The 1,143,207-nt window shown below is 42.2% G+C and overlaps 1 protein-coding gene, 1 long non-coding RNA gene and 1 pseudogene across 5 annotated transcripts; 2 read left to right on the forward strand and 1 right to left on the reverse strand.

The window, feature by feature from the left end:
* Positions 1–6,823: 6,823 nt before the first annotated feature.
* On the reverse strand, positions 6,824–973,271 carry ERBB4 (erb-b2 receptor tyrosine kinase 4). Of its 4 annotated transcripts, XM_074968098.1 has the most exons (29): positions 972,795–973,271; positions 591,332–591,483; positions 433,243–433,429; positions 294,593–294,727; positions 269,345–269,410; positions 248,709–248,827; positions 243,017–243,158; positions 240,212–240,325; positions 238,522–238,648; positions 233,370–233,443; positions 231,622–231,712; positions 229,623–229,822; positions 215,611–215,743; positions 213,279–213,372; positions 211,560–211,714; positions 201,042–201,086; positions 200,847–200,921; positions 170,792–170,924; positions 167,306–167,428; positions 164,665–164,763; positions 136,668–136,853; positions 45,954–46,109; positions 42,373–42,448; positions 40,193–40,339; positions 37,189–37,286; positions 34,725–34,895; positions 16,377–16,424; positions 15,133–15,430; positions 6,824–10,818 (listed from the first exon to the last, which is right to left on the reverse strand). In XM_074968098.1, the coding sequence occupies exons 1-29, from the start codon at positions 972,874–972,876 to the stop codon at positions 10,373–10,375; spliced, it is 3,972 nt and encodes a 1,323-aa protein (XP_074824199.1). In that variant the 5' UTR covers positions 972,877–973,271; the 3' UTR covers positions 6,824–10,372. The 4 variants fall into 4 exon arrangements, with proteins under 4 accessions (XP_074824199.1, XP_074824200.1, XP_074824201.1 ...); XM_074968099.1 differs by lacking the exon at positions 16,377–16,424; XM_074968100.1 differs by lacking the exons at positions 16,377–16,424; positions 201,042–201,086.
* On the forward strand, positions 77,594–100,266 carry LOC141995642 (uncharacterized). The gene is made up of 5 exons (XR_012641379.1): positions 77,594–77,692; positions 84,893–84,965; positions 96,906–96,976; positions 97,417–97,560; positions 99,472–100,266. It is a non-coding gene; the product is annotated as an uncharacterized LOC141995642 (long non-coding RNA).
* A 114,616-nt stretch (positions 973,272–1,087,887) lies between the features above and the next one.
* On the forward strand, positions 1,087,888–1,088,006 carry LOC141996315 (5S ribosomal RNA; annotated as a pseudogene).
* Positions 1,088,007–1,143,207: the final 55,201 nt, after the last annotated feature.

The following is a 1,143,207-nucleotide window of genomic DNA, read 5'->3' on the forward strand; positions in this document are numbered from 1 at the left end:
ATCAGCTCGCAATAATTTTCACTCTCTACTGAAGCAGTAGGTCACATAGGCCTGATGGTTCTCAGTATCCTGAAAACTATCCAGCCAAGGCACAAAGCAAACCTCTCCCCCATTCAGGGTCTGCCTGTGTCCAATGCAGTAGCAACTCACATACCATGGTTATTAATGATCCATCAGTAGACAGCAGTTACAGAATCTAGACATAGCACCTTTGGCTCTGACTGTAGAAATTCCCTACCCAGGTAGCTAACAGAGCTTTAAAAACAGCTGGGGAAGGGGCTTGAAATGTAAATTTAAAAACACACAGTGGAATAAAATCCTACAAGCACCTCCCAGCTCAGCCAGAAAAGCCAGTTGAATTCAATTTAAAAACTCTTCAGTCTGTCTGGAGGCCAGGCTATTCAATGTATAATTGGTGCAGACGACAGGTGTCGGGAAGCGTCACAGTGTGATATTGGGCCAGTGTATACTGTGGCTGATACAGACGCAGGCGTTTCAGGTAATGCACAGGGCACGGTCAAGACCTGGCTGCTTCATACTGTTACATAATTGTAAGGTCTGACTATGCTGTCTCCCCAACAATGCGTCGTACGATGAGATGACTGCTTGGCAATAGGCAGTATTGACAACCCCAGATTTTCAAATATCATTAAATCAGGCCCCCCCAGAAAGACTGAGATTTTTTTTAAAAAACAATTTTTGACCAATATACCTTTGAGCACTTGGGTCATATTTTCAGGCTTTTTTCCTGCAACTAGGATGGCTAGAAACTCACTCTTTTAATTGAAAGCCGAGAGAGAGTCTCACAATCGTTGACTGCATGAGTTGGCAACGGCGCAGTGGTGAAATCCCTATCCGCACAGTGGCATGCTGTGAGGAGCTGAGATCATTATGAAAATGATTTTCAGCTAGCTGGGAAGATTTCCTGGGAATTACTGACCGTTTGAAGGTAGGAGAAAATTTAGCCTCTCTGCATGCCCCAAGGGGATGATCTTAGCTAGCCATCCAAGGCTGATTTTTTTCCCTCTTCATTATCAATTGCGCTGCTGCTCCTCGTTCTCTGTCATTTTTCCCTTAGGCCTGATTGGTTTCACTGCAATAAGCAAATGTATCTCATATGTTTGTGTTGGGGGTGGGGAAGGGCCCTGTAAGTCATTTCAAGTGTGGCACACCTTAGAGTTTGCTGCAGCCCCACTGGATATTCAGGTCCCTGCTCTGTGGAGAGGAGATTTGAAGTTGGGTCTCCCCAGCCCAGACGCCAGTACTAGCGATGTGTCTATGGACTCTGTTACAGGCCTTTCTCAATCTCTCCTGTTAAAGCTCTTCCAGTTTGAACAAATAACTTTCAGTGGGGCAGGGACTTGACATTGGGTTTCCCACAGCATAGGGGAGTGCTCTGACCAACTGCCCATATCGTCATTGTTTGCTTTCCCTGGCCCAATGACTGTTCATTATCTATGAAGTCATTAGGCCAGGGAGAATGACAGTACAGCTTAGTGGTTCGGGCATTTACCTAGTATATGGGGGAGACCCCAATGCAAGTTCCTTTTCTGCATCAGGGAGCTGGGCTAGTAACAAATTCACCCCTCTGTTTATTGGGGCGGGGGGAGGGCTTTCCTGGGTAGCTGATGTGGTTTGTTCCTTTACTCAAAGGAAAAGTAATTTTCTCGTGGTCTAGATTAGTTGAAAATGTCTTCCCCTGGTGGCCAACGCACTGGGGGAATGGACTGACAGATGTGCAAAGCTTGCTGGCGCCACTGCACAGGGGAAGCCACAATCTTGCATTTCTATTCCATCTCCCAAAGGGGGGGAAATAAATGGACCGTTTCAGGATATTTACCCTTCTTCCTATGTTATGCCCAGACAGGCATACTCAATTGCTGCAATCATGGAGCCATTGATGAAAAATCTGAGGCGCACAAAGGAACATTTCTTTCATATTTTATTGAATTTCATTTATATTAAATTAAAAATATATTTCTGACAGATTCATGTAACAAAAATGCAGAACAGTTTTCAAATTGTTCAGCTGGGATGATCAGTGGGGGATGAGCTAAGCGGGTCCCAATCTACATTTGTCTTAACAAACAGGTAAAAGCACTATCACCAGGAGGAGGGATTTGGGAGTGTGTACACTGAAAAGAAGGTCCTAATCAGACAAAGAAAAGAGGCTCCCCAGCCTCCAAAGGGGGAAAAAAAAACCATGAAAAATCAAGGCAAAGTGAAATAATACTAAACTATATAGCTAATATTAACCCAAGTCAGTATGTATTTTAACAGTGCATAATCCTTCATAGCTGAAATATGAGACAAAAGGTTAAAGTAACATTACGCCACACACAATTGGCATACGTTACTGTGTAAGCAAGTGCAGAAAGTCTGAACATACCACAATAGTGCTAAACACAGTCACACCGAATGTCAAAATGATATCTCCAACAAAAGCTAAAAAAGGAAATAAATCACCAGCAAATTACTTATATACAAATCAACCCTAAAGACAATTATGTTCTAAATAATGATGTCCACAAAAAGAAAACAAAAACAACATTATCCTTATTTACAAATGCAACTAGCCATGTCTTTAACAAGCTATAAAAATACTATTCACATTTTCAAAGTAACATACAGTAGTTTTTTTGTTTGTTTCAAAAAGGTAGCTAACTCTGAGTGCACCGTGTCATGTGAATGAGGATGTCATGATGTTACTTCTCTGTTCCTTGAAGGTACTTCACAAGGCAGAGATCTTTTTGTTTGTATTTTTACACTTTAAGAACACAGGGAATTGGCTAAAAAATATAACACTCTAAGTTTCTGCCTTTTCAGGTACCTCCAGTTAAGCACCCCATGTTGACTCTACAAGAGAATGCTTTGATGAGAAGATGGAGTGCGATGGGAAAGAACAACGAACTCAACAATTTTCTTGCACTGCAAATAGGACATGGATTCTTGCAGGCTCATATAATTCCTCTGGTGTGACCTTTCTTGGAATCTGATCCATTGATCCTATGCCCATTGAAGCCAAACTCTTGAAAGTCTACCTATCCTACAGCCTTGAGCCCCTTCAGAGGGAGGAATGTTTAAAGGTGAGCCTACGCAGTGGATTTCAGAGCCATATTTGGATTAGAGTGGGTTGAAACGGGGAAAATAGCAATTTTCCTGATTTTTTTCCCCCCCAGTTCAAATTCAAAATTTGTAATATTTCAACCTCTACACTTTGGCTGAAAAATGAGTAAAAAAAGAATTTTTGAACATTAATTTCTAAAAAAAAAATCTTTAACATTAGAAAATATTTTCATCTAATTTCTGGGGCCACTCAGATATGCTGTATCATTTGGAGGCCCATCTCTACATATTCCAAGCCAACCCTTCCAAAAATCAGCCTATAAAAAGACAGCTTCCAGCATACACACAGGCCATCTAAGTTGTGTCATCTTCAAAGGGCAGGTTGTTTTGGTGCATTCAAAGTTAGTTACCCTTTAGACAGCTGCTCAGTTTAATAATCGACCCATTTAACAGCAGTATCAGTTTATGCTACATATTTCATAGTACCTTACTTCAAAAGAAACGGCTTACATATCTACACTTACTTATAAAATACCATTCACAGTTTGTTACTGTGGTTTTCCCAAAATGGTTGAGTCTTCGGAGTGCTATGGAAAATACAGTGTTTCCGCCCTACAAAGGTTGAAAGGGTAACAGGGCTCTGGAAAGGAAGTATTTGCAAACAATGCACATCTGAAACAACCAGAATGAAACTGCTTTCCCATCAGAGCAAGTACAGGACTTAAGCACCTAAATTCCACTGAGGAGCTGCTCCTAACTCCTATTGAAATCAATGGGAATTAAACACCTGTGAGGAGCTGACGATTCATTGTTTTGGACCAGATTTGGGCACACTCATGCTGTACCACTCCTGTGACTACCACCAATGTCATGACTAGGCAGCTGCAATGATTGTTATTTCTCTAATCATGATCATCTGACTACTCCCCCATCTGTTATTGCTTCTTGTCATATACTGAAAAGGGTAAGATAAGTGGGGCCGGAACCACCTTTACTTGAAGCTTGTGCGTAATCCCACCAACTTCAGTGGAATTTCCGCTAGTGCTTGGATCAGGATGTTTTCCTGAACTGGGACCTATAGCTATGCACAATACCCAGCACCAATCCCTGATATGTTCTGCTATACAAATAATAATACCTTATGACTTGAGTAATCCCAGTGCCATTAATGCTATGAAGTAAGGTACTTCCTGTGAGTACGGGTGTCTGACGCTGACCCTGATCTTTAAAAGAAGTGGCTCAGTGTTAGAATCCCAACTAGGAAGTGGCAGAGGAAAAAAAAAGTTTGTCGACAAAGTAATTTGGACAGTCTAAGGTAGTGCCTCCAGCCATACAACTTTGCTTCTGTGCATTTGTCCTCTATTTTTAAAAATGTATTTGAACAAATAACTTTTCCGACCCATCTGCATAAAGCTCACTGAAAAAACCATTTTAAAAACATCAGCTGAAAAAAGCAACAGTGGGCAAAGGATGCCCTATTAGACTGCAACAGTCTCTACCACGTTATGAAGCGTGGAAATAAGAGAAACAACACCTCTCAATAATGCATAGGCCCATCTTTCTAAAACAAATAGATATGGTTACTTTACAATGAATACACCAGCAGTGGGAAGTTGGAGATCAACGGTAATGAGGGAATTACAAGTGGCAGATTTGAAAGTTAGCAGGAAACCGATACAACTAAATTTACAGGCTTCATGTTGTTATTGCGACGGAAAGAAGAATGTACCTTTAAAAAGGTATTTACAGAGTGAAAAATAAAGGCAACAGCATCAACCTGGAGTAACTCTTCAAAAACCAACCAGCAGCCTGGTAACAAATGGCCTGAGTCTCACTTATACAAAGGCCCTTATATACCAGTGTGTAAAGAAGCCTTAAAGTGGGTGCCACTATCACTGACTGTGTAAATGAGCAGTCGTGCTAAAGCACCTCTGCACCCACCTTGCATTTACAACCAGGAAAATGTGAACGGCTGTAAAATGCTAATCAAGGCCCCTTAATGCCACTCTGGCAAATATTCCCCCTCCCAGCCCGGTCCACAATAGCTCTACACTGGCTCAGCCCCTGGAACAGATCAGAGGGGGTGTCCTGAATTCCCTGCAAATAGCCTAGACATCCCAAGGCACGTACACAGGGAGCTGTGGGAAACAAAGCTTAAGTTAGAGCAACTCTGAGGCTGTTACACTGGAGAAGGGGCATGGCCCCAGAACATAGGCAGCCTGATTCAGCGTGGTGCTAAAACTCCTTTAGAGCTTGCTCACCACAAAAAGAAGGCTTTCATTTAAAGTCCCTGCATGCTGCCACAGTGATGTAAAAGAGCCTGAGTGCAAATGAGCAGTCAGACCTCCATTGTACAAAGGTGCCTTGGAGTAACTAAGCCTCAGGTCCCCGCCCCAGTCTCTTGTCACTTACACCAAAACTTAGGTATATCCTACCCACTTTGCACAGCTATACGTGACTACACACGGTGAGGGCACTTGAGACGCAGCCGCAGTGTGTTCACTTTCCTGTAAAGTGTTGAGCGAAGGAAGGTTTCCCATGTAGGTCATACGCCAGCTCCCATTGCCTTCAGTGGGTGCAGGATCGGGTCACTAATGTGTGCGTACCAGGCTACTCTGTCCGACCAAAACAACCTGAATTATCTTCGGCCTCTTCTGGGAGGATTTCCCTTTAGCACTACAAGCTGTGGGAGGAGCAAAGAAGGACAGCCCTGCCCCCCGCCACCCCATATTCCATCAACCCACAGAAATAAACAGCACAAGCTGACTGGGCTGCAACTTGTGCAGTCAGGTGATGGCATCAGTCAATTAAAAGCTGCAAAACAGCTGGCAGTGTTAACACAGAGTTTCTCCACACCACTAGGACGGTTTCTGGTCTGAGGTTAGTCCTTTCAGCAATGCAGTAGATCTGTGTCTCTTGCCCTAAGGCTCTGGTTATTTCCACTGTTTTCTACCTTAACTAGGTAATTTCCACTGACCAGGAAAAAAAACAACCCCTAAATTTAAAGAATCTTTTTACATTTGTCAATTTAAAAGGAGTGAGTTACAAGGGATGCTGTCAATTTAAAGTCTAGTCAAATTCCATCCCCCGCAAATAATTAAAACGGATGCTGTTTACGTGACATCTAGTCCAATGGTGTTTCGCACAATCAGGAAAAAAAAAGCACCATTTTTTTTTGTCTAAAATTCGTTTACCTGCTAGTGTTACATGTAACACCTAGCTTGGCAAGAGACTGAAAACAAAACCAAACCAACAGCATATTCCTCTTTCATTCGGTTTGCATGTGAATACTTGGCACATGCCCCGTTTGTTTCCCCTGAAAAATTAATCATTGTGCTCCAGCCATAGGGGAAAAAGAAACAGGAAAATATGCTTATAAAGTCATTAAAACCTGACTGTGGACTTCAGGGACAGAAATAGCAGGAGTTTTGACTAGGGGATCAAAAAACATTCAGTCAAAACTTGTTTTTCATGGAAAAAACTGAGTTTAAATGAAATGTTTGGTGAAAAGCATCTGTTTCCAAAGAAAAATTTGATGTAATTAAAAAAAGCCAACAACATCTGTCATGAGCTGTGGCCTCCCCTCACCATAATTAAAATTAAACCTAGCAGTGACAGGTTTTTATTTATTTATTTCATTCTTGGGACGTGCTCGGCTTCTATCGGGAGGTGGGTCAGAACGTAGCTAGATATTTCTATTGAAAACATTCGGCCTGTATGTAACAAAACATACTATTGACTTTGTGTTTTGGTGTAGGTCAAGGTTAGTCATCCCTTGAGGTTAAAAAAAAAAAAAAAAAGGAATCTAGATGTTTAGGTCAATACCTTGTAACCAGAGGCAATGAATTGTTAAAGGCAATGTTTGGCAACAGGACTAACCCAAACCAGTAACCCAGGAGACATAAATGGCAGTCATTTGTTACTTTGCATTTCACAGGCTGCATTTACATTTGTTGTATTAACTGTCTGGTTTTTTTAAAGACACATTTGACACTGCTCAGCCTGTAACTGTGAGCCCACTTCTGGGTTTCATGCTTCCTGCAAGGAGCCGCTGTATGTCCATGTGACTGAGTATATTTTATCCACAATCAACAATTAAAAAAGTAAATAAATAATTCTTAAAATGCTTTTGGGCAAAAAAGTTAAACTGTTAAAGAACAACCATATTTACACATCATTTTTTAAAACGGGGCTTGGTTTTAATGTTGACCTTACTGAATTATCAAAGAACAAAAACAGGTTTTCTACCTTCTGTTAGCAGCTGGATTCTAAGATCCTTGTAGTGATTTGCCTTCAATATTTTCAAGGTGTGCACGTTCCCTCTCACAGTCAGTCTTTTAGTGCACTGCCCCAAATGCAAATACACAACCTATACGTAGATTTCCATTAGAACATTACTCTTATCTTACATCTGTTCAATGATGGAGATCAAGCCCCCCGCCCCCCCCCTTAATAGTCTAAGCTTTCTTTGACTCACAAAAGGGACATAAAAAAAAAAACCTGTCCCCGAATTTTATCCTTTGTCCATTCTCACTTCTCAAGAGGCTTAATATTACGCACTCTGAGAGCGCCCACTGGCATACGTTTTTGAAGGTCTGAGGGGGTCTAATTCCCCCTAATGCTTGCCTGTATCACCCATTAACCTCACTGGGAGTTATGGGAAGGCATCAAGAGCAGAAGAGACCTCTCTGCACAGACCTTCTTTCAGATGCATGGTGCTTCTGTGGTCATCCATCCTGCTTTAATGGTCAGCTGTTCATTTCATTCTGCCACAACAAACTGATTTATTATGTGGCCACATGTCCACTAGGCCTCCTTTTAATAGCTGCAAAGACTTTGTGTTCGTGTTTATAAACCATTTATCTACATACAAGGTTTATGGGCTTAATAAGTGCACAGCAGCTGGTAATTAAGTTCCGCTAGTTCAGATCGACTTGAAGCACCTAATTCAGTAATGCCACATTGGCTGAACCAGCCTTGACCTGAAGTCTTGATGGACACTGTAAGGACCAGCCACAAATTCTGTTTCAAAGTACAGGACTAAGAACTAACCCAGGTTTGAAATCTGGGGTCTCTTTCCGACCCAGAGCTGACTTTGTCTAGCAAGCACTAGGACACAGAGAATTAAGTAATTATTGCATGGCGGCCCTGGGAATAGGGCGGGGAGGGATCAGGCAATTATGTAATGTCACCTCATGAATCCATCACTGGCTGCTTGTGTAACACGGCATGGCAGCCACTCCTAAAATTAACTTGACATGGCAGACTGAGGATGAGGGTCGGGGCTTACTCTCCAGTCTGCCTCTTTCAATTTGAGGGGTCAGATCTCCCTGACAGGGAGCTCACCAAAGCTCATGGTGGCTGTCCATTAAAATGTTAGGATTCAAGAGAAAATACACATTGCTTCCAGACTGTTCGCCCCGTTGCTGGGTTCCATCATCCAAAGGGCCATCATTTTAATAGTACTAAAGGGCATACATTGGAATACTGTTGTCCCTCCTAGAATTTGAGTCTAATTAGATAGATATATTTTCTCTAAAATCCTAAACACCTAGAACCGTAGTGCATCGAAAGCAAGACACCAACCCCAGTCTTCTCTTCCACTTCATGTGGTGTTCCATTTTTGATGCTAAAATGATTGAAAAACTCTGGCTGGAAATATTTTTAGCCATGGGGGGATGAACCAAAGGTCCTGTGAAAGCTGAAGTTGACAAAGGGGAAATAAGTGCATGGAGATCGACTCATTATTTACATTTTTGACTGAAAGCTGTGTGTATCATGCACATATTGACTTGCAAAACCTTGTATGTACCAGCTTATGTGATGGAGAAATGCTCCTTTTAGAAAGCTATAGTCCTTGCTGGGCCCCAAACCAGACCTGGCCATTCTTCTCCCCAGATCCCCTTCACTGTTTGCTCTGCTCTTCCTTCATGCAGCAGCGTTTGAACTGGTTACTCCTTCACTGTATTCTCTGAAGTAGTCAATATACTGGCCTTTCAGAACCAGTGGATACTGTTCCAAAGACGTGACTTGCTTCATTTTGGCGTTTCCACAGTCGTCCTTTATATATAATTTCACTTTTTAATTTAAAATGATTTTATTTTGCTGGTCGCTTCCATATTGCTTCGTTCAAAATCCAGAAAACAGTTCAGAGGGAGGACAAATAAAATCATAGCTTAAGTGCAAACTAACTTTCCAGTGAACTGCTATGTGCGTTTTACCCACTCCAGTGTCTTTCTTCCAGTTTAAAGAACTCCTTAGTCGGTCACCCCCTAGAACACCACCAGGTTTCCTGAACCTATTAAACTCTCCTCCTTCTGTCTTGTCCTCAGTGTTGCCTGCTGCATCCCCAACTATTTCAATCGATGAGCAAAAAGAAAGAGAGGAGAAATTTGTATGGGTACTTTCTTTGTTTGTATTAAGTAGGTATAAAACATGAAGGTGAGGCTCTGTGCATACAAATCATGGATCTTGGCCTCTCTTTTAGCTTCAATGGAGGATGTGAGCTTTTTGTGTTTTCCTTCTTTCCTGATGGGATTTTTGTGTTGAAAATACTTGTCATCATGGCGACACATACAAAAAAATTGCACTGTCATGCACAGAAGCTTGGAGTGAAAGTCTTTGCAGTTAGGCAATGGGATAAACCCGTGGGAGTGGCTAAGAAGAGGGGACTGGCCAGAGACAAAGTCTCCTCATTTTTTATTTTATGAGTTATTTCTTTGATGGCTGTGAGGAAGAACTGAATGGTTATGAAAAGCTGGGTTAGTTGTTTTCAGTTGCCGGGATAGAACGTGTTAGAGAAAGAAATTGGATTCTGAAATCTCAATTATTATGCTATCACATGTGATATAAAAATTGTCCTTTTTCCCCCCTTAATGGAAACTGCATTGCGATTTCCAGGAATGCTGAATAGGCTCTCCTCAGTTCCTGCTGATAGAAGCAGACACGGGGTGACTTCCCCTACAGCATCTGAGTTGAATCGCTGAGAACTAACCTGACAGCAGGCAACACTGGCACTGGCCCTCACTGGTGTTCACCGGCTTGTCTGACCTTCTGACCCTCAGGGTCTGTGAAAGGTGAGACATGCCAGGTTTTGGCCTTCTTGCATTCACTCAGTCTTTCTTTCTTTCCTTCTAGGTTCCTAACCCGATCAGCAAATGACTCAAAGGTGTCCTTCTACTTGGAAATATCAAAGTGAGTGATCGGCAAGAAGAGGAAGCTCGAGGGAGAGAGAGAGAAAGAGAGAGAGAGAGAGAGACTGGTGGCTAGCAGGGGTTGCCTCTCCACTGGTTTAATACTGACGTCACTACACCACCGTGTTTCGATGTCTGTAGGGTGGTGGGGGCAGCACAGTGCCAGGCTTCAGGGAGAACTCAGAGAGGTACTCAGGGTTCTCTGCCACGATGGGCCGGATCCGTCCATTTTGTTTGTAAAAATATTTTGTGCTGTACTCCTGCAGGTAGTCCGGGTGCTGGAGGGTGCTTCGCGGTGGCAGACTGTGATTCCAGTAATCTGGGTTGTTGAAGGCCTTCTTGGATTTCTCTGGCAAAGGAAGCCCATTGTTCTTCAGGTACTCTGCGTTTTCCAAGGTATTAGCAAAGGTGCTGAGGTACAGCGGCTCGTTCACATACTCGTCCTCTGCTTTGGGTTGCCCGTTCGGGGCGCTGTGATACTCGGGGTTGTCCAGAGCTTGAAGATCGCCATTCTTTCGTCGAGAGACAAACGGGTTCTCCTCTACCGGGTTCAGGTAATCTAAAAAAGATAGAAGGCATGTCAACACATGGTAATGTGTTCACACAACGCCAAGCATCTCTGCCTGGCAGCTCATTTGAATGTAAACTTCAGACCAAGGTTCCCAATGGTTACAGCACACTTTGCTTATTTTCACGTCACTACTATCAAATAGTGCTGAGAGGCCCTAACTGAGATCCGGGCCATATTGCGCTAGGTGCTGTACAGACTCATAATTGGAGACAGTCCCTGCCCAAAAAAGCTTAGTGCCTAAACAGACAAGATGGACAAAGGGCAGAAGACAGGAAACAGAGAGACTAAGTGACTTGTCCAAGGTCACCAGGGAGTATGTGGTAGTGCTGGGAATGAGGGCTGTCTCACACAATTAACTCAAAAAATTAATTATGATTAAAAAATTAATCTCAATTAATTGCAGTTTGAATCACACTGTTAAACAATAGAATAGCAATTGAAGTGTATTAAATATTTTCAGATGTTTTTCTGCAGTTTCAAATATATTGATTTCAATTACAACACAGAATACAAAGTGTACAGTACTCACTTTATATTATTATTTTTTATTATAAATATTTGCACTGCAGAAATGATCAACAAAAGAAATAGTATTTTTTAATTCATCTCATACAAGTACTGTAGTGCAGTCCCTTTATCGTGAAAGTGCAATTTACAAATGTAAATTTTTTTGTTACATAACTGCACTCAAAAACAAAACAACGTAAAACTTCAGAGCCTACAAGTCCACTCAGTCCTACTTCTTGTTCAGCCAATCACTAAGACAAACAAGTTTGTTTACATTTATGAGAGATGATGCTACCTGTTTCTTATTTACAATGTCACCTGAAAGTGAGAACAGGCATTTGCCTGGTACTTTTGTAGCTGGCATTGCAAGGTTATTTGTGTGCCAGATATGCTAAACATTCATATGCCCCTTCATGCTTCAACCGCCATTCCAGAGGACATGCTTCCATGCTGATGACAGGTTCTGCTTGATAACGATCCAAAACAGGTGACATTGTAAACAAGAAGCTAGCAGCATTATCTCCTGCAAAAGTAAACAAATTTGTTTGTCTGCGCAATTGGCTGAACAGGAAGTAGGACTGAGCAGACGTAGGCTCGAAAGTTTTACATTGGTTTATTTTTGAATGCGGTTATTTTTTGTAAATAATTCTACATTTGTAAGTTTAACTTTCATAATAAGGAGAATGCACTACAGTTCTTGTATTAGGGGAACTGAAAAATACTATTTCTTTTGTTATTTAGAGTGCAAATATTTGTAATAAAAATAAATATAAAGTGAGCATTGTACACTTTGTATTCTGTGTTGTAACTGAAATCAATATATTTGAAAGTGTAGAAAACATCCACAAATGTTTAAATAAATTGTATTCTATTATTGTTTAACAGCACGATTAATCCCGATTAATTTTTTTAATCGCTTGACAGCTCTACTGGGAACTAAACCCAGATCTCTCTGAGCCCAGCGCTTTAACCACTGACCACTCTCTAGAAGAGCTGGCTGTATGGTCCAGTGAAGAACGAACTGGAAGGAGGATACTGTAGCCTGGGGCATGGGGTCACTTGCTGGAGGATTCTCTGCACCTTGAAGTCTTTAAACCATGATTTGGGGACTTCAATGGCTCAGACATAGGTGGGAGGTTTATCGCAGGACTGGGTGGGTGAGATTCTGTGGCCTGCATTGGGCAGGAGGTCAGACTAGATGATCATAATGGTGCCTTCTGACCTTAATATCTATGAATCTATACTGGGATCTATGCCTGCCTCCTCCACCGACTCTCTGTGCAACCTTGTCTAAGTCACTGAAACTCACCACTCTCTCAGCATCCCTACCTGGAAAATGCTAGATTAGCATTACCTCCACTTAAGTCTCCTCTGTACTATAAACCTTTCCACAGTCTAACCCTGTATGGCTGTTTTATTAAAAACACAGCTATCTGACTGATTAAAAGCTGCCCCGACTGAGGGACAAAGGGCCTCAGAATGCGGAGGAACAAAGATTCTAATTAGCATGGAGAGGGACATAGAAGAATTCCTGAGCTAGCACTAAACTGAGAGTAGGACTGTGTGAAATTAGTACAAAATGTCAACACTGTGATGTAAACAATACTGAGGGCCACAGCTGAAACGACGAAAGGTTAATGGCACGTGGTGCTCGGGGGGGAGAAGAGGGCTAAGTCACTCTCACACAACGGCACATAGGATTTTCGATTTCCTACAGAAACCCATTAGGAACAAAACGTTAGGAGGCTGGATGGTTGTGAGATACCGCACACCCCTTCTGGAGTAGTGCAACTTTGTTAGCAAGTTCTCTCCCAAGGTCAGAGCCTGTAGCCCTCAGGCCTTGGTTACCATGTGTTAACTGACCTCCAAGGTCTCAACAGCGCTCTGTGAGAAACAATGTTTCACTGTAAAACACAAAGCACATCAGATGCAGAGAGGTCAAGGTGACCAAGAGGTCAACGGAGCTCTTTGCAAGGTTAGTGGACTGTAAATGGAATTGCTTGGAGGTTAACTATAGGAAAAAAAAAAAAACCACTGATGGGGGACATCTGCAGTGAGAAATGTCAGAAGTATCCAGGTCATTCAAGTCCAAAAACAGCTGGATAAAATCCGCTTCTTGAATGGATGTTGTCTTTCGTCCTGAAGGATCCCAGTGCATCTTATTAGATTATGCACTTAAGAGTGTCATTAAGCCACAGCCCTGGATAGGGGGTGGTGTGCACCTCACTGGGAAGTAGGCACAATAGACCTGAATCTCCACTGCCTTGCACCTAGTGTGTCCTTTACACTCTGGTGTGAGTGAGTGGAGAACCCCGTGCAAGGCAGTGGAGATTCAGACCGTTGTCTCCAGGGAACAGGGGCCAGGGTAGCTCATGCTGCACCTTTGGAGAGGGTGCAATGTGCGATATTCTATTGTAGCCAAGGATTAAAGAGATCAGGTACATTTAGGATATAGAGGTGAAATATCAGTATTAATTAATGTTATAACAGAGGGCCAAGAGGCCTTAGGTCTGTAAGATATTTAGCTTAGCCAAACAAGGCCAGAGGCCTAAAGATATGCTGACATGAGTAGCTAACCAATGAGTGACCCTATGACACAAGCTGAAACAGTTTCAGTAACAGATGTGTTAGCTGCTGGTATTTAGGAAATGTATATTGCAATGGACCAGCTCAAGCTGGTTAGAAGACTTTGTGGATTTTTGCAGACCTATGTCAGCAGATGTGCTAACCACAAGTTGTTATGGTGACTGAGGGACCTAAATGTTAATGAGTATAATGGGAACTAACAAGTTAGCCTGTGGGAAACAGGCACCTCAAATGTAATGGTGTGTGAAAGCACCAAAGGAAAAGGAGTTGAAACCTTCATAAATACGTATGAACCCCAATGGGCATCAGTGTAACTCATTATAAAAGGTATAAAGCGGCCTGTGTGCCATGGGAGAGGATGATGAAGATGATGCTGAAGAAGATAATGACTAATGATAATGACTAATGGGTTCCCATTCAGCGATTCTGAGTGATGACAATCATAGGACCAGACACTTTGTACTACTTCTCTGTCGGCTGTTGTATTTCACTGTTTGCAGGATTGCTTATCAGCTCAGTGGATTTGTTAATAAAGGGACTTGTGATAAACTGCAATTGTTTCTTGTGTGTTCCTCGGCTCGCTCATTCTAATAATATTGGTAACAATCTTCCTGATGCTGTAGCCGTGCACGAGACTGAAACCATATTGACCACTGCAGGCTCAGAGATTAATCAATAATCAGTATAAAAATCTATCAGGATACACCTTGTTCCAAAGCAACTAATCCCCACTCTCAACACTTCCTTCCCCCTCTCAGGAGGCTACAGGGACTAATCCCAAACAGTCCAATCAGACAATTTATACAAGGTTTTTGACTAGCACCTCTCTTGAGCCCTGATTCATCAAAACACTTAAGGACATGCTTAAAGTTAAGCACACACTCAAGTGCTTTGCTGAATGAGGGTGCAGATGAGCAAAGCTCCTTGCGTCCTTTTCACCTCCCTTGGGCAGCTGTGCAGTCACAATCCAGCTCTATATATTGGGCAATGGAATTCAGCTGCTGTTCAACAGTGTCAGCCACATAACGTACGTTCTTTAGAAACATAGGGAAGTCCACAATAACTTCTCCAATGGAAAACACAGAAGGAATTTAGGTACAGTAGGAACATGTAATTATGCACGCTGGTATTGGTCGTGTGTGTGTATTTCAGCCAAAAATTTGTGATTAGCTCAGTCAGATCTTTCACCACAAAATACTAGCGGTTTACCTGTTTTGGACTTGTCTCGCATCGGAGTCATGTACCCATCCTCATCCAGCTCGCCCCGTTGGCCTCGCTCAGGTACAAACACTGTTGGGTCAGCGCTGTACCTCTGAGTGCTGCTGTCCTCTTGTGCGAGAGCGGCCACCTGCTTCCGTAGCGTACCATTACAGCAAGTGTCGTCAAAGATCTCTGCCGTGGCCCCCTGGATGGCTGGTGCCTCCGGAGTTATGCAGCTAACCGCTCTGTACAGCGCAGGCTCTCCTTGTTCTGCAGCAAAGCCGCCACCTCTGTACACAAACTGGTTCTGTGAGAAAGACAAAGTGGTGCAAGAGAGAAGGACAAAATAAAGCAACTGACTAAACACAGATGTGGAAGCTCCTTTGGTTTCACATCAGTGTTGGCTCAATGCTTCATTTTATTGAATGGTCAAAGCCTTGTCTAGGCCGGGGAGGCTTGCCACCATTACAATCTCTGGTGAAGATACACAAAGCCTCTATTTGCACTGGTTGTGCGTGCCTGGGTTTTGGCCAGACTGGAACTCCAATAGAGACAATAATGGTTTTGCCTGTTTACACTGATGCAACTACACAAATTGCTGGCCACCAACAGCTGGTAGTAGGGCAAATCCCCAGTCTATACAAGGCTTAATACTGAGATATACAGTAGCAGGGACCATAATGTGTAGTTCTCCTTAACTATTGGGCTGGCAAGAACAAATGCTCTCCTAACAACAAACCTTAAACCTGACCTGGTGGAAACCTTCCTCCTGAGAGGAGAGAAAAAAGGCCCCCATCTCTGAACTATCTTTATTCAGAGTGGGCCTGGTTTTGGTGTAAATAAGTAGCAACAGTCAATGAGCAGTCATGTAAACGATATACTGTTTCCATTGGGAACTTCCCATTGGTGCATCAACTCATTGCTTTGACTCAACCTAATAACGGCTTGTCAGGATGAGCACATCACTTTCAGAATCATGCCAAAACAGACAATCATCAAAACACTTTACCTAGATCCTTTTTATGAACTATGATCACCCTTTTGGGATGCATAGTACCATAGAACTCTGGGCTTCCTGATGATCCAGACTGGGATTAGAGCGACCTTGTATGTTTGCCCAACCTATGTATTAATTCTGGTCACTGTTGGCACTGGAGTAAATTCGGCAATTTATGAAGAGAATAGGGGAGGAAACAGAAGGTTTAAAAAGACGAAAAAACCTAAAGGATGAAGGTTGATTGTGAAATACTTACTCCTGACATAGGGGCGTAGGCAGGAGGAGGGCTGTGTCCAAGTTCACTCTAATAGGAAAGAAAAATGGAATGATGGATATAAGAAGACGTCACATGAGCTGTATGAACTAATGGGGAAAAACATGCACAACAGTGAGGTTTATTGAAGAGGGGTCAATTCCAGCCATTCCTACTCAAGCAAAACTTCCAATGAAGTCAGCAAGCCTTCAGTGTTAATGGGAGTATTACCTGAGTAAGGACCACAGGATTTGTCCCTAGTTGATTAAGAATGGGTGCTGCACTGGCTGAGCGATGAGTGTGTCTTGCCAATATCCTTGTTTAGTTTTTGAAAGGACAGATTGTACAGAGAGAATGAGGTATGCATGCAGAAGGCAGGCTCATCCCAGAAACACTGCAGAGCAGGGAAGGGTGTGGAGTGCCACCATTTCTAATCAGCCTGGTCTATATAGAGAAAGTTTCCTTTTCCACTCTTATCAACCAGCAAGGACAGGGTAAAAACGATGTACACTTTGAACTCAGGCAGTGGGTGAGCTAAGGTGGCTTTAAACCACCTTTGTGCCCTCCCAATCCTGAGCTGCTCCAGAAGATGGAGAAGCCCTTGGCCTTTTTACATAGCCCTGGGGGCCTCTTTAAGTTCTGGAAGCCTCTCTGGGGCGTCCTATGGGCCCCGGCATTGCCTGCAAGTTTGGTAGATCTGCATGCTGGGGCCCTGTTCCAGATGTGGCCCCTGCTCCTGACTCACCTCTTCCCCAAACCCTACCCCCAGCATACCTCATATGCCAGGGCTTTTAAGGGACTGCTTGAAGGGCAGTGCAATCTTCTATAGAACCTATGCTATGGGAATTGGTACAGGGCCTCTTTTCACTGCTTTGCTTCTTTTAACTGCTGTAATAGGCCAGCATGGCAGTGAGGCTCTCACCCCAGGTCTGCACACACTAGAAGCTGGTCAAAACTAATATTTTTTGCCATGAAATTTTTTGAAAAAAGGTTTCATTTTAATTCATGGTTTTTTAATATTTGTTCTTGATAAAAATTACCGGTAATTGAATTTAGTTGAAATACTTTATGTAGACATTTTTTGTTTTGTTTCAGTGAGGGGGGAAATTCCACTTTTTCTTACTTTTAAAAAAACGTGGTCCATTTTTTTCAACTGGAAAAAGGTGAAAAATGTGAGACAAAGTGGCGGGGAGGGGGGGACTTTGCATCCAGAAAGTGCACGCAGCTGTAGCACACACCAATATCACAGAAAGTCCCCGTTCCCTCCCCCAGTCAGTGGGTAGGAGTATGGAGGGACAGCAACAGGCGGGAGGCAGAAGCAGAAGTGGTCTGTAACCACCAGAACACACTCCTCTACAGAACCTGGAATCCTGAATCTACCTTCCTCTCATGTCAGCGAACAGTGCAGGTTTATTTCAGTCCCCCTGTGCATATGCATCACGATATAGTCTTTAATTCTGTAGTGAAAGAGACTGTCCAGGAAGGGAGAGATATGTATCCCTCAACAGGCAGTACAGTGGACTAAGACCATCAACAGCTTGTGAGAATTTGTGGGCGAAACCAAGGCAAAAAGACAGAATGAAGAACTGGAAAAGGCTTGTCTGCAAAACCGAAATAACTGCTGGTCTGAGGGCTGAACGATGACAAGCAACCATCAATACCTTTCAGGCCCAGCAAACAAAGCGAGTATTCAGGAGACGGGACCTACAGGATAGCCTTCTCTCTGCAATCTGCTTCAGGACGTGAGGCTTATGACTGAGAAGCCTCCAAAACGAGCTATGAATCTCCTCTTTTGGGGGGATCAGGAAACAATACTAAGAACAGTATAGCTGTGAGTGGCTTTTGCAGTAATTTCCTTGAAGAGCTCCTGGAGCTGAGCTTCCAGCGCTGAAGCCTGGATCATCACGCTGAGCAGCGTATTGGCCCCTGAATCCGGAGAGCCAAGGGGCCTGGAGAAGTCCCAACGTATGCCCTTGGGGGAACGATTTGAAGGTCAGTGCATCCAAGGAGCTTTCAGCCCCTGCCTGCTCAAAATGTTGTCCCTAATGCCCCAACAACACGGGAAGCTGCAGGCCTGGAAAGCTATCTCCCCTTCAGGACTGATTAGGCTAGACTGCTTGGGAGAAACCTGCTGAGAATTTTATCCTGATTTGGAGCAGGGGAGGTTGAAATTATCCTCCAGGGCCAAAACAGGGCCTTTTGGAGCCATACAAGGGCATATGAAGGCAACATTTGGTCTTATAAGTGTGGTGGGTACCCTGGATCTTCAAACAACCCCAAAGGAAAGAAGAAACATGGACGGAGAGGAAGTAATCCCCAACCACTCTACAGTTCCTCTGGGAATAAAATAACGCCGCTGGATGAGCGTGGCAGGTGCTCTGGTTGGAGGCTGGAAATGCTTGGCTGTGTTCCGTAAGTCCTTGCCAAATTGCTTTCTACTTCTGAAGGGCAGAGCTGCAGTACAGTTTTGGCTCTGGGAAGAGAGATGTCATTTCTGAGCCAGCTGTGGCTGCTGCCAAGTCTACAACAGAGGATGATACAAGCTGCACGGAAAGCACCGTCCAAGGCAGGGGAATGAAGAGGACTTGGAGAAGTCAGCAAGAAAATGCCTCAGTCCCATCCCAGTTGTGTGCAAAAAAATCCTCTCCCTTCAGCAGCCTGAGCTGCAAAACAGTGTGAAATGCAACCTCCAGAGGCATGGCAGCTTCCACCGCTCTTCCATAGCGTCTGACAGATGGCCCAACTTATGGTGCCCATTAGGAAGGCTGATTTGGAGGAGTTTCAGGACTTTTGCATCCACCTCTAGGGATATTTGCAATTTGGGATGACTCCTCTGAGAAAAGAGGGGGTTTTCTCACTGTGGCTCTAGGGTTAGCAAGAGGCTTATATACTTATCTGTTCGTCACGAAGGAGTACAGAATAGATTTATAGAGGGAAGGAAGCTACCAGTTTTGCAACTCCTCCCTAAACCTATCTCCACCAAGAGTAAAGAGGAGCTGCTAGGGGAAGAGAAACCAGGAGACACTTTACAAGAGTGTGTTCACGGCAGCAGAGAGACATGCAGTAGGCACTTGAATACAGTCTGTGAGTTGGGATCACTGCCAACCAATCTCTGCAAGCTGTAGGATCTCGGAGGTGGATTTGGGGCACTAGAGTATATCCGTTTAAGCAGGGAAAAAGATGTTGGATACAAGAGGTGGAGAGCTGCTCACTGAGATCTGAACACTACTGGTCTTGCCTGTTCTCCAGACATAATGTCATCCGTCAGGCTTTTTATCTTGGGGCTGGGATCTGGCAACGAGACTGCAACTGAGAAAGAGACAGATAAAGGTTTGGGAAAAGATGCTTCCCAACCTGCCAGCTGCTGATCAGCAGTGGCTAGTACTGCACCAGGGAAGAACCAGCGCACTTGAAAGGTAGGATCCTGTGCTCAAAAGAAAACTCTCTTCCTCTAAAATGCTACATTCAGGGAACATTCCTGGCCTACTCCAAAAAGATGGGGCAGAGGCAAAGACTGAAGGGAGACAAGCAGGAGTCTGTGGAGAAGGCAGAGGCTTCAGGCAAAACTGATGATTGCAGATTGATCCTTTGTGAATTGAGAACTAGGGAGTGATGATCTCAGAGGGGCACTCTCGGAAACAGCAAGGAACCTGAATCAGGAATAGGAGTTCTCTAGCTATCTCTTCGTGCTCCTTTCTTGTCTTCATCTGTCCTCTGATCAGCTCAACATCCTTCCTGCTGTCCAGGAGATTAGAAAAGTGTAAAAGAGTCAGATGCCAGAGGAACGCTGTGTATGAATCAACACGGGGGGGTCCTATGCCTCTAAGCTGCAGACAGCAAAAAAAAAAAAAAGAGTTGAGTCTTTCTGTCAGCTGGGAGGAAACAGGACTTTTTGCTGCCTTGCTTGCTTGCAGGTGGAATGACTATATTATTCAGTTTGAATGGAATCATATTTGTATAATAGGGAAGGAATACACAACAATACACCTTCTATTTTTGTTTGTTCTAAGATGAAACAACCATGGGTTTGCTTTGCTCCATTAACCAGGAATCATGCAGTCATCCCTAAAAGCTCTATACTGTCTCCATATTTTCTTGGCTATTAGGCTTTCAATTAAATATACGCTGCCTGACCGTAACAAATTAACTAACCCCCTTAGAATAACCCATTACAAGACCCTCTTAGAATAACCCCATTCCAAGACATCTGGAGGGGACATACCAACATGAATGCAGTTATGGTAGCTTATGCTCACAACCTCTGGTCAGCAACCTTCACACTACACATGCTGCCAAGTAACATCACAGTAATGATGTTTCCCTCATGCATTTCCTTTATCTCGCCATAAATGCTAACCATAGAATTCTCACCATAGACTACTAAACAAGGCTCTGTTCATATCTATTGTTGTCTGAGCAGTTACTTTTTAAATTCATTTTATTTTTTGCCATCATTAAAGCTCTGCAGTCATTTTTCCAAAATAGGAGGCAAAGAGAACAGCTGTGGTGCAAATTAGTGGGTTGAAAATGTGATATAATTGTTGTTTAAATGTTGTTAAATTGCCTCCTAATTACAATGTGATGTCATAATTTTGTAGGCTTCAAAAACAACTTTTTGTACTTGAGAACCAAGCCAACTTGTATTTTATTGTGTCTCTTTTCGTTGGCCAGCAAATTACATTTTGGGGGGGAGGGCGGGGGTGTGTGGGACAGAATACTTTTAATATTTCCAATGGTGAAGTTTCAATAGCTGAAATTATAAATCTGATACAAAATACTTTGTGGATTATTACATTTTTGGTTCGGGTTGTACTTGCATTTTACACACTCATTGGAAAGAAAAGTTTTAGTATAAGTAGGGTCTGAATGATAGAAAATAAACAGAACTCTATACTGTGCCTTTTCCCTCCCATACAGGGCCTAGGTTTCCGAAAGCAACTAGTGATTTTTGCTTTGCTCCAGGTCCGGGTGCTCAACTTGAGATCCCCCTTGAGGAAGTCTGATTATTGGCAGGCACATGCTCAGCACTTTAAATAAAATTGGCTGATTTTTCAGAAAGTATCTCAAGCTGGGGACTGAAAAAATCAATGGTCACTTTTGAACATATAGGCTGGACATCTATGTTATATACATCCCCCTAAATTTAAACCCTGATTATAGGTTATAGAGAACCCAGCATTTCTAAGGGTCCATCAGCATCCCTCACAAGGAACATGTGAGATTCCAGCTTCTTTGGTCTGTGACTCCATTTCAAGCACAAGGCAAAGTACACAGACAAAACATAAAAACTGGCAAAACCATTCCCTACGCCCTTCCAGAGGGCCTTGTGGTATTAAATGCCACAGACATAAGAGCTATTATAACTTCTAACATGCGTGTAAAATGAGCTTCAATAAAACAAAGGTAAATAAGACCTTTGTGGGTATTGCTTTGTGTTATTGCTCTCTGTCTGCTAATCTGTTTTCCATTTCCTAGCCTCTGCAATCTCGCTCAGTCAATAGCTCCTCTCTTCATAGCGGGGACAGAATGTTGTTGTGGTGATGCGTTAAAATGCAGTGAAAACAAAGATAAACCAGCAGCTCCATACTGGACTCTACACAGACATTGGAACAGCCCCTCTTCCGCGTCTCCTTTCATTTTACGCTGATGGGATCTTGCCCACATTATCGTTCTGAGTTGTGTTTCTCACACTCCGTTTCCAATAGCCCCTTCTGCAGTGCTTATGGGACCCTGATCACAGCATCTTCCCCACTTCCCTCCCCTGGACCAGGTTGATTGGACACACAGTCTTCTCCAGAGCTGCACTCGGCATCTTTCAGGTGGCAGGAAGTGCTGAGAATCAGTGAGTCTTGACACTACCAGATGAGACTCGGGGTGCTCACCCCTGCACCCGCATCCCTTTTATCCCTGGTGAGGGTCCAACATCCCCAAGTTTGGTTCTTTCACGCAGCAGCTCTGAGTGCCGCTGGGATGCTGGTTTTCATTGTTGTCAGACAGGAAACACAAACATTTGATAAGGAAGTTTGCAAAACTGGAGCCACTTCTTGTTTTAATCAACCCTAAATTCACATTATCCAGGGTGTTTTCGTTACTACAAGGCAGAGTCTGCCAAGCTCAAGCTGAGCCAAACCTAACTCTGCAAATAGCCCCTCTGACTACAGCAGAGAGACACATACTTGGTTTGCTTGAGCTAGCACACTCAAACTAGCAGTGTGAACATTGGCTATGGCTCGGGGTAGCCACCTGCGTACAGACCCGGGGAGGTCAGGCAGGCTTGTACTCAGGAAGAATACTTGTAGTAGTCAGCTACATGTGATGCTAATATGATCTTTTAACTGCTTCATTGCCGGACCTCCTCTCCAGTATCTGGGCTGCCATGTGGTTCCAAAGAACACTCAGATGTATATTGTCCAGTGGTCAGGACTAGAGGTGCATTTTGCCTGATATACTTGGCAATTTATGTAGCAGAGAAGAGCTGTCCTGTTGGGAGTTAAACCCCTGCTGAAATCTCTGGCAGGACCGCTGGATAAGTGCTCTCAGGCATCAGGGTTTACGCCCTATCAAAATGACTCACTGAAGGAGCTAGTCAAAAGAGGTTTGTTGTGGAACATTTTTGGACTAAAAATGGCTCTTTCGACCAAAGCAAACATTGTCATTTTGGTTGAAATGTTCTGGTTTTTTTCAGCAAAAAAATGGAAATTGAAAACCAAAATAATTTATGGGAAAATCTGTAGGGTTTGATTCTGTTTATGGTTTAAAAATGAGTTTGGGGTTTGTTTTTTTCATTCAAAACCCCCAAAATGTTCACAGGAAATTAGGAATTTCTTAAAGGGGATTCTTTAACAGTTCTACTGCGTGGTACTCAGAAAGGAAGCCAACTGACCTTAACCGGCACCCGGCTCTTGGAGTTTGCTTTAATAAAAATGAAGCAATAACCTCAGAATTTGTCTCATAAATCTTTCTCTCGTGCTCACATACAAATCTCCCTCCCCCACTTCACTATGCATCTTGGATAGTTATTTACACCTGCACAAAGTGAGGGCAAAGTAGGAGTAAAATACTCCCAACATCCAAATGACAACATTTCCCACCCATTTTTCACAGGAGTAAATGACTGCACCACAGTGCATGGTTTATATCATCTTTTACACATGCATTTTGGACCTCATACATGCTCGGCCTACCTCTCTTTGTGGAATTCCATGCCAGGGCTGCTTGTACCTACGAATAGCTAATCAACAGAAACTGTCTTGATAGAAACTGAGTGAGTATCCAGCCTTAAGTCACCAAACTGTGGCCTCCTAAATGTACCTGACTGCACAGCTGCTGCTGTAAGCATAAAGATTTCAGCCGTCCACCAGGAATAAGGACAGCTGGTTTACGCCACTGGATCTAACTAATGTGCTTTGGATACTCTGGTAGTGCTACAGACAGAATAAACAATCCATAGCTGTCCCATCAGCCCAGAGCAAACACCAGATACATTTCAAAGGAACAGGCTGGTGTTTACAACTGACCCAAACTGAAATTAAATTGAAATTGGAAACCGCTCCCCTGGAAAACATCCACCTCCTCCCAGAAGATTCAGGGCCTCCTTCTGACCACTGAGTGAGCCGCTTACTCTGCTCTGGCTTTATACCACCCACAACAAATATATCTGACCCGAAACCAAAAGGAGAAAGGGAAATTTTGTAAAACAAAATTGGTCTATATAATGATACATATAAATGAATCAATGTTTGTACAATGATATCTAGAGGGCTTTGTAGACTAAGTCTCGGCTTTGAAACACCTTGGTTCCCTGCAGCTATCCCAACAGGGTCGACTCGATTCGAGTCCTTCCAAGGAAGATAAATTACGGCAGGTTCCATGCAGCTTACTGTGCATGGGACTTTCAGAGGAGACCTTATAAACCAAGGTCTTGTCTGCTCTCCGGGGACATTAAAGAGTTCAGGGACCTTTTTGTAAGAGGGTGGCTTTGCCCCTTGCTGTTAGCCAAACTGGAACAGCTCAAGGGGTTGGCAAGTTGCTCTAATAGGACAGCAGTGGATTTCCCATGCAGGGGAAGTCCTGGCTCACAGAGAGCTGGTGCACCAAAAAACAGGAGAGGGACGTCAGAACACCTGGTGTTCTGGCAATCACTGGCAGATTCCATGGCCTCTGAGGTTGATCCAGTTTACGGTGGGGGCTAACGTGGCCCCAGCGACACCCATGATCCTAAGTTTTAGAATGAGCTGCTCTCTACAGCCTTGCAGCTGGGAGTCCGGGCACACTGCCATTGCCCAGCACTATCCCTTGTCTGTGAATAAACCAGAAGTGTTTTGCTGCATAGCATTAACTATCTGTTGAAAAGACGTCGGGGAAGTATTGGGAAAGGCATGCAAAATAGGCCTAAACCTTCATACTAACTAATTGGCTTTCAGCATGCCATATTGATATATGCGCGAGTATTTTTTTCATATAAAATTGACTTACTTTACATTAATTCAGTCTGGGCATCAAACAGGCTGGAAGGAAAGCCAAGGGCCTGTGGGTGGGGGGAGGCTCCATATTCTTGTTCCTCTCTCTAATCCTTCTTTTCAATCCATTTCACTTTCCTCAGGACTGATCCCCTGTCATTCTTTCGCCCACACTGGGTCCCTTGCACTGTACAACGAATGATACCCCAATAACACTTGGCATGTCCCCACAGTGTAGAGGAGAATATGTGCCAGTTTCTAACGACTATAAAAATAGTCTGTACAATGACAGTGTCAAGATGTTGGCCTTGCTTTTATGCAGTGGGTACCTGACGGAACCATAGAGTCTGAAAATCACCCCTTTGTACATGGCTGTTAAACCAGAACTCTGAACTTTAAAGCACACAACTTTTGACAAGCAGGGAAAGGAAGCTAAAAACACAACGTGCTTGTGATTTGTGATTGCGATATGTTCCCAGCAGAAAAAGCATAATAGACAGCTGATGAGGAGTGCTCATGGCAATCCCCCCCTCAACCAGCTTCCCCATTCTGTTTTACCCAGTAATCAAAGGCTATTCTGAGCCTCTCAAAATGCCATCAGCCCTCATTGAGAATGAAATAGAGCACATCTCCTCCGAAGCCTTTACAGGAGTAATCATTACAGCGTGCTGGCCTGAACAGGGAGCTCCACTAGATAAAGATGGTGAGTTTTTTTAAAAAAAAAATTCTCCTAAAATCTGAATAGTAACTTGATGATAATCTCTCCATTTTGTTATGCAAAGGGAAAAGAAACCCATAATTGTGCACTCTTTGTCTCTTAACGCAAAGAATAGGCTTCTTGATGAGATGCTGGGATGATTTAGGGCTGGGAATCTGGTGGCAATAATACTTTAAAAGAAATAGCCATCCAACTGATTTGGATAAAGCAATCATTAGCATTCTAAATCTAACCCTCCCCTCCATCCTACCCCACTCCATCTAGCTTTGCTTCTTTTTATAGCTCTGATTCTTTTCCGTTATCAGCATTTAACAAATAAGGAAGGCAGCATCTTTACATTGGCTACCAAAAGTCATTTTATACCAAGTGGATATGGTCCTCATTAAAAATATGTTTAGGGGGTATAATCCCTGGACAGACTACATCTCCCATGATGCACCATCGTCTCCCCTCTTGATGGACCGCTGTGATGCATCATGGGAGTTCCATGGACTCACGGGAGAGGTAGTCCCATTCAGAAGCCCAACCCATAGAGGAGAACGGGGCAGAAGGCACTCAAACAGCTACTCTTATTGAGGCACTTCAGTGGCTTTTCCTAATCAGTTTTTTTTTTTTTTTTTGGTTTTCACCTATAAGCCAAAAACTTTAATGTTTTGGGGTATTCAGGGGTTTTTGCCAAAAAATGTGACCATTTTCAAAGAACGTGATTTTTTTTTGGTCAAAAATTTCATTGAGTCAGTTATTTCCTGACTCCTAGTCCGCTGTCCTAGCTCTTGAACTATGCAGAATTGTCTATTCTGCGTTTTCCAAGATTTTTTTCTGCCCTCCAGCTGGCGTGGGTGTACAGCAATACAACATTGACTACTGCACCTTGACCCTTCCTGTAGTGCTTCAGTGCAACTGCTTCTATCATCCAGAATGATGAACACGCTGTGCCCTGGCCCCCCTGTTAAGTTCCCGGGCCAGCTACAAACATCCCTTGGTACCAGTAAGGGCTGTATAAGGTATCTGCAATGATGGGACGACGCTTGGAGTGTCAGTGCATTTTAAAGTGAGCGTGGTGTGGAGACTCATACATTTTGTACCATCTACTTGGTTGCATAGGAGCCACTTGCATTGTAGGCTAAAGTTTCAAGTGAATTTGGCACCCACAAGTCAGGAATAGGTTTTTAAAAGAGCTCAGGTCCCACTTAGGCACCAAAATAAGTGTTCAAATTTCCAAAAACTCAGTATGTTGCATACTGAACTCTTTTGAAAATAAGCCACATGTATCATACCACAAGTCAATCTTCTTGGTGCTGAGCACTTTTTAAAAAAATTGGTCCCTATTTAGGTGCCTAAATGGGATTCTTTCTGAACTCTGACCCTCACTGAGGGGTCTGGGCATTTGAAAATCTGGGGTCTGGTCTTTCTGGTCAGCTTCACCCTCTCTTCCAGCTGTGCTTCCTGAATAAAAATGGTTTTTAGAAACTCACAGAGTGCCTCCTCAGTGGAGTTTAGAAATATTTGGCAGTCACTCCCTTTATAGCCATTGACTTTTTTTTGGAGAAGAGACGATGAAGTGAATCAGCTGCAAGTTCTCTTGTTTGTTAACAGAGCCAACAGCTATTCATAGATGAGGCAGATGCGCCGTGATTTTAAACCAGTGACAGTGAAGCTCAGTACATTTCCATTTCACATGCTGATAGCTTTTGCAAAGTACAGCTGTGGTCCCCTGGACTGGTTACTGTCCTTTGGTGGGAGTGTGAACTCATGGTAATTCTAACTGTGGGAGGGTAAGCCCACTGCAAGGCAAGAGCACAGCCGGCTGAGCACAAATATATATTAAATTGGTAGCAAATATGTGTCCAAACTAAAAAACCCAGAACAAATAGCCCCCCAAACTAGAAAGGTTGAATCTGGAGCTAAACGCTGTGGCTCGGGATCATATATGTCAGAGAAAAAACAAGAGGGACAAGATTAGGGCAACTCTTGCAACATGACCTTCAACAGCTAGATACCATGGAGCATGTTAAGAGCCAGCTTCTGATACCCTTGCTCATGCTGTGCCTTTCTCCCTGAGCAGCACTGCTAATTTCAGTAGGACTGCTCATGGAGCGAGGTACTACTTGTTATAAGGCTATGGAATCTGGCACTAAAAATATACCGTCGGGCCACATGTGTTTTGTTTGATCCCTACAGATGAATTTCCCTCTCCTTTTATTTCTGTCACAAATGTAGCATATTTTAAAGAGACATTGTAAATTATCTGTCTTTTAAGATACACCAGTAAAACTGAACTGCTTTAATCTAATTTATTTTACATCAGATGTGATGCTTTTTTTATAATCTACTCATCCTAAGCAATAAAATTAGACCAGTCAGTTTCAATTTCTGTTTATATGCTATCTGGGTATTAGGCATAAAAACCGCGTTTTGATGTTGGATTTCCAATACAGGGGCTAGAAACAGATACATGACATGAGACATTTCCCAGGGACAAGGAGACAAAAATGACTGAAGCTAGTCTGATGACAAAAAACATTGATTAAACTCTAAAATCCATCCAAAACTTCTTAAGGGGGACGCAAAGCAGAAAGAGTAGAGGACTTGGACTAAAAAAACCCAACGCCTTAAAAAGCAGGAAATGGTACCAAAACTAACCGGCAATACCTAAGAGGAGATTCTGGGTCCGGTTCTGTTCAATATCTTCATCAATGATTTAGATAATGGCATAGAGAGCACACATAAAGTTTGTGGACGATATCAAGCTGGGAGGGGTTGCAAGTGCTTTGGAGGATAGGATTAAAATTCAAAATGATCTGGACAAACTGGAGAAATGGTCTGAAGTAAATAGGATAAAATTCAATAAGGACAAATGCAAAGTACTCCACTTTGAAGTCCGACTGACAGCAGAGGCCCCGCCCTCTAGGCTCCTACGTAGCCACCTATGGGTATGTCTACACTACGAAATTAGGTCGAATTTATAGAAGTTGTTTTTTTAGAAATCGGTTTTATATATTCAAGTGTGTGTGTCCCCACACAAAATGCTCTAAGTGGATTAAGTGCATTAACTCGGCAGAGTGCTTCCACAGTACCGAGGCTAGAGTCGACTTCCGGAGCGTTGCACTGTGGGTAGCTATCCCACAGTTCCCGCAGTCTCCGCTGCCCATTGGAATTCTGGGTTGAGATCCCAATGCCTGATGGGGCTAAAACATTGTCGCGGGTGGTTCTGGGTACATATCGTCAGGCCCCCGTTCCCTCCCTCCCTCTGTGAAAGCAAGGGCAGACAATCGTTTCGCGCCTTTTTTTCCTGAGTTACCTGTGCAGACGCCATACCATGGCAAGCATGGAGCCCGCTCAGGTAACCGTCACCGTATGTCTCCTGGGTGCTGGCAGACGCGGTACTGCGTTGCTACACAGCAGCAGCAACCCATTGCCTTGTGGCAGCAGACAGTGCAATAGGACTGGTAGCTGTCATCGTCATGTCCGAGGTGCTCCTGGTCGCCTGTGTGAGGTCGATCAGGAGCGCCTGGGCAGACATGGGCCCAGGGACTAAATTTGGAGTGACTTGATCAAGTCATTCTCTTTAGTCCTGCAGTCAGTCCTATTGAACCATCTTATGGTGAGCAGGCAGGTGATACGGATTGCTAGCAGTCCTATTGCATCATCTTCTGCCGGGCAGGCAAGAGGTGAGGATGGCTAGCAGTCCTATTGTACCATCTTCTGCCCAGCAGCCATGAGATGTGGATGGCATGCAGTCCTTCTGCACCGTCTGCTGCCAGCCAAAGATGTAAAAGATAGATGGAGTGTATCAAAACAAGAAATAGACCAGATTTGTTTTGTACTCATTTGCAAACCCCCCCCTCCACCCCCTGTCTAGGGGACTCATTCCTCTAGGTCACACTGCAGTCACTCACGGAGAAGGTGCAGCGAGGTAAATCTAGCCATGTATCAATCAGAGGCCAGACTAACCTCCTTGTTCCAATAAGAACAATAACTTAAGTGCACCATTTCTTATTGGAACCCTCTGTGAAGTCCTGCCTGAAATACTCCTTGATGTAAAGCCACCCCCTTTGTTGATTTTAGCTCCCTGTAAGCCAACCCTGTAAGCCGTGTCGTCAGTCGCCCTCCCTGCGTCAGAGCAACGGCAAACAATCGTGCATCTGAGTTGAGAGTGCTGTCCAGAGCAGTCACAATGGAGCACTCTGGGATAGCTCCCGGAGGCCAAGACCGTCGAATTGTGTCCACAGTACCCCAAATTCGACCCGGCAAGGCCGATTTAAGCGCTAATCCACTTGTCAGGGGTGGAGTAAGGAAATCGATTTTAAGAGCCCTTTAAGTCGAAATAAAGGGCTTCATCGTGTGGACAGGTGCAGGTTTACATCGATTTAACGCTGCTAAATTCGACCTAAAGTCCTAGTGTAGACCAGGGCTATGTGGTGAAGGAGTTTAGTCAAGCCAGAGCTCTGGTGTGCTCCACGTAGCAGACGTCTCAATTCTAAAAACTGTGCCCGACATCTGTAACGAAAGTTGCCATGTCCCTATAAAATACTATTTATCATCATGCTCATTCTTCTTTTCTTCGCTCCCTTTAAAACCCAGATGTTTATGTGTTTTTAAAAACAAATGAAGAGCCTCGATGAGACTTTGCCCTGTTTCACTCTGGAGTGACTTAATTATAAGTAGAGGTTCAGCAGTGAAATATCCCCTGACTCTTGCCTACACAGATGGCATCAAGGGCGTCTATAAAATACAGTGTACAGACCACAGGAACAAGGGCCACATTCAGAGGAGCTGCTGAACAGCACGAACAGTTAGCAGCAGTGAGAATTAGCCAAGGTAAAAGCATTGTGGTGCACAAACGCGAAAACAAAAGAGACTTCCCTCTGTTCTAACACTGTACCTGTTCAGACAGTACAGTACTTGTTAAAAAACCCGAGTCGATAATTGTATGGTTGTGAATGTAGGCGGTTTGCTAGCGCTAGCAACGAAAGTCTTGGGCTTATATAACCACTGCAGTGGCAATGACTAGACTGTCACCAGCATGGCGTTATTCACCCAAACAGGACACGAAGTACTGGAAACCCACCAGTCGTTAACCCCTTTGCTGATTTTGGAACTTTTTGGATGATGAAAAGTCAACATTTTCCCCGGAAAGCAGACACTTGATGTGAAAAATGTAGTTTAGCTGAAATCCCAATTTTCTGGACAGACCAGCCCCTGTATTAACTTTTGCAGGGCGCCCCTTACATTCTGGGGAACGCCCCTTTAAGGAGGAACTCTTCTCCGAGGGAGTCCATGAGTTAGCCACAAACAGGAGTTTTGGTTGCATGGGCTGCCAGGAAAACAGTGTGTGTGTGGTGGTGGAGTAACGGGAGGCTTTGCCCTTGTGCCTCCAGCCTATCTCAACAGATTCCAGAAGATTAGGAAGGCAATGCCTTGTTTATTTCAGTGGAGGGCATGTCTCATCCCACTGAGGTTTCCTTTTTCCTACGGGATACAGCTTTAAGTCACTACTGTATATTAAACTGGTTTGGGTTTTTTTTGTATTTGTCTTATGAATATCCTCATTCATTGGTGCCTAACCCTAGCATCACCTGGCCTGGATGTAGGATTGTACAGCAGAAACTTCACAGCTTTCCTTAGCGAACAAGTGCTCTTACTTCAGTTCACTGACTTCAGTGTCTAAACACAAAGAGGCTCAGAATCTCCCTGCTTTCCTGAGCCCTTGCTAGAATTGTGCTAGGGCACATTGAAGCCAAGAGGTTCTGTGCAATATGCCCAGAGAAAGAGCACATTAGCGGCTCACAGTACGCGTGCCTCAGTTTTTAAAATTAAAACCACCAGGGCAATAAGTGCAGGGCTGTATGTTTCAAGCACCTCGTCGCCAGGAAAGACGTGAAGATGCCGTAGCTATTGGGCTCTGTATTTTGCCCTAACCAAGCAGCATGGAGACGTTCACATAAAATTTAATTTTCCAGTAACAATGAACAGAAACTGACTGAGCTGCCTCAATGTATTTGGTATTCACAGGAATAACACTGATCATAATGAGTTCATTTAATATTAATAGTCATTACAGCAAACAAGCATAAATCCAAGCCACCCAAAGGAAACAGAGTAAGCCAGACTCAAAGCATTGCATGTACACATACTTGAAGGTATTTCAGTTCCGTGTGAGTCCTGCAACTGACATCCATCTGTACTTAAAGTATGCACAGTGGAAAGAATACTTCTTAAAGGAGCTACTGCGCATTTAGTTTTAGATCAACCTGAATGGTTAGAGGAGGAACATTGGCCGTCTTATCGCCATTGATTATTATCTGCATTATTGCAACTGCAGAGCAAACAGAGCAGAGCTTATATCCAGGGGGAAAAAACTATCTGTGTTAGAAATCAGGAGCCTCTATGGCAACTATGTATCTTAGACACAGCGTGTCTGATACACCAGGGAGGTACTTCAGCATTATGCTTGATTTAGTTCTCCTGAAATCTAGCCATGTGTATGCCTGCATGTGTGTGCATGCTGCCTGGTGACTCCTGTAATAAATGTAAGACACACGACTGCTAGCAAGAGACCAGGTTTTATGTGCTGACCCGAGACATCTGACATGGCTCTGCGTTATAATGGTTAATATCCCTGTCACATGAGAGGAGTCAGCCTCTGCTGATTCCAGAAGCTGCTATTATATATAAATTGTACATTCATCGGCCACACCCTCAGCAGTCTCCTTCCCCACCCCCCCTAAAAATAGCGCCTGTTAATTAGGGTGACTGGAGCCCCCGGGGAGTACGGCACAATGGCATGCAGAGGGTGCGAATGGACTCTGTAGGCTCTCCATGTCCTACCCCCGTTTTAGTAAACCGATATCTCATTGGTTACACTGCATTTGGGGCCTTCCATAGCTGGCCCAGGAAGTTTGACCCATAGAGTGAAAACTATTGAGAAAGTATAATATTATATTGGTGAAAACGCTAGACTTATAGGACGCTCTAGGAAAATTCAGAGCCATCACCCTATACCCAATCGCACTGGCAGCCCAGTGTCAGAAAACGTTGCCCTCTCAGCATTAGATAACGCTGGTTTCCTCTTATAATGTGACATTCTTCTCGGAAGAGGACTTGAAGGGGCAGGTGTCACTGGGTACGTCTACACTGAAAGGAAAAACCCAGGGCCCCGAGTCTCAGAGCTGGGGGCAATTGACTCAGGCTCGTGGTGCTAGAAATAGCAGTGTAGACGTTTGGGCTCTGAAACCCACTCAGGGGAAGGATGCAGCCCGAGCCCCGCGAGCCAGGGTCAATTGATCCGGGCTCTGAGACTCGGTGCTGTGGGGTTTTTGTTGCAGTGTAGATGTACCCATGACGGTTGCATGGATCCTGCCTGATCCAGGCTCCCATAGCAGCCAGGAGGGAAGGTAGAGTGGTGAGGGTTCTCCCAAGCTTCATGGGACTTGGAGCCAAGACCCTTCGATAATGGCAGTAAATCCCACACCCTCACACAGGAGTGCTCAGGTGGCAACCCTGTGAGCTCAAACTCATGTTGTTTTTCCCTATGTGGAGATGGGGCCCTGTAAAAGGAAGTTATTTTAGTTCTCCAGTGTAAGCTGACAGTGATCACGAGAAGCACCTTGCAAGTGGAACTGAGGTTCAAATACATCTATTTTTATTTATGGGAAATGATTAATCCATCCTACTGCATGAATTTGGAACTGCTTGGCTTAAGGAGGGAATCGGACGATTTCTCAGCAGTAAGGAACAAATGTCATTGCTGTTAATCAAACTGTGAGAGTAAACCACAATAATGGTGGTGATTACTGGATGTTGTTATCGTCTGTGCCAATTTACAGCCTAATTTCGCTGACCCAAGACAGTCTGGAGACGCATTATGGATGTATATCGCAAGCTCAGCCAACTATGGCCCTCGTTCAGGAAAGCATCTCTATTCAGGAAAGCACTTAAGCACTTGCTTAACTTTAAGCACATGCTGAGGTCCCACTGGTTCCAGCTGGAGCTGTGGGTGTTTAGCACTGCTGGAAATCAAACGCCATGCCTGTTCTGGAGAGACTGTGGTCAGTGCTTTAGATGTGGTTTCCCTTGGAAAAATGTGTCTACGCAAAAATGACAACTTCTTATCCTAATCTGGTGCATTTAGAGTCATCTCTCCTCACTTCAGAGAGGACACCAGATCACCAATCCTAGTTAAACATTTCTAAGCTCCTGTTAGAAGTGCAGAGCCAGAAGGCAGGATGCTCTGAAGTCCATGGGTCCGTCCACACAGCAAAAAAACCAATAAACAAAAAAACCCTCAGCAGTGAGTCTCAGAGCCAGGTCCACTGACTCACTGTCACGCTACAGGGCTAGAAACAGCAGTGCAGACATTCCCATTCGGGCTGAAGCCCAAGCTCTGAGACCAACCCCACTCGCCGAGTTCCAGGGCCCAGGTTCCAGCCTAAGTGGGAACATCTACACTGATATTTTTAGACCCATAGTGTGAGCCCGAATTAGCTGACCCAGGCTCTGAGACTTGTTGCCACAGTAATTTTTTTTGTAGGGAGCTAGCCAGCAATTCAGGCAACTGGCGCTCACTCCCCTACTCTGCAACAGACTTCCTGTGTGACCTTGGGCAAGTCATTTAGCCTCTCTGTGCCACTGTTCCCCATTGGTAACATGTGAATAATAGCCCTATCTCTTAGGGTTGAGAGGCTAAATGCAGTAAAGAGTGTGAGGTGCTCAGATATTGTAGTAAAAGAGCCCATAGATAGACTGGAGAAAGAGCTAGATTCCATTCTCACTCAAGATGCATTGACAAGATTGTGTACTTAATTCCAGCTGCACTCGGTTACCCCTGTGCAGTCCCTTTACAGGTAATGGGTTTGCATGGCAGATGTAGACTGAAAGACTCGTGATTACTGGCACTGATGATTCACTGTCCAGAAAGAACACAGCGTGGCCTTACAATCCTAGGCTGAGGATTCAGGACTGGCTGTTCAAAGAATACCTTTGTTCACTGGTGAGCGGAGCTATTGATTTGGAATTCACGGAGACACAATAAACTTGGAACCCCATGATACCATTTTTATAGTCACTCTCCATGCACTTTAAGCTCAAATTTCCCAGGGTAACTCAGGCTTATGCGTGATTAGAGCACTTAAAACTCTAGACATGGTTTTGCGAGTCAGTAACTGCTCTTACCCTGTTGGAGTCGATTCTAGCCCTGGAGGTGTAGATAGGAGGAGGGATGTTAAAGGCCTGAGGAACTAAATATTCCTCAGCATCCATCATATCTTCCAGGTCTTCCTCATCCAGCAGATTTTGGAAGAATTTGCTGTCGTTTGGGCTGGGGAGCTTCATACGGTCATCACCCTGAATGTGTCACATGGACGGAGGAAAATAACACAGAGTTGAATTAATTCTATGAGCATGGTGACCTGCTTTCTATACCACCTGGCAGTCATGGTGCAGAGACTATGCCTATACTCAGGTTGCCCTACATCACCACAGCTACAGAGTTTATTTTGATTTTTGGCTGGGAATACAATGACAGGAGGGGAGTAACTGCATTAAGCAAGCAAAAATAAATGTTTTGCATTCCTGTTTTTGAACTTTTTTTTCTTTCTTTTTTAAAATAAACTCAATTCTGGACCCAGTAGACCAGCTTCTGGCAAGGTCTGATGTATGTTGTGAAATATTTGAGATATGAAGGCTAATGCAGGAAATATATATGTATAAAATATGGAAAGTGGGCTTCTTTGCTTTTTATTTTATTTTATTTTTATTTGGGTCTTTTAAAGATTTATTGTGTGAAACTCCCCTGTTAGCCACATGGAAGGCCTTATAAGAATTTAATAGGGATGAAATCAATAGGAATTAAACTAGGTAATGACAACATTTGGATTGCCTTAGTGCCCATGGTTCCAGTCAGGGATCAAGCCCCTACTGTGCTAGGTCCTGTACAAACACAGAACAAAATACAGTCCCCTGCTTCAAAGAGCTCGTGATCTACAGAAATTACACTAAAAACCTATATAAATTAATAGAGAATAAAGTCCTATCTAGAGAATTGTTTAACCATGCTGTAGAATTTAACAGAGAATTATATCCCTGCCATAGAATTCTATAGCTTGGTTTAAAACTCCAATGGAGAGGTTGTTTGCAGTGTTGTAGTCACCCTGGATATTAGAGAGACAAGGTGGGTGAGGTAATATCTTTTATGGGACCAACTTCTGCTGGTGAAAGAGACAACTGGTGAAAGGACCTGAAGAGGAGCTCAAAAGCTTGTCTCTTTCATCAACAGAAGTTGGCCCAATAAAAGATCTTACCTCACTCATGGAGAGGTTATCATTCCTGATTATATTCCATAGGACTTTCCACAAGGGCCGAGACACGAGTGCTGCAATGGAGTTAAATTGAGGTGAGCATTTGTCATTTAGTGTCCTAAAAGAGCACTATGGAAGAGGCCAAACAGCACAATGAAAGAGGCCACATGGGTGACCTCAAATGATGAAATACCCACCAGATTATATAGCAAATTACCTTGATAATGAGATTAAAAAGATAACGAAAGGAAGTACAACATATGCAGTAAATTCTTTTAGTTAGTGAAATAATTATCCAGGCAAGTTTTCTGCGGCCTTCATTTTTTAAACATTACTCCCCTTTGAGCTCAGTGAGGAGTATTGCGAGGAAAAGGACACATTATGATACTATTATTCATGCTGACTATTGTTTTACTGATCAAATTGTTCCACTGAACTGTTTGTATTGATCATTGTGAGTCAGCCTATCAGAATCTGGCCCAAACGGATTCCATGTTCTGGCCTCTGGTATTTAATAATTATGTTATTGGCACTGCAATTTTTATTCATCGCCATTTCTTTGTCCAACCTGTTCTTAAAAACCTTCAGTGACAGGGATTCCACAACCTCCCTTGAAAGCCTGATCCAGAGCTTAACTACCCTGATAGTTAGAAAGTTTTCCTAATGTCTAACCTAAATCTCGCTTGCTGCCAATTAAGCCCATTACTTCTTGTCCATCGCTCAGTGGCCATGGAGAACAATTGATCACTGTCCTCATTATAACAGCCCTTAACATAACTGAAGACTCTTATCAGGTCCCAGCTCAGTCTTTTTTACTCAGGCCCAGTTTTCATTTTGAAAATCTTCTCACAGGTCAGGGTTTCTAAACCTTTTATCATTTTTGTTGCTCGCCTCTAGACTCTCTCCAATCTGTCCACATCTTTCCTGACACGTGGAGCCCAGAACTGGACACAGTGCGCCAGCGGAGTGTGGGGTAGATTTGGGATAATGTAAATATGGAGTTAGGAATTGAATTCCATGCGCCCGTTTTTTCAAATCTCAGCATTGCTCTCTCTCTCTCTATTGAGCTATCTTAGAGTATTAGTTGACGTTTCTAAGAACAGGTTAGACAAACACTTGTCAGGGATGGTCTAGGTTTACTTGGTCTTGCCTCAGAGCAGGGGATTGGCCTAGATGACCTCTCGAGGTTCCTTCCAGCCCGACATTTCTATGATTCTATTATTATCACAACTGCTTTTTTCTTTTAGCGGGGATGTGAGAGCTTCTGATGCACTTATATTCATTCCAGGGATTTTACAAGCAGAATTAAAATGATTTCCAGATGTTCCAGAGTTGCTGACCTGAATGACAAGGTATCTCTGAGGGTCTCGAGCCATTCTAGAAAATTCAGCAGCCAATTCCTTGAATTTAGGCCGACTGTCAGCATCAATCATCCAGCCTGTGGGCAGATTTAAGAAGAAAAAAAAGTTGATTGGTAACAAGGACTGTCATTACATTTTGAACAACATTTGAAACAATCCTTAGTTTGAAGTGCAACGATGCCTCTGGTGTATTTGGCCTGCAGAAGGAAAAAACACAATTCAGTTGTTCAGGAAAATTGGAAAGATGATAATAAACAATGCTTCTAAAATAGCGGAAGGCGGATCTTGTGGTTAAGGCCTGGAGATCTGTATTCAATTCCTGGCTTTGCTGCTGTGGGACCTTGGGCAAATAGCTTAATTTATCTGTGCCTCAGTTTGCCATCTTTAAAATGGGGATGGTACTAGTGTCTTTCTAATCCCACCCCGCTTGTCAGTCTTGTCTATTTAGATCAGAAGCTCTTTGGGGCAGGGAATGTCTCTTACTATTGATCTGTACAGTGCCTAGCACGATGGGGCCTGTATTTCAATCAGGGCCTCTGGGCACTATCATAATACTACTAGTATCTGCTAATCCATAATGTATTCCAGGTTATAGCAGACTGTTAAACAGATCTGAACACTCTCACCTCTCTCAAGTATTTTTTCTCCCTCCTCACCATTAGTGCTGCCATCGTCAGCTATTGGCTACACTTTAACATTATTTGCAGGCATAAGCCCTGCTGCAGGCTATATCTATTATCGAGACACATTCCGCCTTAAACAAGCAAAGACTTTCCCCCCCCCCTCTCCCTCTCACATTCTCTCAGAAAAGTTCATTAGAAAGAACAGCCTCCTCTTTGAATGCCTGCTGCAAAACAGTTAGTGCAAAGCAACTGATAAATGCCACTCCGCAACAGCTGCTGGTTTATCTCAGTGCCAATCTCTGCTACGAAAAGATTCTATCAGCAATTTTCCAGGAATGTGTCCTCATTTAGCAGGGACTGTCAGTGAAATGGTCCTTATCTCCCACAGCCCTATTACACTGAAGATGTGACCAAAGTAGAAGAACCAAAGCTTCCTTAGCCAGAAGGCAGTTTGGCAAGAGTGCTAAAAGATTAGGGGTACCCCATTAGCAATGGTTTCCCCAATTTCAGATGTCCGGAATATCCCGTCTACCTGCATCTGCTTTCAACACTATAGAATTGTTTCTTATTCATTAGAACTGTATTCTATTAGAATATTCTTGAGTTTGATCCAAATGGTCCCCTTCCATGTGTTTAGCTCTTCTAGTCGACTTCCAAACTACATTCCGTTGCATTACTAGATGCCATGATAATCAAGTGCCTTGCTCTTTTATCGTCCATATCTTATAGATGCTCCAATCCTTTCTCACAAATGTATGCATATCTGTAGTCCAGCTGAAGTCAATGGGACTATTCACATGGCTGAGGGACTCTTCAGCATGAGTAAAACATGCAGAATCAGTTTCTATGGCTGAAATGATATATTGAGGAGAATTCCTATATTAGAGGAAATGTCATGCAATTCTTACAAAGACAATTCCCGAGCCATAGACAATCAAACTGTATAAGGGGTAGATTGCCCTTGTATCAGCACTGTGAAAGACTAAATGAAAGGCAGTCTGCTGAAAAACAAAATCTTCCATTTATCCCTATCAGAATTGTTTGTGTTTGGATTTTAGGGCCCATGTAGGTTCCAGATGGACAGTGTGGAAGATTCAGCTCCTATTTACCCACAGAGTGTATATAGTACAGGAAGCGAGGTTGCAAATTACCTTATAACATCTGACCAATGTGCCTCAAACCTACAGCCATTACTAAGATTAGGGTATTACAATCCTTGGCCTCTCTGCTAACACTTCCAGGAAGGAGGTGCATATTGATACTAAGGGACTGTGATTTTTGTGATGTGGACACTTGTTCATTGGGAATTAGATGAAACTATAAAACACAAGCCACCAGAGAGCCCCTGTACTGAACATGTGTGGCAGTCTTCAGCCTCTAATGACCTGTGTTGGGTTTAATCTTGCAGTTAGGGGTGAAAGGAACTATATCCCATTAACAATCTCTGAGTGATCTACTGCACCCATATGACAAGCTTCAAGCTACAAATGCAACTCTGAGAAGAGAGAAATCCCAATTTCTTCCTAAGAATATACATATTTACCTCCTCCAGTTTATCTTCTTAGTTCTGCTCTTTTTTGTGTGCAAATCAAAAGGGAAAAGCCCATGTTAGAACGACGAGATGGCTGTATGTTAATTTCACTTAAATGAAGTCAGAAACACCACAGAGATGTTCCTAATTCTTTTTTAATTAGAAGTCTAGGCTTTGAGGATCCATTTGCGTACACATCTCTCTCTGTGTCTCTCTTGCGGAGGAAGGAGGGCACGGTAAGTGAGAATCCAGATATAAACTATTTTCATTTTTTGCTAAAATATACGTGTCCATAAACTACTGGATCCAGCTAAACAAACAAAAACAAATCCTCAGCTGTGTTATATTTGTTATATTAAGTCAATTTCTCTTTAATAAAAAAACATTATGGATTTCTTTCCTCAATATTTGAGATTTCTGTTTTGGAACCAACTCTTCCCTTTGCCACTTTCAATGCCTGACTACCCATGTACCATAATTATGTTTAATGCTATCGTTTTTTACATCAATATCAATTGTCATGGAAATGACAAGTGTTTACAATCACAATCATACAATTTTGACTTCATAGCGAGGATGTGTGATACCATCTCACAGTAATAAGAAGAGGCGCTAACTCAAACCCTTCACAGCTAAACTCATATCCTTTGCAATGGGGGGGGGGAAGGGGGGGAGGGGAAAGGTGCATGCTATGTTCAAATGTAATTTATAAAACCGTAGGAAGCTTTTTGTTTTGAAACAGTCTGCATTATTAGCAAGCGCTGTCAGATGCAATGGAATATGTTCTGGAAGCATTGAGCACAGTGATATTAAAACGACAGATACTCACATTTCACCATCACCATGTAAACATCAATGGTGCAGATAGGCGGCTGGGGCAACCGTTCCCCTTTCTCTAACAGGTCAGGAATTTCTCGCGTCGGGATTCCATCATAGGGTTTTCCGCCAAAGGTCATAAGCTCCCAAATAGTGACACCTGGGAACAAACGAGTATAAGATTAGGGGCATGTTTTATTTAAGTTGTTGAAAACACCTTATGGATCAGTTTGAGGCCCAATATTGGATTACAATGTGATGAACCTGTCTCTTTCATTCTCAGAACCAGTGCACGTATAAAGTGTCCAGAGCTTGCTCAGACTTACGTTGGATCCACCACTTAACAGCTATTGGAAGACTGTGGAACAGCACTTGAGTTCGATTCTAATGATGATGTCTCTTGTTTGTATTGGGTTAAGAAAAAGTTCAGGCATGACAGATAGGGGAGACTTAGAACAAATTAGCGGTGTAGAGTGCAGGCATGACAGATAGGGAAGACTCAGAACATATACATGGAAACAATAACAGAAGAATATGCCTTGCTCTTTTATCATATCAAAATGGAAAATGAATGGTTGATGTTATTGTAAGGGGCAAAAAACCTAAAGATGTTCTCTAAATTGTAGCATCAACTTCCCATAATGATGCAGAGTGAATAAGGTTATGTCATCATCTTTGCCTTGTAAGTCATTCAGTCAGTTGTGTTGGTTTCTCTTAAATCACCTTATGGATTTGGGTTATGATAATGCTGTGATTTAAACCTGGGATCCTCTTTTTGAATAGCCCGAGGATTTTTTTGGCAGCTAAGCAAAAAGATAAATAACATATATCACAAGTAACAGAATTTATCCCAAAAGACAATCTTTAATATTAAAAATACTGCTGCTTTCCCAACACTCTCCTTTGTTTTGCTTTTATTTTATTGTAAAGGTCATTTAAAATATGCCTCCAGCCTGGTAATCGTATTTTGCAGACTGTCACTTCCAATCTGAGGAGAGAGAAGTAAAAATACATATCCGTGAAACATGCATTTGTTTTCTCCCCCATTCACCTCCACACTGATGTTTAATAACTAAATCTTGTCAATCGTCTTGTTTTATTCTTTCAAATTACAGATGTGCTGGGCTTCCTGTTTTAAATTGAGCTGCATAAATAATGGAGGAAGATGTATATTTTGCTAACTGGGGCAATCCACAGTTTGGGGGTGGGGAGGAAGCTGCGTTATGCATACAGTTTTAATCTCATATAATCATATATTTTTCTTCGCTGGACAGAAGAAGATCGCTACCTGGCAATAGCAAACAGTGTATTTTACTGCTACCCACAGGTAAAAGTGAGTAATGAGTTTCCGTTGATACTGTACAGCTTTGTTTCAAAACTATTCAGCAACAGAAACTTTGGATGAGGTCCAGTGTCTCTAATTACTTATTATGGGTCTGATGCTGTGAGATTCCATTTGTAAAGGTGCAGGATTCTTTCTCAATAACAGCTGGACAAGTTAAACAGGCAAACAACCAAGCAGATGCCTAACAGCTCATTCTGATATTCATAGTTAACGCAGTTAAATAAACTCTCTAAATATTGAAATCACCTGGTTTTCAGTTTAGATTCCTTGTGGCCTGACCTTTCTCACCCATTCCAAAATTGTTTGTGAAATTAAACCTAAGCCTGAATAAGCCAGTCTCTGCTCTTCGCTTTCTTCCCCCTCCCCCTCTCTCTTGCCGTGTTTGTTCTGTGTTATGACATATTCCCTTTTATGTGACTGTAGTACAGAAACTCCCATAAGCCAGAAAATGTTTTTTTGACATTCCTAGCTTTCAGAGTTTGGTTTTCAAGGAACTGTTGGAAATTATGACCCGCAGTCATATTTCTACCAATCTGTGGCGAAACTAAAAGAGGCTTTTTTCTGTCACAATGATCAGCCAAACTGCTACCAAAACAGAGCTTCTGGCAGGCAACCCAGCAGGGACATTGTGAGCAGGGAAATAACATTTTAGTGAGCAGGGAAATAACACAGAAGACAGGTAACAATGCAATTTAGACGTATTTTTTTTAAAAATAGAGGAAACACAAGGTAACAGTTATCTCCTTTTGGAAATATGGGTTAATAAATAAACATCAGTGACGCAATAAAAGAACGTTATGTATTTCACAAGCGATGAATTCTTAAGCACAGTCACATGCAAGATTTACCATAGCTCCAAACATCGCTCTGATGGGTGAATTTCCTGTAGTGTATACATTCCAGAGCCATCCACTTAATCGGCATCTTGGGAGCAAAAAGATACATGAACGTTAGAAAAAATAATAATGAATAAAATAATATGAATGGGTCCTAAACCCAGGTATCCAGTTCTCTCTCCCTCTCTCAGTTACTAATTTAAAACCCCCCAAAGTCAGAAAATTAAAAAATTAAGGCTCACAACAATAAAGTAAATAAATACTTGACCAAATTCTGTGCTCATTAACATGCGAGGAGCCCTCAGAGAGACAGTGTAGCAATGATTTACAGTCTGTGCAACCCCATAGAATTCTTCATGTCTCGATTTCAGTGGGGTTGCTCGGGGTACAGAATCTGACCTGGTGATTTTGCACGCACGTAATGAAAAGCAGAGCAGGCACTCAGCTATCATAGTAATGGGAATGGTGTAAAGAGCCTCAATGAAAGAGAACAGAACAGATTTTGGGTCACAGCATATATTGAGGTTAGAAATAAGCAGAACCTTCTATTAGAAACCCTTCACCGCACACAAGCTTTGGTGGTTCAGATACATTGGAACAACCAGTTCCTTGTTACCCCCAGATTTAACATTATAAAATCAAAACAGTTTGGCCAGTATAATGATTGTGTCCGAACCCTTAAAATTTAGGTGGTTTGGAAAAAAATGGAACCCTTTTGATTTTGACAAGGTTTTGCAAAACCAAAGCACGGGCAGCCTGGCCAGTCACTAGTGCAGATACATAACAACCTACATAGTCATCACCAATGCTACAAGACAATGAGTTAATAGTGGGATGAGAATTTTAACTTCTCCATTTCCGGACTTGTGTGTGTGTGTGTGTGTGTGTGTAAAGGGTCCAATCCTGCAAGCCCTTTGCATCCAAAACACCAACTGACTTCAAATGGGCAGTGTGTGACATGAATATTGCCTTGTAGGAGCAGAGCCTCAGGGTATACACTATATCCTACCAACTAAGGGTCATCTTCTTTTGAAACTATAGAGCATGTCATTGAAAAGAAACCCTCCCCACCAAATAAACCTACAACTGCAGGTACCCTGGTAAAATCTTAATGGCTGGATAAAGCAGTAAATAGGTCGGCATTGTGAAAATACCCTATGTAGTTGATTAGAGAACTGTTATCTCTATATTTATGGCAGGGATATCATTCTCTATTAAATTCTATAGGTTGGTTTAATGCCTTGACAGAAAGGAAATCATACTGAGTTCTATAGAGACCTATTTAATTTCTGCAGAAGTCTATTACATTCTGTAGGATTTTTCCAGACAGGAACAATTTCAGGAGCAGAGCTGTATTATTCATCAGCTGCCTAAGCCCTCCTTAGCAAACTTACAGTAAAGCTTTAAAATGCAAACAACTTCTGGGTTGGGAAGCGATACTTCTCAGAAGCAGAACAATCGCATTTCTGGTGCATACATCCTACCCCAGCCCCCTGTAGTGTGTTTGGACCCATGAATCCAGAACACCCTCTAAGAGCTGCAGGAAGAATCTACAGGCTGCCTTTGTCCTTCACGGGAAGGAATGGGTGGAGAAGGGGCAGAGGGGGCACTGGAGGGGAGATCAGAGGAACTGGAGGAGTCAGGGAAGGCTGCCAAATCTCTATCCTCATTGCCAGAAGGTCCTTGCGGTGCTGGGGAGCAGGAAAGCAACCACTGACTATCGCTGTGCAAATAACCGATTTTTCAGGGAAAAATGGGTTTCCACTTGACCCAATTTAAAAAAAATATATTTGGTGAATGGAAAAGTTAAAAAAAAAATCCATTCCTTTTTGGGTTGAACGAAACATTTTGTTCGACCCCAAGTGAAATGTTTTGTGTTGCTTTTAAAAATTTTTCAAGTTTTATTTTAATAATAGTGAAGTAAATTTCAAAATGAAAAGTCATTTGAATAAAAATCGGAAATGTTGAGATATTTTTGGATTTTTTGTTTTTTACCGAAACACCTGGGCAAGTTCTGCATGAATGAGTGAAATGTTTCGTTTGACCTGAATCTGCATTTTTCGGCACCCCCCACCCCCCCCACCAAAAAAAAAAGTTTTAATCAAAAAATTTCGCCCGGACCTGCTGCTGGTTTCTTTGACGCTTCTTGCCCCACCAGCTGTATCCCTGTTGCCTGTCTCCCCACAATTCCTATTTATGGCATAGTTGGTCTCAGCAGCAGGACATGTAGGAAGGCAGCCACTCTCCCCAGGAAGTAACAGGGGTTGGCAGCAGTCTCTAGTCAGCCACCAGCATAAGCGAACAGAGAAAATGACGGGGGGGGGGGGAGGGGGAAGGGGGACAAGTAAAGCAGCAGAGAGACCAAGGATTTGGGAAAGGGGATGAGGAGAGACATAGACCCACCAGGGACTTTATGGGATTGGAGGAGAGACTAAGGCAAGTTAAGATGAGCATTTTTGGTGAGGCATTTCAAAGATGCGTAAGGGATAACCACTTGGAACTTGTGTCTGGGACCGCCTGAATACTGTGATGCCTCTATGTGGGTGCCTTTATCAAGTCTTGTCGTGGTGAGTCTATGTAAGACACGATACGGAATTAAACCTGTGGCGGTGCAATGGGCAATAATATGGGAAGAACAGAGGAAAGTGTCCCAGGTGTCAAGGTTAAAACCTGCCTGTTTTAATTACACACAGCAGATCTCCTGAATGCCCCAGTGTTTTGCATCCTTTCAGAGATGTCTTGAGCAAATGTTGGCACTGCAACAAGGAACTGGGGAAGAGCATGCGCAGGTTCCTCTACTGTGAGCCAACAGGCAGATTGTTGGAAACCACATGTAAAACCTTAATGGACATGCAACAAGTAAACATCTCCTGCCCCCTTCCCTTGTGGCTGCTGGATCTGTCGAGGAAAAGTAGCCTGCAAACTACTCAATGCTGGTAATAGCCTGCAATGATACCTAGGGAGGTAATGGAATCTCCTTCCTTTGAGGTTTTTAAGGTCAGGCTTGACAAAGCCCTGGCTGGGATGATTTAGTTGGGGATTGGTCCTGCTTTGAGCAGGGGGTTGGGCTAGATGACCTCCTGAGGTCCCTTCCAACCCTGATATTTTATGATTCTATGACAAACTGGAACAACTGCAATGCACTGACTTCAGATGTTTTCATTGCAGTAGAAATGCAGCACAAAATGGAAGACACAAGAACAAAGCCCGGCCACGATCCTGTTTTGCTCAGTTTTGCTCATCTTAGGCCAAGCTCTACCTTGCAGAGTCCCACTGAATAGAATGGAATAGCTTGCAGGACTGGGCCCTGATTTCCCAGAGTGCTGAGTGCATAGTGCGCTATGGTGCGCTCAGGACTTTTGAAAAATGAGGCTTGTACCAAAATGTGAATTCAGGAGCCTAATGTCCAGTTTCTCTTTTTGAAAATCTCAACCTTCATCTACAAAGTTTGCTTTTAATACTGTACATGGTCACGCTTCAATAGTTATACCCTTTTCAAGTGACAGAATAGAGAGAACAAGAGCTTTGCACTGGAATGAATGAAGGCCCCTGCAAAAGAGCAAGGCCAGGACTGCTGGCGTGAATGCACCCACCTTCCCTCCATCAGCGTTATACTCTTTCTCATCGCCTTCCAGGAGCCTGGCCAGGCCAAAGTCAGTGATCTTCACATGGGTTGGTGATTTTACCAAGACATTCCGGGCTGCCAAGTCCCGGTGAACCAGTCTCCTCTCTTCCAGGTACATCATTCCCTGGGGGACACAAAACATTTCTTTTAAGTCAAATAAACCCTTAAATATTTTTCATATTTCCCCCCCTCTTTTTGCAACCTGTTTCCATGATATCTTGAAAAACAGACTATCTTATTATTATATTATAAAATAGTATTGAGAGCTCAGAGCCACAGGGATGCTAAGAACTGTACATAGTGAGAGAGTCCTCACCACTAATAGCTTGCAACCTCGATAGACAAGATAGAGAAAGCAAGGATTATCCTCCCCATTTTGCAGACAGGGAACCTCAAGCACAGAGAGATTAAGTGATTTGCACAAGGCCTCAACAGGAGTCTGTGGCAGAGCTGGGAATTGAATCCGGATCTCCTGACGCCCAATCCAGCTTGTTAATTACAAGAAAATGCTCCTGTTCTATACCCAAAGCCTCTGAGTTGGATATAAATTTTCAATATTCTTAGTGAATTATGGGGAAAACAACTCTGTGTTCCTCTGGCTGCAATCCAGTTGCTTTTCCAACCCCATTAAAACTTTACCTCTTGCATTATAATTGGATATAAGATCAATGGTCAATGTCTTTTATGAGCGTATACATTCTGTTACAAGTAGTTTTGTTAACAAGCCGTCCGGGTGTCTTAACAGATACGGTAACACGTGCCCAAATTGTCTGGTCTGCATCTGCCCTAATCATTTACTTAGTCTGATGACAGACTAAGCGCCTGCGATCAGCATGTGAGTTTACATGAGGCTTTGTGGCACTGAGATCACCACCAAAGCTTAGCCTTAGTACTTATATGGACAATGCAAGATGCCCTGAGAGGGTTACAAGCCTGTAATTTCGTAAAGAGGAATTTATGACATTAGCAGTCATTATAGGGACCTGCAGATGAAATTACATGCCTGGTAATTACCCTTACGGTAACTTTTAATATATCAACTCTATAACATACACAGTAGTTTAGAAAAAAAAATATTGGAAGCTGTAGTATCATGTAAAATGATAATTCGAAGAGTCACAGTCAGTGATTGAAGTAAGCTCATTACTCAGTATAATGGGCCAGATTCTGATTTCCTTACATTGTGGTGCTACACAACTAACCCTATGGATATCTACGGGTCTGGGTCTAGGTTAAGGTACTATTCAATTTAATGTGGTCGAATCTAGTCCTGTGCGGACAGAAAAAGGGGACACCTCGACAGAAGTCACCAAGGGGCACTTGGAAATGTATTTCAGCGAAAAGGAAACCAGTAGCCATAACACTTCGCTTTTAACAAGACGGTTTCAATGCAATCAACACAGAAGGTTATGGAAGGCTCATGGGGGAGCCTCAGCATAAATTCTATTTTATTTTTAATGCAATATATTTTGCTGCAGTCAACCTGAAGAGAGTCTGGACAGGGACATGGGGACTATATGGCATACAGCAAACAGAATTATTTTTAAAAGGTACTTTTAGTCGAAGCAAGCACTCTCTCATGCCAATTGCAAATCAATGCTGCTGGCGGTTGAACATCAGAACTGTACACTTTGAAGGATTAAGAGTTTCTGACATCAAAACAAAAGCCGTGGAAAAAACAGACAAATAAATCTCACAGAGCAAACAGTTATGAACCAAGCATGCCATGAAAAGGCAGATTGCTTCAGATGGTATCGTGATCAAGCTTATGTACTAACACTTGCAACCCAACCATCAGGTGATACTGTATAAAACAATCCAATCGATCAGTACCAGTGACATTCCAGGATACAGAAGTAGCAGCATCAGCAGCAACAATAAAAGCTGACAGGGGCAGAGGAGCACCCGGTTTGGAGAGATGTATGTCTTAGGGGAGAATTTATTAAAGGGCATACTCTATCGCCTAGTAAAGAGGAGTGGATAGAAGTTGATAAAAGTAGAGGTAGGAACTGAAGAGAAACAGTTAAATGAAAAAAGATTCCCATTCAACATGAAGGCAGACAACTAAATATTGACAGTGCTTGTATACAAATGCAAGAAGTCCAAATATTAAGATGGATGAACTTGAGTGCCTGGTATTAACTGAGGATATTGATATAATAGGCATCAGAGAAACTTGGTGGAACAATGATAATCCATGGAACATGGTAATACCAGGATAAAAAATATATGGGAATGACAGAGTAGGTCACGCTGGTGGGGGAATGGCACCGGATGTGAAAAAAACCTAATCAAATATAGTAAAAATCTTAAATGAAACAAATTATACAATAGAATGTATGCAGATAGAAATTCCATGATTGAATAATAAGAATATACTATATATATAATAATAAGAAGAATAAGAATAATAAGAATAATAGTAGGAATATACTACTGACCACCTCACCAGGATGGGGATGGTGATTGTGAAGTGCTCAGGGAGACTGGAGAGGTTACAAAAACAGAAAACTCAATAATAATGGGGGATTTCAACTTTCCCCTATAGATTGGGAATAAAATTTCTAGACACCATTAATGACTGGTTCTTGGAGCAGCTAGTCCTGGAACCCACAAGGGGAGAGGCAATTCTGGATTTAGTCCTAAGAGGTGCACAGGATTTGGTCCAAGAGGTTAACCTTATAGCAATCATAATGTAATTAAATTGAACATCCCTGTAGGGGAGAAAATACCAAAGAAACCCACCACAGTAACATTTAACATAACAAAGCGGAACACCACAAAAATGAGGAGATCAAAAGGAAACAGGAAATGAAATGGAAATCAAAAGGAACAGTCATGAGAGTGCTATGCCTGCAAGCAGTATGGAAACTTTTAAAAAATACCGTAATAGAGACTCAAACTAAATGTATACCCCTTTTTTTTTAAAAAAGTAAGAGTTCCAAAAAATGCCACCATGTTTAAATGGAGTAAAAGAGGCAGTCAGAGACAAAAACACGTCTTTTAAAAATTGGAAGTCAAATCCTATTGAGGAAAATAGAAAGGAGCATAAATTCTGGCAAGTCAGGTGTAAAAGTATAATGAGGAAGGCCAAAAAAGAATGTGAAGAGCAACTAGCAAAAGACACAAAAATTAATAGAATTTTTTAAAGTATATCAGAAGAAGGAAGTCTGGTAAACAATCGGTGCGGACAGGGGGTGATCGAGGTGCTGAAGGAGCACTCAAGGAAGACAAGGTTGTTGCAGAGAAGCTATATGAATTCTTTGCATTGTTCTTCACTGCAGACAACGTGAGAGAGATTCCCACATCTGAGCCATTCATTTTAGGTTACAAATATGAAGAACTGTCCCAGATTGAGGTGTCAATAGAACAGGATTTAGAACAGACTGATAAATTAAACAATAGTAAGTCACCAGGGTCAGATAGTATTCACCCAAGAATTCTGAAGGAACTCAAATATGAAAATGCAGAACTATTAACTGTGATATGAAAACCTATCACTTAAATCAGCCTCTGTATCAGATGACTGTCAGATAACTCATGTGAGGCCAATTTTTAATAAAATGTTCCAGGGTTGATCTGAGCAATTACAGGCTGGTAAGCTTACCTTCAGTACCAGGCAAATTAGTTGAAACCATAGTCAAGAACAGAACTGTCAGATGCATAGATGAACACAATATGTTGGGGAACAGTCAAACAGCTTTTGAAAAGGGAAATCATGCCTCACCAATCTATTTAGAATTCTTTGAGGGGGTCATCAAACATATGTACAAGGAGGATTCAGTGGATATAGTGTACTTGGACTTTCAGAAAGCTTTGACACAGTCCCTCACTAAAGGCTCTTAAGCAAAGTAAGCAGTTACTGGATAAGAGAGAAGGTCCTCTCACGGATCAGTAATTGGTTAAAAGATAGGAAAAAATGGACCATTTTCACAGTGGAGAGAGGTTAAAAGCGGCATCCCTCAAGGATCTGTTCTGGGACCAGTGCTGTTCAACATATTCATGAATAATCTGGAAAAAAGAGTAAACAGTGAGGTGGCAAAGTTTTCAGATGATACTAAGTTACTCAAGATAGTTAGATCCAAAGGAGACGGCAAAGAGTTACAAAGGGATCTCCCAAAACTGGGTGACTGGGAGACAAAATGACAGATGAAATTCAATGTTGATAAATGCAAAGTAATGCTAATTGAAAAAAATAATCCCAACTACAATTTCTGACTGCTAAAAGCTGGGGCTGGACAACCAGGGGTGGATCACTCAATAAAGTACCCTGTTCTGTTCACTCCCTGTGAAGCATCTGTCTCTGGACACTGTTGGAAGATAGGATGGACCTCCGGTGTGACACAGTATAGCCATTCTTATGCTCTTAAAAAGTTATCCTTAATTCATGAAATCCCGATAAGGCTGTGAATTTATATATTTCTTGTTGTTTCGTGTACCCTGTGCTAGGTAATAACTTGAGAGGACTCCGTGTTTCTGAAACTGAACTGGCTCATTATTAAGAGAATTATTTTCAGAGATGCTCCAACTGCAACCTCACTTTCCAATGCAACCTCTAAACTCTTCCTGCAACCTGCAACCTGTGCTCTTCCCTCCAAGTTCCATGCAGTTTCCCATACTCATCTTCTTTCTTGTACATTTTTGCTACAACAACATTCCCTAAAACAGAGGACTCCATATGCACCTGTTTAATCCCTTCTCCGCTTACACATCTTACAACATGGCCTTAATTTTGTGAACTAGAGGAAAAGCATCCAAACCTCCACCACCATGGGATCACTCCTTAAGTCCTTATTTGGGCAAAACTCCAAATAATAACTTCAAATGAGAGGTTTACCTGAAAAAAGATTCATGGAGCCAACCCTGCAAAAATAGTCACGTGGGTAGATCCTCTTGGCCGCATGAAGTTCCTTTTGCAGATTCACAACCTTCAGGATTGCATGTGCTTTTGGGAATATCCAAGTTAAACAACATATTGATTTTCCTCTGCATCCGATTAACAAGGGCTGTGCGTAGTGGGCCATGTACAATATAAACAAAGCACAACAATGGAGGGAAGGGACGGGAGAAACCTGTGGTGTTCATTGCCACAGCACCTTTTAAACATATATTATGCTGGAAACATCGTCTGTAGACCTTCTCAAACCTGGCAGGAGCAGTCTTATATATGTATGTTTAACCTGTGTATAAGATGCAGGCATACTGCGATAAAAAAATAAATAAATCTGCATTTCACAGCTGGTGTCAACAGCACCCAGTAGATTTATGGTCAAATATCAAACGAATATTTTATGTGAGATACATTGACAGAGTTATGAGACACCCTTCCAATGGGGAGAGAGAGAGACTGATTTCTAAAAAACTACATTAAAAGCCTGATCCTGAGAAAGTTCTGGTCTGCTGTCCATGAGAATACTGAAATTCAACACCTATCATGATCAGCCCCCTCCAAATGAGGACTGCAAAATGCCATCAGAATATAATTTGACTGGACTGGGTTGCACAGAGGTCTGCGGGTTTGTGTCTCCACTGGTACCCGAAAATTTGCTAAAAGGTGTGATTTTTATGATGAGACATTAAAGGGGAAGAGCCAATGCTAAAAAGGCTAAAACATAAACCTTGGTTGCTTCCATGGTCCTTATGCCCAGATTAACCTCCTACAGATGTTAGGATCAGCTCTGACTAACCCATCATCAAAACCTCTTCACTGCAATGGGTTCCTCACTGAGGAGATCATTGGAAGTGCAATTACTAACAGGATCCGCTAACATACAATCACTCTCTGAATCAGCAGTTAATGCCAGTAAGAAGTCAAACACACACCGCATACAGTTGGGACACAGATAAGTTTAGTAAGCCATTTTTGAATGTTAGCATGAATAAGGATCGGCCTGCTATTTATAATAATCATACCCCTCATCCTAACCCAGTATAATAACCACATACAGAGATAAACCTGTACTACACCTCGTCTTTACTCACACATATATAACATTAAATATACTTAGGCTTTGCAGAATTTCACGTTTATTTTTTGATAATTTTGATGGATAATATTGATGTTTATTTTTAAGCTTCTTTAATTTTTAGTGAGTTACATTTTCACAGTTGCACGGAATTTTGTGTATTAAGCATTTTTTGTATTTTTATTGATTTAAATGTTCACAGTTGCAGAAAATTATGGGAGCGTCAGACAATAATGATTTAATGACAGTCTCTAATTTAAGTTCTTGGGCAGTATTTTTCTGACTTTGCCTATCTGTAAATTTCCATTATTATTTTTTGTCGGTTTGAGTGTGCAAGGTGAAATCGACATTTATCGATAAAAATTGAATCTTTCCAAGTCTAAATATAATATACTGTATATAGCCAAGGACTCTTTTACTGTTTGATTATGCAGCAGTCCAAACGCTTCATAAAATTCTTCATTTTGTAAATACACTGCATAAATGGCTGTCCAGAAATCTTGGGACTTCAATAAGATAAGACCAATGAGCAGCTGAGTAGGTCACAGACGGGGGACAGTGGGAGGATTTTAGAGGAAGAATTTGTACTGCTCCAACAGAGCTTAGGAACCCTGCAACATAAATGTCTTCTCTAGCTGCTGAGCTCCTAAGAGAAGATTCATCTGTGAACCTTATAAGCTCCACCAAAGTGGGTCCTAGTAGACAAGACTGGTTGGGGATGGAGAGGGCCAGTGCTTCTCCTGAGCCCCTTAGGAGCTCTGCATCTGGTGGGGATGCCTGGTGAGTTTGCTGGGGCTCCCAGGCATTCCACAGGTCAAACATCTCTCCTCCTGACAGCTCCTCAAGCTTGGTTTGAACCTTAACAGCCCCCCTGGCTGCAAACTCTTTCTCAAGCTGGTATAGTCACAGCATACAAACAGAGAAGTTAGTGAAAAAGGTTAAATACTCTTGCTGGCAGGTCGCAATATAACACTACTTTATTTCTTAGGGCTTGTCTTAGGGTGACCATACACAATCCCCCTTTTAAGCCCTGTCTCAGATATCACAACTTTTTTTTGGCAAAACTGGGCATTTGCTCTTGCCAACTGACGATCGGGTAGCAGGGTTCTAGCTGTCAGCCCTGGGCGGCCATCTCAGGGGGTGTGGATTGGGTTAGCAGCAATGCCAGGTGGCTCAGGCCAGCCCTGCACAGGGGAGGAGTTCAGGCCAGCCCCATGTGGTGTCCCATTTTCACTTTGGGAAATAGGGTCACCCTAGCTTCTATAGACAGGGAGTTAGTGTGTGGCAAGCTGAGCTGTAAATCTACGTTGCACTCGCTTGCTGCGCAATAACTGTCTGTGTGGACCCTGGTACAGGGCCACTAGAAATTCCATCGTGCATGTTGACCTATTCCCCAGTTCAAACAGAGTATATCAGTGCAGGAGGGAACTTTTAATGTACAGCAGCAGGGGCCACAAAGCCAATTAGTGCATCGCATGCTAGTGCTGCTGTTGATTTGCACCCCAGTTTGCGGTGCATTATCTCTCCACTTAGACAAGCCCTAACGCTCAAAAACAAAGTGACAAAACAGGCTGCTCCCTAAGGCAGAGAGGCACAACTCAAGCCAGCTTGTTCTAGGCCGGCTCTTTGCAGATTAACTGCTGAGCAGCCAGATTGCACACTTGGATCAGAGCCCTCTAGCTGCAAGTCGGACCAGGAAGCCCTCTACCATTTAAAGTGACAGCTTATAATTTTAACAGTTTTCAATACACCACACACACCTTCCCCTCATCCAGGGCTGACGCTTAGGAGACGCTCGCCTCCTGTACAGGCCTCCCAGAGACAGAAGGGAAGTTAAAGTTGAACGGGAGTGATTTTGGTCAGGTCTGGACTCGTTTAGCCGAGAGAGACTGCTATGACGGTAGAGTCCTCTGCCATATTAGACTTTACTGCATCATTCTGACGGCCTTGCTGAATAATCTAAGCCAAGTCTAATTCTAGGAGGGCTTTGCCTATAGAGTGCATAGTACACTACATAGAATCACGTACATAGCACCATACATTAACCAGGAGCTTTACTAACTTTGCAGAGGGCCTGGTGCTGCTCCATAGAAGACAACAGCAAAACTCCTATTGCCTTCAGAGGTGCAGGATCAGGCTCGTAGGAAGATAAGGTGGTTTTACTGAGAAGGAAGGCAGACAGGTAAGGGACACTGGGAGATTCCAAGGCAGGAATGGTGCGTAGGTGCCTAACTCCCATTAAAAGTCAGTGACAGGCCTCCATCTGCCATTTGCGCTTTTGAAAATGTCTCTTATAATTAAATACAAGAACATATGTGTAGTTTGAATGGGCCAAATTCTGCTCTCAGTAACCCCCTGTGCAATATCCATGACTCCAGCAGGGTAGCTTAGGTGTAACTCAGAGCAGAGCTTGGTCCATTATACAGGCTCAGAATAAGAGGCCTTTCTCACATTGGTTAGGGATTGTTTGCTGGGGTCTCTGAGCTCTCAAACAGACTGCAACGCAGAGCCCTCAGCTCTGATTTATCAGTATCCTTCTGTGAGAAAACTGGCATAACAGAAAATGAGAGGACCACTAGACAACGCGTTTGTAACAAATAAAAGCACCCTGGAACAGAAGAAAGGAGACTTCTTGTCCAAAAATTCCAGGGGTGAAGTTAAGACACGGAACAGCTTCATGAGTTAGATAAAGTGCTGCATTGCGGCAGAAAAGTCTCTAATAGGTTCATAAAGTATTAGGACTGCTGCTAACATAGGCATCCAGAAAGCAGGGTAGCCAAGGACTGCGTGGAAATAAAAGTATGTAGAGGGAGATCTTTTCAAAGAAATAAAATTGAGCTTCTCAGATGTAACACTGAGTTATACATTTGTCCCCTGAGATTCCTTGCCTTCAAGAGGTGGGCACCTTTGCTGTTTTTTTACTTTATCGCCGAGCATTACTTTCTGTAGCTATCATTTGTCTCCCAGTTCCTGAGGGCAGTTGTTGAGCAGAGCTGCATTTTGTACAGCTCGTGATCGAGTTGTTGCAAGTCTGGGCTGTTCAGACATTTTTATTTGATCTTGTTGGGTACCTTTTTGTACTTTTCAAAGTACCACCCGTTCAGCGCCAGACACTCTTTGAGTCTTTCACAGTTGCTGCAAGTTGCTTAGGAAAAGTCAAATGCTTCGATTCCAAAAGAGCTCTGTCTGAAGTCTGCTTCCATAAGGCGCTTGTGTGACAATGTAAGCCTCCAGTTCAGAACAGCATTCCTACTCAGGAGAGCACTGAAGCATGTACTTAAGTTGCACTGAAGTCAAAGTGCACTCTGGGATAATTAAAAGGGATGAACTGAAGCAGGTATTTTGTGCTTTCCTGAATTACTGAGGCCCCAATCCTGCAAATTCTTAGGCCTAGTGCACACTTGAAAGACTACTGGTGTAACTATGATGGTTGGAGGGGCGATTTAGTATGGCTATAATAAACCAGGACCAGCCCTAATGTACAGTTATACCAGTATAAAGGTGCCTTATACCAGTATAGTTATTCCCCTTCGCGACAGGAATAAGCTATGCTGGCATAAGCACTTTGATACTGGCATAACTGCATCCATACTAGCAGGGTTGTACCACTTTAACTAGAACACCATAGTTAAACACTACACACTTTTGTGTGTAGACATTCCCTTACTCATATGCTTAATTTGTCAGCTTCATGGGACTACTTATGCATGTAAAGTCAAACATGTGCATAAGCGTTTGCAGGATCGGCGGCCTAATTCTCCATGGCAATTTATTATTATTTTAAATAAAGCTGTACTTATTCTTCACAGTATTACAAGTGAGCAGATGTGCTGTAATAACTTCCTTGTTCCAGGTGTCCCTAAACCACTGACTCCCAGAAGCTGGGATGGATGACTGTGGATGGATCACTCGATAAATTCAGTTCATTTCCTCTGTAGCATCTGGCACTGGCCATTGTTGGAAGACAGTAATACTGGGCTAGATGGACCATTGGTCTGACCCAGTAAGGTCGTTCTTATGTTCTCAGTGTGACTAGTTTTCTACACTTGAGTACAAATATTAACTTCTCGCGAAGTAGAATGGTGAGGAGAGAGAATGTTGATCTGACTCTCCCTAGGAAGCTAAAGGAAGTCAAGGGAGGCCTGACTTACTCTGACAATAACTTCGGCTTACCACAGCCATACCATGCAGCAGAATCATCAAACAGGTGCATGAAACTAGGAAATTTCAAGCCAACGTAGTACCTCATGGATTTTAATCTGCACAGCTGGCAGGAGTACATCATCTTCTTTTCTTCTTAATAACTTGAAGCTTGCTTAATAACAGAAATCATCAGTAAAGAGAGCTTGAAATGATCGTCTCTCCTCCCCTTTCCCCACTAAAAATATCGTATAATTCTACCTAGGGCGAAAGCTGAATACACTTTCAAGGGAGAGAGGCACCTTTTGTTGTCAGAAGCAACTGGGGCATCATCTAGGTCGTGGGAACTCCCTGAGATAACTATGGGGAGGAAGAACTGAAGTTGCTCTGCAATATATTGACTCAACTGCCCAGGATTTTTTAAAAAGACTCATTCACGGCAGAAATATGATTTGCTATGTGATTCTGTCGATGAAACTAGACCTCCGGGCCATTCCCACAGCGCGGAGATAGTGAGGGATGATAAAAGAATTAAATCCAATTGGCAGGTACAATCGAACTGGGGATTTACAGCCTGCATTATGCAATTCTTCCACAAGATCAGTTGCTAAGATGTTCTGAAAATGCCTACAGTTCAGTGAGCTACCGTGGAGGCTGGGGATTCGGCACTGTAGCCTGACCCCTGGCCTTCAAGTTGGGGGTGGTTTCACCCATCAGGCTGTATGTGGGTGAAGAGAATGTCCTCTGCATGGAGGAAGAGAAGGACTTAGTTATTCTAAAGCACATGTCCTTCCTCCCTGCTCTCTGAGGGCCTGTCTTCACTGCAGAGTTAATTTGAGTTGTAATTTTGCCCTGAATTTGAGTCCCGCTCCCACACAAAAAGCCTTAACTCGAGCGTGATGGTGCTTTTAACTCAAGTTGGCCGGCTCAAGAAGCAGGTACAGGTTATAGCTCAAATTAGCACAACTCATCAACAGTTAACACAATTGCTCCATGCTGCTCAAGTGTTCTTTTGCAGCGTGCCAGTGTCACACAAGATAAGTTAACTCCCCCTGAGTTAGCCGAAGCATAGACAACAAGTCAATTCTGCAGTGAAGACATAGCCTCAATGAGATACAAAATTAAAGGAGTTAAAACAGAACTGGACAAAATGGGGTAAGGAAATAATATGGAAAGGAAATAAATTAGTAACCAGGGAGATAAAACTTTAGATTGGCCAGTTTCAAAGAATATGCAGGCTGAGCATGAAGCTACTCCAGAATGGCATGTGATTCATAAAGAGAGAATGATGGAGCTGGAAGGGGAAAAAATCAGAAGTGAAACAAAGTACATATTGACTTTGAAATGCCCAAATGCGCAGAAACCATCAGTTTCAGTTTTAGCAGTTTCATTTCAGCCCTTCATTCGCCCAAGGCAGATTTGTCCCCTTTACTGCTTGGAGATTTTGGGGATGAGACCTTTAAAGCCAACGTGTCTGCTGTGGATGGACATTGAAGATCCTGTGGCACTTTTTGCAAGAGGAGTTTGTACCACTGTCCTGGTCAAACATTTCTCTCCCTTCATTGTTTTTCAGTGTGCCATTCATCTCTTACTGCTTGTCCCACCCCAGAGAGGTCTGTATATGAGGTATAAATGTGTAAAACGGCAATAATAGTATGACACACAAATTAGGAATCTAAAAATTGTATTCCCTTCCTCTGCTGGGAATAGGGTTGCCAGGTGTCGTTAAAAGTCCGGTTGGTGGGGCTTGCAGGGTCCCTACCTGGCTCCACACAAGTCCCCGGAAGTGGCGATATGTCCCTCAGCTCCTACGTGGAGACGTAGTCAGGGAGGCTCCGCACGCTGCCCCCGTCCTGAGTGCTGGCTCCGCCGCTCCTATTGGCCAGGAACCATGGCCATTGGGAGCTACGGGGGTGGTGCCTGCAGATGGAGGCAGCACACAGAGCCGCCTGGCCATGCCTCTGCCTAGGAGCCGAGGGACATGTCGCCACTTCTGGGGAAGCCCCCTGAGTTGACAGCCCCCTGGAGCCTGCACCCAAACCCACTCCAGCACCCCAACCCTCTGCCCCTGCCCTGAGCCCCTTCCCACACCCAAACTCCCTCCCAGAGCCTGCACCCCACACCCTCTCCTGAGTCCCCTCCCACACCCAACCTCCCTCCCAGAACCCGCAACCCTCCCACACCTCAACTCCCTGCCCCAGCCCTGAACCCCCTCCCATACCCAAACTCCATCCCAGAGCCTGTACCCCAACCCCCTGTCTCAGCCCGGAGTCCCCTCCCACACCCTGAACCCCTCATTTCTGGCCCCATCCTGGAGACTGCACCCCCAGCCCAGAGCCTGTACCCCCTCTATACCCCACCCCCTTCCTCAGCTCAGAGCCACCTCCCACACTCCGAACCACTTTGCTCCACCCCCCAGCCCGGAGTCCCTTCCTGCACCCCAAACCTCTCATCCCTGGCCCACCTCAGAGCCTGAACCTCAACCTCCTGTCCCAGCCCAGTGAAAATGAGCGAGTGAGTGAGGGTGGGGGAGAGCGAGCAAAAGAAGGAGGGGGGATGGAGTGAGCAGGGGGTGGGCAGAGGCAGGCTGCCAATCACAGTGAAGACATAACCAAATAGTTCTTGGTTCTCCAGTTACCAGAAATGATTGGGAGAGGCTGTAGAAGAAATTTAGTGAAGTAAGGACTTCTGGGTAGGAGGTAATTCTCTAGCTCTCTGTTAAACCACTTGGAGTTTGATGTCTCTGTGCTTGCTCTGCCATGTCTTATTACTCACAAGGGCTTACAACGGTAGCACCAACCAGACAAGTGCTCTTTAAAGGCCGTTTTCTCTCCATCACCATCAGTGCAAGTAGAGGAGAAAGCAAGGCAGAAGCCACTGGAGATTCCAGTGTGAGAAAGGGACCAAGTAGCCCTGCAGCATGTTTCCTTCCAGTTTGATGAAGCCGTTCCACAGTTACACTACAATGCCTGGACTCTGTAGGTTAGGCTTTTAACAATAGGGTTTAATAACAGCTAGGTGAAACTGGAATGAGCACGGCTTGTCCTTCTCTGAAGTATGCTCAGCACTGGTTCAGATGCAACCATTGCTAACATATAATGGCAACATTTCCTAGTGTAAACAAGACCTTTAAGTACTAACTTCTTAGTAACCCAAAGTTTTCTTGCCAGTCAATTAACACTCATTGCCAACTGATTAAAGTTAAGTGCCTGGAAGCAATGCAATTTATTATAACAAAGATGGTTAATATGTAACTTTGTTTCAAAAATCATAATCCTAATAACCTGTGCTACACATGAGAGTATATAAAAGAATCTTCCTATTTCTGAATATTGTAGGGCATTCAGTTTTAAAGCCACAGATGGTCAAAAACTCATGAGAACTATTTGGTACTTTTCGAGATGGTTCATATCTGAGCACTTTCCATTTGAAAGATTTGTATCTCATTTTTCTCCTCCCTTACATTAATCTCTGCAATTGTAATAGCACTTGGGCCTTCCTCTGAAAAGTTAGGTGGGCAAAATAGGTCTTCAAAAAGGAATTTCCAATGCAACTTTAACTATGCAGCTGTGACTCAGATTCCACAGCCAGAAGGGACCATTGTGATCATCTAGTCCGACCTTATGTTTAACACGGGCCCTAAGATTTCCCCCCAAAATTGCTAGAGCAGATCTTTCAGAAAAAAACATCCAGTCTTGAATTAAAAATCATCAGTGATGGAGAATCCCACCACGACCATTGGCAAATTGTTCCAACGGTTAATTATCCTCACTGTTAAAAAAATTACACCTTATTTCCAGTCTGAATTTGTCTAGCTTCAGCCATTGGATCATGTGATACCTTTCTCTGCTAGACTGAAGAGCCAATTATTAAATATTTGTTCCCCATGTAGATACTTATAGACTGGAATGAAGTCACTCTTTAACCTTCTCTTTGTGAAGCTAAATAGAGTGTGCTCCATGAGTCTCTCACTATAAGGCAGGTTTTCTAATGCTTTAATCATTCTCATGGCTCTTCTCTGAACCTTCTCTAACGTATCAACATCCTTTTTGAATTGTGGACTGGATATAGTATTCCAGCAGCAGTCTCACCAGGGCCAAATGCAGAGGCTGCTTTCTTACCAGTGCTTTCTTAATACTCCACAGTTACAAGTGAGATAATCTGGCTTTCTTGAAACATTAAGCATGTATAAAAGGCTCAACTCCTCACATGGCCAGTAGACTACTAACCAATGTGTTACCCGCCCCCTCCCTGCTACCACTGACCTCTTGCCAACACAACTACAATTGGGAAGGTATATTGTGTAGTGCATGCACTCTCTCCAAGAAGTGTATTTAAAATGGATTACTTCTGCTCCTTAGGCAGACGATCAATAGAGATGTGGACTGCAATAAGTACAGAGATGTCCGTGGGCTGCAGTAGTTATCCTCTGTCTCTTTAGAAATTAATTAAAAATCGATGATGTGTGCAGCCTATTAATAAGACAACCTCCAGATTAACAGATACAAGCCCAGCCTTCTCTGGGTTGCAGTAAGTGTGCGGCAGAGTGCAGACTTCAAACAACAGAGTAAGTATTCTGACTCAGGATTTCATTGACTCGCAAAATTCCCCCACTATTTCTGGCCCCAATAAACAATGCATTACTTGTTTGTGAGTGGTTAAGTAGAAGGAATACATGCATTAAGAGTTTAGAGTCTCTATATGTATGTTGTTGACTTTCCGTACAAGACCCTCATTGTAATGCACAACCTGTAACAGCCAGCACAGACCTAAAGGATCCCAGCAACCACCTTCTGGAAGAGGGATAACTTTGTAGGAGGAATGTCATTGGTGTGAGCTGGTGAGACTGAGCTTGCAAACTGTTTATCTGACTTCCCTGACAAAGTCCTGATGATAACAGCTTGCCATCCTGAGAATACTAATGACCTATTTACCGCTGATGACGGCGATCCGTTGAGGTGATTGTGCTAACAGTGTCTGAATGTGGACTGGAGACAGGGCATTCTTGTTGCTGGTCTCCAGCTGTCACAGTTCTTCTCTCTGGTACTGCATTCAGAGCTTGAGTTTGTTAGCACTCAAAGTACTGTATAAGGCGCATGTTCCTAGACAAGCCATTGACAGATGGATCTAAAAGCCCCACCCAAGTCCAGGGCTCCACTGTCCTATGTACTATGGCACATGTACATAGTAAGAGACAGTCCCTGCCTCATACAGGTTACAATCTAAGTACACAAAGTATCATTATTCCCATTTACACAGAAGGAGCTGAAAGATTAAGTGATGTGCCCAAATCACAAGGTGTCTGTGACAGAGGTGGGAACTGAACTCAGAGCTCCAGAATCCCAGTCCAAAGTTTTAACCACAAAACACATCTTTCCTCTCTAATCTACAACATTGTCTTGTCTATTCTTTCTGATTTCCTTCCGGGGATTAGCATTGCCACTCCTGGGGTGCTGTTATAAACTGGCGGGGTTTTAAGATGTGACATTGCCCAGATGTCAGGGTATAATGCAAATTATTACAATAAAATATATAAAACAATAATTCTTTCCTATGGGAATAGATTCTGCCCATCCTGAGGCCCACCTATGGGAGATGTTAGGACAGCTAAAGAATTTTATATGACATTTAGCCTGTCCTACCCTTTGGGAGGGCCCGTTGAGTACACAATAGCTATGTTGTTGCTGCTTAACTTGTGTGTACCGGTGAGAATCATACAACTTAGACTGTAAGCTCCTTGGGGCAGGGACCACCTTTTTGTTGTGTGTTTGTACAGCATCTACTGCAATGGGGCCCTGATCCATGATGAGGGCTCTTAGGCACTACAGCAATGAAGATAACAACTGGGGGACATCAGATTTGCATTACACAAAAATATTTCTATTTGTCCCTGAGAACAGTTGAAATGGGACCTTTAGACCCCAGGATGTGCATTTTATAAAAGCATTTTTGGTTCAATAAAGAAGATTCCTATTACCCCATATTCTCATCAAATTAAGACCCAACTGAAGATTCACTTAGTGGCCCCTTTAGGTCAACATTATAGGTGGGCCACTGTAACTTGCCCTAACCGTAAATGTACTTATTCAAGTGCCCCCCCCCAAAGTCCTGTGAGTTGTGGCTAACAGCTTATTCAATAATATTCAGCTGCTTACTGAAGCTCCCTTCAGGAATGTGAAGATATTGCACTCCTTACTTATGAGTTCTTTGGAAAGTGCCTCTCAATGCTTTAGTGTGGGTGATGGGTTGCCCCATGCAGTCCTACTGCTTGAAAGCCAGTACTTTAGTATACCCATGTGCATTGTACATAGTGGGAAATGGAAGGAGCTGTTTCCCATGGGTTTGTCATCTGGACAAGCTATTCCATTCCACAGACAATTATGCGTTCTACAGAGAACAGGGATGAGGGTACAAATATTTTACTCTGGTTTATGTTTTGCATTTTCTGAGCAGGGCCAGTATCCAGGTACCTCGTAGAAGCTACGCTATTGGATCACAACATGTCTTCGATGTAGTTTAAATACTTTCAGTACTCTGATTCAAGAGTTCTTGACGAAATTAAAGCCTTGAACTTCCAAACTCTGTTGCCATTAGGTTTCTGCACATTTCTTAGACATCCACAGCACCGGTAACCATAGTTACCTATTCCATACTAGCTTTTGTTTTTAATTGAGAAACTTATCGTGGTTTATGGAACAGGACAAACTGGTCAAACACTCAGAGTATGCCGATGGATAATAGGTGGAAAAAAGTACGAAATAGGTTATAGCATAATTCAATGAGCCTAGATATCGTAGGGATGGAGTGGGTGAGAGAAACACATTTTGGTTTCAAGAGTCGGATTTTTTTCCCCAGCTAAAATTACAACAGATCATGGCAGTTGTATGTTGACAGCAAGAGCCCAGAGTGAGAGTCAAGTTGCCACCATGCCATGTTAGTTCTGTGCCTTCGACCTGAACACCCTTTGTTGAGTGTTTAATAAGTCAATGCATTAAAAAAAAATCATGACGCTGTTTTAAACACGTCTAATTTACCCAGGAACACATGAAAAGGCTGTAATTGTTCTCAAGCTCTGTGCTCTTTTGGCATATGAAAGAGGTCCTTGGGGAGCAACGAGTCAGGAGAGGAAGGATGGTTCAGTGGTTAGGGTGCCTGCCTGGGACTTAGGAGATCAGAGTTCTGATACCTCCTCTGCCACTGACTGCCTGTATGACCTGGGGCAGATTACTTAAATACATAAATATAAAATAAATACATTAAAGAGTGAGGGGTTCAGAGATAGACAGATAATCAAAGGGCTTGTCCACATGGTGTCCAGCCTGCACTAGAGGCTTGTAAATTCGAGTTCACAGGAGCATACTGCGCAGTAGCTGGCCTGTGCTAGAAGTCCCCTGCTGCATGTTAACATAGCACTGCGTGAAACGGGACTCCATTACAGCTTCTTCAGGAACGTCTTGTACATGCCAGCAGGATCCACGAGGTCCAGCTAATATACACTAGAATTTACAGCCCTCTAGTGTGGTCTAATGCACCCTGTAGAGAAGCCCTAAACAGGGGAATACCTGTTGCAGTAGCAAAGTACAGTCTAATGCATGTGGCCAGCAGGCACAAGTAGAACAAGTGATAGGCAGCTATCAGTTATTGTGAAGGCCACAATGGCTATGAGGGACTTCCAGCAAGATCACAAAGCACAAGTGTTTAGCTCAAGAGGACAGGATGGAAAGCTCTATAAAGAATCTCTCTCTCCCCATTCTAATTTTCTTTTCTTTTCAACGTCACAGTCATGAATTACAGAGACTGGTAGCAGAGAGGTGCTCTCTCCCTGATGTGATACGAACTGCCAGGCACAAAACCAGTGCAGGGGAGTGAAGCCCTTATGTCACTGTGTGTCAGTGTGCAAGGTAAGTGATGATCTGGTAGAATGTGTGTGTATTCATTTTCCAGGCAGCTCCATAGTGACCCAGATATTTACATAATTTAAACCATAGTAACAGTTTGTGCTGTGCATCCACAAAACATTTGTAAATTGGTTCTACCTTATTCTTTTACATGGGTTTTTCAAGTTCACCAACTGTCACAATGCCACACAGAAGTCTAGTTTTAAAGTTATGGACAAGTCTTCATAATGTTCTTAAAGCAGAAAAAGTCCTGATTGCCTAAGTCAATAATATCTAAACATGTTTGACTCAAGCTTTCCAAAACCGTTTGCCTTTAGGGTGAAGCCAAGCATAGAAAGTTTCAGCTCAAAGAGCGAGGTACGGTATGAGCCGAGGGTTCTAATGGAAATCTGTAGCATAGCAAATCCCGTAATTAAGGCTTCGCCTTTGTCACAGCTGCCACAAGAGTCATAGATGCCATGATTTTCATGTTTAGTTTTAAAAAAATATCCATGACTTTTGACAGTTTAGGATTTTAGCATACGGGTGGGCGGGTATGAACAAGCTTTGCTGAAGAGCTTGAGCGCTTCCAAGTTAAAAGCGGTCACTAGAAGAACAGAACAATGAGAAATTAGGGTTATTGCTTTGTCATCCAGGGTAACATGGGAGCTGACTTTCCACTGACTTTAATGGGAGCAGGCTCAAGCGCGGAGTGACTTATGAGTCTTAATCCCATTGACAGACTTGGGCTCCTAAATCAGCTAGGCACTTTTGAAAATTTTACCCACAGGCACAGAATGGGCGTGGTGGAGCAGAGAGTCCATGCATGACAGGGTGGAAATCGTGGTTGCTGTTGCAGAACTTCAAGCAAGCACCAAGGAATGTGTATTTAAATGGTTTTAAATGATTGGTTTAACGAGTAGGCTGGGCTTTTCAATGAGAAGTTCAAAGATAATTCCAACTATTAGAATTCTAACTCCCTTCAGCTCCTTTAGAAATCCAAACCTTTGTGTTTAAGAAAAGGTTCATAAAAGTGATGCATACTGTGACTTTTGCCTTTTTTTTGCTTGTCACTATAAATTCATGACTTTTTGCCCTTTATCCCACACCTAGGCTGTGACTTTCTGCATAATTTACAATGACAAACTGCGAGCCCTAGCTGTAGAATATGAGAGGGGCATTGCCTAGAGTAGCCAAAGCCCTTTTCACCAGGAATCAGCTCCCTTCTTCAACCTGTCAGAGTCCTGGTGGGGATCTAGCGCTCTCGTCCTGCCTCAGGAGGCATCTCCTCCATAGCTACCATAACATCGCTCTTGCTAGACCCTACCGGCCCTTGTGTCCGTACTGCTGTTCCACCCTACAGTCAATATCATTTAACATTCACCTTCTTCCTCAAGTGACTTGTTTGTTTTGAAATCAAAACTCTGGTAAAAGATAATAAGGGGTCTGACTCAATACCCATGGAAGTTAATGGAAAGCCTGCCGCTGATTTCAATGGGGTTTGATGAGGGCCAAATACACCAGTCCCACTGTGCCCACTGTCCATCTAAATCTCTCTGGTAGAATTTTTCTAATACACCTGTTTCTCCTGGCTGCTTCACCCACCGTTGCTTCTCTTCCTCTTTCAGATTGTCTTGATAGATAGAAGGTGCAGCTGTGGAAAATTCACCATTTCCCCAAGGATTTAATCATGGGTTTTTTTCATCAATTAAAACTAAGTGGCACCAGACTCAATATGTTTCTGCAGTTTGACTGAAACACACTGATTAAAACACATGCCTGAAAAACACCAAGATGACCCCAAGAGAAATGTCACAAAAAGGTCTTTAGGAGAAAGATTCTTTAAAGACAGGGGTTAGGCAGAACCAGGCTGTCACTGAGAAATCCAGTTGCCATCACAAAAATATCAGTAATTGCCGTGTTGTCACCAGGTGGCATGAATATTAACTGAAAGTACTTCTCTTCGGCAGGAGCCACAGTAACTGACAATCACATCAACTGTCTTATTACTCACAAGATCATTACCCTCACACACACACAAAAGAAATGTCTTCCCCTTTCCCTCCCTTCCTCCCATAAAAATGGTCACACGTTCTTGAAATAATGAGGTCAACCATACTGCATCAATATGAAATTACTTTCAATGTATTAGCCCATACAGTACAGGACATATTCAAACTTCCACTAATAGGTCTTGGTAGTAAATGATGTTAATTAGAAACTGAATGCTAATGATTTGCCAGATATGCAGAGCATCAGCCTGTCAGCTCTGCAAAATATGGATTAAATCCATTTTGGGTCTCAAAAATGAAATGAAATTTAGTGGTTGCAGTGCCATTCCCATTCTGAGAAGCCTATAAGTCACCGTTCTTTGTTTTCTTTTTGATAAAGTTTAGAAATGTTTTGCTACCTGGTGAGCGTGTTTTTTTTTTTTTTTTTTTTATAGCTTTAGTTGTTCTAAGAGATCAGGAATTCTATAAAGTTTTACTGAAGAAAAACAAAAAATCAAACACTTGGCCCTATATTGATTGATAGATTTAAAACAGAGTTTAATGACTGGTCACATGGTGCTGGCTCTTTCTTATTTCTAGCTGCTAAGGCTATGTCTATCTTTCCCTGCAGTTCAGAAGTCCTGTAGGACTACCTTAATGTGACCTAGGAACCTTTTCATTCATGCCACATGGGGGAGTTATAGCGCAGTGCTTTGGGAAGCACTATTCACACACCCTGTAGTCTGAATTACAGGGCAGTATAGATATGCCCTTGGCTAAAAATATGCTAAATACTTTTTCTCATAATGGGCCAGATTATCCTTTCCTGCAGAAAAAACACTGGAGGGGACCTTTTATTTGGCAATCTCTCTAAGGAATTCCCTGTGGAAATTAACCCATATTGTTCCACCAGAGGGCCAAGGGTGCTTTTCCCCCTTGTGGAAAATCTCCACCCCTCACCCCAAGCCTAAAGGATCCTGCAAGATCTCTGAAAAAGTACAGGCTAACTGCACCAAGCCCCTGCCTTGTGGACCTCCGGTTCCAATAGAGCCCCACCATCACTGACTCTCCATGTAGCCATGGTGGCTCCTGGGAAACCCAGAAAGCATCCACAGAAGAGTTAATGCAGATGGGGACTGTTTTACCTTTCTGAGGCATCTTGGGCCTGATCCAAAGTCCACTGAAGTCGACAGGAAGACTTCTATTGACTTTAAGAGCCTTTGGGGAATCAACCTTCTTTTGGGGTGCCAGATGGAAGACAATGTGCTTTCCCCGCTCTTCTTGTCTTGCCTGATTCTACCACATCTCCACAAACAGATGGGAAATTGGCATGTGGAGGACCCTTCCATGAACACATCTCAGAGGGCACAATCTGGGACACTGCTGTATCCTGCCGTCGTTGCCACACAGATGTTGTGCAGTCCTTACAGGGGAGGTGGCAGCTCACGTGATCACAAATGAGATGGCCAAAGGTCCCTGCGAGAATCTTGCTATTAAAACATGGTGCACGTTATCAGAGAGGTTGAGAACTTCCCCAGGAACGCAGAAATTGCCAGGCTGGTCAGCATTTGGTCCATCTAGTACAGAATTCTGCCTCTGGCAATGGAGAGGACCAGATGCTTTGAAAGAAGGTGCAAGAAACCCCACAACAGGCAGAATGGGATCACCAGCCCGTCTGTTTTTTATGGGGTGTCATGTCCTATTGCCTTTCCACAGTGGTGTGGTTCAGCACTTCCTTGCCAGCATAGCATACCGCTGGACATAGAACCATGTAGGGTCCCTCGCAGAAACTCTGGTAGTGACTTTAGCCAATCTGCTACCTTCAGACACAATGCTATGGGCTGCTCTGAAGGAAAAAAACAAAACTATTTTCTTTTCAAATAAAATAAGATGCCCTTAAATTTTTTTAAAAGTACTTTTTTGTTTGTTTGGTGTTTTTGTTTGTTTGTTTTCATTCTAAAGCTTGTGAGAAAACACAATTAAAATATTTTGGCCCTTTTATTTTATGGATGGCATATTTAGCACAGCTCTGATACGTACCATCTGCTTCACTTGAACTGCAAACCACTGAGCAAGACAGCGAACGTACAGGAGCAGCAGTGTATCACAGACCAGGCTACTGCTTCACTGGCAGATCTATGCAGAACAAGCCAAGTTCCAGCCAGCTTCTGTCTTTCTTATTTTCAGAGTGCTGCAAATCATTAACTCCCCAGCTCCTCAGAAGCAATAAGCCTTTCAGAAGGTCGGTTAATGCACGACTCTTTAATATAAATATATTTTGAATGTTTTATTTTGCAATAGGCTTGCTGCCACTTCGATGGTTAAGTCTGTTCCTGTTTCAGGCCTATCACTCCCTAACCTGCTTCATTTTTGGATACATGCGCTACTGCTAATCCCACGCTTTCAAACATCATGAGCCAGGCCCCCAAAATCAGGAGATTAAAAAAAAAATCTATATTATGTGCCTTTTATTTGCCTTCCGGTCTCTGAGCCTTTAAGGTACATTTTGGTCAGATTTTCAAACTTTTCTTGTCTTTTTTTTTAAATGAAAGCTGAGATTCTCATGTAGCTTGTTGATTCAGATAACTGGGGCTTTAAGGAAAACACCAATATTGTGAGACGTGCAATAAAAACCTCAGAAATGGGAGGTGCAAAGAGACATGGATAAAGAAAGCAGCTTTCCAAACCCAAACCCCTTTTTCCAGTAGTTCCAATAGTTTGGTGAACCTTTTTAACTCCTTGTTAGTATTGTTACTGATGTTAAGCATGTGAATAAATCTATGAACTTCCAGTGGGGCTAGCTATGGGCATAAAGTTAAGCATTGGGGTTTAAGATGACAGGTGAATAGAACTAAGGCTGTGAGTCTGTCATGGAAGTCACGGATTCCGTCACTTTCCGTGACCTCCGTGACTTCGGCAGCGAGCCAGGCAGCCCCTGGGCCAGCAGCAGCAGCAGTCTGCGTGTGTGGAAGGGGGCTCAGGACTAGGAGCAGGGGTTGGGGAGTGCTGGGGACGGGCACTTACCTTGGGGTGGGGGGCTCCCTCTGGCATGGCCCCCCTGCAGCTCCTAGGTGCCGGAGGGGTGGGGGTGGGGTCTCTGCGCTGTGCACTGCCCGCAGCCCCCGCAGCTCCCATTGGCTGCAGTTCCTGGCCAATGGGAGCTGCAGCAGCTGGCACTTGGGGCGAGAGCAGCGGAGTGCCTGCCCTGGCCGCTGCTTCCACTGCCTAGGAGTCGCAGAGATGCGGAGCCGGGTAGGAAGCCCTGCCAGCCTCCCCCCAATCGCTCCCCCCCAGAACCAGCGGGGGCCCTAGGCCACATGCTGCGGCCTGGCATCCCCCTCTCCCAGCATCCCCGGACCTCCCCCACCCTGCCCGCAGAGCACCCTCGACCCCCTGTCCAAGTTTCAGTCAGGGCAAGTATTTTTAGTAAAAGTCATGGACAGGCCAACGCCTGTGAATTTTTGTTTACAGCCCATGACCTGTCCAGGACTTTTACTAAAAATACCCGTGATTAAAACGTAGCCTTAAATATAACAAATATAACAGGGGAGAATTAAATAACAGTGATTAGTATAATGAGCAGTGTCACAGCACTGTCACAGTGTCACAGCAGTGTATAGCCACTGTCAAGTGTTTTGTAAGCCTCATGACCGAGGTGTGTTTTAAGGAGGGATTCCAGGGTGTCTGCAGATTTGTACAAGGAACATCGCTGTTCTATGAATGGCAGCATAGGAGAATTCATAATGTTATGTTGAGGGTTGGGTGGAAGTCTTGTTGAAATTGGCGGGTCTAACAGCCACCTTCCTTCAAGATAAACGTAAAAAGCAATTGAGCTCCTTTATAGAAACAAGACGAGCCTCGGCCCCAAACATAGGCACCAGGCTGGAGTAGGAGTTAAGCCAGGTGGCCCAAGGGTTTTCCCAGAGTCTGAGGAGAAATAGCAGGGCTGGGGATTGATTAGATTGCAGCTGTATGTGTGAGAGAGAAATATAGCAGATGTCCAGAGAGAAAGCAGCAGAAAGTCAAGGACAGCCAGAGAAGGACTTCTGTGGCATGATCCTGAGATAAAGCTAAGAGTAAGAGCATTTGGGTAAAGTCCTGGATGGAAAGAGACCTGAAAATGTGAGCAAATAAAATGTCTCTCCTGCTGTTTGATTCATACTGTGTTTAGGGAAACAGATCTTTTTATGCACATGCTTTGTAAATAAAGAGGACTGCATCAAAGAAATATCTAACTCCATCGTCAATCTGTCCTCCTAACAGCAACAACCCACAAGACCCAGAATACAGGCTAACTGCTTATGTCAAAAGTGGTAACAATTATTGATGATTCATTAATATTGATTAATTTTTGCATGTCCCTGGGGTGACAGTTGGCCCTTGAAAACACACCAAGAAATGTTGCTCATGAGAGAATGCCAGAGAAAGTCTTCAGAGCCAACAGACGAGTCAAAGCAGCTTTGTAGAAGTCACCAGACTTTGGGGGTTTAATCTGAACTGGGCCCAAATTTAGAGCTCAACCATCACTAGTTATGTTGATGACATGGGTGATCAAATCACAACCTCTCTTTCCGAGCCTCAGTTTGCTTTTTAACTTCAGGATTCAGCTTCTAGAATCCTTGTGGTCTTTCCATTCTATTGTGTTTGTGCTGCAGGTAGCCCATAATCCACTTATCCTGCAATGCTGAATCAGGCCCCCCGGAAATGGAGGAATCGCTGACGTGGGCAACGGGGGTTGCCGCTTTTGGCATGACTAATTTGGCTAGGAGGATGTGGATCAGTGGTGGTCAGCAAGAGAGACGGGAGCTCTTATAAACCATTTACACTGTGAAAGTCAGAAAGGAATGGGGAGCAAGACAGAAAGATGAATTCACAAGGGCAATGCCCTCAGTTTTCAGATGGCCTCAGGTAGTTATTTGAATCTTTGTTCAGCTGCCATACTGGCATGGTTTTGAAGGTAACAGTGATATTTTCTGCTTTTATGAGCTGAGTGTGTGTGTCAAAGCTGAAGTACTTTCAGAGAGTTCCACTGTGTTTACTATTCTGCATTTTTAAATATATCTAACACAACTGTAATGCTTTTTCAATGACAGGATTTAGCACAATCTGAAATAACCACTGTAGTAACATTCTTTTCCCTTTCAAAGTAGTTCATTTCATTATTTAAAAAAAAAAAAAACCAGCAAGCTTCCCCAGTCTTCCAATAATTATGAAGAGAAACAATTATCTGTGGCAGACCTTGTGGATAATGACACTGTAAATGCAAATCTTAATGCAACCCTGCCCAATCCAACAAACTGGGCAACTCCTTTTCTAAAATTCAATCCTGCTGGAAATAAAATTTTTGGTAAAAAGTTAGGCCCTGATTCTCCACTCTGCTACACCAATTTTACTCTGCTGGGAATCCACTAAAATCACTGGCGTAACTCCAGTGTAGTGAAGAATCAGGCCCCTAACATTTGTCCTAAAGGTCAGCTCAAACCACACCCCCATAGCCAAATCCCTCAAACTTCATGCAACTTCAGATCCAGATCCAAATGTTATAGACCTGTACTGTCTCTATAATGATCCCCAAACCATAAAACTCCTCACATTTGGGCAAGTCTGGCTGCAGATTTTCATGGCTTGGACCCATCTCTGTTTTGTATTAGTATTTTCATCCTTCAGATACTTTCACAACTAAGACTGATATACAATGAGTACAACCACTATCTGCCAGCTACATCCACACCCATGCCTCCTGCTCGGGAGGGTGATAGAGGTTCCAAGCATTTCAGTCCAAGATTGGTGGCTACCAATGATTCTTATTTTCTCATGGGAACGAGCAATAATTAGGGACATTGTGATGCTTTTCAACCCCAGAGCTGACGTGCAATGAAAGTTACACAGCAGGTGGAAAATGTCGGTCAATATTTTCAAACTCGAGGACCTAAAGTTAGGCTCTTAAATAAGTGGCTTTTCAGAGATGTGGAATGTGCTTAGCACTTCTGAAAATCAGGCCACTTATGTAGGGTGCCCAAATGTGGATTTAGTGTCCAAATTTTGAAAAATTTGATCCTCACACCCCTATCCTGGACAATCTGTGGAATGAATATTGGGGCAATGGTTTTTGTTCTAGACATAAGAATATAAAAACATAAGAATGGCCATACTGAGTCAGACCAAAGGTCCATCCAGCCCAGTATCCTGTCTACCGACAGTGGCCAATACCAGGAGCCCCAGAGGGAATGAACCTAACAGGTCATGATCAAGTGATCTCTCTCCTGCCATCCATCTCCACCCTCTGGCAAACAGAGGCTAGGGACACCATTCCTTACTCATCCTGGCTAATAGCCATTAATGGACTTAACCTCCATGAATTTATCCAGTTCTCTTTTAAACCCTGTTATAGTCCTAGCCTTCACAACCTCCTCAGGCAAGGAGTTCCACAGGTTGACTGTGCGCTGAGTGAAGAAGAACTTCCTTTTATTTGTTTTAAACCTGCTGCCCATTAATTTCATTTGGTGGCCCCTAGTTCTTATATTATGAGAACAAGTAAATAACTTTTCCTTATTCACTTTCTCCATACCACTCATGATTTTATAGACCTCTACCATATCCCCCTTAGTCTCCTCTTTTCCAAGCTGAAAAGTCCTAGCCTCTTTAATCTCTCCTCATATGGGACCCGTTCCAAACCCTTAATCATTTTAGTTGCCCTTTTCTGAACCTTTTCTAATGCCGGTATATGTTTTTTGAGATGAAGGGACCACATCTGTAGGCAGTATTCAAGATGTGGGCATACCATGGATTTATATAAGGGCAAGAAGATATTTTCCATCATATTCTCTATTCCTTTTTTAATGATTCCTAACATCCCATTTGCTTTTTTGACTGCCGCTGCACACTGTGTGGACGTCTTCAGAGAACTATCCACGATGACTCCAAGAGCTTTCTCCAGATTAGTTGTAGCTAAATTAGCCCCCATCATATTGTATGTATAGTTGGGGTTATTTTTTCCGATGTGCATTACTTTACATTTATCCACATTAAATTTCATTTGCCATTCTGTTGCCCAATCACGTAGTTTTGTGAGATCTTTTTGAAGTTCTTCACAGTCTGCTTTGGTCTTAACTATCTTGAGCAGTCTAAAAGGGCAGTAAGCTGTGGAAAACCTTTATTTTAAACTTAAAAAAATCACTGAAGATTGAGAAGTGCTATGGGTCTAAATTTCAGTAAGTATAAGAGAGCCCTGGAAGGGGAAACGTGAACAGCCATAGAGAACTAGCATGCCATCAGGGAAGACAAAGAAACCAGCTGAAATTCTTGGGAGGGAGTGAGGGGAATGCAATTTCCAATCTAAACCTCAAATAATTGGGTTCAGATTTGAATCTGACCCTGAAATTACCACAATACAGGTGCACCTTCCCATCAGAATGGAAGTGCCCAGGTACTAGGGTGATGGGTATGACAGATGAGAAAGAAAAAAAGAAAGAAAGAGGCAAAAAATCAGACACCTTGTTAATAGCTGATTTTTCTTCTCCTCATGAAGAAGACTATTTTTAAAGAGCATCAGCAAACATAAAGGAGGACAGAAAAAATGTTAACTGCTTACTCCAAAAATAAGTGAAAGCACAACCAAATATAATAGGAAAATAATATTTTATATAAACTTCCAAAATGTGTTTTCCTAATAAGTACTAGTGTTTGCTTCTTTTCTCAGTCTCTTTCATCAGGATAACATATACGCTGTACTGTAAGCACAGTATATTTAGATAAGCTGTTGAATGAGTTATTGGATATTCTAAGTGTCATAGAATTTAGCTCAAGAGACATAAAGGGAATAAACTGAAGTGCATATATAGATATATAACTTTACTGGCAACTCATTCAACAATTCAGCTGAATACATAAACTTTGCCTGGCAGGCATGTATGAAATTTTACCCTAATATGTGAAGGCAATTAGGGGCCTGATCCAAAACCGAAGTCAGTGGAAAGACTTTTCAACTTCAATGGCTTTTGGACTAGGTCCTAGCTGAGTAATGACTCATAAATATGAGAAATTAATATACCTGTAGGTCTTCGAGCTACAAGCTATCAATATACCTCTACAACCATTTTCATATACTTGGGGAACAGATCAATATCTACTGACTTCAAAAATAAGAGACATGCCCTCTAATTCCTGCTGGGTATTTCCTGGCAGGCCGGTGACAGGTTTCATGTGGTAGTTTTATCTCTTATAAAATTCATCCAGTTATGATCATATCACTGGTGCCCTAAAAAGTTAAATATATTGCTGCACAAACAGACAACTGTTCTCTGTGTCTCTTCACTGGCTACCCAAATTACAATTTTATTTTGGATCATCTTCACTCAATACTTTAATGGCTCTGAGAACAGCCCAGGAAGATGAGATAAATGAAATCTCTGCACTGAATCTTTAATTCCGGACATTAGTAAATCAGCCCCAAGCTATTGCTAATCAATATTAGTTACTGAAATTGATCGCAATTCCCTCCCCTCACAATTCTTCATGAGATCGATCCAAATCAGGCTGCTTTTGCTCTCATAGGAAGCCTAGCCAGACTGCTGTAAAGGACCGGGGATAATGTTTAAAGGAGTTCTTATGGGTTTGAGCAAGTGCAGCTAGTTCGTTAACTCCAGCGGCAATGCACTCTTGGGATGCATTCAAAGCTAAGATCTGGTTCCACTGTGACTTAAAAATTAATTGGCACAGATGCCAGTTCCCTGAGGAACCATACAACGATTCCAGTTGTTCACACAGAAAATGGCTGAATCACAACTTACAAGAGTGCCAAGGAACTATGAAAACCCTTTCCTCGACCATGTGAACATCGTATTTGCTATGTAATGGAGAAGGTGGTCAACTCCTACCTCAAGTTTAATGCTTGCTGGAAGAGGGGAGATCTACGAAACCATTTCCAGTCACTAGTGGTCCATTGTCCATTACTATATTTTACTTTTGGGGGCCAAATCCCTAACTGGTGTAAACAGCCCAATTGAAGCACCAGCTGGGGCTCTCACTCCGGGTGCTGACATAGAATTGCTCTCCACTACTACTTTCAAGTCTTAGTCCTTCATCTGGGGGGAGGGACAGCTCAGTGGTTTGAGCATTGGCCTGCTAAACCCAGGGTTGTAAGCTCAATCCTTGAGGGGGCCATTTGGGGTAAAAATTGGGGATTGGTCCTGCTTTGAGCAGGGGGTTGGATGAGATGACCTCCTGAGGTCCCTTCCAACCCTGATATTCTATGATCTCTCCTCATGCTACTGCTGCACTGTTCTGTTACCTGAGCTTTTTCAATAAAGGTTCACAGCAGGATCAACACAGCGGATGGGAAGAGGGAGAACACCATAATACTGCCAGGTTCTTTGACCTGATGATAACAGTGATTTGGCATGAGAGCTACAGGGAATCCCTGTGACTAGCTGGCCTGCCATGGTTTTGCACACATAGAGAATACTAACCGGATTTCAACGAGCCAGAACGTGATCAATGGGGACACTGGGATCTCTGTACAGCTCTTGCCTATCAGCTCCAATCTTGAACACTCTACTCACTCAGAAAGGTTTGGGCGTTATGAGATACCCCTGACACCAGGTTACCACACTCTGTGGTTCTTACCACCATGCAGGTCTGTTGCAAATTAGAGGTGGTCCAGGACCAAACCCCAGGATCCAGACATCCCAGATTTGATTGAATTTGAGATCCAGATCTGAACATTGGATCCATGATTGTGGTTCGTCCCATAAAAGACAAACATCCCTATGCTTTTCCAAAGACCAGATGCGATCTGAACTTGTAGCTCAGGCTCATTGCTAGCACGGACATATTTTATGTAACATGCATTTGACTATAGCTTACAAAAGAGCTTGGCTCCCTATAAGGTGGGAGCATTACACTTTGCAACAGACAATACTTTAAAAAAATCCTTTAGGGCCTCAAAGCCACCTGTTCCTTTTCCTCTTTTCCAGATGGCTGTTTACCTGCTCTAATGTGTGCCCCTTATTTTACCAGACACAGTGGTGATGTTTAAAAGAGGGCAGACAATGGAAAATCTGGAATAGATCCAGCATCCCAGAAACACCTAAATGTCAATAAAGGATATATATTTAGAAAACATCCACAACATTTCATCTACCAAACTTTAGGAAGTGCCCCTCTTTAAATAGCGTGATTGTTATCTGTAGTTAAAAAGTTATAGATTTTCTTCCCCTGTTTATCCATTAAAGGATTTGTTTTCTGTGTTGTGGTGTGTTCAGTATCATCATGCACATATTCAATTTTCAGTAAGGAAGGGTACATTGTTTCCTATTTGGAATAGTCAATTCCAAATAGGTTGCACGATTGGCTATTCCCATTTTCTAATAGCACACAGTCTAAAGGATGATTGTGTTGGGATTGGTCCTGCTCTGGGCAGGGGGTTGGACTAGATGGCCTCCAGAGGTCCCTTCCAACCCTGATATTCTATGATTCTATGAAATATTTCCCTGTCCATTTTCATCGGACATGTAATAGCTTCCTCCTCTTCCCCCGCCCCCCATTTGTGAACTAACACAGTGAACAAGAATTTAAAGGCTGGACAAGGCAGAAGGAAAGTCAATAGAAGATGTCATACAAGGGGTTACTTGCTTCATTTCAAACTTACTCCTCCTCTCCTCCCTCCCCTCTATAAATCGTGACCATGGTAATTGATGTTATTTACTGTGAGGAACAGATAGAGGGGCCCTCGAGAGCTCCATTAGCCTGCTTGGGATAGCAGGAGAAGGTAATGACTCTTCCTATTAGGCAAACAAAAAGGTTGGCTAGTTCTGATCCAGCTTGTCAGATGCTTCCTGCCAGCGCTGTTCTGTCCCCTTCACTTGTTTAAGTTACTTGCTGGCTGCCTGGCAGAATGCTGTCAGCGTCTGCTGGCTAGTTATAAAACTCTTTCCAAGAGAAACGACCGTGCATTTCCCCACCTCCTCCCACATGCAGGCAGCTATGCACCTGCTAGATCTATCAATCCATCTCTCTCTCTCTTTGTATCCTTGACCACGCTCTTTAAATCCCCTTTAGTGTCTTTCCTTAATGCACTGTCACACGTTTTAATTCCAGTTCTTAGTCTGTCAGCAATGAACTTTGCCAGGAAAACCGAGCTGAAACGGCTTGCTGTTGGATGGAAATGTGTATTTGAATGATGGGGGTAGGGGAGAAGGTCATTTCAATAGAAGGCTTATATGTAACATACTAAAGTGAGTACCCTGCAGTGCAGTCTTTGTACTATAGGTTGTGATCGAACTGTAATTCCCTGATAGACTTATAAGCATGATTTCCTACCCGCTGGCCTGGGAAGCAATTTTCTGAACTTCACCCAACAGAACAGCTATTTACACGACATAAAAAAAATAATCACACATTCAAATTTGCAGACCCCATGTTTTTAAGAAAATAATATATTCTAGTCCTGGCATAAGCAGGTTTTGTACAGCAGGTGGCAGCACCAAAGAGCTGCTCGGATGCTTTCGAGCTGACTGCGTTGTTGCAGAGTCCAGATCATTTAGTCCCAACACAAAGAAGAAAATCGCCATATTTGGGGTTGGGAAGGAATTTTCCTCCAGGGCAGATTGAAAGAGGCCCTGGGGGTTTTTTCGTCTTCCTCTGTAGCATGGGGCACGGGTCACTTGCTGGAGGATTCTCTGCACCTTGACGTCTTTAAACCATGATTTGAGGACTTCAATCGCTCAGACATAGGTGAGAGGTTTATTGCAGGAGTGGGTGGGTGAGATTCTGTGGCCTGAGTTGTGCAGGAGGTCACACTAGATGATCATAATGGTCCCTTCTGACCTTAAAGTCTATGAATCTATGAAAATCCACCCCTCCTCCTTCCCTCACCATCCCAAAGTCTCTCTTTGCCTCTCCTGGTTTAGGGCCAGACTGTTCTGCACGCACAGGTTTCAATACAACTCCTTCAGGAATAAGGTAGTATGCTGCCTGGGAGGGTGGGGGGTGGGGGGGAGCAGAATCTGGCTCTTAACTATTTGTTTTATATGTTATGGTTTTATTTTTCATTTTTAAGATATGAAATGTGCCCTCAGTGCAAAAATGTGAAATGTTTCTTGTATATTATCCTGTGGATGCATGCACAGAACTCCAAGACCAAAAAGAGTGGAGGGGGAACACCATGAAAAGTGACCCTAATACTTTTGCTGATGCCCAACTGTAGGCAGAGGGGAGTAGAGCAAAAGGTCCAGGGTGAGAAGTAAGAAGAAAGCACATAGCTGCATCACCCCAGGAGTGTCACAGGTCCCGCCCTTGTTCCCATATTGCTCTCGCGGGGAGAAGTGATCGGCTACTAGTTACTAGTAGCAAAGCACTTTCTCTTCTGCTGCACTGGCCAGTGGGGCAGGAGGGTAGACCCATGGCCCACCCACTCTCTTTTCTACCTGCACAGTGGAATAATATCAGCCCCACGGAAACCTGCTCCCGCTCACACCTACTGACCATCAACGGTGGAGGCTGTGCGGCCGAGCCAGCAGGCTCCTTCTTCCCCAGCATGGCTGCGCTGGGCAAGACAAGGGCTTGCCTATCATTTGTACAAGTTCTACGAGGGAGCGGGAACAATGAAAGAAAAGATGAGCATTGAGGTTAGCCGAAGAGGAGAGTCTAGAGGCAAAAGCTGAAGAAAGGGTAAACTGAAGACAACAGTAAGAGGATGGATAGACAGAGACATAAGAAGATGCATTCCCATGCAGCAGTCATCAAGAGAGATCTTTACACAACAGAGCAAAAACTTGTATACACCAGTCAAAAATGAGCCTTTTTGCATTCTAATAGCCACAACCATAGGTGATAAAAGATCTATTTTTATCTGGAGAAAGAGGGAACATGGAAGGGGTGAAAAACAAACCCATTATTTTAGAGAGGAAATCCTATTGCAAGTGTATACTTAGCACTGTTTTTTTTTAATATTATATTTTCACACTGTAGAACCCCACTTCAGATTGATCTGACAAAGAGACGTACAGTGATGTTGGTATGCTCATAACACAAATGAGAATGTGCCCTTTTATTTGGTCACACAATAAATAAATGTTTGGAAAGACCCATCCAAACATGGCTGGGGAGGTGTAGTATAATATTCCCCAGATAGTCATTTCCCAACTCCCATAGCTGATTTTCCTGTGCAATTAGAAAAGCTTTCATGTTCCGATTAAACAAAGGCCTGGGTTTGCTTTCATAATGCACAGTGTGCTAGTTCTCTTTCATACAGTGTGGTTTGCTAGGGCGGACTCTCAGCTCAGCATTAAATACCCAGATCTCTCAGTTTTGACCTCTTCATTCAAACATGATTAATGTCATGGCTGTGGAGGAGGAGGAGGAGGAGGAGAAAGGCAATGTTGTTTACCATGGCATTCATTCCTCTCCACTCTCCTTCCCAGATCAATGCAATAGCTTTCACTGCCACTTTGTCGGCAAGACAGAAATATGCAGCATCAAACATGCCATGTTAACGCAGTGTCTGGAATATGAGCTGAGGCAGCTGGGGCCTATGTTTGTGTCAACAGCATCTCTTACATCTCTCAGGCACTGGGAGATGAAGGTCGCCGAGGAAGAGCACTTGAATCAACTGATAAGTTAAAGATAAGCTTAAAAGGAAAATTGCTCCTTCCTCCTGCCCCTTTCTGGAGGATATATCTCAAAAGGAGGAATACAAAAAAAATGTAACCCTACAACTATCCACATCTTATTGCCAAACCACCTGCAAGCTTTAAGATAACTGTACTGCTATTTCTCCATAGGACCTTAGCAAATATAATTGCTGTTGACTCTCTCATCATTTCTGGAGTTTGAGTTTGCCTCTCCTTCTCTCTGTCTATCTAGAGCACAACAATAACATTGCCAGCCAGACTTTCGCTACAGCTAGGAAAAATCCCCCAATAAAATTTCAAGTGGAATAGCAGAGAGAGAGAGAGAGAGAGATGTACATGAAGGACCTGATCCAAAACCCATTATAGTCATTGGGAGTCTTTCCATCAACTTTAACTGGCTTTGCTTCAAGCCTTAAGAATGGTGTTTATAAGATCCAAATATTTTTGACCCCAAAATACGTAGCCGCTTGTTTCCTATTTCATTAGACAATAATAATGAACATTTCTAAGACACCTTCCACACATGATCTTGAACAACCTTAATGAATTAATACTCATTACACTTACATGAAGTACGCAAGATTTTTGCCGCTTTATAGATAGCAACCTGCCGCACAGAGAGAGATTGAACGATCTGCTGAAGGTGACAGAGGAAGTCTGTAGTAGAACCAGGAACATCACTTCCAATCCTGGACCTTAGCCACTAGACCACCCTCCCCCAGTATCATTGAGGGCATCTTGTGCTGGCAGGACACTATTACTGCTGACTGATAAAGCATGATGTTCATAATGTCAATCGTGAGAGGGACAGTGTCTTTCTTGAAAGGGCTTTGGGATCCCTTAGTCCCGCTTCAGAATCGTCAACAAAGAAGTGATCCCTTGACATTTTCTGCAGAAGCAATCAAAGAAAGGTAAATCCTGCCACACTGCTTCAGGAGGAGACTAAACCAAGGTTAATAAAGAAACAATCCAAAGGACGCTGATTTCTCATGTTTACGAAGAGAAAAAAAATATGATGGAGGTTGGGTGGCTACACAAAAATTGGCATCGTATAGCAGCACATCGTGGAAATCCTGCACACTTACCGCCATGTACTTGGCTTCTCGATTAATGGTACAAGTTTTCTGCTTTCTGGATTTTATTTTATTTTATTTTCAAGGTTAGAATTTTTTAAACTGTGGGGCAAAACTCACATGGCTCTACAATTTTCTCAATTTTTATTTACACTCACTTTAAACTGACATCATTTGGTAAAGCCAATTTCTGACACTAGAAACCACCGACTGAATGTGATATTTTAAAAATACATAGTTAATTTTCTTGGCATTAAAGAGACAACACAACAATTGCTGTCACACATAACACCAGCACAATTCCCATGCCATCATCTACTAGATTTCCTTTCTTTATCAGTTTTATTACTTTTTTTTCAATTAACTTGCATGGTGTTACGAATTCATTCATCAGGCAGAGAAACCAATGATAAATCACTACTGAAGCCAAATAGTGTATCACATTGTAATAGGGTGGCAGTGTGGTCTAGTGGGCAGGGCTCTGGCTTGAGAATTAGGAGACCCAGGTACTATATCTGGATCTGCACTAAACTGTGGTGTGATATTACACACGTTACGTCACCTCTCTGTGCTTCTCTTTCTACTCCTCACATGTCTTACTCTGTCTGAACAACGCCTAGCTCAATGAGGCTTCATCTTGTTCAGGGCCTTTCGGTGAAAGCGTAATATTAACAATTCATTCTAAGGGTATGTAGAGTGCTCCAGTAGATAAGGCATCAGATAAAAGTCAAGAGACTTGGGTTCTACTTCTGCCTCCGTTGGTGTGTGACATTGGGCAACTCACAGCTTCTCTGTACCTTAGTCGACCCTTTCTATAAAGGAGGGACAACCATTTTGCTCACGATGTTTCTCCACTGTAAAATGTTGTATAAGTACTACATTATATCATATGTTACACTCTCTCATATTACACACGTACATTATGAAAGAAAGAGAGACTCACAGGACCAAGGTATTTTCCAAGACCGGAGTGCCAGAACTTAGCCTGAATCATAAAAAGTTTTTTTTTTTTTTTAACTGGGTATTGAGGCTCAGTCTTGGACTCTTTACCCAGGGAAAAAAATCCACTTGAGCTCAATGGTGGTTTTCTTTGAGTGAACAGGACAAGAAAAACAGTAATTTGAAGGTCTAGTTGGGATCAACCCACGTTGCTGTGCTCTTATTTATCAGTTATATACAAAGAGAGGCAACTACAAAGTGAAGCCCTTTCAAGGTAAGAAATTTAATCTGATAAATCAGACAGTGTCCCGTTCACTGAGCAGTTATAGTGCACAGCAATTAATAAAATTAGTACATTAATAAAATGTACAGGGCAAAAGGTGACCCTGGAGTCACTCCAGGGGTGAATTTGGTCCATTTCATTGTATTTCACTGACACAGATGTTTTAATTGATGCCAGTATGGTGCATAATGATTGATACTCAACTGAAAATGACATGAAGCACCTTAATCCACATGAAATAGCACTGTAGTTAATATTACAGAGAATGCTCAACAGGTTCAGTTCAAACAGGAATTATTCTATGTGCCATTTGGAATGAGGTAGCATTACCACACAATGATCATTGTTTCCAAAGCAGCTCCTGGGAAGGGCTTGTAACATTACTACAAAATATTAGTACGGTGTAGTATTTCATAGTGACAGAGGCCCCTGTGTTAACTCTCTCACATGAAAATGCAGGGAACAAGCTATCAACAATGTTGGCCAGGGCTTAGGAAGCTAAAGATCACATCATCCTTTCTCTACCTGTGGCTGGTGGCTCAGTGGGAGGGGTACCTAAATTTGATGGTGGATAGGCTGGGGAACCCTGACCCAAATCACAGATCCCAACCAGACATGTTAACAGGATAGGATCTTTTACTCTGCACTCCAAGTCCATTGGTTCCTCAATAGCAACTTGACTGACTCGGTTGCCATGTGCTTATGGGATGATCATCCTCCAATGGGACCACAGAGCATGGAGTGATAGTTCATGCCGAGCAGCGTTAACTAACCCTTTGTGTTTGCGTTCACTTGGCATTGGGAACATGCCACATGGAATGGCTGCTCCTTGACTTTCTCCCCATAACCCCAGGCTACTCTCTTAGAGAGTCGTGTGGAGTTTCTGAAGACCGCAAGGTGGCAGTGGGAGATGCAGGGACAGGGCGGAGTCATTCCACAAAGCCACCTTTCCCATCTGGGTTGTGCCCCATCCCCATTTCTACTGGATTGTTATAGTTCTTTCCCCCTCCACACAAGGGAAGAGAGCAAATGGTCCCCAGAAAAAGAGCTCGTGTACTTGTGCACATTTTTACCTGAAAGACAGCCCTGTTGCAATGGAATATTCAGTTACAATACAACTACTGCAGAACTTAAAACAAACTCTGATGCTGAGAGTCTGTTTATAAATTTACAGTCCTGGGGTTTTCCCGGGATTGCTGTCACAGAATTTGATTATTATGAAGGGTGAAACTCGGAAGATTTGGGTTGTTAAACATTCCAAAGTTCAGATGCTTAATCGCACTTTTGTTTGAACTCCAAATTGTCAAATTCAAGTTGTAAAAGGAGGTTCTCACTACGTTACTTTTGTGCATGTTTCCAATATTTCAGAAAGAGCATGAGAGGGAGACTATTTTAAGGTATTTCAGCACTTCTCTCTCGGGCGGGGACCAGGAAATGCAGACATGAATGAAAATGAGAAACAACAAAATGCAGCTTAACTGAATTTTTTGAACCTTTCAAAAGAATTCTGCTCAGGTCCACTTTGAGTTCTGGGCGAGTTTTCTGGTCGGTTCCCGTATTATTCAAACCGGCTCTTCCATCCTTAAGAATGAGGCTCACAAAAGGCTGTTGTAATAGCTGTCTACTGGGTCTGGGTCTGCTAGATTGATACTGCCAGTTACAGTAACATTCAAAAGGGAAACTAGTGGCCTAAAACTGTGATGCTCAGACTTCAGCATGTTTCCTGGGGTGTGATGGCCTTGCCCTCTAGTGGTTACAGAAACCATATAAATACTAGTATTTATGGCTCTAGTTGGAAATTTTCTTCTAACTCAAATGGTAAAACTATTGTTTTTGGATGGTAGGGTCAATGGTTCAGTTCCCAGCAGGGGTGGTTAAGTTATGCAGTGAAAAGGCATTCATCACATTAAGCTGCAATGTGAATTGATAGCATGCTGTACCAGTCCAAAAGGACTTGCTAAATGCTTTCCTGGGGACTACTGATGGGCCTGCTCAGGGACTTCCAAGAGACTGCACCACTACTGGATTTCTACACGTGCAGTTCCCTTGCAGGCTGGCTAACCCAATAGGAAATTTAATTGGGATCAAATTGTTCAATGAGGACTGATTGTGTGGCAGTCAATTTAGGAATGCATTTTCATATAGCAGTTGCTGAAATAACCAGAGGTACTTACACATTAAGGTGAGTTACAGGTGGAATAAGAGAGAGAGACTTTCACTTTCCTGGTAAGATTTTCTAAATTCTTCCCTTTCGGAATACAGTATATGCACTATGTATTTCAGATTAACCCCTCGCCCATCCCCCTGCCAAATGTATTAGCCCAGGAGTCAACATTTGGTGGAGTTATTTTTTTTTAATAGTTTGCAATTATGGGAGTGGGGGAGGACGTTGTCACCAGTTTAAATAAAAGGCAAGACTTCAGGCCATACACCACCCTTTACTGACTTTCCTTTGCAGACAGGTTAAATCCTGAGGTGCGGTATTTAGAACTGTTTAATCTAGCTGCTTGATTAATTTCCCCATCAATATACGTTGGAATAAATAGTGATTAAAACATCTAATTTCAGGAACATTGGTGTAAGTCAGGGAACGGGAAGAGAGAAAAAAAACAGGCCATGGTCCCTTTGAATTTCTTTCCTGCCTGCCTGACGTGCTTATTCAGGCAGTGGTGCTGGTACAATTTTTATAGTGGGAGTGCTGAGGGCAGAAAGCATGTATTTGGATTGTTATTACTCCCTCAAGCCAGGGGGTATGGCTGCACCCAAGTTCCAGCACCTATGTATTCAGGGAAGAACCTGCGCCTTGCTTTAGGACATCTGGGGGGATTCCCTGAGTGTCCCCTGTAGTTTCCCACCTGAAGAATCCCAACTAGCCATCACAGCTGCAAAACGAAGGGAGCTGACAGAGCTTTTATGGGCAAGCAACTGTGCAAGCTATTTTATGTTTAAACCAGCCTGGAATCTCTCTGCTTCTATATTGCCACTGAAATGTGACATTAACCTACAGGTGCCACAGCATGCTGAGATCCTGCATGTATTACCCGTTCGCCATAAAGGGAAACGCTGTTGGACCTCGTGTGGTAAGTATGGATAAATGATGGCTTTTTAATGGTGACTATTGTTGAGAGCCAGGAGTGGCAATCACTTGTGAACATGTACAATCTTATCTGGTTGCCCATTCTTAACAAAAAACTTACCCACAAAATAAGATGCGAGCCTGTGCAATATGTTCCTGCATACGTTTATGAAGATTAGTGTGTTCATTACATTGAAGTCAGAGTATATAACGCACAGTGTTCAATTATTTCTCTTTCCCCTCATAAGTTCAAATATTTCATGGGTACAATCTATTAGAAAGTACCTGTAATAGGTAGTGCATTTCCAAATGGACATTCATTGGACTTGTCAGACGATAGCCAGCTCCAGAAATGTGCCATCTCTGCAGCAGACCTTAGCTTTGTTGCCTTTCAGAAAGAGAGGCTGTTCTTGGCAATTAGGCATTTGAAAAGCAGCGGGGACCACCGGGAGACACAGCAAATGTTTATTCTATAATTCCAGTCTCAGTGCTTCTGCGCTTCTAAATCTAGGTTCGGAGGGTAAAGGTCAAAATCTTTTTCATGTGCTCCTTGCCTAGCAGAAGCACAGTACCAGTGGAAAAGTAATTTTCATGGCATTTGACAAAAGGTCAGAAACCATAAGGTGGAATCATTTGTGAGGTCATCTTAAGATTTTTTTATTCCTTCCATGAATAAAAATTGCTTCGGAGAGAGGCAGGCACTACAGCCTTTGAAAAGGACTCTATAAAACCTTTTACACAAAATCTCTTTCCCCTCATAAGTTGGCATTGTTGTTCAGCACAATAGCATTCACTTAGTGAGAGTCAAGGGCCAGCAGTTGTTTTGTGATAGGTAAAAGGTTGCTTTATAATACTACAGGTAGTTAAGTAGATAACATGTTTTAGCTGTGAGAGAAAAAACCCTCATTCAATGACATATGAATGGTTCTATCTCCTTTTCTCTCTGTGCAGCAAGAAAGTGATACTAGTCTTAAGTCTGAATTCCTCTAGAACTTAGCAGAAGGGAAACTTCCCTGGTTCTTACTTTGTATTAGTTGAACTCCAGCTCTACCTTTAAATAAATTTTAAATAGAAAACAGACCTCACTACTTATTTGCGCATTGCAAAGTCAGGTGCAGTTATTACTGAATTGAGAAGTTCAGTGTCCCGGTGTACATTGATACTTATATGGTTCTGTAGACCTCAAAGCGCTTTACCACGGAGATCTAATTTTCCTTATCTGTAAAGTGGTGACCAGATGAGAAAAATGAGGCAATCACAGGCTGAGGACTTGTCCATGTGGAAAGTTAGTGCAGAATAAGTTAGGGTGTGAATTTAAAGTGCAATAACTTCTCCATACAAACCCTCTATGTGGGCACTCTTATTCCTCCCTAACAGTGCCTTTGTGTGGCTTAGCTGAGGGCTTATCTATATGGATACTTAGTGCGTGGCAAGCTGGGGTGTGAATATGTCGTGCACCAGCCTGCGGCTGACTAAGTGGCTGTGTGGACCTTGCTAAAACTTCTGTAGCATGCTTGGATGTATTGCCATTTACTTTTATTGCGCGGCAGCAGGTTCTACACAGCCACTTAGCACACGGCACACTGGGCGTGCTGTAGAGTTAGATTGCTGTGTATTAAGCCCTGAGTGACTTGTCCCAGAGTACAAAGTGAGTATCGCAGCATGAGGAATACAACCAGGTTTCCTGACTCCGAATTCGGTGCTCTACTCCCATAGGTCACACTCACTTATACTGTATGCTCAGACATTTCACGGTCAACGAGTGTCAAATGGGATTAGCCCTAAAAATGGGTTTCCTTCTACACTCAAGTTTTTTGGGAGGTTGATTTACTGTAAGATCCTGATTATGAAACAGCATGACAACAGCCAGTTGGTTTGATATTTGTGAGTTTGTTTAGTAGAGAGTCAATGGCAAGGGAGTCAGACAGTAAGATATAAGATATGTTGGAAGTAGGTAAGATATGGAGGTTCACGTTCACTTAATTGGGATCTTCTTGTATTTTCACCTTGTGAGGGGCAAGAGGACAGCATTAGCTTTTCTAGCAGACATCCCTTATGTAAACCTACCCTACTGTTACACACTGTGTATTTGGGCATTACAATGACTATACAAGGGCTGTAGGATAGAGTAGTTCTTTTTATAAATAAGAGAAAGTCTATCAGTCCTAGCTCTCCTGTTGCTGAGCAGCTAACTGCCCTGAAATGGACAAATTTGTATATATCCATATCTGAATTTTGGTCTTATAAGCCTGCATACAAATGGCATCTCCTGGGAAGAGTCCCAGTATGAAACAGCCACTTCATTTTTATGGGTTTCCTTCCCTATCCTGAATAATTTAGGCCCCGATTCTGTCAGCTGTTCTACACATGGGGACCCTCCTGTATCCCCACGAAACTCAGTGGGACTCCACATAGAACAGCTTGCCTTGGATTGCTTAGATAGACATTTACAATGCAATAGCAGCAGTGCAGATCAGGACAGAGAACATTCACATACAAACTATGCAACAAATAGACACCTATATCCCTTCTAAGAGGAGTAAGTTCAAGAGGAGAAATAGAAAGGTGTGGGGCAAAGGAGTGCTGGAAAACTTCATGTTTAAGAAGCTGAAGAAAAGTGCACAGCAGGGTCACTAAAAATGCCCAGCTCTGTCTGGGTTTCTGCCATAATATCCAAGGCAGAGACAAGACGACGTTTAAAGATTTTTTTAACGGCGAAGGTAATTAATCGCTGGAACAATTTACCAAGGGTTGTGATGGATTCTCCACCACTGGTGATTTTTAAAGCAAGTTTCGATGGTTTTCTAACAGGGAAGTTCTGTGGGCTGGGTTATGCAGGAAGTGAGCCTAGATAATCACAATGATCCCTTCTGGCCTTAGAATCTATGAATTCCAAGGCCAGACAGAAAACAGCATTGTGACAGTAGGAGATCCATAAGCAAAGCAGGAAGCTATCCCCCAGCCCCCATGTCTGTCTACTTGCTAGGATGAGCATGTTTCTAGTTGTGGAAACAGGTGAAAAAATTCAGCAGTATGTGTGTGTGTGTATATATATATATATATATATACGTATACATATATACACATCTGCTCCTATAGTTATTTGGTGTGGGGTGCTTACGATGCCTGCTGACACAAAGATACCATGTAAGAAGATATCATTGTTTCTAAAACAGACTGGAAGGTCAATGGTATTGACTGACTGATTTAAAAAAAGGAGACTTTTTAAAACAAAATCGGATGGCTGCACAGAGGAAATACTGCCAACAACAGATAACACACTGGGGGATTTATTACTAAACATCAATCTGATTTTTTTAAGCCCCAGATAATTTGGACCCAGCAAGGGAATGAGAAAAAAGGTGCTCTTCCTCTAGAAAATAGTCTAAAAAAAGCCCTCAAAGGTAGCAGCTCTATGCTTCATAACCTCATCTACTGCACTGTCAACTAGACTGGCAGAGATGAGAAAGCTGACAGCTCTCCAGAGGACCCTGGCGGAAGCTGCTGTGCAGGAGTCTGGAACGGCAGAGACCTGCTCCCGCATGTAATGAGACCAAGCAGAGCTGGAAGGTAAACTCCTTCCCCTGCCTAAGAGAAAAAAGAAGCCGGCCTGTCATGTATCACCATTTTGGGAGGTCTGTGTATGCGGGGGGGGCGTTGGGGGGGAGGCGTATGTATCTTTCTCTCTCTCTCTCTTCCCTCGGAGGAGGGGTGACGTGCTGGGGAATTGTGGTGGATTCTTGTCTATGTCAGAAATGAATTACAAATTCAGAAGCAAAACAAAACACAGCTCCTACAATTTCTGGCTCACACATACACAAAATACACAATCAATCCATGAAACCAGTGACACAGCTGTGCTCCCTCTTTCACCTTAAGTTTAGAATGCTGGAAAAGCTTCATTAACTTGGGACAGGTTTCGCCACGGGTCTTGTGCACAAGGCTGGTTGAGAATAGTAAGCCCCATTAAATTAAAAAAAAAAAATTTAGTTGCTCTAATGCTACAATTGGTTTGTCTAATTCCCCTTTAATTAGCGTTCCTGTAACTGATCTGTTGTGTTCGTCATGGAACTGTAGCAGAGTATTCAAAGAGACACATGTGAGTACAGGTCATTACTCATGTTGTTCTTTCCTACCCAGAACAACGATGCTGTTCACAATCTCACAGCAAGTAACACACAATCCAAAAAAAAAAAAATACGGATATGTGGGCAAGCCTGAAAGTGCACACCTTCGGTGGGGTAGTGGTGGTCAGTAGGTAATAACCTACCAGGACCATTCTACAACACAGTGTGAGTACTTTGTCATTTATTTAAAATACTCAACACTTATAATGAACAAACCACCCCTGCTCGAGGCACTTGGTGGTTCCTTTGAGAGAAGGTATATAGCCATTGTGATGAGCGCCCCTTTCAGAACACTCAAGCTCTCAGCTGTGAATTGCATTGGAAATAAAGGGCCCGATTCTGCTCTCGTTGTAAATCAGGAGTAACTCTACCAGAGTCGACGGGAAGAAAGCTTTTCCTCGACATTGGCAGTTCTGTGCGGCTGCCGCTGGCTGGAGCTACCTTGTAGATAGTAACACAATGTGTGGCTCTATACAGAATGGAAACCCAACGTAAGAGACTGCAAAGCACAGCTGCCACCCTGTTACAATGCGGACGTTAGGGGATTGGAATGTTAATATTTAAATAAAAAGGTCTGGGTTTCCACAGGAAAATCCTCATTGTATAAAAACAGTAGGATGGTAACTGGTTTTTTACTGTCTTTTACCTCTGGCTCCCTTTCTGCAGGTAACTCAAATGCTGGTTGTTTTTCTGTGTAAAATGACAGCAGTAGTCCCACACATGGCAAAGTATTCTCTTTTTTTTTTTTAAGTCTTATTTAATGCATAATATTCACATGTGAACTTTCTGACTGCAAAGCACATTGGGAGCAGCTTTCTTTTAAGGCCTGGACTGGACATGTGAATTCCTTTGAAGAGCTGGTTGAAAAACAAGAAGGTGTCTAAGAAATCAGCAGCAAACGGGGATGTTGCCTGATTGCAAATCTGGGAGGGAAAGTATCATATAGGCCTTTCCTTGTGTGCGACATTGTTCTGTTGAATGCAGCCACTACGGGAGTGATTCAATATCCCGATGCTTTCGGGAAAGATACAAGAACTAAGATAAGGACCAGTCACTTTGTGATATAGGAAAAAGGGCACATTGTACTTGAATATAACGAATGTGACAAGAATAGTCCATATAATGAAACATAAGCGTAGGCATGCTCTGAACTGAGAGCACAGCAATTCCAATGGAACTTTTGATGCAAACCCTGTATGCCTTATCATTTTTGATCTGGACACTTGCATTTTGAAGCCTAAACATTCACATTATGATTGCTTGAACTCTTCTTCAGTCACTAGAGGGCAGAGTAGCACTGCCCTGCCTAATATTCTGGAAGCTTACACTGACCCCATAATAGAAGCGGCCACATAAATGAGACCGTGGCAGTGTCAATAGCACTGTTTACATTTTCAAGAGGTTGACTTATTAAAACCCTTTAAAGGGGGTACAAAAAGTTTGCTCATCCATCAAAGTAAAGTAAAGAAGATCTGTCAGAGAGAACTCTGTCTTTCAAGGTGTTGAGTCCCCTTTGCTCCCATTGTAGAGCATTGAAGCACCTCTCTGGATTGGAGAGAAAGAGAGATTCACCTTTTCGCCGCCCAGGTTGACATAAGTAAAGTAAGTGGTCCTGCATTGTGCTTTTCACTGGAAGGCAAAATATATCCAATTGCTGTTTAGTGCACATTAGGATTCTGAAGCCTGCTTCCTCCTTTTACATGTTTATTACTGTTCTGATCACTTAGCACTATTCTCTGTGATGTCCCTCTCTCTTTCTTCAAACTCCTCCTCTGATATGTGATTCTGTCTCCCTTTCCCAGAAGATGGCAAATGCACCAACTGAAACAACTTCCAGGGTCAGTGGCAACTGAGAATATCACATTGTAGAGTTCTGCTTTCAGGGTTTGCCATCACCCTGCCGTGCAACCCGAGACCGCTCTGCCATCACCCTTCTGTCTCAGATCACTACACTGGTTACTTGTAACATTTGAGATAATGACCTGAGAGAACTTCAGGGTTTGAAGGAGACTCTTCAAAACTTCAGAGCTCATCGTTGTGGAGGAGTTTAATTTTCTGATAGAAAATGCCACCAGCCAAGAACAGTGCGGACATCTGAACTAAGCCCATGAGAAAATTCCACCTGAGGAGGAGTTCCACAGAGGAAAGGATGCTCTTGTGTTTAAGGCAGTGGACTGAGACTTGTGAGATCTGAGTTAAATTCTTGCCTCACCCCAGGATATACAGAAAATCTGCGGCAAAGTCACTTAATCTCCATGTGCCTCTTCATCTGTGTGTGGGGATGATAATATTTCCTCCCTCCCCCCCCACCTTTGTCTAATCAATTTAGATTGTCAGCTCTTTGGGGGCAGGGACTCTCTGGCAAGGTCCTTGTACAGGTCTAGCACAATGGGGCTTCCAGGAGCTGCTATAATACCAATATGAAATAATCAAATTGAGCTTTGCAGGCCAGTCTGACACACTGCACGGCAAGCTGGCACGACACTTTCACAATAGCCTCAGAACATCCCCAGCACTAGCATCAATACCGACACAGGCACCATCCAAGTTCCTTGCTTGTTCAGCTGCATCCTCTGGCTGGAATATTCCTGAACTAAACCCCAGGGTTTTATTGCTGCAGTTTAGGCTGACATAAAGAGCAGCTTTATGGAAACACCCCTTGGGGCTGACCGCACATTCTGTAAACGGCCTCCACAGCAAATACACAAATAAATAAATAAATAATGTGCCCCATTTCTCATTGAGGCTGTAATTTCCTTTTTAATAACGATCTGCTCTCACAGCGTACTCGCCAACTCAACAGTATTTAACCAGAGGTGTCAGTATTTTCAGGAGACTCCAATTATGAATTACACGAGAAACTTTTTTTTTTAAAATGATTCGCCAGACCACAATGGGTTCAAACGCCTCTAAAAACACAGAATATAGTTTTGGGTTTGTATTAGCGGATAGGGTTATTCCCTCCCGTGACCCAGCTGATCTCCTTAAGACCACCCGATAAAAGCAAACAACAAAACCTAGCACAGGTAAATTTTTCAGAAGCCAAATCATGTCTTCAGATGATGGAATGACCTTTGCCATTCTGTATATAGTATATTCCCCATGTGTTGAAATTAACTGAAATTCTTATGCCACACAACTGTCTGTCCTCCTAAAAGCCAAAGAGACATAGCTGACTTTGTAATGAGCTATACAGCTGTTTATGCAACCTCCATGTTTTATAATTAAGTTTTAATACCCATTAAATCAGTCATTACTACCAGTAATAACCAGTTTGCTCATTTGCAGCCTAAGGCAAGTCTGAGGGCAGTTAATTTTGTAACACCACAATTGCCAAGTCCAATAATGACTTATTCCCAAGGATTTACTACTATTATATACCATATTCAACTCTTTATAGAACAGCAAATTTTTTTTTGAAGTCACTGATTGCTTTAAAAATTATTTCCTTCAGTCTCTGACTGCTTAGTCACTAGTCAAAATACAGATTACAGGTATATTTGGATTATGTTACCTTTAGTGGAACAGTTACTGTTAAAGCACCAAACAAACACACAACCCTGATTTCGAAGTCACAGACAGTACCTCAATCTCTAGGTCAGTAACAACAAGTTTGACAAGGACCTTTGAGCAATGCCATCGTAAACAATCCCTGGCATGTTCGGCATTGGCAGCAAGGTCAGCAAGGAGATAGACTATGCTGTCACACCCTTGCCAATGCACATCGGCCAAGTACGATGAGGTGCCAGCCAAATCCTTTGGCTTGACAGAGTAGTGCTGAAGCAGGTTTTTGGCCTTGCAGAGGACTATGAATGGCAGATACGTATGGTGTAGAAATTCACAGCCATGTCATATTTCTGCATTGTTTAAATGGCAACGTTTTGGTCGCAAAGAAAGCTCCGACGGGGCTCTTTTCTGAGATCAAAATAACAAAGCTTGTTCCCAGCTAAGGAAGAGTGCAGAGATGTGTTTTGGAAATAATAATGAAGGCAGACAGCAGAGGTAATGCTTTAGGCACAAATACACCCTGTGTGCCAAATTTTTAAGGGAAAGGGTAAGCAAAGGATGTTGTGATATGTTTGACTTCATATTCTTAGAGTGATTTAAAGGTAAGCTGTCATAAGATGTCACCATGGCCTGTGTGCTAGGATCTGCCTGAATATAATAGGGCAGATTCTTATCTAATTTATAAGAGTGCAGTCTCATGAAGTCAATGGAGATTTATCTGTTTGAATTAGGTCTGAATTTAGCCCCAAAGCTTCAGAAATCCTAGCAGATTTACTTTTGAAGGCAGATGATTCATCTGATTTTAAAACAGGATACGGATGCATTGAAGTAACACCTACGGATGAAATCCTGGCTTCATCAAAGTCAATGGGAGCTTTTCTGTTTTGCTTCAACAGGGTCAAGATTTCACCCGTGGAAACCAAGGGCCTGATTCACCATTGCCCTGAATCTGGTGCAGTTATTTACACTAGTGCGAAGTGGGATTTCATGATTTGGTTTCTGTCTACAGCACTGTATGTTTAGTAACCTTTTATGTATCTCTCAATATCAGGAGTATGTGTGTGTGTGTTTGGTGGCGGGGAGACATGCTCAGATGTCTTATGTAGTACTCCTGAATTGGCATGTGAAGGGGGAGGGGGAAATGTATCGGCCTTTCTTGCCATAATAAGTGGCAAACCAGTGATTGATGCTGATGTGATGCCTCCTGTAAGACAAGGTGTAAACTTTGACCTTTGTTGCATCCAATATGAAGAAATGCAACTTCAAAAATGGACATAATACGACCTGCTTCTCCGCTGCGCAAAGATAGCCATCAATTGTGAATTTATTTAAGCTTGAAAAAATTTGGTGTTGACAGGAAAAAGCTTGTTAGAACATTGCTTCAGCTCTAATTAAAACAAAAGGTTCTAGGAGGGTGAAAAAAGCTTTAAAATTGACAGCTCTAATACACCCACTTCTTAGGACTCTAAACATGGCTGCTGGTGATTCTGTTCATGAACCAGATGGACTTCCAAAATTTAAAGGGTGCTCTACACACCCATTTTCAGTTCTTCATTTAGACACTCAAGATCAATGATAGTTCACAATCCCGCGTACAGATTTAATAAGCAGCACTGGCGTAAATTAAATGTGGCATATCATTATCATTGCACTGTTTCGGTACATGGCAGCGTTTTGTTTTTGCTTCATCGGAACACGCACACAGAGGACGTATACGGGAAATTTTCAAAAGCACAAATGGCAGTTAGGCATCCGACACCCATTGACTGTCCATATGCATACTATACCCACAAACCCAGATAGTAATGCAGGCGTATATCCACCATAGCATTATTTAAATGCAACTGTTTATTGCGAGGTGAGGCAGAACAGATAGAATGTCTAGAGAGCTGCTGTTCTTACATTCAGCACTGGGACCTACGGGCATATCTGAGAGCTAAAGTGAAACCCTAATTATTTTCACTATTTTAAACAGCAAAGAGTCAGAAACAAGAGCCTTCACTCTCTCTTTCTGGTACAAACCATCTCAAGTGGCATTTAGGTATCTGTCATAAATATAAAGGGCAGGGTAACCACCTTTCTGTATACAGTGCTATAAAATCCCTCCTGGCCAGAGGCAAAGTCCTTTTACCTGTAAAGGGTTAAGAAGCTCAGGTAGCCTGGCTGGCACCTGACCCAAAATGACCAATGAGCGGACAAGATATTTTCAAATCTGGAGAGGGGGAAAAGGCTTTTGTCTGTCTGTGTGATACCTTTGCCGAGAACAGATCAAGGATGGAAGCCCTCCAACTCCTGTAAAGTTAGTAAGTAATCTAGCTAGAAAATGTGTTAGGTTTTCTTTGCTTTGGCTTGTGAAATTTGCTGTGCTGGAGGAAATGTGCATTCCTGTTTTTGTGTCTTTTTGTAACTTAAGGTTTTGCCTAGAGGGATTCTCTATGTTTTGAATCTGACTGCCTGTAAGATTATCTTCCATTCTGATCTTACAGAGTTGTTCTCTTGGTTTTTTTTGTTCTTCTAATAAAGTTCTGTTTTTTAAGAATCTGATTGGGTTTTTTGGGTCTTAAAAATCCAAGGCTGATCTGTGCTCATCTTGTTTATTCTCAAGCCTCCCCAGGAAAGGGGGTGTAAGGGCTTGGGGGGATATTTTGGGGAAATAGGAACTCCACGGTGGTCCTTTCCCTGATTGTTTGTTAAATCACTTGGTGGTGGCAGCGTTTACTTAATCCAAGGGCAAAAACTTTGTGCCTTGGGGAAGTTTTAACCTAAGCTGGTAGAAATGACCCTGGGGGGGTCTTTCATGCGGGTCCCCACATCTGTACCCTAGAGTTCAGAGTGGGGAAGGAACCCTGACAGTATCTTCACCAGGCAAGAGCAGAGGTGGCCACTCATTTGAACGATGTTGATTTAGCAGCTGAATATAGCAAAGGGACCGTGTGCCTTTACATTTCTCCTGGGCAGAACTGAAGCAGTAAGAGAATGTTATGCTATTATTCTAAATTACACTGACGGCAGAGGGCTGCCGGGGTTATGGAGAGAGAACAATTCTCTACAGCCACTAGCGGTCAAAGTAATTAGCTGGTGTAATGAAGAGGGGAAAAAAAGGAGACGAATGTTGGACATTGGAGCGTTGTACGGCCAGCTTTCTCATTCTCCAAGGCTTCGGAACAACAATGCACTGCTGAGCCTTCAGTAAGCTGCACACATGGCTACACATGAAGAGAATAATTAAGAAATGTTGGTGTTTCCTTGGGAAAACACCAGCACTCCCTGAAAGAATGATGGTAATCTCCAGAACAGCCGCCCCTCCAACCTTTCCTTTGTTGTGGTAGGCAGCAAACACATGTGACGGTGCTCTAAAATGAACATGCTTTTGTTCTCTCCCCCTCATAACACCCCACCCCCCTGTCACACACCATCAAAACAGTGTGTTGTCAATGGTGTGAAAACAGCTGAAACAAAGCTGGCTTTATATACAAGGGAGAGATGCACACACTTAAATCCTGCAGTTTTCCTCACAGTCCAAACCTCAAAGTGCTGAGCCCCCTCATCTCCAACTAAGCGGAGCAGCAGCTCTTCGGCACCTAATGGTAGTGGGCGGGGGCGGGGGGGCTTAGCCTCTTGTAAGATCAACTGCTCAGATAGGCAGAGCTACTGTTGTCTTTAAGGCAGCTTCTTCTGACTAAATACTGTGTCACGATGACATGATTTTGCTTAAAGAGACAGGGCTATAGTCCTGGTCCAAGGACCACTGAAGTTAAAATAAAGACTCCCAATGATTTTAGTGGGATTTAGATCATAAACAAAGAAAGGTGGGGGGAGGGGGAGAGTATCTTGGTGAAGGTAGTGCTTAGCCATCCCAGGTGGGGAAAAGACTAAGACTTCTAGGCCAGCACAGAAGAGATAGTGGCTAATTCCCCAGAGGGTAGACTCAATATCAAAGTACAGAATCCTATCATCCTTAATCAGGTGGTCTTTGTACTGTATGAACAGTCAGTCGATCTCCTCTGAATGAAAAAGATTTTCCCTGCCAGCTGACATTGTGCTGGAACATAATTCTTAAAGGCTGAAATCTATGGTTTGTTACTTTTTTCGGAGAACTCCGCAATGAGAAAAAGCCAATGAGAAGCATATACACATCACACTTACATTGTAAAAGGGATTTCTCCTGTGGAATACCAGAGCTACTGACCCCTCTCCCATTGCCCCCCACCCCTGGTGGAAAAAAACAAACTGTCCTTTTATTTAATATAAAAATACATGGCACTGCATGAAATATCTCTGATCTGCAAAAATCTCTTCTCTCACTTTAGCTCTACCCATGAAAGTAAGAAAAGGTGGGGAATTAATGACACAAATAAACAGAGAATCCAGACCAAAAAAGGTGAGTGCAGCAATCATTTGGTAATGAGGCTGATCAAATCAAACAGTTTTCTCCTCCGATTCTCTTCCAGCTTGTTTACTCTGTTCTCTGAAATTAAGCAGTTGTGTCTACACAGCCAATTGTACCTTTGATTCTCTAATTTGCTGCTCAGTTGGATTGTACTGGAGGTAAATATTTGTACCCAGGAAGCAGAAGAGTTGAGGGTTTGAGTGTAACAGATGCTAATCCTGTTTATCCCAGCCTGGATGACGTTACCCAGAAAGAGGAGGCTATTTCTAAGATGCCCTGTGCTGGAGACCTTTAGATAGAAATGCAGTCATTGATTAGTTCAGTTTTGAGATTCTAGGTATTTTTTACCTACATGAATGATTACCTATGGAATGATGATGCCACATTAAAAGAATAAGTGGGGAAAAATTAAATAAAATCTTCTTTTCCAGCCTCCACTGATTACTGTAACTGTCATTCTGCAAAGGAGCCCGATGTTGCTCGGTTAGCTATCGTCAAGTCTCAAGACATTATCAAGTGATGTTTCTGGTTTTATCATGGATTCCCTCCAGGACACAACAGCTGCAACCAACGAGGTAAACAACAGGATTCAAAATAATCACAGTGAGGTTAAAATATAATGGAAAAATATTTAAAAAGTGCTCAATGTTGGATAGCGGTCCAAAAATCCAATCTCCATATTGCAAATTTAGGAAAGAGAAAAAAACCCCACATTTTTATGATGATTAGAAAAAGACCACATATTTTTAACTTCTCCTTTGATTTATTTTGTGACATAAGAGAGACAGAAATCCACTGGCACTCAAATTGGCAAATTTCCACCAAGGAAAACACATGATTTTACACACACACACACACGGTTGGAATCACTGTAAAAGTGGTGTTCCCTGTTCGAATTCTGCCCAGCTTCAGTGTCTGCCTATGCCCACAAAAAATACCAGTTTTCCCAAAGTGTAACTCAGTGGGTTTGCACAGCTATCTAAAGTACAGAATCAAGCTTCAAGTAAAAAAACCTCAAAATGAAATGTGCCTAGCTGTTCCAAAAAAATTGTTTTATTCTGTTTCATACTAAGATCAGAGGTCTTTGTATTGTTTTGAATTTGGTAAGTTCAAAGTGTAAGACAAGGATGTTTAGAATTCATAACAGACCTTATCCTCTCTCAAATTTCAAATGGCTGCACTTTGAGCAGCCCCTTCATTGAGTGGTTCTGTTCCTTGACATTGTGTCTGATAACAGACACAGCAAGAAAGCATTTGCACATGGACAATAAATGAGGGCTAAAAACCCTCTGAAGGAGTCCAGATTGTATTAATGATGCATACTCCATGTAAGGGGAAATTACTTACCTTACGATTCTGCTCCTCTGAAGACACCAAGAAAGTTTTTCTATCACATCTAGGCTCCCGTACATTCTAATTGCCTGCAGAGGTCAAGCTGCCACTATTGGTAGTTTATCCGGAACCCTAGATCCCAACCCCCCCGCATACGACACAGACATCACTTTGGAGGGTGTCAAAAGTTCAGTCTTTGTTCAATGAATTATACAAGTAATGGAACAAGTACGTTCCCAGCCAGTCCAGTGAAGTCACGAGACTCTCAGGACCATATCCTAAGAACACTTCCCTCCGACATCAACCCAAAAGCAAGACACAACACTGGGAGTACCCTTCCCCAGTGGCAAGATGCTCCCACTTCTTGAAATGTATCATGACATGTGTGGCAAGCACATATAAGAGCTAGAGAAAACAAGAATAGCACATAGTGCTCCGGAAACCCCCAAAGCACCAACCCAGTTCTAGAGCCCAAATGCAAAAAGTGCTTGGTGCTACAGAGCCAAAGCCACTGTGGCACTTAGTGGGTCCAGCTGGAAAAGGTGTAAAACTTTCTGTCTACATGTTGGTTGGTTTTTTTGGATAGAAAATGGCTTTACAATGGATTTTTTTTCCACAAAAATATTCTGCTTTCATTTGAAAAATATGGGGTGGGAATTTTTCAACAAAAATTTTTAAAAAATGGAGAAAAATGATGAACACAAAAATATTTTTTTTAGGGTTTTTTGTGAGGCAAAATCATTTCCTCACCAGTTCTAGGTCCAGGATGGATGGTAACTATGGCACGAATGCACGTCCAAACGCAGGGCATGAAGCAACAAGACAACACTGGCGGCAAAGTGCAGCAGTAGTACTGAGGTGCTAACAGACACACCCCAGTACAAAGAAAGGGCGTTGATGCAATGAAATAGATAGGCACGGAGGTACCAGAACAGTGCAGGGATCGTTTTATCAGAGTACTGGTGGAGGTCCTAATCCTAGAGGAATGTGCCAGAGTGCTAAGGCAAAAAGTCTTACGAAATTTAACACAGGACTAGTCTGACTGGAAGGCAAGGTGGGGGGCAAGAAAAGAATGCCCAACAAGGTATAGATATACAGTGATATGGTTCTGGTGAAGAGCTGAAGTAATTGCCAACATGGTGCTGTTTCTGCAGGGAGCTCTGTCAAGAAAGATCCGACTGGAACTTTTGGAGGGAAGAATTAATGCTCCAGGAGCAGTGTTCAACAGCCAGGCAGAGCCTAGTTTACTTTCTAGCTATTGCTATCTTAAGGGTAAGAAAAATTTAAGAGCTTTGGGAGCAAAGCCATTCTTTTGCTAAGGAACTAAAACCTAAGATCAAGAATCCTGCATGGATGGAATCTTTGGAGAGGCAAGTATTTCATGAAAATTATGCAAGATCAGAGTATACATCTGATTGCACTGTACACTACATAAGATTTTGAACTGGGCAAAAGGAGTTTCTGGAACTAGAATACAAGAACATCCCGGGCCTGCTTCTTCACTCCTTTGCACCCTGTCCGGTTATATGTATATATGCCCCTTCTCCACCACTCCCTCAACTAAGTAGGACATCATGAGAGAAATGATACATAGCGCGTGGAACAGACTTTCTTATGCACCCTGACCCCAGTGTTTAAAATACCAGGACTATTGTAGACATTCAGCTATCTCAGAAACTAAGGATGGGGGAGATGATACATGCAATTTACCTGGGACAGCCCAATCTTCAATGCATTGATGAGGTGATGGAATATAGTGCAGTATAGGGCCGTGAGTGGAGGAGAGGTTGTCATTCTAAGTCCAGATCAGATTTTTGAATCCTCCCTGATGCCTGCTAGGTAATGAGCCTCTGCATGTCTTTAGATACCTTTCACACCCGTATAGTAGTAGCTTTTCATCTCCATTGTGCCCCAGTGTTGATGGGAATATAGTGATCTCATTGCACTGAGAACAGGAAGATAGTTTTTAATGCAGCATCAGTGTAAATAGACTTTGTTGAGATAGTTCTATTATAGTAAGACATGAAAGCTACTTGTTTCTGTTCAATCACGTACATGTTGAATAATGCTGCTTCACTGTTGGTGAACAAGGCTTCAAAGTGAAAGGTGGGTTCAGACTTGCTCAATTACCTTAGACAGTCAAAATAAAAGCCTTCTCTTGGCTAGATCCATGCTCGAATATGCATTCAGCCAACCCCTGCCTACCCATGGATTTGTTCTTAGCTTTACAAATCTACTCAACCACCATGTGATAATGTTTGCATTGATAAAGCAAACCTAGTGAGGTGGTGATGCTGGAGAAACTCCATGGATTTAAATGGAATTAATCCTGGTGTAATGGGACTGTTGCCCCCTTACTAACGTTCAGTGGGGGTGTTTTAGTTGCTAGCTCCCAGTACTAAAAAGGGGGAAGGGTCGATGGGGAATCAGGACCCTGAGACTGAAAGCCCCCAGGAACAATGGGGAGAGGCCAACGCTCCAGGTCAGCCTGAATGACAGGGCGAGCAGGCTAATCAGGGAGTCAGGAGGCCAGGGAGGTCCCGTCCTCCGTGTGAGCTGGCTTTGCCTGGGTCAGACAGAGTGGGGCCAAGCTGAGCTGGGGAGCAGAGCTGTGCCAGATCCAGAGGGACCAGAAAAGCAGCCCAGAGAGAGCAGACCCTGCCCTGGGAGCAGAGCTGCAGCAACCAGAGCCAGAGGGGCCAGAGAAGCAGCCCAGGAAGCAGGTCAGTGCTGGGAGCAGAGTCACAGGAGCAGCCTGCAGAGCAGACCTGTCCTGGGAGCAGAGCTGCAGCAACCAGAGGCAGAGGGGCCAAAGAAGCAGCCCAAGGAGCTGGAGGCAGAGCAGCAGCCAGCTCCGAGTGGTGGAGCTGGGGCGGGAGCAGTCCAGAGCTGGGTGTGGTGAGCAGCTGGGGAGAGCAAGGGGGACCCTGGGCAGCAGGCCCAGCACAGGGAGACGCCTCAGCCAAGAGGCTCTGCAGGCCAGGCTTGGATCGTAACCCCGACAGGGAGGGGGCGACACTGGGAAGAAGGGTCCTACCACTTAGAGCCTGAGAGCGTGTGGCCACCACCAGAGCGAGTGTCCAACCCACAGCATCCCTGCAGCACAGCCAGGGCCTGAGCAGGAGGCCTGGGACTTACAAGGAGCAGACTGTGAACTGCCCTGATGTTCCAGAGACGCTGTTTGTGATGTTCCTTGCCACAGAGCGGGGTGAGGGGTTTCCTTTAACCTTTCCCATTTTTCCTTATTCTTTTTAAAATTAATTGTTGATTAAACAACTTGCATTTGCTTTCACTTGTATGTAATGGTCAGTGGGTCAGAGAAGTGCCCAGTGCAGAGGGAGTACCCCAGAGTGGGGACACCCTAGCCCCTGTCCTAGATGACCACAGCAGGGTTGGGGGTCGAGCGCCCCAGGAATCCTGGGCCCAGCCTTGTTGGGGTTATGAGGACTCTGCCAGACAGGAGAGTGGAAGGAGAGTCCTCAAGGGCAGGGAGGCCACTGGGTAAAGGAAGTGGGAGCGAGGACTCAGATCCTTTCGCTAGCCCACTTCACCCGGGTAGTACAGAAGCCAGAAAAGTTCCCCACAATAGCGGGTCTGTTCCCCCGCTTACACTGGTTTACACTGGGGAAACTGATATCAGAATCAGGCACAATAAGTGTTCATACAAAAGGGCAGGGTTTATCAAATAGACCAATTTTCAGCCTCAGGAGAACATTCGTAACAGTGCTGACAAACGTTAACGTGCTATTTTTGCTAAATGAATCACAGCTTTAAATATTTATTAGGTTGATCACACCGGTAAACCGTTCCAAGTATGCAATCACTGGAAAATCTAATCTCGAAAAGTTTAGCAGAAGAAAAGCAAAGTTGCAGTGAGGCTGCTAAAACGTCTTGGATAAATCTGGCTGTAATGAATGTCTATATTCAGAACAAAAATAATTTCAACAAAGTCAAATAATTTTCTTGACTCTTCTTCAAGCCGGAGTTGGAGGAAATGAGACCTACAAAAAAACTCAACAACAATAAGGCTGCTGGTGTAATAAGACCTCTGCCGATCTTGCTGACCAATATTGTCTCATTGTTTCCTTGTGCTTTCTCATCTGTCTGTACCCACCATTGTCTCTTGTGTTTTACTTAAGATTGTAAGATCTCTGAGTCAAGGACTGTGTCTTTGTTCTGTGTTTGTCCCAGTGCCTAGCACAATGGGGTCCCGGTCCATGACTGGTGCTGCTAGGTGTTATGATAATACAAATAATAAAAATGCATAATACACACCAGAGTTGTTTGACTGGTATTAATTTATAAGGTTCCAGGTGTCATTTTGATCTCACTTGCACCAGTGAATATCAGAAGTCAATGAGCTGTATTCTCATCTGAGATTCAGCCTCTTTGCACCATTCAGAAGATGTAAAGGGGTCAGACGCTGATTGCCAAGAGCCTTAAGAGAACTCCACTGTTGGAGGGGAACTTCCTTGCTAGTGCAAAATTGCTGCAGCCATGGTTTTATGGGGAGATTTTTCATAACTTCTGCTTTGAGCTAGGCCTGCATCTGTTTTGTCTATTTAGATAATGTTGCTGGGGTGGCCAACCTGAGCTTGAGAAGGAGCCAGAATTTACCAATGTACATTGCCAAAGAGCCACAGTAATACGTCAGCAGCCCCCCATCCGCTCCCCCCACCCCCTCTCCCAGCGCCTCCCGCCCACCGGCAGCCCCACCGATCAGCACCTCCCCCTCTCCCCGCACCTCCCGATCAGCTGCTTTGTGGCGTGCAGGAGGCTCTGGTGGCGGGGGGGTGGGAAGGGGAGGAGCGAGGGCATGGCAGGCTCAGGGGAGGGGACGGGAAGGGGTGGAGAGAGGGCAGGGCCTGTGGCAGAGCCAGGGGTTGAGCCGTGAGCACCCCCCGGCATGTTGGAAAGTTGGCGCCTGTAGCTCCAGCCCCAGAGTCGCTGCCTATACAAGGAGCCGCATATTAACTTCTGAAGAGCTGCATGAGGCTCCGGAACCGCAGGTTGGCCACCCCTGTAATATCGTCTCATTGTTTCCTGGTACTCCCCCATCAGTCTGTCTGTATCCATCTGTTGTCTTTTGTCTTATACTTAGACTATAAACTCTATGGGGCAAGGACTGTCTATTTATTCTGTGTGTGTTCAGTGCCTAGCACAATAGTCCAGGTGCTACAATATTAGAAATAAACATTGAGAGTGGCCTATCTCATGGAATATGGGCATTCCTGGGGTGAAATCCCGGCCTCACTGAAGTCAATGGCAAAACTCCCCCTGACTTCATTGCAGGCTGGATTCCAACCCTGATTCCAGTGGGAACACAGAGATGAAAAGTCTTCTGAACTTTTCATACACTCAGGGGAAACCATTGCTCAAAACAGTGTGTAAATATAGATGAAGGATAAGAAGAGGAATTTTTTATGTTTTGTGGACTGGGTTCTCCCACCCCTGATCACTCCTGTTATTAGGAGTGATTTATACATGTATAATGCTAGCAAATCAATCAATAATTCTGAAGATCTGAGAAATGTTACATCCGAGAACAATGTGTTTTGTTCCTGTGCATAATCTCTGTAAGTAACGACATTAAAAGCAATATTGTTTTTATTAATATTTAAGGAAAATGATGATGAAGATCATTTTGTTTCTACTTTACAGACCTTTTAGATTCCATGTGCTGGAACGTGGGTTGTACACACAGGGAATATGGAATGATATAGGCAACTATAGACATACTGAAATAGATTCTGTGCTGCATCACCACCTTCCCGCTGCCCAGTTTTTATATCAGCCTTTCGTTAGTTGCCTATTGGATGCACGCAAGCTCTGAATCTACACAGTGATGACTGGGAAGGCCACTTCCCTCCCACCAAGATACAACACCTCCCACATCCAACATACACCCAGCCCCTATATGTAGCCAGAGCAGTGTTTTCGGCTGGAATCAGTCCCAGTGCCTGCTGAACTCAGATCAAAGTGTTGTTTAGGAGGGTGGCAGTGGTGGTTCACAGATTTATTCATTGGTTTTATTTCTTGCTTTTGACGTGATTTTCTAGTATACACAGGATGTTAAAAAAGGCCAAATTCTGGCCATAAAAGCACCCAGGGCACAGAGCCGGCAGGCCAGACTCTACAGCCACAGACGCTCCCGGGAATCCTGAGGGGGATCTCCCATTGCAACGAACCTGCAGCCACCCAACCCTTTCCTCTCCTTAGCAAGGGAGTCAGGGATTCCCTCCACAGGCTACATATCTCAGTCAGGCCTTTGTCAGGGGAGCCAGTGCTTCTGTGATATCCTAGCCAGAGGGGAGAGATGGCATCCTCAGTCACAGCCATGGAGACTGAACAGGCCATGCAGCCCGAGGCAGGTTGACATGGAGCTGTCTAATGAGCTCTGAAAGGGAGTTTTTCACCAGGAAGCTTGGACGGACAAGGTACATCAGAATGGAGAGCCTGCCCATGGCAGCTGTTGCTTGGGGAAGACACGTAGCAAGTTTGTGCTCAGATCTCTCCACTGGCTCCCAGTCAACTTTGGATACCAATTTAAGGCATTGGTCCTAATTTTCAAAGCAATTACACCTCAACCACATTAAAGACCAAATTTCAACATATGAACCACTGCGGTAGTGTGCTCCTCTGGGACACCACAAAACCCAAGGTGAAGTATGTGAGAGCCGGGGACAAAGCATTCTATGTCTGGGGGTCTGGCTATGAGACAAACTTCCAGAGCAGATAAAGCCATTCCAGAGCCTGACCATCTTTAGGAAATCTTGAAAAACCTCCCTCTTTGAAAAAGCCTTTCCAATCACAAGAATGACTCTCACAACACTGAAGCCCTTTCTACTCAATAACCCTCTACCACATAAGCAAGCAAGCAAACCACAAACAAAGTAGGGGAAAATAAAATCTAAAGAGTCAAAAATAACCCCCCTGTCCCAATCAGAGGTGTTAAAAGAAAGTGGTAGAGACTCTCTGTAGTCCACTTGGAACTTCCTCATTTGCTACTGATTTCACACCGAAGATGCTCAGATAGCATCGTGATGGCCCAGAAGCATAAAACTATAGATAGGTAGGTAGACAGTCCAACAGTAACCCAGTGATTCTCTCCATCCTGACAACATGTGTACGTTAAGACCTGGTCCCCACCTCCTCCCTTGTCCCATAGTTGCAAATGAGTTCCACCAGTTCAGCCCATGGATTGAAATGATCCCTGTGTCCAAAACTGGAGAATAGAGTAGAAGGGAGAGAGAACTTCAGGGCGTGTGCAAGTCTGCTTGGGAGAGGAGGTGCTCGTAGACATATATCTCCTGAGCAGCTCCGCACCTACCGCTTGTGGCATAGGAACAGATCTCTCCTTGCACATTAGGTCAATTGTTCCAATCAATTGTCCCAGCGTGCACCAGACTGACACGGCTGTATATGGCCACTGCTCCCTTACAGCAATGCCAGCTGTACTCAGGATTTATACTGCACTATGTTCAAAAGAGATCAAAACGAAATAGAAGTATTAAAATGTATCAGACACAAGAAGTCAAATTCTCTACCTAAAGCTCAGCCCAATGTGATGTGCTCTACTGTGCTTTCCTTTTACCTAGACTTGATGTCTTCTCCTCTACCTAAATTCAGCCTACTAGGGTCAATCCTTTTCCTTTACTTACCAGAAAATCGGTAAGATACAGAGGATGTTCCTCATGTCAACAAAGTAAACTCAGCAAAATTTGTACTCAGTGGGTCAAATTCTACACCCACACAATTCCCATTAGCTTCAGGGAGATTTGCAAATGCGCATGAGAAGGCAAAACTGGACCTACATTTATCAAAACAGGCTAGTTCAGTGGTTCTCAGCCTCTTCTATACTAGGTATCCTCCACCCAGTTGACCAGGATCTACCAAGGAGCCATCTACCAGGATCTACCATTTAGCAGTATGGGAAGGGCAAGGTGGTCATGACCCCCGACACTTGTTTCTAACCTCCCAGGAGGTCATGACCCCAGCAGGAGAATGCCTGGGCTAATGTATTTTTCAACATCATCTTTCCTTCATGTGAAAACTTTACTGTGAATTTAAATTACAATCCCCATGTTACCAAATACTTAAAAGGACCATTTATACGTTTGCAATAGGATTAAAGCAAAACTGATTTCCAGGCTCTGTGATTCTGAATCTATGTTATCAAAATGCCGAGAACCACACCAAAGTCATTATCTGTTGCCTCTCTTTTAAGTGATCTTTCTGCCAGGATTGCCGAAAGAACATGTCTGACTCTTTAAAGCTGCTTATTGTTAATTTTTAATCACTTAAAAGTTAAAACAAATGTGTAATATTTCAAGAGTGATGCCTTCAAGACAGTCTAAACCACATCGCTTAACTTGCTTTGAAAGTTAACAGACGTTTATCTAACAGCTTGGTCTCTAGTTTGCCAGGATTGCATTGTATGGAACAACTGATTGGGAACAATTAAAAAAAACAGGAGTATTTCTTTTAATAAGCAAAATTGCTTTTAACCCTCTTAGCATCATTAACCTTGAGAGAAGTGCCTGGGCCACATCATTAGCTGGTGTAAACCATCATCACTCCATTGGCTTCAATGGAGCTATGACGATTTACACCAGCTGAGGATCTCGCTCCATACTTTTAGAAGGGTTGTAAATATTTGTTTTAAAAATACAGCCACAATGCGCTGAGCAAATAAATGGAGGAATGGGAAGAAACTACTTTATTCTCCTCTTTCCTACATTTCAGCAGAGCAGCCCCATTTTGTAAGATAGCTTCCAAAGAGAAAACAACCACAAAGCTTGTCAGCAAAGGAGAAATACTTCAACCTTATTATACCCACCCTCCATGAACCAGATTTATTTTGGGGGCAACTTTGCTATGGCTCTGTGCCTTGGAGAGAGAAACAAGGGTAAAAATGAATGTGGTGGATGGAAGGAGGAGGAGGGAATTAAATTTAATAGAGCTATAAAATTCTGCCCGACTCGGATCAAGTGCTTCTGTCATTGCTGTCAGGCAAAATTATGGTGAATCAGTATGAAAGGTGCATTCTTTTAAATCTATAATGCTGCTTCTCATATTGATTGGTGGAAACAGGTCGAATACATCAGATTTTTTTAAAAATAATATTGAAACAGTAGCCAGCAATGCTAAATTTGTGTGCACGTGAGTGTGTGTGTGTGTGCTGTTTCATTTTTCTCCTATTTGCCACATAAATGTCTTTTCAAACACATTCATTATTGTGACAACAGGTTGAATCAGCAATTCACCATCTGCCTAAACAACATTAACCTTCATGCAACCTCATAATATCATTGTTCGGCTTTGTCTGAAATTTTAAATCCTGCTAATATAAGTTTTGTGTCAACCAGACACCAAACTAGCCTTCTCCAATGCAGTTGGACACTAATATTTGAGACTGATTTTTTTATAGAAATGTGCTAGACTATCTGAAAGGAATAAGAGTAGAGTTGAACTGGCTGTCAAAAAATTATAACAGTGGGCATTCCCAATACACACACCTATGTGGCAGATTAATATTCTGAGCAACAGAACCTGGATGTTAAAGTACTCCTAGAAATTCCCTGTCCAGAAAGCTTTGTTTCAGATATGTTGTTAAAAGATCATCTAATTATTTTAATATTGCAATGTCATTCTTACAGGCTCTTTCAATCCAGTGGGGTGAGGGTACTTCTGGGAATTATGATAATATGCGATCCACCCAGCAAGAGTGATTGCAGGGTGAGTGTGTCTGAAATGGGGTTAGCAGTGCATCTCACCATTACGCAAGTTTTATAGGTAACATGCTGCCATATCTAGCAGTTGCTTCATGTCTTTGTGAGCTATTCAATGATAGCAAACAGTGGAAAGGGACTCTGGAGTTCAAGGAATGCAGGAACAGGCCGTACATTCACCATATTACGTTAATGAGAAGGCAAAACTATCAGTTGGTCACTTTCAGCATGAATATTCCCATTGACGTTAACTTGACAATCCCCCCAAAAGTGTACATAGTCCATAAATTCACATTATGTCATCATTGAAAGCCAGTAAAATGTGGTATAGTAACCTCTCTCATTACAAAATAACATAATGTAATTGGCCTGATCCACAGATGGCTTGTTTGTTTTTGGTTGGTATTCACTGCATGCTTGATTCAGATTTATCAGAGTTAATTATTAAGATCCCAATCCCATAAGAACGGCCATACTGGGTCAGACCAAAGGTCCATCCAGCCCAGTATCCTGTCTACCAACAGTGGCCAAAGCCAGGTGCCCCAGAGGGTGTGAATCTAACAGGTAATGATCAAGTGATCTCTCTCCTGCCATCCATCTCCACCCTCTGACAGAGAGGATAGGGACACTATTCCTTACCCATCCTGGCTAATAGCCATTAATGGACTTAACCTCCATGAATTTATCCAGTTCTCTTTTAAACCCTGGCTCTTTGTATCACTTGTGTATCCTTTGTCATTCATTTATAATACCATGCTATGTTCTGGGCTCAGTATAAGAGGGATTTTAATGTCCTGAAGGTTGTAAGCTGAAGGGGGAGTGCTCACATTAAATAGAAGAGAAATGTCACGGCCTCTTGCTTGGGAGTTGAGGTTCTGTTTTGCTGAAGAAGTTGAATGTTGACAAAATTGACAGAGAATTTATGGTGAAGAATCTAAGTAACATGAGAGGACTATGAGATGGAAGGGGATATCTAGGATTAAGTGCATTGATCACTTCAAAAATAAATGGTTGTAATATCCTATTTCACCAAAGACTACACTTCTCCCACCCATACCCAGCAGTCCTCCAAGTTCACTCCCAGGCTCCTTCCCAGCAATTACTTCCTTCTCCCTCAGCTCCTCATTACCCCGACTCCCCCAAGCCTTTGCACTGCTTCTGAGGGGTACAGAAAATACGTTTCTATATTGTAGTTTAAATGAATTAATCAAGTTCTGTATTAATATGCCTAGTAAAGAATCTATTTATCTAAAAACATTTCCTGAATCTTTTTTGTTGTCCATATTGTTACAGGCATACTTGTTGACAGGTATTTTGAAATAAATTACCAAAATAATTGGAACTGGTGTGATTCTATTGTTATTTTGACAAATAAAATATGCAGAATTTTGCAACATTTTAAAATATTGTGCGCAGCATTTTTATTCTTTTGGCACAGAATTCCCCCAGGAGTACGTTTTATATTCGATGAGTCTAAGAAGCCCTTATATGGACAATAATGTTCTCTTTCAGATGTCAGTCAAACTATTTACTAATGTAGCCTGCACTAAATAAAATAACTGAACTGGGCAATTTTATTATTGCATTCATACAGTAACATTAGAAAAATAGTTTGTTAGCTATAAGTGAGCTCCACTGTGGGGGTTTACATCATTCCAGTGACCGACATGTTTTCTCTTATTGCAGGCTGGGATTTTCAAAAGAGCTTAAGAGAATTATGTACCCAACTCTCACTGGAATTCCAATGGTTAACTTTACAGCAATGCTGGTAGTGTCATTTCTCTCTACCTGTATGTGTCTATAGCTGGTAATGATACATGTAGGTAACATTAATAGAGATAGAAACAACATCAAGGATAGACTGGATCCTGGGGGGTTATTAAAAGGCTGTAATTTCAATTCAAATCCCTGTGACTGTACAACTTGGGAGACCAAACTTGAGTCATACTGACCCTAATGAGAAATGACAAGTCTTGTAAAACCATCCGTAACTTTCCTTTTAAATAGCATGCTGTTCTGATAAATGAAATTGTTTTACATCCCTTTGCCAATCTCCAGTAATGCTGGTTCGATTTCAGAATTCATTCTTTAATTGTGATGCTATCTGAGGAAGAAGCGTGTCCAAATGCCAGCATAAACGAGTACCACAGATGTGATGGATAAAAAATGGAGCTTGCTCTGCACAAAGATTTCTATATATACACATAGATTCAATTAAATATGTTTACCTAGGTCTCAATCCTACAGCCAGCTCACCAAACTGATCTCCTCTGACTTTCCACAGAGCTGCCTGTGAACAGAGAGGTCTACCTGTGCAGAGCCAGTTGCAAGGGCCCTGAATACCAAAACATTCAGACAAACTTTTGTTTTTCCTCCTTTAATTGCATGCTGGGAGGAGCTAAAGAGCCATCTGGCTCAGTATGGTACATGAACACTTTGGAGCAGGACTAATTATGTGGCAGCTCAATGCATGGCTACTTTAGAGATTGCTGATGTCAGAGCTGAAAGGTTATCTTGTTTTTTTTCTCTCTCTCTAGAGAAGCAGATAAGATGCTGAGCAATAAGCTAGGGGTTTTTGTTGTAGAAACACAGGATACCTACGCAGAGGTACCTGCATGTTCATTATGAGTCTCTACTGACTGGTACAAACTTAAAACAAAAAAAACCCAGTATATTAAAGATCTGTTGATGCTAAAATACCTGCTGTTCTTAACTACCTCTGAGTACAGATATGCAACTGGGCTCAAAATACCCATTACCTCTCAAAGTATTGAAAGATTAGATTTCACATTATATAGTAGGCTGCTTATGAGCCTCTTCTAACCATTTCTGACAAGTGTTGGTTCTTTGTATCAATCAACACTGGACCACAAATTCTTTTTATTTATTTATTTTTTAGAAGAGAATTACATACCGGTGGGGGATCTGCACCTGAGTATTTAAAGATATGCAAAATCAGATGGTACAACTCTGAATATGGATATTAATATCCACAATATTCACATTTTTATGTGGGTTTTTCAGAGTAGTTAACAAGCATAGACTTAAATATTCTTGGATATGCCTACCCACTTCTTTGGCCTGACAGAGAGGATGAGAGGGAAATTAGTGACAGAAATAAAAAGAAAGAAAGCATGTGTGTGTCAGAAAGGACGAGGTGTGGCATATATAGAAGACAAACAGACTTAGGGCCTGCTTTTAAAACAGTATTTCACATGTATTTAGATGAGCCCAAAGCTTAAAGATTTGTCAGAATGTTGGAATCAATCTGCACCACTTGTTTTTTGGTCAACTAAACTAGAATATTGTGAGTTGAATTTGGTAGGTGTAACATTGGGATACCATCTCAATGTGAAGCAGTAATACTTTTCACTTGACTAGTGCCTTTTGTCTGAGGATCTGAAAGTGCTTTACGTCATTAAGGTTCACCACACCCTGGTTTGGTGGAGGGAGTTTAACTGACCTGTCAGAGCTCACACCAAAAGCTTTGTGGCAAAGCCAGCAATGAACTCCAGTTCCTCCTAGGCTTGGTCCCATACGTTATCATGAGACCATCCATCCACCCTTGATGAGCCTTGCACTCCAAGATGACACCAGAGGGCAGACCGCACTGCCAAGGGAACCCCAGCAGCTGGCTAACTTCAGTATGGATTTCTGCTTAAACAGCAATGACTAGATGCGGTCCATTGCTTTGAAATTTAAAGTGATCTTTCTCAACTTTCATTCAACTCTAGATCTTATAAAAGGTGTTAATGTGCCAGATTAAAAGTATATTTGCCTGTCATTGTTGTATGTAACCTAGAAGGACCATGTGATCTTCATGAGAAACCAGGGAACTCCTCATGCTGGATTACATATAGGAGTAGACTGTGTAATAGAGAATTGCCCAAGATCACGTATTTACCTTACGTGCCTGAGGATTTTTCAGCTTGTTGACGTGCGTCAGTTGCAAGATGCTATACATGGCTCCTCTTGCATGATTCCTGCCCTATGCAAAAATCTGAGATGCATATGATTTCCTAGATTTCAGTTTGCTAAATTTGGGCAAATTACATGACAGAACCACATTTGTCACAGGAAACAATGACAGAATGATGGTCTTTAGCAAGCACATATATTCCGGATTATTGTGTGTAATTTCTTTTTTCATTTACCACGCAAAACACCAAGAGCCCTAACACTAACATATTAATAGAGAAATGTGAGATGCATGAAGATACATGTAAACGAGGAACTAGAAGTGTGGAATGAATGTGCTTGGAAGGAACACGGTATGTTACAGACAGCCAGATAAGAACGAGTGAAACGATGCAGAGATGAGTAACATTGAAATGGTCCCTGAAATCGATCACAGGCATTCCTAACACATCCAATCACTGCAGTATCTAAATTCCTCCCCACCCACAACTAATGACTGTTATTACGTTTATCTAAGAGGTCTGTGCTCTTATTATTATTGCTTGTATTGCATTAGCGTTGAGACCATACTTCCAAGTCCTTTTAAGCTGAAGGGATTGCATTCATTATTTTATTTCCTTTCCTTTCCTCTCTCTTCTTGTCCTATTTGCATTCATCAGTTTATGCTGCTGTGGGAAGGCTCTCTCAAAGAAGTGGGCGCTCCATCCTATCCTGAAAACAGCCAGCTGTTTGCCAGAAACCTTAACAGAGTCCTTGGCCTGTGGTTCGATGCACTGTCTGAGCATTTTAGATATTACAACAATCGAGCCTCAGGATACCAGGGGTCCATAGTAGGTAGCTCTAATATGCGAGTCACAAGGAATGTTCTTTCTGCCCTTAAGAGTTTTTTCTATACTTAAGTCGACTGGAAGCATCTCTTTACATACCCTACTAAAGTCTCAGAGAGAAAATCAAAGGCAAGTCAGAGGGAGGTCAACCAATATACAAACAACTGGAAGAAAAATTACTAGATGTAGAAAACTACCAATGTGGACAATCAGGATGTACAAGGGCGGAGAAGACCAGGAGAAACTCCCATCACAGCTGGGAATGAAAGGTACAGATTCTCTCTACTGCTCCAGACCATGTAACCCACTGTGTGCATATAGAATCTGTAAGGGCACTGCATGTGGCTAGGAGAGAACTGCCCTCGCTCAGGAGTAGCATAGGGACTGGTTAAGCAGCCCTATGCCGATCCCCCTACTATAGACAAAGGTGTCTTCTAGCCCATGTCACAACAGAGATTCTGGGCTGTTCCAGGCTTCAGCTTAGTCCATTGGCAGCCTTGGGGAGCATACAATAAGTTAGAGCAGCCCCAATGGCTGTTTGTGCTGGGAACTACACCACTCCCAAGCTGACCCAGAATAAAGGCAGCACAAAAAAGTGACTAAAAGCTACCTTTACTCCCACCTGCTTGAGCTTCATGTTCTGTGCTGCGCCTCCCAAGGAGGCGCAGCACAGAATGAGATGCCAAGTCTGTAAGGCCAAAGCAGAAGATTACCAAATAAAGTAATCAAAAAATTCAAGACAGAAAGGAGGGAAACACTAAAAAGAAAAGAATGAAAAAATCATCCACGTTGACTTCAACGGGGCCAGGATTTCACCTGTAGACCGTTACATGTTTACCAAAAACGCACAGAGAATAATACAGAATTTAAGTTCCTTCAAATAGAAAAAGAGAAGCTTGATGACAGTAGAGGACGCTAAACTAAGGAACTGAATGGTTTCTTTGCCTTGTTCAGCAAGGAAAATCAGCAGCCCAGCAGCAGAGATCAGTTTTCTGGAGGGATAAAATGAAAAAGCTACTAAAAAAGTGTCATAGTAAGACAGCTTAAAACAAAGTGATACCAGTTAAAACAGAGGGGGCTTTAGGACTGGATAGCCCCGTAGCCTATGAGTCTAAAGAGAAGTGGAATAAATAAAACACATTATTTGTATTTCTCATTGGCTGTAGAGATTGCGAAAAAGCTCACAGAGTAGTGAAGCAAATTTATGTCTTAGGCCTGTTCTACACTGTGGGGGGCTGGGGGAATCGACATAAGATACGCAATTTCAGCTACGAGAACAGCGTAGCTGAAGTCGACGTATCTTAGGTCGACTTACCTCACATCCTCATGGCACAGGGTTGACTGCCGCCACTCCCCCGTTGACTCCACTTCTGCCTCTCACCGCGGTGGAGTACAGGAGTCGATGGCAGAGCGATCGGGGATCGATTTATCGTGTCTACACTACACCAATCCAGCGGGTAGTGTAGGCATACCCTTAGACTGCTGCCTTTGTTTTTTACAGAATCATAGAACTTCAGGGTTAGAAAGGACTGCAAGGGTCACCTAGTCCAATTCACTGCCCAGCTGCAGGATTTGTTGTGTCTAAAGCATCCAAGACAGAAGGCTATCCAGCCCATAGGTGCAGAAATTAGGGTCCCACCTGCTGGCCCTGCGTCCAGCGCTCTGCTCCTGACCCCGCCCATTGGGTCCCAGCTGCTGGCCCCATGCCCAGGTCTCCTTGCCCCCACCTCCCAGCTGTGGCCCCAGCCTCATCTCCCTTACCCTTGTCTCTCCCCTCCTGGAGCCACCGCCCTGTTCCTGGCACCAGCTCTAAGTGATGCGGGGTGAGGTGCAGACAGGGATAAGGGGGGGCACAAGGTAAAAAGTTTGAGGACCACCACTTTACAGTTTCGCTGGCTTTCAGCTCCCCCACTATAAAAAGTGTTCCAGCGCCACTGATCCAATCTCATTTTGAAAACCTCTAGTGAAGGAGTTTCCGCAACCTCCCAAGGCAGTCTTTCCACTGTCCTACTCTTACAGTTAGGAAGTTTTTCCTGAGATTTAATCTATATCTGCTCTGCTATAGTTTGAACCCATTGCCTCTTGTCCTGCCCTCTGTGGCAAAAGAGGACAAGTTTTCTCCATCTTTTTTATGGCATTCTTTCAAGTATTTGAAGACTGCTATCATATCCTCTTAATCTCCTCTTTTCCATCCTAACCATACAGTTCCTTCAGCGTTTGCTCATATGGCTTGTATTCCATCCCTTCGATCTTCTTTGTCGCTCACTGCTGGATCCTTTCCAGTTTCGCTCCATTCTTGCTATACATTGGTGACCAAAACTGGACTCCAGCTGAGGCCTAACCAGCACCGAGTAGAGTGGTACTGTCATCTCCCATGACTTGCATGCTATGCCTCTGTTAATGCAACCTAAAATTGCATTTGTTTTTTCCCTCAAAACAGCTGATTCATGTTGAGGTTGTGGTCTACCACAGCTCCCAGATCCTTCTCAGCAGCGCTGCTGGCAAGTTAGTTTTCTCCCAGTCCGTATTTGTGCATTTGGTTTTTCTTCCCTGAGTGTATCACCTGACATTTGTCTTTGCTGAATTTCATTTTGTTGCCTATAGCCCAGTTCTCCAATTTATCAAGATCTCTCTGAATTTTAGCTCTATCCTCCAAAGCACTGGCAACCACACCCCAACTTTGTATCATCTGCAGACTTGATCAGTATGCTGTCTATACCTATAGCTAGGTCATTAATAAAGATGTTAAACAACACCAGACCCAGAGCAGATCCCTGTGGAACCCCACTGGAGATCTCCTTCCAATCCGACATCATTCCATTCATAGCTACTCTTTGTTTGCAGTTGTTTAACCAATTATGTATCCACTTAATGGTAGTTCTGCCGAGCCTGCATTTCTCCAGCTTACTGATCAGAATGTCATGTAGGACTGTATCAAAAGCCTTGCTGAAGTCCAGGTATATTGTGTCCACCACATTCTCCCTATCCACCAAGTCAGTTTTGCACTTCAGGAAGCGTGTAGCAGTAGAGAGGATTCTTTGATGAATGAAAGGGCCATGAAAAGTACACAATGAAAGTTAACACATTTAGAATAAGTGCACTGTTAATGAGTGTCAACTTGTGCAAAGTGGTTTCAATTTAATAGGAGGGAGATGTTAAAGTGCCTGATTTATAGTGGAGTAGGGGCTTATAAGGAAGAGCTTCTCAGACTTAATGAGGCCAACCTGTCCTGCACCCAGGAATAATGTCAGAAAATGCTTCTCAATAAGGGCTTGTTTAACTATTTTCCATGCATTTACCAATCATTTATTCCTGGCTTATGTTCTTCTGTCTTTTTTTCTAAGATTTAGAGGAAAAATAGCTACAGACTAAAAGGTCTGGAAAACAAATTAACCACCAGATCCTCAGCTGGGATAAATCAGTTTCACTCCACTGACTTCAGTGCCAGTTTAGGATCTGGTCCTAAAAGAAAAACCCAGAGCAGCCACAGCAAGGTTGATGAATGTAATGAAGAGAAATTTCCATCAAGCCTTTTTAAACCCCAGGTCTAGCTCTTTGATTTCTACGGCGCTGAGCAGCACACTGTCTTCACTTAGAGCGACAATGCCCAATTTTACCTGGAAGCACAGACCTGGATAGGGTCCTGCCTGAATTGCAGCTTCTATGTTTGGGAGAATGCAGCACCTGACAGCACAATTCTGCTCTGGTCGGAGTTCAGATGAAAAGGGGTGAGGAGAGACAGGGAGTTGGTTGAGCTATGCTCTTCTCACCACATGAGCTGGCCTCATGGGGGAACATATATTGCCCACCTTAAAAAGCCATAGCAGTCTATGAACTGCTCTATGCACTGAGACACTTCTAAAAGCAGTATGCCTCCTGTTGCTTCCCTTGAGGTGCTCCGTTCCCCAGTGCGGTGCCATACCTAAATGCCACCATTGAGCCTTTCATTAGTAAATAACAGCAATGAGAAGAGACAAAAAGACACTAATGTATATAGGGCGTAACCCTCTACCACTTGCTCAGGCAAAATTCCCCTCGATAAGTTTTGTCTTAGCATGGCACACAGGATTAAGTCCAAAGAACTTAGTTCTTCCTTTTATATCCAACAATACAAACATACTTCCTTTCTTTCCCATAAAATGTAATGTTCTGGAGTGATATTCTCACACACAGAAAATAAATCTGTATTCACTACACGGGTTGGGAGAGAGAGATAAATGAAAATAATTACACTCTGCTAATAGAGCTGTCAGAATAAAGCTCTCTCACAATTTCCATTATCAACCGTCTTTGCCTTCCTATTTTTATATTTTTAAAATTAAATGTCAAAATTAGCATTCGCTTTACAGAGTATAATGCATGCCCTGCCCCATGGAGAATACAGTTTTACAAAGTTAGAACAAAATATGGGAGAAAAGTTGAAGAGAGTGAGGACAGACTATGAAGAAGGAAGGAAGGAAATACGGTGTAGCTGGAAGAAATGGAATGTGAAGAGGAAAGAAGAGGTGGGAGCAGGCCGCAGTAGTCAGGAAGTGAGATATTGTTCTTCATAGAGGGGGAAGTGCAAAAGAAGGCATCATGGAAGGGACTAAGGGAGCTGTAAGACAAGAGGGATGGGGAGAACATTGGGAGAGGATTGGCAATGTAGTGCCTTCAAAATGAAATGTAGTGCACAAGGCAGTCTGTGTCCAAGGATGTGTTCATGTCTATGAATGTGTAAAAATATAAATATAGCCACCAAACCCAGAACCATTATTTAAGTTTTTTTCCAGACATGCCTGTTCCTCAGATGAAAAGTTATGGGTCATTAGCCTATAATGTGAATTTGAACACTTTTAGGTTAAAAATAATACATTCTTCATTAAAATACATAGAATTCCATTACGTGCTAGTCTTGCAGTGTGTGTGCCACCTACAGTACACGAATCATGATTTACCGATATCAGACCCAAGACAATAGTTAGATTCAATTGGGTAAGAAAAGAACAGTGTGGAAGTCTACATCTCATTGGTTTCATTAGAGACTCAACATAATAGGCTAGATACCCTTTCTCCCACAGATAATCTCTCAATCCAGGGGCAGTCACAGTGATTTCAATAAAAAGAAAAGGAGTACTTGTGGCACGTTAGAGACTAACGAATTTATTTGAGCATAAGCTTTCGTGAGCTACAGCTCACTTCATCGGACGCGATGAAGTGAGCTGTAGCTCACGAAAGCTTATGCTCAAATAAATTGGTTAGTCTCAAAGGTGCCACGAGTACTCCTTTTCTTTTTGTGAATACAGACTAAGACGGCTGCTACTCTGAAACCTGTCACTATGCAAGGCACTGAATTTAGCCGTATGGAGTGGAAATCTATCAACTTCATGAAAAAACTCATACAGAAATGCATCCGATGAAGTGAGCTGTAGCTCACGAAAGCTTATGCTCAAATAAATTTGTTAGTCTCGAAGGTGCCACAAGTACTCCTTTTCTTTTTGCGAATACAGACTAACACGGCTGCTACTCTGAAACCAGTGATTTCAATGAGACTACTCAGAGACTAATATACTATTCAATAAAGGCGGCAAAGAGTCCTGTGGCACCTTATAGACTAACAGATGTATTGGAGCATAAGCTTTTGTGGGTGAATACCCACTTCGTCAGATGCATGTAGTGGAAATTTCCGGAGGCAGGTATACATATACAAGCAAGAATCAGGCTAGGGATAACGAGGTTAGTTCAATCAGGGAGGATGAGACCCTCTTCTAGCAGTTGAGGTGTGAACACCAAAGGAGGAGAAACTGCTTTTGTAGTTGGCGAGCCATTCACGGTCCTTGTTTAATCCTGAGTTGATGGTGTCAAATTTGCAAATGAACTGAAGCTCAGCCGTTTCTCTTTGAAGTCTGGTCCTGAAGTTTCTTTCCTGCAGGATGGCTACCTTTAAAAGGTGCCACAGGACTCTTTGCTGCTTTTACAGATCCAGACTAACACGGCTACACCTCTGATGCTTGATCCTATTCAATGTGAGTAAAGGTATCCATTCTGAACCTATTTCAATGAAGGATGAACGGACCAGGGAGAATAAAAGAACCAACCCAAACTATTTCCACAGTGCAAACCAAACCTTGATCTTCTTCGAGCAGAAATAGGCCAGAGTTGCACATTTCATATCAGGACTCTCTATTAGGGTTTCCAACTGTCTAATCGCACAAACCAAAACATCCTTGCCCTGCCCCTGCCCTGCCCGCTTCTATGAGGCCCTGCCCCTTGCTCACTCCATCCCCGCTCTCTGTGTCGCTCACTCTCCCCCACCCTCACTCACTTTCACCAGGCTAGGACAGGGGGTTGCGGTTTGGGTTAGGGAGGGGGTGCAGGCTCTGGGCTGGTGGGTAGGGTTGAGGAGTTTGGAGTGTGGGAGGGTGTCCAGGCTGAGCCTGGGGCAGGGGAGCAGGCTCTGGGAGCGAGTTGCAGGAGGGGGCTCAGGGCTGAGGCAGGGGGTTGGGGTGCAGGAGGCGTTCGGGGTGTGGGCTCTGGGAGGGAGTTTGGATGCAGGAGGGTTCTCAGGGCCGGGGGTTGGGGTGCCAGAGGGGGTTAGGGTATGGGCTCTGGGAGGCAGTTTGGGTGCAGGAGGGGGCTCAGGGATGGGGGAGGGGTTTGAGGTATGGGATGGGGTGAGGGCTCCCGTTGGGGGTGAAGATTCTGGGCTGGGGCCAGGGATGAGGGGTTTCGGGTGAAGGAGGGGGCTCTTGGCTGGGACCCAGGGGTTCGAAGTACAGGAGGGGGCTCAGGACTGGGGCACGAATGGGTGTGTGGGCTGAGGGAGGGAGTTTGGGTGCAGGAGGGGGCTCAGGGCTGGGTGCAGGAGGGGTTTTGGAGTGCGGGCTCTGTGAGGGAGTTTGGGTGCGGGAGGGGTCTCAGGGATGGAACAGGGGTTTGGGGTGTGGGCTCCGGCCAGGCGGCGTTTACTTCAGGCGGCTCCTGGAAGCGATCGGCATGTTCAGCTCCTAGGCTCAGGGGTGGCCAGGTGGCTCTGTGCGCTGCCCCGTCTGCAGGCACCGCCCCCGCAGTTCTCCTTGGCCGCAGTTTCTGACCAATGGGAGCTGCGGAGTCAGTGCTCAGGGCAGGGGCAGTGCACAGAGACCGCCCTGGTCGCCTTTGAGCCCAGTAGCCAGACATGCTAGTCACTTCCGGGAGCCACATGGAGCCAGGGCAGGTAGGGAGCTTGCCTTAGCCCTGCTGTGTCACTGACCACAGTTTTATTGGGCTATTAAAATCTCCTGGATTGGTTTCAGGAGCCACCGGGAGATCATTTCAAATTCCAGGAGACTCCCAGCCAATCCGGGAGGGTTGGCAACCCTTCTCTCTACCTTAAGCTTGGAAATGTTTTTTGCCCCAGCGTGTTGGGTTGTCCTATTAATGATCTAGGGCTGCAAAGTTCACATCTGAATCCACATGTGAATTTCCTCAAAGCTTCTGGCTTTTAGATCTGTAATTTGAGCCAATCTCTAGGTTTGAAAAAATACACATTTCTCTCTCTCCCTCTTTTTAAAATGCATTTGCACTGAGTGGACAAGTCGTCAGGTGGTGAAGTTGGCATAGCTCTACTAAGCCAAAACATGGGCCAGATTCTCAGCTGGTTCAAACAACACCAAGAGCAAAACAAACAACTATACTCATAGTCTCTCCGAGGTGGGCAAAACCAGGAAGTACTGGATGTCACAAGATTTCCAGCTAGAATTCCAGATCAGAAAGACTCAAATAATATTTTAATAAATCACCAGATTTATTAAATCTGTCAAATGTTCACCCATGGCTCTGAACATAGTTATTTTTATATTCAGAATGATGTGGTAAATTCTAACATATAAAACCCTAAATTCCAAGCTAGCTAAGGAATCAGCCCCTCTTCATGGCATACTGCCACAAGAAGGGCTCATCAGGGAAGCTCAAGATGGAACTCCCTCAATATGAAGGAGAGAAGTGCATGCAAGGCATTCTTTTTGACTTCTCTTGCCTTGACTTTAGGGGGCTTCATCTGACTGCAAGAAGCTCATTGCAGCATCAGGGGCTAAGGTTTTTTCCTTTCACAAAGGAACTGATTGAGGCATGAGTATCCATCCAGTTACTATTTGTTTTCTTTAAAAAAAAGGTCTAAAATCTGATAGGCCCTATTTTACTGAGGTAGAAAATGGGCACAAAGTAATTTAAGATATGATTACAGAAGAAGGCATCTGCAGGGTTTTTATATTTCTCCAGATTTTTTCCTAACCCTATGGCATTTCACTTGCTATCTGTCAACACCAACCTCAGCTCAGAAATATTTCTTCTATTTTAGTAGCAATAAAGCCTCACTGATAGAAGTTTAAGTTCTTTTATGTGTGTGTTGCATTTACTCTTTCTAGGGAGGCAGGATGGTCCAGCAGTAAGGTGACCAGATAGCAAGTGTGAAAAGTTGGGGAAGTGGGTGGCGGGGCAATAGGTGCCTATATAAGATAAAGCCCCAAATATCAGGACTGTCCCCATAAAATTGGGACATCTGGTCACCCAGTCCAGTGGTTAGCACTAGCCTGAGACTCATGAGACCAGAGGGACCTGCTCTGTCACAGACTGTCTGTGTGACATTGGCCTCTCAATGCCACAGTTCCTCATGTATAAAATGGGGATACTTTCCTTCCTAATGGGGATGTTGTAGGGTAAATACACGAAGAATTATGAGACACTAGTACAGTAATGCAGGCAGTGAAAGAGTGCCTGGAGAAGAACGGTATTATCCCTTTAAGGGACAGGCTGGAGCCTGCAGCCAGGGGTTAATCAACAAGGCCCTAGGCTGTGTGATATAAAAACAGGAACAGGAAGCAGAGTGAGGGGAGAGGGGAATGGAGTGTGGTGGAGAAGCTGGGGCAGTTGCTCCCCAGTGGCATCTGGGGAAAGCCTAACCTGATGCAGAGACTTGGATGTAGACTATAAATTTGGGATCCCTGAGCCTGGGGCCTGATGAAATTATTATTGTAGTGATTCCTAGAATGAAGAACTTTTCGCTGCAATGATTCAAGGGCTGAAGCCTTATTAAAAGGGACATGGCCACTAGTTAATGTGTCCAGGTGTCTCCTTGCACTAGGCTGCCTTATTGAAAGCTATTGCTGCTCCACTTGGGGAAATGAAGCCGTGGCACATGCATAGTGCCACGCCAGACTTCAAAGGGGCACTCAGTTAGCATAGATTGCATCAATCATGATGAAAAATGCATGATTCTATGTATATCTACGTATCAGAGCTACGCTCAAAAACACAGTTGCACGGTCCTGAGGACTTCAGCTTCCAGCTCGAGTTTATTTTTGTGACCTACATACAACTGAATGTACCAGAGAATGCACAAGTTGGCATAAGTAAAAGGGGACTTTTCTTTTGCCTTTCAAGTCAAGCTATTTCACCAGGTGGACCAGTGGTGCACATCAGAGCAATGCACGGAGATGTGACCACTATCTCATTTCGTTAAGAGGAATGATGACACAAAGCTGTACACTGTACGACATTAGCACTGAGCTGGCACTATAACTTCAAGGCAAAGTTCTCCTGACATCAAACCACAAGAGCAAAGCCGGAATTATTTGTGTAGCCTCCAGACCCTGGACACAGACAAATTCTATTATAACCACCCTCTGCACAGACATCCTCATGACTTCTGATTCCTAAGCAGCCTTCATTCCCAAATGTCCTGAAATTCACAGTTACTGCCCCTTTCCAGGTTTCCTCCTAATGTTTCATTTCCCCTTCTCCCCATCCCTCTGCCAATTTCCCCCTGTGTCTACAACAAGTTATGTTTATTATTAGTTGAGCACTGAGAGGGATGCTGTTCAGGACACACAGAGAGGATCCCTGCCTTAAGGAATTTACAGCGTAAGTAATTCAACATGAGCCTGGTTGCAAAGACGGTTCCTGATCCCATTACAGCACATAGAATCATAAAATATCAGGGTTGGACGGGACCTCAGGAGGGCATCTAGTCCAACCCCCTGCTCAAAGCAGGGCCAATCCCCATTTTTTGCCCCAGATCCCTAAATGGTCCCCTCAGGGACTGAACTCACAACTCTGGGTTTAGCAGGCCAATGCTCAAACCACTGAGCTACCCTTCCCCCCAAAAGTTTAGAGAACATCATCCAGTTCTGGGCACAGGCAGGCAAAGTTTTGGTGTAAAACAGTTTTCTGTCAGAAAATGCCATTTTGAAACTGAAGTTTTTAGCAAAATTGTATTGATTTAGACACAACTGCGTTTTGAAAAAAAAAATTGGAAAAGAACACTTCAAGAACACTGCCCCTTTTTGCCATTTTCAGAAGCAAATGTATCAAATTTTTATTTCAAAATAACATTTTGTTCAGAAATGTGTTATATTAAAAATTAAAATGGTTTGAAATCTATGCAAAACATTTCCAATTTATCAAAACAAAATATTTTAGTTGATACTTTCTTTGGATTTTTTTTACCAAAAAAAATAATTTGGGGTTTTTCTTCTGATTTGGGATGATTTTTATTTTGAAATCTTAAAAATTTTCCATTGGCCAGAAAATCCATTTTCCAACCAGCTCTAGTTAGGAGCTAATAATTTGTTGCCGGATGGTAGGCTATAATTGGTCACCGTATATTATATGAGCCTCTCTCTTTAACTATCTTGCAGCACTGACAATTGGTAAATAAAACCAAAAGCACTGAGGATTTTAGACCAAATGATCCAATAGAGGCAAAGGGACAGCCTCAAGTTAGAAGAAGGTCATAGGATGCAGAAAGAAAACCAGGACCACAGTGAGAATTGCTGCATACTGAGACCTAATTTCCACAAACAGGCTAGACAGAAACAGATGGGAAGAGAGAGAGTGTTGACTAATGACACCTGACTGCCAGATGACCCTGTAGGTATGAGCGCTGTTATGACACCTGAAATGGTGCCAGCAGCCAGTTAGAACAGCCCTGTCCCCCCTCACATTTCATTAAACAGGCTAACCTTGGTCTTCTGTAGTACACAGGGACATGCCCACACACACAATGCAGTGGAGATTATACAGCATCCCCAGAAACTATAATTTTCTAAATGGGCAGCACTTTTATGAACAGTTTATGCAGCAGCTTTTAACTGAGTGTTTGCTGTCAGCATTGTATTCAATTGTGCACACTGGGGGATCTGTTCCTTTAAAATGCATTGAGTGCGACCCATCGCATTCTCACGGCAGCTGTACCACTATGTTCTGAGGACCGAAGAGGAATATTAGCATAGGGATAGACTGTGAGGTCTTTACATGGGGCAGAATGATGCCCTTGGATACGGCAGGTGCAGGGGAGTCCAGGGGTGTAAAATGACTTCTATTCCCCTACACCGGTTACCGTTATTACAGGTCACAATAAGGAGGGACAGGGGAGGGGAGAAAGCAGCCTTCACTTGGCCATTACTCCCCCTTGCATGCAGACAGCTTAAAGCTGTCTCCTGTACACTGGCCAGTGCAGCTTACTTCTCTACAGCTTGATCTAAGGAGTTAAGCTCTGTGGCTGGGGGCTACACCAGCCTCACGTCACCTGTGGATTGGGCACAGAAGGGGACATGTAACACACCCTGGCCAGTGGGTTTTATTTGCCCCCTAGCTGCTATTCCACCAAGCAACAGAACCACCATGGTTCTGCAGAGATTGGGTATGTCCACACAGCAAAGAAAAATTCACGGCTGGCCCGGGCCAGCCGATTCAGGCTGGGGGGCTGTTTCATTGCTGTGTTGACTTCTGGGCTTGGGCTGGAGCCCGGGCTCTAGAAACCTGCAGGGAGGGAAGGGTTGGGGTGAGTCGGCTGGCACGGGCCAGTCACGGGTTTTTCTTTGCTGTGTAGACATAACTTTAGAGGCCTTTTGAAACCCCTGTGTCCAGCGGTGAAGATATAAGAAACAGAACAAATTAGCATATTAATATGGATCCAAAATTTATAGTGAAGGACTGATATGGGCATTTATCTATTCAAATTTACAATATCCACTTTGCAAACTTTAGTGTCTTGGCCATTCATGGCAAGTAGAATAAGCTGCATTATGAGTTTATGTCTTTCAACTTTTTATTATACAGGAGAAAAGTCATTTTTAATGTGTAGGGATACAAAAGGCATCCAGCTTTTACTTTTGCATGCCAGCAACTTAGAAATAACTCAATACATATATTTCTTGAATAACAACAAAAAATGCTTTGGGCTGAGACTTTTTATGCCAAGTCACAGCCCAGAGCGAATATTTATGGCTAAGTTATAAACCCCAAAAATATGGGTTTATAATGGAAATCCTGACAGACCCTAGCAGGTGCTGCTATAACATCTTGAATTTGATTTAGGAGTGGTTTTCAATAATGCTTTTCCAAGCCTGTCTGTTGGGGATTGCTAGGAATATCATAATTTTTTTTTTCATAGTCGTTCAGTATACTTGATGACAGTGTTGGTATTTTAGGGCGGAACAAGCCTTTGGGGCCTACTGAGCCAACAGTTTTCAGTCCCCCAGTACTGGAGCCCCTATAGAAGTCAGTGCGAAGCTCAGCGTTCATTTAACAAAACAGTAACTTGTCTAGCTCCATGCCATTGCGAAATTAGACTAGAAAACATGAAGAGCTGAAGAGCTGTCACTTTGATTTTTCCTAACGATGGTTGATTATTCATGCAGGGCAGGCTGGCTTTTGGAGCCCATGAAACCATAGCAGAGGTGTACTCGATTTTTTGGAAGTGTAACAAACTAATTCCGAAACTGGGGCTCCTCCTGCCACGACAATGCCCTCCCTGTGGCTGAATTAGCTTCTTTGCTGATACACCCCTATAGCCGTGTGCAATAAAGGGACCTGCCTGTGACCTAGGTTAAATCATTTCTCTTGTCTGTGCCTGTTTCCCCCTCACTCTTTGTCTGTCTAGATTGTAAACAGGGTAGGGACTGTCTCTCACTGTGGATTTGCGCAGCACCTAGCACAATAGGGTTCTGATCTTGTCTGGAGGCTGCCGGCTGCTATTGCAATACTACTGCTAAGGACCCAGTCCCTTGGTTTATTTGGAGAACGGTTTCTTGGGGGGAAAAAAGGCTTAGATGTTGGTAGCTCTTCCCTACCCGTAGCATAAGAAGCTGGGCTCTGCTTCTGCAGCAGGAAAGGCTGGTGTTGGGTGGGGGTCCCTCATTCCCATAATTATATGGGCACGGAGGGTTTTTCCACGTTGGGGGGAATTGTGAATTTTGTTCCACACCCACTTTCAATACAAAGGTGCTTTGATTATGTTTGGGGTCTTCCCAAAAAAATCATTTCAGAAGCATCTCCAACCCCGCACACACCCCCAGGCCAATCCCATGCATAGTGATGTAATCACAGTGGAAAGAAGTTTAAAATTCAGAGGGACATATATTTTAGGATAGGGTGGGGGTTGACTGCAGAACTATTTTCACAGGTTTGCCCTGGATTGACCTGTTTTCGGCTAGTGTATCTCAAGGGTAAAATTGTCTCTGTATCTGGGTGTGTTTGCTACTAAACGAGGTGTCAGGGTGGATGATCCTATCCCTGACTCAGTGGGAATATCCTCTTTCAGCACAGCTCTCCAGGGGCACCAGAAGCAGAATGGCTGCCCCTCTTTTCAGTTTGCTGTCTGTAGACCCCTGCAACCTGCCAGCAGAAGATGAAAGGTGATAATTACGGGTAAAGAAAATTGTGACTACATGTGTGAATTCAATGTCGTAAAAAAATATACCTTTCCCACCTATTTTGAATTTGCTGCTCGACACAATTAAGTCATTGTTTCAATATGGCTTTAATTTCATAGTCCTTGGTTTAAACCAGACTCTTCTACATGCTGAACTTCCTAATAGAGCAGCCCCATTAGTAAACTACATTTATGCTAATGTACTTGCTCCTTACCAGTGTGAGTGTGTCGACTGGGACTGGTATAGCATTACAATTATACAATTAGCCTTGTCATGGCAAGGAGCTTTGGGAATAGAGACATCTTGAAGCTTAAAACGTGGACAGCTGATAGATGACTGTCATTAAACTCATCCTTTGTTCGCTCCGTGATGGAGTAAGTCACTGAGCAGTAGGCTGGGGATCTTAAATGAAAAAGAAAGACCTTGAACCACAGCCACTCTTCTTCACCTCCTTGCAACCTTTCCATTCACCCATTTCCTCCCACTGCACACACATTCTGTCCTTCTCTCACCCCTGACTGCTGCAAAATAACAAACGCTGTCTCCAGCAAGCCATTGCTTATCAATCAAATCAACACAAAGAGAGTCCAACAGCTCCTCTCCAAACAGTGCTGCCAGATGTCCTTAATCTCAGCTCCCTTTTTTTTCCCAGCATCCCTCAGTTTTCATGTAGTCTGCAGTGGAGACTGAAACTAACACACATGAGAGATGCGAAATTGGTACCAGCTTCTCAGCTGGTGTTAACCAATATAATTCTTCTGAAATCACTAGAGCCCTGCTGACTTACACCAGCAGATGATCCGGATTTGAATCTTCACCCCAGGTGACTAAAAAATATTCAGCTAAAAAGTCTGGCATGGAGGGAAGTTACAGTGGCAGAAAGCAGCCATGAGATCCCATTTGCCAATTGTGGGAGGCCAGTGGGGCCCATAAAGTGAGCAGAGCTAGCTGAGAGAGGGGTGTAGCCAAGGTAGCAGGAAGATGCACCAAATACAGACATTCCCTCTGCAACCTTTGACTTGAGGGCTCCTATATAGCCCCTCCTGCAAACCAACATCACCCATTGTCTAGGAGAAAAACATGGCTTGTGTGCCTTGGGAGGACTCTTACCTGGAGCACGGATGTGGATTTGCATCTCCTTTCAACACTTTAGCTTCAGTGAATTTGATCCCAGCAGCTTTTCTTTCCAATTCCATTTTCTAGGGTATTTTCAAACATTTTCTCTATATAGCTGGATAACGGAGGTTGTGCAGTCCTCAGGTTGATGTAATTTGAGAAGCTTTTATATTCAAAAGATGTAAAAATAATCCCCCACAGGACTTGATTTTCCTTCCTCGGCATGCCACTATATCAAACTGCCTCTGCTTTGGCTTATTATTATTCTAAAGTAACACTTATGGAATGACTGTACTCTAAAATGTGATAAGCAGGCTTGGCAGCCTCAGGAGGGACCAGAGATTGAATGGGGGAGGGTGTTGGACTCGGACTCAGGACACCTGGGTGCTATTCTAGACTTGGCTAGTCACTTGCTGTGTGATTTAGGGAAGGTCACTTCCCCATTCTGTGCTTTTTTTTCTCCTCCCACCCTTTGTCTGCCTTGTCCATTTAGGTTATAAGCTCTTCAGGGCAGGAACTGTCTCTCACTGGTTTTGCACAGAGAGGCCCTGGTCTCAGCTAGGCCCTGATGGCATAATGACAATATAAATACATAGTACTAATGAATGGACCCCTACCTCTTAAGGTGGTCATTTCAGAACAGCGTTGAAGCACTTGGTAGGGCTGCACACATTAGCATTCACTGCCACTTCCTCCCTGTACCTGCTCTGTGAATTAGGACTTCAGTATGCAAGGCTACAGATCCAGTTTTATTCATAAGCACTTATCTGAAACAAGATTTTTAGTGAAAATGAGGTGTTTGTCAGGTTGCAGTGTGCGGAGCAAAGAAAAACAAACCAATGGAATTCAACAGGATGGAAAACAGGTGTTGCATTGCATCAGAATGTGAAGGGAACACTTTGGAAAGTAACATAACCTACTTACCAGGACAGCCACGTGTCTGTTCTACGTGGAACACTGGAACGTTCCACGTGGAACAACTGCGTGGTATGGGACTGCTGCTCAACGAGAGCGAGCGTGACAGAATCAATGGTTACCACATGTTAGCTATCCAAATTTTTTAAAATATCCTTATTCATATTACATGCAAGCCCTGTATTAATATTCTCTAAGCATGATAATAGTTGTCAGGGTATGTCACGACTGGGACGTGGGCAATCTGACCTAGTGGTCAGAGAAGGAGTCACATCAGGTCAGATACCAGGAGGTCAAAGTCCGAGACAGGCCAGAGGGCGAACCAAGAGTCGAGTGTCAGGAGGCAGGCAGGGTCAGGTTACCAGGAAGACAGACTAGTGGAGAGGGAGCAGGAAGCACAAGGCATACAATCCAGAGCATGGATAACTTTCTGTTCTTGTGCTAGGTTTAAATAGGGGATGTGGACCAATCAGAACCCCCAGCATTCTGCCAATCAGCTCCCAGGCCTGAGGTCTTCTGTCTGAGTTTAGCTCCTTTTCTGACAACAGTTAGCAGATCCCTGAGTGGCAGGTTGGATCCTTTTAGCTCCACAGAGCCCTGTGGACCAGAGTTCAAGATCCACAGTCCTTGACAGGCCTCGGTAGGTCAAACAATAAATGTAATTATAATGGACCAGATTTCCCTCTTACATTCAGCAGCACCTCAAACCACAAGATATCACGTTCACTTCAACAGAACCACTGATGGAGTAAGGTACTAGTCACTTTGAGTAAAAAAATATCAGAATCTGGCCCAAAATAATGACAATTTATTTTATGGCCTTACCTAGTGGCTGCAGACCCTGTGTGAGTAAAAGCCTTTAGATCGTGTTTTGCTCTATTTGCATGTGTTAAAAATAAAAAAGGTATGACTTCTACTCAAACCTTAATAGATTCAGGTAACAGCCAGGAAAGAGCTTCCACCACGTTGTTAGGAAGGATATTTGGCTCTCTTGGTCAGCTGATAGTCACTGTCCAAGGTTTCAAGTTCTGATGCAACATGGCACCTGTTTTAAATCTTGCTGAATTTTAATAATTTATTTTACGTTGTTACGTACAACATGCTGTAACCTAAAGGACTTACAGCCGTATTTTAAAGGTATTTTGGTGCCTACACTTCCATGAAATAAATAGGAGCAAAGCACCTGAACACCTTTAAAAATTGTGGCCTCTGTAATTTTACTAAAAAGCTTGTATGAAATGAGCGCTTATAAAAAAGACACTAAGTGCCTAAGAGCCAGATCGCCAATGGCATTTAGGTGCTTAAAGATGCAGATATTTCACCTAGTGGGATTTTCAAAGTCAAGAGTTGAGAGTTCAGAGCCTAGAAACTTTTCAAAATCCCGGTAAGTGACTATTTGCATTTTAGGTCCATAAAAACTTTTGAAAAATTGGGCTCTCAGGCCATTTCTGGAATGACCAGTCCTAACACTTCAAGCTCCATGATCATTTACTCCATATTTGGCTTCTCATGCAGGCCAAAAAAGGATGTGAAGAGCAAATAGCCAAAGACTCAAAAACTTTAACAGCAACAAAATGTTTAAGTACATCTGAAGCAGGAAGCCTGCCAAACAATCAGTGGGGCTACTGGATGATCAAGGTGCAAAAGGAACACTCAAGGAAGATAAGGCCACTGCAGAGAATTATTTGCATCGGTCTTCACTGCAGAGGATGTGAGGGAGATTCCCACACCTGAGCCATTTTTTTTAGGTGACAAATCTGAGGAACTGTCCCAGATTGAGGTGTCAACAGAGGAGGTTTTAGAACAAAATCATAAACCAAAGAGTAATAAGTCAACAGGACCAGATGGTATTCACCCAAGAGTTCTGAAGGAATTCAAATGTGAAATTGCAGAATTACTAACTGTGGTATGTAACCTATTATCTAAATCAGCTTCTGTACCAGATGACTGGAGGATAGCTAATGTGACACCGATTTTTTAAAAAGGCTCCAGAGGTGACCCTGGCAATTACAGGCCAGTAAACCTAACTTCAGCACCAGGCAAATTGGTTAAAACTATAGAAAAGAACAAAATTATCAGTCACAGATGAACCAGATTTGCTGGGGAAGAGTCAACCTGGCTTTTGTAAATGGAAATCATGCCTCACCAATCTATTAGAATTCTTTGAGGGGTTCAACAAATGTGGACAAGGGTGATCCAGTGGATATAGCGTACTTGGACTTTCAGAAAGCCTTTGACAAGGTTTCATACCCAAGGGTCTTAAGCAAAGTAACAAATCATGGGATAAGAGGGATCAGTAACTGGTTAAAAACAGAAAACAAAGGATAGGAATAAATGGTCAGTTTTCAGAATGAAGTGAGGTAAATAGCGGTGTCCCCCAAGGATCTGCACTGGGACCAGACCTATTCAACATATTAATAAATGATCTGGAAACAGGAGTAAACAGTGAGGTGGCAAAATTTGCAGACGATACAAAATTACTCAAGATAGTTAAGTCTAAAGCAGACTGACAAGAGCTACAAAGGGATCTCACAAAACTGGGTGACTGGGCAACAACATGGCAGATGAAATTCAGTGTTAATAAATGCAAAGTAATGCACACTGGAACATAATCCCAACTCTACATACAAAAATTATGAGGTCTAAATTAATTTTTACCACCCATAGTGGGGGCAAAAGACATATCTGGCTTCAAGACTAAGTTTATGGAGGAGATGGTATGATGGGATAGCCTAATTTTGGCAATTAATTGATCTTTGACAATTAGCGGTAAATATGCCCAATGGCCTGTGATGGGATGTTAGATGTGGTGGGATCTGAGTTACGACAGAGAATTCTTTCCTGGGTGTCTGGCTGGTGAATCTTGCCCACATGCTCAGGGTTTAGCTGATCGCCATATTTGGGGTCGGGAAGGAATTTTCCTCCAGGGGAGATTGGACGAGGCCCTGGGGTGTTTTCGCCTTCCTCTGTAGCATGGAGCACAGGTCACTTGATGGATGATTCTCTGCACCTTGAAGTCTTTAAACCATGATTTGAGGGCTTCAATAGCTCAGACATAGGTTTGGGGTTTGTTACAGGAGCGGGTGGGTGTGATTCTGTGGCCTGCATTGTGCAGGAGGTCAGACTAGATGATCGTAATGGTCCCTTCTGACCTTAAAGTGTATGTTTCTATGATTCTAAGAAAGAAATATTGGAATTATCATAAGTAGTTCTCTGAAAACCTCCGCTCAATGTACAGTGGAAATCAAAAATGCTAACAGAATCTTAGGAACCATTAGGAAAGGGATAGATAATGAGACAGAAAATATCGTAATGCCACTATATTAATCCATAGTACGCCCACACCTTGAATACTGCATGCAATTCTGGTTACCCATTTCAAAAAAGATATTTTAGAATTCGAAACGGTACAGAGAAGGGCAACAAAAATGATTAAGGGTATGGAACAGCTTCCATTTGATGAGAGATTGAAAAGACTGGGATTTTTCAGCTTGGAAAATAGATGACTGAAGAAACACATGGTAGAGGTCTATAAAATCATTAACAGTGTGCAGAAAGTGTGTTAGGAAGTGTTATTCATTCCTTCACATAACACAAGAACCCAGGGTCACCCAATGAAATTAATAGGCAGCAGGTTTAAAACAAACAAAAGGAAGAATTTCTTCACACAAAGTACAATGAACCTGTGGAACTCATTGCCAGGGGATGTTGTAAAGGCCAAGATTATAACAGGGTTCAAAAAAGAACTAGATAAGTTCATGGAGGATAGGTCCATCAATGGCTATTAGCCAAGATGGTCAGGGTTGCAACCCCATGCTCTGAGTGCCCCTAGCATCTGACTGCCAGAAGCAGGGAGGAGACGACTATGGATGGATCACTTGATGATTACCTGTTCCGTTTGTTACCTCTGAATCACCTGGCATTGGCCACTGTTGGACGACAGGGTACTGGGCTAGATGGACCATTGGTCTTACCCAGCATAGCCATTCTTAGGTTCTCAGAGACTATTAAACCAGCCACTCTTGCTCACCTTGAATAGTTCTGACTGTGAGTAATGGCTGCAGACTTATTGCTTTGTTGCACTTCAGTTTCTTCACTAAGGTCAATGACAGCTGAACCCTCAAGCCAATAGAATCTTTAGCAATTAGAACGCTGGGCTAAAAGGCAAAGCTTCAGTTCCTAAGTGAGACACCTGAACACGATTCATCTACTGTGTATCCCACGATGCACTGGAGGTACTCCGTGTTTCTGTAGACTAGCAGGCTGGTATTCCCATAGCTTTGGCTGCCGCCTAATGACCATATTTTATTTAGAATATGTGAAGTTGCTCTGCTTCTGTCACTTTCATCTTTGGAATAAGAAGTTAAACTGCTGGAAAGAAAGTACCATTAGTCTACAATGATCTAATAATCAAAATAAAGTATACACCATCCATGCAAGCAAAGAAATTCAGCTAAGCTCTCATTCACCTGGAAGTGGAAAATACTTAATAACCACCCTATAGTCAACATTCAAAGAAGATCACCAGAGGCATATTGACCTTGGCAATCAGGCCTATTTCCCATCTAGCTTGTGCATCTACTTATAAGAAAATACAGAGAGCTGGAAGTGAGCACCCAGGCAGCATTAATTAACTCTGACGCAATGCCTTCAGTACACAACAGCCTGCATGCCAGACAGAGAAAGTCCATGGGAATAGTGCATATTGCAGTCATGGTAATTTGATTTTAAATCATTCCCCAAAACAAACCCACTCCCCAAAATAAAGGCTCTCCCACCTCCTTCATCTCTGTTCTTGCCAGAGAAAACTGTCTTCAAAACCAGACGGGACAAAAAGGGTACATATAGTGAAAGGCAGACCTCAGAAGCTGCCTCAGGCAGCTGAAAACGTATGTAAGACAGGGGTTCTCAAAGTTTGAGAACCATTGATCTAGGAGGTCACTGAACATTCTCTGGGTCCTGTTATACCCAAGTGGATTTTTGGTAGCCTTCAAAAAGACACAATAAAGCTTTCCAACATGCCTAAAAAAAGTGAGAGGTTGAGAGAAATTCCCACGCCCAGAAGGAGCCTGCAAACTGAACAGTGAGTTCTCCGTGAATAGAGACGCTCAGAAGGTAAAGCATTTCACTCAGCTATCTAGTAGAAATTGTAGTTTGACACAACAGCCTGTTTCAGCATTCACTCCATTGGCAACTTGGCCATTTGAAGGCAAACTGAATCTCTCTATTTTCAGAATGCCAGCTGATTCCCATGATCATTAAAGGTGACAGATGAGTGGCACAGTGATACTGCTATTCTCTTGCGATTGGGATCCATCCCGCACATTTATTCCACTTTTTGGACTAAGGGCAGTCCCGCTGCTGTGCTCCAAAAGTTTCTTTTCATCATCATTACCTCCAAAATTTGTCCATACTCTGCCTCTGAATGAAGGACAACCTTATCATATTGTGTCTAAGGCCAGAAGGGACCATCTACCTCTGACCTCCTGCACATCACAAGCCACTAACCTCTATCCAATTAATTACTGTATTTAACCCAATAACCTGGATTAGACTGAACTATTTTGTGCCACAGGCTGAGAAGAGGAAGAACTGAGATGCATCAATGGCAGAGAACTGATCTGGTGAGACACACCCAGATCACGTGAGAGCTGCAAGAAAACGTGTCTTTCCATTGGAATTTCCATTGGGGAGTGCCATGTGATGCAGAGATAATGCCGTGCAACATGAGCATGTGACAGGGGTCAGAACCATCCCAGACACTATTTCTTCTCTGCTGTGATACCTTAATGTTGATTACACACTGAGGGCTGGCTTGCACTTGACCATTGTACACATGTGCTGATGGTGACCCTTTCCCCCCCGTGAACCTTCTACTCAAAAGCCAGGGTCAATCAGAATCTTTGCGCTCAAGAAAGCATCTAAACACTCTGAGGTTTACCCATCACTGGGTTTTTTGCCACACCAGCATTGTGCAGTAGCACTCAACGTTTGTGGAAACCTTCCCAACTAAACGAGCCACCTCATCACTACATACCATAGAAATGCACTGATAAGCTAGCACCAGCAGAATGGAGAACATCCCATGACATAGGTTCGATTCTCCTACTCTCAGTCCTCTTGCAAACCAATAGTGATCCCCACATGGAAAGCAAGGCAGGCAAAATAAAGGGAGATGCACATTAAGCAACTAAGAGGAGGCAGATCCAATTAAGCTGTGACTACAACGAACTAAAAGGGCAAATATGTCTAGCAAGCAATATGCAGCTTCAAGAAAAACAGCTGCTCATAACAGTTTCCCTTGTGAGGAGCCAAGCAGATGACCCTGATGCTGTAACACGAGGCCGAATTAAAATTAACCATATGCCACTGCGATGTGGAGAAAGATGGATTAATTAAACTTTGCTTCTTCCCCTCATTAATAGGCCACCTTTCGTTCCGGGGAATTTCCCTCCGTCTTCTTCATGGTTCATCTGTTAATATTACACATTTGGTCTACCCTTCCTTGGAGTGCTGGAGAGCCTAATAGCTCAGTTTTAAGTCCCTGTAGTGCCTCACCTCCTTCTCTCACCACACACACGCCAAGAAGAGCGTTAGGCTACAATTTTCAAACATGCCTGAATCCACACAGAATCCCATAAATAAGGGGCCTCAATTGTGAATGAATTCCTTTCAGAAGTGCTGAGGGTCTGGCAGCACCCTCTGCTACTTATCACTGCAGTTCTGCTTCAGCTCCTGCATGGAACCAGTCCAACCATCCATAGCTATTACAGAGTAATAGCAAGTGCCATTGTCGGTCTCATTAGGCTAAGCCAATGGGAATTTGGTCTCAGTATATACTGCACATCTAGGTACTAGTGTAGCAGTTGAAAACAAAGGCAGGTTATCTTTATGCATATGGTACTAAGTAAGGGGTTAATAAATAATAACCACCATCAATAATCTAGAGAGCGGAGAGCAGATGGAAAAGAGGGAGAGCTGAGGAAGAGGATGACAAGGAAACCTGAAAATGCCAATGAAAAATAATGGAATCTCTAGTCCTGGAAAAATGAGCAATCTCTGAAGAGAGCAAGAGGACTGCCATTGTGTTCTGCCCCTCATGGAGATATAGGCAGGAAGGCAAAGAAGGGCCTGTTTGAACCCTCAGATATCTTTCCCTTCTGGCACACAAATGCAGGGCTGCATCTTGCATTGGACAACTTTATTGGTGCTTCACTCTCATAAGTATAATATTCACTTGTTAAAACAAAAAGCAAACAAACTCCACAACAATATTTTTTGTGATGACTGCCCTCTGGTGTGACACATTGGGGATTGAACGTAGGACCCCCAGCACTAAAGCTGCTACTACTTGAGCTAAGAGCCAGGACTTGTTAGCAGCTGCTATAGCAGATCCTCTGCAGACTGGGCACCGAGGATGCCCTGTAACATGCACTCACGTGGGAGTTACTAACATTTTCTGTTCTGTTGTGAAAATGTAACTTTTAAATAATTTTACAAGTATTTAGTGCCTGATTCACAGTCAGTCACACACACACACTGAAGTCCCTTCATACCTCTCTGGTTGCCATATGCGCAAGAGAGATACCACCCTGGTAGTGTACAATGGGTGCAAATTGTAGTCCCTTTACACTTCCAAATCTTTTCATTCATTGTGACCGGATATCAAAAAAAGTGGTTCCTAAGCATGCCATGAAATACCAACTTATTTGTTGCAACGAGTTCATGAACAACACACACCTGTGTAAGGAGTATATTAAGGCTGGATTTACAGTCTACTGTTAGTACCTCTCAACTGACACTCTTTGAGCAATCAGGTACACATCTGAACTCTGAAGGCATCATTCTTACTTACTGAAGCAGCAGCAGAAGAGGTTGCCTAATCATTCTGTGCCAAGACTCGGATCTAGGGAAGAGGAGGCCTTTCCTCTTCAAGTCTTCCAAAAGCCCACAGTAAAATATGCTTTGTGTACGGGGCTGAGTCAGATTGTTACCAGATTGTATATACTGTATTATTGCACGGAGGTAATGAAAAAGATCACCAAACTGCCTTATAAGAATAGATTTTCCTCTCTTGTTTTCTGCATAGGAATGGGTACCGCTGACTTTCAGAAATGACCGTGCTCATTTGTTTAGTCCTGGAAATATCCAAAAACCTGTCGGACCTTACCTTGGCTATCTGGACACACCAGTTCAGCAGGAGCTGGGAGCCAATGTTATCCTTGTGTTCGTGAACATAGTCCAGCAAGCAGCCGTGGGGCATCAGCTGAGTGACGAGCTGAATGGTGGGGCTCAAGCAGACCCCCAGTAATCGCACCAGGTGTGGATGATCCATGCTTGCCATGATAAGTGCTTCCTGTAACAACAAAAACATCCCAAATCCATCATTGCATTCAAAGGTTCCATGCCCTGCAGATTTACGGCTCCCGCACACACTATCAAAAGGGATTTGGTGTCCCCTGAAGTACAATAAAGGTTCACGCTATCTTCCTGTTGTGATGAGATAGCACAAGCTACTCTTCAGCAAGGTCCAAACTGATGTAATTTATGTTACACAAGGCTAAACAATGGGCCTGGTCCTCAGCTGCTATAAAACAGCATTGCTCCACTGACGGCTGTTTCGGGAAAATCTGCCCTGCCCTCCACCGCCTCTTGCTGTGACAGTCCCCTGAAGAGGGAACAGTGGTGTAGCTGATCATATTCATAGCATGAGATCTATTTCTCCTTAAGAGATGTAGCTACTCATACTTATTTCCTTGAATCTTTCCCAAAATGTGGAGAAGGCCACTTGGCATTAAGCAACCGTTATAGCAATGGTCCCCAAACTTTTGAGGGTCATGCCCTCCTTCCCCCTGTCCACATCGCCCACACTGCTCAGAGCCAGGGTCCAGAGTGGGGCCATGGCTCGGGGTGGGGAGGGGCACAGACAGGGGTAAGGGGGCCAAGGTTGGGGCCACAGCTGGGGGTGTGGCTGGGAACAGAGCCACAGCCAGGGGCTGAGGCTGGGGCTGGGTCCACAGCTGGGCCACAGTGCGGGACAGCAGCCAGAATCCTGGCTGGGTGCAGAACTATTCCGAGGCTAGGAACAGGATCAGGCACAGGGCTGCGGCCAGGGGCGGGGCCGGAGCAGAGCTGGGGGTGTGGTGGGGCTGGATGGTGCTCCCGCCCCCTGTGAGGGCTGGCCAGGGCCCACTGTGCTCCCCGACCATGCCTCCATATCCTCTTAGGGGGAACAGCCCACAGTTTGGGGACCTCTGCGTTCTACTGTAAGAACCAGACTTTGCAGCTCTTACCCCTAGCGCTACACCAGTCCTGGGGCTCAATCCTACACGATGTTGACCATTCCGGCCCAGACCCAGCAAAGTACTAAAAGCACACATTGAAAGCTAAGCCTCTGATGAAGGGCCTTGTAGGATGATGGCCAGACTGCTCAGCACACAGCAGGATCCAGCCTATAATGTAGCAAACTGACACTAATGGGAATTTTCCCTAATTCAAAGTTCATTTTTTATTTCATGCCTTGGGCTGGGACAGAGAAGATCTGGTACAGGATTTTCAAATGTGCCTAAGTGAATTAGGCTCATAAATCTCATCAAAAGCTAGTGGGACTTGTGCTCCTAATGCACTTAGACTTGAAAATCTGACTCCTGAGTTCAATTCCTAGCTCTTCCACATCCTTCCTATGTGACCGCGGGGCAATTGCTTAATTTCTCCAGGCCTCAGATCCCCAGCCATAAAACGGGGATAATAACCCTCCCTTTCTCCCACCCTTTGTCTTCTCTAGACCAGGAAACTCTTTGGGACCTGTCTCTTGCTACCTGTTTGCATAGTACAACGGGGCCCCCAGTTTCAGCTGAGGTCTTTAAACGCTACTATAATAATGCTGCTAGTAAGGGATGTAAGACTTGGTTCTATACACTCAGTCCTTACTCTGGAATCTCCCAGTGACTGCAAGCCCTGCAGGATCAGACACCAAAGTAGCCTACAGTCTGCAGCTATAATTCAACTACAAATCTTCACTTACAACAAAGCTGCCGCAGCCAAGTGGCATCTGATGAAGTGGGCTGTAGCTCACGAAAGCTCATGCTCAAGTAAATTTGTTAGTCTCTAAGGTGCCACAAGTACCCCTGTTCCTTTCACGCCAAGCAGGCAGCTTTCAGAAGAGGCAAGGGGGAAAGCCTCTCTGGATTTACTGAGCTCTGCCTTTCAGTGGCAATCGTTTCACTGAGGCAAGGGAACACTGAAAAGTGACATGGAAATGGAGTTTTGTGAAGCTCTTTTGGTTTTCTCCCCAAAAAAACCTGTTCAATGTATAACTGACAACTTAAAGAATAACGGCAAAAATAATACTGCACAAAGAGAGGATGACAAAACCTTCGTAGCAGAAGAACACAACAATAAAGAAAAGTCTCATAAAAGTTTTTTTTTCCCCATATTAAAAAAAAGACCTAGCAAGGAGGTTGGGTTTGTATTAAAGAAAATTGCTCCTCACAGTACAAAGAGTATTTGAAACCAAATTGTGGAGTATTTGCATAATAGTTCTCTTTTTTCAAAAAAGAAAAGATGAACAAGACACTAATTGTAGGTTTTATTTTTTTCCCATAAAGAAGACAGCAGATGGCCTCAGATTTTTCCCCTTTTTCTTTTGAAATGAATGTGAAGCAAAACCAAAAAAACCCCCAACACCGAACTATTCAGCGGAGCGTTTTGGAAGAGGGGTATGAGGGAGATCCTAATGCAACAAATGAGATGGGGGGAGTTTGGCTTAAGCAATTTGCTCCATGTTAAAATTAATACAGAGCTCCGTTTCCCGACTCTATATGGGGTCCCCTCAATGCAATTTTAGCCTCTCTTCTGCTGTCACTAGAAAATGTCACTGAAGGCCGCCAGACTAAATACATGTTGACAGGTGCATTATCCATTTTCGAGAAACAAAATTACTTTGCCTTTTTCTTCATTACCCCATATATTTTCTCCTGGACTTGCACCAGGGGGAAATCTCCCCCCACACGTCCCTGGCTTTGGGTAATGTAACAGGTGTTTCTCTAGCACCTTTGAAGTGGGCGCATTTTTCTTTATATTGAGAACAGGTTAGAACATAGCCATTTTTTTTTCTTTTTTGGCCCACCGTGGACTAGGAGGGCATGGACAAAAAAGCTTTGAAGCACCTCTCCCATTAGTCTCTAGCCACATATCATTTGTAACTCTATTTGAGTCTGAATGGAAGACGTTTCTGTACAATAATAAAAGTAAGCACTGTCCTCGTATTATAAGGAAGTTCATGTTTCCTCACGAGTTTTGGACAGAGGTCCTGGAAAAAAAGTGGTATTTTTATAAACTCTTAAGGACTGCTCTGTGTTAGATTAAGGCTTGTAATGTGGCAGAGAGCAGCAACACCTTCACTAAAGCTCTAGACCTTTCATCTGCAAGGAATATTAATTTTGCATGAATCCTGACTTCGCACAAATTTCTTCATTGGTAAAATTAGTGCTATTTGTATTACATTAGCATCTATTGGACCCAGCTGAGATCAGGACCCCAGTGTGTTAGGCACTGTACACACACACACACGCACACACACACATAGACTCCAACTGGAATAGTTTATAATTTAAATAGACAAGACAGACAAACAACAACAAGAAGGAGGTATTACAATTTTCAAAACCACCTTATTGACTAAGGAGCCTGAGTCCCATTTTCAAAAGCAATTTGGACACATCAGGGCTGTAGTAATATTTGGGCTCACATATTTATCCTACCTGTAATGTCAGCTGTAAAAAGTGAGTGAAATTGTCACAATAACCTGTTAAAGAAAATTGTTTAAGACAAGATGTCAGGAGACAGAAAGACTGAATTATTTTAAACAGAAAGGGTTTTACTGATACTGCTTAAGTACTGTGTGAGGATTATGCTTGGTAAACAAGAGGAGTATAGGACCAGAAGTCAAGGAAACAAAACTGGTGTGTTGGGAATTAGGCCGCATGGTGGGCAAAATAATGAGAGGGTGGGCTATTCTGCCCATCACTCCCTTTTGGGGTTCTTAACAGGAAAAGACTTTGGGGAAAATTAGCTGAAAAAGGACCTGTCTGCCAACAACTGCTGCAGCAAGTTTTATCATCATGGCTGCTACCCTCATAGAATCATAGAATACCAGGGTTGGAAGTGGCTGCAGGAGGTCATTTAGTCCAACCCCCTGCTCAAAGTAGGACCAACCCCAACACCCTCAACATCTCCTGGGAGCCTGGACCTTCTATGCAGTAATCCTGAGGGATGTCGTCACCAAATTGGGCCAGACAACTGAAACCACTGCCTCCACTGCTGCAGACTAAATTCTTGAACACCACTTTGGCTCCCCCCCCACCCCCACCCCACCCCTCACCCCTCAGTGTCCTTTTCCTTCCTCACCTTAAATATTTTCTTTCCTCCCTCTCTCTCCTTTTGCCTTCTATTTAATAAGAGTCTGGCTCAGCTGGCCAAGACTGCATATGTTGTTACACTGATGTCAGCTGATGACCAGACAGACAACTAAGAGCAATGCCCTAAACAACCTAATGCTGGCACAAGGTTGCCAGTTCTCGGAGTGGCTGGTAAGACCACGTGCTCTTTCCAGAAAAGGGAACGGGAACAGGATGTTAAAATGAGAGGATTATTTAATACTTGTAGTGTTGTAGCTGTGTTGGTCCAGGATATTAGAGATACAACGTGGGTGAGGTCATATCTTTCATTGGACCAACTTCTGTTGGTGAGAAAGACAAGACTTCGAGCTACACAGAGTTAGACCTGAAGAAGAGCTCTGGGTAGCTCAAAAGTTTGTCTCTTTCACCAACAGAAGCTGGTCCAATAAAAGATCTTACCTCACCCACCTTGTCTCTTTATCTCAGGGGTTCTCCACCTTTTTCTTTCTGAGGCCCTGACAACATGCTACATAAACTCTATAGCCCACCAGTGCCACAACTGCTGTTTTTCTCCATATAAAAGCCAGGGCTGGCATTAAGGGGTAGGAAGCAGGGAAATTGCCCGGGGCCCCATGCCACCTCCGGCACTGTGAAGCAAAGTTGCCCAGGCTTTGGCTTCAGCCCTGGGTATTGGGGCTTGGGGCCCCGTGCTGCAGTCCTGTGCGGCTGGGCTTCAGCTTTCTGACCTGGGCCCTAGCGGGTCTAACGCCAGCTATGCTTGGTGGACCCCCCTGAAACCTGCTCACGGGCCACCAGGGGGCTCTGGACCCCTGGTTGAGAACCACTGCTTTATTTAGTATTTTACATTTCAAATGCTTTAACTATTTTTTCCTTCTTTGTTGTATCTTTAATACAGAGTTTAAAGGATTTTTAATTGTGTGATTGCCATGACACTAAGCAGGCTGAGGTCTCTGTGTACCAAACCTCGAATCTTACTTTAAACTGTTTGATGTTGGACAGTGACTGGACTACATCAGCACCTTTAACTCTTTGGACCTATATATTTAATCTAAATTAACAAAACAGGGCCAAGGGTCAGATTTTCGATTTTCAAAGGTATTTAGGTACCTAAATGCACCTAAATGTAGATAGACACCTAAGGGATTTTCAGAAGCACCTAACCAAGTTAGACACCTGTCATAAATATAAAGGGAAGGGTAAACACCTTTAAATCCCTCCTGGCCAGAGGAAAAACACTTTCACTTGTAAAGGGTTAAGAAGCTAGGATAACCTCGCTGGCACCTGACCAAAATGACCAATGAGGAGACAAGATACTTTCAAAGCTGGGGGTGGGGGGGGGGCGGGAAACAAGGGTTCTCTCTGTCTGTGTGTTGTTTTTGCCAGGAACAGAAAAGGAATGGCATCTTAGAACTTAGTAAGTATTCTAGCTAGATATGCGTTAGATTCTGTTTTGTTTAAATGGCTGATAAAATAAGTGTGCTGAATGGGATGTATATTCCTGTTTTTGTGTCTTTTTGTAACTTAAGGTTTAGCCTAGAGGGATTCTCTATGTTTTGAATCTGATTACCCTGTAAGGTATTTACCATCCTGATTTTACAGAGGTGATTCTTTTACTTTTTCTTCTATTAAAATTCTTCTTTTAAGAACCTGATTGCTTTTTCATTGTTCTTAAGATCCAAGGGTTTGGGTCTGTGTTCACCTATGCAAATTGGTGAGGATTTTTATCAAGCCTTCCCCAGGAAAGGGGGTATAGGGTTTGGGAGGATTTTGGGAGGAAAGACGTTTCCAAGCGGGTTCTTTCCGTGTTATATATTTGTTAGACGCTTGGTGGTGGCAGCAATAAAGTCCAAGGGCAAAAGGTAAAATAGTTTGTACCTTGGGGAAGTTTTAACCTAAGTTGGTAAAAATAAGCTTAGGGGGTTTTTCATGCAGGTCCCCACATCTGTACCCTAGAGTTCAGAGTGGGGAAGGAACCTTGACAACACCTAACTCCCACAAGAGGGATTTTCAAAATGACGCTGGAAACTCCCAGTAGGTGTCTAAATAACCTTTGATGATCTGGCCGCTAGATCCCACTGACTTTCAGTGAGACTTAGGATCCTGAATTACTGAGGTGGTTTTGAAAATTTTACCCATCCTCTCCATTTTACAGATGGGCAACTGACATACAGAGAGACACAATAATTGATGAAGATCACACAGGGAGTCTACAGCAGTGTTGGCAATTTGGACGCAGATCACCAGAATCCCAATCTAACCGCAAGATATAACCTCTCTCTCAAAGAAAAAGCAGGGAAAGAAGAGGACAAAACATTTGATCAGTCACAAAATATTGCAATCTCAATAATGCCATTGTTTATGTCAGAATTTAAGGAATGACAGGACTGTGGATGTATTATAGTCCATTGGACACTAATTCACTGTTAGACAAAAACAACCAACCATCTGTAGTGACAAGAAGACTCATCTGGGGCTCTTAGTCCACCAGAAGAGGGACTGACCTAGCCAGACCAAATCTATGGTTCAGTGAAGGTGAGTGAAGAAAGACCTCCCTTCAGTAAATGGCTACTTGCTCAGGTAGCTGGCAGCAATGTGGTTCTACTGTATCAGCCTCATCTAAGGGAGAATGCCAAGTGACTTTAATTAAGCATTCTGTTTTTCATTTAGTATTCTGATGTCCACATAGGGTGTTTTATATAAAGAAATCATCTGTTATGTTGCTCATTCGTAGCCTCTCTCCTCTTTTTTTTTTAAATGAATTTAATTATTGTCGCCAGATATATTAAACTCAACTCTGATTTATGTACACAGCCTAAATTGAAAACTAATGCCAATGTTATATTAACGTTCAACACTGATCCCAATGTTAAGGCCATTTAGTAAGATGACGACGTACCCAACGAAGAGAACAGTTGTGTAGGTACCGCTGGTGAGTAAAACTATGTCTGTGCCGGGTGGGCGTGTAACCAAATTGAGGACTAAGGGTGAGATCTGAAAGATACCTATGGGATTTAGGCACTCAAACTACAATGAGTTTCAATGGGAGTTGGGCACCTAAAGCCCAAATTCTAGCTAAAATGGTTTCTGGACCCAGCCACACAGGGCAGACAAGCCATGCTCAAAATGGTTTTAGCCTCAACCATGTAACTTGGCCACAAATTCAGCACAGACAGGGCCACTGCGTTCCAGTTCCCTCATGAAGGACGAGAAGAACAAAGATGTGAGCAGGAAGCATTCCCCTCTGCTCTGAGTAAAATCTACACACAGGCTATAAGGCAACACTGAACTTATCCCTTTTCTGGTGTGTGGCTTTCTTGGTGAAATAATAATTTACAATTGAACTTGAATATCAGCCTGGCTGCTCCTAGGGTTTCCCATGGCACCGCCTGGTTTCTGACCTTTGACCAGATCGTTTCTGTTCTTTGACTGGAGGGTCAGGCCCAATTCTTTTATAAACAGGTGGGAGTTAACAAGTTGCACCAGCCAGAAAGAGTCTACATGAATGTATTTAAGCTGCTTTATGCATGGTTCTAATTCCTATCCTTGCAGCGTGTCCTCAGAAGAGCCCTGCACCCCAACAGAGGGTTGTAGATCCTGCCACCCTCTAACAAGAGGTTCAATCACTCTTACCCATAAACCTGTTACAGAACCACAAAACAGGGGTCCAATGTATTACTTATTAATTTCCCATAAAGGGCCTGATTATGACTCCCAAGAGAATCATAGAATCATAGAACCATAGAATATCAGGGTTGGAAGGGACCTCAGGAGGTCATCTAGTCCAACCCCCTGCTCAAAGCAGGACCAATCCCCAATTAAATCATCCCAGCCAGGGCTTTGTCAAGCCTGACCTTAAAAACTTCTAAGGAAGGAGATTCTACCACCTCCCTAGGTAACGCATTCCAGTGTTTCACCACCCTCCTAGTGAAAAAGTTTTTCCTAATATCCAACCTAAACCTCCCCCACTGCAACTTGAGACCATTACTCCTTGTCCTGTCATCTTCTACCGCTGAGAATAGTCTAGAACCATCCTCTTTGGAACCACCTCTCAGGTAGTTGAAAGCAGCTATCAAATCCCCCCTCATTCTTCTCTTCTGCAGACTAAACAATCCCAGTTCCCTCAGCCTCTCCTCATAAGTCATGTGTTCCAGACCCCTAATCATATTTGTTGCCCTTCGCTGGACTCTCTCCAATTTATCCACATCCTTCTTGTACTGTGGGGCCCAAAACTGGACACAGTACTCCAGATGAGGCCTCACCAATGTCGAATAGAGGGGAACGATCACGTCCCTCGATCTGCTCGTTATGCCCCTACTTATACATCCCAAAATGCCATTGGCCTTCTTGGCAACAAGGGCACACTGCTGACTCATATCCAGCTTCTCGTCCACTGTAACCCCTAGGTCCTTTTCCGCAGAACTGCTGCCTAGCCATTCGGTCCCTAGTCTGTAGCTGTGCATTGGGTTCTTCCGTCCTAAGTGCAGGACCCTGCACTTATCCTTATTGAACCTCATCAGGTTTCTTTAGAGCCTGAATCATGTTGGATAGGACAAGGAGATGCACCTCCTGCAGCATTCGTGCCCGGATGCAGGTAAGCTCCTGAACCCGATATGAATGCTGAGTCGGTTTTCACACATTGCAAAGAGGTAGCCAATGCTCCTTCAAATGTAGCCTTCCTTGTGCATGGGGTGGAGAGGCCTTCTGTGGGGCTCGTTAGATGACACCTGCCCTCCTGAACAAAAGGAAGAGGAACAATCTTCCCATTCTAGAGCATTCTCACAAGGACAAGCTTAATTTAGTCCAGAGTGCTTAGATAAGCTCTACTTCTCTGAGCAGGTGAAGTGCGTGGCTCTTGGAGTGAATGTTTTTCGTGCGAATGCCCTACAAACTGGAAAAAAAAAACCCAAAAAACTGAACAACAACAAAACTTGTTTCCTTGTCCTGGTGCTTCCAACTGTTTTTCAACTTAAAAGAAGGAATCCAATTATTCTTTAGAGTTATATTTCCCACCTAATTTTCCTAGCTCACTGCTATGGAAATAATTGTAAGTACTTAAAAAGCTGTTTTTTTCCTGGGCTGTGCATTTCTTTGAAAGCCAAAAATGTGTTCTGTGTGACAGCAGAGATACTACAGTAGATATTCTTTTTCCATTAATTTTATGATACCTGTAATAGCTAGAGCAAGAAACCATGCCTAGAGTGCATGTCTGATCTGCCTCGGGGAGAATCCAATTATAGACTGATATATTTTCAACACATTTTGTTCTCAAAACCTCCCAGTTAATATGTCCTGTTGGGCCGTGCTAAATCTTTAGCTTACAGCTGACTTGGCCATATGTAGACTACGCAAAAACTTCAGGAGATAGATATACACACATACAGAACACATTTATTATAGATGGTGATGGTTGCCTGATACTTCCCAATATGAGAACCTGTTTTCAGTTGCTTTTAACTTTGCCAAACTAACCATCTGGGATGAAATTTTCCATGCCTCAAGCTGAATTTTTTCCAAGAATGAAAGTAGGGGAAAAATCATTTCTTTTTGGCTGTTAAAGAAAAACCTGCACCCATTTTGTTGAGAAACTCTACTGCTATCATGCTTTGGATCAGGGAGTTGCCGGAGTGTCTGGGACATCCCTTTGGCCAACCCCATGGAAATTCTCCCAAATATGGCCAAGTTCTGAGCCTCCACATATATAAATAGATTAGTTAATTAAAAAATGCAGTTTGCACAGGCTCAGTAGAGACTTGTTAGAGTTTGGCAGCTGATTTGCGTTGGCATGCTCAGATGAGGCTTTGGAGGATGAGCTAGACTTGCCCTGAAGTTGCTCTTTGCACTGCTGGGGACTGCCATGATGCCAGGCACAGGAACTGAAAGCAGAGAGATCCACTGTCTCCTGTACTCTCAATGTTCCCTATGCTCACACCCAACCAACATGGAGGAGGAGGAGAAAGCACCTGATTTGAATGAGGGGTAAGAAATGGTGGGGAGATGGGGTGGCAAGAGCCACATGGTGGGGAATGGCAGAGAGGGAGGGGACAGGGTGTAGGGGTATTGATAGGAGCAGAGGGGTGCAGGAGACAAAAAAGAAATGTGATTAGGAGATGAGGGCGGGTCAGAGATAAGCTGAGGTCACAGGAGCAAAATGCTCTATTAAATACTAGAGAACACATAAGAACATAAGGACGGCCATACTGGGTAAGACCAATGGTCCATCTAGCCCAGTATCCTGTCTTCTAACAGAGGCCAATGCCAGCTGCCCTCCGAAACCTGAAATCAAAACCAGGAGTTCTGAGTCTCTACAGTCCTCTGCTGTCAGCAAATAGCTGTGAAACCCGCTGGCCAGAGATGCCTATGATTCCGCTCTAGTGGCTGGTCCACAGTGGATAACAACCTACTACTGTTACCAGCTACTCCATTAGCCGAAGTGGTAAAGGTCTGTGTGGTGGATCTAAAGGTCCAAATTCTACTAATGACCCAAGTTGATGAAATTAGTGGGCTTTTCTGACAACTTTGCCTTTAATCTCTGTGTTCTCCACCTAATAAATGTTGTGAAGATACATTCATCAGTGTTTGTGAAACACTCTGATATTATGGTGACAGCACCATGGAAATGCCCAGAAGGAAAATCATAATTTTGTATGCAGTGCAGGGTTTGAATATGTGCAGTAAATAGGGCCTGGGGCCACACATGGACTGTGGAGGATAAAAAAATATTGAATAACTATCCATTCAATAAATTAGGCTGGGGACCTGTGGAGAAAATCGTATGAGTTCATGTAATTAAAGACTGTATCATTAGGCACCTGCCCAAGGGGTAACCGTAACTCTATCATTTCCTAACTTTTAAGTACTTGACTTTGCAACCTTAACATTCTTCTAATGTGGATTTTTAGAGGTGGTACATAGAAATATACAACTATATGCACATACCCACATATCTATATGTGGGTGTGTGTGTATGTATGTATACATTACAGCTGTAAATATCACCTGAGTGATATTCCAATTCTTTGTACATGTGTGGACAGACAGATAAGTGTATCTCTGGATAAACCGATAGATAAGTATCTGTCTATACACACACAAATGCTATCAAGATAAATTGTTGTGTACACAATTATACGGAGCTTTGGTGTCATCAGATTAACTCCTTCTGCCTATGACAGGTTTCAGAGTATCAGCCGTGTTAGTCTATATTCGCAAAAAGAAAAGGAGTATTTGTGGCACCTTAGAGACTAACAAATTTATTTGAGCATAAGCTTTCGTGAGCTACATCCAATGAAGTGAGCTGTAGCTCACGAAAGCTTATGCTCAGTTAGTCTCTAAGGTGCCACAAGTACTCCTTTCCTTCTGCCTATGGCGACCCATATTAGCATGCTGCTAATATTAGTCACCTCAAGCATATTGTGATGATGCCAACGTTCTGTATGAAAGCGGCCTTGAAGACACACTCTAGCCTCATAACAGCAATTTAAAAAAGAATCTCGGTTTGATCAATAAAAATCAAACTATCCAAACTTGCTCATGAGAGGAAAAGCTAGAAGCAAGTATCTCTCATGTACTTGGTAGACACTGTAAAGAATACCTAGAGGCAAACACTGGAAGAATACAATTCCATTCGCTCGATTCCAGCAGTATAACATTCAGAACTGGTGCCATGTGTAAATATCCCAGAGCTTTCAGAAACATTGAACGAGGGAACTATACATTGTATGTCGTCCTCAGAAAACAACACGACAACCATTTTGCATTTCTATGATACTTTCCCTGGAGAGAGCTCGTAGCACATTATAAAGAATCAAAACCTCATAATAGCCTGTCACGAAGTATGACAGCTCTTTAAGGGAGGTGGGTTTAGCCCCGCCTCTGCCTAATTAGCTTTCTCCCAGGTGATGGGTTTAAGGCCAGGGATTTAGGTGGTAGCCTGAAGATCATGTAGTCCTCAGATCAAAGGCCAGCAAACAGCTCAGTTAGGGAGAGACTTGCAGGGAGAAGGAGGCTTCCCACAGGAGATCCAGGGTCTTAGGGAAGGTGCTGAAGGGACACTCTCTGCACCAGCTATTTGGAAGGCCTGGCTGGCAAATAACTGCTTTGTTAGCAGAGACCAAACCCCAATGTGGGAGAGGCAAATAAAAGTACCTGGTGTTATTGGACTGTTCTTATTTTGAAAAACAAACCCATCCCTGAAGAAAGAAACTGGAATTCTGCTGCTCTTGGGAGCTTTATATTTGATGCACTAGCCAGTGAGTTGGCCCCACTGTCTTACCGATCTCTAGAATAGAATAGAATAGAATAGAATAGCAGGGTTGGAAGCGATCTCAGGAGGTCATCTAGTCCAACCCCCTGCTGAAAGCAGGACCGATCCCCAATTTTTGCCCCAGATCCCTAAATGGCCCCCTCAAGGATTGAACTCTCAATCTTGGGTTTAGCAGGCCAATGCTCAAACCACTGAGCTATCCCTCTGTCTGGTAACAGTTCAGTATTACTCCTATTTTACATGTTGGTAATCTGAGCATAGACACCCCTCCCCCCTTTGGCCAGGTCCCCAGCTGGTGTAAATTGTAACTCCACTGATTTCAGATGAGCTACAGCATTTCACCTATTTTGAGGATCTGGCCCAGAGAGAGGTTAAGTGATTTGCCCAAGGTCATCCAGGAAGTCTGTGGCAGAATGGGGAATGGAGCCTAGAACTTCAGAACCCCAGCACCATGTTTTAATGACAGGCCTGTCCCACAGAAGAAGGTACAGTAATTTTGGTGGGTGAGGTTGGGAATCCTATACAGCAGTCTGTGATATTTCATTCCCTTTGGGAGGAAAAAACAAAACAAAATATTTTTATTTTGTTCTAGACGCTCATTGCCAGTTCTCCTCTGCTTGTTTACGTATCACTTCCTTAGCACGGCTCCTTAATGCAAAATACGTTTAGAGGATTTTCAACTGAACGACAGCATGAGCAAACCTCCCGCTGTGCTAACCTTTAACAGCATTTCTGACGACCTGGCCAATGACCGCACAAAACAGCGGGCCCAGCTTATTTCACCCTGCAACGGCCGGAGTCAATATTTTGGCACAGAGAATACTGGCACCTTCATTTTGCATATATGAAAATATGCTTTTGACCTGTGCCTGTGGTGTTTTCAGATCAGCGTAGCGACCACAGGTAGAACTGCATCCACCACAAATGTGAGTCAAGTGTTCCAGCTGGGAGTTTACAAATTGCCATTGATTGCATTACACAACAGCAGGACTAGTTAAATTAGACCTTCTCCTAAAAGTGTCACGCTACCATGGCTTACATGCATCAGCTTTCCATATTATTGAGCCCAACTTTCAGATAATTATGTGAAAGACTAACTAGAATCAAACTTTAACAACAGTGAGACTCATGCTAACATGCGACCAAGTCCGTCAGCCCAGACACAGTGCAGAGGCTCACAGTTTCATATCCAGAGGTCATAGGTTCGATTCCCACAGACCACCCAACTAAGGATGGTGTTACAAATCATGGCCCCTATGGGGAGCTGAACTGTCAGGGATCTCTGAAACTTAGGACAATAATCCAGATTTAATACACTGAAGTTAAGCAGTTTTACATTCAATTTCAGCCCCCGCAATGATGCAGCAAGATGGAAATTTGACCTACTGTTATGCTCTGACCAGATCTCTGCAAGTTTCTGGGTTTCACTTTGATACAGCAAAATCTTGTGAAGGAAGTGAAACATTTTACAGTTTTTTTTTCCCCATGTAAAATTGTATGCATGGCTGTTCTGAAAATTTCACAAACTTACTGGCAAAGGGTTTTCTTTCAGCTTGTAAAATAAACCATTATTTTCAGAAAAAAATTGAGAGAGAATTGCTTTTGGTTTTGACTGGTGAGAATTGCCTATGACTAATAGTAAAAACTTTCAAAACTACATTGTCCAAAAACATTAATCTTTGTCATCATTACAACAACAGGACAAAAACCAATCATAATTGACCAGTTAATAAATATTTTCATAGTTTTAGCTGTAAACCGCTTTCAGCAGCAGAGAGTTACTGTTTTGTTTGGTTGGTTTTTTAACGTAAGAAGAGAGATGGCAGTGTCTCAATGGAAAACATTCACCCTGACCACACCACACGATCCATCGTCTACAGCCAAGCTCTGCGATACAACCACATTTGCTCCAACCCCTCAGACAGAGACAAACACCTACAAGATCTCTATCAAGCATTCTTACAACTACAATACCTACCTGCGGAAGTGAAGAAACAGATTGATAGAGCCAGAAGAGTTCCCAGAAGTCACCTACTACAGGACAGGCCTAACAAAGAAAATAACAGAATGACACTAGCCGTCACCTTCAGCCCCCAACTAAAACCCCTCCAACGCATCATCAAGGATCTACAACCTATCCTGAAGGATGACCCAACACTCTCACAAATCTTGGGAGACAGGCCAGTCCTTGCCTACAGACAGCCCCCCAACCTGAAGCAAATACTCACCAACAACCACATACCACACAACAGAACCACTAACCCAGGAACCTATCCTTGCAACAAAGCCCGTTGCCAACTGTGCCCACATATCTATTCAGGGGACACCATCACAGGGCCTAATCACATCAGCCACACTATCAGAGGCTCGTTCACCTGCACATCCACCAATGTGATATATGCCATCATGTGCCAGCAATGCCCCTCTGCCATGTACATTGGTCAAACTGGACAGTCTCTACGTAAAAGAATAAATGGACACAAATCAGATGTCAAGAATTATAACATTCATAAACCAGTCGGAGAACACTTCAATCTCTCTGGTCACGCAATCACAGACATGAAGGTCGCTATCTTACAACAAAAAAACTTCAAATCCAGAGTCCAGCGAGAAACTGCTGAATTGGAATTCATTTGCAAATTGGATACTATTAATTTAGGCTTAAATAGAGACTGGGAGTGGCTAAGTCATTATGCAAGGTAGCCTATTTCCCCTTGTTTTTTCCTACCCACCCCCCCCAGACGTTCTGGTTAAACTTGGATTTATGCTGGAAATGGCCCACCTTGATTGTCATGCACATTGTGGGGAGAGTGGTCACTTTGGATGAGCTATTACCAGCAGGAGAGTGAGTTTGTGTGTGTATGGGGGTGGGGGGGTGAGAAAACCTGGATTTGTGCTGGAAATGGCCCACCTTGATTATCATGCACATTGTAGGGAGAGTGGTCACTTTGGATAAGCTATTACCAGCAGGAGAGTGAGTTTGTGTGTGTGTGTTTTTTGGGAAGGGGCGGGGTGGGGGGGTGAGAAAACCTGTATTTGTGCTGGAAATGGCCCACCTTGATTTTCATGCACATTGTAAGGAGAGTGGTCACTTTGGATAGGCTATTACCAGCAGGAGAGTGAGTTTGTGTGTGTGGTTTTTGGAGGGGGGTGAGGGGGTGAGAGAACCTAGATTTGTGCTGGAAATGGCCCACCTTGATTATCATACACATTGAGAGTGGTCACTTTGGATGGGCTATTACCAGCAGGAGAGTGAGTTTGTGTGGGGGGGGCGGAGGGTGAGAAAACCTGGATTTGTGCTGGAAATGGCCCAACTTGATGATCACTTTAGATAAGCTATTACCAGCAGGAGAGTGGGGTGGGAGGAGGTATTGTTTCATGGTCTCTGTGTATATAATGTCTTCTGCAGTTTCCACAGTATGCATCCGATGAAGTGAGCTGTAGCTCACGAAAGCTCATGCTCAAATAAATTGGTTAGTCTCTAAGGTGCCACAAGTACTCCTTTTCTTTTTGCGAATACAGATTAACATGGCTGTTACTCTGAAATTCGTCTAGTTCTCGGTCCTTTTGAAGAGTCTTGGGATGTTACTTTGAAAAAGTCACATTCAGGTAATTTTCTCACACCACAGGAAAGCTTGACTTTATGACCAGATACTTAAAAGCTCTGTTTTTTTAATTCCACAATTAAGGTTATCGATTACATTACCAATATTAAAACTAAAAGAATGGTTGGGGGATGGGGAATTGAATATACTTATTGCCTTAGCACAGTTGCTTCATGTCTTGCACCTGAGAAATCAAAACAGATTTCACAGTTTCACTTCTGTTTCTAGACAATTTCATTTTCAGGTTCTCATGCACTGTCACAAGAGCAGTGGTTCTCAAACTAGGGCCGCCGCTTGTTCAGGGAAAGCCCCTGGCGGGCTGGGCCGGTTTGTTTACCTGCCGCGTCCGCAGGTTCGGCTGATCAAGGCTCCCACTGGCCACGGTTCACCGCTCCAGGCCAATGGGGGCTGCGGGAAGCGGCACGGGCCGAAGGATGTGCTGACCACCACATCTCGCAGCCCCCATTGGCCTAGAGCAGCGAACCACGGCCACTGGGAGCCGTGATCGGCTGAACCTGCGGACGCGGCAGGTAAACAAACCGGCCTGGTCCGCCAGGGACTTTCCCTGATCAAGCGGCGGCCCTAGTTTGAGAACCACTGCCCAAGAGTGTCATATTTGAGTTGCAAACATTGCAGGGAAAGGTTTAAGTGTAAACAAATAATGGTTTTCAATGGAATTTTTTAAAAAAAACATGGAAATATTTTTTATGAAATATAAAAGTTCTAAAGTTTAAGCTATCTTTTTTTTTTAACCAGTTCAAATATTGGTTTTATTTCACCATGAAGACAAGAACCAGAACCTCCCACCCACCCACTCAGTCTTTTCACATCAGCCTTACTCCTCCTACCATCTCTACTCCTCTCTTTCCTGTTTTCCGACCAGCTCTATCACTGGCACCATTCTTATAACACCTATTTTGTCCCCAAATGTCTCCATCTAAGCACTGACCTAGTCCAATCCCGCTTCACTTACAAAACAATGGCTTGAGGTGGAATAGCTGCAGAATATAAATTTGCTAAGCGTTAAATTCTGCCTTTGGCTACATGTGTGGAACTCCTACTAAACTCAAATAGAGGGTAAAATTTGACCATGAGAAGTGTCAGCAATACCAGGGTATATTTTTAAGGTATTCCGGCTAAAGGTTGTCCTACACTTGTGTTGATATCACTCAATATCAAAGCATGGTATGCTTCTTTAACTGGTGCTGATTTAAAACAGATCTCATTTGCTGATGACTCAGGTTTCAAATACATAAACAGTTGTTTCACTACAACTCAGATGTTTCATGGCAGTGCATCGCTATTGTTCCATATCACAGTATGGAACTTTGCGAACTGATTAATGAACACCCTGGAAGATGCTATTGACCACTAATACCATGCTTTTCAGAAGCAATTTGGTATCACATCTCCGTGATCTAAGTAATTACCTCTTTTTTCTTAAACATTTTGATCACGCTTACAATGCTCAGAGCTGAGATAACACTTGGGCCCTGGTCTATTTGACCATTAGTTAATTCTGATTTGTGCAATAAAAGTGTGTCTATCCAATTAAAACTTGGGTTTCTGCATTAAAGCAGAATGCTTTAGGATCCAATTTCAATCACCTTATAAGTAACTCAGAGATAAGAACCCCTAATTTCCCCCCATTGCTATATATAGCTTGCTTGTTATATCAAGTGTACTCCAATTTATTTAAAATACCAGTCTTTGGTGGCAAGCATTGTGAGTGATAGAAGTCCATGTGAGTTATTCTAGAATGCAGGTTTCTATTCCTGTTTGACCAGAAAAAGCAGCTTTGTTTCAAAGTGAGCCTTACATATCTGTCATTTTGTGCGTAAAGTGCATGTCCAAGCAATTTTAGTACCTAGAACTCTTACAAACCTTCCCTTTTCAAACGTTTAGGTTTATATTAGGTAAAACAAAATCAGTATCAACAGTTGAATTTGTAAAATAGAAATTCTCCTGCAAATAATAACTGATTCCGGACTAATAGCAGCCTAGCTCCTTTCCCTGTAATTATTTCTGATTAGAACTATTACCATTTCATACACATTTATATTATCATGAACATTAGAGAACTTAGTTATCTCAAAAAAGTTTTAGGAAGTTAGTTTCCAAACCTCCTCACTAATAGTAACTTGCCAATATAATTTAGTGATCTAGATTCACAGACAGCTCTGCATGTTCAATCCAGAGAAAAAGACAGTTTCATGGTAAAGGAATTTGGTCTGAGACTTTTGAGATCTGGGTTCAGTTTTGGTTTTCTCTCTGTAAAATAGGGCTGAAGATGATACCACTTCCTTCCTCCCAAAAGTCAACTGCCTTGCCTATTTAGGTTGTAAATTCTTCAGGGCAGGGGCCCATATGTATAGTGCAAGTGGAGTTCTGATCTTACCTGGGGCCTCTAGATGCTGCATAATACAAACAATAATCTAAGTAAATGCACCGAACAGCAACCCTGCAGGAAAATAGGTTCTTTTTTTACAGCTTGACCCTGTTCCCACTACGGTCAACCGTACAACTTCTATTTACTTCAGTGGTGCTGGCTTAGGCCTTAAGAAACCAATTGTTGTCAGACAGATTATGATCTCAGCTCCATTGCAGTATACCCTACTGACTCCAGTTATGTCTATGAAGATATAAGTAGAACATTACAAAAGTTATCAGAACTTCCTGCATGTAATGGACTTACCAGTCCTATGTCTTACAATACAACAAATTGACAGTCAACAGTCCACATCTTTTGCTTATCAGTGTTAGACAATACTGTGAATATGTATATAAGCAGATGTTAATTCTTTTATTTGTATAGGTCAATCAATGTTATCTTTGATGGATCACAGCTGCCAGGAATCAGCGACTAGACAAAGAAATATTGTCATCTGTCATTGAACATTGGGCAGATAAATCAGATCCACCTGCTCTGAAGAAGTATTCCAAACTGTCAGTTTTGGGAAGAATTTAAAGGCAAAATAGATGATGAAACTGGCATTTCACCAAGTTCACATAGAGCTTATATTCCTTCCTATTCTTAAATTTCTATAAATAACATAGTATGGCTCTCATATTCATACTTCTGACAAGCTTTGATTTTTTTTCACCGCAACAAAAATCTCTTTGTCCTTCCTTAATCTAACGTTGACCACCTTTTAAATGTGGGGCACTTTTACAGTACAACACCAAGAATGACAAATATAGCAGTGGTCCTTCAGCTCCCTTTGTCCTCGAGTATTTTCTGCATTGTTGCTGATTTGTGAGTCACTGAGTTGAGGAATATTCTAGCGCTAGTATTCAGCCATATCAATCTGTTATCATGAAAAACCCGTAATGCGATAACTCATCACCAAAGGGGCAGTTCAGTCACACAGAATCATGCTTCAAAAATTGCTTAGCTGGCACATACATACATTTTCACAGCCTGCTTGGTTGGCTTAAATATCAAGACATTTCTTCTTCAAGCTTTCATCAAATCCTGATTGGCTGACGGTTAACCTTGAACCAACAGTGGCTTGTTTGGAAGTTATTATGTTTAAGTCGATGAAAATAATACCTTGTATTATTAACAGAGAGCCCATAAAACCTTCATTTACTGTCAATGCAGCAGCAATCTGGCATATACATTACCCTTTAGAAACTGAAACATCACTGTGTCTACTTTGTATTGCTAATGTGAGCTGGAGGCATGCAGAGAAAATTCCTAAATAATAGGAAGTTCTTAAATATAGGCTTTCAGTTTCTTATTGTGATGTGTTGGCATTAATTGTCCAGTTCTTGGTGCCAAAGTTGACTTTGAAGTTGGCTGTTCTTTGTCAATTTCCGCTCACAATGAGTAATTATGTCTCCTGTTTTACTATTTTTTGGCATAATTCACTTCTGTAATTTTAGTTGCATTTTAACATGTCAGGAACAATATACACAAAATCCCAATACTCCCTATCATGCATTACTTGCTGGACTAAGGGCCATGTAACGGTATAACTGCCTTGTTTTGCATTTGTGGATGTACAAGCCTATCAGTTGCCACTTGGTTGATCTAACAGTAAGATTGTCCCCAGCACTTCTTTCTTCACAGGAAGGTCGAGTAGAGACCTTAAGTCTGATTAGGTCATCCAACTCAAAATTCAGATCCAGATGGAAGCCACTGAAATCCTGGGAAAACCTGAATCTGGATCAGAACTTTCTGGATCCAGACCATCTCTGATATATAGCAACGGTCTTCAGCAAAATGCTGAGAACTAGAAGGGTCAAGGTCCTTTTGTACAGTGCCTAGCACAATGGGGTCCTGATCCATGATTATTGCTCCTAGGTGTGTGGTAATATAAATAATAAAATAAATAATAACAATTAATAATAATATTTTTAAATGTTCAGCTCCAGGAGGGGAGCAACTAGGAAAATAAAAGTTTCAACAGCTTCAGTTTATGTCTCCTAAATTTGAGCAGGATGTGTCTGTTCATGTTATGTTACCTTTACTTTTCTTTTCCACCCTACCATTCTTGGTCTTTTTGGGGCAGAGACTGTCTCTTACTGTGTGTTTAGACAGCAGCTAGCACAATGGGGCCTTGATCCTGGTCAGGGCCTCTGGGTACTACTGCAACACAAATAAATAAATAATGCTGACTGCCTTTACAATCATCCAGGAGAGCAGGAAAGGAACATTAGACTGAATACCTAAAACACAACCATGTGTGCGGCTCTCCCTTAAAAAGCAGTGGCAGCCTTGTCAGACTTCTGGGGTGAAATCCTGGCCCCACTGAAGTCAATAGCAAAACTCCCACTGATTTCATGGGGCCAGGACTTCCCCTCTGGTATTATTTTAACTTTCATCATCTGTAGGAAGCAAGGTCTCTTTCGCTGTGTTTTTCCATTAGACCATTATGCCAAAGGATTGTAACCAACCAGCCTAGCCTTCTCTGTCTGTGCTTATACGTTATCCTCTGACAGTAAAAAGGCAGGCTATTTCCTCAAGAACCTTACAAAAATAATACTATGGAAGAAAAGATTACTGGGGTAAGTAAATATTTAAAGAGGAAATTACCGGTGAAGGCAGAAATAAAAGGGAACATGGCCTTGAAACAGTTCCCGTTAAATGTCTAAAAGCAGTTAACCTTCAGCAGGGCTCAGACTTCCAGCTTCTGCGGCGGTTGTCACTCTAGGGGGCTTGTGCATGGCGTGTGTATAGCTTTCAAGGACAGCTTGATTTCTGGCACCTCTGGATAAGTTGGAAATTGTAATTGCAGTCACAGCGAGTTTCTGTGCCTGGAAGTGACAGGCAAACAGGTTCCTCTTCAAAGTGGTTACACTTAAAGTATGTGTAAAGTGGGAGGGCAAGGGGGACGGCACAAAAGGGGATCTGCAATCAAGAGCTTGGGTTTTTTCTTCCTTCTAATAACTTAGCATCACAGGGTGAACACAACAGTGTTTGGAGGTTGTCGAAGCATAGTCGTGCTGGGCAGACTGCTGTGGTGTTGCTTCTCATTAGTAGGCACTCTTTTGGGGACCACTAAAGCCAATTTAAAAGAAAGATGCATGTATAGAAGGTGGAAGAGAAAGACAAAGGAAAATGGCAAACCATCATGGAAACTCCTGATCTATTCATTAAGCTGCCCTTTAAAATGGGACTCAGTATTCAATGCTGCTGCATTTTGTGTGCAAGAAAAGCGTTAGCTGTACGTGAGGCAGGCAGCAAACTGCACTACAAAGTGGGACACCCAATCACAGTAATGTTGCAATGCTTTTCCAGATGGGCAGGGACTGGCAGAGTGGCTGAGGTGATGCTTTCAACATTTACCAGGAAGACGAGCTAGTTTCCTGAGGCGAATCTAGAAATGTGCTGCGATCTTTGCCCAGGAACCAGGAATAGTGTTGGGAACAAATCATGATTCAGAAGGATGCAACAGAGACACCATTTCTTTCCACTGCCAGCTATGTAGTAATACAGGCTATGATCCTTCAAAGATCTTGATATGAGAGGACCAGGGGCCTCATCGGTGAGGGTCCCTGTGAGCACATGGGGCTGCCCATATGGAGCTCCTTAAAGGATTAGGACCATAGAATGGTTGGCAAGGGACAGTGCTGAGAGTCCAAACTCTTAAACCTGCTTCCCAACCCAGCGCAAATACCGAAAAATGCAGAAAGGTTCTATCTGCATCTCCAAAGTACTTGTCACACTGTTATCTAGCCACTCTGGAAGGAGCACAGAAAATGGTGTGATTTGTCCAGAAAGGCCACGCAATCCTCTTGCATGGAATAACAGTTGAAGTCTGAGAGCTTCTCTCACTGTAGGCTTTTGAATGCCACTTTATTTCACCATCTCCATTTCGGCAGGTGATTATTCACTTCAGACTTGTGAAGCGAATACCAGTTCAGCAATGAACAGTGCACATTCACAGCACGCCTTACAAAACAGAGCAGTTTGCCTTTGCCATAAAAGGTGCCTACGTTTTCAGAGAAACCTCTTCTCTTTCATTTTGCAGTTAAAGCAGCAGATTGGCGGCCTTATTAATTTAGTTCTTTAGGCTGGACAAACCTTCATCTTTTTTCTCGCATTATCATCAACACCCCCCCCCACCACCACCACCCCTCACCCTTATGCAGCTTTAATGTATTTGCCACATGCTTGGTAGACGTGGTAGTTGCTAAATCACTGGACAATTTTATTTACTATCTTTACATATCGCTTAACACACACTCTCCTGGTCACTGCTGGCTGGCCATTCCTAGGGATCACAGGGAAAAACAATAATTCAAGAAGCTCCCTAGATCTTAATTATAAAGTTATAAAACAGACTGACTCCCTTTGCAGTTCTCTTACCATGAAACAAATGAGAATGGAAAATGAATTTCCAATCATAAATCCCAAACCCTTCACTTTAATTTTTCCCAAGTTAACTTGCTCATGTAGCTAAGCAGCATTTGCCTTCTATTATTAGCTTCTAGCCCAATATCGGCTGACCAGCATCAGTCAAACTGTCTTCATCTCAATGAGCTTGGGGACTCCCAAGAATCTCTGTGTATGCAGACTTCAGCTTGCAGCTTCTAATTATTTCCTAACAGATAATGGAATGCTTAAGTTCAGTGAGGTTAGATTAAACTTGTAAATGGATCAACCCGCTGGATAAAATCATAGCTCGCGAGATCACCTCCCGGAAACACCGAGTTTATTGTTGATGAGATCAAAGGTCCACTTGATTGCCTGTTTCACTGTGACAAACTAGTATAATATTTTTAGCATCACAGAAGGTTTATTATGCTTTCTAATTGCAGCATAACTTGGGAGCCCATAATAACCCTAGTTTTACTTATCTCTTTGCCTTGATGTAAAGCCACCTGATTGGGCCAAAGGCTGTACATGGCTTGTTAGGAATTCATGAGGGCATCAAATTAATTTGAGGTGGGGGAAGCAGTTTGCGCAGCCTGGAAATTATAGACTGCTGCTTAAACGTTGTTGACCCAGCCAGCAGGGGGAGTCCTCCCCTGCCTACCCTCGATAACTGTCCTCTCCTCCTGCATATCCGTACCCAGGACCCTCATCTTCTCTTACTGCTGCCAACTTTTGGCTAATGGGGGCGTTCAGTTCCCTCCTGGGCCTTCAGGATACATCAGCTACTTTCCCCCAACTTCTCCTTTCAGACAGACTAGCTGCAAGAGACATTGCTCCATCAATTCCAGTGGTGATCTGCTGCGGATGAAATGTGGTCTTCCAACCAGAGAGAAGGAACAATACCATGTGACTCAGGCAAGTAATCATATGCTGTGAATAGCTGAAATGAACCACAGACTTCACTACCTTCACAACTAAGTGCAGAACTCCTCAACCTAGTCTTCCCACAACAGTAGCAACTACCTTCACTAAGGAGAGGAAGATGGAAGTTCACACATAGATTTAATTCCCACAGCCTCCTGTTGAGGAGGGAGATGTATAGGCCACTTAATGGAATTTTCAGTGCTTTATTCAGCATTGGAAGATGCTTTCGACTACGGTGCTAGGTGGAAGAAACAGACGGAAAGAACTGAATGTGTAAAGAAAACAAGGAAAATACTATCTTCTGTGCTTCTTTGAAGAAATATCCCAAATTAGGGATGTATTTTGGTAAGACACTCAGTATTGCCTGACAGGAGGAGCGGGTTGTCTGTGCCACGTGCTAACATGATGCATTTATACCATTAAAGGCATTATGGATCCATTAGCAGGTGTTCAAGGGTGCTGAAATGACAGCCTAGTTGCCAAATTGCCGTGCCTTATTCTCTTTTAGTGCAACATTTAGCAGAATCTCAACTGCTCATAAAGCATTCTCTGACTTCCTTTCTGTCGACATTAAAAGTTTTAACAAGAACCAATGGGCCCTACTGCTAATCTCTCGGTCTTGTATGGGATGCTGGATCTTTTCTGTACATCATTCATGCCACTCAAATGGTTAGATTACCTAAGACATACCATTGTGTACATGAATCGAAATGGAGTTTATGATGGGTTCTTCTTATTACATACACTCTCAGACAGCAATGCTAAACTTATCAGTTTTAAGTGCAAGGTACAAGGACACATATCACAATGTATGAAATAATTCCTCACAAGAGGCACAGTTATACTGCATGCTTGCAGAAGATTGAAGGCTAAGTGCTTTTAACTAACCAAGCCGTTGGGAATGTCTGTAAAAATGCTTTTCCAGAACAACATAATTGCTTTGACTTAAAGTTTTGTCATGTTATTGGGGTGCAACAGTTTGACAACATTGTTATGCCAATAAAAAGCTCAGTGTAGATGGAGTTATACTGGTATAAAGATGCTTTATATCAGTATAGCTTATTTTGCTCCATCGAACTGGAATAAGATCAACTGACATAAGCACTTTTATATTGGCTCAACTGAATCTACACTAATAATAATAATAAACCTAGCTGTTATATATAGTTTTTATCAGTATCTCAAAGTACTAGGCTGGCCTGATGAAAGTGGCAAAACTTTTAAGTGTAGGCAAGACCTAACTCTCTTACATAAATACATTTAAAAAAAAAAAAGCTACAAGTGAGTTCAGGATTGGGTTCCTGTTTATTTCAAAACACAGAAGATGTAGGGGGAAAAAATCTCCGCCAACAGATCACAATAAAATGGGCACTGGTAGTTTCTTCTAAAGAATGAGATTGACTCTGCTGCCACCAATAATTATCCCTAGTTATAGAAAGTCCTCAGGGATACAGGTGGTCTTTGTGACCCCAGGATTCTAGCAGCATCTATTGAAGGGTGTCATGTTAAGCTAATGCTCTCTCCATTGTGCTGTCCCTTGTCACTCTAATGACTCCAACACAGCTACAGCTGGCAATCTGGGCCAGAGTTTTCAGATGTATTAGAACTAAGATGACTCATCTTTAAATTTTCTCCACTTTGTGACCACTGGGAGATGCAGGGGAGAAACCGGCTTCTAAGGGACCATAATTTGAAGTGGGACTGAGCCTAACATGACTGCTTTTGATACATGCTACTGTTATAACTTTCTAGAAGGGTAAGGAGACAGCCCTTATTCCTGAGCAATGTATCAAATGTTATGACGTATACACTGAAGGCAGTGGTCCGGTGAATAAAGCATTGCTCTAGGTTATGCCTGGCTCTGATACTGAACTGCTGGGTGATCTCAGACAAGTCACTTCCCCTCCCGGTGCCCAGTACCCCCATCTTTATGTGCCCTCCTTTCTCAGGTGCTTTGAGATCAAGGGATGACAGGCATTATGTATGCACTATTATATATGATTGTTTTCTTATTTTATACCTTATCAACAGACAGGGCCAGATACTCAGCCAACTACGTAACTCCACTGATGTGACGGACGCTGTGCCAAATTTACACTAGCTGAGGTTTTGGCCCACAGAGTTGAATTCTGCCATTAAGTAGAGAGGCTCAGCTCCCACTGAATGGCCCTTCGTTCTTTGCACATTTATTTCACAGGGAGGCTTGACTATGATGCATCAGGACCCTAAGGTTTCAGATATCTATAGTTATTACTACTCACTTAGAAGACTGACAGTGACTTTGCCCATTAAATAAACATTCAATCCTCCTTAGAAACACCCAGTGGAGGAGGGCTATCAGAGCAGAAGTCAACTTGGTCTACTTTGGCTTACTTCTTTGTTTGTGAACAACAATTATTGATGTCATCAGCATGAACTGTGCAATGCTCTGAACAGCGTTGAAAATACCTTGATCTCAGTGTTAGCCTGAGAGTTCACACATGGTAATTTGTCTGAAATAGCTGACGCTGTAATTGTACATTTCTGCTGGTTTATCAATGACAGAGTAGACTACATAATGGGAGCACAGTCTCCGTTTGGTTTCTGCTATCATTAATGCTAATCAAGTTACACACACACACAACCTTAGAAATGCAAAAGTCTTCAGTAATTTCTCAGTTAAAAAGAGGAATTTTATAATTTAGGGCTTGCCAAAAACAAGAAGAAAACTCATCTGGACTGTCAAAATATTGTCACTGCATGAGACACACATGTTCATAATGACAGTGACCTTTTCGCTTAAAACTGAGCTGAAAATTGCACTTACGGACTTTGTGACTATAAAACTTATTTATAAAAATATGATCCCAACCTCTCACTAACAACACTCTAGATCAGGGGTTCTCAAATTTCATTGCACTGCGACCCCCTTCTGATAACAAAAATTACTACAAGACCCCAGGAGGGGGCATCGAAACCTGAGCCCACCCAAGCCCCACCACCCACTGAGTCCCACTACCCCTGGGGGCAGGGGCAAAGCCAAAGCCAAAAGGCTTGAGCCACAGGCAGAAGGCCTGTAACCTGAGCCCCACCGCCCAGGCTTCGGCTTTAAACCTGGGCCCCAGCAAGTCTAAGCCAGCCCTGGTGACCCCATTAAAACTGGGTTGCGACCCACTTTGGGGTCCCAACCCACAGCTTGAGAACCCTTGCTCTAGATTATTAAAACTGACGGGCTAATAAAAATCCAATATACTTTTTCTCACTTTCCCCCGTTTACATGTGGTTGGTTATTGCAGCTCTTGGACCCTCCTTGCCTGGTGTGGAGGACGTTAGAGCAGCCAGGGGCCTACTCCGACTTCTGCCACTGGGGACCTCATCCCAGCTGTTTCACCACGCACCCTTTACACACATGCCCTACCCCCTATTCCTCTAAGGGAGCAGGGTAGACAGCACTCCAGCGGAGACTACCTCCGCTGGTGTATACCTGCCTGCCTGCACTGGCTTCCATAGAGCGTGGCTGATTTAACACGTCTGATGTTGTGAGCCCTAATTTTGAAGATTGCAGTACAGAGAGGGCTGAGGATAAGTTTCCAAAATGACAGGGGGGAGGTGCGGGAGAGCCAAGGGTTGTACACAAGACCTGACTATGTTGCTACTGGGGGTAGCATGTTGTAGCATCAGGCTACGTCGACACTAGGAGCGGATTCCCCAGCTTGTGTGCGTATACTCGCGCTAGCTCTCAGCTAGCTAGCACAAGTATAAATAGCCATGGTAACATGGGTCCTGGCAGCAGAGGCATGGCCGAGCTCTGCCCAGTACCTGCCCGCTGCTTTTAGGAGGCTTTATACTTGCTGCTGCCCATGCTACCATGACTACACTGCTATTTATATACATGCTAGGTAGATACCAGCTAGCACAAATGTGTGTACATGCGCCGGGGGATCGTAGCATAGACACAGGCTTAATTAAGTTTTAGGGCACCTAGAGCCCTTAGACTGGCATCCACTTAATACTGAAATAGAAAGAAATAAAAAAATAGGCAGAAAATTACCTTTACAGTTTGTGGAGATTACAGACTGATTTTTTCCCACTGTCAGCACTAGCATATTATGTATGGGCAGAGTCAGAGAGGGTGTACACCTCTTACTTACATCCATGAACTCCACATTTGCCTTGGGACCAGTCGTCTCATTAAGGATTTTAATAGCCACAGGAATCTTGACTGTTTCTCCTTCGGGAACCCAAATACCCTAGGGAAGAAAGATACAAAAATTAACTCCACACCAATTGTTAAATCTTTCTCCGTGGCTATATTTCTTTTCATGATACAATATCCAGTTCAGCAAGGAATATCAGAACTCAAAACACACACAGTAAATACACTGAATCATAGAAATGTAGGGCTGGAAGGGACCTCAGTTCAGCCCCCTGCACTGAGGTAGGACTAAGTAAACCTAGACCATCCCTGACAGGTGTTTGTCCAACTTGTTCTTAAAAACCTCCAGTGATGGGGATTCCATCCCACTCCCTTCAAAGGTTATTCCAGAGCTTAACTACCCTTAGAGTTACAAAAGTTTCTCTTAATATCTAACCTAAATCTCCCTTGCTGCAGATATAGCTGATTATTTCTTGTCCTACCTTCACTGGCCATGGAGAACAAACTGTCCTCTTTATAACAGCCCTTAACATATTTGAAGACTCTTCTCAGTTTCCCCCCCAGTCTTTTTTTCTCAGGACTAAACAGGCCCAGTGTTTTTTAACCTTTCATCATAGGGCAGGTTTTCTAAACTTTATCATTTTTGTTGCTCTCCTCTGGACTCTCTCCAGTTTATCCATGTCTTTCTTAAAGTGTGGTGCCCAGAACTGGATGGAGTACTCCAGCTGAAGCCTCACCAATGCCAAGTAGAGCGGGACAATTACCTCCCATGTCTTACATGAGACAGTCCTATTAATACACCCCAGAATTATATTAGCCTTTTTCGCACCTGCATATTTTGGCTCATAGCCAATTTGTGGTCCATTATAACTCCAAGACCCTCTTCAGCAATATTACTGCCTAGCCAGTTATTCCCCATTTTATAGTAGCGCATTTGAGTTTTCCTTCCTAAATGCAGTACTTTGCTCTTGTCTTTATTGAATTTCATCTTGTTGAATTCTCTAATTTGTCAAGGTTGTTTCGAAAGCTAATCCTGTCCTCCAAAGTGCTTGCAACCCTTCCCAGCTTGGTGTCATCCGCAAATTTTATAAACACATTCTCCAAGCCATTATCCAAGTCATTAATGAAAATATTGAATAGTACCAGACCCAGGACAGACCCCTGCAGGATCTCCCACTGAATATATCCTCCCTATTGGAAATTCAAAGACAAAACTGCAGAATGGAAAAGTTTTAGTGTAAATGAACCTCCTTGACATGAAAACTCTTTTTTCAGCCATTTCTGCCCAGTAATGTCAGCATGTCCATAACACACAGAACTATCCATGTTCCTTTGCTCGGCCTTGCTTCCAACCAGTGGCGTAGTTAGGAATGGCAATTTGGGTAGGGCTCAACTTACAGTGAATGGGTACCAGCAGCAGAGAGCTTGGCTGGGTTCCTTTTTGGCTCTAGCACCCTGGGTCCCATTTCCTATCGCAGCTATCCAGTGTAAGGCATTGTTTGCCACATTGCCCATGTTCCTTTCTGTCCCATAGCTGCAGACACCTGGCTCTGACCTTTGTTGCTCCTGCCTGCGTGTCTCTGCCCCACTTCCACAAGGAGCCTGTATTGGGCTCTGCTCCCCTAGTTATGCGCTCCTTCCGTCCCTGTTGGGTGGGTGAGGGGGCAGTTATTGACTGATCTGGAACAGCTGGGCAGAGGAGGGTTGGCACTCCCAGAAGCAGAGTCTCTGTCTCCTTGCCAGGCCTCTGGAGCAAACTGCCATTGATGGCGGTGTGACAGGAGACTGGGGGTGGGGATTCTCCTCCCTACCTAGCCCTGCCCCCTGGTTATTTTTAGTAAAGTAATGGACAGGTCACGGGCTCCGTGAATTTTTGTTTATTGCCCGTGACTTTTACTAAAAATAACCGAGATAAAATCTTAGCCTTAATTATAGGTGCTGGTCAGGTTTTGTGGAATTTTGAAATTTCATCACAAGTTTAATTACAGAATGTTGAAGATGTGATTTTTCCCCACTTCCTTTTTCAACCAACTCTACTTAGTGCTTCTAAGCACTTTAACTATGACCTTTAAACTGTGGAATCCAAAGTGCTTAATAAACGTTAAGGGAGATTTGCCACTGTTTTTAATGGGAAAAGGATCAAAGCTTAGCTAATTATGTTTCTATCATTATATAAGGGAGATAATTATTACTATACGCTTTTTACAGCTCAGTCAAATGAGGTACAGAGATTAACTGGCTTGTACAATGTGCATACTACGTCAGTTATTGAGCTACAAATAGAACCACAAAATCCCATTCCTGTTCTTTAACTTCAAGACTATTTATCCTGTATATTCTTCAGATCTGTATGTTTGTGTGAGGCATAATTTTTCTCTACATGCAGTAACCCTTGTGCCTATACCAAGGGAAGCTGAAATCAGCAGTTGAAACTAGATATGTACTCAAGATGCATCATCATACCTACAGATGAACTCCCCTGAAAGACTGAGGCATGTGGACTTCAGGTTATGATTCAGACCCATCTCTTATATAGACAAGGGCTGGGTCCCACACTGCGATGTAACGCTTTCAGTGATCCATAGGGTTCAAAACAGAAATAAGGCCACTCGACGCTATTCAGTGAAGATACTTGCCTTATACACAGTTCCAAAGGCCCCAGAGCCAAGGACCTTGACTCGCTTTAGCTCAGTTTCCTTCAGGATACGAAGCTGTGCTTGGTTGGGTGCTGTGCCACTTGGAGTCAAGGGCTCCACCAGCTGCAAATCAAAATTCATCAGGATTATACACTGGACACAGGAAGACCTCGTGAGAATTCCTGTTGAAAATTTTCATCTGGTGCCTACTCATTCCAGTTGGCTAACTAGTTGTTAGAATAAAGCAATGGATCTAGTGGTCTACTGGTGCCAGGGCGATCGATTCTTCAAGTGAAACCAGTCAAGGCCAGTAAAAAACCAACAGAAACCAACTGAAGGATCCTAGTGGAGTATACAGTTTCCACTAGGTGCTGCATGATGCAATTATGAACTGGAAACTGAACCAGTGTCACAATATGTCCCCAATGACTTTTGCTAATTGCAGCAAGATAAATGTTTTCTATATGATGGAAACACAGCATTTATTATCAGTGCACCATATTCTATTTTTGGCAATTTTAGTGCCCCTTTAAAGTGGCTGTTCTGCTTTTGAATAATTGTGACTTATTGGTTCATCAAATTCTTATCCTCTTTTTGGGGAGTAAGGTTCATTGCTCTATGCTTTAGTTGTGCCCTAAAGGAGGGCAGCTTTTTCAGAAGCAGAAAACATCTGCAGTAAAACAAGAATTTACAGCCACAGCTAATTTATTGCAAGCACTAAATTACGTTGTAGTACGTTGTGAATTACGATCCAACAAAGTTTGTGAATGAAGTACAGAGGTATGCTCAGTCAAAAAGCCAGCCGATCTCAGCAACATACTGCCTTTGACTGAAAAACAATGTTTCTTTAAAAATAAATGAAAAATAAATGAAAAGGACAATACTCTAAACACTGACAAATAGCCTGTCCTCTCTCAGGAGAAGGAACATAATTAAGGGCTACTCCTACTCAAATTGGTTTGAAACCACTGCAGTATTTCAAAGTGTCTGTTTACAAGGCTAAGTGCATTGTGCTCTTCAGTCTGAGCACTATTATCATGCTTCTATGAGCATCATGGACTACTTCGTTAGCTGAACAAACTGCTTTGGTGCAAGTAGAAATACCAGTAGCTGGAAATTACTTTAAAAAAGTACTTAAAGAAAATATATAACAAAAACAAACAGCAACAAGTCAAGTGAGTACGGAGAGTCTGACAGCAATGTTTTCAAAGGTTGCCTCCTCCTGGCCCCCAATATAGTTTACTTTTCAGTACTCGTTACGGTGGAAGATGTAGGTCAAATGTAAAAAAAAAAGCAAAAAAAAAAATACAGATATGGGAGGTGAACACACACAGGGCCACGATCTTGGTTCACTTCATAGATTCCCACAGAACTTTCCCCCAAATAATTCCTATTCCCCTTTGTGCTGCCCTGGCCGTGCAAAGGAGATGGAATCTGGGGTTTCACCCATGCCAGGGATTCTCCCAGTCTAAGGCCACCCCAGAAGATGAAGAGTTGATGTACCTTGCTCCAACCACCTTCCCCAACAGCCAACCAGCACTGGGGCACGCTGGGGTGGAGAGCAGCAAGAAGGAGATATAACAAGAGTGGAGGTGTAACCCATTGATCTGTGTGTGTTGATCTGCAGAGGTTATGGATCTGTTACAGACCTCAGCTAAAAAGCCTCGCTCTTTAGCTCAAGCTATAGTAACTCATACTTTTAGCTGTGGATGTCCTTGGTTCACTCCACAGTGTCTCAACCAGGATGGCAACTGTCACAAGTGCTCAGCCACTGGACAGTCCTTTGGGGATGGTTGCCATCTGGCACAGGTTAGAGTAACCCCTCATCCACCCTCACCTGTGCTAGCCCAAGCAGAGAATCAGAGAGCTGTTAATGGAAATTCAGTGTCCACATAAAATAGCTGTCATTCCCTAAAGCTCTTTGCAATAATTTATCTTTAACCAACGTTTGGTTACAAACTTTACCTTAAACAATTATATATTCAGGATAGTATCAATTCCATCTACTGATATTCCTGGATGACTGATTATTATTAATAAAAATTAGAAACAACCCAAAATTGCAGCCATTCAGGAAGAAGATTAATGAAAACACAATATTGCTCCGGAAGTCATTTGGCATCAATCTCGCACCATTGAATTCAATGGGAGCAGGAGCAAGACCTTAATGACACCAATCATAACACAATGGAATCAGCTGACCAATGACTATTGGTTTTCCTAAACTTTTTTCCTTTAGATGGATCTGTCTGTATTATACATCTCTGAAAGTGTGTCAGACATGTAGGGTTTAGGAGATCCTATGTCGACCTTCATTTGTAGCTGAAAATTTAAGATTAAATTTTAATGATGATCAAATATGCATTTCCAACCAAAAATAAAGCTTTTGAAGAGCACTGAGACTGTTTTTTCCCCACCCAATAGTGAAGCCAAGATGTAAGGCAGGGTACATTGGGCCCAAATAGTTTGTTCTAAGGCTCCATCTCACTTTTTAGCCAATGGGACCATGGGCCTAGTCCAGTTCCCATCTGAATCAATGGAAGTTTTAGCAGTAAGCAATTTTGTTATTATTTATATTGGGATAGTGCCTACAGGCCTCAAACAGGTTGTCTCACTGTACAAACTTACTCACTGCCACATTGTCTTACTCACTGTACAAACATGTAATAAATGAAAGTTCCGGCAATAAGTATGTGCTTAACACCATTCGTTTTCAGCAAGGGCCTGATCCAAAGTCCAGTGAAGACAACTGGAGTCTTATCACTGACTTCAATGGGCTTTGAATATACAATTAAGTAATTAGATAAATTAGGGCCTAATTTCTGTTGGGAACAGGATAGGGACATGTATGTGAGACAAGATGATCATAATGCTCCCTTCTTGTCATTAAAATATATGAACTAATGTATCCATAGTTGCTGACTCCGTGAGTGCTCCAGCCCCAGAGCACTCACGGAAAAAACAGTGGGTGCTCCGCACTCACCGATGGGCCCTGCCAATCAGCTCCTCCCCCTCCCACATGCTGAGCATCAGCTGTTCAGTGGAGGGCAGGAGGCGCTGGGGAGAGGGGAAGGAGCGGGGGCAGGAAGAGGCAGTGTGAAGGCAGGGCATGCTTGGAGGAGGGGTGGAATGGGGTAGGAAGAGGGAGGGCAAGGGTGGAGCAGGGGAAGGAAGAGGAGGGGCAGGAAGAGGCAGGCCTTGCTGGAAAGGGTGGAGTGAGGGCGGGGCCTGGGTTGTAGGTGGGGCGGGGTCGAGCACTCCTAGGAAATCAGAAAGTCAGCACCTCTGGATGTATCAATAGAAAACTAATGTCCTAGAATAGCTTCATTCACACTATCCAATAAGTCCAGTCTATGGAAGTATTTCCAGGGACTCAGTGGGGGTTGGAATAGAATCCTAATATATTCTGTGTAAAAAGTAGAGCAGTACCCTGCATCTTTCCAAATGTTCAGCTTTTCTGAATGGTACAACAGAAAATATCCTCACCTCAGTCTCCAGGAACCTCCGCAAGGCCCTCTTCTTTTTGATGCTTTTCCGCCGAACATAAACGGCAAATGTCAGGCCCACAATGACGATGATAAAGAGTCCACCAATCACGCCTGCAGCAATCAGGGGGGTTCTACCAATCAGAATCAAAGACTTTAATGCAAGGCAGGGAAACAGAGCAAAGAACAGCTGCATGCATGAAATAAACCACCTGGGAAACTTATGAAGCGTATAGCTCTCAAACTGCAGTCATGTCAGATGATAAGTCAAGGAAAGCTCATTAAGTGTGGCATTGCTTTCCATTTTCACATCTAGGATATTATTTTTAATGCATTCTTGTGAAGTCATGGACAAGGAAACACAACATGCACTTTGATGGCAAATGCAAACCTGCATGGCAAAATGAGGATACATGTACCAGAAGCTTGTTCTGCAAGGAAGTTAACTAATCTGATGTCTTCCTTTTTAAATCCAACTGGATTAACTCTCATTTTTGCATATTGAGATAAAAAAATAACACTGAAATTATGAAAGATTAACTGATACCACTTTGGGCTGTGATCATAAGTTAATCAAGGCTGGTTCTGAAAGAATCACATAATTCCAGAGACATTGCTACATGGGGCTCTTCAGAGAGAGTGCTTAAGATACTGTACTATTGGAGGTGCCATGTTTCAATGGAGATGTAAACCTGAAGCCCTGATGTTTTTGCAAGAGTTAGGGTGTTAGCTCCCAGCGTCCATATAAATTTCACCTTAGGTAAATATCAGAGCTGTGCACAGTTCAGCAGTTTTAGTTGATAAATGTTCAGTGGACTTCTGTTTGGCTTGACTTTGCATGTGATTGTACCCCCTAAGTTTTGCTATGATATTTGGGTTCAAACAAATGCCAAAACTCAAATGACAGACAAAGACTGCCAAGTTAGGTCTTGTTTAAGGTTGAAACCATGTGACACTGCCAAATTACGCATGGCTTGCACAAAAAAACTACAAATCCCTCCCTGGCACCCACAACTCAGCCCCAGCTGCACAAAAGGTTTGTGAACTTCTGAGGGGGGAGTTCAGCCCCTTTCATCTGGCCATGGATTCCTTGGGAGTACACCAGACCTTTACAACCCTGTTCCCCTAGCCTCTTAGTTCAACTCCAGCTAATCTCAAATCCCTATGTCGTATTCCTCCTGGACCTGGCAGCAAAGAGTTAAGTTCTCTTTCCGCTCAAGGAGCATAGGTGAAGGGGTAACCCCTTACGGCTTCTACTCCCCACACCTCAGCAGTCTCACTACAGTCCAACCAGGGCTTCTGATCCTACATCTTGGGCAGCTTTCTGTAAGTATGCTGCTGATGCAGGGTAGTTCTCAGCTTCTTCAGCAACCCCTGTCTTTTCTCACCCCAACTCTTGCTGGTCAAACAAATAGCCACAGCTGGAGAGGTAGCTACTCTGTGCTGAAACCCCTTAGTGGCTGTAGTAGAGTAAGTTTTACATACCCCATCACACTTAGTATTACCCTAGCACCTTTGAACCCTTGTCATAGACCAGGACCCCACTGTGCTAGGCACTGTACAAACATAGAACAAAAGATGGGACCTGCCCCAAATCGCTACAAGTGTAAAACAAAAGACAACAGATAGACAAATGATGAGTACAAGAAACAATGAGCCAATATTGGTCAACATGGCAGGCTGTGGTCTCAGCGCACCAGAAGCCTAACTGTTGTCAGCTTTTTGTAGGCACCATGGTAAAAGGGGGATTTGAAGAAGGTTTACAAGGTACCTTTCTGGATGTTCATGAGAAGCTTCTCCAAAGCATGAGGGGTAGTCTGAGAGAAAGCCCAAAGGTTCCTGTTTGAAAACAAGTGGGCAATTGGAGGTGCGAGTGGACATCTCCATAGTGAATGAGAGAAGATAGGTAGGGTAGGGATAGGCTGGAAAGACCTTTTAAAGTAAGACAAGTAGTGCATGTTTGATGCAATAAAGAAGGGGGAGTGGGTGGAAGGATGCGAAGAGAGGGGTGATGTGGTACAAGTGATGGGCTAGTAAAATGATCTTTGCAGGGGCATTCTGAATGCATACGAGCAGGATAAAATTGCATTTGTCAAGGCCAGAGAAAAGGGTGTTGCAGTAGTCAAGATGTGAGATGCAAGCCTGGATGAGAGTTTTAGCTGAGTAGATGGAGATGAAAGGTATGTCTTAGAGATGTTATGTAGAAATAATCTGAAAGACTAAGATATTGCCTGTATGTGAGGACCTTGACAGAGATCTGAATCTAAAGATGACACCAAGAATATGGGCCTGAGTGACAGACGGGATGGTGGTCCACATGATCTAGAAAGGAGGTTGTGGGAAGGACTTGGAGGGAAGAGTAAGCTCTGTTTTAAGCATTTTAAGTTTGAGCTGATGGGTAGGCATCCATGAGGAAATGTCAGAGACAGGCCAATACTTGAATTTGGACAGAAGGAGACCTCTGTAGAGAGGTAGATCTCAGTTCTTAGCATAGAGATGGAAGCTGAATTTGTGTTTGTGGATGAGCTTACCTAGATATAAGGTGTAGAGAGGGAGAAGAGAAGAGACCAAAGACAGAACCGTGTGGAATTCCCTCAGAATGCTGGAGGGGAGATGATGGGAGTTCTCCAAAAACACACTGAAGAAGATATTAGAGAGGTAAAAACACAGAGTCCTGGAAGCCAAGCAAGGACAAGATTTCACAAAGACCATAGTCAGCTGAGCCAAAGGCAGCTGATAGGTCAAGGAAGATGAGCATGGTGCTGAGCTTCCTCTAGGAAGAAACAATTGTAAACTTTGGGGAGAGTGGTTTCTGTGGAGTACAAGGGGTAGAAGCTGGATTGAAGACGGTCTAGGATGGAATCTGAGGAGTGGAGCTCCAGATAGTAACAATAAACAGTGCATTCAATGAGCTTAGAAATGAAAGGGAGAAAGGGCAATATTTGGAAAGGCAAGTGGGGTCAAGGGTGGGTTATTTTAAAATGGGAGAGACGAAAGCATGTCCATATTTTGAGGAAAAAGAGCCAGAGGAGAGCAAAGGGTTAAGGAGACGTGTAAGGGAGGGGATGAGGGTGGGCATAAGGAAGATCAGGAGTTGGGATGGAGGTTATTGGCTCATGTAGAGTGATTAGAGTAGGAGAGCAGACAAGACAGTTCTGAGTCTGTGGCAGAAGAGAAGGAGGGAAGAGTTGTAGGAGGGGAGAGGGAAGGTTGTCAATCATCTCTTTGAAGAAATTGGTGAGATCCTGTGTGCAGAGAGAAGTGGAGGCAGAAGAGTTTGAGGAGTGAGTCTCAGGTGGCAAAAGGTGACTGGGATTGAGGACACGGGATTCAATCTAGTTGGACAAGTAGAGTTGTTTAGCTAGGAAGACAGAAGATCTAAAGGAAGAGAGAATGAATTTGCAGTGGAGGAAGTCAGCCTGGGTGATATGATGTCCACCAGAGAGAGACTGCATTGTGAGAGTGGGAACGGAAGCAGATGTTGCGGTGTGAGGCAGGGTTGGGGATTGGCCGGGCAGACTTTCCGAATGGAGTGGGGACAAAAGAGAAACGGGTGAAGGAGAGGGAAGGAGTGATGAAGAGAATCAAAAATCATATCAATGGAAGAAAAGAAAGAGGAGGAGAGAACTGAAAGCAGATAAGAAGTCATCAATGCAACGGATGGGACATCACAGAAAGGCTAAGTGACAGGGTGAGAGAGAAAGAACTGATGGACAATGCTGAAAGAGACCAGGTGATCGTCAACAAGCGGAAATTCAGACACCGAGCGATTAGAGAGAGCAATGCTGTGACCTGATGAAAGTTCCAGGTGTTTAAGAAAACATGAAATCATTTTGTTTGGTTTTACGTGTCATTATGAAAGTTTCACACAACTTGGTATTATATTCTGCCTGCCTAAATGTCTCCTTTATTTTCAAATGGATACAAATCAGCTGTATAACATTGCTAATGTTGTTATGCAATGACATCTCAGTTCCCCACAGACATGGCCGCTTTTCAGTCCGGGGTGAAGTGGTCCCTATATTACACACACATACACACACACACACACACACACCCCTTTCCCAGACCTGAAGAGCAGCTCCACGTGGTGAAAGCTTGTCTCTCTCACCAACAGAAGTTGGTCCAATAACAGATATTACCTCACTCATCTTGTCTCTCTAGTTTTATAAATACATGTTTTCAGAAAAGTCTAATTTAATAGCTAGAAATCAAGCTGTGAGGTGTTGTCGCTCCTCATCCATTACCTCTGCTCTTACTATAGTATTTTATTATTTCAGTAGGTAGAAACTCTCATTAAAAAGACATGTAGATCGTAATATTTCTCATACAAATAACAAAACAAAGGCTCTCCCAAAGGAGGTTCTGAAAAAGCGACACTCATTGAAGCTGTCACTTGGACAATGATAAAATATTTTTTATGAAGACGACCTTTCTCTACAAGAGCACGCCTGCACCATACACAGGTAACACTGAAAGAACGCTTATGGCCTATTAATATCATGCTGTACTGCTGTCGAAAACAGAGGAGTTTTACATTGAGTAACCTGCTGAAAATCCCAATGGATTCTTCCAATTGCTTCCTCTGACCAGTCTGAAATCAGACAGATCTGATCAGTCAGAAGCACTGTATCAAATTCAGACAGCATAAATTTAAATCTGCCAAATTAAATGGCCAGATCGGGGTAATAAAGCTCCCATGTTTAAATGTTCACTATCATGCTTACCCATAGGAAAGTGACTAATCCTTAGGCACTTAACACATCACTTAGGTATTCAAATATTTGTAGGTAATCCAAATAGAGTCTCAAGACCGCAGAAATTTGCATGTGTTATTCAAAACTTCAGGAGCTGAGTGTAAACACCCAACTCATTATTATGCCCCCAAAAGTGGCATAGTAGAGATCATGTGGGACTTGAAACAAGCATTGCTAAGTGTTAACCAATAAGACTTAAGCAATAAAACTGTGGTAGGTTTTGCTTTGGAACGGAATAGTAAACATTTCCTTCATTGTAATAGTACTTCATTTATAGCTCCACCATCATGTCTTCAAAGTCATACAATCTCGCAAACATTACAGAGGGAAAGAGATATTAGATCATCCTGTTCATCTTCCTGCCAATGCTGAGTTCCTCCCCAGAGTCAAATGCTTTCTCCTGTGTAGTTTTAAATGACAAGCCTTTGACCCCATCACTTTTTTGACACCATAACTGCACTGAAACCTCACATTTCACAGCTGTTCACTATCATCCCTTGATCACTTTTAGGCACTAATTTTTTTGCAAGTATCACTCCTCTCTCTCTCTCTCTCTCTCTCTTTTTTTTTTTAATGCTTCGGTTTCTTAACTTGCTCTTTTGGTTGTCGTTAAGACTCATTTCATTTCCTGTCTATATTTCTAAGCTCACTGAGCCCCTTTGTGTTATTTCTCTATTGTCTCTGGTGTTTGCAACACCTCACATTTAATATCATCTGCAAATGTCATTAATATGCTGTTTACCCTCTCCTTCCATGTCATTAATAAGGCTCCTTAATGAAAGTGGACTTAACACTGATCCGTGCAAGGTGGTGTTGATCAGAGTGTAATCGCAGGCATGAAACCTTTTCCCATTATATTTTTTAATCTGGGTCTTTCTGCTTGTGCCACAGCCACCTACCCATGGCCTCAGCTTGATGTGTGACTGGACACAAAACCCCTAATCTCTAGTGGCATTCAGAGCTTAATCCACTTACGTTATTGTTACAAACCAATCTGTTTGTGAATGCAATCACCAGCAGTTGCCTCCTCCCGCCACTTTTACTGCAGGCTTAAAATGAGCTCCATGAAAATTAAGCGTAATAATGTCAACTGTGAGACATCAAAGCAAGTTTCCTCACCAAAGTGGAGATTTTCATAAATCATTTTCAAAAACACTGGGGTCCCAATTCTCTGCTATGTCCCAGCTATGCTAAGAGGCAGTGGAGAGTGACAGCTGCAGGAAGCTGGTTGCTGGCTCTCTGATCCTGCCTGGGTCTGGTGGAAATCATAACAGCTCCGAGCCTACTCTAACTTCTGTCACCGGTGTAAGCTCCGTACTGAACCTGGCCACAGAAAATCCTTTGGTTACATTGGGGTGGAGAATTCTGCAAAGGGAATTCTTCACTGGCTATCTCTGGCCATTCTAAGGCACATTAGTGCCCTGAATCACCATTCAGTCCCTGCTCTACTCCTCAGACAGCACAACTGCGCACTACACCCTTACTTGGGGGCAGATTGCAAGATGCCAATCCAGCTTTTAATTATTAGAAAAATACTCTTTTCTGACTTCTAAACTGGAAACTGTAGACATGTGGCTGAATACTGAAAGCAGGATCCTAGTATTTCCTTTGGAGAAATAGCTATTTTCTTTTAAATGTGTACAGTGTCTTCATATTTAGAAGCATTTAATAGTCATTCCTGCACACCAAAATTGAGAAGAAAGTTCAAAGTTAGTATTCCAAGATGTATAAGGGCGCTCAATAGGGGGCACATAACATCATTCCAACAGCTCCAAAACATCTACAACGCTGCAAAAACCAGATAACACAGCCTAATTACATATAGTAGTAAGTGATTTCACACTCTCAATTGGCAAACGGGAGAAAAAGACAAAATGTTGGTCCATGGAGAAAGAACAGGTGTTCTCTCCCCAGCCCATCTTCAATATTAAACCACGTACTATAAAATGTAAATAAATTGAGCTTTGAAGCCTAATTTTTACAGTGCTATAGGGTTTTTTTTAAAAAAATATTTTAATATATCCATGTAGGATTCATTATCACCTTGAATGCTTGTAAGCAGTAGCTTCTTGCTGTTTTTCTGGTAAGGAGTTCTTTAACTAGAGGCTACCATTTCCTGACAGAAAATTCACAAAATTTACATATGGCATATCCCCCTCCGTAGAGAATTCGCACGACCATAATGCTTTACTATTAGAGACCTGTCACTTCTGGAACATACGCTTAGGTACTCTGTAACCAAAATACGATATTCCCTATAAAGTCAGAATGGCATGTAAATTGTTTTCAAATGTGTTTTAATAGCATCTCTCTCTTCGCTTCACCCATCCTCAGTAAGTTCTACAAGTGGGATTTCCGAAAGCATTCCTTGTTAGCTAACATAACTTTGCTCTTCTGAAGTCCATTGAAGTGGGAGAAGAAATAGGCTAACACTGCTTGCATATATAAAATGGGCCTTGCTTTGTGTTTATTCAGGGAACATTAACCATCTTCTTAGTTCAGAGAATAGTGATTTCTTCTCCACCACTCCTTGTCTATTTTGGCTTGTAAGTAAAGAGTGACTGAACTCAGTGGGGAAACTTGTCTGTATTCGAAAATTGTATCATGTTTAAACACTTTTTAAAAAACAATCAAGTTAGCTGACATAATGTTGGCCACAACTCTGTATTCAGTGTAGACAAGGACCAACCATGTTCAACATTATGTCATCTAGTCATGCTTAAACCTGGGTTCCAGCAGGTTTTAAACCAAAACTTACCCTTGTCTACACTGACCACAAAGTCATGGTCAGCATTGAATTAACTAAATCAGCAATTAAAACTAACGTTTAAACACGATAACGTTTCCCAGTGTAGACACATCCAGTATTGACAAACATGTATTTGTATCCAAAATGGCAATTCTCTTTGACCACATTCATGCCCCTTTTAGGCACTGATTCAGCAAGGTACTTAAGTATGTGCATAACTTTAAGTACCTGAGCAACAATAATACTCAGCTCTTTTATATAGCACTTTTTATTCGTAGATCTCAAACACTTTACAAAGAAGGACAGTATCACTACCCCCATTTTACAGAGGGGGAAACTGACTTCAGTTAAAGTACTCGCATGCTTAGAATTACAGATGTGCTTAAAAGCTTTAGAATTACAGATGTGCTTAAAAGCTTTACTGGATCAGTGCCAGAGTTCTCAGCACCTTACAAAATTGATCCCTAGCATCACTCTGGAAATAAATTCTTCCCCTTCTTAAAATAAACTATTAATCAAGCTGTCCTCAAAACAAATAAAAAACGTTTAACACAAGGTGCCAATGTTTAGAGAGGGTTGTACTTGTTTTGATTATGAGAAAAGTTTTTACTGAAATGGAAGCCAAATGCCAATGGGTGAACAAACACTGTGGGAAGATCAATTAATTGGTAAAAATATGTCCTAACTGTCTCTTAATGTGATAATTTTATGTTTCACTTTAATAGTATGATGGGTAATTTCACTTTGTAAAATATGTGGAGGGCCAGGAAGAATAATAGGTCTTTAAAAATCTAATTTGGGACCACAGACACTAATATATATTAATTATAATTGTACAATTATTGCATGGTGTCACCAAATGACAGGTTTAAGACTGTCTGGGTGGCGTAACTATTCATTTCTAAACTACATTTCCTTTATTTTGAATTTTGAATGCTTGATTGGTGAAAATTAAGACATCCCTGTCTTGTTTTCACCAGAAGTGACTGATGTGCACTCACAATTTTAACTCCGTATCAATATAGGTTTTGCCTGGGAATAAATAAGTAATGATGAGGTACCAATTACCACTGTAGTAAAATATAGGTGCTTTTATTTACATACAGTAGAGGTGGCCATTGGGCACTACAGCATACTTGATATCTTTACGCTGAGATTTTTCTCTTCCACCACAAAAAGAAGAAAGGGAAAGTTACTGGTAAGAACTTGCACGATGACTTTGTTTCCAGGCCTGTTGTTTAAATGATTAATGCGTCTTATAAAATATGCCAAGTTAGCTCCTGGATAAGGTGGATTGATTTTTCAGTGATGGAAAGGCAGCTAAATCCACTAGATTTGACTCACAGGTGAAGCAGGTTCATCAAGTCAAAGAACAGTTCATTTATATTCTTGTCATATTTTCCATTTTCTTTGGAAAGAGTAATTTTTGCTTCACAGAAAGAAAACCAGAGTCGTATCGATAGCGTGCGCTGATGGGCTGATTTGTGACTAAGACCATTGGCTTCAACTTAAGCAGCTCCCCTCTGCATACATAAAGAGTACATGTTAGGTCCAATAAACTGAGTTAGGATACAGTACATGGGCTTTGCTATACCACGTTGCATGCAGTTGACTCCATGTTTCATTTTGTGCAAATGACATTATTAAAACTGAAAATGTGCTTTCCTCAAATGTTAAGCATGTAGCACACTCAGTTGTAGGATATCATACACCAGCAGGTCAGTCTATCATGGAAACACCTGCTTCACAAGAACCACAGTAATTTAAATTTGGTCAGACTGTGGTTTTCAGAGTGCATAATTAGGCCAATCCTTTTCTCCACCCAATATTTTACTGGCGTATTAAGTCAATTAAGACAGTATTAAGCAACACTTTATATGGCAGAAAGTGTCATACAACTTGGAGACCTGGATGAGTAAAATATGGTGGTATGACCCAATTCAATCAATGGACAACCACAATTTTAATAGGGAGGTGTGCATAATGGAGAATATAGGTCCCAGGAGACAACACTCCATCTTGACCTGAATGGAAACATCACATGACACTGCAACAAGAATTGTTGGATAGGATTTTTTTTCTTCATTGCTTAATCTCTGTGTCCAAAACATGCAATTCACTCCTAGGAAAAGTGGACAGGTAAACTAAATTCAACTCTGCTATAGTAGCTTCTGCATTACCTTCACCCTCCAACTTCTACAACTTTTCACAGAAAAGGCAGAACTCAAGCATAATTATTCAGAGATTCCACCTTCACCTCACAGCGTGTGCACAGAGCTGAGTAAATACTGTAAATCCTGGATTACTGGAAATACATTAGGATTGCAATTGATAGCTCAGTTCAATCAAATTCACACCACTCTTTATTTACAGTTATGCACAACTCTGTACACATGCATGGAAAAGTGTTTGTTCACACACAAAAATTGGGAACAGTTGTTGTTTGTTAGCATGCCCACATGTATGTGAGCCTGGGTATTTGTGAATCAATAGAGCAATCAGTCATTATTCTGCTTTCTAGAATGTTTCAGTCATCCAATCAAGGTACAGAAAGAACAGCAAGTGATTCAGGTGACCAATCACATGCCATGAATAAAGAACTGAATAGGAACTTTTGGAGGCGTACATTTTTCAACCAACCAGTTGTATGGCACTTTTTTATTCGGGTACAGTATTCTTCCTCTCCTCCTGCACTGAGCTGTTTTTGTGAAGCCACTGTGCATTATTACTTAGCTGCTATGTTCCACTACAGAAATGGCTGCATTCCAGTGATCGATTAAATGGGTTCCATAATGATCCGTACAAGTTAGGGAATCCCCTAACCTCTACAGAATCTGGGGAAACCCTGACTGGAGGATTCAAAAGTTGCTTCTCCCAATTATAAAACCAGCTCTGGAAGGTTATGGAGCCTAAGAAAGAGGTAAGAATTGGGGACAGAGTAGAGTGTTTTAGCTAAAGTGATGCAGTTCATGCACCTGAGTTGAGGTCCAGCATTAAAGCACCCTATCAGTGTAATATAAAATATAAACACTAATTACATTGAGCATTTGGTCCATCCTCAGGTTAGGTTTATAGAGCCTATGATTTCACTCAGCTTCAGTGTCTAGACCACTGCCCTTTCTTAGTGTCAGGCACAAAAGACAATGGAGGAAGGACTCCATGTCAGTCACCCTTTCCCTGGGGGATCCCAACTGACCATCCATCAGAGCACTGACTCTTGCACTCAAAGTTCTTCATTTTCTCACTTTAAAGAACAGGCAACCCCTTTAAGCGTGTGTCTGTCTTTGCTGCTGTAAGGCACAATTCTATTTCCTTTGATTGGTTTTTGGAATGCTAGCCTTCGTGGTTATTGGAGTCCCCTTGAGAGCCGTTATCCAAGAGATTAAGAATCACAGTGCAGATTTAATGAAGTTTAGCTTACTGGTGGTGAACACGGACTCTTCAGTCCCAGCTGTAGAATTATCTAGGATAACTTCAGCTTCCTCGGGCTCCAGGAAGAATTCAGACCAGAATAATTATGATTGCATCTCTATGCTGGTGCTGAAGTCCTTTACAAACTTCCTTGTTTCAAAAGTTGTGCTTTCCCGGCCTTTATGACTTCATTTTTTGCTTTTCTGGGGACTGAGCCTGTGAAGTTATAATCACCGTCAGTTCCCTTAGATGCTAATGAGAGTTCAAGGAGCTCAGCACATCTCAGTAGTAACTAGGCACTCTGCAGAACTGGTCCTGTACAGGCCAGTCCTGCAACTTCATCCCTTGAGCAGTCCCACTGAAACCAAGAGGACTGCTCACCTGAGTCAGGGCAGAAGGGCTGGTGCATTGGAGACTGAAACAACTGAGGTGAGAACACAGCTGAAGCAGCGTGCATGATCTTTGTCAATGGATACCCTTCTGTATGTAACAGTCCTGCAAGCCACCGATATGCAGAGCTCGCATAGATTTCAATGGGAGTTCTGTTCAACAAGCGTTTGCAAGATTAATCCTTAATTTGGCCATTTAAATTTTATTACACTATATTTGGCATCTATATTACAATGCATGAAGGGTCCATCAGTCTAGCCTTGATGTGTTTTCCTTTTAATAGCATGTTCATATATCTATATCTAAGGTACTATATCATGTGTGTGCTTCTATAAATGATTAGATAGGGTTCCAACTTTCTAATCACACAAAACTGAACACATTAGCCCCACCCCTGCCCCGAGGCCCCACTCCCACTCACTACATTCCCCCTCCCTCAGTGGCTTTTTCTCGCCCACCCTCACTCACTTTCACTGGGCTGGGGCAGGGGTGTGGGCTCTGGGGTGGGGCTGGGGATGAGGGGTTTGGGGTGCAGGAAGGGGTCCAGGCTGGGGGGAGGGGCTGAGAGATTTGGAGTGCAGGAGGTGGCTGTGGGTTGAGGCAGGGGTTGGGGTGCAGGGGGGGATGAGGGCTCTGGGCTGGGAAGAGGGGCTTGGGGTGTTGGAGGGGGCTCTGGGTTTAGGGGGGGCTCAAGGCTGGGGCTCACCTCAGGCGGCACCCAGTCAGTGGCTCAGCGGGGCTAAGGCAGGCTAGTCCTGGTACCGCACTGTGCCCCGGAAGCAGCCAGCAAGTCCAGCATCTAGGCAGGGGTCCCAGGAGTCTCCGAATGCTGCTCTTGCCCTCAGGCACCACCACCCCCAGCTCTCATTGGCTGGGAGTGCAGAGCCAGTACTCGGGGCAGTGGCAGCGCATGGAGCCCCGTGGCTCCCCAACCTAGGCGCCGGACCTGCTGGCTGCTTCTGGGGTGCAGCGCGGTGCCAGGACAGGTAAGGACTAGCCTGCCTTAACCCCACAGCACCACTGACTGGACTTTTAATGGCCCGGTTGGAGGTGCTGACTGGAGTCGCCAGGTTCCCTTTTTGACCAGGTGTTCCCGTCGAAAACCGGACACCCGGTCACCCTATGATTAGGATATATTTCCTCTCATAGTCTAGCAACAATGGTAGTAGTTAGTCCTGCATGTGTGTAACGCTGATAGACCCCGGTCATCAGCGGGCGGGATCGAACCGGGGACCTCCAGAGCTTAGTGAGTGAGCCTCTGCTGCATGAGCTAAAAGGCAACTGGCCGTTAGCTAAGGCTACAGAGCAGACTCAATCTCTCTCTCTCTCTTTAAGTGGTCTCGGTGCCACAAGATGGGACAGAACACCACACCCAGAAGGTGTGTGGGTTACATGTGCACTGATACTTTTTGGTATTCTAATAAATGCCTCAAAATGGCCACGATACTGTATTTATATTCGAACATGTACACTTGTTATTTCTCATTAAATTCCAAAAATGCAAAATTTATCTTTGGGAGACATATGAGGGAATAAACTTAACCAGTGCTCATAAATATCAAGAAGAATCCATGGTAGATGCATAACAAGGTATACTTGTTTTTGCCTGATGCTACTTTGGGAGTTTCCACTATTATATTACAGGAGTAGCGTTCTGTCTGTGAAAATGTCCTACACAAATTATACCAATCATTGGGAAATCCCATTTGATTAAGTGTGGGGGGGGGGGAAATAGAACGTGAAGAGACTGATATAAACAAATGCAAGTCTTATCAGAAAAGAAATGGATATTATGAATTCCAATGCATAAATAATATCTTCAAGGGTGCTTATGCTATCCGTCAAAATACTAGGATGGATTTGTAACAATAAATCTGAATTTCCTGGCAATTATAGTTATATCCATATAGCATTTGGCTTCAATTTAATTTTCTCAATTCCCCTCCCCCCCAGAAGTAAAATAAAAAGAAATCTCAATGATCAAAGGTATAAACCAGAATTTTCAGTTCTATTTCTGGCCTCCTTTTCAGTCCATGCCAATTGTACTGGATGGGTGGCAAATTTGGGGAGGGAATGTGGTTAAGGGAGGAGTTATAATACTAAAAATTGCCATGAAGAAGTCTATTCTTTATAAGGAATAGATGTACCTATTTGGCTAAAGCAAACCTTCATTCAACACTCAAACCAATCTGTTTTTGGTGTTTGAAAATTTTTCATTCCCAAGTCCCTTTGCACTTCCTGTTTCGAGACAGAACTGTAACTAGATGTGCTTCAGTACCAGACAAAAGGCTTTTCTTATGCTCTCTCCAGCCTTACCAGAAAGAAGAAATACAAAAATCTTAATCTTGTGAGTCTTTCAGTCCAATTTTGCAGACTAAATAGGTTCAGATTATTTGGGCTGAACTTGCATCTGCAGCTAAACATATAAGCAAGGACACTGTTCAGAGCAAAGACTATGTTTCAAAAGACCTGATTTCTGCTCCCTGCTTTGCCAGTGATTTGCTGTGTGACCTGGGACAAATCCCTATAGTTCTGTCTACACTAAAACCTGTTACCATGTTTGTAACCAGGATGTAACATAATTGATTCCAAAAATGGTTTAGGTCCATGGTTAGCACACTGTTCAAAATGATGAAGAATTGTCTTCATGTGTTTATTTACGTCAATGGGACCACCTAAATGGGTGTATATAATCACGTTAAACAGTCCTACTTTCTCCCAAATCTCTGTGCAGGAGACCAACCCAAAATTCATTGCATATGTTGCAAGGGTCACTCGATGTCTGAGTGTTCCAGGCACTCCAGCTCCCTTCTACCTATGCCAGCCCTTTCTCAGAATATTTTTGGACAAGCATCCAGGAAGTGGTGAGCTGGTTTAAACACGCAGACATTTCCTTCTGTTGACCGCAGAGGAAACCTCAGTATTCATTTCAGCCAGACAGCTGACCTTGGTGCTGTTGGTGCATACACAGCTCCCTAAAACCTCGAATGGACATCTAATCCGACAGAAAAGTCAGGACCCTACTCACGATCAAGGAATATATCCAGAGAGAAGGTCCAACTACACCTTCCCCACCCCTCCACCAATCAAAGGTCATTTGCCACACATCACATTTTTAAAATATGTGGAGGGCTAGATTTTCAAGTTAATTTTCAGTGTTTAGGGGAGGACTATGAGAAAACTTGGGACACCCTGCTGGAGAGAACTGAAGTAAAGATGCTGATACATCTTTGGTTTCCTCTCCCCCCCTCCTCACCCTTTCTAACTAAATGCCAATCCACCCCCAGTTACAGATCTATCTTTGCTGTGGGACAGAAACAGTGCTTAAAAGATTACATGAACCTGTGGATGACAGGAATCTGGCTTCTGCGCCGTTTGACAACTTCACAGAGCCAATTCACACAAAGCTGCAATGGTGAGGCAATATTGCACGTTGTCTCCAATTCATCTACATGCAAAGGATATCACTCTCACAAGGAAAACCACACACATTTACTGGAAATGGGTATTTTAAAGCTAGAATATCCTTTCAATCAGTTCTGTGTCTGTTATCCTTACTGTGATTGAGACTATGCATATTAATGGCTGCTGGCCCATTTTTGAGGTGACAATACATCTTTTCCTCCTGAAAATCATGATGGGCAGGTAGACTGACAATTTGCTTCTAGAATTTACACAGTTCACTGAGAAAGGTTATTAAACTAAGCAGCCTAGGGCCTATCTAAAGTCCACTGAAATCAGTGGAAAGGCTCCTAGTGACTTCAATTGGCTTTGGATCAGGCCCAGAGTTGACAAGTAGAAGACAGATCTGGCTGCAGCTGTATTGGTGAATTGCTAGATTAGAACTCATCCCCTCCAGCCCACTTATTTCTCTGCTGCTTTCTTCTGACCAACCTACACAGGTGTTAAATCCAGAAGAGACCATTATGATAATCTAGTCTGGCCTCCTGCATAACAGGTTGTAGAACCTCACCCAGTAATTTCTGCATTACACCCATAACTTTTGGTAGAACTAGAGCATATCGTTTAGAAAGACAAGGAGTCTTGATTTAAAGACTTCATCTGATGGATAATCTACCATCTCACTAGGTAAATTGTTCCAACGGTTAATTGCTCTCACAGTTAAAAAGATGAATCATGTTTGTAGTCTGAATTTCCTCCTGTTCTTCTTCCTATTGTCTTCTCTCCTCCTACTTGACCATCTCTTTTGTCTCCTTCTCTCAGTTCTCGACCCAGTGCCCTGCTCTTGAACCTTCCTTGCTCTCCTTGTTCGCCAGATGACCTCCCCTCTTTACCATCAAATTCCTCCTCAAAACTCTACTTCTTCCACAAGGCCTTCCAATAAATGAGGTGTTTACAAGAAAAAAATCCAAGGGCTATCTGGTAATTTGACCGTCAAGCATGTAGCATGATTGTTTTACATGCACCTTTATCGTATGCATGAGGTTACATTTGGACTATACTGACTGCATCTAATTTAGACCCTGATGCTGCAAGGATCAGAACCTTAGACTACAAGATAGTTGGGACAGCAAGCATATTTAATCTGTGGTGCTTGATCAATAATACATAGTAATATAATTAATAGCCTGTGCCATTTTCTTTCTTCCACTAGGGTGCCTATGTGTTTGTTCAGTCATCTGCAGTGGATGTCTCCAGTTCCCGGACATTCTCCACACTCCTTTGTGTGAGACACAGCAGTGCTTCAGTTGAGTGCTTTGTTAGCCAGCAGTGCAAAGAGTTTCAGGATGTGTGTGTTAATTAAAGGTGTCTATTGAACTTGACTGAGCAGAAACAGGGTGTGCAGAAACCATAACCACAGAAGAGTAATTCAAGATTAATATGTTCTTGAGTGACTGAAGCACTCTCTGCATTGTTCCTTTAGAACCATCTGTAGGGGGCTGTCTACTAAGCCTATGACTAAAATGGTCTTTGGTGATAAATTAACGCTCACCCTTTGTCCCCTGTTGGCTTCTGTTTCTCCATTAGCATATCTTATTTCTCACCTCCCGCAGACTTCCTTGGGTTACTGATGAAGTACCTCTTAAGACCCACCTGAGCTACCCTGTACTGTCAGCTAGATGTATCTGCACAATATCTACACAGGATTGTTTAGAGTGTATGAAGTCCTGAGACCTAAAAGTTAAAATGAAATAATTTGCAAAATAACAGGAAATAAGATTTAAAAAAAACCACTATGGCATATTGGTTTGCATTTTTGTAATCAACAGTGTGTGTTATAAGCAGGGTTTGGAGGGAGTCTAAGACAAGTTGTTTAAGGAAATGATTGGCATGTTTTTACTGTGAAGGTTGAGGGGAAATTGTATTTGTGCCAATTTTTACTGCACGTAAGGCTTCACGAACTTTACAGGTCAGAACTTGTATGAAAACTTGTTTCATCCAGTTTTGTTGAACCAAAATCTGGCCTTTGCCTGCATCACTATGTTTTGACATTCTTCTTGAATTTTTCTCTGAACGTTGCACACTTGAAAGTGAGGGATTAGTCGCGTTGGCCAGAGACATGCATTGAGTAGGCAGGCACAGTGCAACCCTCCTCTGCCAACAAACCTCCATCAGGACCTGCCAGCACCTGCTTTTCATGTTATCCCACGACCATTTCTTCTCTTTTTAATAACTTGCTCCACCGCGAATGTCTCCAAAAATGATTATCTGCATTATCTGTTGTGGACTTAACGGCTGACATGTCTGGAAGGAAGCCTCTGCTTACCAGGGTATCGAGCTGAGTTTGTTAAAAGTTTAGTTCAGATTGAAAAATAATGTGAGACATTTGTTAAAATTACAGTCTTCCCTCAAGGCAACTTCCCTGAGGATGTCAAAAGGTTACACCAGCAAAACCCATTACCCACATGTTCTAAAGAGAATGCATCTTTGGGTAAACCTACACGTCCCTTGGAGCCTCTGCATAAACTGCACTGACTTCAAATAACTCTGTGACACTGAATAGACTCCAAACAGCACCTCAAAGCAATGCATCTTTAAGAGGAAGAAACCAACCAACCATCTGCATTGAGGGACAATCCAAGGTGCTCAAATACCTTGTTAATGAGTGGGGCATAATACCCGAGATAAATATAGATTCTAAAATTTCTACCAATAATGTAAATTCATACTCAGGGAAGACCACTTGTCCCCAAAAGCACCACATTATATATAAATTCAGACATAACTTTTTAAAATATGCCAATTATTTACTCAGACAAAATACATGGCTCCCTCAGGTGGCTGGGGGCTTGAGCCCAACCCCATTGAACGCTCTTGGTCACCTTGCTGGGGCTCAGCTTGAAAACTCAGAAGTAACACCGTCACCGAACTCCTAACAATTAAATATGTATTTCACTACAACAATGGGTGTACGTTTGCTTCTGGCCAGGCACTAGGGCAGACCAAGGACCTAAGGTGCTGAAGCCAGAGGGAACTGGAAGCTACTATCTAGTGGGGAGATTCACTGACTGCATGACTACACAATACCACAGCTGAGCTTCAAATAAGGAGCCTTGTGGTCCTATCATTAGCAAACAAGCCGAAAGAAGACCTCATTTGGAAAACGATGTTTACGTCCTTTACAGCTAGCATGTTAGAATAGGCAGCTAGGACAAACGGGGGCTAGAGATCACCAGGGAATGCCAGAGTCACCTAATGAAGCCCTCGCCTTTAACTTGAGATGCAACATGAAAATGAGTCTCTCGCTGGGTAATGAGAGAGAAAAAAAGAACTGTTCTTCAACTACAGGGTGCATAAAGGAAATAGAGACAGTGTCACTGGATAGGGACAGAGCAGGAGTCAGGCCTAATGGTTAGAATGAGAGCTGCTAGCCAGGAACTGGAGCCCATGGTCAGAGCTGGAGTTAGAAGCCAGAGCCCAGCATCCAAACTGGAGTCAGAGGCCATATGCCAGAGCCAAGGGTCAGAGCTGAAGTAAGAGATCAGGAACTGGAGCCAAGGATCAGAACCAGGTTACCTGGAGTGAGGCAAGGCTGAGGCCAAGGCAGGAGTGGGGCTGAAGCAGGGCTGGAAACAAAGTGGCAGGACTGGGAACAAGCAGGCACAGGAGCTATTGCAGCCATGAAGAATGCTTTGAGCAGCTGCCGCTGGGCTTAAGAGCCAGTCTGCTGACTCTTCCAACCAAACAGGTGGCATAGCCAACGAGGCAGCCGATTACAGGCCAGCTGTGCTCATTAGGTTGCCTGGAGACTGCTGGAGGCCCTGCTTTCTGACAGACAGGCGCTGCTTCAAGACAAATCACAATAGCAGCAATCTAAATCAAGGACATATGTACTGAAGAGCTGAAGCCCTCTCTCAGAATGGGCAAATCAGTTCAAGTTAAATGAAAAGTGACCTCCACTTTCTCCTAAAACTTGAAAAGAACCTAAACTGAATCTTCTGACAAGCAAAAGGATTTGGGGGAACTGCCGTATTTTTTGTAAAAAAAGGAGGACTTGTGGCACCTTAGAGACTAACAAATGTATTTGAGCATAAGCTTTCGTGAGCTACAGCTCACTTCATCGGATGTAGTCTCTAAGGTGCCACAAGTCCTCCTTTTCTTTTTGCGAATACAGACTAACACGGCTGCTACTCTGAAACCCGTATTTTTTTAAGTTTTCTAGACTTCTGGATGTCCTTGTTCTGCCTGGTACTGGAAGCACATCTCTCTGCATTGTATTTCTACCCTACCTATAGTAGAAAACACCTCCAATTTTGAGGTATCCAGTCTAGTTTTGTAGACTCACAAAGTTTAGACGGTTCTGCTAAGTATCCAAATTTTTATCTACAAGAACTTCCAAATATCCTGAGATTCAACCTTCGCTAGTCTTCATTTTTCTCCTTAATTTCCCCACGCCCGTCAGTATGATGATACAGATCAGTTCCCTGCGCAAACTCCTGCCTAAGTGGCTTTGGCAACATTAGGTTACTGGACAGAGCATACAGAAGCATATTATCATCATCACAAATCATCAGGGTTCAAACTTACCATCAGAAAACAGTAACAGTCAGTGGAAGAGTGTGGACTGGATTTTTCAAAAGTACTGAACATTGGTCTAACTCAGCTTCCATTGAAGTCAATGAGTTAGGCCAAAACACAGTGCTTTTGAACATCCCAGACTATGCAGACGACTGTACAGTTCCATCTGACATCTCAGTAGATTTTTTTCCTCTCTAGTCATAATAAAGGAGACAAAGGGCAAAATGCCTCTGCAACATGGTCAAGAGCCATGAAGCGCAATTGGTTTCACACAGGCAGGGTGTTGCATGTGAAATGAATGATTTAGAACACCCTTCCAGTTCAAATACAAATTCAGTTATTGGTAAGTCTTTGCTCAAAAGCACCAATAATTTACATGGCATTTTTCCAGCATGTTACTTCACTTCCTAGTATGAAAAAATGTCTGTACACAATAAGAGAAAGTAAGTCAACATGATGGCACGATTTGCTAATGCTCTGAATCTGCACAATTGCTGATGTTTATGGTAATCCTTCATCTTTTGGTAATTATTGTAGTTCAAAAAGAAAAGGAGTACTTTTGGCACCTTAGAGACTAACCAATTTATTTGAGCATACGCTTTCGTAAGCTACAGCTCACATCATCCGATGAAGTGAGCTGTAGCTCACGAAAGCTTATGCTCAAATAAATTGGTTAGTCTCTAAGGTGCCACAAGTCCTCCTTTTCTTTTTGCGAATACAGACTAACACGGCTGTTACTCTGAAACCCATTGTAGTTCAATATTTTGCAATTAGCACCATTGAAACTTATTAATTTCTTACAATTTGTAACAAAATGTTATTGGCTTATGATTATGTATTTGCAGGTCTCATGGCTCTGTGACTAGAATCCCTTTTAACAAATAAAAATCTTGTATTTCCACTCATATAAAACAAACTGAAGAATCCAACTCTGAAGTAAGGTTAGTTCAAGTTATTTGCTATTTCTAATCGAATATTGAAAAAGCTTTGGAAAATAACTGCAGAGTAACACGAGAGAGAAAGAGAGAGCGAAGAATTAGTGAGTGAGTGAAGAATTAGCAAGGCAGTGTACTTTGTGGATTGTAAATTAATTCAGTCTAATTTGTATTATATAGTAACATCTTGGTGTGCAGGGTTTAACCATCTTGTAAATAAATCAAGCACTGTAAAACAGTAGGAAATACTTTACACACACACACACACACACGAATGGCTCCATCCCTGGCCAAAAGGCAATCCATCTTTTATTATAATGATGTGGTTTAACATTATAAATTGACTTGAAGAAATCTATCCAAACAGATTTGACCCCCCCATGAATACCCACAACACAACTACACTAGCAACACCTTTTCCATTGTATGCAACAATTGTAGCTTCTTCATCTTTCCACAGATCAAAAAGTGAAGGCTAGGGCCACAGAGTACGATGTGATGTTGAGACTTTAAAATTAAATACACTTTGTCATGTATATTGTCTACATTTAATAAGAGGGGCAAATCCTGCAACCGCATTAAGGCAAAATGGAAGAAAGTCTGCAGGCTTTCGTTCACACTTATTGTATGTTAAATATGAATCAATTATTGAGAAATTATTCACTGAGTCTTAAACACTGCATCTTACATACTTTTAAAGCTCAATGAATGCATTTTTAATAATAAATAGATAATTAATTTATAATAACTTATTAAATCTATATTAAATCCTCCTTTGGGGCAACTGAATTAACAAACGAGACTGGAGGGATGAACAGTGCAGCCATGCCCCAACAAAGTCACTTTTTTCACTGCACTTTTTCACTATACACGGAAGTTCACTATTACCAGAATTGTAATTCATACACTGCAATTTACTGGAAGAATTTCAAGCTTCGAATCAACCGCACTCTTATTGGAGTTTACCTATATCGGAGATCACCAGAAGCATGTCTCACTGGATGTGTACACACACACCATGATGACAAAAACAGTGACTGCGATAAGTCATATAAATAAGAGTAAGAAATGCCAAAGATAAGGTTGCACGTTGCTTATCAGTTTTCAGTTGCTCAGAACTTTTTGGAACTCACTTTTTCAGCTGAAATTTACCAGGCTTGCTCCCTGCTTGTCGTCGTCTTCTTTTTTTTTGTTAAAGTTTGAGAAAAAATAGTTCAGTCATTTTCAAATACTTGGAGAGTTTTAAAACAAATACAATTTTCCTCTCCTGAAACAATTTTTGCAACCTACTTTATCAGACTAGCTCTGCGGCTGAAACGGTTTGTGGCAGAGAGATGAAATTTGGGTATGGAAATAACCTTCATTGAGGAGAGATGCCTCTGAGCGTGCTGATGTAATTTGATTGTGATTTGACCGAGAACTGTACATTAAGCATGCAGGGTATATTTTGCATTGTGCTTCTCGCAAATCTGAAAAGCAGGCACTCACGAAAGGCTGTGGTGAAGGCGCATGAATAGGTAACCAAGTTACGTAGCGTACTGAAGTTATGATTAGGGAGGGCTATTGCAAGACTTGCCAAGATGTTCTGAGGCTCAGCCAAGGGAATTCTGTGGCCCTTGGAATTTGCAAAGGGCACTGTGTTGCAGCACACTTTAGGCTGGGTGATGGGCCACATAGGAATCACTGAGAATGTTGGTCGGTGCAAAAGGATTGCAGAGGCCTGCTTGCATATTTGGTAAGGTTGGGCAGTAGGGAGCACTGCTCTAATGCAGTGGAGGAGCTCTGTACTAGGGAACGCAGGAAGGTGTAGCACACGCTGTGTAAGATTATATTTGATAGACACTATGCAATTATGTTATTAAAGAGCACTGTAACAATTCATTCACACAGGCCGGGCTGTATTAAGGTTGCACGTGCAACCTTATCTTTGGCATTGCTTACTTTTGAGTGCTTAGCCACACAATCAGGTTTTGCATGCACTGATCATGATCATCTACTACAGGGGGACGCTGTCTATCAGGAAGAGTAGCGAAAGTCCCAAATTGCCTCAGTTCATTGCATTGCACTCCTTTACTTTACTCACTATAATGCCAAATCTACTGCCTTATTCTAACTTTGAGCATCTGGCCTTTTTACAGGGGTCTCAAGGCAATGGGGAGTGGGAATGTAATTCTCCCTTCTGCAGGCAGCTACTGCTGCATCTAATGGAGCCCCTCCTCTTTCCCTTCATATTAGGCTGTTGCTGTTGGAAGCTCCTCTGAGGAGCAATTCCCCCGCCTGGTTTCTACGCTTCCTCTGATCGGCTTCAAGCCCGCATAAGCAGTGGCTCATGCAGAGCGCCCATAGGGATAGAATTCATAGCCCACAGTGGGTTTCAGTGTATATATATACAAGTCCCGCTAAACTCATTACTATTAGTTATCTACATTATACTAGCACCTAGGGTCTAAACCCAATATCAGAACCCCATTGTGGCAGGCATCATGCACCCACACAGATGGAGACTGTCTCTGCCTTAAAGAGATTACTGTGTAAATATGCAAGACAGATAAAAGCGTGGGAGAGGAAAAAGCAGCACTAGGAGGGAAGTGACATGCCCAAGGTCACCTACAAGGCCAGTTGCAGAACTAAGAATAGAACCAGGTCTCTTGAGTCCCAAACCAGTGCTCTATCCACTCGATGAACCCTCCTCTCATGAGAAACATGACTTTATCTGTCACTCTGCTTTATTCTAGAGGGATAAAAGTGTGACCTCAACCATCAAATCCATAGAAGTCAGGACCAAAAATAGTTTTTCTATTCTTTTTCAATATTTAAAAATACAATCAGTGCCCTGAATTGATCTGTCCTGCGACTGTATTAGAAAGTCTCTCTGGAATAGTATATTTTACCCATCAAGAGGTAGGTTTATAGTTTAATACTCACAAATAAATCTTATTTTCCCCCCCTGTAGTAAATTTTTATGGGGAGAGTTTTTTGTGGGGCCTTTTTGGTTTTTTTCACACTCTTTCAGGAATGGCTGTAATTATTCTATAAATAACTGGAACATATGGAATGCTTTACTCCAAGCACTGGAACAGAGTGCTATAAAAATGATGAGCACTCAGAGTTTATTAGAGGTGGGTTTCCCTTCCCCTCTCATGTGTTCTGTACTACTGACTTACTGTGAAATTCTAATGAAATCACACTGTGTAGGCGGTTATGAAACAGCTATGAAAGGATCTGCCTGCATTACAAAGGGTTTACTGTTAATTAGCTCTTGTATACATACACTGTATATAAAAACAATCTTTTGTTTGTGAAGGGATGATTAGTTGGGAAAGTGTGCTTTGTTAATAGGAAGAAAGTATGAGGATATTGTAATTTGAGTTAATAACTACACATCGTTTTATGTAACCACTTCACAGCGGGGGACCAGGCTAATTAGCTTCTGTTAGTTAAAAGAAAACGTGAAGCCCATATAGTTAGGGTATAAATCAATACAGGTTTATTCAGGGAACATCTTAAGGTGCTGTTTCCTTGCCGTTCCCTCCCTGATTACATCTTCAGTTTTATGAGAGATCTCAGACCAGAAAAATTGCAGCTTCACCCCTTACTTAAGGAATTCTTTTCCTTTGAATTATAGCTTGAATGCTTCATCTGAAAGTTTAAATACTGGCAACTTAGTGAAACCTAGATATTCCACACAAAGATGGACTACAAGCCGTCAGGAACAGTATTCCCGATAATGTCACGGCAAACCTGGTGGCTGAACTTTGTCACTTTGTCCTCACCCATAACTATTTCACATTTGGGGACAATGTATACCTTCAAATCAGCGGCACTGCTATGGGTACCCGCATGGCCCCACAGTATGCCAACATTTTTATGGCTGACTTAGAACAACGCTTCCTCGGCTCTCGTCCCCAATGCCCCTACTCTACTTGTGCTACATTGATGACATCTTCATCATCTGGACCCATGGAAAAGAAGCCCTTGAGGAATTCCACCATGATTTCAACAATTTCCATCCCACCATCAACCTCAGCCTGCACCAGTCCGCACAAGAGATCCACTTCCTGGACACTATGGTGCTAATAAGCGATAGTCACATAAACACCACCCTATACCGGAAACCTACTGACCGCTATTCCTACCTACATATCTCCAGCTTTCATCCAGACCACACCACACAATCCATCGTCTACAGCCAAGCTCTACGATACAACTGCATTTGCTCCAACCCCTCAGACAGAGACAAACACCTACAAGATCTCGATCAAGCATTCTTACAACTAAAATACTCACCTGCTGAAGTGAAGAAACAGATTGACAGAGCCCGAAAAGTACCCAGAAGTCACCTACTACAGGACAGGCCTAACAAAGAAAATAACAGAACGCCACTAGCCGTCACCTTCAGCCCCCAAATAAAACCTCTCCAACGCATCATCAAGGATCTACAACCTATCCTGAAGGACGACCCATCACTCTCACAAATCTTGGGAGACAGGCCAGTCCTTGCCTACAGACAGCCCCCCAACCTGAAGCGAATACTCACCAGCAACCACACACCACACAACAGAACCACTAACCCAAGAACCTATCCTTGCAACAAAGCCCGTTGCCAACTGTGTCCACATATCTATTCAGGGGACACCATCATAGGGCCTAATCACATCAGCCACACTATCAGAGGCTCGTTCACCTGCACATCTACCAATGTGATATATGCCATCATGTGCCTGCAATGCCCCTCTGCCATGTACATTGGTCAAACTGGGCAGTCTCTACGTAAAAGAATAAATGGACACAAATCAGACGTCAAGAATTATAACATTCAAAAACCAGTTGGAGAACACTTCAATCTCTTTGGTTACTCGATTACAGACCTAAAAGTTGCAATTCTTCAACAAAAAAACTTCAGAAACAGACTCCAACGAGAGACTGCTGAATTGGAATTAATTTGCAAACTGGATACAATTAACTTAGGCTTGAATAGAGACTGGGAGTGGATGGGTCATTACACAAAGTAAAACTATTTCCCCTTGTTTAGTCCCCCGCCATCCCCCACTTTTCCTCAGACGTTCTTGTCAACTGCTGGAAATGGCCCACCTTGATTATCACTACAAAAGGTTCTCCCCCCTCCCCCCTGCTCTCCTGCTGGTAATAGCTCACCTTAAGTGATCACTCTCGTTACAGGGTGTATGGTACCACCCATTGTTTCATGTTCTCTATGTATATAAATCTCCCCACTGTATTTTCCACTGGATGCATCCGATGAAGTAAGCTGTAGCTCACGAAAACTTATGCTCAAATAAATTTTTTAGTCTCTAAGGTGCCACAAGTCCTCCTGTTCTTTTTGCTAGATACACATTAACGCTACTGAATTTTATCCTGGGCCTGGCTTGGATAACTGAATTGGGCAGTTAAATTCTGTGGAAAAGGACCACATCTGTATTGCTGGGCATTGTTTTGTTTGTTTCTTTTAAAAAATAAGATGATGGAGTTTCTCTCTTCACACTCCCTCTCCCTACCCCCCTTTCAATTACTCCTAAAGTCTCCGCATAATCATTACAGCTGGAATTTTCAAAGGCACCTGAGGAATAGGTCTCAGCTCCTACTGAAATTCAGTTGGAGCTAGGCATATACAGTAGCTCCTTTAGGCTCCCTGGAAAATCCCAGTGTACATCTCTCCATGGTATACATGATTCACCTCTGTTTTCCTCTTGGTTTTCAGGAAAGGATTGGTGTGCAAACATTTCCCAATTAAATTAGCTGAGAATACCAGAGTTCAAAAGCATTCTGATCACGCCCCCTCATTTCCCTCCTCCTCCCCCCTTCTCCCCCCGCCCCAGGCCTGGTATGTACCATATGCTGAGGTTCTGGAGAGCAAGGGGTGATATAGGAATAAATTCTGCCATCTCTGTGCCAGCTAAGGACTCCCCTTTGCTTTAGGAATTCTCAGTTGGCAAGGTCTGTCCCATTTCTGGTTCCTTAGTGTCACTGGAGCAGCTCAAAGAGGCAGAAGCCAGTGCGAGAATCTGCTCCTAAAGTCAGCGTAACACATAAATTACAATCAGATACCACCATGCTAGACATTACTTAAACACAACAGAATGTGTCAGAAACGTGGAGAACTATGGCTTTCCACAGTATTACCAGAACTACAGTGCAGTACCTCCTATCGTTACAAGAGCTGGAATTTGGCAACTAGCCACAAATAAAAGAGATGTTCATTTCTCCCATGAGCTCTAAAAGCTTTTACTGGTTAGTTTAAGGAGACATTTACTCTCTTTATAGTTTGAACTTTTTCCGGTAGTTAACAATGTGGTGAAACCCTTTGCAAAGATAAACTTAATTTATCGAAAACACATTTGGGTCGCTGTGGACCAAAGGATCGGTGTATTTATAGATCTAACAGGCAATCTAACAGCTGTTTGGATATCAATCAACTGGTCTAGAGGAAAGGGGTAAAATGTTCCTCCTTTGTAAGTGCCATTCAGATGGAAATGAGAAAATAAAAGCATTTCTAACATCACGTGATGTGGAATTCTACTAGGAAATGTTAGGAGTAAAAATCCCTGCATAAAGGGGTTATAATGTATAACTATTAAAGGCTCTAGACACAAGCTGAAAGAGGGTATGTTTTGAAATTTCACTGCTGGTCTTTTGGAAAACAAGTAGTGTAGCACACATCTGATTCATCTTTATTAAACACGACAGTAAAAATTCCTTTGCTATCCTACCAGACTCTTGCAAAAGTCTTCAGGCCAATGGATCATGGCAAAAACAATTTGCAAATTGCAAAACTGGAAAGAAAAACAACATTGCTTTGAAAATGGAAGCAGATGAAGGAAGTGAGAAATATTTCATTTGCATTACAGAGTTTGTTCTCATCTTCTGCTGGCTGGTTGAACAACAGAGCACTCTGCCTCTCAATCCAGTACTGATTCAAGTCAATGTGCAGCAATAGTGAAGGTGCAGACTAGACATTAATGACCTGAAGTAGGTCATGGTGGATAAAAGATAGCTAGAGGAATATGTAAAGCGTTCCATTTAAAGTGAACTAGACACACTTTGGTTTTCACCACTTGCATCACACAGAAAATATACCATTTTTGCCAGTGCACCTTTGCTTATTTTTTTGTCCCAAACAAAGGGCATAATTTAAAAATGGATAATTAAAAAACAAAAACAAATATAGGTTTGGAAGCCATAAACTGGCTCTGAAATTTCTTACATAGGTTTGAAAGTGACAGAACATACACATCTTAAAATTTAATCACATTTACATGGCCATCATTGGCACAAAATAAGTGTAGCAAAGCTGTCAGTTCTAAAGGAAACATTCTTTCTTTGAAATGGTTCTCCAGATTCCATAATTGAGGGTCACTCATTACTCATACTGAATGGAGCAGGACATGCCTCATTTGAATGCATTAAAACACCTACTTTAATTTTCACACCCACACACCCCTCAGTAGTCTGTTTTACTGACTTGACATTAGATCACAGATTCAGAGAGATGAATTCACTCATCTACACTTCTTAAAATAAAAGGATCTGATAGTGCATTGTTCGTTTTAAGGTGTTGAAAAATGACAGCATACTAGCAACTATCATCTGTAGCATACTTCCACATTAGTGTTTGCAGTGTTGTTGTAACCATGTTGGCCCCAGGATATTGGCAAGACTATGTGGGTGAGGTAATATCTTTTACTGGTCTGACTTCTGTTGGTGAAAGAGACAAGCGTTCAAGCCTGGTCCCAGACCTGAAGAACAGCTCTATGTAAACTCAAAATGTCTCTTTCAGCAACAGAAGTTGGGCCAATAAACACAATAAACAATAAACAGAAGTTGGGCCAATACCTCATCCACCTTGTCTCTCACATATTTCATTACTCATTTTGCGACATAAATTTAGGATCTGATCTAACACACAATGACATTAATGAGAGTGTTTCCATTGATTTCAATGTGCACTGGATCTTGGAGATTTAAGTAAGTTTCTAGACAATAAATCCATCTTCTGAATTCAAAGTTAAGCTTACAATTCTGCCAGTTAAATCAAACAATGAATAGTCGGATGTGCTCTCTCCCTATTGTGCTAACAATATCAAGCAGCTTTACTTAAAATATGTATACTGGAGACCACAGCTGATGTACGCGACTGGCATGATGTCATTACCTACCAATAACCGTTCCAGTACAAAGCATTTACCATATTATTAAGATTTTGTTTATTCCATTCTCATTTTAAAATACAATATTGCAAATAATTAAAAAACACAACTAAGGCCGCAATCATGCAAATCACTTAAGCACGTCCTTCACTTTAACCATGTGGGTAGTTCTGTTGAAGCTGTTTCGGTTAAGCATGTGCTAAAATGCTTTGCTCATTTGAGGCCAAAGGGCTTGATCCAAAGCTTAGTGAAGTCAATAAAGTCAAGATTTTCAGACGTGCCTGTTGATTTGGGGCACCTCAGCTTTTGGTGCACAGTCTGAGATTCTTTAAGAGGCCCTCATTTTCAAAGAGTCTTAAGGTGGGCCTTTAAAAACTGAGGCACCCATGTTCACCAGGCATGTCTGAAAATCTGGACCTCTTCCCATTCACTGCATTGGGCTTTGGAACAAATATTAACGGATCTTGCCATTTAAGATTTGGCTAGCATTTCTAGTTGTATGTTTTTCATACCACTCTCCCTTGAGCATAAACACTATCAGTCAACAACTAGAAAATAAGGAGTTTCATGTTGAATAGGTAACCTCGAGGCATGGAAACATTTTTTAAAAAAACATTCAGCTCCTCTGAGCTTCATCATATTAATCTTCTGGTATCATTGTAAGGAAATGTTCAAGACAAACCAAGGAGAACCAGCTAGAATGTTTTATGAGGTGAAGTTGGTTGAAAGGAAAAAATCCTAGTCAGGGTCTAGACCCTGAGAGCCTGGAGGCTATACTAACCACTTTGAATTAACAATAAATACAATGAAAAAAAAATATATAGGACGTGAATGGGATATAACAAAGGGGAACACAGAGGCCTAACTTAAACTCAAACATATGTAGATTCTTCCTACATAAATTTGGCTTGGTCATCATGGATGCATTTTAGACCAAACCTGATGCAAGGAGAGACTGAATTTCTCAACTTCCAGTGCCATTTTTGAATGCCAAATTAACAATGAAGTAGCTACAGCTGGTCAACAATTTTTGAGATTTTTCTTTGGTCGAAAAATAGTTTTGTCTGTGTTGCAATGTTTTATGAACACAGTTTAATTTTGAGGAAACTTAAATTTTAAAAAAAGTTTTTTTCACTTCGTTGTAATTCAATTTTTTTCCATTTTGGCTTTCAAAAACCAAAACTAAATGAAGAACAGGAGGACTTGTGGCACCTTAGAGATGAACAAATTTATTTGAGCATAAGCTTTCGTGAGCTACAGCTCACTTCATCACTCAAATAAATTTGTTAGTCTCTAAGGTGCCACAATTGCTCCTTTTCTTTTTGCGGATACAGACTAACACGGCTGCTACTCTGAAAACTAAATGAGAATCTCAATTAAATGAAATGTTTTGTTTTGTTTAGTTGTGAATTTTTGTTGACAAAACATTTGAAATTGAAAAAAAGAAGTCATACAGAATAGCTCTGGGGATTTTGCAACCAATTCTATTAATGGCATAGCTAATTTTTTTTCAAACTGTAAAGCAATCGAAAAGCTGAGTTGTATATCCTATAAATTATGATACACTTTACACACTCTAATTCATATTTCTAACCCAGCTGGTTAGTACAACTCTCCTATGGTAACTGGGGAAGGATCCTGAGGTACAAGATGGAAAGATGGAGGATGTTACCTAGCATGCTGTGGTAAGGTGGACTGGCGTGTCCATGGATAGTAAATGCAGTCATGACTAGTGGGGCCTCTACACCTGCAGGCAATTACAGAACAGAAAATATCATTCGCCATTCACAGGGACATGCACACACACGCCCTTGCCCACACGTGGAGTATGGGAGGGGGACAGTGGGAGCAAGCACTCAGCAAGTACCTATCCATCAGGCCGATGCAGTCCTCAATACGGGGGCCTATGCACCTGCAGCAAATCCAAATTGAAAAACAGGGAGAGAAAGAGAGAAAAATCCGTTATTTACAGACAGAAAAAACAGGAGTCTCCCCCCTGCCGTGTTCCAAACTGTTAATTATAATTCTAGAAAGACACCCAAGGCATCGTGAAATTACAGCTTGTGACACAAAGTACAGACAGCAGAGAACAATAAAAGCAGCACCAGCAGCATAAGGTTGGACCAATCTTGGCTCGAACAATACTTGAGGCAGGTTTCACCTGCTTACGTGGGAGGCCTAACAATACAGTTGCCTTTTTGGCTGTTGTTTAAAGTATCAGACCAGTGATTACTGCACACAGGCTGCTCATTTGCATGGCTCAAGATCTACAGGAGCTAGGTGGAGAACTATTTTCCTTAATTAATGTTGTTCATACTGTACTCACTCATAGACAGGGTCATGGCAGAAATATTTTGAGCCCTGTCATCCCCTCATCTCAGGGCAGCTGAGAAGCAGAAGTGGGCAAGGCATGAGGGGGAGTGGAACTTCTTTTTGTCACCCAGTCTTCTTCCATGAAGCTCCTTAGTTGGGATCAAGCCATGGTGGCAGAGGAAGCTTGCTACTTTCCAGAGCATCATCTCACACCAAATCCACGGGGCTCCATCCGCAATGATTTTCCACAGTGTGGCATCTCCTTTTGCAGCCCCAAAGGGAGGGTGAGCTCCAAGAGCAGCAACTAGTAAAGGAGCCCTAAGTAGCATGGTGTTACCAGAACTGTGCCACCGAGGGCTTCGGGGAACCAGCAACAGGCACAGAGCTTCTGTGAATCCTGGGCAATCGACTGGTTTTGGAAGACCGAACAGCCTTGAGCGAAGCAGATGCTGAATGAGGATTTAAGTCCCGATCCTGCAAACCGCTCCTCGTGGGCAAGACTCCTGTGCCCACACGGAGCCCCACTGAAATCAGTGGGGATCTGCCTCCATTGAGCTGCTTATGGGACAGGGGACCTTATGGAGTTCCCTATCCCATCGGCAGGAGCAGTCTATGATGCGGATGGCAGGATACTTAAATGGAAAGTCAATTGTGGCATGAAGACAGTGGCCAAGATTTTCAGAAAATAGGTGCCTACAAAGTGAAGCTCCTTCTTCAATATTTAGGCACTCAAACAAGCAGCCTGAGTTTCAGAAGTGCTGAACACCCACCAACGCTGCTAGGTCCTTGGGATTCATGAATAGCAAACCATGCATTTAGGTCTTTAAATAAGGGCCAAGGAGCTGGGATTTTCCAAGGAGCTTAAGGGAAGCAACTCTCTGAAAATCCCAGCCTTTCATAGATTCATAGATACTAAGGTCAGAAGTGACCATTATGATCATCTAGTCCGACCTCCTGCACAACGCAGGCCACAGAATTTCACCCACCCACTCCTGCAAAAAACCTCTCATCTATGTCTGAGCTATTGAAGTCCTCAAATCGTGGTTTAAAGACTTCAAGGAGCAGAGAATCCTCCAGCAAGTGACCCGTGCCCCATGCTACAGAGGAAGGTGAAAAACCTCCAGGGCCTCTTCCAATCTGCCCTGGAGGAAGATTCCTTCCCAACCCCAAATATGGCGATCAGCTAAACCCTGAGCATATGGGCAAGATTCACCAGCCAGATACCCAGATACTTTCATTTCTGTTCTGACAGAAGGAGACCTGAGACAGATCTGAGGGAGTTTAAATAGGCTCCCATGGGGTCTTCTCTCCGCTTCGCGATCACTTGCCACTTATGAACTCTTACTTCCTTTAAAATAAAATATTTAAATATCAATCTGCCTTTAAAAAATAAATTCACTGATTTCACTGAAGTCCAGTGTCCCTGCCCATTTTATCTCGGGAGGAGCAGTATAACACTGCACCTCAGTTCTTGTTTGCTTACTGACATTTTTATTTTTGCATAAATGCTGTGACAGGCAAACAAAAACAGATTGCAAAGGTTGCCTTAATAATGAACTCAAGCAGAATTCTGTACCTGAAGTGGATACACTTAATGGCCAGGTAGCTAGACAGCGTGCATCGTGGCAGGCTTGGATTTAAATACAATTCATACTATAAAGTACAGAGAACTCTGACAGGCACTTTTGAAATTTCAGCTGTCTTGGGCTTCAAGGGTTTATATTCTGTCCAGCCTCAGGCACATCTGTAACATTTCTTCTTCCCCATATGGCATGCTCAGCAGTTCCCCAAAAAAACCAGCTCAGTAACGAAGGAGGCAGAAAAGTTGTTCAGAGCACCCATTCTCTAGCATGACAAAAGCTGCTGAGCTCAGACCCTTGCTATAAATAAAAAGAAGGCCTTCTTCAAATTAGAGGCCTGAAAGCCCATTATCAGTTCAGATAACTGGCAGCCTACTGTAAAACAGAGCCTGTTGTCTTGGAGTCATTTTACCTCTCTGTTGCATTTATTCTCTCAAGCTTTTGAAGAATAAGACTTAATCCTGGGGAAACTGTTCTCAAGGCCGTTTGGACTTCTCCTGTGGTCTAAACAGCAATGCCATCGATTTTGAGTTAAACATATAACATCTTTAAACCACTGTTCTCTCAGTCTTGAAGAGAAGTCCCTCTAGGGGCAGCTTCCGCCACTCTTACTGACGCCGAGTAGTATTTACACCTCAGCTGGGCTCATTAATTTCAAGATAAACACACAAGGAGTAAGGTAGTACTGAACATGAGCAAGGGTGGCAGAACCTGGTGCTTAGTTCGTAATTTTCTGGAGAACCATCCCCATTTTCCATCTGAAATCACCAGTCACTTTTATTCTGGAAATAACTGCCTTGGTTGCAGTGTTTCCAGATTGGTTTTAAGACGTACAGACCATGAAAAGCAATACTTTTCATATGGTACTGATTCGGCCCCAGATTTTCCCTCTCCTGGGAATACTAGGGATCTGGGTGTGATTTCATTTCCAACGTCTCCCTGTAAATGAATTGGTTAGTCAGCACATATACCTGTTTAGATGTGTAGTGATTTATAACAGTCCATACACAATAGGTACAGAAATAGATACATTTGGTGGCCAGTACAGGATTTTAGATACTGTCCTCTGAAAAGAAATGAGCAGGTTAATAACATGTAAAAGTAAAAACAACAGCTGTCCTTTCTTGAAGTGATCCTTTCTCCTTAGCTCCCTCAGTAACACAGAGATACAATTTTCCTTAGAGTAGAGGAGGCAAGGCTCTTCCCAGTCAGAATCCATGCAACGTCCTTAGTTTTCCAGTCAAATGGCACACAATTCTAATGACATCTGTACATGATTTCTCTAAGGTCTCTAAGGTGCCACAAGGACTCCTAGTTGTTTTTGCTGATACAGACTAACATGGCTACCACTCTGAAACCTATCCTGAGGAGGAGACATTTAAAAATGATTATGTTTTATTTCTGTGGAAGCGTTCTGGTTTGGATCACTGGGCGGGAGAACCTGCCACGAACTCCCATGAACTAAAGGAGATAGCTGTCTTGTGCGCCTCAGACCCGCTCCAAATTGGCGTTCGATACTTGTTGACAAATACGCTGGAAGTTTCTAAATGTGGTTGCTGTTGCATACTGTGAGCCACTCCTAGGCAGTTCTCTTGCTCAGTATAAGACAATTAAAAGGGCTGGATGCTTTTATGATCATTAACAGTATTTGCAATTATACCTGTTCAGATGGGGTAATAAACCCCTGCTCCAGCGTGCAAACTGATCACCTGCAGGTACCAAAGAGCAGTTTCATCCAAGTGCATTATGAGAAGGGGTGGGGTGGGATATTTGCCTTTCTCTGCAGCCTTAGGGATTGACCACTGCTGGAAGCAGGGTACAAGACTTGATAGCTAACGGTCCGGTTTGGCAAATATCCTGACCCTAAAAGAGCAGCACTGCAGGAACGGGCTCGCGCAGCGTATGATTGGTGCTCGGAAGCAGCAGAACAGATATTTTAGCTGCACTGCTGGGGTCAATTTTGCTCCCACAATTGATCTAGCACAGACGCTAACAGACACGCTAGATGGAGCATGATTATGATTTTGCTGAACCAGTTCAGTTGTGGGCCAAATATCTGGAGAGGCATGCCATCACTGTTCCCTTTTCTTCTTCTTGAAGAGTTCTGCTCAAGGAGGAAAATTTAAATACTCATTTCTACAGGAAGGCAGTGAAGCTGGAGAATTCTAAATTAGAAGGGGGCGGGGAAGACAAATTGATTCCTTTTCTCTCCCCGGGCATACTCAACGAGAGCCTGACAATGTTGGCAAGAAGAAGGACGACGTATAAAGACCAGACATCTGGGGCACTCATTATGACCATCACAGTTTAACGTAACTGCAGAGCGATACAAGTACATTTGAGATGATATAAGGATGTTTTTAGAAGTACTAGAAAGTAACATTTGAGGTTTACCAGATTATTATACTTTTTTTAAATAAAAGGGCCGTGCATAGGTGTTTTCCAGACTCTTAATTTCAATCCGGATGTGTCTGATCAGTGGTTTCAAGGAATGTTCCCCCTTTTATAAGAAGGGGATGAGGATCTCACTAGAACTAGCGTTCGACTGGCCAAAACTAAACTACCTGCTCTAGAGGCCAACCATACCTCTGTGTGCATGTTACTCAGGGAGCACAGAGGAAAACTTTTTGGCACCATCACTATGGGTGTCTGCCATTCATCCGCAGACTGGCATATCCTGGCAATGTGACATATTCATTCGTCTAATGAGTCCCGGCAGCATGGATGCTGCTGGATGAGGGGAAAGCCGAAGGTTAAAGTGTCAAATGACAAAACAAAAGACCCAATGCACGAGGAGCTGCGGCTCCATTCAGACAGGAGCTGCCAGTGAATATTATCAATTCAAAGTCCAGCTGCTCAGGGCCCTGCAAAATCCCAATGGCTTGCTTCTTTCTAGTTGTTTAAGAACCCGAAGGCTGCACAGGGGTAATTTCCCTTTTCCCCTACCCCCATATTCTCCTGTTCCAGCCATGATGGGGAAAAGAGGGGCCCATTGGCTCAATACTCCTTGCTCTGAACAACTGGTGGGGGGATTGGAAGGTTCATTGGCTATGCCTCTCCATTTCCAGGGCCTGATTAGCTGGCTGGGTATACTCATAGACTCATAGACATTAAGGTCAGAAGGGACCATTATGATCATCTAGTCTGACCTCCTGCACAATGCAGGCCACCGAATCTCACCCCCCCCACTCCTGCAGTAAACCTCTCACCTATGTCTGAGCTACTGAAGTCCTCAAATCATGGTTTAAAGATTTCAATACAGAAGGGACTGAGCTGAGTTTACCTTCTTCTGCCCCTGAAGAAGGGGGGAGCAGAAGTGTGAATTTCTAGTCTGCTCTCAGGCCAATGCAGCTCCATTACAGTTTCTGCTCAGGGCAGACTGTAAATGTAGAATCTAGACATAGAAGTAGTTGATCTGAATGACACTTCCATAGTCCATTAAAACCATCATCAGAAACCCTGCTCCTGAGGTAAGTTTCTCTCTCTTTTTTTAGTGTTTCTTTCTATCCCCTTCTCCTACATTTTTTTTAATTGTATAACTCTGATTTAAAAGGGCTGAGAGGAAGACGAATCTGCAACAGATCCTGGCTGGGTCTCTGCGATCTCGCTTTCATTTCCCTAATGGCTCTATTGTAATTAGATTTGCAAAAACAGCAAAAGGTCTCATTTTGAATGGCAACAGCTGTTGACATCAACATTATATTGAATAATTTACTGGTTTAATTTTAGCTACAAAACAATAAAATCCTCCTGTGGAGGATTACTTCATTGGATGAAGTGTTCTTGCTCTTCCTCTGCCTCAGACATACCTTATTGTCTCCTCATAAGAATATTTTTAACTCAAGATGATAATGATAACTGCTTATTTCTCTAGAGTTACTTGGGTATAGGATTTCTTAATGCTCATGCACTTTCTGAAACCTTGCCTCTGGCTGGTAAAAACTCACATCTCTTAAAAAGTGCTGACCTGGGGCCCTTTTGAGAGGACTGCCATTAGAAAATGACTTGGTTCTTGATCCATACACACCAGGAGCAGTGTTTGAAGTCAAGTCCTCTGGCACTGGGTGATTTGTTTCTGCAATACCTGATGTCAGATGGTCTTTCAGATGGCCCAGAAGCCTCATCAGGATACAGACACTTACCTGCCAGACAAAATGGCCTACATTTTCAAAAGCAACTAGTGATTTGGGGGGATCAACTTGAGAAACCTTAAAGGGATCTGATTCCAAAATTAATGAGCCCTCTGTCAATTGAGTTCCTTTCAGGTGTCTCTAGTTGGGCACCTAAACACTGGGGCACCCAAAAATCACTAGTTGCTTTTGAAAATTTAGAGCACTGTACCAGGTACCAGGTGCCATAAGCAGATAGGGCAATTGATGGGGACAGGAGAAACACGGGAGAAGGAACAAGTAATTCAGCTGAATGACAATGGAAAGGGATAGTCTCAAAGGTGACAACAGAGCGGGGGAAAGAATGCATTTAAAAGGACTGTAATCCAGTTTGTGAAATCAACAGTACTGCTGACTGTTGTAGATGAATCCTATGGATAGTTTTGGACACTGCCTCTCTTCTGAATGAGAGAACTTTTTTTAACTGATTCGTTACAACCAAGAGCCACCACCATTAGAAAAATACTTCCCACTCTTCTCTCCTGGGGCCTATCTCAGGTGAATCATAGAATCATAGAATCATAGAATATCAGGGTTGGAAGGGACCCCAGAAGGTCATCTAGTCCAACCCCCTGCTCGAAGCAGGACCAATTCCCAGTTAAATCATCCCAGCCAGGGCTTTGTCAAGCCTGACCTTAAAAACCTCTAAGGAAGGAGATTCTACCACCTCCCTAGGTAACGCATTCCAGTGTTTCACCACCCTCTTAGTGAAAAAGTTTTTCCTAATATCCAATCTAAACCTCCCCCATTGCAACTTGAGACCATTACTCCTCGTTCTGTCATCTGCTACCATTGAGAACAGTCTAGAGCCATCCTCTTTGGAACCCCCTTTCAGGTAGTTGAAAGCAGCTATCAAATCCCCCCTCATTCTTCTCTTCTGCAGACTAAACAATCCCAGCTCCCTCAGCCTCTCCTCATAAGTCATGTGCTCTAGACCCCTAATCATTTTTGTTGCCCTTCGCTGGACTCTCTCCAATTTATCCACATCCTTCTTGTAGTGTGGGGCCCAAAACTGGACACAGTACTCCAGATGAGGCCTCACCAGTGTCGAATAGAGGGGAACGATCACATCCCTCGATCTGCTGGCTATGCCCCTACTTATACATCCCAAAATGCCATTGGCCTTCTTGGCAACAAGGGCACACTGTTGACTCATATCCAGCTTCTCGTCCACTGTCACCCCTAGGTCCTTTTCCGCAGAACTGCTGCCTAGCCATTCGGTCCCTAGTCTGTAGCGGTGCATTGGATTCTTCCATCCTAAGTGCAGGACCCTGCACTTATCCTTATTGAACCTCATCAGATTTCTTTTGGCCCAATCCTCCAATTTGTCTAGGTCCTTCTGTATCCTATCCCTCCCCTCCAGCGTATCTACCACTCCTCCCAGTTTAGTATCATCTGCAAATTTGCTGAGAGTGCAATCCACACCATCCTCCAGATCATTTATGAAGATATTGAACAAAACCGGCCCCAGGACCGACCCCTGGGGCACTCCACTTGACACCGGCTGCCAACTAGACATGGAGCCATTTATCACTACCCGTTGAGCCCGACAATCTAGCCAGCTTTCTACCCACCTTATAGTGCATTCATCCAGCCCATACTTCTTTAACTTGCTGACAAGAATACTGTGGGAGACCGTGTCAAAAGCTTTGCTAAAGTCAAGAAACAATACATCCACTGCTTTCCCTTCATCCACAGAACCAGTAATCTCATCATAAAAGGCGATTAGATTAGTCAGGCATGACCTTCCCTTGGTGAATCCATGCTGACTGTTCCTGATCACTTTCCTCTCATGTAAGTGCTTCAGGATTGATTCTTTGAGGACCTGCTCCATGATTTTTCCAGGGACTGAGGTGAGGCTGACCAGCCTGTAGTTCCCAGGATCCTCCTTCTTCCCTTTTTTAAAGATTGGCACTACATTAGCCTTTTTCCAGTCATCCGGGACTTCCCCCGTTCGCCACGAGTTTTCAAAGATAATGGCCAAGGGCTCTGCAATCACAGCCGCCAATTCCTTCAGCACTCTCGGATGTAACTCGTCCGGCCCCATGGACTTGTGCACGTCCAGCTTTTCTAAATAGTCCCTAACCACCTCTATCTCCACAGAGGGCTGGCCATCTCTTCCCCATTCTGTGATGCCCAGCGCAGCAGTCTGGGAGCTGACCTTGTTAGTGAAAACAGAGGCAAAAAAAGCATTGAGTACATTAGCTTTTTCCACATCCTCTGTCACTAGGTTGCCTCCCTCATTCAGTAAGGGGCCCACACTTTCCTTGGCTTTCTTCTTGTTGCCAACATACCTGAAGAAACCCTTCTTGTTACTCTTGACATCTCTTGCTAGCTGCAGCTCCAGGTGCGATTTGGCCCTCCTTATATCTTTCCTACATGCCCGAGCAATATTTTTATACTCTTCCCTGGTCATATGTCCAACCTTCCACTTCTTGTAAGCTTCTTTTTTATGTTTAAGATCCGCTAGGATTTCACCATTAAGCCAAGCTGGTCGCTTGCCATGTTTACTATTCTTTCGACTCATCGGGATGGTTTGTCCCTGTAACCTCAACAGGGATTCCTTGAAATACAGCCAGCTCTCCTGGACTCCCTTCCCCTTCATGATAGTCCCCCAGGGGATCCTACCCATCCGTTCCCTGAGGGAGTCGAAGTCTGCTTTCCTGAAGTCCAGGGTCCGTATCCTGCTGCTTACCTTTCTTCCCTGCGTCAGGATCCTGAACTCAACCAACTCATGGTCACTGCCTCCCAGATTCCCATCCACTTTTGCTTCCCCCACTAATTCTACCCGGTTTGTGAGCAGCAGGTCAAGAAAAGCGCCCCCCCTAGTTGGCTCCCCTAGCACTTGCGCCAGAAAATTGTCCCCTACGCTTTCCAAAAACTTCCTGGATTGTCTATGCACCGCTGTATTGCTCTCCCAGCAGATATCAGGAAAATTAAAGTCACCCATGAGAATCAGGGCATGCGATCTAGTAGCTTCCGTGAGTTGCCGGAAGAAAGCCTCATCCACCTCATCCCCCTGGTCCGGTGGTCTATAGCAGACTCCCACCACTACATCACTCTTGTTGCACACACTTCTAAACTTAATCCAGAGACACTCAGGTTTTTCCACAGTTTCGTACCGGAGCTCTGAGCAGTCATACTGCTCCCTTACATACAGTGCTACTCCCCCACCTTTTCTGCCCTGCCTGTCCTTCCTGAACAGTTTATAACCATCCATGACTGTACTCCAGTCATGTGAGTTATCCCACCAAGTCTCTGTTATTCCAATCACGTCATAGTTCCTTGACATCACCAGGACCTCCAGTTCTCCCTGCTTGTTTCCAAGGCTTTGTGCATTTGTATATAAGCACTTGAGATAACCTGTTGATCGCCCCTCATTCCCAGTATGAGGCAGGAGCCCTCCCCTCACAGACATTCCTGCCTGTGCTTCCTCCCGGTATCCCGCTTTCCCACTTACCTGAGGTGAGGAGAAGGCAGGAGAAGTGTTGTTGACCACAGGAATGACACAATGAGGCAGGGGACTATAAAACGTTTGATTACCTACTACTGTTTTTAATAATAGATACTTTGAACTGTCCCCATTTTGCCTCTGCCACTTCCAATTGCTGGTCTCTTGGCTCAGCTCACAAGAGGGTGTGTTGGTGAAAAGGCCACGTCAGCATTTGCACTTGAATCAGGCCAGGCTATGGCACAGGTAAGGCAAATGCCCTCTAGCATCAACTTTCTATAAGGTGAAAGCGGAAGCCACAGCTGCCTCCCCTCTCCACTGCTTTTGTGACTCAGCAGGAAGGATGATGCGGGGACTCGGGAGATCCAAGTTCAGTTCCCAGCTTTGGTACAACCTTGCTGTGTGGTCCTAGACAAGTCACTTAATCTTCCTTTGCCTCAGTTCCAATCTGTGAATTAGTAATGACTCACTGGCACGAATCCATTCATGCTGAGATGTGATGATGGTCACCGTGAGAAAAGCCTCTACACAAATAAATATTCAATATGGTGTCTGTGTACATGCCAGCTTTCATGTACGCATATTAGAAACGCTTTCCATACCAGTGCTTGTTATTGGGAGGGCCAAGAGCACTGCTGCAAGAACCAGTTCCGATAAGTTTGGAAGTGCAGTGCTAATTAGTCTACTAATTAGCTGCAAAACCTTAATGACTGGATTCTGGATCCTAAAACCAAAGGTGATGTCATAGCTGCGTATGCATAGACTTCCAGGAATGATAAACACTTTTCCTGGCCAAGCAGTAACCAAACAAAACCATTACCTAACATAAATGTTAAATAGCAACGCTTGCTATTTGCAGAACTCCAGCTTACCCTTGTGTGCAGTTTGGATGACAAGGGTGACACTCACGGTCCTCATCAGCGTATTTGAAAATGAAGCTGTTTGCCCCCTGTAAGCCATCAGGGCACTTTTCCACACAGTTGGGGCCATCCTTAAAATGGAAACACTTGGTGCAGTGGTCTGGTCCCTGGGGAGCATGAGAGAAACGCAGCGTATTAGATTTACTCTACCATTTATTACCACGCAAGAGCTACTGACAATATGCTGGGTGCTGTACGCTCAAAGATAGAGGGATACATTTCCCTCGTAGCGAACAGGGATTTCGCCGTGTGACTCCAATGAGATCCTGGGGCACTATGCTGAAAATGTATTACATAGAGAGTACTATCAGAGTGCTCCTTCTGGAGTGTTCCTATTCTGGAGTGTTCCTATACCTGGAATTTTCCTATACCACTGCTCAATATTAAAAGAAGCTACAAAGTGGTCCTGATGGCACCTTGATGGGATCATTTGTGTCACAGGCTTATCTCCGCACTGTATTTTGCCTGTGATTTCTGGTCCCAGCAATAGCATGCAGTCACGTCTCCCTCCAGGAGCTGGGGATTTCATTTTCATTATTATACATGGAGTCCTAAAGTTACAAACTGTAAATCAAGTCTCCTGAAGTATAAAGAAATAAAGTTTACTGGTCTTGATGACAAGCCTCATCCAAAACCAATGGAGTCGGGCCTACAGTGAGTTAGGCAAACTTATGCATAGTGCTACCTGCTGTCACCAAAGAAATTCTGTATGACGCAGAACCCAAGTGCCTTGCCAGTGGCCTGCTATAAATACAAATATACTACGCTGGTAGAAAACTTAGGACATTAATTTCCCGAATGCAGAGATTATAACAAAACAGATCGTGATCATCTATATAGCACACTCTGTAATCAGTGAGTCACAAAAATAAATAATGAGCCAAGTTCTCTCAGCCAATCTGTAACCACAAAAAGGCCAAAATACAAGCTCTTCCCAGATATTGGGGGAGGGATTGTATGTATTCAAGTGCCCATGCAGTTCCTGCCTTTTATTCAGACTGTGCATTTTTGCAAAGGGCAAAAATATAAGGATCACTTCACTTTCCCCACTACCAAAAAGCCTTTTCGGTGAGGCTCATCACCCTTTAAAGTGCTGCCAACAACATTTCATACAGCTATAAGGATGGACATGAGGAGTTCTTTGTCCAGTCGGGTAATCTGTGTTGGCAGAATGCAATTGCTTAAGACAGAATTTTTCTAGGAGACTGCAGGCATGGAGGGGAACAGGATTCAACTCAACATAGGAGGGGGAAAAACACCTCAACAGTGATCAAAGAAGGTTCTGTGGGTGTGTCAAATTTATTTTGCTTGTCACCATTTACTGCTGATGTATCTGAAATGGTAGTGAGCGATGACGGCAAAAGTCCCATTGGACAATAACATATGTTTATAAAAATGCCTACACTAGCGCAGCCTTACTAACCAGGTTACAGCTACCAAGTATTTATGGGTTTCAGAGTCGCAGCCGCGTTAGTCTGTATTCTCAAAAAGAAAAGGAGGACTTGTGGCACCTTAGAGACTAACAAATTTACATAAGCTTTCGTGAGCTACAGCTCACTTCATTGGATGAAGTGAGCTGTAGCTCATGAAAGCTTATGCTCAGATAAATTGGTTAGTCTCTAAGGTGCCACAAGTCCTCCTTTTCTTTTAAAGTATTTATGTTGTGCTTACCGGCCCATAGCATGTGATCATGTTATCTTCCATCTTCTCACACTGGGGATCACACTCCACACACACAGAACCATTCGCAAACTCTCGGAATTCCCTGTGGAAACATTAGTCAGACAGGTGAGTGGTTAATGAAAATCAAACTGAAACGGATCTGAATTTAATGGACTAGATCTTCAGCTGGGGTAAATCAACGTAGCTTCATCAACTTCAGTGGGACTATGCTGATTTACACCCGATGAGGACCAAACCCAACACCTGTATTATCATTTGTTGAGCCCCTTTGGCAGGTTGTGTCCGTATTAAGAAATAAGAACACCATCACAATCACGGGGCGGGGGTGTGGACTGCAGCCAGCTGATTTCCACAGCGTGCCCCCCCGCCCTCCCCCAGTCTCCCAAGCAGCGAAGTTGCAGCAGCTACACATGCTGAACAAACCCTCCCAGGACCCTGCGAATGGACTCGCGCGACCAGCCTGTGCACTCTCCCAGTGACTGTTATTTGCGCTAGGTAGATAAAAGCTGGTTCGGCTACGTCTGCCCATGCTGCCGTCACACTGTTGATTTCGGTGCAGACATACAGTGTGCATGAAACAGCTACAAACAATGAAGTGGTGAAGCTTGTGGACTTCAGCGGCGCCACTTCAAGTTGTCACGGCTGAGGATGTGGCCCTCATCGTTACTTTATCAACCTAAATCCCACGGGTTGTAACTGCTCTCTTGGTGCCATTAGGGTTTATTATGGCAACCCAGTTAAGTAAGTATAAAAAGGAATCCATGGGAAACTTTCATTGAAGAGAATGTAGCATGGAATCAGAGGCTGCTTTAACTTTGAAGCAGAGACACTTCATGCTGAGTCACTGCTCATGTGGAAGGGTACAACCCTAGCAGCCTGGCTCCACTGAAGCTGCCTACAGGGGAGATTGAGGGCCCTGGAGCCACTGCAAATGCATAGGACCTGCACCCAGACAGTTCAGGTCTCCACTGAAGGCCCCCAACAGTTGCAGAGGTCCTGGAGGTTTTGGGCAACTGTATGCTTGCCCGTTGTGCAAGGGGCAAACACCATTTCCTTATCAACATGAACATGAATACCCTGACTTAAAGGATAGCTCCTACTCAGGTCATGTGAACAGGACATGGTGCTTACTAATGTATAAACAAACATGTCTGGATTGTGGCTGCAGTGTAAATTGCAGTCAGCTTTACCCTGGCCTAAGTGGCAACACAATCTGGCCTCACAACTTCGTCTTCCCTGACTTGAATGCATGTAAAATTTTAGCTATAGTGTAACTTTGACAGTTTTTAATATGTCATTTCCTTGCTTTGAGAAAGAAAGAAAGGATTTTGCAATAGTTTAGTGTGTTTACAGGAAGTTCATTCAATTGTCTCTTTATGATAATCACATAAGCTGGTATCCAAGGAACAAAAAAGAACAGAAAGAAGCCAGATAGTGCTTTTATTTTTAATTAACACCTCTTGGGGTGCAAAAAAATATTAAAATCAATGAGGATTTGTTGATCCTTATTATAAAGAAATGTTGGGCAACATGTTATGTCATCATCTGGGAAATGAGATTCCACCCTCCAAGCTTTTTGTTTTCTTTCTGTACGTATTTCATAAGTAACATAGAAAAATAAAGCTTAAAGGTGCTGTCAAAAGACAGTTTCATGCAGCTATGTCTCCGTGATCTGTAGGACCCCATCCTCCCAGTGAAGGTCTATACAAACATCTAGAAATGCCATGTACTGTGGGAGTTATGGCAGGAGGGAGAAGGGCAAAGAAATCAAACTCTAAAATTTAGCAAGAAACAATAACAAGGGCATATGAGAGTTTTAAATGCTGCATTACTAAAGCTTAACTCTATAAACGCCTGCAGTTAGCTCTGCCAAAGTCCTTGGCTTGGGGATAAGAAAGAAGAACATCATTACTAAGGAAGGACAACTGTGAAGCATGAACAGACTATGGCTCCATGAATGTATATACTCAGTTTTATCACTTGTAACATAACTATTGTTGTTCCAGAGGGAAACATAAAGAGAAGGGAATTGAGAATGTTTGGAGTGAAAATAAAAATTTATCTAGAAGTACTATCATAGCTGGAGTACCATATGAACCCATCCACTTATTCTTCCATCTCAAGGCCAGATTTTGAGTACTCACACCGAGTAAACAGCACCTTACTCCATGGAGTATTTCTGTTGAAATCAATGGAACTATTGGTGGAATAAGGTGTTACTCAATGTAAGGACATCAGAATCTGTCCCTGTCCCTGATTCCTGAACTGTCAACATAATCAATACCCTTTGGGGAACAAACAAGCAAAGGTGATGTCTTACCCATCATAAAGGTTACAAGACTCTATACAGGTCCTTCCTCTGCTGAAGCGTTTGCAGGACAGACACTGGTCTGGCCCTGGGCCCCAACAGCCGTCACTTGAGCACAAGTTGTTACACACCATTCCCTCTGCAGCTGAAAACAGAGAGAGGAATGAAGATTTTTTAATGTCATTAGCTATTAGATTGAGAGTATTACTTTCTAACACACCAGAAGGGAAGTCCTTCTCCCAGCATCCAGACACAAAGAAGCTACTACCCCCAGAACGGCCTCTTCCCCTCCCTGCCTCAGAGCAGGGAGGGATTCAGTGGTCTCCACAGCACAGCCCATGCATGGGATACAGAAAGACTGGAGTGATCAGGCATTAACTTCCTAGACACTCACTGTAAATGTTTGCATAGTTTCCCCTTTCCCATTTCTTGCCGATGAACCGTCATGGTGGATCTCATGGGCATTTGCCAGCAGGGGAAGATTTAGCAGAACAGTTACATTGACTGGCCCTGTCGATTTGGGGGGGTTACATGCATAGGAGGGGAGGAGTGATATGCCCTCTCCTATAAAGCCTTTAGGCTGGGATTTGCAGAAGCATTCAATGTTTGCCTAACTCAATTTTAAGTCAAGTAGGATTGACTTCAATTAGTGTGGGGTTAGGCCAATGCTGGACAATTCTGAGAAATGCTTGCTTGAATTGGGGGTCAAGAGGGATTTATTTTTCAGGGGCCTTTATCCAAAATTAAATCCCTGCGGGGTGTCATAAGAAATCCATCACAGAACATATGTTCTGAAAACAGCAATGAAATAACTTAATGAGACCTGACCGAGCTTAGAGCAATGCAAGCAGTTTTATCCATTTTTTATTGTTTACCATGTTTATTACGGTAGCTCCCAGGGACCAACTGAAAACAGGGCTCCTCCTTGCTCCTACTTGCACTAAGCACTATACAGCTGTAAAATCAGAGACAGCCCCAGCCCCAAAGAGCTTACAGTCTAAGCAGAGAAGACAAAGGATAGGGACAGGGGATTAACATATAGGCAGACTGACCAATGTGAAGACAGCAAGGAGCATATTAGTGTGGAGCCTTTGTTCTTTTCCTTTTGTTATTTAAACCCTTTCTGTGGAGTTATGTTAGGAGAGGATGAATCAGACAGAAAGACAAAGGAAGGGAGAGGTGTTGGAGCAAGCAGCAAATCAGTACTGCGGAGAGAACGCAGGCTCTCAGCCGTTCTGGGCTGGCTCAGTTTATACTGATTAGACCAGCCCCTGATCCCTGACGGAGGAGGCTATCATTCTCCTAGATGTGTGGTTTTTTATGTCAGTTGGTGCCATGTGATAGACTAGTGCAGATTAAAAAGCAAAGAGCTCTCTTTTAAATGTTCTGTCGCAATTAGCATGTAGGAAGACCCATGATTTGATAAAAGTAAAAGAAGTGATAAGTGACAAAATATGTTGTTTGTTTTTAGGTACAGTTTTACAAAATGTCATAAAAAACACAGTAAAAAAATGAAACGTCCAATAAAAAACACACACATATTATAAAAAGAAAAGGACTTGTGGCACCTTAGAGACTAACAAATTTATTTGTTGATAGATTTCCACTCCATACGGCTAAATTCAGTGCCTGAATTTAGCCGTATGGAGTGGACACATATTACAGATACAGAATAACACCCACACCTATATACACAGATTCACCCAGTGGTGATAGCAAAATTAAGCATAATTTCCCATACAGAATGCAAACACTACTCTGACGGTTGTGCAAACCCGTGCAAGTTACTAGGGACGTAGCCTCTGGGTGTGCATTTTCTTGCACTGCCACAAGTGGATGATGGGTAGCAGTGTGCGGAGGTGAGTGAAGAATGTCTTTCTCAGACTTATTTTATCATACTGTGACAGATGATATTCAAGTTGCAAAGACAGGATGCATCCCTTTCATCTGCTTTGCTTGTCTGGTCCCTCCTTCCATCATCATCCAGCTTACTGCCTGCTGTATGTACTATGCCGCACTTCTTAGGGGGAAAAACATGTGCAATCACGTGTTGCAAAACATGCTGCATTTTCATAGATTTCTCTTTGCTGGGCACAAGCAAGAAGACAAACAAGGTATCTGAAAAGCCAATGACATAAGCAAGGACTGCAGCTCTGAGAATCATCTTGTACCTTCCCTTTGTTCTTGCAATTGGATGCTATCCTAGTTCCTTGGCTTATAAAGCTTGTGGAATGCAGTTCTTCATTTAAATTATTTCTTTTTCCGCGCAAAATGTTTTTGTGGGCTTCAATGCTGAGAGAGGCTTATGGTATTTCACTTTAATCTCCTTCCGGGGACTGCGTGGAGAACTAATCGGAGAGTTAGTGTCCTCCAGCCCATGCGTAAAAGCAGCTTCAAAAGGCAGGAGATTCACTCTTGAGCTTGTCACCTTGTACAGAGCTAATACTGGTTGAGAATGGCTACATTATGTGATATTGTTGGTTCCACAGAATTTGTGCATTGTCTCATCCATTACTGTACAATGTGACACTCAGGATACTGGAACTCTACAGACATCTAGGACCAAGAACAGGCCACAGATTCATCATGTCTGGAAAGCTTATGCTCTAATAAATTTGTTAGTCTCTAAGGTGCCACAAGTACTCCTGTTTTTTTTTTTTGAGGATACAGACTAACACGGCTGCTACTCTGAAACACATCTGGAATAGTTTGGCAACTTTTCTTTAAACTTTTTAGGCTAGAAAAGAGTAAAAATATCCACATGCTAAATAAAAAACAACTAAATAGCATTTATTGCAGAAGGCAAAGAGTATGCTCAGTTACATATTTCCTTCTGTTCCTCAAAGCATCAATCAGCTACACCCAAGCAGAAAAAAAACTATTAAAGTTAATAATAATTCCAGATGGCTATGCAATTTTTGTTTGAACATGTTAATTTTGGCTGAAAGCCTTTTTCATCTAAATTAATGGCCCTGATTCTCTTCTCGGTTACACTATTGCATAACAGGATAAATGCTTCTGAAGTCAAAAGAGCCAGAATGATGTAAAGCTAGTGTGAGAGCAGATTCAGCCCCAAACCACCTCAACAGCATTCTAACCGTAAACTATATTATGTCGCTTGGTTCTCAAACAGCTCTCTAACCTTATTTTTCTAATATTCCCAAGCAGTTTTTGATATTTCATTCAGTTTGCCTCTTAATAATCTCCTCCAAAGTCGATGGATTTGCACTAGCCCTTTGTATTTTAGGCACTGAATCTGCACCCACTAGCAAATGTCGCACGTATTGTAGACAACACGATGCTTCCTGTTACAAACATTCTTAGACATTTGGTGTCAGAGCGGAGGCCTGGACACGAACAATGACAGCTCCGAGGTAGAGATGCCAGATTCCCCAAGCCACTACTATTGATATCTTGGCAAAAACACCATCAGCACTTCACTGCTGGATTACCAAGTGTGAAAAATTGATCCACTGCTTTTTTACTGAGGCGTGGGCATGGGCTGTGAGTTAGCATGATACTGATTTCCATTTGCTGGTTTATGGCAACTCTCCACTGTTGAGAGCAGCACTGAAAATATGAGATGCGAACTAGCTACCACTGAGTAACCCCATGTCATGTCAACCAGACAATCCATATGCTAGAGAGGAAATATCTGGGGATTTATGGTGCCCCTGTCAACTGACCAAGACAACAGAATGGATTAGAAGGAAACAGAACAGCCCGCCCAGACCCACAACTGGTGATTGTGCCAGCGACCGACTTAAGCTGCAAACATGCTTTAAGGTAACACTAATGAAGACAGCAGCACTCTGGCATTCACCTCCTCATGCATAACACAAGGTGGTAGGGCGGAGATCCTAGTTAATATAGGAACAGACACTGCATAGCTCTTACTCTGGGGCTCAGCGTAGGGGGGAGAAAGCTGGGAGCAGGGAACCTCCACTCACCCATATGTGGCCTGTATAATGCCTGAGCAGAATTGCAGTCCCAGAACTCAACATAGGGAGTCCTCCTTAGCTATTCCCTGAGGAGCATCCAACACCCTAAAGGGAGAATCAAGGGCTGGAGAGCAGGCAAAGCAGTCGGTCTGCCACAGCTACACACTAGCCAGAGGAGCTGGTTGGTCACACAGGGGGAGTATGCTGCAGCCCTTTGAGGGGTAGTAGTAATAAATTAGTGTAAGCGACATGCATGTCCACTTAACAGCCCCTTTAGCACTACCAGAGTAGGTAAAGGGGCCTTAAATGTAAATGAGAAACAGGCCTACAGTTCTTTTCTCTGCCAGAGACTACTTCTAAACCCAAACGGAAACAGCGCTCTGCCAGGAGTGTCTGAAAGTTTGACAAAGAAACAAACTGTGTTAAAGGAAGAAAAAAAAATCCTCTATTTACATAGAAAATAAACTGTTGAGTAATCTTTCATTAGGAGCCTCGTTTCCCAGTCTCCTTTGTTAGACAAAAGTTCCACAATAATATTACTCAGTTAATTAAACAAGCAAGGAAAAAGTCAATTAGGCCTCAATGTTTTATGAGCTTAATTGACTGAAAACACTACAAACTTGCTGCTTCTTTTCCAAACAGCTTACAGTGAAGGGGTTCCAGCTAGGGGGAGGTTTAAATTCTTGCTCATTTACACCGCTTTATTGCGCTCGCTGATTGCTTTTCCCAGTAGCTGAGAGAAACAGCTGCAAGAATTTCCTGACGTGTTGCTTAGTCTCCTGGGAGTGGAAATCATCTCTTATGATTTGTATCATAAACAGAACTATAACGTATCATTTACAAGACTGGCGAGAGTTCTGAAAAGAATATTAACTAGGACAGGTCTATTATCCAGGGTGATCTGCGTCCCAAATGGTACAGAAGAGGTAGATTTCAGTTGTTGTATATACGTGGGTGATTCCTCACTGAGGTTGCTGATAGCCTTCCCAAGCTCTTCAGCTCAGCCAAAACAAAGTTTGTCACCACACAGGATCTCCCAAAGTTGTGGTTTGGACCAAGCAATCATGGAAGGGACTGCTGACTATACAGACCTCCCATTCTATTACACTCCTGAGTATGTTAGCAATGTTTTTAATGAAGGACATCAAAGCATTGACTTGTTTTAACCATACTTTAAGGGGGAAAAAGTCATGAATGTGGAAAGTTTTTCAGCTGTAGTGTTTCTTAGAATCATAGATTCATAGAATATCAGGGTTGGAAGGGACCCCAGAAGGTCATCTAGTCCAACCCCCTGCTCGAAGCAGGACCAATTCCCAGTTAAATCTTAAGGAGCTTCATGTACAATACAGTACTGTTATCCATGGATACTGAAAATCACATTGGTTACCAGGCAGCTAGATAGATTGGACTAAACTGGATAACAAAATACCACTCTTGGCAGCAGGAGAACCGTTAGGTTTTTTCTGGTTTTAAATAGGTCTCCAAGAGAAGAAGTGAGCGGAGCTTGTGCAAAGGAAAGAGTTTATAAAATGCAGAATCTGAGCACTTTGAAAGCATTTTCACAAACCCCGCAAAACATGCACGATGCTCCACCGACTTCACGTCAGCGGTGAAGTGTTCATCCCAGGTTTAATTCCAATAGCTACTTGTTGTCTCCAATCTGTATTTCTTCGAAGTATTTTTATCTGAATTTTTCCTGACCCTGCTCCTTACCCAGTTATACCACAGTACATGTCATTCACATCCCCAAGCTACAGGTGAATCATACTAATTAAACAATATATAGATTGGTGATCTCCATCAAATTTCAGCCACTCATATACACAGAGTCCTTGGACTGTACCCATAGTATTAAACTTTATTAAACTAAGTTACTGTGTCAACAGAATAATAATGAATAATAATAATTCAAGACATTGGATGACTCAATAGCTCTTATCCATGTCTAAATTTGAGGATGACCCACAACATTTAGAGAGGGGTCCTTCATCTAATGTCCCGATCGAACAACAATAATTTGACTATCCACTCAGCCAACAGTGCACAGGAATCACCATCAATAAGATGTTTGTTTTCTGGGAATGAAGGCACCTGAAGAAAAGTGGCAGTGGTTTGACAACGTATGTTACTTTAGGTCTCAGTCCCGCAAAGACTTATGCCTGGGTGTTACTTTACATCCTGTGAGTAGCCCCATAATGTGAAGCACAGGAATGAGATCTTGGTTAGCTAACTAAATATGTATTAGACAGAATATACATTAAAGGGCTAAATCTGACAAATGGATGCATCTGGGAAGATCATTTGCAGAAACTGGTCCTAGAAAAGGATATTTTAAAGATTTACTTAGTATTGGGTAAGTATCTTGCTTCACTGAAGGAGGCTGTTGTCGCTTTTTAAAACAAGACTTTATAGCAGGCGCTCATTTTGGTGACATAAGTAAATGAGACTTAATAATTGGCTTTGGCATTTAAGAGCACAAGAAATCAAAGTCTCACAGTTGTGGTAAGGCAAATACTTTACAGACATTGTTTTTATTAATTAATTAATTTAATGGTTGATTTAAGCACCTGTGAAACAATTTTAAAAATAGCTGTCGTATTTTAGTTCCTTTGGACTGCCCCGATTTCCAATGCTTTCTAATGCTAAGACTGAGACTCTCAGTTCAGCTTTGCACAAGCAAACGGTCAAAAAAAGGCAGCTTCCCATTTGCTTATTAATTAGGTTTCACTATACTGAAATTATTACGTCTTTACTTTTCTATGTAATTAGAATGTGGTTTTTTAATATAAATTCTTACATGGGCATTTCTGCTTAAATAGCATGTATCAATGTAATGAAATGACTCAGGACAGAAAATTGAGAGTCTTATCAAACTGAAACTACAGAGGAATTTTAGGTAGGCAAAATGTAATTACCCCACTTGGAATCTCAACAAGATAGGCGTATCCACAGCCCATGAAAAGAAGACAGGAAGTAAGAAATCACTATTTCCAGGTGCTTATTAATAAGCCATAAAAATGTGTTCTGAACTGAAACTTGGTAGGGAAGGATTGAAATTTTGAGATAACTTGTAAAAATGCATTAGTCTGGTCTTTTTGGGTTTGGTTTGGTATTGGTCCTCCTGTATGTTAAAATGTTCTTTTCTTCCCCATACAGTCAACGCTAGGGTGACCAGATGTCCCGATTTTATAGGGACAGTCCCGATATTTGGGGCTTTTTCTTATATAGGCTCCTATTACCCCCCACCCCATCCAGATTTTTCACACTTGTGTAAGCAGAGTCAGGATGAGCTCCACCCTGACATCTGGTGGTGAGTTGTGGCAAGTTGTGGAAAAGAACTTCAGGGGCTGATCTCATTTGCATAGGCAAACCCACCCCTCCTAGCATGAGCCCATAGCTGCCCAAATGGTCACTTTGGCTGCTGTGGGATCCCCAGTTTCTCTGTTATTGGGGCAGGAAGAATAAATTGTTATTATCCTGGTTATGTGAATCAAGGACAGTGGAACTGTACTTAGCCTTTTGTTATGATGGAGGGACTCGCCATCAACTAAGTAGCACTCGCTAGGCAAGGGACATGGGTTCCAAAACTCAGTGAACTGAGAGAGGCTGGGAACAGGTATTAATACCTGGTGGTATGGGCCCTCTGGTGAGGGCCATACATGCTAATTACAGTGCCTCCTCTCTCCACTGTGGAATATCAGAGCTAATTTTGATTCCATTAGGAGTCTAGTTACAGGCTGTTGAGCTGAATTCATTTTGGGCCAATGGTGCACCAGCACTGAGGCTCCCCTACTACAAGCTGAAATCACAAAAGAGCTGAACTTACTAAGAGCTGAAATCACTGAGTGTTGTGTTAAGTCGTGGGAGGGCCTGAAGATATATTGTGGAGCAGTTCGTGGGATGGCTGGAGCGTCTCATGGGACGGCTGGCAGAGCAGAGTGGCTGGTGGAGTGGAGTGATTTGTGGGATGGCTGGTGGAGCGGAGTCGAGCCCCATGGAGAGGTGGGGCAATCGGCTTTGGACCACGTAAGTTGCCCCTTAACCCTCCCCCCCATCTCCACCCAGGTTGGGAGGTAAATCTCTGCAGATAAACTTCCAAACTCTGGCGCTGCACTGACCAGGGACAGAGACTTTTGGGTTGTTGGACTCTTGGGACTTTTGGTGTCTTTGGGTTGCTGGACTCAAGAACCAAAGGGAAAGGACATGCCCCAATTTGCTTGGGGTGGGTTTTTGCTCATGGGTTGTGTTATGAATCCTGTTGGTGGTGTTTCCCCAACATAATGCCACATTGTTTCTCTCTGTTATTAAAAGACTTTTGCTACACTCATACTCTGTGCTTGCGAGAGGGGAAGTATTGCCTCTTGGAGGTGCCCAGCGGGGGTGGGATATATTTGTCCCAGGTCACTGGGTGGGGGCTCGAGCCAGTTTTGCATTGTGTTATTGGAATGGATCCCCTAGATATTGAACCTGGCCCTTGTTGCTGCCAACTCTGATGGGCAGAAGGGTTACACTTGCTATCCGGTCAGCCTAATCAAAGCACACAATACATTTAGCTTCAAAAGATGTTACTGCTTATGACAGCAATTCATTTTCATACAGATTTTCAGAAAATATGCTTATATCCTCTCAATGGGCTTGCACAGGGTACAAGTATCAAACCCAGTATGTTTCCACAGGGTAGAGAGGAAACACAAAAATTAGCTATTTAAGTACAAGGCCAAAGACCAATCATTTCTTCATGGGCAAGATCCAAAGCCCACTGAATTCAGTAGAAAGACTTCTATTGACTTTTTTATCAATTGACTCAAATCAGGCTTTATTATAGTGTAATAATTTATTCAAGTTTCTAATTGGCTGCTGAATTGATACGATTCACAACAAGTAACAGTTTATCTTGAAAGGTTTCATTAGACACTGAACGAGCCTATAAAACTGGAAGATTTTAAACAATTTTTTGCACGAAAGCAATCTTTCTAAATTCATATTTAATGAATGCTCTCTGCTGGCATCATGTTAAGAACCAGTGGGCCCAGGGCTGGAAAACGGCAGCAGGCCCTTTATTTTAGGGTGATAAGCTGGTAAACTTAACTACCAAACTATATTCCCTAGAAAAAGCTTTATAGTATTTCACTTTTTACAGTGAATTTTCATAAAATATTAAGACGCATGCACACCATAAACTATATCTTATACTGGATTTATACTAGCAATTAAAGGAAAAGACTGTATTCAAAGAGAGCCCCATGCATTGCATTTAGGATAGTACTCCAGAATTCATTTTAATAGAGCTGGATAATTTATTGAAACACCTGACAACACAGCTGCCTGCTGGAAGATGCCCATTCACCACCCCTAGTCCCAAACAAGTTTAGTATCTAGCATGCTGTGTTTTTTTTAATGTAATTTCTGGATTTACCACTGGGGCTATGCAAAGAGATCCACCCACTGTATTTTCAACATTTCACAATCAGGTGAAATGTATGGGGTTAAATTCAGTTCTCAGCTGAGAGGCTACAAACACCCATAAACGTCCCAGGAGTTGCCTATGTGTTAAAAAGTAAAATGTGCTTCTATGTATGTTTGCTATGAATTTTTTTCTTTTTTCCACAAAAACAAGAGATTTAAGTACATAGCCAAAGGGGTAAAAAAATAATAATAAAAAAATGCTATGTGAAAATGAAGCTTTTCTGACAAATAGATGAAAGTTTGCTCAGGAGTGAATGTGGAGAAATTCATAATTTTTCCATATTCACTGAAAAAGAAAGTTGTTTTGATAGAAGAAACAGAGAAATTTTATGCTGGATCAATTCTGTGCACATTCACCAATTTTTCTACGGTGCAGTGTACCCCTCTACCAGTCAGTCCAGGTAGTTATATGCCCCTCATCACCATGTGTATCTTATGTGCAGCAAAAAAAAAAAATCTAAATTTCTGCACACACATCTATCGTCTGCAGCGAATTATCATCTGAAAGCAACATCAGAGCACTGGCTCGTCAGCACTAGCTAATGCTCTATTACTCCTGGATGTACACTCTGCACAAAGGATGACTGAATCATATGAGATAGAAAGGAAATATTAGGACAGTTCTTCTATTCCCCAGGAGGACTGATGCTGGATTTGTCTCTTGTTCTAGTCCTATATGAAAGGAGTGACTCTTAAAGGAACCCTGTGTTATTAAGTGGTATTCACCCTTCAAGGCAGCAAATCCCACTTCAGATCCGGTCTAATTACAAGGCTCAGGACTGATACTTCTTTGTGTTTTGTCCAGGATAGTTTTAGATCTCTCAAACACTTGGGCTTAATATTAGGCTGAATGGTTTCAAAGTCTTCCCGAAACATTTTGCACTCAACAATGATTCAGTTACCAGTAGAACAGTACTAAACCAATAAGTCGGACAAAAATTTTCTCTGCATGTTATCAGCTGCCATCTTATTCAGCCTCTTCAGACTGTAGATGCTCCTTTCAAATCCCTGACAATTTTGCAAAGATCAAGCTTGCTCAATCAACCTGCTGCTTTTGCAAATCGGAAGAAATTCTTTATTGCCCTGACCTGAACCACCACCCTAAAAGGTGCTCAGGCCTTTATTCCTATAGAATAAACTATCAGAGTGAACACCAAATGGTTCATGTTTATATGAAGCTACAAAAACATAATGATGGGCCAATGCTGATGATGCTGGAGATTAATGTGTACTTCCTGCCCAGGATAATTCTCTAGTGTTTTTCAAAGTGATAGAGATCCAAAAGCCCATTCTCTTTATCTCCATCCTGTTTCATCATTTTTTTTCCAAAATATCTTCTAAAAATTATACCAACATTTGTACACAACGATCACATTTTAGATCGGGGTGGGCAAACTACGGCCCGCAGGCCAGATCCGGCCCATCAGGACTTTGGATCTGGTCTTTGGGCCAAAAAGTTTGCCCACCCCTGTTTTAGATGGTTCGCTACCTGATGTTTAAATGCGAACATCCATTAAAAAGAATCGTTCTTCAATATTAATTGAAATGGTTAATGTTATGGAAGTATCTACGGGGCACCACTGGTCCCAGGGATGGGGCAGTAGACTGGAACCCAGAAGACTTCAGTTGTATTTCTGACTCCGCCACCGACCAACTGTGTGATCTTGGGCAAATCACTTCATCTCCCACCCTTTGGTTGCCTTGCCTATTTCGTACCCGACACTGCAAACACTTACGGACATGCTTAACGTTACTGTTGTGAGTATTCCTATTGGAGTTAACAGGACTAGTAACAATAGTTAAGTTAAAGCACATGGATAAGTAATTGCAGGATCAAGACCTAAGACTGTTAGCTCTTTCTCTGTGTTTGAATAGCGCCTAACATGGTTGGGGCCTCTAAGATGTTCGTATAACAAGAAAAAAAAATGTAATACCACTAATATAAGTTACAAAGATAAGGAGTGACACAATGTAGTATTAACATCTGAATGCAATATATGTATCTTTTTTCAAGTTTGCATATATCTTAACACAGAATTAAATTGTTTGTCCCTTCTTTTGCTGATACGTGAGCAAAAGTACACAACAAGGATACAGCTTTTTTCAGTTTCTCGGTCACAAACCTCTCTGGGTCATCTAGTATATTAATCATTAATCCTTTGCATATCTCAAATGTCTATCGGCTTGCTGTTCCTATCCTCCTTAGTTCTTCAGACTGATTGCTCTGGTTTGGGGGCCTGTTTCTGAAAACACTTCTATATGTGGGTAACTTCACTGAAGTTACTCACATGTGAAGTTCCAGGATCCTAAAGTCTTCATCATTTACCAAGGACTTTCTGAAATATCAGCAGTGATTCAGTCCCTTTAATATAAAATTTCACAAAATATTCATTTATTTCTGCTGAAAAACACTTTTTATTATGGCCAAAAAATGGTGATGTTTGTGTTTTCCTCTGACATTTTCTGGTAGTGTTTGTATTTTCCATATAAATCCACTGACATGACTCTACACTGCAGTAAAACAATCTGACAATGGATGCAGGCTTCCATCTCTGGATAGGGTAGGGAATTTCATGTTCTGATAGCTTTTGCGAGTTCAAAACCTCCTAAACTTTGAGATTACATGGAAGGGTGAAAAGCTACTCCTGACAGCTAATATGGGCGTACTTTCCAGCTCCCCAACCATTTAATACTGTGTTCAACCTAAGCCTCCAAGCAATCAAAGCCTGTGCAACAAATGAGAAACTGTTCTATGAAGTGAAAAGCACCCCAGCGCACATATGCGGCTGGGTTCACCCTGGACCATTTATTTTCGATTGTCTTCTTACACATGGTCTCCAAGCTCTAACAACCTTGAAGCAATGTTGAACTGTTATTGTATGAGGTATGGGGCTCCCTGTTTTTCCTGCTCATCTATTTCTTGCTTGAGTTTTTCTTTTGTGGCAAGACAGGAGGGAGGGTTGCTGCTTCCTTGAAAAGAAAGGATTCAGCAGCATCCTAGCTAGCCTATTGTACCCAATCGGCGGTTGACACGGTGTGACCCTTTCAAAGCACTCTTTATGGCAATACTCAGCGTGGGAGAGAAAAGAGAAAGCTTCTTGTCTCCAAAAGGTTCATAGAGTCATATATTTCAAGGCCAGAAGGGGCCATTAAGAGGATCTGGTCTGATCTCCTGCATAACATGGGCCATATATTTCATCCCAGTGATTTCTGCATCTAGCTCAAGAACTTGTTCTTACTCAGGCACCATATCACACCATCTTGCAGTTGGCCCAAAAGTTCTCTCCCCCCTGAACCTCAAATGGCCAAGAATAGCCAGTCACAACTCATACAATTATTTTGAACACATGCCTCTTACTAGATTGCAGGCATACAGCCAGATCCTTGCCACTTCCCCACTGCCAGCTCAGGCAGGGGCAAGCAGCTAGGAAGCCACCATAATTGGGCAGCTGAGCATTCCCTTGTGCAGGATATAGCTGGCATAATCCTAACTCTCACCAGAGTAGGGATTGGTCCAGGATCAGCTATAGCCATGACTGGGATAATTGGAGTTGGCATTGCTGGAGCACCGTGCATTCCAGTAACCCTCAACCGTTAGACCAGCAACGAGGTGCTGTTCCAGTTGGCACATTTGAAAGCAGCCAGGAGGTTGCTCTAAATTATGGTGGGGCTCAAGGTGGGGTTTCTAACAATATGTGAAGACTGATGAGATGGTGGTGCTAAAAAATGTGTGCTTTCTGCACGCAGGACTGGGCTTATTCAGCATTCAAGCCACATTCACAAGCTTAGAAATCAAAGGGAGAGCCATGAGACTGGGCAAACACAAAGGAGGACCGCAGTCCGACAGTCTAAGAGAGCACAAAGCACAAGTGTAACATTTCTGGCTGGCAAAGGCACAAATCCAGGAAATGTCACTTAAAGGGTGAAGTAATTTAATGAATCTGATCTCTTGGAAGTGCACTAGCAGATGCTTACAATGAACTGTACGGATGCCATGATGTGGCTGCCTTCATGCAAATTCCTGGCCTAATTTCAGTGTAGCTATGATCATGTTGTCTGTCACACCAGTACAGTGGTCTTAATCCAGTTTCTAACAGACATGCCACTCTATCAGCACTAATTAGCACCCTACTGGTAACCTTCTCAGAGAGGTCTAGGAAAGAAAGGAGTGAGAGTGAAAGAGATTAACTCATCCAAATATTCCTCGATGTTAGCCCTCTAAGGAACTTTGGTGGGGCTATAGTTTTCAGTGCTGTCAAACAAACACCTTTTCAGGACCACTACATTCACTTCACATTTATTGCTTTAGAGATTGTAATTGTGAAACTGGGTTTCTAACAGTGGGAAGCTCAGTGTCCCAGAGTCAAAACATAGTGAGCCAGCAGCGTTCTCGTTTTTCAGTTGCTCACACCCGCATGCTCTGTAACTGCCTATAAATCTCATCCGAGGCAAGCTGGGCCAGATTCTCAGCTAGTGTAAATTGATGTAGCTCCACTGACAGCACTGAATGCAGAGTGACACCAGTTGGGAATCTGGTCCACCATATCACATTCGTTCTGTGTATACACCCGCAAACCCATAACAAACGAAATATATGCATTGAGCAGAAGTACTTACTGCAGTTCTCAGGCTTTTTGTTTCGGTGGATCACTGTCTTTTGATTGGGCGTGCTGAAGAGGCTGGTCCAGTTGATGGTGTGATAGTAACACAGGTTGGTATTGTCAGTGATGTAGATGTTGCCAGCACTGATCTGCTTCAGGGACTGGAACTGTAGAGAGGTAATTGCCTGTTGCTTGAGGATGAGTAAGGAAAGGCCACTGCGGGAGCAAACATAAGCAGTGAATAGCCCTGGAATGTGTGATTTATCCCATGCATGAAGTGACAATGGCACATCTTACCTAAAAGGAGTATTAATAAAGGACAACTCAAGAAGGGAGTTTAGTTTCAAGTGCTTCCAATGCCACATACACACAGCATGGTTCAAAGATTCATAGCAGGTCAGTATAGTTACGCGGCTGTAAAGCAGTGAATGAGCATGTGTGTAAGAGACACGCTGAGTGTAAGAGACCACAAAGCAGCCTTGCTGACGTGTCTAGTGGAGCGGGACTGTGCTATCAGGGGTATGATACTATAAACTGTGATGCTCCCGCTCCCGCCCTGACTGGAGTTTTACAGCTGTTACTGGCCTCTGTGGCACATAATACAGTTTCACCCACTCTCACTGTTTTGAGTTCAAGTGCTATGCCGACAACTGCAGAAAAGAAGGAAGGTTTCCAAAAAAAGAGAGGGGGAGTAATACTGGGAGCAGCTATAAATGAAAGAGAATGATGCGGTCCCACATAATGTGCAAAAGTCCTCTCTCAGGAGTCACATTAATGCCAGCTATAGTAATACGAGAAGAAATGATTATTTTCAAGAACATTCCTCCAGAATGCTTTCGAGCATTTGGGTTTGTTTTTTTTCTTGTATCAAGGTATCTGGTTATCTCCCTTCATCATAGGAAGAGTACGAGTTCCCTGTGCAACATGGAGAGGCTGATGTACATTATTTTACAGTTGAAAATGAGTGAAGCCGGAAATCAGGGTATTCTCTAGATTATTTCATGTATTTTAATGATTGTAATTGTCTTCCAGATGCTCTAAATGAAAACTGCTACTTCAAAACTGAATCTGGGGCTGTAATTCAATCTCAAGGTTTCCCTGCTATTCATAATCTGCTTGGGCTGTCTATGATATCAGCAGCCTCCCTTGACGGATTTCCTAACACTTCATTCCACCCGGAGCCAGGGGTTGCTGTATGTATCATATAGATGTATTGTCTCACTCCCCCATTATTTCTTACTACATTTGCTCCCTCCAACAGCAACCTCTCCACATCAGCTTTCATACCGAACCGTCACTTGTGACAGGGGAACTGGCAAACTATTGCAGGTGCCATATTCTGCAGTGCTGCCGGGGGCAGCTCAGTGATCATCCCTGTAGTTCTCTTCTACTGCCTTTTAGGAAACAATATGCACCCTCTCACGAGTGCACTGTGAGAGAGGCAAAGGGCATCTGAGTCAACACAGTCAAGTGTGATATTCCCTTACAACGGAACACGGTATCCGTCATAAATCACAATCTTCAGAACTACTGCTATTGTTTCAAGAGTCAAAGGTCTGGAGCATGAGGAGCAAGACTGGGCACACTGCACGTTCTATCGTTCATGGTATCGTGGGGCTGGGGAGTGGATTACTGTGGCAGGAAACCGAGAAGCAATGATTTTTAACGCAACATAATTAACAGGGTCAATAGCGTTTGCGCAGTTTAAAGCTGTTAGTCCAGTGTTAGTGAATACATTGGTAATTGAGAAATATGCTTAGTGATTATACAATTGGTCCTCATGAAGGACTTTACAGTCTATGCTATGCTTAGATATTTTTAAGGTCAGGCTTGACAAAGCCCTGGCTGGGATGATTTAGTTGGGGATTAGGTCCTGCTTTGAGCAGGGGGTTGGACCAGATGACCTCCTGAGGTCCCTTCCAACCCTGATATTCTATGATTATATGATATGATAGTCGTTGAAGGGCAAGAGCACAGTATAAATTATTACACAAATAGAGAAAAGCACATCTTACCTATATAGGGCTCTTCCACCTATAGTAACCAAGTTAGAAAACACACGGAAATCTGTCATGTTTTGGGGCCATGACTGAATATTCAAGAAACCTGAAGGAGATAAAATCAGATATGTTAGCAAGTGTCTCATCATCTAAACCACAGAAACTGCTTTATGACGTACTTGAATTATGAAAGAATGATAAAAGGATAGCATGGGTCTGAGAAGCAGAAATAGGTGGGTAATGAATGATGCAGGATACTGTCTATGAATGTCAGTCACTATAGAATAGGCTCCTCCAGAAGAGCAAAGATTTGTAAATATGTTGTTTTAGAAAACTCAGAACTAGTCCACTCCCAGAGACCAGAGATGGGAGAAGCCCTGTAATGTATGAGCAAATTCAACACTTCTTAGGTTTCCCAGCTTTTTTCTAGCAAAAGTCAGCAGACAAAATCAAGATATGCATGAGCTGAGGAACACACGTGTGAAAAACTCACATTTTAGTTGAGTTCGTTTTGCTATAGCTAAATCTAACAAAATATCCCAGTTTTGAAACAGTTCTGAGAATTTGGATTTGAGGCATTGTAGCCCAGTCTCCTCTCTGCCACATGTGGCATTGTGATGCTCCAGGACAGGCAGTGACATAAATATGAATCGCTGGGGTGATATAAATATGAATCACGGGGCTGGGGAGGAGTGACAGAAACACATATCATTGCCGCACGGATGCCCTCCCTAGCAGCTCATGCATAGCGGGAAGACCATGCATCACACAGTCCCCAGGTGCCTGGCATCACTATGACCCTCATTTAACAAGGAACTTAAGCATGTGAATAGTCCTACTGACATCAATGGGACTTAAAGCTGTGACCTTCAATGGGACTATTTGGGTGCTTAATGTTTGCTAGTTATGTACCTTTCTGAGTTGTTGCCTATATTACCTAAGACACTTCATTATTTAGGGTGAGATCCAGAGCTCACTTGCACATTGGTAACTCTGCTGACCAATTGGGGTTGCTAGTGGATGTAAGTTAGGGCACAATTTGTCCCTGATTTTTGAGTGGTAAAACATTTAGGGGCATGTACTATAAGGTCATTTAAAAATGGCAAGAGCTTGCTTAAACTCCTCCCCATGATAACCATCCGACAGTGGGTAGAGCTTGTCTATGTGGTGTTGCTCGTCCTTAATTATATATAAAGCACTGGAAACAGCAATCAATGGAGAACACATAGCTGAGGTATTTCACTTCACGGCCCGGTGAGCTGAAACTGGAGCAAACATGGTGGAAGTTCATGAAGCACTTTATGGAGTTCGAACCATACTAATCCCATTAAGTGTCACAAACCAATGGGACTCACAAACTAAACTCCCCCACTGCAATGAATTAAGGATGTATATTTAAGTCAGAGCAGTAGTACGGAACCTTTTCCTTACAGCAACCACTTTTTCCCTATCAGGAGCCCCCCCAAAGTCCTCCTCCCATCTTGCTTGTATCTAACCAGGATCGCCTTCTTGCAAGAAGGTCCTGACCTCGTGACACCTGTTTGTATTCCATAGGTTCAGAACCCCAGAGTTAGACGACATTCTGCATTAATAGGAACAAAGAATATGTACTTGTAAGCAACAACTGATACTGAAGAGGTTAAGCATTAAAGGTTTATCAAACTTGCGGCATAATCAGTTAAAAATATGTATCCTTTAAATATAAACAAATGGCAAATGCAAAATAAGAGCCCTAATTATGTAGGATCACAAATGTGAGTTACCTGTTATCTCTCTGACTGTTTGGAAGATATTTAATTTCTCTGGGTCCATTGCTGCAATTGTGTGATAGGGGTCCCTGGAAGATTAGAAGGACACATTATAATGTTCTGAATGTAAAATGAGCTGGCTTCTGAAAGTACATTATATAGTAGCAGTATTCGGAATATCAGCACCTTGCTTTTAGGTAGCAAGTACACCAAGTCATTTTTCAATTCATTAACTTCCTGAGCCTTGAGTGTTTCCCCAGAAGTCCTGAGCCCAACATCTTTCAGTTCAGCTTGATGGAAGGTTCAGCTTCATCACCTTTAAAACATTTTGGGAAATATCTATGCTCATGAAAATCAAACCGCAAAGGGTTGATTATCAAAAAGTCCTGAGCTTCCGTCCTCTCTGGAAATCAGGCTTTCTCCAAGGTGTTTCAAGTTTGCCACCCCAAAATTGAGGTGCTCAAAAGAAATTTAAAAGTCTTAGCCAGAATATGCTAGTGCAGACAATGCTGGAGTTGTCTTATTTCATGACCCTTTGCCTATCACAGCAAATAAAAGAAAGTAAGAGAACATTCTCCTGAAAGGTACCCCCTTAATGTAAACTTTATTACACTGTGACCCCTCCATAGAAGAATACTTATATGAAAATGCTGATCTGAACAAAGTACAAGGAAAGGTTCTTGTGTAATACTGTGCTATGGAACGTTTGCAGTCTTTAAAAAAAAGAAAAATACATCCCTGGGATGGAAGGCAACCTCAGAAAAGGTGAGGTATGCATTCCCAACGTCTCATTATTTGCCTTTCCAAGAGACGTCACGCTTGGGATTGGTATACAAGGGTAATCAAACATGCTGCCTTTTGAGGCAAACCCTCAGGATTAAGTGCAGTGACAGAGTAATGGGGATTACTTCTAACCTTTACAGAGAGCATTTCCAGGTGAGCAGGAGTGAAATGAGCTCTGGAACTTAACCTAAAGCCCAGTGGACCACAGAAATATTGTACACTTAATTTTACCAAATTGGAGCTCTCGTAAAAAAAGATGGCAGGTTTTGAGGATTCAGCATAGAAATATAATTTTTCTTTTGAAATCCATTAATATTAAAAAAGCTCTCTTTGCTAAACATGAGACTACTAGACAAAACATCCTCATCCCAATATCAGTGAGTATTTTAGGACAAAAAAAGTTCACACCAATAAAGAAGTGAAGCCAATGTATCTTATATAACCATTTTCTCTTCTTACAAAACTGTAGGATAATACATTCTTCCCCAGCTATTCCAATTATATTTTATCATTAGGCCACTTATTTTTATTGCCATTGCATGTAAAAATCACTGAAGATGCATTTTCTGTGCATGCTGATGTTAGCTCAATCTTACCTGAGCTTTCTCTCCAAACACAGGAGATTAAGAACCTGATCCAAAGGCCACTGAAGTCAATGACAGTCCTCTGATTGACTTTAAGAGGCTTTGAATCAGGCCATAAATGAATACCTCTCATGTACCAGTGCCTTTATTAAACTAAACTGTCCTATTATGGGACTTGTAGAGAACAAGTGAGCCACAGTTCACTAACTTCATACTGCAAGGGCCAACTTCCTATTGATAGCTTCCTTCATTTAGCACCTTCTATGTGTGATCATAAGAACACACAAAGAATTTTGGGTCCTAGCTAGCCTCATATGTATTTTAATCCTCGCTTCTTGAAAGGTGGTAACAAAGCAGTCCTGGAAATACCGCATCACCAGCATTGCTGGTGGGGATACATTCTGCACATTTAGTGTTCTAAAAAATTTTTGCGCAAACTGCTCTGGGTTATCTTTTTCTATGAATTTCCATTCCTGAATTCCAACCCCCGTGTCTGTGGTTAGGTATTAAAAATTATTTAGAGTGAGCTTATGGAAATGATTTCAGTGACATTTTTTCTCAAGGCATACTATTTTTTAAAACTACAAAGCTTCCAGACCATACATCGCAGCCAGTACCACCTCTGGACGATAAAGGTGTCTCATTCTGTATTTCAGCCAATGCTTTCTCAGTCTCAGATTGCCAGATTGTACACACTCATACAGTTCACTTCACTCATACACTTAGGGAGAAGCTGTGTATTAACACTGACAAAGACTACGCGCATTATCCAAAGCCTATTGAAGTTAATGGAAAGGTAACATCCATTGACGTCAATGGGCTATTTACTAGACCCTATTTATCTTAACAGGTCTTGTAAACTAACAAATGAATCAAAAGAGTGGAGATGCAATGTTTTTACAAAGCTGCTCTAGAAAAGGGAAGGGTAGTATACTATATGTATCTATTAATCAAAGAGCCAATACTATTTAAATCGTTAACAGTCAACTCCCCACCAAGTGAGGGTAAAATACAAACGAGCATCTTGTACTTCATTAGGCAAAGTATTTAAAAAAACACACACATGCACACATGCTTTTAATGACCTCTGCAATTAAAATGATTCTCCCCCCACTGTAAAAACTCCTCTTAATTCCCCGTTCCCCACAGACTCTTAATTCCTACGACTTGAAATATGAGAGAGTATACATTTCTAAAGAGAATGGGCTAGAATTCATCCTGAATATATGCACTCATGGAAACAACTTCCTTATTTAAAATGATGAGTGACAAATATGTATTTGATTATTATTGCAATACACTGTCAATTTATTTAATGTACGTTTTGTTTAATTCTATTTTGCAAGTTGTTTCTGCTCTTGTAACTTCTTTTCTGTAAATATACTTTGTAAAATTTAATAAATTTAAACAAACAAACAAAAGCCCCTGCACTATAATGTTATTTTAATTCATTCTCTGAGCTCTTCTTTTTTCAAAAATGATGCATATTTCTCCAGCCTGTTCTTTTCAAGATCTGTGGCCTATTTCCAATGTAATGCTCAAGATTAAGTCCACTGTGCTGCTTAAGACTGGTATTAGTCTTTTCATGCAGGACACTGATTAGAGCATGGTATGGTTTCAACATGAATGTCACAAGCTTATATTCCACTGTTCCAACACAGCAATATATTTTAGCTTTTGTGCTTGTCTTTTATTTCTAGTCCATAATTTGGATCCGTTTTCAGAGAATATGATTTTATTCCAAGGTCATTTTTGCCCCAACCTCTTGCTTGATGCTACAGAGATTCGTGAGCACAATTCAGCTCATAGTTCTGTTCTACATTTTTGCAGCTAATACCCTAAAAATACTCAAAATTACATGTCACTTAATGCATTGGCTAAAGCACACAATATGTTCAGACTCTCTTACATTTTTCTTGCTGCCTTTCTTGTGTTTTCTAACCTCCTTTCTGTCATGTGAGTTTAACAAATTTATCGCAGCCTCCTTGGTTGGCCATTTGTACATATCAGAAAGTGTGAGGTGTGACCATTGACTCCTGGGTGACCCTCTTCAGTGATTCCCCAAGTCTGCCGCAGCACTTCTTTGAATCGCTTACACCTGGTTCTTTATCCATTCCTATGCTTTATCCCATGCTACATTAACCTTTCACGTTGTAGTCCCTGCTGTGAGAGATAAGACCATCTATACAGTCAAACTTTAACTTCCCTGTTTTATCACCATCAAGCTCTAGGGTCCCGATCCAACTCCCATGGAGTCTTTACACTGACCTCAGTGTGCTCTGGATCATGCTGTAGGTGACGGTGCACTACAATTGTCCCCTATAACAAATTCAAATATTATGGAATTCGCCTCATCCCTAAGGGCAGTCTGAAAGATACATCCTGATATAGGCCATTATGATTTTCCTACATACCAGAACACACAGGACGACTATGGAAAAATCCACCACTATTAGTCATGTCAAAATTTGGTTTCAGATCCTTTGTTGTAGTGTTGTTAACCATGCTTTCCCCATGCGGCGGCAAAGTTGCAAGCATCGATTTGGCATGGGAATGGTAATTAGATCTCAGCTCTCAACATCTGATGCTGAAAACTTTAAGGAGCCTACAGATCAGATGTAAAGATTTAAAAGCTATGTAGTGGCAGAGATAATTGAATAGTCTTTGTTGTTACCACACAGCAAAGAAAGAAATTACACTCATAACAGCAAAGTACTTATAGTCATAACAGCAACGTTACCACCTACTTGACTATGCTAATCTATCTGCTGGATTTTGTTCTTTATGATGGGTACTGTTATACCTCACCAAAGTGGATCCTTAATTCATCTTGGCTGATGACTGATGCTCACGTGAGGGCTGAATTAAAAAGGAGAGCTAATCATATTTTGTCCTACCAAAGATAATCCTTTCAGGATGGAAGGAAGACTGTGTGAGAAAACGGCTAGCTACCGTCACCTATATCTAAAACACAGAATTTCTTTCCCCAGGAGGCCTTTCATTTGGGAAATGATGCCCATTCATACAAGATAACATCATTAGTGATAACTGTTGACTTTAATGGTGACCAAATGAGGCACCAAAACATAATCTAAAGTGCTGATTAACTCTTTGGTATACCTTCCTTAAGCAAGATATAACCAACTCAAACTTGGTTCTTATAACTCTCTCTCTAAAACTGTCTCCGAACCTTTGATAATGCTTGGAAGGATTCAAGGTACAGATATGTCTGAACCGAAACACAGGAGATACAACCCGCTTGAGCATTGTGGGTATTTGCAATACAAACTTGAATGCACATTTCACAGCCATATCTTGTCTTATGTTCAAAGTCTAGGGGGCGGATCTTCAGCTGCTGTGCATTCTCATAGGCAAGGGAGTTATGGCCATTTAAATCAATTAAGGTTCTTCCCTCAGATCTTTTTTGCACATTTTGCAGATTAGGCCCATTTTTAGTTCAAGATAAGAAAATCAGTGGAAGTGAACTGTTCTCTCCCCACAATCCCTGACCAGCTGTCACTCCAATCCAGCAGCCAGGGTCTCCTAAACTGAACATATGACCCAATTGTTTTTCCTTTTCCCAGCACAAACTTTCTTTCTTATCCTTTGTTTCATAAAAGCTGAATGTGAGAATCAAGCTGGCAGTACCAGCACTTCAAAAAGTGAGCAGAAAACCAATTTATCTCAGGGCTTCTCTTTAGTCAAGCATTCCTACAACCATACAAATCAGAAGTGTCCACAGCTAGTTCTGTCCCGCAGCCAGACCTGTAACATACTGTGCAAAATGTGTTAGTGCTCACCCATGAATCCCAGTGACAAGAAAGATCAGGTTCCCGTTGATCTTGGTACAGTTTATGAACTTGTCAATGTTGTTGGAGTCAACGGTTTGAGCGGACGTCAAACTCCCTGTGCCGATGCCATCACATGCTGCCAAAACAAGAACCCCATGAAAACAACTCGCAACAAGATTAAATGAATCAATAAATGTTTGCTCCTTATTCACCTGAGCTTTCATTTCCTCCAGGGATGGGCAGAATGGTTCTGGTAAAACAAGAAACAATTTGAGCCGTTGCCCGCCCCTCAACATGAACATGAGGACAAACTTCCGAAGGCGTGAAAAATATCACTGAGTACTTGTGATATAGACTTTTTAGGCAGGAAGTGCCAATGGCATCTTCATTCCCTTTCACCATCCAACTGACATTCCAACTGGGCCTGGAAAGACTCTTGCCTCGTTAGCATCATTGTTTGGCTGTTGTATCTTTCATAAGGGGGCAACAGTGCTAGAAACTTCCCTACAGGGTCCTTATGGCCAGTTAATTCCAACCTTGCATGCTCTGGGGTATACATTGCCCATAGGAACATCACAATAAGACAACATATCTATCTACCTGCCTAACTAGGCTCTAACAGTGACAGCTATCAGCAAAGCATCTGAGCCCCTCCCAGGTGTTTAAATGACAATCAGTCATTTCTCTCCTTCTGCCCAACAGGTCTGAGTAAGCACTTGAATGGAAAATGGTGTGTACATGCACATGTGCCTATGTGGGAAAGAGGTGTCTGTTGCAGGAAAGCTACGTTGTGTAGATGAATTTTGCATTCAATTTTGAACATGGTAAGGCTAGTTGTATTGATCAGCATAAGGCAGAAGTCCTTGCATTTATCTGTTTCATGATGCCCTGTGTGGGGTAGCTGTTTGCTGATTGGACCAGATTTTATGTAGCTGTCTGGTGAACTAGCTGGCATCTCCCCTGTTATGACACAGGTTTGTGGTAAGGAAAATTGGCAGTATTTTGTTCCCATTGCTGCTGAAACCTCCACATAGCAAGAAGAAGCCTCAAGTCTCCCATAGACACAGAGCTGTTGGGAAGGCAAAATGACTCAGGTTTCCACCTGGAAGCTTCCTGGTGAGGCAGAGGAGGGATTTAGATATTTCATCAATGCTACTGGAGGGAAAGGAGAGGGTCTCTTGTCTCTCAAAGCCATTCAGAGAGGAGGCAGGAGAACCTCAGGTCTCTGCTTTGAGAGAGCAGAAACCCAGCAGTTGTACGAGCAGTTTGCTGGGACATCCCACAAAGATGACAATAAAGGTAGTGAAGAATCAGGGCTTTGGAAATGGTCCTGAAAGGTTCCAACAGATACGCTTTCAAACCAGTGAACATTAACAAATTCCAACCACCACCAATAACAAAAACCTACAGGTCTATTCCACTCATATGGCCAAAAACTATCCCTACTTTTCCCAAAGAAGAAATGAGCCTTTTGACGATATTACCATGGTCCAGCGATAATCCTGCACTACATTATCTTTTGGAATACTCTTCTCATGGCAGCCATTGTAATTCTATGCTCTGTGGATGCCCAAAGGCACTTAGTACTGGATATCCTAGAACTTATTCATGAATACACTTAATTTAAAAGTAATACCCTGCTTTGGTCTACGAGAGTGCAGAGTAAATTCAAGCAAGGCTATAATAAATGATAACCTACCTTTAGGACAAATGTCAGTGCAGGGTTTGCACATCTTTATACCATTTTCTTCTACCTCCATCTTGGAGCTGGGACAGGCACGTACACAAGAGCTGGAATCTACCACAAAGTTATCTGAAAGAAATAGTGCAGTGCTCAAAAACAAGCCAGTATATTAAGTAATATTGGAGCATGATTTGGGGGGTTCTGAAAATCAATATGAGTTAATTATGGCCTTGAGTATTTTAATGACGGGTAAGATTTTCAGGCCCTCCTAAGTGAGTTACGTACTTAGGAGCCTAAGTCCCACTGAAAGTTATAGAGACCGATTCTCCTCGGTGCCCATGTCACCTCTGAAAATAGGATGTAGGCACCTACGTGACGCAAACCTTTATGACAGTTTTACCCAATATGATTTTGAAAAATGTTTTGAAAATATTGTCATCCCTTTTGAATCCAACTGCTGAAAATACAGCAACGGGCAGATATCTGTCTGAAGGACTTCAACAGAAGTCACATACATGCCTACAATACCCATGTGTCCTGTATATAGTGCCTTGAGAAGAAACATACAGTGGAAAGAAAAACTAATGAAGAGTTGTCGATTTTAAATACCTGAAACTACCAAGAGAGAGTGAGTTATCTTAGACTTTTTTGGGGAAAATATCCTATATGCCAGCTATCTTTTGTTTCCAACTGCAAGTATATTGGGTACCATTAACATAATGGAGCTATTGCTGAAATCAATGGCACTGCTCCTAGAGTATGCTACTACTCAATGTAAGTAACAGTGGAAGAATTTAGTACTTGATATTAAGAGTCACAGTTTTTAATTGTTACCACAATGATCATGGTTTTCCCCATTGCAATTATACGGAATACCACAGTAGCGGTAAATTCTACAGTGTGATAACTGCTACGATTTTAATGGTGGCCAATAAACTTGTGTAACCCACACACCTTCTGGGTGTGGTGTTCTGTCCCATCTAATAGCACTGGAGGTGTGGGGGGGGGGGAAGAGAGGGAGAGAGAGAAATACAAGTCTGCTCTACAGCTTTAGCTAACAGCCAGTTGGTTTTTAGCTCATGCGGTAGAGGCTCATGCACTAAGCTCCAGAGGTCCCAGGTTTGCTGACGACCGGGGTCTGTTGCCATTACTCTTGCACTTAATTTTATGCCATGATTAGAGCTGTGCACAATATGTGCAAAAATTCTCAAGCCAACTGCAAATCAGCCTGGGGCTGAGGGTCAGGGCTTTCTGCAAACATGGGTAGATGAAACTGAATGACTATATCACGTGTCAACCCAGCATGAAACCAGCCCTCACCCCTATAGGCCAAGAAGAAGGCCTTCCAGTTACCAGTGGAATGACACTAATCTCCACCTATTCTATAGAGGTCTTTACACTGTGCCTATCATTTTAGCATCCCTGGACTTTCCAGCAGTGCATTAAGCAATGTGACTAGTATCTGTGTCATGGTTCTTCTCTCATCCTCTCCCCAGGGGAAGAAGTGTGTGCAGGGCAGTGTGTGTGTTTTGTTTGGATTTTTGTTATGCGTGCATGTGCTCTCTCACACACACACACAGCTACATGGTTATGTGAGAGAAGGCAATGTTAAAGAAAGGTGCCTGTCACTTAAAGAAAAAGATGAAGAGATTTGTGTTGATTCTTAGTTCCGGTAGGCACCTGAAGGCACCAAAGGTAAAGTAGTTGGATCTTAGGTACATCTGGTTGAATGAATCCTTTAGAATAATATTAATTGAAACTGCCAGAATATTATCCTTAAAACAATTAACTGCAAATGTGTGTGTCCAGCTCTAGTCCTGGGGTTTCAATGGAGGGAAGATGTTTCTAGAGTGGAATAGGAGGACCCCCTATTGGAGTGATGCTTGGTGGTCTCCCCTGTTAATTTCAGCATTCTTTTACAGTTTTATTTCCTTTAAGAAACAGACAGCTTACTTCCATCATAATGAAGATTTTAGACTAGCATACATTTTACATTTGTTTGTATCATCAAAGGATGCACAATAACAAGATGGGGGAAAAAACTGATGAAAAAACTCAGATACCCTGGCCATGGGCCCAGAATAGGAACTGGAATAGAACAGGACAGGACAGGATAGAATGCCCTTGTCAAAATATGACAGTGCTTTTCCTAATGCTTTAAGAATTGTATTCAGAATTTGTACTGTATAAAGTATCGTTATAGTTAGAGATAACCCAAAACTGGAATAGTGGATTATTAAACTCTTGAATTTAAGGAAAAGGAGGGTTACAAAATTAGTGACTCATTTCTAAATTTGGGGAAGAAGGGTCAGAACTAACTAGTCTTCATCTTTTTTGGGGAAAGAGAATATCTGAATATCCTCCTAGTTAACTAACATCTAGCATGCATATAATTTATATAAACAAGTTATTTTACTGAAACTAGAATTTCTACCTTTATAAAACCTTTTTCATTTAGTACAGATTTTCTGCTTTACTCAGTAAAGGATACTTCCTAAATTTACCAAAGCCCAAATAAGAACATAAACATAATAAGCGTTAGTCATAAAAACTGAAAACCACTTAAGTCCCCCCCCCCGCCCCCTTGGGCCCTAGTACAGGGCATTTTTATAACAGCATCCCAAAATGTCACTCTCTTTGATTAACATATAACTTCAAGGTATGACTGCCAAAGAGCATACCTGGAGCTATTACACAATTTACTTAGCTTTAAACTTAACATTGCCTAGCAATGGTTTCTTAATAGTGTTGTCTTCATGCGGAGTTGCACAACTTGCACTTCAGTGACAGTGTGAAAAAGGCAGGCGTCACGTAACTTACGTGGGCACTTTTTGACACAAAAAGCTCCGTAGGTGTATTTGGCATTGTGGTTGTGCTCCAGCTGGAAGGTGGTGGGATTGTAGACAAAAGTCTGGGGGCACTGAGTGACACATGCTCCGCTGTCGTTGAAATTCATGCAGGCCTGAAACACAAGGAAGCAAGGTTTCAGAGGGATAGCCGTGTTAGTCTGTATCAGCAAAAAGAACGAGGGAGGACTTGTGGCACCTTAGAGACTAACAAATTTATTTGGGCATAAGTTTTCATGGGCTAAAACCCACTTCATCAGATGCATGGAGTGGAAAATACAGTAGGAAGATATATATATATATACAGAGAACATGAAAAGATGGGGGTTGCCATACCAACCCTAACGAGACAAAGCAATTAAGGTGGGTTATTATAAGCAGGAGAAAAAAAACTTTTGTAGTGATCATCAGGATGGTCCATTTCAAACAGTTGACAGGAAGGTGTGAGTAACAGTAGGGGAGATAATTAGCATGAGGAAATAGTTTTCAGTTTGTGTAATGACCCATCCACTCCTAATCTTTATTCAAGCCTAATTTGATGGTGTCCAGTTTGCAAATTAATTGCAGTTCTGCAGTTTCTCACTGGAGTCTGTTTTTGAAGTTTTTTTGTTGAAGAATTGCCACTTTTAGGTCTGTGATTGACCATGGCACCTCTGCCATGTACATTGGCCAAACCGGACTGTCTCTCGGCAAAAGAATAAATGGACACAAATCAGACGTCAAGAATTAAAACATTCAAAAGCCAGTTGGAGAATACTTCAACCTCCCTGGACACTCAGTTACAAACTCCTCATTCTTTTTACAAGAAAGCAAGTTGATCATGTCATACCTCCTTCTGAATTGACTTACTTCAGAGTAGAACCTTGACTATCCATTATCTACAAAGGCATTGTTGCAATTACAGTGGATGGGACAGATTGTTTTTTCCTTGTCTGCGTTTAACCACTTAAGTTTCTTCTTAAGATATTATTAAAGATATTATTATTAAAACATGTATATGTCCAAAGCCCTGAGCAATCCGTTTTGAACCCATATGAACATTTTCAGTTTAAATGTAACTTGATGCCAATACATCTTCTAAAAGGGAAGCCTTATTTTCTTCATTATTCTGCTTACTATTAGCAATCAACTAATGGCAAACTTGATAGGCAGTTCCAAATCTGACAACAGCATACAGCTACTTAAGCTGCTCATATCCTGGCTGAACACACACTAACGATCTGCGCTGTAGAGGGCCAACCTTCTGATCTCTCATGGCACAGTTCAACAGGGGGACTGAAACTCCCAATTAGACAGCAATGAGAATAAGCATTTCCTTTGAGCTAGCACAGGAGGGGGTCATTTTCCTAAGTGGCAAGTGTAACCAGGTCAGTTAATTCACACACTGGGAAGGGAAAATAGGACTCAATATTCAGGCTCGACCATACATTACTGAGAGAGGACAAGGCCCTGACACATGAGGAGTCAAGTGTGTGGATAAAAAGGGTAGATGAATCTAGGGAAAAAATAAATTGAATATTCAAGACTTGTACCTAGATATGTGAGAAAACACTGATTTCTCCATTCTCTACCATTCTGTATCGTGCCTATTGTATCAGTCACAGGTGATAAGAAACGCAGACAGAAAAACTCTCAAATTAGAAAAATCCTGTCTGGTTGCAAGTTTTACATGAAAGGTTTATGCAAATAATTTGGGCCAGTGGAGGTCACCCCAATTCTGCCCCAGGATCCTCCTTGTACGGTTGGCAATAGGATTGTGCCTCCCCATGTAACTTTATATATCTTTCAGCAGCCTGATGGCCTCAAAACCTCTTTGGCCTTGGTATACAGCGTTCTGGTCAGCAAATAGCCAGCTGGTTCCTCTCTCTGTCTTGCTTCTTCAAAGAGCTAGCAAGAAGGGTCACAGCCCCCATACCCAGGGAGGAACTTCAGAGCACTCCTCTCACATTCAGAAGCAGGAGGACTGGGCAAGGCTCTTCTGGCTCTGCTGCCTCGTCTAAAAGCCCTTACCTCAGTCCAGGGCCTGAGTTGCCTTAGAAGGCATCACAGAGGTGGGATGAGGATGGGGCCAGCTGGGCCAAACCTGAAGATTTCAGGAAGGGAGAAGGTGGTAATACCTTTCCCCCCGAAGACTAGAAGGGGATATATAAGTGCTGCTGAAGGGAGAGGGCCCGCCTGGGAGAGTCAGGATGAAATCGTCAGACTTGCATGGAGTTCTTTGGTTCCCATGATCCTCTTGAGTTGACAGACTATCTCAGAGGTGGGCAAACTACAGCCCGCGGGCCACATCCAGCTTGTGGGAGCTTCCTGCCCGGCCCCTGAGCTCCCAGCTGGGGAGGCTAGCCCCCGGCCCCTCCCCCGCTATCCCCCCTCCCCTGCAGCCACGCCGCCGTGCCACCAGTGCTCTGGCCCACCGCTCTTGCTGGGCAGTGTGGGCGGCGTGGCTGGCTCCGGCTAGGCGGTGGGGCTGCGAGCTCTTATCGCTCTGAGTGGCATGGTAAGGGGGCGGGCAGTGGGGGGGGGGCAGGTCGGATAAGGGGCAGGGAGTTCCGGGGGGGCAGTCAGGGGACAGGGAATGGGGGGGTTGGATAGGCATGGGAGTCCCGGGGGGGCCTGTCAGGGGTCGGGGGTGTGGACAGGGGTTGGGGTAGTCAGGGGAAAGGCAGCAGGGGGGGTTGGATAGGAGTGGGGTCCCGGGGGGGGGCGGTTAGGGTCGGGGGGGATCTCAGGCGACAGGGAGCAAGGGGGTTTGGAAGCATCAGAGGTTCTGAGGGGGGCAGTCAGGGGGCGGGAAGTGGGAGGGGGCAGATAGGGGGCGGGGGCCAGGCCACTTGGGGAGGCACAGCCTTCCCTACCCGGCCCTCCATAGAGTTTCACAACCCCGATGTGGTCCTCGGGCCAAAAAGTTTGCCCTTCCCTGGCCTATCTAAACCGAACCTGCCATTTTTGGTTCATCAGAATCATGTATTTGAAAATAGGCTGTAATTTTACAGCTCTAGGATTAATTCACCAGAATCAGTGCATTTGATTTAGTTAATTCCCAATAAAGGTAAGTTCTGTGGTTGGATCAGGCCCTGAAAGGAGAATCATGTCTCCACTCCAGATTTATTTTCACCCCAGGTCTGAGAACATCATTAAACCTTTGTGTGTGTAAATACCATGAAACAGCTATGCCACAGGATGGCTATTGGCTTGCTTTCAAAGGTGAATGCACAGATTAATGAACGCCAGTGGGCCGAGGAAGATGGGAGAACTTTTCCCAGCAACATTAAAAACATTTTTACAACAGGATATTATTACAGGCTTTGAGAGGCTGCCATAATGTGCCAAAGGGTTTCTTAATGCACCCTGAACTGTACTTTTGTTTACTAATAAAGACTAATTTACTTTGTTTCCTCAGCACATTTTCTACATCCACCGTTGTCTTAGCAACTACGTCATCACCAGCATGACCATCCTCTGGTGATGACCTTAGTAAATGCATAATCAGAATGAGGCACACCGATGATACATTACTCAAAGAGATGACACTTTCCAGGAAGAATCTATTAAAAACCAATCTAGAAGACTCAGGAAGTTTTAATTTATTGCTGTAAAACTTTGTGTACGCTCATCACTGTTTCACTAACATATGCAGAACTTACCGCACTTGTTTCTAAATGTGCCCAAGACGCATATGAAAGCAAAGCAAACAACAAAATGCATAGGGAAAAGTCAAGGTGCACATCTCAATTAAAAAGGAAATAGCTACATTTTCTCCAAGATGTTGATCCAATGTCCCTGCATGTCCCCCACTACAGCCCCAAAGGGTACCACTTCTAGCCCATCACATGTTAGGAAGGAAATGAGTAGTTCTCAAAGCTGTTGAACACTAAGGCTTTGATTCTCATTTATACTAAGTGCCCCTGGCATCCCTCTGGGGCCCTTTGTATTTTCACACTGGAGCAGCACAAAAGTGCTAACATGATTTTTAGCACAGGCATTTCCATAATTGCTACAGAGAAGCTCCAGAAAAATATGAAGTGTTCAATGGCCTGTAGAAATCACATTTTCTCCTGTGCACTGTGGTGTTACAGAGATAAGACTGTAACAAATACATGGCCTCCTAACACTTCAGAAAGGATAGGTGTGTGGTTAAAGGGATAGATCGGGACTCAGAAGATATGGGATCAAGTCGTAGCTCTGCCACAGACTTCTGAAGTGGCCTTGTGCAAGTTACTTAACAAGTCCCCCAGCTGTAAAATGGGTAATAATACTTTATCTCATAGTTTGTCTAGTTAGACTGTGGGGGACAGGGACTGTCTCTTACTGGGTCTGATGGAAAGCCCACTGAAGTCAACGTAAGGGCTTCCACAGACTTCCTGTTAACTTTGAACGATGCCCACTATGTGTATTTTCAATACTGTGTTAAGTAGGACCCCGGTCGCAGTTGGCAGCTTTAGTCGCTCGCTGCTGTAATACAAATAACAATAATGTGATGGCTGTCACTATGCTGCACTCCAAGGCCACACAGAATTTCAGAGTGGAGACAGGGACAGAACTAGACCTGTACACTGCAAAGCACAGGCCCTTACCACTAGAGCGAAAGGAGAAGATTTGTGTGCCTGTGACACAGTTGAATAGTTCTGCTTCCATCCAAGAGAGGCAAATGTACACATACATTCTAGCCAGTCCATTACTATCTATTGGGCTATAAAATGAAATATACAAGATTAGCACAGCTTATGCCATGCACAATCGTCTTTCCTTATGCTATCTGACAGAGATTTTCAAAAAGGTCTAAGAGTTCAGCTTCCATTTCCTCTGAAAACCTCACCCTCTATGCTGGTATATGAGCATAGGTTAGTTCAGAACCTAACCTGAAATTACTAGGGAAAATGTAGGTGTGTACCCAGCTTCCACTGAAGAGATGAACAGACTGTGTGTCTTTGTGGGGTAGTGTGATGAAGGTACATGAATCTCTTTCCTCGGTAATAGGAGCAAAGGCTGCTTTCTGAGTTACACAACTAATTGACTGCATCTGGAAAGAATTTGGCCATACTGAGAATGTCTGAGAAAATTAAGCTCCTGGTTCAGTTTTAACCCTTTTTCTTTTCGAAAGGGTGTATTGTGTGCCTTTGGATTTTAGTGAATAGGAAACAATTTTTCTTCTCTTTCTTCTAAAACGCACACCCCAGTTGAATAGGGGAATTAGTTTAAACACAGTCTGGGAAGCATAAAAAAACATTTTTAACTTAGAAGCCAAACTGTATTGTCAAACTTCAGACAAAAAAAAAAAAAATAAAACAAAATACATTATGTGTGTGGTGTGTTATATATATAAACCCTTCAGCCCAAAATGTAATGGCAAACTCCTATAAAAATTCCCCACCATCTATAAGAGATAATTTTAGAAAAGTGAAAGATAAAAATCACATAGATTAGCATATAAATGGTTCCCAATCTGTATTTGTAAATCTCATAAATCTTTTAATGAGTAGTGTAAGATGATAAGTAATGTAAATGTAATGGGAAAAATATGAAATGATAAAATGTGCAGCTAAAAGCTTGAAACGTAGAGGTAATTCAATTAAAGGTGACAAAAATCATGAATTTCATGGATTAAAGGATAAACACTTGCACCGTGGCCGGTGGGATGAGGGAAATTAGGTAACTCCCAAACATACAAAGCAATCAGTGTCTTTAGGTCCGGAACAGCCTCCAGCGCATTCCCGATGGCAGCAGTCACTGACGTACGGCCCGTAGCAACGTCCATCGCATTGCTCTGCACACACGGTCTTTGTCACTGGAAAGGACAGAGGAATCAGCTGTCAAGAGAGAGCCATTTAAACTGGACAGGGATATTGAAAAAAAAAGCAAAACAAATCAACAAAGACAATGGAGTATTAAGAAGAGAACATCTGATTCTCTATAATAACCTCTAGCCCAGGGGTCACTCATGTCCTGTGTAATATCCCATCTACAAAGGAACATGAAAATGCCCAGGCGGTAGGACAGGTGTGTCTGGATTTATGAGGATTTGTTCTCTTAACCTTGGGAAGTCAGCGCAAATCCTGAATCTCTAATTTTCAGGGCGTTAGCAAAGGTTGATGTCTGGCTAGGAAAGAACCTATTGTGATATGAATCGCTTTTAATGTGGTTTTCTGTAAAGAATGACAGGGGTATGCAACAATATTCAGAAACTCAGAGTTAGTTCAGCAAAATCATAGGGCCACATTTTGCCCTCAACAAGCACCCATGTAGACAATGCTGCTGAATGGGTCTATCAGAGCAGCATATAGGTCATGTACTGTAACACACCACATCAATTTTCTACATTTTTTGGAAGGAAATGCTACACTCTAGCCTAAATTTCAGACAGGAAGGACTACATTCAGCCCTGTTGTAAGCCTTTAATGGCATTACCCTCATCTATGCCAGGGCTGAATTTGATCTAATGTGTCAGGAACCAACTGAGTATCTTCCGTTTCTCTGTACTTATGCATCACCGTGTTCTTTAAAACATAAGCACTTGTGGTGCTTAAAAGCTGCATCAACCATGGGACATTTCCTTTCCTAACTGATTTCAGTGGCACTAGGATTTAGCCCAAGGTCTTCCATGTTACCACAAAAAAAAAAATCTAAATCAAACCCTCTACATTTTATTCCGTAAAGTACCAAGACCTCTTCTCCAGGTGAAAGAACTATTGGTCCACACTCATAAAACACGAGAGAAGTTTGATACTTATAAAAACAGGTACAATTCCTAATTCCTGGTGATTCAAAGTGAGCAGTCAGCAACCAGGCAGTGCTCTTCAATGTAATAGTTAGACTGAACTTACTGAACTCTGTCTACTTGAAACATGAATCTCTCTTCAATGATTCATTGTATTAAAAGGCTGTAAAAGGTGGTTTTTGGAGTTCTCAGTAAGAAATTGGAAAAGTTCACTGAGGGCTCAGTTTTATTTTTTGTAAGATGAAACGTACACTTTGCTTCTCCACAAACTCATAATGATCTTCCCTTTGTAGCCCTGCTTCTCATACTGAAGGATCCCAAAGCCCTACAGAATTGATCTGGTACATAGACTATGCACAGGAACCACTTCATCAAAGCCGAAAATACAACCGCCTCTGGATGAAATGCAGCCCCGCTAAGCAAAGGACAGAAAGTGAGAAATAGTGTTTCTGATTGAAATGGCAGATGGAATTCAGGTGGGCAGAATTTAGTAACCAAACTAGAATTTGCCCAATGTATGGGGATGAATGCTACTGCTCTGACAAAGGACAGTTTGTGGTTTAAGAATGACAATACATGATTAGGACCAGAGTTTTGAGTCTCACCCAAAATACTTGAGTTTTAATTCACCTGCAGCAGTGCTGAGCTCCCTCATGACATGATGGGGCAGTGGTGCAGTACTGACCGAGGCAAAAAGTGCTGCCTCTTTAATCACTGGCACTGCTTCCTGAAACACATGGGTGTCTTTAGGGATAACAAGAGGCAGTGTCGTAGTGGACAGTACACTAGACTGGGAGTCAGGAGACCTGTGTTCTAATCCCAGTGCTAACACTCACCTTGGGCAAATCACTTTACCTCTGTTTCCCTTCACATATTTTGTCTACCTTGTCTCTTTATACTGCAAACTCTCTGGTGCCACGGTCTCTCCCCATATGTCTATACAGTGCAATGGAGCCTCTAAATTGGTTGAGTGTTAACGTGGTACAAATAATGCTAATCATACCAGTCACATATGAAGCCGATTAAATCCCATTTGGCTTGTGAACCATGACAGGGTCCCAGCACACCACAGTCTGGCTGTAGGACATAGTGCATAGGGACTCTGTTTAATGGGGAAAAATAGGAGACGTTAACAGTTTACAGGGAACCCTACCGACCATTAGATGGGGAACTTCAGCAAGTTCTGGTTCAAGCTGACCTTGGCGGAGGAGTAATGATGCTACACTCCTATAATTAACCTTAACTGACCACTTTGTTCTAAAGCAGTTCATTGCTTGCGAATGGAAAATATTTTTCAAGTGTTCAACAAAAAAAATACCAAAACCTCCTACCAACTTTCTTCTCTACACTTATTTTAATAAATTGCTGATTTCTCATACGTAAAAAAACTATATTTAAGAAAATACAGGATTTGTGTAGTGTAAATGAATCCATTTTTCAATGTGAAGTCCCCTCGCTATCTATCAGAACTTTAGATAATGCAAAAAACTATTTAAAGACCTTACATTTATGTATGGAATAAAGGTGTAAATAAGCAAAGAGAAGGTAAGAAGCAATCATCATTTAAGATCTAAAGGAGTAAAGTGATGCACTCAGAATAATTTTATCCATCCTGATAACTAAGACAAGCTCATGGATAGAAAATATTTTCTTTGTGACTTATGCAAACTGAATTGCAGCACAAATGGAAGATCTCTGTAAAGCAAACCCACTTACTGCCAACTTACTAGTAGAAAGAACAGACAGAGCTTATTTAAATTACTTTAAATAAACATATATCAATGCAATCTCAAAACAGATATGCAAATCAATAAATATATCTAAGTACAACTGGTGATCTGCAGTACATAACCACCATACTAACATGAACTGATAAGGTCTGATCCTCAGAAGGTGTAATTTAAGTCAATGGAAGTACACTGATTTACAACAGCTGAGAATTTCCTCATATTGTACTGTGTCTGTCTTTCAATAGCATTTCATTATTCAATATATTAATTGGTATATACAGATAAATAAAACTCATCCGTGTAAGTAAGTTTCTAATGAAAGCCTATCTATTTTACTATAGACTGAAAGTTTGATACAATGTTAACTCCCATGTGAATATTGGTACCTTCTAACTCATTTTAACAAAAAATTCACTATAAATGTGACTCTTAGTGCTCTGTTTAAAGCATATAGCACACATGTGGTAGATGTAAAATAATAAGGAATGATTGTAATAAACAATCCAAGGTGTTATAGGTAGGAATGGGAGGCAGCATCAGGATAAAATAAGAAACACTGTGTGCTTAACCCTTTCAGAGCTCACTAAATCTTTTTGTAAATTCTATAATGTATGATAATTTTTTCCCCCTCTTCATTTCTTCATGGCTCTCCAGTTTCTAGATTTGAGCTTGGGTTAGAAGCAGAAATACCGGATTTTTTCAATGCAAAGCTATTCTTGCTAGATATTTGAACTGGCTGATATAAAGTAGCACCAGAAAACTAGAGAGAAACCACGATTTTAGAAAATTTACAACCTAATTTCTGGATTAAAGACATTTGATTAATTTCAGATTATAGCTTCAGAAAAATCTCTGAAATTCTTAGATACTTATCCAAATTAAGCTAAATCTTTGGTAGGTTTATCCATCACTAGTCATAAAAAGTTTTACTACTTTATTATCAACCCACTTTTTTAAGTGAGAGAGTTGGTACTGCCACAAATTTTGCCGTATGATTAGGTTTGGTTCCAATCAATGCCCAGTTTTAAATACATGAAGGTTACTTATCTATAATCGGAGTCCTTTGAGACAGCTCTGCATATTCACATTAATGGGTACCGCCCCACCAAGCTGTGCCTTACAGTAAAAGCCTCTTCGAGCAGTGTAAACTAGAGCCCTCCCATGCCCCCCACTCCAACCCCTCCCCTCAGCATCATGATCTACTGAGGATGAGGCCAGAAAGAGGGCTGAGTGCTCTCACCACCTCATTTCCTTCCACCACAAAGCCAGAGGCACAGAACAACAGGGACTCTGACAGAGAGGGGAAGGTGGGTGGGAAGGGTGAATGTGCAGAGCCATCTTGAACAACTCCGGTTACAGGTAAGAAACCTTCATTTCTGCTTCTAGTGGTTCTGCATATTTCCACTTATGGGATAGTCTGATAAGCACTGCTGCACCTAATCTGGAGGTGGGAACAGAGTCCTCATGGACCAGAGGCTGAAGCACCGTCTTGCTGAATCCAGCACCCTCTGGCAGAAAAGCTCTGCTTTCTATGGACTCCAGTATGGCACCTATAAAAGGGATCTTTTGTGAAGGGCAGAGGATTGACTTTGGGTGGCTGAGAAAGAGTCTGAGGTCTGAAAAGAGATTGGTGGTGAAGACCATATGGTTTAACAGATCCTCATGTAAGGACGACTTTGGTAGCCAGTCCTCTAAATAGGGTAAACAAAAATACACTCATTCCTGAGATAAGCTGCCAGCACAAAGAGACATTTTGTAAAAACTCTGGTTGCCACTGAAAGGCCAAATGAAAGACCATGTACAGGAAGTGGTGATTGCCCACCACAAATCGAAGGTACTTGCAATGATTTTGCAGAATAGAAATATGTCCTTTGCACTGAGTTGTGAACCAATCCATGACTAACAGCAAAGGAATTGTGGTGGCCAGAATCCAACATGTGGAATCAAAACTTCCAAATGTATTTATTTAAATCCCTTAAATCCAGCATCAGTCAAAAAAAAAAAACAAAAACAAACCCAACCCACCAATCATTTTTCTGCACCAGGGAATAAAATCCCTGGCCCCTCAGGTATTCAGGAACCTCCACAACTGCTCCTATCAGAAGTAATTTTTTCACTTCTGTGATAAGCACCACCTCAGGAGAATGGTCCCTGAAGAAGGAGGGTAGGGGAGTTGGGAGGTGGCAAAATTCTTAGTTGTATGGCATAGCCCCTTTCTACAATCTCTAGAATCTATTGCATCACTGTAATTTGCCTCCATTTGTTGATGAAGTGGACTAGCCTGTCTCCAAAGAAAAGGGTACATTGGGTCTCATCTGACTGGTTCTCAACTCCTGATTGTCCCTTCAGAACCGATGCTTGTTATGCTGTGATGATGACGATGATAAGGAAGCAGTTTGTTTAGATTCGGATCTTGGCTTGAAAAGTTTTTTCCTACAGTGGCCCTAGGAGGATGCTGGTATTGCTGGGTCACCAAAAGATAAGATTCCTTTAACAGAAGTAATCAAACCCAGAAAGTGAGCTGTCAATCTCAGGTCTTTCAGTTTTCCCAGTCCCTCTTCTCAATTAAAAAAAAAACTGCCTTCAAAAGGAAGATCCTCCAGCTTAATTCTAGTGCCCATAGCTAGGCAGGAGAAATGAAGCCATACGTACCACCTGATGATGGTCAAAACAGACACAAGTGCTCTGGCAGCAGAGTCTGAAGCATCAACCAAGATCCTGGGTGCATGACTGGCTACATCCTGGCCCTACATTACATTGGTTCTCACCAACCTTCTTCTGTTATCAGACAAATCTGGTAAAAACAATGTCATACTTCCCAGAGATGTAACTGGTAACAGGCCATGACCACCTGATAATTAGCTATCCATAGCGAGGGATGATGAAGAGAATATCTTTCTCCCTAACAAATCAATCCTTTCCCCCTCTTTATTAGCTGGGGTGGGACATGATAGTCCAAATCTCACTGTGTTTCTGGAAGCAGCTACCTTGGGGACAGGGTGGCTGTGAAAGCAGGGAAGCCCCTCAGAGGGTATCTGATACAGCTTGTCAGCTTTCTTAGAAACAGGTTGGCAAGAAGCAGGGGTGGTCCACATGGATTTAGCCGGCTGTAGAAAACCAGCCATAATGGATACAGATATTCTACTAGTTGTAGTAGCCCAGAGAATATTGCACACCAGGTGACAAGTCTCTTCTGCAGGCACTGCAGGAAGATTTGAAGTTGACACTATATGATCCACAAAGTTATGGAACTCCATAGTGTCCTTGGAAAGAGAGGAGGATAAAGCCACCCCCACATGTTCATCCCATGACAAATCAGGCTTATAGTCCATTTCCAAATGCTCCTGACCGAAGACAGAAGGCACCTCCTTGTCTTCTTACTCAAAAAGTGTTTAACGCATCACTGTCTGTAATGTCAACAGATTCAGAGGAGTGGAATTCAAGATTTCTGGACTGCTAAATTCTTAACAGAAGAAACATTACCTCTCCATCCACTCGGACGGTAATTAAACTCATGAGGTGGCTTCCAGTAAGGCTATGGGCCCCGGGTTGCCAGTCACCCCAACAATTAGGGTTTGGGAATATGCCTTCAGGAGGAGGACCAAAGAGTGGTATAAAGCGAACCACAGGTCTCTGTATCTGTCCTCTATCTTCCTCCTGGTAAGGATTTGAGTCTGGATCCCATATGGAATGTAATGGTGATAATAGTGGATCCAAAGGGAAGAATGGAGATCTAGATCTTTGGGGAGACCCTGCAGAGGTCCAAGGTAAAGGAAGCAAAGGATGATTCTAGGGAAGATCGACAGTGTCTTCTGGCCTCCTCCTCTTAACAGCAGATGGGGAAGATGACCTCGGAACTGGGGAAATAAGTTTCCTTCTGGAACCCCTGTGGTTTCCCACTCAGAACCAACGAAGCAAAGGGAGCCGGTAGGTGAATCTGGAATATCATGGTGACAGAGTTTTCTGGAACTGAGGACATAATCGGAACCAACCAAAGAACTGACAGCGGATCTGAAAACGACATCAGATCCAACATTCCACACCACTCCATTATCCCTGGCTATGAAAGATGGAACGGCTCTCTGCCAGGTAACCATAGCATCTTGTCAACATCTGACGGATCCAACAGTTCTCATGCATGGGAATTGGCACTGCTAACACTGCCCAGCACAGCTGTTTTTATGTCTCCCAGCCTCTTTTTCCACAACAGACAGAACCGGAGGCACTGATGGCCCAGTTTCTGACACACTGAGCAATTCCCTCTTCTTGGATGCAGACGCGGAAGTCAGAACCAGCCCCGGTCCCACAGATGCAAGGTTTCCATTGGAGTCACTGAGTTGGGAAGCACAAGGTATGGCAATGATGAGGGTGGCCGAACTCTCTCAGCCTCTCTTTTGGAACAGGGGCCAATGGAGCTGACCACATGGCCCTCAGTTCGGATATCTGTAGCCTTACAGGCTTCACTGATGGAGCCGCAAGCACCGAGTCAGACCCCACCAGGACTTGTAGACCTCCAGTCGCTTGGAGCCGCTGGTAGCCACAGGAACAGAGACTGCTCTGTTTGATTTGGGATCTGAGTCTTGATCGGGTCCAAAAGGTTTAGCCTCAAGGGCTTCCTTTAGGAAAAGGAGTTTCAAGTGAATTTTCCTATCCTGACATGCTCTGGGATTAAAGATTCAGCAAATCCAACACCCAGAAGGCAAGTCTCCTTCTCCCAGGCACTTGAGGCACCGCATATGCTCATCGGATGCTGGGCAGACAGCTGGGCAGGAAGCCCACTTCTTGAATCCTGGCTGCTTCTGTTTCTTCAGTTCCTCTATCACCTGGAACCTGTAGAAACCCGAATTCACTAACTATATGAAACGAGTTAACACAGACTATTTCTAGCAGTCAGACACTGCGACTCTGAAGAGACCAGAGCAGATTCACATTCATCCAGGCTGGCGGGGGAAGGTGGTGGGAAGGAGTACTACCCTCTGCATAGCCTTGCTCTCAGTGCACTGTGATGCTGAGGGGAGGGGCGCGAGGGGTGCGGGCGTGCTCTGACACTGCCAGAAGATGTTTTTACTGTGAGACACCACAAAGCGGTGCAGTACCCATAAATGGCCATATGGAGAGCCCCTCAGAGAACTGCAAGAATTTAAGGGAGCAGTGGGATCTGTATCTAGATCTAGGTTTGAATTTAAAGGCTGTGAAAGTTCTCCACCATAATGTGCTGAACAGAACCTGAAATGTGAACGGTGGCAGTCGCTGGGTGACAAAGTTCAAAATCCTGAACCAACTTTTGTACCCATCCATAATTATGAGTGATCAATATCTTGTGGGGTTTGTGTTGTCGTTTTGCATCCCCGAAATATGTTGGCGAATTAAAGTGAACGAGTAACCAACCAGCCAGGCCAGCAAGGAGAATCCTGTATTCTGTGATATCTATGTCCAACAACCAAACAAACTAAACAAGAAAACAAAAGAAGAATCAACAGAACTTTGAAACAAACCAGCACAGCACTGGAGGCTAAGCCAGGAAGTGAGGCTTACAGCAATGTCACTGTACTGCTGCTACCTCATTGCCTCCTAGGTGGGAAATCTTGCTTCAAAAAGAGGTAGGTGTTGCTAGATTCTACTTACAGGAGCCAGCTGCTGCTTGGCTCCTACGGAGTTCCCTCGAGAGTTCCGCCCTGACCCATCTCCAGGAAGTGAGATTGTCTGGGCACAGGGAGAGTGTGTTTACAAATTACTGAGGGGAATTTAAAGTTTAAAAAGCACTGCAAAGGGGGTATAGAGACTTATTGGTTTTAGCTGCTTCTCAATACATCTCTTAACCCCAATATTGTGCAAATATCCAGCTACCACCAAGCCGCTGGCTTCGCTGCAAATTTCCAGGGGGAAAATTGTAAGTACATAACAATTATGCATTTCAACTTTATTTTTCATTATTTTTAAAAATAAGCATAATTGTGCCCTCGTTTATTCCAGAAAAAGTTTAAATCTTTTTTTCCCCATTTCATTTGGGTCAACTTGTTCTTCTCTAAAAGTTTTTAACAAAGCCCTGTGGGTAAAATTTTCAAAAGCATCTTATTAACTCAGGAGCTGAAAGTCCTGTTTTCAAAAGTGAGTTAGGGTCAGATTTTTAAAATTATGAGGGCATCTAAAATGCAAATAGACACCTACTGGGTATTTCAAAAGTGCCTAGGCACCTACATTGTATTGATTTCAATGCGAGTTAAGCCCCTTTTCAAAATCCCACTAGGTGCCTATCTGCATCTTTAGACACCTAACTACCTTTAAAAATCTAGCCCTTAGCCATAGGATCTTAAGTCTCATTGGAAGTGGACAAGATTTAACCTCTTAAGGGCCAGATTTTCCAAGATATTTAGGCACCTAGTGGAATTTTCAAAAGCTCCTAAGCAGGAAAGGTGCCTGAACTGCTTAGGCTCTTTGATAATACCATAAGGTACCTAAACACCTTGGAAAATCTGGTCCTAAGTACCTAAATCAATTTTGAAAATGAGATGTAGGGTCCTAAGTCACTTTGCATTTTTAAAAAATGTTAGCCTATAGTCTTAACATTGTTCATATCCACTTATTCATATCCGCTTGTTCTTGTCAATCCATCATGGTAATCTCTACCCATATCAGCATTGCTACCTCTCATTATGTTACCATCAATTTTGCAAGATTTGGTGATTTTTTTTTAAAGCAAGTGATTAAAAAAAAACCCTGATGTTCTGCTACTAAGTTCAATTCTAGCCCCCAGGGCTGCAGAGAAAAAGCTTGAAAACATTGACCACTAGGAGGCCCTCAGACCAGAAGGAAAATAAAAAGAACCTAAAATTTATTATTTAACAAAAAATCTGTCTCATAAATTTGTGCAGATTGATTCATGATTTTTGAACACTTGGGGTTAGCAGTAATATGACATAAAGTGATTCTGTCTACATGCTCTGAAAATCCCAAGCTGTTATTTTTAAAAGTCACAAGCTACAGAACACAAGGAATTATTAGTGGTGCCAATGAACTAACTCAAGGGAAAGAGAGTGAGAGACAGAGAGAGCAGCAGGAAGCCAGCATTAGGAAATTGTGCCTTTTAGAAAGTAATGAAAATCATTCTCTTATTGTTGGACCACGGAATGGCTCTGCAACTTAGGGCCCATTTTTAATTGGATCTGCGTGATTTAAAATTATACTTAAAAAAATTAGCCTAGTTGTGTTGTTGTTGAGACTGGATTGAAAAGCCTTGAAAAGTAGATCTGAGTAGTTCTAGACATATTTTTCTGAAGCTCTAAGGATTTACTACTATTTTGTATTAAACAAAAAAAAAGAGCAAATTGCATTACAGCTGAGAGTTTGAGAGCCAAAATTTCAGGCTGATGCAATTTAAAATATTGAAACTGGGAAAAAGAGGCATATACAATAACACATTATAACCTTTAACTATAGCAATGCTGTTAAAAAAAAGTTCCTTGCTCTCTCTCCATAACAATTTAACATTTTTTACAAACCTTAAAGATTTGGCTGAAACTAGCTGCAAGTAGAAAATTAACATGATTGACATAGTCAACCTAATTATACCTTGAAGCAATCTATTTACCGTGGCCTCGGGAAGCGAGGCTAATAATCATGGCATTGTAAATATCAATTGACGTGGGAATTAGATCAAAAATCACATTACAAATGGCTGGCTGTATTTGTTAACACTACGAATGTTGACTTTCTCTGAGACCCTCTTGCTGAAGTACTGACCCATGGGCCGGTTTGATAAATTGTCGGGTCTAGGTGTGATGGAGGGTTCAGCAGGAGTAGTGCTGCCTCTGCTCTATTGTCTCCCACCCTTTGCAGACTCCATAGTTTGGGAAGGGTCAGTGAAAAAGCCCTACACCATCACTCCACACTAAGTACAGTTCCTGAGTTAACGGCGAGCCAATCAGCACTAACTCTGTTTTCCCCTCCACAAATGTGAACCCCATCTCCTGAGTAGAGGGGAAATGTTGATGGGCTTTGGTGATCGGATTTGTTTTACTTTTACCCTGGTCTTTCATTGCACAGTTGTAAACCCTGGCGCTCCCCAACTAAACTATGGGAAGGAAATTCTACGAATGGAAACTCAGAGCTTCCTTATTTGGAAACAGGCCACATAGGGAACATAAATATTCTCCATTATGGCTACGCAGCCACAGAGGCTGCTGTGGGTACTGCCTCCTGTCTATGGGGCCCTTCCTGACAGTCAGCCAAGGAGGAATTTAAAAGGGCCAAGTGGCCTAAAGAGACAGATGTATTTCTGGTAGCTCAATTGCACAGCTCACCAGAAAGAGAGGGGCCAAGAATTCCTCTCCTCCCAAAGCAGTGACCAAAGGACTGAGGGAGTGCACCACTTTGTGGGGGAGGATCCTGAAAGTAGCAGAAGGCTAGGAGAGCCCTCTCTGAAAGTACAGATGTCCATTACCCCCCTCCCCCCAACACACACACACCACTCTCCTTGGGACTGAGGGGAGGTGAAGGAAAGGACACTTCCCCTTTTCCCAACCCATGAGCAGCTAATTTTAGCTGGCCAAGACCTATACTCTGTCCCTCTACGGGTATGTCTACATTTGGAGCTAGAGTGTGATTCTCATCAGAGACCCTAGGCCCATACGCAGGGTGGCGAAACCCTCCCACCATTTGCCCTGCCACAGCCACACTCTATTTTTAGCATGCTACTCAATGAGAGCTAGTGCGAGTCTGTCTCATCGAGCTGAGAATGACACCCCAACTCCAAGTGCAGACATACCCTATGGGCTACACACAGCTATTTCCTCCAGCCTATAGCTGTCAGGGGTCCCATGGGGAGTAGGATTTGAATGGTGCTGGGGAAAGGCAGGCCCCAAAAAAGAGAGTCAAGCAGCATGGTAGGTGAGAAGAGCACTGACACCAATTCAGCAGTTCCCAGTCCTACAGGATAAGTAATTTTTGGAGTCCTATATAGCAAGCAAAATCTTCTCCTGGTCAGGGCAATGGAGCATGACCCCAGCCTTCTAAGGCTTCTGCTATTTAGGAGGATACGGATACTGCTTTTGCATAAATCCCACAGCTTCTTAAGAGACTGTATTTCCTCAGCATGTTATCTCAAACATACAGTGATCACACACACCAGTCTAGAGGATTCCAGCCCCAGTTCAGCAAGGTACGTAAGCCCACTGACCTCAGAAGGACTACCCATGTGCTTAAGGGTAGGCCTGTGATGAATTGGGTCCTCTGTCATGCTGTTCATGTTGGAAAACATTCTCAGTTCCTGGTAACTGACAATTTATAGCACTGTTTACAAAGCCTGCACTATGAATAGCTGGGTCTTGTTTGGTTTGACTTTTTAAATTGGTACTAGACCTGTGCAGAGGACGGAAATGCTATTTCATGAAGGATTTGAGATTTCAACATTTGGCTTTGTTCCAAATAGGAACACAGACTATGAAATTCTCGGAGATGGACATTTCCCTCCAAAACTGTTTTGGATTTACTGGAAAGTTCTGACTGAGTATGGTTCTAGCAAAGTTTCTGTGACCAGCTCTGTTACTTTTACCAAGAAAGTCAACGTGCCTACATTTCACGCTACAAAAAGGTCATGATCTATCCTTCTTAATCCTGTGGTATGTGCATTACATGTTGTCATAAATATAAAGGGAAGGGTAATCACCTTTCTGTATACAGTGCTATAAAATCCCTCCTGCCAGAGGCACAAAATCCTTTTACCTGTAAAGGGTTAAGAAGCTCAGGTAATCTGGCTGGCACCTGACCAAAAGAACGAAGAAGGGGACAAGATACTTTCAGATCTGGTGGGCGGGGGAAAAGGTTTTGGTCTGTCTGTTGTGTGTGCTTGCCGGACACAGACCAAGGAAGCAAGCAATCCAACTCCATTAGAATTAGTAAGTACTAGCAAGGGAATGTGTTAGCTTATTTTTGTTTTGGCTTGTGTTTTTTCTCTGTCCTGAGAGGAAGGTTTATTCCTGGTTTTTGTTTTTGTTTTTGTAACTTTAAAGTTTGGGCCAGAGGGAAGTCCTCTGTGTTTTTTTAATCTGATTGCCCTGTAAGATTATCTTCCATTCTAATTTTACAGAGGTGCTTCTTTTACCCTTTTTTTTTCTAATAAAGTTCTGTTTCTTTTAGAATCTGATTGGGGGTTTTTTTAGTGTCCTAAAAAACCCAAGGTTGGTCTGTGCTCATCTTGTTTATTCTCAAGCCTCTCCAGGAAAGAGGGTGTGGGGGGATATTAGGGGGGAGCAGGAATTCCAAGTGGTCCTTTCCCTGAGTTTGTCTAAATCACTTGGTGGTGGCAGCATTACCTAATCCAAGGTACAAGGGAGAATTTGTGCCTTGGGGAGCTTTTAACCTAAGCTGGTAGAAATAAGCTTAGGAGGTCTCTCATGTGGGTCCCCACGTCTGTACTCTAGAGTTCAGACTGGGGAGGGAACCCTGACACACGTGTATCACAACTGTTAGAGTGCTCAATTCTAAAGAGGAATTCCTAGATAATTTTAATGGCATCAATGTTGGAAGGGATCGAGGGGTGGAGGATGCTGCTAAGGGTGTATGGGGGGGCTGCGTGCAATTTTTCCTTGGGGGAACCTGCTGCAGCTGTGTGGAGTGAGTGAGGTGAGTGTATGCATATGAGAGAGAGACAGGGCATGTGCCTGTGACCCAGGGACCTCTTGATGCCAGCTGGCAGAGGGCACTGAGGTACATCAGGGCTACAGGGATCCCATGGGTCTGATATCTACATACTAGTTCACAAAAGAGTGTCATGTAAGATATCTAATGAAAGCTTGTGTCATACTGGTCCATATAATCATTGTGAAATATACATACAGAAAATATATAAGGAGTTATGTGTGTGTATATATACACACACTGAAAATTATGTTCTCTAGGTCTGTGACATGGGGCTGGTCACCAGAAAAGGCCAGACACAGGTTTCTTTAATGCAAAGAGATGTTTATCTATCTGTCTGGCTACACGTACATTGAGTATTTTGTGGTTCACAATGGGCCATTTACTGTCTGAGCAAAATGTTAATCAAGTGATTGCAAAGTGGGAGATGCTACACAGGAAAACACAAGCCGTGGGAGTTATCCTGTTTGCAAATACAGTGAATGGATTTTTGGACTATAACTGTAGAGACAAACTTGGGATCAAAGAGGACAGTGTGCTTATTTCATGAACGAAAGGACACTGCCAAGTCTGGCTGTAATAGCTGGAAGGGGTTTGGGTGAGTTTTTGCTCTTATGCCATGACAATGTCTTATTATTTAAGTTTAGGTTCTAAGATGCATGTTTTGATTTTATTTTACATGTAACTCTTTGTTTCCAATATTTATGCTTGCCACGATGTGAACCTCTTGTTCTTTGTTAAGTAAATGTCTTGATTTTACCATAAACATATCTAAGTGCTGTGTGTTAAGCAGCCCTTTGTTCTACCGGGTGACTGATAAGCCTCCCTGTGCTGTTCCTTTGGGAACAGAAGAGCTGAGAATTCTGTAAGCGTCCAGTGGATCTGGGCTGGGCACTCCAGAGGGACGCTCAATGGATTCGGGGGTTAGAATGTGTCTGTGTCATTAACCTGTGCAGAGGGAGCACGGCCAACAGAGGCCTGGAAGGCAGTGCTTATGTTGCCAGAGGCTGATCGTATTGGGGAATGGACCCATAGTAGGCAAGGACAAGGCAGATTCCCACGAAGGACAGGTGGTAGCGAGGTGCCTCACAACCCAGGGTACGTCCCGGAAGCATCACAAAGCCTGGCACCAACATTGGACCACTCCCCTTGTGCTGCTGCTGACACTCGTTTCCCTAGACGCTGCCACCTCACGCTGCTCCTTCCCACTGGGCAGCAGTGGGACAGGAGGTGCCTGGGTGCCCATGCAGCAGATGCCACAGGTGCAACCCAAAAGTGAAATTGCAGCTCCCACCAGAAGTTCAGCCACATACCTGAGACTGAGGATGAACTGCCGGCAGGCACAACCAGGCTGCCAATTGCAGAAGTGTCACGTGAGCTGCCAGACGCTCGGCCACTCTGCAGAGAATAGGCCCAAATACTCCTCCAAGCTGCACCAGTGAAACTGAGAGGAGAGTCTTAGTCATAATGATCCAGGCCCCAATCCTGTAGTCAGATCCTCTAAGGCACACTTGTCCATGCTGAGCAAAGGATCCACCAGTATAGAACTAACTGCAAGACTGAGACCCAGTTTGCTAAGTAATGAGGATAACACCAAATTTGTGCCCAACACATGCAAATGGATTAAGATTTGAGCGGGGGGCTACTTGTCAGTTGCTTTTAGACCACAACCTAGCATTCTGACCAATAGTGTCTCAGTGTTGTCTTATACTACACCTCCTCTGTGCATATTCACCTGTTGTCTCTTGCCGTATACTTGGACTGTAAGCTCTTTGGGGCAGGGACTGCCTCTTTGTTCTCTGTTTGTACAGCACCTAGCACAATGGGGTCCTGGTCCAGGACTGAGACTTGTAGGCCCTATTGTAACACACATAATAAATAAATAACAATAAACTTGGCTGAGACTCATATTGAGGGGGAAGGCAGGATGTTGCTTTGTTTCACAAATGTGTGTAATTAATCAGTCTATCTTAATGTTGTCCTTAATTTTACATTATGTCAGGGAACTGTAAACCTGTGAAGGAGAGAAAATGGGAAGTAACCAAAATCAATGAGAAAGCCTCATGAACATGCAAAGTTCTTAGTGACATACAAGGATTTTAATTAAAGATGCTGGCTCCTAGCAAAAGCGCTCTGTTACCCTGATTGATCTAGACTGCTGGTTCAGCTCTTTCCCTCTCCCCCAACCAGCTCCTGCTTGATTTTCGCTGCACCATGTGGGTATTTACTGCATCTGCATCTTCTTTTTCCAAACCATATTTGTCCCACACAGACTGTAAATACAATCACACCTAGGACAAACACCTATTCACACACAACCATCCTCCACCTCCCTTTACATGCATGCTTATATTGGCAGTTGATTGAAAGCCTGTTTGCCTCCTTTGTCTTCTGTAGGTTCAAAATGTATTTAGTTTAAGGTTGTTCCTCTCTCTGGGGTAAGGCAGGGCTTCTCCCCAACGTGCTAAGGGCACTCTGCCACTCCCACAGTCTCTTTTACACAGTTTTATTGTCCAAACTTGAGTCAAATAAACAAAATCACAGTTCCTCAACTCATCCTGGGCTTCAGCTCCCACGGGGTTTCCCCCCTTGAGTCCTCAGGTTCCTTTTGCCTTCCCTCCCTGGCAGTCCTAGCTTCTCCAGGGCTCCCTATTGCCAGGGAGCAGGCAATGAGAGCCCTATGTCCACGCTCTCTCTCCTTTCCTGATGGTCTCTCAGGCTCTTCTCAATGGGTCTCTCCTTATCTAACTGCGGGTGCCCTCTTTTAAGCTCAGGTGGCGTCAGCTGACCTGTCACATGTGCACTGGCTCTACTCCTTCTTAAAGGGACAGTGCCATCCTGACACAGACATTCTCATAAAATAATGTATTAAGTTTACAGCAGTTCCAATTTCCTTTCATGTGGTAAAAAAACAACACAGACATCAAGAGTAGACAGGATAATAAAGACTAAGGAAAGGCTTTCAAAAGTGAGTAGTGATTTTTGAATGCCCAGATTTTGGGGTGTCTCACTATAAAAGGTTTTTTTTTTTCATTTGGTGGGGGCTCAGTGCTTACTGAAAATCAGACTTGCCATGCTAAATTGGCTTCCCTGAAATTGAGGCACCCAGAATCCATAGCTACTTTTGAAAATGTTTCTTGTTAATATCAACTAACATTTTCAGTGTTAAGAAAATGAATTAATTGTACAATACAGCATCTGGAAATTATCCCTTCTTTGCCTATTAATGAAAACGGTTTATCTATAATTTCCTATTAATGTCCTCTTAAACACGTAAATGTACACGTTACATTTATATAGATTCAGGTGCTGTACCAGAGACTTAAAGATAGAGAGAGAGAGAAACAGCTGGAAGGCAAGACAAGAAGTAGACTAGGTGGATGATATTTGTTCAAGAACAAAACTTTCCTGTTGCTTTTTCCCCTGGTGTAGTTTGAAATGAAAGACAAGGATTAAGATCTTTTGGTTTTATCCCTTTTCTTGTAAAATAATCTAAATCTTAACTTGGGAGGGGGGCTCATTAGAGTTTTTGCTTTGGCGACTCAGTAAAAAAATGAAATTATTAAAATGCAGCTATGCCCTCCTTGAGTTCTGTTTCCAGGAACAAAATATTTAGGTTTGAAAATGTTATGCTTTTTGAAGTGTCTTCCTGCATACATCTGAAAGGTGGGTATTCTCAAATATACTAGTTCAGGGTACATAAAATATGTGTGAGACAAACTGGGAATGGCATCCAAAAATAACACCTATCAGACTGAAAATGAATGTGCTTTTTTTAAGCAGAGATCAAAGTAATAATAGTGTGGTGTTGGTTGTATTCTGGGTTTTGATTTGGGTCCCTACTTGGGTATTTCTATGATTAAACAAAAGCCACGCGATAAATGCCCATATTAGTGTAAAATGCATAAAAGGTTTTTAAAAAGTCCCCTTCGCTAGTTTAATATGCAACGATATTTTCCTTAAAAAACAAGTGCTTACCAATGATCACATTAGGTCATGGGGGGATAGAGAAGCGTGAAAGATAAAATAACTGCAGTCCCTGATAACCAGACACTGCAAGGAGCTATCCTGATACTGTGCTTAAAGATAAAAGTTGCTATTTTAAATTAGATCTTTCTGGAGCCTAGATAACTTTCCCTTTTTCATCGTTTATTATTTTGGTAGCCACTTTTATGCCTTGGCCTGTCTCTAGTGTTCAGATATGTTTGCTCAGTCCTTGTAAAGAGAGAGATGGTTGTCTTTAAAATAGTAAAACTACCATATAGCTCTTCTAAGCTTCCAACTTCAGAGCAACATTGCAGATAAACTCCTCTCTCCCTGGCATTACTACATTAATCCACCAAATCAATTTACTTATCTCAAAGCAGTTCTGCCTAGTCGTTCAGTTCTAGGGCCCGCATTCTGCAACATGAACTTCTGCAGCCACAGAAAGCCCTATTGAAATTAATAGGACCCCAAACTATGCAGAGTTAGCGCATTTGCTTGCAGGGACCTAAGGTTAGAGCTACAATGAAATTATAGTAATCTGTTTTGGGGTTAGTGGCAGGTGAACAACCAAACATTCAAAGGATAAGTCCCCTCAAAACTGGATTTTTATCCAGGCTATTAGGGCTTTCATACATTTGATAGACAAACAGTCCTATGTAAGTTAGAGAAAGGAGCCTGCTTGGATGCATAACAGTGCCTGGCTGGCTACAGTCCACTTTTTCACCAGGTAGCTGAGTGGGAAACATTGATTTAAGTTCTTTTTTGAGCACTAACCTCTTCAGTTGCAATCATAAAGGCTGTCAGGAAATGAAAGAGGAGTTCCAGCATGATCCATGGGGCAGAACAAAGATCAAGCTCTTTCTAATACCATTGTACCTGGTGCATTATTCAATGATTCCTATAAACTGGCCTGGCCAAGAACTCATTTATTAACACAGGTCAAATTCCATCTGAAGTGGAAGACTTTGCTTGTGTATTTGTGGGAAATAAGTTAACTTTGGCACAGTGATTAGCCTTCACCATTATGAACCATGACAGTGGGGTCAACAAAGACATTTCTGAACCAGAAGCAAGTAACCAGTATGGAGATATCAGCTGCTGCATGCACACCTTGTGTGTGTGGCAATGTGAGAGGTGAATCCCTATGGTTGATGGTAGTCAATATGATTCTTCTCAGTGCAGTGGACACAGACAGAACAAAAAACGTTAGGAACCTGAAGTCAGTGGAGTTAGAATGGTTTACTCAGCTGAGACCCACAAACATCTGGATCCAGACGTTTCTGAGTGACATCAAATCTTGGTGCAGTATTGTGGAGTGCAAAGCGTGTGGGACAGCACTCAACAGTAGTCATTTGGGCCCCTTTCTTCATTGTAGACAATGTTAGAATAGTCTTGGAACACTGGTTTTGTTTCTCTTGTAAAATTCTCCTGTAAAAGAATTTGCATTTTCCAATTTCTTGTAACCTCTTACATGAAGGTAGTCCCAAATGTGTGCAAGTAGTAGTGATATTTCTAATGAATCCAGTTAAACAGAGGTGGATACTATTGGACTACTGATGATAGAATCAGGTATTATGGGCATGTGTGTGTCGGTAGGTTATTTTTGCAAGAACTTTGCTCATATCTACTGCCTTTGGACCCAGAGTACAAATGGAACCACAGGCTCACTTGTGGAAATATATGGAAAAAGTTGGCTTCCTAGGAAGAGTGAACCCAATGAGCACACACAATTTTAAATGCAAAGTAAAAATAAATACATAAATAAACTAGAAACATCTATGGATTGCTCCACACAGCCAAACAAAGATATTCCTTGTGGGGAGTGTGAGAAGAAACAATATGTTATCATTTTTTTCACCTCCTGGGTCTTAAGTAGCCCCTGGCCATGGCCTTCCCAATTTTGAAAGTGGACGGGCCTGGCCCGTCCACTTTTTGCCACAGGCCCGGCCCCCCTGCCCTTCCTCTTACCCCAAAAGCCCCACCCCCTAGTCAGGCTGGAAGCTGGAACCTGGCCCAGGTAAGAGTGGCCCGAGGAGCTACAGTTGCCAACCCTCCAGGATTGGCCTGGAGTCTTCCGGGATCGGCATCAATCTCCCAGCGACCATTGAAAGCAATCCAGGAGATTTTAATAGGATATTTTAAGAAAATGACAATACGTCATGTTGGGGAAAAAATATCTCCCGGAATAGTTTCAGTCAGAGTTGGCAACCCTACGAGGAGCCCAGGCAGATGTGGGGAGCTATGGACCCTGCACCTGCTCGGGGTGTGTGTAGTGGTGGACCCTCCACCTGCCCTGAGGCTAGGGACGTGGGCTGGAGCTGCTCTCAGGCCCCGCACCACAGGCAGGTGGAGGGGCCCCGGCTTCCCAGCCTAGCTCTGGCTTCTGGCTTGGCCCCAGGGGGAAAAGGAGGGGTAGGGGTGGGGTCACGGAGGGGGCAGGGCCTCATGGCATCCCCAACTATTAGAAAGACTCTGTCACCCCTGGCCATTGCTGGTGTTCACTCTCAGTTGTTTGTCCTTTTACATTTTGCTGATGTTGGGGCTGCCTGGCTCCTTGCTCCATGATATCTGTATAGTCAGTTTGGAAATACTATAAGAAAAGACTCTCTCTCTCCAGATGGTTATTATTTTATATGAACAAGTTCACTCATCACCATTGTCACATTTTCCGGACACACAATGACAGACAGACATTCTAAACAGTCTACCAGTTAATTGGAAAGAACTTCCTTTAAACAATATCCATTATCGGCAACCTACGTAGGACCTACATACAACGGAACACATCCTGAGATCCTTATCAAGAGCATAATCCTGCAAGGGGACACATATCCTCAAATTCCCACTGAAATTAATAGGATTTTAGAGCCAATTCAGCTTCTTGCAGGATAGGACCCTCACCAAGGATGTCAGGATCAAGTCCATAGTTTTGCATTCTTGTTATTGTGTCTGCTCTAATGCACTCTGAAGTAGTAGTTAATGCTCCCCAGAGCAGCGCCCTACGTTGGGACCCAAATGGAGAAGAGAAGCAGCCAGTTGGCTTAAGCTTAATTAGAAGCACAGAAAAAAAACCAACCAAAATTGCTAGATGGGAAAGCACAAAGAGGCTTTTGTACAAGTGAAAAATCTAAAACTATTTTAAAAAGACCTTGACAATATCCCTTTAAAATGGAAATGGTAGAATCCCTCTTACAGTTCTTCCCACTCCTTTCTTTCCCTGTCCTCACATACTTACAGCTCTGGCAGTGGTTTTCCGTGGGTCCCCAACAACGACCTGTGCAGGACTTGTGGCATCGTCCACCTGCAGGGTGAAAACAAACAGAGATGAAGTGAGCTGTAGCTCACGAAAGCTTATGCTCAAATAAATTTGTTAGTCTCTAAGGTGCCACAAGTACTCCTTTTCTTTTTTAGAGAGCAATTAGAAACTCGGCTTCTTTTCAATCTTGGGCCTCCAGTGATGCCTCAAGGGAAGCACTACTGTTGTGACATGAGGATTTCTGGGCCTTACCAGGGTTGAATGGTTGGCGAAACAGAGTCAAGTTAAGCAGCCAGCCCTGTGTGTGAAACGTATATGAGACTGAGGCACAGGACACAGGCGCTTAATTTCCTAACTCTGGTCCCCCTTCTTAAAGGTATAAACTGAATTTGTGGGTCTTGAGAACCGATGCTGCTCTACAGAGGAGAAAACCAGACTGGGAACATCGAAATATATTTTCACCGTTAACTATCCCAAGCAGTGAACACAATGGTCTATGCTGGGTAGCAACACTGGATCCACCCAGCCTCTCGGTACTGGTGGATGTCGCTGCTCGAAATGGTACGCAAAAACACCTGAACCCCATAATAGAAAACAAAAGTCAATACAAATGAACAAACAAACTCTCTGGGGGAAAAGGAAAGCCACAGAGTGACGAATAAAAAAACATGGCCAAAGCACTGGTAAAAGAATAGACAGGTTTATTAGCTAAATAGGGGTCCCCCCCGCCCCGAAAGCAACCTATCCTCATTTTTGAGGACTCTTTCATTCTTCATAAAATATTGCTCAGAAACTCTATTAAGCAAGCGTCCGCTTAGAGCTTGATCCAGAAGCCCATTAAAGTGAATGGGGAGCCTTTCCATGAATGTGTTACTGGCACTAACTTGTAATACACTTCTGTACACTCAAACTTTGGGAACACTGACAGATCAAATATGACCACATCCCTGTGCTAACACTCTGAACCCTGAAGTTCTAGCCCCAAAGAAAAAGTGTTATTAACTTGGCTAGCCGAGGTTGAGCGAAGATACGGTATTTTATTTACATAAAGTCAGAAGGTCATAAGGATTATGTTCTTGAAACCCACTTTCACCACTCTGACACGTATACAGTGTTGATGGCACAACTGATTATAGTGTACAGTAATTACACAGTGGGCCAACTACCTTGTTGAAAGTAACAGTTCTTTGCTGTACTGAAGTTCATTTAAAGCAATTTTGCCTGGGAAGCATTGTTGCTGACATCATCAGCATATAATTTCTTGTCAGTTTCTGCCATCTGTTTATTTAGATCACAAACACATTATAACTACCTAATGCAAACTCATTCTGGCTGACAGGATGGGGACTCCATCTGGCATGAATAATGCAACTTTAATCAGTAATAACGATAATTATTATTAAGAGGCTACTGGAGTCCTGTGCAGAAAGCTAATAAATCTAAATTGATTTATAACACTGGAAATTAGACAAGAGGGTGAGGCGAACAGCAAACGTGGGAAACTTTCAACAGCAGAGACTCTCAGTCAGGCTCGATTGTGAATAGGTCCATGGGCCCATCCAACTGAGTAAGGACTACTAAGAACTCGCCTTATGCCCCTAGAGTACTGGATCCTGCATATCAAACACAGCGGATATTGTAAACCTACTTATTCCCACTTCCACAGATCAGGAGGGCAAAGTCTTGATTCCACATACAAGATCCACACTTGTTACTCAATGCATCTGAGCCAATGCAGGGAGTGTTGCAATTTGGTGCTGGTACAGGAATGAGGGGGAAGCCGGTGAGGAAAGCCAACTCACAGGCATATCTCTGTGGCACAGCACCTCCCAGAGTTACTCCTAAGGCAGTGCAGATTATGCTTAAGGTTGTGCCTAATGTCACATTGAGTTCTGAGAAGATGGTTAGGGAGAAAGCTAATGGCAATCTTGTGAGTACACATATTAAACCCCTAGAATACATAGCAGATCATTTGTTAATTGTATATCGCAGAAGCAGAATGAGATCACATCCCCGCCTTTTCTGACTTCTATTCCCACCCTACATCTACTGTACCCACTGGATTTTTCATTGCCATAGTAACATCCATGGTGAGATAACAGGAGCTTCAGACTTTATGACAGGTGACCCCTAGCCAATGAGTCCTCCTACACTTCTGTGCATGCCGGGATCTTTGAAAGTGCCACATATGAATAAAAGTCTTTGCATCTCAAATTCCTTGGCACCAACATGATCCTTGGTACGGAACCAAAAATTCACTCACCCAGCTCCTTCCATCCTGGAAATAAACGTGAGTCAGTGTGTTCAAAAGTCGTTTTTAAAGAACTTTAACTAGACTGTCTGCTTCCTATTACATGACTTTGTTTGGCAGTGTCAGATGATAATTTGCATTTGAGTAGAGATATATTGACCAGGGGAGCAGGGGGAAGGCTGCCAGCTCTCTTTTCTCTCATTGGGAGTTCAAAGTGTCTGCTTCATTGTTTTCTCTTCTCTCAGTTTCACAGGCAAAATGAGAAGCTGAGCATGTAGACAGCACATCTCTGAATTAAATTATCACAAGCCCTTTTGAAGGTCAGACATCAAATACACTGGGAATAAGAAAAGTGGCTAGTCCATTTTGCTCTTTAGTTGTTAGTGTTAAGAAGCTTGATCCTCTCCCAACATGAACAAGTACTGGTCCAAATTCTGCCCTCAGTTATCTGCATGCAGCTACAAAGAATACAGTGGGTTTGTTTGCACAAGGGTAACTCAGGGAAGAATGTTGTCCTCTATGGATCTGATTCGGAAACTCTTTCTCACAAGAGTAGTCCTACTGGAGTGCTCATGAGAGTAAGAAGTATCCATATGAGCAAGGGTTTGTAAGAATCAGTCCAAACATCAGCTGTTTGAAATTTGTCCCCAGATCCAAAAATAGGGACCTTCCTACAGAGAAGTCTGCTGATTCACTCAGAGACAGAGATGTCTGCATAGTCTTTTGTTCTTATGTAGTTCTATGTATCACACTACAATGAATTTTAGAAAGGGTCTTGATGGACACGAGTAGATTTTAGAAGGTTCACTGTGAGCCGCCAATGAAGAACTGTTTTTCAGATCAGACATTTAGGGAATAAAGTAGGCAATTCCTTTCATCGTACTCACTGTGTTTATAAAAATAAAAATCCTGCAAGAAGTAGAAGGAATCTGTGGGAGACTCCTTGTAGGCTCATTTCAATAAAGAAACATTAAAGCATGGAAGAGTGCCAAGTATCCTTGGTGGGGAGTTTGGGGGAGGGTTTTTTGGGTTTTTTTTTAATAGCAAGGTGGGTTAAGTAAGGAATCACAATTCCTTCCTATGACTTTCTCCATTAATCTTTGCAAACTGGGAGATTGATCTTGCAAGATGTGGAGCATCCTCAAGTGTCAGTGGGATCAACGGGAGTTGAGGGCACTCAGTACTTGAAACAAGTGCTAAGCACCTTGCAGGATCAAGCCTTATTTGAGGAAGAGAAAGCCCGGATCTGATCATTCATCACATAGATTCTTTGTGCAATCAAATGTTGAGACTCAGCAATTAGCTGGAACCTGGCCATCAATATGTGATGCAGAGAAAAAAAACCTCAAGCAATTTACCTTGTAAGTGGTTACCTTGCCCATCTGCTCAATTGTCATTCATTACCAAAGGCAGTAAAAAAAATCTTTTTCCCAATCTACTTTTGTTTCCTAAGTGACACATGAATAGGCAGCCTCCAGAGGAGCCTGAATCTGTGGTCCCTTCTTTGCCCCTAATGACGAAAATGTCTGAAGACATCTAGTGATGTCAGCTCCATTTCTATTCCAGAATATTACTAGTGTTCTGAATACATAATGAAGTTTCACTCACTGAAACACAAAAGGGGAGTAAGGGGGCAAAAATCAGGACTGTATAATTGTATATAATTTGTATTTAATCTAAACATTGAAAGGCCAGAGTCATTGAGGAGCATGTCAAGTAATTTTGTTCTGGCAAATCCCATGAAGAAAACTGGCTACTTGTCTTGGATGGTTTATAAACAGCAAATCCTGCATCTTGACTGGTGACTTAAACTAGACGATCCTTGCAATCCCTTCCAACTCTATGGTTCTATGATTCTAGGACTCATCTCCCTTTGGCCAATATTAATGCAACATGTCTTTCATTATGGACATTGGGGCAGGAAATCTTCATACTCTTCCAGTGCATGGCTACACCTGTGGCAGATATCTATCAACAGCTTACTCCCTCTGCTCTACCAACTGCAAATGCCACCAACAGAAACTAGAAGCTCATTAGACTGGGAAATCCTAAGGATACTTCCACCTTGCACGAGCCCAATAACTGAGAAGAGCTTTCCTTTGGCTCAAGATAGACCTTATTATGACAAGAAGCTACAAAAGGCTGTTACTGACAAGACAAGAAAATTAAAAGTTCTCCTCCTTGCCCCAAGCTAACAGCAGTGTTCCTCCACAGTTCCTTGCCAATGGTCACAGCCAGTGGTGAGCTGGAGCAGGTTCCCTCCGGTTCGCTAGAACCGGTTGTTAAATTTAGAAGCCCTTTTAGAACCGGTTGTTCCACGAGGGACAACCGGTTCTAAAAGGGCTTCTAAATTTAACCGGCCAAAAGTGGCACCTTAGGCGCCGACTCCATGGGTGCTCCAGGACTGGAGCACCCAAGGGGAAAATTTGGTGGGTGCAGAGCACCCACCGGCAGCTCCCCACCCCACCCCCAGCCCCAGCTCACCTCCGCTCCGCCTCCGCCTCCTCCCCTGAACACGCCACCCTGCTCTGCTTCTCCTGCCCCCGCCCCCCACCAGGCTTCCTGCGAATCAGCTGTTCGGTGGGAAGCCAGGGCTGGCTGAGAAGCAGGTGGCAGCTTCCCGCTCAGGGAGGCAGAGGTGAGCTGGGGGGGGCGAGAAGGGCCACTCGCACCGCAGCAGGTAACCGGGGGGGGGGGGAAGGGGAGCCCGGGGAACCCATCCTCGCCCCAGCTCACCTCCGCCTCCCTGAGCCTGAGTGTGAAGCTGCCGCTTGCTTCTCAGCCCTCCCAGGCTTCCCGCCGAACAGCTGATTCGCGGGAAGCCGGGGTGGGGGTGCAGAGAAGCAGAGCGGTGCGGTGCGTTCAGGGGCGGATGTGTAGCGGAGGTAAGCTGGGGCCGGGCATGGGGCGGGGAGCTGCCGGTGGGTGCTCTGCACCCACCAAATTTTCCCCATGGGTGCTCCAGCCCTGGAGCACCCACGGAGTTGGTGCCTAAGGCTCCACTTTTGATGTGATCAGTGGGGGGAGCGGCCGCTCCCCCTGCTCCCCCCACTAGGTACGCTCCCCCGCCCCTAGGAGCCAGAGGGACCTGACGGATGCTTCCTGGGAGCTGCCCCAGGTAAGCACCTCCGGGACTCCCCACCTCGCCCCCCGGCAGGTCCCTCTGGCTCTTAGGGGTGGGGTGGGCACCCACTACGGTGGCCCACGAGACCCTCCTGCCCAGCTCTGGGGGCAGTCAGGGGACAGGGGAGGGGGGTGGATGGGGCAGGAGTCCTGGGGGTTGGGGGTGGGCAAAGACCCCCTTGTGGGGTGAGGAGGGAACCAGTTGTTAAGATTTTGGCAGCTCATCACTGGTCATAGCTGCCTTAAGGAGACCCCTTTCATGCAGGAAATGGGAAAGAAGAGAAGGCAGTAGAATTCAGAGAAGAAATGGTCTCACTTTACATGGTCTCCATTTATAAATGGCTTATAAAAGGTTAATAAATGATTAATGGATGTTATCTGCACATTACTGATATAAAGCAGCATATGTGATTGATGGTTATAAGCACCTTAGTAGCAGGTACTATTCACAGTTATAAGCCATAGTTATATGTAACCTATTGATCTTTTGACCTCTATATAACCACTTAAAATAATCGATTAACTCTGGATTAAAACAACTATTAATAATTTATTAGCCCTTTATAAACTACTCATAAACTCAATCTTAATTGAAAATGTGACCAAACAAATTGACTATTTCCCTAAGCTTTAATGAGGAGGTTTGGAACTGTACAAGCATAACTTGCCCTGAGGTCCCAGACGTGTCAGATGATCCCAATACATTCTGCATTAAGATGCCTCATCTTTTTCATTTCATTGTTTAAACATGACACTACGTTGAAATAGGGCTGCACTTTGTTTTTGTAAGCGGCTAAAATTACTAAGTTTTGTGTATGAAAAGATACAGTCGATAGCAAAATCAAAATAGAATTCAAACTCTGCTGCATGGTATTAACTGGAATTAAAGATACTATTGTTGTGATGAATTGTTCTGCCTTTATCAGCCTGTAACGCTTTCCATGTCCTTGTCTAACAATTCCTATGGCCACGCATTTATTCATTCACACTCCTTTGTTAAGTAAAAATCATTTTACATTTTCTACCAGCCCTGTGCTAGTCTCCAGATCGCTTCCATTGATTTGAAAGTTAATTACCTAATGGAGAGATTCACACTTTTCAGGGTTTCCTCTCTAAGGAAAAACAGGCATGTCTGCAGAGAGTGAGAGCAAAAATTCTGGTAAAATAGAATGCTCGTCTTCTATAAAACACGCCACTTGCTTTCTCTCTGTCGCTATGCAAAAAGTTATGGGGCATAGAAGTGTAAATTGGCATAATGACACTGATTTCAACAGAGCAGCATGTATTTGCAGAAGTTCAGGATCTGTCCCTATGTGTTTTTTGAAAGGGGATTGCTCCTGAGCCCCGACTTGCTCACCAGGCTTGGCCCCTTCTTTAAGAAGTCCCTTGATAAGGTGAACGATAACAGGCAAGTTTGATCTAACCTTGCAGTTGGCAGCATAATCCATTGTTTCCACAGCAGACCCACGAAGCCTGAATGGAATCATCTGTGCATACACTAAATAAATCCCCTGGTACTGAAGACCTATGCAGGGATTATGAAGGATGACTATTTCCCCATAACTAGAAGAAGGGTATAGGACACCCACGTGCTCCTTCTGTGATCACTACTGCAGCCCGTAGGCTGGTAGCTGATCTGTTCATTATATGGATCGGCTCATGTCACTCTGTGGTCCAGCAGAGATCCCACTGAAGAGCACTGCTCTACTCCGTGCTGGGGTTACGGTCTCCCTGCCTGGACTCTCGGTGGGCAGCTCACTTACCCCACACTGGAACCTCAAGACTGTCCACACATCTGGAGGAATGAAAGCATATTCCCCCAGTAACTAGTTTTAATACAAAAAATTTGAATCTACCATTCTGACCCCTCTATTTATCCACTAATCTTCCTTTCTAGATAGGCACAGAAAGAGAGAGAGAGACACAGAGAGAGAGAGAGAGAGATTCAGATATAGGCAGCTGAAAACAGACTGACAAGGGAAATACCTATGTGTAATGAAAACAAAACGAGCGATATACACATTGAGACAGGCAAAGAAAGAGATAGAGGGACAATATAAATACATTTTAAAAAAAAGGAAACTGGAGATAAAGTTCAACCTGCATTGAGGAAAACAGAATACTTGCTAACAATGGAGTATGTAATTTGTTATAGGGACAACCCTAAGCATGTCAGTGTTGACTGGATCAGAGGAATCTGTACAGAATTCCTAAATTACAGAGTATCACTAACTATGTCCACAACAGACAGGGTTGATCTTGGAAGTGATTGACCGCCAGACATAAGGGAATAAATGAAAAGTCAAATAACATCATGTCGGCAGCTCTGATCTGGCCCAGGCCGGTGGATTCATATTTATCATTGACAGCGCAGGACTGACAGGAAGCTCACTGTAATGTTACTGTTCTGCTGCTACAGGAAAATGTCTTCGGACCATCGTAATGAGTAGAGAAAGAGACTTGAGGAGGGAAGAGGCCTAATAAAGATACTAACATTTTCCCCCTGAGACAGACACAACAGGTAAGATTTCTGACTCAACATATTAATAGGGAATTTAGTCTTCCAGAAAAAGACAAAAAAAACACAAACCCTTCACATATGACATGAGCTAAAACTTTACTCTGATTAAGCAATTAGGCGTATTAATTATTACTGCTTATAGCTGTTAGCGCAGAGCAATGTAAAGTGAATTCCCCCCACTGTGATGGAGAATCAGTTCCAAGCAGCATCAGATGCATTTCTAAACACAGAGGTAGGGGTCCCAGCAAATTGGAAAACGCAGCCAGTAGACTAAAAGGCTAGGTCAAGTTATACCTGCTGCTTGGCAGACTCATCAAGATCAACAAACCCTTGGGAGTCTCTCGTATTAAAAAATATATTTCCCACGTGAGAGCCACAGATAACTGAGCACAGTCACTGAAACCAAAGCACATATGCCAACTGGGGCCTGGAGGTAAAGATCCTCTTGAGCAGCAATACATCTTTAGGCACAACTTGTTCACATTATTCTTTTTGGGATGTCACGATAGGCACTTTTGATCTGTGATTCCTGACCCAAGAAACAACAAAACAGAGCAACTGCATAGAATTCTATTAAACGCAACAATTACACATGCAGGGAGTTCCCCCCCTCCTGTGTTCTGGGTGGGAGGTTATTATATATGCATATGCAAAACACGTTTGCATCCACATTAGAATAATTAATATACATCGATTATGCTGGACGACATCTTTTAGCTGCAACAGCAATGGACAAACCAAAAAGATAAACAACTTTTTTTTCTGTATGTATCCAGTCTGACAGGAGCATAATTATGGGTGAGAATCGGAGGCTAGAGCCATAAGTACTTTCCGTGTGATCATGCATAATGTTGTGTGAGAAACTCCAATGTCATGTTTCAGAGTAGCAGCCGTGTTAGTCTGTATCCACAAAAAGAACAGGAGTTCTTGTGGCACCTTACAGACTAACCAATTTATTTGAGCATAAGCTTTCGAATGCATCCGATGAAGTGAGCTGTAGCTCACGAAAGCTTATGCTCAAATAAATCGGTTACTCTCTAAGGTGCCACAAGTACTCCTTTTCTTTTTCCAATGTCATTGCAGGTTTTCTGAGAAGGGCTCTAAAAAAAAAATCTAAGGCACGTTGACAAGCGAATGATGAGGCTGGTGGTGTTCTTGCCCTAATTTCATACCAAAAAACAATAACTCAGTTTTTGGACTATAAGATGAGATATCTTTTGGTTGCTATTAGAATGCATTCAGAGCAGTGATCAAGAGGGTGGTGCAGAATGCAGCTTCCATTGTTAAAATAAAGTCATAGTCTTCAGAAAAGATGATAAGTTGGAAGGGTATTTTTTCATTACTTTATATTGTAAGGTATATTGTAATGTACTGTACTGCTGGGATGTGTCTGTGTAGATGTGGGTGTGTGTGTCAAAGTACCATGAATATTTTCGGCACATTTCCGGCCAAGAGGAAAAGAGGAATAACAAATACAAAATAAACTTCCAAGATCCACTTTCACCTGAATAATCATTCCTGCTAAAACTGATGGAACTTTCAGGATTCACAAACACGTTCAGGAACAAACAGGTGGTCATCTTGCAAACAAGGAGTAACATGTATCCATAAATGACAAATAATGCAAACTCATCACTTTCTGCAATGTATTACCACCTCTAATGTTGAGATTTGGCGACCATTAGGAATTGCTCTACCAGAAGCCGCTGATGATCCATCCATAGTAGTCAAGCCTTCTTTTCCCAAAGTGACCAGTGCTGATGCTTCAGACAAAGGCATAAATCTCCAACATCTTCTGCCACTGGACACACCTATCTATCAAACAGAGCCTTGACTCTCCTCACACATACACCTGCACATACACTCATCATGGTATCACTGGCCAGCAGAGCTGAGCTAGTGCAGGAAAGTGTCATAATTGGATATTAACCCTCTCCCACCACAGCAAGGAGTAAGCCGGGGAGGAAATGTGATGTAAGGTATGTCTGAGGCACAAGCTTTCCTAGGGTTACTTGTCTCACGCTGTCCTGCAGTGGCTCAAGAGCAAGGGTACCAAACTCAGGCCAGACTTTTAAACAGCAGGGCATAAATCCTAAACTGGTGGTGAGTTCTAAGTTTTCATCAACCATTTATTAAGTGTAAACGCCTCAGGCACAGTAGCAGCCAAACCAGGGAGTCACAGACAGTCCCCTTGGGTACTCCAATCTGTCTTGCCACCCAGGTAAGCAGACTTTTGCGATAGATGGTCCCTTACACCAAAGATCAGAGCAATATTCAGGTTACTCCCAGTCCCAAAGGATCAGTCATTTAGCCCAGGTCAATTGCACCTCAGATCTCATACCAAGGACAACACTTATGGCCAATCCTATAATAAACTACATACAGATTTATTATATAAGAAAAGGAAATAAGAGATTTATTTACAAGGTTAAAGCAGGTAAACATATATACACAAATGAGTTCCAATTTTAAGTTTCAAAATCTATTAGAAATCTTCCATGACAAGCAAACTCTGTATGTCCTTTAGGGCTAACCCAGGCTAAGCAGTGGGGATCTTTTGCTTATGCTTAGATCCTTGCCCCTCAGAATCCAAGCAGCATACAAATACAGTTCCTCTTTGTTAGGGCTTTTAATTCCTTCCACCCTTCTGCTTTGAGTTGCAAACTCAGCCGATGGGAGGAATTCACTTGCTATCTCCTGCTCTTCACGAGGCAGCAGGGGGAAAGAAACCAAACAAGTCTTTTGTTCTCTGATGTTGCGCAATAGTTCATCTGGTGTCAATGCACCTTCTTCGTCAGATGGGACATAGCACCTGTTGGAGACTAGTATTTCACACCAGTTAACGCTTTTCTCCTGTCTGGTGATCTACACAGTTAGAGAGACTTTCAATGCAAATGCTCATATATTACCTTCCAATATAGGGTACAGATGTTATAAGTGAGATTCATGTATGCAGCAATTTACAAGCAGTAAATAAAGCCTAAACACTGAGCACATTTTTATAACTCTTATACCTATTTTACCAGCTGTGTGTGTCGATATCCAAGTGAGGCATGGGGACCTAATCATAAGCTGGCACCTGGTTTGCCAGCGTCACAACTTGTAGGGTAGTGCATCTTATAAACATCCTCTGCTTAGGGCTCTTCCAAAAATAAGTCTACTCTTAATTTTTAGATGCATAGTAAGGAATAGGTAATTATCCATAACCCTGAATATGAGGAACCACCACAAAAAGCAGTTCAGCCGTCACATCCATTTAGGATCTTAGGCTGTCTGCTGAAACTATCTAGAAATAGGGAGAAGGGGGAATATGCTAAAGGAAAGAAAGGAAAACAGAAGATTTAGGAAGAGGATATAGAATGGCAGGAATAAGGGGAAATACTCAAGGGATTTGTAACCTGATAAAAGATCCTAGGTGAAATAAAATTGGTACAAGAGCCTTTTCTTACTGCTATTTCTCCATATTAGATGGGGTAGCAATTTCTTCCTTCTGAATATTTCCTGGTGGTGAAGGGGAATTTTTAGAGGCCTATCAGTGTTAATGCAGGTTTTCTGAGGGGAAATAGGAAAGGGTGAGTCAAAACCCTACCAGACTTAATTGAAGATGTGGGGAAAATGTAAGGCAAGTAAAGTACCACTGAAACAAAACTCTGGAGAGAAGCAGCTGGAGAAAACTGGAATCCCAGCATTCCGTTAAGTGGGGAAGCCTGGCCAGCTGAAGGCTTGCAAGCGTTCAGTAATGTCTCTTTAAAAACCTATTTTCAGGAGGTGGAGAAAGAGCAAGGATGCCATTAGCATGACACAGACACATTTCACCATCTTCTTCAGATAAAATGAAGCGAGGTCAACTTCCCATTTGCTTCCTTAGGAGTGAATGGGAGAAAGTGAGGGCCGTTTCAGCACCCGCAGAAGTCAATGTGACTTGTTGATTTTGATGAGTACTGGATCCCAATGATAATTAGCCATCTATAACAATGGCTTGCATAGAGTGAGTTGACCTGCGCATGTTGATCATACCTTCTTGAGGACTCATATTGAGTTTGTCATGTAGACATAGGAATTTTTCCACATGTAGCTGTGCTGATTGAGGTTACCTTTGTTGAGAGCCTAGAAGTCATTATGTTATCTGTGGGAGGTCAAAAAGCTTCACCTCTGTAATCAGGTCACCTAACGTGAAGACTATTGTGATATTCCTAAAGTTGACTGAGAATTATATTTTGCCAGGCATAAGTTAGTTCCAGACAGGATTTCCGGGTAACAAATAGAAACAAGATTTTGAGAAGTCAGAGCCTCTTTGAAGACTGGTCCAGGAGGACTTGAATATGGAGTCCTTCCTCACAGAACCAGAAGTCTCAAATGAGCGATTAAAGAGAGTACACACAAGAAAGCCAGAAGGTCCCTCCTCTTCCTCATTTAGCTATTTTTTTCCTGCCTGTCAGCCATAACTCTCATCCAAAGTCCCTAAGCTTCATTCTCCCAAATCCAAACACATTGTTCCAAATAGTGGAAGGTATGAGAGGAGCACTTTCTAAGAGAGTGTATTGGAGAAGTTTGGGACTGAAAGAAACCAAGTATGCCAGGATGACTACCAAAGCAAAAGAACACAAGCCTTGAGTGATAGAGGCAACCCCAAATTCTGAGGATGTTCAGCCAAACAAGCCCATGTGACATATGCCTAGAAAATGCAGCTCTAGTGATGTGAAGTTTCTCTTTCAGGCAAGCAACAGAAAGAGTCTGGGCTGGAACAGCCCACTATAAAATCATCTGCTGTGTACCCCTAAGATGAGAAAGTCAAATTTCTCTCTCTCACACACACAAACCATCAACCAAAACTCCTTTCCTTATTTTCTTTGTGCTAAGAACGTATACAGAATGAAATCAAACCTGTGCTCAACAGGTGCTGTCTGTAAAAGAAGTGGCTGGAATAGGGCACCTTGTTGAACTAACAGATAGATAACTTCAAAGGAATGCACCTGCCCAGAAGTTTCAAGAAGACAATTGCTCAATACAATTTAGTGACTGGTTTTATAATGTTTCCTTTCTTTTCTCTTCCTCAAGCAGCCCTTCAAAGGCAGTCAGCTAAAGCAGCTGAAGCTTGCTCAAGAGAGACCAATTTTAACCACCCACTCACTCTAAATATGCCAATCACAATTCAATCAGATCATTTCTAATATTCTGAGTATTTGCGGTTAATTTCCTACTTTCAAGACACACTGGTGACTATGACGAAGTAAGTTGCTAAGTATTTAAGCTGAAAGTTTCTCCCTTGTGTAAAAGACTCTTTAAACAGCCAGTCTGCGGGTAAACAGGTGGTGTGCAGTAATACATTATATGCACACAGAGACTGCCATTAAAACTTAAGCATTTACCAACAGCTGCCACATAGTGGCATGTGAATTACGATATCATTTCTCTAATCTTGGACTAAGTAGTAACTCATGTACGTTGGTGGAAATGGCTGTTAAGTTACGACATTTTAATGGTGACAACAGTACCAAACGTAGGGTGACCAGACAGCAAGTGTGAAAAATCGGGACGGGGGTGGGGGGTAATAGAAGCCTATATAAGAAAAAGACCCAAAAATTGGGACTGTCCCTATAAAATCGGGATATCTGGTCACCCGAACCAAAAGTGGTGGCAGAACCCTACATGGGCTGCTGAACATAGACTGTTGGCCAAAAAGTGACTAGTGATCTTCAGTGCCTCAGTTTTGGGGGGCACTAAATGTCATCTTGAAGCGACTGAAATCTCACGTCCCCCTCAGCCTCTTTCAAACATCATAATCTTGATCTAGGATTCCTTTGGGAAGAAACTCTTCTGATGTTAGAACAACACAGCAGTGGCACAACACATAGGATCTTGTACAATACACTAAAGCACTCAAAGGGTTAAAGGGAAGATTTTGTAAGATATTTATCTCTGGGTACAATAGCCTCAACCATTTCCATGCTTAAAAATTAAAAACTCTCTTTAAGTTGGCCATTGTATTTGTGTTACCTAAGTATGTTTTTATTTATTTTTACTTGGACATGGCTTAGACATTAAAGGGACCAGGTTTTCAGCAAGTTCTGAGTACCAACACAATGAAAAATATCAGGCCTTTTCAGTGTGTCTATACTGAGTGGGGTGCTGGATCTAGGGGTGCTAAAGGTGCAGCAGCACCCCATGGCTTGAAGTAGTTTCCATCCTATACAGGGCTTACAGGTTTGTTCAGTGGCTTTCAGCATCCCCACTATAAAAATTGTCCCAACGCCACTGATATTAAGCACCCAGAAACTGGGCATGTTGGCCTAAATTTCCAGATTCATCCCTCCAAATCCAAACATGCTGGTCTGAAGAAAGAAAAGAATGTCCAGGTTCTTACTGCTTACAGAACCAGTTCAGCCTATCAGTGACTGACACCTCAAACCAGGGCTGGTCTTAGGGGTGGGTCACACGGGTGACTGCCCGGGGGGCCATGGTCAAGGGGCGCCGTGCAGTAGTGCAAAGATGTGCGCTGCCGGTGTAGAGTCAGCAGCTGCTCCTGGCTGGCAGGGGAGTGCCAAGTGGGGGAGTGACCAGATTTCTCCCTGCTTCTTCCCAGCAGAGGAATGGGGGAGAGGGACGAGCAGAGATGCACAGATACGGCTTATACTCCCCACCAACTGTCCTCTGCGCCCCCCTGGGGGGCTATGAAGGGCGTGGAGGGGAGCGAGGAGAAACACTAAGCACTCCGTGCATCCAGATCACTTTCCCCACCTGGGCTGTGAGGTGAGGTGAGCATCAGGAGCCGCTGCTATGCTGACTTTCTCTTACACAGCCCAGGTGGGGAAAGTGACCTAGATGCAGGGAGCCCTGATGTCGCTCCTTGCTCTCCCCCAAGACACACACAGCCCCCTAGAGCTGCACAGAGGAGCAGCACTCAGGGAATGGGGTTGGGAAGGGTGAGTGAGCAGGTGCATCCAGGTCAGTTTCCCCATATGGGCACCCGGGAGGTGGGGTGCATGGGTTAGGACAAAGGGGAGGAGTTAGGGGCAGGGGTTGGGGCACAGGAGGGGAGCACAGGGGCTAGGGGTGAAGGGGGAGTGGGGAGCCCTTGGGGGCCCGGGTAATGGAGGGCATCCACAGGGGCCAGGCGCAATGGGGAGGGTGCCATGCCCACAGGGGCCAGGGGCACCGAAATACAAAGTTCACGCAGGGTGCCATTTTCCCTAAGGCCAGCCCTGCCCCAAACATAAAATGTGTTCACGGTGCTTCTAAGTTGCACCTACTGAAGGCCAGGAGCACAGTGGATTTATTTTCCACTTTTCATTCTTCCTCCGCCTTTAGTTCTCAAAGGTTTGGCAAAAATCCATGCCTCAAGAAACCTTGGTTTTGTTTCTGTATTATTATTCTTTCAATTGCAGACTATACTCTGAACCGATATTCTTTAATTGTAGGGAGAGGAGGAAATATATATACGTTTTTAAGAACATAAAATACTGTTTCTCCGCTCAGCTCTGATTTAATGTGCTCCCAGCTGAGAAATCCATGGAAGCATTACTGCTGTTAAAATGCAATTTTGCAAGCACGTGAGGTGTATTCAGCATCGAAAGAGCTTTCACAGGGTAGTGTAGTTATTCATGGTGCTCTGTGTGAAAGAACAGCTACTGGTATTAGCTTTGCACAGTGACACCTGTCGCAATGACTGCATTCTATACAGAGACCACCTGTCTGTGAAGGCCCCTTTCCCTGTTCTCCAAACATACATTTAAAATGTTAATTCAAGTTAAAGTAATGCACCTCAATGAAAGGTTATAATTTTACAAACTCTGCAATAACAAATGTCTTCAGCATCTACTTTTCTGGAATGTCATTTTCCCTGTAGGTAGTTTCCAATTTAGATGTATACCTGGAATGATATACTAGCTCGTCTTAAAGTTGGCTTTAAGTATGAATTAGGCACCACCTACTTTCCCTCAGCCTACATACATTAACGTATTTTTGTTCAATTTTAATCGTGATTTGTATTTATTTATTTAGGGATAAATCCTGCTCCTTTGAAAAGAAATAAAAAAGCTTGCAGGTGAACAGAGTAGCTTTGCATGAAACTTGCATAGAGCCTGAGTAATAGGGACAATGATAATTTTGCGCTTAGCCATAAGTTTGTCTTCTGACAAGAAGGAATCCACTGGTTTCAAGAAGAAATTTGTAGGTTGCGATGCCCATTTTGCATTGAGAGGGGCATCTCTGCTGAGGCATTGGCAGCCAGGCTTCTGCTTTGATTACTTCATCCATCCAACCCACATAATAGTCTTCTGCCCTGTGCCAAGCCCAACTGTTCAGGCTTGGTACAGGTGGTAGTATTTGGGCACTGACTCTACGTGATGAAATAATTATGAAATTTGCTCCTCGTGCATCCATTTCAGATGGTGTGACACAAACCACTGGTGTGTAAAGGTATGACTTTCCATGGTAAAACTTCACCGTTGTTACCGGCCAAGGGAAGTACCTCTCAGGAGGGTTAGCTGAGCATCTGCAATTTTGGATGTTTATCTGAACTTAATCCAAATGTCAGAGCCTTGGATTGTCATCTGTCCATGATAGGTACGCACATATTTGAGGTCCGGGCTACTACACTGTTCTGAACACAGGGCTCCCACAGACTTACTACAAAATGGAACATCTTAGGTGCAGATATGAGTCGAAATTTCTGGGTAGGCTAGTTACATGTAAAAATGACTCCTTCCTAATATTTGACATGCTACTCCTGAAATGAGTTGCTGTGCTGTGTGAAGAATTGCAAGGTGTGATGGGGGTATACAAATCCCATGTGGGCTGGAAGTGGTTAAAGGGTAGGACTGGGCCCAGGTAGCCCCTCCTGGCCAGCCCTGCAGAGCATGGTCCAAATAAGAAAGGGTTCAAAAGGGAGCAACCCAGCTCAGAAAAGAAAGCTGGGGAGGAGGACAGGCCTCCCCTGAAGGCTCCTGCCACAGGTGCTGGAGAAGCCCCCTGGAGGGACTAAGACTGTATGCTGAGCCCGGTTGGGGAGATAGCTTCGTTGCCTTTTCTTTTTACCTTATATTGGAGTGGAAGCTGGGGGAGAACAGCAGATGGCAGGAAGTGACCTGGGAGGGTTATTCGGAGGGCACCTTTTGGGGCCAGACACTGTTGGCCCTCCAAAAGCCCTGGGTTGGACCCTGGTGGAGTGGGTGGGCCCAGGTTCCCCTACCACTGCCCACCTCACCACAACTCTGCTTAAAAGAGGGCCAGAACTGCGAGACCTGCCTGCTGGGAGGTGGCACTAGGTGCACTAACCACTAGGACTCTCAACCAGTGGCTCTCAACCTTTCTAGACTACTGTACCCCTTTCAGGAGTCTGATTTGTCTTCCATACCCCCAAGTTTCACTTCACTTATAAACCACTTGCTTACAACATCAGACATACAAATACTTCAATGTCAGCCCACTATTACTGAAAAATGGCTCACTTTCTCATATTTATTATATAATTATAAAATAAATCAATTGGAATATAAATATTGTACTTACATTTCAGTGTATAGTATACAGAGCAGTATAAACAAGTCATGGTATGACATTTTAGTTTGTACTGACTTCACTAATGCTTTTTATGTTGCGTGTTGTAAAACTAGGCCAATATCTAGATGAGTTGATGTACCCCTTGGAAGACCTCTGCGTACCCCCAGGGGTACACATACCCCTGGTTGAGAACCACTGACTTAACCCACCGAGAGCTCTATTATACTGAATATTAAATCAATGGTTTGACTACCCTTCAGACCTTATTGTGTAGCCGCAGTAAACTACTGTATATCAACGCTATCCTTATATCACTTACCATCAAACACAAACACCATGTTGTTAATTCCCAGTAAGAAGAAGAATGCTTAGTGCTTCCATAGCACTTTACACTGACAAAGCACTATGCAAACATTGACTAATAAAATCCCAAGGTATACCATATAAAATGTCCAGTGTTGTCTGCTTGAATAGGCATGTATGCATCTGCTTATCTGATTTTTTTTATGGCCGATTGGAAGAATTAAAGGGATAAGGGACAGGCAATTTAGGTCCAAAGCTAGGATGATGAACAAACAAGCTATCACAAAATCTAACTTCAATAACAAAATATTTCCATATATAATGTTTCTATATAATGTAAATGGATACGGTTTCTTTTTTAAAATAGTAACACATTTCCCTGCAACATCTGCAGCTCAAGCTTCGTGCTCCTACATAAGATAGGAACCTCAAAATAAAACTGATTATAAACAACATTGAAACTGTCCAGTCTATTTTCATTTTTTAAACTGAAGTGCAAAACACTGAAAAAGAAAAAAGGCAGAAGTTCAACTAGATTTTAAAAAAATAATTCACCTTGTAAAATACAACGTAAAATATTAAGAACTGGCTAATCAAGCTCTCAAAAAGTGGCTATCAATGGACAGTCGTCATTGTTTCTACTGGGGTTCAGCAGGGATGAGTTTTAGGCCCAACACTTTTCAATATTTTTATTAATGATCTGAAAGTAAATATAAAATTTGCAGATGACAGAAAAGTTGGTGGCATGGTAAATAATGATGAAGACAGGGCAGTCACACAGAGCGATCAGCATCACTCGGTAAGCTGGGCTCACTCACACAAAATGCATTTTCAAATGGCCAGATGCAAGGTCATATACCTAGGCACAAGGAATGCAGGCAACGCTTATAGCATGGGGGACTGTATCCTGGAAAATGGTGACTTTGAAAAGGCTTTAGTGGTCTTAATGGACAAACAACTGAACATGAGCTGCTAGAGTAATGCTGTGGCAAAAAGGGCTAATGCAATCACTGGATGGATAAAGAGAAGTATAAACAGGAGTTGGGAGATAATTATATTGTATGGCATTGGTGAGACCAATATTAGTATATTGCATACAGTTCTAGTGACCTCATTTTAAAAAGGATGTTGAAAAACTAGAGAGGGCGGAAAGAATAACCACAAAAATTATTCAAGGGCTGGATATAATTCCTTACATTGAGAGACTTATGGAACTCAGTTTGTTTAGCTTACCAAAAAGATTGAGGTGACTTGATGACAGTATAAGTACCTTCCTGGGGAGAAAATACAGGGTACTAAAGGGCTTTTTAAACATGCAGAAAAAGGAACACCAAGAATCAATGGCTGGAAGTGAAAGCCAGACATATTTAAATGAGAAAAAGGCAAAATAAAATAAATAAATAAATAACTAGTGAAGGTGATTAGCCAGCGGAATAAACTACGCTAGGAGGTGATGGATTCTCCATCTCTTGATGTCTTCAAATCAAAACTGGATGCCTTTCTAAAAGATGCTTTAGTCAAACACAAGTGTTTGGGTTCTACACAGGGCAGCAGGATGAACTTTAATGGCATGTGATATAGAGGAAATCAGACCTCACAATCTAATGGTCCCTTCTGACCTTAAAATCTGGAATTCTATGAATAGTCTAAGATGGTGGTATTAGAACTCAGGAGGAATTTTTAATCTAATTGTTTCCCATTAATGCGACACAGATCTAGCAGATCAAATACAAGCAGACAGGGAGTAATCTTTTTTCTAATCTATAAAACAATGTAAAAAAATACACTGTTTCTGAGCTCCATGCTGAGCTTTCTACTTTGTTATATGAAGTGCATGATCAGGTGTTATTGTAGATAAAGCAATGATAGAATAGCACGACATTATGTATAAAAAAACACTGAAAATACAGTTATAGTCCATCAGCTTGAAACATTTTGCCAAAATTTGATTATTTCACAACTAATATGGGGCCTGATTTAAAGCCCATTGACTTCAATGGGAATTCTTTCACTGACTTCAGTAAGCTTTCAATCAGGCCCATAAACCTCAAGTCAGGACCGTACTTTAGCATGTGTTTAAGTTTCACTAACTTTAGTGCAGTCCGGTGTAGGGGAGTTTTCCTGAATAACTTATTACAGCATTACTAGTTTAAAAAAATACAAAATGGAAAGCAATTTTAATCTTTCTAAAAAGTTAGTGACTCTACCATGAATATGCATCCAGATAGTTTCAGTATTTTTACATGCAGTATTGATTTACTTGAATTTATGCCATTTGCTATGTTCAATTATGTTAAACTAATAATTTGGACCCTTCAAGCTTTGCTAAAACAAATTCAAAATCTCAGAGCAAAGATCTGTCCACTCCAAATTTCTGAGTTTAACCCAGTTTTGTGACAAATCCTGCAAAATTGCCCACTTTGCAAAATATGCATGGAGCTAGGGCTCCCTGGGGCTAGGAAAGACATATGAGACTTTTTAGGCAAAATGGTAACAGATGCACAGACCACTGCAGCACAAAATAACATGAAGATTCTGTACAACATCATTAGGCGGCTATCAGGCAGAAAAACAAATACCAGCTGACCAGTTCAAGACAACGAGTGCTACTTAACAATGAAGACATCAGAACAATTGAACATATGTAGGTAGTACTTTAATCAACTACTGAATGCCGAGCCAGTGGCCAATCCCCCAGCTAAAGGAAAGAGAAGATCTGGACATTGAACTAGGACCTATAACCAGAGTAGAAGGAGAGAGGGCTGTACATTGGTTAAAAAAAAAAAGTGGAAAGGCACCAGTCCCGGCTAAAATTCCAACAGAGGTTCTTAAGTCAGACTTGAAGAACACAGCAGAAACTTTGACAGGCGTCTTAGATAGATGGGAAGAAGAAAAAAAAACGCAAACAAGTAGGAAAAGGGACATATAGTGAAGTTGCCAAAGAAAGAATATCTATGTCAATTAGGCAATTTTGAAAAATCTCATCCTTATGTGCCAGGCCAGAAAAACATTGGCCTCGGGTTAGCTAACATTGACGAATATGCCTGAAATAATAATAATTTTGTAAAGTTTCAGATAAAAAGGTATTGTGAAGAAAAAAAAATCACCGAAAATGGTAAATACTATTATTTGAGTGGAAAAATCAGAACACAGGACAAGGATCCTCATCCTTAGACCCAGAACAGTGAAGCAGGGTTGGTCCACTGTTGCAGTATTAGTTTATTACAGTTCAGTGATGCATAGTGAGCAGTATGCTGGCAGCTACTAGTTGTATTCTTCTTCAGAACAGTACTAACACCAACCATGTAATTCAAAAGCTGCACAGAAGAGTTTTTTCTGCATGCATGTGTTGAGAAAATATGATGAGAATGCACCTAGGAAATAAAGTAGCAGCAGCGCTTAGTGTTAATTTACTGGTTTCAGAGTAGCAGCCGTGTTAGGCTGTATCCGCAAAAAGAAAAGGAGGACTTGTGGCACCTTAGAGACTCCTTTTCTTTTTGTTAATTTACTGGCACTATTGCTACCAGAGAGGTTAAGCTGCTTTGGCCTTTGCAGTTGGCTTCTTAGCACGGACACAGCTAAGAGAGTCATTGCCCAGGCTGCAGAGAAGGAAAGCAAAGGAGAGTAATTCCTAGAGCCCATGGGCCAAACTCAGTTTTGTCGTAATACTGATGGAAGTAACTGCCGTGGAGCAGCTACAGTGACACAAACTCCGCAGCATGGTAGTGGTATCACTTCAGGGCATTTTAATTTCATTCAGCTCTCTCGCCTTAACCCTACTCCCACGGGTGCCCTGGAACAGCAGGGGAGGGCTCCAAGTGAAATTATCCCCCGTAGCGGTACTATTGTGCTTCAGGGCTTGTTAGCTGGTCTACTCCCTGGGGTGGAGAGCAGCACTGGGAGTCTGGAACAAGGAAGTCAACAGTGGAATGTGGACGGTGGCTGTGATCTCTACATGTGCACATGGGTGCAAGGTCAGGACAGGAGGTTATAAATGCATTACCCTTTCTGCTTGAGTTCAGTCTGTTCCACTTAGGTATATTCAGGGACTTGGGGACGGTAGGTGGGGTGGCCAAAACTTGTCATTGTGAGATCCTTGTATCAAGCTGGAGCCGTGGCTGGTGACAAGCGGTGGGGAGGCTTTGCGTTCATTATTGAGGAGGCTTGATAACACCTCACTGCAGGTAGACAGGATGCTTGCAACCCTTAAATATGTAGAGACCAGACCAAACACTTGGCACTAGCTGCCTTGCCAATTATCACCCAGTGTCTAATACGCCCCCTCTGAGGAAGAGTACTGAGGTGATGTAGGAGTAACTAGTCAAAGTATGTTCCTGCAAGTTGACCTCAATTCCTCCAGTCTAGTTTTAGATGTCAGCACAGCACACTATATAGACAATATTGCTCCCCATAGCTGATGATCTCATAGCAACGAGACAGGTAACACGTCTGCACAGACTCTATTGCATCTAACAGCCTCTGCTATGTCACCATTGACAACGAGGTTTTGTAGGTCATATCTGTACGATCTTGCAAGAGTAAATGAGGTGGCTCTCCCGTGTGCTATTTCCCTGCTCTGTAACAGATAGTTCGGGTTAGTAAAGGGAACACCCCCTTCCTCCCCAGGTGCTCTCGTAGAATTCTATCTGGTCATCTCTTCTACTTAACATGTTTCCACAGCAACTAATTAACTTTATTTAATAACTTCCTATATGCACTTAATGAAGCTCGATGTAGTTTCTAAGATTCAGAGGCACCTGAAATTTCAGACAAATTCACATAAAACTGTACACTCATCTTGTATCCATAAACAGATCATCACACTACACCCACAGAATTTATGTTAAAAAAGGATCTAAGTCCTTCTGAAATACTCAGCATACATTTGATTGGGATAACCCAAGTCAGGCTGGTCTGGCTGGGTCCATGTTACCAGTGGATACGGGTGACCTCTAAATCAAAAGTGTGGGGCATATGCCTCATCTTTTGCACTTCTGTACAGACTTCCACTCTGAGGGTTATAATTCAATGTTCAAATCGTTTTACCAAGTCCTTTCAGTATCAGCACAAACAACTTGCATTAACTCTTTTGCAAAGCACCAAAGTAACATATTCACTTTCCCCTAACTCTTGACAGGTGGTAATAAGGTTCTCCCGTTTCTTTGAGTGATTTGATTTGAAGGCTTTTTTGTATACAACTACTTAATTGCAGCTATTTTGAAAGGGTGACGCCCGCATGTGGAACCTGAATAATATTTCAACAAGTTTTAAGAAGCTGTCATTTTCTCTGACGTCTCCCAAAGCCTCAGTACATTTTGTCATCCCATTTTAGCTATTTTTTTTTTTAATAGAGTGGGGTTTAGTTTCCTATCTATGCACAATGTGTAGATAAAGGTAGTTTAGCTTTCCCAGGTACATCAAATATTTATATTACTCCTGTGTTTAATTTGGATAGAATCTGTATTTATTGTACGTGGATTTTTATATTTTTGAAAAGTACAACTAACTCTATGTGAGCCAGAAATGGAGAAAAATATATTAAAATTTGTTCCCACGTGGAGGTATTTATGAAGCTGTGATATAATGTTGCTCATGCATTTCATTAATAAAACAACACTGGTTAGATTACATTTGTAACTAATATACATGCATCCTATGGTCACGTGTTGGCCCTTTCCTGTGTTAAAATTTCAAAAGTAAAGCACACAGAAGTTAAAGACAAAAAGCAGTAGGCCTGTATATTTTCTTTCTTTTTTTTTTTTTTTTGTCCTGAGGTTGGTAATAATGATTGCTACATTAATTTAGGATGAGGTTTCCATAAGAGCTTGGCATTGGCTTAGCTCTGCTTCCACTGAAGTCAGTGGTAAAACTCTCAGAAACTTCAGTGGGAGTACTGAAAAATCCATCCTTAAATGTCTCATTCATTGCATTGGTTTTTGTTGATTTTTCAGGATCAATGCAAAAACAAAAAACAAAAAAGAAAACAAAATCAAAACAAGAGAAAATTTGCAATTAAGTCTGCTGCTTGTTGCAACGGGTCACTCTGAAGAGGTTCTTTCTATTTCAAAAGGTTACACTGATTTGATTCCTTATACTTAAAATGGGGAAAATCAGTGGGGAATTCTCCAACAAAATAGAATGAACTTTTTAAGAGCCACAACTGTAGCTGTATAAATCAGAGAGACACATAAAGGTACCTGGTGGGAGGCAGAAGCTGTTGATCAGCTCCTGAGCTGGAGGATGCAGGAACCATGAAATCTGACGGGCCCCTGGAGGAAATGAATGCTCACAGCCGACTAGGAGATGGGACCCCTGTCTGTCAAGCGGCTGTGTTCTCTTTTTTCCGGTTGGGAGAGAAGACAGACGGGGAAAGGCCAGCTCACTGTTAGCGCGAAAGCTAGTACGGTGTGAAGAACAAGTACATGTGTTCAAAATGGATTCTTCTTTATTAATATGGGCGCAAATCCTGTGGCTCCTACCCAGGGTGCAGTTTTGTTCTACACTTTTCCCTTTAAGCCTCCTCTGCTCCCATCCAATTTGGAGCGGCTGCAGAGGCTAGCAGGGCCATCAGTATAACTTCGATAGCCCTTGGAGACTGCCTAAGACACAACAGCCTGTCCCCATTGCCCAGTATCTCTACAGAAATATATGGGCTCCAGCCCTGCCTCCTGAAACCTTCAGCAAACCCTGATACCGGGGCTTGTCGCAGGGCTCTCCAAGGTCTCGTAGATTTACATCCAGTGGTGCCAGGTTCAACCCCTGCAGATAATAGCCCACCCAGGGGCATTGGGTTACATAATCATACTCTATTATGGATGTAATTTACCCCATTACGTACCATTTGCACCCTAGCACTACTGTTCCACTACCACCTTTCCACATTAGGTTTCATATTATTACTATAGCATCGCAAGGGGGAATAATAGTGGTACTGAGAAATATGACTCTTTTTTCCCAAAATATTATTGATTAATGATTCCTTAGTGCTGGAGGAATATGTCAACTGGTTAATACAATTCTACGTATGCTCAAGGTCTGGGAAAGAGGGAAACATTCTGTTTAAAAACACTTGGTTACTCTGTATCTTTTTTTTTTCCTGTGTGTCCTTTGTATTGCTAGGATTATACAGGAAAACAGTTCATTTCTCATCTAAACTAATAATAACCCTGTGTTTGTACCAGAATTACTACAGCAACTAATTATGATGTCACAAACAGGGGATTGTGACTTAAGGCAGAGAACAAGCAGCAGGAGCAAAGAAATCCTGACAATACATATCCTGTCTTCACACCAGCACTCTAGTAATAAATAGGAAAGAAAAAAAATACAGAAAATACACACGTAAAAAAAAAACACCTCTAGACAAAACACTTTTCCAAAGGAGTCAATGAATTTTTAAAGCACGGACAGTAAGGAAGGAGAATTTGCTAACAGTCTTCTAAAGCAGGATCCATGGAATACCTGGGACTGTATTTATATTATGTCATGATGTACTCATTACAAGGCTGGAAATAAAACCAATACTTACATCCGGAGCTGCCATTTGTTGGAACCAAAGTGAAGTTGGAAGCCCGTGGGTTACGCACGATATCCTGCCAATGAATGGTGTCGGCGTAGCAAAGAAACTTGTTCTGGCCAACGTATACCCCTCCATTCAGTATTTCTGTATCAAAGAAGAAGACGACAAATCCTTCAGCATTGAGATGTACAGCTGATTAAATATATTGCTTCTAGGGGTGGGGAAGGAACATTGATTTTAAATGTGAGTATTATGGCTAAAATCCCTTGTAACTCTCTGAAAATCGAAGGGCAAGCAGCTAGCAGAATTTGAAAACTGAAACCATCTATTTACACACAAAAGAGTCCTGATGAAGATAGCCACAGATAACAGTGCAAACTCTTCACACCAGTCATACAAAGGGATTTGACAGTCTCCAGATGAGTTTGTGGGAACAACACCTGCTGTTCTAGTCTACTTAGGAATGTACCCCTCATTTATTTGTGTGTGTGTGTGTGTGTGTGTGTGTGTAAATGTCCAAGATTTTGTTGAGATAAAATAATGAAATGATACACTCTTCTAGTCTGAATCAGACACGCACAATCCCATGCTGTAAATGTAATTAAAAACATATGAACTAAATGGTCTTACTGGCAGTGGGAAGAAAGGAATTCTCTTATTTAGGACTGGTAGAATTTGGGGCATGTGTCATGACCATGGAAAAGCACTTTCTAGAATTACACTCCCATGCAGCCTATCTGAAAGGTTATCTTCATTCTATTCTCTACTGATAAGAGATGGTTCTGTGCAGGACTTGCCAACTCTCAGGTTAAATACTCTAGAGTCTTCTATAATAAAGGCCACACTCTCACATGCACCTGAAATACAGTTGCGGAGAAAAGCTGTGTGTTTGTGTACCACACTTTGGCCTTATGGACCGGGTTCTGGACCCCAGATGCAGCTCCTCTGTTCTTCATCAGGCAACTGAGAATTCTCCTGACTGATACCACCACCACCACCCTTGCAGCCCTTAGCATAGCGGGTGTATGCAGGGGAGTGGAAATAAACAGAGTATTACGATTGGGCCACATGTTATCCTGGGGGTAACAGAAATAGCCTCTCTCTTTTCAAGCCCATGTCTTCTCAACCATATATTTAATTTCTAATTATCAGCAACTAATTATTTTTTTCCTATCTAAACTGTTTTATGATGAAAAATTGGGGGTTTTGACAAAAGGATTTTTTTGGTGTGAAAATGTTGGCTTCAATTTTTCATCAAAAAACCAAAACACCCAAACCCAGAAACATTTTGATTTGGAAGGTGCAGTTCTCCCCATTCATCTCTATGGGCTGTGCTCCCCAACAGGACTGCCTCTCCTATGATGCACCATGACCAGGGACTACCATTAGGGAGACCATGGTGCATAGTGAGAACTGTAGTCTCACTAGGGAGCCCAGTGTATAGAGTAGAATGGAATCATGAGGCACCCGGACTACAACTTCCATAAGGCACTGTGGCAGCATTTGCAAATCAAATCAAAATATTTCAGTTTCCAGACAAAATATTTTGGTTTTTGAATTTCTGGTGAAAAAAATGAAATTTTCCTTGGAGAATTTAGATAAAAACTTTTCTTTACACTTTTGTCAAAATTTTCCATGAAAAAAAGCTCAGTAAACACCATTGATTATATCCCCAAAAATATTTTGCATTCCCTTGAAGAAAGTCTCCTATTCTAGAAGAGTTGGCATCAGAAAAGGTGACTTATCAGCTCCCAAAATTGAGTTTTGTAATTGAATCTGGTTCCGTAAAAGATTCTGCCCCTCCTGCTTTGTTCTTTTTCAGAACAAGTCAGTAAGATGAAACCCATCTGCTTTTATCCAAAATACACAAAAGATCCACCTTGGAAAACTCTAGAAAACACGGAACTTGCAGCATAAGGCAAGGAAGGGCTCAGATGGCTTTTAAACCTCTTTGCACCATCCTGAATGGGCTGCTCCAGGGGGTAAAGTTGTCCTTGAAGTAACAGACAACCCTGAGAAGCTGTCTTAATGACCGCAGCTTCTGTGGATGGCAGCCCAGGCCAGAATTTCTGCAGTGACATGTATGTGCTCCACCCCTGCTCTCAAATGCACTTTCTGTTACTGAGGACACCATGTATGCCAGGGGTTTCGATGGGGTCCTTGGTAGGGTGACCATATTTACCAAAGCAATATCTGGACACAGTGCAGGGCTGGTCTGAGCAATCTGGCATCCTGAGCCCCACCCTTACCCCACACAGGGCTGGCCTGAGCCACCTGGCATTGCTGCTTGCCCAAGCCCCACGCTACTAGGGACTGGGGCTGACTGCCCAAGCCCCGCACTGCCCTGGGCTGGCTGCCCGGGACTGGGGCTGACCGCCTGAGCCCTGGGCTGACTGCCCAAGACCCGCCACTCAGCACCTCGTGTCACCATTAGCCTCCCGAAAGGCTCCTCTGCAACCCCCTAGGAGGTTGCAATCCACTTTTTTGATTAAACTGGGGTTTGTTCCACTTGCTCTTGCCAACTGATCAGAGCAACTTGCAACTGGGACAAATGCCCATTTTTGCCAAAAATGTGTGGACGTCCGGGACAGGGCTTAAAAAGGGGGACTGTCCCGGCCAAAACAGGACTTATGGTCACCTTAATCCTTGGGCAACATGCAGCTGTCCTCAGAAATCCTTCCCCAGTTTACAGTCCCCTGTACACTGGTCCAGTCCTTTCTCCTGGCCTAAAGGGGCCAGAGTGGGAGTGAGGGTCTCACTTTAGGGGCCTGACAGCTGTAATGTTTCCTTGAACATAAGACCTGTAATTTACAGCAATGCAAGCAAGATAAAAACAGACAAGTAGGCAGAGGAAGGCAGACAGGAACCCTACAGACTTCCCCCGCCCCCTCTATGAAACACCTGAAGTTCCTGTTCCCTGAACTCTTTCTAGGAAATTAAAATAGGAGATAGGATAAAATGCACAGAGGGAGCTGTCATTCTAACTGTGCAGATAGGAGCTAATCCATGTACAAGACGTCTTAGAAAGTGATACTCACAATGGAAATGTACTTTAACCATAACTTCCTGAAATATAATCTTTGTTACCGTTTGTCCTCTTTGTTTCTAAAACATTTTTTGCTAATTTGTGATGTTATTAGTATCTAGTCATTACATAATTTCTGTGGCAATGCTTACTTTTTGTTTAAGCATTCCTTATTTCTCTATCTCCTTAAAGATCTGATTCCTCAAATCTCAGTCGAGCAGGCTATTCTCCTCGAGCTAGAAGCAGCAGTAGCAGGATTTCTTTTCAAAACAATTTCTTTTCACCTTCCAGAAATCCTGTCGGTTCCACTGTTTCCCTTCTTGTTTTTCAGTGTTTCAAAGCACTGGACAAACTTTTAGCCATGTGACTCTCATTAAAGTTAATGAGAGCGGTGCAGCTAAAACCCCAGGAGCCACTCCGTGTCACAGATCAAGTCCCAGCAAAGAAAATGTGAAGGTTACTTACTAATGGCATCTTAGAATGACATTCCGGGGTGCTCTTGCTGCTAGGAGTGGCATCCTTCTTAAGGGGACATTAAAAGTAACTCTTGACTACTTTGGGGATGATTAAGGTTATTTGTAGTCTACAGATCCAGAGCAAATCTTTAAAAACTTCTCAGGGGAATATTAACATCTACAAACACTAAGGAAATAAGACCCTGCATTTTTCACTACGAATATTAGGATTTACATACCATGTAAAGGAGATAGTCTCCATAAAATAACATGAAATAAGGGATCACATGCAAACTCGTCCTTCCTCCACATTAATCAGTTACCGGTATTGACATTTATTTCTAGGAAATCTTTGGTTTAAGAGCTTGTCTTTTCCACTGAAAAGGGGCTTAAAATGGAGACAATAATAACTATTTTGCACTGAAAGGAATCCAGATTAGAGGTAGACTACTGATCTGTCTGTATGATATTCTTATGATCTCTGACATATCCCACACAGCAGCTGCTAGCAATTCTGTCCCAAGAGAAAGGCAGGATTTAGCAGGACTTTTGAAAACATGATTAGCGACCATTTCTCCTTTTTATCCCATTGACACGGGATTAGCAAATCTGTCCCAAATCCTGATCCAAAAAATATTGTCTGACATACATTGAAGAATTGAAGAGCCACCTTCATCTTCTGCTAATAATTTACAAATCGGTTTTAAATAGTGTTGCTATCAATTGATATATCTGACTATCCGCCAAAGGCATAATTTATTTATACATGCATTCACTTGACAATGCTTATTAAAAATGGTCTCAGTTTGCTTGATAGGAAACTTCTGTACATTCTGATACACTCAATAGCCCTCTATTCTCGGACAGTTTCACTAGTTTCAATGGGGCTACGTGTGGAGTAAGAAGCTATTCATTGTGAAAAAGGGGTTAAGAATCAGGTCCCTTTCCTGCAACTACAATAAATCACAAGTTGTCACTAATGTTAACTCAAGGTAAACGTAACAAGTTCTCTGACTTCTATTAGCAACCCTTAATTTCAATAATAAGCATTGCATTCATAGACTGGTAGACTTTAAGGTCAGAAGGGACCATTGTGATCAGCTGGTTTGACCTTCTGCTCATTGCAAGCCACAGAACCTCACCCACTCCTTGTCTGCTCTGGCCTTTCTTAGAGCCAAATTCTGATACCCTTATTTCCCAATGACTAGTCTCTCTGTCCAAGAATTATCTCACTGAAGTTAACAAGGTCACTCATGAAGGAAGGCACTAGTAAACTGGACAAAGGATCTCAGAATCTGGCCTTTAAATATAAGAAAGCTAATGCAAGTTCCAAGGTTAGTTTTTTCTTTCAAATACTTTTGCTCTCCTCCTTCCTTTCTGTTGAATCCACACTCATTCCTCCTTATCAGTTTGTCTCTTCTTTCTCCTCTTGGGCCAGGTCCTCAGCTGGTGCAAATCAGCCCAACTCCATTGACGTCTGTAGAACTACGTTTGATTTACATTGGCTCAGCATCTGGCCCCAATGCGATTTGCTTCCTGCTGCTCTTTTACCAAGAACAATACTTGAAAAGACCTAATAAACCCTGATATGTGTTAAGCAAATGAAGCACAAATGTGATCAATATGCAATAGAGTTACAGTATAATGAACTCATCATCATAAAGTCAACATCTAATTTTAATTTACTGCACTGAAAGCAAGAGATAATGTTAAACAATAAACAAAAGGAAAAAGGCAGAGATCCCAGATTATAAAAACAAGTTGGCAGAGAAAGGTAGACCAAAAAATAAAATAAAATAATGATGGATTTTTTTTCTGCCTCCATATGAAACACCTGAAGTTCCTTTTCAGTGAACTCCTTCTGGGAGATAAGAGTAGGAAATGGAATGACAGCTCCCTTAGTGCATTTTATGCTCTTTAACTGTGCAGATAGGAGCTAATCTCCGTACAAGAAGCACTGGAAAGAGATGTTCACAATGGGAATGTATTTTAAATATCATTTACTTAAATATAATCATTTTTAGCTTTTGTCCTCTTTGCTTTTAAAATCTTTTTTGCAAATTTGGAAAGTTATTAGTGTTTAATCATTGCATTTCTGCCTAATATAGCAGGTAGAGCACTCTACGCTCGGTCTGCTGCTGCCTGAAATACCCAATATACTGGGTAAAAGTCAGCTTCAAAGTTTCCACTGGGGAGATTTACAAAGTGGGATAAAGGATTCTGAAGCACAAGTCCTGTTGACTACATTTGAAAATCTGCCCTGAGATTTGGTTCTAAAAAGAACACCATCTTCCACTCCAGCATAAAGGCTGCAACAGGTTCTGAGAACAGAGAATAGCCCCACCTACTCTTGCCACTTGATTCTGAAGTGAATGCAAAAATTTTATCATCATTACTAGAGCTACTTGACTGGTTAAAAAAAAAAAAAAGGAAAATCCTGTCACTCCCATATTTTCTTAAAATAAAGCACCAAGTCCAGTTTGTTATGAGTCATAGGGACACTGTCCTCATTATTTGGAGAGCTGCCAGTCGTTTGAAGAAAAATACATATTTATAAATCTCTAATATTTTAGGAATGATTATTCACCCAGAATGTCAGACCAGAAATGAGCAACCCGTAATATCTGCTCCTTAAAAAGTTTCAATCAGCCAGTAATGGAGCAGAACTCTTACCATGTGACTTAGGTAACCTATCACAGAACATTAGTAACTCATAGCTAAAGCAAACAGTTCACAGACAATCCATGCAAAAATCCATCAATCCATCCATCCATCCATCCATCTGCAAAAATGTCTCATGCAGAGAATATTTCTGAAAAATGAGCAGATTAGAACATCAGGATCAGTTTATAACTGGTTTGCTAATTACCGAAAGTGGGTAAATCCATCAAATATTATTTGTAATGAATAGTTTGACCAGCTTTAGCCTTTACCATGGAATGGCAGTTGTGATGTTAGCAATCAGGATTGTGACTTCATTGTAGAATAAGGCAGAAGTATGAAGGAAAAAGCTCTTATAAAAAAGCACATATTATCACTCTAACAAAAAAAATAAAACAGAACAGTAGGTGAAGGAAAAGGCTTCTGTTGCGTCCTTTCCCCCATCTTTGCACGTTGTTTAGACTGCAAGTTCTCTGGGGCAAGGACCTCTCTTCTTATCCATCTGTTCCAGCAACACAAGAAAGGCTCTTCTCCTGAACAGTCATAAATGGCCTGTCTACAGCACAATCACTGATGTTCTACTTCTCCCAATTTCCTGTGCAGATTAAGGCAGCGAGGTATTTTCTGATCCCATAAGGTATCCTTAACTCTGAGCAACTCTGACAGCTTTCACTCCTATTTCAAATGGACGCTGTGTGCGCCTGTCTGAGAGCCGAATCTGTCCCTAAATATTTTCTCCATTGGATCTGAAAGTGATATTACTACTCCAGATTAAAAATTAAAGTTCTACCTTGGGATTTATCGAACCAGAGGGCAGGGAAAGAGAGAGAGAGAAAGATACCATGTTTTTGTTAGCATTTTATTTTTAAGGAGGGTGGAGAACAATAAGTATTCAGCCGGGCGCAAGGATGTCATCAAACATCCACTGTAACCAGTCAGAAGAGAGGTTGCAAATCTGAATTTCAGAAACAAAACTGGAGCCCATCTTATACCTCCTAAGACTTTTCTCTGGAAACCAAACAAAAGCTCTGTTTCACAGTATATCATGCAAGATGTATCCTACACATACAAATTAGATATTCCAGACTGAGGCTGTCTGTCCTTAATTTTCAAGGTCAGCATCCATTACCGTTGTTGATACTTCTCTGGATGCTGACATTGCCACATCTCCCCATTATCACCCACCAATCTGTTGTCATATACTGTATTACTCTTACAACCTTGTCATATTTCATCCAGGAAGCTGAATACATCACCTCCAGAATGGCTTTGGCCTGGAAATTTCATGCCTGGTCCTTAAACCAAATCTTTTGAGCTACTAGCACAGTGGATTGCTGATGGCCCACTGGGAACACACTTCAGGTCCATTATTAATAAGCTATGTCTTTAAAGGGTAATGAGAACTGGGTGGTTTAGGAGAAAATAGCTCATCCATCATCAATCAAGATCTGAAGTTTTTGTACAGATGATTTAAGAAGAGTTGGACTGTGTAAAATTGATATGTCACATTTGTATTGGGGAAATGGGGGCAGTTTGATAATGAAAATGAGAGATTTAACCTTCTGTATTTCGGCTCAATAACCATAGTCAAAAGCTCACGGATGCGGATGCTGCGTATCAACGAGAAACCCCGGACAGTCTTCCATCTCAATTATACAATTTCAAGTAAAGATTATCTGGGTCATTAGCTGGAAGCTAGTTCAAAGCTTGGTGGTAATGGCAAAATATTCTTTATTTCTGTTCTATTGTGTTCAGTGATACATGCCTATCATGCATGGGGCCAAATTTTCAAAGTGCAAAGCAATCATCCGCTCCCATTGTAGCACCTACGGCCAGATTTTGAAAATCATTCAGCATTCAACGTGGAGTTTAACAGGGAACTGTGCTCTTTTGAAAATCTGGGTGGGTGCTGGGATCTTTTGAAAATTCTGGCCCCAAGTACACAAAGTCAAACTAATATTAAATGCATAGCACATACTTGCCCCACCTGGTTTTGGTTTCAGTTTTGTATGGTTACAGTGCAGAGGGAAATCAGGTTTTAATTGCTATGCAGGCTGAACTTTCCTTTTTAAAGGCAAGTCTTTCATCCAGCACAATACAAAATGTAAACAAACCAAACACATTATTTGCACCAGTGCACAGTGAGTCTAAAGCACTATCGCCCTGAATTTGCACTAGTGTAAATGACTGTAGAAGGGTCATGGCAATGGAGAGTTAGCGCAAATAACTGGAGACAACAGAAGCAGCTAAATTAAGCAAATAAAGCCAAAAAGACCCTACCTATTATCATCTTGTTCTGAGCAACAGGGCTTAAGAGCATGATTAAAAGTAAAATCCTCGCATAGTCTCTCTTGTTATAGTTTATCTCATCTGGGGGTTTCGTTGCTGTTGCTGAACTTGCATTATTGTGACTTACAGTAAATCAGTGGATACCTTCTTAAAGGAAGTGTGAGAACTGAATTTGGAGGTGACTGTTTCTTTAATCTCCTCCTCCCTTTTGCTAGCCTGCTGCACACTCCCACTTTCCATGGTGCTGCTCTCACACTTTCCATCAAAATCTAAAAGAAAACCGGTCTGCATTGCTGCCTTTCTTCACTGGTATCCAAGTGAGTTGGGATCATTTTCATGTTAGGCGGGTCACTCAATCACTCAGTTTCCCTATGATAAATGAGAAGACTAAGAACTTAACTAGCTCACAGGTGTGTTACTGAAGCCAAATTCATTAAAGCAAGGTACCTTGGAGTTCTTGAATGGAAAGTGCTCCAAAAGTGTCAAGTATTAATTATCATCATCATCATTAATATTGACAACAACCCACTGCTGCCTGGTTCACCTCACTCTCATCTCTCTGATCTCCAGGTGGACCAAAACTCAGCCGCTAAAATCTTTTGCCTTCCATTCTGACTGTGTCTTCCCACTCCACGTAATCTGCTTTGATCTGGTAACTGATGGACCAACTCTACAAGTTCAACTCAACTCCACATTCCCCCCTTTCACAAGGCATGGGTACTGCAGGAGAAAAGTTATGTGATCATGTAATTACAGATTGCATTATAATGTAGATACCTGGGGACCTGAATTAAGGTTGCACTGGCAACCTCAATACTGGCATTTTCAAACTTCTGAGTGCTTCATTTTACAATCTTAACATTCTTTTAACGAGGTTTCTTAGAATGGCATACACGTATACACCACCATAAGAAGGATTAATCGTAATAGTCATAAGCACAATGGAAATGTTTATCTTTAACAACTTATCTTCCTGCTTTCATAAAGGCATTTTCCATTTTTATTGTGCAATTTCAATAACAAATAGAATCGAATATAGAAAAAGCAAAGGAAAGAAATATGTCTTATTTTCATGTGTGTGACATGTTGTAAAATAAGTGATAAAGTATTCATCACACAGAATCTGCATCTGTGTCACTGTTCAGAGTCCCATGCCGGGGATATACAGACTTCCACCCCCTGCTGCTTCAGGAATGAAAGAATCGCTGCCCCTTTGGTCTCAAAATCTTTTGGCTTCTGTTTTTAAAAAAATGAAATCAAATTATTCAAGTGATAATGAGTCTCCGATAAAGTTTAACCAAGTGTCTGTGGATGGTACCACTTTAAAGGCTGATGCCAATAAGAGACATGCGTATCTGAATAAGAAGGGCAGTACTGCTCCAACAGTCAGAGACAAATGGTTGGTTTGTTTATAACACCTGTTTAAAGATTTCATGTAAGGGCAGGATCATCGGCTGGGTGTGTTTGCACTAAAGTAAGAAGCTTGTTCTAGGGAATAATTAGGTGGATTCTATTGTCTCGCAGATGCAAACAGCTTGTTATTTCACCTGTATATAAGAAAGATGAGAGAGGGAGTGGACCTAGGGTGTGGGCTGAGAAGTCAAGAGGAAGGAACTTAAGCTCATCTTATTTTTCTTTTCTTTGCTGGAAGGGGGCAATTTGGGACACTGCATCATGTGTGAACTGTGACCATAGAGCAGGGGCAGGTGCTCACAGTCACCGGTAAATATCTCACCCAAACGACAACACAGCAGTTTGTTCCTTCCTAATAATTCCTCTTCTAACACACAATTGTATGACTGTGCTCATCTTAGAGACTCGCGAGCAATAGCAAATTGCTTCAGCAAATTGCTGAAAAGGATTTCAGTAACAAAAAATACAGCTGTGGCCCTCTGAACATCTCACAGCTGATAAATCTGTTGAATTTCAAGTGTGTCGCTTCCCTAATCCCCTTCTCTGCTCTCATTCAGCTACTCCCTTTTGGCTGAGCACCGGTAGGACAGCAGGGAGAGGGGAAGAGGAAATGAAGCTTGCCTGCCCAAAGAGCACTGCTGATTGACTAAGGGAAGGAACTGCAGTGGAATCATCCCTCCTCCCAAAATCCCCACTGGAAGCCAGCAGGTCTGTGAGCTGGCTTGACAGAGGGACCATAGGGTGTGTCACAGTCAGACCTCCCAGAATTGGGAGTAGTTGCTCCTGTCTATTAACAGCTCACGAAAGCTTATGCTCAAATAAATTTGTTAGTCTCTAAGGTGCCACAAGTACTCCTCGTTCTTTTTGCGGATACAGACTAACACGGGTGCTACTCTGAAAAAAGTTCTCAGGTGATAATCCTGCCGGGCACTACCCAGTATTTCTATGAGCCCACTGTCCAAAGTAGCTAATCCAGTCTGCCCCTGGCAGTCTCCTTTCACGTGTTCGGGGCTCCTGGTGCCAAGTGTCCTAGAACACCGTTCAATAAAAGATACACAGCATTTGTCGTTACACATTCTGCTTCCCACTCCATGGGACATTTAACATTCTTCACTCTTGAACTGCAGCCCATGACCAATGGCTTGCACATGCCAGGTCAGACTCAAAGCAGAGTGATACAGCATTACTGCAGCAAGAGCTTTCTGGTCTGTCAGACAGATCAGCTCCAGATAGATGCTGAAGTAAGCGGCAAGAAGATAATCCTTTTTGTCCTCTTACGTTGGATCCAGGCCCAATTTCTTCCATAGCTTGTCTGCTGTTGGTTCTGTGATTACAGCTTCTCTCCAGAGGATGTAGAATATTAATTCAGTGTGTGGCTTACATCATTAAGCATGGGTGGCCAGTGGAGGGAATTCTGACACTGCTCCCCTGTGATTGCAGGGGGCATCAGATAGCTGCTATCACACCTGAAGACTCTACAAGCATCCTCTAGACAGGTCCTTCAAGGAGCAAGTAGCAGACCAAAGCCACAAACATGGCAAAAGGCACTTAGAAACAGTTCCACGCCCACTGCTCCCAGCTGTGTTACTAACTAGGGACAAGGAGTGCCCCGTAGCTCTTTGCATGGGTGCACTGGAGAGAAGCCTTGTAATCCCAACCACATGGTGCACCTTCATAGACTAGGGTATGTTACCACTCACTAGGTAGTCACAGCTTACGACAGCAGGACTTGTCAGTATTTTCTGTCTCCCACTGCCCTGTTAGGGACCCATCCCATCCTTGTCCTCCAGAGACCCTTCCGTGAGTGGACAGACTGAACCCCTACTTGACAACAGTCAACAGAGTTTGCAGAAGAGGGTCAAGGCCACGGAGTAAGCATCCAATTGCAGGACAGGAAGGGTAGCAACCAGGCCTCGCTGAGATGTCTAACAGAGAGGAGGCCTGGGAGCCAAAGTGAACTTCTAAGCAAACCAGTTGGGTTAGTTCATTGCAAACCAAACTTCAGACTGTGAGTTCCTCATCCACACGGACCAAACCCAGGAGGACTCTCCAATAGTTTTCTCAGAATTCTTGTGGTACTCCTGCCCTCTTGCAGTATTTTTATTCTCTAGGCTAACGCATTGTTATGCTGCCAGTCTGGCCACAACTTTGCCTCAAATGCTTTCCCTTGTCAAGCCATTTGCTATGTAATATTTTGATCAAACCCTTCAACGGTTCATGTCTGCCAGTAGCAGCTCTCAATTTATCTCACCCGACTGCAGAGATACGTACCTGTGAGACTTCCCTGCTCTTCTAGCATTGGCTCTTTATGTGCGGTGTCTTGAGAGTAAATGTAGCAGGACAGTTTGCCACGGCTACTTCCTTTCCTGGAGAATTTTTCCACTTGAAAGTCAAACGACTCTAGTATCAGCAGCATCCTCTACAGATATTTTTTTTGGGGGGGAAAAGGGGCTGCTGGGATAGGGAGGTGGCATCTGAATGCAGTGGCTTTCCCAGTACGCTATCTAGAAGCTAGCAATCTGATATTATTGGGACTTTATGTCTTTACAATCAATGACAAATTCTATGGTAAGCAGTTCTCATATGAGTCTTGGTTAATGCACTTGACACAAAGGCCAATGGCCTTTTATCTTGGAGCAGAACTGTCCCATGTCCATCCAACAAGGCAACAACATGGAGAAACTCCTTGTCCTTATCAAATAAAACCCCCCTAAGAACTGGATCTAATGACAATACCCTTCATTCTCTGAAAAGCTATACAACTTGATTGTCCCAGCTCCATGGAACCTCTTTCTTTACAAACTGTCATAATGTAGCTATAGCCTGGGATAATCCTGCAGCAGTGCTACCATTGATTCCAGATGTGTTTCAGTATAGGCATTTGCCTACTGGCTTGTATTTGGGATGGATCAAGTTTAATGTCAATTTTAGTAAATGAATGACCTAATAAGCTACTGGCTGGACTCCAAAGTGGAGTCCATGTGCACTGAATTTGAAATTTCTTACATACATTCCCTTTAAATAATATATCACATTTCCTTTATATGTTGTTAGCCATGCCTGAGAGACAACATCAACTATTAGAACAGGATTTCCAGTGAAGACTTTTTAAGGCTTGATGGGCTTGTGCCTTTCACTTGAAAATGTCCTGTATTGAAACTATCTGACAGGCTACAAAACCTCCCTCTGCTCTCTGGCAAATTGAATATTATGAAATAGCTGCTTTTTCATCCAATAGGAGTTGATCTTACCATGATGGGGGCCATAGAGATCGATAAAAAGCGTGATTGGAAACTGAATAATGTGGATGTAAGCATAGTAGTCAGTATTGTTCATAAGAACATAAGAACGGCCATACTGGGTCAGACCAAAGGTCCATTTTGCCCAGTATCCTGTGTTCTGACAGTGGCCAATCCCAGGTGCCCCAGAGGGAATGAACAGAACAGGGAATCATCAAGTGATCCATCCCCTGTCGCCCATTCCCAGCTTCTGGCAAACAGAGGCTAGGCACACCATCCCTGTCCATCCTGGCTAATAGCCATTGATGGATCTATCCTCCTTGAAATTATTTAGTTCTTTTTTGAACCCTGTTATAGTCTTGGCCTTCACAACATCCTCTAGCATGGAAATCCGCAGGCTGACTGTGCGTTGTGTGAAAAAATACTTCCTTTTGTTTGTTTTAAACCTGCTGCCTATTAATTTCATTTGGTGGCCCCTAGTTCTTGTGTTATGAGATAGAGTAAATAAAACTTCCTTATTTACTTTCTCCATGCCAGTCACGATTTTATAGATCTCTATCATATCCCCCTTTAGTCATCTCTTTTCCAAGCTGAAAAGTCCCAGTCTTATTAATATCTCCTCATACGGCAGCCATTTCATACTCCCAATAATTTTTGTTGCCCTTTTCTGAACCTTTTCTAATTCCAATATATCTTTTTGTGATGGGGTGACCACATCTGCATGGAGTATGCAAGATGTGGGCGTACCATGGATTTATATAGAGGCAATATGATATTTTCTGTCCTATTATCTATTGCTTTCTTAATGATGCCCAACATTCTGTTCATTTTTTTGACTGCCGCTGCACATTGAGTGGATGTTTTCAGAGAACTAGCCACAATGACTCCAAGATCTCGTTCTTGAGTGGTAACAGCCAATTTAGACCCCATCATTTTCTATGTATAGCTGGGATTATGTTTTCCAATGTGAATTACTTTGCATTTATCAACATTGAATTTCATCTGCCATTTTGTTGTCCAGTCACCCAGTTTTGAGAGATCCTTTTGTAGCTCTTCGCAGTCTGTCTGGGACTTAACTATCTTGTTAATTTTGCCACCTCACCATTTACCCCTTTTTCTAGATCATTTATGAATATGTTAAATAGGACTGGGCCCAGTACAGATCCCTGGGGGACACCACTATTTACCTCTCTACATTCTGAAAACTGGCCATTTATTCCTATCCTTTGTTTCCTATCTTTTAACCAGTTACCAGTCCATGAGAGAACCTTCCATCTTATCCCATGACTGCTTACTTTGCTTAAAAGCCTTTAATGGGGGACCCTGTCAAAGGCTTTCTGAAAATCTAAATACACTATATCCACTGGATCCTCCTTGTCCACATGCTTATTGACCCCTCAAATAATTCTAGTAGATTTGTGAGGCATGATTTCCCTTTACAAAAAACATGTTGACTATTCCCCCAACAAATTATGTTCATCTAGGTGTCTGATAATTCTGTTCTTTAATATAGTTTCAACCAATTTGCCCAGTACTGAAGTCAGACTTACCAGTCTGTAATTGCATGGGTCTCCCCTGGAGCACTTTTTAAAAATTGGTGTCACATTAGCTATCTTCCAGTCAGTAGGTAAAGAAGCTGATTTAAATGATAGGTTACAGACAACAGTTAGTAGTCCTGCAATTTCACATTTGAGTTTCTTCAGAACTCTTGGGTGAATACCATCTGGTCCTGGTGACTTATTACTGTTCAGTTTATCAATTTGTTCCAAAACCTCCTCTAATGACACTTTGTTTATAGCTAAAAGTCTCTTTCGCTTTTTTTTCTTTAATAACTGCTACTATGCATTGGTTTTTCTGTTTCTAGTTTTTGTATGAATTGTAATTCAGCTTTCAATCCTGGTAGGACTGTCAGTAGAATTTGCCTTGGTGCATGTACTATAGTGCTGGGTGATGATTCTTGTGCAAATGTAGATGGTACTCACTAATCCTAGAAACTTGTTAGCATTCTGTTACAACAGTATTTTCAGCTAACCCATTTCCTTCTGTTCAAAATTACTTCAATTATGCCCAATTTTTTGCCTCTTTTATAACTTAGTACTGAAGCAGAATAAACACTGGCATAAAATTGCTGTAAGATCAATGTCTTGTCTAGCAAACAATACTGCCGACGTTTTTTTTTTTAAAAACACTGCCTGCCACATTTTGGACAGTCTCCCATTCTAACTTGTTTCTGACCAATACCAGTGCAACTTTGCTTGTGCCACTGAGTGCTTTCCTCCCCATATTTAGTTGCAGAACACACTTTATTCCCGGACTAGGAGCTGTATCTTGTAATATTACCACCACTGTGCAATTAAATCTATTCCAAACAGATTCATCTGTAGAGAAACAGTGCCCTTGTCCATACTTCTGGTTAAGCTGGATTCAGCACTGATTAAACTACATCCATTCCAGACATTCTTCTAGAATATTTTTACAGTATAGAGTAGACAATGCTAGAAAGAGTGGGCTTGAAAGACATTGGGGGAAGATGAAGTAGGCTGGAAAGCGCATGTTTGAGGTGGGCTGGATGTGAGATAAGAATGGAGGATGAATGACCAGCCAAGAAATTATGGGAAGAAGAGGAGAGCAAGAAAGGACATGAAAGACCTAGAGTACTATGGAAAAACTCTGTGAAGAGAAAAGGATTGGAACTCCAAGACATCTGAATGTGTGCCGTGGACCAGAAAGAATGATGAAGATTCATGGGCACCTCTGACCCCATGGAAATAGGAAAAGGAGTCAAGAAGTGAAGGGAAGTGAGACAAAGTTAGAAAGAGTTAATGCCTAGAACCACCAGGACTAGTCCCCACTTTGTAAGGAGATAAAGGCTGAGAGTTTCTGCAGTGAATGGACAGATGAGAAGCAGGACCCAGGAAGAGGCAATGTGATGAAAGCAAGGAGAGGGTTTAGACAAAAGCAGCTGCTTGCACGTCCGCAGGGCTGAACTCAGTCATGTTAGCCAGTGTCTCTGCAAGTTGAAATGACTGTAGCTTTTTTTGCCCTCTCTTTTTAAGGTAAATGGAACTTGGAACGCATTTGGTAAATAAGTACATTATGCTCGAAAATATCCTGGGTATATGTTGTCAATTTCTGTCCCAGTGAGAAACTGCAAGGCCCCAAAATTGGTTACCAGTGGGTAACAGGACAGGACCATTTAGATGACAAAAATAGGTAAATAACATGCTCTGGGTTATTTTTTCCTCACTTGGTTTAATAGACTTTCTTCCTCTTGGGCTTCAAAAGTTCTATTCAAAATGGCCTATGAAGTCAACTTAAGCCAGCAGTACTTGTATAGCCTGTTAGTCGCGGTCTTCAAAGCTTACAAAATATTTGCTTGTTGGCTACAGGGTTAATTAGCAGATGGAAAAGATGTTTTTTTTTACAAAGGACTGAGGTGGGGAAGAGAAGAAAACTCTTGGAAAGTCAAATCTTATGAAGGCCAGCTAGTTGAGTGCCTCCGGGCAAACTCCCGACACTAAAAATTCAATTAATTTAGCAGTTCTTAGCTTCACAAGATTTCTAATTGCAGACAAGATAATATAATAAGAAGTGATCCCGAAGTGTAAAAACTAAAAAAAACCCCCAAAACTGCATGTTTGCCAGGGGATTCCTCAGGCACAGAACAACTTTACAGACTTTCCAGCTTTCAGAAGTTCAATTGTTTATATATTTTATTCATTTATTCCCTCAGCTTCATCAGTATGCACCCAGTTGGTATTCTATTCAAGGTAGTTCTAGAATACTGATGCTGGAAGGACCATATGCACCAAGCTACTGTTAATCCATACCCACAATACTTTGAATCAAAAATGCACTTTAAAAAGGCCATTTACTATCTTTCCAGAAGGCAGCTGAGCTGCTGCAGCTTTGGGACTGGTCAGAAGATGTTGAAATGGGCAAAGCTGGGCCCCTCCCTCCGAGTCAAACACGGGTCCCTAGAAGGGAACCATTTTCTGTAGGCCCAAGACACACGGCTTTCTAGCCCTGATGGGAGAGAGAGAGTCTCCTGGGAGCCATAAATTGGTATCTCACCTGCTTCGATCGAGAGCAGCCATTTTCTTTGTGAATTCCACAACTCCACATGAGGACTTCTACCCATGCTCTCCAATGGATGCTCAGCATGCTCTGCACATGACCATTAATCTAAGGAGTACTGGAGCTGCTGATTGACAGAGGTCACATTGGATGAAAGGTTGAAGGAGATGTAAGGCACTATAATCTCCCGCCATCAAAGGGGGCAGAGTTAAGGGGGTGAGGAATGTCACTTTCAAGCTGCATTTCTTTTTTTGTGTGTCCGAGTTTTTTTTCATTCCCCTTGTAAGCGATAAGTAAAGAGACTTTCCCTCCACATTTCTCTGTTTTGCAATATTTGTGTTTTGAGACTCAAATGCCTAGAGAGCGATTCTGCCCCATGATCCGCCTGCACATAGTGCCTGTAAAAAAACCTTCAAAGGGCCAAGGGAGAATTCCCCTGTGCAGGTACTGCCTTGGAACATCGCTCCTCCAGCTCAAACTCCCTGCCTTGGGAATCATTGCAGAGGCGTGATAGGTTGCCTCCAGGAAGTGTGGCAGAGTCTGATCTTGGTGTTCTGCAAAGGCACAAGTAGCGCAGGGCCTGCAACCTTAGCTCTCCATTAGCAAAGCTTTTCACATGCCGGGCGAGAGAAGCACCGCATGACGAGGTCCTATGCTGTCCCATGGTGTGACACAAGGCAATTCAAAGCAAAGGCATTTCTGAAGTACATATTGTTTCAGCAGACCTCTCTCCGTATTCCAAATTTCAGCCATACTAAAATGCCCCAAGTCAATTTAAAGCCTCAGTGGTGTTACGGTTCCTCTCCTTCTAGGAGTCATTTTTCCTGGTGTGAATAATATTTTCTAGTTAGTGACTGCGGCTCACTCTGCACATCGTCCGTCTGTCACAGTTTCCTTCCAACTCAATTGCCATCCTGCAGTTCGATAGATCACGCACACAGGCACCATCTTGCAATGCCCATTACTTCTCCTTGTGCGTCAGTTTTAAATGTTTGCGTTTGGTTTTCATTCTCAGCCCAACTGCTGCTTCCCGGTGGAGTTAGTGATTGACTAAAGCAGCAAAAAGTTGGGTTTTTTTTAAATCAACAGGGTGAGTTGAGGAGAAATTCTGCAGACAGTTCAAGCAATGCTTGCATTTTCTAAGGTCCAAATGATCATTGGATACAGAGATCAAAGCACATTCCGGAAGGGAGCAGTGCAGAAGAGGGGAAAAGTAACTTCTAGGCATCCTTATTCTCAGCACTTCTCCCCCTGTAGAGGCCTCTTGCTGGGGATTAGGCTCTGTAGTTGGGGAAGGAGAAGGAGATGGCCAGAGGTGAGAAGTTTAGTAATAGTCACTCTCCTCAGGCTCATCCCTCTTCCTCACATCCACATCACATAATGCTGATGCTGTCTCAATTATCACAGGCACCGTCCTCAGCCACAACATGAACACAGAGGAGGATGCCACTGGCTGCCAGCTAGTAGCTGGAGAGGTGCACAGTAGTCAGAGTGTGTGGGGAGGGGGGTCACAGGGCCTTGGTGGTTTCGTGAGAGATGTGTGGATCACGTGGATCCATTGGTTTGGGTAGTCAAAATGTAGCTACCTACTCCAGGCTGACACAAAGCACACACCACCGACAAAAATATTAGAAGGAAACATCACGAATTTAAACCCCTCAAAAGTTTCCTACTCTTTACATGTAAGTAACTCACATAGGAGACAATATAGGCCAGGGGGAGTTTCATTAAGCTCAGTGCAGGATGTCAATTTTCTACATCTGAAGTAATAATCAGTAGCTGGCTTAAAAGAGGGATGCATTTGTCTCAGGTACAGTATGTGCTGTGTTTGATGTTACAATCCAGTTGGCTGAGTTCTCTCTAACACTGCTCCAAACCCTGTGTAACATACAGTATTTTGACAACCACATTTCATTCGGGAGTCCACTCGTCCTTCACCTCTTTGGCACGGCAGACAGCAATCTGAAGCTCTGGCAGCTTTTCATCTGCAACTGACTCTCAGCTGGCACAGCAGAGATTTGAACTCACATCCTTCCAAAGGGCAGAAATGGCATGCTAGACTAGCATCCCGCATTGTAAAGTAAAGCTACCATATAGCACTATATATGGCTAAGGTTTCTTTAGGGGTCATGGAGAAATCATATATGAGGAAAACACCCACACACAGACGAATATATCAGAAGGCAGGAAGAGACTAGAGGCACACAAATTTACAGAAGAATTTCTTATGATGCTTTAAAAGAACCCCTCCTTTTATGAAAAATTCAGTTCTTTCTCCTTTGGTGAATTAGATTCACCTACAGGGATAATTATCCTTTCGGAGTGTATGAAATGATTCTTGCCAGACAAGAGTAAATAGGGCACTGAAAATGTCTCCAGGCTAAAACAAATTAAGATGCTTCTATTTTTAAATCACTTTAGGGGGTTCCTTTTGAATTTCCCACTTAAGCACACAACTCAGCTTTGTGTTTACTCTCTTAATTAAACCTACGATTTGTTACAATTTTTACTTTTTAGAAAAGGATGCACTTTCACTAGCCAAAAACGCCTCCCCTTACATACTAATGTCTTGGAGGAAGATACAGACCATTTATAGCTGTGGGTATACTAATTACTAATATTAATACCTTCTAGAAAGCAGTAAAACAAGCTTCTCCATTGATGCTGGAAGATTTTTCTTACCATCAATAAGTTTGTCATCATCATTTAACACAGGTGTCCTACACACAAATAGGAGACAAGGATTTTGCCTTGACAACACTCTGCACCTTAGTTTCATAAACCATTCCTTCTGCAATTAACAAATTACTTTACACCCTAAAGAAGAGAAACTGGATTAGCAGCAGTTCATATTTAAAATACACTGAAAAGACACTGCTTCTTTACCTTAGGATTTCTTCCCTCATAATTTTGAACCGTTCATTAAATAACTAATACTCCTGGCTGGATGGGAGGGTCAGAGAGAAAAAGAGAGAGAGGTTGAACTAAAAAAGTAACCCTGGAGAGAAATAGTGAAAAGCTACACTGACCACTTTCATGTGCTCTGTCTCGCTACGGAAGTACAGTGGGCACATGTTCAAAATGAATAGGTCATCTAGAATTTGGATCTTATGCAGACCATGCTGGGTTACATATGAAATGTTTTAGAAACTGTATGAAATTAAAGTGACACTTCTTTTGTATGTCTGCTTCAATGATTAAGGAATCAAGGTGTTGGGTGGAGTCTTAAGTTTTAGCCTAAGCTATATTAGTGCAGAGATGTACAGTGTGCAGAAATTTCTGTCTCTCCCCATCTCTTGCGGGTAATACAGCCAAAAATTGCTCTGTGTAGACTGACCAAACAAGTGGTTCTTTGAAGACAGGCTCTGAGTAGAATCATGGAAATGTAGGGCTGGAAGGGACCTTGAGAGGTCATCAAGTCCAGCCCCATGCTCTGTGTCAAGACCAAGTAACCGTAGACCATCCCTGATAGGTGTTTGTCCAACTTGTTTTTAAAAGCTTCCAATGATGGGGACTCCATGACTACCCTTGGAAGCCTGTTCCTGAGCTTAACTACCCTTATAGTTAGAAAGCTTTGCCTAATATCTAACCTAATTTCCCTTGCTGCAGATGAAGCCATTACTACTTCTCCTACTTTCACTGGCCATGGAGATCAATCACCATCCTCTTCATAACAGTCCAGAACATATTTTAAGAAGATCATCAGGTCTCCCTTCAGTCTATTTTTTCCCTCAAGACTAAACAGGCCCAGATTTTTTTTAAACTTTTCCTGATGCGTCAGGTTTTCTAAAACTTTTATCATTTTTGTTGCTCTCCTCTGGACTCTTTCCAATTGGTCCACATCTTTCCTAAACCGTAGTGCCCAGAATTGACAAAATACAGCAGCTGGGGCCTCACCAGTGCCAAGCAGAGTGGGACAATTATCTCTTTTGTCTTACATACAACACTCCTGTTAATACACCCCAGAACGATACTTGCATTTTTTGCAGCTGCATCATAGTGGCAACACTCATTCGATTTGTGATCTACTATAACCCCCCGATCCTTTCCAGCAGTACTACCACCTGGACAATTATTCCCCATTTTGTTGTAGTGCACTTGATTTTTCCATCTTCAGTGAAGTACTTTGCACCTGTCTTTATTGAATTTCATCTCGTTGAATTCAGACCAATTCTCTGGTTTGTCAAGGGCATTTTGAATTTTAAACCCATCCTCCAAAGTGCTTGCAACCCCTCCCAACTTGGTGACATCTGCAAATTTTATAACCATACTCTCTACTCCATTATCCAAGTCATTAATTAAAGGATTGACTAATACCAGACCCACGACTGACCCCTGTAGGACCTCATTAGATATTCCCTACCAATTTGACAGCAAGCCATTGATTACTACTACTCTTTGAATACGGCCTTTCAATCTGAAGTGAACTCCTGTTTGGAGTTCTTAGGTGGGTTTTTTTTTTTGGGGGGGGATACTTTAATTCTCCAGAAGAGGTGGGACTTAAGCATGCCTTTGCTGAGGGGCTAAAGAACTACTGCATCCAGAGATCCCTGGGGTAGGGTGAGTAGTGCCACATTGAGCCACCGGGGGTGCCATGGAGATATGTCCTGCCACAGGGATCACCCGGATTTTATTATATATCGATAAATTGAAGATTCCTAAAAGCTTGTATTAAAAACAATGGAAACTGAAGTCCTATCCTTAGCCTGAGTATTCAAAGCATCTAAGCACATGCTTAAAATTAGCAGCCTAGCTGCACCAGAGAGGTGAAGCAGTGCCAGGGGCTATGCACCTCAGCATTCTCTCTTGTCTTAGTAATGCTCTTAAGGGCTGACACATAGCTCATTCCCCAAGCAAATTCAAATACACAAACAAACAAAAAAATCATTCGTTTGCCGGGATTGCTGGCACAGGTGATTTCTTACTCAAGAAAAAAAGGGAAGATTTCCTCAATACCAGTGCAAATGAGTTTGTGCATCGGTTTAAATCAGAAATGTCCATGCAACCATCTTAAAATCTCTTTGATTTCCCTCCTCTGCTTATACAAGTTTTCAGTAATCCCACCCGGGAACAAAAAAGAATACTACATGATTTAGGTGACCAATCACATCACAAATAAAGAACAAATAGCTGAATGTAAAGCCAGTATTTCACATACAGTATTTGTCAAACAATGCTGAATAAGCAACAAACGTGAAAAAAATCAGAAACACAAAAAAGACAAATAGAATAAATTATTTACATATAGTTCTCTCCAGAGCTGCTTGTTACCTATTTCCTGATTAGTCCAAATTCCTCTTACATCTGAAGATCAACATCTAATTACAACATTAAATATTGTACTGTCTCAGTGATTTAAAGCTAATATTAAAGAATGCTGTAAGATTTAGGAACATTTCCATCCTTATTTCTATTTCCTCAAATGCATCAGTGAGTACACCTAAGATATTATTAATGATTACTGCTATTCATTATTACAAAGCAAACTTGAATTGCCTGTTTGGTCAATAAAACACATATATGTAAATAAAAGACAAACTAATGTTTACTTTTTAAATAATTATGGTCTTTAAGAAAACAAATTCATCCCCAAATAACTGTCTTTCCTAAACTGTGTCTTAGCTAAAATAATTCAGTGAGTCAGCTCCCAGAGTGGCAATTAGAAACTGGCAAAAAGCTTGGCTGATGCAATAACAGTGCTTAGTAAATGAACCAGATAACTTCTATTATCAAGAAGGAAAACCTAGAAAGTGACAAGGTAGTGTGTTATTACACCACAAAAGGAATGTCAATATTTGACAATAACAAGTTCCACAGATTTATCACCATTATTTCCTATTCTAAGTACATGGGGGAAAAGTGATGCGGAATTTCAGGTATCACTCCACGCAATTGCGGTTGACTTTTTTAATGGTAACCATTGTACGGGCCACATTTTCAGAACAGCTCAGCTCCCGTTCAGGCACTAAAATATGTGGCTAGATTTAGATGCATAAATGAGAGCTGAGCTGAAAATCTGGCCCTAATTCTGGGTACTGAGTGTTTGAAAATCTGTTCCTGAGCTCTTTTGGAAATTTTCTCTCTGTATGTCCACAAAAATATCAAAGTACAAATACTTGTAGTTCTCCATCTGCACTGGCATGGCTATTTCTCCAGTAATTTACAAAGAACTTATACCATGAATCTGCATTAGGATCCACTAGTGAGAATGCGATACCACAGAGGGTTGGGATTCATGCCAGTAGATCCCAGTTCAACATTACGGCTCTTGTCTGGAAAACATTCCTAGGATACAGGGTTACTGGCCTCTTGATGACATCCCCACTAGCAAGTTTGGGCTAAGCAGAAAATACATCATTGGGCATTGTCAGTTTTTACTTCTCTGCCACTTGCACAAGCATCATTCTATTTCCAATCCACCTGGTTGAGGAAAAAATGAAAACTCTTTTTAAACTGTGTAAACAATTCCAAATAAAGACAGACGGACTGGATCTAATTTAACAGTTGCTGAAGGTGTAAAATGGTAGCAGGCTCGAGTATTTATTTAGGACTTTATCTCAATGCAAAGGCCTAAATCCCCATCTTTTGTAAACACAGCAAGTAATCTTTTCCAAATGTTTGTTTATATATGGGATTCATATTACAGTGATAACCTTGGTCCCCATAACATGTCCTCTGCTCTAGCACTTGTCACAGTTACTGCGTTCCTGCCCTGCCCATGTCTCCAATGGCATGGCTGCCCTCTGAGAAGTAAATAGAAGGCAATCTGTCAAAATGCCAGGGGTTGTCATTAAAAACAAAGGAAGAAACTATACAACTATAGTCGAAGCACTCAGGAACCTCAGCCTAAACCTCTCCAGCTTGAGATGCTGATATTGTAGCAAATGGATTAGATGAAACATTCTTACAAATCCTATTTTCATTAGAGTTCTTAAATTGTTGGACCAATTCCTGACTTTATTCTTAACCTCAATGCTCTATACACAGGGTAAATACTGCTGCACAAAAACACAATCAACCCCCTGGTAAATTCACACGGTTCAAAAGGAGGAAAACCATGCCCTTATCAAATATGTCATCCAAATCTGACAGCAGTGTTGGATCATATTAAAGAAGTTCTGTATTAAAATCACAAATGAGTTTGATTCCCCATAGTTTAAGTTCCAGGGTATTACTAATTAATAGGTCTCTTGGTTTTTGGTACTGTTTCTCTCCCTCTATGTGTGAAACTTGCAAGCTGCTAATTGTGTTAGTACATTCTAAGACAGAGTCTGTTCTCAAAGCAATTCTTTGTAACAACAACTACTCACACAGAGAGAGACTCAAAGCAATACTCTGTAACAACAGAAACAGCACCCAGAGACTCCTCGCCCTTTTGCTGTATTCATCTCACTTTGTTAACAATTGTGATTAAAATAGAGATAGAGGATGTATGTGGATGGATGCTTGGTGTGGATAACAACTGAATGATCAGGGAGGTGCCAGCTTAAGAATCCAGTGTCTATCGGCTGAAGAAGGCGTCAAGTGGAAATAACCAGAGGACCCCCGGAGGGCAGACTGGAATCCGCCCAACAGCCTCAAGAATGGGAGAACCAAAGAACAAGATAACATCTGGCAGCACGGAGCCGTCAGGAATGTGCCATCTGCTGATTGATTCAGCAACAGCATGATGAATCAATTCCCATAGACTGGCATAGGAAGAAATTCCTATAAAAATGGACTCTAGAAAGTGAGAACTTTGGGGTCTGATTCTGCAAACCAACTTCCAGGAGCATCGGATGTGCATCTGACGAGGCCCTGCTCCCTCCTCATGTCCAGGCCACCTGGCCAGTGGCTTGGCATGAGCAACTCTAAGGCTGGTAACTATGATAACAACCTTGCAGAACCTCTGTGTGTGTGTGTGTGTGTGTGTGTGTGAATAAATATGAGATTGAATGGAATGTTATAGCTATAACTAACTGCTTACTATGATTCTTTCTGTATTCACAATAAATGTGGTATTTTGCCTTTTCCCCTTTAATAAGATCCTGCTGGTTTTTATTTTACTGGTATAACAGCAGTGCCTTTAAAATCAGATGTGTCATTTAAAACAAATTGTTTTATTTGCATCCACAAAGGCAAATAGCATCACACATTTATCAAAAAAGTCACAGCAGAAACATTCAGAGCTTTGAAAAACATTAATAAATAATTATGTATTCTTAACAGACAGATGGGGAAAAACCCACAGTATGAAAATCACTAACATTTTCTTGTCTTTCTAATCTGGGAAGATTACATAACCTGGATATTTTTTTAACTAGAGGAACCTGTACAGATAGCTTCTACCAAAAAAGCTTTAAACTAAACTGCGACAACCAGAACAAAAATCACATTAGTAAACTGAACGAGTCATCTTTCAATTTGTCCCAAAATAGTTCTTCAAGGAAAGGCCAACCAAAAGAACCCTGGTGCTAAATGGGTTTGATCCTGTTGTTAGAGTTACTTGCCTACATTATACTTATCCACCACTTGAGTGTGAATAGACAACAGAACAAGAAATGTATCTGAGCCCTAGCAGCTAATGCAGACTACTATTGTATATAGACCTCATGCTTAAGAGAGGGTCTCTTCTGCACCATGGACTCGATGTGTTCGTTTTAAAAGGCCGAGGTAAGATTTGAGTTCCTTGAAGCACATGAGGAAAGCTAGAGTCAATAAAGAGAGAATCAGCTTCTTCTTCCCTATCAGCAGCATATTGTTCTCTACTTTCAGTTCAGCCTTCAAGAACTGGTGCTTCACATCTATGTCCAAGAGATATAGCACCAGATTGAAGTCCACATTGATTCTCACTTTAGTTTTCACACAGTGGTGGATCAAAGCCCGGTAGTTATTTATTTACAAACAGAGCTTTGCGGGCAACACAGTACAAAAGTTGATGCACGCAGATACATTTAACACAACTGGAGCCTCGGGAGGGTTGCAAAATGTCAGCTGAACAATACAGCCTGCGTAAAAAACATAGATCTGCATTTGCCTGTACGTACCGATGAATGCATTGGATGGATATTGCAAGGTTTCTTGCCTTACAGGATTTTTATAGGCATTTTAATGTCTCAAGCCCAGGATTCACTACTCGGAGCATTTAGCCTGGAGTATTTCTGATGCAAAGGCTATATACTCTAATTACAAGAGGTTTGCTCAATCAAACCATCTCAAAGTAATTCCTACAATTACTAGTTCTTAATCCCAGGTGATCAAAGTGCTGACCCAAAGACTGGGGGGAGTGATAAGTAATGAAGAGAACAGGTCACTGACAGAGTGAGCCATGCCACTTGATAAACTGGGTGCAAGCAATACAAGTTTTAATACAGCCAAATGTAAAGTCTTACAATGAGGACAAAGAACACCGGGCATACTTATAGGAAGGGGGGACTCTATTCCGTGAAGCAGTGACTCTGAAAAGGACTTGGAGATCACTGTGACTAATCAGCTGAAGATGAGCTCTCTGCGAGATTCTATGGACAGAAATGATAATGTGATGTTGGGATGTATAAACAGGGGAATAGCGAGTCGGACTTGGCAGGTTATATTACCTCTGTGTTTGGCACTGGTGCAACCATTACTGGAAAAATGTGTCCCGCTCTGGTGTCCACACTTTAAGAAGGATGTTGATAAATTGGAGAGAGTTCAGAGAAGAGCCACAAGACTGATTAAAGGATTGGAAAAAGTGCCTTACAGTGATTGAGCTCCTTGAGTCAATCTGTTTATTTTAGCAAAGAGAAGGTTAAGGGGTGACTTGATTCGAATCTTTAAATACCTACTCCGGGCACAGAAATTTGATGATAGAGGATTCTTCAATCTAGCAGGCAAAAGTATAACAATACATGAAGTTGAAGCTCAACAAATTCAGACAAGAAGTGAGGTGAAAATTGTTAACAGTGGGGATAATTAATCATTGCAACAACTTACCAAGGGTTGTGGTGGATTCTCAATCACTAGAAATTTTTAAATCCAGATTAGATGGCTTTCTAAAGGATTAATTCATTCAGGGAAACCCTAGAGTTTGTGTTATACACAGGAGATCAGACTAGATAATCACAATGGTCCATTCTGGCTTTACAGTCTATGAACATTTGAGAGAGAGGTCTCCAAAAAAAAGCACCTTTTTCCTCACTGCAGGCCTCAAACCTCCTTCTATAAGAAATTAAGATTGGCCTGCCCTATTTGAAATCCCAGTAAATCCACAGATTGAGGCAATGTGGAGGAAGGTTATCTTTGTCTCTGCTTCCCTCCATATAAAGCAAGGTATTTAAGTATGTGTCTGAAGTTAAACACATGGGTAGTCTCACTGATGTCACATGCTTAAAGTCAGGTGTGTCGATCAGGGCCATTAGTGTAAGTCTGTGGAGCTACACTGATTTACACTAATTGAGGATCTGACCATATGTCCTCTGTTTTGCTCTTTAAACATGTATTTTTGCCCTGAATGTATTCAGCCTTCTCTATATTAGCTCACAGCCACAAGGCAAAGAAGGCCGAGTAATGATGATTGTCGCGCACAATGTCTATCCTGAGCAGCCTGGAAATTTGATCCAATTCAGAACTGGGTCGGACCATACCATCGGGAATGTTTAACCACGCTGTTATTTACTTTTATTTGAACTAATATGCTGAGCTGGAGACTATGCCTTTTATTTCTGCTTTTCCACAATTTAACCGGCAATCTGAAATAAGTGTTGAACTAATGGTTCATAAAAATACTTCTTCTCTAGAAAAAATATACTGCTCATCTGGAATGAGCAGAAAGAGTTTCCGGTTCAAAGGCATAGGGATCTGCATGACCTTGGTTTCACTGAAAAATAATTTGAAGATGGAAAAAGATAGCTTGTCCTTCCCATCCCAAAACCTCGGTAGGGACATTCATAAAAATATAGTCCCAAAATGTTTTCTCGGGGTTAATTTTAAATAAATCAAGAAACAGAACTTTTGCCACTCCTCTTGGGAGACTATACCACAGTCTAATAGACTTTATTGTTGATACATTTCTGCTGATGGTCAATTTCATTCCGTTACTCCTCGTTATCTTTCATTGCAGATGCCTACTTTCATGGTTTTGAATTTAAGGTTAGAAACAGGCTGTGATTTTACTATGTACCATATCTACAGTCATGCAAAATATCTGATGCAACACAAACACTTCACATTGGAATACATTTGAATTGACAGGGGCTTTGCGAACATGCAGCATTTGGTAAAATTCGTCCGCATCAGCGTAATCTAAAGCCTGATTCCACTGCAGTCTCTTATATTGAGGCAAAACAAAGACTGTGCCAGGATTGGGAGAAGTTTTGCCCCTTTATTGGGAAAGTGCTGTTGTTCCCATATGAAGACATGTTGCTTCAGAAGGGCTTTGGTTTCAGATATGGTGAGGTGGTGTCACAAATAAACGGGTGCAAAGATTGCACCGGGCAAGCGATCAGAAATGCCTACATTTAGCCTTCCAGAGTATTTCATTTTTAACAGGCCCACAGGAAAACTAGAGTAAATGCTGCACTGCACGCTTTCAGGCTGCCACCAAGTTTAAGGAGAGCAAGGCGAAATCCAGGTGAACTCCTTCATTGATGTCACTGGTGGAAAGCCTGAGCACATTTTCAGAGTCTTTGCCTTTGAGAGAGGACAAAGTTGAGGGACGACCTTCACAAATGCAATGTGTGTTGTGCCTAAACATACCATCCTCTATGAAAGGACTTGTTTTCACCAGAACAGCCTCAAGCCTGGGGAATCTGCTGAAGCGTTTGTTAGAAGCCTGTAGACATGAGGCAGAGCACGGCAACTTTGAAGCTAGTAAGAGTGAGCACATTTGAGACCGACTCATCATTAGCATTTCTAATTATTTATCAGAGCAGCTGCAATTAAAATCAGGTCTGGCAAGCCACTCAGAAATGATTCTTCGAGGTAACCAGTCATGGGGCTGGAAAACAAAAAGTTTTAAGGACGTCACAAAAGATTTGCAGCTCCTAAATCTACCAAACTGTAGCGGCAAAGGAAGCCTGCCCAAGCAAATCAAAGGATAGGTCAGAAAAAGCAGCAGGTGGTGCACAAGGTGTAAGCATGGCTGCATATGTGATCAGTCAGGCCTAGTGATTAGCCAGGAACACAAAGGGCTAGTTAGATCAGCTGCTTCAGTGAAACTACATTGATTTACACCCATGGAGAAACTGGGCCTAAAGTGAGGGAAATGCCCGATACACGGTGTGTCGTACACAAGGGCTGGGAAAGGTAAGCACTGCATATGAAAAAGATGCCGCATTCTTTCTGGACGTAGCCACTTCTGACAAAAACAGCGATGAACTAGAGAGAGTGAATTTGCCCACTTATAGAAGACATGTGAGTTTCAAAATAAACCCAGGCGCAGGTGTAACGTCTGTGTGCAACAAACCTCAGCGACAGCCTGAGAATAAATCCACAAACAGGACGATCATTTTGTTCTGTTTGTACAGTGCCTAGCAGAGTAGGGTCCTGATCCATGACTAGAGCTTCTATGTTGCAATGCATAATGAAATAATAATTAATTATTATAGTATATTCTGGATAATCCACAGGAACAATAGTATTGCAAAGGGATTCTTACAGAGGAGATCACAGACAAACATCAGAATCAAAAGTGCACACGAGAGATGGGTCCAAAGGTCATCAGACTGCTGTGTGTTCTGCAATGTGATACATACATAGGGCAGAAGAGGTTTCAGGAGAGTTGTGGTAGTTGTGGGTGGAGATAAAGCCCGAGGAAAGGACATTGCCTTTTAATGCTTACATAGTTCAGAATCCTGAATCAATTATTGCCCCAATTTGAGAATGACAGAACGGAAAAACTGCAGAGTGATGTAGCAGCTGTGTGTGCTAATGTTTTCTATGCCCATTTCCTATTCCCCATAAATCCCAATTTGAATATCCAAATGAAAGAGAGAGATCTCCTCCTCTTAATACCGAACTCTTCCATAGCCCTAAGTAGATCACATTCAGAAACTGATCCACAGTGGAAAGAGCTACTATATATTTTCCCATGATTACGAGACATAGGGTCTGACCCAGTATGCAGTAATGTCCAAGCTCCCATTAACTTCAGTGGTGCAGGATTAGAGGCTCATAATCCCTAAGTAAGAGATGCATATGTTCTCCCATCACTAGACATGTCAAGCCGGCTTTGCCGTGTCCAGGGTGCCAGATTCACTACAGGTATGACCCTGTTTAACCATTATTATCTCCAATACTTACTACTTTGTATTAGCAAGTTCAGCGGAAAGGCTGTGGTGTGAAAGGACAGAAGTGTTGCTGTTAGCAGACAAATGCATGGATTGTATTTTGATTTAGGACTAGATCCTCAGCCGGTGTAAGATGGGGTAGCTTCACTTAAGTAAATGGAGCTTCCTCGATTTGACACCAGCTATGTATCTGGCTCCTGATGATTTGACACCAGCTATGTATCTAGCTCCTAGGCTGCTATGGAGAGCGGAGATGAGAAAACGGTGTAGGAACAGAGCTATGAGGACAGAAGTTCCATTTTGCAAAAGATTTCAAGATTTCAAAATCTGACTTCATTGCAAATGGGAGTGAAAACTAAAAATTTTGAAGTTCTCTGCAGGAAAATTCCAAAAAAATGTCTATGTTGGCTCAAAGGGAATATTTCATCTTTTTGAAGTGTTTGTATATCATAACATGTAACAGAAGTATTACAATATAGAATACACTACCAAATAAAAAAAAGTTGAAATGAAAATTCTTTTCAAAATGAAAAACTGAAAAGTTTCCATCCAAAAACTATCAAAAGAGGACACTGACATTGTTCGAAAGTTTACTGCGGGGGAAAGGTTAAAAATTAAAACTCTGCTGAAATCAACCTGATTTCACAAAGCATTTCAATTTCAACAAAACTGAATATTCCAAGGTTTCTCTGACCAGGTTTCTCTGACCAAAGTTTCTTAGGACGTCCGGTGTATTACATAACTAGAGCTGAACAAATAAAAACGTGTACTTCAATCAAATGAGCCAACTGATCTAGGACATCTCAGAGCATGCTTTGAGACTAAACTGAAAAAGGAGACAACTGAAAAGCTGTTTTCTCTAAGACATGTTACTGTAAAACAAGTGTTAGACATATTATTGAATTAGGGAAGTATTTACCCACCCTGTTTGCTTTAATATTAGTTCCCAAAGTGTCATGAAAAAATTGAAATGAGGTCTATGAAATCTGAAATAAACTCATTAGAAATTTGCCACACATTTAAAGCCAGGTATAATTAAAGCCATGCCTCAAAATATGAGAATTTTCAATGCAGAAAAAAAAATAGTTCATGGGAATCTAAAAATGTGCTTCCCATTATGTGTGTATGGGGGGGTGGGGGGTGAAGGGGGGACTCCCTTCAGCCTGAAAGAAGAAATCGAGACAAGAAAACATGGTGATCATTAGGACATTAGCAAGTGCGGAAAATAAGCAAAGAGTACTTTATGGAATCCTAAATTAAAAGTTATCCTGAGAGTGCTGTCTGCAGACATTGCCAGGTTAGTTGTGAATGCACACAAAGAAAAAGCATCTGTGATACCATCCCCTTTTCCCAACGACCCTTGAAAGAGTTTGTGTTGGCCTGTCTGATTGAGACAGATGCAAATATTTCATTGCAAATGTTTATTTTCCAAGAAACTCCATTTACGTATTTTCCTGAAATCACCAGTCTCGGCATCTTGGAAAGCTTAAGAACACATTTGTTTATTCATTGGGGGGATTCCAGAGAAACTAGTCTAGGAAATACCAAGTTGGAGGAAGAGAAAACACAGAAACTTTCACTAGCTGTGAAAAGGAAAAAAAAAAATGTTTTGCCAAGATCCTATGAAGTGGAAAGAGAAAAGAACTGTAAGGAGAAATCTCAGACTGTTGCAGAGCGTTCCTCCAGGGAACGCTGAAAATTATTGCAAAGGAGAGAGTGCAGACTCAGGACAAGAAGCTAATATCGATCCTCTAACTGAAACAATGACTGAGTTGGTCGTTGCAGTATTAACACCCAATACAAACGAGTCTGAACACCTCCTCTTCAGCACCGCCTCAGTGTCAAGCCTTCAAGCAGAAGTCTTGCTAGAAAATATAAATGATACAGAGATGACTACATTACTTAACTAGCCCAGCAGACAACAGGAAAGACTAATCCCACAAGAAGACGTCAAGTCACATGGCAGTTTTCCCAGCATCTTTAGCATTACTTTACTGTGTTACAGGACAGTGCAGTGGACCAGAATCAAGCTAGTTAAACTATTTATTACAAATAATATTTATCATGAATTTAGCCCCTTCATGGCTGGTGAATTGCTCCCAATCACTCCTGATTTTTATTTTTTCAAATGTATTCACTATTTGTGCACGTCGATTGAACTATTCAGATAAGTGTTTGCAAACAGTTTACTTATCTAGTCCCTAGAGGTTTGATCCAAAGCTCACTGAAAAGGCCCTCGTTGATTTCACGATGCATTGGATCAGGCCCTGGTTATTTTTAGTCTGCAGGTGGTCACGGAACTGAAATGTGAATAGTTTCTGCTCCCTGACTGGATAACAAACATTTTTGTACCAGGAGATTAATGAGTCAGACACTTCCGGGGTGGGCTGTTTGGATGAATAATCGCTTTCCTTGAAATCCATGAAACTTTCAGGACTCATTAACAGTTTCATGGACACCTAGGGCCTGGCTGAATATGAATGAACAACAAAAATAAGGCCACATGAAAGACTGAACCAAATTCAGTGCTTTCATTTGCAAAATTATTTGTAAAACAGGGACGGCGAGGAGGAGGTGGTGATGGGAGGCATTGCTGGTTGGTTTGTTTTTTTTTATTAATTACTATTCCACGAGCTCCAGCTCAGATCAGTCTTTGTCTTTAAAAGAAGTAGGGCACCGGCCAGATGTTGCCAGCAGCACCGCACTTGGCAAATATAGGGGCATTTACCTGGCATTCCTCTGTTTCGTCTATTAAACTAGGAGCCCTCCATAGCTGCTGACACAGTGGCTTGAGTTGTCAAAATTAGACATTTTTAGCAAGGTCATTTGGACTATGGGTTCCATAGCTCCAAGCGAGAGAAGGTTGCGTCCCATGTTGTTGTCTACACTGCAGCTCTCTGTTACCTTCCCTCACCTTCAAACCTTCCCCACTACCTCTCTGCTGCTGGGAATCTTTTCTTTACATGCCTGGTGGAGAGAGGTCTGACACTGTGTTATGGGAGCAGAGAGGGAACATGATCCAGAGTGGAAGACAGCCCAGTAGTTAGAGTAACCTGGGACTGATTCAATTCCTCTCTCTGCCACAGACTTCCTGTGTGACCTGGGGCAAGTCACTTAGTAGCTCTGTGCTCAATTTCCCCATCTGTAGAAGGGCTTTCCTACCTCACCATGGTGTTGTGAGGATTAAACATATTAAAGATTGTGAGGTGCTCTGACACTACTGCGAAGGGGGCATTTCAAAGTATGGATGGATGGAGGGTGAGAGAACAGACACCTGCTGCAGCAGAGAAACAAAGAACCATCTCCTGCCCAGAAGTCCCTTACTTTATTAAGTCACTCACAGAACATGTCCTGGTTCTCTCTAAAAACACGAGGACCCCAAACTTTATGACATTAACTTAATGTTAATATCATCACATCACAAACTGCCCTTTTGCATCCTGGTTGAAGGCAGATAGTGACACATGCTATCGACGACACAGGAGAGAGAGTACCCTGCAGCAGAGGGAACAGCAAATTCTCTCTCTCTTTTACCCACTTTGTAAAGTACTTTGAGATATATGTAACAACTGGGTATTTATTGTCATTATTATTTTGCGGCTGGACAACAAAGTGGTTCTGGGGGAGATCTGTCATCTTCATTTTAGCAAATTCGTCAGCATTTAGTGTCAGAGAGTCAGAGATCCAGCAAAGAGATACCTACAGATGTGGCTAGGCCCTCACTTCGTACAGGAACAGAGGTTTTGCACCAAGACAGCAGCACTACGTGGTTTAGTAACACACCAGCTAGCTCATTGGCTTAACAAGTGACATTCACATTAGCTGCCTCCCACTTAGCACTCATGCTTAATTTAGTTATTTAAGAAGGCAATGTGACTGCCTTGTGTTATAATGTTCTAATTAAACACAAACTATAGTTACAGGGAAATTGCAACCCATTGGCTCTTTGATGTATCAGTTGTGTGTCAACGGTGGATAAAGAGCATATTAATATGTCCATTACTAAGTGATAGAAGATATGCTTATATTTTCCTTTCAGTATATTAGTGCCCAAATTGTAACAATTAAAGGTGAAAGACAGTGGTCATCCTGAAGTGAAATGTTATCTATACTTACATATGAGTGTGTAATTTCCCTGTATTGAAATGAGAAACTAATCTCTCTGGTGCCATTCAAATACTTCTTGCCGTTTCAATTGCATGCAATATTCTTTTTTACCTCCTGCCCCAAATGGTTATCCAGTGTTTCTGCACATTGCTTCTCAGCTACTGTCTTCCAACCCCAGAACTGGCTGCATTCAGTCTATGTAGAAATTCTATAGAACTTGGAGGGGTTCTTTAAGATGACAGGAATTATAGAAATGTAAAATATTACTTCCACTAGTGCTAGTTGAAGAAAATATGCAAGAAAGTATTGTGACAAAGCTCTGTCCTTGCCTCCGTGGGTCCCACGTTTCCTGGAGGATTTCGCTAGCCTCAGAGGCTCACTGTGACCCTCCACGTAACCCTTCTCTCTCTAGAGACAAGGGTCACAGTCTACTGAGCCATTTTCATCATAAGCCAGCGAGGGAGGTGAGGAGAAGTTATCCTTCCTTGCCTAATATGCTGTGTACTACTCAGCCTCTCCAACAGCGCAACTTCCTCCCACAGCTCCTGACATGCACACCCACCTGACTAACTGGGAGGCTTTTAACTAGTTTCAGCCAGCCCCTGATTGGCTTCAGGTGTCCCAACCAACCTAGCCTTCTCCCTGCCTTCTGGAAAGTTCTTAATTGGCCTCAGGTGTCTTAATTGACCTGGAGCAGCTGCCATTTCACTTATCCTGGTCCTATTGGGATCCAGGAAGTGGGCGGGCAAAGCTCGCCCACTGCTAAAGGATCCCCCCCCAGCCTAAGGGGGGGATCCACAGGACCTGGAAACCAAATAATTACGTGGGACAACTAATGAAGAACAGGAACGGGAGTGCGGTCAAAGGGTCAAAAAAAGGGAACCGGACGGGGACACCGAGCAGAGGACCCCGGACAGCGCCCACCGCTCCTCAAAGGCGTCAAGGGAGTCGGTGGACGCCGCCCAGAGGAACTCTGCCCGGAGGCGTGAACGGACTGAGGATCGGAAATAGGCCCCGCAGTCGCAGGAGACTCCATCGGCCAACCTCCTCACCCTGGTTTTATAGATGGCCACTTTAGCCAGGGCCAGGAGGAGGTTGACCAGGAGGTCCCGCGACTTAGTGGGGCCACGGACAGGGAGTGCGTAAATAAGAAGGTGAGGAGAAAAGTGCAACCAAAACTTTAATAAAATATTGGTGAGGAGCCGGAATAGGGGCTGCAACCTGGCGCACTCCAGGTAGACGTGCGCCACGGTTTCCCTCACGCCGCAAAAGGGGGAGGTGTCCGGGATTGGGGTAAACCGCGCCAAGTACACGCCCGTGCTCACGGCCCCGTGTAGGAGCCGCCAACTGATATCCCCGGCGGGCCTCGGGACTAAGGTGGAATAGAGGCTGGCCCACCGGGTTCACTTATCCTGGTACCAGGGATTTGTTTAGCCTGGAGCTAATATATCTATCTCCCACTACTTTTCCATAGCCATCTGGCCTAGACCCGTCACAGTATGTATTTCATATCATCAGATTTCATATCAACTTTTACAAAAATGGGCTTCCATTTCAGTTTACACTTCAGTTTTTCAGTAGTTGAAGGCTTAAAGTGTGAGGAAGGACTTTGGGTTGGGTTGTGTGTGTGTGTGTGTGTGTGTGTGTGTGTGTGTGTGTGTGTGTGTGTGTGTGTGTGTGTGTGTGTGTGTTGTTTTGTTTTCAGTATCCCACCTTCTGTGGTGCAGTCCAAAAATAAATAAAGAAGTTCCTCTTGGGACTTTCAAGACTTTTTCTTCTTTAATCAAAGACAATATTCTGTGGACCCCCGGGGGAACAGAGTTTGAAATTAATGTTTGGGGTCCCCCCGTCAAGGTAGAAATGAACTGATGTTTCTAACGGTGTACATTTAAAGATGCTGGATTTTTCTTTCCATGCTTTAAAAAAAAAAAAAAAGTACTGTACTGGTATAATCCCCAAAGACAAACATAGTTCAGTTAGCAAATATTGGTTATCATGCTAAGGGATAATTTAGTAGTACATGAGTGACATACAAATATGCGGAGAAAGAACCTTTGCATAAGAAAGAAAGATTGCTCCTATTATATGCATATTACTTATAATGTAATAGACTTGTCAACCTATAATTTACTTTCTTTTAAATGTTTTGGTTCCTTTCATTTTACTGCTGTTTACATGAAGCCCTTTGTTACTTTTCCAGAAAATCAGGGGTTGTTAAAAAAAAATGCAAACTCAAAAGCACAAAACATCATCACATTTTCTGTTAAAAGAAAATGTGTGTGCTGTAACCCAGTGCTGTAAACCAGAAATTTACCATCTGCACCTGGTACGAGGTTTCAGGAGTTTGATGAATGCTACACTTTTAGTATTTACCAGGATTATTGCACAGCAGAAAGTAGCTCTCTGACTTAAATGACAGATGACATATCAAATTTGGAGACCGGCTAATGTTGTCACCACTTGTGTGTGCAGTACTCCTACTTCCTCTCCAAGCTCTTGAAAGTACAGTGGGAGCATGCTCAGTAAACCACCCGTAGGAGTGTGTCCAGAATGCTTTCCTGTCTATGGACGAGTAGTGGATCGGATAGCGATGGTAGGGTTTGCAGGGCCGTAACTTTGTTTTCTTCCCTTCTCCACCACCTCTGAAGGTGCCATTCAGGAGAGCAAAGGGACTGCAATTGTGCCTGGCCATATGCTGTACCTGTGTCATCGATCCACTATCACAGCTGGGACAGAGAAGACTATGGTAAAAAGACTAAAGTAATCAAGCACCACATTGCGCCATTAGATCGAAGTTATGCCTGCATTGTAGACCCACTATATTGTAAACATGGCCAAATTCACACAACGACCTGCCTACTAGAGGACAGCAACACTCCAAGGAACAAATATTAGATGCTGGTTCATCCGTGTCATTTCTGCCTTAACCTACTTATTTGCAACATTTTCAGACTACATAACTTCATAAAACCTACGTTCAGTGGCTTCCTGCACTTAGTTGCCTTAATTTACTGTTGACACATAAGACTTGTCATTATACCTGCAGACTGAACTACTGTGAGAACTGGTACCCTCTATTCTTAGAATGGATCTTTTTTCTTACACTTCTTTACACTGGCCAATTGTAAATGGATGTGCGTCTTCAACATCTGCACAGAATGACCCTACATGTTTAACCTCTGTCGTCACTATCACAGACAGCACTGACCCCAACAATATTGGGTTGAGCAACTGCATTTGTGTGCATCCAGTGAAACTCAGAAGAGATGTGGCTCTTAGACAACAGAAATTCAGATGTTTGCCTTTATCTGCAAGAGATGCCGCGTCCCAGGAGCTATAAAAGCGTAACTCTAATAAAAAGCTACAGCACAACCGAATACAGGACAAATAGTTAAATGTAAACTAGATAAAAGTAAACAGTGGACATACACAAGGCATGATAGTAAGGAGCCAGAATTCCAAGGTAGCTCTTTTGTAAGTGTTGCAACCCTGGATTTACTGGAATAAAGGGATCATCTAAATCCGGTGATCTATTTGAGATTGCAGAAGGTGGCCGCCTTCCTAGAGTGCTGGAGCTCTATGTGGCCTAAAGGAAGGGAATGTATTTTATTTTATTTCAGGAACTCAGTATTGGGAAACATGATTCATCTTCAAGAGCAACAAAGTCATTTCCACAAAAGGTGGAACTGTTAAGGGCCTAGTGCTGTAGATTCTTTAAATTATCTTAAATTAGTCACATGCATACTGTAGCATTAGAACCCACGTGCCAGTACGGATCAAAGAGTAAGCGCTGCCGCTAAAGACTGTAAATGAATTCATGTTCTGGATGCTTTATTGTATTTGTATGGTTTGCCGTGCTATGCAAATTTAACACTAGAAACATGGGGCAGATGTTATGAGTGTCTTCAAATGTGAAAGACAGATTAAGGTTCTCAAAACCAGGTCTTTGGGTTTGCTTAATTCACACATATTTATGACTCTGGTGTCTGTATGAGCAATCTGAAGTAGTTATTATGGAAATGCTTCCTCCTTCTATACAGAAACACTGCCCATTCTGTTCACTGTGACTTTCCCTCTCTCATGGTTGCTATGGCACAACTTGTACTAGGTCCTTCTGTAGCACCATGACTATTGCTATCTGGGTTTATCTTGACAATGAAAGATGGCTGAGTTTAGGTAGGGTTTAACTAAAACACGCTAGCTAAGCATGAGCTAAATTCAATAGTTTTCCCAGTGTAGTAGTGTAAGCGTGATTTCATATGATCATGTTACAGCCTACGCTCCTGCTTAACCAGCTCAATCAAGGTCAAGGTGCTACCCCATATCTACACTAGCGAAATGATCAAGTACACGTTGGACATCACTAGCATGCGTTAGTTAAACCTGACCTAAGATCAACTACTTTTCCTAATCAAGACAAATCCATCTGTGGCCACGTGCGTTACTAATTTGGGATCTATTAAGTCACACTTGGTACTTCGGCTAGGACACGCTGCACTGTGAGAGATCAGATGTACTGATTCCAAACGGCATTCGGCTAACGTGCTCCTTTTTCTAGCCCTGATTACAGTGTTTCTATAATTTCTCTTAAGTAGCTGAGAGACGATTTGCTATATATGCCCTCTTTCCTACCTTCTTACATGGTTGCAGAAGACAGAACATCTCATCGGGGTTCCATATTGGAAATTAATTGCTCATTTCAGTAAGGCAGTGTATTACAAAATTTTAGCTTTTATTTTCTTGCAGTGTGTAAATATATATATTTTCCCCCAAACTGAGAGATACTGCTATTTGCTGTACTAAATAGATTGTTCTAACAGAGGATGTGATGTGATGTTTTGTGCTTTTCAAACTAGCAGCTTATATAGTTCGTAATTATAACAGCCCGATTTTCCACTGAAGCATCCAAGAGCTTACTATATACAGAAGCAAAATGTCCATATAATGAAGTAACATCTGTGCCCTCTTGACATTGCTGGGAAGAACACTCAACCCTTAAACCTTTATAGGAGGTCTCTTGCTTTGAAATCCTGGCACAGATGCTTCCGAAGACAGCAGGCAGTACTTACAAGCTGACTGCTTCCTTTTACACACAAAGTGAGGTTTAAAAAAAGGCTCCCTTCCAGACCATTAAAATCCTTAATACCTGAATGGATTTTCCCCTTAATATTATAGTATCGTCATTGCAGGTTGACACCTATGCTTAGATTTTCATGTATGTCCCAGAAAATGTATCCACCAACTTCTTATTTTCGCTGGAGCTAGCAACTGCTTTAATCTAGCGTCAACTAGCAGATGACTTTTTATGTCTCTGAGAAATCATTTTTTAATTTATAAAATCCTTGAAAAGTTTTGTTCATATGGTGTCCAAGATTCTTGTCCATTTTACCATATGCCTTGGGCAAATCTTAAGTGAAAAACACAAATTCTACCTCCCTCGAGAGTCTGGAAACATGCACCCTCAGAGTAACTCTGATTTTGAACAGATGCCTCTCCATGACCATACATCGTCTTCAGAAATAACACCAGGAGAGCTCCAAGCAGACATTCTCCGGGAGTCTGCTGACACCAAGAGGGCAGGAGGACTGACAAAAATGCAACAGATCAGGCATAGAGAACTAGGCCACGATAATTTTAAACAGATATAAACATTAGAAAGGCTGGATCTGAAACACATTGAAATCCTTGAGTGTCTTTCCAATTAATTCAGTGGCCTTGGATCAGGCCCACATTGCATGGCACCTTCCCCATTATTTCGGGACAGTTCTTTACCAGACAAAGACCAAATTTTTCAGCTAAAGATGCTAACAAGCATCTTTATCATAACAGGGATCAGCTCCAGTTGCTGACAGGGAGCCTTCAAACCATCTGGGATCTAAGCACTCACTAATTTAGTTTTGAACATCCATAGATGCCTCGTGTGGAATCCCCATAACATTCTATTCTCCATGCTTATTCAGGGAACCAGAAACAGAGTTTCTTTGCCCAGGTGAGTTCCTGTTAAATCATCTAGCTAGGTGCTAGCCCTTTAATGACTTCAATGCTTCACAGGGCCAGAAAATCATTGCTGACGAGGTGGATCCCGCCCCCCAGTGTCTGCCTGGAATATACTTAGCATCTCACTGTGTTTCGCCTAAGATTAAAGAAAAGATTTCATCCTTCAAAACAACAAGAAAACCTCATCCATCATAAGATCAAAATTCAACCAGTCATGTTATTTTAAAATAAAAACAAACAACACGAAGGTAGCTTGCAAGCCAAGATGACACATTCATTTTTGTTTGGTCTTTAGTTGGCGGTACTTGAAAATAACTAAATAAATAACCAAATGAAAACACATATATAGCTACGATAGCTTTTTATACATGTTTGCGTCAAGGCCTTCAAATGACTTTTTGGCAGCCATTAACTATTATGCCATCCAATCCTGACAATACCTCCAAAAAGCTGAGAGAGAAGCCGCAGGTCCTAGAAAGGTGCTGATTGCTGTAAATAATTCATGGGCCTTAGTATTACATGCATACTGTACAATGAAGCATTCAGTAGGACCCAAACAGTCAAAAAGGGTTAGAGTTTCCAAACATAACGGGAGATGTTGAGAACATGTTAAAAATAGTTTTAAAATCATAATTTTTTTTCTAAACAATGTGATACAGCATGGCCAGAGGGCAGCAGGAGAATGTTAGAAGGGAGCCTTACTCCCTGCAGCGGGAAGAAAGTTTGCTATAAATTAATTAAAGCACCTGAAGCCAATCACATGATAAACCCCCCCTGCTTCAATCAGACAAGAGGAGGAGTTGAAGCAGAGTGGATTGGTGTTGGAGCAGAGAGCAGTTTGGAGGAGTTGAAGCAGAGTGGATTGGTGTTGGAGCAGAGAGCAGTTTGGAGGAGTTGAAGCAGAGTGGATTGGTATTGGAGCAGAGAGCAGTTTGGAGGGAAGCAGAGGAAAGTTTGGAGAAGTGCTGTGGTGGGCTAAGAAGACCAAGACCCTAGGTAAAGGGACATCTGGTTTGTGCAGAGGCAGGGCAGGAAGCCCCACAAGCTGAAGGGCAGAAGAGGGAAGTAACCCAGGGGAAGGAACCGCTAGTTCTAGTGGTTTACGCTATCTCTAGGGCCCCTGGGCTGGGACCCGGAGTAGAAGGCGGGCCCGGGTCCCTCCCTCTCCACTCCCCTCCTTTAGGACACTAGTGGGTCAGTTAATACCTCAGTTCAGGGGCAAGAAATGGTGTCCTGACCCCCCCCCCCCCCAAGAAGAGAAAGCGCGAGACCCATCATAGTAGTGCTGGCAATTTGCCACAACAATAATCACAAATTTAATTTCTTTGTTATTCATCTGTCTACTTTGTTTTTCTTCCAACCTTTTCTAACTAGAATACACTAAAGCAGAATTTTCAAAAGAACTTAGTACCTCAAAACAGGGCCAGACTTTCAAAACAGTTCAGCTTCCATTTAGGCAAAAGGAATGAGTGATTTAGGGTTCCTCAGTTTTGGGCAACCCAACCTGAGACACCTGAAAGGGGCCCAATTGTCAATGGGTAGGTAGGTACCCAGCACTTTCTGAAAATCAGAACCCTTCAAGGTATCTCAAATCGTTCACCCAAAAACCGAGGCTCCCCAAATCACTTTTGGAAAATATTGGCCTAAAATATCTCAATGTGGTGAGCTCTTCAGAAAATTGGACCTTAAGTTTCACAGCAGTAGCTGCTGGATGCTGAGCATTTCTGAAAAATGCGGCTCTTATTTCGGTGCCTAAATGGGAAATGAAATTTTTTGCAAGCCTGTCTTCACAATTCTGGGTTCTGAGCATTTGTAAATCTGGCCCTGAGCTTGTTTGAAAATCTGACCTAGAGGTTTCCCCTGTACCTAGTCCTTAAAAAAGCATGTTAAAAATTAGAGAGGGTGATCAACTTTTAGTAATATCAATGGGAAAACTGAGACATTACAATGCAGTCCGGTATCTATTAAGACCACTAAACCAATCAGCTCTCTTTTATTAACTTTCTCTCTCTTATTATCTTACACATACATACAAACACACGCACACGGAGTAGGTAGCCACAAAATATATAATACGCAAACAAGGACGAATAGTACCATCTTTCAGATTATATATAAAATGAAGGTCCTGACAATTTATTGGACTCAACTGGATTATTGTGTCCAGTTCTGGGTACCACATTTTAGGAAAGATGTGGACGAATTAGAAGGTCCAGAGAAGAGCGTCAAAATTATTAGAGGTCTAGAAAACATGATCTATGGGGGAAGATTGAAAAAAAAATTGTGTCTGGAGAAGAGAAGACTGAGAGGGGACATTATAACAGTTTCCAAGTACAGAAGGAGGAGGGAGAAAAAATATTCTCCTTAACCTCTGAGGACAGGACAAGAAGCAATGGGCTTAAATTGCAGAAAAAGTGATTTAGGTTGGAGATTAGGAAAAACTTCCTGTCTGTCAGGGTGGTTAAGCACTGGAATAAATTGCCTCGGGAGGTTGTAGAATCTCTGTCATTGGAGATTTTAAAGAGCAGGGTAGACAAATGCCTGTCAGGGATGGTCTAGATCAGCGATTCTCAACCTATTTACCATTGTGTATATGCATACCATGCATATGCAACTCTTTATGTGTTATGTGGGCCGCATCCACACTATATATATTACCTGTATGATCCTGAGGATGTCACATGAGCCACAGCTGTGTTCTAATTGGGCCACAGGTGGCCCACGGACCATGGTTAAGAACCACTGGTCTAGATAATACTTAATCCCATGAGTGTAGGGGACTGGACTAGATGAGCTCCTGAGATCCTTTCCAATTCTATGATTCTACAATTAAAAATTCTTCAGCATTTTTTTCCAACATAATTGGAGTATTATTAGCCCCAATATCCCAGCTATGTTTCCTTCAATCTATTACATACTGCCTACTTAAATTCTTTCATGAGTTCACATGGATAAGTTATTCCTCACTTCCCCTCCTAAAAAGAGGTGAGTAATTGTTACCTGGGTGAAATGGCTTTCGTTTTTCCACCCAAGATGTGGCTGCATTTGAACAGTGCGTGAAAGTACCACTATTTACAAAGAGCCAAATTCAGTCCTTGAGTAAAAGGGCTCAGCTCCACTGCCTGCATTCCCTGCAACAAGTCTTAATCTGAAGAAGCACTTTGGACTGAAATTAGCTGAACCTTGGACTGAAATTACATACATCTGAACCTACAGCTATTGTGAGTATACTCCCAATGCCCCAATTTTTGTTACAGGCAAAGAGAGCCTCATACATTAGCAAAATGTCCGTGTCTGTCTCTAAGAGTTTTTTTTTTTTACAAAAAACTTTCAAAAAGGAAGTATTTCACACACATACGATATTCTAAAGTCCAAAATATTCTGATTCCGGGAAAATTATCATGTTAAATTACCTGAATGCTGCTTTCCCTCGATACACTATAATTTGCGACATTTAAACATAAATAGCACAGACCATTCTCAGTCATATCTCCATTTCCTGGATGGTGAGTCACTCTTGGGAGTTTAAAGTCCTCAGAGATAGTATTTGGACTAGGGCTCGCCGTTGGACTTTCTGTCCAGTTGTAAAGGGAGACCAGAACAAGAAAGGGAGCTCACAAATCTTGCGGGCTGTTGTGGTGTTGTGCCATGTGGCAACACAACATTGCACCATCTCTAGGTGACAGGGTGCAGCACGGAGAAGGAAAACTGGAGAAAAGACTCCTTGGAAAGGAGTTCACATTCACAGGGGTCATTGATATATTTGGAGAGGAGGGGGAAATGTCTGCATAGAGATTTGCGGGTCAAAGAGGTGGCAGGAAAGCTACTCTCAGTCTTCTGGTATGGAGTCAAAAGAGAAAGCTATGATGCTGCGAGGCTGCATACTTAAAATATCAGCAGCTAGACAGATCCTGGAGGTGATATGCTCAACAAGGAGCAGAGCAAGTTAGTTCCTTCTCCCTTATTATCTGTTGGGTTCTCTCCTCGTCCAGTAGGGTCCCTCGCCACGGTGCTGCCTCTTCTTCCCTTGCCAGGGATTTCACAGCTCCCTTCCTTTCTCTGAAAGGATGGACTCTCAGCTCTCCCCCTCTGGCTGCTTAATTCCCTTCCCCCCAGGTGACACAGGGCCTCTCCAGTCACTAGGCAGAATGCAGAAGTGGAGTAGCACTCACTGAGGCATGGAGACAGTACAGCAGCTGCTGATCGCTGAGGAGACAGAGTCTGCTTTGCTTACTATTTATGGTCCTTTCCCTGCATAATGAGGACCCCATTTTGCTCCGCCGACCCGTAGCAATAACTGTCCTCTCTCACTTTGTAATTTCCCCAGCTCTCTCCCTGCCCCATTCCTTCCTTCTCTGCTTACAGGGCCTCATCTCTCTTTCTGCCTCTTCACTGTTCTCTCTGTGCTCCTACGGCCCTCATCATTCCCCTTCCTTCCTGCTGGAAAAACCTCTGCAGCCAGGCTTTTCCTCCTCACAATGCCTTCTCTCCATTCCCTTTCATAGGCTGTGACTGTATTTCTCCCATTGTTTTGGTGAGATGCTGGAGACAGCCACCATAAACCCTGTGATAGTGGCTGTCCAGTAGAATGTAAATATACCACATTCCCATTACTGGATGTGTGTAAGGAGCAGCACACAAACCTTTTAAAGCCCACAGAGTCAGTATTGCCAAGTCCAAGCATTTGAAAACAAAAACACCCAGCAGTCAGGCCCCCAAAATCGTGAGATAAAAAAAATTAAACCCCATGATTTTCGAGCCAATCAATTTGAGGTTCTTATTTGCTTTCTGAGGGTTGGAGCCTTTAGGTTGGTGTTTTCCACGTTTTCTCTACAACCATGAAGGCTAGACATTTACTGCTTCTCAAAAATGAAAGCTTGCATGATTTTACAAAAAATGGAAGTGTGGGCTTATGTCCAAAACAGAACTGTGGTATTCAGACCTGTCTGAGTTGGCAGCCAAAGAGAGCAATGATATGAATTTGAAGAAATTTGGACCCAGTTTCTAGATAGATTTGGATAAAATGTTGAGATAGCTCAAAGAATGCCAGACCTCCATTCCACCTAACCCTTCTGGCTTTTTCCCTCCCTTCCTTCTGATATCTTCCCTCACTCCTCTCCCTACTCATAGATGACTTCTTCTAATCTATTACAGTTACCCCCTCCCTAACATGTTACATCTATGGTGTATCATCTGGTCTTCTGCAGCTTTGACAAGTTGTAAAACTGCATAGTTCCATAATTCTATTGGTGATCCCATGAAGAGTGAGGTATTTGGAAGTGTATAGAAAGTTAACCGTTTTCTACTTTTCATTATCTGTTTCTTTAAGAAAAATCAATAAAATTAATCACGAAGAAATGAAAGCTGAATCTCACATAGTCATGCGACTCCCATCAAATACAATGCCATGGGTGGCAACATGGCGAGGTGAGTGGCTTTGAAAACCCATACTACAAAACAATCTGAGGCCTAATCATATGGCCCTTCCTCAGGCAAACTACCACTGACTTCACTGTAAATCCCACTGCAGGGAAGACAAATACAGACTACAGGATTTGACCCACATGTCCAATGTGAAGTCAATAGAAAGCCTCCTAGTGATTTCAGTAGGCTGTGGATCAGGCCCTTTATAAGTTATAGGATAAGTTTAATTACTTTAAATACATTTTATTATATGGAGAAAAGGTTGAAGATATGAACATGGTGAAATGCTTTGGTATTCAAAATATGTAGCATGTCACCTTGTATTTTAACTAAATTTCACAATGTAAGTATGAATATTTAAAACTGTCTTTTAAATACAAACCTAACATTTATTTAAATATGTACAGTATTATGCTGGCCATAAATTAAGTGTCATGGAAATGGTCCAGCTGAATAATTTCCAGCCCTATAGATATTGTAAGTGGCTTATTCCTGGTTGAACTGATGCTAAAGGAATTGGCCTTTCAAAAAGAAATATTTTCGCTCCATCAAAGTTCTGCATTTAGATCATTTTCTTGGCTATACATCAGCTACAGATGCGCGCACAGACACACTGAGGTGTAAGAGTTGCCTCACTCTCCAGCCTTGAAGAAGCAGAGTGGATCACAGAGGTAAAGGCTTTGGTTTGGGGATGAGAGTGACAGGTCTATCCATCATACATCACTCCCACTGAGAAGCACCACACTCAAAGTTATCAAGAGCTGCTGGCTTGATCTTCCATCCCCACGCCCCTCCCTTTGCATAAGATATAGTGCAGAGAAGAGGTCAGAAAACGGCAAAGCTGGGGCAAAAACACAACTAGAAAATTATTCCCAAAGAACATGAATGATTTGCTGCTGCTTTTGCAGCTGTTGCTGTCAATGAGGAGACTTTGGGATTAATAGGGGTGGTTGTTTTTTTCTAGCAAAAATAATTATGATACTATACCTTCAGGCATTATCATCCCTTAACTCCTATGAATTATACCAGCTCTTCTGAATACACAAGAAGCTTAGGGATCCTTTTCCTAACAAAAGCAGCAAAATGATCTTAAGCTCCATATCTATAAGCACTATCGTTAGAAGTAATACGATGACAGACCGCATGCAAACCCAAATATGAATTATTAGAGTCTGGCAGAGGGCAGCGGTTGTCCAAAGCCGCATTCTCAATGGCCTGTGAAGCTTTTATTTGATGCTGCCACAACCATGCACCCACTTCCAACAGTGCACAGCTGGGATCTCATGCCCGAAAAACCACAGACCCCTATGCCTGTTAGTTGCAACAGGTGATGGGGGGGAAAGATAAGAGAGGCATCCGGGGCAGTGGACATTAAAGAAAGCCAGCTGATGGAGAGAGGAGGAGAGGCTGGAGGAGAAAATCAGATAACTTGTAACTGTCCCTGTTCCAAAGCGTGAAGCTACCTTTTTCAGCAGCAGCTTTTGTGGCTCAAATCACTTTTTGTTGTAAACATTAAGGCCCTGACCGTACGCTGAGCAATGCATACACAGATCCCCACTGAAGTCAGGAGGGCTCTGGCCCGACAGGTTCGACTGCATGACACTCAGGGTAGGACTGGGGACTAATATGGGAAGCATTCGATATTCTCCAGGCAGGGTTGGAGGTGTGGTGGAAATGGGGGCATTTGATTTACCTAATCAAATAAATGGCGTTAAAGTGCCACAAACGGCTGATGAAAGGACTGTTGAGCTTCGGGGAGAGGGGAACCTTAAAAAAGTCAGGAGAAAAATAAACCAAGAAGTCTCTTCTAAAAAGCAGGAAAGTGCATTTGTTGTATCATGTAGCCACTCCCGAGCGCTCCTGCATGGCCAGGGTGCCTCTGCACTGCTCTGCAATCTCCCTCTTCACTCAGTTCAAAAGAAAGGTTCAAACAAATCCCCTCTTGAGGTCCAATTGATGGAGTCATCCTGTACACGATGACTCTCTAGACCTCAAGCACAATTCAGTCTCTCTCTCCTGGTTGTGTTTTGTGGTATTTTGGCTCAAACTCACACATTCTTCATCCCAGCTGGCTTTGACAGTCTCTCAAGCCTCCCTGCCTGGAGAGCTCTCTCCCAACTCTCTCCTGCTTCTTCAGCTTTTTCCCTCTTGACTCAGGGCCTTTCTTGCTCCCTGCATATCCACAGAGACAGCTGCAATCTCCTGGGCTCCCCTACCCAAGCGATTTCCTGCTCTTTTTTTCCTCCTGGGATCACCTGATTCAACCCAGGTGAGGCTTGTCCTGTAATCAGAGCTGGCTTAGCCGCAGGGTCTCCAGCCCAAGGGGCAAGCCACCCTGTTACAGTGCTTATATCCTGGTCCCTACCAAGTTCTCTAATCCTTCTACTTGGGACTCTATCATCCGACTATATTTTGTTGCGGGAGGATACAATAAATAATGCCCACTTCCCCTCTCCATTTTAAAGGCTTTTTACATAACATATAAAAATAATAATAAGTTACATTCCAAGAGCAATAAAATACAAGCAAGCAGAGCAGTAGGCTATTGCTGCATTTCTCTCGTGGTCGAAATTACAAAGCCAAAACACATGCAAGGCAGGCACTAATAACCAGTGCTTAATTTGTAGTGAAAGAGGTGCTGGGGCTCAAGCAATTCATAACTGATGCAGCAAGGCCTGAGGTGCCGGGGCTATGAACTGCTAAGCCTTGAGGTGCGGGGGCTCAGCCCTGGCACAAATTAACCACTGCCAATAGCCCATTTATACCCACCAGGTAGTGGTGTATTGCTGTAACTGTATATGGAATGCACTATTCATATTTAGATATGTTTTCCATAGACTTTAAAATTACAGATCATGAAACTAGGTGTTTGTTGACATCCAATTATTTAATAGACTAGGCACTGCAATTCATAATTCTGAATAATGAAAGGCAACGTTATACTTCCTAATGCAGAAGGAATGCATCTGTTGCAGTTTGCTGCTATTCAATAACTGCTCGTGTTTATTGAGCATTGACAATGTGCTTGGTATTGCATAACATACATAAGAAGAAACAGCCGCAGCTCAAAGGAACTAAGGCATAGAGTCTCTCCTGCAACTGGAGGTACGTGAAGGCTGGTGGGAAGTGAGGGAGCGGCTTATGGCTCCTGAATCTCACTACTAGCTCCTACCTGCAATGCAAATTACAGGAGCTGCTGGAATTAGCTCTAAGCCAGTGGTTCCCAAACTTTAACAACCCGCGAACCCCTTTCACTAAAATGTCTTGTGAACCCCCTTCTAAAAATGAATATTTCCAGGGATTTTCTCCCTTACCTCAGCATATATTATAAAAGCAGTGATTTTGGAAATATAAAATTTGTTTTTATGACTCCTATGTTTCATCAAGGAGTATCAGATGTGAAACAGCGAGAAGGTATTTAAGAAGTAGACTCATAGAGTCCCTCCTACACAAGCATTCAGGTCTTCAGCAGTCCAGGCAAACAACGCACATTACAACAAAACTTAAACTTGTTCTTCATAATCATTTAAAAACAACACTAGCAGCCTGTTTAATTTAAAAAACAGCAAAAAATACCCACCTCCCTTTCTATTTCGTATAAGGAGTCTTGAAGTTTAAGTCTCCTCAGTGTGATAGATATGCTTTGCTTAGCTCTTGGAAGTCTCCAAGGCTCCGGGCTGCTGGCCCCATGCTGCCCGAGGTCCCTATGCACAACTCCGTCTGCCATTAGGGAATTTTTTCCCCGAGAACCCCCTGTAACATTTCATGAACCCCAGTTTGGGAACCACTGCTCTAAACTATGCCACTGGTCCTGAGTTGCACAAGGGGGCAATAAAGCATTAGTGAACCTGGCCTTAAAACTCCCTGTAGTTACTGGTAAAATAAGCCTCTGTGAAAATTTACACACAGGAAAACTGGCAAACATGACCTTTTAGGGTGTATTCTTAACTCGGGTTAGCTAACCCACACTCGGGTTAAAATAGCAGTGAAGACACAGCAGCTCAGCTTTTAACTTGCATTAGGAGCTCACGTTCAGGCCCAGGCTTCCCTATAAGCATTGTCTTGTGGTGTTAACCCAAGTTGCCAAGTCTTCACTTCTATTATAACCCAAATTACCTAACACGGTTTAGCTAACCTGAAGATACCATTTATTTGCAATGACGATATACCCTCTACGTAAGGAGAAACAGATTTTTGCCACGCTAAAAGTTTTGCTTACTGCACACAATATATATATAATACTAAACGCAGGCCACTGAACGCACCCCTAAAACGACTCATTGACTTGTCTTTTATCGCTCCCTCCCCAGCAGGTTGCAGTCACTTTTTTCATCCAGAATCTTTCAATAGTCGACGCTGATCTGCGCGCTTCCCTTTGAAAATTTCACACCACAGTCAAGGTGCTGAAGCAGTCTCCATTATTTAAATGCTGGAACGGCTTTATCCTTTTGCAGCCTCTTCTTAAATGTATTCTTTCTAGCAAAAGGCAAAAATCTTGAGTGTGCAAAGAAGAGGAATTTGTCCAGGTGCCACTTCTGGCACGTTGGCCTAATGTCCCTGATTACTTTGGTATGCACGAACAGGTAAAAAACAAGCTGGCCTTTGCATGTAAAGCCTGGCGTTTCCTAAGCTGCTAATTTACATCCTGTCACACCTCAGACATGAAGTGTTCCACTATGATCATATTCAATCAGTGCTCCCTCATCTGTACTGGCTGCCTAGAGGTTTCCAAATGGAGCCGAAAGCATTGAAATAAACTTATAATACCCTAGTTGGCCTAGAACAGGGGTCTCAAACATGCAGCCTGAGGGAGTTATTTCCTGTGGCCCGCCATAGGCGCCGACTCCACTGGCAGCCAAGTTCCCCTCCCCCTGCCCCTCCTCCTTCCCCCCCACCCCAAGTGCGCTGCATCCCCACTCCTCCGCCTACCTCCCAGTGCTTCCCACCGCCAAACACCTGTTTGGCGGAACTTAGGCCTTTCCAGGAGGGAGTGGGGAGGAGCAGGGACATGGCGCGCTCAGAGGAGGGGCGGAGAAGAGGCAGGGCCAGGGCAGGGATTTGGGGAAGGGGTTGGATAGGGGCAGGGAGGGGGCAGAGTTGGGTCAGGGACTTTGGGGAAGGGTTTGGAATGGGGACGGGGAAGGGGTGGAGTGGGAGCAGGGCCAGAGGGGGGGCTTTAACCGAAGTAATTCTAAAGTAAATGCGTGTTTTGTCATTTGAGTGAGGTGCATTACTGAGTTTATATTTTATAAAAACCCTCTTCGCATTACAGTTTTTAAAAAGTTAATACATTGACTTTTAATAGCATACTATATTACTCTTCATTTTTTTCATTTTTGACTATACTTTTGTATCATTGTATGAAAAGGTTTCAGTGATGCGGCCCTTGGGCCAATGTACTAGTCCTCATGTGGCCCTCGTGGTGATTTGAGTTTGAGATCCCTGGCCTAGGACATAAGAACAGACATACTGGGTTAGACCAAAGGCCCATCTAGCCCAGTATCCTGTCTTCTGACAGTGGCCCATGCCAGGTGCCCCAGAGGGAATGAACAGAACAGGTAATGACCAAGTGATCCATCCCCTGTCACGCATTCCCAGCTTCTGGCAAACAGAGGCTGGGGACACCATCCCTGCCCATCTTGACTAAAAGCCATTGATGGACCTATCCCTCATGAACTTATCTAGTTTTTTTTTTAACCCTGTTATAGACTTGGCCTTCACAACATCCTCTGGCAAAGTGTTCCACAGGTTGACTGTGCGTTGTAGGAGGAAATACTTCCTTTTGTTTGTTTTAAACCTGCTGCCTATTAATTTCATTTGTTCACCCCTAGTTCTTGTGTTATAAGAAGGCGTAAATAACACTTCCTTCTTTACTTTCTCCACACTGTCATGATTTTATAGACCACTATCATATCCCCCCTTAGTCCTCTCTTTTCCAAGCTGAAAAGTCTCAGTCTTATTATTCTCTCCTCATTTGGCAGCCTTTCCATACCTCTACTAACTTTTGTTGCCCTTTTCTGAACCTTTTCCAAGTCCAATATATCTTTTTTGAGATGGGGCAACCACATCCATAGCAGTATTGAAGATGTGGGTGTATTATGGATTTATATAGAGGCAATACACTATTTCGTGTCTTCTTAGCTATCCCTTTCTTAATGATTCCCAACATTCTGTTCGCTTTTTTGACTGCTGCTGCACATTGAGTGGATGTTTTCAGAGAACTATCCACAATCACTCCAAGATCTCTTTCTTGAGCGGTAACAGCCAATTTAGACCCCATCATTTTATATGTATAGTTGGGATTATGTTTTCCAATGTGAATTACTTTGCATTTATCAACATTGAATTTCATCTGCCATTCTGTTGCCCAGTCATCCAGTTTTAAGAGATCCTTTTGTAGCTCTTCGCAGTCTGCCTGGGACTTAACTATCTTGAGCAATTTTGTATTATCTGCTAATTTTGCCACCTCACTGTTTACCCCTTTTTCCAGATCATTTATGAATATATTGAATCGGACTGGGCCCAGTACAGACCGCTGGGGGACACTACTACTTACTTCTCTTCATTCTGAAAATTGACCATTTATTCCAACCCTTTGTTTCCTATCTGTAACCCACTGTTTCCCAAACTAGGGCCGCCGCTTGTTCAGGGAAAGCCCCTAGTGTGCCCGGCCAGTTTGTTTACCTGCTGCGTCTGCAGGTTCAGCCGATCGCAGCTCCCACTGGCTGCGGTTCGCTGTGCCTGGCAAATGGGGGCTGCTGGAAGTGGCGTGGACCGAGGGACGTACTGGCCACCGCTTCCCGCAGCCCCCACTGGCCGGGCACAGCGAACCGCGACCAGTGGGAGCCACGATCGGCCAAACCTGTGGACACGGCAGGTAAACAAAATGGCCTGACCCGCCAGGGGCTTTCCTTGAACAAGCGGCGTCCTAAGTTTGGGAAACACTGTTGTAACCAGTTACTGATCCATGAGATGACCTTCCCTCTTATCCCATGATAGCTTAGTTTGCTTAAGACCTTCCTACAAAAGAGATTGCTTCTCTCCCTGGGACATAACTGCTACACTTGAGCTCTGCTGAGGATATCAAACTGCACTTCCGTTTTGGTTGGGTATTTTTATGGGAGGGAAAACAGATTCAGCTCTGGAATTCTGGATAGAGCCCAAGCTTAATGGTAACTGGTAAGAACCTTTAAAATGTTCTGGCTGAGTTTGGCTGTCCAGGATAAAGGTTTTGAGAGTGGTTCTTATTTTTTCTCTGCACAGGTTCAGTCATCCCTAAGACCAACCACATAGATTTCCACCTTACATTATATATATATTTTCAATGACTCACTGAGTCGAACAAAGTCATTAAGGACTTTGCAATGCTGCAAAGGTGATTTGACTACCTCCTGTGAATTCAGAAAGGTTGATATTCAAAAAAAAAATTAGCAAACCTATTTTACCTATATAAACTTGAAGAAAAAGATGAAAAATTATTGTGTGTCTAATCAAAGACACTGGATGGAAGTAAAAGAAATTAAAAAGCTGTTTCCCTAGGCATTTTTTCACTACTTTCATGCTTTTGTTGTCTAACTTCCTTTAGTTCTCTTCTCACTTTTAATGGTTTGTGAAGTTTTGACTAGCATAGAAATTATGCTAAATGCACTTTAATGTTGTGTTACCTATAAAATGTCATATTTCAATTCTGGAAAAATTGGAAATAAACAAATATTGCATGTACAATTTCAGGACAACACATCAGTTGGGACTTTATTTTGTTAATAGTTGATTTTCAGTTTTTAGTGATCACTGCATACAGTGCATCTTTTGGATATAGAGATCAAAAATGGTTATCCACAAGTATTAGCACTGATGTGTTTGCCCTTCACTTACGGGTGTAAGGATTAGACTGGAAGTCGTTCCCTGTTTGAGATTTTCAGGTAGCAAAGAATTTTGAGAGGCAGTCAGCTCTAGGGGAAACGTTGCTGTATTTGGGAGTGCCTGTTAAAGCGAATCAGACTGAGCTACCCTAACTATCTGATGCTCAGTATGTCTCAACCTGTCCTTCAGAGATGGCGATTTTGCTTCTCTGCACATCTGCTTTTAGTCCATTTAAAAAAAAATCTTTATGTATGATAATTCAACTGTAACAATAGAAAGAGATGTTCTCCAAACTGACAACAAGTTTGCACTCTACTGATGGGCCGGTGGAGGACAATTTAATTAGTACCCAAATTTATACACATAGGAGTAGGCAGAATTACTTGGGTCACCTGTTTACTTCCTCCCGTAGTAGCGGGCAGGAAGAGGCAGAGCATGACAGAGCCTTGGCTTCCCTCACTCACTACCCATTGGCTAGAGTAGGTGAGCCATCATGGGAGATGCTGTAATTTCCTGTTGGGATACACCCATAATAAATTATTACCTGCCCACAAGTAAGAAGCAGGGGAGGAACTGTGATGCAGAGGGGGGCGTCTCTGAGGCACAAGGTGTCCTGGGGCTACTTGTGGGATATTGCAGATGACACTCCGCCCCTTGTAAAGGACTGAGCCTGTGTTTCTACAGGGTCTATCACAGTGGACTTCTGGCACGTGACTGGGGCTCCTAGGGGTTACTGTAATACAAACAACAAATGATTTTAAACATTCTACTGGTTTAATGAAGTTAATTGTTTACTGTGCATATCATTTACATTATTATTATTTACATACAACTTGGTCTACCTCCTGTGCATCAGTACCGTTCTGCAGCTGAGTTACTGGCCTGCTTGCAAAAGCAATCTAAACCTAGTTTCTAGGAGTTAAATGTCAGCATGTTAATTTACTGTTTTCTTTAGTTCCCTTGCACTAAAGAAAAAAAGAAAGAGTGACTCTTAGGATCTGAGTATATGCAAATTAATCCTTAATCTTTCCACGCATTCCTTACTTGTCCATTCATCTTGAAAATGAAAAGAGAGAAAAGGAAAACTCTTTATTCCTCACCCATAATCATAACAGATGAACTCTTCTGCAATTATGACATTGTTTATTTTGTTCCATCTCTCATTAATGCCCTCAGGCTTGTCCACCTGTAGAAATAATTATCCCTTAGGCCTCTTCTCCCTTCCAGCTATTTTGGTTTTAGTCATATCGCTCACTAGAAAAGATGAGATTAATACAGCTTTCCCACCAAATTTAAGCAAGAATAATCAGATGCTTTAGCAGCTGCCTGGCCTTCTTAAGAACTCACTAATCCTTTAATCTCCAGACACTTTTTTTTTCATAAAAAATTCACAAGCAAAACAAATGCAAGATGAATCAAAAAATTTAATCAAAATGCTTAAAATGCAATTACATTCATCAGGGTGTTCTGTTAGGCTGGGTATTAAATCTAGGCTTTATTCAATATCCTCCTTTTATTATAAAGCAATATTTTTCCACTCTGTAAACCATCTGATCCCTAGGCTAATGTCCTCTTTGTCCAAATATAAAAAAAATAAGTGCTGCAAAAAATGAGCTGGTTAGAAACTCCGGTACAAGACAGCTTCACTGGAGAAACAAGAACTATTCAGCTAAGGCTCTGTCTAAAATCCTTCACTGAATTGTAATGGCTAATTTGAGTGGGTGAGTTTCTATAGTTATGGCTTTAACTAGTAACTGTCAAGTTCCTTCTTTATTGCCAATTATAAAGCAGAGTCATCCCTATCTCCCTCCTTCAGTCTTCCTATGAGAATTTCTATTTCCATCCATGCCAATTTGATGGAATTTTGCATCTTCAAATGCAACGGCTTCAGAATTCCAACAGGGAATCACTGCTAACTTCATGCAGAGCGGCCAGTACTGCAACCCCAAAAGCTGTCATGTTTACAGTCCCCTTCTTGTCCTGTGTTTCAAGCTAAATAACATTGAAGCGTACCTAAAAGATTTGAAATAAAAAACTATCCAAACCACTATGGTTTAAAACAGAAAATTGTTTTGTTCTGTCTTTAGAACAGCTGTAGTGAGGGGAAGTTTGATCTTGTGATTAAGACACTAGCTTGGGACTCAGGAGATCTGGATTCAATTCTCATCTATATCAGAGACCTCCAACCTCTCTTTGGGTAAGTCATTTTGATCTCTCTGTGTCTTAGTTTCCTATCACCAAAATGAATATTAAAATACTTTCTGCCTTGTCTCTTTAGACTACAAGCCCTTTGGGGGCAAGGAGAGGGCTGTTTTGCAATAGATTTGTACAATGCTGGAACAATACGGCTCAGATTTCAGTTGGAGTCCTTAGGTGGTCCTATAATAAAAATACATTAACTAATGCATTATTTTTATCTGAGTTGTGTAAAGGTACAAGAGTTAGGATGAACAGTGAGAGAAACGACAGGGATGCCTGTGTCAAATATGACACCTCATTGTGGATAAGCCATATAGTCTTGCTCAACAGAGCTAGGCTATGCTACAAAAATTGGATAAATTGAAAAATCTTGCTAATTTTGCATCCCCTGCAAACTGATCCTTTGGGGAATTACACCATGATCTTGTCAAATGTCTGAAATTTGCTGTCTTTTTAATACAGTTTGGCAAATTTTACAGCAGCTACTTACAGCAAAGTAAAATTATATTTTACCAACTGACACTCAGATGAGCGTAACTGACACCTGTCAGAATCCAGTGCCTATAATATTTCAATTAACTACCGCAGAAGAGTTTGTGAAACCAGTGAACAACTCAGGTGAGAGGTGACATGCTAGCAAAATCTGAGTCTCCCTCTTTGCTCATCTAACCCACTGCCCAGTGTGGGTTCCATGCCCTCCACTGTGCGTGATTCACACAGGATATGGGTCTGCCTGGCTCGCTAGCTCAAGCTGCAGAGTCCTGTTTTTCAGCTTTGGAGATCCCCAGGTCAACGCCCAGGGCTGGCCAAGATGGCAGCTGTCACACTGGCAAAAGTGATTCCTTTACTTTATGTGGCTGTTTACGGCAGCTGAGGATAGAGGGGGATATGAGAGAGGCCCTGGACACATGCCCTCTGCTGCCTGCATGGATGGAGCAGGTTATACAGCTGTGGCAGGGTAAAGCTGCCTTGATGCACCACAAGATCTGGGTTCCCCTTTTGACTATTCTGTAGAAAGATACAAGTGTTTTGCATAATGGAATTATGAGCCTGGTTTTCATGGGAACTGCAATAAAATCAAAATATTGTGTCAAAAGTATGAATAATACTATTTCTGTGCTGCATCCAATGTCCAGGATTTCAGTAATTTAAGAAGTGACTACCTTTCTCCAATCCTCTCCATTTCTCAGACCCCATGTGTGCAGAAGGTGGAAGAACACCAATTTGCAGAAGAGCTTGGGTTGATCTCAACACATAAATAGCTCTGCTAGGAGTAAGAAGCAAGATGCTGTTCTCTTTGCAAACAGAACTAATAAATAAAAGGAGATGGAGGATGGTTCAGTTACAACACCTGTAGACAAATTACTAAGAAATGTAAGGGAAATGCAATAAAAATTTAAGAATATTAATTAGAGGTTTGCTAAAAGACACATGCTTTTTTACATTGCTTCAGTGATGTCTTCAATAAAGTTCTTGCATAAGAACTGTAGTACTACAATTCCTAAAGGTCTCAACTAAAACCAATAACTTAGAGTTTTTGGCATTTGTCCCCCATAGCAAAAAAGATTTTAGGGTTGTTTTTTTTCAGATACCAGATATTAACTCTCACACACCTAAAGGGCTGTTACCAATTTAGTGATATTGGAAAGAGTCTACTTAAATACATTTTGCCTTGCAAAACATAAAAACCATCTGTAGGTTTAATTCAAAGAAGGCTGTGGGCCTCTGAAAACTATATCCAACATTGCCTGCCAAGAATGTGAATACTGTATTAGACAAGAACTTTGGGTCACTCATTTTTGCAAACTTGTACTAAATTGGATACTGATCTTATGATTGCTAATGCTTCACTTGAAGAGATTCAGATCAGGGGTGCGATGTTTAGAAAGGTTTCAGACAGTTTAGAATTAAAGACTGAAGCTAAAGAATTGATGGTCCAATCCAATGCACATTGAAGTCAGTGGGAGAACTTCAGTTGACTTCTCTGAGCGTTGGCTCAGGTCAACTTCATTCCTACTTGAAAGGAAATGTTAAAGTTTTGAATACTGTACATATTTTATGTACTGCAGATTTAACTGTTCACCTGTCTAGCCCTACGAGATTTTGCAAAACACCAAAATGCTTGGTTCTCCTCTCACCTACTCCAATTCTATACCACTGTAACTCCATTAACTTCAGTGGGGTTACTCCTGGTTTTCTTTAAAGTACATGACAAGAGTCCTATCGGTGAGGTCCTCCATTTCCCTACACATTGTGAAATCATTTACACACAAGCGCAACGAATGCAGAAGTAAGTGGAGGTTGCTACCATTTCTGATTTGGCAGCATTTTGCTTCCACTTTGCACACAGTTTGAATAGATATAAATAACTGCACAAAGTACAAGGGAGTGGAGAATGAAGCCCCAACTATCTATTTGCTTTTCTGTGGTCCTATTCTCCCTTGCCCTGACCATGTGTAGTCATTTACACCTGTGCAAAATGAGTGCAAAACGCTACCAGTGTGGAATGGCAGCATTTGCATCAACTTTATACCTGCTTTGCATTGGAGTGAATGGCTGTGCAAGCTGCAAGGGAAAAGAAAATCTGGCCCCACCACCTGTTCTCCTTGTAAAATAAAATTCTGAAACATGATTTTGCCATCCTTACACAGGCTAACCTTCCGTTGGAACTGATTCCCATTTGCATTTACAGCATGACAATGACAAGGCCTTTAAAATGAGACACGTAAAGCGGCCTTAGTCTTAATAACAATCAAGCCTATTGAGTTCAGTAAGAGCGGCGGAATCAAATCCGACACTCCAAAGTTAGCGGGTTGCTTAAGTTTCACCTTCAGAGGTATCTGTTTTGCAAAAAACCACCCTTTACACTGTACTTCATCTTCACAAACCTTATGTTCTTCTGCCTTGAACCATTTTCCTCCTTTTCTTCAGTACAGCTGCTGAATTTTAATCAAACCATAAAAACAAGCAAGAACAAAAGGAATAGCAAAACAGCCAATACAGACCCGAAAGAGGTGACAGCTACATGTTGGAACCGTCACTAGAAGTTGGCTTAGAAGAAACTTGTCAAACAAATGAGCTGACTAATTGCAACATGCATTCAGTGAACCTGAAAGAGTATTTTACTGTGGTAAAAATCTAGCTCCACAGCAAAGATAAATACAAGATTAATAGTTCATACCTGAGACATCACTAAAAGAAGGCTGACTAGCCAATAGTCTTTTTGCATTGACCTCTGGAAAAATATACATTTTACAACAATCCAACTTCAGAGTCAAAGGCTTATACTTGGTAGGTTAAATGGAATTAACTGCAGGACAAAGACATTACATGGTACACAAGCCAAGGTACTCCCATTATAGACCAGTCTAGGGGTTCACTAATGCCAATATCCTGTCTTTGAATGCAGCCAGTATCAGATGCTTCTGAGGATTAATCTACTCACAGGGACAGTTGATTCCGACTCCAAGGCAGATAGCCGTGGTTTTACGCCCTGAAGCATCTCGTAACTCTGAAAACTCTTATTACACATACAAATGTCTAACCCATTTTTGAATCCTACCTTGCTCTAGGCATCAATGATATTTTGTGGCAGTGAGTTGCACTGGTGAATAATTTGTTGTTTAAAAAAGTATTTCCTTTTATTATTTTCACATTTGTGAACTTCTGTATTTCAAAAAGGGCAAACAGGAGTTTCTATAGCATTCGTTTTACATATCAGTATATCTCTGCTGTACACTAAACAATCCCAATGTTTGCAGTGGAAGCCTCTCTTTCCACAACTAATGATTTTAGTTCACCCTCCTTGGGCACCTTCTATTTCTGCTATATCTTTGTCAAGATGCAGTGACGAGCCCTGAACACAGTCTTCCAGGTGAGGGTGCCCAATTGAGTTATATGGTGATATCATAATATTTTCGGTATTATTTACTCTCTGCTTCTTTATATAGCCCAACTGTGGTTTCTTTTTTGACAAGTGCTGTGCAGAGATCAGTTGTTTTCATTGAACAATTAACCCTTTGATAACAGGGCAAAAGTGCTCTGGAGGTGCTACAGGAATATTAACAGAATGGGGGGCCGGGGGGGGGAATCTAGGTGTGGGGAGGCGGATGTAGGAGGGAACTAAACAAGGGGAGTCTATATGTGTGGGGATGTGAATGCATGGGGGTTGGGCAGACAGGAGGGCAGCTCCCCCCTCAGCTGGGGAGCAATGGGGGCAGTAAGCAGGAGAGAGGGGTGCAGAACTTCTTGCACCCAGAGGAAGTTCCCAGGGTTAGGTCTGACCCGGCTATGGAAGCAGCCCATGCACTGGAAAAGGAAGTCCCATCCCCCAGCCCGGCTGGGACTAGCAGCTGGAACCCGGTGCCTTGTAAAAGCCACCAGCTGGGGAACCCCCAGCCCTGTACCACCCTGGCTCCGGGCACACTGCGAGAGCAAGTGAGAGGGACAGAGTCTCTCACCCACACTCAGCCTTCCCCTCCCCCTGAGGTGGTGATTCACATCTCCCACAGCTGCTCTAAACACCTAAACCAGATGCACCCACTTGGGACCACTGCCCAGGAGGGGTACATGAATCAATTATTCTGCAGGGAAAGAGTAAAATTTGTGGGGGACATTAATTCTGTGCTTGTGCAGAGGCACAGAATTCCCTCAGGTGTAATATTATACACATAGGAAGAGACTGTCCCTGCCCTGAAGATCTTACAGTCTAAACAGTGGAGACAGACAAACAGTGAGAGTAAAACAAAGGCACAATGAGATTAAATGACTTCCTCAAGGTCAGGCAGCAGGTCTCTGGCACCTCATCCCCCCAGGTTTCAGAGCCTGAGCTCCAGCATAAGAATGGCCATACTGGATCAGACCAAAGGTCCATCCAGCCCAGTATCCTGTCTACCGACAGTGGCCAATGCCAGGAGCCCCAGAGGAAGTGAACCTAAGAGGTAATGATCTAGTGATCTCTCTCCTGCCATCCATCTCCACCCTCTGACAAACAGAGGCTAGGGACACCATTCCTTACTCATCCTGGCTAATAGCCATTAATGGACTTAACCTCCATGAATTTATCCAGTTCTCTTTTAAACCCTGTTATAGTCCTAGCCTTCACAACCTCCTCAGGCAAGGAGTTCCACGGGTTGACTGTGCGCTGAGTGAAGAAGAACTTCCTTTTATTTGTTTTAAACCTGCTGCCCATTAATTTCATTTGGTGGCCCCTAGTTCTTATATTATGGGAACAAGTAAATAACTTTTCCTTATTCACTTTCTCAACACCACTCATGATTTTATAGACCTCTATCATATCCCCCCTTAGTCTCCCCTTTTCCAAGCTGAAAAGTCCTAGCCTCTTTAATCTCTCCTCATATGGGACCCATTCCAAACCCCTAATCATTTTAGTTGCCCTTTTCTGAACCTTTTCTAATGCCAGTATATCTTTTTTTGAGATGAGGGGACCACATCTGTACGCAGTATTCAAGATGTGGGCATACCATGGATTTATATAAGGGCAATAAGATATTCTCCGTCTTATTCTCTATCCCTTTTTTAATGATTCCTAACATCCCATTTGCCTTTTTGACTGCCGCTGCACAGTGTGTGGACGTCTTCAGAGAACGATCCACGATGACTCCAAGAGCTTTCTCCTGATTAGTTGTAGCTAAATTAGCCCCCATCATATTGTATGTATAGTTGGGGTTATTTTTTCCAATATGCATTACTTTATATTTATCCACATGAAATTTCATTTGCCATTTTGTCATCCAATCGCTTAGTTTTGTGAGATCTTTCTGAAGTTCTTCACAGTCTGCTTTGGTCTTAACTATCTTGAGCAGTTTAGTATCATCTGCAAACTTTGCCACCTCACTGTTTACCCCTTTCTCCAGATCATGTATGAATAAGTTGAATAGGATTGGTCTTAGGACTGACCCTTGGGGAACACGACTAGTTACCCCTCTCCATTCTGAAAATTTACCATTTATTTACCATTTATCCCTACCCTTTGTTCAGCCCGAACCTGAACGTTTATAGAGCTATATTAGCACCGCAGCACAAACTCGAGTCTGTAGACCTGGGCTCGGAGACTCACTGCTACTGGTTTCTGTTTGGCATGTAAACGTACCCGCACAGCCCAATGCCCGATCCACTGGACTCCTGTGCCTGCCCCAGGAAACACAACTGAACCTGTAAAGGAGCTATGCAGGACTGATTCTCTGCCATGGCCACACTAAATCTGAGACCAGAAAATGAGGAGTGGCCATATTACCTTTGCATTGCCAACACCACAATCTGGCAGATCAGTGGGACGGATCAAGACAAATTTGTTTGTGTTTTAAACACTCCCCCCCGCATAGCCACAACATAGCTCTCAGAAGATAAGGACTTGAATACATTTAACCTCTTTAAAGAACTAGCCCACCAAACGTCTGCAGAAAACAAATACCAACAACAAGAATTCTATCTGCTTCTCTGGTATGTATAAAATATGCCCTAGAACAGAACCTTGCCCAGTTCCCAACACAGATCAGACTGGGTCCTCAAACTCTAAATCTATGATTGAACTCACACCTCCTTTCCCCCCAGCCACCCACACTGCTGGGGTGGATAGAATGGTATAGCACAGGTGCCGCCATTGCAGTTCGACCCTGGCTTTGTGACAGCTTTGGGCCCACAGAGCGGGATGTGACAAAGAACACAGGGTAGGATCTATCTTAGTGCCTCATTTACTGAGAAAGGCTATAGAATCATCACCACCATCCCTGGTGGCCTCCTAAGTACTGACCGCGCTTTAACCCGCTGGGCTCACAAGAGCAGATTCAATCCTGTTTTGAGGTGACACAGCGTCCAGCAGAGAGGTGGAATGTTAATCGGCACAAATTGGCTTTATCGCTAAAAAAAGCTGATGACAACTGGGTAAATTCACACCACTGCTGGTGTTATTTCAGTCTGGCGGGAGGTAGGTTGAGTGAGACATCACAAAATACGGTCTTCTTTAAAAATAAATAAATAAAAGCTTGTTGCACGCAATTTTTTCATTCACAGGCCATGAAGCAAATCCAGCCCAGGTGCGAGGAGACACAGCTGCATTCAAGTCAATGGCACCGTGCCCACTTATCCCAATATGGTCTGAGAATGGCTAGAGGTGGCGTCACAGAACTGGCGGTTCTATGCTGGAGCTCTCCTAATCGGGTCATTGATACGTTAACTCACCTGAACGTTCATCGGGTTTCCATGCTCACCATTTTACAGGAAACTACCTGTTTTAAATCTCATCCCAAAAAGCGGCCTGCAGTGTCATACTGTGACAGGAAGATGCACTTGTCTCCAAGGGAAGGAATGTGTGTGTGCTGAAAAATGTGTTTGCATAATCAAGGTGCCAAACCATTTCATGTCGTTTCTTCGTAAGATTCCTTCACAGAGCCAGACTGTTAGCAGTGCTTTAATTCTAGCACATTGGAAGGAAGGGACAAATTAAAGGAAGGCAGGAAGAGAATAAGAACGCTCCCAGAGGGAAAAACATGTCTCATGGCAAAAACCAGAGTGCATAAAACTGAGCAAGGAAAGAGAGACATGATGAGTATCCAATTGTAATGTGATGTGCATGGTGATGAACTGTATGGTAAATGTTAGTTTTAGCAAAGGGAAGCCACCTACAGCCTGATTCAGCTTAATTTAAATCCATGGAAAGACTCCCATTGATTTCAAAGGGAATTGGACTGGGTCCACTTGTATTTGGGGAAAATACCATGTACGTCCTGCAGCATGATTGCCCTAGAAAATGCCTGGAAAACCCACAAAATATAACAGCATAACAATGGAAACAGTCACAGTGACTCGTAAAGCTCTCCGTGGGTTTTTTGGGGGCTCCACAAAATTTTAATTATCAAAATAAACACTAAATATTGTTTTGCAAAACAGTTTGCATTTTTCCATACTTCATGGCCCACTATCTTTAAATTAGTTCCACAGTCTTTCTGATGAAAACTTTGTGTTCATGGAGGAATTTCCCAAAGCTGCAGGAGTAAAAAGTGATTTTTTCCCCCTTTTCTTTTTATGATTCTGTTTGAGAGAACAAGTGAATACATTTTGCTTTAAATTGACAACTTCTAAGATCCGAGCTTCCCTCATCCAGTCACTTTTTTGCCATCAACTGACGTTAGAGCTACACTACAGGGGTAGATGAGGATTTCCTCAGATTGGGAAGGCTTTCTCTCACCTAAGTCTGGTGGCTGGGCCACGCTGAGGTGGGGAAGCAAGGTTAGGAGTGTCAGGAGCAGCTCTTTGTATCACCCACCTCTCGCGAGAGCCCTCTGTCCGGGTGTGTGTGCCTGTGTTCTTAGTCTGCAGTGACCCATGTTGGTGGTTTCTCATGCGGCTTTTCAATGACTCAGCCCTCTGGCTGAGTCACACACGTAGTACATATGTGAAACAAACAGACCCTTCCAGGGAATACAGTCCAACAGGGGCCTATCCCAGTACCCCTCCTGTCATAAATATAAAGGGAAGGGTAAACACCTTTAAAACCTCCTGGCCAGAGGAACAACCATTTCACCTGTAAAGAGTTAAGAAGCTAAGACAACCTTGCCGGCACTTGACCAAAAGGACCAATGAGGAGACAAGATACTTTCAAAGCTGGAGGGCGGGGGGGGGGAGGACCAGAGCAGGAATGGAGGTCAGAACTCCTGTAAAGGGTTAGTAAGCAATCTAGCTAGATATGCGTTAGATTCTGTTTTGTTTAAATGGCTGATAAAATAAGTTGTGCTGAATGGAATGTATATTCCTGTTTTTTGTGTCTTTTTGTAACTTAAGGTTTTGCCTAGAGGGATTCTCTATGTTTTGAATCTGATTACCCTGTAAGGTATTTACCATCCTGATTTTACTGAGTTTCCTGATTTAAAAGAGGTGATTCTTTTACTTTTTCTTCAATTAAAATTCTTCTTTTAAGAACCTGATTGCTTTTTCCTTGTTCTTAAAATCCAAGGGTTTGGGTCTGTGTTCACCTATGCAAATTGGTGAGGATTTTTATCAAGCCTTCCCCAGGAAAGGGGGTGTAGTGCTTGGGGGGATTTTGAAGGGAAAGACGTTTCCAAGTGGGCTCTTTCCCAGTTATATTTTGTTAGACGCTTGGTGGTGGCAGCAATAAAGTCCAGGAACAAAAGGTAAAATAGTATGTACCTTGGGGAAGTTTTAACCTAAGCTGGTAAAAATAAGCTTAGGGGCTTTTTCATGCAGGTCCCCACATCTGTACCCCAGAGTTCAGAGCGAGGAAGGAACCTTGACACCTCCATTGGTATCTCTGTAGCCCTCTCCAGGCTCAGTCTTTAAATAGTCCTGGCCCTGGTATGGGGCCGTATACCCAGGGCTTCCTCTCTGGAGACGTTCTCTTCCTGCAGCCCTTCCTGGGTTCAATCCTTAATCAGTCCTGCAGCCCCTTCTTGCTAGCCTCCAAATTGTCCCTCAACCCTTGTATGGGGCCCTGCCCCCAGAGCTTCCTCCCTGGAGACTCTTCACTCTTTCTGGAACTTTCTGGCCCCAGCTCTCCAACTAGGCTACTTAACAGTTAAGTTCCCTTTCTGGGGGGTGTATCCCAGTTCAATATTCAGGCCACTTCCCCAGTGGCTAATGGCAGGGGCGGGGAGGGGGGTATCCTGGCCTGCCCACTACTCTGGGTCCCAACCCAGGGACCCTACGAACAGCAGCCATGTGCCACTACATCCCCTTTAACTAGTCACTATGCTGCTATAGTTCCTTGGGCCACTTCCCCATGGTCCCAGCACCTTTGCAAATGCTTCACCCTTACCATAGAGCTGAAATCTTACTCAGTCCCAGCAGCCAGCCAGGAGCTCTCTCTTGCTCCCCCAGTCCCCACCAGCAACTGATCTGTCTGTAGTCCTGCCAGTCCTTCAGCCAGCCAGGCACACAGTCCTCACTCCTCCAGCTTCAGGCAGCAGCTGACTGTCTCTAGCTCTGTAGCTCCTATTGTATGGACCTCCTGGGCCCCAATTGGCTGCTTCCCCCTGCAGGCACCCTAAGCAACCCAGAGGATTTCTCTATTGCTCCTTTCTGGGACAGGGTGTAGTAGGACACTGAGGCCTCCAACAGCGGGGCTCTATGCCTAGTCCACCCCATCACAGCACTCGTATTTACATCTGAGGCCACTGGCCAGCCCTTGAACGCAGAGAGCAGAAAGGTGGCATAATACCAACTATGCCCTCCACTCCACTGAGTTCAGCTTGGCATCTATACCATCCTGGCTTAAATGTGCAAGCACCACTGTATAGGCAGAATCAAATGTAGATCTTTCTTCTTTTTTGGGGGGTGCTAAACTCATAAATTTAGTGGTAGAGACATTCTTCTGGCATAGTTAGAATTAGTAGCCCCAGTTCACCCCTCTGTTAGCTGCTGCATTGTGCTGGAGTCACTACACTGACACCCACAGTGTTATCCCCCAGTAAAAACAGAGTCATCCCTGTGAAGACTCAGGCCGAGTGTCCCTAGTTCAAGCCTGGTCCTCAGCTCCCTGTAAGGTCACTTTCTACATCGTTACCTTTAACTTGCCTTAAAGCGAAAGTTGAGGACTCCCCTGTAGTGGGGAAATTCCCAAACAGCATGAAGCCGGCTGCACTGGGTTTATGCCACCCCAATCAGTATAATGTACATGTCAGGAATGAGGTTGTGGCACTGGTGGGGAGAGGTGGGGGTTGGAATGTTCAGCATGCTAGACAATCATCAGTCAATAAAGCTTCTCTTTGGAAGCCTTTCCTGCCAGCATAAACTGGAGCAGCCCCAAAGCTGCTTTAATTTATGACAGGGATTGCATTGCTGCTCCTCCATCCCAGTGGTGACCTCATGACTCCAGGGTGGCAGAAAGGTGATATACTGCCACCTTTATCCCACATTCCCTGTACAGCTTCTAATGCCAAAGTATAGAGAAGGATCCTCCGGATAATGCAAGATGTATTTAGCAAATACTGTACCTAAACAGGTCAGCTTTGGGTCTCCCACTTATTTGTTTTCCAATATATAATAAGCAAAGGTGTTAAACATTAAACACAATCAGAACAATGGCATATTTCTAAAATATTAATTTTGCATTCTGTCAAGTTTGTAATATTTTCAAACTGCACTAAAAAAGGACGACTTATTCATCACCTCTCTCTGCCTGGCGTACGATAAAATAGAATAAAATTGTTAATGCAGTACATTCACATATATTTGTGTAGAACCATAAACTGTTTGTTAGTGTGGACTAACAGGGTTTGGGCAGTGTTCCTAAATATTGGTAAAAAACCCACCGATCTGGCTCAGCAATCCGTTAAGCGCAGAGCCACAAGCCAATTGTTACTATATGTCACAGTCTTGTCAAAAGCATTCTTTTGTGGATAATAATCTCAGACTGTCAATTTATTGTAGTGGACAGAAACACAGCGGGGTTTTTTTATTTCCTGCTGTCTCTTTGTCTTGACAAATTTTTTTTTTAATCTCAATTACCCAAATCACCTTCTGATCATTTGGCACACTGCAGATTCCTTAACAGCTACTGGGCATGATTCTCATCTCCTGTTTTACATCCACCAAGATCACAAGGGAATCACCTGAATTAGAAGTAGTATAAGCAAGATCAGAATCAAGGCCCATTAAATCTGCAGCAGATGAATTAAGCCAGTATCCCACTTTACAGAAACATACAAGCTCATTGCTTTTTGGTTTCTATCTTCTTAATGAAACTAATGAAACCAGTTTATTCATGTCAGATTTCAGATTAAACAAAAGATGGTTCCTTTTATCTGTTAACCGAGTGAACGCAGAATGAAGTCACCCCAATGATCATTATCTGTGGGTTTTATACTGTACTACCCATCCAAAATAAATAATGAATTAGCCCGTCTAATTTGCAAGCTCGTCACGCATTTTAAAGTCTGCAATTTTCTGCCTTTCTGCCCCCTTGCTGGCACATTTAAAGTTTATTGACAGTAAATAGCATAAACTTTTATGATCTCAGAGGAAATCTCTGATGCTTTGGACCCTACTGAAGCCGGGACTCTTCTCAATGATAGAAACTTTCCGTAATTCCCTGCCACTGAATATTTACAACTGAAATATTAAGAAGCATGTTAATACTAAAAGGATGCCAAGGCCAATGATGCCATTAGCATCCACTAAAGGAGCTATGTTGGTCTAGGAGTAGAATACTTGGTAACACATTACCTAAAATAAAGGAAAGCATGCGAGCGGGTATGAGAAGGGAGGGAAAATCGATAGAGCATAAAAAATAATCTGGACACTGCAAGTGACAGCAAAAATGTAGAAGCTTATATATACATATATGCTTAACTTTAAGCACGTTCTTATCTGAATAGGGATGATTTGCTGAATTGAGGCCTGAAGAATTATCTCACATAGCCTCACTACCCTTGACTACACACCAAGGTCAATCTCTACAATGCATTAGACAAAATGGTCCATTTCCTTTAACACAGTCTCCTCCTTTCCCATCATTTTGTGTGTGAGATAACCTGTATATTGCAGCTAACGTAAAGGGAAATCTCACTCTCTGTTAACGTTTCACCTCAGCGTTGGCAGTTGGGGGCTCAAAGGGTACCTCCTCACCTATTGGCAAAAGATATGAAAAAAAGCACTAATAACTGGGTGAAATTCTTCTCTGGCCTGTGGTACGAGACGCTCAGACTAGATGCTCACAACGGTGCCTTCTGGCCTTATCATCTAGGAACGTGCGAGCCAGCGTGTGCATCCCTGTAAGCAGCAGAACTGACTGCAGTAAGAGTCTGTGTCTGTGATGAAGCAGGGCTCTCACCCTTGTTGCAAAATCAACTTCTTCCTTTGCAAAACTTTTATTTATATATATATATTTTTAAAAGGACGAGTGGAGATAAGAAGGTCCCCACCCAAACCAACCCCCCAACTCAACCTGTCCAACAGGCTCCGATTTATGCTGACCTAATGTTGTGAAGACCAAGCAATCTCTGCTAGGCCTACAAATCTTGAGTATTCAGACCAGGGATGGTACGTTACCATGGGCTATGACTATGACTCTAACCTAGGGAAGCTCATGGGTGGACAGTTAATAAAAACAGACTCTGACCAAAATACCAATGTGTCAGAGACTCAAATGCCCTCAATTTAATATCTTCAAAATTAGGGTCAGGTTACTGGCGTCATGGAGAGAGAGACAGACATGGCAGTCAAGGAGCCTGCAGGAAGAAAGGCAGGAGGAGTGGTGATCAATAATGGAGCTTGCTTTGAAGATCGTGAAGTGTGGAGCTCACGGAGAAGGGGGAGAGAGAGCTGGGAGATGTAGAGCGTGCTGGTAGTTGGGGAGAGATTAGTTAGAGCAGGCAGACAGAAAATCTGGGGATTCAGGAAATGGACAGGATGCGCTCAAGGGGCAAGGGTAGGTCTGGTTACAGAAAGAGAGGAGGAAAGAAATTTGTGGGCAGAAAAGAGGTAAATGAAGAGTTCAAAAAGTTCTTCTAAGCATCTGGGGCAAGACCCTCAGCTGATGTAAACCAACATTGGTCCACTGACTGGATTGGGGCACCACTTGAGGATTTGGCCCCAAATGTAAAGGCATATTGAGCCAAAACACCAAATCTTCTCATTCCCCTCATTATTATTAAAGGCGCTCTATCCATTTTAAAAACACTTCAGGATTACTAAAAGCTAAAAATCGGTTTTCTTATCACTGTTATGGTTTTCGCAAAAAGAAAAAGAGTACTAGTGGCACCTTAGAGACTAACAAATTTATTTGAGCATAAGCTTTCGTGAGCTACAGCTCATTTCATCGGTGGCACCTTAGAGACTAACAAATTTATCTGAGCATAAGCTTTCGTGAGCTACAGCTCACTTCATCGGATGCATCCGATGAAGTGAGCTGTAGCTCACAAAAGCTTATGCTCAGATAAATTTGTTAGTCTCTAAGGTGCCACTAGTACTCTTTTTCTTTTGGCGAATACAGACTAACGCGGCTGCTACTCTGAAACCTGTTATGGTTTTAATTTTTTTGCATTTCTCTCAGCTTGGGCCATGAAAATCAATACACCATTTGCACCTTTTGGTTATCAGGGCTGCCATTGCTTGAATGTCAACTGCTGGAGAAGAAACTTTACTTGTTTAAAGACAATTGTTCTCAACGCAATTTTAAACAAATACATTTGTGGAAACAGTTCTCTTGGTCTTGGGATTGTACGAAAGCTTATTTATATACTATGTAGTATAGGGGCCAAATTTAAGTTGACAGCATCCCTTTAAATACAATGCAACATGTCACATTAAAGATGCCGTGGGATGGGTGTGAAAGATGCTAGAGCTTGTGAATGTACAAATGCAGAGTTAATGTTTGATGCTTCGCCAGTGATGACAACAGGAGTTTTGCAATTAACTTCAGTGGGTGCAGACTCAAACTCTTGAAGCTCTATGTACATCCCGTGAGTTTGAGTTTTAAAAGGCAGGTGAACAAAGGAGCAGAGTCATGTACTTGTTTCAAAAGGCAGCCAATGCAAAGCAACAGGAACTGTTCTTGTGCCTGAATATCCTTCAGCAGTTTCCTTGTTACCCATGTTTGCTGTTTTATCAGACTAACCATTTGTTGCTGGTCAACAAAAGCATTCTTACATTTCGAAAAGAATACATACAGTAATAAATTATAGCGGCTCTGACGAACAAACTAGCACTGCCCCAGATAAAGTAGCACTGCTCTCGTTAAATGTCAGTGTTATTATTATGCTCCTTCCTCTTCGGGGGATTGCTTATGAGCTGCAAAAGTACATAATTGTCGTCCAGGCCAATACGTAGTTTATGAGATATCAATCCAGGAGCCTTTTTATTTTTAAACACAGCAGTGGCTCTAAGGGAATTTAGTGCTTCTGGAAGGAGTTCTGCACACAGAACAAACACACAAGAGGCGGCACCCTTCCCCACGTTGTCCCTCTGTCTTGTCCTTGACCTACATGCACCACCTTCAACGGACGAATATGTTGTTTCCATGCCCAACCAATCCTCTCTGCTGAGACTACCAACAAAGGGGTCAGTTGTGATTGTGGTCACCTGCCTGCGAGGTAACATCAGTAAGAGAGACAAGGTGGGTGAGGTAGTATCTTTTATTGGACCAACTTCCAGGATTGCCAACCCCAAATGTTCAAAAAGCATGAGTCAGACTCACATAAAAATCGTGAGATTGTCTTTAAAATCATGAGATTATGTCAAAATAATAGATTTTTATTTCCTTTCTGCTTTTTGAGCCTTTAGGGTGCACAGGGGTCTCATTTTGAAGCTTTCCCCACAGCCACAAGGGCTAGAAACTTACTTTTTCTTTAAGAATGACGGCTGACATCATCACATCTCCATTTGACTCCAGGGGCTGGGACTTTAAGGGAAACTATAATTATCATGAGACTCATGACAAAATCATGAGAGTTGGCGACACAGAGAGAAAAGCTTTCAAGCCACACAGAGCTCTTGCTCAGGTCTGGGAAAAGGTATCCCCAGCTTCACAGTTACATGCAAGTGGAACAGATTGTTTAGCATAGGTAGTTAGCACATATTCTTAGGGACTGTTCAAGATGGAGTGGCCCGTTAACACCTCTGCAGTCATAGGACAATAAGAGGGGGATAAATGTTCTTTTTGTTGGTCCAATACAATTACCTCACCCACCTCATCTCTCTAATATCCTGTGATGGACACAGCTACAACTACTGCATAGAACATCAACAACTCACCTCACACAGGAACCAGCTCGACAATGCATTTCGGCACGTTTGGCTGAATGGGGACAGACTGCTAACTTGGGATCATACAACTGCAGCCTCCAAATAGCACCAGATAGTTCCAACTTTTGTTCGCTACTGACCCTGAGGTCTGGTCTACACTACAGGCCTATATCAATGTAACTATGTTGCTCAGAGGCATGAAAAATCCACCCCCTGAGCAATGTAGTTATACCATCCTAACCCCCAGCGTAAACAGCGCTATGTCGGCAGGAGAGCTCTTTCCCACCGGCTTAGACCGTCTTCATTAAAGCACTAGAGTGGCACAGCTGTGCTGAGGCAGCGTTTTAAGTATAGACATACCCTCAGTGAACCTGAGCCAATTCCTGAGAAATCAACAGCTCCCTTATTCCCTTACCAAATTCTACATATGTGTGTTTAAATTATGGGTCAGATCCTCAGCTGGTGCATTGCATAGTTCCATTAACGTCAGCGGACTGCACTAATTTACAGCAGCTGAGGATCTGTCCCTCTACATTTTGATGGCCTCCCAGTTTCAGATGTGCTGGAAAATTAAGATTTCTCCCTTCTAAATGTGTTTTAGCACGTCTTTTCTTTCAAGCTTGTTTTTTTTGCCATTTTAACCTAGAATTTGCAGGTCATTTACTTTGGAATGCAAATACACATGAGTTAACAGTTGAACATTGCCCCCTGTGCATGTAAGGCGACTTTGTTTCACATTGTGTGATAAGCCTGTCTGCATTAACATAGATATGACACTAGAGTTCAGAAAAAAACATGATACAACAGCAAGAGCCAGGACAGTCTGTCAAGTAATACTACTATCTTCCCCCCCCCAAAGATTTTTGGGGGGGACTAATACAAGTACTTCAGGTTTCAGGCTATGCGATTTACACTGGAAAAAAGGAAGGTGCCTTTTATTCAAAGGAAGATATACTTACAAATGAGTCTGGGGATGAATAAATTGAGAGAGGCACAGAGTCCGTCTGGCCCAGATCCACAGCTGGTGTAGCTCAATGGGACTTCGATGGAACTATGCCAACTTACAACAGCTGAGGATCTAGGCTGAGCGAGAGAAAAGTAAGAGAGCGACAGAACGGAACCAGATCAATGGAATAGGTTGTAATTCCTGCCACTACTACATCACCAGGATGAAAAAGATCAGCTAAAAGGGGAAAGGTTAGTAATGAGTGCTCTCTAATATGCCAAATACCGAGATACTGGACTATATCTAGCTCTAGAAAGGGACTAAGCTAAGGGGAAAAGGGCACTGGCTATATGACACTCAAGAAGGTATGAGATGGCCCCCTACAAATAGGTCATTTATGTTAGAGACACTGGTGCTTAGGGTTCTCAATTCGGTTTGTTTTTACTGCTGTTTTATTATTTTTGGCACTTTACAGTGACAACCTAATGCTTTGTGCTCAAATTTACCATGACAAATCTGCCCCTACAGGTGGTTTTACACAGTGTACATTCACTGAGGACTTTGATTGCTTGTCTTTTCTAGCTGGCTTCCTTTAATTTTTTCTCCAAAGAAAGATTAAAGGGGAAAAAAAGACATTAAACAACCCCCGCAAAACACAGTGTGTGTGTGTGTGTGTGTGTGTGTTTGTGTGTGTGTGTGAGAGAGACATAATCCAAATACACCTAGACGTTCAGAGCTATAGGGAAATTTGGGAGCTGATCTCCCTAAATGTTTCCCCTTGTTAAAACGACTCTTGATAGTTTGCAGGCCTGGGTCAAAGGCATTAAGCATAGCACCTGAACATTCAAGTGAGGCATTGAGAACAGAGGTTCTGCCCAAGAGAGCTTTGGGCCAGAGGGACCTCACTACATTCCCATGCCATACCATTCATGCAAGATCATTACATGTACTGTTACAATGCCTGGTGACAACATGACATCAGCAGGCTAGGCTGTACTGCTGCTCCTGGGGTCTAGGGATCATGTACATCTCATCTAGGAAGTCTCAGTCTCTCTACCCTGCCTTTGTGGGGGTGTCCTGATGGTGCATCCTATTCCGAGATCTCTGCAATAACTAAGAACAGCAGCCTGACTTGGTCCTGGGTTTCGGCTGTGAGGTTACAGATGTTATGGCTGTCATGGGTTACATCACACACTTTCCGTCCGAGGCCTGATATCCAGAGTCGCTGAGCACCCCCAATTCTACATCAATGGGAAATGCTCAGACCCTCTGAAAATTAGAATCTCTTACTTTAAACCGCATGCTTTAAAATAATTAACTTCTTGTACATATAACAGAGTATGTATGAATGAGAGCATCCCGGTCTGTTGTGCGGAGTGGGTAGCACAGAAAAGAGGGGAACAGATAGACTATATAAGCACTTACAACTTTTAAAGATTATTCCTTTTGAAGCCAGACATACATTTTAATCAGCTGCTTTAATGATTATTCATGAATGAATTATTAATTAGTGCTCTTGACTAAAAATATCATTTTATACTTGCTCCTTAAAAATAAATATACATCAACATGAAAAATAATACAAGTAAAATAAAATCTTCCACCTCATTAGCACTGGGGTAAAGGCTTGGCATTTGATCTTAGTGTAATTAATGAATGCCCAGTTTGTAAGAACATTGCCACATCACCAGTCAATAACACTGGTGCATGCGCTCGGGTGTAATGCACACAGAGTACTGTTAATGGCTTATTTTGCACTAAGGCTTATAATTTCTTTCACCGAGTGTGCTAATGCTAGGTACAGGGTGGAAAGCTGTGCATATGTGTCATTAAAGTCTTGTTTGCCCTTGTGATTTCCCAAGACAAAGGGAAAGACAAACAACATATCTTATGATTTATTCTTTGTATTACAGTAGTGCCCAGCCAAGATCGGGCCCCTGCTCTGCTAGGTCCTGTGCAAAACACATAATAAGACACAGTCTCCATCCTGAAAATCTTATAATCTAAACAGATGAGACAGACACAGAGCAGGAGAAAGGAAGAATCATTGTCCCTATTTTACAGATGAGGAACTGAGGGGCAGAGTTCAGATAACTCCTCCGAGTCAGTGGCAGAGTCAGGAATTGCACCCAGATCTCCTGAGTTCCCGTCCAGGGCCTTCACCACAAGGCCGCCCTCCCATACAAATGTTCTGAAACACAGGGGTCTCTACCCCTGTTATGGATTGTAAACATGCAGAAAATCCTTCATCCATCCCTGAAAGAACAGAGTACAGTAACTCCTCACTTAAAGTCATCCCGGTTAATGTTGTTTCATTGTTACGTTGCTGATCAATTAGGGAATGTGCTCGTTTAAAGTTGCGCAATGCTCCCTTCTAACATTGTTTGGCAGCTGCCTGCTTTGTCTACCGCTTTTAGGAAGAGCAGCCCGGTGGAGAGAGCTGGTGGGGGCTTGGAACCAGTGTGGGCTGGCAGCCCCCCTATCAGCTCCCCGCTCCCCTAAGTTCCCTGTGCAGCAGCCGCCCAGCAGGCTATCAATTGACTGGCATTTCAGCTGTCCTTCCCCCCATGGCCATGTGCTGCTCCTGCCCTCTGCATTGGAGCTGCTCCCCGGAGCCTCCTGCTTCCTGTGCGTGGGTGGGGGGGGGAAGAGAGAGGGGCTAATGTCAGGGTGTCCCCCTCCCGCCCCGCTCCTTTACCTCATCCACAGAGCGGGGGGCACACGATAGGGGAGGGAGCTTGAGGGAGCAGCTGCTGTGTCCACTTGCTGATCTACTTAAAAAGGCAATGTTCTTAAAGTGGGTCAGCATTCTTAAAGGGGCAATGAGCATCTCTCTCTCTCATACACGGTGTGTGTCTCTGTCTCTCTCTGCCATGCGATTTCCCCTCCCTCCATTCGTGCTGCCTTGTAGTGTGCGAGGCTACATTAACAACAATGTGTTAACCCTTGAGGGCTCCACTGAGTGCTAGTTCATCATTTAGCAGTAAGGCATTCCCTGGGAAATATCCCACCCTCTTCAACTCTCTGACTCCACCACCTCAACCAAGCTTCACAATCATCATTGCTGTGTACAGTATTAAATTGTTTAAAACTTATACTGCGTATGTCTGTGTGTGTGTATATACATACATATAGAATATAGTCTTTTGTCTGGCGAAAAAAGGTCCCTGGAACCTAACCTCACTATTTACATCAATTCTTATGGGGAAATTGGATTTACTTAACATTGTTTCATTTAAAGTAGCATTTTTCAGGAACATAACTACAAAGTTAAGCAAGGAGTTACTGTATAACCACCACCACATTTCATGCTGGATACCCTCACCGCAGCTTGAGAGAGGAGTCTCCCACGTCATGTTCCAAAGCCCCGCCTATTCTGAAAGTCCAACCCTCTTTTTTCCAATTCCCTTGCTGGGGCTAAGCAACCAGTGAGTCTCTCTACATCAGTCATCCCCATGGAGTTTGGGGCTCCTCACCCCAATTGCCAGAGTAGAGTGTGTGTGGAAGGTACCATCCTCTCATCGGTGTTCTAATGGTGTTGGTGACAGGGTAGAGAGATGCTCCCATATTTAAAGCATGTGTGTGGTTACCTCTTGATAGCTGCTTGAGTTCAGCAGAGCATAAGGAAGGAAATAATCAGCAAAAGGGATGGTTCCTGTTTCTATGCCCATGCTATGTAAAGGAGACATCACCCAAAGAAGCACCTTCAGGTCATGTGGTTCCTTTAAAATTCTCACCTATCTGATAGTGTAATTTAACCAGGGAAGACCAGTTCCCACAACACATATAGTGGTTCTGTCTGTGCCATTCCCTGGACATCATGCACAACAAATGGACTGGATGGAGTCTAAGACTTTGCTACTACACGCTAGGCAGTCTGCAATGGCTGGATGACTGGCATTTGCTATCAATTATCACTTTGGACTAGGGAGTAACTTACAGAGTAGCATAGCCCAGGAGGTTTCTGTGTGCTTCTGAGTGCCAGCAGCTGTGGAGAGTGACAAGGAGCTTGGTATGGTCTTTTTTTTTTTTCAGGGAAATCAGGTACTACTGACAAACCTGCCTTTTTGTCATTTGAATTGGTTTTCTAGATTAACACAGCTCTTCAGAAGTCTCTGCAATGTTAATTTGCTAAATGATCAAACGCTTCTCAACTAAGCAAGCACCACGTGCTCAGGAAAAGGGTGGGCGTTCAGAGGAATTTGAAATGACTTGTTATTCTTCAAAGATCTAGGCCTTCCTTTGGATTTTGTTGTGTTTGAACGGTGGATGTTTGACATATAGAAAAATATAAACACACAAAAAGCTAATATGGATGAATGACCCTGCAATACACTTAATTTAACAAAGACCTAGAAAATTGTTCAGTTAACAGGTGTAATTAACCTTGTTTCAGACATTTTAACTATCAGTGTGTTATGCACCTGCCTCAAGTTCAAAACCAGTTTCTTGGCTCCAGGCACATTTATCTTAACAAAAGCAGATGAACTAGTGTTGTCTAACAACACATGCAGGATGCAGTTTTATTCTTAAATTATGATGAGGACTTAAAAGTCAATGTGTCACTCTGAGTGACAACCAAATATTAAGGGCCAAATTCAGCATGTCTTGTTGAGTAACAATCGTTCACACAAATATCTTGTTGGGATACATTGTCAACTAAAACAGAGCTTCACGAAACACAGCACAATGGGAGACAAAAGCTGATGTCACCTTTGTGCTTTCCTAATCCCTGTGGCTGCTGGGGACTGGTTCAAACCCAGGCATAATTTAAAGCAGCATTGGTCCTTCTCTAAATAATGTTGGTTTATAATAGCTTCCAAGAATTCTTGGAATATTCTTCCAGGGGAAACGGGAACATCAGAACAGCAGCTGGAAGAGGGGAAGCCAAGAAATGAAAAGACAAGTGGAAAATAAGAATAATTAGAGATGGGTCCAAACCACAAAATTCAGGTCTAGTTCCAGATAGGAACTGTCAGAAAGTTTGGGGGAAGCTGTTTTTATTGACTAATTATAAGCATACAGGAGGACGGCAAAATTCAAGATCTGAACTATCCTAACAATTGAGTATATCCAAAGTTAGCCCTGAAATTGAATCTCTCTCTCAAAATAACATTTAAAATAAATAAGACCTTGTCTACACTACCGCGGTAAGTCGACCTAAGTTATACTGCTCCAGGTAGGTGAATAACGTAGCTGGAGTCAACATAGCTTTGGTCGACTTACTGTGGTGTCTACACTGCGCTGCAATGATGGGAAATGCTCTCCCACCGATTTACCTTAATCTTCTCATTCTGGCGAAGCACCGGAGTTGACCAGAGAGTGATCTGCAATCAATTTAACAGGTCTTCACTAGACCCGCTAAATCAACCCCAGGTGCATCAATCACCGCAGCATCAATCCCTGATAAGTATAGACATGGCCTCAGTATAAAAAAAAAGATTTAGTTCAGATTCAGTCAGGTCTAGGTATAATTAATCCGGCTTCAGTGGGGCTGGGGGTGGACGAGATGACCTCTTGAAGTCCCTTCCAGACCTATATTTTTGTGATTCAGTGAGGTTGAGTAAAATTTTTTTTAATCAGAACTGGTTTGTCCATCTTGATCCATTGTCCATTCATGGCTCTTCTTCACTTGAGTATTCATAAATTGCAATGCCTTGCTAACCCCCGAGGGGCAGGAGGAAAACCAACAAAGACATTTTCTCTCTTTGTACACACTCTGCATTTTGTGGAACATACACACTGCACTTTTTATCTCATGAAATACAATAAGCATAGAGCACATTCCGGTCAGGCGTCTCCAAAGTGGAAGCATATGCATTTATTTGGCTGTTAGTTATTAATATTTCATTAATTTCCAGGCTACTGCAGTTCTCCCCTGAGATATCATTAATAAAATACCACCCAAATCAGCAAGATAACAGCCAAAGTGACCAAACTACAAAACAACTTTAATTATCTTGATTTTATACCTTGCTGAGCTCTTGCTTTAATTTAAAGAAATGTATAATCCAGAGCTTTGATGATTATGAGAGGTCTTTAGCTTTCAATGTTTTGTCAGTTGTTTTAATTACTTCTCATACTTTTCCCCATCTTATTTCTCTGTTTTGTTCAGAAGAATGTGTATGCATTTATAAAATGATGGAAAGTTGCTTGAAGGGTTTAAGTAAAACTTAACGTGCACAATGCAAACAGCTGACGTTGGAGATTATGTCGCAAATACAAGCACCTAACAATGACCTGAACCTTGCTCTGGAAAGGCAATGCTTTCTGGGATAGGGAAGGGGATTCCTTCAATCCCTTGTCTGCCTGAAACCTGTTTCTTCTGAGATTAGACCATCAGCTACACTTGTAGCAGGTAGCCGAGAATTAAAAGTAATTTAAACAAAAAACCAAGTAGCGTTACTGAGCGCTCCTTGCTGAAATGATGTAAAAACTAGTCAAATCCATGAGTGGGATCTGCATAAGAGAATAGAGAAGGGGGAACAGAATGGCTCAAATGAGTAAGATATACGTTTTCCCTAAAAAAAGGAATACTTATGACACGACTGGCTGCATTGTTCAAACTGCAGGGGATATTTGCTGCTTTTGTTGGTCTTTTCCTTTACAGAATTTAAAGAGACACTTTTGTGTCTTGCAGACTACAAGCCACTCCCAATCTGAATTACCATTAATAAGAGGAAAAGGAGCATTTGCTTTGCATCCTTCTACTTCCCCTCCTCCCTTCTTGTAGAAACATAGAAACCTTGAAGAGAGACAGACCTACAAAAAGCCCTACAAGATCATCTTGCCCATCTCTTGGCCAAAAAAAAAAAAAAAAAAAGGATTTCCATTGACTTAAATGGGCAGTGGATCAAATCCACATGCATACTTTTTCTGTGCAGTACATCTTCCAATACTCTGTCATGGCAAGCTTTAAAATGTCTCAAGCAAGGAGACACTCATTACTTCGTTTGCAAGATTATTCTACAGTCTAATAGGACTCACTCATGGGAAGTTTCATCTGACCCCTTGTGGGCTGATCTTGCAAACTACTTAAGCACATGCTTAACTTTAAGTAACGGCCTGAATACAATGGATTTCCATTGTCCTCAAGGGACTTTGGATTAGGTCTTATGTAAATAGCCCCAATTAAGTCATTGGGATTTTTCATATGATTACGCCAAGTTTTTAGTGAATGCTTTGGGGTTCAGGGTCCCTTCTATTGCTCTACTTGCGGAAGGTCATTAGGTGTGCCATTTCCCCATAAATCTGGCGAAAGCTACTTCTCACCTCATAAATCAATTTCCGCCCCGTGTCCCTTAACGATGTCTGTGGCTTTTCTTAATTCCCTCCAATTTGGGGGGGCATATTTTATTCTTCATATTAAACATGTATCGAGCTCCAGAACTTTGCAGGGTCATTTACAGAGATTTCCAAAGAGACATGGCCTCTTCCCTAGGAACCAGCCACCATTTCAATTACAACACCACCATGCATGAAAGCTAGACAAAGGAAGGGGGCAGGGAAAGGAGAAATGAGTGAAAATTTATGAAATTCTAATAAACTAACAAGTAAAGAGATTCTTATTCCTGGTACTGAAGAGCCAAACACAGAAAAGTGCAACTTGTGTGGCCCTTCCCAGCTTTACTTTATCTCCAGCGCACTCCTTTTTACCTCCATCATTCCAGACAGGTAACAGTACAGGGCCCAGTCATTTTCCACACATCCTTCCCAGACTGTGATCCTCTGCACCTGAAGCATCAATCTTCCCCCTTTCCTGGATTACAAGGACAGTTTTTTCTATGATCTCTAGGATATTCACATGAGGATAGGATGGCAGTGGAGCAAAAGGTGGGCATGCATCATCTCCCCGATCCCAGATAAGTTTTAATAAGTACCATGGAACCCCACCCCATTAAAGTGAGATTCCAAGGGTAGCCTCCAACTTGGAAATGCTGTTTCAGTGGATTAGAGGGATCAGCTGAGGACCCCAGAGCCAGTGTGGAGGCAAAGGGACCATGTGCAGTTAGCTGGCCCTGTGCTTATGATAGATCCTGTGAACCTCCCAGAACTCTGGTGATGAGCAGATTTTGGGGACTGACACCTATGAGCATCTTCCACAGGAAAACTGAACCCCAACAGAGGAATACAGTTGTACCCCAAGAGAAGGAAATGTACATCGCTTTTCTCCCTTTTGCATGAGATGGCTCGCGCTCTCATGCATTTACTCACTCCATAGCTCACAAATACAGAGCTCATTAAGCCAACCTCAAATCAACTAACCATTGTGGGGAAAGGGGAGCATGTCCCTTTCCTCGGATGCATTATTCTCTTAACATCTTACATTTAACTAAATACTCATCCACGGCCAGAATCTGATACACTTACTCATTTGAGTGATACCTTACTCCATGCACAGTCCCACTGAAATCTTGAGACTTACTGATAAAGTAAGACAGTATTCAGCATAAGTAAGGGTATCAGAATCTGGCCCATAATGATTCCTAATGTCTTCAACAGGAGTTGATTAACCCCAGTATTTTACTTTTACTCCTATTATACTTTCAGTAGGGCTTTTTGTAAATAGAACCTTTAAATAAATATCTCCCTGTCCTAGGGGAATGAGTCTTAAAAAAAGTGCCCATAATTTCAACCTGGCAAACAAGTCCTATCAAAAGTTTTACTGGACATAAAAAGAAAAATGAAGCAGATGTGTACCAGAAAAGAAGTTGAAAGGTTAATATTCCTTCTGCCAGGCTAGAAAAAAGTCAATAAGTGACTTTTTGATTTCTTCACTGGAAAAGCTGGATTTTTAGTTATAGGAAGGAAAATCCGTTTTGAAAATGTACAGATTAAAAAAAAACAGCTAGAACAAATGATGGAAGATCTATGGAGAAAATAAAGGAACAATTGTCAATTTTTTTAATGCCTAGCATGACTTTGATCATCTTCAATAACTCTTGTACTACAAAGCAAATCAGTTCAAATACAAATTTCCTTACAGAAATCTTTGTGCACGGTTTAAGATTCGTTTTATGAATTAGACAAAAACAAAATACTCTGAAGGTTTAAGCAAGTATCAGTGCTGAATTAGCACAAATGGCAAGGGCTACAAAGCTAGTGCTTGCGAGCAGGAGGGGCAACTGGGCAATAAATGTCTTTGTCCTTTATGCAAAAGTTGTGTGACTCCTTGATTAGTCAAAACAGAAAGTTTATTGTAGAGCAGTGCTGACCAACACTTAGCCATGTGCTCCCTCTCGACAAACTATGGTCCAGGGGCCACTGATGATCCGTGGAGAACTGACTGGTCAGATGGGATTAATCCTGCAAGATGCTGAGCACTTGGGCTCTGATCCAGCAACACTTAAGCATGTGTGAGTAGATCTATGGGTGTACTCTTTCTTAAAGAGAAGCACTTCATTGGACTGGATGCAGACTGCTCAGCACCTTGCAGGGTTGAGCCCATGGTGTTGCCTCTTCCCCTCTTTTCCATCTGCTATGTTGAAATGAGGAAGCAAAAGCTATATTAATTACTTTTCTATTACTACTTTTCTACTTAGGCAATTGCTGAAGATGCTAGAGGGATGACATTCGAGGAGCTGCTTCATGTAATCTGCACCAGAAGGGGAGATGTTTGGCAAGAAAGATTCTTTATTAATACAGAAAATGTTTGAGAATCCATGTTATAAACTAACCAAGAGAGGCAAAGACATTACATGTATTTTTTAAAAAATAACCCTTACAGATAACAATCTACCTTTCCTACGGTATATTATAACTCATCAAAATTACCAGGACCAAATGTTATACACATCACAGAGAGTTGCTTCCATTCTTTCCATTTCAATGGTTTATTTGTCTGAATCAAGGGCGAATGGATCTGATTTTTCTTTTCTTTTTTACCCTCATTTAGAGTCCTTGTTTTCTTTGTGCATTTTCTTTTCTGACACAGTTTTACATTCCTAGAAATATATAATTTATTTTAAACTTATATTGAAAGGAAAACCCCACTTAAAAATGAATTAATTCAGATGGTTATACCATAATTTGACCTAACTGCTATATCAATTGTTATTTGAAGATTGTAAGAATCACTTAGACTCAGAAGCATCCCTTTCTGTGAGCACTAGGTGAGCTCAGATTCACACATGCCTAAACAATATGGATGGGATTTTTCACAAGTGCCCACCACTGGCCAAGCTCTGCTACACTGAACTCACTGGGAGTTACCTCACTGACTTCAGTGGGAGCAGAATTACACCAATGCTGAGTTTTCAAATATCACACCCTATATATGCCAGCATTACGTTGTTCTGTACCATTTTTTACTATGCAATATGCCTGAAAACATTGCCTCAGAGGTCCTTAAAAATATTAAACTGTTTACATAGCAATGTAGGCAAATTACCATGTTAATTTTTGAATCATTTAATGCCTGGAGTTTTTAGTGTTCTGTTATGTCTCAGCTCTTTAAACACTCCTTGACAGGTATGATATATATTGGAACAGCCTTATGCAGGTTATCAAATGCTTCAGTATCCAACCGTATGCATTCAAACAGAGAGGGAATACACAGTGGATTTATCTGTTCTCAGAAAGCTCTGACGAATTTTCAGCTGACAGGAAATCTTAGTAGTTATTTCTTATTAGCCCCTGGTAGTGCAAAATACAGTGATGTTAAGGAATGCTGGGACAGGACAGAGCATGCACTAATATGGGGCTTGGTGACTGTGTCCTGCCCAGTGGTAGTGTCACCATATCATTGCTCACAATGAATGGTGAAGAGCAATAGGCTCTCAGTAATTGCGTTGCTGGGGCTATATGAATCATAGCAACGTAGGGCTGGAAGGGACCTCAAGAAGACATCAAGTCCAGTACCCTGAACTGGGGCAGGACCAAGTGAATCTAGACCATCACTGACAGGTGTTTGTCCAAGCTGTTCTTAAAAGCCTCCAGTGATGGGGATTCCACAACCACCATTGGAAGCCTATTCCAGAGCGTAACTACCCTGATAGCTAGGAAGTTTTTCCTAGGATCTAACCTAACTCTCCCTTGTTGCAGATTATGCCCATTACTTCTTGTCCTACCTTCAGTGGGCACGGAAAACAACTGATTCCTCTTCACAACAGCCCTTAACATACTTGAAGACCTATAAGATTCCCCCCAGTGTTCTTTTCTCAAGACGAAACCTACCCATTCTTTTTTAATCTTTCCTCATAGGTCAGGTTTTCTAAACATTTTATCTTCTTTGTTGCTCTCTTATGGACTTTTCCCAATTTGTTCACATCTTTCCTAAAGTGTGGTGTCCAGGACTGGACAAAGGTCTCAGCTGAAGCCTCACTAGTGCTGAGTAGAACCAGACAATTACCTCCATTGTCTTGCATGCAACATTCCTGTTAGTACACCCCAGACTATTAGCCATTTTTGCAACTGCATTACACTATTGATATGTATTCAATTTCTGGTCCACTAGAACCACCAGATCTTTTTCAGCAGTACTACCCCCTGGTCAGCTATTTCCCATTTAAGTAACTATTCAGTTACTAATTATTCTTTTGACTTTTTCCTTCTTAAGTGAAGTACTTTGCACTTGTCTTTACTGAATTTGTTGAATTCAGAACAATTTGTTAATGTCATTTTGAAATCTAATCCTGTCCTCCTAAGTGCTTGCAACCCCTCCTATCACGGTTGGAAGGGACCTCAGGAGGTCATCTAATCCTCCAACCCCCTGCTCAAAGCAGGACCAATCCCCCAATTTTTGCCCCAGATCCCTAAATGGCCCCCTCAAGGATTGAACTCACAACCCTGGGTTTAGCAGGCCAATGCTCAAACCACTGAGCCATCCCTCCTCCCAGCTTGGTGTCATCTGCAAATTTTATAAGCATACTCACCACTCCACTGGCCAAATCAATAATGAAAATTATTGAATAGTACCAGACCCAAGACTCTAGATATGGCCTCCCAATTTGACAGCAAACAACTACTCTGAATATGTTTTTTCAACAAGTTTCAGAGTAGCAGCCGTATTAGTCTGTATTCGCAAAAAGAAAAGGAGTACTTGTGGCACCTTAGAGACTAACAAATTTATTTGAGCATAAGTTTTCGTGAGCATAAGCGTATGCTCAAATAAATTTGTTAGTCTCTAAGGTGCCACAAGTACTCCTTTTCTTTTTTCAGCAAGTTATTCACCCACATTATAGTATTTTAATCTAGACTTCATTTCCCTAGTTTGCTTATGAGAATGTCATATGTAGATTGTATCAAAAGACTTACTAAAATCAAGGTATATCATAGCTATTCTTTTTCCCTAACCACTAGGTGAATAACCATGTCAAAGAAGGAAATCAGGTTGGTTTGGCATGATTTGTTCTTGACGTATCGATGCTGACTATTCCTGATAATCCTATCATCCTCTAGGTGCTTACAAATTGATTGTTTATTAATTTGCTCCAGTATCATTCCAGGTATCAAAATTAGGCTGACTGGTCTATAATTTCTCGGGTCTTCTTTTTTCCCTCTTTTTTTAAAGCTCAGCACTATGTTTGCCCTTCCCCAGTCCTTTGGGGTCTTGCCCGTCCTCCATGAGTTCTTGAAGTTAAATGCTGACAGTTCTGAGATTGCTTTATATAGTTCCTTAAATACCCTAGGACCAGTTTCATTGGGCCCTGCTGACTTGAATTCATCGCACTTATCTAAATATTCTTTAACTTGTTCTTTCACTATTTTGGCTTCCACTTCTTCCCCCTTGCTGCTATTTATGTTGAGTATCTGCTCACCATTAACCTTTTTTAGTAAAAACTGAAACAAAATAGGCATTAAACACCTCAGCCTTCTTGATGTAATCAGTTATTCGCTCTCCTTGCCCATTAAGTGGAGGATCTACATTTTCCTTCTCCTAATGTATTTAAAGAACCTCTTCTTGTTGCCTTATGTCCCTTGTTAGATGTTACTCATTTTGAGCCTTAGCCTTTCTGATTTTGTCTCTACATGCGTGTGTTATTCTTTTGCACTCCTCCTTAGCAATTCATCCATGTTTCCACTTTCTGTAAGGATCCTTTTTAATTTTCAGGTCACTAAAGAGCTCCTGATGGAAACATCCTGGCTTCTCACTTTTCTGCCTAGATGGATTAGAAAGATGGAAGCCTACTAATCAGGTCTGAGCAGAGTCCCCTATAAAAGAGAATGCTTTTTCAAAGTTGCCCGTGCAGTGAGTTATGGCACTGCATACAGCCAGTGGATTTGTTCGCATTTTCAGAGCGGAAGAGTTCCTCATGTTTTCATATTAACACCCATAGTTACTGCATGTCTTTTCAAATCACTATTCCTTCTCCCCTTACTGTAGACTTCAGATAAGCTCTGCATTAGTGTTCATTCAAGAGTGGATGACTTTCTGAAAAAAACATGCTATAGGTCAGTGGTTAAAATAGACAAACAGGCGGGGAATTCTCACTGCCCCAGACACAGAAGAGGGGAGCCATGGGGCAGCATTGCTTACCCAAGCCAAGGGGAGCAAGGGGAACTCCCCTCTGTTTTTAGCAGAGGTGGAGGGACTACACCTCCCCTGCATCCTCCTACATTAACCTTTGCTCTAGTTCAATCGCAAGCTATTGAGCTCAAGGCTAAATACTGGGTAAGTTCTATGGCCTATAACATAGGAACATAAGAATGGCCATACTGGGTCAGACCAATGGTCCATGTAGCCCAGTAACCTGTCCTCTGACAGTGGCCAATGCCAGATGTTTCAAAAGGAATGAATGGAACAGGGCAATTTATCAAGTCATCTATCCCTTGTCATTCACTCTCGGCTTCTGGTAGTCAGAGATTTAGGGACACCCAGAGCATGAAGTTGCATTTCTGACCATCTTAGCTAGTAGCCACTGATGGATGTATCCTTCATAAACTTATCTAGTTCTTTTTTGAACCGAGTTGTACTTTTGGCCTTCACAACATCCCCTGGTAAGGAGTTGCACAGGTTGACTGTGAGTTGTGTGAAGAAGCACTTCCTTATGTTTGTTTTAAACCTCCTGCCTATTAACTTAATTGAGTGACCCCCAGGTTCTTGTGTTATGTGAAGGAGTAAACAACACTTCGTTATTCACTTTCTCCACAATATGAATTATTTTATAGAGCTCTATCATATCTCCCCTTAGTCGCCTCTTTTCTAAATTGAACAGTCCCAATCTTTTTAATCTCTCCTCGTATGGAAACTGCTCCATACCCCTAATAATTTTTGTTCCTCTTCTCTTTACTTTTTCCAATTCTAATATATCTTTCTTGAGATGGGATGACCAGAACTGCATGCAGTATTCAAGGTGTGGGCGTACCACGGATTCACGCAGTGGCACGATGATACTTTCTGGTTTATTATCTAGCCCTTTTCTAAGGATTCCTAACATTGTTAGCTTTTTTGACTCACACCTAGCTGCCTAAATTTGGCCTCCAAGATCTCTCTCCTACCTTACCCTATGTCACTGGTACCTACATGATGTACCTTGATCACCGACTCCCACCCAGCGCTGCACATAAGTCTCTGTACATGTCTCGAAAGATCCGCAACCTTCACCTCCCTGCAGGTAACTCACCATGCGGTTCTCCTGGTCATCACAGACTCAGCTAACTATATTTCTAATAACCGAATCCCCCATTACCATTACCTGTCTCTTCCTAATGACAGTGGTCCCCCTCCACTAGGGAGGTGTCCCCAGTGTGAGAGGATAACATAATATCATCTGGAAGGATGTGATGCAAGAGGCCAAAGTTCATAATGGTCCCATCTGGCCTTACCATCTATGAATTTACAGTTCTAATCTGTGATAGTTAAATGTATGGCCACCAGATCAATAAAACACCGTTAATAATACAACTTGTGCTGAATAGCAGTTAGAAGCCGTTGAACATAATGGAATAATATCCCAGCCTGAAGTGCAGTAGTATGGAATACAACAGTGACCTACTTGCTAATCTTTTTTTAACAGTATTATTAATAATAATAATAATTTACAGAATTTATGTCACACTACAGTCTGAGTAAACTACAGGTCTAGTGGGTTGTATACCAGCAGTACAGTATGTCTTGCTAATACTCAAAATGTGCTTTTAATAGGATAAATGTACTTTAAAAGCATACGAAAAGCTTCACATTAGCATATTTGAATGTTCTTTGAATATATGATCAGAGCAATAACAGAAGAGTCTCATTGACTTGGCCTAATTAAAAACACATAGTACAGTATATTGACCTAATAGATCTAAGTTCTTCATTTTACTTTTTGGTTCTTTACCATGAATTGATGAAAATGATAATATGGAACCTCCTGCAATAACCAGCAGCTTTTGGGTGGCAGTTTTTCATCTCAAGCTATTTTATCGTTTTGCTAAAAACTTGATTGCATAAACAGAATATATCATGACTTTGAATGGGATGCCATGTTTAATCCACTCATCTCATTTTATTTGTGCCTGCAACACTCAGGAATTAGAAGGTCTTCCTCACCCCAGGATCAATGCTTTATCTATCCCATTAGAGAAATAACAGATTACCTTCAAGTGCCTGCACCTTGTAAATGAGAATGTTGTTACCGTAGAGCTGACAAAAGTAATTTGCCCAAGTATCTGGAAAAGGTATCTCTAGCCAGTGTACACTCAGAACTTGTTTCTTATTTAAATTCAGGTGACCAAGCAAACTTTCTGTATCTAAATGACATAGTCACTTCAGAACTATTAATATCTTTTGGTGGAAACTCTAAACGGCCTTTCCTGTTTCATCCTTATTTATTACCTGCATCATTGAAACGTTTAGAGGCCTCATCTGAGATCAGGCTCCTCTTAGGTACTGCACAAATAAGCAGTGAGACACTCTCCGGGCACCCAAAAGGTTATAGTCAGTGGCCAGAGTGATGGAGAGATTTGCCTACGGTAGCACAGCAAACCAATGGCAGAGCCAGCAACCAAACCCAGCGCTCTATCCACTGTGCCACACTGTCCCTGGCTCTCTCACCTTTACTGACCTGAGAGATTCCCCAGGGATGGTTTCCTGAGTAAGGTGCTTCTCAGCATGAATACGAATGGCAAAACTGGGCCCCTAATTTGCAATTCAGATATCTCACACAGCATTTTATTAATTTATAAAACAGCAATGGTGAGAAAAGTAAATCATTAACTAATTTATATCTTTCCACTAATGGGAATGGAATTTCTAATTACTTTTTTTGTAGGACATCATACAGTCATTCACTTGAGTCTACATCATACACGCCTGGTAATAGGGATTTAAATCACTGCCTCAATAGAAAATGTCTGAATATTAAATCCAACAGCAGGCTTCCTAAAATACAGATGTAACCCAGAATTTTGTAAGCCCCACAGATGTCCTGTCGATTCCTGATATTGGAGTTTCTTAGTCCTGAAGCCTTTATTTAACTAAATTCAAAAGTCAGGCTTTTATTCATTTTATGTACCTATTTGTGTTACAAACATATCTGAATACATGCGTGTAATTCAACGTACAGGAAACATTTAATTGATATAATGAACTATTATTCATTTATAATAGTAATGGCTGTTAGGTTAGGCAAAAGCAGGCTACGAGTTGTTGGTAAATTAGACCCCCAGCCACTCTGACCCCACTTCTCAAAAACAGAGAGCTACTAAAAGGAGCCTGTCCTCTGCTTCATCTCATTCAGGTTTGATAGTATCTGTAGATCTCTCCACTGACACTCAGGAGGTGGTGCAATTTGGGTGCTGCAAATTAAGCTTTCCAAGGATAGTTCTAAGACCGAATCCCAGGCTTCTCACATATCAGAACTGGCTGAGAATGAACTGTTAACAGTTTAGAGCTATCAGACAGGGAAATCACAGCCAAATAGAATCTCCAGCCCCTGGCAGAGAAAACACACCCGCAATGCTTGCTAAAAGTACATCTCGTTGCCAGTACACCAGCAGTGTCTCTGGCAGTTGGCTCAGTCTTGCATAAACAAAGTGGCTGTTTTATATTCGTTTAAAATAAACACAGTCACTTTCCCAAATTTGCAGAGCAGAACCCCCTGAGAGCCCAATCTTACTGCTGTTCAAGTGAGTGGCAAAACTCAGACTGGCTTCAACGGAAATAGGACTAGCCTGCAAACTATTTGGGTCTGTGGCAGGGTCCTACACAGGTATATGGAGAAAAAGTACAAGAAAATAAGGACCTCGTTCTAACCCTGGTGCAACCACGCAGGTGTGCGAGAGGTGGGGGTGGGAAGAGTAAGCAGAACTATGATCCTGCCCCGACACCCCTGTTCCTCCTCACCCAACAGGAAGGTGGGGGCATATGCTCCATCTGGTAATGGACCGACATTGCACACACTGCAGACAAGAGAAGATGCAAGGGATTTCTATTTCGCAGGGTTGAAGCACAATTCCCTTCCAGAGGTGTTCCTGAGATGGGGTAACTGCTTGCCATCCCTTACTCTGAACCCAACCTAAAGGCTCAGTCTCGCTTGTAACAGAACGTACAATCTGACCAACCAGCCTCAATTAGAGTTTGTGTTTCTAGTTTCCTTTAATTCGTTAGCAATGTGTTAAAACCAAGAACATGACGGAAATGTGTCCAAACTCTCTCCGTCACCCGTGGGAGCATCACAGCCAGTGACCCACTTCAGTGTCTCTCTGGGAAATTTCGATTCATAAGCCTCACATAGCACCTTCAACTCTGGCAGTTTCCTTTCACTTCCCCGAGCTGAGCAAGTTGTGTTGCAGCCTGAGTTCCAGAAGGTGCTGCTCAACTCACGTTACTAACAGTGAGTCAGAAGCCATCCAGCAGTCACTAATCCAAAGGCAAACAGCAACAAGTGTCCTGGGCTGAAAGCGATCCCCAAACATGTCGTGCCTACACAGTGGGGGAACTGCTATTAAAAACCAGCAACAAAAAAAACAAACACCTTCTCGTTCCCATCGCCTGCTGCCCCAGTTCAGGGAGAGCTATTTCTTGGACACATTACAAGCTCAGAGAAGACAGTTGCTGCTACTTTTAAAAATAGCCCCTAGTGAAAGTTTAACCTATCCCTGTCCAGCATCAAACTGTAATGTCTCTGTACAAATCAAAAGGACAATTGTTTAGCAGAGCTTGTAAGGGAAAGGATGGATCCCAAATGTTTCCATGTCTTGGGGGCAGGGAGCAGACAGAGCCTTTCAGAAGGTTCGAACTCAGCCCTCCAAACCTTGAGTCTACATTTAAAAGGCAATCCTAATTTTTGTCGCTCTTAGGGTTGGCCCCTCATCTGATACACACTTGCATAGCTCCACTGGATTTCAATGGCCCTTAATATTTCAAATGATTACAATGCAATGACAGCAGGGAGAACCCTTAGGGGTCTCTGAGACAATAACTTACACCTCCCCACCCCACCCCCGACGCTTTATTTACTAACTCTGTCAAGGTTGTGCTCTGAATGCACTCATTTGTTTTGTAATCAATGTTTACAAGCAACAGACTTTACATATCTCAGAAGGCAACACTGACTTCCATGGAGTTGCACCCTATCATATTAACAAGGGAAAGTTAATTAGCATGTGACTACGGGCTTGTCTATACAAGTTACCCAAGTATAACTTAAGGTGTGAATTCAAACAAATATAGTTAAACCAGTGCAAACCCATGTGCACATTGGTTTCAGTATTAGAGTGGTTTATTTCAGGTTAGCTTAAGTAACTTTGGAACAGGTTTAACCAATGCAAAATAAGCCGTTTTATACTGATATTAGAGCTGACACTTTTTTGGCAACTGTTTATATTGGTTTAAAGGCTTATTTAAGTTATCCTGGTGCACCTCTCTCAGATAGGCAAGCCCTGAAGTCCCAATCCTGCAAGGACTTACCCACGTTCTTAACTTTACACACTATATCAACTACAAAAAGTTGACACTCGGTGCATAGTTAAATACACACAAGTCTTTGCAGGACTGGGCCTGAAGGAAGCATCTCCCATTCCTGTGGCTCTTCCTGTCTGCATTGGAACTGAAAACTGTAATTTTTGGCTCAGTTAGACATACACATGCTAGCTTTGATCAAGCTGCTGCGCTAAAAATAGCAGGGTAGCCAGGGACGCACAGGAGGTGCTAGCTGCCCTGAGTACATACCTAGGGTCCTGCATGCCGAGTACATACCTCCAGCTCCAGTGTAGACGTACCTGCAGAGACTTAGAATGCGGAGCGAAGCACAGTTAAACTCAGCACCCTTCACTTAGGTGTGTGAATGTGATGAGACCTGAGTTTCTCTCTTTTTTGGCCTCTGTACATTAAACACAATGGAAATGCACATTGCAGCAATATTCACAAATCCCTTTCTAACACCTGGAGTGAAAGTCTGCTTTTATGCCACAATATCCAAAAGAGACCTTCTGAAAGAGAGGGTTTAAAAGCCAAACTCTGCTTAGTCCTAACTGAGGCACAAAGAGATTCATGGTAGGTGTGCTGATTAGCAGAACTCTGGGATTGTTATCCCAAAAAATTCTTAGATAGACTACACAGCTAGTCATGTAAACTGTCGCAAGGGCAAACAGTCAAAAGTCACAAATGGAGAACTTGGCAGCAATACTGAAAAACAAAAATGGATGGGCTTTCTCGTAAGCTGTCTAACATCACACACACCCTTTTTGGTCAATCGTGTGTAAAATCGTGTGTAAAAAAGCACGTGCCATGTATGACCTTTAACTTGACTGAATAGACCCTTCATATACCAGAGGTTCCTTTTAAAATCAATGCTATACAACACATCCGTTTAATTTATATATTAACTAACACTAATCAGGACAAAAAGGTAAAGGATTTCTTTAAAAGAAACACACACACACACACGCATTTAGTTGATTTGTAACATTTTAAATTATTGTATCGCTGTGTTCATAAAATAGGATTTACAAATCGCTCAAACAGAAAGTAGTTGATATGCACAGAACATAAGAGACCAGAGATGAAGGGCCTGATCTTAAACCCATTGATGTCCACACAATGATTCCCTTGACTCCAATGGATCAAGCCCCAGTGGACTGCTGAAATTCAGGACTGACTGCTCTGAAATAAAGGAAATTGAGGGGCAACGGCCGATGTCAAAAGACAGGCATAACATTGTCCCAGCTAATGCCTGACAGCCTTCGGTTTTGGCTGGATTCAGGCTATTAGCAGGTAGCAGCTGAACCGGCACCTGACACAAAAACAGACCTTGCTCAAACTAGTTTCTCTAAAAGGGAGAAGAAACAAAACTGTAAACAGAGAAACCTGTAAAGTAATGAGCTCATATAAATGCTACGACACTAACACTCTATTTTCCATGTGATTGTTTAAGTCGGTATTGCCCAGTATTTTAAAGAGAAGATGCAGATATGAACAGAGTAGAAAAAACCCAAACAATATTACATGAGGGCCAGTATGAAGAATTCTATACGAAAGGGAAGAAAATTACAGGTAATAAAAATATGAGGAATCTTAAAATAATAATGGAGCCCTTTAAATCTGACAGGTTTCCGAGGGGTAGCCCTGTTAGTCTGTATTAGCAAAAACAATGAGGAGTCCTTGTGGCACCTTAGAGACTAACACATGTATTTGGGCATAAGCATTTGTGGGCTTGGGGTTCTAGCCCACGAAAGCTTACGCCCAAATACATGTGTTAGTCTCTAAGGTGCCACAAGGACTCCTCGTTTTTTCTTTAAATCTGAGAATTCTGTGAGCTGTTGGGCACAGCTGTACCAAAGTGAAAATCTGCAAGTCCCAGAAACTGGAACTACATGGATTCAGAAGTCCAACCTTAAAGTCCCAAATGCATCCAAGTGCTACCAACCCAATTTCTCCAGGGCTGACTGTATGGCACAGAGAATAATTGCTGCCAGAAAGGAGGTCAGTGTGTTCACACCTTAAATCACGACAACAGATTTAAAAGAAAGCAACACTTCTTGAGTGGGATTTTACATAATTTTGAGTTACAGTGAAATATCACACACACACACACACACACACAAAATGTGTATTTGTGTGTGTTTTCTAGCCTAAAGAGAATATATCAAGTCACGACCCAGGCTCCGATCTTACAATGTGAAGACACAAGGGCCCTTCAGTGTGGCATTCATTGCAGGATTGGTGTCTAAGATTGTGCTTCAAGAATGTGGCGAGAAAGAAACCATATAAGAATCACCTCAAACCTTAAGGGCAGTTCTAGAGATGCCTGCAATTGTATCCATTAGTAAAAGGCTTCTTCATTGCTATGCCCGGACAGAACTTACTGTACAGCAATAGTGTTAGTGGCATGAAGGGATAATTTCTATGGCAGCAATTTGAGCAACTGACTTGAGTAGGGATATTACATTTGTCCTCCTTTGGAAGATAAGTTTGTGTGAGGAATACCGGTGCATACAGGGAAGGTTTTGTAAACAGGCTAATATTCTTATTCATGTGAGAACTGCGTGCACTCAGGCATGTCAGCAGGACTAAGTCTACTCCAAGCACAAGTATGCACTTACCTGTACTGTCTACATAGGTTTGGGAGGGAAGACAGGAGGCACACTGGAAAGCACTGAGAAAAAAATATTCTTTCATGATTTTTTTTTATTGGTTGCATTACAGTACAGTTCTGTCTAGCACTCCCAGCTGTGACTGGAGCCCCCACTGTGCTAGGTCTTGTGCAAATACATAGGAAGAGTCACCCTGAGCCAAAACAGTTACAGGACAAATTTGCTCTATAGACAGAGAGGGGAAGTGACATGCCCAGGGTCACACAACAGGCCAACGGGAGAGCCAGAAATAGGTCTCATGTCTCCTGAGTCCCAGTCCAGTGTCCTACTCACTGGATAATGCTGCCTGCAGTACACATGTACAAACTGATGAAAGAACATCCACATATTTTAGAGAACAGGCTCCGTTAATGTCTGCAATACAGAGATGTGGATATCAGCACATGTGGTTTAATGGGCTAGGAATCTGGAAGCAACTCACCCAGGTGATTTCCAGGTTCCCCCAGGTTTTATGAATCAAATTTTTTTTAAAGCCGAACAATTGCAATAGAACAGACCACGGTAACATTTCATTACCTTCTTTCTCATTATCGCTTGGCGGTAAATTGTCCTTGCCAGTCACTGCTAAAACTACAGGGGTGATTGTGGTGCTAACATGTGAAGACATTGGTTTATGGCAACTGGAAATGAAAGATTTGGATATCTGTATTCATAATACAGGGGCCTTCCCATTTCTTAATGCAGCCTAAGGTTGAATCCCCGGCAATATTAAACCAATACAATGATCAGTTCAGGGACTGGGGGAGAACGTGTGTAAATTAAAACTAAGAGCGATACTACAGAAACTAACCAAAATAGCAGCACTACTAAGATGGAACCAATTTAATCTGAATGTTGATACTAGATGTTCTTGCAATGGATATTTTATAATGATGCTATTAAATATATTTATACTGTACCAGTGAGGAAACAGAAAACCAGCCATGAATCTTATTATTTCTACAACCACATTCATAAAACAACATGAGTAACTGTACTAATACTTCAGAATTATATTTGTACTAATGAAGACGATTCTCTCATAGAAGCATCCATACTTACCACATGTCATTAAAGAGAAGCACCTGTGTAAGGTTTCCATATACTGCGGTGGCATAAACATAACTGCATAAGAGTAATACAATGAAATACACATTTTACTTCCATTTTGAAGGGATGTTCATAGGTCCATCCACCTGTGCAGTAAAAAAGTATATTACATTGCACTCCCTCTCTCATATATTTATGAGCTTGCAGACCCTTTCAGCCATTTGGAAAGCAGACCTATGTGAGGTTAGCAGCTCATTAAAAACTGTTCCTCAGAGCTCATCAACTCACACTAGCTGAACCCTGCATTGGAGTTGACTAGCAGTGTTTTCCATTGCCTTCCTTGGCCATCTCTAACAATAAAGTACACTATCAATAATTAACAGGAAGAGGAAGTGGTTGTCCAGAATAAAGCATTTCCTGATAACAAACCTCTCCTATGCTATGGGAACACCACAGCCACCAGCCTCGGAGTTTATGATCCCAGAAGATACCTATTGTGTTATATGCTCTCAACTATGTATGCCCACATTGGGAAATTACAGTGTAATTTCCAGATAACAGCTGATGTTCACTGTCTATGGGTTTCAGCAATGACTGAGGACACATCAGGATATGAAAAGGCATACACATGGCCAAATATTTTAAAAGATGACAGTCCAAAGCTAGGCTCCTAAGTCCATATTTAGGCATGTAAATTAAAAAAAAAGCATAGGACTTTTTAAAATCAGGCCCTTGAGCCTTGATTGTGCAAACACTTATGGCATGTTTAGCCTTAAGAAGATTTACTTTAATGGGCTCATTCGTACGTAAAATTTAACACATCTGTAAATGTTTGCAAGCTCAGGGCCATATTTATGTACCTTACAGCATCCATTTAAAATAATCCTTGCCATGCACTCTACAGAAAGGTCCCCAGCTAAAAAGCAGTGCTATTAATTATCGTGGATAAGCTTGTATGAAAATCAAGATCCCCTTGATACTGCTAGGCTGCCCATGTTGCACTGTTTTCAATAACTATCAAGGGAATAGCTTGTTCGCAATACTGGATGGCCGGGAAAGCAATATGGGACCGGATGAGAAATGAGGCAGGAAGGCAAGATGGCAAATGGAAATAGAGAAGAATCGAAAAGTGAAGAAAAATATAAGGAGGAGAGCTTCCAAAGCAAGGGAGTTCTAAACTCACTGGGCTACTTACTAGATTAAAACCTACCTGGAAGCAGGTAGTACCCATTCTACCACCTGCCATTCAGATTTGCATGCATCAATATGCACTGGGGCTTGGTCTGCTCTAAACCCCGGTGTCAACTGTAGAAACAGAGTAGGAGCTGGCACCGCCGAGGAGGCAGGTAGCCACGGTGCACTGCAGCACATTATAAGAGCTCATCATTACAGAAGGAAGAGAGATCACTGAGCATGATAAAATCATTGCTTATAACGCAGTATTTGTGAAGCTAAATGCTGCTTGCTGGTGAAAATGATCATTTTGCAGTTGCAAACAGGGCATTTTCTGGGTCACAACCAAGACAACCAGAGCCTTAAGTCTCCACTCAGCCAAGTCTCCCAATGACATCAGTGGGAATTTTACCCAAGGAAAGGACTCCAGTGGGCGGGGACCTGAATGAAGATGTGCAGCAATTCTTTAGCAGCAAACACCATTGTCAAGGTTCCTCCCCCACTCTGAACTCTAGGGTACAGATATGGGGACCTGCATGAAAAACCTCCTAAGCTTATCTTTACCAGCTTAGGTCAAAACTTCCCCAAGGTACAAAATATTCCACCCTTTTGTCCTTGGATTGGCCGCTACCACCACCAAACAAATACTGGTTACTGGGGAAGAGCTGTTTGGACACGTCTTTCCCCCCCAAATACTTCCCAAAAACCTTGCACCCTACTTCCTGGACAAGGTTTGGTAAAAAGCCTCACCAATTTGCCTAGGTGACTACAGACCCAGACCCTTGGATCTTAAGAACAATGAACAATCCTCCCAACACTTGCACCCTCCCTTTCCTGGGAAATGTTGGATAAAAAGCCTCACCAATTTGCATAGGTGACCACAGACCCAAACCCCTGGATCTGAGAACAATGAAAAAGCATTCAGTTTTCTTACAAGAAGACTTTTAATAAAAATAGAATTAGAAATAAGAAATCCCCCCTGTAAAATCAGGATGGTAAATACCTTACAGGGTAATTAGCTTCAAAACATAGAGAACCCCTCTAGGCAAAAACCTTAAGTTACAAAAAAGATACACAGACAGAAATAGTTATTCTATTCAGCACAATTCTTTTCTCAGCCATTTAAAGAAATCATAATCTAACACATACCTAGCTAGATTACTTACTAAAAGTTCTAAGGCTTCATTCCTGGTCTATCCCCGGCAAAGACAAAATGTAGACAGACACACAAACCCTTTGTTTTTCTCCCTCCTACCAGCTTTTGAAAGTATCTTGTCTCCTCATTGGTCATTTTGGTCAGGTGCCAGCGAGGTTACCTTTAGCTTCTTAACCCTTTACAGGTGAGAGGAGATTTCCTCTGGCCAGGAGGGATTTTAAAGGGGTTTACCCTTCCCTTTCTATTTATGACACGCCCCCCAAATCTCAGCTAGGGTGAAACACTGGCTGGGATTTCTTCCTGGAGCTCTAGGAAAAACAGAGTTAATAAGACACATGCATCTCTAAATATGCTACCAAGTACATAAAGACTAACAATATTTTCCACATCTCAAGGACGATTTTAACCAGTTGAGTCTGGGAAACTTTCACGTGAGAGTGCATCAGCCACTTTGTTAGAAGCTCCTGAGATGTGTTGGATGTCGAAATCAAAATCTTGGAGAGCTAAACTCCACCGAAGAAGTTTTTTGTTATTTTCTTTGACGGTGTGAAGCCACTTCAGTGCAGCATGGTCGGTTTGCAGGCGGAAATGCCGTCCCCAAACATATGGGCGTAGCTTTTCCAGAGCGTAGACAATGGCGTAACATTCTTTTTCAGTGATTGACCAGTTGCTTTCCCTCTCAGACAGTTTTTTGCTGAGGAACACTACAGGGTGGAATTCTTGATCAGGTCCTTTCTGCATTAAAACTGCTCCCACACCACGCTCGGACGCATCTGTGGTTACTAGGAACGGTTTGTCAAAGTCTGGGGCCCTTAGTACAGGGTCAGACATGAGGGTCGCTTTTAGCTTGTTAAAGGCCTTCTGACACTTTTCGGTCCACTGAACAGCATTTGGCTGTTTCTTTTTGGTTAGGTCTGTCAGTGGGGCGGCGATTTGGCTGTAGTGCGGTACAAATCGTCTGTAATAACCGGCCAAGCCTAAGAAGGATTGAACCTGTTTCTTTGACTTTGGGACAGGCCACCTTTGGATAGCATCCACTTTGGCCTGTAGGGGGCTGATAGTTCCTTGACCCACCTGGTGTCCAAGGTAAGTCACTCTGTTTAGGCCTATTTGACACTTCTTAGCCTTAACAGTTAGTCCTGCCTCCCTTATGCGCTCAAGGACTTTTTGTAGATGTTCCAGGTGGTCTGCCCAGGAATCCGAAAATATGGCCACATCGTCAAGGTAGGCGACTGCATATTCTCCTAATCCCGCTAGGAGACCATCTACAAGTCTTTGGAAGGTGGCGGGTGCATTTCGCAGCCCGAAAGGGAGTACATTAAATTCATACAGCCCGAGATGTGTGGTGAAGGCTGACCTTTCCTTGGCAGATTCATTCTAGCGGTACCTGCCAGTACCCCTTGGTTAAGTCCAAGGTAGAGATGAACTGGGCCCGTCCCAGTTTCTCTAATAGTTCATCTGTGCGTGGCATTGGATAGTTGTCTGGGCGAGTTACAGCATTTAGCTTACGGTAGTCCACGCAAAAACGTATTTCCCCATCTGGTTTGGGAACTAGAACCACTGGAGATGCCCATGCACTTTCAGAGGGGTGGATTACACCCATCTGTAACATATCCCGGATCTCCCGTTCTATAGCAGTTCTAGCTTGAGGAGACACCCGGTAAGGTTGGACTCTAATTGGGCGAGCATTACCTGTGTCAATGGAGTGATATGCCCGTTCAGTCAGTCCTGGGGTGGCTGAGAACGTTGGCGCGTAGCTAGTGCACAGCTCCTGGATCTGCTGTCGCTGCATACGCCCAAGGGTCATGGAGAGGTTCACCTCTTCCACACCACCAGCACATTTCCCTTCGTAGTAGACACCTTCAGGCCACTCAGCGTCGTCTCCTCCCTGGGCTGTAAACTGACAAACCTTTAATTCTCTGGAATAAAAGGGCTTTAGAGAATTAATATGGTACACCTTAGGCTTTCAGTTGGAGGTGGGGAATGCTATGAGATAATTAACAGCTCCCAGGCGCTCCTGGACCGTGAACGGCCCTTCCCACGATGCTTCCATTTTATGGGCCTGGAGCGCCTTTAAGACCATGACCTGGTCCCCTACTTTGAAGGAACGCTCTCTCGCATGTTTATCATACCAGGCTTTTTGCTCTTTTTGAGCATCCTGTAAGTTTTCTTTAGCAAGGGCTAAAGAGGTTCGGAGAGTGTTTTGTAGGTTGGTTACAAAGTCCAGAATGTTAGTTCCTGGTGAAGGTGTAAATCCCTCCCATTGCTGCTTCACCAACTGCAATGGCCCCTTAACCTCACGGCCATATACAAGTTCAAATGGGGAAAACCCTAAACTGGGGTGTGGTACAGCTCTGTAGGCAAAGAGCAACTGCTGCAACACTAGGTCCCAATCATTGGAGTGCTCATTTACGAATTTACGTATCATGGCCCCCAAAGTTCCATTAAACTTCTCCACCATGCCATTTGTTTGATGGTGGTAAGGAGTGGCAACCAAGTGATTTACCCCATGAGCTTCCCAAAGGTTTTTCATAGTTCCTGCCAGGAAATTAGTCCCTGCATCTGTGAGGATGTTGGAGGGCCAACCTACCCTGGCAAAAATGTCTGCTAGTGCCTGGCACACACTGTTAGCCCTGGTGTTGCTTAGAGCTACTGCTTCCGGCCATCGGGTGGCAAAATCCATGAAAGTCAGTATGTACTGCTTTCCTCTGGGTGTCTTTTTCGGAAAAGGACCCAGAATATCCACAGCTACTCGCTGAAATGGAACTTCAATGATGGGGAGTGGCTGGAGAGGGGCTTTGACCTGGGCTTGGGGCTTTCCCACTCTTTGGCACACCTCACAAGACTGGACATAGGTAGAAACATCCTTGCCCATTCCCTCCCAGTGGAATGACCCCCCCAAACGGTCTTTGGTCCTGTTCACCCCAGCATGGCCACTAGGGTGATCATGGGCTAAGCTCAAGAGCTTGGCCCGGTATTTAGTTGGAACTACCAACTGTCTCTGAGGATGCCAGTCTTCCTGGTGTCCACCAGAAAGAGTTTCCTTGTATAAAAGTCCTCTTTCTACAACAAACCTGGATCGATTAGAAGAGCTGAGAGGCGGTGGGTTGCTCCGTGCCGCCGTCCAAGCTCTCTGGAGGCTTTCATCTGCTTCCTGTTCGGTCTGGAACTGTTCCCTTGATGCTGGAGACATCAGTTCCTCATTGGATTGTGGACCTAGGCTTGGTCCCTCTGGAAGCGATATAGGGGATGGAGCTGTTTCTGTTGACTGTGAACCGCTCTCCGCTGGTGCACTATGTTGGGGTTCAGGCTCCGGCTGAGCCTCTTGTGTCGGGTTATCGGCTGCTGCCAGTTCAGGGTCGGTGGGGCCCTCTGGTGTTGAGGTTGCAAGTACTGGATTCAGTGCTGGCAATGGGTCTGGTGTTGGTTGTTCGGCTGGTTCCGGTTCTGGGACTGGTTCCGTCTGGGTCTCTGGGACTGGATCCACTACTGCTGTTGCAGACATTGGTCTGGGGTCCGGGTCCATCACCTCTGACCGGGTCCTGATAGAAGTTTTCGGAACAGAGCTAGGCCTCACGGCTTGTTTAGCCTGGCTGCGGGTGACCGTTCCCACCCTCTTGGCCTGCTTCACATGATTGGCCAAGTCTTCCCCCAACAGCATGGGGATGGGATAATCATCATAGACTGCAAAAGTCCACGTTCCGGACCAGCCCTTGTACTGGACAGGCAACTTGGCTGTAGGCAAATCGAAAGAGTTGGACTTGAAGGGTTGAATCGTCACTTGGATCTCTGGGTTGATTAAATTGGGGTCCACTAAGGAAGCATGGATAGCTGACACTTGTGCTCCGGTGTCCCTCCACGCGGTGACCTTCTTCCCGCCCACACTCACAGTTTCCCTCCGCTCCAAGGGTATCTGGGAGGTATCTGGGCCTGTGGACCTCTGGTGTGATTCCGGTGCAATGAACTGTAATCTGTTGGGGTTCTTGGGGCAGTTGGCCTTTACATGCCCCAGCTCGTTACATTTAAAACATCGTCCAGCTGATGGGTCACTGGGGCGAGGAGGGTTGCTGGAGAACGGGGTGGTGGGACGATAAGGGGTCTGGAGGGTTCTTTGGGAGGTAGGTGGGGCTTTGGGCGGCCCCCGGTAATAGGGTGTGGTCTGGGGTTGTCCCTTCTGGTCTCCGCTCCAACTGCGACCAGTTTTTTTCTTCTCTGCCACCTCCACCCATCTGGCTCCAATCTCTCCTGCCTCGATTACAGTTTTGGGCTTCCCATCTAGGATGTATCTTTCTATTTCCTCAGGAACACCCTCTAAGAACTGTTCCATTTGCATTAGGAAGGGCACATCTACTGGAGATTCAACACTTGCTCCTGATATCTAGGCATCCCAATGTTTCACAATGTGGTAGGCATGTCGGGTAAATGACACGTCTGGTTTCCACCTTAGGGCTCTGAACCTCTGACGAGAATGCTCGGGTGTTATCCCCATTCTGACTCTCGCCTTGGATTTAAACAGTTCATACTCATTCATGTGTTCTCTAGGCATTTCAGCCGCCACCTCAGCTAAGGGTCCACTGAGCTGTGGCCTCAGCTCTACCATGTATTGGTCGGTAGAGATGCTGTACCCAAGGCAGGCCCTTTCGAAGTTTTCTAAGAAGGCCTCAGTATCATCACCTGCCTTGTAGGTGGGGAACTTTCTGGGATGGGAAGTGGTACCTGGAGAAGGATTGCTAGGGTTTGTTGGTATATTCTGCTGAGCCTTTATCTTCTCTACCTCCTCCACATGCTTCCTCTCTTTTTCCTTCTCCTCCTCCACATGCTTCCTTGCCTCCATTTCCCTCTTGTGGGCAGCCTCCTGTACCTCCTTCTCCAGCCGCATGAGTTCTATCTGTCTTTCATGTTCCCTTTGTTTTTCCTCAGCCTGAAATTTGGCTAATTCCAGCTGTAGTCTAGCCGCAGATTTTGTCATTCTAACCTCTCTGTTTTTAACTAACTTTACACCCGAGGTTTAGAAATAAACAAACAAAACTTGGCTGTAAAGTTTTGCTGTGCTGGAATAGAATATCTATTCTCTGATAGTGATTGTCAGCCTACAGAAAAAGACAATTCCCTTGTCTCTGCTCTGGGCCCAAATCAAAGCAAAACTTCCAACTACTTGGAAACCTGTTTACCCAGCCCAAAGAAAAAACAAGTTTCCTTTTTAAACTTGTGCTCCTTGTAAAAAATCAAAATCCAAAAAAAAAACCCCTGCCACTTTTGTCTCCAGGCAAATGGGTAGAACACCCCTCGTTCTATTTACTTTTAGGGAAACAAAAAACTCTGGGTTGGAAGACTGTGAATTTCCCTGCAGGAGTTAAGTACCCTGCCTCCAGGCAAAGAAAACCTGCAATTCACAAAGATAATCCCCTTTTGTCTCTGCTTGGCCACAAAGCAGAGAAAAACAAGCTGCTTTCAGTTTCAGCTGCTTCTGGACTTCCTTTTTTTTAAAATCTGTATTTCTAGTTCAAAAAAATCTCAACTGGATCTCAAAATGATTTCAGGTTAATCCCACCACTCTGCCACCATGTCAAGGTTCCTCCCCCACTCTGAACTCTAGGGTACAGATGTGGGGACCTGCATGAAAAACCTCCTAAGCTTATCTTTACCAGCTTAGGTCAAAACTTCCCCAAGGTACAAAATATTCCACCCTTTTGTCCTTGGATTGGCCGCTACCACCACCAAACAAATACTGGTTACTGGGGAAGAGCTGTTTGGACACGTCTTTCCCCCCCAAATACTTCCCAAAAACCTTGCACCCTACTTCCTGGACAAGGTTTGGTAAAAAGCCTCACCAATTTGCCTAGGTGACTACAGACCCAGACCCTTGGATCTTAAGAACAATGAACAATCCTCCCAACACTTGCACCCTCCCTTTCCTGGGAAATGTTGGATAAAAAGCCTCACCAATTTGCATAGGTGACCACAGACCCAAACCCCTGGATCTGAGAACAATGAAAAAGCATTCAGTTTTCTTACAAGAAGACTTTTAATAAAAATAGAATTAGAAATAAGAAATCCCCCCTGTAAAATCAGGATGGTAAATACCTTACAGGGTAATTAGCTTCAAAACATAGAGAACCCCTCTAGGCAAAAACCTTAAGTTACAAAAAAGATACACAGACAGAAATAGTTATTCTATTCAGCACAATTCTTTTCTCAGCCATTTAAAGAAATCATAATCTAACACATACCTAGCTAGATTACTTACTAAAAGTTCTAAGGCTTCATTCCTGGTCTATCCCCGGCAAAGACAAAATGTAGACAGACACACAAACCCTTTGTTTCTCTCCCTCCTACCAGCTTTTGAAAGTATCTTGTCTCCTCATTGGTCATTTTGGTCAGGTGCCAGCGAGGTTACCTTTAGCTTCTTAACCCTTTACAGGTGAGAGGAGATTTCCTCTGGCCAGGAGGGATTTTAAAGGGGTTTACCCTTCCCTTTCTATTTATGACAACCATAAAAGGTTAATACGATGTGGAAATTGTGGTTTACAACGTTCATGCTTTGAGGTCAGTTCAGTCCAACACATCAGTTTTAATTTTCCATTTCTTCCCCCCTCAGTAATTCTTCTTAAACATTTCACAGTGTAGTTCCACCAAGCCTGCTGTTCTGATATTACCCCAGGGCACTAAGTCCACAGCTTTCGGTTGTTATGCAATTTTTAATTGTAGTAAGGGAGTCCTTCCCCAGCATTCCTCTGTTGCTAAGGAATTTATATTTCCTGTCCCAGGCTTCACCACTTTCTCATAGCAATCATGGACTCCCTTTGATGACCATGTTAATTGAAATGTCACTGTGACATTTCTTTCTGCATTGGAACATGGTTTTGTTTTTAAGAAGCAAGCAGCAGCGTGGTGGGAGAAACCCAAAAGCAGGTTGTTGCACGATAAGAGAATTATTAAGTCTTGCACCAGCCTGCAAAAGTGTGGTGCTGCTGAAGCATACTACATAATCCAGCACAAAGCTAAGTTTTGAATACCGTGATTTACCCAGCACTCCCTATTTGACTAGGGTAGGCCTGGGTGACTTTAATAAGTTGTTCCTGTCTTTCAACTCTTCATCACAAAGCTTGGGAGGGAAGACAACGATTGATTTAATGGGGAATGAATGTAATGCTCTGAGAGTCGTTTAGAATGCACCAATTAATCAATTATCAAAGTCCATTTTAAAACATTCATTACTATTTTAATCTTTAATCAGTTGCTTGTTCCATTTACCGTGTGATGGCCGCTGTGCTTCTTAGTCTATGAGAAGAACAGTATCCGCCGTGCAATGGGAAAACGCTGCCTTCACTGCCAAACACGACAAAATAAAAACATGTCTGCGGCCATATAATATGTGCAGAATCTTGTGACTAATGGTTAACAGACCAATTAAATACTTACTGTAACTTCTGTTTGCTAAGGCTGTTAAAAATATTTACTGGATGTTACCAACGAAGGCTGATGCACATTTAACCTCTGAACAAGGTTTCCACCTTCATGTCTCAGAGCTTGTCATGGGCAACAGAGATGTCTGCAATCAGAAACCACATTCCTAGAGTCAGAGTTGCTCTGAAGCTGTGATTTATTAGTAAGGAGAAAAGCCAGAGAACTCTATGCCCCACCACCTCTCCTACCTACATCATCCCTGGGTCTAATGCCTGATAGCTTCATCTTCAGAGGTAGTCCACCTTACACAGGACCTTCTCCAAAGCCCACTTACGTCAATAGGAATCTTTCCCTTGACTTCAGCGGGCTTTGGATCAGGCCCATACTGCGCCATGTTTTGTTTTGCTTTTTTGTTATTTGCTAAAAGTATCATGTAACACGACTGACCTTATGCAGCAGCTTCGGGATCTACCTGCAGCCTTGCCTCTCTAGGACTTTCACCAGAAGCCATGGTTTTGGAGATAACCAGACATTACATAAACGGTGCATGTGCTCTTCTGAAAGGGCAACATCAGGAAATACCAAGAGCAGAGAAAGGACTTTTTAGAAGACAGATGCTTTGTCAGCAAGAAATGAAGGAACGCGGTTTTAAAAAAAAAGAACAGGAATCTTCCATTAAAAGTGAACTGGATCGGAAACATTCTGCAGCTGTTGAAAAAAGGTGCATTTGTTGACAGCAAGTCCAATGTTAGATGTACATACGTAGCTTACTATCTACCCTTTCATCAAAAACTAGAGGATTTATCTGTCAGGGCTGAGAAATGGAACAGCTTCAAATGGTCAATGACCACAGAACAGATTAGCACATTATCTTGTTAATCCACATTTACTTTTTCAGGCTTTCGCAGAGCTAATAGAAACGTGATTAGTGTTCTAGTTTTGCTAAAGTGAGAGGTTGTTTATGACTCCATTTCCGAGCATAGCATGTGATAAATACAGAGTACTAGCTGGAACATGGCCAACAATAGAGAATTTAATCATATATCCAATATTTACAAATAATAAAAAGGACTTTTTCAATCTCTGATAAATTCCTGGAGGATGGTCTCGTACGAGAGTGGGCTGTCCCAGTACACAAACAAAAGGTGGCAAGCAAAGCTCCTTTAGCTTTTTATCCCTTTATTAAGCATGTGCTACAATTAGGGATTCAAAAATCATGCATCAGACCCCCGTAAAATTATGACATTTTTAAAAAAATAAGCAGTGTTGGATTATTTTTAGTTGCCTTTTGCACATTTAGGGTTCCCATTTTCAACCTTTTCTCTGCAAACAGGAATGCTAAATACTTTTATTTTTAAACAAAAGCTGAGATTCTCATGTAGTCCCATAACTTGAGGAACCGTTTGAAGAAAAACACTAAAGGTAAAATTTCCAAAAGCACATACACAATTTAGATCACTTAAGAAAATGAGATTGAAGCTCCTAGGCACTTAGGAGCCCATTGACTTTAAATAAGACTTAGGCTCCTAAGTCAACATGTGTGAACAGTTCACTGGCTGTACTGAACAAATGGAAAAAGATTTGGGGTTAACTTGAAACAATCGTGTCTATTTTTCTGGCCAAAAAACTTAGCCCAGCTCTGCTCCGACGTGCCTAAATTCCTTTGGGAAACAGCACTTTGGACCTAAGTCACTTAGGCTCTTTTGAAAATTATACTCCAAGTATTGTGAGACTCACAATAAAATTATGAGAGAGCTGGCAACACTGCAGAAGGATGATGAAGTATGAAACTCCCACAAAGTCTTCATCCAGAATCAATCTTGAACTGAACTTTTCTATGAGCTTGAAGAGATCAGCAAAGTGTGCATAGGTGTGGTGAAAGGAAGAATGGTACCATTAGGACCGGCACTCAGGCGACCTGGGTTCAATTCCCAGCTCTGCCACAGACTTCCTGAGTGTCCTTGGGCAAGTCACTTATTCCTTCTGTGCCTCAGTTCCCAGCTGTAAAATGGGGAATACAATACTTCCTTTCTCCCCCACCTTTTGTTTGGATTTGCTATTTAAACTGTACGCTCTTCAAGGCAGGGACTCTCTCTTATGTTTGCATCGGACACAGCACACTGAGACCCTATTCTTGGTTTGGTACTCAATGGGAGTGAAAGAAAGTCTGTTCCCTCTGTAAATTCCAGACAGATTTTCCAGATTCAGATAATTTTCTTAATTTTTCTATGCTTATCTGAATCAAACCTTAACTCCAAAAGCTTAATATTTGAGCATCCCAACCGTTGCTATTAATATACTTTCAACATGTGAAAGACAAATATGTGGGTTTGCTTTTGGTCTTGTGAATGAAATACACTTATTAATAATAAATAGCATTTGTCTTATTTGTGTAAATATTATATTGCAATGGCTTGCTGCCAGCAGTGTTCCATGCAGCCAATAATTTCCATCTACTCATTTGTATAAAAACAAAAAAAGACATTCACCTCCAGATATTGAGCACAACACAGAGCAGAGAGTGTGTAACAAATTCCTGATTTTATTTATAGAGCATTCAGACATCGCAGACCTGAATTTATTTGCAGTGTATACCTTATATTGATTTATTAATTTGCCTCAGTGCAACTAGTGCTTCTGCTATTTAATGTTGGCTTTACAACTGTAACAACTCAGCAACCGCCACCTCCTGACTAAGGTATGACTGTACCTTGGGCTGAATCCTACAGCGTGCTAGAGCGACTCTCAGTACAGCTGAAGGTAGAGGGGGCAAAGGCAGGGTTCCTTCCCCAGTTTTCCTGCTGGAGCAAACTGGGGCAGACATATCCTCTAAGGGTATGTCTTCACTGAATTGTTGACTGGGGATTATGTTGGACCATATTAAAGAAGTTCTGTATTAAAATCACAAATGAGTTTGATTCCCCATAGTTTAAATTCCAGGGTATTACTAATTAAGAGGTCTCTTGGTTTTTGGTACTGTTTCTCTCCCTCTGTATGTGAAACTTGCAAGCTGCTAATTGCGTTAGTACATTCTAAGACAGAGTCTGTTCTCAAAGCAATTCACAGAGAGAGACTCAAAGCAATACTCTAACAACAGACACAGCACCCAGAGACTCCCCGCCCTTTTGTTGTATTAACAACTGTGATTAAAATAGAGATAGAGGATGGATGTGGATGGATGCTTGGTGTGGATAAGAACTGAATGATCAGGGAGGTGCCAGCCTAAGAATCCAGTGTCCATCGGCTGAAGAAGGCGTCAAGTGGAAATAACCAGAGGACCCCGGTGGGCAGACTGGAATCCACCCAACAGCCTCAAGAATGGGAGAACCAAAGAACAAGATAACATCTAGCAGCACGGAGCCGTCAGGAATGTGCTATCTGCTGATTGATTCAGCAACAGCATGATGAAGCAATTCCCATAGACTGGCATAGGAAGAAATTCCTATAAAAATAGACTCTAAAAAAAGTGAGAACTTTGGGGTCTGATTCTGCAAACCAACTTCCAGGAGCATCAGATGAGCATCTGACAAGGCCCTGCTCCCTCCTCATGTCCAGGCCACCTGGCCAGTGGCTTGGCATGAGCAACTCTAAGGCTGGTAACTATGATAACAACCTTGCAGAACCTGTGTGTGTGTGTGTGTGTGTATATGAATGAATGTGTGAAGAAATATGAGATTGAATGGAATGTTATAGCTATAACTAACTGCTTACTATGATTCTTTCTGTATTCACAATAAATGTGGTATTTTGCCTTTTTCCCTTTAATAAGATCCTGCTGGTTTTTAATTTATTGGTATAACACTTTTACTCAAGTGTGACCCCCTAATCCCACTCCTATTCACACACAAAACCCACTCCAGGGCTGAGTGGTGCTTTCAGCCTAGGCTAGCTGTGGGTAAGAGCCTGAGTTCCATTTTCTCTCAGGCTGCTAACCACCCACTTTGCAGCAGGGACACAGGATAAATCACTCGAGTGCTGACGGCTCTCCAATTCCCCCCACATTCCCAGCAGGACAAGCCACAATTCACTGGGAAAGAATTATGGAGCAGCTCAGCTTATTGCAGATGAAAGAACCATGGGATATGCCCCCAGAAGTCCTAGTGACACACACAGGAGAGTGCCACACCAATAAAGACGCAGTATCTCAGGCTGGGCTTTGCACCCAGGCTAGGCCAACCCAGGTGCTCACACCTTGGTGCCAGTCACCCAGGCTAACTCCGCAATGGTGACATACCCTAATGCTTTGTCTAGGCTCTGATTTAAAGCTGCACTGTAAGGAGGTATTAGCGAACACATTCTAAAAGTCTAGTGTAGATAAGGAAGTGTACATTTCGACACCAGTTTGTATCATCAGGACTAATGGATCACCAAATTCTTCATACTAGAGCTAACAAGCTCTAAATCCTAGTCTAGACAAAGCTTAAACCGTGCCGGATTGTAATGTCCGTGAGGGCTAGCGAACAGCTCCTGCTTCCCCCCACAACCTGCCCATGGCACAGTTCCTATGCCAGGAGGCCAAGAGAAGGCGGCCTATCCACCAAGGGACTCCCTCAAAGCAATTCTCTGAGCTAGCTGTTTAGCCTGCTTTCCAGTCTCTTTGGCATAGCGGCACAAAAGGCCCAGAACAAGGCAGTATACTAAAGGTAGCAGAAATGGCAGAGGATTGAAGTTCTTTCATTTATTTTGTTTTGTTTTTTAAATCAATTGTCTCCAATATCACACCCCAGCCCCCTTGTACAAGTGACCTGTGCCATGTTTCTTTTCTGATCAGAATATTTCATTACGACAGAGGTTTCCAAGCAAATACAGCATGAAACCTATTGCCTGGATTGTGGTAAATATTTTTTCAAGTCACGCAGCAGGGAGGAGGGGGTAGGGTGGAAAAAACAAAACAAAACAGTCAATAGTTGCTTGTTTTTTCCCCAACTGTAAAAATTTCGTAGAGAGCTGTGAATTACTTCTCTATTGTTCTTGCTGTATTATTATTTTGAAGTGGCTCAGGCCTGGGTGATGCTATTTGCCTGCCTGCTTTTGTTTTCTTTATCAGCTTGCTAGGTGATGTGTAATTAAAAAGCCCTGTTTTACCATCTCACTCACAGATCTTTTTAGATAATACAGCAAATGTGATAACAAGAAATGCACAATGCAGGCTTCTACTATTGCAAGCTCTTTCCTGTATTTATTGAAACTCTCCCTTTTGCAATAAGAAAAGGAGGACTTGTGGCACCTTAGAGACTAACAAATTTATCTGAGCAATAAGTAGGCCATGAGCGCATGCCACAAAAGGTACTATTTATTATTATACAGTGCCATAGACGTGCAGAGCATTTTGTTGACGTAAGACAACCATTACCTAAGAGCTTGCAGTCAAATAACACAATTCTTCCACATAGCACCCACATAGTTCCCACTGATGTTCTCAGGAGGCACTGAGCACTTTGAGATATGTCTGCACTGGAGATCTGGGCTGATGCAACTTGAGAGAGTGGATACATTTGTAAAGGCTATTCTAGACACTCCACACACGCTTGTTCCAGGATACAAACTTCTTGTGGAGGCCCACCTGTCAGCTTATGCTCAGCACGGACAGAACAAAATTCCTCATCTTTCCCCACAAGCCTTTCTTGTCTCCCTCCCACCACCACCATCTTCCCTGTCACTCAGGCCCATAACTGGGCACCGCCTTCAACTCAGCCCTCTCTCTAAAGCCTAGACTATTTCTAGATCATGCCAAATTTGGCTGCACACCATCTCTAAGATACAGCCCCTCCTATCTGTCCACACAGCTAGAACTTTCATGGAGACTCCCATCCCCTCATGTATGGCAACATCCTCTTCTTGGTCCTTTACAAAAGCTACCTTGCCACATTCAAAATGCTGCCATAGAGATCATATTCCTAGCTCATCACTTTGACCATCTCACACCTCTGTGCTGCTGCTTTCAGGGCCCTTCACAGCCTACCCCCAACCCTGCCTATCATCCTCCCATGTTCTACTGAGATGTCTGCCCCTGCCTCTGATCAGACAACGGTGCCAGCCTTTGTCGCCCACGAGTACAATCTTCAAACAAGCACACTAGTGCTGTCTCCCATGCTCTCCCTCTCATGTGGGAGTAAATATCTGCAAAGCTATCTCATTGTCCTCCAGATCATTCCTTAAAACTCTCTTTTGTCATTATACCTACAGTAATCTTGACAACGGGTAGGCACCTGGTGAGCTAAGACCACTGCCTATCATGCTGAACTGTATCGTATTGTTTCCTTGTCCTCCCCACATTTGTCTTCCCATATCCATCTGCTATCTCGTTGCACATTTAGATGGTAAGCTCTTTGGGGCAGGGACCATCCTTTTGTTCTGTGTTTGTATGGCATCTAGCAAGTGGGTTCTTGGTCCAGGACTGGGAATCCTAGGTGCTATCACAATACAAATGCTAATTAACAATCGACACTACGAAGTGTGTTGCTTACTCTTGTATCCTGGGAAAAATATTTGTGGAGCATCTGGACGAGCATTCACGAATGGGTTAGTGAACTCAACCAATTAACTCAAATTAAAAACAGAAACAAAAACCCTAGACACACCACAGAAGCCAAATTCTGCTTTCGGACAAGCAGTTCAGTGCCTACTGATGTCTATACAATATGTTTGAAAGGAAAACCTGTCCCTTGATGCAGTCTTATTCACTCAGGAAAATACTGGGCTAGATTTTGAGGTCAGTTACTCCGGATTTACATCAGTGTAAATAAGAACAGAATTTTGCACAGTGTGTTTACAGTATATGATGCTTTTAGCTTGTGAATTTAACATTAGCTTGAGGTGTGTGAGCTAAGAAGAATATATTGACACAATGATGGGATGAAAGTGAGTGTGTGGGAAAGAGGAAAGCAAAGATAATTTACACTGCATACATTTTATGCAAAGGAAAAACACTTTTTAGTTGCTTTAGGGTCCCTCAGAAATATTTGACAGTTTGTTTTGAGAGTGAGGTGATGGTATTTTAGTCTCTTGTTTCTCCTTCTTTTTCCAGGCAATGGCAATCAATGCGCCTGGGAGAAAAAGGAAAAAGGACGAACGAAGCCTGCTATTAGGCCATTTGGGTGTGACTGGTATCATCAGAGGTTCTAAATTAGAGCCAGGCTTGGCAGGGTGCCAGTACCATAGCATTATACTCAGCAGGGGAAGACAGTTTGTTTTTTATTATCCACTTTCTCAATAGCAGTTCCAACTCAGTGTTGTAAGCTACCAGTCACTACACAGCTTTCAGTAAGAAGCACAAGTGATTATAAGGAAGTCCTGATCTACACACAAAACTTGCACTACTTTAACTAAAATCGGTTCTGAACTTTAGTTAGTTAAACTGGGGTAGCCCCCGTGTGGATACACTCATAATGAAAATGAGTACTTGTGGCACCTTAGAGACTAACACATTTATTTGAGCATAAGCTTTTGTTAGTCTCTAAGGCGCCACAAGTACTCCTTTTCTTTTTGCAGATATAGACTAACACGACTGCTACTCTGAAACACTCATAATGGTTGACAGCTGACTTATATCTCCGTAGCTGATTTGTATTACTGAATGAAGCTGATTTAAAGTGGACTCTCACAAGCGTTTGCACTAAATTTACCAACTCTATTTAAAAACTGATTGTAGATAAACTGGTACAAGCTCTGGTTTCAGAGTAACAGCCGTGTTAGTCTGTATTCGCAAAAAGAAAAGGAGTACTTGTGGCACCTTAGAGACTAACCAATTTATTTGAGCATAAGTTTTCGTGAGCTACAGCTCACTTCATCGAATGCATACTGTGGAAAATACAGAAGATGTTTTTATATACACAGACCATGGAAAAATGGGTGTTTATCACTACAAAAGGTTTTCTCTCCCCCCACCCCACTCTCCCGCTGGTAATAGCTTTTCTAAAGTGATCACTCTCCTTACAATGTGTATGATAATGAAGGTGGGCCATTTCCAGCACAAATCCAGGTTTTCTCCCCATTCCTCCCCCCCCCCCCAACCCACTCTCCTGTTGGTAATAGCTTATCTAAAGTGATCTCCTTATTGTAAGGAGGGCGATCACTTTAGATAAGCTATTACCAACAGGAGAGTGGGTTGGGGGGGAGGGAGTGGGGAGAAAACCTGGATTTGTGCTGGAAATGGCCCACCTTGATTATCAGACACATTGTAAGGAGAGTGATCACTTTAGATAAGCTATTAGCAGCAGGAGAGTGGGGTGGGAGGAGAGAAAACCTTTTGTAGTGATAAACACCCATTTTTTCATGGTCTGTGTGTATAAAAACATCTTCTGTATTTTCCACAGTATGCATCCGATGAAGTGAGCTGTAGCTCACAAAAGCTTATGCTCAAATAAATTGGTTAGTCTCTAAGGTGCCACAAGTACTCCTTTACTTGGTACAAGCTCTGTGTCCCCCAGCCCTAACAGCTAGATTGTGACTACAACTAGCTGCTAACACAAAGAAGTATGGACAGGTAAGAACACCCCTTATATCCCTTCTCGGCCTACCTGGACTTCGGGTGAAAGGCATCAGAGTAAACAGGACCATGGCCCACTTACTTCCCCACTGGAGCAAGTGGATTGAAAATGGGCAGGCCACTGGCCAGTGCAGCTGAGCTAGTGTGGGACAGGATCATAATTTGCTGCTGGTAGAAACCATCAGCAAATTACTAACTCCTGGGAGCAGAGGGTCGAATGGAAGGATTGTGACTCAAGTGTGAGAGTCATGCTGTCTCCTGGGGCTATTCATTAGGTGCTGCACCTTATGCACCACCCCTTGCTCAGGGCTGTGCCTATATTGACAGTCCAGGATTGACAGTGCCTATTTTGACAGTCCAGGCCCTCTTCTTTAAAGCTATAGAATAATGAATCAGGGGCCTTCAGTGTGCTAGAATCCTGAGCTGTACAGACGACCTTCTGAGATGAGGGCTGTTGTCCCCATGTACATTTGGGTCCTTTGCTGAGACTGTCAATGTGGTTACCAGTGACTGTCAGTTGATAATCCACCCTGAGACAGAGCAGTAGGAGCCCTTTCTAGCAGCACCCAAGAAGAGAGAAGATGGAGGAAGCCATCCCCGGAAGGTGCCACAGGAACAAAGCAGCACTCTCAGGCATACTGGATTTTGCAGGACATTTCACATTTCAGCTGATCACATCTCCTCTTTCACTGCACTGCCACCTTAAAGAGAGCCTCCCTGTTCAAATACCCCATAGTTCAGTATCCAAATAATGAGAGGGCAAGAAGGCAGCCATGAGTTTAGCTGCAAGGCCTTTTACCCTCATCCTAGCAGCACGTATCGCTCCCCCACATATTACAAATACAGTAACTGAGAGCTTGGAGAAAAACATTTAAAGACAAGATGCACGTGGAACCCAATATGATGAACCCAATCCGCAGCCTTTCAGAAAGAACTTGCCAAGTCTCTGACCAGCGAGTGAACTAGACATTAGGTCAGGGGTACCGGAACAGGGGAGGCCAAGGGTCCATGTCCCACCTACTTTTTACTGGCTGTAAGGGCGAGCGATGAGGGGGAAGTGGAGGAGAAGAATGAGCGCGGGGGGGGGGGAGAAGTGGCATGGGAGAGTCGATCTAGCAGACAGATGTGTAACTCAGTGGCAGAGAGAGAGAGAGAGAGAGAGAGAATCTTTCTCTAGTGGTTGGTTCACATTCAGGATAACAGTCACTTTTTTAGCTCAAGTGGTGAGGTCAGTGCTGCAGATCTGAAGTGTCAGGGTTCAAGTCGTAGTGCTGACTCATATGAAAGCATCCTTCTTTTTGAAGATGCTGGAATTTGTGTTTCCACTTTTCTTTAAAAATAAAAACCCAGACTATTTAATTCATACAGTGACAAAAAGACAACATGTTTGACAGTGAAAAACTATTATAATCTATTGTGTATGGCAAGAGGTGCAACAAAAGACAGGTCTTCCACATTTTTCGTCATTCCTTATGCATTTCAATGGCTTGTGTCATACATTGGCAGGTTGGAAGGTTGAGAGGTATGGAAAGAGGGTGGTTGGGCACTAGCCCCCCTTTGGGTATGTCTACTCTGCATGCTAAGCCTGGGTTTGTGGACTTGGTGTTTCCAAGCTCATACATGAGCATCCGCCCTGCATTGTGAACCTGGGCTTACAATTCCTGGACCCTGGTCTTACAGCCATGCTAATGCGTCCACACTGCACTACTCAGACCTTCTGACTTGGGGTCAAGGCTTGACCTGCAAAATGATAGGGCTTGGACCAGAGTGGCAGCAGGATACTGCCCCTAACAGGGTCCTAGAAACTCAGTCCTGAGTGCTTGCTGACCTGAGTCAGACAGACGTGTGTGTGGACGGAAGGAGGGCCTGGGCTCAAACCACAGTCAAAACTCAGGCTTAGTGTCCAGCATAGACATACTCACAGCGAGCAATTAAAGTGAATCTATTCTCCTTTGGCATATTGTCTAAACCCTAGATGGAGAGCTCGCTGGGACAAGGACTATGTTTGAATTACCTACCACTATATGGCCTTGATCACTGACTGCGGTCCTTCAGTGTTACAACAACAACAATAATTAAAGTATGCTTCTAAGGAAACATAAGGATTCTTCTTCCCCTGCCTCAATGGGAACGGGAAGGAGTGGTGGAGGCTTTCTGTGCGCAAGGCGAGGGGATGTTCTTCTGTCCCCTTGCCTCTCCTTGGCTGAGTGGAGAGAAGGGACTGTGCAGAGCTAGGACTGTCTGCAGTCCAGCACAGAGCTGCTACTGCAGCATCCCAGGGCACAGCTAATGTCACCCAAACCAGCACCAGCAGTTTAAAAAACATAACTGTGACTGGAGTAACATGATTCTCTGTCTGCCACAGAAGATATTTGAACCACCCCCCTCCGTCAGGTTTGTTATTTGGGAAATGCTGTACCCCAGATGGCCCATCCAGCCCAGTTAGCCATGTCAAGAGATCACGGTCATTGACTGAGTAAAATCATTATAAGGTGTCCACATCACTTTGGAGTACCATTGGACCTGGCCTTAGCGGGGTTGCCAGACCCCTTTGTGAAGCTGACAAAGATGTTGATTATCATCGGCGGAGTACAGCAGAGCTGTCCGGCTGAACAGCCTGGCTGTGAATCCTTGCCTGTGTCCCAAAACTGAGGGGCTGCTGACAGTCTATCATTGATCTTCGGCCATTTGCCTCTCACACCAATGGAGAAGCCATAATAGGTGACCCGTGACACCGAGGTCATTTTGTAATCTGGTCAGTCAGAAAACAAGTGTTTTGGACTTTCTTCACCATTGCATTGGTAAATACATTTTCTTTATACTCCCAACGAACTGTGATATCAGCCACCAGGGGTCGTCCTTCCTTGGCAAATCACAGAAGCAAATTAACAGACTAATGTTTACTTCTACCCAACAACAGTGTCAACCTTCTGGGAGAGTGAGCCGTATGAGGTCAGCTGAGGTCACGGCTCACTCATCCTGTCAGTGTAGTCAACTTAATCAGTAGAGCGTTAATGGCTTTTTCAAATTCCAGGCTAGATTCCGGTTCCATGTAAAAAACAGCCTAAAACTGGGGACCATAAAACATTAACCATCAGTCTCAAACAGCCCAAAAGATTGGCATTTTTGAGGGGGGGAAGCGGAATGGTTCTAAATATTAAAACAAAAACACTCAGCTCAGAACATTCAAGAGTCTTGCTCGATAAGAGGGACAGCAGGGAGATTGACCCTTGTGACTCAACCATTCCGCAGTCGGACTCATCAAAATATATACAACTCTGCTCTTCTCTTTGCCTCCTCTTCGGATGCTGCTGCTGCTCTCAGTGGCCCGCTCACCAGTGTGCACATTTTACCCATAATCCTCACTAGCTATATTTGTATGCGTACTGAATATCATTTAAGGAACAGCCCCCCTCCAAATCTGAATGGCCTTTCAATCTGAATACTGAGATTTTTGACCTTTCCTGCCTAATGCCACGCCATTCAAATGTCTCCATTCCACCTGCGTTACAACGGCTCCTAAAGTATCTCCCTCAGACTTTGGAGTTACTGACAGAGTGTGTGTCTTCCAGGAGTAATACTTAACTCAGCGGGGAACTGGTCAAACCAGCAGCAGCAAGAACAACATGATCATTTAAGAACTCCTACAAGATTTTGCATTGGCAAACAAATAATCGAGTCCTGTGCCCTCCAGTTTAAGATTACGCTTTTGAATATTTCTGAGCAATAATCATGTCAACCTCTGATCCGTTTCGTCTCTTCCCCAGCAAACCCCATGGGGAGCAGACAAACTTATGGCCGGCTGCAGCTGTTGGCAGTAGTAAAATCAGACTGTTTGTTCAGTGTTATCAAACCCCAGCCTGGGGGCAAGCCTTGGTAACACAGCTTTGACATCTAACCAAAGAGTAACAGAACTCTGCTGCGAACTCATGAAATAAATCAATCCTTTGTCTGCAAAGGCAGAGCCCAGCAGTCTGTCGCCTTCCTGGGGGGAAAAAACAGGGAAGAGAGTGTTTATTACTAGCATCTTGAAACAAGACAGCAGCTTCTCCTCAATCTCTGAGAGCCTAGAAGGACCAGGAGGGTAACAAGAAACCTAAATATACCACTGCTTTTTGTTTTTGTTTTAAACACACCGAACACACACACATGCTTCATTTTACACTGGCAAACATTCCCTTCTGAGTACAAGTGTTTGCAAGAGCAGGGCATTATCTATCAGTTACAATTTAAAGGAAAAGAAGAATGGGCTCATGGATAAGATGCTGAACTAGGACTCAGGAGATCTGGGCTCGGTTCCTGACTCTGCCACAGCCTTCTTGCATGACCTTGAGAAAGTCACTTAAATCGATCTATGCCTCAATTCCCCATCTGTAAAATGGTGATAATAGCACTTCCTTTCTCCTGCCCTTTGTCTGGGTTGTCCACTTAGCATGTATGCTTTTTGTGCCAGAGACTGGCTCTTACTACGTGCAATGTCTATCACAATGGTGCTCAGGCTTTGGCAAGGGCCTAAGAACAGGAAACCATCATTCCGGATTGAAGCTCACCTTGGTTATTGTCATCACTCTACCAGTGACATTAGACACAAACTTCTGACTAGATGTCCACTTTGAGTCTGATCCTAAGTCAGTGGAAACACTCCAATTAGCTCAAAAGGCCCTTTTGCTGATTTATTTTGCATCACCATGGCACAAGATACTGCCCAAGACTGAAGAATGAACTCCCACAGGAACTAAGGACCTTCACAAGCCTCACCAACTTCTGCTCTGCATGCCAGATGCACTTCTTTAACCTTGCCTTCTCTAATATAAACATATAGGAGAGAGAGAGAGTGTCTACGTGCACATGTAACTCCAGAACAAAAAACACCCCAGCGCACATATTCCTCTTCCCGCGGACAGGATGAGAGAACACACACAAATGTTGGTCACATCGCTTAACACGCTGCTGGGAAGCACTCAGAACCTGCAGTTATGAGTGAGGTGTAAGAACTAGAGTTGAGTTTCCTTCTCTGCAAAAATGTTCAAGATTTTGAAAACATTTCTGTGAGTGAAAGCACCCGTGTTCAGACTCTACACATTATTGTGATAATCTTTGTGCGAAATATGCCTTGTGAGGGATCATTTAAAAACTGACACACTGATCATCAATATTCATGTGTAACGTATGTATGAAATGCATATTAAGAATTATGAACAGAAGCTGAAACTATGACTACAATGTGTTTACCAGACAAGTCTGGAGAGTGGATAAACCGATTTCCAAAAGACAAAGGAAAAGCTGACTCCGCTAGCCAGGTGTCATCAAAGCTGAGGTGCAATCACCTGCGAAGTGGCCATTCTTTGGCAAGGAAGCAGGGCAGGACCAGATCTATCCCATTTAGCAAACAAGAACATGGACCCTCTTTCACCATGAAGCTCCTTGTCTCTGTCCTCACAGCTGGAATTAACTCTATCTAGGCCAGGTTGCCCACCATTGAGCTCGGGGGAAATGCATTTCAAAGGGGGCTGGACTATAAGAGGGAAGGGCAAAAAAGGCTTCTCTCCTTAGCACTCATTCTGTCAAAGGAACCAGCCCTTTGACTCTGAGGGAGATTCTGACCTGAGAATTTGGTCAGCTTTGTTGCTGGGAACATGTAGTAAGGATTTTATCTTGAACAAAGTCTAGTTTGTTAAGTTTTAGCTAAATATAGCATTTTATCTTTGTTTCTCTCATAACCATTGTTGACATTAATGCCTTGTACTTTTACTCACTTAAAATTTTATCTTGTTGTCGTTAATAAACTTGTTTTATTTTTTTAAATCGAAACTAATCAAGTGTTGTGTTTAAACTGAACTGTTTGGGTAACTCCAAGTAGCAAACTGTTGCATATTGACCCGTTACAGGGGCAACAGACCTCTCACATCTGAGAGGGCTGAACAGTGAAGAGCACGCATTTTGGGGAAAATCCAGGACTGAGAGTGTGTTGGGGTCACACTCCACGTAGTAGCCAACGCTGCTGGAAGCCACAGTGTGGCCGGTGTTTCCTGACAGGCTGCTGGGATCAAAGCTGTTGGACCAGGTCTGTGGCTATACTCAGACAGGGTGTGACCTGCATGTTGGCAGGCTGTCTGTGAGCAGCCCCGTTTGGGAGCTACAACAGAAAAGCACGGTGAGACTCCCAGCGTTAATGGGCAGCAGGTGGTACAACCTCTCACTGATCTGGATTGCACCCCAGAATGTGAGAATTTTCCATCTCGAATGGGGACACAGTCAAAATTGCAAAAAAAAAAAAATGAGAACTGAAAATCCAAAGAATTGGTATGGGTCAATCATAATATTTCATTTTGATAGCTTTGACATATTTTTTTGTGATTTTGATTTTTTTTCATTTTATTTTCACTTTTACAGTAAATTAACTTAAATTTCTAAATGAAAAGTCCTTTCGAACTGAAAATCAGAACTTTTCATTTTGAAAATATCAAAACGGTACATTCTGATGATTTCAAAATCTTGCTGTTGTTTTTTTAAACAAACAGGAAATTTGTGAAAACCAATTCTCTCCTGCAAAATGTATTGCTTTTGATGAATTGCCATTTTTCAACAGAAAAAAAAAAACCTTCAAAAATGGAAAACAAACACTGAAAAATTCCTGACCAGCTCTAGTAAGAACCTGAATTGGAAATTGGAATAGAACAGTGCTTTCAGCACGTGTTACACTCCTGAAAAATCATCTGAAACCCCCATAATGAACTTAGCCTCTGCAAGCAGGCCATATGCTCAGTGACCTTCAATCATTCCTAAATCTCAATTACCTCAATAGCAGCATAGTCATCCACTGTGCTGGAACCAACTCCTGCGCTTTTTGAGGCATTTACTATCAATCTGTGTGCATCCGTCGCTCACCCCAAACACAACCACCACCTCTTCTCACATTCCCTCCTCAGGAATACTTGTGTTCTCAAACTCAAAGCATGGGTCTGCGTTAATTCCAACTGGCAGCAGGCAATCCCATGGAGACGTGCAGCGTGAGTACGGAGTTTGTATGATGGGGCGCCCGACAGATGCGCTCTTACTTTTGCGTTTAAAAGCGAACACACAACTGTGTTTTAAAGTTTCTCAGGAAAAAAAAAAATGTAAGCAAAAGGGATTCGAAGGACACAGCCCCTCAAGCAGTTTTCAATCAAACATCAAACAAAAGGGCCTCCAGTGTGTTCTCCCCATGTGACACCTTCGTTCGGTCATCCTAAGCCTGCGGGCACATTTCCTGTGACATGCAAAAGGTTCCCGATACTGTACAGATAGATGTAACTCCATGTGAATTACACATCTGCTGGTCTGTCTGCCTATCCTTGTCACTCTAGACTTACCAACTTCCTTTTCTATGGAAAGCTGTTCTTCAGCAGCTAGGCAGTAATACATTTGGTAGAGTAATATAAGGGAGAGCTGCAACAGGTTTGTATCAGAGGGATTAAACAGCTGCCTGTCTGTTCATTTATCTATCACAGTTAAGTACACATGAGCACTTGTATTCCCCAGTGACGGCTGGACTCTGGTATGTATATCTAAATGTGGGTTTGCATTGTCTGTCTCCCTTAGCTGCGTGAGTGTCTATTTCTCTCTCCTCCTCCGTGTTGTCTATTTTTATTTCCCCCTTTGCTAAATTCAAGGTTATATTTTCCTTTCTATCGCTGCCTGTCCATCTCAATGGGTTTGTATAGTCATGCTCCATGTGGCTTGCACTTGTACATTTACAAAAGCACAACTGCGCTAACAGGAAGCTGCTTGAAACAGACCTTTTGCACTGGCCTGCTATCCTGTATTGCCCCCTCTCATTGGCAGTGAGGGCCTCTTATGCAGCAGTAAAATTCCCTTTTCCCTTCATCCCTCCACATAAGGCCAGACTGTGAATCCCTCACTCCCATCAGTTATCAGTTACTTGCATGAGTTGTCATATCGATTTCAGTGGGAGACCTTGTGTGCACCATTGATCAAAAGAGTTACAGGTGTTTTATAGGTTAGGGTTTCAGATGGCCACCAATCACCATGGCATCTGACACCACATTTAAAATTCTGTAATAAACGCTATATTACTGAGGGTGACATTTGCCTTTTTGACACACACCACCCAAGTGATTAGAATTCGCGCATACATCTCTGATGGGCATTTTGAGCGGCTGAAGGGCAGACAAAATTCATGGTCCCAACCTACAGGCAGCGAATGGGATCTGCAATACAGCCCTGTCCCGAACCCAAATGATCCCTGTCACTCCATAGGTCATGTGGGGTTTGAGTCTGTGTAATTGTGGATAAAGTGGTCCCTTCTGCTCCCCAGCTCCAAGACTCCTCTTTACACATCGGCCTTATTGAGGAATGGCAAGAAGATCCTGCCCACAGCATACATAGCAGTCCCTCTGTGTGAATATTCTTCCTGCACCCCTACTCCCTGCACAAACCCATCAAGGTGATTAAGTGGTACAGAGAAGTGTCCACAGTAGTGAATGACATGCAAATATAAGGGGACTGTTGCCCCCTTACGAACATTCAGTGGGGGTGTTTTAGTTGCTAGCTCCCAGTACTAAAAAGGGGGAAGGGTCGATGGGGGAAATCAGGACCCTGAGACTGACAGCCCCCAGGAACAGTGGGGAGAGGCCAATCCTCCAGGTCAGCCTGAATGACAGGGCAGGCAGGCTAATCAGGGAGTCAGGAGGCCAGGGACATCCCGTCCTCCCTGTGAGCTGGAATTGCCTGGGTCAGACAGAGTGGGGCCAAGCTAAGGAGAAAGCCGGGGCCCAAGCTGAGCTGGGGAGCAGAGCTGGGCCAGATCCAGAGGGACCAGAAAAGCAGCCCAGAGAGAGCAGACCCTGTCCTGGGAGCAGAGCTGCAGCCCCAAAGCCAGAGGCAGAGCCCAGAGAGAACAGACTTGCCCTGGGAGCAGAGCTGCAGCAACCAGAGCCAGAGGGGCCAAAGAAGCAGCCCAAGGAGCTGGAGGCAGAGCAGCAGCAGTGCAGAGACCGAGCGGTGGAGCTGGGGCTGGAGCAGTCCGGAGCTGGGTGCGGTGAGCAGCTGGAAAGAGCGAGGGGGGACCCTGGGCAGCAGGCCCAGCACAGGGAGACGCCTCAGCCAAGAGGCTCTGCAGGCCAGGCTTGGATCGTAACCCCGACAGGGCGGGGGCAACACTGGGAAGAAGGGTCCTACCACTTAGAGCCTGAGAGCGTGTGGCCACCACCAGAGCGAGTGTCCAACCCACAGCATCCCTGCAGCAGGGCCAGGGCCTGAGCAGGAGGCCTGGGACTTACAAGGAGCAGACTGTGAACTCCCCTGATGTTCCAGAGACGCTGTTTGTGATGTTCCCTGCCACAGAGCGGGGTGATGGGTTTCCTTTAACCTTTCCCATTTTTCCTTATTCTTTTTAAAATTAATTGTTGATTAAACAACTTGCATTTGCTTTAACTTGTATGTAATGGTCAGTGGGTCAGAGAAGTGCCCAGGGCAGAGAGAGTACCCCGGAGTGGGGACACCCTAGCCCCTGTCCTAGGTGACCACAGCGGGGTTGGGGGTCGAGCCCCCCAGGAATCCTGGGCCCAGCCTTGTCGGGGTTATGAGGACTCTGCCAGACAGGAGAGTGGAAGGGGAGTCCTCAAGGGCAGGGAGGCCACTGGGTAAAGGAAGTGGGAGCGAGGACTCAGATCCTTTCGCTAGCCCACTTCACTGGGGTAGTGCAGAAGCCAGGAAAGTTCCCCACAATAGCGGGACTATTCCCCCACTTACACAAACATGACTTTCTGCAGGCCTTGTCCTCAGCATCACTAATTCATTAGACCTTCCAGGTCTATGGGCCTTATTCCTTGTGCATCCAAAAATCCCACTTAAATCAGTGTGCAAGGAATGCAGCATTAGGTCCTAAATCAGCATTTGCCCGAAAAGCAGGAGAGCCTGGCACTTGGATGCGTGTTACTGTTCTATGCCTGCTCCCTGTTTCCAATCAAATACAAAATGGATCAGTAGACAGCTGCTGCAAAGCCTTTACTGAGCCTTCCTCCTCTGTGTAAAGACACTAATTTTAGTGTTTGACCTCTAAGTTTCATGTTCATTATTGAGTCTGGCAACCAGCAGACTCACTGCAGGAAGGTGGTCTCTCTTCTGCTTCGACAGCGCATGGTTCACCTGCCTTTCCCACGCTGACAGAGGGACCCTGCAGTGCTGCAGCAATTGAACTGCCCGGCACACTTTCCTCCCTAACCTGCCCTTTTGCTGGGAAATATTCATAGATTAAAAGTTCCCGTGGGACACACAAGAATGAGATTTTAATTATTTTACAAAAGTGCCAACGAATGGCTTGTGAACTGCAGCTCGTCAAAGGGAAATAGGAAGCCAATAGACTTAGATGGTAGACAAATGTAAAATTCATGCCTCTTTCTTTCGAGGAGAGATTGTTTGGGTAGTGCAAGTGTCAGCCTTTAAAATGCATGGTGGACTTAAAAGGAAAGAGTGATCAAGGAGATTGGAATGGGGTATAAAGGTGATCTGTAAGGGAAAATGGCCCTTTGGAATGGATAACTACTCCAAGCCGGGTACTCTTCTAACTAATCTCAGGAAGGAGAAAAGATATGCTTGGAATCAAAGGAAAAACAGTGACCTGTAATTTGGAATTCTGCCAACTAAAGGTTTCAGAGTAGCAGCCGTGTTAGTCTGTATTTGCAAAAAGAAAAGGAGGACTTGTGGCACCTTAGAGACTAACCAATTTATTTGAGCATCAGCTTATGTGAGCTACAGCTCACTTCATCGGATGCATTCAGTGGAATGAATAAATCTCCCCACTGCATTTTCCACTTTATGCATTCGATGAAGTGAGCTGTAGCTCACGAAAGCTTATGCTCAAATAAATGGGTTAGTCTCCAAGGTGCCACAAGTACTCCTTTTCTTTTTACCAACAAAATTGTTGGCCTTCTATTATCCACTGCCCGTGGAGTAGGAGCTCTATGCTTTTAAAATACCCTGAGCTCAGTAACTATGTGACCAGTTTTGCTTACGCCAATATAACTGAGTAGAATTTAGACCTGTGTGCACAATGCATGCCAATGTTTTTCTCAAAACTACCGTGCGGTTAGTTTGACAATGCTCTTGCTACAGAGTTTCATAAGGACATACGAATTTCTTCCTAGCTATAGAGCCCAGTGCATTTTTATCAACGTGTACCATAGAGGCACTTAGACTTTTGCGTTGGTTGAAATGCCAGCCTTTCTTGACCTATGTGATTGAGCTGGAGGATTACACTGTAAAACATATGACCAAAGAAATCCCAGTATTGTCAAAGTGCTTCATGTCACTGAAGTTTTGGTGAGCCAGCATTTGTCTAAAAGGCTTGGAGTTTTTCCAGATTTACCTCTATTGTTTACATTTCCCACGAGTTAAAGGATGTTTCCCACATCCAAATTGTGGGGAGTCTTATTTCATCATTGAAAATACACAAATGTTGTGAATTAATAAACAGATTTTATAGGAAGGAACCAAAGAAAGTAATGACAGCCTTGATTATTTTATATGGTGTTGAAGGCAGATAATGCACCTGGACTCATTCCATGATGGCAATAACATTTTGCAGCAATAAGGCCTGATATAAAGCCCAGCGGAGTCAGTGGAAAGATTCCCACTAACTTCGATAGGCTTTGGATCAAGCCCATATACCACTTTCTTGAGTGAGAGCTCACAGCATTCTAATAAAAGTGGATAAACATTATTATCTCCATTTTATAGGTGGGAAAATACAGTGGTGAAGTGACTTGCCCGAAGTTACACAGTGAGTCAGAGACATAACTGGGAATAAAACCTAGGCGTCCAGACTAACAACCCTGCACTCAATCCTCAAAACCACAGGGGGTAGCACAGTGACAACATAACTGAGCACCTGAGTCATTTGTCATTAGCAGCTATTAATCTGCAGCGACTGGCCTCCTTGCAGTGTCCTTAAAAGGGCATAACTGGAGGGGGGGGGCAGGGAAGAGGAGTTAGGCACTAGGTAACTCATCAGTTGAAGTGTGAATTAAGTTATCCACTAAGGCAAGTGAGGAGCAATTTGAATGACTGCTTCCAGGGTGTTCTGAAGTCAAGGGAGCAACGCCAATTTACAGTAGCTGAGGATCTGGCCAAGTGTCTCTTCCCCATAGTTCTGAGTCCCCTTTCAGTTGCAGGAAAGGCCATATGGTATTACGATTAGTATGCTCTCTGGCGGTGTGATACTGACGACCCACACAGTAATGGGGGCCCTGATGTCACGGATATTCCTGCGTGTTATTTTTGGAAAATTGTTTCAGACAACCTACAATCTGATATTGGCACATGGCTGCGTATGTGAAAACTTTGCATAAAAAATAAAATACTGACTGAGGGCAGGAGGTGAAGATAATCTGGAACACCCCAAATCTCAGTGGAATTCCCTGAATATTCAATGGGAAAACACTTGCCAATAAATCAATCATTTTTTTTACTACTTGCCATAATCTTTTCCAACAAGTTCATGTATCTCCACTGGTAAAGTCTGAGCTGAGAATAGGAAACAGGCTTGAAATCAACAAACAGAGCAGGAGCCACTGATCAACAGGATGCCAAATACAAGAACATGCACATGACAAGAGCAATGATAATAAAATACTTTAACCCTTTAGGATAAGTCTACACTGCAATTAGACACCCGCGGCTCACCCGTTCCAGCTGGCTCAGGCTGGGGGGCTGTTGAATTGTGGTGTAGATGTTCGAGTTCCGGCTGCAGCCCAAGTTCTGGGACCCTTCCACCATGCAGGGTCCTAAAGCCCAGGCTCCAGCCTGAGCCCAGAAGTCTACACTGCAAAGAAACAGTCCCACAACCCGAGCCAGCTCGCCCGGGCCAGATGCAGGATTTTAACTGCAGTGCAGAAGTACCCTTAGAGATAATGGGTGAAATCCTGGGCCCATTGAAGTAAATGGGACAACTCATTATTTATCATTTATTTATTATTTATCATTATAGCGGCACTGCTATGGGTACCCGCATGGCCCCACAGTATGCCAACATTTTTATGGCTGACTTAGAACAACGCTTCCTCAGCTCTCGTCCCCTAACACCCCTACTCTACTTGCGCTATATTGATGACATCTTCATCATCTTGACCCATGGAAAAGAAGCCCTTGAGGAATTCCACCATGATTTCAACAATTTCCATCCCACCATCAACCTCAGCCTGATCCAGTCCACACAAGAGATCCACTTCCTGGACACTACAGTGCTAATAAACGATGGTCACATAAACACCACCCTATACCGGAAACCTACTGACCGCTATTCCTACCTACATGCCTCCAGCTTTCACCCTGACCACACCACACGATCCATCGTCTACAGCCAAGCTCTGCGATACAACCACATTTGCTCCAACCCCTCAGACAGAGGCAAACACCTACAAGATCTCTATCAAGCATTCTTACAACTACAATACCTACCTGCGGAAGTGAAGAAACAGATTGATAGAGCCAGAAGAGTTCCCAGAAGTCACCAACTACAGGACAGGCCTAACAAAGAAAATAACAGAACGCCACTAGCCGTCACCTTCAGCCCCCAACTAAAACCCCTCCAACGCATTATCAAGGATCTACAACCTATCCTGAAGGATGACCCAACAGTCTCACAAATCTTGGGAGACAGGCCAGTCCTTGCCTACAGACAGCCCCCCAACCTGAAGCGAATACTCACCAGCGACCACACACCACACAACAAAAAACACTAACCCAGGAACCTATCCTTGCAACAAAGCCCGTTGCCAACTGTGCCCACATATCTATTCAGGGGACACCATCATAGGGCCTAATAACATCAGCCACACTGTCAGAGGCTCGTTCACCTGCACATCTACCAATGTGATATATGCCATCATGTGCCAGCAATGCCCCTCTGCCATGTACATTGGTCAAACTGGACAGTCTCTACGTAAAAGAATAAATGGACACAAATCAGATGTCCAGAATTATAACATTCATAAACCAGTCGGAGAACACTTCAATCTCTCTGGTCACGTGATTACAGACATGAAAGTTGCGATATTACAACAGAAAAACTTCAAAACCAGACTCCAGTGAGAGACTGCTGAATTGGAATTCATTTGCAAATTGGATACAATTAATTAGGCTTGAATAGAGACTGGGAGTGGCTAAGTCATTATGCAAGGTAACCTATTTCCCCTTGTTTCTTCCTAACGCCCCCGGTTCCTCAGACATTCTTGTTAAACCCTGGATTTGTGCTGGTTATGGCCCATCTTGATTATCATACACATTGTAAGGAGAGTGATCACTTTAGATAAGCTATTACCAGCAGGAGAGTGGGGTGGGGGGAGAGAAAACCTTTTGTAGTGATAAACACCCATTTTTTCATGGTTTGTGTGTATAAAAACATCTTCTGTATTTTCCACAGTATGCATCCGATGAAGTGAGCTGTAGCTCACGAAAGCTTATGCTCAAATAAATTGGTTAGTCTCTAAGGTGCCACAAGTACTCCTTTTCTTTTTGCGAATACAGACTAACATGGCTGTTACTCTGAAACCTGTCATTATTTAATGTAATTAGAAATTAAATGATGGCATCTCTTATGGTTCCAAAAAGTGTACTTATGTCTGATAAAATCAAATATGCCTCTTTCTGGTAATATTACATGTGAATATTTCTGGTCCTTTTTTTGAAGTAGGTAAGAGAAAACAGCAGGTAATTTTTGGCAGCTGCTCTTCGACCTCAAGCTCTCCCTTAAACAAGATATCTTAGGATTCTATCATCTTGTCCCTCCAGTCCATATGTCCCCACATGGAATATTAATCAAGAAAAATTGGGGGCTGGTGTTGTCCCCTGCTCTGACGTGTACATGTCACTGCTGTTAATAACACAAGGAACCAAAGAAGAATTTCTTGCAAAAGCAGCGTAGGCCTGGTGTTAATGGACCATGTGCTCCTGTCATTCGCAGGGGTTAGCAATGTGTTCCTACCACGGACACAAGTGTCCATGGTAATTTTTCAAAAAATTGAATCACTGAATGACATAACCCTGCCCCCCTCCCCATGTCTATCGCTAAGTACGGTAATTTTGTCAAGTGTCCGTCACACAACATGGTGGTGCCGACCCCAATCGCAGTCCTTGCTACACAGGGCATGCTGGGGATTAGGCTGGGGCAGCCAGGAGCTTGCCCACAGCCCTTGGTGCTAGAGGGTTTTGGGAGGGAGGCACAATCCATATGCAGCCCCGGAGAGATTGCTGTAGTTTAGACAGTCCTTGGGGCTGCTCTAAGTTATGCAGAAGGCCGATTTCGTTCCCTCAGCAGCCCCCAATTCAGAGAGTGCTCTGGTGGCTTACTTACAAACCCCTCATAAACATTTGTTTATCCTAGCAACATCTCTGAGAGATCAGAGAAATTCAGCAAATTGTCCAGGTCACATAGGAAGTCTGAAGCAGATAACATACTGCTTTTCCCCACGGGGCCCCTAGCTTATTTACTGCACTTGCTGAACAGAGAATGGGGCAAGGCTGCATATTGAATTGGTCTGGTCTCCAGAATATCCCAGTCTCATTCACTGCCGTTGTGTCACAAGCTGGAATGGTATCTGCACTTAAGCTGCGATTACAGCAGCAGTTTGTATGGTGTGTAGCACATTAGGAAGGAGACTGCTGGCAGAGGATGAGGAGCTTGTGGTTAAGGCATTGGATGGGAGCAAAGAGATCTGTGTTTTATTCCTCTCTGTGCCACATACTTGCATGTGACTCATATGCAAGTCACTTTGGGCCAAGTTCCAAAAGGAGCTCAGCTCCAATCCAGGCACCAAAATGAAGGCCAGATTTTCAAAAGCGCTCAGTGTCCAACATGGATACAGTGAGATGAGCTCTGCTGAAAAATCTGACCCTGAGATGAAGCAATTTTGAAAATCCAGTCTATAATCTTTCTGATCTCAGAAGTAGAGGTGAGGATAAATTCACGGTTTGCAAGAGGCTGAGACACCACAGTACTGATCACTACAGAAAAGCCTAGAAAGCCAGGAAAAAAATCCTCATTCAGTGCAAGGTTTGGATAGTGTGTAGTAAATGAGGTGTGAGACTATGCCCTGAACAACTAGGATAAAAGGAAATGTTGAGCCACTGCCTTGTTCACTGGACACCATCCATCTTCTGCACTGAATGAGGGAGAGGTCATACAGCGTAACTAGTAAGGGAACACCATGGCGTCTCTGTCAGCATAGCTATGGCCTCCTATCATAGATACAGCTTACCTTGACAGAAGGAGTTTCTGTCATGGTCGGAATACCACCTCCCTGACAGATGTTAGCTACGTTGAGAGAAGCCCTCTTCTGTAGACACAGCTGCATCGACACTGGAGCATCGGCACCATTTTCCCCCCACACTCCTGACAGATATAGCTATGGCAGGGAGGGATAGCTCAGTGGTTTGAGCATTGGCCTGCTAAACCCAGGGTTGTGAGTTCAGTCCTTGAGGGGGCCATTTAGGGATCTGGGGCAAAAATTGGGGATTGGTCCTGCTTTGAGCAGGGGATTGGATGAGATGACCTCCTGAGGTCCCTTCTAACCCTATGGTTCTATGAATAGAACTTCAAGCACAGAGTAAGCCTCAGTGACTGAGCAGTTACAGACCCTATTGCAATTACATTACACAAGGAGGCAGAGTTGAGGTAACACAGAGTGCCTCACTTTGCAACAGAGGTGGCTTTTTGATCGTTTGTCTTACAGTGTATGTTTGTGCACAAACACAAACATATATTTAGGCTGCACATGAAAATTAATATTTGGTCGGTATTCATCTCAGACTTTGACAGCTCATTGTTGGATTTCTAAACAAATAATGCCTCAAAAAGCCATATCTATTCAGAATGGCATTTCCTTTGGAAAGAAAACAACATTTGATACGACACGAAGGCAATTTACAATAAGTAGCATATAGTAGTATGGAGTATAGTTGACTACTCTATGGATTCATAAATTGGACCAGAGGTCAGTGACCTATACTAGTAATTTGGATGTCACACAATGCTGAGTAGTCCTGCTCTATACATAAAATGCTAAGGCTGTTGAGTGACGGAGTTTGCAGTTAAAATGAACAATTGAGATGTTAGGCTCTAAGGCCTCTGACAGAAGTATAGCAAAATAGTTGGCACTGACTTGTCAGAAAAGGAGCCCAAAAAAGAAAAAACAATCAATCTACACATGGCTCTAATCTAGTTATCAGATAGGCATCAAGGTCAATAGGGCTAGAATATTATGAACTGGAGAGGAGTGATGAGACAACAGGTGTCTGCCGAGGAAGATTGCAAAGACATCGAGAAGGGTTCTTGAGTGGTCAAGTATGAATGGACTACTAGTGCTGGTAACAGGCAGGGGAACCCAAAACATCCTAGTACCTCACTGGTAAAAGAAGAATAACTAGCATCAGCTAGTATTAGAAGTAGCATTTGAAGCAGGAACAGCAGGCCTGCTCCACACAGTGCACTGAAATATCCTAATACTGATGTGTCCGGTATGAATTTTCAGATGAACAACTGACAAGATTAGCAGGTCGCCAAGTGAGTGTAAAACCCTCTCCCGATCAGTTCATCATCTGCCCTGGATGCAGCAGACGTCAACGTAATGCCACCCTTTCTAATCATTCGGGTTTTTTATATGTGTAGGGTAGGGAGGCTGAAACTAGAGCTGAATTTTTTTGGAAAAAAAGGTGCGTTTGTTGGTTTTGTTTTGAAATTCACCGAATATTGTCAATATTTTTTATTTTTTGCAACGAGCATTTTTCAATTGGGGGGGAATGTTTAATAGAAAAAGTGATCAAAAGCATTATCAAAATGGTTATTAGATATTCTTCATTTAATGAAATTGGACTTTTCGATAAACAAAATGCATCAAGGTTGTCAACAAAAAATGTTTAAATCCACACACAAAAATGATAAACGCTCCAAAAAAACCTTAACAATGGATCCGTTTCCAATCCTTCAAAACAAAATTATTTCATTCCCCTCTTCCCCCCGTCTCCCCGTAACCTAGATTTCCAGGTTTTAACCATCAAAATTGAGGCCGTTAGGCTGCATGTTAACTGTATGAAGTATTAACACTTTTTCAATCAGATATCTTAACAATAGCATTCTTGCAAGGATGCATAAATAGAAAGTATGACTAAACAGGAAAATGCAAGTCAGCATTTGGAAGCCATGTATATGTTATTGAGATCTCCGCTAATCAAAAGCACTACAGAAGAGCTGAGTATTATTATTATTAACTGATGACTCCAAAAATCTATTTAAAACCCTTTACAGATTCTAAGCCATTCAGGTTTTTACAGACACATACTTTCACATTCCTGCCCATTTGTAGATTATACAATTCATCGTGGCTGATCTTTGTCATGACATTTATCTTCACACAAGAAAATATGGGATACCTCAACAGTAGGTGTGGCGCTTGTGAATTATCCTTCCATTTTTGCCTTGCCTCACTCATGAAGATAAATGTCACAATGGAACTTATTCATCAGCTGTTCGACATACACGGAATACCCCCTGTGTGGGCACTGATTATGCCTTTCATTGGATGAACTAGGGTTGACTGCCTCGCTACACGGTGAAGTCAGAAATGGTTTGCACTAGGTCATTCCCAATGAATGGAAGGAGAAGGCATAGTCTTGGTCTACACATAGTGTGTCCTGTTAATACCACACTGTATAATATGTTCAATATTTTAAACTTGCATTTTATTTTAAGGGTACCTGGCGGAGATTATGAAGGTTGTAAGTGGAGCCCAGCTGAGATGGCAGCAGCCAGTTTGTTAGTATAACATCTGCTTGCTTTTGATGCATATGTGGAATAATTGACTGTAGATTTCAGAGGTGTGTGATTACATTTTTATATTCCAATGTGAGAAATATGTTTTTATAGCCCAGATTTCTGGAACAGCTTCAAATTTCTAGGAACTGATCCTACTGTCATTTCACAGACAGAACTGCCGCTGAGGTAAATGAAAACTTTAAGTGTCAACTGATGGTGGAATTGAGCCCTTTGTGAGGTATAAATGTAGAATATAACAGAGCATTTGTATGTATCATTTGAATATAGCAGATAAGGTACAAAACCCAAAACACTCGAAGTTAAGTTCAAATATGAAATAGCTCTTGACACAGATCTGACAATAAAAACACAGCTGTTGACAACATACTGAAAAGAACACAATACTTGGTGAGAAAAATCTAAAATGTTGTCTTTGTATGTGGGAAACGAATTCAGTCATGGGACTTGGTTTCAGTCTGTGGCCACACTAAAAGGAGGGAGCAGTGCCTTCGGTTACTAAAGGCAGGGGCCTGTGTTTGCATGTGTATCTCATACAGCACTGAGAACACAGCTTCAAAGTCTGCTGGGGGCATCCATGCACTAGTGGAAAGAATGGGACTGTGAAGCTTGAGTCCACATCTGTCACTAGAGGTGGAAGCATCCTCAGCAGTTATATGATGAGTAACATCTAGGAACCTCATTCACAGACCAGGACCCCACTGAGGTAGGCACTGTACAAACAGAACAAACATGCCTTAGCTGTTTGCACAGGGCAAAAATCCAATAAAGAGCGCTTCACCAGGTTTTCATGTCGTTCAGAGGGTTACACCCAGGCTTTAATTAGCTGCAATAATTGTACCGTGCAAGGTTTAATCTGCTGAAGTCTGCAATGAAGCAGAAGCTGGAGGAACTGGCACTAGTAGGGATAATTTCATCTTAAATTAAATACAGGACTGGGGTTACGATGATTGTTTCTGACTCTGATATGGAGCTGCTGGGATACGTAGACACAGAGGTGAAAGTGGGCCGGTACGGCGTACTGGTAAGAACTGGCCCATACACAGCCGATGTTAAAGCACTGTTGTGGCAGCGCTTGAACATTGATCCCCCTTTTGCGCCCCCCCACCCCCCCGGGCCACCAACGGGGCGGGTAAAAGGGGCAGCTGCCCCGGGGCCCGGCAATTTAAGAGAGCCCAGGGTTCCCGGCCGCCGCTGCTGCCACGGCAGCGGCCGGAGCCTCAGGCGGCATGGGCTGGGCAGCATGGAAGGGCTGGCTGGGGGAGGCTGACCGCCCCAGCCCTGCTCCTTCTGCCCAAGGCCATGCCCCACCCCTTCTGGGGGCCCGGAGCAGGGCCCCCGTACCGATAAGTATTTTATCTTACTTTCACCCCTGCATAGACGTAAGTTCAGAGCTAATCCAACCCTGAAAGGTGTAATGTCATCCACCTCCACAACCCCAGGTTAGTTTTGCACAGCTTGGAAGAATAGTAGGTATTCTTAAATTGTGCTGAAGATGTTAGCACACGTGGGTTAAATATTAGCATGCTCTGGAGATGGGATTTACAGTATGAAGCAGGTTAAGAGAAAAGATAGCCAATGCATCAGCAGGATTCCAAATGACAATAGGCCATGTGCTCTCTAGACAGTATTTTGATTATCTGGAAGTATGCAAAAGTCCATCTTCAGCCCCAGGAAACTGTTTTTAAGCACTCAGAGGAGGCTAGGCTTATTTCACATACCACGTCCTGGGTAATAACATGAAAGGACTCCATGCTTGTAAAACTAAACTGGCTGTTTATTAAGAGAACTATTTACGGAGATGATGCAACCGCAGCTAGCATCACCTAGACTGACCTCCTGGTGCCTCCTGCAAATTCTTCCCGCCTGCAACCTATGCTCGTCCCTCCAAATTCCATGCAAGTTGCTACAAGACTAAAAGTTAATGGTGCTAGCCACTTTTCTTCCTAGAGACAATGACACATCTTGAGCAACAAATTCCAAGAGAGGGTTTGTAGAAACCTAAGTCAGACAACGTGGACGCAATCACCAATACTCAATAATAAGAAAGTGCCGGAGGCTGAGCTAAGAGTGGTGTTATGAGGCTTACTTGAAAGAAAGGAAAATGAAATTATTTACTGCATAGGTTTGATGCTGTGCCAGTCATATAAAAGTGGCCTTTACAAGGGATGTCTCTGAGTCAAACAAACAGTGAACTGGAGCATGACAGCTGGTTCAGGAATGAAATCCTGAGCTGGGAACTTAAAACAGCAGCTGTTTCACCCTACGAGCCAGCAGAGCCATGGCTAAGTGCTAAAAAAACCCAAGCCCTCTACCGTCTATTATGAATGCTCTTTAGTCTAAGAGTATGTCTACAGTGCAAAATAAAAACAAAAGGTGTGTTCTTAAGTCAGGTTAGCTAACCTGCATTCGCTAACGTGGGTTAAAATAGCATTTAAGACATAACAATTTGGCTGTTAACCCAGGTTAGCAGCTCAAGTTAAAGCCTATAGGGCAGACGGGGGTTGAACACACATTTTCGTGCAGCATAGACATACCCTAAGTTACATGAAGCTACAGACGATCTGGATGAACATCTTATATCAGAAGGGTCGGAAGAATCCTAGGACTGGAGAGAAAGGAATGATAAATTGGGAGGTGGGGAATAGGAGAAAAGTAGATGTAGGGTTTCGGGGACTAAGAGAAGCACTCAGACATCAGGGTGATGGGCATAATAGAGAAAAGGAGAACTCAATCAAAGCCATTATCTGGTTGATGAGATGAGTAATGCCACAGTTGCATACCCAGCCCACTCTGGCAGGGACATCATTGCTGAAAAGATGTGTGTACTGTATACGATCTGATACTGGGGCTCAGAAGCCAGTTACTGTCTATGTTTCAAGGCTACCCTCTGCAGAGGTATTAGCACCACAAAGGGAGCCCAGTTACTTAAAAGGTGGGTTGTTAAGCTCTGTCTGCCCTCATTTAGAACCTAATGCTGCCTGGTATTGCAAATGAACTCTGATTGTTTTCTCTCTAGGAGCTATTGATAGGACTGCAGTGATATTTCGGGTTGTTTTTTTTTTAAATATTTTAATGCGTCAGATTCTCTTTTGTAGCTAGAAAACATATTCTGTTAGCAGTAAATCATAGCAAGTTACAGATTACTAGGGTGCTGATGACATACCTCCACAGGTGGAAAGTAACTATTTTTTCTGTCTCAAGCTTTGCAATGCACCCAAGGTAGTGCACTCTTGTGTAAACCACAACATGCTTTAGTTCTTGTGTGTGCCTATAGTTGCCTGAAATAGGTCGCTTTGAGGATAGTGCAGAACAGGGTGATAAGGGAGCGGGTGGTCGCAGATCATGGGAGGAAATGTCCCAAGGGCCCAAGTGACTTAGGAGCGTAACTTCCAGTTTCAGAAGTGACTGAGGCTCCTAGGAACTTAAGTATGATTCAAAGTAAAAGTTTTCCAAAGTGCCTTAGGCCCAGATTTTTAAAGCTATTTAGGCATTGGTGAGTTCAGCATTGCAGTGCCTAGCAGATTTAGGAGCCTAAATGTTTCCCAAAGGATTTAGGCACTTGAGTCTAAATTCCATCAATGCCGAGCACAGCAATGTTTATATAGCTTCAAAAATCTGAGCCTAAGTGATTTATGCTCATAAGTCTTTTGGAAAAAAAAAAGTTACCCATGTTTCCAGAATGCCACTGTAGTTCAGTATGACGATATAGCAGATAATATAACAACAGTGGGGACATTTGTGAATTGCTAGGTCAAATCAGTCTTCTTTTTGTCTTTATAAAAGCATCTGCTTATTTCAAGCATGGCTGTAAAATTCCGCTAGACATTAACAAAAGAGAACTATTGGCACCCATGTCAACTGTGTTATACAACAACAAAATAGAAATGCCTAAACTCAGTTCAGAAAGGTTGAGCTACACCTTTGTGTACTGAGGGCCAAACTTCAAATCCAGTTGGGGTTACAGTCTGTGGTCTGCATTTAGCCACTAGCGGAGAGATTCCATGTCACAAAGCCACCAGAGTGTGGTATAAAATGATCACCGTTGATAACCTCTCCTCGGGAGGTACCAACGATAAATAAGGTGGCTTTGAATGAACTCTCTAGACAAGTTTGTACAGCAGCTACCTGCATTCTTTATATGCTAAGCAGGGTTACCAATCTGACTGTCAATCTCAGACACCAAAGTCCAGACCCTGAGTGGTCGTCAGTGGTCACAGCTCTGTTGAGCTAGGCTAATCTGCACCACCTCAGGATGATATGGCCCCACAGTCACCAATTAAAAAAAGAAAATGGGACATAGTGCCAATTCTGAAGACATTTTTGCATCAAGAAATCTGCCCCAGAAGCAATAAATAATGGATAACTGACCATCATAAAGCCACTACTGTGCATATGGCTTTGAAACATAACTTTGTGAAAGTTCATCTGCTCTTTCAAAAATATTTCTGCTTCACACAAGCTGGAGTTGAAAGAGAAGCGAAAGCATTAGCGAGAGTAAAGGAAATGCTTTACGTAAAGTAAGTGGAGAGGGAGAGCTAGCGCTATATTTTGGTTGGTTACTACCCAACAGTTGTATTTCAGCCATAGCTCTCACTGTTTCCAGGGCATATGCCAGGCTAAAATACAACTGTTGGGTAGTATCCACCCAAACATAGCAATCCTGATCACTATTGGGGTAAACTGGTACAGCTCTGTTGACTTCAGGGCAGCTATGCCAATTTACACTGGCTGAAAATCTGGCCCTGCTTTTTGAAGCCTGTTTCATATCTACATTTCCAGCCATTGAACCTTTCCTTCCAGGTTAATTCCTTCTAGCCAATACTATAATTTGGACCATTCCTTCTAGTCAGTGACATCCTTTGGATTGTGAAATCACAAGATATTGGATCAGAACCAAAAGAATCTCTATGCAAAAGAATAAATGGACACAAATTTGACATCAGGAATTATAACATTCAAAAACCAGTAGGAGAACACTTCAATCTCCCTGGACACTCAATAGCAGACTTAAAAGTGGCAATTCTTCAACAAAAAAACTTCAGAAATAGACTCCAAAGAGAAACTGCAGAACTGGAATTAATTTGCAAACTGGACACCCTCAAATTAGGCCTGAATAAAGACTGGGAGTGGATGGGTAACTACAAAAACTAATTTCCCCATGCAGATACTCACACCTTCTTGTCAACTGTTCAAAAATGGGCCACTTTGTTTACATTGGCCTCATTAGCACCACAAAAGTGATTTCCACCCCTTTTTGTCAACTGATGAGAATAGCCTACTTCAACCTCAATTGAATTGGCTCGTTAGCACTGACCCCCCTACTTGGTAAGGCATCTCCCATCTTTTCATATTCTGTGTATTTATACCTCCCTACTGTATGTTCCACTCCATGCAGGGGTGAAAATAAGTCGAGTGACTTACCGGTACACTGGGGCCAGCTCTGGCCCCCGGAAGGGGCGGGGCCTAGGGCAGAAGGGGTGGGGCTGAGGGGGTCAGAGCCAGCCCCAGTCCACCCTGTAAGGTAAGTGACCCGCTCCTTCTCTCCCTGCCCCACCGGGGTAGCAGCAGCAGCCCGGGGCTCCAGGGGCTATTTAAAGGGCCCGAGGCTCCCCTGCTTGTACTGCTCCAGTCCTTTAATTAGCTGCCGGAGCCCTGGGGAAGCGGTGGGGCTCCAGCGGCTATTTAAAGGACCAGGGTGGCAGAGGAAGCCAGAGCCCAGGCCCTTTAAATAGCCCCCAGAGCCCTGGGGTAGCGGGGGCTCCAGGGGCTATTTAAAGGGCCTGCAGCTCCCCTGCTTCTGCACCCCAGTCCTTTTAAATAGCTCCCGGAGCCCTGGAGTAGCAGCTGCGGGGCTCCGGCAACTATTTAAAGGGCCGGGGCAGTAGAAGCAGGGTAGCCCCAGGCCCTTTAAATAGCCGCCGGAGCCCCGCAGCTGCTACCCCAGGGTTCTAGCAGAGGGGGTCTGGAGGCAATTTAAAGGGCCTGGGGCTCCAGCCACCTGCTGGGAGCCCCAGGCCCTTTAAATTGCCCCCTGGGGAAGCTGGGCTACCCCAGTACGGTGCACTGGCTTCTTTCACCTCTGACTCCAGGCATCTGATGAAGTGGGTTTTAGTCCACAAAAGCCTATGCCCAAATAAATTTGTTAGCCTCTAAGGTGCCACAAGGACTCCTCATTGTTTTTGCTGATACAGACTAAGATGGCTACCACTCTAGGCACCCAAAAGGGAACTAGATTAGACAAATCTATAAATCTTTTAACTACATAAAATTTTCAACATGCCTATCTATCTAGGTACACATATGGCCCCTCTATAATGCTAGTATCCAAGTGCATCTGTATAAATAGTCAGCAAGCTCAGCTGCCACCATGACCAATCAGTTATTTATAGGTGTTTTCCTTACCAGTCAAGTTCTTCAGGCCAAGTTCCCTGAGTCCAAAATTACCATCCTTTCTGTAGTTAAGAAATATCTCCAAGGCATATCGGTCCTCGTAGAGTTTTGTCCCACGAATGATGCGTAGGTTCTCTAACGGGAGGTACTCAAACTGATTCAATGCTACCAGGACATATCCCGTGACTTCTCGGATAGACTGAAAGAGACAGAAGCAACATCCATGTTAGAAATATTTCCCTTTTAATTGATTAAATGTTTATGATTTCCACAGCGTTGGCCAACGCTACTACGCCACAACTGAGATTTCAGTTGCTCAGCTGAAAACAAATGATGTAAATAACTTGTAAAATAAATGTTTAAATATAGACACTGATGCTGGTTTGAACAGCAGAAATCAAGGGCCAGCACCTAATGTCAGTGACAAGGTGCTTTCTGAAACCTGCATTATTGTGTATGCATTCAAGTTTGATATTTTAAGGGGTACTTTCTTGTTGAAATATGTGGTGGTACATTTCATATCTGAGATTAGAATCTGGTTCTGCAGCTGTGTTGTCCCATAAATCCAGGTAGCACTGTGTACGTATCAGAAATGAGAGAACACACACGTGTCAGCACAAATAGCTTTTTGTATAGGAAAAGAAGCTATTTCTGGTATTGGCAGGTTAATGGGAGTGAATTTTGGCAGAAGAGATGGTTGGGACATCTGTGCATAGGAGAGGGAAAGGGACAAGAGAATTGGTTTGGAGGAGTTAAAGAAAACACCACAAGTTTGCACTTTTAACTAAGTGAGACCGATTTTTGAAATAAAATTAAACTTTTTTTTCCTGTTTGAAGTGTTCGAAATGGACCCATTTTATCTGGCTCCACCCCCCAATTTTTTAATCAAAAACATTGTCAAAACTGTTATCAAAATGAGTTACCAAACGTTTGGTTGACTGAAAACATGGCTTGAATCAAATGAAAAATGTTAATGACCACTTTGATCACATTTGAGAACATTTTGGTTTAAAAAATTTTTTTAAAAAGGCACAACTGCCCCAGCCCCCCCAAAGACAAAAAAGGTAGACCAATTAAATAGGCCGTTTGACCAAAAATCATCCCCAACTCTGTTCAAAACATTTCAACCAGTTCTAATTGGTCCCAGCTGGGCAAGCAGCTTTGAATGGGAGCATCTCTACACTTGCACAGAGCTCTGCAGACTTCAGCAGGGCTTCAAGTGGCACAGGGGTTCATCCGCGTGGAGTTACTTGCCGAATCCCTTTCACGTTGTCTGTCAGTTACTGTTTAGCTATCGTGGCAATTTAGACTCCAATCATGCAAAGACTTCTGCATAAGCTTAACTGTAAGTGATTGAAATCAAGGGGCTACTTACATGCTTGATGCTATGGATGTGCACATTTCTTTGCAAGATCAGAGTCTTAAACTGCACACAGTATTAGACAGTCCCTGCCTAAAACAATGCGCACACATACAATTCTGTTCAATGGGGCCAGTTCCTGAATAGAGCCTCCAGTCACTACCCTAATAAAAATGTGTGTTAATGATGATATGTATACAATCAAACATTTACCATTATAAAGAAAAGCAACATAGATTTGTGGGACTCGGATATTTTCAGTTCCCAATGTATCAAGAAGCAGTTGCCCTATTTTTATGCCCGATGGAGCACAAATGTTTTAATTAACTTTATAAAAATAATAAATATGTAATAGACAAGAGATGTAATGTTGGCTACCGGACTATCACATAAGGGTGGGTTATATGCTTTGCATATTCTGGCCTAATATTGTCCCATTAAAGTCAGATCCTTATATTGCAAGTGAAGTTATTAAAAAGGCTCTGGAGCAATTTCAAAATCTGTTCAGCATCCAAACAGATCACGGTGTCATCACAGGAATTTGATAACCCAATGAATTTCGCTATGTTGGGAGGTGTTTAAGCTTGGCAGAATTTTGATTTTTTTTTTAATTTCAATTGATATCATCAATGTTTATTTTTAAGCATTTTTCTATTTTTACGGATCTCAGTTTTCACAGCTGCATGACATTATGGGGAAGTCAATTATTTAATGACAGTAGACATTGAATTCAAAAAGTTAAAGCTTTATAAACCATTAAAACTGTCAACATCCCATGTCAAAATATACAGAGCAAAGATCCTTAAAGTGAGGAATTATTCCTGTTTATTGTTCATTCGCTAGTCCATTTGTAACAAGCCTAATTCAAAAGTCTAAATCCCTGGATTTTGACTCCAAGTTCACAGGGAGCATTTTTCTTTACCTGCCTATGTGTAAATATTTTTGTCATCAGTTTGTGTTTGTATGGTGAAATGGATGTTTGCCAACCTTTACCAATAGAGATCTAATCCTTCCAAGCCTATGTATAGTACAATAGCCCTATGCAGAGTTGTTTTATATCCTGGGACCCTAGCTTCATTATCATTAGAAGACTGATAGCTCAGTGGTCTGGGATAGCTCAGTGGTCTGAGCATTAGCCTGCTAAATCTAGGGTTGTGAGTTCAATCCTTGAGGGGGCCATTTAGAGATCTGGGGCAAAAAGTGGACCTGCTTTAAACAGGGGGTTGGACTAGGTGACCTCCTGAGGTCCCTTCCAACCCTGATATTCTATGAATTTCAAGATACATCTGGGTTTTCAATTTCAACAGGACAGTTCGGTTTACAAAATCTCAGAAGTTTATTTTGCTTCAAACAGAAATTTCCTGAAAAAACATGTCTCTCCCACCACTCATTTGCTTGTTTTTTTAAACTTAAAACAATACTAAAAATATACTTATGACTTCAGTTGCTCTGCTGATGCCCTAGGAATGTACTGAATGTTTAGATGCATTAGAGGGGCACTGTCAACTTGGAATCTAGTCAATTTTAAAAAAAAACAGACAAATTAAAAGCAGTTTCAAAAAATGAAAAGCTACACCTGACAATTTTTGAAGTTTATAACCAAATTTTCCTATTTTTAAAATATGTCTTCCTTGTTGCCATGTGAAAAGCCCACACAAACAACAGGTGTAAATTGACTGATGATCATTGTGATTTAGCAAGGCACTTAAGTTTTTCCAAATTTCAAAAAATTCAGAGGAGTTCCAAGGCTGGTGGAAAAATGGGGGAAGGGGAGCGCATTCACAATAACGCCACCCTGCCCCCCACCCCCCCATTTTTGGGCTGAAGTTCAAAATTCTCATGAACACTTTTGATGAAAAAAAAAAACACACCCAACATTCATACTGTTCACCAGCTCCATTAAAAATCATTTTTGCCCAGAAAACATTGCATCGTCTACATTTATTTTGGAGGTTCGAGGGATAGTTTCAAGCAGCCCCTTTTAGCTGGGGACTCAAGCGAGAGCAGGATCTGGTTCACAAACTGAATTGGGTTGGGAATGTATGGTGGGAGATGCCTTCCTCTCTAGTCCGACCACTGAATACAAGATATGCCAGTAAGCTTCCTTCCCTCACTGCCAGAGGATAGGGCTGGCCCTTGAGCTACGCATTTGTGTAGGAACTCCAAGAAAACGCTAAACAAATCAGTTATGCTAAGAGTTTTCATCTCCACTGTGAATTTCCTGGTTGTTGGTTCAATATAGACATACATAATAAGATATTATGGCAAGTGTCAATAGATGGCATCGTTACACACTAGGAAACAATATGGACGATTGTGTGAACAAATATTCAGTCTTGGGAAGATGTGCAGCTGTTAGTTCTGTTATGCACAAGGCTGTGTAGCAGGTGCTATGCCACCTGCAGGAGAGTTCGCTCTCTGCCTTGGTCTGTAATTGGAGTCAGAGTGCCCCTGAAACATGCTGAGATTCCTGAAAGAAGGGATTGTCTTGCATGCTGTTTGTAACTACCTCTGTTCCAGGACTGGTGTGTGTGTGACCACAACAAATTTAACGTAGAACATACCTCCAACCCATTCATAATGTGTCCTTTTCGATGTCATTGGGGAAACAGGTCACATTCAGTACCATTCCCACAATCTGTAAGCACACAGGGTAGAGTCTACACTGCAGCAAAACACCCATGCCCTTGCAGGATCCCAGAGCCTGGGCTCAAGCCCAAGCCTGAACATCTACACTGCAATTCTGCAGCCCGAGCCCCACAAGGCTGAGTCAGCTGACACAGGCCTGCTGCAGGTGTTTTATTGCAATGTAGACATACCCACTGAGACCTGGTTACAGATCAGCTACAAGATAGCAGGGCTGAAATATCTATTTCTCAACCTTCTGCCTTTTGAGAGCATGTGAGTGCATAACTCACTTAATTGGGCTATACATTCTTTCCCAGGATTTGGCCCTTATCACACTATTTGCCTAGCCAAAAAAAAAAAAAGAAAGAAAGATTAAAAAAAGGCAATGTTAAAGCAGTGCAATTTCCATTGTGCCTCATTTAGCATGGCTTTCATTTACTTCCTTATTAAACTTAGCCTTGCATATGTGCGGATTTTTGCAATTCTGCTGATTCACTGATGCTAGCTCTTCACACCCGTACTTCTTGACTGACGTTCAAAATGCACATTCAGACACCACCAGTTCAAAAGTCAGTATGGACACTATGCTCCAAAGATAAACTGTTTAGAAGTTCTGCTTTGGTGTTCAGAGTAGGGTTTCCAACTTTCTACTCCTCCAAAACTGAACACCCTTGCCCCACCCCCTGTCCAGCCCCTCCTCTGAGGCCCCACCCCTTCTCCAAGGCCCCGCCCCGGTCACTCCATACCCCCCCTCCCTCTGTCACTTGCTCTCTCCACCCTCAATCACTCGCTTATTTTCACCAGGCTGGCTCAGGGGTCTGGAGTGCGGGAGGGGTGAGGGCTCCGGCTGGAGGTGCAGCCACAAATGAGGAGTTCAGGATGCGGGAGGGGGCTCCGGACTGAGGCAGTGGGTTGGGATGAGGGAAGGAGTGAGGGCTCTGGCTGGGGGTGAGGGATTTGGGGTGCAGGAGTGGGCTCCAGCCTGCAGGGTGGAGCCGAGGGGTTTGGAGTACGGCATGGGGCTCTGGGCTAAGACAGGGGGTTGGGTGTGGGAATGGGTACGGCTCTGGAGTGGGGCCAGAAATGAGGAGTTCAGGGTGTGGGATGGGGCTCCAGGCTAGAGCCGAGGGGTTTGAAGTATGGGAGGGGGCTCTGGGCTGAGGCAGGCAGTTGGGGTGTGGGGGGGGTACGGCTCTGTGCTGGGAGTGAGGGTTCTGGGGTGGGGCCAGAAATGAGGGGTTCAGGGTGTGAGTGGGGGCTCCGGGCTGGGACGGGGGGATGAGGATTCCAGCTGGGAGTGCGCGCTCTGGTGTGGAGCTGGGGCTGAGGGAGTTGGGGTACAGGAGGGTGCTCTGGGCTGGAATCAAAGCGTTTGGAGGGCAGGAGGGGGATCAGGGCTGGGGCAGGGCAGGGAGTTGGAGTGTGGGGGTGTGTGAGGGCTCTGGCTGGGGGGTGTGGGCTTTGGGGAGAGGCTGGGGATGAGGGGTTTGGGGCAGGAGGGTGCTCCAGGCTGAGATCAAGGGGTTCAGAGGGAAGGGAGGGGATCAGGGCTGGGGCCGGGGGTTGGGGTGCAGGCGTGGGTCAGGGGTGCAAGCTCCAGGTGGCACTTACCTCCGGGGGCTCCCGGAAGCAGCAGCACGTCCCCTCTCTGGCTCCTACACGGAGGCGCAGCCAAGCGGCTCTGCGCACTGCCCTGTCCCCAGGCACTGCCCCCGCAGCTCCCATTAGCCAAGAACCACAGCCAATGGGAGCTACAGAGCTGGCGCTTGAGGTGGTGGCAGTGCGCAGAGCCCCCTTTTAGCAGTCATTGCACATGGTGCTCTAAACAGTGTGTGTGTGTGGGGGAGGGGTTACAGTTTTAGGGAACACACAATGCTTCTGAAAGGAACCAGTTTTACAGTACTTGTTAGTGAACTCCTTTATTTACACACTCAGTTGGTGTGGTATTTTTGGGTCGCGGTTGTGCCATTTACCCCTTTTTGGCTCGCCAGTGTTCTTCGGCAGTTCTGGAGAGATCACCTCTGGGTGCACCAGCAATCCTGGACCACGTCGGCTGACACCGCCAGCCAGGAGGCCAAGCGTTGCCAGTTTGGATGCAGTTCTCACCAGCCTGCTCAGAATCTGATCCAACTCTGACTGAAGTTGCTAGAAAGACTTCCATTGATTTCAGTGCAGATTCCTAGTTTTTAAGGTCAGAAGGGACCATGTCGTATGAATTTTGTACCATTCAAACCAAGACTAGGCGGAGCTCGAACCTCTCACTGCTTGCACACAAAGCTGACACTTTCCATAACTCCACCACCCTGCTGCACAAAAATCTTGGCTAGTCCAGTATCAGGACATAAGAACTGGAGCTGAATTTTGCTGGGCTATCTCCTTACTGTTCAGCTCTCTGTGTGGTCCCCATAATATAGAAAAGGAATGACTGAAGGAATTAAGGAATGACCTGAAGCAGGTGGTCTTTCTACATTCACTGCTTTCTGTTCAACACCAATCTGGTTCCCCACAGCTGCACACTGCTTCATATCCCTGTTCTCCTTTATGGGTGGGCTCCCTGGCTGGACTACATCTCCGATGGTGCACTGTAGTCATGGGACTCCCATGAAGCACCATGCCAGTTCAACCTCAGGGGTAAGCCCACTGGGGTCAAAGGGAATATGAGACACCTTGGCTATAACTGCTATGAAGCATTGCAGTAGCTGAGGCAGACACAGGTTACTATCAAAGTGACCCCAAACTAATTATTTTCCTGATTCAAAAACCTTTCCCCCCTGAAAAATTGGATTTTTCAGAAACTGTTTCCCAGCCAAAAAATAATTTTGATGGAAAATCCCTGGCCAGCTCTATTCATGGTTACTTCCCAACCATGAGGCATAATCTTCTTCATCAGTATCTGATGGGAGAGGAAACAGATTGATGTTACCCACAGTGGTGTTCATTCTGAAGTAAACACAACCTGGCAGCCCAATAACATGCATTCACGAGAAGTTGCCTCCCTATATCTGGGTGACTTTTTTTTTAAAGTATAGATTTTAATGAAAAGATCTGAAAACCCTCCTTCGTTGAGGGAGGAGGGATGATGTTCACACAACCATGACAACAGATGCTTGGGTGGTGAAAAGCAGATGGGAAGACTCTTCTGAGGAGACAAGAGTCAGAGGCGGCCGCTTCTCTGACTTGGCTTGTTAGGTTTTTGTTGTTTATTTTATTTATTTATTTTTAAAGGAGAAAGAGTGCGTGTTTCTAGGAGAAAAAAGCAGCAAACCTATTAGAACGTGGAAAGTTTAACTCTTTACAAGCTAGCTTTAAATGTTTGTCAAGGCAAAGGATAGGAGTCGGATATATTAACAGGAGACAAATATTCATCCCCCATTAATATTCAGTCTGTGAGACTTCAGTGTTCTCTGAACCATGAGTCCCAAATGATTGGTGTTTTCCTTCCACATACAAGCCAGCAGAAGGGAAAACTCATAGTGTATAATGCCAATTTACTTGTCAAGGCAGGAGTGTGTAGAGGGCAAGGCACAGCAAATATATGTAGGTCAGATCAGCAGGGAAGAGAAAAAGCTTCCACCCCCCACCCCCATCTTCTATTATTCCCTGGAAGTGTTCAGGAAAAAAGTATATTCATTTTACTCTCGCTCAGTGGATTACACCTTATACGCTCCGATTCTGCAGGTAAAGCACCTTCCTCAGGGCTCATATCAGGTACATTAATCCACATACCAATTTCCCATTGTCCTCAACCTTCTCTCTGCACACAATCTTTTTAAAGATGTAATATCACAAGCGTGTTCTTCAATGGCAATAAATCAGATGTTGAGATTAAAAGGAAACGATAAACAGAAATGTCTTAAAATTAGATTTTGTAAAACCAATCTTTTGCCAAACTAATAGACATCTGATGTCCATGATTTGTGCTTTAAATTCCAATAACGACTGGTTTTAAAGCAGTAAACGCACTCTGCATTGCTAACCACCCAGGCACAGCAGCAACGAGCATGCGAAAGTGACACTGGCTATAAACAAAAGCAAAATGAACGTTATTGATTTTCATTGGCCAAGATGAGAAGAATGCATAAAGGAAACAAACAGGCTGAAGTAGTGAAAATAAGTGAATAATAATAGTGACAATAAAGATTTCTAACACACAGTTCACATAATCACACCAGAGAACAAAACCTGCCATCTCAGAGAATCCCAATCCACCCCTGCTCCTTCCTCTTGCCCTCCGAGAGGAATAAATTATTACAACCATTGTCATGACACAGCTTAGTCCCAGCTGTACTCCTGGCTAAGTAAGCTGGCCAGCCTACAAAGTACGTTGTTCTCTTTATTAAGCCATGGAGAGCTTGCATTTACCGGGTCAGTTAGTTTTATTTAAACATTACTTGACACAAGAGCAGCCAGAGCCTGCGGTTCACTGCAGCCCTGCCGTCCAGAGCCCCACATTCCAAAATGGAGGATGATCCCTTGCTACCACCCCGTCACCTATACATAACAATCACCACTGCTCCGCTTGTTGGGTGTGCAAAGCCAGGATCTACCCACTTCCCGCCTCTCTCTGTCCTATCTCTGGGCATTGGCTCTCCGCAGGGAGCATCAAGTTCCTGTTTTTCCCAGGACTGGAGGGACTGAGCAGGTCAGTAAGAAGAACCTTACTGGTGACAATGTAAGCTCCTATCAGTGGGTATTCACCCACAACACAGAGCCACTGGCTATGCTCACTTGCTCAATAAGCAGTAGGGTCTACCAGAGGCAACCCTTACATCAGGTTGGAAAGCACTTGTATTGCTCACTAATGTTACAATGCTAAGGTAACGGGTACACAGTCTAGCTGTCTCAAATATGTGCAAAAAGTCTGGCTCATGTTCCATGGATAAATAGATATTTCAAGGGCCAAACCACACGTCTGCTATTTATTCGGTCTGGGGCGATATCTTTTGCGGAAAAGATTTGGTTTTCTAGCCTTCGCTGCAGACAGTCAGTAAACAAGCAAATGGAAGGATGAAACAAAAAACCACTCCAAAAATCTAATTATTGTAACTCTGGATCTTCTTCCTCTCTCTCTCTCTCTCTTTCCCTCCTCTCTTCCTCTTTATATTACATAAAAGTTAGTGGCTAGCAACCAACTTTTTGTTCTGTGTTTTCACAGCGCCTAATACTATGGAGTTCTGGTACATGACTAGGGCACTTAGGCACTACAGTAATAAATAATAATAATAAACTGTCTCCTCAGCTGGCAAATATGGTGAATGGTAAGGCAGCATTGGAGGCTGAAGACATGCAAATCCAACAAATGCAAGGTAACCTCTACATTATTTCCATCCTGATCAATTATGATTAAGACCCCGATTCAGCTAGGCTCTTCAAGCACGTAAATGCATCCCTATTCAGCAGGCATTTAAGCACTGCTGAACCTGCATGTTGCCAAATACCTATAAGGCCCCAAAGAATCTTTCTTCTAATTGGCTAAATATTACTGATGTCGATGAAAAGCACAGAGCACGTTAAAAAAACCTAAGTGGCTACTTATAGGTGTTGCAGGGAAGAAGATAAAGGAAGGCTTTTCACACAGACTATTGAACAGAGCCAACTTGCAGCTATTATCGGCCTCAGCCAGATTCAGACCAGTGATCTAGAGGTGGAAAGCTCTATATTCTCAATCCCCTAAAACATCCTGTCACCAGACTATTCTGATTCCAGGAGAGAGAAAGTAGTATTAGAAGCAGAACTTTACTGTCTCTCTGCCACCCTTGTATTTTACTCCTTAGCTGTAATTAAGGTGTCAGGATTTCTGGGTTTATTTTTCTCTGAAATTCATTTTTCATTTTATGCAGTTCTTCGAGGTGTGCATTTCATTTTTTACCAGCTTATAAAATAAAATTCAAATTAATTTCCAAAGATCTTTAGTGCAAATTTACCTCCTCCCAGTGACAATTTTCAGTTTGGAAAATGCACTCTGTTGTTTAACAGAGGGAAAACTATAAACTGCAACCTAGATTTTTCAGCACCTTCCATCTCTAGATCATCATCAGATAGATTTTATTGTGGAAGTGCTGAGAGATGCTTATCAGGATTGGGGTCATTCTGAATGACAGCTGTGGGTGAAATCCTGGCCCTATTGAATTCAGTGGTAGTTTTGCCACCTAGATGTATTGTTTAACTTCTCAGCAACACACTCTAGGATGTAATCTGACAGACAAGCTGAACAACCTAAAGAAATGGAATTACTAAAATCAATTATTTTCAATGCTTATTTTCAAGATGCCACACTGTGAAAACAAATTCAGGGGAATTCTATCAGTTAAAATCTAAAACCAGAAACTCTAATTGTAATTAATGCTAGCTGAGCACAAGTAGTTTGGAAAAGGAAAGTCAAAGTAAATTCTGTCAATGAGAAACAAGAGAGGAGGTTGTTACTTCAGATCTTTAATTGTTCGTTTGTTCTGACACAAAGGAAACCTAGTGAAATGGAGTAAAATAAGAGAAATTTTTGTCTTTGATTCAGAACAACAGATCAACAAACAATTAGGACAACTGATGTTTCACATAAACACTGTGGATTTTATTTTTTTAACATTCATTGAAAAAAGACAGACTAGTGGTAAAGGCACTTAAGCAAATTGTGTTCTGTTCCTGGCTCTGTCACACAGACTCTGTTTGACCTGGGACAAGTTACTTAATTTCTGGCCCTGATTCAGGAAAGCATGTAGGCCCAGATTTTTAAAAAGTATTTAGGTGCCTAATTCCCAGTGATTTTAATGAGAGTTCATCACCTAAATACCTTAAAAACTGGCCCTTAAGCCTTTGCTTAAAATTAAGCATGTGCTTTATTGAATTCAGGCATCTGTTCCCCATCTGTAAAACAGGGATAACAGCAACATTGTGTGAGGGTAAATGAATTGATGTTTGTGAGTTGCTGAGCTAGGATGATGATGTAGAGAACATTTTAGTTTAACAGACGTTTTGTACAAAATAAGCAAGCCCTGAAACTACTTTGATCTGCTGGAGGGAAAAAGATAGCCAGAAATATAAGGACAGGATTTGAAACACCATTCCAGGATAATTCTGCAATGAGACTTTTTTACTCTAATTCATAAACATAAAATATGTAAATAAATGGTATAATGGCTATAAGAACATAACAGCAGCCACATCGGGTCAGACCAATGGTCCATCTAGTCCAGCATCCTGTCTTCCAACAGTTGTCAATGCCAGGAGCTTCAGAGGAAATGAACAGAACAGGACAGTTACGGAGTGATACATTTTCTGTTGTTTGCTCCCAGATTCTGGCAGGTAGAGTCTTAGGACACCCAGAGCATGGGGTTTGTCCCTCACCATCTTGGCTAATAGCCATTGATGGACCTATTCTCCATGACTCAGTGTAGTCTCATGAGAAGGATCCCTGAAGAGGGACAGGGAAGGGGGGTGGGAGGGAGGGATGTAAAGTGGATAATGTAGCATAGTATTTTAACTTCCATGACCTACTTGTCTGTTGTAATCCACCACCAGGCCTGTTGGAAATGGGAAAGGCAGTCTTTAGAAGTGGGAAGGTGGGCAAAAGGTTGCAGCTTGCAAACTAGAGGTGAGAAGGAGTCGAGTCCTTGACCAACCTGTCAAAGTTGTTGTTTTGATGATGACTGGGTACTCACTGAAAGAGGGGGAGGAGCTCTCTTCCTCTGTAATTTTTGTCTCTTTCTAGTGGGTTCAGTGGCTCTGAAATCCAGAGAACTGCCAAATCTTCTATTGCTCATAGGAGCATATATACCCAGAGACCTCAGTGTGGCCCTGGCATTCTTCAGCATATGCGGAGGCTCATCCATAGCTCCTAAGAAGTGCTTTTGACCATCAATTCGGAGGTCTTCAACAGTATTCTGAACCTCTCTCAGGACAGCTAGAGCCACGACATCCCACACATGACAACCACTGTGGTGGTGGATCTAGTGGCAGTATTTGCAGCATCGAAGGACCCTTGGAGACAGGTTCTGGCTAATAACTGACCCTGTTTAATGATGGCCTGGAAGTACTCTCTATGCTCCTGTGGAAGATGTTCAATAAAGGTTCCAAACTTGATGTAATTCCTGAAGTCATATTTGGCCACAAACACCTGATAGTTTGCAATCCAAAATGTAGGGTCTCATATGGATATGCCTTTCAGCCCAAAAGGTCTAACCTCTTCTGGTCCTTATCATAAGGGGTAGACCTGGAGTAATGCTGTTTACCCCATCGTTTATGGCATCCAACCCCTCCTTCCCCCAGGAATTAGGTCGGGGTGAGAAAACAAACATTCTGAATCCTTGGGGAGAACATAATATTTCCTGTCTGCCCATTTACAAGTTGGCGGAATGGCACCTGGAGTTTGCCACAAAGTCTTTGATGGATCCTGGGGCGCTTCATTAATGGGTAACACAACCCAGGTGGGTGTTGCCAATTGCAGGATGTCTACGAGCTTGTGTTGTGAGTCTTTAATCTCCTCAAGAGGTATCAGCCACCCTCTTCACAAGGTCCTGGAATTGGCAAAAGTCATCAGCCATTGATGGTCATGGAGACATGATTGCATTGTCCAGAGACAAGAATAAAATGAATGTTTGTGGGGTGGCCTTTTTGTCTGCCCTGGTCTCCTGTTCTTCAAGGGACTCCTTGTGCTGGGAGCTTGGTGGAGGAGACTGTGAAACCCTAATTTCCGGGTGCAAATTGCAGCCAATACACCATGCAAGGATCCCAGTTTTGCCGTTGTCGAGGGGCCCATATCAGAGAGGGGGTGGTTGCCACCATCCCTGCTGTGGACAAGGATCCTTGTCAAAGCATGGGTTCCTGGAACGATGCAGAGGGGAATCCCATACTGATAGAGAGGAGACTGATTTAATGTCTCTCCTTCATCCTCTCCTAAATGTCTTCCAGTGGACAGACCCCAGGAAAAAAGAGTAGAGAATCATGTTGTACTGGGAAGCAAGGATAATTGCTGGGGTGTCACTACTGAGAATCATTCGGTACTCATAAGCTGTGTGAACTCCAGCTTGTCTAACACTAACAAGTCCCTGGAGTAGCAGAATTCCTGCAGTACCAAGTAGGTCGATACTGATGCAGCGGTTGAGGTGAACAGTAGTGTTGATCTGGAGCACACAAAAGTAGTATCTGAGCAACCAGTTTCCAGTTTTTCTCTAAGTATAGAGGAAATTATGGTAGGTCAGACACAGCTGTGTAGTAACTGTTGGCAAATATATTTTTTAAAATGATGCTTTAGCTATTCCATACATTATATAACCTGTATGATAATTGATAAACAAACTCCAATTTTCAAAGAAGCTTAAGAGAGATTCAATGGTATTTGGGTACCTAATTCCCTTAAATGCCTTTGTCAATCCATCCATAATTATGAGAAATACATAACTAATGCTGACTTTGTTTGTGGGAGAAAAGACTCAATTTACAGACAGTGTCTAAACACTGCCCCTCTCTCTCACACACATGAAATGTGTCTCAAAACAAATCCTATGTTGTCTTTTCCCAAGATGAATATTCTTCTTTTACTTCAACGTTGATGAAATTGTGATCTTAAGCCCTTCTGAGCATCAGTGGTTTCGCAGATATACAGTACAAGCTTCAATGGAAGCTCCCTCAAGTTCGAACACAGCGATGGATTTCAGGACACAGATCATGAAAAACAGTTTTTCTGAGGACGGATCCAGAAGCAAATGGTGCATCATCACAGGAGCTGCCTGTCAGTCACGGAAAACATAGTCCAACGAACTGAAGTTACAGCTTTAATTCAGATTTGTTAAGAAAAATGGCACCTTCGCTAGACTTCTAAAAAAAAACCCAAAATGAAACCAAAATAACTGCACTCAAGATAAATGAAGGGCTCAGCTGTGATTTTGCCATCAGCTGTGTGTTAGACTGCTCCAGAAAGAACCTGAAAACCACATTATGACTTATGACATTCAATACAGCAGTTAGAAATTCTGAAGCAAATGGTTCCTTATATCCATATGATCCTTGTAAATTGAAATACAAAACACTAATAACTTCAGCAACAGACTGATTGGCTTGAATGTAATTATGAATTTTTTTGCTGGAATTTAAAGTAGCAGTTAATTAATCTATCATTTAGTAAAGTCCCAGGAGATTTATATGTATACATATATAAACATACACAGAACTGCATAGTTTATGGAATGTTTCTTTGGGGTTGCTGATCCATGATTTTGTCTTTCAGATGGTAGATTTGGACTTTCTGTTGACACTTCTGTATGTGGACTTTTTTGGTAAAGTCAGCAGATATAGGATAATTTTTTTGCCAACCAGAGAAATCATGATCTGTACTCTTAAATAATAAATTAGGACCTAAAGATCAATTCTCAGATTATATATTGGGGAGATTTAAACACTCAGGCAATTGCCAACATGGAATCCAAGATGTGGCAGAACAATGTCAAACTGGCAGGGGGCAGCACTATAAATGATGTTTTGAGTGGTGGTTGTGACGCTGGCAGACCGGGTGCCAACTCTGTAGGCATCACCTGAGCACTGACAAATTCATAGCTGGAAACCAGATCAGCTCATCTATATATTAGTATTGTTCAAGATAGGTGTTAGACTTGTAAAAATGTGTTTAGTGTTTAGAGTCTATGCAATGTTTGTAAGTTGCTGCATGCATTAATCTCACTTGTAATGTCTGTATCCCAGGCTATAAGGTAATAAGAAAGTTTTGCTTTATAATGGTAAAAATGTCTGCTCTGAACTTGTGAATGTAGGCAGGAAGAGTGGTTCCCCTGGCCAATAAGAAGGACTATCAAAATTAAATGGCCCATTGTAGGACAAAAAACTTTGTCGATTGCCCCATCCATCCAAGAAGTAGTAATGTGCAGGAACACTTGACCTATCGGTTTGAACTCTGGGGAACGGACATATAAAGATGCTCACAAGAAGAAATGGTTCTCTCTTTGCTGTTTGGCCCCTTACAAGGGCTGGAGCTAAAATATCCCCAGGGTTAACCTGGATTAGAAGACATTCAGTGCTGCCAGATTATTACAACTCTGGCGTCTTTTGGCAGACTCATTCAAGGGTGCTGGAAAAGTTTTTTTAGTGGGGGGTGCAGAGAGCAATTGAATCAAACTGTAAACCCTGTATATGAGGGAAACCACTTCAAGCCAGAAGGTGTAGAAGCACTCCCCCGCATCCATAGTTCCAGCACCTATGAACTCATTTGTGCTTATATGTTGCCTGCTAACCTGTAAATAATTCTCTCATTTCTTTTTCCAATTAATAAATCGTTAGTTTACTATAGGATTGGCTAGGAGTGTTTTATGTGGTGCAAGCGCAAGGTATAAATTAATCTGGGGTAAATGACTGGGCTCTTGGGACTGGGAGCAATCTGAATATTTTGTGAGTGTGTGTGTGTGTGTGTGTGTGTGTGTACACGTGACCATTTCTCACTAAGTCTAGCTTGCCTGGGTTCTGTTACCGTGATCCAGAAATTTACATTTGTTACCAGGTTGGTGAAATCTAATTATAGAACACACAACTAGTTTGGGGTGTCTGCCCAGCTTTTTGACAGTCTGCCCTGAGGCTGGCACTCACGGTCGTGAACCACACCAGACAGTGTGACAATGGTGACTGAAAATCCTATTTGGAAATATCTGAATTGATTTGTTCAAAATTGATGGAAAATAGCAATGTCTATGGAGGTCAAAGTATAGCATTTGCTACAAGTCTTGCAAATAGATTTTTAAAGAAGAATTCAAGTGTTTTTTGCCATTTATTAACTCTGGATTTGAGATCTTACATTTTTCTTAGGGTCTTGAGGTTAATGAGTAGAGAAACACCAACTTAAGCAATACATTTGTGATTGTTTTACAAAAAGAGAAATTATACTGTAGCGCTAGGAGCTGAGTTGGGTTAGACTGACATCCGAGAGTCTCTACCAAATAATTCTTCCCCATTGCAATATCATGCAGCCACCACCTAAGCATCCCCTCTTGGCCAGAAGCTGCTTTATAGCCCCCTGCCTCAGTTTCCCCCACTCCTTCAGGGCACTCTAAGAACTCATAGTTCAAAAAGTAGTTCAACCAACCTCCACAAGGGATATTATTGATGTAGTCACCGGATACAGCTGGCCCTACAGGCCCCAGTTTTAGGTCAGTCTCTCGCTCCACCAGTAGTCCAAAAGAAAGAAACTCTTTAAAAATAGAACACAAACTTACACCATCTTCACCCCAGTTTCAGCTGGACGCATCTCTCTCCTCTCTGAGGATCTGTCTGTTTCCCAGTACCCCTTGTCTGGAGTTTGTCCCTTCTCACAGGCCTTTCCAGTCTCTCTCTCCTGCTTCTTGGACAGGGTCTCTCCCACCCCAGGCCTCTCTGCCTGGAGAGTTTTCCTCACTCTCTCCTGCTTCTTGCACTTTCCCCCTGCTGACACAGAGTCCTGCAGGAGACTACTTGCTCCCTGCAGTGCATCTGCAGACCTAGCTGCAGTTTTTGGGCTTCCCCCCTTCGCTGCAACTTCCTGCAATTTTTATCCTGGGATCACAAGATTCAACCTAGATGTGGCCCATCAGGTCTGGCTTAGTCCCAAGCTCCCCAGCCCATGGGGCAAGCCACTCTGTTACACCCAATTATACTGTTTCTCCCTTAGTATCCATGCCTAGGAAATATCTAACTTGTGGGCACATATAGAAATCCCATGAAGACCTATTAAATTTAATTCTGAGCTCTTCGAATTCAGTAGTGTCATGGCCTGCATGAACTCTCCAGTGTGTATCAGCTCCATCTTTGAAGCATCTTCCTGTCCTGGAAGAAACCTGTAGCACTTATATCTAGAAAGCCAGCGAGTATTTTGACATTATACCTCGATATCTGATTGCCCTTTAACATATTTTCAGAGTGATTCCCCATGAGAGTTTGTTGTATGATCTCCTGAGGGAGCAAAGTGTCTTAGCCATACATCATGTTAGAAAGACTAAAATGAGAGCAATAGATTGCTTCAGTGCTTTGCCGTGTAGTGCTGGTGTTCTGAGTTTCTGCAAAATGTGAGTACCGCTAGACACATCCCATTACAGCTGCCCCGTTACCGAATTTCCAGTTGGTGAAGTTAAAACCTCCTTTTTTTCTTACTGTCTTTGGGAATCTCAAAACGTTTCTTGATCTCAGTCCATACCAAAAAGGGCTGTATATTCCACTTCATACGTTTTTTACACCAAGTATGTAGAAATACTGGATCACGGACCTTAATATCAATGTATTCCATGTACAGATTTTTAAAGTGTGAAAAACAGATAAGACGGGAGGCTGCGTTTTGCTTAATGTCTGCATCCAAGGCATGTGTGCCTAACTTAGAGGCAGCACAGGTAGCAATGCCTCGATTTTTTTTAAAAAATAGCATCTTGGCAAAAACGGTTCAGTTGTTTCCAAGAACGAGGTTAGGGGAAAATACAACGTTTTGCCAACGATAAAACGACGGTTTTACAATTGTCTCATTTTGAAAGGCTGGTTCCTCCGTACTGTGGAGTAAGGACTTGAAATTTGGCAGGAGGGTTGTCCTAGCCTCAGGGATGTGCCTTTTGTCATCCCTGTGCAAAGCTGGCCAAGTTATAAGCCTCTGACAACACTCAACACACGGTTAGTAGAGACTTAGAATCTTGCAACAAAATTCTCAGGAGATTCTACCCACACTGTACACGCTCCAGCCCCTCACAGCTCCTATAGGCCAGTGAGACGGTGCATGTGCCATTCCAACAGAGTGACTGAGCATGCTCCAGCCGAAAGCCACAGGACCTGAGCAGGACTTTCCCTGCAACTGCTCCTCCTGGCAGCTAATATCCACTGTGGTACCAGGCATAGGAAACCAGAGCAGGTAGACTCTCTCTGCTGTGTTCTCAGTGCCCCCTCTACCAGCAGCCAGACAGCAAAGAGAAAGAGGCGTAAGCAGGGTCACTGAAATGCAGAGAGATGAGGAATGGGGCCGGGAGGGTTGCCATCCATCCAGGTTTCACCCGGGCAGACCGGGTTTTTCGCTTCTATGTCTAGGTGCCATTTAGGGTTGCCAGGTGTCCAGTTTTTGACTGGAAAGTCAAAACAGGTGGAGAAGGGGGCGTGTCCTTGGGGGAAGAGGTGGAGAAAGGGGTGGGGCTTTGAGGAAGAGGCAGAGCAGAGGTGGGGCCTCAGGGGTCTGGTTACCAGCAATTAGAAAAGTGACAACCCTAAAGGGGAGAGACAGGGAAAAGAAACCTGAGGGGAAGGGATTAGGAACAGGAGTTTGGGGACGTGCAGACCGGGATAGGAGCAAAGGCGTGCAGAAGATTATCATAATGCATACACACATGGGGAAAGGGGGGGACAAATCAGTCTGCACAAGAAGCTTAATTCTTGCGTTTCTTAATTTTTGAATGTTTTGCTTTACAACCTTAATGTTCTTTCACTGCCTTTTCTGGATATAATATGCTCTATATAATATTGCTTACTTAGGTACCTTACACAGGTAAAGTATTGGGAAAGCAATCTGTTGCCAAATGCGTAATTAGAGGAAATCTCCATATTTAATATTGTTCCTTAACACACTGAACTATGTCCAATACCCTGCTGAAGGCAGAATGACTAGATTGGTGATTGTCATAGTTAAAAATGGAACAAAGGTCCAATCATAAAACTTATCACAGAAATAACAGTAACTATACAGGAATAATCTGAGTGGTTCCCAGCTGAATGACAGTGGTAAAATAATATATCAAGCTAACAGATAGCCTCCCTTTCTAAAATGCCCCCATTTTCTTTCTAGGAAAGAATTTTTCAAGTGCTCTGAAATTTTCTTATTGTATTTAATATTAAATAAAATTAACCATGGCCAGATCCCATCTTGCACCAAAGCACCTCAGATTCTGAGAAGAGCTCCTCTGAGAGCCACTGGCATAGAATCACCAGTGGCCCCTATGGCAGTGAAGGAGAGGCATAAACGATTGACACACCTCCTTCCTATCCCACATGTGCCCAGTTCCATCCCAGACGCATCTCATCCACTGGGAGTGCGGGGACAGAGGGCAAAGACAAAGGGCCTCCACTGTGTATACTTTCATACAGCATAGAGTTCCCCTCCAGCAAGGAAAGTTTCTGTTTGGACTCTGCAGCCAAGTTGTGATCTTTTTGTGCCACCATGACTGGCCTTGACAATCTGGCTTGTAGTCAGGAGGACTATTTGGGATCATAAGAGGAGAAAAGGAGACTGAACGCGCAAGAGTCCATCTACATGAAAAGGTTATAAATGGCATTTCACAGAGCTTCCCCCTCCCCCTTTAATTAGTTCATACTCCAGACAATATAGAGAACCGACCTAAATCAGGATCATCAAAGGTTAGATTGTCATGAAATTATTACAGGAGATGCTCCCCATTAATTAACATATACTCTCTGAAGCTAAGCACACACTACATAACTAACAAGAAAATTAATTATTTAAATACCGTTGATTTAACAAATAGTATTGCCATTTTAATTACACACCGGCTTAATTTAACATTAAAAATGCCTTAAGACTTTCGCAGAGCTAAGTTTTTCTGCTGAAGTCTTATGAATTTCAGAGCTGCTTCAGTTTTTTTTTTTTTTTTTTTTTAGGTATATAAAGGTTTGCATTCCTTCAGGGTTGCTGGGTATAACAATCTTCAGGGACACCGGATATCTAAAACCCTGATCTTTCAGTAGCATCCTCGTTGGCTTACACGTTGCACTCTACTGCTGTGAGAGGGAAGAAAAATCCTGGATAAAATAGCAGCTTTTTCCTAGTTGAGCAAAAGACCTCTCATTCTCATAGCAGCCTGTCCTTAAAGTTATGTAAGCAGATAATTTCAGGGTAAGGGTGAGAGCCATCTCTTGCAGTCATTCTTGGCTCCGAAGGGCTTTATCTTGAACTTCTCTCCTTTACCTGTAGGATCCAGTCATCTTGGGATCGATTCAGAAAACAAACAAAAGAAATTAGGTCAGGGTTTTCTATTCCTACAGAAAGACCTAGAAAATGAACTTTAGATGACCAGCTTCTATATCAATATCTTTAGTTTGTCTTCTACAATAGGTGACTGTTTTCTAGATGCGGCAGATAGGTGTGTCCATTGATATACAAGCTGTTCCAGATACTTGGTTCAATTATTTTAATTTTGAAGGCCATCTAGTCTTAGCTGACCTAGGACACAGTGTAAGCTCTACGGGGTAGAGGCCCTTATTTTTATTCTGTGTCTGTACAGCACCTAGCATAATATAGATTCCTGGTTCATGAATGGGGCTACTAGGTACTACCACAATACAAATAATAGTAACAACAACAATACATCCTGCAGGCTTAGGAAAACACTATGTTAATGTAGATTAGCATATGTTGGTTGGTCTGGATTGCTAAGGACACAAAAGGAAACTTGAGTAGGTATAGAGATTATCTGGTGCCCACAATACTAGAAAGATGTTGATAAATTGGACAGGGTTCAAAGAAGAACCACGAGAATGAAGAAAGGATTAGAAAACATGCCTTGTAATGCTCGACTCAAGGATCTCAGTCTATTTAGCTTAACAAAGAGAAGGTTAAGAGGTGACTTGATTCCAGTCTATAGTTGGGGAAAAAATATTTAATAATGGGCTCCTTAGTTTAGCAGAATAAGATATAACATGACACAATGGCTGAAAGTTGAAGCTAGACAAATTCAGACTGGAAATAAGGTGTAAATTTTTAACGGTGAGAGTAATTAACCAATGGAACAATCTACCAAGGGCCTTGATGGATTCTCCCTCCCTGACAATTTCTACATCAAGATTGGATGTTTTTTCTAAAAGTTATGGTCTAGGGATTGTTTTGGGGAAATTCTATGGCTTTTATTATGCAGGAGGTCAGACTAGATGATCAAAATGGTCTCTTCTGACCTTGGGAATCTATGAAGGCTAATGTACTGTCTGATGCTGTGCATGCTCTGGTCCCATCTGTCAGAACAGGCATTGTGCTGCACACTGACAGCAACACAATAGCCATAGGGAATGTCTCAGACCAAAGGATTTTGTGGCCAATCTGTGTTGCATGCAACAGTTGTATGTCCACCAAAGGGCAGACAGCAGGTTTAAAACAAACAAAAGGAAGTACTACTTCACACAATGCACAGTCAACCCGTGGAACTCGTCACAAGAGGATGTTGTGAAGGTTAAAAGTATAGCTGGGTGCAAAAAAATAATTAGATAAGTTCACGGAGGATAGGTCATGACTATATTAGCCAAGATAGTCAGGGACACAACCCCACAGCCTGGGTGTCCTTAAACCTCTGACTGCCAGAAGCTGGGACGGGATGACAGGAGAGGGACCACTTGATATTGCCATGTTCTGTCTATTCCCTCTGAAGCGTCTGACACTGTCTACTGTCAGAAGTTGATGGACCATTGGTCTACTGGGTTGATGGACTATTGGTCTGCCCCAGTGTGGCCATTTTTATGTTGAAGACACACTTTAGGTCATTGCTTTCCTCTATACTTTATTGCGGATTTCACCCACTACTTATTATGGCTGTTAATAAGAAAACTTTCAAAATGAGAACTGGGGATGCATTCCATAATGACAGTTTTGGGGGACATGGAAGATAGAAAGGGACTTATTGACAATGAGGAGTCCTATTCTAATTACCAAAGCTTAGTACGAATCTGATGAACAAATTCATTCAGCTAAAAAGTCAGCCTCTACCTTCCTTTACAACAGTAATTATTAGGAAGACTAGCTAGGTTTAGGCTGTGGAATGCCCCTTGCATGGTTTGGCATCTGAAAAATTTACAATCCTAAAGTACGTACTAAAAGCCCAGTGATTCCCCCACCTACTAGTCTCCCCATCTGAAGTTGGGTCTCTGGGAGTATGCGGCACTAAAATGCTTTCGAACCCCTTTAAAGTGTAGGGTGCAGGCTGCAGGAGACCTTTCAGCTTTTACTGTTAGGTGCAACAGTATACTTACAGTAATTTTCCTAATTGGCTTTCCTGGTTGGTTGACCTTTCTGCTGAATAGTTTTGCTTCCCACATTGCCAGTGTCCGTTATGGTAATTTCTTATCCTCGTTTAACCCTGAGGTGCATGAATATTTGATTCTGAATTAAAGCATCACAAACCAGGAGATGAATTCCATCCTGGATGCACAGTCACAACTCCCATGAAATTTTATTAGAATTGCATGTGTGCAATTAAGGTGCCTGGCATCACAAGAAGCTTGGGCGGTCAGATTTTCACTGGCCCTGTAAAGCTGCACAAAAAAGAAGTAAGCTGTCCTTCACCTGAACTGGGGTAATCAAAATTTCCGTGCTTGTGCACTTTGAGTCAAGGTCAATGGGAGCAATAGGCCAGCAAGAAGGACCTCAAAGGAGTCACGGCACGGCAACATGCCCTACCCATTCCCTTTAAGACACCAACTAATGGAATGAGGCTGCGAGTAGTGAGAGTACCTTCTAAGAGATGGTGTAACACTGCTTCAGAGCATATTTTTGGAAGACTTCTGTTTCAGCATTCTGATCCCCTGTTCCTCCCCCTCACCCCCAATATTAATGCAGCTCTGGCTTTAAAGATCCTTATCTAGCCCTACAAATCATGACGTGAAGCCCACTGAAATCAACGAGTCTTTACGTTGACATCAGTAGGCATTGGATCAAGACCATATAACAACTTTGGTTTGACATTGCAAAGCTCTTACGTTGTGCTACACAAAATGAGGTCTTCTGGAAAGCTTGCAATTGGTCATATTGACCACCTTTCTCAATTTTAAAAGCATATATCACTGCCTTAACAAAATCAGGATAGATGATTTACTGAAAAAATTCTACGTGTGGACTTTCTATTTTCAAATTAATCATACTTTTTAAATGGATAACATAGTTATAGGATCTTTGCTCTCATACAATACCGTTATGAAAAAAGCTCCCCATTAAGTTGGAATTATTTTGTTTGGGCTAGCACAGTCCTACAAGAAAAGTTTGCCTTCCAATATTTCCAGCCCAAGTTGAAACAGATAGTACTGGTAACCTCTACTGAAACCACAGGTTTTCAAACTCAAAGAGTTTCAGGCAGTCATCCAAACTTGTGTGTGTTTACCAGACCAAATCCAACCTTCTGTGGTTATCCCTTTGCTAGTTCAATATTGTTACATTGTGACCTCAACTCAAAGAACCTCTTTTTGGAGAGCCCATCCCAGAGCCTAGGTTCCAGCGGAGGGCTGGAAAGATGGTTTGCACTTAAGGCACTAGCCTGGACTCAGGAGAGGTGTGTCAAGTTATCAGCTCTGCCAAACTCCCCATGCGACCTCGCGCAGGTTACAATCGTTCTTTGTCTCAGTTCCCCATCTGTCAAATGGGGATTGAAATATTTCCTTTCTCCCATGCTTTCTCTGTCTTGTAAGCTGTTCAGGGCAGAGACTGGGCTGTCTCATACCATGGGGCTGCATGGTTCCTGGAATAATGGAGCGTCAAAGATGCTACAGAAATACAAATAATAAATGATAATAAAGGCTACCCACATGAGGATGGGTCCATCCAAGATGAGCCTGCACTTTGGAAGTCAATCCTCAGAGTAAAGAGAGAAGAAGGTAGGTGCTTCATTGACAACTTATCCATTGTAAGAGGAGCTACCATGATATCTATACAAATGGAAGATGGGTCCCTCAATTTTCCAGTATAGAGAAATGCAAAAAACTTACAATTTTCACCCACATTTCCCATGATTTTCCCACTTTATTTTTCCAACAATTTATTTTGGAGTCTTTTTCAGGAGGAAAATTAACCTTTCTTATATGCACCTGACAACTATCAGCAGGTATTCCCTATTTAAAAAGTATAATTACAGCCTTTGCTCTCCCGTGACGTCACCTTTTCAAAATAATATAAAAGCCGATTAAAGCAGTTATTGCAGTTATGTAACCCAGATGACTAGTTTCTGCAATCATGTAGGTAACAATGAACAAAAGGCAAAGAAAGCTTTCTGTCTCCACACCAGTCAGGCATTCTCTACAGATATCAGTCTAAACAATGAAATCAGCTGTACAGATTTTACTCTGGCAATCTTTACAATTTTTCCCTTCAGTTTAAGAATATTTTATTTAAGATTCAAGTGAGATATGAAGCTCCGATAGATAATGAAGACTATTACAGTTCATCTCCATTATCCCATTTCACGGTCACTTGTGTCAAACATTCAGGCAAACTATGTTTTCCTTTTCAGTTGAAGTGAAAGTTAACTCCTGGGAAGGCTACAAATTAACATAATATGTCCTTTGCAGTGGCTGTTCTGGAGGAGATTTATAAGTAAAGCTGAATCAATTAAAATAGATAAAATCTCTAATAAAGTATAACTCTAAACCAGAATTTCATCATTCATTTCCCTGGGGAATTTGGGGAAAGATACCTGAGGCCAAATTTACCTAATTGTTCCACAATAAATCCTTGTGTTTAAATCACAGACTGCTTCAAAGGAACTCCCGATAGTTTTAATTAATTAGCTTCATGCAAAGTTCTTTCATGAAACTGAAAATATTTCACATCTCTTATCTTCGTTGGCAAGCCATCAGTTTTTACACTGCAGGATATCTTGAAACAGAACCTAGTCAGCATAAATGGGTGTGGGGGGGAAGGGTTGGGACAGAGAAATTTGCCTGCCTTTCTTATTTTTCACTGCAGGTACTTCCTTTCTAGGAATATTAATTTAGAATTATTTATATCTATACTGACAACATATAAAAGGTATGTTTTGACATTAGCGATTATGTGATACTTCTTGTAGAAACGAAGCATTTAAGCATTTATTTTACTTTAATGGAAATAAACAGGCTTAGCTCTCACAGTGGTGATATTGCTGAACTGCAATTTAAGTTCAATTTAAGTCCGCTTTTAGAGATCACCTACAGTGAGCTAGGACCTGCATGTACCTTTGCTGTAAGCAGCTGTATACCAGAAACACGTTCCTCTTCATAAATGCAGACTAGCATTCTCACCCACTATGGGAGGATAAAGAATCATAGTCAACAAGGGCCAAATGGCTTCAATATGAGTTTTGCCTGAGTGCAGCCTTCAGAATTCAGGCCCTGAACCAGCAAAGCACTTAAGCATGGGCATAACCAACCAGTGACTTCAAAGACTATTCACATGCTTAAAGTTAACCATGAGATTAAGTGTTTGCTACAATGGGGCTTCAGGCCCTGATTGAAAGGCCAGCACTTTAACACTTGTTTAAAGTTAAGTATGCTCTTAAAGTCCATCCCTATCAGCAAGACACTTAAGAAAACAATTGCTTTGCTGAATAAGGATGAAATGATATATGATACCAAGCTAGGAGGCATCATCAAGGACAGAGAAGGATTGGAACAGTACACAGGAGGATCTGGAGAACCTTGAAGCCTGGAGTGACCGAGATGGATGAAATTTAATAGTACAAAGTGCAAAGTCTTGCACTTAGGGTCTAATAAAAAGAATTTCTGCTACAGGCTTGGGGCTTATCAGTGGGAAGTGACAGAGGAGAGAGACTTGGGTGTGTGGGTTGATCACAGGATGACTATGAGCCAACAATGTGATGCAGCTGTGGTGATCCCAGGATGTATCAGGTAGAGGTAGAGAAGTATGAATGCCATTGTACAAGGCACTGGTAAGACCTCATTTGGAATACTGGGTACAGTTCCGGTCAACCATGTTCAAGAAAGATGAACTCAAAATGGAACAGGGGCAGAGATGAGCAACTAGGATGATCGGGGAATGGAAGGCCTATCTTACAAGAGGAGACTGGAAGAGGTTGGCTTGTTTAGTCTAGCAAAAAAAGGCAGAGAGGAGATAGGATTGCTCTCTCTAAATCTATTAGGGTGGTAAATACCAGGGAGGGCAAAGACCTATTTAAGCTAAAGGCAGTGTTGGCACAAGAACAAAATTCAGGCTGGAATTAGAAAAAGGTTTCTAACTGGGGCAAGCTTCTGGAACAGCCTCCCAATAAGAGTTGTGGAGGCAAACAATTTAGTTTTAAAGAGAGCTGGATAAAATTTATGAGTGCAATGGGGTATGACAGGGTTGCTTGGGAAGGTAGGGGACCGGACTCAGCAGCCTCGGGCTTACTTCTCGTTTATGTTTTAGGTTCCTAAAAGCTCAAGTTTCAGCCAGCCACCTTTAGGACTCAGGAAGGGATTCTCCTCTCCCACATATTTATTCTGGGAGGGTTTGTTTGTTTTTTAAAATCTCCTTCCTCTGCTACCATCAGGGACGTCCAAGGGTGTAGATGGGACATTGGAAAAGGGAGGGCCACGCTCTGAGGTGGCACTAAGCATTTTCTCTCTTTCATATACTGGGCTGGCTGGTCCTTGCTCACATGCTCAGGGTCTAACTGACTGCCATATTTGGTGTCAAGAAGGATTTTTCTCCCAGGTCCAATAGGCAGTGATCGTGTGTGTGTGTGGTGGTGGTTGGGGGGGGGGGGGGAAGCTCTCCCTCCCTTTGCTGCCTGAGGCGTGGATCTGGGAATATCTCAATTACTCATTTCCCTGCCAATGTGGGGGCTTCAAGCACTGGTTCATCTTGGTCCCTCCTCTTCTCTCCCTCTGGCACATAATAGTCTAATCTCCTGAGAGCTGTAATACTTTGGTCCAAGTTTGGTTGTTGGACTTAGCATGCAGATGCTGGGTGGTGTTTGCGGCCTGTAATATGGGGAAACGGGGGTGGGGGGTGGGCAGAGGGGGAGGCTCAGACTTGCTATTCTGGTGGCCCGTTTGGGCCTTAAATTCTATGATTACGAAAATCTTAGGGGTTAAGGTGATTTGGACCTAGAATTTAACAGGTTTCAGAGTAACAGCCGTGTTAGTCTGTATTCGCAAAAAGAAAAGGAGTATTTGTGGCACCTTAGAGACTAACCAATTTATTTGAGCATGAGCTTTCGTTATTTATTAAAAATAATTACTATGAATTTCAGACACCTAAAGATAGATAGACTTACGATATTTTTTAAGATCACCTACCCTACTGATATATAAAGCAAAAATATATTTTCCAAATGGTTTCCTTTCCATGATGGGTTTTTTGTTTGTTTGTTTTTTAAAGATGGGGAATTAGTCAGCCCTGGAGACTAAAATCCTTTATTCAAAGGCCAGGTACAACACTGGCAGTGGCAACACAAGCTTCCCTTACAGACACGCTCTCCCCCCCCTCCAGCACCTCCCCCACATGCTTCAGCCCTACCTGGACGGGACAAATCTAGGTGAGAGATGGTCATTTAGTCTTCACTCCAATTTTCCTTCCTTCCATGATATTACAGGCTAAAGTACCTGTAATGAAGTGCTTTGAACTCCATTCTCATACAAACCTCTGGGGCTGGCTAGCATTTTACTGGCCAATGTCAAAGGAGATTGGCCACGGTGCAGAAATTTAGTTTTGGTTCCCTTTTGTTTCTTGGTAGCAAGACAGGGGAAAAAATAGCTAGAAGATTTGATTCGTCCTTCCACTCTGATGGACCACTCCCTGTTGTCATCTGCCTCAAATCAGAACTATCCTTATGTGCTAATTTATTTTATGAACGGTAATAAAGCTCAGAGCAAGTTCCCCAGTGCCCTCTTAGCCATAGTGCGTCTCTTCAGCATGTAGGCTAATTTGAATTTTCTGTCTGTTTCATGCCCTTAATACACAGGGTTTTCATGATTCTCCTGTCTGCCTAGATTGGTACTTTATTGCCATGTTAGTAAGGAATTGTTGGTTTGACCCTTTGATAGGGCGCAGCTGCCAGTAACAATACATGGGTCTAGGTGGTTGCACCAGTGGATTAATCCAGTGGACATTGCACCTTTAGAGATCTAAATTCAAGTTTTGGCTCAGGTCATAAATTAATTTGGTGATATTCTACTCCCTGAGAACATTTACCCTTAACAAAAAACCACAGTGCATTGGGACATAATTGGCACACTCTTTCTCAAAAGTGACCCAGGATTGACATACAAGGTTTGTTACAGGTCAGGATAGAGGTGAATTGGCAGTGCTATATGAGAAAGCCTGCGTGATGCTGTTAGACCAGGTCAGTCCAGGTCCACAGGCCAATTCAACTTGCTATTGGGACAGATTGAAGTAATTGTTGAATGGAGGAGAGTGTTTGGAGTTTAAATTTCATGAAAACAAATGCGTCGCTCCTTGCATTGGTTTTACTTATGTTATAATGCAGTAGCAAACATTTACATTGTGTATACTCCTGTAAGCAAATAACCCATCAAACACAAATGAAGCCATGGAGAATGCAAATGAAGAAGAGTGCTAGCTTCAAAACGAGTGGTCATCGTGTGTAATGATCGGAGGTCAAAGACTCAAAATGTATTCCTCGCTCTCTATCATCAAAGGAAAAGCCCATGTGGGTAAAGACACTGTCAGCTTGCTATCTGTGTAAAGGAGTTATAAATATGGATTCAAGAAAAGATCCATCATTTCTGAACTGTTTGGACTCTAACAGGGAAGTGTACCAGATGCAAAGCTGAGGTCCCCAGACAGACTGGGTACCCTGAAAAGACTTTTTGGAAGCTAGCAGTTTATTACATCACTGCCACCATTTAGACTTACAAACTGTGATTCATCTGTGCATACATTTTACCTTCTTTAACCTGTCAATAATTCTCATTTCTTCTTCTTAGCTAATAAACCTGTAGTTTACTATAGAATTGATGGTCAGTGTTGTCTTTGGTATGAGAGCTGGAGTACCAACTGATCTGGGGAAACTGGTTCACAGAGGCTAATGGTTTGGTGAAATCTCATTGTAGAACATACCATCAGTTTGGGGTGTCTGCCCTGTTTTCTGACAGTCTGCCCTGAGGTAGGCACTCTCAGTTGTGAGCCACTCCAGACAGTGTGACAGCTTGCTCCAGGCCCACCAGTGTCTAAGAGCCCCTTGGTGCCCACTGGCAAAGCGTTCTATGGCATGTAAGAGTAACTGCTCTCAGGCCTGCGATACCCACTACACCTAACACATTGCTGTCACAGTATTTACCTGTCAAGAGCGTCATGTGCAGTATCAAACGAAAGCTGGTGACACACCATCATTAATAGCATTGTGTGAAGTACGTACAGGTGTTGTGTAAAGAGCTACGGATGCATGCTGGAAATGCGCATTCCTGACATTTGTTTTGGGGCAGAGCTGAGAAACAAGCTTATTCTAAGCAAAGGAATGCCATCTTGCCTGTTCGCCTGTGTGTCTAGTGTAAACTGAGCATGATGGTGCCAGAGACAATGGGCAGTTCCTTTGCATTTGAGGGAAACCCCAGTTGCCAGGAGTATGAGGCGACAGCATGGTGTCAGCACAGCGGAGGACACCCTGCAGTCTGGACCCCAGGGGTCATCCTGACTCTCGAGCCACAGACAATGAGCTTTGGGGGAATATAAGGAGAAGCAAACGGGCATCTTGTTATCCTTTGCTGAGGGAACAAAGAGGTTGGTGCTCTTTGCATTCCATGAATGGTAGGTCCCCAACCATCTGATGTGTCAGGCACTGCCTCCCATAACCAGGCCTAGTGGTTACAGCATGGGTCCCAGCTAGGCATAGCGTTGGGCCTGGGCAAAGGGAGGGCCTGGAATCGAGATCCGGGGATAGGCCAGCGTCAAAAAATCGAGCTGAGAGTCCATAAGCACAGGAGATTCAGAATCATAGCCAGAGTCCAAATATGTGCCAAAGGTCAAAGCCGGGTGGCCAGAATCCAAGGGTTGGAGTTGGGTGGGGGAAACCAGGAGGTGGAAGCAAGGCTGGAGCGAGGCTAGCTCAGGACAAAGACCACAGTGGGACAGGGCTCAGGCAAGGCTGGGACAGGGGCAGGAGCAGGCTGGGAGTCGCTGGAGTCTGGTGGACTGCCAGGCAGCAGGAGGGTTCCTGGCTGGGTAGCGCTGTTTCTCAGACTGATCTGCATCTCTGCTGGGGCTGTAGAAATACCTGAGCCTGGGTCAGATGCCCTAGGCTTGGTTCAGTGATTGGTTGCTGCTGCTTGCCGGAGGACCGAGTCACCGCAGTTGCTGAGTGAGCAGCGCTGGGTTGGTTGAGAGTTTGCCACACATGGGATACTATGTCTAGTATCTCCGCTTAGGATCACTTAAAACTCTGCTGTATTATATTATTATATTAAACCTACTGTATTATAAATTCATCTCAGTGCTGTTATATTAAAGAAGGGTGTGAATTCGCAGCCACACCAAGAGGCTGGCATGTATGCTGTCTTTTTGAAGACAGAAGACTTGGTAATTTCTCAAAAAGAAAAGGAGGACTTGTGGCACCTTAGAGACTACCAAATTTATTTGAGCATAAGCTTTCGTGAGCTACAGCTCATTTCATCGGATCACTTCATGAGCTGTAGCTCACGAAAGCTTATGCTCAAATAAATTGGTTAGTCTCTAAGGTGCCACAAGTCCTCCTTTTCTTTTTGCGAATACAGACTAACATGGCTGCTACTCTGAAACTTGGTAATTTCTGTAAGTGTCCAGTAACAGGAATTGGCTACCATAGAGTAACGCTCTTCCAGAACTGGAAGGCACCAAGAGTTCCTGGCAAGCAAGGAAAGGGCTGGCAGGGTCCTGAACAATGAGTTGGGCTGGCTAACAGACTGGAGTGTCAGGGAGCTGACACACAGTTTAGCAGCAGCAAATCTCTCACTGAGGCAGAGGAGTAACAAGGTGCCTGACAGTTCTTGACGTCCCGTGTCCACTAGGACTGGCTCTAGGAAGTGCTATTAGCCACTCATTCACCTGTCCAAACAGCAAACTCGCCCACAAACAAACAGAACAAAGGAGTGCTGGCTTTCAAAACTAGTATGCAACATTCCACCTAGTCACAAAATCTTCAAGTTATGGAAGGAGGCTACAGAACACAGAAACAATCTGATGAAGTCTGGGAAGGCAGGATACATGTCCCAGAAAGACAGAGGTATGTCAAGTATGTGACTGGTTCTCTCAAACAATTATTAATTGAGTGACTTTCCTAGACCCTGCTTCTCACAGCATCCGTAGAAACCGCTCAGCCTGCTTAAGTGTTGATAGTATCTGCTCTCCCACACTTCATGCTCTGATTGAATCTTTTCTCCTCAAACCCTGACACTTAGCCAGTCAGTATTACTATATATCTATATATTTGATAGTCCAGAGGCACAGACAATATGGGCAGATCCTTACCAAAGTTATTTATTTGTAACGGTGACAAAGAGTAAAAGCTGGGGAATGAGGGTAATGATGGGAGAAGTCTTTCTACGTGGGCTAAAAAAAAAAAAGCTGACATGACAAATCGTCCCCTTTAATCAACTTATTTACCCTCTTGAAAGCTCACGATGACAAAGGATCTGAACTGGAGCAGCTTGGGAGCCGATATCCCTCAGTGTCCCTTGCAGTAAATTATTGCTCTCTGGCCTGGCCCGGCTCTGCTGACAGAGATAGAGAAGTGTGATAGTGTTCCATAACAAAGGATAAATGATAATATCCACAGTTCCTTTCCGCTCTGCAACCAAGCTCTTAGTATAGAGTGCTTAGATTAGGAAGTCAGTACTATTAAAATAAAATTACTTTTCCCCCCTCCCCCTCACAAGCTGAACAATGGCTATAAAAGAGCCATATACTTCCTAATAAATACTAAGCCATGAAGGAATCAGATAACCAATGATGCCAAGTCTAAAATGCATTTTTGCAATGAACTGTCACTCAGATATCAACATTGTGTACTTTATCATCATCTTTCTGGGTATGCAGGCTGTCACAGTATTGTTTATTTCGGTGTCTTAATTTCCCTGTTTCTCAATATCCTATTGCTGCTAACTCCACCCCCACTCGGAGGCAACTTCTATAGGTAGGGTGGATTACATACATTAAGGCTCTGCTTTTGCAACCCTGTTCTGCTGTACTTTTTCTGTGCAACACACAGCATATATATTTTGTGCACGCACACACACACACACACACACACACCACCTTACCTCTCTTGCTCTCACTCTCACAGAGTAGAAACTGGGAGAAGTTGGCAGAGAATAAAAATAAGCCTACCTCCAATCTCATAAAATATGTGATAACTTTATGACATGGTCCACTTTAGAAGCTAAGGATTCCATTACGCATTCCAAAAGGACATGGATAATTTCCATGCAGATGATCTGCAGAATGGGGCCTTGAATAACTTCTGCCCCGTTCTTGCGAACTATTGCAAAATAAGACCTGTCAGAAAAAACTGACAATGCTAATAAAACAGCAGAAAAGTAACTATAGATAAGGAGAACCCAGAAACAATATCCCTCCTATTTGTGATTCTGCATGAAGAGAAATGCAAAGATAAAGATGCATCACTAAGTTATAAAAACGGTGCTTTGCCTTCCCCTGAGAAAGGGATTTAATAAACTATTAATTTTGCAGAAGACATATTTTGGTCGAGAGAATTATATCAGACCAGATGGTCAGATACTCAAAATAGTATAAATTAGCCTAGCTCCACTGAAGTCAGCCAGATGCAGATTAATATTAGCTGAAGAGCTGACCCACCATGTCTCACTCTTTTTTCATTCAGAAGGTCTTCTGTGTCCCTGTGGGAGCCCCAAAGATTCCCCCGTACTCCCGAGTCCCACGTCTCCACATGGCAACTATGGTGCCAACCTTCCTGGCAAGAAAGATAGCAGCTCCAAAAGGAATCCACTGCAAAGTGCTCTCCCTTAATCAACTGGGAAGGTTTTTGTTCAGGGACACAAAGGATTGCCTTCTACCCACCTCTCCCTAGTCACAGGAGCTAAGTGTCTACGGAGCTGCCGGGGTCTGCAATTCTTTAATGAAAAGAAGAAAATAATTCAGTGGACCAGACAACACATTAAGCAACCCTTTTCCCCAATCCTTTGCAAACACAGAGGGAGTTATGTGTCTGACACTAGCTGGCACTAACAGAGAAGTCCTGCTTAGCCAGGTAGCCATGAGCACATTAATTCCACAGGCATTTATTGGATTTTTTTCACTTGGGTAGATATGATTAGAACAGCATAGGATGCTTTTACTTCAATCATTTATCATAATCATATTTCATTTATCTGAAAACCCTCTGGTTCTAGGCATTTTAGATGTGATTGGTTCTGCCATCTCCCCCCCACCCCTTCTGAAGAATGTTTGTAAGTGAACATTAGTTAGCAAGCTGGAAGAGTAGCTGCAACCTACACTCTGCAAGGGGGCCTTCAGCTTTAAAGTTAGGATCAGTTTCTACACAGACTAGTGTGTAAGATACATCTAGAATTATTGTTCCCATCAGCTTGTAAGGTACAAGCACAGTGAGAGGCTGAGTTGTCTTAGGGGTTGGAAATATGAGATGACTCATAAGGTTTACTGTTCTTTGTTCGGCAGGTGTGAAGTCATGGGAATGCTTTAAATAGAGCTAAATACACTATAACAAACATCTTCAACTTCACTATCATTTTATGTGGCTATGTGTGGGGTTTGCCCAACACAAGTGCTGTTAGATGTACACATTTCCCAGTTATACTATCATGCTCTACATTTCTGCAAAGATATTATGCCTATTTATGGGGGGCCATATCACAAGAGGAAGCTCATATTCTACTCTGGGGTTCTGTTAATTTAACTTGTCCTCACTTAAAATTGTTCTACAGATTTGTTACATTCTGGGGTGCAATCCAGACCAGAGTTGTGTCACTAGGACGCCCACACTCAGCAATAAGCATGCACTCCACGTCTATCTATATTGGGCAACCTTGGTTCAGTGCTTTGAATCCAGGAGCCTGCCTCTAATACCAGACTTTTACTGTTCTCCACCAGCCCTGATTAACAACTGGTAAGGTGACTCCACCCTCTTCCCAACCCCGAATTTCCCCCACAATGCATGTTCTGAAATGTCCAGCCTTGTCCTGGAACACTCAGAGGAAAATTAAGTTACTACAACTTACCCAGCCGGTTTTGATCTAACTGCACATGTTTCTCAGCACATGTTTCCATCAAGATGTCTGACTCAACTCCTGGGTCAGGATCTATTCCCCAAAGTCAAATGGCTGGTATTTTTCTCTTCTTAGGTGAAAGATAGATAATGTGGGATTCTGCACCCCCTCTCTTTTATAGTCCACAGAAGAATTGATTTCAAAGATTCAGAAGGATACCTCCAACTAAAATTCTATTTCCAGCTGTGAGGTAGACAACAAGGAGGCTGCCTTGAAGGAAGCATCCTGCTTCTTCTTCCCCTGCTGGGGTTGTCTGCTAAAATGCAAATTATTTAGTTCTTGTCCCCTCTGGTGCAATTGAATGAACATTAAACATGTGCTTGTCAATCTCCTCTCCCACCCAGGTAGGGTGAGGTTTGCCTCCACCCCTTGTTAGCTTAATGAATCTGTTTAAATGATATGTAAATACATTCTCATTGTCTTTCAAAGTACTTTGGAATTAACTCCGGGTGGGGAAACTACGTTCCTTTGTCTTGGGTGGGGTAACTTGTCTGCTTAACACATTTTAAGAATTAGAATTTCACTTTATGTCCATAACCTTGCATTAATTGCTTGCACCTACATGCCACAATGATATTGATAACCATTGAGTCATGAGCTTTTTATTGACACCTTGCATGACACTGATATGATAAATGCATGGAGAAGAGGAAGTTCCATTCTCCCCAGCCCAAGTGGGACTAGTAGTTGAGCCCGGCACAGGATATGAGCCATCAGCTGGATCTTCTCCAGTCCCTCCTTCTGCCCCACGGTGACTTACCTCTCTGCTGACTGCCCTGGCCACCCAAAACATACTGCTGGGTAGGGTCGCATGACCACTCTTGTGGCTTCTCTCTTCCTCTCTATCAGAAAGTCAGTTTTCTACGGGGAAGCAAAGAAATCTGTGCGGGACATAAATTCTGTGCATGCTCAGTGGTGCAGAATTCCCCCAGGAGTAAAGAAGGGGGGACAATTTTCACAGGAACTCACTGTTATTCAGGGGAATTCACTTCACATGGCAAGAAAACCTCTGCAGGGTGGGTTGAAATTCATATGTTCTAAACACTATCATATAGGTCTCATGGTGTCCTAAAATTCACTGAATATACCAACTAAATAGCAACAATATAACGTCCAGCTTTTGTTTTTGTGTATTGGAAAGAGTCCAGGCCTTGATACCCAAAAACAATCAACACAAAGACTTATATGCAATATCATCTGATTTAGAAAGGACTGAACAATGAATGGGTCTGAAAGGACTATGTTATATTATATAACAAATACGCAAATAAAACAGATGCAATGTGAAAATTACAATTTTTGAATTCTCAAACTATTAGATAGAGGTATGAAGCCAACGTCTCTTCTAGCTGCATATGTGAGGCAAGGATATATGTGTGTATGAAAATGAGAGAGAGAGAAAGACACTGCCCCTCATCATGTTTTCATTCTACCCTCCCACAATGCTATCCAAACATCATAAATACAGAAGCTCAGCTCGCTCAAACTTATGTACCACATTATCAGCTACTACATTTATTCAGACGCGATTTTGAAGCAGTAACCAGAAGAGAGGTCAACATGATGGACTGCCCAGAAGACTGAAAATAAGAGCTACAAATTGTATTATTTGGGTAAATATGTATTTATACAGTTTGAAAAGAAAAGCCTTGTTAATTCAACTGCTGGACTGCAATAACAACATAGGAACTGTTCTGGTTTATAATGTAAATCATGTAATTTAGGACAGGCATTATGTGTATTAAAAATGCAAATCAAAATCCTTATGAAATGCTGTTAATTTGCAGTAGCCACTTTTCAAAGTGTAATTTTGCAGGCATTTACAGCATTTTTTTCTGTAAAAAAGTAAATTAAAAAGTATTTAGGAGCATTTGCATCTAAGTTACAGAAACATGAAAATGGCAATAGAAATTGGTAAACTTCTAATTTCTTATAAAACTGAGTGCATGGTTTTAAATTGTTCCAAATTTTTTTTAATTAGGAAAAAAATCTCATTTCAGGGATATATTATCTTGTTTGTCAAATTTTGCCTCCAGAAAATGTTTTTGCCTGCAAATTAGAGACACATAATGGAGATCCAATTTGGAACTACAAGTAAATAGATTTGGGCCCTGAGACACAGATCCAGCCTGGCATGGGACTTGGAGAGGGGCAAAGCTGGCTTTTTTTGCCACCTTTGCACTCCCTAAGGTCTAGAGCTGGTTCAAACCAGGTCTAAGTTAAAGCAGCCTCACAGCTGGTCTGATATTTGATTGCCTGCCTGCAATGGACCTCAAGGGGCAACAGTGGTAACCAGAGCTTTCCGGAGCACAGCGCACTTTGGTTCTGTCCCTTTCCCGACCCGGGCATGCCACGTATGCCGGTAGGTGTGAAGAAGGTGGCACAGAGAAAGCTATGCTGGATCCACATCACCAAGGTAACCCCCAGCTGCCCACACCAATCTCAGTGAAGAGAGTTATGCCAAAGTCAGTTTCTAGAGCATCTGCTGAGAGGGATAAACACCTGATTAGAAGTGAAAATATCACATGCTTTATCTCAAGGAGTGAGATATTCTCCTTTAAAAGGAGAATTCTCCTCAAAGGATGGGCAGGGGGTTTGATCTCCAAACTAAGCAGATCCCTAAACTTCTGTGGGGCTCTCAAGGGATCCGAAGCTCCACCATGAACTTGTCGTGCAACCTTGGGCAAGTCACTTAATCGGTTCTTGCCCCATTTCTCCATCTGTAAAATGTGAATAATGAGCCTGATCCAAAGTCCTTTGGGGGCAAGTCCACTGGCTTCAATGGTCTTTGGATCAGACCCAATAATACTTCGCAGAACACAGATTGTTGGATGAAAAGCACAACGGGTTTCATTATTTGTCTCAGCAATATGCAGGAGAGTAATAGCTGAAGTAACAAAGCCAAGCCCCAGTCTTTGTTAGATAAATGTCAAAGACCTAGAATCAATGCGAATGTAACCACTGAAGGGCCAGGCAAATAAAAGCATTTTCTATCCCCCCTACTTAACTTCCAAACTAGCAAGGCCCATCCACATTACAAATCAGATCTGAAAAATGCTGCTTGATTACTTTTTAAATAGCTGGAACTAGGTCACCAAAAATAGAGGCTCTAATGGCCTAAATGTGGAAAATCACTGCTTGAAATTAACAAGTTGCTGTGCTTCAGAACTACACAAAAGCTTTTTGAGTAGACTGCTTGCAACTACACAAACTGTCTCCTCTCTCACACATGGCTTGCCAGCTGCTAAATGATCATTTTCACAAAGTTTAAAGTGGTCTTTAAAAATCATAAAGAATTTTTATTCTTAGAAAATAGTGACTCCAACCTCTTTTTCTTTCGATAGGAAATTCTTTATAAACACTGGCTCTAAACATATCTATTTGAGTGAGTACAAAATGAGACATTGAGCTCCTGATGCTCTTCCAAAATAGTTCTCACGCGACTTGGGGGAGGGAGGATTAAGCCACCAGAAGGTGTCTTATAGATTGTTACTTTATGGACCACAGCAGGTGATGCGTACTACTTCTATTGGGTAGCTGTAAATTGTAGCATCTACTAAATTTCGAGAGAGGCCTATAAGATGGTCTGTTTAGCCACCACACCGAGTGACATATGAGAAGTTAAAAGCAAGAGGTGCTGTATTTTCGACTGTAAGATACCCTCAGCCAGATGCTGTACAACAAGATACCAGACAGGACCAGTTAATGCTGCTTTTTACAATCACAGGGTCTCTATGGTTCTCTGTGAGGCACACAGGGGAACAAAATCGATACAAGATGGCACAGGAAAAAACCTCCAGAGCATCAGAAGTTGAAGAAAATGAAGCCAAAGCCTCATGTGTCCCTTTCTCCTGAGCCCCTGGCTCATCCACCACAGCTCCATGTTCATTGTAGAGTAGGGGTAGCTGGCTGGGAATGGCCGGGTCCAGAGAAGATCACAGTACACTCAGGTCCCCTCAGATTTCTATGCAAAATTGAACACAGCTGCTTGCAACTTCTCCTCCATGCCTACACCCGTATCAAACAGGAGTATTGTGCATGAATGAGCAGAGGAGCCAATGACAGCACGGCTCCCAAAGGAGAGTGCGGACATCCACAGCAATTTGACGCCATGCCCCCAACTTCTTTGCAGCTCCTCAGTCACTTCCCCACTGAGCTGAACCTCCCAGTCTTTCCCAGACTCCCAGCCCCCCTCCTGTCAGGTTTTACTGCAGAAAGCTATGAATTGGCCCATCTTCAGGAAAACGTGAGAATGAGAAAAAGCAAGACACTATATTACACTAATCCCACTTTTCCCAGAACCCTTACTTGTTTTAAGCAGGAAAGTTTCACATATGAAGCCAAATTCTGCCAGGTTCCTGGAAAGAGATGAACTATGACCCCTCATACATGCACACGGACACTGCAAAAGCAACGTTGATTTGCGACTACAAATAAACAATAATAGTACATGTGATCATATTCTGGATGCATGTTGCCCCTGCACAGAACTCTGTTAGAGCAGAAATCTTCCTTGGGGTGAATGGGCCTTTTCGGGGTATTCAGGCATTAATAGGTGTTAATTATCAGATTATCAAGTGGGATAAAGGATTTTAAATCCAGGTTCTAACCCCGGCTCTGCCACACGTGTAGGTAAGTCATTTAAGCTGTGCCTCCATGGGGATTACACATTTGTACAGTACTTGAGAGCTAGGGTGAAGAAGGCCACATAAGTGCCAAGTATTATTCTCATGCTGCTGATCCCTGGGCTTCCCTCAGCAATCTACTGACAATGCTGCCTGTCAGAGGGTCTGACGAGGAGGTTTTTAAAAGACAGCCAAGACTGGGATGACCATCCCATGCCATGAGCTCAAGCAAGAGTGCAGCTGTGCATGGCTTTTTGTGTGCATGACTACCGAAATCTGGAATAGAAATTGCATGTAGCTGTAATCAGACTGACCATTTAAAAAAAAATAAAGCATAAAACCTCCCACCTCCGTGATCACTTAAAATCTAGCCACAGATTTTAGAGAACAGACTCTTTTCAGGTTTTCCAGCTGATACAGGTCCACTGCTCCACACTTGTCCTGTTACATTACGTTATAGGACATGATGGAACAAGACACAAATCACAACATGATCTGAAATGTAAAACAAAATAAGGACGGTTTAAACACACCTTTCTTTGAAAAGAACTGTTTTGCGGAAATTGGACAGCTCAGGGAATTGAAAGAGAGAGGGGACTTTCTCCTCTAGGTAGCTAGTACGAGTCCAACCCACGTTAAAAGTTGATTTAAAGTTGGAGCCATCTGACTGCAGTTCTCAGGGCTGTAGGAATTGGCAGTCTTAGACAAATTCCTGACGGAGGGGTGTACACTTGAAACCATTCCCCAAATTAGCACCATTGGGGGCAGCCTCAAAGAGGACTGCCTAGGGATGAAAACTATCAATTCACTCCTAGAAGGGATAACCTCTACACTGCCGCTGCCTGGGTGGGAGTCTGAGCTGTCCGTTCTGTGAACGCTCAATTAACTAAATTAATTAGAAAAGACAGGCTTGTGATTAAAGCACTAGGCTGGGACCTAGGGTGGCCGGGTTCAATTCTTGACTCTGACACAGACTCTGTGTAATCCTGGGCAAGTCACTTAATCTCTGTGCCCCCATTTCCCCTGTCTTGAATAAGGATAGTGTTTCAGTTCTCCCACACGGAGTCTCTTTAGACTGTAATTTCTCTGGGATAGGCATATGCTTACAGTGTGCTGGTAGAGCTCTAGTACAATGGAGCCCCAGTCTCAGTGGGAGCCTCTGGATGCTTCAGTAATATAAAATAATACAAATAAAGCTTTGCTACCCGTAACCTAAATTTGTAGTTATATGCTTCCTACCCTCCAATGTGCATGTAGCTAATTAATGGAAATTCAGGGACCACAAGAAGTAGAAAATATTTCTTTTAGTGAATGCCCCTAGTGCTGCTTACAAGAATTACTTTGCTGTGGTAACCAGTAAACCTGGGTAGGGTTTTGCTACATGTTTTAAATTGTAAACAAGTTATCACAGCACTGAGCTCTGGGACTCCATCACAGACCAAAACCACGTGCAAGGACAGAATGCTACGTTGCAACAACTGTACAAGTTTGCCAAGATTTCATCCACTGGAAGAAAGTTTCTTCAGTTTAGCTAATTTTCTCTAGCCCCTAGGTACTGCGGCAAGATTCACACACCTGACACATGTAGGTTCTAGAGGCAGCAGATGTACGAAGGACAGGATGTGTGCATTCAATTTTGTGTAATGGAAGGGAGCCGTATTCACACGCTGTCATTTAGTGCTTTGCAACAAGTTATTTCGAGTACTAAATGCTCGAAAAATGTAATATTTTCCAAAAAGATAACACTGAATAGATGCTCACTGTGCACCTTATTGCTTTTGTGATCTGTTCCTGTACTTTAGTACACTAGAGTTATATTCTAAATATTGAAAAAGGGGTGGTAAACATTTGTCCTCACCACAGAGTGCCCCTACATGCCTGGACACAGTGCTGCAGGGGAGTTTGCCCTCATACCCCTCTGGTGGCTACTCCCTTGGTCCTGCGATGGCCAGTCCCATCCAGCATCTTCTCCAGCCTCCCTCTCTAGGTCTTGGACGTCCAGCCAAGTCACCTAACTGTTTACTCCCCTGCCTGACTAAGTTCCAACATAAACTTCACAAAACATCCAAACGTATAGTTCTCCCCTCGCAGGCTTCACTGAAATCCCTGGCCCCCTTCCTGGACCCCTGCAGAGATTCTCTGAAACCACTTCTTCCCCCACAGGATTCACCCACTGCTTCCCTTCACCAGAGACTCCAGCAGTTTACCTTTGAGGATCAATCTGCTCCTTTTAGGACCTATCTCAGGGCTCCCCCACAGGAGCCTGGTCCGTTTCCTGTGGGCAACTCAGACTGACTTCATTAGGTTCTTCCCAGAGGGGAACTCCTCTTGAGGCTCTCTCCAGGGTCTTCCTTTCTCTACAAGTTCCTAGGTCTATCTAAGCAGTGCTTTTCCTGCTTCACCAGCACAACTAGGGTCAGTCTGCCTAATTAAGCCCCATTACATGCAGCTAGGCTCACTAATTAGCTTAATTGCCAGCTCATCAGGGAGGCTGAGGAATAGCTCCTAAGTCACAGGCAAGACAGGTCAGTTTGCCTCAAAAGGCCAGCAAGCCCATGACGGGAGCACCGAAAGGGATAAGAGCATTTTCTAATCTTCATGCATTGTGTTCATAGGAACACCCATAGATAGCTGCATATTAAGCTGTGACCTTAATCAAGTCATGCCATTTTCATAAAAGAGCAAAGACAATTCACTGTTTCCACCAGTGTCTCTTGTTTTCATGATGTATGAAAGTAACTTTTTGCTGCTAAAATTCCTTCGTACTATTAGTGAAAACAAACGTCTGCCTCATTAAATGAAGCTTAAAGCATTACATTCTGTTCATAAATAGGTAAAATTCTACTCGTGCCCAAAGGAAGAACAGCTGAACTGCTCTTCGATAATTTTTTTCACATCGGAAATGTTTTTTCATATAGCTATGTTTTAGACACACACTGCCACTATACACAGTTCTCTGCCTCCCCCCACAAAATCATTAACTTACATTTAAGAAGGCTCAAGTCCATGTCTGATCAATGCAGTCATTAAATATCTAGCAAATCACTAGATAGGGACATATGATCATTCAAACCACTCACACACTGTCTACCTCACAAAAGGCATCCAACATTCCAATTATAGACAGACAACATACTCCCTTTTAATGCAAAAGTACAGCAACTCACAGTATGAATGTAATGATTCAAAATCAAATGCACACACCGAACTATACCTGTATACCGTTTCCTTTAAGGCTCTACATTTTTTTTTTAATATAGTCATTATAAAACCTTTCCAACTTTGAATCATCATGATCTTTACATTCTTATACCAGGTACTCCTTGGGCCAGTCCCTCAACTGGCATGTGTCAGTGTTGTAAACTAATGAAGTGGTGTCAAATTACACCACGTGGCGATCTGGCCCCTTATGTTCTCACACCTTCCTACAAAGAAATTTCAACCTAGGGTGACCAGATGTCCTGATTTTATAGGGACAGTCCCGATTTTGGGGGCTTTTTCTCATAGATGCACCTATTACCCCCACCCCCTGTCCCGATTTTTTACACTTGCTATCTGGTCACCGTATTTCAACCTGATTTATTTCCATTAGAATGGAGCATTCAATACTTTCCTTCTTTTCCAAAAATCCTTCCTACTATTTTTCCCCTTTCTGATCTAATCTCTGTAGTTTAAAATAGATTTCTCAGTGAAATGTATTTCCTAGAATTCCGAGTATTTCAAAGCCGCGTTAAGGCTGTGTTTGTTTCTTACTTTGAGTAACTAGAGACGTGGACAACGGGACAGCGTAATTTTGTATTTGAGGGGAATGTGGTGTGACAAAAAGCAGGCCTCCTTTAAGGTACCTCAGGGAGAGCACCCAAAAGTTGAGACACAAAAATCAATAATACTTTTTAAAATTAAGGTTTATGGTGATATTCATCTTAGAACTACTTACTGTTGGTACAGACAGATAAAAATAATTGACCAAGTATTCTACTGTCTTTTACGGCTTCTTTTGGATGAACACCAAGAGCTTTTATTCTGCTTTGCCAAGAAACATGTGCTTTCATGTGTAGGTTATAGGCTCTCATTTCTGTTTTATAACTATAAAATTAAATAATTCATTTTCATTGCTGAACTACTTGGAGCTTTAATAATAATAATAATAATAATAATATTCAATTAAGAGTAATTTTGGAGTTTTGTCATATTTTTGCTGTGTCTACAGTTTCTGAGTTTGACTACCTTAATTAAAATGACTCTCAGTACAATACTAATTGATTTTATGATCAAATAATTAATAGCAATTAATTCATTTTAAACTATTAGCATAAGTATTTTTTTTCTTCCAGCTGACATTTCCTGCCTCTTAGAATTCATACCCTTAGGCATGAGATGTAAAACACCAAAACTTTCCTTGAACAGATATCCACAGAGAGTGCTACCCACTCCCCCTCCAGAAATACATTCTGCTAACATTCTTTGGTATTCTGATCACTTTTTTATGATCGACAATTAATACTCGTGTGTCTTGCCAGTTTTCACCATAGTAGTTACCTAACTTCTGTTTAAAACAAACAGAGGGCTTTGTAGATTTTTGGTTCAAGTTTTGTCCAAGAAATTAGAACTTTTTTATTACTACAGTTTTAAATTGTAATAATCTGCCAATTTACACAAAACACTGGCTCTGCACTCCCCTTAGCCAGGAACCATGGGCCAATGGGAGCTGGAGGGGCGCGGGGGGCGGTGCCTGCGTGCAAGAGCAGCATGCGGAGCTTCATCTCTCCCCGCCCCGGTGCCCAGAAGCCAGACCTGCTGGCCACTTCCGGGGCACAGCACATTGCCAGGACAGGCAGGGAGCCTGCCTTAGCTTCTCTGAGCCGCTGACTGGGAGCCCGAGGTAAGCCCACGCCCCAACCCCCGGCCCCAGCCCTGATTCCCCTCCAAACCCAGAGCCCCCTCTTGCACCCCAAACTCCTCATCCCCAGGCCCATCCCAGAGCCTGCACCCCCCTCACCTCCACCAACACCCCAACTCCCTGCCTCAACCCACAGCACCCTCCCGCACTCCGAATTCTCTCGGCCCCACCCCCCAGCCTGGATTCCCCTCCTGCTCCTCAAACCCCTCATCCCCAGCCCCACTCCAGAGCCTGCACCCCCAGCCAGAGCCTTCAACCCCTCCCATACCTCAACTCTCTGCCCCAGCCCAGAGCCCCCTCCCACACCCTGAACCCCTCATTTCTGGCTCCACCCTAGAGCCCACACCCCCAGTTAGAGCCCTCACCCCCTCCCGCACCCCATGAAGGTGAGTGAAGGTGGGGGAGAGTGAATCACTGAGGGAGGGGAAAATGTACTGAGTAGGGGGTGGGGCCTCATGGAAGGGGGTGGGATTAGGGTGTTCGGTTTTGTGCGATTAGAAAGTTGGCAACCCTAGTGACAACTGCGGTCCATTGTCTTGGGGCTGCTTCCCATGCGGCTCCAGCACCCTCTTCTGCTCTTACCTCAGAGCCTCATCCTGCAGGCCCTAGCAGCCAGCCAGGAGCTCCCTCTAGCTCTCCTGGTCCCTGCTTGCAGCAATGCTCTGTTCCAGGTGCTGGTGCTCCTTCCTCCTGCTAGAAGCCTGGTCTTCTCCCCTCGAGCTCCAGTCAGCTGCTGAACTCTGCTCTGCCCAGCTGCCCTTCTTATATTAGCCTGCCTCCCACACAGCCTCCCTAAGGCTGCTTTTAACCCCTTTTCTGCCAGTGAGGGGCAGCCGCCCCATCACAGGGCCATGAAGTGCTAGTTTGAAGGTCAGACTAAATGATGTAATGGTCCCTTCTGGCCTTCAACTCAACAAAACTACAAACATTTTCAAAAATGCCTAAATGACTTAGGAGCATAAATCTCATTTTCAAAAATGACTGAGGCATTTAGGAGCCAGTACATCCCTTTGACTTTCAGTGAAACTTAGTCTCCTAGGACACTTTTGAAAATGGGACATAGGAGCACGATAGGATTTTTAAAACATCAGCATTTTTAGAAACCTGAATTCATTTGACACTTGGCCTCACTAGGGTCCTAAGTTACTTAGGTGCTTTTGAAAATGTAAACCCAGGTTTAATTAGCTGTTTATGTAAAAAACGTGATTTCAACAGCAACATTAGTATGTAACAATGGTAAATCAGGTCATATGAACACAATTGCCATGAGTACATGCATAATTGTGTTACTTATACGCAAAAGGCCAATCAGACCTCCTGGAAGCTTTCTTCCTCCACTGTATCTTGCTAGCACATTTAAGAAATTCTGGGTCATACATTGCATTTGTTATTTCTAGCATAAGTGTTGGAAGTGAGGGTGTGTAAATGGAGGGCAACACTCCCCCCCGTCCCATTCAGTGGACTACAGCCATTTTTTCTAAAGAGATTTATGGTAAGATTCTTACTCACCATGAGTAAAACTTTGCTCCAAGAATAAGATTACTCCAATAGGCCCTGATTTCTGGAAGCTACCCAACAGTAAGCACACGAGTAATTCCATCCCTGTTCAGCAAAGTGTTTATGCACATGAGTAACTTCAGTTAATGAATAAAGCTAAATCAATATAAGCCGATTTGCAAATTGATTTCAGTGTGTCCAGGTAGCGGGGGTTGTACTGATTTAACTAAATCAATTTAAAAACTGAATTTAGTGATATAATTTTTATTTATCTTTGTTTAGCTAAGGCCTTATTTACAGAGTTTCGAGCTTTTCATTGTGAACACTAGCACAGTCTTTTCATGGCTGAAGAATAAACATGCTTGCAAAGTGAATCATATCTTTTGCTATTGTTTGTTTGATTTAATCTAACTTTTGTGGGGATTTTTTTCACAGCGGGGACAAACCACAACTACTCTACCTTTGGATGAATATACAGAACTTCGATCCTTGCAACAGCAGATTACCTCAGAATTACACAACAACTAAGTGCTGTGGAATGATCAGCTGGGCAGGGTTAAATCCATGTAAAGCCAACATTTGCTCATACCATCCCCAGTTTACTGCCTGTGTAGCTTAATGTTTTAAGTGTTCAGTCAAATGATATAAAGGAGAGAATTTTACGTTACCAGATCTCCCTCCACCTGCCCCCGCATACATTATGTCCCTTTGCATTAATCTCTTGCAAGCTTTAAAAAAATATTTTCTATCTGAGGTACTTATTTGGCCCCCATTACCACAGGATCTGGACACCTCACAACCTTTAACATATTTATCTTCACAACACCCCTGTTAGGGAAATGCTGTTTTCCCCATTGTACAGATGGGGAACTCAGGCAACGAGAGACTAAATGACTTGCCCAAGATCACACAGGAAGCTTGTAGTAGAGCAAGGAATTGAACTCAGGCATCCCAAGCACTAGACAAGTGCCTTAGCACTTGTTTTTATTTAAAAACACTTTCATTTACACCTATCATTTACCAAAGAAACGATATCACCATTAATTTATTCCAAACACTGCCTAAAAAACCCAACAATTAAATTACCAGTGCTTTAAATTCTAAAAACCCTAAACTCCACCACCAGACCATCCTTCCTCAATTATCTGTCCTGTCGCCATGTGTGCGCGTGAGAGCCCCGCTGCATCTCCAGCATACTATAGCCCTAGTTTCTTTACCATACAATCAGCGCATGTCTTTAGGGCTCATGAAGGCTCTGGGTCAACGCCCCTCTGATTGGTTCGGACTCTACAAACATCAGTGCAGTCTGGTTTTAAGTTAAAAAATTAGTTTCTACTTCTTTTTGCTGCAGAGAGAACATCTAATATATGTAAAGCAACTGCTATTGTTATTAGTCATTTGTAGCATGCAGAGCTCCCAGCTGAGACTGGACCTCCATTGTACAAACACATACTAAGGATGTATCTACACTATACACTAAGCCCCGGTCTACGAAACCTGCCATGTAGACTTTGTTTTTCCAAATCTGTTCTTGAACGTACACATTGTATTGTAAACCCAGGTGTATGGTTTCTGGACCCAGATCTCACAGCCACACTAATGCATATATGTTGCAATACTCAGACCTTCTGATTTATGTCTGCGGCTTGACCTACATCCACATTGCAACTTGACAGAGTTTGGATCCACATCACAGCAGGACTCAGGCTCTGATCCACGACCCAGTGGGGTCCTAGGACCCAGGTCGTACGTGCTTGCTGGCTGGAGTCAGGCCAATTTGTGTGTGGAAGGACGTGGAACTTGGGCTCAAACCTGAGAGTGAACCTGGCCTTAGCATGCTGTTCAGAGATACTCTATGAGACAGTCCCTGCACTGAAGAGTTTATAGCCTGTGACACTCTATACCTTGGGGGAGCGCCCTGTAACCCCCATATTCATCATGTATATATAATTGGGATATTTCATATAAAGCATGCCATGTAAGGTATCATGGCAAAGTTTATGATCTGCTGAAAGCCATTCTATCTAAATATGTCTATCAATGCATATGAAGTTATGAGATTGTGTTGTATGATTGTCACTAAAATGTGCTGTGAGTTGGGGAATCATCCAGATATTAGATCCCCAGAGACTGAAACAAGGGAGGTAACTAGCACCCAGGCAGGTGTTGAACAAATCAACAGCCACTGTCCAGCAAGGGAGTTACAAAGCAGTGACTCACATGCACAAGGCCACACCAGGGGAATTGCTCTATCTTGACCGGTGACTCAGCAATGCCCACTAGACATGCCAGGACTTTTGTTCTCTAAGTATATGGAATAAGGTTATAAAATAGCGGACAGAAGTTTCATGGTGTGTCCTGTCTCTTCCCCCACCTACGCTGAAGGCAACGAGAACGCTGGAGCTGAAGGGACTGGTCCCCAGGCTAACAGGGAGAGCCTGTGTATGAAAGTCTGTACCCAACCTGCAGTATCCAGTGGGGTGAGAAAAACTGCTTAGTCTAGAATATATTGCCTACTCTAATAAGGCTGAGAATTTAGACTGAGGGCTTATCTTTTATTTTCTTTTAGTAACTACTCTGACTTTTTGCCTATCACTTATAATCACTTTAAAATCCATCTTCTGTAATAAAGATAGAACAGAATAAACTTATTCTAGTGTTTATCCTTACCAGTGAGTTTGACTGAAGTGATTGTAACCTGAGCAGATTTACCAAAGGCTGGTATATGTCCACTTCCGATGGATGAAGCGGTGAACCAATTAATAAACTTGCATTGCTCAAGAAAGGGCCTTATTCCTCAGGTATATTCCTGAGGTACAAGGCTGGGAATTCTGGCTGGTGCCCGGCTGTGTGCATGATTCGTGAGTGGCTCTGGGAGCAGACATGCAACCTAGCTTGGTGTGGGGTTCCACATGCAGTTATACTGAGTGGTAACAGCCCTGGAGCACCCACAGAAAAAAAATTAGCGGGTGCTTAGCACCCACCGGCAGCCAAGCTTCCTCCCCTCTCTCCCTCTCCCTCCAGCACCTCCCACCCACTGTGATCAGCTGTTCTATGGCATGCAGGAGGTTCTGGGAGGGAGGGAGGAGGAGCTGTGATAGGGCATGCTCGGGGGAGGGGGCGGAAAGAGGCAGGGCTGGGGCGGAGCAGGGGTGGGAAGAGGTGGGATCGGGGCTTGGAGGAAGGGGTGGAGTGGGGGCAGGTCCTGGGATGGAGTGGGGCGGGGTCAAGCATCCTCCCGGATAGAGGGGAAGTCGGTGCCTATGGCAACAGCCCCTAGAGGGGTTTGCTTCTTGTCACCAGTAAGGCATTGTCAGAGACAACCCAGATTAGTGAGTTATGGGGGCACAGTGTTCCCACAGTCCCAGGTTGGACCCTGGGGATCCCATCATACGGCCTACATAGGCAAGCCTGAGAAGCGAGGGGAGCAAGGAAGTGTTATTTCCATTTGTAAAATGGGAAACAGAGACACTCAACACATGCTGAAATGTTTTCCTGAGATGGAGCCCTAAAGCTTAGTGAAGCCGAGAAATGGCCAATCAGCTACAATACGGTGTTTGTGGTGATCTGGTCTTTCTGTAAAACACTCTGATCAAGTGACTATAAGTTAGGAAAAGTGTTATAAATGTAACTTATATGCACATATACTCCCTAGTAGGAGTCTTTCTGCAAGCCTTGCCTTCTATTTCCATAACTTCTATTACAAATCAGGGAACGAAAAAGCATCTATCACTTTTACTGCTATCCATGTTGATATATAACTATACATGTAATAGATGTTTAAAACAAAACAAAAAAAGGTATTTTTAACAACATTCAGGTTACAATTAACGTGTTTCCAAGTTTGTTTTACATTTTTAAAAGATTCGTACATTTGAAGTTAAATGGAAGAGACAAACATTTTGCTTTTAACTGTCCTCATACCCTAACAGGAAATTCTTATTGCACATTTTGGCAAATCCTAAGAATTGGTTTCCTAGCTAAAAGTTCTTCATTTTCATTGATTTCCATCTGTTGCCTAGACCTGCAGTTGTGTCTGCCCAATATTGTGAATTCCTGACATCACAAATGGTAAATTATAATGGCTCTTGGAGTTGTTATTCATACTAATGCAATTCTTTCCACTTGAATTGGAAATTGCCTTCTCTGCTGAAAATGTCCTTATGTTTGTGTCATTTGCTTAAGATTTCAGAAATCTACATCAGGCCCCTTGTCTGGCCGGTTTTAAAAGGTTGTTTTTTCTAGGAAACCACATGCCACTTTCAGCACAGCCCTTTGTATGGATTTTACCAGCCAGATCTGGTTCAGTTGACAGGAAATTGCAGTGCTCTGTGTTTGCTTAGAGTTTTGGGTTAGCAAACCCCAGAATTCTCAGCAAACATGAAGCAAACCCCCGTGAAACTTTGTCGCTTTGGAAAGAAAACGATGAATTTTGCTACCATTTCGTCTGCAGGGCTGCATGAGCCCTTTTCTCCCCTCATTCCTGGTCCCATCAGCACCCTTCAGCTCACCTGACCCTGAGGTCTTCTGTGGGATTTGTGGAGAAAGCCCTATTAGACTCAGAACTGAAGGGAAGTTGGACTATTGGGGTGAAAAATATGGTCTGCCGATCCCACATCACCGAGATTGGAAATTTTTCACATTCCCAGTTCATTCTGCTCCATTCTGAGCCTTTCCCATTTTTCCCTGTGCATAGCACATAGGAGAATCCTGAGGGCATCTTTATTGCAAAACCTGAAATTAGACTTGGTTCTGTTTAGTTTTTGAGCTTGTAAAACATATTATACAGTTATAACCCTCAACTTCCATTAAAGGCTACCACCATAAGAGACAACAAAGATGGAGTCTAGTCAACAAGCCAAGGAAACTCTGCTGTCCAAGATGGCATAGTCTAACTACAGCAGTTTATTGGAATCAGTAAGGAATTTTCCATCAAAAGATATTTTTGATGGAAAACGCAGCTTCTGCAAAATTGAATTATGGTTAGTTTTGCAGAAATTGTTCGATTTTGCAGAAATGTTCAATTTTTCAATTGGGAAAACCAAAAAGAAGCATTTCATTTTGGGTGGGTTTGACTTAAGTCAAAATATTTTGGTTTGTTAAATGGAACTGAAATGTTTCATTTTGAGTAATTTCAACATTAAACTTTGGTTTCTCATCGTGCAGCATTGCTTTATGAGAGTTTTAGTCTGAGAGTATTGTCTGATATTTCAGCTTTTCGTCACAGTTTGGGATGCCAACAAGCATTGACAGGAGTTTCCTACAGGATGAAAAGTCCGATTTTCACTCCATTCTACACATTACTACTCTTAGTAAAGAAATCCTCTGCTGCTGTTCAACAGCTCCATAGCACAAGACAGCCCAGCAATATACAGGGAAAACTGCCTACATTGAACAAGATGAACCATTTGGCTTTACTGACCCTGTGCACCCCAACAGCCAGTGAAAAAATCAACCTCAAGGTGATGGCAGGAGGAATGAATTGTGACAAAATGAAAAAGTGGCTCTCTCCTAGTTATAAAGAAAATCTATGAAACACTCAAGGAGATGAAAATTGCTTCACGCAAGAATTATCAAGGCCTTATTATGCCCTGAGCAAGAGTAATTCCATTCTTCTCCTCCTCCCAAAATACATACATTCAGGAAGTCATCAATAGGAATACAAGAAGCCAACAGATTTTAGATTCTGCTTATCAGCAGGGACATTAAAACAAGTCACATTCCGTTACAAATATCCTCAGTCACCCCCAATACCCAGGCATTCCAGCCAGACACCTCACAAATAAAAATATAAATAAGTAATACAACTAACAATTATCACTACTGGGCCCTACTCAGCTCTTCTTACTCAAGCAAAACTCCCAGTAAAGTCACTGCTGAGTAGGATGACCAGATGTCCCGTTTTTAAAGGGACAGTACCATTTTTGGGGACTTTTTCTTATATAGGTGCCTATTACCCCCCACCACCTGTTCCATTTTTTCCACAGTTGCTCTCTGGTCACCCTACTGCTGAGGGCTATATAAAGTCTATGCAGAGGACTATTAAAATCATACATCACACTGGAAGAGGAATACAGAATCTTGAAGCAGATGGATGCATGAAGAAGACAGAGCCTTGCATAAGACAGGTAGAAATAGATTGAAATAATTAAAAAGTGCTAGAGGGAGAAAGACAGAGGTGCACATAACAACTGTACTGTTATGTCATAGTAGCTGGAACTAAGACAAAAGTGGAACAACTGTAAAAAGAAAATGGAAATGCTACTGATCAAATGGAAAGAAAATAAAATTTGCATATTATAATTTATTCATCCTCTGAATATTAAGATTCAAGCTCAATATTACAACAATTACAGCACAATTTCATTTATAGCATCCTTCATACGGAGCATAATAAAATGCTTTACACAGAGACAGAGGTAACAGAGAGATAAAGCTTGACAGAAGAACTACTCTCTTACAGACTGAAAATGGGGTGGAAGGGGGGGGATAAAATCCAACAAAAACTGATCCTAGACAGCTGACTTCAGTTAGGCTCTGCATAGCTTTAGGAGCTTCTGGCCATATGGAATCACTTAAAGAAATGGGACCTTAATGCAGTGTAGGAAAAGCTATGACTGTTGGAAGGTATGAACCACGCTCGTGAATACTCCAGCCAACCTGTGAGGGTTGAAAGAGAGGGAGAGGAATGGAGAAGGGAGATATGAATAGAGTTCAGAGTTAACTGTACGTAAACTGAAATTAAATAAGCAACTTGGGGGCCTAAAGTTCAGCATCTAAACCCATACTGAGGTGCCTACATGAGGCCTGATTTTCAGAAGCTTTGAGCAATTGCACCACCCCAAGAAAGTTAATATGAGCTTCAGTGGCTCAGACGCTCTGAGAATCAAGGCACCTACTTAGGCACCTAAATATGTTTTTAGATGCTGAACTTTAGGCCTAAATATGGATTTGGAGAAGATTTTTCAAAAATGCCTAATGGATTTAGATGTATGAGTCCATCCTTAGGGGTTTTTAAGCCCCGGCTTGACAAAGCCCTGGCTGGGATGATTTAGTTGGGGATTGGTCCTGCTTTGACCGGGGGTTGGACTAGATGACCTCCTGAGGTCCCTTCCAACCCTAATCTATGATTCTAATGACTATCTTTGGTACTTATGCTTCAAAACCCTTCAGACGCTATCCAAAATCTGCCTCTTAGACACCTAACTTTAGGTAATTGAGTTTAAAAATTGTGACTATTTTTCTTCCCAGGAAATAGCATAGACAAATATTTTTATTTTTGTTCAGAGACATTTTATTGCACAGAAAATATGTTTATATATGTGAATCAATGGCTGGTTTTTTTCATGAAAAAGAAACAAATGTAAGTGTTCACACTTTTCATCAGTACATCATGATATCTTTAAATGAAACTTTAAATTTTCAAATTCAGCCTTTTGAAACTGTCAAATATTTTGATCTAAAGTTACACTTTTTGCATGACTTTTGTAAAAATGGTCTTATTTTCAAAAGAAATATATGCAAAATTTCTTAGGTTCCTCACAAAATCAAGGCAAACAAGAGGAATCTGGCCCAATGTTTCCCATTCTTTGCAATCATTCAGAAAATATTGGAAAAAAATATCCAAATTTGTTTTTTTTAAAAAAAAGGTTTCCAGGTTCACTTTTTATGCAAAACTTTTTGCACATCTAAAATTGTCAGAGGCCATGTGAAAATCCTGCTGACAAATATATCAAGCCTTCCTTCCAATTATTTCAATCATGCAGGAAAAAAAGACATTTGAATTCGACTCCCATTTTTAGTTTACTCATAATTTGTCACCAAAACCCACTTAAGAGTTACAAGTAATTGATTCTCATAAATTTATGGCACTCACATTTTTCCATTTAAGCTATTTTTGATCATCACTGGAAGCCAATGCATAGTGCGAAAGAAGCCATATTATATCTACATTAGTGGCAAATGAAAATGAATTGATGAATGTGTCAGACCAGAGTCCCAGAACATGAAGCACAGAGAGAGGGTTGTCTTGTTAAACATGAAGTACAATGATTAATTTCATATATGTATATGTGTACATTTCACACACACACACGAACGAGAGGAAAGCAAAGGAAGGAGTTCTGGTCCAGTCATACTCATCTAGAGCCCTGTGCTTTTTGCACACAAATAACATGAAACAAAAATAGCTATTAAAATGACATAAAATAAAAACATTCACTCCGCAGCAGCAGTTCCCCACTCCAGGCATTGTGCTTGGTACACAGGGGTGCAGCGTCACTCAGGTTTGGCACGGCTGCCCCTCTGTCCTGTTGATGTAGAGATGGCCGGGCCAATTTGAGCTAGTAGCGCTCTGACCCAGTGCACCAGGTCGCAATGTGCAGAGTGGGAAGCCCTGCGGGACTGCAGTCCCTGCTGTGGGGTGAGTGTGGGGAGGGCTTACTCTGCAACCCCCCCCCTTCAAGGGCCTCCCACCCCCTAGAGGCAGGCCCAATCCCTTTCTCAGGGGCAGGGCCCAACTCCCGTGGTGGGGGGTGCGCAAAATGGATAAAACAAAAGAAGAAATTCACAAACACAAAACACAATTATAAAAATTAAAAGAATCTCAGAGGGTTTTATCAATAATCCTGACAGACAGACAGGGGGACTATTGATTGTGCAATAGCAAACTTCACTGAACACGTAGAGAACAGAGAGAGAGAGAGCAGCTGCACGGAGTGTAAAGCTCTACAAATAATTAAGTGGATCTTTCAGAAGAAGCTGCTATCTCCCTGTGTAACTGCAACTCTTTATAAAATCAGTAAGTCACATTTTGTGTGGTTTTCATTGATGAGAAATGGACAAATCGTTGAAAAAGTTACAAATATTTTCATAAATAGCAGCACCAAGTTTGAGTGACTCTTTGTTGTGCTTACCCAATTACTCACAAACTTGCAATGTCCATATATTTGTGAACCTGTTTGCAGGATTCACAAGTTTTAGGAGGAATGGATTTCCATTTGAGAATTCATACTAGAACTGCATTATTTGTTGTTCGTTATTCATTACGTCTTCTTAAAACATTTCAGGCTTCCAATGAGGCAACAGAAAGCATGTGACATAAGTAGACAGTAACTTATGATACCATGCACACAGTACAAATTGGGAATAATCTAAATTAACAGTTTGTGGTCAACCCATACTATCGCACTTGGCAATTATCAAATGCCTTTGAAGAATATGAAAATTGAATCAAATTTGCCAACCAAAACAGGAGCATAAGTTCATCTCTATTTAATAAGCAATTAAGCATGTGCTTAAGTCCCACTGATGTCAATTAAAGTTAAGCACATGCTTAAAGTTAAGCATGTGTTTGAAAGCTATGCTGAATGAGGCCTTAGTAAATACTTTTCATAACGAATAGTTTGATGAGCTTCAGTATTCATCTACCAGGTATACAAAAAAAAAAAAAGATTAAAATAGGTCAGGCCAAATTCTCTGAAGATCTGTTAGATTTTCTTTAAAAAGAAATTTTAAGTTTTCCAAGCCAGTCTGTTTGCCTCCTGCCCAAATTACATACAATTCATACTGAGTCCAAGTGTGTGTGATACACTCCTTAAACAAACAGAAAATATTGGTGGTCAGACCCTCAGCTGATGTCATCATCTAGAGATGGTGCTAGCCCATTGGGGGCCCTAAGCAGGATTATTTTAGGGCCTGCCCCCCACACAACACAAAACAAAAAGCATATAGGGGAGCCCCTGGGTTCTTTATATTTACTTCAGAGCTGTAACACTTATTCCCTCCCCAAAACTGTTCGGGCCCTAAGCAATTCCTTATGCTGAGCGCCGGCTCTCTAATCAACATCGCTTCATTGATTTCTCTGGACCTTTGCCAATTTATGCTAGTTGAGGATCTAGCACATGGGTTTAAGAAGTCCTGTGTCTTATCACTGTGACCTCAACTAATGTGTGGTTTGACTGAGCTAGCAAAGCTGCTGTTATAATTCAAGTGTAAAACTCTAGCTGCCATAGACCATCGTCTTAATCCCCAAAGTCATATTTCCGCAGTTCTGCTTATTCCAATTATAGAGGCATATCCTCAATCACTTGAAATAATGAAACCTGGAGTTCTACAAAGAGTAATTTCAGATGGCTGCCCCCTCTCCCTCCTCCAAACTAGGGGACTCAGCACTCTCACGTAACTTTTCAAGGCCTTGCAAAGGTCAGTAAACTGCAACAGGAGGCCAAAAGGATTAAAATATTGAGGCCTCATGCAGTCGAGGATGCTCTTTCAAAAAGTAAGCATGGGAAGATTATACTGGAGCAGTTTGCCACAAGTAAAATATTAATTTTTAAAGCATTAAAATGCATATTCCTTCCCCAGAAATTGTACATCTCCAGCTTCCAAGGGAAGTGGCCCATCTTTGAGCAAAAAGAGCAACTGCCAATTAAAACCAGGAGAAACTGTGATACTTAGCCTGTAATTCTTTGTAAATGCCTCAAATTAACTGTCAACAACAGCATTTGTTTCTGGCAGCATAAGGATCACCTATATTAACTACGGAGAAATATTTTGCTGACTATAGATTCTTTGTGAAGTTTGAAGCTACTAAATTTACACAATGTGTTTGTTACTCTTTCATCTTGAAAAAAAAATGCCTGGAATGTTTTGTAATTAAGCATACGAAGAATGTTTATCCATGTCATTATAACATAGCTTTAAAGCTTTTGCATTCTTTTAGCACAGTTTTCAGAAAAATATAAAAATCAGCTTTGCAAGTCTGGCAGATATCCAAAACCAAAGGTGATCAGATAAAAAAAGTCTTGACTCAAAGAAACAAACAGGCAAGGACTCTGAAGTTTTTGATAGATGTGATCTTCCCTCAAGCCATGGAGTTCAACTGGAGCAACTCCAGATAGTCATACACTTTTTATAGCTATCCAGAGGCTCTCCAAGTCCAAATCAATTCAGAATGATTTGAAAGACACCCTTGCTAAGTTTCATCTTTTCAGTGCCTCTAACTTGAGCTACTCCAAGGTTATCTCAATGCTGAAATATAGGTATTCAGACATGGATGCCAAAGTGGAAGGGAAATGACTTCACTGTTATGTACCTAAGACTCTCCCTTCAGTCTCTGGGGTTAAATGTATTATCTTTGTAGTTGCTCCAAATAGTTTACTTCCCTCTCACAATCAAGCTTTCCTAAAACAAGGGGAGCCAGCTATTTACTGAGCTCCATCAAATGTAATGATGACTTCCAGCCAACAGGCCACTCAAAAACCAGAAGCCAATTTCATTTGTCTCCCTTTTATCATCACAGAAAGCAAGTTTCAACCCTTGCCCGTGGTAATCAAGCAGACTGTTGCTGTCTCTACATTACATATCTTTCTCTAGGTCTTGCCTTGGAATCTGGAGAAGCTTTCATTTGCAAAAGAACAGATTTGATTTTGATCACACGAACGTCTGCATCATACTACTACATCTCACAGTCTCCCGAATTCTTCATTAGTAGCAAACCAAACACGGATAACTACATGGGTTTGTTCAATTGCAAGAGAATAAACATGAACAGCAGCTATCAGAGCTATATCCTGTAGATCAGAGCTCAAACAGCTACGCACGCAACCCCACATGCTGCCTCTCACACTCCCACGTATCCCCTAAACAACACAAAGGTTTTCGACCTTTCCTTCAAAGACCCAAAGTTAAAACAGAAAATAAATTCAGGACCCCTCCTCCCATCCAGCCATAAAGAAAAGCACCATGTTCTTGACCTTCAGAGGTTGAGAGTCCATAGCCCAGCAGAGCCACGCTACTTCTAATGCATCTGGCAACCACCACACTTCCCAAGAGAGAAGGATTTGCCTCTTAGTTAAATTTGTCATCAGTGAACCCATTTCCTTTCATCGTGTACAACTCCAGGTAGGAGGACTTGTACAGTGTTTTCATTTAAGCCAGTTTATTCGAGTTGTCAAATAACTTGTAACTTGATTAACCGAACAAAGTTGAATGTTGTACACCACTACTTTGGTGGGATTTGTGAACATCAAAAGATCTGGGCCTGATAAGCCTCCAAAAGTCAAGATGTTTATCTGACAGTCAAAGCTCACGGCTACAAAACTGAACTAGATATGTGAGAACAGGCCTCTCTCAGATGTGTGGTCCTTATCCGTATTCTACACTGGGTACACATGTGCTCCATGCACCTGAAATCAGAGATTTCTAGCAAATAGTGTCTGTTGGTCTGTGCCTGCACAGTTGTTCTCTTCAAGCGCCAAACAGAGGGTATAAAGGAAAGCCTCTGTACGGGCTATCTGGCCAGAGCCAGTGTAGCACACAGAGAAAACACACGCACGCAGCCAAACATCTGACGACAGAATGCACACAGGGACTCACATTTGAAGAAGAACTGATACTTTTATGTATAATCCCAGCTGGAAATACCATAAGGACAGTGAAGCCTTTTACATTATTTCATCACTTCGCTTTCCAATCACTGCTGAAATATGGAGGTAAAGCAACTAATCAAACCTTTTCAGAAAGGTTTGGCTTGAGTTTCAAGTTAAAGGTCTGGGAGGAGAGGAATGCCCCTGCAATAGGAATACCCAAGTGTTTGCCTAACTCTGCACCATTGCTAAAATTTGGATTGTGAACTCCTTAGGGATTGTCTCTATTTGTTCTGTGAAGAGCTGTAACATGATGGCAGAGTCTGAAACCCTTCATAGGCAAATGAACTCATCCCTGCCATGAAGTGCATGACGGTACAGCATAAATACTACAGTGCAATGCTGTTAGCTCAACCATGAAATGAGAGTGGCTGGAAACTCTGTCAGGAACAGAAGGAATGTGGGTCAGTGACAGAGTTCCTGCATGGAAAACCGTGTGACCAGCCAAGCTTGGGGAGAAAGTTTAGGCTGAGTTATTTAAGTTATCAAAAAGAAAAGGAGTACTTGTGGCACCTTAGAGACTAACCAATTTATTTGAGCATGAGCTTTCATGAGCTACAGCTCACTTCATATCAAATAAAGCCAAGCTGCCATAAGGCAGTAAAATTTGGACTCTATGTAGTATGTATACATTGTTTATTTACAGGTGCCTAGTCCAATTTGGGAAACTGTAAAAATAAATACTAGCAATAACCACAACCGTTGATAGCAAATGGAAGACAACATGGCTTTTAAATAAGTAAACAATGTGTGCTGGCTTCACAGTCATACACCTTTACACACTGCGTGCCAAATGAAAATCACAGTCAGTATTTATTTCCATTGCAACAACTTCTCACTATCCTCTATTCATAAAACCACCCATCCTCAAATGATTGACCCAAACTTCTGGGATTATCCAGGCTGACATTTTGGGGGAAATATAGGCCAATGTAATTTGTGCCCTGTATAATCCTAGGAGAAGTTTAAGCCAGCTTCCAAGTTTGAAGATTTGAATAGTGTCATTTTGCCAAATTTCTGGAAAACTGGAAGTGTAAGTGACTGCATCCGTCTCTGGGGCACGTCTGCTCAGTCAGACAACCCGAGCCACATAAATGAGCAGCTGATACCATTTACTCTAGGGACCAGATCCAAGCCTGACATGACATTTGGCCTGGCCCTTGTGGAAAAAAAAAAAACAAACCGACCATAGCTGTCCTCAGAGACTCTACAGAAAAACAACAAGTAAACACAGTTTTTAAATAAAACACTTAATTTTCCTTCCCCTATGGAACTGCTGCCATTTTCATGTATTTTTTTTTTAATTTGAGATGTAAAAACCCTAGTGTGCTAGCAAAAAGATGTTACTTAGAACTAATTTAAAAATAGCTTTTTCCTGATTTTAATGGAAAATTAGACTATACAGTTTTGTTCAGTTAATGTCCATTTGAACACCAGCTCCAAAGAAATCAGTGAGTTCGCTTAAAATTTACAACAGAAAATTAAAGTCGTGTTGGGTATTTTTGTGCATTAGAAAAGAATTAAACTGAGGTTGTATTTTTGTATCAATATGTCACAAAAGCAAACCATTACAGAACAGACTCAGATAGAACAATGAACAAAACCATCTTGTATACAAATATGAATACAAAGATTTAGGGCACTGTGATTAGACTGGTCAAAAATTTCCATCTAGCATATTTTTGATGGAAAAATCAGGTTTTTGACTAAATGAAAATTTTTGTGGACAGTGTCTGCTTTCCTCAAAGATTTTGAATTTTGTGTAGGAAAACTGAAAATTGATATTTTTTGCCAGCAGTTTTTGGCCATTTTTGTTTTGGTGCAACCACAAAGTTTGAGTTTTTCAATTAAAAGTCAATTTTCCGCAGTGACATGTATTATCTGAAATCCATTTCCCAAATGTTGTAGTTGTGAGCGTCAGATCTGTGCAGTAGATATTCACAATTCAGCTCCCTATTCATGATGGTGATGGCACAGAACCCATAGCAGAGACTGAGCGGAGGCCCTTTCATTTCGCTATCCTGGGACAGCTGCAGGATGGCTGCCAATCAGGTGTGGGTGCAGTCTTGCTTAGTGGCATACGCCAGCCTGTCCATTAAACTCTTTGGAAAGCCCTCTGCATTAGGGAGTCCTTCGGGGAAGAAGGGGGAGGGTGAGGGGGACTGATGTAGAGATGTCTACACTGTCTGCATCTACGAAGGAGGTCCACTTCTCAGAGGGGGATACTCATTCCCCAGGGTGGCACTTATGGCTAGCTTACAGCCATTTCACCCTGGCTCCACAAGCATAAAATGTGTACATGGCACCCGTGAACTCCCTCATGTGTTTAAGGAATTGTTTCAGAAGCCAAGGATAGGCAAGCCTCTCAAGAATGGAGTTCTGATTAAATTCAGATTATCCACACTATCTGAACCTCTCAGGTCTGCAAAAGTTTCATTAGAAATTGTGTGCTGCACTGGAGAAGAGGCATTTTCTTGTGGGAAAAAAAAATATACACACACACACACACACACACATTCGCTTCTGGTTCCATTGCCAACCAGAAATTAGTAGTGTGAAAACATCTGAACATTCCCAGAAACCTACAAAAAGGTTTGGTTCATGGTCACATCTAATGTTGGATGAAATTTTTGTTAGTTCTTTTCTTTAACGCACTAGATTTGTCCTTCCCTATGAGACTCCTCCCCACCTAACTGAGACTAATTCATACAACACCATCTGAAAAACGTGAAACTGGAGATAAATATGTGAATATACATTAAATGTCAACCTTGCTTGGAGTAATTTCCTGATAAAGTATCAGAACTGAATTATCAATTACTTTGTCCTCAAAGTCAACATTTCCTCACAAATGTCAGGGTTGGGCAGCATGGGGATTCACAAGATACTAAAGGCAGCGTTAAGCCAAAGACAGACAGACAGACACCACAGACAAATTTGGCTGAAAAAATGCCAATAAGTTTTTGTGGACATGTTAAAAAAATGGATCGCCAAAAAACGTTCAGTTGCCAAAAACCATTTTCAGGTTTTTCATTGGAAAAATTGAGACGTTTCAACCAAAATGAAAATTTTCCAGGAAAATTTTTATTGAAGTTAAAAAATCCAGGTATAGCCACTGGATTTTAGAGTTATTTTGTTTCAGAGAAACAGCAACTGATTTCTAAAATTACTGTGGAGGAAAAGCCTGTGAGCAGTCCCATTTCATACAGCATCATTCACCAGACGTCGCTGATCGAGATGGTGAGGCAGAGGGAGGTTTCCTGATTTGCCCAGGTCTTCCACAGACATTCTGTGGAATGTGGGGCAAGTCAGTTAATTGCGCTCTGCCTCAGCTTCCCCATCACAGAAACGTGGTTATTAATACGGTGTAAAATGGGACAGATTTAAACAGTCATTTGTTTAAATTAAAGTTTGTGTATTTGAAACTATTGCAAACAATTCCAATCTCGTGCCATAACTATCTTTCCTTCCCAACCTTCTTCCCTCCTTTTCCCAGAGGCCAAAATGGGAAGACTAGAGTGGCTCGAATTGGCAGACTCTTGAGTTAACTTCAGATTGCTTTAAGTGACACTCAGGGCCATTTCAGTCCCTGGCATCCTCAGGATCAGAGGAACAGACAAAGGTGTTCTAGAGTCCCAGTCCTCAGCTGTGCTGACTATATGATCAGTGCAACTGAGGACCTCATCCTTCTGTTTCTAATGTACACAGTAATTGATTAAACAACTCAAGGTTGACCAAATATGGAAGTTTCCCCTCCTCTTTAGCAAACTCTCAGGGAAGGCATTTTCTTTGTGTCAAATAAAAGAATTAAAGGTTGGTAAGAGAATGTCTGGGTCCTGAGGCCATTGTTATACCCTGGAGTCTTTAACCACAGTCATCCATCATCTAAAACATAGTCCACTGCAAATATTTCTTTAAAGGTAAGTCCTTGGCTTTTTTGAGCCTTGAAGTACCCATTTTCCTTACTGCTCCCTGTGCCCTCCCCGGCTCAGCAGGCAAAACAGAATGATTAAGGTTAGTGCTCTTCATAAATAATGTTTCTCATCCAGCCAAGAACAAAACGTCAGCAACTTAAATTAAATAGATGATTAATCCCTTATCATATTTAACTGTTATAATGGCTCGCTCTCTACTTACAACCATTTATCTTTTCACAAGATCTTACTCTCTACTTTTGGAAAATACACGCTTTCAAATGACATTCTTTTAAATTAGCAGGTTTTTGTTTCAAGATGTGCCCAGGCTAGGTTTGGTAACAGAAAGATTTCTCTGATAAGCTTTGTGAAACCATGAATCTAACAAAAAGATTATTTTATAAAGCAGTAGAAATTCAACTTGTTACATTGGTCTATAGGGATCAGAGCAAGCCATTTGGCAAAGAATTGCTCATAGCCCTCTTTAACCTGAAACTGAAGTAGCTTATTTGTCACTCATGAGTTTCGGAGAATAAAGAGAGGCGCTGAAGTTAAGAAACTATATTTCAGGCAAACGGTGCAATACAACTTAATGTTCAGAATTACAGCAGCAGGAACAAATACTGATCTTTAGTGCATAGTGTGCCAACATTTCATCAACCATATTTCCAAAAGGTTTGAAAAGCCTGAAACTCTGTGTGTGTGTATGTAAGGGGTCAGTCCAAGAGCCATTTGTGTAATTAACCAGCTTTTTTGTGTAATTAACCAGCTTGGATTGGTCATTTTCAGAATGCAAATACCAAAAGGCACAACTCTGGTCCAATGGAAGTCTCTGGTGAAAGTCTAGACTCCAGGGTGTGTGTATTTTATGCAACATTATGCATGTTTCCCATGTGATTTTGTTGGATGCCAGTAATTACACTTATTTTCCAAATCTAGAAAGGTCCTAAACAGTCAGGATATTGGACCAGATTTAGCCGGGGAGAAAGATTCAACCTCCCGTAGACTTCAGTCAGAGTTATACTATGTTTATACTGGGGATGAATTTCGTTCATTCAAATTTGACTGCTAGTCACTTAACACGAGTGACGGTTAAACCTCAAAAGGTTCAGTGTTCAGTTAAGTTCAGATAAGAAACCCATATTCTAGATGCTTTCAAGAGCTATCCTAACCTCTTGAATCTCTAAGACTGAGCTGAAATTCTTGCAAGACCAGTGTCAGTCCAGTGGTGGTTTGTTTGGAGGTTTTTTTCCTGCTTTTGAGCTGAGGAAATATACCGAGAAAACAGCTATTTGCAAACTATGTATTTCTGATTTATTATCAGAAGCCCCAATTATTATATTACGTTATAATTATTAAAACCCCCATTGGGCTAGGCGCTGCCAAAGAGAAGGTGCATATTCTGAAGATGTTACAACCTAGCTATAAGAGAAGAGACAACAGATGGATACAGCAAACCGTGTGTGTGGGAAGGTGGGGGGGGGCGGGCACAAGGAAACAAGCAGACAATTTGAATGGCAGTAGTCATCACAAACAAGCTGCCTAACTGATGAGTTTTTTTGTAGGCATCACAGCAGAGGTGAGTTTTAAGGAGGCATCGGAAGGATGACAATGTGGTAGCTTTGTTAATTTTTAATCGGGAGCTCCTTCCTGGTGTAAGGAGCAAAAGCATCGGTGTGTTCAAGAGAAATTTGGACTGATGAGCGATGAAGGCTGTTACAGCAGATTGGTGGAAGGGTGAGTGTCTTGATAGCATCCAGGGGCACATCTACATAGCAGCTGTGAACATGTTCCCCATCACATGTAGACAGCCACATGCTAGCTCTGCCCCAGCTTGTGTGCTAGAAATAGCATTCTGGCAGTGGTGGTACAGGTGACCGCTCAAGTTAGCGACCTAAATGCATACCCAGGGGCCCAAGCTGCTGCTATGCCACCATAGCCACACTGCTACTTTTAGCACACTTGCTCAAGTGGAGATAGTTCCTGTCTTTCAACCCACACTGGGAAGCACCCTCCTGACTACAGTGTAGCCATTCCCTAAGAGATAACAAGGTGTGTGGAGACAGGCCAACCAGGGCCTTAAACACACAGGAAAGTCAGTTGTATGTACTGCTGCGGAAAAAGGGAAGCCAATGGAGGGATGAAAAGAACGGGGTGAGCCAGAAACTTTTTTTATGTTGTCTTAGATGCAGGCATGCAAAGGAGGAGGGGAGGCACATGAAAATGAAAAATGAATAAAGTTAAATGCAACATTTCAGGGCCTTGGGGGAAAAAGAGGCTTGTTTTGGGTTCTGATCTCGTGGTTTGGGGAAGACAGGACAATGTCTTTTTCCCTCCTAAAGCTGGTTTCCCATCCTTATTTAACCAGGCACATGAGCTAATGTTTCCTTAAGTACTGTCACATCTTTTCACCTGAGTAGTTAAGCCAAATTTGGATTGTTGTGAGTTGTTGCAGTTAGGAGAAATTGATGATATGAGAGAGGTATTTTCTTTGATGCAATTTTATTTATTTGCAAAGATCATGCACTAAGTCTTGTTTCCCTGAACACAGTAGGAATATCAAACAATTTCTTTGTTCACTATTTCACACCTACCTTTCCAGACAGCACTCTGTACGCAAAAAGTCCATCTCTTAGCTTTCTTTCAGGGCCACACTACCAGAACCTCTGTTACTGTCTGCTTGACTTTTTGGCCACTTCTGTCTTTCTCTGCTCCTTCTCTTACTCTCTCTCTCTCACACACACACATCCACCAGTCCAAACCTACCTCCTGCATTTCGAAGTCCTTTGGCCAGATCGTTCAGCTTCTATCTGAGCTTTTTTCATAGGCCTGAGCTTTGGGTGCTGCTATTCTTTCAGACACTTGTTTACATTTATACTTGAAAATCAGGTAGTGGTTACACCAGCCCCATAACTATACTTGACTCTGTAGCACAAGCACATACTCGAAGTAGGTTGTTCTCCGAGCTCATCTGGGTTTATAAAAACTCTTTAAACAATATTTAACGACAGACATTAATGCACATTATGAAAATAAAATTGATGGTTAAGGCTGAAAATCCAGTTTGACAAGCTACCCTTACTTTACCCTACATGTGTCTTGTTATTTGAGGGCTCTCTTAAGAGTGGATGATCTTGTGTACAGCATATGTGCTGTAATATCAAGACACAAGTGGATGAGTCAGATAGAATGTCAGGTCAGATTTTTCAGGCTTAACTGTGAATTTATTTGCATTTAGAGGTTTAAGACAGACTGTTACAGTGACCTTTATAGTAATTTCGTTGCGTGTGTACGTTAAACTTAGAAGCACCTGTTACTGCCATTAGGAATCCCATGTTTCATGTGGTTGTACAGACTGCCACCAAATAATCATTTTAGGCTGTAACTTGGCAAACAGGGATTGATCATGTCTGGAGAGGTCTCATAGCCAGTAGATTCCTCTTGGGGGCCATATAGGTGAAGAGAAGTGCTTGTCCAGGGCCTTTAAGAACCTATGGAAGCTCGTCTGCTGGAGTTTCACAAGGGGGAAGCTCCAGGGGATTCTGAAGATGGGTCTGGATGCCATATAGAAAGGCATCCCGCAGTCAACAGCAGTTTCTCTTGCCAACCATGGAGGTTTTCAGTGGAAATCCAGTTAAGAGTTGATGCAGCAGTGTTAACTGCTATTTGCCAGGATGGGCAGGGATGGTTTCCCTAGCCTCTGTTTGCCAGAAGCTGGGAATGGGTGATGGGATGGATCACTTGAGGATCACCTGTTCTGTTCATTCCCTCTGGGGCACCTGGCATCGGCCACTGTTGGAAGAGAGGATACTGGGCTAGATCGACCTTTGGTCTGACCCAGTATGGCCGTTCTTATGATCCCTGCTGCTAGTGCAACTTGAAGGGACTCAACTGGTGACAGCCTAGGAGTGACTTGCCCAAGGTCACAGAAGAAGTCTGCAGCAGAATCAGAAACAGAACCTAGACCTCCCGAGTCCTTGCCCAGTGCCTATGAATCAATTCAGCACCAGCATCATGGGGATTATCAAACACACACACACAACTCTGAAATCCAAAAATTTAAAATAATGGGGGGGGCGGGGGGAGGAGATAGCAATGTAGATATTAAATTATGGGCTTGATCAGCCACATAAGTATATATACCTGAGGAGAGTTCAAGCAAAGACAAGACAAAGCTTTCTACTCAGAACCGTGTCTGTTCTCCCGTCAGTGTGCATGCATTAGCTCATTAATGCTAGTGGGAGTTACTGTGCTATATGTAAATACCTCAAGGGGACAGTAGGCCACCGACTGTGCAGGCTAACAGCATGTCACTGGTCGAACACAGAGGTCACAGAGGAAAGTGCAATCAAATTAGTCACCTTAAATAAAGGGGTGTAGGCAAAAACCACCACAAAGTGGCAGAGGGGCTTTGGGAATAAAGTTCAGGTATCGGGTGGAAAAGGGGTGAGGCTGTTTCTGGCTACTGACCCTTAATCCTTTTAAGGGAGGTGCCTGCCCAGCCCCACACTGATTGCTGTGTATGGCCCACTGTAGTTATAAAGATGGCCCTGGTAGTGCGGTTTAGGTACAGAGTACCTCTCAACTTTCCAGGGGGGTTGCCACGGTGGTCGCAATCCCTCAGCACTAAAAACATGACTCCCAGATTGAGAGCACGTGGTCAAGGCTTGGAGCGCAGATATTTCTGCCACTGACCTGCTGTCTGACCTTGGGTAAGTCATTTCACCTCTCTGTGCCACCATTCCTGTTTCCCTTTCCCACTCTCTCGCTCTCTGTCTGTTATATTTAGGGTGTAAGCTCCTCACAGCAGGGCCAGGACTGTCCCTCGCTATGGGTCTGAGCATCACCCAGCACAATGGCACCTCCGTTTCTGTTGGGATCTCTGGACATTATTATTATTGCTTGTTATCTGTGTTACAGTAGCGAGCCCGTGCATATTACATTGTTTCTATTTAAAGCCCAAACATATCCAGTTGAAACAGACCACTTATTTTGGTTCATAACATTGAAAAAATAACCCTAACGAACTGATTCAGGTGGCCAAACCAGTTCGACAAAAACAACAAACCCAGTCTTAACTGTCACCCGTTCTTTGAATCAAATATCTGTGGAGTGTTGGGACAGTCTGGTTCACTTCTATAACTGAATTTGGTCTCTCCCATTACGAGCACAACAAATGGCAGCAGCTTTCATTTGAAACACTGAGGTTTGTTTAGGAAAGACAATTTAGCAGCTGCCTTCTCTGCAGATGGGGAAGATCCAATTATTTCCCCCCTTCCTTCCCTGCTGTTGCAGAACATCTTTGAGAGACGGGGGGGACAAAAGTGACCCTTACTTGATCTACCCCACAAATCTCCAAAGCAGCATATTCCAGAGTAAGTGGCCTTCCCCACTTCCCAGCAGTGGGGTTTGGAAAGCTCTGATACATCCCACTCTGACTGCTGCTACTGAGCCTTTAATAATTAAAGAACATGGGTGTCGGGGGGTAGGAAGGGGGAAGAGCTGAGACGTAGTGGCTGAGTGGTTAAAGTGCTTGACTACAATCCTGAAGCTCGTGCATTTGAGTCTTGCTTGATCTCATGCTGAAAGGCCACCAGTTCACGCGGCGGCAAAAAGGGGTATCTAATCCATTGGGCTAGGGCAGTCAAAGGCAGTTGGATGCGATGCTGGCCACATCACTGCCTTGCGTAATGCCGGCTACGCCTAACTTAACCGCGTCAGCACAATGAGCCGTTGGCTTGCGGGTGCTTTGACACTGGGGAGAGCAGTTGGAGAGGAGTTGGGCTTAACACCAGCTCAGGTTATCTCAGAATGATGATACTTTTAAAGGGCCAGTAGCAGCAGTCTAAGTGGGAGCTTTCAGAGTCCAGCTCCCACACAACTGAATAGCCCACTGTCTGGCCTAGGTGAGGAGCTGGTCTAGGGGAAGGCAGGTCGGCCAAGCAGTCCCTTGAGAATCCAAGGGGGACGCAGCAGGTTGCTGGACCTTCCTCTGACCAAAGAGAGCAATACCAAGGAAGGGAGAGGGCAGGGACTGATTTGAGGACTTGGCTTGGGACAATCACAAAACCTGTTCGCAAGGGAGTCAGTGGTACGGGTTGTGGGGGAACTCCCAAAGTTCAGATAACCATCTTAATGTTTGTGTGCTCATCTAAAGTGAATCAAAGAGCAAAGATTTTGGAGACCTGCCCATATTTAAAACATACAAACAGCATGATGAAAGAACAGGAGTACTTTTGGCACCTTAGAGACTAACAAATTTAGAGCATAAGCTTTCGTGGGCTACAGCCCATTTCATCGGATGCATAGAATGGAACATATAGTAAGAAGATATATATATATACACACACATACAGATAAGTTGGAAGTTGCCATACAAACTGTGAGAGGCTAATTAGTTAAGATGAGCTATTATCATCAGGAGAAAAAAAACTTTTGTAGTGATAATCAAAATGGCCCATTTAGACAGTTGACAAGAAGGTGTGAGGATACTTAACTTAGGAAAATAGATTCAGCATGATGGCTCTTTGCTACAGCTTAACAAGATTCAGGAGACTGTAATCGCTCCTTTAGAACTGTTACATTATATTAAGTACAGTACATTGCACATGGTCTAACTATTCCATTTCACTAGCTAACATAGTAACTATTTTCTACTTAGAAGTGTTTTAAGTGTCTACATTTACACTTACACAATACATCTGTTTTCTGCACTAAGTACCCATTAAAAAGGAAAGAAAATAAAGGCATGAAACTATGTAAAACCCACATGCAATACTGGAAAATGTCCTGCTCTGTTTAGTATTATGGGGCTTTCTGTAGTGACCTGTATAACAACAACAACACATGGCTCATATAGAGCTCTTTTCATCAGTAGATCTCAACGCACTTTATAAAGGACGTAACTACCATTATCCCCATTTTACAGATGGGAAAACTGAGACCCAGGGAGGTGAAGTGACTTGCTCAGGGTCACCCAACAGGCCAAGGTAGGAATAATACACAGATCATCTGAGTCCCAGTCCAGTGATCTATCCACTAGATCACATCCTATTTTTGTGACTCCATCAAACCTACCTTCACCCTTATTACCTTTTTTATTTCATCTACCTGTAATGTATTTTAGATTGCAAGCTCTTTGGAATAGGCACTACAATTTGTACAGTGCCTAGCACAATGAAGCCCAGCCCAGCTGAGAGATCTAGGCACTATCACAATGTCAAATAAAACAACAACATTAGAGATTTATTTATTAGAGATTCAGATCCTGTTTCTGATTTCATCCTTACTCCAGTTTTAAACTGGTATAATTCCAATGTAATTCCACTATTTTGAAGATCAGAATCAGGCCCTTGGAATGAAACCCACAAAACACAAGGTAATTCAATGTCAGTACTAGAATTCAAGGCTAACAATCATTCCTTAACTCCCACCATCATTTTTAGGTACTGCAGGGATCTCAGGCAATTGTGTTCCACTTCATACTACGTTGCATCTGCTGTAACAGATATGTTGAGGGGAAAACAATACTTTGCTCTGAGTTTCAGCCTCAACTCTGAACATCCTCACCAATCTACGAGAACTATTTGAGGGGGTTAACGACCATGTGCACAAGGGTGAACCAGTGGCTATAGTGTACTTAGATTTTTAGAAAGCTCTTAAGCAAAGTAAGAGGTCATGGGATAAGAGGGAAGGTCGTCTCATGGATCAGTAACTGGTTAAAAGATGGGAACCAAATGGTAGGAATAAATGGTCAGTTTTCAGAATGGAGAGAGGTAAATAGCGGTGTCCCCCAGAGATCTGTACTAGGACCAGTCCTATTAAACATATTTATAAATGATCTGGAAAAGGGGTAAACAGCGAGGTGGCCAAATTTGCAGATAACACAAAACTACTCAAGACAGTTAAGTCCAAAGCAGAATGCGAAGAGTTACAAAGGGATCTCACAAAACTGGGTAAGTGGGCAACAAAATGGCAGATGAAATTCAATGTTGATAAATGCAAAGTAATGCAACTGGAAAACATAATCCCAACTATGCATATAAAATGATGGGGTCTAAATTAGCTGTGACCACTCAAGAAACAGATCTTACAGTCATGGTGGATAGTCTCTGAAAACATCCACTCAATGTGCAGGAGCAGTCAAAAAAGCGACCAGAATGTTGGGAATCGTTGGGAAAGGGATAGATAATAAGACAGAAAATATCATATGGCCTCTATATAAATCCATAGTACACCGACATCTTGAATATTGCATGCAGATGTGGTCACCCCATCTCAAAAAACATATTGGAATTGGAAAAGGTATAGAAAAGGGCAACAGAAATGATTAGGGGTATGGAACGGCTTCCGTATGAGGAGAGACTAATAAGACTGGGCTTTTCAGCCTGGAAAAGAGACGACTAATGGGGGATTTGATAGAGGTTGATAAAATCATGACTGGTGTGGAGAAGGTGAATAACGAAGTGTTATTTACTCTCTCATAACACAAGAACTAGGGGTCACCAAATAAAATGAAAAGGCAGCAGGTTTAAAACAAACAAAAGGAAGTATTTCTTCACACAACTTACAGTCAACCGGTGGAACTCTTTTGCCAGGGGATGTTGTGAAGGCCAAGACTATAACCAGATTAAAAAAAGAACTAGGTAAATTAATGGAGGATAGGTCCATCAATGGCTATTAGCCAGGATGGGCAGGGATGGAAAACCATGCTCTGATGTGTCCCTAGCCTCTCTTTGCCAGAAGCTGCTAATGGGCGACACGGAATGGTTCACTATACGATTACCTCTTCTGTGAATTCCCTCTGAAGCACCTGGCATTGGCCACTGTCAGAAGATAGGATACTAGGATAAATGGACCACTCTGGTCTGACCCAGTATGACCATTCTAATGTTCTTATGTTCGAGTTAAACCTTTCTCTCTGGTACAAAGCTAAAGTGCTTTATTATTCAAATCCATACAGTCAATTTATATCAATGGCAAAAACCTCTTTTTAACAATCTATTTTGTTACTAATGTTGGGATTATAATGAGTCTAGAAGTCTGTAATAAGTATAAGTGTCTAGAAGTCACTAAATATTCTTCTTATGCAGAAAGCCCTCCATTATTTTTGTTTTGTTTTAATGTTCATTTTCAGTTTAGAAGTCCCCTACCTGCTTTTAATCAGGATCACATCAGGGGCACCCTGGGATAATCAGAAGAAAACAGGTTCAGCATAGGAAAAGCTCTGATAACCAGTGGGAAGCAGGTTCAAATCCATAACCACCAATGAGAAACAAATTCAAGTCAAGATAAATCAACAAAAATCATAAAGGAAAAAGGACCAGATTAGAAATGTTCACTGAGAAATAATTTCACACCAAAGAAAGAGGGAAAAAACCTCAAGAATTGCCATCTTTACAGGACCAGGTTTAAGTCACGTGGGCTCAGGGTCCAAGAATGGTTTGGTTAGGTCTGTTGCTTATCAGAATCTCTTTGGTCTACAAATAGGCAGGAAATCCACAAGAACTATCAGTATCACAAACCTGTAGCTTTAGCCATGTTGGAAATACCATAAAAGCAATCTTTTCTCCTTTCACCCTAATGTGCCCCTGCTCCTCCTGATCCTAGGTACTAACAAGCCATGCACCTTTCATATTTTCTTTGTATATTGTTTGTCTTACTGTTTGTCCACCATGTCTCATTAGATTGTAAACTCACTGGGAGCACAAGCAGTGCAAAGCACAATGGTATTTTGATCATGACTGGGATTTCTGGATGCTATCAGAATACAAATAAACAACAATAGTATGGTTTCATTTCTGGATATATTGCCCCAGGAGTTTGAAACTTCCAATCCTGACTTTATAATGTTAGCCTGCCTATCAGCTTTTCTAGTTGGATCCTTGTCATAATAAGGAAAGGCAGAGGTGCATTATAATGAACAAGACCAAAATCACTAGACATTTTTAAATCTCAAAGAAACCTCAATTCTTATTTTAGCCATCCCTGTGAAACAGAACTGGGCAATTACTTTTTTTCTTGCACAACTAAATCCTCAGCAACCCGGTTCAAAGAAATGCCACAATACTGCGAGAAAGCCAGTTCTGAGTATATTTCCCAAACACAGCCAGAAATTTTGCTCCAGGGGATTTGCCGTCCAATCTGCAGACACCAAGGTTTACATAGTTCAGATAAATTACAGTAGCTGGAACTTCAGTCCTTGAGAATTGCCAGTCGCCATATAGAGTATTTTTGTAACATCTTGCACTTCCATTTCTGCAGCTGGTATGTTTTTTTTAAAAGGCAATCGTACAAAATTTTAGGCCCAGATCAGATCTGCTTAAAAGCTAAACGATAGTATGAACAGTGTTGGGGTCTGCCTTGTGGATATGACTAAAGTATCAAGACCTTAGTGTGCAAAAAGACTCAATGAGTAACGTCTTCAACAGCACCTAAGCGACTAATGAACCCAAGCCCCATTTTCAAAAGTGAGTTAGGCACTGATGAGCCTAAGTCTTATAGAAAGCTCAGTGGGACTTGGTCTACTATGTGCCTGTGACACTTTTGAAAATGGACTTGGATTTCTTCTGAACATTTTTAGCCAAGATCTATTTTCCTTAAAATGCCACTTAAAAAGAGAATATTACATCAAAAGGTCCTACTAGAATTTATTTGGCTCTTAAAACTCAAAATCAAATTAAACTCACAGCTCCCAAATTTTATAATTTAGGCATCATCACTGTTCAAAGTTAACTGCTAGTTGCTTTAACACTGAGATGCTAACCTAATCAGAATCACTCCACAGATAACCTTAAAACAGCGACAATGCCTAATTAGTCAAGAAAACATAGTGGAGCTGTTTAGCAAAGTCTGGGGTGAGGGATGGCCCTAAGCATGTCAGCTGCAGGTACTGAGGGTAATGTACAAAGAAAGACTATTTGGGTGCAGGGATTAGGAGAATCTATCAGCTCCAATTTGTTTTAAAATAAATTATTAAAGCACTTTATCTTCTTTTGTAGCATAATTGGTTTTAAGTAGAATATTTCAGGAAATGTAAATTATGTCAGTGGCTGCTGCTTAAAATCACAGACACAATGGTATCTGTTCACAAGGTGTTTATCTTGTTAGCAAAATTAGATGATGCTGTTTAAAAAAAAAGGCCCATGCACTCATAAGTGCACAAAGAATATATTTGTCTCACTTTCAAATATAGCAACTGCCTTATCACAGCAGATCAGATTACAAACAGATCCCTTAGCAAAATACCCACATATCATATTGATGCAAGTCCTCCCACACCTTTTTCATCCTCCCACTAGCTTGACTGGCATGTAAACTAATCACAGTTACAAAATAGATGGTAATTTTTCAAAATACTCTGGTGAACATTTGGGGGAGGGGAAGTTTCTAAATGCTTCATCCCTTTGAGAGCTGAGTGTTTTACTGAGGGCTCTCATGCAGAATAGGGCCAGATTCAGAAACAAAACCAACCACCAGAAACAAAGCCAGCCACAAATAATGTTCTATTTTTTGCTGCTGTGTTTATGCCATTGCTAGTATGATAAGAGGAGTATGAAAAATCTTAAGACACTCCATTATGACCTATTAAATTTCCAAAGGTCTACATTCCCAAAGATGGCCAAGTAGGTTCAGTTTCCAGCTCCGCCAGAGACTTCCTGCGTGACCTTGAGCAAGTCACTTAATGTACACCTTGGCTGCCCATCTGCAAAACAGTAATGACTAAACACCTCACAGGGTTGTTGCGAGGGGACCGAATCCATTTGTGACGAGGCACTCTGATACTATGGTGATGATGGCCATGTAAGTACTTAGTTAGAAAGATACACACAGAAGTCAAGAGGGAAAAGTCTCTTTTGTGGTGCTTTCCTGTAGATGAAGTCTAGCAGACAGGTAAAGGCAATATAATGAGATTGAGACCTCAGACAGTGATCTAATAGAGAATGCTCGTGCCTCCAAATCATGTGCCCATGCTTAGAGGGAGGAAGGGGAAGCAGCCACCATGTACAAACATTAAGATCAGTGGTTACAAGTGGCAAATCTGAGGCCAGAACTAGTGGAACAAGCTCCTTCAGTTCAATGTCAGGACACATTCCATTCAGAACCCGGACCTCCCACCCATTCCCAAACTCAGATGCAATCCCCGTCTTGTGACTGCTAAATTAATTGTGCGTGTTGTACAGAAGGTGTACAGTCTCACAATACAATGCGATTCTATATGGCCCAGAAACATTTGGCAGAGAAGATAAATATTCATTGCCCCCTTATTGCCAAAGGATAGGTACGAGGGGAAGGTAACAAGCAGAAGGAGGAGAAAATGGTCTGCCTCTGAATTAAACAGATTCCTGACTCTTGCTGATGGTTTCCAGTGCCTGTTACATTCTTGCGAACTGAGAGTCGCTAGTCTTCTCTTTTCTTTGCATCACTGAAATTTAGGAACTTTTCTCCAGATGCTAAAGCCTACCCAAAAAATTAGAACAAGATGTGTCTAAAGGTAGCCAGCTTGACTTCTTGAAACTTTGCATTAAATGCAAGTGGAACTCTTTTCAGAAGCTCACACAGATCTATTTCTACCTCAGCCCCATTAGATTCACACATGTACCAGACAATCGGATATATATAGAGAGAGAGTAGTGTCAGCCATCAGCTTCTCTGAACCACAGTGATAGAGGTAAGATGTTCACTCCCAGTACAAGATGCCATTGAATTATGAGATAGTGCTGTGATGGTGAGAGAGAGAGAATGGGGAATGCAAGTTTAACTAGCAGAGTGTGCATATTTACCTCATGTAGAGAAGTCACACAATGAAATTATATATTTTTGTTTTAAAGTTATTTTATTATTTATCAGAAGCATTTATACCGTGTTAATAATTCCATTTTAACTTGCATTATGCAAATGTCTGTTTTGTACAGGATTCCAGACAGGGCGTGATCCTGATGAACAAGGGAGACAAATCTGGCTCTCAAGCTGTGTGGATGCATGTGTCTGAAGTTGTAGCTACATGTTTGTTTTGTTTACAGACTGTGTTTCCTTACACAATGAATTTCAACCACCAGAGTACCTGAGCACACTTTACCTGGTTTAGAGTACAGCAGGGGGAAAATCCTCCTAAGACTCTCCATAACACCATATGAAATGGTGATGAAAACATGTTGCCAGTAAGCAAGCATTAAAAGGGATACCAATGCAAACAGCACAAAGCCAGGGCAAAGAAGGGCTTCTTTTCAGCATTTCCTGAACATGGCCATGGGTCACGCTTAAGCTTAGATACATTCCTGTGGGGAGTGATGGAGGGAAGGGAGCATGCTGCTGAGAACATCCTGTGCCCAGCTCTTTGGAGCCTCACCCATGAGACAGCTGGTAATGTGAGTCAGAGACCATTGTGACATCACGGGCTCTTGGCCAGTTAGAGTTTTATAGATTGTAAACAGCACCTTTCATTTCACCCAGCATTTACTGGCAGAATGTGAAGCATAGAGATACATGCTCTCAACAAGCCAACCTTGCTCAGAAGGCAGGCACAGCATCATCGTGCACTAGCTGAAGCTTCTAGATGGCCTTCTCAGAGCCATTCTGTATTTCCTGCCTACTGGGTGTATGTGGCCGAAACGCCGAAGGGCAGGCAGCAGTGATTACTCCCTTCGGATCTTATTGGGAGTCCTTTTAGAAAATTATCCCAGGCAGGTTAGGCCAAAAGCACAGGCCCTTTGCAGCATTATTTATGCTCATCCAGTTTGGTTCTCCTTTCACTTACAAGTGAGCATCAGCCCTCTCCAAATGAGCAGCTGGAACCAGTCCTTGGTGGGGTCTGCTAGGTCTTGGGGCACTTCTTGGTGGTATGCCAATACCAAGGGTTTAGAGGCAAATGCTACAGGCAATTCATACTCTAAATCCATATGCCTCTAAACCTAAGTTCTGTGCACCCGCGTGCGTACCCCCCACCCCTAGAGCTTGCAGGAAAGAAATGGGTGAAGATATTACCTGTATAAAGTCTTGGTTGGTTTATGTTGGACGAGCTTTCCTCTCCTCCTCTTTTCTGTCATCCTCCTAACTCCTTAACCTCTGCCACAGCCACCCGAACATTCACAGCTTTCCCGTATCCTCGTATGCACAACATTCTCCGCCTCAGATCACCCACTCCCCCTTTTCCCAAACCCACCCCATCCATTCATCTCAAACTGCTGTCCCTTTAAGGAGCCCCTGCTCCCGAGGCTGTTTTCAGTGTAGCAGTTACCCAGTGGCATTCTGGCTGCCCCATCTCATTCTGCACTGCTCCCCCATTAGCTTTCTTCCTTGGGATATTTTTCCTGGTTCCCCTGTCCTGTATCTTGACTGGGTTTCTGCCTCTCCCACCACTAGCTGTATGATATGCTGACAGCAGTCCTGAGCCGATTCCCTGCCCTGTCCCATCACATCCTGGGCAGAGGATCCTACCGCTACGCACTACCCTATAGCTTCCTAATGCCCTGCTAGGGGCAGCTGCTATTCTGCATGCTATCCCCTTCTGGCCACAGCCACTTCCCTACAGTTGCACTGGCCATTCCTCATCTCCTCTGATCACCTCTACTGGGTGTGACGGCTGCTTTCCCCACGTGGCTTCCTGCTGCTGGTAGCAGCTGGCTACTCCTACTGTGGCCACTTTCCAGTGACTCCCCTCATTCACAGGTGCTGCTGCCCCCCGCATCCCACTACCACACATACACTGCAGGCCCTCTAGTTAACAGCTCCTGCACTCTTCCTCCTTGCTGTAGCCCTGACAGAGCCAGCCTGCCTCCACTTCCCCAGGAATCTGGCCTGCTAGGCCACTCCTTTGGCTGCCGGTAAGCCTGAGGGATGGCGCTTTCCTGATCTGTGGCTATGCTCTTAAGAAGGCAAACTTCTCCTATGATTCATTTCCCAGTCTTCTCAAGATGCCCAGCCTACCAGCCCATTTGTCATAGTGACTGACCCCTAGGGCTCTCTGCCCTTCCTGCTAATCCTGAATGATTTGGGTCATAGAATATCCGGGTTGGAAGGGACCTCAGGAGGTCATCTAGTCCAACCCCCTGCTCAAAGCAGGACAGTCAAGGTTCCTTCCCCACTCTGAATTCTAGGGTACAGATGTGGGGACCTTCATGAAAGACCCCCTAAGCTTATTTTTAACAGTTTAGGTTAAAACTTCCCCAAGGTACAAACTTTTACCTTTTGTCCTTGAACCTTTATGCTGCCACCACCCAAGTGTCTAACAAAAATAACAGAGGAAGGGCCCACTTGGAAATGTCTCCCCCCGCAAAAAAATATCCCCCTGCAAGCACTACACCCCCTTTCCTGGGGAAGGCTTGATAAAAATCCTCACCAATTTGCATAGGTGAACACAGACCCAAACCCTTGGATCTTAAGAACAATGAAAAAGCAACCAGGTTCTTAAAAGAAGAATTTTATTTAAAGAAAAAGTAAAAGAATCACCTCTGTAAAATCAGGATGGTAAATACCTTACAGGGTAATCAGATTCAAAACATAGAGAATCCCTCTAGGCAAAACCTTAAGTTACAAAAAGACACAAAAACAGGAATATACATTCCATTCAGCACAACTTATTTTATCAGCCATTTAAACAAAACAGAATCTAACGCATATCTAACTAGATTGCTTACTAACCCTTTACAGGAGTTCTGACCTGCATTCCTGCTCTGGTCCCGGCAAAAGCATCACACAGACGGAGAGGACCCTTTGTTTCCACCCCCTCCAGCTTTGAAAGTATCTTGTCTCCTCATTGGTCATTTTGGTCAGGTGCCAGTGTGCTTGTCTTAGCTTCTTAACCCTTTACAGGTGAAAGGGTTGTTCCTCTGGCCAGGAGGGATTGAAAGGCGTTTACCCTTTCCTTTATATGTATGACAAGGACCAATCCCCAATTTTTGCCCCAGATCCCTAAATGGCCCCCTCAAGGATTGAACTCACAACCCTGGGTTAAGCAGGCCAGTGCTCAAACCACTGAGCTATCCCTCCCCCTAAGTCACGCAAGGTAGGGCCACATGGTCCCTGTACTGGACTTGCAGGTTCACTAAGCCATTTAAATGGATGGGGAGAGGATGCAGAATAATTTACTCTGGACAGTTTTGGGGAGGGAATAAGTGTTACAGCTCTGAAGTAAATATAAAGAAGCCAGAGACTTAGGAGAGCCATATCAGGTAGCTGATAATAACTAAGGAGATGAGCCACCTTACAGAAACAAGACACTAGAGAATCAGAAGTCTAAATCACTAAGCTCTAAATAACTTGTAAGACAGATCCAATGCGACACAATTAGTCAATCTTCCAGCTCATCACTCCCATTGTCTCTGCCCATCCTGCCCCTACAAAATCTGCCCTGCTCCAAACTGATCTGTCCTGTGCACAATTCCCTTTGAGGGAAAACTTCCTGAGTCTCAGAGCTCCCAACTCTGTTTTCCATCTGCCAGCCCATCATCAATGGTACTGATTTCCCCCAGAATGCTTTGATAGCTGCCCCCATTCTCACTGACAAGAGCAAAGCCTCAGGAGACACATAAGTGCTGCTTTGTACCATCAGAAAGAGAATGTAGCATAACCAGGCTCAGGAGATAGAGGGACATCTGCAGTGGCAAATAATAAACAGTGTAGAAAACCCACAACCCAGTTGCTGTTGTTTTTTTAGGCTTTGAGTGGGAAAGCAAAGTCTAGAGAAGCAGCAAGCCTAGTCGTGAGCTCTAACCCTCTGCAAATGGCACACCTGCTCAAATTCTTTATTGTATTTTTTTAAGAAAGGGAGGGGAAAAATTGGAATCTAATTCAGAGCTGGTTTTTTGTTTAATCTAAAAAATGCTTTGTGAATGGCCCAGCTAAAATTATTTATAATGAGCTAATTTCCATAAAATTGGGCTAATTAGTTTCCATGCTGTCTGATGCAAATTGCTACGATCGGCTTTTTTACTGACAAGTGAGGTCCTGCTAGTTGTCTCATGCCTGTCCGCCTGCAGAAATTCTGGGTCAGATCCTCAGCTGGTCTAAATTGGCACCGCTCCACTGAAGTCAATAGAGCCATGTTGATTTACACCAGCTGAGGATCTGGCGTGGTCCATTTTTAAATTGTGGGAGGAAATAGCAACATCATCATTTTGAAGCACTTGTAACTCTACTGGCACATTGGAAAAAACGATTGTCAAGCTCCTGAAAGCGAGAGAAAGACCTCCTCTTATACTATTTTTCAGCCACCGAAACTCAGGGAAAATATTGCCTTCCCAAAACAAAGACTTCGGATGTAAACATCATAGAAGACTGCGTGCAAAAAAACCAAGGCAAATCAATACATCAAAAATCCACATAAGGATCTGCAACCTTTCAAACTCCTAGTTTCAGTGTTTTGATTCCTGTTCGCTTGTTGAACTAGGAGAGTCACTTCCTCACTCCCAACTAGATGGACTCAATCATTAAATCAATAAAATTACTACCAAACCCAGCCAAGTTTTAATGTGCTTCTTGTTTGTTTCCCCCCCAAAGTAAAGACATGGGGTAAAGTCAGCAAAAGCAGCAAAGTGACTTAGAAGCCTTAGTCTTATGAAATATCTGATGGCACTTAGCAATTTAAGAGACGTTGGTGCTTTTGATCGTTTTAGCTGTGAAAGTTGCCAGTTAAAAGGGATTAAACTGACTCTTGTTCTGAAACAGGTTTATGCATTATTAAAGGCACAAATCTGGTGCACCTGCTATTCTCTCTGAAACCAACCAGTTGCAGGTGCTCAGCATGCTCCAGATTTGCCACAGGGTGAGAGAACCCCTCAGTGAAGTAGTTTATCCCTTGTCTCAAAAATACACAAAGAAAGACTCCCAAAGTTAATGGGATTGTGGGTATAACGGAGGGCAGTATTTGGCCAGAGTCTGATAACCACAGACGTACTCTAGCGGTGCCCTCATGTTATAAGATAGCACTTGATGATATTTTCAAAGTAATTTTAGCATTATTTCCCCAGCCTCTCACGCACTGCATTATACACTGGAGGAAACTGGCATACTCATCCAGAGAGACCCTCTGAATGCTAATGGTCATGATTTTTAACCACTCCACGATATATTGACTCTGCAGCACTAAATCTAAATAAGACATGTTTCTTCTACAGCCTCTAGATGAGATTGTCTCCGTTCTGTCACCCAGCCCCTAGCCCAGCAAATCCCATTCCCTATCAAATATATTTGAAAATTCTTCTAACCATATCTTTCTATTTAACTTCAAAAAAGTGCATGTAATTTTATGGAATAAAATCCACCTGCTCCTCAATATTCTTGAGTAGTTTCTAAATTGAATCTGTCTCATTCTTAAGCATCATAAACTTGATCCTGGACTTCACACTGGGGCCCCAGTCCTGCAAGTAGCAACACACCAGCAGACCCCTCCATCCAGTAAAGTCAAAGGAGTGCTGTGCAGCACAGAGGTGTGTCCCTGTGGAGCGCCTTGCAAGATTGCAGCCGAAGTATGGAATGCAGAGTTGGGCCCCAGAAGGCAGCACAGCGAGGGCGAGATTTTCAAAGCAGTCTAAGGGATTCAGACACAGCTTCCATTATTGAAATTAGGGTTCTCGTGTGACAGTGCTGGTGGAATAACACCATTCGTTCTGCCATTAAATATAATTCTTAGCGTTACTGCCCTGGGAGTGTCAATGACTATTTCAGTAGCTGTGCAATAGTTTGAGATATAGCCTTGGGTCCTAAGAAAGACTCTGGTTATCTTCTTATATTACCCCCACCTCAGCACTTTTCTCTATGCTTACATCTATTGAAAAAAATGTGAATGTACAAGACTCACCATCTCAGAGCTACCCTCGCAGCAAGACCTGGAGTTGGAGCACCTTGCCTCAGTTTCTCCAGAGCCACTCTTTGGCCTGTTGCCCAGGCCCAGTCCCTTTAAAGCATTCCCAAATAGGAGCAGCCTGTCTGCTCTCCTCCCCAGTCAGCCTTCAACTCCTGAGCTTTCCTAAGTGCCAGACCCTGCACAGCTGTAGCAGGGCAAGGCTAAAGGAAAGGGCCTCCTGGCCCTTAAAGGACCCTGTTATAGTGAATGTACCATTTAATGTGGCACTGCTCTGCGTAACAAGTATTTGAAAAATGAGTGGCATTTGTTTCATGTCTCCCCCCCGCCCCAGCCCTGACTTATAAGCATTTAGGATAATGTGTTGCCTGCTACACTCTAGATCAATTTGTTTATTGTGTTACAGTAAAGTGTAGTAAAGGAGGGGAACCACAATATTTTAAACTTCTAAAACAGGGTAAAATGATAAATTAATGCATCAGGCTAATTTTGCACTCACTTTGCCTCAGGCTTACTACTAATCAGATGAGAAGTTAGCATGCAATACAGAAATGAGTGATTCCTCCTGATTGCAGTAAAATATATTCATGTTATTTGTATAACGCATGTATCTTGTAAAAAAATCATTGCAATTATTAGCTGTCATACAGTGACTGTAACTCACTGAATACTATCTGGGCAGTTTTTCTTCTACTATAGTCTCAGTCTCCCTTACTTGGAATGATCTACATAGATATTAGGTCAGGGGTTTTAGCTTCCTTTGTACTTAAATTTACATTGTGGTTCCTCCTCTTCCAGAGCTAAGGGACTACATGAGGGCCTCTTGATGTCAATACAAAATCATTTTCTGAGTTCTGTCCCTAGGGATATTCTTAGGAACATAGGAATTGCCATAATGGATCACATCCATTATTCATCTCGTCCAGCCTTGTGTTTCTAACAGTGGCCAGTAACAGGGGCTTAAGAGGAAGGAACAGGAACCCGCATGACAGGCACGCTGGGATAATCTGCCCTCCCAATGAAGGTCTCATCCTAATACAGTCATCAGACGTCCCGATAGCAGGGGCTTTTTCTCATATATGCAATTCCCCTCGCCCCTGAATAAAAGGGTCCTGATTTTTCACACTTGCTATCTGGTGACCTTACATTCCATACCCTAACAGAGCTTCGTCCAGAAGTATGAGGTTTACATTCCTTGCAAACACTTTCGTTTTATAGCATTATCTATTAACAACTCTGGATACTCTTGCTCTCCGTCTAAACAGCCAATCCCTCTTTGCAAGGAGTAGCCCTATACATGACAGTATGGGATTTTCCCACTCTGCGCATGCATTTGTCGTCACGGCGAGCGCTGCAATAAACACTCAGTCTGCAACGATTTGTAAAGTTCCTCATGAGGCTTCCCTGCAAGGAACTGCCACTCTATGATTCTTGCAGTTTTGACGTCTAAACTTACTCACATCACTTGCAGTCAATGGAAACTACCTGAGAACTCACCCATCAGCAGCCACCGGCTGGGTTTGCACAGAGCAAGTCTGCTCCCCATCAGTAATATACATATCATAGGCATAACTGCAAAAATATATTAAATGTATATTTGCTAAAACCTTGACACATGTCTGGCTAATTTCTCTTTCACCCTTCATTTCTAGCCTTTTCCCTATGAAGGCACTTCATTCCACTGAATTATTAATTATGAATTTTCCCCCAACTGTACCTACATTTGTCTTTTGGTTCTGTTTACTGCTTTGTGACAGCTCGAGCACAGACAGTCAATAACCCTGTTTTTTGCACTCCCAGGCACTTTTTATGGATGGCTCATAAGAAAAGAAATTAAAAAGGTGTGTGGTGGGGCGGAGGGAAACACAAATATTAGGTTATGGTTGTGCTGAGTCACATTTTCCAAGAGGGCCTCTCTAGTGCTTTTTTTTTCATTTTTAATTCAGTAAGGTGTTGTCTCGGCCTGACTTTGGCATCAATACCAGAATGAAAGTTATCTCACAGACAGACGTCAGGGCCACTGATTTGTTTGTTTTTCTGCTTCAACATGAAAGCTCCGTGGGTTAGCTCTTAAACTCCATGTAAGGATCAATCAGGAGGAAATATGGCCAGAATGAGGTGGTTCTGGAGAAAACATTCTGATCAGCACTGCCTACAGGGAAAGCTCTGTGTAAACACAGCATTATAGCTACCCAGAAGGTTTGATAGATCAATTTGGATAAACTCCCAAAAGTTTGCAAGGCTTTTTTTTTTTAAAAAAAAAAAGCTCCTAAACTACTCTTGTGTCTTACTGGGTTCTAAATTAACTGTAAGATACTGGAAAATGAGCTGGAGTAAAAATTTTAAAAGTCCCATTTGCAAAAGCGACGTGGGCACATAGGTGCCTAAGTCCCATTGACTTCATTGATAATTAAGCTTTGAAGGGCCAGATTTTTAAAGGTATTTAGGTGTCTAAACAGGCAGATCAGTGCTTAGTGGGACTGGACAAAGAATGTATGTGCCTAACTTTTAGGCTTTTGAAAATGGCACTAGGTGCCTATCTGCATCTTTGAGTGCCTAAATGCGCTTGAGTTCAATGGGAGTTATAAAAATCGGGCCCATGTGTTTAAAGTCACTTTTGAGAATGGGATTTAGGCTCTTAAAAGGCCCCTTTGAAAATTCTACTCCTGGGCATCACCGAGGACAGCTTGATAAAGGCCTCTGCTCGATGTGCAGCAGCAGTCAGATAAGCAAACAAAACGATAGGTGGCATAAGGAGTGGAACAGAGAATAATACAGAATATATTAGAACGCCATTATGGAAATCAGTGGTACCCCCTAACCAGGAATACACTGGTCAGTTCCGGTCACCTCATCTCAAAAGGAATATAGCAATAAGAATGATAAGAATGAGTAAGGGCATGCAAATACCCTCATCAGAAGAGAGAATGAAAAAACTGGTCCTGTTTGTCTTAAGGAGGACACTAATTAGAGTGGACATGATAAAATTATATGAAATAATAAAGGGTACAGAGAAAGTAGATTGCAATGTTCTATTCACCCTGTCTCAAAATACAAGAAAAAAGGGACATTTAATGAAATTGAAAGTTAGTGAATTCAAAACTGATCAAAGGAAATAGTCTTTTTTAATCTAATGCATAATTAGCCTGTGGAACTTGTTGCCGTTAGGATATCATTGAGGTCAAGAATTCAGCAGGATTCAGAAAAGATCATACACTTATACAGATGACAAAAATATTCAGAATTAAAATAATAAATACTGTATTCAATAAAAAATAAACCAGAGGTTTGGAAGGGACATAAACTTTCAAGCTTTGGAACATAAGGTAATCTAAATATCGGGGGCCAGAAGGAACCCTTCCTTGGAGGCAAGTTATTCCATAATTGTCTGTCACAGGATTTCTAGCACCTTCCTCTAGAGCAGCTGGTCCTGGCCTCTGTTGGAGACAGGACACTGGAAAGATGGACCAGAGGTCTGATCCAGTATGTAAATACACAGAATCATAGACTCAGAAATGTTTGGTTGGAAGAAACCTTGAGAGATTATATAGTCCCTCACCCCATACTGAGGCAAGACCAAGTGTACCTACACCCTCCCTGACAGGTATTTGTCCAACCTGTTCTTAACAAAACTCCAATGATGGGGATTCCAAAACCTCCCTTGGAAGCTTATTTCAGTTCTTAACTATTGTCATTTTTAGAAAGATTTTCCTAATGTCTAACCTAAATCTCCTTTGCTGCAGATTGAGATGATTATTTCTTGTCCTACCTTCAGTGGACATGGAGAACAACTGATTCCTCTTTCAAACAGCCCTTTACATATTTGAAGACTTATCAGCCCTTCTTCCCTCCAGTCTTCTTTTGCCAAGACTAAACATACTTAATTTTAAAATCTCTCCTGAATTATATTAGCCTTTCTTGCAACCACATCACATTGTTGGTTCATATTCAATTTGCAATTCACTATAACCCCCAGGTCCTTTTTCAGCAGCATTACCACTTAGCCAGTTATTCCCCATTTTGTAGTTGTACACTTGATTTTTCTTTCTTAAGTGTAGCATTTTTGCACTTGTCTTCACTGAACTTCATCTTGTTGATTTCAGATCAATTCTCCAATTTATCAAGGTCATTTTGAATTCTAATCTTGTCCTCCGAAGTGCTTGCAACTCCTTCTAGCTTGGTGTCATCCACAAAGCATACTCACTATTCCATTGTCCAATTCATTAATTAAAAGTATTCAATAGCACCAGGATCCCACTAGATATGTCTTCCCCGTTTTACAGTGAACCACTGATAACTACTTTTTGAGTATGGTCTTACAACCAGTTGTGCACCCACTTTATAGTAATTTCATCCAGACCACGTTTCCTTAATTTACTTATGAGAATATCCTGCGGGACAGTAGCAAAAGCTCTATTAAAATCCAGATGAATCATGTCTGCTGCTTCACTCCATCCATTAGGCCAGTAGCCCCATCAAAGAAGGAAAGTAGGTTGATTTGGCATGATTTGTTCTTGAAAAATTCATGTTGGCTATTACTAATCAAGCTATTATCCATTAGGTGCTTACAAATAGATTGTTTAATAATTTGTTCCAGGGTCTTTCCAGGTATTGAAGTTAGGCTGACTATAATTCCCTAGGTCTCCTTTGTTCCCCTTTTTAAAGATCGGTATTATGTTCGAACCTTGTCCAGTCACCCATCTTCTATGTGTTCTCAAAGATAACCGCTAATGGTTACAAGACTGCTTCAGCTAGTGCCTTAAGTACCCTATGGTGGATTTATGAGGCCCTGAATACATCTAACTTACCTAAATATTTTTTATCCTGTTCTTGACCTATTTCTACTCATGCTCCTTCCACACTTTAGTTTAATATTAATTGTTTATGCATCTGGTCACAATTAACTTTTTTAGAAAAGACTGAAGCAATTACTTCAACATTTCAACTTCTAACCTTGGTCTGAAACCAGAAATGTAGAGTGATAAAGAAATGATGAATGATTAATATTAATATTTTAAACCTTAAGAAAGAGTCAGTTCAAGCTTTGAGATAAAGTTCGATGTGGAGGGATGGGGCTTCTTATATTATCTGAACCAGTTACTCTTCATCGCTACTTCATTTTTTCGTTTCCTGCTCCAAGTTGTGGAAACTGTACCCTTGAAAATTAAGGGTAGATTCTCAGCTAGTGTAAATTGTTAGAGCTCCTGATGGGACCAAGTTTGGATCCAGGTCTATATCCACATCTGGAAAATCTGAAACCTCTTGGTGGTTAGTCACAGGAAAACGATTGGTGCTATTCTCCCAACTCAATCAGAATTCAGCAGAGGACAGCATGAGAAAATCCATCTCTACAAGGGGGTGCTCTGCATAAGGGATGATATCATATGGTTGTTTGTCATTACTGAAAATTAGAGCCCTAAGCTTTTCCCATGGTTCTCTCTCTTTTACTTTTAAGGAATGCTTTTCTAAAGTGCTGCTTATTATTATATATCAGAGCTTAGATTAAAAGAGCTGTTAAAGTAATACATTTTCTATGCCCTGCACCAAAGCATTCACAGAAATACAATGAAATCCTTTTATACAAATACTCTACCAGATAAAGAAATATGCTTATTATAAAATAACTTCCCAAATTCTTCAATACAATAAAGGACCTATTAAAATGAATGTGTTTTCTGCTTACCAACCCAAAATATATTCCAGAAAATGGTAGTTGCTTCTTCCATAAGAACCTCCTAAAAGAGACCTATTAAAAATTACTTTTGATGCAACAGGTGTATCTCTTTTATGTGTTTCTCCTGGAGTCTGTAGTATTAAAATATAACCATAGTGAAATATATTTAAGACTGAGATTTTCAAAACCACCTGTGGGATGTAGGTGCCTGATTTCCATTCATTTTTAATGGGGATGGGTATTCATATTTTGTACGATGCTATGATGAAAATCGAGGCCAAATTTTATTAGTGTATATATTACAATACATCATCCTACCATGGGCTCAATTGTGCTAAGCAGAAAATCAGCCATTAAGTGAATAAGTTGTACTGTACTTTTTTTTCCTGTGGTACTTAGAAAATGTACAACCATTTGAATAGTATTGACTTGTGTGCTTTTATAAAGGTGATTTATACAGCTGTGTGATATTTCCCCCACCTGGAAAGGTGTTGGGTTTTTTGGTTGGTTGGTTACTTTTGTTATTTTATTTTTAGGAGTTATTATTTTGTGAAAAATGGCTTTTCAAGCCATTTGAAAATGTTCACTTGTATTTCGTTTGGTGAGGAAAATCCCACTCTCTTCCCTTTTTACACTTTTTACACTCCTGTTTTCCACTAAAAAATAAGCATACTTCATCAGGAAATTTCAAAAGATTTTTTTTTATTTTTCCCAGTTCAGTACTTTTTAAATTTTTGATGGCAAATTTTAAGATTTTTCATTTCATTTTGGTGTGTGGGGCGGAATGCTCTCTTGCTTTTTTTTTTTTTGGTGTTAGAGAAAGTGTTTTTTCCCCCACCAATGTGAAATGCATTTTTTTAAAAATTTGTCATCAAAAATGGAAAAAAATCACAAAAAAATGAATGAAATGAAAGCATTCTAGTTTCTTTTGATTTTTTAAAATGTAATATACAGATTGCATTTATTTAAATTTTAACAATAAAAACGATGCTCATACTATGACTCTAGGCAGCCTTATACTTCCTTAAATTAACAATCTAAAAACAGTAAAATAATAGTACATTCAGGTCAACTCAGCGACCAGGGTCCTTCCCACTCACGGCTCCCATCACTCATTGCTTCAGCTTCCAGGTATTGGTCTTGTCTGCTAGATTAAAGAGCCATCAACTATCAGAAATCTTCTCCCCACGTAGGTATTACACAACATGATTGACTGAGGCAGCTCTTTGCCGTCTGTTGGCTGAGCTTCCGGGAGCATATCCTCAACCCTTTCCAAACACCCTATCAAATAGATGGCTTTTGTAGCATCGTCTGGACGGTCACTAAATCCAGGCTGTTTTGGAACAAGAACAGGAGCTAATTCCAGTACCCTGGGGCCCTCAAAAAGAACCCCTTTTTTTCAGACACCTCCAGTCGTTTATATAGAACACTAGCACACTATGCATTTTAAGCCTCTGAAAGCACTCTCAACACACGGCTGTGTACCTTTGTAAATGGAGTCTTAACTGAGCTGTAATACAGTATATTGCCGAGTGAAATGACCAAGCCCATTTTTGCCCCAATCTCACCAGAGAAATTAGTGATGATAATGATAATCAATCTGAGGTTGCTGGATTTTCAACAGCACAGCTCCTAAGAAACAATGGGTCTTGCTGTAATTATCTACCATTATCAAATAAGAAAAGAGATAGCAGAAGTTAAATTAAAAACAATGCTGTCGCTGGAGATTATTGGCTCCCCACAGGGAGCTCACTTGCCAGGACCTAGATGATGGTTCCAGAACTGACAATACCAACGTTGTTCCCAAGCCTAACAGGATGGGCAGATCTTCCCACTTTGCCAATGGATTGGACAGCAGCTTCATGTGCTATAAAGCACCTGGGGACTGGAGGGCTGCAAAAATACAGACTCTTGGATTGGCCTCTGTAGTGTATAAAAGACTGACAACCAAGAGGGGAGTACACATCTACTTTCTCTCAGTGGCAATTTCCACTCCCATCCTTCCCTATTGAAAATGCAGATCTGGCAGATATAGGCCCAAGATAGAATCAGAGAGTTTCCACCCTTAGTGCGGAGGTTACTTTGAGACTCTCAGGTACTGGGATATAAACAGCAGATTACTTGGTTTGGCAATGCTGTCATACACGCACAAGATATAGCTGGAGTCTGGAGGAATTCTGCGGTAGAGCATATAGCTAGACCAACACAGGGTGGGATGGCATCACTTTCCTCTGGTATAATCTGCAAGGGACACCAGTAAAGAGTAGCTATCTGATGGTTACGCAGCACTGCAGCAGTTCAGTGGAGTGGTTTTTACCTAGTTGCTGAAAATTATTACTTGTTGGGTCACCTGCTGTGTGTGGGCGCATGATAGATGGCACATCAGTAATCTCACAGTGCTAGATATTGTATCGATGGGCACACGATGGATTAGACAGGGTTTGTGTATGATCCACCCCGACCAGAAAATCCAGCCAACCCTGAGGAAACATCTGAAGTGGAGGCTGCACTGAAGGAGAAATGCAACTCTTAGCAACAGTGTTTTGGCCTGTAATTGTGTTCCAATCCCTTTCCTGGGAGTTAAATTTGACTAAACTGAACAGATATCTCTGCTTTTGGGCTAATTGGCAATGGCACTGTCTGCCCTTTAATACCCATCGCCTGTCCGTGAATGTATTACCTTCACTGGAAGTGGAAGCCACAGGACTGTTAAGGATAAATGATTTAAAGTAACAGAAATGTAGACTGTCGGCCTATTTTACGTTGTGAGTGCTGACAACCTCCCCTCCCCCCGTCTTCAATAAAATATGTAAAAGAAAATAAGGAAATAACAGTATCAATACAGAGTATCACCTCCTCCAGCAAATGCTTGAAGACAGCTCTGGAGTGTCGAAGGCATGTCCTTCAATATTTAACTTCTTCACTCTTTGTTCCCCCTCTCAAGTTGAACAATACGTTAATTACCTGATGAAGCGTTATAATTACTCTAACAGCTCTGCTCTTAGTTATAATTACTGCATCAACACTTTCTTTTTCATATGCTTCAATCTATACCTATTACATTGTCATGATGAAGACACATTAACATTATAATACCGTATAATTAGCTGATGAGCAATTAAATTATTCCACTGCTCTTGTTCCTCTTTGCTAAGAGGATGCCTTCCAAGCTCTATTATCTCTCCCTTCTCTCTGCTTTGCTTTAGAGGGGTTTTTTTTTTGCTTCCCTCTCCTAAAAGAAAGAAAGAAAGAAAGAAAGAAAGAAAGAAAGAAAGAAAGAAAGAAAGAAAGAAACCTCTCTCCTCTAGTTTATTCAAACATTTTCATTTTAAATTCAGAAGGTATACTGTATTTAGGATCTATGGGGAAGATGATTTATTTAAAACTTTCCTCCAACCCAACTCTTTTGCTGAGTTAAAAGTTTTGTCAAATCTATACAGAATAGAAAAGTGCAGCAGAATATGCCATTAACAAAAATCATTATTGCTCCTTTAAAATACTGAGAGCCACATCACAGCATTGTACGAGTCAGAAAAAAATTGTTTCTGTTTCATTCACAGTGCAATATTATACAATATTATATTGTAACTGGGGGAAAAAATCAGAAATAATTTCATATAAAACTGACCTTTTTTATTTTAACAACAGAGAGAAAAATGTTGATAAACTCAGTGTAACTACTTGAGAATCCAGTCTAGACATGAGCCCCAGAAAACTCAAATGGCATATAATCTCATAACAAATATTGTACAATATAACATAACACCATGAGCCACAAAACCCAGACAGCTTTATCTCCTTATCACTGAAGTTATCTACCTTCCTTGTAGGTCTGATTTTCTTAGTCCTTTTGTTTGATTTTTTTGTGGCTGAAAATTATTGTTTTTCAATCAGTGCAAATTGTTCGCAAGTAATTTTAAGCACTCCCCACTTCTTCTCTGTCCTGGCTAACAATTTTGCAATGGCTCCAAAGTGTGTTTGACTCTATAGCATTAGATTTGTAGAACTAATAGAAACATTTTTCACAGCACCACAATGCTCAGCTTTCATACTGAGTAGTGCTGTTTACTTTCTTTTATCCATACCATAGATAATTGCTGTTGGTTTTCAATCAAATTAATATTCCCTTAGGTAAAAAAAGCACAACAAACCTCTCATTAGGAATATCAGCTGTACAAGAAAAGAACAATCTGTTATATAAGCCCATTTTACTGAAATTAGTTTTGTTCTCTTGGTTTAGTTTGTCTGCTTCAATACAAATCACAAGCCTTCCGAGTGCGTCATTCACATTTGCCAGACCACTTACATGCTATCAAATGCAGGATTGGCGTCGTTACGAAAAATGCAAGGTACAGGGGTGCCTTTGTATATTTACCATTTATGATAGTTAAATTTACCCCAATAATTGAGCTATTCCCATTTTAAGTACAGTATACATCAGGGCTAAGGCAAGTACGATGGTACACAGAGGAAGGATGGATCCCATTATGCAGTCCCAAAACGCTTGGAAAATTGTCCATCATTAATCAGCTCCTAATTTTCTTCACAAATTTTTTTTTCATCTAAAATATTATCTTTTAACATGTGGCTTTCTTAATCACAACTTTTTATTGTGTGGGTTTCTTTTTTACATAAAACCAGCAACTCCATTTAATGCTAAGGGCAGTTGCGTAAAGGTCATCTCCGTCACGCACCATTACAATTACATCCACCTGTTCATATCTATCCACCACATCAAATTTAAACTTCTTGTCCTAAACCTCTGAGCCAGCCTTTAAGTGCTAGTGCATGACATACTTAAGTCTATTCTTATTCAGGAAAGCACTTAAACATGCGTTTAACTTTAAATACTTGCTGAAATCCACTTGACTTCAATGGGACTGAAACACATGCTTAAATGTTGGTTTGAATGGGGATGTTTTCTTGAACTAAGATCTCAGCACTTTGATCCCCCCATCCCTTACATCAATTGTGATAACCTCAAAACCCCATTCTTTCACTATGTCCTCCCCTCTTACATATATAATTTTCTGCCTTGCCCAGTTCAGCAAGCTACCATGCATACTTCATTCATAGCCCTCCTGAAGACTCACTACTTCTGCAATACCCACATGAAGTCAACAATATGAATAATGCATTTTAAAAACATCCCAATTATTCACTCCTCTGGGCTTTTACACTGTGTCCCATCAGCTCTGTGTCTGTCTTGCTTAGATTGTGAGCTTTCTGGGTCAGGGACTGTCTATTTCATGTCTGAGCCAAGTGATTTGTTTTCACTCAACAAATACAAAATAATATTTCTAGATTATATTCATTCCAAACCAGCTTTCCCAGTCTGGTATCTGAAGGCTTACAATAAACTCATTAGTTGTTCTAACATCCAAACAGGTTCAATAACAAAGAATATGAAATGCTCTAGTTAGACCATTACATTGTGTTGCTTTGTTGTTGTAAACCTCCTGGTGCCAACTTCTGGAGGGCACAGGGGACATAGAGTTGCAGGGATGCCCTGGGTTCACTAAAAGGAGTCATGTAAGGTCTCTACTGAAAGCACGTGTCACACTGGCCATCATAATCACTGCAAAATGTATGTGCAGATAATGTGTAAGGAGTTATATATGTATACTGAAAATTATGTTCTTAAAGTATGGTTTTAGAGTAGCAGCCGTGTTAGTCTGTATTCGCAAAAAGAAAAGGAGTACTTGTGGCATCTTAGGGACTAATAAATTTGTTATTCTCTAAGGTGCCACAAGTACTCCTTTTCTTTTTTCTTAAAGTATGTAAGTTAAGAAAGGTCATCAGAAGATGATAGACTCTAGACCAGTCATTCCCAAACTTGTTCCGCTGCTTGTTCAGAGAAAGCCCCTGGCGGGCCGGGCCGGTTTGTTTACCTGCAGCGTCCCCAGGTTTGGCCGATCGTGGCTCCCGCTGTCCACGGTTCGCCGCTCCAGGCCAATGGGGGCTGCGGGAAGTGGCGCGGGCCAAGGGACGGGCTGGCTGCCCTTCCCGCAGCCCCCATTGGCCTGGAGAGGTGAACTGTGGCCACTGGGAGATGCGATCGGCTGAACCGGCGGACACAGCAGGTAAACAAACTGGTCTGGCCCACCAGGGGCTTTCTCTGAACAAGCGGCAGACCAGCTTTGAGAACCACTGCTATAGGAGACCAGGGAATGCCTTGTGAGTTAAGTTGAGGCTCCAGAAAGTGTGCTATGATTTTCTTTTACATGTAACCATTTGTTTCCAATATGCTTTCTTACTGGCATTTGTATTTCTGTTCTTTGACAATAAAGTTACTCTTGTTTTTCACTATAATATATCTAAGTGCTGTGATCATGGTGGAGCAGTGATCCTGAGGTGAAACCAGTAAGCTCATGGGTCCTCTTCCTTTGGGAGGAGAGAATCTGAGAGTTCTGGGAGTGTTCAGTGTATCAGGGGTCTGAACATTCCAGAGGGGCCCTGGGATGACTAGGGGGTTGGTATGTATGTCACTAACCTATATGGCGAGAAGGAGGCCTGCAGAGACCTGGAAGGCAGTGCTAGTGTTGGCAGAAGCTGGTGGAGCCAGTAAGCCGACCCATGGCAGGAATAGACAAGACTTCCCCATGCTAAGGGTAGGCAGTAGCAAGGTAACTCACAACCCTGGGTTCCCTGGGAAGCATCACAGTTCTACCGTGTCTCTCTGAATAGAGGTTCAGCCTCAGTTTGCCAGGAGGAAAGCCCCAGGAGGAGATGCAAGCTAAAGGTGCTGCTTTAGGCAGGGTTAGGCCATAGCGTGACCTTGTCTGTTTTCCAGTGTAGGAGCGTGAAAGAGTCACCAAACAGGAAACATTGGGCCTAAAAAGAGCATTAAGCATTAAGAGACAAAGGTGGAAAGGGGAGAGGGAAGAGGCTGGCAGGTGCTCTGGTGCAAGGTGACTGCTATGCACCATCATTGTCTACCAAGAGAGCCAATCCAGTGTAATCAATGCCATCCATAGACATAGGTGAGGTTTTTTGCAGGAGTGGGTGGGTGAGATTCTCTGGCCTGCGTTGTGCAGGAGGTCAGACTAGATGATCATAATGGTCCCTTCTGACCTTAGTATCTATGAATCTATGAATCCAATACCTGTTTCAACAGACTTCATTAAGCTCAGTATCTTTCAGTGTCCTGTCAGCAAATACTTTGAGCTGAGACTTTCAGCCCAGATCCCTTTGTGAAAACCAAAAACAGCTGAGGAAGTAGGAGGCAGAGAAGGAGCCAAAGCCTGGAAGGGGGTATCCTCAATCCAGATCCATCTGTGCGGAATTAGTTATGAATCCATTACACTAATGGTATCAACAGGCAGCAGAGACTCATTAGTATCCTTCACTGATAGCAGCAATTCTAACCCCTGCTGGAGTACTAGCTTTCACGTGAGCATGCTGCTGAAGAGCCCCATTTCCCTCTCACCCATAAAACCTCAGTTCTGAAGCTTTTTTGGTTGTATTTGTAGAGTTCAAATGCCTACTGAGGTTAAGGCATGCCAAGAAAGAGGAACATTCAGAGGAGCTGGAAAACAGCCCCTCAGCCTTTCCAGAGGTAGCAAAACATCCCTGACCATCTGGCTACTCCTCTACCACATCCATGACAGAGCAGACCAAAGGCTCAGCAGTGATTCATGGCTATCTTCAGGATCTGAAATATGGCCACATGGGGATTACTAAACAAGTCCAATATGCCACTGAGGCTCTCATAGGCATTAACCAGAAAAATGGAGCTGATTGAAACAATCACAGTGATAAAGCCAAGGCCGCTGAGGTCGGACATCAAGGCAGAGGAGATCTCTCTGACCATTAGGCAGGCCATGGCCAAACAATCTTGGATTCTTGAGAAATTGAAGAACAGGGTCTACAAATCCAACTGTGGGTTAAGAACCCTAGTCGTGATACCCTCTCTTCCCTCCAGTCATTGCTTGATGAGCTCCTATAGATCACCGCATTGGAAACTGAAAGGGTACATTGATCTCCTCTTACCTAGGTTCCCTGTTGGGGACAGACCACTCTACTGCGGCAGAGAAATGACTTTTGCATGGAGCCTATTTGGGCAGCAAATGCCAATGAGGAAACAGGCACAGAATTTGATAAGAATATCCAGCATTATAATAGCAGATACTAAAACATTCTAGAAGGGATATAAAACTTCATGATTCAGGGCTTAAACCCCTCTCTAACTATTAGGGGTTAAGAAGGCTTTCCCACAATTGCTTGCTGCATCATCCTTTGTAGTACCAGATGCTATACTGTGTTGGAGACAAGATACTAAACTTGATGGAATGTGGGGCTGATCCTGTCTGGTAATTCCTGTAGCAACCTCACACGCTCAGATTTCTGTCTGGGAATGTTGAAAAGACAGACAGAATTTACTCCCATTAAAATAAAGTGAGAATTAAAAATTGAAGGCCAGCCTGAAGCTCTAATATAGGTCCCAGCTTTGAGTAGACCCTTTATTGTTCATGGATACTGAAGACCCTGAGAAGGTGTCCCAAAAGCATCAGCATGGGTTGATGTATCTGCTTCTGACTGAGATGACTAGGGGCTGGTCTACATGAATACTCAGTGTGCGGCAAATCTACCCTGCCCTAGCCTGCCACGCACTAATTGTCCATGTGGACTTACCATGCACTAACAGTTCTATAGTGCGCTTTGATCTAATCCCATTTCAAAGTGGGTGAGGTCAAAGCACACCAAGGAACTTTCAGTACATGGCCTTAGGGTCCATATGGAGGTGCTCTTAAGTGTTTGCATATACAAGCCCCAGATCTATTCACCTTTAAGTTTCGTATGTGCACCTGCTTTGGTAGTGGCTAGTGTTATAGTATGTTATGGGCACCGCTGAGTGCCACTTTTTATTAGCCATAGTTTGCATCAGTGGGCTGTAGTGTCTCTAACTGTACTTAGGTAACACTGCTTCTTATGAGAACTTTCAATAACTGTGTGCGCACACACATGCATCCAGAGTTCCTCTGTACTAAAACGTGAAGTTATGCATCCTGTGGTAATCCACTCTAAGTGAATGTTTGCTCTTGACTGGGTATTACTGGCACACACTGCTGAACTGTGGGACAGTATTACAATATGTATAAACGGATACCCTCATTACTCAGTTTGTATTCTCATTACATTCAAATGCTGGTATATCATTTAAATGCTACAAAATCTGTGGTTATTTTCACTGCTGAGCCCAGCCAAAGACTCTGTTTCAAATTTAAGAAAGCAGCGTATACATGGAATATCTGGTTGCCTACACTCCTGCGTTACTTGCATGTGCTTTTATTATTATTTGTACTGCAGTAGAACCCAGCTCCAGCCAGGATCATGACCCCCCATTGTGCTAGGTGCCGTACAAAACACTTTTCAAAGTTTTTCCTTTGAAACAAAACCAGTTTGTGCTCTAATTGATTTTACAGTGGTAGGTACATGGATGCTGGTGCTTTTATATGCTTTTACCTGCACATAGCCTTTTTCTCTGGGAGACTTTCTTTATTGAGCCAGAGGGGTGAGAGTTTGGGGATTCTCTGACGGGGCAGTGGCATTATGTATTCTCTCTTATGCTATTGCTGGAGTTCTTAAGGCAATGTGACCACCTGAGAGGTTCTGCAGGGTTCTTTTTATTTCTCAGATATTGGTAATTCTTCTGCATTTGGGTTCTTTTTACATCATATAGATCCAGGATGTGATTAATATTATATTGGCATTATTTGTGCTATTGCCTTTCTCGTTTTTGTGAAAACACCAATTTATTTTCTGCAGTATTGTTTATAAATAGGCTTGGCAGATTTCAAGGGTTTTTTTTTATAATTTTGATAGATAATATTGATGTTTCTTTCATTTATTTTACTGCATTTGTAATTCAAAAGTCTAAATCACTGGATTTTCCCCATGAAGTCTTAATTTGCCTATCTATAACTTTCTATTATTATTGCAGGAAATATTTTTCCATCAGGTAGTGTGTGCACAATGAAACAGACATTTACTGATAAAAATCTAATCCTTCCAAGACTACAAAGATATTGTGAAGATACAACAGTACAGCTAAGGAATGAAAGAGGAAAGGAAAAAGATAGGGGTCAATTCTCCCCCTCTTCCATTCTTTATTTTCAGCTAAGGAGCAGTTTTACTCAGCCTCAAGTTGCAGTTACTAGTACTAGAGAGCCCTTTCTTTCCGAGCCAACCCTGTTTTTAATAAATGATCCATAGAATTTTGTGAGAAGCTGTACAAAAGACATTCTGCTATCGTCCTTGCCAGGTAAAGAAAAGTCCTTTCACAAATGGGGAAAGGGGTTTGTCACATCTCGAGCCGGGGGGAGGGGCTCAAAAGGGTATTTTATACACATTTGTTCAGTTTCCAGCCCCATTAGAATGCCCTAATCCTGCAACAGGCCGCACAGTAGTGTAACCCTCAGACTGCATGGAGCCCCACTGAAGTCAGTAACATAGTGGTCCTGGACAGCAGTAAAATGAGCAAAATAGCATATCACTGCTGTGATGATGTTGGAGACACTGCACTCAAAAGGGATTGTCAAGTACTCTGGCCCCACTTGAAATTCTCTGTTATGGTTGCTTGCTCTGTATCACAGTGAAAAAAAAAATCGCTGGTTTCCCCTACCAAGTACTCCCGAATATTGTGTCATGGTGTAGTTGAACCCTGAGGTATGTGGCAAGGTAATTGGATACTAACTAAATTTTTTGCAGCTGGCTGCTCGATAATTTATTTTTAGGAGATGGAAAAATCCTTCCGTGTTGAAATGGGTTCCACAGGTCTCAAACTGTATGACTCTGTCTATCTAGTTATCTATCTTGGGGTTGTACATTGCTGCCCACTACTGTAGTATCTGAGCACCTTCCACATAAAATCAATTGCAATAACAAAGTCCATAGAGAACTTCATGGAGTCTCAAGCACATCTCTATTTCAATAAAGCATGTAAGTTTAGAAATAGGTATTGATTATTCAGTAGGTGTGAGAGTTAGAGGAATCTTATAAAATGGGGTGCGTACAAGAGAAAATACAGGCGAGAGTATCAACAGTAAGCGCACGCAAAGATGTTCATCTCTGATGCTGAGACCCTGCTAGCTCAGTCTCAGTTCTGAAGGAGCAGTTTGCTTGATGTTGCTATCTGGATGCATCGAAATTGCCTCACACTCAAACCAGGAAAGACAGAAGTATAGCTGATGGGCAGGAATCATCATGAGGATGTTCTATCTTCCTTTATGTCTCCATTTATTGAAGGGGCACGAATGGAATCAGTGAGACTGATTAAAAATCTTGGCATCATTTCCATCAGCACCCTTTCTATGGAAAGCCATGCGCCAGGTGTGGTGTAAAAACATTTCCAGCTGTGCAATTTGAAATGGATGTGCCCATATTTATCCTGTAAGGACCCTGCAAGAGCAACATGTGCACCCATGAACATGAGGCTTGATTATTGTAATTTCTTCTCCACATCAACTACAGGATGCATCAATATGCCATGAGATGCCACAATCGGATTAGGCTTGTCCTGCATTCCTCTTGCTTTTAAGATGGGCCTATTAGTTCCTAAAGTCTTTAATAGGGAGATTCCTTCTTCCCAGTGATCTCATCCTGATGGGTATCTCCAACACCTACATCGCCGACCATTGAGGAGTTCCATTCTCACATATTAGGTCAGAGGGTGAAGAAGCTGCTTTTGCCCGGGCATTTACTATTAGAACTTGTTCCCCCTTAGCTACCCCTCAGCCCATCCCGTCTCACATAAAAATAAATCTTAGGGCCAGATCTGCAAGCAGATCCTAAATATAAAAACTCCATTGAAGTCAGTGGAACTACACTATCAGCTAAGAATCTTCACACCAGCTGAGGATCAGGACTTTAAACGTACCTTTTTTCAGGGGTGTTTTCAGTTCCAGTTTCAATGGTTGTTCTGCAGCTCTCTCTTCGAACCATCTCACCTCCCAATATACATTGTTTCAGTGATTCCAGACTATTCAGCTTTAAAATGTCTCATCAGGTTTTGCCATATTGTTTATTTTCTGACGTTGTTTTAAACTGTTTGTACACGGCCCCTAGCATCTCAGCGGGCGAGCACTTTACAAATAAAATGAATAGGCGGGTTAAAAGGATGTGACTTGAAAACACATGCTTACAGCAGCCAGATGTCCCTTGGAAAGGAATAAAAAAGAAAAGCAAATTCATCCTTCTGTGGGTTTAGTCATATGTAGAACTCTTTAAAAATGAAGGAGGGGGTCATAATATATTCATGCAAAAAACCCCAAAAGCTTAACACAAATGATCTGTAAAACCAACACTGCAAAGAAACCAGAAAGGTTGGGTTTCTTTTCTTCAATACATTGAGACATGCTCTAGTCATGTATAATACACGAAACTTATATGATTTATGTCCCAAAAAGGATCTTTTACATAAATGAGCAGTTTAAAAGTATTTTCCAGGGAATGAAAACAGATTTTTTTTTTTAAAATGCTAACAGAAGGTGGCACATAAATGCATCTCCAACACAGGCTGGTGCTACATGAAGTATGAAACTACAGACACTGGATTAGTAGATTTAATTGCTACCATTCTATTACTATTTTTTAAATCCATATGACTTCTCTTATTTAAAGCATGGTTTTATTGATTCCTTTTACACAGAAAATTTGAGAAGTGGATGAGAGACTGATGAATGCCATGGTTTTTACGTTCTAGTGTTCCTTTCACAAATCAATATGCCATGTTACATTTGTATGCAAAATTACCACAAGCCATACTGAACTAAATAAAATGTTGAACAAGGAAGAATGCTGCAGATTCATTCTTCTTTGAATCATGCAAGATGGGATAAACTGAAATCACTTGAGCCAGCAGTGCTCAGGATTTCAAGAACAAGAATGATAGACTTCTTTGCATTTTTATTGTATGATTAGTTGTCTGACACCAGACCTAACTGGAAAAGCACAAAACAAAACAAAAAAAAAAACCCCAGTGAATCTGAATATCCCGTAATTCCAAATAGCTAGATAAAATATCAGCAAAATTAAAGATATCACTTTCCATTTCAATCCACACTTTAGCTGAAAAAACAATTGGAAATAATTAGGGCCCTACCACATTTCACGGCCGTGAAAAATGTGTCACAGACCATAAAATCTGGTCTCCCCTAGTGAAATCTGGTCTTCTGTGTGCTTTTACCCCTATACTATACAGATTCCTTGGGGGAGACCAGCATTTCTCAAATTGGGGATCCTGACCCAAAAGGGAGTTGCAGGGGGGTCACAAGGTTGTTTTAGCGGGGTTGCGATATTGCCACCCTTACTTCTGTGCTGCCTTCAGAGCTGGGCAACTGCAGAGCGGCGGCTGTTGGCCGGGCACCCAGCTCCGAAGGCAGTGCCCCACCAGGACCAGCACAGAAGTAAGGGTGGCAAGACCGTACCATGCCATCCTTAATTCTGCGCTGCTGCCGTCAGAGCTGGGTGGACAGAGAGTGGTGGCTGCGGACTGAGGGCCCAGCTCTGCAGGTCGCAGCGCAGAAGTAAAGGTGGCAATACCGTACCAGGCCGTCCTGACTTCTCTGCTGCTGCTGACAGCAGCTCTGCCTTCAGAGCAGGGTTCCCGGCCAGCAGCTGCTGCTCTCCAGCTGCCCAGCTCTGAAGGCAGCACCGCCACCAGCTGCAGTGCAGAAGTAAGAATAGCAGTACCGCAATACCCCACCCCAATAACCTTGCCGGCCCCCCTCCCTCATACACACACACAACTCCTTTTTGGGTCAGGGCCCCTACAATTACAGCACTGTGAAATTTCAGATTTCAATAGCTGAAATCCTGAAAATTATTATTTTTAAAATTCTATGACTGAAATTGACCAAAATGGACCGTGAATTTGGTTGGGGCCCTAGACATAATACAATAACTCCTTGCTTAACACTGTAGTTATGTTCCTGAAAAATGCGACTTCAAGCGAAACGCTGTTAAGCGGATCCAATTTCCCCATAAGAATTAATGTAAATAGGGGAGGTTAGGGTCCAGGGACATTTTTTTCACCAGACAAAAGACTATATTATATATATTCACACAGTATAAGCTTTAAACAAACAATTTAATACTGGTACACAGCGATGATGATTGTGAAGCTTGGTTGAGGTGGTGAAGTCAGAGGGTGGGATATTTCCCAGGGAACGCCTTACTGCTAAATGATGAACTAGCAATTGGCTGAGCCCTCAAGGGTTAACTCGTTGTTAATGTAGCCTCACACTCTACAAGGCAGCACGAATGGAGGGAGGGGAGACAGCACGGCAAACAGATACAGATACATACACCCTGTGTGTGTGTGAGAGGGAGTTGCGCATTGCCCCTTTAAGTACGCTGACCCCACTCTTAAGTGCACTGCCTTTTTAAGTAGATCAGCAAGCTGAGACGCAGCTGCTGCCAGGAAGCTCCCTCCATCCTGAGCCCTGTCCTGTGTCACCCCTGCTCTATTGAAGATGGAGTAAGCGGGGTGCAGGAGCAGGGGGTAGGGGGACACCCTGACATTAGCCCCCCCTCTTCTCCCTCCCTCCCGGCCCCCACACAGCAAGCAGGAGGCTCGGGGAGCAGCTCCAAGGCAGAGGGCAGGAGCAGCACATGGAAGTGGGGGAAGGACAGCTGAACTGCCAGCAATTGATAGCCTGCTGGGCAGCTGCTGCACAGGGAACTTAGGGGAGCGGGGAGCTGATGGGGGGCTGCCGGTCCACCCTGGTTCCAAGCCCCCACCAGCTCGCTCCAACGGGCTGCTCTTCCTGCAAGCAGTGGACAAAGCAGGCGGCTGCCAAACGACGTTATAAGGGAGCATTGCACAACTTTAAATGAGCATGTTCCCTAATTGATCAGCAATGAAACAACGTTTACTGGGATGACTTTAAGCAAGGAGTTACTGTACCAGTGTTGGCTTCCTAGCTTGCAGGGGACATGTTAATTAAACAATAAAGATCCTTCCCAAACCATATCAGCTTCCATTGGTAGTTTGGAGGAGTTAACAGTGGATATGACAAAGACTGACTGGAGGTGGTACATACAAAGAATCAGATTATGTGTGTCACTTCTTTTTGCAACAAAAGACAAGACAAGAAAAAGGCATCTTTGAGGCACTGGAAGGAAAGAGTTTCTTCAGGTATGGATATGAAGCATATCAAGAACACTTTATTACAAGTGGTTAAAATAATCTGGGGCAAGATCCTCAGTTAGAGTAATTTCAATGTAGCTGCACCGAAATCACTGGAACTAGATGATGCTCCTCTGCAAAGGAAGGATGGACCAGTGGTTAGGATGCTAGCTTGTGAATTGGAAGACCTCGGTACAAGTCTCTGCTTTTCCCACAGGCTTCCTTTGTGCCCTTAGGCAAATCACTCAAATCTCTCTGCACCTCAGGCCCCCCTCTGTAAAACAAGGATTATTGCACTGTCCTGCCTTCCAGTGTTGTTGTGAGGAGAAATTACACTAAAGACTGTGAAGCGCTCAAAAGTTGGGGGTCACGTAGTTGTGTGTAGTGAGGCAGAGTGGCCTCACTCCGAGCTTGACGGGGACGGACGACCACAGGCCACTATGTGTGGTAAGCAAACACAGTGGGGGGAAAATGCTAGAATTCCTAGAGTCCACAATGAGTGAAAGGAACACTGGAGAAGTCAAATGATTATCTAATATGAAGAAAAAAAAATCAGAGTGAGATAGAAACTGTGAGAGGCCTCAGAGAGGTATCTTGTCCTACTCAGGAAGTTTGAAAAGCCATCAAATGTTTCCAACAGCTCAATCTGAGAGTTGGGTTTACCCAAAAGGTGCAAAGAGGGAAACAACTATGCCAAAAATCTCATAACCAGACATTTAATTACCCTCTAAAAATCCACTGGAGTCCAAATCAGGACTAAATCTAGTTGTGCCTCTGTAGCAATAATTAAAATAGTAAAAGATTCCAGCTAGTGACATGTTCGAAATTGTAGCTAAAATAAAAAAGTGACTCCAGCTACTGAAGTTGACCTTTTCTCTTTCGAGAAGGCATTCACCAAAGGCCTGATCCAAAGCTCACTGAAGTCAATTAGAGTCTTTCCACTGACTTCTGCAGGCTTTGGATTAATCCCCTGGTGATCTTGATACTCAAGTACTTATCCCATGAACAGTCTCATTGCTGGTTGAAATATACCCCTATAATTATTTAGAGAAACATGTGACACTTAGAGATTAGTCAAGCATGACTGAAAACTCTAAGCCCAAGTGAGGCTGAGAGCATTCACAGGTTAGTACTGAGTGTACTTTGCGCTCAAAACCCTGTCTCTAAAATGGTACTTTTAATTAGTATGCTGGGTATTATAATTTCTAGATATACTGGACCAGAGGCTAAACTGGCATAGCTCCAATAACATCAATGGAGCTACACTCAATTAACATGAGCTTGAGGATCTAGCCCTGTGTGTCCAACAGTGTTACTCTAATTCTGGAAATTATGTCATTATGTTAGGTGAGTTTAGACAATGCTAAAATGACTAACGTTGGGACGTCTCTTGGCTACACACTGGTTATATTTGCTCTGGGGGGAAGGTCTAATGTGCTGGGCCCTGGGAGGAAGTAGGATGGCTGAATCCTGAACAACCCATGATGGGAATGGAAGGCAGTCAGCTGTCCTGAAAATGCTGAAAGGTTCAAGGATGGAGGTAATATGTTATTGAAAGGTATCCCATACCCCACGAGAAAAAACAAGAGGAGCTCAGGTACTCCTGATATAAAGGGGTCTTTTTCTAGTCATTTGTTCCAGAAATCCCCTCCTCATCTCTAGTGAGGAAGAAATTGTCAGGAAAAAATGTGTGGGTTTGGACGGAAACTATGCAAAACTTGATGGTTTTACATGATTTTAACCAGCAACCGGTTATGCAAAAACCCAGCAGTTTCAATAAACTTAAAGTAAGTCTCAAGGTGCAAATGAGCCAAAACAAAAATAATAAATGGCTAATGCTTCTGAGTTTAGCACAGCTCTAGCTGTGTAATTACATTTTATGACAAATATTCTACACAGCAAATTTCACTGGGGAGGAGAGTAATCAGTAGGGCTCTCGATTAATCGCAGTTAACTCACACGATTAACTCAAAAAATTAATTTGATGAATCGCACTGTTAAACCATAGAATAACAATTGAAATTTATTAAATATTTTGGATGTTTTTCTACATTTTTATATATATTGTATGCTGTGTTGTAATTGAAATCAAAGTGTATATTATTCTTGATTACAAATATTTGCACTGTGAAAGATAAACAAAAGAAATAGTATTTTTCAGTTCACCTCATAGAAGTACTGTAGTGTAATCTCTGTGTCATGAAAATGCAACTTACAAATGTATACAGTTTTTGTTACATAACTGCACTCAAAAACAAAACAATGTAAAACTTCAGAGCCTACAAGTGTACTCAGTCCTACTTCTTATTCAGCCAATCGCTAAGACAAACAAGTTTGTTTATATTTACAGGAGATAATGCTGTCCTCTTCTTATTTACAATGTCAACAGAAAGTGAGAACTGGCATTGCACTGCATGGCACTTTTGTGACCAGAATTGGAAGGTATTTACATGCCAGGTATGCTAAACATTTGTATGCCCCTTCATGCTTTGGCTACCATTCCAGAGGACATGCTTCCATGCTGATGATGCTCCTTAAAAGAATAATGCATTAATTAAATTTCTGACTGAACTCCTTGGGGGAGAATTTTATGTCCCCTGCTCTGTTTTACCTGCATTCTGCCATACATTTCATGTTATAGCAGTCTCGGAAGATGACCCAGCACATGTTGTTCATTTTAAGAACACTTTCACTGCAGATTTGACAGAATGCAAAGAAGGTACCAATGTGAGATTTCGAAAGATAGCTACAGCACTCGACCCAAGGTTTAAGAATCTGAAGTGTCTTCCAAAATCTGAGAAGGACGAGGTGTGGAGCATGCTTTCAGAAGTCTTAAAAGAGCAACACTCTGATGAGCAATCTACAGAACCTGAACCACCAAAAAAGAAAACCAACCTTGTACTGGTGGCATCTGACTCAGGTAATGAAAATGAACATGTGTCAGTCCATACTGCTTTGGACTGTTCTCGATCAGAACCTGTCATCTCCATGAACATATGTCCACTGGAATGGTAGTTGAAGCATGAAGGGACATATGAATCTTTAGAGCATCTGGCACGTAAATATCTTGTGACGTGGGCAACAACAGTGCCATGAGAACGCCTATTCTCATTTTCAGGTGACATTGTAAAGAAGAATTGGGCAGCATTGTCTCCGGCAAATGTAAACAAACTTGTTTGTCTAAGTGACTGGCTGAACAAGAAGTAAGACTGAGTGGACTTGCAGGCTCAAAAGTTTTACATTGTTTTATTTTTGAATGCAGTTATTTTCTGTACATAATTCTATATGTGTACATTCAACTTTCATGATAAAGAGATTGCACTACAGTACTTGTATTAGGTGAATTGAAAAATACTATTTCTTCTGGGTATTTTTACAGTGCAAATATTTTTAATCAAAAATAAATATAAAGTGAGCACTGTACACTTTGTATTCTGTGTTGTAATTGAAATCAATATATTTGAAAATGTAGAAAACATCCAAAATATTTAAAGAAATGGTATTCTACTATTGTTTAACAGTGTGATTAATCGCATTATTACATTTTTTAATCGTGCGATTAATCGTGAATATTTTTTTAATCGCTTGACAGCCCTAGTAATCAAGGACTGAAGGTAAAAAATCCATTACAATCTACATACCACACAGACTATGCTGACAGCTTGTGCCACACGCTCTCAAAGAAACTGCGGAATCACCTGATCAACATCCTCTACAGCAAACAGGGAAAGATTAAGAATGAGCTCTCAAAAATGGATACTCTCAGTGGGGTGGGAGGAAGTTTTGTTTCATGGTCTCTGTGTGTATATAATGTCTTCTGCAGTTTCCACAATATGCTATGCATCCGATGAAGTGAGCTGTAGCTCACGAAAGCTCATGCTCAAATAAACTGGTTAGTCTCTAAGGTGCCACAAGTACTCCTTTTCTTTTTTCTTCTAACTATGTACCTAACAATTAAAATAGGCAATTAGAAAAATAGTGGCAAAGTGAAATATGCGTTCTTTTATCAATTCTTCTTCATATTCTCTTTGCAATGCTTTTGTTTTTTCATATTGAATGTAAGCTTTAAGTTTCTCTTTCTTTTAATAACCGAATTGAAAAGAACTGTGGTAACACATTATATAAACACGAAGCAGATTTCAGAAGCCATGAGGGAAGATTTTTTTAAGGATGGTCTTGCTGGCTAGAAAACCCTACAGATGGGCAAACTTGGAATAAACTCTATTTTTGATTACAGAGTCATAAGTTTAACAAAGGGTATTCTACACTGCAATTTAAGGTGTGATTGTAGGTAGCTTTAATCTAACAAGTGCCCGTAACAATAGCAGAGAAGATGCAGTGGGACATGGACCCTGGTGCAGCGAAATAACCCAAGTACGTCCCCAGGGTCCCTGGTGGACTTGTACTCAGGTGGCTAGACTTGTGCTAAAGCCCATACAACCACAGTTTCACAGTTACCCACACAAGATATATTAAAGCTAAGGCAGGTATATCTACCCCTGCTACAATTACAACTCAACTTGCAATGTAGACATGCCGTAAGGGGAATGGACTCACATGGTTTATCCTCAGAGACCCAGTTTATGACCATTAATACATTAAAATAGTGGGATTCCTTAGGCCTACTGTACAGAAAGAAACATTTTTCATGGACTGTACGATAAGTATCATACTGTTTATCGTTTTCATCTGAAGTTAGCTGATTTATAGCATCAATGAGATTTTATGCCCTTCAAATGCATAAATGGTTTTAGCTACCTGACTACATCGTGGAGGAATTCCTCTGGAATGCAGGGTAGTCCAGGCAGTGACTCCTTTTCCCCCGGCCATGTGGCCTTGGGAGAAAACTGCGGAGAGGAGCCAGCTGAGACTCTCCAGCTGGTAGGAGCAGATGCAGCCAAAGCAGGGACCTTTGGGCGTGCCACTGAAAACTAAAGCATCTTTGGATTGTCTCTGCCCTGTGCTGATTGGCTGTTTGCTCCAACATTCTCCTCCCTCACAGATTCTCCAATTCAGCTGCACTCCACACCTTCTCTGTTTACCCTCATCTCCTCAGCCCTGTCCCTCTTGCTCCTTTCCTTTTTCTTCCACTTAGCCAATCCCCTCCTAACTAAACCATCCCTTCCAATAAATAAATAAATCCACTAAAAAATGGAACGAACATGACGTTTGCTGCCATCACATTGTTCTTGCTGCTGGTGTGTTATATCTCTTTCCCCACCCTGCGTCTGTCTTGTCTATTTAGAGTGTAAGCTCTCTGGGGCAGGAACCATCGACTACTCTGTGCTAGTACAGTACTTAGCACAATGAGGGGCCCCCCTCTTGGGTTGGCACTTAGCCTCTACCATAATAAATGTGATTAATAACAAGTTCAGCCAAAGTCCCACACTTCCTGACAGTGAGATCTATTAACCTGTAGAATAATCTCTCTAGGAAGGGGAAAAAGCCCCATCACTTGATACAATTTCAAGTACTAAAATGCTAGTAAATGTGCAATGAAGACCCATTCTTCAATGGCAAGGAGTTGGACTAGATCACCTCATGGGTCATTCCCTTTTCCAGATGCTGTCATTCCCCAGAACACAAGCAAGCTGTTGCACTTCTCTACCCCACCCACATTATGGCACTTCTAAACCAAGTGTTTTTCTTTCACCAAGCATTCATGCATATTATTTCTATTAAAGCAGACACTCCAGTCAAGATCAAGGCCTCATCATTGTGTTGGGCAATGTTATTATTGAAGAGCAAGAAATCCGTTGCTCATTCAGTACACAAGATGTATGGAACACAGTGAATGAGGCAGCTGTTCAATATTTCTTTTTATCCTCATTCAACATGGGGCTCATCCCTTATTCACTCCATACACTCCAACTTCTGCAACAAATGAGGCAAAGGGCCTGTAACACTATGCACTCCACAGCCTTGATTCATTCACTGAGCCCTGTTCATGCCTATGCACGGAATGAAGCAGAAGTCCTCTGGTGACAAGAAATAGTGTACAATCTCTGCCTTATAATGTTCCATAAAGACTGCATCATAACACATAGAAAGAGGTGGAGATAAGGTTGCATAGACAACTTTCATTATGGCATTTCCTAAATTCCGAGTGCTTGAAACTGCAATTTCAATAATGGTCTTTTACTGGAGTTTTATATGTGCCCTCGCACATGCATAACACACAAAATGCGTACTTTCATTTTAAACCAGCACATTTTTGGCCAACGTTAAAAGCAAACACTGCACTTATAAAAGCTAATGACAAAGGATCCAATCACCTATTATAATCTGCCATGTCACTCAGAAGTCAAACAGTGAGCCCTAATCAGCATTCTTCCTGCTAGGTTTACAGTGTAATTGATAGAATTATGGTAAGTAGTATTGTGCTAAACCTCTATGTAATTTTAAATTCCCTTTGTTTAAACAACTGCTAGTACTGCACTTGAGGTGAACATGTCTTTTAATTCCCTGCTTAGCTATTTGTGTCAAGTGTTTTCATGTAGGTAACTGAACTGCCAGGTCTATTCTATTCTAGATAGTTTTTTATACAGTAATATGAAGTCATTCAACACTGTAGTATCTAAACACCTATGTTGGTCAAATTGTGCAATGGGACATCTGCATTTTAAAAGCTTATTTATGCAAAAATAACCAAAAAAACAAAGTTAACAATGCACTGCACACTGCCAGTGTATGTGTGGCATAATCTGAAAACATAATAGTAGAAAGCAAGGAAAGTAAAGAACGCACAATATCTCGAAACATGGGAGAATATCCACAATAGATTACCATTACCATCTCCACGATGAGCACAATGAAAATGCCACATCCACCACATCAGTGAAGTGCCTGTACTATCCAAAGTGCTACTATTTTCCCAGGAATGCGGAGAGCTCCTTAAGTAAAGAATCTTGTTAAAGCTAATGACCAGTCACCTATCCTGCAGGGGGAAAGTAAGATCGCTACTAAAGAGATGGCTGTAAATAGTGTGGGATATAGGTGTACACTCAGAACTTTTAAACATTCTTGTACATTATGTAGTTTTAAGGCACAGTGTCTAAGATATATTCTGGGCCAAATTCAAACATTTTGTAAAATGATTAATCTCCTATGAGTGTCCCAAATCTGAACTTAGTCTTGGTTTTTAACTCTCCACTTTTGGGGTAGTCTATAGTGGGAAATGACATTGTGTAACAACACCCATTAATCAACACAATGTCGCAGACTCAACCTACATGCGTCTCACATTGTGTCAGCTGATTGTGGGATTAATCATAGCTAGTTGATGTAAAGAGTTAACCATGACCAGTGTACAAAGGATTAACTATGGCAGTCCTTGCCTAGACTGAGTGATAAATTGCATTTTAATATCATGTTAGTTAACTTTTGTTATTGTAACTCCATAGTGAGTTTAATACAGGTCCTCCTCTCTGCCCGATCCATAGATGTTATTAGTAGAATGCTCCAAAAAATAAATATTCCATTTTCCAAGACATTTTGAGGTTTCAGAATTTGTCTTTATTCTGCACTGGAAAAAAAATAAAATCCTTGGAATGATTTTCCAAAATGGAATTGTGTCAAAGGACATTTCTCTCTCTCTCTCTCTCCTCCCCCCGCCCCCTTTTCTGGAAGTGACTGGAGGCTCCACCTTTGCCCTAAGAAATCTTCCTGTCATAAACTTTGTCAAAATAAATACATCTTCGCAAAATGATTCAGCTTTGACGAAACAGCATTTTCTGAGGATAAATTTAGTCTAAAATGTTTCAACCAGCTCTAAAAATGGGTCTGTTACAGTCCCAACTAGAAATCTTTAGCTCAAGCTGGAGAAGCTGATGCTTTTAGCTCTGGTGGACCCTGGTTCAGTCCCCAGTGCAGTGACCAAGATGGCAGCCACACAATAGCACATGGTATAATTTCCCAAAGTACCCATGATCTTAGTAGAACATGCTTTTGCAGTCTTGGAAATTAAAACTATTCCCCACTGACAATGGTTTTTTTCCCCTATAATGAAGCATTCCCCGTGTTGCTAAAGGAATATTAGAAGTTATTTTTTGTTTATTTCCTTCTCTAGCATCACCAGTGATTATTGTTGTTATTATTATTTAACATTTATATCGCAGTAGACCCAATGGCCTTTTAAGGGCAGTCAGTCTCAAGGTCAGCAAACTTTATTTCAATATATGGCCCCTTAAAGAGGAGGTGTCAGCAGACCACTACAAGAACAAGGCCAGGTGCCAGAGTCAGGTGACTATCTCCTGCGCATCAAAAAAAATTCTTTTCAGCATAATGGAGGGGAGCCTAGAGCCAGGAGGGACTTATAGGGAGGTTCCTGGGGAAGAACCCAAAACCTGGAGGGCTGGGGAAACCCGCTAGCACTAAAGCACATCTTCAGGAAGTAGGGCTATTACAACCCTGTTCCAAGAGGAAGAGGTTAGCACTAAGAAGAAGGTGGGAAAGCCTGCTGGAATTGAAAAAAATACCTTCTCAAGGGACAAGGCATTTAACCCCAGAATGGGGTAGAGGAAGAGACCTTCAGAGAGATCCGGTGTCCACAGTGGGAAGAATTCAAGCTAATCAGTGCTACAGAACAAGCTGGAAGAATAGTGTGTGTGTGTGTATGTGTGTGTAGGTGTAAACCACTCTAATAATATTGCTCCTGCATAGAAGCAATTGCTATAAATGTCAAATGAGTGCAATGTGGTTGTGAACGAAGGCCCATGTGATCAGCAGGTGGTCCATGAGACACTCTCTCTAATTGAATGTTGGACACCTTACGGAAAAGACTGAAAACCTCTGGGAAATCATAGTTCCTACTTCCAACTGGATATTTTTCTTGACACTGGAAGAGTGGATTTTAAAAAAATAGATAATAAATATAGAACATATAAATCATATGTTCAAGAGTGGACCTCAACACCTCAAGGCCTAGATCTTTCATCATGCAGGAGGCATACTTAGAGCTTTCAGGCATCAAATCCCAACTTTTTATTCAACACAGAAATATACAGATTTTTTTCCTTTGAATTTATTGTGCATGGGACAGCCCTGATTAGATGAAACAGCTGGTTTTAAACTACTCCTTCTTACTGATTTCTGTCTGGTTGATAAGTTACCTAAATTAAATATCTTTAAAATACTTGGCGTTAATGCCAGAAATGAGATGTTTTCTGTGTTTCCAATATGAGTTATATGCATAACAACAAATTATTTTAATAATGAGATTTAATAATGCAGTGCACTACCATACTGAAAGTATTGGCTCTGGATCTCACTGCCCATCTAGCAGAGGAGCTTGTGAAGATGATTTAAATTATAAATTGTGATCTTTTATGAACCTAACAAAAGTCTCAGATCCAGATCTTCACTTGGTGTAAATTGGGATAGCTTCCGTGAAACTGTGCTGATTTACACCTGAGAATCTGTTCCTTAGACTTCATGTGACAGCTAATGCATAACTGCATCTAAACAAATGTAGCATGACTTTGCAAAGCAAAATAGCTGTTTAACTTGTAAGTAAATGCTCCTACACTGTTTGAGATTACACCCAAGCTTTTAAAAAAAAAATTAAAATAGCTAGGCAAGAGTTAAGAAAGGGAAAAAATTAGACAATAAGCCTTAGAGAGAGGAAGGACATAAATGGGAAGAGACTTAACAATCTGTTATATAAATTAAAGTCAGAAAAATACAGACCACTGGGTTCTGGTCACAACACACACCAACAAACCACTCCATCTCAGTTTATGGGATCAGAAAAACTGTAATTGAATTTTCCTGGTGACTCACTGATGCTCATCAGTTGTTCGTCTGTATACTGCATATTATGTTTATATATTGTACATACACACCCTACCCAAAAGTATCATCTCTCTCTACTGGTCTAATCAGGCTCTCCCTTATTAAGGCAAAATCCCCACTCACACACATTACATTAGCAAACTCTTTCAATTTCTTTTTTTAAGTAAATTATCAAAGCGAGGGGAAAAAGCTGTCCATGTTCAATAATGTTAACATTTAAATGAGCCACAGGGGCTTTGGCATTCACACCTCACTGAGATGAGCAGATTGAGGGAGATTTGAGCTCATGCCTTTACTGTTGCTACTCTTTGGCTGGAGACAACGTCTCCAAAGATGAGTTACTAGGACATCATGGCACTGGTTACAATTGGATGACTCTTCTTTTGAAACAAATTCCTCTGAAGTTTCCTAGCTCATGGGGTCTCCTTTCTAAAATATGCCCTGTCACACAGAAGGGTGAGTAACTTGGATTGTTGCTTGTCATGAGCACAGATAATTCTAAGTTATGAAGATGATTGTTTCTTAGTTATGAATTCTCTATAAATGTCTCCCTTTTCTTCTCTCATATTTTACTTTTTCCAGGGACCATCTAGTTGTTGATGTGTGCGATAGGGCAAGGTCTTGCTCCTGCTCCGTCTTCACAAACTGTTTGGAGACCTTGAGTTGTCAAACACCACCACATAGTTTAGTTACATTGTCTCTTCCTCACCATCTTTACTGGCCATATACCACACCATTTACACTATTAATGTCTCCTCAGCCCTTTGCCAAGACAAGGACAGAGCACTCTCCATCCAGAGATCCTCCTTGGTTCTGGCTCTGCAAACCTTTCTTTCTCTCCCGCACCCCCAGCACTTCCTTCCAGTGTCTTCTTCTGCCCTCTGGGCTAATGAGTTAATTAGGTCTTTAGTCCTCCCCAGCCCATTCTAATCTGCTAATTAGACAGGAGTCAGGGGATTGGTGATTAAGTGATAAGAGTGCTGACTCAGCTGTTGGTTCCCACTACTCTGTCACAACGTGATTCTTTGCTGTTGATTGTTATTGGTTTCATGGTTCTGCCCTTGTGTTACACTTAACACAGCTTTGGATCAAAGAGCCAAATAAATGGAATTCAATAAACCATGATTGTGAGCTCTCTGGGTTAGGACTTGTCTTTAACTCTATGGCCTGGTTTTTATTAGAAAATTGGGCAATATGAGAATATAACCTCAAGGAGTTGTGTTAACAAACATAATATTAAACAGGACTGTACAGTCAATGAAGACAGTGAAAATTACCACATTCAACATCATGTTAGCTTGTCCTGGTTAACCCTAAGGTTCCTGTGTGAGATTCCCACCACTAAGTGGCACAATGCTAAAAAGGATGGTCCCTGTCTGCAGTGACTGCTAAGATGTATTGAATGTGCTGTTAGTTAACATGGCTAAGGTCATGCCTCCCCCTCTTATACAACGCATAGCCCAAAGGGACCCTGATCCTTGACTGAACCCTCAACAGAAATAATTAGTCAAAATAATAATGAAAAGTCATATGTGAGAAAAAGAAATAAATGCATGCTGCATGACTAGCCTAGGCTCAGCTTTAGCCAAGCATTTGAAACCTTCATTAACTTGATAGCTTACAATATCTCATCACGTTTTGCATTACCACAATGTGACAATCTAAAACCTGAATCCCTGCATTTCCTTCTTTCCGGGCCCTAATGAATCGTAACAGCATTGATCCAAGCTAACTTCCTGGCTGTGAGTCTGTGGGACTTCAAACCAGATCAGAGTTCCTTAGGCACACTGCTTGTTTTAATTTCTCATTAGCACCCTGCTCTAGACTAAGGTATGTGCCTAAAGGCAAATTGGACATATTTGTCTAAACTTCCGGAGAGAAGAGGAGAAGGAAGGGAAAGAGAAATTGAGATGAAATGGCTGTAACGACTAATAGGGACTGCATATCATTAGGCTCTCTCTGGGATGTCAAGGTCAAACTCAGTGAAAATGCTCACTAAACTTTGTTAAAGTGAGGAAACAAAGAACAGTCAAAGTTCTCAGAACTTCTAAATAGTCAAAATTAATGTAGAGAGCCCAGTGTGGAGTTGGAATAAAAAAGTGCACATTCGGTGAAGTGCACTGAAGGTGGCTGAAACTGTTGTACAACGGTATAAGAATTATTTAATAAGTAGCCTGCTTGGAAGCAATTAGTCTCCCAGGAGAGTCATGTAATTTGTCCCTTCTCTTGACTCAAACAATATGCCTGCACCAAGATCCTCTTTACAAAGAGCTTCACGGATTATGTACAACCAATTGCGATTTGGCCCGATTGGCTTTGCCCATTCAAGAATAAATTGACGTGCATGGGTTGGCTGCTCTTTGCCACTGAACTACTGATGGACTAAATAAATCAGGGAGGAAATTAACACGTATTAAAAGTGTTACCAAATAACAATATATTTACACATTTCTTAGCAATATTAGTCAAACATGCATCATGTTCTTAGGATGTCGATATGATACTTTGTCTAAACTGTCATGAGTCACAATGTAATTACATGGTAATCAAATGGCAATTAATTTATATAATAGTCATTTGAAATAAAGAAAAATTAGGCTTGTTATAGCATGGAAAATTAACAGGCACACCAGAACAAGGACTGGAAATTAAGACACAGAGGAAAAAAAAATAAGAAAAAAACAAATGTTAAAATCAATGGTTAAGCAAATTGGTCCAAGCTTTAGGGAAATGCTCTGAGAGGCTAAACTAACCAATTATGTTTCTTAAGGTCTTTCTGAGACAATTTCTCATGATTTTCCAATGTGATTTTAAATCCCTTTATTCCATTTTTTCCATAAGGTGCATTTTAGAATATGCATTTGTAACAGTTTCCAAGACATAATTGCACAATATAAAGAAAAAGTATATCAGATGGACCATGTCTTCATATATATGTGTACTGATTCCTAAAAGAGTAGGACCTCCATTCTATTTGGGACCTCTGGACATTACTGCAATAACTGATTTGAAGAGGATGCCCAGAATGGATGCTATAGTATAGTCAATACCAGTGAAGCTCATGACTTAGCTGAAAACAACTGACTGTCAATGCTGAGCACAGTTACAGAACTAGGAACAAAGGGATGTGCTTGGAGCATTGTCTGTTCTACTTTCTTTCAAGCTGGCTGCGATCTCATTTTCTATGTCCCAAGAGTATGTCTAAGGATGAAATGGTCCTTGTATCAGACAAATAAATGCCCCAGTGTAATGCATTTGAATATACAGATACTTAATTGTAGAAATCTGACAAATTAAACTGTATATTTTTATTTGTCCTTATAGTGCTTTAGCTTTCCTTGGAAAGAACTGAAATCCATTTCAAGCATTTTGCTTTAAAACCCATTTCCCTTGATAATCAATGTGTTACTGCAATATGAATAATACATTAAATATGGGAGAGGTCATTATTTCCTGCAGGGATATTGGCTGAATTTAGTCCATTCTTTTCCAGACAGACAGACAGACAGACAGAGTGTGGTCCCATGAATGGGGCACAGGCCTGGGAATGAGAAAATGAACATTCTATTCCTGGCTCTGCCATCGACTTGACCATGGGCAAGTCACGCAAACTCTGTAATACGGTTTGCCGATCCTCAGAATAGGGATACTTCCAATCATCACTTACATTTTTTTTCCATCTGAAAAGCCAAATTATAAATGTCTAATAATGTATCAGTGAGGGTATCTATGCATTTTTATGTATGTTGACTGACGGATCTTCTGGGACTGGAGTTTTGCCAAGGTTTAGTGCTTTCATTGCTTCGGTGATTTCTCTCCCTGCAATTTCTTTTTCTAATTTATTAGTTAACTCAGGGTCAAACTTTGCTACTCTAAGGCTCAGTTTTGCCTGACAGGCAGAACCCTATGTCTGGAGCAGCATAGATCGGAACGGTCCTCGGAAGAATTCTGAGAGGATGACAAAGATGATTTTTTTGTTGACAATCACTATTTCATAAGGAAACAGGGAGTGGGGGGGGGGAGGAGGAAATCAATATTTGCCAAATGGAAAAGCTACAAAATTTGTGGGACTCCCCCACCCTCTAAAAGAAAAACTCAACTTCCGAACTTATAAAAGCTTTTTAATGACAACAGAGAGTAAACACCAAAAATAAAAAATGCTTGACAGCGAAGAAAATTAAGATGCTATACATGGTGAATTATTCCATTTACAGCTCCCTTTTAAAAAGTCATATTAATTAATGGCTTTAGTTAATCTCATTCATATTCACAAGACAGGCTCTATTTATTTTTAAAAGAAAATGTTGAACTGGGCTAGCCTATTGAGGTCTTCCTAACTCATATTCTGCAGTTGTCTTGGGAGATGGTAACGTAGTAATATTTAATACATGTCCTGTGTGCAGCAACTTTGATGAAAAAGGGAATAAAATTATACAATGATTGCATTCATTATACATTTCTGTTTGATGGCCCTTCATACTTTTCAGAAGGGCTGGGTCACCTGAAGAGAACTGCACTGAAAAGCTATGTCTTTAGCATTGTGGATGGTACACCTTGGACACTGCAAGCAGTTGGTAAACACGAGGCACATTAAAAGAAGTTCTAATATTTTACCTGAAAAGAAAATCTGCAACATGTGAGTGTCTCCCCCAATGATTATACATATTTCCATTCTCATGTATGTGCCACACCACCAGAAGGATGATGATTTTGGAAGTTATGACTGGGATGTGGAAGATCTGAATTCAACTCCTGGCTCTGCCATAGACTCCCTGTGATGCCTTGGGAAAGTCACTTAGGCACTTTTGAAAATTGCAGCCTAAGTAATTTAGGCACCTAATTCCTTTTCTCTTGGATTTTGGTGCCTAAATCATTTGTGCACTTTTGTAGATTTTACCCTTAACCTCTCTCCCCTCAGTAACCCATGTATAAAATGGGGATACTAAATCTTCCTTTTTGCCACCTTTTGTTCGTCCTGCCTATTTAGAGCGTGAGCTCTTTGGGGCAGGGATTGTCTCTGTCTCTTTGTGTAACACAAAGGGGCCCTGATCCCTGTTAGGGACCCTAGGAATAACAACAGTAGAGCGCTTTCTGTGTAATCTTTTCATGTATCATTATTGCAACTCAAACTGAAGTTATAAAAGGAAGCAAGTGGATTTTTCTCCACGTTACAAGAAAAATACATATTTGAGGCTCCTTATGCTATTCATATGTGGGTTTGTATTTATGCAGGCCAAACATCAAAAGGCTTAGCCAAAAAATGAAAAACAAACAAACAAACACCCCCTGCCCAGTAAATAATGTATTCTCTGATGGATTTGATAAATACCGTTCAACATATATAGAGCTGGAACAATGTATTCATAAATAATGTATTCTTCAATTGATGGAAAATATTTGTTGAATGAACTTGTAACGATCTGGCAGTGTCACCTGACTCACCCTGTTAGCAAGTGTGGATTCTACTGGGATAGGTTTAAATAAGTTTGGCTGATGCACTGAGGCAAGTAACATATTATCCTATCTGATTTAATAGTGCTGGGAGTGGTTCTGTGAGGAGACAACCTCTAGGGTGTACATAGAAATATAGGAATTGCCATACTGGATCAGACAAGGTCCGTCTGGTCGTGTTCTACATCCCTGTCAGCAGCAGTAGCAGATGCTTCAGAGGAAGGTATCAGATCCCTGTTGCAGGCAGTAATGGGAAATTCTGCCCCTCACATAGGTCTCATCCTGACCTCTAATACTTAGAGACTGGCATACATTCTGAAGCAGCCACACCTGTCTTTATTGTTGCTCTCTTTGTTAATGAAGCCAAACTCTGGGAAGTAGGTCTGTCTGGACTCTATATTGTGTCTGCAGAGCAGGTTGGGAAAAGTGACTTCTCTGAAACTTTTCATGCATATTATTGCCTGGATCTAGCCTGGAAAAGGACTGGCTTTTCTGGCAAAACTTCCAATGCTTCTAGCAGGGAAAAAACCAAGAGAATAACTATTGTTGTGCTACTTAAGTACTTCCACATCCCAGCCTGGACGAAAGCAGGTGGGTGGGGTGGGCACAAACATGAAAAAAATAATGGGAGAAGAAACTAAATGAATTACTTCTCGCTTCAGAGAGTTGCCCCTCTGGCTTCATGGTTGGACTCCCTGCCTCACCACTCCCAGCATTTGGATGGACAATTCACATACAGATGGGAGGAGAGAGGGCAGAGCCTTGCCCACCCCCTACCAAAAACACCCTGGTGGGCAGAAATGAGCTGGTGCACAGGGGTAAGCAGTCTGTTGCTGGCCAAGGGCAGGAGTAGATTACTTCCCCAATGGTGCAAGGAAGGAAATGAGGACAGAATTATGATTCTCAGAACCACACTTTATTCCCCGGGCCATTCCTAGTACTGCACAGCTCCATGCCATCCTTTGCACAGGGCAAATTGTAAGGTTTCCATCTAACCCTACAGCAGCAAAGCTCCTTGCATTCAGTTATGACCATGGACTGCTATTCAGTACTTCTCCGCTTGAGAAGACATACCCATGCTAGCTCGGACAGAGATGGAGTGCTCAGAAGAGAAGCGTAACTGCCACAGAGCGAGCTGGGGGTTGGGATAGCCTCCCGAGTACGTGCCTAGGGGTCTGGATGAGATCGTACCTAGGGCCTTCTATTTTTAGCTCACTACCTTGATCCGAACTAGCACGGCTATGAGTATTCGAGCTAGAATTTACATCTCTCCCTCCAGTGTTGATGTACTCCCAGATGATGGGGCCATCTTGTTTGGCCTAAGAGTTACTGTTAACACTAATGCTGTCCCAGTCCGATTTTGTTGTCTGTCTTCTTCAGTAGTGTCAATGCACCAGGGAAGGAACTGATGCCCATTTACTTTTCCTTCTTATCACTGATAAAGCAGAGGACGTGGGGTGGTTAGGGATTAATCCGTCCTTATTTTTCAGTGTTTGCTTTTCCACACCATGTGCATCTATTTTTAAGCATAAACAGGCCTGTTGCAACAGCAAGACACCATCTCTTGACTCTCAGGCCACTCCCTCACTCATGGAGTGCTGGAATCCCCAAGGAGGGAAGCTGGCTGATCATGAAGATTAGAACCAGGGTTTGTAAGACATTAACAACTCTTCCCTGCTCTGCTTAGCCGTTCTCTCCCTCTCTACCAGCAACTGAGAGCTGATAGAGCAGCAAGCTCGCTGAGCAGCAGCACAGAGTTCATTAATATCAGAACACCGCAAGGAAGAGAGCATCACAAGAGCACATGAGTAGGGGCCATTGAGTGTCAACAGGCCTAGTAGGGGGAAGCCATCAGGAGAGGACGGAAAGAGTCAGGAAGCCCACACACGTGAGGTATGAGGAGGAGAACGTGTATGGGAATCTCTGGAAGCGAAGGGAGATGATGGGCAGCTACCGGCAGTATATACGGAATACAGACAAGGGGGGAGAGAATGGGGAGGAAAGGATCACAGGGCAGTGAATGGGGGGAGGAATGTTGTAGAGATGTGAGAGCATGGGGATTATAACAGAAGGAGAATGAATGAACAGAGGTCATACTTCCAGAAACATACCAGACAAACACGCTTTTTCCCCACATGAGGCCCCAATCCTGTGATGGATGGACTTCTGCACCACGCAAAGCCCCATTAACTTTAATCAGGCACAGCAGTGGGCCCTCATATTTCACATTGCAGAGTCAGGACCAAAATATTTTGTTAAGAAGACATAAAATCCTTTGCAATCCAAAAATATTACAACTAGCACTTTCACATTTTCCTGGAGGAGTCCCTAGCCCCTACATATTTTTATTTTGCTGTTTCCCCCTTCACAGCTCCCCAAAGCCTCTTCAATCTGGCTGGCTATGGGCCAAAGGAAAAGTATTTTCACTAGTTACCAAAACAAGATTTATCTTAATTTTGCTTCACATGTCCAAAACAGTTTTCATTGATGACACTTGATGGAAGAAGCTTTAATGGACTATAAATTCTCCCATCTCTGTTATGCTTGCTTCAGGCTTCAGTTAAATATGGCAAAGAAGAAACTATTTGTACTTAAGTAAATTATTCGTCTACGGGTAAAACTACTGAATGTGAGAGATCAGATCCAGTTCAATTAGTGCATCTATGACAGTAATGAGAAAAATATTCTACCATGACCTATTGTAAATCTACGAGAAAAGACTCCAGCAGGGAGCTAGCAATTCCAATGCTAATTGTACATAATTAAACAATGGAACAGCAGCATATACAATAATTTCAATGAAGCTTGATGATATTCAAATTTATACTTTTTATTACAACATCTGTGCTTCATTTTCCTGTATCAATTGTAGCTTTTAGGGATGGATGAACTGCTTTAGATAAAATAAGAACTGACCTGCACTTTGACTTGTTACTTGAACCAGATTTAAATTAACTTTGGTTCTCTCCATTTTCAACAACTCAAGGAAACAGATGTGTCAAATACTAAGAGAAAGTCTACTCTGATCATACTTCATTCCTCGTGGATGTGGGCTGAAAAGATTGTGCCTTGGTTTTACAAAATCATTGATAGATTCTTAGATTTTTAAGGCCAGAAGGGAATGTCTAGTTCGTCCTTCTTCATAACTCAGGCCACAGAGTTTCTCCAAGGGTATGCCTACACAGGGTGCTTCCCAGCATGAATAGACAGACATGCTGTAGGTCTGCTCGAGATGGCACTGGTGGTTGGCTTCGGCTAGCCACTCAAGTCCAAACCTGCTCTGGGTACACACTGGGGTGACTAGCTCAAGCCATTGCACCATGCTGCTATTTGTAGCAGGCCAGCTTGAGCGGAGTTTGTGTGTCTGTTTACCCATGCTGGGAAGCATACTCCCAGTTGCAGTGCAGACATACCCTAAGTGATTCCTGTACCAACCCCGATAACTTCCGGTTGTACTAGAGCAAAGAGGTGTCAAAAGCTCCCCAGTGGGATTGTTGATGAAAAGACGATCACAGACCTTGTTAAGGTGAATGGGTGTGCTAAAACATTCTGTGCCCAATGGTAGGAGCAGCTGATATCCTATAATAGTACAAAAAGTATTACCAGATACCTTGCAGCCAGACCGAGAGTGAGGAGCTGACAGAGTTTTGCTAGGCTTAAGACTCAGGGACTAAAACAAAGCTATGTGACATGCAGGCAAGAATTTGAGTATGGTTTGGTCCCTGGAATGAAGTAGTCTGGATTTGGCTGTCAGTCTGTGTGAGCCCTTGGAAAAAGGCAGAGGTTCAGAATAGGGAACTGTTTGAGACAGTGCAGTGAGGTTCTTTATCTGAGATTCCTGCCAAAGGGGGTTGCCTACACGTAGCTTGTTCCTACCGCTATTCAGGTGTGATGGTTCACAGGCAAACTGAGCCTTTTAGTCCCTTTCAAGTGCACCTTTGGTGATGGGCTTGGCTTCCTGCATCTCACTCTGGGGGTAACTGTGCAGTTCAACCACTCTGGGACTGGGCCTCTGGGCACCAGTCTCCCTGTTTCCCAACTGTGTTAACACAACAGGCCCAAATTGGGTTTGGCAACTGCCAACTCTTTTACTCCAGGGACTTGTGATGAGCCAGGTGGTTAAAGTGACACAAAAGCAGCTTCTTCAGAACAAAGCATTCTTGATTCATTCACCCAAAGGCACAAAGCACACAGATAAAGGATAAAACCAATGAAAGTTTCTATGCACATTTTACTTTACTTAATCCTTGGATCTTTCCTGGCAAGCTTTGGTCTATTTCAGCTAGGCCAGTTACCTCTATGTCTGGGCTATGAGAAGCAGCCTGCCCCTCATACTGTTTCTGGGTCTCTTTCTCTCTCTCTCTCTCTGTTTCCTTACCAGCCTATCAGCTCTCACTGACTCTGGTCTGGTCCAAAAGGGGAATATATATGAATCACTCGGTAATAGTGCCCATAATATGATTACATTTAACATCGTCGTGGAGGGGAAAACACCAAAGAAGCCTATAGAGCAGCATTTAACTTCAGAAAGGGGAACTACACAAAAATGAGGAAGCTAGTTAAATGGAAATTAAAAGGAACAGTCACAATAGTGAAATGCCTGCAAGCTGCATGGAAACTTTTAAAAAACACTGTCATAGAGGCTCAAATTAAATGTATACACCAAATTAAAAAGAACAGTAAGAGAACAAAAAAATGCCACCGTGACTAAACTGCAGAGTGAAAGAAGTGGTTAGAGGCAAAAAGGCAACCTTTACAAAATTTCAAGTCAAATCTTGTGGAGGAAAATACAAAGGAGCAAAACTCTGGCAAGTCAAGTATAATTAGGCAGGCCAAAGAAGAATTTGAAGAGCAACTAGCAAAAGATTCAAAAGCTAACAGCAAAACAATTTTTAAGTCCATCAGAAGCAGGAAGCCTGCCAAATAATCACTGGGGCCACTGGACAAGTGAAGTGCTGACGGAGCACTCATGGAAGACAAGGTCATTGTGCAGAAGCTAAATGAATTCTTTGCATCAGTCTTCACTGAGAGAGAGATCCCCACACCAAGGCCATATGTTTTTAGGTGAGGAATCTGAGGTCCCACAGTGAGGTGGCAATAGAAACAAACTGATAAATTAAACAGTTCTAAGGTCAGCAGATGGTATTCACCCAAGAGTTCTGAAGGAACTTGAATATGAAATTGCAAAACTAATAACGGTAGTATATAACCTATCATCTAAATCAATTCTGTACCAGATGACTGGAGGATAGCTACTGTGATGCCTATTTTTTAAAAAGGCTCCAGAGGTGATTCTGGCAATTACAGGCCAGTAAGTCTAACTTCAGTTCCATGCAAATTGGTTGAAAGTATAGTAAAGAACAGAATTATCACACACGTAGTAAGAATGATTTGTTGGGGAAGAGTCAACATGGCTTTTGTAAATGGAAATCATGCCTCACCAACATATTAGAATTCTTTGAGGGGGTCAACAAACGTGTACAAAGGTGATCCAGTGGATGTACTATACACGGACTTTCCAAAAGCCTTTGTAAATGGAAATCATGTCTCACCAACGTATTAGAAGTCTTCGAGGGGGTCAACAAACATGTACAAAGGTGGTCCAGTAGACGTACTATACACGGACTTTCCAAAAGCCTTTGACAAGGTCCCTCACCAAAGGCTTTTAAGCAAAGTAAGCTGTCATGGGATAAGAGGAAAGTCCTATCATGGCTCAGTAACTGGTTAAAAGACAGGAAAAAAAGGGGTAGAATAAATGGTGAGTTTTCAGAATGGAGTGAGGTAAATAGTGGTGTCTCTCAGGTGTATGTACTGGGACCAGTTCTGTTCAACAAACTCATAAATGATCTGGAAAACAGGATAAACTGTCAGGTGTCAAATATGGCAGATGATACAAGATTATTCAAGATAGTTAAGTCCAAAGCTGACTGTGAAGAGTTACAAAGGGATCACACAAACCTAGGTGACTGGGCAAAAAAATGGCAGATGAAATGCAATGTTGATAAATACAAAGTAATACGCACTGGGATACATAATCCCAACTATACATATGAAATGATGGGGTCTAAATTGGCTGTTACCACTCAAGAACGAGATCTTGGAGTCATTGTGGATAGTTCTCAGAAAACATCCACTCAATGTGCAGCGGCAGTCAAAAAAGCTAAGATAACAGAATATTAGGAACCATTAGGAAAACAATGGATAAGAAGATATTAACTATCATAATGCCACTATATAAATCCATGGTAAGACCACTCCTTGAATACTGCATACAGATCTGGTTGCCCCGTCTCAGAAAAGATATATCAGAAGTGGAAAAGATACAGAGAGGGGCAACAAAAATGTTTAAGGGGATGGAACAGCTTCCATATGAAGAGAGATTAAAAAGACTGGGACTATTCAGTTGGGAAATGAGACTACAAGAGGGGATATGATAGCGATCTGTACAATCAAGACTCGTGTGGAGAAAGTGAATCAGGAAATGTTTTTTACCCCTTCATATAACACAAGAACCAGGGGTCACCCAATGGATTTAATAGGTAGCAGCTTTAAAACTAACAAAAGGAAGAGCTTCTTCACACAACACACAGTCAACCTGTGGAACTCATTGTCAGGAGATGTTATGAAGGCCAATACTTGATTAAAAGAAAGAATTAGATAAGTTAATGGAGGATGGATCCATCAGTGGCTATTAGCCAAGATGGTTAGGGATGCAAACCCATGCTCTGGGTGTCCCTAAGCCTCTCACTGCCAGATGCTGGGACTGGATGACAGGAAATGAGTCACTTGATACTATTCTGTTGTGTTCATTCCCTTTGAAGAATCTGGCATTGGCCACTGTCGGAAGACAGGACACTGGGCTAGATGGATCATTGTTCTGACCCAGTATTGCCATTCTTACATTGTTCTCCATAGGCAGCCTTTGGCCACTCACTCCATCCCCACCCTTTTCTAAGCCCAGGATCCTCTATTGTTTAGTATTCTCCTTGTGATACTAGGTGAAATCTCAAGAAGAGTAAACAATTCTTAGCCTGGCTGGAGCCAGGTAGTGGATATTCCCCAGAAAACAGCTTCACCGTTGTTTCCTCTGTGACTGTTATCTTTGTTATTTTTTTTTTTTACCTTTCCTACTTGGTTCCTTTAACAGCACCTTTTGATCTATCACCATAGCAAGTAACCATCATAAACATACAGAAGCATGTACCATATTCATAAACAAGAACAGATAGTTCCCTGCTTGTCACACAGAGAAACAGAACACGTTTAACTAAACAAACAAAAAAATTAAACTAAGAAAACACCTGACTCCATGTCACCGATTTTTTTGCCCAAACTGACACTGCTCTGCAAAGCCCTGAATTTAGATTTCCACTCAGCCAAGAGGGCAACAATGTTTTTTAGAAAGACATTCAATTTTGATGTAAAGACTTCAAGTGACAGGGAATCCACCATAACCCTTGGAAAATTGTTCCAGTGGTTAATTACCCTCACTATTAAAAATGTGTGCCTTACTTCCAGAACTACGGGTGGTTCACATCCAGGGTAGTATTGTCCTCTGTTTGAGTGGTCAAAAGGATTCTGACTCTTAGAACCGATTAATTGCTTTCCAGGTGAGAACTGAGCGGCTGCAGACTGAGAATTCAAAAATCATCCTAATGTGCTTTATTTACAATATGTTTTATAAAGTGCCAGATCGTAAATACAAAATAAAATACACAACTTAGACCCATTTATTCATGAGCGGCAGCACATCTCTCTCGTCTTTAGCCAGCATGCACACACGACTCTGACTCAGCCCTGCTCAAATATTTTTGCCTCAATATTATGAATAATTTACATCAGAAATGCTAAATCATCATCACCATCTGATGGCTAATGGGTGGGCAATGTCAAGTCACTTAGCGAATGTAGTTCAGTTCATAATGCCTCAGAAACCACTGCCACAATTGTCACTGACTGGCCCCCTTACTGACAGTCTCAGTAAAAAGGACTGAATTAGCCTTTCAGCTGATTGATGAAATGGCTTAGAGACTTGCACTGCCACGATTATACGTCTTCCTTAGATGAACAGAGGCTTTCACTTTCCAGCACGACCTATATAGATTAGGACTTTCAAAGAAGCCTAAAGGAGTTAGGTGCCTAAATCCAATTGGAATTCAGTTGGATGCCTAAACCCACTATGGCTTCTTGACAATCCCAGCCTGAGTACCTGCCACAGGTGCTCAGTTCACAGCCTTTTGTGAAATCAAGAAAGGCTGTATTACAGAACTGAGGACAGAAAATTAAGCCCACATAATGATTCCTATCCTATTATTCTTCATGTCTGCATCATTCTGAGCTTGAGAAGTTCAAGGCTGTGAGAAGATATGCATCTAGGGGGAAATTTTAAAAGCATAAGGCCATTTTTTCTCTGTTAAAAAACCCTCAAACACATACAAAGAGTGGCTGGTCATCTTCCCTTCTTTTCCTAGTACCAAACAAAGTTTGCATTTTATTCCATCTTCTGGGCTGCTCTCAAGAAGAAGAAGATGGGAGAAGGGAAAGAAGCTTTGATACTTTAAAATAATAAGAAATGAATCTGAAATCTTAAGAGCGGCCTTTTCACTAGTACTATTGTTCTCAACAGTGCAGACTTGTAAAATTCTAATCACTTCCCATTCAACTCAATCAATCAGACCAGGAAACTGGTTGTTTGCTCAATGGAAAGTGAGCCCCAAATTGGCTCTAGGGTGACCAGACAGCAAATGTGAAAAATCGGGACAGGGGATGGGGGGTAATAGAAGCCTACGTAAGAAAAAGACCAAAAACGGGACTGTCCCTATAAAACTGGGACATCTGGTCACCTTAATTGGCTCCCACCAACAATAAAAGGAGGTGATGGAGGACAATACTTGTTGAGGATTATTTAATAAAACTTGTCTAAACAAGAACTGTGAGAGAAAAATAAAAGATTGCTTTGATGTCCTGGCCTCGCAGCATCATGCTTCTCACATTATTGATGAGTGGCTATTGTAACCCGTATTTTATGGGAATTTGCATATTTTGATTTTTACAAAAACGTATGTTGAAAGTTCTTCATAATCCAAGGTTTACTGTTAACTCCAAACATTTAACCATGGAAAGAAGTAATAGATTAAGCAGACCCCCTTGCTTTTACGTTGCCATGCCTGCATATCTGGAAAAAAAATACCTTACAAAGCCTGTAGCTACCTCCCTATTTTTAAGAGTCCTCAAAAGCCTTCTGTAACCTAAGACTTTTTTTTTCTTAATAAAAAGCACATAAAGTCCTCTAGAGCCTATAATGGAGGATTATTTTTCTCAGTACAATGATGCAGTGATGAAATGCAGCACAGAGAATATCACACAGAACATATACTGTATGAAACTGGAAAGCTTGTTCAGAATGTGATCCTTAGCATTATATCATCCTTTCGTATATTAGTTACATGTTTTTCTTCTTAATAGCCAGCCCGTCTCAATGTACAGTCCAGACTGTTCGCGACAAGCATAAAGTCAACTTTAGCCTCTATTTGTTCTATTCTACAGCAGCCCTCCTTTTTTATTTTTATCTGTCAATAGTACTAAAGACCCCCAATGAGCCATAAAACGTTTCTGGCATTCAGGACTTTTAGAGCCAGGGTTTCAAAGACCGGCTAAAGGTTCTGTTGATTAAGCCCAGAGACATATTTCTATAAATCTATCGCTTAAATTAAAAAAGGGTGTTTTGCTGCCCCAGAGCTCAGCCAAAGTGTTAATGAACTCGAGCCTGTGGGAGATGAAACCCAACAGAGCAATTTGTGATGTTACACTTTACTCAACTGCACTCTCTGCAGCAATCACCAGACGCAGCATGAGAAGCAAAGAAGGCTTTTCGATCAATTAAAAATAAACAAAACCAGAGGCATGTATTAAGCAAGGATGACGGTATATTACACAATAGTTAAACAACACTTTAAAAAAAAAACCCGTCACTTAAAACAAAAAGCCATTTTATTTTGTGAGGAGCCTACAGTGGAGTTCTGAGATGTTCCTTGAGTAAAAGAGATTTCTTTCAGAAAACAATGAAAGGGTTTACTGGAAACTAGTCTTTTCATAAAGTGAGACAGTTAGTGCGTCCTTACTTAGTTTCTGGTAGACTCAAGCTAACCTGACCCAACAGGAATCATTGTTCTGGCACATTAGTATCCAATGGGTACCGTCTGCAGCTGCTTTCAAACACATTTGCATCAATTGTAAATTCACAGCTAGATGCAGTATTAAATTTTCATTGAACAATAAAAAAAAATGTTTAAGGAGCTGTCAGTTGTGGGCTCTTTACATGTGACACTAATAATTACAGGCGGCGGTCATTGTATAATTGTCAGTGGCTTCACCTAGCAAAACTTCAGCCCTTATTAGACATCAAAAGATCTTGCGGAGTTTTCCTGCAGAGGCCAGATTTCCAGATCATATTTTGAACGTGGCAGAGTGGCAAAGGTTTCAAAGAACAATGATAATATTGAAGAGCAACACTCGTGGAAAATGAAAAGCAGGATTTTTTTTTTCCCAAAAGTATGAAGCCACGTTTGGAAAAAGGTGAAATTTTATAGGATGCGCTAAGATAAAGGAGCCCAATCAACATGATTTCTTTTGAGAGTGAAATCGCAGAGTGTGTGTGAACTCTATTTCAAATCATTTACATAAATAGGAATTTGATAACTTCTGGCTGCAGGGTTCGCTGGCTCTGGGGTATTGTGTGCGTGGTGCCCGCAGATCACCTTATTTGAAATGGTTTCGGTGACTGGTCTTTTCATATTGATATTGTCAGGCAGATCAAATTTAGGGCATGAGCCTGGGAGGTGATGAGCACCCATAACTCCCACTGAAATCAGGTGCTCAGCTCCTTCTAGGATTAGGCCATAGGAGCAGCAGCCTTTTAAACACTTTCCCCCACAACACGAGATAGGACCTGTTTATACCATTGCCAAACCTCTTTACAAAAAAAGTGTAATTTTCAGTTTTCACAGTGCAAAATAGCACAAAAACAATAGCAGTGAATCTACAGTAGGAACTCCAGGCAGTAACTCAGAATTCACAGACAATTTTTTTTTAAAGCAAGTGTGACAATTTTTGCCATAAAAATCTAGCCAACAAGTTATAAGCCAACCTCAATCTAACTTTTAGTTCGGGATTGGTCCTGCTTTGAGCAGGGGGTTGGACTAGATCCTGAGGTCCCTTCCAACCCTGATATTCTATGATTCTAACTTTCCATGCAGGCAGGTTATCCCATAGCTGTCTATTGCATGGTTTTTTGGACATTCACCTAAAGCAGCTGTTACTGGCTATGCATAGAGACAGGACATGGGACTAGAAAGAGCATGGGTCCAATCTCATATGGCATCCTCTACACTCCCGAAACTCTGGCCTAACTCACTACCTCTCCATTAAATCTATTTGTACATGCCTATGCTGCAGGACACAGCACAATATTCTACACCGAAGGGTAAAATCAGGGTAGTGCAGAGTTTTAAAGTTGTCTTTGTTTTTGTTCCCAGGCCACACTAAGTTTCACTGTGCATATATTTCCAAGTGATATGTTGTTTCCGACAGTAGTTTTCAAAAGAAAAGTGTATAGAGGAGTTGGTAACGTTCTTTTCTGCAGCATGGGCCACATTTTAAAGATTTTCTTTTCAAAAGATCTTGATTTGGGGTAAATGAATAATGTCAATAGTATTTTCCATTAAAAACCATTTAAAATGGCATGAAAATTTTCCTGATAAACCAAAGAAATTCAAAGAAGTGTTTCAAAAAATTTCTCAGCTAGCTCAACACAAAACTAACACAATGCGAGACTGATGGCAAGAATATACACACAACAGAAAATGGGTAAACAGGTGCGTGAATGCTCAATCACATTCATCATATGAATGAATATTCATTATTTTCAGGGAGCCCACATGTGACATACTAGTTTTTCTGCAGAGTCTGGGGAGTTCTTCCACAGATTTAGAGTAGCCTATGACTTATTATGCTATTTTAATGTCTTGCAGGCAAAATTTCTTGATCAGAACTTTTATTGGCACCACAACTGGTCAACAAAGGGCTAAAGTTTTGGCCATTTTTTGTCACAATTTCAAACTTTAACAAAAAACAGAACAGATTTTTAACAATTTTTTTCAGACATCTTTCTTTCCAGACAAATTTTCAAAATCTGAACATTTTCCAACCAAATATATTTAGCATGATGCTAGATATTTATATCTATACCAACATATGCTGTGTTAGCAATCACATTGTAGGCAATGACAGGTCTATCTCAGAAGATATGTGCATATTGCAGTTTAGTGTAACTGAGTGGCTGGTGGATGCAGCTTTAGAAGGGCTAAAAAATGCCCCTCTTCTAACGATGGAGAACACCAGATCTCCTGTTATTGGCACCCAGTCAGAGACAACACCAACATTTCAAACCACATCAGCCTTTTGAAATAAGAGCAATCAAAAATTAGAAGGCTAAGAGCGTGATCCAAATTCCATTGAAGTCAAAGGAAAGATTCCTATTGTCGTCAGTGGGATTTGGCACATTGCCCAATCTACTCACCCATGTCAGCACAGCATATGCAAAGAACAGGCTTCTCTTTAGGAAAAATATATTCACCCTTCTTTTTTTAAAAAAATAATAATAAAAACACTGGTAGGAGACAAGAAGTTTGTGAACTTGAACTTGAGTCGGCAAACCCAAGAGTTTGAGACCTTCACACAACCTCATACTCATTCCTAATTAAAACGCCCCAATCTGCAGGAAAAAATAAGAAAATATTTCTCTTACCCACCAGAAGTTGGAAGAGTTGTGAAGTAACAATCAAGGCTAAGAAGAAACAGAATGAAAGTGGTATTGCCTTAGAATCAGCACTCTCTCTCTCTCTCTCTCTCTCTCTTTCCAAAATTGATCTCTCTCTATCTCTCAATCTGTATTTTTCGGGGATGTGGGGGAACATGTGAGCCTTGAATTCAGCTATTCTTTTTAAAACTCTCTTGAATAATACATTGTAAAAAGAGCAAGAAAACTTTTTAATTAAAAGTTTTGAATGAATTGATTGGGTATGAGATTAATATGTATTACCGAGCACAAGAATCAATATATTCTTGCAGGATCCAGAATAAAGCGCATGAATGAACCCACACCTGCTAACAGCTCCTCATCTCTCATTTGATATTGAGGGTGCTACTGTCTCACGCATGTACCAGATGAGAGACCCTTTGTGTGACCAGGAGTCACTGCAGCATCATTCCCCTGCTCCTTCCTGGAAACTCACAGAGACAGTGGTGTGTATTAGTAAGAAGTAGCCGGGGGGACCACGTCAATTCCCTCCTCCCACCACCACCATTCTATGGAGGTTGGGAAGGCTGTATTTTTACACAGGGCCTTTCCATGATGAGAGCATCCCTACACTTTACAATGGTGTCCTGGGGGTGGTGCTGGCCCGCAGAAGCCCTAGTAGTCAATTGAGCCATTCTACAGGGGACTACTAGTTGGCCAGTACAGAGGGTGAAGCAGCGGCCGTGCTCCCACCATTGTTGCTCCTTAGTCCTGTAAACTATCATGTTATCGCATACGGTCTTCGTTGTAGGCAAGAGTTCAGCCTGCTTTGAACCCCAGAATACAGTACACTGCATGAGCTCAATCCCAATCTATTGAAGGTAAGTGCAACCCACTGATCAGGGTAACATGTCCCCTCTGGGCTGATCTTTAGAGGATGAGTGTCTGTTACAGCCCCCAGCTCCAGAGGTCGGCTCTTTAGCTCAAGTTGTAAAGGCTAATACATCTAATGCAGGAGATCCCTGGTTCAGTCCCCAGTGCATTGACCAAGGTAGCTGTTGTCACATAAATGGGGACTTGTCCAGCATCCACGCTGCTATGGGTCTGAGATAATGAGGATGAGTTTTCTCTATCCAAAGAAAGCAGGCAACCCACTGGTCAGTATGTGTTTTGGGCACACAATCCACAAAGGATATTAAAGTATTTAAAAATATTTCTTATGAAAAAAAAATCACACAGTGATTTTTTTTTTGGGGGGGGGGGGATAAATTCCTGATAAGCTCACATCAGAATAGTTTTGGTTAATTTTAGTGATTTGGGGGGTTATCCAACCAAGGATTTCAATAAAACCAATACGGAGAACATGCAAATTCTCTTCACTAAAAAAACCCCACTCTGCTCCATTTTACAATTGTGTATACATTGTTCTATTAAAATGATTCACTATACTGTAAAGAAATAAATGTGGCTGGCTTAAGGGGAAAAAAGTCTTGATTCTCCAGGAAGGGATATGTGTAAGGATGTTAATGGAAGATCTGTAGTTAGTGCCTCAATCTTTTTTGTTTTCAGTGGGAATTGGAGTGGGACCTTCGCGTTGTTTTAGGTATAAAACAATCTATACCTAAAACAAATCAGCCCCCAAAACTAAGTGTGGAGATGAATAGTGGATAATTTGTGGTTTAAAAACAGCTGTTCTACTGACATCAGATGATTATTTCTGTGCTAAAGTGAATGGCTGACAAGGGAGTGCATATCAACACTCATAGTCATTACTGAGTGCCAGGGCACTGTTGTTGTAACCTCAGGATAAACTGACGTCTGGCAATACATCTAATTGACAGGATGGCTGTTTTCAGCTAATGGTTTGTTAAATCGACAGACCTCACACTGGCCTCAATTACAGATATCAGCATTTTCAGGAAACAAACAGGTATGGGTGTCAGAAAAGAAGGGTGGAAGATGCACTCGTCAGATGATAACCATGGTTTTAACAAACCTGGAAATAATGCTTTAGGTTTTAAAGCTGCACAGCTGTCTCTGTTCGCGAGACAAGTTTTAAACAAGACCGTTAGTTGTTCTTCACAGATACTTCTTGTGCATGTATGTCTGCTTACAGATCTTTGTCAATTACCGAGACCTCAAATTCATCTCAACCCTTGCTGTGGTGCCCTTCCACAGAGATTCAGCAATAATTATTTTTAATAGGTTTGCTTCTTTAGCCAATGTAAAAGTTTTTTTTCCTGCTCATATGAAGTTTGGGATGGGGTGGGACTGCAGAGAGGGTGTTGAGGGTTTGTCATCTTCTCTGTGGCTTTTTAAACAATAGCCGACATTGTGTAGTAGATTAAATATTAACATTTTCACACTAATAAGGTGAGATGTTTGGCCATTATAATAGCATGTTTCATATGGCAAGAACTGTAATGTAACCCTTCTGCAGAACATGCTCCCTTTCTTCTTCCTTTTGAAATAAAAATCCCCAGTCTCTGGAGGAATTAATGGCAGTATTTAAAGAATTACAGACATCAGAGATGGAAAAGACCTATTAGATTATCTTGTCCATACCTATCAAAATAAGATTGTTCCTCTCAATATATAGATAAGTTGCTTATTCAGTTGATCTTTAAAGGACTCAAGTGATGGGGCTTTTTCCACCACTTTGCGAAGAGACTATTCCACAGCTTAATAGATCTAACCATTAGAAAATGTTTCCCAATGTACAGCATAGATTTTACTTTCTTCTTAGGCCTTGCCCCTGCACTGTGCTAATCGACAAACACTTTTGAAGGATAAAATATTCAATAATGCATGAGGTTTGTATTATATTGGTTCATTGCATTTGATTTATCACACACAACCCATGCCTCTCTACCCCTCTCGTTCTCTCCAGTTTTTGCTCCCACTCAGGCATTCTCACATGTTCAGAAACTGATTAAGGAACAGCCATCTCATTCTGAACCTGGAAGTTGTTATCTAATTTCAGCCATCTAGTAATACAGACTGTGATGTGTCATTCCATATTCTTTATGACAATATGCTTATGATATGGATATGACGTAACTGAGACATACTTTATGCAAGGTGGCTCATGTGAGACATCATTGGAAAGGTTATGATTCACTGAATCTGATTATCCTATTTGTATGCCTGTATCACATCTGTATCTGAAGTTAGGAATATTGACTATGTATCTGCATTTCAACTATGCTACTTTGGGTGACGCCCACTGCCAAAGCTTCAGGTACAACAATGGAAAAGCCAGACCAGGCAGATGGCCCACCAACAAGGACAATGGCCTGTAAAAGAGCTTAGTCTTCCTGTAACCCTGTGGGTTAGCCTGTGAAGAATGGTTACAAGGGCCCTACAGAGTCAGGTGGTCTTGTCACCTGATACTAAAACATTACCTGGGACTTCTTGTAACTTTCCCTAGTTTGATCCCCCTCCCCTTACAGTGGAAACAAAGGATTCCCGCCTTATGCAAATCCTATTTAAGGGTGGAGAGTGAGGTAATCCTGGTCCTCAGTTCTCCCCTGCTACCCCACCCAAGATGACTGCCCGAAACAACTAAGACTGAACGGGGGAAAGAACTGGACCCAGGCTGGAAGGGCATCTGGCCTCTGAAGAAGATTATTAAAACCACATTTAGTAAAAGAACTCACATGTAACCAGTTTGTTTACATGTAACCAGCTTAGTTTGCGTGCTCTCTTTTATTTTCTTAGTAATCAGCCTTGTTCTGTCTGCTACCTCCTTAATTTCTTAAAATACACTTGTTATAGTTAAGCAATTTATTTCTGGTTTATAACAGAACCCAGTTTATGCAATTTCTAACTGGGGATGGGGAATGAGAAGTGTGCACATCCCTCTTCCACACTGAAGGAAGAGGCGAATTTCATAATATATCTTTGGGCCTGTACTCCAAGGGAGGTGGATATCTGAGTGCTGGAGCAAGTCCCTTAAACTGAGTCTTCCCAGAGCTGATTTGCAGTTGGGTGTGGCCCTGCCTGTGCATGTGTTAGAGGAGGTTTTAAGAGCCTGGCTCAGCAAGACAGGTTAAAGGGGGCCCATGCTGGCAGAACAGGTAGATTCAGTGGTATCTGAGCACACCAGGTGACTTCCCAAGGAGTCCAACCCATCACATAAACCTCTTGGCTTCTATGAGTGCAGTAGGTTGGATTCTGCAAAGTGTTCCCCATCAACTTTCTGGTTTGCTTTTTGTTTTGATCTCTAATATAGACAAATGACAATAGGTTCTACTGGAGCCAGGAGGAGCAGAGATGGTGTTTGCTAAGGTCTGAAGCTCTGGTGAACAAGTCTGAAGTTCTTCTTTAACGTAACAGGTTTAGAGAGAGGGTGCACTATATTATGTTAGAAGTTAGGAAATGGCTGCTCCCATTTCTGTCTCTGACGTTTTCTCTTAGTCCTCTCCCCACAAGCTGCTCAACAGACTTTTCCTTAGATCAGAAAGTTGCTGCCTTTACAATTAATGTACGTGTTGCAAATGACCTATGTTGTAAGACACAAGTAGCTCACCTTGATTTTCACTGAGTCTGGCAGACTACATACAGCCTGAGCACCTCTTTCCTTTTGAGGAGCCAGGTTTTCAGAAGACAATATTCACATATGGTGGAGCCTTACTTTTCAGAGCACAGTTTGGTGAGACAAGGAGGTAAGAAACTCGGAATAGAACAAGTCAGGCACAGACTTGTTTTCCTACTGCAAAGGGTTTTGTTCAACACTTCTGGAGTGGCCTCTGAAGTACCTATATGGACCGCATTACTGTAGTATCAGAACAGCTGCCAGTCTTTTACTGTATTTAGCCTCACAGCAACCCTGTGCTATTATCCCCATTTTACAGAGGGGAAACTGAGGCACAGAGTAAGTGACTTCCCCAAGGTCACACAGGAAGTCCATGGTGGAGCAGGAGCTTGAACCTGTTGGATCCCAAGTCTTAGATTAGTGCCCTAGCCACTGGATCATACTGGCTTTTCAGTCTTAGAGACCCTTACTTGCAGACCATTTGGTTGTATATTATCGCTTTCTGTCCCTTCTGCAGGGAAAATTAATCAGTGTTGCTTTTTCTTGGCATTATTTGTTTGTATGAAGTAGTATCTCTGGCACTAAAATGTTTTAAAGTAGCTTTCCATTTTCCTGATCTCTCTCCTAATTTAGATTATGCAAATCCACATTCCTAATACTCTGTCAGAAGACATAATTTTAAGCAAATGTACTTTTATTTATGGATTTTTTAAATTTGTTTTCTAGTCAATTGTTCACAGATTTCACCTTGTGAATAATCTGTGGGACTCATTGCCACAGAATGTGATTGAAGCCAGGAGTTTAACAAGATTGGATAAAAGATTGGATAAGTATATGGATATCAAGAAGATCCAGAGTTACAATAATGAATGACAACACAAATATTAGAAGGGATATCAAACTCCATGTTTGAGAGTTTAAGCCAACTCTATCTATTAGATATCAGTGTGTGACCTAATGTGGGGGGCAGATTACCCCACATCTGCCTGCTGTGGAGTTCTTACACCTTGCTCTGAAGCATCTGCTACTGGCCACTGTCACAGACAGGATACCAGTCTAGACAGACCTTTGGTCTGATCCAGTCTTGCAATTCCTGTGTTCCTATGAGCATGTCACCCTACTCAGATTGAGTGGAATTTTCTTTGTTTGAACTTTTCCCTTGGGGCAGAGCATTCACTTCCTTTCCAGTGTACAGTATTATTCTGTCATTATCACTTTTCCTAAGCACAACAATACAGGGTTGTCAAAATACTTGATATTTCCACATTTCCTCTTAACATTTTCAGGTTTATTCCATTCAGATGGTACTGAAAGGCACTTGATTCCTCTTATCCACAGGAAGGACTTACCACCATGAAAAAGTGAACAGAAATAATATTGGAAATCTAGCATGTAAACACATGCAATTCTCTCTCCATCTTGGGGTTTTGTTAAAGTGTAACTTCACAGTGGGAAAATAGGTGATTCTCATGGTTTTGCCCGATCTTAGGAACATTAGTAAGCTACCGCTTTTTTGTTTGAGGATGTCAGCTGGAATCCGCTTGTTCTTACAGGGATGGACATGCATTTCAAATCTGTGTACAGTCCTAAGATAACAAGGGAATCCAGCACATTTTAGAGCTAGCTAGTTCTTTGAAACATCACCATGTTGGACAGAGCATTCTAAAAAGGTAACAAAATTAAGTGACTTTTAAAAAAAAGTTTGATTAAAAATGTGAAGACTCCAAATTTCACTGAAATGGCTACATTTTTAAAATTCCAAACAATTCTCTAGTTTATATAAAAAAGGAATTTTTTCATGATTTTGTTAAAAGTGTTCCTGATTTATTTTCCAAACCAGCTCTAATATTGGATTTTATATCTTAGGGAGGTGCTATGCATGGGACAAATCAACAATGCAAGGCATTATAGGGCAACATTTTCAAATCTGAATTCCTGAAGAGCTGTGTAGATTCACATTTTCTCACCTAGGCTTTGATTACTTAAAGTACTTAAACACATGCTTAATTTTAAACAGGAGTAGCACCACTATTGAAGTCAATAGAACCATTTGTGTGCTTAAAGTTATCCATACGTCTAAATGCTTTATTGAATTAGAGCTTTAATGTGAAGGGAGATGGAAAAGGGACATACTGACTTCATTGGGGAAGGAAGTCTGTCCTGTCTATAGAACAGGTTCTAAACATTTGTTCCACCATTGCATGACATTCTAATAATTAATAATTCTCTTTTATTTCTATCTCCTCTAGTTCAAGACATAGCTAATTTTTTTTTTTAAATCATATAATTTACTGATCTCCAATGACTGATGGCTGGTGAGACAGGTAAATAATATCCTTCACTAGGTACAAAAGAGAAATCCTCATGATGCACTGAGAGAGTTGCTATGAGTGGAGGCATCTAATATTGAGTCCCAATGGTGGAGGTGGTGTAGGCATGCTGGCAAGAAGGCAGGCCCTTTCCAGAACAGCTTGCATTTGTCAGTGTTCAGGGTGCCCTGCGTGGTCTATCTTTCCTCTCTTGTCTGGGAGGGGACGGGTGCTGGTGAGGGCTTAGTAGCAGTGGTGTAAGACTCCAGTGGGACTGTGTGGAGAGGTTAATTCTTGTTTTATGTATGTTGTCAGAGGGCTATTGGATTTGATCTGGGGGAAATGATGGGTCTGATTAGTTGGCATTTTCATAAGCCTGGCTCCCAGAGCATTGGATGGGCACACACGCACATTGTAATTTAGTAAAAATGTGAATAAATAAAAGATAAAAGTGGTTTGACCAAGCACCAATATCCCCCCATTTGCTTTTATCTTTGTATTGATCTGCACCCAGATCTTTTTTGCTACAGTGTTATTCATACTTAAAGGGCCATCCAGACCACTGAGGGACCATGCCATGAAACCTTGGGTGCCTCAAATGCCCTGTGGCTGTGGCTCACAGCCCGGATACAAATAGCCAGCAGACAAGCATTCAGGTCACACCCTGAGAGTATGTGTGCTGTACATCCTTGGATCAGCAACTCAGACTACAGCAGCCTGTTTACAGCACAACACCCTACCCTGCTTCCACCAGCCTGGGTTATTACTTGCAGGGTGACCCCAACACACTTCCAGCCTGGAATTTCCCCCAAACCACGTGCTCTGCAATGTCCAGCCCTCTCCTGGATCACTCAGAGAAATAATAAGGTCCTCTTGCTCCTTTCAAGAGACAAGTGACACCCCATCTTATTAACATAAGGGGGTCAATACAACCTTCTTTTCAAACACAGCATTGAGTTGGTTTATTGTAAAAATAAAACAAATTTATTAACAAAAGGACAAAGGTTAAGTCAGGGGTAGTCAACTATTTTTTGTGAAGGTCCAAGTTTCTTGGTCAAGGTATAGTCAAGATCCAGACTCCAGCGAAAATAACAACAATAATGATAATAATAAGTTAATTAAAAGATTTTGGGGTCCATTCAAAAGCATTGGGCAGACCAGATTTGGCCCACAGTCCACCTGTTGACTTATCCTGGGTTGAGTCATGCCAGGTAAAAGAAATAAAGTTAGAAATGGTTACAAGCAAACAAAATTCAAAACACGCACACATAAAAGTCTGAAAGTTAATCTAGCAAGGTACAAGGTTTGTTCAAGATGGTTTCTCTCACCAAACTTCCTTCTTTCCAGCCATGGCTGACTTTCCCCCAGTCCGGAGCTTCCACAGAAGCATAGGCACCGACTCTACGGGTGCTCTGGGGCTGGAGCACCCACGGGAAAAAACCTGTGGGTGCTGAGCACTCACTGGCAGCCCCTCATTTCAGCTCCTCCCCCTCCCCCCCAACACCTCCCGCCCGCCTGGATCAGCTGTTCCAGGAGGCGCTGGGGGGAGGGTGGGGTGTGCTTCGGGGAAGGGGCTGGAACAGGGTGGGAATGGAGCGGGGGGTGGGGGTGAGAAGAGGCAGGGCGGGGGTCGGGCCTTGGGGGAAGGGGCTGAGTGGGGTCGGGGCCTGGGAAGAGCAGGGTTTGAGCATCCTCTATCATTAGAAAGTCAGTGCTTCTGCACAAAAGAACAAGGTGCTGGCTTCCCTTGTCTTCCTAGGTGAAAGATCTTTGCTGAGGCAGGTTTCTCACCTGTATTCAGTTCCCAGAGACTTCAATCCCTCCTCCTTGGTTGAAGGACCCATCCTCCACAGCTTGCAAGAGCTCTGACCCTTTGTGTCTGCCTAGTGATGGATGCCAAAGATGGCTTTTATCCTTGCTTGTATCTTTCAAAATTCAATGACCTTATTATTAGAGGCAGGATGACCTTATGCTGTTGTTCCCTTCCTGTGATCTTCCCATCCCCCAGTGATTTCTATATAAATTGAGCTTCCATTGTTTCTGGTCACACCTTATTTAATTTCACTGGAGACAAGTAGATAGCTGGCTTCCCGACTGTGTGGGGGAAAGCCTGTTTCTCCCTGTGTTTGGTCACAGACTGTAAAGCATAATATCAGTGAGTATTCATAATTCCTCACATAGTGTTAATACATACATTTCATAAATGTGTTAATCACCAGGGTGCCATAGGCCTTCATAAAAGACCTCACTCTGTACACTTTTATAATACAGTAATGTTGCATTCAATCAGTTGATTCAATAGCTCATCACGTGGGGGGAGGGATAGCTTAGTGGTTTGAGCATTGGCCTGCTAAACCCAGGGTTGTGAGTTCAATCCTTGAGGGGGCCATTTAGGGATCTCTAGCAAAAATTGGGGATTGGTCCTGCTTTGAGCAGGGGGTTGGACTAGATGACCTCCTGAGGTCCCTTCCAACCCTGATATTCTATGATTCTATGAAGTTCAGTCACCGTGTCTTTATAGACAAGTAAACCTTGGCAATGTATTCTTTGAAAAGTAAAACCCAGACCCAGCTTCTCTCCTATGCTGCGTGTAGACACCGTGCTGTCTCCTCCCCTACTTATTAGCTTGATAGCGTTGTTTACCTAATAGTAAATGGACCTCCATTGTCTCTGCCTGATGACTGGTCACAGAAGCAAATACAAATTCCTTTGTCGAGGGCAGACCAGTTTACTAACTCTCCTTGACATGCCTGGCTTACACACATTTTAGTCGTCACTCCAGAGTGTATCCATACCTCTTAATACACACCACACACATACATCACACAAGAATATTATTAGTTTTCCAATGACATATTACATGATACCTTTCAGATACAGATTATAACCACAGAGATTTGGGGTACACTGACATAGTCAGCCCAGCTGAAACTCATTACCTGACACCAATGAGCCCTTTGCCCGCTGGCACCGGGATGCTCCTAGGGTCACACGTACACGTACTTATCAAGTACAATAGGACTGGTAGGAACAAGCCTAATCGCAAGACACTATATTGTCTTCACACATGGGAAAGGGGGTGAGGGGGGGACAAATGAAGTTTTATATGTGACATGGGCTTAACTTGCTCAGATGAAGAGAGAAATAAATTCAAGGTATCACCTCAGTGCAAAAATCTCACTTTTCACCTTTCGCTTAGATTTCAGATACAAAATGCATCTCAACTCTGAGAGGTTAGTTAAAAAGTAATATATTGTGCTTTTAGGTACCTTGTGCTTTCTGACTTTATTTCATAGCATGCACTGATTGCCTTCAGTGGCTTTGCTGTTTGTACCTTGAGTGAGTGCAAAGTGGGCATCAAATACCACTAAGGTCAGAATGGTGGCATTTCACCACCAGTTTGCCATGGTGAGAATGACTCTGCGAAGTGAACCCAGAACGAATTCCAGAAAGGCAGATCCAACACCAGCCATTCACAAGCTTCACAATCTTACTAGTCCCTAAAATTGATTCTCTAGGGAAGAGACGTCATCTCTATAGGAAGGTAATACAATTCAGAGGAATTCCCCTGAAAATTCAGTTAAAACGCTGGGTTTTATGGCAGAGAGTGAAGAGGACTTTTCCTTTGTGGAAAGTCCACAATCTCATAAAAATGATCCTCACTATGTACTTACATAGGATGCACACTCCATGCATGCAGGTCTTTAATTAGTTGCCTTAATGTTAATATCAGGTTTAGAACAGGAGTGTTAATATTGTTAAATGCTGCATCTGCACATTTGTGTTGACATTTCTGGACTTTACAAGCCTGCCTGCAGCCAGCTGCAGAGGAAACCTTTAAAATTGATCTGGTTTAGTGCAAACCAGTTTGCTACGCCTGCCCCCCGACAGCTTACAGTTAAAGGCTTTATCTTCCATTTCTTACAGCTTTTAAGAGCAAATCAAGTACATTGATCCAGGGCTCTCTGTCAATGTATTACAATACAATATTATCCATCTCTTTGAAAGCCAGTTAGTTTCATTTCACTTTATTCCATATTCAGGGGGCAGGCGGGGAAGTGGAAATGAGGCCGGCAGGGGGGAGCTCTTTAATGTGCTTAGGAAATCTGAGATAAATGATTCAAATGCAGAGTGCAAAATGCTTCTATTTAGCTAAGGCTAAATTGCATATGTGCACCAATTGCTTTATGTGACTTCGAGAAACTACCTGAATTCTGTGGACAAAAACAGAGGATGGACAAAGAGGAGAACAAACAAGCCTTAACAATTCCAATGATTCCTCAGAGCAAAGCACATGAATAGTGTGAAATGGTGGGGTAGGTGGGGCTTTTTTTAAATTTCTAATTAAGGTTGAGACCAGCCTATTAAACTCATTGCACTCACCATTTATGCCAAATTTAAATATCCTCTGTTCCCCAGGGCTACAAGAGAAGTGCACTCATCTGCTTTACGACCTAATAAATCCATTTTTAATTTAAAAGTATTTGCCACTAGGGTTTTTGTTGGTTTAACTTTACTTGTTTGTTTGCTTTGGTAAAACTTCAATTAAGCTGGCATATGGGGTATTGAAGAGGTGGGGGATGAGGTAAAATCGGTTTTGTTTTCCTGATGGGGAGCTCAGCTTCTAAAAGAGAAAGACTTAAGAGGACTTTTTGTTTTAAGGTTGTCCAAGAGCTCCAAAATCCAGGGGCCAAATCCTCAGCTGGTATAAACTGTCATAGCTTCATAGTGGCATTATGACAATTTACTATGGCTGAGGATCTGGCTCTGGGTCTCTGAGTATTATTGCATCTTTGGCCTCAGCACTGGCCACTAGTTTTTTATAGGCCATCATGAAAAGTGCTAGATAGGAGAGACATTATTTATTATCATCATCATAACACCTTGGGTGCTTTCCTTGCCCTCATTTTTGTCAGATTGGATTTGATTTCAGCTTTGTTGTTTCTTTGAGTGGGCAGAAAAAGTGAAATCAAGGTGCAAATTGAGGCCTGCATCCAAGCTGGCCCATAGAGGTAGACTCCTCGCACCCACAACAAGCATCATGCAACTCAAGAGGATTCTGTATGGGTGTACTGGCCAACCACCTGCTCTAGCCTGCAGGGTTGGGACCTAAGTAATTTGTTTCCCCTAGAATCTCTACTCTCGCCTTTTGTTGAACAAAATGAGGCGCCCTTGCAGTCCTTGTGCAAGAGTCCTATGCATTTCTCAGGGAACTAGAAAAGCTTCACTTCTGGTCTATTTTTAAATGACAAACCATTTTAAGCAATGGGCAAGTAAACATATTAATGCAGTTGAAAGAGTGAGGACAGATGTTAGGATATAGATATTCAGGCCTGTCTGCAAAAGCCTGTACTTTAAGAATTTAGGGGTATTCTTATCACTTGGCTAGTTCTAGAGGTATAAAAGAAAGAATCAAAATCACTGTCTGCTGGTGTAAGGGCCTTCTCTTACTGTGACTGTTTGAGGCCCTGTTCTTAGGCTAAGGCCTTTGGCTAAGCAGCAGAGGCAGCCATAAGCCAGGAAGCGAACAGTCACATCCTCACATTCCAAACTAGTCACATTGAAAGAAGGTGCTATTGGGCTGTTAGGAATACAATCCTGTCCTGAATACAATCCTGTCCTGATAATTCCTATCACCTCCAGAGAAAGGGAAGTGCCTAGAAAATGTAAAAGGAAACTTAGTTTGATAGCATCCTGTCTGGCAAGAACTCACTTATCAATAGCTGGGATGTGAAATCCTCACTTCTGTATTGTTTTGTCATTAGAGTTCCAACTTTGCTATTGTTTGTCTGTATAATCTCTGTCTGGTTCTGTGATTGTTTCTGTCTGCTGTATAATTAATTTTGCTGGGTGTAATCTAATTAAGGTGGTGGGATATAATTGGTTAGCTAATCATGTTACAATATGTTAGGATTGGTTAGTTAAATTTCAGTAGAATGATTGGTTAAGGTATAGCTAAGAATATTACTATATAAATTAGGGGCAAACAGGAAGTAAGTTGGGATTCGAAAATAAGGAAAAAGGAACTTGTATTTAAGCTTGCTGGAAGTTCACCCCAATAAACATCGAATTGTTTGCACCTTCGGACTTCGGGTATTGTTGCTCTCTGTTCGTGCGAGAAGGACCAGGGAAGTGGGAGAGTGAAGGAATAAGCTCTCTAACAACAGATTTTGCCAGTTCCTCCAAGTGCTTCCCCCTACACTTCAGCATCCTCTCCATTTTGCCCCGGTTGGGTTTATGCCAGTTCTCTTCCACCCAGAACTCTCTCTTTGCCAAATATTGGAAATAGCTTCACCTGGGTCACGGGAAAAGGAGATGTAGCGCTGAGTGTCATGAACATATTTTTGGCATTGTAACCTGTATCACATCACAATCTCCCCCAGTGTTTTGGTATTTCATTCAAAAAAAAGTTGTCTATGCCCTGGTCTACACTAGGACTTTAGGTCGAATTTAGTGGCGTTAAATCAATGTAAACCTGCACCCGTCCACACGATGAAGCCCTTTATTTTGACTTAAAGGGCTCTTAAAATCGATTTCCTCACTCCACCCCTGACAAGTGGATTAGTGCTTAAATTGGCCTTGCCGGGTCGAATTTGGGGTACTGTGGACCCAATTCGACGGTATTGGCCTCCGGGAGCTATCCCAGAGTGCTCCATTGTGACCGCTCTGGACAGCACTCTCAACTCAGATGCACTGGCCAGGTAGACAGGAAAAGGCCCGCGAACTTTTGAATTTCAATTTCCTGTTTGGCCAGTGTGGCAAGCTGCAGGTGTGTGCAGAGCTCATCAGCAGAAGTGACCATGATGGAGTCCCAGAATCGCAAAAGATCTCCAGCATGGACTGAACGGGAGGTACGGGATCTGATCGCTGTATGGGGAGAGGAATCCGTGCTATCAGAACTCCGTTCCAGTTTTCAAAATGCCAAAAGATTTGTCAAAATCTCCCAGGGCATGAAGGACAGAGGCCATAACAGGGACCCGAAGCAGTGCTGCGTGAAACTTAAGGAGCTGAGGCAAGCCTACCAGAAAACCAGAGAGGCAAACGGCCGCTCCGGGTCAGAGCCCCAAACATGCCGCTTCTATGATGAGCTACATGCCATTTTAGGGGGTTCAGCCACCACTACCCCAGCCGTGTTGTTTGACTCCTTCAATGGAGATGGAGGCAACACGGAAGCAGGTTTTGGAGACGAAGATGATGATGATGAGGAGGAGGTTGTAGATAGCTCACAGCAAGCAAGCAGAGAAACCGGTTTTCCCGACAGCCAGGAACAGTTTCTCACCCTGGACCTGGAGCCAGTACCCCCCGAACCCACCCAAGGCTGCCTCCTGGACCCGGCAGGCGGAGAAGGGACCTCTGGTGAGTGTACCTTTGAAAATACTATACATGGTTTAAAAGCAAGCATGTGAAAGGATTAATTTGCCCTGGCATTCGCAGCTCTCCTGGATGTACTCCCAAAGCGTTTGCAAAAGGTTTCTGGGGAGGGCAGCCTTATTGCGTCCTCCATGGTAGGACACTTTACCACTCCAGGCCAGTAACACGTACTCGGGAATCATTGTACAACAAAGCATTGCAGTGTATGTTTGCTGGCGTTCAAACAACATCCGTTCTTTATCTCTCTGTGTTATCCTCAGGAGAGTGAGATATCATTCATGGTCAGCTGGTTGAAATAGGGTGCTTTTCTTCAGGGGACACTCAGAGGTGCCCGTTCCTGCTGGGCTGTTTGCCTGTGGCTGAACAGAAATGTTCCCCGCTGTTAGGCACGGGGAGGGGGGAGGGTTGAGGGGGTAGCCACGTGGTGGGGGGAGGCAAAATGCGACCTTGTAACGAAAGCACATGTGCTATGTATGTAATGTTAACAGCAAGGTTTACCCTGAAAGAGTGTAGCCACTGTTTTATAAAATGTGTCTTTTTAAATACCGCTGTCCCTTTTTTTTTCTCCACCAGCTGCATGTGTTTCAACGATCACAGGATCTTCCCCTTCCCAGAGGCTAGTGAAGATTAGAAAGAAAAAAAAACACACTCGTGATGAAATGTTCTCTGAGCTCATGCTGCCCTCCCACACTGACAGAGGACAGACAAATGCGTGGAGGCAAATAATGTCAGAGTGCAGGAAAGCACAAAATGACTGGGAGGAGAGGTGGCGGGCTGAAGAGAGTAAGTGGCGGGCTGAAGAGAGGGCTGAAGCTCAAATGTAGTGGCAGCATGATGAGAGGAGGCAGAATTCAATGCTGAGGCTGCTGGAGGATCAAACCGGTATGCTCCAGTTTATGGTTGAGCTGCAGCAAAGGCAGATGGAGCACAGACTGCCACTACAGCCCCTGTGTAACCAACCGCCGCCCTCCTCCCCAAGTTCCATAGCCTCCACACCCAGACGCCCAAGAACGCGGTGGGGGGGCCTCTGGCCAACCAGCCACTCCACCCCAGAGGATTGCCCAAAAAACAGAAGGTTGGCATTCAATAAATTTTAAAGTTGTAAACTCTTAAAGTGCTGTGTGGCATTTTCCTTCCCTCCTCCACCACCCCTCCTGGGCTACCTTGGTAGTCATCCCCCTATTTTTGTGATGAATGAATAAAGAATGCATGAATGTGAAGCAACAATGACTTTATTGCCTCTGCCAGCGGTGATCGAAGGGAAGAGGGGAGGGTGGTTAGCTTACAGGGAAGTAGAGTGAACCAAGGGGCGGGGGGTTTCATCAAGGAGAAACAAACAGAACTTTCACACCGTAGCCTGGCCAGTCATGAAACTGGTTTTCAAAGCTTCTCTGATGCGTACCGCACCCTCCTGTGCTCTTCTAACCGCCCTGGTGTCTGGCTGCGCATAACCAGCAGCCAGGCAATTTGCCTCAACCTCCCACCCCACCATAAACGTCTCCCCCTTACTCTCACAGATATTGTGGAGCGCACAGCAAGCAGTAATAACAGTGGGAATATTGGTTTCACTGAGGTCTAAGCGAGTCAGTAAACTGCGCCAGCGCGCCTTTAAATGTCCAAATGCACATTCTACCACCATTCTGCACTTGCTCAGCCTGTAGTTGAACAGCTCCTGACTGCTGTTCAGGCTGCCTGTGTACGGCTTCATGAGCCATGGCATTAAGGGGTAGGCTGGGTCCCCAAGGATAACTATAGGCATTTCAACATCCCCAACAGTTATTTTCTGGTCTGGGAATAAAGTCCCTTCCTGCAGCTTTTGAAACAGGCCAGAGTTCCTGAAGATGCGAGCGTCATGTACCTTTCCCGGCCATCCCACATTGATGTTGGTGAAACGTCCCTTGTGATCCACCAGTGCTTGCAGCACTATTGAAAAGTACCCCTTGCGGTTTATGTCCTCGTTGGCTTGGTGCTCCGGTGCCAAGATAGGGATATGGGTTCCGTCTATGGCCCCACCACATTTAGGGAATCCCATTGCAGCAAAGCCATCCACTATGACCTGCACATTTCCCAGGGTCACTACCCTTGATATCAGCAGATCTTTGATTGTGTGGGCTACTTGCATCACAGCAGCCCCCACAGTAGATTTGCCCACTCCAAATTGATTCCCAACTGACCGGTAGCTGTCTGGTGTTGCAAGCTTCCACAGGGCTATCGCCACTCACTTCTCAACTGTGAGGGCTGCTCTCATCTTGGTATTCATGCGCTTCAGGGCAGGGGAAAGCAAGTCAGAAAGTTCCATGAAAGTGCCCTTACGCATGCGAAAGTTTCGCAGCCACTGGGAATCGTCCCAGACCTGCAACACTGTGTGGTCCCACCAGTCTGTGCTTGTTTCCCGAGCCCAGAATCAGCGTTCCACCGCATGAACCTGCCCCATTAGCACCACGATGCATGCATTGGCAGGGCCCATGCTTTCAGAGAAATCTGTGTCCGTGTCCTGATCACTCACGTGACCGCGCTGATGTCGCCTCCTCGCTCAGTATCGCTCTGCCAGGTTCTGGTGCTGCATATACTGCTGGATAATGTGTGTGGTGTTTAATGTGCTCCTAATTGCCAAAGTGAGCTGAGCGGCCTCCATGCTTGCCTTGGTATGGCGTCCGCACAGAAAAAAGGTGCGGAACGATTGTCTGCCGTTGCTCTGACGGAGGAAGGCTTGGCTTACAGGGTTGGCTTACAGGGAATTAAAATCAACAAAGGAGGTGGCTTTACATCAATGAGTATTTCAGGCAGGACTTCACGGAGGGTTCCAATAAGAAATGGTGCACCTAAGTAATTGTTCTTATTGGAACAAGCAGGTTGGTCTGGCCTCTGATTGATACATGGCTAGATTTACCTCGCTGCACCTTCTCTGTGAGTGACTGCAGTGTGACCTAGAGGAATGAGTCCCCTAGACAGGGGGGGGGGGAAGCAAATGAGTACAAAACAAATCTGGTCTATTTCTTGTTTTGATCCACTCCATCTATCTTTTACATCTTTGGCTGGCAGCAGATGGTACAGAAGGACTGCAAGCCATCCACATCTCATGGCTGCTCGGCAGAAGATGGTGCAATAGGACTGACTGCAGGACTAAAGAGAATGACCTGGTCAAGTCACTTCTAATGTAGTCCCTGCGCCCATGTCTGCCCGGGCGCTCCTGTCCGACGTGGCCAGGAGCACCTCAGACATGACGATGACAGCTACCAGTCCTACTGTACCGTCTGCTGCCACAAGGCAATGGGTTGATGCTGCTGTGTAGCAATGCAGTACCACGTCTGCCAGCATCCAGGAGACATACGGTGACGGTTACCTGAGCGGGCTCCATGCTTGCCGTGGTATGGTGTCTGCACAGGTAACTCAAGAAAAAAGACGCGAAACAATTGTCTGCTGCTGCTTTCACGGAGGGAGGGAGGGAACGGGGGTCTGATGATATGTATCCAGAACCACCCGCAACAATGTTTTAGGCCCGTCAGGCATTGGGATCTCAACCCAGAATTCCAATGGGCAGCGGAGACTGTGGGAACTGTGGGATAGCCACCCACAGTGCAACACTCCAGAAGTCGACGCTTGCCTCGGTACTGTGGAAGCACTCCACCAAGTTAATGCACTTAATGCACTTAGAGCATTTTCTGTGGGGACACACACACACTCGAATATATATAACCGATTTCTAAAAAAACGACTTCTATAAATTCGACCTAATTTCGTAGTGTAGACATACCCTATGAGAGAAAGAGAGAGGAAGACAGGACAAACAGACAAAAACTGAGCTTGGTAGGACAAGAAGAAGAGAAATCACTCATTACCATCCTTTGGCAGCTAATCAACACCAGTAAATGGAACCACTCTAATGACACTCCTATGCCTGCCAGCTCCTGCAAATATCTCAACAGCACCTTATAGCTGACTGTATTAAGGGCTACTGAAAGATCTAGCAGAATTAGCAAGAATGTCTGACCTCTATCCACTGCCATGACAATTAACTGCTGAGACTAATAGAGTCTCTGTGCTGTGTCCTGGTCTTTGATTGATGTGCACAGAGCTAGAAAATGTCAGATGCCAACGAAGTTGGCTGATCCTCACCCTCTCAGTGATCTTTCCAACAAAATGAAGGCCCAAGCAGTTTTGCTGTATCAGTGAAAAAGGAATCTTTGGTAACCATCTAAGGGCTTATTAGTGATTTAACACCTGTATATGTTTATGTTATTTTTGCATAATTTAAGTTTCATTTCTTTTATCTGTGTCTGTTAAAAGTTTGTAAAACCTATGCATAAGTGAAGTAGATAGCATTTCCTGTGCAACTGAAGGGAAAGTATAAGAAACACCACTGAAAATGAGGAAGAAGACTAAATAAACAACAATGTAAAGAGAACATTTAATAACCATTAGGAATCTCTCATTCTCATTTCTATAAAGAGGTTTTAAAGCTTCCATTGTCAGAGACTGAGGGAATATCCTAGATTTAGCTAATCCTAGAGATAGATTATGAGGGCTGCATGAGGAACTGAGGGAACTCTTAGGAAACTGGAAATAAAAAAACAAAAACAAAACCTAAGGGTTGTGATCTGTCCTGATGTAGTTCCAGAGAATAAAGAGCTGATACTTTTGCAGAACTCAGAGACTGCGAGTGTGTGTTAGGGGGAAGGGGGATTACTACCATCTGCCACCCAGGAGAGTTGATCATACCTACACAAAAACTCAAGTATTATAAAGTAAAAGGATTTGAAAAACTGATCTGGAACCACAAGGAGTCCTTGTGGCACCTTAGAGACTAACAAATTTATTTGGGCATAAACTTTCATGGGCAAGAACCCACTTCATCAGGTGCACGGAATGGAAAATACAGTAGCAGGTATATTTATAAATAGTACATGAAAAGATGGGAGTAAGGCAACTCTCATCTCTTCATGTACTATGTATAAATATACCTGCATCTGATGAAGTGAGTTCTAGCCCATGAAAGCTTATGCCCAAATAAATCTGTTAGTCTCTAAGGTGCCACAAGGACTCCTTGTTGTTTTTGTTGATACAGACTAACACGGCTACCATTCTGAAACCTGATCTGGAACCATGTAACTGAAATGGATTAACCTTCCTTTCAACTAATAGATTTTTAAATGTAAGATACTGCATTCCTTGTGTGGATATTTCATTTTAATTAACAAAAAAATACATGAGTGGGACCACATTTAGATCCAGAAGAGAGGAGAGTAGGTTACAGTACAAAGCAGCCTTGCTTTTGTAGCTTCTTATATCCAGATGCTTCCCAATATACACACACTGACTAGTCATATCTACACTCCCACCCAGCAACCTCAAAATCACATAGCAAAATTGAAAGACAGTCTAGTGCAATTGCCAGGGTACTAGACTACAACTCCGGAGAGTTGGGTTCTCACACCAGTTCTGCCATTAGTTTACTGTGTGACGCTGGACAAATCCCTTCTCCACTCTGTACCTTTGTTTCCTCTCCTACTCTTTGTATTTTCTATTTAATTGTAATTTCCTCAAGGCAGGGACTGTCTCTTACTATGAGTTTGTACAGCACCTAGCACAAATACTACTACTGAAAAAGTTAACTTTATATGTTACCCCACTGGCACAACACTAACAGTCCCACTTTTACCTATTGTTAGATAACCTGTGTTCATGCCTCATTATACAGCATGCAAGTCTTTTCATAAACATACTTCAGACTATATCATTGATATGCAACTGCCAAAAATAATTGCAAAATTAATGGGCTAATAGCTAATGTATATGTAATTTGGTTATAGTCCGTCAACCCCAGTTTGCGGATTAATTGTGTGCAAATTCACTTCTTTAATTGTTTTGCAGAATCTGACAATTTAATTTGAAGAGCCAGCATGTTTTGTGCTAAAGTTGCCCGATGAGGATTGCTTCTAGTGACCTCTTGGAAACTTAGTTCGGGACTGAAAAGCCAGAGGACCCACCAGACACAGGATAATGCTTATCTCCTAGTTGGAGCACCTAACACAAATCTCAGAGTTCGCTGCCCAATTGACCATTAGCTTTCTGGACAACTCAAAAAGACTATGCAAAGCAAAAACATTGTAAAACACGTAAATCTACACTCCTGCATCATTTTGAGATTACTTTTAACCTCAACCTTTTGCAATCGACTTCAACAAAGGGGACTGAAAGAATTAACAGCTCTTCTGGATGAGAATCCTGTCTCACATTAATTCTGTGGACATGGACTCTGCTTACACTGCATCTTTTGAATGAGCTCTGATAAATCACTGGCATGGTTGGTTCTCAACATGACTTGGTTCATCCCACAAATTTGGTTAGTAATCCACAGTCAGTGAAAAGTGTTTTTCTCTTGCCACAGGCCTACCTTGGCACATGACTGGCTTCTTGCGACACACCCAGTACAGAGCTTTTTTTGCCTGTGGAAGGGACCCCCTACCCAAGTTTGCATAACAGGGTTGACTTCTCTTCCTTATATCCAGCTGTGTGGGTGGTATAACATACCAGAATGCACTAGCTTGCATACTGCTGATGTCAGAGTGTGTAGGTCCTCTGGCATTCTGTCCCATGCTTAGAAACTCTGGTCTAGTAACTGAGAGTACAAAAAAACTTGAGTTCTGTTCTACTTGAGTTCTGCCACTGACCTGCAGCATGAACTAGAGAAGTTAACATAAGAACATGTCAAGCCAATGGTCCATCTAGCCCAGTATCCTGTCTTCTAACAGTGGTCAGTGCCAGACGCTTCAGAGCAAGTGAACAGCGGAGGGCAATTATTGAGTGATCCACTCCGTCGTCCAATCCTGGCTTCTGGAACTCAGAGGTTTAGAGACACCTAGACCATGGGGTGCCTCCCTGACCATTGCAGCTTTTAGCCATTGATGGACCTATCCTCTATGAACTTATTTAATTCTTTTTTTAATTCATTTATACTTTTGGCCCCCACAACAACCCCTAGCAATGAGCGCCACAGGTTGACTGTGCTTTGTGTGAAGAAATACTTCCTTTTGTTCGTTTTAACCTTGCTGCCTATTAATTTAATTGGGTAACCCCTGTTCTTGTATTACGTGAAGCGTAAATAATACTTCCCGATTCACTTTCTCCAAACCATTCATCATTTTATTAACCGCTAACATATTCCTCCTTAGTCACCCCCAGTGTCTTCAATCTCTCCTCTCATGGAAGCTATTACATACCCCTAATCATTTTCATTGCCCCTCTTCACACTTTTTCCAATTTTAATACATCTTTTTGGAGATGGGAAGAACAGAACTGCATGCAGTATTCAAGGTGTGGGCTTACCATGGATTTACATAGGGTCATTATTATATTTTCTTATATCTATCCCTTTCCTAACAGTTCCTAACATTCTGTTAGCTTTTTTGACAGCTTTTTTTGTATATGTAGTTAGGATTATGTTTTCCAATGTGCATTACTTTGCATTTATCAACATTGAATTTCATCTGCCATTTTGTTGAGCTATCACCTAATTTTGTGATAGCCTTTTGCAACTCTTCATGGTTTATGTTGGATTTATAACTATCTTGAATAATTTTGTATCGTCTTCAAACTTTGCAACATCACTGTTTAACCCCTTTTCTAGATCATTTATGACTGTATTGAATAGCACAAGTCCCAGTAGAGATCCTTGGAGGACTCCCCTATTTACTTCTTTCCATTTTGCAAACTGACCATTATTCCTACCCTTTGCTTCCTATCTTTTTAACCAATTACTGATTCGTGAGAGGACCTTCCCTCTTATCCCATGACTGCTTACTTTGCTTAAGAACCTTTGGTGTGGGACCCTGTCAAAGGCTCTCAGAAAGTCCAAGTACACTATATAAACTGGCTTACCCATGTCCATAAGTTTGTTGACCCTCTCAAACAATTCTACTAGATTTGTGAGGCATGGTTTCCCTTTACATAAGCTGTGTTGACTCTGCCCCCAAGAAATCATGTTCATCTATATGTCTGATAATTCTATTTTTCACTTTGGTTCCAACCAATTTGCCTGGTAATGAAATTATGCTTACCATCCTGTAATTGCCGGGATCGCCTCTGGAGCCTTTTTTAAAAATAGGCATCACATTAGCTATCCTCCAGTCATCTGGTACAGAGACTACTTTAATCAACAGGTTACATACTACAGTTAGTAGTTCTGCAATTTCATATTTGAGTTACTTCAGAACTCTTGGGTGAATACGATCTAGTCCTGATAACTTACTACTGTCTAATTTATCAATTTGTTCCAAAACCTCCTCTACTGACACCTCAATCTGGGACAGTTCCTCAGATTTGTCACCTAAAAAGAATGGCTAAGGTGTGGGAATCTCCCTCACATCCTCCGTAGTGAAGACCGATGCAAAGAACTCGCTTAGCTTCTCTGCAACAGCCTTGTCTTCCTTGAGTGTTCCTTCAGCACCTTGATCATCCTGTGACCCCACTGGTTGTTTGCCAGGCTTCCTACTTCTGATGTACTTAAAAAAAATTGATGTTAGATTTTCAATTTTTTGTTAGGTGCTCTGCAAATTCCTTTTTGGACTGCCTTATTATATTTTTACACTTGATTTGCCAGAGTTTATGCTCCTTTCGATTTTTCTCAACAGGATTTGACTTCCAATTTTTCAAGTATGCCTTTTGTCTCTCTTGTTTCATCTCTTAGTGACTCTGTTTCCCTTCCCATTCTTAGTCTGCCTTGTCTATTTAGAGTTCAAGCTTTGCCCAGCACAACAGGGCCCTGATGTCAGCTGGGGCTTCTGGGCACTACTATAATATAAATAATAAATATTGGACAGCTACCCAGATTGTTGCAAAACACAATTTTACATAGCTAGGCAGCATGGTAGATGAGGATGCACAAATATGTCGAACAGCTATAAAGTTGCTGTGTCATTTGTATCCAGTTAATGTGAGCATGGATAGAACAGGTGACACAATCACACAGTCAAAAAAGGATAGTGTGACAGGGCATTACAAAAGAGCATTGATAAAGTCACCATACATTATTTTCTAAGGACACTGATTATAGATTCGATTATTTGGACATAAGTTTTCATAACAATTTGGAGGAGGTATTGTTAGCAGTTTAGTGTTTCAGTCATGCCTTTTAAAATAAAATAAGCTGAATTGGTTAAATAAAATCCAGTGACAAGAAGACATTTTGCTGACTGTAAACTGAAACACTTTACACCAGGATTAATCTAACATAACTCTTGTGTACCAGATTTGTTTAATCGAGCAAGTACACTTGCAAATGATTGTTTTGTGGCCTAATAAATGCATGCTTTATGTAGAAAATTGAATATCAAGATGCCTTTAAGAAGTACAAACTGTCTATAATATAAACTGTCAGTCTGTGCTAAATGAAACTAAAACAGTTTCCCATTTTCTCAAGCAAACAGTCATCCACAAAACAAAACTGTGTGGGATTTGATCCTTTCTGAACAGTTATTTATCAAACATAAAGAAGGGCTAATCCACAACTCTGGCCTTGACTACACACAAGAAACGTGCACCAGCATAACTGGATTGATTAAATTACACTGGGGCAAACCCTAGCACATTTGTGCTGCAGCGGTGCAAGCTGAGACTTATTTCAATTTACCAAATAGCATCAGTGGATAGGGCACTGATTGGGGTCAGGAGACTTGGTTCAAATCCCTGGCTTTGCCACCGACCTGCTGAATAACCTGGGACAACCCATGATCTCTCTGTTTCCTGTCCCACCCTTTGTCTTGTCTTGTCCAATTGTAAGCTCTTTGTGACAGGGACTGATTTGCCCTATGTCTAGTGCAAAGGGGGCCCAATCTTGGTTGTAGCATCTAGGTACAAATGATAAATAATAACGTAAAATCAACATAAGCCTCATATCATGCTGGTGTAGCTTGTTTACATTAAGAGCTTGAACTGGTATAACTAAATCAATTTAGTTATATTGGTGCAAGCATAATCATAATCTAACTATGAATACATAATCTAACTATGAATACATAATCAAGCTACATAATCAAGCTACCTCAGTACAAAGTGATCACTCTACAGCTGACCTCTCAGTCCTCGTCCTCAAAGGAAACCTGCACAACACTTTCAAAAGACGAGTCTGGGAGCTTAAATTCATAACTTTGCTTCAGAGTAGCAGCCGTGTTAGTCTGTATTCGTAAAAAGAAAAGGAGTACTTGTGGCACCTTAGAGACTAACCAATTTATTTGAGCAAAAGCTTTCATGAGCTTTTCGAAAGCTTATGCTCAAATACATTTGTTAGTCTCTAAGATGCCACAAGTACTCCTTTTCGTTTTATAACTTTGCTTGACACTAAAAATCATGATCTTAATATAGACACTGGATTTATGGTTTATTACAACAACCTGTAACCCACTAACCCTCCATTTTGCCCTACAGAGGTGTTAACAGGCCACTTCACCTTGAATGATCCCTTAGAATACATACTAACTACTTATGCTAAACGATCCGTTTAATCTTGTAGTTAGCTGTGACACTTGGAATACCTTTCCTAGACCTGAAGAAGAGCATTGTGTAGCTCAAAAGCTTGTCTCTCCCACCACCAGATATTGGTCCAGTAAAAAATATTACCTCACTGACCTCATTTTTCTAAATCAATTTAGCCATATCAGTGAACATTTCTTGTGTGTAGATTAGGCTTCAGGAGAAAGAAAAGTATGGGGTGAAGGATAACTGTTCTGATCTGATGTACAGTCTGAAATTCATGAGCTTCCTAGTAACTAATCTCTGTCAATTTAGGTAAGACCAGATGCTGTCATCCTGTATTCATGCGGAGTATTACCCTTTCTTGGCAAGGAGTCCCATTAAGGTCAGGGCTACTCATGAAGAAAGGTACTACTTAATCATAGAATCACAGAAATGTACGACTGGAAGGGATTTTGATAGGTCATCCAGTCCAGTCCCCTGCACTAAAGTAGGACTAAGTATTATCTAGATCTTCCGTAACAGGTGCTCATCTAACCTGTTCTTAACAACCTCCAATGACAGAGATTCCACAAGGTCCCTAGATAACTTGTTCCAGTGTGTCACTACCCTTGCAGTTAGGAAGTTTTTCCTAATGTCTAAACTTAAATCTCCCTCGCTGAAATATAACCCCATTACTTCTTGTCTTGTCCTCAGTGGTTAAGAAGAACAATTGATCACCCTCCTCTTTATAACAACTTTTTATGTATTTGAAGACTCATGTCCCCCCTCAGTCTTCTCTTCTCCAGACTAAACAAAGCCAGTTTTTTCAATATTTCGTCACAGGTCATGTTTTTAGACCTTTAATCAATTTTTTTGCTCTCCTTTGGACTTTTTCCAATATGTCCACTTTTCCCCAAGTATGGTGCCCAGAGCTGGACACAGTATTCCAGTTGAGGCCTTATCAGTGCTGAGTAGAGCGGAAGAAATACTTCTCATGTATTGCTTACAATACTCCTGCTAATGTTAATTAATGCAATTAAAGAGGGCAGAATCTGGTCCTAAGGTCAGTAACTGTCCTATATGATTACCTGATGCTTGAATTGGCAACCAGTTTCATCCATCTGCAGGCAAGTCATATGAGGTTTATAAGACAGAATGACAGCATTTTACACTCACTTTACACAGGAATAAGTCTCTCATTCAGAAAGGTACTTAAGCAGGTGTGTAAATTTAAGCATCAGTCACTCTCTTTGAAGTCAATTGGATTAAGCACAGGCTCATACCCACTTAAGGGCCTTTTCGAAACAAGGCCTAAATGACTAAATAAAGTAGAAAGCAGTGGAAAAGTAGACCCATTCATCTTTAAATAATTAGACAACCGCAGAGTTAACACCCAAACATGAAAGCAATCCATGTAGGTGTTAAGCGTCTGAATAAATATGAAAGCTGGGCTGTTATTTTTTAATCTTCTTCCACAGTGCAAATAAAATCATCATTTCACCCTCCCGTTCATGTTGGTATTCATCTGCTATTGCAGAATAAGAGGTAAAGCCCACCTTGCCTAGTTCAATAGGTCTTGCCTGTTTACTGGCGTGAAAGTTTTCTGAGTCAGGGTCAGTACTAATGAGGAAGAAGGAAGGCTTACATAGATGCTCATCAGCTAGACACATAAATAAACCAGCTGTCTGTCTATTGGCTACTTGAAGCCCATTTGGGGTAGAAGGAAAGTAAGAACACTGGGGGTGGAGGGGAGCAGGGCAGGCTGTGCGTCACTTACATTACAGATTTCACCATTTAAAAGGCTAAAAGTGACTAATATCCTCGCTCTTGGTTAGATCCCATCTGCCACTTTTGTTAGGTCATTAAAATTGCTTTTAAAATAAGTAATAATGTCTAACTAATGAATGTTGAATTATTAGCATAAATATGCCACCTTTTTATTTATTAATTTCCCCAAGAACACGTTTTCCTCTGTTTAATGACGATAATTTATCATATTAGACTAGAGCTGGCGGTTTGTTTTCATATTTGTGTTTTTCTGCCCACCCGCCCCCCCCCCCCCCCCGAGACATCTGTGAGAGGGCAGTCCCAGGTAAAATAAATAAATAAAAGCCTTCGTAATGATCTCCACAAAGCCAAAGCCAGTAAATTGCCTTGATTTATCACTGATGGCCCTCGTTTCTTCTTCTCATTTGCTTAGTTTATGGCTATTTTCCTGTAATATTTTCCTCTATTTTTCTATTGAAGGCTTGCCCAAAAAAGAACAGCAGAGGAGTTTGTATGAAAAAGGAGAATATTTAGCATCACCGGGGAAACAAATAGGAGAGACCTTCATTTTCATTTCTAGTTTGCTTAATGAATAGGCCACAATTGTTCTTTTAGTTAGGTGGGGCCAGCTTTAACCACAAGCAATCCTCACTGAAGCCATCCTCTGTGGGAAGCCCTGATTCAGTAATTCAAGGCGTATCCTGATCTTCCTCCCCAAACGGTCTGCCAGTGCAGTGAAAGAGGGAGGAATTTAGAGTTGTGAGAAGCTTTCACAACTAAACTTGGAGCCAAGCAAAACTGTTTGCAGTTTCATTGCGTATTGGAAACTTGGGCCACGTTCAGTGAAGATTCGTCTAGAGTAGAGTTTGTGTTCCTGTTTTAACATGGCTCTGAACATTAGTCTAGACAGTCAATAGACACTTGTTCTAAAGTTGGTGGTTTACCCTAGGACTCACCCTCTATGTTTGCAGAATGTCTAGACTATCATTTGCAATTGTGTAGCTAACTGGTCATCAATTAAACTGAATTAAAACTATCCTCAATGCACCTTTTAGTTTGAGTCAAGCTTGCAAACCATTTAGCAAGCTTGCAAACTGGTCTAAGTTTTGAGCAACCATGAGCCCAAGTTGAGGTTTGGAGTGGAACTCATATGAAACTGCAGTGATTTTAACCTGAAAAGAAGGGAAACGTGCCAATCAGACTAAAGTTTGGTTTGTGCTTCAGCTTTGTTAGAACCAACGGTAGGAAGTTAAATCTTTGTGAACTAATATTAAACAAAAGGTTCACATAAGACACTGCAAAACAAAATGAGACAGCTCTAAAGCAAACATTTTGCCTATCCCTAATCTTTTCCAGGCCAACGATGCAAAGAAAAATATTTAGGGTGGGCATCTGCCATCCCATTCCTTCCACTAGACTGAGATTTTGACTGGCCTCTTCCCTTGGTCTCCACATCTCCTACAATTGTTATCTACACACCGACACACACATTTAGAAACACAGAAAGGGGTTTTATGAGAGTTGTACATAATCAAAACAAGCCATATAAGATGGTGCTTTACTCTATTTGAATCATGGTTTGACCTCATCCATATTGACCAGCTATACCATGTTATGGCCCATTTGGGCCACAATCATACTAAAATTTGTTCTCCCTTCCCCTGAAGATCTCTTCCCCTCACACTGCAGCCTTAATCCAGTGGAAAACACGCTCAAAGGAGCAAAATACACTGGATGATCCCATTAGCTGGATGTTTCTTCTAAAACAGTCAACTGTCAAAGAACAAACTACAGTGACGTTTAGCGGCTCTTAATTTGGCTTTCATCCTCCCCATCTCTCTTGATTACTATTGTCAGGTTGTCTGCAGTCTCAGAGTGATAGCACTGCACTAATTCGTATGCAGAAGGGTTTCTTCACAACGGGAAAGGCTACCTGTATAGACAGAGATACACACATATATGCACGTGAAAACTTAAATTCTGCAAAATAAAAACCATTGACGGGGCACGTGACTGACGCTGCCCTGTGACAGGGGCACCACTTGGTCCACCACTGACATCCTCTAGCACCTGGAGACTCCACTTGAGGTTTCACACATTGTAATGCCACAGCGAGGGTGACCAGATGGCAAGTGTGAAAAATCGGGATGGGGGTGTGGAGTAATAGGCACCTATTTAAGACAAAGCCCCGAATATTGGGACCGTCCCTATAAAATTGGGAATTCTGGTCACCCTAGCTACAGCTGTGACTGGACGGGGTGTTACTGAACATGTTAGTAAGGGTTAAGTTTTACACAAGTATTAGGAGTAATAGGAGTTCGCCTGTTGTTTACCATTTTAACTGTTTCTGCCTGGCATTTTAATAGGATTAGCCTGTTAAAACCAGCAGTGTTTATCTGCAAGATCCTCTGACCTTCCCAAGTCCCTTCCTAACACACCTTCACACCAGCTCACACACAGAGAGGCACAAACACATTAAATGTCATATACTGTGACCCGCCAGTACCTTCTATCAGAAACCCTGGTAACTGTACACTCAGTGCATCACTCACAACAACACTGTTCTTCTTGTACTTTGCACCTTGACCTTGCTGTGTCTTTTTATGGTCTGCTTCCATGACCGGCTCAGCCAATCAGCAGAATAGAACCGTCACTTACGAACAAGACACTCTGTTATTGTGCAGTCTAACACCAATATCCGCTCACACCATGGGGAAGGTGGAAAAAAGAGGTTGCTTACCCTGAGGAAGGAAAGATCACGGTTGTGTTCAATGTTGGTGATTTCTAGGTTGCCCATGACTACCTCACAGTTCTCATAGTACTTGCGCAACGCACGATACTGCTGCTCCAGATCAGACAGAGAACTCAGCTTGTTCTCAGTGCCAGCGCACACTGCAAAAAAGAAAAAAAAATATGTATATGATATATAATGATCAGAGACACAGAAGCAAAGTGGGGAACAAAAGTTGTAGGCAAAGCTACATCCAGCTGCAATGAAAATCCTGTTTTAATCTCTGTATTATGTCATGAAGGAAAATGTTGCAAGTTGCCTTAATAGCAATGTTAGGATATAGATATTCAGGCCTGTCTGCAAAAGCCTGTACTTTAAGAATTTAGGGGTATTCTTATCACTTGGCTAGTTCTAGAGGTATAAAAGAAAGAATCAAAATCACTGTCTGCTGGTGTAAGGGCCTTCTCTTACTGTGACAGTTTGAGGCCCTGTTCTTAGGCTAAGGCCTTTGGCTAAGCAGCAGAGGCAGCCATAAGCCAGGAAGCGAACAGTCACATCCTCACATTCCAAACTAGTCACATTGAAAGAAGGTGCTATTGGGCTGTTAGGAATACAATCCTGTCCTGAATACAATCCTGTCCTGATAATTCCTATCACCTCCAGAGAAAGGGAAGTGCCTAGAAAATGTAAAAGGAAACTTAGTTTGATAGCATCCTGTCTGGCAAGAACTCACTTATCAATAGCTGGGATGTGAAATCCTCACTTCTGTATTGTTTTGTCATTAGAGTTCCAACTTTGCTATTGTTTGTCTGTATAATCTCTGTCTGGTTCTGTGATTGTTTCTGTCTGCTGTATAATTAATTTTGCTGGGTGTAATCTAATTAAGGTGGTGGGATATAATTGGTTAGCTAATCATGTTACAATATGTTAGGATTGGTTAGTTAAATTTCAGTAGAATGATTGGTTAAGGTATAGCTAAGAATATTACTATATAAATTAGGGGCAAACAGGAAGTAAGTTGGGATTCGAAAATAAGGAAAAAGGAACTTGTATTTAAGCTTGCTGGAAGTTCACCCCAATAAACATCGAATTGTTTGCACCTTCGGACTTCGGGTATTGTTGCTCTCTGTTCGTGTGAGAAGGACCAGGGAAGTGGGAGAGTGAAGGAATAAGCTCTCTAACAAGCAACAGTAGTGAGAGGTAGCTACAAATATTCTCCATAGTAATCTCAGCGGTATAATATGCATGACCAAAGGAGACAATGTTGTGGTACTAACCAGAGAAAAAGCAAAAGGCTTTATAAAACAGAAATGAAAGAAATATTACAAATCAATGCATAAGTAAGGAGTAAGGGCAAAATCCTAGTTTCAGTGAACCCCATAGGAGATTGCCATTGACCAGAATATGTTTCTAAATCTAGAAGGGCTATTCATAGTTTCAACGATTGTAAGACCAGAAGGGACCAAAGTATCATCTATTCTGGCCTCCTCTCTAACACAAGCCAGATAATTTCATCTAGTTACTCCAATAACTTGTGTTAGACGATAGGAAGTTTTCCAGAAAGATATTCCAGTCTTTCAAGTTTTTGTAGGAAGTACAGAAGGAATAAACAAAGAAAATTTCCTTTTCTCTTCTCTATGATGATTATAATGAAATATACACACATATGTTAAGGATCAGGCAAACCAGAAAAACTTCAAAAACATTTTTTGAAGTGTAGTTCTCTTCTGAAAACTCACTGTAGAAATGGCATCAAACAGGCCAGCCCATGTGTGCTTCTTTCAGTGGTTCCAAACAAAATCTGTTGATTTACAAGTAAAAAGATGGGTTTTTTCCACCTAATTCAAACTCAGCCTGATTCTGAAAGTCAAGCTGATTTCTTTCCGGGTGTGACCTTCCTTAACAATGAATATTTCACACTCAAAACATGGTTAAAGGAACATGGTGAGATTCATTTTCTTTTAAATGGATTTTCTTTATGTTTCTGATGAAGCACACTTTAAATAATATGTCATCTTTTAAAGATTGTTTTTTAAAGCAGGTAGGGAATTTTCCAGTTCATCTGCTAATGTTTAGAAAGGTAATTTGGGCAAAGCAAGAGCAACACCAAATGTGCTCAAGGCAGGGGTGAAAGTAAGCCGGTACGCCCCAGTACGGTGTACCGGTAAGAGCCGGTGCGCCGTACCAGGACTGGCTTTCCCAGAGGGCAATTTAAAGCCCTGGGGTAGCGGCAGAGGGGATTTAAAGGGCCCCGGAGCTCCAGCCGCCGCTACCCCGCTCCCCTGGGCCCTTTAAATCCCGGCCTGAGCCCTGCTGCCCGAGCCTTGGGGTAGGGGTGGGGGGGCTCTGGCGGGGATTTAAAGAGCCCCAGAGCTCCAGCCACCGCTACTGCGCCGGCCCTTTAAATCCCCGCCGGAGCCCTGCTGCCAAAGCCCTGAAGCTGGTAGCTCGGGGGTGATTTAAAGGGCCCCGGGCTCCCAGCTGCCACTACCGCAGCTGGAGCCCTGGCCCTTTAAATCAAGATTTAAAGCTCCTGGGGATTTAAGGCCATGCCTGTTCCGGTTGAGGCCACGCCTCTTCTGGTTGAGGCCACACCCCCTGCTCAGGACTCCGGCGTACCGGTAAGTCCTCTAACTTACTTTCGCCCCTGGCTCAAGGCCATCTTTGCTCCCCTTCCTCTCCCCTTCTTTTACATAGGCCTGACTGCTGCCTCTTCTGCTTCCATTTTGCTTCTGCTGTTACCAGTGAATATCCTCTTTCTGGGCCGTGGGGGAAAGCACACTGTGACACATGACCAAAAGGGTTAATAAGCATTCTGCAGGATAAATGACTCAAATTCAACCCTTAAAAACATATGAGGAGATAATGTTTGTGTGTTTGTGTATTTACATATATACTGGTAGAAATCAACATGGTCCCTGTCTATGCTGCATTCTGTTAATTCAGAGATCAAAAGAGCATCTTAACATGTAAATGAACTGTAAACATCGGATATCACTGCATTCATCTCTCTTTGAAGTGTATAGCAAATCATCTGCGAATGGTAGAAAAAACAGGCAATTGCCTTGCGTTAATCTGTGTGGATAATTACCGGGATGCTTAGGAAATGGATCCACTTCAAAGTCCCCATGAGTGCCTATTGTTCCACTAAGGGCTCCGAACTGTCAGAGAAGGCCTGGAATTGTATAAAAGATCTTTGGGTCCCAATCCTTTTTATCTCAGATCTGCTTGAGATTGCATGCAGGGGAAGCCTAAGCCATAAGAACTGAGATCCTAGTTCTGACTGGACTGCCCTGAATATAAACATTGGACTATAACCTTTGAACTATTTCTGAAAGAACTCTTTGTATCTACAAAGCTCTCCATCTCTCTATGAATCTGAATCTCAAGATGGAGTCATGTCTGTATGTATACTGATCTGTTAACCAGTTCTCTCTCCCTTTTCTTTTTTAATAAATTTTAGTTTAGTTAATAAGAATTGACTGTAAGTGTGTATTTGTGTAAGATCTGGAATATTCATTGACCTGGGAGGTAACATGTCCAGTCCTTTGGGATTGGTAGAACCTTTTTCATATGATGAATCAGATTTTCATTAATCCTCATCATATTTGACTTGGATATCTAGGTGGAGGCCTGAGGCCAAGTTACTTTAAGGGAACGGTGTTGTTGACTTCTTTGTAACCAGTGAGGTATAATAAAAGCTATTTTGTGCTGGCTTGGTAAATCTAAGTATTGGAATATCCACCAGCTTTGGGAATTGCCTGTCCCATTCTTTGCAGTTCACCCAAATTGAGTGACCTCAGCTGGCTCCCGTGGGATTCCAGTCACACATGCCCTCCCAGAGCACTGCAGAAGAGGGATGTCATCTTTCCAGTTCAGGTGACAGGAAGTTCTACTGTCAACTAAATGGTGAAGTTGATTATACACTTTGGCTATGTCTACACAGAAAACATGAGCAGTAAGTATATTCCTTATATTCATTACTGGCCTGTATGTTTTATAATTTTAAGGTAATTTTTCAAATCAATATAGGTCAGTTTTTAAGTACTGCTCCAGAAGGGAGCTGGAGTTCAAAAACAAATGTTACTCTCAGCAAACAAAACAAAGCCCATAAAAGGAAATCCCCAGTGTTACACCTTTTCATAGATTTTCTCAGCAATGAAGTTCTCAAGGCATCTCTCCTCCCTGCCCAGGCAATGAGGCACTGCAGGGTACAATACTAAATGATAAGAAGCTCCTCCAGGAGTGAACTGTCTTCCCAATAATGACAAATCCCCTAATGAGAACCATCCTAAGAAGTTCTTCATGGGAAGATCTAAAGATGCAAGACTTCAGAGTGCCTCCACTCTCCCTTTGCTGGGACTTGAACTCCTAAATGAAGTAGACGAATCTGATAAGAATTTTTTTTTTTACTGGAAGATATAACTAGCAATGAAAAAATGATCCCTGTGGTGACTGAAAATGGTGGTCCTATTTATAATAACAAAGGAGTTCTGGTTTATCTGGAACAATGTCAGAATCCCCGCTAGGAGCCAGAATCATTAGTGTTTTTTGTGCAATGCCTACTGTAAATTTCATAAAGCATGCTCATATATCATGTTCAGATGTCTTTTTGGAGATTCAAGAAAGAATCTCTTACTAGTCTTTCAAGATCTGAACAGAGGCCAAGGCCAAATGGAGAATAAGCTCTTTGGGAGAAGGAACACAAAGTGGCTTGTGACATACGACATGTAATCAAAAACGGGGGCACCAAAAAAAGGTCAGGAAGTGTATTTTAAACTGTTAGTAAATGGTACTATTTTAACTATGCATTTTTAACTGTGAGTTAAGTGGACTTAACAAGGTACTAAAGCATGCACCTAATTTTAGTGAGTAGCATGCACTCATACGCTTAAATTTGAGCACATGCTTAAGTAACTTGCTGAATTTGGTCCCGAGTTTGCATCAAACCCAGACTTTTATAGAAGATATTAAATGAGCCATCTCTCCTATTTTTAGTTCTTGTAACAAAAACAATACCTAGCACTTATCTACTGTCACTGCTTTTTAAAATTAAATGCAACAATAACGCAAATATTTTAAAGGCTGCCGGTGCAATATATGCTTCAGCACTTATGGGCGTTAATACATTTATGCCAAAATATGTCAGCTTTCCCCTGCAATTCAAAAACTTTGTAATCTATATTTCATAAATATAACAGTGCCCCTTCAAAGCACATCACCGTGTATTGTTAAACACATTTATATACATCACCAGAAATTGACTAGCAGCTATAAAATAAAGATCACACATTAAGAGCAGTCCCCGTAGGAGCGCCTCCATCGGTTAAAAAAGAACAATTCACTTGCCCCTGACCTTAGTCGGAGGAGAATTGCCATGTATGTATCATCAACAGATAGTTTCTCTCACTGTTGTACCTGCCTCGGTCACCTCTGTGCTGTGAATATTCCAGCTTTGATTAGAAATTCACACACCACAGGTGTCACAAGGCTGGTAAAAACGAGGGAGAGTGGTTTCTGTATGTGCAATATGCACAGGGAAAATCTGTGATTGCCTTACATTTTCCAGTAAAGACAGACAAGCAAAAAGACAGAGTGATCAACAAGCTATAAAGGGGATACCTGTAACACAGCTTTGAAAAATAAGTTTCTCTGCAGACAGGGTATCCACAAGCATATTGCAATTCCCTCACATTTGTTTTTATTATGGCAATAAGCCCTGACGGTCGGCACCGAGGCATACCTCTCATCGGGTTGAAGGCTAAGTGCTTCCCACTACCTGAGAAGTCCAATATCCGATTAAGACACATTGGTGTGGTTTATCGCTATTCAAGTATGGCTACGTCTCAGTTAAAAATAAAATCAGCTAAAGATAGTTTTGTGCAATGTATCCTTTCCCTATGAGCAGCAGGTCCTAGTAAAAGGATAAAAAATAGAAGACAGATTATAAATACCACCTCCCAATTAGCTGGAGTATATATATGGTTTGTACAATTTTGCTAACCCCTTCTTCTTTTAATTGATTTAATTTAAGATGTCCTGGACTATTCCTTGCTACCCTCCAGAAACCCAGCTGCTCTTTCAGCTGTAGTTTATAGCCTAACAGCCACTTTCGTTTATATAAAAAGAAAATGTGGTCTATTAACTGGCTCCCAGTTTAGCTTTTACACTAGAAAATGGGCTATACGTGGCTGACAGAGCCACCGATTGTTGCTGACAGGGCATCTTGGAACTCCGGAGAAAAGGACAGTTCAGAGCGTCATTTCCGACCCCCCACATGCTCTCACCCCCACCCCAATCGCTTCTCTTCATCTCTAACATTAATTTTGTGTCCCTGCCCCACCACCGTTTTTTCCTCCTCACCTACTGATCATAATGGACAAAAGCATTGGTGTGGGGTTTGTTTGGGTTTTTTTGGAGTGTTTAAATGAAGTCCCAGTTGTGTACGGTTGGACGTAATGTTCAACACTGATATCATCTGAAAGGGCCAGCCACCCCTGTGACATCATCCAAGAGAGCCTACCATCCATTTGTGGCGCATCTTTGGGTAGTCAATCCCTACCCAGATTCTAGTGCAATTTACTCAGTACGTATACTGTAACAATTTTCAGTCGAGGTTTAGTCACAAATATTCAAAATTCAGGCTGTTTACCCTTGTGATTGGGCAGTTAGGTCACAGACTATAGTCTCTGTTCTCTGACTAGATGAGCATGCAAGCAATTATAGCACTTATATGCGTGAATTTGGCTTACTCTTTCCATAGATACTCATGCATGCAACTTTGGAATTAAATTTTCCATTACCATTTTTTCCAGCACCACTAAATCATTCAAATGTTCACTCAAAACTAACAAGTAGCAAGTGTGAACATGATCAAATTGAATTCACTTACACATTCCAACAAATATGAGTTAATTATTTTACCCTGCGCTAGTGATGATCAATATATATTTAAATGAAGAAACAATTTTTGACCGAATATAACTAGTCTTCTACTAATTCTAGCTGTTTGTTTTTAAACCCTCCTAGCTCAACAATTGATCTTTTTAATTTTTGTAATCAAACCTTCTAAGGGCTTGTCTATTCATGGACCTATTCCTGAATCCAAAAGTAGAATAATCTTGTTCTGGAATAAGAATATCCTTATATGGAGTTATTCGGGAATAGCAGTTCCATGTATAGGCAAGCCCTACGAGATCCACCTTTCTTTCTTTTTAAATCATGAAAGATTGAGTTTGACTTTTTTAGGGGGGAAAAGATCTCATGACAAGGCACTGGCAACGATGCATAAAAATCATTTGTCTCTCTCTACATGAGGTTTTGCTTGAGTGCAGCACGACTTTCATTTGTCGATCGATTTGTCAATCAGGCCGTATATACACAAGACCATGCTTAAAACATCAGACTCATTGATTTCAGGAGACTGTTTATGAAAACAGAATTGCAAGTTCTCTTACTTTGTACAAGGCGAGCTAAACAATACACAGTGCCTCTTTCTTACACAGTTGCAATCTATTTGTATGCTACGCCTGGCCGTAATTTATTTACTTAATTACATTTGCTTTTATAGACAAGACATTGTCAGGGACTCTTGAAGGAATGGATAAAGTAATGTTTTATTAGCAATCGCAAGCATTGGTGCCAAGTTTCCAAAACTCTCAGAAAAAATTACCGGCGGGTCCTTTAAGAAGCCACTAATTACTGGCAAATTTGGAGCACTTAACATTGCCTTCATTATAGCCTCACCTCTTAACAATAGCCTATATTACCCCTTGCTGTAAAATATACAAAAAGAAGAGGGGAACTCCCTCCTGGCCTTTTCATTACTTTGCACTCTCCTAGAATCTTCCAGCTAATCAACCATAAACCTGGTTTTTCCTGCAATTAAGAATGTTCTAATTAAGGACGGGTCTCACTGAATTTAAACTTTTGTAGATCTCTCTTTTGGGAGGAAGCAAAGCTAATATGAATTCAGAAACCTTTTTTCCTCTCGTTTAAACCTAATGTTTTTGAAGGATGATTCTACTTAGAAGAAGTATATTTCTAGCTAAAGGAATGCTTAAAGTTTTATATTAGAGACAATTAGAAAGAGGGTTAGAAGTGGCGGACAGGACCACAAATTGTTACTTAGAGGGCAGCTTGGCAATGGAGGGAACAGGACAATTGGATTAGAATTTTCTCTACACTCCCTAATACACAGCTCAACTGACACAAGTGGGGCTGCCTTCCTTAAGGAATTCTCTACATTACAAATTGTTACCATGTTTGAATATGGCTATATAGAATGGAGTAAGCTGATACCGAATATGATTTCACTGTCAACACAGACCAGGGCAAGGAGTATTCACAACCTCATGTCAGCTAGCAACGCTTTCAGCCTCTGGGTTTACCCATGATTAGCTGTCACAATTTATTCTGATCTCCACTGACTGCAAAAGCATGAGAAACAAAGTGGGTGAGATATCATCTTTTATCGGACCAGCTTCTGTTGGTGAAAGAGACAAGCTTCAGGTCTTCCCCTGGCCTGAAGAAGGGCTCTTGTCTCTCTCACCAACAGAAGTTGGTCCAATAAAAGATATTACCCTCACCCACCTTGTCTCTCTAGTATCCTGGGACCAACACAGCTAGAATAACATTGCAAATGCACGGTCAACGTCATGCCAGCTAACTTGATTCTTCACAACCTATGTGGTAATATTTTAGAATATAGGAAAACTCTTAGAAATTTGAGTGTTGTCACTGATTTTAATTTGATTACTAATTGATTAAGGTAATACTCAGCATGAGTGAATGGATCAGAAACGGGCCGAATACCCATGAGGTACCGACGCATTAAAATGAAACTAAACCTTTGTCCAACTGAAAAAAGAAATCTTACAATTTGTGGGGATTTGTTTTTTCAGTTTGTTTGGTTGGTTGGGTGGGTGGCGGGAGGAGGAGTTAGGGTTTTTTGAGTAGGGTTAGTGTCATTCATGACTGAAAGAATAAAAGGCCTTGAATTAACTTTCTGAATTAACAGCCCAATGTTGTTTCAGACACATTGTTCCTTCTAAATCTTATTCCTGAAGCCCTTTCATCTGGGCTCTCTCCCTTTCAACAAGGGCTCATCAGAGGGTGTTTACTCAGTACCACAAAGATGTCTCTGAAATGACAAAAAAAGTTTTCAAGGGGAAGTAATTTCTCAGTCCTAGGAGATTATCATGAAGAAGTAATAGGTATTTATAAATATTGAGAGTGACTGTATCTTAATCAAGAATGATTATCTGTGTGTGATTACTCTTTCCTGGGCTAATACACAGACTTTGCATTATGTCCTGAAAATATCTGTTCATTTTATGTTGTAGCATATTTCAGAGGATGTAGTGAACACGTGGGCATCAGTCAGAATGATATCACATTAGTAACTAGATTTATAGTGCCGTGTTTCAAGGATAATTGCTCATATTAGACCATGTCATCCTTTGTTGCCTGGTCATTTTAAGTTATTTTTTTCCAGTATTATTTCTCATCTAGTTTCATCATACACATTTTGTCCTCTTCAGTTACAATGCCATAGAGTGAAAACGTGCTGCAGGATGTAAATCATGCACACAGCACTAGAAAGTAGGTACAGACTCTTTAGGCTGTGCCAGCAGCATTATTCCTCCCCAGGGCTGAGGGTAAATTGGTTTACCTTGGCCCCCACTCCACTTTTCTTTATTCTGTTCTGTTCTGTTTTAAGTTTAGGTAGTAGACCCTTAACTCTACCGTAGATACCAGACTTGACAAGCAATTAAAGCAAACAATTTCCACTCATCAAACTTTGCCAAACCAGTCATCAGCCATCTGCTCTATCATCTGGCTCTCCTTGAGGTCTTGCTGTGAACCTGAAACTGCTTGCTTAGATCAAGAGGGACAGTACAAGCCTCCAAGCTGGTGGGATGCCATGGGGATGAAGGTGACACACGGTATGTAGACACTAACAGAAGTCTTCAATCTTTGCCCTAGTTGCACTTTCACCATTCCATTGTTTAATGGAATCATCCTTTAAAAGACTATGATTCAACATACCCTCTCATCTGTGATCAAAATGGCAAATTCCTGGCGCAGAAACTGGATTCGAAAATAATTTAAAATGAAAAAGACTTCCTTTTAAGTACACATAAGTAAATATGTAATGAGACCTAACACATCATGGCTTAGATTGGATGTAACACTTTCTCATCATAAGCAGGAGACCAAAAACAAAAAACAAAAATAACCTAGTTCTCCTATAAAAATCTCTCCAGCACTCCCATTTAGTTCCAAATGCAACATGCAACCAAATAATCAATTGGTAGAGTCTGGTTTAGAGAGGCCTACAGACTGTCTCTACACAGAATTGGTGATCCTCTTCCAGGTCAGAACTTAGGTCGTGATGGTACAAAATGATGTACTTAAAGATTTCCTCAATTCAGATTTTTTTAATAAATTGTTCAAATTCCTTCCCTTTCAATTAATATTTTCTAACCAAAGGAAAGATAACTCCACAGAATAAACCTTTAACTTGCTGATAGAAGATCTGGATAGTTACTCTTCATCATTATATTTCCCATTATTCCTTGTCATTATATTTCCTAATTTGATCAATAGCATTAGTCACACAAGATTAAACACCTATTCTCTTTCACCACCATGTTCTCCCCAAGTCAGGATATTGCAGGTATTTTTTTCCATGACCGAGGACTTCAGCTGAGAAATCTATAGAACGATACAAAAGGTCATTCCCCAAGTGAAACTGATCTTCTACCACATTGTCATTTATGATTGATGCAGACAAAACGCAAAGTAGCCTAAAAACCTCCTCCTGGCTAAAAAATCAAAACTTTCTTTCGCTTTCTAAATATTGGTGTGCACTCTGGATCCTTATTTATGTTAACTAAAAGCAATTAAAATATAATATGTATTTGGAGGAGTAGCCCATGGGGGCAGGGAGCATTGGAGCTGCCAAGTTCCCCATCCCCATCACTAAGTAGTAGGGAAGCACTAGGCCCCCACTGTTCCGTAGACACACCACCACGTGGAAGTAAATTATACTGTGGCTTTTCCCTTGGGAGCCAAATAGAATGGGTAGACATATGAGTAGAAGGGAATAGGGTTGCTGAGTTCACTATGATAGCTGCCAAAAATGGGGAACTAGGCCACAAGTATTAGGCAAATTAAAAAAAAAAGCCAAAGATTTTAATCTTGGTTGCTCCCCGCATTCCTGGAGCCAAGATTTCTCTTTGCATATGTTAACTTAGTTTACACTTGCAAGATTCTTTTGAGGAAGGCTTGTAAGTACATACAGTATTAGACCCATTTTACCTCTGTATAGGTAAAAGCCTACATTTGCAAACCTGGATGCCTACAGATAGAACCCTAAATCTGTATTTAGGCACCCAAATGAAGGATGATCATCAGCAACTCCTACTAAGATTAGTGAGAGTCACTGATGTCCAGTACTTATAAAAATCTGGCCACTTTTGTTTAGGTACTGAAATATGGATCTAGGGACCTCACTTTCAGCACCCAAGTTTGAAAATACTGGCCTAAGATTACAAACTAGAACCCTGGCCACAAAACTTCCAGAAGTGTCCTTAATCCACTGGACCAGAGCGCTTTCCCAGCATGAACTAACTCCATCTGTGCTCTCACCCTTCACGTCATCAGGGTAAATTTTTGTCCCATCCAGAATAGTCCTTTACAATTATAATTCCCAGGATTATCGGTTGGGAAGTCAGCTCTCCTTAGAGAGCACGAGCGTCGTTACACCATATACAGGCACACCAACTGCCATCCTGGCTCTCTCTGCTCTGTGAGGTCACTACCCGCTGTAGGAAAAACCTGCCCAACAATGAGAAGGTTTTATGTTGCCTCTTCAGGGCACAATGGCAGGCAAGTTTCTTGGGGGTAGGGGACGAAAAGAGAAGACAAGCCACAAAATGAATAACTGCGTAACATGAAAAAGAAACACCAAGAACTGATTCACTGAGAGACTCCTGTCACATCTGGGGTAAAGTTGGTATCAAATCATTTCCCTTCCTTATGAATAATGCTTCTTAGCTTGAAAACATGAAGTATTCCTCCCCCCCCCTTTCTTTGTAAAGCTGCCCCTCTCCTAGAGGGCCAAGTGTCTGCTTAACTTGCACAGGGCATTGCCTTGGCAATCCAGCAACAGAATGCCATAGCAACTCCCACAATACTGAAACTCCTTGTGGATTCGTGCTTTATTTGTCTCTGGAAGAGCCAGGGGGCTTTTTTCTGCAGAGGGGTTGCCTGAATTCTGCACACATTCACTCTACTTAAATGCATTTTAATTAACAGTGTACAAACATACTCATTTTGGGTGAACACAGGGAACTCTATTCATCCAGTGCAGGCCCAATCCTGATCCCATTGAAATCAACGGGAATTTTGCCATCAGTTTCAATGGGAAGAGGAATTGGGTCCTTGCTGCAATTTCCATACACTTTCAGTATATTTTAAACTACATTGGTGACATGAAGCAGATGACCCAATTTTATAGGGACAGGCCCGATATTTGGGGCTTTGTCTTGTATAGGCGTCTATGAACCCCCCACTCCCTCCCCACCACCACCACCACCTCCTGTCTCTATTTTTCACACTAGCTGTCTGGTCACCCTAAACATGATAAAAGTTTCTTTTGGTCTTCTTTCTCAACATTTTAGCATGTGCTTGTGCAAAAAATGCAGCTCAGATTGGGGGTGTTATCAGTGCTTTATTTCACAAGGCGTATATTAATGTAATTGTGGGTACTTATTTACCATTTAAGTGCATGGCAATTACTATTTAATTACAGGGTAAGTATATGGTTACTTGTGATGTAAAAAAAAATTAAATGTTTCCCTGGGACCTACAAAGTACAATTATATAGAACAACAATGTGTGGAGTTAGCAATTACCGTATAATCCACAAGTCACATAATTAAAAGGATCAAATGTCTATGATATTTAATTAGATTGAGCAATGACTTTATATAACAAGAAAATTCTAGCAACTTTGTAACACTAAAACTAGGAGAACTAAAGACAAACATGTGGGAAATAAAGACAAACAACTTTTCACCAGGGACCAAATAAACTGAGCGTTTAAGCACAGAGTAGCCCCTTCAGGGCCTGATAACCTCTTCTCAACTGTGCAAGAGAGAAAACAGAATTAACTGACAGCAATGTTTCTCTCTAACTTCCTCAAGCTGAATGTGCAACTCAGAAGTCAAAATATGACTTTTTTTCCTTTTTTTTTTTGCCAATATCCACAGGTTTCCTAAACTGAAATTAAACTACTGTAGTTTATTTTCCACTGATGAACACACAGGCTTAAAAAAAAAACAGGAAAAAACCTTGCCAAATAGACAAGAAAGTTCACATAATATAAGACAGCTGATTAAATATTACTTAGACCTTTAAGTATTGCTGAGAACACAAGTGGCTGCACCGTTTAAGACCAAGGTAATTCTGACGGCTGAATTGGGACTGGCCAGATAAATTTGGGTCTGATCCTGCAGCTCTTACAGAGATAAAGGACTGAGCATTATGACATCAGGACCCTAGTTTGGGCACTGGGGTAATGTGTGTAAAATAAGCTTTTTTTATCTATCACTTTTGAGAAAGAATGCAAAGACTTTTAATTGGCTCTTTTATTTTCTGAATATCCCCCATTACACTGAGGTATAAAAACAGATTATTAAAGTGCAGATTTCTGCATTTTATAGGATGCAAAGCTTAACTTTTCTGAGCACTAAAATGTATAGTATAAAAACCTAAAATGTGTTTTTTCTGTATTATGTGTAGCCTAATTTTAAACCTAACAAATATGTTTTATTAGAGACAATCCCTCATTTCTTATATTTTTTTCACAGTTCAAATATAAATAGTGATTCATATGGTATCATCTTGTTAAGGTGCGTATCTATATAATTACACACACAAAACATCTACCGTAATTACAATGACATGTACAGAGAGTATGTGTATGCACTCACACTCACATAACAGAGGCACCGACTTTCTAATGATCCGTGGGGTACCCGACCTCCACTCTGCCCCAGACCCCATCTCCACTCCACCCCTTCCCCCAAGGCCCCACCCCTACCTTGCCTTTTCCTGACCCTGCCCCTTCCTGCCCCGCCCCCACTTCTGCCTGCCCCTTCCTACCCCGTTCTGCTCCCTACCCCGAGCACGCCCTGCCCTCACTCCCCCTCCGGCACCTCCTGCATGCTGCGGAACAGCTGATCATGGGGGGGTGGGAGACGCTGGGAGGGAGGGGAAGGCGCTGATGGGTGGGGCTGCCATTGGGCAGGAGTTGCTGGGGGGAGGTGGAGGCGCTGATGGGGGGGAATGCCGGTGGGTGCTCAGCAACCATCATTTTTTCCCTGTTGATGCTCCAGCCCCAGAGCGCTCACTGCATCACCGCCTATGCACATACACACAAACACAAACACACAAACAGGCCAATTTTTTTTTCCAAATATGAGTGCTTTAAATTAAACTCCTAAATTCATATTTAGGCACTCCAATTAAAGTAGCCCACTTTGAAGAGATGTTGAGCACCACAAATCCCAGCAAAGTCAATGGGAGCTGCAGGTATGCAGCACCTCTGAAAATTAAACCAGTTTTATTTAGGTGCCTAAATATGGATTTAGGAGCTTACTTAAAGCACACGGTTTGGAAAATTGGGATCATCAGAGCAATTTATAAATCCCCTGTTTGTTATTCTCATAGTTTTTGGAACATTTCTTCTGAGGCTGACACTTATGTACTTGATTTCTGCATGGAGGTGTGTTGGTCTATTTTTGTTTGGTTTTTGTGTTTAATTTTGAGATAAATCTCTACGGGTTTGATTACCTTGGACCCTGTGTGGTCAGTTCAGAAGGGTAGCACTGTCACCAGCTTTATGAAATAAACACCAGGCATGGTGTTCTACCCCCAACCCTTACCACTCAGTAGTACATTACTCCTTGAGTAGTCTCATTAACTTCATTAGGATGGTTTGAGCAATGCGCTGCTATTCAGTGTGAGTAAGGATGGCAGAATTTGGATTTAGAGCGTATAGTTTGATAGGATACATTTTCTACTTAAAGTATGTTTTCAATGGTGTTTTCCTCGCTGCAAGTTTGTTCCCTTGTGTCCTTTCATCAGATTTGGACTCCTTACATTCTACACTAACAAAAAGTACTGGCTCGAACAAACAAGCCTAGTGCCCCGACTTATTTTGATTCTTGGTTGTAGATTTGTATAGAGAGATGGGGTTGTTTTGCTTGTGGTTGTGATAAGAAGGCAGTTTGAAAAGTGGGTTTTTTTTTCATTCTGTGCTTTAGTGATGTTGCTGAATTTATAACCATTGAAAGTAAGGCCACGCAATCTATGGCACTGCTATAAATGAAGAAAACCTGTCATAAATCAAAGAAAACAGTTACATAAATGAGCATTAAAGTGCAGGGAAATGTCATGAGACAACAATAAAATATCTTCCAAATGGTAAATCCCATGAGCAGAAACAGTGTTAGTTGTGACTCCTCCAAGACTCCAATAATAGGACTGTTTTATCAAGGGAGTAATATTTGTCCTGGAGCTTGTCTCTCTTCAAACAAAACTGCAAACACTTTGCTGGAAATTATATACTGTAGGTTGAGAGGAAAAACAAAGAGTTTGTGCACACGCATGCACACGTGTGTGCCAAGTACACTCAGAAGCTGGTTTTCAATCCCATTCATTTTTATTTTGTCTTGATACCACTTCTTTAAACATAGCAAAGGGCCGACTCCCTATACAAACTCTGGGGACTCTTTAAGGTAGCGGTGAGAAATAAACAACTTAAAAATCCAGTGTTTTGCCCTGTCCCCTTATAACACAGAAACGGGTAGGACCTGATTCTCCATTTTGTTTGCTGAAAAACAAAAACAGTTCATTTTTCAATGAAAACCCAAAATTTTTTACAGGGAAAAAAATTCCCATTTCTGGAACAGTTCTACACCACAGATCCCTCATTCAGAGGCAACATGCCATGGAGTGGACAATATGTCCCCTCTTCTGCACCCAGTGCTCCGACAACATAGAGGGGAGTTCTGGGGACAAGGCAAAGACATGCCCAGTGGTTTATTTGGCTACACAGATCCACTGGTCAAATTGCCCCATTAGGAGCACAGGTTTGTAGGTAGTAGAGCACTGAAAGTTATAACAGCTGCTTAATAGCTTTGCTGCCAGTGGAAAAGGATTAAGCCTTGTAAATGGACACACACACACTCCCAATTACTTCTTGGACTCTATCTTGATATCTAATAACATTCCTATAAATGCTTCCATAGGAGAAGTCAACATTTAATAACAAAATAAAGAACTGTGGATCAATAGCTTTTTTAGTTGAATTTGTTACAAGGACTGGATGCATCTTAGTTGCTGTACGTCTTACAGGTTCTTCACTTTGTAAAGCACTTTGAGATGTGCTGATGAAAAGTACAATATAAGAGTGTATTATCCTCGTCATTATGACATCACTAGTAAAAAGACAAGGTTCTGGCACTGATTAATTTACAGTCTAATTTTAAACTTCAAATCACAACTGGAAGTAGCAAACAATTAGAGGGAGAAAGGATGCTGGATTATGAGAATCAAATGCATCATTACCGCTTAGAAATTAATCGCGGTTTTTAATTTATTTAAAATTAAATCAAGAAAACATAAAAAAGAAAAGGCCAAACTTCAGTTACCCGCCTACACGGGACATGGATCCTGTTTTCAGGCCACTTGGTCCCAATACTGGTGCTCCATATTGCCCTTACCTTGAAGGTCTAGTTAATCTAATCTGAAGAATGTGTGAGCATGCAAGGAGGTGAGGGAGGTGTACAGAGGGTACAGCATGTGATCCATTTAAAGAACTACTCTATTAACAGAAGGCTTGTGACTGGGTTTAAACATTCCTGCATATTCAAGTAATGCAGAAGCATGAGAGATCCAGTTGTCGGTGAGTGGCACTCAGTGTGAATTTACCCATTGCAAAATGTCCTTGAAGCTGCTTTTCTGTTACTGGTAAATAGCAGTGAAGGTCAGTGAATCTAATTTGACAATAATGAGCCTGCTCAGCATCGCATTCTAATAGGGTGCCCCCTGCCTTTAAAAAGAGAGAAGAAAAATATATCAGGCAATAAGAAAAGCTACTCAATGACACCACAGAAATCCCATGAGGCACGGTCTCAAGGAACAGGGTTCTCTTGTTTTCCCTTCCTAATAACAAAGATGACAGAGGTTACAAATGCATTCACTATTTATTACAACAAATACATGGAGACTGATTGGAATAGCTTAATTAATCACAATTACCCGGAGCAGAATTGTTATTCAGGCTGCAGTTCTGAGCATGAAGGAGACACTTGACCCTTTTGTTTCTGTGCAGGGACAGAAGAAATTCCAGGCTAAGTTAATGGCAACTGAGCGGATGAGTGACACAGTGATTCAAATGTACTGTAAACTAAGTGAAATGATTCCAGTGTCGGAGGAATGCAACGCGTTGCTTTTAGGATTATTAGCCCTGGCTGTGTTTTTACAATATTTGGTCAAACACCTCAAAGACATGTCACTGAGAGATTTCATATTTCAGGGAAGAAGGTTATTTTTTTTTCTTTAAAACAAAGGGGAAATAAAAAGGTTGGAACTGTACCTCTGGGGGATAATAGGGTCAGTATCTCAAACCTTTGCCGCAAAGTCCCAGCTGCACGTTGTAAGCACTGATGGTTGTCAGTGTGATATTCTGATTGTCAGATGGTGATTCTGGATCTAGCCTGCTCTGTCACCGTCTCTCTGAGTCGGGGAGGGGACGGAGGGACGGTGAAGGACAGTTTATGAAATTCCAATTGTCTGAAGCACTAGAAACCCTTGTCAGTCATGACTGGTTTATTGGCTGAGCTCACCTGCAGGGGGGCTGCATTTGATCGCCTCTGCCCTAATTAGTGTCACTGCAGTCAAATGCAATTTATGTTTAAACATACGTGGAGGATATGACGATAATCCCAGCAATCGCCACTAAACAACATCAAAAAGCCTGGACTTCAAAGCCTGCTGGAAAATAATAATATCTCCGTTTTAGAGCTGTCTACCAATCTGTTAAGGGACACTATCTCCTGATCCAAATGAGAACAGCAATATTCAAAGCGCCAGCATGTCAGCTGGACCCATTTTGACTCTGTCACACTGAACAAAACCTTAGGGTTAGATTTTAAAATAAGAAAATAGGTGTGCCAATATATATTCAATTGCCCACTTATTGTGCGCACAAAACTACTATTTTACATGCAAGTTGAGTTGTTCCGCATGCAAGCAGAAAGTTCAGTGCATTTGTGAAAGCTGTCGTGGAAACTGCACACAAATTAGCTGGGTGAATGCAGACCTAGCTTTAAAATAAAGTGATTAAGAGTTTGGGTTTGGTTTGGATTGACACCAACAAGTTTGGATTGCTTATCCAACCCACTTTGTCCTCTTGGGTTTGTAAATCTGGGCTATGAGTATCCCACAAAAGAAGGGACTTCATAAGATTTTCAGCATTGCCAATTCCAAGCATGCAAAAATTGTGAGTCATGCTCCAAAGAATCATAAGGATTAGCTTAAAACTCACGAGACTTTTAAAGAAAATTACATTGAGCTCTTTTTCTTTGCTTTCTGTTTTTAGCCTTTAGAGTTCACTCACTCCACATTATCAAGCTTTTCTCCTCCAACACCAGGGCTAGAAACTTGTTTGTATTCTTTAAATGACAGCCAAGAGTCTTGTGTAATCCCATGAGTTTGGGAACTCATAATAATATTGCAAGAGTTGGCACTACTGAAATGTTCAGAGCTGTGCACAAATAAAAAAAAAAGGGTGTGTGTGGTGGTAGATAGAGTTCTCATTTATATCTTCCCATGCCTAGGATGAGTATTTGGAAGGGTGGGCACATGCCATCCTCCTCCTGATAAATGGGATAAACTTAGAGCACGGTAAGAGTTTGAACTCCTTGAGTGCAAAGGGAAGGAAACCTCATGAGGGGAAGAGTCAGTGACTGTACAGAGCTATATCCTATGAAGAGGGCAGATCCATAGAAAACAGAGAGGTTGTTCTCATGAATGTTTGGCTAGCTCCACAGAACACCTACTCCTCCACCCAACTGGAGGATGAGATGGAGGTCATGGGGGTTGGACTAGATGACCTCCTGAGGTCCCTTCCAACCCTGATATTCTATGGTTCTATGAACTGCTTGGCTCCCTTTCTCACCTGAATGGAATATAGCTTCCCATCTCCTGACAGCCCTCCCCTCCCTGCAAGGCATTGAGAAGGCTTGGAGGGACTTTGCTGATGATTCCAGCAGCATTAGCATCCAGCTGAAGACCTGCAGCACCAGTTTCAGTAATTTGGGACTAAGGGCTTGCTTACACAATGTGCAGCAATGCACATCACCTGAGTGTGAACTGCAGATTACTCTAAAGTGTTGCACTCTAACTGCCCTGCTGACATGCTCTAAAGGGACCAAGTGTGCATCAATGTAGTCCCACTTGAAACAGCACTGCATTAATTCACAGTAAGAACCTTTTTGAGCATGTCAGCAGGGTCTACACAGGGCAGTCAGAGCACAAGCAGTCAGCCGCAGAAGCTGGGAGACATTTTTGGGTGACTTTTCTAGTTGGATCAGAACTTAGTTAAAATACAGCATTTCTGTCTCACTGAGAAATACAGAAGTGGCATCTTGTAAAGTGGGCAGATGTTCCTAAGCACATGAGATAAGATCAGTTAATCAGAAACAAAAGAGAATTATTTCCACCCACAAACAAATCGCTGCTCAGGAAGCAGGTATCTTTCAGCAGGCTAACATAGGCTCCAGAATCTAAGATATAATTTAAAAATATCTAGCCCATCTGATTGTAAAGTTACATTTAAAATTTTGAACAAGTGTAAAACAGTAGAGTGATCTCTGCTTGAGTCTCTAGAGAGAGAGTCTAAAAATATAATTCTGAGAGGTGTGAACTGCCCTGTTCATCAACGCATGTTAGATCTACAGTCTAAATACGGTAATTAAACGTCAAAATTGTTAACAATTTCCCTGCCAAAGCATTCAAAAAGTAGAGAAAATATTAGAGCTGGTTGGAAAATATTCTACCAAAGTTTTTGCATCAGAATATGCCAGTTTGTCAAAAACAAAACATTTCATGGAAACATATCGATTTTGATTAAATGTTTTATGAGACGGTTTCAGAAGTCCATAGTGCACTCTTGTCAATTTGAGAGAGAAAGAGAGAGAGAGACCTAAATAAAAAATTAAAACTTGATGTTTTCAATCCAAAAACTGACATTTCAACAACTTTCTTTCACTTTCTAAAGAGACCATTTTGAAAAGTTTAATTTTCCTTCCAACACAGAATAAAAACAGACTTGAAACCTCAGAAGTTTTCGTGAAATGGAATTGTCATTTTCTGGCCAGCTCTAGAGATGGTCATATCATGAACAGTTACGCAATTGACTGTGAATAGTGTCTTGATTTGGCAACTCATTTTTGACCAAATACTTGGTTTGTAGGCTGAGCTTAGCATTATATATATATTTTTTCCCCATTTTGAGTCTAATAGGTACCATGTGACTTGGCCTACTTTGTTCCCAACAAACTAGGTTTGTGCACAAAATGTATCACGAAGAGAACTGTTACGTTGCCCTCTCCCCAAACATTACATTATTTGGGAAAACAAGACAATATTCAACAAATAATTTTTGACTGTTTTCTATGTCACAAACATCAGCTGGAAAAGGTTTGTGTCTATCCAGGCGGAGGGTGACAAAAGGGAAGAGGAGAAGAAATAAATATCCTACAGACAATTTAGACACAAAGAAAATACAAGTACCACTGAAGTTTTTCAGATGTTCCCCCAAATCAAACCAAATTTTAGTTAATAATGCAGGTTTTTAGAGTACATCCCTATACAAAATTAACCACGCTTTTGATGGCAATATGCTGTCTTACTGTACATGAGCCCTTTCACACACTTAAAATTTGTCCTTTCCTCTACGCTTACTCCAGTGCTTTAAACTGAATACTAATTGCCACTGGAGATTTATTCTTAACTAAACTGCTGAATTTAGAAAGCGGGTTAAATGCTTCTTTGGCTTAGTCTGATGTGCTTCTTCCTTATAACAATTGCAGTTGTTTGCCCTATGGTAGTCTAATCCTTTTGAATAGTAGCAGAAATCAATCTGCAGACACGATGCTCTTGAATCTGCTGTCCGCTACTTGGACTTACAGCAACAAATTGGTTTACATTACCCTCGCCTGTATATTAAGGGGCAAATCTCTTCGACAATGCTCAGACAAATATCCAGAATAGACTAAAACAACAACATTTGCATCAATTAGAGAAAATTCAGTGTCCAAAACACCAGATGACAAGTTGTCCATGGCTATACAGTACTCAGATTCTTGTGCTATTTAGGGTTGTGGCAGTCTCAGCTGGGAAATAGTGGCACAGTCCTTATTTAAATGAAACACTTTGTAAGTCAAACATATACTGAGCCCCATTCTTCCCCTCTCGCTTTCCTTTATACTTACTAACAGCGTACGATTGCTATATCAAATTTTTCTTTTTACAGTATCCTATCTTTCTCTTTTTAATGTTCACTTTACATCAGATGACAGTTTTAGTGATTCCTCCTTTATTTGCATGTCCCCTTGAAGAAGCTTCATTTCTCCTTCTAATCAAGTCATTAATTTTCATGAAAATCATTCCCACCCTAAAATGGCTAGATTCTAATTTGTCTTTGTCACACAGATGACAAATATCACCTTTCTGCCATGCTGCGATATACTTATATACTTCACATACCTGGATTTTAGTATGAAAAGGGTCAAGATTATTTTTCCATAGCTATAACTGTTTTTTCCCTCTGGCAGTGTGATTCAGTCATGATCCTTCTTTAGCATATTTTCTAGTGATTTCACACAGTAGCTTTGCCTTTTATTTTAAGACAGAATTTGTTGGTGATAACAGGAATGGTGGTAAGCATGCCAAAATCACTTCGCTTTAAATTAAAAAAGTCTCCTCTGCATTCTGTTTACAAACGTTGCTACCCAGGCCGCTTTATCTCCCCACAGTGGGTACCATGTCTCTCACAAAAGTGTACTGCCTCCTCTAGCATTGTCCACACAAGGAGTTTCAAGTGCTTTTCTCAAAAGAGAGAACAGACTTGTCAGTCCATGGAATAGTTTACATATGCTCATCTGAAGCCTCACCTGGATTTTTGTTTTAAAAATGTGCCTTTCCCTCCTGCAGCTTCGTTTTCTTTTCTTTTTTTCATTTCAAATTCCACAAAGTCGGTTGGGCAGCAATCAGAAGAAATATCGGAAAAGGCAGAGTGAACGGAAATGAAGTCTAACTGTACAAAATAACGGTATGCTGTACAATTTTCAACTAATTTCCTATGGCATCTGCTTAAAATCCGAGGGCTGTTTGCTAGTGCTTAAACAAAAGGGCTGGAACTCAGACTGATGCCTGGTAATGTAACAGAAAGTTCAGGTTCAGGCTTTGGGTTCCATCAAAATTTGTACTCTGGTGACTAGAGAAACGTGTACAGCATCATTATACAAGGCGCCAAATGTCAAATAGTGCTACTGAATGCTTGACAGATTACTAATGGCTTTACATTTAATACACCATGCAGTCTATCTACAGCTATTTCTATATCTACACGGTTCTAGATATCAATGTGTATTGATTCAGTATCACAAAATTAATTCTTGTACTACCGTCAATAGTATTACTGATGCACTGACGTTTTCAACTTCCAAACGATGCAAGCAAACTCCAGAAAGAAAGTTATGCTCTTTGCTTTATTATGTAACTTTATTCTTCAGTTTCCATTCCATACTATTCCATACCATATAGTGGGCCAGATCCTCAACTAGCGTAAGGCAATTTAGGGAACTGTGCTGATTTATACCCACTGAGGCTTTGGCTTTTTATATACAGTATGACAAAGCCATGATGGGCTGCCAATATTTTCACAAGGGAACTCCCTGCTTAGCCTCCAAGAAACTCTTTGTCCCAAGGATGTGTGCATTTTCTGGGAGAAGAGGTGAGGGGCTATCCATTTATTTTCTCAATTAAACTCAACTGCTTTCTTATAAATCAGAATTAAGAAGGGAAAAGCCCACACCAGGTGGCCAACACACTTACATTACATTCAATTCATTGGACAGATATATATTTTGGAAAACATAGAGAGTTAGCATAGTGTTCAGCTCACGTGATTCATGAGACTTAGAAAGAGGGCCAAATTTTAAAAGTGCCTGAAGATGGAGACAGGCATCTAGCGGGATTTTCAAAAGTGCCTCGGGGCTTAACTACCATTGATTTCAGTGGGAGTTGGGCACCTAGTCGCTTCTGAAAACCTTACTAGGCCTAAAAACCTCTAAAACTCTGGCTCAGAGATGCTTGTAAGGAGACCCTGGCAAAGCCAGAATAAGGCAAACATAGGCCAGTGCTGAGGGCTCCAGCTCCTGGACTCATATGATTACATCAGAAAGTCTGCTTTTATTTAAATACAAATCCCTAGCTTTCCTGATTCCAAAGAAAAGCTTGAAATGTGACCCAAGTGTAGCGGATTCATGCAGGGACATCTGCCTGAGTCTGCTGACAGCCAGAGAGTAATGAGCTGCACCATGCATCTAAATGGAGTGTCAGATCCAGGATCCATTGATTTGGGGGCCCTAGTAACACCACCTCAGCAGAGGACTCTGTGGGCAGCAGAACAAGAAGAATACAGCAAATCCACCCTATCCTTCTAAACACAGGTACTACGGGGCCAGCCTGATGCCACCTTTGCCTCTTCAGAGGGGAAAGGGGCCCCCTGCTGTCATTGTGTTCTGTGTCCAGGGAGTTGAGGGCCCCATTCCACAGTCATGGCCAACACCACTGCCAAGGGTGTTTGTGAGAAACCACGGGGCTCCAGGTCAGAGAGTGCTTAGGGCCCCAGTTTGATTTAATTCTGCCCTGGATTATCCTATCATGGATTTGTTTGAAAAATACCTGACACTTGAGTAATGTGATATATTCTCAAAGCAAGCTTAACCTTACGTTGTGTTTTTATGATTCCCAATGACAAAGCCATCCCAGGTAGGGTTGATACTATAGTCGTGACTGAGGACATGTCCTCGATTAGAAGCAGGAATACACATCCCCCCCACCCCTCTCTTCAATGTGATGGCAGATTTTTAATGAGGGGCTGCCAGGAGACATCTCCATTACATTACTACAATAAAGTCAACTTCTAAAACAAGAAGGTCAATGTTAGGGAAAGCGATGCTTGCAAAGTTCCTCACATGGAGCCTGGCCATTTGTATAAATGATGCTCTATGCTGGAAAATGTAAAACAGCAAATTAAAATCCTTTACTCAATGTATTTGTCTTAGGTACTTCTCTGCCCCATTCCTATAGTATTTGAGCACCTCACAAGCTTTTTGTGTTTATCTTCATAACATCCCTGTAATGTATTATCCCCATTTTACAGGTGAGGCACAAAGAGGCTAAGTGACTTGCCCAAGGCCACACAGGAAGTTTGTAGCAAAGCAGAGGCTTGAAGTGAGGTCTCCCAAATCCCAGACTAGTGCTCTAACCATGGGATAACCCAACCTACTTTATTTACTTACAAGGCAAATGATAGGTGGGATCAGGGGTTACACAGCTCAATGCTCTTATACCACAAAAGGCTGCCTGAATATTAAGCAGTATGAATATAAATGTGCATTGAAATAGCTTATTGTTTAAATGATTAAATCAAAGTGCCTTTGTAGTTTGCCATTTACATTCTTAATATCTGTTAAGACTATGCATCAAACTCACTGTTAATGGACATAGGCCAATATTTTTTAAATTGGGTACCTGAAATTAGCACTTACATATCTACATTTAGCTTATCGTAAAGTGGATTTCAGTACCTAAAATATGGAAAAAATGGAAATTTTGGCCATGCCAATGCTAATGCTAATGTTTCACAGAGTCTGGGATCCCTCTTGATTTTAAGACCAATGATCTAATTCCTGGTCAACTCATTTCCCTTTCTTCCTAAAGTTTCAGGAGCCCCACCAAATAACATTTCCTTAAGGAAGCAGAGCTACAAGTCCAGCAGGAACTATTATCAGGATGCAAAGTGCCAGATCCTAATGAAAAATGAATCCCAGCTCAATTACATCGAATAAATCAAACCTTTATCTTTTTTTTTCTTGAGTTGCTGTTGCCTTAGCAGTTCACCCCTTGAGAATTGCCCAGGAGTTTCGGTTTCCATTTTTGCCTACGGTATTCGAAACCGCCTCAGAGACTGCTAGAGAAAATTATATGAAATTAAAAGTGGTATTATTCAGCTAGCATCAGAAGTCCTTCTAAATTACTTTACTGTTCGCTCAATAGAGAATTTCCGCTAATAGACTTGGATTATATATTCCTCTTGTACCCACAGTCACGGTATAGACACAGCACCACATTGAACACAGTGTTTCAAGGCACAGCACTACTTAAAGGTTCAAACACCAGGGCCTCACCCTCAAGGTCCTTTGTAACTGCACCTCCCCTTACTAATTCAACCTGATCATGTTTCCCACTACCCTCTCTCAACTCTGCCAATGACTCCTGCCCCAATACTCTGTTCTTCCAGAATAGTCTTCATCCATGAGGTGACCAATTCTTCATTCAAGTCCCGGCTTACAACCCACGTCATGCCCCAAACCTACAAGATATTAGTCAACTCAGACATTTATTTGTTAAAAAAACAAAACCACTCCTCTCTACCAAGATGTGCAGTAGACCATTCTGGGTATTGACCTGATTCTACGCTATTCAAATCAATGGAAGCATGGCATTACGTACAATGCGTATAAACTCAAGCCCCAAAACCTCAGTGCAGCTAAACAATTAACTTTAAGCACATGCCTAAATGATTCGCTGAAGAGGAATGAATCATTTAACTGAGGCCTAACTGCATTATCTTGTTGATATTATACATATTCTTCCACTTTGTTACCTCTTTCTTACCTAGAATCTGATATTAGCTTTTAAGTAGAGCTGGTAAAAAATTTTCCAATGGTGAAATTTTGATGATTTTTTTTTAATTAAAAAAAAAGACAAAGTAAGAAAATATTTTTCTGAAATGGTCACTGGGTTTTTTTTAAGAAAAGCAGTAGAGCTGGTCAAAATTAGTTTTGAAGTTACAATAAAATTTCAAATTTTGTAATTCAGAAAAAAAATTCTGAGCAAGTTCTCATAACATTCCTCGTCTCCATTTTTTTCCAGCTCTGCTTGTAAGCTGATCTGGTCATAAATCATATCCTGAATCTGTATTATGAGGTTCCCAAAATGCTTTTTGGTGCTTGTTCTAAGAATTATAATTACGATTTTTTAAATTGGCCTGAAGCAAAACTTCAGAACAGAACATCCTTGAATGCAAGGAAAGTAAAGATCCAGAACTGGCTCCAAATGCTGTGGGTAGCCACTCTCTTTATGATTGTTCCCACTTTTTCCACTGGAAAATGGGAAAAGAAAAAACCAAAATCTGAAAACTTTTTCAGTTTTCATTTTGTTGAAATTCTAAAAAAAAATAATTAAAAAATAAAAAATGTCAATGTTCTATTCTTCTTTTGCTGAAAATATGTCATATTTTTCAACCAGCTCTACGCCCTTGTCTGTCAATATCTTAGCTGATTTTTGATTACATGAATACATTGTTGCATGTTATAGGCATTGAGTTTTCTTCCGCATCAGACATGCAGGAGCCTCTTGAGCTCTCTTCAGACTGGTTTTGTGGTCAGTCCAAGGAAAACCCCACTTTTCTGCATTGACAATGAAAACTTTGATATGCTAAGTTTTATTATCATCATCTTTGTTCGTGTCTGAGTTCCTCTTTGCCACTCTTTCATTATTCCACAGCACTAATGCACTACAAGTTCAAGTTTCGTGTGGGTTCCTGTTTCATTTTGTCACTAATTCTCCTTCAAGATTCCTGTGCCCTCCGATAGCTGGCTGTATTTATTTGTCTTCTTCAACCGTTCTCCTCTTTTGGGGGGGTGGATTGAGATTGATCACTCTCATCATGGCATTTGAAGATTCAAACTGTGCACTATCACCAGAAGCAGCAGGGAAGATGAAACAACAGCAGCTTTTCAGACATCGACAGGGGTAGATTCAGGCGCTCTCAGCCTGAGCAGACTACCCTTTTCCAAGAATTCTACAATGATTCTGCGCACTACCCATTAACAGAATAGGTCTCCTTGATTGCAGTCCCCCTGGGTTCAACTAAAAGTGAACTCTCAAAGAAAAATTCAGCAGCACCTCAGCTACACATGATGAAAACAACGCACAATGTTTGCATGGTTTCTACCAAAGACCAAAAACTGCACAAGTCTGTGCATATTTCATGCTCCAGGTTTACTACAATGATTTGCATATATTGGCGAACTTGATCTGAGTGTCGGCTTTGTAGCAAAACAGGAAACCAGATGAACTTCACAAGCTTTGTTGGGGTAATTTTGTTCCAGATGTGAAATCCACATTCATATTTGGGAAAATATCGCTATTCAGCAAAGCTTTTTAGCACAGGCATACATTCACTGAAAACAATGGAACTTAAGCAATGCTGAAAGTGAAGCATGTGCTTAAATGCTTTACCTAATTGGGGCCATCTACATTTAGCCAAAGTGGCCAAGGGAAGAGCTTTCATTACTATATACTGCTAGGAATATCAGGGAGGGACGGAGGCAGGAGGGACAAGAAGGACAAGAGTATGTAGCATGAAAAGGGTTCTCTAATATTAGTGGAATTAGATTATTTCCTTGTAAACTGCAACTCCCATTGATTTTCCCTTACTATTTTAAACAAGTGTCTATCTGGCTGGAAATTGTCCATATTGAACTGTCAGGTTAGGCTCTCAACATTAGCCTGACTGAATAAAGTGCATCTTCTACCAAGCTTGACACTTTAAAATGGACTGCTCAGCTATTATTTACAATCAACAATAATGATCTTAAATCCTCAAAGTCAAAGACATTAGCAAATAATATCTCACTCAGAAATCATTTCTTTGGTAAGGATGGATGTCAATTCTGTTTGGAAAGGCATACATTTTTCATTTTGTGTATGCAACAAAGGTGATTACCCTTGAACAGCTGCGATCAAAACCTTGCCATTTAGAAATTTAGATTCAGACACTAAAACAGAGTGCTGTATCTTTTGAGCAATCTGGTATTCAAACACACATTTGACAAAGCTCTGGCATACCTTATCTGTTATTCCAATATGTTTTGTGCATTCCTATCAATTCACTAGCTAATCATTTGGAGAAGTGTAGTAGACTGTGTGCTTATTCTTCATTAGATTATCTCAGCAGTAACGGAAATATGGGGTCAAATTTTCTTTTTATTGGACATAGTTATTTAAACAACTCCAAACAATGACAGAGAACTTTGTCTTACATTTTAACAACCATCCTATACACATGTGAAATATTGAAATTATTTTAGTAATTCTGGCATGCGAGTGGAGACCAGCTGAACATATTTTACTAATTTACCAGAGTCTCCTAATTACAGCAGAGAGTCACAGAGCCATAGAATTTAAGGCCAGCAAGGACCATCTATGTCTGACCAGATCATCTAGTCTGACCACAGGCCACAAACACCACCCAACACCCCCACACTAAACCCCAAGACTCAAGGTATTACAGCCCTCAGGAGACTAAACTATTATGTGCCACAGGGAAAGAACAGGAGGGACCAAGGTACACCAGTGCCCAAGACCCCCTCAATGGTAGGGAATTGATTAATGTGATAATCCTGGCAAGTGACTCACACCCCACGCCCCGAAGATCACTGCGAATCTGACCTGGGGAAAATTCCTTCCCACATACGATGATCAATTAGACCCCGAGCACAAAAACTAGAACTAGTCAGCCAAGCACATGAGACAGAAAATTCTCTGCACCACCTTTGAGCAAAAAGAAAAGGAGTACTTGTGGCACCTTAGAGACTAACCAATTTATTTGAGCATGAGCTTTCGTGAGCTACAGCTCACTTCATCGGAACATCATGAGCTGTAGCTCACGAAAGCTCATGCTCAAATAAATTGGTTCGTCTCTAAGGTGCCACAAGTACTCCTTTTCTTTTTGCGAATACAGACTAACAAAGCTGTTACTCTGACACCTTTGAGCACTGGCCAACCCCATCAGTGTCCGACTTCCATCTGAGGTAACCTCTGATGCTTCAAAGAAACAAGACCAAAAAAAAAAACAACAGAATACACTAGGGGAGACCCCTTCAGGTAACTGACAGAAGTCACGAAGCATAAGATTTTAGGAACATCTGATGTGAACCAGAAGGGACCCTCAGGGTTGCCAAACCCTGCTACCCCCCATTCATCACAAGAAACCTGATTATACAATCGCACTCATAAATTGGTCTATCTTTCTCTTAAAACCAATTAAGTTGTTTGGCCCCACCACTCCTATTGTGAGGCTGTTCCAGAGTCAGAAACCTTCTTCTGATTTCCAGCCTGAATTTGGTCACGGCCATTTTATGTACATTTGTTCCTGTGACAACACTGTCCTTTAGCTTAAGGTGTTTAACCCCCTGATATATTTACACAGAGCAATCATATCGCCTCTCAGCCTTCTTTTTGCTAGATTAAACAAGCCAAGCTCTTCCAATCTCCTCTCACAAAATAGGTCCTCCATTCCCCTAATCATCCTACTAACTCTTGTCTGCCCCTGTTCCATTTTGAGTTCATCTTTCTTGAACATGGTTGACCAGAATTGTACAAGGTATTCCAAATGAGGTCTTACCAGTGCCTTGTATAATAGTATTAATGCTTCTCTTCCTCTACTGGAAATGCCTTGCCTGATGCATCCTAGGATCACATTTCCCAGGTCTTTCTCCTCCTCCATCGCTTCCAACTGAGGAACCTCTAGTTTATAGCAGAAATTCTTCTTATTAAGAATAATCCATTATCGTCTGTTACTCCAGTCTCCAAGATCTTCCTGTATAATACTCTAATCATCCTGTGTATTGACGATCCTCCCAACTTTCTATCACCAGCAAATTTCATTAGCACAATCCTACTTTTTGTGCCAAGATCATTAATAAAAACACTAAATAAGATCAGTCTCAATACTGAGGAACTCTACTAGTAATTTCCCTCCAGTCTGAAGTTCATCTTTCAGCACAACACTTTGCCTTTTCACTTTTAGCAAATTCATTACCCACCTTACAATTCCTGTAATAATCCCTTTCTTCTCTAATTTAACCAATAATTCCCTGTGTGGCACCATACAAAATGTTTACTGAACTCCCAAGCAAATTAGATCTCCTGCATTTCTCTTATCCTCAAAAATCATTTATTTTCTCAAAGAAATATCTCAGGTTAGTCTGGGATGATCTACCTTTGGTAAACCCATGTTTTATTACATACCCTTTTCCATTTACCTCCATGAGTTTAATTATTCTTTCCTTCAAAATTTGTTCTAATCATACTACTGATTAACAGAACTTTAATAGCCGGATCAATTCCCCCCCCACCTTCTTAAATATAAGTACATTAGCGATTCTCCAGTCATACCATAGTATTCCTAGATTTATTAAAAATCCTTGCTACTGGACTAGCAATCTCACGTGCCACTTCTTTCAGTATTCTGGGATGGAAATTAAATGGTTCCCTCCAATTTGAGCACATGAAGCTCTAAATTCTTCATCCACTTCATATGTGGTAATTTCCATTTCTATACACTCATTTCCATCAGACATCCTTTTTGCATGCCCAGGTTAAGCAATCACTACTTGTGCCTACTGAGATCACGGTTATAACCAATTTATGCCTACACACCTGTTTCTGCTATAATATTGACCTCTTAACCTCTGTTTTCACCTTCCATTTGTCCCTATTCACTTGCAGCATTTTGTCTAAATCTTAAGTTGTGAGCTCTCTGGGACAAGGACCGTCTTTGTTTTATTTGTATAGTGCCTAAAACAATAGGAAACGAATCTCTAAATGGGATCCTTAGTATCACTGTAGCAAAAAATGATAACCAACGTAAGTGTTTTCCTGTTAATTTTTAAATGTTAGGAGATATGTTCACAGTCCACCATTATACTCTTTCACCAGTAGATTTTGTAGAGTTCACTCATTACTGAAGATCATAAACTGGAGCTAAGGGCAAAATCTGTCACATGCTCTAGACTAATGCTGCACAGTATAACCAGCCATCTCTTTACAGTTGTTCCCATTGAAGGATCTGAGCAAATCACTGGACTGGGTCAAAATAAACTAACTCCAAAATTATTGCAGGCTAGGTAGCATCATCAAACTACCAGCTAGCTACTAACACGGTTCTACGTTGACAAATTGATTTATATATTTCTGTAGCTCTCAAGTGCTGAAGGGAACAAAGAAATAGCTTTGCACTCCAACCCCCCCCCCCAAAAAAACCCCAAAACAAAACAAAACAAACCCTCACTGAGAAAAACAACAACAACCCTTTTTCCCTCTTTCTAATTTGAGTTAGTTTGGTATTCAGTGTATAGCTTAAGACCCATGCTAAATGTCTTGTCATACAAGCCTTAACTACCATTCAATTCCACACCAATCCCAGTCTTTGTTGCCATTAATCTTGTTTTTCTGACATCTATTCTAATTTTATTTCATTATGCCCCCCTTTTTATAACTAAAAATTAAGCTCCCTAAAACCAGTGGGGGGGGGGGGTTCTGAGCTTCTTACACATTATTTCATTTGTTCCAATAAGAACACAAAGTATCCTTGCACAATGCATTAGTTAATACATTATATATGTCTAGTATACCCCAGAGGAGCTACTTACGGATTGGAGGCCAATAGGAGCCTTTTCCTATCTTTTCCTATAATCTTTTCCTAAAGTAGTAGAGAACTGTAGCTGTGACTAACCTCTTGGCTGATATTCCTTAGTATTCACTCAAAACACTTCTATTTATAAGAACATAAGAATGGCCACACTAGGTCAGACCTATGGTCCATCTAGCCCAGTATCCTGTCTCCTGACAGCAGCCAGTGCCAGATGCTTCAGAGGGAATGAACAAAACAGGTCCAGACCCAGCTTCTGGAAGTCAGAGATTTAGGGACACCCAGAGATGGGGTTGCATTGCTGACAATTTTGACTAATGGCCAACGATGGACCTATCCTCCATTAATTTATCTACATCTTTTTTTAACCCAGTTACAGTTTTGACCTTCACAACATCCATGGCAATGAGTTCCACAGATTGACTATGCATTGTATGAAGAAGTATTTCCTTTTGTTTGTTTTAAATCCATTGCCTATTAATTTAATTGGCTGACCCCTAATTCTTATGTGAGGTGAAGGGGTAAATCACACGTCCTTATTCACTTTCTCCGCACCAGTCCTGATTTTGTTGACCTCTGTCATATCCCCCCTTAGTCGTCTCTTTTCCGAGCTGAACAGTCCCAGTCTTATTAATCTTTCCGCATGAGGAAGCTATTCCATCCCCCTCACCATTTTCATTGACCTTCTCTGTATCTTTTCCAGTTCTAACAGATTTTTTTGAGATGGGATGACCAGACCTGCACTCAATATTCAAGGATTAGGTTTACCACAGATTTGTACAGCATCATTATGATAATTACCATCTTATTATCTATCCCTTTCCTAACGGTTCCTAATATTCTGTTAATTTTTTTTGATTGCCACTGCACATTGAGCAGATATTTTCAGACAACTGTCCACAACTCCAAGGTCACTTTCTTGAGTGGTAACATGAATTTAGATCCCATCATTCTGTATAATTTGAGTGGTAACACTGATTTAGATCCCATCATCCTATTGTAGTTGGGATTATTTGTTTGAATGTGCAATACTTTGCACTAATCAACATTGAATTTCATGTGCCCTTTTGTTGCCCAGTCACTCAGTTTAGTGAGATCCTTTTGTAACTCTTCGCAGTCAGCTTTAGACTTAACTATCTTGAGTAATTTTGTATTGTCTGCAAACTTTGCCACCTCACTGTTTACCCTTTTTCCAGATCGTTTATGAATATGTTGAGCTTCACAGGTCCCAGTACAGATGCTTGGGGGACCCTGCCATTTACCTCTTTCCATTATGAAAACTGACCATTTATTCCTTCCCTTAGTTTCCTATTTTTAAACCAGTTACTGATCCATGAGAGGGCCTTCCTTCTTATCCCAAAAGTAGCCTTTGGTGCAGGATCTTGTAAAAGGCTTTTTGAAAGTCCAAATACACTATTTCTATTAGATTTCAGAGTAGCAGCCATGTTAGTCTGTATTCACAAAAAGAAAAGGAGTACTTGTAGCCCTTAGAGACTAACAAATTTATTTGAGCATAAACTTTCATGAATACATCCGATGAAGTGAGCTGTAGCTCACGAAAGCTTATGCTCAAATAAATTTGTTAGTCTCTAAGGTGCCACAAGTACTCCTTTTCTTATTTCTATTAGATCAGCCTTGTCCACTTGCTTGAACATCAAAATAATTCTAATAGATTGGCGAGGCATGTTTTTGCTTTACAAAAGCCACATTGACTTTTCCCTGGCATACTGTGTTCATTCATGTGTCTGATCATTCTCTTCTTTGCCTGGTACTGAAAGCTAGGCTTACTGGCCGGTCACTGTCAAGATTGCCTCTGGAGCCCTTTTAAAAAAATCAGTTACCAAGATATGGGAAAACAAACAAACAGAAAACCCCAGAGATGCTAAAGCCTGTAAATAACCATGTCAAAGATAACGGATGATATCCTCCTAGAGCTCCTGAAAACTCCCTGATCATGTACGGGGCAGGTCAGCAATATTTGTTGACTAGGATGTTAGGCTAACTGACCCCTACTGTCCCTCTTAACCCTGTGATTTATTGAGGGTTTATTATGAATTCTGTAAACATCTCAATCTACCATTTAAAATAATTATTTCTATTTGACTGACACAGAAGCAAATACTATCGCAGCAGTGCCTTCAACTATTCCCCTGAACCTGCTGAAACAGGAAAACAATGTGGCTGAGAGAACACAAAGACTGTTTGAAATCTTCTCTAGATAGACACAGAGATAAAAGACGATAACTACAAAGTATGTAGCTTGTACAGTGAAGGTTAAATATGGGCTCCCACTGCCATTACTTATCCCCTGAAACAGCTGGGAAACTTCCGAAGTAGTTAATATATCACAGGAATAGAGGAAGTGAGTCTGACTGCATAAACATACCTCAGGGCTTGCTACTGTTCCTATTAACTGCCTGTCTCAGTAAAGGTCTGCTATTAGATAGACTCCTGCTGCATCCATGTTGATTGAATGCTGCAGGTAGGGCAGAGAATTAGAGTGAAACGTGCTGATAAAATCCATTCGTGAGAGGTTTTCAGAGGAACGTGTATATGGCAATTTTGTGACAAGTCGAGTGAGGTTTTGGTGGATCACATGTTCGAGCCCATGTTTGCCATCCTCCTACAAAAACTGCCTATCACTTTCTTTGTGCAGAGGGGAAAAAACCCCGAAGAAGATGGGACTGTGTGTTACACAGAAAAGTGTAAGTCTGGCTCAGGCTAAATCCACAAAAGGCAACATTGATCAAACCAAAGGGAAGGGAGAGAGTTTGAATTTATATAGGAAGCAGGTGAACCTTACAAAATTATCAAGGGTTGATCTCCTGGGGTCAAAACAAGGCAGAGAAAAGTGTAACAAGGATGGAAATCTATTTTAAGAGGTTTTATGAGTGAAGGAATTTGTTGGGACTGAAATATCTCTTTTTGCTGCTATCTTGCTGCCTGCAATAAGAGGAGTATAAAACTGTACGACACTCAGCAGTTTTCCTTTGCAAGGATTTGTGTCCACATTTTCTTGTACCACCAAGTTTTGCTTTGGGGGGTCACAAATACAGAAACGCAATGCCAAACACAGGTGAAATATCAAGTGTTTGCCTCTCTGGGGGACAAGGGCACGCAGAACTGAGGTTGGTATGTTTTCAACCTGATGTCATGATCCAGGAACCCCTATCTGACTCCCCCCGGGAATTCCCAGCCCTGCCTCACACTCTGCTTTCTTCTAGTAAGGACTGAAATTTATTCAGGTGTCCTGCAATTTCCCTCTCCTCCCAACATCTTTCAGGACAGCTAGAGCTGGGTGAGAACTTGTTTTCCCATCCCACAAAAATATTTGAAATTTCAAAAAAATTCCCACTCCACACTGGGATGAAACTGAGACCCTCAAAGTTTTTCACAAAACCAAGAGAAAGAGAGAGCATGCACCCCACCCACCAGAGCAGCCAGTAGCCAGGGCACTTATCTGGGATGTGGAAGACCCCGGTTCAAGTTCCTGATCTCAATCAGATAGAGCAGGGACTTGAACCGGGGTCTTTGACATCCTAGGAACCAGGCTATTGCATATGCTGGAGAGGCCTCTCTGTCTGTCTGTCTCTCTCTCTCTCTCTCTCATTTTGACCAGAAAATTCCATCCCAGACCCGAGAAACATCTCTCATCAAAACCAGTACGTTTCCACTAAAAGTTTAAGATTGGGCATTTTTCCAATAGAAAAATCCCCAATCAGTTCTAAGTGTAAGTTTTCCATCTGTCTCCACCTCACCAGTCTCTGGGGGGAGCAAGCTGATCTTTTCTCTCTAATGTGTTTTTGGGAGCAGGCCAAACAAGCATATAAAATCAGCATCCCCGGAGTTTGCCAGGTTCTCTGCTGTACCCCATTCAGCAGCAGCTGGATGCCAAGGATTATGGGCGCAAGCCTAACCCACTCATCTGTGTGTGTTACAGGTCCCGCTTGTGCCCAATCCACAGAGAATATGAGTTGTTACAGCCTTGGCTCACTAGTTCAGACATAGCAGCTCATGCTTTTAGCTCTGAAGGTATTTTGGCCAAGATGGCGGCCATTACATTAACACAGTCCTTGTGCTCACTTGATCAGAGCTAGCCACCTCCTGAAGGAAAAGCGAAGTTGGAGAATCTCTCGGAGACATAGGTAGCAGGCAAAACACACCTACCTGCAGGCATGGGAGCTCCTGGAGCTGCCACTTGGGCAAGGCGTCTCCACTCTGCCCCAACTACAAACCTGTCAGATGCTGAGCACAGGGTTCCCAACTGTGAAACTCAGGGAATGAGACAGCTATTTTACCCATCCACCTAGAATATCTCAGATATAGGCTAAAAGGTGGATATTTTGGAAAGATAAAAGCAACTTTCAACAGAGGGTTACAATGGAAATTCTCCTGCAACCTTCTTTAACTATAGAAGTCATTGTCACTCTCACTGTAATTCTAAGGAACAAAATGCAATGCAAATTGTATTTCAACACATCACAATTAGGGTATGTCAGACAGATGCCTTTGAAATGAAAGAATGGTGATAATTACCATGTATAAGCAAAAAATTTGGTTTTACTGTTCAGAGAACTTCTTCCCCTTTATATGAGGGAATGTAGCATCTGCCACTGATATAATGCACCAATAATTGAAGCATATAGTGTAGACTCATGGGGACCATAATGCTGTTTTATTTATTCTTGGCCAACTGTGAATATAAACCAACTTCACTAAAAGCAATACATATGGAGTCCTGTCTTCATGGAGAGCCTATATTTTTCTGAAGACAGGCAAGCATTGAAATACAATAGAACCTCACTTAGCCATGCTAACAGGGTTGGGACCAGCAAGGGCTTGGATAGTGCCATTGTGGGTGATGTCACACCTTCTGCAAGCCATGAAGGAGTGCCGCATGGCGCCTCCCAAAGCCTGTGGGGGAGGGGTTTTAAGACTTCTGAGGACTAGAGAGGCTAGAAGGCCCAAATCAGCTCCATCCTCTAACCCAGGGATGGCCAACCTGAGCTGGAGACGGAGCCAGAATTTACCAGTGTACATTGCCAAAGAGCCACAGTAATATGTCAGCAGCCCCCCCATCAGCTCTCCCCCCACCCCGCTCCCAGTGCCTCCCACCCACCAGCAGTCCCACCGATCAGTGCCTCCCCCTCCCTCCCCGCACCTCCCGATCAGCTCTTTCATGGAGTGGAGGAGGCTCTGGGGGAGAGTGGGGAGGAGCAAGGACCCAGCAGGCTCAGGGGAGGGGGCAGGAAGGGGTGGAGAGGGGGCAGGGCCTGTGGAAGAGCCAAGGGTTGAGCAGTGAGCACCCCCCGGCACCTTGGAAAGTTGGCGCCTGTAGCTCCAGCCCCAGAGTCGCTGCCTATACAAGGAGCCGCATACTAACTTCTGAAGAGCCGCATGTGGCTCCGGAGCCCCAGGTTGGCCGCCCCGCTCTAACCTCCCACATGTGGCAGGGAGGGGCACATTCGAACTGGCAACCAAGTGGACAAAAAACACACACAATGCCAATTACTGTGCGCATGTGTTACCACCTACATGCACAGTGAAGAGCACTTAGTTATACAGTACCACAAAACTCGGTATGTATCATATGTATTCCAATGTATGCATTTTAATATTTTTCAATGTAGGAAAGAAACTAAAAATGAAATAGTGTGGTCCACTTTCACTCCATCTTTTCTTCCTCTCTAGGTTTCTAATGATGGTTTCCTCTGTTTCAATTTCTTTTTTGGGTTTACATTTTTCCTTAACACCACTCCTCTTTCATCATTCCTTTCTCTTTGACACATTTTTCTTCTCACTCTCTCTCCCTCCTTTCCCCACACTCCTTTTCTTTCCCTCTCTTTGCCCCTCCCCTCCCACTCTCCTCAGGATGGCCTCTACCCATTCCTTTCCATCTGTCTTTCGCCTTTAAGATCCATGTCAAGGGAAGGGGATATGCACAGGCAGGATGGCCCTTCCCTTATCCCCACTGGAGAGGAGGTGAACCTGGGGTACCTCTTTTCTTCTACCTCACACAGGCAGAAGTCAGGGATGAGGTGATAGAGATAAGAGACCCCACCAGCCAGAGCAGTAAGTTAAGGGCTTCGCTCCATTTACCGTGGATTGATGCTGCGGCGATCAATCCACCAGGGTCGATTTAGCGGGTCTAGTGAAGACCCGCTAAATTGACCGCCGATCACTCTCACGTTGACTCCGCTACTCCACCCGAACGAGAAGCATAAGGTAAGTCGATGGGAGAGTTTCTGCCATTGACCCAGCACAGCGCAGACACCACAATAAGTCGACCTAAGGTGTGTCGATTCCAGCTAGGTTATTCATGTAGCGGGAGTTGCGTAACTTAGGTCGACTTAACCCCATAGTGTAGACCTGCCCGAATAAATCAGATTAAATCAGACACAGCTCGAAGATCCCCTTGTTCTCTGGGGGCCCGTAGGAGACTGTGGTTTGAGCAACACTTCTAAGGCCGCGCCTGCAACATCCAAGGCTGTAGCTGTAGCACTTGTCACAGGCCGCACTGCTTGTAGAAACCGTGCTGCTGTCCTTGAGGCTGTGGCTGAAAAGAAGAGGCCCGACTGCTGTGCCTTACGGTGCAGTTTGCTGGGGTCCAGTCCGATGGGGAGGCTTGCAGAAAGACTGTTGCCAGTGCCCCACTTCCCTGCTGTTCAGTGGCACTCCTATTGTGTTTCCTGTGGGTCTGAGCCCAGGTGTGGGTCTGCGTCAAGATGGCCCCCAGCTCCCTGTTGTGGAGGGAGAGGATAGCTCCTAGCTGAAGGGAAAATGGGAGCTGGGTAGCTAGGGAGTTACTCAGGGCGGAGGTGGCAGGGAGCATACCTGCAGCACAACCTCATTGACCTGAAAATCCATCCAGTGATCCACAGATCCATTTCAAATGTTGACTTGTGCACATACAATAAGGTTCTAAGTGAAGCTTTGTAAGTTTCTACCACACCTGCACTGCCTAAGTACAAGAAAAACGAGTATACTGGTAGACAGACTTACACTGGGCCTTTAAAAGAGTAGCCCAATGTTTGGTATTGATTTATTAAGTTCCTTAAAACAATACTCGACAAGTCTGAGGTTACATAAAATAGTCTCACATTAGCATTCAGCACCACTACTGTAGCATGAGGAAAAGAGATGAAAGGAGAGGAGTCAGAGACAAACACGCTGAAGTCAACGAGAGTTTTACCTATATAAGAATTGCAGAGCAGGTTCTTGTTTACTAAGGTGGATCAATCAGAAAAAGAATTTGGTGTGTACTTGCTGGAAATGTGATGTTACCATTAATATAGTTTTATGCAAAATTATTGATGAATAAAATGAAGCTTTGCACAAGCTAGATTATCCTAATCTCTCCCCCCGAACACACACACACACACACACACACACGCACACACACACACGCACACGCACCAGAAGCATACTTGGTGTTTTACAAACACAGAGACAGGTGTTTGTCCTAAAGACCTTATCATCTAAGCCTTTGTTTCATGGCTGGGAAGATTTCATGAGGGATAATGTAAATACGTTGAAGGTGCATTTATTCCTCAGTGGGGCTAGTTGGGATAAGGTGTCTGTTTTGTTATAGGGGATGAATGGAGGGGCTGGAGGCTTTAGAGGAGGTCATTTGTTTTGTTAAAATCACTTCTTGATTTAATTCATAAGTTTTGGGTTGTTTTTTTTATTGTGCTTAAAGAGCATGGATAGATGCATTACAATAGAACCTCCATTTTAGTATCTAATTGGGGATTGAGGCATTCGTAAAAATCAAAGTTCAAAAAATTGAACATCTCACAATTACAGTAAGTCCTGTGCATAAATTGCAGTATGTTGCACTGTATTACTGTTTTCTTGTCCTTCAGACTGCTGCAAAGTGATTTCCAACGCACTGACAGCATCAGAATGTGAAAAGTTGGGAGCCTGTTCTTCCTGAACATTTTAGTGATGTGATTTTTTCCCCCCATTGGGAAAAAATGGCTCATATCCCTGATTGTTTGTAAGACTGGTGTTCCGACAATCAAGAGCCTACTGCAAATGGAAGAATTGTTTGGTTATGGCACCATCAAAAGCCAAAGGTTCAATTCTGGGCTTAGTCACAGACTTCCTATGTGAAACTGGCCAAGTCACCTAGCCTTCCCGGGTGAAATCCAAGCCCAACTTAAGGCGGTAGCAAAACATCCATTGACTTCAGTGAGGCCTTTTCTGTTTACTTTCCTCTGCTGTGACATGCTCTCACACAGGTTTTGAGATGTTATTTCACTGTGTGTAACACGCTTTGAGATCCATGAATACAAGTTGTTACAGAACTACAAAATGTTATTCTTTTATTGTGATTGCCTGTGAAAACATTTCCTATTGTGCTGTGTATCTCCCTCCTTAGTGGGCACGCCTCCCAAAATGTCACAAATATGTATATATGTATGTGTGAATGAATACATAAATAAATAATGAAAATTGGCAGGTGGCACGTACCACAGATGATTAGCTGGGCATAGACTTATCTAGCACACAGGTGTTTCATTTTGTAGCTGACAGCCCGCCAGTGCTAGACATATTTGGGGTATCCCTCACAGTTGTTGCACAGAGAGACTCGGAGAGAGAGCTATCCATGTCAACTGGCACTAATTATAATAATCCTCCTTCATAACAAATTTAGCACTTGAGCCAGATCTCTCACTTTGCTATTACTCCAATACAACTAGATAAAAATGAGTACTCACCTTGTATGCCTAATACAGAGCTTTCAGACAATATCTGTATCAAGATATCATATTTATTCTTTTTTTCCTCTTTCTATTGGATCAAATCCTGCAGCCTTATCACCCAAGAGCAACTGTGGGAGACAATGGAAATTCCACCCAAATAAGTAGTTTTGTTTAACTTGGGCATATGTCATTTATCTACAGAGTGCAGCTTACAAGCAGAGAGTGAAATGAAGTCTATGCCCAGAAAGACACCAGATAAAATTTTCAAACAAGAGTAACATTTGTATTTACTTCATTCAAGTGCTATTTGACTTGACATGATCACAAGCTTCACTGAGTGCAATGAAATTAACTCTGTGGCAGGAACTTTCAAAATACACCTATGAAAATGCGTATCCCACTTCCCTCTCTTCTCTGGAAAGGACATATGTTAGCTTTTCAAAGTAACTACATCTGCTTATGAATGAACGCAGACTCCAGAAGAGGCTTTGCAAAAATGAATTCCCTCATCAGTTAGCTGAGCCTGTCATTATGGGAGCTAGACATTCATCTCATAAAAGCCTGTCCAACTATATAAAATAATACTAAAAATATCCTTTTAAAGGGTTTTAATTCTGTAAGCATAGTTATAAAACGTTTAAATAGTCAGTGAGGGGGTTGGGAGTTGCCTTTGAGATGGGAAGCACTCTTTTGTTGCTTACTCCTGTCAGCAGCCTCATGCCCAAGCTTGGAAATGAGACTCTACCTGCCAGAGGAAATACGTGTGGGGACAGGAAAAAATCTATTTATACAGGTCCAATGCAATGCACTGGGTGCTTCACAGACTGGACCCTCTGTCCCAAAAGATGGCTATCTAAGGCTCCAATCGTGCAATTTGAGCCATACAGATGGACCTGAGATCTGCCCACCTGAATCCAAATGCAGGACCAGGGCCTAAATCAGTGGTCCCCAACCTTTCGGTGGGAATAGCATATTCCTGTTTCCAGAAGGCTGCCAGACACCCTGCCGCCAAGAAGCGGCAACAGCAAGAAGCGTCTCCGCCGAAATGCCGCCGAGAAACGGGCGGTTCTCTGGCGGCGCGGTGTCCTGTGGGCGCACACAACTGCCCCAGCCACAATCTTCAGGTTGGCACGTTCCCCAGGCTTCATAGGTGCCTGTTAGTTTTTTCTGTACTGCTTCAACCCACCTCCCTTCGTCTACCCCTCCATCAGCCGATTTATCTGATTTACTGATCTATTACTCATTTATGTTAGGAGCCACTTCAGGGCTAAATTGAAGCCTGCCTCTATGAGAGGCAATAAAAAGAAACACACTCAAGAATCACTATTGGGTGATATTTTACTCCTTTAGCCCATTAAACAACAGATAAAATGTCAGACAACTGAAATCACAGCAGGGATGTGATCTCTAAGACAATATCCTCATCGACCAGGTGCTTTCTCCTTAAGAATCTCAGTAGCTGTAGCACTCACGCTGCGAGTGCCATCCTTTGCTCAGTACAGTCATCTTTACCAGCTCCCTCTCTTATTGCACAGGTAGATGCATTTTCAAAATAGAGCCAGAATCTAAAAATCGCTAATATCATCGCTTGAGTCACAATTCTACCCCCCTCTGAATGGAAGGAAGAATTATACTTGGACAAATAATCCAATATTTAAAACCTTGTTTCAGAATAACAACAACAAGGTTAGTCTTTAGCTTGGGGACAGCTTGCGTTCCCTAGAGCTACCTATCGCACTTAGAGCCCGCCTCCACAGAGAAAATGTTATAAACGTTTTAAAAACCAGTTCGAGTCATCGGGTAGACCCAGTCTGTGGTAGCCAGGCTGTTTCTGTTGAACCAGTTTTAAGACCACTTGATGATGCATATTTAGCCTCCTCGGGGTGGTACTTCGGTAAAAAAAGATCAGGCTGCTTTCACAAATAGTTCAGGCCCAGGTTTAAACTATAGGAGATAGTCTCCCCCTCCACTTTAGGTGACTGGAGGAGAATTCCCCTGGCCTAGGCACCATGTATGACAGGACCCCTGGCAAGCCTTGGCATAGGCAATATGATGGAGGTGGGCTCACAGCACATGCTACCACAGACATTCTGGGCATCTCAGGCTGGCTTGTTTTAATGCAAAGCAGCTCCCTGAGCAGCCTCTCTCTATAGCAGCTATTTTAGGATTCTGGGCTGGTTGGAGAGCAACCATGGCTTAAATTCTCCCTGAATTGTGCTTGCATGTGCTGTGCCATCTGGAAGCCCTAAGGCTCTAACTCATTTTAAAGTTGGTTTAGCTGAACTGGTTTTTGAAACCAGTTAGAAAATTGGACATGGCCAATGTGGACATGTCCTTTAGTGACAGTCCTAAAGAATGAATACACTCTGTTGTTCATCAATTTCCTATCTGTGTTCTCTTATTTAAAGAAGCCTTTAAACTGTAGTGTGCATCTAAAACAAAGTGTTACCCCCTTGGAATCCTGAAATAGGTATGCCAAGAATTTATGATAAGAAGTTTTTGATGCAACTGACCTTTAGTCTCTCCCCTCCCCTTCCCTTCTGAAAACTTTTGCCTCTGCCCAGATACTCAGCAGCTATGTTTCAAGACTGACAATTATCTCACAATGAAAAACAAGTCACAATTAATAAAGCTCAAAACTAATACCTGCTAAATTCATTTAACAATTTAATGAACTCGGAGAGAGTCTTATGAAAAGACTTTTAAAAGCAAGGGACTCAATTTCCAATTAGCACGATCAGCCACAAGCCTTCAGGCTCTGAAGGGAAGAAGAGGAAAAATAAAGATATTTCAGTTGTTTTTCTCCCTGGTTTTTATGAGAAGGGACGTTGTTTCCTCAAAATGATTCTGAATGTCCTGCCCACTAGGGGTGAGGCGCTGTTATGGAATCAAGATTATTGATTCGCAAAGCTTTATGGAAACAAATAGTACTCGGTAATGATCAGGAAAACTCATGCCTTAATGCACATGCTTCTGGTGTCTGAAAGAGACAAATTCATATGGAGTAGGTTTTCACAGTAACTATGACTCCGCAACCATGCAAGAGATTTCTCAGCACAAGTGAATCCATCAGACAGAAAACAACATCTTTTGCACGTCAACTTTGGGAACTCAGATGCTACGTGGGTCGAGCAATTAGGTTTATTGAACTAAATACCATATTTCATGACATTAATCCTTGCAGAATTTGGACTGAAGAACAGACAAATTCCACAGCAGAAGGACCCACTGAGTTGGAAGCTTATAACAATGGCTAGACCCCACTGCAGATCCAACTAGAATTTAGGTTCAGTTTGAAATACTTTTATATTTGGATGAACATGCTTCTTTAAAAAAAATTGTGATTGGCAAGCTGTACTAATAAACCTAAGACTAATATAACATCTTCCAATTAATTTATGGGGGCTGTGGGGTAGAACAATTCAAATCAGCAAGTCAACAGTATGCTGGGCATTATACTGAATAATTCTTAAAGATATTAGGCTTTAAGAAGGGATGAATCAGCATCCACGTCCCCCTAGATCAGTGGTTCCCAAACCTGTTCCGCCTTTTGTTCAGGGAAAGCCCCTGGCAAGCCGGGCCGGTTTGTTTACCTGCCGTGTCCTCAGGTTCGGCCGATCACGGCTCCCAGTGGCCGCAGTTCGCTGCCCCAGGCCAATGGGAGCAGCTGGAAGCCGTGGCCAGTACGTCCCTCGGTCTGCGCCGCTTCCAGCAGCTCTCATTGGCCTGGGGCAGCAAACCACGGCCACTGCAAGCTGCGATCGGCCAAACCTGCAAATGCGACAGGTAAACAAACCAGCCCGGCCCGGCAGGGGCTTTCCCTGCACAAGCGGCCGAACAAGTTTGGGAACCACAGCCCTAGATTAAGTATTTCAGACAAAAAAGGAAGAAACGAGTCTGGCAGCAACTCAAAACATTAGACAGCCAGAGAAAGTACATGAAAAACAACAGTTGTTTGAAGAGAATATTTAGTAGCAGGGAATTTTTTTTGCGGGGTGGGGAGGCTTCAGTGGGCTTTGGTTAGCTTTTAAAGACTCTACCACTACCATTTGTTGCCATGTCCAGACTCAGGAGACCTGCATGTAGGGTCAAGGGAAATTTTACGTAAGTTCAGACTGCAGGATGTTACCACATGGGAAATATTAATGGAATCATTTTGGAAGTAAATTTTCAAATCAGACCATATACAGAGTTGTGCGCAATTCCCAGAACCAATAGCTCATTCTGCACCCATGACAATGTACTACTATGTTTGCAATGGGATCAATGAACAATTATTCTGATATCTCTTTCTATTTTCCTACAGGGGCGGAAGGAATTTTGGCTCCAGTTGATTGAAGAACTTAACAACATGGTTAAATCTACCCCTATACAGCAAAACACTTAACCACATGACCATGGGACTTTGACTTGAATGGGATTTAAGTGCTTTGCTGAATAGGGGCCTCTCTGCAGCTTTTAAGAGCTGTTTCTCCACTATTTAAAACTTTCAATAATATTCCATCCTGTGCATCTGTCTTTCTTGATGACTTTACTGACTTTATCCGCACCGTGCAGATGAACAGACGTGGTCAAGTAAGTTATTGCTACTCTGATCACTTTACAGGGGAGTGCTCAGACTGTAATGCATTCTCAACTCAAGTCTTATTGTCAGATTTTTTTGTGCCCCTCCTGTATACTTTACTTAATATCCATTTGTATTACATACATCACAAACTGAAAAACCATTTGATTCTCTTTGTACTTTGTAACTGCTAAAGGTCACTATGCCTTAAAGGATTGAGAGAAAAGTAGAACAGAACTGGCCCAAGTAATCGAAGTTGCTGCTCCTTCCCCCACATCTCAAAGAATTAAATGAGCCCACAGCTTTTATTCAAGACAAACACCCGGTGGAATCAGATGTTTCCAAGTTTAGACAGAGATCACTGAAGATGGAGGAACTTAGTGAACTCTTTTAGTTATTATAAAGTCAAAAGAATGACAATGCTCCACAAAGATCTCCTGGTCTAAACTCTCATGTAAAGTGGTGAAACTCCATTTTTTTGAATGGAGCCGTTGACTTTGATGTGAAATAAGATTTATATTTGATCATTACTGAATGTACAGGAATTTTACAGCTTTCGAAAAATGCCTGAATTCATTTTTTGGCCAGCAGAAAATGCCATGCTACTCGATGTGTTTCGGAGTCCAGACTATGGATGGGAGAACAATGCGAATCTGCATTCTAAACAGAAACTGGACATAAATCAAACCATGGAAATTGGCAAATATTGGTAGTTCTTTTTCTCTTTTCTTTTTTGCACATCTTTGCCATTTCTGGGTTCTGAAATCCCAAAATACTGCAGAGAGGCTATTTCTGCAGTATTTCTTGCGTAACTGGAAACAAGAATGATCAGAAATATACTGAGAAAGACAGCTCCAGCAACCTCTCCAGTCTAGCGCTACATAAGAATCCACACTATAGGAGCTCACAAAACCAACCTTCCAATCGTTCTGTGCTCATGGTAAATGAACTAATACACTTTGCATATTACGATGTGACTTTGTTCCCTACACTACATTAAGAAGGTAAGGAAACCAAATGGACACAGGTGGATCCCAAATCACCGTGTTTGCAAACATGCAAGTCCTAGCTACATATATACACTCCCAAATTATTTAAAGGGATACTACCCAATTCCTCCATATTGTACACGTACAAACTATATAATCAACTACGTGAATCTCTGCAGCTTTCCCCTTCCCATCCCTGAGTAGTAAAAGACAATATTTTAAGAAACGTATTCCCCCTTCCTTTTTAATAAAATACTCCCACCCCCATCCCCAAATGAAATTTAAATGCACAACAATAAAACATACATTAGTCTCCCTGTCAAAAATTGCAATCACATCTCAGGTAAAGCATACAGGCTCAACCCCGAGGCTACAGTTAGCAAGGCTTCAGCTGACTATAATGTTCATCGGGAAAGCAGAGAGAAATCTATCTAAGGTGACACAATCTAGATTGCAATAGCGAAAACACAACACAGCTGTTCTCTGAATATTTTAGATAATACACTGCTGTAATTGATAATATTAAGGCTGCTGTCTCTTTCAGTGCTCTGGTACAATAATCAGAACGCCAATAGAAATATTACCACCTATTCAGGCATCAGGGTCTTCTATATATTTCATTTGTGTCATTATTTTCTCGCTGTGACATATGTTGGTAATATAGAATTTTTGACAATAGAGGATCCTCAAGGTAAACAGAGCAGAAATTAGCTACCCACAATTTTTAATCAGAAAGGGGATTGGATTTTGCACTCCTTACTGTGGTAAAACAAGGGATTTAGGCATTGAAATGATGAGCATCACAGTGCCTAACTTTTAGGCACCGAGAAAGTCATAGGAACAGCATTGTGATCCAGAAAGCACCTAGGCTCCCTATACAATGAATGGGGAGAGGTAGGTGCCTAAAAATATAATCCAGCAAAACTAGCACAGTGGACAGAGAGCTGCCTGAGCTAGCCAATAGGACATGCTGATGTGCTAAGCCCCACTCCTTTCCTGGAGATAGGTGGCTACGTTCAGGTTGCAGGAAGGCGTCCTGCTCTGCTTAGTGTTCCACGAACCACCTCCTGGGTCAGACACCTTTGTAGTTTCTTCCGGGAATGAGTAAGGCCCCTGTCTCACTCCACACAAAATAGGAGGAGGTGGTGGTGGCACCAGTCATAACTTTTGCCCAGTGGATAGACATGCACCTGGGATGTGGCAGACCCACAGGCAATTCCCCCTTCTCTGCCGGGGTGTGGGGGCGGATTAAAAGAGGGGTCTCCCATGTCTCAGGAGGCTGATCTAACCACTGAGCTAAGGGATATTCTGATGTAGGGCTCCCTCAGCCTCTCCTCTATGGATAAATAATGAAAGAGCCGCTGGATTTGACCCAGGGGCTCCAGCTCTCTAGGTGAGTGCCTTAACCACCAGACTACAGACTCATTTTTTCTTTTGCTGTCTGGTCCAATGACTCTTTCATTCAGGAGGGACAGAAAGGGGCAAAAGGAGACACACCAAACATCTATCAGTTTGAAATTTTTCAAAAACTAAAATACACCGAAAAAAATTTTTAAATGAAAAGTGGATCCAATTTGAAACCAGTAAAAGGTAAACCACTGTGAAATTTCAAACGTTTCAATTAATTTGTTTTTCTAGTTTACAACCAGCTCCTGTCGTCAGACTTCACCAACTGCAGGATCAAGTGTACTATGATAATTAGAATGGGCATGAGGTCATCGGCCCTTAGGAAACTCTGACTGGTACAGACCACTGTAAGCTCATCTCCTCAGCAAACAGGCAACCACATGCATATCAGATTGGTCCTCCATTCTTGGCACCAGCTTCCCATAGAATATCAAGTGAAACTCAAGACCTCAATCCTTATCTTCAAGGCACTCAGTGACCTGGGCCCAGGATATCTAAAAAGATTACCTCAAGATCTGGAATGGTTATGAATTCCCCCACCACCACCACCACACACACTTTATTTATTTTTTTTTTTACCTGCTCTAGTTACAATGACACAGCTCGACTATTAGCACCCCCATCCTAGGGCTGAACCAAAGCCCTTCAGTTCACAGCTCTCTGGTTTAATCAGGAATGAGCTGGAGACAGGCAATTTCAGAGCGGGGTGCTCATCTATGTTATCTGCTCCCTGCATTGATTGGCAAGAGCTGAAATCTGCTGAACTTCAGTTCACATTGCAAGGCCTAACTGGCCCCTAGATTTTCCCTATGGGGAGGGGTGGAAGAGGTAAATTACTAAGAAAGGCTGAGAATCTGTGCAGGATTCAGAGACTCATCATTGTTTGGATTTTAGTCTTGAATTAATGTTCTGCAATATTTGGAAAAGCAGCCAGAGCCTGGGTTGGGCACATTTCACAAGACAGAAAGGAAACTATGGAAATAAAAATAAAAAAGCAAATAAAATATAACTGCTTCATTTTAGGTCTGAACCTCAGAGTTTCCAATCAGTGCAACAGAATGACAATGTAAGATCCTCAGTTGTAATTGTGAAACTCCATTGAAGTGAATAGTGTAAATGAGGGCAGATTTGCCTCAAAATATTTAGGCAAGCCTTGAGAAGCCCTGGAAGGTCCATAATATATGACCATATTTTATATAATCCAAACTCCAGGAAGGCTGTTGTACTTTATAAACAATTTTCAATAAAGACGTTAATTATAATTTAAGTAGTCGTGTTAGGCTAGGACTCTCTATAGGATTCAGTCTTTTAAAAAGCAACAATAAACTCTTCATGACAGTGCCATAATAATGTTTCCATATAAATGCCTGTGCACCAAGTCCCTATTTTAAGCATTACTCTCTTTCTCTTATGCAGCTAATATTCCAGTAAAGTCTTGCTCCAAAAGAAAAGCACATGCATTGTTCAGTGTTACTTTGGTGGCAAAGGGACTTTAGGGGCAGCTCAAGAAGTTAATTTTAAAAAGGAAAACGCAATTCATGTGACTATCGAACATAAGCCAATACCCATTCCAGTTTCATTTGAACTCAACCCAGCATGGTTTTCTGGAGTATGTGTAGTCTTCTGTTTCTGCGTATAAGCTTACTCATGCTTCAGCTTTTCAAAGGAATAAGAACTATGATGGCAATTGGGGAGAAATGTCATAGTATGTCCAAAAAGAACAGGAGTACTTGTGGCACCTTAGAGACTAACAAATTTATTAGAGCACAAGCTTTCCTGAGCTACAGCTCACTTCATCGGATGCATAGAATGGAACATATAGTAAGATAGATAGATAGACAGAAAGACAGACAGACAGATAGATAGACACACACATACAGATAAGTTGGATACAGGAGATAATAGTGATAATCAAGATGTCCCATTTAGACAGTTGACAAGAAGATGTGAGGATACCTAACTTAAGGAAATAGATTCAATACATTTAATGACCTAGCCACTCCCAGTCTCTATTTAAACCCAAGTTAATGGTATCTAGTTTGCATATTAATTCCAATTCAGCAGTCTCTCGTTGGAGTCTGTTTTTGAAGCTTTTCTGCTGCAAAATTGCCACCCTTAGATCTTTTACTGAGAGGCCAGAGAGGTTGAAGTGTTCTCCTACCAGTTTTTGAATGTTATTATTCCTGATGTCAGATTTGTGTCCATTTATTCTTTTGCGTAGAGACTGTCCGGTTTGGCCAATGTACATGGCAGAGGGGCATTGCTGGCACATGATGGCCTATATCACATTGGTAGATGTGCAGGTGAATGAGCCCCTGATGGCGTGGCTAATGTGATTAGGTCCTATGATGGTGTCACTTGAATAAATATAAAAGGAGTACTTGTGGCACCTTAGAGACTAATCAATTTATTTGAGCATAAGCTTTCGTGAGCTACAGCTCACTTCATCGGATGCATACTGTGGAAAGTTTAGAAGATCTTATTATATACACACAAAGCATGAAAAAAGCTTTATATATACACACCTTACTATATGTTCCATTCTGTGCATCCAATGAAGTGAGCTGCAGCTCACAAAAGCTTATGCTCTAATAAATTTTTTAGTCTCTAAGGTGCCACAAGTACTCCTGTTCTTTTTGCGGATACAAACTAACACGGCTGCTACTCTGAAAGCTGATAGTATGTTCATGTGTCCTAGTCAGTTTTATTTCTCTCAGCTCCCTTCGCTCCTCTAACTGTGTGTACAGAATAGCAAGACTCTACTCTTGAGGGAGATACTAAACCCTACGGTATGAATTAGCGCCTCAGGGAGCAAAGGAAGATGCAAACTCCTTATTTCCCCAAAGCCTACGAGTATTGCCTCAATGTACTTACTGCAGTATCTCCTGCAGTTTTAGCTAATATAAGTGAGGTCACAGTGCAAGTTCCAAACTAAATGCTAATGTAGGTTTTTCCCACCTGTTAACATGCCAACAAAGAGTGTGGCTAGCTGAGCCTATGGGTCAATCTCACACTTTATTTTAAAATACATCATACCAGAAGTAATCTGTGCTGTGGAATGAGTACCGTGTACGTTAGATTGTTTTAATGAACCTGTCATGGTTTTGAAGTCTTTTGTAATTCATTTCACACTCACTGCAAACCATTCATTAGTATCTTTAAAACAGAACTTTCACAGTGCAGAGCTTCAGAAGAGTAATAACCTGACACTGCTCTAATGTAGCATGGTGATCTGGAAAACGGGATAAACAGTGTGGTGGTAAAGTCTGCTGATGATGCAAAATTTCTCAAGATTGCAGTCAGCCTTGGATTTAACTAAAAGTTACAAAGGGATCTCCCGTAACTAGATGACAGGGGGGAAATGACAGATAAAATTCAATGTTGACAATCACAAAGAAATGCATCTTGGAAAACATAATCCCAACTATACATACAGAATGATGGGATCTAAATTAGCTGTTATCACTCAAGAAAGATCTTCGAGTCATTGTGAATAGTTCTTGGAAAACATCTGCTCAATGTGCAGTGGCAGTCAAAAAAGTGAACAGAATGTTAGGAAAAGGATAGACAGTAAGACAGAAAATATAATGTCACTATAAATCCATGGAAGATCCACACCTGGAATACTGCATGCACTTTTGGTTGCCCCACCTCAAAAAAGATGAATTAGAATTGGTAAAAGTACAGAGTATGGCAACAAAAATTATTAGGGGTATGGAAGAGCTTCCAATTGAGGCGAGACTTAAAATAATTGGACTGCTCAGCTTAGAAGAGAGATAACTAAGTGGCGATATGATAGAGGTTTATAAAATTCATGAGTGGTGAGGAGAAAGTGAATAGGGAGGTGTTATTTACCCCTCACATAATTCAAGAACTTGGGGTCACCCAATGAAATTAGTAGGCAGCAGGTTTAAAACAAACAACACTCAGCCAACCTGTGGAATTCATTGCTTTAAGATGTTGTGAAGACCAAAAGTATAATGGGGGTCAAGAAAGAATTAGATAAGTAGTTCATGGAGGATCAGCCAATCAATGGCTATTAGCCAAGATGGTCAGGGACACAACCCCATGTTCTGAATGTCCCTAAACCTCTGACTGCCAGAAGCTGGGACTGGATGATGGGGATGAATCACTCGATAACTGCCCTGTTCGTTTTATTAAAAGCATCTGCCATTGGCCACTGTCAGAAGCCAGGATACTGGGCCAGATGGACCATTTGTCTGACACAGTATGGCCATTCTTATGGAGTAACCCACTGGTCAGTGTGTGTTATATGTTCCCCTCTATGCCTGATCCACAGAGTATAAGATTCTGCTACAGTTCATAGCTAGTTGTCTTAGACATTTAGCTCAAGCTATAGAGACTTATACTTTTAGCTGTGGAAGTCTCTGCTTCAATCTCCAGTCAAGACCAAGATGGCAATTATCATGGTGACATTCTAGTTCAATATCCTGTTTTCAGACAACAACACTAATTAAAATAAGTCTCCCACCTACTTATGGGAAAAGATGAAAAACATTGCAGCATCTTAAAGCTGAGATGGGAAAAGGGAGAGTTGAGTTGTATCTGGATACTGTTCCCATTGAAGTCAACAGCAAAACTCTAATTGACATGAATGGTGCAGGACTAAGCCCTCAGATGCCCAGAAAAGCCAGCAGTGATATGCCATATAGGAGGAAAACATTGTTTTCTTAACTTTTTTCTGTAAGAACCAAAGAGCCAAGTACCTAAATGACTGGGAGTGAGAAATGAGTTCTACAGAATCATACTTTCTTCAGTTACCATCACAATAAGTGACCATCCACAGACTGAAGAAAGACTACTAGCATACAAGTGGTTGGTCCAAGACAGCTGGCAGTATTTGAAGTAGCAGTCATGAAAAGCAAATGGCCCATCTGAATAGTAAGTAAGAATGCAACAGCAATCATGCATGTGATCATTTAATGTAGATTACCATAAAGTGCATTTAGAACTCATGGAGGCAGTTGACCACTGTCACTACGCATATTCCTCTTGGTACGTTTTTCCTGAAAACTATTCCTTTGTAGTGTTTCCAGCTTTATGAAGGAACATAATATGATCTGAAGCAAACAGTAAGGAATTATGTTCACATCACTACACGGTCAGATTGACAAACTGCAGTTAATACATCAACCGCTGTAAATTACTCATTCGGCAAGAATAACAACCAGAAAGGAAGTCTGCAGATCTTGAAAATCAAGAGAACAGCACTTGGCAGGGATGAGATCTCCTAGAACGACTCCATTTACTATACGAATTCCCCCCCCCTAAAATTTAGCTAACTTTGCTACTGCCCTAGATATGGGCCTAAAATGCAGCACTCAGATCTGGATACTAAATAGTCAAGTTCAGGGGTGGTCAGATGTGAGGTTTTGTTTTGTCTTGTTTTATTCAAATAGGCAAGCTGAAAAATTTACACCTATAGCCCGGGCAGATTTCCAATTTCTTCCCATCTTAAAGCTTCGTGGGTGTTTGGAACTGGGGTTTTGGTTTGTGTCTGTATCCATAATGTACAAAGTACAGAGCTTCCTTTGATGCTGCAAAAAGAGGACAATAAAGGGAAAACAATGGGCAGCTTCTCAGTAACAAGTTATTTAGGAGTAATCTGAGTCTGAAACAACTAGTCCATATCTTTTAAATATGAGTGGGGCCAGATTTTCTACTTCCTCCTATCCATTTTGACCTCTCTTTATGTGAATTACATTGTTGTCATACATGGATTTCTTTAAATTGGCTTCTGACTTACCTCAGAGATTTTTGCGAACTGAGCGTGGGAGAGAGACAGATGAAAAGAAGATATTTATGGAACAAAGGTGACTTGGGAGAGATTTCTGTGGTTTGCCTGAATTCCCTCATATTCTTCCAACGGAAGGTGATTGATTCATTTAGGGAGGATTCATACAGGGTTGCCCAAGAGGGCTCCCATACACACTACCAGCTGCTAGAGTGGCTCTATTTAAATTCCCAGCTAGTCCACCTGCTTTCTGCAAATTTTGCACAGTTACACTGCAGACAGATCAATACTGTGATTTGCTATCAGTGGGAAGGATGGGACACCCTCCGGTACTTCCTATTCTTAAACAACTGAAGTTGTTTTGTGTTTCCTAAACCATATTGATCCGCAAGGCTAATGGCAGTTTCTATTAAAGCTCCCTTTTGTACACACTGTCACAGAGGAAGCCTTGGAAAATTACAATTAGTGGTACAGAAAACGTTTGAAATCTATTTTATTGCGTAAGTCTACCGCCAGCTCCTGCTATGTGCTAAATAAAGCAATATACACACATTCCATCCCTCCTGTGTGGAAGTAGGACAGACTAATATAGCAGCAATGAAGAAGGCTTATATTTGTGTCTCCAGGGTACTGAATCCTCCACACATCTCATTTCTTGGATCATCTTGCCCATTGTGCGAATGAGCTATAAAGGCTACATGAGCATAGCCCCAACATTTCCAGTTTGGTGGGAACAAACAGTGGACATTGACTTAGGTACATGCATACTATCCGGTATACATCTCTATTTGTGGATTTCCTATTTTAAGAGTAATCCTCAAAATGTGAGAGGAGCCATCACCGGTATTTCACTGGAATCAATATTTGTGTTTCTGTAGCACTGAAAGCTGCTGGGCTGGACACACTAGAGTACACAGAGATGAGGAAATTCCAAAAGAGGCAGATAGAATATTGTGGAGACGATGAAGTGGAAGGATAACAATGAGTCTGTTATTGGTCCTCAAACATTCAGTTGGCCACTCATGGAGCTGGTAATAGCTCACCTTAAGTGATCACTCTCGTTACAGTGTGTGTGGTAACACCCATTGTTTCACGTTCTCTATGTATATAAATCTCCCCACTGTATTTTCCACTGAATGCATCCGATGAAGTGAGCTGTAGCTCACGAAAGCTTATGCTCAAATAAATTTGTTAGTCTCTAAGGTGCCACAAGAACTCCTTTTCTTCATGGAGACTGTTATCCATTCATATTTTCTGAAACAAAGCAGGAAGTTCAGCACTCTGGTTAAAATGGTACTAACATTATTCTTAGAGCCTTTGCGTGATGTCTTGAACACTTTTCATTCTAAATGGAAAGGATTTGAAAACCAGACTACTTGTCTAGTTTACATCAGAGAACTGATGTGTCTGTAGGGTTCAGCTTCAAATCTGAAAGCAAGAATTTCAGAAATCTAAAGGTAAGGTACATTACCCTTTTATTTACTAGCTACTTTTGACGGAATCCCTACCGAGAATAACAGCTTTATGTATGTGTCTATGGGTAGGCATATTTAAGACTCTTCATACATTGGGAAAACATACCATTACCTCTACATTGGACTACTTGGATAGGATTTTCAATAGCACCCAGGAGACAAACTGGGACAAAAACTGCAGACAAGACTCAACTATGGCAGTTAGGGCTGTGATTTTTTTTTTAAACCACTAGTTAGAGATATACCTTTGTAACATAATGAATAGACTCAGTTAAAGCACACAAGAATAAACTATGCATCTTTATACAGGAGCATCCACAAAAGAAGTTCTACCACTCTAGCTATAGCAATTAAGAAGTCAGACCTCTAACTGGCATAATTACATTAGTACATTTGTGTTGGGGGCGGGTGAGAAAACCTGGATTTGTGCTGGAAATGGCCCAACTTGATTATCATACACATTGTAAGGAGAGTGATCACTTTAGATAAGCTATTACCAGCAGGAGAGTGGGGTGGGAGGAGGTATTTTTTCATGCTTTTTGTGTGTATATAATAAGATCTTCTACACTTTCCACAGTATGCATCCGATGAAGTGAGCTGTAGCTCACGAAAGCTTATGCTCAAATAAATTGGTTAGTCTCTAAGGTGCCACAAGTACTCCTTTTCTTTTTGTGAATACAGACTAACACGGCTGCTACTCTGATACTTGGACTGTAAATTCTTTGGGGCCGGGGCTGTCTTTTTGCTCTGTGTGTGTGCAGCCCTTAGCACAGTGGGGCCCCACTTTGTGACATGGGCTCCTAGGCTCTACGATAACACAAATAAATAACAACAGTGATAATGTGGAGAAAAGGCTTTAGAAAACCTAAGTTCTACTGCAAGCAATGGCTCTTATGCGCCTAGGGACTTTTGAATAATCCATTCCGTTCAAGGTAGTCTTTCAAACCTGCTGAGTGTTCAGTTTTGCTGTCTGCTGGAAACCTTGGCCCTAATTCTCCATTGTTTGCTACCTTGTGTAGTCATTCATGCCTGTGAAAAATAAGTGCACGGTGGGTGTATAACGCTCATTTTGCACAAGTGCCAAACAATGGGAAATCAGGCCCAGTCTTCTTTCAGGTTTTCATACTCTGGATCTAAACCACTATTTCCCCTCGAGAGAAAATGTAATACACATTTCAATAAAAATAGTGCTGCTGGGAATTAACAGGCTAATAAAAAGGACTGTAAGAGTGCATTAAATTGGTGTTGGGGATGTCTCTTGCATTTGCAGCATAAATGCTAATAAAATTATAAATCTGTTATTAACTTTTTATATCCATACCAAGTGATAAAGATAAAAAAGTTAAAAGGGCTATAGATGTCAGCTTTACCATGAGAAAGCTATAGATGTCAGCTTTATCATGACAAAGGTACTTGAGAGGCAATGAAAAAAAAATACTTGCATCATGCAGATTTTTTCCCCCTCACTCCATACTTGTCCCCCAAGGCAACCCAGAATTGATGTTTGGTACATAGCAAAGGCAGAAAATATGTTTATTATTCCCTTAAATGATGACTGAAGTATTATCCCAGCAGGTCAACACGGTTAAACGTGTATTGTTTACCTGACAATAAGCCATTCGTGTCAAATCCTTGACAACAATGCAGCCATGTTTGTTCATTAGGATCATACAACTTGTTTGCTGTTACTTAGTACACTAACCTATTCAGCATCCTCATTGTTCCAGCTAGAACAACATAGATTTCATTGCTACATGTAGAAGTGAAATTAAAAGGATAGTCCTTTGAGACAGTTAGGTCTGTTTCCAAATTAATTTAATTATTGGAGGGGAAAAAAGATTTAATTGTCTCAGTCATACTTATATAGGAAGGATTTAAGGATTAATGGCTCAGGTTTGTAAGGAAGTTATTGGTGTCTGAGCACACTATCTAGGAATGATGAGTAGCTAGAGGATGAAAGTAAAGCAATCAAACCATTCCCATCACCAGGCATGTTTGATCTTGAAAGCTCCTGTACGTCCTTACCCACCCACCCACCCACAATGGACATCAGCGGGAGCTGAGAGCACCTTGTGGGAAGTTCTCTTCTTGCAGAATCAGGCCCTAAATTCGCTTGCAAAGTACTACATGCCATTAAAAATGTGAAATGTACAAAACCAGGAAAGATGTTTTGGACACTGAGAAAAGCTCACACTCACGTTTTAGAGTTCAGATGCCATGATGATACGTGCCTTGAAGAAACCAGTGGTAAAGATGGATAAAGTTCATAGGATTCTTTTCCAGAATAGATAATCTCGGTCGCTGGAGACAATGATGCATTAACATATTTTAACCCTGATAAAAGACTTTCCTTTTCATAGCAAAGCAACTGTGCTAACATTAAGCTTGGTAAGCTTGCTGTCCTATCAGCTCATTAGACCAAGGGCCAGACCTTCAGCTGGTGTGGAGCAATTGACTGCCATGGAAGTTGGCTGATTTACACCAGCTAGAGATCAGGTCCCAACCTTTTAGCCATAGTGGTGTGTTAGCTCATCATCATTCTTTATTTCGTTTTACTGAAAGGAAAACATTTTTATGTTACCCAACATTATTTTGCTGAAAAACTTCTCAGGCCTGCTGTTCAGAAGAGCTCAGCTCCCATGTAGGCACCAAACCGGGGGGACAGATTTTCGAAAGTGCTTATTAGCTGAGCACTTTTCAAAATCTGTCAGAACAGGAGTGGCTGAAAACTGTTACAATTCGGGGCGCCAGCTGTGGGGGGTAAGCATTTCCACACCAAATGGCGTCTCAGAAAGTAAATGTATCTTTCAAAAAAGGTACTGAGAATCAATCTTTTAAAAATAATATTCTCCCCAAATTACCTAAAATGATCTTGTTTTATTTATTTTAATATTTTTTGGTGTGGCATCACTCAGATCGATAGACAGCCGCATGCTTCAGTTACCACATGAATATTTGCCTCCGCATAAGGCACATGCACATCATGTAAATTTAGCTTTAAAAACAACTTTGCCCAAAGCTGATTTTTTTATGAGCTTTATAAAACGTATATTTCTTTTCAAGCCCCACACAGACACAACAGGTGTTATTTCAACAAGTATCTTCAGCACACACGGTACGTTGCCAGGGAAACGCTAACCCAACCGAAACAGAGGGAATAAATGCTCACATGGTCACGACTCCCCTATTCCACAGTGGTCCTTCCCTCACCTTTTCTCTCCTGCAGAAGGGAGGGGGAGGAGTGTAATGTTACTGTGAATCAGCCAAGCATGGATGCCCAGAGCTGTTGGCTCCCTCTTTAAAAACAAAAAAACAAAAACTTGTTTTGAGACAAGTTAATGTCAAGGAAATCTGACACGAGCAATGCTGATGAAAGACTTGAGTACATGTCTGTGAAACTCAATCCTTTCCTTCTGGCTAGCCTCTAGCCTTGTGGGGAGGTGAGAGAATGAAACAGGAGGTCCTTTAAATCACAAGTCCAGAGTATCTCAAGTTATTTCTCAACAATGACCTACTCTGCTTTGTGGCTGCTAAGGAGAACCAATCCGATATAGCTTCAAATTCTCACTATTTTTGTCCTTGAACAATTTTGCTGTTGTTATTGTTATAATTCTTGCCTAGGAAGCCAGAATAACAGAGCACCACAAATGTAAGACTTCGACATTTTTCATGACACTAACATTTTCTTTCCCTTACGACATTTCAAAGGCTTGAGGAGGTAGGAAATGGGTCGGGAAATGAGGAGAAGTACAATTTATTTGCTCTAGGTCTGTGCACGTTTTGTTTCAAGACTCAAAGACGCACTAAACTCAATGGAAGTTTTTTCAGTGACTTCAATGGGCTTTGGGTTAGACCCCAACACTGGCACCAATTCCTAGACTGAGCTATGGCGAAAGTTGAACATTTGAAAATTTCTATTCCTCCCTGCTACCACAGAAAGGATACATCAAGTCAGATTCCTTCTATGGTTCTTAATTCAATGTTTTCATAGAACTGAACAGCCAGAGAACTCAATCAAAACCAACATCATCAAGCTGAAGAAAGGCCATTTGATGCAGTTTTATTCTGTGATAATACACCATGTAAAACTGCTCTCAACACGTTTTTCTTTTCAAAAACTCAGTTGCCCCATGTTTTTCCCTATGAAATCAATACAAGGTTTGCCATCGACTTCAATGGGAGCAGCATCAAGCCTCAAAGTAGTAAAATGGATCCAAAAATACAGTACTTTACTTCTAGACTGAGTCAATGGCAACTGGGACAGAGACTCATAAAACACATAGTATACACACACTCAACCATATCATATATATTTTCAAAGTGCTTTGTAAATATGAGTTAAATGTCACAACTCTGCTGTGTGGTTGGAAAATATTATCCCCATTTTACCAAACTGAGAAATTTAAGCCCATGAAAGGTTAAGTGATTTGGCTAAGGTCAATGGCAGAAATGGAAATAGATCCTTAGGACTCCTGATGAACACTGGCCAGCAAACATGAATTCTGTTTTGCAAAAAAATAAAATAAAATAAAATAAATTTCAAAGTTTCATTCTTCATTAGGACAAATCTGAGACCTTTTGGAAATGTTTGCAAAAAAATTCAAGAGCTTGAGAGAGATACCCCAGAATAACCAATAGCCAGGTGATTAAGTCACACACTGCCTAGATGAGTGACCTAACCATGGCTGGGCTATTCTGGCATCTCTCTCTGGTCAAAATGGAAGAGAGAGATTCCATCCTGGACCTGAGAAACCTCTCCAATAAAAATTCAACCTAAAAATTCCCAACCATCTCTACTCCTGACTCCCAGTCCTGAGTTCTAAATAACAAGACCGTGCCTCCTCTTTGTATCTGAGGACAGAATCGGGTGCTTTGTATGAACCTCTCCTTTGTTTAAGCCCACTACATTTTGTTGGTGCCTTGTCATGTTATTATGAACTTCAGCAAAAATATTTCTTCACTGACTTTCCAGGAAGTTAGGAGAGAAGATGGCGGCAGTATCTGGCATTCAGTTTAAATGATTCCTTGCACAAAATCAAAGCTATAGAGTTAATACAAATAAGGCAATAAATAAAACTTAGGTGTTTAGTTTAGAATCCTGATTCTTTAGTTAAATTAATCCATGTTTGAAAAAGCAGAGTTCCTTACTCAGTGTTTGAGTGACTATATTAAGCTGAAATTACAGGATTTAACAAGATGGTCAGAGGCTTAAAGATTCCAAAATATTAATTACTGAGGTGTATTACACACACATATAAACACATACACACACACATATTCTCAGGTATATGTATGAGTAAACTTGTCCAGTTTCAACTAACACATGCATATTGTACTCAGATTTCAATTATTGGAAGATGGAACAAAGGAAAAAAGGATGCTAGATTTTCCTCCTTAAGTTCTCCTCTCTCTTCACTTGTCATTATGTTTAATTACCTAATGTCTGTTGATTGATTTCCCTCTTTATTATCAGCTAATCAACATGCAGCTCCCCCATGTCAAATTACCTTAAAATACATAAAAATCAATGGAGTGTGATGTTTTCCCCTTTGCAGTACATGAAATCCTCTCTGAGTCTGATATTAGAATATCTTTAGGAGACATTGGAGGTTGATTGTTTATTGTTCCAAAGTTGTGTTGGAATTTTGATTCCAATCCATGATTTAAAATGCCTGTTCACTGAACATTTCAATTACTATGAAGACAAGATTTGGTTTCTGCTACAAGTTTCTCATCCCCAGTGCAATTTATTTAAATTAAAGGTGGTTGAGACCATTTAAGTCATTTTAAATTATAGAGCTTCAAAAAGGAAAATAAAAGTTATTTGGACCCTATTTGGCATGATTTTATTTTTTTCATTTGCTAAGCCCTGAAACAAAACTGATTTCATTTAAAACAAAATTCAGAGGCTGCTAGTTCCATACAGCTTTCAGGTGTTGGGGGGAGGCGGGGAGGGAGCGGGAATATTATCAAGATGTTTAAGTTTGAAAATTAGCTGCAAAGCACACACAGCAGTGAATTTTCATAGCGTTTTTGTTACAAAGCAATAAAAGAACTGCAAACCTTGTTTTGAGATAAGATAAATTGACCATAACAAATTTAGTTATGATGCTAACTCCCACATTTTAACTAATTCAGGTGAATGGGAAAGTACTACTATTCACTTTAATGGGAGTTTGTTGACGGTACCTCCCATTAAAATGAATTGGAAGGTAGCAATGTTCATTTTAATGAGCTATTGTGACAGAAACATACCCATACAGTGCTGTTAAAACCCCCAAGGAGGCAAAAATATAAAAACCGTACAAAAATAACCTTAAGATTATGGCACAAATAATAATAGAAAGGGAAACAAGTTAAGACTGCTTTAATTTACCTATTGCATTCCAGTAATGTAGCATATACAGCAAGGTCTGCTAACAATCCTCTGTTCCAGGAGCAATGGATCACACTACAGAATTTGCTGTACAGTGATTTCCATGGAATAAGGCAACATTTACCTACTGTTAACACACTGTTTTCCTGAAGTGCAGAACAGGAAATGAATGCAATGCCTCAGATACCACTCGTCTATTGAGTGTCGGTAACGATGACGATTTTTATGTTCTGCAAATACTCATATGCAGTACTGAACAGTCAAACACGCCATGGCAAACTTAATTCCAAACGGCCTGCCTTTGCATTGTTTTTGTGTCAACACTATCGCTTTTACTGGAATGACAAATGGCATAGTATTTCTTTGCTCATTTTCCCTTTAATTTCATTTGTAATTAAGTCTCTGTTCATTTGATGGGTCTATGCGAAGCCGTATCTGGGCTGAGGCTGGTAAATGGCAATGAAGACCAGAGAGGGGTTACTGCAATACCATTAGGGTTTCAGTCACACCTCATGACTGTAGTCTGACCAAGAACATGGGGGTAATGTCCAGATCTTAACTATCATGTCCCTATTCATAGCTGCTGGGAAACCCAAGCCAGTAGGGGACACAGTTCTTAAGCTACCATGGTAGGTGGAATGCTAGCCATTTAGTGCACCATGATGCAATCTAAATGAATCAGAGACCTGGCCCCATAACTCTTTTTCAATATACACCAATTATGATATTTTTTTCAATGAACCAAGGATGTTGGTCTCAGGCAGGAATAGCAGCCATTATCCCTTCATTCCCCTTGTGTGGGAGAGTTGGCTAGTGGATTTAATAGACCGTCATTAATGATTCCCCTCCAGGCAGATCTCTGAGCTGACATGCAGATCTCCTTCATGACTAGGGCCCTACCAAATTCACGGTCCATTTTGGTCAATTTCACGGTCATAAGATTTTAACAATCACAACCTTCATTATTTCAGATATTTAAATCTGAAATTTCACGGTGTTGTAACTGTAGTGGTCCTGACCCCAAAGGGAGTAGTGGGGGGCACTGCAAGGTTGTTGTAGGGGGCCATGGTATTGCCACCCTTACTTCTGCATTGCTGTTGGCGGCAGCGCTGCCTTCAGAGCTGGGCAGCCGGAGAGCAGCAGCTGCTGGCCGAGAGCCCAGCTCTGAAGGCTGCGCCATCGCCAGCAGCAGGAGAGAAGGAAAGACGGCCTGGTATGGCATTGCCATCCTTACTTCTGCGCTGCTGCCTGCAGAGCTGGGCCCTCGGCCGGGGGCCGGCACTCTCCGGCCGCCCATTGCCATCCTTACTTCTGCGCTGCTGCTGACGTTTCCTGCCTTCAGAGCTGGGCACCTGGCCAGCAGCCACCACTTTCTGGCCACCCAGCTCTGAAGGTAGCGCAGAAGTAAGGGTGGCAATACTACCCCCACCCCTACAATAACCTTTTGATACCCCCCCGCAACCCTTCTGGGGTCGGGACCCCCAGTTTGAGAAAGGCTAGTCTCCCCTGTGAAATCTGTATAGTAGAGGGTAAAAGTACTCAAAAGACCAGATTTCATGGTCAGTGATGTGCTTTTCACAGCCGTTAATTTGGTAGGGCCCTATTCATGATATTTGAACAGAATAGAAACTACTTGTGAGCCCCACTTAGCTCTGTGATGGAGCACAGGTTGTGTGAAAGGCCTTGCCTGGAAACAGGCTGAAGATGTTCTAAAGATACAGAGTCACTCTAGATATTTCTCCAAGGGGAACTCAACAGGTTTAAACTTGAACAGAACTTTTCCAGCCATGCTCATTCTCCAAGAATTATCAGTGTTTTCATTTTTGGCCTGGTGTTCTTCAAATTCCTAGCCCTCTGATCTTGGGGAGAGAGACTTTTAATTACACCTGCCATATTCCACCTGTCTCAGCTTCAAATGCCACCCAGGCACTAATGTAGAAGAAACCAGCATAACAGCAACACATAAGACCACAGACAATTTAGGAACTCTAAATCATTCACAACACTTCCAATCACATATTCATCATCCTGATTTCTAGCTCCTTCTTGTTTTCAGCCACGCTGCTGCCCTTGCCTCTGCACGGCGAGCTAGATTATTTTGGCAGGACTGCTTCTGGCTAAATGCCAAGCTCTGTTCAGTCCCAAGATCAAAGGAGGATGGTATTTGTTTTTCTGCAGTATAGTATTGGCCTATAAAATACATAGACAACATTTCTGCCTTTTCTAATCACAGAGAATGAAAGAAAAACTCCCACATATTCCTTCAGATCACAGAAGAGCCTGTGTGGGTTATTTAAAAACAATGCTTTTTTTGTTTTGCTTTGTGTTTTTAAATCAATGTCACCTACGTGAACAGACACTGCCTAAGGCAGATACCTTGTGGGAAATCCTTGTTGATGCTTTTGGCGATATCTTTCAGATGTTAACTTTCCAAATACGATCCTCAGACCTGACTGCGACCCACATACACAATTTGAGAACCGAGGCACAAAAGGTTGAGGGGTGAAGGTTAAAGATGCATTTGTACACAAGGATAATTAGCACTCTGCCATTCTCTAAGGCTTTACACTAAAATGGCTCCATTTGTAGATGTAAATGCATTAGTGAAAACAATGTGTAGTCTTTGAAATGAAATCAAAATACCAAAGAGAAGGTTGAAGCAGAGAAACAAAGTATAAAATAACAGACTTTCTGTAGTATACAGCTAAGCTACCCTTATAAACAATGACTGGCCTGGACTACCAGCAAGATCGAAAATGGCACTGCCTTCTCATGTCTTTCAAGTCTGCCGCGGTTTAAATGAATCATAAATGATCAGTGAAAGGTCATTAAAAATAACTATAAATTCTTTAGTGCACTCTCATAAAATCCCTGCGGCAGCAGCTAGGAACTGTAGGAAATGCAGCTATTGTAGTGAGAGAGGGAAAGGAGACGGGGTCAATATCAGCAGTGGTACCTCCTGCCATTGAGATGAAAAAAATCTGTTTCCAACTAATTGAATGATGTAGCTGCTCCCCTGAGAAGCAGCACTGCAATCGGAAGCAGAATCTGCTCACTTATAACTACATATATTAGAAAAGGAACCACATCTATATTAAAACAGGCTGGTGAGATCAAGGCGAGCCCCACCCATGTATCTGTGGGCAGAACTGGGCCCAGAGTGAATGCAGACATGGGTTATTTATTTAGATTGTATAAATACTGAAAATAGAGCTCCTATCTTTGCTACCTAGGTACCCTGGACATAACTCCATAGGCATCACAAATACCATCCTCAGTGATAAGCATGATTTAATGTAAACCACTTCCACCCTTGATTTGGTTCCCCCTGAAAGACGGAACCCACAGGGACCACCATGACAGCCTAACCCCTTAGGCCGGCCCTGTATGCTGGGATCCCTGATCTCATGTCAGCCCCAGTGGCGATGGGACAAGGGTGATAATGGGCCAGTCTGGGGGTAAGCCAGAGGAGGAGATGCAGACCTTTGTTTACACAGGTACAGTCCCCCCAACACATTGCACTTCCAGTGCAAAGTGCATGTGGGCACAATCCCAGCACATAGGCTGGAAGAGCAACCGTGCAGGCTGATGGATTTCATCTCCCTTCACTACTCCCCTACAGAATCCAAATACCATGTGGAGTGAATTTCACCTTAAACCTAGCTCCCTCGGAAAATATATTTGGTAGCAGAGGGGGACTAATGTACCTGGATGTTAAATTTTTGATTATGTGGGTTGATGATGAGAAAGGAATTGGAAATCTAGTTTCGAGAGGAAGAATGGTCTTGTGGTTAACACACCAGACTGAGACTCAGGAGATGTAGCTTAAATTCCCAGCTTTGCCACAGGCTCCCTGGGTGACACTGGGCACATCTCAGTCTGTCTGTGCCTCTATTCCCCTCTGTAAAATGGGAACAACAATACTTCCTTGCTCCTATCCTTTGCCTGTCCTCTACATTTATACTGTACACTCTTCTGGGCAGGGAATGCCTCTTATATGTGTCTATCACATCTATCCCAACGGGAGGTCAATTCTCATTTGAGTCCTCTCAGTGCTATAACAGAAAAAATCAGATAGCAGAGAAACTGTAGTATAATATCAAGCGCTAATTGATTTTTCTTTAAATTCTCTACCTAGAGCAGTGCTGTCTGGTAGGTAGAGCACTGGACTTGGACTCAGGGACCTGTCCCAATTTTGCCACTGGCCTCCTGGGTGGTCTTTGGTAAGTTACTTCACCTCCCCCGTTAACTCAGTTTCCTCATGTGTAAAATCGGGGTAAGGATACTCACTTCTTTTGCGAAGCACTTTGAGATCTGGATGAAAAGCGCTAGGTCAGCACCAGGGAATCATTATTATTTCGATTATAGGGTTTCTGGTTGGAGAGACTGGGTAAAATTTTCAAAACTGACTAAATGACTTAGGAACTCAAGTCTCATTTTCAAAAGAGACTGAGGGACTTAGAATCTTAAATCTCCCCGCAAGTCAAGAAGGCTTAGGCTCTTAGGAGCCTAGAGTCATTTTTGAAAATGGGATTTAAGCGCTTTTGAAATTTCAACAATTATCTGTACTGGAGTGGAAAGAAGGAAGCTGTGGTGCTCTTAAAATAGAACATCATTAAGGACTTTCAGTTGGATGCATACCTGCGCTTTTATTGGTCTCGCAGGTTTGTCATTTTATATCAGTTAACTTCAACAGCTTAGTGACAGATTTGAACAAAGACATTTAACCTGACAAGTAGAGCTATCCGTTTCTTCATTTAACTCATAATTTACCATTGAATACAATGTCCCAATTTTGGCAGCCTCAAGGCTAAATATAAACTTTACCTCGGTCTGAGCTTCATTGAGCTTCGGCTTATGGTCTATTAGTATTAAATGGTTAGAATCAGGCAAGCATGTTAAATTACCATAGGATGAAAAAGGTGTCTTAAAAGTCAAGATTGTGCAGATATATGCTGTTAGGGGGCTTATTCCTTCACCCGCTTACTTCCCTGGTCCTTCTCGCATGAACAGAAAGCAACAGTACCCGAAGTCCAAAGGTGCAAACAATTCAATGTTTATTGGGGTGAACTTCCAGCAAGCATGATTCCAGTTTCCTTCCTTAGTGTCCCCCTTCCCAGGTCTGACACCACAGAGCCTTACCTGAGTCCCTGTTCCCATTCCCCCGCTTAGCAAAACATTATTCCAATTTCCCCACCCCCATTCCCCCCCTTACTTCCTGATTGACTGCAGACTATATAGTAAAACTTGAGTTCTGCTTTGCTATACCTTAACCAAACATTTTACTGAAATTTAACTAACCAATCCTAACATATTGTAACATGATTATATAACCAATTATATCCCACCACCTTAATTAGTTTACACCCAGAAAAATTATTATACAGCAGACAGAAACAATCACAGAACCAGACAGAGACCATGCAAATAAACAATAGCAAAGTGGGAACTATAATGACAAGACAATACAGAAGTGAGGATTTCACAACTACATCTATAAAGACATAAGCGTTTCCCGGGCATGTCTATTGATAAGTGAGTTCTTACCAAACAGAAAACTATCACACTAAACTTCCTTTTACATCCTCTAGGTTCTTCTCTTTCTCTGGAGGTGATAGATCAGATCACCTTTCTAACAGCCCCAGATTGTCTTCTTTCAATGTGACTAGTTTGGAATGTGAGGATGTGGCCACAGGCTTCTCATCTTATGGCTGCCTCTGAGGCTTAGCCAGAGATTTTAGCCTAAGACCAGGGCCTCAGACTGTCACAGTAAGAGAAGGCCCTTACACCGGCAGACAGTGATTTTGATTCTTTCTTTTATACCTCTATAACTAGCTAAGTGATAAGAATACATCTACATTCTTAGAGTATAGGCCTTTACAGACAGGCCTGAATATCTATATCCTAACATATGCCAAGAACAGTGGACTTCAGTGAATATTGTTGGATAGTTCTATGCAGCACCAGGTTCCGGGCCCAAATAAACATGCTTCTCATCTACAGTATTTAACTCCTGCCAACATAAAACCAGCCAAACTGGCTTCATTGCATTTCTCACTCAATATGTTCTCTTAGAATCAAACACAGCAAAGGAAAATTTTGTCAAGAAAAATTATCCATGGTGACTATATTCATCATTTTGTGTAACTTAATCATTTCAGATACTTCCTCTTTATTGTCAGCTGAAGGTTTTGTGACACTCTGCTTACAGAATAAAAACTGATTGAACGGTCTATGAAGTAGGGCCTAGTTGTAATGTAAAATGCACAAACTTTATTTGGGTAAAAAAAGTTGAAATTCAGTTAGTTTCTCCAAGTCTGTAAGATATAGGGGGAAACCTGGCCCCACTGAAATCAACAGGAGTTTTGTCATTGACTTCAGTGTCACTGTGATTTCACACATAATTATTAGGAAGTTTCCAGTGCTTATTCGGGGGGAGGAGGGTTTGAAAAGAATTACAATATTTTTTTGTGAAAAAACATTTTGTGTTCTTTGACCAGCTCTAATTGGTACTGACTCTTTGAAAAGCATCATAATCTTTTCCATAACAACAAAGCTGATGTCACATATATGTTGTCAGAATAAGGCTCTGTTTAAAGGAACACCAAATAGGAAATAAACACAGCACTGCTGCTGCTATGCACTAGGATGCTGGCTTGTATGTCTGCCTCAAGATTCCTTCTTCTCGCTCCCTTGTGTACTGTGATCGGAGCTAGTTGAAAAACTGGACCAAATTTCCAAGCTATATTTTATTGTTTGCCCCTCTTTAGTGGGTATTGAAAATGTGGGCAAAAAAAATTGTCTAAAATGTTGCTGAAATTTAAGATTTTGGCCAGCTATTATAATGTACAGTAATGGCTTTGTAGGGGGTAATTATGCCCACTATTGGCTGCCCACAGCAAAGACAAGGGGGTTCTACTGCTCCCATCCACCAGGAGACCCATTGTGCAAATGTGTAACAGTAAAAGAAATTAACTGTAATAAGGCATGTGATAGATTCTTCCTCACTTAAAGTCTTTAAATCAAGACAGGAGTCTTTCTAAAATATATGCTTTAGTTCATCCAAGATTTATCAGAGTTGATGGAAGAATTACTGAGTGAATGGCCTGTGTCATACAGGAGGTCAGGCTAGATGCTAATAATGGGTCTCTTCTGTGCTTAAAAACTATGAATTTTGTTCAGATCAACTGGCAGATGCTTATGTTTTTGGAGTTTAGTCCTGCCTCCTAAGGTGCGTGGTCAATATTTAGTATCTAGTAATTGTTTCTATTGTCTTTGGAACACATGGAATTGTTACAGGGTGTGAATTAACAGGATGTGTGTTGGCACACAGTAGTTCCACAGGAGCGTGACAGCTCTGCACCTTCAGAAGACCCTTTATAAACTGAGATATACCAGAGATAAGCAAATTAGATGAACTGCAGTTAGACATAATCGAAGTCTTATCTACTGGGACATGAAGACATGTCTAAACTGAAAAAACAGTATTTGTAAAACACTAAAGCTATTTTAAAATGTTTGGAGGTTTTATTTTCTGCTTGGTTCTTTGTTAAACAAATAATCTCAAATAAAAACAGAGCTGAGGAAATAACTCATGCCAAATAAATTCACTTGACAATTTAGCCTCTTTTTTTGCTCCTCTGATGTTCACAAGCAGACTGTAATTTCCTCATATTTATTCAACTTTTGAATAGTATTAACTAATCTAGACTATTTTATAGCATTTTTACTCCATGGATTGACTGCAAGAAGGATAATTTATGAGCATTTGCTGTTTGAGATTCAAAATTTGAAAGTTAGGATGAGATTTTCAAAAGCGCTCAGCATTGGTCTAATTGTACTCCCATGGAGATCAATGATAGACTACAATGGGAATAGATTTAGGCTAATGCTGAGCACTTTGAAAATCCTACATGTGGTATTTAATTATAACTGGTCAGATGGTATTTGCTTCTGTTCACTGGCTGGGTTTAACTCTCATAATCGACTGATTTGCATTAAGAAGCCACTGGGCTTTAAGTCTCTCAGGGATGGGTAGCAGGTTACAGATAGATAGCAAATAAACAAAAATGAGGAATTTTAGAAACTTCTTCTCCATTTTTCTGGGTCACACAGTCCTTGCCTGAAGCATGATTTAAAAAAGAACAAACAGAAAACAAACAAAAAAAGAAAACCAGAGGCTGGTATGGAGGTATAGGCTTTAGGTTTTTTCTCACCACACCCACACAAAGTGGCTGAAGTTGCAGTTTCTAATGATATGGTCAAATCATTATTTTGCTCCATAATTACCTCTGTGTCAGAGATCTGGCAAAGGTTTTTGGGACTCATTCGCTCTCTGCTGTATCAAGGAGTATTCTCCTCCCAAACCACATAAAATAAAGTTTCTGTACATTTCCTTTTAACACATTAGAGTGTTGGAAAATATTGGATCCAGACTGAAATCTTTTGGACTGAGCCTCTCATCTCTGACTGCAGTGAGGGCAAAAAGATCCAAGTCATACTGGATATAATTCTACAGAAACCTTAGTTTATTTACAGGCTTGAAAGGATTAGATTTTTATTGGTAAATATTGATACATAAGAACATATGTACAGCCATACTGGGTCAGACTAATGGTCCATCTAGCCCAGTATCCTGTGCTAGATGCTTCAGAGGAAATGAACAGAACAGGGCAATTTCAAGTGCCAGCTTCTGGCAGTTGGAGATTTAGGGACACCTGGAGCATGGGGTTGCCTTGCTGACCATTTTGGCTAATAGCCATTGATAGATAAGTTCATGGAGGATGAATCTAATTCCTTTTTGACTCCAGTTATACTTTTGGCTTTCACAACATCCCCTGGCAATGAGTTCTACAGGTTGACTGTGCATTGTCTGAAGAAGCACTTCCTTTTATTTGTTCTAAACCTGCTGCTGATTAATTTAATCAGGTGACCTTTAGTTCTTGTGTTATGTGAAGGGATAAATAACACTTCCTTATTCACTTTCTCCATATCATTCATGATTTTATAGCCCTCTATCACATCTCCCTTTAGTTGTCTCTTTTCTAAACTGAACAGTTCCAGTCTTTTTAGTCTCTCCTCATATGGAAGCTGTTCCATATCCCTTATAATTTTTGTTCCCATTCTCTGGTACTTTTCCAATTCTAATATAGATTTTTTTGAGATGTGGCGAACAGAACTACACTCAGTATTCAAGGTGTGGGTGTACCATGGATTTATATAGTGGCATTATGATATTTTTATCTTATCTATTCCTTTCCTAATGGTTCCTAAAATTGTTAGGTTTTTTTGTTTTTTTTACTGCCGCTACACATTAATTACCTGTTTTCAGAGAACTATCCATGATGACGCCAAGCTCCTTCTTGAGTGGTAGCAGCTAATTTAGCCCCTATCATTTTGTATGTATAGTTGGGATTATTTTTTCAATGGGCATTTTTTTACACTTTTTAAAATAATCATCTGCCATTCTGCTGCCCAGTCACCCAGCTTAGTGAGATCCCTTTGTAACTCTTCGCAGTCAGCTTTAGACTTCACTATCTGAATAATTTTGTATCACCTGTAAATTTTGCCACCTCACTGTTTACTCCTTTTTTCCTAATAATTCACGAATATGTTGAACAGCACAGGTCCCAGTACAGATCCTTGGAGGACCTCACTACTTACCTTTCTTTATTGTAAAAAATAAAAAACTTTATTGCTACCCTTTCCCCCCATCTTTTAACCAATTACCTCTTATCCCTCACCCACACAATGTACTCTGTTTTTCCTGTATATTTTGTACCCTGTATTACCATGTCCCACTGATTATTTTAATTCCACCAAGTTTCTGTGATGCCTATTGTATTAATATCAACATATAATGCCAGGCAACCGAGTTCACTCATCTTTGTATTTTGACTTCCGGCATTTGTCCATAAGCACTTGTACATTTTGTCTATATTCAGTTGCTTGACTTCATGTGTTGTATTTAAACAGGGTTCTTTTATATTTGACTGATCCTCACTAGCTCCTACCTGTACTTCACCAACTTCTTTTCTATCCTTTTTACTAGGATATGGACTTCCTCTTTTAATAAGCTCATCCCTAAGGGATGTCTCCATCACAGCTGTGTACTCCTTCAAACCTGCCATCTTTCCCCAGCCCTGAGTTTAAAAACTCTTCCACAACCTTTTCAATTGTACATGCCACAGTCTGGTTCCATTTTGGTTTAGGTGGAGCCCATCCTTCCAGTAAAGGCTCCTCCTTTCTCAAAAAATTCCCCAGTTTCTAATAAATCTAAATCCCTTCTCTGAACACCATTATCTCATCTACGCACTGAGACCCTGCAGTTCTGCCTGTCTTCTTGGCCCTGTGTGGAACCGGAAACATTTCAGAGAAAGCTACCATGGAGGTCCTAGACTTTAATCTCTTCCAAACCATCCTAAATTTGGCCTCCAGGAGCAGTCTCCTACCTTTCCCTATGTCACTTGTACCTACATGTACCACAACCACTGGCTCCTCCCCAGCACTGCACATAAATCTGTCTAGATGTCTTGTGAGATCTGCAACCTTCACACCTGGCAGGTAGTTTACCATGCAGTTTCCCTGTTTATCACAAACCCAGCTATCTATATTTCTAATGATCAAATCCCCCATTACTATTACCTGGCTCGTCGGAGTTCCCTCCCCAGGAGCAGGGCTGGCTCTAGGCACCAGCAAAACAAGCAGGTGTTTGGGGCGGCACATTTCTAGGGGCGGCATTCCAGCACCGGCCATGCCGCCCCTAGAAATGTGCCCCCGCCGCCCCAGCTCGCCTCCGCTCCGCCTCCACCTGCTCCCCTGAGCGTGCCGCGGCCACTCCGCTTCTCCCCGCTCCCTCCCAGGATTGCTGCGCGCGAAACAGCTGTTTGGCGCGGCAAGCCTGGGAGAGAGGGAGGAGAAGCCGAGTGGCGGCATGCTTGGGGGAGGCGGCGGTGGTGGAGCAGAGGTGAGCTGGGGTGGGGAGCAGTTCCTCTACCACCCCCCTGTTACTTCCTGCACTCTCCCCCTCCCCCCCCGCTCACCTCTGCTCCACCTGCTCCCCCGAATGCCCTGCCTCTCCCTCACCTGAGAGGGAGGGGGGAAGCGGGGCGGCGGCGTGTTCAGGGGAGCAGGCAGAGCGGAGGTGAGCTAGGATGGCAGGTTGCGGGGGGGGAACTGCAGGAAGCAATTGGGGAGGGAATGCGGCACGCCCGGGGGAGGAGACGGGGCCAGGGATTTGGGGATTGGGTTGGGAAGGGGCGGAGCTAGGGGCAGGGGGGCACGAAAAAAAAGCGGGGACGGCCAAATTTATTTTGCTTGGGGCGGCAAAAATCCTAGCGCCGGCCCTGCCCAGGAGAGTTACCCTCAGTGCAAAAGGATATTGGAAGAAGGGTCCCAACTACGGGAATGTTTCCCCCTGCTCCAGCTTGAGAGTCTTCTTCCCTGAGACTTTCCTCCTCCTCCTCAACAGCACTGAGATTGTCAGGATGGGGGTGGGACTGCTCTTTTGTGTCCATGAAAGTCGCACCTGTGTACCTCTCTCTCTTAGCTATTCCACTCTGGCCTCAAGAGCCCATACTGTCTCTCTGGGGTCACGAGCTGCTTGCACCATATGCACACGTATGCCAGCTACCCATGAGGCAAGTAATCGTACATGCTGCATTCAGTGCAATAAACTGGATAGCCCCCACTCTACTGCTTCTGCCTGCATTATCTTGCAAGCATTGTTTCAGGGGAGGGGATATTAGCCTAAGCATGTTTATTGGGTGCATCTGCCTCTCATGTTCGCTCGCAAAACTCCCTTAGCTCCTCTGGTTGCTTAGGAGCTGTCTTTTTTAACCCTGTTCTCCCAGAAGCCCTGTTTGAATCCACACAGACAAATATTTCACCATACTCACATAAACCAATGAAAAAAATATTTTCATTTATAATATTAGAAAATTACAGATAGGCAAACGAAGAAAAATGCTGCATGAGAACTGATTACATTTTGATTTACAGGTACTTAGTTTGTATATTTTGACATGGGATGTTGACACTGTGTTTTAATGGTTATAAAGCTTTAACATTGTCGAGCTCAACATCTACTGTCATTAGATAACTCCTGTCTGACCCTCCCCACTGTCTGATCCCCTCCCATCATTTCCTGCAATTGTGAAAATTGAAATCAATAAAACATTTTAAAATGCTTTAAAATGAACATCAACATCCCCTCAAAATTATAAAAATTAAAATTGAATTTTTGAAGCCTATTTATATACCTGTGTATGTGGGTGTGTTACACACACCATATGATATCCATATTTCACTTGATGAAAACATTTGACTATGGCTTCATAATGGAAAACTTTTCAATGAAGAATATTTACAATGAAGTTTTGGGCTTGATAACATCATAGCCAGACTCCAGCTACACAGTGTTTTCATGGTATTCTGGTTATGATATCAATAAGAAAAAACCCTAGGTAGAAGTCGAGCATTCTCACAGTGAAATTGTTAGTGAATAGATTTAATACTCCTTGGGAAACGGAATATAGCCATTTATCTTTATGATCATGAAAACATGATTTTTCCAGTGGAGTAACACTTTGAAGAATCTTACAGCAATTAAGCTAATTTACCCCTACCATGCGGATGTCAGAAATTAAAACCTGCAGAATGACAGACTTGCATGATAGCAAAAGACATGAAAATTGTAATATCCAATATTACCATTCTCTTGGCTCTATAGCCGTGATTGTAATTATTGTTTGCTTCTCAACTATTCTGGTGTAGCCATGTCAGAAAGAGACATATAATATCAAGAAATGTGGATTCAACTTAAGCTCATCCAGTTCAAAATAATAAATACTATGCTAAGAATACTAGTGATAGCTTAATATTAAAAATGAGGAGTGCTCAAGCTATTGTTTTACTGATCTTTACTGAGTCAAAATGTTCAGTGTCACAGTTCATCATCTAGATTACATTTATTTTGTAGCTTCATGAAGGTGGCCATTTTACCATCCTGGTTTAAGCCTCAAGTGCTCTGATTCCTGCCTATTCCCACTGTTCTTAACCAGATACATATTTCAAATGTGCCTACCACAATACCGTATTATGTAACCCACATAAGGAGCATGTGAGTCTTTGTCTCCCTCTGCTGGCTGGTTTATGACTTTGCTACTGCAACTTGCCAAGGGACTTAACTCTATAGCTGAAGCTGTAGAAGTGAAAGCTTCTTATGCAAAAGGTCCTAGGTTCAAAACTCACTCTCAGGTCTGGTGGAGTTGATTACCATAAGAATGAATGACTTCCCCTGCCTTTTAATTTATGATTTAATTTATGATTATCATTAATTAAAGCCTGATACAATAAATTGAGATGGCTGAATTAGGGCCTGATCCTGGAGGGTGCTATATAGGACCTTACAATGGGAGCTGATCTGATCCCTCTCCATATTCTGAGTTATAGCTGCTTATATAAGTTTCAAAAATACATTTTTACTACTCTTTATTCCTGATTGCCTGGCAGAATCAGCACAATAGGGGAGGGTAAGCTGGATTTGGTGCCCTTTTATGCATCATCAATAATCGTTTACTAAGTTCCAATCTGTTACACCTATGCACACACCCACAGAAGGGGCTTGCATGGGTGTCAGTGAAAGCATAATATGAAAACAACAGAGCTACAGAGGTGTAACTAAGGTCACAATGTGGCCTGCAGAACCTCCTCTTAGAATGATGATAGGCAAAAAGGAAAGATTCCAGCTTCATTTTCAGACTCCATGTTGAGTTCATATGCTTGGCAGTTGGGGGTGGGAGGGAAGGGCGGGGGGAGAAGTATTGTTCCTTGTAAACTGAGCACATTTGATATGGAAATCATTAACAAACAATGAACAGGGAATTCAATATTGCCATTTTCAGAGTCAGTTTTCAGTATATAATCACACTTTAATGTGAAAGCTGCTGCATTTAACACATGGTGATTAGAGTTTATATTATAGAGATTGCAGAAGAGTATTTCATGTTCCTTGTTGTTGTCTAATTTTAACCACTATCTTGTGCATTGTTTGTAAGTGTCTACTTGGATCAGTGTGATCTCAGTCATTGTGTTTTTACTAATTCAGAAAACACATGGATCAAAATATAGAGGTTTGGATTTTAAAAAGAGCCCAAGGAGTTAAAAGTCCAGTTAATTGCCTTAGGCTCCTTTAAAAATTATAGTCTTAATGTCTATTATTCTTCATTTATAAATGGCATCAAAATATTAAAGGTAACAGAAGAAGTGGGATTTCATGTATCGTTTAGGAAGACCAGAGATCACAACCAAAATAATGTTAAGCTTTAGTGTGAATGCTTATGATTGAGAATTCAATATTTATTTAAAGGAATGTGTTCCATTACACAATTTGTTTTTGCAACTAGAATTTGCCAAAAATTGTGAAAACAACTTTTCCCAAAGATATTTCAAAACATTTTGCCAAAAATTTGTATTGGCATTTTGAAAATTCAGAAATGTCAGTGGGCTCTGACTACAAACGTTCCTGCTGGTAATCTAGTTAACTCAATTCTTCATGAAAAGTGAACGTAGGCAAGGTGAATTCATTTAAAATTTGAATATTCATGGCATTTTTTTCAGCATCTGTTCAGCTCTCATTGCATTAAATAAATAAAATAATACTTTGCATTTAAAGAGTGGACTTCACCCACAGATCTAAAAACACTTTACAAAGTTGGCTAAGTAACTGTCCAACCTTTACACATGGGGTACTAAAACACAGGCAAGGATAAATTGTCCCAGTGAGACAATAGCAGAACCAGGAATACAACCCAGGTCACCTGATTCCTGAATCCCATAATATAGGACCTGATCCAAAGTGGGTTGAAGTCAATGGCAGTCTTCCCATGGACTTCAGAGGGCTTTGGATCTTGCCTATAACCACTAATATGCTATGTCCTTCCTTTCTGTTAAAAAGAAAGAAAAGCAATGGTGGTGGTTTTTATTCCTGTAAGAATACACACAAAGGTGGTAGCAATTCAGAAAGGCACATACTAGAGAAGTAGGAAAATTTATGTAGATGGTAACAGACAGGCAGACAAATGTTCTTCAAAGAATACTTCATGCAACCTGATCAAGGAAGCCCTTTGGTGTGTTTTTACAGAGCATATCTACCTAGAAGGTTAAGTGAGGAAATTAGCTTTAGAAATATTACTCATCAACACACTGTCATAGTACAGCTACCTGGGGGGGGGGTGGAGAGTGGGGGGGTTATATTATGCCACACCATACATATATATCCATCACAACAGAACTCCCATTAGCAATTTAAAGCTCATACCCTTATTGTGGGTGCCCTTTGCATATATTACAATTGTACACCGTTTAAAAACTGCAAGTTGAATTTATTTTCTCTTGGCTACCTGCCCATTTTTCTTTAAATTGATTTATTAATGTCCAGTGTTGCTTTGCAGTTTTATCCTTTTAGCAATAATAGATGTAATATATCACAAAAACAAATTTTTAAGAGTACATCATTAGAGTGATGTAGCACTGGTAATAAACCCCTTCACACTTGGATGAACTTAAATCAGTTTCTCTTTATTGATTTTTGGTCATAACATAATTTTAAAGTTCAGCTCAGTTAATAAAAAAAAGATTTTCTCTGGTGTTGTGTGCAAAACACTTGTGTTGTAAGTTTTCACGTCATCTGCAGTTAACGCTGTTATAGCACCATTGTATATGGATTAATATGTGCCCTCACATGGAGGTTCATCGTGATGTGTCTTACCTATCTTATCTCTTTTCTCTGTGGACCCGCATTTATCTACCTCCTTTTATCATTGCTAAGCTCAGCATACAATAGATCTTTACATGACTACCATTTTACTTGGCCAGAAGCAGTAATTTTATCCTTATACAAGCAATACTCTGGGTAATAGCTATTTGCATTTCACCAAACTGTATTACTATGCAGAATTTTCCATGTTGACAAAACCCTTTGAATGACTATACTTTATATTTTCTTCAAGAGGAAAAGCTATAATTCACAATTTCCAGTTAGGTTTTTTTGACAACCAATATAAAAACCTTGATCGGCAATTTACACCCCAGTTTTGCCCCTTTTTTTTAATCGAGTAGCACGGAATCACACAGAGAGAGCAAGTTAATGATAGCTAAGCTCATGGATTTATTGTTTGGTGCTGTTCTTGACCAGCAAGCGTATCATTTAAATGGGTACGTAACCACTGATATGCTATTTCCCTACCCCTTTGAAATTCGATCGTAATTACATTACAGTCTAAGGCTCCAAGACTGCAGATGCTTAAATCTATGTGCAGCTTTACAGCAGTAGTACTACTCATGAGTGCGCATAGGACTGCTGAGTAAAGTTATGTACAGGTTTACGTATGAGCATGACTGGGCCTAATATTTTTAGCCATTGCTAGAGGTATCACTTGTATTGAAAAGGTACATTCAGCTACATGATTTGCCGAATGTAAAGAAGATGGTAGTAATCAGCAAAAGGGAAAAATTCCATATACTGCAACCACGGCTTATTAGTCAGTGTTGTCACCTTTTTCTCCTTTAAACTAAATCCAATTTGAATGTCCATCTCCTGGCAAATCAAGTTGTTAATTGCTTAGCCTGCAAACTCTTTGTGGCAGGGGCTGTCTGTTTTCTCTGTCTGTGCAGCACGTAACGCAATGAGGCCCTGGTCCATGACTGGGCTCAGAGGCCCTACTGTAATACAAACAGTAATACAGGTTTGAACAGCTTATGATTGTTTTTTCGTCATTTTTCGTTCGTTGTAATTTGAACATTGTGGGTTAACACAAACCTGCTCTGACTACTCGTTACTGGGGTGTATGATAGTGGTTGGAACAGCAGTACGCAAAAGCCTGTATATTGTACAAACTACTGCACTACCACAGCTACTTAGCTGTCTCTCTCGTTCATTATTTCTCACTTAAGACACCACAGTACGTCCATAAAATGTCCTGACATAGAATGCAAAGAAAAGGTCCATAAAAGAAGGGGCGATGAATGAATATCAAAGTGAGATTATGAAAAGAGCTGCAGAAACTGGTAAAATATGTTTTGCGCTGGTTAAAATGAGAGACAGGGAAGACCCCACTAGGTTGGAGTACGATGAATAACGGCATTACCACAGATGATCCGACCATAATCTATCTAGTCCAGTGTTCGGTCACTGACGCTACCCGGTACTAGACACTACATAGAAAGAAGCCAATAAGTCTCATGATGGAATAACTGGCCCATCAGGGAACTTTGTTACTAACCAAGTCAACGGCTTGCCTACACCCCAGAGCATGAGGGTTTATTTCCCATATCCATTTTCCCCATCCAATGTAACTGCGGATGTTTTTATTCGTCGTATATACATTAAATAACAGAATGAAGGTTCCTGAGATACAATATACATACTGTCACATCATTTACAAAACCCATGCACCTAAAAGCAAAGAAATGACTAGTAAAAGGACATCACATATATCTTCCATACCCACCATCATAAATAATTCTTATCCATTATACAGAAAATCATATATCATAACACAATCATTTTAACTCTGACCCAAAACAAGTACAATTCATCTACCAGGAAACTCAAAATAAAAACCTAAAACCCTTTACAAAAAGAAAAAAAATGCATACATACACATGTATATTTGTATATGTTCAAAGTAATGCCACATAGAGCACAATGATACATATAGTAAGTGATACGATAAAGAAGTATCTTGTCACTAAGCAGCTTGGCTTGTTCTAAAAAAACAAAGATTTTTAGTTTAGGAATCCCAACATTTGGGTTTTTTTTTTTTTTACATCTTTCGTTTTTTGAAATGGAAATTGGTTTCAGACCCATCTTTATTAATTCTGCATAGCTGCCATATTCAGATCAATAATCACCTATAAAAACCATCCTTCCTAACATATGCTGTACTATATGTATGAGTATTTCAGATTTTGTCTAACAAAAGAAATATATAAAGCACCAAAACAGCATGATTAATTCCTCTAATGTACAAATATGCAGTTTACAAATTCTCTGATGGACAATATATTGTACCAAAAGAACTACAACAATGCAGCAATCGTGAAAAGTGTGGCACGCTGGTGAGAATTTCACTCTCCTTTTTCCCTTCAGCTCTCTATCATAAACAGTTAACAAGGAAATCCATAAACTTTTTACAGCAGATGTTGTAAAATACTATTTCTTGATACGCAATGGCATATTGATTTTTAATTTAAAAATATGCAAACATGACATTTGCAATAGCAACGCCACACAAAAATAAAAATGAAAATCTGTATTTGTTGAGCTGCATGAAAATTTCCAAGTATTTGCCATCAATAGCTCAAAAAAGCAACAACAAAAAAACCACAACTCAACGTGAGTGGTCCCAAAGCTACTTGTTTGTTTGCCAAAGTAGTTAACAAGTATAGTTTTCTTCCTTAAAAAAATATTAATTTTTAAAAAATCTAAATGTATATAGAAAACTTGCCAAATGCAGAGGTTATTTTAACTTTATAACGCAGATATTATAGGTGAAGCTGGTACCACCCTCTGTAGTTAAGGTTGCCAGGCACCTTCCATTATAAAACTTTGTTTTCAAGGGTGTGTAACTTTGCCAAACTTTAATCATTCAGGCTGAAATTCTCCTTGTTAGGTGTCTGCCTCTGGCTGAACTATTTGGAAAGCTTCAGCAAAAATGGTTCAGTCATTTCCAAGAACCAGATTTGGGGAAAATATGTTTTGTTTCCCCATTTTAGAAAAATTCTTATGACTGTTCTGTTGAGAAGCTCCACAGGGACACCAAATTTGGTAGGAAGATAATTGTGATATCAGGGATGTTTCTCTTGCTTTGAAAAACTATCCAAATTTGGCCAAGTTGTAAATCTTTGAAAAATTTCAGTTCACTTATGCCCAGTAGAGACTTGTCAGAATTTGGCAGCGAAATTCTCAGAGCATGCTCCATCCCAGGGCTAAGGGGGTTGAGCAAAACCTCCCTAGCAATTGCTGCTCCTAGCAGCTGGAGTCCCCCCTAATAGGGGGACTGGGGACCAGAACTGAAAGCAGGGAGACCATCTCCCCAGTGCTGTCAGTGACCCCTCTGCTGACCTCAAGCATCATGATGGGGAAAAGCAGAAGGGATAGGAGCCGTACATGGGGGTGAGGTAGGGTCGCCAACTTTCTAATTGCAAAAAAAATGAACACCCTTGCCCCACCCATTCTCCAAGGCCTGATCCCCCACTAACTCCATCCCTCCTCCCTCCGTTGCTCACTCTCCTCCATCCTCACTCACTTTCACCAGGCTGGGGCAGGGGGTTGGGTTGCGTGAGGGTTCCGGATGAGGGAGCAGGCTCTGGGGTGGGGCTGGAGATGAGGTGTTTGGGGTACAAGAGGGGGCTCCAGGCTGGGGCTGAAGGGTTCGGAATGCTCAGGGCTGGGGCAGGGGTTGGGGTGCTGGTTCCAGCAGGGAGTTTGTGTGCGGAAGGGTGTTCTGAGCAGGGGCAGAGGGGTGGTGCATGGGAGGAGGTTCGGGGTGTGCGCTCTGGCTGGTGCTGAACTCAGTTGGCTCCTGGGAAGCAGCGTCATGTCCCTATGGCTCCTAGGTGGAGGGGCGGCCAGGAGGCTCTACACACTGCCCCCACCCACAGGCACTGCCCCAGCAGCTCCTACTGGCCGCAGTTCCCGGCAAGTGGGAGCTGCAGAGCTCACGCTTGGGATGGCGCCTGTGGGCGGGGGCAGCATGCACAGTCCCCCGGCCGCCCTTACATCTAGGAGCCAGAGGGACATGCCAGCCACTTCCCAGGAGCCATGCAGAGCCGGGCACAGAGCCTGCTTGCCCCGATGGTGCTGCAGCCAACCCGGACTTTTAGCAGTCGGGTCTCCGGAACCGCCAAGGTCCCTTTCGACCAGGCTTTCCAGTCGAAAACCAGATGCCTGGCAACCCTAGGGTGAGGGGCAGCAGCAGGAGTCGATTGAGACAGGGACCATGGTAGGAGGGCACAGACTGGAAACTAGTGGGAATGGGATGGGGGATTGGGCATGGGAGCTGGAGAATTAAGAAATTCTGTATTCAGAGCAGAATACTATGCACTAATTAATACATGGAGCCTCCCACTGAATGAAGACAAACAAAATATTGAATAGCTGTTCATTCAGTGAGCATTGTCCATCCTGTGTACTGATTGAGGCAGGGATCCTGTAGACAAACTGGGATGTGATCGTGCAATGAAAGACAGTATCATAACATATACTCACGGTGGAGATAGGGGAATTAAAAATTAGACAGGCAACCTTCGTTCTGGCATTTCCTAACTTTTGAGTGCGTGACTTTGCACCTTTTCTTCTGACATACTTTTTTGTGTGTAATTCTATATAACAAGAAGGGAAGTCAGGAAAGACTAAAAATATGGAAAATGACCGGTCATTCTCTATGTCTCCTGGCTAATATAGGTCAGAGCATTTGGCCTTTCAAATGAGTCAGAACTTTTGCTGAATAGGGGAAAGTCTGTCATTTGTTAAGCACTTAAAGATTCCAAAATACAGCATGTGGACTCCAGTTACTGTATTCCTGAAAGGAGTCCCTCATGTCTCAATAGTATCCTAAATTAAATTAGAAATGAGGAGCTATTTTTAAAACCCCTCCAGCCACCTAACCTAGATAAATAAGGTTATCATAAAATTACACACAGTAATTAACCCACAAATCATTTAGTACCCAGTAAAGTGTGTATTAGCTGTGCAGGGATCAAACTAATTCGCCACATGGGGTGCATCAAGGAAATTCACATCAACACTGAGCATCACTGCTATGACACAAAGAGCTATTAAGAGGCAAGGTACGGAAACACGCTTGGATTGGGCTCCTCTTCCAATTCTGGTTAGGTCATAGGATTGGTGTTTGGTACACTGCAGCGGGAAGACTGTCTACAGCACACAAGGTTATCACATTGCTGTATTTGTGAGCTAACCAGATATCTGAGGACAATCACAGACAGTTCAGAGAAAATGAGAGACGAAAAGAGTAGCTTAACCCATCGCTTCCTATAACCATCTTCTCTTCAAGGTTTATGTTCGAGTGGCAGATGTGTTAAAGAGATTCTTTGTTCAGTTATATCTTTTCCATCCAGCGCTCACCACTGGAGTTTTCCTTCAGTATATAACAATGAGATCAAGAGCACCAAAGATACAGTCTATTTTAAAGACAAGCAGAATGCTGGCCTGCTCATCTCTGATTTTAAAAGTCAGACAGCACTAACCTTAGATATTCTTCTGACAGATGGTTACTCTAATGTCACTGGACAGAGAAGAAACAGCCACAGCAGTAAAGATGTAGTGGATGTGGTAGAACAAACATATGAAGAGGCTACACAAAGAGCTATTATACCTGAGGGACAAGGTGGGTGAGGTAAGATCTTTTATTGGACCAGCTTCTGTTGGTGAGAGAGAGAAGCTTTAGAGCTTACACAGAAGAAGAGCTCTGTTTAAGCTCAAAAACTTGTCTCTCCCACCAACAGAAGCTGATCCAATTAAACATATTACCTCACCCATCTTGTCTCTGTATATCCTGGGACCAAGATGGCTACAACAACACTACATACAGCTATTAGACCTGTCATTTGGGGATACAGTTAGGCTACAACTTAGAACAGGAGTTTGGGGAGAGGAGATTTCATTGAGATAGGTCAAAAGGAAGGAAAAGGCTCTACCGCCAGGAGGGGTAAACTGGCATAATTATTAACTTCAATAGAGCAACACTCATTTACACCAGAAGAGGATCTGACCCTGAAACTGTTTGCAACAACTTCTTCACATATTTAAAGTACCTTATTTTGATGTAGGATGACCAGATGTCCCGAGTTTTTTCCTTAGACATCCAAAATGTGCACTTCTAGATCAGTATTTTGTTGTATTACATTGCGTCAAAATAGGGTGACCAGACAGCAAATTTGAAAAATCGGGACAGGGGGTGGGGCCTATATAAATAGAATATAATATAATAGAAGCCTATATAAGAAAAAGACCCCAAAATTGGGACAGTCCTGATTTTTGGGGTCTTTTTCTTATATAGGCTTCTATTACCCCCCACCCCGTCCCGATTTTTCAAATTTGCTGTCTGATCACCCTATTTCGACGCAATGTAATACAACAAAATACTGATCTAGAAGTGCACATTTTGGATGTCTAAGGAAAAAAGTCACATTTTGGAACTGTACATCTTGCACTATAAATGTCACATTCCTAATAATTTTCTTACTTTTTAGCAACTTAAGGGAAAAATGCTGAATATTTCTCAGAACGTACCCTATAATCTTACAACATATTTAGAATGGGAAATTAGAGCTCCGCTAAACTACTAATTGTGTCAGCAAAAACAGCCTTTCTTGGCAAAATGACAGTTTTCAGCCTTTGAATACTGTCTTTTTTGTTTAAAAAAAAAAATCAAGCAGGAATGAAAAAGTTTGTGTCCTTGTTTTTTCATTGTGCAAACCAGCAAAAATGGAGTCTGCCCTGCAACAATTCTGCTAAATGAGACATTTTATTATAACTCTCTCCGAGATCAGTCACATAGTAACAAGGGATCCAAAAAAATTAGTTTAACTAAGCAAACTCAAATAATTTAGCCATCACCATTCTGAACTATCAAGGTAACAAGTTTGTACAAGTGTTCATTCATTTTTAACACTTTCTAAATGTTTCATTTTGAGAATGAATGTTTCTTAAAAAATTATTTTGGGTGGAATCCTGCTGTCATTGAAGTCAATGGCAATACTCCCTTGGACTTCAAGGGGGCCAGAAGTTTACCTATATATTTAATCATGATCCTTTACTAGAAAACATATTTATTGAATTCTTTAAATACTTCCATACTGCCAAATAAAGGTCTTGCTATGGCAAACACAACTAAAAAGGAATATTGTGTCATGTACTATGGTACGTATACACCCCCCCTAATTTATTTTAATCAGAATTGCTAGTTATGACGACATGATTGCAACCAATTGACATAAGCAATTCAATTCTAAGCTCAGGAACAATGTCTCTGCTCATTGCGGCCCTGTTGTCCCTTCAGATGTCTAAAGATTCTCATTTTCTTGTTTTAGTCCAAGCCATTTGGAATTACATGGTACACGCAAAAAGAAAAGGAGTACTTGTGGCACCTTAGAGACTAACAAATTTATTTGAGCATAAGCTTTCGTGAGCTACAGCTCACTTCATCGGATGCATTCAGTGGAAAATACAGTGGGGAGATTTATATACATAGAGAACATGAAACAATGGGTGTTACCATACACACTGTAATGACAGGGATCACTTAAGGTGAGCTATTACCAGCAGGAGTGCGCGGGGGGGAGGGGGGAGGAACCTTTTGTAGTGATAATCAAGGTGGGCCATTTCCAGCAGTTGACAAGAACGTCTGAGGAACAGTGGGGGGTGGAGGGGGGGAATATACATGGGGAAATAGTTTTACTTTGTGTAATGACCCATCCACTCCCAGTCTCTATTCAAGCCTAAGTTAAGTGTATCCAGTTTGCAAATTAATTCCAATTCAGCAGTCTCTCGTTGGAGTCTGGTTTTGAAGTCTTTTTGTTCTAATATTGCGACTTTTAGGTCTGTAATCAAGTGACCAAAGAGATTGAAGTGTTCTCCAACTGGTTTTTTAATGTTATAATTCTTGACGTCTGATTTGTGTCCATTTATTCTTTTACGTAGACACTGTCCAGTTTGGCCAATGTACATGGCAGAGGGGCATTGCTGGCACATGATGGCATAGATCACACTGGTAGATGTGCAGGTGAACGAGCCTCTGATAGTGTGGCGATGTGATTAGGCCCTATGATGGTGTCTCCTGAATACACGGCTGCTACTCTGAAACATGGTACAAGCAAAGGCCCTCATCTACCATTGACCTGAATACAACACTCCCAATGGTACTGCAGGTGGATCATTGGCAAACACATGTTAAATTAGTTTTTCATATAGGTATGATGGAAATTGTTGTGTCTTCCAGGCTTAGAGCTTATTCTATACGTTACCGCTCAGAAGACACTTCCTCCTGCTGAGCTGTAGAGCCTTAAAAATAAGCATCTGAGAGAGAAGTGCTGGCACAACATTAGCACCTGATCCTGCTCTCCTTATTCAAATGGCAGCTTTGTAGTGAAAGCTTATTCAAAGAAAGAAATGCACGATCCAACCTTTTCTTAATATTTTGCTAATACTAAGTTAGAATCCTGTAACACTCTAGCAGAATTTTCACTTGGGTCACGGGTCTGGAAGACTGAAAAGTAACTAGTATGGAACTAAGAGATGTACTGCACTGTTTCTTTCCAGGGGAAAAATGATGATAAAACCAAGGTTGCAGGTATAAATAAAAATGAAACACAATCATCTTATATTGCTAGTTCAGCAGAAATGGCGGGGGTGGGGGTGGGGGTCACAGAGTGAGACAGAGAGGAGTTTTTGCCTGTTACAAAAAGAGGGATAGAGGGACAAAGAGGGAGAAGAGAAGGAAGAATAAAAAATTAGGATATTAAATCTTTCTGTCCTGCTAGGGCACTGGCAAACGGTTTTAAGGGGGCAATTAAACCCCTAAGTTGAATGGGGAGAGAAGCATTGACCGTGGCAAGCATGCTGCAGTTTAAAGAGATCTAATGAAAAGTGGCCGTGATGAATAGCTGATCTGAGCATGGCTTTGAATAAGATGCAAGTCTATTAACAATGAAGGTTCCCCCCCCTGAAAAAAAAGAAAGAGACAGAGAGAGGCTAGGACTGTTTACCGGACAAAGAAGGCATTTGGGGTTTTCCCCTGATTTCTGGGACTGAGATTTAAGGTTAGCCTATTCATAGGGTGTTTGAAAATCTCATACCTCTGTCATCCAACTTTGGACCAACACAGTCCAGATATTATGTCATTCCAACTATGTGAAATTTTCTGTTCCCACTAGGCAAAAAAAAAAAAAGATAATGGGCTTTGAACCAGACAATAAGCTTTGATCCTGCTCTGCATGGCAATTTTGCAATTGAATTCAGCGGAAGCAAGGTCAAGATCATAATACAGATGAGATCTCTCACCCCCTCAGTGTCATTTTTGCCCCTTTTCCTCCCTCACCACCAAGTTATGGTTGAAATGGTTCTTGGGACAAGAAACATTGTCCAGTGCCTGCGCGCACACTACAGCTGACATGTCGGAAACCAAAAGGCATTTTAAGATTTGAACACCAGAAATGCTGGGATGAGAGAGAGTTGGGGGGGAAAGAAAACCAGTTTCTAGGAGCTTTTTACAGTAGGTGAACCCTGAACCTGTTTTTTAAAACAAATTACTTAAATCTAGAGCTCTGTGGGCAAAAAGTATCACAGCAGAATCAGAAATCACATAAAACACGGCTGGTTTAGTTTTTCATTACGTATTGGACACTCGGCTCAGGTCAATGAAAATTCACCATTATCACAAGGTTCACAATCCTTTATGTACCAGGCCCCATACTGGTTTACGTTTTCCTGCTGAAACCGGGCAAAATGTGACAGTCTTGAGTAAGTTTTGCTTTGAGTTTTTGGGTTTGCTGCAACTTGAAACTCAAAACAACCCTCAGAGGTAACAATTGCGTAAGGTGTCTGAGCCAATGCCCGCTGAAGTCAATAGGAGTCTTTCCACTGACTTCAGTGTATGTTGGATCAAATCCCATGAAAGGAAATGGGGGGAAAGAAAAGCCACCTCTCACCATCCCCGACAAATTTAAACCAAAGACTCCCATTGCAGCTTTAAACAAAATGCAAATGTTGTACCAATTCAATGGCTTAAAGCAACCCCATAGGCCTAAATGTGGTCCCCCTCGGAAGCCAGCCACAACATTCCCATTGCTTTTAAACAGAAAATGATCCAACTGTGTGTCACAAGTAATAAAAGTTTCATAGCCTTATTTAGGAACCTTTCTAAAGCAGACAGCTTTGTTTCAGTACCACAACCCTCTCAACAGTCCAGACTTAATAGTTATACTTGCAATATAGGATTTCTGCTCACTTATCAAGACAAAGCACTGTATGGTATCAGAGACAAGAAAAATGAAAAACTTTCCCTACTGTAGCTGAACTATCTTATTGAAAACCAAAGTTTCGGGCAGCCCCTGTGCTGTTAAAGTCTGCTGAATCCCTTGTGTTTAAAGAGAAAGATTTGCTTCTGATTGGAATACAACATAAGTGAAAATTCATAAGTATTAATGATAAAATTCATTATTACGGCTAAAGATGAATGTGTGGTCAAGGGGCACACTAGTTACTAACTTTTAAATGGAGATTATTTCTCCTAATGGAAAAGCAGAAATAATCCCCCTTAAACCTTATTCAGTTTTAGTACTTGCTGTCTGACAGCTACATCTGTATGCTTCCTCTTCTGATATACTGTAAGACATTACAGCTCATAATATATCCTCTGTGGATATGTCACATCATTTTGCCTTACCTAAAAATATAGGCAAGGGATTTAACAATTGTATATGTTAACTACTGACCCTACAAAGTCTATAACTCACATCCTTGTGTCACAGCTGGACAACAGAATGAGTGAATGTGCCTTGTGTCAAACACTATCGAAGGGATGAATAAAGCATTACAAGACCATTTAAATAACTCATATCTTTGAACTGTGCCCTGCTACCACAGCTATGCCCCTACCCACAGCTGTGAAAGAAACCCCCCATTCCCTCATGTTGGGAGCTTCTTTTGATGTAGACTGGAGATGGAGGGGAGGGAGTGTAGACTCTATGGATTATTGGCTGGTATATGAAAAATTCCTTATGGGAGACTTGTTCTGACTGAAAATCAATGAGCTCTGGCATAGTACAGATAATGAGATTTATAGGGATGAGACAGTGCGCACCTTGGCACTCCACTGTTTAAAAAAAAAAAAAAAAAAAAGATTTAGTGGCTTCCTGCCAATCAACCTGAGCTTAAAGGGCACGCCAGACCATTCACATCATATTACATTAATGAAAAGCTTACAGAAAAAGGGGACTATCCGGCTATGATTCTATGATAACTCACTCCAATCTCCCCGTCTAACACAACTCAGAAACCATCCTCCCCCTTCCCTCTCTCTTCTTCATTCTCCTCTTTCTGTGTCCTCTGTTTTCCCCTTCTGTTTTCATTTCCTTCCGAGGCCAAGATTTTCAAAAGTGAGTAGTGATTTTGGATGCCCAGGTCAAGACACATTAACGGGGCCTGTTTTGTTTTTTGTTTGTTTTTTGGCAGAAGGTGAGTTCTCAGCACTCTCTAAAAATCAGGCCCTTTTCAGGAGTCTCAAGCCAGGAACCTAGAAAGGCACTCCAAATCACTAGTTATTTTGGAAAATCTTGGCCTAGCTTTCTCTCTCTTTTTCTCCTCACTTAGATTCAGATCCTGGAATCTTACTTTACATGAGCTCCTTTTCACTGTAAAGAGACCCCTCACACAAGGAACAGTGGCAGTAGTGGGTCCTTAATTAGCCAAGGCCCTCTCTAAGTGCCCAATCCTGCAAACATTCAAACTACTTTAAACGCATGAGTACGCCCATTGACTTTTTATGGGACTACTCATGGATGTAAAAAGCTATGCGTGAGCTTTAGTGTTTTCAGGATCAAACCCTGAAACTGCAACCTGTAAGCAGACAAAACCCAATTAGTTAATAAATTATTTGCTAAATTCCCCTGCTTAAAATGTAACTAGTATAGCAAATATATTCTAAAATTAACATACAAGACATGCATTGCGGGTTTGATCCGGCAAGGCTCTGAGCACCCTTTATTCCCATTGATGTCCAAGGGTGTCGAGGGCACTCAGCAGCACTCAAAACTGGACCTTAAACATCATAATGTGGAGTATATTGGTCATTCTGAACATGTTTTCAGTCGCTTTTGATGACTACATAAGGTTACCTCAGGAGCTGCAATATTTCTTGCAGAAAGAACTGGAAATTCTGAAGTAACCTTATTAATTATTTACAGCAAAAGGTTGCTTTAAGGGTGACTGCTGTACATCTGGGTATTTAGTTCTTACAGTAAGCACTTCTTTCACAGAATTTTTGATCTGAGTTTTTAGCATCTGTATAACCAGGATAGGAAAAGGTAATGTGCAAGCTAAGAACTTTGGATGGTAGAAAAGTTTCCAAAGACAGACTTGCCCATCCTTCAGGAACTGCTTTGAAATGTTTTTCCAGCAAAGACCCTGGTCCTATCATAAACACTGCCTGGACACACAGTGCAACACCCACATGGAGCTTAATGTAATATCAGGGGCTCTAAAATATTTGTCAACATAAAGCAGTTTGTGTTTTCTGTCAAAAAGCATTGTTTAATGAGTAGTTTCATGCCATGTGGAAGGCTCAATCACTGTGGTTTAGTTTGGCTTGATTTCACTATTGCCAGTCTCTGGCATCCAAAAATGATGAATCAGGCACCAAAAATTCATGAGACTGGCTTTAAAAAGATTATTTTATTTTTTTTGTTTTTAGAAAATAATCCATTTGAGGTTCCTTTTTTGACTTCTGGTTTTTGTACTTACAGTGTTCATGTTTTCAAGCTTTTCTCTCTCACAATGCAGACTCGAAACTTTTTTTTTATGAAAGTTGAGAGTCTCACACAGTCACATGACTCCAGGAGCTGAGGCTTCACGAACACCCATACATATAAGCACTCTCAGATTTTCAGAGAAACAGAGAACCAGCTCTGGTTGCTGCAGATGCTGAGTATTTCTGAATATCAGGCTCTTTATACTTTAGGATGATGGAAGGGCAAATGGAGCAGTAGACCTGCCGAGTTCAAAAATAAAGCTTTTGGGGTTTGTGTGCAAACTTTAAAGTAAATATTTTAAAAATATAACAAGCTATGCTTCTCCTAGGATGCTGAAAACTACAGAAGCCTTTCATCTCCAGTATATTCAAACAGATCATTTTCTTAAAGAAAGTACTAGAAGCATTTCTAACTGAGGGATCCCAAGAAGTCATTAGTTACATTGATGAGATGGCAGAATGAATATGTGGGCTGGACAGGTTAATGCAGCATTACTCACAGGCGCTAGGTCCAAGGCAGTAGGCATGACTGCAGGAAAGCAAGCAGGATGTTTCTAATGGCCTCTCATTTCTCTTCAGTCTCCTGACCCTCATCAATGTCCTTTCTTAAATTTTAAATGTCAGCTTAACCCCATCAATAACAGCTCACTGCACTCTCTTTTATTCTGGAAATAATTAACCCTCTTTTTGTGGCATTTTTGACAAGCTGTAGGTGTTTTGAGGGGGAAGGGGGGCAAAAAATAAGCTCAACTGTAGCAAAACCTCATGCAAAAATAAAAGTCACATGCCAGCAAGCGGGGAAGTGATACGGAAATGTGCTTTGCTCTCAGCTATGAACTCTTCAAGTAGCTGGTTTTCTGTCAGAAAATGTGAGAGAACGTGGCTCAGTCTCACAGGGTAATTTGTGGTGTTTAAAACATAGACGAAGGCACCCTGACTATTATTAATACAGTATTTTTTTTAAAGGGAGCATTTAAAATTCTGGCACTTATTTGATACCAAACCACTAGTTTTACAAGGAGACAGTGAAACGACGACGTGTGGACACACATCTTTGCACATACCAGTGACAACATGGTGCTTCAGCATATCCCTTCCTTGCAATACTACAATAATGCCAGAGTCCTTCCATCACTTCACGGTTGTATTGGTCTCTCTCTTCCTTTTCTAAGGACCTGTTTGCTCTCATGTTGTAGTGGCAGGCTTCACATAATGCTTTCCATTTTAATGAAACCCAGCCACAAGCCTTTTGTAAATTAACACCTAGCGCTGTTCAGGAAGTTTGCCCAGTTTTCATGGTTTTTTTTTTAATTCCTGTGGGGAAAACCCCTGTGATTAAAATGAAAGAGTTTCCAGCAAAGATTTTGTTTTTTCAAATATTTTCAGGTTTTCTACAAAAAAACTGAAACCCCCATTTGTGCGTGTTTGGTTTCGGCTGCTGAAAACAGAATAAAAGGTCGCCTTTCTGGATTGTGGTGATGAAAACCTGAAAATATTTCATTAAAAATGGATACCTCCCACAGAAACTTGTATTTTAATGAAAAGGTCAGTTGCGGGGGGAGGGGGACAAGTAAAAGAACAGTTTCTCTTAATTATTTTTTCTATAACCTTTTAAGAACTAGCTTGCCCAAAGCAGGACTCAGATTCCCCAGCACCAATTTACCGCCTATGCTATGTTTCAGAGTAACAGCCGTGTTAGTCTGTATTCGCAAAAAGAAAAGGAGTACTTCTGGCACCTTAGAGACTAACCAATTTATTTGAGCGTAAGCTTTTGTGAGCTACAGCTCACTTCATCGGATGCATACTATGGAAAATATAGAAGATCTTTTTATACACACGAAGCATGAAAAAATGGGTGTTTACCACTACAAAAGGTTTTCTCTCCCCCCACCCCACTTTCCTGCTGGTAATAGCTTATCTAAAGTGATCACTCTCCTTACAATGTGTATGATAATCAGGTTGGGCCATTTCCAGCACAAATCCAGGTTTTCTGCCCCCCCCCACCCCAACACACACACACACAAACCCACTCTCCTGTTGGTAATAGCTTATCTAAAGTGATCACTCTCCTTACAATGTGTATGATAATCAAGGTGGGCCATTTCCAGCACAAATCCAGGGTTTAACAAGAACGTCTGGGGGGCGGGGTAGGAAAAAACAAGGGGAAATAGGTTACCTTGCATAATGACTTAGCCACTCCCAGTCTCTATTCAAGCCTAAGTTAACTATATCCAATTTGCAAATGAATTCCAATTCAACAGTCTCTCGCTGGAGTCCGGTTTTGAAGTTTTTTTGTTGTAATATTGCAACCTTCATGTCTGTAATCGCGTGACCAGAGAGATTGAAGTGTTCTCTGACTGGTCACTATGGATGTAGAAGCCCTCTACACCAACATTCCACACAAAGATGGACTACAAGCCGTCAAGAACACTATCCCCAATAATGTCACGGCTAACCTGGTGGCTGAACTTTGTGACTTTGTCCTTACCCATAACTATTTTACATTTGGGGGCAATGTATACCTTCAAATCAGCGGCACTGCTATGGGTACCCGCATGGCCCCATAGTATCCCAACATTTTTATGGCTGACTTAGAACAACGCTTCCTCAGCTCTCGTCCCCTAACGCCCCGACTCTACTTGCGCTATATTGATGACATCTTCATCATCTGAACCCATGGAAAAGAAGCCCTTGAGGAATTCCACCATGATTTCAACAATTTCCATCCCACCATCAACCTCAGCCTGGTCCAGTCCACACAAGAGATCCACTTCCTGGACACTACAGTGCTAATAAACGATGGTCACATAAACACCACCCTATACCGGAAACCTACTGACCGCTATTCCTACCTACATGCCTCCAGCTTTCACCCTGACCACACCACACGATCCATTGTCTACAGCCAAGCTCTGCGATACAACCGCATTTGCTCCAACCCCTCAGACAGAGACAAACACTTACAAGATCTCTATCAAGCATCCTTACAACTACAATACCCACCTGCGGAAGTGAAGAAACAGATTGATAGAGCCAGAAGTCACCTACTACAGGACAGGCCTAACAAAGAAAATAACAGAACGCCACTAGCCGTCACCTTCAGCCCCCAAATAAAACCCCTCCAACGCATCATCAAGGATCTACAACCTATCCTGAAGGATGACCCAACACTCTCACAAATCTTGGGAGACAGGCCAGTCCTTGCCTACAGACAGCCCCCCAACCTGAAGCAAATACTCACCAGCAACCACATACCACACAACAGAACCACTAACCCAGGAACCTATCCTTGCAACAAAGCCCATTGCCAACTGTGGCCACATATCTATTCAGGGGACACCATCACAGGGCCTAATAACATCAGCTGCACTATCAGAGGCTCGTTCACCTGCACATCCACCAATGTGACATATGCCATCATGTGCCAGCAATGCCCCTCTGCCATGTACATTGGTCAAACTGGACAGTCTCTACGTAAAAGAATAAATGGACACAAATTAGATGTCAAGAATTATAATATTCATAAACCAGTCGGAGAACGCTTCAATCTCTCTGGTCACGCGATTACAGACATGAAGGTTGCAATATTACAACAAAAAAACTTCAAAACCGGACTCCAGCGAGAGACTGTTGAATTGGAATTCATTTGCAAATTGGATATAGTTAACTTAGGCTTGAATAGAGACTGGGAGTGGCTAAGTCATTATGCAAGGTAACCTATTTCCCCTTGTTTTTTCCTACCCCGCCCCCCAGACGTTCTTGTTAAACCCTGGATTTGTGCTGGAAATGGCCCACCTTGATTATCATACACATTGTAAGGAGAGTGATCACTTTAGATAAGCTATTACCAACAGGAGAGTGGGTTTGTGTGTGTTTGGTGGAGGGGAGAAGAAAACCTGGATTTGTGCTGGAAATGGCCCAACCTGATTATCATACACATTGTAAGGAGAGTGATCACTTTAGATAAGCTATTACCAGCAGGAGAGTGGGGTGGGGGGAGAGAAAACCTTTTGTAGTGGTAAACACCCATTTTTTCATGCTTTGTGTGTATAAAAAGATCTTCTATACTTTCCACAGTATGCATCTGATGAAGTGAGCTGTAGCTCACGAAAGCTTATGCTCAAATAAATTGGTTAGTTTCTAAGGTGCCACAAGTACTCCTTTTCTTTTCACCTGTGCTATGACACTACTGTTAGCCCTGATATTCCAGCAAAGTTAGCATGGAAACATTAGGTAACACACCATATCGAGAGCATAATCATAAGGGAAAAGACTCTTATATTGCATCAATAGCACTGAAGTGACATCACAGTGATAATGGAGATTGCGGAAAAATATCTAAGCAGGGTATCAATTATAAAGGGCCAAACCACCCCCACTTTCCAATGTTAACAGTGGAATATAGGTTCTTGGCTTTCCAGGGTTGCAGCTCCATTGTGTTGTTCTTCTGGGAGGTGATAAAGAAAACTCAGAGAGATAAGGAACATGGCCTGCAAAAGCTCAGGAGGCCAGGATTCACCGGGGAAAGGCCACAGACTCTGCTCTTCCATGCAGCCTTTCAAAATTGCTTAGCGTACAAATTCTGTCCCCACCATCTAAGACACTCAAGTTCTGATACAAAAAGAATGTGTAGCTCGACTAGACAGAGGGAGAGCCGATTGTTTGTACAGGAGCCTGTATTGTTCCACAAGTGCTTGGTCTGCAATAGCAAGAGGAGGTTGGGAGCTGGGGAATACACAAATACAGGGATCCTGATGCCAAAGGCACACAAAGGGAAGTGCATTTGAGGTGGGAGCTCGGCTACATCCTGGAGGAAGATTCTTATTCCTTCTTGATCCCTATACGAAACCCATTTAGTCAAGCAGACTTCAGAATCCAGGATTGGGGCCTCTGAAAAGGTCACTGAATACCCCATAGAAAGTCAACAGACTGTGGCTCATTTTAAAAAAAAAAAGACAACTCTGAAGTGACTCTGAAGCTCTTAGCCCTCAGGATCTTAGTTTCTAGCACTTCACGTCTCTCATTTCTCTGATTAAAAATGCCACTTTAGGAAAATGAGATCTTATTGTTGCACTCATATAGTCTCAGTCTCTGATTGCCAAGTCTGATAACATAATTTTCAGCCTCGAATGGCCAACCTAGTGCATAAAAAGCATTGCCAACAATAACCAGAAAATCAGTTTGGATTACACAACAAGTATTCTTGGCAATTATTTGTGATAATCATGTATCAAGCTGGTACAATTTCACAAACAAGGGTATCTCATGCAGAGCTAGGAATAACACTTTTTAAAAAAACGAATATGCAAGCAGAGTTAAGAATTACAAACAACGTTTGATGGCTGCACCAAGCAAACATAATATGTAGATGCTAGAAGAGCGAAATATACGTTCGATTACATTGATCATCAGTTTTCTTGGAAGATAGACAAAAGGCACAAGGAGCAACACGCTAACGTTGCAATCCTGATGGCTAAGAGTTTTGTTTCAATGGGATCATGGCGTCTATAATTATCTAAGCAATTACACAAACAGCGCCCTTTGCAAAAGAAAATAACTGGGTCCATATACTATGTCATCCTATACATTGGAAGTCAAGCCCAGGGCATAAAGTTAAAAAAGTATCCGACAGTGTACATGGTTCCCTCATCTTCCATGCAGCAGAAATCCTCTTCTTTTGTCCTGTTGTCTGGCCCATCTGTTTGGGTCAGGTAGGCTTAACAGATTCTCAGGGCTAAAGTAAGTGTGACCGTCACCATCTTGGCAGATGCTATGGGCTGAGCTAGGCAAAACCTGTGAGTCTCTGCAGCTTGAGCTAAAGAGACAGGGTCTCAGGTTGAGAGTAGTAACAGACTCTCATCTTCTGTGGATCAAGCACCCAGGGGTGCACATCACACACACTGACCAGTGGTTTCATAAGCCCATATATGGATCCCAACAGGTAGGGAGGATGCCCCAAGGGTTTTGTTTTTAAAACCCTTAGTGCCGCATTCTCTGGAAACTCAGTGGCGTAAAACAGCCTTACAGCTGTTGATTCCAGCTGCATAAGGGAATACTCTGATGGTTCTGAGCTACTATAATGTATCCCATGTCACTCCCTCCCATTCTCCTGGCCACTGGAGTACAGAGCATAGCTAGAGCACCCTCCTTTTGACTGATCCTCAGGCTACCAAAACAGTGCTTGGGGGAGAGGTGGGGTGCTGGCAGCTGGAGCCCAAGACAGAGCATATTAAGAGCTGCTGTAACTAGTCCTAGGATCTGGGCTGGATCTGTGGATCAGGGAAAACAATGGTGACTTAAAGCCACCTTTGCTCCTCCCGGGGCTTGTTAATCAGTCCAGAGAATCTGATCCAATTGTGTCACAGCCTCTTTCATCTTCAGTTGCTGTTGTGGAGGCAACTGCAGTCTCTCTAGCAGCCACAGGTATCTGGCCTGGATAGGAGCCAGAGAAGCTATCATAAAACATAAGAGTTTTTTTCGTTTTAATGTTCTCTCTTTTCCTTTCATCCAGCGGGGACTCTTTGCTGTTTATCAGCTCCATAATGGGGTGGAAACACCTCACATATTTTAAGTAACTCTGAATTGTACAAACAGAGTAGGAAAAAGATGCCTCTGAAATGAACAAACTGGATTTTTTTTTACGTTCTATCTCCTCATCCTGATCCATCCATGTGGGACAAAGAAATTGGGCTCCTGATCCCATTTTCCAAAACTGATCCTGTTGGCAGTCGGAAATCAGTCCTCTAGACAGTGCTTTCAGGGAGATCTACCCTGGTACTAAGACATGCCTTCATGGTGCCTTTTGAAGGTTTCATGAAGACAACTGGCAATGGCATCTCCACTGTGATCAAAGAAGGTTATCTTTCACTTAGCACCCCTCAGACCTCAGAGATCACAGGTGCATTTACATCAATAAAATATGCCTAATGTACAAAGTTGACATCATTTTCCCTCTCTGCTGAGCTGATCATTTGTCATTCAACTGGTGCCACCTTAATACATGAAGCCTATTTACTCATTTGGCATAAGCTATAATGACAACTTACCCTCCACTCAACATATTTAAATGTCTAAACTCAACGCCATGAATCTCTCAATATTGTATTTTAAACTTCAATACCTAAATTTCTGTAATTCTAGTCTCTAAAACTGGAAAAAAATGCTCCTCCCCACCGCCGCCGCTCGAGGTTTATTAAATCCAACACCTCAGACTCGGCATGGATTGGTAATAAATATGCTAAAAGAATCAGAAAACCTGCCCACTACAAGTGTCATTTAAATCATATCAACAAACTTTAACTCTGGAACACGTCTACTCAATGCACGGATTGGGCTGTGAGATCTCAGAGGGCCACTGATTCCTATCAGCATTGGCATGCTCTGGAGCTGCTTGCCCCAGAGTGTCCTGCTGCCTAGAAAGAGAGCAAAATTTGAACACTCGGTCTGGACCCAAGCCAGTAGTCTTTCTGGGATCCTTTGGATGTGATCTCAGAAGGGGCTAATCTTGCCCACTGTTATTATTTAGAAGTAGTAGTAGCAGTAATAGATTATAGGGTAAACTTAGAGGCCTTGACCAATATAGAGGCCTGAGTGAGGCACTCTACGTATAGTCACTACATATAGGCATATAGTCTATATATAGGCACTCTACATATAGTCCCTGTCCCGAAGAGTTTACAATCTGCATCAACAAGACAAATGGTGGGGGAAAGGAAGTACTATTATCCCCATTTTACAGATGGAGGCCTGAGGCACAGAGAGGTTAAATGAGTTGCCCAGGTCAGGCAGGAAGTCTGTAGCAGAGCTAGGATGCAAACTCAGATCTTTGTAGGTATTTAAAAGGCCCCCATCACCGCCTTGGCAGAGCCAGAGACTGAACCAAACGCTGCGGGGAAATAAGTATAATTTTGGAAAAGACGCACCTGATCTTCTCCTCTTCCATTTGGGGCGTTTTGTGTATTCAGAGATTGTGGCTACACAGATATGAGTTTGTAGAACCACTGTGACAGGGCAAAGGTCAGGCTGAGCAAATCAGGCTCAATAACCCATCCAGGACAAAAGAAAAGATTCCCTGTGTAAAATGAAAGGCATTTAAAGCTGATCCACCTCAAGAAAAAAACGAAAAACAAGAGGTGCAATTATATTTAATTTTAGGATCCCCACTTCTGCTTAGCCGGGGGTTTATTGTGGCTGTTCTTGTGCTGTTGTGTAGTAAAACTGCCTGGAAATGTATGGAAAGGGTGCAGTGCATCCCATGTCTGAATTGAATTTATTTCAATTTTTCCATTGACTATCAGTGAGAGTCAATATTAATTAATGGCTGCAATGCCATTTTTATATTAAAAAATCCTAACCCCCCAGATTGCCTATCTTTCTACCAAACAATATAAATCAAATTTATGTGCACCATCATCAGTATTTCTATATCTATCCATGAAAAATTCTTCCTTGATGACCTCTTGAGTTTCCTTCCAGCCTTACATTGCTATGATTCTATGATATAGTGTAGGCTGTCAGATCTAATTATTAATATAAATGGCGCAAGTGCATTGGATACTGTGACATAAGCTGGTGTTCCAAGTTTCCTTATCACTTGCAATATGTATGTGCAGTTTGGGGGCAGTGCAGCTTGTTACTGCGAGACAAATTCAGAGCTAAAAGGATATGGCAGAACTCCACACTGTAGTCTAATTGCATTAGACTGAGCACAGCAAAAGAAATAAATATTTAGACAGGGGAGATGGCACCCTGAACACATCAAAGTGTCAGTCTGATATCTGATAATGGAAAAGCACCCTCTCCTTCCTGCATTCGCATGAAACTCGCCCGCTTGCTGTCTCATCCAGATGGTGTGCTGATATCTCTCTTCTGCTTCATTCCTTGAGAGCTCAAACTCCACACCCAATCTGCCATGTTATTTCCATGTCTCTCTACACTGGCTCATTTGTCAATGCCAAGGGATCTATTGAAGTGCATGCTCTTTCTCTGCAGCTCTTTACGATTTATAAAAAAAACCTAAATGACTATTTAGTTTCAGCAGCACAATAGCTAATGAGGGTAGCTAGGAAGTTTGTGGCTGCCCAAGAGGCACTGGACCTAATTAAAAATGAAAGCATTTCATTTTAAGGGGACAGTGGCATGATCCTCCTTTTGCCACATTTCAGGTTCATAGAAACCTTTTATCAGTAACTATGTAAACTAAGAGAAATTTGCATTCTTCAGCATGCAACATACAGCGTCAAGTTATCCCTGCTCCAGCTGTGAGGATCCACTGGTCTTAAACCTGGGTCCATGAGCCCTATGCAACCTTCACATCCCAGCTATCATCCAGTGGCTTGTTAGTAGCTGGTGAGCTGAGTGGCAAATGGACTCCTAGCCCCACCAAAGGCATCACCCACAGGAGTCCTGATTGGAAGAGCAAACGGCCACACCCATTGGCCTAGCTGCTCTATTTAAACTAAAAGATGGTCCAGGAAGTTGTCCGTGCAACTGGGCGAGTCCCTGGCTGTTTGCTACATCAGACCTTACCTTCTTGCCTGATTCCTGAGTCCTGCTTTCCTGACTTGTCCCTGGTACTAGCTTCCTTGCCTTGTTTCTGATCCCAGTGCCTGTTCTCTGCCTCCAATTCCAGCTCCAACCACAAGTTTGATTCCTGATTCCTACTTTGGCTCTGACTCTTGGCTCAACCCCTGACTTTGGCTCCTACCCATGGCTTTGGTTACTGACTCCTGACTCCAAATCCCACCACAAGGTCTAACTGCTCAAGACCCAGTTTTGATCCTAGCACAGCTGCGGTGGGAGGAGAACAGGAAGGATGAACTTGCGCTTAAGACACTTGGCTGAAACTCAGGAGATCTGGCTTCAATTCCCAGCCCTACCACAGATCTCCATTGTGACCTTGAGTAGGTCACAATCATTCTGTATCTCAGTTCACTTATTTTCTCCCACCCTTTGTCTGTCTTGTCTATTTATATTGTGAACTCTTCAAGACAAGGAAGTGTGTCTTACTAAAGTATGTACAGTGTTGAACGCAATGGGTCCCCAAGCCCAGTTGGAGCTTCCAGGCATTACTGGTACAATCAGTCAGTCAATCATGTGCAGGGTGCCCCTTTCCCTCCCTCCTCATCATGAGATTGTCATAAATTGACACTAGTTGGTGAGTCTGCCCACTACAGCACAGGTCATCCCAGAGATATCTGGGCACAGCCATTGTCCTGCACACTGTCTAAAGGCTCTGGGATTGCATTGAGAAGAACGCAGACATCATTGGCCTAGTCCACACTAGGGAATTTCCCCCTTACAGCCATCATGAAAGCAGCACCTGTGCAGAAAGTCAAAGCTGCTATATGCACTGAATGAGCTGACTCTGATTGGAAGCTAGTTGGCCTCTGTTAGCTGTAATTGGAGCATATTCCCAAGGCAGACAAAGCTTATATTTGTTTAAAAGAGGTCAGAATACATCTGTGATGCAGAAGCCAACTGCAAGCCCGTTCTCTCCAGTGCCCCTAGTCTTCACAGCCATAATACCTCTAGAGACCCCTCTTCCTCTTTGCCTCTTTTTCACCCCATTATGGCTTGCCCGCTAGCAGCCTTAATTTGGCATGGGCAGAAAGAAATTGACAAAACTTCACTGAAGAGTCTTATACCACCAGCATCTGAGTTACTGAAGGAGCAGCTGGAGTTCTGAAAACATTACCAAGCAAAAACATAAAACCAAAGCATTTTAAAGCAATGGATTGCCTAAAGTATCATCAGACAAAGATGACTAAATGGTGGGGATGCATGCTGTGCTACCACCCATATTAGGAAGGGATATTGAAAGATCATAGCATTTAAAGGAGGCTACAAGAAGCAATGTTCTCAGTCTGTGAGGAGCTTGACACTGAACTGTGTGCAAGAGTCAAGAAAGGCTGCAGTGGTGGCTGTTAGTGGAAGGAAACAAGAGCAGATCAACAGGCAGACAAACCACTATGAATGCAAAAGCTTATCTCCTCAGCTGGGGTGTAAATTGGATTAGCTCATCACATAAATGTTATCTCTGACTGAGCTAATTAGATTGTGTGTATACTTGATAGAGGAGACACTAAGTCCCCTTCTTTTGAGCTCATCTAGAGCTGAACACGTTAAAATCTTATGGTATATAATATGACCAGCCAGTGCTGAAAATACTGGAATAAAAGAATCTGGCATACTGTCCACAGTGGTCATTTCTTCTGTGCTGTGTGTTGACCATCACTCAACTTTCCTGCCTACGGCTCAAGTGCTCTCACGGGTCAGTTGTTACTATGCAAAAGGCTGAGACTCTACAGTGGAAAATAGCAATGATTAAAATCATTGGGAGAAAAAGAGGGTACTCAAGTTAAATTTAAGTGCTCTAAATGTGAAAGAAACTAACACAACCACACTCGTTAAACGCCGAGCAAGACAGTCATAGAAGAGTTTCTGCAAGGTGTTTCTGTGGGGCTCATCTCTATGGCACCACTGCACCAATTAGAAATGTAATTCTTTCTAGAAAAAGAAAGTCGACACCCTCTCCCCAACAGATTAAACCCACTCGCTCAAGAAGAATCAAGCCTAGTTGGACCAAAATCTTCACTCGGAAGGAATCAGAACCTTATTTCTTACAGCTCATATCCTGGGTGTCAGCTTTTCCAAGAAGGTGTGCCGAAAGAGATGAATCTTTCCTCACACCCTGACAGTGACAAGATTTGGGCTTACCCTGGTCTCTGATAAAGATCCCATGGGTTTCAAAAAAATTCACTGAGAATTCAAATTCCTGGCCAGTGTACCCCTGCCTCAATAAAATATTCTGTAATGACCAACGTTCTTGGTAAAAGTTACCAGTATGCAGAAGAGGCTAGCAGAAGGCCGACACACTATGTAAACTCTTTTCTGGGGTGAATGGGGCTCATGTTAGTTCTTTGCATGGAAGTGAATGTCACCTTATATGAGTTACTGGTGAGCATACAATATCTGATTCACTTCTTTGCAGTTACTGCACCAACAATATCATTACTGTGAAGAAAACTTCTGTTATCTGTTCTAGGACCACAGCATCCTGTAACATACTTTTCCAGCAGTTCTTGCAAAAAAGCCAACACTGTTTAATCAAGGCAAGGTCGCTGTGACTTGGGGCCCTCACCTTTAGTTCCTCAGAGATCTGGAAAACAAGTATTGTGTCAGCTTGATTTCTACTGTGACCAGAGTTGTCATGAATCAAGGCACGGTTTCCATATACCCATTTTCATGGTAGCCATTTATTCGTGACACTCATATAAAAAATATATTTAGTGGAAGGACAATGTTCATGGGCCTGTAATGCTCTAGTGGAAGAAATTAAAAGTAAAAATAAGGGCTAATTTATACAAATGAGATCATTTCATCAAAGAAAGTAGCACAAATTACTTTGTTTTAGAAATTCCAATTAACTGGATTAATTTTTCATTTAAAGCAGCTTGAGTGTGACTACAATGACTGACATATGACCTGGACTTTCACAGAAGATGAGATAGTCCATTTTGCTTGTACATGTATGGGAGAGAGAAAAATAGGGAACAGCTATTTTCCTGGTTTTATCTTTCACTCCATCCTTCTCTGACTATTTTTCAAATGTTTCAGAGCATTCAAGCCCTCTTCAAAAGTTATTTAGGTAATTCGCTGAGTAATGGTCCAAAATTTTGATGCAAATACTTTCTTGCATTACCATATTTCTCTGCATTTAAAGGAGCATGCAAGATAAAAAAAAAATCATTTAAAGAAATCCTACCATGGTGATAACAACTACGGCTGTATGAAAACTCTGACGATTCATACCATACTGTGCGTAGTCAACATTTTCATTTTTTTCATGCAAATGGGTTATCTCTAGCCCCTCCCCACCCCAGTTTTGCTTTCAGTTGAAAGGAACCCAAAATCTCGAAGCAAAATGATTGAAAACATAGTTTCTTCCAATTGTGTGTCAAAACCACCAACCCTCTCCTCCCTCCCCTCCCCCCAATTCATATGACTCCCTAACACTGCAAAACTAACACTGACTCAAGATTTTCCCAAAACGTTCATGCAACTTTCAGTGTTCAGAGTTTGTAAGGAAACCTTAGACCCCTGAGTTTTCTTCGGTTCCTGATTTCAATGATTTAGCTCACCACCTTCTTCTCCTTCTTCTAGCCTTAGTCACATCTATGTGGGGTCAGATTTTTGAGTCCTTCTCAATTCTGGTCTGTCCAAGTAGTTCTTCAGAAATGTAGCTGATAATCAAATCCTTTTATAGGACATGCATTCATCCAGCTTTGGGTCTTCCAACCCTTCTCTTACCCTCCACTTCTAAGTTTAAAACCCTGTTTCCTATATATTCTTCCAATCTTCTTTTCACGTATCCAAACAATCGAATCCTGGATTCCCTAAGATTTTCTATAATTGGTACCACCTTTGCACGTCCCTTGATTCGTTTGTTCCAAACCTGATCCACCCTTGTAACTTAACATTTTCATCATATTCAAGATCAGCCCATCATCCAGCTCAACTAATAATTTTAAATTATTGTACTTTTTTTAAGTGTAGCTTACTCTTACCTATTCCAATGTTTTTGGTCATTTCCACGCAGCTTGGATAATGACCCTAAATTGGTCAGTTTCATTTTTGTTTACACTCAAGTTTCTACTGTCAAGTTCATTTCCTGGTTACAAGGCACTTGCATAATATTGTTGTGCTTGCTTCACAACAAGCCAGGAAGTTGTTCAAATTAGAGGTTCTAAAATAATTAGATTTTAAACAATGTCATTCATAGCTGCAATCAGATTAAATATTATACAAAATATAGTACCAGATAATGTTATGCTTTAAGTTGGCAGTAAAGTTTTTACTCCTTTTCTTTAAAAAAATGTATTTCACATCACCACGTCCAGCCAAGCTGTGGTCAGTCCCGCAATCCAGGTTAGGATGAGGAAAAGGCAATTACAAGCCACCTTTCTGTTCCCTTAATGTTGGCTTTTGGAGTAACTTAGAACAGTTTTGGGCTGCTCTAAATTTTGATGGCTAAAATGGTCCCAATCCAGGACCTCTCCTTATAACAGTGAGAGAGTAGGCAGTATACAGCTAGAGAAGACAGCTTTATGCCACCTGGGAAATTCCCCTGCCTCATCAGAAAACTCCAGCTGCTTTGTTAGGATAACTGTTTGTCTCTTCCAAGCCACTGGAGTCAGGATGGTTCCAGGGGACAGGATCTGTCCCAGTGAGGCTATTAAGATTAAAAACCGGGAGGAAAAAAAATACAGATCAGCATTTTACTGTTAATTCTGCTTATATGTTCTCAGTAAATTGTTTTATTCAACTTTGATAGTCCAGCTAATCAGAAGATGCAAAGAAAAAAAGACAGTTGTTTTAAATGCTATGAATAAATGGCCATTACAATTCTATTCTGTGGAGATAGAGGTGGTTAGGGACTATTTAGAAAAGCTGGACGTGCACAAGTCCATGGGGCCGGACGAGTTGCATCCGAGAGTGCTGAAGGAATTGGCGGCTGTGATTGCAGAGCCCTTGGCCATTATCTTTGAAAACTCGTGGCGAACGGGGGAAGTCCCGGATGACTGGAAAAAGGCTAATGTAGTGCCAATCTTTAAAAAAGGGAAGAAGGAGGATCCTGGGAACTACAGGCCAGTCAGCCTCACCTCAGTCCCTGGAAAAATCATGGAGCAGGTCCTCAAAGAATCAATCCTGAAGCACTTACATGAGAGGAAAGTGATCAGGAACAGTCAGCATGGATTCACCAAGGGAAGGTCATGCCTGACTAATCTAATCGCCTTTTATGATGAGATTACTGGTTCTGTGGATGAAGGGAAAGCAGTGGATGTATTGTTTCTTGACTTTAGCAAAGCTTTTGACACGGTCTCCCACAGTATTCTTGTCAGCAAGTTAAGGAAGTATGGGCTGGATGAATGCACTATAAGGTGGGTAGAAAGCTGGCTAGGTTGTCGGGCTCAACGGGTAGTGATCAATGGCTCCATGTCTAGTTGGCAGCTGGTGTCAAGTGGAGTGCCCCAGGGGTCGGTCCTGGGGCCGGTTTTGTTCAATATCTTCATAAATGATCTGGAGGATGGTGTGGATTGCACTCTCAGCAAATTTGCGGATGATACTAAACTGGGAGGAGTGGTAGATACGCTGGAGGGGAGGGATAGGATACAGAAGGACCTAGACAGATTGGAGGATTGGGCCAAAAGAAATCTGATGAGGTTCAATAAGGATAAGTGCAGGGTCCTACACTTAGGACGGAAGAATCCAATGCACCGCTACAGACTAGGGACCGAATGGCTAGGCAGCAGTTCTGCGGAAAAAGACCTAGGGGTGACAGTGGACGAGAAGCTGGATATGAGTCAGCAGTGTGCCCTTGTTGCCAAGAAGGCCAATGGCATTTTGGGATGTATAAGTAGGGGCATAGCGAGCAGATCGAGGGACGTGATCGTTCCCCTCTATTCGACACTGGTGAGGCCTCATCTGGAGTACTGTGTCCAGTTTTGGGCCCCACACTACAAGAAGGATGTGGATAAATTGGAGAGAGTCCAGCGAAGGGCAACAAAAATGATTAGGGGTCTAGAGCACATGACTTATGAGGAGAGGCTGAGGGAGCTGGGATTGTTTAGTCTGCAGAAGAGAAGAATGAGGGGGGATTTGATAGCTGCTTTCAACTACCTGAAAGGGGGTTCCAAAGAGGATGCATGAAAAAAATGCACACCATGCACACTCTCCTGCTCTCTCACCCACCCAGCCCAGCTGGGAGCCCCCTCCTGCACGTCAAGCCCCTCATCTCTGGCCCAACCCCAGAATCTGTACCCCCAGCTGGAGCCCGCACCCCCCCCCAAAACCATCTGACCCAGCCCTGAGTCCCCTCCTACATCCCAAATCCCTCATCCTTGGCCCCAGCCCAGAGCTTGCACCCCCACTGCATCCCAACCTCCTGCCCCAGCCCAGAGCCCCTGAACCCCTCATTTCTGGCCCCACCCCAGAGCCCCACCCTCAGCCAGAGCCCTCACCTCCTCCCGCACCCCAACCGCAGGCCAGTGAAAATGAGCAAGTTAGCGAGAGTGGGGGACAGTGAGCAACAGAGGGAGGGGCGATGGAGTGAGTGCGGGACGGGGCCTCTGAGAAGGGGCAGGGCCTTGAGGCATGGGCAAGGGTGTTCAGTTTTCTGCAATCAGAAAGTTGGCAACCCTAAGTCAAACCTGCAATATGCTGGTAAGGCAGGATGATAATAAATTTCAACCTTACAGAGAACGTAGCAGGCTGACAGTCTGATAAAACTTAAAATCCACTCCTGCTGGCCACATGGCAGAGTCAAACAGATATGATGCAAATCTCAAACATTTTCTACAGCTGCATAATGGACTGAGCAATGTCAGGTAACGACTACAAAATGTGAAGTGTCTTGGAGTGTGAGAAGTTAAAACATTAACATTTAGGGTGCCTTAGAGACAGTTGTTTTTTTCCCAGTTTGCAAAATAGAATACCCCAAGGGAGTTTAGATACCAAAAATACCAAACCTGAATTCATAGACTATAGAAAACTTACACCAATACTCTAGTTGACACTGGGTAAATTACTAAAAACAGAGGTCACTGTAAAGGGGGAAATAAGGGCATATCCTTGCACAAAGAGACAATTTACTGAACAGAACGAGCTCTTGTACTACTTCCTGAGGGATGTTGGCAGTACATTAAATTCAATACAATTGTGTAATGCTGTCGAGTGATAAATTTTTCCCTCCTCGTTCATCATCTGCAAAAGTTGTTTGTTGCTCAGTTTTAGCCTGTTGAAGTTGGCAAACTCTGACATTTGGAATTAACAAATTGGGTTCATCCCCTGACCTCCACCGCACCTATTACTCGTGTGTCCTGTCAATACGCTAAGGGCCAGATTCTGGTCGCCATAGCACAAAGCCACTAAAAAGCCACCTTAACTGGCTACTAGTATGTATGAATTCCTGTGGTGTAGTGGAATTTTCACATGGCTTAGAGCCCAGCATAGCAACTCCTATGCAAACCTCATTTCTGGTTCCTAGAGTAGGGTGTTTATCCAGATGTAGTGGCTCAACACCAAACTCCAGATGCAGGACCAGCCCTATGGGGCCAGAGGCAGCCAAGCATGACGGCTGCTTTAACTTATGCTGGGGGTCCAGACTGGTACCAGGCCAGTTCCGGGATCAGGGGAGTGCAAAGGTGTTTTGAAGTCACCCTTTCAGTGCCAGTCACTGCCATGCCACCAGCACAGCTCAGCTAGACCAAAGAATGACTAAGCGTTTTCACTGTTTTTGCTATACCTCCCCTTCGACTACACAACACTTATTTGTCCTCAGCAGAGCTCGGTTCTTACCATCCATTCGAATGGCATTGTGTGCTATCGCCCAGACATGAGTTTCTTTGTTACAACCAAACTTAACTTTTACACAATGAATGGCAAGACTTTCCACGCGCTGGGGCTTGATACCACTGCTGTCATAAAGCCTGTGCTCTTTGCTCTCTTTAGTAGATTCCACACTCATCTATTCCTTATTTCAGGACAGGCAGCTGTAAATCAAAGTAGTTGGCAGGAGTTGATTTAGTGGGGAAATGTAAGGGAATTCAGTGCCCTTGATCAACGCCAGAGGGATAGGCCTGGGGCACTGAAGTCCGTAGAACATTTGGAGCACAAGCAGAAATAGTGCGGTCTTCCCATGCCGTGTGCATCAATCCTAACCTCAAGCAGCTTCCATGCCAATTTAGTGCCTTGCAGACAAAGGTGTCAGTGAATGCCAGTTATGGTCGTGGCTTACTAATGTGGACATGTGTCTAATGGGAATTGCACTAAGTGCAGAAACCAGTCATCTGATAATTCTGAATAGAATAGAATCTCACATTTGAGAGGCAACACAATCAGAGGGATAGGACCCTGGACTGGTAATCAGGCAACTTGAGGTCTATTCCTAGCTCTGTTGTTGACCTGCTGGGGATCTCTGTCAAGTCATTTTATCCCTCTATGCCTCTGCTTGCTCTCTGACCCTTTGTCTGTTTAGACTGTAAGCTCTTTGGGGTGGGGAGTGATCTTACTACTCATTTGTACTACTTACTACTTATTTGCACCTAGTGCAATGAAGAACTGATCTTGGCTGTGCCCCCGAGGTGCTACTTTTAGAGAAATAATAAATATTGTAGGCGTAATTTAAATAGTGCCCCTTTCATCCTGCAGGATCCCAAAGCACTTCTTGCATTTCGTAGACTGCATATGGCATACTGAGAGATGCAAACACCACACACAACCTACAGGATCAGCTCGGATTAATGTTAGTATTTCACAGTATCTGGGCTGTTGTTACCAAATTTCCAGCAACCCACTTTCAGATTTCAGCTCTCTTCTCCAGTGAGTGCTGAGTATTTAATTTTCCCCATACAGTCGTATAGCAACCCTACCTCATCTGAAAGGAATCTTTATGACAAAAGCACTGTCTATTAACAGTCTTGTGAAGTACACATTCATACTTTCTTGATTTTGGAGGAACTGAGCAGGCTGCAAGGCTGAACGGAGGAACTACAGCTCAGCTAGAAGGGCTGGAGAGAAAGCACTCAGAATCAGATGCCATATGCCTATGAGCTTTACTCAGACTATTCTAGTCTTTCATACTCAGCATGCCACAGGGACAACGATGGACTCTTCCTAGGCTGTCAGGATGCATTGTGTACTTGGCTAGCTCCACCGCCACAGAAACGAAAAAGGCACCCACCAGGCTAGGTTGAAAGAAACCAGTTTCCTCAGGGCAGGATTGCAGCATTGTTCCTTGTTGCTTCCCTCAGGGGGCCACAGCCATGCCACCCTTTCCTCAGGGTGAAAAAGCCAGGCTCCTGCCCCCACTCTCCTCAGGATGATTTACCTTAGAACCGAGCATCCCTGTTCTGGGTAGGTGTGAAGCCCCAGTGAGGACAGCAAGGAACCAATCCATTGCTCTTTATAGCTGGTCCTGCTGACCACTTCCTGTTTAGCTTCACCTGCCTAAAATCTAAACATGTATTCCTACCATCCCAATGCCTACTGCTTTGTGCGTACATCCCCTCAGTACAGAACTAATTAAAAAATGTTTCAATTAACTTCTTATGACTCCTTGAAAACCATCTGTGTAATTTTGCATTCCTTTCCTTTAATACCACTGACAGAATGATGTTCATCTGCCTGAAATACTTTGTTTATTGTTAATATCACAAGACCTCATTTATGGATGTCATGGTCCGTTACCCAATTTTAATAGCGGCCAGCATCTACCCTGTATTTGTGTTTCTGTATTGTAGTAAATGGTGCTCTTGAGACATGGCAGAAGGGATTATCCATCACGCCCAGGTTTAGCGAACGCACAGCTCTGGAGGGAGCATTCCCCACTGGGCTGAGTCAGGGCCTTATGCAATGGTTTTCGAGTAAGTCACTCCCTTGCAATTAGTTAGCAACACAACAGGCTGAGTGGAATGATGATGATTTGTTGTCAGGCAGGTAGCTGGACTCATCTTTAAAAGTTATGAGCCTGATTCTCCACTGCCTTGCAGCTTGGGTAGTTATTTAGCCCCTATTCAAAGTCAGTGTTAAAGGCTATCCACTCAGAATTCTCCATTCACACTGGTGATAGCATGGTACGTCTACTTTGCACAGGATGAGTGCATAAGACAGTCAAGAGTTAGGCCCTATATATTTAGGGCTCATTAATCCTTGCCCAAACCCAGCTAGCTAGGGGTGGACTTAATGTAACTGTAGGTACAGGACAGGATGGGTCAGGAGAGGCAGGACCGGACATACATGTTGAAACGCATACTACCGATCCTTTAAAAGAGAGCAGCTGAGTATTACATGATATGAACTACCAGGCTGGGGTTCAACGCACAGACCCATGGGGGCCGTGCAGGAAAGTTAGATGTGAAAGTGGGACATGCCAACTAGTTTAGACTTGAAATTAGACGAAGGTTTCTAACCATCAGAGGACTGAAGTTCTGGAACAGCCTTCCAAGGGAAGCAGTGGGGGAAAAAGACCTATCTGGCTTCAAGATTAAACTCAGTAAGTTTATGGAGGAGGTGGTAAGGTGGGATAACATGATTCTGGCAATTAATTGATCTTTAACTATTCATGATAAACAGGCCCAATGGCCTGTGATGGGATGTTAGATGGGGTGGGATCTGAGTTACTACAGAGAATTCTTTCCTGGGTATGTGGCTGGTGAATCTTGCCCATATGCTCAGGGTTTAGCTGATTGCCATATTTGGGGTCGGGAAGGAATGTTCCTCCAGGGCAGATTGGAAGAGGCCCTGGGGTTTTTTTGCTTTCCTCTCTAGCATGGGGCACAGGTCACTTGATGGAGGATTCTCTGCAACTTGAAGTCTTTAAACCATGATTTGAGGACTTCAATAGCTCAGACATTGGTGAGAGGTTTATTGCAAGAGTGGGTGGGTGAGATTCTGTGGCCTGCATTGTGCAGATCAGACTAGATGATCATAATGGTCCCTTCTGACCTTAATATCTATGAGTCTATGAATCTATGAGTGTTTTCTAGATATTTTGCATTACGGATGTGAAGTGAAGCTAGAGAGGGAGCACGGGCAGTGGGTGGAGCACTAGACTGGAATCAAGAGACCTGGGTTACATTCTAGCCACTGATCTGATTCCCCTCCAACCTACTTCTGTTTTGTCTATTTAGCACGTAAACACTGTGGGACAGAAACTGCCTCTCTCTGTGTATTTGTATAGCACTCAGCAAAATACGGCTCTGATTTTAGTTGGGACCCATCGGTGCCCCTATAATACCAATAGTCAAAATAAAAGGTGGAAGAAGGGGCTTTCTGTGCCCCTTTCCTCTCTAACTCACCCTGACAACACACGGCAAAGAGTAGACCCAAAATATTCTTCAATGGTTGAAAGATTTTTAAGTGATTTCATTTTATTTTATTCTGATTGGTTTTAGTCTTCCCAAAAGGATTTTATGGTTTTAAACTGCATTAATGGTAGTTGGTACTGTTTCTACATTGGTATTGTACAAAGCTGGCCTTTCTACTACATTAGTAGATCTCCTATGTATCTTTAAGTAACAATGCTGAGAGCAGAGGGATTGCCTCCAAAATTCTGCCAGGATAAGAAGGGGCATCTTGACTTCAGTTGGTTACCACTCACTACCAACTCTTCAGCCACAGTTAGTCCAACTACACTTGATGTCTACTGATCATCTACACTGTATCTCTATGTTTGCCTGACAACTTACATACCAGCAATGTTTTTTTTATGTGTCTGTCGAGTTTGCTTGCAAAATCTTCCAACCTATGATATGCAGGGCTTTGAGTCTGGCGCATGTAAACTCTTTGAAATGGATACAACTTGGATAGGAGGATTTATTTTATGCTGTCTGAATGGCACATCCCAAAATCAGGGATAAAAAAAATCATAACAACCCCTGCAGGCTGCAAGAGTTGCTGCTTATTGTGTTTACAGAGCCACTGCCTGGGAGCCTGAAGGCCAATTTCACACAAATCCACTCATTAAATAACTAGATCAACACTGTACAGACTAGAGTGAAATGCAGACAACAACACTGGATCTCCCTACACAGATCACGGCACAAAGGAAAAAAACCTCCAAAACATTATTTTAAAATTGCAGTTTCCTAAATGGTAATAAAAATCTTGTACTTTCTTGCTATGTTTTCTTTCCCTCACCAGCTGTCCTTTGCCAGGTTTTGCTGGCTCAGTCCGCTCTGCGTGGAATCAATAATTTGAACTAAACCCCAAAGGGCAGTAATATTCAAGCCAGCCAACAATATCTCGGAACGACTCATGACACTGATTCTTCATGAATTCACAATTTTGTTTATTTAGCGGCTATCACATCGGAGAATGACAATGTACTGCTGATTGTCAAGCTGTTTAATCTATTTTCCTTCTTAAAGAAGAGGGATCTCTAACTGAAAGAGGAGAAACATTCAGTGCCCAATGCGCCTGCTTTCCTCATATTAATGCAGTGGCATAGTAAAGGAATAAGCTAATATCAGAGACGCCAACAGCCCTAACAGTAACTACTGCACGATAAGCTAAGAATAGGTTGTCACGTTGAAATGACTTGGTTTAAAAGCAGGATGCTGAGTGCTGCGCTGAAAAACCAAATACTTAAGTAAGATGTAACAAACATATTTATGAGATGAACAGTCTTTAAAAAAAGACACCATCAGCTTGAAAGCTAGTCACTTTTGAGTATTAAGCTTATAAGTGTTTATTCTTTTACAATCACAGCTTTATATTTTTTTTTAAGTTTTTCTCTCCCTGGTGTTGCCTGAAAGACCCCCAAACAAACAAACAAACTGATTATACGGGAAAACAGTCCAAAGGCAAAGAACCCAGAGATTCAGCCACTCCTGCTCAGGGGGAGCAGTACTTTGTGAATAGTCCCTTTAATTACAGAATGGGAATCAAAATGCCGACCAACCAGCAAATATAATAAAAATGAAATAAAAATCAATTCCTCTCGATGTTGGTATGTGATGCTGTTGTAGCAGTTTTGGGCCCAGGATATTAGAGAAACAAGGAAGAAGGGCTCTGTGTAGCTTCAAAGCTTCTCTCTCTCACCAACAGAAGTTGGTCCAATAAAAGATATTACCCTCACCCACCTTAATGTTCTCTCGAAACAGTTTTAGGTAGAATGATCTAAGGTGCTGCTTTTCACACTTTTTTATTAAAGGTGCTGTAATGAAGTCTCAAGCAGAGGGATGATTTTTAAGTTGACAATGTCTTTTATAATCTCTAGCAACTGCGATATAGGGTTGGTTTTCAGAACTACATTCCAATTTTATCTACTGTACCTACCCCGGGTGGACTTATATGGTCCCTGTTACCACAGTGTGTGAGTACTTCACATTTCAATATATTTACCCTCACAGCAACCCTGGGAGGTTGGGCAGGGCTATTATTAATCCTTATTTACAGGTGGGGAACTGAGGCACAGAGAGGAAACTGAACCTAGGTCTCAGGTTCCAAGCCAGCACCCTCACCCCTGGACCCTCCTTTCATTCCAGCTTCCAGATAAATATCAAATGGATACTATAGGGAAAACAAAATTCAAAGCTTCAGGGACAAATCCCCAGCCAGGAAAAGTCACCATAGCACCATTCAGTCAAAGGCCAATATGCCAATTTAAGCTTGCATTTAGGTTCCAATCTTACATAGCTTTGCTCATCCAAGTAGTTACAGGAGTGCAGTTATTATTTACTATTTGCACTGAAGTAATGTCTAGAAAACCCAATGAGGGGCCCATTGTGTTAGGTGCTGTATACATATACAGGAAACCAATTGTCCCTGCCCCAAAGAGTTTACAATCTAATATGGGACTAGTGATCTGAAAGCCAAGTCATGAGGCCTGCAAGTAAGGATTAGTCACTTGAACAATAACCCGCAGGGTCAGGCATTTATATGTAATCTAGGTATAATTTATATGAAAGACAATGTAACAAAGAGACTAATGATTTAAAAAAAATATCCCGGAGCACTTCCAATAACACAGAAAAATAAAAGCTGAAAAATGTGTTACATGCAAGCGTTTTGAAACCCATCAGACAGTGTAACTCCGGCAGGAGTGTTTTGCACAAGCACATGGGAAGAGAGAGCCCAGAACTACCACAGAGGACGTGTCTGCTTCAGAGGCATGTGACAGTCGAGACATGCTTGTTTGATCTCTTGGGAAGAAAGCTTATGGCTATGAAATGCTCACACACAGCACTCCCTCTCAAGTGGCTTCGGTCCAGTGGTGCTTATACTCATCAGAAGGAGATATTGAGAGAGAAAAGGAAAACAAGGAAATCTCTTTAGAAATGTGCTAACACTAGGGGGAGGGAGAAATATCATTAGCACATTAAATATTCTTTAACAGTAACCCCTTCAAGTTATTCCAAGTAGAACCGATCAGAAATTTTTTCCCCTTGCAGAAAATTCCCCCCAAAAATAAATGTTTTCACAGAAAGTTTCAGCGGAATTTTTCCAGCTGAAAACTGAAAAGTTTTTGCTTTTCAGGTTTTTGTTTTTCCAGTGGAATATACAGACAGAGAGAGAAATCAGATACTTTCTGCAAATATTTTCGAGTCAAAAATCCAGTTTTCCGTTGAAAAAAATGTCAGTGGAAAGAATCATGGGAGGGTGATACTGCAGGATGGTGACTATAGAAAAAAACTTGTCTCTCTGATATCCTGGGACCAACATGGCTACAACACTGCAAACATCTGAGTGTGACACACAGAAGGGAAAGGAAGAAGACTATGCCACAGGGATTGACTTTCCCATTGGGTGGGAAAAACACAGTAATATAAAATACACAGTAATTGTCCCTCTAACTGCAATAGAAACTCACTTTCTCTAATAGGGCTTAGGAACCTCCCTCTCCCAAGGCTCCATTTCGGTTATTACTGAAGTCAATGGGAGGTTTGCCATTGATTTCAATAGAGGCATAATGAAGCTTACTTCAGCTCTCCTCCTCAGAGGCAGGGGTGTTTTCCTTAGCCATGACTGGGTTCAAGCTTTAAGCAAAGATTGTGGGTGGGTTAAGTTCATTCATATTCCTTTGTGCTGACTCACCCACCCTTAGTGACCAGAGGAATGAAATAAACTGAAATGATCATTTTATCTTACAAGTCAATGGAGCTCTAAATTACCTTTAAATCTGAGGTCTACTCTCCTCTTCCGACTGTACACAGACTTCTAATGGCATATGCTGGGGATGGATTGAAACTGTACTGTAGCTTGATTTTCAGTTTAGGATAGGAGCATTCGTATTTGCACCTTAATACCGCAAGAGCTCAGAACTTCTTTATCACTTGTTCTTCTAAAGGCCTACTCGATGCAATACAGGGAAAGAATGTATACTAACAACCTCCGTGAAACGCCTTCCTAGGGAAGAGTGAGAATGTTTGCACTGAAGCCCTCTGCATGGCAGCTAGTGCATGCTGATTATAATGGTAAAGGAACTCAGGCCTTATCCATAATGTATGGTATTTCTTAAGATCTACCAGTTTGTACAGCCTTTCTGCAGAAGAACTTGACTCATTTTCCTTGCACTAGCCTTTTCCCAGTAGCCGAGCTGCAGATTGGCTTAATGCCCCTAAAGGGAGTCCAGTCAGGAAAGCAGGGACAACAAAGGAGGGATTCTGAAGACAGAATATAGCTGTGATTTTGATATACCTGATATTTATATGTTACAATGGAAGGCCCGTTATAAAAGCGCATAGGATGAACATAAATTCTATACAGAGGGCCAGCACAAGACTAATGGCACTGCTTAAATCCCATTGCAGGGATTAATTGGTGCACCAGGGTTTTTAATGGCCCTATGTACAGGGGTGAATTTCACCCACAGAGAGGCACAGAGCAGAGAGATACTTGGTGGTCTAGGCTGGTACAGATTAAACAGTGGTATAGTGGTAAAAAAAACAAAGTGGGAAAACTAACCTAAACTTCATATTCCCCAAATGAGAAGTGGGTAAACTATTTCCCCCCACACTCACTCTCATAATATCCAGAAAGGAGGATGCACACACAATTATATATATAGATATCTACTATATAATCTATACACACACACACACACACACACAGTATATATATAAGATTACACACAGAGCAGTTGAGGTGGAACAATCTAGGAATCAATCCTGCAAGCACCAATCCAACAAAACATTTAAGCTTGGGTTTAACTTTAACCACATGAGTGGACCCATAGACTTCAATATTTAAAATTAAGCCCATGAGTAAGAGCTTGCCTGGAAAGGATCTGGAGTCCTCAATGTCTTATACGATTGAATCCCTATTCCATAAATGAAGATATCACACAAAGTCCAACCTAAATCTGTTTCTTTATTCTGTAATGTTCCTTTCTTTTGCTATCGAGGAAAATTAGATTTTTTTTTAAGTGCTGAAATCAATCAGTTGCTTAAGGGTAAGCACAAGTAATTGTTGCTATGCGTGTTTCACTGACTATCTTTTAGAAGTATTTATCTAAGAAAAGTTTACACAACTTATGGAAAATTATTTTGCAAAAATAAAAAAAGTCATCTCTGCAGCTCCTAAAACTCACGTCTGTATTTTCAGCTCTTCTCTCCTCCTCACCCCCAAAGCATCCATTTCACAAATCTCCTGTACAGAACAGCCAAAGGATATATACTAAACTTATGTTTGGTTTGGGAAATTCAAATTTCAAACAAATGGTCTCTCCTGAGATTGCTTTTGTTTGTTTGTTTGGAAATTAAATAAGCAGCAAAGCTTCAGTTTACATTTTGCTCCGTGCCATTTATGTTTGAAAGTAGAAACAAACCTTTTGCTGCAAGTTTAAATAAAAGAGAAGCAAGAAAAATGAAATTCAGTCTCTGGGCACCACATACGATTAAAATGTTGGATAGAGCATTGCTGTGATGTGATCTCATATGTGATCTTATTGCTTTGAACAAGATGCAATTATAGAAGATAATCTACAATGTGGCTTTTTGTTGTGGTTTTATTTTGCTTTTCCACTCTGCCAGGATAAAAGTACAGACAAAGAGAGCCACTGGAAAGACTACGGATTAACACAACAGGTAACATACGAACACCGGCCCAAAAAAACTGATTTTTTTTTTGAGAAATCTTGAAATATTTTGAATCAGCATTTTCTCAATGAAATGTCACTTCAAATCAACATTTTATCAACAAAACACTGTTTCAAAACATTTGAAATGTGAAATGTAAATGGTCTTTTTAAAAATTATAACCCCCTATGCAAAGAGGCTGTACTTAAGCATGTGCCTAACTTTAAGCGAGTGAGTCGTTCCCTTGAACTTGTGCTTAAGCACATCTACTCATATGCTTAAGCACTTGCCCATAACAAAGTGCCTTGCTGAATTGGAGACTGAAAGAGTGAGTGGTTCGTTTGAGAAAAACCAGCATGTGGTGGTGTAATTAAAAACTGTCTCATAATGAACATGCACAAGAGTGCAGAACTAAGGTTGCACGGGCAACTTTAATTTCTGCACTTCCTAACTTTTTAGTGCTTGACATTGCAACCTTCAAGTTCTTTTACTGTGGTATTTTAATGGGGTATTTTGTATTATATATCCTCCTCACACTCAATAAACAAGGGGATTAATAAAAATCAAATTGATTTATTCAATATCACAACATTCATCGTATTATTCAACGCATATAATTGACCTGCTCCATTAAAAATCCACACATTACTTGGGGATCCATTTTACAGTGTTAATTCATGTAATTCATATTCATTCATTCAATAAATGTTAGCTCTTTTAGAATTACAAAGGTCTTTCCTTCCAATGCAGGAATGCTGGTAAAGTATAATAGGGAAGTCCACCTTCCTTAAACAAAGCTTTCTGTTTTGACTTTCCAGACCAAAAGTAGGAACAAAACTTTGGTTAGAGAGTAAGCGTCTCCTGCCCAAGCCACTGAAAAAGAATGAGTCATCCATTTAGATCTGGTCACAGGAGAGATGGAGTTAGGTTGTAGCAATATGCATTGGCATTTTGCTGGAACACAATATTGTGAATAAGACAGCAGCAGGAAAGAACCATTTCTTGGACTGTTTCCATTTAATAAAATTTGAATATTGTTTGTTTTCAGGAATCCTTCAGTCAAATACCTCCTGAGTTATTCAAATTTCTTAGGGCCTTGGGCTTTTCATGCAGCCATGGTACTGCCAGCACTTTGTTAATCCCATGCATTTCATTAATAATTTTCCTTTATGTAAAAAAAAAAAAAAGCTGATAAAATTCCTTAATAAATTTTGTTCTTTCCAGTAGGAAAGATTTTTCTGGTAAGCAAAATATTGGCTATTCAAAGCTTTGAAATAAGGAATATTCTGATCCGATCTTAGAAAATAGGTATGGAATATTCCACAGAAATGTTTACAATACTGATTACGCAGGTTTGGTGCAATGATTGGATAATGCCAACAGCATAACAATAAATAAATGCTGAGTGTGACTTTTCCTGTAGTAAAATGAAGCGCACAGACCGTAGAGTGCAACGCCATCTCACCAAGCAAGTCAGGATTGTGAACGGGTAAATTCTGTTTCCACTAGGGCTACAGCTACACTTCGCTCTGGAGGTGTCAATTCCAGTTCCGTAGACGTACCCGCAACTAGCTCCAATGAAGCCAACACACTAAAAAGGTAAGTATAGCATCAGCGGTATTGGCAGTGGGAGGAGCTAGGCTTTCAAGGATACATATCTAGTGTCTCAAAGGGGATCATACCTGGGGCAGTTCACCCCTCCTGCGATTTGCACCTGTGTGGCCACCCGTCTATTTTTACGGCGCTAGCCTGAGGAGAGCGCAGGTATATCTCCTCGAGCTGGAACTTACTCCTTCCAGCTCTAGTAAAGGTGTAGCCTAAGAGTGAAATTTTCAAAATCACTCTGTTCCCACTGAATCCCACCATGAAAATCCAGCTCCTATTATTTGGGGGTTCCCATTCGTGCTTGATAACTGTACACACAGTAGACACAGCTAGAGATATCCGAAGTAGACAGGAAAGACTAGAGAACATTGTACGAAAAAGTCCACTGAGATGGCACCAGAGGTGAAAGTAAGCCGGTACGGGCTGGTACGGCGTACCAGTAAGAAAGTGACCGAAGCATTCAGTAAAAATGGTTAAAATAGGCTAGGTTTAACTGTAGTAATAACAAAAAATCAGATTTATCACTTGAATTAAATATATTTTACATTCTCTAGAAACAAAATGCTCCCCTTCAGTTTTTAGTTTTTACTTCTTGTGAGGTGGAAGACGTTCACATGATTCTAAACGTTAGCTTTTGAGTGCCATTGTGGTAATCACTTGCTTTGTACGGATCAAGTCTGTTGTGTCGGGTGTGCAATTTACAGTAGAAAGTACCTGGTGTGACTGTCCCCTCCGTTGGAACAATGTAATGAAATGTAGTTGATTGCAGAATCACACACTGCATAATTCAGACTTTGCTAAGAGGGAACGACTCACCGGAGTGGAGATGTTGCTGGAAGGGGCCCAGTGTTGGGAAATCCATGAAGGCAGAACGGATTGCAGCAAACAGCCCCCTCTGCAAGCAAATCGACCACCCCTAAGCGCAGTTGGAGAGAGAATCAGAGCTGACCTCAGAGATTAGCAGAGCTGAAAGGTGGCAGGTCTAAGGAGCACAATGCGAGCAGGACCTAGGAGTGTGACTGTGCAGAAACCCCTTGCTCCCCACCCGGTTCACTCATGGGCTGGTTCTCCTGCAGGCTGCCTCCTCTCCAGCGTGCAGATCCACACGCATGGGCCTTTGGGGGATGAGGCAGCTTGGGGCGCGAGTGTTGTGCGCACACTGCAGGACGGAGGGGTGGCTTTGTGCTCCGTGCCCAGGGTGCTGCGCTCTGCTTCCAGCCCTTGGGTTCATTCATTATTCAGCCAGCTGCAGGATGGAGAGATCACATGGCTGCAGCCGGGGACAACCAGAGCCAGGGAGCCTCCTGTGCCCAGGCTCTTTGGGGGAGTCTCTGCAGCAGTCCTTCTTTTTTCACACCTCCTTTTAATTCCACCATTGCATTATCACCTTTTTATCCGGTGCAGGTGGAAAGGCCAGAAATACCCACATCAGATGCTCTACAGGAATTCGCAAAAAGAAAAGGAGTGCTTTTGGCACCTTAGAGACGAACAAATTTATTTGAGCATAAGCTTTCGTGAGCTACAGCTCACTTCATCGGATGCATCCGATGAAGTGAGCTGTAGCTCACGAAAGCTTATGCTCAAATAAATTTGTTAGTCTCTAAGGTGCCACAAGTACTCCTTTTCTTTCTGCAGACACAGACTAACATGGCTGCTACTCTACAGGAATTGACACCCTCCCCTAAGACCGTGCATGATCCCTCAATATAGACAGACACTTTTGACCCGATGACATTGAAGTCCATGTTCATTCCCAGACATAGATATCCTCTATGGCAATGCAGTGCATTCCTTCTGTATGTGATTGACAGGAGAAGTTCACTGATGATTTATCAGTTTAAATAGCATATAATCAGAGCAATAAATTCAATTTACAATTGGATCATTACTTACTCTGAGAGCTGGGTTAGAAGCAGACTAAAACAAAATATCCTAACATTTACCAGGAAATGAATATCCAATAAGTATGTGTAGCGGGGTGGTTACCCGCTCCTGCCCTGTGGGACTTAAAAGCCAGCCCTGGGAGAGAGCCAGGGCTGAGGGCAAGAGAAGCTAGGCTGACTGGGGAAATGACCGCAGCTGGGCCATGCCCCAATCAGGCCGCAGCTAGGCCTATAAAGGGGCTGCTAGGCTGAAGCTTAGCCAGAGTCTCTCTGTGTGTTCAGAGAGGGAAGGGCCTGGCTGCAGGGACCTCAGGGGATACCTAGATTGGAGCAGGGCTGAGGGGGAAAGGCCAGGGGAGCTCCGGCCTGGAAACCCCCGGGCTGCGAGGCCTAGATTAGGGCCTATTAGGTTCTGGGGTCGCAAGGGGCAGCCCACAGGTAGACAGAGGCAGCAGGTCCAAACCCCTTCGCCTGTGATGAGTGGCTGATACATTGCAGTCTGCCAAGGGAGTGGGGCTAAGTGAGGATTGGCAGTAGCCAAGACTGAGTTGAAGTGGGGATCGTGGGTGGGGATTTCCCCTGGGTGGGGAGACCCCGAGACTGAGGGGTTGCTGCCAGAGGGGCAGCACCCTAGACAAAAGGGCACCGGGTCCTGGCACGGGGGCCAGTGACAGGCGGATCACCAGACGGCAGATGGCACTCCGCAGGCTGGTGAGCTAATTCCCAAGGACGACAAGCAGGAGGCACCGCCGGGTGAGTCCGGCTCTATTACAGTATGGTACAAAGGGATGTTAGCCGGATGGTAACTCCCGCACTATCATATCCATCAATGACATCTAGAACATGATAAAAGCTTGTTCTAAAATAAGGCAAACCCAACCGATCTGCTGCAGTTCGTGATCTATTCTGTTTCGATGCAACCACATTGTTGAGCATTTGCCATTGTGCTTTTGTGCAACATATTTAGCACTCCAACTAATATGCTCACGCACCCTTGTGTTCCCTCCCTGACATTACACTGCTGTTGAGCAGGAAGCAAGCATATTAAACAAAATGTTTAAAATTACAGACTTTTGCTATTGCCTTTCTGAATACCCATCCCACAACACAATAAAATCCAGCTGATGCAGAACTCCACTGGCACTGCTGAACCATGCTGCGGAGAGATTCATTTAGCTCCACAGAAACACCTCCAAAATCTCATTTATTGGATTTTGCTGACAATCACAATAATTCCAATGCAAATGTCAAAATGAGAGGGGAAAAAAGTAACCTGATTAAAGAAGTGACTAACAAGGAAGGCTCTCTACATACACTCAAAAAAGCTCACAGTTTACATGAGGCAATTTCTTTCTTTCTCTGCCTCTGCAAGTGGATATCCTCCCTTACAGACAGCCCCCCAACCTGAAGCAAATACTCTCCAGCAACCACACACCACACAACAAAAACACTAACCCAGGAACCTATCCTTGCAACAAAGCCCACTGCCAACTCTGTCCACACATTTATTCAAATGACACCATCATAGGACCTAATCACATTAGCCACGCCATCAGGGGCTCGTTCACCTGCACATCTACCAATGTGATATATGCCATCATGTGCCAGCAATGCCACCCTGCCATGTACCTTGGCCAAACTGGACAGTCTCTACGTAAAAGAGATTAATTAATTAATTAATTAGCTGCTTACTCCACTTTTTCATGTTCTCTGTATGTATACATATCTTTTTACTATATGTTCCATTCTATGCCTCTGATGAAGTGGGCTGTAGTCCACGAAAGCTTATGCTCAAATAAATTTGTTAGTCTCTAAGGTGCCACAAGTACTCCTGTTCTTTTTTCTTGAAAGTAAGAGGCAGTCGCTTAGATGCAGTACAGATCCCCTTGACTTCAATGGGGGCAGGGTTAGGCCAACGCTGGGCGCTCTTGGTGTAGAACTCCTTTGTATTTCTGTTATAGCTTCAGATAGGTTTCTTTTCATCTGTTTATTAACACCAAAGAATCTGTAGCTTTCCACATTGGGATTGGCCCAGCTCTTGGAGATCATTTAGGCCTCAATTCAGCAAAGCACCTACTACGCACATGTTCAACTTTGAGGTTTGTGCTTGCTTTCACCGAGATACGAGTATCTGGTTAAGGGCTTTGCTGAACAGGGATGGACATTAGGCTGTACTTAAATGCTTTGCTGAATTGGGAACTTACTTATATGGGGTCTGGAAAAGCACAAGAGAAATAATATGGAAAAGGGCATTAAAGTGTCTCCCTCTCAAAGTGTTTCCCTTGATTTTGCTGAGTTTTGTCCATCATTTTTACTTGTGCTGGAGGGAGAGCACAAGTTTTACCTAGTCCTCATTAACATAAATTGGGTAATTACCACAGGCATATAGACGGCATTTCATGCCCAAAGTCACTGCCATTATCGTCAGTGGCCTGGAAAATATGACTAAGCCAAGTGGAACTGCCTGCTTCTATCCCAGGAAGTAAAAGAACCACACACAAGATACTGCAGGAGAGCCTGCTGTTCTCTGGGCTATTCTTACATTGCTCATGTGTGCTTCAGACTGCCTGTTTTTCATCTATGTACTTGAATCTTTGCAGCTGATTATGCCATAACCTCTTCACTGTTGACACCTCTGTATTATAAATAGTCCATATTTAAAAACATTTGCTGAGAGAATGTGAAAGTAACATAGGGTTGCCAACTTCAAAATATTTAAAAACCAGACACTCCAGCAGGAGTGCTGGAACCTCTCCTTCCCCCCCACTTCCCACCAACGCCCCGCCCCGCCATGCTCCTTCCCCCGAGGCCTGGTTCCTGCCCTGTCCCTTCCCGCTGAGGCCCTGCCCCCCATTCCCCCTCCATTGCTCACTGCTTTTCCCCTTTTCCGCCCTCCCCCTCACATGAGTTGGAAGGGACTCGCCTGCAGAGCCGGGGCTGGGAGATGCAACTGCCCGATGCAGGTAGGAGGTGGCCCTGGCCGAGTAGGGGCAGGAGCAGGTGATGACCCAGTGCCTCCCTACGCCGACAGTAACTGGACTTCAGGAGTCCGGTCAGTAGATCTGACCGGACATCATCAGGTCCCCCTTTTGACCTGACTTTCCAGTCGAAAATCAGACATCTGACCACGCTAAGGTTACACCATTAAATACTTAAAGTCAGGAAATGCTAAAATCGAGGCTGTACACACAACTGTTGCCCTTTCTTCTTCTGCACATACATTATGATACCATCTTTAATTACATTATCACACTATTCTTCAACCATTACGCTATAACAGTTTTTTTTCTACAAACAGGCCAAATACTACCTCACAACCCACAGTGCTGCTCAGGTAAATGATTCAGAAAGTATTTCCTAGCCATATATAGCATTGTTTTCATCTGTAAGCCTCAAGGCACTGGGCAAAGGTGAATAAGCATGGAATATCCTCAGTATACTGAGAACATAATTAAGCACATACATTTGAAGCAATTTTTCTTACAGGCACTGTTGTCTAGCAGCTAAGACAAATGTGTCACATCAGAGATCTGAGATCTATTCTTAGTTCTCCCAGAAATGATCTAGGTGACTGCACTAGCCATTCAGCATTGCATTTTAAAGAGTACTCAAGTTCTGCTGAGGAAGTTTAGTGAAAGACCAGTAACTTCAGTGGGAGTATAGTTAGACAATACTGAGTACCTTGGAAAAATTTCCTCCTAAATCTTTCTTTGACATTGTTACATGATCTGTAAAATGGGAGTCATGATATTTGCCTATTACATGCTATTTGGTGTGAGTCTTCATTAAGTAAGGGCTGTTCGCCGCAGATCACTAAGGTCAGGCATTTAAAGACATGGAAGCAAAACTTAGGTCCCTCTGGGCTCCCAGGCCTGTGTACATTCACCTAGGTTAAGCAACAGAGCTGAAGGAGGAGAAAAGTCTTACTAGATCCCCTGCCAAATCCAGAAAGGGATTCCAGTCACTTTGCAGTAATTTAGGGAACCATGGTGCTTAGTCTGTAGCTAAATTGGATGCACACGCATGCATAGTGCCTCCATCCTGAGGTGCATACTGCGTGATTCTCAATGCAGATAATTGCATTAAATCAAAACCAGTTTTGCCAGGTTTGTTCAACAGGTTCATAACTCTTCACTAACCTTTCCTTTAGTGAAATGCTGCCACATATGCCTAAAAACTTCCAGAATCCCTCACAAGTAATATCAAGAAACAAAAGTGAACATGACTGAGTAGATTAAGTTTCTGAGGCATGACTTTTTGTTCTAGCTGTATAAGGTTGTTTTTAATCACATATGTGCTTGCTAGGTAAGATATGAACAACCATTTATAAATTGTAATGGTAACCAAAAGAAAGAAATAAGTAGATAAAACATTATGAAAGGGAAAAAAACAATGAAAAGGCACACAAGATGAGATATAACTTTTAACAGCAATTTGTTAAAGAATTGTTTGGAACCCATGCTAAAGTAGAACAAAAAGTGTTCCTTTACGTCTGGAAATCTGGGGCTCAGTGGCATTTGTAAGACAAGACATTGACAATAAGTTGGTATTTGTTAATGACTGGATGACACCAGCTATGCAGCTTAGCTGCAGAAATTGTAATATGGGATTAACAAGGGAGAGTGAGTCTATATAAGCCCTGTGGGTCGTAGGATCAGTGAGTGGGCAGGCCTGGTACCCCAGAACTGGTATGTTAGCCTTTTCTGTTTGAGCTGTTTCATCTCAGAAGTCTAGTCTGTGATTAATAAACCAAATTTAATCTTCATCAATTAATTCAAGAAGGATGTTGATAAATTGGAGAGGGGTCAGATAAGAACCACAAGAATGACTGGAAGATTAGAAAACATCCCTTACAGCGCTAGGCTCAAGGAATTCAATCTTTTGAGCTTACCAAGAGAAGGTTAAGCAGTTGACTTGATTATGGTCTACAGATACCTACATGGGGAACAAATATTTAATAATGGGCTCTTTAGTCTAGCAGAGAAAGGTGAAACACAATCCAATGGCCGGAAATTGAAGGTAGACAAATTCAGAATGGAAATAAGGGGTTAATTTTTAAAGGCAAGAGTAGTTAAGCATTAGAATAATTTTACCAAGGGTCGTGGTGGAGTCTCCATTAGTATCAATTTTTAAATCAAGAAGGATTTTTTTTCTAAAAATCTGCTCTAGGAATGATTTGGGGGAAGTTCTGTGGACTGTGCTACACAAGAGGCCAGATGAGACAATCACAATGGTCCATTTTGCCCTTTGAACCTATCACTCTATGAATGTCTCAAAGAATAAATAATCAAAAGAACCCATTATTTACAAAAAGGACTATATGATTGCTGGTGATGTCAATTTTGTGCTCCTAAAGACCCATATAAAACTACAAGTAGAAAATATTTACATAATAAAGTCCAATCCTGCAAATTGTCTGAATGTAGCACTCCCACTGAAGTCAATGATAGTTTGCATGAAGTAGCTCCAAAACAGCAATTGTGTTCAAAAATTGGATGCTAGAGGGACAATTCTCTACTCCCACAAGGACTAAACAATTACACAAAGCCCTTGATTTGAGAACATTAAGTGGGCCTAGTGCTGACAGGAGTGAATTTCATCTGCATCTGAAGATAAAGTAGTTCCTAGTCAAAACAGATTTGACATCTCATTGCCTGTTTCCTTTGCTTCTTTCCTGTCAACTCCAAATTAACACCTTCTTCTGTTTTTTCTCAGCACCAAGTCATAAACAATGGATGCTATAATTCAGGTAATTATAACTAAATAAATATTACAAGTAGGAAAAATGATTTTCCAAGTCACCTTTGCATAAAAATGCTTTGTGATGAGGAAGGAGCTCTTCATCAGGGACAAAGCAGCCTCTGCACTAGTCCTTTTGTGTCCAAATGATCAATAACTGTCCTTGCAAATTAAATAAAATAGGATAGCTCTAACCACCCTTTAATGTAAAGATAACAGTGAATCACAGAGGCTAAAGTGACTCAGACTCTCACCTTCATGTTCTATGGTGCAGTAACCACTGAAGCTGCATAGACTAGGACACAGAGCCATTGTGCTAATCAAGCCCCACAGACCTTATGGAACCTTTTGATGCAAAAGCAGTTTTCATTTTGTAACTCCAACACCCTTTAAAGGAACAGATATTTTTCAAAATCACCATCTCACACATAGAGTGACTCAGAGCTGGAAGCCTTCATTTTCCATCTCTTTTTTCCTTTAAATGATTCGGTTTGGAATTCTTTTCCTTTGGGGTGGGAGGGGGACGTGAAAGAAAGGAGATGGAGTGCAATGAGTTTTTGGGAGTCTTTTCTGCTATTTCCTCCCCCAACCTGCTTTCTTGGGTGAGCAGGAGGGAATAAAGAAGCAGCATTTAGCTAAAGAGGTTGACTGTATCACAGGGGTTTGGGCATGGGAAGATAAGTCCTTCATTTGTAAAGGAAAGTACCTCTTCCTTATGAAAGACTCAGTCACACTGGGAACAGACTGACTGCACAATCACAGAGCCAGATCACCCAGCTTGTTCAGTTGCCATACCTAGATAGAAGCTTAAATTGAAGCAATTGGATTTTTGTAGCATGTAACTACGGCACGTAAACAGAAGAGTAAATTAGTTGAGTAAACAGAAATACCTTGCAAGACTTTGAAATTTAATATTAAAAAATGATGTCCCTGGAAAGTTACCTACAGCACAGCTCTCCACAGTATATTTGCATTAGGCTTCTAAATACTTTTGCTTCTTCCAAAAATAAAGCTATTTTCCTTTCGTTTCATAGTGGTATCTATTTTTCATGGGGGTTTTTTCAATTTATTCGTAGGAAATGCCCAAACTGGATTCTGGAGTCCAGATTAAGGCCCAATCCTGCCAATCCATTAGGATGGACCTCTGTGCCCCTTTTAAGATCAGGACCTAATACAAGAGCGATAAGACATTTACAGTTTAAGGACCAAATCCTCCTTGTCTTATTCATGTTAAGTAGAGTCCCATTGCCTTCTGTGGGACTGCTTGCCTGAAGGTGGTGAGCTGAATTTAGCCCTATATGCTGTAAACCAATGTTGTGATATGTTGATTTATAGCATATTATTCAACCTCTAGACTTCTGTGTGTTGCAGAGTCATAGGCAAGGTATGGGCCCGGGTAAAGAGGACAAAACTGGAATTCAAGTTCTGTGTGGGGGCAGTGTCCATTTGTCTCCAGTCGGCAGCTGCTTTCTTTAATAAACGCTTCCCTGTTAAGGCAGACTCTAATACCATGACACCTAGCATGCTCTGAAACATGCCATTAGAGATGGATGTGCAGGTTTGCGGTACCCCATTAAAGGAATCACTCAGACTATCTAGATTTGCCAAAATACCAACATCACTGCCATGCTGATCACAAAGAAGAAATCATATATGTGTCTCGCAGCAGTGCCAGGAGTTATTTTCAACATAATTCTGTAATAATGTGATAGCATTGATCATTGCTAGATATTATATTTCCAGTTAGCCTGTCTTGGAACAGCTAGTCAACCCTCTCACATACATAAGGTTTCCCTGGAATTCCACTGGCATAAGGTCAGACCTTAATGGAACTGATAATACAATTATTTTAATAACACTTTCAATTGAAAGTTCCCTAAAGCACGTTTGAGAGTATTTTTAAAGTTTTGCCTAGGCATTCAGCTGCAGAAAGCCCACTGGCTTTAAATAGTTAAAACCCATCACACAAATTCATCCCTTATTTTAAGCTTATATATATATATATATTAATATATATATATAAATATATATATATAATATAAATTCATTTATATTATATATATATAATATATATATAATATTATTATAATATAATATATATTATATATATATTATATATATTATATATATATATTTATATTATATATATATATATATATATATATATTATATATAATATAAATATATAAATATAATATAAATTCATCCCTTATTTTAAGCTTATATATATATATATATTAGTTGCTCACATTCTGTATCTAGGTTACTAAATTGGCACTTGCATACCAAAGTGATAGGTGCCTTATAAATACCTAAGATAGATTGATAGGTGTTAAAATGGGTTGGTTTATTTACATTCTATACCAAAAAGTTTTATTAACTTTAGAGTCAAACTCAATGGATTAGTTTGTATATTCTGAATGACCAGAGCATTTAGAGCTTGATTTTCAACAGGTCAGGTGGGCAACTCCTGCCAGGTCTTCTAGGGTGAGGAAGAGGGAAATAATCACACATGACATAGGCTAGTCACATCATTTAGGGCCTGATCCAACAAAATCAGTACAAAGATTCCCACTGAATTCAGTGGCCTGTAGATGAGGCCTTTAATGCATTCATGTACCATGGTGATGGATACAGTCTAAGAACCTGAATAGAGCATAAGAATCTCATAATCATTTATTCTTATAGCTGGAGGACTAAAGGGAGAAACATCCAGGTTTATATGCTAAGCCTTCTCCTTTACTCTCTTCCTCTTCTGAATCTGAGCCACAAACAGATTCTCTCTTTTGCATAATTGGATGGGGGATTTTTGGCTAGAATCTCAACCACATGGGTACTATAACACAGAGCAGCTCTGTGTACAACACTAAAAAAATCAATTATTCTTGTTACCTCTTCATCAGGTCTTTTGTCTTTATTTAGTGGATTTGGAAGAGATTGGGCCCTTTGAGTTGTTCAGCAGCATGACTGGCTTTCTCTGGTTGGCAGGCAGTACCTGAACGTAATGTTATTCTACATAATGCATTCTTTTCACAGGCAGAGTAGGACAGCAGAGTAGCAGAAAGGTTGAAGCATGCTCCTTTAATTTAGTTGTGGTTGATGAAACAGAAAAACCTGCCTGATACTGCAGGAGTGGATTCAGTCCTTAAAGCATCTTGTCTCTTCTGCAATATTGAGATGATCTTTTACATGATGTTAGGGAAACTCAGAGTTGGATTCAGATTTGAAATAGTTGCAATTAAAAATCTATGCATGTACATTCTTTAACTTTTCCTCATGGAAAGAGTGTGGTAAGAATGCCCCATTTTTATATCAGAGAAGATTTCTGATGCTATTGTTAACAGAAATATATCCACAGTCAGCAATGCAAACAGTCTCAGAATATTCCTATTGGACTCTTGCAGATGCAATCAGCCCAAGTCTCTAGGATTGACAGCGAGGACTATACCCCTGATTCACTCCACTTGAAACTTATTTTTGTAAACTAAATGATTAAGCCTAAAATTGGCTTCTTTTCCTCCCTCCCGTACCTGCCAATTATTTTAGGAATCAAAAAGTACAGAAAGCAAACATGCATGAAGTGCAAGTCAATTCATATTTTGATCATTGACCTCAACAAGGGTTGAGGGTTTCACAAGTGTATTCAGGGCTGATTTGGGCCTGAAGTCTGTATTTTGACATGCAGCTGGATGGTTAAGTCCTTGATGGTTAAGTCTGGTTCCTCCTTTGATGATTCACATAAAATGTTCACTTTTCTGTGGTTTTTGATTGAGTTCTGCAACTTTTTTTCAGCTGTTTCAGCTCTTTAATATAGTCCATCTCCAAGGACAATGAAGCAGACATGGGGATGAGTGAAGATCTTCAAAGAAAAGGGAGCTGAAACACACGGGACTGGACTCTGAGCAATACACACGCATGCCCGGGCCAAATACCAGCTGGTCTGAGATGATACATCAAATTAAGAGTTCATACACTATTCCTGTTAGCTCTGGTGTTTATAGGGCATCGAGAGAGCTGACAGTGGAAGGGTGGATGGATCCCCATACTTGTCACCCACTATAAAGCCACCAGAGGTTCCTCTGCAGAAAAACAAAAATCCTTCTTAGAGCAGCCTCATTTATTGGCTTATATATTAACACAGATATATACACAGTGGCCAGATGCCCACCAAGCATCACCCAGCTGCCTAGTCAAACTAAGAATGGACAGAAACAAGACTGATTTCCAAGGAATGCCCACACAGAATCTTCAGGCTTCTAGAGAAATGGATAGTGGTTCTCCTGGCAGCAACCTTCTCCTAAAAACTATCCCTCTCCTTCAACACCTTAATTAGTAATGAAGTGCATCTGTCAATCAATCAGGCTTCAGTGCGTCTCAGGTTCTCTTTCTCAACTCCTGTGAGCTGAAAGGGGAAATTTCGAGGGTCACTAATGAGCTGGAGGGAGCTCCTATGAGCCCTTGTGAATGGACTTCCACTTTTGGTCTCTAGCTATCAGTCTCTAGTACTTTCCATTGCAGAGCTTGCCATGATACACGCTAATGCAAACCAAACAATAGCCTTAAAGAGAAACACACTGCCCAGCTTCATTTGTACAGAAGAAGGCTGGGGGAAAGGGGTAAATCTGTGGATTCTTCCCTCCCCGTTAGCTCCGCCACAACACACACTTTATGGAAAACGAGTTAATTCAGTTTGGGGTGTACTCCCCAAAATCATCTGGCTGGCCCTGCCCAAAATCTTACGGCCAGAGCTAAGAGAAATCTTTCCTCATGCCCTAGGAATGGTTGGCCGTGAGAGAGGGTTACAGGCAGAACACAAAGGCTCTCTTTCCTTTTCTCTTTCGCTTCATTATTTCAAACCCAAGTAACTGAACTTGTAACTGCTGGTAGGGACTGAACTGGGCAGTGGTAGCTTAAAGCATGAGCTGCTACAGCTTTTGCTAAAGAGCTAGGCTCCATAACCAGACCTAGAACCTCTGTGGATCAGGGACACACAATACACACTGACCAATGGGTTATATAACGATAACCAAAATAAGATACTAAAAGTATGTTACATAGTCTTCACTCATTTGGAATAAACAATGGAGAAGATTTTGGAGAAAGATGCAGCGGCTGGAAGAGACAAAAATTGTTAAAACTTTTTTGCGTGTTGTTGCATATCACTCAGGGTGAATGAGAACAACCTGTCAGTCTGGCTTGGTGGACCTCAAGCTGCGGAAAAGGAAACTGCCACTCACCTTTAAAACCACACCAAAATTAAAGGTTTTGAAAGATGACAGGCTCAAGTTTAGTAAGACAAGATCTAGTTTTGCTACCTGTCCTCATGTGGAGTAACACTTTGACCTACCCATGGAGAAAGGTACTACTTGATATAAGTAAGGATATTAGAATCTCCATCATTCATCTGCATCATGCAAACTTTCTAAAATCCCAGCTATCCCTTCTGACATGACAAATGGAAGGCAAAAAGGAATGCAGAAATGATACCAAATTAAACCAAGAACAGAAGATGGCTATAGTTAGGTGTGAATCAACACAAATTTCAGGACCAGAGACCCAAATGAGACTTTGCTGCCATACCCCTTCAGGGAGCTCCTAGTAAACATCGCTCAGCAAGGGCAGGGCAGCTGTTTAAAAACAGACATTACTGAGGTTCAATTCCCCCACTTCCCCCCTTTCTGGCAGGCACCATTTTTGTTTTTACTATTTATTTAATTTAATTTCTTAGAAAAGCTAGGTCATAAGCCATCTGATGACTTTGTAAATGCAAAGGGCCAATGTTGTGGAACAGACAATCTAATGACATAGTGTTTAGTGTTCCCTAAAGCAGGAGACAGATGAAGAGAAACGGTGAACCGGCAACCTTAGCATAATTAAGACAAGCCTGAGTGCTTGCCGTAGCGCCATTACATTAATCTCACATCAGTGGCACCTGGCTAAAATTTATGAGATATGTAAAAAGGGCCTGTCTGACTGACCTTGATAAGACAGCGTTATTTATCTTATGAGGGAACAGGTAGGGATGTTGGATAGGAAGGGGTAGACGAGGAATGAGATGGGAAGCCACTGGACTAAGATCTGCTTACATTTGAAATTTTAAAAGGAACATTCCTTGATCTTGATGATGCTCCATAAAGTACAACGGTACAGCCACTGTGCATGGCCTCTATAATCAATCAATACCAGTGTATGTCTAGAATACAAGGAGAGTTAATGCAGATATAGGGCTCAAATCTTCAGAACAATCAGAGCCTTTTGAAAATGGAAATTCTACGGAGGCAGATTCTCAGCCAGTGTGTCATAGCTACGCTGACTTCCAGGGAAGCTACGACAATTTATACCAGCCGAGGACCTTCCTTTAAGTGATCAAAGTTCTCCTACTCAAAAGTATCAGTTGATTAAAAATTATCTTATATGGGAACAGTAACATTTACAGTTTAAAATTTAAAAAATGATTTCACTTTCCCAGTGTAATCAGATGTCACAGACAATGCAACTTCAGGAGGAGTACTTTTCTTCCATCCAAAGATCTGAAAGCACTTTATAAATATTAATAAATAGGGCAAATCCTGAGAGTCCCCGAGCACCCGAAACTCTCAGTAACTTGAGTGGTAGGCACTATCAGTTCTCAGGAGCTGGCCCAAGATCTCTATGCACCTCTCATTAGAGAGCAGTATTATCTCCATTCTACAGATGGGAAAACTAAGGCACAGCAACATTAAATGACTTGCCCAAGTCACAGAGGCTGTTTGTGGCAGACCTGGGAATTGATCCAAAGCTGATTTCAAGTTCTGTGTTTTGCCTGCTAGATCATATCTCCCTTCATCTTACAAAACATTACTGTGCTTTACAAAAAATAATTGGGAACAAAACAACATCAATCTTATGTGCCCTAGCAGAATTGGAGCCAATGACACAAACAGAAGCCCTGGAAGCTCTGAGCAGTCTGCGACCCGTTTTGCTGGTATAACTTCTGCCACATCAGCTATATTGGTCCCAAAGCACACTCTTCACACTGCTGACTGACAAGGCTAAGCCGGCAAAAGCCTGTTGTACAAACTTGGCCTGAGATGGCCAATGCCTCCTTTGAAGATAGTGCCCAATAAAACCCCTTAAAGAATACAGTAGCCCAGCCAAGCCTACACGTAACCCCAACTGCCAGATAGATAGATAGATATAGATATCAAAGGCACAAAGTGCTGCTGTTGAAGAGAATGGAATGATTTGGTTTTCCCAGCACAGAGGCTTGTGTATAGCAGCTGTTTTTGAGGTGCCTTTTTAATTATTAAAATGTGGCTAAGTATAAGGCTCACAGAGAGGCTTTTCAAAAGAAAAGCTCCCCCTAGTGTCCCCTTTGTCACATACATAGCTTCAAAAAAACCCAACCTTCTGTGTTTACGTTGTGAAATGGCATCAAGAAATAAATTTTACCACAGTTTTTCCAGGCAAATGTGATGAGACGTATATTTGAGATTTGGTTCTTTCATACTCTCTCTAGGATATTTAGGAATTCATTTAAAATTTATGTATACACACACACACACACTATTTGGTGGCATTCCAGACTTGAAATCTGCCTCTCTTTTAGAATCACAAAATAAGTGGACCTCTGGGAGCTAAACAAATTTTGGACAGTGGCGTACTCACTCTCCGTCCACGTGTTAACAGATCTTCTGTGTCAATGCAAACAGCAGCCTCCGTAAGGTAGTGTTTTAAAGACAGGCTCCGAAGGCCAAATATTGCAAACACCGTATTCTTTCTTTGGTGGGTAAGCCTTCATATTTCAAGCTGGGCTCTTTAAAGAAAGCCTTACTGACTAGGTGTTCATAAATAATAAACAAGTAAGAAAAATAACAAGTGTAGGAGTTGTTCTTTAGTTTCAGTGTGAAACATTTAGGAGATTTTGCACTGTATGCGTTTTTTCGTTGTGTCATCATACAGAACCACGCTCTACAGCAAATATCGTTTCAGGACAGCAAGACCTCTAGCTGATGATACCTACCAAAAAAAAAAAAGTCTGAGTGGTGTAACTCAGGTTTATGGATGTTATTGAATTCCTCTTAGAAACAGTCATTTTAAAATTGTAGGCTTTTTAAAAAGCAAACAAACAAAAAACCCCAAACCCCTCAAACCACCAATATTTTGCTTCATGATTTTCCCCACAGAAAAAAAACTGGAACTATTTGGGGTTACTAACATTTAATTGCTATTAAAATGCCAACATGCATTTTGGATTGCCTGTTTATATTCCGGAGGTAGGTCTAAGTGCAACAAGGAACTCATTTGTCTGAGGCTCAGATAGGAGCGGAGTAGGGTAAAGGGTGTGAGATTTTTAGAATCCTTTAGTAAATCAGGGGCTTGGCAACAGTTACAAGGGAGGTGGCTTTATATGCTAGGGCGTCTGCCAAATTTATGCTATACTACTAGCATTATCCATTTTTATAATCTATTATTATTACAGTGGAAGATTTATCAAATCTATCAATTCCCCTTCTGTAAGGACTCTCTTCTTTCTTGCTGTGCTTTTTCCTGTTGGAATTTCTTCAGCGATGTATGATCCTGTGACCTGAGTGATGCTGGTAACTCCCATACCTTAGCCCTGGTCTACACTAGGAGTTGAGGTCGAATTTAGCAGCGTGAAATCGATTTAACCCTGCATCCGTCCACACGACGAAGCCCTTTTTTCGACTTAAAGGGCCCTGACAAGGGGATTAGCGCTGAAATCGGCCTTGCTGGGTCGAATTTGGGGTATTGTGGATGCAATTAGATGGTATTGGCCTCCGGGAGCTATCCCAGAGTGCTCCATTGTGACCGCTCTGGACAGCACTCTCAACTCAGATGCACTGGCCAGGTAGACAGGAAAAGGCCCGCGAACTTTTGAATTTCAATTTCCTGTTTGGCCAGTGTGGCAAGCTGCAGGTGAGTGCAGAGCTCGTCAGCAGAGGTGACCATGATGGAGTCCCAGAATCGCAAAAGAGCTCCAGCACGGACCGAACGGGAGGTACGGGATCTGATCGCTGTATGGGGAGAGGAATCTGTGCTATCAGAACTCCGTTCCAGTTTTCGAAATGCCAAAACATTTGTCAAAATCTCCCAGGGCATGAAGGACAGAGGCCATAACAGGGACCCGAAGCAGTGCCGCGTGAAACTTAAGGAGCTGAGGCAAGCCTACCAGAAAACCAGAGAGGCAAACGGCCGCTCCGGGTCAGAGCCCCAAACATGCCGCTTCTATGATGAGCTGCATGCCATTTTAGGGGGTTCAGCCACCACTACCTCAGCCGTGTTGTTTAACTCCTTCAATGGAGATGGAGGCAACACGGAATCAGGTTTTGGGGACGAGAAAGATGATGATGATAAAGTTGTAGATAGTTCACAGCAAGCAAGCGGAGAAACCGGTTTTCCTGACAGCCAGGAACGGTTTCTCACCCTGGACCTGGAGCCAGTACCCTCCGAACCCATCCAAGGCTGCCTCCCGGACTCACCAGGCGGAGAAGGGACCTCTGGTGAGTGTACCTTTTAAAATACTATACATGGTTTAAAAGCAAGCATGTTTAATGATTAATTTGCCCTGGCATTTGCGGCTGTCCTGGATGTACTCCCAAAGCCTTTGCAAAAGGTTTCTGGGGAGGGCAGCCTTATTCCGTCCACCATGGTAGGACACTATACCACACCAGGCCAGGAGCACGTACTTGGGAATCATTGTAGAACAAAGCATTGCAGTGTATGTTTGCTGGCATTCAAACAACATCCGTTCTTTATCTCTCTGTGTTATCCTCAGGAGAGTTATATCATTCATGGTCACCTGGTCGAAATAGGGTGCTTTTCTTAAGGGGACATTCAGAGGTGCCTGTTCCTGCTGGGCTATTTGCCTGAGGCTGAACAGAAATGTTCCCCGCTGTTAGCCACGGGGAGGGGGGAGGGGCTAGCCACGGAGAGGGTGAAGGCAAAATGTGACCTTGTAACGAAAGCACATGTGCTCTGTATGTAATGTTAACAGCATTGTTAACTGTGAAAGAGTGTACCCATCGTTCCATAAAATGTGTCTTTTTAAATACCACTGTCCATTTTTTTTTCTCCACCAGCTGCATGCGTTTCAAGGATCACAGGATATTCTCCTTCCCAGAGGCTAGTGAAGATTAGAAGGCGAAAAAAACGCACTCGTGATGAAATGTTCTCTGAGCTCATGCTGTCCTCCCACACTGACAGAGCACAGACGAATGCGTGGAGGCAGACAATGTCAGAGTGCAGGAAAGCACAAAATGACCAGGAGGAGAGGTGACGGGCTGAGGAGAGTAAGTGGTGTGCTGAAGAGAGGGCTGAAGCTGAAAGGTGGTGGCAGCATGATGAGAGGAGGCAGGATTCAATGCTGAGGCTGCTGGAGGATCCAGCTAATACGGTCCAGCGTATGGTTGAGCTGCAGGAAAGGCAGCAGGAGCACAGACCGCCGCTACAGCCCCTGTGTAACCAACCACCCTCCTCCCCAAGTTCCATAGCCTCCTCACCCAGACGCCCAAGAACGCTGTGGGGGGGCCTCCGGCCACCCAGCCACTCTACCCCAGAGGATTGCCCAAGCAACAGAAGGCTGGCATTCAATAAGTTTTAAGGTTTTAAACTTTTAAAGTGCTGTGTGGCCTTGTCCTTCCCTCCTCCACCACCCCTCCCGGTGCTTCTCTCCTCCACCACCCCTCCCGGGCTACAGTGGCAGTTATCCCCCTATTTGTGTGATGAATTAATAAAGAATGCATGAATGTGAAGCAACAATGACTTTATTACCTCTGCAAGCAGTGATCGAAGGGAGGAGGGGAGTGTGGTTAGCTTACAGGGAAGTAGAGTGAACCAAGGGGTTGGGGGGGTTTCATCAAGGAGAAACAAACAGAACTTTTACACCGTAGCCTGGCCAGTCACGAAACTGGTTTTCAAAGCTTCTCTGGTGCGCACCGCGCCCTCCTGTGCTCTTCTAACCGCCCTGGTGTCTGGCTGCGCGTAACCAGCAGCCAGGCGATTTGCCTCAACCTCCCACCCCGCCATAAACGTCTCCCCCTTACTCTCACAGATATTGTGGAGTGCACAGCAAGCAGTAATAACAGTGGGAATATTGGTTTCACTGAGGTCTAACCGAGTCAGTAAACTGCACCAGCGCATTTTTAAACATCCAAATGCACATTCTACCACCATTCTGCACTTGCTCAGCCTGTAGTTGAACAGCTCCTGACTACTGTCCAGGCTGCCTGTGTACGGCTTCATGAGCCATGGCGTTAAGGGGTAGGCTGGGTCCCCAAGGATAACTATTGGCATTTCAACATCCCCAACAGTTATTTTCTGGTCTGGGAATAAAGTCCCTTCCTGCAGCTTTTGAAACAGACCAGAGTTCCTGAAGATGCAAGCGTCATGTACCTTTCCCAGCCATCCCACGTTGATGTTGGTGAAACGTCCCTTGTGATCCACCAGTGCTTGCGGCACTATTGAAAAGTACCCCTTGCGGTTTATGTACTCACTGGCTTGGTGCTCCGGTGCCAAGATAGGGATATGGCTTCCGTCTATGGCCCCACCACAGTTAGGGGAATCCCATTGCAGCAAAGCCATCCACTATGACCTGCACATTTCCCAGGGTCACGACCCTTGATATCAGCAGATCTTTGATTGCGTTGGCTACTTGCAGCCCCCACAGTAGATTTGCCCACTCCAAATTGATTCCCAACTGACTGGTAGCTGTCTGGCGTTGCAAGCTTCCACAGGGCTATTGCCACTCGCTTCTCAGCTGTGAGGGCTGCTCTCATCTTGGTATTCATGCGCATCAGGGCAGGGGAAAGCAAGTCACAAAGTTCCATGAAAGTGCCCTTATGCATGCAAAAGTTTCGCAGCCACTGGGAATCGTCCCAGACCTGCAACACTATACGGTCCCACCAGTCTGTGTTTGTTTCCCGGGCCCAGAATCGGCGTTACATGGCATGAACCTGCCCCATTAGCACCATGATGCCTCCATTGCCAGGGCCAATGCTTTGAGAGAAATCTGTGTCCATGTCCTGATCACTCACATGACTGCGCTGACATCGCCTCCTCGCCCGGTTTCGCTTTGCCAGGTTCTGGTGCTGCATATACTGCTGGATAATGCGCGTGGTGTTTAATGTGCTCCTAATTGCCGAAGTGATCTGAGCGGGCTCCATGCTTGCCGTGGTATAGCGTCTGCACAGAAAAAACGCGCAGAACGATTGTCTGCCGTTGCTCTGATGGAGGGAGGGGTGACTGATGACATGGCTTACAGGGTTGGCTTACAGGGAATTAAAATCAACAAAGGGGGTGGCTTTACATCAAGGAGAAACAAAAACAACTGTCACACAGAATGGCCCACTCAAGGACTGAACTCAAACCCCTGGGTTTAGCAGGCCACTGCTCAACCCACTAAGCTATCCCTCCCTCTGGTATTTCAGGCAGGACTTCATGGAGGGAGGGAGGGAGGGGGGCGGGGAGCAAATGAATACAAAACAAATCTGGTCTATTTCTTGTTTTGATCCACTCCATCTATCTTTTACATCTTTGGCTGGAAACAGATGGTGCAGAAGGACTGAAAGCCATCCATATCTCCTGGCTGCTCGGCAGAAGATGGTGCAATAGACTGCTAGCCATCCACATCTCCTGCCTGCTCACCATAAGATGGTTCAATAGGACTGCCTGCAGGACTAAAGAGAATGACCTGGTCGAGTCACTCCTAATTTAGTCCCTGCACCCATATCTGTCCAGGTGCTCCTGACCGACCTTACCGAGGCGGCCAGGAGCACCTTGGACATGAGGAGGATGGTTTTCAGGCCTATTGTACCGTCTGCTGCCACAAGGCAATGGGTTGCTGCTGCTGTGTAGGAATGCAATACCGTGTCTGCCAGCACCCAGGAGACATACAGTGACGGTTACCTGAGCGGGCTCCATGTTTGCCGTGGTATGGCGTCTGCACAGGTAAGTCAGGAAAAAAGGTGCGAAACGATTGTCTGCCCTTGCTTTCACGGAGGGAGGGAGGGAACGGGGGCCTGACGATATAGACCCAGAACCACCCGCGACAATGTTTTTGCCCCTCAGGCACTGCGATTTCTACCCAGAATTCAAATGGGCAGCAGAGACTGCGGGAACTGTGGGATAGCCACCCACAGTGCAACGCTCCGGAAGTCGACAGTTGCCTTGGTACTGTGGACACACTCCGCCGACTACATGCACTTAGAACATTTGTGTGGGGACACACACAATCGACTCTATAAAAACGCTTTCTACAAAACCGACTTCTATAAATTCGACCTAATTTTGTAGTGTAAACATACCCTTAGAAATTTCCTCCCATCTCCTATACCTTTCCTACAGTAAACTGACACAGAGGTCTTCTGCACATCTAGCTAATCAAAGACCAGGCCTTGACCTACAGAATGCCACTGAGCTGCCTTTCAACATGCAAGCTTGCCTCTCTCCCTCTTCCATACCCCCCAGGAGAGAGCAATGTCTTTCTATTTTTACTGTTGATGCTGAAATGCAGATCTTTCATTTTTAAAATAAACTGAAATCAAATGAACATGAAAGTCAATGTTTTCTGTGCAGATCATTTCAATGAAACAACTCTACTCCAATTCAGCAAAGGATAAGAAACTACCCCTTATCCATACATTTTCAAAATGCTTAATTGGGAGAAGAAGTGTCAAGGTTTTCTCTCTCTCTCGTGTGTGTGTGTATACACTCTGTGAAAATTAAAAGGGAAGCATAATTTTGAGCCCTGAGGTCACATTATTCCAGCAGCACAAGCAGAATGCAAACATATTTCACTTAACTAAAATTTCCAAAATGCATGGATTCAGAAATATATTGCAAACACTTTTTAATTTAAAAACAACCACCTCCTTTGGGATCCCAAATCATTATGGGACAAATGGCAAGCCCTGATGCTTGTGTCGTGCTTGAATATCAAGGTTTGGTGTGGTAGAGGGAAAATAAGCTGTCCCATAGCGACTTTTGTAAACTCAGGACAGCAATAACTACCACTGTTGATGCTCCATTCTAATTTAGGGGTTGGGAGGGAGAATGGCATATCCTCCATCACCAACCAACTCCCAACACACACACACACTCACCCCCTCTCCAGGAATCTATGCAAAGCGTATGTAGTCACTGGGATGGCATCTGGAATCCTTTCCTAAGCTCACACAGCAAAGTTCTGCTACAGACTGAAGCAGGAGGGAAGCAGTGTTGCCCTTAATTGAAATCAGCATAAATTCTATAGCCTTTAAGCAAGAGAGACTCCTTATGAACTAAACACTGATATATACTGCTATTAAGTCAGTGGAAGTTTTACCTGAGCAAGCAATGCTGGATTGGATCCTATATTTTTACAAAATTACAATTACACTTTCAAAAGTACTCAAGCATTGTCAGGACTCTGTTCCCATTGAATTCACTGGTTGACCTTCAATGGGAGCGGAGCTAAGCCCATGCTGAGTGGGTTTTGAAAATCCCATTCTGAAATATTAATACAAGAACATAAGAACAGCCATACTGGGTCAGACCTATGGTCCACCTAGCTCAATATCCTGTCTTCTGACAGTGGCCAATGCCAGGTGGTTCCAGAGAATGAACAGTACAGGTGATCATTGAGTGCTCCATCACTTGTTGTCCTCTCCCAGGTTCTGGCAACAAAGGCTAGGGACATCCAGAGCATGGAGTCGCATCCCTGACTATCTTGGCTAATAGTCATTGATAGACCTATCCCCCATAAACTTACCTAATTCCTTTTTGAACCCTATTATAATTTTGGCCTTCACAACATCCCCTGGCAAGGAGTTCCACAGGTTGACTAAGCATTATGTGAAGAAGTTCTTCATTTTGTTTATTTAAACCTGCTGCCTACTAACTTTATTGGGTGTCTCCCTAGTTCTTGTGTTATGAGAAGGAGTAAATAACACTTCCTTATTCACTTTCTCCACACTATTCACAATTTTATAGACTTCTAACATATCCCCTCTTCGTCGTCTCTTTTCCAAGCTGACAAGTCCCAGCATTTTAATTTCTCCTCATACAGAAGCTGTTCCATACCCCTAATCATTTTTGCTGATCTTCCCTGTACCTTTTCCAATTCTAATATATCTTTTGAGATGGGGTGACCAGAACTGCACACAGTAATCAAGATGAGATTTATATAGTGGCATTATGATATTTTCTGTCTTACTATCTATCCCTTTCTTAATGGTTCTTAACAATCTGTTAGCTTTTTGACTATTGCTGCACATTGAGGGGATGTTTTCAGAGAACTAGCCACGATGACTCCAAGATCTTTTTCTTGAGTGGTAAAAGCTAATTTAGACCCCATCATTTTATATGTATAGTTGGGATTATGTTTGTCAATGTGCATTGCTTTGCATTTATCAACATTGAATTTCATCTACCATTTTACTGACTAGTCACCCAGTTTTGTGAGATCCCTTTGTAACTCTTTGTAGTCTGCTTTGGACTTCAGTATCTTGAGTAGTTTTTTATTGTCTGCAAATTTTGTCACCTCACTGTGTACGCCTTTTCCCCAGATCATTTATGAATATGTTGAACAGCATTGCTCCCAGTACAGGTCCCTGAGAGACACCACTGAATACCTCTCTCTATTCTGAAAACTGACCATTTATTTCCACCCTCTGTTTTGCCATCCTTTAACCAGTTCCTGATCCATGAGCGGATCTTCCCTCTTATCCCATGACTGCTTATTTTGCTTAAGAGACTTTTCTGAGGGAAAAATAACCTGCCTCACCAAGTCCTGATTTCATGGCTCTATGAACCCTTTTGGGAGTTGAGATCATCTCAGTCACTTAAACCAACATGGTTCCTAATACTGAACTCAATTCTTGTGAGGAAAGTGAAAGGAGGAACTAATTATTACACATTTACCCTAAAGCTGCATTTGTAGTTCTTAAATCTATACAACATTCTGACAATGGATTTGGGATCTTAAAGAGTATTGCAAAAAAATTGTTTTAAAAAAATCACAAACAAAAAACCTGACAATCAGCTTTTGCAGTCAGAACATCAATTATGCAATAGCCACCGTTAAAGCTCAGAGTAGTCCGTTTTCTCCAGGACGGCTCAATAATCCAAACTGAAACTAGCCAACAATTGTAACAGCTGAAAAGCTTTAGCCCCACTTATAATAGGTTCTAGTAAATGCAAGATCATGACAGAGTTATGTCATTGTGCTGTATTTGGTTGGTGAAAAAAAGTCAGAATTTCTTAACCATAGGAATGAGAAAATGTTTAGAGAGGAGATCAATGTTATGCAGACCAAACAAGCTATCACTGTGCCCCAACAGTTGACATTTTAATGGTCCTTATTCCTATGGCATTGATGATTTTTCATGTTTCACTAATATCTCTAATTTTAATGTCCAGAGAGGTTTAGTGATTTTTCCTGTTTTTTAGCCACATTAAAATCAATGGCAAAACTTCAAATGAGTTCAGTGGTGCCAGTACTGGACCCTCATAGCCAAAGGAAATTGAGTTCTTATCTCATTCAAACAGATCCTAATTCATGCTATCAGATATTGCTTCCTCCACCTCTCTGACAATTACAACCTTTTACTGCATGTGGCGGCTATGCTGAAGACAGCAATAACAGCAAGGACAACACAATGAATTACATGACAGGCAAATCAAGCTCGAGGTTTTAATTTTATATGGTTTGTCCTTGTGCTGATTGTATCATTTTCATTTAATCATATTCAGCTGGGGTATGTTCTACCAGTATCTTCCTTGTATGGGTGTAAGGAACAGTTCACATCCAAAGCCTCTCTTGTTCTTTGGCATTCCTTTCTTAGAATTCCTCCCATTGACCGTTTAAATTTTGAGACTGAAGGCTGAGAAGCAGCAAATGGAAACATTATAGGTGCTGTGAAAACTGTATCAAAGAAAAATACTGTGAATAGCAAATTACTGCAAAGGGGAATTATTTTAGAGTTTATCAAAGTTGCTACTCAACTTTCTTTAATCAAAAAGTTCAGATAAGTCTTAGTCCTTCTCATGGAATAAGTTCCATCAGACCTTCAAATTTAAATAACCTTGTTTATAGCTCCTTTTTATAACTGCACAAAGACTCCTTTTTTTCTTTCTTGCCCTCCATCTCTCTTTATTGGTGCTGTTTACTCCCAAGTCTGTTTCTGAACTCTGTCTAATTAGCTCGATAGATCTGCTGCCCGGTTTCCACAAACATTTAATTCTGCCGTCAGCCCCATTTACATTACAGCATGTTACATTGTCTTTTACCAGCCTAATTTTGTTTGAGTGAATGTAAATCCCATTAAGCAGTCACTATGTACCTATTAGACTGTGGCATATAAACTCAAAAACCCTCCTTATTTACAAGAGTGAACATAAGTCCCAATACATAAAAGATTTCTGGGGCACCGCAATTTGTGGTTTCTGCCAAACTAAGAAATTCTTACAGATTGCAAAACTCTTACAGTGGAAGTTTCTTGAAGGTACTATTGTTGCATTGCCCAAAACTCGATGTGTTGCACAACAATGTTTTTCTCATTCTAATGAGTCCACAGGGAGTGCTCATTAATTAGAACAATGATTTAAACTTGTCATTATGAGTATTCTATATTTTGTATATTCTGCTACTTCACTTTTCAAGGAGGAGTTTAGTGTTCCAATTTTCTAAATCAACTTTTTTTTGGTGGGGGGGGGATTGCATTTTTCTCCTAACTTAAGCTGTCTACCATAACACTATGAGAAAAACAAAATTCTGCATGTAACTCATGGAGGTGATCAATAAGGGCTTGAAGTGTCACTTGAAATGAACCTTGTCTCAAAACTAAATCCTTCATAGCCATGTCTCTCAATAGTTAGGCTGGCTGCCCAACAACTCTAGCCTGAGCGATTGCTGGCTGAGAAGATACTGCCTAATCTATAAACACAGGGCACCCTTCAGAATATTCTATGCAGCACTAACTAGTGTGGCAGGATCGGGCCAGATGGCTACAGGAGAGTAATAGAAGGCAGAAATATTAGCCCCAGGTTAAGTAGGTCCCTTTTCCCTGGGTAAGGTAACAGGGAAGGTTCCAGAACAATCAGGAACCTTCTGGAGACAATTAAGACAGACAGGCTGATTAGAACGCCTGCAGCCAATCAAGAAGCTGCTAGAATCAATTAAGGCAGGCTAATCAGGGCACCTGCATTTAAAAAGGAGCTTGCTTCAGTTTGTGGCGCGTGTGAGCAGCTGGGAGCAAGAGGTGCTAGGAGCTGAGAGTGAGAACGCGTACTGTTGGAGGACTGAGGAGTACAAGCATTATCAGACACCAGGAGGAAGGTCCTATGGTGAGGATAAAGAAGGTGTTGGGAGGAGGCCATGGGGAAGTAGCCCAGGGAGTTGTAGCTGTCGCACAGCTGTTCCAGGAGGCACTCTAGACATTCCACAGGGCCCTGGACTGGAACCTGGAGTAGAGGTCAGGCACGGGTTCCCCCCAAACCTCCCAACTCCTGGTCAGACACAGGAGGAGTCAACCTGGACTGTGGGTTCACAAAAACGGCCAAACTGAGGGCTGCCGTGAAGCTCCAAGGCGAGCAAATCCACCAATAAGTGCAAGACCCACCAAGGTAGAGGAGGAACTTTGTCACACCAGACATGGTTACCGGTATCTTTTCCTGCACAGCAATCTGGGACTATACCTTGTATTGTAGTGTAATGCGTTCTCTCCTCAATTTGAAAAGATGGAAATAGGGGGAAATAAACAAATGAGTAAATTCCTGTTGGATTGTATATTTTGAGCCAGCTCCTCAGCTGGGTGTAAATCAGCATGGCTCAATTCACTTTACCAGAGCGACACCAATTCGCATCAGCTAGTGATCTGCCCCTGCATGGACAGGCACTAACTACAATGTTCATGTGAACATAGTGGCATGCTCTTAACTTGAGGAGACCTGGCCTCGCTGAGTGGCACTGCTGTCTGCCAGAACTAAAGTGTCCAAGTCAACACTCAGGGGAAGTTTGAGAAACATTCAAAGTGCGCATGCTTGAAAAATTTATTCGGGCCCAAGAGATACTACCATTTTCAGTGGCATTGTCCTATTTCAAGCAAAGAGAATATTATTGGAACTAGCCTCAATAAAGCCACAGTGAGCTTTTTAAGTATGTCCACTGTGCTCTAAAGGGTTTGTAAAACACTGTGACTTTCAAAGAGGCCTACGTACTTAGATGTCCCACTCCCATTCACTTTCAGCCAGACTTAGCACCATAACCCGCTTTGAAAATAAAAGCTTGATAGATGGGGGTTTCTATGGTCCCCTATGTCATTAGAGTTATCCAGAAGGATGCTGTGAATTGAAACAATATTAATAATGACAAATATATGGAAATGGAAGTGCCTCTATTTGTTAACGGGTTTCTCTATTACTTGAATGCAAACACAAATAACATTTAGGCAATTAAATCTCATGGTTTATGTTCTTTTATGTGGTTAAAAGATTAACTCTGGGCGTTAGAAATAATCCAACAAGCTCAAGTAAATCTTCTGAGTCAACACTCACCTATATTTATAATATATTGCTTAATTTTGGGGTAGTTACTGTGTAATTGGCAAAGTCCAAAACACAAAAGGCAGAGCACACCCAGGGGTGCATGAAATGAACACATACTTATGTGGCAGGCTGCTAAATACTTTGCTATATATGTTTCCACTTTGGATAATGGGTTTGTGATGGAATACACCCCTGTATTCACATCCTGCACACTACTGTAATAATCTTTGTACAAAATAAGCCTTGTAGGGTATCATTTGAAAACAAATAACTTGCTGGTCAATAATATCATGAGAGAATGTAGGTAGCAACATTATATGTAAAGTTATGAATTCCCCCCAGTGATGTTGGTAGCACATGTCCAAACCCACATAGCCCCAGTTAGGCAAAACTGGTTTAGCAGGTCTTAAACAAAGGAATGTGTGTGTACTTCAGTTTACATATGAGTTTTAAACAGGATCCACAGACAGAGATGGGGGAAGACAGGAGGCAAGGAAAATCTGCATTTCAGCAAACAGAGGTGAGAAGAAACAGTATGGCATTTCTTTTACCACCTGACACCATGTCACCCTCTTTACTGTTTGAATGAGCATTAACTAGGGATAACTCTCAGGAAAATGCATTTGAAAGGGCAACTGGACTATAAAAGTGAGGAGCAAAAACACCCCAAATTATCTTTCCCTATTCATTGCTCTCTTTTTCACCGAAGATGACACAAGAAACAGCCGTTGGACTTTGGGAGCAGATCCTGGCCTGAGAGTTTGGTCAGCAATATACTGAAAACATGTGGTTAGGGACTTCACTTTGAACCAAGTCTAGTTTGTTAGGTTTAGAAAGCGTTTTATCTTTTCCTTGTAACCCTTTCTGACTTTAATGCCTCATTTACTTGCACTCACTTCAAATCTCTGTCTTTGTAGTTAAATGAACAGCATGGTGCAGAGCATCTCAGGGTGCATCTCAGGGTGCAGAGCAAGTGGTGACACAGCCCCTCACTGGTCTGGATTGCACCCTGGAATGTCATAGATTTGATGTGAGGTTCTCTCTCACAGTTGGACTTCTCTGTTCATCATTTTTGCACTGTATACATAAATGGATGGGGGAGAAGGAAAAATTTTACAAATTCACCGATAAGATTCACAAATGAGCCAAATATGAACTTCCCACTGGTTGTGGTGTTTTTTCCTATTTGTCACTTAGACACCGGTCTAGAAAAGGACGTATTAAGCACATGCATATTATTAAGCATGTGACTAGATCACACTGAATTCAGTGGGGCTACATGTGGGCTTAACCCACTCTGCTGGACTGGGACCTGAACCGTAAGTGAGCTGAGAAGTTACGAATGAGAGGCATATCAATTTCAATCTCCATGCTCGCTCATCATCCCTAACGTTCAAACATGCTACTGATTACCATTAATTTGGGAGTTAGAGATGATCAAGTCTGTTGTGATTACACAGTCGATGCGATGTACTTTATTGTACTGTAATATTATGAAGTCTTTAAAAGACAATTTGACACAGACAGCCTTCGAGAATGTATCCGCTTTAATAGGGAAAGTTGGTCATTCAGAGAACATGAGAAACACATTTTGGAGCCTCTATAGAATATCCATTATTCTCTAGAGGAAATTTTTAAGAAGTTGCTTTTACTACTGTTCCATATGTAGTTTCCTGCAAGTATAATGAGAGGCAAATGGAAACACTACTGCACTCTATGGTCTAACTCAGTGGTCCGCAAACTTTGGGGCATGGAGGAAGGTTCAGGGGGATGCAGGATCAGTGAGCTGTGAGGGAGCACCACCCAGCCCTGCTCTGCCCCCACCCTCCAACTGCACTCCTGGGCCTGCTCCCAGCTGCGGACACGGCCTTAGCCCCTGGCCCGGCTGTGGCCCCAGCCCCACCCCCTACTTCGGCCTGTGGCTCCCGGCCCAACCAGAGGTCTGGCCCCTCAGCCTCGGCCCCGACCGAAACCCTACTCCTAGCCCTGGCTCCATTCCCATCCATGGCCCCGGTCCCCGACCGCGTCCTGGCCGGGGGGGGGAAGGGAGGCATGGACAGGGGTGAGGGGGAATGTGACATAAAAAGTTTGGGAAGCACTAGGCTAACTGGTATTTGTAGAGCAGCAATAGAGGTTTTCAAGAATCAGTAACGGGTCTAACCCTGCACCTCTTATGCCCATGTGTGTTCCACTGATGCAACTGCTTCAGGATAGAGCTTTAATAAAGCAGATAATTTAAAAACAAGTGGAATTTTCAAAAACCCTCCAAGTCACCTTCTAACTCGGCTCCCCCTGAAGTCAAAGGACATTTTACCATTAATTTCATTGGGAGCAGAGTTGGGTCTGTACTTCTGAATTTCATCCATTGTGTAGTGTCATGCAAAGTACGTCATATAAAGGCGGCCAAAAGCATTCTTACTTCAGGTCTTCCCCACCCCTCATCCTCTTCCCTGACATTTAGTGAGATTCCTGCCATTCGGGGTTGAACGATCATGAGAACGGCACCCAATACTTGGGTAGCCTGAACATCTAGCCCTGATTCAGGACTGGAGCTGAACCCAAGTGCCACTTCTTCAGCCTACTTCTCTTTAGCATCAACCTAAATGAGACAGATTTAAACAGTTCATGACAAAAACAAATCCTTTAAAAATTGCATTAGTTTCAGCCTCCATGTAACTAGGTTTGTGTCACCGATTTAGAACCTGATCCAGCATACTCTTTATAGGTAAAGTGCACAGCAAAATCATTGGACGTTTTACCTGCATAATGATTCTGGGATCGAGCAAACAAAATCCTTGTATAGTAAAGGATACTTGGGGTGCAGGGAGTCTTCTCCCCTCGGCTTTCAATACATGTAAGTATCCTTCCATCTACTGCCTTATGACTTGCCATAGGATCTGAGATTGTCCGGATCTGACCTGCCAAGCATCTTGAGATACCATGAAATGACATGAAACGAGACCTAGACCACTAAAAGCTTCCACAGCTGCATCTCTCCCTGACTTGATATTTACTGAAAATTTATCTAGCATCCACCCACAAAGATTATAAAAAATACTTTTTATAAGAAACTTTCTTTCTCCTCCCATGATAAGATTCATGAAAAGTCTTATTCTATGATACAGTACATTTCACTGAGTTGTAGCTTTACACAAAAACTTAAATTCTCCAAATGGCTTTTTTCTCACATGAGGACAGCAAAAGCCAAGCCCTCTCTTAGACTTGTTAGGCCAAGCACAAGACCTTTTTTTAAAGGCTTTCTTCGCAACTGTGTGTAGCAAAGCCAGTAAAGCCCTGACAGAACAATAAAGAAATTGTGGATCTTGTATTGCCTACATTTTTCAAAAATAAAACTGTTGTATTTTTCTTAGGATCATACTTTGAAACAAAATGTTTCTGATGTGGGAAATGTGTAGCCTTTTACTTTCTCTCTCATTTTACAGGCTGCACATATGCTACAAAAAGTTTTTTTTTAAAACATATGTGTAGTTCTACCTCCATCCATCCTTGTACTTTTTGTCCTTGGCACCATCTACAGATAATTTACACTGCCACTATTTACTGCCCCTCTACTACCTACGTTCTTCTGCTGCGAATATCCTATGTGGTTTTGAACGGTTAGAAATGCCTCTTTCAAAATAAGCACATTTTTTGTGATCTGTACTGACTTCCCATTTCTAGGGTAGCATGTGCTATGTAAGCTTTTACTTACGTTATCTTAAAGAAAAAAAAATCAGTGTTCGTGCAGATGCAAAACAGAGGACATTGCAAGGAGAGAACCACATTTTATAATCCATATACTTGCACATCACAAGTAGAAAAACTGTCGGGTTAAACTCAGCAGAGGCAGAAAAGAGAGGTTAGGGAGCAAATAGCCATGAGGGAATGGAGGTATTAAACCTTAGAAACTCTTATGGTCAGTCCTATGCAGATTCATTTTCATGTGCCTCAGGGCCAACGCAAAGCCATGTGTGAGAACCTCCCTCAGTTACCCAGTGAACTGGGTCATGTGTGAGAGTATTAGTTAGATGGTCCTATGAAGCGGCAGCATGGAGGGAACCAGCTGTCCAAGGCTTATGCACCATCTGTGCCTAAAAAATACTGCCAATTTTGTTGGCAGAGCGTAAAAAGTGTGTCCCTTAAATCAAGCTATAAATCAGAAGCAGGTCTTGTGTGTTGTCAATTAAAATATTGACTGTCCTAGATGCTCCATTGACTTCTAGCCTCTTGAATATGAAATTTGAGGGTACGACCACAGAGGTTATCTATTAGCTTCCAGTTTCTAGCATCAGATCAGTCCTAATGTACCCCAAGTGACATGGCTAAAATCCACAAGAAGCCAGTAGGACATAAAACTGTCCCGTTTGATAATTGGTCTGATTGGCTAGAAAAAGAACCATTAAAAGGCAACTTAGGCAGACCAAAATATTGTAGACCAATTACAGTTTTATAACTCTAGGGAGAGCGGGTTGTGTTTGTTCCATTTTTCTGGTTATAGTCATTGTTAAAGACACCTGAGTGATGGTGTGGCCTTATGTACTCTCATAACCATGGCATTCCGGACTGTCTGGCTTTAAGCATCAGGTCTGGAACCATAAGATTAAATCCTGGCTGATTTGAGTCAGCTCCTGCATCCTTTAGAAGTAAATACATTGAGTTTCATGCACTTCACTCTGTGTGTATATATATCTTCCTGATGAAACTTTAAAACCCCAAATCCATTCAGCTCCACAAATGCATATTAAAGAATTTATGACACAATTTCAAAGAGCAAGGGGTTGTCCCAATCATATTTGCTATACTTGCCCTTCCCTCAGTTTCGGGTTGTGTCACATGGTGGCTGTCCTCTACCCCAGTCACTCTTTTTAAGTACTTCATTTGCAATGAAGTATAATGATTGTAATGGACATGAAGATCCTTCAGAATGAAACACTATAGATATACATACTTTTAAAATGTATTTCTGTAGTGGGGTTGGATTCATTTGTTGCCAGTATGAATGTTTTGCATGAGAAAAAAAGATGAAATTGACGTACAATTCCTGAAAGACTACAAAGTCTTAGACTTACAGAACCTGACTGAGGCACAAGATTACAGTTGTAAACAATAGGCCTCATCTACTCGACTTCAGGGTTGTCATCATATCTTGTCGCTCCCCAACCAACACCAAGACCTGGTATTGTCACTTATCTTGACTAGTTTTTCGGGAGTACAGGATGTTGACAAGAGGCACTGCATCAGGCAGTGTGTAAGTGTTTGCCTAGGCTCTCCATATTGGGGTCATTTGTCAGCTTCCCCTTTGTGATACTGTCACCAGTCTCTGCCACTCCACCTCTTGCTCGATTTAGAGTACACCACTGTTTCTGTTAAAGGTCACTGCCTAGAAGGAGTTGTTCTGAAGGAACCAGGTTCTTCAAGATCATCGACATATCCCACATAAGCAGCCAACAGAATAAACAAACACGGCCCCTCAAATATTTCAGGTTTTGAAATCATCTTCCAAGTACCGATTTAGGTTTGCAACTTTGCCACAGCATAAATGTCCTGGGTGGAAACCAACTTGGCCATCAGTCAGCTTCCCTTACGGTATTTGTGCTACTTTGCCCATTATCATGTGCTCATATAGCTTGTAGATTGAGCAGAGTAAGGACATTGGTCAGTAACTCTTTGCATCTTTATGTGGTTTGAGTAGTGCAGCCACCTTTAGCCTGTCTCCACAGCCTGAGTATGTATGTTGTCTCCATGCAAGAGTTAAAGAAGTCAAGCAGCCACTTGTGTACTCTCCTCCCAAACTGTAGTAATACTTCATTAGATATACCATCAAGTCCAGCTGCCTTTTCACACTTCAGGGTTTTCAGGACTATTGTCAGCTTCTCAACACTGAGGAGCTCATTGTGGACTTGGTTGTCTGAGAAGCGAGCAAAGTTCCTGCTTCATGTTTTTTGTTCTGTACTTTGCTCTGTGGGCTGGTTTACCATTCAGGATGAATTGGTGTGCAGCTTGGTTCGGAGACAGTGTGGGGATGAGCTTTGATTGTTGTTTATTGGGAATCAGCTTGCAAATGGTAGTCCATGATTTTTTGCTATCATGGCACAGGTTTGCTGTTTTAATCAGTTCTTTCCAGTGGCTGCACCGTTCCTTTCCGACCCCTCTCATAAGCATTTTCCCCAAAACCAATGCTTTCTTCCCCTAGCAGATCCAGATCAAACTGTCCTGAATATCTTTTATACTGTTTACTTATCTCTGTTGAAAGCCCAGGCACATAAAGTGTCCAACATTCCCTAGGTATATGCTTTTGGACAGTTTTCCACACCAGGGAGACAAAATTCTCCTTTGTGCTCATGCGTTAAAGCACTATTATAGATGGACTCATCCAATTCAAAGGTAAAGCCTTCCCAGTCAGCCTTTCTGAGGTGGAAGCTCAACAAATACTTGGTTTTCCTGAGTTGTACTGCAGCCTCTCTTGACGCTTGAACTAATTTGCAATCTTGGGATCACTCCCATAACCTCCCTTCTGAAGTTGCCTGCATATTCAAAGGCGAGGCTGGGATTGTTCCCCTCATTCTACTGTGCACTGTGAAAGGTACAGTTGCTTTGAAGCCCTAGAGCAAAATCAAGTTGTTGTTGCCACCCACTTCTTGACTTCTTCCCCATTGTTGTCAGTGATGCATCTCCCCAGAAGATGTTGTGACTGCTGAAGTTGCCTATGACAAGACATAGTTTTTCTGGCAGGGAAAAGTCAGTTGACCATGCAAACTGTTCACCTGGTGGCTTCTAAAAAGAAACTAATGCTATTTGATTGAGTTCAACCATAATAAGAACTTCAGAGTCGGACACATTATCTAGACAACTAAATGATCACGCTTGCTATTTTGTACTTGCAATTGACAGTGCTAAAGTATAGGTTCAAAATCAGAGGAAAAAAATATAACTTACACTTTTAGATATTTAGTAGCTAACCTCTTCCTTACAATTGAATGGCACCAAACACAGGGGACAGAAGGAATGTTCACCAATGAAAACAAACAAAAAAGCCATTGAAAAGGTCAAAGTAAAGCACTATGAATCACAACCTTCCTTGTCAAATGTGTTATATAAAATACTCAGATAATGATTCCACATATTGTTTGTCTCATTTGCAGGCACAAGAAATGAAGAAAAAAAGAGCTTTTCCTGAAATCCTTACCCGGGCGTGACTCCAATCAGCATAATTCAGTTCTAAAACAGTACTGTGATCTCATGGTCCTCTTTAAATGGGAAATCAACACAATACAGCTCAAAAAGTAACTGAGATCTTAAATAAGTCTCACCCCCAAAAGAAACTAATCAAATATTTAGATGAATTTTGCAACTGGTTTTCTGGGCCTCCTGCTCTCTTGCATCCCCAGCTGAAGAACCGATTGGATTCAGAGAAAGGCATTTTATTCCTGGACCATTTAAGACTAAATAGACCTAAGCAGACATTGTAAGTTAATGCAAGGCAGTAGGATGTAATTTTTTTTTGTGCTGTGAGATTGTAAACTCATGAACGTGTGCTACCTGTAAAGAGTTCTAGCATCGGTAATGGGAATGAAGGCTTTTATATCATAAGATAAACCAATTAGGGCAACTATAATACTTTAAAAAATCAGTCTTAGTGTTTTATACATATTTTGATCATATATTCAGGTATACACATACATGTAACAATGACCAAGGAGGAGTTGTCTGGGGGGCGGAGGAGATTAAAACCAGCCCCTCTGGCTTGCAAAGCATGAACCTCTGCTGCATGAATGAAAGGAAAGGCCCATTAGTTTGTAGGCTGAAGTATACTCAAACCTCATTAAAGGTGCTCTCTGGAGTGCAGGGGCTCAACCGCACAGAACTCGTTGCAGGATCAGGAGCTTCAGTTTGTTGCTTTTGGAGAAAATCCTCGAGGGTTCTTCCCCCACCCATGTGTTTATTTATTTGACCAAAAAATGTTGACAAAAACTGCCAGCGGTCTAGAGCTCATGCAAAGTTCCAGATGGGTAAGTTCATGAGTGAAATTTCACTGTTTTCACCACCAAAACGGTAATATTTTCTGTGGCATGTAAGGTCTGCCATTTTGGTGGACAAAATCTCCGCTTGCATGTCATAATCATCTTCGCATTCAGCTTTAGATTTGATTACAGACAGTCCTGAATACAAATTTGCCCTGATGTTCATTTCACAAATAAGAGGAAAAATTCTCAAGTGCATTTGTATTCAATGGCTGAATAAAAAATGCAACTTAAAAAATGAACTGATGATTTTTGAAATTATGATTTACTTCATAAAAAAAAAGGGGAGGGGAGGGTCATTCCCAAATATCTGATCAATTTCAAATTCAATGTCTGGTTCCATAGTCTCTTTGCACAAAATAGCACTTTAAAACTTGTATGAAACTTTTTCATCAAAATAAATACATTTGTTGGTTTAAGTGATCTCACTTGTCAGAGTTTTTTTTTAAAAAGTCATTTCTAAGCCATAAAAGAAACAAGGAAAAAGTGACAGAAAAAGAGCTGGATGTCAGGGACTTAAGAATAAGGGTAGACAATTTTACAAGTGTCTTGTCTTGTGAAGATTTCTTATTAAAAAGTAAAGTTGGTGGAAATTCAAAGAATGGGTAAAGAAGAGGAGCAGAAGAAGAGATCTATGAACTCTCAAAGGAAGGATCTTGGCTTTTTCTCCATTTCGTTTTAGGTTTCTGAATTTGTACCTATTCATAGCACACTCAGAATGGGTGGCAGGACAAGCTGGTGATCTGCTGAATGTACATTTTACATCTACCCGGAGTCTTCCTGCCTGGGAGAATTTTCTGTTACCTTCTTGTTTTCTCATGTACTTAATTCTTATTTCTGTTCCGGGGGGTAATATGTCATGTCAAGAAAATCTCCAGAAAAACAGGATCATGGGTGGGTAAACAGGGTATTAGCAATGTGGTTATAAGATAGCTGGCTACAACTCATTCTAAATAATTAATATTGCAATGCTATTTGTGGTATTCCCTAAATAGTCCCCATGCTAAGTATAGGGAATGCTGCGGAAATGTCATCTATTGGCAAAGGCAAAAATCACAAAGATTTTAATTGTGAATTAAATGTCATTGAGGGCTCTGAATGGTGTTGAGTGCTGGTCTTATGAACGCCAGCTGGAAGAAAGTGATTCTGCTTGGAGTAAAACATTTTCAAATGCTTATCTCACAAATGTATCTTAAGTTTTCTGATTTCTCTTGTGTAGTCCAGCTTAGAGGAAGAAAACATGATGTATTAATATTTGACTTTTCCAATACTGAAGCAGAAGCTGCAGTATTGACCCTATACAAAAGTTGATCACTTTGGAAATAAATGCGTATAAATATTGTTTCTAACCAAATATTTTACGAAGATCTGCTTCACCCACATGTGCCGCTATCCCAGATGCTCAAAATATATATCAGAAGATGCTAATCATTTGACTTCAATAATAACTTCAGGTCCACACTCAAATAGCCAAAACAAATTCCCTGTTCAGGGAAAGGTTCACTTTGTAAAGCAAGGAAGGAGGAGCTACAGTGTTTACCCATTGGAGGAACTGTCCATTTTTGTATGGGAAGATTTTTCAAAAGCACAAAGAGCAGATATGCTCCCAACTCCCACTGACTTTCACGTCTAATTCCCATGTGTGTCTCCCTAGATCTACTTTGAATGTCAAACATTTCTTTTGAGTAAATTTTTTTTGAAGAGTGTCTATTTTTCTTGATTCGTTACTAAAACTCGAGTATTTCAGGTGATCTGAGGAAAATAAACACTTCCCCCCAAAAAAGAAAAATGTAGACTTTTTTTTTTTACCCATGGTTCAAATTCAGATCTGGCAACAGTCCTACAATCAGTGTTTCAGCTGCAGTCAGGTAAAATCCCCTCTATATAATTGTGGCACACATTAACTTATTAATTGCACAGCACTTATCAGAGATCACATTGAGCCTCATTATTCCAAGCTACATGAAACAATGGCTGATACACAGCGGTAATGGTATCATGCTATTCAGAGATAACATCCCCAATAATAATCAGCATGTAACCACTGTACTAAGCTACAAGGATGAACGGTGGGCCCTTGAAATCTTAGACATCAGGCACTAATGAGGGATAGTTGACAGAAAAAAACTTCTGTTGTTTGAAGAGATCAGTGAATCTTTGGATTTTTCCCCCTCCTACAAACTATTCTATTCTCTCAGTTCAGCTCAGTTTATTTACAATAATTTCTCATCCCCACAACATAATGTGTTTGTTTCTAGTCTGACATTTTAACTACAGTGTGTCCTAGATTAGATCAGTTGGAGCTGGCGTTCACATCTGACGTACAGAAAACAGCAGCTTTCTCCTAGGCATGCACACACATGCATCTTTTACCTGAACAGCTGAAGCCAAGTTGAGGGAAGTCATTACAGCAAATTAGTTCATCCAAGAAGTAGCCTCAAACCACAGGTTAATTTGAACTGTTCAAATATAATTACTTTAAAAAGGAAAGGATTAATTCCTTTTCTCATGTTTGCTGGTCTACTGCACCATTGTTGGAGAGACTGTCAATAAACAGATCACATCTAACACTGTGCCTTTCTGCTGAACAGATCTCCTAAGAATATCTCCTTGCATAATGCTTTGCTTCAGTTCTCTGTGGCATAGATACAGAAGTCTCTCTCCTCAAATGCTGGCTCCTTCCCAGTCACATTGTAACCTAAAAATGGGTGGAAGAACTAATATGCAGAACTTTTCCTATGAGTTTCTCTTCCAAGTGGCAACTCCAAGTAAACAAAGTATGAGTTCTGAAACATCTGCCTAAATTTTCAAAGGTGGCTAATGGCGTTGGGTGCCCAAATTGACAAGTTATTGGGAACTGATTTTCAGAAAGTGCTGGTAATAACGGCCGAATGAAGCATGAAACACCGGACGGGTCTTTCACCAAGAATGGTGGGTTGGAAAGAGTCTGGGAAATGGAGATGCAGCTGGGAGGATGGAAGGGAGATTGATGGGATCAAGCGAGGGGTGTTGGTCCTGGTTCAGAAGAGTTGGTTGTTAACACTCAGCAGTGTTGCACAGTGAGCCACTGGAAATAAATGTTTAGACTCAAAGACTCCTTTGCGTATGCTGAAGGCTAAAGAACAAAAATGGAAATCTCCAGCACAGAGCAGCTGAGGCTAAAGAGAGGGGCACTTAGTCTATGGATATATTTTATTATGAATTTTACCACCAGTGCACCTGTTAGACACATTTTAGCAGGTCCTTGCAGTTTATCTGCAAGTATAAACTCTCAGTTACAAAAAATTTTTTACTAAACATTTATTTCATCCCAATTAAAGCACTCACTATTACCAGAGCTCACATATTAGGTTGAGCCAAATTCTGCTCCCAAATGCACGAGCAAAGCATCCGTTTGAGCTGTGGAATGGTTGTAAACTTGAGGGCAGATTTTAGCCCTTCTAGGCCCCAATTCTTTGGAAGTGGATCTGTGTCCACAAAAACCCCAGTGAAGTCAGGGGCAAGAGTAGTATAGCTCTTAGCACAGGATCAGGACAATAATTTGTTAAATGTAGAAGCACAGAGGACAGCGCTAATAGGGATTTTCTATCATTAAAAATTCCTTGGCATCATGGAAACTTCTTTTCCAGCTATTTTAACACTGGTGAACAAGCACATTGGCCCACAGAAAACTTAACAGCCATTTGTCCTGGCTCTTCAAACATAGCAGTGCCTGAAACCAGTGGAAAATCACCACTGAAGCCGCAGGAATTGCTAAGAGCTTCTAGCCGAGGCGCCAACACAGAGTTGCTGAAATGAAAAGCAGTGTTCACAAATAGATCACTGTCTCGTGATTGGAGCATGATTTGTGCTTTGATGTGTGAGGTGAGCCAGGGGCCTGAGAGAAAGCAAGCCACTCAACTGGCTAAATTATATATGCATGTAACAATAGATGATGATGATAATAATAATAAAATAATAATAATATCATATGACTGGGGGAAGAAAAAAAGAAGAAGAAAGCAGAGGGGGAGAAGAGGGGAAAGGAGTATGAACCGAATCTCCAAACAATCCTGTTACATATAATAGTTTGCCTTACTCTTCAAAAAAGGAGAGTAGGGACTGAGTGATGAAATGTCTTCACAAGAAAAACCCATCCAACAAACAGGTTGGATACCAACAGTCTGATACCGTTATCATATGGCATAGCACTTACTGCATGTGCCATTGATTCAATTACTTGAGCACCAAATAGCTAGTCAGAGTGAGTGACGATATCAGAATCGGGCCCTCGAGAGTTAGAATTACTAAACTTCTGTGACACCCCAAATCAATCCACATGTGTCTGTTCTTTTGTGTTCTCTGACATCAGCAAAGCTAAATGGAATGTTGACTTCAGAGACGCTTTCCCCCACAGCTTGTCCACCTGGGTTTCACACCTTGCCAGGTATGAAACTAAGGAAGTAAGGAGCTAAGCAGCAAATGTACATGTGTCACTATGTCCCAACATTTTTACATCGTTCACATCAGTTTTGTTCAAGCCACGCACGGGCTGCTTTCGGAGATAGGGTTTTTCAAGGCAAGCATCAATCATTTTTTAATTGAGTCAGTTTTATTTATTGACTCTGCACTTCACATTTTCTTGGACACACACATAGGACTGTGGAAACAGGAACGATAAGAAAATGCAGCCTTTGATGGAATGGCTAACATTCCATATATTCATAATAAGTACCCCTGCATTTTCTCTAGGAAGAGCCAGTAGCCCAAGAGTAATCAAAGCAAATAACCCACACCCTTAGCCCCTGTGACAGTGGTCCTTCCTTATGTCTCAATCTGCAAGCTAGAAATTATAAGTTCCTGAACCTGCTATACAGGATAACTAACATTAGTTATGAAAAGCAAAACACATCTGAATATGAATTGATATTCTCAAATTAAATAGCTCTGATTTTGATAGCTAGTAAACATATTTATAATCATTCAGATGCTAAAATATGTGCCTCTCGCCCTTAGATGAATAAACATGAAATCTGTGCCTATTGATAAGTACTTATACATTCATATCTTTAGTTGGAATACTGACAAATAGTTGTTGTTTTTTTAAAAACAGACAAGAACTCCTTCAATGAATCTATGCTATTGTTATAGTAACACTGGCTCTGAAGAGTGCCTAGCACATGAAACTGTCGCATGTTTCCACTGGTATTCTTATAAAAGTCATTCCCATGTGAAAAGCTAAAACCTTCTCTTGTACAGTCAAACATTTGCTATTCACATTAATAAACACACAAATAACCATTTTTAAATAAAGTAAAACACTACCATGCATTCTCAAGTCAGGATCTTGAGTGAGTTCTGGTCATATTGAGTGGTTTAATTCTGATGCAATAAAACAAGTTTACTCAAAATATTATTGGTAATTGAGAATTAATGCTTAAAGGTAAACTGCAAAGAACTGCTAAAATGTTTTTATTAGGTTGTGCTGATGTTAAGATTCCTAATAATATATATCCATAGACTAAATGTTCTTTCCTTTTGGATCAGCCTCCGCTGCTCTGCGTTGGATATTTCTCCTTTTGTTCGTCAGCTTTCAGCATATGATGGCCCTATGCTCCCATCAGTTAAAGGGCCCCAAGAGGAATAAATGGAGAAGAAATTAGGGCATACAGTGTCCTAAGCCTCTAAAAAGTTGGGAGAAGAGAGTACTTGGGCATCACCCTGGTTTTCTTCCCAACTTTGTGAGTGCCTTTACTCAAAATACCCGGGGTTCCCAGGTTTGAGATGAAAGGAACTGTCACTGCCTAAGCCATACTGGAAATCCACAGTGGTGTCAAGACTTAAAACATCAGTGACTACCAATTCTCCTTGCCATAGTATCTGAGCACCTCACAATCTGTAATGTATTTATAGTCACAACACTAGGTGCTACTGTAAGATAAACAACAACAACAAAAGCATGGAGAGGAGAAGAAGAGGAAGGGTATCTGGCTTACTATCAGTACAATAGTGGTATGCTAAAACTCTAATTATGATGTTTAAAGTGTACACACACACACACACACACACACTCCTTGATTACGCTTGGCATTTTCAATACAGCAGAACTCTCGGTTTCTAGCCACGTGGGAAATAATCATTGCAAGGTAAAAAGAACAGTACATAACAGACGTAATCACCGTCTCAACACTGAGTTGGTAGGAATATGATGGATGGATACCTTGTTGGAAGTGATAGTCACAAATGCATCCCCCCCCCCCGCCCTTCATTTCATTATTTAATTATGCAGCAGTCTGAATACCAAGCAATAAAACTGCATTTTCATCCATAGCTCATTTCCATTTAGAGCCTGTCATGTTAAGAGTGAAATAAATTGCTCTAATTGCTCCAAAACTTCATCAAATTCACATTTTTTCCTTATTTTATTCAATATTTATTAAAACTCCATGTCATGACTTGCTGGGCTGGTAAAAGCCGTCCAGTCCCTGCAAAAAATTATGCTCCAATATCCAATGTGTCGTGATTTTTATTTTGCTTCCCCTCTCTTGAATTTGAATAGTGTGTAAAGTTTTGAATTCATGTGTCTAGTAATCATGAAATTTGAAGAAATTAGAACAATTTTGCAATATATCATTATTTTCCCATAAGCTACGTCTCTGATTCTAGAGTGCCCCTCTCTCTTGTTTAAAGAGAGAGACAGCTTGAGGGCCAAATTTAACTGTGGTGTAACCCTTCGCCAATGGAATTAGATTTAATGGGCTGATGCCAAGAATGCATTTTGCACTCCATGAACCCGGTGGCATAACTGGGCACAACCCAGTGCCGGTCCACAACATTTTGGTACCTGAGGTGGGGAGCTCAAATGATGCCCCATGTCCCCTCACTTGGGCCAAAACTTTGAAAGGTCTCAATTCTGCCTTCTTCCTGTGCTACTCCTCTCATGCTCTGCTACCTACCCCAATAAAGAAGAACTAACAACTTAAAATGCCTTGTTCAAAAATTTTTGGTAACACAACTTTCAAATGCCTGAACAGCAAATGTAACTTATCTTGTCTGCATAGTAAACACTGGCATTTTTATCTGTTTGAATAATCAAAGTGGTGCTTTCCGTGCCTTCTTGGTTGCAAAGATTTGAACTGCTTCCTGCTGAAGGTTCACAGTCTGGGCCAGCTCATGCTCTATTGAGATGGTTGCAAGGCCGACTAGCCTCTCCTGTATCATTGTGGAGCGTAGATGTGTTTTTATTAACATCAGCTTGGAGAAGCTGCGTTCTCCACTGGCAACTGTTACAGGAAGTGTTTGAAGTATGCGCAGAGCAACAAAAGCATTTGGAAAGAGGGTGGTCATCTTCTTTGTGCACATATATTCCAGAACAGCCTTTGGAGTTGATCCTGCTGAAATGTATCTTGAAAGGGCTTTCAGTTCATCACCTAAATCACTCGCATCAATATCGCACATGTCATCATGTGTCAACACTGTCTCTAGTGTCCTGCATTACTGGTGTAGGTCTTCTTCAGGTATAGTGAAGAGTTTTGGAATATCAGAATATCATCCCAAATATACTGCTGTGTTCCTTGAGCTGCATGAAACGTTCTTCGGCTGACTGTATCACACAATCTAGCACCTGGTTAAAGAATTCAACTTTGAATTGTTGTTTGGGGTCTCTTATGGGATTATCCTGTGCCTCATAATCAAAATGTCTTCTTTTTCGGTGACTCTTGTATTCTTGAGTGGGTGGGAAAATAGCTTCAGTGTGAAGTTTCTCTGCCAACTTCTGTGCACTCTTCAGAACGTTTTGAAATCCCTCATCTGACCGGTAAGACTGTAGGTATCACTTTGTTTTGTCCAGTTGTTCCATTGCTCCAGATATATCAAGGTCAACACCTTGGAGTCTCTTGCTTACAACATTTATTTCAAACAGTCTGTCATGCCGCAACACTAAGCCACACAGAAATCTGAAGTTATGTATGTTTCTGGTGATTCCATTTCCCTCTGCCACTGTTCTCCCACGAACAGTTCCTGTCACAGCATTATCCTCCATAATGGCAACTATGGCATCATCTATCTTCCCAATTTGGTGTTTGATAGGCTTTATCGCCTCCACTCAACTTTCCCATCATGTGGCACTCCGCGATTTCAGTGTCAGAGAGGATGTTCCCAGATGTTGCTTCAAAATTTGCCATCGATGAGTTGATGCAGAGAATAACACAGAGATGCTTTGAATTACATTAAAAAAATCAGCAACCTCACGAGAAGCTGATGCTGCATCACTGACCCCCAAGTTCAATGAATGAGAACTGCATGGGACAAAAAAAGCTCAAGGGTTTAACTCTCGGATCCATCTCTGCACTCCTCTGTTTTTTCCTCTCATGTTGGCACCATTAGCGTAGCCCTGACCTCTCGTGTCAGCTATCGCAATTCTCGTATCTTCCAGCTTTTTAAGAAGCACATTTGTCATACCAGCTCCTGTAGTATCATCAATGTCAATACATTCTAGAAAATGCTCTCTGACAGTCACCATTGCAGGGACATTTTCACTAGGTTCTGTTGTTGTTACAAAACACACCAGTAAAGTCATTTGTTCCGTACGGCTGATGTCAGGTGTGCAGTCCAGAATAACAGAGTAAAATCTTGCTGACTTCAGATCTGCCACAAACTTCTGTTTCACTTTTGTTGCCAGTAACTGTATGATCTCATTTTGAATTGTTTTTCCAAGGTAGTGGTGTGTGTACATTTCTTGGGTGGTGACTCTTCTTAGATGCTCCTGGAGTACAGCATCAAATTCAGCCATCGGCTCCACAATTTTAAGGAAGTTTCCACTGTTTGGCACACACAGCTGATCTGAAGTGCCATGCCGTGCTAGGTTTTGGGTAGCCAGCATTCTCACAATGGCAATGCGCCTTTTCAGAACATTTTGCCAGTAAAGAAACTCTGATGCAATCTTCTCTTGGTGCTGATCATCTATGGTAGCCTTTAACCTTATTCGCATATCAAGCGCTTTCCACCTATGGAATGGTCTCTGGTGATTTGCTGCCTTCTCCTGGGATGCCAGATTTCTAGCCAGATTTTTCCAGTCCTTTGTTCCTGTCGAACCCAATGTGGCTGGAACATTAGACTGGAAGAGTTTGCAACAAAAACAGTATGCAGCATTCTGGGTTTTTGGGCACATAAGCCTTGGCCTCTGCACTTTGTCACCATTGGGGATTTCACGCCAGTAATGTGTTGGATGGAACCTTCTATTTTCATTGTCTTTGGGGAACATGAAGTTTCTTTATGAGGAAGCCCTTTCAAGATACATTTCAGCAGTATTAGGAAGTCCCTCAAGCTACCGCTCAAGTGGGTCCACAGTTCTGGATCATCTAGACTTAAGGAACTAAACTCAGCAGCAGCTGTTTCTTGCGTCTCCACAACACTCTTCTCTGATCTACACTTTTCTTCAGGAATGTGCATGGTTACATCCATTTGAGATAGGTGAGAGGTTTTTCGCAGGAGTGGTGGGTGAAATTCTGTGGCCTGTGTTGTGCAGGAGGTCAGACTAGATGATCATAATGGTCCCTTCTGACCTAAATATCTATGAATCTATGATGCTGCAGTAACTGCCAGGTCACCTGCACTCTGACTAACTGGAAAATCAGGCATCTCCTCACCACTCACATCCTCACTGGGGCCGGAAGGCTCACCGTGAACATTTGTGTCTATGTATCTCAGGAGAGCGCCTTCCTGCTTAGATAGAAAAGCTTCCTTTGCTCTCTTTCTTTTTCTGAATGCTGCCCCGGAGGGGCGTTTTCTTCTTTCACTCATGACTGCTGTTCTGTGCCAGCTATAGTGGCTCTCAACACTCAGTTGAAGGGGACAAATAAGCAGGCTGGTAGCAGGACCTGAGTGAGGGAAGATATCAGCGTCTTAAGGGCCTAACTGTCTCCTACTACTTCAGTTGACTGCCTGTTCTCCTCAAGTGGGTTCAGGGAAGCAGCAGGAAACAGGAAGCTCCCTGAGAAGCTGGTGCTAATCAGTCCAGGCTCCTGGGGGTGCTAGAGAGGTACATAAGAGGCTCCTCCTCCTCTCTCTCCCTGCAGCTCCTGCTGCTTTCTGTTATTCCCTCTCACCTTTTCTCCTGCCTGCCTGTTATGTCTCTTGTGCCCTCCTTCCCCCAGCACAGCACTCCCCCATCTCTGTGCATCTAGAGCAGAGAGAATACATATGCACCAGCAGCAGACACAATTTTCTACACTCTGGGTCCTAGTGGCGCCCCCCCACAGTCTGGCATCTGAGGCGGCCGCCTCAGTTCGCCTCATGGTAAGGCCAGCTCTGGCACAACCCCAAAATGAAGCATTTATGTTAGTTGAGATCTGGCTCCATGTTTTCAACTTCTCAATGTTACTTGGTAATAAAGGACAGAGATGAGCTTATGCCAGAATATACTATCCTTAAAGAAAACATATGGGCTCTTTGCTCCAACTCTGAAAACATGGCTAAAACTTTATTCTGACATTTAATGCTTCATATATTTGGTATGTAGAGAAAAACATTTTGTTAAGAGAAACCAAGTGCCCACATCTGTGAATTGAATACTTTTACAGCTAAAAAAAGTGAGATAATCTTAATTCTGAATTTTTGGGGAAAACTAAGAAGAAATCCAAAAGTTTGACAGTATGGACATTCAAATTTAAGGTAGCCCTGAAAAACCTTCATAAAAATATGCTAGCATAGGCCTACTGTTTCATTCTGTGTGTTCACTGCCTTACTCCTTAAAAGGTATAGTGGTTATGTCGCTTTGAAGCTTCCTTCACTGTCACTGACAGCACACACAAAAGAATGTTACAGATTTCTGATCAGACAAATGGTCTATCAAAGGGAACTATTCTTCACACTTCAGTAAGCGCCCAATCCTGCAAAGTGCCAACGGCATACAGACCCTAAAATTCCATGAGGCACTCAGTTGTCCCAGTGTCACTGAGACACAGGACTAGTATGCCTGCGTACACAACCCTTATGTGCCTAGATGATTAAATTTGAGCACTTCCAGAAAAAGACCAGAAGTAAGCATGGTAGCAAGTCACCACACTTGGCACTGGAAACCTGCATGTATGAAAAAAACCTGTAAACCCCATATTCTAACTATAAGGGTACTTAAGTTCCAGTATAGGCTTCCAAGGGAGATTGTGGAATCCCCATCACTGGAGTTTTTAAGAACAGGTTGGACAAACACCTGTCAGGAATGGTCTAGTCCTACTTTTCAGCAGAGGGAGCTAGACTTGATGACCTCTCAAAGTCCATTCCAGCCCACATTTCTGTGAGCCGGTGGTAATGTTTTCAATACTCTACATGCATGCAATGGAAGATGGTTACCTGGAAGTGGAGATAAGGTAGTCAAACATCCCTAACTGGAAATTCCCATACTGCCATAAAGGCTTCTGTTTCTTGTAACTTCAACCCTAACTCTAAATTTGTTTGGTTGGATAATTTTAAGCTTATCATGGAAACTTGGTTGCAACTCTAAATATGGAGAGTGAACTCCAGACTCCTTTGACATTCATGGGCGTTTTGCCATTGACTTCACTGGGGCCAGGATTTCACCTGGAGTGACCAACTGTCCCTCCAAAATAAGCTTTCTGACTCGCATGTCTAAATTTTATACATGTTTCTGTTAGAATGAAAGGATGTGTTTCGTATGCTATCCTTATAAAGTGCTTTTAGAAAGGTATGGTATCGATATTATGTAAGTGGTACCAATATAATGGCACTTAATTTCATAAATCTAGAGTAATTCAGAAATATGTTTACTGCTGAAATGTAAAATAGACAATGTGTGGGTGGATCTCTATAGGTTTTTACAGGAATAAAACAACTGTAAATATTTTTAACTTTTTACTATCTCTGTTAGTGTAGTTGTCCTTTTTCCCCATAGCAATGATGATCAAGGATGCTGTGCATGGACTGATTCTGAAATTATAAAGACACAAGGAACCTCATCACAGTGGAACTATTCACATGCTTAAAATTAAGCACATGGGTAACAGTTTTGCTGGATTGGGACTCAGGTTTGGATTCAGTCCCAGAATGTTCAGCTCACCCAAACGTGATTACAACTGATTGATTTTGAAACCGAATGTTAAGTATCACTTCTTCCAAAAAAGTTCGCTTTAGTTGATCTTTGGGACTAAGTCCATACTGGTTCTCAGCTACTTCAGAACTAGTCCATAGATCATCATTGCTATGGAATCAAGGGCAGATAAACAGTAATGAAATTGAAAATATTTAACATGTTCTTAAACCTTGAAAGCCTATAAAGGTCCACCAACACTCTTCTACATTTCAGCAGTCAACGTACTTTTGAACTCTTGTAGGTTCATGGGAGCATGTGCCATTGAAGTCAATGGAACTATTCACATATTTTAAACTAATAACTTGCTTTGCTGGATCGGTGCCCTGGTCCAGATAAAGAACTTTGTCTGTGTTTCAACAACGTGGAACTTGTTTTATGGATCAGATTCAGACTGGATCATTGAACTGTTTATGCAGATTTTATCCTGACTTAAAAACAAAGGCCTACATTTTCAGTTTCATTAAGGGCCCTTTACACTACTGTGACAGTGTACAGGGGTCTCAGTGTGGGCCAGAAATTACACTTAAACCATCAGAGCAGTTTTAAGGGCCTTAGCATAAATAAAGAATCAGGCCCAAAGGGTCATCCATAGGCACATGACTAGAACTTAGTTGTACGAATACTACCATTTATTTCATTAAGGGCTAACCATGTGAGTAAGGATTTGTAGGACTGGGGCCAAAAAGAGGAGGAAAATGACAAGAGTACCATAATTAGCTCTCTAAATTTCAGCTCTCCATTTATATAGCAAATACTATAATCAAGTCTACATAGCAGTAACCCACCTCTTATAGCAACTTAACTAATATGTTAATTGATGTCGAAAATGTCCCAGGCTGACTTCATGCAGCCCTTGGTACATAGAATGGTACAGAGTATACAGATGATCAAAAAGCCTGTGTGAATTTTAACAGCATCCAGATGCATGAAATGTACTTTTTCCTGTATGTGTCATGCCAAAGTGCTTTCACCAGAATGGATGAAGCCTTAGCTCATTGAAGTCAATGGAATTTTGCCACTGGTTCCCATGAGGCCAGGATTACATCCTATTTGATTTCAGAAGAGATGATGGAAAAACCCCTCACTCTCCCAACTCTTGTAAACTGGACTGACTCCACCAAAGTACCAATTTAATAAAATATTAATAAAGCACAAAAAGGACTTTAGCTTTGAACCAACATAAGGAGCAGCCTGAGATTCTGATGTATTCTAGTTTATAAAGCACATGATGCCCTGACCCAATGATTAAAAAACAGAAAAGTGTGACAGCCCGTCTTCCTTGATCAAGAGGAATACCTTGTTCCTGACTTGCAATTTTGCTGCATGGGCGTTTGTATGTTGCTCCCTTGTCAGGACATCATAAAGCTCTCTTAGTAACAAGGAGCCTACAGCTATTAATTTGTCATTGGGAGTACATATGACCACAGCATTGCGAGGAGTTATTGATAAGGAGAAATGAGAAATCAAAAAAGAAAGCACAGCGTCTTTAATCATTAAGATTTTCCCCCCCGTCCTACGCTGTAAAGTGAAACAAACTAATTGGGGGGGGAAGCATAACAAAGGTAATGCCGCAGGCAGGTTCCTCCTGTGGAGCTTGCCTAACTTTACAAAACGGACATCTGCGGCATTACAGCATATGCACCTACGAAATAGTGACGTGCAATGCAAAGGGTCATTTTCTTGGCATGAGGACAATGGAATTATCCATCCGTACCACAACGGGCACCTGCTCCTGACACCATAAACAAAATCTGTCATGTTATTAAATATTTTAATGGCGTGTCACAGTGAAAATGCCCACGTGAGCCCTTTTTTACCGTTGCTCTATATTAGTGTATTTTGCCACACGTGAAATGTTAAAAAGTCACTATTCCCCCCGCTACGAACAGCATTTATTAATAATGACATTATTTCAATGTCATTTCAATTTGCATTTATTCAAATACCATCACGTTGAAAAGTGTTAATTACATGGCATTGTCCTGGGCATCACATTGACAGTGGCATCTGTTGAGCTGCTGACAGGCAATATCAGTCACAATTAAATTTTTCTGACAACCATGTTGTTAAAGAGCTGCCGGAGTTTGCCCAAAGTTTTTCGAGACGAGCCAGTTTTATCTTGCATGTTTTTGTACTTCCTTTAATCATTAGGGAAAGGAACATAAAAACAGGATCTCTCTTCCTTATGAGTTCATATGCTCCCTCGCCTTTTTTAGCACTTAAAATCATAGTTTAGGGCCCAATCCTTCCTATTACTGAACAACCTCAGCTCTGGGCACTCAGCACATTTTAGCATTGGCTGCTTAGTGTGCAATGTAACAGTGCTATAGTGAGAACTATGATGTCAACCTAGATTATGACTGCCTGTGAGGAATAAACAGCTGGAACAGGTAAGCTCCTTAAATTGTTACACCGCTGAGAAGTGACTGAAAAAAACAGCACCTTTTTACTCAACAGATGTGCTCCTTATATGGATTCAGCGACAGCTGCTTACTTAAATAACTAAAATATGAGTGTTTTTTTCTTCTGATTTTTACTCATTTAGTCTTGTAGAACCAACAGAGCAAATAAATGAGCTGCATGCTATTCAATTCAACAAAGCACTTAAGCACACGCTTAACTTTTAAGGATGTGCTTAAGTCCTATTGAAGACATGCCGAAGTGCTTTGTTCATTAAGAATGGGTTTAAGCACTTAAAGTTAAGTAACACTTGAATGTTTTGCAGAATCTAAGTTACGATCCAACTCCTGTTAACTTCAGGTGTGGTTGGATTGGGCCCCAAATCCCAATTACAGCATCTATCATGTCACATGTGTACATCAACTGATGGAAATGGGGCTGCGTAAGAGTCAACGAGGGCATATTGCAAGACTAATGGGATTTCACGAGTGTAACAACTGAGGGCATCATTCGACTTGCAAAGCCTTTGTTACTAGTGGTGAGGTGTAAGAAAGAAAGAACCCAGCTTTACTTTCAGATCTCAGGATGAGTTAGATACCAGGCTAGCAGTTAGAACAACCATTTTTTTTAACTTACAGGCTGACCATGGCAGACATGTAATGAGGAAGGCACAAATCCAAACCACAGAGTGCCGTTTTGACAGAATCATTTTTCAGGGCAGAACTGTAATTTAACGAACAGAGATCCTCTTTTCATGTAAAAACAATGAGGAGTCCTTGTGGCACCTTAGAGACTAGTTAGTCTGTTAGTCTCTAAGGTGCCACAAGGACTCCTCGCTGTTTTTGCTGATACAGACTAACAGAGTTACCGCTTTGAAATCTTTTCATGTAAATAACCTTAGCATAAAAACATGGGAAGGGGAATACAGGAAACCTCAGTAAGCGCTCTCTTTTTCCAAGTTTCCATAAGATGACAGCAGCTTTTTAAATATTAAAGTCCTGCCAATAAAAATATAGAACTAATGCTATTTTTTCCAATGCTATGATTAATGATCTGTGTAAGAAACAGAATAGTCTTTCTAATGAAGCAGCTAGATAGCAGCCAACAGGGAAATGTGTGAGCAACTTAGACTAAACCTCTTTAAATTGGGTAGAGGGTCCCAGAGTTGTTCTATATTTTTTAATTAAAGCTAAGGCAACAGATTGCATTGAATTCAGAAGATAATGTCAGTGCCTTATCGTAGGTTCTGAGCTCATTGCAGGTGCAAAGGAGTGCTTGATAGTCACTAGATGTAGTACACTAAATAACTCTTCTTTTACATTTTGAGCATTCCGGAAATGAAAATGCAACACACTTAAAAACTAAAAACAAAAATGTGTTTGTAAATGAATGTTTCTTTCACTTGCCTTTTTTCTTTTACTTTTCACATTACCTTGTAATACTGACGCTTATATATATGAAACCACATTGGCCAATACACAGTTTTGGACAGAGACAACCATCTTGTTTTGAGACAAGTCCTTTAAAGGAGCTGAGGACAACTTGAAATCGCTCAGAAAATGGCAGGATTAGGCAAGATGAGAACAAACAGTGCATCACCCAGTGGTCTTGTGTCTCATTCCTGGAGGCTGCACTCCTTGTACTTGCAAAACCCCCATGAATGTTGGTGGGAGTTACACCAGGCCATGGGACTAGGGTGACCAGATGTCCCAATTTTATAGGGACAGTCCTGATTTTGGGGTTTTTTTTTCTTATATAGGCTCCTATTACCTCCCACCTCCTGTCCTGATTTTTCACAATTGCTGTCTGGTCGCCCTACATGGAACTGGGAGCAGTTAGAGTGGCATTGCTGAATTATAGAGGCTGCAGGTCTTCTTTTAGGCCCCAGTTTGGCAAAGCACGTAACGACATGCTTAAAATTAAATACAATCTGAAGCCCATTTCTATTTAGCAAAACACTTAAGCATATAAGTCTCATTGTTTAGGTACAGGCTTAATTTTTTTTCTAAATCGGGATGAACTTAAGCACATGTATAAATACTTCACTGAATCAGGATCAAAGTCCTGCTCTAATGCCTCTAAGTCAATGAAAGCATTCCCACTGACATCACGGGATGTCGGATCATGCATTTAGAACACAACAAGCTTCTCTGTAGTTTTAAATAAAGGTTGATGCCACTTGCACAGCTGACTAGAGTTTGCATCTTTTTATTCAGATATATTAAACCCCTTACATCCACCACCTCTAATGCAAAATAGCCATCTGCAGATTCCAGCAATCAGAACAATTCTGCAAGCTGGTATAAAGCTCCATCTGACAAGGTCTTTAAAGGGTTAAAACTCCCCTTGCAAAATTTCCTTAAGAATAACCTCCCTACAAAGCTGTTTGGAAAACACAAGTGTATTTTTAAGCACTAAAGTGAAAACAACTGACTAGTACATAAATGCACTTTAAAACGCTTCTGGTCATTGAGGTAATTAAAAAGGGAGGAATGGGGGAAAACCATGCCCAAATCATTATACCGTTCCAAATGCTTGGCTGTGATCCCTTGACCCTTCAATGCCAAGAGTGCTTTCCCCAGCCTTGATATGCCAGGATAAATCATCATCAACATTAATTCTTTTGCTCCTTTTCTTAACAGATGTAGCAACCAAGCATTTGGACACTGGCAATGTTTCTGTGTGATGGAGGCTGAGGATGAATTAATTAATTGATCCAAGTTAGTAGGGAAATCTGAGCTAATTTATTGCATTTTTTTTTAAAAAAGAGATGACTTATGGCTTGAGGTACTGCTGCAGATTTACAGATTTGTCACAGAATTTAGCCGTGCCAAGCAATTAGAAAATATGCATAAAAAAAGAATAGTAAAAAAAATGAAGTGAACACCATGAAAGAAATATCTTCCTTTGCAGTGCGCACACAATTTTAGCAGAAGTGAATGCACACTAGTACAGCCAAAAATGCACTGCGGGGCATGGGAGAATGATTTCATTTCATCACCGGTGTGCATACCCCAATTCCTCCCTGTCTATTCACCTGTCATATTGCTTCCCAAATTCAAAAAAAGACAGCCGCTTTCCGCAAAAAAACATCACGAGCAAATCACCCAAAAAATGCCCAGAATATTTCAAGGACAATAAAATCTATCAAGGCCATCCCAGTCTCGAAGCAACTGTGTAAGTGAACTGTTAACTGGTAGATATGAGCTAGGGAGTTGATGTGGATCTGATGCCCTGGGCCGGTGCGGAGCGAGTATGTGGCATAAATTATACACATTGCCAAGAGGGAGATGGAGAGTCACATAACACCTAGCTCATCTACAGAAGCCCACACTGCCTGCTTTACAGAAGGCTATGTGCTGGCGGTATTGTAAGCTGTCAAGTGTCTGGCAAAGAAAAGGAAAGAGCATAGCAAATATGAGCAAAGTTTGTTCTCATTCAAGGTTTGTACTATACGGTTTTAAATCTTATTAAATTCATAATAAATTACGCATATGTAAGGTTGAAGTTGTCGCAAAAATCAAGATCTTCAGCCAGTAAGGTGCTCCAGCAGGCAGTAATTAAAGGGGTGACAATTCTATCCAGTCAGACCAAGTGTAGCGGGGCGGTCACCCCGCTCCAGTCAGAAAGGGGTTAAAAGCAGCCAAGGGAGGCTGGTTGGGTAGTCAGCCACAGCTGTGGTTGCACCCAATTAGGGCACAGCTGATCCTGATAAAAGGGCAGGCTGAGAGTGCGGGAAAGAGACTCTTGCTCCAGCCAGGGAGGAGAGAGGACTAGGCTGTCTGGGAGAGCGAGCAGGGTACCTGAGGCAGAGCAGGGGTGGGGAAAGGTAGGAAGAACTGCAGAGCTCTGGCCTGGGGAGTCCCCAGGCTGAGGCCTTGCTAAAGGCCAGGGAAGGTACTAGGGCTGCAGGGAGGCAGCTGGGGCTAGACATGCAGCAGGTCCAATCCTTGCCAGTGATGAGTGGCCATTACAGACTGCAGTTTGCCCCTGAGAGAAGGGGCTAGATGACAACTGGCAGTAGCCACTGAGGCAAGGTGGGTATAGGGAGTTGGGGCTCCTTGGGGAGGGAAAACCCAGAGTGTGGGGGCACTGCTGTGGGGCAGCACCCCAAGATAAGGGGCACCGGGGTCCGGGAGGGACACAGGGCCTGAAGTGCTACAAGTGGTGGAGATTTACAGAAAGCAGGTACCAGTAGGAAGACACTGGCCAGGAGGCGGCGCCCCCAGGCTGGAATAGAGCTAATTCCTGGACGACCACAGGAGGCTCCACGATGGTGTGTCTGCGCTTTGTTACACCATGTTAGCAGTTACTGGCTTGAGAGATGAATACCTAGGCCTATGTTTTCAGTGACTAATGATTCTGGTTGCCTCATTTTTGGGGGGTGCTGAACCTGACTCCCTTTAAAGAACCAGATTTACAGAAAGGTCTGGGCACCCCCAAGCCCCCTTTGAAAGTCTAGTGCCTCTCAAGGTGCTTGAAGTTGGACATCGAAACTTTTTTGAAAATGTATGCCCTAACATTTTAGGTTGGGATTTTTAAGAGAATCTGAGTTAGCTGCCCCCATTCCTTGGAAAACCAATGAGAGTTGGGTGCCTTACTAACATTCATGCTTTTGGAACTTTTTTCAAAAAACCAGCATGCGCATGCGCACACACGATTTTTTAATGGCTTTGCCAAAAGTGATCAGAGTTTTTATACCATTCTAGGCTGGCATATCATGTCTGTCAATATACAAAATGCTGCAATATAAGTCTGCATGTCTACATCCAAACATTTAGCAGAGCTAAATGGGTAGAATAATAAAGACTGAAATCTGTGAATAGTATTGCAAAAAAATCATCATCAAGAATGGATCAGTTATTTGTGGGGGTCCTATTATTCAAGAGCAACAAACAACTGCCGGGTATGTCTGAGAATAATGGGCAGGATCCTGTCCTCTTTGCACTGCTCTGGCAGCGTAATGGGTCTGGGAAGCTGACTTAAATGCGAGCCTGCGTAGGGGAATCACCCAGGGGTATAATACTGGTTTCAGCCCCTCAGCCCAAGAGGCAAAAATGAGTCATGAGAGGGCATATCCATAGTACCGTGTACTCCCACTATCACTGGGCACATAAAGGCCGCTAGGGGCTGTAAGAGTAGCTCTGAGGCGGAAGTATGTTGCAATGGGGGTGGGGATGGTGTGAGGGGGGGGAACAGCTCCAGAATCAGTGGCAAAACGGTGGCATAAAGACCCCAACCTTCAGTTCTGAGACAAACCTGAGTTTCAGCCCCCCCCCCCCCCCCCACACACACACATTTTTTTAAAAATGAGCAGTTCCAGCAGTGCTAGCCTTTGGAGAGAGGTTAAATGTTGGTAACACAGAACTAGTGAGATATGTTCCCTATGCACACCATCCTATGGCACATTTGGATATGTAGGTCCTACCTGTATGCATGAAACTGATGCGACTCTTAGCTTCTAAGAGATTGGCAAGCTCCCCTGAGGAGTTTGTGCATATTTATGATCCAACCTGCGCCTTTCAGGTCTTTTATTCATATGTTTACTGACAGGACCAATTTTAAAATGAGAAAACCTGTTTTGTAAATCACGCTCTTACAGCCTTGCTCAGCAAAGTGCTGCACTTCAATAGCTTTCATATGAGTTCTACTTTTGAAGGAAACATGCATGGGAGAGACAGCCTTTCTGAATCAAAAACAAGACGTATTTCTTTTGAGGTTAATCATCTGGCAAATCCATGGCTTCAGAGAGCACCAAACCCCCCAAAGCTGCCTTTTATCCAATCCAATGGCTACCATCCTTGCAACATGCAAATATGTATTCCATTCTCCTCCCCCTTCCCCTTGGCACATATCAAGCTTCATGACAACTCATTCACACTAAAATAAGCTTTTGGGTGAATTTACCTTGGAATCGCAAATGATTGTATGTAAGTTCCAAATCTCTCTTTCATAGAATTGCACCTGTATTGCCCTAGGCATTGTGATTAAAGTGGTTTGTCAATAAAACGCTGAATGAAATTGCCTGTTTGGAGAGTATGGTGTCAGACGAGAGCTGAGCAAGTGTTTTTCCTCGTGAAATGGAATGATTCTTAAGTGTCAGGAGGAGAATGCATGCTCATTCAGTTTCTATTAAAAAAATAAATAAATCCTAGTTTGGGTTGGTCTCTCTGAAGAGCGCAAGAGGGATATTTCTGTTGTGGGACAACTACCGCTGATGTTTAACAGGTGATGTAACTGCATCAACGTTACAAACACAGGCCTTTCATCCAACCTATGTTCCAGAGCCTCACACCTTTTCTCTTACATATTAAAAAAACAGACCAAAAGCTTCAAAGTCACTGCAAGTTAAGGTTGCTGTTTTTGCTGGCCACACTTCTGGGGAGGGAGCTTGAAAAAATAAAGCTTGTGGCATCTGGTTGCAACCTTCCCATGAGACATGGAATATCGTCTCTCCATAATTACAGCTGACAGTTTCCTTTCCCAAAAAAGCATACTCAGCACTTCCTATCTACTTTTCAGCATCCTTAAAACTATAAATACTTCAGATTGTTATTTATATTGCTGTACTATGTAGAGGCCCCAGCAAAGATCAAGGCCTCACTGCTAGCCACTATACAAACAGAAAGTGAGAGAGTCCCTGCCCCAAAGGTCTTACAATCTAAATAGCCTAGACATGCAAATAGTGGGAGAAATCACACTTCAGTGGGAACTGCATCTGCATTTCTGAGATTTGATGGAGGCTTGCAAATCTGTCAGGTCGACAGAGAACCATATACAAATTATTGCATATTACCAACAACTATTCAGTATTTTCTTTTATATATAGTAGTCTCCCTTTAAAAAATTCCAGTTGCCCCCATATTTGCACATTCCTCTAGACACCGCTATGAGGAACGCTCTAGCTACTAAGATATGAGTATGCATTTATCTAAGGCAAAACTAGTAAGCTTTTCAAGAGAAAAAAGCATACTTTTCTTCCGCTGTAGCTTGACATTTTACTATTGTCACTTTTCTTCATGCTGGTAGGGCATGTTGCTTATGCCTATCGGAAAGAGACAGTGAAACCAATGGATAAACTGACTTCCTCCATCTGCCAATAAGAAGAGTACTCTGTCAAATTAGTATGTGTGATGTGCTGAGAGATGTTTCAATGGCTAGTCCTCATCCCAAATGGATGCCCTAGTGGACAGAAGTCTTGAGAGACTCTCAGTGTTTGAATTCTCCTTTGACCAACTACCTCTCTTCAGAGGAACAGTCACACTCTTATATTAGACGCCTGAGCCCCACACAGACACTCCCTCAGTGGTTTGTCAATGTGCAAATCTTTCTTGGGAAGGGGCGGAGTTGGGGGTGGCGGGGGGGGGGGGGGGGGCACAAAAAAAGCAGGGGCGGCCAAAAATTTTTTTGCTTGGGGTGGCAAAAATCCTAGAGCCAGCCCTGCTCATCTGTGTACAGATGTGGTCCCCTCATCTCAAAAAAAGATATACTAGCATTAGAAAAGATTCAGAGATGGGCAACTAAAATGATGAAGGGTTTGGATCAGGACCCATATGAGAAGAGATTAAAGAGACTAGGACTTTTCAGCCTGGAAAAGAGGAGACTAAGGGGGGATATGATAGAGGTCTATAAAATCATGAGTGGTGTGGAGAAAGTGAATAAGGAAATTATTTACTTGTTCCCATCACACAAGAACTAGGGGCCACCAAATGAAATTAATGGGCAGCAGGTTTAAAACAAATAAAAGGAAGTTCTTCTTCACGCAGCGCAGTGTCAACCTGTGGAACTCCTTGCCTGTGGAGGTTGTGAAGGCTAGGACTATAACAGGGTTTAAAAGAGAACTGGATAAATTCATGGAGGCTAACTCCATTAATGGCTATTAGCCAGGATGGGTAAGGAATGGTGTCCCTAGCCTCTGTCTGTCAGAGGGTGGAGATGGATGGCAGGAGAGAGATCACTAGATCATTACCTGTTAGGTTCACTCCCTCTGGGGCACCTGGCACTGGCCACTGTTGGTAGACAGGATACTGGGCTGCATGGGCCTTTGGTCTGACCTATTATGGCCATTCTTATGTTCTTATGAAAAACTGGTACTTAATGCACATCTAGAATTATTTGTTTGCATTCAGCCTCATGTTTCACAGGACCAAGGGTATAGACAGTAATAAGACATGTAATAGGTTAACAGACTCTGGGGCCCTCCCCCAGGCATGCAGAGTAATCCTGTTATCAGGTTCTTGAACTCTGAAGTGTAGCATACTTTCTGCTGAGCCATTCTGGAACAAAGATGCAGTTAGCGTCAGCCAGAGTATAGCGGGGATTGGAGCTAGGGTTGCCAACTTTATAATTGCACAAAAGCGAACACCCTAGCCCTGCCCCTTCCCAGAGGTCCCACCCCCTTCCCCAAGCGCCCCCCCCCCCCGCTCACTACATTCCCCCTCCATCAGTGGCTTGCTCTTCCCCATCCTCACTCACTTTCACTGGGCTGGGGCAGGGGCTTGGGGTGTGGGAGGGGGTGAGGGCTCCAGCTGGGGGTGGGGGCTCTGGGGTGCAGGAGAGGGCTCCAGGCTGGGGGCTGCAGCTGAGGGATTTGGAATGTGGGAGGGGGCTGCGGGTTGAGGCAGGGGGTTGGGGTGTGGGAGTGGGTACAGGCTCTGGGCTGGGGGTGCGGGCTCTGGGCTGGGGCCAGGGATGAGGGGTTTGGGATACAGGAGGGGGCTCCAGGCCGGAGGGGGGGGTTCAGAGCTGGGGCAGGAGGGGTATGGGCTCTGGGGTGGGGCTGGGTGTGAGGGCTTTGGGGTGCAGGAGGGGGCTGTGGGTTGGGAAGCAGCCAGCAGGTCCAGCACTAATAGGCAGGGGGAACAGAAGGCTTCACATGCTGCTGCTCTCGCCCGCAGGCACTGTCCCCCAGCTCCTATTGGCCAGTTCCTGACCAATGGGAGTGCGGAGTGGTGCTCGGGGCGGGGGCAGCACGCAGAGCCCTGTGCCCCCCATCCCCGCCTAGGAGCCGGACCTGCTGGCAGCTTCCGGGGCGCAGCGCGGTGCCAGGACAGGTAGGGACTAGCCTGCCTTAGCTCCACCAACCGGACCTTTAACGGCCCAGTCGGTGGTACTGGCAGGAGCCTCCAGGACCACTTTTTGACTGGGTGTTCCAGTCAAAGACCGCACACCTGGTCACCCTAATTGGATTGCCTCTCTGAAGGACAAACAAACTCAGGCATAGAAAAGCAATCCTGCAGGGCTCAGGTTTATGTGTTATTTATCACTAAAGCCAAAAATTCAGGAAGAGACAAATGTAACTTTATGCTTTGCATGTAAATGCTGGTTAGAACAGAGGGAATTCCACTTGCTCACAGGCCAGTTTAAGTTTGTCTAACACTAGTTTAACAATTATATGGGTAGAGTCCACATAGCTTTTCCCTTCTGTCTGGTAGGTAAGATAGCCATTGTAACAGTGAAAAAAGAAGCAAAAAAACAAAAAAAACCCCTCCATGCCTACAGTTTATTGGCAGGGATGGGTGAACTAGCTTTGACTAATTTTGAAATCCACTTGAACATTACTGGGTGCATACACATATATACATACACACATTTCGATACGTGTGACGGAGAGAGAGCATGCGCTGTAATATATATACACACAAATCAAACTAAAGATAGGTCTGAACCAAAAGCCCTGTTCTGAGCACCCCAAATGCTGAAAAAAGCCAGCACCAGCAGCTAGCCTCTGAAGAAAGCCAATGAGTCCTGCTGTGGGAGAGGAGCTGGCCAGCGTTCAGGTCTCCCAAAGGATGAAGGACCAGCCGGTGCAACAGAAAGGACATGGCTGGCATAGTAGAGAGCAGCCAAACAGCCCAGATGTCTCCTGCTGGAGGAGGAAACTGACTGCTGTGAAGGAGCCAGCTGTCTCAGATGTCTCACACTGCATCTTCCCACTCCAAAGCTTTGTTCCTACTAGGGGAAGGGGGCGGAGGGGAAGAAGCCTTAAGATTACCTTTACCTCAAAGCATTTCCCCCATCCGGGAAAGGGAAATCCTGATACATGCACACACACCCCCTGAAAGATAACTTTGGGGTTTTGGAGAAGTTTACTCTTGCTGTGTTCCCCAAATTCCACTTGTGCTAAGGCGGCACTGGAGGCTGCGAACCAAGAGGTAAAATAATAGGTGGTGGGATTACAAATGAAAGACATTCACCAAGAATTAATGAGACAAATACCAACCGTCACTGAAAATGAGAACAAGAGAAAATCTTCCATAAAAATAGCTACTTTGATTATACATCTTGCCCTCGTCTTCAGGCAAAAACACCACATTCTCAGGACCTATTCCCCCACCCCAGGTCATATTTTACTGCTATTGCCATCAGTGCTGATTAATATTTATAATTCTACTTCTACACACACACACACAAACATATAGTTTGTCCTCCCAGACAATAGGGTAATGTGGGATCGAGAGAAAGACAAATGTTCTAGGGCACTTTTTGATACAGAAAACGTGTTTTTTGCCAAGGACATTTTTGACTGGTAGAAGGGAGACAATAGTTGTTTCCAGTTTCATGCAAAAACTGAAACTGACTTAGCTGAAAGGGGCAGGGAAAAATGCCTCAAAATTCAGCCTATTGTTATTACATCACATTAAGCCAACCTATCAAGCGGAAATGTAATACCAAGGTTGTGTCTAGATGCCCAGAATGTATTTCCTTGTTTTAATTTATTTATATCTAACAAAGATTTTTCATCCTTTAGCTTCAGCCTCGGGTCCTTCTACATATCATTGCACTGTGGTAGTTACTCTGCATAGGAAACACGGGGCAGATACTTGCCAAGGTACACAGTTGAGCTGCCTCCTTGTGCCTGATTTAACAGTGCAAAGGTGTCTTGTTCCAGCATTTCGTTGAGGGTACTCACCTCTTCCACTACATGGTATAACCTCCCTGCTCTTTACCCTGCCATTCTAGATCTTGCTGCATGAACAGGCAAGCTTGACCAGTGTCAGTACAGCTCTAAATATGGCTCAGAGATGCAGGATTAATGCAAGATACTGCAGGGTAGCAGTACACACTGCCTGCATTAGGTGGACAAGAACAGCAAATGGCAACAACCTTGAATTTACATTATGCTGTAATAGACCTAGGAAGATGTCACTGTCATTTAACACACAGACTCTGGGATTTTTTTTCATTGGACAGCAAGAGAGAGAACAATCAACTTCCATTGTATTTTCAAGAGGATTTGGGTGCCTAATTCACCTCGGTCTCCCAGGCTGAATAAATTGTATATGCCTGCTTTCCAGAGAGCCCCAAATGCCTGAGGTATCCTTCCTGTGAATAACACCTCTGCACCAACCACTTGTGGATCTACAAGCGGATAAAACTGTGTCAACAAACACCCGTGTAAATAGGCCAATATTTACACAGGCAGGAGCCCCCACAGATCTCACTGACTTTAATGGAAGCTGTGGATCCTCAGCAACTCTGAAAAGCAGGTAACTTATATAGGTACCTACCTATTAATTCTGGCATGACTCAGGTCCCTGGCTCTGCTGCTGGCTTGCTCTCTGAGCTAGGGCAAGTCATGTAATCACTCTGGTGTATTGCAGGAAGGGAAGAAAGCGGGCCAGAAAACCAACGAGGGAGCAAAAACAGACCAGATATGGATTTAAAGGCCTAACTTTAGGCAGCCAATTTTGAAAATGTTGACCTATACACACAGGTTTTAGGTTGCAGGCACCTACATTAATTTTCTCCCCTCCACACTATTAAGCATACCATGGATCTAGTGGCCCAAAGACATTCAATTTCAATAGGAGTTGAGGGCCTAACTCTTTCAGACTCCTTTGAAAAAATCTCAGACTAGGTCACTTGCCCGTGTTCTGAAAGGCTGCCAATGAGAAACCCAGAAACACAACCCAAGATCCAACTTCCAGTGTCCTATTTAGCAACATTCCCTGCCAATTGCCTCACGTTGAGTCTTCTATTATTTAAGCATTTAATTTACCAAAGCTCCTAGTAGATGAAATGACTGGGAAAAAATCCATTATCCCAATTTAAAAAAAAAAAAAGGAACAATTTCCGCCAGAGTGAAGGCCATTGCAGGCCCAAAGTTCAACAGTACTAATTAATGAAGTCATAGTGTGGTTTGAAAAACACTCTACGGACATACCTCGCATGATAATGGCATCTTTTACTCTGTCTGAACATACATGGATATTGATCCTAGATAGCCACCTTAGAATAAAAAGTCTGATGCTTATATGAGAATTGATCCACTAGATTAACTAATCAGACTATGCTCTTGACTGTGAACTGTGCAGCAGTACCTCTTAGTTTACAGCCCTGCATAGTAAGTCAAGCTTTGTATTCATTTTTACCAAATACAGACGCACAGAAAGGACACTGGACAAGTCAGGAGAATTAGAATCTGCTCCCAGCTCTGCCACTGACCTAATGCATGACCTTGGGCAAGTCACTTCCCCTCTCTGTGCCTCTTCCTGTGTGTTTGTACAGTGCCTAGCACAATGGGGCCCCAACTTTTGTCATGGCCTTTAACGTAATGCATATAACAGTAATACTGATGCAAGTGTATTTTTCTCTCTCTCTCATATTATAAATGGATACTTACCAATGCATAATTTTTCACAGTGAAGTTCTCAGTTTCTCACTTTCCCAGACCCAAAACTGACTCCTAGAAGGTATGGGAAGGTATGTGGTTTTTAAAAGATTTTTAAATGCTACTGCAGGGATTTCAGTATGCTTAAGCTTTATCTACCACAACAGTTTTTAAACACACACATTTTAGATCTCATGTCACATTCGTGGCATGCAGTGTAACCATCAGGGAAGATTTTATTAGATGAAAATACGTCTTTGTAGAAGATTTCCTTCCAATTACGCTGCTGCCATTATTCTGTCCATGCGCTCACACAGTTTCCAAATTAATACGCTTAGTTTTCTGAGTGGGTGATCAGAGTGGTAGAATTATACAGGGAACTCGATTACCAAAGAAAATGATCACTCAAGCATTCGAGAAATCGGAACTATATCTAATTGTGAATAGTGGATTATTATCAGTATTATGAAAGATACTCAGAAACAAGTGTTCGGACATACTGCACTAGCACAGCCTTATTATGTTGTGTATCATACAAAATATCCACTAATATTTCTAGGAAAAATGCTATCAGAAAGAAGATATTTTGTTCTTCAACAAAAAGATGAAACTAGCAATGAGTTTTTGTTCGCTTTGCATGTATTTGTGGTCATTATCCAAGGTGAATAAATAGCTATAACGTCAGACCTTTACACTTAAAGTCGACTCCTAAATCCATAGCTCCAACTTTGCTCAAAGGGGCAAGGCAAAGTATATGGACCAAAACACTACTTCAGAATGCCTTCCATACCTTTGACTATGAGATACACCATTATTTAATCACTACATAACATCATGCATCCGACGAAGCGGATATTCACCCACGAAAGCTTATGCTCCAATACGTCTGTTAGTCTATAAGGTGCCACAGGACTCTTTGCCGCTTTTACATAACAGGGCTACTCTATTAGTCAATCTCGAGATCAATCCACTTGAAAGCCATCCTCAGGACTCTTTGAGTCATAGTCTTTATGCATCCGATGAAGTGAGCTGTAGCTCACGAAAGCTTAGGCTCAAATAAATTGGTTAGTCTCTAAGGTGCCACAAGTACTCCTTTTCTTTTTGCGAATACAGACTAACACAGCTGCTAAGCTGAAACCGGTCTATAAGCCCAGAAGGGACTACTGTGGTCTAGTCTGACTCCTGTATAACACAGGCCATAGAACTTTCCCAAATAATTCCTAGAGCAGATCTTTTAGGGAAAAAAATCCAATCTTGATTTTAAAATAGTCATGATGGAGAATCCACCACAACCTTGATAAGTTGCTCCACTGGTTAATTACTCCGACTGTTAAAAATGTACACCTTATTTCCAGTCTGAATTTGTCTAGCTTCAACTTCCAGCCATTAGATCACATTATACCTTTCTCTGCTAGACTGAAGAGCCCACTATTAAATATTTATTCAATAGGTAGGTACTTTATGCATGCGGCCCATCAGGGTAATCTCCTGTCAGGCCGCCAGATGTGTCCTTGTGGCCCGCGTCACTTCCCGCAGCTCCCATTGGCCGGGAACAGTGAACCGCAGCCACTGGGAGCTGCGGGCGGCCGTGCAAATGTAAACAAATGTTCTGGCAGCCAGCCAGTGATTACCCTGGAGGGCCGCAGGTTGCCTACCACTGCTTTAATCACGTCACCCCTAAATGTTCTCTTTATCAAGCTAAATTAATTGAGCTCCTTGAGTCTATCACTATAAGGCATGTTGTCTAATCCTTTAATCATTCTTAGGGCTCTTTCTTGAACTCTCTCCAATTTCTCCTTCTTGAATTGTGGAAACCAGAACTGGACACAGTTTTCCAACCGTGGTTGCACCAGTACCAAATATAGAGGTAAAATTACCTCTCTACTCTACTCCTACGTGTGCCACTGCCAGGCTCATCTTTTTTTTTTTTCCCACCCCAGATATTTGAAAATGGGGAATGGCAGGAGAAAGTTGTAATTGTAAGGATGAGGAATTATCAGTGGGGATTTGTGGTGGGTCATTTTAAATGGCTGCACTTGTATGGGACATACTGATGGCACTTCTGTAAATCTAAATAAATATGAAAACCCCTTTTTAAAATCCTATCTGGTTCCTCCCTTCCTTGCCAACATCCTAACCCCTTTCACAGTATGAGCCCTACTATGCCCACTGGATAATCCCTATCACAATTATTTCAGCACTGCCTTTTGTTTGTCATGCTTCACTGGCAGGAATTTTAAGTCCTCAGCTAAGGGCTTGAACTCAAGATAGCCTCCTCTTGCTTAGCAGAGGGAAAATCAGTTTAATGGAATGTAACACCTACAAAGCTCCACCCAGCTTGCATTGGAGTTGGATCAGAGACTAGCAGACAAGAGGCTGTAAATGGGAGGAATGAAAGTGTTTCTTTAACAATATCTATACACTGAGGTATCAGATACAATTTTTAAAAAGCCCCTCAGAAGTTTAAGACCCATTTTCAAAATATGGGACTTAAGCTCTTAAATCACAGAGGCACTTTTCAAAAGTCTACCCCTGTAAACAACATGCCCTAATAACCTGAAGATTTGAGTCCGTGAACACCAGCTATGTGGGCATAAACTGTACGTGCACAATACTTGAACAGTTCAACTTGCCTGAAGATTTTCACCTCAACTATGACAGGTGCGGAACTGCACGCTGTACCTTTATGCATAGCCCTCAAAACGCAAACGAGGCTGGATACAAAACTACCCCTGCTGCCATTCCTTCCACACACTTATTCCTTCAAATGATTACATGGAGTTTGGGAGACTCGGTAGCATCTGCATAGTTAATGTAACTGTCTCTCCATTACAAACCCGATTTTGGCCCACCTTTAAAATCCTCCAAAAAGTTACTCTATCAACCTCCAGTGTTATGGGGGATGGTTTGTAGTCCACAGGATTTTGTTTGTTTGCATTCAGTTTGATGCAGCTTGGACAGCTATTTAAGATATATAGGATTAAGGCGGGAAACGGTGTTACTCATGTATTTGGAGGTTATTGTAGTGCTTATTTGCCATCTCTTATTGCAAAGAATGGCTGGGCCATGGGACTTCTCACCAAGATCTTTCACCTACCCTAAGTTTGATTTTATACACAGGGCCAATTATGAGATAGAGAAAGTCCTATCTGTGAAGCTACTCAATGGCAAACCAGGACAGTTAGAGTGCCAAGTTGGGGTCAAGTAGGCTTTTATAGGTTGCTAAAGTGGTAGGTAAGTACCAATAATTTCAACAAAAGCTGTGTCACAGGGCTTAACTGATCTGACCGGGGCGGGGGTGGGGGGGCAGAAGAGAGAGAAAAGGGGAGGGTTTCATGCTGCCTCAGTTTCCCTTTCTTCCCCAGTGAATCTGACTTCACACCACAGGTGCTTTCTTAGTACCTCTCTCCATTGGGGAGCTTGGTTTATTTCTACAAAGTTCAAAAGGAAACAAATCTTCCAGTTAGCCTTCCTAGCTGGCACTCACCCTCAGTATGGGGTTCTTAGTTGTGCCATTGCTGAGGATTTCCTCATAGCAAGCTTGTTCCATTTCCATCCTTCCCTAGCCGCTCCTGCTCCCTGTAGACTTACACTGCCTGGCAGCTAAAGAGTCACTCAACTGAAGTCTTCTCTTTGGCCCTGGCCTGGCTATTTTCCCCAGCAAACCAGATTTTCAGTCACATGCTTCTGTCACACAACCCCTGGCCTCACTCCCTTCACCTGGGGAGGTGGGCTACACCTGACACAGGTGACACTGAATCTCAATCGCCTTAAAGGACCAACTCACTCTGACAGAAAAATTAATTCTCCAGCCCTTTCATTTGCATACAAAAGTGAACTGAGGCAAGATGTGGCTTTATTATGCTGATTTTTTTCTTAAAATAATTCGAAAGGGTCAGAGTCCTCCCTTGCATTCCAACCAGATGTGTTCTCACTCAAATTCATCACCCAACAACGGACAGAACCCAACAGCTATTCCGAAGCAGATTTCCCATATGGAAATGGCCTCAGTCCTAACAAAAGCACAACACACAAATGAGTGCTCCTCTGCTTCAGCCCCCAAACTGCACAGAGTTAAACTTGACACATAAGCAGCTGAGGTCATGTAGCAGCACGTCAAAGATCCTCTGCTCTCCCACTTCCATCTGCTTTTCTGCCTCTCTGAACCATGAAATGGAAGGGAGTGCATAGCCAGGTATAATACCAGACCCAAATCTAGCTAAACTGGACTTAGTGTTGACTGTTTCACTAGCAGAAGGGTAATAACCTTTATAAAAATGCCGTAGATATTAAACACCAGGAAATACAAACTCTGTGCTGAACTTAAAATAAATAAATTAAACATTCATAAGCATACAAATACACTGTTATGGTACCAAAATAATTTTCATCCTGCCCCCGGAGTGAATACCCCAGCTTCTTTTTCCTGCCTTCCATACCTACTTATTTTTGGATTAAAGACTTTTTCTTAAGGCCTTAAGAAGTCTTCAAGCTACCTCTAAAAAAAACACTTTATGGAAACAGCGACCATAGCAACGCCTTCAAACATTTTCCTCATATGGACTTTATGGCTGTGGAGATGTTGAATGTGGAGAAAGCAGTGTTTAGAGTACCAAAATATGTACCACTGAATATTGGTTTCGTAACTGGTTTCAGATCTACACAGTTCCAAAACCAAATGCAATTCTTCATCACCATATTAGCCTTGGGTCTTTTCATGCAAGTGCTGTAGTTTCATAACCTGGGTCTAGGAGGTTTGTATAGTATATCTATTTGTGCCAGCTCTGCATCTTATAATACTAGTTAAAGTCACAGTAACAAAGTGGGGAACGACTGGCTTTTGTGTGCTATATTCTAAGCAGAAATGTATGAAATCAGTCTTGATCAGTGGACTAAGTATGACCATAAAGGAGATGATACAATCATTGAACAATTAAGATTAAGGCATGCTTCTTGGATTTGCAGAGAGCCTGAAACAATGGCTCACAACCTCAACCCTAAAAGATGGAATTTGAAATAACATTGTTGTCTATTTCACACGTGATGATTTTATCAGAAAAGTCCAGCTAATGTATTTATCCCACAATGCCAAGGGAAGGAAGGATGGTTCAGTGATTAAAGCATTATCCTGGGTCTCAGAATGCTTGTATTTAATTCCCTGCTTCACCACAGACTGTCTTTGTGATCTTGGGCATGTCACTTAGGGCATGTACACACTACCTTGCAGTTCGGACCAAGGGAGTGTGAATAACAGCATGCACCAAAGTGTTGCACTGTAACTTCCCTGCATGGACACTAAAGGTCCAGAGTTCGACAGCGAACTGGGGCAAGTGTGCTTAATGCACTTTCGAACCAAGATCTCAGATCTGATTTTAAGGCCCTGATCCTGCAAGCACTTATATGAGTAGCCCCATCAACATCGTGGCACTACACATGTGTAAATGTTGGCAGGATCAGGTACTGAATTGAGATGCTGAAACTGAAAGTCAACTCTGTCATGCAAAAGAGACCAGGTAACCTGGCAGCTAAATTTAGGTCCGTCTTGCCACAGAGTACATGGTTGTGGGTCTGCAATGCATTGGTAACTTGTGTGACAGACTGACAATATCCTGGACAAATCTTATGGGATTAAGATAAACTTTACTGAATCAAGTTAAACCTTATTGAATTAGGTTTAATACCTTTGGGGTATATTGTATTAACAATGCAATTGTGTACGTGTTATTGTGAAATTGTATGCAACTCCTCTAGGAGGAGGGGGATGCTAATCAGCTTCCTCTGTTTCAGCTCCCAGAAGCTCCCCTTCCCCTATAGAGGTGCACATATATTAGCTCAAACTGGATTTTCCAAGGACCAAGAAAATATTTTTGGATAAATAGCCTGGTTTTAAATAGGCTCAGGGCCTTCTTCCTGATCCAGCAAACAGAAGGGACCCTGGATCCATGAAGAGCCACAGACCTCAGGGAAGGATTGGAAGGAGTCGGCCTACTAAGGCTCCATAGGACTGTGTGCTTGCTCTGAGCTGAAGCTATGATGAACTTGTAAGACAAAGGAAGCCCCTTGGGTGGGGTTTTAAAGCCAGAATCCATGCTAGGATTGGGGTGATCTCTGGTAAGCTTATTAACATGCAAGTAGGTTCTTTTATTGTTTTTAATATGTTTTTTCTGTAGTACTTTAACCTTAAGAAAAGAATAGGCTTTCATAGAGGGAGCTGAGCATTAATGTATAACAGTAACATATAACCTGTTAACAGTCTGAGGAGAAAGGCAAAACAGGTCTGCTTAGGCAGTCTGACTTTGCTGGTGAATTCAACCGTAGGCAGGGAATGCTTCAGCCTGGCAATACTGCTGGACCACTGAGGGGAAATACAAGTGCAGTTGCCCTGAGCTGTGACAACTTGGTCTGAAGCTGGTCCATATAAAGAAATTACCATGGTCTAAAATGGAAAAGCCTCCATTTCAATGTTTGAGCAAACTCTACCCTGCAGGGGATTATATTACCCCTTTGGTAGTACAAGGAATTTCAGGTATCTAGACTTTCCTTTCCCAAAGGATAAAATGGGGGACAACTTGAGAATAAAGCCACGGAGGATGAAAAAGTCTTTTTAAAAGGTGGTAACTTGCTTCATGACAGTTGCAATACTCCAGGAATGACTTAGGACCTACCAGCAGGACTCATAGCTCTTTCGCCTCTACATTTAATTAAAAAACATTATAAATGCATTCTTGGTTAGCTAGAGCTTTAGGGGAACGCAAAGGAACTTAAAAGCAATAAAGCACCAGCTGCTTCTCTGTTGCTAAGTTTATCGGAGTATAACAACAAACATTTTTATATAATTTATACCCGCTCTATACTAAATCTCTTTCAATAGCTACCTGTGAGAGCCTGTAAATACACACCATGTCTCCACTGCTGATGTTCAGTGGCAGAGTAGGTTAAAGTGAGGTGGGCTTAGTAAATCACAAAGTTGACAAGAAACGAAAAAAGGAAACCATTTTTTTCCACATTGCTGCCGGCAGCCAAACAAATGATTCTGGTAATAACAGTCCCGTACCTGGGCAGCACTGAACATGGCTGCTCTGCTGTGGTACAAGTGTGAGCATGTTTAAGAGTGTTCTCCCTCATTCTGCAAGACTGCAGCCCACGTGCATTGTGAAAGAGACTAAAGATGCACTCAGCGAGCTGTGACAATTCAGGGCAACTGCACCTATATTCCCCCTCCATGGTCCAGCAAGGGCACTTACCTGAGGGTCCTGGCTCCTCAGCCATCACCTCTCCTGGGCAGAGACCCATGTCTCTCTCCCTCCTGACCAAGGTTTTCCAGGCTGCACAGTTCTCTGCCTACACTGTGCAAGTCAGACTGCCTAAGCAGGCCTGTTTTGGTATCTCCTCAGAGGCTATAAACAGCATAATTATCCACAGGCATAAGTTACCACACAGCTCTTTCTAAGCAAGCACATTTATTCTTAAGGTGAGAGCACTGCAGAGAAAACATAATAAAACCACTAACAGAACCTATGCACGCGCTAACAAGCTTACAGGAGATCACCCCAACTCAAACAAGGCCTCTGGTGGCAGGCGTGGGATGTTCAGGGTTTACAAGTCCGTAACAGCTGTTAGCTCAGAACAAGCACACAGATACATTGGCTAGCCTTTTCTTTATACAGCTGGAGTCTGATACGCAGAGGTTGTGATTAGGCAATCAGACAGTGTTTTTTCTCTTCAGGGCATAGCTTCAAAAGGTTGGCTCTGGAGGTGGGAATTTGCATTTACTTCCCCCTAGGTATGCCCAAGGAAACCCACTTAACTTTGTTTGTCCCAAAACATCCTTTTTGTCTGGCACATTGCTTATGATAGGCCTTTGAAGCTCATAACACTTCCCAGGGTTTACAGTGGCCGCATCTCCCCACTAGAGAAGTTGCATACAATCCCACAATAACAAAATTTGCATTTATAATACAATGAACTCCAAAGCTGTTTAAACGTAATTCAGTAAGTTTTTCCAAAGATATTGCAGAAAGTTTCCATATCTGTCTTGCAAGCATCTCAGGCTGGTCTGTGCTGGGACATTAGAATAGAGCATTTGTCTTCTCCTCCCAGCCTTAAAACACACCCATTGTCGTCAGAGCTGTCCAAACAGAAAAAAACCTGTGATAGGAAATGGCAACCCTTGGACCAAAGCCCCAGTTCAGCAAAGCATTTAAGCAAGTGCTTAATTTCAATTAAAATCAATAGGACTGAAGCATGTGCTTAACTGCTAAAATGGAATCTGAGAGGGTAAGCAGGGACTGCTAAGTAGTAGCCCATCTTAATAGGTTTTTAGGCAGATATTGGTCAAAGGATCTACTAATAGCTAAAAACGTGTTAAACTTCCCCACACCAGTTGTAAGCACGGTCACTGTTTCCCCAGCCATGGTATTATGGCTTATACCAAACATTTGATCTCACACGGACAGTTAGTTCCAACTGCTGGTGTAAAATTACAGAATTAGAAACTGGAACTAAGGTCCTTTACACAGGGCTCTTGTGCCCAAGGCAAAAAAAGCAATCATCAGAAGTGGTAGTTTATAGAGTAAGTCATTTTATTTTCCAGCCTTTACAGTTCATTTAAAACAATGCAGGACTCGGTATTCCTCATGCAAAAACGTATTTTCAGCTTATGTCTAGACTTATTTTGGCCAGTCTCTGTACAGTTCTGTTAGAATGAACATAAACTCTATCAGTGTTACAGAGGTTCCCACCATATATGAGGTCTTTTTCTTTCTTAGGGTTACACCTTGGAAGTATGGACGACACACTATGCATGGCTAACTACCTCTTCAAGAGAGAGAGACACTAAAGGATCCATCCTTGTATTGTTAGAGAACTAACCAAGCTAGTTCCTCCCAAAGCTCTTGGTCCTGGAAAAGGTATGGACATGGTAGGAGAAAATCATTCATCCAAAGACCAACTACTGACACACTTGTAAAGGGCTACAAAAAACTGCTGTTCGAAATCCTATATGAGTTGTATGCTGTATGAGCTATATGCTGTTTGAAATCCTACATATACATCCCAAAATAAGTTTTGCCGCCAAAGCTCACAGTGGTTCTCTGAGGAAGCAAGCCAAGTGAAGGCGAGAAGAGAGCAGAAAAATCATCAACAGTTCCAGGCCCACCAAGCAGACTACATTGCAGCCATAAAGGAAGCTAGAAAAACCTTCAACTCAGGTACAAGTGCCTCAGTCAACTTTTAATCAGCAGAACTGTATTGGCTACTCAACCCTGAATACTGATATAGACACACAGACAGATCGGAGTATGTCCTGCAAGGAAGAGCTCTCATTCTACTTTGCAGGCCAATCAACGCAAAAAAGCCCCCAAAACAAGAAAATGAACACGGGCCTCATTGAAAGAGAGGAACCACCACCAAAAGAATGCAGGGCACTCGGCCTCCCATCTCTCTTGAGAAAATTTCTGCTGGTCACCAGAACATAAAGCCTGAAGAACATTTGACTGACCACCTGAGAAACTGACCCTCTGGGCCCATCATGACTGGTGAAGTCTACTGATTATGATAACCAAGATCATCGATATGCTTTCAATGAAGAAGGCAATCTTTATAAGGCATACATGAAATAATACAGAGAGTTGGGAGGAACTTCTCATTCCCCATGAATGAGTACAGTCATGTCTACTAAAAGTAATAACATTATTCACAAGGCTACTCATCCTAAGTAGTTTATTCAGCTCTTTTTATGTTTCTACTGGCAGCAGTTCAGTGGAACATGGAGATAGCTACCTTGTCTTAGAACAGCTGATAAGAATCTGTCAATTAAAATAACTGCACTATCTTTGATGCCATCAGACTTAGTTACCTAACCTAGTTCTGCTGAAAAAAAAAAACGTGGAATATCCCTTTGATAAACTGAGACATGGGATCTGGTTCCAAACTCATGGTTAACAGCAACCAATTTTGGAAAGGATATAAACCTTGTGCTTCAGGGCTTACGCCAAACAAACTATTAGAGCTAAGGATGAGACCTATTTGAGGGGTAGATTAACTAGTCCTGCAGGGTTCTTACACTTTCCTCTGAAGCACTGGAGACAGAATATTGTACTAAATGGATTTTAGGTCCAATTCAGCCTGGCTTATAGTTCTGAGGTAGAAGAAAAAAAATCTACATAGACAATTGTTAGTCCTTTGGCTCCAAGAGATCCTTTCTGACCAATATTAATGGCACAAATTTATTTCTTTAAGCATTGGCTGGAGTTTATGATCCAGTGGGTAGTCAGACAACAGTATTTTCCATAAATAACAATACTTTCTTTCTAATTAATGTATATCTTAATGATATTTCAGACATAAGCTTATGAATATTCTCAATATGATACTTAACTGACTTCAAATTTTTGAAATAAGAAGAGGTTTCAGGAACATATCTATGGAGAACCATATAAATCATGTTGGTGATTGCAAATACATTTTAGAACAAACATTAGAAATAACAGCCCTTGAGTTGGCTTTCTTACTGACGTTCATCTTTAGAGAATTGTGTAAACTGCAGTGCATTGAAAGAAAGGTTAACTTTCCATTTAACTGCTCGTTCATGTCCATTTTTCTGTACTCCCACGCCAAACAAAATGTAACTAGCAACCTTTATAAGTCAGCCAATACATTATTGTAAATGGTGAATATATTTCTTGTCTGGAGAAATGATCACTAAGAAGTTGCTAATGGGCCCCTTACGTGGGAACAAATTCACTTTGTAAAATGAATTGTATATTTTTTTTCATAAAACAGGAGCTCAATTCAACCAGTCTAATAGGCTTGCTTCTTATCTACATCTGTGGGCTAGGAAGTAAGATTGTGCCTTGTTCAGTGCGGTCTTGGGTGGGCTGTTGGCTAAGCACCCCAGATTTCTGTCAGTCATCTAAGGGAACGCTGTAAGTTTATACCGCGAAGAATTTCTTTCCTAAGTAGCTATGTAACCAGCTGCAAGCTTACAGCACCTCAGAACCACCACCACAGAGGCAAATACACAGAAAAATCCAATAGCAACTGTGCATTTTCTGTTTGCTTTTCCAAGTCACTAGACTAAACGTGGGGTTTGGTCCTGCCAATGCTTACACATGAGTTACACTGCACCTGTGAGGAGATGTACTGAACTAAATGGGACACCTGGGGCAAGCAAAGTAAGTGTTTGCACAACCAGGCTCTTAATGAATAAGATATTCTGCAAATTGCAAAGGCTGGCACTAACTACTATTACTATAGCAGCAGGCCAGATGCTGCTTTCACTTACACCGTCATCAATTTAGAGCTGAATGTGGCCCTTCCGTGCACACCGTTAACACTGCTTGTGTCATGTGTCAGTGTAAGGCAACACATATGAGGTCCACAACATTAATGCAGTCCAACAGCTAAAGTTTAACCCTACATTTACTATCAGAGTAGACCCACTATCAATCTGAGTAACGCTAATCTACAACAGCAGATACAGACCAGGCAAATGCCAAGGTATCCTTAGTGGAGCGTACCATGGCTTTTACACGGGCTGTAGGAACAGACACAGAAAAGTTTGTTTGCAAACTGATCAGAGGTGGTGGCTAATGAGATACACACGAGACACTCACACTCTATAAACCTCTCTTCCACAATTAAATCCCCTCTAATCACACACAGTGTCACCACCAAAGTTAAACTAGGATGAACTGCAACCTGGTGAACTTTACTAAAAAAAAAAAAATAGTGTTCGTAAAGGAAGCCTACAGTTTGGGAGACACCGATGAAATGGGCTGTAGCTCACGAAAGCTTATGCTCAAATAAATTTGTTAGTCTCTAAGGTGCCACAAGTCCTCCTGTTCTTTTTGCAAATACAGACTAACATGGCTGCTACTCTGAATCCTAGGGAAACAGACATTCTGATGCGGTTTGGAAAAGTCTTCTTCAAAAACATGAGCAATTAACACAAGGTGATACATTCTTAAAGGACTGAAGAGAATTACTACACCACTCCCATTAATTTCAATAGGAGCCATGAAACTAAATCGCATACACAGTTTTGAAAATTTACTCCTACAAATCCTGATGTGCTTAATTCTTCCCTTGAAGTAAATGATGTGTTTGTGAAAAGGTCCTCCTCCCTGACTACCCAGTTATTCCAGACCGGACTCCTTCTGAAGCGAGACCGTACTGAACAGTATGGTATTTGTGTGATATGGGGAAATGTCCACTAAGGACAGGGTTGAGAGATCCACAATTCATTTAACTTATGAGTTATGCCTTAGGTCTTCAGGAACAAAACACTAGCGTCCCAATGCTGACACTAAAATAATGCAATAATTTCATCCTTGAAAATAAAATGGTGGTATGTCCTCCACCACCTAATACATCTATTGGCTTGAATATTTTTTCCTCCCACTACCGCTCTGGACATTTTCCCAAGCTTCCTCAAACTCTGAATAACTTTACAGAAACAGGAGCCACTGAAATAAAGGGCTCTTTGGCTAGCTAGGTTTTCAAACTGCGTTGATGCCGTACTGTATTGAACCACTCTCTGCAGGACCTTATACAGTCGTGTAGGGTACGGAACGTAAAGTGATGCTGAACGAGGCTGTAGTACTTTCAACCCTGGGCAGGAGAGTAAGGAGATGAAGGGGAAGTTATGTCACCTGTTAGAATCCTCCCTGTTCTTTATCCTGTCCAGCTCCTGGTTCTGCCTCCATTACCTGACAGATTGACTCCCCCTCCCCATTCATGTCCTGAGAACACCACTACCCAGCTACCCCCAATGTATTCTAGACACCAGCTCCATAACCCTATCATTCCTCTATTTGTCCCATGCACCTCATGGCTAAATCCTCAGAGCCACCTACAAGCCTTTCCATCTTCCCAGAGTCTTCCTACCTGTGAGAAAGTGTCATTCTCCTTAGGAATACAAAAGTGGAAACTAGGAAGACAACACACTAAGACAGAAGAGCACTTACCAGCTGGAATGTAGGGAGATGCAGCAAGCAGGCGGGTACAAAATGGCTACTTTAGGGCCACAGCTTCTTCCCTCTGCCAAATTTAAAGGACCAGCCTCCAGAAAGGCATGCTGGGAAAATAACTCGCATGAAAGGGCAACCCTGCCATAGGCACTAGGGAGTTACTCCTGAGAAAGAGGCTTGGCTATGTTGGGAAGGACTGCCTGCTCTTCTGATAGCTTACGCTGGGGACAAGCATCTCCTTTTGGGAAGACTGTTGAGCTAGCTAGTCACAGAGTGGTATCCATTTGTTAGAAGGAGGAGGGATCTACAGGAGTCTACAATGCTGAAGCTCAAGAAGAGGAGATATAAGCAAAATGAGGGGGGAAAGAAAAGGGACCAGTTTCACCAGCTGGCTCTGCCAATGCAATCTAAGCTCCAGCACGGTAATTTCAGAGTGAGGATCTGTAACTCCCAGGATGGAGTGTTTGTATAACAACAGTAGCCTACCTCATTCTGGTGATATAACAGCCAGTGTGGAAATGTAAGCATCCCAGATTTCCCCAGGCATCTTCCTTTTATACAATACTCCTAAAGCACAAATGTACCATTTATAACTTTACCTCCATGTTATGCTCAATTTCAGAGTAATGAAATTCAAGGCAAGCAGCATAAGCATTATACTGAAAGACACATTAAAAGCTCATACACCATTTCTTTAGAATGATGAGTTCCTACAAAACAGTTACCAAAATGCACAATTTAATCTGCTAGCCATCTCTGGTAAAGAGATACGTAGGTCAAAATAAACCAAAACTCCTGAAGCTATAGCCTTTTGATACCAAAGAATCGAATACATGGTTGTATGCAATACTGCATTCCAGGTTATTTAATTAGAAAGTGTTTGTGTTAAATTCTGGTCAGTTAAAGGATGGCATAATGGCTAGAGGAAGTGACTTGCATTAGAATAATAAGAATAACTTCTGTGAAAGCGGTGAACTTTTAAAAGGGCTTTGGAAATACAGAATACTATTAGTCAATCATATACCACAGAGTTGACCCCCGAGGTATATGTTATTTTGATAAATTAACCTGAAAAAGAGTTGGAACATAAAGTCAAACCCACCCACCACACAACAGCAAGCAGGTCTGAACTCACTGCAAAATACTTCCCACAACAGAAAGTCACACTCTCTACTGCTTAACTTGCAAAATAATTTTGAACCTCACCAAGGTCAGCAGTTACATAAATCATTTGGGTTTTTATGTAATTGACTATTTGGACAGAGCCTAAAAAAGTGTGGGAAACATCATCTTACCATGAATATTATTTAGCAGAGCGGATTTAAAAAAAACAAAAACAGACCAAACTTTTTTGGTGACAATTTTCACTAAACATTTGACCCCTATTCTCTTTGAAAAATCTGAAATTTTTGACCAGTTCTATTATTTATTACTTTTTAAGTACAGATTTGTTTGTCATCACTTCAAAGAATATACCATCTAGAAGAAAGAGAGAGAGAGCAGATAAGATGGTGTTAACTTCAAATAGAGAATGAGGAAAAGGACAGAGATAGGCATTGTGAGCGTCACTAGAGAGTTATCTCCCACAGGGATATCCCTCACTTTATTAAGTCCCTCATACAATAGGTCCTGGTCATCTCTAGAAGTCAGTGACTCAAGAACTCTGTGATGTAAACATAACTCCCAAAAGGCTGTTGCCTTTCTATGTTGTTGCTCTCACAGAAGGAATAAAATGATTGGGCAGAGGGAGGGGTCTTATTTTTGGCCTGATTCTGCTATTCTCACCTATGCTGAATATTACTGCTATGGCTGGAGTCACCAGACAGTGCTGTTACATATGAATGTTTTTAGTCTTTGCAGAAAGGCTGTATTGTTAGTCTTCTGTTATGCAATAATCCTTTGAAAGAAGCTGTGGCACACAGTTTATGCTCTGCCTTATCCTCTATGTTCTCTAGTGCAGAGCTGGTTCCTGGGAACCAGGTGTTGGTGTGTGGGCTTACCTTTATGGAAGAAGGGATTACCTGCATGATGTTTGTGACAATCCCTGTTCAAGGGCTGGTGTAAATGTGCAAATAAAGCAAGTTATACTTTGAATATATACCCATGTCCTTCCCTGAGAATCTGACTGGCAAGGCCCCAGAGTTCTGCGACTGCTCAGCAGAAGGGCAACAGTGATGTCAGAAACCAGATCCTGGTGTCGGCAAGAGGAGCAGCATGACTCCATGAGTAGAACCAATGATTTCCATTGGAACTGCTCCCGTTGGAAGATAGTATTCATCATGAACAAGGGTGGCAGAATTGGGTCCTTTCATTTTAGGAAATTTGAGTTTGCACCTTCCCCCAAAAGGATGGAGACACTTTTATGCTTCCTTCTCTTTCCAACAGATTCTAGGTTTCATTAAACACTCAGCTGTACGGAAACAGAACATTGTTTTTCATAAGGGGGCAAAACACCATGACTCAGTTAGTGCTACTTTGCTCAACTAGGTCTACATTAGCCTCATGCGGGTGTGCAAGGAAATGGAGAAGGCACAGGAAGTCTTCCCCACCATTTGCATAGACGTTAGTCACACCCACACACAAGGACTGCTGAAGGCTAGTGCGGACAGCAATACTTATATGGGAGGGGTTAAAGGGCAAGGTGCACCAAGACCCTCCTCCACATTATTGATGTGCTGACATTTTGGAGACTCCATATTGCACCTTTTCAAAAGGTGGAGCAGAGGCCATTTTTACCCATAATCCAAGAGCCAACGTACCTTCCTCAGGAACTCATAGTGCACTATTATGTCTCCATAAACTGCTACCATGTGGGAAGTGACCGAAGAGCCAATACTTTACCTTCACTTAGGGCCTAATTCTGACAGTCTATCTTGCACTGACTTGTACCTGACTCTACAAATAATTCCATTAATCTTTGTGGGATAACTCAATGAGTAAGACATCTTGAGTAAAGATGATAGAATCTAGCCTAGAGTCCAGGGCCCAATCCTGCAACTCTGACTCCTACAAGTAGTCTCATTGATGTCAGTGGGGCTGCTCCGAGATGTCATGATTGCTTATGTGAGGATAGTATGTAGGATTAGCCCCATGCATTGTAAAACTAAACCAATCACTCATTTTAGTTTTGGCCGCCCATGGCATTAATCGGCCATTCGCAAGCTTGGCTGCTCAGAGGCCGATTAAAATCATGTTTTCAGAGCAGTTTTCATTGTTTCAGGTATTCCTGGAGATTCTGTCACATCTTATCCCTCTTCACATTTCATCCACCTCAGTGAGGGTCCGCCAGTGATCTGTGAGGGAAGAGACTGCACCTGACAGTTCACCTCACACAACCGTCAAGAACAATCATGTTGGCAAGTGAGCTTGAGCCATTTCTCTTTTGTTCATGGATATCCTAGGCTGGAGCCACACTTGCTTCTTTTCTTCCCTTCATCGTGGGGTACAGTAAAAAAATTCTTTTATTTTACATGAGCATTTGGGGTACCACATTCTAGCGTGTGAAGCTACAAATGAGAAATGCAGTGGGGAAAAATAACCTTTGTTGCTCTCAGCTGACCCCTTGCAACTCATAGTAGTCAAGTTTTATAGACACAATTCTCCCCCTTCTCCCATACCTTATTGCCTTGGCTCTATACATGCGTTCTGCTTTCCTGGGGTCCTCCAGAGAACTCCCTGTTCTCTCCTCTCTGCAATGCCAAGCTGTGGGTTTGTTCTACTTTTCCTCCTGCCAAGGAAGTCTAAGTGCAGCACCCACTGGTGTCTAACAGTCTTGCTCCTGCAGGGAAATGACCCTTCCTGCACCAGGCCCGAGTCTGCTGTCTCTGTGGCATTATCATCCCCTGCCAGCTTAGACAACGAGGAACAAGCTGGAGCCTTATGCTTTGATTTTCCCATGAGGGAAAGAAATATGCTGCTACAGAGCACAAGGCTGGCGACCTTCCGTCTTTTTATAGGAAGAAAAAAAGGAAGATCAAGCGCCTTCCCTCTCAACTTGTGGCAGAGATGGTAATACAACCCAGTTCCGTAGTCCCACTCTAGAACCCTATCCACTGGAACTCGCTGCCTCACTGATGTTTTAATGATCAGTTTATTTCACTCTATTGTTCATTTTCTTAGCCTTGCTGTCTTTTAAGTAATCACACAAAGCAGAGTTCCGCAAACTTTTCAAAACTGAGCCCCCTTCAGGAAAGTGAAACCTTCCTCCTCACTCGTGGTAGTCCTGCATAATTTATATATCTTCTCAAACCCCCTGCTCCATTAGTCTTTCCCATCTTCTCCCCGCCAAAACCCACTTAAGCAAGAACTGGTGTAGATCTTCCTTTCTTACATGAATTGAAATGTGAAATATGTTCACATTTAAAATATTACTGGCATCTGAATTCACCAGTTATATGAATGGTGTCATTCACATCTCACAACTGTTGTTTCAGGCTCTCTGCAAACTCAGGCAGACTTTCTGCAACAGTTACACTTGCTTCACATTTGAAGGTTTACAAAATGAAACTTAGGACTTCAGAAAGCAATCAAGAGTTTTGTCTGTATGGATAGTTTTTTGCATCTCACACTTGGAAAACACAGTGACTCAAAGGAATTTGGGTGATATGTTTTGCACAGTTTGTTACACTATCTGTGGTGGAAAGCATAAAATTATTATGGCAAATATTTTATTGAGTGAAGGTCTGTGTACATTTTACCCACTCCACATGCAATCATTATTTCCTTTTATAGGAGATTTTGCTGAGGTCTGTGCTGGGATTTAATTTCTGCATCTATGCTCTATGAAATATTGGCAACAGCACCTGAAAACCTCAAGAGCAGGTGGGATTTTTCATTTTATTTCCATTTTGATTTTTTTGAAGTCAGTCCAGTTTTACAAAAATCCTCATTGTGCACTTTGGGGGGGAGGGGTATTATTTTAAAGCCAAAAAAGTACCCTCAAAATGTTCAATTTTTTGTTTCAGTGAAGGCCAGCTGAGTTTGACATTTGATTTTTATAACTGTCTACTTTTTGTTGAGGGAACCACCATAAAACACACTATTTATACAATAGTTTGATTATATATATTCCTTCCTTCCGCTGCAAAATGGCCTGAAAAAATTGCACTTTGTGGGTTGTTTCCTCTTAATTTTGCACAAAAATATTCACTATGGCCCTGTTCCTACAATGAGCGCTATATCAGAAGATCTCTGTGCCTGTGGCAAGCCCTACTGAAATCAATATGGTTTTGCATGGATACAGGGTCCGCCATGTAGGATTCATTGCAGGATCTGAGCCGACTATTGCACAATGCTACCAGTTCACCAATGCCCCTATTACATACCTATGAGAACTGAACTTTTCTTCTATTGAATAGCAAGCACATTAGAATATGCTCTGGTTAAGGATAATGAAATGGAAAAAAACCTCAGCATGAATGGTGTATTTTGTATATATATCTTCAAACCTCCTCAATGAAAGCTGTCCCTTATTGGTTAGACTGTTGTACAGTGAAATCCTATTTTTCTAGGCTTTTAATTTGGTTAGAAAGAACTGGTTTGTGGACATTATGGGCAACATAATTAGCATCTTCTTGCTTAATATTTCAACTCTGAACCCATTCCTAAACCTAAAAAGAGGCTAGGGCTATAAAAAGTACAACGAAGAGCTTATTTTCTTGCCATTCAAAATGGGCTGTGCTTGAATTTTGTTAATGATGAAATAATGAAAGAGCCATTTTCATAGGAAGTCACCAGAATTAATTAACCAGAACTCAGTAGGATTATCCAGCTTTCAAGGAGGGCTTTTACTTTGAACTCAAGGGCATTCTAATTCTTGCTGCCCTGACCAGTGTGTTTATTAAGAAGCTTGAGTTTGTATGTAAAGGAAGAAGTATGATCGTTAGAATGCACATTACCTTACCTTGAACTTACCTGTTGAATTCATGTTTATTTATTAATGGCACCCCTTCTAGCAGCTCTTACTTATTCCATGTTCTGCCGCCACTCCTTATACTTAATAGGTCTTATCTTTCCTACCTGCTTGGTGGATTAGGAACAAACTTTTCTGTGAGATCAGAGCCAAGTAACCATGACTACATTCAGAAACAGGTCTGCAATCTTCAGACGTTTCCACAAATCTTGAAAAGCTGCTGCAAGTGTATAACTTTTAAATTACATTGCACTTTACTTCTCAAGTGTAATTAATTTGCAGGAATGCCCTTGATTTAATCTAAAAGAAAAACCTTTGTTAATCCAACAGAGCCTGTCACTTAGTTTTAGAACACAAGAAAACCACTGACGAGTCTCCTAAGAAAGTGAATATTTTAAACGTAACACTTCTAGGCTTTGTTTTCCTGGATCACATTCCTACACTTCATAAGCATTGCCCCAAACTTGTCTGTATCGGGGAAGATGAAAAGTATGATAGGGATGGTCAAACTTTTCAGTAGAGTAAAAAATCCAACTCGAACCTTTTTTCATTCCTCAAAGCAAACATGGATGGAATCTTTCTTACCCTAATCAAGGATCAGGGGCCTACTGCTGTACAAACAGGTAACAAATAAGGCACTCTGGCTCAAAGAGCTTATGTAACACAAGAATAAGAGTTTCTTTAAAATAATCCATTTAAAAAAGATATTAAAAAATGAAGCAGGAAGCCTAACAACGCGTATTAAGACACAAAAATCAAAGATACAATGAGGAGCACAGAAAACTGCAGCCAGAGCCCCTGGGAACAACAGAATACTTCCATAACTACATGTATACATGCCCCTACCTCTCCCCTAATCTTACTTATCCTGTTCAGGCAAAGGAAGCAGATCAGGGAGGGCCAGACATCCTCGCTACTCCCTTCCACTCACCCTAGAATACTCCATTAGGCTCTACAGGGTTTTCAGTCAGACCTGCCAATTCTCTGAATGCAAACCACTGAACTTTGGACAAGTTCTGATCCAGATTCAGCTCCAAACTGCACAGCAGTGTTTCTGGACTTAATACGCATCAGATTATGCCATACTACATGGTGGTTTTTAAGGTCTGGCTACAACTTCCATGACTTCAGGTTTCTTCATAATACGCCATGGGCTTTTACATCCCTGGCTAGCCGTTTACTGAGCAAGACTCTTCCATGAAAGAGAACAAATTTGACTCTGCAGGAGAATGTTTTGGGGTTTTAACTTCCCTTATAACCCCCCCAAAACCCACAAATGATAACCTTCAATTGTGCATCATCTTCTCAGTAATTATTATGATCCTTTAAAAAAATTGGCAGGGGACACATTTAAAATGAACTGGGACCAGATTCTGCCATGTCAGGGCTAGTCACAGAAGGAAGAAATACCCAGCTTGAGAGTAAGGATGGCAGAATCTTGCCCTCAATTACCAAGGAGACCATGTTACTCTTAGACAGCAGGGCACTTTTCTGAAGTCAAGGAACGCTCCAGAGCATTTCCCGGTCTGAGCCGTTTGTAGCTCTAACACTCTTTAAAATACAGCATGATTTTTGTATGTGTGTAGCAGATTTGGAAAGTCAATATTTGTTTGATCTTACAAACATATTTAAGTCTGTTCTTCAAACAGTAGTCAGAGAAAACAGCACCGCAATTAAGCCAGCATATATTAACGTTTATTAATTTCCCTCTCAATCTCCAAAATTAGTCTTTATTGTGTCTTTTAGTCTGTTTAAACCCCTAGACAGCAGAGGTCACCTTACCTCTAACGAGCATCACCCCGCCATGGTATCATGACTGTTAGCACTCTGACCTTCTGACAGTGAAGGGAATGCCTTACGGTGATCAGGAAGCAGGTGTGAAAGAGAGTATGGCATGGAAATAGTTAAGCCAGTTTTAATTAAGATACAACCCTGGTAATAAGCATGGTTATGAATGGGGGCGCGCAGGCTCATTTTGACAGCAATTGATTGCTCTGCTTTTTACAAGCGTGGGCCAAAACTTGGACCTAGGTCATGCAGCCTTAAGGAATGCACAAGCCTCATAAAGCTGCATGAACTAGAGACGTACCTGGACATCTCTGGGGAGATTATTGTCCTTGAGACATAAAGAGCAGAGTAGTCCGCAGCTGCAGGAGAGATGGGGAATTCTGGATGAAATCCTGACTCTATGGAAGTCAACGGTGAAATTTCCATTGACTTCAACAGGACCAGGATTTCGCCTTCTGAAGACCAGACTCCTTCCTTTTCTCTCTGCTCCCACTCTGGCTGCAGGAACCACACACAGCTCCTGTTGGGGGAGAAAAGACTGAGGGACTGGGGCAAGATTTTGGCTGTGTAGGGTGGCAAGTGCATGGCAGTACTGAGGATGCGCTCTCCCTGCTTCCCATTGGCACAAGTGTCTGGGGGAGGGCATCCGTCTCCGGGGCGTTGTGACTGGCAGCTCCATTGCAGAGCTGTTACCAAGGAAGGGAAAGTTGTTTAGGCTGTGTAGACTCCCAAGCCTCATTCTCTCTCCAGTTTAGCAAGATCCCTTCCCCTCCAATAGTATCAGCAGAGCCTCAGCTCACCTGAAGAGCAGTCAGGATGGACAGAATTACTAACTCTACTCCTTGGTGAGTGGGAGGAGATGGGCAGTGATATAAGCACAGGGAAGGGAGCAGGTCCTGCTCTTCAGGATTTTCATTAGTCTCTGCTGGCCTTTAAGGGTATGTCTACACTGTAATTTGACTAGAGTTGCCAGGCATCCGGTCGAAAAAGGACACTGGTGGCTCCGGTCGGCTCTGCCGACCGGGCCACTAAAAGTCCAGTCGGTGGTGCAGCAGGGACCCTGGGAGCTGCAGTAAGCGCTGCCGGGACCTCGCACCCCAACCCCCTGCCCCAGCCCAGACTTCAACCCAAATTAATAATATTTTCAGTGGTCCCCAAACATTAATTTTTCATCACATTTACTGTCTGTCCCCCAAAATTCTCTCCACTCTATTCCTCACTGAAGTCAGTGAGAAAAATATATGTCTTTGACACTTTCCACTCTTTAGCTCTGCAGACCAAACACAGCTAAGACTGAGTCAGCTGTGGATTTGATAGCATCTTGTATATCATCATCAGTATGGTTACACCTGTGCAAACCCACTGACAGCACAACAGATACACAATCTAATCTGGCCTTGAGAAACTTCATTACTCCTGTTCATGCATGAGAAGGGAAAACAGCAGCTTGACTCTGAGATCATATGGTTAGCTAGCAGGACCTGTAGTTAGAAAAAACATGTATTCTTCTCTTGTGAACTGAACATACTTGATATGGTAGTCAGTGACGTTCAAAGAATACAGATTTTCTTATTCTGCTTTTTTAAAAAAAAACCTTTAACCATTGTGTATGGACTTTTAAAAGCTTAATCCACCTGTTTTCAGTTCCTGGGTAACAGTCACATCTGGAAGGGAAGATGTGTGAAAAAAATATCTCACTTCCATTGAAAGAGACATAAAAACAGTGTTTTTGTACATTCTTTAAAATGTTAACCTCTTAAGAGAGCACCGTGGAATTTCTGAATTACTGTTATTTCTTCTTAAATTGTTGTTGTTGCTCTAAACAGAATTACTTCTCTGTGGGTACTGTGAACGTTTGCCTAGCAAAAATACAAGGATTTGTCTACAGGATAGAATTACCACCAGCCATCAGGAAAAAGTGTTTTAAAAGTCACATTTGGCCATTTGATACAGAACTTGGCCCTAGATATTAGGTCTCAACTCTTCCCTCATGCAGAATACACATGGGAGGAGGAAATGGGTGCTAGAAACTTAATGAAATCAAGTCATGGAGGATCCAGTTCAGGAAAAGACTTAACAGTATGCTTAACATTAAGCATATGCTTAAGTGCTTGCCTCAATCAGGACATCAAAATTTATGTCTCAACCATATCTGTTTGAGGCAAGGGTGGGAACCTTGCTTACCTAATACATCACTTCATGGGCATACATCATTCCCTGTGGTCCATTCTGGGGCATGCATGGGGTACAGCCCCCGAGCTGTTCCTCTGAGTAAGTCCACCCTGATAGAGCAGGCCAAACAAAAAGGAAAATCCTCCCACAGACCTTAAGAGGTCAGGCCCTCTTCCTCATGCAAGGGAAAGAAACAGAGAAGCAGCCTTGAAGGCAGTCCCGGTCCCACCCCCCGCGAGGGACTGTAGGCTGAGGCTTAGCCCTGGGGGCTCAGCAGAAGAAACAGACCAGCCCATCTTTATCTTCAGGGGGCTAGAGCAGGCAGTCTTCTGAAGCCATCTGATGGTTAGAAACACAGAGTTCTGGTCTGGAAATCCTTTCCAAGCACCTTTCCAAGCACCTCCTTTCCCACCCAAATTCATTGACTTCTTCCCTTTTAATGGCCCACACTCAAGCCTGAGAAGCCAGGCAGCAGGTGTGATGGGTTGGGCTAATTAGAATGAAAAGAGTTCTTAACCCCTTCTTGCCTGGTGGTGGTGGTGTCATCTGCCTCACCACAGAGGGCCTTACAGCAGGGGGGAGGGGCAATTTCCTCCCCCACCCCCCGACCTTGCTTTGTCCTCCCCAACTTTTCATAGGTCTGCATCCTCCATTATGTCGTCCACTTTTTGCCTTCCCTCCCAAACTTTACAGAATAGAATATAATCTTCTATAATGTTCTATATGCTGACACAATCCTCCCACTCCACAAATTTTTCTGAAATGACCTGCCTGCCTCAGAGTCTCCTTCTTCTTCTCCTCACCAGGAGCAATGGTTTCCAGTCTTGTGGTAAGGACAGGAGGCGTTCTAGGTGCCATGTGGAAACCACCACTAATCCCATAGAGCTCCAGCTTCTACCATGGAAAGCTGGTTCCTCAGCACTGCCCTGTGAGCCTGCTTTCTGACTGACAACCCAGCTCTCGATAGAAGCATGGCTCCTGAAGACCTTATCCCCAGTGCCCGCACCTTGGCCTTTCATTCCTAGGCAGATGGCTGCTTGATCCCCCCCAGAAGTAGAGGAGTGCATGTCATGTACAACTGCTGTTCCCATCTCTCTCTCTCTTCCCACCCATATTGTACCCACGCTCAACTGACAGAGCCCCAGCTCCACCCTAATCCTGCAGGGAGGCGATTCTGCAAGTTCATACAATCACCCTGGCAAGAAATTTGACCTATATCAAAGTTTTACACATCATTTTTACACTGGCTGTGTCACCAAGAACAATGCAGGGAGGGAAATAATTTTGCAGTGTTGTACATTACACTTGAATAATCAAAATGGCTTATGACTAGACTGTGATGAATCTACAGCGCAGCTAAAGATAAGCTCCCTTACACAAGCCCACAGTCTTGAATTACTCTTCACAAATGTCTTGAAATACCCACTTCATGTGTTGCAGAAAGTGGATTTGCTTTTCTGCACAGCAGGAAAATACCTCCTCCAGAATTTTACTTGCAAACTGCTTTTAGATTTGCTTTCCTTCACACACCCAAATAGAATTAATTTTTCAAGTGCAATTGGGAGCGGGGAGCACCTTGCCATGTGTTTTATAATATTAATTTTAATAAATAAGTAAGTGACTCAGACTGTAATGTATTATGTAATACCGCTGGAGTCTGAGGGTTCATTATACTACTATTGATAGCTGATTTTGGCAGGACAGCGACAGCACATTAGCAAGCAAAATACTACTGCGAGGAAACTGAGGCTCTATTCCCAGCTCAGCCACTGTCTGCCTGCATGACCTTGGGCAAGTCATTTCCCTTCTTTGTGCCTCAGTTTCCTCTTCCACCCTCTGTTTAGATGGTAATGTTCTTCAGGGCAGGGGAGCTCTCTCACTACGTTTTTGTACACCACCTAGCCCAAAGGGGCCCTGTCCTTGCTCAGGCCCTCCAGGCACTATGGTAAAACAAATAATACATAACAATAATAGGGTGTATAACTGGTCAATGTAGCGTCTGGGAAATGAACACCGGGGGCAGCATGTGTGGCACGCATAGGACTAAATTCAGCAGGGCAAATAGGGCGGTCCGGTCCGGTTCGCCGAACCAGCAAGATATTTATAGCTGGTACGGCGTACTGGAAACACACAGGAGGAGCAGAATGCAGGGCCACTGCGTGGCCCCATGCTGGCAGCTCTTCCGGCATGGCTGTACTGCCCCGCAGCCCTGTCCTCTGGCAGGGCTGCTGGACGGACGGAGGAGGCCATGCGTGGAAGGGCTGGGGCGGTAGAGCTGCACCAGAGAAGCTGCAGGTGTGAGGCCACCCAATGGCCGCCCGTTCTGCTCCTTTCGCTGCTGCGGTTCCAAAGTCCCCGGGGCAGCGGGAGGAGGACAGAGTCCACCCCTGTCCCCAGATAAGGCGGGGTGGATCATGGGGAGGGTACGGGGAGAGTGTGGGGGGCCCCTGGCTGGGCAGGGAGGAGTCACATGAGGAGGTCACATGCCCCCATTACCGTTAAGAAATGAATTCCACTTGCACCGCTGACTAAATTGTACTTAGCTCAATGCAGGCATCCGACACCGCACAGGGGCACCAGATCCCTTCTTACACCACAGCACAGGACATGTCTGATCACAACCCTCTCACTCCCAAGCTTGCTACGGCTGGGGGGAATCCAGCACAGATGCTACAAATGCTGCAGGAAGCCGGGTCATCCCTGTCTTGCCTCATCTCTTCTCACACACTAGGAAGCAGAGCTATGCAGTGCGCTGTTGAAGTGTACAGCATTAGCCACTGTTGTGTGCGCTCCTCTAGACCTTTTGCTTCCCAGAAGGTAGAAGGTTGGTGACCTTATGTTTGTGCTGGGTGCTACTCGGTATAATGTGACTCTTGGGTGAAGTCTTTTACTTCTTGGGCTTACGACACAATAGAGTCTGTCTTCCAGAGACAGGGGAGTCTGATACTCCCCCAGTAGCAATTACTACTGAATGCTGAGGACTGACATCATCAGGCTGTGGAAGCGGATACATTCTTTCAAAGTCACAGAGAGAATATTTCTCTCATACAGACCTGTTAGTGGGGAAACATGGGTACACTACAGTAGGAAAAGTGGTAAATGCCTAGTGAGGCAAAAGTGATGGAGGCAAATAGAGAAGAGAGAGGATCTACGGGTCTAAACAGGGGGAGAGGAATATCAATCTTGCTGTAAATACTTCAGTGAAAGCTCAGTCATGGAGACTGTACATTCAATCATAGTCTTTGGTGGTGTCAGTGGTAAAACTCACACATGCCCCCACTCTGCCAAGGCAGACCAAGGAGAAATGAACTGAGATTGGGGAAGGGCAATTCAGAAATAAATTAAATGCCATTGGATGAGCAGAAGCAGCAGGGATTCAAACCAGAGAGATACGCAGATGAGCCAAATGACTACCCAGTATGTCCCCTGGTAGATGCAAATCTAGATGCAGAAAGGGAAACCTGTGTTTAAGCGACAGGGCGAGAGTTCAGATACAGACTCTGTTCCCACAGGCTTCCGGTGTGATCTTTGGCAAATCACTTAGTTTCTCTCTACCTCAGTTTTTTCATCTGCACAATGGAGCTAAAGAAGCTTACTCACCTCATAGGACTACTGCGATGCTCAATTGTCTGTAAAGCACTCAAATATCCATGGATGACATGAAACTACAGAAAAGCAAAATACTGTTATATAAGGCACAGGGCTAGAAGTCAGATACAGATTCTATTTCTAGTTCTGCCACAGACTTCCTGTGTGGCCATGGGCAAGTCAGCCTCAGTTCCCCGTCTGTAAAATGGGAATAATGGTAACAACACCTGGCTCTTATAAGGCATTTTTCATCCATAGATCCCAAAAAACACTTCATAACTGCTTAATGCATTTATTCCCGCAATGCCCTGTGAGGTACAGAAGTGCTATTACTTCCATTTCACCAATGGGGGTCCGAGGCACAGAGAGACTAAATGACTTGCCCAAAGTCATGTGGGAAGCCTGTGCCACAGCAGGTAATTGAACTCTGGTGTCATAGAATCATAGAATATCAGGGTTGGAAGGGACCTCAGGAGGTCATCTAGTCCAACCCCCTGCTCAGAGCAGGGCCAATCCCCAACTAAATCATCCCAGCCAGGGCTTTGTCAAGCCTGACCTTAAAAACTTCTAGGGAAGGAGATTCCACCACCTCCCTAGGTAACACATTCCAGTGTTTCACCACCCTCATAGTGAAAAAGTTTTTCCTACTATCCAACCTAAACCTCCCCCACTGCAACTTGAGACCATTACTCCTTGTTCTGTCATCTGCTACCACTCAGAACAGTCTAGAGCCATCCTCTTTGGAACCCCCTTTCAGGTAGTTGAAAGCAGCTATCAAATCCCCCCTCATTCTTCCCTTCCGCAGACTAAACAATCCCAGTTCCCTCAGCCTCTCCTCATAAGTCATGTGTTCCAGTCCCCTAATCATTTTTCTTGCCCTCTGCTGGACTCTTTCCAATTTTTCCACATCCTTCTTGTAGTGTGGGGCCCAAAACTGGACACAGTACTCCAGATGAGGCCTCACCAATGTTGAATAGAGGGGAACGATCACGTCCCTTGATCTGCTGGCAATGCCCCTGCTTATACATCCCACAATGCCATTGGCCTTCTTGGCAACAAGGGCACACTGCTGACTCATATCCAGCTTCTCGTCCACTGTAACCCCTAGGTCTTTTCTGCAGAACTGCTGCCGAGCCATTTGGTCCCTAGTCTGTAGCGGTGCATTGGATTCTTCCGTCCTAAGTGCAGGATTCTGCACTTGTCCTTGTTGAACCTCCTCAGATTTCTTTTGGCCCAATCCTCCAATTTGTCTAGGTCCCTCTGTATCCTATCTCTACCCTCCAGCGTATCTACCACTCCTCCCAGTTTAGTGTCATCTGCAAACTTGCTGAGGGTGCAATCCACACCATCCTCCAAATCATTTATGAAGATATTGAACAAAACCGGCCCCAGGACCGACCCCTGGGGCACTCCACTTGATACCGGCTGCCAACTAGACATGGAGCCATTGATCACTACCCGTTGAGCCCGACAATCTAGCCAGCTTTCTATCCACCTTATAGTCCATTCATCCAGCCCATACTTCTTTAACTTGCTGGCAAGAATACTGTGGGAGACCGTGTCAAAAGCTTTGCTAAAGTCAAGGAACAACATGTCCACTGCTTTCCCTTCATCCACAGAGCAAGTTATCTCGTCATAGAAGGCAATCAGATTAGTCAGGCATGACTTGCCCTTGGTGAATCCATGCTGACTGTTCTTGACCACTTTCCTGTCCTCTAAGTGCTTCAGAATTGATTCCTTGAGGACCTGCTCCATGATTTTTCCAGGGACTGATGTGAGGCTGACTGGCCTGTAGTTCCCAGGATCCTTCTTCTTCCCTTTTTTAAAGATGGGCACTACATTAGCCTTTTTCCAGTCCTCCGGGACCTCCCCCGATCGCCATGAGTTTTCAAAGATAATGGCCAATGGCTCTGCAATCACATTCGCCAACTCCTTTAGCACTCTCGGATGCAACGCATCCGGCCCCATGTTCTAAATCCTAGGTTAGTTCCTTCATCACTGGACCATCATTCCCTACCTCACTGGATGTTGTGAGGATAAATACTTTAAAGATTGTGAGATGCTCAGATCCTGTGGTCATGTGGGCCATAACAGTCCCAAAGAGAGAGTGTTAGAAATTCCTATTGTTTAATCACACCACTGCAATGTGAGAAACTCCTGTTGTATTAGAAAAGTTCCTTCATAAAGCTAACAGGTGTCTGGGCTGATGCTTCATGCTCTGTGCAAAGATGACAAACTCATCCCTCTTTCTTTTTACATTAAAAAAAATCAACACTTTATGTCGTTTTGGCATCCTTGTTGTTGTTTTGTTGCTGGGTAGTGGATTTTTAGAACAGAGCCGCTCCAGTGTGTAATATCACACACAGCCTGCTCCATAATAGCCGGTGACTGAAAATAAAATGGTGTTTCGGGGGCAAAGAGGAATGACAAGTTCACTTTATAATGACACAGTGTATGTTGCAGTGGAGAAAACACTTTTTTTCCCCTTAAGTCAAAACCAGTGAAAATCCTCTCTCTATCAAAATATGTAACCTTGCCTTGCAGACAGCATCAGAAATCGCAGTCAGTAAAGAAAGTACACTTGTAGATGACTGGAGTATATCTTGTACTCCGTGAAAGGAGAGTGCCTGAAAGTTTTAAACTACCAAATAAAATTGTAAACCTGATGCATAGTGTCATGTAAAAACTAAATGCTTCCAGCGATTAAAAATAGCGGTATGCAAACCCAAACATTTCATAGCTGGAAACAGTAGTATCATAATATAAGAAAACCAGCCTAAGACAGCAGCTAGCTTGCTTTAAGAATCATAACTGCATCATTTACTATTCTGCCCTGGAGCGTCTATATTTCAATATATGAAACAGAAGGGTAATTTTCATATGGATTTCTCTTCAGAAGTTAAAAAAAAGTCTTAGATAATGAACAAATTCTACCCTGTTGCCAAGCTATTTCCTACCTACTGCAATGCTTCTTGCATCTTTTTCTGAAGCAGAAGATACCTGCTTCTGCTGGAGACTGGATTAGGGAAACCACTGACCTATCACATAAAGCAGATTGTATGTTTCAGCCTTCAGCTACCCTTCTTATCCCACAGGACTACAATATTCTATATATTTCTAAAAATAAGGGAAGATTGTGTCCAATTTGCCTATCAGAATTATTTAACTGTTGCTTTAAATACTGTTTTGGAAGATCCCCAATAAATAATAAATAAACCACAATAAATAATAAATAATAATAATAATAATAATGAATGCAGAAGCCATGAGAAGAAAGATAAGACCCGATCTTGTTCCCACTGAAGACAATGGAAGTTTTGCCACTGAGTTCAGTGGATAAGGCTCTGGATCTTTGCAATCTTAAATCTTTTTCTTTTCTTTTCTTTTAAGTTTGAGATTCTACATATTCATTTACTGTTTATCTGGCAAGCCTTTCTGACTGCAGTTTATCTAGTGAGAAGGATCAAAGCAAGAAACAAACGAAACAGGACACCACATGAAGAGAGAAAGTTGAGATGTGATCATTCTCCTGAAATGACTAAGATGATGTGCAAAGTGTAGGGAAGTAGCTGGAGAAATAAATGTTTCCAGAAGTTGACTATGCGGTTGGATGGGAGGATGTTCAAAGGCAGATGGTCTCCCAAACAGAGCCAAATCAGAGGAGTTTAGCGTCGAGGTTTTAGTACCCAGTAGAGGAGTAGTAACGAGCAACAATGAAGTCAAACTGCAGAACTCTGATCTGTATCCAGAGTATCACAGAATCGTAGAAATGCAGGGATGGATGAGACCTCGAGAGGTCATCCAGTCCAGCCCCCTGCACTGAGACAGGGCCAAGTAAACCTAGATCATCCCTGACAAGTGTTTGTCTAACTCGTTCTTAAAATCCTCCCATGTATGCCCTCTCTCGGAAGCCTGTTCCAGAACTTAACTACCTTATAGCTAGAAAGTTTTTGCTAACATCTAACCTAAATCGCCCTTGCTGCAGATTAGACCATTATTCTTGTCTTAAAGTTAATGGGCAAGATCTTCACTCTACTATGCCCGTGAATCTGCACACCAGAGTGGCATAAATCGGTTCTAAAAGCCCCATGTCTGGCTGTGGAAAGATACCCTGGTGCAATCACAGCAAAGACAGCTGTACTGTGGCCTTAAGAGGTCCCCCCTGAGGGGACATACATGGGGCGAGGCTGCAGGCTGGAGTGCACCTATCAGCCCTCTAACATCTTCCCTGTGATAAATAAAAGTATTATTTCTTGCAGAGGAATTATATGCTAAAACAGTTTTGCAGCAGAATGCAGAGAAAAAGCACAACACTATTACTACATTCCATTGGTTGTTATTTCCAACTGAAATGCAGAATGCTCCCAGAATGCTCATTCAATAATATGTAGATATAATCAGCCCAGCAGAATGTAGAGCCATTATGACTGTCTCCTCATATCCATTAGTTATATTCTCTCTCGGTACTCTAACAGTTTGGATGTTGCTGTGTACACCAAGCCAGTCTTGGTAACAGGCCATGGAATCTTAAAAATTATTTCCTTTCCATTGGAACAAACAGCTATGGCTACACCAGGGAGTCTCAAACTTCATTGCACTGTGACCCTCATCTAACAACAAAAATTACTACATGACCCCAAGAGAGGGGACCAAAGCCTGAGCCTGCCGGAGCCCCACCGTCCTCAGTGGGGAGGCCAAAGCCCCAAGACTTCAGCCCAAGGCAGGGGGCCTGTAACTTGAGCCCCAACACCCACGGCTGAAGCCCTTAATCTTCAGCTTCGGCCCCAGGCGGTGAGACTCGGGCTTCAGCTTCCGCCGCAGGCCCCACCAAGTCTAAGCCTGTCCTGGCGACCCCATTAAAATGGAGTTGCGACCCATTTTGGGGTCCTGACCCACAGTTTGAGAACCACTGGGCTACACTAATACTTGATATTTTAAGGCATTGTAATGGTGCTCTTTTCAGTCTAGAACAAAGCGTGTTGCTCCATCATATGAGAGGTATATGAGTTATTCAGCTGTTTGATTTATTCAGGTAATATCAATGCAAGTTGATTGCAGCTGACTGAAATGGCAAGTATTGGACAGACATTTAAATTGAACTCTCTGTTGTGACACAGCTATACATTTAGCCTTGCTTTGGGATCAGCATTCTACAGCTACATCATTTCATAGCAAAGCTGCATTCCACTGAAAACTTCCAGGAGTTCTTCAATGGTTACCCTGTCACCTTCCCCCAAATTTAGCCTGATGAAGCGGTCTGGAAAATCTTAAGGAGATAACAGAAAGCGTTGCCAACAGTCTGGACACACAGCTTGTCTCGCTATTGCAAAACCACTTCTGCCAGTATTGCACTGAATACCTGGATCAACCCTAGTGTGTTTCCCTACTGCATAAAAAAAAACAAAAACCAAACACAGGATGCTGTGAAACCACTACATATGGTATGTTTATAATAAATCAACAGAGCAAAAATGCTGAACCACATCAAAACACAGCCAAAATGTCAGAAAATTATTTCAGGTGTTATCTGTGCCAAACTGTTTTTAATTTCAGTGGGCGTATGGGTATGTGGGTGTTAGACACAGTGTTTGTTGTTGTGAAATTCATCTGATTCATGATGTGGACCAAGCAGGCAGTGAGACCCAAGACTGAGAAGATCTTGGGACCATGCAGAGGTCATCTCATTGATACTAAATTTAATTTCAAGTATTTGTCCTCAGTCCAGGGATGACTGCAGCTAATCCTCAGCACAAGGGCCATGCATGGTCATTTTCTTTTCATAACCTGTTTTCAACAGCACTGAGGCCTCTGTGTCATTTTCCGTAGGAACGTGACCTGTTCTTCTGTAGAGTAGCCAGTGCAAGATGAAAATGCAGTAGCCATTGAAAAATGTTCTCTGTTGTCTTGTCATTAATATCAGACTCTTTTCTAAAAGATGTGGCAAGAAAAGCTAAATGTGGAAGCTCCATTTAAAACCTCATCTCATCTAAGGCGGCTAAGTGAACAGGTTTTAAATAGTAACCTTGTAGTGAATTTCTGTCCAACTGGGACTCAGGTAGGAACACCAAATTAAATTAACTTATATTTAGATACAATAAAAAATCAGGCACAAATTCCCAAAGGCAAATAGCTATTGTTTTCTCCATGTAGCTACACGGCTATCAGAACTGCATGTAAGCAAATGCACTTAATTAGGAATGGAGTTGTTTAATTTTATTTATAGGCAAACAACTCTGTTTTAATGTATGCTAGTGTTACAAAGCATCAGGTATTGGCTAATGATGAATCAACACTGCACTGCCAATTCCTGAAAAGATTTCAATGCAGGGACCAGATCAGAGAATTTGCATTATGTGGACACCATAAAATAATGGGTATTTCAAGCAGCTTCTGTCTTGTAAGTGAGATCCTGTCAGGAACTGCCACTATATTACAGTAGCTGTGTGTGTGTCATTCAGGAAACGAAGGAAAGAATATTCAGCTGTATGGTGACTTACATTAGTAAGGTCAACGCACAACTATTTTTTAGCTTGCCAAAATATTATCCTAGACCAGCCTGTCATTTACACATCAGTTTGAGAAACCATCAGCGATGTGCTTACAAAATCACATAGCAGTGGTATACCCCCCTAACCATTCATGGGCTATGTAGGAGGAACACCAAACTTGTTACTTTTTCCATCCCAGACCACTTCAAGATTGGTGGGGGTGGCGGTGGGGAGGGGGGGAAGATCTTGTACAAGGTCCTTTTGTTCCTTCTCACTGAAAGTTAACAAAGGAGTTTCCCTCTGGAGATGTTAAGATTTGTTCTTGCATCCTGATGCATTGCTGTTGTGGTGAAGAAAAGAAAACACATGTTGCCACACAGGGAGACTAAATAGGTTGGCTGGCAAAAGGTATTTGGTGGCAGGGTACACTGGGTGAAAAATGCAGATTAGATGAAAAGCTTTATATATTAATGTACCAAAGCATTAAGTATAGGCATTGTATTTGCCTATGTATTTGCAAAAACAGAGTCCTGGTACTGATACAATCTCTTAACCAACTTTTCTTCACAATAGGAGGTGTTAATGCTCAAGGTTGGAAACAGTGGACTCCATTATCTTTCCTTTGCAAAAAGAGTTTTATAACAGTGGAGTAACAGAACGCCTTTGGTGAGGGATATAGCTAATAAAATAATGTGACCAACCTGCATTCATGCTTTTATGCATTTTAATTTGTTTTTCACTTTTGCAGTGCATAAAGGAAACGGAACAGTAATTCCCATCGTGCGGTGTCTCTTCCAGCAGCCATGACTGACAGCCTCTAAGTGCTTTGTCTTTCAAAACAAACACAATATATGGTCCTTTGGTGGCTGGTACATACAGACATCATTTTTTTGTTTGTTCTGGGGACATCTGAGACGTGTTCTTGCTCTAAACAAAGTGAGTATCACTATTTTTAATTCATACTAGGTAAAAATGTAGAGATAGCCGGAATCAAATGTATACTAATAAGAATTTCAGGCAAGTAAAACATGGAATTTATAATCTCAACTGGGATATTCTCCAACCGGTGTTCTGAGAATTCTCCTCAGGATGTCCTTCCCTATAAGGATCCACTAGGAATGTTTCCTGCACAATAATCGCCCTGCAGTGGGAAGAATATCCATGATATCCATGACAGGAAAATAACCGAGGAGAATTTTCCAAGACAGGACAACTCCTGGAAAAATGTCCTTGTCAAGACAATTCCCTAGAGAGCATGCCACAACCGAGTAAGTATAAGTGAATGCAAAGGAACACATCAACAGTATTTAATAGCATGTGTTGGGCTTCAATTGTAGGAGCCGTATTTAATGACCAAAAGCAACTGTATCTGAATACCTTTCAAATGGCTTTGAAATAGTTTCCATCCAACCTTCTGTTTGTTCCCTTTCTTACACTCTGGGGTCTGCTTTGTCTGTTTGCTTGAAGGAGACGGATGATAACCATTTAAAAAGGAATATGATTGAATGAGTAAAAGAAATGAAAATCAAATGGATAATCCAGTACCCACTGGAAAATAATTCAAGAGATTCCAACAGCCAAAATACAACAAGACTTATTTCACCAGAGCCTTAAGAATTGGAACCAAATATGCAGCAGCCACTAGGTGTCCAGTCTTGTATACATGATTAGTCGCTGGGTATGGTTCAAATTATGGCTATTGCGTCTCCTTGCTGAAGGAGATTCAAAACTTTTCTGTAACCCAAAACAAACAAATGAAAAAAAAAATGTAATTGTTTTATGAGCAATAGGTCAAATGTATTGATAGTATAAGTGCACACAACTCTACTACCTTCCATGTGGAGAGGAAGCAGGATCCACGATTTAGGGCAATAACTGAGGATGTGAAAGACCTAGGTTTAATTCCCTGCTTGGCTACAGATGTCCTACATGACTTGGGGCAAGTCAGACAGCCTTTCTGTGCCTCGGTTCCCCATCCACAGCCTTCCCTACCCCTCAGGGTTGCTGTGAGGATAACTACAGATCATTACAGTGATGGCGTCCAAAGGTGCACCTCAGACCATCAGACACACAGTTGTTCCTGGTTATCCCTGTGGTGACTTTGACCTAATAACTCAGAGGAATTTGCACAGCTGCGTGCATACCCAGCCTTCTATCCTCAGACTGATTGGACCATAAGCGCCGACTCTGTGGGTGCTCCGGGGCTGGAGCTCCCACGGGGAAAAAATGATGGGTGCTGAGCACCCACTGGCAGCCCCCTCCTCTCCACACCCCAGCACCTCCAGCCTGCTGGTGGGCCCAGCGGGTCAGCTCCTCCCCCCACCCCCATGCCTCCTGTCCTCTGCAATCAGCTGTTTTGCGGTGTGCAGGAGGCTGGGAGGGAAGGGGGAGGAGCGGAGATGCAGCGCACTCGGGGGAGAGAAGAGGTGGGGTAGGGATGGAGGGGGGTCAGGAAGAGGCGGGGCAGGGTGGAGCAGAGGTGGGCTGGGTCCTTGGGGAGAGAGAGGGAGGGAGGGCGGGTGGGGGTGGGGCCTGGGGCAGAGCTGGGGATCGAGCAGCCTCCGGCACATTGGAAAGTTGGTGCCTGTGTATTTGAGTATTAATGTGGGCAAGCCAATCATAGAGGCTGAGCATGCCTGTCAGAAGGAACAGCTCACATTGTGCAAGCCACAGTAATTCATCAACCAGTGAGAGAGTGCAGAGTAGCTTGGCCTTCCCACTAATTATCCTGTCAGGGAGTAGTCATTGGAGGAGTACTTTATTTTACTTTAGTTAGCCCAGCTCTTAAAGCCCCTGCGTTCGCTGAGTCGCTGTCCTTTGAGTACTTTAAAAGGATGATCTCTCCTTTATTCCTGCTTCTCCATGTCACATTATTTGGAGGCCTCACTGAATGGTTCTCAGCATTTTTCAGATGGAGTTCTCCCTTTTGGCAGATGAACACTCCCAATTTCCCCCTGTTCCATGCTCCAGCACAGGGGTCACGGTCCCTCATTCTGTTCATTTTCTTTGTCCTGCATCCTTTTTCCTTCTGTTTTTTTTTTCTCTCTAGCTTCTATGCTTTCTGTTTTATGTGTATTTTTGCTCCCTCAATTCCTCTATCTATTCCCCCTATCACCAGAAGGCTATGGCCAATCTGTAAGTAACTATGTGGGACTGGACTGCTGTAATGCCATCTTTACTTTCATTATATTATTTACCCCCTAGATATCTTTGCAGGCTATACAGAGTTCCAGGCAGGGTATATTCCTTTGTGGACAAATGAGACAAAGCTGGAACTCAAGTTGTGTGGAAGTCTGTTGGTTGATGTTCGCATGAGTTTATTAAACATCTCCTGTTTAAGAAGGTCTGATTGTATATATTAGGACAGCCATGTGCATTCTCATAGCTGAGTGCCAGAGAGAAAACAAGACTGGGACCCCCAACTGCTGCCCGAGCTTGCAGCACTGTACACGAGTTGCTACTGGGGCCGGCTCCATTGACAGCCACCACAGGGAACGAACGACATTCTTGCATGTAATCAAACACTAACACTGAATACCGCAATTGATCGTCAACTGAAGATCGATCACATTTTTATTTGATCATTAACCCCTCCTTGAAGGTATTGTAACGGGTATCTTAGCTCCTGACGCACACTTAGTGTCAAGGCTGCACTGAGTAAGTACCCAACGCGGGTGATACACAATGTGTTCAGAGAAATGATGTTTTGGTTACCCTTTCACACTGCTAGCACAGAGTAGGTAAGAACAGTGGGGGACAAAATGTATGTTCTGGTTAAGTGCTAATTTGGATAATGGATACACAATTCAGAAATTCCAGGTGGCAGCTTGCACTTGATTTACCTTGTTTTTCATGTTAGAGTTCACTACAGATGACTTTTCAGAAGCACTCATTGCGTTATTATTTTCACAATTAATGGTCTCTTTGGCATGTATAGGTCAGATCCTGCAGCCCTTATTCAATTTAAAATTTACTCAGTACTCCTTATGTTAAAAAGGAGCGTGAGCCTCACGATTTGGCCTCATATTTATATAGGAGAGGCAGGTCTAGTATTGTGCCTACTAAAAGGCATGGAATGTGAATTTACCTTGCAAAGAACAGTGGTTAATTCTCACTCTGTAACTAACCCATCCATGTTTGCAGCTGTGGGTATAATACAGCGATTACACCAAGCTCTTTTTCCAAGCTCAGAGGCACTAGGCTACAGATTAATTATTGCAATTAGCTTCCATAGAGTCTCAGCACTCGACCTAGGTATCAGTCATTTTCATACTATATGCACTTCTGAGAGTCAAGAACTCAGTGATCTACACCTGTTCAAAAGCCCATGGTTTCAACAGACATCCAGCTGTCATCCAAATAGGAATAAGGACTACAGGATTGCTGTACATTTGGATTGCTGGCCATAGAAACTTTCCTCTCATATAGAATCCCACAGGTTAGCTCCCTAAAGTAGGGATAAAGGCCCCATTCAGTAGCTGATGTAGTCTTGCGTATCTAGCTCTGATACAAGGGAGTGCAATTTCTCTTAAAAACAATGGGAGTGACACCATTTTCAACCAGGGCTACCACCTGTCCGTTAAAGGAATGTATCATGTGATATGTGTATCGCGCATGCTAGGAATCAGTGCCAACAGGTCTGAATCAGGTGCTGTAATTTAACTACTTGTGACAACTGGAAACAGTACAGTATGTGACTGGAATAATGATCAGATAAGAGCAGGCATCACCACAGCCAGATTAAGGGAAGGAAAAAAAATAGGTAGAGAAGAAGACACAGTCACATATGAATTAAATGGTAAGAAATCAGTGCATACCATTGTAGCCAATTAGTTCACTTTATCATTTAATTGTGTTATCTATTATCATTGTTAACTCATATGTTATTTCCTATGTAACCAGTGTGTGATGGCTATATCCGAGTTGCAGGAATAGGTATCGAAACAGATAGTAGTAGTACCCTAAGATCACAGGAGTAGGCGATGGCCAAGTATTTATGAGCGACGAGTGTGTAGTAGGTATGTAAGTAAAGCAAGGCTTTAATGCAAGGCCTGCAGGCTAATGCCTGTAAGAATTCAGTTTAGCCACACTAGGCCTCAGGCCTAAGGAGGATTAACATAAGTAGGTGACCCAGGAATAGCCCAGTACCAGTAAAGTTACAAGATTGCTGTAAAAAATGTGCCAGTAGGTGATGTTTGGGAAAATATGCCACAATGTACCCAGCAAGACACGTGATTGACCTGCAAGACACATGATTGTAACATCACGGAAAGTTTTGCTCACATTGGAGGTGCCATGGGAACAGGTGTGTGTAAATGCTAGTGAAATGCTAATTAGAATAAGGGGAACTGACAGAGCAACCCATGAAAAGCCAGGCACCCCAGAATTTATGGGGTGTGGAAGTACAGATAAGGAAAAGGAGATTGGAACCCCATGCGTATGCACAAGGTGGTAGATGTTGTCATGACACAGGATGAAAAGGGTTCCCTGATATCGATAGGGAGGGAACAACCAAGTGAGGAAGATTCCATCAACACCCCTCTCTCAGGGACCACTTGTTGAGAGATGCATCCGACTCTGAGATAGCTTTGGGAATATTAGTATGAATACAGCACGGCCACTGGCTATTGCAAGGGCTCTTTCAGGTTTTGTATATGTGTTTGTGATTGTAACCTTAATTATCTGCTCAGTGGAACTTGTAATACAGACAAAATGACTTACTTGTGACTGCATGGGTGGTCCCTATATTTGTTCTTCATGTACTCCTGGGGAGTCTCCCAAGCTAAGAGAATCTCCCAAGGTGATTCTCACCCTGCTGATCTCAAAACTGTAGCAACACAGGAGACAGACTCACTCCCTAGGGACACTGTGGTTAAACACAGAACTATTCAGCACTGTATCCATTCAGTTTAATTAAAGGCTTACATCCTTAATCAAGGTAACTGAGTGTAATCAAAAGTTACTGAATTTATGGGGAGACTTTCAAAGGCAAAGTGATGGTAGTTAGATGGCCAATTCCCATTGAAAGTCACTGGCTATCTAATTCCCTTTGAAAATTGCCTCTTATGTCTAAGCAGCAGTTAAGACAGTAAAAAGAAAAGGAGGACTTGTGGCACCTTAGAGACTAACAAATTTATTTGAGCATAAGCTTTCGTGAGCTACAGCTCACTTCATCGGATGCATTCAGTGGAAAATACAGTGGGGAGATTTATATACACAGAGAACATGAAACAATGGGTGTTACCATACAGAATCTCGTTACAGTGTGTAACACCCATTGTTTCATGTTCTCTGTGTATATAAATCTCCCCACTGTATTTTCCACTGAATGCAACCGATGAAGTGAGCTGTAGCTCACGAAAGCTTATGCTCAAATAAATTTGTTAGTCTCTAAGGTTCCATAAGTTCTCCTGTTCTTTTTGCAGATACAGACTAACATGGCTGCTACTCTGACACCGGTTAAGACAGTGCTTCCCAACCTGTATGGGGGTCAGACTGGTCTGCCCTGGGGAAGGAAAAGGAACATAACCCTGGATCTGCTGTTGCCCAATACAAAGGGAATCTATTTGTGGATTGGTAGCAGGTGGCTCCTTGAAAGCCAACACTTCCCTCTCTGTCCTCACAGCAGCCCTTGATACATATGGCCCCACGAGCAGATCAGCTGCACAGGGCTACATGATCAGGCTGCCACCACTGGACTAATCTTCTTTTCCCAGCCCCTGCAACTTTATCCCATGGAACCACCAGTGAATGCTGCTACTCCATGTGGCATTTAGCCTTCAGCTGAGTCAGGAACAGGGGGAGGGAGCTACACAACAAGAACAAATATTACGCTAAATTATAAAAAAATATAGGCAAAAAACAGATTAAAACAGAGGAGAGAGAAAAGGGACTGAAAATATGGACACCCACCCTTCTATCCCATGGGGTGCCATTGAGCCATGATAAATTGCTTAGTACTTGGATTCCAGCATACTTGTAAAGTCATCTACAACTGGCTTTTTGGAATCTGTCTCAGGAGACTTATTTACTAAAACAGGAAATAATGTATCTAATGTAACATCATAATTTACTACACAACTTCACAGAGGTGCTAGAAAAACTCATTCTGATGTAGCAGTGATTACTGGCCATGATCTCTGCATCTATCTTTCCAGTAAGACGTTGTATAATCTGTATTTCACTATTTCATCCAGAGTCAGAGCAGAAAAGCCAAGCGGATGAGAAATCTGTTCTTCCAGATTTTGTTTTTTAAGCAGACTATCCTCCAGTCTTTCCCTGTCATTTCATAAATCAATGCACATGAGCTTTATTTTGATTAGATTATAGCACATAATGATTGACTTTTTCCTGTGTAGAAAAAATAAAATGATCTGCAATCGTTGGGTAATTCTCCCTTCTACCTGGAGGTTCAGATAGGTGAATATCAGCAGCCAGCAGCGAGGAAGAAGGAACGAGAAAAAAAACAAACAAACTACATTGCTGAACATGGATTTCCAATGTCTTCTGTTGGCTAATGAAGCCCTTTCCCCACTTTCCAGCAATGCAATGAAGAAGAGCAGAGGGCTGAAACACACTGGCTTAATTATCCCCATCAGTCTCTGAGACAAGGCGCTTAAGAGTTTTAGCTGCTTTAAACACTCCCTTGATAGCAGATAAGGAATCTGCTGAAAGGAGGTTTTGTGCGGGGGGGTGGGGGGGGGGGGAACCTCAGGGGCTCACCGGTTAATCATTAGTGCTGTAGTGTATATGCATTGCTACCTCACACGCAAGACTACCCAAGGCTCTGCATTTGGGGACTGTCTGTGGGAGTGAGGAACGCCCTCAGAAGGCAGCGAATGGGTGTGTGCAAAAAAACCTGGACGAAGACAGACTGATTCCAGTGGCATTCCGGCAGGGACGAATTTAGACTAGCGGGTGCATTCGTTTATCTCATTTTTTAAGGAAAAATCTTCTTCTCATTACTAGTTTATTGTTTTCTTTGGGGTTAACTTGGTCTTCAGATGCACAGCACACATGAAATCAAAGAGAATCATACATGGTAGGTCATCCATAGCTCTAAACTAAGACCCAATCTTGTTCCCCTTCAAGTCACGGGGACCCTGATTCTCAGCAAGGGTAAATCAAAATAGCTTTGTTGAAATTTTACAATTGACTCCAATGGGAGCAGGATTGGTCCTTGTTGCAGGGCTGATACACCCGTCACCCTTTGGGAGGCAGGGGTGGGGGGGCGTTACGGCCCTGCGGTTGTGTCTGTAGGGCTGCCCTGGTCTCTGGGCTGCATGGCCCTATGTCCTTAGTCCAATGACCCTTGTGATCCAGGCAGCACAGCCTGACAGCCAGAGTCAATAATACAGTCCCTCTTATCAGGGCAGTGAGCCTAGCGGCCAGAGTCCGTAATACAGCCCTTGCTCTCACAGCACTGTGGCTCAATGGCCAGAGTCCATAATACAGCCCTTGTTCTCAGGGCAGTGACCAGAGTCAATGGTATGGCCCTTGCTCTCAGGGCAGTGCAGCCTAGTGGCCAGAGTCCATAATAGTGGTGAGCGGGGCCGGTGGTGGCCAGGATAGGGGAACCCGGGCCCGCTCTTTCTACCGGGTCCCAACCTAGGGCCCTGTCAGTGACGGGGTTGCCTGCCACCAGCTTGGTGGGGCTCCAACCGAAACACACCAAGCCTTAATCCGGTTCTGTGACCGTTTACTTGTAAAACCTTCCTCAGTTACTTCCTACCCAAGACTCTGGGGTTGTCCGTCTCTGGGCTTCTCCGGTCTCTTCACCCTCCATGACGTCCCGAGCCGGTGTGTCAGGATCAGTCTCCGACTGGCTAGCCTCCGGGTCTTGGAGTGTAGGCGGTCCTCCCTCAGGAGCTAGCAACACACCTCCTTCCCCACCGGCAGTCAGCCCAGACTGAGCTGCTCTGCTGGCTTTTATACCCTGCTTCCAGCTGGAGCATGCCCAGCAGAGCCAGGGGTATGTGGCCTCCTTGGCTAAGAGAGAAGGGTTAACCCCTGCTGTACCAGTGCGAGGCTGATACACCCCGTCACAGTCCTCTAGAGATTAAATGTTTTCATAAGAATGACCCAGATGGACAGTTAGTTCCAGGGACAATATGCCACAGAAATTATTGCCAACCTAGCTACCGACCATCAGTAAAACCAGGGCAATGAAGGTATGGAACAACAGTTACTTATCTGACTTCACAATATATGTCATCTTGTTCGACTGATGCTCAGATGCATTTGGAAACTCTTGAAACATCCTTGGCATAAATGCATGCAGCCCCCTTTGATATCTCTGGTCAGTTGTGCCTACTTATATCAAAGGTTAATTTGGTACAGACCCTTCAATGGAAAGAAGCCAATTTTTGGTAAACAAACTGGATGTTTAATATCTCCACACATTCTGGGGCCAAATTCCATTCTCAGTAAAAGCAGTGCTACTCTATTGAAGTCAGTGGGGTGTAGCAATGTAACTACAGGTCGAATCGGCTGCACTGTAGTGATCTGTAGTTTTTAGAATCACAAGATGATGTTACTATTTCCAAATCATAAACACATCAATTGATAACAACAATGCAATGCTGGCGTGCAATCATGGCTCCATTGAAGTCAATGGCAAAACTCCCACTGACTTCAATGGAGCCAGAATTTCACCCTTTAACTCCAACAATGACTTAACAGGCTGGGAAAATGCAAATGGTTCATTGCTTGTTTAGCAGTTATTACAGTCCTAGGCTCTGAACCTGCTTATGAGTTCCATGAAGAACCCCAGTGAAATCAATGGGGTCCACCCACATGGGCACATTTGCATGGCCAGGGACTTAAGCAAAAAAGCAGGCCTCCGAATTTTCAGATGGCAGAACAAAGAATGTCTCAGTGATACTGAGAAAAAGTTCCTCTGGAACACCCTACAAAGTGCTATATACTGGGGCACTACTGAGCAAAACACACTAAGCTAGGAATTTAATACGGGTAAACAGAAAAATGTTCTCAGTACCCATTAATAGCTCACTGCTATAAATATGTATATCAATCAGCGACCCATTTGCCCTATCAAAAACCACAGCTGATACTGCACCACTGATAGCATCCCTCCACTGTGAGAAAGTATTTCTTCTGTTTGATCTTTTTGTTAGTCATTGTTCCCTCCCATAAACACAGGCTTTGTATTAGATTCTTTTTTTTTTTTTGCTTTAGAGGAGGCCAGTTACTGTACATTTGCTCTGCCAAATGCACTACAAACAGTATGAGGAATGACACCCTTCTTCTGTGTAGCATATGTTTGTCCGAATAAAGATGGAAGCTGGGAAACAGTCCTGGTTCCACAGATGTTGGCTATCACACAGCGTAGGGTCAGCTGGCACCCCAGTAGATGGGTCGCCGTGGAATGCCAGGAGCTTCCCACTCAATGTAAAGCACTAAGGATTATGGGGTACTGCCTGCCGTGACTAATTATGAAAGCAGGTGGGAGCAGGGCAGGATTAATTCTCACCTCCTGCGAGCCCCCACCCATACTGGCTACCCCTGCCAGAAACCTACTGCTGGACTGGGAGAGGCTGGAGCCATTTCCTGAGAATTGCTGAACACCTGCAAAGAGAGTAGGGCACCATTACTGATCAACTCCCTAAGGACTTGAGGAGGCAAGGGCAGAGATCAGTGCCATCTCCTGCCCTACCCGCTGCAGGGTCCCCACGACACAACCTACTTGTTAGTACGGAACGTATATAAGACTTCTTTTCTAAAGAGAATTTGGGGAATTTCTATAGATTTGGTTGAAGCAAAATAACACACAAACTCAAGCTGGGAAAAGGCATTTAAAGAGCACTCTGTACTTGACATTAGAGTCACATTTTTATCCATTATAGAGCTACGCAAGGACTTCAGTACAAAGTTCACACTTGTACACATAATAAGATATGCCCTAAAGCACGAACATAATCTCAAAATCTGTACTTCTATATGCACTTTCTAATCACCTGGAACTTTTTTTTTTTTAAACCTCACTGCATAAATAGTAGAAGGGAGTGTAAAATCACCAAGTTGCTATATATAAAAAGCAAAGAATCCCTTTATACATGCATATTTTTATCATACCATACAGCTTGTCAGTTTCTATACAGTGACTATGAGACAGCCTATTTTAGGTAATTAGAGCAGTGATAAGCAGCCTCAAAATCTTGCCAGTATAGTATCCAGACCTGCACTCTTTATGCTGGTAAATCCTCAGCTGTACGTGTGTATGTGTCTCTAACATCACACACACACACACACACAACTATAGGAGTGCAGGTGAAAGTACGGCAGTTCTTTCAGTTAAATTGTAGTGAGAGCTCACAGAATAACTGTCACACAAATACTGCAAGTTTCCTGGTAATGATGAATGATGAAAAAGAACATAAGTGGGAAAGCCACTGGTTCACACAAACCTCAGCAAACTTTCCAGTGAGCTGTTTTTAATGAGTAGTGTGTCATAAGCAGAGCTCTACTTTCTATACAGCTGTAATCTAAGAACATAATCTAACATAGTTTATTGAGAAGTCTGTGCTTTTTAATCAAACCTGATGTCTGATGAGGCATATCAGAGCAGGTATTGTAACAGAGTTCTGAATGGGAACCTAGACTTACTTGAACTTCTGATTCCTGATGTAACTAGCCCTTCTTCTGAGTCAATCTATTACAGCAGAACCTCAGAGCTGCGAACACCTCAGGGATGGGGGTTGTTCGTAACTCTGAAATGCTCATAACGCTGAACAAAACGTCATGGTTGTTCTTTCAAAAGTTTACAGCTGAACCTTGACTTAATACAGCTTTAAAACTTTCCAATGCAGAAAATGCTGCTTTTAACCATCTTAATTTAAACGACACAAACACAGAAACCGTTTCCTTACCTTGTCAAATCCTTTTTTTAAAACTTTCCCTTTATTTTTTTAGTCGTTTACCTTTAACGCAGTATTGGACTGTATTCACTTTTGTATTCTCTGCTGCTGCCTGATTGCGTACTTCCGGTTCCAGATGAGGTGTGCGGCTGACCGGTCAGTTCGTAACTCTAGTGTTCATAACTCTGAGGTTCTACTGTATGCAGCCAGCTAATTGTTTGGTTTTGGCGGGAGTTAGGAGTAAGAAAGGGACAGATGTTGAAAGTATACTAGAGTGATAACTTAGCATGTTTTGCCAAAGATTTTACACAATGCATCCTATACCTCTCCAAACTTTTCTGTGCCGATTAGAACTTATATTTTTATTTATATATTAAGAAAAAATGAATCTCTCTCTAAAGCCCCTTGACTCCTGCTCCTGCTAATAAAGACTCCTCAGTCAGCGATCTCCAGTATGTGAAAGCTGGGGATAATACAAGTGGGCAGCTTTTACAGAACAAACAAAACACCAGGGAGGGGAAATAAAAGGGCTGATGAACAATATAAATCCTCCCTGAAGATTCATGTTTTATTTCCCCCCTTTAAAATAAAGGGTGCTGAATCAGCTCTCCTTGCAGCAGAGAGGTGTTTTAGTTTATTACAGCAAGTTATTCTGTAGCCATTTAACAGAGGAAAAGAAAAGTTGCGTGGCTCTTGCAAAACGAAATGGGGCCAAGACCCACAAACACTTGTGGTGGCAGACGGAGCTGTGAGCAGACTCTAAATAAACGCCATTCCCCTACACATTGTCCTAGCTTTTATGTCTGCCTTGCATTCTGGGCATGCCAGTGAACTATCCATTCAGCATCGCTTGCTCAAATGGGAGACCGTGAGGGCAGTCTTCTACATTGAGAGGCTGACGTGAATCAGCTTTTAATATACTGTGACAAATACAGCTCGACCACTGCTTTTGAAGGCCATCTAACATCAAAGCTGAGCCAAACATTATAATCAATATTCAACTAAAAGTAGAACTCTAGGGGAGATCTGCCTGATTACTGCGAGTGTGTGTGTGTGTGTGTGTGTGTGTGTGTGTAAATAAAAAGAGAGATGCTATTTAGAGTTGCTCAGAGAATGAAACATACACCTGTTCCTTTCTAGAAAGCTGGGCAAAACACCAAGAGCTGCATGAATAATAATGTCATTCCTTAAATGTCATGATCGGTGATGTGCTGATTTTTAAAAATGAAATTTGACATTTCTTTGGGGGTTTTTGTTTGTTTGTTTGTTTTTTACTATAAATGTAATTGTGGTTTAGCTGAGATCTATTTAGAGGCATACAAATTATCTGGCAAAATCATACTCTGTGTATCAAAAACTGACAGAAGCGTCTGGACATTTAAACGGTTAACAAGAATATCCAGAGCTCCAAATAGTAAGGATTAAAATAAAACAAACCAAGAAGTGGTTTGGAAAGGATTTATACTCTCATGTTCAGGGTAAAAACTAGTCTCTAACTAATGAGGGTCAGGAACTAACTTTCCCTGTAGGCAGGTTATCACAAAATGCCCATATCGCACTGTCTGGATTGGCTCATGACCATGAGTATCAACCTCAGGGCAGACTGTCAAAAAGCAGGGTAGGCACCCCAAACTGGTTGTAAATTCTATAATCAAGATTTCACCAATCCCGTAACAAGTGTGAATTCCTAAAGCACTATAGCACTCTTACCATATTGCCACAGACAGGCCCCCTGGGCATCGCCGTCTATCTTGCTACCCAGGCAAGCTGGACTACGTGATAGATGGTCACTTTACACTAAAATTCACAACAATATTGGGATTACTCCCAGTCCCAAAGGGCCAGTCACTTACCCCAGATCAATTGTACTCAGATCTCAAACCAAAAACAACACCTGTAGCCAATCCTGTAACAAACTAACTAAAGATTTATTAAGTAAGAAAAGAAATAAGAGTCATTTACAAGGTTAAAACAGGAAACATACACACACAAATGAGTTACAGTCTTAGATTTTAAAACGTAATATAAGCTTCTACAATAAGCAGCTCTGTATGTCCTTTAGGGCTGACTTATGCCAAGTAGCATGGGAATAGCTTGCTTATGTTCAGGAATCTTTGCCCCTCAGAGTCCAGACGACATAAAGATCCCAGTTTCTCTGTGTCAAGGATTTTTATCACATTCAAGCCAGAATCCAAGCTGATGGTTGAGTTCATGTGTAAGCTTCCCCTTCCTGGAGGTAGTAACAGGGCCGGATTTAGGGGCAGGTGACCCATGCGCTGGGCTCGGGACGCTTAGACAAGTTAGACAACTTAGACAAGTTAGATGTCTTCAAATCATCAGGACCTGATTAAATGCATCCGAGAATACTCAGGGAGCTGACTGAGGGGATATCTGAGCCATTAGCAATTATCTTTGAAAAGTCATGGAAGACAGGAGAGATTCCAGAAGACTGGGAAAAGGGCAAATATAGTGCTCATCTATAAAAAGAGAAATAAGGACAACCCGGGGAATTACAGACCAATCAGCTTAACTTCTGTACCCAGAAAGATAATGGAGCAAATAATTAAGCAATCAATTTACAAACACCTAGAAGATAATAAGGTGATAACAGTCAGCCTGGATCTGTCAAGAACAAATAGTGTCAAACCAACCTGATAGCTTTCTTTGACAGGGTAACAAGCCTTGTGGATGGGGGGGGGGGAGTGGTAGATGTGGTATATCTTGACTTTAGTACGGCCTTTGATACTGTCTTGCATGATCTTCTCATAAATAAACTAGGGAAATACAACCTAGATGGAGCTACTATAAGGTGGGTGCATAACTGGTTGGAAAATTGTTCCCAGAGAGTAGTTATCAGTTGGACACAGTCATGCTGGAAGGTCATAACGAGTGGGGTCCCGCAGGATTGTTTCTGGGTCCAGTTCTGTTCAATATCTTCATCAATGATTTAGATAATGGCATAGAGAGCACGCTTATAAAATTTGCGGACGATACCAAGCTGGGAAGGGTTGCATGTGCTTTGGAGGACAGAATTAAAATTCAAAATGATCTGGCCAAACTGGAGAAATGGTCTGAAGTAAATTGGATGAATTTCAATAAGGACAAATGCAAAGTACTCCACTTAGGAAGGAACAATCAGTTGCACACATACAAAATGGGAAATGACTGCCAAGGAAGGAGTACTGTGGAAAGGGATCTGGGGGTCATAGTGGATCAGAAGCTAAATATGAGTCAACCTTGTAACACTGTTTCAAAAAAAGCAAACATCATTCTGGGCTGCATTAGCAGGAGTATTGTAAGTAAGACATGAGAAATAATTCCTCCGCTCTACTCCATGCTGGTTAGGCCTCAGCTGGAGCATCGTGTCCAGTTCTGGGTCTCACATTTCAGGAAAAAAGTGGACAAATTGGAGAAAGTCCAGTGAAGAACAACAAAAATGATTAAAGGTCTAGAAAACATGACCTACGAGGGAAGATTGAAAAAATTAGGTTTGTTTAGTCTGGAAAAGAGAAGACTGAGAGGGGACATGATAACAATTTTCAAGTACATAAAAGGTTGTTACAAGGAGGAGGGAGAAAAATTGTTCTTCTTAACCTCTGAGCATTGGACAAGAAGCAGTGGGCTTAAATTGCAGCAAGGGCAGTTTAGGTTGGGCATTAGGAAAAACTTCTTAATTGTCAGAGTGGTTAAGCACTGGAATAAATTGGGAGGTTGTGGAATCGCCATCATTGGGGATTTTTAAGAGCAGGTTGGACAAACACTTTTCAGGGATGGTCTAGATAATACTTAGTCCTACCTTGAGTGCAGGGAACTGGACTAGATGACCTCTCAAGGTCCCTTCCAGTTCTATGATTCTATGATCTATGCTGTTTTTGTTGTTAGAGAGAAAAGGGAAAATAGAATGTTTGAAGTAACATGTTTCAGGTATTCCATATGTGAATTCATTTTTCACAAGTCTCCTAGAATGTTCTGGACCTTTGTAGAATCTCCTGGAACTTTCCAGACTTTCTGAGAACTACATTTTCCTTGAACCTCCTAGAATGTTGTGAGCCATGCCATCACAGGAATATAAGGGGCAGGGCGTCTCCAGTCAGTCAGCAAGATGAAATAATGAACTTAAGTCAGAGCCAGAGTCAGAGCTGCAATATTGTGAACCTTGTTTTACTGGGTAATTGTGAAAGTGTACTTGTGTTTTAAGACTTGAAGAGTGTAAGTAGTGACTAATAAAGGACATATTTAATGAGATGCCAGAGATATCTATTGAACCCCTTTCTCGGCAACAACATAGAAGAAATACTGTTACTTCTTTTGTCATGCTTAACACGTAATATTTGATGACTTTCTAAGACTGCGGAACATAGATTTTTAAATGCTCTCCCTCATACTGTCTGTTTTGTCCTGCAGAAAATAAAAGATACACCCAAAGAAACCTTCAGGAACTCAGGGTTGGAAACAAAAAGCTCAGTTGCAATCTAGTTTGCAGCAAGGGGCAAATGTGATGGGAAAAAATGGATGGCGGGGTGCTGAAGACACTCCGCACTTGGGGCACCATTTGATCTAGGGCCTGCCCTGGGTAGTGAGGAATGCAATCCACATGGTCTGTGTCATTTGATGCTACACAATGCCTTGTTTGCCTTCAGTGGGCCATCTTATGTGCATGACGAGCACTTTACCTTAATTAATACTTCTTTTGCTGTTTGGTAAGTTACACAGTTGGAGAGGTTTACAATGCATACACTCAATATAACTTTATACCATGGAATACAGCTATTATGACTAGCATATGCAGCATTCTACAAGCATTCCATAAAGTCTGAACCCTAAACAAACACAAATATCTATTTTAACTGTACTAACCCACAGATAAGAGAGATTGATACCCAGTTATGCATTTGTCAGTGCTCAGTGAGACCCTGGGCCTTTGGCACGAGCTGGCACCTTCTCTGCCACCGTCACAGCCTACTGGAGGATTTCTTCCACCTTCCTCTGAATCAGCTGATACTGGTCACCAGCAGAGATGGGATTTTAGACTGGATGGACCACAGGTCTGATCATTATGTCAATTTGTATGACACTGAGTTAGTTTAATCTCACATGGTTTCTTGCATTGTTGGTGCAATCGGGGAGAACACGAAAGGAGACGGTAGAAAGGCGATCGCTTCCCCACAGAGTGGCCAATCAACATAGCCTCCTCAACCCAAACATTTCTACAGGGAAATCTCCTGGTAGCTGGGCACCCTTGTATTGCTGGGGTATGTGCATCGGACACAGCTGGTAAAAAACCTGGAAAACTTCCATGAATATGTGCATCCTTATTTCCTGTTGAAAAATTTCAAAATTTGAAAAATTGTCTCTTCTAACAAAGAAGTTGTGGGGAATGTGAAATGACCCCCTTGCCGCCCCCCCCCCCCCCCCGGTGAAAATATCTTTTACATTTAAGTAAAGGTCAAAGATGAAAAATCAGTTTTCGCTTTTCCACTAACCTGTGTTTTCAGGGACAGTTAGAATCTTTCTGTATGGTTTTAATGGCTTCTTAATAGTTCCTTTGATGCAACTGGCATTTGTAATTATATAATGTAAAGCTTAAGGTCCTAGGTTACCAATACCGGAATCTGATGTGAATACAGTGTCATGAAATATGGTACAATGTGAATCTGAATTAAATGATTAGCATTAAAACAGCCATTGATTGCATCTGTACATAATTACAAGAATTCCAAAAATTTGTTTTTAAAACCCTCTCATTTGTTACTGGAGTCCCTTAATAAGGGTAAGTTGCCTCATTAAGCAATCATAATGAGGACGTTTTAAATCGTAGTCTCATTTTAAAAGTATTAATTTTTTGGACTAGAACTCAGCCGCACACATATTTTGCCACAGACCCACTTGAAATACATTTAAAAAAAAAACAACCAGGCATCCTTATTTTCCAATATAAACTGACATATTTAACAGGCCAACACTGCTCTGACATTCCTGTAACACAGCAATAATAATAAAGCGTTTGTCTACTGTAGTCGCCGGTACAAAAATTTAAGAGTGAAAAAATAATCCTGCTTACGAGGATCTCTAGCTAAATAAGTAGACTGGTCTCACATGTTAATGCTCTTTTCAGCCACTATATCATACACATTTTTTGCTTCAAACTGTGTCTGAGGATGTTATACCGCATTGGAGGTCAGGAGTTCTTTGCATTTCATGCTCTAATGAATATACAGTGGAGATAATTCATTCCATTTACTTATGTATTGACTGGGCACAATTGTACAACGTCCACATGATTGCTGACATTTCTTTTAAAAGTAATTTAATCTATTTTGGAAAGGTTAGGACAAAATTAAGATTAAGATTTCAAGTTCTCAACTTTTTTTTAACTGATATTTTGAAGAAATGATTACAGCAACAAAGAAAAGGACAGCTATATGACAGCAATAGAAAACAAATGTATACTCCTACTGTAACAAATGGGCCATACTATGATGAATAGAATATCACTCTAATCATGAGGCATTCTAGAAAATATACACAGGGGGTGAAATCCTGGCACTGCTGAAGTTAATGGGACTTTTGCCATTGACTTCAATGAGGCCAGGATTTCACCCAGAGATTTTATACTTGCCTTCATGGCTTGTTCTTAATCAGATAGGATACTGTCAGAACAAAAGTACCGTGTATAGTCATAGTATGGATATGAACTCTCATGTTTCAAGGGCATAAGCCAACATGAAATGATGAAGGTTAGCATGAAACCTTTCCTAGGAGCCTGTTATTTCATAACTGCCTACCACTGGGTGTCTTACCCTTTCCTCTGAAGCATCTGATAGTGGCCACTGCCAGAGTGGGTTTACCGGACTAGATGGCCAGCTGCTCTGAGCTCATAAGGCATTTCCTAGGTTTCCATCTAACAGACAAATTTAGTACCATTAACAAAGAAATAAGCTGGCTGGAGACAGCGGAGTCTAGTCGACAGGGCACTGGACCAGGATTCTGTTCCTGGACCTGCCACTGTCCTTGGCCAAGTTACCTCCCCTCCCTGTGCCTGTTTCCCCTCCCACCCTTTGTCTGTCTTCTCCATTTGGAAGATGAGCTCTTCAAGGCAAAGTCAGTTTCTTAGTGTATGTTTGCACAGTGCCAAGCACAATGGCCAGCCTCAGTTTGATTCTCCAGGTGCCATCTCTCTGTCTTTGGTACTGAGATAGCCATGGTATCTCAGCACCTACAATCTTTACTGCGTTTAGCCTCACAACACCCCCGTGAAGTAGGGAATTGGTACAATTCCTATTGTATAGGTAGGGAACGGAGAGAGAGAGAGGGTAAATGATTTGTACCAGGTCTGACAGGAAGTCTCTGGAAGAGCAGGGAAGTGGACTCTGGTCTCCCAAGTCATAGGCCATTGCCCTAACACCTGGACCAGCCTTCTTCTTTGTACTGTAATATACATAAATACATAATAAATTTAGGAGAAAGCAATAAGCGGCAGCTGGAAGAGAGGGAGCGTTTCATGTGGTTTAACTGTGACTCCTCTGACCAATAAAGGAGCAATTCTGACAGATTCCAAACAGAGCCCTATCCTGTCTCCTTGTTTGGAATACGGGGTGGCAGCAATGAATGTAAAATAAGAATGAAAAGCTAAAATACTGCCTATATCTATCATAGTTCTAACTTATTAGCATATTATATGCCACAGGTAATCTTCCATTCCTCGGGATAAAGAGAGACAGGCGCTTCCCAGCAAAACTTCCACTGGCAAACGCATTCACAAATGTCTCTTGAATGTGTCCAAGGTTAACATGTGTATTTGTCTCTGAAACATATAAATTATACAGCACTATGCCTTCTTTTTATTTGGTACTTCTGATCCAAGGATCTCCAGGGCTAGAAAGCACTAAAGCCTCATCACATCACTTTATTATATCTAGTTTGCAGATGGATAAACTAAGGGACAGATTGGTCTATTGCCCAGACAAGTATAGGAAATTAATGGCAGAGCCAGGATTAGAATCAAGAAAGTTTGATTCCCTTTTTTAAACCATCAGATACCACTGTTGTAAGTTACGAAGAGGCCAGTAACTGGAGGGCAACCTTTGAAGCAGTGCTTTTGTTTCAGGGTTTTAGTCCCCTTTGGTTGTTGCTGCTTGCTTTTCTGGGGGTTGTTTCATTTAACAAGGCTTGGAGCTCGGAACGACAGGAAAGGCTTTGTCCACCTTTCCCAGGGCTAAAAGGGAAACACCTTGGGTGGAAGGTTGAAAGGGAGAATCCAAAGATCAGTGAGAGAGGAAGTGAGAGCCTTTGAAGACTGCTTGCTCCAAGTGGTCTAAAAGAATGGTGCCTGGCCTTAGAAATTACTAATACCAGAAGAGTCTCTTGATGCACATTCAGGAACAAATACACTAATTTGAGAAGCATAATCAAGTTACGGAATGTGTTGATTTTTTTTTTTTTTTACCATGACAAACTATAGCACTGAGTGCTGCCTCGTTCTCTCAGAGAATGTCTACACTGGAGCTGAGGTATAATTGCCAACTTGAGGAGATGTATCCCTAATAGCTGTTCTCAAACTAGCATGCTAAAAACAGAAGTGTAGCCATCGCGGTGCGAACAGCAGGAGGGACTAGCTGCCCTCGTAGATCCCATCCAAAACCCTAGGGATGTGCCCAAGCTGCTAGCCTCTCCCGCTGCTCACACACCCACAGCCACACGTCTATATTTAGCATGCTAATGCAACCAGAGTTAGAAATGACATCGTCCACCTCCATTGTAGACATACCCTGAGTTCCTTATCCTGCATCATAGAAGTCAATGGGAGTTTTGCCTAGACTTCTATGGGGGTAGGATCAAGCCCTTCACTGGTTTCCTTCCATGCCTAAGAATCTCAGACACACATGTAGTTATTTCATTAACAGCGTGCTATGATTTTGGAAGTTTGACACCAGTTCCCTTCCTTCAGGCCCTCTCTAGATAATAATTTGATTCAGTCTTTGGTTCAGAATGACATTTTGCCAGGTCTCACACTTCCTCTTTGTTGTGAGTCTAAAAAGGAGATTGTAGCAACCCCAGAAGCTTGGGCAAGTAAGCTTGCTCACTGGACTACATATCATTATGAAAAGATTGCTGAAGCTCTTAGAGTGGCTTGAATTAATTGCCCAGTACTAATCACCCCCATCCGGGGCGTTTATGGGGAGGGAATATCCTCAGAGAGATTTCCTGTGATCACTCCATCAGAGGATAAGGTTGGTGAAATGGCCAGAGAGTTGTCTTCTCAGCCCCAGGGGGCACAAGCGTCTTCATGGAATCTCTGTGCCTCCTTGCCACCTCTTCCAGGCAGCATCACTCTCAGGACCTGCCACTGCCTGACAGGTTATGCTCAGCACAGAAAGGTTTGGTGGAGGTGGTGCCCCTCGATTTTCTATTGGCACCCGGGGCAAGATATTGTACAACTTTCCACAATGCCTGGGTTTGCTCTCAACTCACTACTGTCCAGCAGCGAGTCTCTCACCTAAGAGAGAACTTTCAATAGAATAAGGGCCAAAGGAAGATCGTGCCATGGATTTGAGAGACCTACCTCTTCATCCACAGGGGACAAGGTAGAACATCAGGGAGGGTTCACTCCACACGGATGTTGATTCAAATAATTTGTAAACATTTATATTGCAGTCGCACCTAAAAGCCTCACTCAAATTGGGTCCTAGTGTGCTAGGCGTTATACAGCCATATGCTAAAAGACAGTCCCTGCTCCAAAGAGTGAATGAAGGGCCCATGATTATTAGGATATAATGAGGGTATAGTTATTGCCATCAGTTTGGATAAAATTACTGTCTACTTCAAAATTATACACCATCCTGAAGCTTCTTTTTTCCGCCTTAAGATAATTTAGAAAGAGCCTAATTACATATTTGTCTAGTCGGTGGACTCAATAATAATAATAATACTAATAAAAAAGCAACTTTCCCTGTTACTCTCTAGTGTTCAATTTTCTGACATGAATTTTTTCCAAGCACTTAGTATAGCTTGCTAAGTAGTAATAAATAAAGAATGGCAAGTATGGACACCAGTTTTACAGCACATTAAATCATCTCTAAGAAACTAACGAAAAGAAAAATAGATTCAGAAAGAAAACCTGATCATGCCGGAAATTTGTCAGTTTTTAAAGAGCAAGCGTGTTGGAAAAGTCATTGATTAAATCAACTGGTGCATCATATAAAATACCTGGTTTTGGCCAGTTAATTATTATGCAATAAACATGATTGTTGCAAACGTATATGCACAAATTACAAAGACAGATGTGCTTTTTCCAGTGGCCAATTTGTGAGGTTCCTGCTTGGAATAACTAATACACACACAGTAGTCATTGCTGTAAAACTAAACTACAGTAGGGACAGAATGTCACTTGTTGCCAAATGCATGTGATAGCATAGTTACTGGCTTTTTTAGATGTTATAGGACGAATCCTGGGGTCTCTGGGCAATACAAGAGCAGGAAACAGCATAGTCTTCAGGGGATAGTTCTTTAGACTAGGACCAGCATTCATGGGGTCTGTTCCTTCCTCTGCCACTGACTTGCTGTTTGACCTCGGTCAAAACACTTATGGCCTGATTTTCAGAGCCCTTGGGCAACTGCAGCTCCCACTGGAGTCTACAGGTGTGGTAGCTGGCCTCTGAAAGTCAAGCCACTAAACTGTCTGAATCTCAGATGTATAAAATGGGGATAATGATATTTACCATCCCTGGTAATGTTCTTTCAGATCTAAGGAGGAAGAGCACTTTATGAGCACTAAGCATTAGGTTTATAATATAAATTATCTGATTATTCATTTTGAAAATTCAGGTCATCTTTTTCCTTCAAATATCAGGCACTGTATTTCCTAAAGGGTTTGATATAGCACCATCATAAAACCAAATCGTGCACCCTTAATGGCCAGAGCCTCCTCCCCAGTGTACTTTGTTTCTCCTTCTGACCTGAGGGTCTAACCGTCCATTGCTACATGTGGATCACTGTGCCTTGTGTTCTGCCATAATAGTTATTGTAGAAGAAATTAGTTAGGGTAGTTTCCTGTTGTTTTCCCTTCAGTTTGCAGCAGCCGTTGGCTAAATCGTGATTTAAATCTTCTGCTTTCAATGGCATTTCCTCCACCTAGGGTCCTACTACCCTCTTCAGGTGCTCATCTGTCCGAAAGTGTTGGCACTTCCTGAGATTTGCCAAATTACTTAACAATTGCTCAGCACCTGGCATTGGCCAGTCACAGGTGGTACTGTCTCCTACCATTATAGTAGCAAGCTACCAAGCCTGACCTGCCCAGTATAATATAAATTATTCCCCACACCTGCATAATCACTTTTTATTAAACACAGATTGACTATTTTAAGCCTATGCATAGAAGAGCAATGAATAGTTGCATTATCTGTATAAAAATTACATTTTTAAAAAGATTGTTCAAAGCAGATATCCTATAGTTATGCAAGCAAATGCTGAATATGTATAAAGGTCTTAAATACTGCAACATTTTGACTCATAAGCCTTCTCTCATATTATATTTCACATTTCTTGAATATTTTAAAGTACAATTTTAATTTTTTTATTATAAATACTGCCTACACTCAAGGCCCATACTCAATTGCTATTCAGCATTTCAGATGAAGAGGTTAATCTATGTGAACTTCCCTGCTGAAACAGTGTAACATCAGCTGTCATTTGCCAATGATCAAAGTCATTTACTTGATTTACTTATATAAAGAATGGATATAGACTCTAATTGCTATAAGGTAACTTCTAGGGATATACAGTTATCTTTGGATAATTAGCTTTGTGATGTTTCGGAGCTATGATTAGACAATATCAAAGCAATGAAATCTCCACCATTGCTTAAATAATCACCTTAACTGTACACTGTAGTGAGAAAGCAAAATAGCCAATGCATGGACAGCATATGTTCACAAACAGATGTATTGGAAAATTCATTTAATCTTGTATTTTATAGACCCTATTGATAAATCTTGGAAATTAGTAAACAAATGGAGCAAATGGGCTGTTGACTAAGGAAAATATATTCCAAAGCCATAGGGCTGAGGGGCAGAACCCTTAACCCAAGTGTTAAGTAACTGGTGAGCATCTGGGCCACTGAATGAGCCTATGATTATTATTCACTGTTCCTCTTGAGGTAGAGCCTAAGAACCCCAAAACAGAGATTAGGGCCCCATTGTACAAATTGCTTAAGGACAGCCCTATAGCACTCACAACCTAATATTTAGACAAGACACAACTGCTGAAGATAGGTGTATTGAGAGGATAATGATGCCATCTATTTCCGCAAGAGAGATTTTGACCCTGCCGATCTGTGCTCCATGTAGCCATTGCTCACAATGCTTCCGTTTGATTCCTCCCCACTCACACATGCTCCACTGAGTTGAAGCCTGGAGGATTCTGTGGGTCCATCTACTTGCATGGACACTCCATTCCTTAGCTCCTTGCAAGCCAGAAATTTGGCATTTCCTTTGCATCTGGGGCCTGGTCAGGGCCCATCAAAATTTGGTCCTGTGGAACTAAAAATGTAAGGAAGGATTTTAGGCCTCAAGCCTGCAAACACTTACACACATGCTTAACTTCACTTTAGTGAGTAATCCCATTGACTTCAGTGGGACAGCTCATGTGAGTGAAGTTACATATGTGCCGAAGCGTTGGCAAGATCAGGGCCTTAGCTGCTATTAAATACGGTGACACAAAAGCACACACTATGGAGGCCATATGTAGATTTGTAAGGAATCCACAGAAACGTGTGGATAAAACTAAGAAAAAAGATGGGTTAAATTAGCCTAGTAGTGCCTTCTGGGGAGGGATGTAAGCACCCTGGTGGGTGAAAGAAGAACTACCCTTGTAGGCTGGGTAGATGCGACCCATGTGTCAGTGAGTATTGCTAAAGCTAAGATACAAGAATTCCTTCGGAGTTGATTTTGCACAGGATGCCAGTATCCTAATTCCTTAGCTGAATGTGCTGCTTTTGGAAAGGAGAGAAAGTAAAACAAAGGGCAGCGGAGGAAGAAAGAAGAAAGAATGACACAATGAGAGAAAGAATTCAAAAAATGAAGAGGGGGGGAAGAGGGGGATTTACTGGAAAACATTCCTCTTACAACCACAATAACTGGAATTATTTACAGTGACTCTTATTTCTCTTCTCTATGTGCCAGAATGTCTCTAGCATTATTAGAAAAAACTTCTCCATGTGTCCAGAATATTAGCATCCCTTGTATGATATGCAAAGTGGATGCACTGCAGACAAGCAGCAGATCAAAGTCATAATCTAGTCTCTCTTCTTGGTGTATCAGACCTCCAAGATACTCTAGTCATAGAATCCTGAGAATATCTGAGATTCTTATTAGTCAAATTCCCTCTGTCACATACACAACCTTTCTAATGGTTTTTCTTTTCCTTCCTGTTTGCCATGACACTGCATCCTATTATTAGTGTAGAGTAGTGCTGACAGTGTGCTGGGCCCTTCTCAAACATAAAAGAAGACACTGTGCCTACTCCAAAATACTCATAATGTAAAAAACAAACAGACAGTCAAAGGACCAAGCAAAGTCATCAAGTCATATCTTGGTAATACTAGCTAGGAGTTGGGTGTCTAGCTCCTTTAAGCCACATGAAAAATCCCACCTGTGGTGTAACAATAGCACAAAACTCTTGAATATTTTTGGTATATTATATGATTATCCACACATACCCAAAGTCCTGCCATAACTAGCCAGCTAGTTTCCTCTACACATGACTACATAAGTGAGTGTGCAGGAGGGATTTGAATGCAGAGGGGGTAGTCGCCTTGCAGTGCATTATTCATGCTTGTAAAGTTCTTTGAGGTCTGCACATAGAAGAGACTATAGAAGTGCCAAGTCTTATGGTGATGGTGACAGGAGCTGAATCATTCCTCCTACGTCGCGACGCCTTTGTCAAGTCGAGTTGCCTAGACACACAGGCTGGATTAAGGTGTCCGGTGGGACTTTGATGCAGTGTGAGAGCTGAACTGCTGAAAGTAAGGAAATGCTGTTATTCAGACATTAATAAGAATTTATGTGGCAGTGTGTATGAATAAGAACTGCAAAGCTTGAGCAGGGCTGGTCTTCGAGATGCACTGGATAAGGGTGGGCGAATACAGCAAGCGATAACCCACCAACCAGAGTGCATCAGTAGGGGATTGGCATAGGCCCAAGGTGCCTTTGTCCTTGTGCCTTCAAGTGAGGTGCCCCTCTCACTAGAGTGCATTCTGGCATGAGTGTGAGTGTATGGCCTCTCGTTATTCGATTATGGTACCTGGGATGTACATTGTTATTAGAGTAGAACTCTTGTAAAACTTTTTAAAATCAACAAGCTTATGGGTGCTGATTTAACCCAAGCCTTGACTAGGGAATGTAGTTTCTAGCGAAACGGTAAGCGAACACAGAAAGGACAAGGTTGTAAGCACCTTCTTTTCCCTGCCCAATTGCATGAAACCATCATGTGTGACAGGAGTAGTCCACAGAGAGGCCCAGCAGGGTACTGCTCTGCTCCCTGCATGCCACGGAGCTGAGCTTCACAGTCACTTATTTGAAGGGATTATTCCTGGCATGCCATGCTGGTAAGTGCTTTCTAAGGCACCTAGATAGCTGGGTAAAATGATGGGAGTTCGCAGGGAGGGTTGTGGGCCAACCAGTTTGCAGCCGTTTCCCATAGACTCCACATATTGAGGAGAGAAGGGCAATATTGGTCACAATTATTACATCTCACGGCCTATAGCAGCAGCTGCTATCTGGCTGTGCAGGTGTTCTGCACCCCGTCTTGGGGCTGTGAAGGATCCATTCTCTCCCCCTACACCCGTTAATCCACTGAACACTCAGGCTTTCCACAAGGAGCTGGGATTTCATCCTATTCGTACAGGACAAAATAGTTACTTATTGCAAATCCTAATGAAACGGCGGCTTTTTTGTCTTATTTCTGATTACCCCCGCTGCTCCAGTTTTCCTGCGGTCTTTTTTATATCTAGGTAGTTAGCTAGACAGGTTTATACAAATAATATGTTTGCTCAGGAAAGGGCATATGTTAAAAATCATCATTTTTCATTTACTTTGAAAATGTAAAGAATAGGATTAAAAGAGCTGTATAAAAACCTAATATCACAGTTGAGTTAGAAGTTGGTTTTTTGTCAAGAGAGTAAGAGGCAGGATTATATGCTGTAGTCTGTTCATCTGTCAGTTATTTCAATATTCTGATTCTTTATGCTATACACCCTGTGTCTCTTATTATCTTACTCCATTTATTGCTTCTGCAAAAGCAGCAGTCTTATCTGTAGAATTTATCTTCTTTGTTGTTCAAAGTATTTACCACACAACTTTTTTATAGTTGAGGGCTGGCTTTTATGCTGTGTCTCAGACACTAAATTTGGATAACTGCACAAGACAAAATGAAGAAGCAAAATACTCTCTTGTATTACATTAGGCCTGGCTTGCTACTGAAATCCCCCCGTGCCTGAAAGCCCGAGGCAAAGTTTGTTTGAGTCCCAGGTATGACTAGATTTGCATGCCATGTTTTCCAAGGATTTTGAGCCCTGTGTTTCCCACCTAGGGAGAGGAGGAAAAAGTTGTATGTTCAAAGCTTTGCTACAACGTTACTATCCCAATTTGGTGATTGCTGCTTCTCTGTTTCACTCCGACACTCTTGTTATTGTGGATATCTCCCTCCAGTCATTTCATAGAACGGAATCTGCAGGTTGCCAAATAAACCCTTTGGAGAACATAAAGATGCTGCGTGCTTCGTGATTCCTAAAGGAAACATCTAATACTGTATTAAAGATTCTGCATAGTTTTATTTAACTGTTGTTTACTTGTGTTGTTTTCTTATAGCAATGGCTCCCTTTTTCTGGCTACCAATAAGCAACGCCTTCTGGAATGTTTTGTTCTCAGCCTGTCATTCTTCCACCAGGATTCTTCCATCAAGTCTTAGAATAAAGGTCTCTTTAAATCAAATAATTTATGGCAGACAGCACTGTCCAGCCCCAGCGGTCACAAGTTCTTAATGAACACAGGAGCAGACTTTGCTTTCCCCCGAAGCGAAACATCATAAAAAGTAAGTGACAGCAATTCTGACCCTATCTGTGGCAGTTTATGAGCATGATTTGCAGACAGATTGAGTTACAATGTTATTGTAACACCTCATCAAAATTCTTATCCAGTTTTGCAGCAGTGGCTTAAGACAAGTGGACTGCCCTGTAACTGGCTGGATCACTTCCAGGAGCTTCCACCCCAGGCACAAAGTAACCCTTTTCAGTTAACCTCGGTTATTTCTCTCTCTTCTCAGTGTAGTTGCAGGAGTACAGAAGGAAAGGATGTGTCGGTAAGCTGACTGCAGAATGGCAAAGGGCTGTGACGTTTGCCCTGTTCTTTCACTTGCAAGCGAATGGCTAGTGCTGCTAAGAGTTCAGCCTCCTGACTTGACTGCGGCACTTTACTTTGGAAGCTAACTATGTAAGGTCAAAAAAACCAACCAAACAAAAACACACACAAACCCCCCCCCCCTTTCAATTTTTCTTCGACTTTCCACCATACTGTCACTGAACTATTTTTTATTTTGTTTTTTTAGGCAAGTTTAACTTGTCCAAAATGGCAGTGTATACGCAAGGGGGGGGTGGTTTGTTTTTGTTTGTTTGTTTGTTTTTTTGCAAGGCATTTAAAAGCAAAATGACAATAATTTATGCAGACGTAATGATATAATCGCAATATTCATTTCCACCTAAAGTCCATTTCCAGTCGGTAATGGAAACCAACACGGTTTGTATATTAAACATCTGGCAGTCAAATCCAAGGAGAGACTTTCAGTGCTAAGAGAATGTAATGAGTGCAAAGAAAAGTCTGAGTTAGAGTATGGCAAATTCCTGTTTGAAAGGCCAAATTATACACTATAACCGGTAATCCACTGCCACAATCTTGTCTACAATATATCCCGAACACAAGGAACGGAAAAGCACCATTCCTGTCTTCCTCCCCCAAAGTTAATCTCCATAACAGAAAAATTCAGCAGAGTCTGAGATCTAACAGAACGATTACCAGTTAACATAAACAAACAGTTTAAGCAACCGGCTGCCAAATCATCTGTGCTAGATTTATGAATTCATAAACTAGCTAAGGGAGTGGCAGTACAAACAATCACCCTGAAAGATTTGTTCCATTGAGTGCTTTGTGTCAACATCTTGCATTCATTTTGTTTTCATAATTTCATTCTGACATTGATTTAGATTCTTTTTTCTTCTTACAAATATTCTATACCACAAGGTTGTAACTCAGCGTTGGGATACCCAAAGAACCTACCAATTATGTGTCTGAACTATGACTTCTGGGTGGCATCTGAGGGAAGGGGAATTTGAATGTCTTTTTACATGTGGGCATAAAAATCCCCCTTTTTTGAGAATATGCAGAAACAGATCAAAATACAGTACAAAATGCAATTCAAACTTCATGTGATGTTCTGCAGCAAAAAGCACATTCCTTTCAAAGGGTGGTAAAAAACTGCTTGGATCTATGGGAAAGGGATGTCTTAATAAAAATCTTTCTTTTCCTTACTCTGTAGTTTCTGAAGCCTAGAGAACGGCCTTCATATGAAAGAATGATCCAGTGGTGAGCGTACTAGCCTGGGACCTGGAAGACCCAGTTAGATACCCAGCTCCCACCCCAAACGTCACTTTGGGCAAGTCACTCCATGTCTCTGTGCCTCAATTTCCCATCTGTAAAACTGGGACAATAGTCCCTACCTCAAAGTGGGGTTGTGAGATAAATACATTAAAGGTTGTGAGGCACTCGGATGCTACAGTGACAGAGGACATATAAGTACAATAGATGAACATCCTCTGATGCTGTTGCTCCATTTGTATAGATGAACGAAAGCATTGCTTTGCATTTATATATGCAAAAATTAGGCTAATAATCAACAACACTCAGGCAGAGCCATCCCTTGGGTACGGCGCATCGGGGTGACCGCTCCGGGCCCTGCGCTTTGGGGGGGCCTCACAGGCCAGCGCAATTGCCCAGTGCAGTTGGTCCCGGAAGAGACAAATCCGTCATTTCAGCCCCGGGCCCTGCACTCCCCTAGGGACGGCCCTGCGCTCAGGCTTACTGGTGCTAAAGGCAGGAGAGGAATCAGTTAAAGTTGTTCTATAGTACTAGATTTTCCAAAGATTAACTTTCAAAGAGACAGGAGAATGAAGGCACTGTGTCTCAGACAGCCCAAAAGGACTGCAGAGAGAAACTCAATTTTTGGTGGATCATTCAGATTACTCTTTCTACTATGTCTATATTTGTTGAAGAAAAAGTCAGTTGGAAACACAGGTCCTGTGTGACTGCTTCAGAAAAGCCAGTTGGTGATTAACACATTGGAGAAATGTTCAAAAAACACTTTGTCCATTTGAAATTCTGAACCCAATAGTATGATAATACCAAGGTTAGGGAGAGACCTGCAATGACTCAATATTCTGTCTGCATCCAGGCTACAATTCAAAGCTGCCTGTCTGTTGATTTCACGGTTGCACACACATCTTTTAAGAGTTCTAAAAATTGTATAGAGAAGATTATATGTAACTTTCAGGTCTGCATCAGTGTCTTTTTCCCTGTTTTACCTGATCCTTTGTGAACATTCACACCCCTGTTCCTTATAGCAAAGTTCTTTATAAAAAGAGTACATAGATTACACAATTCTAAAATGAATAAGAGTGATCAGGCTGTACTACTTTTTAGATTAAATTACTCATAAATCCAAGAGAGTCCCAGTGAAGTCCCATGCAGAGTCCCACTGAAGTTAATAAAATTCTATATGAGTTTAAGAGACTGTGCTGGCAGATTCCTTTGTATCATCAGAACATATTATTTCTAATTAATATTTGCCATAAAGAACATGTACCCCAATGCATACAAGCACAGAGACTCACGGAAAGTTAAAGACAAGTGCATCTGTGACCAGTACAAATAACACAGTGTGCAGTTAACCTGTGGAATTCACTGCTGCTGGAGCTCATCAAGGCAAAACCGATGACTGATAATTCCATGATGACTAACAACAATTATAGCTGTGCACTCTAAAATAATGATACGGGTTATTAATAAAAGACCATGCTTCAGGGAATAAAGTGGGCCCCCACAAAAGGGTCATGTTGGAATTCTGTTCAGCAAACAAACCATCTGCAGCATTGATCTAGATTAATTAGGGGGCTGGGTTAACTTCCCAGGTACTGTCTGCTGCTAAAAAAAAAAAAAAAGGATACTGGAGTAGATAGATCTATATTCTGATCTGGTACGACAACTCCTGCGTTCTCTGCATGAATAGCACCACTGCCCTTCCCACCTACTCCAGTTGAAAATACATTGTGAAACTCCATAATGAGTACATTTTATACACTTACAGAGTTTCATTTTAAAATACATGGTCGACTAAGGAGAGAGTTCCGACCATGAAATTATTTCAGAAACAGCGGAAACGACCAAGATGCCTTTAAAGCTGGCCCTTCCTCCCCAGGGTGAAACTCCTCACCAACTGAGCCAAACGATCAATGCAACATGATTATGCTGAATTCATGTAAGCAAATAAAGCAATTTTGCTTCAGTCAGTTAGGAAGCAATAGTCACAGCTGCAACAATGCATTTTCAATTGTTGGAGTAAATAGGTCACTTGTAGAAGAGAGCAACTATCCTGTTAGATCACAGCTGGCAGAGTGGTCTATTATACTAGCTCATCCATGACTGTGGAGTTGTCATTACGTGTTCCGTAGTGAGACTGTACCATTGTAACACCAGCTCTCACAACCAGGTGCCATGCGCAGAAAGACTTCTCTAAGAGGCTAACATAACTAATTTTGGTCCAGATTCCCTCACACAGAGTTTGATCTTGCTGTGGCTGAAGTCAGGGGACAAAACTCCGATTATCTTGTACAGGTGAAAGATCAGGCTCATTATGAATTCTCTCAAATGGAATCACCATCCGTGTTCAGAGTTGTTGGTCTTACCGTTATTATTGTTGCTCCTCCAAAATTTATTAACCCAAAGCTGTGGGTCGGATGTCACTAGTGTGTCAACGCTCTAATTTTACAACCCACTTTTTGGTTAAGTTAAAAAGAAAACTGGAGCTAATTGGAGAGTTTTCTCTCCCCCTCTCTGCTCCCCCCCCCCCAAATTTGAACATGTAGTATTTTTTCCACTCAAGCAAGTCATAATTACATTTTATTTAAAAACAACAACAACAACAACAAAACACTCTTGTGTATTCAGTATCCCACAGCAAAGCAAAAAGCCTCCGGCTGCTTACAAGAAACTCAGACAAAGCTAAACTGTCTAGGTAAAAACTGGTTCTAAAGTCTGAGGATTTTTTTAAAAGCACATACTTTGGACCATATGATCAGAGACCATTAAGAGAGACTGAGTCAGGATAATCAGGGTTTTAAGAATGATCATGGAAATTGGGATTTAATAGTACGGTAGGTAAGCCTTGCCCCGCCCCCCTCACACACACTTTTTTTTTTTTTTTGGTATTAGGAGATCCTGAGAATGTTTTACCAATTGAGTGTGCAATGAATGAAGTATCTTGGAGCAGTCAGGTGTGTTTGCTTGTTAACAATTACTGGCACAAAAGATACGGGAGCAAATTCTGCACTCTGTCGTATTCCTCCAACCACACCGGTTCCAGGAGGGCTGTGTACCTGTTACCCAGAGCAAAACTTTGCTCCAGTTAACTAAGGCCTTTTGGTGGTCAAACATAAGGGAGTGGGATAGAAGCCCCAGGAAACTCCACAGGGTGAATCTAACTGAGCTTATGACTGTCAGAGTTTCTTCTTAATAGAGTTTATTTCCTCATGGGGGAGAGGATTAAAAATCTGTAGAGGAGGCAGGAGGCCCGAGCTTCCAAACATTGTGGGCCCCTCAATTTCTGGGTAAAGGAGGTTCCTGCCCTATGATGCACCAGCCCCACTGTGGGACTGCGTAGCCTCTGCCCCCACTCTGGTAGCATGGCACCATTCAGATCAGTCCTCATATCCAGTCCTGCAATTGTTCTTAGATACAACTCCTGCTGAAGTTTACAAAAACTTTGAATGTAGATCAGTTTCAAGCCTGGGCTTATGTATAACTAGAGGAAGATTTGTATACCGGTAAACTGTACATTTAGTTCAGGAAACTATCCCATCACAAACACACAGTGTCAGTGCTCCAGGATCTACACTGGCGAATGGCTTCTGGTTGGAGTTTAAGGAGTCATTCTGACCCATAAACCTCTATGGGTATTTTGATCAGGCGTCTGCCCCACAGTGGCAGAAAAGGGGTTAAAAGCAGCCTTTGGGAGGTTGTGCAGCAGGCAGCCAATCACAGAAGGGCTTACAGGAGCAGCCAATCAGGGCAGGGTTGGCCCATATAAGGAGGGCTGCAGAACAGAGCAGTGGGAGTCACTTCCTGGAGCTTGAGGAGGGAAGTGGACTGGCTGCTTTGCAGGAGGAGGGCAGCAGGCACCCTGGGCAGAGCAATGATGCAGGCAGAGACCCAGGGAGCTAAAGGCAGCTCCTGGCAGGTAGCAGGGATCTGCAGACTGAGGCCCTGACACAAGGGCAAGGAGGGTGCTGGAGCCACGGAAGGAAGTGGCTAGACCGTAGACTGCAGTTTGCCACTGAAGGGAGTGGCTGGAAAGTAGACTGCAGGTCCCCCCAGAAGGGGGGAACATAAAGTGTGCCACAGCTGGAAAGTCACTGAAGAGGGTGCTGCAGTCCTGGGAGTGACGTGAGCCCAAGAACAGAGGTGACAGCAGGTGAGACACCACCAGAAGAGGGTGCAGTGCTAATTCCCCAGACAGCAAGCAGGAGGTGCTGCAGTGGTGGGGCGTGCCCCATCACAGGTATGTTTTCATAGCAGAGTTAACTCAGTGACTGGCACATGCGTCTGAGCACCTGAATTAGTCTTGGCCAGGTGTGAACAGCCACATTAAAAAGCCATACCTGAGATATTATCATTTTTATATCCTGGCACCTAGGAGCCCTAATTATGGACCTAACCCCACTGTGTTAGGCGCTGTACAATCCCAAAACAAAAAGGGATGGTTCCTGCCCCAAGGACCTACCATCTAAGTGTAATACAATACAGACAGACACACCCTATACTTACTGATGCTGCACTCATCCAGGTAAGTTTCTACGACTTCTGGGATCATACCCCTGGCTCTTTGTGCTGCAATAAGCAGAGTCATTCTATGATTCTGTCTTAATGAATTGTGGGAGAACTTGTCTGTTCTTTTCGGGCACACAGCAGTGAATGATGGGAAGGCACTGAAGGACTACATGCACCTGAATGATTTACCTGTGACCTCACTGCAAAGTGGGCATGTGACGAGCCCAAGTGAAAGCCTCACTCGGGTTTTAGCTGATAGCCCCAGGTGGGCCAGCTAGCCCAGGTGAACATTTTATTAAACATGGGTGAGTTTTTGTGTGTTGACATGAGGGAGTTTAGGGGTAACAGGGTTAACTCTGCAGTGAAGATAGACCTTAAGTAGGCAGGTCCCAAGCTATTTAATAGACTGCTTTTTCTCATCATGTCACCCTTGTGCTCGGTGGAGGCACTTGAGCTGATTTCCATCAGTGTAAAATGGAGGGGTGCATTCTTCAGGAAGGAACTTATTCTCCATTTGGGCCCCAAAGAGCCCACAGCTGATGTTGAGGACATGGTGCAAAGCCTATCTGCTCTCCCAGGTCTTGGAATATAATGGTGAGGGTGGGTGTATTGGAGGACTGAGGGGTATTCGTGGATGGAAATCTTATGCTGTTGGAAATGAAGTGAAATTGCTGGATTTATAACTTATTGATGATTCTGTTTTAACTATTTCTCATGGGCACACAGGACAGCCACTTTACAAAAATTTCTATACAAACTGAAATATAAACCTAAAAGTCATTCCTATTTTGTTCACATTCCAATAACACTGAACCAAGTCAAAAAGCTACAGAACTCTTGCTTTCTTTTTAAAGTTCCTTCATTTAGAAAGTGCACAGATGTCTCCTGACATAGTTCTCCAATAGATGGGAAATTCACCTTGGGAAGAGGATCAATATTGGTTTCCCATTTCAAGCAAAACGTATTACTTTCACTGCCAACAATTGTCAACGCTAAAGGAAGATATGAATAACTTTGCATACTTCAGCTGTGTAGTTATTTCTTTCTGCTGCATCCACTCTGGATTCAGCTTTCAAAATGAAATAGCTTGGGTCACATTTAGGTGGGGTGAAGCACAACTGGGAATTGCTCCTAGCTCATGCAATGCAAGTGATGATTCAGCAGTTCAATAACTAGTTTGCCTCAGTGGAGAGCTGACATTCAAAGGACAACTAACTACCACGGCTGTGCAGTTTGCGGGTAACGTATTAAATCAAGTGCAGTGAGGATTCCTAAACGACACAGGGTTCTTTCAGAAAAGACTGAAATAATTGATGTATTTCATTACAAACAAAAACAAATAATTTAAAAAGAACCATGCTGCCAAGTGCTGTTTACTTCAGCAATATAAAAATTATATTCAGCAGAAAATATGCCAAAAAAAAAATAGTTATGGATTATTTTGTAATGAAAAGCAGGTCATTCGCATGGAGGTTCATTAGTTAATTCTCATAAGCAAATCTTTTAGACCTGCTGAGTTTCATATCTCTCTGTGTCTCAACAGTCATATCTCTATCGCTATATGGTTACCTGTGGCCCATCTGCACTATTACAATCAACCAGTCCTGAAAACTGATGAGGCTCTGTTGAAAGCCTTAACAGATAATGGAATTTTACTCGGCGGTTCTAGCCTCAGTGAATGGGGGAAGCTTTGTCCAAATGGCAGTTAAAACCGCTCTCATTCCTAGGGACTTTTAAAAAGCTTTCTCCCTGTTCATAGAGGCCAGCACCAGTCAGCAAAACATGAGATGTAACTTTCTATAAACAATGGGGACTTGGGAACATGGAAAACCTCATTAGACCTGCTCAGTATTGGCAGGGTTAGGAGTGTACTTGTGTACAAGCAGATTAGTTTGTACTGGGTCTGGAAACACTGGATCAAGACCACGAGACAAAAATTAAATAAATAATACATCTTACATGCATATAGCACCTTTTATCCTGAAGGATCCATAAATGTTCCACAAGCTTAGGCCCTAAGCCTGAACTTGGCAAGATATTTAAGCACGTGCCTAACTTTAAGCATCCAAATAAACTCATTGAAGTCAGTGGGATTATTACACCCACTTCCATCATGCTTTTTGTATTGGGTTATTTGTTTCTGGCTAGTGTGAGCTGTCCCTTTTAGAATAGGGTGTGGCAGACAGCGTGTTTGAGACTGAGGAACACGTGGAAATGTTGCCGATATAAGCTCCCGAAAGGTCAGAACTCGATTGTAATAAATTTAGCTCTGTTAAGCCTAAGGAAGTACAAGGGAATACTACGAATACTGGGATAACACATGAATGAGCAGAGAGAAAACTGCCACCACAGAATCCAACAGGACTTCCATTCACTTCAGTATGGCCAGAATTCTACCCAAGGTGTTTTAAATATTATTCTGATATTACTTTGTTACGCAAGATTGGATTATACCAGTCTGGCTAATTTAGATAATCGTGAATGCCCACAGATAAGCCCTGCCTTTTGCTATTCATGTACTACTGCTTCTTTAGTATGCAACTCAGCACAGCCAGTAGATAACATAAGCCTTCTCTTATCAGTTCAGAATAAGACAGTGCAGTTCTGGTAAACTCACTTTATATCTCTATTAATTGAAAGCTGCCTTCGTTCAAAGAAGTGTGCAGGTGTCTTTATGACCCTGGAAACAAAGAAGTCAGCTGTAGCAACTTCTGGCAAAAACTGATGCTCCTTACTTGAGTTTACAATAATCCAGGAAATACTAAGAGCGCTGCTTGAGTTGCGCTGTGCTTCTTGTCACCGAATTGCCCAGTGCAACCAATAATGACGGTTTCACTTTTGTAAAAATGTATCCGGATACTGCCCGTATTATACATTTTCTCCCCTAACTTAAATGTCAGAGGATGTGCTCAGGCAGGAAGTGGAGTGGGTGAATGAGGTGGTCTAGGAAACTAACTACTTTGTCTCTGCATATATAAAAACTGTGGGAGGAGAACAGAGAATTTGGCTGCCACTGAATGGCAAACAGAAGACAAAAACTAGTGCGCCACATGTAAATATGTGTGATCCAGCTAAAATAACAACCTATTCTGTGAGAAGAACTGAGTATTACTGTGCTACTGATTTCTTATCAGTCCTGTGGATAGGAATACTTACTTAATATAATCCTTCAAATGTTTTTAATTCAATATCTAGAAAACAGATTTTTCTTCTAAACAGGTTAATCTCGCAGCAAATGCACTTAATGATTTATTGGCAGTTTCCCCTTTATCATATTAGATTAAATAAAAGGATGTCTAAAGAAGTCTGATAAACTATTTGATTTATTATTTACCAGCCTGAGTTTCATTTTTATTACCATTTTAATTGGCAAAATAAAATGTTGTTTAATTTTCCGTCAGCTTCTGAACTTTCACTCCTCCCCTGCCTCACCCTTTTGCATGCCAAGGGCTCATTTTTAAAAGACAAACATTTTGCTATTACAATAATATAGCTAGAAAGACAGACACTTAGACTGTCTCAATAATAGTACCCCTTGACCGTGCACCTGTCCTAAGAAGCTAAAGTAGTTAATGGACAATGTTCTAGCAACCCTTAGTGATCCACAAACCTCCTTGCAGACTGTAAAGCTATTGTAAATGTATGCATTCTCTAAGCGTGTACCCAGTAGAGGTTGTTGGGTTTTTTTATTCCAGAAACAGCTTTTGGCCATATTAATATTATTCTCATTTTTAACTAAAATCCAAATAAAGGACACTTGGATTTGTCTCCAATCGTTCTTTCTAAGGAATGACAGATGATATTGCCTTGCCAAACTGACACAGCAAAGGAGATTAGTGTTATAATCAGGTTACCTTACAGATAGATAGAGAGAGAAGAAAGATTCAGGCGTATTTCGTTGCCTGAACAATCCCCAGGTTTAACATTTTCATCTGCTGGATGGGAAGTATCTCCACAGGTTTTATTTCAATTCTCACATGAAAACTTTTTTTTTTGTTTTAAATTCGCTTCTTACAGTTCCTCTTAAGCAAAGACAAAGATGGTTTTTACCCAAAGGTAGGAAGGCACGGAAGTTTGGTTTGCATGCCCAACCCTAAAAAGAGATTAGAGACGGTAAACAGGGCACTTCCAGTCACCCTGTCCCAAAGCACAAGAATAAGGGGACATTCAGTGAAACTGATAGGGGGGCAAAATAACTGATTAAAAGTCAATGCTTAAAAAACCCACACAATTGGCTGGTAGAATTTATTGCCACAATCTAGCAATTTTACATACTTCTATAATCCCCATTCCCATAATATTGGACCACCTCACATTTAATCTTTATTCTCACAACATCCCTGTGAGGTAGGGAAGTGCTATTATGCCCATGGTACAGACAGGGAACTGAGGCACAGAGGCTAAGTGACTTGCCCAAGGTCACCCAGGAAATTTATGGTAAGTGAAGAAACTGAACCTGAATCACCCAAGTCCTATGCTAGCGCCCTAACCACTGGACTCTCCATCCTTCCACAAGACCTCACCGAAGCCCAGAATTTAACAGGATTCCAAATGGGACTGGTCATTTACAAGGATAACAACATCCAGAGTTACAAAAGTAAAGAGGTTTTTAAAGTGATCCAAGATTAATGGAAGAAATAGCTGCTACCACGGCTGCTGCTCAGAGACAGATGCAACACTGAGGACCCAACTAAAGAAATCTTGATGGGTAGTGATCAATCTATCGGGGATTGATTGATCGACCCCCGAACGCGCTCCCCATCGACTCTGGAACTCCAGCTCACAAGAGGCGGAAGGGGAGTCGACGGGGGAGCGGCAGTGGTTGACTCGCTGCCGTCCTCACGGCCAGGTAAGTCGACCTAAGATACGCCGACTTCAACTACGCTATTTGCGTAGCTGAAGTTGTGTATCTTAGGTTGACCCCCCGCCAGTGTAGACCAGGGCGGGAAGACAGCATGGTAAGAGTCAGGCGATACAGGGACAATTAGCACGTGGATTCTTTTTGGAGAGCAGCAAAAGATATTTAACTCAGGGAATGTCACAAGTGTTACCACCTGAGGCAGAGAATTTTTTTGAGGGAGCCCACTGTTAAAATATTTTGCCACACACCACTGAGAGCGATTAATCCTCAAGTCCTTTAGCTACAGTCATACCTTGTTTTACCTTTGTTTTCAGTGTGCAAGCTTGGCTTTCAAATGCAAGCTTCAATATTTTACCACACATATGGGGGCGGGAGGCTCTATCTGCCATACAGCCAACTGAACTCTAGTCTTTGCAGCACACTTTGAGATTAACAGGGGGTGATGCCAGAAGGCCATTCATCTCCACCTTCTCAACCCAGGGTTAAGCTTTGAAGCTCAGATAGGGCTAAGGGAGAGAGCTGAATTTGCTGCAAACTCCATGCAGTCCATACAAATGATCCAGTATTCATGTCCAGCCAGACTGCTTTTCATGCATTTGTGGGGTCCATAGAAAGCATTAAGAAAAATCCTCATTTTAATTTACTATTTTGTGGACTCAATTAGTTACATAGGGACTTCATACCAAATTAGATGTATATGTATGACTCTTAGAGGTTTCAACACACATGCACCCAAGGGCAGAATTTAGCCCTGGGAGATTTTTTTTCCCCCCATATGCTGAACCATCATGCTTAGCATTTAGAAATAAAATGCTCATAAAAATGAATCCCCTGTGCTACTACCTAATTAAAATAATGTTAGCCAATAGGTAAATGATCTCTATGTGCAATGAATGCCATAGCTGCGTATGCACTGTGTTCCTTCTCCTTATTCCACATGCTGCTGCTTCAACCTGTTTCCAATATAATTAGAGCCTTACTGCATCAAAGTCTTGATTGGATTTATTCAGACTTATTCTCCAGAACTATATATCTTTTTATTTTTAACAATTAAATTTGACTTACTGTAGCTACAGTATGACTAGACTCCTGATATTATTGGGACCGTCCCAATATTAGAGGCTTTATCTTATATACACAACTATACCACCCCCCTCCCTCCCGCAAAAAAGAGTGTCCCAATTTTTCACACTTGCTGTCTGGTCACCCTATATAACTAGCACATGCAGTTTACAGAGAGATGGGCAAAAGGGTGGTTTTGACTTTGAAAATTAGTGATCCATTTGGATCTCAGACTCATTTAGTACAAACCCGCAGAGTTCAGATAAGAGGCTATGGATGATTTCTAACTGTGGTGCTTTTGCAAAACCCTGGCTCCCAACCCTGGAATGGCTTCTACACATGCTCAATCTGGCAGGAGTAGACCCACTGATTTAAATGGAACTGTCTCACGAGTGCAGCGAAGTACTTTGCAGGATCAGTGTCACAGTCAGGTTTTACAAATTCAAACTAAAGGCTGATTTGGACCTTGGTCCCATTTTCTTTGAAACACTAAAATCCAGATGCTCAAAGAGAAAATGCACTTACATATAAAGTGGCAGGTTTGGGACTCCTCTCTGAATCAGATCGTCCCATTTTAATCCTGTGATCTTGACTGAATAGACTTTTTTTTTTTTTTTAATATTGGGTAAAAAAAAAGATGACACCAGAGAGAGGGAAGCAGCCACTGAACTTTGCCATCAAGCTAAGAGCCCAATCCTGCAGTGAAGCCCCTTAGTCCCTATCATGCCCCATTGACTTCAACTGGACTCAGCGGAGAGAGCGACCTATGTGCATTTCATTGCAGCATCCGAGTGTAACACATTCTCACTGTCCATAGCTCTTTGGAAGAGGGTAATTTATCAGAAGGTTTTAGAAAGCATGTGGTAATAGGCATAAGAAAATGCACAGCTTACAGCTAGAGGAAAGCTAGGTCCTTAGTTCACCATCCATTTTCTTTATTCTTATTAAGACATATGACAGTAACTTCAGTTTCAATTTTGTGTTTCCCTTTGTTGAATTTATGAGCACATAGTTGTATTCATAAAGGTTATGCGAAAGTCAGCATTAGAAATGTAAGTCTTTAAGTATTTATGTTAAGGCCTAATCCAAAAGCACCTTCAAGGGAAATGCCTCAAGATTGCCAAACCCACTGCTGTAGATCAAAATCTAATTCACCCCTCTACATGCACTGCCCAACCACAGAACTGGGAATTGACTACATACTAATATGCCTCATTTTAAGCAGAAACCATTAATTATCAAACTACCCAGATGGGATGCTCTTATAACACATTCTTGTGCTCTATCTGGGCATATCTGAAACCACTCAACTCATTTCAGGTTAAAAATATTAATTCTTCAGTGATTTCAGAGGTTAAACTCCCTGCTGTAAGATAGTCTCCACTTCTCATGTGGCATTTACTCTGGAGGAAATAGAGTTTTCTGGCAAATGATGACAAGAATTACTCTAAAAGCAACTTAATTATTTCAAGCCTAAAAAACACAATAAATTCCAACTCTATACTTTGAAAGCGTTCTATTGGATGAAGTCAAATGACCAAAAGATTATTTCATATTCAGCTTTAGTTTTTTTTTTCAATATAATAATTAAAAAGCTTATAGCTGAAGATATAGAAAGCATTAAAAATGATGTATATAGAAAGAGCTTGCTGAACTTAATGTAGCATGAAATTATTCAATGGATTGGTTTAAATACTTTGCTGTAAAATACACAGCATAAAGCATGTTTCAATGCACTTTAACAGCTGAGAATTTTTTACAAAAAAAAAAATCTATTCTATTGCCAAATGTAAGAATCAAGTATTTACATTCTGGGAAAATCCTTAGAAAGAGTAGTATTTAGCTTCTAGAATAGCCGGACAAACTTTTCACGGACTAGACTTTTTTTTTGGTAATTCTCTGAAATCATCCCTTTCAAAATGTAAAAAAACTATATGAATAATATATTTGGTCTGAGTAACTTTTCATTTTTCCAGATTTGATTTGTATAAATGACTAGCTTGTCATGACCTTGATTCTTTCAGGGTTAGGGTTACTCTACAAGTGATTCTCAAGAACAAATTTACAAATGAATCCTCAAGTAGCAAAAATGACCACTGCATAACTTGGGTGACCCTCACAAATGTTTCCACAATTCTTAGCTTAATTCCTCTGAGCCAGACGCTACTGCTAGAATGAAAAAGCATAGGCTGTGTCCTTTTCACAATGTGTAATGTGCATTTTTCCAAATAAAGAGTTTAGTTTTAAAAAATAAGAAACCACTTGGGACAAGAGGGCAAAAGAGAGGCTACCACATATTAACCCTTTCCCTGGTGACTCCAGCCATAGCTTTCTTTTTAATGAGAATGAGAGAGTGACAGCCCTTGAGACTGAAATCTTCTATTAATCAAGAGAACAGGCAAAGCATGGACAGCTAAGGTGAATACTGGCCCCCTGGAAGTTTAACGGGGGTTTTACCAGAATTTCACCCCTAGTAACTAAGCTTCATTAAACTGCCCTACCAAGTGCATTAACATGGACCTGATGGGATCATGGGGTAGACTCTGTTTGGCTCTTGTGGGGTGAGGATGATTTAAAGGGGATGAGCACAGGAGCCTTCACCCTCCTCTTCCACCCCTTATCCCCGTGACTTATACAGCCCACACAAGGGGAAGGAAGAATGGAAGTCCCTGTGCTAATGAGAGTGCAGACACGTCTATTTCCTGACCACTGAGGGGGCGTTACACCCTAGTAGGAGTAAGGAGACAACCCGGAGAAGTCTGTCCTTCCTTCGGAGAGACTCAAGGTGTGGAGTAGAAAGGTCTTCTACAGAAAGAGTGGGGAAAGAAAGCCTGCTTACTAATTTCCTTTTAGCAGAGCATGCTGGGAATAGGAGGAGCCTAGGACTCTCCATAATTCAGATTAATTTACCTCCAAGTCACAGCTAAAGAGAACATGTCCACCTCTGGCATTGCTGCCTTGGATGTAATAATTTGTTGGCAACATTTAGGGAAGGGCTTTTCAGTTTTGAGGGTGGGGCTGGGTTGGGAGCCTATTAAGTCCTCTAAGGACAAAACTGTGAGGAGCTATTTGCATTTTAGCTGCCAAGTATCTTCGGATTGCATATGTGCCACTGTAATAAATAATCCTGTGTTCCACCTCTATTCTCCTTCAAATCACTGTTTCTGTGGGGGGGGCAGGGCAGTCTGACACACTGCTGTGGCAGAAATACATTAGCGTTGCCCCTTACTAAGGATTGTACCTTAAAAGCGTGTTCTTTAATCCTTGCCTTCTCTTCTCAGGGTTCCAACTCTGGTGGCATTTCTGATGTGGACAGTAGCTGACTGGGAATTGGACTGTACCACCAAGTCATTTCACATTAGCTACTGATCAAGCATCAGATGACAACAACTTTTGTCAATAAAGACCTGGGCTTATGCTGTGACCTGGAGTGGCTCTGGAGAGTGGTAGCAACAGTTGTCTATAAGGGCATTTATTTAAATGAATGCTGTATTGGGATAAAGGAGATATTGCTGAACCCTTTTGAGAAAATGCATTTCATTCACAAACATAGCGTACTACTCTTTTGAGAGGGTAAAAAGATGCTTTTGAAATGAACAGAAAGATTTGCATAGTCACATTTGAGAGGAATTTAGCAAAGAAAAAATAATCAAACCCCGAGCAAAGTTTCACAATGAAAATCATGCACTGGAAGCAAATGGAAACCAGGGACTGACTTTCCATTCTGTGTGTGAACAGCACCCAACAAAATAGGGTCATGACCTGGGCTCCTTGGCCCTATGGCAATACAAATATATAATAAGTAATCATAATGATATTTAAGGCTCTGCTCTTTATAAAATAATTACATAGCTATTGCTTATTGTTGATACGGAATATTTATATGGACATTAATTCACACCTAGAGCACTGACTTCAAAAGCAAATGTTCACTACTCTCCTCACTGCAGGTTTGTTTAGCCATCCAGGGAAAATACCTATTTGTTCTCCTCATACCATCTGATGTCTGGAAAAATTTCAACTAACGATCTGCCACTTTGTTGACATTTTGTATTTGAAGGTGCATCAGTGGTTCTATGGGGAGAGATGTGCTCTCAAAATTTGCTTTGAATGTAAGTCATTCAATTTGGGTGAGGATTTGGAATACCAATCAGTGTGTATTTTGTCAGCCATTATCATAATTTGTTTCCTATCATACCCCATGTCAACTAGCTGTCAGGGTAGCATACTAATGCTTGCTCCTTGCCATTTTGAATGCATATTCTTTTTTTGATGTGATCAACTACAAGAGCATTCAAGATGAAGTGAACACCATTTTTAGGCTTCAGAGAGAAAAAAGTGTAAAATATAAGATGTAAAATAATTAACCACTCAAACGAAGTTAGCAGAATGCAGGATACATGCTGTAAAGCACCCATGTGGTAATTTTGAATTCTGCCAATGTTGTCAAGGTATTTTTCACTTTTTTTTAAAAAAAATGGTTTAAACTTACTGTTGATGGCCGCTTGAAATGGAAACCTGTTGGCTGTTTTATTCTCTTTCCCCGACTCAGTTGTGTCCATTTGTTGTTTTAGGTATGTTCGGATGTGCTGTTCTCCTGGCACTGATTTTTCTTTTGGTAAGAAAGTGGCAATGAGGATATTTCTTTTGTGAGGCCTAATCCAATGCCCACTGAAGTCAACAGAATATCTCCGACACATTTCTTTTGTCTCTGAGGTCAGTGGAATTTTGGTGCCACCAACCAACAAGAGTCTCTTGAATGGCTAGATTCACACCAAGAACAGAAATAAGAAGAAAAAGAGCAACAGATTCAGCAGCGAAAATACTGAGGAAATACTGACTTGCTGAAGACAAAAATATGGATGTGTTTTGAGCATGAGGATGCTGTAACTTTTGAAAATTAACCTAAAATAGTGATGAAGTGATTGGTGTGTATGTGAAGAGCACCATCCAACCTGATGATGAATAATTTCATTTCTGGAAGAACAATAGATTGACTAATTTGTCATTATTTCCCCATTTGAGACTTTTAAACAGCCATACAGTTTGCTTACACATAACTTTCAAGAGGAAATGTTGTGGATATGTGCCAGCATTGCTCTTATTTACCATTGAAACATTATCCATTTAATGTAGTGTGAGCGTTTTTTCCCAGTTATCGTTTTAGAGACTCTTCACCTGAGATCATTATTTGATGCCACTTTGACAATTATATTAGGTATATCTTGATCTCTGAAAGGATATGCTTCTATTTTGTCAATGATTTCTCAGTAATTATTGATGTGATTTTTCCAAAATATATATATAAAAGATCAAAAAAAATAAGGGCTTCATCTCCAGATATTTGAAAGGAGTGGAAATACTGTCTGAGGTGAGAAACTGTGCCTTGAATAATGGTGAGATGAATTCTGGCAGACCACCCCCACAGGTCCTGAATGTACTGAGCGAAAAGAGACATTGCGCAACAGGAAAATTTTGCCCACATACTTCCAGAAATTTCTCTTTAAAATAAAATAAAAATTAAAAAAAAAAAAACAACACAGTCTATGTAGCATCATGATGAGCCAGGGTCAGATTTTCCCCCTGCTACCAACAGTAGATAAATTCATTTCTCTGTCAGCACAGAACAGAAATGTTTTCCTGCACATTTCCTGTCATACCCAAAAACGTTGAAAGTACTCTCTGAACAGGCCTGATTCAGAGAGAAGAATCCAGGCCCAATATCTTGCCTGCAACCAGCCTGTCCCACAGAAGTTACTTGAGTTAACTTGAAATATGTTATGAAAGATCATAGTGGCAAATCAAATAGTCATTTCTCCTGGGAAGGATTCAACAACGCAAGAATCAAAACTTGCACTGAACCTTACAGTTAGAGCCCTATTCCAGACTCCCTTAGTCTGGAAATTAATATACCCTAACTAAAAATAGTAGAACCTAATTCCTCACCTCTTTGCACCCTGTGTAGTCACTTACACATGTCCACTGTGAGTATAAAAGGTTACCATTCTGATTTGGGGCATTACACGCTCGCAGTGAAGAATACCTGAGGGAAGTATAAGGCAGAGGAAATTCCACTACTGTTTAGGTGTATTAGTATGGTCTGAATTTGAGCATCAAAATGTGTATAAGGTGTGACAGCTCAGGGTGCTGTGTTTCATTGCTCCCAAAATATGTCGCCGTTAGGAGTTATCTTGCTTTAAGTTAAAGGTGGAATAAAGCTGTGGCCACTTACCCAAGAGATTCTAAATTCACGGACCCCTTGCCATTTCTAACTCCTATTCAGACAGAGTAAATGTAATTAAAGACTCAACAGTAGCCAATGGTTCCCACACAGTGGTATGGTATTTTGGATGGAGATTTCTGGTGACTGTTAGGAAACACGACCTTTTTAATGTAAACCACTGTACATTAAAATGTTCCAAACAGCTTTCTCCAAGTGGATTTTGTTAGACTTTAAAACAAAAAACAGATATTATAGGACTACTGGCATAACTAATGCCTTAGTTCTATCATTTCCCTTCATACAGCAGCCACTTCATATTGAACTATGGTCTGGAACAGTCAAATTTGGTTAGACAGGAAAAAACTCTCCTTTTTTCTAATGGTAATTATAATTCTCCTTATTACAATAAAATCTGTTCTGTGATTAAATTTCAAATCTGAGAAGGTTCAGTTTCTCATTTGCAGAGATTTCTTTTTGTTTACGGAAAGACCTGCTCCCCCTTCCACCGCCCCTCCTGCCTTTGAATTTATTCTTATATTGCTCTCTTCTCTCTCTCATTCCCCCCCCCCATCCCTCTCTTTCAAGTGACATTTGCCAACATTACTCTGATTTAAGACCTTTTATCCAACCCATTGCCTTTTACTTAACTATATTGCTTCCAAACCCATTGGGAACACTGGGCATTATTCATTAGCATTCAGACTGAAGCTGGCTTTAGGCAACGAGCTATAGCTTCTTCAGGGAATGCTTTGCACCATCAACTGAAATGCTACGAACAGGTTGCACTAGTAAATGACCTCTAAAAATTGACTCTTCCTAGCCAGTGAATGCCTAATTTTCTCAATACTCCTATGTTGTGACAGAGTGGACCAGTTGTACAGTCACAAAACTTAATGGCATCGATTTATCATAGCAAAAATGGGCCAGCCTCATTCCTGAATTTATACTGAACATCACCATGTAAGGAGAGGGAAGGATACTCTGTGGTTAAAGCACGAGACTAGAAATTAGAACATCTAGAAGTTATTTCCAATAGCGTGGACTTTTTGTATGTTCTTGGCTAAGTCACTTGACTTCCCAATACCTCATTTACCCCGAAAGGTAAAATAGGATGTTCCTGCTTACGGCCCAGGATTGCTGTGATTTTCAGGTTTAGTCGATTAATGCTTGTAAAGAGCTTTGATATCCTTGGATAAAAGGGGCTATATGAGTGCAAAGTATTCGTATTTATTTGTAGAATTTACAAAATTCTCTTAACAGCTCGGCAAGGTCACTTAGTCTGACAGCACAGAGAGCAAGACAGTTAGAAATTAGCATAGTCTGACAAGTTCCAAGCAAACTACACGGCAGCTTTACACTTAAAATAAAGAATCAACACGTAATGAGCATAAATAGCTCTCTTGACAAGGAGTATCATAAATATCGCTAGACCAGTTCTACTCTAGATTGCTAGCCCTCCTGACTCACATAGCCCATGAATGTAAAAAGAAGAAAGTTCTGTAATAAAAATATACCTTATACTTAACCTGAATTGTGTTTTAAAAATAGATAGGATTATTTATGGCTGATATTATGGCAGCGCCAAGGGACCCCAAGCATAAACCAGGGCTCCACTGTGCTAGGTGCTGTACAAACATGTTACTAAAAGACATGCGCTGCCCCGAGGCGCTTACAACCCATGTGCCTCTAAAGCTCCCTTCCACAGCGAATAAGGGCAATGATCCCAAATATCACACAAAAAAAGAAGAAAAAAAACCACCTAGATTTTCCTTCTGGATTTTTTCCAAATGTATGGCTGTATTTATTACTCCATTTATTCTGCGATTATAGCTCCAAATCCAGAGGCACATCCTGAGTCTTCAGAAGTGCCCAGAGTAGCTTCAATACCATGGGGCTGCTGTGCATGGAGACAAAATAAGTCCACAAATGGGACAGTGAATCCTGCTGTTCATTCAGAAGGTCTCTGTAGTTGGTCTCCATAAATCAAGATGAAGGAAGGAAGTGGGTGGGTTTGGGACAAGGACAACGTTCTAGACTTGCCAACTTTGTATTTCAAAGATACGGGAAAGACCTCAGATGTCCCGAGTCTTGCCTTCAGCTTCTGGGGGCAAGTGCTTTCTCCTTCTCCATCCTTCCTGGAGGTTCTCTGTCTCCAGCTCTGGGTGCTGCAAAGAACCAGCACCTCAGGCACTGGGCCGAGTAGCCACTTCAGCTCCTGTTCAGATTCTGCACCGGCACCGGGAGCCGAGTCAGAGGCTACAGTTGCTCTAGCTGCTGCAGTGCTGTGCTCTGCCAGGCACGGGGGCTAAAACTGGGGGCTGCCAGGCCACATTTGAGTGGTGTTGGGATCCTGTGCACCAGATCACGTTGCAACCAGTGGTACCTTGCACAACGAAGTGCCGGAGTACCACTCCGCCCTGGATTTCAGCTTCCGGAGAGACAATTCTGGACTGCTCCGACAGTACCCTGAAATGTGGGATAAAAAGGCATCCCACGTGGATTTAAGATGGGATAAGCAATTTTTTTATTTAACTAAGGGACACCCCTTATAAAATGGGACTGCTGACAACCCTAATGCTGCCCTACCTCCCACGCGCACACAGCCAATCTCCATGGCCACACCTGTGCATGAAAGAGATTGAACGCCACCTTTGCTGCTCACTCCCCACAGTCGCTTGTAGCTGGACACCACCTGCCTCCACGAAGCGGCCTTGCTTCCATGTAGGGAAGTGATGGTTCTGTGCCTCACATCCCCTGTGCAACATTTACATGGGCAAAGATATTTAATGCCAAGGATTGCACCCGTAGTAACAGGTACTTGGAAAAAAGAGAAGAAAAACTCTGCATATATCAGGCTTTACGTGTTTAAGAGGAGCCTCTCACAGAAATACTTGCCTGCAACTATTGCTGGGCATTTCTACATTCATGTTTCCAAGCAATTGTAAAGACTTTGGGACAGATTTTCAGAGTGTTCAGCTCCCAACTGTCCTTGAGAACAACACAAGCAGCTAAACGCCTGTGAAAGTCTGGCCATTTCATTTAGGTGTCTAAATGGGAGCTCAACACTTTAGAAAATCTGGCCACTTATGTGCTCTGAATAGAATAAAAAAAATTGCGTTTCCAGCATTGTCGCTATAATGTATTTTCAAATGTTGGAAATCAGTTTATGAATTTTATGTAGGCCATGGAGAACACACACAGAGCCTGTACTGAACCAGGGTGGGAGTAACAGAAGAGGAAAAATAATATAACATTTAGCCGTTCTCCTGTATTCACTTTGTAATAATGGAAAACAGCATTGTAGAGCTCAGTATAACAAATCACAGTCCACAATTCATTCTTTTTGTATATAGGTACTTCTTACCATTCGTCAATACGAGCCTTTAATTCGTCATTGAAATAACGGCTTAAACGCAATAATTGAAATCTACATTTCTTTTCTCTATAAACTTATCCCTCATACTGGTAAGCCATAGAATCCTGTATCTCTACAGCTATTCAGACAGGAGTCTCCTCTGATTTAATTACCAGCCCATCAAAATTCCTTTCAGGCAACAGCAAGTTCTAGTCAAAGCCCCCTGCATGTATTTATATTTTTAATTTTCTTACAGAATGATAGTGGTGATGCGCGTCAAACTGGAGCTAGCCCATCTGTTTTCCTCATTTTCACCACGGCATAGTTTCCCAAGTAGTCATGTAAACAGTTGAAAGTGAATAAGAATTAAGAGCTGCCAATTCCAACAGAGTAGGGGGCTTTCTCTGCATGTACAACTATGACACAAGTTGAATGGCGTTTACTTGAAAAATCAAGTGGCAACAGTGCTTGGTTTTATTGCTCCTACCTTTCATCTTTAAAGCGCTTTACAAACATCAGCTCGTTCATCTTCTGTGGAGAAGGAATAATAAGTATAGACTAATCAAGATGTAACAGCAATTACAAGGTGCAAAATTTGAAACACTAGTGGGCAAGCCAGTATGAAGTTCAATCCACAATAATTCTTAAAACAGCTCTAAGATGCCAAGAAGCAAATCATTTCCATTAGAGGTACCCAAATAAGTGAGGTCAATCCCACTACTACAATATTAATACATCAAACATTTAGGGCCAGATTGTGCCCTGCCCTTCAGCACAACACTGGAAAGAGCACAGCTAGGAGATCAGGCCAGGGCACGACTGAGCCTTGTATATGTTTCCCACACATAGTATTTTCCATACAAGGATTTCAAACCACTTTACAAACTTTAATGAATTAAGCTTCTCAGCACCTCTGTAAAGTAAACTGGCATTACTCAGCGAAACTCATCCTGCTGTAGAAGGGTGCACTTCCATGTACTTCAATAGAACAGGACCTACTTATTCCAGTGCTGAATTTAGCTCATTATGCCCATTTTACATATGGGGAAGCTGATGCCTAATAAGGTCACATAGCAAGTTTGTCTCAGAGCTGTCAACAGGTTTCAGAGATCCTGACATGTTCCATGTGATTAACCACCAGACTATCCTACCTCTGGCCATAATCAGAGAGGCCAGCTAAGAATACATAAATACTGATTGTTCTAGATCTGCAAAAACTTCAAATACTTATCCTGTATTTATTTTCAGATCACTCCTGCAGTCATATTTAGTACAAATTACCTGGGTAAATTAATGGGATTCTTGCGTGTAAAAAGCATCATCGTCTTAACTCCATCTCTATCTATATTGGAAAAGTGACATCAAGCCGATTGCTTCGTGAATGCAATTACCAGGTATTAGGATATACCATCATGTACATTTCCAACAGACCATACCCACTGGTCCCTTTGTTAATTTCAAGGGAACATTGTAGGGTTGCCAAATTTCTACAGGCACACCCTTGCCCCGCCCCTCATCTGAGGCCCCATCTCTGCCCCACCCCTTCTCTGAAGCTCCACCGCCACTCACTCTCCCCACCCTCACTCACTCATTTTCACTGGGCTGGCTCAGGGGATTAGGGGGAGGGCTCCAGCTGGGGGTGCGTCTCTGGGGTGGGGGACAGAAATGAGGAGTCTGAAATGTAGGAGAGGGCTCCAGGCTGGGGGGTGGAGCCGAGGGGTTCAGAGGGGGCTGCAGGTTGAGGCAGTGGATTGGGACACAAGAGGGGGTGAGGGCCCCAGCTGGGGGTGTAGGCTCTGGGGTGGGGCCAGGAATGAATGGATTGAGATGTAGCAGAGGGCTCTGGGCTGGGGGGATGGAGCTGAGAGGTTCAGAGGGGGGCTGCGGGCTGAGGCAGTGGGTTGGGATGTGAGAGGGGGTGAGAACTCCGGCTGGGGCTGCAGGCTCTGAGGTGGCACCAGGGATGAGGAGTTTGGAGTGCAGAAGGGGGCTCCAGGCTGGGGGAAGGGCAGAGACAAGGGGTTTGGAGTATGAGAGGGGGCTCTGGGCTGAGACAGGGGGTTGGGTTGTGGGAGAGGGTACGGACTCTGGGATGGGGGTGTGGGTTCCAGGGTGGGGCCAGAAATGAGTGATTCAGGGTGCGGGAGGGGGTTCCGGGATGGGGCAGAGGGTTGGCGTGCAGTGGGGAAGCCGCTGATGGCTCTAGCTGGGGGTGCGGGCCCTGGTGTGGGGTGGGAATGAAGGATTTGGGGTTTAGGAGGGGGCTCCAGGCTGAGGGGTTCGGAGTGCAGGAGGTGGCACTGGGCTGGGGCAGGGGGTTGGGGTACAGGCAAGTGTGAGGGCTCTGGCTGTGGTGCAGACTCTGGGGTGGGGCTTGGGATGAGTGGTTTGGGGTGTAGGAGTGTGCTCCAGACTGGGACCAAGGGGTTTGGAGGGCAGGAGGTGGATCAGGGTTGGGGCGCGGGGGGTAAGGGATCTGGTTGAGGGGTGTGGGCTCTGGGGTGGGGCTTGGGATAAGGGGTTTGGGTGCAGGAGAGTGCTCCGAGCTGGGACTGAGGGGTTTGGAGGGCAGGAGGGGGATCAGGGCTGGGGCGGGGCATGGGAGGGGGTCACGGGTGCAGGCTCCGGGCAGCGCTTACCTCGGGCAGCTCCTGGAAGCAGTGGAATGTCCCCTCTCCGGCTCCTTGGCACAGGGGCAGCCAGGCAGCTGCTCACTGCCCCGTTCGCAGGCACTGTCCCTGCAGCTCCCTTTGGCCATGGTTCCCAGCCAATGGGAACTGTAGATCTGATGCTTGGGGCAGGGACAGCATGCGGAGCCCCCTGGCTGCCCCTACGCATAGGAGGCAAAGGGAGAACATGCCACTGCTTCCAGGGAGCCTGCCTTCCCCTCACTGTGCTGCCGACCGGACTTTTAATGGCCCCGTCAGCAGTGCTGACCAGAGCCGCCAGGGTCTCTTTTTGACGAGGCATTCCAGTCAAAAACCGGACACCTGGCAACCATAGGATATTGGGAAATAAAGCAGGCATAAAACATAGTTACAGTCACATTGCAATTTGAATTCAGTAATGTCCCCAAAATACCTAGTGATTTTGCTTTTCAACTGTTCTTGGATGAATCCAAACTGTGTAGATTGCACAGTCCTATCATATTTGGATCACGTACTGATTCAGAATTACTATACTATGAAACGTATAGGAGACTACAACACTTACAGGGACAAAACTGCTCTCAACTATACGCACTGATTACAATGGGCTGGACAGGCAGTCTTTAACTCCGTTTCTCTAAAAATAGATAGGACAAATTATACTGGTTTTATCTGTAGGGTTAGGTTTTTTATTATTATTATTATTACAGACCTGGGGCCATGCTCTTAGCCAATATAAATCAGTGTAAGCTCCATTAACTTCAATAGGGTGCACAATTTTATACCAGCTTGAACACGCAGGCTGAGATTTTCAAAGACATAAAGGCATCTAAAGATGCAGATAATCATGTAGGCCCAGAGCCTCAAAGGTATTAGGTACTTAATTCCCGCTGAAATCAGTGGGAGTCAGGCACCTTGAGGCTATGGACTCCAGGAGTTTTTCAAAAGCACCTCAGCACGTTACATTTGTAACTCCCACTGACTTTCAGTGAAACGTAGGACTTATCGACACTGCACCGTAGTGTAGACCACAGGGGTGTGAATTGCAGAGCGCATCAAAAGGCTGTGCTTTAATTGCCCCGTGTGGGCATTGTTGGTGCAAACTAAAAGGTACTTGGTTTGCGTTAATGTCCTCTTTCAAACAGGACTACGGTAACACGCATTAGGTACCTTTTAGTTTGCGCCAGCAACGTCCACGTGGGGCAGTTACAGCGCATCTCTTTGGGGTGCTCTGTAATTCACATTCCTGTAGTCCTCAGTGTGGTGCAGTGTAGACATAGCCTAAGATACCTAACCTGTTTATGCACTTTTAAAAATCCCATTAGGCTCCTATTTGCATCTGTAGGTACCTAAATAGCTTTGAAAGCCTGGCCCTTGGCCAGGGAAGTTGGAACAAATTGTACAGTGGGGATGCTGAGAGCCAGTAAAAAAAAAACCCTGTATATGATGGAAACCACTTCAACCTAGGGGGTACTGCAGCACCCCCAGGTCCAGCACCTATGTCCCTGACTCCTACAGTTCTTGAGATTGCACCTGTGCTCCAGGGGGACTTCACTGGAACACAAAGTCCCTGTGGAAAAGGCTCTTCCTTTCAGGACTACTGGAATTCTAAGGCTGCACTACTGTATGCTATAACTTGAGCTTTGGAAATAAATTTTCTTATGCCAGGATATGAATTCATCAAGACAAAAGAATGTTCCTGATTTAGGCAAGGCTAGGCCAGTATCTAACTCCTTGTGAGAAGTCTGACATTTGAATCCAGACATGCTATCATTAAGGTTTGTTTGTTTATTGTTTTAATGTAATTAATAGAGTTTGAACTTAATATCCATGTCCCTGTTAAGTTCTTATGTCTCTGCACGGTGATTACTTCTGAAATTTCAGAACAGCTCTTCGCAAACCAGGCTTCTCCACGGAGATCAGCTGTACAGGCCAAGTCGGAAACATACGCACACACAAAATTAAAATTGAATGCCTACATGATCGCTTTTGCGTTAATTAGATTTTTGCTGTGACTATGAGCTAAGTCACTAGCAAGACTGTAGGTTAAGATTTTGATTTAAAGCTGTAGCTAATGTGTCTTATTGCCAGATTTGCTCATAGTCAAAGCTAATTATCCCAATTATGCTTACATGATTTTTGAAACAAACAAAAAAATGTATTAAAACCAGCGTACGGAAGACTGGGTTTTTTAAAATATATTTATCAACAATTTAAAATCTAGATCTTCTGTGGTACAGAAAAGCAAGCAATTAGCAAGTGAAATAAGAGTGATACAGTTAAGCAAACATCTCATTTTCAAGGCCCATCAGGAAACATTACATGGAATAAAAGGCTCCTACATGCATATCCACTGGTGTCCTAGATGTGGAACAATTACCTTTCATTAATGAATATTTTTTTCCCCAGGATGTTTTAAAAACTTTTTTTGTTCATTTGTCAGATTTTTCTGGCATTTTTAAATGGAAAACCAAAAGCTGCAATATCTTGATTTGTTTCATTTTTCTCCCCATTTGTAATTTTTTAACCCTTTCCTCCCCTCTTTTTACTTGGTCCATTTTGCCTCCAGAAAAGAAGACAATGGTGGCAATAGAGAAAAGAGGGGAATATTGAATACTGAAAATATTTCTATTTTAATTTAAAAAAAAAAACAACAGAAAACTTCAAAAGAAACAGCATTTTCCCACAAAGAATGCATTTGAAATAAGGCCTTTTTTTCAATCCCCAAAAAAGTTTTTTGAATGAAAACTTTCAACCAGCTCTGTTCATTCCTTATCTCTTCCTTCTGCTCTTGTTTTAGGCCCTGATCTTGCAATGAGCTCAACTGATGTCAAACAGGATCCATGCAGGCACAGGCATCTGCAAACATGCTGCTAATTGCATATGAGCTACTTGATGCAGACATCATCTCATGTCAGGTGTCCTCCCTCTCCTGCTTCAAATCGCTCTTCAAAACCCACGGCTTAAAGCATAGAGGAGTTTCCCTCTCCCTTCCCTGGCTTGGGTAAACCATGTCCACACCGCTCCCGCTCCACCTAAAACGGTAAGCTGACAGCTCCTCCTCCTGTTTTAATCTACGTTAACCACTCACCATAGGGGGTTATAGTAGGAGGTCAATGCTGCTTCCTTCCCTTCCCACCTCTAGATCCTAAACCCCACCGGGAATGCTCTGTGCAGTCCAGGGATTTTAGAAGGAATGGTACCACAGCAGTGGATAAGTACTAACCCCGTTCCATGAGTGAAGATCATTTGTAGGGCTGGTTAAAAAAAAAAAAAAATCTGTTAAAACTGTTTTTTGACCAGAAATTGGAGTTTTGACTAAAATAAAATTGACGGAGAAAGCGTCAGCTCGCCATTAAAAATGTAGATTTTTCATCAAAGAAAAATAAATACCCCCATAACAAAACAAAATTTGGAAATCTCACCGCCGTGCGTTGTGGGAGGTGTCACTCGGGTGCCTCCTGCCTCCCATTCTCTCATGGGCTGGGTTTCCCCAGCTGGATTAGGTCTCCATGATGCACCACAGGCACTGACTCTCATGATGTCCTCAGTATCTCAGCAAGAAGGGAGACAGTGGCGCACCACGTCCAGGGGCCTAGCCCACAGGAGAAAATCGGGGTATGCGGCACTGAACTAGAACTCCCATGAGACACTACTCGCAGCATTTACAAGTTGGAATTTTCAGTTTTCAGCCAAAATTTTTCACTTTTATGTTTTTTTTTTCCCCTCTGGAAAATTTTGACAAAAGTGAAATTATTTTTTAGTTGAAGTTTTCTGTTCAAAGACCCCCACACACACATGCTTTCCCAACCAGCTCTACTCATTTGTCTTTAAGACCTTTAGAACGTCTAAAATAATTAGCTTCGAGGAGAGCAGCAATGCTGTATCGCTGCATGACGCCAAGCCCTGTTATATATACACCATTTTGTAGGTAAAGTAAAATACTGGTTTCTCTCAGCTGTGTGACGAGTTGAAAGCAGATCCCTTCTGGATAGCCTGTGCATACTGCAATGCCATTCAGTAAGCATAAGGACTGTCAGAGCTATTTTACATACAGGATATAGTCTATTTATATATCATATTTACAGTTGGATTAATTTTTCAACCATATGCAGTAAAGTCGTTCCTCCCACTCCACTTAAATAAAATACCCAGCTGAGGTAATGTTCTTTGCCATGTAACTTAGCCCATTCCAGACCATGTGACTGATCAACACCCCCATGGATAAAAGATATACACTGAATGACTTCCTCAAACTATGCTGAAGATTGCATATGTATGGATTGCTTATCCTGTAACCTGGCAGGGTCAGCGTTGCCATTCTGATTTCGCTAAAGAAGCAATCTGCTCTATTTAGAGTGGGAAGCCACCTTCTTAATGCTAATATCTGAATGGCAGAGTCTATACCACATGTGTCTCAGCAATAACCTACGTACATGATTTTTTAATGAACCTCCAGCAAATCAGATAGATGTGATGATAGAAGACTATACAAAAGCTTATGGAGGAAAAAAGGGCAAATAAAAGCTCATTTTAATATTTAAGTGCTTCTAAATGCTGCAAATGTAAGCTTCTAATATAAAGTGGAGGCCTCAGGGGATATGGGAATTTTTAAATATGTCATAAAAGACCTAAATGCATACATTATTTTTTAATAACGTTATTAATGGGCTTGCATTTCCAAACACAACCTTTCAAAATACCTCTTGTGAAGCAACATAAAAATCTTCTCCTGCTGTTTGTTAATTTCTTAGACTGGTAAAAAAAGGTAGGCACCAAAGAGTTTATAAAAATTAGAAAGATGGGGTTTTTTTTAAAAAAAAGACAACCACAACGTTACTTCAGAATTGACATGAAATTCTATTTCCCCATGGTTGTTATATCCCCTGTAATTTAATAAACGCATGAGTTAGGATATTGTGAAACTATTATGGTCAAGATTCTCCGCTCTGATCTACCTTGGGGATCCTTTGGCTTATTTTGCATGTCGGCCTCCCATTCTCATCACTGGGAAGTCTGAGCCCAGACTGAATGCAGGGTCCGTCTTGAGAGCTTCCTAACACACTGCCACAGTTGCAGTAAGTGGAGGTGCCTACGCTGAAGCCCAACTGGTATAAGAGAAAGGGAACAGCTGGTGTTCCCGGTTGGAGCTCCAAGCCTTTGGAATTCACTTCTTCCCCGGGCACGTAACAGCCCAAGTTTGTCGGCCTTCACTGCATGCTGCAAGGCCTCTTCTTGCTTAGCAGTGAGGTTGTGGCTATTGAATAGAGCTGGGGGTGATGGTGTCAGACTCTGTGGAGTGTGTATGTATTGGGGAGGCGTCAATTAGTTGCTATTATATTTATGTTGTTACTAGGGTTTTTGATTTGCTTTGGAGGAACTGATGGCTCTGTGTAGTGACTGAGTAAATTTTTAAGTGATGGTCAAGGGTGCCCAGGGTGTTGGATGGGAGCTGTTTTACTGTAGCTCACGAAAATCCAAATACATAAATAAATGAAGAGAATTTTGCCAATATGTGTTTAAACTACATTTGCTGATGAGGGCAGCACTTCATTTAACAAAACTGGCTCTTTCAGGTGCGTGTTCCCTGATCGGAGTCATCTCACCTGTTTTACTGGCCACTATTCTAATCTTTGTGCATTCAAACTTTACTTGAGTTCTGTAACCTTTTTAGCTTAACTCTCTAAAGGGAAGGTCTGACACGGTTATTGACGGCCAGAGTTGTTGTTTACAGCCCCAAATACGATTGGATTAGTTAAACCTTAGCTGCCTTTCTTGATTTTCTTCAGTCTCACTATTCACTGGCAAATAATTTGGCTGAACAAAATCTGGCAAGCATTCTTCTACCTTCATCATCCACCACTGCAATGCCCAAATAATCAAACCGATTGTTTTCCATCTCCATTAACTACTAATACTAAAGATACTTCCCTATTCAATGATACTGGACTCATGTCTGTTTTAAAACCACTTGGCTCTGAGCGTCTGATAGCAATTAAAGTCCATCCACTGACGTTTTCTTCTTTTTATTCAAATGTCTTTTTATTCCAAGACATTTCATTATCCAGCCTGCAAACCATAAATGGCGGGGTGCACAGGATTATATATCTATTACATCAGCTACATTAAACACAAATACAATCCCCTGAGGGCTATGGAGGGATAACATGAGTGTATAATGATTGAGGATTTTTACAGTCCCAGCCTTCTAACTGCATGTGGCTATGCATTTTCTGTGCAGAACAAGTAGTGATTTTGCCTGCTGTTCTTCCATGCCATCATTTCAAATGGGCAACTGTGTATTGGCATCTAGGAAGGATTTGGATCACCCAGCACTTTTAAATACATTTCAAAAGTAGTCTTGAAGAAACATTTTTCACCTAACAAGTCAATGCCTAATACCCAGGAGAAATAAATGAGACTAAGGCTACAGAAGTCTGCTGAAGTTCCGAAGGCGTCCTGGGCTTAGCAAAGAAATATCACTACTATGAAGGGGCCCTCCATCTGGTTATGCCATACCCACCACACCGGTATCTAGGCGCCTATGTGCTGACACAGTGGCAGGCTCTGACCATCAGTCAGCCCCAGCGGCGGTTTCAAGGGATGGAGGGTTAAAAAGCTCTTCTCCCAGGATGGCAGCCTGGATTGCGTGTAAACATGGGGGGGCGGGGAACGGCGGCCTGAACAAAGTAAAAATGCAGTGCGAGGGAACGTGAGGATAAGACTTCCTTGGCACACTAGGATGGGAGAGGATCTCTCCATTTCTTCAAGAGAGAAAAGACTCAGCCCCAGTGTTATGTCTCCCAACTCACTCTTGCTACATAAGAGAATTACTACAGAAATAGAGCTGTTGAAGCTCATGCAAGTGACCTTGACCTACATAAGGCTAACCATCTTTCCCCAAGCATGGAGAATATACAGTGGGGAAGGAACTCAGGTGCTCCATCACTCACTGCTTAGATATGGAGCTTTTATTTGCTTTGTGGCAAACTTTTCCCTGAATAGGTTTTCCTTCTAGGAGTTGTCTGGCCCAGAAGGCAATGGATATTTTCTTCCAGACTGGGCCACCGGTGTATAGTTGTTTTTATTTGTATTGTGGTAGAAGTTAAGCAAACCAGACCCTGCAAAAACTTCTGCATGTGCTTAACTTTATGCACGTAAGTAGTGCCACTGAAATCAAGAGGATGATTTAGGGCTGAGACATTAAACATGTGCATAAATCTTTGCAGATCTGGAGCCTAAGACTATGCTGCTTGAAACTCTTTGTCGGCAAAGGCAAATTATGTGGAATGACTTGGTGATAGTTTTGTTATATTACATTGCATGGAAATGTCATCTCAAGTTGAGTTAATCAGACTTGCTTTACCTGTATTGCACTTGTGTGTTTACTATATTTTATGTATGCTTTATGTGATGGGACTAGAAAAACGCTAGGTTATGCACGACTCCCAGGTGTCAAGAAATGTCAGGTCCAGAAATGGAATTGTTTATTGAGTTCGGTAATGGGAATTGCTCACCGCTAACATCAGTTATTGACTTTCAAAAACAACTATTTTGTAACTAGTTACAATTAATTGATCCCATGGAAGTCAAACTTAAAAAACAAACAAACAAAAAAAACCACCCTCCACCACCACATTAGCATACTAAGGTTCCCCACTAGCAGTTCACTAAGGAACAGGCAATTGGATTATTTTTCAGGCTTAGCCATTAGCATTTGGAAAACCTTTTTTGTTCAGAACGGATAGCTAAGGTGAGCTGAAACATGGTAACTACTGTACTTTTTCAAAGGGTGTCACGTAGCACCCTTCCCCCCCAGAAAAGCACATTCCAGCATTCAACTTGGAAGTTTTTACAATATAATACACTTTATTCCATTAAGAATTTGAGAGTTATTTATAGAAGTGGGTTTAAGAGGCAAAGTTTTAATCTAGAATCAAAATATTCTGAATTTTGAGGGCTGGGCATTTCATACCCCACCCAGGTTAGACAAAAACATACCCATTGGGGAAAGCATTTAAAGCAACTGTAAAAGTTGCACTGGTTACAATTGGGAAGGCTGAAGTATGAAAAGGCATTTAAAAAGGTGAAACAATATTTAAAAACCTAATTTAAGGCTGATTTCCTGCTTATTTTAAGGGCACAAAAGACAATAGAACAGGTGTGATGTACTCTTCGTTAGCTAGCAGTCTAATTGAACAGTTGGTAGGCCCCCTACTTCCATCAACTATTTCTGTCTGCACTGGAGGACCCAAACTTGCAATGCAACCATGGCTGCGCTGCACATAAAAGGACTGTTAAGTTATTCACGGATATTAGTTCATTTAAAATGAACATAGTTCTTTTTCCATAGCATAAAGTGGAAATTAAAATTAATCTTGAAGGAAGCTCTGAATGAATAAATATGTCAATAAATTAATGAGGTTATTAAAGATGTAGCTTTATGTGGGCTAAATTCCGCTCTGAGTGCAACGAGTGTAATTCAGCTGAAATCAATGGGCTGCAGGACGGTACTGCAAGAAGAATTTGGCCCCATGTGAGAGCTACTGGATGAAATTAAGAAAAGGAACCTTTACAGGATGTCATCAGAACAACCTTTTTGACTGTGAGCTGTTTAAAACCACAAAAGGGCCTTGAAAAGAAATGGTGGAATCCCAATTCCTGAAGATTGCTAAACCAAGACTAGGAAAAAAAACTAAATCACATAAAGAAGGAAATATAGTGTTTCACAGGCAAAGGGACAGACTAGCTGACTGAAAGAGAGATAACCAGAGGGGAGGGAATTTGTATTAATTTTCCCCTAGGTATTTCCCAGGAAATCTACTTAATGCTTATTGTCCCAAAAGTCTGGCACACTTTCAATATAGTCTTTTGAACCTCCAGGCCTCACGTTAAATCACCAACTCACATCCCAAGTCTTGTCATAGAGAGGCTGCAGGGCATTTTAGTTACTGTTTCCAGATGCAAAGAGGTGAATGACGAGTCAACCAAACTGACTTACAAATGAGCAAGATATTTCTGAATGTAGTAGCCAATTTGCTAATCTTATTGCTGCTCAGTAATATTGGTGTTCATCTGTCCTTTGGTTGACAGTGCACATAGAGATAGAGAACTTTTCTCCACTCAGAACAGTATAATCTTTCTGATTAGGCCTAATAGTGTTCTTCCCAGTTCTTGTGAAAACCCAATCAGTCATGTTGACTGTTGTGACCAGGACAGGTCTGTTACCCATGGAAGGAGAAGTGTTCTGAGACATCAGTGAATCATTGTGACCCACCAGCTGGATGCTGTGCTCTACCTTTATGGAGAATTGGGAAGATTCCTTCAAAATAAATATCTGATTCTTTGCATTCACCAGTTGTGAATGTGGAGAACGTACAATTGGAGCTAGGTCTCTGACAACAGTTGAAATAGGGTGAGATGCAGAGAGGATACCCAAAATTACTGGTTATGTATCATATGAGCTCTGGATCAGTGAAGTATATCCGTGAGATCAGAATTCCCAGTAGATACCAGTAACAACTGGATTTTTGTTTCTGTGACACCACTTGTTTTCCAGTATTGACCATCTTCTACTAAAATTCTTCTGAGATGAGTCGTTATGTCTGACACTATTCATCCTCAGCCCAAGACTGCAGTTTAGTAGACCTGAGTTTGACAGTCTAAGCCCTCACCTCCCATGCCACCAGACGCTGTTCAGGGCGTAGTCTACATCACTCTCAACCATAGTTCAGAGTCTTGAGTGAAGCAATTGACTGTCACCATCTACTCTGTGTGCCATGTATCTAGGTATTTCTTACATATTTGCCACCATTGTACCTTAATGGAGCTGTCACAGCAAAGAGGAGGAGATATCTTAATAGAAAGGAAAGGACAGACTAAAATGCAGCACTGGGTTTCGTACCACGGAGAGCCCAGGACCAGGTAGATGGGACACTTTCCTAAAAATAAAAGCAGCAGCTAAATGAGAGACGTGTGATCTTGGAAACAGAAGACACTGAGTCAAAGAGAGATATAAGCAGAAGAATAAACCTTAAGCAATTAAGAATTTGTTTCCATGCACACTTGTAATACATCAGCAGAACAGAGGGCAGGGGGAAATGATGACAACATATCAGATGAATTTAATTCTTTATAAAATATTCTGAGAGTATTCAGTGAGGCATCAGCTGCTATTTGAGTTCTATAATAGTATCTACAGGTATGAAATGTCACCAAGCTGATTACCTTTCTTAAAGGCATGTTTTGTAAAACTTCACAGATGACAGGTTCATATTTCTATGAGTGAAAGGATATAAAAACCTGTAGTCTCATTTTATACCATTTTAACAGATATCTAAAAAACCCAGTATGATTTAACATCTGCAGTTTAGTAGGTCGGTCATTGTTATACCAACGTAGGGACATCTTGCATACTGACATTGGCATTCCAATTCAGAAGACGAAAGGTGTCCTAAAATTGTGAAGTGCTACAATAACTTCAAATGACTTTATACTGATTCATTCCAAAACTCCAACCATTTCTAAAATAAAGTGCTTAAGGAAATCAGAGGGCTCCAATTACAGTGGGTTTTTTTTTTAAATGTATTGCTTAGGACCTTATTACTCTCATATTCTGCTCCTGTTGGAAATTTGCACTCTAATCATTCTAAATGGGTTCCTGCAGTGTAAAGTTACCAGAAATTAGTGCAGCGTTTCTTACTTCATTTTTCGACTGCTTTATATGGTTATGAAGCAAGGAGCATATTGAACTGATTTTAGCTGGCACTCAGAGAAGGAAGTTGGCTGAGGACACAGTAGGACACACTGTTTCAAGCCTGAGCTCTCATGTTGCAGTCTTGCTGTCACAATAAATGGCTATGCACACAGATTTTTGTCTGGTTGGACATTTGGCTGCAGGTAAAACATTCAGAGAGAGGTTTCCAAACCTCAGTTAAAGCCCACAGTTGTTTTCAGCTTTTGCAACCTAATTCTGCTGCATGCAACATTCTGTTCCGCTTTAGAAAAATGCCTCTCTCTGAACTGCTGAAACTAAATTTTTGTGATCCTCTCGAGTAACTTGTGTCTTATGAGATTATTATCTACTTATGGAGGGTTTGAATCTCTCAGAATGGGCAGAGCAAACTGTCGCTTATCTGATTCAGAAAAGCTTTTCCATGTTTGGGAGGCCTGTTGTGGTTTTTAGTTTTTTCCTGATAGAATTAATGTGGTGCAAGAAGGAAAGAGTCACCCAGGAGGCATTTGAAAGAATGACACAGTGCAAAGTGGCATTAGTTTGCTCTGCTGATTGTTCTCAGAGGGTGAAATTCTCTTCATTCCCAAGAAGCTAGAGTAACTTCCGTGTGAGTGAAGTACAGGGAGGCAAAAATCAAATTTATCCCCAAGATGAAGGGCTACAGCATATACCTACTTCCCACGTGGCTACTATTTAAGCCTCTGGACTGGAATACCACACACTGCCTCTCTAACACTATGGGAGACGACGTGAGTGAGGTAATATATTTTACTGGACCAACTTCTGTTGGTGAGAGGCACAAATGTTCGAGAAGAGCTCGGTGTAAGCTCGAAAGCTTGTCTCTTTCACCAACAGAAGCTGGTCCAATAAAAGATAGTACCTCACCCCACCTTGTCTCTCTAATATCCTGGGACCAACACAGCTACAACTCCTCTAACACTTGCAAAGGGCCCCAGAAATAATATAATTAGCAACAGAATCTTTGCTTAGACCCTATGGAGATGAGTGGTACAACAGAAGATCCTAAAATAGAGGCAGAGATCACCAGTCCACCCCCACCACCTCTCTCTATGCCAGCTTATGCTGGGCTGATAAAGAAATATTCTGCATGTTTCATAGAGTCTTCCCCACCTCCACAATCAGTCCACCTGTGGGTTTCCCTCTCCCTATCACTGCACAGCTGTGCCACGGAGCTTGACACGTTGTTCGGCTCCAAGAAGTGACTCTGTGATAATGATGTAATGGATTTTGTTAGTTTCTCTGTGACTCAAGAGACAATTTCCTCCGATCATAAAAAAACGTATATTTTTGAATAAAAGCCAATCTTGCAAACTCATATGGGATCTGAGAGTGAATCTGGGCTCTTGAATTTCCATGCATTTTTACCACCAACAAAAACCCTCAAGGGCCTCTTCTGCCTTCAGTGGCCTCCATGCAGCCACGTGGAGTTGCACAGGTGTCAGTCCGGACAGAATTTGATCCTACAATTGGACATTTCTAAAGTAGCCACAGATTTTGGGTGACCAGACAGGGTCACTTGAACTTATCATCAGCTGCAGGTATAGGTGCTCTATCACCTCTGAAAAGCTGGATTTCCACAGAAGCACGAAAATCAGAGGCCACTCTAGAAAATGTTAGCCTCAGTTCACATTTCTGTGAAAGAACTGAAACCAGCTCTCTCTCTCCCTTTGTGGTGTGTGCCCTGAGGTGCTAAATAGGAGTAAAATGCAGTCAGTCTATTTATCTCTGTTACTGCACTAAGGAGGCAGATTCACTGAGTAAGAAGGTGACATGTTTCTGTGGTCACTTTTCAGAGCAGAACCACACTCTAAGGCAGAGGTGGGCAAACTTTTTGGCCCGAGGGCCACATCGGGGTTGCAAAACTGTATGTAGGGCCAGGTAGGGAAGGCTGAACCTCCGCAAACAGCCTGGTCCCTGCTCCCTGTTCACCCCCTCCCACTTCCCGCCCCCTGACTGCCCCCCTCAGAACTCCTGACCCATCCAACCCCCCCTGCTCCTTGTCCCCTGACTGCCCCGACCCCTATCCACACCCCCACCCCCTGACAGGCCCCCCGACCCATCCAACCCCCCCCCACTCCTTGTCCCCTGTCCCCCCCCCGAGACCCCCATCCCTAACTGCCCCCCCAGGACCCCACCCCCTATCCAACCCCCCTGCTCCCTGTCTCCTGACCACCCACCCCCGAACCTCCGCCCCATCCAACCGCCCCCTGACTACCCCAGAGGAGATGGCAAAGGAATAGATTGCAGGCATTAGCTCCCAGAAAGACTCATTCGGGTGACTTACATATATATAGCAATTTGCATTGTCCTGCTTTCCATCTACCTACTGTGGCCTAATGCATCTGTCAGCAATACTATGTAGCTATTTGCATTTGTTATGCTAACATGAATGTAAAGATATCACACAAAACAAACGCTGGAACCTCCCTTCAACCGCCAGCTCCGTCAATGGAACCCACCCTCCCACTCACACCTATTAAGCTGTCACACTGAAATGAACAAGCTCCTTGGAGACACTGTGGGGTGGGTGAAGTTGAAAGGGGTGGGGGAAGTTAAGGCACACATCAAGTCCTCCAGCTTCCTGCCTTTGATGGACCTGCACAATAGTGCACTGTTTGGGGCACCCTTTCGTTTCTCTGGTAGACAGGATTGGCTCACGCCCACGGTGGCCTTGTAAAAAGCTGCCAGCAGGAAAAGGATCCAAACACTTTTTTCAGCATCTTTTCTTTGCTCAATTAAAGGAGTCAGAGGGAGCTAGAGCACCTGAATTAGAATCCCACAATTTCAAATTGCCTCCATGTAACTTTCAAGTAGATGCCTCCCAAAAACCCCCAAGCCTTTTCCAGTCCAGCCAACAAAACCAAACCAAACCAAACCTGCACTTTTATTAACTCCACTATAAACGTGGGTTCAGCGTTTGCAAGAATATAGCAATGCTCCTTACTTGCAGGATCACGTTCAGGCTTACGGCTAGGGTTGCCAGGTGTCCGGTTTTCAATAGGAACACCCGTTTTAAAAGGTACCAGGGCGGCTCCAGTCAGCACTGCTGACCAGGCTGTTAAAGTCCGGTTGGTGGCTTTGCATGGTTCCCGGGAAGTGGCCAGCATATCCCTCTAGCTCGGGACTGGCCACAGGGGCTCCGCATGCTGTCTCTGCCCCGAGTCCTGGCTCCGCAGCTCCTATTGGATGGGAACTGAGCAGAGCAGAGCCACCTGGCCGCCCCTCTGCCTAGGAGCCGTAGAAACGTGACACCACTTCCTGGGAGCTGCCTGAGGTAAGTGCCACCCAGAGCCTGCACCCACACATCCTCCCATACCCCAACCCCTTGCCCCAGCTCAGAACCTCCTCCTGTGCCCCAAATCCCTTCCCCAACCCCTCAGCCCTCTCCGGTACTCAAACTCCCTCCCAGAACTCGCACCCCTTCCATGCCCCAACCCCAACCCCAACCCAGAGCCCCCTTCCACACCCTGAACCCCTCATTTCTGGGCCCAGGCTGGAGCCCACACCCCCAGGCCAGAACCCATACCCTCTCCCACACCCCAACCCTCTACCCCAGCCTGGAGCCCCCCCACACCCCAAACCCCTCATCCCCACACCCACCCCAGAGCCTGCACCCCAGCCAAAGCCCTCAACCCCTCCTGAACCCTAACCTCCTGCCCCAGCCCACTGAAAATGAGAGAGGGTGGGGGAGAGCGAGCAATGGAGGGAGGGGGGATGGAGGGAGTGGGGGTGGGGCAAGGATGTTTGGTTTTCTGCATTTAGAAAGTTGGCAACCCTACTTACGGCTCAAGTTTGTTTGCTTAGTTTCAATGGAAATAAAACATGAATCTTAAAATGATGACTGTAGAAAACTGCATTCTAGCAGCATTTCTGAGTTTCTATAATGCACAGAATAAAAATCGGCATACTGGCATTCCTAGCATCCCTGGATCTGAACTCTAATGATAAGCTGGATTTGTTTCAGAATCCTTTGGTCCAAATAGTGCTTGGAATAGTCCAGATAAGATTTTATCAAAGATTACTTCCCTGCAGGGAAAATAAGTCTATGGGAGACAAATCTAGCATTGTTTGTGCTAGCAGCAAAATTAAGAAACCTGTAATTCTCACAAGATAATGTCAAAGGGACTTATTCAGCGATACAAAGAGCCGCAGATGGGATTTGGAGCTCAGTATTTGTGGTTTAAAGGTTCTCTGGTCTAAAAGCAACTGCAGCTTCCTACCTTGTCTTCTTTTTTCCCACAGTGCTGGAAGATGAAACAATCATTTAAAATGTTGTGGGCTTTGTTGCCTAAAGCCTTGACCCAGCAATCAGCTCTGGGAAGGCCAATCCCCTTTGAAGTCAATGGGGCTCCATGCAGGCACGGTGGTCTGCCCAGCTCAGAGTCCAGTGCAAGATGGGGGCCTAAAACAAAGCTGAGGCCCAATTTCCCTGCTTTAGAGTGACAATGTCTGAGTCATGGGCTATGAATAATCAATACATGGAAGTACCTGACAATTAATATTCGAGATTACAAAGCGTCTCCTCTGCCTTCCTCCTGTATTTAGGACCCACAGCTCAGGACCATCACACTGCCTGAAGTTTCTTACCAGCTATTCTTTTCCTCACCTCCTATAGAGTTTGATTGAAGTCTATGGGATGGTGGGGGAAAAAACCCAGCAACAACCACCACTTGTAAAGGCTAATATTCCCTGTTAGGTTACATAGGCTTTGAGAGTAATTTCCATAGAATGCTACTAAACTTATATTCAAACCCTATTGGTTTAACGCCAATTAAATTCCACAGCACTCTTCCATGAGGGCCTTGATATTGTGTGTTTGGGATTTAAATATTTGCTCTGAGTATTGTGTCCAATAACTGCCCGGAAAGAGGCATAAGTTAACATGAAATGGAACACTAGTTACTTCCAGTATATGGGGGGAAGAGGGTGAGAGTGTGTATAAATCAATAGGTTCCATATGGGGGGTGGTTCTTTTGCTCATCTGCAAACGTTTTTGGTGTTTTGGAGTTACACCGCTAGCATGTTTCAAGGAAAGAGCTTGTAGGGTAAAGAGATGTACAAAAAGCTCTGTACCTTTCAATGAACTTTTGAGCATAGAATTGTTGTACTTTTTGTGAGGTGTTGGTTGGAAACTTAGTGTTACTGGGCAATCCCAAGAGAGTTGTTATGATTCATGCATTGTTAAATTTAAGTTTACCTTGTTGGTAAATTGTAGGTCTGATTATGCAAGGCCAGCTAGGTGGGAATCTGCTATTTATCCTAAGTGTCCTTGCCTTAATAATAGAGGCACAGGCAGAAACTCTATCTCCTTATACCTTGAAGCCAAGTATGAACTTTGATAACACTTGGCACATGGTCTTTTGGGAAATGTAGTATCATTATTGTGAGCCGCTGTGTTGTTAAACCCCATTATTTATAATTAGCTGCCTTAAGGAATGTAGCCATAGTAAGGGGTTTTTACTATGAAAGGAAGATACATCACCTGGTCTGATTGCAACGAGGAAGTTTGTAATGGAGGTTAGACACCGATAAGGGTAAAATGAAAGCCAATGGAAGTCTGGCTGTCCCGGTAAGTCGTAGGCAAGAGGACTTCACGTTTGTTTGTGCTGTAAATTAGCAGTAACTCTCTAGCCTGGGCAGTAATGGTTTATTTCTATAGTTTTGCTTTTTTGCTTCTCTCCTTTAATTTTTAAATCAAAGAGCTCCTATATAATCCTTCCCTCATTATTCAGTGCAGTATGCCAACCTCTCACAGCCACGATGCTTGCCAGAAACACTTGGACGCCACTTTCTCTAAAACGGAATCTTAATCGATTTTTCCCACCCAAATAAATAAGCAGCAATGTTTTGGAACCCCACAATTGTGGATTGATACATCTGATGTTCAGCGAGCAGCAGTCCTTTCAAAAGGGATTCACAGCATGTTCTCTCCTAGAGCTTTCAGTATTAGGGTGGGAAACAATGGCAATATTGACAGTTGAGATATTTGCCTAGGACAGTGCAGCGAAGGGCACTTTCTGTGCAAGGATCTCAAAGCACTTTTCAAATATTAGCAGAGGCGTGCCGTGACACGTTTAGTAAGGCCTGCAATTCTACACTTGCATGCCTGGTGTAGCCGTGCATGCAAGATTACGTGGTGCGGATAAAGCGGTGTCCTCCATGCATCTTCGAGGAGCGGATGGAATCGTCCCACAGACACAGCTGGTAAATCATTTCAGATTCTTGCAGAAATGAATCCCGGACCATGCGTTGCACACTCAGACAGCATGCCACTGAACATTAGTGAATTAAGTTTCACAAGAACCCTGTCAAGTGGGTGAATCTTATCTCTTCTTTAAGACTGAGGAAAATGAGGCACGGGCATTTAAGTGGGTCACCCAAGGAGTCTTTACAAAGCAGGGAATAGAATCCTTGTGTTCTGATGGCCAAATCTACACCTTCATCAAAAGTCCACGCTTGCTGTTAATGAATTTTACTTTCACTCTTTTGGACCTATAGAATAGTCTTAAGACCAGAGACCCCACTTCCTCAATATCTATTTAAACTATGGTTCACAAGAGAGACCTAAAGATGTGTGGTTCCATATTTTAGCTCCAGTTCTCAATGGGGTCCACAAAGGGGCAAGGGGTTCTACCGCACAGAATTCACTGGGGGGCTGAGTGTGTTTAGCTGCCTTTCATGCCATATCTGCTCAGTTTATGCGTAAAAAGGTGTATTTCCAAACAGCCAGCTCTTCAGACTCAGCCTGGGATCTGACACTCAAGATGGGTTCTTCCCATCTAGCACGTCCCACCCAGTCATAGGAGTTCTGCACGTCAAATCAGGATCTCTTTCACAGATACCAATACAACGCCATTGTCTTCAAGTTTTGTCCAATTACCATAAACTGGAGTTGTACTCCAGGGCCTAATTTTGCCTGCTAAATAAAAATTACTGTTGTTGATAAGCAAGATAGAAAGAATCCAGGGCAGTAGCAGGGCACATCCCTTTATTTGTCAAATGATCACAGTCAATAGAAAAATTGGTGAGATGAAATGAATGTAGAATTACTCCATGTCATTTTCAGGGTACAACTCCTCTTTAATGTCCTTGAAATACTAAATACTCAGCTAAAAAGGTATATGGCCGAGATTATCTTTTGCCTTTCACAACACGACATAGCTGGCTTTGTGCATTCCTGTTTAAATTATTAGTATGATGTTATTCCACTAACAAGGACAAACATTTATCTAGTATGTTACATTGACACTAAAGCTGTACTCTAGTGATTCTTTCAATTTCTGAGCATCCCTGTTTCACTCCCAATGAAGTTGAGTTCAACATTTTTTTCTTCTATTCAGGAAAATGTGTCTGCCCGAGAACATTACAGTAAGTTAACAGTCGTTCCCGTCTTGTAATAAAACACTTGTTCTGACTTATATCTCCTGCAGGGCCCTTTTCTTCAAAATGTAATATGCTCATCAGGTTTTGAATATATTTTCATTCCTGCATAATGCAGAGTAGCATAACAGAATATTAGTCTATAGCTAGAAAGATGCCAAGATCTTTCTAAGACTAAATGTACTAGAAAGCATGCAACAAGAACAGTAAATACTTGCAACATCTTATCTTTTTTCTACCTCCTAATGCATTTATTACCATCATTATCCTCATTTCACCATAAATCCTTCTATCAAGCAGCGACAAATATGGCCTATTGTCTCTGCTTTGTCGCTATATTGTTTTGTTTCTTGAATCTAGTTGGTACCCCTCAATTTTAAATTGTAATCTAGAATTTCTCCACATCGTTATGGGCTTCACTTATTGGGTATCTATGACCGGTCACCTGTCCAATATTTATTCTGGCAACAAAATGTGTGGCTTTACGTGAAGTCAACCTATACCTCTAAACAATTGTTTCTTTCGAATAACATTGGGATGAACAATGCTTTCTTGCTTCATTGGTCACATGGTACTGCTATCTTTATTATCCCTTTTTTGTTGGTCCATTACTATCAGAGTCCCCTCTAGTTTCCTCTCGTCTCTCAGTCATCTGATAATGTTCGTAGCAATGGCACTATGGCGCTTAGGCAACAACGATACCCTATTACTTCCCAATCTGTCTCCCTAGAACAGCTGTCTTACTTATTAATGCTTCAGATCTCATCTCCTAACATTATGGTGCAATGTGCAGCCACTTTTCTACCAAAATATTAAAAGGCTTTTCCCCCACCTAAGATTTTGAACCTCTCGATGCCCATTTTTATCATTCCCTATCAGTCCTACCACAACCAGACCATGCTATCAAAAGGAAAACTGGCCTCCTGGTTAATGAACTGCATTGTGCCGCAGGCAATCTAGGTTCATTTCCCAGCTGTTCCCGGGCTTCCAGTGTGACCTTGCACAAATCAGTTCACCACTCTGTGCCTCAATTCCCCGTCTGTGAATAGGGATAATTATACTTCCTTTCTCACGCCCTTTTTGTCTCTTTTCCATTTAAGCTCTTTTGGCCAGGGACTATATCTTTAAGTGTACAGCAGAACCTCAGAGTTAAGCACGCCAGAGTTATGAACTGACCAGTCAATCACACACCTCATTTGGAACCGGAAGCATTCAGTCAGGCAGCAGCAGAGAAAACAAACAGGCAAATACAATAGAGTACTGTGTTAAATGTAAACGACTTTAAAAATAAAGGGAAAACTTTAAAAAGATTGGACAAGGTTTCTGGGCTTGTTTCATTTAAATTAAGATGGTTAAAAGCAGCATTTTTCTTCTGCATAGTAAAGTTTTAAAGGTCAATGATTAGTTGTAAACTTTAGTTGAAAGAATAACCATAACATTTTGTTCAGAGTTACGAACATTTCCGAGTTGTGAACAACCTCCATTCCCATGGTGTTTGTAACTCTGAGGTTCTTCTGTATGTGCGATACCAAGTACTATGAGATTCCAAATTCTCCTGGGCCGTTTAAGTAACGGTTATTATAAATAATTAATAATAGCTGTCCAGATGCTCAGCTAGTGTAAATCAACATAATTCTCAATGAAGTCAGTGGGCCAGATTCCCTGTTGCTATAAACTGGTGGGCCTTCACTGAAGTCAGTGAAGCCATGCTGAAGTGAGCTGTAGCTCACGAAAGCTTATGCTCAAACAAATTGGTTAGTCTCTAAGACGCCACTAGTACTCCTTTTCTTTTGACTTGCACCTGTTAAGGATCTAGACCAACATTTCCGTACTAAGCCTTCAAAATCATTTGTTTTTTTCTGCCCCATCAGATTACTCTCGTTTATTCACTGGGGATATACTACTCCTAATGTTGACATTTTCACATATTTTCTACTGGATCCATTTATAACATTGTCTCTTCCCTTTGCCAGCCTCAATGATTCAGTGTAGTAGAAGGGTTAAAAACAAATCCCCGCCCTTCAGCAGTTGGGATATGAACGGTTCTACCAAAACATTCTCTATTCTAAGGCATTGGTACAACCCGACCCTGAAAATATTATTGATATGGAAATGAGCATAATTAGCAGCAGAAATGATGCGTTATTTATGATACAAATCAGAGTGGTAAATCACCAACAGTTCACTATCATTACCATGCAAATAGAAGGAGGTAGTTAATGGCCCAGTTGCTAAAAATAGACCACTTGCTTCTTCACGTGGAAACGAAAGGCAACAGTTTGAGTTAAAGGCAGAGATATGATCATTCATCATATTGTCATTCCAGACTCTTGGAAGTGGAAAACCCAAGACTCCATACCACAAAGGATTGTCTGCTTGGAGCGATATGCATGTTATCGCAGGATCTCCAAAATTAAAGTTAGATGTCCCCCAGTCTGCCTCCATGATAGTAATGGATGGTTCCCTATGGTGTTTCACATAATATATTATGGGAAAATATTTAAGGAACTATAGGGAAAAAATAACATGAGGACCATGGCCCCAGTTGAGAATAACACTTAAGCAAAATCCCAACTCTAGGCTTAAGATCATCAGTCTTAATCACATGCTTAAAGTTAAGTGTGAGCTTCAGTGCTGTAGTGAATAGGGGGGGCTTTCTGAGTCAGGGGTTGAGTGTTGTGCCTTCCATTTTCTCGTAAATTCTTCCCTGATGCCATTTCTTTCCGTTCAACAGAGTTGCACTCGGGATGAATTTGACCCTCTGTGTTAGTCACCTCAAGAACTGGACCTTATACAAATAATTAGTTCAACATCAAGGTCCCCATCTTTACTCTATTATCTGAGGGCCTCACAATCTTTAAGGTATTTAGTCTTCTTCCCTGTGAGGTAGAAAAGTATCATTATATAGACTGAGAACCGAGGCACAGTAAGATTAAATGACTTGCTCTAGGTCACACACGAAGTCTGTGGCAGAGTGGGCGACTGAACCAGGATCTCTCTGGTCCCACACTGGTGCCCAAACCACGGGACCATCCTGTGTCATGACTAATTAAGAGTGAAACTCACCCCACATAGAGCAGGCCTCCACCATGTCTATCCACCACTTCAGCTCTATTTTGAAGGTTTACATGGCACTTAAATTGGTATTGGCCTTCTGAATTTCACCTTCAATGAATATTTAAATCACTGGCTTCAGCTGTGATATGCAAATGTATATAGAAAATCCTAAATTTCAAGCAACCCAGATGGGAGTTTTATGCAGAGATATATTTAAGGGCCACGTATGCCATCAATCAAAACAGAGATATTAATCCAATACCCAACATGGGGGTATCCGATTCACAGATCTTTGGACCTGTATCTCAGTAACAAATAATACGTCAACCTAAACAAGATTTCACACTTTATTCCTGCTTCCATGACATGAAAAACTGGAAGGAATGACTCCCCATTATCACCAGCTGGGTCTATAACAGGGCACGCTGAGTGTGAAATATTGGTGTTAGAGTGCCGTATGCTTAAAATGTGTGTCTTCTCCTTCTCCACCAGCCACTTACAGTGATGAGAAATGACACTGTGTGTAATGGAAGATGGGACAGTCATAAACTCCAGGACTGATCTACAGCAAGGGTGATCTAACCATATGTTCTGCTTCAATAGTGCTGCTGATGTTAGCGGAGTTTTGACACATCCTTGTGAAGATCGTTTCATTCTTAAGGAACAGCACCTTCTCCTCTCCTCTCCCCAGCTGTCCTGCTTTTCTTTGGGGATAGTACATGCAGCTCACACCCACGGTTAGTGGACAAGGTCACTCCAATTAAATACACATGCATTAGAACTCAAGGAAACTAAACTCATTTAACTGAATTATTACCTAATCGAAATACTATGACACTAAAAACGCTCATATGTGATTTACTAATAAGCTCCAATAAGCACTATTTATAGGAACACATTACTTTTCACACAAAAAATAAAATTTGATCCATATTTACAAAAACAACCACATCATTGATGTTTGTAATGAAATGTGCATGTGATAAAGTTGTTGCAAATATATATTGTCTGTTATTTTCTGCTATCAATTATTTATCCCTGCTTTTGTTTAACTGTAATTAATATGAGTGGGAACATATATAGGGCTTGCTTTACACCGGCTCTCGAAAGGAGAAGAAGGTCGCACCTCCCTGAGAGAGCAGAGACAGCACGGGGAGATGTTGGACAGAGTAAACGTTATCCACCCTCTCTCCGGGGTCCCGCCAGTAGTTCAGCTTTGGGATCTGACGGGCAATTGCCATTACGTGATGGCCACCATCTTGCCAGACACTGTGGATTGAACTGGGGACTACCAGAGTGAAAAGCATGAGCTGCCATAGCTGGAGCTAAAGACCCAATGCCCTGCAGCTGGGAGCTGTAACAAATCTCACCCCCTGGGAATCCTTCTAGAGGAATTTTAGGATTCACGGCATAGATTTGCACACCACATACTCACCAACGGGTTACATCCGCACAGGCGATGACCTCGGTGAGGCTGCACATGCATGCAGCAGTTCAACCACATGGAGTTAACTGCAGGATTAAGCCCTTAAATTACCGTCCGGGCTTTTTAAGGGCCAGATCCTGCCTCACTGACATTAAGAATCTTACTATTGACTTCATGGGTGGTGGCCAAAGTCCTACAATGGAGGCCACCTGAAAACGTGCTGAATCAGCACAGCCACCTTTCTCAAGCCACACGAGGATGGCTCGTGTCCAGGTCCTCTCAGTGGAGGAGGTATCTTGCCTTGCTGCAGCCCCTCTAGGAGCATAACTGGAGGGGTTGCACCCGGTTTTACACTGGCACAATAGGGGTGTGCTGGAAAAAGCAATTAACAAAAAAGCATAAAGAAAGTGATTTCCACTTGCCCATACAGGAGAGAATGGTTCAATAGTTAGGGCACCTGTCTAGGGGGCTTGGGAGACCATCAAGCCCCTACTCTGTCACAGCCTTCCTGCGTGACCTTGGGTCAAGATTTTCAAAGGTAACTCGTGATTCTGAGTACTCAATTTGAGATGCCTTAAAGGAGGCCTGATTTTCCGAGGGTGCATACTTCGCATTTTTCTTTTTAAAATCGGGCCCTTTTAAGGGGTCCCAAGGGAAGCACCCAAAAACAAACTCAAAATCCCTAGTCACTTTTGAAAATCTTTGCCTTAGTCTCTCTGGGCCTCCCCCATCTGTACAATGGGGAGAATAGCACTACCCTACTGCACAGAGGTATTGTGTGCATTAATATGTTACAGTCACTTAGATGATATGTTAATAGAGGCTATGTAAGTACTCAAGATAGATTGCTGGATAGCCCGGAGAATGAAAGTAATTAGAGTTGGCTAAAATTCCACTGATTTTTTATTCTGCAAGAATATTTTCATCATTTTTCGACCAGCATTAAAAATCCAAATTTTCCTTCTTTTGAAGTAATGTAACTTAATGAGATCCAACAGCAATGTTCTGGCATCTTTTGTTACTATTGATAAAAACCTTGTTTTCAACAAACACATGCCAGAATAATTTACCAGTCTGCTAAAGTTTACACACTGCTTGCTATTGCTTTGGTAAATTGTTATACAAGATTTAAAAATAATTTGTTGGAATGGTATTAAGATCAGGGATATTTATCAATGATTTATTAATATTTTTATTAAGAGTAATCGAATGCAATGTCTGTTAAAGGGATATTGCATTACAATACACGCTCTAACAAATTTGTAATCTTAAAAAAAAATCTGTCCTGTCAGGCTCTTATCGTTTGGCTGCAGTTATCTTTTCAGGCACTTTTAGCACTTGATTAATTAATAATTGTTGCTCAGGTCATGCTGCTCTGCAACTCCTGTGCCCTGACTGTGAATCATAATCTGGTGCTAAAAATTTAATAGGTGCACTGCAGTGAGACGCACACCCTGCTGAGAGTTAAAACAACTTATTTTTTGTAAATATAGCCCTTTTTAAATTTAAGGCAGGATTAGACTTTAATCATTCCAAATGCCACCAACAACCGTAATTAGCAGTTATGCTGGTTCATTGAGAAATTACCTGATAAGAATCCAGTTAGGGGTTTTTTTAAGCCATCATTACACATTATTGAACTCTTATTTTCATGCAGTGCGTTTGAGTTCATTAGATACCTGTAGAAGCTGAAATGGTCAATACTTCTTTTAAAAGGACGACCTCTGAGAAACTCACTTTCAGATTGTGTGTGTCCAGCTCACGGAGGGATTATTCATTTTTATCAGCCAGCCTCCCCTCACTTCTTCCTGAGCGATTCACATGGACAACAGGGTGAGAGAACGGCAGTGATGAATGGCGGGCAACATCTGTGGGCCTAATGGAAGAGTACTGTCTTCCCATGTTATACAGCTTTGATTATATTGTAAAGGAGGTGCCAAGTCTTTTATAACATACAATCCAGTAAGTACTACTGCCTCACAGATTACATCTGATCCTTGGCTTCCTACACCATAAATAACCTTGGGCCAGGGAGGTGCAGGGGGGAGGAAATCTCTTTGCAAGTGAAGTTCCTTGAGACAATTACTGTTAAATGAAATGTCTTGTTTAAAACAATACAGTCTGTACATGTGTGTGTGTGCAAAACTTTCTACAAGCCCCAACAAACCAAAGACAATAGCAGTTTGTATTATTAAAACGTAGATCGCGACATCTACTATTAGTGCCTTCCAAGGTGTATTTTAAATTAAACCAAAAGGCCAGATTCTCACTTATACTGAGTCCCTTTTGCACTGCTCTGGCAGAGTAAAGGGACCTTAAAGTGTATGCCAGTTGCATTTAAACCCACACTTAGACCTTCTGATACTGCCAAATGTAAGAGTCGTAAAGGAGAATCAGGCCTTAACGGTTTAAAACCAGATTCCATCCTCAACAAAATGGGGGGGGAGGGGAGGAGAAATATCAGTTAGGTTCAGGGGTTTCCTGGTAGCATGCAACCATACAGAATTATTTATGTTGCATGGCAGTAATAGTAATACACACGAGAACAAAGAGTTCAGTGTCTGATGGAAAGCAAAATGTGTCAAAAAATTTGCTACTAAAGAAAGGGAGGGATGAGGCATTAACTTTCATTCTCGTCTTTTTGCTAATTATTATTATTCATGTGACCCACCCAACACCCCAATCCTGCAACCTGCTCCACATTTGTCAGCAGGGTCCCAAGTGTCTGCCCCACTCACTTGGGCAGAGAAGCTTGCAGTTTCAGTACCTAAGGGCTTGTCTACACAGCAAGTTTCTGCATGGCAAGCCAGGATGTGAATTTACACGCACCAGTTTGACTTGCAGTAACGTCATGTGTGGAAATTTCAGTCCCGGAGCACTATTGGCCAAACCTATGAGATCAAAAGAGATCAGTGGAAATGAGATAAACCCTTTACGGAATGTATAATAGTGTTCATGTAAACATTAATACATGGAAAGAAATGAGAAGTCACCCTCAGTCCACATAAGAGGGAAAACACTTTGGATATTTATCGAAGGCATTTATCTGAAGCCGATCATGGTAGTATCTCAGCGTTTGCAGTATCAGTGGTATCTCACTTTGGTTGTGTAACAGGAAGAAATGCACCCTTTTACTGTGGGTGTTTAATAATAATAATAATAATGGTGTAAAACGGAGTAAATAAAAAACCTGAACCAGTTCTAGCGTTGAGCTTGGTTAGACCCCACATGACCATCAAAAGAAACTGGAGACTGTCTGTGGTGGCTCTTGGCTCTCATGAAATGAGCGTGCAACCTAGGAAACCAATGAGACTCCCTTGAGACAACTTGGAATGCTAACTTCACAGGCTAGGACTTACAGGTGGCCTCAGCTGTTGTAAATTGGTGCAGCTCCATTGAAGTCAATGATTTATACCAGCTGAGGATTTGGCCCAAGGAGCTTGGAAAGCTGAGAAGTAGTCATGGTTATCCTATGCTGTAAGTACTTTGTAAAGCAAAAACTTTTCCCCCCAAGCTAGAGCAGTCTGATGTCTTAAAACTTAAAATTAGTTTTTTATTCTGATTTTTCCCCTTCTATTCTCTGCTATACAAATCATCTTTGCTTCCATGTAAAATAACTGCAACATGGAGACTTAAGTTGGGATGACTATTGGTTGGGTACCTCTGAGAAGAAGATGGAACTGAGAGTGAGGTAATGGCCTGAACCATCCATTATTGGACAAAGGGGCTGTAATCCACTGCCCCACCCCAAATTGAGCTCTGGTGTTAATAGAAGCTATTGGGAGAATCGAACAAAATCCCCAGAGTGCTAGATTTAGTTACAATTTTAAAAAAAAAAAACTTGTTAATTCGGTTTGTGTCCTTATGTGGATCTGGTTTTCATCATATAAACAAAGAAATCAAGAATAGAAATTTAAGGGGAGATCAACTGTTACCATCTCTGTGGCTCAATAAAGTTCAAACAGCACAAAAAACATAAAAGATTTAAATAATTTAGAGCACTCTCAAGTTGTTCACATCCCTTTGTTCTCAAGAGAGAACAACTTCAAAGACTAAAAAATAATGGATATGACTGCTTTCCATGTAACAAGTCTCTTGAGAACAAACCTGGCACAAGAGTAATAACAAATGAACTAAATTATTTGAATAACCTTAGCTATTTGACCATTCTTCCAATGGTGCTTGTTATAGCTTTGCCAGACAGATCAGATGATTTTAGAAGAGTGGAGTTGGTATCAAAGAGTTTGAGACACTGACAGATATTTCCAATAGGTCTGAAAAAATCACCTTAAAGCATTTAGGATCTCAAAGATTCACAGCACTTTGTCTTAACTTTGCTATCGCTTGCTAGAGAACAGGAATGGTATAGAGTAATAAAGAATCTAGTAGAACTAATTAAAATCGAATCACTCACTATTTACTACCTGCTTTTTTTTCCCCTCAAGGAAAAACAGATAGATTCTGAACTCTAATTTTTCTTTTTTAGTACTACAGTGGAACCTCAGAGTTACAAACACCTCGGGAATGGAGGTTGTTCATAACTCTGAAATATTTGTAACTCTGAACAAAACATTAGCGTTGTTCTTTCAAAAGTTTACACCTGAACACTGACTTAATACAGCTTTGAAATTTTACTATGCAGAAGAAAAATGCTGCTCTTAACCATCTTAATTTAAATGAAATAAGCCCAGAAACAGTTTCCTTACCCTTGTCACATCTTTTTGTAAGCTTTCCCTTTTTTTTTTTTGGTTTGGTATTTGCTGCTGCCTGATTGTGTACTTCCCGTTCCAAATGAGGTGTGTGGTTGACCGGTCAGTTTGTAACTCTGGTGTTCGTAACTCTGAGGTTCTACTGTATTGGTCTTCTCTTCCTTTCATGCCAGCCTAAAAGGCATTCTCCTCCAGCTGTCCCGATACAGCTGTGACACTGTAAGCTTGTAAGTGTAGACATGGCCTAAAGCTTGGACCAGGTCAACAGCAGCAGCACTGGTTTTGGATGAACTATTCACATGAAAAATACATGCAACATATTTTCCCCTTTCTTCTGTTTGTGAATTATCTGCAAATTAAAGTGAGTGCCTCCGGAGTTATAATAACAATGACCAAAAATAAAGGAAGGAAGGAATATAAGCCATCATACATCAGGGCATAAGCCAACCTCTAGTTAATAAGTATGAGGAAGGAATTTTCCCAGTTATTCCAAAACAGCAAGTTTCAAAAAAATGCAGGAGTTTTGTGATACTGGTCACTGTCAAAAACAAGATCCTGGATTAGATGGACCAATGATCTGAGTCAGTGTAGTGTACTGTTTTACACTTTTATTGTTATTTGAAATTGCTCAATGAACATTTTGGTTGGGACTTTCATAAGCCCCAACCTGTGTGCTCATCACGCAACACAAAGCATCTGCCACTGTATATTGGTAACAAAAACACTTCTTGTCTGCAGATGACAAAGTAGACGTGAATTCCAGATAACTACAATTGTTAGAAAAAGGGGAGGGGGAGAAATCAAATGTTAAATAAGAACACTACATGCAGTATTTGGAAGACAAAAAAAAAAATGGTGAAGAAATGAATTCACGCCAGCCTTGGATTAGCAGGGCCACACAAACGTTCCATAATGAATGAAAAGTCTCACAGAAAACTTAATCTAAAGAACTTTACATTTTCAATGTTATATGAACTCCTACAAATATCCTCAGGTTTGGAAGGCAACAATTTCAAATCAGAGACATTCCAAGCAACTAGTGCATGTTGTCAATGTAATGACACCAGGATAAAGTAAGTGTAGGAAAGACATTAAATATCTACCTAGCCACAGAGGCTGGAAAATGAGATAATCAGGAAAACATGGCAATAATCAAAAGTCCTAGGTCCCCTACTTTGATAGGCAAACCTGTCTATGCCACAAGTATTTTAATACCCCTGCAGCAGAAAGAGAATGAATATCAAAATCAACTCTGGATAAAAACATAACTTCCCACCCACAGACACATCAGAGGAAAGAATAGGAGAACGTTGAGCATATTTTCAAAGGGTCAACTTCAAATGTTCCACTTGCATTTCCAGTGGCAGCAAACTACAGCTGACGTGAATGATAGAATCTTTTCGCCTACCTACTTCCTGGCTGGATGGAATCAGACCTATTTTCCATATTCTAGTACTGCCTGACTCAGAGTTCTCCAGGATGAAAAATTCTGCTCAGAATCGGGCAGTCTCTCTCCTTTGACCTCAGAACAGCATATTTCATTTCAGCACAAGTATTCCAGTGAGCTCAAAACAAATTCTCAGACTACCGAGTCCCATTTCAGTGCTCCATTCACTAGGCTACGCTGCCTCTCCTCTCCACCAATGCCTCTGATTGATTATAAGAGCCAAACTGGAGTTAGCAGATCACAGTGTGGTTTTGTAAAGTTATCCCTTTATGCTCTGCTTTCGAATATCAATGGAGAGGTGTCTTTTTCTACCTGGAAATGTTGTTTCAGATCTGCCACAACCCACTGATAATGGGCATCCCGACTCCCACCTCCAGCCCCACTAAGCAAGAGAGAGCAGCATCAATCACATTGGTTCAAACATCTTGTGCCAAGAATTCTCTCTCCTCAGTTACGCAGAGGAAGCAGCCCTAGCACTTGGATATACAGTCAGAGAAAATTCTGCTAAGAATAACAGAGTTAAACAGCCCATTTGTTGTCCAGGGTGGGAGAAATTACTTCTCAAGGGATTTCTTTAAAATATATTAAAGCCATGATGATATTTGAAGGGAAAGAAACATGGTGGTATAGAAAAACAAATAAAGAGGAGATTGGAGGTGACGGGAAGAAAATCCTGGCCCTGTTACAGTCAATGGGAGTGCGGACATTGACTTCAATAGAGCTGGTGTTTTACCCCTGAAATTTACTTGCATGAAAGGGACAAGAGATCCAGACCCCTTCATTCCTGCTGCGTTGTGCTGCTCCGACAGTGGGAAAGAGGCAGAAAGGGTGTTTAACTGGACAGTTGGGGACACCCCCAAGCCAGGGGGGCTCAGGTGACATAGAACCATTGAAATAATTGGGATTGAAAGGCATAAATAAGGACAAAATACGTCCAAGAGCCTTTTAAAGAAGTGAATAAACATGAAGCAGATTGCATCACATAGTCTGTGTAATCCTCAGTCCGTCTGTCCTGGGAGTAGTGCACCATGCTGGGAGTGAAGAGCATTTGGCTCTTTTCTGTCATCTAGAAAAGACGCTCACTTTTTTTTTTTTTTAAGAAAGCAGCAGCCCGTGTTTGTACATAAACAACAGGCATGTGCATTCTGTGGGGCAGCCCAGGAGAAATCAGGGAGCCAAAATAATGTGTTTAGAAAACCTAGACATTCAAGAGTTTGTTATTCATGGCTTTTTAAAGCAGATACTAGCCGGCCTCTTATGTGGTGCTGGATGATTTTCTTTGTTACATTTCCTGCGTTATTTATCCCCGCCAGCATTTTTTGTTTTGTTTTTCGTGCTGTTAAGCCCAGCGCGAAGGGTTTTAGAGCTTCATACTCTACTATTTTCCAGTCCTCCTCCCTGTTTGGTTTTTAAAATTATATTCTCTCTTTTCTCCGTCTAGCCTCATTATCTTTTTCTTTTTAAGATTAGATTGCATATATGGCACTTATCTGCTTAGGCTTCCGCTCTGTCCAAGTTCTAATTGTATCTTCTTAGTGTGCCTTTCTAGGTGTCCAGGGCATACACCAGTGCAAAATGTGGCCCAAGGATTGATATTAGGGCCAAACATTACCCTGATATTTATTCTGTATATTCCCATTGAGGGTAATATGGGGTGATTAAGGAGAAGTTGATGCCTTCTGACTTAGTTACCATTGTCACCTAATTCTTATTTTGTACCTTTCACCGATCTATTCCTTATGGGACTGAAAAAACTCTATGATATATCTTAACATGTTCTGCACAGTGGCCTTTTTGCAGACCAGAAAGGTTGCATAGGAGATCTGGGCAAAAAGTTCTCAACAGAATATGCGGTTTCATCAAAAGCAGAATTTTTCACAGGAAAATGTCAATTTTAATGACATTTTTCCCCACAGGAAAATTCGAAAAAAAAGTTTCCTTTCCAGTCGACATTTTGATTTTTTTGAAATGCTTTATTTTAAATCAATACTTCAAAATGCTGTATAAATTCACAAATCTCTTTGGGAATTTTTTCTGAACTTTTCCGGTCACAGATATTTTCTTGATGTTTTAAATGTTTGGCCCATTTTGGGATGAAACAAATATCAAAATATCATTTTCCATGGGACAGAAATCCATTTTCTGAACAGCTCTACTGCACAATTATAATTGAGGGCCTAATTTGGCCCCTAGTTTATCTATTGTTAGATGGTATATTTAACATTTGCAAAATAAAGAAATAAAGGGACACAGAGAGGAAAGCGTTATATTCAGTAAACATTATTTTATCTTATTCAATTTATTTTTGTTCAGCACATTCCAAATTGCCAACTGAGTGAGGAGGGCTTTAAACTAGACTCAAAAGGGGGCAAGTGACAAAAGCCCACATGTAAGCATAAAAAAAGGAAACCTTAACAAAGGGCTAGGTTTTTTGCGGGGGCAGAGGGCTGCTGGAAGACTATAATAGGGCCAGAGGACCAGCTGAGAGGGAAATTAGTGGGGGAACCTACTCAACATCTTAGATGTCTATTACACAAATGCAAGGACTATGGGGAATAAACAGGAAGAACAGGAAACATTAGTACATATGTTAAATTATGACTTAGCTGGCATCACAGAGACTTGATGGGATAAGTCTCATGACTGGAAAATTGGTACAGAGGGGTATCGCTTTTTCAGGAAAGACAGGCAGGATAAAAGGGGAGACAGTGTCATGTTGTACATCAAGAATATATACGCTTGTTCGGAGGTCCAGAAGGAGGTGAAAGGCAGACCAGTTTAAAGTCTCTGGGCAAGGGGCAAAAGAAGTGGTAAAAGGGGTTACAAATAGGGCTGATGTCATGGTAGAGGTCTACTATAGACCACCAAATCAGGAAGAGGTGATGGATGAGACTTTTCTAGAACAAAAAATAGACATATCCAAAACACAAGACCTGGTAGTAATGTGGGGGAGCTTTAACCCCCTGGACATCTGTTTGAAAAGCATTACACAATATTTCCAATAAGTTCTTGGAATGTGTGAGGAAAAACTTTTTTGTTTCAGAAACTGGAGAAAGTAACCTGGGAGACAGCCATTTTGGACTCTGACCAAAAGAGAGGAATTGGTTGAGAATCTGAAGGTGGAAGGCAATTTGGGTGAAAGTGATCATGAAATGATGAGTTCCCGATTCTAAGGAAAGGAAGGAGCAAGAGCAGCAGAACAAAGAAAATGAACCACAACAAGGCAGACTAACAAACTGAGAGAACTGGTAATTAAGGTCTCCTGGGAAGAAAATCTAAGAGAAAAATAAGTTCAGGAGAGCTCGCAGTTACTCAAGGAGACAATATTAAAGGCACAATTGCAAACTATCCCAATGCAAGGGAAAGATAGAAATAATAGTAAGAAGCCAGTATGGCACCATCAGGAGCTCTTTAATGGCCTGAAAATCAAAAAGCTATCCTATAAAAAGTGGAAACATGGACAAATTGCTAAGAAGAAGTGCAAATGAATAGCATAAGCATGTAGGGACAAAATCAGAAAGGCCAAGGCACAAAATGAGTTACATCTAGCCAAGGACATAAAAGACACTAAGAATTTATTTAAAAACTTTAGGAGCCGGAGAATATTGAAGAAAAGCATAGGTCCCCTGCTTAGAGGGGAATGAGAACTAATAGCTGAGGACATCAATATGGCTGAGGTGTTTAATGTTTATTTTGCTTCAGTCTTCACTAAAAAGGTTAATGGTGACCAGATACTCAATAAAACTAGTATTAACAAGGGGGAAGGAACAGAAGCCAAAATAGGGAAAGAACAGGTTAAAGAATATTTAGATAAGATTAGATGTATTCAAGTTGTTAGGGCCTCATGAAATTCATCCTAGGGTACTTAAGGAACTAGTTGAAGCAATCTTGGAATCATTAGCAGTTATCTTTCAGGTCTCATGGAAGACGGATGAGGTCCCAGAGGACTGGAGAAGGGCAAACACAGTACCTATCTTTCCAAAGGGGAACACAGCAGACCAGGGGAATTTTAGACCAGTCAGCCTAACTTTGATACCTGGAAAGATTCTGGAACAAAGTACTCCACTTACGAAGGGAAAATGAAATGTGCAGCTATAAAATGGGGAATAACTCAGTAGGTAGTAGTGCTGAAAAGGATCTGGGGTTTATAGTGGAACACAAATTGAATATGAGTCATCAATGTGATCCACTTGCGAAAAAGGCTAATATCATTCTGGGGCATATTAACAGGAGCGTTGTATGTAAGACATGGGAGGTAATTGTCCCTCCATTTGGCACTGGTGAGGCCTCAGCTGGAGCAGTGTGTCCAGTTCTGGGTACCACATTTCAAGAAAGATGTGGACAAACTGGAAAGAGTCCAGAGGACAGCAACAAAAATGATAAAGATTTAGAAAACCTGATTTAAGAGCAGAGGCGCCATCTTCCTGAGTTGCCGGGGACTGCCCGACCCCTGCTCCGCCCCAGGCCCCGCCCCCACTCCACCCCTTGCCCCAACGCCTCACCCCACCTCTTCCCATCCCCACCTCCACCCCTGCTCCTGAATGCACCTCACCCTCGCTCCTCCGCCTCCCCCCCCCGCAGTGCCTCCTGCACGCTGCTGAACAGCTGATGGCACAGGGAGGGAGGGAAAGCAGCTGATCGGCAGGGCCCGTCGGCGGGCAGGAAGAGCTGGGGAGAGGGGGAGGAACTGATCGGGGGGCTGCCAGTGGGTGCTGAGCACCCAGTTTTTTTTTCCCCCGAGTGTGCTCCAGTCCCAGAGCACCCACAGAGTCTGCGCCTATGCCTAGGATGGCAGGTTAAAAAAAAAAAACCCTGGGCATGTTTAGTCTTGAGCAAAGACTGAGGGGGGACAGGATAAGAGTCTTCAAATAAGTGAAGGGCTGTTATAAAGAGAACAGTGATTGATTGTTCTCCATGCCCACTGAAGGTAAGACAAGAAGTAATGGGGCTTAACCTGCAACAAGGGAGATTTAGGTTAGGTATTCGGACAAGATTTCTAACTAGAAGATAACTAAGCTCCGGAATAGCCTTCCAAAGGAAGTTGTGGAATCCACATCATTGGAGATTTTAAAGAGTAGGTTGGACAAACAGCTGTCAGGCATGGTCTAGGTTTACTTAGTCCTGCCTCAGCACAGAGGGCTGGACTTGGTGACTTCTTGAGGTCCCTTCCAGCCCTACATTTCTATGATTGTATGCTTCCTTGTTCATTCAAAACTGCTCTGCTGAGCAGTGTAGTTACCTTACTTCTAATGATAAACTAAGTGACAGCTTTTGATATCCTTAATCATATTGAGTAGTCCTATATTCCACAGGTAACCCCCTTGATCTGAATGGGTTTGCTTCTAGAATATGGTGGCAGGCAACATAAGTAATGGTTTCAAAGCCTGGCCCTAACAGAGACTATGCACGCAATGATTTAAGTATCCTCCAAACTATGTCATGTAAGTTTTTCAATAAAATCTAAGTTGAGACAAGCTCCTTTTTCAATTCCCTTCCCACATGGGGTGAAAACGTAAAGACAGACATTTTAGCAGATGCTAAAGTAGGAAGGAATTGCCTAGTGTTACAATAAAGAAAATAGGTACCATCTACAAAATGTCAATGGTGAACAGTTGTTGTCCTTTTAATTTTCTCTGTTCTTTCTTATAACAAACCACAGCTGGTAGTTTAGCGCTAAGTGCTATTTTTGACAATGCACAGAAGTTATATATTTAAGGCTACAGCCTCAACTGGTGTAAATCAGAGTAGCTTCAGTGACGTAAAGCCAACTTATAACCCCTGTGAGTCAAGACGTCACACTGTACTTCCAAAGCACTCCTGTCACCTGGTAAAAAGTACAGTGTACTTGAAATTAATGAAAACAAAAATGGAGATCCCTCGGCACCTATCATAGAATCGGTACAACTATATGAGGAGTAAACCTTCACAAAACCTCCTGCAATTTATAACAGGAGCTCGATCTTTTCCCACAATTCAATTTAGTACACAGTACTAAAAACTAAACGAGACAAAAAATGCATGAAAAGTTCCACAAGCATTGGTCTAGAAGTACCTAAGCACAGACAATGAAAGATGAAATAATACAAGATTAGTGTCCAACAAATTGAAGCGTTGCAGCTTATAAACCTGCAAGAAAAATCTAGTGCTGGCCATAATTATATGTTGTTGGCGATGATAGTTACCAAAGTGATATCCATGTGTCACATGACAGCTGAATTTTAGCCTACGGGTGCATGCACTGGAATACTCTACAATAAACCTAACCCAGTTTGCATTCCTTTCATTTCTGTCTAGTTGCCCCAGGGTACTGCAATTTGTATGCACAACGTCTGCTAGATTTATACTTGATGCGGGGAATGGGCAGCTTGCAAGCAAAAGGAAAGAGTTAAATACCATCTGGCAGAACAAGAGTGATACTGTTCTCAGCACCGCCTTTGCAAATTGCATGGATTGTGAATGTTCAAGTCCCTTTTTTAAGTTTGTTTATTGGGGCAGATACTCCATCATTCATGCTGCTGTAGAAAAAATTGGGGAGGGGGATCATGACTGGGGCAGAAAGGTATGCAAGGAATGAGAAGGAGGAGGAGGAGGCAGAGTCCAAGCTACCCAAGATCCGTAAGGCATACAGGCTGACTGACCTTTTATGTACTGTGCACAGTCAAAGGTTTCTGACACGCAAAGTTCTTCTCTGTGCTTTGTAGGGACAAAGAGGCATGGACAGACATGGATCACAAGTTATTAAAACCGGGACTGATCAGCTGTCAGAACAGATAGAGTGTGAAAACTTTATATAGATAAGGACATGGGTCAACATTTTACAGATACTAGTGATTTTGGGTGCCTAACAAGAGAAGTGTCAAAGGGGCCTGAATTTCAGAAAACACTGAGCCCCCGCACTCCGACAATCAATTCCTTTTAAATGTGTGTTATGTGGAGCACCCAAAAAAATCTCAAACCACTTTGGAAATCCCTAGTCATTCACTATAACAAGCCATTGCACAGAGTGATGGGTAAAATCTCACAAGGTTGAGTTTTTGAGGTCAGTGCAGATAATTATCCAAAGGTTGAATTTACTGATTGGCCCAAGCTACAATGTTCACATGTGGATCTTGAAAAGCTCAGGGTTGATCAGACCCGAAGTTTTCAACTCACATTAACAGGATATTCTTGCCAGGATTGGGCCCCTGAATAACAAAAACCAGGGCAAAAGGTTCTGGTTGGACTTTATTTTGGTGTGTCAGGATTAGCAAGGCAGTTTATAGTAATAGTCACGCCACAGATTCTTTGTTTGCAGCAGATCAAGAACTGTAAATAAATCCCCAAGGCAATAGATATCCTAGTGTGGTCTTTAATCTGTCAAATATGATAATTGTTAGAACAATCTCACTACTCGCTGACTTGCAAATTAATCACTCAGTCTTATCAGCAAGGCGCATCTTTTTTATTACAAACGCTTGGCATATGAAATATGGTTAATAACAGACCTCTGATTTCCTCTCAGACATCACTGTTTTTAAAGGGCCATGCCTGCATACAGAGGAACTGATCCTGACAACACAACGGAGCAAAGTGATTACTGACATGAATGGTGCTAGTGAAGTTTGAGAGGAGCAAAGCTGATGATAATACTAATATAGAAATTATTCAAGAGATTTATCTTATGTCAAAATGCCAGCTTTCTAAAGATCCCCGATCTGCTTGCTTAATACTCTTGTAAGGAATCTACATTTTAAACAGAATGACAAACTGGATTTCTTTTTTTACTCTTAGCAGCAACACTTTGCATTTCAAGTTACTGGAAGTATGTGGTTTCTCTTCCTGTGGGATTGTGATATAGTAAAATATGAACTTTCCCTGTAGTGGAAAAACTTTCCCACCAATCACCTACAAATTGAGAGAAGTGCCAAAAAGTGGATAGGTATTTAGGTATTTGAGGAGTCACAGATCTTAATCTTGGGTGGCTGGGGAATAAATGTGGGCCAGTATTTTAAGGAGGGGACTACACACGCAGAAGGGCTGAGTTGCAAGACGTGTATGCTGGCAAGCTGCCAACTTGTGCCATGTTTCCTTTGGAGATTCTGCTGTTTTTCAAATATAAGAACGTAAGAACATAAGGACGGCCATACTGGGTCAGACCAAGGTCCATCTAGCCTAGTAGCCTGTCTTCCAACAGTGGCCAATGCCAGGTGATTCAGAGGGAATGAACAGAACAGGTAATCATCAAGTGATCCATCTCCTGTCACCCATTCCCAACTTCTGGCAAACAGATGCTAAGGACACCATCCCTGCCCATCCTGGCTCATAGCCACTGATGGACCTATCCTCCCTGAATGTATCTAGTTCTTTTTTGAACCCTGTTATAATCTTGACCTTCGCAACAACCTCTGGCAAAGAGTTCCACAGGTTGACTGTGCGTTGTGTGAAGAAATACTTCCTTCTGTTTGTTTTAAATCTGCTGCCTATTCATTTAATTTGGTGACCCCTAGTTCTTGTGTTATGAGAAGGAGTAAATAACACTTCTTTATTTACTTTCTCCACAGCAGACATAATTTTATAGACCTCTATCATATGCCCCCTTAGTCATCTCTTTTCTAAACGGAACAGTCCCAATCCTATTAATCTCTCCTCAAGTGAAAGCCGTTCCATACCCCTAATCCTGTTTTGTTACCGTTTTCTGAACCTTTTCCAATTCCAGTATCACTTTTTTGAGATGGGGTGACCACATCTGCACGCAATATTCAAGATATGGGCGTACCATGGATTTATATAGCAGCAATATGATATTTTCTGTCTTATTATCTATCCCTTTCTTAATGATTCCCAACATTCTGTTTGCTTTTTTGATTGCCGCTGCACACTGAGTGGATGTTTTCAGAGAACTATCCACAATGACTCCAAGCTCTCTTTCTTGAGTGGTAACCGCTAATTTAGACCCCATCATTTTATATGTATAGTTGAGATTATGTTTTCCAATGTGCATTACTTTGCACATTTACCGTTACCTCTTTGCCTTGCTATCCCTTTAATTGAGAAATGGGTCCAAGTCATTAGGTCCACATCCATATTTACAACACCTTAAAGCTGTGGGTGTTCAAAGCAGAGATTCTGGATTACCTCATTATAATGGGAAGGGCCATTTGTGAATCTGAATCTGGATCTGGGTTCAGATTTCAAACCACCTCAAGATTCAGCAGTGTTTAGACATGAGGAGGTTTCAGGCCCACCTATTTCTTCTTCCAATAAAAAATCAGATGAAATGCATAGCTGGAGAACAGAGTAAATTGTAACAAATGATCCTGCCAAAGTGACCCGTCTCTGCTATGAATCTGAGATGCCTCCGAGGGACTAGTTTGTGACTCAGGAGTGGGCAGGTTTCCTTGGGCAGCACACTCCCAAAACTGATTTGCAGCAGAGAGCTCAGCACTACCATGCTTTTTCAAGGTCACAGGCCAGTCACAAAGGAGATGGGAAAGAACTTTCCCTTTGTTCACCCTAGAAGTTTTGTGGTAGACAATGTTTCTCTTTGAACACCACAGCAACTTAATAAGGGAACAAGCCAAACAGATAAAGCACTTTTTCTGAAAATGTTTCTGTGTAACTTACAACAATCTAATCTTGCTAACATTTTTAGAGTCCTTGTTTTCTGTTATTTTTTAAAAGATAGCCACGAACTAAGAAGTTGATTTTTTTCCTCCTAAGTAATTGAAAATGTTTCAATGGCAATGAACCAAACACAGACAGAACTGCTAATCTAAAGGAAGATCTAGCTATTTTACTGCATTAAAGCTTTGTAAATCTGATTTGGTTGACTCCACCGATCAGATGAAGAACCCTTATTTAGCTTACCTCTTTCTTTTGATCAAGATAATCACCTGGAACTGTGTTTCTTCCATATTTGTAGCAACAACATTGTGTTTACTTCTGGGAGGAGGGGCGGGAAGAGGTAGAAAAGCTACTAGAATTTAAATGAGCTCTTTTTAATAAAAGCAAAGACCAGTTTAGAAATCTTGTCACTTTCAGCCTCTTTGTTTGACCTTCAACCCTGGAGTCATGTCCCCAAATCACCAAAATGGTCTTAACGCAACACTTCTCCTTTTCAGACCTATTGATGAGAGTTCTTTCTCTCTAACACCCTCTCTTCCCACTCCCTGACCTCAATATTCCAGATTTCTGTAACACTCAAGCGCTTCTTCCCTGCACTCCCCTCTTTTGACTCAGTTGCAAAATCATTCTCCACTAACCTTGACTCCTTTGTCTGTCCATCTTGGTAAATCCCTGTGCAATTGCCATCCCATCTCCTTCTTTCTCCTTCTCTCCAAACTCACCAAATAAGCAGTTTACAATTGTTGCCTGGCTCCACTCCAGTCTGGCTTCCTCCTTCTCCACACCAATGAAGCCAGGCCTGTTAAGGCTTCTAACAACCTCTTCATCATCAAATCTCAGGCCCTCTTCTCTGTGCTTTATTGACCTCTTGGCTGCTGTTGATGCTGCAGGCCATTCCCAACTTCTCAAAGTCATGTCCTCCCTCAGCGTTCCCAATATAGTCCTCTCCTCGTTCTCCCAACTTCTTTGGTTGTTCCTCCAGTGTCTCCTTAGGTGGGTACTTGTTCTTCCTGTGACGGGTTGGATCACAGAAACCCACTGGGGACTGCCACCTGATGTGCCAAGACTACTTCTGCTCCTGCTTTCCTGCCTGTCAGCTTAGGACTTCAGTGCCGTGCCTGGTTTGAGCCAGACCCGCTAGCCTGCTGCAAACCCAGACCCAGGTCTGAACCACGTCCCCTAACAGCTTTAGGCTTACCTGAAAGCTGCTTACAGAAGTGTTCCTGCCTTTAACACTCAGATCTCCAACTCCCAATGGGGTCCAAACCCTAAATAAATCTGTTTTACCCTGTATAAAGCTTATACAGGGTAAACTCCTAAATTGTTCACCCTCTATAACAATGACAGAGAGATATGCACAGCTGTTTTCTCCTGCCCCAAGTATTAATACATACTCTGGGTTAATTAATAAGTAAAAAGTGATTTTATTAAATACAGAAAGTAGGATTTAAGTGGTTCCAAGTAATAACAGACAGAACAAAGTGAATTACCAAGCAAAAAAAAAATAAAACACGCAAGTCTAAGTCTAGTACAGTAATAAAAACTGAATACAGATAAAATCTCACCCTTAGAGATGTTTCAATAAGTTTCTTTCACAGACCGGACACCTTTCTAGTCTGGGCACAATCCTTTCCCCGGTACAGCCCTTGTTCCAGCTCAGGGGGTAGCTGCGGGATTTCTCATGATGGCTGCCTCCCCTTGTTCTGTTTCACCCACTTATATATCTTTTGCATAAACTGGGAATCCTTTGTCCCTCTGGGTTCCCACCCCTCCTTCTCAGTGGAAAAGCACCAGATTAAAGATGGATTCCAGTTCAGGTGACATGATCACATGTCACTGTAAGACTTCATTACCCACTTGCCAGCACCCACGTATACAGGAAGACTTACAAGTGAAACAGAGCCATCTACAGACAATTGTCCTGGTTAATGGGAGCCATCAAGATTCCAAACCACCATTAATGGCCCACACTTTGCATAATTACAATAGGCCCTGAGAGTTATATTTTATATTTCTAGTTTCAGATACACAAGTGATACATTTATACAAATAGGGTGACCACACCCAGTAGATTATAAGATTTGTAATGATACCTTACAAGAGACCTTTTGCATAAAGCATATTCCACTTACATTATATTCACACTCATTAGCATATTTTTATAAAATCATACAGACTGTGTCACACTTCCCTCTCACATTTTCTGTAGGTGTCCCACAGAACTCTAACCTGGACCCCTCCAAGTTTATCCTCTTGTATTCTTTCATCAAGTCAGCTCCATCACACAGTAACATTGCTGATTTACTGTGCCTCAACCTCTCCCTTCTGATCATAGAACTGATCATAGAAGGTTAGGATTGGAAGGGACCTCGGGAGGTCATCTAGTCCAACCCCCTGCTTGAAGCAGGACCAATCCCCAATTTCTGCCTCAGATCCCTAAATGGCCCCCTCAAGGATCAAACTCACAACCCTGGGTTTAGCAGGCCAATGCTCAAACCACTGAGCTATCCCTCCCCCCTCTCATTTCTCACAGCCAGTTTTTAAAGGCTCCTCAGAGCCGGGGTAGTGCCTTTTGCTCTGTATATGAGGTGCCTAATATGCTGTAATATAATAAATAATAATATTGAAAGTTGATGTATCTTTCCTATACCAGCCCATAATATGTAATCACATTGAAAGAGTTGATGAGATTTTAGCTAAGAAAAGTCAGCCCAAGCAGCCACTTTTATGAGAGCTCTGGACCCAAGGCAGTGGCGCTGTTAGCATCTATTTGGGATTATTGGCTCTGTTGTCAAGCCCATAAGAAGCCCACTCCTGTAAACAGTTAATTCACAAAGAATAATTCATTAGCCACAATTTTTCACATACATTTGAATTTTGTACTGCTAGACATGCTCCCGGGTTCCTCCACGGAGACATGCCTTCTTCAGTGCAACAGATGCTCATAAACCAAAATGGGGCTTGATTCTGCACTTCACATAGTAATTTACACCTGAGCAAAGAGCACATGAATGTTTCCAAAACTCCATTCTCTGCTTACTTGTGTATCAGCAATTGCATTTTACATTGGCTCTGCTCTCAATTTCCACAGGTGTAGGGCAGAGGATTGAAATCCTTTAACGTATGCTGCTGCAGAGATAAAACAAAACAAATCAAATTAAGGAAGAGGGAAGATAATTTCCTAGATATGGATGAGTGTCCACAATGTCTTTCTCCCAATGCAGCTTGAGTACTTGGAGAACTGCACAGTATAAGGCTGAATTAGCGGTAGAATGATAAAGTAATGCCCAGTAATACTACGAATTCCAATACGCCACTTATTTTTGTTCTGCTAGCAACCCAACAAAATATATATTTTGGGCAGTAAAATGTGCAGTCACCGCACCACTCATGAAACTGAGCTGCTTTTAAATCAGGAACTGTGATGGGGTACAGCATTAAAGCTTACAAAAATAACGGGTCATCAGAATTAATAAAGAAGCTGTAGATTAAGGTAGAAGCAACAGAAATCATCCACAGCTGATTAATTATCACAAAATTATACCAACATCTGATTGTTATTCTCAGATACATGATTTTTTAGAAATCTTGAGTTTGTGCTATTTAAATCCCATTGTGCTTTTTTTATTACCTATGTGCTTGGCTAGGAGCCAAACATCAGACTAATTAATCTAGAAGGGTAGGGGACAAGTGTGTCACTAGGAGTTCAAAAGTGGCAGAAGAAATTAATTTTAAAAGTTAGAGAATTTTCCTTTAGATATAGAATTTGAGATTCCTTATCCTAATTACGTTTATTGTGATATATTATAGCCATATTCTTTAAATGCCAGAGGGTGCCCCTTCGATGAGATTTTTATTTATATTCATAGCGCTGTATTTTTTTAACACCCATATTTGTGACAAATATATGGATTAGAGTCTCTCTCCCCTGATCCAGCCCCTTTGCGTCATTCTGGCGGTGTCTGGCCAGCTGGAAATTCTTCTGGTATGGGGGAGTTCTCTTAGATAGAGTAAGGGCCAAAGAGTTGGGACATATACCACCGCATGCTATAAGAAGATGGGAGGGTGATATGTTCAGATGGTTGGAGGGATATGGCCAGAGGGCTACTGTGGTCTGGCAATTCTCAGTTGGTAGAATGTCCCTGTGTCTTTCAAACTGAAGGCTGATCAGGAAAGACTGCAATGGTTTCATTATGATTCCTCAACCTGTCACTACTCTAGATGGAGACAGTGCAGAAAACCTAAAAATAAAATTAAGAGAAGGAAGTTTGGCTCTATTACAGCTGGGCAGATACCTTAACAAAGCTGTAGTGAGTATTCACTCCAACGTACAAATTGATTCACTTGGGCCAGCTTTGCGTCCCTTTCTGCAAACAGTTACGTGACCAGGTTTAACTCTCAAAAATGCTCACAGAATTTAAACCTACTTCCTGAAATATTCACATTTTATAGGTTGTGGGAGAGTGCTTGGGACAGCTAGAGGAAAAAAAAAAAAACAAGTTCCCAAGTCCCTTGCCAGAGCTCTGGAAGGGTATATAAGCCAAACTATGCTGGTATGATTATGCACACTGGGCTTTATGTCAGTGACTGTGGAGGTGACTGAAAATCAGACCAATCAATGCAATGCATCTGTGACACTGGAAGTGGGATGGTACATGAATTGACACAGCAGGGAACATGTCTCGTATTTCTGGAGCATGGCACACAGACAACGGAAAGAACCAGAGAAGGGCCTGACAACACCTTTCACATCTAGGACCAGCACGTGAACAATTTGATTGGATGAATAGGACAAGGGAGAATTAAATTTAAACTCTGTACCCAGCCAATAAATCTCAGCATAGCCTGTTTTGTCTAGGGACATTGCCTAAGGCAGAACCTGCATGGTCTAGAAAGGAGACGTTCTCTAAAATACCAGGATCCTGTTTTTCAGCTCTGTCTCCCTAAGAGATATAAAGCCCCTAGACACTTCAAGTCCTTCTCCTGATTATGGAACCAGTTCAACAAAGCACTTAAGCGTGTGCTTAAATTCATTTCTCTTCAGCAAACCAAAGCATTCAAATATCAGCTTAACTTTAAGCATGTGCTTAGATACACTGAGGTCAACGGTAACTCTAGGTCCCCTAGAGCAGTGGTTCTCAACCAGGGTCCGGGGCCCCCTGGGGGGCCATGAGCAGGTTTCAGGAGGTCTGCCAAGCATGGCTGGCATTAGACTCACTAGGGCCCAGGGCAGAAAGCCGAAGCCCAGCCACGCAGGTCTACTGCCCAGGGGCTCTGAGCTCCACCACCCAGGGCTGAAGCCAAAGCCTGAGCAACTTGCTTCACGGTGCCCCCTGTGGTGTGGGGACCCAGGCAATTGCCCTGCTTGTTACCTCCTAATGCCGGCCCTGGCTTTTATATGCAGAAAACCAGTTGTTGTGGCACAGCTGGGCTGGTGAGTTTTTATAGAGGGGTGGGGGGGGCTCAGAAAGAGAAAGGTTGAGAACCCCTGCCCTAGAGATAAGCATGTGCTCAAGAATTTTGCTGAATTGGAGCTTACAGGAGTGGTGCTCATCCAACAGGGAATAGAAACAGTACCACATGATTAATGTGACCAAACACTACTAACCAATACAGCTCAAAGGCGGAGGATTGAACAACCTCAACTAGAGCCGGTCAAAAATCTTCTGCAAATTGTTTTTTTTGGGGGTGGGGGGCGGAAGGGTATTATTATTATTATTTGCTGGTGTTCTTTTCCAGCTTCCAGAATAGTTAAAACACGGCCCTCCAGTCACATAGATCTCAGGCCCACTGTAGGGGCTCCCTCCCATGTGATAGAATAATATACCCTCAGACCCTTCATCAGTGGAAAGTAGGAGTGAAACGACTGTGAATGCTGTAGCTAATGGCTCCCATGGGAATTTCTACATGCCTGTCAACATGACACCTCATTCCACCAGTCCCCCCTCTACTCCACACAGAAAATCCACAAAGCTCCAACTGCCTGATGTTGATCATCTCAAGAGATTCTACCTCTTAGGCGCTACTCCGTCGCTTCACAGTCAAATCTCATCCGTGTTCACTTTTACTGGTGCTGTACCTGTCACCTCAAAGTGCAATTTTGCCCCAAATTAGGGAGTTTGAAAGTATAAAATATGCCGTGTTAACAAATGACCTTTTTCAATGGCCAGTATATTGGGCACTCTGCACTCAGTTTCCCTTTGTCTCTGTCTTGTCTTGATGCAAAGCCTTTTGAAATGTTCATCAATTTATCACTTAGATGGCGATCGTTAGACCTTTTCATCCTGTCTCCTGTAGACAGATGATATTTGTTAGACTTTTTTATTGTGTGCAAAGTAGGTAACAGAGATATATATCCCCATGTAAATTCCATAATAATATAAAAGTTCCAATTTAAAATATATACTAAATTTTTTATTGACTATATCATTCATGTTCTGTACAGACACATGCCCCTGAATTACAAATAAACTGGGTTAAAGCAGACTAATATTACGAGACGACACTGCTCACAAGAAGCTGGATTTTACTTTTGAGGCATTTCCGTAATCAGATTAAATATGCACACCACAAAGCAACCATTCCTGTTCCAAATTGTAGCTATTTGTCTCAACTTATTACATAATTAAAAACAAAATTGACCCAAATTCACCTGCAAAGGGTCTATAAAGCCTGTAATACATTTCACAAGCCACATGGGCTAGACTCATTCTGCCATGGGAAGAGACAGAGCTGCAAACTCCCCTCAACTCTTTGATAGACCAAGGGGGGCACCGCTTGTACAGCAAGAAGATGATGGAGAACTCACCCTTATCAGCCTTCAATTGCCTCGTTCCTTTGGCGGCCTGACTCTAACTCAAATCTATTTGCCCCAACTGATCTCAAGCGAGGAAGCAGTAGCAACCCGATCTACTCTCCCGCAGCATGAGTCTCGAAGAGTCACAAGGACTCGACCAGCACAAGCAAGGGTGAATTTGGCCTCTGTGACACTCTGTGCCCCCAAAGGAAAGCTGTGGTACCCCATACTTACCATGGTGATATCATGATGATATGTTTTGTACAAAGTCTGCCTTGTGAGGTATCATTTTAAAAGTCTTAATCCGTTGAACATTAATATCCTGTTAAATTGCATGTGCTATCATTGTAGGCGGAGGTATGAAGTATTGCTCTGTGTGTGTGTGTTACTGAAATATGTTGTCAAGTTGTAAATACCCACAACCAGTCTTTCAGGTACAACAATGGGGCAGCCAGAAACTGATGATGGGCCATTAAGGGGAATACACACACTCACAAGGATTACCCCAGGAACTGTATACAATGGAAACCTCTCAGAGACAGCACATGCACAAAGGAGGTTGCTTTACACATGTCATAGCAAAGGATCTTTCCAGCAAGATGGAAGAAGCTATAAAAGGGGGAAATGATGACATCATTTGGTCTCACTCCCCCCACAACTCAACACCTGGAAGCACATCCGGAGAACAAAGACTGAACTGGGGAAGTGGTCCAGGCTGGAAAGGAGAATCCCAGCTTTTGTATAAAGGAACTGTACCATCTGGGTAGGTTTGCCAACTTAGGTTGGACGAATTCCTGGAGATTTCATCACATGACAATCTTTAATTAAAGATTAGTCTTTAATTCCTGGAGGGCTGGCAAGCCTAGCTGGTGAGACTTTGCTTGATTCAAATCCTGTCTAGTTTATAGAACTCACATTGTGTTCTTACTTTTATTTCTTAGTTAACTAACCTAGATGTTAAGTGATTATAAGTAGTAAGCATACAGATCAATCTTTCTGTAGTTAATAAATATGTTTTATATTTTTTACTAAAAACCGTGTGTTGCTTGAAGTGCCAGGGAAATCTGCTCAGGAACAAGAACTGGTGTATGCCCTCGCCACATTGTGGGAGGGGTAGACTGGGTAATAAACTTACACTGGTCAGGCTTCTAATAAGCGCAGGACAGTACAGCTCTGGGTTCCTAGGCTCAGAAGCTGGGGGTAGTTGGCTAGAGCGTCTCTACTGCTGGTTCATGAGTGGCTGGTGAAAGCATTCATGTAACAATGTGGTGTGTCCCTGCCTGTGGATGGCTGTGTGAATGCAGGACCTGGAAGGGTTTGCAGCTTATCACAGCAGCACAATGTGAGAGAGAGCACAAGTTGGTAAAACAGAGGAGTTAGCAGTACCCTAGTTCTAGGTTGCACCCTGGGGAACCCATCACAGCCCCACTTTGTCTATTTTAGTGCCAAAATATGCAACAACCAGACCCGTCTGGAAACAATTCCGCCCCTCTCCCAAGAAGAAAATGTCGTGAGAAAAATCCCCTTTCAAAAATTGGGCTGTCTGCAGGCATGCTCATTTTGAAACAGATTTTAAAATGTTTTTTTTTAAATGTTGAACAGACATGTTTAGTTTCATTTCAACTTAAAATATGATTTTGTGTCAGTGTTCGGAACCCCCCAAAATTTGTTTTTTTCATTTTCAGTTTTTCAATTTTCAGGATTTTACCCTTTTTCTCACTCTCCTCCCCCCCCACCCCCACATTTTTCACACTGGAGAAATTGTTCGTGTTGTGGGAAGGGAGTACAAAAAGTATGTGAATGGAGAAAAAACATTCTACATTTCTTACTCTTTTCCAACTAGGAAAGTTCAGAGAAATCAAATGTCAAATGTCACTGAAACAGACATTTTCCCATGAAAAATCTTGATTTTGACAAAAAACACATTTTCCAACAGGAAAAGTTTTCATGTGAAACATTTTGAGCAGCTCTACAAACAACTAATAGCTCCCTAATGGACTGTTAATCTGAATGAACAGTACAGCCATTTTCCTTTACATTCAAAAGTCTACCAATTTTCAGTATTTATAGAGTACAATATACTTTATTAAAAGGTTAGGAAAATACATGATCTGAATACACATTACCTACTGTTGGTCACCTTCACTCCGATTCCCTACATTCAGTCAGTCACAAATAGTTTGCCTTGGTATTGCACTAGAATCTTTTGTCTCAGTTCCCATAATTCTTCAGCTAAGGCACCAGTTCTCTTGGCACACCAAAAAAGCTCTGCAAGAATCATCGCAATGGTTCATAAGGTGATTCTGGTGTCTGGGGAGAAGTGGCTGGAATACATCCAGGACTTCTGCTTCAGGTGAAGATTACAGGAAGCAAACAAAAGCAGGCTACAAACGCCCTCAACTAGATGACTTCCAGCGACCACCTAGAACTCAAAATCCAGAGCCTGAAAACCATGATCTCTTTTCTCCTGTCTTCTCAATTTATTTTATATATATATATATATATATATATATATATATATATATATATATATATATATATATATATATATATATATATATATATATATATATATAGCCAGTAGAGTTTTAAAAAATCTGAACACAGTCAGAAGAAGGCAAACAGAAAATAAAGTTATTTAAATTATTTAAATATACATTAAACTCAATACAACAGCAATTTCCCAATCCAGGGCATCCGTGTTGGAAAATTTTGAATACACATTAAAACAAATGATCAAAACTGGAAGAAAGAGAGTTAGTTAAATCTTCAAAGACAAAAAGATCACTCTTGCCACCTGTAATCTGATAAAAAAAAGATTCATTGCAATACAAGTTTTTATTTGATATTTGAAAATAATCCCACATGCAAGCATTCTACACAGACACATTTCATCTGGAGATGAGTAAATGCATTGGATACTGTGTAGAGATTTCCATATAAGCAGTAAGCATAAAAGGTTAATGCTCAATATTTTCCACTAATGATCAGAGAACAAAACAATGTTGTGAGCTGTTTATGAAGTCTGAACTTGCACCACGGAAGTCAATGAGAGTCTGGCTACTGACATCAATGAAAGCTGGACTGGGCCCAGAGTGAACTAGACATGAAATTCTGCTCAGAGGAGAAAGTCCCACCATTCTTTCAATGGGTTCTCACTCCACTCTCTGATTCAAATCATTGCACACTTAAAGATCTAGTGATTAGAGCTGGGCAGATAATTGATTTTTTGATTTGGTGGCAGTGCAGTTTGGAAAAAAAAATATTGATTTTTTTTTTCAGTTTGACCCAAACCTGAAAATTATGAAAAAAAAATCTGGTGAATTGAAAAAGGTCAACAAAAATTTACTTTTTAAAATTAAAAGCAAAGGCAATGAAGGGCTATAGGCATAAAACTACTGGAGGAGGAGGAGGAGGAGGAGAAATGGTGATGGCCCTTGCTCCCACGGAACAGACTGAGACCCCCCCCACACACACACCGTATCCCACTAGTTAGAGCACTCTTTTCTAGTGTGGGAAACCCAAATTCAAATCCCTTTTCCATATCAGACGGAGAGGGGAACTGAACCTGGGTTTCCCACATCTGGATGAGTGCCTGAACCACTGGGCAAAAGGTTATAAAGGAAGCCCCTCCTCCATTTTGTGAGCGGTACCTAAGTCCTGAAAAAAAAAATTTGGATGAAAACTATTCAGTGAATGTGTATCACACTGGCAGATAGTTCTGAGTTGACCAAAATTGCATTTTTTGGCAAATAAAACTACTTGTCTGGTGCATTTTGACCGGCTCTACTAGCGATCTCTGCAGAGGGAATAGGAGAGGGTGACTGGGAAGCAAACTAGTCTTTACTCACTCCTTCAGGTTCCACATGCAATCCCTCCCATAGCCTCGCTGGGTGCTGCCACACAGAGCACCCTTATGGAAGAGAAGACAGATAAAACCAACAAAGTTCCCGAGAAATTACTCAAAAATTCTGTAGGATTTTATAGAGAATGTTCTTCCTTCCCTGATATCTCTGAACCTTCCTGTCATATCCTACAGACAGCACAGAAACTTTTATTCCATTTCATGGCATGATCCAAAAACCTACAGAAAAGAGTTACCGGTTTTCTCTGAATGGTTGAAAGGCTGTTCCATCACAGCACTGCCTTTGAGCTGGGCTCGGCAGGCTGCAAGGGGTGCCCACCCAACATTACCCCTTAGATCCAGCCCTCCTCTCTGGTCGGCAGCACTATGTCAGTTCTGTTGCACATGGAGTCCTCGAAATCAGATTTGTGTCTTAATGAAGCGTACAGCGATTTCCCTCCACTGTATTCAGTTCTGCTCCGGGTGAGTGGTAGGTGTTGGATACTGCCTCCTAAGAGGAAGTTGCAATCCATATTCAGCTGTGACTTCCACTCAGAATGAATTAATTTCTACTGCATGCGTGCTCTGCTCTCATAAACCAAATTTAACACAGTCTTTCAATGTAGATATGGGCTGGGAAAAGGACCTACGGGTTACAGTGGACGAGAAGCTGGATAGGAGTCAACAGTGTGCCTTTCTTGCCAAGAAGGCTAACAGCATTTTGGGCTGTATAAGTAGGAGCATTGCCAGCAGATCGAGGGACGTGATCGTTCCCTTCTATTCAGCACTGCTGAGGCCTCATCTGGAGTACTGTGTTCAGTTTTGGGCCCCACGCTACAAGAAGGATGTGGAAAAATTGGAAAGAGTCCAGCGGAGGGCAACAAAAATGATTAGGGGGCTGGAACACATGACTTATGAGGAGAGGCTGAGGGAACTGGGATTGTTTAGTCTGTGGAAGAGAAGAATGAGGGGGGATTTGATAGCTGCTTTCAACTACCTGAAAGGGGGTTCCAAAGAGGATGGATCTAGACTGTTCTCAGTGGTAGCAGATGATAGAACGAGGAGTAATGGTCTCAAGTTGCAGTGGGGGAGGTTTAGGTTGGATATTAGGAAAAACTTTTTCACCAGTAGGGTGGTGAAGCACTGGAATGGGTTACCTACGGAGGTGGTGGAATCTCCTTCCTTTGAGGTTTTTAAGGTCAGGCTTGACAAAGCCCTGGCTGGGGTGATTTAGTTGGGGATTGGTCCTGCTTTGAGCAGGGGGTTGGACTAGATGACCTCCTGAGGTCCCTTCCAACCCTCATATTCTGTGATTCTATGATAGCAATGGTGTAACCCCAACACTCTTGCGATATGTGGATACCACTCAAATGTGGGTATTCCCAACTGCTGAGTACCTGGAGAGGGGGTACATAAATGGATTGAGCTCCTTTCTATACATTAATAAGACTTTCTTTTTTGTCCTTTTATTTCAGCTGACATTTGGCGTATATCAAGTCTGGAACGCAATCTAAACTATATGACTTACAAGCGCTTGTGAAAATTCATATACATGGACAAAACCTCAGTTGGTGTAAATTGGCATGGGTGCTGATGTCAATGGAACTATGCCAATTTATCCAAGCTGAGGATCAGGCTCATACTCCTCTGTTGAAAAATTCCAAGATTCTTTCACCTAATCTGTCCAAAGGGCTCCCAAAGTTACAAATGCTACACACCCACATAAAGAGCAGCACATATGAAAAACGCACACACTGTAAATATCATACTCTATCTGGTTGGCTGCTCCCATTACAACTATGTATTAATCTCTGATCACCTGAAACAAAAATAGAGATGTGGTTGTGACAGAAAAGAAGATTGTAGCTAGATAGGCCAAATAAATGAAATATTCAGTAAATGGTTATTCTGCTTGTAATTCATTATTTTTTCATTTCAATTTTTTCTCATGATCATCTTAATAAAAGTCTCTGCTGTGCTTGACTGCGGATAGATTTAGCTGCTATGCTACTTGGCAATTTCAGCCATAAAGCCATGTTAATTACTCAGAAAGGAAAACAGTGGAAAAAACATACTCCAACTGAGTTGTCACAGCTAAAAGTAGGATACAATTTTCTAGCCTGGATTGGCCCATGGCTGTGTAACAAAAAGCTAAGTGGCCTGGCAGCAGCAAACTGAAACTTTATGGGGGAAATCGGAGAACAAAAAAAGAAAAGGGAGAAGAAAAGTGAAGCTCACTCTACTGGTGTAAATTCTTTACTATGCAAAGCCTTCATGCTGGAAAGAAAAGTGCTATTGAGAGAAGGTGAAGGGGACGAAATGCAGGCCAGCTAACGAGCAAAATATGCTACAACATGCACTGCAGGGGGTCTGGTTTCCTCAATGGCACTGGTGTTGCTCATGCTTACTAACAGAATTTGTTTTGACGACACACAGTTGGGCACTAGCTCCCTCCCCTTTCAAGTATTGGCCCAGAAACACATAGGGACAGCCTACAAAAAATAAAAATATAAGTGGATAAGATGTTAAATGAATGTCCCCAAAGTCTCAACAATCCAGTGTATTTTGAGTTTCATGCAATACATTTATTACCTGTGCAGTGGGAGGGAGAACAAGAAATTAGAAAAAGAGCTTTAATGGTACACAAAATGTATGGTCCTGATCTTCCAAGGGACCATGCACCTGAGCAGAACCCCACTATGGAAGGCTCGGTGCTATGGAAGGCACCCCGTGCACAGAACCGCAGCGGCTCCACTGTACAAAATGAAGTCAGCTGTACGAAAGGGGCACTCCCCTCCCACTGCAAAGGTGGGCGTCAAGTCACTTCCACATCAACCTGTGTGCGCGTGCGTGTCTTATACTGTGTTTCGGGGCAGGAGACTGCCAAGTCGTGAAGGCTGGATCCATGGATCTAGCATTCGCAAGTCCCCTTGCAGAGAGTAGAGGAGTCATGGTCTCATTTCAAACCTGAGATTAGAGCAGGCTAATGTCAATATCCATTGCATGCAGACCAAGGGCAGGGCGTGGTCCATAGCCTTAGACTCTGAGGCTCAAAGATTTACACACGGCATTTTTTTCCTTCATCTGGAATCAAAATATTGGCTTTATTAGTATCATTTTCACTCTCCGTACTTGTAAATAAAAGCTGTGAGGAAAGCCAAAAATCAACTAAAAATAAATTATATTATTTATTGTTTAGCTTATTCATTTAGCAGTGAAAAGTATCTAGAAGGCCAGAGTAGGGGGTAGGCATTTATTAATCAGAATAGACAGAGAGAGCCTGTGAAAACCCTGACCTTTGACATATATATACTATCATCCTTCTTATAGCCTGCATAAAAGAATAATTTATGCATCTTCAGTTGTGCACATATGCCATATAAATAAGCAAAGGTGGTGTGTGAAACCTAAAATATAGGTTTTCCTCAATAGAAAAAAAAAAAGGGGGGGGGAATATCGAATGTATGAAAGGATACTATTCAGTCTGATAGGTAAAAATTCCACATCAAGAAACAAGTCATTTGATGACTCTTGGCTTCTGATAGTCTCCAGCTGAGAGCTCTGATGTCTGGTGATGAAAGGATTTACTTCTTCAGTGGCTCGTAAATAGAAAACTGTCTCTTACCATGTCACTGTGAAATTGCAAAATCTAAACATTGCAATTTACAGCAATCACTGCTAATAACTACAGGTTACCTTTGATGTGTGGAATAAATCACCAATAAGTTAAAAGTTCCTTCTGATCTGTCATTGCTGGTCTCCAGGGGCCTGATCCAAAGCCCACTGAAGTCAATCAAAAAGACTTTCAACTGATTTTAACGGGTTTTGGATCAGGCCCTACAGGTCTAACCCTGCAACTTTTATTCATGCACGAGGTCCTTAACCACACAAATATTCCCACTAATTTCAGTGCATCTTCTCTCTTAAATAAGGCTGAAGATTCAGGCTTAAGGCCATGATCCAGTGCAACACTGAAGCATGTGCTTAACTTTAAGCTTACAGTCCCATTGAAGTCAATGGAACTCTTCATATACCTAAAGTTAAGATGTGCTTAAGTGCTCTGCTGGAGCAGGTCATAACTCTGTACAGTATGGGCCTGATTCAAAAGCCCTTTAAAGTCAAAGCGAGTTTCTCCATTTACATCTATGGTGATAGAATCAGGTGCAAGATAATGTGCCACCCATCTGCTTAGAATGCAGCGATTTAAAACAAACAAACAAACAAAAGCTTTACGGGTTCCTCCCATATAACGAAGGTAAATCTTAAATTTTGTTTGGCTTTTACACTTGTATCATTATTTTGTGGCTGCCTTTCTCTTCCTCCTACTGCATACACTATTGCCTAGAGTCAAACTACAAATCCTGTTGTTTATTTTACACAAGGGATAGCAGAAGATTGAGACCTCATTCATATTTGTGAATCACAGTTGGTGTTCCTTTAAACTCCTAAAATTCTGTCTCATATTCAGGGCCAAAATCTGTGGTCTTTGCTTGGTTCACACTCCCTTTTGTAGCCCATAAAGCTAGCGTTCACATTTATTTTATGCAGCAGTAATGCAAGAAACCTACAGGCCTGTATCCTGTAAGACATTAGCTTCAGCAGTTAGCAGAAGTTTTGAGGCCTACGAACTCTGGCACAGATAAATGGCCTAATGGCCACCCCTAAGTTTTGGGGAACTGGGAATAGAGAGCATAAGAGGGGAATTTTGACCATAACGACACTGGCCAACCACAGGAACACAAGCTAACATTGACTTCTGGCTCGAACATCCGCAGATATCTGACCACAAGAGTGCCATGGCTACAAATTGACGTATATGATAAGAAGTTGAGATCATTAATATACTAACCCATAGGAGAAGGACACCTCAACATTAGTAGGGTGAGGACATACAAATAAGGAAGAGGGAGAAACCGCTACTGAATAGTCATTAGACATAGTGGCATCAGAGTAACATATTCTACAACTTGTGTCCCAGCTTCTGGGAGGGAGAGAGAGAGAGAGATGTAGCCCTCGGAAGGTGCCAAGATGATGGCCACTGGTGATGAGGAAGATAATGGCTAACATTTCAGGTTGTTCTGTAAGGGGTGGTAAGAGTATATGGATGTACAGGTGTACATTCTGTATTATCTCTACCTACCTTACTAGGTTAGAGTGTTTGTGACTTTGCTAAATGTATATTTACAGCAGTTTATTCATACAAGGGTTCCTTTAGTGTGAGTGTTGCAACTGTGCCCAGCAGTGTTCCCAAGTGCACACTAATTTTAATAATACTGGACCTGATCTTGGGACAAGAGCCTGTCAAACCTCAGAGTGATAGCCAGGATCAATATAATTAATATATAATCTATAGATCAGGCTACACTTTGAACTCAATGGGTGTTTTGCCTGAGTAAGGACTACAGAGTTTACACCTTAAATAATAATATTTCACAATAAATAAATCATTATGCTAAGATGCTTTTTACCAAAGTGCTTTACAAAAAGGTCAGTATCTTTATCCCCATTGTACAGATAGGGAAACCGAGGCACCGTGATTTGATTAAGGTCCCCCAACAGGCCAGGAATAGAACTCAGATATTGCAAGTTTCAGTCCAGCACCACCCCCTAGAGCCACATTGCCTGTCTGAACACAGACACATCTCCAGTATTTCACATCACTTGGGAAACAAATTGGTAACACTTCTACAGGACACAAACCCTTCGATTTCCATGCACAATATCTGCAGTGTCACTTTCAAAAAGTTGAATTCCTGGCAAGCAACAATTGACCATGTTTAATACAAAGAAGCAGGGCTCTAACATATGTTTTCCATGTTAATTAATATTTTAATATGTAATGAAATGTAGTCATAAAAACCTATCACAATGCCCACATACTGACAACCTAGGAGATGCAAACTAATTATTTTGTGTCTTTCCCAGAAAGTTTCATTCAATTAGTGGCACCGCTCAGTTCAAAAGGTGATTAATTGAGGCCTATTCTCAGTTACAGACTTACAGTCCCATCAATGATATATGTGGAGACATTGGGAAATTTTAAATTTAAGCTCAATTGCCTTGACTAAATATTAAAAAAATAAGGCTGGAGAGTGGGGAGAAGAGAAAGGCCAATTGGCATTCAAACCTCGTCTGAGGTAGAACAATTAATTTCTCACTCTGCTATGACCCAGCGGTGTAGTGCGCACATAAATACTTGTCTATCAGCAGTCAACACCTAAGGCAGTGGAATATTGAAACAGCTTCTCAATTTAACTAGCTGGAGCGAAGCACCAAGGATTAGTTATGCATGAGGTACTACCATAGAAGTCTCAAAATAATAACCATTCCACCCCTGTTCCTGAAATCCAATCCTCTTAGTGGTGTTTTGAAATGTTTAATTATTATTTTCAGACTAATGGCTTTTTTTCTTAAATGTTTTTGTCTTCATGATTTTGTTACATTATTAAACAGCTTCTTAAACGTCTTCCTTTGTTTCTCCATGCTGATGGGGAAATATATGCTGCGGGATGCTCTTGAATAAAGAAGCTGTAGTTACCTTTTGTCTCAGGTTACAGAGGATGACTCCAAACATAAAATAACGTAAATGACTCCAAACATAAAATAACGTAAATGGTGCTTATCAGGGGATTTTTCTTACTTTGGAGAATTATCCAACCCTTACTCCTGATGACGAGTAAAATTTTGAAAAGTGCCTTTGTCACGTAGGCTCCTAAGTCCCATTGGTTTTCAATAAGATTTAGGGCTATGTCTATGCTACAGATCTTACAGAAGCAACAGCTACGGTGGTGCAGCTGAACTGAAAGGGATTTTTTCCATCATGGTCGTTAATCCACACCTCCGAAAGTTGGTAGCTAGGTCAATGGAAAACATTTTCAGTCAAGCTAGAAGTGTACACACTGGGGCTTAGGTCAGCATACCTACATCTCTTAAGGTAGGTTGACCTAAATTTTAGGTGTAGACTAGGCCTGGGGATCCTTTGTCACTTAGGGCCAGATTTTTTGAAGGTATTTAGGCATCTAAAGATGCTGATAGGTGCTTTTGAAAATCCCCTTAGGGACTAGGTCCAGACTAGTAAAGGTATTAAGATGTTGTTGCACTCAGAATTAGAATGCCTAATTGATTAGGAGCCTAAATCTCATTTTCAAAAAGGATTTGGCCACTTAGGAGTCTAAATCCCATGGACAGGCAGCGGGATTCAGGTTCCAAAGGACCAAAATCCCCTTTGAAAATGAGAATGAGACTCCAAAATCAGTTAGGTGTTGCAACACTGAGCAGAGCTATGCCTGAATACATTTATAAATCTGGGCCCTAGTTCCCACTGATTTCTACAGGGATTTAGCGTATATGTATTTCTAAAGATCCTACTAGGTGCCTACCTGCACCTTTAGGCAACCAATTACCTTTCAAAATCTGGCTCATTGGCACTATTGAAAATTTTACATGGTATCTCTAAAACGTCGTCTTTTTTCTCATCGACCAGCTTATCTATTAGCAATGAGAATAACCTCCCCATATTTCAAAAGAGAAGTTAGTAGCAATGATGGAATTTCCTACAATAGTTTCCTGAAGTTGTTTACCACATGCTCAACCACATATAAAGTACCTAAGATCTGGCATCGAGCATGTCCTGAAGCAGTAGAAGGACGTACCAGAACTGAAAAACTTCAGGCCTATATCACTGCTATGTCACCTCTACAAACTCTATAAGCATCTCATCTTAAACCACCTATCACCCCTTGTTGAAAAGCACCTAATCCCAAAGCAAGCTGGATTCCGTCCAGGCAAATCAAGTGCTGAACATTATACAATGCATTGAAGATGGCTTTGAGAAGGGTTTGGTGACTTGTGCCATGTTTGTCAACCTATCAACAGCATAGGACATAGTGAATTACCAAGGGCTCCTCACTAAAACATACAACATGACAAAAGATCACCACCTTGTACGACTGACAATTTCTATTAGAGAACTGAGGGTTTTTTGTCAAACTATGTGGGGAGCGGAGCCAATAGAGACAACAGAAAAACAACCTACCACAGGGAACATACTCTTGCCATTATTCTTCAACATTTAAACAAACAATCATCTGATCCAACTCGACACTATGCTTGCAATCTACATACCGCTGCCCAAGCGAAGGAGGTCACCCAGACTGAAGCTATGCTAACATTGGCACTATCGGGACTCTCAGCTGATTACACCAAGAACCAATTGTGCACCAACCCAGCCAAAACACAAATGAGTCTCACCTTCAGAACCCTGACTCCTATAGACAATTAATCAGAATCTGGAATGGGGTATCACTTGCCCACTGCTGGAACCCTGTCTACCTTGGAGTGACACCAGACCACACTCTCTCCTTCAAGGCACACACTGAGAAGATAAAAGGCAAAGTTTCGCGCTTGGAATAACAGCTTGCAAACTCAGTTCTGAAGGACAGCTGCTGCTACATCACAGGATGTCTGAAAATTAACAAAATGTGAATAGCCCTTATATGCTTGCCAGAATCATTCCACTGGCTGTGGAGATCGGTAAGCCTAACTTCAGTACAAGGCAAACTGGTTGAAACTATAGTAAAGAACAGAATTATCAGACACAATACGTTGGGGAAGAGTCAACGTGCCTTTTGCACAGGGAAACCATGTCTCATCAATCTATTAAAATTCTTTGAGGGGGTCAACAAACAGGGGTACAAGGGTGATCCAGTTGATAGAATGTGGTTGGAATTTCAGAAAGCCTTTGACAAGGTCCCTCACCAAAGGCTGTTAAGCAAAATGAGCAGTCGTGAGAAAGGTCCTTTTGTGGATCAGTAACTGGTTAAAAGACAGGAAACAAAGAGTAGGAATAAATAGTCAGTTTTCACAATGGAGAGAGGTAAATAGCAGAGTCCCCTAAGGACCTGTACTGGGAACAGTGCTGTTCAACATATTTGTAAATGGTTAGTAAAAGAGATAGCAGTGAGGTGGCAAAGTTTGCAGATGACAATTAACTATCTTGAGTAATTTTGTAAGTCCAAAGCAGACTATGAAGTGTTACAGAGGGATCTCACAAAACTGGGTGACTGGTCAACAAAATGGCAGATGAAATTCAATGTTGATAAATGCAAAAGTAATGCACACTGGAGAATGTAATCCCAACTATACATATGAAATCATAGGGGTCTAAACTAGCGGTTGCCACTCAAGAAAGATCTTGGTGTCATTATAGATAGTTCTCTGAAAACTTCCACTCAATGTGCAGCGGCAGTCAGAAAAGTGAACAATGTTAGCAACCATTAGGACAGTAAATATAATAATGCCACTATATAAATCCATGGTATGCCCACACCTTGAATACTGCGTGCAGTTCCGGTCACCCCATCTCAAAAATAAATATATTAGAAATGGAAATGATCAGGGGGATGAAACAGCTTCCATATGAGGAGAGATTAAAAAGACTGGGACTGTTCATCTTCGACAAGAAACAGCTAAGGCAGGGAGATGACAGAAGTCTATAAAATGATGAATGGTGCGGGGAACGTGAGTAGGGAAGTATTATTTAACCCTTCACATAACACAAGAACCGGGAGGTCACCCAATGAAATTAATAGGCAGCAGATTTAAAACCAACGTAAGTACGTACTCCTTCACACAACACACAGTCAACCTGTGGCACTCATTGGCACAGGATGTTGTGAAAGGCAAAACTGTAACTTGGTTCAAAGAAGAATTAGATACGTTCCCGGAGGTTCGGTCCATTCAGGGCTATTAGCCAAGGTGGCAAAGCCTCTGGCTGCCAGATGCTGAGACTGGACGAGAGGGGAAGGATCACTCAGTAATTGCCCTGTTCAGTTCATTCCCTCTGAAGCATCTGGCCCCTGACATTGTCAGAAGATCGGATACTGGGCTAGACAGACCATTGGCCTGACCCATTCTGGCCATTCTTGCGTTCTCATGTTATGATAAGCAGCCCTGGTCCCAGCATGAAATACAGCAGCCTATGGTCTGCTCTGTTTTACAACAATGACCCTGGTCCCTAAGACACCATATGTCAGCTGAGACCTGCCAGTGGAGCTCCTTTCCTACCCTCATCACAATCCCTCCTTCCCCTGACCCACACCCTATGCCAGCATTTAACATGAGCCTACATATTTCTTTACTGAGGGGAGAATTTACTGAGCTCTTTTCTTTTGAAAAGGGGAAGCTTTTCATGGCTTGTTGACATTTGTCCATATACCTGATTGTCAGTGTGTGTTGTAAAGCCTTCGTTGTCAGCGCCCTTAGAGATATATGGCAAATGCAAAATATAAACTGAAATCCCAAACAAAACTGTTTATCCAATTTGCAAGGGGATTTCTGCCTTTTTTGTATATACACATACACACCCATGAAGAGAAAGACTTGTCACACAAATGCTCTTAGCTGTGACATACCATCTAGGCTGTGCAGTGCCACTTCCACTGTGTGCCATAACACAGAGTAAGGATCATGCTACAGGCAGATCAAAGAAACACGGCGTGCCTTTCATTTAACTGACAAAACAGACAAGACCCTACACAATCCGGAAATCCTTACTTCTTTCACTCGGACTGTAACATTTTGGTGAAAGAAACAGGTCCTAACACATGGAGTTCTCAGACATAGGGGATTATGAAAATGTTACCCTAAGTGATTTAGGAGCTTAAGTTCCATTTTCAAAAGTGAATCAGGCTAGATGTGAAAAGGTACTTAAGTGCCTTAATGATGCAAATGGGCACCTAAGCTATGAAAGTCAATGGGAGCTAGCTGCCTAATCTGTTTAGGCACTTTGGAAAATCCCACTAGGGACCCATCTGCATCTTTAGGCACTGAAAGACTTTTGTAGATCTGGCTGTGAGACACTTGGGGATCTAAATCTCATTGAAAAATAATGCATAGATTCCAAGGCCAGAAGGGACCACGGTGATCATCTAGTCTGACCTCCTGCATAACACAGGCCCTAGAACTCCCCCAAAATAACTTAAGTGCTTGAATCAAGTGCCTATGTCATACTGAAAATGGAAGTTAGGTATCGAAGACCAAGTCCACATTTAAAAGATTTGCCAGTGTAGCTATTCTGGCAAAACCCTCCAAATGTAGACCCAAGCAGACATATTCCAGTTCCGTATACTGGCAACAAGAACGATTTTTGCTGGTGTAACTGCATCTAAACTAGGGCTTTTCCTGGCACAACTGCAATGAAAAAAAAAAGTCACACTCCTACTCACATAGCAATGCTGGCCAAACTTTTAAGAATAGACCTAGAGTAATTCATTAGGCACTTTTGAAAATTTTGCCCTTGATCTTTGGTCTTTTTGTGCTATGCGATAATTATAGAATGGTTTGAGAAAATCTACACTAGTGGAGAAGAGTTTTGGTTTTGTCTGTTATGATTCTGATTTTCTCCCACAAATATGTATATTTAGATGGATAGATACAGTACATATATTGTTTGAAATAAAATTATTAAACTTGCTTATGTGCAGTATATATTGTCCTGTAATTTCAAATTTATTGCCAAAGGGAATTACTTAAAGCCCAAACCACAGAGCAAAATTAATGTAACAGTCTGGTTCGATCATAGGTGGGTTTGTTGTTTGCTTCTTTTAAACTATAAAAATCACATTGGTATTGCCACAAATCACAAAAGTTTCAGTATATAAATGTAAATGGTACCCTGGTTAAGAAGATGCCACTTCCTGTATTTACATTTAAAGAAATCTTAAATGATTGCTGTTTTATAAGTTTCAGAGTAGCAGCCGTGTTAGTCTGTACCTGCAAAAAGAACAGGAGAACTTGTGGCACCTTAGAGACTAACAAATTTATTAGAGCATAAGCTTTTGTGGGCTACAGCCCACTTCATCGGATGCATAACATGGAACATATAGTACGAAGATATAAGTATGTCGGCTGTTTTCCTTGCAAAATGTGTAGATTCTGTATTCTGTTACTGAATAGCTGGGTAGTTTCTATTTACTATTCTTTGATCAGAACCACTGGCAAATCAAGGTCATATTTAGACAGACGGTTATCCACTCTCCATGTACAGACAACTCAGCATCATTTAATCACAAAAAGAAAGCAAGCTGTCAGACTAATAAGTCTAAATGAATGGTGCTTACAACACAGATCTTTTCTGAGATGTCAGCTTGAGCCTACTGACAAACTTCGGACAATGTTTCTTTCTCCTCGGGAAATATACCTTCACTCATACCATTTTGCTCCAGTGTATCTAATTTTTTTAAAATAAGCATTACCTCTGGATATTTTTTTTTTTAAAACAGCATGTTCGTTACTTGGCCAATCTAATAGACTTGTTAGGAGTCTTAGCATGCCAAATCTATCATGTATAATTCACATTGCATTCAGTATAGGCTCCCTAATTAGGCCAGCCCTCATCTTTCTTTGCAGTGTGGTTTACTTTGATTAATGAATTGGCACAGTGCATCATATCTGGCGCATACTTGAGAGCGTTGCTGATTGAACTGGCCCACTTCAGACCAAAAGCTTTCTTCCATGCTTGCATGTTATGAATTGAAAAAGAATCTAAAAAGAAAGTGGGACAGAACTGGGGAAAAGACTTAAGAAACAGAAAAATAATCTATTGAAACAGTTATTTTGTAACAAACAGATGCTGGAAAGCATGAAGAAAAAGAGAGAGAGAAAGAGACACACACAGTAAAGGTGCAATAGATTATGAAGTACACTACTGCCTGAATTAATTTCATTAGCTGTCTTAAAGGCACCAATGCATAACCCAAATCATTTTAAAATATTTAAAGCTAAATCTCAACATTTTATAGAGCTGGGAAATTAATATTTTCCCTGCATTCCCTGTTATCTTATTAACTTATCAAATAGGTTTCTATTTTGAGAAAATACAGTAGCTTTTGCGCCAAGTAAAACATGTTTTGTTTACTAAAGAAAACAGCAGAGAAGAAAATTGAATTTTTGTGAACCCCAGTCAAAAGAACAAGGGGGGAAATGCACACTGACACCAATACCAGGCATTGCTGGTCTCACATTCCACGTGTGGCTGCTATAAAGAAAAGTAACAGGGGAGTCAGACAAGTATAAAAATCAATGAACGTCTATATATACACACCAATGCAATATGCTTAAAAGCACAAATAAGGGAATCTGAATAGCTGGTTAGGCAAAAGGATCTCAACGTAAGAGGCATTACTGAAATATAGCAGAACAACAAATCAGTGGGATATTCTAAATGGCTGTAAACCATATGGGAAGTACAGAATAGATGACATAGGTAAAGAAGTAGCACTGTACCTAAAAGATTCTACAGAAGCTATGGAGATAAAGTTTTTGAGTAAAGATGACCACACAGTACAGTTGGTATAGATAACAAAAAAATATTTTAAAAGTATCATTAGTCACCATAAAGGGTGGGTAAATACCTTATCAAGCATTCAAGATGAGACGCTGAAAGAAGAGATGCTGGAACAAACTGGTAAATTAAAGAGCAACAATTCACTAGCACCAGATTACTTTTTTCCTAATGGTCTGTGAACTGGCCATGGGCATAAGTGTGTGGAGGTCTCAGGCCCCATGTGAGCGGTCAGAATTCTGCACTGAGCAAAATGGAGATAGTCTTCTAAGTTACTTCTGCCTTTACAGCTACATACAGCCCTGTATGTAGGTGTCAGTTTATTCAAAGACTGAATGAGAAAAATCTAGAGCTGTCAAATGATTAAAAAAAATTGCCTGGGATTAATCAGGAAATTAAAAAAAAATCATGATTAATTGCAGTTTTAATTGCACTGTTAAACAATAATAGAATACCACTTATTTAAATTGTTTTGATGTGTTCTACATTTTCAAATATACTGATTTCACTTACAACACAGAATACAAAGTGTACAGTGCTCGCTTTATGTTATTTTTGATTACTAATATTTGCACTGTAAATAAGATAAACAAAAGAAACAGTATTTTTCAGTTCACCTCATACAAGTACGGTCGGGCAATCTCTGTATCACGAAACTGCAACCTACAAATGTGGACTTGTAGGCTCTAAAGTTTTACATTGTTTTATTTTTGAGTGCAGTTATATAAAAAATGTAAAACTTTAGAGCCTACAAGTCCACGTTTGCAAGTTGCAGTTTCATGATAAAGAGATCATAGAATATCAGGGTTGGAAGGGACCTCAGGTGGTCATGTAGTCCAACCCCCAACTAAATCAAACCCCCAACTTGGCCCAAAGCAGGACCAATCCCCAACTAAATCATCCCAACCAGGGCTTTGTCAAGCCTGACCTTAGAAACCTCTAAGGAAGGAGAATCCACCAACTCCCTAGGTAACCCATTCCGGATTGGCCTACAGTACTTGTATGAGGTGAACTGAAAAATACTATTTCTTTTGTTTATCTTTTTTACAGTGCAAATATTAGTAATTAAAAACAACAACATAAAGTGAGTACTGTACACTTTGTATTCTGTGTTGAAAGCAAAATCAGTATATTTGAAAATGTAGAAAACATCCAAAGTATTTATAATAAATTTGAATTGGTATTCTGTTAGTTTAACAGTGCGATTAAAACTGTGATTAATTGCAATTATTTTTTTTAATTGAGTTAATTTGTTTTGAGTTAACTGCAGTTGACAGCCCCCTAAAAAACTCATGTTGATATGCACTATGTAAGGAATGTGCTGTAATAGCCTGGTTTGACATCTCTCCTGGATTTATTTAGTTTTTTTACGTAACTTAAACATCAGGGGACAAATTTTGCTGTTCCCAATTTAGAAGCTAGAAAATATAGGGATTTTTTTCCGGAGTCAGGACTCAGTCAAAACACTGGGCCAGGTCGTGTGGCTCTCACTTTTAACTGAAGAAAGGGTGAATGACTGCATGAATAGACAGATATAAGAGTTTGTTATTGATCCAGTGGACGTCAAAACAGTTTTCAAAAGTCACAGTACTTTCAAATGTCAACACCACAGATACTGACCTGATAGAGCACTCTATGGAGCTGTGCTGTGCTACTAGTCACCAGATGGTGTTGTTACGTGTAGTCTTAGAAGTTCTTTTACATGCATGTGTAAGCAAGTTTTTAGTGTTGGAAGAAATGCTGCATTGTTGGTTTTCTGATGTAGCTCTTAAAGAGAGCGGTGACAGGCAGCAGGGTGTCTAACTTAATCTCTCTAACCAGAGTCAATTCTTGGGGCAGAGTTGCTCCCTGGGAACTGAACATTAGTGTTTGGCTGAGATTTCTGAAGAGGTGATTGCTTTCATGCTGTTCGGGACCACCGCTGTTCCAGGCCTGGTGTATGTATGAAAATAAAGCCAGTCAGACTAAGAATACACCCAGACTCTGCACTGATTTCTCTTCCAATAGCAAAGACCCCAAATCTGCTATGGCAGAAAAAATACAGTATGATTTAGGATTTTTTTTTAATACCTTGAATAATTTGACAGGTTAATGGATCTGAATCTGTGGTCACCATACATATGAAGTAAGGGCGTGATGGGGCGTATATAGACCCTACAGGGGAATGGACATTAGAGGGTTAAAAAAGGGAGCAATCACCTCCCCACCTGTAGCCTATCAGCAGGCTAACAACAGCAGGGATAAAAGGCTGCAGCCCAGACAGAAGAGGTTGGCTTCTAGACAGTGAAGGGGCTCCAGAGAGTCAGTCAGGAGGACACTGCCTGGAGAAACCAGTGGTCTGCAAGAACCGACCAGAGAAGATTGCCAGGCAGGATGTACGTGCAAGGCCCCAGAGGAGATTCAAACAAACAAGTCCCTGATTGCACCACCTAGTGTTCCTGGGCTGGGACCCAGGGGAGAGGACAGGCCTGGGACCCCTACCACGCCTGCACAGACATTGATAGAGACTGCTGAGAACCCTGATCAGGGGCTGCAACAACAAAGGAATCTTAGACTTTGCCTTTGTGTTCCTACTTGAACTTTATTTTTATCCTGGTGAAGAAAGAAGGGAAAAAACCCGTGAAGGGGACAGTGCCGGAAAAGGGTTTAGAAGAGGCCCTGAGACAAAGGCCCAAACCCCAAGGTCTATTGAGCAAAGGTTCACTGACGGGGCCGGCAGCACTTTGGGTGAGGCCAGACTCCTTTCAGTACCAAAAGGGGAGGAAGAGACAAACTAAATTCCCTCTAAACTGTGCGGCCATGCAGCTGCCTCTTAAGCCCTGCACTGAGGCTCAGGGCTGCAGCAGGGAGAGATGCCTCTCCCCCAGACTTGCCACAGCCAGGGGAAAGGAGCCCCTCCCTCGGCCCAGCCCAGGCCCACCAGAGCTGCCTAAACCGGGAAGAAGTGCTCTCCCCCTGCCCTGAGCTTCTGTGGGGAGAGAGGGCTGGGGAAGTCCTCTCCCCCCACCGCAGGCCCGGGGAAGCCTGCACCCCCAAACCCCTCATCCCCAGTCCCACCCCAGAGCCCACTCCCCCACACTCTGCCCCAGCCCTGAGCCCCCTCCTGGACCCCAAACCCCTCATCCCCAGCCCCACCCCAGAGCCCTCATGCAGCCGAAGGACTGGAATTACAGATGAAGACTGACAGATGTAAGTTCCATCCCTGAATCAACCAAGGGAAGCAGAGTCCCAGACAACTGCACTTGCCCACCACACCACCAGGGGGTGCGACAGGGCTGAAGTTCTTCAATTACAAAGAGACTCCTCCAAAGCCCGTTGAAGTCAGCGGCAGTATTTCAAATGAGCGCCATGTGCTTTGGCTCATCCTCCAAACTCTTGCCCCTCCGGGGTGATGGGCATAAGGCAAAGGTTATTTTGGTCTGTCCAGCATGTTGAAATTCCCAAGAGAGTTGGAGAAGAGGAAGCATGTCTCTGAGATAACTCTTGAATTCTCTAACCAGCACAGACATCCTATATTTTTCACAGTCAACACTTGCCACTCATATATTTAAAAAATGGTAGAATAAATAATCAATAAAAATAATGAGTGCAGAACCACTATGGAATTCTATTGTGGAGGCAGAAACTCTGGTAGGAAATCTGGATATAGAACTGACAGACCTCAACTGGCAAAGTATCTGCATGGAGAAGAAAATGAAACTGAAGTGGGAAGAACTCTTATTAAGAATAATAGCAATTAAGCATGGAAATGCTTTGTGGGCTGCAAGGGGAACCAAGTCTTTAATTTTTTAACCTTACTAGTACCAATTTTACTTAGACACTAACATTTTTTTCATAAACAGGCAGAGAGGTGTTAAAATACAGACGGAGAGATCTAAATATAGTGTTTGGCAAACAAAGTTGCCAGATAGCAGAAACGTCCCAACTGCAGGGCAATTTCCATTCTAAATCTGTATGTCTAAATATCTATATGTACATGTGCACAACATTCTTTTCCCCCCCTTTTCAAAAGTGAAGTGCCACTTTTAAATATTTCCACTTTACTCGCTCTGAATTGCCGGAGATCAAATGAGTCAATTAAGTGCTGTGTCTTTTTTGTTTCAGAGGCGAGATGAAGGTAATTTGCTGCACAATGCATCTGTTTCCTCATCAGCACAGTGAGCACCAGGTAATTAGGGGAGGAAAACAATATGGTCATATGGATAGGCCAGATTGCTTGTCACTCAGCTATTCAATGTGCAGGTTCTGCTCTGGGGACAGGAAACAGATGAAGATTCTTAGTCTCCTTCCTTGTGAGCTTGGGGAAAAAAAAAACTTCAACGCTCAGATGTTTACCTGCGTATTTTTAGCATTAATCCCAAAAGGATTCTCACTGACTCTCATTATAACTTATTGTGTCCTTAATGAATATTCTAGCTTTCTGCTGCGCAATCAGTGTGGAACCACAAACTAAGTGTGGGCAGAGATTTCTCTTTTAGAAGACCATTCCAGGGCACCGTGGGGTGTACTATACCATTTGCCCATCAAGTTAGCCCAAAAGACCATCAGAAAAGATACCGTAATAAGCCTGGGCATGCTGCATGATAACCGATTCATTCGTTGGACAAATAAATTATGTTAATAGGATTGTCACTAATTCTCTCTCATTATTCTAAAATTTAATGTACATGGTAAGGTATCAAATTATGTACGTTTTGTAACATTTACTGTCTACTTCAGAGTGCATATGAAAGGTAGCAATGTTCTGAGTGCAACAGAAATGTTCTGATGTGTATTAAGAACATTTTTAAAATAAACACGCTGAAGTCATTTTAAAGAGCTAATTTGGAAAAACAATGAATGGGGGAGGCTGAAAATGGAAACATTGAGGCCAAAGATAACATGTTTAAGGAATAAGAAGAATACATAAGCTCTATTTTAAAAAAAAAAAATCTACTATTTCTACCACCTTTACATTCATGCACGCTGAAAATTCCAAATGATTTTTCTCTCTTTTTAGTATTAATAGATTAATTTAGCTGCATGATTTCATTTCTTTTGGCCTCTAATTTTGCAGCATTGCAGAATTATAGAGGTGGATTCAAAGACTTTGTGGGGAAGTGCTCCTCAACTTTAAGCTGCTAATGAGTAACTAATATCTAAAATTTGCTTTTAGGATTACCGGTAAACTACAGCCTAGCACAGCATGTAGATAGGAAAACCACCTTAACAAAAACAGACTTGAGATAAAGTAATTGGCTGTATCCTCTGAAATACTGTACAATGCATTTTACTATATTAGAAGAAGCGCATATATTCACTGGCCTGTAAAATCAAGCCATTCTCCACAGTGCCTACTATATCCAATCTGTTTTTGCAACTTCAGACCGAAACAGTATATGGTAAGGAGAACACTTAGCTCACATTCAGCGATGGAATGAAATGCACCTAATAAAGAGCTTCCACGTATAATTGTCGGGCATCATGAGACCAGTGATTGAATTGAGAGGTGGACAATGGAAATACAGCACTACCCTTTGGTAGAAAACATTCCCTGGCAGTTCCTCAGTTATGCTTTGATGCTGTTTATTTGGGAGCCAATTATTTGCAGCCATAATGTAAATAAATCACAGCACATTTATAATACCAGTGTAGGCAAGGTATTTTGTAACCATGGATGGACGCCTTTGGAATCTGCTAGATGTCTCCTTGCTCCCTGAAGCTCTAGGAAAATACTATGTATTATTTTCCAAGTCTGCTTGGTGTCCAATACTTCTTTGGTCTTCCTGTGAACCCTCATCCCTTGCACAATGTTTTTTTTAATCATCACATTGACTAAGTCAAGCTTTCTGAGAAAGGGGAATCTCTCTCAGAAAAGAAGCTAACAATCACCAAAAGAGGAGTAATTCCATTAGAAGGTTGGGGATTATTCCAGGTCTGCTAGACCTTCCAAGAGCTGGGTTCCTTCTAGGGGACTGCAGAGAAGAACTTTTCAGTGGGTCAACCAAGAGAATCCCCTCCTGGGCATGGAGGAAGCAGACCTACACTATGCAAACTCACTTTCTCAGTTACTTCATTTTCAACTGTTGCAGCATTAGCAGTACCTATCTTGAGAACATCCTGAACTTCCCGCTGTCAGGAAGCAAATCCCTAAGTAAGTTATGCTTTAAGGGACTCACACACCACAGCGAAAGATATTCACAATCTTTAATGCTCACACTGAGACAGTGCCAACCTATCAGTCTGGACTGGCGGCCTAAAAGAGGTACAGAATATTTCTTCCACCCACAATTGTCAAACACCAAGGAAGTTCATTTCTTAAGCAAAGACCCAATTTTTCAACCCTTGTAATATAAAAATCAGTGCACACTTTCAATTAGGGGTTGCCTACACACATTCGCATCAGTTAAGTTAATCTTAAGTGGTAAAATTTAAGTGAACACTCTTATTTCAGTTGAGTTTAATCCTGTTCCTAATCATCTTAAACAGGACTAGTTTAAACTGGGGTGGGGGGGGGAGAGAAGTTGCCCATGCAGCTTTTCATACCGGTTTAACTAAACTGGCTTAAAATCATGGCTTTACTTAAATCACAGCAAGTGTGTGTGTGTCGACAAGTGCTAAGGAGAAACTTTTCAAATGCATCCGTTTTGAAAGTCAATGGGATTTCAGCTCCTAAACCACATTTGACAAGGAGATGTGGGCTTGTAAATCACTTTGTATGTCTACACTGCAGCTGGGCACATGCCTCCCAACCAGGATAGCCAGATGCACTAGCTCTGTGCACTCGTGGATGCTGAAGCATGAGCTAACCACCCTAGTACAGGGGCAGGGGGGCAGGTGAGTTTGTACTCAGATGGCTAGTCCATACCTCAACGTCCACGCTGCTATTTTTACCGCACTTCCTCAAGCCCAGCGAGTGCACGTCTGCCTACCCAGGCTTGGAGGCTGGCTCCTGTATGCAGCGTAGGTACATCGCCATTACGTGCTCTCCAAAACTTTACCCCTAACACTTTTTCTAATTGCAACGACTAGGTTGAAAATGTTACCGCAGTGGTGGTATTTTTCTTCCTAACCATTTCAATTGCAACACTCTTCAAATACTAACCAATCACTTACCCCCAAACGATGAATTATCTTCTATTGAGTATTTTGCTCATTTATGTTTTGATTGATAGGGGTCAATATTTGAAACCAGCTACAACTAAGTGTACTAGTATTGGCAAAAATAAAAACAACACTTTTTTCAACGTGGTAGTATGAAACAGTTTAATATTTTATACAATAAAAGAAAAATGTCCCAAATAAATGTGACAAGTTTATCACACCAAAATACAATAAACTGAGAGAACAACAATTCAGCTTCTTAAAGTCATTTATATCAGTCCTTATATTAGTCTGTAAACTTTATATTAGTCCATTAAACTTGTCCAAATAGCGTAATCAAATTTAGCAAACTAAGCAGTAAATGTGGGTGGCTGAAATTGGCAAGAGAAGCTAGTTTGCCTCATTAAACAAATTCCCACTATAAAGTCTGTCCTTTCTAAGAACCCTGGATTTGTGCTGGAAATGGCCCACCTTGATTATCATACACATTGTAAGGAGAGTGATCACTTTAGATAAGCTATTACTAGCAGGAGAGTGGGGTGGGGGGAGAGAAAACCTTTTGTAGTGATAAACACCCATTTTTTCATGGTTTGTGTGTATAAAAACATCTTCTGTATTTTCCACAGTATGCATCCGATGAAGTGAGCTGCAGCTCACGAAAGCTGATGCTCAAATAAATTGGTTAGTCTCTAAGGTGCCACAAGTACTCCTTTTCTTTTTGCGAATACAGACTAACACGGCTGTTACTCTGAAAAAAGAACAAGATAAGCACTTCATGGAATGACAATGCATTATGTGTATATGGAATTTGGAAGACATGATGGTTTGGTATAAATATCTTACCAGCATGAGTTTAGGATGCCTACATTACTCATGCATTCCAAGAAAACCTTTACACCATTCCGCACCATCTTGTCGTTACGAACAGTGCATGTGTTGCAGAAAAGCTATTTTAGGAAAGGTTTAGAGAGCTTAAAAGTTGTGCTGGACTATTTATTTCTATCCCTCTGCCTACAAAGCCTTAATTACAATGAGTTCCACGGCACAGAGGAAGCCATAAAAGCCTTTAAAATATCCTAAAATACCAAAGTAGGAGCACAGGGGGATCTTGTGCTAAAAGCAGAAGGAGGTCTCTCCTCTCTTCTCCCTGGCTTGAGGGAAACCTGCTCCTCCTGAGTGGAAGCTGCAGGAGAAGTGGGTATGTGGTTGAAAAAGTCTCTTCAGCAAAACCAATCGGGGGTGATAGTTGGTAGAAAGTTAGATAGGAGTTTGCAATACGAGATCATTATTAGTTATTTCATGTTTTGGATCTACACTGAGTAGTGTCTATTTTTTTAAATGACTCCATGTTTAATTATCAGTCCAAAAAAAGACCCAAATGCAGAGGAATATGGATAATATTTTCTGATACAGTATAATATAGGCTTTTGAAAGGAAGTTAAACTTGGAGTTTACACAACCAACCAATGTCACTTCAAGTTTGCCAACAGTAAGTTTTTAAGGGACACTATGGAGTTGGCAGATGTTTCAGTAAAGAATGGCTGTTCAGGAATTTCAGCTGGGTTGAGTGTAGTGTGTTACCAACATCGGTGCTGTGTCCTAAGTCAATTAGGAAGACCTAGAGCCAGATGGCTGGAAACTAGCAAAATGATGCAGTACATTCTGTTTATCAGTTAGGACTATTATTCAGGCAATAATTGCTGTTAGCTGATTACTGATGACAGTTAATGTTAAAATGATGTGAATGAAAATTTTTAGAAGTTATAAATACTTGAGTTTTCAGTATTATTTGCCTCTGTTCTGTTTTAGTAATTTTTTAAGGGCACAAGTATTGAAAGAATGCATCAGATCTGATCAGAAAGATATATTGGACATAAAGATTCCTTAGGAATCATGCATTTGTTGGCTGTAGATACCATGGAGGAAATCCAATATGGAAATAGCTATAGCATTAAGGACCCAATCCTGTGAAGTGCCTCTAGCAGAGGTGAGCATCCCGACTTCCTGTTGATTTCAAAGTGAGTTGAGCCCATTTAAAGTCTTTCAGGATTGGGCTCTAAAAGAAAATACAGCATCTCAGGCCACCACTCCTGTGTCTTCTTTCCTCTATCACCTCCAAGATTTTTGTTGTTCATTCATTACCATCCCCAGCAAGATGGTTGGAACATTAAGATGATCAGCATTCCAACCGATAAGATATTCATTCTCCCACTCTCAGGGGGAAAAAAAATCAGACCCCTTTAAGCTGTCTCCATCTGTGCACCACATATCACTAGCCACCACTGAAAAATTAAACCCTGTTACTAGCCCCAGAAAGTACAACTTCAGGCGACAGCAGCAGGAGTGAATCAGCAGATTTTAAGTGCCATGATGGGATATAAGGGAAAGGCACTCTCTCATTCAGGGGTCTACATAGGAGACAAAAAGGCAGGTGGGAAATGTAATATATGGTGCTATGCTACTAAGGAGAACAGAAACTACACTGGCTTAAGAATAATTACATCTAATAGCAGGACTTTCTCCTTTAATATCACTGGAATTAAAATTATACAAAAATAATGAACCGTCTACTGTTCTTTAGATCAGTAATGCTAAGATCTTATCACCTTATGTCAGGCAACAATCACGACACCATTCTAGTCACTTGAATCCAGGTCTCCTTGGTATTGTAGATATCAACTAAAAACAGCAATTATCTAAAAGTCTAGCTATATCCCACATTATGTAGGAAGGAGTTGGTTTTAGCTCCCCTTCTAGATCTGAAAATGTGGTGCACAATGACGTTTGAAATCAGTTCTACTCTGAATGCATCTCCATTGCCTTGAAAACGAGTTGCTCTAACGCAGTGATTTTCAACTTGTGGTCCACGGACCTCGGGGGGCCTGTAGACTATGTTTAAGATTTCCAAAAGGGTCCGCATCTCCATTTGAAATTTTTTTAAGGGTCTGCAGACGATAAAAGGTTGAAACCACTGCTCTAACACACTGTTGTATTTGTGGGGCTTTAAGGTAAGAAACATTTAACGTGTGTTTGGCAAGTGCTTTGTAGATACAGTCTAGATTATCGTTGAAATACACCAATTACACTTCAAGGTTTCACATTGTGAATTTTGGTCTCCACCACAAAGACTTTGGTTGCCTTTTCAACATGATAAAATGTCACATTTTAAAACATGGCTTACTAAGTCTGATAGGATACATTGCCTGTATACAAGCAAAAGATACTATTCAAAAGCAATAAATGGGCAATATTCTTCCAACTATCAGAAATAGTTTGGGAAATTCCCCGCAGATCAGTAATGTATTCTGACTACATCTTTTGCCTGTTATTGGCTGACACCCAGAGTCAAGAAAGCATCTCTATTAAGGAAAACATGTACTTAAGTCCTACTGATATTAATGAGACTTCAGCCCACAGTTAAAGTTAAGCATGTGGTGAAATATTTTCCTGAATCAAGGCCTTGGTTAATTCCATTTTTTCTTTTAAATCTTTACTGCCTTAGTCACAAAATGATTCAGGGTTCATACATCCACCCATTGATGTATGCACCATTAAAGTTATGATCACCATGACACCCTGTGTTATACAGATACAAATTATAAATTAGCATTCTACGAAATCATGTATTTTTATAGCACATCCATTCACTGTACTTTTCTTGTCTAAATGTAGTGTTTTCTCTACAAGAAGCATGGCTTTTTAAGCAGTAATTACTTGGTATTTTAGTGAACTGGCTGTCTTTTTTCCAACTTTGATTAACTTATTCCTTAGGGTTTTTTAAGCCTTCTGCAAAATACAGGTTATTAATATGCTTATATAAAAGAAAATGTTATGATGGGTAAATTATCAGATGCTATTAAGCCAGTACTCAATGGAAAATGCATTTTTGTTGAACCAGTCAATATTTCCCATTATAAACTGAATGGAATAGTAAAAGATGATGCTTATAATAGCAATAACAACCTTGGTACAAGACATTTTCTTCATATAATAACCAGCTGGTGTTTACAGCCCTTGTCTACACCTTGGGCCATCAACTCCTTCCAGAGAGTCACTAATCCCCAGGAAACGCCCTGAACCTATTATTACTTAATTCATTTGCTGCATAGTCTGTGTAGATATAACACAATACAGAGGAGTTTACTTATGAGCAACAAAACTTTTAACTCAAAAGATTTCAGATACCCTACTAAAATCCGATTAAGAGGGAATTTTAATATGATAATAAATAAACTGAAGTTATTCTGGGCCTGATCCAGCTATTTAAGTCAATGGAACAATGCCTTTTGATTTAGGTCGGAGCTAGATTAGCCACTGACTTTTTCAACATTATGCCATGTATATTATCAGCCCGTATACTCCTCCATGGAAATATCAAGGCTATAGCCAAGTTATTTTGAAAATCTCCTCCTTCCAGACTCTCCAAAATACCTAACTTGTTATTTTTGCCACTCCCAATCTGTGCGATTGCTTGACATCCTCCAACCAATGGCAATCAGAGATTACATTTGGCTTTCCGGCTCCTGACGTCAAGCAGAATCTTATCCTTGCACCAGCAGAATCTGCATTCCAGGCAAAATTCTCGAGTTTTGCCTAGGTAAAGACCGAATTAACCCAAGTACTGGCTTCAGGATTTGGCCCTCCCAGTACCTGAAGTATCATAGCTTCCCCCACACACTCTTTCCTGAAGGAATGGAGACCATTAAGAAAGAAAGCATCCTTCAAGTACTCTAGGGTGACAAAGAAACTCAGTGTGCTACATTAGGAGGAAGACCTTAAACTCTTGGGGTAAGATTTTTCAGTAGTGTTCAGCATTGACATACTCCTACTGAAGTCGGTCGTAGCATGCCCATTAAGTCCAGTGGTAGCTGAGTTAGGCCAATGCTGTGGGCCTTTGAAAATTCTACCCTCGAGACGTTAAACATTGCCTGCAGCTGCGGACATTGTTAACAACATCCCCGGGGCTTACACAGCAAGGTATGCATGTTTAAGGTGTCTACAGCCACATCGAGTCTGAACACTATGAATAATAAAAGGTTAAAATGGCTGTAAGTCTCCAGTGAAGGAGTGAAGGAATCCTATTGGGAAATGTGGGGTAAGGGCTGGATACCTCTTTTGGTGAGAATTTGGGGTGAAATCCTGGGTCCATTGAAGTCAATGGCAAAGCTACCATTGAACTTCAATGGGGTCAGTATTTCAGCCATAACATGTAAAAATAAGATTTGGTGGTGGTTGTTGGTCAGTCAGTCAAAAAAGGGTGAATTGCAGGATAGTCTGGGGACAGTGATGGGGTAGATTATACATATTATTAGGTGGGTTATTTTATACTTCACTATAGTGCTGTGTAATTGGGTACTGTTAAAGTATTAAAAATTTTGCTTCAGTAAGGAATACCTAAGGAATACGATGTAATATCTACTTGCAAGAACAACTGTGAAGATCTTAATAGCGGCTCCTGTATGTGGCTCATATTGCCAATGCTGAAGTACAGCATGTAGGAATAAGGCAGCAGGCTTGCCAACTGTCATAATTTTATCATGAGTTTTTTGATAGTTGATGTTTTTGACTCCTGGAGTCATGTGATTACATGAGAATCTCAACTTAAACTGTTTATTTAACAACTAAATTTTGTATCCTGATGATTGCAGAGAAAAGCTTGCAAATATGAACCCTAAAGGTTTCGAAAACCAGAAGGCAAATATAAAGAACTGAACATTTGTTGTTCTTTTTAATCTCATGATTTTTGTGGCCTGACTCTCAATTTTTAATGCTTGGGTTAGAAACAAAGCTTTAGTCTCATCCATTTTGTTGGTGTGAAAGCAGCAACACGGGCACAGAGTTAAGGTTGTCTGAAGGCTTATCTACACGGTGCGGCAAAGTGTTCCCTAGGGGTGTGATTTCTAAAGCGCTTTAACAATCCTGTGTAGACTTTGCTGGTATGCTCTAACGGGTTCTGATAATGTGAACTAGGTACCTTGTAGAGCGGACCAGTAGAGTCTACACTGGGCAGCTAAAGAGCAACACATCAGTGTGCTTTACAAATCAAACCCCTCTAGACAGTTTTGCTGCACCACGTAGACAAGCCCTGAGACTCATTAATTCTGTTTTCCCATACTTAACAGCTTGTGGTTTAAATTTCACTTTAACTGAAAAGTTTGCTGGCTTCCCAGTATTTGTGTAGAGTTTTTTTTAACAATTCCTCTTATCAAGTTGGACAAGATTCATAACTGGTTGGTGAGCAGCGATGTTAACAATTCCCACTAACTTCAATTGCAGCTGCAAGCAATCAGCACTTCTGAAAACCTGGCCCACTGTTCCCAAGGAACTAGTCTATTGCTTTCCTCCTCTGAAGAAGAACATTGTTTCATCACAAAACTTCCAGGACATCATTTGAAACCCCCGTGGCACAATAAACAAACCAAAGCTTATATTGCCCAACAAAGCACTGCTCAAAAATGCAGGGGGGGGGGTTATTTGCAGTAAATTGCATCAATTACTAGTTGTTCACTCCATCATCAGAGATTTTGAGGGGGGATGAACTTGTAAGGATTGCACAGGAAATAAAATTTAAAAATGGTGACAACATTCACAACATGCTATGGCTTCACGCACAGTCAGCGAGTTTGAAGTGCAGCTTCCAAAAAATAAAATAGAAAATAAAGAGACAACTAGTGTCTTAAAATTGTTCTGGATCACCTGAACTTGAAATCCTTTTTGTTTTATGATTAAAAAGGTACTGTCATAATGGCAGTGATTTTCTATCTGCTTTCTTTACCTTCCACTCTCTCACATATCCATTATTAGGGCCCTGGGCCAGCGACGCCTGTCAGCACAGGGTCAACGGGGTTATTTACTCATGTGCTTTAAGTTGAATGCCCAGATTTTTAAAAGGTATTTAGGTGTCGCTGCACTCAGCACTGCACTGATTTAGGCACCGAAGACATTTTCAAAAGGGTTTTAGGCACTTAGGAGCCAACATCCCACTGAGAGGCTCCTAAGTGCCTCCCTCTTGAAGAGGAGGCTTAGGTGTTGGAACGCTGAGTGCAGCCAGGCCTCAATAGCTTTAAAAATCTGGGCCGAAGTGCTTTGCTAGATTGGGGCATAAGAAGGGATATAACTTTGCTAAGCAAAGTCATGGGACTAATTTTTCTTCTTGCTTTATTGACGAAGAGTGACTTGCATTTCCCACCTTGACTAATTTGCCATTATATCTAAGCTTATTAAACCCTAAAACCTTCAGTGAACACACTACAGAATGAAGCAAAATAAAAACAAAAATTAAAAACCCTTTCAGTCATTAAAGGCTCCCTAAAGTATTTTTAAAATGCTCCTCCTGCCTGAGCAGTTCAGCTTTTCCAGTCCCTCTTTTGCTTTCTTCGCACCCCATCAGGTCCTTTTGCCACCTTAAGAGCAGCTGTTCCTCCCTGATTACATAGCTTAGAGTCAATAACAATTAACTATATACTTTCATTGTCAGAGTCACCCAAAGCGAAGATTGACCTTGTATACTTCATGACGATGCACTAATAGTTAGATCCCAATGGAGGCCCAGCTCATCACTGGATAATTCATCAGGCAGTGTTATTCTACCTCCTTTTCCTCCACTTGAGGACAACAGGAGAGCATATTCCAATAGCGGTTGAGTGGAAACAATCGATGGAAGCCAAAGGGATCTGCCATAAAGGAATGGCCCCAATCCAAAGAGAAAGATTTCTCAAAAAAAAAAGACATAATTTAATAACAAAGGTAATTAAAGGAGATTGTTTTAATTATAGAAGTATTATTTTCATATTATCATCTTGTCTCTTATTAGCGGACATTAAACAGAAGAGGAGAAAACAAGTTGACAATTGAAAACTTCATAAATCAGTCTCCGTGGTATATTTGTGCTATGTGGCTACAAGACATGAATGTAACATCTGTCCATTTAGGAATTAAAATAAAGAACTAACTGGACCAAAGTACTCTTTGGTGTGGGATTTTGTGGTTTTCAATAATATTTAAATCCATCAAGGTGCAAATAAATACAATGTCAGTTGACTGCAGGCTGCCGAAATGGAGTGTCTTTCACACCTCACGTATTTTCCTCAGTGGTATCGCAGCCTCTGTGCTACAACCTGCCAATTTGGCATTTTAAAACTATTTATTAATGATCATGCTGGTAGAATGATGGCTCATGCCTCAGGTAAATTATCTAGCAGCATCTTGCTGTTCCTCTCTCTCTCTCTCTCTCTCTCTCTCATCATATGGCTTTTTGTTTTTGATTTGTTTTTATGGGTTTTTGTAATAAGGATTCACCCAAGCAGTTGAGCTCTCTCTCCTCCCTCCAGGATGGCTACCTAGCTGCCCTAATAGCAGCCTAATTAAAAGAAAAACCACTCCAGATAATTGGCAGGCTCTGCTAATTGAAAACTGGGTAGATAATCAATTGGCCTGGGGAAATGCCCCACTCATATGCAGTAATATGGACTACCTTCTGTCTGTTAAATTTGCCATGGTGAAATATCAACATATAAATGACTGACAAAAAGACTGTTTTTTAAGGAGCTTAATGCTGAGTATATTTCCTCCCTTTGTGAATCTTTCTTGCTGACAGGAGACAATGTCTGTTACAGGGCATTGGCTAGAACATCACAAGATTAGAAAGTTACAATATGTACCTCTGCCAGGGTCAGCTCCTTAAAGGTATTAGACGGTTCTTCTATGGTAAGTTCTAGTTGAAATTTCACCGCTGCTATAGGAATATAGAGCTTTCTCTCCAGAGAGCGAAACGTATGGCCTGGCACAGTGAATAATGGAATCCCACCACCTGTGATTTCTTTCTAAATTTACCATGATTAACTAAACTTGTGATGATTAAAGCACTGTCAGCTCAGGCAAGCAAAGCATTCTACGTATCCACAGGATGCTTATCTAATAGGAACAGCACAGGTGACAGAAATATGACCACTGTGAGTGGAAGGCAAAACAAGAATCCCAGCCCTGGAGCAAAAGAATATCTTCCATCAGGTGAGAGGTATTGTGTACACCATGGCAGTCCAGGTCCTGGCCTTTCCTAGAGGGACGTATTCAATCAAGCCTCATTGATTCTACCTGTACAAAGCTGCGATACCACCTTTGCGATCCAAAGTAGTAGCAGCCAAACTGCAGCCACTTGACTAGTGGCACTTAAACTGAGCTTGAACTCATCAGTCCCCGAGGCCAGGGCTTGTCAGTTGTCCATCAAAATATCTGGACCCTCTCCCAATGGAAAAAAGATCAACAGAATTTCTGGCTGCATAATCCGTAAAAACAACATGAAGCCACAGAGCTCCCACTGTGGCTATATACCTTAGCTGGCTTTCCACACAACCCCTGAAAGTCAAAAATAGGCAGAGCTCATCACGGGAGAGCACGAACTGCATCAAGCATGACTTATTCCCACCAGACGACCGTAGACTTGGAGAGAAGAACACATGCAAACGTGCTCCCACTTCTCATGCTCTCATCTCCCTTTCTCTGCAGAACCTGGCCATTTTCTCCTTGCACCGCATGCAAACTCCTGCTGGGCCCATGTACCCAAAATGGGTGCCTACAGCCTTAGAGCTGGTGAAACTTCACTAAAGCTCCAACCCAGCAGCGATGAGAGGACTGAGTCCCTGTATTAAGCTGGAAGGGGCCACGTATCGTCCCACTGACGATCTGTTGCAGGATGGTGTGGGGAAGGGAGTCTCTCTCCTGTCAGAGTTCTGTTGACAGCAGGGAGAGAGTTTCCCAATTTGTTGGTTCTCAACCTTCTCCATACCAAGATCACCTACTGGGAGCCTCCTCTGAGTTCCCAAGCTAGCCAGCCAGGGAGCCTCCATCCATTTAGTAACATGGGGAGGGTAGGATGTCTCAACTCCCTGATCATCAGTGATTAATTATTTCTATTACAGTAGCACCTTAGAGCCCCCTCAACCAACATCAGGGCACTGTTGTGCTAAGCACTCTATAGACACATAGAAAGAGACAGCCTCTGCCCTGCAGAGCTTACAATGTAAATCAACAAGACAAATGGTGGGAGGGAAACAGAGGCTCTGGGAGGTGAAGTGAATTGCCCAAGGTCGCACATCAGGTGAGTGGCAGGGCTGGGAACAGAGCCTGAGAACCCAGTCAAGTGCCTGGTAAGGTATTCTCCTTCTTTCAGATTATTCATGACTCTTTTAGATGTGCTGAGGCAGTATTCTCTCCGGCTGCATTCTAGTTGAGAGAGAGAGAGAGAGAGCGCGCAAGTGTGAAACATACCAGGAATCAAGACTTCTTTTCTGTTTGAACCCATATGCATGGAATGTAAGGCACGCAACAGCCAGTTAAAAGAAGGCTGCAACTCAAGCAATGCATCTAATTTGCCTAATTAAAACTGTAATGACAGTTGTAAAACAAAAACAACATTATATTTGCCATTTACGGGTTTCCATAAGCAACAGAGAAATGACTTTGGGGAAAGTGTGTTATTTACATAGCAGGTGTTATATAATAATAGTCATAAAATCTCAGGTCGATTTATTTATTTCTATTGCAGCTTTCCATCTGAATAATAATCTATACAGGCTTTTGTCTAAGGGCAAGTCTACACTACTGCGAGAGGCAGAAGCTATGTTAGTCGGACAGCATCTCCCGCCACCATCGCATGGTGTAGACACCAGCTGAAGTCAATGTAACTTACGCTGCTCAGGGAGGTGTCGTTTTAACACCCCTGAGCAATGGAAGTTACATCAACTTAAGCGGTAGTGTCAACCAGCCCTCTGCAACCGAACGGCCCAAATCAGTATTTCTTCATAATACCCGAAGAATATTGACATCGCTACGTTTTCCTCCAGTCCAGAGATGTGATGTAGTAAAACAGACAACCTGAATTCTCCAAGGCGAAGTAAGCATATATCTCATAGGGGAGGGGTTAGGACTGCAGCAGGAGTTACCTCTAGCTGGCTGGATGGGCCTATTATCCAACAGGCCCAACTCTGCCTGAATCCTGGCTCACATTTAGAAGGTCACTGTACCAATTTGGAGGGACCACTTGCTGAGCAAGGTACTCAGGTTGGTATGAGCTTAAGTGGCAGGATCAAGGCCAACAATTGTAGTGGCGTTTGGCAGTTAGGAAAACTGCACATGCACCTACCACAGCCAGCACCAGGAGACCTCCACATCACCTGCTCGGATGTAAAACCACAGGACAGTCTGGGAATTCAACAACAGGTACATGCTGCATTCGCTGGTGAAACTGTGAGACAGGGGAAAAACTCAAGCATGACGATGCTAGCTAGTCTGCAGAGGAGGTTGTCCTTAGATTAGCCAAACAGCCACATTATCTATAGATCCAGAACTGTTGTCTAATGGAGAACAGTAGGAACAAGCACAGATTTTCAGCTACATACCCTATGTCATCACATCCCAGGGGGCTATCACCATAGCTCTGGGCAATGATGGAAGGGGACATAACTTATATCTCATGGCAAAGCCACACGTGTGGAACATACATAAGGAAGTACACGACACACAGTCCACCTGTGGAACTCATTGCCAGTGGACGTTATGAAGGCCAAAAGAATCACTAGGTTCAAGAAAGGATTAGATATGTTCATGGAGGATAGGTCCATCAATGGCTATTAGCCAAATTAGTCAGGGATATAACCCCATGCTCTGGGTGTCCCTAAACCAGAGACTGCCAGAAGCTTGGACTGGATGTGCTGATTAGGCCTCAACTGGAGTAGTGTGTCCAGTTCTGGGTGCCACATTTCAGGAAAGATGTGGACAAATTGGAGAAAGTCCAGAGAAAAGCAACAAAAATGACGGAAGATCTAGAAAACATGACCTATGAAGGAAGACTGAAAAAATTGGGGTTTTTAGTCTGGAAAAGAGAAGACCAAGGGGACATGATAACAGTTTTCAAGTACATAAAAGGTTGTTACAGGGAGTAGGGAGAAAAATTGTTCTTCTTAACCTCTGAGGATAGGACAAGAAGCAATGGGCTTAAATTGCAGCAAGGAAATTTTAGGTTGGATGTGAGGAAAAACTTCTTGTCAGGGTGGTTAAGCACTGGAATAAATTGCCTAGGGCGGTTGTGGAATCTCCATCATTGGAGATGTTTAAGAGCAGGTAAGACAAACACCTGTCAGGGATGGTCTAGATAATACTTAGTCCTACCATGAGTGCAGGGGACTCGACTAGATGACCTCTCAAGGTCCCTTCCAGTCCTATGAGTCTATGACAGGGGATGGATCACTTGCTAAATTACCCTTTCTGCTCATTCCTTCTGAAGCATCTGGCACTGGCTACTGTCAGAAGACTGGATACTGGGCTAGATGGACCATTGGCCTGATCCAGTATGGCTATTCTTATGTGACGCACCATGTGTGCACAGGGCAATATCCCAGAATCACAGGAAAGATGTATAATCAAATCACCAAGCAGCACAAAATAGAACCTGCACCACAGTTAACAAGCCACAGCAACCTTGAAACTCCAGCACTGTATACGAAACCTCAGTCAACACCTTAGGAATACACGAGGAGGTCCACCACGACTATGAACCATATGGACATGCTGGTGTTATGCTCTCACAGGAAGGCAGCCCCAGCACACTGCTTGCAAAGGCCATTGGCCCCAAGGGTAGAAGAATGCATGGGATATTTCACTGTGGCAAATGCTCTTTCTATTGTTAGGCTGGGGACTCTTACCAAAGCCTGCCACTGCTCAGTGCATATTTCTCCACTCAGCCTGGAGTAGCTTTCCTGCATGCTCCTTACATGCTGACAACAGAACTTCTGCGGCAAGCTAAACAGCAGTGTCTGAGCGCCTCTGATGAATGTTCCTGTTGCTTCCTGCAACGATATAAGCCAAGGGCAACATGCAAGGGCTGCCCGGTATGAGCGGTTCTGCGAAAAGATTCTGTACAGATTATTACAGTAACTCAGAACTGGAAGGATGCAACTGTAAGCTCTGTAGTGGCCTTTGCTGCACAGCCACGTAACCAACTTGGTCTACAAGAGCCGTTAAAATGTAAGAGGTTAATGTATGAAAAGACAAAGCATGACCATTGCAATTCATATACAGGGGTTACCTTGAGACATAAGCCAATAGGTCTTTTTTGGAGACTGCTTTACTCTTCAGACAGGCACCTCTAATACAAAGGCAATGATAGCTATGGAAGCAGAAAAATCTAGAAGACGACATGCATTACAGCATCTATGTTCAAGCTATTGCATAATAGCATTGCACGTGCAAACTTGGATACAAAAAATATGGGGCCTTTAGATATAAAGGTTCTATCCAATCTAGAGTCCAATTCTCTTGCACTTAGCACCCGATCAATCTCACAGAGATGCCAGTAAAAAAAGATTCTCATTGACTAACAGGAGTTCCCTCTTACATATATATCACGACAAATATAACAGCGGATTTCCAATTAATAGTAAAAATATTTATAAGATCGAGGATCACACGTAAATCATTTATTAGGACATATGACAGCAATAAGCACTGTAGGCAAACATCTCTCCTCTTCAGATGTTCCTTTTTTTTGCACCAATCGTTTTGCCCAAATATAAAAAAAAGAAGAACTCTATGATCCTTTGATATGCTTCAGAGACGGTAAGGAGACGCTAATATAAAAATCTAACATGATACTTAGAATTAAATCTGAAAAACTTTCTGTCCATTTTAATTATCTTACCAAGGTCACAATCACAGTCTCAAACATGCACTTTTTGCAAGAGTTCTATTTTTATTTTAGCCTAGGCATCCGAACAAGTAACAGGCAAAAGTTTGAGAAGAGTATATACAAAGTTCCTGAGGCTAAAACTCATCTGTGACTCACCAAGATAATTAACAGCTATGTTGACCCCATCAAGAGTCAAAATGCACTTTTGTGATTGAAACTGGATGCTTTTCCAGATCTTGCACAGTGTCAGATCACATACACACACACACACACACACACACAGGTGGCAGCTTGGAGAAATGCAGTCTATCATAATAGGGTGCTTTTATATTATGCCATAAGTAAACATGAGCAAATAAAAAATAATAATTTTTGGTGTGATGTCTTGATACGTCTCCCTTAGCCGTTTTCAGGTGTCAGCTATAATAAATGAAGCATTTACTGGGTACAGATGACACTTTAAACAAATCAGTGCAAGTCCCTAGAGGAAACAAGCAGCAGCATATTCTGCAGTATTTCATCATTTTGGAGCTGGTAGAACAAAACTGACAAGTACACAAGATAAATACTTTGTTCTGTCACGCAGTGTCACGTTGGGGAAACTATGAAGTGTTGTCTGACCTTTGGAGACACAGCCAAGAGGAGCCCTCTTTGTTGTTTTGACGCAGGTGTTTTTGAAAACTCGGAAGGCACTGCCTTTTAGGAACAGTACCTCAGGGCGTTTCATGGCCACGTTCCTGAGGGGTCGCGCTCCACGGAAACTCAAAAGAGAATGGATGTGGAAGCATCGAGCAACTCTTTATTCGGCAAGAGAACAGGGTGCAGCAAGACTGCAGAGCACGAGCAGAGGCTGTGGAGTGGCTGGACGCTGCATTTATTATAGCCAAGTGGTACTTATGCTGCTTCACTAGCTTTAGGGGGGAAAAGATACAGCAATTGAGTTACTGTAGATGGGAATCTGACTAATTCGTATGGGTGAGGTTTTCCCTTTCCGCTGAAAACCTTGTGGAGGGGGTGAGGGGGGTGAAATAAGGAACATCCACTGGTTTGACATTGCAGAAACATATTTAGTAATTCCCCCAAAAGGAAGGCTTTGTCTGTGGCATAGATGAGGCGTTGGAGATAGCATCTAAACGGTGCAGATTCTTACCGACTCTGGGGAAGCTCTTTCCCCAACCCCATAGCTCTGATGGAATCAACGCAGAGCTCCTTCCCTTCCATATGCTCTTCTGAACCTCATCACTCCCTTGCCGCATGGCCAGTTTTGATCTTTACATACCCCCACATCTAGGTATTTGTGGAAAGGAGATCCTAGGATCCATACTGGCCAGTAGGCTGTATTCAACTTTCAACACACAATCACAAACGCCCATTATGACCAATGGCAATTAGGTTTGCCTTTTCAGTCTACCCTGGCCATTGCAGAATTTCATTTATTTAAATAATATTTTCACCATTTATTTGAGTGTCTGGCACCTCAAAGATGCATCCAGGATTGGAAACAATGATGGAAGAGCTTCCCAAGGCATTTCAGTCCCATTTCCTTTTTAGAGCAATATTCCAAACACGAGTCCACTTAGAAAACTTTATTAAACCCAGAAGTGCCTTTGATGAGAGAATGAGGATTAACAAATGCCTTACTGTCTAAAACCGTAGCATGACAGGTGCTTGTACAAGAGAGGTTGGAATAAAGGTACACCCTGTCCTCTTTTGCTTGAAAACACTATACCTAGCATCATCTTGAGTACAACTGTGGCTATTGTAACTGATTGAGATTAGCGACAATAAGCCTTTTTCCCCCTCTGTTTGTAAATGTTTTGGAACGCACATAGTAAACACCATTTTCGCCTGAACCAAAACATATTGAAGTCAATGTGAAGATTCCCTAGGACTTCCATGGGCTCTGGAGCAGTCTCTATGGGTACAGTCAATTTCATTGTTTCCATTGTACACTCTGTTTGAGTGGGTTTTTAATTCACAGGGCAACAGAGGATAGAAAAATATATGCAAACAGAAAAATATGGCTGCAAAGGTTCAAGTACTGGCAAGAGGACCCAGCGCCTGATGAACTGTCAGAGATTACTTTTACACATATTTATGAAACCGAACACATACCAAGTGCATGCAGTGTTGTTGTAGCCATGTTGGTCCCAGGATATTAGCGAGACAAGGTGGGGTAAGGCGATATATTTTATTGAACCAACTTCCTTTGCTGAGAGATAAGCTTTCGAGCTACACAGAGCTTTTCTTCAGGTCTGGGAAGTGAGCTCTATGTAAGCTCGAAAGCTTGTCTCTCTCACCAAGGAAGTTGGTCCAATAAAAGATATTACCTCACCCACCTGGTCTCTTTACATATTAAGTGGACAGGATCCATTTATGGAACCACTAATTTCTCCAAAAAAAATTACGTCCTTACACACTTAGCACACGTGAATTATTTCACTGTGTGAGAAAATCTGAAACAGTTTTCCTTTTTCACCCACCCTTTTTCATCTAATGAAATACCTGCCGAATGATAGTAAACAAGAAGGCAATCCTCATTAATTACAGTGTCACTTTTCTGAAACAACCTGCTGTTACAGAATCTCCATTACAAATCGTATAGATTTACACCAGCTTCACAGCTTTCACGCTTGTGCAGCTAATTACTGTGGAAGTGACAGATATGTCATTAAGTTGTTTGCAAATATAAAAGAATTGAATTATCAATGTGAAGAGATACACTTCTGAAAGCAAGTCCCTCTCATAGCGTTTTACAGGATACAGTAGGTATATGGGAAACAACTTCAAACAGGCAGACCTGTGTCTCTAATCGTTAATGGTATGCTTAACATTTGACTTTAAGGGTCACATCATTATCAATTTTTTGGTATTCATTATTGCTGCTCTGATCATAATGAATTCATTTGCCAATTGTGTGGCTTTCCATGTAGACTTCCATTGTTCCATTGTAATCTGCTTCAACATCAGTGAAGCATGAATTAATAAACATTTAACAATTAAATGTTGTAATCATTAGTTAGCTCATTAAAGGAAACAAAACTTCGACCAGCAATGTGAATCATATCAAACTAACGAGACTCTTTGGACTTGAACAGAGTCTTGACCTATTGATTTTTGTATTTCCATTCATTCCTATAAGCCCATCCATTCCCTCCCTTGAGACAGATGCCCCTTCAGTGAACAATGCTATATCTTTTTCTGCTTCAGAGATGTTTAAAGGCCATTGTGATGATCCTACTCTTGAAATAAACCATCATCTATCTAGACATGGGTTCTAGACATTGGAGGGAAGAGCTCTGTCAACTGAACCCAGCAAATATGGAAGCTATTCAGCACTGGAAAAACACTACTTCTATGGAGGGTACCACTGATTCAGCAAATAAGATCAAAGTGTAAAGCAAAGTCCATCTGAGTACACATACTGAAAATTAGGCAGATTGGTTAAACACAGTACAGGTGATATCTTTCAAGGTTTACTGGTAGGATGCATAGTCGCAGTCTCTGATCTTGTTGAACCCAGTAGTGTTGGTTTGAATCATTCTCAGACACATTGTTCTATGTGCAGATATTTCACAGTGCAGTACCAATGAAGTGACACTGCCTAGGGGACACCATGGCATCCTTCCCAGATATTCCAGCTTCTGGAGGCAATATTTACACAAACAGAGGAGAGAGATTCCATTGAATCAATGGAGTTATGACCTATTTATCCCAGCTGAGGATCTGACCTATAATGTTGCAGAAAGTGTGGCAACCACCTGTTCACAGCACCCCCAAATAGACTGAGTAGTTTGAATATTTTGGGGATATCACCAGGCAATGGACATGTCTGTTCACTAGCCATTCATTCCCTATTAATTTATTTTGGTCATATTACCTTTTAAGTGTAATATGAGCTAAAAATGGCATGCTACTTTATCCATATTAAACAAGAAAAATAATTAGTTGTAAGAAATAAGAGGAAACCCAAGTGATAACAGTTGATTTTAAGCATCCATTAACGAATGCTAAATTGCAATGAAACACTTTTAGAAGTACATATGGCATCCCCATGAATACTAAATGACTTCATTATTTTCACTGCTGTTCGAGTGAATACCAAATGAATTCATAATAATGAAACTATTACCAGAAAATATTGCCCAGAAAAGAAATAAAAGGAGTATGAAACCTGCTATTGCTTCAAATCTTTCCATCTCCTGATTTCACCAAAGTTTACAAAAAAAAAAGAGATAATACAAGAAGAACGGGAGATATTAAAAGACAAGATCACTTTTTGTAACAACTCTACTTTCTTCCACTTCTAAATCCACAAACCCTACCAGGAAAGTCCCTTGTATCCTGCCTTCCCACCTTCTGTTTCCAGAGCCCCTAAGCTTGGGTGACTGCTAACTGCTCCACTCCTGAAACTTCCTGACTCCTCAATGCCCTCTTTTTAAAGCTTCTCTGCTACTGATTAATGGGAATGGGCAACCCTGAGTGATATATGTGGAACCCCGACTGAGGTGGGTAGAACATTTTAAGGAGTTGGCATATCTAAATGAAAACGATGAACCATCCATTTCATAGATAGCAGTCTGCAGCCACTGAAAAAGAAAATTAAAAAAACAACCTCTGTTGCTTTAGAACTGACATGGGCAGTCCTTCATACTAAGAAACAAAGCTCCCCAATCATTCTGACTCTGTATGCTTAGGAACACTGATACTTTCCCTCTCATTAGCAAAGTAAGACTGCAGAATATCCCCACTTATATATATATTTTCTACCACTATATTTCAGGTAGGACAGAGCCACATAGCTGAATTTAAACATGACTGTGAACATTTTATTGTGCTAAACTCAAGCAGGCACTTTTACTCAGATATATTTAATTTCTTCGTCTCTTATGTACAAGAGTGCAATTGTTCATCTATTGCATTGGGTTCCTGCAAAGTTGTTGCAACTAGCTTTTCGGCTGCAGCATATCTTGAATCAGCCAACTCTGGGTTTTAACAAAAGGAGCTATTGATCAAGTGTGCTGTTGCCAAAGATAATCAAGTAGAATTTTAAGGGACTTTATGCCTGCACACTCCCTCCACCCAGCAAGTGGAAGGGCAAATAACTATATTTACTACAGGACAACCTCAGTTGATGATTATGTTCAGCAAGAGAAGCACTGCTGGATGTGCTCATAAAAATGTTGTGGGGTTTTTTCTTAACATTCGCTTGCTACATTCTTGTACTCTCTTCACCTTGCCATGGGAAATTATATTTCCCAAGTGACAGCCAATATTGTAAACTTCTTTAACATAAACCCATGCACTTATATGCAGACAACACACACACACACACACACACACTAAAAATAAACCCTGGTGCTACATTTAGACGTAACCTGATGCTAAAGCAATAGGACAGCTGGCATTTGTCTTTCTCAGGCAAACCAATGAAAGAGTTCAGTCATTGTGAGCTGATGGATACTGCAGCAAATGTTGGGCTATTATTGGAAGATCCTGGTAAATGTGATGAAAGGGAGAAGTGAGGTTTTCATGATGTGAAATTGGGGAGTAAAGTATATTGTGGCAGTAGATGACAGGCCTTGAAATGAGTTTATAGGCACTGAGGAAAGGCCATAAGGGAGAGGTAACCAAAATTCACAGGCTAGTTTAAGTAAATCTGATATTTTACGTAAGACAGCTCTAATGCAGCAATGAGGTATAGAGGGTAGGCATACCAATCTCATCAGGCTGGATGCTCTCCCTTTTGTGGGAAAAAAGGAGTGCAGAACAGACATGGGGGCTAGATCCTCAGCTGGCATCAATTGACATGATACCAGCTGAGGATCTGGCCCAAGGAGTGCAGAAGGGGGAGCGGGAGCAGCACAAGTCAGGGGCTTCTTATCTCTCATCCTTCAAATCTGCAGAATCCCCCTACACCAACACTGAAAGGCTGGAGGGATGTGTCGGGGCAGAAAGGATGTGGTGCTGGAGATAACTCTTAAATATAGCCCTAGATACCCAAGGGCATATGTAACAAGAGTTGGTTTGGTTTGGCTTTTTAGGGGAGATTACCCATCCCTTCTCTCAGCTTGACAGCAGCTCCATTTTCCTTCTCTGCATCCATACCCCATGTCCCCAGTTTGTAAAAAGCGACTAATGCATCTTCAGCTGTGGCTATGCATTTAGTGAGCCCTTCCCTACCAACCGTTGTGGCCTCAACCCCTGAAGCAAGGCACAGAGTGATTTCCAGGCTGCAGGCCTGCGGCTTGGGCATGTGGGAAAACCAGGGAGAAAATGACATCAGCACCTCTGCCTGCCAATGCTGCCACAAGAAGAAACTGAGCCAGCCTGTCCCCAAAACCTCAGCATGGGAGAGAGTGAAAAGGGATGCATGTAAACAAGAGCCACTAGGAATGTAATGGCAAGAGAAAGTAAAGAAGGATTGCATGAGCAGCACAGAGCATGATTGAACAGTCAGTTCAGTAGAGGGCAGTGTTATACACACTCCTGTTCGTTACAATAGAGTCAGAACTGTCCTGTATTCTATTAACGCCCCAACTGAGCAGTACGAACTGGACAAGACAGGTTTTAATGGTATGCCCTATAATAACAGAGATGGGAAAATTGGTAATATCAGATCATATGACTAAAAACATTCTGTTAATTGTAAACAAAGACCCAATCCTACTCCCATTTAAGTCAGTCGGGGGTTTGCCATTGAAGTCAATGAGAGCAGGTCCAGGACAGCATGCTATGACAGCTCCGATTCTGATCTTGCTGATCCTGGTGTGAATTAGCACCATCTGCACTGAAGTCAATGGAGTGACACCGGTGTTAAAACCAATGTGAGATGAGAATTAGGACCACCATCTTTCCGGGATTGTAACATCTTAATTATTTCACTTACTATTCAAGATGTTTGCTTTGTCAAATTCACTCTGGACTTGGAAATATCCAAAACGTGAGATCACCAAAGACGACACAGTAACATGGAACTTAAACAACTACAAAACCACAGCACATTAATCTTATTTTAATTAAACCATAGGGTCAGTTTGGAGAGCACATGTTGATGCTGAAATTTTCAACATTAAAAAAAAATCAAAACTCCATTTACCTAAACCTTTCAAAGGAAGAAGGATGAATAGATAGATGCAATCGAAAGTGTCCATTGCACCGCTTCTTCTGCTAAATCTCTTCACTGTCTTCTACATTATTTTGGTTTAATTTAATGTAATCTTAATTGAATTATTAAGATCTCAACTTACCTTAACTCTGTAATAACACCTTAGAATCCAAGGAGGGAAAAACAACAGACTGCGTAACACTGGCATGAATATACTGTATTGGGCTATTATATAAACCTTTGTTGTCTTTTCACTCAAATATTCTAATCTTTCAAACCCCTGGGCTTTTGCTAGTTGAGAAACGAGCTACCTGCAGTGTCAAGCAACCTTGCAGAATGCAAGAAAGAGACACAGAACGTACTTTTTATGCTCTACATCAAATGGCTTGAAGTAACATGGGCGTTGTGGTACAGTACAAAATAGCCAGTGAAAACTTCAATCTCTGGCTGCTAGGCTTCTCCTTGTTAGTCTGAGACTGCAACTGCAAGCCAAGGTCATTTCTTTTCTTTAATTTTCGTCTTTCTCAAGGCATGGGAAGAGAGCTTAGTTATTTCTGCATGGATGCAAGGTGAATGAGGCTGTCGCTTCTCATTGCAGTGCTATTTATTACAGATCGCTGACATAATACAGGGTTTTTTTGGTTTTTTTTTTTTTAAGAAAAACACAAAAGGAGTTCTCTAGCATTATCTCACTCACTTTGCTGAAAGGAATAGATGAAGAGTTTTTATTTATATATAGCGATCTGACATCTGGGATGCATCAGCTTGTTTTCAGTGGAACTCCTGCTGGAAAAGCAAGCTACCCTGTCATTATAAGAATTAAAAAGCTACATGCAGTGTCAAAGAAAATATTACATACATGGAAAAGTAATGGACAGATTCAATCTCTGGCCCCCTGAAATAGCACCAGTGTTTGACTGAACTAAAAGGAAAGGAAAATATGATAGAATCAATTCACATTAGGGTGACCATCAACCAGATTTATGAAATATTATTAGAAATTAAGGGCAAGATCCTTAGCATGTAGAAATTGAGGTAATTCCATTGACCATACCATTTTCACCAGCTGAGGATCTGGCTGCAAGAGTCTCTATGATTTAGTGATGGTCCTACATTTATTCCTATGTAGCCCAACCCCGTTTAATTCACAGTTTCAGATGAAAAGATTTTATAGATCTCTCTTCTGAGAGGAGTTAGCCTAGAGAACCAAGCAATAAACTGATGATGAATCAATGTTCCTATGCTGTGTCCTATAATCTGCATTCTTCACAGGACACAGAGGGCTGTGTATAAAAGAACACATTCCTCACATGGTTTTAACTGAGGCTAATCCACTGAAAATCAAGAATAACGTGGTCTATTTTTATGCTACTAATTTTAATTGGAGGATGCTTAAAAAAAAAATCCCATCCATTATATTTTATTTCATGGACAGATTACAAGATAAGGGGGTATACACCAAAGGCTGTGCGCTAAGCGAGTTGCGATTGTGATTTATGAAATAGCGAGAACCAACCACTCAAACATTAATATAAAAAGGATCATGCATTAATTCCTTATGGGATGTGCTTCTAATCCACTCATGAGGTCGAGCCTTACAACCCGCGAACCCTTATAGGGCTTGTTAGTCATTTAGCTAATCCTCACTCATGAGATCAATACTGTACTCTGCAGAGAATCATATGGTAGCCTCTTGTACATCACCACTATCGCTGAACAACATATATTAACCTTGTCCTGCTATATTTTCTCCCAGAAATGTCTGTAACATGAAAATCAGTTGCTATGCAGCCGGGAGAGCTACAGGCTTGCCTGTTGATACTGGCAATAATAAAAATGTGTACAAAGTGCCTCTTGTCCCCAGGAATCCCAAAATTCAGTACAGACATAGACCCCTCCCTTTGGGATTGTCTGCCATAGCTCCCTAAATGGAGCCTCTTGGCCTGAGACTCGGGCTTTTTGTAGGGAGGAGGGGAAGTGGAATTTACGAGAACCTCAGGACTGCCTTCTTAACCCCAGGATGTCACAGCCATAAGTAATGGAAGCTGGTCACTAGGAGCCACTGGTCCTAAACCTTCCTAATTATGCCCCGACCATCAGCGACTCTATAGTAGCGAGTGTAGGGTGCAGTATCACCCACTGCCACCAGGCATCTCCTAGTGAGAGTGGAGCTTCTCCAGCCACTGGAAACTGTGCAAATCTCTAGGCCAGCGTTCTCAAACTTCATTACACCGCGACCCCCTTCTGACAACAAAAATTACTGCACGACCCCAGGAGAGGGGACCAAAGCCTGAGCCCGCCCAATCCCCGCCGCCCCAGGTGTGGGGGCCAAAGCCAAAGCCAGTCCCACTAGCTTCAGTCCCAGACAAGGAGCCTGTAATCTAAGCCCCAATGCCTAGGGCTCAAGCCCCCGGGCTTCAGCTTTGGCCCCAGGTGGTGGGGCTCGGGCTTCGGCCCCAGGCCCCAGTAAGTCTAAGCCAGCCCTGGCGACCCCATTAAAACAGGGTTGCGACCCACTTTGGGGTCCCGACCCACCGTTTGAGAATGGCTGCTCTAGGCGATATAGGCAGGGCTTCCGATTTTCTGTTTTAACCTACAAACAGAGCTAAAGCACCCCCAAAACAAAAAAAGAAATTAGTTTTATACCTAGAAACACCAGGAAAACACAGGAAATGGTTGCTGTGTCTAAGGACTTGTCTACACGGAGCAGTAACATGGACTACAGCTGTGTGATTTCTCAAGCACATTAAGATGCTGTGCATTAACTGGCCTGTGTAGACCCTTCTGGTGCTTACTAAAGGTTCCCTAATGTGTTTTAACATACCGCTTTTGAAACTGTACAATATAAAAGTATACTAGGGAACATTAAAGTGATTACTCATTACAGTCTACATTGCTGTAATGAGCAATGTATATAATATATACATTATGCATATTATATAATATACATTCTAAGACATACATAGGACAGCAAATCCCCATGGGACCTTCCATTTCATCTTTTTTGCATGCATAATTCCCATCAAAGTGACTGGGAATTTGTCTGGAGACCTTTTCCAGGATCAGGTCCACAATGAACATAAAATTTGAAACATATTTAAAAACTGTTGCTTTCTTCAAGTGTCTTCCTACCCTTGTCACATTTTTCTTCTCTGGAATCTCATGATGGATGATGAGTCAAAATGTATTCAATAAAACATTGGCATAAACCAATGAAATGGTGCATCAAAAAAAAGAAAAAAATTTCTCAATGCCAATCATACACAATGACTGTGGTTCTGGTCGCCTTGTTCAAATCTGGAAATAATTCATTATAGTCAAGCATAAGGTAGATTCAGTAAGCAGTGTCATAATTATCAAGGTTGTTACTCTCAACCAGCTCATATCTAAAATTAAAAAGACAGTGGCGTGTGATTATTATTTTGCTGAGATGCAAGATGATTGCAACTCCTCTCATAGGAAAGTGCTTTCAATCTGATGGCATATTTAGATACTAAACTGGAGACATGGGGTAACATTTTCAAAAATGCCTCAGTGACTTAAGTTCCTAAGTTCCCTTTTCAAAAGTGACTTAGCACTTCGGGACCTAATGCCTGGTTTACAGTTTCTGTACTAATATACTGGTACAACCCCAAGCGCAGATGCTCTAATAAAGATACCTTATACCAGTATAGCTTATTGCCCTTCTCACAGGGGAATAAGCTATACTGGCATAAAAGGTGCTCAGACTGGTATAACTGCATCCATACTAGGGACATTGTACCATTTAAATTATGCCAGTAGAGTTGAAACGGTACACTTCGCGTTTTCTGCCACCATAACTATGTTGATCGGGGTGAGAAAAGGTGTGATCTCTGACTGACATTGCTGGAAGAAGTTCCTACTGTAGATGCATTTACTGATACAGCTTGTCTTGCTTGTAGGGGTGGTAGTTTTACCATCCCAGTACAAAACGCCGCTTTGCCAGTAAAGCTGCGTCCACACTAGGGTTTGGCCTACACTTAATAATGTATACCAGCAGACCTACGTTGGTCAAGGGTGTAATTTTTTTAATCAACATAGTTATGCCAGTATAAGCCCTAGTGTAGATGCAGTTATGCCAGAAACTACTTTTGCTGATGTAGTTTACTTTGTTCAGAGAAACTACTTTTGCTAGTATAAGCTGTCTGCATGAGGAGAGTATAATTATACCAGGATAGCTATACTGGTCAACCCCTTCTAGCATAGGAGTGCTTTGCTGGTATAGCATATGGCTATTCCTATTCCTGATATATATTATCCTATACTGGTATGCCTACTGGTAAAGCTCTTCTCTCTGAGACATAGCCTCAGTCTCACTGAAAGCCAAAGAGCCTTAGGCGCTAAGTCACTGGTAAATTAAAAAAAGAACCTGGTCATCTTTTTCCCGCTGACCCCATATAAGGGAAATGGCAGCTTTTGAAATCAGCATGGCGGTCTAGTGGTAGTGGTCAGAACCAGTATGTGGGAGAGGTGTCTTTGTTGGCCAGCAGAGACGGGGATTACTATGAAACGATGAACATGCGCAAGAGTCAACAATGGCCTTGCCAGAGACAAATATACAGTTGTGGCTCTGGTAAGAGCTGGCTGGAAAAATTCCAGCCAAACATTTGTTGGTCAGAATTTGCTGAAATTGAAACATTTTGCAGAGACAGTTCGATTCCACCCAAGTTCCAACGGCACCCTGCCTGGTTTCCTCACAACTTGCCAGGTTCCTCGCAGTCAGGAACCCCAGAACTTCCTGAGTCTGCAGCAGCTCCCAGGCAGAGCTCAACGGCTCTATTCCCTTTCACAAACAAAATTGAAATGTTTGGTTTTCATTCCAAATCAGAACTAAACCAAACCATGAAATACTGAAATCCTCTGTTATATGGAGTTCCCTTTCTCTGCCAAGCTCTAGTTATGGTCTCTAGAGGGAGTCCTGTCCAAACTTCCCTCTGAGAGGAGGAAAACAGCCACAACACAGAGCCCTGGAGTTGGAAAATTTAATATAGGCTTGCACTGGAAGGCCATCTGCTCTAATGGCATGTAGGGTGGGAATGTGGATCTCTGTTGCTATGTCGGCAGTAGGTTAACACATTGGACAGTAAATTTGCCTTAGTCCCCAATTTAGCAAGATACTTAAGCACATTTCTAACTTTATACACATAAATGAGTTCTCGCCTCCTAAAAACAGCACCAATTTTTGCTTACAGATCCTCATCATTTATCTCTGGGGTTATAACTGACACAATTTTTCTTAGGAGCCACATGAATCCTCCTGGCTCCTAAAACATGGGATCCATCTATTCGTATGTCGTAGCTGATTTTAAAAAACTAGTGTACTTTGGATGAAAGGAGGAGGAATAAGACAATCAGTTATGTTCCTCCTGAGGTATTATCTTTAGAAAAAAGATCTGAACCTGAAATTCATAGATACTTAAGCCAGAAAAGACCACTGTGATCATCTAGTCTGACCTCCTGGATAACACATGCTTCCCCAAAATAATTCCGAGAGCATTTATTTTTAAAAAACATCCAATCTTGATTTTAAAAGTGTCAGTGATGGAGAATCCACTACGAGCCTTGGTAAACTGTTCCCAAGGTTAGTTGCTCTCACTGTTAAAAATTTACACCTTATTTCCAGAAACGCAGTAGACGCAGCATAATAGAGGCAGCTTAAGCCAGAGGATAAGTAACTAGACTGGGAGTCAGGAGCTCTGAGTGTTATTCCTGGTTCTGCCACTGACCTGCTGTGCAAACTTGGGTCAGTCACTTCACCTCTCCGTTCCTTGTTTGTCTTCCCACCCTCACACACTTATCTCTTTAAATTGTAAGTTCTTTGGAGCAGGAACTGTCTATCACATTTGTACAGAACGTAGCACAATGGGGGCCCAGTTTGGGCTTTAATACAAATACACTAGTTACAGTTACAGTTCTGGAATACAAATAATAAAAAATAAAGTACAATGTTTATATTACCGATAACTCTGGAGAGAGAACTTTGGCTACATAATTACCAATAATTTTCTAATACTTCTATCCAGCTGCATGTGTGTTGGAATCATCTCATGCTTATGCATTCAGATCATTTGTAGTTAATAATATTCATTCCGGGCAAAGTTGAATTAGCTATTGCATGCCTTATATCTTGGAAGTATTTCTCTTAAAATACTCAATATTGTTTCTTGTTTGTTAATTGAAAGTTTAAAGATACCTCTCTGATCTCTCTGAAGGTAGATATGCCATTCTTCATTTACAGAGATATATCTGCAACCTTTCAATGGAGATGAAATGAACAAGGATTTGTGAAGGGTGTGGGGGGGAATACAATCATAAATATGAAGCTGTCCTTTACACAATGAATATTTAAGGCCCGATTTGCAAAATTGGGTAATTTTGCATGCAAATGGACAGTTACACATCTAACTGGCCTTTTGTGCATGCAATTATATGCACAATTACCTGATTGCATAATTGTGTAGGCTTAATTTTGAAAACTAGGTCTCATTTTGGTTCAAACACAAGCACGGTATCTAATAAACAGACATTGACTTTTTTTTTTTTGGAGGTAAAACATCAAGATTTATTGAACCAAAAAGTAAATATCAATTGAATATGTTGAGGTTTATACTATTCCAATGGGAACAATGGGCCAGATACATGGCTGGTGTAAATCTGGGTAGCTCCAGTGAAGTCAAAAGAGCTACACCAATTTACTGAGCTAAGGATCTGGCCCTTAAAATACTGATGTCAATATAGGCATATGTATTTTTACAAACATTTTAAATATCCTCATTAGACACAATGGCAAATTTCCCCATTGTGGTCATGACTTTGTTTAGTGTAACTGTGTTGTTCTTGTTATAAAATGACATTCTAAAAAGGAAATTAAATTAGAAGTCCGTTAAAAAAAGCTATCATTAATAAGCCAATCAGGAATTAGGTATGTGCATATATGATCTAATCCGCTGCACCTTGACATCAGAGAAAATTACTATTGGCTTTGAAGAATCAAGTGCAATGCAGTCATTTGCTTATGTGATCTTATTTCTTAACATTGTTCCATAATTTAGTATTGGTGACTTCCAAAAAGTGGAGCGGGGGGAACCCCACAAACATATAAACTTTCTGGCTCACCACAAGTCTATTTTCAACCAATTACAAGACAGAATATTTTTCTTTTGTGTAATAATCCTTCAAAGGGCATCAATTTTCATGAGAATCTGATTCATGATTCTCAGTCATTTTACACGTCAGCCAAAAGCTCTTTAAGATTAGCTGTCAGAGCCCTCAAGTTTTGGCCAAACATCAATTTTCTGTGTGGATGATGCATTAAATTTAAGACGTTCATTGCTGTTGCAGGCAAAGTAATATAGCAATTACTAAGCTATTTCTGACTTACAAATCCATAACTAATCATATTGTTGGAAACCAAAACACGGATGGGGAAAAAATGAAGTCAAAAGAATGGTTAAAATAAAGACAAAGAAAACTTATCCACTACCAGATCCATCAGTATGTATTACAACCCTAAGGGCACCATACTGAATACTACAATCTCAGGCCAGGCACACCACTCGGGAGAAAAATCCTCTCTAAAGAGAACAGGCCCAATTTACTATTGCCCTGCAGTCAATACAGTACATTTATACCAGTGCAATGTGGGTATTAAATGCCACCTTTCTAATTTTGTCGTGTTTTACACTCACTTTGCATTGGTATAAACCAATGAGCAAGGTGCAAGGCAACAGTGAACTACAGGACTCTCGCTCCTCTTCATTCCCAATCCTGGGTCGTAGCTGCTTTATGCTGCAAGTGCAGAACTCCCTGAACTCTGAAGATTTTTTGCCCCTCGCGGGCACCAGTAGCAAAACAGAGCAGGAGCCAGGTCCCTTGTTGGTCATTGTTCACCAATATAAATGCTGTTCCAGAAATTCCAGTCTGGTCCCCCTGGGCTGTGGCTGACAATTATACCTTCAAATCAGGTCCAGTAGAGCTGCTAAATTTTGAGGCCTTTGTTCTCGGCACTTAGCACATTTCTGCCTGGTTTGAAGTTTTTCGGTCAATGCTTCAGTGATTATTTTCCTCAGTGCCTTAGTACTTGTTTTTCCTCATCACGTCAGTACTTGCTTTAAGGCTCAGGAGTCACTAGACTTTGGCACCCCTTTATCAGCACTCCAACACCGGGTGTCTCTTTTTGCCAGTGTCTCACAATCCAACTTCAAGATCAGAAGCTATTGGCCATTGCAGAAGATTTAGCTTGCTTGCTAACTTTCAAGAACCCTTCAGTTCCTGGTGCCTGCAGAATGGGAGCTTAGGACCCTTTAGCTTCTGATACCATTGAGGCAGAGGGCCTTGTGCAGTGGGGTGACTCAGCTTCCTTGAATGTGGTCAACAGGAAAGCCAGCTTTTGAAGAAGGGCCTTTTTTCCTTTCTTCAAAAGAGGGATCTAACGGACAAGACACAGGTCCGAGAGAATGGGATCTGTTTACCTCATTAGCCACCAATCACCACAGATACTTTGTTTGGTGAGCGCCGAGATCACGTTTGCTCTCATTCTCATGAGAATATTCCCTCCTCAGCATAAAGAAGAGATGCCGCAGAAAGCCCAATCCCTCCTGACAATGCGAGCCTCAAAGCCTGTGCCACCAGGTGAAAACTGGAAGGGGCTTTATTCCAGACGCTCCCTCCGTCAAAAAAACAGGGAGGGCAGCTAGGATCTCAGAGAGCTGAATCTGTAACTGGTTAAAGAAAAGTGAAAGACGGTTACCCCGGGTGCCTCCACTCTACAGGGGTAAGCGGGCTCTACACTCTGGACCTTGAAGCGCTTATGTGCACACTGGAATACTTCTAAGAGAATTCTGGTTCTTGAGATTTGTTACAGGATAACACAACCAGTTTCATCTCCTGCCTTCTGGACTGGCATTGGGTGTGTGCGGTTTTGTGAAAGGCTTGGCAGAAGCCATGACCTACTTGCGCAGGCTGGGAGTAGCACATTATCTTATTTGGAGAGCTAGCTGATCAAGGACTAAGCTCTGGAAAGTGTTGAAAGATCGGTCATGTCACCACCTGGGCTCATGATAAACCAGCCAAAGCCTTAGTTTGTCTCCAGCTGACAAGTGGAATCTATAGGAGCCTAATTGTAGGCTACTCAAACTTTCCTGCCTCAGGATGGTATCCAATACATCATCCATGTGTCAGAAAAGATGTACAAGGGCCAGATAGGTTGGAACCCCCTACAAATGCTGGATATCATGGCCACGCTTGTATTCACAATAACTATTCCATATTCCCACATGGACACAACCTCACTGGAACAAGAGATCTTCATGAAAACAAGCATTACAGAGCCTCTCATGTTATATCCAGGTAACAGCCACCCATTGGACCTCTCTGGTCTGGTGGAGGTGCAGGGAAAATCTGCAGTTAGAAATAGACTTCCAGAAGATATATAGATTCTAAGGCCAGAAGGGACCACTGTGATCATCTAGTCTGATGTCCTGTGTGACACAGGCCAGAGAATTTCCCCAGAAGTTACCCGAAAGCCACATATCCAAACCGTAGGTACCGTGGGTGAGTCCAACCTCAGATGGAGAGTCCTCAAAGAGAGAGGCTCCACACCCAGGAAACTTGGTCTTTCCTGGAAGATGACAGTTATTTGTAGTGTTTTTCCTAGCTTTCCTTAATCTTCAAACAGATCTGAGATTAGGAAAATCAATAACAAAAAAAGTTGTGCGACACCATTTCTTGGGGATTGAGAAACACCTGAGAATCTCATACAAGCAGCTTTACTGCAATCATTTAGGCCCCACTGAAGACAAAGGAAGGTTTACCAGTGACATCAATGGGACCAGGATTTCACTCTTCATCCATCTGCAGTTTCCACTATGTTTTTTCCCCTTGCTCTACCAAGATATGTCATCCATTGACCAAAATTACAGCCTCTGGTTTTGCAACTCTGTAAATGCGAATAATAGCTATTTTTATACTTTAAGCCATATTTGTTGCAAGGATTTTGACCCTAGCTTGGATATTCAGATTCTTTGCCATGATCATTTTGGGTGCAATGTCCCGCTATTGAATTGTGATGACGTGTGACAACTTGCGCAGCAAACCTGGTGAGAGGAAGGGTGGCCTTGCAATTAAATCACAGTAGTGGAGTTAGAGACATTGGTTCTATCCCTAGCTGACCCAGCAACTTCCTACATGACCTTATACAAAGACAAACAGCATCTCCCAAGCATTCAAAAATCATGAGTCAAGCCCCCTCCCCAAAATCATGAGAATGATTTTTAAAAATATATTAATTCTGGGATTATAATTTGCCTTCTGATTTTTTAAAGCCTTTTTTAGCTTTTTTCTGCAACCAAGAAAGCTAGAAACTTGCATTTTTCTTTAAATAAAAAGCTGAGACTCTCAGGTAATCACTTGACTCCAGGACCTGGAGATTTAAGATTCCACAGAATTGGAGATACAAATAGTTATACCAGGCAACATTGCATAAATGTCCCTGAGAGTCTTTGGTAAAATAAGAATACAGCTATTGCTTATGTAGATTATAAACTCTTTGGGACATAAAACCATCTTTTTGATACTAACATGTTACTAAAATGCAGCCCTAATCCCTGATGGTGCCTAAAGAGCACAAACACAATGCAAATAATAAATAAAATAAAAGGACAGTTCAGCAGTTATACCAGTGGTTCTTAACCGATGTACCATTGTGGGCCGCATATACAGCTCTCTGTGTGTTATCTGGGCTGCATCCACACAACCTATATGCAACATGTATGGCCCTGACGATGTCACATGGGCTGCAGCTATGTGCTGATTGGGCCTAGGGTGACCAGATGTCCCGATTGTACAGGGACAGTCCCGCTATTCAGGGCTTTGTCTTACATAGGGGGCCTATTACCCACCACCCCCGTCCCAATTTTTCACACTTGCTATCTGGTCACCCTAACTGGGCCGTGGGTAGAGAACCACTGGATTATACTAAATCAAGGTTGAAACACCAGATTGAGATTTTAGGACAGGAAGCACTCCACAGTACAGATCTGATCCTGCTCCCATTAAAATAGATGGGATCAAGTCATGTAAGTGCAAAGTACTACAAGAGATGTTAGTGATATCACTAGAACCTGGAAGGTTCTGTATTAATAAATAATGCAGAATTTCATTGTGGTACATGAGGCAGGACTAGATGTACAACTTAGTCCATGTCCTTGGTATGTTATGCAGCACTAAAACAATTAAAATGCTATAAAAGTTATGAGCTTCTCTTAGGCTTTAATATAATCATATTTCACAGATAAGATCTTCCCAGTGTGAAATATAGCTCTCTGATGATATCATGGCTGTGAAATGCTGGTTTGACTTTCTGTGTGAGCTGTGTATTATCTAAATAGATACAGGTATATGTTTTAAAAGAAAGTTTCAAACTGCAAGAAACAGAAGCCAAATTCTACCATAAGTAACCCAATATAAACTTCAAGTAACCCAACTCACTTCTATGAATAGTCTTCTCAACAGACAGGCTCTCTCTCCAAGAGAAGACAAGAGGAGAGAAACAAACCGATTACACTACTTGCTATTTATATAAAAATATTAACTCAACTGTTTCTGTTAACTCCACTGACTTAAATGGAATGATTCCAAAATTATGCCACCATAATCAAGATCAGAATTTGATCCATATAGATTTCATCCATACACTGGAACGAGTGACTGAGTCAGCTTGCAGAGGGCGTGAAATAGCAGAGATCAGATCTCAATTTGCTAAACAAAATTAGCTGCATGCCATTCTGTTTGTGTATCAGGTTCCTCTGCTCATGGCGTGCTAATTCAGGCAACAATCATTACAGTACATACAGAAAATATAATACAAGCATCTAAAAACAAACAAACAAAAAACAGTTACATGTGTTATTTTGTCTTCTTTCTATACAGCTTTTTGCATATTCAGTGTCCGTGTCCTGCACTTTGTTAATAGCCACTAAAGAATTACATCTGCCTACCAATCACTTCACCCTTCCAGTTAGTGGTGAGTACATTTTTAGAGCACTTGATATATCAACAAGGACAATGGTTGCTAAATTTGAACTTAACAACAACTGAAAAAAAATTAGCTACTCCACTGATATTTTTACACACCAGAGAAATCTCTCTTGAAATACGTGAGGGTTTTTTTCTTTTTTAGTAAAATATTTTATATAAGATTACACAACACTGAACTCTGAAAATTGCCAGAGATCCTTAGGCAACAACCATTTTAATTTAGATGTGTACATTTTATTTCTTTACTGTCAAAGATGAATAATAAAAAAATGCACGTTCTAACTTAGCTTTCATGGGTCAAAAATGTTAAACAAGTAGTTGAATGGTTGCCAAAATACAACTGATACACACACCAGTCTGTGTGTCAGGATATTCAACCACAGTGAAAAGGATCTAATGAAAAAGAATAACTTACGAACAAAAACTTATCATTTTGTCTAGCTATGGGACTAACCTTAAAATGACTGCTAAAATGTTACATTATTGGACTACCTAAACTTTTAGGTTTAAATGTTCAATATTTCAGTATTATTTAAATGAACACAAGTTAAATACTGTGATATAAATATGGCGTAAAGCATTCCCATTATTCTTCACGTTGGGTGCTCCAAAGACCCAATCCCACAGGTGCTGGATGCTTCTCAGGAGGCTGCGAGCACGCTTCGCTCCCACTGCTTTCCGTGGGGGTGGAGAACACTCGGTACCTCACAGAGGTCCCAATTTAGCAAAGTACTCCAGCACATGATTATCTTTAACTGTGGGGCAAAAAATAGCGGTGTAGACGTTCAGGCAAGGCTTGGAGTCCCTCCTCATTCATGGCCCTGGGCTCCAGCCCTAGCCCGAACACCTACACTGCAATTTTATAGTCCTGTAGCTTGAGCCGAGTCAGCTGATCCAGGCCCAGCTGCAGCGGGTCTTTTATTGCAGACTAGATGTACCCTTAGGCACTTTTGAAAACGGTGCCCAGTGTCTTTCTATTGACTATTCCACGGAAGCAGCATCTGTCACCATCTGTGAAGCTGGAGTGTCAATGTTTCCCAAAGTTCTACGGTTTTCCAATTCATTTATTTTAAAAAATACTAATAATAATTTAATATCAAACAAAACTTGGTATAAAGGGTCTTGACTACAAGACTTTTTTCCGTGCCTTTTATAAACATCCGACTTTGTTTGCCATGGTTACTTGAAAAAAAATAGACCTCTTATTTTCTTAATACACATTGATCAGGCAGTTAGTCCACTGTTTGGTCTAATTACTTGGTGCATTCCAGAAAATTGACATGAAATTTTAAAAGTAATTTGGTTAGTGTAGCACTCAACAGCAGTAGCATCCTAAGAACTGTACAGCCTCTAACGTGCTGAGAAAGTGGAGCCTCGTGAGCAAAGCCTGACAACAAGGAATTTGACTGCAACAAATACATGGTGACAACGGGGCAAAGGGACATTTCTCTTCACCCCCATCTGCAAGCCGGGCTCAGGAGTACTGCTATGGCGCAGGAAGGGAAAGAAGAGTGGATGCAGTGGATCCTGGTTATGTACGTAACCACAGGCGCGGGCTTTTAAGAGCTGCAGTGGAATGTTGCTCACAGCCCTTGCTGAGGTGACTCCGTGCCTCTGGTCAGTCACAACCACGACGAAGTAAAAACACTAACAGCTGAATAAAAGAGCTTCACACAAGAAGTTTATTGGTCCTACAAAACCCAGGAACAAGGCTGCACATTCCCAAGCGCCATCTACTGACACTTTAACTATTAACTGTTTTCATATATATGTGCACCTCTGCTTTAGACAACACCTATGCCTCCACTTCCCTGCAGAGAGAGCTTTACGGCATGATACAACAGTGTTGTGGGGTCTCTGAACCCAGCAGTAACAATGAGGCAATTCAAGTTCATATACAGCCTTACGTGGCTGCGTCAGAGACGGCCAGATTTGCACCACAGTGTATGGTACATAACATCACTGTATAATAGGATAGACAGCAAAGGTTTCAATGGCTTTTTCTGAACCACTGGACCTAGACCTTCAATGATTACTGATGAAAGAAGAGTTTACCCAACAGATCATAATCACAAAAAGGTGTGTTACAAAATACACTTTATAGACCAGAGACAAACAGATATAGAGTGTGTTTTCAGCCTTAGGATCTGATCCTGCCATGAGAGATACAGGCTATTGACCGTAAGAAAAACCTCTATGCACTGGACCACACATGCCTTTGCAAAATGAAGCTACACATATATACAGCTGTCTGTAGAACAGTACACTGGGGACATCTGCATCACACATCTTCATTTTGTGCCTGTTGTACCGGGCATGGCTTTAATAGAAAGGGAGAGGCCTGGGCGCACGTAGGTTGTATATACAGACTACGTGCTGGTGAGATGTGGTATGAAAGTTCTATCCACATGACTCTAGCATGGCTGCATTACAAGCAACAGCCAACAAAAATGTACAAGATATCACGTACTCTGTAGCCATATAGCACAATTTACAAAGCAAACAAACAAATTATATTATATTATATTACACATGGCTAAGAGTTTTTTAAAAACAAGTTACCGGTACAGTTTTAGACCTCTGTATCATTATTCAAGCCTTAGTTACTGCAAGTCTAACTGCACAGGACTCAGGGGAAAATTATAATTAATACATTTTAGAAACTCCTGAAATTTACCTAAAATACCTTTTCTTTGCATAATAATGTCCCATTTTTAAAGGTTTGATAACATGCAAATCTTCCAGCTGTGTCCACTGCAATTCTCCCATTTCCAGTAAGAAAAGGTCTGATATATCATGGGGTACTAAAGATAGAAACAAAAGCTGTATATCACTGGAAAACAGGGAATCTTCCTGATTTTCTACTGGTAGGAAGGTCCCATTTCTAGTCCTAATGGATCCCAAGATATTAGAGCCTAATCTTACTCCTGATGCAGGACTGAATATTGCCCATTTTACACCTTATATCCATGTAATTCAGGGAAAGGAGGAAGCATTTCACCGGCAGGCTGGAAAAAATATGGCAGCTGTCTGAAGCTGCAGAGGGGCTTGGAACATGAGGAGTAGACCTGGCAGACACGAGGCAGTGGATGCTCTAGAAATGAGGCTGTCAAAGATACATTAAACATTCCATTTATCACATGACTGTACAATGTATCACATGGACGCCACCACCAAGTGTGTGCTTTATTTATATATGTACATCCCCAAACCAAAAGCAATAGAGTTAAGGGTGCTGATGTAGCTAAGTTAACTATAGCACTACCATGAAAAAAACATTTGTTTTTTTACTTAATTGTTCTCCTATCCTACAAATTGATACATTCTGTTCCTAAAAATATTAAAATACAAAAATTCAATGTACATACCCCAGCAACAGCCTTCACAGACTTACAGGCCAATGCAGTGTAACCGATCTTAGAGTTGTGATCTATCACACTGAGACACTCGGGGGTTCAACACAGACCAGCAAGGGGTCATGTCCCCATCTACCCTGCTACCTTGGGTGCCTCTGGGTTGTGCAGCTTTGGTTTGATCCCAGCGGTCTGTTTACAGCATAATAGCTTCACTTTGGCTTTCACCAGTCTGGCTACTCCTCACAAGGTGGCCCCAATACTCTCCTGGTCTCGAGTTTTCCCAGAACTGTCTGCCCTGTAGCACCCAATCCTTCTACCTGTAGCTCTCACAGAACTTTAGTAAGTTCGCTGCTCCTTTAAAGAAACAGTACACAGCACCAGTCTGTTAACTTAGTTGAGGGCTCACTTCTGTAATATACAGCACTGAGATGGTTTGTAATAAAACTAAAAATAAGGGTATTGCAAAGAGCATAGGATTAAATGATTTCTGGTTTTAAGCCTTGCCTGAAAACACATTTTAAGAATATATTTCCAGCACATATTTATGTTTCTTCATCTATCGCCCATGTATACACCACGGAATAATATGAATCACCAGTGTGTCACCAATTTACATATACCTTACATGACATTAGGGCCATATTCTCTACCTGAAAAGTGAGCATGTCAGACCTAATAATGAGTTATGTTATGGCATGCCCTCTGCCAGTTGGCACTGTGATAAATCATGCTGTATACTTAAAACTTAAATATATGTTTCCACAATCTCAAATCCATATTTACACAATACACACTGAAAGCCCCAAAGGACCCATAATATAGGGCCATGTCAACTCTCATGCATTATTCTTTTGAACTCCCACAAAAACAAAAGGCCTAATTGTACCCCATAGATTCATAGATTTTAATAGACCATTATGATCATCTAATCTAACCTCCTGAGTAACACAGGCCAAAAGTTTGGATTAAATTGAAGCATATGTTTTAGAAAAACACCTAATCTTGATTTAAAACTTCAAGTGACAGAACCACCACGTTTCCCCTTGGTAAGTTGTTCCAATGGTTAATTACCCACACTGTGCACCTTATTTCCAGTCTGATTTGTCAAGCTTCAACTCCCAGCTACTGGATCTCGTTATGACTTTGTTTGCTAGGTTAAAGAAGCCTCTCCCATTCTAGGCACTTACAGAGCAGATCAAGTCATCTCTTGGATAGCTAAGTAGATGGAGCCTCTTACGTCTCTCGCTTTCAGGCAGGTTTTCTAGACCACAGACTATTCTTGAAGCTCTTCTCTGAAGCTTTTCCAGTTTCTCCAACATCCTTTTAGAAGTGTTGACACCAGAACTGGACACCGTATTCCAGTAACGGGCTCACCAATGCTAAAGAGAGAGGAAGCATCACCTCCTCACTGGTCTCCTGCTCATACATCCAAGGATCGTGGTAGCCTTCTTAATCACAGCATTGCATTCGGAGCTCACGTTTAGTTGATTGCCCACCGTGACCCCTATGCCCTGTTCAAATTCAGTGTTTTCCAGTATAAATCCCCCTGCCGGGAAGTGTGGCCTACAATCTTTGTTCCTACATGTATGACCTTGCATTTGGCTGTATTGAACACACCTGGGCCCTCCTGAAGTCAATGAGATTTTGCCGAAAGGGGCCAGGATTTCACCAAAGTTGTTTACATAACTTTCACTTCTGCTCCGAGGGTCAGTGCAGGGTTTGAACTCGGGATCTCTCGCACCCAAAGTGAGAGTCACAGCTCTAAGCCAACAACCCACTTTATCAACAACAAGGGACTCTCCATTCCTTGGTCTAGTCATCCCTCTTGCGTGAAAAGGGGCTTTAGTCACTTTCACAGCAGCATCCCCCTTTTCCTTGGGCATCACAGAACTATTCATGGGACAAGATTCAAGCATGGGGAACAGGCTGACCGTGGAGAAAAGTGTACAGAGCCAGGAGAGAGATGTGCGTCACCACGTACTAACCTCAGAGAAGGACCGTAATTACACTTCCATAGCTCTTGCATGCATTAGAATCATTGAAATGTAGGGCTGGAAAGGACCTCGAGAGGTCATCTAGTGTAGCCCCCTGCACGGAGGCAGGACCAAGTCAACCTAGACCATCCCTGACAGGTGTTTGCCCTGCCTGTTCTTCAAAAACCTCCAATGCTGGGGATTCCACAACCTCCCTTGGAAGCTTATTCCAGACCTTAACTAAGCTTATAGTTTCAAAGTTTTTCCTAATATCTAATCTAAATCTCCCTTGCTGCAGATTAAGTCCATTACTTCTTGTCCTACCTTCAGAAGACGTAGAGAACAATTGATCACCATCCTCTTTATAACAGCCCTTAACATATTTGAAGATTGTTATCAGATTCCCCTGTCTTATTTTCTCAAAATTCAACATGCCCAGGGGCTTTTTTTTAAAAAAAAAAAACAAACAAAACAAAAAAACCTTCTTTGTACATCGAATTTTCTAAATCTTTTATAATTTTTTATTGCTCTCCTCTGGACTCCCTCCAATTTGTCCCCATCTTTCTTAAACTGTGGTGTCCAGGACTTGACACAGTACTCCAGCTGAAGCCTCACCAGTGCCAAATAGAGCAACCTCCTATGTCTTCCACACGACACTCATGTTAATACACCCCTGAATGGTATTAGCCTTTTTTGTAATTGCATCATATTGTTGACTCCTATTCAATTTTGATCCACTATAATTAGTCTTGGCAGAATTTGATTTCAATACTTTTATAACTTCCATGGATAATGTCAATGTTTTAAAAAAAATTAAAATGCTTAAAAACATTGATTTAAATGTTCACAGTTGCCCAAAAGCATGGGAGCGGGGCAGACAGAGGAGGATCAGATTGTAATTATTTAATGACTATAGACGTTGAGATTCAAAAAGTTAAAGCTTTATAACCATTAAAACGTGATGTTGACAGTTTATATCAAAATATGCAAAGTGAGTATCCTTAAATCAAACTCTTGTAAGTTCTCAAGCAGCATTTGCCTCACTTTGCCATTCTATGAAATTCTATTATTGAGTCTCTATGATGAAATCTATATCTACCAATAAAAATCTAATCCTTCCAAACTTAACTATGACCTCCAGGTCGTTTTCTACAATACTCAACTTAGCCAGTTATTCCCTATTTTGTAGCTGTGTAGTTCTTTGTACTTCTCTTTATTGAATTTCATCTTGTTGATTTCAGACCAATTTTCCAAGGTCATTTTGAATTCTAATCCTGTCCTCCAAGGTGCCTGAAACCCCTCCCAGCTTGGTGCCATCTACAAATTTTGTAAGCATGCTCTCCACTCTATTATCCAAGTCATTAATGAAAATATTGAATAATACCAGTCCCAGGACTGACCCCGGTGGGAACCTACTAGATACGCTGGGCTGAGCAAACTTTTTGGCCCAAGGGCCACATCTGGGTGGGGAAATTGCTTGCAGGGCCATGAATGTAGGGCTGGGTCAGGGGGTTGGGGTGCAGGAGGGAGTGCGGGGCATGGGAGGGGTGCGGTGTGCAGTAAGGGGCTCAAGGCAAGGGGTTAGGGTGCAGAAGGGGTGCGGGGTGTGGCAGGGAGCTCAAGGCAGGGGGGTAGGGGCTCTGGGCAGGAGGATAGGGGGGTTCGGGGTGCAGGCTCCAGCCTGGCACTGCTTACCTCGAGTGGCTCCGGTGTGGCAGCAGCGCACAGAGGGGCTAAAGCAGGCTCCCTGCCTGCCCTGGCCCCATGCTGCTTCCGGAAGCGGCCAGCATGCCCTTCAGTGGCCCCTGGGGATGGGGTGGGGCAGGCGACTCCTCCGCATGCTGCTCTCACCTGTAGCTACCACCCCCGAAGCTCCCATTGGCCACAGTTCCCTGTTCCCAGCCAATGGGAGCTGCAGGGGGAGGTGCCTGCAGCCGAGGGCTGCACACACAGCCCTCTGCCCCGCTCCTCCCCTAGGGGCCACTGGGACATGGTGCCGGCCGCTTCCGGGAGCAGTGCAGGGCCAGGACAGGCAGGGAGCCTGCCTTAGTCCCGCTGGGCCATGGAGCTGGCAATCCCACGGGCCAGATTGAAAACTTGCCGCCAAACGGGAAGGCGGAATCCTGCCCGCCGACCATGGAGGCGGAATGACGGTGCGACCGAAAAAGAGTCGCGTCCCCACCGCCGAGTGCTCAACGCGCTGTGACGGAGTGGCTGCCGAATTCCCGCCGCCACCGAGGGCGGATTGCCGCCCCAGAGCCCGACGTCCTGCAGCCCCCTTACATGTGCCACCCCAGGCACTTGCTTGGTTCGCTGGTGCCGGGAGCTGGCCCTGCTCATAACTACTCTTGGAGTAAGATCTTTGAACCAGTTGTGCAACCACCTTAGAGCATTTTCATCTAAATCACATTTCCCCAGTTTGCTTATGAGAATGTCATGTGGAACTGCGTCAAAATGCCTAACTAAAAATCAAGGTAGATCCCGTCTACAGCTTCCCCCCATTCACTCGGCCAGTAACCCTGTCCAAGAAGGAAATTAGGGGCACCCCAATTTAAAAGGAGGGCCTGGGGGCTGCCACCACCTGCAGATGCCCAGAACAGCAAGACACCAAATGGAACTGGCTGTCTGAAAAAGCAGTTTTCTGATGTGTAAAATACAGAGGTTTCTGTATTTGCAACTGGAGGTTAGCTGTAGATATTAACATGCTTTCTAATGGTAACCATCTTCTAATAAAGCTTTTTGTACAAGAATGTCTGCCGTGTGTGTGTGTGTGTTGCCCACTAATTCACAGGTACATCCGAAATAGATTTTCTGTGGTTTGATTTCCTATTATTTTTAATGGAGCAGTTGAATATTTTAAAATTTCTACCTTCCTATATAAACCAATGAGCATCAAACCACAGAAAAAGCATTTGGATTAAGTGAAGGTTCTGGTTAATTCCCACAGTAACAAGAAAATTAAGGCCACTTTGAAGAATAACTCAGGATTCCTAAATGGCTCTTGAGCACAAATTCAACCCCGGTGTAAGCCAGTGCAGTGTTATTGATTTCAGTGGAGCTGTTTGCACTTACAGCAGACTTGAATTTGGCCTTACAACCTTAACTTGTGGCTTTTTTTCATTTTCTTTATTAAAGAATGATATGAGTCAAGGAACTGCGGTCAGAACTGTTAATGCTGAGTCTGATTTTGCTTACTTGTATGCATTTAAGCCAGATCCTCAATATTATGTTGTAGCCTCAAGTGCTTTATTATAAATGCAGCTCTCGGCGTTGCATACAGTACACATGATCACATTCTGCCCTCTTTTAAAACCAGACAGCCCCAGTTCAGTCAGTGGGGTTCTACAGGTATAATTAAGAGTAGAATCTGGGCCTCTGTATAAACAACTTTGTGTCAATTTCAGGGATGCAGAGCATAAATACCTGTTTCAGTGTTGCCCTGCAGCTCTCATCTGCCACAAGAATACCTGCTCCAGGCCCAGAGCCACCTCCACGCCAGATCTGCAGCAGCCATTCACAGCACAGGGTAAATTTGGGGGCATGCTGCATGAGGAAAGGGGCCTGACCAGGGTCTTGTTACATCAGAAATTCTGCATTCCTGCAACAGCCCATCAGGGCCATTGCAATGGGAATACAAATTGGCTGTTTTACTCTGTGCTGGAGACAGAACTGCCCCCACCAGCCCACACAGAGAAGCAGCATAGTCTGCCTGCCTTCTAATCCCCACAGCCGTCTCAGTCTAGCCCTAGATGCCCAATCCTGGGGTCAAAACTCCAGCTGACACATCAGTGGAGTTTTACATGACTAAGGACTGCAAAACTTTGGGTTAGCCTGCAGATGGAGAACATAATGGGAAACTATTCCTCTGCAGCTGAAAAAGTGAGCTGTGGCAAGAGAATATATTGCCTACTGGGTGGATTTCACTTTCTCAGGGCCTGCCTCCATCTTCCCCAACCGCATGCTCAAATTTCTAGTTAATATTTATTTTATAAATCTTTTCAAAGGCATGTGGGGCTCAACTACTGAATATCCATTGCATTGCAACAAAGGGGCCAAGCATCAAAGACAGCGGCTGGAGATGAGACACGATGCAGCTTTCAAAAGAGGCCCTATCTGACATGACCCAGAGAAGAGCTTTGACTTGAGCATAAAGACGACGCAGCACATCAGACTGAATAGGCTCATCAGGAAGAAAACAGTGGAAAAAATATTTAAAATACAATTTATTTCACAGAGCAACTGGACACTTCACATAGCATAACAGTTAATTTGGCTGCAATTATTTAACACTTCTGCAGTACTGTATATCAGAAAAAGGTGTAAGTGTATTGGCAATTTGCTAATTGAGCAAAGACTGACCTGTTTCCAAGTAATAGCACACGGTATTTTGATCATGTGACCCAATTTAAACTACAAAGATTGTGCATTGCAAATAGTATACAAACAAACAAACAAAAAAAGGGGGTGTACACACGAGCTTGTTTTTTTTTTTTTTAAACTTCCTGGCCAACAGAAGCAGGATAATGAAATTAACAGCTCTTGCTACTTCTCTCACCCATAACAGTGAAGGTGTAGGCATGTCAGTGACCTGCTCAAAATAATGAAAATATTTAGGGCCTGATCCAAAGCCCATTGAAATCAGTCAGAGCCACACACCTCCTCCCTCCCCCCATCAGGCCCTCACTACTTACAAAGCAAAGCACACCTGTACAACCTGACATGCTAATTCAGCGGGTGCCAATCATGGCTCAATAAATGCTTAGAATTAAAAACAGTTCCTTCCTTCTGCTCCTATTTAAATAACATATTTTTCTTCCTGTGTGGCATGGGGAGTAAAGCATTTTACCCAAGAGAGATGTGAGGCTTGCTTGAAGTCGAGATTTGGCCTTGGGAGTCAGTTCTTTGAGAATATGCAAGTGACCCTGGATCAATGCCTTTTTATTTTCTCTCAGGAATAAATATAGGCAAAGGAATGACTTTGTGACTGGCCAGCCAGCCAGCCATATCAGATTTATCAGAAAGGAGGAATGGAAAGTGACTCAGGGAGCTCCAGCAGTGCCAAAGTGGAAGGTTGCTAGGGAAGAAATAACAAGGAGGCAAAATAAGGGAGTAAGAAAAGTAGTATGAAATAGAAAAAAAAAGTATAAATACAAAGGGAGGGGGGATACTATGCAGGAAGAAGAAAAGAATGAGGAAAAGGAAAAGGAATAATAAATCAGCTCTCTACTAAGAATAAAGGCTTGTGAAATAAGAAATTGGTTAACACCAGTAAATGAATTATTCTATCAAAAACATGGCAAAGGAAAATCTAAGAGGAAACAGGGAAATAATAAAAAAAAACAAATAATCTCAAATAGGATCATCAAACTGTTAAAGAAATGATCATGTGCAGAACAAGCAGCATTCAACTAAAACCAACACAGATATATAAAAGGGTACATCATCATTATGAAAGCTTTTTCCTGAACAACAGAAAACATTTCAGTTCTTTTTCAACATAGCACTGATCTCAGTTTCATAAAATTAGGAACACAGACCAAGTCAAGAATGTGTGAATGCATCAGTCACTGGTCAGACTTCTTCATCTCCCCATTATTTAAAACAAAAAGGAAATGTGAGCGATTTTACACCCTCTTTTTAGTGTTTAACATAAAGCAACTGTCCCCTAGAAAATATATCCAACAAAAATCACATTACATCGCTATCATTAGGTCAGCATATAAATGCAATATTTGACAGTAGAGCTAAGAAGCATTATTCTGTCCAGTGATTCCAAACAACATTAAAATCTGAGCAAGCATTTGATTCCTAACTTCCTGAACACATGAAAATGTAAAGCATCATGAAAGGAGTTGAAGGAAATTTTACACAATGCAGTTTTCATAAGTATGTAGTTACACTGAAGGGAAATGTACAGTTAGGTGTTTGTTTTAAACTTTCGATATCATTAGCCAGTTTATTGTAGATGTAAATAGGAATCCAACTATGTAGGTCTACTTGGCAATATTTGGAAACACCTTAAAATATATGGGGAAACCTCACTTATATGTCTCAGGAATAGACCTAAGTTAAACAGTGTAACACATTGTTTGTGGACCTGGAATTACTGCTTGCATTTGTCCAGGAGGCAACCTACATGTGTTTGTGTTTCCCTTCGGCAAAATAAATGAAATATATACTAACACTTTTTTTGTAAATCACACATGCACAACAATGCAAGTTGCTTCACAGGAATTGTTCTGCTGGGGGACATAACACTGACATAAATGATACTGTAATGTACTGTCCCTGGGGATGTCATGGGACATCCCTTTCAAATATCTTGAAGGGGTGCCTCTAGGAGTCAAGAAGTAATTTCAAAGGAAAAATTACAACAACTCTTCCTTCAGGTTTCTTTGAAGAGAGAGAGAGAGAGAGAGCCACAAGCCCTAATGATTTGTACTATTGGGGGAAGAAGGGGGGGGGGGAAATCAATATTTCTATTCTATTCACATAGACCAGTAAATAAGGTGCATTCCTTCTGCTTCTTAAGAAATTAGCATTTCAAAAATATGCTACTTTCCCCTGAACTCCAAGCGTGTCTAATAATGCGAGAAGCAGATTGTCTCCTCTCGTTTCCTTAATTTGTTTCCTCTAAAAGCAATTCACTCAACATCTTGTCGCCCTCTGGCAGCTTAGTTTACTTATCCGCACTTAATTTCTCATTTGGACCAAAACAAACTCCTCCAAACTGCTACTGACTGGGGGAAGCGCAATATGTATGTACTCGGGAAGAATCCCTCGCGCGCACACACACACAGAGAGAACAGACAAATAACTTGCTTTTATGATGTTAGATCAAAATTAAAGGGATCTCCCTCCCCCTTCCAGGCAGAATAGTTGCAGAATCACGCGTCTTTCCATGACAAGAAATACACTAAATAGCTTCCCTTTCTCCTCATGGCTTATCCGGATCACTTTGTGTTTTTTTTAAAAAAAACTCGAGCCTGGCTTTTTTTTTGTATCGCCCAGTGTTGTCATCAAATCCTAAACACTCCAACGGCTTCTCACTTGTGATTGTGACCGTACAAAATACAGAGATGCCCTGCAACGAGAGTAGAACGGCAGAACTAATTTGGATTAAATTCCTTCGAGAGAAATTCTGACAAGAGCTTTTTAGGGAAAGCTGCGCACCCACAGCTGAAGCAGAGGGGGAACCCCTGTTCCTTGCCTCACCGAAAGTCCTACCAGCCCAGCCTCAACTGCTTTGGAAGGGGTCAACATGCATAACCAGCCCCCCCCCCCGGAAGGATAGCTGCAGGAAATCAAAGGGACCCCCCCACACACACACCCCCAAGAAGGCTTGCATCCAGTGGGTGCAATCCCGGAGCTAACTGGCGCGCGCTGGGAGCACGGTGCACAGAGAGACTCGGGCGGAGCAGGGACAAGTGTGTGGGACACACAGAGCGCCTGCCTTCCAGGATATTGACCCACGGAGTACAACTTGGCTGTGTTTAACTGGGGGGGGGGGAGGGTGTGAAGGGCCTCCCTCGGTGCCCCCGCCCCCCCGAGGATGTGTTTAAATCCCTGCGTTTTTACTGGTTTGTGATGAGAAGAAAACAAAGATACTAAAGGCAAGAAAGGCCTGAACTTGACAGCCGAGTTCCTAGGTTGCACGAGTCCTGGGGCTGGTGGATCGGGAGACTGTGCAAACCGGCCCCCCAGCAGCGTTTTCCCCCCTCGCCTTTGCAGAGCTCCCCCCCCCCACCCCAGTCCCTTCGCTTCGCAATCGCCCAGCGGCTGCAACTTTGGCCCGCGGGGCCCCCGCCAGGACCTCCCCCGCGCGCCCCTGCACCCGGGCGGGAGAGCGGAGCCGAGCCGAGCCGAGCCGAGCTTCCCCTCCAGGCTCCGCTCGGCCCGCTGGGGGAAACAGGGGCGCTTAGGACGGGACCGGGGCTAGGAGCCGCTGAACCACACTTCGGGAGCCAAGAAGAGCCAGCAACATGCGTGTTATTAAGTGGGGGGGGGGGGGGAGGAGTTTGTGGCCAGCCCGTGCCGCCGCTCGGCTCTAACGCGGGCAGCGAGGGCGCGAGCTATTAATGCAGAATTGGGGGGGGGGGGTCAGCTAGTAAGCCTGCATCTTTCGGGGGCTGCCTGCCCGGCAGGGCAGATCCTCCCGCGCCCAAGGGCTGCGTGCTCCGCGCTGCGAAGCGCCCAGCTGCGCCTGGCTGAGGCGGCCCCACGCGCGGGTGGGGAAGGGGAGCTGCCGCGACCCCCCGGCTGGGCACCCGGCGAGCACAGGGGGATGCAACCCTCGGCTACGCGCTCAGTGTCTCCCCTACTACAGAAAACAAAACAAAAGTAGCCACCGATTGGTATCTTTTGGGCCACATCTAGGCCAACAGGGCATGACCGCAGCTGCCAAAACCCCCAGGGAAATACCGTGGCACGGAACTAAACCCAAAGGGGGCGGGTGGGGGAGGGGGAATCGAGACAGAACCCGGTGAAAATAAAACCGGATCGGCTCAGCCTCCTCTCCCAACGTGCGGTACATCCACACACCGCCGCCCTGCACGAAATGCACCGTCAAAAAACCCAGGCGGCAGCTTTCACCGCTGCCTCCTGCTTTGCAACCCACCTGCCTGCGCCGCGCCGGGCTGGAGGGTCCCGGAGATCACCAGGCAGCCGACCCAGCACACGAGTCGCTCGGCCAGCTTCATGGTTTTTTAAAGGGCAGCCTCAACTCCTGGTAGCGATGTTACATGGTCCAAATGGCATCTCCCCTGGGCGGCGAGCGTGGACCCAGGCGCCCGGCTGCGGGGACGGGGAGCGAGACGCGGCGCGGCGGCTCCAGTCCCAGCGCGGAGTGAGAGGCTGGTTCCGCAAATCGGTTTGCAACAAGTTGTTCCTCCAGAAGTCGCCGGCTCCCTGCCTTTTAGTCCCGGTTTCTCTCCTTTCCCCCCTTCCTCTCGTTCTTCTCCTGGCTTCACTTTGGTGGGGGGGGCTCTTTGGCTGCCCCCCTCCTTCTCCTCACACTTGTCCGGGGGCTGCAGTACTCCAGTCTCAGAGCGTCAATCCCATTTACTCCCTTTCCCCGGCTGCTACTCGGAGATTAACAAAACACCCCCCCCCCAAAAAAAAAAAAAAAAAAGATACACAGAGGAGCCAGGAGGTTGGAGCAACACACAGCAAGCCCCGCCTCCGCCTGTGCACAAGCCCCGCCCCGCCTTGCACAAGCCACGCCCCCCAGCCGCTTACACCGGCTCGCCGCGATCTGGAGCGCGCTGCTGGGCCGGGGCACACCTGTCCCGGGTGGAAGGCAGCAGCCAGGCGCGATCCCTGCCCGCAGGTTTTCATGGAGCGATCCAAAGGCCGTCAACACAACAGGGTGCCTGCGAGACCGGGCCGAGAGACGCGCCTTTGAATGGCACGGTGCTTGATTCGCTGCGTGTTTAGCCCGCGGCAATCCAGAGCGGTATCGCCGCTGGGGCTTTCTGGGGGTTGTTTCTTTCTTCCCGCTCTGTGCAATCGGGGGGAGGTCTTTGCTTTCCCCTCCTTGCAATCAGCTGTCGCACCTGCTTGTGCTGGGGAAGGGGTCGTGGTGCAAATGCAAGCTTCCTTTTAAAGCAGGCTGAATCCCGCTTTGCATTTAGGGGGTTGCCCCCACTCCCAAGAAAAAGGGAGGCCGGGCTGCGAACCCAAATTCAGCCCGCTTCTCAATTCAGCTGCGCCTGCAATGAATAACGCTTCAGACATTTCTGGCCTGAGGCTCGACCTGTGGAGCAGCGCCAGCCCCTGTGCGTTATGCTGCTCGTGGCTGGGATGGGGAGGGCTTTTTCCAAATCAGACTCTCCGCTAGGAGTGTCTCTGAAACCTGCTTTAAAGCGTTTTTAGTGCAGCCGCGTGTCCTGGCGTGGCGATGGGGCTGAGCAGCGGCTGCTGACTGTTGCAAACTAAAAGGAAAAGTGAAGGGATGGCCCGTGATCACACACAGAAACAGAACTTTCTCCTCTGGGGCGGGGGTCCGCTATGTCTACACTGAGCTACTTACTCGAGCTACTGTTGGCTGATTCAGTGATTGTCCCCGTGGGGCTCGGCGAGGCTGCAGGTTTCCCTTTCAGGTGGCATAATTTAAAAGAAAAGGCGGGGGGGGGGGGGAAGTGTCTGTCGCTCCTATGACTCACTTCGACAGATGGGATTTCTCCAAAAATAATCCGAAGGGGTTTTTAATAAAGAAGCAAGGCACGAACTATTCTAGATTGAGGCGCTGCTGCCAATCGAGGCTAATTAAAGTAATCTGGAGTATTAAAGTAATCTAAACCCCTGAGGTTTATAACTGAGGGGAGCATTTTAAAATGAGACTTGCTTGGAACGTCCTAACCTTCTGTAACTAATTTAAGCTTTTGAGCCTGCTCTTCTCTCACTTTGGACAGCCCTTCCCACCCCCAAGAAACTTCTAATAGTCCTCCAGCTGCTGCCCCTTCCCTCAACTTCTGCAGTGACTCCTCACAAACCACAACTTTCCCATAAACCCTGGATTCCTTTCTCTGCACATTTATAAAGACTCCAGCAGGTAGTTTTAGGCAACCTCCTCCTGGGCCTATTGCTATCCCTGGCCTAAAATCTTTAGTGCCTCAGCACTGTGAATCACCCAGTGCATTTTGCATTCCAGGAGATTTCAATGCACTGGTGACCCTGGGCTTGCACTGTAATCTTCAGCACCCAGGAGTGACTACTTGGGGGGAAAGAGGCCTGAGCTCAAGCAATGCCGAACGCTTGCAGCAATCATTGACTTGAAGGGGATGTGTGGAGGTGCAGCACTTATGCTCATCAGGCCACTGGGGTGTCATGAGTTGGGAGGAAGGAATGGACTCAGCCCACGCTGGGAGTTGGAGAATGGGAGGGAGTAGGCTGTTGCTTCCTAACTAATCCTGAGGAAAAGGTTGAAGTAGGTTGAACGTTCAGGCAGATAAAGTAACTATCTTAGGGGACTGGCTAATGCTGGTTTTTTATATGCAGCTTTTTGCACACAGACCTACTCCCCCTCCCTCCCTTTACTTCTAGCTGGTTTTCTAATTTTTGGAAATGCAGTAATGACTGTGATTGGTCCCATGACTCATCTTCCACCTAGCAGAGACAAGGGGTGGGTGAGGTAATACCTTTTATTGGACCAACTTCTGCTGGTGAGAGAGAGAAGCTTTTGAGCAACACAGAGCCCTTCTTCAGCAAAGCTTGTCAGTCAGCCAACAGAAGTCGGTCCAATAAAAGATATGACCTCACCCACCTTGACTCTCTAATATCCTGGGACCAATGCAGCTACACCTACGCTGCATACTTTCACCTACCAGTCATTCTTCAGCTCCTTTCCTGACACCTTTCCTTTCTCCCACTGTAGTTAGACTACCTTTGATCACATGCTTTTGTCACATTGTGTTATTCTGGTAACATGGTCTAGATGCACAAGTGTAGAAATAAGCAGCAGGTATGCGGACATGTAAACTGGTACTCAGCTACAGTTACCAACCACTGTCAGGATAGTGGGCTAGGTGGACCATTGGTCTGATCCAGCATGCCAAATCCTAATTTCCTATATCCCCGTGATGGGAGAAGTATAAGAACCTAAAATGGAACAGAATGTATATTTGGAGTGGATTATAGTTAAATGTATCCAGCAGAGCAAAACAGCAAATGCTAACATACCACTGTAAATTGTTTTGAGCAGTTCACTACATCTCTAATTAAAATCTGTCCATTCCTCTTGCATCCATCCTAGGGAACAGAGCCTGTTTTCTGGCGACTGTTCCTTGGTATTAAACTACCCAATATAAAACAAAGCAGCCAACATTTAACAGTCCCTCTATCCAGACTGTTTGCAAACAAATTAACACTACAACAAGTGCATGGAGGTATGAAGGACATTGCTGCCCATTCAGACAGAGTCCAATCCTGCTCAGTGATATTTTTCCATTGACTTCAATAGGAACAAGAACAGGTTCAATGTATCATATTTCCAGTATTTCACGGACTTTAGTAATAGCTTTTCTATACTGTGCATGAAAATGAGCAAGTGCTAAACTTAATTTCAGTACATGGACTCCACCATTCTCAGACAACTTTTTCAGGCTGTTACCCACACAATTTAGAGCACCCTACCTTCTACCCTACCGAGGGCTTAAGGCACAACCCGGTTAATTTAGGCACCCCCAACCTTTTCCTTCTGTGGGCTTGGGGTATAAGGCACCCATCCTTACCCGTCCAGGACTCAGGTCAAAATAAATACCAGCCCTTATCCCTTTACCTTGGGGCTTAGGGTTTTACGGGTCCGCTGGATCTTTTCCCAGTGAAAGAGCCTTACACAGCTGTGCTCTAAACTAGTGGCTCTCAACCTTTCCAGACTACTGTACCCCTTTCAGGAGTCTAATTTGTCTTGCATACCCCCAAGTTTCACTTCACTTAAAACCTACTTGCTTACAAAATCAGACATAAAAATACGGAAGTGTCACAGCACACTAGTACTGAAAATTGCTTATTTTCACCATATAATTATAAAATACATAATTTGGAATATAAATATTGTACTTACACTTCAGTGTATAGTATATAGAGCAGTATAAACAAGGCATTGTCAGTATGAAATTTTAGTTTTTACTGACTTTGGTAGTGCTTTTTATGTAGCCTGTTGTAAAACTAGGCAGATATCTAGATGAGTTGATGTACCCCCTGGAAGACCTGAGGGTAACCCCAGGGGTACATATACCCCGGTTGGGAATCACTGCTCTAAACATCTCTATTAGCAACGCACAGAATACATACGCCAAGCAAAGCTATTATGCTGACCACTCCCATATAGAGATGAATCTCACTCAATGGCCAGTTGGGATTCACTTGTCTCGGGATTCCAGCACCCTTACACGTCACAGTTGTACGGGGATATGATGTCTTGCAGCTTGTTTTTGCACTGCAATTTTGAAGTTCATTTTTAAAAAGGCTTTGTTTTTTATTTACATTATATAGGTAAAACTAACTAGTTTTTAAAAAAATTATTAAACCTATTACATTGTCCAATACCTCTAGGTAACAAAATTTAACCAATTATGCATTGGCACCTCTAGGTTATTTTCCTGCTCAAGTCTTTTGTATTTTATTGTTTATGCCCAAATTGTAACTTATTTAGGACTTTTTTTTGTTTGTGTAGATGGTTAGCATAAATTCACTGGTCAGGGCTTATTTTATTTACTACCATTTTGTTTGATTATAGGGGTGGGTTAGGGGTGGTGAGAGTGTAAAAGGAAATCTCTGTGTTTTGCCAAATGTTTGACATGTAGACTGGTGACAATTTATTATTCCCTCTCTGCGCTTGATTCAGATTGTTTTGAAGGAAATGGGAGCTGAGTTGCGTCCTGTAACAGCTAGAGAGAAGGGGAGAAGGTAATTTCTTCAGACTTCTTAATCTGACTTTTCTAAATGATCATTTTAGGATACATTCTGTTGACAGGGGCACCAGATTAGGACTCATGAAACCTGGGTTCAGTCCCGTCTCTGCCACTGGCTTGCTGGGTGATCTTGGGCAAGTCATCTTACCATATGGTGCCTTGGTTTCCCCATCTGTAAAATGGGGATAACTATACAGACCTCCTTTGTAAAGTGCCTTGATCTCTGAAGATGTAAAGGGCTATATAAGAGCTAAGTGATACAGTGTCTGTAACAGAGTGGCTTCTGCCCCATGTAGGGTTGCCAACTTTGGTTGGACATATTCCTGGAGGTTTCATCACATGATAATCTTTAATTCAAGATTAATCTTTAATTCTGGAGACTCCAGGACAATCTTGGACGGTTGGCAACCCTAGCCCCATATCACCTCATATACCTTTTTAATGATGGTCAGGGATAACCTCTAGCCCTCGGTCCAAAAGTATTTATCAGAGCCTCCAAACATTACTTTTGAGGTAAAAGAAAACCGCACCGAACATGTATTCTACAAAAGGCTCATCTCTACGGCAAAATGTGTATCACTTAAACAGAACATTTTTTACCCAGGAATTCATTTAAAATAAACTAAAGTCACCGCCTCTCCTCCCCGCCCCCCACCACCCTCCTACTCTTCCAAACGCCAATTTTATTGCCGCTTTTCCAATTAAGTTCCAGGCTCATTCTTCTTTAAAATCCCCAAGTCAAGGCCATATTTCAAGTGGGATTACAGTTCTTTTTTTCCAAAGCATGAAAGTTTCAGCTGAAAAGAATTAACAGGACTCTGCAGAAAAGGGACTGTAAAGAATGAGACTTCATAGCACTTAGCACTGCCTTTCACTGCCCTATGACAGTTCAGCATACATCAGTGGTGGCAAAGCAGCCCTTATACCCACCAGCCAAGAGAAGGAGAGTGGGAGGAGCTTTGTATTCAGAGACTGAAAAACAGTCTGGAAACTTAGGCTCACTCGAAACCTTTTGTGCAGTGGATTTTCTTAAAAGGTAACAACAAGCAAAGTCTTTACCTTCTTGTTTGCAATTTTAAAGAAAATGTAGCTTCATTGGATCTAACTAGAGAGGAGGCCAAAAAGTTAGCCCATTTCCCTTAACAACTGAATTAACTGAAATGCTAATCCTCTCTCCTTGCAAACTCTATAAAATGCATAATTCCTGCTTTCTGTTACATAAATAAAACCAAAAGGAGGCTGTAAGACTAAACTCTTTCAAATGTTTAAATAGATAATTTAGCTCTATCTGCCTTTCATAAACAATGACTAATTTTGTTCATGGAAGCTGCTGTGCCTTCAAGATTGGAAGGTGCAGATTCAGGGACGATATTGAAGGTTCCTTCTTACATACATTGGCTGTACATTAATCAGAAATGTTTGCTATGCAAATCTTGTCATGCAAAGCAATTATTGCTGTTCCCACACTGACCTCATGTTTATTTATTACACCAGCTCTTTATTTGAACCTTGTCTGGTCTCTCACCACAGCATATTAGCTGTGTGGCTTCTAAAGGCACCCAGTTGAGAAATTTTAGATTTATCTGTGCCCTGTATAAAACAGGACTGTTAGCTCCACACAGACTGCAATGCAGTGCTGAGAAACTCTAATGTTATTCCAGCGTCTGTTCATGCAAAATATTCTCACCCCAGGGTCTTTGTTAGGACAAAGGGGGCCTTCTAATAGGTAGGGGCCATAACACCTTGTTTAGTCTGAGTCTGCAATATTAGTTGATGGTTAATGGAAACTGTCAGCTACAGTTACCAGGCAGGACAAGTAGAATTAGATTTTTATAGACTGCTCAGTAAAAGTAACAGTATAAACAGTAATTTGCCCTTGATTAAGCTACTGCTCCTATGACCAAAATTGCAAGACTCAGAGAGATTTAACTCCTGACCACATAAGTTTCGAATATTAAAAATCAAAGGAGCGATTTAAATGGCTGAAATGCAAAATTGTGTCTTTAATTTCCTAATATTCTGTTGCCATAGAGTTTTCTTGATGTGACTTCATATTGACCAGCAGTGGCATCCAGTGGCTGCCAGGGGTTTTCTCATTGATCAGTATTCTTTGCAGCTCTCTTTTTGTTTTGACATGTGTCTTCTCCCTGTTATGAAGTAGCAGCAATTTCAGCTTAATCTGTTTTTGCTCTTTTTTCTTTCATCTTCACCTCAGGCACACACAAGACAGAAATAGGTATTCATTGATGTAGCACTATATTTTACACATAAACAGGCTCTTTAATATAATATAGTATTGGGAAAGACCTATTAGATCATCTGCTTGATCTCACTTCTCATGCGGTATTGTTCCCTCTGTGTTTTAATCTGTATGCAATTGTAAATGGCTCGGACAAGAGGGCTCCCACAGAAATCTGTTCTACATGCCTGTTTTAGTCAAAGCCATTAAGAAATGGCTTCTGATATTTATCCTTAATAGTTTCCTTTGTGTAATTCCATCTAATTACTCCCACTTACCCCAGTGGAAGGCCAGGTCATTTCACGTTTTCTGTGGTGTTCGTGCCTTTCAGACGTTGTGGCTGATTTTCACGTATTCCAGGAGGGCTTGATCCAGAGCCCACTCACATCAATGGAAAATCTCCTTTCAATGGATTTTTGGACCAGGCCCTTTGTCGTCTTTGGCCGAGCTATAGCTATTTAAGGTCCACCGTAACTCTTCTCGCAGCGGATGTTCTGGATGAGAACATGCCGACTAACTGGGCTGTATGGTAAGCCCCAGGCATGTGAGAAAATATCTCCAGCTCATCCATTTCATGGCCACTATTGCAGGATGCAGGCAGGAGCAGTGCTCCCCTCTTGTATGTATTTCTATATGCCTGTGGATCTCTGCACTTTATGGGCCCACTCACTGGCCCTCACTCCTGGCTGGCTCCGCCTGGCTCCTTCATTCGCCCATGCTCTCTGGGGGTGACCACCAGAGAGTTTGGCTTAGCAGAATGCCAGAATTCCAAGGTGAGAAGGGATCACTGTGATCAACTAGTCTGAGCTCTGGTATAACACAGGCCCCTGAACTCCCCCCCACCCAATATAATTCCTAGAGCACAGCTTAGAAAAACATGCAATCTTGATTTCAAAATTGGCCAAGGGTTAATGACTCTCACCGTTACAATTGCAACACCTCTGCTTCCTGGGGCCATAGAACTGGAGCAGTGGACAGCGGTTTGTCCCTGCTGGAGTCTGGGGGGGGGGGGTAACTTTGGGTAGTGAGAAGCCCATGAACTGAACACAACATTCTACTACGGGGTAGGGAGGGAGGGAGCTATCAGGGATGGGGTAGGCAAGGAAAGGAAAAACTAAAGGTAAATATTGGGAGAGATTTCTTAATGGCATTAGAAGAGGCACGTGGAACAGATGTCCACGGTAAGCTATGGGAGCGCTATTGCCTGAACCATTTAAAATTACAACAGCTTGTGATAACTCTGCTTTTGAAGCTCAAAACTACACTGGCTTTTTCTTTGCCAGTTTGCACTGATAGCCCCTCTCAAGTTTGCTATCTACAGTCCCCCCTAGCTTTCTTTTGGCTTTACTGCTCTCCAAGTACCTCCCTTCATTTAAGTGCCTGTACTTCATATTCTTTCCCTATAGATTTATTCGCCTGCAGTTTTCCATTTTGTTGTTTACTCCCCCTGTTTTAATCCTCTGTGCATCCTTTTGTATTATTGCTCTGTCTTCACTTGGGCTTTCAACACCTCCCTATTTAGTTTCCTCCTCAGATTTAATTAACACAGTTTACCCTCACTTCCAAACCATTAATAAAGACGTTAATTAAAACCAGGCCAAAGAAAGAACCCTACAACACCACATTGCGTACTTCCCCTTGCTTGAATCATTGCTCTTAGGCAGTACCCTTTATTTATGAGCCTTAAGATAACTTCTAGTCCACCTGACAATGCTCTGACTCCAGCTAATTTGAAAGTGTTTTTTTCAAGTATTTCTTAGTGCTGTACAGCTGTAACTTTTGCTAATTGTTCATGAAATGACTTTAAGTAATATTTTTATTGGAAGGTTGAATTAAGAAGGATCACAAGTGAATTCCAAGACTAAAGGTAATTTAATAAAATGAAGAAAGAATCGACCAGCTTAGACTCCTGAATCCATAGTTCGGTTCTTTCAAGCAGTGGTTTGATTTTCAGAGGGGCTGCAGTTTCCATGACTGAAATAGCAGGCCACAGTGCAAACAAAATGCTAGGCTGAAGAGGGATGGAGAATACTGACAATGTTCTGTCATTAGGGACGTCAACAGTATCTCTTCACCAGGACTATCATGTTCAGTTGTGTCACTATATTTAAAAAAAGGATATAGCCAAGCAGTTGTTTGGAAATGTGTGATGAAAAGGACTACAGGCAAGGAGAGACTTCAAGAGAAACTGAGAACATTGGAGCTGTTAGAGAGGAGAAAAATAAATAGACGAGATGATAAAGGTAAGCAAAAACATGATATACTTTACCAACGCTTATCCCACGGAACTCATTCCCACCAGATACATGAGGCCAACAGCTTGTCAGGATTCAGAAACAGGATCAGATGTTGATATGGTTAAACAGTTACATTACATAGGGAAAAAATTAGAAACGATATAAACCTCTCATGATTCTGGGCATATGCCAATCTCACTACTGTTTTCCCAGTGAGCAGGTTATTCCACAGATTGTTACTGCAGGGTTTTTGCGCCTTCCTCTGAAACAGCTGATTCTGGCCTCTGTCAGAGAGCGATAGAACACTGAACTAGATGGACCGTTAATCTGATGCATTCTGGCAATTCCAGTGGGAACGGCACAATGCAAAATCCAGCCGCTTTTACTGAGAGTCCTAAATACACCAATAATAATACATCATTGAGGAGTTTAACTATAGGCTCTCAGATACTACAATGATGAGTGCAGTTGAAGAACTGACATAGACTGAAAATTGTAGCCAGCTGTGTCTTGCTAATCAATTACAAAACATCTAGCCCTGTTTCCAGGACCATTTCTTTCAGAAGCCTTAGGGCAGATTGAAATCCAACTGGAGCTCTGGGTAGGTTCCCCACTGATGGACTGTATCCAGACAGGCCAGCCCAGCCCCTGGTCAGGCACCACCCTGGAGAAGGAATTGCAGACAGCTTGTACTGCTCTGCCACTTCTCTTAGCAAATCTTCTGCCACCAGCACCCAATTAGTAAATCTGGTCCTGCCTTTGCATCACTTTTTCTTCCCCTTCCCTCTCCCCCCTCCCCCTTCGAGCTCCCCCACTGGAAACTTAATAGCACGTTGCCAAAAAGTGTCATTGCTGATGAACCAATGCCATGGCATGTTATCCTTGTGCTGTCTTTCAGATGACACTTGAATCCAAGTCCCTCATTAAAGATCATGTTTTACAAGAATACACACATTAATCCTGATGTTCTGGCCAAATTCTTTTTTGGGTAATTACCTTCCATATGAAATTGCCCCCCCGAGCTGATTTTGATAAAGAATTATTCGTGTTTTTTACAACTGTTCTATAATGGTTTTGATTGCTAATGAACTCATGATACGTTTCACTACAGATTGCTCCATTTCAGTAAAGTAGGAGGGTTAGGGTATGTGAAGTGATACCTACATATACCTAAGACCAGATTTTCCAAAGAAGTCTCTAAATATATACCTATAATTTTGGATGCACAAATTTGTGTGTTCAAAAACCCCACATGTGCATATGAAAGGGGGTGTTGGAGCTGTGTGTTTTTATGGAAGTCAGTAAGTGACGGGTGTACGATTTTTAAACCAGGTTGAAGCCACGTTGAATTCAGTTTATGAATTTTTAGCTACATTACTGTAGTGGCTAGGAGCCCTAGTCACAGCCCAGGACCCCTTTGTGCTAGCTGCTCTACAAACAGAACAAAAAGACAGATTACAAACTGCTTTTTTGGGGCAGGAACTATCTAGTTGAGAGGCATTATATACACTGTATATGTAAGTCATTAAACTGTATCATTTTCTGTATCTAATCTCTGTGCCATTTCAGATTGCAGAAAGCGATGGCCAGGCTGGTGGATGTACAATAAGCTACCGAGTAAGAAGCAGGGTTCTTATTTGGTCACTAGGCTGGAGAAGGATGCATACATCACAGTGGCAAATTGTTGAGCTGCTGGTATGGGAGAGAATTTGTGCCTTGTACAGTGGAATCCTATGCAACTTGACAAAGAAAGCATGTGTCAGCTGCAAAGACAGACAGTCCCCTTGTCATCCTCATTGAAAGAAGGGCTAGATACCAAGCAATATATTCTGTACAGCAAGGAGTTGAAGGGAAGTGTCTTCACTGGAAAGGAGGTTGGAAAAAAAGCTAACACTCACTGAAACAAAAACAAAAAAATTGTATTTTAAAATACAAGCAAGATATTTTGCTGGGCATACACAGTTTGTCAGCATACTCCCTCTTGTGCATGTTGCACATCTGAAACCTCATGCAAGATGTAAAAAGCTCTCCTATCTATCGACCTACCGAGACAGATAGATGGTACACAGCCAAGGATTTAAAAAAAAAAAAAAGGATTAGTGATTTTTGGATACTGTACTTGGGTCTCCTTTAAAGGGCCTGATTTTTGGCGGATTGTCTCTGCACTTTCTGAAAAATAAGGCGCCTTTAACACATCTCAAGTTGGGCACCCAAAAACTGAGTCGCCCCAAATTACTGGTCTCTTGAAAAGGTAGATATCATCTTTCTCTCATGCCTATAGAGATAACTAAGTGGTGGATGGTTTGGGAGGGAAGACAGTGGAAACAGGAGCATATCCATCTCCTAAATCTAGAGAGAGGGGCTCTCGGTTGGTTGGTTAATATCCTCATGTTCTCTGTTTATCTTAAAAGATGGTGATGATATCATAACACAAGTGGTAGAGCAAAGTGGAGTGACAAGAGGGTTGTGAAGTCAGCTATTCACTTGAGCCAATTGATCTGATAAACACTAGGCCCATTGTATTTTGTTTATAAAACAGTAGTCTGTCTATTGTTGAATTCTTGTTTGGGTGGAACAAAAATGTCACCAGAGCATGAGGAAACATGTTATGGAATCCTTATTCTGCAAGAGACTGGTCCTTTAGAACGTGGTAAAACAACATTATTTAAACATCATGAATTGGGCACTTCAGTGTGTAGGTTGAAATTTCCAGTTCTGGTCACCCCATCTCAAAAAAGCTATATTAGAATTGGAAAAGGTGCAGAGAAGGGCAACAAAAATGTTTAGGGGCATGGAACAGCTTCCATATGAGGAGAGATTTAAAAAAGACTGGAACTGTTCAGCTAAGTCAAAAGACAACTAAGGGAGCGGGGGCGGGGGTGGATTTGATAGAGATCTGCAATTATGAATGGTATGGAGAAAGTGAATAAGGAAGTGTTATTTACTCATTAATATAACACAAGAACAGGGTCACCCAATGAAACTAATAGTTAGCAGGTTCAAAACAAACATAAGGAAGTACTACACACAACACACAGTCAACCTGTGGAATTTATTGCCAGGGGATACTGTGAAGGCCAAAAGTAAAACTGGGTTCAAAAAAGAATTAGTTAAGTTCATGGAAGGTAGGTCCATCAATAGCAAGATGGTCAGGGATGCAATCCCATGCCCAGATGGCAAGGGATGGATCACTCAATAAACTGCCCTGCCCTGTTCATTCCCTGTGAAACCAGTCACTGTTGGAAGACAGGATACTGGGCTAGATAGATCATTAATCTGACCCAGTATAGCCGTTCATATGTTCCAACTGATAAAACAGCAAAACTTAGAACCTGTATTTCCTGCAAACTAGAGCCCCGATTCAGGAAAGCATTTAAGACGTCAGCGGGACTTAAGTGCCTGTTTAACATTAAGCACATCATTGCATGTCTTTCATGAGTAAGGCTGTCCCCCTGAACTGGGGCTTAACATTGTTCCAAATTTTAGTTTGATTTTAATTGAATATCACCCAAAATCTTTAGCCTTGTACATTTCCTAGGCATGTAAATCGTTTGTCATCTCTGAGGCATCAGCTGGATAATCCTAACCCTAAACCTCCACTAATGTAACTCATCTTCACTTTTAAACTTCCCTCTCTTTAGAGTCTCTCTAGTTCAACTCTCCGAATTCCAGTTATTCCAAAATGCAGCAGCTCATTTCTTTGCTTTATCTAGAAAGGGGAACGTGTTATCCCCAGCCTTGGAAACCTGTATTAATATCTCCTTCACGTCAAAAGCAAGCACAGTATCTCTCTTACTGGCTACAAGATCTTCCACATTTGTGATGAAGAAGAGTGTAGGGAACAGCCTGAAAAAAATAGGAAGAAGAGTGGATCCTTATGCCACGTTACTTCCACCACCTGCCGCAACTTCCTTGCATCTGTGCAAGTCCCTGGCTCTTTTTCTACTCAATTTAAAACCAATGTCTTCTGCTTGACCTATATTACTCCCCTGCACTCTGACAATGGTTTCCAAGGTCCTTGGGCAAATCCCCAAAATTTCCCGAGTTTGCTTGCTATCTTAGCTCAGAGCACGATACGGACAGACCCACGATGTAGCAATCAGCTTCCAAAACGTTATACGCCTGCTCTTTCACTTCCTCACTCATTATGTCCAAGGCTGAATGTTTTTTTCTTTCCCAGTGATGTGTTGACTTGTTTTTAATAACTGGTCAATGGGTGGTTTGTTCCTGCTGGGTTTATTTACATGAGCAAAAAGCTTATTGCACAGTTCATTTAGACACCATTTTGTTCAGACACTGGTAAACTGTTGTATCCACTTTTATTTCTGTAAATAGTTGCAAGTCTAATATAGACGCTGCACACATTGGCGGTCTAATGTTGACATACTTTGGACCAAATTCTGGTTACTCATAGTAAAATCACATCCTTGTAACATTGGCATAAGCATTGTGACAAAGTTCCTGCTCTACCTTGGTGGGTCTTGCGCTTATTGGCGGATTTGCTCGCCTTGGAGCTTCACGGCAGCCCTCAGCTTGGCTGTTTTTCTGAATTCACAGTCCAGGTCGACTCCTCCTGTGTCTGACCAGGAGGATTTTGGGGGAACCCGGGCCCGCCCTCTACTCCAGGTTCCAGCCCAGGGCCCTGTGGAATGCAGCTGTCTAGAGTGCCTCCTGGAACGGCTGTGCGACAGCTACAACTCCCTGGGCTACTTCCCCATGGCCTCCTCCCAACACCTTCTTTATCCTCGCCATAGGACCTTCCTTCTGGTAGTCTGATAATGCTTGTACACCTCAGTCCTCCAACAGTATGCGTTCTCACTCTCAGCTCCAAGCGCCTCTTGCTCCCAGCTCCTCACACGCACACCACAAACTGAAGTGAGCTCCTTTTTAAAACCCACGTGCCTTGATTAGCCTTCCTTAATTGATTCTAGCAGCTTCTTGATTGGCTGCAGGTGTTCTAATCAGCCTGTCTTAATTGTCTCCAGAAGGTTCCTGATTGTTCTGGAACCTTCCCTGTTACTTTACCCAGGGAAAAGGGACCTACTTAGCCTGGGGGCTAATATATCTGCCTTCTATTACTCTCCTATAGCCATCTGGCCCGACCTGTCACAGCATGCACTACCAAATTGTGGTTTACACTAGTGAATTCAGGTACCAATAGCAGAGCCATCCACAGAAAGTTACCCAAGATCCTTTTATGCTGCTTTGTACCCAGGCCACACCCAGTGTTGGCCAAAATAAGCTGCTTTTCTCCACACATACACACCTTGCTTTCACAAACGTGTATTTCCACTGCCTTAGCCCATCCAAAACGTGAGTAGCAGATTTTGGCTCGTTCCTGCTCACAATGAAATCAATGGCAAAATGCCTATTGGCTGTATGTATGGGAGCAGGAATGGGGGCAGTAAGCTTCTGGGTTTATGGGCATCTCTGTGAATCACCTACCTGAATCTGACGTCTTAAAATAATAGTTTCAAAATATAAAATATACAGTGATGAATTCAGTCCTCCTGCATGGTAGATAATGCATTTTTTGAGATGAGTAGTGTTATTTCAGGGGGAAATTAATATTTATAACTTTACTTTTAACAAGCAATGCATGCTATACAAGTCACATTTTTTTCCTTATGGCTTATTTGGTAGTTTTCTGTAACTATACTATTATATGGCAGAGTTAGACCAACAAAGTATCACACTCTCGGGCTATTAGCATTCTAATATTCTCCCACGTAGGAGAACATACTTGGCATAAAACAGTCCCTGGAATTTCTAACTTCCCACTGGGAAATAAGGTCTATCATATACATGAATTCTACTTCTCTGCCCTAAGCGTGAGATGTAAATCAATAGTCCCACCCTTTGGATCTTATTTTACTGCCTGCCTCTGTGAAGCGCTCCCATTGATATCGATGGGAGTTGTGTGCGCAGAGTGACAATATGGTATGGCCTTTAGAAATTAATCATTTTACACCTTGAACCATAGCAAAAAAGAGGGGAGGGGAAGATAGTTCTAACAGGTACGTTATTGTTGCCATTCCTTATCTTCATTTACTAATTAGAGGCCCAGCTCTGCTGCCCCTACTCACCTTAACAGCCCCTTTGACTCTAACAGGGTTACTCATATAGAAGGTCCCCAAACTGTCTATCGTTCTCGGGCAAACTCCTGTATTGTTTCTAACGGAAATGTTTTCGACTAAATGGGTGTCAAATACTGAACAAGGAAATATCATATGGCCTGGTATTAAACACAACTCCAGTCATATAATACAAGAATAATTCTGTCAGTTAGGCTAGTTGAAATAATAAATCAAGGGACTGCAGCTTGACTCGCTGGTTACTACAATCCTACTATGTAGAAATCCCTGTGTAGAGAACGGCATATTTGTTACATGAGAAATATGGAAAGCAACATTTGATTGAATGGCAGAGATTTCACTCCAGATCTGCAGCTGGTCTCATTTGGTGTAGATCCATTGACTTCACTTCATTTACACCATCTGAGGATTGAGCCAAGGAACCAGCCTGGTGGGTATAAGGTACAACTACACAATTATGAGCTCTTTCTTCTTAACAATGCAAATCCCTTCACACTATTACTTGTCCTTCCCCATGACTTTCCCAGTATCCTAAAGCACCGCAGAAGGAAATTAAGAAATCTGTCCTGCATACCTTACTCGTCTTCAATCAATTCCATTAACTCCCATGAGTAAAAGTGACGAGATTGGGTCTGAAATTTCTATGAGAAATAATTATGGCTCCAAAGTTCACCAGTTTTAGAAAGCAGAATAAAGAAAACCCAATACAAATGAAGTGCAGCTAGTAGGCTGCTAACAGAAAAATAAGCAGAAATTAAGACGGCATAGAGGGACATAATGGCAAAAATCTACCAAAGCAGGTTTTGAACAGAGCTAGTAATTTGTTCATCTAGTGCTGAAATTTCAGCAAATAAATTGGTGATGTGAATTTAGACAAGAGAACTTGGAAAAATAATTAAGTTTTCATGATTTTTTCCTTCAGTTTTTAACATCTCTTTGACATTGAACCAGTTATTCAAAAACAGATAGAGCAGATAATGAAGAAAACACACACACAATGAAGAAAACTAACTAAGATAATGAGAAAACACACACATGCACACACACACACACACTAACCACTGGGCCAAATCCAGAGGTCCATACTAATTCCTCCATTACCATGGACTTAATTGGATGTTTGCCTGAGTAAAAGCTGGGCTCCCTGTTTTGATCTTAGTTTGGAATAACCCTGAGGATCGCATTTACTTCCTTCAGAGGTGGCCCTTTGCTCTGCCTCTCGGCCCACAGAATCTCTCAGATCTATCAAAGACAAGAGGCATCCACACAAAGTGTTTTGTCTCCATTCTGCTGTTCACAATCCCCTCCTTGGCTTGCAGCGGGCTGAGGACAGCATAGAACCTGCAGAAGCTATTCTCCCAGTTTTCAGAGTAGCAGTCGTGTTAGTCTGTATTTGCAAAAAGAAAAGGAGTACTTGTGGCACCTTAGAGACTCACAAATTTATTTGAGCATAAGCTTTCGTGAGCTACAGCTCACTTCATCGGATGCATTCAGTGGAAAATACAGTGGGGAGATTTATATACACAGAGAACATGAAACAATGGGTGTTACCATACACACTGTAACCAGAGTGATCACTTAAGATGAGCTAATACCAGCGGGGGGGGGGGGGGGGGGAGGGACACAAAACCTTTTGTAGTGATAATCAAGGTGGGCCATTTCCAGCAGTTGACAAGAACATCTGAGGAACAGTGGGGGGGGGGGAAATAAACATGGGGAAATAGTTTTACTTTGTGTAATGACCCATCCACTCCCAGTCTCTGTTCAAGCCTAAGTTAATTGTATCCAGTTTGCAAATTAATTCCAATTCAGCAGTCTCTCATTGGAGTCTGGTTCTGAAGTTTTTTTGTTGAAGAATTGTCACTTTTAGGTCTCTAATCAAGTGACCAGAGAGACTGAAGTGTTCTCTGACTGGTTCTCTCCAGATTCCACAGAACCTCGCTCAAATTGACAAATAGGACACAGCACTGTAAATTTGGCAGACTATTGGGTTATGAGGAAGGAATTTGGTGGACACCTAATGGCTCTGTGCCCACCAGCCTTGTTTTCTCCCAACCCACGAATGGACTTCCACAGGATAACGGGGATATTTGCCTTCCTGCAGAGACAGTACTCTTCCATCCTTGTTCCACCCCAGCAGGGATCCATGGGCAGAGACACCGTGAGACCCAACTCTTATTTACATTAAGCCTTCCTTACACTGCCCTGATAGCACCTCTAACAGTAGGCTTGCCACACTCACAATTGATATATAAATTTATAACCATGTGAAAAAAACGGTTTTGGTCCAGCTCCTGCAAAGTACCCACTATGTGCTTAATCCCTGCTCACTTGAGTGGCTCCATTAAAAGTAAATGGAACCACTTGTGAGTAAGGTTTGCAACATCAGACGCTTTCTAAGCATAGCCTCAAATGCTAAACCATGTGATAAATTCCTCTTCCTCTGTTGGTCTTTGCATTCTGCCCACTAATCTGTGCTGGGACTACTTCCAAATATCCAGACATTTGAATTGCTTTCCAGTAGCTACAATATATATATAAAATCTGCCACAAAAATATTTCCTGGTCCATAACTGGAATTACTATGCACTACCCAGTTTCCCTTGCAGTTTAAAATGTTTAAAACATTTAAAATGTTCACTCCCTGGCTAGTTACATTTTTAAGGTCAGCAAGCATTCCAGCTAGAAACATCAGTGGTATCTCATTGGAGAATCTTAAAAATTCCCCCTTAAAATGGTATCAGGAATCTCTCTCTACCTCTGATCGGTTGTTAGACTGCCAAGCTTAATTTCAAAATACCTGATTTACAGAAAAGCTAGTTTGCTATTTTTGTGATTTAAAATCCATTTGTTCTCATTTTTTTTTCCTCCGGAAGGCCAGGAACCTTGAATGTGCGGTGAGGCAATTTAACTTAACAAGCAGAGACTATGAAAAATAGTACCAACATTTTTTAAAAAGTTCCAGGATGGTTAAACTCTTGGCATGAAAGCCCCTTTTAATGAAAACAAATGTCAGATAGTATGGGATAGTGTGTAGGTTTTACTGTCTCTCATTTTGAATCGCCACATAAATCACTCATAACTTTGCTATTCATAAGAAGTGAAGCAGTCCTCAACTCATGAAATGCAACTAATATTGCTATGTACCAGCATATAAAATGTGTGATCGTGCTTGTAGGTGTCATGGGAATATCCATGTGATAAACTAAACAGGCATTAAGAATACCAATCTCTACTAATAATGTGAGAGTTGCATTAATTATGCAAGTTTGACAGTTTCACCTGCACTCTACCCCCTAGTCAGTCTCCCAAGTTAAACTCTGAACATTCAGAACTTCAAACATCTTTAAAATATAAACTGCCAAATGTTTCCTTCCTTCCTCTCAAATATGCTCCTGTCCCACAAAATTATAGTGGTCAGAGATGCAAAATCAATCCTTGCACATGTGGGATTTATGAGATTGATGTCTCACAACCTTGTAAGATGTGAAATAGGAAGTTTATGCCACGGAAAGGAGTGATTTCCAGCTTCCCAAAGGGAGGCATCGAATTTACTAAGCCCTGGATAGTTCCAAAATACTAAGCCTTAATGCTGGGATTTTCAAGTGCCCTCAGTATTGGTTTGTCTCTGCTCCCATTGAGGTCAACAGGAGTTTTATCATACTCTTTAGTGGGATCAGGGTTAGACCAATGCTGAGTGCTTTTGAAATGTCCATCCTCACAATTGTGAAATAGTTGCGTATAGAAATACTATATTAGGCCCTGATCTGTCATCTGGCTCCACAAGGGCAGGGAGGTGCATCTCTACAGAGCCATTTGCAGGATTAAGGCTTTCGGTAAAGTCTGGAAATCTTGTGTGTGTGTACTGGTCACAATTTCCCTCTCTCTCAGATGCTGGACACCAAATCAGAACCAAGGGACCTGGCACAAGAAGTGGATGGGACAGCTGTTTTTTTGGTATCCAACATTTACCAAAACCCCTCTCCAATGTTTCCATGCTGACTTTTTTCTGTCAGATGCAGACTACAGGATGGAGTGGCATGATGCAAAGGGCCACTTGTTCAGGGTAATTTGTACAACTCCCTCATGGTTTTGCCAGTTGAAGGATTTATGGTTGCTGTGTATCACCAGATCGTTGTAAAACAGCCAGAGCGTAACAGTGAATCTGACCTAGGCTTTTTTAGATATTTTTCATAATATTCCTACATATTGTATCCTTGGAAATGCCTGTAGTGATTCCCATCCACTCAACCCAACAAAATATGCCCTTAAATCTACGTCAGTCACACTTACAAATTTGGGCCTCAGTCCAGCAAGGAGTTAAGCACATGCTTAACTCTGAAGTCAGTGCGTGAAATCCTGGTCCCATTAAAGTCACTGGCAAAACTCCCCCATGGAAACTTCACTGGAGACTGCTCAAGTGCTTAGAGTTAAGCAGTTACTTAAGTCCTTCGCTAGATCAGGGGCCTTTAAAGCATGTGTGCGCATGCGCTTGCTAGATGAATACACACATCCAAGTATGATGATTTCTAAACCGATATTATTGTGTTAAGATCAAATTGGTCAGATCCTGCTCTATTCATTGAAAGCCAATGAACGAACAAGGGTAGGTCCTTAGAGGAAAAATCCATATTTTTATATGGGCAAAAATTTAACATCTCATTTGAAACAATGTGTGTTTCATTTAAGAATTATGTTAGGCTGGTATTTACTCTGTTAGTCTTTCATTACATTTCCCTCCATTGGATAGATCAAGTTTTATTTTTATAAAACATTTCTCCCCTCCCTGTAGCAATGTCATGGAAATAGCTTGCTTATTTATGACTGTAAACGAGATGCAAAATCCAGTGAATATCTCAGCATTAAAAAGAAATAGCTGTAGTTACTGCCTTATAGAATAAACTTGATAAATTTGAATAATCTAAATTTTTATTGCAGCCATCTTTAAAATAAAAGGCTACAATTTCTTTTCATTTTTTAATAATGCACAAAAATTCTAACAATTTAATCTGAACTATAGGGAGAAACGAAAGGCTATTTAGAGGTGCTGACTCAATGGATTGTTGAAAATGACTATGTGCTGGAAATACTTTGGCTTGACACTAAGCTTTTCTTCTTTTTTATTAACAGGATCATTGTGGAGCTTTTATGGAAAGTGAAATGTCCCCTGTTTTCCAACAGAAATATTTATGTGCTTTGAGAAAAATACAACTAAGATCATCACTTTGATGAAAAAAAAAAGAAAAAAGAAAAAACCCACAAACCCTAACATGCACACTTCTTAGAGACAAGAATTGTGGAACTCTCTTTATCTTCATGCTAGTTTCTTTATCAGTTTACTTGGCTCTCCTTCCCCAGCCTAACTGCTGATCAATTGTGTGTGTGTGTGTGTGTGTGTGTGTGTGTGTGTGTGTGTGTGTGTGTGCTTCATTAAAAAGCCTCACACAAAAATGAAACATGAGGTTTGTAATTTCTCTGGGAATCTCTGCTGCCACTATGTATAAAACAGATGTAAATTTCAGTGCTGCATCTTCTGTTCTGCTCTGTGACATTAACTAGATTACGCCTCCCACTACACAGAAAACCGCTACCATCAACATTATGCCAGTTTGTTAATAGTCAGCTTGAATTCTTTTTTAAAAAGCATATTTACTGTTAACCACAAGACAGACAGCTGAGCAATGTTTTCCTCCAACTGGAAGCACATATAGCCACATGGACACCTGGATTGTATCATCTCTAGGCGTATAAAGAAAATCTAACCTTGCTCATTCACTTGCATGTAATCTGATTTTAAAACAACTTTATTGACGGAATAACAATCTTTCTTCAAAAATAATCAGGGATTGGCTGCTGGGTTCAAAATGAAAATGCTAGTATTTATCATCAGTTGTCACGGAGAGAAGAGACACGTGAAAAATCTTACTCTGTGAGCAAAGTTTTGCATCTGTTGATAAAGGCAAGAATTTCAGAAATACACTAGTCTCAGTAAATTGTGTTAATTGATGAATCCTGGTTAGTTAACATTTCAATAGAAACAAAGTTTCACTGAACCAGTCAATTAAATTCCTCCATTCACTGATCCAGACTTCGAGGTCTGTTTCAGCAGCTGTTCTTTCATGCGGTTATCACGTATGTACTACTATTAATTATTGACTGATATGACTTATTAATTCGGCATTTCCAAATTTGAAGATTTACTAGGTGATGCAGCTGAGGAGGATGTTTTGTAACAGTCAAACCTCTTTCATAACCCAGAGAACATTAACAGGTTTATTATGATGCTCCATTCCTTTAGTAACACTGAGCAAATTGCCTAGTGTCAAAAGCACTTTCCTCTAAGATCTCAGTTTTGCTGGAGTGGTGTTCAATCACCACTGAAGAGAATGGAGTTGGATCACCTTGTCGACATGGTCCACATTGCCTTATTCTTCTGTACTGAGCAGACTACTCTATTATTAATAAAATTACTAAACATCATATTAGACCAAGTCACACTTTCAGCTCCACAGCATATTCCATGGAAAATAAACCACCATCTATAAGCAAGTCAGGCTGCCATGAAAAATACAAGCTGTTTCTGCAAGGGACTTCTTTCTGAGAAGTCTTCTGAGACTTCAAACAGGGAGGAGCAAAGAAGCCATCATTGCTCCTGACAACTACTCAATCTTGAGATGTTTTACAGGAGCAGTAGTCTTGCCTTGGGCAAGCCCTGAATGTACATACAGCTTTTCAGAGTACATTAGTGCCACCAAGCAGAAGACATATTAATTGATAGCACCCACTCTAGAGTATTACTTGAGAGGATACATCTTGTTAGACTACTGCTTTCTTGCTTTCTAATTTTCCACAAAAGTATGATGATTTCAGAAGCACAGGAATGCAGAATGGAAGCTAGAAAGAGGGGATGAGTGCTGCTCTTGAAGGGTTTATTCAACTAAGGAGTTGCGCAGAAGCAGAACTTGGTCCAAATTCTCAAAGGCTAACCCAGAAGAATGCAAGAATCCAGGATAATTGTCATCATGCTTGGTTAATTCATTCTGTTTACCTTATCAAACTTTCCGGAGGGGGAGGCTTATAGCACTTTAAGTTTCAGGTATGAAATATTTCCTGGACTCCCTTGAATCAGAGGTTCCCAGAGGGTCCACTTAATCCTTTACCCTTTCAAGGTATCGATGAAAGATTTCCAGAGTTTGCTATATGGGGAAAGATGAGACCCGATTTGGCATTCAAGATTCTATCAGAAAGCATGGGAGTTGGGCGCTAACCACCCTTTGTACCTCGGAAAATGCCACCCTATCTGTCTAGAACATGTTCACTAATTGCAACTATCTGAGCATTCTAGAAGTAGTTAAAAATCTTAACCTTTCCTCCCCCTCCCTACACATCAGTGTCAAAATACTGCAGAGGAGGCATTTAAAATGTAGCATCTAGGGCTTTGCAACAATGTTCTAAACACTTTATGCCACTCAAGTTACACATTTATTCACAGACCATTTGCTCTTCTGCTGTGGCGGATCCCATGAGGCCCTGAGCAACCTGACCTCCAATTTTGCCAGATTCTGATTGCATTTGCACTCCTATAGATCTGGAGCAATTTTCCCTAAAATAAGCAGAGTTACTCTGGATTCATACTGGTGAAAGTCAGATCAGTCTGACCACACCCTTCAATAGAAATTGAGGGCAACTCAGCGTCTTACAGGATCAGGTCTTTGAAACTGCTGGAGACTTTGTTTCCCTTTTATTTCCTGGCACTCAAAGGAAAAAGGGAAGATGATAACTTTTGACCATCTAATTTGAAAGTGAGTGACAGTAAGAGGTTCATATGCTCATGAAGTGGCACAGACATGCTGCAGGAGTTAAAACTAAATACCGGGTTATAAAATGTTTATTTTAAAAGGCGCTGTCGCCAATAAGTCTGTTTAAAACAATATTTTATTGGATCAAGGCGCACTTGTGGATTAACTCATTTCAAGTGCAACTAAAATATACTGGGCCAGACTTTGATGGTGCTGTGCCAATGTATAAAGAAGCCCAATGATGATGGCTGTCGTCCTGAAAATTTTACTCATTGCTAATTCACAGGCATGCAGTATGTGGCTTTGTATTGTCCATGTCTCTAATAAAGTATGGGCGTGCCCACAATTGGCAGTTAAAAGAACATATTTGATTGCTAACTAAATACACTCTTCCCAATTGCTCTGTAAAAAAAACCACCACCACCCTACAGCTTTTAGACACTATTTCCTAACATTGCTTTTACTTTCATCTTTGAGCTCCTATATGGGTGCTACTGGGCAGCTTTTCTGCTGAGAAGATCCTTCTACCCACAATCCCCATAATAAAATTAAAACAAACATTCTTATGGTATTGTTGTTGAACGTTGACCTTAGAATCCATATCGGCAATTTTGCTGTATTCTTAACAAACTACTGCACTCATGGTATTTCATTGCTGTAACAGACAAATAAGTTCCTGTTCCAGTGCACTATAGATAGGAACATCCCAGGTTGCTGGAGAGATAATTTCTAATGCAAAGTACAACATTGTCCCCTAGTGGGCTATATGTTGAAACACAAAAACGCCATAACACCATCCTTTTGGAGACATACAGCAAACCCTATTAAACAAGGTAAAAATGTCAGCTTGATTTCTGTTCGAGGTTTTACAGTATTCATATGCCACAAGCTGTTTTAAGATTCAGGTCTAAAAGCAGAGGGAGTCTAGGGGAACCTAAAGAAGCCTGAATTGGTGTAATTTACACCTTATTCCAACTCACTCTACCTGTAAGTTACACCGCCTTAGACTCACACCCACTTAACTACTGTGCAATTTGCACCCACTCACCAGGTGATATTTACATTACACGTCATCTTATGACTTTAGCCCATGGAGTGCAAGATAGCATAGATAGGTGCAATTTACATGCTAAGGGTTCAGAAGAGCGGAATATCAGGACATGGTGTAAGAAGGTATAAATTCAAGTTATTTTACTTGAGTGATGTGTAGGAGGAGTGTAAGTCCAAGGGCTTCCAGAGGTGGTGTAACTTACAGGAAGAAGGTTTAAATTCCAGCAACTTACTAGTCCCTTCAATTCATTTGTCCTTCAGTGTTGTAAGTTTCATAATGATTGAAAATTTCATTTAGTGTATCTTATCCCAGTAAATAGATACTGTGTGTGAAATCCTGCTTGCCTTACTCACATTGGCCTGGACCCCAATCCAGCAGCTCTGATTCACATGAGGCATCCCCATGAAATCAATAGGACTTCTCAGTTGAAAAATGACTCCAGAACAGGGTCATTGGCACTGTGTGTTATATTCTTTGTGGCTTTATAATAGCAACATCTTAGAACAAATATTCTTAAAATTAGAGACAGGTCAATTTAGGACCCAAAGGAACAAAGCATGTAGGTCATATTTACAGGATGGGGGACTTTATCCTGGAAAACATTGACTCTGAAAAAGATTTGGAGTCGGTCAGCTGAACATGAGCTCCCAATGTACCTCAGTGGCCAAAAGTGCTAATGCAATCCTGAGGTGCATAAACAGGGGAATCTTAAGCAGGAGGTTATTTTACCTCTCTTTGGCATTGGTGCAAACACTGCTGGAAAACTGTGTCCAGTTTTGGTGCCCACAATTCATGAAGGATGTCGATAAATTGGAGAGGGTTCAGAGAAGAGCCACAAGAATGCTTAAACGTGTTAGAAAACATGCCTTGTAGTGATAGACTCAAAGAGGTCCATCTATTTAGCTTCACAAAGAGAAGGTTAAGGGATGACTTGATTACAGTGTATGGGAAAGAGACAAATCTCTCAATATTTAATAATGGGCTCTTCAATCGAGCAGAGAAAGGAACAACATGATCAAGAGGAAAAGGAGTACTTGTGGCACCTTAGAGAGACTAACAAATTTATTTGAGCATAAAGCTTTCGTGAGCTACAGCTCACTTCACAAAGCTGGGAGGTATTGCCAATTTAGAGAAGGACAGGGATATCCTACAGGAGGATCTGGATGACCTTGTAAACTGGAGTAATAGGATGAAATTTAATAGTGAGAAGTGTAAGGTCATGCATTTAGGGATTAATAACAAGAATTTTAGTTATAAGCTAGGGACGCATCAATTAGAAGTAACGGAGGAGGAAAAGGACCTCGGAGTATTGGTTGATCATAGGATGACTATGAGCTGCCAACATGATATGGCCGTGAAAAAGCTAATGTGGTCTTGGGATGCATCAGGAGAGGTATTTCCAGTAGGGATAAGGAGGTTTTAGTACCGTTATACAAGGCACTGGTGAGACCTCACCTGGAATACTGTGTGCAGTTCTGGTCTCCCATGTTTAAGAAGGATGAATTCAAATTGGAACAGGTACAGAGAAGGGCTACTAGGATGATCTGAGGAATGGAAAACTTGTCTTATGAAAGGAGACTCAAGGAGCTTGGCTTGTTTAGCCTACCTAAAAGAAGGTTGAAGGGAGATATGATTGCTCTCTATAAATATATCAGAGGGATAAATACTGGAGAGGGAGAGGAATTATTTAAGCTCTGTACCAATGTGGACACAAGAACAAATGGATATAAACTGGCCACCAGGAAATTTAGACTAGAAATTAGATGAAGGTTTCTAACCATCAGAGATGTGAAGTTTTGGAATAGCCTTCCAAGGGAAGCAGTGGGGGCAAAAGATCTATCTGGCTTTAAGATTAAACTCGATAAGTTTATGGAGGAGATGGTATGATGGGATAACATGGTTTTGGTAATTAAATATTCATGGTAAATAGGCCCAATGGTCTGTGATGGGATATCAGATGGGGTGGGATCCGAGTTACCCAGGAAAGAATTTTCTGTAGTATCTGGCTGGTGAATCTTGCCCATATGCTCAGGGTTTAGCTGATCACCATATTTGGGGTCGGGAAGGAATTTTCCTCCAGGGCAGATTGGAAGAGGCCCTGGAGGTTTTTCGCCTTCCTCCGTAGCATGGGGCATGGGTCACTTGCTGGAGGATTCCCTGCTCCTTGAAGTCTTTAAACTACGATTTGAGGACTTCAATAGCACAGATATAGGTGTGAAGTTTTTTGCAGGAGTGGTGGGTGAAATTCTGTGGCCTGCGTTGTGCAGGAGGTCAGACTAGATGATCACAATGGTCCCTTCTGACCTAAATATCTATCTATGAATCATCGGATACTCAAACAAATTGGTTAGTCTCTAAGGTGCCACAAGTCCTCCTTTTCTTTTTGCCGATACAGACTAACATGGCTGCTACTCTGAAACCTGTCATGATCAAGAGGGTAGACGTTGAAGCTAGACAAATTCAGATAGGAAATAAGGTGAACATTTTTTGACAGCGACAGTGATTAACCACCAGGGGCGGCTCTACCAATTTTGCTGCCCCAAGCAGTCGCCGCCAAATCACCGCCTCCGCAATACCCCCAGAGCTGCCGCCGAATTGCTGCCACGGGACATGAACTGCCGCCCCATGCTGAATGCCGCCCCAAGCACCTGCTTGGAAAGCTGGTGCTTGGAGCCGGCCCTGTTAACCACTGAACAATTTATTAAGCATTGCGGTCAATTCTCCGTCACTGACAATTTTTAGATCAAGATTGGATATTTTTTCTGAAAGATCTAATGTAGGAATTATTTTGGGGCAGCTCTCTGGCCTGTGTCATACAGGAGGTCAGACGAGATGATCCCAATGGTCCCTTCTGGCCTTGGAATCTATGAAACCATACTGTAGAAGAACTTAGAACCCCTCCAAGTTGCCAGTAGTGAAGGTGGATTCAGGTGACACCAAAATTTAAAGATGCCCACAGAAAACCACAGTCATTCCAGGTTTGACCCTCTTTACTTCCGAGTCTGTCCCCTTTAAATCCTCCTTGCTTCACTTAACAGCCAATGAGCTAAAATAAAAACCACAACTGCATCCTTGTTTCTACTGCACACTTGTGACCTTCAAACTGAAATACATTTCTTTGTTAGTATCACTTTCCCAATCACAGAATCAATCCATATCTCTATACACCATAACTCTGATTCTTCACTCTCTTTGCCTGGTTTTTCAATGGAGTTACACCAGTGAGTGCAGAATCAGATCCCATGAATCCAGAACCACTACCTAACTGAATTTTGCAAAGAGAGACTAATCCATCCTGGTTTTGCCACCTATTAGAATACTCATAACACAAAGTGAAAGGTGATTTTGCAGGACGGCGTTCTGTTCAATGTTACCTTTCTTCCTCTGCTATGCCACACACACTAAAAATAAAATGAAAAGAAAATAGACAGTGAACTAAAGGGTAAGCAATAAATATACTGTTATAAAACACATTTCTCAAATTGTTCATTGACATAAGTTAATATTCTCTAGCCAAAGATTTTTTAAAAATAATTTTAAAGAGAAAATGCACACAGGAAATCAATTTGGAACTCAAGAAAAGGAACCCTTTTGATCAATTTTCCCCACCAAGCAGTCAGTATATGTATGAAACTCCTCAAGGAAAATTATAGCATTTGTCAATCAATTTCAAAACCATATTTGTGAGCAAGATCAGATTTATTACATAAATGTTTTTTCCCCTCCTTAAAAATGAACTTTTCTTAAAGGTCATATCTGGAGCTCAAATGACTTACACATTCTTATGGGCTTGCTTGCAGATAAGCTAGAAAGTTATAAAAGCAAAGTCAATTTCTGACTTCAAAAGTGTGGATAAAGCAACGTGATCCAGTGAATCGGGCTGTAGACTGTGAATTTGAAGACTTGGGTTCTATTCCTGCCTCTGTCACTGACCTGCTATGTGATCTTAAAGGCATCATTTTAACTCTGTGCCTCCGTCTCCCATTCATGTCTATTTAGATGGCAAGATGTCTTATTATATATGTTTGTTCAGTGCCTAGCACAATGGGGCTTCCAGGGACTATTGGAATGCAAATAATAGTCCCCCAGTCTCAGTAATGGCCTTTAGGCTCTACTGGATTTCAAACAATAATGTTTAATAGATCTTGAACTTGATAAAGCTTCTTTGATGAGCAGGTGGCTACAATTGCTGCAAAGAAAAGGGAATGTTACTTCTTGTGTGTGTAAAAAACAGATTCACAGAAATTCTATGCATTTCGGCCATTGTTTTGCCTATGAGCTGAGATCACCAACAGTACATGAATGTCAGCATTGGTAACAGAGAAAACAAACATTCCCTTTGGGCAGCATTTGAATTCCGACAATCTGTAAGAAGAGTATAAAATTGTTGAGACATGCTTTGTGAGGCTCTCACACTCTTGTTTCTTCCAATAAATGTATTTTGCAGATACAATTATTCAGTGGCAGAGTTTAATCCAGTGCTCAGAAGTGGTATGAAGGTAAAGTAATTGACTATATTAATCCTTGTATTTCTTTTGCTGATCTCTGGGATCATAAATATAGGGTAAAATATCACCCTGGGACACCAATGTTTGACAAAGCACCGGGGAGGCAGCTTATCTTTAAAGCTAATTAGAAAGGGTGATATGCTGGAGAAGGAGATTTGGGGCTCCCAAGATCTCCTTGTTAGAAAGTCCCACCACCACATTTAAGGGTGGATTGGGATGATTTCTCTGCTTTCCCTGGAATTCACCACCTCTCCAAAGGCTACTTAATCATCCTTGCTGGCTCGGACGTATCCCTGGGGCTCATCAAAATATTTTTGAGTAGGCAATACCCCTTGGAATTAATCAGGGTGGGCTGAGCATCCAGTGCTTTGTTAAAAAACAATGCTGTATCAACACAAAGCGTTTCATTTCAGGGTTTTTAGAGACTTTAAAAAGAAATTGAGGGAAATTCAGAACCAGAAACATCGTTCCAAACTGAAATGTCATCGTGTTTCATTTCAGACATGCTGAAACAAACCATTTTGATATTTCTGAAATTTATCTCCCACTGCAACCAAACAATTTGCCAGAATCAGCCCAAATTAGGGAATTGTTTTAGTTGACCTGAATCTGCATTTTTCAGTGGGGGTGGGGTGCAGTATTCCACAAAGGTTTTTGCCCAACTCTAATTGGGAGCCTTTTAAAGGTCTTGTCCCTCCTCCAACCCATTTCCAGTTACATAAACTGAATGCTAGGGACATTGGAATTGCCACAATGTATCAGACCCAATGCCCATCTAATCCACGGTCTTGATTTTGACAGTGGCCAGTACAAGTTGCTTCAAAGGTTGATGAAAGAACCCCATTTGCGTTATCAGTACAGTTGAACCCATGACCTTCATATCCACACCACAGACCTATTCCACTTCTCTTTTAGGCCTAATTAGCTCTTATACTAGATCATGCAAATGTGATATCAGAAAGAAGCCCACAGTTGGCAGATGTTGGATAATCTGCCTCTCCGAGATAGAGATTAGATTAAAACCTAACTATTAGAGAGCAGGAAGAGACCTAAAGATTTAATGTCTTCCAAACTTTTCATTGTCAATTATAACTCCTTTGGATAGTCTTGATTCCCATATAATTATCCAATCCCTTTTTGACTTTTGTTAAGTTCTTGGCCTCAACCACGTCTTGCGGCAATGAATTCCACAGTTTAGTTACACATTGCAAATTACTTTTGAATTTCCCACCTTTTAATTACATTGTACGTCCTCTTGTTCTTGTATTATGAGACAGAAAAAAGTTCCCAATCTACCTTCTCTATCCCTTTCAATATTTTATATACTTTTACCGCAGCCCTTCTTATTGATCTCCTTTCTCAGGCAAGCACTCCGTTTTTCACTTCATATGGCCCTTGAACATACTCTTTGTCCTTCTTTGAACCCCACTCTAATTCTGCAACACCCTTTTTGAGAAGGGGTGCCCAATATTGCAGAAGAGGCCACACCATTGATTTACATAATAGCATAATATTTTCCATATTATTCTCCATCCCATTCCTTATGCAGCATAACATCTTGTTACCTGTTTTGACCACAGATGTGAATTGACCCAGGTCCCTTTCTTGAGTTGGTAGTTTTGAATCCGATCAGGTGTAAGAGTAGTTTACAGTTTTCCCTCCCATGTGCATTGCTTTGCATTTGTCAACATAAAATTTTATTTGCCATTAGGTTGACCATTGACCCAGCTTGTTTACGTCTCTCTAAAGTCCTTTCTGGTACTCTGAGCCGAAATAACTCTGTCTCATCTGGACATTTTGCTACCTCACTCTTCACCTTTGGAAACACTGTTCTGGCCTAAGAATAATCTCATTAATGCTTCAGGAATATACCATAAATGTCCCCAACAAATGTGTAACCACCATCATTCCTCCTTCATCAATTCTAGGCATTGAATCCAATTTAACTAAAATAATGTTCTGAACGCCCTGATTTAGCTAGTTTGGTGTGAGCCTGCCTGCGGACATCCTTATTTTGGAATAAAAGGAGCTGAAGACCATTTAACTAAGGTCAGTAACAAGCTTTGCTTTTCACCAAGGGGGGGGATAAAAGGGCAACCTCTCCATAGAGGAGAGTGTGGAGTCTGTCTCCTGGCCCTTTCCCCTGTGCAAAGAGGGGCATTAATTCCAGTAGGGTAAGCCAGCCTCTTTGAGAATGGGCTGCATTGCTTCATTCCTCCTTTCCCTTCCTACTACTCCTGAGGGCATTCTGTGCCAAAAAATTAAATTCTGCAAATTCTGTCAAATAAATGTGGAGACTTCAGCATGGCATTAGGGAGCACAGGCCACTGGCTGCACAGAGGTAGGAGATCACTGTGCAGCTCCCACCTCCTGGGACATGGACTCAGAGGTGAGGCTGCACACAACCCTGACACAAGGGCTTCATCGAATGAAGTGAGCTGTAGCTCACGAAAGCTTATGCTCAAATAAATGGGTTAGTCTCTAAGGTGCCACAAGTACTCCTTTTCTTATTGCGGATACAGACTCACATGGCTGCGACTCTGAAAGCAGGGAACAGAGCATCTCAAGGGAATATATGCACCTATCACTCCTTGAGTTCTCTCCAAAGTCTAGAGGTCCAAGGATCCACCCATAAATTGCTGGTGATGACTGTCTGCATTAGAGATTGCCTCCATTCTGCCTGGACAAATACAACCAGACCTGAAATTATTACTAGCATTTCTCTGTAATCTCTTGACTCTCATCAGACTAATTACATTGTGATCATAGATATAAACTCTATGGGTAATTTGGGACAGGAGGCTGGCACCAAGTTCTGTGAAGAGAGAGGAGGAACAGATGCTACTACCGATTCACAAGATAAGCACGAGTATCAGTGGCATTCACGTGGTCATAAAAAAGTTTACACCTGCAATAATGTTATTTATTGTACACCTGCTACTTGTTATCCAGACACCCTGAGCTCACATATACCTTTAGAAGGAATAAGATCCATTCCAATTCAGCACAAAGTAGTGTTTCTCTGAAGTAATCTGTCCATTATACACTTACCACACAAAATATCCAAGCAAATTCTATAAGATAGGTGAAGTGCTAGCTGTTGGTAAACCCATCCCTATTAGTGTCTGCCTTCAGAAACGGTTTAAATTCCACCGAGTCTAGATTTATATGTCTAGTGTCTATGCTGGCAATTTTAAAGAAATCTATTATAACTAATGTGGTACAGTGCCCCCTGCTGGTAGCAATGACAGCACTAACGTAATCAGCTGCCAATATTTATACTGCTGTGTCTTCTAACCCAGAAGTAAAAAGTAGCTATTCTACCCTAGTTCTCCTGCCGTTGCTATCAAGGAGCGTCAGTAGTGCTATTGCACTGGTGGAAGATTTCCTGAAAAACAAAATCACCTGTTTGTTTGGCTTAGTAGTAAATGGAGTAAAAAAGGACCAAAAGGATCCAATTGGGTGTCTGTATAGAACTCTTCAATCTGATTTAGCTGGATTTCAGACTGTGAATGTGCAGAACAGATGGTAGATCCAAATTAATTAAGTGTGGGCCAGATTCTGCACTGATATACCCCCCAGGTATTTCCATTGTTTTGAATGGGGCTGTATGAGAAGTTGAAATATGGCCAAGTTCTCTACTGTCCTAATAGTAAGGCTATTAAACTAGCTAACTAGAACCAAGTCCTTGCTGTGCATCAAATTTTTCTCAGTGGCTTCTCTTCTAGCGAGAGTGAAGAGTGCAGACAGACCCTATTACTGCTTGACTGAAGCAGCTAAGCAAAATCCATCAAATATTTTTTTTAAAAAAATCTTAGTTAAAGCTCCAGATGAAAGTAGTTTAGGTTTAATGCTAAAACTCCACCACTGATTTAATCACCTTGTGTGCCTATTATAGTGGGATCATGAAATTCATCAGCTCAATAGGGACACCTAGTCTGGTGGGATCCTGCCTCTGGTGGTGGCCAGTATGAGATTCCTCAGAGAAAGGCAAAAGAGTGCACTCTAGTAGTTTACTGATTGTTACCAAGTATATGTTGGCTAAGTGCAGTCAAAAAAAGCCATCCTGCTCTCTGCAAGGAATCAGTTCATATCTGGAAGCTGCTTGTTTTGAAGGAGGATGGATGCGTTTTGATACCTTCTTTCTCCACCCCACAAAGCACTACAGCCAAGAAACCAAAATTAGGGGTCAGTCAAGAAGGGTGAACTTTTAGGTGAAATGAAAATCTACGTTGGCTCAGGTTCTATTATATCTGAACTACTGAAGCAGAAAGGTGTTCAGATAAAAAGTTCCAGTTTTGGCACATCTAAAAAATAAATATTAGATGGATTCTGGTTGGCTGAAGTTGATCACCCAGAACTGAGTCATTTGAAGTTCACTGCAGACATGCCAGGAGACAATACTGCTAATACCTACTGCTCACCATTTGTTTAATATCGCCAAGTCTGTTCCTCTTCCTCTGACAGGAGTCAGTAGGCCAGAACCAACTTTAAATGCCAGCTAGCTATTTCTGCTAATCCACATTCCTCAGTGAAGAGGCTACCCAAAAGCTTGGCCAACTTTCTCAGAGAGAGAGAGAGAGAAAAACTGTTTACTTGGAACGGATGAGACCATGTTGCTGGCTGATGGAAGTGTAACTCACGGGGGCCTGATCCAAAGCCGATCAAAATCAATGCAACCCTGTCAACCTTCAGGGGTTTTAATTTTCTCAGGCAATGCATGTCTGATGAGCAGAGTCTACTACTTAAAGTAAGAGCTCTGTAGGGCCTGGTGCTGCAAGAGATGCTTGCAGACAGGTGCTTATGAACCCACTTAACTCTCACAAAACACCACCAACGGACCTTATTCACAAAAGAACAATGTTTTCACTGCTGCAAAATGTACCATTTAAGGGGCAAGAGGTTTGGAAGGTAACGTAGAGGGATAGGCCTTTATGCAGGTGGCTGTTACCTCTCTGAAAATCCTCCCAGATATGTGTGGCTTTTGGGGGAACCATTCGAATGAGGGTTGGAACTCCCTGTGTGATTCATGGAGCAGGGAGCACAAAACGTAGCCCTGCCCGCTTCCTTTTCACTGCATAGAATGATGCAGTGAAAATTCCATCTGTACAATCCCAGCAGGTCTCAAGTTTAACCCACATCGGGAACAAGATGTTTTATGGGCGTCAACACAATAAAGGTACCTCTGAACTGCATTGTTTTTTAGCCACACTTCACCAAATGCCACGAATTTAAAAAGTCCCAGGAGACTCTAACCTTGGATCCACCTACGATGGGCTGGCCATTTGGCTGGTGTAAAGGGGCAAAACTCCACTGTCAAGTCAATGGAACTCCACCCTTATGCCAGCAGAGAATTTGACACAATTACTTTATCGGCCTCCACATACACTGCAAATATTCAGCTGAACCAACGCCTTGAAACATGAGATGCTGTTGCCATCAGTCCCTTGTCTTGGGGTTTGGTTTAGTTTGTGAATGTCTAATCTAATATAAGCCATAATACAATGATTCCTTCATAGTACTAACAGATGACATTATAAGACATTACATTATAGTTTATAATGTCAGTAGAATCATTTTGCATCAAACGTTACAACAGAAATCCTTGGCAGAGAAAGACATTAGGAGAAGTAATTACTTCACGTCCATAGGAGCGACTATTAAATGTTAATAACCCAGATGTGATTTCAGCTTTCTTAAACATAGTCAGTGTAGCCAAGGATAAAGTGGTCTACCAAGTGTCTGCAATTTTTTTAAGACTGTGTTTGTAATGGTCAGAATAGAATACCAAAAAATCTAAAATGGTCCAAAATGCATTGGTTTTATTTCCTTAGACCTAAAAAAGATCAGCCAGTTGGATGTTCATGAAGTCTTGCAAGAGTATTTGCTCCTTAGTTAAGACCTCATATGCCAAGTTTTGGCTGAGGGGAAAATTTGTGTGTGACCTCTAATCCCATAAATATAGTTACTTAAACAGGAAACTGCAAATGACCCATAACTGCAGCAATAAGAACAGAAATCTATAATATACATAACATTATATGAAGTTCAACAACATGCACTGTGTAATGGCATGGCACCCACCTCTCATGAACAGCCCCTTCTGGTCAGGTGTGTCTGCAGTCTTTAAATCAGTTCCAACCCCGGTATCAGGCCATACCCTGGGCTTCCTTCCAGGAGACAATGATTTCACTCTCTGGGTCAGTTCTAGCCCCAGCCCTCCACCTGGGCTGCTTGACAGTTCAGTCTCCCCATTTTTTTTTCGGGCGGGGGAGAGGGGTCCACAGCTGCCCAACTGTAGGCCTTTCCCCAGTGGCCTATGGGGTGGGGGAGGGGAGAACCAGGCCTACCCACTACTTTAGGTCCCAGCCCAGGGACCCTAAGAATAACAACCACGCGCTGCTGTGTCCCTTTAGCAAAAGGGACTTCAGTTCCCTGCGCCACTTCCCCATGGCCCCAGCCTTCACCGACACCTTACCCTTAGCTCAGGGCCCTTCTAAGTTCAGGCCCAGCAGCCAGCCAGGAGCTCTTCCTAACTCCCCCAGTCTCTACTAGCCCTGAGCTGTCTCTTGTCCTGCAGTTCCCTTTGACCAGCCAGGAGCACAATCTGCAGTCTTCCAGCTCTAGCAAGGAACTGCCTATCTCTGGTGCTCCAGCTCCTTTTTATAGGGCCCTCCTGGGCACTGATTGGCTGCTCCCTGCAGCCTCTCTTTTTGGCTGCTTCCATGCAACAACTCTAGGCTGCTTGGAGAACTTTTCTGCTCCGCTCTGGCATGGGGTATGGCAGGATCCTGAGGCCTCCAGAAGGGGGCCTCTGGGCCTACTCCCCCCCATCACACTCTGTAATTATTCCAGCCAACTGTGCTGGTTTCATCGTTGATTTCAAGAGCAGGCCACTTTTTCAAAAGAAGAGAATACAACAGAGCGCTCATTTAAGTTGAAAAAAGGCGCTCTCAATTTGTGGTCCAACCTACTCAATTGGTTCTAATTTCTACTTCTGATAAATGATCTATTTTCCCATATGGATCATTTAGTATCCACGAACCCTCTAAACCCAGCTGAGAAAAGCAACGATTAATGGCAGTGTAACAGGCTGATCATCCCCTCAGCTGCATGATGCAGAATAAATGAGGTAGGAGAAATTCTGCTACACTATGCTCCATACTGTTGGAGCTTCTCTTTAGAAGTCCTTATATACAAGCGCCGTATGACAAAAGCTCCATGTCTGTAGGGGATGGCTGGGGTCAGCTGCTCTATGACATATCATTCCCTGGAAGCCCCAGAGAACTGCTTTTAGAAATACCTCACCTCATCCTGACCAACATCCTACTCTGCACCTTCTGTACTGGAAGGGTCGAGATATTGGCCCTTTTGAAACCCAGAGTAAAACTCTCATTGAAGTCAATCGGGCCAGGATTTCACCTCCACTCTCTGTACTCAGGGCCTTTATAAGGTGTCTCAAATTGAGCCCCAAAACCAGAGGCATCCAAAATCACTAGTGACTTATTAAAATCAGCCTACATAAGATTGTATGTGTTTACACTCATGTTTCCATGCACGCAGACAATTTCTATGCTTGTTCTTTCAAGTACTGCTCGCAACACAATAAACATTATGATAAAAATGTTTTAAAATGATGCAGCCACGTGATTTATTTATATCTGAATTTATAATGATCTTCTGCAATATCTTATTTGAATTGACCTTAAAGTGTACATGAAAGCCAGATGTTTTTACTTAATATTTAATCAGAATTTACACCGGCTTAAGTGTTTCAGGATTTGCAGAGGCGTAAATAAATGAGTTTTCGAGTGGTTGGACTTCATAAAACAAACCTACAAGGAACTGCTTTGCAAACCCTAATGTGCTTCCGTTTGCTGGGCAAAGTCATGTGTTTTATGATGTGTACTATTAATTTTACAGAATGACTAAGATTTCCATTAAGCAGAAAAGATCAAGCTGTACCTAATCATGCCATTATGTTTGTTCTGCCATTTTCATGTTGACCTTTTTAAAAAATACCCAACGTTTTATTAGTCATTTTACAATGCCAATTAAAAATTACTAGACGAGCTACCTACCTGAAGAAATAGCTGTCACTTGCAAGGGCACTTCCCATTTGTCCGTCAACAATAATTAGGGAATGATGATGAAATAAAAGCTACATTAATAATCACAACTGTGGATTTTCACCTTTAGCTGCTAAGTTTTTTAACCTCAGTTCTGAGAAGCAGCAAGGCAATAAGTACTTTGCATAAATCAGGAAGACTGTAAATGCTTCAAAAGAACAGGCCAGCATACTATTAACCACTTTCTAATAATGGTACCTTACACATAAACCATGGTAAGTAGAAACCGTTCTCTCTTGTTTAAGAAGATGCTTAAACTCAAGTTTAGCTTCAAGCATGTAAGTTGTTCTACTGATTTCAAGACAGGCTTAGGGTACTTAAGACTTCTTAGTTTTAAGTTTAAAACTTGCGTTTAAGACCTGGCTGAATTGGGGCCTATATTAGTGATTTTTCAAACTAGAATTGAATATAAGTAAAATACAGAGGTGTGACCACAAGAAAAATAACAAACAAACTTCGACCCTTTAGAAAAAAGCCTAACATGTACCTAAGTCTAGTCTCCATAGCCATCTGGTCTCTTGCAGCAGATTCATTCCTAACATAATTGTGATAAGAACATCTTTCAATTTAGAGGATAATGGACTGTTTTGTGATATAGCAGAAAAGCGTTCTTCAAAATGCTAAAACAAAAATTGTCAAGTAAAAAACAGGAGTCTAACAAAACAAAAGCCAGCAATTTCTTTCAGTGGGCTGCTTAGAGGTAAGAAACAAACATTTAGCATTATGAACAGATATCATGCTGCCTGCTTATTTGTACTAGAAAATGTTGTCAAATCAAGCAGTCATTTCTGGTTTTGAAATACTGTATTTGGCACATGGTGATAGTATCATTTTTCTTCATATTCCCTTCAAAGAGCTCCACCTCTACCGCCAAAAAACCCACAAACCAAACCAACAAAAAAAACCCAACAATCGTGCTCTCAAAACAAAAAGAGAAGAAAAAAATAGTTAAACCGTTATGATTTAATTCTCCATTTGATGGCCTCTGCAAAGCAAGAGGTTATATGTAAACACAACTCATCATTAATTCCCATTCATGATTCACATCATCCCCCAATCTAGTCTAGATAGAATAAATAATGTGTGTAATACTAAGTATCCAGGAAATAAACGTGAGCTTCGTAAATAAAAGAGGAGTTCAGCAATGGCTGTTTGTATCATTCAATGTCTCTTTAAATGAAAGAAATCCCTTCTTCCTCGTGTCCTTCGTTTCCATGAGGTGTGGATATTTCATTTCAGTTGGGTCTGAACTATAACAGCATTTGATCATTTTACTAGTGGTTTCCCCCAGTTCTCTATCTCAGGCCACCTCCTTCCAGGATGACAACGCTGATCCAGCAAAGCACTGAAGTAATGCTTAACTTTAGGCATGGGAATAATCCCATTGCCTTTGAGTCTACTCACATGCTTAAAATTAAAATGCTTTTTCCAGCTGGGGCCTAAACTTCCTCAACCCCACAAACTGTCCACACAGATCCACTCTACATATACCTGACTATATTCTGTAGCCCTCCTGCCTGCAGGGATGCACACACACAACATACCAGGCAGAGGCCACACAGGAGAAGATTTATGTAGAAAGGAGCCATTTCCAGGAACTATTATCATGGATTTATATCATTTTTTCCATCAAGAGCCTCAAGTAAAGCAGAAACATACACACAGAGCACAGTTCTCTACGCCAGCATCTCAGATAACTGAGGACTGTGGGGGTACATTACAGGGGAAACGGGGCATAAATTAGAGCAGAACTAGGGAGTGGCTCTGATGCTGGGGACTATGCCCTCAAACTGCTCCAACAAACAAAAAAAAAAAAAAAACCCAACCATTGCCCTTCTGCTGCCTCTCGATACTCACTAGAGCTGGGTCGATTTTTTTTTTTTTTACTTGCCCAAAAAATACAATTTCAGTTTGATCAAAACTATTTGTGAATGTGGTTCAAATTCGGTGAATAGTTTTGGCCGAATTATTTTGTGTGGAAAAAGTCAAAATGTTTCATTTAGATATTTTCCAAAGAAACCATTTTGACTTCCATTTTGAAACAATGTTTCATTTAGAAATTTAACTAGTTTTTATTGATTTTTTTATTTTATAAAAAAAAAAAAGGAAAACCCCAAAAGTGAGACAAACAAACCCCCAAATTTTGTTTCAGCTTGACCTGAAACGATTTTCCCTGATGTTCTGGTTTGATCACTAGGCAGAAAAAGAAAAAAGTCTGTTCCTTGCTCAGCTTTAATATCCACAGTAGTCCCTCCCCGCACCGTGCCCAATGCACAGAGTGTCACGTGTGGAATCCGCGTCAGCGTTTTCCAACTTTCAGAGGCATGTTTACTGCTGCCTTCCCCTGCTGTTGGGTTGCTGAGATATGGCAGTCACAGCCCATAGCCCAAGGCCTTCCCTGAATTGCCTAAAGTAGAACCACAACTTTGAGCCAACTACAGCTATGGGTCTTCTGTGAACCAAGCACTGGGCTACTGCTGATCTGGGCGTGACTGAACTCTTAAATGTTTGACAGGACTTTGGACTAGAACTGCTCAAAAACAAGTAAAAAATTTCAGGGAGCTTTTTGTTTTTAACAGCTATTTGAAAATTGTCCAAAAAAAAAAAAAACCACCAATTTTGACATTTAATCAATATTTTTGACTGCTAAAAATGTATGACCAACTCAATAGTCAAAAAAATTGGGGAGGGTGGGCAGGGGAAACTCAATATAGTGGTCCCTTCCGGAATCTGGACGGTCTAAAGTAATACGTTACTTTGAAGTACTAATGCAAAACTACTTAGGGTCTTATACCATGCATGAACAACGTGGGTGCCTGAATACTTAGGTAAGTATAAACAAGAGAAGAAAAGCCTAGGGCTTAGGTTAGTACTCTGGGACTTGGGACACCTAGGGTCAATTCCTCGCTCTGCCACAGATGCTTTGGGGGATGTTGGGCTAGTCACCGAGTATATCTGTGCCTCTGTTTCCCACCTATAGAATGGGGTAATAGCTCTTCCTTACATCACAGGAGTTTTCTGAGGAAAAAAACCATTAAGGCCTGTGAGGTGCTCAGATACTATAGTAATTGAGGGCATGTAAGTACCTAAAATAGATAAAACAAGCACAGCTGCTGAGTTTAGGCTGACACAAATGAGCTGCAATCCACAGTGATGGGAATGCTAGGAAGTCAGAATTGGGCAAATTATTTGCACTCATTAGTATATTCATTGTATTTAATTCTTTTTCCTATTCATGAATTACCCTAAGGACCATTTTATTCAGTTAATGCTACCAGCAAAACACGTTTCAGGCTGCCAACTGCTTGTGAACTGTTAGCTACGGGTGGGGCTACCATATCTGGGCTTTTGAAATGCGAGGTGTTTTGACGGGCTGTTACTCTGCCCTGAAACAGACTGCAGGTGAATACAGTGAATGTTCCTGCAGAGCAAACACAGAAGGGTTATGAACACCCTGAGCATACATTCATTTAAAAATGGGAGCAAATGTTCATTCGTTCTCTGCAACATCCACCAAAATCTAAGCAGAACCCTGTGTAGATACGTATATAGCATTACTCGTCAGCTGAGTGCCCCTCATTAACATTTCACTTCCCCACTGCACTAAGACTATAACTAGCTGCAAACAACAGAGAAGGTGACAATCCATGGTGCTAGTCAAGAATTATTTGTTTAAATTCCTAGTGTAGGGGGAAACCGTCTTTAATTTTTCTCTAAAAGTTTTGGCAGAATTTTTAAGGTTTTCATCAAAAAACAATTTCTCTTTTCATTTTGGAAACAAGAGTTTCAAAGATGGAAATAAAAGCAGCAAAAATGTTTCCCTCAGTTTGTTCTTATGTTATGTTCTGCTATCTGTTCCTGCAAAACTACCTGACTGCTCCCCGACAGGCATCAACCTCAGTCCTCTTCCTAGTTGAACAACTTGGGTAGAGGGGATTTTCACCTGCGGAAGACAATCCAAACCCTTCTCAGGTGTTTCCCCATCAAGCCGTACAGTTCCCCCCCCCCCAAGCCACACACCAAAAGAGAAACTCCAAAGTAAACTGTGAATTCAAGAGATGGTGATCCACTCGGAGGATGGCCCTGGGTCAGGGATGACTATTCACGCCACTCCCAGTTGCTGCACATCCATGGACCTCAGCATAGCTGCCAGTTTAATCCCTGCAAGCCTTCAGTGAACATTGGTGTGTCGGCAAAAGTGAAACCAGTGCAGGAAGGTAGGTTCTTCGACAGAGGTCAGGCCATGTAGATTGCACACACACATTCTGGGACTCTCTCATCCCCTTTGAGTTCACACCAAAATCCTATTAATATTCCTGATGGTAGGAGAGAGAGAGACACACACACAGCAAATGAGTGTATTTCCCTCCTTTCCCCCCCCGCCCCACTGTAATACATTTATATGCCCAAGAACATACCAACCTGGGTTCTCCTGAGGTAGAAAATGGGTGCTCTTATTATGGATCGAGGACCGGTGAATGGTTGGCACAGCAGTAGCTACCAATCCCATTGATGGAGGGAGAATGTCTGAATACCTACATGGTTCAGAATGTGTTTATCCAGCCAAGCAGAGTTGCTTCTTTGGGAAAGAAAGCTGACCTCCCTGAAGTATTACTAATTCCCAAGTGGTAGGTGTAGAAGGGAGATGAGAATTAACGGGAAAATGGAGAGCCAGTGTACTTAATACACAAAGCTCCATACAAATACCAGTTAGCAACATACTGCGAATGTGATTGGTTTTTCCCTTAATCCGTTTTTTTTTAATGAAACAAAAAGGAGACAGGTATTTAAATTAAACCAGTGTACTCTGTTATTATTGGAGATGGCCTGAGGAAGAAATGCTCAAATCCAGATTAGGATTAGGATAAACGTTGGCCATACGGTGAGAGCAAGGTTGCTGAGCTCCCAATACTACAGCAAGATGGGCCTAGCAATATTGTGCTTCCAACCCCACCCCGAAAGCCAAATCGCCTGCCAATTCCACCTCTTCCCCAAAACAGACCCCACCTGTATTTAAAATCACTCCTTCACCCTACAAACCTGTAGCCCTCAATGCCACCCCCATCCTGCTTACAGCTTCACATTGATGTGGGTTCAAGACAAGTCAAGAATGGAAGAGGAAAGGAGATCCTCCCTCTTGCACTATCTTGTAGAGGTGGTTGGAAATTTTCTGTCAGAAAATAAAATTTCAGTAAAGTCAAAATTTTCCATAGGACAAAATTTTGCCCCTCCACCCCCAAAAAATCAATTTTCCATAGGGAAAATCTAAATGAAATATGTTGTTCCAGGTCAGTATGAACCAACTGAAATATTTTGATTTTTGAACTGACCCAAAACATGTTTTGAATCAGTTCACCAAAACATTAAACTGCATTTCCCTAACAGCACATTACCTCAGAGGAGTTGTAGTGCAGGCCCCCATTCTTTTCTATGGGCCAGGCTCCCTGGAAGACATCTTCCCATAATGCAATACAAATTTCCCTCTGACTGAGTTGTGTGGTGCATTATGAGAGTCACATGACTCTGGGTGTATATGGAAGATATAGTCCGGACAGGAAGCCTAGCCTAGTGGACCTTCAAGTCACCATCACTGTTGCAAACCCACTATATGTTCCAAGTTTATCCCAATGTAAATTCAAAAGGCTAAGATCCTTAACTATGGTAATACTGCTTGAATAAATTCTCATTTTGAAAAGTCTGGCCAGAAGGGACCATTGGATCATCCAGTCTGATCATCTATTTGAAACAGAATCTTCAATTTCATCTAGTTACCTCTGTATTGAGTCCAATAACTCATGTTTAACCAAAGCACATCTTCCAGAAAGGTGTCCAACCTTGACTTGAAGACATCACAACATTGAGAATCTACTATTCCCCTTTGCAGTTTGTTCCAACGATTAATCACCCTAAGAAAAATGTGTGCCTTATTTCTAGTTAAAATCTGGCTTTAACTTTCAGTCATTGGTTCTTGTTTTGCTTTTCTCAGCTAGAACAAAGATCTTTAGTATCCAGTATTTTCTTCTGATGAAGGTGTCATAGTTACTGGGTCAGTTACACCTCTGACCCCTCCTGTTCTGTCTGAGCACATCCACTCTAGATCTCTGGCCTCTAGCCAGCACATGTCTCTTGGGATGAAATCATGCAATTCACCCCTCAGGTTATAGTTACAGGGTTACAGTCCCCTGAGTATTGACCACGATTACCTCAGCAGGTCTGACTTCTGTCCAGACCCCGCAATTCTGTTCCTTCTGTGAAAATGGCAGTGGTAATCAGTGACCAAAGCCAAGTATTCTTTATTTAGAACAAAAGCATCGAAGAGAAAACAGATTTTAAAAACAATGAAATAGACTATGTGCATGTCAGGTTTACCAGGTGTTTAACCATCTTCAACATGGGTGACCAGGACTAATTCCATAAAGATTCCTCAGCAGAGCCTCTCTCTGGGTCAGAGTGTCTTCCTGTCAGAGCTCATGGGTAACTCGCTGGACAGCACCTGGCAAAATCAGCTCCCTCCACCAGAAATAAGCCATTTTTTCCCCACTGTTCATAGTCCTTTGATCTGGTAACTTCGAGCTTTGACGAAACAAGGTATGCAACTGGTTGAAGACAGGATCTTTGAAACTAACAGGTTGTTTCACTGTCTTTCAGGTGTGTACTTCAGTGTTCTTATCTGGGAAGGCATTCCCTCACCTTCATGTACAGACCCCACAGAATTTAAGCATTTTAGGCAGATAATAAACATTCCACTAGCTCGAATATAAGTTAGATCAATACCATCATACCAGAAATTCTAATAACCCAATATACAATAAAAAGAAAAGGAGTACTTGTGGCACCTTAGAGACTAACAAATTTATTTGAGCAATAGCTTTCATGGGCTACAGCCCACTTCATCAGATGCATGCAGTGGAAAACACAGTGGGGAGATTTATATACACAGAGAACATGAAACAATGGGTGTTACCATACACACTGTAAGGAGAGTGATCAGGTAAGGTGAGCGATGACCAGCAGGAGAGCGGGGGGGGGGGAGGAGAAAAACCCTTTGTAGTGATAATCAAGGTGGGCCATTTCCAGCAGTTGACAAGAACGTCTGAGGAACAGTGGGGGGGGGGAATAAACATGGGGAAATAGTTTTACTTTGTGCAATGACCCATCCACTCCCAGTCTCTATTCAAGCCTAAGTTAATTGTATCCAGTTTTCAAATTAATTCCAATTCAGCAGTCTCTTGTTGGAGTCTGGTTTTGAAGTTTTTTTGTTGAAGAATTGCCACTTTTAGGTCTGTAATCGAGTGACCAAAGAGATTGAAGTGTTCTCCGACTGGTTTTTGAATGTTATAATTCTTGATGTCTGATTTGTGTCCATTTATTCTTTTACATAGAGACTGTCCAGTTTGGCCAATGTACATGGCAGAGGGGCATTGCTGGCACATGATGGCATATATCACATTGGTAGATGTGCAGGTGAACGAGCCTCTGATAGGGTGGCTGATGTGATTAGGCCGTACGATGGTGTCCCCTAAATAGATATGTGGACACAGTTGGCAGCGGGCTTTGTTGCAAGGATAGGTTCCTGGGTTAGTGGTTCTGTTGTGTGGTTGCTGGTGAGTATTTGCTTCAGGTTGGGGGGCTGTCTGTAAGCAAGGACTGGCCTGTCTCCCAAGATCTGTGAGAGTGATGGGTTGTCCTTCAGGATAGGTTGTAGATCCTTGATGATGCGTTGGAGAGGTTTTAGTTGGGGGCTGAAGGTGATGGCTAGTGGCGGTCTGTTATTTTCTTTGTTGAGCCTGTCCTGTAGTAGGTGACTTCTGGGTACTATTCTGGCTCTGTCAGTCTGTTTCTTCACTTCAGCAGGTGGGTATTGTACTTGTAAGAATGCTTGATAGAGATCCTGTAGATGTTTGTCTCTGTCTGAGGGGTTGGAGCAAATGCGGTTGTATTGTAGAGCTTGGCTGTAGACAATGGATCGTGTGGTGTGGTCTGGATGAAAGCTGGAGGCATGTAGGTAAGCATAGCGGTCAGTAGGTTTCCGGTATAGGGTGGTGTTTATGTGACCATCGCTTATTAGCACCGTAGTGTCCAGGAAGTGGATCTCTTTTGTGGACTGGTCCAGGCTGAGGTTGATGGTGGGATGGAAATTGCTGAAATCATGGTGGAATTCCTCAAGGGCTTCTTTTCCATGGGTCCAGACGATGAAGATGGCATCAATGTAGCGCAAGTAGAGTAGGGGCATTAGGGGAAGAGAGCTGAGGAAGCGTTGTTCTAAGTCAGCCATAAAAATGTTGGCATACTGGAATAACTTCCTCTCACTGACTCAGTTTCCTACAATGTTCATAAAATTGTTACATCTCAATATTCATAACATTATTACATATCAGCTCCAAATCTGTCATAGAGAGTACTACTTCCTTTTAAGTATTGGCAAATCCAGTAATTCAAAGGATTTGAGTCTTAGCAAATGTGTAGTTTCAGACACTAGATGTCGCTGTTTAACTTAAACTTACTGAAATTTCCAATCAGAGTGAAAAGTCACAGGAAATTTTAGCATCTTCCAACCCCAAAGAAACAAGCAGGGACATGCAATAATAGGCACTTCAGCCTCTCTCTCGATAAGTTAAGTTTCCAAAAGTCAATAACAACGTTTATTATTTGCTTATGAAAGGAACATTGGGGGGGGGGGGGCAAGTACCTAAGTCAAACAGATGTATGAAACCAAGAATTTCTAAAATTCCAATTCATACAATACCTATCAAAACTACTTACATTTTAAAAATTATTATAGTTGTTAAAAACTGCTTATTAATAAACTTGCCCAGCCACACCTCTAGGGAAAAGCAAAAAGCTCCTGCTATAGAAGATCAGTTTCCTAATATTTATGCCACATTTTATGTTTGTGTATCTTGCATAGTGAATCCTTGCTCCATATAGCCATCATTTTCTGTACAAATCAGAAATTGTAATAAATAATGAGACCTTTGTGTGTTTAGCCCTGGTAGACTGTGGTCATAAAAATCACAACATTCTATGGATAAAATGATTTTAGATGTTTCTAAGATGTATTCACTTTTTATTTCTCACTCAAAGGGCCTGTTGGTTCAACTCATGGTACAAATGGAGACTGGATTTATAGAAAGTGGAAAAATAGTACCAACAATTCCACTGTAAACATTTGTAAAATATCATTTCTATAAAATGTGGCTCAATGCAGCAAGGTGCTGAGCAATCTAGGCAAAAATCCAGCAAAGCGTATGCTTAAAGTAAAGCATGTTCTTATGAGTTTTGCTGAATTATGGCCTCAGATAGCACACTAAAGTCCTGATCCTGCAAACACTCACGTACATGCCCTTTTCTGAGTATTTGAAGATGGAGTTTGAGGGTATACATGCAAAAGTATTTTGAGGGTATTGTTTTGCTATTTTCTTATGTATTATGCAATTTAGCTAGTTGATGTGAAGCTAAATTTGGTCAATGATTTAGGTTGGTTAAAAATTATTATTATTATTTTGCAAAACTTAAGCCCAGTATGTGTTTCCTTTGGAATTGTTTTTTTAAATCATTAAAACACATACAAATGTGCAAGTGTAAGAGCAATTGCTATTTATTATTTGTTAAGTCCTTGCTTCAGCAAAGCAGAGAGTTAAGCACATGCATCTGTGTTTTATTGAACAGAGATGGATTTAAGCACATATTTAATTAGCAAACAAACTGCTAAGTGGAAGGACACACTTCATCCGCTCAAAAGAATAGAATTAAGAAAGAAATGCCCAGGTTTTTCTCCTATCTCCATATGCCTAGAACTCAGTCAATAATTCACTACAAGCCCATCAGGCTCTCTCTTCTATCTCTGACTGACACCAAAAATAATACTGTTTTGTGCTGGGTGCAACCTTGTTAAGGCTTGAGTGAAAACTTCTTCCAACTGATGCGTGAATGAATCCCCCATTTGAATCAGTTGTAAGAGACAGTTAAGGGACCATAACCTTAGATATGTCACAGACACGCCCCTCCCCTCCCCTCCCCTCCACAACACCACACAGTAACACTCTGCTGGGGTATTATGGAGGAAAGTTACTATGAAGGAAAAAAATGATCAAATCAGAACCAGTACTTCCTAGAAAATCTAGTTGCTCCTTGGAGGGTCTCCAATTTAAATAATTACCAGAGATTCTGGTTTTCTAAAAATAGAGCTGGTTAAAAAATGGAATTTCATCCATAGGAAATTCTGAGATTTCAAAATTTGTTTTCATTGGGACCAAAACAATAAATAAATAAATCACAATCTAGGAATTTTTTGCAAAATGAAATATTCCAAATATTTTGTTTTGATCTTATCAAAATGTTTCAATAATTTCCCAAAAAGATTTCTAGCAAATCAATATGTTTCCATTAAATCCTTCTGTAACGGGGTGGCACCCACCTCTTGTGAGCACCCCTGGCTGAATGTGTGCACCTGCATGCACTTCCTCTCTGATTGCAGTACATCGCCAGTGTCTCAGTCCTCTGGCAGTGTCACGCATAGTCTGTCTGTGAAGCAACACAAACCCCTTCTGGGGTATACTGTCCAACAAGGGCCTATCCCAGTACCGCTCCTCCACTGGCCTGTGTCTTCTGGGAGCCTTCCCTGGGCTCAGTCCTAATTCAGTCCCACAGCCCCTCCTGGGCTAACCTTCAAATAGTCCTTGACCCTGGTATATGGCCATGCTCCCAAGGCTTAATTCCCTGCAGACTCTTTGCCCTTTCTGGGCCCAGCTCTCCAGCTGGGACACTAAACAGTTCAGCTCCCCTTCTGGGGGTGTACCACAGTATCATGTTCGGGACATTTCCCCAGTGGCTAATGGGGAGGGGGACCCGTGCCCATCCACTACTCCAGGTCCCAGCCCAGTGACCCTATGAATAGCAGCTGTCTGCTGCATCACTTTAACTAAACTGCATTTCTGTTGCCTGGGCCAGTTCATGTACGCTTCACCCTTACCATAGGGCTGAAGTTTTGTACTCAGTCTCAGAAGCTCCTCCGGTCCAGCAATTGTTCTATCCAAGGTCCTTCAGTCAGCCAGGAGCACCAGCCATTGTCCTCAAGCTCCAGGCAGCAACTGACTGTCTCTAATGCTGCAGCTCCTTTCATATGGCCCTGCTGGGCCCTGATTGGCTTCTCTTTACAGCCTCTCTCCAATTGGCTGCATATCATACAGCTACTCTAGGCCGCTTGGAGGACCCACATCCACTGCTCTTTTCTGGGACAGGGTGTGGTAGGACCCTGAGGCCTCCAGCAGGGGTCCTCAAGGGGCCTTGTCCATCCCATCACACCTTCAGTTTTGTCAAATCAGCAGTTTTTGACCAAATAAATGTTAGTTGCAAAGTTTTCAACCAGCTCTATCTAAAAACATGAGGTCGTAACCCAGGAATGAGGGAGTATGCTTTGGATACATTATATGCTATGTTACTCCTATAAAAAGATGTCTATCAAATGGTTTCAAGAGAGGCCTGTTAGATAATAACAGTGGGGATACAAAAGTAGAGAGTTGAGAGGTTAAATATAAGTCAGAGTTTAACATAACTTGGCTGTGCTTCTCCATTTATGAGATAAAGGATGGTCTTGTGGTAAAAGCACTGGAATTTAGGAGACTGAGGGTCAGCTCTTGGCTCCCTACATGAAAATCACTTAATCTCACTGTCTCAGTTCCCCATCTCTAGAATGGAGATAATGATTTTGACTTTCTCCAGTCCTTTGCATTGTCTATTTAGACTGTCATTTCTTTGGGGCAGCAGATAACACAACGGGTCATGGATCCCAGTTAGGACTACTATCGTAATACATACAACACAGGGATCCTTATACTTAATTTGTTTGAAACAAATATAGGTGCAAGAAAGTAACTGAAAAATGCCCTCAAGTTTTGACAGTGTCTAGTGGAATAGGTTTCAGAGTAACAGCCGTATTAGTCTGTATTCGCAAAAAGAAGAGGAGTACTTGTGGCACCTTAGAGACTAACCAATTTATTTGAGCATAAGCTTTCGTGAGCTACAGCTCACTTCATCGGATGCATACTGTGGAAACTGCAGAAGACATTATATACACAGAGACCATGAAACAATACCTCCTCCCACCCCACTCTCCTGCTGGTAATAGCTTATCTAAAGTGATCACTCTCCAGGTCCAGGTTTTCTCACCCCCCCTTTTTTTTTTTCAAAAACCACACACACAAACTCACTCTCCTGCTGGTAATAGCTTATCCAAAGTGACCACTCTCCTTACAATGTGTATGAAAATCAAGGTGGGCCATTTCCAGCACAAATCCAGGTTTTCTCACTCCCCCCCCCCCAAAAAAAAAACCACACACACACAAACTCACTCTCCTGCTGGTAATAGCTCATCCAAAGTGACCACTCTCCCTACAATGTGCATGATAATCAAGGTGGGCCATTTCCAGCACAAATCCAGGTTTTCTCACCCCCCCCACACACACAAACTCACTCTCCTGCTGGTAATAGCTCATCCAAACTGACCACTCTCCTTACAATGTGTATGATAAGTAAGGTGGGCCATTTCCAGCAGAAATCCAAGTTTAACCAGAACGTCTGGGGGGGGGGTAGGAAAAAACAAGGGGAAATAGGCTACCTTGCATAATGACTTAGCCACTCCCAGTCTCTATTTAAGCCTAAATTAATAGTATCCAATTTGCAAATGAATTCCAATTCAGCAGTTTCTCGCTGGAGTCTGGATTTGAAGTTTTTTTGTTGTAAGATAGCGAACTTCATGTCTGTAATTGCGTGACCAGAGAGATTGAAATGTTCTCCGACTGGTTTATGAATGTTATAATTCTTGACATCTGATTTGTGTCCATTTATTCTTTTACGTAGAGACTGTCCAGTTTGACCAATGTACATGGCAGAGGGGCATTGCTGGCACATGATGGCATATATCACATTGGTGGATGTGCAGGTGAACGAGCCTCTGATAGTGTGGCTGATGTTATTAGGCCCTGTGATTGTGTCCCCTGAATAGATATGTGGGCACAGTTGGCAACGGGCTTTGTTGCAAGGATTTGTGCTGGAAATGGCCCACCTTGATTATCATGCACATTGTAGGGAGAGTGGTCGCTTTGGATAAGCTATTACCAGCAGGAGAGTGAGTTTGTGTGTGTGTGGTTTTTTTTTGGGGGGTGTGTGTGAGAAAACCTGGATTTGTGCTGGAAATGGCCCACCTTGATTTTCATACACATTGTAAGGAGAGTGGTCACTTTGGATAAGCTATTACCAGCAGGAGAGAGAGTTTGGGTGTGTGGTTTTTGGAAAAAAAAAAAAAAAAAGGCGGGGGGGTGTGAGAAAACCTGGATTTGTGCTGGAAATGGCCCAACTTGATTATCATACACGTTGTAAGGAGAGTGATCACTTTAGATAAGCTATTACCAGCAGCAGAGTGGGGTGGGAGGAGGTATTGTTTCATGGTCTCTGTGTATATAATGTCTTCTGCAGTTTCCACAGTATGCATCCGATGAAGTGAGCTGTAGCTCACGAAAGCTTATGCTCAAATAAATTGGTTAGTCTCTAAGGTGCCACAAGTACTCCTTTTCTTCTAGTGGAATAGTCTTTATTTCTCTTCCCTTTGTTAATATCTTTATGTTGCATTTCACCCCCACCACAAGACTTGACCCAGAAAATTTGGTCACTGTTCACTGGTTACTGTGGCAAAATAAATAAAACAATTTAACAACAAATAAAAAGGCTGTATGTACAGTAAGATAAATATGTTTTTTAAAATATGTATCACTAACTGTACTCAAAGGCTGGATAAAGGCTAAGGGGAAAGGTACTAGAGTGCCGTGCTTCTCAAGCTATCTGATGGGGGGGGGGGGACCGGCAATTTTTTTTCCCCCATGTGCACGCAGGCCGGCAGCCGATGGCTCGCGGACTGCCACCGGTCCACGGGCCACCACTTTGAGTAGCACTGCTCTAGTGCATTTGCTGTAGAAAGGTCAATGTTAACAACGTTATGTCACTCCTTAGAAGGCAGGTATTGCAAAGGTCATGTACATTCTCAGCTAGTGCAGAAAATTGTAAAACTTTCCTGAAAGGACAAGGGCTATGCTCAAATTTGAAATTAAATCTTAAGACAAAAGTTGCCAGCTAGAAGAACATGTCAAGGGTCTTTTCACTTTAGATGTCATTGGTAATGAGACAACCAAATAATCTGCTATATCTAAGTAATCACAATGGCTTATTTTTTGACAAAGATTGACAAAGAATCCAAAGAAATCCAATTTTCTGGTCTACTTCCTAAAAAAAGGCACATAGTGACCATCTAATGATCAATTTATTGCAAATGCTGGAAATTCATTATTGTTCTTCCTAGCAATGAGTCTAGACCTAGAGTCAGTGCAGGTTGAATGAGTCAAGGAGATAAAATGTAAAGGTTACATTACAAAAGTAAATGTAACATTACACCATAACACATTTGGAAGAGATAGTGTCATCCCTTGCCCGTGTGTTTGGTGGCAGCTTTATTTTTACCAAAGGAAAGCATATGCTTAGCAGTAAATTGAATGACCCGGGGACAGAATAAATAAGGAAAGTAAATGAAACAATAATCGTTTCACTTTTTCTGTGGCATATGGCTTTTGATTAAAAATAATTTAAAACATAACCAAAAGGTTAACATTCTTCTGGGAAATAAATGGATATACTGCCTAACAATATTGTGAGGTTCAAAGTAGCCATCCATTTCCCACTCAGACTGCAGGTGTCTTTCCAATTAGCAGAGTTCTCAGAAAGAAAGTTTTCTAACAAAATAATGTAGACAAAACCCCACCATTCACACAGATAATCAAGAGAAAATAAGAGGCATGACAACAGCATAAAGAAATTCAGCTTATGGATTTGCTGGGAGGTGTAAAATCAACATAATCAATTACCATAAATCAAATTTATACTGTAGGACACAATATCCCCACTTCAATGGGTTTGATCAGACATATGCTTTTGTTATGCCTGCACACCCACACACACAAAAATCAACTAAGTGAAAGAATCACAGATCAGGGACTGCAAGAATTCAGCGTGTCATGGGATTGTCGCTGTCAGGACAAAGTTGTCAGTTGTGGTTCATTAAGGTCAAAACTCTCATTGACTTTTCAAAAGTGCAAGATCAGGACCCACACATGCAGTATTGCAGACGGGAAATGCATTGGCCTTTTCTTTATGGACAGTCGCATATACATGGAGAAGTAATTTGTAAGGCCCTCCTAGAGATCTAGGCTAGGTTTTGTAGATATTACTGTTGTACGGTGAGGTACAGTTCCAACCATAGTTTTATCAAAAATATAGAATAGTTTCAAAGTGGGTGACATACTGCATGATACTCACTTGTCACAGGACTTCATTTCTGATAAAGATAAGATGTCACCTTGGTGAAAGAAATCAAAAATGCCTGCAATATCACTGTCTATGGAATTTACTAATAAAAAAAAATTCATGAGTGGCCAGTGGAGTGGATAATGTTGGGGAAAAAAATCCATGAATGGAAGAGAAGCATTAGGAAACACTGACCTCACTCCTTAGAAAGTATAAGTCAATGAAGCTCCATTCACCTCTGTAAAGCTGTGTTGATTTACACCATCTGAGGATCAGCCTCAATGGCTTAGTCTCGCCTCTGAAGGATTGCCCCAAGTCCATTAAAAGTTTCCAACAGGCAGAAATCACCTGGGTTCTCCTCTTGCTCCCAGTGAAATCAATGAAAGTTTTGGTATTGATTTCAATGAGAGAAATATGTCTTTATAGGCTAAGCTACACAGCTGAGAATCATTTCACGTGCAGCCACTAACAGTTGCATTTTCAGCCAACTGTAGTTGAACTGTGGATTTTTTTTATTTTTATATTTTAAGTGTAAAGGGTTTTTTTCTCCTCTTACATTCAAAAGCTTCTTCTTGATTACAATATTCCATCAAAACAAAATGCACCAAAAAACAAACAAAAAACAAAAAAAATCCACACTTTCTTATTACCACATCCAACCGATTCTGCATGAGTAGTCCATTTTCCTTTTACACCAAGAGCTAAATCAATTGTCCTGGTACGATGCTGAATATACTGTAAACCCTTTTCTGCTGTATCATCACAACTACATCTCTGAATTCTAAATAAGATGGCTGGGTGTGATCTTTGTTGTAGGTGGAAATCAGTGCCGAGTTAAGGTATAAGATAACTAAGCTACATAGAATCATAGAATATCAGGGTTGGAAGGGACCTCAGGAGGTCATCTAGTCCAACCCCCTGCTCAAAGCAGGACCAATCCCCAACTAAATCATCCCAGCCAGGGCTTTGTCAAGCCTGACCTTAAAAACTTCTAAGGAAGGAGATTCCACCACCTCCCTAGGTAACGCATTCCAGTATTTCACCACCCTCCTCATGAAAAAGTTTTTCCTAATATCCAACCTAAACCTCCCCCACTGCAACTTGAGACCATTGCTCCTTGTTCTGTCATCTGCTACCACTGAGAACAGTCTAGAGCCATCCTCTTTGGAACTGCCTTTCAGGTAGTTGAAAGCAGTTATCAAATTCCCCCTCATTCTTCTCTTCCGCAGACTAAACCATCCCAGTTCCCTCAGCCTCTCCTCATAAGTCATGTGTTCCAGTCCCCTAATCATTTTTGTTGCCCTCCGCTGGACATTTTCCAATTTTTCCACATCCTTCTTGTAGAGTGGGGCCCAAAACTGGACACAGTACTCCAGATGAGGCCTCACCAATGTCGAATAGAGGGGAACGATCACGTCCCTTGATCTGCTGGCAATGCCCCTACTCATACATCCCAAAATGCCATTGGCCTTCTTGGCAACAAGGGCACACTGTTGACTCATATCCAGCTTCTCGTCCACTGTAACCCCTAGGTCCTATTCTGCAGAACTGCTGCGGAGCCATTCGGTCCCTAGTCTGTAGCGGTGCAAGGGATTCTTCCATCCTAAGTGCAGTACTCTGCACTTGTCCTTGTTGAACCGCCTCAGATTTCTTTTGGCCCAATTGTCCAATTTGTCTAGGTCCCTCTGTATCCTATCCCTACCCTCCAGCGTATCTACCTCTCCTCCCAGTTTAGTGTCATCTGCAAACTTGCTGAGGGTGCAATCCACACCATCCTCCAGATCATTAATGAAGATATTGAACAAAACCGGCCTGAGGACTGACTCTTGGGGCACTCCACTTGATACCGGCTGCCAACTAGACATGGAGCCATTGATCACTACCCATTGAGCCCGACAATCTAGCCAACTTTCTATCCACTTTATAGTCCATTCATCCAGCCCATATTTCTTTAACTTGCTGGCAAGAATACTGTGGGAGACTGTGTCAAAAGCTTTGCTAAAGTCAAGGAACAACACGTCCACCGCTTTCCTCTCATCCACAGAGCCAGTTATCTCGTCATAGAAGGCAATTAGATTAGTCAGGCATGACTTGCCCTTGGTGAATCCATGCTGACTGTTCTTGACCACTTTCCTGTCCTCTAAGTGCTTCAGAATTGATTCCTTGAGGACCTGCTCCATGATTTTTCCAGGGACTGAGGTGAGGCTGACTGGCCTGTAGTACCCAGGATCCTCCTTCTTCCCTTTTTTAAAGATGGGCACTACATTAGCAATATGAGAGGCCTCTAAAAAAGTAAAAACTGATTCCATTTCAAATTTTATCAGAATCGGTTGATAAAGGAGATCTGGAAAAAAGAAGATTCTCTCCAAATATAGACATTTTCGTTCAAATATGACAAAAATATACATATCTGGCAACACAAATACCTTACCCTTCACTAATTGTTCATTATTGACAGGCAGGAGGTAGGGTTTCCAATCGCACAAAACAGAACACCCTAGCCCTGCCCCTTCCCAGAGGCCCCCGCCCCCCCACTCACTACATTCCCCTTCTCTCTGTGGCTTGCTGTCCCCCACCCTCACTCACTTTCACTGGGCTGGGGCATGGGTTGGGATGTGGGAGGGGTGAGGGCTCTGGCTGGGGCCAGAAATGAGGGGTTCAGGGTGCAGGAGGGGCCCTGGGTTTGGGGGGGGGCTCAGGGCTGGGGCAGGAGCTCAGGGTTGGGGCGTGGGCTTACCTCGGTTGGCTCCCGGTCAGTGGCGCAGCAGGGCTAAGGCAGGCTCTCTGCCTGTCCTGGCTCCACGCTGCGCCCTGGCAGCGGCCAGCAGGTCCAGCTCCTAAGCGGCGGGGAGGGGCCAGGAGGAACCGTGTGCTACTCTTGCCTGCAGGCACCATGAGCCCCGCTCCCCCAGGTCCCATTGGCTGCAGTGCTCAGGGCAGCGGCAGCGCACAGAGTCCCATGCCCTCCCCACTCCTCCCCGAGTAGGAGCCGAACCTGCTGGCCACTTCCGGGGTGCAGCGCGGTGCCAGGACAGGTAGGGACTAGCCTGCCTTAGCCCTGCAGGAGTGCCGACTGGACTTTTCATGGCCTGGTCGGTGGTGCTGACCAGAGCCACCAGGGTCCCTTTTCGACTGGGCATTCTGGTTGAAAAGCAGACACCTGGCAATCCTGGTGGGAGGCCAGGGCCAAGAAAAAAATCATAATTGCACTTGTAAAATTAGTATTTCTATGAGTAAGTCTGTTTTCAGTCTCCTAAGGCAGCGTTTTGTTGGCCAGCTACTACTGGCAAAATTCTGACTGTGCCTTCAGAACTTATTCAAATAAATAATCTCACTGCCAATAAAACCAGGGAAAATGTGAGGTCAGAGACGGTAGTGTCGTGAAGCCATCCTGCCAAGCTCCTACTCAGCTGTTAGTGGGGTCTTCCTTCTTTTGATCCGTACAGATGGACAATTGTCTATTTTAGTGTGCACACTGCTTTCTGCTTCGTGCGCTATCCATGCTTCACATCATTGAGTTTGCAGGTGATCATCTTTTGGACTTGAGTCGAGTGGATCTTGAGGAGGATAAATTTGTGTTGGCCTCCCTCCGTCAGTTTTGGGAACCTTCACAGTAAATATCAGAACACACTGACAAAAGGATAAATAGAGGGCTTTGAGAGAAGTGAAGGAAGATGCACATATATATCAAAATATTCTGAGTACTTGGTGAGCAAGTTATTTCAAACTATGTGCATATATGATTTATGGGCTATTAAAGCCTATAATATTCATTATATTTGCTTGAATATAGGCTAGTTTTTTCTCACTTTCTCAATGCCTTCTAGAGGTTACCAGAAATTCTTTTTCTCTTTTGTGCATTTAGCTTGTCACTGTGCGTTTGAGGTATTTACTCGAGATTAATTAGTCGTCCTGGGGGAGGACTGAGAATAGAGAAGCGAACGCAAAGAGAGATGTCTGCCTAGAAAAAAGACTAGGATTTTCTGCTCAGAAGGTTTGGAGCATGCAAGATAATATTTTATTACAGGTAGTATGCGCTGTAAAAATTCTTATCCAGACTTATAAATCACATATATGCATAATACATTTTATTTATACTATGGCAAAAGAAAAATCCCAACAATTCATTGTTTCGTAGTGAAAATTAAATTGGAATAAACATTTGTAAATATATTTTATATATAGTCTGGATAAACTTTGTATTTCCCTAACAAAAGTAATCAAATGTTTTTTCATATGAAAAGAAGGATAATTTTTCTTATTCATTGTGTAAAAATAATTATATATCCTCTCTTGTTTTCCTTTGAGAACATAGACAAAATAGCACTAACTTTCACAGAAATATCCTGGTAAAATACAGGTTATTGGCATATATATATTAATAAAAATATTTGTTGTTGTATAGATATATAAATCTCAATATTTAGAATATGAAATTATTTTTTCACTGGTTTCAATAAAAACTTTCTGCTACTAATTTTAGTACCAATATTAGGTAATTCAGCATAACCTTCTATAAAAACAAAACAAATCAATGTATTGGAAAAATACAACCCGCATACAAATTTCTGATGGTTTGCTTATTACCTGGGTGTAATTCATATCAATATAACTAATAGACGATCTTTAAGATTGTGGGTTATCCGCCTCCTATATCCTCTGTTGCCTCTTGTATCCTCTAAGAGTCTCATTACGTATTCAGACAAGGAATTCCACAATTTAGATGGCCCAACAGAGAAGAAAATGGTTCCTGAGAACTCTTCTCGTAAATTGTATTATTTACTGTGGGGTTTTTTTATTTTGTATTTTTTATATTGTATTATTTACTTCTACTTTACTTACATACGCAATTAGTTCAAAGAATTTGTCTACCATTTATTTCAGTCATGATGTCATCGTTACAGAGAGGGCTGCTGAAAATGAAGATTATTGTTCTATTTTTAAAACTTCATCTTTGTCTATATATGCAAATATGAAGTTTTCATGTTTATATATTCTATGCCTTTTCTGTGGAAATAATAAATTCATTTTTAATAGTATGGGGCCTCTTACACTCGACATAGTTAGGGCCTCAGAATGTCATAATCCGGTCCTGGTGGAAGTGCAGTGACCCCCCAGCTCCATTTTCTGAGCAATCATTTTTTTAACTGGATTTATCAATGTCCATACTCACTTTTTCCCTTATCATATTTGTTTAAACATGCTTGTTTGTTACACTGTAAATTCGATGTATTGGTTATTTATTTTGAATTGTTAGTAATTTTACTCTGGGTTTTATATAAAAACCAAATGCTCGTTATGCAGCTGGCCCAAAGAGTGATTATCTATGTTGATAACTTTCCATTTGCTGCTTTCCTTTTTTGCAAAGTCATGTTAAAGATTTTTTTAAATGTTTGCAAAGTATGTCCTGAAGCTCAAATTCCTAAGAAAATATTAGCAAAAAGAGCTACACGATAAGGGTTGACTTGCTCTTATTCTGGTCTTCTTGAAGAGTTTCAGGGGACCAATTTCAAAGTTAGCTGCAGAGAATCAAACTTATCCATTTGCATTGTGCATGCATGTGTCTGATATATGCACACAAATCAGGTATTTGTCTGCACACATCCGATTTGGGTAAATTTTGCAGTAATAGTACATTGAGTATTGCAAATATAGGCAAGATACATATAAATATATGTATGTACCTACCTTTGAAAACCTGGAGTTCTTTGAGTATTTTATAGCTAATTCACTACTACTTTGTTATAATCAGAATGTAGTACATTTTGTTCGAAGTGTAAGAGGAGGATGAAAACAATAGTATTTTGCTTCTCCTACCTTTTGCCTTATCTATTTAGGCTATAAATTTTTGGGGGGAAGGGACTGTCTCTTAATATGTGTATATACAGCACAAATACAATAGGGCTTGATTTCCATTGGGGCCTCTAGATGCTACTGTAATACAAATAATAAACTCTTAATGCCATTACTTTTATCTTGTACCATGCGCAGAATTCCCATAATTGGTAATGGACATTTGAGGCAAAGATCAAGGATAGAATATGTTACATATTTAAGAACTGTGCAAACAACTCCTAGTTTATTTGCTGAACTTAACTCTTTGCCCCATTTGCAAAATTTTCCATGCACACACTGTGGATTTCACAAATTCGCTCATTACTTGAAACTGTTCAACAGATGTTTTGTCTGAACACATTTCAGTTTATGGATTGCTCACAAACTGATTACTGTGAGTATTCCTTTGAGTATTTACAATTGGACATGTCAGCTGCATCAAAGGGTATTGTTTCTATTTCGCGTGTGGATGACCTAACCTGTATCAACTGCTTCCATTGGAAAGGAGTTCCACATACCCATAAAATAAATCACATTTCAGGATTAAATACCGTTTGGCTACAGACCAAAATTCTGTTTTCCATTTGCATGCACAAATCTTCAATCACACGGGTCATCATGAAAAAGGGGGCATGAGTGTGACTCAAGTGAAAGTCTGCTTAGAAACTGCTAAAAGTGATTGTGGCTATTTATTCCACATTTTTCCTCCAGCTCTTCCTATATTACCTAGTAACACCTTAGAGACTGAGCCATCTCTCATGGGAGGACTCCCACTGACATATACTGGAGTTAGATTAGCTACTTATACAGGGCCGGCTCTAGGTTTTTTGCCACCCCAAGTGCAGAAAAAAAAAAAGGGCCAGAGTGCCGCCCCTTGAAAGGCGCTTGGTTTGCTGGTGCCTAGAGCCAGCCCTGTGCTTATACCATTGGCTGTCTCACAGATCAGCTACTTAAACCACGGGCTGTCAGATAGGCTATCTAGTACCCAAGTTACCTGTAGAAGGGTGTCAGTGATTTCAGAGTACAAGCTGTACATTTAATGGATACTCTGAACAGTTCCCCTACTCCAGGTACTGAATGGAAGGCACTTGAGTGCACTAGCTTCTCAGCTCTCAATTGCCGAATGATTATCACAATACACACCTCAGAAAACAAACAGAACTTGGGGTGTCTTTCCCTTGAAGAAAGCTTATGGACCTCAATAATACACTTTACTCCTAGAAGCCCACCACACATCTTGCCTTGGAGGTGATAGATGGGCTGAGGAAGCTATGAAGGAATAACCATAATGATTTTGCTATGGAAACAGCAGCCTTTAGACCCTTTTGGTGTCCTAGGGCAGATTAAATCTCTTCAAAGTCTTCCTGGAGCTACATGTCAGACTCTACATAGCAAAGGCAAATGCTTTCTTGTGCAATCCCAACTGAACTCTATCAACTATGACAGGCTATAATGTGAGTTACAATTAATTTCCTATACAACAGAATGGATAATTTCATGGCTCATTAAACTGATAATTTCATTCTGCATTGCTTGACTTGTGTGATGGTGTTTTCTCCCCACTCAGCTTCCTATAGTCTCAGACTGATTACTGCAAAGTTGTACAAATTAAATACAAACATTCTCCTCATCAAGCTACTGACTAAGGAATGCCAAGTTCTGTTTCTTCAAATGCCATAAGGAGCCCATTAACGTATCTAAACACTTCCAGAAAGTACTGCAGTGCCCTGCAGTTGCAATACTGTGATCCTGCATGGGATATTTTCCATAAGGCTTCCTGCTGGGTTTCAATCGTTTAATGAGTGGCAAACTTCCCCAATTGAATAACTCCAAAAAGGTCAATATGGGCTCACACCTTCATGATGGCTTAGAGCCAAACAGACCCTATCTTTCAGCCTTTGCTAATTATATGAAGCATAGTAATGCCATGTAGCCCGGTAAAGCAAAGTCCATGTGCTACCATAACATGGATGTCTGTCCAGCGTTGCACCTTGTCAGAAAACAACTGGAAAAACTGCATGCGTTGTTCCTGCTGATTGGGACGGTTATTTCTCTGAGGAACCACCACTGTAGAAAAGCAAAATAATTACATGTGAAAGCCTTATTGTACAATGCAGAAGGAATATCTTCTTCATAGGTTTCAGAGTAGCAGCCATGTTAGTCTGTATTCGCAAAAAGAAAAGGAGTACTAGTGGCACCTTAGAGACTAACCAATTTATTTGAGCATAAGCTTTCGTGAGCTACAGCTCACTTCCTGTAGCTCACGAAAGCTTATGCTCAGATAAATTGGTTAGTCTCTAAGGTGCCACTAGTACTCCTTTTCTTCTTCATAGATTTCTTTAGTCAGGACTATACCAGTATGAGAAAGGAAAATGGGGAAAAGGCCTGAAACATCGCAAGCATGTCTTTCAGAAAGGTTCACGGTGAAACTCCAACCTAGTAAAACTCATGGATTGTGTAACAGCCCAGCCCTTTCCCCTCTTCCACCACACACAACCCCCTAGCCCTCCTCTTTACCTTTAAATGCTTTCCGAAGTGCCTCAGTTGTCAGCAATCCATTTTCCCAGGCATCTTCCAAAAGTGGGCATGTGCTCTGGGGCTTTTCAGAGGATGCTCAACTGGCCCATTCCCTTCAGCTGGAGTGTTTTGTTGGGGGAGGGGAAGGCAGCAAGATGGCCTATTACATTTAACTTACTAGAAATCTCTTCAGGCAGGGAGCTGCATGCCTGCTCACCTCACCCACCAGCCGTAGAAATGCTATTCTGGCCCCACTGCTGCAGCTCTAAAAGCCACGTGCCTTCCTGAGGAATAGCGCAGCCCAGAAGGTTGTTGTTATAGAGCATCCTGGGGTGTAAGGTACAACAGCAACCCCAAGGATTCTGTGTCACGCATGCTGAGGGAGGGAATCAGGCTTCACAATAATGTTACATCACTGACTCACCAGCAACAGAAATGGAGGATCTCTTCACTGGTCCTGCTGCTACTCAGTTAGAGGTGGAGGGGGAGAACAAAGTAGGAAGACAGTTGACTCCCATTAAAATATTTCAAATGGACTGGAGGAGTCTCTCATAGACTCCAGCTGGAGGAGTGAGCCAGCTGATACACATTCAAAGAACCCAAGGGTGTGGAGTAGGTCAGCCTATAGGGAAGAAAGACCGTTCAGAAGTTAGGGGCTCACCCTACAGCTGTACCTATCTTTCTGTGTGACCTCAAGCATTTCATGTTGGATAAGAGCCTCAAACATATTTAGACCCCTAACTTACATGGAAATTAGGAGCCTAACTACCTTTGAGGATTTGGGCCTTAGTTCTCTATCTGTAAAATGAGGATAAAAGCACTTCCAGTCACGCAGAGGTGTCGCAAGGCTAACTACTGCAACTGGTCAGAGCTTTTTCCTCCACAGTAAATTGACCTTTTGTTGAAACTCCAAATTTAAGTTTTCAGCCATGGAAGAAGGAATCATTTCAGTTTGGGGACTTTTACTTTTCCAATGAAAAACTGATAATTTGAGGAAAGCAGACATTCTTCACAAAAAATTCTGCTTAGTTGAAAACTCCAATTACAAAAAAGTGCTTTGATGGAAAATTTTCAACCAGCCCTAATGTATATGTTAAAGATTGTGAGGCACTCAAATACTACAGCAATGGGGCCATATAAGTATCTGAGACAGACAGCAGGGGTGGGATTCACGAACGTATTTAGGTACCTAACCCTCATTGAAATGAGACAGAGGAGAGGGTTGTAAGCCATTGGGACCACACAGAAGGCGGTTCTTGGAGCCTGTTAAGTGCTGAGGGACAGTTCTACGTACAGGAGTGATGACAACACCTCCTGATTTCATTACAAACCTGGCAAATTTTACAGAGTTCACATGAAGTTTCTTTTGAAATTTACAGATTCCCACACAACAGCGACCTATCTGCTCTTCTTCTCTGACAGTCCTCAATGGCTGGACTTTCCTCCTCCTAAGTCCAGCAGTCTGTGCAGGTGTAGCAGGGTGGGACTAACTGAGCCCAGGACTGCTCTTTAACCCCTTTCTATCTGGTGCAGGGTATGTGTGCCCCCTCACAATCACCTAGCACCTTTCTAAAGCACATTTACAGTTTCTTTCTGTCGCTGCACCCTCTTGCAGTTCATATCACTATGTGCTAGGTGCTGTACAAATAGAATTGTGAGCCTGTTGGTAAGAATAAGACTAAGCATAATGGAACTCTCGTGTGTCCAGTTTGGGGTAGAAAATGATCATCTATCCCTATTATTCTATATTTAGAACAGGAAACAGCAGCAGTATCTGAGACACGACTGCCAATTTTGCAGTGTGCCCACTGTACAGAAACTTTTCACTTTGCTTCCTCACCTTAAGTTCCTCCACTTCTGTATGTTCTCTTCTTGGGGCCGCTGATTTTTGGTAGCTGTTTACTTTACAGGTCTTGTGATCCCACTCATTAGTGTACCAGTCATTAGGTACAGAGCTGATCAAAATTTTTGTTTGAATTATTTCGCCTTAAATATATGTATTTTGGGCTAAATTGAACTCTTCTTTTTTTTAAAAAAAGCAGTTCAATGTTGACATTTTTCAGTGGAACATTTGGAATGAAATAATTAATTTTGTTTCCAACTTTCCATTGAAAACTGAAAATTTTCCATCAAAAAACTTCTCATGAAAATGTTTAATTTGGATTTTTTTTTTTTTTTTTTTTTTTTTTTTTGCAGGGAAGGAAAATGTGTTTTTGTTTTGTGACCAGCTCCAGGAATGATGCAATTCAATACTTTCACAAAACCCAATACCATTCTCGGTATGAACCTTTCCCTTCCTGTTTGTATCCTTCACCCAAGTATATGTATAAATCGTTTTGCATCTCAGGAGCTTCTGGCCAGTGGGAGTTATTTTCTTGAGCCTGAAGCATAGAAATTCAATAACATTTTGAAAACCATCTTTATCAAATTGAGGTCCTTCTGTCAGGCTTTACGGGAGTTGCATTAGTTCATAGTGGACAGCAGGGCTGGCCTTACCATGAGGCAAACTGAGGCAGCCGCCTCAGGTGCCAGACTGTGGGGGGGGGGGCACCACTAGGACCCAGAGTGTAGAAAATTGTGTCTGCTGCTGGTGCATCTGTATTCTCTCTGCTCTAGATGCACAGAGATGGGGGAGTGCTGTGCTGGAGGAAGGAGGGCACAAGAGACATAACAGGCAGGCAGGAGAAAAGGTAAGAGGGAATAACAGAAAGCAGCAGGAGCTGCAGGGAGAGAGAGGAAGAGGAGCCTCTCTAGCACTCCCAGGAGCCTGGACTGATTAACACCCACTTCTCAGGGAGCTTCCTGTTTCCTGCTGCTTCTCTGAACCCACTAGAGGAGAACAGGCAGTCAACTGAAGTAGTAGGAGACAGTTAGGCCCTTAAGACGCTGATATCTTCCCTCACTCAGGTCCTGCTACCAGCCTGCTTATTTGTCCCCTTCAACTGAGTGTTGAGAGCCACTATACCTGGCACAGAACAGCAGTCATGAGTGAAAGAAGAAAACGCCCCTCCAGGGCAGCATTCAGAAAAAGAAAGAGAGCAAAGGAAGCTTTTCTATCTAAGCAGGAAGGCGCTCTCCTGAGATACATAGACACAAATGTTCACGGTGAGCCTTCCGGCCCCAGTGAGGATGTGAGTGGTGAGGAGATGCCTGATTTTCCAGTTAGTCAGAGTGCAGGTGACCTGGCCACTGCTGTAGCATCCGTATCTCCATCTCAAATGGATGTAACCATACACATTCCTGAAGAAAAGTGTAGATCAGAGAAGAGTGTGGTGGAGGCGCAAGAAACAGCTGCTGCTGAGTTTAGTTCCTTAAGTCTAGATGATCCAGGACTGTGGACACACTTGAGCAGTATCCTGAGGGACTTCCTTGAACTGCGTGGGCCACAGCAAGTGAAAAACTTCATGTTCCCCAAAGACAATGAAAATAGAAGTTTCCATCCAACACATTACTGGCGTGAAATTCCCAATGGTGACAAAGTGGAGAGGCCATGGAATATGTACTCAAATACCCAGAATGCTGCATACTGTTTTTGTTGCAAACTCTTCAGTCTAATGTTCCAGCCACATTGGGTTCGACAGGAACAAAGGACTGGAAAAATCTGGCTAGAAATCTGGCACGCCAGGAGAAGGCATCAAATCACCAGAGAGCATTCCATAGGTGGAAAGAGCTTGAGATGAGACTAAGGTTAAAGGCCACCATAGGTGATCAGCATAAAGAGAAGACTGCATCAGAGTCTCTTTACTGGCAAAATGTTCTGAAAAGGCGCATTGCCATTGTGAGAATGCTTGCTACCCAAAACCTAGCACTGCATGGCACTTCAGATCAGCTGTGTGTGCCAAACAATGGAAACTTCCTTAAAATTGTGGAGCCGATGGCTGAGTTTGATGCTGTACTCCAGGAGCATCTAAGAAGAGTCACCACCCAAGAAATGTACACACACCACTACCTTGGAAAAACAATTCAAAATGAGATCATAGAGTTACTGGCAACAAAAGTTAAATAGAAGTTTGTGGCAGATCTGAAGTCAGCAAGATATTACTCTGTTATTCTGGACTGCACACCTGACATCAGCCGTACGGAACAAATGACTTTACTGGTGTGTTTTGTAACAACAACAGAACCTAGTGAAAATGTCCCTGCAATGGTGACTGTCAGAGAGCATTTTCTTGAATGTATTGACATTGATGATACTACAGGAGCTGGTATGACAAATGTGCTTCTTAAAAAGCTGGAAGATACGAGAATTGCGATAGCTGACACGAGAGGTCAGGGCTACGCTAATGGTGCCAACATGAGAGGAAAAAACAGAGGAGTGCAGACATGGGTATGAGAGTTAAACCCTTGAGCTTTTTTTGTCCCATGCAGTTCTCATTCATTGAACTTGGGGGTCAGTGATGCAGCATCAGCTTCTCGTGAGGCTGCTGAATTTTTTTAATGTAATTCGAAGCATCTCTGTATTTTTCTCTGCATCAACTCATCGATGGGAAATTTTGAAGCAACATCTGGGAACATCCTCTCTGACACTGAAACTACGGAGTGCCACACGATGGGAAAGTTGAGTGGAGGCGATAAAGCCTATCAAACACCAAATTGGGAAGATAGATGATGCCATAGTTGCCATTATGGAGGATAATGCTGTGACAGGAACTGTTCATGGGAGAACAGTGACAGAGGGAAATGGAATCACCAGAAACATACATAACTTCAGATTTCTGTGTGGCTTAGTGCGGCATGACAGACTGTTTGAAATAAATGCTGTAAGCAAGAGACTCCAAGGTGTTGGCCTTGATATATCTGGAGCAATGGAACAACTGGACAAAGCAAAGTGATACCTACAGTCTTACCGGTCAGATGAGGGATTTCAAAATGTTCTGAAGAGTGCACAGAAGTTGGCGGAGGAACTTCACACTGAAGCTATTTTCCCACCCACTCAAGAATACAAGAGTCACCAAAGAAGACATTTTGATTATGAGGCACGGAATAATCCCATAAGAGACCCCAAACAACAATTCAAAGTTGAATTGTTTAACCAGGTGCTAGATTGTGCAATACAGTCAGCTGAAGAACGTTTCATGCAGCTCAAGGAACACAGCAGTATATTTGGGATGTTGTCTGATATTCCAAAACTCCTCACTATACCTGAAGAAGACCTACACCAGTAATGCAGGACACTAGAGACAGTGTTGACACATGATGACATGCGCGATATTGATGCGAGTCTGGTACTACTTAATATTTTCATTAATTACTTCAATAATGGAGTGGAGAGCATGCTTATAAAATTTGAGGATGACACCAAGCAGAAGGGGTTGCTAGGACTTTGGAGGACAGGATTAGAATTCAAAATTACCTTGATAAAGTGGAGGTGGGGTCACCCTGACAAAGAAAGGAAAGAGAATCTTGGGACAATGACCTGCTAACTTAGTGAGGGGGGCTTTAAAGTATGTTGAAAGGGGGCAGGTGACAATAGCCCACAGGTAAGTAAAAAGAAAGGGGACCTTAAGAGGGTTGGAATTAGTCCAAAATCAACAAGATGGAATTCAGCAAAGACAAGCCTACAGTACTACACTTCAGAAGGAGAAATCTAATGCCCAAATACAAAATGGGGACTAACTGGTTCGGTGGTAGCACTGCTGAAAAGAATCTGGTGGTTATAGTGGAAAAAAGGCTGATATTCTAGGATGTATTAACAGGACTGTCATATGTAAGACACAAGCAGTAATTGTTCCACTCTCCTTGGCACTGGTGAGGCCTCAGCTGGAGTAGTGTGTCCAGTGCTGGGTGCCACACTTTAAGAAATATATGGACAAATTAGAAGAGTTCAGAGAACAACAAAAATGGTTAAAGGCTTAGAAAATCTGTCCTATAAGGAAAGGTTAAAGAAAATGGGCATATTTCAACTTGAGAAGAGAAGACTGAGAGGAGACCAGCTAACTGACTACAAATATATTAGGAGCGGTTATAAAGAGGACTGTGATAAATTATTCTCCATGTCCACTGAAGGAAGGATGAGCAGTAATGGGCTTAATCTGCGCCAAGGGAAATCTAGGTCAGATATTGGGTAAAACTTTCTGACTTTACAGATAGTTGAGTAGTGGAATAGGTTGCCAAGGAGGTTGTCACTGGAGGTTTGCAGGAACAGGTTTGAGAAACACTCTCAGGGATCATCTAAGAATACTGGCTCCTGTCTCAGCATAAAGGTGATGGACTAGATGACCTCTCAAGGTCCCTTCCAGCCTTGTAATGTAGACACAGCCATAGAACTGTAAGCTAGTGGCATGATCTCCCTGCTTGTGTACTCATACTCGCAGTAGCTTGATGAAAACTAGTGTGAGTATAAATAGTGTAGCCATGTTAGCCTGGGCAGCAGAGGCCATGCCGAGTACTAACCGGTCTGGAAACGATGGGTACATACTTTGCACAGCTCAGCCATGCCTCTGCTGCCATTGCCCATGCTACTGCAGTACATCACTATTTATATTCCTACTAGTTCTCACTGTCCTACCACAGGTATGTGTAGATGAGCGGCAGAATCATAGCTCTGGCTCATAGCGTAGACATAGCCTAAAACAGCTCAGGGGGATGGAGGCAGGGTAGAACTCTGCAGGAGATTTTCAAAAGTCACAAAGGGCAGCTGGGAATCAATGGGAGTTGGGCACTTCACTCCCATTTGTGCCTTTGAAAATCTCCTCATCCATCTAAGGTTGCTAACCTGCCCTGACAGAAGCTGACGACAACATTTCTCTCTCCCAGTGCATGGAATACTCATTGCCAATAGCTGAAATATACTGACCTTCTGCAGTCTACCAGATAAATGACTATTATAGTGACGTCCCATATGTCCTCTTGTTATATAGACACTCACAATGCCTTTGGTTTTACATCATTTAATACACCCTGACATACAATATAGTCCTTGAAAGGTATTTTTAGTAAACCAATCTGTGCCTAGAGCCAATAGAAACTTCTCAGAGGAAAAACTGAGTGTTCACTCTCTCACACAGCCACACAAGCCAATTTTTGGTTGTCCCTCACTGGAGGAAAAGAGCGCCGAGGACCATTTTAGCATGCCTCAGTGGTAGGCTGTCATCAAGAAGTGATGGTTCATATTGAAATTTAGCAAAAAGTTAACTGTTTCTCAGTCTGGTTACTCTAGTCTATTGGTTTCATACCAGTTATGTACCTTGAAAAGGACAGCTACCACATAGCAACTCTTTCCCTCCTACAAATTTCTATTTAAAGGTTCTTTAAATATCTTTGGCACAGGATTCTACATATTCCTGTACCTGTGATACTATTTCTCCTCCACTTGGTAAGGAGACGCCTTGAAACACAACTGTACTTTCTTTCCTTTGCCCTACATACCAGTTTGTAATTTTATTATCCATTGATCACGGATGTAGACATCTGCTAGAGTCATTATGGGTACGTCTGCACTGTGATAAAAGACTCATGGCCTGACTCCGGCAGGCCGGGTTTAGCGGATGCAGTCTTGTGGGACTCGGGATGCAAGGCTATAAAATTGCAGTATGGATGCTGGGGCTCAGGCTGGATCCTGGGGTCTGAGATCTTCCCCCTTCACAGAGTCTCAGGGCCTGGGATCCAGCCCATGCCCAAACATCTACTTTGCAATTTTATAGCCTGAGCCCTAAGAGCCCGAGTCAGCAAACCCGGGCCCTGAGACATAATGTTACAGGGTTTTTTAATTGCAATGTAGACATACCCTGTCATGCTGTTAAGTCTCATTTTGCTTTAAAGATCTATGATACTTGTATAGATGACCCTGTTCTGAATATGCTGGTGCCCTGGTTTGTAATGGAGAAATGATATAACAGACACTGAGTGGAATATGCTCGAGCTGGGTTGATGTGTGCAAATATAACATTTTCTCTCTTTATTCCAAAGAAGGCAAACCTAATTCTGTCATTAGGAAACACAAAATCCCTCTTCTTGCTATAACGTGTCTCTTCAAGTATCTGCACCAGTTTAACCAAAAGTGGACCTCAGCAGTAACAACCAGGCCCACCACTTCCCATGTAGATGTGCATGCTCTAAGCCACAATTCCCCCACTCTTTCTAGGGCTTCACACTGCCCCCAACGCATGGCTGGGCTGGAAGACTCCAACTGAGAGCAGGCAGGAGTGCCTTAATTACCAGTCACAAAAGCTTGAAATACTATTACCAGCCAGTGTCCCACTGATTGGGAACCAAGGATGTATCCAATATACTGTAACATCACTAGGACAACTTCTGCTCTGTCACATCATTGCAACTTTATTCACCTCAATGGAGTAGCGCCAGTTTAAATGATTCATTGATTCTAAAGGGCAAGGAAGGACCAATATGATCATCTCGTCTGACCTGTGTAAAAGAGGCCATAGAGCCTCACCCAGTCATTATTGCTGTGCTAAGCTCATAAATTCTCGTCGAGCGACAGCATACCTTGGACACATCCAATCTTGATTTAAAGACTAACCTACCACATCCCTTGATAAGTTGTTCCAACGGTTATTTACTCGGACTTGTGAAAAAAATTGCTACTTATTTTTAGTCTGAATTTGCCTAACATTATCTAGCAAACAAAAGCATCATTAAAAGGAGTACTTGTGGCACTTTAGAGACTAACCAATTTATTTGAGCATGAGCTTTCGTGAGCTACAGCTCATGCTCAAATAAATTGGTTAGTCTCTAAGGTGCCACAAGTACTCCTTTTCTTTTTGCGAAGACTAACACGGCTGTTATTCTGAAAAAAGTATCATTTGAACTTTTGTATCTTGTGCATGATTTCCACATTCAATACATTTCTTAACATTATACACACTGCAAATATCATTGTACCCGAATAGCAATAAGACTGTGCCCTCATAAGAAACAAAAATCTCCATGGCACCTGCTTTTAAAACGACATTGCAGTGTTCATTTTATTCATATTACCCCTGCCTGCAGTTGTATAACTTTGAATAGCCATCTGTTTGAGCTGTGTAAGTGACTTGCAGGTTTCTAATAGGATTCTTCTTCTCTTCATCTGTGTCCAACCATGAAATGTAGTATTTTCGCAATGAACATGCTGTGAAATTTGTCAGCTTTATCAGTGATTTCCATGAAGCCCTACTCATGTAGTAAAAGTTTGACTGTACATAATTTCTTACTCCCATATTTAATCTTCTGTGTCAGATTAAACTACTGGAAAGGGCATTTTGCATGCTTCATAATTTTTAGGGCAGTTACAGGTTCCGAAAATGTTGTGTACATATTACATTGTGCACCTCCCTGTTGGCGCGTGCGCGCACACACACACACACACACACACACAAAGCTAAAGAAGCTTCTCTTTTCTTCATAAACACACACTCAACTGTTTCAATTTAAGAAAAAACTGTGTCCATTTCTCTGCTGATGTGGCTCTATTGACTGTGTATAGGCACACATTATTATTTGCATTACTGTAGTGTCTAGAAGCCCTAATCAAAGACCATCCCCCTTGTACTAGGTGCTGAAGAAACCCAGAAGAAAAGACAGTCCCTGCCCCAGAGAGCTTGAATAGGTACAGACAGATGTGGCATACAAGGAAACAATGAGCCAATACATGTCAGCATGATAGACTGTGGTCACAGCAAATCTGCTACCTATCTATGCCCATACAGATGAGAATCTCTCTAATTAGAACATTTATAAACTGTGTTCTACATAGTGAAATAACAAAATCTGAAGCCTGAAGATACAAGAATAAATTATATTGGCTGCAATCATAAAAAAGAGAAATAAGCTTATCCCTTTACTGAACAGAAAGACCGTGGGAGAGGGTTTTTGTTTTGTTTTTTTTATGATTGCCCCGCATATAATTTATTCTTGTATCTTCAGGCTTCAGGTTTTGTTCAAGTAGATAGTAGTTGAATAGAAAGCTTCACAATGATCCTGAATGTACACTCCTTAATAATAGAGAGATCATTTATTGGAGAGTAGAGCATAGTCATGCATAATCCTTTCTTTTGTATTAAGAAGTTTCAAGGATATGAAAGAAAATTATTTTCACCATGGCTAATGTAATTAAGCAATTTGGAAGTGCTGGAAGAAAATCTGAAGCAATTAGACCTTAAAAAAATCAGGGATCTATGAATTGTGATTTACGAATGGGCTAAAACTAAACTCGAATACAGGAGTCTGATCCCAAACCCATTGAAGTTGTGGGAGGGGCGTGTCTTGCCATTGACTTCAACAGGCGTGACTCCAAACCACTATGTCCATCACGGTCAAGACAGAGCCCAATTTAAATTAAAATAATAAATAATAAATAATAATAATAATAATAATAATAAAAAAACCCACAAGAAAATCCAGAGGAAAGCCAGAAAATTTGACTTACCACAGTATCTATCACCTTGACCTGCAACCAGTGTGAAAGATAGGGTGCTGTGCCAGTTTATGGAGTTCTTAATTCTGAATTTCTTTGCTTTAGTGTTTTTTTTTAGCAAGTGATAGGCGAAAAAATCACTTAAAGGCTCAGTTCAGATAAGCTTCCAAGTGCTTAGATGGTCATCTTATCTTAAAAACACATTTGTCTTGGTTAGCCTGTTTCTATGCAATTTCTTTTTTCCCCACAGGATTACTGAGTCTTCCTACTTTCCTGTGGCGGTAAAAATCCTATGAGAACAACATATCGAAACAGAACCAGGAAGTACAGAGGGGCATACACATTTGGTAATGGCAGTGGTAGGAGAGTTACACATTTTTGAATCTCATCAAAAAGTTTCAGTTGTATTAAGTTTTAATTTTTGGCAAAGGTTTGTTTCAGTTCTTATTTTGTCTGGAGTGCTTCATTGGTTTCTGTTTTTAACCATAGCTGACTTCTTGTTTGTAACCTAATTGCTGTTTTAATTTGTTCAAAATAATTAGTTCTCTGAAAAATACAATGAAGAGTGGAGGCTGTTAAAAATAATGTTCTACTTTATGCTTCTATAAAATAATTGGCACTTTTTTTAGGCTATGTTACACTGCAAAATTTTGGCAACTACATCGGCATTCAGCCACTAAAGTTGTTACATCACTTGTGCGTGTGCACACTACTCTTCTTGTGTCAGCAGTGTGTGTCCTCACCAGACGTGCTTGTATTGATGCAGAGTGCAATGCACTCTGGGTATCTATCCTACTGTGCAACTCGCCTCCATCCAACGCAGATTGTTTGGGGAAGTTTTTGCAATGCCTCATGGGGCTGAAATGAGTCGTGCAGGGGTGCCTGGGACCACAAGGTCAACTTCCCATAATGCAGTGTTCTCCATTCCATAATTTCATCGGCATCCCATAATATTTCATACCTTTTCAAAATCCGTGCAAACCCATGCGTCCCTCCTTGCTCGCCACCATCTCTGACAGAAGCCCGGAGCCTGCACAGCTTTGCACTAGTGTGATGAGCTTTGCAAGCACAGGATGTCTGATCCTGCAGTAGTTGCAGAGCCACAGGAGGAGCCGCAGGGAACATGATGATTCCTAGATTGTTATGGGACATAGAAAGAAACAATTCAAGGATGTTGTTGGCGCTCATGGAGCAGCTGGAGGTGGTGGACCGCCAGTTCTGGGCCTGAGAAACAAGGCCTGGTGGAATCGTGTCATCATGCAGGTTGGGGATGAAGAGCAGTGGCTGCAGAATTTTCGGACACCCAAGGCCACATTCCTGGATCTGTGCGCGGAGCTTGCCCCAGCCCTCCAGTGCAGGGACACCAAAATGAGAGCCGCATTGACAGTTGAGAAGTGAGTGGTGATCGCACTGTGCAAATTTGCCATGCCAGATTGCTACTGGTCAGTCAGCATAGCAGGGCACTTATTTCTTCAGGAGCTCAATTTCAGTGTGGACACATCCACAGCTAGATTGATGTAAGATGCCTTGTGTTGACCTAACCATGTCAGTGTAGACCAGGCCTTAGATCACCACCAAAGGTTGATAAGCATTATTACAAAGATGGATAAATATTATCCTTCGCAGAGAGGTAAAAAGATTAACAGGCAAATTTGCACAAATGCTCAGCACCCAAAATGATAATATGGCCACTGATTTTGGTGCCTAAATTGGAACTAAGCTTTTCTAAAAACCCTAAATAACTTGTGGAAGGCCACACAGTAAGTCAGTGGCAGAGTCAGGAGTACGTCAGTTTTCTCCCAGTTCCAGCTTGCTGCTCAAACAACGAGGATAGTGATGTCTCCTTATTAGACGACTCTTTGCCATTCATTTTTTCATACTGGTGCTGTACATGCACTGACACATTTGTTTACAGAGAAGAATGACAGTCTTGTTCCAGCATTGATGTGAAAAACCAGGAGACCTAGGGTCAATTTCCACCTGTGCCAGACTCCGTGTGACCTTGGCCAAATCGCTTATTGTGTCTCATTTCCCCATCTGTAAAATGGGGGTAATGCTTTCTTCCACCCTTTGTCTGTCTTATCTATTTAGACTGTAAGCTCTTTGGGAAAGGGACTCTGTCTTCCTGTGTGACTGCATAGTTTCCAATTCATTCGTGTCTCCAAGTTCTACGGTCACATAAATGCATTTTTAAACCCTTGACAAAACAGATACAAAAACACTGGGTATTTGGAATAATTCCAGTTCCTATTCACTCAACCCTTTAAGTATTTATACCCTGCTTGTCATAATTATATCAGTTTACACTAGCGGTGAACACCGCTGCTGTTTTAAAAATGCACTGTGACATGCCCAATCCCTATACCCCAGCCAGGAATAAATAGTTACATTCTGGAAAGTACTGGGTCATTGACATATATACTTGCTAAGTATTTACAAGGGGTAGAACTCATTTACTTCTTTTATGTACTGATCACATTAGAAGGCAGTGCTGTCTTCCTTCTGCCTGTAATAAAAACAAGCAGCACAAAAATTAATCAAGGACAAAGACTTAATGTCCATATCTCTATATAGCTTAATACTTTAAGAGCATACAACATATTTCTTAATATATACCAAACGGTAATAGTCCAAAGAGTCTGATCTCAGTTATGCCAGTGTATATCCAGAGTAGAGTCATTGATTTTTAAGACCCAAAGGAACCATTATGATCTGCTACTCTGGTCTCCTGCATAACATAGCAATCAGTGAAAATCCTAAGTCACTTCAGTGATACGCTAAATGTGTGCGGGTGGAAGAGTAGAATTTGCAAGAATATGCAAAGAAGGAAATGTATGTTATGGTAACCCAGGAAACACAACTTTGCGTACTTGCTAGCATAACTAATTGTGATATAACAATGTTTTGTGATGCTTTCAAAAATAAACGTTTTTAAATAAATACCAAAGTTCAGTGGTGATTTTTCCCTTCAACATAGTAAAAGCAGTTCAAGCCACCAGAGGGACAAATGGCCCAGTCTTGGGCAGTCTTTAGATACATGCAGAATGGATAAAGACAGCTGGAAAGTGAGATCTGAAACAAAAGAGAGCTAAAGCTGTGGTGGGTCCCTAAATGAGGGTTCTGTACCCTCAGGTGTGCAGCAGAGGAGATTCCTTCCGCAGAGCCTTACAGCGTCTCAAGAAGGGGAGAGTATGCATGCCAGGGCAATGGCCAATGGATCCACAGAGCACGCACCAATATGGTCTCAACTTGCAATAGGGAGAGACCAATGGGCCGTATCTCCTCCTTCCCCCCACAGGAGCTGGATGTGGCTGTCTGCACATGGGACTTACTTTCTGGGACTTACTTCTATTTTGAGATTTAGCAGGATTCCCCCTCCCTAGCTCTGACAGTTTCTTGCAAGCACCGCCATGCTATCTTTCTCAGAGCCAGATCTTCATGGCTAGCACATTTTTCCTGTAGGGGGGGGAAGTACCTTTAGAAAAAGCTCATCACACCTCTCTCTAGTCTTGCGTGTATTCTCATCAGATAAAAAGCAGATTAGATTTTTTCAAAATCTACTCCCAGATTGAACCATTTTAATCCAGCCAGTTTTCATGTCCAAGTTAAACCCAGGAAACCAGTAGTTTATAGGCCAGATCCACAGATGTCAGCCAATGGAGCGACACTAATTGACGCTACCTGAAGACGTGTACCAGTATTATAACATAAAGGCAAGCAGGCTCTGAACTACAAACAGATGCATAAGGCAATGCTGCAAGACATTCACACTAGCCCAGTCCTGTACAGTGGTCGGCAGGAAAAGCCAAAAGCAGTGTAAACCTGGATTTGTGCTGGAAATGGCCCAACTTGATTATCATACACATTGTAAGGAGAGTGATCACTTTAGATAAGCTATTACCAGCAGGAGAGTGAGGTCGGGGGAGGTATTTTTTCATGCTTTGTGTATATAAAAAGATCTTCTACACTTTCCACAGTATGCATCCAATGAAGTGAGCTGTAGCTCATGAAAGCTTATGCTCAAATAAATTGGTTAGTTTCTAAGGTGCCACAAGTACTCCTTTTCTTTTTGCGAATACAGACTAACACGGCTGAAACAGGTGTAGCTGGATCACACAGGAAAGAATGATTTTCTCTGTTAGCCAGTTGCCATCAGTACAGACTGATGGGACCCATCTAACAGCTCATAGTGAGAAGCTCAGCGAAAAGCAAGTTGGACGTATACAATTCTTTCACCTTCAATAATGCAAGGACCTGATTCTGCAAATAGATCCGCATGGGCTGGCTCTAATGTGGTCACTTCGGTCCACCCGCCCAAGTTGTTATTAGTAAATAGGTACAATAATATATTTGTTTGCAATATGTGATTTAAGTTAATAGTCTCCTTTAATATTTCTGTTCTTAGGAAAAGATCTTCATTGTCAGCTGGGGAAAAAGCAACATTGATATGGGCTTCCTTGTCCTGATGGGAAGACAGGGTGAGGAAGCAATCAATTCACTGTTGCTGAATCACCAAGAACAGCAATTGCTGCCAGACTCATGGACCCCATTAACTATAGGAGGAAACCAAAAATTGTTGGCTGAGGTTTTCAAAGCCACGTAGGGGGACAGGGCACCGAATTCCTATTAATTTAATGCAATTAAATTGACATCAACTGAACTGAAAATATACTCAAGTCAGTGGGGTCCCATGCTGTGCAGCAGTCTTCCCCCATGCTATTAATGGCCAGATCAGGGCCTGAGACTGTGATTTGTCCGGCAAGGGTTCCTATATTTGTAACTTTTTGTACAGCACCTAGCACAACTGGAACCCCATTATGCTGACTGGGGCTGTTGAGAGCCAGCATCACCTAAATAATGACATACAAAAAGCTATATTAAAATAACATTATTTGAGACGTCAAGTCAAGTAGTTGAATGTTACGAAATGCCACATTTATGGCTGCCCTTGCAACTGTAATTCTGCCCCCTTTGTGCATCCATCCTGTGCACTGAATGAAGCCAGCGTCCTGGTGGGGCGGAAGAGCGGGGAATCCTACATAAACGATCATATAAGGGAAGACTGTGCAATAAACCTTTCATACCATGGGCCAAGATGGCAAAGTTTTCCAGAGGAATACTAGTGAGAGAAGGGAAATTGCAATTAACCGTCTATATCTCAGCAAAAGCGGAATGGGATTTCATGGGACAAGGAAAAGGTGCTTCTGTAGCCTGAGAGCTATTTGCCAGCCAAATATCAAAGGCCTGCTGCAAACAATGGAGGCGTAAGAAAAAAGATTGGAAAAAAAATTATAAAGGAATGTGTAAGACAACCTAATTATACAGGTCTGTACCAGTGTAATGAGTCACACAAGACTCCACACTGCAGGAAGAGGTTAATGGGCTACTGAGGTTCCAACTAGCTCAGATTAAGATGCCCAGAGCAGGAAGCAAGCTCCAGGCAGGGTATTACAAAAGAAGAACTTGGCTCAGTTCGTAAGAGCAGGCAGGGGGAGCAGATGTGAAGCTCTCACTGTGAGGCAGAAGGCTGGGTTGGGCCAGCAACTGGGGAAGACTGGTGTCTAGCAGACCTCCTGGAGGGAGGGGAAGAGTTCATGTTGTTTTATATTAGTTTTGGACTTTGAATGCCCCCGGAAGTGTAGAACTGTAAGAGGAAGAAAGCTGGGGAAATGAGGCTGTGTGGCTGCAAGCCTGCACAGAGCCAGAAGAGGGCACTCTGGGAATGATGCAGAGTAACAAACACCTTCCCCTATTCTTATTTTTCATTTTAAGTCATCCATGCAGCAAAAATATGTTTAAATGGTGCTGGATGTTGCTGTAGAGAGACTGAAATATTTAAGTGTAAGCAATATCTTAGTGGATGCTGTCTCACGCCAGTTGTAACTACTCCAAAATCAACATGGTTTTGTGCTTTAATTAAACATTTCCAGTGGCACAAGCAGCATCTAGAAAACAGTTTGCTTTTTGCAAGATGAAATACTGAGTAATCCACAGGGTGCAGAAAGAGTTTGCTCCACCTATTGTATTAAAATAATCAAAAGTATCAGTGTTTGCAACTTGAAAAACATTTTAAAGGCCACTTTCAATTAAGTGCATTTTCCACTGCTCTGTCTTCTCCATACATTCAGAGCTATGTTGTGTAGTTATTCACCCCCAGGCCTTTGTTAGATCACAAGCCACATGTTTGGCTGTCATGCATGGCATTATGTTTGCTGGTTTGCATTCAATTACTTATTCCTGCTGCAGCTGTGTTCTAAAGAGCAAGTAGTAGCAGATTTCCACTGGAATGTATGAACCTTTCACAGAACACAGGGCTGTTGGAGAGATTGTGGTTGGCCCTTCACCTGTTGTGGGTGATGACACCACAGTCACTTTGATCTCCACGCTGCATGGACACAATCACACTTAGCACCCACCACTGCCACCACCCACAGTCATAGAAGTAACGATGACTAAGAGCAACCCTACTCTCCTTTCCAATTTCATTGAAAAGGTTTTACTGTTAACGTGTGGGCATGGTGAGGATATGGAGAATCAGATTCTTTTAACTAAAAAAGTTTTTCCATTATGAATCGTCGTTTCCTGATTCATCAGCAGCTGGGTTCCTGTCTAGTGACATGAAAGAGAATACAACACGATTAACCCTTCATTTACTGTACTTCCTTTACACAATATTAAGCAAACTACTCTCAAGCCAATATTTAAATTAATTACATGAAAGAGGCTGAATGTCCCTCCACGTCGGTAGCTATCACAGTGGTTCAAATGGCCATCTCTAGAGTTCAAGACACATTGCACTACCAAGAGCCAGTGGTTCCCTTGGAAGCAATGGCTTACAGCTTAAGGTAACGCAATGTTAGCTTCATGAGACTTAACAACCCTTATGGGAAAGTCCTATAGAATTTAATAAGAAGACTCTAAAAGCAATTATTCTAAGAGACCGGGGGGAAGATACCACCGTCTATAGTTTTTGACTCATCCTATAGAATTTTATAGTAGTATTTTCCATTTAATTCTATAGGGTGGCTTTAAAACCCTAAAAAGGGTTATCATTTATTAAACTCTATAGGACTTTTCATCATGGTAAGGGATTTGCAGTAGTAAATTCCTTATGAATGCTTGGGAAAAACTGTGCTCTGTATCATGGAAGGGATCATGCAGGACGTTTGTCCTCACCTCAAGCACATATTATGAGTAGAGCTAGTAGGAAAAAATTTCTCCCCTTCAGAAAGTATAAATTTTTGGCAGAAATTCAAATTCACATTCCTGACGTTTGAAGATGAAAAAGGTGTACCTCATGCTTCCCAATTTATATAGGCTGAGCTCTGTGGTTGGCTACATCTCCCATGATGCACCACAGTCTTCCCTCTTGTAAAAGGGAGGCCGAGCATCAAGGTAGTCCCTGGCTATGGTGCACGATGGGAGACAAAGTCCAGCTGGGGAGGTTGGCCCATAGAAGAAAGTGAGGACTAAACTACAACTCCCATGAGGCCCCATGGCAGCATTTCCAAATTAAAAGATTTGGGTTTGTGGCTGAAATATATTGGGCCTTAGCGGTTCTTGATGAACAGTTGAAGTCTTCTGCGGAATGCAGACACTCTTTGTGAAAAATGTTTATTGAGTCAAAACGCCTTTGCATTAAAAACTGTTCCAAGAGCCCTACAATGTGGGTCTTAAATGGTTGAATGTAATCATATGTACAGAGTCAGCCCAAGAGCTCTATTCTTTTTCAGCACAGGTGATCACCCAATTAGATCAGGATTATTGTTCAAGTTGGGCTAAAACTCCTTTGTGCCACTCCACAAAAGAGCCATCCAGTGTACAGCAGATGGCTGAGAAATAATTTATCTGATTCAGACATGGGTTAGACAATGCCTGCCCTCCACTGACAAACTCATTTATTTTCAATATTTCTTCCTGCAAGTCCTTAGAAAGTACAGAACAGGCAATAGTTCCCCCCTTTCTGAATCAGTGATTTAGGTTGCTGGTCTTCTTGGATCAAGTTAAGACCCTAGTCACACTCAAAACTGCCACTGACTTCAGTCAGAACAGGACTGGACCCTAAGTTCCCACATGAAAAAGAGGGGTAGATTTTACAAATTGTGCAAAAACACAGTGCCTCATTTTCTTCACAAGCTCACAAGAATGCTGGGTAAATGGTGGTATTTCTCAGCTTAACTTCAGCTTCCCATGGTTTCCAGGAACGAACATTGATTTTTCACTATTAAAATTTGATCACTTAAAATGTGTGCTTACTATAATGGGGCTCAGCACAGGTGCAGGGATTCACCTCCACGGATCAGCTTGCCGGATCATCAGGGCCTCATGCAGTCAGCTATTCTGGGGCAGAACTATGTCTTGGGAATATAGGAATTGCCATACTGGATCAGACTCTTGATCCACCTAGTCCACCATCTTGTCTCTGAAAGTGGTCAGTGTCACATGCTTCAGAAGAGGCTACAAGAAAAACTGCAGTAGATGTTGCTTTAAACCTGGAAGCATAAGGATTAATATTTCTTCCAAAGTGTACGTTTACATTGACTATTTTAACGATGGCTATTCTTTATAGTCATATAAAATTCCAGTCCTTTTTTGAATCTTGCTAAGTTTACCGAGGTCACAATGCCAGTCAGTGGCAGAGTTGCAGAACTCACAGCTCCTGTCTCCATGTCCTGTGCCCTTATTTACTCTGCCACACGACCTTTCTTTACTTAAAAGTATTACATCTTTGCCTCAGAATTCTGTGCAGTGACTACTGCAGTCTTGGGTTCTACCAAATAAATAGCACACCTAAAAGGTAGGCATTGCTTACAACTTACTGATGGTTTAGCCCAGGCATGGAGGATTCAAAGCTACCGACAGCAGTTAGGAGCACAAGTTCTGTTGACTATCTGCCTTTTGCAAAATCCTACACTGAGAGGTTAGCAGACTTCCTGTGTGACCGTGGGCAACACAGATGGGAGAAGAAACCCGAAGACCACGTGAAATTGTAGGGTCTGATTTCACAGGTTTTCATGCAAAGTTTTCATGTGCCTCAGATTATGCCCCAACCCAGCAAGTTTTGTGCTGAACTGCAGGTTTGACCCAAAGTCTCAAAGCAAAACTCAACACTGCCAAGTTTCCAAAATTTGGCAAAATGGTGAATTTTTCATGCCTATAATACAAAACACAATTCTGCCAGAGTGGCTCAAGAGCTTTAAGACTTTTAACAAGGATTGGGCTATACTACCCTTTATGGCCCCAAGCCCTCCAGTAGCACTGGCTGTTTTTGCCACTTCAGCCTACCCTCATCCATGGTGGACTTACTTCCACCAGGGACCCTGCATTCTGAATTAGATCTGTGGAAGAAAATGAAAACCCATAGTAAACCTAGCCCATAGTTACACTTTGGGATCTTTTTTAATGTAAAGGTGTTACATTAATATAAGATTTTATAATTATGATCACTTGGACTGAAACGGAAATCTAGACTTTGAGTTTTGGGCCTTAAATCTTCAGCTGATCAAGGGATCCTTAGATTCTGTAATTTACAATTTATAATAATTATCTATTAGCTGTATTTAAATGTTACTTCTATTAAAATAATGAGATGAGGAAACAATTATTTGTGTACATATTTTCAAATCCCATTGTGATCTGTAACTCAGTAGAACTAATTGGAGATTGGAGTCTCTTTTCCATGGAAAATGTCTACTTTTCATTGAAAAACTGAAAGCTTTCAGTTTCTGGTTTTCAGATGAAAAATTAAAACAATTCATTGAGTTGAAATGGTAATTTCCTGTTGAGAAAAGATGCAATGGAAAATTGCCTACCTGACCTATAACTTAGATTGTAAACTCTTCAGGAAAAAGAGTCTTTTTATTCTGTGTTTGTATAGCACCTAACACAAAGGGGCCTTGGTCCATGACTAGGGCTCTTAGGTGCTGTGGAAATACAAATAACTCATTAATTCTCTTAGTGTCAACTCACTTGTGTTATTTGACAGAGTATCTTGTGATAGATCATGAAATTGACTTGAAAGTTAACGTGTGTCACCAATACAAACCAGCCACACTAAGAAAGGTAATCTCCATTCCAGACTTGAGATCAGGTATTCAGGTTCAGAAAACTTTAGCATATCAGGATTCCTGATACTTGTTCAGAATTATTAGGAGGCATGTGCAGTTATAGTGCTTGCCACAAGATGGAGCAGATGTGTCATTTTTACCCCCTGGTTTTCTTGTAGATGAACATGACCTTTCCTTTTTAAACTTCTGCACGATGGGCCATATTTTCAAGGGTCCTCAGCTCTTAGCTGCTCCCAGGGTGACATTTTTGGCCCGATTTTCAAGCGATCTCAACAGCCAACATGATGAGGGATTTGTGTGTATGTGTGTTAGTTTTGTGCCTAAATTGGAGCTGAGCTATTTTGGCTCCTTGTGCTCATCCTATGTGTTTGTATCCACCTGTCATCTCTTATCTTCCACTCAGAGTGTAAATTCTTTAGGGCTGGGACAGTCTGTTTTGTTTTGTCTGTACAGCACCAAGCACAATGTGGTCCTGATCCTACACTAGGGTGCCTAGGTACTACTGCAATACATGAATAGTATTTTGGAAAACTTGGCCCCATATGTTCAAAGGACAATTTGCTGGGGAGATTTCACACCCTTCAACAATGCTTAAGAGTGAACAGCCCTTGGGCAAGGTGACAGAACTGGAAAAACCTCACCCCAATAGGATTGCATTAGTGTCAGAAATATCACGTCTGTGAGGTGAAAATATTTTTGGCTGAAAGGAAGAATGTGGTTAGAGACAGTAGCCTTCATGCAAACTGCCTCAAAATGTATTCAAACATACCTGAACATCTTTGGCCTAGAAACTCTGCCGGAAAGCCCACAGGAACAAGATTTCTTACACATTCTGCTTTTCACTGGGTTGGAAACACTGCAAGTCTCAGGCTCCTGGTGACATCTTCAGGGCTCACTTGACACCTGAAAGTGCAGAGGCAAATGAGACAGAAAAAGTGAAGCTTTTTGAATTTGAAGGGATATGGGCCCAATCCAAAGCCCATTGCAATGAATGGGAGTTTTTCCATTGACTTTAGTGGGCTCTAGATCAGGTGCTATGTTTTCCAAAAACTTTGGAAATGGACCCGAAGGAAGTGTTAAAACAGCCCAGACCTAGTAGCCCCCTAAAGACCTTACTAGGTACAGTGGAGGGAAACAGTGACTTTATTCTGGGACAAAGAGTGAAGGGTAGTTAGGCCATCAACCCCTTTTCCTTCCTGCCCCCAGACATCAGCAGCAAGACTGTAGAGGATTTATGAAGGCTAATAGGCTGTGGGGCATTCTCCTTAGTCATCTGAGTTTGCTGAAATTGAACCAAGGAGAAAATATGCTTGGTTAGGCGTGACAGTCTGTACCCTCACGTTCCATCCTTTGTACAAGATTTATCACAGTTTTGTAAAAAGTATACCCGGTGAGGCATCATTTGAAAACTCACTTTGCTGATCATTACTGTACTGGTAAAATGTGTGTAGCAACACTGTATGTAAAGTTATAAGACTCTACTGTATGACATGACTGAGACATGCTCCAAGTTTGGACAAGCAGGCACAAACCAGTTCCTCAGAGACAAAGATAAACTGATGCCCCAGCCAGGTGTCAACAAAATCAAATGAACTATCACCTGCTTTAGCAGCCATTCTTTGGCAGGAAGAAGGGTGTAAGCGAGAAATGTACATCCCATGTAAAAAGACTGGCTCTTGCCTGAACCCCAGGAAGATGATTGTCAAAGAGGAGGAAAAGATATAAAAATGAGGAACAGAGGCCTCAAATCTCCTCTCCCCCCTCCTGGCATCAACCATGTTTGAAAGACAAAAGGAGCATCATTAAACTGGGGGCTGGGGATCCTGGCTGAAAGATTCAGTGAGACTACTGTAAGCATATGGTGAGAGAAATCTTTGCTTTGAATTCACTTAGCTTGATAAGTCAAAATGCAAACTAATACCTAAACTAATTCTTTGTAACCAATTTCTTAATTTTATGCCTCATTACTTGTAATCACTTAAAATCTATCTTTCTGTAGTTAATACATTTGTTTTATTGTTTTATCTAAACCCATGTGTCTTTGGATTGAAGTATTTGGGAAACTTCATTTGAGATAACAGGGTTTGTGCATATAATTTTCTATTAATAAAATGACAGACTTTCTATGCGCTTGTATTGTACAGAAGGACAGAACTGGGCAGTACAAGACGCACATTTCTGGGGACAAGTTTGGGGCTGGGAATTTACTGATGCCACTCTACAATACAGCTCAGGAGTGGCTGGCTAGAAGCACTCATAACTCAGCTGGGAGTAATTTACATGCTAGAGGCTGTGTGAAAGCAAGGCCAAGAGAGGTTGCTCCCACAGAGAAGCAGTGCAAAAGGCACCCCAGATTGGCAAATTGAGGGGACACTGCTGTTCCTCAATCCGGATTTTATGTCACACTAGCAGTCACAACAAACTTCAGTGTTTGCTATGCTTTGGTTTTAATTTGCGAACTAGGACAAGGCTGGTATTTAGTACTCCAGAGGTGAAAAGTTGGTGTCTTCCAGCCCAAACCACTCCATTAAACAGACTACTGTAGGACTCTCATCAAATATTAGACTGCGTTGCGAGGCAGCAGAACTAACTCTCAACTCAACCTCAACCCCCTTTCTCTCTCTCTCTCTCACACACACACACACACAAATGCATAATAAATAGTATCAAAAGATGGTACACAGTTGCAAACAATCATTGGGGAAATTGACATAACTTGTCACTTCTCAATGCAAGTAGGCGCTTGAGAATCAAAATGTTGTATTCATCTTCCATGCTAAAACTGAGAACAGACTTGAATCCACAGGGCACCAAACAATCTGCATTACATGAAGCCAAGTTATCAAAATGAGGCTTAAAGGTGTGCATGTAAAAAAAAGTAATGTATGCATAACCTGTATCCCTGCACGCCTTGCTCCTTGAGTTGTGCCCACAAATGCCCAGTTGCTCAAACAAGTGTGTATTTTAGACACACAGATGTGTGCACAAAATCTGAGTACAGTTGTTTGGAACTTAGTATCCTAAACACATAAATATAAGGAAGTTAACAATTAAAATGAAAAAAACTACTTTTAGCATGCCCCATTGTACCTGGATATTGTTGTAAATATGGAAGGTTATGCTGAAAGGTACTGGTGACTGCTTGGCTTACAAACCTCATTGAGATTGGATGTGGATGCACACTTCAATTAACATATCTGTCAGGTTGAGTTAATCAGAAGCCCCCACTCCCCTTAACACAAAAGGGGGTTGTGAACCCATCCAGGAGTTTGCACTGAGTGGGCAGAGGGGTTTTGCCGAGTATAGTCTGTAGTATGGGTGGGGGAAGGGGACAGGGAAGGAGAAGGAACAGTATGCTGCAGAAGCAAGCAAACATAAAGAAAACCAAGTAGCCTGTGAGCACAGTGTGAGTGTGACCCTAGAAAGCGTGGAGAAGGAGTCTGGTGCTGACCAAAGAGAATTGGGGCTGTAACCAAAGAAGTGATCCCTTGATTTTAGTTCCTCCCGCATTTGGAGATGCCAGACTTTATGCATGCCTTGTAAATAAGCAAGATTGCATCAGTGTCTACTTCCAAGTGGAACATCCCCAGGGCCCTGAAATTTGACTAGCCTCTCAGGTCAAAAAGGAGCAACTGTATTTAGGATAAAGTTCAGGAGGTTTTCAATCGCAGACAACACCATGAGGCAAACAAGAGACTCCCTTTTTGTTTTAGCTTAGAATTTGTTTGTGGAATCTCAATATTGTTACCTTACTTTAACCCCTTGCATGTCATTCACTATTCTACCTTTGGCCCATAAAGCACGCCAGTCATGCTTGAACGTTCTAATGATCTCAGTGGCATATGGGTGGAATAACAGCAGCACCACATGTAATTTGGTCGATCAGCAATAATGGGGCAGATTTATATTTTTCTTTCCATTCCCTTAGCTACGTTATTGAGAATGTTGCCCTAAAATGATTTAAGATAATGAAGTTTATGCATGTTAATGGAAGTTAACTATGCTCGGAGAAGGGAGAATAAAGAGACATGCCACTTTCAGCAGTTTCAGTTCACAAGGTTTAGTGCCAAGTCTTTTTTCAGTTTTGCTTTGAGTTTCACATGTGAGCGAAACTATACCGCCTGTAATCAGATGAAAACCATTTGAAACCGCCAAGTTTCACATGTTTTCTGCTCTCACCTGTAAGCCAGCCCTGGTTTGCATGGTTGAAAGCCATGTTGCTAACCTGAACCAGGATCTTTACTTAGGAAAGCACTTAAAACATGTACTTAACCTCAAGCACCCTTGAAGTCAACAGGGCATATGCCCATGTGTAAGTGCTTTCCTGAATTGGGGCCTCTAACAGACCCATATATTCTGTTAATTTTCTACAAGGAATCTACATCCTGCCATTCAATTGTTCAAGTGTAGGTGGTTTATGGCTATATCCCAAGCAAATCAGAAATGGGTCTAAAACAAACCCTTGATCTGAACCTTCTCTAGTTTGGGGAAGTTAAGACTTTGATCCATACTTTGTAGTTCAGGAATATCTTCTGTGCAAATCTTTGAAAGCATGACTGGTTCCTGCTGGATGCGTGTAATGGAACATGAATGTCACAGAAGGAATTTGTGACTAAAGTAAAATCAATCAGTGATTTGATCGCAAGCAACAATTACATTTTAGGAAGATATTAAAAACCCTTCCCCTTAACAAGTCACCAGTATGTTTTCATTGCTAACCATTTTTCTAGGTCGGGTCATACAAAGTGACCATATTTTGAAAATCCAGAAGTGGGGTAATTTTTGTGGTAAAAACATCTTAGGATTGCAAAATACACAGAAAACTAAAGTACAAGATCTGCACTGGTGATGCTACAGCCAGTTTGTAAATCAACGGTGGACACAGGTTTATTCGTGGACTGGAGATATCCCCTCTGTAACTGTCTGAATGCATGAAATACTGTACAGGGTCACTAACATTCACTTTGTACAGAAGAACAGCTTTGATAGCATCTCCATTCATTCCACTTTTCACTCCAAACACTGTTCGTAGCACTGAACACTTGTTCCATTGAACTATTGGTAAACACAGAACAAATTCTATTCTATAGCAATAGACTGTAAAAAAACAAACAAAAACAACCTGCAGGTATAAAGCTACTACATTTTGATGGATTCAATTAAAAACCAGGATATTCCAGATGTCCTGAAAGATGTTTCTGGGACATTTATGAAAAACTAGGACATACCATCACTTTATACACTCTCCTTGAAAAAAATTATTTCTATCATCATGGTTCAGACATACATACCTCTCCATATCACAGTGATGGGCACAGCATAAACACCTAGATAGATTCCATAAAGCAGCGAAATCTAAATGATTACTCTATATCTTGCTTCTGAATATTCAGGGCTAGCTTGTGCCACAAGGACACAGACTATATTGAAAGAGACGGGATGTAGTGGTGCTGGCCCAGGAACATTCCCATGGAGGGCCTGGTGCTAAAGAAGCCATAATTCCTCTGGGAGGTGTAGTGATGTGCTTCTGTCCTGTGCCAACAGCAAGTCACTCCTCCCTTGTAACATGGTCAGCCACCTCAAGTGCCTGATGGCTCTTGGAGTGTTATGCTGAGTGCCTCTCAAGTGCCTCTGTTTTCCCCCTTCTCAGGCTCCGTTTGGAATTCACTCAGTTCACAGATAGTTTAAACAATCCCCTCCTGCGGTTCAGTCCTCAGATACGTGTTGACCCTGTAGGCCTCTCAACCCCACTTCAGTGTCTCTCCACCCAGCAGTCCACAATCTCACAACGTCTTTTAAAAATGGGATGTGAACTCAGTCTTCATCCTAGTTTCAGCGGAACACAGCTGCCACCTCCCTGAGGAACCTTCTGCTTCCCCACGCCTCCTGCCCAGAGTATGTCCTTCTCTAGAGGCCTTTGCAGCTGGGCCGCTGCAGTCTCTCCCCTGCCTGGACAGGGTCTCTCCTAGGTCTCCCCACCTGAAGAGGTTTCCTCACCTCTTTCCTGTCTCTTGAGCTTCAGCCCTGCAGGACTCTTCTTGCTCTCCACAGTGTATACAGCTCTAGCTGCAGCTTCTTGGGCTTCCCCCTTCACTGCAACTGCCTGCTCCTTTTGTATTAGGATCACCTGATTCCTCTCAGGTGGAGCCCATCCTGTCACCAAGGCTGGCTTAGTTCCAAGCTCTCCAGTGCATCAGGCAAGCCACTCTGTTACATCCCTGAATACTGGTTCAGCTCAACTGTTCAGCCATTGGTGGGGCACAGCCGAGGACCTGAAGCTGGGAGAGCCTACTCGTCTCTGCAGCCTCTAGACACTCCTCCCTGTCCCAGGGAGTGATGGCCCTTTCCCAGCAGCAGCCCCTGTTTCCAGCTTCCTGGCTTTATAGGCCCCGGCTGTTCCTGCCCAACTGAGCCTGCTTGTAATCAGTTCCCTGCTCCCTAGCACTTCCTCCAGCCCAGAAGCAGCATGTGGAGTTAATAGGCCTGCCTCACCATTTTAAGCTCTTCCAGTCCTGTGTGGGGTAGACACTCCATCACAAACTCCCTGAAGCCTGTTTAATTATATTGCCAATATAGTTACAAGAAACAACAGGCTTGTATAGAGCAACATACAGCTGTATATTGAAAGAGTTGTCATGGGGGAAAATCTCTCTCAGTTTTGTCAGGTCATAGATACCGATTGTATAACTATCAGTATAATGCAGTACCTCAAAGAGAAACATATTTCTTTCTAGCAGATAACAGATAAATCCATAAAAAGCCACCTACAGACTCAAGCGAATGTTATCACTTTTGGGTTACTATTTGATTTTCTGTTACTCTTAATCCAGAAATTCCACCCGCCCTTGGAATCTGATACCAGCTTCTTGTAATTTACTGAGCTCTCTGTTGCAACAGTTATCATCAGCACATGATATTTTCTCTCTCCTTTTGCCCTCCCTGAGGCGCCTGTGTGATCTTCACCCACAGAAATGCGATATATTAATGTCTCCTCAGAGTTATAGCCCAGATTCAGTGAGGTACTTAAGCATCAGCCTAACTTTAGGCATAAGAATGGCTCCAAATATGACTTCATGTGTTTCAAGTTAGGCACAGGCTTAAGGATTTTCTGATTTTGGACCTTAAAATGCATGATTAGGGCCTATTTCAGCTGGGTGCCGAGTGCCTCTTGCCAATGCTTTCAACTCCCATTTATTTCAATGAGAAAATAAGGCCCTATATTTTGAATCCATCATGAGCCAAACTTTTTATTGATTTACCTGGATTTCTAAATGATGCAGCCTCACAAACAATCCAACAGCAATAAATCTGAGCTCCCTCACTCTTTCTTCCTGTCAAGAGTCAAGAAAGAACCTCTCCTTTAACCCGGCCCATGCATCTCTCTAAGCCCAAAATGTGATTACACAGACATGCTTGTTCAGATGCCTGATCCTGCCGCATGCAACCCTTATTCACTTGAGTAGTGGGGCTACTCACGCGAGTAGGGGCTACTTATAAGGGTCTGATACAAAGCCCAATGAAGTCAATGAAGTTCTTCCAGTTGACTTCACTAGGCTTTGGATCAAGCCCATGATGGCTTGTAGGACCACATCCAAAACTGAAAGCTCCCTAGCAGGGACTCAGTCCTGTATTTATTTAAGAAGCACCATCTGTGTCATTAAATAAATTAATAGATTATAAGGCCAGAAAGGGCAATTATGATCATCTGAGTGCCTGCATAACACAGGCCATAGAATTTCACCTCATGATTCTTAAATCAATTTTTAAAGTCCTGATTCTGCAGATATGGATAGTCCCATTCAGTGGGACCTTCACCAGCCCAAACTGAAGAAAAATTCACAAAAAACTTATGGCTTTCTCCTTTATAAAATGCTGTTGACTAGGGCTGCCTAAATGATTGTGTTTTTACCTCACAGGTCAGAATTCTAGGTCTTGACCTTCCTATATTTGCATGTTATAGTGATCGCCTCTGACCATTCCAGATACTCCCCAAGCCACTCCCCCTTTACTCATTACATTTCCCCCCTCTCCTTTTACTTTATCCCTCCTTTCATTTCCTACACTGTGTTTGGTGATCTCGGTTTTGCTATCTTGTGTACTTGCAAATATCTGTAGCACATGTTCTTGATTCTTTTCCTTCATGTCCCTTCTTGAAGTCCATCTCTTCAAACATCTTTTTATCATTCATATGATCGCTACAACCTCTCTTACTTTGTTTAGAGTTTGTCTCATCACCAAGATGGTCCAGTACATAGAGGAATTTAGCACATGGACGAAGAGCAGAAGGTTCAATGAGAAAACATTCTCAAGATCAATGTCAAGAGTTGCACAAAGGAAGCCATTTGCAGGGCAGCCAACAAATTTTATTGGTCCTACAAAACCCAGGAACTCTGCCACATATTCTTGAGCACCATCTACTGGCATCTGGCCTATTTACATATATGCAGACATCTCTTTTACACAGCACTCCTGTAACAATCAACTTTGGTTTTTAGCAACAACTTAAAATAGTTAAACCCTATCAACACAGTCTGGAAATGGCTGGCCACATTTCCTGGAACAACTTTCTAGTCTAGTCCCTAAAAGCCTTTCAGGAGAGGGGTAATTTTGTAACATTAGTAAGGCCAAATTATTGCAGAAACTAAGCAAATCTTAAACCACCCAGTGCCAGTTACACCTGCAGGGAGGCAGCTCTAATTTAAGCCCTGTGGGACCTTATGCCACTGGAGGATCAGACAAAGCAGAGCTATGCTCTCCCATACTTTCTTCTCACTGTTGTCATAACCGGGCTTACAGATTTACTCCAATTGTGAACTCAACTGTAAAAAGTATGTAAAAGTTGATAAGACTTGACTTTAGTAAAAGTTTTTGATACCGTCTCCCATGACCTTCTCATAAACAAACTAGAGAAATGCAACCTAGGTGGAGCTACTATAAGGTGGGTGCAAAACTAGTCTAGTTGGAAAACAGTTCCCAGAGAGTAGTGATCAGTGTTCACAGTCATGCTGGAAGGGCATAATGAGTGGGGTCCCGTAGGGATCGGTTCTGGGTCTGGTTCTGTTCAATATCTTCATCAGTGATTTAGATAATGGCATAGAGAGCACACTTATAAAGTTTGCAGACAATATCAAGCTGGGAGGGGTTGCAAGTGCTTTGGAGGATAGGATTAAAATTAAAAATGGTCTGGACAAACTGAAGAAATGGTCCAAAGTAAATAGGATGAAATTCAACAAGGACAAATGCAAAATACTCCATTTAGGAAGGAACAATCAGTTGCACACTTACAGAATGGGAAATGACTGCCTAGGAAGGAGTACTGTGGAAAGGGATCTGGGGGTCATAGTGGACCATAAGCTAAATATGAGTCAACAGTGTAACACTGGCAAAGAGTCCTGTGGCACCTTATAGACTAACACATATTGGAGCATAAGCTTTCGTGGGTGAATACCCACTTCGTCAGATGCATCTGATGAGTGTAACACTGTTGCCAAAAAAAGTGAATATCATTCTGGGATGTATTAGCAGGAGTGTTGTAAGTAACACACGAGAAGTCATTCTTCATCTCTACTCCACGCTGATTAGGCCTCAGCTGGAGTAGTGTGTCCAGTTCTGGGCACCACGTTTCAGGAAAGATGTGGAGAAATTGGAGAAAGTCCAGAGAAGAGCAACAAAAATGATTGAAGGTCTAGAAAACATGACCTATGAGGGAAGATTGAAATAACTGGGTTTGTTTAGTCTGGAAAAGAGTAGGCTGAGAGGGGACATGATAGCAATTTTCAAGTACATAAAAGGGTGTTACAAGGAGGAGGGAGAATAATTGTTCTCCTTAACCTCTGAGGATAGGACAAGAAGCAATGGGCTTAAATTGCAGCAAGGGAGGTTTAGGTTGGACATTAGGAAAAACTTCCTGTCAAGGTGGTTAAGCACTGGAATAAATTGCCTCGAGAGGTTGTGGAATCTCCATTATTGGAGATTTTTAAGAGCAGGTTAGACAAACATCTGTCAGGGATGGTCTAGATAATACTTAGTCCTGTCATGAGTGCAGGGGACTGGACTAGCTGAGCTCTCGAGGTCCCTTCCAGTCCTATGATTCTATGACTGATAAAAACAAATGTTGGTGGGGAAATGTATGGAAGGGAGACAGAAAGACTGGATTAGTTTACAGAAAGGCCTATTGATATAATTCAAGGACTGTGTTAAGATCATGTTTGGTAAACAAGACTCTGTGGGTCCAGAAAAATCAGTGAACCAAAATTGGTGTGTCAGAAACTAGGCCTAATTGGTGGACAAAATAACAAGGGGATGGACTATTCCACCCCTCATTCCCTTTTCGGATCCTTAAAGAAAGAGACTTTGGAGAGAAAATGTGGAAGAACAGAGGCTACTGGAGCAAGCTTCATCATCATGGCTGCCACCCCTATCGTTTTGCAGGCCCCCAGGCTTTCATCATCCTGATCCTGTGAGTTGTCCTGACTGACTGGGCTAAAGAGAGGGATCCAGATGGCATCATCCCCACGACCAGCTTCAACTGAATCCCAAATACTACTTGGATGAAATGGGATCAGACTTCAACAGCAGCAGCAGCAACTTCAGCTCACCTCATCTAATTTCTTCTCCTTTACCCACTCTCCCCAAAAAATAACCAGTTAATACCATCTTTAATACCCTCTAAAAACTGTCAGACAAGGAGTTTTTTTCCTTTTAAAACTCTCTCAGCTAAAGGGAAAGGGAAAAAGAAATGTTGTTAAAGTAAAAGCCTTACTTAATATTTTACATTACAGATGTTTTACCTGTTTTTTCTTTTTTTCTGTATCATTCATAAAAAAAGTTAAAAGGATTTTTAACAGTGTGTTTGCCATAGTACTAAGCAAGCTAAAGTCTCTGTGTACCAAACCATGAACCCTGTTTAACACAGTTTAATGTTGGACAGTCATTGGTTTATATTAACACCTTTGGCACCTATTCATTCCATCTAAATTAGTATGAACACCACCCTGATCCATTCCCTCCCCCCGCCCTCCTAATGCTGGGGCCTAGGGATGGCATGGGGCTGTTGGCCCAACTTCATGCCAGGAGAACGTTCCGCACTCAGAGGAAATTCTCCCGTGGCATCTTCATCCATGTTAACCTCATCTTTGCGGTGCACTTATGTAGACCGGGGAACCTGGCCCAGAGCCTTCAGCCAAAGAGCAGACTGGGAACTTAAGACAATTTAGGTGAGTGAGATTTACAGCATTATGACTAACTGTGCAAAGTCCTCCCTGACTGTTTGAATCACCTTGCAAACCCCTTCAGCACAAAGAGAGATGCTGTCCATTAAGAACAGCCTTCAAACGGAGGACCTAATTTTGATCCCGCTCATGCCAACTGGAGTTCAAGGCATTCACTTTCAAGGGATGCTCAGAACCTCAGAGGCCCAGCCCTGGAGTGAGATTTGGCAGTTCTGCATAGCTGCTCAATTTGCAGCATTCACAAGTGGCTCTGTGAATGGTTCTTTTTTCTCTGCTTCCCCAACTGAATTCTCCAGTGATTCCACCATGACGTACATTCTCATTTTGCTTGGTCATTATTCCACATGGCAGCATTTTCTGCTGGAAACAATTTGGGATCTTGCTGTGGCCTAGGTATGTGGGTCCTTGAGCAATCTGCCATTGAACCCACACCCATTAAGGAAGCTAAGCAAGGCCATTTCAAGAGGAAGACACTGAATTCATAACCTGCAGGAATTGCCATCATGACATGAGTGCTATGAAAAATAACTATGAAAACATTTAGCTGAAACTAAAAGAGGACAGAGGGAGAGATGCCATAAGGGTGATTTGGAGGAGTCTATGAAAAAGAAAATGAGAGCGAGAGAAGAAAAAGAAATGTAATAGGGGGAAAAGGAAGAAGCAAAATATACAGAAAAACAATTACTCTGATTATAAGAGTGGGAAGTGAAATATTGCTGATGTCCAAGATTTTGGGTGCCTAACATGAGACACCCAAGAGGGGTCTTTTTTTCAAATACCACTGAGCACCTGTCCTCTGAAAACCATGTAACCCAACTTATAAATTTCATACTAGAATCAGTGCAGATCTGGTGTTGGTTCGAGAGGGATGGGTATCCAAAAATTAGTTGTTTGTCCATCCCTAGTCTCAAATCCTTAGTCATCCAAAGGCAATGTTTAGAGTCAAAATGCATTTTTCTTCAGGTCCTCATAGAATAAAATGTTTGATATAGAGGCTTTAAGGAGACACATAACATTTAACCGTGTTTTAAAAGGAGGAAAGAGGGGGTGGAAGAGATGTAACCTTTTAAATACATTCTCCTATCAAACTAGAGGCATGGAACTTGAATTGTCCCTTCATCATCTATTCTCACTGTCCTGTGCATAAAAAAGGTGAGTCCATTATAGGGCGCTGGCAAAGACACGGATTTTAATGTGTTAACCACAACAGGATCCCCTAAAAAAGCAGAGCCTATGTTCCAAATCCAAGTTACATTCAGACATTCTGCATGAAGTGCTTAGTGAAAATGAAATATTTACAGAGATTGTATCATATATTTTTAAAAAGACTAATCTAGAGATTTCAGCATTGGGCATGAATCGTGCAAGAGTTAAAGTCATGGATACATTCTTGCTAATTAACCATGTGACCATGCTCTAAATTTCCCTATTTAAAATAAATTTTACTTTTCGCAAGACGATCTTTCCATTTTTCAATCAACTATATAACTGGTTGGAATCTTTAAAATTTTGACAGATAAACAAGAAAAAAAAGAAACGAGAAAGATGTTGCTATTTCTTCTTGGCTGATGGCCTACTCTGATTAAAAATGTGTAGAAGGCCTGGTAAAGACCACCACCTGGGAACTGTACAGAAGCGTGCTCTGCTGATGCTCATGTTGTACTTGTTCTGTGGCTTAACCAGAGGATTCCAGCCTCCCAGACAATTAATCCCAGTGCTCTTCATCTTTACCAAGGAGTGAATCCTGTTCACCTTCCATGGCCACAAAGGTCCCCCCATGCACAGGGTGAAATCTGCACTCCAGCAGAGCCACTGAGAATGTTGCCACCAACTTCAATGAGAACAGGGTTTCACCAAGAACCACCAGTGTGTTTCTGCTGTACAAGGCAGAAACACTTACGGAGACTACATAGGGCACATGCCCACCCCGTGCGTTCTCCATAGGGGATCTCTGTGAGCTGTTACATAGAAGACATGGGGCATAGGAGGAGAGGTTTGGCAGATCTGCTCCAGTACTTAGCTATTGACCTCTTTGGAACAAGGCACAAAAGCCACAAGAGTCACTGCAGCATCAGGCTGAAGGTCAGCTACTCTGCCACTATGGAGCTTGGCCTCCCTTCTCAGGCCCTGCAGCTCAGCTTGGCTATTCCATCCAGGTGTTTCCAAAGTTTGCAGCAATAGGAGGCAACCCAAAGGATGAATTTAACACAACAGGCACGGGTGGGTCATCAGCACTGGGAGACTGACCATAGGACTTCCGGATGAAAACGCAAGAGCCTCTACTGCTTGAGCTAAAAGACCCAATTCTGTTAGGTCAACCCAGTAGCAGACTCATAAACCTCTATGTAGGCCAGCTAGTAGAAAGTTACAGAGCGTAAGCATAGGTTACAGAAGGAATAAAAAGATCTCATTCCAAATAACTGAACCCTCCTGTGATTTTAGAACAGAGATCCAGAACTTGAAGGAAAAAAAAATGAAATGTTTGCTAATTATTATTGTATTACCATAGCACCTAGGACCCCCAGTCATGGGACAGGACCCCATTGTGCTAGGTGCTCTATGAACACAAAACAACAAGCTGGCCCAAAGAGCTTGTAATCTAAATAGAAATGATAAATAAAATTAAGGTGCAGCTTTCTTCTGAAAGTAAATGACTGCTCTACTCTCTTTATTGCCTAGCTACCAGTATGATTCCCCCCCGCCCCCGCCAGCTGCTGGGCAAAACAACTACAGCTCCAGTTAAAATGAACTGTGCAAAAAAGTGGTTTTCGCTCTTCTGCTGTGTTACTGCATACTTGAATAAAAACTTTTTTTGGGGCTGCAAATCTATAGCTTCCTGGGGTTTGCAGAAGGGACTTCCCCACTAACCTATAACCAGCACTTCAGACTGCTTGGGCGTTCGTCCTACATTGAAAGAGGCAGTAGGAAGTGCTTTTGCTGAGATCTGTCTTATATGTTCATTATTTACTGAGGGAAGAAAAAAAGTGAGAGAAACACATTTGTAAATTGCCACAGCTGCATCATTAGAAAGGTGAAGCATAAACATGTCTAAATTCACAGCACACAAATTCTATCAGCCAACGGTAGGATTTGAATTTAGATATGGAGACAGGGAATCTGGGGTTCTAAATAGCTCTTTTTGGTTGTTATAGCTAATGTGTTTTAGTGCAGTTATTCCAATATAGAATGCCACACATGGTGAAAATACACCAAGTAAAATAAAAAATGGGCAATAATAAATTAAAGGAAGATCAGATATTTTTCAAAGAGAGATGCACTAATTCAACCACATGTTATTTGGCTTAATGCTGAAGGTCACCCAATGACTTCTAGGATCTGGGTTATGTAGGAGGTTAAAATTAGATGACCATCGTGTTTCCTTCTGACCTTATAAATCAATGAACAACAATGTAAAGATGTCAGTCTGCTATTAACTGAAATAATCTGTATATGTATGCTGCCAAGTGCATCATTTCCCTGGATGTTGCCTTGCTTCCCATAATTATTTATTTAGTTTTAAAGGGGGGGGGAGGAGAACGAGCAAAAAATGGTGGTTCTTGCAGTTTGCTCTTGAAAGTGGAAAGATTCATAGCCAGCTTTTCATCCATGATTAATGGTGGGATAAAGAAGCACCAACTCCACCCTGCTCGTTTCTAAAGCATCAGATAGCGTTCCACATGAGTACTAGTGCCACAATCTTACTTCGATCAGTCCTAGTGATTTTAGCACAGCTGTTCATAGAATAAAGTACAACCCAACTTGAGTAAGGGTATCAGAGCCTACACATATATAAAATGGTATGCCCAATTATCAGAGTCATGAAAATACTGCAAACCGGCAATTGGGATGAATATACATTTTAAGTTCCAAAACCTTTTTTGCTGGAATGTCTTCCTGTTCCTTTTTATTTACTGTTTGCAAACATTCACCCGATTGAGTTTTTGTTCACAACTAGTTGGGGAATGGTGTTCTTTGGGTGTGAGCATCTTCATATGCAAACAATGTTAAGCTAAAAAAATACTGAAAAGACTAGAATGCCATTATGTAAGTCACTCCTACATCCCTCCTCCCCCCAGACTACTGTGTTCAGTTTTGGTTGCTCTATCTTGAAAGAGAGATAGCAGATATAGAAGGGGTTCAGAGACTGTTGACAAAAATTATTCAAGGCATGAAGAGAGACTGACAAGTCTGGAACTAGTTTAGTTTAGAGAGGAGATGAATAACTGGGGACTTGGTAGTGGTGTACAATACAATGAATAGGACAGAAATGCAAATCCGGTATTTTTGATTATCCTGTAGTTTTACCCTGAGGTGAGGTGAGCCCTAGGTAGGGGTACAGTACTGACCGTGCCTAATTTACCTGGTCTCCGCAAAGCAGTTTTTACTTTGGGATAGCTTATGTTAACACATTAACCACCCCCAACATACAAAAATATACCATTTTTAGCAATGGAGAGAAGGCCTAGGAAAGCCGTAGGAAGCGTGGTTTTGCCACTTTGAAAGACTAATTTAACAAAGCCATTTAAATGTGTGTAGGTCAGGAAGCTCCTCCTTTGCACACATTTAAACAAGCAGTTTTGGCAGCAGCTGTCAAAGCCCCTTGATTCACCCGTCTGAAATTGGACAGTCATTGAAACAAATATTTAATCGAATGTTAATGCCACTTAACCGTATTAATTTCACTGTTTTGCAGCAATTTCCATGATTCACCCAGACAGGATTAAGCGCTAACATTGTAGCAGCCTGCCCTATGCGTCACCTGCAGCCATGATTTGAAACATGTGTAGCGGGGCTAATTGAATTCAGGCCACACTATTACAGTTTGAAAGATAATTTTTCACACCTTATCAGCACTAATGAACTGCATTCAAGAGACACCACTGCTGTTACAAAGATAATTTCTTGCACTTCATTAGAGCTTGATGCCACACACTTAGCAACCTGGCTAGCCAAAAATATCATGTCCTCAGAATTAATGAGGTGCTTACAAGTTTTTAATGAATGGGGGATTTTTAAAATAATCACTTAGGAACTCCTATGAATGCCAGACTCAAGATGATGGGCTTTGCCTCGCTGCAGAGGGGCTCCTGCCTGAGTGTGCATGTGGCACTACTGCCCTCTGGTGGATGGCATGTCAGACCTCATCTATGATTGTCCCTTGGCCTACAGAGGACGCATATAATCCCAAATTATACTCCACCTAAAGGACAGCCTCCTTTTACTCCAGTGATAGAAGCTTGTGCTCCTGGAGCCAAGGAACCTGATTTCTTTCTCTGCTCATGAATGTGAAGTAGCAGCAGTGATGCAGAGAAATCCTTCTTTGGCTGATCAGGGAAGAATGACCGGGAAAGGTTAAAGCTGAGGGATCCTGCTCCTTGACTCCCTGGCTCTCAGCACTAGATACAATGTGTTTGTACTTTGTTCTTCCTGTAACAGAACACTGCATAGTAGCCATTACCTCCTTCAGCCCTCCACCGTACCTCTCTTCCTCTTTCTACCAGTAGGCTATGGTACTGCTGGTAAGAAAGTTGAACATTTTTTTTTTGCCAGGGAGAAGTCAGCAGATGGCTTTGTGGCCACATTACAGCTGGAAACTCATTGACCTATTTGGTTCCTATATATTTCACTGTGCTCAAAAGAGTTAAGAATTGGCTCTCCTTCCAGGCGATGCTTTGAGGCTCTCTGCACCAGCACATGATGGAAACCATATACTCTTGCTCTTCTCTGGAATGGTTCATAATCAAACCGCCAGTTAGCTACATATCACCTCCTGGGGACCTTTCAAAGGTCAACATGAAACAAATAGACTAAAGGATAGAATTCTGTCATTCAAAGTATTTCTTATGGAGAGACAGCATTTATTTTGACAGACAGTCTTTGCATAAAGCCCCTTCTTTAGGCTGGTGTCGCTAAGGTCTCCCTGGCTACGCTCAGTCAAGGTGCAAGATCCAACCCCAAGACTATCTTTAAATACAAGTTCCTCGTGAGGTGGGAATCTACATGTTTTATGTGAGGGGGTCAATGATGGAGCAATCTGCACCTCCAGGGATAAGGCGGAAAAACATCAAGCACTCCTCAGGTGCACCCAACAAACTAGCCTCTATGTGTTTCTTCATGCAAAAATCTTGGGCATGAAAGGTCTCCTGTTCCACCTTCTTGCATTAGCATGGTTTCCTCCTCCAGCTTGGAAAGCAGACTTTGGGACCAAGAGTTGATTCAGGTTCTATTTGTCACTGGACACCAAAATTGACTGTGTGGTGATGAGACAAATTAGCAGCACATAGTCAACAGAGCCCCCTGGCTATGGTCTTGACTACCACTGGCATCAAACTGTGATGAAGGGGACACATCTGAGAGGCACTTAAACGGGGCTAACGTGTGTAATGTTAGCCGACTATGGGAACAGCATTGGAAAGCAGGAATACAGCGAATAATAAGAAGCTATAGGTACAGTGGTGAACTATAATGTTTACCTTTAACACTTGCGTACCGTTATCCATCTCTGAAATGTTCTACAAAATGGTGTCAGAAACATTGACTTAAATGAAGTTAGGAGATTCTAGAGAAACCTCATTTAAAATTAAAAAGTGTGTTTCCCCCACTTGGCCAGTATTCACTTTAAGTGCTTGCATTAAATAGTATAATGTGAACTACCATGTAAGCAAATGCCAAGCAATACAAAGGATAAAGTTCCCTCCCCATCTTGTCTCCAAAACGCTTGAACAATTGGAACTAATCTGATGACACATGCCTTAGAATGATCTAAGGAAGATGCACGGCCTAATTTGGGGCTATACTACATGTGTATAACTCCCTTGGAGCACTGGGCAGGGTCTGACCAACTAGATATAGAACAATCAACCAGAGGTGTCCTTGGCGCAGATATTTCCAGCTCCCCCCCTTAAGGTTTTCTTTAATTCTCTTTACGGTGTCAGTACATGTTTTGACTAGAACTGGGCAGGAAATCATTGAGATTTCAAAAAAATTTCCAGTTCCATATCAAGATGAGACTTGAGGAGAGGGAAAAGAGAGACCTGTACCTTGCCCACCCCAGATGAGCCAAGAATCCAGTGCAGTGGCATAGCCAGGTGGAAAAAAGAAGGGGGAGCGGAGATTAAAAAAAGGCACCACCCCCCCGGTATGGGTGATGGGTGGGTACCCCCAGGCAGCGCTCCGGGTCTTCAGCAACACTTGGGCGTCAGGTCCTTCACTCGCTCCGGTCTTTGGCACTGAAGGACCCCCCCCGCCCCAGCCACCGCAATGCCGCCGAAGACCGGAGCGAGTGAAGGACCCGACGCCCAAGTGCTGCTGAAGTCAGTGCCACCAGGTGGCGCCTTTTATTTTTATCTCCACCTCCCCAACCCGCACGCCGCCGGGTGAGTAAAAATTTTAAAGGTGCCAAGTAATTAAAAAGGCACCACGTCTGCTCCGTGGGGAAGCGGCCGCTGCCCTGCTCCCCCCCAGCTACGCTACTGGTCCAGTGTTCAGGGCAATCAGCTGAGATGCGGGGGGCTGGATTACCCAATAGGTAGACTAAGCACATGCTTAGGGCACCAGCAAAGCAGGGGGCACACCAAAAAAAAAAAAAGATTTTTTTTTTAAATTTGATATTTCAAAAAAAAGTATCGAAGTAGTCATCATGGGGAAAAGCAGAACTCGGTTAGACTCCCTTACACTCCACTACAGACTCTTCCCCCGTTTTTCTGTTCTCTTTTTATTACTGATCCCCACCTAAACCAGGAGGGCGTCCTACTAATGTAGATCAAAATAATGCGAGGAAATCAGATCCTGTCATGTATTGCAATATATTTATGTTTTATTATTGATATATTCTTCTGAGTTATATGTACTTGATTCGTTTTTTTTCTTATACGCACACACACACACACAAATAGTGTATGTTGTGTAATTTGGTTTTTTTTAAGTTCAGATAACTGAGATAAGGGGCAGGATGAAACGTAACCAACTGAGTGGAGCACAGAGACAAAAACGGGCAGAAGAAAAGAAACAAAAAACTAGTGAAATTTTCCCAAATCTTCCAAAGCTGACATCATTTTTCAAAGCGAATCCATCAGAAGTAACATCTTCTCTCAGTAGCACAGACATTGTTCCAAAACCTGTAGGTGTTTCAGAGACTGACCCTTCTTCTGTTGGTGAAACAAACACCATTCCAGAACACGTGGATGTGTCAGAGACAGTAACTGATCATCCTACCCCTGGTGGTAAAACAGACATTGTTCTAGAAGGTGTGGATGTGTCAGAGAGTGAACCTGCTCATGCTGTAAATAATAGGAGAAAAGATCCTGGTATGTGGGTTGATTTCAGTACCGATGATGTAGCTTACTGGATAGATCGTGGACCAAATGACTGTCAACACCACACTGGGCCATTTAAGAAATCACATTGGACTTTTACCAATGGCAAACAAACAAGATATTGTCCACAAAAAATATTTTTTGGCATGAAAGTGAATGGTGAGAAATACACTTGAGAATGGCGAGAAATACACTTGAGAATGGCTACTGTATTCACCATCAACAGGGTCTGTGTACGGTTTTGTTTGCAAACATTTTGCCTATAAACCTTCAACATCCCGATTTGCTGGAGATGGATTTAGTGACTGGCGGAATATTGTTTTAATTGAACAACATGAAAATAGCACTACTATTCAGAAAATAGCAGAGAGATTCAATGTTGACATATTTAAATCGAAGACAGGTCTTTGGATTGACACAAAAATTGGACGAACAAATTAAAGGGGAGCGTGAATACTGGCAACATGTCCTGTAGCGTGTTATAGCTGTTATTCAAACATTAGCTGAATGTGGTCTGCCTTTCCGGGGATCAAATGACACATCTGGATCATTGCAGAATGGAAATTTCTTGGGATTGTTGGAGCTTGTGGCTCAGTTTGACCCATTTTTAGCACGCTATATCTCAAAATATGGGAATGCTGGCAAAGGTAACCCATCATACTTATCCAAGACAATATGCGATGAACTCATTGGTCTAATAAGTGACAAAGTTCATTCAGCTATTGTGGATGAAATAAGTAGTGCTGGTACTTCAGTTTATCTGTCGACTCTACACCTGATCTTTCACATATTGATCAATTGAGTACTGTACTAAGATATGTATCTCCCACAGATGGAAAACCAGTTGAACGATTTATAACATTCCTCAATTTGAAAAGCCACACTGGTGAAGAAATGGCAAATCAAGTACTGCATTATCTGTGCCAAGTTTGCAAAATAGATTTCTCAAAGTGCAGAGGTCAATCTTATAACAACACTGCCAACATGGCAGGGCGTTATCAAGGAATGCAGAAGAAGCTTCTAGAACAGAACAAATATGCCATATTCGTACCATGTGCTGCACACTCTCTCAATCTTGTTAGCCGCAGTGCTGTTGATTGCTGTCCGGTGGCAGTAAGTTTTTTCTCAACAGTCCAGTTACTTTATACATTTTTCTCTGCCTCAACACACCGATGGGCAGTTCTTAAAACATATTTGGGCAATGATCGTGTGTTAAATCTCTTTCTAATACTCGCTGGGAGGCACACGGAGTGTCAACAAGTGCAATTCTGGAGTCCTACTCAAAGATTGTGGATGCATTAGAAAGTATAGCTGAAGACCAATCACAAAAGGGAGAAACTATATGAGAGGCAGAAAACATTGCAAACAAGATGCAAGAACTAGAATTTGTATTCATGTTGACCACGTGGAATGAAATTTTACAATATTTTTACCACACAAGTCAAGCTCTCCAAGAAAAAGAATTGGATTTGAAAACATGTGCAGACCTCTGTCAATCATTAGCAGACCACTTACACACTTTGAGGAATGATTTCAAAAGATTTGAAGACATATCGAAAGATACCTTGCTGATACTAACTACAAAGAAGCCGAATCCCACAAGCGAATCAGGAAAGAACAAGCAAATGATAGCGGTGCAACAGAAACAGCATTGAATCATATTTCAGAGACAAATTTTGCGTATCTACTTACTACGCTATAATTGATACACTTGAAGCTCCCATGAAGAGGAGAGGTGAAACATACAAAGTATCATCAAGTAGATTTTCTTTTCTAAACGATATGGACTTATCTGATGAACAATATTCACAAGGTTCCCAAAAGCTAGTTGACTCATACCCTGTTGACTTGAACATGAATCTCTGTGGAGAAGTACGGCAGTTCCACTGTTATATGTGTGCAAAGTTTAATGAAACAGGAAAAATGAAATTCAGTCACATTGATCTTCATGACACAATACTGAAAGATGGAATACAATGTGTATTTCCAAATGTAGAGATCGCACGACTTATTTTTCTAACATTGATGATTACTAACTGCTCCGCAGAACGCTCTTTTTCTCAGCTGAAAAGAATAAAAAACCCTCAGAGAACAACAATGTGTCAGGACAGACTTGATTCACTTTCCCTATTGTGTATGGAAGTGGACATGCTTCGTTGAGTCAGCTTCGATGAACTTATCCAGAATTTTGCAATCAGATTTTGTAATCAGGAAATCTAGAAAGAAGCTATTTTAATTTCAGCATACATGTAAGTTTTGTGTCATTTCAAAAAATAATTTTGAATAATCCGCATGTCACACTTAGCATTACAGGCACATAGCAATGCATACACCACACTTTTGGACTCTGTAAATGGATAAATAGTAATAATTGAAGATTAGCCTGTTGTGTGAACTAAGCTATATAGTTCATACAACATGCAAAAATAAAGGATATGGATGCCTAATGCCCATTTAGGTGGCTTTGAAAAATCTCAGTCCATTTGCATTTAAAATACACACACACACACTATGGACAATATTTTGCACCTATTTTAAGCAAAATAAATAAGCTGTCTTAGAGGAAAATACATATTTACCACAGGGAGGGGATTGTTCAGGATATTGGCAAAGGGACTTAGAGCATTGCAACTTTGTCATTAGCCCCCAAAAGTAACTGCAACCTAATGACTGTTCTGCAGCCTATGTGAAATGAGCAACTCAGTTCCTAGTGGAACTGAGTCCACATCACAAAATCTATTTTTCCAACTTGAGCACGAGTTGGGAATGACATCCAAGCTGACTGGCTGAGCAAAGAAGCAAAGCCCTGCATGCGCATGCAGACTGAACTATCCTCCCACTTGTCCTGCCAGTAAAGATTGAGGCACATTCTTGGGCCAGATTTTGTTCTGCCTGATGTGTAGATCAGGAGGACTCTAGTGTACAGCCCTGGCATCACAGGGGGCATTCTGTGTAAATGCAGGGCACATCTCCCTGTACCCACACACACACACAATACTAGCACTGAGCACTGGTATCTGTCATGGGTTCCATTCCTGCATCACCCAGTGAACGCTTCTACCCCATTATTAGCTCAGCATGAAGGGCAGTAGAACTGTATTGGCATTGTATATAGCAAGGCAGGGGATTTGAGCTTGGGATTGAAATCCCCATCTTTACATATTGGTGTGCTTTACAATCCTCTCCTCCCATTGTGTCACTTCCTCCCTTTGAACTTCCCTTGCCTCCACTCTCCCCTCCTTGGGCCTCTGCCTCTCCATCCCCTTTTGACTTCACAGGCAGTTCTTTTCTCTGTTCAACGGCTTCTGCCCCAGACTCCACTCCTTGTGACTCCACTCTTCCCAACTCACTTCTTGCGCCTCCACGGCCTCTGTATGTGTGAATCCATTTAAACAGTTTAATAGTTACCACAGATCTAACTATAAGTCATTCCTGTCTATATCATCATCATTTGTGTTACCACCTAGGCAATGAAAATATTCTGATAACATTCTTTACGGCATCCCTTTTTGTTTGGTGATGCTTGTCTTCTCCCTTTTTGCTCAAGGGTTTGCTTGATTTTCCTGCACAAAAACTCCTACTTCAGAAATGTAGTACAGTATACTGTCTCCACACTGCATTGATAGGCTGTATGTGACTCTCTGGCTGTATACAGTGTTAGAGCTCAAATTCAAATACAGAAGAGAAAAACATATGGGTGCCAAACCTTGTCTGACCACCAAAAAAAAAAAAAAAAAGTATGCAAGTCCTTCAAACTCCTTTAACACATCAGCAGTTAAGGGTGCTGTTCTCTTGGAAGATATTTCCATCAGTTTGTGCAGCTCAAATGATGAATTCCTACCATGGTTATCAGAAATTCTGCTAGCACATTTGGGGAACCACAAGCGTACAATCAATAATTTTTCTGTGGACTCTCTGACATGATACAAGGTAAAAGACAAATTAAGTGAAAATCTGCCAGGTCTTTTTTCCAGGAAATGTATTAGAAAGAATCATCTAATCCACCTTGACTTGAAGTGTATTTACAAAGGCAATGGATGAAATCATTGTCTCTTTTGGACAGGAAAAGCATCTTCCTATGTATGTGTGCAACCTCTAGCACACTAGAGACCCAACACCGACTGGGCCCCATGGGCGCTATTACAATGTCATTTTTTTACTCAAAATTCTACATCTCGAGGTATGGAGCAGGACCTCATTGTGCTAGACAATGTGCAAATAGAGAACAACCACCACCCAATCGCTGACCCAAGGAGCTTACAATCTATAAACCATTCTTTGCTCACCAAGTTTGGCTGGCACAGATCAGGGTCTTTAATGGATACCAACCCTAATTCTAAGCAACACTAATTTTTTAAAGATCATAAGTTTCAAAACTGCTCTGCAAATTAAATACCTAGCCACAGTTGCTTTGTCATACATCTGTGTTGTGAGGGTCCTTACTTAACTTAGTTCCAGGAAAATGAACAGAAATTTTACCTGAGTAAAGAGTTTAGGCCAAGATTTTCAAAAGCATCTGGTGATTTGAGGTACCTCATTTTGGGGCAACCCAACTGGAGATAGCTTGAAGAAAGCTGGGTTTCAGGAGGTGGGTGCTCAGCACTTTCTGAAAAATTAGGCCCTTTTAAGTTGACACAAGTTCAGAACCCAAAATCACTAGATTTTGAAAATTCTGGCCTTTAGTCTTTCCTCATGTAGGAGATTAATCATCTGCCTGAAATAAACTAATTCCCATAGGTTGAAAGGCATCAGATTTTAATTCTCCATAATATGCAAGGCTGAGAGCCAGTAACCACTTACACCTTTCTAGTCTAGTCTATTCAGGTTCTGTCGCTTCACTCACCTCGGTAGTATCTGAAGCCCAGATCCTGAAATTAATTTAAGCACCTAAGTTCCATTGAAATCAATGAAAGTTAGGAGCCTAAATACCTTTGAGGATCTGAGCCTAAGCACCTTCCATTAGCACATTAAGCAATGTACGTAAATAACAGCTATCACACGTCTGTTCTCTCATCCTCCCTCCAGGAAGAGACCATGTGCAGGGCAGTGTCTTCTGTTGCTAGGATTTGTTTTTATTTGTTTTTAAATATGTGTATTGTTATGTATTTATGTGAGAAAGGCAAGGTCAAGGAAGTGTGCCGTGAAGTTGGAATGGAAAGTGAGGAGGTTAGTGATGGACCTTCCCTCCTGAGAGGAAAAAGAACAGGAGTACTTGTGGCACCTTAGAGACTAACAAATTTATTAGAGCATAAGCTTTAGTGGGCTACAGCCCACTTCATCGGATGCATAGAATGGAACATATAGTAAGATATATATACACAAACAGATAAGTTGGAAGTTACCATACAAACGGTGAGAGGCTAATTAGTTAAGATGTGCTATTATCAGCAGGAGAAAAAAATAATTCCACAATCTCAGACTGGCCTCCATGAAAGTTCTGTCTCCTACACAGATGAGCTTTACCCTTATTATAGAGAGTTCCATTGCACCAGAGGAGCAAAGTTGTAAACCACAGTCTTCATCCTGGAGTTTTAGGCAGTCATTTAGATATCCTGAGCCCACGCCATGGAGTGGTTTGAACATAAGGATCTTGTGGTATATCCCCTATTGATTACAGTGAATACCATTCCATATAGAGGTCTCCTGTAGCTACAGTTTATTGCATTAATATTAGGACCTCTGATTGATCTGATTTGTCCCCGAAAACATTGCTGCCTAGAGCAATGACAGGTTCATCAGAAAGTACAGTACTCTTAGTGGTGAAAGGTCCCAATCAGCAAGCATCTCTCATCTTTCTGTTGTAGTTTTGCTTTGCTTCTTGTGACTCCATGCAAAGGAATGTCTTAAAACAGAAGTCCTGAAGAGGATTGCTGAAAAAGTCCTCAGATATGTGAAAAGAAAAGGAGTACTTGTGGCACCTTAGAGACTAACCAATTTATTTGAGCATAAGCTTTTGTGAGCTACAGCTCACTTCATCGGATGCTATAGCTCGCGAAAGCTTATGCTCAAATAAATTGGTTAGTCTCTAAGGTGCCACAAGTACTCCTTTTCTTTTTGTGAATACAGACTAACACGGCTGCTACTCTGAAACCTCTCAGATATGTGGCGTTTCTGGCATCTGCTAAAGATGCTGATCTATGTCAGCCAAAGTTTATGGGTAAGGGATGGTTATAGAGTGTAAGCTCCTCGGGGCGGGGAATGTCTCTTTGTTTTGTGTTTGCACATTGCCTAGCACAATGGGGTCCTGGTCCATGACTTGGGCTGCTATGTATTACATCAATACAAATAATAAATGATACTATTTGCAAACCCTGGAAGCTTCATGGCTAATACAGGACACAAATGCATTGGGAGACACATTACCACTAAGGTATGAGCTGCAGGGTTTGCTATGGCAGGAGAGATTATAACCTCTATTACTGTTGAGACCACTTGCACGATGTAGCACATCAGTTCTACATTAAGTTGTGGAGTGGCACTGTATGATGCAGAATTATTAAGCATGTGGATTTATTACAGAATGATTTGACTGGCTGCAGAGTTCCAAAGTGGGGGCATTGGAAGCACACAGTAATCAATCCTCTGCAAGCTACACTAGCTCCTCAACCAAAGGTGGATTTAATTTTTGGTCCTCACATTAGAACTCCTGAATGACCTAGGACCCAATTATCTATTAATTGTTAAAATAGCGAGGAGTCCTTGTGGCACTTTAGAGACTAACAAATTTATTTGGGCATACGCTTTCATGGGTTAGAACCCACTTTATCAGATGCATGAAGTGAAAATACAGGAGCAAGGATAAATACAGGAAAGGATGGGGGTTGCTTTACCAAGTGTGAGGTCAGTCTAACAAGATAAATCAATTAACAGCAGGAGACCAAGGGAGGAAAAATAACTTTTGAAATGGTAAGAAAATGGCCCATTACAGACAGTTGACAAGAAGGTGTGAGAAACAGTAGGGAGAAATTAGTATTAGGGAAATTAAGTTTAGGTTTTGTAATGACCCAGCCACTCCCGGTCTCTATTCAGGACTAATCTGATGATATTAATTTCCCCAATACTCAAAAATCAAAGCACCTAATGGACTGTATCTCCATCTGCACTTCTCCAAGAATATTGTGATCAACAGGTGTGAAACAGCTCCTTGTAGCTAAAGGATGGAGGCTCGTTGTAGCTGAAGGATGGAGAAGGGATAAAAGGAAATGGAATAAGAAGCAAATTTTGCTGTAGATTTTCTCTCACCTTAATTGATCACTCTCCTTATAGTGTGTATGGCAACACCCATTTTTTCATGTTCTCTGTGTATATATCTATATCTATATATCTTCCTACTGTATTTTCCACTGCATGCATCTGATGAAGTGGGTTTTAGCCCATGAAAGCTTATGCTCAAATAAATTTGTTAGTCTCTAAGGTGCCGCAAGTACTCCTCATTCTCTCTCTTAAAATGGTTGTCCCAACAACCTTACCTATAAAAAGTAACTAAAACAATAACACCAGCATATATCACACTCTGCAGATAGACCAGCATGATGACAAACTATAAAGGTATTTGTATTTCAGATGTACTGGAGGTGTTTCAGTTTGTATTTACTGAACAGCTATTTAATGATCAAACTAGTACAAGGGATCACTCATCACCATTTGCCGTACAGAAATGTCCACCCACTACATAAATAAATTTAGTCATCTTCACTCATCTTTGTCTGAGTTGCAAATGAGGGGCAGAGGCACAGCTTAGGACATTTTATAGATTTATCTTTTTAATAAACGAGATGCTCAGCTCAGAGCTATCACCAGAAAAGCAGGCTCCTTCTGTCCGCAGCAATAAACCCTTTCACCTGGAATATGTGCTGTGTACATGATGCTTGATGGATAACTCAGCGAACAAACTATAGGATGAGGGGTAGTTGGAGTTTCAGGGGGACCAAGAGGATAGAAAGCAGCAGATGTATTTCTTTTTGTTTCAAATTGGCAGGCAAGGACTTAAGCATAAAGACTATAGGTGGGTAAATAATAAAAATTAAATATATACAAATATTAGTTCAAAATGTAGCAAAAAATGCTGGAAAAGTTATGTCAAATGATGTATTTTTTTAAAAAAATATCAGGAAGTTTGTTAAATAAGTTATCCAAAGATTATTTTTCTACCAGCTCTACTAAATGCCCAGTTGGGAAAATTGCTGCAAAGACTTAAGGGTGGCAACGTTTGCTAATAAAGTACTTCAAGACCCTTCCCTAACTGAAGGAACCAGAAGAGTCCAACAGAGAAATTTTAGTCAGCATTTGCTGATCGTGTCCACTCTTACATCTGCCGGGGTATGCTGTTGCAATGTTATCCAAATTCAGCTTCATTACAGGCTGAAATGATGCGTTTCCCAAATGCAGACTCACAATAAAAGTGACACTCTCACTTCATGCAGTATATCACAAATATTGCTCTCCAAGGCATCAGTTTGGCAAATCACTTAATCATGTGCTTAACTTTAAGTAAAAGTGTAGTCCACAGATATCAATGGAACTATTCACATGTATTGGGGTCAAGGACTCCGTCATGCTTCTACTAAAGTCACTGGAAGAACTGCTATTAACTTCAATGAAAAACAAGTTTCCAATCTGCTTTCTAGAGGCCACATTTAGGGTATGGTCCCACTCCCATTAAAATATTCTTTTCCCAGCGCAGTAAACAAGGGCCACGACCTCACAGGAGAGCTTTCAGGGGGGAAGGGGGGTCTGTTGGTTTCTTGGATCACTGTGTATTCTTGTCATATATGTCATTATTCTTATGCTTGACTCTGCTGTCCTCTTCCACCTGATCATTTAAAGGCTACTCCTTAGATAATACATCTGAAAGTTCTTTAGGAGATTCTTGGGTGGAGTCATTGCTAAAGTGGCTTTAATGGAATACAGCATTCAAATATTTGCCTGTTTCTCATTTTCAGCTGCCCTTAGACATATCTATCATTTGAGTGCAGATCAAAGCCTGTGAACTGGTTGCCTTTCCCAAAAGGTAAACCAACTGGTTTAGCTTCCCAGCTAAATTTATGTCAGGTAGTTATTACCACCAATGTAAGAACAAAAGAGGGAAAGTTGGCAAGTTTCTAGCTCTCTCTTGTAAAAGAAAAAAACCTCTCCAAGTTCATTATGCCAAGAAAAGAATCAGAAAAGTTAACTGCATCTCAGAAGTGCTTATGCATTTAAATGCAAGATATTTGTTAAAGATGCTGCCCTGTACCATCCCCCACTATAAATGGATTCTGTCCTCAGGATTATTTTGTTAGTCTGGCAGCTCAATGCTCTTTCGGACTCCTCAGTGTTCCTGGATATCCAAATAGCAAAAAACCCCATCAACTTCCATCAACCAATGGCCTGAAGATTGAGCCCCATCCATCTGACACAGACCTGGTCACTGTGATTCATGTATTTGTGACATTCAGCTTTTATTATTGCAATTTTTATCTAGGTCTGAAGCCACATCCCCTGAAATAAAGCTCCAACTGGTACAGAACAGATCATCCTATCTGCTCAGCACGATAGGTCACCATATCACTACAGTGATCTATTTTCTGCTGAACATGTAGACCAGACCGAAGTACTTTGCTACCTGAGAGATCGTTGTCTTGGAGGGAGAAACAATCTCCCATGACAGCTACCCTCCTCTGGAACCAAGGAATTGTCAACCAATAAAAGCCAGCTTGTGAACACATCAGATGGAATTTGCATAGGTGCTGAAGCAAGGCAATGGAACTTTCTGTCACATGAAATAAGAAGGACTCTTCGTCACAAAATTGTCAGATCTGTGTGCAAAAATGTCTCTCTTTGCCCTGACTTTCCTTCTATACAGTTTTCTGTTTCTCTCTCTCACTCACACACACAAGAATACTACACTATAATGTTGAAAGATACTAGTGGATGCCAACAGGGAGGGGTCTTGGATCTAAGGACAATCATAGACCTCGATAAAGCCACTAGGGGAGCTAAGCACTCTCTTTCCAGCTCAACAAGAGTAATCAAGCCCCTTTATGTAGTAAAAATAGGCAAGAACTGTGGGGCTACTCCGCAAGGCACCCCAAGGCACTAAGTTGCCTGGTCAGAGCGGAGATGTGTGGGTTGGGGGGGTTCGCTGGTTGCAAACTCAGAGTACATTGTGGCCTGTGTGCATTGGAGGAAGAAAGCCAGGAGAAGCAGTTGTGAGCGTGACCCTGAGAAGAAGCAGTGCAACAGAGCTTCTTAGGCAAAGAGCTTGCTGGAATAGATTTGGGGATTTCTAAGCAAGGAAACTAACAGCTGTTGTGTCTTTCTACTGTGTTCAGGGAAACAGGACTTTATGTACATTTTTGTAAGTAAGAAGATTATGCCACGAACATACCCAGTTTGGATGAGCAATTGCTCATCCTAATGGGAAAACCTTGCAAGGCCCTGAATTTGGTTAATTGCTCAGGCTAAAGGGGCAACAACACTAATCAAGCTATTTCTTCTATAAGAAAGAAAGACAATGTTATAGTTATTTCTATTTTTCGAGGGAGAGGCTCAGACACATAGAATGATGGGGCCATAATAATAGATAACATACAATCAGACAGATGACAGAATAAGGTTAATTTAGATAGCTAAATAGGATAGAATAAGTAACATATGCATTATCTGGATCTATCTTACATCATAGTAGTGCTCGTGGTTTGCCAGGCATAGTAAAAACTCAAAATGAGAAAGTTGCACTGGGTTACTTATAGGTGTGATTTTAGATGAATTTTGTTAAACTCAGGGGTGGGCTGTGTGGACACACTTGTTTCAGTTTAAGAGTAGTTTATTTTGGTTTAGCTTGAGCTGATTAGGAATCAGTTTAAGTTAAACCAAAGACGGCCTGGTTTAACTTGAAACAAGAACATCTATATGGTGTTTTATACCAGTTTAATTAAGTAGGTTTAAAAACTCAGCTTAAATTAAGCCAGTGAAAGTTTCTTGTGTAGACAAGAGCTAAAATGAAAATAGGCCCTGCCTTAAAAGAGGTGATTCCAGATATAGTGAGGAAGACGATATGGAGATGGCAATAAATAATTAGAAGAATAAGGAATTGGCAGGGATAAGATGAGAATGAAACTCCCTCTAATGGAGAAGAGAGTGAAATCCTATCCCCATTAAAATCAATGTGAGTTTTGCCCTTAACGTCAGTGGGGCCAGGATTTCACCCTCAGTGATCCTTACTTTGTATTGCTTATGATCATGTGAAAATGCTATGAGTTACATTATTAAACTTCAAGTAATAGAATCAGGAGACCTCTGCTACCACTTAATTTTTTTACTTTGTTACAACTTTGATTACATTATGAACAGGCTAATCATGTAAATGCTAAGAACATGGAAGCAGTCCCATACCTCTCCCATATCTACCTTTCATAGTCTTTAATGTGTCAAGATGGCATAACAACCACAGCTACGCTGGATAATCATTCATTAAACATGAGGCTAATCCCATGTCCTACTATAATTACCGTTTCCTGAAAATCTAATGATGATAACGTACAATAAGTGCAAATTGATATATTGCTTTGGAACGTTATTTATTTATTGCTACCTCCAGCTATAAACATTTATAACGGGAATTTATTGGTCCATAGTCCTTTCATATAAATATTTTATGTTCAGCTTCAGGGATCCATGTCTTCGCATTTAAATGTCTCAGTCTTGGTGTCTGTATCAGCAAGACAAGCTCAGTAGACAAAATGTGTTGCACTATATTATTAGGCTATTATGGTACAGATATTATTGTTATTTATTATCTATGCAACAAATGTGCACAGCCATTTAAAGAAATATAAGATTACAAGGGAAAATGTCATGTTATTCTGCTCTACAAATGTATCGGTGCGTCACTAGACTTCTCACCTACAACAGGATAGCCTTGGGTTCAGTTCCTACCAATGCATTTAACTTTTATTGAGGCAATTCTATTGATTTGGAGAGATTGTCTGGAGTGACTGAAAAAGACCAGTACACTATGATGAAGTGGGAAGGTTGACTGCAAAGAAAGAGCTGAGCAATTAATCCATTGTTATTTCTGTTTTAGCACAAAGCTGTGAGAGACCCCTTGTGATACAAAGTGAAGAATACTAATGATTAAAAGAAAGGTTAAAACCAGAGCCTATCAGCTTCCCCTGAAAGGTTCCAAGTTCCATAATGTCAGCCAGCTAAATAAGGAAAATCAAAGAGTCTCAATGCATGCAGGAGAAGACTATGCAAAGAGTAAGTTTAATAAACAAGTTTGGAGAATGGAGATACAGAGCAGGATGGTACAGTCAATATGGACACAAATCCTAAAGCATCAAGGAAACAAATATAATAGCGGGTTTGTAGTGCCTCAGAATAACAGAAGTCAAAACAGAGTATTATCGGGGGAATAACAAAATCTATTGGAATAGTAACAGTTGGAACAGTAATAGGCAACTTCAACTGCCTATATGTAAACTGGGATGAATACTGCCCGGATACCTGAACAATTTCTTCTTGAAGCAGCTCATTCTGCAGCTCACAAGAGGAAGAGCTTCTCTTGCCTTTATCCTAGTAAAAGCACTGGCAAAGTAAAAATGTAGTTAGCTGAGAAATCAAGCGCACTCGAGCTAATGAGTGAAGCAGGCAACGGCGCTGTGTTTGAGGGAGAACTGCATTTGATTTTGGGCATCAAGCTTTGTTGAACACTGTGGTATAGACAAGGTTATAAAATTTTCAACATCTGATGCAGAAAACATGATCGACAACTTATTCTGACAGGGATCCTAGCATACTTTCTGATGTGTTGACCATAGTTTGGCAAGGTCTATCAACAGCCAAATTATGTTCCGCCACAGTTGATGTAGTCATGGGGGAGCTGTGCGTCACACTGGGTATATTTCTAGTGGAGATATAGCCCAAATAACATGAAGACACAGATAAGTGAAGGTGAAGCAGAGTCAGAGGCATAGGTATCAATACAGAGGTGACTGACCAGTTCCAGCAACTAAGTTATAATAAATCTGGCCTAATATGCTGGGACCGACACAGCTACAATTACACTGCATATAAAAAATATTGTAGATAATCTATCATTAAAAGCAGCTACTATACTGGAGGACTGGAATGGGGCCAATATTGCATCAAGCTTTTCAAAAGGGACTAATGGTCCTTCTAGGAAATTACAGACCCTCATTTCAGAACTAGGAAAAATAGCTGCAAAGATCATGGGGAAAGGGGAGGGGGAAAGGAGAGGGAGAGAGAGAAATTTGATCACTATAATATGAGAGGAACAAACTAACATGAGTTTTGCAGATAAAAATTGTTCTATGCTAAGTTACTAGAATTTACTAAAAGAGTTAACAAAGTAATGGCTATAGGAGAACCAGTGGGTATAATTTAGAGACTCAAAGGATTTTTTTCTTAATGGCCCCAGGAGACTATAAACCTTCAGAGCATGAAAGGCCAATACTTGTTTTAAGTTATCTGCCTTGAGGGACTGGAGAATATATTCATCTCCAAACTCCTCATTTTCATAAATGGAAAAAAAAACCCCACAACAGTTTGTTCTTATTTTTGTGCCTTTGCTAGGAGACAGTAGGTCTGACTCTGCTTTTGCTTATACCTCTATAAATCAAGAATAACTCCAATGAAGTAGTCCTTGGAGTTACACCAGAGTGATAACTACCTGTAGTATTGGCTGAGTCAAATCCTAAATAGATGAATGTCCGAGGCACTAAAATGAGACTAACCTCCTTCAGCCACTCCACTGTTTTTCCTCTTGTTTAATTTCAGTGGGTCTCTCAAGCAGTTCTTTATCACCGAGTTTTTAGAAGCCCTGGAGCACAAAAAACTCCATCACATAAGGGTTATTGATCTCTTTAGTTTCTTCTCTAAAGTGTCTCCCTTCAAATGCCAGTAAGTCAGCCAGTTGGAGCTGTGTGGGCCATCTACAAAAATCAGGATCCGACACTCCAGTTTACCAAGGAAAATGCTTTTTTTGTTTTTGTTTTTCTAGGGGAAACTATGGCTCATTGGATATAGCTAACATACCACTTTCATATGCCCTTAAAAATTTTATAACTATATTGAGTGCTTCTAAACATTACATATGTTTTAGAAGTAGCTGGTTATCTAGCTGGTGAGTGCTGTAAATGCAGTAGAAAATAAAAATAAACAATTCAAACATCTCAGAATTCAAAATGCTTTTTCAGCCATGCAGTAATTCCACCTGTCAAACACCGATAATTTTTTTTATCAATTTGGTGACAAATATTCCCATCTCATCTTTTGCAGTAGTTGATGCTCAATATCTTGTCCGATTCTGCTCCCCTCAAGGGTGAACACAATCTTTTATTCTGAGTAAAGTGGGGATCATTTTTTTTTGGCTGCAGTTTTGTTTGCTACACTTCTAAATGCTGAAATATTGTTAAATAGAACAGTCTTCTTAGCCTTGGTCAGTACTAGAAACTTTTGCTGATATAGTATTGTCTCTTTGGGCAGTGGTGGTGGGGATTTTTGTTTTGGTTTTTTTTTTTTTTGCAATATTTCTATGACAGCAAAAAGCAAAGGCACTTATACTGACAAAAAAGTGCTTTTCCACCCTGAACACATCCGATCTCGTCTGATCTCGGAAGCTAAGCAGGGTCGGGCCTGATTAGTACTTGGATGGGAGACCTCCTGGGAATACTGGGTGCTGTAGATTCTCTGGCTTTTTGTCCACCAACCACAGCCTCAGGTCAGATGGGCACCTCTCATACAGTTGCTCCAGTACGATTAGGTCGAGCAGGTCCTCCTTAGTTTGGGCCCCATCTGTCCATTTGCGGGCATATACCTGCGTCCGGAGGGCCAGTTGTAGATATGTGCCCTCAGGGGCTTTACACTGACTCCGGAACCTTCTCCAGTACATCTCGGGAGTCAGCCCAAACTCACGTAGCAGGGCCTTTTTGAATTGTTCGTAGTCCCCGGCCTCCACCCCTTTCATTTGGCTGTACACCGCCACGGTTTTGGGGTAAGGGGGTGAGAAACTGAAGCCTGTCTGCTGGGTCAATCCTGTGCATCTTGCAGGCATTCTCAAAGGCATTAAGGAAGTCATCTATGTCCTCCCCTTCCTTACACTGGGCCAGGACGCACTTATCAAAGCTCCGTGCAGTCCTGGGTCCCCCCTCACTCACCACAGCTGGGGCCTCGCTGCTCCTCAGCCTTGCCAACTCCAGCTCATGCTGATGCTGCCTTTCATGATCCTCTCGCTCTTTTTCGTGATCTTCCAACTCTCTCAATTTTATCTCCCTCTCCCATCTCAGGTCCAGGGATGGAGAGCTCCACCGGGAGGATTCCCTGCTGGCTGCTGGGGTCAGGGTGCCCTCGGTATTCACTGGGCTCCTCCCAGCCCTTCCCCTAGCTATAGGTAGGAGGGGTCTCAGGATGCCCTTGGCAGCAGTCTGACCTGTCCCAGCCGGGTCAGGAACCTGGGCCCGCACTACATCTGCCGGGCTGCTTCCCTCAGAGGCAGGGATTGGTGCACCCGAGCGATCCTTTCCCTCCAGCTGGGCAATCAGCTGTTCTTTGGTGAGCCTCCCAATGCGCAGCCCCCTCTGCCTGCACAGCTCCACCAGGTCGCTCTTAAGGCACTTAGCATACATCTTCCTGCTGGCTACTTGCAGGCCTGTGTGCTCAAGTTGCGGTGTCCAGGAGGAACCCCTTCTGTGCCAGCCCTTCTCTAGGTCACCACCTCTCTCCCAGGGTGAAGCTGCAGACCCCTCCGCCCCTGAGACTGCTCACCGCAGTGCCCAAGGGGACCCTGTTATTGCAACAGTCCTTCTCGCTGGTCACATACTCCCAAGGGTTAAGCATAGCTCCTCCGCCCACCGAAACCGCTCCTCTCCGACTCTTCAGCATGCCTGGTCCCCGTCAATCCCCCTTCGTTTTATTGCCCCCCAGTCACTTACTGCAGGAAGCGCTGTCCATGGGGTGCAGTAGATCCCACCACTGCCAGCTCTCTAACTCCACATTCTACAGGCCATTATCCTCTGATCCCACTGAGGATTACCAAAAGAAACTACACCATCTGCTCAAGAAACTCCCTGAAAAAGCACAGGAGCAGATCTGTGCAGACGCACGCCTAGAACCCCGACCAGGGGTATTCTATCTGCTTCCCAAGATCCATAAACCTAGAAATCCTGGATGCCCCATCATCTCAGGAATTGGCACCCTAACAGTAGGATTGTCTGGCTATGTGGACTCTCTCCTCAGGCCCTAAGCTACCAGCACTCCCAGCTGTCTTCGAGACACCACTGACTTCCTGAGGAAACTACAATCCATTGGTGATCTTCCAGGAAACACCATCCTGGCCACTATGGAAGTAGAAGCCCTCTACACCAACATTCCACACAAAGATGGACTACAAGCCATCAGAAACAATATCCCTGATAATGTCACGGCAAACCTGGTGGCTGAACTTTGTGACTTTGACCTCACCCATAACTATGTCACATTTCAGAGTAGCAGCTGTGTTAGTCTGTATTCGCAAAAAGAAAAGGCGTACTTGTGGCACCTTAGAGACTAACCAATTTATTTGAGCATAAGCTTTCATGAGCTACAGCTCACTTCATCGGATGCATAAAAGTGGAAAATGCAGTGAGGATGTTTTTATACACAGAGACCATGAAAAAATGGGTGTTTATCACTTCAAAAGGTTTTTTGAGAAAAGCTTATGCTCAAATAAATTGGTTAGTCTCTAAAGTGCCACAAGTACTCCTTTTCTTTATGTCACATTTGGGGACAATATATACCTTCAAGCCAGCGGCCTGCTATGGGTACCTGCGTGGCCCCACAGTATGCCAACATTTTTATGGCTGACTTAGAACAACACTTCCTTAGCTCTCTTTCCCTAATGTCCCTACTCTACTTGCGCTACATTGATGACATCTTCATCATCTGGAACCTTGGAAAAGAAACCCTTGAGGAATTCCACCATGATTTCAACAATTTCCATCCAACCATCAACCTCAGCCTAGACCAGTCCACACAAGCGGTCCATTTCCTGGACACTACTGTGCTAATAAGCGATGGTCACATAAACACCACCCTATACCGGAAACCTACTGACCGCTATATTTACCTACATGCCTCCAGCTTCCATCCAGGACACACCACACGATCCATTGTCTACAGCCAAGCTCTATGATACAACCGCATTTGCTCCAATCCCTCAGACAGAGGCAAACACCTACAAGATCTCTATCAAGCATTCTTAAAACTACAATACCCACCTGCTGAACTGAAGAAACAGATTGACAGAGCCAGAAGAGTACACAGAAGTCACCTACTATAGTACAGGCCCAACAAAGGAAATAACAGAACACCACTAGCTGTCACCTTCAGCCCCCAACTAAAACCTCTCCAATGCATCATCAAAGATCTACAACCTATCCTGAAAAATGATCTCTCACTCTCACAGATCTTGGGAGACAGACCAGTCCTCGCTTTCCAACAGACCCCCAACCTGAAGCAAATACTCACCAGCAAACACACAGCACACAACAAAAACACTAACCCAGGAACCTATCCTTGCAACAAAGCCCGATGCCAACTCTGTCCACATATTTATTCAAATGACACCATCATAGGACCTAATCATATTAGCCATGCCATCAGGGGCTCGTTCACCTGCACATCTACCAACGTGATATAGGCCATCATGTGCCAGCAATGCCCCTCTGCCATGTACATTGGCCAAACCAGATAGTCTCTATGCAAAAGAGTAAATGGACACAGATCTGACATCAGGAATCATAACATTCAAAAACTGGTAGGAGAACACTTCAACCTCTCTGGCCACTCAGTAACAGATTTAAAGGTGGCAATTTTGCAACAGAAAAGCTTCAAAAACAGACTCCAATGAGAAACTGCTGAGCTTGAATTAATATGCAAACTAGATACCATTAACTTGGGTTTGAATAGAGACTGGGAGTGGCTGGGTCATTACACATATTGAATCTATTTCCCCATGTTAAGTATCCTCACACCTTCTTGTCAACTGTCTAAATGGGCCATCTTGATTATCACTACAAAAGATTTTTCTTCAGCTGATAATAGCTCATCTTAATTAATTAGCCTCTTACTCCACTTTTTCATGTTCTCTGTATGTATATATATCTTCTTACTATATGTTCCATTCTATGACTCCGATGAAGTGGGCTGTAGCCAATAAAAGCTTATGCTCAAATAAATTTGTTAGTCTCTAAGGTGCCACAGAAACTCCTGTTCTTTTTGCTGGCAACGTTTATCTCGCTCAGGGGCTTGGTATAAACTATATCACGAAATGCACTTTTTCACCAGTAAAAACAATGTCTGTACTAAGAGGGTTTGCTGGTGTAGCTATGCCAGCAAACCTTCTCTCACACTGATCTGGCATTAGAAGCAAAGGCTAGGGAGAAGAATCACTTTGCATTGGGTGATGGTCATTCCATTACACTGTATTTTAAAGAATAAGTTAATCCAATTTTTGTTTGCATTGCAGCAGAGATTGACTGGAGCCACAGCTTCTTCCTTTAGTGAAAAACCCCCAGATTAAAATCTCTGTTTTTATGGGGTTAACCCATGAAGGGACAGCGGTAACTGCTCATGGTGATGAGAGCAGTAAACAAAATGAAGACAAAAGGAGCATTCTTTGATGTAGTGTTAATACTTTGCACTTCTATCCTGCCTTTTAGTGAACATACCGAGGACATTCCTAACATGCACAATCTGATGCAAAGCCTTTTGACATCATCATCAGTCTTCCTATTGATTTCAATTGGCTTTGGATCAGGCCCATAGTTACCACTAGCATAGCGTCTTTCACACAGCCTGTCATATCGAGTAGCTACAGACCACAGCCATTTGCTGGGGCTGGGGGCGGGAAGGAAGGACATATAGTACTTCCACTTCCTCCAGAATCAAATGTTTCTGTCACAAAAGGAATCTAATATGTGGACCCAATGTTCAATTCCCACACTCAGAAGCACAAAACTTTGTTTGCACGAACACACTCTAAGGGTAAATTGAAAATGATGAAAAAACACTGAAAATAAATTTAAAATGTCCAATTCACCAAAATGTTAGCAAAAAGTTTTCCTCGCTATATGCCCATTTCTACTCATGTCTGTAAAAAAAATCCTGCTGTTCTGAGGTTAAGGGAGTTAAAAAAAAAGTTGGGTAGTTGAAATCTGTTGGGTTATACATATGTTCGTTAATTTTATGTGTTCTCCGTTCAATTACCATGTTGCTAAACATGGCCTACAAATCAAAAATATAGGCTTTTAAAACATGTGACTAAAATCTGTTTACAGACTGCCTATAATCTGAGATAAATATGCATTTTATTTATTTTACTTATCTCCTCTACAAGAAGAGTTCCTTAATTAGTTAAATCTAGTTTAAACATGAACATAATTGCAGTCGACTACTAATTGGTTCCTGGGACCTTTGAAACAACTATAATTTTGCCAAACATGAAATTACTATGAATAAATATTATAGCACACTTTACTTTTAGGCATTTTTCTCTTCTAAAAGCCAAATACCCTAATAGAACACACTGTGTGAACAAGTAAGCAGCAAGAGATTAAGTAAACGTCTCTTGCTTTAATGTAAAACTGAAAAACAACCCTTAAAAGGGAAGTTTTCCTACTGAAAAATGGCTGTGTACATGTGGACCACTTAGCCAGTAGCTCTTCCCTCTGGGTGTGTTCAAAGCCATATGCACTTACTTTCTCCCCCAATGCTATTACATGAGCACCCCTCTGATGCCCAGGGCCACTTATTGAGCCATGGCATCAGCACCATGAGGAACCTAAGATGCACTGATGCCTAAATGCAGCTGCCATGACTTCCCCAGCAGCAACGTAGGGACCAGAGTCTGTATGCAGTAACCACTGGCCCTGGAAGAGCTCCCAATGGCACAGCTATTCATTATTATGGACTATATTTTCCTAATAATGAAAAGGACAGAAAAAATTGCAAATTCCCTGGTTTGCAACATCCTTATGAGGCAGGAAAGTACTGTTTAGAGATGGGGACCTGAGGCACAGACTGGCTAAGTGACTTGCCAAGCTCACACAGAAAGCTTGCGATGGAGCAGGGAAGTGAACCCAGGTCTTTCAAGCCCTGAACACCACCATTTCCTCTTGCTTTGCTCACTGGGTTTTTTTATAATCTATTCTGTCAACTCTTTCAAAAACATTCTAAGAAATCAGAGGCAAGTTTTAGCCTTGCTGAAGGCATACTGATTAGAATCTACAAATGTTTCATAACTTGGTTCATTATTCATGTTTCTCCTGGAAATGAGATGGAACCCAACTGATTTGTGGATCACCCCGCTGCTAATGTAGAGATGAGCATCAAGCTGGCCACACTGCAGGCCCTGCTCTCGGTTACGGCATTTTAACTCTACTTAGCCTTTGAAGACGGAAGCTACCAGGAAGCTCCAAGCCTATGCAGAATTTGGTCGGCCAGGTCCTTAGCAGGCCTTATCACCAAGAACAGCCATCATTCGCTCACAATCTGCTTCTAATGTCAAATCAAGGCCTTGCTCCTGATCCTTCTCAGCACCTAGCTACCAGAGACTGCTTTTCCATCAATCAGTTGCCCTCCTTTGGGACAAGGCAGCTGATAAAACTGAGGGGGAAAGGCACAAGAGCTAGAGCTAAAGAATACTTGGTTGAGTGAAATTAGTTACCAGGGGAGAGGTGAGTGAATCGAAGTCTGACTCATTTTAGAACAAGTTGCAGAACCCACCTACTTAATTAATTAAAGCTGTCTCCCGACTGCTAATAAAAACCCCCACCAAACTGAGCTTTCTTTACCCAGCCAGGTTCTGGAAAAGACTCCTGTGGTATCAACCAGGCAAGGTACTAACAAGCTTCAACAGGACTTTATTTTCAAAGTGGAAACCCCTTTACCAAGCTGCTGCTGCACCCTCTGTAGCTTTCTCCCAGCCTCTCAACTCCTCCCTGCTCCTTCCTGTTTCCTGTCCTTTCAGACTCCCAATAGCCAGTGCTCCCAATTCTAATAATTACAAGCAACATCTAAACATCACATTCCCTCCTCTCTTAAGAAACTCTCCCAATTAAAATAAACATTGTTCTAACCACAGGAACAAATATGAAACAAGACACTGTACTGTTGGCAGAAATATTACACTAAAAACACTGTAGATACTACATAACATAGTCTCTAGTCCAGACAGGTGGTCGCCTGGGTCTGACAGGCCGTCTCTCAAGCCCCGGTTCCAGTGCAATGTCTTGTTGTGTTGGTACTACAGTGGAGTCATCCAATGCAGACTGGGTGTTGGCATAATCTCCTCTTGGTGCATAGGCAGGTGCAAGAAAAGAAGCATTCCATACCCGCCCATCAGAAAATCGATAGGTGTAAGGTCCCTTCTTCTCTATGATTTTAAGAGGAGCTGTGAATTTATGGTCCTCTTTGCGTAAAATTCCAGGTTTTCGTATTCTAACGAAGGAACCACACTCAAACTTTGGTTCCTTAGCACCCCGCTGCTTGTCGGTGAAAGCCTTAGACTTTGCTTGGTTCTGTTCAACTGTTTTTCTCACATCATCCTCAGTTGGGGCATCAGGTTGTGCCTTTAACAATCCAGCAATGTTCAGTTTAGTATTCATGTATTTCCCATGCAGTAACTCTGCAGGTGATCTTTGCCTTGTGGCATGTCGTGTAGCCCGGTATGCTTGCAAGAAATCAGTAGTGAAGGGTATCCACAATCACCCTCTAGTTTAGCCATTTGCAAACTCTCTTTCAAACTTCTGTTAAACCGTTCGATTTCTCCATTGGCTTGAGGGTAATATAGGGATGACCTTCTGTGTAAAATGTTCCTCTGTGCTAGAAAAGTTTCAAACTCCAGGAAAGTAAATTGACTACCATTATCTCAAATCAGTTCTTTGGGGTTACCTTCCGTGCTAAAAACTGAAGAGAGGAACTTAATTACTGTAGCAGAAGAGATTTGCAATGTAAACGCTACCTCAAGCCATTTACTGAAATAGTCTATTAAAGAGGTGGCATAACGGCAGTCAATTGGAGCAGTATCGAAGGGTCCTACAATGTCAATTGCCACTTTTTCCCATGCAGATTCAAGAAGAGGAACAGGCTGTCATGGAGGGATACATGTCACTGCTGTCCTATCATGCATTTGGCAAGTGACACAGGATTTTATGAGTGCTTCAGTTTGAGAGTCCATCCCTGGCCACCAATACAGATCCTGTAGTTTTTGTTTGGTTCTGACCATTCCTTGATGAGTATCGTGTGGCAGGTGTATGAGTTTTGACTGTAATTCTTCTGGCACAAGGAGCCGGTGTGTACCTTGTAGCACACAGCCATCAAACAAAGAAAGTTCATCCCGAACTCTAAAATAAGGCAGCAAAACTGGGTCAAGGTTTTTAGGGTAACTGGGCCAACTCTTTGTCAGAAATTCCCATGGTTTTTGTTGAATTGGACATGCTGAGCAATCAGCTTGAAATTGTTCTCTTGTAACTGCAGTGAGAGTGCTTGTAATAAGTGCAACCACTACATCCTCATCCTCCGGTGGACCATCTGGTGAAGGCAAAGGCAGGCGAGAAAGGCAATCAGCGACCACATTTTGGTTTCCAGGCTTATATTCCAGTTCATAATTGAAAGGCAGTAGTCTTGCAGACCATCAAGGAATATGGTATCCTGCTCTTCCCAGTCCTTTTGTGGTGAGCAACGTCATCAAAGGGCTGTGTCTGTGCGCAACTTGAACGTGCGGCCCCACAGGTAAGTTCTCCATTTTTCAGTAGTCCAGACACAAGCAAGTGCTTCTTTTTTGACTGTAGAATATTTTCTCTCAGCATTACTTAGTGTCCTTGAAGCAAATGCAACAGTCCTCTCTGTGTTGTCCTCATGCAGTTGTGTGAGAACAGCCCCAAGTCCATAATCAGAAGCATCAGTAGTTACAATTGTGGGCAATGCAGGACTGAACAGTGCAAGTACTGAACTATGTACTATCAAGTCTTTCACTGTTTCGAAACTAGCTCGTGCATCTGTTGTCCACACTAAGGTTGAACTTCTCCATAGTAATTCCCGTAACAGTTCAATGACAGAAGCATAACTGGGAATGAATTTTGCATACCAGGAGGTAAGACCCAAGAAGGAACATAAGGTTTGCAATCTGTTGGAGGAGGAGCATTTGAAATTGCCAGGATATGATCTGGATCAGGTTTTAGTCCAGGCTGTGAAATTGTATGCCCCAGAAAGGAGAGTTCAGTTTGTCTAAATTTGCATTTGGACCTATTGAGCTGAAGACCTGCTGTGCTGATGCAGTTTAGTACAGACTGCAGGTTATTGTCATGCTCCTCAGAAGTATTTCCAAACACAATAATATCATCCAGATAGCACTCCATGTTGATTCTTCAGAATCAATGACATCATTTTTTGAACAGCACTTGGGGCAGATACGAGACGTATGGAACACGTTTAAAACTAAATAGTCCCTCATGTGTAATAAATGCTGTGAGGTCTCTGCCATCTCCATGCAACATAACCTGGTGGTATGCACTCTGCAAATCAAGAGTAGAAAACATCTTTGCTCCACGGAGTTCTGCAAATACTTCTTCTATGTGAGGAAGAGGATGGCTGTCAATCACAATAGCTTTATTTGGCTCCCTTAAGTCCACACAAAGGCGAATGCCTCCACCCTTCTTCTGCGTCACTACTTTAGGTGAAACCCATTCCGAGGAGTTGATGTCTTCAATAATGTCCTTTTGAACAAGTTTTCTAAGTTCCTCTGAAACAGCTTCCCTGACTGAAAATGGCAAGCCCCGTAGCTTCTGTCGTGCAAGCATCACATTATTCCACATTTTAACTTTATGCAGAAACCCATAGGCACAGCCGAGTTTCTCCTCAACTTGGTGTTGTGTCCCAGCTGAAACTGGTGTGTGTACTGCAAGAGTGCTTTGCTGAGGAAGATCAATTCGTCCATTAACTACCCTGAGATTTAAAGCAGCCAATAAATCTCTGCCAAGGATAGGAGTGCCTTTGTGGACAATGTAGAACTCTGCAGTTACACAGCAATGACCAAAAATAACTATTACTGGCAGGCAGCCATGTACTGGATTATGGTTTTTCAAATAGCACACCAAGTGAAGTTTGGGATCAGTAAGAGGCACATCTTTAAAGTAATGCAGATAGATAGAATCAGGTAGTATAGATACTGCTGAGCCAGTGTCCAACATTAGCTGAATAGAGTGTGGCTTGCCAGAGGGTATGGCAGAAACGTTTACAGTGCACTTTATCTGTTCTGGAATATGTGCCATCGTGATTTTGTCCACGCTCAGCACAGTAACATCTGGTATTGTAACTGCATGCACCTGTTGATTGAACTCGCTACTGCAACATACTTTAGCAAAATGCCCAATCTTTTTGCAATGACTGCACTGAGCTACTTTTGCTGGATGCCCTGTGTAGCTTGCAAGGTGTTGTGGGGATCCACAGAGAAAACATGCCTTTACTATATTTTGAATTTGCTGATTCGGTAGTTTTTCATTAGTTTTCCTCTTGCAATTGTGTGTCTGCAGTGGTAGTGAACTTTTCAGCAAAGGAGTCACAGCCTGGACCGTGCCTCCTGTATCCATGCTCATTTTTTTGGCTTCAGCTATAGCTGACTCAATCTGAGTAGCAATGGTTATTGCTTTTTCTAGTGTAAGTTGTGGTTCTAGAAGTAAGTGTTCTCTTACATGAAGCATGGTTGTTTTCTCAATGAGCTGGTCTCGAATCATCTCATCTGCCATATTCCCAAAGTCACAAATTACAATCAGATTCCTCAGGGAAGCAATATACTGCATTATAGTTTCCCCTGGTTTCTGCTCACACTAGTGAAATCTGTAGCGATTAGCTACTACATTCACTTTTGGCACAAAAAAATTCTTTAATGCAGTGAGTGGTGTCTCATATTTATCATCTGCAAGGGGAAAAGTGTAAAATATATGCTGCCCTTCTGCTCCAAGGCAGTGGATTAGCAGAGCACGCTTTCTAACTTCAGAAATCTCTGTAGCACTGATTGCAAGCAGATAAGTCTCAAACATATGGATCCAGGTAGTAAAAGCAATTGGAGACCCACCTTTGCAGAAAGGGTGCAGGTGGGTTCAGAGGCAGAAGATCCCACCCTCATTGCCAAAATGTTGTATCAACCAGGCAAGGTACTAACAAGCTTCAACAGGACTTTATTTTCAAAGTGGAAACCTCTTTACCAAGCTGCTGCTGCACCATCTGTAGCTTTCTCCCAGCCTCTCAACTCCTCCCTGCTCCTTCCTGTTTCCTGTCCTTTCAGACTTCCAACAGCCAGTGCTCCCAATTCTAATAATTACAAGCAACATCTAAACACCACAAATCCTCTATGAAGTCAACTTTGGATGTCAGAACACAGAACTAAGTTGGTTGTTCTTTGTTCAGACACTATAGAGATAAATAGAATGTGGGTTGTTAGTGCTATGTTACATATTTTATCAGCAGCTTGGCTGCTTTGTATTTTATCTTGTACAGCATTCACAGATGAATACCATCTGGTCTGGTGATTTATTCCCCATGAGATTTTCAAGTTGCTCCATTACCTCTCACTTAAATTTTTCTCCCTTGAGTTCCACATGATCATTGGCTATAGAAATGCATATGAGATAAGTATTTCCCTAACATACACTCTTGAGACAGATAGACAACTGCTGAAAATCATTTTACCTCTCTGCTGGTCAAGAGGGACTATGGTCACAAATGCTGCTCTTTTTCAGTATTATAGGAGAAACTTGTAGCAGGTCCTATGGAAAAGATGGTACGTGATTATGTAATTAAAGATTATTTTATAACTTGTACACACAAGGAAGTAGAACTATGTTTGCAGAAGCAATCTTAACCCTGGAAGTTCCTACCATGTAAGTGCTTGATCCTGAAACCTTAATACCATTGTTTTAATGTAACATAAAACTTTGGGCTATTTTCTCTTCATATTTTCTCTTTACTTCCAGCTTATTTTTTAAAAAAGCTGGTCAGGAATTTTTTGACAAAACCTTTTTAGTTTTAGAAAATGCTGATTCATCAAACCTGAAACTTCATGCAGGATCAGTTTAGTTTCGACATATTTCTCAACTCAAAAAGTGTTGAAAAAGGTTCAAAATTTGGACATTTTTTAAAATGAACAATTTGACTTTGTTTAGAAATTTAAGCTAATTATAGTAAGATTTTTTTTAAAAAAATGAAATGCTCAAAGTCAAAATGAAACCGTTTGAAATTGTTGAAACAAAATGCTCTGATTGTACCAAACTAGGGGGTTTTTTTCTCCAGTTCATGAAAATTTCCAAGATTGACTTTTTGTCCCAATTCAGGATAGGAAAATATTTCAAAATATTGACAATTTTTGCAGGAAGAAAAAAAATACTCTCACCCATCTCTACAGCTTACTTCTTTCTATCTTAGGGTTGTCTACAATACCGCTTAAGTCAATGTAACGTAAGTCGCTTCGGGATGTGAAAAAGCCACCTCCCGCCCCCCAAGCGACTTAAGTAACATTGACTTAAAGATGTCTGCACCATGCTACATCAGTGGGAGACGCTCTCCTGCGGACATCGCTTCCGCTTCGCTTTGAAGTGGAGTAATGACATTGATGGGAGAGCACTCTCCTGTCTGCATAGCACGTCTTCACTAGATGCGCTACATCGGTATGGCTACAGCAGTGCAGCTGTGCCGATGTAGATCAGTAGTGAAGACAAGCCCTTAGGTTCTAATATTGCCTCTATCACCAAATATCTGAGCTAATAGATGCTGACTCTGTGGGTGCTCCAGCCCTAGAGCACCTAAGGAAAAAAAAATTAGTGGGTGCTTAGCACCCACTGGCAGCCAGCTCCCCTCCTACCCTCCAGTGCCTCCCACCTACCAGAGGGGCCCCCCACGATCAACTCTACGCCCTCCCTCCCAGAGCCTCCTGCCAGCCCGCTGCAACCAGCTGTTTCACAGCATGCAGGAGGCTCTGGGAAGAAGGAGGAGGAGTGGGGACGGGGCATGCTTAGGGGAGGGGGCGGGGCAGAGACTTGAGAGCAGGGGTGGGGTGGGGGCAGGGCCTGGGGTGGAGTGGGGGTTTGAGCACCACCCAGGCCTGGAGGAAGCTGTCAGTAATGTCTGAGCAATTCACAAACTTTATTATACTGAGCCTCACAACACTCCTGTACTGTAGGGAAATGCTATTGTCCACATTTCACAAACAGGGGACTGAAGGACAAGAGAGGCTCGGGATATGTATACACCACAATAAAACACCTGCAGCTGGCCTGTGTCAGCAAATGTGGGTTTGTGGGTCTGTAAAATTGCAGTGTGGACATTCCAGCACAGGCTCCAGCCCGAGTCCGAAAGGCTACACTGCAATTCTACAGCCCCGCAAGCCTGGGTCAGCTGACCCATGCCAGCCGTGGGTGTTTAATTGCAGGGGAGACATACCCCAAGTGATTTGCCCAAGGTCACTCAGATGGGGTGGAATAGGCAGTTGAATCCCAGTTTCCTGAGTCCCAGCTTAGCACCTTAATCACTGGGCCATTTTTCTTCTCCTTAACTAACATAGGGCCTAACCATGAGCACCAGCACGGACGTCAGCGAGTGGTGCAGGCATTCCAAGCTGCTCAGAAGGTGGTAGGTAGTTTATGTTCCAATCCATAAACATCACTGGGCAGGGATTCTAGTCTTCCCACAACACCTAATTGACTCAGAGAAATGCTGTAGGACATCACTAGAACGTACCAGGTGTAACTTCCTCCTTCTGTCTTTACTTTTTCCTTAAATACGCAGGTGGAGAAAAGTAATGGACCAGATCCTCAGCTGGTGTAAATTACCATAACTCTAATGCCTTCACAATCTTTGTAACCCATATAATACACCTGAACTCAAAGCTAGACAAAGGGGGACCTGTGCAGCTTGCTGATTTCATACCATGCATGGTAGGGGGAGGGTGGGGAGGGTTAATCACAAAGTAAGGATCAGCAATTGAACTGGGGAAAACAATCTTCCTTTTCTATCAGGATTGAGTGTAACCCACAATACTGCACCCCAGAGGCACCAAAAAAACCCCAAAAAGATTGATGATAAATACTACCTGCTTAGCAACTGTGCCTTGCTGTTGGACTATAAGTGCACTGCAAAATCATATCCGTATTTGCTGGTGAAAGAGAAGAGCTAGAGGTATGCAATGCTGTCTACGTAGCACAGCACCTTCTATGATCAACACTAATACAAAACACTTACAAATTTTACTGACCCTTCATATTTAGGAAACAAATGGAATGGACGTTGTGTTGGGGAAAGAGGCTATAAAAGTTTAATCTTACATCCCCGAATTTCCCGTAAACCAGCACGGTGCACAAGCTTCCCTAGTATTAAAAACTATAATTATTATTTAGTATGGGGCTGAGATGCAAACTGCAAACCTGGAGCCAGATCCTAACTGTCACAAAGTTTGGGGAGATGTGGATCTGGGCTTTTGGTTCAATGTGTTCTAGAAACAGGAGCAAGTGCCAGGATCGCATCTAGATCCAAACACCCCCAGAATTCAGGCCCGTCTTTCATTAACACCCTGGATCTCAAGAATGTGAAAACCTATTAATGAGGTGCTAAAGGGGGGAATCCAAGCCACAGTGAATACAGGTTAGAGTAAAGTGAAAGGTAAACAGGATTACTGCTCACAATCACCCCATAACTATCAAGCTTTCTCTGCTTCTTATTTGTCACTGAAGATGTTAAATAACTATTTTTCCAAACATCTCATTTACAATTTTACAGAAAATTGTATAGTCTTCTAGCCTGAACTTCACTGGGCTGCTCTGAATGCAGCTACTGACGACATCTTTGATGCTGTATATTCACAGCTCAATGGGGCATTTTTGTGTGCAGGTATGGAGTAGACTCTTTGAAGGAACCTGATACTAAAAGCCCTAGAGGGCAGGTCACAGGAAATCTGTGTTTGGGGAATGGCAGGCAAAATACACATCACTCAGACACAGGCCTCACCTGTGCCAGACAGTCATAAGAGATAAGTCAGTCTTAGCTAACAAATTACCGCAAAGTGAGTTATGGGGTAGCAGGGCCCTATACCTGCCTCACAGCATTGCAAACCAGATTAGCTAAAACTCTTAACTTGTGACCACCACAGGTAAATCCTGGACTGGATTTTTCTATTCTCTTCCACCACGCCTGTAATCCCAGCTGGTGTAAAGCTTTCCATACTACTTAAATTATAAATTTCTGTTAATTTGTCCAATGCCTAGCTCAATGGGGTTCTGGTCCATGACTGTGGCTACTAGGCACTACTGCAATACAAATGCTGATACAGTATATTAGACACCATCACCTCATTGGCAACCACAACTCTGAATCCCATGGATAATGTTTTCACAAAAAACAGATGAAAGCTATTGGGGAGAAAAAAATCCTTAATTATTTACATTAATACCTTGACTGGAATCTTTTTATTTGCTCTATATGCTGGTTCTTTTAAAATGAATCCTTTTGAACTCAACACAATCTGCAAGAGTTGGTCCAGGTTCTCCAGAAATCCAGCAGGGGCAAGGCAACTGATCTCATCCTTTCAATGTTTTACAGCCCAGAAGAGGTGTGGCAGCTTTAGTGGATTATTGTCTAGTAGCTATAATGAAATTCCTTCTAGAGAGACTTTAACAGACCCGCCAAACACCTCTGTAAAATGTAAAGTCCTGGGACTCAACTGAACTTTAACAAACTTAAAGTGGTCATTAAGTGGGGCGGGGGGGGGGAGGGGGGAAGCAGCTTTTCAATTAACCCTTACAATGCTGGACATTTCTTAAGCTCTAGCCAAAAATGCAGTGTATGGCCATTATTCCATGTCTCTGTGTGGAACATGGGATTCTTCCCTTCACTGTTGCAGGTACCAGTGAAGGAACTGGGAGGAGGTGGCTTGAGCTCCCTCCTATTCAGGCCTTTATGGGGGCTGGAGCAGCCTCCAACACATGCTAGAATAGCCCTGGGGGCTCCCAGAATTTGCACTCTTGTTGCAATGGCTGGTAAGAGCCATCATAGCCGTGCACAATGACCGGCGTACAGGTCTAACCCATCCACACCTCCTCTTTCATCCAATACTCCCACCCTGGCCTATGCCCTACTCTGGGGCAATCCTTGCACCCATAGCTTCTTCAGAGGCAGCTCTGCCCAGCATAGGAGCCTCTTGCATCCCAGGGGCTCATGTCTACCCTCTGTACCCTTTGCATCTGTCAAGCTGGCCAGAAATGGCATGAGGATGTTGATGAATCAAGCCCACAGTTGCAAATGAAATTTTCATTTTGAGTAATACATTTAAAAGCTGCAACTATTAGTATCAATTATTTACCTAAATGTGTGCTAAAGCTTGGAGGAAACATGACCCATATGAAACTGACCTTGTTTGGCATTGTTACAAACCAAGAACTCTGTCCAGGTTTGCCTAAAGGTTTTTCTGAAAGCACAAAGAAGTAAAGCTGCCCTAAATTTCAAAGTCTGGCTCGAAATCTAAATTCCCCCTGTATCTGAGGATGGTTGGGTTCTGTCTGCTGTTGAGAATCTGAGCTGAGGTCTGGGAAAAATGTTTGCTGAGTTTTGGATGAACTCCTCACTCCCCACAAACATAGGGGATGGAGTTATAACTTTGGTGGGAAATTAACCACAAGAAACTCATCACTTTGGACCTGAGACTCAAACTAACCCTCAGTGAGTCTAACACATATGAAATAAATAACCCCCACCATAGTTCACCTCCAAGAGAAAAAGGAGTTTCATAAAGCTCTGATTGAAAGGCATTAAAAGGCAACTTGTAAGAGTGTGGTTCAGTGGATTGGACGGGGTTTAATAGACCTGAGATTTGCCTTTGTTTCCCGTTCCACCTTTTGTCTGTCTTGTTTATTTAGACCATAAGCTCTTCAGAGCCAGGACAGTCTCCTATCCTATGTTCGCACAGCACCTAGCAAGACAGGGCCCCAGCTCAACCTCTAGATACTAGTGTAATATAACAATTACCCACATAAAACTATTCGACAAGAACACGAAGGTTGAAAAGTTAAGCACTCAAAAGTTAGGCAATACCACCATTAAGGTTGCCCATGCAAATTTAATTTGCCCCTCTTGTGTGTATGCACTATGATACAGTCCATAATTACATGATCACATGCTTTGTTCCCCTTCCCACAGTACCCCTGCCTCATTCAGTCCACCATGAGACCATAATGCCTCTAAGTGGCGTTACTGGAATATAAATAATAAAAACAAAACCAACAAATTAGTGAGGTGCTGGATTGTAAAAGAAACATTCAATTAAACAAATTTTACACATTTATAGTTCCAGATTATTTTTATGTACCTTTAAAAATAAAATAATCTGACCGTCCCAAAACACTAATTTATAATGGGAAATTTTGAAGCAATAGAAAAGACTGAAATAGCAGCTATTTTCCCAGTCACCTTTTAAAAGCAGAACTTAAAAACAATTACCCCGTAGGAATGTTATTTGTAATTTTTGTATTGTTACCATTTCTTTTCCTTGGGAAGAAAAGGCTCCTGCACGGTTTTAAATAGCTCAGTCTATGGATCACATATACTTTGTCCAATTATAAATGATTTTATTAATAGAAAAGTACAATAAAAATTAATGTTGAAGTGGAAAGCTTAAGAGAGTTTTGGGATGATCATCTAAGAGCTGTCAAAACTGTCAGGCTATTAAGGAACAAAATATTTCACACCCCTGTAATTGCTTATATGTTCACTTTTTTCGGAATCCAGGAGCAATGAGTCACCTTGTCCTTACAAAAGCCCTGTTTATCAATGCCTTATATGTTGAATAAGCTATATCTTATTTTAATTTCAGGGAAAATTGGTCGAATGTCTCTTTGCTTTAAAATAAGCAAGTATTAATTTGAATAGATGGTTTGAAAAAAATATTCTGGGGTGAAATTCACCAGTATGCAGACAGCCAGCACAATTTTGTACAACACACATGTCCCACTTCCCCCTATTATGAGGAATTCAGTGGGGCATAGGCTTTGGTTTGCTTCTCTGAACAGGGATAAATTTAATTCTTTCTGAATATTGCACTTGATTCAAAGCTCACTGAAGTCAATGGGAATCTTTCCATTGACTCCAAAGGGTCTGGATTAGGCTTTTTGTGGTAACAGAATCTGACAGTGCTGGAGGCTGAAAGCCTCTGGCTATTAAGACCTGAGGTGATGGCTGGGTGAGTATCCCACACAGCACCTTACCTATATTCTGAAGGTGGGGATTTAGTGATTAGTTCATCCTCCATGCCACTTCAGCCCTTGTCCTTGCTGTTGGGAGTGCCCGTTAATGTGTTGGTGGTTTCTATGATGTGTATCTCTCTTTGTTAGGAACCACCAACTCTCTCCACATATCAGAGGGGTAGCCGTGTTAGTCTGGATCTGTAAAAGCGGCAAAGAGTCCTATGGCACCTTATCGACTAACAGACATATTGGAGCATAAGCTTTCGTGGGTGAATACCCACTTCGTCGGATGCATGTAGTGGAAATTTCCAGAGGCAGGAATACACTAAGAAACTGCACCATCTACGCAGGACACTCCCTACACTAACACAGGAACAAATCAACATACCCTTAGAGCCCTGACCGGGGTTATTCTATCTACCACCCAAGATCCACAAACCCAGAAATCCTGGACACCCCATCATCTCGGGCACTGGTACACTCACTGAAGGACTGTCCGGATATGTGGACTCTCTACTCAGACCCTACGCCACCAGCACTCCCAGCTATCTCAGTGACACCACTGATTTCCTGAGAAAACTACAATGCATTGGTGATCTTCCAGAAAAAAACCATTCTAGCCACCATGGATGTAGAGGCTCTTTACACAAACATCCCACACACAGATGGAATACAAGCTGTCAGGAACAGTATCCCTGATGATTTCACAGCACAACTGGTTGCTGAGCTCTGTGACTTTATCCTCACGCACAGTTATTTCAAATTTGGCGACAATATATACCTCCAGACCCATGGCACTGCTGTGGGCACCCGCATGGCCCCACAATATGCCAACATTTTTATGGCTGACCTGGAACAACGCTTCCTCAGCTCTCATCCACTCACACCCCTTCTCCACCTATGCTACATTGGTGACCTCTTCATCATCTGGACCTATGGGAAGGAAACCCTGGAAGAATTCCTCCACGATTTCAATAGCTTCCACCCCACCATCAACCTCAGCCTGGACCCATCTACACGGGAGGTCCACTTCCTAGACACCACGGTGCAAATAAGTGACAGTCACATTAACAACACCCTACACTGAAAACCCACCAACCACTATGCCTACCTTCATGCCTCCAGCTTCCATCCCGGACACACCACATGATCCATTGTCTACAGCCAAGCGCTGAGGTACAACCACATTTGCTCCAACCCCTCAGACAGAGACCAACACTAACAAGATCTTCACCAAGCATTCTCGAAACTACGATACCCACATGAGGAAATAAGGAAACAGATCAACAGAGCCAGACGTGTACCCAGAAGCCACCTGCTGCAAGACAAGCCCAAGAAAGAAACCAACAGAACTCCACTGGCTATCACATACAGTCCTCAGCTAAAACCTCTCCAATGCATCATCAGTGATCTACAACTCATCCTGGACACCTATCCCTCACTTTCACAGCCCTTGGGAGGCAGGCCAGTCCTCACCCACAGACAACCCGCCAACCTGAAGCATATTCTCACCAGCAACTACACACCACACCATAGTAACTCTAACTCAGGAACCAATCCATGCAACAAACCTCAATGCCAACTCTGCCCACATACCTACACCAGCGACACCATCACAGGACCTAACCAGATCAGCCGCACCATCACCGGTTCATTCATCTGCACATCCATCAATGTAATATACGCCACCATGTGCCAGCAATGCCCCTCTGCTGTGTACATCGGCCAAACTGGACAGTCCCTGGACAGTCCCATTTAAAAGGATAAATGGACGCAAATCAGATATTAGGAATGGCAATATACAAAAACCTGTAGGAGAACACTTCAACCTCCCTGGACACACAATAGCAGATTTAAAGGTAGCCATCCTGCAGCAAAAAAACTTCAGGACCAGACTTCAAAGAGAAACTGCTGAGCTTCAGTTCATTTGCAAATTTGACACCATCAGCTCAGGATTAAACAAAGACTGTGAATGGTTCGCCAACTACAAAAGCAGTTTCTCCTCCCTTGGTGTTCACACCTCAACTGCTAGAAGAGGGCCTCATCCTCCCTGATTGAACTAACCTCATTATCCCTAGCCTGATTCTTGCTTGCATATTTATAGCTGCCTCTGGAAATTCCACTACATGCATCCGACGAAGTGGGTATTCACCCACGAAAGCTCATGCTCCAGTACGTCTGTTAGTCTATAAGGTGCCACAGGACTCTGTCCACATAGACCACTGAAACAGCCAACAACTTTTAGCATGTAACAACTTATAGTCACTTACCTTAGCCACACTAGAACTAATGACCCAGCTGTGAAAGGCTCTGTCCCATTACTAATACTCCTAACCAGTGGTTCTCAACTTTTGCTGTTCTGGGACCCTCTTTTCCATACCAGGCTCCCCTTCCCATCTATCCAGCTGGTTCCCCTTCCCATCTAACAGTATGGAAAGTGATTGTGACACCTTTCCATTTCCTCCCAGTTTGAGGATCGCTGCTCTACACTATCCAGTGAACTTAAATCTCCTTTAATGAGGAGCTCTCCCCTAATTCCCCCCTTCCCATTAAGCTGAATATCTTCTGCTCCTGCCAGAATAAGAGCATTTCTACAGAGCTCTTCTATCACTTTGGTGCTTTTTGAAATCCCACACACCAGTACCTGAAAGGTTTCAAAGGAACATACACATAAGTGGCCTATAATCTAGGGAGACTCCTAGGGGTATATAAAGTCGAGGCTCCCCAAGTGGAATATACTTACTAAGAAGTGAAACAGTTATATGGCTATGATTTTCTGGTGCCCGTGTCTCTCAGGAGATGTACATTCACACAGCTTCCATTGAAGTCAATGGAAGTTGCTCACATACCTCTGGGTTTTTGACTCTGAATGCAAACATCTCAGACATACAGTCATCATATGGGTACTTAGAACATTAACAGGGATAATGGAGGCTGTCTGGTGGTGCTCAACTAGGTATAGTCCTGGTGGACAGGGAGTAATGGAGTGAATACAAGCAAAATGGTCAAAGATGCACAAATATAGCTTATAATATGAAAATTACCCCTACATACGGAGTCTATTAAGAGAGATAAAATGAGCCAAGTCACCAAAGAGCAGTTGTCCATCCTTTGGTTAACTTTACAAGTACCACTGAAAAAGTTGTTGAGTGAGTTGATCCATTAGACAACATCGTTCCAAGATGATTACTCAGAGGTGATTGGTTTCAGAGTAACAGCCGTGTTAGTCTGTATTCGCAAAAAGAAAAGGAGGATTTGTGGTCCTCCTTTTCTTTTTTCAGAGGTGATTGGTGCTTCAATGGTTGTTTTCAATCATTTCACAAGTTGCAATTCTGCTCTTAAAGAATATGTGATGCATGCTTTTTTTCTTTCCCCTTTTTAGTTTTACACCATCTCTGCTGTGTATAAACAGAAATGGATCTGAGCTAAAAAGTTGTGGAACCGAATCCAGAGGCAAACTTCTCTTAAATTTGGGACAGTTTGGATCCTGGCTTCCTTAATACCATGATGGATCCAAATCTTTCTCTGGGGTGAATTGAGGTAAATGCACTGACTTCAATAAACCTGTGACAATTTACACTAGTTGAGGATTAAGCCCTCAAATTCAACTGCATATGCATCCAGGCCAGCTGTAAAGTTTGGGTCTGCATCTGAACCCGATTTTTTTTTTAAATCATGGCATTGGCAACCTTTCTGACTTGCAAGGTGTACCCCAATTTTTAACTAATGGAGGCCAATTTGTTTAAAGAGAGCTGTGTTCCTCTGATGTTGTATTTCACATGTTTGTGCATTATATTATAATAATATGTTTACTTTAAGTATATTATTCAGCCACTAGATGTCTCTGTGTGCCACAAGGAGTTCTGGACAGGATGTGGTTCATGGTAAAGAAAGGAGACAAAGCTGAGAGTCAAGCTGGGTGGAATCCTGTTGGTGTCTTTAGTCTGTAGTTGTTTTCTTTGATAAATGCCTCCTGTTTAAAACAGGTTGTGATATTTGAACCTCATGGAGCATGATGGAAGGTAAGGGTGGAGTAGAAAGATAGAAACTGATCTAAGCTCCAGTTGCACTTAACCTATAACATTACCATTGTACTGAAAAACAGCACGTGTAATGGTTATCCCCTCCCACTGTGTGGGAGAGGGTATGAGGGAATGGAAAGGGTGTGGGGCTGCCTTTCACCAACTCTATGGGTGCCTCTGAGAGCTTCAGAGTTTGTTGGATTTGTTTTTCCTATACAATATCTCATTCCTTCAGATACCCCTAATCTTACACCCACTAATTAAGTGATTTTAATGTGGATTCAATAGTTATAGATAAATCTACCTACAGGTAAGTGATCCATGGGTTTTTAATCTAATGCATGGATATTCCCACCATTACTGTAATACCTGAACACCTAACAAGCTTTCACGCATTTAGCCACACATCACCCCCATTTTGTAGATGGGGAACTGAAGCAGAGAGAGATTAAGTGACTTGCCCAAAGTCACACAGGAAGTCTGTGGTAGAACAGAAATTGAATCCACTTCTTTAAAGTTTCAGGCTAGCACCCCAGGCACTGGAACAGCCTTCCTGATGGGGAACCTGCTACTTTTCAAAGAGTACTTTGCGGTTTCATTGAGGACCTCAATGTTTTTCACAAACAATTAATTTAGCCTCACAGCACCCTGGTGAGGTGGTTAAGCACAAGTAAACTCTGATTTTAAGAAGGTCTCAAGCACATTCAAAAACCTTAAAACATTCCTTCTGGTTTCAGTATGAACTCCAGATACAAGGCTGGATATGAATTTCTGATAATTCAGAAAGAAGAACAGGCGTACTTGTGGCACCTTAAAGACTAACAAATTTATCTGAGCATAAGCTTTCATGGGCTACAGACCACTTCATCAGATGCATGCAGTGGAAAATACAGTAGGACGATTTTATATACACAGAGAACCTGAAACAATGGGTGTTTCCATGCACACTATAACAAGAGTGATCAGTTAAGGTGAGCTATTACCAGCAGGAGAGCAAAAACAAAACAAAAACAAAACAAAAAATAAAAACCTTTTGTGGTGATAATCAAGATGGGCCATTTCCGCAGTTGACAAGAACATGTAAGGAACACTGGAGGTGGGGCGGGGGGAAGAATAAATGGACACAAATCAGACGTCAAGAATTATAACATTCAAAAACCAGTCGGAGAACACTTCAATCTCTCTGGTCACTCGATTACAGACCTAAAAGTCGCAATATTACAACAAAAAAACTTCAAAAACAGACTCCAATGAGAGACTGCTGAATTGGAATTAATTTGCAAACTGGACACCATTAAATTAGGCTTGAATAAAGACTGGGAGTGGATGGGTCATTACAAAAAGTAAAACTATTTCCCCATGTTTATTCCCCCCCCCCCACTATTCCTCACATGTTCTTGTCAACTGCTGGAAATGGCCCATCTTGATTATCACTACAAAAGGTGGGGTTTTCTTCTCTCCTGCTGGTAATAGCTCACCTTAACTGATCACTCTCGTTATAGTGTGGATGGTAATACCCATTGTTTCATGTTCTCTGTGTATATAAAAAGTCCTACTGTATTTTCCACTGCATGCATCCAATGAATTGGGTTGTAGCCCACAAAAGCTTATGCTCAAATAAATCTGTTAGTCTCTAAGGTGCCAGAAGTCCTCCTGTTTTATTTGCAGATACAGACTAACATGGCTGCTACTCTGAAACCTGATAATTCAGAGACACTGATATTTGGGGTTTAGAAGTCAGGGTTTACCAATATTGTTTACATTTCACAGATGAGGAAACTGAAGCACACAGCTAGGAAGCATTTTGTGCCTAATTTTGCCTCCCTCCAGTCCATCAGAAAATATTGCTGCCAAAATCATCTTTCGCCTCTTGCTTTAACTCAAGCACACCTCTTCAAGCCACTTCCCTGGCAGTACATGGTGCTGTGCATGCATCTTGTCCTTGCTTTCAAACCCCTACATCATACAGCCTGGACCCATTTCTCTGACCTGGCCTCCTTTTAGGTTTCCCTCCCATTCACTGCTCTACCAGGGACACCAGCTGCCATGCCTCTTTTTTATCTGCTCACACAAAGAACCCTGTTCCTTCTTCCACACAGCCCTTGATGCCTCTGGAAGCTGATTGCTTAAAGAGTAAACACACTTTTTTTTTTTAGGGATGCTACAGAAGCTGAGCTTTTGTAGTGACTTCAATGAGGGGATGGCGTAGGTTTGACAAAGAAATATTTGAACCACTGAGATGTATGCATGCTTACATGGGGCAAACATGTGGCCATGGAGCTGTTACCTGCATCCTTTTTTGCCCTGCTCCCTTCGTTGTGTATGTATGTTGTGTCTTGTCATGACTTGCTTGTCATGTCCAGAATGCAAGTGTTCTGGGACAGGGATCTGTCTCCACTGGGTTTTCAGTGACATGGATAGCACATGTAGGAGTGTTTGTCCCCTGACAGGATGGCCTTATGGGTAAGGACGAATTTCAGAAAAGAAGTGAAGAATTATTTAAGGCTCAGTGATACAGGTTGCCAGGACAGACAACGTCATTACATAAACTGAAACCCTCCCATATTCCTTCGTCATTTGTTTTGTACAAACCAACCAGTTTGCTGCCTTCAGACCAGTAATACAGCGATATTAGACATGAGGCACATTAACAACTGGCTAAGCATCACATCAATTCATATTCCAATGCAAAGTCCCTCAATGGGGAGCACAGGATCATCTCCTCCCATGTGAATCATGTTGACATTTTAAAAGTTCATGGGAGCAAAAGAAAAGGTAAGGCCTGCCATTGTGTGTGGAAAGATGTTGTAACTACCAAGGAATGCTTCTGGATATCTGCCAAACACAGCAAGGAACTTGCAACTCATGGCAATAAGGAATAATATCAGGTCAACCTTAGCAACCATAGCTCTGTGTTCATCAGGGAAGCCATCCCCTTGTCAACCCACATGTAGGTTGGGTAGTAAATGCTGGCATGCAGACTGTGTATATCCTTGTAATCATCTCCATGACATGTGATGCTAGGGCTTTGAGCGGAACCAACCTTCATTTGCTCACTCCCAAAAAAAGAAACCAAAAAACCCCTAAAGCACACTCTTGTAAATATTTTCTTAAGAGAGATCTTTTCTGATAACAGAGCTGGGTGCCTTTTCAGGGTGACCGCAAAGGTAGGATTAGGTTGTCTGGGTGGACTAGAGGGATTGGCAAACTATGAGGCTGTTACCATGGAAAGCTGGAATCTTGCTCTACTGGTGTGTTGGGTTGCCACTTTGGAATCTTTTAATTGCACCAAAGCCCCATATCTTTGAAAGCACGACAGAACTAATAATTTTAAACGAAAATGAGGGAGAGAACAGGGAATCTCTCACTGCACTGAGACACAATGGGTAATGCCAAAAAGAAATACATCCTTCTCACTTGTAATTAACTCTTTGTGGAACAAGAAAAAACACAAACCCTGGAGTAAAGGCTTGGAGTGCCCCTTTAGCAAATATTGTATGACACGTGGTGTGGGTCGTGAATGGGTCACATTCAGAGTGCACTCCCTCCTCACTACTCTCCTATCATTACAATTGCTTGTTGTGTCAATGACTTAAACAAGATTGCAAGCACTGCAGGGTGGACAGCATTTTCCTTTGTGTTTGTACAGTACCCAGCACAACTGGGCCCCCAATCCAGATCTTTGCGGGGCTCTTTCAATACTAATAAGAGTTGAAGTTGTTCTGAAGATATTCATTAATGACAAAGATCCTCTGTGTCAAGCTCCCTTGTTTAATGACCTTCCAAATACCATATAAAAAATGGACTTTCTTTGAAAAACCCTTGACTGTCACTCATTCACTAATCTGTCCCCTTTTTGAGAGTGACATGCTCAAAGGCGGAAACTAATAGTCCACATTTTCTCAGCTCCACCTTGTCCTATCGGCTGGAGTTGACAATTCTGACTTAGGATAATACCACTGGCTAAATGTAACAATGTGGCTTTCATGTTCCCAGTTTCTGAATGGAAAGAGCAGTCAGAGATACCATGCTCCAGTTCTTTTAGAACCCACCCTTAATTACTGTATAAACACAATGAACAGAGCTGTGGAGTTGTTTCCATGGATTCAGGTATCAGCTTGTTTCAAGCAGAATGTTTTTTTTTTCCTCATTCCTGAAGGAACATCTTAACTGAAAAGCCTACACTTTTTAAATCAGGTAGGCCTGGTTTACGTACACTTTTGCTCAGGGCATGGCTACATTTGCAAATGTAGAGCGCTCTGAGTTAAACCCGCCTTCGGAGAGCGCAGTAGGGAAAGCGCTGCAGTCTGTCCACACTGACAGCTTCAAGCGCACTGGCGTGGCCACATTTGCGGCACTTGCAGCGGCATTGGGAGCGGTGCATTATGGGCAGCTATCCCAGAATGCAAGTGGCTGCAATGTGCTTTTCACATGGGGGGGGGGGGTAGGGTGGAGTGTGACAGGGAGTGTGTTGTGCCTATGTGGGGGGAGAGAGAGAGGGTTTTTGGGGGGCTGAGAGCATGTCAGCATGCTGTCTTGTAAGTTCAGACAGCAGCAGACCCCCCCTCCCCCCGCCTCTCTCTCTCTCTCTCTCTCACACACACACACACAGCATTCCACAGTAATGGTTGCTTTGTCTTGGAGGAGATAAGCAGCCAGCTGTCAGAAACGGAGCTTTCAACGGGCATTTCCACATTCCTACAGCCAATTCCAAACAATGACAAGAGTGGCCACTTGACTTAAGGGGATTATGGGACATTTCTGGAGGCTGGTCAGAGTGCAGTAAAGCAACACCTCATTCACACTGGTGCCGCGGCGCTCCAGCGGGGGCGCAGCAAATGTTATTCCATTCACCGAGGTGGCGTACCAGCAGCGCTGTAGCTGCGGAATCAGAGCACTCTACCTGCCTTGCCAGTGTGGACAGATAGCTAGTGCGCCCGGGGCTCCTTCATTGTGCTGTAAGTCGCAAGTGTAGCCCAGCCTTTAGGGTTACGATGTTCTACTGAAATAGTCCATCCCCTAGTGGGGAAGCAGTTATAGTGATATAATTAATTGATCAGTATAGCTGACTCCTGTGTAAGCTAGAACACTATAAGCATATTTATACTGATATAATTGATCCATATGAGAGGGTTGTACAACTGCTTTAACTATATCATTATAATTAAAGTGGTACAACTTTTGCATATAAACCAGTCCTCACTTCATAACATAGTGCAAAATAAACCTATTGGGCCAGAAGTCTCACCTGATGTTTGTCAGTGCATCTGAACTGACATCAATGGAGCTTCAAAGGTTTAAACCAGCTCTGGATCTGGCCCAGTAACTCAGGGTATACAGCTTCAATATTGCAAAATAAATTTTCAAAGGTCATGGAACTGGATCGATAATGTAAAAGATTTTCCACTAAAATTCATCTGGGTTTTTTAATTAATTTACTGTGGTTATGTTAAAGCCCCTTTTGAGTTAACTATTTTAGAAACAAGTTTACTGCTAGCAGTAGAGCTAATCAGCAAATATTCCTCCCTCCCCCACAGAAAATTTCTGAAAAAACATTTTCATTTTTCTTCTAACTTTTCTGCAGAAAATGTAGTTTCTTTTAAGAAACCTTTTGGCCAAAACCCCAAACATTTTAATTCAAAATAACACTATGGTGCATCATGGGAATTACATTCCTTATGCTCCCTCCCATTCTCCTCCACAGGGTGGACTCGCTGGCTGGACTACAACTTCCATGATACACCACTGCCAAGGACTCCTATGACTCATCACCGCCCCTCACCCACATGACAGAACATGGTGCATCATGGAAGATGCAGTCTGCACAGAAAGTCCAGCCAATGGAGGAGAATGGGCACACAGGACTACAACTCCCATGAGGCGAGGCAAGGCAATGCCATGCCATTATATATAGAAATATGGAGGATTTCAGTATTTTGACAAAATATCAAAATTTTCTGAGAAAGAAAAATTGTTTAATCAAAGACCCAATTTTCCATAAAAGACAGTTTTGACAAAATTTTGTGACTAGCCCTAGTCAAGAATTTTGCCATTTCCTTCAGTGGGAGCTAGGATTTCATCATACATTTTTAAACACTGAAGAATATTCACTGAAAACAGATTTCATGTTTGCAGTTACAAATATTAACACCATAAAACTGATTCTAAGATTTACACTGAAACTACCAAGCAATAAAACCTTCACTGTTCTGTGATTGTACAGCTTCTAGTACAATTGTGGCTTAGTGCATGATTATGGCTTCTAAGTGCTATGGTAAACAAATACATGTTAATTATAATACAACATGAATTACATCCCATCATGAAAAAAGAAAAGGAGTACTTGTGGCACTTAAAGGCTAACAAATTTATTTGAGCATAAGCTTTCGTGAGCTACAGCTCACTTCATCGGATGCATGCCATCATGATAGTTCTAATTTTTCATAGTTTTCTCACATCCAATATCTTGCAAGCCAGCTGCAGACTAAGAATTATTCAGAGAAAATATATGGCAAATAATTTAATGTCTTGGTGAGAATATGGATATAAGATGCACAGTGGGGAGACTATGGATATGAGTCAACAGTGTGCCCTTGTTGCCAAGAAGGCCAATGGCATTTTGGGATGTATACGTAGGGGCATTGCCACCAGATCGAGGGACATGATCGTTCCCCTCTATTCGACATTGGTGAGGCCTCATCTGGAGTACTGTGTCCAGTTTTGGGCCCCACTCTACAAGAAGGATGTGGAAAAATTGGAGAGAGTCCAGCGAAGGGCAACAAAAATGATTAGAGGACTGGAACACATGACTTATGAGGAGAGGCTGAGGGAACTGGGATTGTTTAGTCTGCGGAAGAGAAGAATGAGGGGGGATTTGATAGCTGCTTTCAACTACCTGAAAGGGGGGTCCAAAGAGGATGGCTCTAGACTGTTCTCAGTGGTAGCAGATGACAGAACAAGGAGCAATGGTCTCAAGTTGCAGTGGGGGAGGTTTAGGTTGGATATTAGGAAAAAAGTTTTCACTAGGAGGGTGGTGAAACACTGGAATGCGTTACCTAGGGAGGTGGTGGAATCTCATTCCTTAGATATTTTTAAGGTCAGGCTTGACAAAGCCCTGGCTGGGATGATTTAGTTGGGGATTGGTCCTGCTTTGAGCAGGGGGTTGGACTAGATGACCTCCTGAGGTCCCTTCCAACCCTGATATTCTATGATTCTATGACTCAACTACCCTGTTACTCCTAAGATAGTCTAATTGTTTCTCTATGGCCTTTCCATAGTTAAGGATGCAGTGAGACCCTATTAGAAAGGGGATGTTGACTCCCCCTTGTAAGCTTGTAAAAAAGGTCTTCATACTTTCCCAATGCTACACTTCAGTGTCATTGGAAACTAAAATTTGTTATAAAATGTTTGGCTAAATTAAGTAGATATATGTGGACAGACATTTTTTCTCTGTTTATATATATATTTCACAGTTGCACACACAGCAGGACCTCAGCAATTCTCATTAATGACTAGGAAACCCATAGCAAAATGACTAAATATGCTACCATGAAGTGCTACTATATCACATCTCAAGAACCTTAACTCCGACCCGTGTCTATTTCAATGTATTTTTGTTATTTTTATTTCTAAATATTTCCTTGTAATGGGATACAGTTGGTGAGAAATATCAATTAATAACTATTAATCAACAGTAAATTTTGTTTGGGAAAACTATTTACGGTTGCTATTTCTTGATGAAAGTGCTGAATTAGTGTACACACACACCTCTGCTGTGTGACACCAAGTGAGAATAGAAAGAGGATATCATGCTTTTAGCAAACCAGCCCCATGTGTATCCGGAAGCTCTTGAAGAAGCTGAGAGTGGAAGTGAAAGATATATGTAATGAATAATGGTAGATCCTAGTCTAGACGAAGAAGTTGTCATGTTTCAAAACAATGTTGAAACATGGTTCAACTATTGCTCCCATGAAACCAGATCATAGGTCTGGTATGGGTTGCTTTGTCCCCAACAGCAGGAGAAAACGGTTTCTGACTGGATTCGGACTCTATATCCTTTGTGCTTTAGTTGGGGTTTCTACTGGCAAACTGGAGGTTAAAATGATTTTGGGTTTCACCATGTATCCCTCATACACTCACTGATCTGGTAATTTTACAAGTCATAATTACAGATCTTCTGACAAACATTTCACTAGTTTGTCCGTGTAATTATTTGCTATCATGGACAGGACGAAGAAGCGATCCATTCCTTATTCACAGCTGCTCAGAAATACAAGAAGAGTGACTTTACAAAAGTTGAGACAGCCGCTTTCTGAGTGCTGAACAACGTGGTACCTGTGCTTTAAAAAGTAATAGCTGTTGCAAGCCAGCCAAGCTCAGCTCCTTCCCTTTCCTCCCCTGCACGTGGTATATGCACACACACACCAGCTATTAGTAGGTTACCACAGTGAGTAGAATTGCCGTTCTAACCACAGGAATTGGAAATTAGAGCATTGCTGTGCAGTGGGAGTTGCTGGGCATAAGCGGGCAGGAAGGCCTAAAAAGGAGTCCTCGTGGCATTAAGCTTGTCCTCATGGCACAGAAATGAAAGCTGTGTTTAGTGTTGCAAGAGCTTGGAAGACACCACCTTTTGAGCAGCTTGTGAACGTGCAGCAGATTTCCATTGGATACTGTTCCACTATTTGTATTGGGCTCCCTCAGTGCGTCTATCCCTGATGGATTTTACAGTGTATCCAACTACTGAACCTTCAGCTTCTACACTGCTTTTTCCTTCTGAACGTAGGCCACAGACAGTCCATGAAAGTACTTAAGGAAGTGCTCAGCTTCAAGCACACAAGTAATTCCATGAACTTCAGTGGCATTTGCTTAGCTGGACCAGGGTCTCGATGGATTAAAATAAAAATAAAAATCAGTAACATAATTGATGAGTTTTTCCAAGCCAGTTGAGAGAGATGTGTTCATCTGGATTTGAAAGTGAGGTTGGTGCAGCGCTGTGAAGAAAGCGTGCGTCTGGGAGCAGGGTGCATGCACCTATGTGAGTGGGAGGCGGCGATGCGGGGGCGGCGGGGCTCTACTCATTGCGAGATGATGCCTCCTCCTGGGGGTTCTGGCAATTCCAGGCCAACACCCCTTCCTGCGATTGCACTCCATCACTCTGTCTCACTCAGCCTGCAGCCCCTCTCGCACTCCAGGAGCTGCAGCTTCCTCTTCATGACTCAGCCCTGCGGCCTGGTCACTCTGCAGGTTCCTTTCGGGGACGGTCTTTAAAGGTCTCTTTCCACAGGCAGCGTCAGGCAGTCCTCACGCTGTTACTTCAACAGTGACTCCTGCAGTCTTCATAGCCACTGGCCTTAGCAACAGCACTCTGCAGTGGTTGCTAGGGGAACTCAGGCCCACCCTCTGCTCTGGGTTCCCATCCAGGGCCCTGAAATGAACAGTTAAGGTCTGCTTTTACCCCAACCTTACTGCGCTCACCCCTGGACTCCTTCCTATCAGACTTCTCCCTTTCCACAGGGAGAGGGACTGCAGGCTTCCTCCATGCAGCTTCCCTGCACCATTTCCAGCCACCTGGCTTTATAGAAGCCGCACCTGTTCCCTCACAGGTGAGCTTCCCTCTAATTAGCTCCCTCCACACAGCCTATATTCCTCCCCCATCTGCAGTTTAATTGGCTGGTTGGGCCCACTTGACCTAATTCAGCCCTTTCAGTGCTCTTGTGGGGATTACACCCCATCACAGGGACAAAGGCAGGTGCATTGTCTTTTCTCCAACAAGCAGGTGCAGGCTAAACCACTTCCATGAGGAAGAATAACCAGGGCAGAGCATGACAGAACAGCTCAGGGGATTAATGCTCCTTGTACCTCTAGATTACTAATCTGAATCCCTCCTAGGTTGGCCGTGATCAAAAGCTTTAGCACGTGAGGGTTCCTGAGTAGCCTGTGTGGAGGAACAAACACTCTCAGACTAGATGCCAGAAGTGGAAGGGTTATAGAGTCTGATGTAACCACTAGTAAAGCAACGCACAAAATCCGAAACATATTGCACTGAGATTTAAAACTAAATCTCAACTGATAAAATGTTACAATACTTACAAATAAAGATTAAGAAAGATGTACACCGTTAACTGTGCACACACACCAGGCCATTTGCCTTTTCCTTATTTTAGCCGCTGCCCTTGAAAACAGAGCAACCCTTCGAATCACGCTCCATTGTCAGTTCCTACCACGTGTTTTATTTTCTTCGACGTCATAGAAAAAAGGCATCCAGGACAAAAAACACGGAAAGCCATTTTGATCTCACGTGGCAATACAAATGAGAATGTACTAAATAATGGGGTAGGTCTTCCACCTGCCCTAAGCCACATGGACAGAGGCAGTTACATTTCTCGGTGCCCTCTGTGGCCACATGCCTGCATTGAAACCACAGAGCTGTAAAGGTCCTTCTTAGAGTGCTATGACACAAATTATCTAAATATCTCGTGTACCATACCCACTAGCCCACATAGGTCATCATCTGTAGGACAGAGCTGGGTTATGGTGGTGTGGAATTTTACCCTTCTGCATTTTCTCTGATGAATAGAAGCCTTCAGTTTCCAGAGTTGTCCATCTGGAACCTTGCACCTGTATAAAAAGAAATAGTCTTGGCTTTTTTTATTATTCTTATTCATGATCTCTCAACATAGAGTGTGTATATAAATCTCCTCGCTGTATTTTCCACTGAATGCATCTGATGAAGTGAGCAGTAGCTCACGAAAGCTTATGCTCAAATAAATTGGTTAGTCTCTAAGGTGCCACAAGTACTCCTTTTCTTTTTGTGAATACAGACTAACATGGCTGCTACTCTGAAACATAGAGACTGTAACCAAAAGTGTCAAGGGGTCACGAGCATCCTGCCCTTTCCATAATGCTAAACAGGAGCAGAGGAAAGGTGCTCTATATGAAGAGGGCAGAAGACAGGAGCTCAAGAGACCTGAGTTCAATGCCTGGGTCTAACATAGATTTAGTGTGTGACCTTGGGCAAGTTGCATAATCTACCCCATGCCTTGTTTCATCATCTGCAAAAATGGGGATAAGGCTTCCAGAGCTCACAGGGATGATGGAAAACATCCATTACTGCATCGATGAGGGTCATGCAAGTACCTAAGAGAGAATGGGAGAGCGGTCCCAGCTAGATGGAAGGGATGGGTTCAATACGGAAGAGGGACCCTGATTTAAAAAATGGTTGACAGCCACTGGTGTAGAGGAAGCTAAACAGTGAGGCAACGTCACTGTCTGCTGGGATAAACCGGTGTAGCAACTCTGATGTTAAGGGGACTCTCCCAATTTAAACCAGTAGGCAATTTGGCCCCCAATTATACACCGGGATGGAAGAAGAGAGAAAAAGAGGGGTCTTTAAGAGGGTAAAACAACTGTTCCTTGCTGGTTGAGGCAGCAAGTATTTAATCAGGGGAGGCAGAGCCGTCATCGTGGGCGCATGGGGCAGGTGATTGCACGCTCTGTAAACGAAAAGGGAGAGCGCCGTGGATGAGGAAGAGAAAAGACATTAATTTACTCTGAGACTAGCAGAGACCCACCCATGAAGTATCAGGTTGGTGTAGTTCTGAAGGGATTAATTTGCCCTCACCCTTTGGGAATTCTCTGCGCTGTTTTTGTAATTGTCACTCAAAGGTGTGGTAGTGAAGGGGTCACATGAAAGGTGAGTGAGCTATTAACTGCTCCACTTCCCTCAGGATGGAGCAACACAGAGCAGTCAAACCAGGTGAATAACAAAAATGACCTATAGGTTTCTCTGCAGGAATCCCTACAGTCAGCCTCTACTTTCCAAACCCTGGGCTGCTTCTGTGTCCCCCCCATCTCCCTAACCATGGCAAGCAGTATTTTGGATTTTCTCTTTAAGGGCTAGATGCTAATACCCATGCTGAGTAGGATGTTGCTCCACTGAGTTCTATGGGATAATTCATGGAGTAAGGGTGGCAAGGGTTCCAAGTGATTTGGTAAGAACATTTTATTAAGTTAGGGGAGACAGAATTTTCAGTGATTTTTAGTCTCCCTTTCCAGGCAGGACCTGAAGAGGGGCAAGGAGCCCCAAAAGGACCAGGCATCCTCCTCAGAAGGAACAGGGGAACCCCAAAAGACCAAACAATATTTTGGAGAGCATGTTCCGCTTGCAACTTGCCTGCTAATTCTCAAGTGAGTGCATAGTCTGTGACCATCATCTAGTTACAAAAAAGAACTCTTCATTTCATTTCATTGGCTCAGCTTTCTCCCCTGATGCTCAGCTGAAAAACAAACATTAACAGAAATAATTTCTGGACAAAAAATTAATCGGAAAAGGGAAGTCATTTCTCTATTTATTAAATTTTCCTCTCTACTGGATAGGCCCCCTTTGTCTGTTGATAGGTGTTCTAGACTGCCCTAAAAGCTCCTGTTTGACATTTCCCCTGCCTTGTTTTCCCACTCACTGAGCCAGCAGAGACTGGGAATGCAGATTAGGCAGCATTCTCAGCACCTGGAGGAGAAGGGAGTGGCTCACATCACTCAGCTGTTGATCGTTTTGCATGATTAGGGAGCATTGCTGACAGGCTCTGCAGGCAGCTCTGACCCATTCTCTTTAGCTGGAAGCAAGGACTGTGAGGACAAGAGGGAATGAATGCAGTATCAAGTGGGCGATTGAAGAGAGGATCCTCTGAGAGTGGGGGCTTCCTCTGTTATTTTTACAACCCATAAAAATACACATGCTCATTCACAAATAAAACTATTCCATTAAAGTGTAAGCACAAGTGTCTGAGTGTGGGACTTATCACCAGAGGTTCCGTTTGGAAGCAACTTGCAGCCCTCTCATTTTTTCCTACTCAGAGTTCTCGGCCAGCTTTCTCCAACTTTTCCATTAGAGAGGGTCCCACGCATAAGCCACGCATCAGAACTAGACAACGAGAAGCGGCCTGAACTCCATCCTCGCCTACGCAGGCCATGCATTCTGCAGCAGAAGTTATACCACAGGTGACGATGGAGGCATAGAACAGCTGCCCTTGATAGTCAGATTCCAAGCTGCGTGCGGTGCATTAGCTCTTAGAAAAAACATCTTCGGCTGGGAGTCCTTGAGGGAGAATATGCCGTCATGTGATGTCCAGTTATTTTCTTTCTTATCGAGTTTCCTTTTGGACAATTGCCCCTTTTTGCTGAAGTCAATGCAAAGTTTTTTAGAGTCTGGACCGGGCTCTTAAGAGAAGAGAGAGAATTAATTTTTGAAAGGGAGCTACAAATGACTTAATATGGACTAGACACTTGATATGGTATTCACTGAATAAACTCCCACCAGGAAGCGGTGCACAGCAGCTAACCAGTTTCAAAGCACAAGTTGGAAATGCAGCTGACATGACCCTACTTTATTCAGATTGTTGCTCTAGATATGACACTTTGGGTACCTTTAAGCCACTCTTCGTCCTCTGCTGTTGATGTTACTCTGCACACTGCAAAATGATTAAGCAAGGGGCCACACAGGGAATCTTCATGTCTCAAGAAGGCAGTAATTCCGAATGCTCAGAAAACACATGTAGCAGTTAGCACATGCCTCGTTACTATTAGCTGCTTTAGGGTTTTTAAACTAAATTTAAACTATATTTAAACGAAAGGCTTACACGAAACCAAATTAATGCTGCTTTAATTCTGAATGAAGGGTCCTCACAGGGGTTTAATGCAGGGTCTAACTTTAAATTCACACCTTTAGTGAATTCGGATTAATTTTCCTGGCTGTCCCAGTGTGGACAAGCCCCTAAAGAGGAAGTCAGTTTACAACAGACATGTTTGAGACACAATCCTGAGCTCCTTTCATTTCTTACGAGCGACTGCAAGAAGAACAAAGGAAAACGCCAGCACAAATGGAGAGTGGGACTTTTCCATGCATCAGCGGCACTAGGTATGTTCAAATAAAATGGGTGGAACTGAAGACACGCATGGGCAAGACTGAAAGAAACCAAAGCCTGAACCAAAGAATCCTTTACACTGTTGACTTTTATTCCAGATTACTTCATTGTGATGTGAAAGCTACGCCATCATTCTGGAAAAGTCAGCAACACAGCTATGCACCTGATTTGTTTCTTGGCGTATTTTCTCACTACTTGGGCTTTTTATAACCATGTCTCTGATCATTTATACTTTATTTTGGATTTCCTCCAGTGCTGGCTGCTCTGTAATGAGAATGGAAGCTAGCATCCTATTTTAAGTCTGATTTTTAACCCTTCCCTGACTTCCCCCAAAAGACAGCCATCATATGCCACATATCACCCCATGATCTTTCCATTCTTCTACTGTCTTTTAATAGTTTAGATCTTGAAAAGCCAATAGCTTATATTACTTTTTTGAAAAATAAAATGCATATATGTTGCAATAGCACCCCAAATATACTAGATTTTGTACAGACATAATAAGAAGGGCCAGTCAGTCAGTTGGTGTAAATCAGCATAACTCCACTGGCTAAACTGGTTTACACCAGCTGTTTATACACATTAGGAAGATGTGGAAAGAGCCTTGTCCTGAAAAAACACATTCTAGAAAAGACAAAACGGATGAAGTGTGTGGCAAAAGGCTAGGGCATTGAGGCAGCATGATGTAGTCACAATGGACAGGACATTGGACCAGCAGTTAGGAAACCTGGATTCTATTCCCAGCTCTGCCACTGACCAACTGTGTGACCTTGAGCAAATCACTTCCCCCCTCTTTGCCTCTGTTTCCCTTTCCATCATTTGTCTGAAAGCCAGGGTAAACGCACTTCTGTAACAGATACAATAATACAGTCAAAGAGATCAGGCCAATGAGTGAAACACATCCTGCTTGTGTGACCCACACCCCTCAGTGTGGTGCTCACTTCCCCTCTAGAGGTGGCTACATCTTGTGTAGCAAGATGTCATATGAGGTTTATGAGCCTGTTACAGCCTTGGTTAATGGAGCTGGGCCTTTTAACTCAGGCAGCAGAAGCTCTTGCTTTAGATCTAAAACCTCTACTGAATCCTGAACAAAAAAAGGAGAAACAAGATGCTGAGTTCTTCTCTAGGCACAATCTCTCCCTAAAGTGCCATAAGTTGTCTCTGATTTAGGGCTTGTCTACATGGGGAAATTGCTGGAAATAAGCTAGGGTGTGAATTTAAAGTGCAATTGTTATTCTGGACTAAATCCCGCATACGGACATTCTTATTCCATACTGAGGAATGGTGGTTTTAGGTTAATTCCCTTTAAAGTGGACCTAAGCTGCACTGCACAAAGGTACTCTTAGCATGGAATAAGAATGTCCAGACAAATATTTATCTCTCGTCTACGTTTGGGGGTTTTAGCCACCTGTGCTTCCAGCTCAGTGGAAACGCCTAGCGTAGATTTGCTACACTGGTTTTAACTGACTTGTTCCAGGTTATCTTGTCCTGCTTTGAAGCCTACCGTGTTTCACTAGTTCTACAGGTGCCTTGCACAGAACAGAAAGCTGCTCTCAGGCTCTCTCCTGAGCCAGTCATGTTTTGGGTAGATATTGCTTATTTCAGGGAAATCTCAGGCACTAGCTCAGAATTTATTTATTTTGAGGTAAATAATAACTAAAGGGAGGCTTATCCAAGGCTGAAAATCCAATACCACACCATTAACAGTACAATTAATCTCAGTAAAATAATCAATTCAAATCGGAACTCAGCCAGCCAGTCACTTCCAAGAACTCCTTTCCATCCTTTCATCACCTGGGACTCAAACCCTTAGCTTTGTCAAACAGGTGTCCTCTGCAGTGTGCCTAGAAGGTGGCCAAATTTAAAATATTTCAGATCGGGGGAGAGGTGGGAGCAAGTTCTGGAGTCCCAGAGCCCCCTCAGAGACCATCTGAGCAGCTGCCCCCTCTCTTTTATAACTAGAGGATCCAGCTTGAGTGCCTTGGCTGACTGCAGCTTTGGCCGTATGGCATGGTGGGGTGGGGGAGAGGAGATCCTTCAGGTAGCCTGGTCCTGGGCCATTTAGTACCCTATAGGTCATTGAGCTGAGAGGACACACACCAGGGCACAGTTTTCACCTCTATAACCTGTAGTTTTGTCGCTACACAAAACTGAGGCAGGCGAGGCTTTGTTTAACAAGGAGTGACTCATGCAGAACTGGTTAGTGGTAGATAAGTGGCACCATGGAGACGGAAGTCAGGCAGCATTTCTACAGTGAGGTCTTAAACTGCTCCAGGCTTCTCCTGTGCCATCCAAGTTAAGCATGACTCCAATCTTCATCCCACTGATAGGATCAGGCATTGCCGCACGTCAGGATGTGTAGCAAGATGTCAGAAAACCTGGATTAGAGCTGTTGGTGTGTTTGCAAACATGAGCCTCATGATTAATCGCTGTTTCTCCTTTAAAAAATGCTATCTGCACTCTCGGGAAGATGATAATTAACATTGTCTGCTATTACTTCAAAATAATACCAAGCATTAGTGTGAGCTGTAGCAGGAATGTACTGCAAAATGACAGGTCTCGAAGTTAATCCACCTCCTTTCCTGCTAGGGTATTCTATCCCTGAGCCAGTTTAACATATCCTAACACCCATAGGTCTAAATCCAGGGCTGGTGGTCCATGGAGCAACAGCATCTGGACCTGTAGGAGGTGCAAAAATTGGCTTTAGAGCTCTGAAGGAGTAGAATACAGCAGGAGCAGCTGTAATAGTAAGGGTTAAAATAAGGGGGAGCAGGAGGGAGCACAGGGAGACCTAAAAGCAGAGGGAGATCTTCTCCCAGATTCACCCTGATTCAGATACACAGTGCTCCCCACAGCTACCCCTCCTTTTGGCTGGTTCACTGAGAGCTCTCCCTCTGGAATCTACTCTTAACCACTGCTGAAGGGTATGTTTGAACTGCATTGTAAATCCAGGACCTGACTCAGGTTTGAGTCCAAATCCTGCTGCCATCCACACACAAATCTGTTTGGCTCAGGTCAGCAAGCACTCAAGACCCAGTTCCTGGAACCCACCCGAACATCTAACATAAGAATGGCCATATTGGATCAGATCAAAGGTCTGCCTAGCCTAGTATCCTGTCTTCCGACAGTGGCTAGTGCCAGGTGCTACAGAGGGAATGAATAGAACAGGTAATCATCAAGTGATGCATCCTCTGTCACCCATTCCCAGATTCTGGCAAACGGAGGCTAGGGACACATCCCTGCCCATCCTGGCTAATAGACATTGATAAATCTATCCTCCATGAATTTATCTAGTTCTTTTTTGAAGCTTGTTATAGACTTGGCCTTCACAACATCTTCTGGCAAGGAGTTCCACAGCTTAGCTGTGCAATTTGTGAAGAAATACTTCCTTTTTCTTTGTTTTTAACCTGATGCCTATTAATTTCATTTGGCGACCTCTATTTCTTGTGTTATGTATGAGAAAGAGTAAATAACACTTCCTTATTTATTTTCTCCACACCAGTCATGATTTTATAGACCTCTATCATACCCACCCAGTCGTCTCTTTTCCAAGCTGAAAAGTCCCAGTCTTATTAATCTCTCCTCATACGGAAGCGGTTCCATACCCCTAATCATTTTTGTTGTCATTTTCTGAACCTTTTCCAATTCTAATATATCTTTTTAGAGATGGGGCGACCACATCTGCATGCAGTATTCAAGATGTGGGCGTACCATGGATTTATATAGAGGCAATACGATATTGTCTCTCTTATTATCTATCCCTTTCTTAATGATTCCCAACATTCTGTTCACTTTTTTGACTGCTGCTGCACATTGAGTGGATGTTTTCAGAGAACTATCCACAATGACACCAAAATTTCGCTTTTGAGCTGTAACAGCTAATTTAGACCCCGTCATTTCATATGTATAGGTGGGATTATGTTTTCCAATGTGCATTACTTTGCATTTATCAACCTTGAATTTCATCTGCCATTTTTTTGCCCAGTCACTCAGTTTTGTGAGATCCCTTTGTAACTTTTCGCAGTCTGCCTTGGACTTAACTATCTTGAGTAGTTTTGTATCATCTGAAAATTTTGCCACCTCACTGTTTACCCCTTTTTCCAGATCATTTAAGAATACGTTGAACAGTACTGGGTCCCAGTACAGGCCCCTGGGAAACACCACTATTTACCTCTCTCCATTCTGAAAACTGACCATTTATTCCTACCCTTGGTTTCCTATCTTTTAATCAGTTACTGATCCATGAGAGAACTTTCCCTTTTTTCCCATGACGGTTTACTTTGCTTAAGAGCCTTTGGTGAGAGACCTTGTCAAAGGCTTTCTGAAAATCTAAGTACACTATATCCACTGGATTCCCCTTGTCCACATGCTTGTTGATCCCCTCAAAGAATCCTAATAGATTGGTGAGACATGATGTCCCTTTACAAAACCTATATTGACTCTTCCCCAACAAATCATGTTCATCTATGTGTCTGATAATTCTGCTCTTTGTGATAGTTTCAACCAGTTTGCCTGGTGCTGAAGTCAGGGTTACTGGCCTGTAATTGCCAGAATCACCTCTGGAGTCCCTTTTAAAAATTGGTGTCACATTAGCTATCCTCCAGTCATCTGGATAGCTACCTAGGGGCAAGAGGGGGCTCAGCCAGAGTTCTGCTGAGTCTCGGGTCCAAGCCCGATCATTTTGCAGTGTGGATACAGCTCAAGCCACAGACCCACGTTAGAAGATCTGGATAGTACAGTATGGACATGTTAGCATAGTTGTAAAACTCAGGTCCAGCAATTGAAAACCCAGTTTACAATGCAGCGTGGACACTCAGGTGTGGGTCCCCCAGACCTGGGATTATAATGCAATGTAGACAGACCCCAAGGGTAATTCCCTTAGGCAGATGGGTCTGGTGGAAAGGCTGGGGAAGGAGTAGCTTTGGGGAAAGGGCCCATGGATTGGGTTGTTGATGGCCACTTCACCTCCTGCAAGGTACGTTAAGGGAAGGAGCTCAGCTCATTAAGTCCAAGCTAGACATGAACAACCACATTGCCAATGGCGAGCGCTCAAAAATTGTGAGTCAAGCCTCAAAAATCATGAATTTGGCTTAAAAACCATGAGATTAAAGAAAATAAATACTCGGTTCTTTTTTATTTGCCTTCTGGTTTCTTATCCGTTCAAGTGGGCTCTCTTCCCCTTTTCAAAGTTTTCTCTGCAGGTGTGAGGACTAGAAATGTACTTTTAAAATGAAAGCTGAGATTCCCGTGCAGTCTGCGAAGTGCAGTGGATGGGTCATCAAATATTGCGAGACTCACAATAAAATCATGAGTGCCGGCAACAAAACTCATTTTTTTTTCTGATGGTGCAAGTGACATCTGCCTCCACTTCTGCCCATGCAATGTGAGAATTTCTGTGCTGTGCTGGGAGCAGAGACGTGGGTGACTGCCGTGGCCCTGCATATCTGCTATGCTTCTTCACACTCTGATGCATGACATGCCCGCACTGCTTATTTAAATTCATATAATGCATTCAGGGTGGATTTGCATAACATATAAAACAAAGTAATGGTGGCTGTAGTTTACTCAGGATTTTGCTTCCGAAATTACTTCTATGGCTCCCATTACCATAGCATCTGAGTGCCTCACAATCTTTTAATGTATTTCTTCCTCACAACACTATAGGAAAATACCATTGTACCCATTTTACAGATGTGCCTAACTTAGGGACAGAGAGATTAAGTGACTTGCCCAAGGTCACACAGGAATTCTGTTGTTAAGCAGAGACTTGAACACTGGTCTCCCAAGTCAGCGACCTAGTTACTGGACGATCCTTCCTCTCTAGGAAGGATTCCAACTTAGAAACTGCCTCGAGCACCAAATCTATTCACAGGTAAGCCTCTTTCCTATGGGAGTGTCATCAGATTCCTAGCACTCTAAGAAATCAACATTCAAAATGTCCTGCTCCTGGACATGCTTCAGCAAACCAAATGCATACACCAAATACCTGTCTGCACCCTCCCATCAGAAGCTGAAGCACAAGACTGATCTAAAAAGGGACTGAATGAGTTGCCAGAGAGTTGTGTGTGTCTGAAGGCATGACTTATAATAAGGCTGAAAGAATATGAACTGCAGGGCAACCTCAAAACATTTACACAGCTCCTTTGCAGTGCAGATTCACAAGTAGTTATAAAAGTGTGTCACCTCTGAACAAAGTTAGGAGATTAACTAATGTGTGCTATTGCTACAGGTCAACATTGATTTATTTGGGACATCTATGGGGTAACAAACAAGAGGTCATAGGAAATCATTTCACCTGCTTCCTTCCACCAGAATAATTTGCTGTACTCCATCTCCCTTCTGGCCTGGACATGCCCTGAGAAAGCAGTTCAGGTGTAGGATTTCACGGGAATTCCACCTGCGCTTACTACAGCTATTCTCTCTTAGACAGACTCTAATTAGACAGGGCCAATAAACTGTATGGCAAATGGATGATTTCACTTTTAATTACATTTTCCAAAGTGCAATGAATAGCTCCATTAAAGTGAATACGAAATCCAAGGTGCCATTTCACAAAACACTGTTAAGTGTCACTTTTAGAGGCAGGCCATTTGCACGGCCCCACGTCGGCAGGTCTAAACACCGAGAAACGCAGATTGCCTCTTGTGATGAACTGCTCAATTGCTATTTATTTGTTGCAATTATGTGCACATAGCATTGTTATTCATGACTTAATGCACATGGTAATTTTTGTCTCTGATGGGCTCTTCAGTCTAGCAGAGAAAGAGGCTGGGAGTTGAAGTTAGACAAATTCAGACGGGAAAGACGCTGTACATTTTTAACAGTGAGAGTAATTCACCATTGGAACAATTTACCAAGGGGCGTGGTGGATTCTCCATCACTGGCAATTTAAAAATCAAGAGTGGATGTTTTTTCTAAAAGTTATGGTTTAGGAATTATCTTGGGAAAGTTCTATGGACTGTAAAAAGAAAAGGAGGACTTGTGGCACCTTAGAGACTAACCAATTTATTTGAGCATAAGCTTTCGTGAGCTACAGCTCACTTCCTGTAGCTCACGAAAGCTTATGCTCAAATAAATTGGTTAGTCTCTAAGGTGCTACTAGTACTCCTTTTCTTTTTGTGAATACAGACTAACACGGCTGCTACTCTGAAATCTATGGACTGTGTTATTCAAGAGGTCCAACCAGATGATCACAACGGTCCCTTCTGGCCTTGGGCTGTATGAATCAATGATTCATGTGGTTGTTTTTCTCCTTGATCATATGAAATATTTGTCTGAGGAAGAAAATTTAAAATAGACACCAAATCACATTCAGTTACTAATGTTTGCAGTGTTGTTGTAACTGTGTTGGTCCCAAGATATGAATGATATTACTAAGACACTTCAGATGGGGTTATCAGAATCATTTGAGTTAGGAACACAAGTCCCATTGGCTTCCAATGAGACGTGTGCTCCTAATTCACTTAGGTGCTTTTGAAAATCCCATTCATTATGCTTAAAGAAGTTTTGCCATCTCAGATTAGAACATCAGATTAGTCAGTACCTTTCATCCTCCATGGGAGAGCTGTGAAACAGGCCCTCAAAAATAATACATTGGGGGGAAAGGGGGTCAGAAAATGTACTTTCTTTTTTCAAACTTTTCGGGTGCACTAGGGTCATATTTGCAAGCTTTTCTCCACAACAATGGTATAAAAACCTACAGGCTGGAACCTGGGACCATGCATCACCACTGGAGGCTGAGGAGGGGCTCCCATAGGAGGACCCTGTGAGGCTGGGCTTGGCAGGAAGTACCACCAACAGGACCTAAAAGACAGCCCCTTGCAGTCCACTGAATGGCTGGTACCAGTACTTAAACCAGGAAGTCATGATAGGAAGCTGTCTTAGCAACAGTGAAGACTGCCTGCCTGCCTCTGCTCCAAACCCTGCCTGTGAAAGACCACAGACTCTAGCTTCTGACTCTGGTTTATCCTTGGCTCCTCTTCGATTGCTGTCTGTAACCTGGTACCTGACCTTGGTCTCTTGGTAACCTGACCCTACCTGCCTGACTCTTGATTTGCCCTGTAGCCTGTCTCAGACTCTGACCTCCCAGTACCTCACTCTTGACTCCTGCTCTTACCACTAGGTCTGACTGCCCTCATCCCGGTCGTGACACACGGGCACTCAAAACTTACTCTCAAAAGCAGAGACTTTCACAAGATCTCTTGATTCCACCAACTCGGACTTTAAGAAGTGAACCAAATAGTGCAAGACTCATGATAAAATAGCAAGAGTTGGTCACACTAACTGAGCATAAGGCAACCTCCCCAGCTGCGCTCCATAACGTCTAATCAGCTTTCTATCTAAGGTACTTTTATGGCACCTATCGCCATAGCATTTGAACGCCTCACAATATATTTATTCACCCAACACTCTTGTGAGGGAGGGATTTGCTATTATCCCCAATTTACAAATGGGTGACTGAAGCACAAAATACCTCTTGGCCAGAGAGGCTAAATTACTGGCCCAAGGTCACATGGGAATTCTATGGCAGAGCAGGGGCTTGAACTCAGGTCTACCCAGGCTAATACCCGAACGACTGGACTATCCTGTTTCTGTTTAAAGGTGGCCAGTTTGGACTGTCACCTGCAAAATCTTAGCACATATCTAACATTGCTCATGTAAGTAATGGGGCTACTTACATAAGAAAAGTTATACACAGGCTTAAGCATTTTCAGGGTCTGAGTGTCTGCAAGACTGGAACCCTTATGGCATGAAGCAAGAGTTTTAAGTAATAGTTTTATAACCATCACAAAATTACACTGTAACTTTGGAAGAATTGTACTGCGCTGTCAGTTACAGCAACCGAAATCCAGCATAATGCTACTGTCCTCAGTGGAGTTACATTAGTATAAATCCAGAACAGAGCAGAATCAGTGAGATCCTGGGCAGGCCCTGGGGTCTTCTTGCATTGAGCTCATTGCTGGGTTGAGGCCCAAAATATTAATGTTCACGTTAGAAAAGTTAAACAAGTTCTTTAAGGTAACCTTAAGGGGCCAAACCTGAATTCACTTATGTGTAACCCCCTTGACTTCAATTGAGTTGCATGCCTGCATGATAAACAAAGACAGGATTTGGCCCTTAATTGTGAAGCAAAGCTCCCTTTACTTTTTCTACCTCATGAAGTCCCCATTATTTCCATGGGATCGAATGCTCATGTTTCATGCAACTACTCTGATAGACTGGGGGGGAAAGATGGAATGAAGGGCCTTGATCTCTTGTAGAATCTCAAAATATCTCCTTGGGCTTCCAAGGAGTTGGAAAGCAAGGTCACTATAAACAATTTTGTATCCCAATGCTGTTTAATGAAAACATGCTTGTGTTTACCAGCCTGCTGCTTAACAACGATCCTATTGACATTGTGCTAACTGGAGGATCCTATTGACATTATGCTGACTGGAGAGCAAGGAACTCCTGTGTAACGACTCCAGACCCAATCGAATTTCTGGCCAGGTATCTAGGTCAAACTGAGGGTCTTATTTACCCTTAATCCATCCAAACTTTACCCTTTCATATTAAAAGTCTCCCCTTCCAGCCGATACTCTATATTTTAAAATACATGCTAGTATTTTTTTAAGTGTTAACTGTAAGGACGTGACCACAAAACCCCAGTGGAGTTCTTACTAATGGGTGCCACTCAATCTGTACCATGTGCATACACACTGAGCTGTTATGGCAGGGGTCTCAGAATTAAAGGTTAAATCACCTACAAAAATGAAGCAAGTCAGTGTCATTTCTGTACTGAGAGAGTGGAATTCAGGCGGGAGGAAGCTAACTAACTGAGTTGGAATCTAGCCAGATGACATGGGCAGACGGTGCTGATCTCAGGACAAAAAGATGGCTCTCACCACAAGCTCGCACAAGTTCTTGTCATGGATATGAAACTCTTTTAGGTACAACCACAGAGTCTAGTTTTAGTACGTGAGAATAGTGCCTACACACAGTGCAGTAAGGCCAGTATCACGTAAGCCCTCTGTACACAGAGCTCCCATTTCCATCAATGGATGTTCCACTCATGGAGGTCTTGAAATGGCAGCTTATGTTTAACACAGTGCCAAGGAGAAGGATTTTGTTTGGGTGGAGTGCAATTCTGAAAATGACAGCCAGCATTCTGTTCACTAATTTGCAAGCTTTATTTTAAAATCACTGGTCACATAACATCCAAATCGAACTGTTTAGTTACTTAGAGTTGAAGCTACCAATAACATTTCTGTGACTTTTGACTTTATAGCCTCAGCAGGATTAAAATCACCTCAGATTCTCAATTACCCACTACCAATTTAAAATTACAAGACAAAAGACAAGTTTGTTACTGTGTCTACACAAGATTTGACCTCGCTGACCTTTTGCTACTTAATCATCAGAGAGTGCTGCAGGCCTGTCTGGACCGTATTCCCAAGAATTTACAGTGCAAAAGACTGAAACAAAAAGCACTTTCTGTATTCGTCCTTTCGGCTTCAAATCCTTCTCCTCTTATGTCATGAGACAATTAATGTGGCTAGGCAGGTTTTCCCATGCTTTAAGATTTGCAAAAGAGAGGTCAAGCCTTGGAGAGAGAGACGCTTCCAGATTTCTGAGAAGGAGGCTCGTGTGTATCAAATAATTATGTTTTGTTGTTGAGATAAAATAAATCAGTTCTCAAGTTTACTCTGGAGCACCGTAGTAATTACTGTGTACTGAGAAATAATACACCATTCTAGAGTATCCTTGCTCATAATCTTCCATTCCCCCCCATACCACCTAAGGGAGACCTCCAGCCGCCAGAGTAGACCCCCCTCCATCTCAAGAACCAACAGCAACCCATTCCCCAACTGACCATCCAGCTCAACACCATAGGAGGACCTGCTTCCCAAAGCTAGAGACCACGGTGCAGCTTTCCTGCCATCACTGCTGCCAGCAGAGGCCTCAGGACAACCCCTCTACTGCAGCTGCTGTGAAGAATTTCAGCCATCCTGTGGCAGTACACTGATCCTGGTGGGTGCTTCCTCTTTCCATCTCATTCTCTCTTTCTTTTCCATATTTGGCAGTCCTACCAGGGGGATCAGTGAGACACAACAAAGGAAGAGAAAGAGAGGCAGCCTTCTCTCCAGCACACCAGTGGCCCTTTGGTGACTGGGAGGAGGACCTGTGTTCAAAACACTGCTCAAACTGATGGAACAGAGGCTGCTACCCAGGTGAAAATTCTCTTCTCAGTTACCCCTGAAGACCCCCAATTACATGGGTGCAAGAGAGAACAGTATTTGACACAGTGAGCTGAAAATCAGGACCATCCTGACCAAAACAGGACCATTGCCAATTATTTTCTTCCTAGTTTTGCTTGCTGCTAGTCATTTCTGTATCTGGAACAAAGTCAAATGCAGGCTTACCCTGTTGTACAAAGTAAGGTGTGTCACCTTGGATAACAAACAGGGACGTTAACAAGAAAATGCTGTATCTATTATAGCTAAGAACCGATTAATCATTTGGTCCATCCTGTATTAAAAATATAGTTAACTTCCAATTGCAATATTTATCATGCTAAGCTAAATGCTCTCTTCTTTAAGTTCTCACCACTTAATTATAGCGCCTGCTACCACTTAGACAACCATTTCCCTCCCTCATCCAAATTTGGAGTTGTGAGAATAATTAGTAAAGTGTGTGGGCATAATTTTGACCACTGCTTTATTAATGTTTGGGGACACTTAAAAACTGATAAACTTTAAATGTTCACACTTGGTGTGTAACTAAATTGGGCCAGATCCTCAGCTGGTGTAAATCAGCATCAGTCTGTTGATTTAAAACTGATTTCCAACCCTGAAACAGACAAGTCTCATTTCAATACATCAGTGGTCTTCAGAAATACCATTCTACTTTTTGCCAGTGGCGAGTTCATTTAAATGCTTTGTTAAACTGTTTCATTAACAAGTTTAAAGCCGACTATCTGGAGTTATATTAGCAGTTCAGCACAGTAGTTGGGGTAGGAGTATTTGGAGCTATTAAAATATATTTATTTTTGTACATGAATACAAATGTGAATGGTTGGTAAGACTTGTGACCTTTTCATGCCCATGTTTCTGCAAAATTTCATAAGGCTTTCATGGAAGCCACTTCCTGCCTTCACAGAAAGTTGATGTGCCTTGTTATTTCCCCTATTGAACTATATAGTTTGGCATCTATAACTTCAAAGTGATAGCTGCTGAAGATCACCTTTTAACCATTTCCTTTCTGAGGAATTTAATCATTTGTTGAAACAAAGTCACCAGAAAACAGCTGAGAACTTCTGCCATCTCTCAAGTTATTTTCCATGAGGAGTAGGTTTGCGTGTTCATGTAATCATTTGTTAGAGAGGAAAGAAACAAGTTTTGAATGGATTGACTGTATCAGGGCAAGGAAGTATTTCAGATGCATGTTGTAAATTTAACCATTGCATATGTAACTCCCCTTGGCATTTTTTCCTCCCACTCCTCTGTAGACAAATAATTAAAGAAAAGCCAGCCTCTCTTTCAGAGCCCATTAATACCTCTCCTTGACCTGCCAAACTGAGTCATTGTTGAATGAGTTGAGGCACTCCCTCCTTCCAGGAATGAAAGGAAATGGCCCAAGGGTGAAAGACTGGAGACTTACTGAAGTACGGTGCTGATACTCACAAGTACTTGGCCACCTGGCAGCCAGGCTTTTCTTTATTTGTTTCAGCGTTAGCATGATTTTTAGTGGGGTTGTGAGTGATGGGCAGATAGCACTGAGAAAAGCTTGGCAGGTTGGATCCAGACACCATGCCCCAGTTCCCATACAGCTCAGTACCAAGGCTCTTCTGGCTTTGCCTGAAATATCCCCTGCTGTTCTGGGCCTGGTCCACTCCTGAGCAGAGTCTACCAGACTGCATGTGGTGTGTATAATATGGACTTTAACAGGTGTTTACACTGAACCCAAAGTAAGGAACATACCTCACCCCACTGCCAGAGCTCCTTTGGAATGGGGAAAAAGTGGTCTTTACCTACCTGCCTACTAACCCCATATCAGAAGTTTGGAGAACAGCTATCTACCACCTTCTGAAGACCAGTGAATGGGCCACCAGGCTTTAGGAAGGAATGGGAGGGTATTCTGGGCATGCGGCCTGCTGAAAGGTAAAACAGAATCCAGACTTCCAAGGGAGCCTGCCAAAACCCATGAATAGGCTTTGCTAGGACACAGCTCATCCATCCCAATAGGGTAAAGTCAGTGCCTTTTGCATGTGGATACATTAGCTCAATGACCCATAAAGGCATCCCATGATTTGTCACAGCTGACAGCTTTCAGCCAGAGGAGGCTGAGAACAAGAACAGCAGAGGTGCTGCTGGTAAGGACTGAACTGCATTTGGCAGAGTTGTCTGTGCAATCTTGTACAGCACCTAACTTCTGCTTTGCGTGGCTGTAGGCAACGCTATTAGTCCACCCCTGTAATGAGCATTAATCATCACCAAAAATAAAACAAAGAAACCAAGCATTTAGGCATGCAAAAAGGGCAGAGCAATAAACAGATGAGAGAGAAATTGCTCTTTGCATAAGGCGATTGACTATATTTTTGCAAAAAGAAAAGGAGTACTTGTGGCACCTTAGAGACTCACAAATTTATTTGAGCGAAAGCTACAGTATTTTTGACTGCATGCATCTGATGAAGTGAGCTGTAGCTCATGAAAGCTTATGCTCAAATAAATATGTGAGTCTCTAAGGTGCCACAAGTACTCCTTTTCTTTTTTGCGGACACAGACTAACACGGCTACTACTCTGAAACCTGACTATATTTTGTGCACTGGGGCAACGGGAAGGGATTGTTGTTATGCCACAAGACGTATTCTATGAGAAGTTGCAGGTACATTTCCCATGGCAGAAAAGAATAATAATAATTACTTGGAATTTTTGAAGTAGGCAAACCATTTGTCCACAGGGCAAGAAAATTCCTGCTTAACTGGCTCCCACCTGAGACAATCTTCAAGTTCTTGACCTATGAACATCCTCCCCTGAAAGAAATAAAAGAAGCAAAAACGAAAGTTCTGTTTGATAGCTCCGTTGCTAAAATTACATTTTTAAAAGCGGCTGCATGATGGTTTAAAAATAAACACTGTGCAATAGAGGGGGTTGTTGGCTTTCATTAATAGAATCAGAACAGGTTATTATCTGTATTCCAGTACCACCTCGAACCCTTATCCACGTTTGGGTCCTATTGTGCTAATACCTGTATGTACACAGAGCAAGAGGCAGTTTCTGCCCCCAAAGAGCTTACAAGAGGGTCAGAACTTTTATCCATGGCACTGAAATTGTAACCCCTTAAAGTGTAATTGTCTGAGTTTTCTTATTCATCATTTCCCTTCATGAACTTAGCAATATTTGGAGACTTTTTAAAAAAAGTTTCATTTTTCGCTTTGCCCCTCTGTAACTTCTCCAGAGAGTGACCGTAGCAAACGGTAAAATGAAATGAAAAAGTGAAAAGAAAAAAATCCTCACAGTGGCTCATTTTATTGCATTCTGTGGAAAAAAGTGTGTGTCAGGGTGAGGTGGGGGGGAATGGAAGAGAAAGGGATGAAGACAAAAAATTGAAAATTTTAAGTTTTCCAAAAAGGATTTCACTAAAAAGTTCTAAAAAAAACTGTTTTGTTTTGAACCATGCACAAATGAATCAACTTTGATGTTTCAACTTATTTTGAAAATTGCTTTCACATTTTTCAATCAGCTTGGGTAATTTACTTCTACTTCACTTCCCTGTTCCTCAGTTTAGCTATACTTAAAATAGGTATAAAAGGGGAGTGTAAACCAGTGGGCCAACGCACCAGCCTATGCCTCATGGAACTCTCAGTACCCACTAGATTTCAGGCCCTTTCCTCAGGATTTGGCTTATTTCTCCCAAATAAGACAGTTGAACGGACATTCCACCTGTAAACCACAGCCTTTCCCCTGACCTAGGGTCTCCCACAGGAGCCTCTCTACACCCTGCACGGCTTAATGCCTGAGGGTTAAGGAGAGTTTCTCTTCTCCCTTCTGCTGGAGTTTTCCTCTAAAAAACTGCCTTCCAGCCAGCTCCTTGCAGGGTTGCACTCCTTAGCTGCCTACCTCAGCACTAAAGAGATCCTCTGCTCCTCTCTTGTCTCTAACTTGCTCCATGAACTCAGGCTGCCTTTTATATCCCAGCAGGCCTGGTTCTGAGTCACAATCATTTACTGCGGGACCCCAAGGCTTATTCCCTTTACCTCAGAAGTTCACTTGATGCAGTGAAGGGCCTGCTCAGCCCATGACAGGGAGGCTTAGCAAATATTTGTGAAAATGGCTCAAATTAATAGTGTTGTGTAAGTAGCATTTTACAATGTGCAAAATATTAATAGAGTTAGCTGGGAAATAGGGAGAAAAGCCTGGATTTTTTTTTCCTTTGCCAACCACGTTTTAGAAAGCTGACATATTTCTAACTAGCTCTCATTATTATATACTAGGGTGCCATCAATCATAGAATCATAGAATATCAGGGTTGGAAGGGACCTCAGGGGGTCATCTAGTCCAACCCCCTGCTCAAAAGCAGGACCAATCCCCAATTTTTGCCCCAGATCCCTAAATGGCTCCCTCAAGGATTGAATTCACAACCCTGGGTTTAGCAGGCCAATGCTCAAACCACTGAGCTATCCCTCCCCTGAAATCAGTGTCTACTGCATATAAACCTGTGCATGCAACAGTGTCTCAGCTACAAGGTTCCAGATGCAGTTGGTTACGTAACTCCTTTCCTCTCAGGTGTTTCCCCCCCAACTCTTCCCCTTCACAAAGATGTTTCATGGCATATTGCAATGCCTCCTCTACTCAACCAAGAGCAAAACTGTATGCATGGATGAAACAGCCAACCCTGCCCAGGGGTGCAGTGAGTGACCAAAAGCTGCCAAACTCTTGTGGCTGTTAGGTGAACTAAGTGGAATGAGTTTTTTTTCCCCAGTCCACTTCATCATGAACAGGTGCTGACCTGTGAAAAAGCCACCACCCACCACAACTAATACTGTTTGCTGTTTCAGCAGAGGTAAAAGTTCTAAGGGGCCAGACCCAAAGCCCAATGAAGGCATTGTTTTCATTGACCCCAAGTCTTCTCACCCCAAGTGCTGGTTTCTTTTGGACAGAGTTGAGGCCGGGTGATATGGAAGTTGTTGTTGCCATTTCAGCTCATCTGTTGAGATCAGGTATCTGTAAGCTACCTCATTAATTCCTCATGATTGCTGTGGGGTTGGACACAGGTGAAGCTTGGTCCTTCTTGTCCTTTTTATTGAAGTTTCCTTTGGTGTGTGGGTAAAGCAGAGGCTAATCATTTTATGTGAGAAAACAGCTGATGCAGCAAGCAGGCCTTCAGTATATGAAATGCATGGATGGCAGATTGTGCTGTGACTGATTATCACAACTGATCATTGTCATGTTTTCTTTATTAATATTGCAAATGATTTAACTGATAAGTTTCTACTAGTGGCAGATACAGCAGCTAGGGGCTTCTGTCCAGAACTAGATATTTCAATCATGTAAGACTAGCCAGGGGCACATTAATTACCGGTGCTTCAGAATCTATGAATCCCTTCACAAACTAGGCCCAACGGAATTTTTCTCTACACTCTACTGGTCACCAGTTCTTGTTAATTGATAGATACCTCTACTTCGGAGCAACTGTGGGTCACAGATGTCCACATCTCTCGCTCTCACACCCACTCACGCCACCAATGGTACCTGGCATTAGCCCCCGCAAGGCCAAGTTTTCAACAAGCATAAAGACTGAACTACCTCTCACTCCTCAAGGTGACCTTGCCAGGTCAGGTGTGAAACATATTGGAAGAATCATGTGGGAAAGACTGCATCCTCATACTGTACCTGCAGTGTGGACAGAGGACTTGAGTCTCCGGAGCATTTTCATAAGCACTACACTGAATTGTCACATTATTTTGTCAACATTAAAATAGCTAAAATGATTTCATAGTTTAACTAAACTCCAGTTCTTGTCTCAGTCCAGACCCTAAGTAGAACACCAGATTAAGACAAGGAGTTTTGAATCTTACGATCATGGGAATAGATTACTCGTTTCATTTCCTCTGCTCTTTACACTAACCAGAAAGAATTCATGCTGTGTTATTTCCTCTTCTCGTCACAACCTCTTTCACAACAGGGAGTTCTCAGAATTTTAATGCTTAATAATATATTTGACCTTTTCATTAGTCCACGTTTTCATTGGCTCTCCTCTTGACCTCATCCTTTCTGGTGTCACAAGCTGTAAACAGGAGAAGCAGGTGGATGGCCAACGATTCCTAGCAGAGAACACTGAAAAGGTCTAAACAACACAGTGAGCAATTAGCTTTCAAAGAATATAGGAGTTGTTACAATTCAAAAAACTTCATCCTGCTGACACAGACTATCAAAATAGAAATGGTGCCAGCAGAATGCATTCCTTTGGTATTGGCTAAAATCAGAGGAACATAGTATAACCCTTAAAATTCATTCATTAAAAAAAAACAAAACAAAAAAAATTACGTATACTTGGGACTTATGGTTTGCCACTGGTGGAGACTGTTCTTTAGCCACAGAACAGATCTAGCACAAAGAGCAGCAGTGCAAACACTGAATGATATCAAGATTACAGTAACACCAATTCCTACAATACCCCATTGGGCTGCCCACAGCTCAACAGTTTACGATTCATCATTTTCTTTCTTTACAGTCCTATAACCTGTTTTCAGTCCCTACGACAGTGTCCTTGTCCCCACAAGCTGAATTCATTTGACTAGAGGATTTCCAGGAGTCGCTGTGTTAAGTGCTTTACAACAATCTACCACTTTCCTTTCATCTACCTTTCAGGCTAGATTTTTAACTGTTGTAAATCAACATAATCTCATTGACTCCATTAACATTGATTCACACTCCTACAGAATCTAGCCCTTTATTTTTTATCTAGTGCAATCAAGTGTATCTGGCAAAGTTTATAATTCTTCATAAACTCAGTTTACTTGTGGCTCATGGTTCCGTTAACTTTTAGATGTTTAGTGATTTCCCTTCCCCCCGCTTCATTTTCCATTTGTTCCATTACTGTAACAGGAATAGCAGTGTGACTTACCAGATACTTGTCACTCTTCCGTCCAGCTTTATTTTTGAAGATCCTTTTGTAAAATCCATTTTGCCTTCTCTGGTCTTTTGGTACCTCTCAATTTTCCATAACTTCTCATTAAAGTATAGGACATCCTTACAATGGAGCAATTTTCTGTCAGGCTGCAATTTATACCTGTGCATAGGGCAAATATGAGGCCCAGGCATCAACTCAAGTGCCACTAAAGCCCTCAAAACAATGAGATTTGAGTGGTACATAGCCCTCTCTAGGGCCTTGACACAAGGGCAAATTTCTTCTCCAAAAATAAAAATATATCCATACTATCTTCCGTCCTTGGGGCCGTTGATTATTTTTTATTGTGTTCAATATATGTATCCCCAATCCAGAGAGTCTATTGTCCTTTCATACCTCTGAAGAAAATGTACAGTTTCCCAATTTTACCCATTTTGGTTATGTCTCTATGTAACTAATAATAGTATATTTTCCTCAGTTTCAGTATTTTCTATTAATTCAACATGAGTCTATTTTAATACCTGCTTCTACGTGCACCCTCACCCTTTCCTCAGACAAAGTATGTGAGCTGAAACCTATTCCAAAGGGTTAGTTTTTACTTTATTTTTGTTTGTCTGAATTAAAATTAAAATGGTTTTGAAAAAGAATTTTTTAAAAAAAAAAAGAATTGTCAGTGGTTCCATCAGTTTGTTTGGTAATTCCCCTGACACCATAGCATGAATGTTATCTGGCTCTGTTGCCATGTGTGGGCCTGATCCAGTGTCATTGACTCCCCTGGTGTTGCATCATACCCTAGATGCGGAGACTTTTTCCCAGTATTCTCTTATGTTTCCATGAGCTCTGTTTTGATCGCTGTTTGTTGTGTTGGTGTGTTCCAGCTTGCTGTGCCTTTCAGTATATCTGCATGAATATTATAAGGTACTGCAAAGAGATAAAAAATGGTGAAGAGGGTAGAGAAGCAGCATGGTGCCAAATAAGAGATTAAAATTAGTTTGCATTATACCACGTGACACACTTGCCTTGGGAACATGGTAAAAGTGCAGGCCTAGATCTAGTCACCACAGGCTTCCAGAGGCCTCAAGGACCTTATTCACCTTTTATGTTTTCTGTGTCACAACAAATGGAATCGGTTACCTAGGGAGGAGAGGAATTATTTAAGCTCAGTACCAATGTGGACACAAGAACAAATAAAAGGAGTACTTGTGGCACCTTAGAGGCCACAAGTACTCCTTTTCTTTTTTCTTTTTACGAATACAGACTAACACGGCTGTTACTCTGAAACAAGAACAAATGGATATAAACTGGTCATTGGGAAGTTTAGACTTGAAATTAGAAGTGAAGTTTTGGAATAGCCTTCTAAGGAAAGCAGTGGGGGCAAAAGACCTATCTGGCTTTAAGATTAAACTTGATAAGTTTATGGAGGAGATGGTATGATGGGATAACATGTTTTTGGCAATTAATTGATCCTTAAATATTCATGGTAAATAGGTCCAATGGCCTGTGATGGGATGTTAGATGGGGTGGGATCTGAGTTACTACAGAGAATTCTTTCCTGGGTATCTGGCTGGTCAATCTTGCCCAT

This window comes from Natator depressus, chromosome 11, assembly GCF_965152275.1.
Source record: "Natator depressus isolate rNatDep1 chromosome 11, rNatDep2.hap1, whole genome shotgun sequence".
Classification (NCBI taxonomy): Eukaryota; Metazoa; Chordata; order Testudines; family Cheloniidae; genus Natator; species Natator depressus.

What these genes read in the sequence shown, in the direction of transcription:
- ERBB4 (XM_074968098.1), bottom strand. Translation starts at nt 972,876, where the DNA reads ATGAAGCTGGCCGAGCGACTCGTGTGCTGGGTCGGCTGCCTGGTGATC. An exon ending in TTGTGTCAAAAAGTGCCCAC is followed by an intron (nt 240,326 to 243,016) that starts GTAAGTTACGTG and finishes TATTTCTTTCAG; the next exon opens with ATAACTTTGTGGTAGATTCC. An exon ending in CACTGACATTTGTCCTAAAG is followed by an intron (nt 238,649 to 240,211) that starts GTAGGTTATCAT and finishes TTGTTTTGGCAG; the next exon opens with CATGTGATGGCATCGGCACA.